The 1153433-nt window shown below is 37.7% G+C and overlaps 3 protein-coding genes and 1 long non-coding RNA gene across 4 annotated transcripts; 1 reads left to right on the top strand and 3 right to left on the bottom strand.

Annotated features, from left to right (window-relative positions):
* Nucleotides 1–107657: 107657 nt before the first annotated feature.
* On the bottom strand, nucleotides 107658–110689 carry LOC306652500 (kelch-like protein 7). The gene is given in 2 exon segments (XM_079125360.1): nucleotides 107658–109895; nucleotides 109899–110689. Coding segments are annotated over 2 exon segments (1761 nt in total). The 5' UTR covers nucleotides 110517–110689; the 3' UTR covers nucleotides 107658–108752.
* Nucleotides 110690–116450: 5761 nt separating this feature from the next.
* On the top strand, nucleotides 116451–305276 carry LOC306654653. The gene is made up of 3 exons (XR_013762020.1): nucleotides 116451–116690; nucleotides 299886–299986; nucleotides 304838–305276. It is a non-coding gene; the product is annotated as an uncharacterized lncRNA (long non-coding RNA).
* GABRG3 (gamma-aminobutyric acid type A receptor subunit gamma3) lies at nucleotides 259217–966561 on the bottom strand. Its single transcript, XM_079128443.1, has 10 exons — nucleotides 966083–966561; nucleotides 960195–960343; nucleotides 920091–920158; nucleotides 556619–556839; nucleotides 554245–554327; nucleotides 326766–326903; nucleotides 272552–272704; nucleotides 265959–266155; nucleotides 265590–265649; nucleotides 259217–264124 (listed from the first exon to the last, which is right to left on the bottom strand). The coding sequence occupies exons 1-10, from the start codon at nucleotides 966133–966135 to the stop codon at nucleotides 263843–263845; spliced, it is 1404 nt and encodes a 467-aa protein (XP_078984569.1). The 5' UTR covers nucleotides 966136–966561; the 3' UTR covers nucleotides 259217–263842.
* Nucleotides 966562–991531: 24970 nt separating this feature from the next.
* GABRA5 (gamma-aminobutyric acid type A receptor subunit alpha5) lies at nucleotides 991532–1068104 on the bottom strand. Its single transcript, XM_079124578.1, has 11 exons — nucleotides 1067997–1068104; nucleotides 1066600–1066659; nucleotides 1066061–1066219; nucleotides 1051101–1051222; nucleotides 1048954–1049021; nucleotides 1048626–1048846; nucleotides 1017758–1017840; nucleotides 1003834–1003977; nucleotides 1000919–1001071; nucleotides 997353–997564; nucleotides 991532–992816 (listed from the first exon to the last, which is right to left on the bottom strand). The coding sequence occupies exons 3-11, from the start codon at nucleotides 1066144–1066146 to the stop codon at nucleotides 992514–992516; spliced, it is 1392 nt and encodes a 463-aa protein (XP_078980704.1). The 5' UTR covers nucleotides 1066147–1066219; nucleotides 1066600–1066659; nucleotides 1067997–1068104; the 3' UTR covers nucleotides 991532–992513.
* Nucleotides 1068105–1153433: the final 85329 nt, after the last annotated feature.

Below are 1153433 nucleotides of genomic sequence, written 5' to 3' on the forward strand. Positions count from 1 at the left end.
TTGCAGTGTAAAAGCATCATGGATCCATGGATATAAGTACAGAGGAGCGACTGTGTTCCTATAAAACTTTATTTGACACTGAAACTTGAATTTCATGTAATTTTTATGTGTTATGAAATATTGTTCTTCCTTTAATATTTTTTTATCCATGTGAGAATGTGGGAACCATTCTTAGCTGGAAGCTGTACACCAAAAAGACTTGTCCCTGGGGAAGTCTGCCAGATCAGGGAAGCCAAACAAACTACTTTACTCCCAGCAATGACCCCAACCTGAGTGCACTTTCTTCTCAGGTTCCAGTTCCAAGAGGGTCTCTAAGTGTTCAGTGAATAAATAGCCCATTCGTTCTGTCCCTGCACCATGACTGCCTTTGTCTTTTCCCAGGCCTGAATATTTTATCATAATATCTCTCAAACTGCCTTCCCTTCTTATTTTATCCAGACTCTTCCCTGAGGATGCACATTTGTAGACTATTCTGTGGGATCATTGTATACTTGGCAAGCTGCTCATTTACTATGCATATTAGCCTAGGGGAAACCATTAATTTAATTACAGTTTCAAAGGTCCTCAATCCAACTGTAGAAACCAAAGTTGTACCTACTTAGGTAACATTTTGATTTTTTTATTGCTGCAGAATAACTATACAGAATAGTGGCATATTTGCCCATGCATGTGACATCATTTGATGTTTCAATCCTCAGTATTTCCCCTTGTCTTTCCCCTGCTCTCTTTCCTCTACCCTACTGCTTTTACTTCTATTTTCATGAGATTCCCCTTTTTCCTTTTCTCTAACTTATATATATGAGAGAAAACTTATGACTCCTGACTTTCACTTAATATAATGTTCCATCCATTTTCCCGCAAATGACATAATTTCATTCTTCTTTATGGCTGATTAAATCTCCATTGTGCATATATACCACATTTTCTTTACCCATTTATCTGTTGATGAACAGCTAGGCTGGTTCCATGATGTGGTTATTGTGAATTGTGCTGCTATAACATGGGTACGTATGTGTCTCTATAGAAAGCTGATGTTAATCTTTTGAATAAATACTGAAATGCATCACAGCTCTCAGTGACACTGTGTAAGCACTTGGTCTCTGTACCTCTTCTCCTCGACTATTAAACATGATGCACATGCCTAGCTGGTATCTCCCCCTTCTCATTCCTGCTGATTAGTGACCACAGGCAACACTCTTGTATTCTGGATCAACCCTAACCCTAACCCTAACATGTGGCATGTTATCCTTCCCATTCATTTGATCTAATTGCCCCTTAACCATTAAAAAAAAAAAAAAAAAAACTAAATATTTGATGCACGTGGCCAATTATTAACACTTTATAGAAGATCTTTGAAAAGTGCTCTAGCTAGATCATATGGTAGCTCCATTCCTACTCTTCAGGAATTTCCATGCTGACTTCCAGAGGGGATGAACTAATTTACATTCCTACCAACAATCTATGAGACTTCCTTTTTCCTTTGTCTGCTTGACAGCATTTATTGTTATTTGTATTCTTGATGATTGTCATTCTACATAGAGTCAGATAAAATCTCAATGTAGTTTTAATTTTCATTTTCCTGATGTTTAGAAATATAGAACTCAGAATTTTAGAAATGTCATGGGCCTTCAGATTGGAGCTATTTTCTAGGTCAATTAAGGAAAACTATCTGATAGTAATGTTTTCTTGCTATGGTTTGTATATGAGATGTCACCCCAAAGCTCCTGTTAATGCAGGAATAATTGAGAGGTGAAATGATTGGAAGATGAGAGCTGTAACCTACTCAGTATATGCTAGATTGAATGGACTAACCAGGTGGTAACTGTAGGCAGATGGGGTGAGGCTGGAGATGGTGAACCTATAGATGATAGGTTGCTGGGAGAGTACCCTTGGAAGGTCACTTCTTCCTTGTGGCCCTTTCCCCACCTCTACTGCTTCCTGACCCTTCCATGAGCTGAACAACTTTCCTCCAATGGACCTTTCCCTAATGACATGCTGCCTCATCTTTGGCCTAGGGCAATGGAGTTGGCCATCTGTGGACTGATACCTCTGAAATTGTGAACCCCAAATAAACATTCCCTCCTCTAAGTTACTCTTTTTGGGAATTTTAATCACAATGATGCAAAAACTGAGTAAAACACCTTCTCTTTACAAGTACTGAACTTGGTAGTATGTGTCTGTAATCCCAATGGCTCAGGAAGCTGAAGCAGGAGGATCACAAGTTCAAAGCTAGCCTCAGCAATTCAGTGAGGCCCTAAGCAACTTAATGAGACAGTGTGTCAAAATAAGAAATTTAGAAAAGTGGGGGGTGCTGGGAATGTGGCTCACATTGTGTGCCCTGGTTCACTCCCTGGTACTGAAAACAAACAAACAAATGAAGTCGTTCATATACCTCAATGGACTTTTAGGAAGAACTTGATTTCAAAGCTCCTCTATCAACTGACTGGAAGCAAAGTGAGAATTCAGTTGGTAATTACAGACCATCTCCATCTGCACTGCCAAGAAATGGTGGAGCTCTTTGATGTTCAGGAAGGGAGCATGGGTTTTTTTTTGTTTGTTTGTTTGTTTTTTTGTTTTTTTTTTGGTGGATATTTAGTAAATGAATCAACTAATTCAAGCCTGCGTTCTGGACCCTGGAACATCAATGACTAAATCCATGGGGGATGCCTCCTGCCAGTGTTCAGCTATACCCTAAGAAACACTCTGTGAATGTCTTTTGTCCAGTTAAAGACAATGTTTGCACGTGAGCAGTGTTCTCACACTCATATGAGCCAACAATGTTTTTCTTACTTGTTTCCAAACATAATATGACAATGAATCCAGAATATGTTACTAGAATCCTAGGCTGGTGGGGCCCTAACTTCAGGGAGTCCCAAAAAAACATGTCTGATCAGTCACCCCAGAAATCAAACAAGGAAAAGAAGTGTGAAAGTCTGGAAATAATTTTATTTTCAGTGCGTCCATGCTGGGAAGACAGATGGAAGGGCTAATTTTCAGGGTGTCAATAGCAGTTGTGAGGTTATATAGGGGAAAACACAAAGGCAAATTTGAAGGGGTTTGTGATCCTGGTCAGTTTATCATCTGGGTGATCATCATCTTGGGCTGGTAGTACAGAGTCTTACCTATGCCAAGGAAATTGCCATTGCCATTCTGGTTGGGGGAGTTGATTTCCTTTGCAGGATATCTATCTATCAGACCCGTGATCCTAGAATTCAAGATAAACTGGGGTAAAGACAACTCAGAAAAGGTCAGGTCAGGGAGAGACAGAATGGAATTAGGTTAATAATTGACAAATCCTTCTTGAAACAGACAGTATCCATACAAATACTGTGACTTTCCCATCTCTTGGCATTCTGGAATTGTGTCTGCGTATGAGGTGTCGGGATAGCTCCAACCCCCAGCCCTTTAACCTAGGAGTCAAAAAATGCTCCAGGTATGAGAAAACGCCAATCCCTTGAGGCAGAGTGTGACCATGGTGAATTTTCAGGCATTGCTATACATTGATTTTTAAGTCAGCTTATTGTTTATGAGTTACTTGAGTCTCTGATGGTTGTGAAGGATTTTCTTTATATGTAGCCCAATTCCCTTAGGGAGAGAAAATGGTTTTCTTAGGAAAACACCATGGTAATGCTTGGGATGCAGATGAGGCACAAAGGAGGCAAGAAAAAAATATGAGGAAGGAGATTATAAAACTGATTTGCTCTAAAACAAATCAGAAATGGGAGAAAGAGGAAGGAAAAGAAAGGAGAAGAGGAAGAATAACTGAGATGGTATTTAGACTAAACATGACCAATGTGTGTGATTTCATTTAGAAAACTGTTAATTAACTCCATTTCCCCAGATCTTCTATAAAGTGTTAATAATTGGCCACGTGCATCAACTATTTCGTTTTTTTTTTTTTTTTTAATGGTTAAGGGGCAATTAGATCAAATGAATGGGAAGGATAACATGCCATATGTTAGGGTTAGGGTTAGGATTGATCCAGAATTCAAGAGTGTCGCCTGTGGTCACTAATCAGCAGGAATGAGAAGGGGGAGATACCAGCTAGGCATGTGCATCATGTTTAATAGTCGAGGAGAAGAGGTACAGAGACCAAGTGCTTGCACAGTGTCACCGAGAGCTGTGATGCATCCATAGCTGTAGAAGACAGGTGGCAGTGTCCTGCTGCAGGATAGCAAGAGGCCTCTTGTGTCTCTCTAACCCAGGCTGTGGTGAGACTGTCGCTGGGTTGTTCTTAGAGACCGGTATTTTCTAGGGGCTTCCCGATAACAATTCATGGAATACAACATCTGTCCATCTGTCCCTCTCTGAGTAGTCTGCTTGGCTGTCTGCTGACTTTCCCAACAGGATAGGAAGCAATGTTCCTAATGAGCTAGGCTGGCACCTGGGCACATTTACTTCCTGCCTCCTCCACTTCCTTTCTAGAGGGCTCTATTTTTCAGAATGCTCTCTTACAGGACAGGCTAGGGTATTACCCCATGCCTGACCCTGGAGATAGTCATGGAGCCAACAGGTTTCTAGCCAGGTCCATGCCAAAGATCTTTTTACCTGGTGCAAGTCTTGTCTTCCCCAATGCTGTGACAATTCTTGTAGCTGTTAACCTTTAGGTTCAGCCTCTGAGGTTAGCAATGTTTTAAGGAATTTTCAGGACAAGAATAATTCGGTTTGAGTAGAAAAAGAACAGGAACATACATGAAAAAGCATTCCCAACTATTTGTAAGGTTAGAGTATGAGCGTATTGCTACTCAGAATCCTTGATGAGATAGAGCAAATAATTCCAAGATCAATAAAAAGCAAATCCCAATGCAGAACTTGTTGGCTGGAAAGTAATTTACCTCTAAAGCAATGTCTAGCAATTTAGTGAATTGCAAAGAAGGACATTTTCCATAATTTACCTTCTAAGATGACTGATATGAAAGTCTTCAAGTTTTGAAGAGTACTCTGCAAGGACATACTTGTTGGCATTTTAGTGAGGTCTACTTGACAGCAGATAACCAGAATAGATGTTGCCAAGAGACTTGCATTCATAGCAGGTTTCTGTTTTAGTCAGCTTTTTAACCACTGAGACCAAAAGATCTGTCAATAATAATTTTAGAGAAGAAGTTTCCTTGGGGTTCATAGTTTCAAAGGTCTCACTCCATAGACAGCTGGCTCTATTGCTCTGGGCACGAGGTGAGGCACAGCATCATGGAAAAAGAGTGTAGTGGAGGAAAGCAGCTCAAGACATGGCACCAGGAAGGAGAGAGAGAGAGAGAGAGAGAGAGAGAGAGAGAGAGAGAGAGAGAGAGAGAGAACGAGAGAGAGAGAACTCCACTCTGCAAGGACACAATATAAACCCCAAAGGCATATCACCAATGATACATCTCCTCAGGTTACACCCTACCTGCCTATAGTTACCACCTAGTTAACCCCTATCAGTGGATTAATGTGCCGATTAGGTTAAGGCTCTCATAACCCAATCATTTCATCTCTAAATTTTCTTGCATAGTCTCACATATAAGCTTTTGGGGGACACCTCATATCTAAACCATAACACTTTCCATGCAGTATGGTCTTTGTCCCTTCCCAGGTGTGAGTCAACTCCTTTAGATTGGAAGTATTTTCAAGAAATTGTGTACACTTCAATAATACACATTTTTGAAACCTTCTGTCTTTAACAGTTTTATTTGACATATGCAATTGCAGTTTTATACTTTCTGATAAGTTACAGGAACCCAAATCATATCATGCCAGCCTTCAATATATATTCTATTCATGGTGTTTTTTTTTTAAATTAGTGATGCACTAGGTGGTCAGAAGGTAAATTTGTATGGTTGACTTGGTTGTTTATCTTAATCCCACTTAAATGAATAAAGTCATTTTGAAACCTAACTGTCCTCCTCAAGCACTCTAACTTTTCTACTTAAAAGTCATGGAATAAGAGTGAAAATGGTGCTTTTGATATTGGGGATGCACACTGAAGTCTGAGTAGATACTTGTGGACTGGTTGAAGACAATCTGGCAAACTGAAGAATAACACAATGGCCAGTTTTCAGTAAGCTAAGGTATGTTCTTTATGAGTTGATATGAAATTAGAATGCTGTGGCCACAAACAACCTCAAACCAATGGTGGAATGAAACAAAAATTACTTTTTACATAAACGGTAGTTGTGTTTGGTTCAGACAGGCTGCTTAGACCCTGTTCTCCCTGCAGCAAGTCAGTGGTCCAGGCTGTAGTTCCTTGCTAGAATATATGCCTTCTTCAATCAGGATTGCAGGAAGATACAGCGTGAATGATGTGCCTTCCCTCTGCTAGTACTTCAGCAAAATCATGTGACTGAAATCATGTCTAGGAAAAGGAAGGATGTACAACCATGGCCTATGGCTAGGAAAAAGGAGGACCTGATGCTGGTGAGCATTATGAGGTCGACCATAACTTGATAACACAAGGGTCACACTGGGGTGAAACATGCTGTGCAATCCTGGAATTACTATGTGACTTCGGTCACTTTGCTAACTGCATAATGAATGAATAGTCTATTGGAATGGTCACATCTTTAAACTTGGATTGAGGGAATGAATGTAAAGTCATGGCTTTACCATTTATATCATCTGAGAGACTTTAGGCAAGTACCTAGCCTCTCTAATCTTCCATTTCTAAAATACATACTAAGGAAAAACAAAACAAAACAAAACAGCATTTGGTCAGGTGCAGGGGTGCATGCCTATAATCTCAGCAACTCAAAAGGCAGGAAGATCACAAGTTAAGGGCCATCCTCAACAACTTAGTGAGTCTTTCAGCAACTTAGCAAGATTTAGTCTCAAAATAAAAATAAACAAAAAGAATTTGGGATATAGCTTAATGATAAAGCACCCTAGGTTCGATCCCTAGTACCAAAAAACAAAGACAAGCAAAAACAAAAAACAGCCTTGGGATCCAAGATGGTGGACTAGAGGGTGACTGCATCTCCTGTCACTCCAGAACTCAGGATTCAAGAAGGGGAGGTATTGAGAGACTTGGACCAACATAGAGCCGCGGGGTGAGGCTCTCCCACAGTGGGCAGCTTCTCAGAACAGGGCCGGGCAGCGAGAATCTTCCCCAAGCAGCCCTGCTCCCTCTGGCGGTAGGCACGATCCACAGCCAGGATCTAGGAGAAGGCCCGCCCAGTGAGAGATTTTCTGCACAGAGCCAACCCCAAGTCCCAGACCCAGCATGGGCCCCGGCCCGCAGGTGGCTTCTGGGACCAAGGCAAGACAGGGAGAGGCTTTCCTTGAGCAGCCTGGCTCCCTCAGGCAGGGTCAGGCCCTGTCTATAGCCAGCTTCTAGGAGCAGGCCCACCCAGTGAGAGGATTTCCATGCAGAACCAGCCCCCAGCCCTGGACCCAGTAGCAGGCTAGGGGCAACTTTCTTCAGAAGCACTGCATTATCAGGTTCCTCCAAGACTTCAGGCTACTGAAGGCTGGGAGGTGATACACTGGAAATCTACAGGGACACTATAAGCCAATAGAGGAAATCTGTAATATCTCAGAGTCCCACTGATATCTGACCAATATGAAAAAACAAGGGAAGAAAATGTCTCAAACAAACCTAGATACTATATCAATAAAACCCAATGACAGCACAGCAGAAGAAATGTCAGAAAGGGAGTTCAGAATGTACATAATTAAAACAATCAGGGAAGAAAACGAGAAGATGAAAGAGCAAATGCAGGCATTGAAGGAAGAGATGAAGGAGCAAATGCAGGCATTAAATGACTGCACCAATCAACAGTTAAAAGAGCAAATACGGGAAGCAAGTGATCATTTCAATAAAGAGTTAGAGATAATGAAAAAAACAAACAAACAGAAATCCTTGACATGAAGGAAACAATAAACCAAGTTAAAAACTCCATAGAAAGCATAACCAATAGGATAGAACACCTGGAAGACAGAACCTCAGACATTGAAGACAAAATTTTAATCTTGAAAACAAAATTGACCAAACAGAGAAGATGGTAAGAAATCATGAACAGAATCTACAAGAATCATGGGATATCATGAAAAGGCCAAATTTAAGAATTACTGGCATTGAGGAAGGCTTAGAGAAACAAACCAAAGGAATGAATAATCTTCAATGAAATAATATCAGAAAATTCCCCAAATCTGAAGAATGAAATGGAAAACCAAGTACAAGAGGCTTAGAGGACTCCAAATATACAAAATTACAACAGACCCACACGAAGGCACATTATTATGAAAATACCTAACATAAAAAATAAAGACAGAATTTTAAAGGCCACGAGAGAAAAGAATCAAATTACATTCAGGGGGAAACCAATAAGAATATCAGAAGATTTTTCAATTCAGACCCTAAAAGCTAGAAGGGCCTGGAACAACATTTACCAAGCCCTGAAAGAAAACGGATGCCAACCAAGAATCTTATACCCAGCAAAACTTACTTTCAGATTTGACGATGAAATAAGATCCTTCCATGATAAACAAAAGCTAAAGGAATTTACAAGAAGAAAGCTGGCATTACAGAACATTCTCAGCAAAATATTCCATGAGGAAGAGATGAAAAACAATGATGCAAATCAGCAATGGGAGGAGGAATAGCCAAATAAAGGAGAAACCAAATCATGTCAAAACAACAAAAATGAGTCAAATGACTGGGAATACAAATCATATCTCAATAATAACCCTGAATGTTAATGGCCTGAACTCATCAATAAAAAGACATAGACTGGCATATTGGATTAAAAAGAAAGACCCAACAATATGCTGCCTGCAAGAGACTCATCTCATAGAAAGAGATACACACAGACTAAAGGTGAAAGGATGAGAAAAAACATACCATGCACACGGACACAGCAAAAAAGCTGGAGTATCCATCCTCATTTCAGATAATGTGAACTTCAAGCCAAAGTTAGTCAGAAGGGATAAAGAAGGACATTACATACTGCTTAAGGGAAGCATAAATCAGCAAGACATAACAATCATAAATATCTATGCCCTGAACACTGGCTCATCCATGTAAGTCAAACAAATCCTTCTCAATTCCAGAAATCAAATAGACTACAACACAATAATACTAGATTTTAACACACCTCTCTCATCACTGGATAGATCTTCCAAACACAAATTGAATAAAAAAACCATAGATGTCAATAACACAATCAACAATTTAGACTTAATGGACATATATAGAATATACCATCCAACAAAGAACGAATACACTTTCTTCTCAGCAGCACACAGATCCTTCTCTAAAATAGACCATAATTTATGCCAGAAAGACTGTTAGCAAATACAAGAAGATAGAGATACTACCTTGTATTATATCAGATCATAATGGATTGAAATTAGAAATAAATGATGGAATAAAAAATAGAAACTTCTCCAATACCTGGAGATTAAATAATATGCTATTATATGATGAATGGATAACAGAAGACATCAGGAGGGAAATAAAAAAAATTCTTAGAAGTAAAGGAGAACAAAGACACATCATATCAAAACCTCTGGGACACTATGAAAGCAGTATTTAGAGGAAGATTTATTTCATGAAGCGCATTCAACAAAAGAAGAAAAAAATCAACAAATAAATGACTTAACACTTCAGCTCAAAGCCCTAGAAAAAGAAGAGCAGACCAACACCAAAAGTAGTAGAAGACAGGAAATAGTTAAAATCAGAGCTGAAATCAATGAAATTTAAACAAAGAAACAATCGAAAAAATTAACAAAATAAAGAGTTGGTTCTTTGAAAAAATAAACAAAATTGATAAACAGCCACACCAACAAAGAGAAAGAGGGAGAAAACTCAAATTACTAATATTTGGAATCAACAAGGAAATATCACTACAGACACGAGTGAAATACAAAACATAATTAGAAACTATTTTGAAAATCAATACCCCAAAAAAACAGAAAATCTTGAAGACATCAACAAGTTTCTAGAGACATATGAATTACCTAAACTGAACCACTAGGACATACCAACATAAATAAGTCAATTTCAAGCAATGAAATAGAAGAGGTCCTCAAAAGCCTACCAACAAAGAAAAGTCCGGGACCAGATGGGTTCTCAGCCGAGTTCTACAAAACCTTTAAAGAAGAGCTCATTCCAATACTCCTCAAAGTATTCCATGAAATAGAAGAGGAGGGAACCCTCCCAAACTCATTCTACGAAGCCAATATCACCCTGATACCTAAACTAGACAGAGACACATCGAGGAAAGAAAATTTCAGACCAATATCCTTAATGAACATCGACGCAAAAATTCTCAACAAAATTTTATCAAATCACATAAAAAATATATTAAAAAGTAGAGGGAGGCTGCATTCCTGGTCGCTCCGTAACTCCGGGTTTCAAGCAAAGGATATCTGTTTCTTGATTGCTCACTGTCAGGCCCCTAACATCTGCCATTTGCCTGCCTCTCGCCTGTCCATCATCTGCCTTCACCTATCCATCACCCAATGCAAGAGGTTCACCTCCCGATTGTCTGATAACAGTCAGCAAACTGATCACTGACTGCCAGTGGAGCACCAGTTGCCTGCTGTTGCCTGGAAGTTCACTGTTACAGTACCTGCAGGTTTGATTACACATGGCTGCTGCCATTTTGAGACAACAGCCAGGCCCTGTAGGACTCCTGGTCGGACTGTCTGAGTCCTGTCATCAGGATCCCTCAGCCCAACTGACCACTCCCTGCCTCTGGGGCCTTCACATTGACTGACTGCTCCCTGCCATCAGGACCCCCAGACCAACTGAATGGGCCCTATCACCGGGACCCCAGACCTACAAGTTGCAACCGGCCTCAAGGATCCCACAACCACACCAAACACACCCGACCTCCAGGAACCCTGCCTGACAAACCGCACCCTGCCTCCAGGACCTCCTGCTGACCACGGCCACACCCTAGCTGCAGCTCCCCATTTGCCAACACATTTCAAAGTCAGAGTGGCCATCATGGATAATCCTGGAAGCTGTAGCTCCAATCTTTAGGTGGGGCAAAACGTATCCTGAGATGCCTGCTGGAGGCTTGAAGCCCATTGTCAGGTACCTCTCCTGCATCAGACTACTAAACTCTGGGAGGTTTCACTACTATATGAATGTTATACTATAGATTTTCTTTTTTCTCCTTATTGAAAAAGTTTGTTTTTATTTCTTTACTATTCTTGCTCTCTTTTCCTTTTGTTTACCTGTTCCCTCAGAGTCTCTTTTCCCTTTTTTGCATGCTAAAATCCAATTTCTTTTGATTACACTCTCATCCTTTCTATTATCTAGAACTTCTGTATATTCTTTTCTTATCCCATTAACAGCCACATTCTACATTCCTCTGCATCCTCTTTATCCTCCATTTGAAACTGCAGACCTTATTGCAATATGTTTGTTTTAATGAAGATAATATTTGAACTCATTCTGTTTATTATGACAATATCGTTATTGTCCTCTTAGGTGCTATTTGGTCTAGGATTGCATAGTGTCTGAATTGGGGACTGCTAATAATAATCCCTCCTTGAAGAAAAGGTTTTGGAAACCTATAGGGCCACAATAAGCCTATAGGGGGAAATCTGCAATACCCGAGATCTGCACTGCTAGAGGGGAAGATACATGAACAACATGAAAAAACAAGGGAAGAAAATGATCCAAACAAATCTAGATTCTACATTAATAGAATCCAATGACAGAATGTTAGAAGAAATGTCAGAAAAGGACTTCAGATTATACATGATTAAGATGATTCGTGAGGCAAAGGATGAGATAAGACAGCACATGCAGGCAATGAATGATAATATCAATAAGCTGACAGAGCAACTGCAGGAAGCAAAAGATCATTTCAACAAAGAGATAGAGATTCTCAAAAAAAAACCAAACGGAAATCCTTGAAATGAAGGCGACAATAAACCAAATAAAAAACTCAATGGAAAGCATCACCAACAGACTAGACCACTTGGAAGACACAACCTCAGACAATGAAGACAAAATATTTAACCTTGAAAATAAAGTTGCCCAAACAGAGAAAATGGTAAGAAATCATGAACAGAATCTCCATCAGAATCTCCATGGGACATCATGAAAAGACCAAATTTAAGAATTATTGGGATTGAGGAAGGCACAGGGATACAAACCAAAGGAATGAACAACCTATTTAATGAAATAATATCAGAAAATTTCTCAAACCTGAAGAATGAAATGGAAAATCAAATACAAGAGGCTTACAGAACACCACATGCACAAAATCACAGCAGATCCACACCAAGGCACATTTTAATGAAAATGCCTAACATTCAAAATGAAGATAGGATTTTGAAGGATGCGAGAGAAAAGCATCAGATTACATATAGGGGGAGACCAATACGGATAGAAGCCAACTTCTCAACCCAGACTCTAAAAGCTAGAAGGGCCTGGAACAACATATTTCAAGCTCTGAAAGATCATGGTTGCCAACCAAGAATCCTATACCCAGCAAAACTGACCTTCAGATTTGAAGATGAAATAAAATCCTTCCATGATAAACAAAAGCTAAAAGTATTTACAAATAGAAAACCTGCCCTACAGAATGTTCTCAACAAAATATTCCATGAGGAGGAAATGTAAAACAGGTCAGCAAAAGGAGGAACTACCTTAGAGAAAAACCACTCAAAGGAGAAACCAAGCCAAATTAAAAACCAAAAATAAGCCCAAATGACTGGGAATACAAATCATATCTCAATAATAACCCTGATCGTTAATGGCCTGAACTCATCAATCAAAAGACATAGACTGGCAGAATGGATTAAAATAAATATCCAACAATATGCTGCTGGCAAGAGACTGATCTCATAGAAAAAGACATCCACAGACTAAAGGTAAAAGGATGGGAAAAAAACCTACCATGCACATGGACTCAGTAGAAAAGCGGGGATTTCCATCCTTATATTAGATAAAGTGGACTTTAAGCCATATTTAGTCAGAAGGGATAATGAAGGAGATTTCATACTGCTTAAGGGAACCATAAATCAGGAAGACATAATGATAGTAAATATGCCCCAAACAATAGTGCATCCCTGTACATCAAACAAATCCTTCTCAATTTCAGGAATCACATAGACCACAACACAATAATTCTGGGTGACTTTAACACACTGCTGTGACCACTAGATAGATCTTCCAAACAAAAACAAACCAAAGAAACCATAGAAATCAATAGCACAATCAATAACCTAGACTTAATAGACATATATAGAATATTCCATCCATCAACAAGCAGATTCACTTTCTTCTCAGCAGCACATGGAACCTTGTTGAAAATAGACCATATGTTATGCCACAAAGCAGCCCTTAGTAAATGCAAAAAAATTGAGATACTGCCTTGTGTTCTATCAGATCATAATGGACTGAGAGTAGAAATCAATGACAAAATGAAAAACAGAAATTACTCCAACACCTGGAGACTAAATAATATGCTATTGAATGAAACATGGATAACAGAAAACATCAGGGAGGAAATAAAAAAATTCTTAGAGGTCAATGAGAACGACCATGCAACATATCAAAATCTCTGTGACACTATGAAAGCGGTACTAAGAGGAAAATTCATTGCATGGAGCGCATTCCAGAAAAGAATGAAAAGTCAACAACTAAATGACCTAACATTACAGTTCAAACCCCTAGGAAAAAAAAAAAAAAACCAGAATAACAGCAAAAGTAGAAGAAGATAGGAAATAATTACAATCAGAGCTGAAATCAATGAAATTGAAACAAAAGAAACAACTCAAAAAATTGACAAAACAAAAAGTTGGTTCTTTGAGAAAGTAAACAAAATAGACAAACCCTTAGCCACACTAACAAAGAGAAGGAGAGAGAAAACTCAAATTACTAAAATTCATGGTAAAAAAGGAAATATCACTACAGACACCACTGAGATACATAACATAATGAGAAGCTACTTTGAAAATCTGTATTCCAAAAAAATAGAAGCTAACGAAGACATTGACAAATTTCTAGAGATATATGCTCCTCCCAAACTGAACCAGAAGGACATACACAATTTAAACAGATCAATATCAAGCAATGAAATAGAAGAAGCCATTAAAAATCTACCATCCAAGAAAAGCCCAGGACCAGATGGATTCTCAGTTGAGATCTACAAGACCTTCAAAGAAGAACTCATTCTAGTACTTCTCAAAGTATTCCAGGAAATAGAAAAAGAGGGTACCCTACCAAACTCATTTTATGAAGCTAATATCACCCTCATACCCAAACCAGGCAAAGACACATCAAGGAAAGAAAATTTTAGACCAATATCCTTGATGAATATAGATGCAAAGATCCTTAACAAAATATTGGCAGACCATATCCAAAAACATATTAAGAAAATCGTGCATCACGATCAAGTGGAGCTCATCCCTGGAAAGGAAGGATGGTTTAACCTCCGTAAATCAATAAACGTAATCCATCATGTCAATAGACTTAAGGATAAGAATCATATGGTTATTCAACTGACGCAGAAAAAGCGTTCGACAAAATACAACACCCCTTCATGCTTAAAACACCAGAAAAAATAGGGATAGTAGGAATATACCTGAACATTGTAAAGACTATTTATGCTAAGCCCATGGCCAACATCATTCTTAATGGAGAAAAACTGAAAACATTCCCTTTAAAAACGGGAACAAGACAGGGATGTCCTCTTTCACCACTTCTATCCAACATTGTCCTCGAAATGCTAGCCAGAGCAATTAGGCACACGAAAGAAATTAAAGGGATACGAATAGGAAAAGAGAAACTTAAGCTGCCCTATTTGCTGATGACATGATTCTATATTTAGAGTACCCAAAAACCTCCTCCAGAAAAGTTCTAGAACTCATCAATGAATTCAGCAAAATAGCAAGCTATAAAATCAACACGCATAAATCGAAAGAATTTTTTATATGCAAGTGACAAAACAGCTGAAAGGGAAATGAGAAAAACAACTCCATTTGCAATAGCCTAAAAAGAAAAACTTGGGAATCAATCTAACAAAAGTGGTGAAAGATGTCTACAACAAAAACTACAAAACATTGAAGAAAGAAATTAGAAGATGGAAAGATCTCCCATGTTCTTGGATAGGCAAAATTACTATTGTCAAAATGGCCATACTACCTAAAGTGCTATACAGATTCAAAGCAATTCCAATTAAAATCCCAATGACATACCTTACAAAAATAGAACAAGCAATCATGAAATTCATCTGGAAGAATAAGAAGCACAGAATAGCTAAAACAATCCTAGGAGGAAGAATGAAACAGGGGGTATCCCAATACCAGATCTTCAACTATACTACAAAGCAATAGTAACAAAAATGGCATGGTATTGGCACCAAAATAGATAGGTAGATCAATGGTACAGAATAGAGGACATGGCCACAAACCCAAATAAATACAATTTTCTCATACTAGAAAAAGGGGCCAAAAATATGCAATGGAGAAAAGATAGCCTCTTCATCAAATGGTGCTGGGAAAACTGGAAATCCATATGCAACAGAATGAAACTAAACCCCTATCTCTCACCCTGCCAAAAATCAACTCACAATGGATCAAGGACCTTAAAATTAGACCAGAGACCCTGCATTTTATAGAAGAAAAAGTAGGTCCAATTAATCACCTTGTTGGCTTAGGATCCGACTTTCTACAGAGTGGGAGAAAATCTTTGCCACTCATACTTCAGATAGAGCACTAATTTCCAGAATATATAAAGAACTCAAAAAACTCTACACCAAGAATACAAATAACCTAATGAACAAGTGGTCTAATGATATGAATAGATGCTTCACAGAAGATCTAGAAGCAATCAACAAACATATGGTAAAATGCTCACCATCATTAGTAATAAGAGAAATGCAAATCAAAACTACACTAAGATTCCATCTCACCCCAATTAGAATGGCGATTATCAATAATACAAGCAACAATATGTGTTGGAGAGAATGTGGGGAAAAAGGTACACTCATACATTGTTGGTGGGGCTGTAGATTAGTGCAGCCACTCTGGAAAGCAGTGTGGAGATTCCTTAGAAAACTTGGAATGGACCCACCATTTGACCCAGCTATCACACTCCTCGGCCTAGACCCAAAGGACTTAAAATCAGCATACTACAGAGATACAGCCACATCAATGTTCATAGTTGCTCAATTCACAATAGCCAGACTGTGAAACCAACCTAGGTGTCCTTCAATTGATGAATGGATAAAGAAACTGTGGTATATATATATACAATGGAATATTATTCAGCTATAAAGAATAATAAAATTATGGCATTTGCAGATAAATGGATGAAATTGGAGAATATCATGCTAAGTGAGATAGGCCAATCTCAAAAAACCAAAGGACGAATGATCTCATTGATAAGCGGATGATGACACATAATGGGAGGTGAGAGGGGTGCAGGAATGGAGGAAGGAGGGACTGTATAGTGGAAAAAGAGGGGTGGGAGGAGTGGGGGGAAGGAAAAAATAACAGAATGATTCAAACATCATTACCCTATGTAAATGTACGATTACACAAATGGTATGCTGTTACTCTATGTACAAACAGAAACAACATATATCCCATTTGTTTGCAATAAAAATTAATTAAAAAAATATATTAAAAAGATAGTGCACCATGATCAAGTGGGTTTCATCCCAGGGATGCAAGGTTGCTTCAACATCAGGAAATCAATAAATGTAATTCACCATATTAACAGACTAAAAGTTAAGAATCGCATGATTATTTCAATAGATGCAGAAAAAGCACTTGATAAAATACAGCATCCCTTCATGCTCAAAACACTAGAAAAAATAGAAACCCAGAATAGCTAAAACAATCCTTAGCAGAAAGAGCGAAGCAGCGGAACATTCCTTAACATTGTAAAGGCTATCTATGCTAAGCCATGGACAATATCATTCTAAATGGTGAAAAACTGAAAGCATTCCCCCTAAAAACTGGAACAAGGCAGGGATGCCCTCTTTCACCACTTCTATTCAATATTGTCCTTGAAACTCTAACCAGAGCAATTTGACACACTAAAGAAATTAAAGGGATATGAGTTGGAAAAGAAGAACTCAAACTATCCCTGTTTGCTGATGACATGATTATGTATTTAGGGGAACCCGGAAATTCCACCAGAAAACTTTTAGAACTCATAAGTGAATTCAGTAAAGCAGCAGGTTCCAAGATCAATGTTCATAAATCCAATGCATTTTTATACAAAGTGATGAATCTTCAGAAAGAGAAGTTAGGAAAACTACCCCATTCACAATAGCCTGGGGGGGGGAATACTTGGGAATCAATCTAACAAAAGACGTGAAAGACCTCTACAATGAGAGCTATAGAACACTAAAGAAAGTAACTAGAGAAAATCTTAGAAGATGAAAGATCTCCCATGTTCTTGGATAGGCAAAATTAATATTGTCAAAATGGCCATACTACCTAAAGTGCTATACAGATCCAATGCAATTCCAATTAAAATCCCAATGACGTACTTTACAGAAATAGGGCAAGCAATTATGAAAGTCATCTGGAAGAATAAGAAACCCAGAATAGCTAAAACAATCCTTAGCAGAAAGAGCGAAGCAGCGGGTATCGCAATACCAGATCTTCAACTCTACTACAAAGCAATAGTAACAAAAACGGCATGGTACTGGTACCAAAATAGACAGGTAGATCAATGGTACAGAATAGAGGACACAGACACAAACCCAAATCAATACAATTTTCTCATACTAGACAAAGGGGCCAAAAATATGCAATGGAGAAAAGATAGCCTCTTCAACAAATGGTGCTGGGAAAACTGGAAATCCAAATACAACAGAATGAAACTAAACCCCTATCTCTCACCCTGCACAAAAATCAACCCACAATGGCTTAAGACCTCAGAATCAGACCAGAGACCCTGCATCTTATAGAAGAAAAAGTAGGTCCAAATTTTCAACAAGTCGGCTTCGGATCAGACTTCCTTAACAGGACTCCCATAGCACAAGAAATAAAAGCTAGAATCAACAACTGGGATAGATTCAAACTAAAAAGCTTTCTCTCAGCAAAGGAAACTATCAGTAATGTGAAGAGAGAGCCTACAGAGTGGGAGAAAATCTTTGCCACTCATACTTCAGATAGAGCACTAATTTCCAGAATATATAAAGAACTCAAAAAACTCTACACCAAGAATACAAATAATCCAGTCGACAAATGGGCTAAGGAAATGAACAGACACTTCACAGAAGAAGATCTACAAGCAATCAACAGATATATGAAAAAGTGTTCAACATCTCTAGTAATAAGAGAAATGCAAATCAAAATTACCCTAAGATTCCATCTCACGTGAATTAGAATGGCGATTATCAAGAATACGTGCAACAATAGGTGTTGTCAAGGATGTGGGGAACAAGGTACATTCATTATTGCTGGTGGGGTTTCCAATTAGTGCAGCTACTCTGGAAAGCAGTATGGAGATTCCTCAGAAAGCTTGGAATGGAACCACCATTTGACCCAGCTATCCACTCCTTGGCCTATACCCAAAGGACTTAAAATCAGCATACTACAGAGATACAGCCACATGAATGTTCACAGCTGCTCAATTCACAATAGTCAGACTGTGGAACCAACCTAAATGTCCTTCAATTGATGAATGGATAAAGAAACTGTGGTATATATATACAATGGAATATTACTCTGCCATAAAGAATGATAAAATTATGGCATTTGCAGGTAAATGGATGAAATTGGAGAATATCATGCTAAGTGAGATAAGCCGATCTCAAAAAACTAAAGGACAAATGATCTCAGTGATAAGCAGATGATGACATATAATGTGGGGTGGCAGGGGTTTGTTTTAGGGTTAAGGTTCAGGTTAGGGAGGGGTACAAAGAATGAAGGAAGGAAGGCCTGTTTAGAGGGAAAAGAGGTGTGGGAGGTGTGGGTGGGATGGGAAAAAATAACAGAATGAATCAAACAACATTATCGTATGTAAATTTATTATTACACAAATGGTATGCCTTGACTCCATGTAGCAACAGAGAAACAGCATGTATCCCATTTGTTTACAATAAAAAAAGAATTGACCCCCCCAAAACAAGCAAACAAACATAAAAAAAAAAACAGCCTTGGTCCCTGAAGCCTCTTGTGAGATTTGAATGAGATGGCGCCTAAACATTTGAATGGGTTTGCAGAATGCCACCCCACTGTCCTTGTTCACCTGTGCACCCCCACCTCTCTGCACTATTAGGCAGATGGTTATGCTCTTACCCAATGATTTGCATTTCATGTCTGTTACTTGAGAGAAGTTGATGTCTAGGAGGAATCAGAAGGAGATTCTGAAAGATAAGTGGCTTTCATATAGAAAATAATGGTTTGCTTTCCTAGCTAGAAAACAAAAAATACAATAGCCTGAGAACAGTCATGGAAGAGCATTAGGATGTTGTGGGAATCCTAGACCATGAGTTCCTGGAAGATAAATTTATATCTTCAGTATCTAGAAAAGCATCTGGCTGCAAGGGTGCCCCATATTCACATCTCCACTCAAGTCCCTGTCTATACCTGCTCTGCTGAGTCATTCTCCTGTTGACCTAAATGTGAGCTGGACAATTAATCTAATGTCTCCTGATGAAGACAATAGAAATAGCTGAATTTTATTCTTCTAATGGAGAACCTTTGCACTTACCATGTAGGTGGTTGAACATGCTAATGTTTGAAGCTTTCATACATGGGTGAATCCACCCATTCCTCAAGTATGTATCATTACCACCACATGCTAGACACGGGCTACGGGCTCACAGCGTCGAGCAAAATCAATGACCTCCACTCCCTGGAGGAAGAGACAGACATATAAATAGGGGGTGATACACAATGAGATTGAAAAATCCTAGCTATGATAAATGTTGTCAAGAATAGTGCATCTGACAACTCTCCTTGTTTGGAAAATAATGATTTTTTAGTTTATTTAAGAAGAGATGTTAGAGGACTGAAAGGTACCAAAACCAGGGTTAATAGTCAAAGCAATTGTGAAAGAGTTGCTGGGGGCATTGGCAGGGCCCCAACGGGTGGTTTGTTGGTTGCCAATGTGAGGCCAGGACTGGCTGGAACCTGGGCCTCCACTATTCTCCTAGTGCCATTTGTCCTGCTTGTCTGGGGGATAATGGAGCCTCACCTGTACCTTGGAGCTGCCACAGATGTATCCTTTTTTGTGCTGTTATAACAGACAGAATTTAACTTTCTCAGAGTTCTGCAAGCTGGAAAATCCAAGATTAACGTGAAGACAGGTTTGGTATCTGATTCCAGTTTGGTACCTCATTGTTGCATCTTTCAGATAGAGGAACAAATGAATCACCACATGCACCACATGGCAGAAGAGAAGGAGGAGAGAGAGAGAGAGAGAGAGAGAGAGAGAGAGAGAGAGAGAGAGAGAGAGAGAGAGAGTGCGACTACTCCCACAAGTCCTTTTTATATATTCTTAATCCATTCCTGAGAGTGGATAAACACCTCTTAACCCTCAACACTGTTGCTTTGGGAACTAACTTTCCAACAAATGTATTTTAGAGTGGACCCATTCAAAACATAGCAAAGGGGAATTCACCAACACAGGAAAGGTGTGAAAAAGGCCGAGTTGCCAGAAGCCATGTGACACAAAGAGGTATGCTCACCTCCCAGGAAAAGAATGGCTTATGGGCAGCCCCTTAGCAGCACAAAGTAGCCCGAAGACTTCTTCAGTGGAGCATCCAGGAAGTGAAAAATGTGGGACGATGAGCCACCTCAGCCTTCCGTAAAGGCACCTTAGGGTTTTAGTCTGCATTCCAAGAGGGATATTGGCCAATGTCATGACTTAAGAATAATGTAGAGGTGGGCGTAGGAGGTGACATGATCAGTTATTTCCCTTGAGGTCTCGAGGTGGTGTGTGCAGTGCACTCTGAGTGTGGGACAGGAGGGCCTGGGGACACAACCAAGAGATCACCTCTGTTGGAGGGCCAGTTCCAACTCCAATAGAGTGGGGTTATCTATTTTTGTCTCATCCCAGATGCCTACAAGGGTGGCAGACACCTGCCTGGATCTTCACAGAAGTCCTGAGGTGATGGGACTACTGTGGAATGCTCACAAGTCCAGGAAGGAAGTGGAGAGGACTGAGGCTGGGCGTGAGGCTGTGGAGCGCACAGAGGTGGGAAGGCATGAAGGCCTGGGGCAGAGAAGTACCAATGATTTCCTGGATTTCTGGGTATGGGAACTAAGAGATGAATTCTTAGCATTGGGGAACATGGAAAACACCTTTTTAATGAATTTTAGTTGTTGCCCTTGTTGCTTTAGTTGATTCCCATTTACCTCTGGAAATGAGGTGCTAAACTCTAAGGGAAATTCTTACACTGTTATGGCCTTTGTGTGTCTCTCCAAAATTCATATGTGAAAATCAAGTCTAATGCCGTATGGCATTAGAAGGTGGGGCCTTTGGATGATGGGTACGAGGATAGAACTGTCATGAATGAAGTTAGTTCCCTTATAAGAAGAAGCTTCAGAGAGCCAGACTGACCCTTTCATCATGTGAGGAAAGAGCAAGAAGCCTCCATCTATGAACCAGGAAGAGAGCTCTCACCAGACCCCCAAACTGCCTTGTTCTTGGGCTTTCTAGCTTTCAGAGCTGTGGGAAATAAAATCCTGTCATTACTAAACCACTGAGTTTATGATATTTTATTATAGGACCCTAAATGAACTAAGACATAAAATTAAAATGTGATTTAATTTGGTGAATTCTGAAAGTTTTTGGTCTTGCATAACTGATAGCACACCTATAAACTGGTTTTGTACATGAACTCTTGGTACATGCACATAAATGTATTTATGAATTATAAGTGTGTGCTACTGTGTTCCTGAAACCAAATTCTGCATAAGTGGAATGTCTGGACATTTTCTTCCCACATTCCACGGATACATGGTCGTAGCTTGCTGGGGTTCTGTGTCTTAAGGAAGTTGCAATGATGGTGCCCTGCCCAGGTCTGTTATCAAATAGATGAGGTGGGGGTCCACATGAACTTTGAAGAAGAGTGGCAGAATTTGGATTCCTCAGCTGGCCTGGAGAGGAAGAACAGGCCCAAGACCACTCTACTGTCCAGGTGGGATTATTGTGGAGGGCCACATAGTCACCTGTGTGCTGAGGGCCCTCCAGTCTATGAAATATTACTGTGGAGAGCAAGAGGGTATGCAGGCAGGTGGACTGTCAATCACTACCTTTCTTCTCATCAAAACGGTGTGTGTTTGATGTACTGGGTTTGCTGCATTTGCTTTCATTTGAATCATTAAATTGAATTAAATTTGTCCCAAAGTTGTTTGTATACATATTCTAAGTTTGAACTAAATCTGCCTCCATAAGTATTGAACTGGAACCTAGCTCTTTGAGAACTAGAACTTATTTTTTAAACAAATAGCAAACTGACATAAGAAGATATTCAGTTAAGGGATAGCTGAGTCTCAGCCAGTCAATCAAGGCTACCAATGAATCAGACTTTGTCCATACAAGATTAGTACCTCATAACTTCAATAAGGCAAATGCTGACTGCACTCAATAAGATTGTTTCTGCATGTCACTTTCTTTTCTCTGGCTATAAACATAACCTGCATATCTGGCAGTGGGGGTATAGGAAATATTCTAAACCATTGTTGGTCCTGACTGCTGCCCAATTCTAGAGTCACAATTAAAGCCAAATTAGATCTACAAAACTAGATTTATGATTTTTGTCTTAACAAGGAGAAAAGCCAGGCGTGGTGGTCCATATCTGTAATCCCAGCAGCTCAGGAGGCTGAGGCAGGAGGATGGTGAGTTCAAAGTCAGCCTCAGCAACGGGGAGGTGCTAAGCAATTCAGTGAGACCCTGTGTCTAAATAAAATACAAAATAGGGCTGGGATTTGGCTCAGTGGTCAAGGATCCCTGAGTTCAATTGCTGGTACCCACTCCCTGTGCCCCCCACCAAAAAAAGAAAAACAACCAAGGAGAAGGGATTCACAACAAAGCAGACTTCAAAATCCACTGGGCCAGCCCTTGCAGCTTTCCTGTGACCTCATGCAGCCCCTCTAGCCCCTTCAAGTCACTCACAGCCCACAAAGTACTTTGAGGTATCTTACTGAACTTTGTCACTCAGAGGGAAGGCATACTAATTGCTGGATCTCAGTGAGTCATGTAAGCCCAGCAGCCTCCCTGACCTTAGTGCTCTTCCAGGGAGACTGGGGTAGTCTTCCTGGAAGAGCACTGGTAGGCCTGGCCTCCATTGGTGATCACCCTTTGCTCCAGAGGAGGTGAAACCCAAATGCACCTAAGTCCTGGAAATCCATCCCAGGATATCCAGCTCCACTTCTAAATAATTCCTTTGCATCTCGGGTTTGCAGCTTAGACTAGCAAATGGGAACCCTTAGGAATGCATATAAGACCCCTTAAAGGCATCTGGAGTAGATGCCCCACAGTGTGCCACTCTTAGAAGTCATTACAGGACAGCACAAGAAATTAAGAGTCCTGTGGTCTGATACTGACTATTTTTATCTCCCAGAATGAAGATTTTCTTACAGAGGGCTAGCAGGTCGATGTGAGAAAGTGATATCTGCCAAATTTGACAGGTAGGTAATTTCAAATTGGAATTTCAAATTTGGCCTTCCCTTGTCTTTGCTTTGAAATTTCCACTGCATTTTTCAGACATTTATTGAGTCTACTTGTCAGCTTGGGGGAAAATAATGCGCACACTTTGCTTTCTGATTCTCCTTTTCAGCTAAGACTGAATGCTACTAATGGAAGATTATCTAGAAGTACTTTGAAGGGTGAGGTTGTCATTGATGTAATCTGAGAAGTAAAGCTCTGGCATGAATTACTCCACTTGAATCTGACTGCAGGATAAACAGCAACAGGGGCCCATGAGTAGGTACAATTTATATCTACTCAAGATTTTAATTACATTCTATAAATGTTGGTATCTTTGCCTTTGCTGTCTTGCCAATTGTAAGTATATGTAGTCACTGTTCTCTTTCCAGTCTATGAAATATTACATTTTTCCTTTATTTACAAACAAGAGCCTAAGTGAAATTGCCATTTCAGATCTCTGGATGACTCTAGTTTCTTTGGAACAAATACTAAGTAAGCATAAGAGGGACAGACATAAAGATAAACAATTTGAAAATGTGTTTAATAAACTATTCTCAAATTTCTGCTATTAAAACCTATGTGGAGTTGACATGTATGGACATAATTTTGTCTGTTGAGGATGGGATCAAGCTTTATGGATGGGATTTTACAAAGACCATGTATATAGAAAATTGACCTAACACATCCCTGTCACTCTTATGTGGCCATTTTATGCTTCGTATCATACAACAAAATCTTTTTTCACGGTGCCTGAGGGGGCCTGAAGCTTGGCTGGAATATGCTCAACAGTGGAGCATGAGAAGTTGGGGTAGGAATGGGTGGTAGTGTTGGTTTTGGAGTTTCTACCAGTAGCAAAACCTCATTTATGGCAGAGTGTGAGTACTGGGGGAGACAGAAAGGCAGGTGCAGGGTACTAGTGAAGGCGTTCAATTGCATCTTGAACCAGGGTTAGTCATGGTGAGCTTTGTCCAGCTCTGCCAGTCTGGGCCAGAGCAGTGCAGAGCACCTTATCCAGCACATCTGGATGCAGATGCACATAGAGGCTTATATTCTGAACTTGAGATTCTTGCAAATAATTTAGATTGTATGAATATCTTAGCACTTGGGAAAAACAGGAGGTCAAGGCAGATTTTTACCCCTGACCTGAATTTCTTGCAAATAATTTAGTTTCTGTGAATATGTAACATTAACCTAACAGTAAAAATTGGGGACACATAAGAATACTAAGATAGCCTAAGCAGTGAGAACTCAGTTCTCTACTCAGTTCAACTATTGTTCTTTCTCAGAACAGATGTTGAAGCCTCCAAATGAACCAACATTGCATAATTTGGGAATGTTTCCACATTTCTAATCTACCTTGTTCTAAATTTAAACCACCACTTTTTAAAGACTCCCTCTCTCTTACACAAACAGCAGTCTCTGTCACTGGTAAATTATAAACTTCTAGTCACCTTGAAGTTCACAAGCAGAAATGTCAGCATCTACGAAAGATCAGGCTGCATAGAGTTGATTCCTGTCGTTTGTCTTGCAGAAATTATGGTCTATGCTCTTACTTGAAACACTGCATTAGAGAATCCTGAAATGGTGCTTCCAGGAGAAATACAGTGGTTCTGTAGGCCTTTGGCCACAATATTCATTGCCTAATCAATGTACAGCCTTGTTTTATGTGTCTCTGTTTAAAGATATGTTCCTTAATATTTATTGTTGATTCATTAACACATTAAACTCAAGGTCAGCAGCACTATAACTCATGCCTGATAAAGCTTATCTAATACTGTCTTTCCACTAGGACACATCACTGTCTTGCACTTGAGAATGCCAGACAGCACTTCAGTTCTACACTTGGAAGCTCCTGACTTATAGTATGAAACAAAAGAGCAGAACCTCACCTTGTTCTACCTCAGCTGGGAATGGGTGCATTGGGCATTAAAATCTTTGACCACTCTGCTTGTGTCTGCAAATAACTGTGACAGTGCCTTGGGGGGGGGGGTGATACAAATGCATTTTACAAGTGAATTTGCAAGCATGAAGTCCACAAATAATGAAAGGACAACTGTATTGTATCATTGTCTTAGTCTCTAGGTGCTTCTATAATAAAATACCTTAGACTGAGTAGAAGAACAGAAATTTTATTTCTCACAGCTCTGAAGGCTAGGAAGTTCAACATGCTGGCAGATTCCATGTCAGGTGAGGGCTGCCCCATCTATGGTGTCTTCTTGCAGTAGTATCCTCAGATGGTGGAAAGAGAAGGAAAAGGCCAATGCTTATTCCCTCCAGTCCTGTTATAAGTCACTAATACATTCATGAGGGCAGTCTTCATGACTTAATCACTTCCCCCAAAGATCCCACCTCTTAGTACCACCACATTGGTGATTCAGCTTCAACATAAACTTCAGGGGACACCATCATTCAAACCTTAGCGCTTGCTAACAGAGATCTTCCCAGAGAATTTCAAGAATATAAATTCTTTCATGTGACACTTTTAACTCAAGGTAGTATTTTATTTTAGACAGGTTGACATTTTTTTCAACTCTTTTCCAAATAGCCAAATTCCATTTTAATTCTCATACGTTGAACAGGAGATCTTTCCCTTGGTTGTCAATGTTTAGGCCTTGGTCTCATATTCATTCTTCAGGCCTGAAATTTCCAAGGTTGAAGCTGACATGTTAGAAGGCATTTTTGATGGAAGGGATCCATCAACTGAACAACAGACACATTATGCAAGAGCAGAGCTGTTGGCACCAGGTCTCTGGGACTGCTTTGGGACCTCAGCAAGCTCCAAAACCTCCTCAGGCCTCAGTTTATGCACTTATAAATGGATAATAATAGTACTATGAATCAACAAGTCTCAACTTAGGTAAAGAGAGCCTTTATCCCAAAGGATTATTGCCTTTCAAGGAAGAGGCTGTTGCTGTGGAGGGAACACTTTGACGACCAGATTGACAAGCCTCTTAAAGTTGGGTGGAAAGGGATTTCCTTTTATGGAAGGGTGTGTGTAGATATGGCTGGAAAGAAAAGGGTGTGGAAAGAGGGGTGATGAGTATCATAACACCATGGTTAAGCAAGAAATGTCCACAGGTAGGCATGAAGGAGAGTGGTTCTGCATTTGGGGGAAGAAGGTAATTTTACTATGGTTTGGTCAAGTTGAGTGTTTGGAAGCTTTATCTTGATTGGTGAATAGGGACAACTTCAGACAATCATTTATGGGAGTCTATGTTCGGTCTTGTCCCAGCTATACAGGGGTCATCCTTGAGTCTTATCCCAGTCACGTGGGGAAGTTGTTCTTTGTTATAAGCCCTTTGGGGAATAAAAAGTTAAATGTGTGTGGTGGTGGGAGGCGTGCAGGTGGTTGTTAACCATCACTGTTTTCAGAAACCCAGAGCCCAGGGAAATCCAATTTTGTCAGTGTCTACTTTGCAGGGTTGTTTCAATGTACTCTGGCTAGAGGTGTAGTTCAGTGGTTGTGTGTTCAGTGGTAGCATGCAAGTGGGAGGCAATGAGTTCCATCCCCAGCACTGAAAAAAAGAAACCAATGAACTACTCTGTATCCTACAAAAAACAAATAGATTACTCTCTCATATGTTATAGAATTAATGAATAAAAGCATTTTAACTTAAAATTAAGGGAGAAGTAAGCCCAGTAATCCCAGTAATCCCAGTGCATATGCCTTTAATCCCAGTGACTTGGGAGGCTAAGGTAGTAGAATTGTAAGTTTAAGGCCAACCTCAGCAACTTAGCAAGACCCTGCCTCACACTGAAAAACTGAAAGGGCTGGGGAGTTGGTAGCGTGCCCCTGGGTTCAATGCCTAGTACCATAAAAAGAATCAAGGAAGTCTAATGGTACAGTGACATCATGGTAGGATGGGCCTTGGGCACGGCTGGGAACTCATTAATGATAGTCTGAAAAAAGATATTTTGGGGGAGACTCTACTAGACAAGCACTCTCATTAAAATATTGCTAATTCCATTGCAATTTTTTCATTGTGTGTTCCAGCTATTTTCTGGGACCTCATCCCTATCAGTATGCCTGACTAAGATGTGAGGATGGGAAACAATTAATAGTAACTATTAGGTTAGGGCACCTACAAGTCATTTTTATTATTAAAGCTCATTTAAAATATTCACTGTGTCCATTAAAACTAAATCTTGGGCTCAAATTGGAGAAGAAAGTGCTGAGAACCCAAAATACTTTCTTGTAATGGCATTTCATTTTGAGGGAGAATGGACTGAATGCCTAAAATTTAACACCATTCTCAAAGAACAGATCATGAAAATGGTTTAGGCAAAGGAGATCTAACTTTAGTTTGAATTATACAGTTCTATTTCAGCTTTTATTCCTGCACTTGTAAACATTTTAATTTTAGCTGGGTGTGGTGGTATACCTGTAGCCTCAGGTGTTACTCTGGAAATTGAGGCAGGAACATTGCTTTAGCCCAGGAATTTGAGGTCAACCTCACAGCAAGACCCCATCTCAAGAAAAATCTGAAATCTAAGTTAAAAAGGCTTTTACCCATTAATTTCTATAAAAGTACGAGAGTAATCTATTCATTTCCTATAGGATTCAGAGTAACTCATTGGTTTGAGTATCATAAATTCTTGCTACTTCCAGAAACTTGTAGAAGGCCTGCTTTGTGGCCCAAATGTCTTCCTGTCCCCTCTCTGTTATTTGGCACAGGTCACTCCCCACTTGACAGCTTTCATTCTGACAGAGGCTCATTGTTTCCTTAGAGAACTGAAACTTTGCAGAGGCTCTCAAAATGTGTTCTTGCTAATAATGCTCTTTGACTTCTCAGAGAAGAGTATAAGCTTTGATAAATCAGTGATTTATTTTTGTCTTATGTGATGATCTTTCTTTTCTTCTCTTTCATATCACTATATGAGTCAAAGGTCATTTTAAGACATACTTTTAAGGAGTGCATTTGTTTTGAAAAACAGACACGGCTAAAACTCTGCAGTGTCTTTCAGTCTTTTGATCTTTAATGATCAAATAACCTGACAGGCAGGTGCTGTTTCTACTTCTTGCCATTCGGGTTTTGGTCTGCTGTTAGAGGACAGCCTTCCTTCTGATCCTGCAAGCGGGGAACAGCTTGATTGCTGTTTGGTGGGGGGTGGTTTCATGGCCATCTTGCCCTGTTATTTTGCTTTTATATACAATTTGAGAGTAAGAGAATAAAGGCTCTTTCTCACTTGAAAGGTTAGCCGTGTTCTGAGGGGTACTATGAGGGGCTTGTCTTTGGGCCTTCCTCCATTTTCACTCTTTACTGATCTTCTCTCTGGCACAAATACATCTTCTTAGGAGGCCCTTCCTACCCAGGAGAAGCACAATCTAAAGAAGAGAAGCCAAGTTACCGTACACGGGCCTGGGGTAGTAGAGCCCTTGCTTCGCACACATGAGGCACTGGGTTCGTTCCTTGGTACCACATAAAAATAAATAAATAGGGCTCGGGAGATAGTAAGATAGCAAGATACCAGATAGCAAGCTGGTAGAGTGCTTGCCCTGCAAGCACAAGGCCCTGAGTTCGATCCCCAGTACCGCAATAAATAAATAAATAAATAAATAAATAAATAAATATATTGTGTCCATCAACAACTAAAAACAAAAACAAAACAAATTATCAAAAAAGAAAAACAAACAAACAAACAATTGCTCTTCAGGCCCTACTGCTGCAGAAGCCATCCCTTCTCAGGTGCTATGTGTCCTGCCTGTCAGTACCTCATTTCATCATCCTTAAAATGGAAATAATAATAACACAATAACTGCTTCTTAGGATTGATTGTGATGATTTCATGAGACAATGTCTGTATAGGGCTTAGCTCAGAGTAAGTAAAGGAAACCAAACTGTTTCTCACCCAAATATGGGCTGAAGACAATCAAAATTCAAGGGAACTCCCTGCCTTCTCTCTGTTGGCCTAAATGTAGGACAGAAATTTGCAAAGACAAGAATCCTCCTCCTTCCGAATGACAGGATATAAATTTTCCTTTGCAGAGCTTGCGTTACAGTTTGAAATCATTGCCAGGAGAAACCGTAGTGGACTTAATTCCCCCAAACATACCTTCCCACAACTTTCCTGCCTCTGAAGCCTAGGGCTACCTTTCCTTTGCCTTGTCACTTCTCTAAAGCTTACTGCTCTGATGAAGATCTTTTATAAGCTGGGACCCTAAACCACTACTTAGAGTTGCTTTTCTCCTGTGCAACGTGCATAGCATGCATTAATAAACTTGCTCATTTTTCTCTTCTTAATGTATCTTTCATTGCAGAAATCTATCCCAACTGTGAACTTACAAGACTTGAAGGAAAATTATATTTTCTCCACCACTGAAAATGTTAGTTGCTCATATTACCAACTAAAGGATGCATCCCAAGGATGTTCATTTTCAAGGTGGCATGCTGTGGAAACATGCAGATCAGTCTCTGATGGTCAGACTGCAAGTATGGTGTTGCCTTAGATTATATTTGATTGAGATAATGGGACAATATCCCTGATGTTGCTTCAATCACCATTGGTAGAACATTATTCACCTGACTGGGTGGTGGGGTTGGGGTCACAGACAGGGACATTGGAAGAAATAGTGTGGAGAATATAATTTGCAGTTAAGCTCTTTCCCCTGAACTTAGCATGTGTTTAAATCATCTGGGAGATTGTTTTTCAAAGTAAAAAGGCACAGACTCTTAATCACAATTCCAATTATGAATGGAGACAAGCCTGGAGTCTTGAGATGAAGCCTAGCGACATTTGTGTTGCCTGTTGACCTTGATGTACTTTGGGGTTCACCCTCCCAGGCTCTCCGACTGTGGTTCTAACAGAACTGTTTTACCACTCACTACCTTATAGACAAACCAATAGCAATGGAAGACACATCCTGACTGACCATGTAAACTCAATCCTGTGGAGGCTCAGCTGACTTCCTCCTCGTGGTAGGGGAGGCCAGTTTGGCCACATTTTCACATTCCTGTCAATACTCCTGATCTATGCAAGTATCCGTACTTGGGTTCTCCTTTGTTATAACTGGCTGAACATCCTACTAGATTCCTCATAGATAATGAGTTAAATCCATTTCTTCACATGCATTTATTCTATGACTCTATAAGAATCACAATTTTGCTTTTTTTTTTTTTTTTAAGTTAATTGTTAACAATGCCCTGATGACCCAGCTCAGGGTGTCAGCAGTCTTTGTGGACCCACTAGAACAAGACTACTTGAATCTATCTTTTTATTGATTGGTAAAAAATTCAAGAAATATTCCCATTATTATTAGCAGTACAGGTTCTGGGCTGTCATGCTCCAACATTCAGCAGTTCAGCCATTGTCATTCATCTTGAAGTTTCACCTAAAACTGCACAGAGAGGAAGAAGGAGGGCATGAGGATTCACACAATTAAGAAGCTGAGGTCAACCCAGTATCACAAATAGTGGCATCTTTACGACTGGACTTGCACTGGACTCCAAAATATACAAGATTTTCAGAAGATTGAGCATCTGTGCTAGAGTGGGATGCTTCCCCTTTTGTAGGTGTTGTAAGGATAAGAGCTCACATCCTGGCTCCATGACCTGGAGCACACAGGATGTGTAGTGTGTGCAGCTAGCATGAGTGTGGATAAGTTCTAGCCAAGGGAGAACAAGTAGAGATTCCTTTCTATGATCTGAATGAGTATACTCCATAGTCCATGCAATTTGAGGCTTGGTCCTCAGGGTGGCATTATTGAGAGGTGGTAGAATCTTTAGTAGATAGGAGGTCTTTAGGTCATTTGGGGTATGACCTTGAAGGGGTTGGCTCAGGTGTGCCCATTTCTATGGACTCATGCTCCTGCCACTGACTTCCTTCCTCAGTAGAACTGAGCCAATGCAGTTGCATGTGTTTGAACCTCTAAAACTATGAGCTAAGCAAATCTTCTCTCTTTATAAGTTAGTTGCTTCAGGTATTTCACTGTAGTAATGCAAAGCTAACTGATACACTCCTAGACAGATCTTAACCTCAGATAGGTTACTCTTTGCAGGAAATAAGAATAGCATGAATAACAATGACCTAAAATCAGAAGGCAGGAGAATCAACTACTTTCAGCAATGTGTTTCTGTGGAAATTGAAGGAGAGGAGACCTCTAAGAACTGGATTGTTTGTCTAATTGTAAGATGTCAGCCTATTGATTTAAGACCTCATTCAAAGGTTAATTTGTAATAACTGTCATCAATACACAGAATATAGATAATAATGAAAAAGAAGTGAGCAAATCAGTTTAAGAAAAAATGAAGGAAGAAAAGCAATAATAATTCAAAGAAATATTTCTGTGCCATTGTACTTTGAGGGATAATTTCATATGTGGTATAGTAGCATGAATGCTGGTGCAGACTTTTGGTTTCCTGAGTCACAGTTCCCATGTAGCAGTCCAAGGATGCACATGTTAGCAGGCATGTGGCTGATCAGTGCTATGCTGCATGGGTTCTTGTAGCCCCTCTCTGCTTAGGTAGAATGTGGATATCAGGGAAGTAGAGCTAACCATCCAAGGAGGTGTAAGGACTGAGTTCCTGTAGGCCTGTGACCAGCTCTCCATGGCCCAGGCACTATAACCTTAGCAGATATTTTTATGTACACTCTTCAGGTCATCCCCTACATGCACACAACTTCTCAGAGCAGAGCTTTGGGCAGGTCTCAGGCTTCAGAGGCATAAAGGACATAGAATGCTGGTGTCTGGGAACAACATAGGCTGGAGAAGCAACTCAGGAACACTGGACAGTCATGGGAAGGACAGTCCTGGCCACACAGAGCTTATACTTATCCTTGGTATTTACCCTGAATTCCAGGATAACAGACAGTTACTTCTTAATTCTGTGGGAGGTCAACTGACTAGCTACCCTGTTTATCAAATGTATCCCACGGGAGTATGTTCAGTATTAGTAATGCAGGGCCCTAGGAATGGCTGGAATTCCAATCTCGGACTCCATGGTCCCAGGCCCAAGGCATTAGGACCTCAGGGAGATGACTGTGAGCTGCAGGCACACCATGGTGTGGTGACTTTCTGTGTACTGAATGCTGAGAATATTGATGGATGTGCATGCTCATTTCCACCTGGAATGTGGTGAATGAGACCTGTAAGTGTTGGTTATCAGTGCTGTCATTACTGATACTTCACATAGCATTTGACAAGTGTATAGGATACACAATGCCAGTGTTGGACTCTTCTTCAGCAAATACAATTTTAACATATTCATTTTGTGCATGAGGCTGGAAGTGAGCATGGCACCTCTGCCAGCTGTTGGGAACCTGCCCTGTGCATCTGCCACAAGGCTGCCTGTTCAGAATCACACAGCCTTCTTCTAACAGTAATAGAATGTCACAGAGAGGAGGTTTGAATAATATCATAAGGATGCTCCGTACAGGTAAGTAGCTCTTCTAAGTACTTTGAGATGTTATGCTATTCTGTCTTCACAAGAGCTCTATTTCATTATTTAACAAGATATGGAGAAAAATCAATTACTACTTTTTGCCAAGTGAGTCCCAGGTTCAAGAACAGTCATAGTACACTGTATTGATGAAGACTTATCCTTCCACCAAACCAGGATAGTGAGTAGTATTTTCCTGGTTTACACTGCACTATGTATTATAAATATCCAGGTAGAGTTCCAGGCCTTCTACACACCTGGATTATGATGTTTCCATTTATATCATGCTGTGAGGGAGGTGCATGGCATGCAGTGAGCTCGGCCACATGGTCCAGACATATGTGTAGGGGTTTAACATTATAAGAATTGCAGAAAAACAAAAGTAAAAATTCTGTGAAACAAATGTGGTATCAGACATGATAGACTTTAGGTAAAAATGTTCTGAAAGAGATAAATATGAACACTTTGTTATGCAAAAGGTTGGTCACAGGCTGACTGTGCTAACGTTTCAGGGTCATCTGCTTCCCTGTGATTCTGCACTGCTAACATCCACTTAGCTTGTGCAGCCAGCGAGTGAACAAATGTGTGGCAAAGAAGGCATGCTGCAAGCTGAGCTTAGCCAGGGACAGGCTAACTCTCAGAAATGGGTTCTGTCCCCTCCTAAACACCACAAACCAGTAATTTTTGTGTCAGTTTAGCCAGACTGTGACTGTGTTATGCCCCAACCCCACAAGTTAAACTTAGAAAAAGTAAAGTAATTTGATGATCTGAAATGAGGACTGTTATTTTTTTTCCTGTCAAAGGAAGTAACATGCTGGGAGAGGAAATATAAACAGTTCTCTTTGCAATGAAAGTGACATTTCCATCTTAGTTGCTTTCTAATATTGTTGGACTGCTGTTTACTCCATGCTCCAGAACTATGAAGCTCATGCATGAGTTATTTCTAAGGGACAGGTTGGAAATGGGGAATTAAGTATGAACATTCTGTAAAACTACAATGTAAAAGATCACATGCCCCAAAATGTATGTATGTCTGTGTATGTGTAGTCTGTGTGCCTATGTACCTTTGTGGTATATATGTGTGGTGTGCATGTATATGTGTAAATATGCATGTAGCACATGGAGAGACAGGTGTACATATGTGTATGTGCATGCATGTGTTTGTGTGCATCGTGTTGTGGTATTGTGAGTTCTTGTGCATGTGTACATGCATATGTATGCTCAAGGGCACATGTATCTACACCTTCACAGGACTCATTGTTTCTATTCAGGTCTTAGGAAAGTTAGGGAGCAGTTATTTTGGTCCCATCCAGAGACTGAGATAAAGAGACAAGCTTCCCTCCAAAACAAGCTGGGGCTCCTGGGATGAGAGCACTGGGCTTTCAGAATAGCTGAACAGACTTTGCTGTTGTTCATACTTCACACTCTTGTCTAGTGAAGTGCACATCTGGAGGCAGAGCTCTAGAGATCCTGAGAGCCATGCAAACACTTGACATTTGCAAGTGCTATTTAATGACAAACTCTGGAGACCTTCTGTTTGTCCTTTGCAAAAGATTCAGAAATGGAAATGACCCTGATTTTCTATGAGTGAGGTTGTAACTGTGCATGATCATCTGCTTTATTGTGTGATAATATACACACCTTTATCACCCTCATCAGAAAGGCCTGGTCATTCCATAATCTTTTATATAACTCAGCGTGATTAAACTAGGAGCAAAAGTCTATTTGAGGACAATTTATACTTTATTTCTGTTTTCCAAAAGATAAAGCTCATTTCACTTAGATTTATTTATCCAGACTGCAGGCCATAAAATTTCTTTTTAGGTCTGAACATTTTGTATAAAACATTGTTAGCATTCTTCTTTGTATTACACATGCACCAAGGAGGGTAGTGGAAACTGGCTGATGCAGCATTTGATACAGGCCATCCCTGATGATCCTCAGGGCATCACAGGGGTTGCAGGGAAATAAAGTATTAGGGGTTTCATCAGAAACTGGTGCCATAATAATTCTGTACACATGCTGCCACCAAACCCCAGGCAGATGACAACACTTACTTTTCTCCAATGTCGGGGGCTATCTGGGCTTGGGGTCTGCAGGCTGTGCTAAACTGACACATGATCAAACCTCTGTCACATTCATCAGCAAGCATCTTAAGCATCTCATGACCCAAAGTGGATTGCAAGGCCAATCATGACTTGGGGTCAGGGTTGCGCTGTGCAAACAGAGGGGTGTGAGGAAGAGTGTGACAAGGGATGTCTTATCCATTTTAGCCTGCTATATCAGAACACCACAGACTGGGCATCTTATGAACACCAGAAATTTGTTTCTCACAGTGTGGAGGCTGAAAGTCTGAGATCAGGGTGATAGCATGGTTGGGTTCTGGTGAGGCACCTCTTCCTGGTTCATAGATGGCTAACATCTCATTGTGCCCTCACATGGTAGAGAGAGTGAAAGTTCTCCAGGGCCTCTTTGATATGGGCATTGTCTTAGTATATATCAGGATAGCATCCACTGAGTGTCTTACAAACAATAGAAATATATTTACCATAGTTTGGAGGCTGAGAAGTTCAAGGTTAAGGCACCACAGCACATTTAGGTGAGGGCCCACTTCTTGATTTGTAGGTGACTGTGTTCTGTGTCCTAACATGGTGGAAGGGGTGAGGCAACTCGTGGAACCTCTTTTATAAGTGAGCACATTCCACTAATGAGGGTTCCACCCTCACATCCTAATAACCACGGGAAGGTCTCTAATATTATCACTTTGGTAGTTAGAAATTCAACAAATGGATTTGGGGGTGGGGGCTACAAAAAAATCTGTCCATGGAAAAGAGGAACTACAATCTGTCTCAGCAGTAGGCTAAGCTCAAAGCAGAGGAAGACTTAGGAAGTGCATGTGGAGTACACTTATCAGAGGGAAAAGAGAGCCTGAGTCACCCTGAGAGCAGGTGTGTATTTGTCAGTTTTCTGTTGCTAAAACAAATACCTGATACAATGAGCTTGTAAGGAGGAAAGATTTATTTTGGTTCATGCTTTCAGGAGTTTTAGTCTACTGTCATTTGGATCTATTGCTTTTGCATCTGTGGAGAGGCAGTAAATCATGGCAGAAGCACATAGTGGACATAGTAAAGGAAGTGGTTCACCTCTTAACAGCTGAACAGTGGAAAAAAAGGGGGGTATCAGGAAGGGACCATGGTCTCGATATATGCCTCTCAAGGGCATTTTCCAATGATCTAACTTCCTCACATCAGGTCCCGTCTCTGAAAGTTTCCACCCACCTCTCATTGGCACCATGACTGGGCTCCAAGTCTTTATCATGTGGGCTTCTAGGGGACATTCCAGATCCAAACTATAGCAATGTGCCTGAGCAAACCCAGGGTGGTGTTTCTCCTGCCCATCAGGGTTGGTACCTAAGGTTGCCACTGACCATCCTCTTCATGAAGGGAAAGGTCCAGGTTGGATTTTTAATCCAAAAGTAAAAAGCTTAAGCCTATATTCTAGACAGAGGTTGGCAACTCATTCCTATGGGGCCAGATAACAAATATTTGGGAACTTGTGGTCCATCTGGTCTCTGCTGCCACTACTTACTGTGACTGACAGTCATCTCTGGGAAGCAGTCACAGATGATATGTACGTGAATGGGCATGATTGTGTACCAACAAATGCATTTTATAAAAGCAGGTGTCAGTCTTTCAAATGTGCTGTGCTGACCTGTTTAGATGAAAGTATTTGGAAGTGTGTCTCCTAAAAAGGTTGCTCCTTCTAGTGGTGATAAAACTAGATAAGATCTTCCATGCAGGAGGGAGGGGGAAGAGTCAAAGAATGGTGAATTTCACTCTTGTCAGGGGAGGGTTGCTCCACTGTTCAGAGGAGGTAGAGTTAAAGCTTCCATGGAGAAAACACAGGCTGGGTAAACATATTTATGTTCAGGATGTTTAGGGTCTGGAAACAGCATGGACCTTCAAAGTTGTTGCCCATGTGTAGACGCTCTTGGTGGAAGTGGACATGTCATTAAAGACAACCACAACTGGGTTGGGGATGTAGTTCAGTGATAGAATGCTTGCCCAGACTCTGGGTTCAATCTCCAGTAAGCCCACTGTCCCCCAAAAGACAACCACAACTCTCCAAGTGATGAAAGATCCCAGGGTGTGAGTCCCTTCCTCACAGAGAAAGGAAGAGCAGTGGTAGTCAGCTTTTTATCACTGTGACAGATTACCCAAGAAAAATAACTTACACTGTGACAGATTACTTGAGATTAACAACTTAAAGGAGGAAAGATTTTATTTTGACTCAGGGTTTCAGGGGTTTTAGTCCATGATTGACTCACTCCATTGTTTATGGGGTGAGGGAAGGCAAAACATCATAGAGAAAGGGTGTAATGGAGCAAAGTTGCTCACCCCATAGTGAAGCAGAGAAAGAGGAATGGGCTGGGATAAGATACATCCATGAAGGGACAACTCCAGTGACCTACTTCCTCCAACTAGGCTACATCTCCTACAGTTTCCATTGTGGTGGGCTGACAGATCTGGCTCCATGAGAATGTTACAGGCCAGAGAGACTCCATTTTGCTCTGAGATCCATGTTATATAGGAAATAAGCTTCTCCCATGGGAACACCCCACCTCTGCCCCATCATCAGTTACTTAGCGTGACATGTTTAGCAATTCAAAATGACAATTCTTATGTAATGAAAAATTGCTCTATTTTGATCTCTATTGCTCTTTTTTTTTATTGTAAACAAATGGGATACATGTTGTTTCTCTGTTTGTACATGGCGTAAAGGCACACCATTTGTGTATTGCTCTTAACCAATGTACCATGTAAACAGTAATTGTGTGGTTATTAGTAATCATTCTTTTATGATTACATTAGTTTGTACCTAGGTGACCCACTTCCCCCTCTGTTGATGATCTCATGATGTTAGTTTGTAATTTTGAATCATAGCAACAGACACTTATGATTAATATAATTTTTGGTATAAGAACCCCTACAACCCTGTGATTGGGGCTGTTCTCCCAATAGCCATTTTTGGGGGGCATTGTGTGAGACAGCCAGCCGGCCGGCTTAATAAAGGCTCTCAAATTTGGACTTCTCAGTGGTGACGGGTCTGTTCTTAAGTTTTGCCTCATAACACCATCATCTCCCAACAGTTCATCCAATGATTACCCCGTCCATAGATTAATGCAGTGATCAGATCAGTGCCCTCATGATGCAGTAACTTCCCCAAAGCCCCATGTCTGAACTTTGCTTCATTGGGGACCAATTCTTAAACACATGAGTCTTTGGGGAACATTACAGATTCAAACTATAACAGGCAGAAAAAAATCTAGAATTTGCCTAAGTGGAAGCCTGAAAATTTAGCAAGTAGTTGTGTATCCTGGAGGTGGCTGATTCTTACTACCATCATTACCAACATTATTATATGTCATTAGATAGATGGGAAGATTGAGGTAGAAGTTGGCTTTAATTATAGAAACATGATGCAAATCATATTTTTGCAAACAGGGTCACCTCTGTGAATCACATAAGCTACAGCACTACACATTTTTTTGACATAGGGTAATAAAGGGGAGGGGAGGCTAATGTTAAGCAATATGCACAGGCCTATATAGAGAAAGATCTCCTTTACATGTGCAGGGTGAACCTGGGAGAAGGCTGACACCTTCTACTTTGGGCGGAAAGCAAGGGTCTTTCCCCTGGAACATGCCAAGGAGACCTCTACTGATGAGAAGATGAAGTGTTCCGAAGTAGCAGGAATGAGAGTGTGTATATGCACTTACGTGTGAACATGTCTGAGCATGGTCATGTGTGAACGTGTGTGTGTGTGTGTGTGTGTGTGTGTGTGTGTGTGTGTGCGCTTGAGTGTGTATGTTCTTGTGTATGGGAACATGTGTGTGTGGGCACATGCACATGTGCTCTATTGATTTTAATGTTTGTTTTGATCTCTTTGTGACTTCAAGGATGAGTCTTCTACTTCCCCTCATGCACCTGAGTCTTAGTCTTAAGGCAGGAGATATTGTGTGTAATTAGGGTCACTTGAATGAGAAACTGAATATATACACAGATAATGCTAGACGATGCATGACAATGGAACTTTACAACTTCTGCTGTGACCTGCCCAGAAAGCCAAACCACAGCCTCCATAGTAATAGGCCAAGAACAGTCAGGACTCGGTGGATGGCTGCCAGCTTTCTGATATTTGCCCCCAACACTGCAACTGGAGGCCAACTGGAGAAAGCCTGCCCTATTGCATAGAATGCCCTCTTTCTGGCGCGTGGACTTCACCTTCCTCCTGCTGCAGCCTCCCCTCAGCCGTTCCAGAAGCCTTCCGTTTTGTTCATCTGCAGCTCACCTACTTTCCTACTTACCTCTGAGCCTCTGCCAATCAAAAGTGCTGGTGTCTGCCTCCCTTGTTTGAGCCAGCTCTAAACAACTAGCCTCCTTTTATACTCATTTGCCAGGTTTTGTTCATTTCCACACAGAGCTTCCCCTCCATGGTGGAGCTCTTGCAAGCAGAGAAAGGCGCAGAGGAGCTGAGGACACAACAGGAGCTAGCATGTTCTCTCTGTCATCGTTCTTTCTCTCTGGCTTTTGGTTTGGAGAGTCTGGTGCCAGAGCATTTGGCTACTAAACACTTGTAGAAAACAACGGCCTGATAAATAATCAGTTCTATTCACTGTTTATATAATTATCAATAATTCTTTGTGCATCATGAGACAAACTTTGTCTACATCTTTATTTTTTAATTGATATATTAGAATGTATTTTCTTGTTTAATTTCTGATTATGTTGAACCAAGTATGTAGGATGACATTTATAACATTGAGCACATGAAATACCCTACTTCCAGTAGCAGGTGAGTGGCTGGAACAACTGGAAAGCAGAGGCAGGGGGTGGGGTTGAGATTCTTTGTATCTGTGGATCAGGGACACCCAGGCCTGAGTCCTGGCTCATAGCTCTTGGGCCTGTGACCCTGTGCACCTTTCCTACCAATCTATATGTGCTTGAGAAGAGTGCCTCTCTTGTGTGGTGCTTGTAAAGATTTACTGAAAATAAGGTTGATAAGACAAAAATGCTTAACATAGGGACAGTGTGTGTTAAAAGCTAGTATTATTATCGTTGACATAGTGTGACTTGTGAGAACAAATGACTTGCTCCTGGAAAGCCTGATTGTTCTACTACAAAATGATGCTCTTTGCCTTTTCATTTTTATTCACTCTGCAATGTAGCTTGGGGGTTTTCTGTTTACATGCTCTCAAAACCCATAACACCAAAATATTTTACAATTTGCAAAACTGAAAACGATTTGAGGCACATCTGGCAGTAACTGGTCACCTCTGGGATGTGCAGCGGTTACATGGTGGGGTGAAAACACTGTTATGGTAATTGCATTGTTCTAAAATTCTCGTTAGAAATGTGAAGGAGGAGAGAATGCCTGCTTTCCACAGTACAAATGGTTACTTTGGTGTTACAAGGTCAGAACTGAGTCGTTGTGACAGTGACGATATAACCCACAAAGCCTGAAGTATTTATCTGTACCTTTAAAGAAAAGGTTTGACTCATGCAGAGAATTCACAGACCTGGAACAGCCTTTGAATTATGGCTTTTGGGAGTCATGCACATATATCACAACTGCTTCACTCCTTAGCAGAGGTAATGCTGAGGCGTTTGTCTTCTTGGCTCAGAGTCCCTGGTGGGACTGAGCTAGTTGTCCACAGTGGCGAAATATTTGATATCTGTGATGTGCCGTCTTCCTTTCTCTGCCTCTCTTCCCCACTCTCCTACTGGGTTGTTACAAGCTCCCTTACCAAGTAAATAATTTGCCCTTGAGTCTTCCCGTTTGGGGGAAAATTCAGCTAAGGCACTACCTGAACTTTTGAGTTGAATCATTTCTTACTGACTCTCAAAGCATTCCAGCAAGGACTGGACTGTTTTAATGCAGATCTTCTGTAATAGCACTGTAATTTTGTGTTTCATGACTGAATCAGAAGTGGTGGGTGGGCCCTAAAATGTCAAAGAGGCCCTAATTTTCTTTTAAACACAAACCTCACTCTTCTTTTCAGACACCCTTCTTTCACTCAGTCTGTGAAGCAAAGGACAGTGCATCACCTGCAGTCACAGGTATGTTTTCTTTTTTACTTTGAACCATAGTCCTCTCCATATTTTTACTTTTTTATAAGCATTTTCTAATTTAATTCAGTTAACAAAATGGAATTTTAAAAGCAAAATTATAAATTCATTTTTCAAATTCATTTTTCTTGATAAGACAGCCCCTGGGTGAGATTCTTATTTTGTAAGTTGTTAACCAAGAAGGTGCCATTGTTGAACTATTACTCACCTCTCTGCCCAAGTTTTAACATGCCTCTGTTTTCATCAGAGACCAGTGGGGACCTGCTTGTGCTGATTCTCTTTGGGGATCAAGATTTTCTCTGTGTCAAGACCCATTTCAGGGAAACCACATTCCACTTAAGCCAGATGAACACCAATGAGGCCTGTAGAATAAATAATCACAGACATTTCCCAAAATAAACCCCTGTCCAGATGTGTAGCTGGATTGAATAATAATGATGATTCAAAGAGAACACAATCCCGTACTCTATGCTTTGGACGACCTCAAACCACACAGACAATGACCACCCAGTTCTCAGTTATGATGGAGCTGAAAAATTCCGAGTGCCTGGTGAGAGGGCAGTCATTGTAACTTCACAGCAGGAAGCCTTATTCACCTTCTAATGGCAATGCTGGTGGAAACAAACCCACTGTGCTGCCCGTTGTATAAAGGTATAGCATATACAATTATGTACAGCACATGAAACTCAATAGTAAACACTGTGTTTCTAGTTTATGTATTTACTATACTTTTTATTGTTATCTTAGAGTTTATTCTTCTACCTGTGTATATAAAAAAAGGTAACAGAAAAAGAGGTTCAGGCAGGTCCTTCAGGGGTGTTGTAGGAGATGGTAACTCCTTGTGTCACTTTCTCTGGAACCTTTCAGTGGGACAGGTGTGGAGAGGAAGACAGTGATATAGATGATCCTGACCCCACACAGTCCTAGGCTACTGTGTGTGTTTGCAGCTTAGTTTGTAATGAAAAAGTTTAGATGGAGAAAAACAAAAGTGAAAGTAAAAATAGAAAAAGGGTTCTGGAAAAGCATAAAAAATACATCTATATAGCTGTACAATATTTTTGTATTTTAAGCTAAAGGTTGCCATAAAAGAACCAAAAAGTTAAAATACTTTTGAAAGTTTATAAAGTAAAAATGTTATAGTAAGTTAAGGCTAACTTATTATTAAAAAAAGAAAAAGATTTTTTAATAAATTGAGAAGCTTAAACTACTGTTTTAGTCAGCTTTTTCACGGCTGTGACTAACTGATCTGATCAGCACAATTATAAAGGAGAAAACGTTTATTTGAAGGCTCATGGTTTTAGGGGTCTTAGTCCATAGAAGGCCTGTTCCATTCCTTGGGGCTCGAGGTGAGGCAGAACATCATGGTGGAAGAAGGTGGCAGGGAGAAGCAGCTCATATCATCAGGAAGCAGAGAGACAGAGGGAGTCTCCACTCTCCAGATACAAAATATATACCCTAAAGTCACACCCTAATTCCAGTCTCCTCCAGCCACACCCTACCACCTCAGTTACCACTCAGTTAATCCCATTAGGGATTAATTCACTAATTGGGTTAAGACTATCATAACCCGATCATTTCTCCTCTGAACCTTCTTGCATTGTCTCATATGTGAGCCTTTACCGGACACCTCACATCCAAATCATAACAGCTACAGTATGTATAAAGGCTACAGTGATGCACAGTTAAGTCATAGACCTTCACATTCATTCACCACACACACACTCCCTTGCCCAGAGCAATATCCAGTCTTGCAATCTTCATGCACGGGTAGTGTCCTATGCAGGTGCACCAATTTATAAACTCTTTTATATTGTATCTTTACTCTTCCTTTTCTATAAAGTTTAGATACACAAGTACTCACCATTTTTCTGCCGCTGCCTGCAGTATTCAGTGCAGCAACTTGCTGCACAGGTTTGCAGGCCAGGAGCAGCAAGCTATTCCATATTGCCTACAATGTAGTAGGCTATGCCCTCTAGGCCTACATAAGTTCATTCTGTGAGGTTTGCACAATCACAGAATTTCCTAATGACACATTTCTCAGAGGGTATCCACACTGTAAAGCAATACATGGATGTGATTAGGTTTTCCTGCTTATGTGATGCAGGACTGAGGTGAGGAAGACAAATGGTTATAGTGCTGTTGGTCACTCAATAAGTAAGTGTGCCTTACTGCATTAAGACAGTTATGCATTAGCTGAAGCCTGTTCTGTGAATATTCTCCTTCCTTGCTTCTTGAATTCTGTACTGCAGTGCATTGGGTCACTACTCAGGTGTCATTCAGGTACTGCAGAGGGGCATATAGTAGCAGCTGTCTCTTGGGCTGTGTCATATTCTCCATCCCTGTTGGGAAAATTTGACTTTCCTTGATGATACTGGGGCTTCCACCACAGTGCCGCATCCCCACCTGGGTCAGGTCAATCAAAGTGCTCCCCTGCTACTGTCAGCAAGATTGGTTGAGGAGTATGTGGGTGGCCCAAGCCAGCGCAAGCACCATTTTGATAGGGGTTTTCAAATTCAGAAAAGAGAAAACAGACTCTTCTCTTGGTGTCATCCTAAATTGGATGGCCATTGTACTTGTGGAAGAAAGAGAAGCTAAGAAGCTCAGTAGAGATAAGGAGAGACAGTACTCTGGTAGGTTTGGTCCCATTACTTTTAAAATATACATATTCCATGAGAATGAGTACTAGCTGTAGTTTCTCTAGAAATAACTTGCTTCTGCTTTGCTAACCTTGGCAGTTAGGTCTTAAGGAAACAGAGTTTTATTGTGAAATTATTTAATCAATAAACACACATACACATGCACACATGTCCATAAATAAACACACACACACACACATACACAACCTAGAAACCACTCTTTTTCATGTATCTAAGTTCTGTTTCACTCCCACATTGTGCCAGGTACCTTGGTAGACCCTGGTGAATCTGTGATGAAGGAGATACAGAGGTCCAGCCTTTACAGAGTGCACAGCCCAGGGAGAGGCACATGTGTCATCATAAAATCAACCCAATCACAGGATTCAAATGCATACTGTGGTTAGTGTTTATGATCTATTTATCTGAAAAGAACTATGGCCAGAGCATCAAAGTATCTGTGAACGTGGATCTTGAAGCATCTGATTGGGAGTGAAAAGCCAGTCTGCATCAGTGACTTTGGGATCTCATTTTCTTTAATTCTTGAATCATCTAATGATTGTTCTGTACAAAAGCATGAATTAAATTCCAATGAATACTGGTAGTTGTATGCTAGGATTTTGCTCTTGCTCAAATGACATTACTATTCAAGGAGAAGAAGCTTAGTGTAAAACATTAAGTCAGGCAAAGTTCTAATCACAGGATCCAACATAAGGAAAAGATGCCTGCTGTCTTCACTTAAGGGGATGTTAAGCATTGGACCCAGGGCCTCATGCATGGTAAGTGCACATTCTACGACTAAGCTGCATACCCTGACCTGCTGTCTTCATTATAATCAGTATCTACTTTCCTCTTTTTGTCAGATAGGAAAATTCATAATACCAATTATTTATCAAGTTCTACTGGGACAAAAAGATGCTACTTAGACCTTACAGTTGTACAAGTTGTACTACACTATTTGTTTAACTGGTTAACTTTTCTTCAACTCATTCTAAATGTGCAAGTATGATTCATATAACTAAATTTATATGTCATGTAATTCATCTGTGCAATAATTTAATTTGTTCAAATGCATGTCTTTTGAGTCCTACAATGTGCCAGACACTGTGCTTGTTTCTGTCACTACAATTTGAAAGGAAATGGCCAGGTTTCCTGTTTTGAAAGACATGGCACATGGCAGCCCAGTGGAGAAGGCAGTAGTGACCTGGCAATGACAGTCAATCACTAGAAAAGTGTGCTTAGTTAGGAAGGAAACCTCTCAGAAAATGAAAGACTGGCATTAAAACTGGAAGGATGAATAGCAGGGAACTAACTGAAGATTTGAGAAAAGACATTTTGTTAGAATCAATCTTTGTGTTAAGGCTCAGGATTAGGGTTAGGGTGAAAGGTGTCTGGAGTGTCCAGAACAAGGAAAGATGTGGAAGAGAAGAAGGGATATAGTGACGTTGAGATTGGAGCCACGTTAAGGATATCACCTGTGCCCTGAGGGCAAATTGGAGGGAGTTAATATCACACATAAACTATAGATTAATATATTAACATAAATACTTAATATTAATCATATTTGATTGCAACATCATCTCATAATTACATATTAATTTTGTGTGCATATAATTTTTAACTCCTTGGCTGTGCTATTTCCTGACCATAGAAACAGCAACTAACAGTGTCCAACTTTGTTGGGATGAGAAAGACTGAGGCTTAAATTAAACGGTGCTCATGGAGTTGGGAAAACTTGCTTGATTTCAAGAGAAATTTATAAAGGAACATTGCCAGGGCCTAAGAATTGATGGAGAAGTACCGGGTGACAACATCTTCTTGGCTTAAGACATGAGTGAGTGAAAAGTACCACTAACTGAGATTTTAACCCATGCAGAGGAAAATAAAAAGGGGTGTGGGAAAATTTTAGTTTCAGATTTTTGAGGTTCGAGGTACCTGCAAAGCATCTTCATAGAAAGGAGCGTGGGCACGTTGATAGGTCTTGAGTTTGGAAGAGAGAACCTGCATGTGAAATGTGAGTACTGGATTTAGTCTTTCCCTTTAGTCTCTCTTAGACTGTTTGACACCACTGTCTTGACCTCATCTTATGTAAGAGTCTTTTTTGTAACTTTCACCAATGCCATTGCTGCATTAAATTCAATCTGAGACCTCATTCCAACCCTCTTTCCCACCAGGTGCCTCTAACATACCTCTGGACAGTGTAGGGACAAGCAAGGCCCTGGTGAATTTCTGTCTGTGTTGTTGGGGCTCAGATTTGGGCTGTTGGTGGAGGCTCCTGAATGCTGAACCAGAGGTGAGGTTCTCTGGGTCTGAGTTGGGAAATTCTGCTAGTGAGAAATATGTGTCACTCACCCTCAGGGTCTCTGAAAGCTCCTGAGTGGGGTGGGCTGGGCTGGGGTGTCTCAAGGAGAGAAGTTGATCCAGATGAGTCGCTCAGAGCCCAGGGGTGGGGAGATGCTGGGGGCTAAGTCTGCATCCTACAGGGCTAATAGGTAGGGGTGTTAATATTTCATTTTCTTACCAAAGTTAAGGTGGAAATCTGATTTATTAGGGTTATCCAGAGAAACAGAACCAATAGGATGTATATATGTATATATATATATATGGAAAATTTGGACCCGCAGCATCTACAATCCTAAGTCCATTCCCTAACATAAATCTATATTTCTATATTCATATCTGTATTCAGAATGTACACACATATGCATGTAAATATGTAAATTCATATCTGTATTCAGAATGTACACACATATGCATGTAAATATGTTTCAGCTCTGGATACCTAGGTAGTTTGAAAGCAGAATTAGGCTGTTTTTTCTTAAGACCTTCAACTGATTGGATAAGCCATTCCACAATATGAAGGGGAATTTGCTTTACTCAAAGTCTACTGATTTAAGTGTGAGTCACATCTAAAAAATACCTTCACAGTGATATCTATTCTTGTGTTTGACCAAACATTTGGGTGTCATGACCTGGTCAAGTTGACACCTCAAATTAACCACTGGAGAATCAAGTAATAGATGGAATCAAGCTTGGGCTCTAAAATCAAGAGGCTTGGGAGCTAAGCCTAGTTGACTCTCTTGACTCATTTCTGTGTGGCCTTGGATTATTTTCATTTAAAAATTAAGGCAATAATAGTGAACCAGTCACAAGAGCACTGCAGCACTTTGCATTGTCTGGGCCATTCTGGACTCACCAGTATGGTTGACCACTACCATCAAATGCAATAGACTCTTGAAGTGTTCTGAACTTTTTTGTTCTATAAAATGCAAAATGCATTTGGTGACTCCAGAGAAATACAAAGCAGAGCTATATGCCTAAGTTTAGGAGTTAGACACACTCTGATTTAAATATTTGATCTGCCTTACTTGATTTGCTTAATCTTTTAAGATTCAGCTTTCTTGTTTGAAAAATAAGAATGAATATACCTATCCATAGGGTATTTTAAAACACTTTTTGATGATTTTAAGTCGTTTGGGTATAAACCGAGGAGTGGGATAACTGGGTCAAAGGTGGGTCAATTCCAAGTTTTCTGAGGATTCTTCACGCTGCTTTCCATCAATTGCAAATTGATGGAAATTGCAAAGCACCAATTTGCAGCCTCACCAGCAATGTAAAAGTGTGCCTTTTTCCCCACATCCATGTCAACACCTATTATTGTTTGTGTTCTTGATAATAGCCATTCTAATTGGAGTAAGATGAAATCTTAGAGTTGTTTTAATTTGCATTTCTCTAATTACTAGAGATGTTGAACACTTTCATATATTTATTAATTGCCTGTATGTCTTCTGTAAAGTGATTGTCCAGTTCCTTGGCCCATTTATTGATTGGGTTCTTTGTATTTTTGGTGTAAAGTTTTGTAAGTTCTTTCAGCCATAAAGAAGAATAATATTATGACATTTGCAAATAAATGGATGGAATTGGAGAATATCATGCTAAGTGAAATAAGCCAATCCCAAAAAACCAAAGGTCAAATGTTTTCCCTGATAAGTGGAGAATGGTATATAATGGGGGTGGGGGTATGAGGAGTGAGAGAAGAATGGAGGAACTTTGGATTATGTAAAAGGAAATGAGAGAGAGGAGGGGTATGAAAGATGGTGGAATAAGACAGACATCATTGCCCTATGTACATGTATGATTGCACAATGGTATGAGTCTACATTGCGTACAACCATGGAGATGAAATGATGTACCCCATTTGTGTATGGTGAATCAAAATGCAGTCTGTAAAAAATTAAAAAAAAATAAATAATTTTTAAAAAATTTTGTTTTGAAATAATTTTGAACTTCAGCAAAAGTTACAAAGGGAGTACTGAGAATTTGGGCATGCCCTTCATACAACTTCCCTGAATGTTAACATTTTACATAGCCATGCGTTTATTAAAACTAACAAATTAACATGGGTGCAATATTATTCATTAATCTGCAGACTAATATAATTCACTCATCTTCAGTGATATTTGAATTTCACCAGTGTATTCATTAATATCTTCTATGTGCTCTTGTATTGGGATAATGCTGAATCCACCGAGTGAGTTGGGAAGCAATTTCTTCATTTTCTGTGTCCTATGAGGGGTTGTGTAAGATTGGTATGATTTCTTCTTTAAATATCTGGTAGAATTCACCTGTGAATTCTTCTGATCCCAGAAATTTCTTTGTGTAAGGTGTTTTCTTTTGTTTTTGTTTTTATTTTGGTAAGTTGGATACAAAATCCATCTCTCTGAGTTACATAGGCTCCTACAGGGCTCTGTGCTTTGGGAGTCTGTCTCTTATAAGACAGAGTTAGGAGCAATAGCAATAAAATCATGGCATGTAATTAATTAGTCATCTGTTCACTGTACAGAATATATAGGACCTTTCTGTGGGAAGAAATTATATGCCTACTGCTATAGTTTGGGTCTGGAATGTTCCCTAAAGGCTTGATCCTCAGTTTGGTCTATTGGGAGGTGAAACCATTAGGAAGTGGAACTTCTTGGAAGGAAGTTATTTCATTGGGGGTGTGCCCTTGAAGAAGATTTTGGAATTCCAGCCCCTACCTGTCTTTCTCTCTTTGCTTCCCAGACACCCTGAGGCGAACCAGGCATCCTCTTTCACATGCTTCCACTACAGTATATGATGTACTGTGCCATCACTAGCCCAAAGCAACAGGGCCAAGTGGTCATGGACTGAAACCTCAGAAACTATGAGCCAAAATATACCGTTCTTCCCTTTAAGCTGATTGTCTCAGGTCTTTTGTCACAATAATGAAAAGCAGATGAACTACACCCACACACGTGCACAGGTAAAGGGTTTAGTTATTTAAAATAACTTTATGTTTTGATGATTCCATTTGATACTGAACTTGGTATGCACATTGTGAAGAGTCATGAAAGGAAGTAATGTTAAAATCAAATTATTTGTTAAAATAGAACATATTTTTTTTTTTTTTACAATGAATAATCTGGTTCCTGGAGCTAAGTGATTATGCCTCATAGCATGGGGGTGGGCTGGAAGGTCACTTAAGACATTTATTTTTTCTGATGCTTTCTAAAAAAGTGGTGCCAGAGGAACCTGTAACAATGCAGATCAAAACCACACCAGCCACAAATGAGGGCCAGGTGCAAGCAACCAGCAACTCATTCATCCGCATATTGTTCATATTTTGTAAGAAGGAATTTATTCATTCTTCCGAATAAAGGAGACTCATGAACAGAACAAATTACCTAATGTCCCCATTTTTTGCATTATTTAACACCCTGAACTGACCAACGCTTTGCAGTAGTCTTTGCTGAATTTCTCTCAAAATGACCAAGTTTGAAGCCTAAATAATGTAAATGTTTTTTTCCAGGTATGTACCCTCTGATTTATTTACTTGCCATCACTCTAAGCTGCTATACCTGTAACACGACAGTTCTAGAGGCTCAAGAGTGCAGCACCAGCATCTGCTGAGCCTGGTGAGGGTCTCACAATAGTGGAAGCGTATGTAAGAGTGAGAGAGGAAGGGAAGAAAAGACTGGGGAGGGGTGGACTAGCTCTTTTATAGCAACATGGTCTTGTGGGACTTAAGTCATCCCTGTAAGATCTAACCCATTCCACTAGACCAGCATGAATCCATCCACAAGTCATGACCCAGTCACCTCCCACATAGCTCCACCTCTTTCAATACCATCGCACTGGGAACCAAGATTTATGCCCATGAACCTTTGAGGGACATACTCAAACTACATTCAAACTATAGCAATCTCCAATTTTATGTTCTTTATAATTTTTCTCTAAAAATTATCCCAGGACTGCTTCATAGAAATATAAATCCTGATCCAAGTTCTAGGAGAAATTATAAAAGAAAAGCAAGGTCACAGTCATTGCTTGCAAAAGCACTTATCTTACATTTAGTCATTAGTTATGTTTGATTTAACCCCTTATATCAGAAGAAGTCTTCTAGATATTTAAAGAGATAGACTCTTTCAAAATGTTGAGTTTCAATATAATTGTTTCAAATTATGGAAGTAACTTGAAGTTATTGAAATACTTAGAAATACATTGTTTACTTTCCATAAGTAAACCTGGGTGAGTAACCTGTGTGTTATTGACTGTCGATGGATGCTAGGGATGGCCAACACAGGGTTGATGACGGAGGATCAGAGGGAGAAGTAGAGCTGGGACCAATGAGGTTTAGGTTCTTCCCTTTCATATGAGTCTATAAGAGGAGGAACAATGAAATCAGGCTGCTACAAATGTGCTAAAGTGTAGAATTTAACTAGCAATTTAACTCAGATCATGAACATAAAAATTTATTTGAAAACTAAATTTCTTAGACACAGAGTTTAATTTTGATTCCCATTGTGCTCATCAAGCATCTACTCTGTTGTAGGTGATGCACTAAATTCAAGGGGTACAAAGATTATGATCAAGACTCAAAGCCAGCATCTGCAGGTCACTGAGTCTAGTGGGAGTGAAGGAGTGGAATGGGCATTAGTGGAATGTAATGTGGTTCTGTAGTTGCCACCTTTGAGGATAGACAAAAAGTCATGCCAGTTTTTCCTGCATCATCATGAGAAATTAGAAAGTCATTTAGACAAAGGTACATATGTGTGCACTTTAAGTGACTTGGAAAGAGTTGTCTTTTTTCTTGGTATGGGGAAAGGGGGAGGTGGGCGAGTGATGACAGTTGATTAAAAGGAATGCAGAGCTTTTAGAGTAAAAGACTTATATAGAAGGCTCCAGTCCTTTTATATGTCAAAGTTAGGAAAAACCATGAGAGAGGATCTCAAGTGGTTCTGAACAGCTTCTGCTGGCAGGAAAGGAGCTCAAGGAACTTTCTTCCTCAAGAAGGAAGAAAGATTTGGGTTGGTGGCTTAGTCTCATTGTTGACATGAGAACTTATGGGTTGTAGGACAGATCCAGTTTGGACACGGTATGTTTGTGATCAGACACCCCTCCAGACTTGTTCCCTGGCAAAGCAACTAAGCATTTTGTTCCAATGTTCTCTCATGGGGATGGAATTGAAACATGATCAACAGGTGTATTGTACTCTGCAATTAAGGTCAGCATTGGAGTGCTTGGACAGCATTAGACTGTTGGGTTCATGTATCAGCTATGGCTGTCAGACCAGTTTTCAGAGGTGATCTGCACTAGGAAGAGGCAATGGCAATGACAGCTTTGGGCTGATTCAAATAGCCAAGATTCCTTTGTCTCCTGTTCAACAGCTGGACTCATTCTTCACTACTGGATTAAATATGGTTAAAGAACTGTGAAGGCCTTAAGGAAGAGATGCTGGGGAAAATGAGGGACTGAGGAATTAATATGACAAACTTTAAGACCTATAGTTATCTTCATTTCTGCGTTGGTGAATAATTTCTCACTGGCACCATCTAGCGTGGGGATAACTCAAGTCTCAATGAGTAGTGCTAGGAGATGCCAAGGCTCAAGTGATCAGAACATGATTCTTGAAGAGGCACTCTCTCAGCAGAGGAGTGCTGGGAAGGATGTTGGTCAACATGTTAAATTTTATTTGGAGATAACAGGGACCTCAGTACCTATGCTAATGTGTTCAGTTTCCTGCCCTGGTGAACTTGGAAGTGCCCCAGATGCTTGGAAGTGGTGGCCTTCTTCCTATGAGTACACCTCTGTCTCCATGGAGTAAGTCTAATGATTTCAATATTATCCAATCCCACTAGGTGTGCACCCACAAGGAAGAAACAATAAAAAATTAGCAACAATCACTATGATGCTTTGTCAGAGATGAAAGGTTTCCTTTAAGATCCAAATTTGGAACTATGTTTATTAATTCAGAAAAAAGAGTGCACCAATAATTTTGTCCTTAATTAGCTAATTAAATTCTCCCTAACTGAGCAGAGTCTTTTGAGAGGAGATGGGAATGCTTAAATAAATCCATTGAGACCCCTATGAAGAATCACTTTTAATCTCTGTTCCCACACCTGTTCTTTTGTGAATGCATTACAATTCTGGTCTGTCTTTGGTGTGGATATCTTCATTTAGTCATAGTCAGACTATGCACTCATAAATTTCTGGGTCGGACAATTAATAAGTGACATTATCTGGCTTCTTGTCCTTAAGAAGATTGATTTGTGCACGTGACAAGAGATGAAACACAGCCTTTATTAGAAACATGGAGGTGACTGGAGTCCATTGCAAGTAAAAATGCATGCAGGTTTCTTAAACAGATAAAATGCAGAGAGGCAGTTTGGGTGCTGTCTGATGCATGGAGGTTAGATGTCAGCTGCTCTGCTTGTCATGAAATGTCCATCTGTCTGTCTGTCTACCTCTATCTGCCCAACTACATAGGTCCTTGACTTGCAATCATTCAACGTAAGATTTTTTGACTTTACAATGGTGTGAAAGAGGTATCTATTCAATAGTAACCATTCTTTACATTTTGATCTGGGCTAAAAAAATGTGGTATGATACTTTTTTGTGATGCTGTGCAGTAGCAGGGAGCCCTGGCTCTGTCAGCTATGAGCTCATGAAGGGAGACAACTGAGACTTTATAGCCTACTGTGTTGCTAAGCTACAGGGTTTGGTAGGTTAGTTGTATTAAAAGCAGTTTTGACTTATAATGTTTTTAATTTTCTGTGAGTTTATTGGGTTGTAATCCTATCATGAGTCAAGGGTCCTTTGTATACATTTGTGTGTGTACTCTGTTGTGAATACATGCACATACACACATACACACACACACACACAGAACTGTTTTCCTGATTACTCAACTAGCTTCACGGCAGCATCAGTCTGGTTTTTTCTTCTGGTGATGAAGTTGATTTGATGAAGTTGAGAACAACCTTCTCGCTACCTGTTTTTAAATTATTTTTAGTTATAGATGGATACAATGCCTTTATTTTATTTATTTATTATTTTTAAAATTTTTTAAATTTGTTAATGTGTGCTGGGGATTGAACCCAGTGCCTCACACATGCTAGGTAAGCACTCTATCACTGAGTCACAACTCCAGCCCTCTCTCTACCTCTTAAGTCAATCACGATGAACCCAGACTTCAGACCTTTGGAACAAGGCTGGTTCTTCTCCCCCAGCCTAAATTGTTCCATAATTTACCAGCTTACGATTATTTTGTCTTGCTTCTACATGTAATTTGACAATACCTTTGAATACCAGAAGCTACTGTTTCTTTATTTCTTTTCGGAATAATATTTTAAAAATTCATTAATATTTTTCACAAAAAGTAAGAGAGAAGAATACAGCTGGAGAAAGCTCAGAAGGTAACATAGATGGTTGAGCATATGGCTGGGTCTGGGACCCTTGTGGACTCTAGAGTTGACTGTGCAATCATGAGGGAAGTCAGTCCCTGCTGGACAAGGCCCTCAGTGTCCATGGGACAGGACACTGAAGTGTACTTAAGGTTCTTATTTAAAGTGTAAATTACTTCCCAAAGTAGATATACAAAATGTTAAAATTGTCTTTCTACTTTGAAAGGAAATGAAGTGAGAATCCTAATATCAGTCTGCAAATAAACCCACATGAATTTTAGAGCTAAACATTAAAGACTTTTTGGAAATTGCCTTTTAGAGGTTTTGCCATACCGTTAGATTATAGTCCTCTCATTTTGCTTCATTGTATTTTTAAAAATGAATTCACTCTGCATAGCTGATAACAGCCTCTCCTGGAAGAGATAGCACCCGGCTCTTATAGAGCTGACTTGCTCCCAGCCTGGCAGGTGCAATCACCTCAACGTTCTCATGTGTCTCCTGGTAGTCCTCTTCACTCCGGAATTATGTTGATGCCATGGTTTTATCACCACTTAGCATTACATGTGGAATCTCTTACATGAAATAAGAAACTTTAAACTTACCTACTTCCTCTAACAGTTCTGGTTTTAGACAGTCATTAGTATCCTTAAATCTCACTGTGAACTTCCATGTATTCTCCCAACAATATGAAGCCCTCTCTCCTCGCACTCCATGAAAGAGCAGAAGGATTTTTCACATCCTCATTTTCCCTATTCTCCTTTCTACATTCACCTCCATATAAACATTGATGAAATGCTTATTCTTTTGGTTAAACATTTAAGTCTGCTGTGCAATGTCAAAGCAAATTGACAAGAGCACTTAAGGGATTATCACCATGTGATACTGCTAAGGGCAAAGCCAGGGAGTGTACTTAGGTTCAGTGTCCTTCCCTGTGGGAGGTGGCTTGGCCCTTGAGGTGCTAGAAAGAGAATGCCCAGCCAAAGGGTTTTCTTTCCTCTTATCGATAACTCACAGTCTCAACACTGCATGTTTATTAGCCATTTGCATTTTCTCTCCTATAATCTGCCTACGGGTTCTCTTTTGGTAAACCTGTGTGGATTTTATTTTTAGTTAGAGACAATCAAGTATGAACATTATGTTTTTATGGTGCCTTTATTCACACCTAAGATTTTAGTTTTTAAAAAAGACAGATTATTGGTTTCTTCTTCTGAAAGTACTACAATTTGTGTAAGGAATCCCGTGGAAACCACACTGGACACAGGAAATCACATAAGGGAGTTTATTAAGCAAACAGAGTGTCTCCCTGCAGGGTAAGAGAGAAAATGAGAGGAAAAGAAAGGGAACGAGAAAGGGTGCGTGCTAGAGAGAGTGGAAACGCTAGGAGGATAGAGAAAGTGAGTAGGAGAGAGAGAAGCATGAGAGAAAAGATGGTGGGGTTGTTACCATGAAGCAGTTGAATTCCACTGGGCCAACAGGGGACCAATAACAGAGAAGGATACTTGCAAGCTGACTGATGAACCAATAGCTAGCTAGGATGTTCACAGACTGACAGTAGTTGGGAGGCGGGGAAATGGGTGCAACACAAAGGGCGGGGGAGCAGCTTTGTACATTACAATTTGAATGAAGGGTGCCTTCCTCAAAGTCTTACAGACAGTTTCTTACCTTTTTTTCTGTCATTTTTATTTTGACATCACCCATAAAATTCATCTGGGATTTCCTCTTATAGATGATGTAAGTAAGGAATCTCACTGCATTTTCTTTCCAAATGTGTAGCCAATTCAACTATCTTTACTGAATAAACTTGCTTTTCTTTATGATTTTAAATGGCATTTTTCTCATATCCTGTATCAAGTCCCCGAATTAATCACAATTCTATATGGGGGCTATCCTCTTACACTGATCTGCAGAATCTGTGCCAATATTGTTTAATTTCCATAGTTTATAATAGATTACTTTGTCAAGAAGCCAAGTTTCCTCTCATTTTAATTTTTAACTTTTTTTTTAGCTCTTCTAGCCTACTTCCAATTCATACATATTTTATGATTATTTTAACAATTTCTTATTATTTTAACAATTGTTAAGAATCTTTAACAATTAAAGATTCTATAGGGACTTTAATAGACTTGCCTTGAGTTTGTAGATTAGTTTGGGGATAAATGACATCTTTTCCCTGCATTGCCTCTTCCTGTCCATTAGTATAATTTCGTGCTCCATTCATTCATTTGGTTATAAGTGTCTTTTAGTAAAGTTTCATAATTTTCTTCATAAAGTTCTTGGCATCTGTTTATTGGCCTCACAGGACGGTGAAGAGATGAATGCTTAAGAATTCATTGATAAGGTTTTTTGTATGAAAATGATGCAACTAAATGTGCTTTGCTTTGGTAATTTAAAGAAGTAAAGAGTAACATGCTGGATTAGTAGGCATATCTTGAAGAATAATTTGTTTTTAATTTGAGGAGTATAAATACATAGTTGTTTGCAACATGTTATCTAATATCTTCCTAGGAAAGAGATCCTGTTCATTCAAAGTCTTCCCAAAGAATGTTGACTGTCCTTGGGTATTGCGCTTTGTAATTCCCAAACAGAATCTAACAAAGATGTTTATTTGAATCTCGTTCAAAACCTCTGTTGCCTTTGGTAGAGCTCTCCCAAAGAGTGCTCCCAGGTTGACTATTTTTTTCCTTAAAAAAATATAATCACATGTGGAATCATTCTTCTGTTCTATATGTGAGATTTTAGTTAACAAACTAATAAGCACTGAATATGTGCCAGACCCTAATTCTCTCTTTTTTTTAATTTTAGTTGTAGATGGACACAATACTTTTATTTTATTTATTTATTTTTTATGCGGTGCTGAGAATCAAGCCCAGTGCCTCACATGTGCTAGATGCTCTACCCCTGAGCCACAACCTCAGCCTGCCAGACACTAATTCTAAGGGCGGTAAAATAAACATAAACTCTTTTCCTTTTTAAAACAACTCCAAGGCAAGTACTTTTGTTATCTCTAACTAGGAAATGAGGTACCTGAGGCTAAAGGGGTTTAGCGACTTGCTGTAGTTTACAAAGACACTGATATGGGGACCCCACACCCAGGCAGGCTGCCGCCTCCTCTGAGCTCTTAGCAACTATGTGCCCCCGCTCCTTCCCTCAAGTCCACCCCACAGGGGAGGACCCACAGAAATGCTGGAGAATTTAATTTTCATTTAGCAAAAGAAGAATACATTGAAGCTCTTAGAATTTTAAAACTGGAAGAGATGAGGGCACAGACCCAATGCAGGCTCTTGGCTCTGCACCAGGACTGGCATCTTTGAGGGATTAAATGGCCACCAGAGTCCGGTGAAGGAATCTATTTGTACTCCATGTAGATAAGATTTTAAGAAAGAATAAGATAAATGCAAAGCAAGAAAAACATAACTAACACTCCTGCTGATAAATCACAAATACTTCTGGGAAGCTTTTTCCTTCAGGTTAAAAATACCGGAACCATGGCATAATGAAGGGAAATGACCCACACTGTTACCACACAGGGGCTAAGGAAGGTACAGTCTGAAAAGCATTTTCAGATAAAGAAGAAAAAAATATGAATGCTAGGAAATCAACTAAACTTTTTGTTAATTTTTTTCCACTAAATTTATTGTCTATATTTGGATTTTGGAAAAAAAAAAAAACATTCTTTACAAATGAGTATTTTTCTTGTATCATCTATCAAGAGTACAGTAACTGACATTTTTTATGGGTTATACAGCACTGAGGGTCAATGTAAGGAATTCCCGGCTTCCCCCACCACCTATCAATCTGCGTTAGCCCACCTCTCACGTTACAGGAATTTCCGGCTTACGTTGCTGTAATCTTCCTGCCTCCCATTACGTCCAAATATGTCATTGGTCCATCAGTCAGTCTGTAAGAATTCTCCTCCGCGATTGGTTCCTCTCAGCCCGTGAAATTCCTATGTCTGAGAGAAACCTTGCGCCATGTTTCTCTTTTTCTTTCTTCCCCTTCCCCTGTGCAGACGGGAATCATCTGCACAAAATAAAAGTTTCCTTGTGTGAGACCTGTATCTGTGGAGCGTTTCTGGGAGCTAGTGACGAACCATAACTGCGCCTTTATCGCCTAACATCTGGTGCCGAAGACTCGGGGATGGGTTTTTTTTCAGCTGACTAAGCAGGCGGAATCCCATCCTATAGCAAGCTCCTGCGCCCGCTTCTACAGGCTCATCTTCCATTTACCTGGATGCCCAGTTTTCTGCATATAACACCGGACTCCAGAATTGGTGAGTTCCCTTAGGCAGGCCCTGACAACTTAAACACATCTCCGCAGCCTGCGGCTCCCTCCCGCCACACTGCAGTTTCCTGCCTGCGGCTTTTTTGGGTCCGCCCTGCGGCCCCGAGCCGCCACCGAACTGCCGAGGTGTGGGGGTATCTCCATGGTCCCCAGAGCTGGTCCTAGTTGCTGGGTGGACTCCTGGGTTTTATGGTGCTGAGATTCTTTCTCAGGGTCTGAAGCTCTCTCTCTTATTTCCCTCTGCGTCTCGCTCGAAATCCTGGCCAGGTCTTCAGACTCTCTCGGCTTACGCCCGGTTAAACATTGGTTTTTTTGGTGACGACCAAACCTTTGTTCTAACCTCTCGTTGCCTGGCACCGTGATCTCGGGACACCAAAATCACTAGCCAGGTGGGTCTCAGCTTACCATGGGATTCAGAACATCCAGCCCAGCAAACTCGCCCCTGAGATGTTTATTGAATCATCTCAAACCCCTTCACCTATTCCCTGAATCAGAGCTAAATTGTCCTTTAGATAGTAAGTCAGAATGGTCTATTTATGGCACCCTAAATTCTAGCTTTATACTAGGTAAGATTATATGCCTAATTATACTAGTTATAATTAAGTACATATGTGGGCAACCTGGTGAACGGAAAGGAACTTTTCCCCTTCGTGTTTTTCCTTTCTTTCTTGCTGCTTCTCCTCCCCCTTTTAATCCTTTCTCTTCCAAGTTTAATCCATCTGATGAATCATGTTCTTACGGGTCTCCTACTGCAGAAGCTCCTGTTCATTCCTCTCCTTTGCCTCATTCTGTTTCTCCTTCCGCTGGGCCATTCAGCCCACCAAGTCCCCCCACCACGTGGTCTCTACACACATTCTAGCTTCTTTACGGGAGGTGGCTGGCGCGGAGGGAGTAACACCTGAACACGTTCTCTTCGCTGATTCCTTATTTTCAAATCTTTTCTTTCTCTCTTAGCTCTCCCTGCAGGCTCAAGAAATTAAAAGGACCTAAGCATCAAGTTTCTGCTAGAACATATTAGCCCCTTTAAGATTCAGATCTCAGTCAAGGGTTACATTGAAATGTAAATGAGGAAAGGTGCACTAGGAAACCAGTTTCAAACCCAAGAAAAAAAGTGTAAAAGTGTCCATTTTAAATTTCTCCTGGGCTACAATTCAGAATACTTTTCTCCCTTTCAACTTTTCTCTCCTTCTCATTTTCTCATGCTTTAATTAATAACCATTATCATTTTTCTTCCAGGACTTTGTTTTTCTTAAATGCTGTATTGTTTGAGCTCACAATTTTGATCCTACAGACCTAGGTTAATAATTTTTGATCAGTTCTTTTTATCCAACTCTAGAGTTATTTTTGAACATCCATTACATTGCAATGGAAATAAATATTACAAGGCCTTTGTTTTTGTGTTGCATATAAGTGCACATAAAAATTAAAATTTTAAAAATGGATCCAAATATTTTTAAGTCACGTGATTTAATAAGGTTCAATTTAAATTGGGTAAACTAATAAAAGTAAAATGTCCTTAAAATTAACTCACAAGTCTCTAAGTGGTCAAACTAATAAAATATTAATGTTTATAAAATGTCTAACATCAATTTTTCTAGGACTTTTCTTCAACAGGAAAGAGATGGCAAATACTATTGGCACACTTGTCTGATGTCTTGGTTTTTCTACAATAAGCAACATGTATGGAATTACTCAAATGTATTTGTTAGAGACATCTGATTAATTTATAAATTTATCCCATGGAATAACATACTTAAAAGCATTATTCTTTGTATATTAAATGTGTTCATATTTTCTAGGTATACAAGCCTTTAAAGCAGAAAATTTTATCAAGCTGCTGTTCTCCAAATTAAACTTGTCTGTAATGGTAAACCTATCATTTAATGTTCTATTACCTGTCATCAATAGGGTATATATAACCTAACATTGCACACATATAAAGATTGCTGACATAACTCTTTAGATCCACACTTCCATCAGAGAACAGAGCTCCATCTAATCTCAGCTTAATCTTCAAAATCTTTGTTTATATACTCCTTTGCCCCTCACTGAAAAACCCCACCTTACCTGAGATAAGGCTCTGCCTCACCACCCTGCTACACATTACAATGGCTCCAAAGTAATCCTGACTTTAACTCATTTAAAGTTGTGTTCAAAAGTTTGACTCAGCCAAAATTCAAAATAGCTATTACACAAACTGAATGTTTTACTGTTGATAACTCCATTTTGTATTTTCCTTATAAACTCTAATTGTTGCCTGATCAATATTTTGCAGAAGTACTGCTTCAAGAGCAAACGCCATAAATTAACTTGGAATAGTAAGCCATCACCTATAGAACAGATAATGTAAACCCCAATTAGATAAAAGGGGGTAAATAACTATAAAATTATAGACATTAAAGCCAAAGCCCAGTACTCTTACTTTATGACTGGTGAGACTGACTTGCTTGATGGTTAAGATCAAACTTAGAAATAGAGATTTTAAATAGAGAGGTCAAGAAAAGTCCATATTTGGGTCTTGCCCTCAAAGTCAGCCTGAACCCAGGGAACAAGAGGACTTCTCCAAGGAGCTTTGCAACTCTGGGTCACACAACCTCCTGACCAAGGAGATTGATGAGGCCGCTAGAGGAAAAGCCACTCAGTGTACCTGCTGCAGAGGAGGGTCATGGAAAAAGGGAGACATCCCTGATGCTTTCAAAGAAAACCACGTCATTGAGAAGACCCTGCCTAACCAAATGGCACTAATGGAGCTAAGAAGCTGCTCTTAAGTTCTCTCTGAGTGACCTCTGTGGAAACTCAGCTGACTCTTTAACAGACAGGAACAGGTCACTTTGACCAGCTTGATCTTAAACACCTAGCAAATCAGTTAAAACCAAAGTATAGCCATTCTTGGGCATTTAAAAATAATGGTAACTACCAAGAGAAACTGCCAGAGTCAGAAGTTTTTAGTCAGTTTAAGGCCTACAGACACAGGTAGGCTTAATCCATGTTTGCTAGTAACAGAAGTATAGAGATCTCTACTAAATGTTGTGTTCACATTCCTGATAACCTAGACAATGTTAAAGCTCCCAAATAAAGGCCTGTCCTCTCCAGCCTTTGCTAGGCCTTGTTATGGGAACAACTTCTCAGTTCTTCTACCCCCTGGTGAGGAATTATTGATTTCTGTCATCTTTATAATATGCAATAGCATGTTCCAGATCCTGCAACATTTATATTGTATAAATCTCATTTCAGTACTCGTGTCTTTTTGTTCTTCTCCCATAGAAACACCCATCCCCAGATGCCTTTACAGCCTGCTCTCCCTACAACTGGACTTCTACCATGAACCCCTCAATTGACCCAATTTCTAAAAAGGAACCTCCAAACTGCTTGCCCCATGCTGCCCACTTCCAGCTCAAAGAAGTCAGATTGGTCATCAGCCCTTTTCCCTACAGCAGTGAAGGAGTTCCTAGTATTAGAGGGGTAAATGAAGTCAGAATTGGGGACAGGCAGTTAATGCAGAAATAGGGGCTCAATCAAATCGAGAAAATGAAGTCCATGAAAAATCATCTGCCTTTGGAAGCCTGGGAGGAGAATGAACTTTTTACATCTCACCTGCAAAACCAACCCCAGTCACCTAGGCAGGAAGGAGAGAAGGCTTCAAAAAGAACTGGAGAGCAAGATTTTTTATTTTTTATATAAAATGAAATGAGGGAATGTAAGGAATTCCCGGCTTCCCCCACCACCTGTCAATCTGCGTTAGCCCGCCTCTCACGTTACAGGAATTTCCGGCTTACGTTGCTGTAATCTTCCTGCCTCCCATTACGTCCAAATATGTCATTGGTCCATCAGTCAGTCTGTAAGAATTCTCCTCCGTGATTGGTTCCTCTCAGCCCGTGAAATTCCTATGTCTGAGAGAAACCTTGTGCCATGTTTCTCTTTTTCTTTCTTCCCCTTCCCCCGTGCAGATGTGAATCGTCTGCACAAAATAAAAGTTTCCTTGTGTGAGACCTGTATCTGTGGAGCGTTTCTGGGAGCTAGTGACGAACCATAACTGCGCCTTTATCGCCTAATAGTCAATGTTTTGGGGGTCCCTAAATCTATGTACATTGTTCATAACATAATAAAATATTTGTGAAATTCTTACATCATTTCAGCTATTACTAATATAGTGTATATTACTAATTGTGAAATATTATATCATTTTAGCTATTACTAATACATATGGCTTTACTCTATTAAAAACTGTTATCAACTATTTTATAGTATAAAATATATTTAAATGTGATGAAATACACATAAAATTTACCACCTTCCAATGCACTTTCAATTGTACAGTTGATGGCATTCATTGCATTCCATTGCCACCATCCACCCCAGAACTGAAACTCTGTCCCGTGGAACACCAACTCCTCATTCCTGCTTCCCAAGCTCCCAGCATCCTCCATCCTGCTTCCTGTCTATGAATTTGACTTTAAGTACCTCCTATGAGTGGAATCATAGAACATTTGCCCCCTTGTGACTGACTTATTTCACTTAGCCTGGGCTCAAGGTTGTCCACATTATAGTAAGTGTCAAATTGTCCTTCCTTTTTGTGCTAAAAAATATTCCATCGAATGTGTACATTACTTTCTGCTTGATTTGATGTACGTGTATATTATATTTTGCATTGCTTTGTTTGTTTTGATGGACACTTTGGTTGCTTCTACCTTTCAGTTATGAATAATGCTGCTATCAACATGGGTTCACTAATAGCTTCTTGAGTTGTTGCTTTCACTTCTTTGGAGTATGTACCTGGAGATGGAATTGCTGGATCACATGATAATTCTGTTCTTGATTTTTTGAGGAACTGCTGTACTGCTTTTCATAGCAGCTGCACCATTTTACCTTCCAGACAGAGGTGCGCAAGTTTCCAATTTCTCCACATCCTTGCTTGCATTGTTATTTCCTAACAACTAACAACTGTGAGGTAATATCTCATTATGGTTTTTAAAACACGTCATTATAATAGTTATTTATTATTTCTTAGACATTCTTAGACATAGTATTTCCATCTTAAAATAACATTTTTTCAATCAGCTTAGATTTCTCTTATTGTGTTAGGCCCTCATCCCAATTGGTTATTAAAGAAATATTTAAAATTCCAGAGGTTATACACAGTATTCTTAGCCTAGTGAACTCAGCACTGAGAACAGAGGGTGAATGAAGGTGTTGGGATCAGGAATGTCCCCCAAAGACTCATGTGTTAAAGGTTTGTCCCCAGGGTGGCACTACTGGCAATATGGTGCTTATGGGAGGTCTTACATCATTGGAGGTATGCACTTAAAGGAACAGTGGGAATCCAATTCCTTCCTATTTATCTTTTAGTTCTTGGCCAGGAGTCGAGCAGATTTGCTTCATACATATTCCTTGCCTCTACCACAGGCCCAAAGCAACAGGACCAGTCAATCATGGACTGAAATCTCTGAAACCCTGAGCCAAAACTTTTCTGTTTATAAGTTGATTTATCTCAAGCATTTGTTGTACTGATGGAAAGCTGACTAACAGTGAATTAATGCAGAGTCTGTTCACAAAGAGATAAGTCATGTAAATATGAAAGTGGCTTCCCTAGCTACTAAGATTGCATTTCTTTGTTTTCTTTAAACAGTAAAAATCAATTACATACTTTTTTTTTTTTTCTGCAGTCTAAGGAGGAAAACATGCAGTAATTACCTTAAAAATCAAATCCAAACAAACTTGTGGATCCTTATATCTTAAGTTGACCAGACTGCTGTGAATAGATGCAGTTCCTTAATCTAGCATTCAGAGCATGCATGATCTATTAGCCAGATTAATAAAAAAGACACCTGCTCAAAATGTGGTATATAAAATTCTGAAAATTCCTATATTCTGGATTTGGTCAAGTCAATTTCTTGTCTATTTTTTAATCTCAGGATGTTTAAGAGACAGCCATGAGATTACTGAGTGGTTTTGAAATGTTTGGCAATAATCACTGGAGCTCTATGGGTTATTATGTCCATATTCAGTAAGTTATCAAAAACAAAAGAGAAAATTGTAAGGGGAGAACAAGCCATGGATATTTATGACTTATTCTGTGTGTGTTTCTGGTTTATGATTTCAAAAATAAAAGCACCAAAAATAAAGAGAGAGATGCTGGGGCTAACACACTATTTTCTTGAAATGGCAATCAAAAATGTCATGCTGATTACCAGGAAGACAACAGCTGCTCTGAATCTGAGAGTCCTTGTCTACCCATCAGCTTTGGCTGCCCTACGAGGAGTCCTGAGCTGCCCCTCCCTGCAGAGCAACAGAGCCTTCACACAGGGGAGAGAGCTGTAGGCTGTGGAATTTTCTGAATTATGGGCTCCATTTTTTTTTGTAAAAAAAAATCTATTTTTCATATAATAATGTGAATATTTAATTTTATAAATTATATGTATTACTGAGGTGATACTAAAACCTCTCTCTTCTTTTTATTTATTTATTTTTAAAAATATTTTTGTAGTTGTAATTGGACACAGTGTAAGGATCCCACAAAAACCACGCCGGGCACAGGAAATCACATAAGGGAGTTTATTAAGCAAACAAAGTGTCTCCCTGCAGGGTAAGAGAGAAAATGAGAGGAAAATAAAAAGAACAAGAAAGGGCACGCAAACCTAGAGAGAGTGGAAAAGTGAGGAGAATAGAGAAAGTGAATAGGAGAGAGAGAAGCATGAGAGAAAAGATGGTGGGGTTGTTACCATGAAGCAGTTGAATTCCACTGGGCCAACAGGGGACCAATAACAGAGAAGGATACTTGCAAGCTGACTGATGAACCAATAGCTAGCTAGGATGTTCACTGATTGACAAGTGGTTGGGAGGTGGGGAAAATGGCTGCACTGGAAAGGGCGGGGAGAGCAGCTTTGTACATTACACACAGTATTTTTATTTTTTATGTATTTATTTTTATGTGGTGCTGAGGCTTGAACCCAGTGCTTCACACAAGTGAGGCCAGCACTCTATACCGAGCTACAGTCCCTGTCCTCTTCTTTTTATTTTATCTTAGAGAATGTGAAAGAAAAAATTTTATAAAATGCCATTTTTCCTAGGATACAAGAGAGTCAGGTTTAAACTACTCTGTGCAGTCCAGAGCCCCGGTGGTTATTGGGCACTGAGGTAAGTGCCCAAATGTTTTATTAGTCAGAAAGATGAAGATGTAAATTTGTCTCTGGTCTGTATAAACCATGTCATGCTGATGACCAGAAAGACAACAGCTGGTCTGAGTCTGCAGGTTCTTATCTACAGTCATCTGATTTCCCCTCAATAAAACTAAAGTGTAACAGTATTGAAAAGGATACTTCCAGGGAGGGAGGCTGGAGGCCTTTGGCCTGGGCTGGGTGGGGAGCTCAGCAAATACTGTTTTCTCTCCTAATTGCTGAGACAGTCAACCTGAACAGGAGGCTTACCTTCTAGAACCTGAGTTGCCTCTGTGCCCGACTGGCTCACCCTCTCCTGGGCCCCTCGACCAGAGACCTCTCTTATTAGTGTGGTCACATTTGCACAGCACGTATACTCTGACTCCTGTGGCTTGTGTTAAGTCGTCCGAGTGATGGAGATGCTGTGAACCCATCACACTCTGGTGTTCTTTTTCTGCAGCCTGGCTCTGCACAGTGCTCCTCAGGTGCAGCATTACCCTCTGTCCTGGCCTGCTATCTTTGTGAGCACAGGGACCTGTTTTGAAGCATCTTGTTCAGTTCCAGACACTAAGCACTTAATAAAGTTTTTTTTTTATTTTTTTTATTGGTTTAATAAGAGGACTAGTATTGTCAGGGTTAAGGGGAAAATGGGAAGGAGGAGGTTAAAATACGTTCCCCTCACCTTGGCTGAAGGTCTATTTCTAATACACAAGAAATTTTCTTCTCGTTTCTATTAAAGACAACTTTGTGTGTGTGTGTGTGTGTGTGTGTGTGTGTGTGCGTGTGTACGTGTGTGTGTGTGTCGTGCGCGTGCTCTAGAAATTATGTCCAGGCATACCATACCATTAAGGTACATACCCAATCCTTTTTAAATCTTTATTTTGAGATAGGGTCTCACTAAAATTGGAGAATCTGGCCTTGAACTTGTCATCCTTCTGCCTCGGCCTCCAGAATCATTGGGATGACTAAGGATGTCCTGGCTAAGGACAACATTGTGAAGATGGAGTCCTACATGTATTGAAGAAAATACTTAAAGCCCTCTCTTAACCAAATGTAACAAACTTGAGGAACTTTTTTTCATTTAATGAAGTTACTTTGCAGCAGAAAATGTATTCATCTCGATTGTTTTCTCCAATTTGAAGAGATAATTTATACTGCATTACGAGAGAAGTATTATAGAAAGGCATGGGAAATGTAGCGTCCTGCTGAGAGAATGGTTGTGCAGTCTATGCCTTTCTGAGCCTGCCTGTCCTTTTGGCTTTGAGCAGGACTATCCTAGCAGCCACAGTCACTACCTACCACAACTTACAACTATCTTTTAAGAAGCATTTTGTTTACAGTGAAATGAATGCATTCATATTTATATTAATTATACATTATATTTATATTAATGTCACTACAAATTAATAGGAATAATAATTTTTAAACACACTTGCTAAATATTGGGAAATTAAACTAGTAAGTTAATAAATTATATATAACAAAGTAGCTGTTTCCTCTAAATGGCATCTCACAGTGGATTTCTGTTGCTTGAAATTTTCTTAGTGAATATTTGACCTAAGGCAATGACTGAGGTTGGTGATCTAAGTATTTTGAAAGACATTTTGAATATATAGTGTTAACAGGGAAAAGAAATATGATTTTTTCATACTCATTCTGTCTTCCCTATACTGTATATTTGGAATTGATCATAAAAAATCATAATCTTCAAAATAAAATATAAAGATAGAATCCTAAACTGAAAAAATAGAGAACAGATTGATGTTTCAGTGAGTAAATGTGAGAGGTACAGAGTCCTGGGTTCTGGCTCTAGTTCTTTAGCTTCAAGGATTTCACATACAGTTGTCACGGCTCCTTGGTGGTTTTGATCCCCTTAGTTTCAGATACTTGTGTTCAACCACAGTACAATAAGATGTATTGAGAGAGAGACCACATTTACAGAAGTTTTATTCCAGTATATTATTACAATTGTTCTATCTTATTCTTGGCCAGTTGCTGATTGCCTGTTGTGCCTAATTTATAAATCAATCTCCATCATAGGTATGGTCATGCTGCAGTTTGGATCTGGAATGTCCCTAAAAGGCCCTTGTGTTCAAGATTCAATATCCAGTTTGGTGTTCATAAGAGGTGGTGGAGTCTTTAGAGGTGGGACCTAGTGGGAGATTGGAGGACATTGGGAGCATGTCCTTTATGGGGATTGTGGGATACCAGTCCCACTCTCTCTCTCTCTCTCTCTCTCTCTCTCTCTCTCTCTCATTTGCTTCCTGCTGTCATAAGGTGAACAGGCTTCCTCCACTATGTTCTTCCTCCATGATGTGCCACCACCATGGGTCCAAAGTACTAGAACAGTTAATTGGTCATGATCTGAAATCTCCAAAAGTGTGAGTCAAAATAAATCTGGCCTCTTTTTAAAGTTGATGTAGCTTATTTATTTGTTCAAGTAGCAGAAAATCATTGTGAAGTATATTTAGGGTTTGCTACCATCCACAGTTCCAGACATCCACTGGGGGTGGGGGTGTTTGGAACATATCACACTCTGGTAAGTGGGTACTACTGTATAACTTTGTGATAGGACATAAATCAAGATACCTTTCCAAGTCTATGCCTGTAAAGTCAAGCATGAATACGTGGCCTGGGAGTGCGGTTTTGTTGTTTCAAAGCAATGACATAGAGTGAAGCACTTTGGAGTGTGGATTTTTATAAGATATTATTAAGGATATAAATCATGGGCCCTGCATTCCAATGGGGAGGTGTGAGGTGAGGAAGAATGTGTGCTGTGGCGTTAATCCTCATTTTGTGACAGAAGGTACATTTCAGCCCAGCAGGAAACCAGCAGTCTGCCCACATGGCTAAAGGGGAAGGACTAGGGCACCCACCACAAAGAAGATATTGCTTTGTTAAGATCTTCTTTCTTCACTGAATCATCCAAGGGAGCTAGAAACACGTGGCTGCTTTATGAAAGGCTCTGAGCACCTGTGATTTGCCTCACAGTATAATCTCAAAATAGGCATTTATTAGTTTTTTCTCCTTTTATTTGTACATAAAGGACTGTGTTCTAAATTGGAAAAAGTTAATATTCTCTTGATGGGATTGCTTGGGGGAATATAAACTATACAACGAAATGTTTTAAAGGCATATTCAGGCGAGTCAGGCATAAGAACTTTTACTTCCGTTTAATTAAGAAAGTTTTCAGGGGCAAATTAACATGAGACTGTAAAGAACTAAGGGCAACAGAAGGAAAATGCAATATTATGTTGAATGAAAGCAAGCTAATCCACCAGGATTTCTTTTGGGGTGCCAAAAGATAGGCTTGGAAGTTGTTTCCCTTTCCTCACAGATTTCTGCCTCTACCCACTAAAAGAATGAACAATTTGCAACTCACAATTGAGCTAAAGATTAAAAGGAAAAGAAAAGCAGAGATCTTGAAATGGGTGAAGGTATAAAAACAGTTCCTGTAGAGAGAGAGAGACACAGGCCATCGGACTTCTTCAACATGGAAAATTAATCCCACTAACTCCAGCTGAGAGCTCAACTGGTTCTTGTGCACACAAAACTCACTTCTTGCTTGCACTTATTATGCAAATCCACAGTGTGGCCTTGGCCTTGATTTAAAAATAAGAGGAGGTTATCAATTAAAGCAAAAATCTTAGGGGAAAGGCAAACCAATCACCTTTACATAGTTTCAAAAAGGCAAGTACAATCTCCATTTCTGACTTGCATCTTCAGGAAAAGACATCTCCAGAGTTCAAGAAATGACATTAAAAATTCCATACATCTTTGGGACCAATTACACAATAATCAATTTCAAACAGCATACCTGTCATGTTCCCTGCTAAAGGACTTTCCTCCTCCACGCCTACTTTTCTCTGTTCATCTTTCCAGCTTCAGAGACCTACAACTCCGATTCGTTTTTGGTTCCACATTTTCCCATGTCTCCAAAACTTAGCAGATGCCCCAAGTCTATTCTTTCAAGTTATAATGAAAATGCTGAAACATTCTGCAAATACTTTTTAACTATGTCAATACAGCATGAACTCAAGGCATTTACAGCCAAGGCTAGTAGGAGCTCAGAGGAGAAAATTGAAACAGATCTGATGTTGAAACCACAAAGTAAGAGTTAGATTGAAATGCTGACTGACCACTTATTTAATACAGATCTCAGTTTATGGGAATGACCAAAATAAACACAACAGGATATTTATAAAAATTGAAGATTAAAAAAAAAAAGCCAATATGCTAGCCAGAGAGAAGTAGGAGGAAGATGAGCTTAAAGACTGTAAAGCAGAAAGTGACCTCAGGCCAGAGAAAGATTTTGGGGTTCTAAGAAGGAGGGACAAAGCTTTGGAAGCCCACAGGCGGACCCTCTCCCTCAGGGAGAGGTAGAGTGGGTCTCTGAAAAGTGACTCCAGCCCAGGGGAACAGGGACCACCACTCACAGGACAAAATTTGTTGGTGCACCTGGCAGGAGAATCTTCTCCAGAGTCTGTCTGCTGAGGTGTCGAGAGAGATTTTCCAAGTATTATGAAAATTCAAAATAAGACAAAAAACAGAGAAGGGAGCATTGCCCACAAGGATTTGAGGAAAGCAGATGCCACATTAGAGGATCCCCTAGCAAAACAAACAGAAGAGATGACTCCTAAGGGGACAGAGCTCACAGAGTCAGCAGGAGACTTGTCCCGCTGTTCTCACTGACAGGGTAGAGAGGCATGTGCCAGCGATCAGTTCCAAATCACCTTCCCTGCCCTGCCCTGTGGGTGGCACCTGTAAGCATTGTTCCTCCGCAGGAAAGTCAAGGGAGGTGAGTTGGAGAACCTGGAGGGAAGGAAGGGCTTCTCTGCTTGGTCTTTGGTGCTGCTGTGTTTGTATCTTATTGCTTCTGCTGCACCTCTGCAAGAGGCATCTGCTCCCACCTTTCATACCCAGAGTATCAAGTCTTTTAACAGCCTTACAGTCCCGGCCCCAGCCTGGAGACAACTTCCTGTGCCACCCACTTGACCAGGTTTGGCACTGTGCACCTGCCCTTGAAGCCAGAATTGGGGACAGGTAGTTAGTGTAGAAATAGGGGATAGGGTCAAATGGAGGAAATAAAAGCCATGAAAGTCATTTGCCTCTGGAAGTTGGAGACTGCCCCTGCAAGAATGGAATGTCAAGGATCTCTGGAGCTCATTGATTACCAAATTTACCTGCCCTTATCAAGGACTGCAAGCATGGAGCTGCTAATTAATGCTCCCTGGGCCCTTACCTGCCTGAATCACCTTGGCCCTCCCCCTGCCCATGGCTTTTCACTTTATGCAAAACCAGGCCTAGTCATGTAGGCAGGAAAGAGAGATAAGTGGGGAGAGAACTGGAGAACAAAAGAGACCTTAACCTATAAAAGATGTAGGGTGCTCTCACTTCTTGGGATTTTAGAACATCAGCCTTGGCCCCCTTCTCCCTCCCGGGAGAAGTCTGTATTATTACTTTAAATAAAACCTGCTTAATATGCTTGCCTTGGCATGCTTCTCTAGTGTTCAAACTTCAACATTAGAGGGAGCAGAACTCCTCATCAGTAAACGGCCGTATCACCCTTATGCCTCACTCATTTGAATCCCTCTGCTTCTGTACCCTTCTGTCACCTGGACTTCAGTACCACTGTGTACCTGCTCCTCAGCCTGGGTGACCTGTAGCCTGAGATTTTTGTGTATGTGTGTACCCTCCAGTATTCTTTCATTTAATTCTTAATTTTAGTGTTTCTTATTGCTGGCTTTTAGAATTCCTGTTAATTTTTTTTATAGTTTGAAGTTCAGTGCTCCAGTTCTGCATATTATTGTTTCAGTATTTTAAGTATAGTTCTTTTAAAGTTCATCCCTGATAACTCAATTTCCTGAGTGCCTTAAATGTTTTTATTCTTTCTGTTGATTCTGTTGGATTTGTGATACATTTTTGTATGTCACATTGTAATTCCTTACTGTTTCATTAATTGTATTGTTTCATCATTTCACTTGTAACTTCTCAATTGGTTATAAATTCAGATTTATAAAAAAAAATCTGTAGTGTACCAAGAATTTCTGTATAGTCATCATACTGGCTTTCAATTTACCCTTTTTGTTTCTCTATTCTCTCTATCCCCCCATTTCCTCCCTCCCACTGTGTGTGTGTGTGTGTGTGTGTGTGTGTGTGTGTGTGAGATAGGAAGCAAGCTGGTGAAGTAATTTTGTCATATGTAGTTCATATATGCTTTGTCTAAATCTTATTCACTTAACCTAATTAGCAGAGTTTGTTCTGATTGTTATTGTTTAATCTACCCTAAATTGTTTTATATCAAACATTCAAATAAATATAGTAATACATTTACAGAAATATTATAAAAATGACCAATCATGAAATATGAACTATGGAATATATCTTCCCTGGCTTCTATATTTGGCTATGGGAATTAAATGTAGAGAATAAAGTCAGAAAAAGCTTGCACATTAAGTTTTCTTTTAAGAATGTTATTCATGCGAGGCACAGTGACACGTGCCTGTAATCTCACGTGCTGTAATTCACTCACCTGTTCATTCATAGGTTGATCCCAGATCTTTGCTATTGCGAATAGTGTTGCAGTGAACATGGGAGTGCAGACGTTTCCTCAACATACTGATTTCGTTTCCTTTGGATAGGTATCCAGCAGTGGGATTGCTTTTGACAATTGATTTAGTGTCCAGTGTAGATCGTAAAGTGTCATGTGATTATGAACAAAGAGAAATACAGCCTAAATCAGTGGTTAGCTAATAACATTGGTAGTGTTGTCCACCATCCAAGTTTTTTCTGATGAGTTTTATAAGAGAGAGCAAATAAACTTCCATATTGCATTCGTCCTGTTTTTCTTTCTTATAACAAAGAAAATATTATAATTTTAAAATGGGATTTTCTTCTGAGACGACATACTTTCATCTTGTGGATAACAGGTGGTTCACACCCCCAGGTTGGCTCTATGCTACCTTTTATCCTCACTTAAAAATGTAGCTTCAACAAAATCCCTCTGAGATAGTTTAAAATATTTAAACATGCAAATATTTGCCAGCATGATCTATTTTAAAGAGAAAAGGTTTAAACTATATAATGTATATGACATATATAGGGAAACATGGTACCCCATTAATGTGTACAATTTTTATGTTTTTATGTATCAGTTAAAATAAATTAAAAATAAATGTTATATGTAATGTGTGCAGGTGTGTGCAAACTGTAAAACTATACTCTAAGGGTGACTCTGCAGTCAGGTTCTTAAAAGTTCTTAAAAATGCAGTCTCTTCACTCTAACAGCAAGACATTGTATGAAAGCACCAATTTTATCTTTATAATTAAAAAAATCAGATTGTAGGATAAAATTTTGCTTAACACTGTCTTTGTCAAAAATATGTGTACTTATTTGGTGAAGACATAAAAATCAACTTCTGTGGATTAAAATTTAATAGTTAAATATAATCAAGCAAACCATTTTTAAATGAAAACTCCGATAATTAGCAGCTTTGTTTTAAATTATATTTCTATCTAAATACTCTATTCATTCTCTGCTCTTCCTCACTGCCCTTATTTTTTCCGTCTTTCCACTACCTTTTCCCCTTCCCTATCTCAGATCTTCTCTTTCTTCTTTTCTTCCTGAAACACGAATTAGTCACTTTGAATATTCCAATATCCCAGGCCTAAGGCAGCAAGGGCACGAGTGTATGTGTGTGTGTGGGCGTGAGCGCACACACGCGTGGGCTCAGATGGTGGTGCTGGGGAGTAGGTGGGCATGTTCTAGAAGGGTGTACCTTGTCCTTGGTTCCCTCCTCGCTTCCTCTCTCTCTGCTTCCTGGCCGTCATGAGATGGACTGCTGTTCTACCATGTACTTATTACCATGATGCTGTGCCTCATACAAACCCAGAAACAATGGAGCCAAGTAATCAAGGGCTGAAACCTCTGAAACCATGAGCCAGAATAAAACTTTCTTCCTTTAAATTGTTTTTCTGAGGCATTTTTTTTTTTACAGCAATGATAATCTGACTGAGGTAGAAGATAAATTCAAATTTCATTTAGCTCATTAAATAATTATCCTTAAATCAGTGTTATTAAGAAAGTAAAAAGTGGCTTAATTTTATTATAACTGAGATGCAGATCAGGAGGTAAATTTGTCATGAAAAGAAGTCATGCAAGCTGGGTGCAGTGGTATGTGCTTGTAATTTTAGCAATTTGTGAGACTAATGGAGGAAGACTGTGAGCTCAAGACCAGGTTGGGCAACTTACTGAGACCCCCATCTCAATTAAAAAAAAAAAAAAAGTCACACAAATTTAATGTGAAATGTTAAATATGTTGCCTGGCAATGTGAAAAGGAATGATAATTTTTAAAAGCAGCAAAATGTAGAAAATGAGCATCTTTTAAGATTAAAAAAAAGATGTTCAGGAAGTATCATCAAATAAAACTAGGTGTGGAGGAATGTGTGTGATATGTGACCATTTTATTAAAAAAAGAAAAAGAAAAAAATTGACATGTTATTTTATTTGCTTAGAAAATTTGAAGGAAAATGGAATAAAAGGATTAGTGGTCATCTGTTGGGGTGGAGGGAGGTGGTGGAGAGAAACTATTAAGAGTAAATGTTTTTACCATATGTATTTTATACTGACCTTTATAGTGACTTTTTTGCGTTGCCTATTGAAATATTTTTATGGCATTGAGTCTTATATCCTCACAGAAAACTACTATTCTGAACATACTACAGTAGGATACTTTTTAAAATAAAATTACTGAGAGTACATTCAGAAAAGTAGTTGTTTGGAAAGACTGAAATGAGGTGGAATAGCTATATCTCCCTCACCCCATGATCTAATCTAGCCTCCAAGTAGGTTTTGGTGGATTAGAGGAATGAATGATATGGCTGACTGTCAGGCAATCCTCCATAGCTATAGCTTTCCTCAGCCAAGATTTTGAGAATTGCTAACTGCAGAAGGTTCACCATTACACTCCCTGACAAGACATATTTGAACCCCCAAAGTCTATATGGTCACCTTCTTGCTGTGGAAACCAAGGTTGCTCACATGGCTGAGGAGTTTGACACATGCAAACTCTCTCTTGGAGGATTAAAACTGTTCTTTAGTTTTAGTTTCAGACCTCTGAATTGCCTCTATTTTTTTTTTTTCTAACAAGGAATTTCTGTGAATAGTCCATTTGTAAGGATTGTTTCCATGACTTTGACTCTGCTTGCCATGTTAAAGGATCTGTGGTCATAACCCCATAATTGCACACATTCTTTACCCTATATAACCATTTTGAATATTGAGAACTTATTCTTTTAAAATTTACCCATTGAAAAACAAGTGCTTAGGGCTGGGGAGATGCTCAGTCAGTAGAGTGCTTGCCTTGCAAGCACAAAGCCCTGGGTTCGATCCCCAGCACTGCAAAAAAACCAAAAAGCAAAAACCAAACAAACAAGAAAAACAAGTGCTTAAAAGGAAGTTAGTCATAAGTGTGAAACTTGTTGCAGATGAAACCTAAATTAGCATTAAAAGTTTAATGGAAGAAGAAATTAATGTGCCATATTTGAGAAAATTTCTAATTTCCTAAGTTAGGAAAGAAACAGAAATATAATTATGAAATATTTCAACAATACTTGATCTTCATCTTATTTTATGTTTCATTATCTTTACAGAGTAAAATTATTTGCTAGTCTCTAGCCTAATTAGATGTTAACAATATCCTTACTCTTTAATACAATGCATAGGTTATTTCCATCAGACTATGTAATTTGATTGGTGATATTATTTCTGATGTGTACATTTGATTCTTAGTTACTTTTGGTGAAAATTGGAGAACCGGCTTTATGCACACACACACATTAGCAAAGAATTATTGTGTCTTTTATCACATGTACCATTTCTTAAATACCTTTTGACTAGAGCTACACAAATATTAAGTATTGAGGAATAATTTGTGTACTACCTTCTTTTCTGACCTTAGCCTTTCTATTTTGTTCCTTATTGTAAACCTTGTCCAGGTCTCTGACACCCCTCTTCATTCAGTCATTTAATCATTGAACATTTACATGCCCGAGCTCTGTTCAAGAGTCTGGAGGATTCGGTGATGAAGACAACAAGCAATCCACATACCTTGATAGGTCTTGGAGTTCTAACTGAGGAGACACAGCACAAAAAGTAACTAAGTAAATATTAAGATAATGATAGGGATTTGAGGAAAAAATAAAACCAAGAAAGGGAAAGGAGTATGAAGCGTTCTTACTGGAAGCTGTTTCCAGTCAGTGGTCATAAGAATACCTGTTGGCAGCAGTGATTTACATAGAGAGCTAAAAGAAATGAGAGGAAGTGACCACAAGCCTTCTAGGCACAGAGAGTTGGAGAAGAACGCTGAGAGAGAAAAAAGTTGAGATACAGAGAGGGCAAGAATAGTGCCTACTGCAGTTTTAGATGGACCAGTGGCAAACATGGTAAGGGATACAACATGGTAAGGAATGACATGGTCTCGTGGATGTAATTGAATTGTTGTTCTGGAAGTTCTATGGAAAACTATGTGTGGGGTCAGGGATGGATGGAGGCAGACCAGTCAGAAGTCATTGTGGTGACATGGTGATACACAATAGAGCTTCTGCTAGGGTGCAGGCAGGACAGGTGGTGAGAAATACTCTGATTCAGGCGTACTGGGAATCTAGAACTGACAACAAGCCAACGAATCTCATGTGGAATGTGAGAGAAAAAGAAGCCTCAGCATAGCATAATGTCTGAGCTGAGGACACAGCTGGTATTCTGATGGAGTTGTGAACTAGAAGTGAAATTAAAAATCCTGTTTTAGACATGTTTAGTGAGAATGTGTTCTTTTTATTAGTTACATATTCTTCAATATCATCAATTTTTCAGGGAGCTAAATTTTCTATTATTTTTCTATCACATCACTTTTTCATTCCCTTTCAGTTTTTATTTAAGTGATTTAATTTGTGCTTCTCTTTGTAGTTTCTTAAAGTTAGTCTGAGATTATTAATTTGTAAACTTTATTTTCAGTAAAATACATGTATACTTCATTATGTGTGTTTTTCAAAAATTGAGACAAACAAAAAGATATTCATTAAACACCTTAAAATAACTATGGGAGGTAACAGTGAGGTTTTCAGATTAAAGGGAATAAACCAATGAATACGTTATTTTTAAAAATAGAAACAAAGATGAACGAGACCAAATTATTGAACTCAAAAAATAAGATTTAGTGGATGAAACTGAAAAGTAAATAAAACATTATAATTAAAATAAAGATATTTGAAAGGGATTGTGAGAACAAAGAAACAGTAGTTTAACTGACTTCAAAAAGGAAGTTACCTTCATATGGTTATTTTAAAATCCACTTGTTTTAACTTTTCATTATCAAATAATTGCTGCACACACACCGTGGGTTAAAAGTTGCAGGGAAGGTGGAGCTATTGCAGGTGCAGTGACAAAGAGGTGACTGGGCATGTCAGCAGCAGCATGTGTCAGCTAGGAAATGGCAGGTGCTTCACTTTTGCCTTCCCAAATCTACCAAGATAATTTCTCTTGTTGCCTAGTTGAGTGAGAAACATGCAGGGGAGGAAGTTCTGAGAAATGTAGGTGCATTACATGAAGGAAATTTTGAGAAATGTAGGCACATTTTGTATTATAAAGCCACCTCAAGCTGTGTCCTTCAAACCATGATGCATTGTTCTTTCATAATCATGCAGTTTGAAATTTATTTCACTTGTGAGTTCTTTAGAATATGGCTCATTTAGAAGTGCCTATGTATGTGTTTAATTGTGGTCGGAGAGAATATTCCATTTGTCATAGTCTGTTTTCTGCTGATATAACTGAATACCACAGACTGAGTAATTTATAAAGAATAAAGTTTTATTTGGAAGCCAGTCCCAAAAAACAAAGGCTGAATGCAGATGCTGGCTCACAATGTGAGGGGTGGGGGCGGGGAGAGTTCACCGGATTGGACAGAGGGATGTGGGAAAAAGGGAATGAGAAGACAGTAGAATGAACTTTCCTGTGATCATATATGAATGCATGACCAGTGTAACTCCACATCATGTACAACCACAAAAATGGGAAGTTATATTCCATGCATGATACATCAAAATATATTCTACTGTCATGTACAACCAAAAAGAGCAAATAAAGAATTTTTTTTAAAAAGATATTACAAAAAAAAAAAAGAAGGTTTATTTGGCTCACTGTTCTGAAGGATGGATAGCTCAAAGTCAAGTGGCCCAATCTGGTAAGGTCCTTCTTGTTGCTGGGGACTCTGCATAGACACAAGGTGGTCCAGGGCATCATGGTAATACAGAATGTCCTAGCTCAAGTCTCTCCTTCTCTTCTAATAAGGTCACAGTCCCATTTGATTAGGGACCCACCTTTATGGCCTCATTTAACCTTAATTATCTCCCACAAGTCCATCCTTCCAATACCACAGATTAAGTGTCCAGCCTCTTAATACCTCACAGTGGAGATTGAATCTCAGCATGAGTTTGGGTGGGGACATTCAAACTGTAGCATCGCTATATTTTAATTTCTAGTTTATTGTGACATATTTTATGTCTGGACAGATGGTCAGCTATGGTTAATGCTCTAAATATATATGAGAAGAACATATTTTCTGCAATCATTTGTTGTATTGTTCTAAAAATGTCAATGAGGGAAAGTCAGTTGATAATATGAGCATATTAAACTTTATAAACTTTCCTATCTTTTCTATGTACATGCTATATATTTTCCAATCAACCATTTGTGTCTTGGTTTTTGAAATGTATTTTTTTTTTTTTTGGTAGATTCTATCATTGGCTCTTGTTTTATACCCAGCATGACAACCCTAGCTTTTAAATAGATTTTTTTTATTGTAAACAAATGGAATACATCTTGTTTCTTTGTTTGTACATGAAGTAGAGTCATACCATTTGTGTAATCATACATTTTTTATGTAGATTTTTAACCCCACCGACATTTAATGTAATTATCCATAAATTTCAGTTTAAATCTACTATTTTGCATTTGTTTTCAATTTTCCCTTTCCATTTTGTTTCTCTGATGCTACTTTTCTACCTTCCCTGTGGTTGGTAAGCCTTTTTAGCTTCTTAGCTATATGCCCATTTACTACTTTTTTTTCCTACTGATTCATCTAGGGCTAGTAGTTCGCATTCTTAATTTGTCAGCGTATGTAATCAGGGTCAACACCATGCAGCCTCTCACTTATGCCTGGGGCTTTACCCTTTTGACATCTTCTCACTTTATCCACACCTTTCTCTTTTCACTTCATTCTGTCTTACTACAGTTTTTCTAGTAATGGAATTCTCAAAATTTCCATTTATTTGGAAAATGTCTTGCTCTTTTTCTTTCTTTCTTTTTTTTTTTTTTGAAGACTATTTTGACCAGATATAGAATTCTGAATTAACAATCATTTTTCTCTAAGGACTTTAAAGAAATTATTCTATTGTCTCTTGGTTTCTATAATTTCTGAGAAGGTAACTATTATCTGTACCATACTTTTTCTTGTGAACATTCCATCCTATGATTTTTAATACTTTTAACTCTGTTTTTCTGCTTTTTAAAGATTATTCCTACGTATTCTTAAATTTTGAATTAGATTTTATTTTTGATCTGTGAATACCCTAAAAGAGTATTTTCTATAATGATTTATGAGGGCCCTTTTGGGTGGGAGTATTATAAAATTTAGTTCTCTTTTTATTTTGTTGTGATCAGATAATTTTGTCTTTTATTTCTCAAAAGAAGAAATAGAAATGGCTAATAAATGAATGAAAATATGAATAAAAATATGAAAACTATGAATAAAAATAAATATGAAAAATGCTTGATATCTTTAGCCATCAAATAAATATAAATCAAAACTACAATGAGATTCCTTCTCACCTCAGTTAGGACAAGTGAATTTCAGGATTCTCTAGAAGAACAGAAAAACAGGTTATATATGAGGACATGATTACATAAAGGGGATTTATTAGATTGGCTTACATAAGCAGAAACTGGATAGTCCTCCAATGGCTCTCTGCAGGCTGAAAAGCTTGAGGAACAAGTAGCTGCCCAGTCCCAGAAGCTGGAGCCTCCTGAGCTGCAGGTCTGAAAATCTCCGGGGAGTCACCAGTCAGAATCTACTTTGGAAGAGTCAAGAAGCTGGAGTCTCAGGTCCTCATGCAATGGCAGCAGCAATTGAAGCACCCGCTCAAGAAGAATCCAGCTTCCGAGTGCTCCTGCTTCCTCAGTCTTCCAACTTTTGCTCCATCCAGAGTCACAATGTATTGGACTGTGCTGCTCACATTTAGGGTAGGTTTTTTCCCCTCAGTTTGCTGCCCCACATGCCAGTCATTCCTAGAAATATCCTCACTGGTATACCCAGAAGTCTCTTAATCTTGGGCATCTTTTAATCCAATCAAGTTGACAATTCAGATTAACCATCATGATGACTATTATAAAAAATAATCACAAATGGTGGTGAGGATATGGAGAAAAAGGAAACCTTAGACATTGTTAGTGGGAATGTAAATTAATATAACCATGATGGAAAACAGTATGGATATAGAACTTCCATATAATCTACCTGTCTCATTCCTGGTTATCTTTCCAAAGGAAATAAAGTCAGCATACAAAAGAGGCACTGCATATGCAGTTTATTGTGGCCATACTCACAATAGCCAAGATATGAAATAAGCCTAGATGTTTGTGAACAGAATGGATAAAGAAAATATGGTGTACATATACACAATGGAATAATATTTAGTCATATAGAAGAATGAAATTATGTGATTGCAGGAAAATGGATGCAAAATGGAGAATATAGTGTTAAGTGAAATAACATAGATACAGAAAGACAAGTTTGGAGTATTTTGGAGTATTTTCTCTCATGTGAAAATTAAAAAGTATAAGAAACATTAGGGATTAGGAAAATAAGAGAGTGGAGAGAAGGGGACCAGGCAAGGGTAGAAGGGTGAATGAATATGATCTAGGCACAAAATATGAAAATATGGAAATAACACAATGCATCCCATTAATTTGTGCAATCACTATGTGCTAATAATTTTAATTTTAAAAAGAGAAAATTTTGTCTTTGATATTTCTACTTTTGGAATTTATTGGGTTTTTTTAATGTGGCTTGCTATTTGCACATTTTCTGACAATTTCATGAGCATTTGGAAAGGAGGTTCATTTTGTGCTTATAATGAACCATTTATCACATAGCAATTACACCCACCTTATTAATTGTCTTGTTTAGATCTTCCATAATTATTTTTTTGTTGTTGTTCTACTTGAACTGCTATGGATTGAGAGAGATGAAATGCATTCTTTATTCCTAATGTGTTTTTTTTTTCTCTTTCTATTTCTATCTCCCATAGTTTTTGAGTTATGAATATTAATGAATGTTATTTGGTGCATGACTGTTAAATCTTCACGGTAGGTTGCATCTTTTAGCGTTATAAAGTGTTGCCTTTGTTTCATTTAAGTGTTCTTTCTAATTGCATGCAGGTTTTTAAAACATTAAAGTAAAAATTTAAAACTACTCTGGTTTTCTTTTTTTGCCTTGTATACTTTCATCCATTTGTTTCAATCCACTCTTTCTCTTCTGTTTTTTTTTTCAGTATCAGTTTTTATGTGTATGTGTGCCCTACTTCTGATAATTAAGAGGCTTGTATTTTTTTGTAGTGATTTACTATATTTTTACTTTAAAGACTATTCCTCAGTTCTTCCTTGTTGAATTTAGTGTTTTAAAATGGGAATATTACTGACTTTTATGGGAGGGAAAATCTGTCGTTGTACAAGACTGTCACAGGCATTAGAGGATATTTTTCATTTCTTGTCCCACCCTACAAATGCCAAAAATGGACCCCATTTATTGTGATTATTGAAAAACATGTGTATGCATTATTAAATGTCCTCCATACGGTAGTATTCTTCTGGATTAAGAAATACTCCTGTAGAAATTATGTATCAGCTTTCACTTTCATACTTTGTGGGTCTAAAAAAAATTTGCTATTTTTTGAACTCTTGACAGTAATTAGCTTCTATTATGGATTGATCAGCTCTGGAATCCTTTTAACTGTGAATAAGTCATCCTACTTATACCATACCCCATATTCTGGGTCCTTCTTCTCCGAAGTTTTGTTAGTTACCTCATTTCTTCTCAATCAGAGTTTAGAACTGCACTTTGTGCTCTGAAACCACAATCTCTACAGTCATGTGCCCCATGTGTTTTGGTCAAAAATGGACCACATGTATGATGGCAGTCCCATAATATTGCATTGCCTAGTGACATCTTAGTGTAAGCATATACTATGATGTTTGCAAAATGACAAAATGTCCATCAGTGCATTTCTCAGGGCATAGCCCCATCATCAAGTAGCATGGGGTTGTATTTGTTTTTATTTCAGTGATATAAATAAATAGGTTCAATGCCCATTGCTTTCTTTTCACCCTCATTTTTCAAGTTATCTCAGTATAATATTTTAGAAGTGCTCAAGTTTATCTTTCTATTTGAAAGACATTTTGCTGGATATATACCAGGTTATATTTTTTATAGGGATGCTGCAGGGGTTTCTGCACACTTTTTGCTTTGCTATGGAAAGCTGAAGTTTTATTTGCTTCTTTTTTCCTTTGAACTTCTCTGTCCAGAAGATTCTTACTCATTCATTTATTTATTTTTTACATGATTTCTTGCTGTGTTGCCAGTCTAGCCTAAACTCCTGAACTCAAGAGATTCTCTTACCTCAGACTCCCGAGTAGCTGGGACTACAGGCAAGCTCCACCATGACTAGCTCAGGATTCTTATTTTTGAGTTCAAGTAGCCTTAACTTTATTTATGTTTAGGTTGAGTTTTCAAGTTATTATATATCCTAGAGAAAGTATCCCCTTTAATTTGCAGAGGGAAGTTTTACTTATTTTGAATTATATCTTTAACTATTTGATAGGTTGCATATTTTCTTGTAGGGTGATTCCATTTATGAACATATTTAATCTTAGATCTGTCATACCGATTACATTTTCAAATAGTTTAAAATGATTCATTTATATTTCATTGACTTATCTTTCTCATTTCTGACCTATAGATGGGAAAGTGTTGCAACTTTTTCTGTAAATAGGTCATACAGTAAATATTTTAGTGTTTGTAGACACGTTAGAGTTCTGTTGCTTTAACAAATAAACTCAAAGAAGGTGTTTTTTTCAGTTCACAATTATAATCAAGTGGACCAATTTTTTCTGGTCTGTGGCAACAGTAAGGGGCAGATCAAATCTCTAACTCTTATCTAATGGCCAGAAACAAGAGAGAGGAAGAAGGGGCCTGGATCCAAATACCCCAACTGAGGACATGCCCCCAGGGACCTAAGATCTCACACTAGGTTCCATCTCTTAAGGGTTCCACCACCTCCCAACTGTACCAAGCTGGGAAATAAGCCTTTCACACATAGGTTTTGGGGAACATTCTACAAACTACAGCAACACACTGTTTCTGTCTCATATTCTTCTGTTTTTTTGTTTTGTTTTGTTTTTATCATCCATTTAAAACCACTGTCTGCTAGTGGACCATATAAATTTGTGTGGGCTAGATTTGTCCCTTGGGCTGTACTTTGCTGAGCTCTATTTTATATTTTTATCAGTGGCTCATTTTTTTGCATTTTTCCAATTTTATTTTCTTTCGTGGGATAAATGTGGTTTCTTTCTTAAATTTCTTTAATGACTGCTGCCAACTTATATTCTGTCTCCTTCCATCTTAACATTTCTTCCATACACTTTATAAACAATTTTTGTGTTCTTGCAATATAGAGGTGATTAATTCATTCTTCTTTTAAAATTTAGAGTTCATTTTTAATAATTTTATCAACTCTGTAGCATCATTTTTCCTGTGAGAGTTTTCATTTATGGGTCTAGTTCCTCCCCCACTTTCCCTGTTCTCTATATAGATTACTTTCTAGGTCATCTATGCTTGCTTATATATGGGGAAGGCCCATGTTTCTAGGCCTGGTTACTCCCAGGCTACAGTATGTACCTGGAAGTGGGGATGAGGGGGCAGTCTAACAGGGGATCCTTCTTTCCTCCCTTCCTTCCATTTTTCTTTTTATATTGGTTCAGTTTCATGACAGACAATAGAAATAGACAACTAGACAACTATGATATTAGTAATAAAGTTCTCTCTGTTGCTGCAAAGCCATGCTACAAAGAAGGTTTCTCCACACTTCACCATTTAGTTTTTCTTACTTTGCTTTCTACAAACTGGGCCCAGGGGAGTTCTTACAGAGCCTCTGTCTACATCTGAGCAAGTAAGTGGAGGCATGCATGAACTAAGTGTATCTTGGAAAGCGCAGACCATTTCAGACCTGGATTTAGGTGTTTAACCTTTACCACTGAGTGCTCAATAAACTTCCTTGCTGCTCTGCGTTTTAGGCACCTGCTATGGCTCCCCTTTGCATGTGCTCTGTCTGACCCCCTTGCCTCTGCCTGCTCTTCATAATACTTTGTGATTTTCCATAGTTTTTTCCTTCATTGAAGGTAGATATTCTGATTTTGTAAGTTGGTTGCTTTTAAGGAATTTCCAGAAAATGAAAAACAATTTTTTTTGTGTGTTTGCCTTTGTGATCTGAAATCCTCCTTAACTATTTTAACCTAATCTCTTTTATGATTTTCTATAGATTATTCTATCCTTTGATTTCCTGGAAGTGTGAAGTCTCCTGATGCTCTCCTTGAGGGTTTGTAGCCACCTTGTTTAGAATGGTACAGCTGTTGTTTTTCTTGAATCATGGAAATGTCCTTATGGAGTGGTTCTGATTTGATTTTGTGAGAACTCTTGATGATCAGCTGGTTAAACCCCAGCTTTTATGCCAATTTCTCTCTTTGCAATTGTTGTGCTACATGAGTATTATAAATCTGGGCTCAATATCCTTTGTAGGCTTAGAATTAAATTTATTGCTTATGATTTTTTCCCTAACCCACAGGAAGATGAAAAACTTCCATTGTGTTTTATTCTGTTAGCAGATGGAATTTCTAGTTTCCATTTTATGAAAATGTGTAACCCTCTGAGATTGTTGGGTATAATATGCCTGATTATGGGCTGTTCTACTTGCAGTACTGAGGAAGGCCACAGAAGGGGAAAATTGTTTCTAAAACAGAACTGCAATTACACTGTTTCTAAAACAGATCTGCAATTAAATTTTCTTTCTGCTCATTCCTTCTCTTTCTCAGCTCCCCCTGGGTGAGGACATGTTGCTCACTCACATCTCCCAGACTCAAGTCCATACTCAGCTGTTTAGGGCTCTCTTAGTTAATGATCATGATAAAATATTTTATAGACTTAATTTTGCTTCTGCTAAGAAAGTAACTTTGCAAATAAATCATCAGTCAAAGCAAAGGCTAATTATTTAGATTTATTTTAAATTATGGTGTCTTAAAAACATTTTACAGTTATATATTACTTAGTGTCAGAAACTAGAGGAATTCTGCTCTTCATCTTAAGGCAGTGTGTGGAAATCCATGTGTACACAATTTTATTGACATCATAGTGGAAGTGGTTATACCATCTTTATTACAATATATGCAGATGGAATTCTGTATAGACACTGAAAAAATTAGCATTTTCTATACAGAAATGCAAGAAACAGAGAATGGTGTAGGAAGATAAACATAGGTTAATGTGTTTATGGACCCCTAGTTAATAACTCTGTGCTTGTCTCAGTGATGAGAGTCAATCACTCATCACTTGCACACTAAAAAGGTGATCCTGTTAGATTGAGGTTCATTTTTATTAGCTTAATGATAATTTCTGCCTACCTTTTTTGACTTCTTGCAAAATGCACTAAAATTTTGTGTCATGTTGTCAAATGCAGTGGTGCACACTGCAATCCCAGCCACTAGGGAAGCAAAGCAGGAGGATCACAATTTCAATGTCAGCCTCACCAATACAAAAAGAGCCTGCCTTAAAATAGTTTTTTTAAGAAGGGCTGGGGATATAGCTCAGTGGTAGGGGGACTTGTAGAGAATGCATGAGACCCGGAGTTCAAGTCTCAGTATATAAATAAATAAATAAATAAATAAATATGCCATGCAGGATCGTACTGTATAATAGATCACCTCTGTTCTCATTTGAACCTTCTGAGTCATTGAGTGGTCATTAATTCTCAAGTCTAGGCAATACAGAGAAGAAGAATAATTTTTTAATCCACAAATTTGGATTTTCTTCTGCCACACTTTTGCTAATGTACAAATAATTTCACTATTCTTTTGGACATGAAGGAATAGAAAAAAGAAAAGTAGTTTATTCACTGCCTTTGTTTAAACATTTTCACAGAGAAATTGAGGGACAGAATAACTGATTCCAATGATCTTCCTGGCCTTGGTCTTAAAGTAAGTGGGGGCATGCATGAACCAGGTGTACCTTAGAAAGCACAAACAATTCCAGAGCTTGAGAACATCTGGTGGAGTGTCTGCTACAGGATACTGGAGATGGAGCAGCCATTGCAGTGGATTTCACATTCTGTGAATCATGGCTGCTTTGTCTCCTCACAGCTGGAAAACATGATTCTTGATTGAGGGAGGTTCAAATGAAGGGATGAGATTCCTGAACTGTATTTTTAAAAATGATTTCAAATAATCTCTGTCAACTTACTGAAAATGGCTACCAAAGAAGTCTAGCTGATGGGAGAAAAGCCACACAGTGAGAGAACCCAAGACATTGGGTCATGCGTTAATTAGCTTTCTGTTACTGTAACAGATACCTGAAATGATCAACTTTAAAAGAGGAAAGGTTTATTTTGCTTCACAATTTAGGGATTTCAGTTTGTGGTTGGTTGTCTTATTGCTTATGGGCCTGTGGAGAGGCAGTTTATCATGGTGGAAAGGCAAGGAGGAGGAGGAGGAGGAGGAGGAAGAAAGAAGGAAAAAGATCACCTCACTGTGGTTGGTAATGAAGGAGAGAGGGGAAGAGATGGGGGCAGACCACCAATGACCTAAGGCCTCCCACTAAGCCTTTCCTCTTAAATGTTCCCACCACCTCCCAATAGCACCAAGCTGGGGACTAAGCCATAAACACATGAGGCTTTGGGGGACATTTCAGATCCAAATCATAGCAAGTAGGAAGTCACAAAATGGTGCATGCCTGTGTGTGTGTGTGTGTGTGTGTGTGTGTGTGTGTGTGTGTGTATTTCTGGGGATTGAATGTAGGGTCTTGTGCATGCTAAATTAACACTGTACCACTAAGTTATGCCCCCAGCTCCAAAATGAATCATTTTGAAACAAAATAGTTTTCCTTGATGATTATCATTTAAATGTGTGGACTGAATTCTGTTTAGCTTTCAATATAGTCATTTAGAATTCTACCATTATTGCATTAATATAAACAGAATGCAAGGTTATCTATTAATCAGGTTTTATCCTGAGGCAATTTGCTTTAGAGACAAATGTTATTCAAACAGAGGATGTTTCCTGAAGGTCTTGAATTTTGTTCTCTATGGAGGGAATAAATATTTAATTAGAATTTTTCTAGGAAACTAGTGGTGTGCTGCTCATATTGGATTTCACTGTATCTTTCTTTTTTTTTTTTAGACAAAGGGGATACATGTTGTTTCTCTATTTGTACACGGAGTCAAGGCATACCATTTGTGTAAACATAAATTTACATAGGGCAATGTTGTTTGATTCATTCTGTTATTTTTTTCCCTTCCCCCCACCCCTCCCACCCCTCTTTTCCCTCTATACAGTCCTTCCTTCCTCCATTCTTACCACCCTCCTTATCCTAACCCTAAACCTAACCCTAATCCTAACACTAACCCCTCCTACCCCCCATTATATATCCTCATCCGCTTATCAGCGAGATCATTTGTCCTTTAGTTTTTTGAGATTGGCTTATATCATTTAGCATGCTATTCTCCAATTTCATTCATTTGCCTGCAAATGCCATAATTTTATCATTCTTCATGGTGGAGTAATATTCCATTGTATATATATGCAACAGATTCTTTATCCATTCATCAACTGAAGGGCATCTAGGTTGGTTCCACAATGTGGCTATGGTGAAATGAGCAGCTATGAACATTGATGTGGCTATATCTCTGTAGTAGGCTGATTTTAAGTGCTTGGGTATAGGCCAAGGAGTAGGATAGCTGGGTCAAATGGTGGTTCCATTCCAAACTTTCTGAGGAATCTCCATACTGCTTTCCAGAGTGGCTGCACAAATTTGCAACCCCACCAGCAATGTATGAGTGTACCTTTTTCCCCACATCCTCCCCAACGCCTATTGTTGCTTGTGTTCTTGATAATCGCCATTCTAATTGGGGTGAGATGAAACCTTAGGGTAGTTTTGATTTGCATTTCTCTTATTACTAGAGATGTTGAATATTTTTCCATATGTTTGTTGATTGCTTGTAGATCTTCTTCTGTGAAGTGTCTGTTCATTTCCTTAGCCCATTTGTTGATTGGATTATTTGTATTCTTGGTATAGAGTTTTTTGAGTTCTTTATAGATTCTGCAGATTAGCGCTCTATCTGAAGTATGATTGGCAAATATATTCTCCCAGTCTGTAAGCTCTCTCTTCACATTACTGATAGTTTCCTTTGCTGAGAGAATGCTTTTAAGTTTGAATCTATCCCAGTTGTTGATTCTTGCTTTTATTTCTTGTGCTATGGGAGTCCTGTTGAGGAAGTCTGATCCTAAGCCAACAAGTTGAAGGTTTGGACGTACTTTTTCTTCTATAAGATGCAGGGTCTCTGGTCTGATTCCGAGGTCCTTAATCCATTTTGAGTTGAGTTTTGTGCAGGGTGAGAGATAGGGATTTAGTTCATTCTGTTGCATATGAATTTCCAGTTTTCCCAGCACCATTTGTTGAAGAGTCTATCTTTTCTTCATTGCATATTTTTGGCACTTGTCTAGTATGAGAAAATTGTATTCATTTGGGTTTGTGTCCATGTCCTCTATTCTGTACCATTGATCTACCTGTCTATTTTGGTACCAATACCATGCCGTTTTTGTTACTATTGCTTTGTAATAGAGTTGAAGATATGGTATTGCGATACCCCCTGCTTCACTCTTTCTACTGAGGATTGCTTTAGCTATTCTGGGTTTCTTATTCTTCCAGATGAATTTCATAATTGCTTGTTCTATTTCTGTAAGGTACATCATTGGAATTTTAATTGGAATTGCATTGAATCTCTATAGCACTTTAGGTAGAATGGCCATTTTGACAATATTAATTCTGCCTATCCAAGAACATAGAAGATCTTTCCATCTTCTAAGGTGTTCTTTAATTTTTTTCTTTAGTGTTCTGTAGTTCACATTGTAGAGGTCTTTCAGCTCTTTTGTGAGATTGATTCCCAAGTATTTTATTTTTTTTGATGCTATTGTGAATGGGTAATTTTCCTAATTTCGCTTTCTGAAGATTCATCACTTATGTATAAAAATGCATTGGATTTATGAACTTTCATCTTGTAACCTGCTACTTTACTGAATTCACTTATGACTTCTGAGAGTTTTCTGGTGGAATTTCCAGGTTCCTCTAAATATATAATCATGTCATCAGCGAACAGGGATAGTTTGAGTTCTTCTTTTCCAATTCGTATCCCTTTAATTTCTTTGGTTTGTCTAATTGCTCTGGCTAGGGTCTCAAAAATGATGTTGAATAGAAGTGGTGAAAGAGGGCATCCCTGCCTTGTTCCAGTTTTTAGGGGGAATGCTTTCAGTTTTTCACCATTTAGAATGATATTAGCCATGGGCTTAGCATAAATGGCCTTTACAATGTTAAGGAATGTTCCCACTACCCCAATTTTTTCGAGTGTTTTGAGCATGAAGGGATGCTGTATTTTATCAAATGCTTTTTCTGCATCTATTGAAATAATCATGTGATTCTTAACTTTTAGTCTGTTGATATGGTGAATGACATTTATTGATTTTCGGATGTTGAACCAACCTTGCATCCCTGGGATAAAACCCGCTTGATCGTGGTGCACTATCTTTTTAATATGTTTTTGTATGCGATTTGCTAAAATTTTGTTAAGAATTTTTGCGTCAATGTTCATTAAGGATATTGGTCTGAAATTTTTTTTTCCTCGATGTGTCTCTGTCTGGTTTAGGTATCAGTGTGATATTGACTTCATAGAAAGAGTTTGGGAGGGTTCCCTCCTCTTCTATTTTATGGAATACTTTGAGAAGTATTGGAATGAGCTCTTCTTTAAAGGTTTTGTAGAACTTGGCTGAGAACCCATCTGGTCCCGGACATTTCTTTGTTGGTAGGCTTTTGATGACCACTTCTATTTCATTGCTTGAAATTGATTTATTTAAATTGTGTATGTCCTCCTCATTCAGTTAGGTAATTCATATGTCTCTAGAAACTTGTTGATGCCTTCAAGATTTTCTGTTTTGTTGGAGTATAGATTTTCAAAATAGCTTCTAATTATGTTTTGTATTTCACTCGTGTCTGTTGTGGTATTTCCTTGTTCATTCCGAATTTTAGTAATTTGAGTTTTCTCCCTCTTTCTCTTTGTTAGTGTGGCTAAGGGTTTATCAATTTTGTTTATTTTTTCAAAGAACCAACTCTTTATTTTGTTAATTTTTCTGATTGTTTCTTTTGTTTCAATTTCATTGATTTCAGCTCTGATTTTAACTATTTCCTGTCTTCTACTACTTTTGGTGTTGGTATGCTCTTCTTTTTCTAGGACTTTGAGCTGTAGTGTTAAGTCATTTATTTGTTGATTTCTACTTCTTTTGTTGAATGAGCCCCATGAAATAAATCTTCCTCTAAGTAATGCTTTTGCCTTCATAATGTCCCAGAGGTTTTGATATGATGTGTCTTTGTTCTCATTTACTTCTAAGAATTTTTTTATTTCCCTCCTGATGTCTTCTGTTATCCATTCATCATATAATAGCATATTATTTAATCTCCAGGTATTGGAGAAGTTTCTGTTTTTTGTTCCGTCATTTATTTCTAATTTCAATCCATTATGATCTGATAGAATACAAGGTAGTATCTCTATCTTCTTGTATTTGCTAACAGTAGCTTTGTGGCATAAAACATGGTCTATTTTAGAGAAGGATTCATGTGCTGCTGAAAAGAAAGTGTATTCGTTCTTTGTTGGATGGTATATTCTATATAAGTAGGTTAAGTCTAAATTGTTGATTGTGTTATTGAGATCTATGGTTTCTTTATTCAATTTTTGTTTGGAAGATCTGTCCAGTGGTGAGAGAGGTGTGTTAAAATCACCTAGTATTATTGTGTTGTCGTCTATTTGATTTCTGGAATTGAGAAGGATTTGTTTGATGTACATGGATGAGCCAATGTTTGGGGCATAGATATTTATGATTGTTATGTCTTGCTGATTTATGCTTCCCTTAAGCAGTATGTAATGTCCTTCTTTATCCCTTCTGACTAACTTTGGCTTGAAGTTCACATTATCTGAAATGAGGATGGATACTCCAGCTTTTTTGCTGAGTCCATATGCATGGTATGTTTTCTCCCATCCTTTCACATTTAGTCTATGGGTATATCTTTCTATGAGATGAGTCTCTTGCAGGCAGCATATTGTTAGATTTTTCTTTTTCATTCAATCTGCCAGTCTATGTCTTTTGTTTGATGAGTTCAGGCCATTAACATTCAGGGTTATTATTGTGATATGATTTGTATTCCCAGTCATTTGACTCATTTTTGTTTTTAACATGATTTGGTTTCTCCTTTATTTGGCTATTCCTTTAGGCTAGTTCCTCCCGTTGCTGATTTGCATCATTGTTTTTCATCTCTTCCTCATGGAATATTTTGCTGAGAATGTTCTGCAATGCTGGCTTTCTTTTTGTAAAATTCCTTTAGCTTTTGTTTATCATGGAAGGATCTTATTTCGTCATCAAATCTGAAAGTAAGTTTTTTTTGGTATAAGATTCTTGGTTGGCATCCGTTTTCTTTCAGGGCTTGGTAAATGTTTTTCCAGGTCCTTCTAGCTTTTAGGGTCTGGATTGAAAAATCTGCTGATATTCTTATTGGTTTCCCCCTGAATGTAATTTGATTCTTTTCTCTCATGGCCTTTAAAATTCTGTCTTTATTTTTTATGTTAGGTATTTTCATAATAATGTACCTTGGTGTGGGTCTGTTGTAATTTTGTATATTTGGAGTCCTATAAGCCTCTTGTACTTGGTTTTCTATTTCATTCTTCAGATATGGGAAATTTTCTGATATTATTTCATTGCATAGATTGTTCATTCCTTTGGTTTGTTTCTCTAAGCCCTCCTCAATCCAAATAATTCTTAAATTTGGCCTTTTCATGATATCCCATAATTTTTGTAGATTCTGTTCATGATTTCTTACCGTCTTCTCTGTTTGTTCAACTTTGTTTTCAAGATTAAATATTTTGTCTTCAATATCTGAGGTTCTGTCTCTCAGGTGTTCTATCCTGTTGGTTATGCTTTCTATGGAGTTTTTAACTTGGTTTATTGTTTCCTTCATTTCAAGTATTTCTGTTTGTTTTTTCAGTATCTCTAACTGTTTATTGAAATGATCTCTTGCTTCCCGTATTTGCTCTTTTAACTGTTGATTGGTGCTATCATTTAATGCCTGCATTTGCTCTTTCATTTCCTCCTTCAATACCTGCATTTGCTTTTTCATCTCATCATTTGCTTCCCTGATCATTTTAATTATGTACATTCTGAACTCCCTTTCCTACGTTTCTTCTGCTGTGCTGTCATTGGGTTTTATTGACATCGTATCTAGGTTTGTTTGGGACATTTTCTTCCCTTGTTTTCTCATATTGGTCAGATATCAGTGGGACTCTGTGATATTGCAGATTTCCTCTATTGACTTATAGTGTCCCTGTAGATTTCCAATGTATCACCTCCCAGCCTTCAGTAGCCTGAAGTCTTGGAGTAACTTGATAATGCAGTGCTTCCAAGGAAAGCTGCTGGTTCTAGGACTTGGAGCTGGCTCAGTGTGGAAAGGCTGTCACTGGGGGGCCTGCTCCAAGAAGCTAGCCTGGAAAGGTTCTTCCCGCCGTGGGAGACAGGCTGCTTGGGGAGGTCCCTGGCTGCCCTGTCCTTGTCCCTGAAGTAACCTGCGGGCAGGAACTCGCCGCGCTGTTTCAGGGACTTGAAGCTTGGTTCTGTGCAGAAAGGCTCTCACTGGGGGGCCTGCTCGGAGAAGATGGCTGTGTGGGAGGAGCCCACCGCTGGAGTGCCCAGGGCTGCCTGGGGAAGACTCTAGCTGCCCTGCCCTACTCTAATAAGCCACCTGAATTCGGGTGTGCCACCTGGGCAGTGCTTCACTGGGTGGGGGAGACTAACCCTGTGGCTCTATTTTAGTCCGAATCTCTCAATGCCTCCCCTTCTTGAATCCTGGGTTCTGGAGCCACTGGAGATGCAGTCACCCTCTAGTCTGCCATCATGGATTGCCCCTTCACTGTATCTTTATGTGTCTGTTTTCTTTACAGTGTTGCAAATTGTTTGAGGCAAATGTTAGATTATTATGTTCTTCGTTATCTCTTTATGCATTAAATAGTGTATAGTTTCAATGAATATATTTAATAAAATGATGAATGAGACGATGTGAAGTATTTTCATATAAATTATATTAAGTCATCTCTCCTCCATAAAGGTATAATGGCAGACTTTCCTAGTAGTCTCAGGGATTTTAGCATCTTTCACAATAGTCAGTTATGCAAAAAGTTCATTGAGTGCATAGTTTGTTACACTGTATTGAAGATTGCTTTAGATTTTATATTCTTCTATTATGTGTAGTAATGTTTTTTGTTTTTCTTACTACTTTCAGGGAATGTTTTGAATATTTTTGATCTATAATTTTTTAAGTTTTAAATTTTTGTGAATGTTGAGAATTGAACCCAAGGCCTGGCTCCTGCTTAGCACAAGCCCAACAAACATCATCCTTCAGTAATTTCACACCAGGAAGTGGTGGTGAGTTAGAAGGAGTGGCCACATGTAGCATAAGCTGAAGTTTATTCATTAGGCATACAGAAAATGAAAAAAATCCTCAAGATAATGTGTCCTGGGAAAAGGGAGTGAGAAGGAAGCCGTGAACTGACAGTCTTCATCTCTCAAGACAGATATTTTCCAGGTGCCAGCGGCAGACAGGGAGGGGTGTTTTATCACCCATAAAGTAACCATCTCTAGGAGATGTTAATCTCCTTCCAGGTAAATCCTCTCCAGACACTGCCCACAGACTCCCACCCCCTGACCCAAAAAGTTCAACTCCCCAGGTGCCCAAGAAAACTGATATGCTCAGGAGACCACCTCTCAAAATAACCTATATTAACCCAGTCCCTTTCTTTGTTTGGTGGATCATTTTCCACCATGAAAGTGGGTCCACTGGCCGCATTTCATCCCTGCATCTCCTGTTCTGGTGTGAAATTTCGTTCCTGAATAAACAGCTGAGATGATCTGTGAGGTTTGTGTCTGTCCTGGTCTTTTTTGTGCTAACATATATTAAACAGCAAGGCCATTGTCCATTGTGGGGGATGAAAAGAAAGAAAAACGACCAATGATTTTAGTTTTCAGTTCCTATGAGTGAACTCGGTTGTTGCTAATAAATGTGGTACCTGCTTATTTACAATATGAGGCGCTTTATAAAATAAAAATGTATGCATCCAATTAAGAAGTGAAAGGAAAAACTGCAGAAGGATCTTTTTAGAACAGGGTGAAAAGAACACAGGTGACGATCTTCTCTCTTATCCTCTTCCTGCTGGGGGACTCCATGAGTAAACCAGGGTGGAGTTGGGGTAGAGATCCGAAAAGTCAATTGAACTCTCCGAAAGGGAGAGCAGATGCAGGGGACAGTATTTGAAACATTGGTGGGGGTAGGAAAAGGTGGTACATGACAGAGAAATAGCAGAGGGCTCTGTGGGCCTGAGAGGGACAATATTGGTCAGGTGGTTGTTTCCCCCCCTCCCTTCTTAAACTTCAGTGGATGGTTTCAGTTGTAGAGAAAAATCAGATAGATCACGCCTGGGAGGCATCCTTAAGGCCATTCTAGAAGGGCAGGGTAGATTGTGGGTAGTAATATCATGAGAGGTTTACTTTGAGGTAAAATCACTGAACTGTACATTCTGTTCTGTTACTTTTCTGTATTTGTGCTCTATTTCACACTAAAAATATGTAATGTTACAAAGAATTACCTCATGGATACCTTTAATGCCTTTAAAGATTAAAAAGATCTGATAATGACCAAACTAATTTTAGTAAGGAAATTTCTGTTTTAAAACTGGACTTTGATGTTTGAACTTTTATTTTCAAAATAATTTGAGTTGACAAATATGGTCTGTACCCCCATAATACTGTAAGTCTAAAATTGGTGCTGTTTCTACCCCTGCTCTAGTGTTGAATTGTTTAATAATTAATCTTCAAATAAATGAGTTTAGAATATTTTAAGATTTATAGAAAAGTTGCAGTATTGGCTAGCAAATTACCCTACACCCAGTGACCCCTATTGACAACGTCTTACATTAGTTTAATAAGCTTGTTGCAACTCATGAACTGATACAGATACGTTATCATTAACTAAAATCCCTACTGTGCTTGGATGCCCTTACCTTTTACTTAATGTTCATTTCCCATCCTAAGCTTCTATCCTAGGTAACAAGTTTGCACCACATCTCCTTAGGTTTTGCTAGGCTGTGATAATTTCTTAGAATTTCCTTATTTTTAAAGACCTTGACAGGTTTGAGAAGGACTAGACAAGTATTTCAGAGAATGTCCCTTAATTTGACCAGCCTGACTTTTTCACTCATGACCACAATGAGTTTGTGGGTTTGGGAGGTGAAGTGCTTCTCACCAAGCACATCAAGCATGTGTACCATCAGCATGAGTCCTCACTGCCCATCTGGACCTGGATCATCTGGCTGAGGCAACATTTGCCAGGTTTCTCCATTATGAAGTTACCCTCCCCCAACCTTTCCAGGTTGTACTTGATGAAATAACTCACTATTCTAATTTCAAACTAAAAGGACCCAAGTTGCACTTCATCTCCTTGAAGATGGAGTATCTATGTACATTATCCATAATGCCTCTAAACAAATCATTGTTCTTCCCTATTTACTTATTCATTCAATTGTTTATTTTTGTCAGTTTAGATTGAGGAATGTTGATTTTATACTTTGGTTATAATCTGATGCTAAATTAGTGACTCAGATTTTTCCAGGATTGGTCCCTGTGGGGAGGTCACTCAGGTTGGCACCTATATCCTTTTCTGAGGCACATCCTTGTGATTTTTAGTATTTCCCTGCTTTCTGGCACCATATGCCACTCCCAGTTCGAATCATGTATTTCCTGCCCCAGTCCCTGATGCACTCATTTCTCCAAGGAGTCTTGGTTCCTTTTATTGGCAGACAGTATCAGCAACTAAGCTCTTGGCCTGGGTGTGATTGTTGTTGCTAGGGTGTTGTTGCTTCTAGGTCTGCTCAGAGGATAAATCTTGAGTACTTGTGGGCATACTAACAGTCTGAACACTCACTTCATAAATATTTCTATGTGAACCCATCTGTATCTATTGTAAGCAAAACAAGAATCCATAATGATGCCATCCACTCTAATCCAGAACACATGGCTCATTCTAGACATCTTCTTGCTCATCTGTAAGTTTCCGCAACCAGCAGTGAGAAACCTGACCCCAACCATCCCCCATTTGTATTATTTATTCAGCCTCGTCATGTAAACACTATAGTTTCTGGGTATCTTTGGGGCATTGGTTCTAAGTCCTTCACAGCTGTCAAAGCCCAGATGCTCAACTATTGTATAAAATGGCATGGTATTTGTGGATAAGCTATGCACATCCTCTCATATACTTTAAATAATCTCTAAATGACTTATAAAACTTAACATGATAGAATTCTACGTAAATAGTTGTTTAGGGAATAATAACAAGGAAAAAAGTTGGAACGTGTTCAGTACATATTTTTTTTTATTGTAAACAAATGGGATACATGTTGTTTCTCTGTACATGGCGTAAAGGCATACCATTTGTGTGATCATAAATTTACATAGGGTAATGTTGTTTGATTCATTCTGTTATTTTTTCCCTTCCCCCCAACGTGCCAACCCCTCTTTTCCCTCTATACAGTCCTTCCTTCCTCCATCCTTGCCCCCCTCCCGAACCCTAACTCTAACCATAACAACAATAACCCCTCCCACCCCCCATTATGTGTCACCATTCATTTATTAGCGATATCATTCGTCCTTTGGTTTTTTGAGATTGGCTTATCTCACTTAGCATGATATTCTCCAATTTCATCTACTTGCCTGCAAATGCCATAATTTTATTATTCTTTATAGCTGAGTAATATTCCATTTTATATATATATAAATATATAAAATATATATATAATTATATATATAAATATATATATAAATATATAAAATATATATATTTATATATATAAATATATATAATTATATATATATTATATATAATATTAATATAATATAATATTATATTATATTATATTATATTATATTATATATATTATATATAATATTAAAATATATATAATATTTATATATATAAATATATATATATATATATACACCACAGTTTCTTTATCCATTCATCAATAGAAGGGAATCTAGATTGGTTCCACAATCTGGCTGTGGTGAATTGAGCAGCTATGAACATTGATGTGGCTGCATCTCTGTAGTATGCTGATTTTAAGTCCTTTGGGTATAGGCCAAGGAGTGAGATAGCTGGGTCAAATGGTGGTTCCATTCCAAGTTTTCTAAGGAATCTCCACACTGCTTTCCAGAGTGGCTGCACTAATTTGCAGCCCCACCAGCAATGTATGAGTGTACCTTTTTCCCCACATCCTTGCCAACACCTGTTGTTGCCTGTATTCTTGATAATCGCCTTTCTAATTGGGGTGAGATGGAATCTTAGGGTGGTTTGAATTTGCATTTCTCTTATTATTAGAGATGTTCACCATTTTTCCATATGTTTGTTGATTGCTTGTAGATCTTCTTTTGTGAAGTGTCTATTCATTTCCTTAGCCCAGTTGTCGATTGGACTATTTGTATTCTTGGTGTAGAGTGTTTGAGTTCTTTATAGATTCTGGAGATTAGCGCTCTATCTGAAGTATGATTGGCAAAGATATTTTCCCACTCTGTAGGCTCTTTCTTCGCATTGCTGATAGTTTCCTTTGCTGAGAGAAAGCTTTTTAGTTTGAATCTATCCCAGTTATTGATTCTTGCTTTTATTTCTTGTGCTATGGGAGTCCTGTTGAGGAAGTCTGGTCCCAAGCTGACATGTTGAAGATCTGGACCTACTTTTTCTTCTATAAGATGCAGGGTCTCTGGTCTGATTCCGAGGTCCTTAATCCATTTTGAGTTTAGTGTTGTGCATGGTGAGAGAGAGGAGTTTAGTTTCATTCTGTTGCATATGGATTTCCAATTCTCCCAGCACCATTTGCTGAAGAGGCTATCTCTCTCCATTGCATATTTCTGGCTCCTTTGTCTAGTATGAGAAAATTGTATTCATTTGGGTTTGTGTCCGTGTCCTCTATTCTGTACCATTATTCTACCTTTCTATTTTGGTACCAATACCATGCCGTTTTTGTTACAATTGCTTTGTAGTAGAGTTGAAGATCTGGTATTGCGATACCCCCTGCTTTACTCTTCCTGCTAAAGATTGCTTTAGGTATTCTGGGTTTCTTATTCTTCCAGATGAATTTCATAATTGCTTGCTCTATTTCTGTAATGTACGTCATTGGTATTTTAATTGGAATTGCATTGAATCTGTATAGGACTTCTGGTAGTATGGCCATTTTGACGATATTAATTCTTCCTATCCAAGAACATGGGAGATCTTTTCATCTTCTAAGGTTTTCTTTAATTTCTTTTTTTAGTGTTCTGTAGTTCTCATTGTAGAGGTCTTTCAGCTCTTTTGTGAGATTGATTCCCAAGTATTTTATTTTTTTTCGAGGCTATTGTGAATGGGGTAGTTTTCCTGATTATTCTTTCCAAAGATTCATCACTTATGTATAAAAATGCATTAGATTTATGTGCATTGATCTTATATCCCGCTACTTTACTGAACTCACTTATGAGTTCTAAGAGTTTTCTGGTGGAATTTCCTGGTTCCTCTAAGTATATAATCATATCATCAGCAAATAGGGATAGTTTGAGTTTCTTTTCCTATTCGTATCCCTTTAATTTCTTTGGTCTGTCTAATTGCTCTGGCTAGAGTTTCAAGGACGATATTGAATAGAAGTGGTGAAAGAGGGCATCCCTTCCTTGTTCCAGCTTTTAGGGGGAATGCTTTCAGGTTTTCACCATTTAGAATGATATTAGCCGTGGGCTTAGCATAGATGGCCTTTACAATGTTAAGGAATGTTCCCACTATCCCTATTTTTTCTAGTGTTTTGAGCATGAAGGGGTGCTGTATTTTATCAAATGCTTTTTCTGCATCTATTGAAATAATCATGTGATTCTTAACTTTTAGTCTGTTGATATGGTGAATGACATTTATTGATTTCCGGATGTTGAACCAACCTTGCATCCCTGGAATGAAACCCACGTGATCGTGGTGCACTATCTTTTTAATATGTTTTTGTATGCGATTTGCTAAAATTTTGTTGAGAATTTTTGCGTCGATGTTCATTAAGGATATTGGTCTGAAATTTTTCTTTCCTCGATGTGTCTCTGTCTGGGTTAGGTATCAGGGTGATATTGGCTTCATAGAATGAGTTTGGGAGGGTTCCCTCCTCTTCTATTTTATGGAATACTTTGAGAAGTATTGGAATGAGCTCTTCTTTAAAGGTTTTGTAGGACTCGGCTGAGAACCCATCTGGTCCCGGACTTTTCTTTGTTGGTAGGCTTTTGATGACTTCTATTTCATTACTTGAAATTGGTCTATTTAAATTGTGTATGTCCTCCTCGTTCAGATTAGGCAATTCATATATCTCTAGAAACCTGTTAATGTCTTCGAAATTTTCTATTTTGTTGGAGTATAGATTTTCAAAATAGCTTCTAATAATTTTTTGTATTTCAATCGTATCTGTTGTGATATTTCCTTCTTCATTCCGAATTTTAGTGATTTGTGTTTTCTCTCATCTTCTCTTTGTTAGTGTGGCTAAAGGTTTATCAATTTTGTTTATTTTTTCAAAGAACCAACTATTTATTTTGTCAATTTTTTGTATTGTTTCTTTTGTTTCAATTTTGTTGATTTCAGCTCTGAGTTTAACTATTTGCTGTCTTCTACTACTTTTGGTGCTGGTCTGTTCTTCTTTTTCTAGGGCTATGAGCTATAGTGTTAGGTCATTTATTTGTTGAGTTTTACTTCTTTTATTAAATTCGCTCCATGAAATAAAATTCCCTCTAAGTACCACTTTCAGTGTCCCAGAGATTTTGATATGATGTTTCTTTGTTCTCATTTACCTCTAAGAATTTTTTAATTTCCTTCCTAATATCTTCTGTTATCCATTCATCATATAATAGCTTATTGTTTAATCTCCAGGTGTTGGAGTAGTTTCTGTTTTTTATTCTTTTATTTATTTCTAACTTCAATCCATTATGATCTCATAGAATATAAGATAGTGTCTCTATTTTCTTGTATTTGCTAACATTAGCTTTGTGGCATAATATATTGTCTATTTTAGAGAAGGATTCATGTGCTGCTGAGAAGAAAGTGTGTTCGCTCTTGGTTGGATGGTAGACTCTATAAATGTCTGTTATGTCTAAATTATTGATTGTGTTATTGAGATCTATGTTTTCTTTGTTCAATTTTTGTTTGGAAGATCTGTCCAATGGTGAGAGAAGTGTGTTAAAATCACCTAGTATTTGTGTTATGGTCTATTTGATTTGTGAAATTGAGAAGGATTTGTTTGACATACATGGATGAGCCACTGTTTGGGGCATAGATGTTTATGATTGTTATATCTTGCTGATTTATGCTTCCCTTAAGCAGTATGAAATGACCTTCTTTATCCCTTCTGACTAACTTTGGCTTGAAGTCCACATTATCTGAAATGAGGATGGATACTCCAGCTTTTTTGCTGAGTCCATGTGCATGGTATGTTTTCCCCATCCTTTCACCTTTAGTCTATGGGTATCTTTTTCTATGAGGTGAGTCTCTTGCAGGCAACATATTGTTGGATCTTTCTTTTTAATCCAATCTGCCAGTCTATTGTTTTAATTGATGAATTCAGGCCATTAACATTCAGGGTTATTATTGAGATATGATTTGTATTCCCGGTCATTTGGTTCATTTTTTTAAAAATTTTATTTATTTATTTATTTTTTGGACATGACTTGGTTCCTCCTTTATTTGACAATTCCTTTAGGATAATTCCTCCCTTTGCTGATTTGCTTCTTTGTTTTCCATCTGTTCCTCATGGAATATTTTGCTGAGAATGTTTTATAATGCTGGTTTTCTTTTTTGAACATTCTTTTAGCTTTTGTTTATCATTGAAGGATTTTATTTCATTGTCAAATTTGAAGGTAAGTTTTGCTGGGTATAAGATTCTTGGTTGGCATCCATTTTCTTTCAGGGCTTGAAAAATGTTGTTCCAGGACCCTCTAGCTTTTAGTGTCCGGATTGAAAAATCTGCTGGTATCCATATTGGTTTCCCTCTGAATGTAATTTGGTTCTTTTCTCTCACATCCTTTAAAATTCTGTCTTTATTTTGTATGTTAGGTATTTTCATTGTAATGTGCCTTGGTGTGGGTCTGTTGTAATTTTGTGTATTTGGAGTCCCATAAGCCTCTTGAACTTGGTTTTCCATTTCATTCTTCAGATTTGGGGAATTTTCTGATATTATTTCATTGAATAGATTGTTCATTCCTTTGGTTTGTTTCTCTAAGCCTTCCTCAATCCCAATAATTCTTAAATTTGGCTTTTTCATGATATCTCATAATTCTTGTAGATTCTGTTCATGATTTCTTACCATCTTCTCTGTTCAACTTTGTTTTCAAGGTTAAATATTTTTTCTTCAATATCTGAGGTTCTTTCTTCCAGGTGTTCTATCCTATTGGATATGCTTTCTATGGAGTTCTTTATTTGGTTTATTGTTTCCTTCATTTCTAGGATTTCTGTTTGTTTTTTTTCAATATCTCTAACTCTTTATTGAAATGATTGTTTGCTTCCTGTATTTGCTCTTTTAACTGTCGATTGGTGTGATCATTCAATGCCTGCATTTGCTCTCTCATTGCATCATTCAATGCCTGCATTTGCTCTTTCATCTCATCATTTGCTTCTCTTATCATTTCAATTATTTACATTGTGAACTCCTTTTCTGTCATTTCTTCTGCCTTGCTGTCATTGGTTTTATTGATGTAACATCTAGATTTGTTTGGGGCATTTTCTTCCCTTGCTTTCTCATATTGTTCAGGTATCAGTGGACTGCTGAGTTATTGCAGATTTCCTCTATTGACTTATAATGTCCCTGAAGATTTCTAGTATATCCCCTCTTAGCCTTCAGTAGGCTGAAGTCTTGGAGGAAGTTGATAGTGCGGTGCTCCACAAGGAAACTACCTCTCTAGGGGTGGTGGCCTTTAGGTGGTGTATATTCCCTGCTAGTGGGCAGAGGTGCCTCCACTTGTTGACCAATGGTCATCCAAAGGGGAACTAGGCTGCATGCTGAGGCAAGGCCTGTTTGGGCCTGTGTCTCTGGTTTTAACGTCCTTGTGGGAAAACCTCACCTGTCAGGGAAGACTCACCTGGTGGGGAGGTCTCACTGCTCAGTTCCCCTCCTAGAGGTTCCCCTCAATCTATAACTACCACCTTGGCTGGTTTGCCTTCCTCTGCAACGTTCCCAGGGGCCCAGACCTAACTCCTGGGCCTGGGAGCCTCACTCTTCGCAGACGAGTCTCCTTAGGCTGCCTCTCCTCAGAGAATCTGCCCGCAGTCCTGGAACCTTCGCTCTGTCCCTAAGCGTGTCTCTGTGTGGCTCTTCCACCAAGAAGCCTCCTAGGTCCTGGGACCCTGTGCTGTACCTAATCGCCTGGCTATGCAGCCCCTCCTCTGAGCAGCCACCTGGAGCCCCGTACAATCGCTCCGATTCCCAGTGACCCGCCGCACGCCTCTTCCTCCGGACAGCTGCCCGGTGTTCTGGTGCAGTCACTAGGAGTCCAAGCAACTCACTGTCTTCCTCCTCCTCCCACCAACCGCCCGTAGCCCTGGGCAGTCACTCCAAGTCCAAGTGACGTGCCCCGTTCCTCCTCCTCCTCCAGGTAGCCCCCCAGGTCTTCAGGAGCAGTCGCTCTGAGTCCAAGTGACCCGCTGAATGCCTCCTCCAGGCAGCTGCCTGGAGCCCTAGTGTGGTCACTCCGAGACCAAGCAACCCACCACGCTCCTCCTCCGGCAGCCCCCAGGTGTTCAGGTGTGGTCACTTTGAGTCCAAACAACTCACCACTCACCTCCTCCTCTGAGTAGCTACCTGGAGCTCTGATGTAGTCACTCCGAGTCCAAGCGACCCACCACGCTCCTCCTCCTTCTCCAGGCAGGCCCCGGTGTTCAGGAGTGGTTGCTCTGAGTCCAAACAGCTCTTCACGCAACTTCTCCTCTGGGCAGCCACCCAGAGCCCCAGTGGTTGCTCTGAGTCCAAGCGCTGTGCTGAGCGGCCTCCTCTACGATGCTCCCAGTTGTCCGAGTTCACTGCTCCAGTGGGGGGGAGGGGTGTTTTGCCGGGCAGCTCTACTTCACAAAGTTCCTTGAGTTCTGGGGCTACCGCCCCATCCAGGACACCTCCCCAACGGGAGAGACTCACCCAGCTGCTTTGAGTTGGTCCCAAGTCTCTCAATATCTCTTCTTTTGAATCCTGAGTCCTGGAACAACATGAAGTGCAGCCACCCTCTAATCTGCCATCTTGAAAACCCCCCATATTTTTTAATAGTATTTTTTACTCACAGTCAGTTGAATCTGAATCTATGGAACGTAGATAGGAAGGACCAATCATACACAGTTTTAGAATTTTTAACCTGTACCCTCATGAGAAACAGCATTGCCAGCTAGAATACTGTGCTTATTGCAGGTGATTTATCCTCTTTCTTAACATTTCTTGTCATTTTCAAAGTTACTTAGGTCAGCAACTCTTCCCCCACTTTCTCTTGAATGACGTTGTGTCAGATATTTGAGAGCTAGATTATTTTGCTGCATTTTGCGTTGTATCCTGATATTCCCTGCCAATCTAATCTACTTTGCTTTAATTTACATGCTCAGAAGTTTACTCTTTGTTCCATAAAGTTCTGTGTATTTTGATGACATATCCAACAACAAAGTGCCATACAAAATAGCTTTTTAACCCTAAAAGTTTGGGTTTGACGCCCAATTAAAAAAAAAAAAAAACAAGGCAAATATTCTTATTTGATTCTCCTCCACAAACCCTTCAAACACTGAAATTTTTCTCTCCATATAGGTTTGCCTTTTTCAAAATGCCGTATGAATGGAGCCATACAGTATGTCAGCTTTTCAGGCTGGCTTCTTTTACACAGCAGTTTGCACTTAAGATTCATCCATTTTTTACTTGCATAGATTGCTAACTCTTCTTATTTTCAATAACTAAGTAGTGTTTTTCCCTTGTATTTACCACATACACATTTCCATATGTTTGTTCCATAATCTATTTATCCATTTACCAACTGAAGAACATTTTGATGAATTGCAAGTTTAACTATTAAGAATAAAGAGGTTATATACATTAGTGCACAGATTTTCATGTGGACTGCCATGGCTGGACTAAAAGATAAAACTTTGTTTAGCTTTGTAAAGAAACTGGTGAAGTACTTCAGAAGAGACTGCAGCATTTTGTATTCCTGCCAGCAATCAATGAGAGCTCCTGCTACTTTGAATTCTCACCAGTAATTGGTATTGTCATTGTTTTTTGGATTTTAACTATTATCATAGATGTGTAGGAAGAATCCATTCTTGTTTTAATTTGCATTTCTCCAATGAGAAGTGATATTGAGCTGTTTCTCATCTGCTTGTTCACCATTAGTGTATCTTCTTTGATAAATGTTGGTTCAGATCTTTTGCCCAGATTTTAAATTGGGTGATTTGTTCACTTACTTGAGTTTTTAAAATTCTCTGTATATTCTGAATTCAGAAATGTGGTTTGAAACACTGTCTCCCAATCTGAGGCATATCTTTCACTCTCTTAACATTTTATTTCAAAGAGAAAAAGTTTTAAATTTTATCAAAGTCCAACTAATGACATTTTTCTTCTTAGATCATGCTTTTGGTGTTCTAAGACCTCATAGTGAAAAGTAACCAAGACTTCATAGTAAAAAGTAAGGTCACAGAAATTTTTCCCCATTTTCTTGCAGACGTTTCATAATTTTCTATTTTAATTTAGGCCTATGATCAATTCTGACTAAATGTTTGTGCAAGATGTTAGAACTTTGTCTAGTTGCATCTTTCTTCATCTGGACATCCAGAAATGCAGATAGCCTTTGTGGAAAGTCTGTCTTTTCTCCATTGAATTACCTTTACAACATTGCCCCAAATCACATATGTATTTGTGGGCCTATTTATAGCTTTCAATTCTGTTTCATCAGTGCTTCTTCTTTTCTTAATACTATACTACCTTGATTAATGTACCTTTATAATAAGTCTTGATCAGATAGTGTCAGTCAGTCTTCCAATTTTGTTCTTTTTTAGTATTGGGTATTCTCAGTCTTTTGCCTTTCTATGCAAATATATATATATAACATGCTGGGATTTAGAGGGGATTGAGTTGAATCAATAGATCAATTGAGGAACACTGACATCTTAATACATGAAATACTCTGAACATAGAATCTACATTTATGTTCATTTTTGTTGGCTTTTGCAGTTTTCTGTATCTAGACTCTACAAATATTTTGTTAAATAAACACTTAAGAATTTCCCTGTTTATATTATGATAATTTTTTTAAGTTTCAAATTCTAACCCTCAGTTTTTTGATACAAGGGATGATACTAGCTATAGGTTTAAAAAAAAAAGAACTGATGATGTTCATGTTCTTGTCTCTTAATAGTCTGATAGTTTCAATCAGAAGCATTAAAAATGAGAACAAATTGTTGAGTTCTCTTTACCCTATGTGCGAAAGAGCTGTAAATATTTTATCATAGTAAGTCTAATAAACCATAAGGTCCTTCTCAGATAGTATTTTTCCCACATATTTATTGCTATGTTATACTTGTACACATCCATGGGATTTGTTGTTATGTATTTAAAAATGCTCACAATATAATCTGGTCAATATCCCTCCCTAAGTCTCCCTTCTTGGTGGCTTTCCTCTACTGAACTCCTTTTGATTTTTAGATCCACTCCCACCTTTCTTTTCCTTTTTCCTGTCTATCTTCTGCAAATAAGAGAAAGCATTATACTTGACTTTCTGAGTTTGACTTATTTTTTTTTATTTGTTGTTTTTAGATGTGCCCATCAAGAGATGAATGGATGAAGAAAATGAGGCATATATACAAAATGGAGTATTACTAAGCCATAAAGAAGAATGAAATTGTGGCATTTGCTGCTAAATGGATGGAGCTGGAGAATATCATTCTCTGTGAAATAAACCAGTCCCCCAAAACCAAAGGCCAAATGTTTTCTCTGATATGTGAATGCTAACCCATAACAAGGAGGAGTAGGGAGGGGAAGTATAGAAGTTCATTGGAGTTTGACTTATTTTGCTTAACATGATGGTCTGTGCTTCCTTCCATTTCCCTGCAAATGCCATCATTTCATTTTTTTCTTAGTGTGATAAATATACATGAGAACCAGGGATTGAACTCAGGGGCACTCAACCATGGAGCCACATTCCCTAATATTTATTTATTTATTTATACAGGTCTCGCTAAATAGCTTACAGCCTTGCTAAATTCCTGAGGCTGGTTTGGAACTTGAGTTCCTCCTGCCTTGGCCTCCCAAACCACTGGGATTACAGGTGTGCACCACCACATCAGGCCAGTCTGATAATGTAATGAGCTACATTAATTGATTTGCAAACATAGAAACAACCTTATGTCCCTGGAATGAACTTCATTTGGTTGTAATATCTATTTAAAAGATTGCTGATTTGAGTTGCTAGTATTTATTAAGAATTTTTGTCTATGTTAATTAGAGATTGGTCTGTGGTTTTTCTCAAAAATGTCTTTGTTTTTGTCACTAGGATAATGCAGTCGAATTGACAAGTTTTTAATTTTTTTTATTTTCTGGGAGAAATTATGGAAAATTTCTATTGTTTCTTAAATATTTGGTTAAAATTCACTGAGGAAAGAATTTGGGCCTTGTTATTTCTTTTTGACATGTTTCTAATGCTAGTTAAACTTCATAGATAATGGTTATTCATGTTATCTATTTCTACTTGAGTGAGTTTTGGCAATTTGTGTATTTCAAAAGCTACTATGTTTTGGGCATAGTGTTGATTATTTAATTCCATTATCATTTTATTATTATTATTATTATGTTTCGGTATCTGGAATTGGAACCCAGGGACACAACCACTGAGCCACACACCCAGCCCTTTTAATTTTTTTTAATTTGAGACAGGATCTTGCTAAGTTGCAAAGGGCCTTGCTGAGTTGCTTAGATTGGCTTTGAACATGCCATCCTTCTGCCTCAGCTTCTGGAGCCGCTGGGATTATAGGCATGTGCCACTGTGCCTGGCACCTTATCATTTTATTGTCTCTTGAATTCACAATGATAACTCTTCTTTCACTCCTTATATTGAAAATTTGTATTTTCTCTCTCTTTTTCTTGGTTAATCCTATTTGAAATTTATTTACATTACTGATAATTTCAAAATTCTACCTTTGTTTCATTAATCCTATTTGTTGTTTTCATGTTTTTATTTTCATTGATGGGTGCTCTAATTTTTGTCTTTTATTTTCTTCTGTTTCTTTAGGTTATTGGTTTTGAATTGTTCCTTTCCTTCTTAACACTGTGTTAATTCTACCCCATAAATGATGAAGTAATTTTATTTTCATTTAATTAAAAAAATGTTAAAAAATGTCCTTTGCAACTTCCTCCTGGACTTAAAATCAGCATACTCCAGAGATATAGCCACATCAATGTCCATAGCTGCTCAATTCACTATAGCCAGATTGTGGAACCAACCTAGATGCCCTTCAATTGATGAATGGATAAAGAAACTGTGGTATATATATATACAATGGAATATTACTCAGCCATAAAGAATGATAAAATTATGGCATTTGCAGGCAAATGGATGAAATTGGAGAATATCATGCTAAGTGAGAAAAGCCAATCTCAAAAAACCAAAGGACCAATGATCTCTCTGATAAGTGGATGATGACACATAATGGGGGGTGTGAGGGGTTAGTGTCCTAACACTAACACTTAGAGTTAGGGTTAGGGAGGGGGGCAAGAATGGAGGAAGGAAGGACTGTATAGAGGGAAAAGAGGGATGGGAGGGGTTGGGGGAAGGGAAAAAATAACAGAATGAATCAAACAATATTACCCTCTGTAAATTTATGATTACACAAATGGTATGCCTTTACTTCATGTACAAACAGAGGAACAACATGTATCCCATTTGTTTACAATAAAAAAAAAAATTAAGATTAAAAAAAAAAGTATTAAAAAGATACCTTGCCATTGAAAAGAAAAAAAAAATGTTAAAAAATGTCCTTTGCAACTTCCTCCTGGACCTGTGGGTTGCTTAGAAGTATGTTGTTTAATTTCTAAATATTTACAGATTGTTATTATATCCCTATTTATTGATTCCTCGTTCAGTTCTCAAGTGGCCTGAGAATGTGCTTTATGTAACTTCTGGTCCTGCTGTTGTCACATGGAATGTTCTATTGTCGTCTGTTAGATCACATTTATTGGTAGTGTTGTTCAGGTCGTTTACATCCTGACTGGTTTTCTTTCTTTTTTTTTTTTTTCCATTTTAAGTTAAAAAATATTTACTATTATCAGATAAAAACTGATGATGATAATTTTACATGGCTCATTCCACATTCCATACATAGAGTAAAGGGCAAAACAGTACTAGAAAAGTTAGTAGTTGGGTTGGTAAGCAATTTATTGAGACACAAAAGCAACAAATAGAAGATGATATATACTGAACTAAAATTATTACAAAACTTTTAGATGCAAATACACTAAATATTTCTTATGTGTTCTGGTAAGGGAAAAGAAAACAACCCATATGAAGCTCAAAGTAAAAACTAATATTGTGGGTAAACTGTCAGTGCTTTTCTAATGATCTAGAAATTTGCTATAAATAGATTTATCTTTTGCTAGTTAACCATTCTTATTGTGATTGGATTTTATTTAACAGAGAGAACTAAATGTGCAAACTACTGTTTTGTAATTGCTGGGTAAAATCATATAAATTAATCATAGATACAAAGTTTAACATCTCATGTTAAAAAGATGGATTATATTTAATTGGATTGAAAGTGTTTAATGAGATTTTGGGCACACTGTTAAGTCCCCAAATCTGTGTAAGTTCTGTAAGAAGAGTGTACATTTGCCTTGACTCACCTTGCTTACTTCAAAATGGAATGCATTTGGTACTAAATGAAATAAATGACGACAAGCAAAACTTTATGACATTAAGCTGCTCCAGCAGAGTTGCCCATCTTGAATTACAATTCAGACTATTTCTTACTTCCTGACTGAACATGAACAGACCTAACTACATAGCACTTACATGGCATATGAAAATAGAATCTAGGGCTAAGATGAGGCTGTTTCAGCCTGCCATAATCATAGTTATAAATTTGAAATTTATTCAAGAAATTCATATTTTCAACAAATGCTTATAATTTTCAAGTTTTCTGGCTAGATATGTTTGTGGTTATGTGACCAGCTAAAATATGGTCTTTGAATTAAATAGGGAACTCCATATAAAAGAAATTTACTTTACAGGATCTTATTTCTCTCATTTGAAACTTCTTTTACCAAAATACTAAACCAGAATTCTGTAGCCAAACTCTTGGAACAAAGCACTGGTGGCCACATTTTTGAGTCTCTGATATGTCTTGAAGTCCACTAGCTTTTCATGTTTCAAGTGTCTCTTCATTTGCTCCACAAGTATCAACAACACAAATTAAACAACTGGTGACTGGAAAAGCACGAACTTTGGAGTTGGCAACCCATTTGTCTGTTTCAGTGTTATATTCAAGGATGTGTCCTAATCGGCCCACACCTTGAAACCCAGCCAAGACATAAATGACAGAGCCAACTGCTGCACACTTCACTGTCACACCCTTCCAAGGCATTGGTGACACCATCTTCCATTCGTTTAATTTAATATCATAATATTCCACATTGTCCAGGCCACCTAAATCATTCTGACCACCCACAGCAAATATCTTGTCTTTTACAAATACCAGCCCATGATTCTCTCTGGGTTCAATCATTGGACACAGCTCAGTCCACGTTTCTGTGGCAGGATCATAAACTTCACGGGAACTGAGCACTCTCCCAGAAACGTTGTTCCCTAAGCTTCCACCACAAACATAGATGAGGCCGTTGGCTTCCACCATCCCATGGCTGCAGCGCTGAGTCAGCATGCTTGGCTTCGTGTGCCAGCTTTCAGTTCTCGTGTCATAGCACTCAAACAAATACAGAGCTGAATTTCCCACTTCTGAACCTCCAGATGTGTAAATCTTGCCCTCTGCAGCACAGGCAGCAAGGCTGTCTCGAGGTGTTGGAGGGCCCAGTTTGGAATACCAGCTATCCTTTACTACATTATAGCAGTCCATTCGCTTTATGGGGAAAAGCTGAGAGCCACCCAAAATGTACACTATGTTGTCCCAAAACACACATGCTGCATCTCTTTGTTTTTCAAAGGGGCAGTGGATATCTGTCCAGCTATAATCCTTTGGGTTAAAATATCTACAGGACTGTGGTTGGGAGCCTCCAAATAAGGCTATGCGGTAATCATGTTTCTTTCTTCTAGGTCTTGTGCCATCTGCAAGTTCTTTTCTATCCTCTGGAGACAGCAGATGGTACCTCATTCCACTTATCACCATCTTAAGGCATTCAGGATTGTCTTGAATAAGTGGTTCAGCTTGTACTGTTTTACTTAAGAAATTCTTTGATATAAGAGGAAACGTGACTTTAGCAAGGATGTCAACCATAAATGGCTGGCGATTAGGTTCATCATATTTCAACCACCTGACTGCAGCATCATAAACCTAATCCTCTGCTCTCAAAGTCAATGTGTCCTGGTTGAGAAGATGTGTTACTCGTTTGACGTCAAGTTGTAGAAATTTATCAGTTTTGTAAACTTCAGTAAAATGCTGATGAATAAAGTCATCTGCTGTTGCTTTCAATTCAAGACAGTCCAGACACTCTGCAAGCACACTTATACCAAGACAATTTGAAGCATCAACTTGTTCTTTCAAAAAATCAACACACATTTTCTTTACAGGTTCAATCTGGTACTGGTTTGCTGCATCTAACAAAGACTGAACATTGTTGCTGTTCACAGAAATTCTAGCAGTATAAGCAAATTCCACAAGTTGTTCAATAATGTCAGGTCCAGCATATTTGAGTTCTACTTCAAAGGACTTTGATTCAAGCATGTTAGTAGTGAACATTAAGTTAAAAAAATGACTGGCAGCAGCAAGGACAACACGATGAGCAGGTATCTTTCTTTCCTGGACCATGAGGATCACATCACACAATGTTTTCTGTTTCCGCATATTATTCATGACGCCCATGAAACCCGCCAACAGTTTAGCTTCCTCTCGAGCAGCAAGTTTCTTCTCCCTCTTCTTCTTACTGCTCTTCTCCACCCCTGAGGCTGCCATCATCCTTCAGCCCGCCGCTTCGCGCCCGGGGCTGGCCGGGCTGGGCGCGGGGTCGCACTCTCCCGGCTCTCTGGGGATTCTGCTGACCAAACACCGCGGTCAGGACAGCGGCCACAGCGTAGCACCCAGCTCCGGAGCGGGTGGACTGCGGCGGTGGCTGGACCACTGCGAGAGGACAAAGCCGGCGACCGGCTGCAGAACTCAGAGGGAGGAGACGTTGCGAGCTGGGCTGCGTCCCCAGCAGAACCCTAGTCCAGCCCAGGAGCCTGCGTCCTGACTGGTTTTCTGCGTGCCCGATCAACCCCTGACAGAGAAGAACAAAAGTTCCCCAACATGAAACAAATGCGTCTGTTTCTCCAGTCAGTTCTACCATGGTTTCATTTTGTGTCTGTTCACACTGTGTTGTGGGCTGCATGGACCCCCGAGGCTGCTGACTCCTTGGAGAACCAGCTCCATCATTATGGATCATTATTCTTCATTTCAGATATTCTTTGCTGTTCTGAACCCTACTGTGTTCAAAATTAACATATCTAAGCTATTTGTCTTCTTTTGACTAGGGTTAGTAGAATGCATCGTTCTTTCTTAAACTTTTAACCTGTTTTTTTTAATAAGCAGTACATAGTTGGGCTTAATCATAAAAGTATTATTCAATCTGAAAACTTCTGCTTTTAACTGGGGACTTAAACCATTCACTTTTTAATTTTTTAAAAAATTTTATTTGATCTAATTAGTTGTGCATGACAGCAGAATGCATTTATACATTTTGATAGATCATACATAGAGTTCATTTAATCTTTCATTTTTCTGATTATACATATTGCAGAATCATATTGGTCAATCATATATGTACATGAGGTAATAATGTCTGTTTCACTCTACTGTCATTTCTTCCCCCATGCCTCTACCCCTCCCTTCACTCCCCACTACCTAATATAAAGCAACTCTATTCTCCCCCACCCCCTTTATTGTGAATTAGCTTCTGCATATCAGAGAAAACATTTGACCTTTGGGTTTTTTTGGGAGTTTGGCTTATTTCACTTAGCATGATAGTCTTTAACTCCATCCATGCAGCAGCAAATGCCAGAATTTCATTTTTCTTTAAAGCTGAGTAATATTCCATCATATATATATATATATATATCGCCTTTTCTTTATACATTCATCTGTTGAAGGGCATTGAGGTTGGTTCCATAGTTTAGCTAAACCATTTACATTTTAAGTGGTTATTATTATACTCATATGAAAATGCCATCTTTATACCTATTTTGGATTCTTTGCATTTGCTCTTATTTCTTTCTTCCTTTCTTTTTCTCTTTTCTCTATTTTAAAGAGAAGTGATTCTATATCACCTCTCAGCACATGATATACATTTATTTTTTAAAGATTTCTGCTTTTTAAAGATTTAAAGATTTCACAGTTTTTGTTTGATTTTTTGTTTATTATTTTAAAGAAATTTTATAATTTTGGTTTGTATTTCTATTTTTTCCCAAAATACTGTGTAATTAAATCTCCCCCCACCATTCTTAATGTGAAAAATACTTTAAATTTTGTTCCAAATGTTAATATTATTATAGCAACGAAGTCATTGTGTTTGTGAAATTTCTACCATAGGACTTGCTAATTTTTCTTTCTGACTTAATATTAGGGAACAGCAATTGCAAGTCTGAAACTAAATCCAATCTTCTACCTATGTTGTTTGACCCATGAGCTAAAAATGATCTTTACATTTTTAAATAATCAAGAAAATTTTCACAGAATAGTATTTCATGAAAAATATATGAAACACAGTGTTCATAAATTAAATTTTATTAAAATACAGTCATTTGTTCTTGTGTTATTTATGGCTTCTTTTGTGTGACAGCAGATTTGCAACATTCTATGACCTGTGATGCTTAAAATATTTACTATCTTTTCCATCATAGGAGATGTTTACTGACTCTTAAAATATGTAATTAATTTTGGGGAACATTATCATCATTTAAGAACGTATATTTTCTTGTATCTGGATATAAAATTTGATATAAGATTATATTGTTTATATTTTGTATTATGGGTTGGTTTGTCCACTTGCTCTGACTCTGAGAGTAGTTTGGTAAAGTCTATTGTTATTCTGCATCTGTGTCTCCTCTCATTGCCTATAATTTCTGCTTTGCCTTGGTGGTTACTGTGTTACTTGGTACATAAATATTCAAATATTATGTTTTCTTTGTGAATTATGGCCTATAACATTCAAAGGTACTTTTTTTGTTTTGTTTTGTTTTTGGATAATCAATACTTCAGGTCTTTATTCTACTTTTTTTTCTGCCTTCATGTTCATGGCCCACACTTCCTTTTTATTTCCACTAGTTTGGCTTCTTTTATTTACATTTCATTTACTTTTTACATAAATATGGTCTCAAACATACAAGAAAGCTATGGGAATAGTATCAAGAAGCTCTGTTGGAAATGGTGTTTGTTTTCCTACATATGGATAATCTCAATTCCGTAGTATTCTCTCTCAACTTGTGCCAAAGTGGTGAGATTTGAGTGCTATTCTTTGTTCTCCTTGTTGATCTGTAGTTTTTCAGAGGATGTGTGGAGCACTTTGGCTTTAGGTGGCTAAAATTACTTTGACCACTCATTTGTTTCTAATTATATCTTTTTTAAATTAAAAAGAAATCCATAAAACTTTTAACTAATACATCAAGGCAGAATAACAGAGATTGTCTTTACTATGATTCTGTTTTATACAATTGTTTGGTATATTACACAAATACTATATAAGAAATCTATTTAATTTTTAGTCATTTCATTCAGTTTAGGTCTATAAAATCCTATTTGGCAATTATCTCCACCTTCTTAGGATGAATTAAAAACAGAATGTAAATTTTGCCACCTCTGATTTTACAAAGTAAACAAATACCAAAGACATATTCCATAACAATCTATGACAACACATTTTTGATCCAAATGTAATGAAAAATAAAAACAGCTACTCAAACCAGTTAAATTTCATGATCCAACTTTACAATAAAAAATTTTAAGATAATATCTTTAAAGGCAGTGCCTTATAAGCTGAAATCTGTAGAGCATGTCAAAATATTTACTTTTCCAGTACTCAAAGATTAATTTGTCTCAAAATGTGCCCAAGGTAATATTTGGTGATAGTCCCTTCCAGAAAACATGCTACTAACATATTTTCTGAATTATATTCCACTGTGTATCAAAACATTTGTGACATTTTACAAAAGTGAGTTTAAAGTAAATGCCTGTTTGGTATTGCAAATCCTTAGTATAGTGATCCAGGAGTTGAATGATGATTTTTTTCCTCATGTATAATGAGCATTCATATTCAAAGTTGTAATTATAAAATCATAAGTATAATTAAGTTTAATGTATTTATTTCTGTATCACAGAATTAAGTTCATGAAGGTGCTATTTGGCTTTGTCCATTGAAGTTTTATATTTAACACTTTTTGTCCATTCAGAATGGAACAAGCATTAGTATTTAGTGTGGTGGTAGCTCATGCTCCGTAACTGATGAGATCCATGGCACCCACTGGGCTGTCAATAAATGTGGTTTGGTCTTTGGAAGAGAAGAGGGATCTTCCTGTCTGGACATGAGCTTCTCACACTGAAGGGGACTGTTGGATGGTGTGGACAGTGCTGGCTGTGTTGCTGGCTGGTTTGTGACTTGGATGAATCACTGGGCCTGCCTGAATCTGATTTCCTTTATTTACTGGTGAATTTGAGTACAAAAGAATCTAAGAGTTCATATCACCTAAAATTCTGTCCTTCTCTGATTGAACCAAAGCTCATTCATTGGAGAAACATCATCACAAAAATTTCTATCATGATGCTCTTCTCTATGGCAAAATTAGAATGAGCTATTGAAGAATTAATGAGAATGGAGTGTATATTTACTGCTGCCTTTTCTAGAATCTATATCAAGCATTAGTGGAGAATTTAAATAATTACTTTCTATGAAAATATTCACTTTCTCATACTCAGGCAAAGGCAAATGAAAACAATTGGACATTAGTTTTTATTCACCAGAATGACAAAGTTAAATGTCATTGGCATAATCCAATATCAACTAAAGTGTGAAGAAATAAAAATATTAATATACATTGGTGGAATGTGAATTTGCCTAATATTTATGTAAAATATGTACCAAAATATAAAAATGTCCTATTATTATAAGGACTCAGAGTCTACTTTACCTAAACACACTAACTCTTTATTTGAACCTGCAAATGCAAAGAAACTTGATGTCTCTGCCTTTATTTTGTATCTGCCTCCTTTGTTGTCAGTCACCTTGGACTCCAGGATCAACTGATCTGAAGACAAACATCTTATAACAAATTAAAACTACCCCCAACAGTAATTTTCTTAACACTGTCACAAGCCCCCACCTGACCAATCTTCTGATAGTGATCAACCAGACCACAGTTTGATCAAGACTGCTAGCTAAGCACACTTCTGGTTCCTTCATATATATGGTCTCTGAGCTCATATCAGCACTCCAAAGACAGGGCTGTAAGCATTGGTGTCTTTTGCTTCCTAGTATAGCTGTACCATTAAAGTTCTTTTCCTGCTTTTTACCATTACTTTTCCAATTGGATTTTGGAGTGAGTGGTCAGACCTGAGTTTTTGAGACCTTCTTAATTTGGCCTCTCGCCTAGGACTCTGGTAACATTCTGAGCTACAAAGCAATTGGTTTATAGGAAAAACTGCTAAAATCATTAAAAATAGGGAATTAAGGTGTTAACTGAAACACTGCAAAAATGAACTGTATGATCCAACAATATTCAAAACTAAGAGGTTAATTTGTTAATTACAGTACATCAGAATACTGTGTAGGCATTAAAATGGTGATTAGGGATTTATAATAACTTATCGACTCCAAAAAGATGTTGCTATCGCCTTACTTAGCTTTTTTAAAAAGGTGGATCAATAGTGAACATAGTCAGATGCTATTATAAAACTACTTTTATCTCATGTGTGTGGCTAAAGATGCATGCTAAAAGGATATATCATGTAATGTTTTGGATTCTATTAACAGAGTATAATTTCTAATTTCTTTTACTTCTCTAGATTGTGCTAGATCATTATTATATGAAAATATTTAAAAATTAACACATAAGTGTGTTTTGTTTTGAGGTTTCAACACTGTTGGTTTGTTAGGGGCATATTCTTTATAGAAGGACCAAGAAAGAGAATATTACCTCATGTATATGTATGACTGCATGCAATATGTATAATCAGAAAAACAAGATTACACTGTTTATGTATGATCTATCAAAATGTATAAATGTTTCTACTGTCATGTACAACTAATTAGAAAAAATAAGATAAAAAACTTTAAAAAAATAAAAAATAAAAAGAAGGACATGCTTTTGATGTTGTAATGTCTTGGTTCTTCAGAATGAAATAAGAATTTTCTTAGGACAATACTGTAAGCTCAGTGCATTGATTTTTTTTTTCTTTCTGTTTTTGTTTTTGTATTTTGACAGGGGTTTGACTATGTTGTCCTGTTGATATAGAACTTCTGGGTTTAAGTAAATTCTCTTGCCTCAGCCTCCCAAGGAGCTCAGACTACAAGCGTGGACCACCATGCCAAACTTTCAAAACTTTTTTCTTTTACCATAACACTTTAATACAGTTTGGAATTAAGATTAATAGATTTTTCATATTTGATGATTTTATCTTCTTAAAACTAAAACACACTCATCTTCCTAAAGGTGTTAAAATGGAAAAATATTCTTAAAATAACGATAATGGATACTCCTTTAAGAAATCTCTATGTGAAGCACTTCCTGAAGGTCATTCAGATGCTAATTTGTGTTACACAGAACAAAAGAAGACAGGAAGATAGGGGATTCAATGGACACATTATTTGGGGCAAGAACACGTGTAAAATATAAAATGCGTTTATTTTAAGTTTGCTTATTGCTCACAAACTTTGCACATCTCCAGGACGAAACACATTTAGGAGGGTTTCCCAAACTTGGCTGGCTATGCTGTCTCCACTTTTGGAAGCTGAGAACCAGTGTTACAGAAAAATCATTTGAGAACTGTTGCTGAATGGTGTGTATCATGTATCCATGTACCCCAGGCAATCCTCCTAAACAGTTTCCTGAAGATTTACGTAATAACAGAATGTCTCCACCTTGACCTGTTGCCATTTTGGATCAGGTATGTCTTTGTGGTGGGATCTGTCTGTGCAAGGCAGGGTAGTATTTTTGGCACTGACCCACCCTCTAGATGACAGGAGCATGCTCCTAGCTTTGAAAACCATAAACGTCTCTAGACATCACCAGAGGTGCCCTAGGGTTGCAAAATTGTCCTCAGTTGAGACCCACTGATATGTATAGACATCTGGGAAGGAAGTAGTTTCAAATGTGGATTTACGGACACAGTAGAAGGAAGTATATGTGGTTGAAAGAGCTAAGCGTGGTTGAAAAACATGGAAAAAAATGTGATTCAGTCTGTTCTCTCCTCAGTGCTGCTATGAGGTCATATAGCTCCTATTATCTGGGGGTGGATATGTTCTCTATCTAATGAGTATGGTAACAATGCCTCCCTGACTAAGCCATGATCCTGGATGAGGTCACTGTATATATGAAACTTTTAAAATCATGAAGTCAGACTTAAAGAGACAGAAAAAAGCATTGATTATTAAAGATGAGTCACCCTAAAATGATGTATTGGTTTGAATTCAAGGGAAATTGATATCACACGTTTTCTCCTACTTGTCATTTGCAGTCTAAGAATTATCTGTTCTTGATTGAGATTCTCTTGGTGCTGTCAAGATAAGGGCAAGTCATGATCAATTCTGTAAATAAAGCCTTAAATTTCAAAAGGAATGGAAATTCTTAAGAATGATTGTTTTCAAAGCGTAGAAAAGAGGCATGTCCTCCTGGTATCCCTAAGAACTTATATAAGTATTTCCAGGAATGTATGCATAATTTAACTTTCACTTTCATTATTAGATTAAGATGCATTTGTGTTCAAAATTAAGTAACATGATCTGTTGTTTTTCTGTCATAAATCAAAATCACAAAGAGTTCTTGGTGGTGGGTAAAAACTCTCCATGAGGATAGGAGAAAGAACAAATAATCCCACTAAAGCTGTTTCCATCTGAAATTCTAGGGAAGTTTGAGAGTTTTAATGTTCATCATAAGGGACCTGAATTTTTTCAAAGTATTTTAAGTTCCATTTCCAAGTAGATGGAGTAGACATCTTTTCCCCTATTCTTTATGCTAAGTGAAACTCAGGGGAGAAGACTGTAAAAGGTAAAGAGAAGGAAAAGGAGTTAGGGATGTCAACAAACAAGAAGATAGGGCATTCCCTGAGTATCCTTTTTACCTCTTGTATCTAAGACTGCATTCAGGAGGAAACAGAGCAAAAAAATATATTATAACACGAAAATAAAAACAAAACATCCTACTCTCTGTAGCCAAAGGACTAGGAAAAAGGCAGTATTACAAAACAGAAAATGTTTAGACAATGAATGCTCTATTCCAGCTAAACACGTCAGACAGACTCTGGCCCTCCTTCCCCAACCCAACCAGCAGGAGCCTGTGGGCAGAGCGCCTTCTGCTTCCACAGGGTGTAGCCAAGTGCCCAATACTCCTGCTGTGGTAGTGTCAATGAGCAGGTCACATCAGGTGCCAGGACATATAGCCCTTGCCAGTTGAAAATGAATTCCCCTTACACACACTCAGTGTCACTGGAGACCATGTGTTTCCTAAGAATTTCAGGTTGACATTATCTAGTTAATAGATTGTGCTAAACTGCACCCATATCATGGGTTTCTAACGATAACTTTTAATCATTCTAAAACTGCTAACAAAGTATGTAGGCAATAATTAACTGGATTTGGAGTATTCTAAGATTTGTTGGACCTTTCAAGAATTTAGACTTGGTAGAAAGTAGATTGAGGGGCAAAGTGGAGGGAGGGCATTCAAGGAGCTTACAGATTTAAAGTTACAGTCAACTCCTCCTTCTTCCCTTTTGTCTCCTTTCTACCTATCCCTGTTTCTTCTATCCTACCTCAATCCCGTTGTTCTGTATTCAAGTTCTCTGTTTTTCCCTCTGTCTCTTCTATGTGCTATTAAACTCATTCACCAAGCTTCTCATTTAGGTTACTGTTTTTTGATTCTAAAATTTCCATTTGGTTCCTTCTCATATCTTCTTTTTCTTTGTTGAAGCTGTTTTCTTTTCTTTTTTTTTTCATTTCTTTCAAACATATTTTAATTATTCATTGGATTATGAGTCTGCATTTTCCTCTTATCAGATCATTCTAACATCTCTGTCATCTCAATGGGAATATTTATTGATGGTCACTTATCATTCAGTTTGAGACTCTCCTGGTTCTTAGTTTCATAAGTGATTTTTTGACTTAAATCTAGACATTTGGTATTGTTATGGCTTAGACATGAGTTGTCCCTGAAAAACTCAAAGACAATGTAAGAAAATTTAGAGGTAAAAGGATGGGTTGTGAGAGTTTTAACCTAATCAGTGCATTAATCCCCTACTAGGGTGATAACTGTAAGCAGGTAGAGTATGACTGGAGGAGGTGGATCATTGCCGGGTGGTATGCCTTCGGGTTACATATTTTGTGAGCTGAGCTTAGTCTCTGCTTCCTGATGCCATGTCCTGAGCTGTTTTCCTCTGTCCCAGTCTTCTGCCATGATGTTCTGCCTCACCTTAGGCCCAGAGCAGTGGAGCCAGCCATCTATAGACTGAGACCTCTGAAACCATGAGCATCAAATGAACTTTTTCTCCTCTAAAAGTGTTCTTTTCAGGTCTTTTGGTCCCAGGAGTAAAAGAGCTGACTAAAACAATGATGTTTCAAAACCATGGAGTCCCATCCACATACTCTCTTTTAGTGCCTCTGGGCTGGGTCTCGGGAATCAGTAGTTCCTGACAGCTATGATGCTTACACATTTGGAACCATGACTGTGATGTTCTTTGAACCTCCCAAAGATCTGAATTCCTAAGATAGGGCACACATCATTTTCTGCCAGGTCTTGCAAGTAACCATTTTACTTACAAGGCCCAGGTTTAGAGGAACCAAGTTTGACATCTATTTACATCCATTAGCATGTGCAAGTTCTCAAGGAATGCCTGTAATTGGGGACTGACATATAGTTCTTAGAATGATGAGTGGTTTTTCATTGGACTCTAAACATTTTGTATTATGTTATAAGGCTATGGAGTCCATTCTGTACAGTGCCTCTGGGTTAGATCTTCAGAATCAGTAGTTGAAATGAATTGATTCATTTCCATCTACACTTAGAGGCTCAAGTATAAGGGTGGGGTAAGTGGACCTTGGATGAGTCTCCATGTCTTCCTCTCTCTGGCTCTCTATTCTGCCACCTCTGCTGATGCCACCTGGCTATGGTGGATGGGATGAAGGCAGATGAATGACAGGAGGAACGATCCCCATTCTCACACACACACACACACACACACACACACACACAAACATGCACACTTTGATACATACAATGGTGGCATGCATTTTAAAAACAAATTCTGCATAAAGGGAGGCAAATAATAGGGTTCCTTTTTTTGTTTGCATGCTGATTCTCTTAGGAGAAGGAAGCATGCTCTTAGACCACAGAACTTTCGTCTAGACTCTGGTTTCAGCGCTCCAACTCTGAAAAATAACCTCCAGCTGTCTTTTGTAAAATCATTGGCAGTACCTCTTGCATCTGTGTCTTTCTTTAAGAACAGGTATAATGAAATACCTTGTGAGGATTAATTGTGTGACATTTCAAAACTGAACATAAAACAGGGGCGGTAGATGCTTCATGTCTCCTCACACCTAAAATGGCAATATTGTGTTTATATGCCACTTTTTCATTGGGCTCAAGCTACAAATCTTCTTCCTAAAGACAAATAAAACTGTTTCTCAGGGAGATCTGAAAGGTGCCTGGCGTTAATATGCTCTATTATTATGCAAAAGTTTCCTTTTTGAACCTAAGATGATTTTTTAAATGTAGACAAAGATAGTTAGAATCCGAAACAGAAACAAAAATTTAATATTGAAAAATTAGCATCATAATACTTTATTTGCACCCTATACAATTGCATTTTCAAATTTTACTTGGCTTTACAGGGATATTTATTCTTCCACATCAGTTTGGTGTAAGTGTTTCCAGTTTCTCAAGAAATCCAAATGGAGTTTTTATTAATATATTTGTAGGATAATTTGAAGAGGAATAGCATCTTTATAAAATTAAGTAAGAGCATAGAACTCAGAGCGTCCTTGTGCCTGATGAAACTGGGGACAATCCATGAGTGTGATGTGTCTCAGGCAAAATGAGAGAACACTTTCCCTAAATGAGCAGATCTACATTAGAGAGTTCACAGAGTTCAGTTCTTTCAATAAAGAGTCAGACAAAGCTTATTAAAACATAAAACTATAAATATTTGTAACATTTGGCCCTCCACATCCATGGGTTCCACATGCTTGGATTCAAACAACTGCAGATTCAAACAATTCCTGATCAAAAATACTTTTTAAAAAATTGTGTCTGTACTGAACATGTGTGGGCTTTTTTCCTCATATGATTCTTAAACAATATAGAACAACTTCTTACATAGTATTTACATTGTATGAGGTATCATAAGTCATTTGATGAACATTTAAACGGGGAAGATGTGCGTAGGTTATATGCAAATACTACACTGTTTAATATAAAGGACTTAAGCATCTGTGTATTTTACTATCTGGAACCAACCCCCAGCAATGGATCCTTAGCAATGGATGCTAAGGAATGACTGTTTTGCAAGTCTTTTTTTTCTTTTTTAATGTAAACAAATGGGATAAATGTTGTTTCTCTGTACATGGCGTAAAGGCATACCATTTGTATAATCATAGATTTACATAGGGTAATGTTTGATTCATTCTAATATTTTTTTCCTTCCCCCCACCCCTCCCACCCCTCTTTTCCCTCTATACAGTCCTTCCTTCCTCCATTCTTGCCCGCCTCCCTAACCCTAACTCCAACCCTAACACTAACCCCTCCCTCCCCTCATTATGTGTCCTCATTCACTTATTAGCGATATCATTCGACCTTTGGTTTTGTGAGATTGGCTTATCTCATTTAGCATGATATTCTCCAATTTCATCCATTTGCCTGCAAATGCCATAATTTTATCATTCTTTATGGCTGAGTAATATTCCATTGTATATATATACCACAGTTTCTTTATCCATTCATCAGTTGAAGGACATCTAGGTTGGTTCCAAATCTGGCTATTGTGAATTAAGCAGCTATGAACATTGATGTGGCTGTATCTCTGTAGAATGCTGATTTTAAGTCCTTTGGGTCTAGGCCAAGGAATGGGATATTTGGGTCAAATGGTGGTTCAATTCCAAGTTTTCTAAGAAATTTCCACACTGCTTTCCAGAGTGGCTGCACTAATTTGCAGCCCCACCAGCAATGTATGAGTGTACCTTTCTCCCCACATCCTCACCAACACCTGTTGTTGCTCGTATTCTTGATAATCGCCTTTCTAATTGGGGTGAGATGGAATCTTAGGGTGGTTTTGATTTGCATTTCTCTTATTACTAGAGATGTTGAACATTTTTCCATATGTTTGTTGATTGCTCGTAGATCTTCTTCTGTGAAGTGTCTATTCAATTCCTTAGCCCATTTGTTGATTGGATTATTTGCATTCTTGGTGTAGAGTTTTTTGAGTTCTTAATTGATTCTGGAGATTAGTGCTCTATCTGAAGTATGATTGGCAAAGATATTCTCCCACTCTGTAGGCTCTTTCTTTGCATTGCTGATAGTTTCCTTTGCTGAGAGAAAGCTTTTTAGTTTGAATCTATCCCAGTTATTGATTCTTGCTTTTATTTCTTGTACTATGGGAGTCCTGTTGAGGAAGTCTGGTCCTAAGCCGACATGTTGAAGATCTGGACCTACTTTTTCTTCTATAAGATGCAGGGTCTCTGGTCTGATTCCGAGGTCCTTAATCCATTTTGAGTTTAGTTTTGTGCATGGTGAGAGATATGGGTTTAGTTTCATTCTGTTGCATATGGATTTCCAATTCTCCCAGCACCATTTGTTGAAGAGGCTATCTTTTCTCCATTGCATATTTTTGGCCCCTTTGTCTAGTATGAGAAAATTGTATTCATTTGGGTTTGTGTCCTCTATTCTGTACCATTGATCTACCTTTCTATTTTGGAATCAATACCATGCCGTTTTTGTCACTATTGCTTTGTAGTAGAGTTGAAGATCTGGTATTGCAATAACCCCCTGTTTCATTCTTCCTGCTAAGGATTGCTTTAGCTATTCTGGGTTTCTTATTCTTTATAATTGCTTGCTCTATTTCTGTCAGGTACGTCATTGGGATTTTAATTGGAATTGCATTGAATCTGTATAGCACTTTAGGTAGTATGGCCATTTTGACAATATTAATTCTGCCTATCCAAGAACATGGGAGATCTTTCCATCTTCTAAGGTTTTCTTTAATTTCTTTCTTTAGTGTTCTGTAGTTCTCATTGTAGAGGTCTTTCACCTCTTTTGTGAGATTGATTCCCAAGTATTTTATTTTTTTCGAGGCTATTGTGAATGGGGTAGTTTTCCTGATTATTCTTTCCAAAGATTCATTAATTACATATAAAAATGCATTAGATTTATGTGCATTGATCTTATATCCTGCAACTTTACTGAATTCACTTATGAGTTCTAAAAGTTTTCTGGTGGAATTTCCAGGTTCCTCTAAGTATATAATCATATCATCAGCAAATAGGGATAGTTTGAGTTCTTCTTTTCCAATTCATATCCCTTTAATTTCTTTGGTCTGTCTAATTGCTCTGGCTAGAGTTTCAAGGATGATATTGAATAGAAGTGGTGAAAGAGGGCATCCCTTCCTTGTTCCAGCTTTTAGGGGGAATGCTTTCAGTTTTTCACCACTTAGAATGATATTAGCCATGGGCTGAGTATAAATTGACTTTACAATGTTAAGGAATGTTCCCACTATCCCTATTTTTTCTAGTGTTTTGAGCATGAAGGGGTGCTGTATTTTATCTAATGCTTTTTCTGCATCTATTGAAATAATCATGTGATTCTTGATTTTAAGTCTATTGATATGGTGAATTACATTTATTGATTTCCTGATGTTGAACCAAACTTGCATCCCTGGGATGAAACCCACATGATCATGGTGCACTATCTTTTTAATATGTTTTTGTATGCGATTTGCTAAAATTTTGTTGAGAATTTTTGCGTCGATGTTCATTAAGGATACTGGTCTGAAATTTTTCTTTCCTCGATGTGTCTCTGTCTGGTTTAGGTATCAGTGTGATATTGGCTTCATAGAATGAGTTTGGGAGGGTTCCCTCCTCTTCTATTTTATGGAATACTTTGAGAAGTATTGGAATGAGCTCTTCTTTAAAGGTTTTGTAGAACTCGGCTGAGAACCCATCTGGTCCCGGACTTTTCTTTGTTGGTAGGCTTTTGATGACCTCTTCTATTTCATTACTTGAAACTGGTCTATTTAAATTGTGTATGTCCTCCTCTTTCAGTTTAGGTAATTCATATGTCTCTAGAAATCTGTTGCTGTCTTTGAAAATTTCTATTTTGTTGGAGTATAGATTTTCAAAATAGCTTCTAATTATGTTTTGTATTTCAATCGTGTCTGTTGTGATATTTCCTTGTCATTCCGAATTTTAGTGATTTGTGTTTTCTCTCGTCTTTTCTTTGTTAGTGTGGCTAAAGGTTTATCAATTTTGTTTATTTTTTCAAAGAACCAACTATTTATTTTGTCAATTATTTGTATTGTTTCTTTTGTTTCAATTTTGTTGATTTTAGCTCTGAGTTTAATTATTTCCTGTCTTCTACTACTTTTGGTGCTGGTCTGTTCTTCTTTTTCTAGGGCTTTGAGTTGTAGTGTTCGGTCCTTTATTTGTTGAGTTTTACTTCTTTTATTAAATGCGCTCCATAAAATAAATTTTCTTCCAAGTACTGCTTTCATAGTGTCCCAGAGATTTTGATATGATATTTCTTTGTTCTCATTTACCTCTAAGAATTTTTTAATTTCCTTCCTAATATCTTCTGTTATCCATTCATCATATAGTAGGATATTGTTTAATCTCCAGGTGTTGGAATAGTTTCTGTTTTTTACTCTTTCATTTATTTCTAACTTCAATCCATTATGATCTGAAAGAATACAAGGTAGTGTCTCTATCTTCTTGTATTTGCTAACATTAGCTTTGTGGTATAATATATGGTCTATTTTAGAGAAGGATCCATGTGCTGCTGAGAAGAAAGTGTATTTGCTCTTGGTTGGATGGTATATTCTATAAATGTCCGATAAGTCTAAATTATTGATTGTGTTATTGAGATCTATGGTATCTTTGTTCAATTTTTGTTTGGAAGATCTGTCCAGTGCTGAGAGAGGTATGTTAAAATCACCTAGTATTATTGTGTTATGGTCTATTTGGCTTCTGAAATTGAGAAGGATTTGTTTGACATACATGGATGAGCCACTGTTTGGGGCATAGATGTTTATGATTGTTATATCTTGCTGATTTATGCTTCCCTTAAGCAGTGTGAAATGTCCTTCTTTATCCCTTCTGACTAACTTTGGCTTGAAGTCCACATTATCTGAAATGAGGATGGATACTCCAGCTTTTTGCTGAGTCCATGTGCATGGTATGTTTTTCCCCATCCTTTCACCTTTAGTCTATGGGTATCTTTTTCTATGAGGTGATTCTCTTGCAGCAACATATTGTTGGGTCCTTCTTTTTAATCCAATCTGCCAGTTTATGTCTTTTGATTGATGAATTCAGGCCATTAACATTCAGGGTTATTATTGAGATATGATTTGGTTTCCCGGTCATTTGGTTCATTTTTTGAATTTTATTTATTTATTTATTTATTTATTTATTTATTTGACAGGACTTGGTTCCTCCTTTATTTGACAATTCCTTTAGGATAATTTCTCCCTTTGCTGATTTGCTTCTTTGTTTTTCATCTCTTCCTCATGGAATAGTTTGCTGAGAATGTTCTGTAATGCTGGCTTTCTTTTTGTAAATTCTTTTAGCTTTTGTTTATCATGGAAGGATTTTATTTCATCATCAAATGTGAAGGTAAGTTGTTGGGTATAAGATTCTTGGTTGGCATCCATTTTCATTCAGAGCTTGAAAAATGTTGTTCCAGGCCCTTCTAGCTTTTAGGGTCTGGATTGAAAAATCTGCTGATATCCTTATTGGTTTCCCCCTGAATGTAATTTGGTTCTTTTCTCTCACAGTCTTTAAAATTCTGTCTTTATTTTCTATGTTAGGTATTTTCATTATAATGTGCCTTGGTGTGGGTCTGTTGTAATTTTGTGTATTTGGAGTCCTATAAGCCTCTTGAACTTCATTTTCCATTTCATTTTTCAGATTTGGGAAATTTTCTAATATTATTTCATTGAATAGATTGTTCCTCACTGTAGTTTGTTTCTCTAAGCCTTCCTCAATCCCAATAATTCTTAAATTTGGCCTTTTCATGATATCCCATAGTTCTTGTAGATTCTGTTCATGATTTCTTACCATCTTCTCTGTTTGTTCAACTTTGTTTTCAAGGTTAAATATTTTGTCTTCAATGTCTGAGGTTCTGTCTTCCACGTGTTCTATCATATTGGATATGCTTTCTATGGAGTTCTTAATTTGGTTTACTGTTTCCCTCATGTCAAGGATTTCTGTTTGGTTTTTTTTCAATATCTCTAACTCTTTATTGAAATGATCTTTTGCTTCCCGTATTTGGTCTTTTAACTGTTGATTGGTGCGCTCATTCAATGCCTTCATTTGCTCTTTCATCTCATCATTCAGTGCCTGCATTTGCTCTTTCATCTCATCGTTTGCTTCCCTGATCATTTTAATTATGTACATTCTGAACTCCTTTCTTACATTTCTTCTGCCATGCTGTCATTGGGTTTTATTGATGTAAACATCTAGATTTGTTTGGGACATTTTCTTTCCTTATTTTCTCATATTGTTTTGGTATCAGTGGACCGCTGAGATATTGCAGATTTCCTCTATTGACTTATAATGTCCCTGAAGATTTCTATATATATCCCCCCTTAGCCTTCAGTAGGATGAAGTCTTGGAGGAAGTTGATAATGCAGTGCTCTACAAGGAAGCTGCCTCTCTAGGAGTGGTGTCCTTCATGTGTCCTGCTTGTGGGCAGAGGTGCCTCCACTTGTTGACCAATGGTCACCCCAAGGGGAACTAGGCTGCAGGCTGAGGCAAGGCCTGTTTGGGCCTGTGTGTCTGGTTTTACCGTCCTTTTGAGAAAACCTCACCCTGCAGGGAAGACTCACCTGGTGGGGAGTTCTCGCTGGTCAGTTCCCCTCCTAGTGGTTCCCCTCAATCTATAACTATCACCTGGGCTGGGCTGCCTTCCTCTGCAACATTCCCAGGGTCCTGGACCTACCTCCTGGGCCTGGGAGCCTCGCCCTTCGCACACGAATCTCCTTAGGCTGCCTCTCGTCAGAGAACCTGCCCGCAGTCCTGGAACGTTTGCTCTGCCCCTAAGTGTGTCTCAGTGCGGCTCTTCCACCAAGAAGCCTCCTAGGTCCTGGCACCCTGCTGTGCACCTAATCGCCTGGCTATGCGGCCCCTCCTCTGAGCAGCCACCTGGAGGCTGTACAATCGCTCCGAGTCCCAGTGACCCGCCGCACGTTTCTTCCTCCCGACAGCTGCCCGGTGTTCCAGTGCGGTCACTAGGAATCCAAGCAACTCACTGCGTGCCTCCTCTTCCCGCCAACCACCCATAGCCCTGGGCAGTCACTCTGAGTCCAAGTGACCCACCCCATTCCTCCTCCTCCTGCAGGTAGCCCCCCAGGTGTTCAGGAGCTGTCACTGTGAGTCACTCTGAGTCACTTTGAGTCCACGTGACCCGCTGCACGCCTCCTCTGGGCAGCCGCCCAGAGCTCTGGTGTGGCTACTAGAGACCAAGCGACCCACCCCGCTTCTTCTCCAGGCAGCCCCCCAGTGTTCAGGAGCGGTCACTTTGAGTCCAAACAACTCACCACTCGCCTTCCCCTGAGCAGCCACCTGGAGCTCCAACACAGTCATTGCGAGTCCAAGCGACCTGCCGCACTCCTCCTCCTCCTCCTCCTCCTCCTCCTCCTCCTCCTCCTCCTTCTCCTCCAGGCAGGCCCCGGTGTTCAGGAACGGTCACTTTGAGTCCAAGCAGCTCGCCACACAGCTCCTCCTCTGGCAATCGCCCGTAGCTCTGGTATAGTCACTCCGAATCCAAGTGGCCATGCTCCTCCTCCTCCTCCTTCTCCGGGCAGGCCCCGGCGTTCAGGAGTGGTCACTCTGAGTCCAAACATTTCTCCTCACAGCCCCTCCTCTGGGCTGCCGCCTGGAGCCCCAATGGTTGCTCCGAGTCCAAGCGCTGTGCTGAGCGGCCTCCTCTACGATGCTCCCAGTTGTCCGAGTTCACTGCTCCAGTGGGGGGAGGGGTGTTTTGCTGGGCAGCTCTACTTCACAAAGTTCCCTGCATTCTGGGACTACCGCCCCATCCGGGACGCCTCCCCAACGGGAGAGACTCACCCGGCTGCTTTGAGTTGGTCCCAAGTCTCTCGATATCTCCTCTTTTGAATCCTGAGTCCTGGAGCAACATGAAATGCAGCCATCCTCTAGGCCGCCATCTTGAAACCCCCCCCCCACAAGTCTTATTCCTCCCTCAGTTGGGCATATATCGCTAGTGAAATAAACAGAGGAGCATGGGACATGTGCAGTCTAGGTATTGTTACCATGGCCTCAGGGTCACACGTCAGTCGTTTTCACCCAACTCTATTCAGTGCAGCAGATTCCAGTGCTCAGGGAGGAGGCTGCAAAAGCACAGGAGTTTGAGAAAGGTCAACAAATTTCCTTTTCCTTCCCAAATCAGAAAACAACTGATAACCACTGTCATTGAGAGTAAACACAAACAAGAATAGATGTTGGCGTGGATGTGGGGAAAAAGGCACTTTTACATTGCTGGTGGAGTTGCAAATTGGTGCAGCCACTTTGGAAAGCAGTGTGGAGAATCGTCAGAAAACTTGAAATGGAACCACCTTTAGACCCAGTTATCCCACTCCTTGGTTTATGCCTGAAGGACTTAAAATCAGCATACTGCAGTAACACAGCCACATCAGTGTTTATAGTGCTCAGTTCACAATAGCTAGATTGTGGAACCAACCTAGATGGCCTTCAGCAGATGAACAGATAAAGAAACTGTGGCATATATACACAATGGAATATTTTTCAACCATAAAGAAGAATAATATTGTGGCATTTGCAAATAAATGGATGGAATTGGAGAATATCATGCTAAGTGAAATAAGTCAAGTCCCAAAAACCAAAGTTAAGTGGAGAATGATATATAATGAGGATGGGGGTGGGGGGAATGAGAGAAGAATGGAGGAACTCTGGATTATGTAGAGGGAAATGAGAGGGAGGAGGGGTATGAAAGATGGTGGAATGAGACAGACATCATTGCCCTATGTACATGTATGATTGCACGAATGGTATGAATCTACATCACGTACAACCATGGAGATGAAATGTTGTACCCCATTTGTGTATGCTGAATCAAGGTGCAGTCTGTAAAAAATTAAAAAATAGATAAATAAGATAGAAAAAAAAGAAATAAATAAATGCAAATACACAACTTAAAAAAAAAAAAGCGTAAACACCCAATGTTCCAGGCAACACAGCTGTACATGGTAGTCATAACCACACTGGAGCAGCTGTCCTTTATTGAGCATGTCAGGCTCAATAGTTTCTCCATCCCAGGAGACCTGTGACATGCACACCACTGCTTTCTTCATGAGGAATCCCAGAGAATTTACATGAGTCACCCATGGAAGGATGAATTCGAACCAAGAGCACTTTGGCTGTAAAGCCCTATTTTACCCACACTAGCCAACCTCAGACTCAATTTACCATGTGGGCAAGAAACACATGTGGACAGCTGACTAACCAGAAATCAGGAGACTTTCCAAGTGTCACATCAGTAGCCTACTCTCTGAGTGCAGAGGATGAGAATGAGATGACCCCAGAAAACCTCAGTCAGTATATCCACACCACTCAGAGCAATGTGAGGAAGCATTGGGGTCAGGAGGCAAAAGGAGAAGGGGAATCTTGGGCATGCACCTTTTTTGTGGTTTCTGTGGAAAGCAATGGGAAGGGCAGGGCAAATAGGTTTGGGACTGGCTAGTTTGAACAATTTAACAGACTCTGGGACACAGGAGCTGTCCTTGGTTGTCTGGTACTTGGACCTGGATTGTTAATTAGGGCAGGTGGAAAATGGGTCTGAATGTGAGAGCCAAATAAGACAAAGGAGGTGGTAGGGGTGTTGGCTCTGGTTTGTTTGGTTTGCATATGGAATGTGAGCTTGTAGGTAAGTTGTTTACTATCTCTAGGAATTGGGTAGCCCTGGGAGGGACAGTTCTTCATCAGCAAGGCCCCAGATTTCAAAGCATCAGCATATAGAAATAAAAGACAAGGTTAATGAAGAAAATGCTAGCACACTCCTGCACATGAAGGCATGAATGGAGGGCACTTAAAATGAGCAAGGCAAGCAGACATTGCCCTAAACACAGGAGAGAAGTGGTCCTCATTTCCCAGGTGTCCATGAATACTTGCCCTGTCTAACTGCTCTTTCCTGATCTTGTTCCCAGGCATCTCCTGCACAAACACAATGCATGTTTATGTACATGCATCCTGTATAGTCCTGCTAACTTTCTCTTCTAAAACTCTCTATTACACTTAAGTTTGTAAACTTTCTATTTCATGAGCATTGGAGTAGGATAAATAGGGTGTGATTATTTTTATAAATGGCCATCTTTGTATCAAACAGGCATATAAACTTCTTTTAAAACATTCTTTAAAGGAAAAAAAAAAAAAACAACAAATCACAGTGAATGAGTCTCAACTCACAGATCCTGTTCCAGAAATCCAACCCCAAAAGCCTTAAGACTGCCAGAGCAGACAGTAATTAAACACCAGGCCTTGCCTTCATGCCTGGTCCTTCCTGTACAGATCTAGAGCTTAAGGCTACAGGCAAAGCTGTGTGCTCTCCACTGGCACCAGAGTCTTGGCTTCCTTTCTTGATTGCAGGCATCAGCACATATCACAATCTGGTTACATTTGGCAACAGATGGAATTGAGAATCCCAATGATAGGAATGAGGATTTCTGGTCCAAAATAAATGAAAATCATATTGAAAATATCTGTAATTCCACCCTGACCTATTTGTGTTGACCCAGTCATAAAATACATATCCATGCCCCACTCCAGCTTCTACCAAAGCTCCCTTCATCCCTCTGTGCATACATTTCCCAATATCTCCCATGCACCAAATTAAGACACCCTAAGTGTTTCCTCTTCCTCCTACCCAGGCCTTCTTGTACCCATCTTCCTGCTCTTAGGTGACTTTCTTCTTCCTCTGCTCAGTCAACTCACTGAGAGTCCACATCTTTGCTCATGATCATCCATTTTCTGACACAACCATGCCACTAGGATCTATGCTCTTCTTACTTCCAGAAGACATGTACAGTCGCTGCCATGATCTCATCCTCAGCTTTATCAGGACACTGCTTCACTGATCCTCCACCTAATAGGCCTTCTTCATCCAGCCCAGAGTGATTTCATCATCATTTTAACCATACTCCTAAGATGTGCAGTGTTGTGGCTCATACCATCTGGCACACCCCAGCCCCAAGAACACATCCCCCTGTGTGTCTTCTGGGCAGCCCAGTTTCACTAGGGAGGTGACTCCACAGGGCAGTAAAACCTGGTGTCAATGTCCTGGGTGGACCTGAAACTCTAATGCCTGCAATACCATTTTCCCTGCTTTAACTCCTTGCCCTGTCTCCTTATTCTGCATTCAGAAGCCCTCCACTCTCCTCTGACATCTGGGATCCTTTTCTCTTCTTTCACTCTAAGCAATGACTTCTGCTTTGTGGAAAATAGGAACCATCAGATTAGACCTTTCCTATCTTCCTTCTATAGACAACCTTCCCTGCACCTGGGCTTACCTGAGTCCAGATCTCCAGTCTCTCAAGGATCTCACACCACATACAGGCCCCTCTCTTGGACTCTGCTTGTCTGCTTAAGTCTGTCATGAAAACAAAACTTCAGCCTGCACTGGGGTCACCCACAGGTCCAGCTGTTCCTCCTCTTAACAGGGAAAGGTCTCTGAAGACCTGCTTGAACTTACTGAGATCTTTTCCTGTGCTTCTAATTTAAGGCAGATTTTGATATCAGGCCTTGTTACGGCCACCAGTGTTCTCCATATTTGTAAATCCACAGGATGCTTCATTGTATATTTTGTATTGTGGTGAAATATACACAATTTATGGTTTATCATTTTAAACATACTTAAATATGCAGAACAGTGGCATCAAGTGCATTCACCTCATTTTGCAAAGGTCACCACTATTTATTTCCAAAGTTCCTTCAGTTTCTAAGACTGACACTCAGTCTCCATTAAACAATAATTCCATATTCCCTGCTCCCTGCTCTATGAATACATAGAGACAGGTGCCTCTAGTTCCCTCATATAAGTGGAATCATACAATATTTATTTTTGTGATGGACTTATTTTGCTTAGCATAATATTCTCAGGGTTTATCCATGTGGTCATCTATGTCAGGGTTTCTTTCCTTTTTAATGTTGAATAACATGTTTTGTGTATATAGTTTGCATGTTGCTTATCCACTCATTAATGATGGACACTGAGTTGCTTTCACCTTTTGGCTATGGGAATAGGGAGGCTGTGAACATGGATGTACACAGATGGAAGTTTTAAAGCTTCATCTTTTTTGGCCAATCTCAACCATTATGTAAGTTGGTCTCTCTTGTCTTTGAAATACACTCTTTTGTCAGCTTCTATGACATGATATTCTCCTAGACTTACCCTCAGTTTCTGACTGCCTCCTCTTCTCTTTCTGAGGTAGTGAGTAGTGTGGTCTTTAAAGCTCCCTTTCTTTTAAGCCTACCTTCCAGAGACCCTTTTCAGTCCAGCATGAGAGGTACACAGACTACCTCTCCTGCAGGTCAACCTTTCTGAGTCCCCCACTGTTATCAGGGGCTGCATGATAGTTTGTTTGGACACCAAGTGCATCCAACGCACACCTCACTCACACACAGGTGTGCTCCCCAGGCATGCTCCACCTTCTCCCTTTCCCTTCACTTCTTCTTCCCATCTCTCCTCCTCCTTTCCCTCTTCTCCTCTTTCTCTCACCCTGCAGTTCTCAGGGATGTCAGCCAGTACCTTTCACTTAGACCCACAGGGAAAGAGTCTGAGTCATCAAGTTGCTTCCCCACATCATCTTTGTCCACGGGACAGAGTTGAGCCATCAAGTTGCTCCCCTGTATCATTGTTCAGGTCACCCTACTCCTCTGCAGATTGACTTCCCCTGCAGAGGCAGTAGTCCTGCAGGTGTTGCTGTAATACACTCCTGACCTGTCACTCTGGGGCCTCACTCCACTTCTAACCTGCTGATCACAGAGCTCTCAGGCATTTGGAAGTTTACATGTCCTGCCTGCCTTTCTACTTCTGCCCTGGACTCTTCTGAAGCCTCCTGTCACTCTACACTCTACTCAGGAAGGCCTGCTGCCCGTTGGCCGATGGTCCTAACTCAGGGCCCACACCAACTGCACATGGAGCTGCGCTCAGCCTGGCAGTTATTTAAGTTCAGTTTTGCTTTGTCATTGTTCTTTGGTTACAGGCCTTTGTATTTGCACAACTCCTTCCATTTTCTACTGGCTGTGCTTCCTTATCTCTCATGTCCTGAGGATCTTGGCTAGTGAGAGAGACACCTTGCTGACCCTCACCCAAGGTCTACTGACCAAATGAGAGGATGTCAGAGCCCTATATATCTACTTATATGAATTGTCACAGTTGCTGTTGTACCCGTATGCTTGTAATTATCTTGTTGAGTCTGTGTCCTCTACACTGAGGAACATGAGGAAGAGCAGGGCTGCTCTACTGGCCACCTAGCCCCAGTATCTAGCACAAACAGCCACCAAGCATGCCTCACATGGGGGGTTCCAGTGTGCTCATCCCTGTGAAATTCACCTTGGAAGGCATCTCACTTACAGAAAAGCCCTGACACTGCTCTGAATTAGTAAAAACTTCTTTCTGAAAGGGCATTCTGGCTTCTGCTGAGGCAGCCTGTGTGAGGCCGGGACATCTCAAGACTCCTCTGAAGTCCTTTGCAAGTTCTTTAAGCTGGGCCAGACCTGCCAGGTCAGATTCCTCATGAGCATGTGAACATCCTTTGACTTGTGAGCAAAAGTGGGATTCCCTGCTCATGACGGTATCCTTAGGTCATGTTCAACTAGTCCTTACAGAGAGAGAGAGAGAGAGAGAGAGAGAGAGAGAGAGAGAGAGAGAGAGAGAGAGAGAGAGAAAGAGAGAGAGAAGAAGAAGAAGGAGGAGGAGGAGGAGGAGAAGAAGAAGGAGAAGAAGAAGAAGGGAGAGAGACAATAAAGTAGGGAGCACAGGCCTTCTGGGAGGCTGCTGGAAGTCCACAACTGGCCAATAGCACTCCCACTCCTGGGTCAGATGACTTGGAAGTATGCCCCATCAGATGAGGTCATCCACCTGTGTCCTGGTTTAAAGCTGTGAGTCATATAAGTGATAGAATGCAATGGGGAAGAAAAGTACAAATTCAAAACCATTTTACTGGAAGCATGCAGATTGTGTCATGCATTTGGAAGTTGGTAGTTTGCCTCTTTTAGTACAGAAATATATGTGTTTATTACTCTAATCTTATACTCTAAATTTTTTTTTTCTTTTTTGTAAGTATGAGCCAGTTGCAAACCATCTTTCATGGTTAAGTCATCCCTGGAGGCTGCTCAGAGATGTTCATGATCCTGATCTACTACTTTCCCTTCATAAATCCAAAAGTATGGGGAGGTTCACAGTGAACCCCTGGGGCCCATGTCAAACTGCCTTTCTTTTTTACCCTGTTAGCTTCCTCTCCTTTCCCATGATAGCTCATAACTACTCCCCTATATGGTAGTCAGTCTTTTCATGTGCTTTTTTTTTTAAAGAATCTTTTTTAACTGCCAATGGGAAAGAAGTGTTGAATTTCCTTCTTTTGATCATTTGCTTAAGGCGGAGTGCTAACTTCTGGAAGTGATGTTTTTCTTCCAGTTATCTTTAATTGTCTCTCTACTAGGGCCACTTCTCACACTGAAGGACAATGACATCCAAGGCAATAGCAGCACATACTTTATCAATTAATTCTCTACACTCATGTAGTGGAACTAGTGCGGTGCAGCAAGGGTTACGTTCATCAAAGGATGAGCGTTCTGCCCTAACGCAGAGAAATGAGAACTGTGCTGCATTCTGGGCATGCAGGCTGATCTTCTGGATGGATAATTGGGCCTGAGGCTTGCAGGAACATGGTAGTGCTTTCTGATTTGTTCTAAGGGAAAGAGGTTTGCTTCAGGCACATTTCAGGACTTAGTACCTGGGTTGGTGATGTTGCTCAGTGATAGAGCACTTGCCCAGTATGTGCAAGGCCCTGGGTTCCATCCTCAACACTGCAAAGATAAACAAACAAACAAATAAAATAACCACCACCATCAATAACAAAACCTCAGTATTTTATGAGAAAAAATATTTTTCTTGCTTTCTCTAGGCCCTACCCTGTTGAGATCTGAAGATCATCTAACTTCTGTGTTCACAGTTTTCAATCTCTACCAAAGAAAAAGTTTAGAGGCAGATTCTATAAAGAATTTGAGTCTCTGTGCTCAGGATTACGATTTTCCTTGAGGTTTACTCTCAGATGTGCCTGACTGCTTTTGGCCCTCAGCTCATCCAGGCTTAGTAAGGAAAAGGGTCTGGTTATTGGGTGTCCCATTGATCCCTTGTGCTTCAGCTGTGCTGGGAATTATAGGCAAATTATCTTCCTGGTGCAGGCAAGATTCTGAAGAAATATGGATCTTTTGCAAGGATATTGGTTTTATGCATTGTAGCAACAGCTTGAAGGATAATAGTTCTCCCCTTGAGTCCGGAATGCTTCCAATTTCAAAATACCTGTTCCAAAATACCTGTTCTTTATGTACACGGCTAAATTTACAGTTATACCTGGGAGGCATAAGTGTGGTGTAAAACCTAAAATTAATATTATATGCTGCCTTGCTCTCTGGCAAAATCTAGACACAGATGACCTACCAACTCTGCTGCCACAAACAACCCGCTTGGGTCCCCATCTTCCCATGAGAACCAAGGTTTCCTTACCCTCTTGTTACTACAAAGCCTGCTTCACCCAGACCCTAGTAGTTCACTCTGTTCCCAAGTGCATCCCTCAAATAACCATGCATGGCACAATGTGTGCTCCATCCCCAAGACCATGGGTATCCATTAATAATAAACTTACCACCGAAAAACCAAATAACCCAATCAATGAATGGACTGAGTAACTGAATAAACCCTTCACAGAAGAAATACAATGGGTCAACAAATATATGAAAAAATGTTCAACATTTCTAGCAATTAGAGAAATGCAATTTAAAACTACAATGAGATTTCATCTCACTTCAGTCAGAATGGCAATTATCAAGAATACAAGCAACAATAAATGTTGGTGAGGATGTGGGGAAAAGGGTACTACACTCATACATTGATGGTGGGAATGCAAATTGCTGCAACCACTCTGGAAAGCAGTATGGAGATTCCTCAGAAACTTGGAATGGAACCACAATTTGATCCAGTTATCTCACTCCTTGGTATATGCTCAAAGTAAAATCAGCATAGTGCAGTGACACAGCTACATCAATGTTTACAGCAACTCAATTCACAATAGTTAAGTTATGGAACCAGGCTAGGGGCCTCTCAACAGGTAAATGGATAAAGAAAATGTGTATATACAATGGACTATTACTCAGTCATAAAGAAGAATAAAATTATGCCATTTTCTGGCAAATAGATGGAACTGGAGACTATCATGCTAAGTGAAATAAGTCAATCCCCGAAAATCAAAGGCCAAATGTATTCTCTGCTATGTGGATGCTAATACATAATAAGATGTGTGTGGAGAGGGAAGAATAGAAGTTTATTGGATTAGACAAAGGGAAATGAAGGGAGGGGAGGGGGAATGGGAATAAGAAAGATGGTAGAATGAATCAGACATAACTTTCTTATGTTCATTATGAATACATGACAAGTATAACCCCACATCATGTACAACCACAAGGATGGAATTTATACTCAAGGTGTGTATAATATGTCAAAATAGACTACTGTCATATATATCTAAAAAGAAAAAATAGCAAATAATCTCTTGGTTATCTCATCTTTCCAGCATCAGGTGTCATATGCTCAGTCCTCCTCTCATAATGCTAGAGTGGGGATTTCCATTCACACAGTAAAGAGGAGCTGGTCCCAGAAACTGGCATAATAAACAGGAAGGTCCAATGACTCCCAAGGCCAGATGGTCACCTTGAACTAACTTGCCCTAGCTATTTATCTGGATATGGGATAGAGTGAAGGCCACCTGGGACAGGTGCCACAACGCCTGGGGAGCTTGTGCCTTAGCTTGTATGACATTGTGCTATTTAATGCTATTTCCAATACTAGGATTGCTATTAGTGGACTGTACTCTAGTGTGGTGTTCTGACAGGCTCACCCTACGTGGGGCTGGTGGTCTCAGGCTTCTGCCTGTGAAGATGGTAACAATAAAATACCTGCAATAACTGAATGTTTGTGTCCCCTGAAAATGCATGTTAAAACATAAACCACATGGGGATTATACTATGAAGGTGGGACTTTTAGGAGATAATTACATAATGAATCGGATTGGTATAATTTAAAAAGGGGTCCACACCAGATGGGTTCTCAGCCAAGTTCTACAAAACCTTTAAAGAAGAGCTCATTCCAATACTCCTCAAAGTATTCCACGAAATAGAAGAGGAGGGAACCCTTCCAAACTCATTCTATGAAGTCAATATCACCCTGATACCTAAACCAGACAGAGACATATCAAGGACAGAAAATTTCAGACCAATATTCTTAAAGAACATCAATGCAAAAATTCTCAACAAAAATTTAGCAAATCACATACAAAAATATATTAACAAGGTAATGCACCACGATCAAGTGGGTTTTATCCCAGGGATGCAAGGTTGGTTTAACATTCGGAAATCAATAAACATAATCCACCATATCAACAGACTTAAAGTCAAGAATCACATGATTATTTTGATAGAATCAGAAAAAGCATTTGATAAAATACAGCATCCCTTCATGCTCAAAACACTAGAAAAAATTGGGGTAGTGGGAACATTCCTTAACATTGTGAAGGCCATCTACACTAAGCCCATGGCCAATATCATTCTAAATGGTGAAAAACTGAAAGCATTCCCCCTAAAAACTGGAACAAGGCAGGGATGCCCTCTTTCACCACTTCTATTCAATATCGTTCTTGAGACTCTAGCCAGAGCAATTAGACAAACCAAAGAAATTAAAGGGATATGAATTGGAAAAGAAGAACTCAATCTATTCCTATTTGCTGATGACATGATTATATATTTTGAGGAACCAGGAAATTCTACCAGAAAACTTTTAGAACTCATAAATGAATTCAGTAAAGTAGCAAGATATAAGATCAGTGCTCATAAATGTAATGTATTTTTATACATAAGTGATGAATTCTCAGAAAGAGAAGTTAGGAAAACTCCCCATTCACAATAGCCTCAAAAAAAAAAAAATACTTGGGAATCAATCTCACAAAAGAGGTGAAAGACCTCTACAATGAGAACTATAGAACACTAAAGAAAGAAATTAAAGAAAACCTTAGAAGAGGGAAAGGTCTCCCATGTTCTTGGATAGGCAGAACTAATATTGTCAAAATGGCCATTCTACCAAAAGTGCTACACAGATTCAATGCAATTCCAATTAAAATCTCAATGATGCACCTCACAGAAATAGACCAAGCATTCAAGAAAGTCATCTGGAAGAACATAAAACCCAGAATAGCTAAAGCAATCCTTAGCAGGAAGAGTGAAGCAGAGGGTATCACAATACCAGAACTTCAACTATACTACAAAGCAATAGTAACAAAAACAGCATGGTATTGTTACCAAAATAGACAGGTAGATCAATGGTCCAGAATAAGGAACACATAAACAAACCCTAATAAATACAGTTTTTCATACTATACAAAGATGCCAAAAACATGAAATGGAGAAAAGACAGCCTGTTCAACAAATGGTGCTGGGAAAACTAAAAATCCATATGCAACAGAATGAAACTAAACCCCTATCTCTCACCCTGCACAAATATCAACTTAAAATGGATCAAAGACCTTGGAATCAGACCAGAGACCCTGCATCTTATAGAAGAAAAAGTAGATCCAAATCTTCAACATGTCAGTTTCAGATCAGACTTCCTTAACAGGACTCCCATAGTACAAGAAATAAAAGCAAGAATCAACAACTGGGATAGATTCAAACTAAAAACCTTTCTCTCAGCAAAGGATATTATCAGCTATGTGAAGAGAGAGCCTACAGAGTGGGAGAAAATTTTTGCCACTCATACTTCAGATAGAGCACTAATTTCCAGAATCTATAAAGAACTCAAAAAACTCTACACCAAGAATGCAAATAATCCAATCAACAAATGGGCTAAGGAAATGAAGAGACACTTCACAGAAGATCTACAAGCGATCAACAGATATATGAAAAAATATTCAACATCTTTAGTAATAAGAGAAATGCAAATCAAAACCACCCTAAGATTCCATCTCACCCCAATTAGAATGGCGATTATCAAGAATACAAGCAACAACAGGTTTTGGCGAGGATGTGGGGAAAAAGGTGCAGCCACTCTGGAAAGTAGTGTGGAGATTCCTTAGAAAACTTGGAATGGAACCACCATTTTACCCAGCTATCCCATTCCTTGGCCTATACCCAAAGGACTTAAAATCAGCATACTACAGAGATATAGCCACAATAGTGATCATAGCTGCTCAATTCACAATAGCCAGATTATGGAACCAATCTAGATGTCCCTCAATTGATGAATGGATAAAGAAACTGTGATATATGTATATCACAGTAATATTCCACATTATATATACATATATATGTATATGCATGTATATGTATATACATTCCATTGTATACAATGGAATATTACTCAGCCCTAAAGAATAATAAAATTATGGCATTTGTGGGCAAATGGATGAAATTGGAGAATATCTTGCTAAGTGAGCAAGCCAATCTCAAAAAAAAACTAAAGGATGAATGATCTCACTGATAAGTGAATGATGATACATAATGGGGGGTGGGAGGGGGGCAAAAATGGAGGAAGGAGGGAATGTATAGAGGAAAAAGAGGGGTGGGACAGATGGGGGTGGAAAAAAATAACAGACTGAATCAAACACCATTACCCTATGTAAATGTACGATTACACAAATGGCACACCTCTACTTCATGTACAGAGAAACAATTAAAACAAAAGGTGTCCCCAGACCTCCCTCATGTGAGGTCTATCCGTCATGTGAGGACCCTGTGAGAAGGTGCTATCCTGTGAACAGAAGGCCCTTACCAGATACTGAACCTGCTGGCTCCTTATCATGGACTTTCCAGCCTGCAGAACTATGGGTAGTGAGTGTCTTGTTCACAAGCACCCACCCACTGCACTGGGTGCGGCAGCCCTAACTAACTGAGACAACATCTTGCCTGGCCGGCACTTTAACCCTAATTACTGAAGGTTAGGCTGGAGCTCCCTGTTCACTGTGTCTAGCCTGGTGATTGCCACTGGCTGCTCAGGGTAACATACAGATACTGCTTGAGACTGTGCACCCCAGTGCAGGTCTGAGGATGAACTTTTGTGCAGTTTGCAGAAAGCTGGGGACTAGCACCCAGAGAAGAGCTCAGCATGGCCCCTGGTGGTGGGGGATTATGCTAAAATAGTGACTGTCACACTGCTGCTGCCTTGTGTTTGTGGTGCATGTCCTCCTGACTCCCCATGGGCATCGAGGTACATATCCATGGCAGTGCATGCCAGCCTCTGATGACGCAGCAGAGGGATGTTTCAGTCAGCTTTAGTGTTGCTGTGACCAAAAGCCTTGACAAGAACAATGTGGAGTTGGAAAGGTTTATTTTAGCTCAAGGCTATTGAGTTTTAGTCCGTGGTCTGCTCACTCCATGGTTGTGGACCTGAGATGAGGCAGAACATGAGGAAACGCATGACAGAGGAAAGAAGCTCAGCACAGGACAGCCAGAAAGCAGATAGGCAGAGAGAGCTCTGCTCACCAGAGTCAAAATTCACCCCAAAGGCAGCACCCCAGTGGCCTACTTCCTCCAGTCACACTGCACCTGCCTACCGTTACCACCCGGTTAATCCATATCAGTGGATTAATACACCAATCAGATTAAAGCTGTCCTTTTACCTCAGATTAAAGCTAATTCTTTTACCTCTGAAAATTTTTGCATTGTCTCATATATGAACTTTTTTGGGGAACCCACCATATCTAAACCATAACATTCTGCCCCTGGCTCCCAAAATCTCATGCTCGATCCACAAATCAAAACACATTTAATCTATTTCTAAGAGTCCCCATATTCTTAACAGTCCCAGCATTGCCCAAAAGTTCAAGTCTAAAGTCTCATCTGAGATTCAAGGCAAACTTTTAGGGGTGAGAGTAAAGATCAAAAGCAAATTACATATGCCTGATACATAATGGAACAGAGTAAACATTTCCATTCTAAAAGGGAGAAATGGGGCACAGAAGGAAGGGATTGGACCAAAGCAAGATCAAAATCTGCTGGGTAAATAACTCCTTTCAACATCTGGGGCACATGGCACAAGGGGCTTGAGTAGCTCCACCCCTGTTGCCTTGCTGGTTGCAGCTCCATTCGCCTCTCTTGACTTGTCTCTGCTCAATTCCTCAGCAGATATCCCTCAGTTTTTGCATCTCTTGAACTTGGGCTTTGATTTTCTTCTCACATCTTCATGCATCACCCTCTCTGGGGCTGCCTTCTACACTTTGCCTCCCAGGCCTTCCTTCAACATTTTGGTGGAAGCCTCCATGACCCCCTAACTCCAGCACACTGCATTCCTGAAGAACCCATATCATGTGGTTGATGCCAAGGTCAGAAACCATTTAAAGCAGTATCCAAGCCTCCCAGGACCATGGCTGCAGTAGCCCCTGAGTGCATGGGGGGCTGAGTACAGTGAAACAATTTTCTAAACACCCCTGTGCAAGCAGTGTCCTATGGTCTCTTCTCAAAGTAATTTTACTTCTATACTCTTGAACCTGAGATGAGTGTGGTCTTGCTAATTCGTGAGATGCATTCAAGCCATCTTTCCTATTGTGCCTTTGTAAAATACTTAGTAAATCTTTAATGACTGTAATCTCTTTAACAATTACACCTTTTTTAGTCTCAGTTTTACTCACACTTCTGGTCAAATTGCAAGCTTTTTGAATCTTTACACTCTGCTTTCTGTTCCTGATTATCACAGTAAACTTGGCTAAAAGCCTCCAGTAATATCCATGCCATTACTTGAATGCTTTGCTATCTTAAATTTTCTGCCAGGTTCATTCATCCATCACCTTTAAATTCAACCTTACAGAAAGTCTCAGGACATGGGCAAAATGTAGAGAACTTCTTTGCTAGAATGCAGCATGAATGGCCTTGAGTCCAATTTCCAATAGAGTCTTCTTTTCCTCTGAAACCTTGTGACCCCAGTCTTTAATGTCTAAGGTCCTATTGGCATTCTGATCTTCTGAACTCCCACGAGAATCACCCATTAAGTTCTGCTTATAACATTCTAAAGCTTTTCTAGCTTGTACCTCTGAACTTTTCAAAATTCTTCCCCCTGCAAATCAGCTCCAAATGATTCAGAAGCACATAATTAGGTTAGTTATAGCATCAACCCCACTTCTCAGCACCAATTTCTGTTTTAGCTAGCTTTTGTGTTGATGTGAACAATAGTCCTGACGAGAGCAATATAGAGGAGGAAAGGTTTGTTTTGGCTCATGGTTTCAGAGGTTCAGTCCATGGTTGGCTGACTCTATAGCTCTGGGCCCAATGTGAGGCTTAACATCTGCTTACCAGGGTCAGAATATACACCCCAAAGGAACTCCCCCAGTGACCTACTTCCTCCAGCTATACCCTACCTGCCTACAGTTACCACCCAGTTAATCCATATCAGTGTATTAATATATAGATTAGGTTAAAGTTCTCATAATCTAAACGTTTTACCTCTAAACACTTTTGTACTGTCTCACACATGATTTTTTTGGGACATATCATATCTAAACCATGACAGAGGAGGATTTGATACCCAACAACTCTTCCGATCCAAAACCCATACACAGTTGGTAGCATCCCTCAGAGAGTTCTGTTTTAACAGGCTTCTCCTGAGTAATGTGCAGAATGATATACACAACTGAGAGTTGTGAAATTCAGAATGCAGTTTGACGTGTTGCGGTTGATTCTAGGGATAGAGAGATAATAAGGACTTAGTCTCTTCCTATTGTGGAGAGTCTGTTAGTCCCCTCAGAAAGACAGAGTGAAGAACAGGCAAACAGAGAAGTGACTCAGCATTTGACAGTAAGGATGTTGTCCACAAGGAACACTTTCTGTCCACCAGTTGAATATGGATAGTCAGAGTCTCAAAATGTGCATTCTTTATCCAAGCACTTTTCCCAATTGTTTCCTACATTTGAAAATTATACAAACTCCTAATACTCTCACTGACTTAAGATCATCTGTTCATTAGAATTTTCTAGTGCTTTGCTGATATAGCCAGCAACGACAAATTCATGCAGAGTGACTATGCTTTTATTGATTTTTGAGGAATTTGTCATCACATCCAAATCTGATTTTCTTCACCTGAAAATTATTTTCTTGAGAGACGGTTAAAAAATTCAAGCTTCAAATTCTGGACACAAATGTTTATTGTGTAGTGTATTTGTTTTATTTATAAGTCTGCTAATCTTTTTCAAAGAACAGCCCATATGAGTCCCTCTTGATTCAACTTAGATGGCCAACTAGTCAAGACCCCCCCAGGGAGTCTGCTTGTTAATTCATTGTTAGCCACTGAAAGCAAGTGAGCACATGTGATTCACAGCAGCGGTTATTTTGAGGTTCCTGAGTGAATCCAGTTAAAACTCATTGAGCCTCAGGGGAAAAAGCTGTTGTTTTTGTTTTTTGATTTTTTCATCTGTGGTAAGTCAAGAAAAGTTGTTTCAGTGTTCAAAAACTCTCTAGAGAAAAGATGTTCACTACAATCTTAGATTAGATTCATCAAATTCCATGAATCCTGGGAGAAGGGTTTAGTTACACCTATTTGGGAGTTTCTAGAATGTTCTCCTGGATTTCAGTGTGCACTGCTTAAACTAGATTCTCTAAAGGAAGAGGAGCATCTCTGGTCCCTGGAGATGACCCTTAGAGATCTAGGTGAATGATTCAGCTAATTATTGAAGGGTACACTTATGCAGTTCATGAAAAGAAAGGAGAAGTTAGAAAATTGCCCTTAGTACTCATCTAGTGCTTTTTCTATCTTGTGCCTACTACTAGGGGATGGAACAGGGCAGACCATTAAAACCTTTATTTCCTGTCACAGAGCATTCCAAATACCTTGTTTTCTACCACAACCTTAGATATTTCGCCTCTCCTATAAAAATACATTGAAATATGAAATGTAATAAGAAATAATGGTATGTTATTTTCTGTCCTTAGCTTCTGACACAGAATTCCTAGAATTCTTATAATTAGGGACACTAAGAGAAAATGTGTTCTAATACTTGTTTTTCTTGACCCTGGTTCATAGCACATAACTCCTAAGTTCTGTAATTTCCTGAGTCATAGGAGCATCTTTTGTTCTAATGGTAACTTCTGGTATGCTACTTTTTGGGGACAATTCACCAGTAAAACCAGGCCATGACTAGAACCTTGGAACATTCAGTTTAACCCTTCTATCGAAAGGGAACTAGAATGGCTGAATACTGTGCTAATAATCAATCATGACTGTCTGATAAAGTCCTCTTAAAAATTCCTGAATTACCGGGTTCTGGGAAATTCCAAGTTGCTAAAAGCATCCACGAATTGGGAAGATGGTACATCCCAGTTCCATGGGGACAGAGGTTCCTGCACTTGACATCCTTCCAACCCTTTCCTATACTTCTTTATATGGCTGCTCATTTGTATACATTATAATGATGCCCTTTATAACAAATGGATAGAATTAAGTAGTGTTTTCCTGAGTTCAGTGAGCCATGATAGAACATTATTGAAGTGAACAGGGTCTGTGAGGACATCTGGTTTGTAGCCATGTGAGAGAGAGGTTGTGGATACTGCTTGCGGTTGGCATCTGCAATGGGGGCAGTTTTGTGGGACTGAATCCCTAACCTCTATAGTCTCATACTGTCACCATGTAGACAGTGTCAGCACTGAGTTCAACTGTAGGACACCCAGCTGGTGTCCACAGAACTTGGCATGGGGAGCACTGACACATCTGGTGTCAGAAATGAGGTACTCAAGAGTGTTGAAAGTATATGCAGAGAACAAAATGCTTTGCTTTTTCATGTATGCAAACCCAAACCATTATCTTTTATGAGATTCACACACCGACTGCTCACGCATGCCTGAATGCTGGTGCCCATATTTGTTCCATTAGCATTGATCAGCCACTGCACCCCTGAAGAGATGTCTTTCTTGCCTGCCCTTGGGAACGATTGCTTTTTCCCTACACACTTGCCTTTTCTCTGTTTCCATGCAGCATACTTCCTTGTTCACTCCTAGCTCTCAACTTGCTTCCTGCGTGCACCTTGCTTTCTCCCCATTGACCCGGGATTCTTTTCTTCTGGTGATCCTTAACCTTCTCCGCTCCCCTCTGGTGGAACCAGACATGGGCCTTTGAAGTCTTTAGGCAGCTTTGCATACCCCCACAGTTAAGTTCGTTTCTGTTCAACTTTTTTTTTTTTTTTTTTTTTTTTTTTTTTTTTTTGCGGTGCTGGGGATCGAACCCAGGGCCTTGTGCTTGCAAAGCAAGCACTCTACCGACTGAGCTATCTCCCCAGCCCTCTGTTCAACTTTTGCCCAGCAAAATAATCTGAAAATGCATTCACCCCCTCTGGTCTTTGCTGGTGTTGTGCCCCTTACCCTCCCTCATGCTGCTTAGCAGTATTTTATGTTACCCCCAAAACAGTGATCTAGGCACAAGGCTGAGTCTTCCCCTAATACTCAAGTGGCACATGCGTAAATTTTCAAAAGTGCTCTCTTCTACCGCTGTGAGCTGGGAGAGCCTTTGGGGGAAACTTGGATGTCATTCCATTTATGGGACAGGGACTGTGGGCATTTTCCGGTATGCCATATCTCTTTGAAGCTCATTTTGATAGTAGCAGGCAAACTCACTGATGTTTTAGCTTTCTTAATCTCAAGATGCCTCTGTTGATTAAATTTTCTTGCCATAGTCAGTATTGTTGCCAGCATTGTTTCAATTTCCTTTGGGAAGTTTCTCCGTGCATACATGAGAGGGTGGGTGATATTTGTGTTTATGCTTGACAATAAAAAATTTGGCATCAAATCAACTTATGTTTTGTCATACAGTTGATATTCTAACTCTGATATCAGATTTCAAAGAGAGCTCTTGTTATATCCTAACATAAAACAAGCATCATAAAGTTAGCTTAAGCCTGGGCATGAAGCTAACCCCAAACTCGTGGAGTTGCCCAATGCTTTGTCTCTTCCTCTTCTGTGGGATAATGGAGAGTAGAATCCAGAACATATAATGTGTCTTCCTAGAACCTGGGCTTGGCAACAGCTCTCTCACAAGAACCTCAAGAGACTTGTTTCATTGATTGTTCATTGATTGCTCTATAATTTCTTTGGAAGTTTAAGGGTCTTCTTCATGAATATACTTTTGAATTTGAGTGGGGCGTGTAGTCTTCCACTGTCGTACTCAAAAGGCTTGATTGCATGTTGCTGTAGTTTGGTCAGATAGTCATGCCATTATCTTGCTAAGAAGGAAGCAATGATACCCCGACAGCATTTTGCCTGCCTCCAGAGGTACAAAGGACCTCAAGAAATATCCCAGGAGAACCCCTCCTTTACTTTGCACCCTGATCTCCTCCCCTCTTTCTTTTTCACTCAAGTTCTGGAGTAACAGCATTAAATATCTGTGGCAGAGACTTACAGTTGTTTAGTCTCTGCTCCTTGGCACACAGTAGCACTTCTCTTGAGGGGAGATGTGGTTGAATTCTGACTCATGGAATGCAGGAAAATGGGATGTGCATCAGTTTCAGGAATAGACATGAAGATCCAACACAATTTGTGATACTTTCTCCTAACACAGGAGCAGATTGTTCTCTATTTGCAGCATCTGATATCTCATTGCATGTGCTGATTGACATTTAGACTAAAAGTCACTGGACTTTTTAACACTCTAACTTCAGGCTGGGTTCAGACAACTGGACATGCCAGCAGGAAACCAAAAGGTGGCAGAGAGATGTCGGGCTGATTTGACTTGACCTTGCTTGACAGTGGGTCTGGCAATGGCTGAATTCCTCTACAGTCTCAGCCCTATCAAATAACTCCCCTTTAAGGCTCCAATTCTCACCAGCAATTGTTAACAATACTCTCCTGTTGTCCCTCCAAGCCAAGATGGCTGCTGCCTTTGGACAGCCTCCTAATCTCATCATCCTTGCTGATGCATTAACTCTGCTTATTCCTCTATAAACTGCTCTTCCATTCAACTGTCTGCACCTAGATACTTTGGAAGTGCCATCTGTTTCTTTCCAGGATCTTGATTTACACAGTACTATGGAACCATGAGCAACCGCAGGAATAAACACTCAAAATGGGATTTCAGTATTGGCTTGTTCACATCCTTGATGAGTGATCATAGCACCTTTTTTGGTAGTAGCAATAATCCACAGTGAACAACAAGACCCACCAGAGGAGACCAGGCTGGGGCAGATGAAGCAGCTCATAGCAGCTATTACATTATGTGTGTGTACACACACATGCGTACACACACACACACACACACACACACACACACACACTCACGGATACACATCAGAAAGAAAACCCAAAAAAATAGTAAATGTAGTTACTTGTGAGTTCAGGGTGTTGGCACTGGATTTTACCCAATCTCTGGTAATTCTCTTAGCAGTATGATTGTGCTACATGGGGTTGTAATATCTTTAAATCACAGCAAGTAAAATCATTTACATTTTGAAAATCAATAGAAGAAATCTGTGTGTTCCCTGTGATCCCTCCCATTCCACCGCAGGGTCTTGGATTGTTCAGGAATGAGTGAGGAAGGGAACCAGGAAGATAATGACACAGAAGTTATCTAAAGACTAAAGAAAATTGAGGAAGTTTGGGGAAAAAAAATTAACAAGGCCCAATTTCAGCTCTCTGAACATTCAATCAAGTGATGCTTTTGATGCTCTCACACTTAAAAATGCTTTGATAGTTACTTTAAAAAATTATGAGAGTAAATGCTGATATTTTCACCGGTTTACTAACAGGGAATTTTGCAAACATGAAAAGAGAATAACAGTTCCATTTATGTTTCCCTAAACAGTTACTCTCTACAGCTTTCCCTCATCTAACTTTATCTTTTCTGATTACAAAAGAAAAATATTTTAAAAATATACACCATTTAATAAAGGCAGTGAATTTTTTTCATAGTTCCATAAAACTATGCATAGATGTAATATGTAGAAACAATATTTTCTATTGTTTTTACACATATATTCTATATTGTATACATATGTTTTTTTAAACTCAGCATTATAAAATGATTTTTAGTATATGAAGGATATGGAAAATCACTGTCCACCAGGAAGGACAATGGGCCCAGGGCACATACAATTTCTCTCATCTATAATCATTTTCTCGGTTCTCAAGGCCTCTCTCACTGCGTCAGCTGAAAGTTTTCCTGCTATGACTCAGACAAAATTCACCTGCCTGCCAAAAGCCCACCAATGGTAGCTGGCTCCTCCCATGACCTGGCTCTGCCAAGGCCCTATAAAACTCTGACCTTTGTTGCAGTCCCCTGCCATTTTCTCCCCAAAAATGTGACCCTCCTATGCCTGACTGATTGACTCAGCTGCTTAATAAAAGGCATTGCTGATCCATCCAGGTCTGCTCCCATTTTGGTCATTTTTCCTTACAGTATATATTACTACTAATTTTAAACAACATTTTCCTAACCATATCATATTCCAATTCTGTGACTACATTATGATTTTTTACATTATTTTCCTCTTGCGGGATTTTTAAATAGCTATTTGTATTTTTAAATAATCTTAACAAACATTAAAACATTTACCTATTATTTTAAAGGAAAGGGTCTCAGAAATTAAAGGCCTCCAAATCAATATTTATATAATTATGTTAGTTATATCATATTATACAAATTATCAAATCACTTTCAAATAGATTTCAGCATTCGTTCAGTATTCTTTCAGCAAATATTGGAATATCTCCTTTGTGAACTGGTAAGTGTTATGGGGCGCAACTTAAGAACAGACCAATCTCCATTGAGAAGTCCAAATTTGAGAGTCTTTATTAAGCTGGCTGGCTGATTGTCTCACACAATGCCTCAAAAAATGGCTATTGGGAGAAGAGCCCCGACCATAGGGTTGAAGGGGTTCTTATACCAAAAATCACATCAATCGTGTCTGTTGCTCTCATTCGAAATTACAAACTAACATCATGAGATCATCAACAGAGGGGGAAGTGGGTCAAAATGACCCTTACCTAGGTACAAACTAAAGAATGATTACTAACATCCACACAATCACCGTTCACATGGTACATTGGTTAAGAACAATAGGAATCAAAAGAGAGCAATGTTTCATTTCATAAGAATTGTTATTTTGTATTGCTAAACATGTCATGCTAAGTAACTGAGGATGGGTACACAGGTGGGGTGTTCCCATGGGAGAAGTTTATTGCCTACATAACGTGGAGTCTCAGAGCAAAATGGAGTCTGTTCAGTCATTTCCTTTAGAGTCTGGCCCATAACATTCTCGTGGAGTCAGATCTGTCAGCCCATCACATTCCCCACTGGTTTTTTGTACATAATCAAATCATTGATTCATTAGTAGTGTATAGGTGATTGTAGTGAGTGTGCAACACTATTAGCTTAACAGGCTGGATTCTATCTCTAACATATTTAGTTAAACAGTTTATCGTGCTCAGTCTGATTAAAAGCCCTAACATAATTAGGATGAGAGGTCCTGCCATTGTGGTTATTAGAGTAGTTAACCAGGGGACCAAGAGAACAGATTTTGGTACCAGTTTTTCTCAGGTTTTTAGCTTTTTTTTCTCACTTTTTTTTTTTTTAATCAAAGATAAACCATGATGAATGACACCTGAGTGGTTAGTAAAGCAACAATAGGTCTCCCCTAAGGCCATACATAATTTTTTATTTTAAGAACAGTAAATTTAACCCTCTTTTGTTTTGTAAAACTCCCTCAGCAGGTGGATCAAGGGAATTTTTAAGTGGCTTACAGGGTTTTTTTAATTTACTTAAGTTTAGATCTACTTGTCTACTTGAGGTTTTGAAATTTTGGTTTCCCGTAATGAGTGTAGTGGTCCCTATAGCTGTGGAGCTGGCTATGTTATTTCTACAAGGAGGGGAACTAAGACAGGAACCACATCCACACTCAAGGCAATAAAAAACAGAAAAAGACAAACAAACACAGAACAGGCAAGACACCAAGGACAATGACAAGTGGCCACTCCTGATTCCTGACTTGAGGGCCTGGGCAATGTATTGCCAGTCCCGGACTTGGGAAGTAATGCTGCATCCAGCCTTCCTCAGAGTCCCCAGATATGGATCCGCCAGAAACAGACTTACTGGTCCCCCAGGGGTGCAGAAACAGGTGACTTTCAAGAATTTAGTTCAGTCCTGGGCCGGGGCTCCACAGACCGTGCAGCCTTGGCCTGAGGAACGTCTCTCAGAAGCCTTCCTCTAGGAGTAACGCTGTGACCTCTCCCCTCCACAGGAGTTCCCAGGTCAGTGGTGACTGGTGGTTGCCCACCAGGCAGCGAGGATCTTGCTGGGGCCTCCAAATGTTATGGGGTGCAACTTAAGAACAGACCAATCACCACTGAGAAGTCTAAATTTGAGAGTCTTTATTAAGCCAGCCGGTGGACTGTCTCACACAATGCCCCCAAAAAATGGCTATTGGGAGAACAGCCCCGACCAGAGCGTTTTAGGGGTTCTTATACCAAAAATCACAGCAATCATAAGTGTCAGTTGCTATGATTCAAAATTACAAACATCATGAGATCATCAAAAGAGGGAGAAGTGGGTCAAAATGACCATTACCTAGGTACAAACTAAAGAATGGTTACTAACATCCACAAAATCACTGTTCATATGGTACATTGTTTAGGAGCAACAGGAATCAAAAGAGAGCAATTTTTCATTACATAGGAATAGTCATTTTGTATTGTTAAACATATCACAGTAAGCAACTGATGATGGGTACAGAGGTGGGGTGTTCCCATGGGAGCTTATTTCCTACATAACATGGAGTCTCAGAGCAAAATGGAGTCTGTTCAGTCTTTTCCTTTAGAGTCTGGCTCATAACATTCTCGTGGAGTCAGATCTGTCAGCCCATCACATAAGGAGAATACAATTGGAAACGAAGGAGTATCCGCTTTTAAGAAGCTGGTAAGTTAATGAGAAAGACAATTGAACAACAGGTCTACCAGAGTTACAGACAGAGTTAAGTGCTCTAAAAGATAAAAATGAGGTCTTTTAACTTCTGAGGAATAGAAAGTTTGATTGTTCTGTCTCAAAATAAACTTTTCAATCTTCATTGGATTCAATTTTATTCATTTTAATTGTAGCCCTTCCGGTTTATCCACCCTAATTCTAAACTTAGCCAAATGCCCAGATTGTACCCGGGTCCTCTAATCAGGGTGAAGGGCAGTGCTTCCTTAAGTATATAAACCCATAGATATTTGCGTGCCTAGAACGCTTGCTAGTCAGGTTCCTGTAGCACACCCTTCTGGTAGAAGTAAAGTTTGACCTTGCCTACCCACTTTCCAGCACATATTTGATTTCTTGCAGCACCTCATTTCAATATAACCTACATGCTTTTCTCAGCAGAAAACCAAAGGATCCTCTAAAATCTGTGTGGTTGCAGTAGTTCCGCCTGCCCTCATCATTCCTGGTCATGGTCACAGGGGAAGCCCAGTCCCCTCACTGTGTAACTCAAGTGTTCCCTTCCTAAATCCCAGCACTAAACCTTCTCTTGCTCCTAAAGCTTTCCCACTCTGCCCCTGGTGTTCCTGGTCAGTCAGTATCTATGTTTCATTCATTCAAACTGTTTCCCTAAAAGTTCTCTTTATTTTTTTGTTAGAATGATTGCTTGAAAAGCACATACATTCATTGAACCGAGGCTGATTGCCTCCCATGTCTCTGCCTCTAGGGCAATGATCTTGTTACTCTCCATTGATAGTTCTGGGAGTCTCCACTCTATATCCTCCTCTCAATTGATAAAATCTACCACTTTCTGTTGATAACAATGGCTTTCATTCATTTCTTGTAAATTTTATCTTCTGGCTCACTATTGTTCATGCCAAAACTATTCATTTGCTTCTGATCTATTATCTTATATTTAAATAGTTGGACAAAGGCTATACTAAGCAAACAAAAACACGATAAAGTTGGCATGGCTGTATTAAAATTAGATAACAGATTGCCATTCTGACTGGGGTGAGATGAAATCTCAGTGAGAATTTGATTTGCATTTTCCTGCTGGCTGAAGATATCGAACACTTTTTCATATACTTGTTCACCAATTGTCCTTCTTCTGAGAAGTTTCTACTCAGTTCATTTGCCCATTTGCTGAGTGAATTATTTAAGGTTTTGGTGTTGGGTGTTTCTGGTGATCGAACCCAGGTCTTGTGCATAGCAGGCATTCTACCACTGAGCCACACCCACAGTTCAGAGGTGTTGAGTGTTTTGACCCAACTGTACCATTCCTTGGTATTTATCAGAGAGAATTAAAATTAGCATACTTTAAAGATTCATGTAGACAGGTGTTTATTGTGGCATAATTCACATAGCCATGTTATGGAACCAGTCTAGGAATTCATCAACAGATGAACTGATAAAGAAAACGTGGTGTAAACACACAATGGAGTTTTATCAGTCATTAGGTTAAACAAAATTATGTCATTTGTAAGAAAAAGGAAAGAACTGGAAGACATCATGGTAAGTGAAATAAGCCAGAATCTCTGACAAATATCATATGTTTTCTCTCATATGTAGAAGCTAGAGAGGGAAAAGAGGTCATCATGAATGTAAAAGGGACTATTTGTGTAGAGAAAGGGAACACGGGGGAGTGGGCGGTGAGGGTAAAGGGAGGTATTCAGAAGTCAAAGTGATCAAACGTACATATTTGCTCAAATGAAATCACCACTCTGTATAATTAAATGCAATAATAAAAATTAGATAAAATAACCTCAACAAGGAATAACACCAGAGGGATAATTTAATGATGACAAAGGGATCAATTTATCAAGAAGATATATCAAATATAAATACAGATATTCTAATCATAAATTTTAAAAATTTATGAACAAAGGCTTATGGAAATGAAAGGATAAATTCACAACCCCAAATTCATAGTTGAGATATTAGCATCTATTTTTAGCAACTTATTGAATCAACAACCAATCAATATGTCAGTATAAACATGGATATAAAGAACATAATCAACTTCCTTGACTAATTTGATATTTGTAAAAATACCGAACCCCAACCTGAAGAAGGTACGTTCTTCCCAAGAACACATGATAATCTATCACCAAGATAGTTTTGGTAAAATTAGAAGAATTGAAATCATACAAAGGATCTTCTCTTCCCACAACGAAATTAAGTTAGCAACCAGTGACAATCAAATGTCAAGGAAAACAAACAAATAAAAAACACCCCAAAATTAGATCGTGTTTTAAACACAGTTGTAATGAAAATGTGACATATCAAAATCTACTTATAGGCTAAAGCAGTGCTCACAGAGAAATTTGTAGCTTTAAACACATACTAAAAAAGATGAAAGGTACAAAACAACTTATAACGTTCCACTTCAAGAACATAGGAAAAAACCCCAAGACAATTAAACCAAGACAGGCAGGAGAAAAGGAATAACTATGAATCTATGAAACAGAAAACAGGTAAACAATAGCAAAAAAAACAAATGTCCAAAGCTTCTTGTTATTGTAAGCTTGGGGGGCACAGTTAGTGGCCAAATAAAATCAGACAGAAAGTGGCTGAAGCAAGTTTTATTGGAATTTGGCTCTCGGGCAAAATTCCCAGACCCCCCCCCACCCCCACCCCGTACAGCTCAAGTAGGGACTGGTAGAAAATCTCGCAGTGGCCCTGGCTGCCCAGGGTCTTTATAGGCTGGAATGGAAGGGGGTCCTGCTGAGGTCAGTGGAATTTTCTAGCCCACTTGACCACTTGATCGGTCACCATTTGGCCGGCTGCTCTTTGTCTTAGTTGCTCTGCTCTGCCCCCTACAGTCACCTAAATTCTGACCTAACAGTTATGTTTTGGATTTGAGGTTTCCCCCAAAGCTTCTGTGTTAATTCAGGAATATTCAGAGACGAAATTATTGGATTAGGAGAGCTTTAACCCAATCAATCCATCATAGTTTGAATGGACTAACTGGGTGGTAACTATAAGCAGGTGGGGTGTGGCTGGAGGAGGGGGGTCACTTGAGGAGTGCCCTGGAAAGTTTCATCTTCCCCTTTTCTCTCCCTGCTTCCTGGCTGCCGTGGATGAAGAAGATTTTCTCTAGCACACCCTTTTCCCATGATGTTCTGCCTCACCTTGGGCCCAGAGCAATGAACTCAGCTGACCATGACAGAACCTCTGGAACCATGAACCAAAATAAACTTTCCCTCTCCTACGTTATTATTTTTTAAAAATATTTTTTAGTTGTAGATGGACACAATATCTTTATTTTATTTGTTTGTTTTTATGTGGTGCTAAGGATTGAACTTGGTGCCTCACATGTGTGAGGCAAGCGCTCTGCCCCTGAGTCACAACCCCAGCCCCCTCCAAGTTATTTTTGATAGTTATTTTTGTTACAGCAATGAAAAGCTAACATACTTATTTACTTAAAATAGTAGTAAAATAATTGACTCCTTTCTAGGTTGATAAAGACAAAGAGAAATGTGAACTGCCTGTTAGGAATAAGAGATTCTAAAGACATAAAAACATTAAATCAATATTATAAAAAACTTTATAGTATTATATTTGAAAACTTAAGTGAAATGTACAAATTCCTTTATATGCATAACTTAACTAATGCAAGATTTTAGAGAAAATATGAATATCTCTATATCTATTAAAGAACTTTAAATCATTTTCAAAAATCTTTCTCTTGGACATGAGATATAGCTCAATGGAGAGTGTTTCTCTAGCACACATATGGCCCTAGGTTCTATTACCATCACCCCAAAATGGAATAAAAATCTTTCCATGAAGTATATTGCAAGCCCAAAGAGTTTCTTAGGTGAATTCTATCAAATATTACTAAAAAAAAAAATACCAATTTTACACAAATAATTTCAGAAAATATGTGTGGGAAAACATTTCCTAACTCATTTGATTAAAGCACAATAAACAACCCTATCACCAAAAAGTGAGAAAGACCTTATGAAATTAAAATTTCAGAAAAATAAATTCCTCATGAACATAGACACATTTAACAAAGCAGAATGATACTGAATCCTGGACTACAGGAAATGGAAAAAGCATCATGTCCAAGTAGGATGATTCCCAGTAGGATAAGGCTTGGTTATTGTTTAAAAATCCACTGGCGTAGTTTGACATATTAAATAATGAAAGAGAATTAACTCCATGACCAACTTAATAATGCAGTAAGAAGCTTACTGTTTTGACCATATTTAAATTTATAATTTGATGGCATTCACAATGTTGGATAACCATCACAACTATCTATGTTCAAAATATTTCAACACTGGAAATAGAAACTGTATATATGAAATGGTTGATCCCAATTTCCCCACTCTCCAGAACCTACTAACCTCTGTTCTGCTTCCTCTCTCTTTGAATTTGTCTATTCTCCATATCTTCCGCAAGTGGAATCCCAAATCTGTCCTTTTGTGACTGGCTTATTTCACTTAGTGTAGTGTTTTCAAGGCACATCCCTGATGTAGGGTATACTAAAACTTTGTTCTTTTTTGTGGCTGAATTACATTTTGTTGCATGTGTGTACCACATTTTGTTTATCCATTCATCTGTTGATGAGTACTGAAGTTGTTTTTATCTTATGCATCTTATGGTGACTTATGCTGCTTTTGAACAGTGACCCACAAATATTTGAGTCTGTATTTTCAGGGTTTTTTTTTTTTTTTTTTTTGGTATATATTTAGTTGTGTGATTGCTGGGTCTTATTCTAATTTTGTCTGGAACTTTTGGAAAAACACAAGCCTGTTTTCCACAGTGGCTGCACCATTTTGCATTTCCCTGCAATGTAGAGGGGTTCCAATTTATCCACATCTCTTCTGATACTTGCTTTCAGTTTTTTGTTTTTGTAATTTTTTATTGATAGATATTCTACTGAGTATAAAAGGGGAACCCATTATGGTATTGATTTGCATTTCTTTAATGACTAATGATGTTGGGCATCTTTTCTTGTGTTCATTGGTCACTTATATACCTTCTTTGGAGAATGGCTATTCAAGACCTTTGTTCTTCTCTAACTGGGTTGTGGGCTTTTTGCTGTGGTTCAGTTGTAGTTCTTAATGTAGTCTGGACATGAATCCCTTACCAAACATTTGATTTGTAGATATTTTCTTTCATTCTGTAGATTCTATTTTTACTCTCTTGATAAGTGTCCTTTAATATATGCTTTTAATTTTGATAAGTTCAATTTATCTATTTCTGTTGCTGTTGTCTTTGGTTTTGATGTCATATTAAAGAAATCATTACCAAATCCAATGCCATGAAATGTTTTTCTCTTTCCTACTTACAGTTAGTTTTAGCTCTAAGTTTAGGTCATTGATCTATTCTGAGTTTTGCATGTGGTGCAAGGTAAGGACACAACTTCACTTTTTCGTCTCTGAATGTTCAGTTTTCCCTGCACCATGATTAAGCAACCTTTTGTTTCTCCATTAAATGGTCTTGGTGCCCCTATCAAAAATCAAATGGAAGGGTTTATTACTGAGCTCTCTATTCTATTTCAATATTGTATATCTCTGTCCTAATACCCACAACACACCCTTTTGATTAGTATATATAGTTGGTAGTAAGTTTAAAATCAGGAAGTGTGAGTCTTAACTTTGTATTTTTTTTTCACTGTCAAAGTCTCTTTTTTTGTTAGTTAATGAAATCAATTACAGATCACAATGGGTTAATGTAGAAATATGCTTTAAAAAAATTCTGCATCTGGCATACTAGGAACATTCCCTATGCTGCATTTACAAATCTTTTGTCTGTAAATATATCTGCAACTTTTCTATGCCCTCTGATTTATTTATACAATGAAGGAGGTGTCTTGAAAACATCTTACTGAACTGTGATGTTTTAACATCTAACAAATTAATTTGAATTGATCCTACATGAGAATGTTTAGAGAGGCAAAACCAAATACTTCAGGACATGGTCAGCAAGACTCAGCAGGTGGGCATTTGTCAATTTTGCTTAGAAACGAAACCATGCCCTGAGCTGGCCTTTGTGAATGTAAAGTCTGTCTATGTTTCTTCTATGGTTAGATTTCTTTTTCTTTTTCTTTCTTTCTTTTCTTTCTTCCTTTTTTGCTTTTCTTTCTGTTCATGACTTCTTATAATAAAAATTAAAACAAATACATTAATATGTACTTGCTATGTCAACTGTAGCATATCCATGCAATTGTAAAAAGAAAAGGGAAGCACTTTAAGTACTGACATGAAAGATTGCCAAGATAAATCAGATGAAAATAGGTAGAAAATATTATATGCTGCCATGTTTGTAAAAGTAATGGGAGGTGGAATATATAAATATACAACATTTGCTTGCATATTGATGGACTATCCCTCAAACATTTTTAAAAATTTGTTCTAATTAGTTATACATGACAGTTGATTGCACTTTGATACATCATATATAATGGAGTATAATTTGTCCTTCTTCTGGTTATACATGATGTAGAATCCCACTGGTTGTATAGTTACATATGTACGTGATATAATAATATCTGATTCATTCTATGATCCTTTCTACTCCCATATCTCCTCCCTTCCCTTAACATTTTCTTTATCCATTCATCTGTTGAAGGGCACCTAGGATGGCTCCATAGTTTAGCTACTGTGAATTGAGCTGCTACAAACATTGATATGACTACATCACTGTTATATGCTGATTGTAAGTCCTTTGGGTATAAACCAAAAGGTGGGACAACTGGGTCAAATGGTGGTTCCATTCCCAGTTTTCTGAGTAATCTCCCTACTGCTTTCCATACTGCAGTCCCACCAGCAATGGATGAGTGTACCCTTTTCCCCACATTGTTACCAGCATTTATTGTTGTTTGTAGTCTTGATAATTGCCATTCCGACTGGTGTGAGATGAAATCTTAGAGCAGTTTAGATTTGCATTTCTATAATTGCTAAAGATGTTGAATATTTTTTCAGCTATTTGTTGATTGATTGCATTTCTTCTGTGAAGTATCTTCTCAGTTCCTTAGCACATTTATTGATTGGGTTATTTGTGGTTTTGGTGTTAAGGTTTTTTGAGTTCTTTATACATCCAGGAGATTAATGCTCTATCTGAGGTGCATATGGTAAAGATTTTCTCCCATTCTGTAGGCTCTCCATGTTACTGATTGTTTCCTTTGCTGATAAAAAGCTTTTTAGTTTGATTCCATCCCATTTATTGATTCTTGAGTTCACTTCTTGTACTTTAGGAGTCTTGTTAAGGAAGTCAGATCCCAAGCAAACATGATAAAGAGTTTGAGCCTACATTTTCTTCTAGTAGACACAGGGTCTCTGGTCTACTGCCTAAGTCTTTGATCCTCTTTGAGTTGAGTTTTGTATTTTCTTTTATTGTTTTGGCTATTGTGAATCCCTTGAGATTCCATATGAATTTTTGGATGAGTTCACTATTTCTTCACAAAATGCCAATGGGAATTTGATAGGAATTCATTATTTATGTTGGATATTATGGTCTTTTTAATAATAGTAAGTTTTTTTAATCCGTGAAGAGCAGATGTTTTTTCATTTATTTACATTGTCTTTCATTTCTTGCAACAATGCTTTGTAGTTTTCACTAGACAAGTCTTTCACCTCGTTCGTTAAATTTATTCCTATTTTATTTCTTTTGTGTAAATGGAACTATTTTCTTTATTTCCCTTTCATATTGCTAGCATACAGAAATATAATTTACATGCTTGTTTTATATTCTGCAAGTTTGCTAAAAATTTGTTTACTGGCCCTAGAAGTTTTTTGTTTGTTTTAATATGCTTCCTTGTGTGCAGAAATGAGGGCTTTGGATTTGATAGCTACTGATGTTCCTTCCAAATATGAACATTCTCTGATTTGTGTTTAATTTATTGAAGCTAAAATTCTGCCTTTCTTTTTGCTTCTTTGATTTAAAAAAAAGTCTTCTCTGTGCTTTACTTTTTATTTGGTCTTAAGCCCTTGATCCAGGATGCAACTGCAGGACCTACTCTGTTCCTCAGGGAAGAAATGGTCCAGATTCCAGCAAACAGTACACACAGTACTAGCATTCTGTTCTCAGGAATTCTGTCACATAAATGCCATGTCTTAGCAAGTAACAATTTTAAATAATTACTATATCTTTATCTATATATGACAAATATTGTTATCCCTAATATATCCTGCAACAAAACTAAACTTATAAATTTTCATTTTTAAAATTTTTGTTACAATAGCTAGCATCATTTTAATTGTACTAGATTTTGAGAACATACTTTTTTCTAATTAAATGAAATTCAATGTATTCCTAACTAAACCCAGCTGACATCAGCAATAAATTTGAGACAGATTCCAAATGAGTTAGGTGTAATTTCAATGAATAGAATGGGGGAAGTATTCAGAGAAGTGGAATTAGCAATATACCAATGGGCTAGAGGCATCATCTCAATATTTCATGGAGGAAGCCATCAAAGATAGAAGGCTAACGCTCTAACTATTTAATTCTTCCCATTAACATCCAAGCTGTTACCCTCAGATGTTTTTTAAAGTGTCAGTTGGGTACTCCGATGAGATTTAAATGCCTTTAGTGGCCACAGTAAATCATATTCTTAGTTCTGCCTTTTAAAGATTGACTTCTATTGACGTTAACAATTTTGTTTTCTAACTTGTTACATGCTTCACTACCTCCTTTTGAAGTAGGAAAGTGAAATTTTTCTCCTACCTACAAGAAAAGCATCAGGGCCAACAGAAATAAGGATGAGACTGCTGAAAATCAGTGATACGTAAGAATACTACCACTGCAGGTTCCAGGGCTATTTGTGCTACAGAACAGAGGCACAGGTTCAATTATTCAAAAATAACACAGAGACCATGTGTGGAGGGTGACGGGAAGAGGAAGGGAGGGAGACTGCAGATGCAGGTTGTTGAGCACTCTGCCCTATTGATTTTTTTTTTTATCTTTCTTATTGGCAAATAGGCCATTTTAGGCTTTAATCTTCATTTACAGAGAGAGAGGGAGAGAGAGGAAACTTTTATGTATTGTAAATTGAGAGTTGCATCTATCAGTCTAAAGTAACATCTTTGTTTTAGGTGAGCTTTTCAGTGTATTTATAATTGATGCCACTGACCTCTTGATTGTTTAGAAGAAAGAGTTTCTGCTGAGATCCAAGTATATTTTAAAACTAGGCTTTTGTTGTTATTATTTTTTTCTTTCTTTGATCAGTCCATTTCTTGTGTTCACTTTAATCTACACTGAATAAAATGCCATGAGACATTGGAGAGATATATGCTTGATGACAGTTAAGAGCTCTGTCCACGTGTTCAAGCTCCCAGCCAAGACACACTCCTGTATCCCTGTCTGTCCATCAGAACCCTATAGACTGCCTTGGCTGGGTCTTTCCATGTGTGAGAACTTGGCTGTCATAGTCTTGATCCACTCCACCATTCCATTTTTAAACTTCAGATAATGCAGTCAACCAAAAGAACACTTTGTGGGTCTATTTCTGACACTTACTTCTCTCTTTGCTCAAAGTAACATATTGTCTTTCCTAAGTGAACCTCCAGAAGCCTGAGCCAGTATTTTTGTTGTGATTTGTGTCTATGCAGATAAACAAAAGAAGGATGTAGAAGAGGGGAGAGGATTATTCTTTCTCTAGTTGAAAATAACACTAAAAGGTTATTATTTTGTTGTTGTTGTTTCCCTTATGGTCAACAAAACAAGTTTCTATAACAATTGAAACCATCAATTAGAATAGAGTGGTCATCTCATTGGTTAGTTCTGTGTCCCTAATACATGTGTGAACCTGCATAATTTAAGATTAGCTAGCCTTTCTTTTCCTCTAACCAATGGCCATTTCTCACTTGAGCCCAAGTCATAGATTCATTACTAACCCCAGAAAAGATGAGGGAAGAAGGACTTTTGGAGTTTCGGCCAAAGATCACATGATTTTGGTGAAAGAAAAGTTAATTTAAAATAAATACATTTATTTGGAAATAAATACAATCTAGCATAACCTGCCTTTTCACCAATTAGAAAAACAATTCACCTTTAAAGAGAAAAGAGATTCTTTAAAAAGAAAGAAGAGTGTTGGTGGATGTGATGATTTATTTCTTGTTTCCAGTTAACTGGGCTAAGATATGCCTAGATAGCAGATAAAGAATTATTTTGGGGTGTGTCTGGGAGGTTGCTGGTAGGAGAGATTAGCATTAGGATTAATAGACTGAGGAAAATTATCATCATCCAGTCCACTGAGGGTGGCAGACGAAAGGTATATTTGGAGCCTGCCCTCCTTCTTGAGCTGGGATATCCATCTTCTTTTGCTCTTGGTCATCAGCTGTCCCAATTCTTATGCCTTCTGACTTATACTGAATAACACCACCTGTTATTCTGATTCTTCAGATTGCAAATGATTCTTCAGATTGCAAATGGCAACTCATAAGACTCTTTGTTTTTCATAATTATGTGCACTAATTCTTACTATAAATATTCTTTTACATATCAATATACATTCCATTGTTGTTTATTCTCTGGAGAAAACTGACTAACAACAGGAAAGGAATTTTGGAACCCAAGAAAAGGTTGGAATTACACCTTTTTCACCTTTAATGTCAGAAGATATTCAGTGACCTATGTCCCCAACACTATAAGATCTGGATCATACAGAGATTGTATTAATGCAGTTCACAGTCTTTGTTCCCCTTTAGTTTCTAGGATCCAGAAGGGCATCAGGAAACTCTGGACTTTAGTGGGACAAAAGAGAGAAAGAGGAGCAGAGAGAGCAGATATACAGAGGCCATGGCTTAGAGCAACTATTACACAGACATGCTGTAAAGGTTCCTCCCTGGAGTGGTTGAGGATGAGATCCACATCCCTGGACCCCAGTGCTGGAGGTTCTCGTTGTAACCTGCCCAGCAGATTAGCAGTCCACTGACCGTAGACTGTGAGCCCGCTGAGATATTAAAGGTCTGAAGCAATAATAAGAAATAAGACAAAGACAGGAAAATTGATTTAAAAAGCAGAGGCCTGGTGGGTGGATTAGCCTTGATGGGTCTGATCCCTAACAAAGTGATAAAGCCCACAAACCTTTATTTTATAGGGAAACACATCAAAGGAATTTATTGAGAAAAAGTTCTTCAAGGTGAACAAAAAGCACACAGGAACAGGCTAATTGGAGCTTATCTGCTTGTTCAATAACTTCCGTGGGCTCTGGACAACTGGTGCCTCAAAGCTATTGAGTGTGCCCATATTTCTTTCACCCCAGGGAAACAGGCATCTGAATTCAAAGCTATGGAACCCCCAAATTCCACTCCAGGCATGGAATCTGCCCGGTTAGCAGCAGCCACCTGCAAGTGGGCCTTTCAGCACTGTCACATGGAAAGACTCCCAGATGCAGCGGTCTCTGCTGTCCAAGGCTACAGAGCTCAAAGCATTGATTTATTTGCCACTCCTGATGGGAGGTGAGTGTGGACACCTGTATACCTGCTACCTCTGTAGTCATGGAGAGAGGCTCCCACTTTCTTTTCTCAGGACCAGACCAGATACATCAGCAAAATTGTGAGTCACCCTGGAACTTAGATTCCCACATGTGGCCACAGTTTGTAAGAACTTGACATAGAATCAACTGCAAGGGCGATGTGGCCAGGAAAATTCCAGGGAGCCAAGGATCACTTTGAGACTGTTCAAACCTTAATTGAACAATAAATCCTCATGTTGTTGCTGAATTCACCTGGAAAGTGTGAGGGTTTTACCCCTGCTTTATGCAGCCTGGAGGCTTGAAATAATGAAATCATCACAATTTTGGCAGAGTGGAATTATATTTCCATACCCTTGGTTCTATGACCATGAGGATTTAGCTGGCACATGCTGTATTGCCTACACTAATCCTAGGAATAATTATGTGGAATTCCTCTGCATTGCTGATCTGTTAGATGAGGCATAGTCTGTTCTCCCTCATCACAATGCCCAATTTGTGTTCTGAGGTTTGTGGCTGTAAACCTACCAGAATAATGGTCAGATTGAGTCAAAGAGAAGATTTTTAAATGATTAAATTCTGGGAGAACCCAATGCACACCTCAGTCTTCCACTCAATCCATGCCTAGATTCATAAACTTTCCCCAAGATGGAGAGGAAAGGCAGAACTAGAAGAACACAAGGGTTTGGTCTCTCTGTATATGCAGGTGAGCAGAGTAGAATTCTGTAACTGCTCTACCAGATAAGTCTTCTGACCTAACATGTTAGAGGTTTATTTCGTGCTTAAATGCTGTGTCCAGTGAGTAACTTTCCTATACCATGGTTTGTCACTCAACTTCCTTGTCTGAAGCTCTGTCCTTTCCAAGGGCTTGATGTCCTCCTCTGCATGGAGAAGGGAATGAAAGTTAATCTTTGGGAAGTGTTTATGAACCAGAAATGGACAACACTCTGTTCCTGTTCCACTGGCCAAAGTATGACATACAGCCACCTCTACTGCAGCCTCCATGCCCAGATTAGCAGGGAGTAGGTTTAGAGAACACCCAGCTAGTCTCTGCCAGACCTTATTACAGGACTGGGACTTAGCTTGCTTCACCTGCTCTTAGTTACTTGTTTTCAGTTGACTTTAAAAGTCATCAATTTTAGAGGTTAGATAATGCCTCCAATGTGTAGGTAACAATGGTGATAGTTGATGACATTTAATTACATATGCACAGAACACAGGTTACTTCCTAACTTCCAATCTCCTTTCCTGATGTCTCAGGCTGTTAATACACATAAACCCTGTCCTCAGGGAGGTGGACTTGAAATTTGTTCTCCTGTTTTCACACGTAACCACCTCACAAATAACTCTTTCTCTTGTAAAACTCATTCTTCCAGTAACTGGCTTACTGTTCAATGGGCAGAACTGACCTAGTTTGAGTACCCATGTCTGTGCAAAAAGACCCATGTATTATTTGTTTAATTATCTTACTACATTTTTGCAAGCAAAAAAACAAACCTCTTTGCTCTTTTAAGATGCTAAATATTAGGTTGATAGAATGTATTTCATGAAATTCAACTCAACCAAAAAAAATTATGGTTGGTTGCAGTTTATGCAGATATTATGCTCTAAATAATCATGTTCAGAAAAATTTTTACTTCTTTTATGTGGTGCTGGGGTTCAGATTAGGACTTCACACATGCTAGGCAAATGCTCTACCACTATAACCACAGTCCAGAAGTCAATGTATATTTTAAACTAAAATTGACAACATTAATATTAAGTACAGAAGAGCAAATAACAGATTTGTTCATTAGTATTTCTTAGTTTGAAAGTCATATGATCACCCTAAACATTAGATTAAGGTTCACAATTTAACTGCCAGTAAATCTTGCTGGTTCCTAATGTTCGGCAGGCATTGCGTGATTTATTAGCTTGAGACAGACACACAGACATAAGGGATAAACATGTAACACATACACATATACAAATTCGCATGTGTTTCTGTGCTAAAGTAGGTTAAATAAGTTAAATAAAAAGTACAGGAGGTCATTATTTTGAACCAAGTTCCCACTGGGGGGTGGGGGCAGCAAACCAGGTTAAAAATCAACATGGAGTCACTCATGGTAAAGTTCCCCTGAAAATAATAAACTCTCTGGTTAGAGAGATAAAAGTTAAATGATGAAATTCCTTTTACATTAATCCTTTCACAAAAAAAATGGTAACCTGAAATAAGTGATGTTAACTAATAAGTATTTTCTTATTGTTGTTTCCCTATCCCTGCCTTATATGGAAAGGAACTTTGAAATGATCAATCTGCAATCCATGTTTTGTTCTTTTGTTTGCTTTGCCTTTCCATGTCTATTAAACCATGCTCCTCTGTTCAGCCCATTGGAACACATTTTTATTTCATGAAATAAATTGTGGCCCAATTCTGAAGTCACAAAATAAAGTCACTTAAGATCATTAAATTAAGTTGCTGCAATTTTGCCCTTTGACAGGTTTATAACCCATATACTCATGATCTGCAAATTGCTAATAAAATCAATGATTAAAATTTCCAAACTAATATTGTATTTTGTTTTACTTGCTAAGAGATCCCTTGCATGTTAAAAAGATGTTTATAATCACAATTTGTCTTAGAAGAAAATGAGCACAGCAACAATGTTCTGTTTTGTTAGTTTGTCCCTAGATATGTTAACATGCCAATAGGCCCACTGAGAATTTATTAAATAAACAAAGTATTAATTTGTGAGTACATATCTTCCATCATAGCCACTTGCTGACCAAAGGTTGACATGGTCTTTGGAAATTCCATCATTGATTGAGAGATACTAGGGAAAAAAATCATTGCAACTACAACGCTGAGTGACTCTTCTTTGGATCTCAGGCAAATCCAGAGGGCGCCATGGAGGCCCTTGGGCTCCATGATGGCCCCTCACACCACCTTCCCTCAGTTGTGCACATTTCTGGCACCTTCATTACCTTTTCCATCAAGTCCTCCTCTCAGCAAAGATGGCGATATATGAACTTCAGTAACCAAAATGTTAGCACTTGGCTAACTTTTAACATCAGTGAGTTGGGAGAGAAATCTGTTTTCCAGATTGCTACACAGTTATGTTAGAGCACCTAGAGAAATGTCCTGTGGACATAGAGCAGGTGGAGAGCTGGGGTCACTCCTGGTGAATGGACAGCAGCCAGTTGGTGGTCTGATATCCCCTCATCTACCACAACCTTTTTTTTTTTTTCATACATCCCACATTCAGCTATCACCAGATCTTTCTGAGGATGTTGATTATGAATGGACAGAGAAGAATCTTCAAGACTTTTCCCTCCATTTCTCTAGTCCTAGCTTCATTCTGTTGGTTTATCTGGCCTTTCAGTTCAGTAATGCAAGAGGGAGGTAACCAGAATAACAAGACAAGGTATTCTGGTCACTGAAGCACAACGATTGCATTGGAAATTAATGTATTGGTTATCTGTCTTTTTCCTTTGAACTCATAGGACCATGGTTAGAATGAAATAATTTTCCTGGACCCAATAACTTCTGGGACACTGAAGAGCTAAAAAATAACCCTAAATGAAGGCAAGTACCCCAAAATATTACCTTTATTATTGCATAGTTTTTAAGTTTTTATTACCCAGACAATTCCCTCAATTTCTTCTATTAGTTGTCTATATTACAAAGACAAATTATTTTGCAAATTAAAATAGGGTTTTGAGGTTTCCAAGAATCACAATATTTTGCTTTCTTATTGTCTTGCTGCCTAAAATGTCATTTCTATTGATTTCATGTGTGTTCTTAGAATTCCTGCAAAGTGATCCATTATTCTTTACAAGCAAGTGGTTTTGCCTAACTCTATGTGGCTGGAGAGCCAAAAATAGCATTCATTTTGTTTTTCAACCTGTGACTAGTGACTCCCTCCTCAGTGGAAAGACTTCCTTCATAGACATTTTGGACAAATGTCCAAACAAAACACAATCTGTGGACTTACTGAAATAATAAAGCATTGTAAATCATTGGGATCTATAGTCAGAGACATATCAGTTGAGAGAGATTTATAAGGGTGAGCAACAGAATCATTTCTGAATCCTGAATGAACTGCTGGATTGGTAAGAAGAGGGCTCTGAAGAGTCTGCTCCAGTCAGCCCAGTCAGTGAGTGAGGCTAACCGAGATCTCAGGCCCCACCATACTCTGGAGCTCAGGCAAGTCTGAGAGGAACCTACCTGTGCTCTGTCAGCACTTTAATCCTGTCTTCAACTCTTAGTAAGGACTATTGACTGAGGGCACCAAACATCCTCCTATGCTCTGAACACAATTATTGTGTTGTGAAAATGAAAATGCAAGAAAAGAGGTTAGTAGCTGCAATTTTATTAATTAATTGGCACATAACTGTACATAATTATGGGGTAGAGGGTGATATTTTTACACATGAATGCATTGTGTTATAATTAATCAATTAGCACATTGATCACCTCAAACATTTATCATTTCTTTATCATGATATTTAAAATGCTCTTTTCTGACTATGTTGAAAGATACATTAACTATACTTATGCTACTCTGCAATATAACAGGACTTATCCCTCCTAACTATAAAAAACTCGACCACATTGGCCAACCTCTCCCCATATTCCAGTCCTCACCCACCCCAGCCCCTTGGTAACCAACATTCTGAGGCCAGAGCAAAAGGACAGTCAGTTTAGCTAACGAATGACTGGGTCAGGAAGATGGGGGCTGGTTCAAAAGGAAATAAAAAGCTAATACCTTCAGGACAATTCCCCCTCCTCCTCACTATTTCCAAGGTTACCTGCCTCCAGGGAATTGTTCCTCCCTGCAAGGAGTTGTTAATGAGTACCCCCTGGTGGTTCCCTTCCTGCCTATACCCCTGGGTGCCCTACCCTTGTATCACTCCACCTTTTGGTCACATAGGCGGGATTAGAGAAGGGGCTCTCTCTTCTCTCCTTTAAACTTTTTTTTTTTTTTTTTTTTTGCTCGTCTTGATATTTTTCCAGTGTTCCAATGTTCAGTCTTCAACACCAGGGGCCATGGGGACAGGACTGGGATTCTGATTCTCAGTACTGATATTATCTCTGGTCTCAGATGGGGGCTTGTCCAGCATTGTCACCAAGGTTAACTCTTTAACACACACCCCACATCTTTCTGAGGTACATCTTTCTGGCTCTTTCTTTCTAGAGGACATACTGAGGACCTTTTGGCTAATTAAATACAGTTAGTGAAAAGCACTATTCTACAAGGCTTGGGTGACAGGATTCATAGCCTAGGTGGCTCCTAATCATCTGTCCTGTGAGTCAGGCATGTTGGGTTCTGCCAAAGCCATTTCTCACTATCCTATCTAGTCTTGGAGCACAACTGGTATGAGTGAAGCCAGAATTGAGAATGGAGGCCATGTGAGTCTGGGAACTTGGATACCACCCTGGGAGATTGGAATGTCAATGTCTCCAGAGCCCTTTTGATCACCAAGGTTACTTGCCTACACTACCTCTCCCCAAAAATTGCAGGCAGGGAATTGCTAATTAATGCCCTCTCCAGCCCTGCCCTCTGCCCCCTGCCCCTCTGCTTCTCACCTTTTTGCCATCTCATTGGCATCTTCTGGGCCTAGTCATGTAGGCAAGGAGAACTTGTCGTCGATAAATAGTGGTATCATTAGTACACAGTGTTTCTAATCCTGATCTGCCTTTGGATGTGTGGAGAACAAGTGTTGAAACAACTGTGAGATTCTGGCTGGGGTCGCTTTCCAGGAAATCTTAAAAGTTTCTTCCCCAATTCCTCTCCCAACCACCCTATGGGTATCCTGTGGCAACTGGTCAATCAAGTGGCACTGAGTGAAAAACCCCAGTGACACATGCATCTCTGATTGAGCCAAATTGCACTTTCCTACACTCACTCCTCCAGAGCACCTGCCTCCCCTCACTGATCAGACTTTCGTCATTGAGAGAGGGACATTTCACATGAAGCTGTTCATAACAAATGCCTTTGTTCCCTTTGTGTGCATATTAAACCTTTATAAGCCTGTAGGGATTCCCATTGTTGTTTTTGTGCTCCTGGGTGTTCCACCAACTGCTTTGGTGCAAAAAGGGAGATTTATACACATAGCCCTCGGAAGATTATTTTGGCCACAGCAAGTGTAACTCTTTATTCCAGCCTTATCCCTAGTGTTCTTCTTCTGCCAAACATGGTCTCAAAACCGCCTCTCAGTCTGAGAGGGAATCATGGCTATCAGAGGGAAACATAAATTTTAATACCACTCCACAAGCTTAGCTTTTTCTGTAAAATGGAGGTAAATAGACCCAGGTTCCTATGTACAAACTTAAGGACTTCTCAGAATTTGTTTAAAAAACACAAATTGTGCCAAAAATGTAAATTAGACTTAGCTCTGATCTTCCATTCTAAATAAGGCCCAATTGCCCTTCGCCATCACCGAAGTTCATTAACAGATTCATTTCAAAAGGGTTCCTTGTTCTTACAAGTCACATGATAAGGCTGGATAATCAGGAGGCTTGCATCTTTTTCATGGCCACCCATGAAAAAGCACATGAGTTATGACCACACTGGTAAAGCAGCAATTAAATACAGAGCTCCTGCATAGAAGGAGGGATGGGAACTGTTTGCCACCTACAGGCTCCAGGAGCTAGAGTCTCCATCATCAGGGAGATGTCACACTAGCCAAAGAGACTGTTCCTTGGTGCAGACACCTGCGGGTTCTGATCTCTTTCATTCATTTGCTTCATGTTGTTGTTCATGGGAGAGGCCTCATCCTTGAAATTATGGGAGATGATGTCTTGTAATTTTCTGCATCCAACCTTGCCTGATTACCAACTGGAGAAATGCAAACGAATGGTCAAAATTCCCTATGCATGAGATTTTGCTCAAAATGGCAGCTTCCTTACTTAGCTTCTGCCAGATCTCTATCTCTCCAAGGCTTGCATTTGAAATATAAATTGCAGAGGCTTGCAGAACTTGCAAGATTACAATGCTTGCAGAGTACTGGTTTGAGACCAAAGGGAAAAAAAGTGTCACTTGTAAATGCAAACCACTGTGGGAACTAAATGACTGGATATCTTTTCTGCTCTAGCACTCTGTTATCCTACTTTCTTAGCAAGTTCCTCCCTAAATGCTACAGCACAGGAAGGGAAAAATGGAATGACTTCTTATACAAGACTTCTTTACCTTGAAAATCTTTACCTGAGAACTTCAGAGCTCTCATATTCTTTAGATATCTGAACTGATTCTAATCTGACCCCAACGTGAACTCTGATCTGAAAAGATGTTCTTCATCTTCTATACTGGAGTGATTATAGTCATGTCATTTTTTTAGAATTCTTGTTTTTTAAATTTCTGCATTTTTGAGCTCATGGTTTTGTGGTGAATTCACATTTATCCTGCATGCTTAATTAATGTTTCTGTGATCAGTTTATTTTCATCTAACTATAGAGGTTTTTACACTCTGTTATTGTTCAGAAACCAAATTTCAAAGGTTAGCTTTCAATACATTGAGAAAATCTTCTTCACAAAATCCTAAGAAGGGCATACACATGGACTATGTTGGAGATAAATCTGATTGCAATTGAGACAACTGGCCACCTGAACCTTTCATTTCAGTGTCCTTCATGGCTATTAGACTTTACAACCTAGCATTTTGAATTTATACAGGCCTGCTCTACATACAAATCTTAAAAGTCTGATAGGCTCTATTTTAATTTCTAACAAGTTAAATCTAATAGAGGCTTTAATAAACATCTGTAGCATTGTCTTTACCTGTAGAGATCTACCTACAAAAAGTTACAATATCTGTTTCTTGTTTGTTCTATGTATGTGGGCACACCTGTGTATTGGGTTGTGTCTACACATGTGCTTGTGTCCATATCTCATGTACATGGGTATTAAACTGACATATAGATAAATGAGTGCTCATAATCAGTTTTTTTAAGAAAAAATAAATCCAAACACCTGTTTAGTTGTGTGACTGAAGAAGTTCAATTTAAATTAGGTAAACAGATGAGAATAAAGATGTCTTTTAAAATAACTAACTCACTAACTTTCTAAGCGGTCCGAAATTAACACAGCATTGGTTTCTATAAAGTGTCTAGAGAGTAATATCCATTGCTTTGAGGATTTTTCTTCAACAGGGAAGAGATGGCTATACTGTTAACTACATGTGCCTAATATCTTGATTCTTACAGTTAAAAATGAGTAAATTAGATTTAACAATCAATGGGATTATATTAAATGTGTGTTTTAGAGGAGACATCTGATTAATTTGCCAAGTTAAAGTACTAACACATCAACTGCTATATATACATCAAATATTCTTAACTTCTTAAATTCCATAAGATAATATATTTAAACATTATGTGTGTTTTCATAAATGGGTAAATGAAAAAGGTTTGATATACTTAGTTTCTGTGTCTTCATTAAAAATAAGGTTACTAACAGTTAAGATTATATCAGGTGCAATTCTACATACAAATAGTACAAAATGTTTCCGTGGGTTTCAATTACAGTATTACAAAAACAAAGTATTTCATTTTTATTACGTTAAATAATTTGCCTAAATTCAGAAATTCATAAGATTGTTTCAGAATGTGAATTTTAAAAGGGACCAATAGCTAGGAAAGAGATACAGGAAGGTTTTAGGTTTGGAAATGTGTTTTACTATGAAAGTAGAAGGAATAAGAAATGTTTCTGAATGAGAAAGTCTTTGTGTGGTAAAATAAAAAGTTGTAGAATATCTAAGTTACAAAAGGCTTGGGGAGGGTAAATTTCAAAAAGTTTGTGTGTAACTGAATTTCTTATAAATTATTAACACAATCAATTAAAGTTATTTAAGGCTTTTTTCTAAGGTTAAATATTAAAGTACTGACATAAATCAGTGTTTAATCTTCTATGTGTTGAAGTACCAAAGATTTCTTAAAACATGAATCTGCTTTTATCTATCAAGATACTCTCTTGTGTCTGTTAAGTTTTTAGAGAAACTAGTCTAAAAGAATTAGTGTTTATACAATTCTGGTTAAACAACAACTGTTATTTTAGAGTATTGAACTACATTACAGAGTCTAATTTTTCTTTAAAAAGCTAAACTTGGTTAATATAAGAACATCATTGTAATTGTGGTGCTGTTACTGGCTTCTTGGTAGTAAATGTAATTCATATCTTCCGAGTATATAAATGTTTTAAATGTAAGATTTAGAAAGAACACTTACCAAAATGATGTTTTTCAAACTAAAATTTAAATAACGGTTTGGGATTACAAAAAAATTATGTTTCTTGGTTCATATTTGTAAATTTATGACTGTTGTCTGTCCATGCCTTATAGAACAACTTCCAATATAGAAACCTGAGTAGTTTGAAGTAATAGGCCATCACCTATAGGAGAGACAAGATGTGAGGCTGATTTCCAGCACTAATACTGGACCCCAATTACAATATAAGGATTAACTTCTATTCAATTTAATAAAAGTTATAAAATAAGGAAAATGGTGGAATGAGACAGACATCATTACCCTGTGTACATGTATGATTACACAAATGGTGTGACTCTACATCGTGCATAACCATAGAAACAAAATGTGTACAATGAATAAAATTGCAGTCTGTAAAAATTAAAAAAAAGAAGATATAAAATAACTATAAAATTATAGACATTAAAACCCAGTACTCTTACTTTAAGACTGGTGAAAGTGACTTGCTGGATGTTTAAGGCTAAAACTTCAAGACTAATGTTAAGGAAATAAAAGGGCCAAGAAAGAAAAGCAATATTTGGCTCTTGACCTTTTGAGGTCAGCTCAAACCCAGGGAACAAAGGAACTTTACTAAGGGTTTGCAACTCTGGCCCACATGACCTCCCAATTAGGGAGATCAGTGAAACCATGGAGATCAGAAAGCTGACCAGTGCACATGCTGCAAAGAGGAGGGTCATTAGAGAGGAAGACATCCCTGATATTTCCAAGGGAAGCCTCATGGTCAAGGAGACCCTGACCCAGTCTGGCAGATGGTACTATAGGAGCTAAGAAGCTTCTCTCAAGTTCTCAAGAGTGACTCCCTAAATAAATGCAGCTGACTCTCAACAAGAACAAGGTCAATTTGATCACCTTGGTCTTAAACACCTAGCAAAACAAGTTATAACCAAAGTGTAGCTATACCCGGGCATTTAAAAGAAAATCATTCATTTAATGTCACTTAAGATGTACACTTGTATTAGCCCCACCAAGAGTGAATAAGATTAGAAGCTAAAAAAGAAAAATTATTAGATAGGAGTGCCTGCTAAATATCAAAAGAGACTATCAGAGTTAGAAGTTGTTTTCAGTCAATAGTCGATTTAAGGCCAACAAATCTTTCTAATCTTCTACATAGACAAACTTGATCTTGAGACAGTATGATTGTCTAACCCTGAGTGAGAGAAATAAAGAAATCTACACCAAAAACAGAGGTCATGCCAATAGAAATATATTTTACAAAAATCAGATGACATTAGATAGCTTAACTACATGTTATGGGGGCATCTGTGCCATAAAAACTAAGTGTTGTGTTAAATTTCCTGATAACTCTGGCAATGTAACTAATATCCTTAAAGATTTACATTCCCAAATAGAGGCCATGCCCTCGCTGGCCTTGTCATAAGATTAACTATTTAGCTCTTGCACCTCCTGGTGAAGAAGTACTGGTTTCTATCATCATCTTCATATTTATTAACATGTTCAGGCACTGCAACATTTATTTTGTATAAATCTTATTCCAGTACTCATGTCTTTTTGTTTCTCTCATATAAACATCCACCCCTCAGATGACTTTACATCCTGTACTTTCTGAAGCACACTTTTACTATGGACCCCTTGACTGACCCAAAATATTCTTAAAAGGGAAACCCAAACTGCTTGCCCCACATTACCTCCTCTCAGCCCAAAGTGGTCAGAGTGGTTATCATTCATTTCCCCTCATAGTAGTAAGGGTTCCATTACCAGAGGGGGGATTGAGGCTGGGGCAAAAGGATGGTCAGTGTAGATAATGAATGATTGGGTCAGGAAGATGGGGGCTGGTTCAAAAGGAAATAAAAAGCTAATACCTTCAGGACAATTTCCCCTCCTCCTATTTCCAAGGTTACCTGCCTCCAGGGAATTGTTCCTCCCTGAAAGGAGTTGTTAATGAGCACCCCCTGGGTGGTTCCTTTCCTGCCTATACCTCTGGGTGTCCTGCCCTTGGATCACAGCACCTTTTGGTTTCATAGGCAGGATGGGAGGAGGGGGCATGAGAACAAAGGAAATCTGAAATCTATGAAAGGGGCAAGACAACCTCATTCCTTGGGTACCAGGTTTGGCTCCCTCCACTGAAGAGGAATTTCTCTCTTTCTCTTTCTCTCTCTCTCTCTCTCTCTCTCTCTCTCTCTCTCTCTCTCTCTCTCTCTCTCTCTCCTCTCTCTCTCTCTCTCTGTTTTATCCTTTAAATAAACTTTTGGCTCTTGCCTCAGCATTTCTTGGGTGTTCAGTCTTCAACACCAGGGGGACAGGAGCCCAGAATCCTGGTCCTCAACACTGCTCTCATCGCTGGTCTCACTACCCTCAACTTCTAGGACATAAACATTTTTAGGTCCCACGTGTGGGTGAGCTCATATGATACAGTATTTGTGCTTCTGTGTCTGGCTTTTTTCACTTACCATAACATCCTTCAGGTTCAACTATAAATAGAGTGATTCAAGTCAGGCTTGGTAGAGCATTCCTGTAGTCCCAGAAACTGAGGAGGCTGAATCAGGAGGCTCATTTGAGTTTAAGAATTCCAGGAGTAGTGAGACAGTGTTTTAAAAAATAATAAAATATAGTAAAATAATCAGTGGAACTCTACATCATGTACAACCAAAACAATGAGAAGTTATACTCCATTTATGTATGATGTGTCAAAATTCATTCTGCTGTCATATATAACTAATTAGAACAAATTTAAAAAAAAAAACAACAGAAAGAAATACAGTAAAATAAAATAAATAGAATGATTTGGGGAGAATTTAGAGAAAGGGGGTCACTTGAGCAAAGACCTGAAAGACAAGAGATATGTACTTTTAAGACAGCCAGAGACAGTGGGGGCATGAACTGTTGGTATAAAGAGTTTTCCAGAGCCCTTATGAGGTGGTGGGGGTGGGGGTGCTGCCAAGGGCCTGGGGTCACTGTGAAGAAGTGTTCTGCTGTGCGGTGGAGAGCTGACAGGATTTCTATGAGGAGAATGACAAATCACACAACAAAATTGCTAATAGGAGCCCATTTGCAGGGTGGAGTAAAGCAGCAAGACCTTTCCTAAATGAAAATTAATATAAAGAGGATATCAGAGTGCAGATCATCTGTGGGAAAGTCTGAAAATCCCTCTTTCTGCCTCTTCCATGTATATATCTTAGGGATGCCAAGTTCGGACCTATGCAGGGAGGTTCAAGGAGAACCAAAATTCATGTCAGATTTGAATAAAACACATATACAATAATTTCTTAGTGTCTATTAAGCAGCAATTATGAGTAAAGATCCACAAGACTAAGGTCTAGAAAGGAGAATTGAGGAGTTAGATGAGTGAGAAAAGTACTTTCTAGCATTTTGATCCACTCTTATCGGATTTCCTAAGGAATTTAAATTCGTGTTATTACATGCTAAATTATGTTTATAGACCATCAAAACATCCAGAGGTTAGATTTGTTAAACCAAATTGACACCTATTGACTTTTTAACTGAGGTGACTGAATTCTCTAAATATAATTTCAGAGTTGCAGAGTTGCTTCAGACAGGCCCTCATGTTCTTTCTGCATATTGATCTGTGGATCACCAAAAAGCATATAAAAACAAGGCAAATTCTACTTTCAGAATAAAATACAGAGTAAGTGATATTTTTATCCCTATAATAATCTCTGCAATAATGTCAGATAAAATAAATTTCAGAGAAAGGAAATTACCAGGGATAAAGGCTCTCATTGTATAAGGACAGAATGGCAAATTCATTGGGAAGACATGATAATTCTAAATGTGTATGCAAAACAAGGTCAAAAAACATGAAGATATTCCTGAAAGGAAAAATAGAGAAATCTACAATTAACAGTTGGCAACTTTAACACTCCCCACAGAGAAATCAGAAGAGGAATTTGAAAATCCATAAGGTTACAGAAAAATGGAATGATTCTTTGAACCAAATGTATCTTATTAACACTTACAGAAAACTCCACTCAACCACAGAAGAATACACATTCCTGTCAAAAGCTCATGTAACACTCTTCAAGAAATCACAAATCCTGGGTCCTGAAACAATTTAATTTAAAATAATTGAAATCATACTAAGTATGTTACCTGGCCATAATGGAATTAAATAGATATGAATAACAAAGAAATCTGGAAAAAATTCCCAAATACACTGACATTAAATAACATACTTTTAAAAAGTTCATGAGTTAAAAGAGAAACCTCAAAGGAAATTAAACACTACTTTTAACCAAAGGAAAGTGAAATAAAATATTCTAATATTTGTGGATACAGGTAATTCAATGTTTAGAGTAATTTATAGCATTGAAGTACATAATGATAAAGAAAGTCTGAAAATCAACAAAGTTTTATTCTTAAATTAGAAGAAAACCAAACAAACCCAAACCAAGCAGAAGAAAAGAATAAAAATGATAAAGCAGAAGTCAATGATCTTGAAAAAGAAAGCCAATATAAAATGCTGTATCAGCAGGTTCTTTAAAAAACATCAATAAAACTGATAAAACCCTCATGACCTCCCCCCAAAAAAGAGAAAATTAGGGAGGTCACAAATTACCATATCAGCAGGTATGTTACTATATTCTCCACAGACAATAAGGATATACTAGTACTGATAAATAGCATCAACAATAAGGACAATAAAAAAACCAAACCTTGTGGTGCTTGCCTATAATCCCCAAAATTTACGAGGCTGAGGCAGGAGTATCTTAAATTCAAGGCCAGCCTCAGCAACCTAGCAAGGCCCTAAGTAACTTAGTGAGGACTTGTTTCAAAATAAAAAATAAAAATGGCTGAGAATGTAGCTCAGTGATAAAGCACCCTTGGGTTCATGAATAAAAATAAAAAAGGGGTGATCCAAGATGGCAGACTAGAGGGTGACTGCATCTCCAGTTGCTCCAGAACCCAGGATTCAAGAAGGGGAGGCATTGAGAGACTCAGACTAAAACAGAGTCACAGGGTGAGTCTCCTCCATCCGGTGAGGCACTGCCCGGGTGGCAGGCCCAGATTCGGGTGGCTTATTAGAGTAGGGCAGAGCAGATAGAGTCTTCCCCAGGTAGCTCTGCACACTCTGGTGGTGGGCTCATCCCACAGGACCAGATTCTCCAGCATCTCGGAGCAGGCCCCTCAGTGAGAGCCTTTCTGCACAGAACCAAGCTTCAAGTCCCTGAACCAGGGCGGCGAGTTCCTGCCCACAGGTTGCTTCAGGGACCAGGACAGAGCAGCCAGGGACTTCCCCAAGCAGCCCAGAGCCCGGCCCCCTCCGGCGGGAAGCGCCTTTCCAACCTAGCTTCTCGGAGCAGAGTGCCCAGTGAGAGCCTCTCTACACAGAGCCAGCCACAAGTCCCCAAGCCAGCGGTGACCTCCGGCCTGCAAGCAGCCTCTGGGACCAGGGCAAGGCAGCCAGCGACCTCTCCAGGTAGACCTGCCCCCCACCCCGGCCGCAGGCTTTTTCCACGGGTTCATGAATAAAAATAAAAATGGGGTGATCCAAGATGGCGGACTAGAGGGTGACTGCATCTCCAGTCACTCCAGAACCCAGGATTCAAGAAGGGGAGGCATTGAGAGACTCGGACTGAAACAGAGCCACGGGGTGGGTCTCCCCCACCTGGTGAAGTGCTGCCGGGGGTGGCAGGCCCAGATGCGGGTGGCTTATTAGAGTAGGGCAGGACAGCTAGAGTCTTCCCCAGGCAGCTCTGCGCACTTCGGCGATGGACTCCTAACACAGGGCCAGATTCTCCAGCATCTCGGAGCAGGCCCCTCAGTGAGAGCCTTTCTGCACAGAACCAAGCTTCAAGTCCCTGAACCAGGGTGGTGAGTTCCTGCCCACAGGTTGCTTCAGGGACCAGGACAGGGGAGCCAGGGACTTCCCCAAGGAGCCCGGAGCCTGGCCCCCTCCGGCGGGAAGCAACTTTCCCAGGCTAGCTTCTCGGAGCAGGCCCCCCAGTGAGAGCCTTTCCACACAGAGCCACCTCCAAGTCCTGGAACCAGTAGCGGGCTAGGGGCAGCTTTCCGTGGAAGCACTGCAATACCAAGTTACTCCAAGACTTCAGGCTACTGAAGGCAGGAAGGTGATACACTGGAAACCTACAGGGACACTATAAGCCAATAGAAGAATTCTGCAATATCACAAAGTCCCACTGACATCTGACCAATATGAGAAAACAAGGGAAGAAAACGTCCCAAACAAACCTAGATACTATATCAATAAAACCCAATGACAGCACAGCAGAAGAAATGTCAGAAAGGGAGTTCAGAATGTACATAATTAAAACAATCAGGGAAGCAAAGAGGAGATGAAAGAGCAAATGCAGGCATTAAATGATCGCACCCGTGAACAGTTAAAGGAGCAAATATGGGAAGCAAGAGATCATTCCAATAAAGAGATAGAGATACTGAAGAAAAACCAAACAGAAATCCTTGAAATGAAAGAAACAATAAACCAAGTTAAACACTCCATAGAAAGCATAATCAATAGGATAGAACACCTGGAAGACAGAACCTCAGACATTGAAGAGAAAATATTAAATCTTGAAAACAAAGTTGACCAAACAGAAAAGATGGTAAGAAATCATGAACAGAATCTACAAGAATTATGGGACATAATGAAAGGCCAAATTTAAGAATTATTGGCATTGAGGAAGGCTTAGAAAAACAAACCAAAGGGATGAACAATCTATTCAATGAAATAATATCAGAAAATTTCCCAAATCTGAAGAATGAAATGGAAAAACCAAGTACAACAGACCCACCCTAAGGCACATTATTATGAAAATACCTAACATACAAAATAAAGACAGAATTTTAAAGGCCGTGAGAGAAAAGAATCAAATTACATTCAAGGGAACCCAGTAAGAATATCAGCAGATTTTCAATCCAGACCCTAAAAGCTAGAAGGGTCTGGAGCAACATTTACCAAGCCCTGAAAGAAAATGGATGCCAACCAAGAATCTTATACCCAGCAAAACTTACTTTCAGATTTGATGATGAAATAAGATACTTCCATGATAAACAAAAGCTGAACGAATTTACAAAAAGAAAGCCAGCACTGCAGACCATTCTCAGCAAAATATTCCATGAGGAAGAGATGAAAAACAATGATGCAAATCAGCAACAGGAGGAACTAGCCTAAAGGAATAGCCAAATAAAGGGGAAACCAAATCATGTCAAAAAACAAAAATGAGTCAAATGACTGGGAATACAAATCATATCACAATCATAACCCTGAATGTAATGGCCTGAACTCATCAATCAAAAGACATAGACTGGCAGATTGGATTAAAAAGAAAAAATCCAAAAATTTGCTGCCTGCAAAAGACTCATCTCATAGAAAGAGATACCCATAGACTAAAGGTGAAAGGATGGGAGAAAACATACCATGCACACGGACACAGCAAAAAAGCTGGAGTATCCATCCTCATTTCAGATAATGTGGACTTCAAGCCAAAACTAGTCAGAAGGGATAAAGAAGGACATTACATACTGCTTAAGGGAAGCATAAATCAGCAAGACATAACAATCATAATATCTATGCCCCGAACATTGGGTTATCCATGTACGTCAAACAAATCCTTCTCAGTTCCAGAAATCAAATAGACCACAACACAATAATACTAGGTGATTTCAACACACCTCTCTCACCCGCTGGATAGATCGTCCAAACAAAAATTGAATAATGAAACCATAGATCTCAATAACACAATCAACAATTTAGACTTAAACCGAATTATATAGAATATACCATCTAACAAAGAACGAATACACTTTCTTCTCAGCAGCACATGGATCCTTCTCTAAAATAGACCATGTTTTATGCCACAAAGCTACTGTTAGCAAATACAAGAAGAAAGAGATACTACCTTGTACTCTATCAGATCATAATGGATTGAAATTAGAAATAAGTGACAGAATAAAAAACAGAAACTTCTCCAATACCTGGAGATTAAATAATACACTATTATATGATGAATGGATAACAGAAGACATCAGGAGGGAAATAAAAAAATTTTTAGAAGTAAACAAGAACGAAGACACATCATATCAAAATCTCTGGGACACTATGAAAGCAGTACTGAGAGGAAGATTTATTTCATGGGGCGCATTCAACAAAAGAAGTAGAAATCAACAAATAAATGACGTAACACTACTGCTCAAAGCCCTAGAAAAGAAGAGCAGACCACACCAAAAGGAGTAGAAAGACAGGAAATAGTTAAAATCAGAGCCGAAATCAACGAAATTGAAACAAAAGAAACAATTGGAAAAATTAACAAAATAAATAGTTGGTTCTTTGAAAAAATAAGCAAAACTGATAAACCCTTAGCCACACTAACAAAGAGGGAGAAAACTCAAATTACTAAAATTCGGAATGAACAAGGAAATATCACAACAGACACGAGTGAAATACAAAACATAATTAGAAGCTATTTTGAAAATCTATACTCCAACAAAACAGAAAACCTCAAAGACATCAACAAGTTTCTAGAGACCTATGAATTACCTAAACTGAACGAGGAGGACATACACAATTTAAATAGACCAATTTCAAGTACTGAAATAGAAGAGGTCATCAAAAGCCTACCAACAAAGAAAAGTCCGAGACCAGATGGGTTCTCAGCCAAGTTCTACAAAACCTTTGAGAAGAGCTCATTCCAATACTCCTCAAAGTATTCCATGAAATAGAAGAGGAGGGAACCCTCCCAAACTCATTCTATGAAGCCAATATCACCCTGATACCTAAACCAGACAGAGACACATCAAGGAAAGAAAATTTCAGACCAATATCCTTAATGAACATCGATGCAAAAATTCTCAACAAAATTTTAGCAAATCACATACAAAAATATATTAAAAAGATAGTGCACCACTAAAAAGTGGGTTTTATCCCAGGGATGCAAGTTTGGTTCAACATCTGGAAATCAATAAATGTCATTCACCATATCAACAGACTAAAAGTTAAGAATCACATGAATGTTTCAGAAGATGCAGAAAAAGCATTTGATAAAATACAGCACCCCTTCATGCTCAAAACACTAGAGAAAATTGGGGTAGTGGGATCATTCCTTAACATTGTAAAGGCCATCTATGCTAAGCCCATGGCCAATATCATTCTAAATGATGAAAAACTGAAAGCATTCCCCCTAAAAACTGGAACAAGGCAGGGATGCCCTCTTTCACCACTTCTATTCAACATCATTCTTGAGACTCTAGCCAGAGCAATTAGACAAACCAAAGAAATTAAAGGGATACGAATTGGAAAAGAAGAACTCAAAGTATCCCTGTTCACTGATGACATGATTATATATTTAGAGGAACCTGGAAATTCCACCAGAAAACTCTTAGAACTCATAAGTGAATTCAGTAAAGTAGCAGGTTATAAGATCAATGCTCATAAATCCAATGCATTTTTTATACATAAGTGATGAATCTTCAGAAAGAGAAATTAGGAAAACTATCCCATTCAGAATAGCATCAAAAAATAAAATACTTGGGAATCAATCTCACAAAAGAGGTGAAAGACCTCTACAATGAGAACTACAGAACACTAAAGAAAAAAATTAAAGAAAACCTTAGAAGATGGAAAGATCTCCCATGTTCTTGGATAGGAAGAATTAATATTGTCAAAATGGCCGTACTACCAAAAGTGCTGTGCAGATTCAATGCAATTCCAATTAAAATCCCAATGATGTACCTCACAGAAATAGAGCAAGCAATTATGAAATTCATCTGGAAGAATAAGAAACCCAGAATAGCTAAAGCAATCCTCAGTAGAAAGAGTGAAGCAGGGGGTATCACAATACCAGATCTTCAACTCTATTACAAAGCAATAGTAACAAAAACGGCATGGTATTGGTACCAAAATAGAAAGGTAGATCAATGGTACAGAATAGAGGACATGGACACAAACTCAAATAAATACAATTTCCTCATACTAGACAAAGGTGTCAAAAATATGCAATGGAGAAAAGATAGCCTCTTCACCAAATGGTGCTGGGAAAACTGGAAATCCATATGCAACAGAATGAACTAAATCCCTATCTCTCACCCTGCACAAAACTCAACTCAAAATGGACCTCAGAATCAGACCAGAGACCCTGCATCTTATAGAAGAAAAAGTAGGTCCAAACCTTCAACTTGTTGGCTTAGGATCAGACTTCCTTAACAGGACTCCCATAGCACAAGAAATAAAAGCTAGAATCAACCACTGGGATAGATTCAAACTAAAAATCTTTCTCTCAGCAAAGGAAACTATCAGTAATGTGAAGAGAGAGCCTACAGAGTGAGAGATATCTTTGCCACTCATACTCCAAATAGATCGCTAATTTCCAGAATCTATAAAGAACTCAAAAAACTCTACACCAAGAATACAAATAATCCAATCAACAAATGGGCTAAGGAAATGAGCAGACACTTCACAGAAGAAAATGTACAAGCAATCAACAGATATATGAAAAAATGTCCAACATCTCTAGTAATAAGAGAAATGCAAATCAAAACTACCCTAAGATTCCATCTCACCCCAATTAGAATGGCGATTATCAAGAACACAAGCAACAATAGGTGTTGGTGAGGATGTGGGGAAAAAGGTACATTCATACATTGCTGGTGGGGTTGCAAATTAGTGCAGCTACTCTGGGAAAACAGTATGGAGATTCCTCAGAATGCTTGGAATGGAAACACCATTGGACCCAGGTATTCCACTCCTTGGCCTATACCCAAAGGACTTAACATCAGCATACTACAGCTGCTCAATTCACTATAGCCAGATTGTGGAACCAACCTAGATGCCCTTCAGTTGATGAATGGATAAAGAAACTGTGGCATATATATATATATATATATATATATATATATATATATATATATATATGTATATATACACAGTGGAATATTACTCTGTCATGAAGAATGATAAAATAATGGCATTTGCAGCAAATGAATGAAATTGGAGGATATTATGCTAAGTGAGATAAGCCAATCTCAAAAAACTAAAGAACGAATGATCTCGCTGATAAGTGGATGAGGACATATAAGGGGGGGAATGAGGGGTTAGCGTTAGGGTTAGGGTTAGGTTTAGGGTTAGGGATAAGGAGGGTGGTAAGAATGGAGAAAGGAAGGACTGTATAGAGGGAAAAGAGTGGTGGGAGGGGTGGTGGAAAGGAAAAAGAAGAGAATGAATCAAACAATATTCCCCTATGTAAATTTATGATTTTCGATTAAAAGAAAAAAATAAAAATAAAAAAGGACAATAAAGAAATACTAAAACAATGCTGTTTGCATAAGTTTTCCAATTTTGATAAAGCACACAAGCCACAGACTACCAAAACTGACTGAAAAGGAAAAATCAACAACCTGTCTGATTTTATAACTATTTAATTATTAAAAATACATATTAAGTCTAGCAACGTATAAAACACTTTAATATGGCACGATCAAGTATTGTTCATTTTAGGAATGTGAGGTTTACTCAGAATTAGAAAAGCAGTCAGTGCAATCCATCATATTAACAGATCAAAGAAGGAAAGTCACATGATCATATTAATTGATGTAGAACATGTATTTGACAATCTTATCATCCATTCAAACTGTGAATAGAAGAACCTCCTCAGTTGGAAAAAGAGCATCTGCGAGGCAAATATGTAAACAACAGAAAACAAGCAACACCCAAAACCAGAACACTGAGAGCAGACATTATATTTAATGGTGCAGGAATAAGAGTTTTCTCCCTATAATCAAGAAGGGAACAAACATGTCCGCTCCCACCATTTCTCTTTAAAACCCTGTGTTAGAAATCCTCACATGGGCAACAGTGAGAAAAAAAGAGAAGACTGGGTGGGACAAAGGCAGTTCTTATTTGCAGGTGACAAAATTATCCAAAACTGGCCTGAGAAATCCATTCTGGGTTTTAAATGATTTGTTATGTACAATATTAATAGTACTTTCACCTTCAAATTCTTCTCTTTTCTAAAAATATAATACATTGTTGTACAATATGGTCACTCCATTGAGCTACAGAGCTACAGAACACTACAATTATTTCCTCCTAACCATAATTTGGAGCACTTATCTAACCTTTCTGAATCCCACACTCCCTACATAGTGTTCACAAGCTTTTAGTGACCTCTATTCTACTCTCTATGAGATCAATTTTTTAGTTATACATATATATGTGTGTGTGTGAGAGAGAGAGAGAGAGAGGAGAGAGAGAGAGAGAGAGAGAGAGAGAGAAAGGAGAGAGAGGGAGAAGCCAAACACTTCCATCTTTTGGGACAATATAGCAAAGATCAATCAACCAATCAATTTATTTTAAATGAATTTAGGTTTGTTTCCTTCAGAATAACAAATTTGTGTTGTGTGTGTGTGTGTGTGTGTGTGTGTGTGCATGCTGCCTGCCAGGGATTCAACTCAAGGGTGTTTAACCATTGGGTCACATTTCCAGCTACTTTTATTTTGTTTTTTTCCCTTTTATAATTTTATTTTTTATTTTGAGACAGGGTCTATACTAGGTTCCTTACAGCCTCACTAAGCTGCTGAGGCTGGCTTTTAAACTGTGATCCTCCTGCCTCAGCCTCTAAACTGCTGGCATTAGACATGAGCCCAGCAATTTTAGTTTTTAAAAACAAAATTATCCAATATTAAAACATCACTGTGTTAATCAGAGCTGGGCATGGTGGTGCACAAGTGTAATCCCTGCAATTTGGGAGACTGAGGCAGGAGGATCACAAATTCGAGGTCAGACTCAACCAACTAAAAAGACCTCTCAAAGTAGAAAATACAAAGAATGAGGATTTAGCTTAGTGGTAAAGCACCCCTGAGTTTGACCCTTAGTACCTATCCCCTACAAAATCTGATAATCAGAATGTGTCTGAATGTTGTAATTCTGGCTATAAATATACACAAAGCAGGTGTTTGTTCAACTAGAACCCAAGCAAATGTTTATATCAATGTCAAGCTCACACTGAAATGGGTCTGCTCTGGGCTTGAATTCCATTTAAGTTTCCTTGGTTAGAGCCCAGTTAGCCTTATCGTGACTACTGAGATTTTTAGAGATGGCTAGACAACTATGAGGGGCTCATTTGAGGTATCATCACAATAAAGGGATCCTTTTTTCTTGATCAGAGATGCTAAGAGTCACTTGACTGTCTAGGACATTTACTATTTACATTTGAGGCCTCCAAATATCATTGACTTGATGTTCAATCTCTTCATGAGAAAAACAAATGAAAGTCAAAAAAAAAAAAAAAAACAAGTTTTTTTATGATGAGTCTAAGATAATTTTTTTATTTGGAAATCATATTTTCTGTGTATTACTTCTAAAAAATATTTCTCCAAATCAGTCAGAAATATCTTCACCTGTTTTCCTCTAGAAAATCTACAATTTTAGGATTTAAATTTTGATCTTTGTATATGGTACAAGAAAGAATATGGGTTCAAGTTCTTTTTTATTTTTCTTTAAGATCCTTGGCACTGTTTTTTAAAATATTGTATTTTCTCCCTAAATTGATTTCTCATTTTTTCAAAAATATTGTCCAACTACACACAGGTCTATTTTTCAACCCTGTTTCCTTGATCTATTTGTCTAGCTGGATGCCAGTACCACAAAGTCTTCATTGCTTAATAGTCTTGAAATTGGGTAATGTGAATCCTATAATTATCAGAAATATTTTGCCTATTTTTTCTTGACTATTATTTTCTTCTATCAGCTTTGCTTCATGTCTTTAGATGTCTTGTTGTTTGGTATATAAACATTTAAGATGGTTTTTGTTCTCTTGTTGAATTGACTCCTTTGTTAAAATATAAGAACTTTAATTGCCCATGATAATTATTCTTTGCTCTGAAATTTCCTTCATCTGATAGCCACTCCTACTTTTCTGATCACTTTTGGAATTAGAATGTCACTCCCATGTTTCTACTTTTACCCTTCTTCTAATAAACTGTTTCTTGGATCCAGCCCATAGTGGCATCTTGCTGTTTGTCCAGACTGACAAACTCCGACTTAGCTGGAAGGTTTACAGTGCTGACTGCTCCAGGGCTCTGTCCTCAGAACTCCAGTCATCTTATCACCAAGATACTGCAATGACTTGTTTCCTGTCCTCTGCTTGGGACCTGATATAGCCTTGCCTGGGTCTTTCCTCCCTGCACCAAGTTCTGGAAACTCTCAAGACACTAACCTGGAGCAATCATGAGATTCACTTTGTCTATTGTCTTGTCTATCAGAGATCACTGAACAGCATTGCCTCATGTTTCAGTGTCTTGAAAATTGTTATTTCAAATTCTGTTTTTATGTTCTCAGCCTGGAGAAGAAATCTCTTCCTGCTTACTCTACTTTGGTCTGAAGCAAAAGTACCTGCATAATGACTTTAAAATACAGTCATACCTCAGTCCGCCAAAGATTTGTTCTAGGACCCTCCAAGGATGACCAAACCTACAGGTGCTCAAGAGCCTCATATAAAAAGACATTGTATTTGCTTCTAATATGTGCACATTTTCCAATATGCTTTCACTCATCTTTAAATTACTTATAATATCTATACATATAAATGCTATGTATGTATGTGTTATTCCATATTTTGTGGGGAATAATAACAAGAAAAAATCTGTACATGTTTATTACAGAGACATTTTTTTTTTCCTGAAATTCTTATCTTGTTCGTCAAATCTACAGATATTGGAAACCAGATACGGAAGGCCAAGTACTAATCATCTTTCCCTATTATACAAAATTTAGAGATGTGGGGAAGATGCTTTCTGCCTCTGAGATCTTCCTCTCCTCTGTTTCTGGGTTCTTCTTTCTCTTGCTCAATGAATCAGGAAGTAGGGAGAACTTCTTTCTTACCTGGTACTTGCCACAGTGGCCCTCCATTGCCTCTCTCCGGGATGTATCCTATTAGAAGTTCTCTACCTTGACTTGGGTTTCAAACCTTCCCCAGCAGATGACTCAAGTTTCCCCCTTCTGTTTTCCCTTTTGTGGAGGAATAGGGACAACAACCAGTGTAACAAGACCAGTTTGGTAACTACTACAAGAATGAAGTGTGTTTGATTCCAGGGAGTATAAGATGTGAGTCCTCTTAGTCCTTCGTCTCCACTCTGGAACTAGGGCAGTGGTTCTCAACCAGGTGTGGTTCCCTCCTCACCATTTCCCAGTGAGGGTTGTCACAACTGGGACGACATACAGCTAATATCCAGGGGATAGATCAAGGGATGCTGTGTTAAACGTATTGCAATGCATAGGACATCTCTCCCCAAGAAAAATGTCAATTTTTAAAACATGCCAGGGATCAGAGATCTTGGGTCTGGGGAACAGCTCTACTGAACACTTTGCATATATAGATTGTTTTCCCTTCTATATTGTTTTAGTCAGTTTTTTTTTTTTTTCTGCTGTTACCAAAAGATATGACAAGAACAATTAGATGAGGTAAAATTTATTGGGAACTTATGATGTCAGACGTCTCAGTCCCTAAATAGCTGACTCTGTTCTTTGGGGCCTGAGATGAGCCAGAAGATCAGGCAGAAGTGCATAGTAGAGAAAAGTACCTGGGGACATGGCACCAGGAATGAAAGAGAGAGAGAAATCTCTGCTCAACAAGGAAAAAATAAAAGCCCTGAGGTTTTGCTCTCATTCATTCAGCTCCTCCAGTCACCCCCTATCTGCGTACCTTTACTATACCCAGTTAATCCCTATCAGGGGATTAATATAGTGATTAGGCTAAAACTCTCATAATGCAATCCTTTCACCTCTAAACTTTCTTGCATTATCTCACACTTGAACTATGGGGGGGACACCTAATCTTAAACCAATACACTGTAGTTGTTTCATTCCTAATGCCTAGCACATAATAGGTATTTTTATCTAATAAATATTTATGGAGTTACTAATATCATCATATCCTATGACTTAAATGTTTCTTCATGAAAGTATAATTTTTTATTTGAAACAATATATGTGGGCTATTCAATTAAATACTCATCTTAGTGTTGGATTTGGAAGACCTCTGCTTACACAAAAGCTAGTGAACTGATAGAAACCACAGTATAACCATTTCTCCTCATATTCTCCTTCCTCACTACTAGAAATTGCTGGATGTGGTTTGGAGGAAAGCGATGTAGTTGGCACAATGCTAACAAGAGAATGATCTTAATTCTGGGAAGTTTTGGATTTTTTTTTCAACCTTAAAAGCTCAATTTGGACACATCAGTACGCACAGACTGATGGGCATAGATTGACTATGCAACTCTCTTTACACATAAGAGGACAGCATGGTGTTCTTTCCCAGCACCAGAGCACCTACCTACCCTCCTCCACCTGCTGTAGTGGCTGGATTTAAACCATGAGGCCCTTTGGAAACAGTAGAAGAACCAGGGGTGGAGGAAGAAGGTTCTTCCCGACCTGTGTTCCTGATCCCATCTTTGGGCTGCTGGGGAGGTATCTTTGAGACAAAGAGATGGGTCCATGTTTGATAAAGACAAGGAGATTAAAGCAATGCCAATAATTTACTATGGGATGGGAAACAGGCACAATCTCACTTCATCTTTGAAAACCCTCTGCATCCTATCTCTAAGTTACCTTTAAGGAAACTGAACTCAGAAGAATTAAGCAAGTGTCCAAGATCATCAATGTGTAAGCAATAGTTGGAGCCAAAGCCAGGTCCCTTTTCCAACACCTGTCTGTGCATATACAGGAAAGGCAGTGGCAACCTTTCCTGCTTACCTGACCCAGGTAGTGGATCCCTCTCTGTTACCTGTCCCAGGTGGTGGGGTCCCTCAGCACAGGTTTCTTGGCTTCATTCAGAATGAGTCAGGTTCAGTCACCTCTGCATTTTATAAAACTGGTTAACTTGGTTTTGTAAGCAAGAAATTTACTGCAGAAATTCTCAATTTTTTCTGTAACCCTAAACTGCCAGTCTTGTCGTCCCATGAGAAATTAACAGAAAATAAGAAAACTGTGCTGGAAATCAAAATATTTCTGCAAATAATGTGAAAGCTGAGGCACAAAAGAGTCTGTAACTATGATTCTCAGACATAGATTCCTTGGGTGAGATTCTTTTCATTTTTCCCTCTCCTGCTCCAGAACTTTAATGAAAGGGAGGGAGGTGTGAAAAATGAAGGAGAATGCACCTAAATGGGGCTTTGAACCTTAGGATTCCCTGGCTGTAAGAATGGACCGAAGAATAAGATGCTCCCCCCTGTGCCAACACAATTACAGCTCCAGCACCTCAACAACAAGCTGATGTACCAGAAGGCTCTAAGAATGGACTGAGCAATAGGAAGATGGTCCTAAGCAGGGGAAATGCAAAAGTTCTGAGAGAAAAGAACACATAATTTGTAAATCATTACACATACACAATGCAGCAAGCACTTTGTTTTGCATAATGCTGACATATTACAGTTTTAAAGCACAACTTAGTAGGGATTTTCTTTTTTTGTATCAGGTATTGAACCCAGGGGTGCTTAACCACTGAGTCACATCCTCTCTTTTTAAACATTCTATCTAGAGATAGGGTCTCACTGAGTTGCTTAGGGTCTCCCTGAGTTACTGAGGCTGGCTTTGAACTCATAATCCTCCTGCCTCAGCATCCCCAGCTACTAGCATCACAGGCATGTGCCACCATGCCTGGTAGCAGGGATTTGTTTTTTAAAGATTTTCTTGTATTGTGAGTGGTCAAATGATCTTTTTTTTTTTTTTTTTTTTGCATGCTTATTGAACATCATTAGCATTGGGACTGATAATTTTGATCAAACATTATCTCTTCATTCCTGGAATGCTCAGAACTGCAAACCCTATAGAAATGCTCACAGAGACCTGCCCACCTACGTAAGTCCAATTCCTGGAGGGCTTTGTTTGTTGTCCTTCAATCAATAAGGTGAGAAAAAGTACTATAGGCTCTTAGGACACTAATGATGGCTCATGTGTAAAGGACCACTTGTCTGACCAGCCTCTTGCCTGCAGGAGTAATAAGAAGTTGTGTCCTAGTTGAAGGAGGCATTGTAGATAACCCCAAATTGGGTCTTAGGGCTCTATTCAGCACACACTTTTGACTTAGAAAACCAAACCAGGTACTGTCTTTGATTTATTTTCAAAATATCTTATTGGTGGCAGCAGTGAGAATATTTGAAACTAGACCAGTGTCATGATGGCAAGGATATGGGAAAAAGAAAAAAAGGGAAGAGCTTCCAGAGAGCAGGAAGCTATCAACCTTTTGGCAGTTGTATGGGACAATGGAGAAGAAAAACCTTATGCATAAGCCTCTGTGGTCCTTGGGCAGAACTTCTGTCAGTTAATCTGGAATTTAGCAGACATACCTAGAAACAAAAAAAGATGATAAACAACAGATTATAGGAAACCTTAAGTGCCAAAGTAATAAAGTATGTTATCCTTAGTCAGAGAAAATTAGTGAAAACAGAGCATTAGCAAATCAGAAGTACATATTTAGTAATTAATTTAAAAAATTAATTAATCAGGTAGACCTGAGGGGGGCTTCTTCAATGAAGGCTCAATAAGTAGCTGTGAATTAATTTAACTACACAGTATAGTGATAAACAAACAACCACCAACAACAAAACCCTTCAAAACCACTCACAAATTCCTGGAAAACAGATTCCATCTTAGAGTGGAACATAACATCAATTCTGTCCTGACACCTATTTCCTCTCTGAGAAGCTAAGAACTCTGGTTGACCCTATGTCAGTACAAGTCTTTCCCTGGACAATAGATTTCCTCCTGAAGAGGGCCCTATGGTGTAACTTACTACTGTAAAAATTAAGGTTCAAGTAATTCTTGGTTCTTGCCTTGAAATCTATGTAAGAGACTTAATTTGCAGACAGGGAAGCTAAACTTGATAATTTGGATCTTGGAGACTTGGGTTTTTGCCTCTTTTGAGGAGATAACTCAAGAAAAAGAAATTGCAAGAAAGTAATAGTGTCTATTATGAACAGCTGCAAAATCGTTACAAAAAATATTAGCAAATTAAGTCCAAAAATATGTAAAAAGAAAAAAATCTATTTGGAGACATCAAAAGATTCTGAGGCAGTTGGTGATGTGATCCCGAAGTTCTGAAGAGAAGAAATCTTATTGAATTATTATACTTCCCTTGTAACATGGTCAAGAATTGAGAAGAGGATAGAGAAGAGCATCCATAAAACAGGAAGCCGTCAGTCCTTTTGGCAGTTGTCTGAGGCTATGGAGATAAAACCTCGTAGTTGAGGTGGCCAAATTAGCCAGAAGTTGAGTAGAGAGATCAACAGCACTGAGGAGAAATAAGGCTAAATTTTACTCTAGGGTTTCCCTAAAGGAGGCTGCTTACTCTTGAAGATTCACAGGGGGAGAAATTGCATTCAATACTGAGTAACTTCCAGTGGTTTCATCAGGGGGTCAGGGAAGAGGAAAAATGGAGTTTAACATCCTCTACACAACAGAGTCCTGGTAAACATCTCTGGCTCTCATATGGAGCCCCTAAAATTTTCTCCATAGAAATAAGAGATAAAACAAATGTGGACCCAAACATTGAAAGTCTGAAATATGGTCTGGGGTATCAAATCGTGCGTAAGTGGAAGACTATGTTCTATACTAACTACTCGTAGAACATTATCCATATCCTCTAAAGTCCTCTGGGCAGAATTCCTGTCACTTAATCTGGCATTTGGCAGGCATGTCAACAAGGAAAAGAAGACAAAAAGATAATAGGAACAGGCCCACAGTGATATATCAGAGTTCTAAGACATGATTTTAAAGTAATTTTAGTTATTAATACTGTCTTAATTTATTTTCTGCTACTATAACAGAATATCACAGACTGGATAATTTGAATAATAGGCATTATTGGACTCATGGTTCTGGACCCTGGGAAGTTGAAAATTAATGGAGAAGTTCTTTGTCCAAGTTTTATATGGTGGAAGACATTAATTACAGGGTGAGGGGAGATGGGAGCAGAGTCCTCTCTTTTTAAAATTAACCCATTTCTGTGATAAAAGCCTTGATTCTTTTCCTGAGGGTAGTACCCCCAAGACCTAATCAATCAACTCTGAAGGGTCTTACTTCTTAAAACTGTTGCATCAGGGATTCAGATTTCATTACATAGATTTTGGGGGACATAAATCATAATAAATCAAAAAAGAGTAGATGAAAAATGAAAATTTTACTAGAGAACTACAACCTGTCAGAAAGATGAAATGATATTCTAGAGCTAAAATTAAGAATTTGTGTCTTTCATAGATGAACAAAAACAGCAGAAGAAATAATCAGAGAAGTGGAAGGTTGGTCAAGAAAAAATGGGCACAATGAAGCACAAAAATGACAATTTTAAGCTATGGGAATAGGGATAAACACAAAAAGCACAGTTAACATGGCAAAAATCTCAAACATGTGCTCAGCATAAACAGCAGCAAAATCAAAGGCTCATCAGCAAGCAGCAAGAAATAGTATATAAATAAAAATAATTGAAGACATACTGGTTGAGAGTTTTTAAACTCTTGGAATAGCACAAAGTTCTAGATTCAAAAATCTCCATCAAAACCAATCAGGAAAGGCTGGAGTTGTGGCTCAGTGGTCTTTATTTCTTCTTCATGGGTACGGAGAAGTTACATATTGAATTCTGGGTGCCAGGTTTGCTTTTAGCACCTTAAAATTATCACTCTGTTGTCTTCTGGCTACATGATTTTAAGTAAGAAATAATTTTAAGTAATAAATCTTCCAAATTCTGTCCCTTGTTACTCTGTAGGTAATGTGTCTGATTAGTTCTTCACTATAGTTTCATCTTTTCAATAATGTCATATAAATGAAATCGTACATTATGTAACTTTTTCAGATTAGTGTCTTTCACTCAGCCTCTCAGTTACTACATGTATTAATTGTCTGTTCCTTTTTTATGAGCAACATTCCCTCATATGGATATACTAGTCTATTTACCCGTTCATCTATTGATAGACATTTGGATAGTTTCCAGTTTTCAACTATTACAAATAAAGCTGCTATGAATATTCATGTGCAGGCTTTGTGTGAACATAAATTTTCATTTCTTCACCAGGAGTAGGATTGCTTGACTATAGGGTAAGTTTATGTTTAAATTTATGAGAAATTGGCAAACTATTTTCCAAAGTGACTGTATCAGTTTTCATTCCCACCAGCAACTTATGAAAGGTATATGCCTCTCCTAGCCATATTTCTGTCTATTTCATTCTAGCCTTCTAGTGTTGTGTGTTGATTTTTCATTTTGATTTAATGTGCATTTCCAGTTCATATGCTTATTGCCATCACTATATCTTCTTTGGTGAAAGTCTCTTCAAGTCCTTTGCCCAATTTTTAAATAACTGGGTTATTTGTTTTCATATTAAGAATCGAGGTTCTTTATATTTGGAAATAATCCTTTTTATGACAATGATATGTTAATATTTTGTCCCAGTGCATGGTTTCTGGTTTTCATGCTTTCAACAATGTTTTACAAAAGAAAATTTCCTCACTTTGTTATACTTCAATTTATCGATTTTTTGGTGTTGTGGCCAAAAAATTCCTGCATAAGTTTTTTTTCTGATATTTTCTTAGAAATTTTATAGTTTAAAGTTCTACATTACATCCTGATTCATTTAGTTAGTTTTCTCTATGATGCAAGATAGGAATTTACCTTTTTGCATATGGATATCTGTTTCAATATTATTTGTGGATTCCATTGTATTATGAACTTCAAGTTTTGTTGAGATGTCTGAGCTCAGTCTTGTTGTCTTTTGAGGGTAAATAGTTTGGTAGTTTTATTTAGCTGTTTGAACTTGTTTTCCTTTATTTAACTTAGTCCTTTTTAAGGATAATATTCCCTGGCATGGCTTCTGTGTGTTTATCCTGATAGGTTTTTCTTTTTCTTTTTTTGTTGTTGATGGACCTTTATTTTTATTTATTTTTATGTACAGTGTGAGAACTGAACCCAGTGCCTCACACATGCTAGGCACGTGCTCTGCCGCCACTGAGCCACAACCCCAGCCCCTCATGATTGGTTTTGATGGAGATTTTTGAATCTAGAACTTTGTGCTATTCCAAGAGTTTTGAAAACTCTCAACCAGTATGTCTTCTTGTTATCTTGCTTCTGTGTTTCATCCTATTCCATAGCTTAAAATTGTCATTTTTGTACTTCATTGTGACCATTTTTTCTTGACCGACCTTCCACTTCTTCCTGCTGGGCGAGGCTTTCCACCAGCCAGATCAGACGTCCCCCACTCTGCAGTCTAGTCCCCCTTTGACTGACCATCAGTCAACAAATGGAGGCAACCTCTGCCCACTGACAGGGAATATAGCCCACCTGAAGGCTACCACTCCCAGAGGGGCAGCTTCCTAGTGGAGTACTGCATTATCAAGTTCCTGCAGGACTTCGGGCTACTGAAGGCGAGGAGGTGAGCTATTGGAAATCTTCAGAGACAATATTGTCAATAGAGAAACTGGCAATATCCCAGAGTTTCACTACCAGAGGGGTAGATACCTGAGCAATATGAGAAAAGGGAAAAAATGTCCCAAACAAATCTAGATGGTATAGCAATAAAATCCAATGACAGCATGGCAGAAGGAATGTCAGAAAGGGAGTTCAGAATGTCATAATCAAAACAATCAGGGAAGCACAAATGAGGAGATGAAAGAGCAAAGGAAGCATTTAATGATCGCACCAATTGACAGTTAAATAGCAAATACAGGAAGCAAAGATCGTTTCAAAAGAGTTAGAGATATTGAAAAAAAAAAACAAACAGAAATTTTGCAATGAAGGAAAAAATAAACCAAATTAAAAACTCCATAGTAACATAACCAATAGGATAGAACACATGGAAGACACCTCAGATATTGAAGACAAATATTTAATCTTGAAACAAACTTGATAAACAGAGAAGATGTAAGAAATCATGAACAGAACTACAAGAATTATGGGATATCATGAAAAGGCCAAATTAAGAATTATTGGGATTGAGGAAGGCTAGAGAAACAAACCAAAGGAATGAACATCTATTCAATGAAATATATCAGAAAATTTCCCAAATCTGAAGAATGAAATGGAAAACCAAGTACAAGAGGCTTATAGGACTCCAAATACAAAATTACAACAGACCCACACAAAGCACATTATAATGAAATACCTAACATACAAAATAAGACAGAATTTTAAAGGCTGTGAGAAAAAAGAACCAATTACATTCAGGGGAAACAATACGGATATCAGCAGAATTTCAATCCAGACCTAAAAGCTAGAAGGGCCTGGAACAACATTACCAGCCTGAAAGAAACAGATGCCAACCAAAAATCTTATATCCAGCAAAACTTACCTTCAGATGTTGACAATGAATTAAAATCCTTCCATGATAAACAGAAGCTAAAAGAATTTACAAAAAGAAGCCAACATTCCAGATTTGATTTCTTGCAGCACCTCATTTCAATATAACCTACATGCTTTTCTCAGCAGAAAACCAAAGGATCCTCTAAAATCTGTGTGGTTGCAGTAGTTCCGCCTGCCCTCATCATTCCTGGTCATGGTCACAGGGGAAGCCCAGTCCCCTCACTGTGTAACTCAAGTGTTCCCTTCCTAAATCCCAGCACTAAACCTTCTCTTGCTCCTAAAGCTTTCCCACTCTGCCCCTGGTGTTCCTGGTCAGTCAGTATCTATGTTTCATTCATTCAAACTGTTTCCCTAAAAGTCTCTTTTTTTTTGTTAGAATGATTGCTTGAAAAGCACATACATTCATTGAACCGAGGCTGATTGCCTCCCATGTCTCTGCCTCTAGGGCAATGATCTTGTTACTCTCCATTGATAGTTCTGGGAGTCTCCACTCTATATCCTCCTCTCAATTGATAAAATCTACCACTTTCTGTTGATAACAATGGCTTTCATTCATTTCTTGTAAATTTTATCTTCTGGCTCACTATTGTTCATGCCAAAACTATTCATTTGCTTCTGATCTATTATCTTATATTTAAATAGTTGGACAAAGGCTATACTAAGCAAACAAAAACACGATAAAGTTGGCATGGCTGTATTAAAATTAGATAACAGATTGCCATTCTGACTGGGGTGAGATGAAATCTCAGTGAGAATTTGATTTGCATTTTCCTGCTGGCTGAAGATATCGAACACTTTTTCATATACTTGTTCACCAATTGTCCTTCTTCTGAGAAGTTTCTACTCAGTTCATTTGCCCATTTGCTGAGTGAATTATTTAAGGTTTTGGTGTTGGGTGTTTCTGGTGATCGAACCCAGGTCTTGTGCATAGCAGGCATTCTACCACTGAGCCACACCCACAGTTCAGAGGTGTTGAGTGTTTTGACCCAACTGTACCATTCCTTGGTATTTATCAGAGAGAATTAAAATTAGCATACTTTAAAGATTCATGTAGACAGGTGTTTATTGTGGCATAATTCCATAGCCATGTTATGGAACCAGTCTGGAATTCATCAACAGATGAACTGATAAAGAAAACGTGGTGTAACACACAATGGAGTTTTATCAGTCATTAGGTTAAACAAAATTATGTCATTTGTAAGAAAAAGGAAAGAACTGGAAGACATCATGGTAAGTGAAATAAGCCAGAATCTCTGACAAATATCATATGTTTTCTCTCATATGTAGAAGCTAGAGAGGAAAAGAGGTCATCATGAATGTAAAAGGGACTATTTGTGTAGAGAAAGGGAACACGGGGGAGTGGGCGGTGAGGGTAAAGGGAGTATTCAGAAGTCAAAGTGATCAAACGTACATATTTGCTCAAATGAAATCACCACTCTGTATAATTAAATGCAATAATAAAAATTAGATAAAATAACCTCAACAAGGAATAACACCAGAGGGATAATTTAATGATGACAAAGGGATCAATTTATCAAGAAGATATATCAAATATAAATACAGATATTCTAATCATAAATTTTAAAAATTATGAACAAAGGCTTATGGAAATGAAAGGATAAATTCACAACCCCAAATTCATAGTTGAGATATTAGCATCTATTTTTAGCAACTTATTGAATCAACAACCAATCAATATGTCAGTATAAACATGGATATAAAGAACATAATCAACTTCCTTGACTAATTTGATATTTGTAAAAATACCGAACCCCAACCTAAAGAAGGTACGTTCTTCCCAAGAACACATGATAATCTATCACCAAGATAGTTTTGGTAAAATTAGAAGAATTGAAATCATACAAAGGATCTTCTCTTCCCACAACGAAATTAAGTTAGCAACCAGTGACAATCAAATGTCAAGGAAAACAAACAAATAAAAAACACCCCAAAATTAGATCGTGTTTTAAACACAGTTGTAATGAAAATGTGACATATCAAAATCTACTTATAGGCTAAAGCAGTGCTCACAGAGAAATTTGTAGCTTTAAACACATACTAAAAAAGATGAAAGGTACAAAACAACTTATAACGTTCCACTTCAAGAACATAGGAAAAAACCCCAAGACAATTAAACCAAGACAGGCAGGAGAAAAGGAATAACTATGAATCTATGAAACAGAAAACAGGTAAACAATAGCAAAAAAACCAATGTCCAAAGCTTCTTGTTATTGTAAGCTTGGGGGGCACAGTTAGTGGCCAAATAAAATCAGACAGAAAGTGGCTGAAGCAAGCTTTATTGGAATTTGGCTCGGGCAAAATTCCCAGACCCCACCCCCCACCCCGTACAGCTCAAGTAGGGACTGGTAGAAAATCTCGCAGTGGCCCTGGCTGCCCAGGGTCTTTATAGGCTGGAATGGAAGGGGGTCCTGCTGAGGTCAGTGGAATTTTCTAGCCCACTTGACCACTTGATCGGTCACCATTTGGCCGGCTGCTCTTTGTCTTAGTTGCTCTGCTCTGCCCCCTACAGTCACCTAAATTCTGACCTAACAGTTATGTTTTGGATTTGAGGTTTCCCCCAAAGCTTCTGTGTTAATTCAGGAATATTCAGAGACGAAATTATTGGATTAGGAGAGCTTTAACCCAATCAATCCATCATAGTTTGAATGGACTAACTGGGTGGTAACTAAGCAGGTGGGGTGTGGCTGGAGGAGGGGGGTCACTTGAGGAGTGCCCTGGAAAGTTTCATCTTCCCCTTTTCTCTCCCTGCTTCCTGCTGCCGTGGAGAAGATTTTCTCTAGCACACCCTTTTCCCATGATGTTCTGCCTCACCTTGGGCCCAGAGCAATGAACTCAGCTGACCATGACAGAACCTCTGGAACCATGAACCAAAATAAACTTTCCCTCTCCTACGTTATTATTTTTAAAAATATTTTTTAGTTGTAGATGGACACAATATCTTTATTTTATTTGTTTGTTTTTATGTGGTGCTAAGGATTGAACTTGGTGCCTCACATGTGTGAGGCAAGCGCTCTGCCCCTGAGTCACACAACCCCCTCCAAGTTATTTTTGATAGTTATTTTGTTACAGCAATGAAAAGCTAACATACTTATTTACTTAAAATAGTAGTAAAATAATTGACTCCTTTCTAGGTTGATAAAGACAAAGAGAAATGTGAACTGCCTGTTAGGAATAAGAGATTCTAAAGACATAAAAACATTAAATCAATATTATAAAAAACTTTATAGTATTATATTTGAAAACTTAAGTGAAATGTACAAATTCCTTTATATGCATAACTTAACTAATGCAAGATTTTAGAGAAAATATGAATATCTCTATATCTATTAAAGAACTTTAAATCATTTTCAAAAATCTTTCTCTTGGACATGAGATATAGCTCAATGGAGAGTGTTTCTCTAGCACACATATGGCCCTAGGTTCTATTACCATCACCCCAAAATGGAATAAAAATCTTTCCATGAAGTATATTGCAAGCCCAAAGAGTTTCTTAGGTGAATTCTATCAAATATTACTAAAAAAAAAAATACCAATTTTACACAAATAATTTCAGAAAATATGTGTGGGAAAACATTTCCTAACTCATTTGATTAAAGCACAATAAACAACCCTATCACCAAAAAGTGAGAAAGACCTTATGAAATTAAAATTTCAGAAAAATAAATTCCTCATGAACATAGACACATTTAACAAAGCAGAATGATACTGAATCCTGGACTACAGGAAATGGAAAAAGCATCATGTCCAAGTAGGATGATTCCCAGTAGGATAAGGCTTGGTTATTGTTTAAAAATCCACTGGCGTAGTTTGACATATTAAATAATGAAAGAGAATTAACTCCATGACCAACTTAATGATGCAGTAAGAAGCTTACTGTTTTGACCATATTTAAATTTATAATTTGATGGCATTCACAATGTTGGATAACCATCACAACTATCTATGTTCAAAATATTTCAACACTGGAAATAGAAACTGTATATATGAAATGGTTGATCCCAATTTCCCCACTCTCCAGAACCTACTAACCTCTGTTCTGCTTCCTCTCTCTTTGAATTTGTCTATTCTCCATATCTTCCGCAAGTGGAATCCCAAATCTGTCCTTTTGTGACTGGCTTATTTCACTTAGTGTAGTGTTTTCAAGGCACATCCCTGATGTAGGGTATACTAAAACTTTGTTCTTTTTTGTGGCTGAATTACATTTTGTTGCATGTGTGTACCACATTTTGTTTATCCATTCATCTGTTGATGAGTACTGAAGTTGTTTTTATCTTATGCATCTTATGGTGACTTATGCTGCTTTTGAACAGTGACCCACAAATATTTGAGTCTGTATTTTCAGGGTTTTTTTTTTTTTTTTTTGGTATATATTTAGTTGTGTGATTGCTGGGTCTTATACTAATTTTGTCTGGAACTTTTGGAAAAACACAAGCCTGTTTTCCACAGTGGCTGCACCATTTTGCATTTCCCTGCAATGTAGAGGGGTTCCAATTTATCCACATCTCTTCTGATACTTGCTTTCAGTTTTTTGTTTTTGTAATTTTTTATTGATAGATATTCTACTGAGTATAAAAGGGAAACCCATTATGGTATTGATTTGCATTTTTTAATGACTAATGATGTTGGGCATCTTTTCTTGTGTTCATTGGTCACTTATATACCTTCTTTGGAGAATGGCTATTCAAGACCTTTGTTCTTCTCTAACTGGGTTGTGGGCTTTTTGCTGTGGTTCAGTTGTAGTTCTTAATGTAGTCTGGACATGAATCCCTTACCAAACATTTGATTTGTAGATATTTTCTTTCATTCTGTAGATTCTATTTTTACTCTCTTGATAAGTGTCCTTTAATATATGCTTTTAATTCTGATAAGTTCAATTTATCTATTTTGTTGCTGTTGTCTTTGGTTTTGATGTCATATTAAAGAAATCATTACCAAATCCAATGCCATGAAATGTTTTTCTCTTTCCTACTTACAGTTAGTTTTAGCTCTAAGTTTAGGTCATTGATCTATTCTGAGTTTTGCATGTGGTGCAAGGTAAGGACACAACTTCACTTTTTCGTCTCTGAATGTTCAGTTTTCCCTGCACCATGATTAAGCAACCTTTTGTTTCTCCATTAAATGGTCTTGGTGCCCCTATCAAAAATCAAATGGAAGGGTTTATTACTGAGCTCTCTATTCTATTTCAATATTGTATATCTCTGTCCTAATACCCACAACACACCCTTTTGATTTATATATAGTTGGTAGTAAGTTTAAAATCAGGAAGTGTGAGTCTTAACTTTGTATTTTTTTTCACTGTCAAAGTCTCTTTTTTGTTAGTTAATGAAATCAATTACAGATCACAATGGGTTAATGTAGAAATATGCTTTAAAAAAATTCTGCATCTGGCATACTAGGAACATTCCCTATGCTGCATTTACAAATCTTTTGTCTGTAAATATATCTGCAACTTTTCTATGCCCTCTGATTTATTTATACAATGAAGGAGGTGTCTTGAAAACATCTTACTGAACTGTGATGTTTTAACATCTAACAAATTAATTTGAATTGATCCTACATGAGAATGTTTAGAGGCAAAACCAAATACTTCAGGACATGGTCAGCAAGACTCAGCAGGTGGGCATTTGTCAATCTTGCTTAGAAATGAAACCATGCCCTGAGCTGGCCTTTGTGAATGTAAAGTCTGTCTATGTTTCTTCTATGGTTAGATTTCTTTTTCTTTTTCTTTCTTTCTTTTCTTTCTTCCTTTTTTGCTTTTCTTTCTGTTCATGACTTCAATAAAAATTAAAACAAATACATTAATATGTACTTGCTATGTCAACTGTAGCATATCCATGCAATTGTAAAAAGAAAGGGAAGCACTTTAAGTACTGACATGAAAGATTGCCAAGATAAATCAGATGAAAATAGGTAGAAAATATTATATGCTGCCATGTTTGTAAAAGTAATGGGAGGTGGAATATATAAATATACAACATTTGCTTGCATATTGATGGACTATCCCTCAAACATTTTTAAAAATTTGTTCTAATTAGTTATACATGACAGTTGATTGCACTTTGATACATCATATATAATGGAGTATAATTTGTCCTTCTTCTGGTTATACATGATGTAGAATCCCACTGGTTGTATAGTTACATATGTACGTGATATAATAATATCTGATTCATTCTATGATCCTTTCTACTCCCATATCTCCTCCCTTCCCTTAACATTTTCTTTATCCATTCATCTGTTGAAGGGCACCTAGGATGGCTCCATAGTTTAGCTACTGTGAATTGAGCTGCTACAAACATTGATATGACTACATCACTGTTATATGCTGATTTTAAGTCCTTTGGGTATAAACCAAAAGGTGGGACAACTGGGTCAAATGGTGGTTCCATTCCCAGTTTTCTGAGTAATCTCCCTAACTGCTTTCCATACTGCATCCCACCAGCAATGGATGAGTGTACCCTTTTCCCCACATTGTTACCAGCATTTATTGTTGTTTGTAGTCTTGATAATTGCCATTCCGACTGGTGTGAGATGAAATCTTAGAGCAGTTTAGATTTGCATTTCTATAATTGCTAAAGATGTTGAATATTTTTTCAGCTATTTGTTGATTGATTGCATTTCTTCTGTGAAGTATCTTCTCAGTTCCTTAGCACATTTATTGATTGGGTTATTTGTGGTTTTGGTGTTAAGGTTTTTTGAGTTCTTTATACATCCAGGAGATTAATGCTCTATCTGAGGTGCATATGGTAAAGATTTTCTCCCATTCTGTAGGCTCTCCATGTTACTGATTGTTTCCTTTGCTGATAAAAAGCTTTTTAGTTTGATTCCATCCCATTTATTGATTCTTGAGTTCACTTCTTGTACTTTAGGAGTCTTGTTAAGGAAGTCAGATCCCAAGCAAACATGATAAAGAGTTTGAGCCTACATTTTCTTCTAGTAGACACAGGGTCTCTGGTCTACTGCCTAAGTCTTTGATCCTCTTTGAGTTGAGTTTTGTATTTTCTTTTATTGTTTTGGCTATTGTGAATCCCTTGAGATTCCATATGAATTTTTGGATGAGTTTACTATTTCTTCACAAAATGCCAATGGGAATTTGATAGGAATTCATTATTTATGTTGGATATTATGGTCTTTTTAATAATAGTAAGTTTTTTTAATCCGTGAAGAGCAGATGTTTTTTCATTTATTTACATTGTCTTTCATTTCTTGCAACAATGCTTTGTAGTTTTCACTAGACAAGTCTTTCACCTCGTTCGTTAAATTTATTCCTATTTTATTTCTTTTGTGTAAATGGAACTATTTTCTTTATTTCCCTTTCATATTGCTAGCATACAGAAATATAATTTACATGCTTGTTTTATATTCTGCAAGTTTGCTGAAAATTTGTTTACTGGCCCTAGAAGTTTTTTGTTTGTTTTAATATGCTTCCTTGTGTGCAGAAATGAGGGCTTTGGATTTGATAGCTACTGATGTTCCTTCCAAATATGAACATTCTCTGATTTGTGTTTAATTTATTGAAGCTAAAATTCTGCCTTTCTTTTTGCTTCTTTGATTTAAAAAAAAGTCTTCTCTGTGCTTTATTTTTATTTGGTCTTAAGCCCTTGATCCAGGATGCAACTGCAGGACCTACTCTGTTCCTCAGGGAAGAAATGGTCCAGATTCCAGCAAACAGTACACACAGTACTAGCATTCTGTTCTCAGGAATTCTGTCACATAAATGCCATGTCTTAGCAAGTAACAATTTTAAATAATTACTATATCTTTATCTATATATGACAAATATTGTTATCCCTAATATATCCTGCAACAAAACTAAACTTATAAATTTTCATTTTTAAAATTTTTGTTACAATAGCTAGCATCATTTTAATTGTACTAGATTTTGAGAACATACTTTTTTCTAATTAAATGAAATTCAATGTATTCCTAACTAAACCCAGCTGATCAGCAATAAATTTGAGACAGATTCCAAATGAGTTAGGTGTAATTTCAATGAATAGAATGGGGGAAGTATTCAGAGAAGTGGAATTAGCAATATACCAATGGGCTAGAGGCATCATCTCAATATTTCATGGAGGAAGCCATCAAAGATAGAAGGCTAACGCTCTAACTATTTAATTCTTCCCATTAACATCCAAGCTGTTACCCTCAGATGTTTTTTAAAGTGTCAGTTGGGTACTCCGATGAGATTTAAATGCCTTTAGTGGCCACAGTAAATCATATTCTTAGTTCTGCCTTTTAAAGATTGACTTCTATTGACGTTAACAATTTTGTTTTCTAACTTGTTACATGCTTCACTACCTCCTTTTGAAGTAGGAAAGTGAAATTTTTCTCCTACCTACAAGAAAAGCATCAGGGCCAACAGAAATAAGGATGAGACTGCTGAAAATCAGTGATACGTAAGAATACTACCACTGCAGGTTCCAGGGCTATTTGTGCTACAGAACAGAGGCACAGGTTCAATTATTCAAAAATAACACAGAGACCATGTGTGGAGGGTGACGGGAAGAGGAAGGGAGGGAGACTGCAGATGCAGGTTGTTGAGCACTCTGCCCTATTGATTTTTTTTTTTTATCTTTCTTATTGGCAAATAGGCCATTTTAGGCTTTAATCTTCATTTACAGAGAGGGAGAGGGAGAGAGGAAACTTTTATGTATTGTAAATTGAGAGTTGCATCTATCAGTCTAAAGTAACATCTTTGTTTTAGGTGAGCTTTTCAGTGTATTTATAATTGATGCCACTGACCTCTTGATTGTTTAGAAGAAAGAGTTTCTGCTGAGATCCAAGTATATTTTAAAACTAGGCTTTTGTTGTTATTATTTTTTTCTTTCTTTGATCAGTCCATTTCTTGTGTTCACTTTAATCTACACTGAATAAAATGCCATGAGACATTGGAGAGATATATGCTTGATGACAGTTAAGAGCTCTGTCCACGTGTTCAAGCTCCCAGCCAAGACACACTCCTGTATCCCTGTCTGTCCATCAGAACCCTATAGACTGCCTTGGCTGGGTCTTTCCATGTGTGAGAACTTGGCTGTCATAGTCTTGATCCACTCCACCATTCCATTTTTAAACTTCAGATAATGCAGTCAACCAAAAGAACACTTTGTGGGTCTATTTCTGACACTTACTTCTCTCTTTGCTCAAAGTAACATATTGTCTTTCCTAAGTGAACCTCCAGAAGCCTGAGCCAGTATTTTTGTTGTGATTTGTGTCTATGCAGATAAACAAAAGAAGGATGTAGAAGAGGGGAGAGGATTATTCTTTCTCTAGTTGAAAATAACACTAAAAGGTTATTTTTGTTGTTGTTGTTTCCCTTATGGTCAACAAAACAAGTTTCTATAACAATTGAAACCATCAATTAGAATAGAGTGGTCATCTCATTGGTTAGTTCTGTGTCCCTAATACATGTGTGAACCTGCATAATTTAAGATTAGCTAGCCTTTCTTTTCCTCTAACCAATGGCCATTTCTCACTTGAGCCCAAGTCATAGATTCATTACTAACCCCAGAAAAGATGAGGGAAGAAGGACTTTTGGAGTTTCGGCCAAAGATCACATGATTTTGGTGAAAGAAAAGTTAATTTAAAATAAATACATTTATTTGGAAATAAATACAATCTAGCATAACCTGCCTTTTCACCAATTAGAAAAACAATTCACCTTTAAAGAGAAAAGAGATTCTTTAAAAAGAAAGAAGAGTGTTGGTGGATGTGATGATTTATTTCTTGTTTCCAGTTAACTGGGCTAAGATATGCCTAGATAGCAGATAAAGAATTATTTTGGGGTGTGTCTGGGAGGTTGCTGGTAGGAGAGATTAGCATTAGGATTAATAGACTGAGGAAAATTATCATCATCCAGTCCACTGAGGGTGGCAGACGAAAGGTATATTTGGAGCCTGCCCTCCTTCTTGAGCTGGGATATCCATCTTCTTTTGCTCTTGGTCATCAGCTGTCCCAATTCTTATGCCTTCTGACTTATACTGAATAACACCACCTGTTATTCTGATTCTTCAGATTGCAAATGATTCTTCAGATTGCAAATGGCAACTCATAAGACTCTTTGTTTTTCATAATTATGTGCACTAATTCTTACTATAAATATTCTTTTACATATCAATATACATTCCATTGTTGTTTATTCTCTGGAGAAAACTGACTAACAACAGGAAAGGAATTTTGGAACCCAAGAAAAGGTTGGAATTACACCTTTTTCACCTTTAATGTCAGAAGATATTCAGTGACCTATGTCCCCAACACTATAAGATCTGGATCATACAGAGATTGTATTAATGCAGTTCACAGTCTTTGTTCCCCTTTAGTTTCTAGGATCCAGAAGGGCATCAGGAAACTCTGGACTTTAGTGGGACAAAAGAGAGAAAGAGGAGCAGAGAGAGCAGATATACAGAGGCCATGGCTTAGAGCAACTATTACACAGACATGCTGTAAAGGTTCCTCCCTGGAGTGGTTGAGGATGAGATCCACATCCCTGGACCCCAGTGCTGGAGGTTCTCGTTGTAACCTGCCCAGCAGATTAGCAGTCCACTGACCGTAGACTGTGAGCCCGCTGAGATATTAAAGGTCTGAAGCAATAATAAGAAATAAGACAAAAGACAGGAAAATTGATTTAAAAAGCAGAGGCCTGGTGGGTGGATTAGCCTTGATGGGTCTGATCCCTAACAAAGTGATAAAGCCCACAAACCTTTATTTTATAGGGAAACACATCAAAGGAATTTATTGAGAAAAAGTTCTTCAAGGTGAACAAAAAGCACACAGGAACAGGCTAATTGGAGCTTATCTGCTTGTTCAATAACTTCCGTGGGCTCTGGACAACTGGTGCCTCAAAGCTATTGAGTGTGCCCATATTTCTTTCACCCCAGGGAAACAGGCATCTGAATTCAAAGCTATGGAACCCCCAAATTCCACTCCAGGCATGGAATCTGCCCGGTTAGCAGCAGCCACCTGCAAGTGGGCCTTTCAGCACTGTCACATGGAAAGACTCCCAGATGCAGCGGTCTCTGCTGTCCAAGGCTACAGAGCTCAAAGCATTGATTTATTTGCCACTCCTGATGGGAGGTGAGTGTGGACACCTGTATACCTGCTACCTCTGTAGTCATGGAGAGAGGCTCCCACTTTCTTTTCTCAGGACCAGACCAGATACATCAGCAAAATTGTGAGTCACCCTGGAACTTAGATTCCCACATGTGGCCACAGTTTGTAAGAACTTGACATAGAATCAACTGCAAGGGCGATGTGGCCAGGAAAATTCCAGGGAGCCAAGGATCACTTTGAGACTGTTCAAACCTTAATTGAACAATAAATCCTCATGTTGTTGCTGAATTCACCTGGAAAGTGTGAGGGTTTTACCCCTGCTTTATGCAGCCTGGAGGCTTGAAATAATGAAATCATCACAATTTTGGCAGAGTGGAATTATATTTCCATACCCTTGGTTCTATGACCATGAGGATTTAGCTGGCACATGCTGTATTGCCTACACTAATCCTAGGAATAATTATGTGGAATTCCTCTGCATTGCTGATCTGTTAGATGAGGCATAGTCTGTTCTCCCTCATCACAATGCCCAATTTGTGTTCTGAGGTTTGTGGCTGTAAACCTACCAGAATAATGGTCAGATTGAGTCAAAGAGAAGATTTTTAAATGATTAAATTCTGGGAGAACCCAATGCACACCTCAGTCTTCCACTCAATCCATGCCTAGATTCATAAACTTTCCCCAAGATGGAGAGGAAAGGCAGAACTAGAAGAACACAAGGGTTTGGTCTCTCTGTATATGCAGGTGAGCAGAGTAGAATTCTGTAACTGCTCTACCAGATAAGTCTTCTGACCTAACATGTTAGAGGTTTATTTCGTGCTTAAATGCTGTGTCCAGTGAGTAACTTTCCTATACCATGGTTTGTCACTCAACTTCCTTGTCTGAAGCTCTGTCCTTTCCAAGGCTTGATGTCCTCCTCTGCATGGAGAAGGGAATGAAAGTTAATCTTTGGGAAGTGTTTATGAACCAGAAATGGACAACACTCTTCCTGTTCCACTGGCCAAAGTATGACATACAGCCCCTCTACTGCAGCCTCCATGCCCAGATTAGCAGGGAGTAGGTTTAGAGAACACCCAGCTAGTCTCTGCCAGACCTTATTACAGGACTGGGACTTAGCTTGCTTCACCTGCTCTTAGTTACTTGTTTTCAGTTGACTTTAAAAGTCATCAATTTTAGAGGTTAGATAATGCCTCCAATGTGTAGGTAACAATGGTGATAGTTGATATGATTTAATTACATATGCACAGAACACAGGTTACTTCCTAACTTCCAATCTCCTTTCCTGATGTCTCAGGCTGTTAATACACATAAACCCTGTCCTCAGGGAGGTGGACTTGAAATTTGTTCTCCTGTTTTCACACGTAACCACCTCACAAATAACTCTTTCTCTTGTAAAACTCATTCTTCCAGTAACTGGCTTACTGTTCAATGGGGCAGAACTGACCTAGTTTGAGTACCCATGTCTGTGCAAAAAGACCCATGTATTTTGTTTAATATCTTACTACATTTTTGCAAGCAAAAAACAAACCTCTTTGCTCTTTTAAGATGCTAAATATTAGGTTGATAGAATGTTTCCATGAAATTCAACTCAACCAAAAAAAATTATGGTTGGTTGCAGTTTATGCAGATATTATGCTCTAAATAATCATGTTCAGAAAAATTTTTACTTCTTTTATGTGGTGCTGGGGTTCAGATTAGGACTTCACACATGCTAGGCAAATGCTCTACCACTATAACCACAGTCCAGAAGTCAATGTATATTTTAAACTAAAATTGACAACATTAATATTAAGTACAGAAGAGCAAATAACAGATTTGTTCATTAGTATTTCTTAGTTTGAAAGTCATATGATCACCCTAAACATTAGATTAAGGTTCACAATTTAACTGCCAGTAAATCTTGCTGGTTCCTAATGTTCGGCAGGCATTGCGTGATTTATTAGCTTGAGACAGACACACAGACATAAGGGATAAACATGTAACACATACATATACAAATTCGCATGTGTTTCTGTGCTAAAGTAGGTTAAATAAGTTAAATAAAAAGTACAGGAGGTCATTATTTTGAACCAAGTTCCCACTGGGGGGTGGGGGCAGCAAACCAGGTTAAAAATCAACATGGAGTCACTCATGGTAAAGTTCCCCTGAAAATAATAAACTCTCTGGTTAGAGAGATAAAAGTTAAATGATGAAATTCCTTTTACATTAATCCTTTCACAAAAAAATGGTAACCTGAAATAAGTGATGTTAACTAATAAGTATTTCTTATTGTTGTTTCCCTATCCCTGCCTTATATGGAAAGGAACTTTGAAATGATCAATCTGCAATCCATGTTTTGTTCTTTTGTTTGCTTTGCCTTTCCATGTCTATTAAACCATGCTCCTCTGTTCAGCCCATTGGAACACATTTTTATTTCATGAAATAAATTGTGGCCCAATTCTGAAGTCACAAAATAAAGTCACTTAAGATCATTAAATTAAGTTGCTACAATTTTGCCCTTTGACAGGTTTATAACCCATATACTCATGATCTGCAAATTGCTAATAAAATCAATGATTAAAATTTCCAAACTAATATTGTATTTTGTTTTACTTGCTAAGAGATCCCTTGCATGTTAAAAAGATGTTTATAATCACAATTTGTCTTAGAAGAAAATGAGCACAGCAACAATGTTCTGTTTTGTTAGTTTGTCCCTAGATATGTTAACATGCCAATAGGCCCACTGAGAATTTAAAATAAACAAAGTATTAATTTGTGAGTACATATCTTCCATCATAGCCACTTGCTGACCAAAGGTTGACATGGTCTTTGGAAATTCCATCATTGATTGAGAGATACTAGGGAAAAAAATCATTGCAACTACAACGCTGAGTGACTCTTCTTTGGATCTCAGGCAAATCCAGAGGGCGCCATGGAGGCCCTTGGGCTCCATGATGGCCCCTCACACCACCTTCCCTCAGTTGTGCACATTTCTGGCACCTTCATTACCTTTTCCATCAAGTCCTCCTCTCAGCAAAGATGGCGATATATGAACTTCAGTAACCAAAATGTTAGCACTTGGCTAACTTTTAACATCAGTGAGTTGGGAGAGAAATCTGTTTTCCAGATTGCTACACAGTTATGTTAGAGCACCTAGAGAAATGTCCTGTGGACATAGAGCAGGTGGAGAGCTGGGGTCACTCCTGGTGAATGGACAGCAGCCAGTTGGTGGTCTGATATCCCCTCATCTACCACAACCTTTTTTTTTTTCATACATCCCACATTCAGCTATCACCAGATCTTTCTGAGGATGTTGATTATGAATGGACAGAGAAGAATCTTCAAGACTTTTCCCTCCATTTCTCTAGTCCTAGCTTCATTCTGTTGGTTTATCTGGCCTTTCAGTTCAGTAATGCAAGAGGAGGTAACCAGAATAACAAGACAAGGTATTCTGGTTACTGAAGCACAACGATTGCATTGGAAATTAATGTATTGGTTATCTGTCTTTTTCCTTTGAACTCATAGGACCATGGTTAGAATGAAATAATTTTCCTGGACCCAATAACTTCTGGGACACTGAAGAGCTAAAAAATAACCCTAAATGAAGGCAAGTACCCCAAAATATTACCTTTATTATTGCATAGTTTTTAAGTTTTTATTACCCAGACAATTCCCTCAATTTCTTCTATTAGTTGTCTATATTACAAAGACAAATTATTTTGCAAATTAAAATAGGGTTTTGAGGTTTCCAAGAATCACAATATTTTGCTTTCTTATTTGTCTTGCTGCCTAAAATGTCATTTCTATTGATTTCATGTGTGTTCTTAGAATTCCTGCAAAGTGATCCATTATTCTTTACAAGCAAGTGGTTTTGCCTAACTCTATGTGGCTGGAGAGCCAAAAATAGCATTCATTTTGTTTTTCAACCTGTGACTAGTGACTCCCTCCTCAGTGGAAAGACTTCCTTCATAGACATTTTGGACAAATGTCCAAACAAAACACAATCTGTGGACTTACTGAAATAATAAAGCATTGTAAATCATTGGGATCTATAGTCAGAGACATATCAGTTGAGAGAGATTTATAAGGGTGAGCAACAGAATCATTTCTGAATCCTGAATGAACTGCTGGATTGGTAAGAAGAGGGCTCTGAAGAGTCTGCTCCAGTCAGCCCAGTCAGTGAGTGAGGCTAACCGAGATCTCAGGCCCCACCATACTCTGGAGCTCAGGCAAGTCTGAGAGGAACCTACCTGTGCTCTGTCAGCACTTTAATCCTGTCTTCAACTCTTAGTAAGGACTATTGACTGAGGGCACCAAACATCCTCCTATGCTCTGAACACAATTATTGTGTTGTGAAAATGAAAATGCAAGAAAAGAGGTTAGTAGCTGCAATTTTATTAATTATTGGCACATAACTGTACATAATTATGGGGTAGAGGGTGATATTTTTACACATGAATGCATTGTGTTATAATTAAATCAATTAGCACATTGATCACCTCAAACATTTATCATTTCTTTATCATGATATTTAAAATGCTCTTTTCTGACTATGTTGAAAGATACATTAACTATACTTATGCTACTCTGCAATATAACAGGACTTATCCCTCCTAACTATAAAAAACTCGACCACATTGGCCAACCTCTCCCCATATTCCAGTCTCTCACCCACCCCAGCCCCTTGGTAACCAACATTCTGAGGCCAGAGCAAAAGGACAGTCAGTTTAGCTAACGAATGACTGGGTCAGGAAGATGGGGGCTGGTTCAAAAGGAAATAAAAAGCTAATACCTTCAGGACAATTCCCCCTCCTCCTCACCTATTTCCAAGGTTACCTGCCTCCAGGGAATTGTTCCTCCCTGCAAGGAGTTGTTAATGAGTACCCCCTGGGTGGTTCCCTTCCTGCCTATACCCCTGGGTGCCCTACCCTTGTATCACTCCACCTTTTGGTCACATAGGCGGGATTAGAGAAGGGGCTCTCTCTTCTCTCCTTTAAACTTTTTTTTTTTTTTTTTTTTGCTCGTCTTGATATTTTTCCAGTGTTCCAATGTTCAGTCTTCAACACCAGGGGCCATGGGGACAGGACTGGGATTCTGATTCTCAGTACTGATATTATCTCTGGTCTCAGATGGGGGCTTGTCCAGCATTGTCACCAAGGTTAACTCTTTAACACACACCCCACATCTTTCTGAGGTACATCTTTCTGGCTCTTTCTTTCTAGAGGACATACTGAGGACCTTTTGGCTAATTAAATACAGTTAGTGAAAAGCACTATTCTACAAGGCTTGGGTGACAGGATTCATAGCCTAGGTGGCTCCTAATCATCTGTCCTGTGAGTCAGGCATGTTGGGTTCTGCCAAAGCCATTTCTCACTATCCTATCTAGTCTTGGAGCACAACTGGTATGAGTGAAGCCAGAATTGAGGAATGGAGGCCATGTGAGTCTGGGAACTTGGATACCACCCTGGGAGATTGGAATGTCAATGTCTCCAGAGCCCTTTTGATCACCAAGGTTACTTGCCTACACTACCTCTCCCCAAAAATTGCAGGCAGGGAATTGCTAATTAATGCCCTCTCCAGCCCTGCCCTCTGCCCCCTGCCCCTCTGCTTCTCACCTTTTTGCCATCTCATTGGCATCTTCTGGGCCTAGTCATGTAGGCAAGGAGAACTTGTCGTCGATAAATAGTGGTATCATTAGTACACAGTGTTTCTAATCCTGATCTGCCTTTGGATGTGTGGAGAACAAAGTGTTGAAACAACTGTGAGATTCTGGCTGGGGTCGCTTTCCAGGAAATCTTAAAAGTTTCTTCCCCAATTCCTCTCCCAACCACCCTATGGGGTATCCTGTGGCAACTGGTCAATCAAGTGGCACTGAGTGAAAAACCCCAGTGACACATGCATCTCTGATTGAGCCAAATTGCACTTTCCTACACTCACTCCTCCAGAGCACCTGCCTCCCCTCACTGATCAGACTTTCGTCATTGAGAGAGGGACATTTCACATGAAGCTGTTCATAACAAAATGCCTTTGTTCCCTTTGTGTGCATATTAAACCTTTATAAGCCTGTAGGGATTCCCATTGTTGTTTTTGTGCTCCTGGGTGTTCCACCAACTGCTTTGGTTGCAAAAAGGGAGATTTATACACATAGCCCTCGGAAGATTATTTTGGCCCACAGCAAGTGTAAACTCTTTATTCCAGCCTTATCCCTAGTGTTCTTCTTCTGCCAAACATGGTCTCAAAACCGCCTCTCAGTCTGAGAGGGAATCATGGCTATCAGAGGGAAACATAAATTTTAATACCACTCCACAGCTTAGCTTTTTCTGTAAAATGGAGGTAAATAGACCCAGGTTCCTATGTACAAACTTAAGGACTTCTCAGAATTTGTTTAAAAAACACAAATTGTGCCAAAAATGTAAATTAGACTTAGCTCTGATCTTCCATTCTAAATAAGGCCCAATTGCCCTTCGCCATCACCGAAGTTCATTAACAGATTCATTTCAAAAAGGGTTCCTTGTTCTTACAAGTCACATGATAAGGCTGGATAATCAGGAGGCTTGCATCTTTTTCATGGCCACCCATGAAAAAGCACATGAGTTATGACCACACTGGTAAAGCAGCAATTAAATACAGAGCTCATGCATAGAAGGAGGGATGGGAACTGTTTGCCACTACAGGCTCCAGGAGCTAGAGTCTCCATCATCAGGGAGATGTCACCTAGCCAAAGAGACTGTTCCTTGGTGCAGACACCTGCGGGTTCTGATCTCTTTCATTCATTTGCTTCATGTTGTTGTTCATGGGAGAGCCTCATCCTTGAAAGTAATGGGAGATGATGTCTTGTAATTTTCTGCATCCAACCTTGCCTGATTACCAACTGGAGAAATGCAAACGAATGGTCAAAATTCCCTATGCATGAGATTTTGCTCAAAATGGCAGCTTCCCTTACTTAGCTTCTGCCAGATCTCTATCTCTCCAAGGCTTGCATTTGAAATATAAATTGCAGAGGCTTGCAGAACTTGCAAGATTTACAATGCTTGCAGAGTACTGGTTTGAGACCAAAGGGAAAAAAAGTGTCACTTGTAAATGCAAACCACTGTGGGAACTAAATGACTGGATATCTTTTCTGCTCTAGCACTCTGTTATCCTACTTTCTTAGCAAGTTCCTCCCTAAATGCTACAGCACAGGAAGGGAAAAATGGAATGACTTCTTATACAAGACTTCTTTACCTTGAAAATCTTTACCTGAGAACTTCAGAGCTCTCATATTCTTTAGATATCTGAACTGATTCTAATCTGACCCCAAAGTGAACTCTGATCTGAAAAAGATGTTCTTCATCTTCTTATACTGGAGTGATTATAGTCATGTCATTTTTTTAGAATTCTTGTTTTTTAAATTTCTGCATTTTTGAGCTCATGGTTTTGTGGTGAATTCACATTTATCCTGCATGCTTAAATTAATGTTTCTGTGATCAGTCTTATTTCATCTAACTATAGAGGTTTTTACACTCTGTTATTGTTCAGAAACCAAATTTCAAAGGTTAGCTTTCAAATACATTGAGAAAATCTTCTTCACAAAATCCTAAGAAGGGCATACACATGACTATGTTGGAGATAAATCTGATTGCAATTGAGGACAACTGGCCACCTGAACCTTTCATTTCAGTGTCCTTCATGGCTATTAGACTTTACACCTAGCATTTTGAATTATACAGGCCTGCTCTACATACAAATCTTAAAAGTCTGATAGGCTCTATTTTAATTTCTAACAAGTTAAATCTAATAGAGGCTTTAATAAACATCTGTAGCATTGTCTTCTACCTGTAGAGATCTACCTACAAAAAGTTACAATATCTGTTTCTTGTTTGTTCTATGTATGTGGGCACACCTGTGTATTGGGTTGTGTCTACACATGTGCTTGTGTCCATATATCATGTACATGGTATTAAAACTGACATATAGATAAATGAGTGCTCATAAATCAGTTTTTTTAAGAAAAATAAATCCAAACACCTTTTAGTTGTGTGACTGAAGAAAGTTCAATTTAAATTAGGTAAACAGATGAGAATAAAGATGTCTTTAAAATAACTAACTCACTAACTTTTCTAAGCGGTCAGAAATTAACACAGCATTGGTTTCTATAAAGTGTCTAGAGAGTAATATCCATTGCTTTGAGGATTTTTCTTCAACAGGGAAGAGATGGCTATTACTGTTAACTACATGTGCCTAATATCTTGATTCTTACAGTTAAAAATGAGTAAATTAGATTTAACATCAATGGGATTAATATTAAATGTGTGTTTTAGAGGAGACATCTGATTAATTTGCAAAGTTAAAGTACTAACACATCAACTGCTATATATACATCAAATATTCTTAACTTCTTAAATTCCATAAGATAATATATTTAAACATTATGTGTGTTTTCATAAATGGGTAAATGAAAAAGGTTTGATATTACTTAGTTTCTGTGTCTTCATTAAAAATAAGGTTACTAACAGTTAAGATTATATCAGGTGCAATTCTACATACAAATAGTACAAAATGTTTCCGTTGGGTTTCAATTACAGTATTACAAAAACAAAGTATTTCATTTTTATTAAGTTAAATAATTTGCCTAAATTCAGAAATTTCATAAAGATTGTTTCAGAATGTGAATTTTAAAAAGGGACCAATAGCTAGGAAAGAGATACAGGAAGGTTTTAGGTTTGGAAATGTGTTTTACTATGAAAGTAGAAGGAATAAGAAATGTTTCTGAATGAGAAAGTCTTTGTGTGGTAAAATAAAAAGTTGTAGAATATCTAAGTTACAAAAGGCTTGGGGAGGGTAAATTTCAAAAAGTTTGTGTGTAACTGAATTTCTTATAAATTATTAACACAATCAATTAAAGTTATTTAAGGCTTTTTTCTAAGGTTAAATATTAAAGTACTGACATAAATCAGTGTTTAATCTTCTATGTGTTGAAGTACCAAAGATTTCTTAAAACATGAATCTGCTTTTATCTATCAAGATACTCTCTTGTGTCTGTTAAGTTTTTAGAGAAACTAGTCTTAAAAGAATTAGTGTTTATACAATTCTGGTTAAACAACAACTGTTATTTTAGAGTATTGAACTACATTACAGAGTCTAAATTTTTCTTAAAAAGCTAAACTTGGTTAATATAAGAACATCATTGTAATTGTGGTGCTGTTACTGGCTTCTTGGTAGTAAATGTATTCATATCTTCCGAGTATATAAATGTTTTAAATGTAAGATTTAGAAGAACACTTTACCAAAATGATGTTTTTTCAAACTAAAATTTAAATAAAGGTTTGGGATTACAAAAAATTTAATGTTTCTTGGTCATATGTGTAATTTTATGACTGTTGTCTGTCCATAGCCTTATAGAACACTTCCAATTAGAAACCTGAGTTAGTTTGAAGTAATAGGCCATCACCTATAGGAGAGACAAGATGTGAGGGCTGATTTCCAGCACTAATACTGACCCCAATTAATATAAGGATTAACTTCTATTCAATTTATAAAAGTTTATAAAATAAGGAAAATGGTGGAATGAGACAGACATCATTACCCTGTGTACATGTATGATTACACAAATGGTGTGACTCTACATCGTTGCATAACCATAGAAACCAAAATGTGTACAATGAATAAAATTGCAGTCTGTAAAAATTAAAAAAAAGAAGATATAAAATAACTATAAAATTATAGACATTAAAAACCCAGTACTCTTACTTTAAGACTGGTGAAAGTGACTTGCTGGATGTTTAAGGCTAAAACTTCAAGACTAATGTTAAGGAAATAAAAGGGCCAAGAAAGAAAAGCAATATTTGGCTCTTGACCTTTTGAGGTCAGCTTCAAACCCAGGGAACAAAGGAACTTTACTAAGGGTTTGCACTCTGGCCCACATGACCTCCCAATTAGGGAGATCAGTGAAAACCATGGAGATCAGAAAGCTGACCAGTGCACATGCTGCAAAGAGGAGGGTCATTAGAGAGGAAGACATCCCTGATATTTCCAAGGGAAGCCTCATGGTCAAGGAGACCCTGACCCAGTCTGGCAGATGGTACTATAGGAGCTAAGAAGCTTCTCTCAGTTCTCAAGAGTGACTCCCTAAATAATGCAGCTGACTCTCAACAAGAACAAGGTCAATTTGATCACCTTGGTCTTAAACACCTAGCAAAACAAGTTATAACCAAAGTGTAGCTATACCCGGCGGGCATTTAAAAGAAAATCATTCATTTAATGTCACTTAAGATGTACACTTGTATTAGCCCCACCAAGAGTGAATAAGATTAGAAGCTAAAAAAGAAAAATTATTAGATAGGAGTGCCTGCTAAATATCAAAAAGAGACTATCAGAGTTAGAAGTTGTTTTCAGTCAATAGTCGATTTAAGGCCAACAAATCTTTCTAATCTTCTACATAGACAAACTTGATCTTGAGACAGTAATGATTGTCTAACCCTGAGTGAGAGAAATAAAGAAATCTACACCAAAAACAGAGGTCATGCCAATAGAAATATATTTTACAAAATCAGATGACATTAGATAGCTTAACTACATGTTATGGGGGCATCTGTGCCATAAAAACTAAGTGTTGTGTTAAATTTCCTGATAACTCTGGCAATGTAACTAATATCCTTAAAGATTTACATTCCCAAATAGAGGCCATGCCCTCGCTGGCCTTGTCATAAGATTAACTATTTAGCTCTTGCACCTCCTGGTGAAGAAGTACTGGTTTCTATCATCATCTTCATATTTATTAACATGTTCAGGGCACTGCAACATTTATTTTGTATAAATCTTATTCCAGTACTCATGTCTTTTTGTTTCTCTCATATAAACATCCACCCCTCAGATGACTTTACATCCTGTACTTTCTGAAGCACACTTTTACTATGGACCCCTTGACTGACCCAAAATATTCTTAAAAGGGAAACCAAACTGCTTGCCCCACATTACCATCCTCTCAGCCCAAAGTGGTCAGAGTGGTTATCATTCATTTCCCCTCATAGTAGTAAGGGTTCCATTACCAGAGGGGGGATTGAGGCTGGGGCAAAAGGATGGTCAGTGTAGATAATGAATGATTGGGTCAGGAAGATGGGGGCTGGTTCAAAAGGAAATAAAAAGCTAATACCTTCAGGACAATTTCCCCTCCTCCTATTCCAAGGTTACCTGCCTCCAGGGAATTGTTCCTCCCTGAAAGGAGTTGTTAATGAGCCACCCCCTGGGTGGTTCCTTTCCTGCCTATACCTCTGGGTGTCCTGCCCTTGGATCACAGCACCTTTTGGTTTCATAGGCAGGATGGGAGGAGGGGGCATGAGAACAAAGGAAATCTGAAATCTATGAAAGGGGCAAGACAACCCTCATTCCTTGGGTACCAGGTTTGGCTCCCTCCACTGAAGAGGAATTTCTCTCTTCTCTTCTCTTTCTCTCTCTCCTCTCTCTCTCCTCTCTCTCTCCTCTCTCTCCTCTCTCTCTCCTCTCTCTCTCTCACTCTCTCTCTCTCTGTTTTATCCTTTAAATAAAACTTTTGGCTCTTGCCTCAGCATTTCTTGGGTGTTCAGTCTTCAACACCAGGGGGACAGGAGCCCAGAATCCTGGTCCTCAACACTGCTCTCATCGCTGGTCTCACTACCCTCAACTTCTAGGACATAAACATTTTTAGGTCCCACGTGTGGGTGAGCTCATATGATACAGTATTTGTGCTTCTGTGTCCTGGCTTTTTTCACTTACCATAACATCCTTCAGGTTCAACTATAAATAGAGTGATTCAAGTCAGGCTTGGTAGAGCATTCCTGTAGTCCCAGAAACTGAGGAGGCTGAATCAGGAGGCTCATTTGAGTTTAAGAATTCCAGGAGTAGTGAGACAGTGTTTTAAAAAATAATAAAATATAGTAAAATAATCAGTGTAACTCTACATCATGTAACCAGACTAATGAAAAGTTATTCTCCATCTATATATGATGTGTCAAAATTCATTCTGCTGTCATTAATAACTAATTAGAACAAATTTAAAAAAAAAAACAACAGAAAGAAATACAGTAAAATAAAATAAATAGAATGATTTGGGGAGAATTTAGAGAAAGGGGGTCACTTGAGCAAAGACCTGAAAGACAAGAGATATGTACTTTTAAGACAGCCAGAGACAGTGGGGGCATGAACTGTTGGTATAAAGAGTTTTCCAGAGCCCTTATGAGGTGGTGGGGGTGGGGGTGCTGCCAAGGGCCTGGGGTCACTGTGAAGAAGTGTTCTGCTGTGCGGTGGAGAGCTGACAGGATTTCTATGAGGAGAATGACAAATCACACAACAAAATTGCTAATAGGAGCCCATTTGCAGGGTGGAGTAAAGCAGCAAGACCTTTCCTAAATGAAAATTAATATAAAGAGGATATCAGAGTGCAGATCATCTGTGGGAAAGTCTGAAAATCCCTCTTTCTGCCTCTTCCATGTATATATCTTAGGGATGCCAAGTTCGGACCTATGCAGGGAGGTTCAAGGAGAACCAAAATTCATGTCAGATTTGAATAAAACACATATACAATAATTTCTTAGTGTCTATTAAGCAGCAATTATGAGTAAGATCCACAAGACTAAGGTCTAGAAAGGAGAATTGAGGAGTTAGATGAGTGAGAAAAGTACTTTCTAGCATTTTGATCCACTCTTATCGGATTTCCTAAGGAATTTAAATTCGTGTTATTACATGCTAAATTATGTTTATAGACCATCAAAACATCCAGAGGTTAGATTTGTTAAACCAAATTGACACCTATTGACTTTTTAACTGAGGTGACTGAATTCTCTAAATATAATTTCAGAGTTGCAGAGTTGCTTCAGACAGGCCCTCATGTTCTTTCTGCATATTGATCTGTGGATCACCAAAAAGCATATAAAAACAAGGCAAATTCTACTTTCAGAATAAAATACAGAGTAAGTGATATTTTTATCCCTATAATAATCTCTGCAATAATGTCAGATAAAATAAATTTCAGAGAAAGGAAATTACCAGGGATAAAGGCTCTCATTGTATAAGGACAGAATGGCAAATTCATTGGGAAGACATGATAATTCTAAATGTGTATGCAAAACAAGGTCAAAAAACATGAAGATATTCCTGAAAGGAAAAATAGAGAAATCTACAATTAACAGTTGGCAACTTTAACACTCCCCACAGAGAAATCAGAAGAGGAATTTGAAAATCCATAAGGTTACAGAAAAATGGAATGATTCTTTGAACCAAATGTATCTTATTAACACTTACAGAAAACTCCACTCAACCACAGAAGAATACACATTCCTGTCAAAAGCTCATGTAACACTCTTCAAGAAATCACAAATCCTGGGTCCTGAAACAAATTTAATTTAAAATAATTGAAATCATACTAAGTATGTTACCTGGCCATAATGGAATTAAATAGATATGAATAACAAAGAAATCTGGAAAAAATTCCCAAATACACTGACATTAAATAACATACTTTTAAAAAGTTCATGAGTTAAAAGAGAAACCTCAAAGGAAATTAAACACTACTTTTAACCAAAGGAAAGTGAAATAAAATATTCTAATATTTGTGGATACAGGTAATTCAATGTTTAGAGTAATTTATAGCATTGAAGTACATAATGATAAAGAAAGTCTGAAAATCAACAAAGTTTTATTCTTAAATTAGAAGAAAACCAAACAAACCCAAACCAAGCAGAAGAAAAGAATAAAAATGATAAAGCAGAAGTCAATGATCTTGAAAAAGAAAGCCAATATAAAATGCTGTATCAGCAGGTTCTTTAAAAAACATCAATAAAACTGATAAAACCCTCATGACCTCCCCCCAAAAAAGAGAAAATTAGGGAGGTCACAAATTACCATATCAGCAGGTATGTTACTATATTCTCCACAGACAATAAGGATATACTAGTACTGATAAATAGCATCAACAATAAGGACAATAAAAAAACCAAACCTTGTGGTGCTTGCCTATAATCCCCAAAATTTACGAGGCTGAGGCAGGAGTATCTTAAATTCAAGGCCAGCCTCAGCAACCTAGCAAGGCCCTAAGTAACTTAGTGAGGACTTGTTTCAAAATAAAAAATAAAAATGGCTGAGAATGTAGCTCAGTGATAAAGCACCCTTGGGTTCATGAATAAAAATAAAAAAGGGGTGATCCAAGATGGCAGACTAGAGGGTGACTGCATCTCCAGTTGCTCCAGAACCCAGGATTCAAGAAGGGGAGGCATTGAGAGACTCAGACTAAAACAGAGTCACAGGGTGAGTCTCCTCCATCCGGTGAGGCACTGCCCGGGTGGCAGGCCCAGATTCGGGTGGCTTATTAGAGTAGGGCAGAGCAGATAGAGTCTTCCCCAGGTAGCTCTGCACACTCTGGTGGTGGGCTCATCCCACAGGACCAGATTCTCCAGCATCTCGGAGCAGGCCCCTCAGTGAGAGCCTTTCTGCACAGAACCAAGCTTCAAGTCCCTGAACCAGGGCGGCGAGTTCCTGCCCACAGGTTGCTTCAGGGACCAGGACAGAGCAGCCAGGGACTTCCCCAAGCAGCCCAGAGCCCGGCCCCCTCCGGCGGGAAGCGCCTTTCCAACCTAGCTTCTCGGAGCAGAGTGCCCAGTGAGAGCCTCTCTACACAGAGCCAGCCACAAGTCCCCAAGCCAGCGGTGACCTCCGGCCTGCAAGCAGCCTCTGGGACCAGGGCAAGGCAGCCAGCGACCTCTCCAGGTAGACCCTGCCCCCCACCCCGGCCGCAGGCTTTTTCCACGGGTTCATGAATAAAAATAAAAATGGGGTGATCCAAGATGGCGGACTAGAGGGTGACTGCATCTCCAGTCACTCCAGAACCCAGGATTCAAGAAGGGGAGGCATTGAGAGACTCGGACTGAAACAGAGCCACGGGGTGGGTCTCCCCCACCTGGTGAAGTGCTGCCGGGGTGGCAGGCCCAGATGCGGGTGGCTTATTAGAGTAGGGCAGGACAGCTAGAGTCTTCCCCAGGCAGCTCTGCGCACTTCGGCGATGGACTCCTAACACAGGGCCAGATTCTCCAGCATCTCGGAGCAGGCCCCTCAGTGAGAGCCTTTCTGCACAGAACCAAGCTTCAAGTCCCTGAACCAGGGTGGTGAGTTCCTGCCCACAGGTTGCTTCAGGGACCAGGACAGGGGAGCCAGGGACTTCCCCAAGGAGCCCGGAGCCTGGCCCCCTCCGGCGGGAAGCAACTTTCCAGGCTAGCTTCTCGGAGCAGGCCCCCCAGTGAGAGCCTTTCCACACAGAGCCACCTCCAAGTCCTGGAACCAGTAGCGGGCTAGGGGCAGCTTTCCGTGGAAGCACTGCAATACCAAGTTACTCCAAGACTTCAGGCTACTGAAGGCAGGAAGGTGATACACTGGAAACCTACAGGGACACTATAAGCCAATAGAAGAATTCTGCAATATCACAAAGTCCCACTGACATCTGACCAATATGAGAAAACAAGGGAAGAAAACGTCCCAAACAAACCTAGATACTATATCAATAAAACCCAATGACAGCACAGCAGAAGAAATGTCAGAAAGGGAGTTCAGAATGTACATAATTAAAACAATCAGGGAAGCAAAAGAGGAGATGAAAGAGCAAATGCAGGCATTAAATGATCGCACCCGTGAACAGTTAAAGGAGCAAATATGGGAAGCAAGAGATCATTCCAATAAAGAGATAGAGATACTGAAGAAAAACCAAACAGAAATCCTTGAAATGAAAGAAACAATAAACCAAGTTAAACACTCCATAGAAAGCATAATCAATAGGATAGAACACCTGGAAGACAGAACCTCAGACATTGAAGAGAAAATATTAAATCTTGAAAACAAAGTTGACCAAACAGAAAAGATGGTAAGAAATCATGAACAGAATCTACAAGAATTATGGGACATAATGAAAGGCCAAATTTAAGAATTATTGGCATTGAGGAAGGCTTAGAAAAACAAACCAAAGGGATGAACAATCTATTCAATGAAATAATATCAGAAAATTTCCCAAATCTGAAGAATGAAATGGAAAACCAAGTACAACAGACCCACCCTAAGGCACATTATTATGAAAATACCTAACATACAAAATAAAGACAGAATTTTAAAGGCCGTGAGAGAAAAGAATCAAATTACATTCAAGGGAACCCAGTAAGAATATCAGCAGATTTTTCAATCCAGACCCTAAAAGCTAGAAGGGTCTGGAGCAACATTTACCAAGCCCTGAAAGAAAATGGATGCCAACCAAGAATCTTATACCCAGCAAAACTTACTTTCAGATTTGATGATGAAATAAGATACTTCCATGATAAACAAAAGCTGAACGAATTTACAAAAAGAAAGCCAGCACTGCAGACCATTCTCAGCAAAATATTCCATGAGGAAGAGATGAAAAACAATGATGCAAATCAGCAACAGGAGGAACTAGCCTAAAGGAATAGCCAAATAAAGGGGAAACCAAATCATGTCAAAAAACAAAAATGAGTCAAATGACTGGGAATACAAATCATATCACAATCATAACCCTGAATGTAATGGCCTGAACTCATCAATCAAAAGACATAGACTGGCAGATTGGATTAAAAAGAAAAATCCAAAAATTTGCTGCCTGCAAAAGACTCATCTCATAGAAAGAGATACCCATAGACTAAAGGTGAAAGGATGGGAGAAAACATACCATGCACACGGACACAGCAAAAAAGCTGGAGTATCCATCCTCATTTCAGATAATGTGGACTTCAAGCCAAAACTAGTCAGAAGGGATAAAGAAGGACATTACATACTGCTTAAGGGAAGCATAAATCAGCAAGACATAACAATCATAAATATCTATGCCCCGAACATTGGGTTATCCATGTACGTCAAACAAATCCTTCTCAGTTCCAGAAATCAAATAGACCACAACACAATAATACTAGGTGATTTCAACACACCTCTCTCACCGCTGGATAGATCGTCCAAACAAAAATTGAATAATGAAACCATAGATCTCAATAACACAATCAACAATTTAGACTTAACCGAATTATATAGAATATACCATCTAACAAAGAACGAATACACTTTCTTCTCAGCAGCACATGGATCCTTCTCTAAAATAGACCATGTTTTATGCCACAAAGCTACTGTTAGCAAATACAAGAAGAAAGAGATACTACCTTGTACTCTATCAGATCATAATGGATTGAAATTAGAAATAAGTGACAGAATAAAAAACAGAAACTTCTCCAATACCTGGAGATTAAATAATACACTATTATATGATGAATGGATAACAGAAGACATCAGGAGGGAAATAAAAAAATTTTTAGAAGTAAACAAGAACGAAGACACATCATATCAAAATCTCTGGGACACTATGAAAGCAGTACTGAGAGGAAGATTTATTTCATGGGGCGCATTCAACAAAAGAAGTAGAAATCAACAAATAAATGACGTAACACTACTGCTCAAAGCCCTAGAAAAAGAAGAGCAGACCAACACCAAAAGGAGTAGAAGACAGGAAATAGTTAAAATCAGAGCCGAAATCAACGAAATTGAAACAAAAGAAACAATTGGAAAAATTAACAAAATAAATAGTTGGTTCTTTGAAAAAATAAGCAAAACTGATAAACCCTTAGCCACACTAACAAAGAGGGAGAAAACTCAAATTACTAAAATTCGGAATGAACAAGGAAATATCACAACAGACACGAGTGAAATACAAAACATAATTAGAAGCTATTTTGAAAATCTATACTCCAACAAAACAGAAAACCTCAAAGACATCAACAAGTTTCTAGAGACCTATGAATTACCTAAACTGAACGAGGAGGACATACACAATTTAAATAGACCAATTTCAAGTACTGAAATAGAAGAAGTCATCAAAAGTCTACCAACAAAGAAAAGTCCGGGACCAGATGGGTTCTCAGCCGAGTTCTACAAAACCTTTAAAGAAGAGCTCATTCCAATACTCCTCAAAGTATTCCATGAAATAGAAGAGGAGGGAACCCTCCCAAACTCATTCTATGAAGCCAATATCACCCTGATACCTAAACCAGACAGAGACACATCAAGGAAAGAAAATTTCAGACCAATATCCTTAATGAACATCGATGCAAAAATTCTCAACAAAATTTTAGCAAATCACATACAAAAATATATTAAAAGATAGTGCACCACTAAAAAGTGGGTTTTATCCCAGGGATGCAAGTTTGGTTCAACATCTGGAAATCAATAAATGTCATTCACCATATCAACAGACTAAAAGTTAAGAATCACATGAATGTTTCAGAAGATGCAGAAAAAGCATTTGATAAAATACAGCACCCCTTCATGCTCAAAACACTAGAGAAAATTGGGGTAGTGGGATCATTCCTTAACATTGTAAAGGCCATCTATGCTAAGCCCATGGCCAATATCATTCTAAATGATGAAAAACTGAAAGCATTCCCCCTAAAAACTGGAACAAGGCAGGGATGCCCTCTTTCACCACTTCTATTCAACATCATTCTTGAGACTCTAGCCAGAGCAATTAGACAAACCAAAGAAATTAAAGGGATACGAATTGGAAAAGAAGAACTCAAAGTATCCCTGTTCACTGATGACATGATTATATATTTAGAGGAACCTGGAAATTCCACCAGAAAACTCTTAGAACTCATAAGTGAATTCAGTAAAGTAGCAGGTTATAAGATCAATGCTCATAAATCCAATGCATTTTTATACATAAGTGATGAATCTTCAGAAAGAGAAATTAGGAAAACTATCCCATTCAGAATAGCATCAAAAAAATAAAATACTTGGGAATCAATCTCACAAAAGAGGTGAAAGACCTCTACAATGAGAACTACAGAACACTAAAGAAAAAAATTAAAGAAAACCTTAGAAGATGGAAAGATCTCCCATGTTCTTGGATAGGAAGAATTAATATTGTCAAAATGGCCGTACTACCAAAAGTGCTGTGCAGATTCAATGCAATTCCAATTAAAATCCCAATGATGTACCTCACAGAAATAGAGCAAGCAATTATGAAATTCATCTGGAAGAATAAGAAACCCAGAATAGCTAAAGCAATCCTCAGTAGAAAGAGTGAAGCAGGGGGTATCACAATACCAGATCTTCAACTCTATTACAAAGCAATAGTAACAAAAACGGCATGGTATTGGTACCAAAATAGAAAGGTAGATCAATGGTACAGAATAGAGGACATGGACACAAACTCAAATAAATACAATTTCCTCATACTAGACAAAGGTGTCAAAAATATGCAATGGAGAAAAGATAGCCTCTTCACCAAATGGTGCTGGGAAAACTGGAAATCCATATGCAACAGAATGAACTAAATCCCTATCTCTCACCCTGCACAAAACTCAACTCAAATGGACCTCAGAATCAGACCAGAGACCCTGCATCTTATAGAAGAAAAAGTAGGTCCAAACCTTCAACTTGTTGGCTTAGGATCAGACTTCCTTAACAGGACTCCCATAGCACAAGAAATAAAAGCTAGAATCAACCACTGGGATAGATTCAAACTAAAAATCTTTCTCTCAGCAAAGGAAACTATCAGTAATGTGAAGAGAGAGCCTACAGAGTGAGAGATATCTTTGCCACTCATACTCCAAATAGATCGCTAATTTCCAGAATCTATAAAGAACTCAAAAAACTCTACACCAAGAATACAAATAATCCAATCAACAAATGGGCTAAGGAAATGAGCAGACACTTCACAGAAGAAAATGTACAAGCAATCAACAGATATATGAAAAAATGTCCAACATCTCTAGTAATAAGAGAAATGCAAATCAAAACTACCCTAAGATTCCATCTCACCCCAATTAGAATGGCGATTATCAAGAACACAAGCAACAATAGGTGTTGGTGAGGATGTGGGGAAAAAGGTACATTCATACATTGCTGGTGGGGTTGCAAATTAGTGCAGCTACTCTGGAAAACAGTATGGAGATTCCTCAGAATGCTTGGAATGGAAACACCATTTGACCCAGGTATTCCACTCCTTGGCCTATACCCAAAGGACTTAACATCAGCATACTACAGCTGCTCAATTCACTATAGCCAGATTGTGGAACCAACCTAGATGCCCTTCAGTTGATGAATGGATAAAGAAACTGTGGCATATATATATATATATATATATATATATATATATATATATATATGTATATATACACAGTGGAATATTACTCTGTCATGAAGAATGATAAAATAATGGCATTTGCAGCAAATGAATGAAATTGGAGGATATTATGCTAAGTGAGATAAGCCAATCTCAAAAAACTAAAGAACGAATGATCTCGCTGATAAGTGGATGAGGACATATAAGGGGGGGAATGAGGGGTTAGCGTTAGGGTTAGGGTTAGGTTTAGGGTTAGGGATAAGGAGGGTGGTAAGAATGGAGAAAGGAAGGACTGTATAGAGGGAAAAGAGTGGTGGGAGGGGTGGTGGAAAGGAAAAAAGAAGAGAATGAATCAAACAATATTCCCCTATGTAAATTTATGATTTTCGATTAAAAGAAAAAAATAAAAATAAAAAAGGACAATAAAGAAATACTAAAACAATGCTGTTTGCATAAGTTTTCCAATTTTGATAAAGCACACAAGCCACAGACTACCAAAACTGACTGAAAAGGAAAAATCAACAACCTGTCTGATTTTATAACTATTTAATTATTAAAAATACATATTAAGTCTAGCAACGTATAAAACACTTTAATATGGCACGATCAAGTATTGTTCATTTTAGGAATGTGAGGTTTACTCAGAATTAGAAAAGCAGTCAGTGCAATCCATCATATTAACAGATCAAAGAAGGAAAGTCACATGATCATATTAATTGATGTAGAACATGTATTTGACAATCTTATCATCCATTCAAACTGTGAATAGAAGAGAACCTCCTCAGTTGGAAAAAGAGCATCTGCGAGGCAAATATGTAAACAACAGAAAACAAGCAACACCCAAAACCAGAACACTGAGAGCAGACATTATATTTAATGGTGCAGGAATAAGAGTTTTCTCCCTATAATCAAGAAGGGAACAAACATGTCCGCTCCCACCATTTCTCTTTAAAACCCTGTGTTAGAAATCCTCACATGGGCAACAGTGAGAAAAAGAAAGAGAAGACTGGGTGGGACAAAGGCAGTCTTATTTGCAGGTGACAAAATTATCCAAAACTGGCCTGAGAAATCCATTCTGGGTTTTAAATGATTTGTTATGTACAATATTAATAGTACTTTCACCTTCAAATTCTTCTCTTTTCTAAAAATATATAATACATTGTTGTACAATATGGTCACTCCATTGAGCTACAGAGCTACAGAACACTACAATTATTTCCTCCTAACCATAATTTGGAGCACTTATCTAACCTTTCTGAATCCCACACTCCCTACATAGTGTTCACAAGCTTTTAGTGACCTCTATTCTACTCTCTATGAGATCAATTTTTTTAGTTATACATATATATGTGTGTGTGTGAGAGAGAGAGAGAGAGAGAGAGAGAGAGAGAGAGAGAGAGAGAGAGAGAGAGAAAGAAAGGAGAGAGAGGGAGAAGCCAGAACACTTCCATCTTTTGGGACAATATAGCAAAGATCAATCAACCAATCAATTTATTTTAAATGAATTTAGGTTTGTTTCCTTCAGAATAACAAATTTGTGTGTGTGTGTGTGTGTGTGTGTGTGTGTGTGTGTGTGCATGCTGCCTGCCAGGGATTCAACTCAAGGGTGTTTAACCATTGGGTCACATTTCCAGCTACTTTTATTTTTGTTTTTTTCCCTTTTATAATTTTTATTTTTTATTTTGAGACAGGGTCTATACTAGGTTCCTTACAGCCTCACTAAGCTGCTGAGGCTGGCTTTTAAACTGTGATCCTCCTGCCTCAGCCTCTAAACTGCTGGCATTAGAGACATGAGCCCAGCAATTTTAGTTTTTAAAAACAAAATTATCCAATATTAAAACATCACTGTGTTAATCAGAGCTGGGCATGGTGGTGCACAAGTGTAATCCCTGCAATTTGGGAGACTGAGGCAGGAGGATCACAAATTCGAGGTCAGACTCAACCAACTAAAAAGACCTCTCAAAGTAGAAAATACAAAGAATGAGGATTTAGCTTAGTGGTAAAGCACCCCTGAGTTTGACCCTTAGTACCTATCCCCTACAAAAGATCTGATAATCAGAAATGTGTCTGAATGTTGTAATTCTGGCTATAAATATACACAAAGCAGGTGTTTGTTCAACTAGAACCCAAGCAAATGTTTATATCAATGTCAAGCTCACACTGAAATGGGTCTGCTCTGGGCTTGAATTCCATTTAAGTTTCCTTGGTTAGAGCCCAGTTAGCCTTATCGTGACTACTGAGATTTTTAGAGATGGCTAGACAACTATGAGGGGCTCATTTGAGGTATCATCACAATAAAGGGATCCTTTTTTCTTGATCAGAGATGCTAAGAGTCACTTGACTGTCTAGGACATTTACTATTTACATTTGAGGCCTCCAAATATCATTGACTTGATGTTCAATCTCTTCATGAGAAAAACAAATGAAAAGTCAAAAAAAAAAAAAAAAACAAGTTTTTTTATTTGATGAGTCTAAGATAATTTTTTTATTTGGAAATCATATTTTCTGTATTACTTCTAAAAAATATTTCTCCAAATCAGTCAGAAATATCTTCACCTGTTTTCCTCTAGAAAATCTACAATTTTAGGATTTAAATTTTGATCTTTTGTATATGGTACAAGAAAGAATATGGGTTCAAGTTCTTTTTTTATTTTTCTTTAAGATCCTTGGCACTGTTTGTTTTAAAATATTGTATTTTCTCCCTAAATTGATTTCTCATTTTTTCAAAAATATTGTCCAACTACACACAGGTCTATTTTTCAACCCTGTATTCCTTGATCTATTTGTCTAGCTGGATGCCAGTACCACAAAGTCTTCATTGCTTAATAGTCTTGAAATTGGGTAATGTGAATCCTATAATTATCAGAAATATTTTGCCTATTTTTTCTTGACTATTATTTTCTTCTATCAGCTTTGCTTCATGTCTTTAGATGTCTTGTTGTTTGGTATATAAACATTTAAGATGGTTTTTGTTCTCTTGTTGAATTGACTCCTTTGTTAAAATATAAGAACTTTAATTGCCCATGATAATTATTCTTTGCTCTGAAATTTCCTTCATCTGATAGCCACTCCTACTTTTCTGATCACTTTTGGAATTAGAATGTCACTCCCCATGTTTCTACTTTTACCCTTCTTCTAATAAACTGTTTCTTGGATCCAGCCCATAGTGGCATCTTGCTGTTTGTCCAGACTGACAAACTCCGACTTAGCTGGAAGGTTTACAGTGCTGACTGCTCCAGGGCTCTGTCCTCAGAACTCCAGTCATCTTATCACCAAGATACTGCAATGACTTGTTTCCTGTCCTCTGCTTGGGACCTGATATAGCCTTGCCTGGGTCTTTCCTCCCTGCACCAAGTTCTGGAAACTCTCAAGACACTAACCTGGAGCAATCATGAGATTCACTTTGTCTATTGTCTTGTCTATCAGAGATCACTGAACAGCATTGCCTCATGTTTCAGTGTCTTGAAAATTGTTATTTCAAATTCTGTTTTTATGTTCTCAGCCTGGAGAAGAAATCTCTTCCTGCTTACTCTACTTTGGTCTGAAGCAAAAGTACCTGCATAATGACTTTAAAATACAGTCATACCTCAGTCCGCCAAAGATTTGTTCTAGGACCCTCCAAGGATGACCAAACCTACAGGTGCTCAAGAGCCTCATATAAAAAGACATTGTATTTGCTTCTAATATGTGCACATTTTCCAATATGCTTTCACTCATCTTTAAATTACTTATAATATCTATACATATAAATGCTATGTATGTATGTGTTATTCCATATTTTGTGGGGAATAATAACAAGAAAAAATCTGTACATGTTTATTACAGAGACATTTTTTTTTTCCTGAAATTCTTATCTTGTTCGTCAAATCTACAGATATTGGAAACCAGATACGGAAGGCCAAGTACTAATCATCTTTCCCTATTATACAAAATTTAGAGATGTGGGGAAGATGCTTTCTGCCTCTGAGATCTTCCTCTCCTCTGTTTCTGGGTTCTTCTTTCTCTTGCTCAATGAATCAGGAAGTAGGGAGAACTTCTTTCTTACCTGGTACTTGCCACAGTGGCCCTCCATTGCCTCTCTCCGGGATGTATCCTATTAGAAGTTCTCTACCTTGACTTGGGTTTCAACCTTCCCCAGCAGATGACTCAAGTTTCCCCCTTCTGTTTTCCCCTTTTGTGGAGGAATAGGGACAACAACCAGTGTAACAAGACCAGTTTGGTAACTACTAACAAGAATGAAGTGTGTTTGATTCCAGGGAGTATAAGATGTGAGTCCTCTTAGTCCTTCGTCTCCACTCTGGAACTAGGGCAGTGGTTCTCAACCAGGTGTGGTTCCCTCCTCACCATTTCCCAGTGAGGGTTGTCACAACTGGGACGACGAATACAGCTAATATCCAGGGGATAGATCAAGGGATGCTGTGTTAAACGTATTGCAATGCATAGGACATCTCTCCCCAAGAAAAATGTCAATTTTTAAACATGCCAGGGATCAGAGATCTTGGGTCTGGGGAACAGCTCTACTGAACACTTTGCATATATAGATTGTTTTCCCTTCTATATTGTTTTAGTCAGTTTTTTTTTTTTTTCTGCTGTTACCAAAAGATATGACAAGAACAATTAGATGAGGTAAAATTTATTGGGAACTTATGATGTCAGACGTCTCAGTCCCTAAATAGCTGACTCTGTTCTTTGGGGCCTGAGATGAGCCAGAAGATCAGGGCAGAAGTGCATAGTAGAGAAAAGTACCTGGGGACATGGCACCAGGAATGAAAGAGAGAGAGAAATCTCTGCTCAACAAGGAAAAAATAAAAGCCCTGAGGTTTTGCTCTCATTCATTCAGCTCCTCCAGTCACCCCCTATCTGCGTACCTTTACTATACCCAGTTAATCCCTATCAGGGGATTAATATAGTGATTAGGCTAAAACTCTCATAATGCAATCCTTTCACCTCTAAACTTTCTTGCATTATCTCACACTTGAACTATGGGGGGGACACCTAATCTTAAACCAATACACTGTAGTTGTTTCATTCCTAATGCCTAGCACATAATAGGTATTTTTTATCTAATAAATATTTATGGAGTTACTAATATACATCATATCCTATGACTTAAATGTTTCTTCATGAAAGTATAATTTTTTTATTTGAAACAATATATGTGGGCTATTCAATTAAATACTCATCTTAGTGTTGGATTTGGAAGACCTCTGCTTACACAAAAGCTAGTGAACTGATAGAAACCACAGTATAACCATTTCTCCTCATATTCTCCTTCCTCACTACTAGAAATTGCTGGATGTGGTTTGGAGGAAAGCGATGTAGTTGGCACAATGCTAACAAGAGAATGATCTTAATTCTGGGAAGTTTTGGATTTTTTTTTCAACCTTAAAAGCTCAATTTGGACACATCAGTACGCACAGACTGATGGGCATAGATTGACTATGCAACTCTCTTTACACATAAGAGGACAGCATGGTGTTCTTTCCCAGCACCAGAGCACCTACCTACCCTCCTCCACCTGCTGTAGTGGCTGGATTTAAACCATGAGGCCCTTTGGAAACAGTAGAAGAACCAGGGGTGGAGGAAGAAGGTTCTTCCCCGACCTGTGTTCCTGATCCCATCTTTGGGCTGCTGGGGAGGTATCTTTGAGACAAAGAGATGGGTCCATGTTTGATAAAGACAAGGAGATTAAAGCAATGCCAATAATTTACTATGGGATGGGAAACAGGCACAATCTCACTTCATCTTTGAAAACCCTCTGCATCCTATCTCTAAGTTACCTTTAAGGAAACTGAACTCAGAAGAATTAAGCAAGTGTCCAAGATCATCAATGTGTAAGCAATAGTTGGAGCCAAAGCCAGGTCCCTTTTCCAACACCTGTCTGTGCATATATAGGAAAGGCAGTGGCAACCTTTCCTGCTTACCTGACCCAGGTAGTGGAGTCCCTCTCTGTTACCTGTCCCAGGTGGTGGGGTCCCTCAGCACAGGTTTCTTGGCTTCATTCAGAATGAGTCAGGTTCAGTCACCTCTGCATTTTATAAAACTGGTTAACTTGGTTTTGTAAGCAAGAAATTTACTGCAGAAATTCTCAATTTTTTCTGTAACCCTAAACTGCCAGTCTTGTCGTCCCATGAGAAATTAACAGAAAATAAGAAAACTGTGCTGGAAATCAAAAGATATTTCTGCAAATAATGTGAAAGCTGAGGCACAAAATGAGTCTGTAACTATGATTCTCAGACATAGATTCCTTGGGTGAGATTCTTTTCATTTTTCCCTCTCCTGCTCTCAGAACTTTAATGAAAGGGAGGGAGGTGTGAAAAATGAAGGAGAATGCACCTAAATGGGGCTTTGAACCTTAGGATTCCCTGGCTGTAAGAATGGACCGAAGAATAAGATGCTCCCCACCTGTGCCAACACAATTACAGCTCCAGCACCTCAACAACAAGCTGATGTACCAGAAGGCTCTAAGAATGGACTGAGCAATAGGAAGATGGTCCTAAGCAGGGGAAATGCAAAAGTTCTGAGAGAAAAAGAACACATAATTTGTAAATCATTACACATACACAATGCAGCAAGCACTTTGTTTTGCATAATGCTTGACATATTACAGTTTTAAAGCACAACTTAGTAGGGATTTTCTTTTTTTGTATCAGGTATTGAACCCAGGGGTGCTTAACCACTGAGTCACATCCTCAGTCTTTTTAAACATTCTATCTAGAGATAGGGTCTCACTGAGTTGCTTAGGGTCTCCCTGAGTTACTGAGGCTGGCTTTGAACTCATAATCCTCCTGCCTCAGCATCCCCAGCTACTAGCATCACAGGCATGTGCCACCATGCCTGGTAGCAGGGATTTGTTTTTTAAAGATTTTCTTGTATTGTGAGTGGTCAAATGATCTTTTTTTTTTTTTTTTTTTGCATGCTTATTGAACATCATTAGCATTGGGACTGATAATTTTGATCAAACATTATCTCTTCATTCCTGGAATGCTCAGAACTGCAAACCCTATAGAAATGCTCACAGAGACCTGCCCACCTACGTAAGTCCAATTCCTGGAGGGCTTTGTTTGTTGTTGTCCTTCAATCAATAAGGTGAGAAAAAGTACTATAGGCTCTTAGGACACTAATGATGGCTCATGTGTAAAGGACCACTTGTCTGACCAGCCTCTTGCCTGCAGGAGTAATAAGAAGTTGTGTCCTAGTTGAAGGAGGCATTGTAGATAACCCCAAATTGGGTCTTAGGGCTCTATTCAGCACACACTTTTGACTTAGAAAACCAAACCAGGTACTGTCTTTGATTTATTTTCAAAATATCTTATTGGTGGCAGCAGTGAGAATATTTGAAACTAGACCAGTGTCATGATGGCAAGGATATGGGAAAAAGAAAAAAAGGGAAGAGCTTCCAGAGAGCAGGAAGCTATCAACCCTTTTGGCAGTTGTATGGGACAATGGAGAAGAAAAACCTTATGCATAAGCCTCTGTGGTCCTTTGGGCAGAACTTCTGTCAGTTAATCTGGAATTTAGCAGACATACCTAGAAACAAAAAAAGATGATAAACAACAGATTATAGGAAACCTTAAGTGCCAAAGTAATAAAGTAGATGTTATCCTTTAGTCAGAGAAAATTAGTGAAAACAGAGCATTAGCAAAATCAGAAGTACATATTTAGTAATTAATTTAAAAAATTAATTAATCAGGTAGACCTGAGGGGGGCTTCTTCAATGAAGGCTCAATAAGTAGCTGTTGAATTAATTTAACTACACAGTATAGTGATAAACAAACAACCACCAACAACAAAACCCTTCAAAACCACTCACAAATTCCTGGAAAACAGATTCCATCTTAGAGTGGAACATAACATCAATTCTGTCCTGACACCTATTTCCTCTCTGAGAAGCTAAGAACTCTGGTTGACCCTATGTCAGTACAAGTCTTTCCCTGGACAATAGATTTCCTCCTGAAGAGGGCCCTATGGTGTAACTTACTACTGTAAAAATTAAGGTCAAGTAATTCTTGGTTCTTGCCTTGAAATCTATGTAAGAGACTTAATTTGCAGACAGGGAAGCTAAACTTGATAATTTTGGATCTTGGAGACTTGGGTTTTTGCCTCTTTTGAGGAGATAACTCAAGAAAAAGAAATTGCAAGAAAGTAATAGTGTCTATTATGAACATAGCTGCAAAATCGTTACAAAAAATATTAGCAAATTAAGTCCAAAAATATGTAAAAAGAAAAAAATCTATTTGGAGACATCAAAAGATTCTGAGGCAGTTGGTGATGTGATCCCGAAGTTCTGAAGAGAAGAAAATCTTATTGAATTATTATACTTCCCTTGTAACATGGTCAAGAATCTGAGAAGAGGATAGAGAAGAGCATCCATAAAACAGGAAGCCGTCAGTCCTTTTGGCAGTTGTCTGAGGCTATGGAGATAAAACCTCGTAGTTGAGGTTGGCCAAATTAGCCAGAAGTTGAGTAGAGAGATCAACAGCACTGAGGAGAAATAAGGCTAAATTTTACTCTAGGGTTTCCCTAAAGGAGGCTGCTTACTCTTGAAGATTCACAGGGGGAGAAATTGCATTCAATACTGAGTAACTTCCAGTGGTTTCATCAGGGGGGTCAGGGAAGAGGAAAAATGGAGTTTAACATCCTCTACACAACAGAGTCCTGGTAAACATCTCTGGCTCTCATATGGAGCCCCTAAAATTTTCTCCATAGAAATAAGAGATAAAACAAATGTGGACCCAAACATTGAAAAGTCTGAAATATGGTCTGGGGTATCAAATCGTGCGTAAGTGGAAGACATATGTTCTATACTAACTACTCGTAGAACATTATCCATATCCTCTAAAGTCCTCTGGGCAGAATTCCTGTCACTTAATCTGGCATTTGGCAGGCATGTCAACAAGGAAAAGAAGACAAAAAGATAATAGGAACAGGCCCACAGGTGATATATCAGAGTTCTAAGACATGATTTTAAAGTAATTTTAGTTATTAATACTGTCTTAATTTATTTTCTGCTACTATAACAGAATATCACAGACTGGATAATTATGAATAATAGGCATTTATTGGACTCATGGTTCTGGACCCTGGGAAGTTGAAAATTAATGGAGAAGTTCTTTGTCCAAGTTTTAATATGGTGGAAGACATTAATTACAGGGTGAGGGGAGATGGGAGCAGAGTCCTCTCTTTTTAAAATTAACCCATTTCTGTGATAAAAGCCTTGATTCTTCTGTGAGGGTAGTACCCCCAAGACCTAATCAACTCTGAAGGGTCTTACTTCTTAAAACTGTTGCATCAGGGATTCAGATTTCATTACATAGATTTTGGGGGACATAAATCATAATAAATATCAAAAAAGAGTAGATGAAAAATGAAAATTTTTACTAGAGAACTACAACCTGTCAGAAAGAATGAAATGATATTTCTAGAGCTAAAATTAAGAATTTGTGTCTTTCATAGATGAACAAAAACAGCAGAAGAAATAATCAGAGAAGTGGAAGGTTGGTCAAGAAAAAATGGGCACAATGAAGCACAAAAATGACAATTTTAAGCTATGGGAATAGGGATAAACACAAAAAGCACAGTTAACATGGCAAAAATCTCAAACATGTGCTCAGCATAAACAGCAGCAAAATCAAAGGCTCATCAGCAAAGCAGCAAGAAATAGTATATAAATAAAAATAATTGAAGACATACTGGTTGAGAGTTTTTAAAACTCTTGGAATAGCACAAAGTTCTAGATTCAAAAATCTCCATCAAAACCAATCAGGAAAGGCTGGAGTTGTGGCTCAGTGGTCTTTATTTCTTCTTCATGGGTACGGAGAAGTTACATATTGAATTCTGGGTTGCCAGGTTTTGCTTTTAGCACCTTAAAATTATCACTCTGTTGTCTTCTGGCTTACATGATTTTAAGTAAGAAATAATTTTAAGTAATAAATCTTCCAAATTCTGTCCCTTGTTACTCTGTAGGTAATGTGTCTGATTAGTTCTTCACTATAGTTTCATCTTTTCAATAATGTCATATAAATGAAATCGTACATTATGTAACTTTTTCAGATTAGTGTCTTTCACTCAGCCTCTCAGTTACTACATGTATTAATTGTCTGTTCCTTGTTATTTATGAGCAACATTCCCTCATATGGATATATACTAGTCTATTTACCCGTTCATCTATTGATAGACATTTGGATAGTTTCCAGTTTTCAACTATTACAAATAAAGCTGCTATGAATATTCATGTGCAGGCTTTGTGTGAACATAAATTTTCATTTCTTCACCCAGGAGTAGGATTGCTTGACTATAGGGTAAGTTTATGTTTAAATTTATGAGAAATTGGCAAACTATTTTCCAAAGTGACTGTATCAGTTTTCATTCCCACCAGCAACTTATGAAAGGTATATGCATCCTATCCTAGCCATATTTCTGTCTATTTCATTCTAGCCTTCTAAGTGTTGTGTGTTGATTTTTCATTTTGATTTTAATGTGCATTTCCAGTTCATATGCTTATTGCCATCACTATATCTTCTTTGGTGAAAAGTCTCTTCAAGTCCTTTGCCCAATTTTTAAAATAACTGGGTTATTTGTTTTCATATTTAAGAATCGAGGTTCTTTATATTTGGAAATAATCCTTTTTATGACAAATGATATGTTAATATTTTGTCCCAGTGCATGGTTCTGGTTTTCATGCTTTCAACAATGTTTTACAAAAAGAAAATTTCCTCACTTTGTTATACTTCAATTTATCGATTTTTTGGTGTTGTGGCCAAAAAATTCCTGCATAAGTTTTTTTTCTGATATTTTCTTAGAAATTTTATAGTTTAAAGTTCTACATTACATCCTTGATTCATTTTAGTTAGTTTTCTCTATGATGCAAGATAGGAATTTACCTTTTTGCATATGGATATCTGTTTCAATATTATTTGTGGATTCCATTGTATTATGAACTTCAAGTTTTGTTGAGATGTCTGAGCTCAGTCTTGTTGTTACTTTTGAGGGTAAATTAGTTTTGGTAGTTTTATTTAGGCTGTTTGAACTTTGTTTTCCTTTATTTAACTTTAGTCCTTTTAAGGATAATATTCCCTGGCATGGCTTCTGTGTGTTTATCCTGATAGGTTTTTCTTTTTTCTTTTTTTAGTTGTTGATGGACCTTTATTTTTATTTATTTTTATGTACAGTGCTGAGAACTGAACCCAGTGCCTCACACATGCTAGGCACGTGCTCTGCCACTGAGCCACAACCCCAGCCCCCTCCTGATTGGTTTTGATGGAGATTTTTGAATCTAGAACTTTGTGCTATTCCAAGAGTTTTGAAAACTCTCAACCAGTATGTCTTCTTGTTATCTTGCTTCTTGTGTTTCATCCCTATTCCATAGCTTAAAATTGTCATTTTTGTACTTCATTGTGACCATTTTTTCTTGACCGACCTTCCACTTCTTCCTGCTGGGCGAGGCTTTCCCACCAGGCCAGATCAGACGTCCCCCACTCTGCAGTCTAGTCCCCCTTTGACTGACCATCAGTCAACAAATGGAGGCACCTCTGCCCACTGACAGGGAATATAGCCCACCTGAAGGCTACCACTCCCAGAGGGGCAGCTTCCTAGTGGAGTACCGCATTATCAAGTTCCTGCAGGACTTCGGGCTACTGAAGGCGAGGAGGTGAGCTATTGGAAATCTTCAGAGACAATATTAGTCAATAGAGAAAACTGGCAATATCCCAGAGTTTCACTACCAGAGGGGTAGATACCTGAGCAATATGAGAAAAGGGAAGAAAATGTCCCAAACAAATCTAGATGGTATAGCAATAAAATCCAATGACAGCATGGCAGAAGGAATGTCAGAAAGGGAGTTCAGAATGTACATAATCAAAACAATCAGGGAAGCACAAATGAGGAGATGAAAGAGCAAATGGAAGCATTTAATGATCGCACCAATTGACAGTTAAAATAGCAAATACAGGAAGCAAAAGATCGTTTCAAAAAAGAGTTAGAGATATTGAAAAAAAAAAACAAACAGAAATATTTGCAATGAAGGAAAAAATAAACCAAATTAAAAACTCCATAGTAAACATAACCAATAGGATAGAACACATGGAAGACACACCTCAGATATTGAAGACAAAATATTTAATCTTGAAAACAAACTTGACTAAACAGAGAAGATGGTAAGAAATCATGAACAGAATCTACAAGAATTATGGGATATCATGAAAAGGCCAAATTTAAGAATTATTGGGATTGAGGAAGGCCTAGAGAAACAAACCAAAGGAATGAACAATCTATTCAATGAAATAATATCAGAAAATTTCCCAAATCTGAAGAATGAAATGGAAAACCAAGTACAAGAGGCTTATAGGACTCCAAATATACAAAATTACAACAGACCCACACAAAGCACATTATAATGAAAATACCTAACATACAAAATAAAGACAGAATTTTAAAGGCTGTGAGAAAAAAGAACCAAATTACATTCAGGGGGAAAACAATACGGATATCAGCAGAATTTTCAATCCAGACCCTAAAAGCTAGAAGGGCCTGGAACAACATTTACCAAGCCCTGAAAGAAAACAGATGCCAACCAAAAATCTTATATCCAGCAAAACTTACCTTCAGATTTGACAATGAATTAAAATCCTTCCATGATAAACAGAAGCTAAAAGAATTTACAAAAAGAAAGCCAACATTCCAGAACATTCTCAGCACAGTATTCCATGAGGAAGAGATGAAAAACAATGATGTAAATCAGCAAAGGGAGGACTACCCTAAAGGAACAGCCAAATAAAGGAGAAACCAAGTCGTGTCAAAAAAAAAAAGAGTTAAATGACCAGGAATACAAATCATATCTCAATAATAACCCTGAATGTTAATGGCCTGAACTCATCAATCAAAAACATAGATTGGCAGATTAGATTAAAAAGAAAGATCCAACAATTTGCTGCCTGCAAGAGATTCATCTCATAGAAAGAGATACGCACAGACTAAAGGTGAAAGGATGGGAAAAAACATACCATGCATATGGACACAGCAAAAAAGCTGGAGTATCCATCCTCATATCAGATAAAGTGGACTTCAAGCCAAAGTTAGTCAGAAGGGATAAATAAGGACATTTCATACTGCTTAAGGGAAGCATAAATCAGCAAGACATAACAATCATAAATATCTATGCCCCAAACATTGGCTCATCCATGTACATCAAACAAATCCTTCTCAATTCCAGAAATCAAATAAACCACAACACAATAATACTAGGCGGTTTTAACACACCTCTCTCACAGCTGGATAGATCGTCTAAACAAAAATTGAATAATGAAACCATAGATCTCAATAACACAATCCATAATTTAGACTTAACGGACATTTATAGAATATACCATCCAACAAAGAGCAAATACACTCTCTTCTCAGGAACACATGGATCCTTCTCTAAAACAGACCATATTTTATGCCACAAAGCTAATGTTAGCAAGTACAAAAAGATAGAGATACTACCTTGTATTCTATCAGATCATAATGGATTGAAATTAGAAATAAATGACAGTAAAAAACAGAAACTACTCCAATACCTACAGATTAAATAATTGTATGATGAATGGAGAACAGAAGACAATAGGAAGGAAATTTTAAAATTCTTGGAGGTAAATGTGAACAAAGAAACATCATATCAAAATCTCTGGGACACTATGAAAGTAGTACTTAGAGGAAAATTTATTTCATGCAGAGCATTCAATGAAAGAAGAAAAAAATCCACAAATAAACGACCTAACCCTACAGCTCAAAACCCTATATAAGGAAGAACAGAGCAACACCAAAAGTAGTAGAAGACAGGAAATAGTTAAAATCAGAGCTGCAATCAGCAAAATTGAAACAAAAGAAACAATTGAAAAAATTGACAAAATAAAAAGTTGGTTCTTTGAAAAAATAAAATTGATAAACCCTTAGCCACACTAACAAAGAGAAAGAGAGAGAAAACTCAATTTAATAAAATTTGGGATGAACAAGGAAATATCACAACAGACACGAGTGAAATACAAAACATAATTAGAAGCTATTTTGAAAATCTATACTTGAAAAAAATAGAAAATCTTGAGGACATCAACAGGTTTCTAGAGACATATGAATTACCTAAACTGAACCAGGAGGACATACACAATTTAAATAGATCAATTTCAAGTAATGAAATAGAAGAAGTCATCAAAACCTACCAACAAAGAAAAGTCCAGGACCAGGTGGGTTCTCAGCCGAGTTCTACAAAACCTTTAAAGAAGAGCTCATTCCAATACTTCTCAAAGTGTTCCATGTAAGAGGAGGGAACCCTCCCAAACTCATTCTATAAAGCCAATATCACCTTGATACCTAAACCAAACAGAGACACATCAAGGAAAGAAAATTTCAGACCAGTATCCTTAATGAACATTGATGCAAAAATTCTCAACAAAATCTTAGCAAATCACATTAAAAAATATATTGAATATATTCATTAACTGAAGGGCATCTAGGTTGGTGGCATATATATACAATGGAATATTACTCTACCATGAAGAATGATAAAAGTATGGCATTTGCAGGCAAATGGATGAAATTGGAGGATATCATGTAAAGTGAGATAAGCCAATCTCAAAAAACTAAAGGACGAATGATCTCGCTGATAGGTGGATGAGGACATATAAAGGGGGTGTAGGAGGGGTTAGTGTTAGGGTTAGGGTTAGGTTTAGGGTTAGGGATAATGAGGGTGGTAAGAATGGAGGAAGGAAGGACTGTATAGAGGGAAAAGAGGGGTGGGAGGGCTGGGGGGGAAGGGGAAAAAATAACAGAATGAATCAAACAACATTGCCCTATGTAAATTTATGATTTTTAATTAAAAATATATATATATTGAAAAGATAGCGCACCATGATCAAGTGGTTTTTATCCCAGGGATGCAAGGTTGGTTCAACATTCAGAAATAAATATATGTCATTCACCATATCAACAGACTTAAAGTTAAGAATCATGATTATTGCGATAGATGCAGAAAAATCGTTCGATAAAATACAGCACCCCTTCATGCTCAAAACACTAGAAAAAATAGGGATAGTGGGAACATTCCTTAACATTGTAAAGGCCATTTATGCTAAGCCCATGGCTAATATCATTCTAAATGGTGAAAAACTGAAAGCATTCCCCCTAAAAACTGGAACAAGGCAGGGATGCCCTCTTTCACCACTTCTATTCAACATAGTCCTTGAAACTCTACCCAGAGCAATTAGACAGACCAAGGAAATTAAAGTGATACGAATAGGAAAAGAAGAACTCAAACTATCCCTATTTGCTGATGATATGATTATACATTTAGAGGAAACAGGAAATTCCACCAGAAAACTTTAAGAACTTATAAGTGAATTCAGTAAAGTAGCAGGTTACAAGATCAATGCTCATAAATCCAAATGCATTTTTATACGTAAGTGATGAATCTTCAGAAAGAGAAGTTAGGAAAACTACCCCATTCACAATAGCATAAAAAAAAAATAAAGTACTTGGGAATCAATCTCACAAAAGAGGTGAAAGACCTCTACAATGAGAACTACAGAACACAAAAGAAAGAAATTAAAGAAAACCTTAGAAGATGGAAAGATCTCCCATGTTCTTGGATAGGCAGAACTAATATTGTCAAAATGGCCATACTACCAAAAGTGCTATACAGACTCAATGCAATTCCAATTAAAATCCCAATGATGTACCTCACAGAAATAGAGCAAGCAATCATGAAATTCATCTGGAAGAATAAGAAACCCAGAATAGCTAAAGCAATCCTTAGCAGAAAGAGTGAAGCAGGGGGTATCGTAATACCAGAACTTCAACTATACTACAAAGCAATAGTAACAAAAACGGCATGGTATTGGCACCGAAATAGACATGTGGGCCAATGGTACAGAATAGAGGACACAGACACAAACCCCCCAAAATACAATTCTCTCATACTAGCCAAAGGGGTCAAAAATATGCAATGGAGAAAAGATAGTCTCTTCAACAAATGGTGCTGGGAAAACTGGAAATCCATACGCAACAGAATGAAACTAAACCCCTATCTCTCACCCTGCACAAAAATCAACTCGAAATGGATCAAAGACCTTGAAATCAGACCAGAGACCCTGCATCTTATAGAAGAAAAAGTAGGTTCAAATCTTCAACCTGTTGGCTTAGAATCAGACATCCTTAACAGGACTGCCATAGCACAAGAAATAAAAGCAAGAATCAGTAACTGGGATAGATTCAAACTAAAAAGCTTTCTCTCAGCAAAGGGTACTATCAGCAGTGTGAAGAGAGAATCTACAGAGTGGGAGAAAATCTTTGCCACTCATACTTCAGATAGAGCACTAATTTCCAGAACCTATAAAGAACTCAAAAAACTCCACACGAAGAATACAAATAATACAATCAACAAATGTGCTAAGGAAATGAACAGACACTTCACTGAAGAAGATCTACAAGCAATCAACAGTTACATGAAAAAAATATTCAACATTTTTAGTAATAAGAGAAATGTAAATCAAAACTACCCTAAGATTCCATCTCGCCCCAATTAGAATGGCGATTATCAAGAATATTAGCAACAATAGGTTTTGGCTAGGATGTGGGGACAAAGGTACACTCATACATTGCTGGTGGGGCTGCAAATTAGTGCAGTCGCTCTGGAAAGTTGTGTGGAAATTCCTTAGACAACTTGGAATAGAACCACCATTTGACCCAGCTATCCCACTCTTTGGTCTACACCCAAAAGACTTCAAATCAAGAGATACAGCCACAACAATGTTCATAGCTTCTCAATTCACAATAGCCAGATTGTGGAACCAACCTAGATGCCCTTCAATGGATGAATGGATTAAGAAACTTGTATATACATACAATGGAATATTACTCAGCCATAAAAAATAATAAAATTATGGTATTTGCTGGCAAGTGGATGAAATTGGAGAATATCATGCTAAGTGAGATAAACCAATCTCAAAAAACTAAAGGACAAATGATCTTGCTGATAAGCGGATGAGGACACATAATGGGGGGTGGGAGGGGGGCAAGAATGGAGGAAGGAGGGACTGTATAGAGGGATAAGAGAGGTGGGAGGAAAAATAACAGAATGAATCAAAATATTACCCTAGGTAAATGTATGATTACACAAGTGGTACGCCTCTACTTCAGGTACAAACAGAGAAACAAGATGTAACCCATTTGTTTACAATAAAAATTAATTTAATAAAACCAGATTTACACAAATAAATGACAAGTACAGGGAATGGAATAATTAAAGTTGATTTTTATTTTACTTTTAATTGATTCAAATGACAAGTGTCTAAAGAAAGATAGTAGCAGTATATTTTATATTTTATTATATATAAGTTACATTTAAAAGCTGAGTAAATGGCAATAAAGATAAGAGGGTAAAAAACTGAGTACATTAAAATAGGTTTCTTAAATTACACAGGACTCAGTTCAAACTAGACTCTAATTAAAAATGTAAAGTTTAGGCTAAATGCTAAAAGTAAGAAATTTTAAATAAACTTTGACCATAATATATAAAATTGAATAAAAAAAAAAAGGTGTTTGCCACCACAAGACAGAAAATTTTAAACAACATTTAAATAAAGCAGCATTATACTAAAGTGAGGAGAGACTGGAGGCTTCCCTCTCACATGTAGAACAAAGTGGTGGTGTCCTTTCTCATCACTCCTACTCGACATCCTGATGCAAGTTCTGACTAGTTCAGTAAGGCAACCAAAAACAACAAAAGGAAAGAAATACGCAATTAAGAAACTAAACTGTCTCAGATGCAATATTTTCTGATAAAAACAATTCCAAATTATCTCCAGAAAGTTATCTTAGACATAGGAACAATTATTAAGGCTATTACTCAAAGCATTTAAATTTAAAAATATAATACAATTTATAATATCACCAAAATTAAATATTTAAGGGTATGCATTTCTTCAAATTAAATAGCTGAATAAATAAACTAAAACCCTCCTCATGAAGTGAGCTTCAGTTCTGCATGACTTCCCCAATGAAATCTTACTAGTATTTAAGATATACACCATTTTGATTATCCTCAAACTCCTTTAAGAAATAGGAAAAGAGGAACACTTCCAAACTCATTGTGTGAAGTCCACTTAACTTTGGCATCATAATATGTGAAGAACTTCATAAAAAAAGGAAAGAACAACAGGAGGATAAGGAAGAAAAAAAGGAGATGAAGAAAAAAAGGAGAGGAAGAAATAAAATTGTTTTTTTTTTTTTTTTCAGAAATCCAAGAGTTTATGTTAAGTATTAGAATAATTATGTTCATGTCCCTGGATTTCAGATCAATAAGAGTCAACTTTATTTCCACATACTGGTAACAAATACTTATAATAGGAAATTTAATCCCATTTTTCATAACACCAAAAATTTTATATAGCTAAGAACATATCTAATAAAATATACAAGTCTTTGCAGAAAATGACACCAGACTGTTGAGAGATATTAAATGTCTAAGTATAGCAACAAACCTTGTTTATTGATTATAAGATTTGGTAAGGTAGCAGTATTAGTTCTTCTGATGTATAAATTTCCAATGCAAACAGGAGAAGAATCCCAGCATTTTTCTTTTGTGGGAAATGACTAAATTTTATTAAAAAAATGCAAAGGATCAAAAATATCCAGGACCATCCACTCTTCTTGTTTTCTTTTGACACAACTTCCAATTTTGTTTTGAGTGATAATGTGCCCAATTCTGCCTGATGACAGTTAAACGTGTGTTACCAGTCACCTTGTTTTTCAAGGTGGCAGATTCATTTGGCAAGAGGTCTTTATTTTTTCCCACTTTCTTTTCTCTTGCCTGGAATGTGAAGCTGTAGTGACTGAGACCATAACACCATGTTTATTGCAGCCTGTTCACAATAGCTAATATATTGTATCAGTATGGTTGCCTGTCAATAGATGCAAGGATAAAGAAAATGTGGCGTATAGACTCAAAGGCTTGTTAATTATTCTGCCATAGAAAAAAAGAAAAAAATCTGTCTTTTCCAGAAACATGGACAGAATTCTTGGACATTATGTTCAGTGAAATAAACCATGCTCAGATTGACAAGTATCACGTGTTTTCTTTCATATGTGGAGGCTAAAGTAATAAGTTATACTCTATATGTGTATAATAGTATAATATATCAAAATACACTCTACTGTCATAAAAAAATTTTAAAAAATTTAAAAGGTGATTTGAAAGCAGAATAATGAACACTAGAGATTCGGAAAGGTGTATGGGTTGGAAGAGGGTGGAAAATTGTTGGATTTGATCAGTTCATGCTACTCGTATGTATGGGAATCTCATACTGAACTCTGTTAATATGTCAGAGAAAAGAAAAAGATTGAGGCTAAACGTATGCATAAAACCCATCTATAGAGAGAGATGGAAAGGAACAGAAAGGAAATCGGGGTACTTGGAATCATTTTGGAGTAGCTGTGGCAGTCCTGGGGCCCCCAACCTCCAACTTCTTGCCATACGTGAAAACTAAGATGTTAATTTGCTTTATCCACTGCAGCAAGTTCTCTGTTATAGATAAAGGCGATTCCTAACATACAAAAAGTTTAATTTTTAAATTAGATTTGTTATGATTATTTAAGATCTCATATGAAAAGATGACTGGTCAATAGCACACACAGCTAGCAGCATGATTCACATGCTAATAAAACACTGTGTTGGTTAGAAAATGACTTCTTTCCTATCTTTTTTCATTTCTGTGGCCTTGGGCAAGTCTATCCTTATGACTCAGTTTATCACCCTAGAATTAGAAGCATAATAGACATTGCTTTATATGGTTGAGGTAAGGACAACTGCCACAAAAATTAAATAAGTGCCAGAAAAGGGATTGGAGCACTGGTCTAGCTTCCATCTGACCCATAAGATACATGAAAGTGAAAATTTTTGTTCTGTTTGCTGTTTGCATACAGAGTAATTTCTCCTTAAATATGCATCACATAGGTTAGATTATGAATATCTTGCTACTTCTAAGCACAAATTAAGTTCCATACAAATGTTTGACTTATTATTAGTAGTTGTAATATTAGTATACTGAAGTGTATTAAAATAGTCTGACGTGTCCTTTGCTTCCTTTCCTGGGACATGTTTTGGGAAAGTTTTGCAAGTGGATGTCATGTATTTTGCAATAGGGCACTCATTCAGGTCCAGCATATGATACAGAATTGGCTTGACAATAACACATATGGCATGCCTAGTTTCAGAAATATCAGAAGTAATAGTTAATAGTAATAGTAATTTTCTGCCCTGTGTTGTTCAGTGAATCTCCCTGTTTATCTAAATTTTCTGAGAAAGGTCAAGGATTAGAACAGGAGGCAAGTGCTACCTGTGACTATTGCTTGGGGGTTCTCCAGGCAACTCCTTAACTGTACCTGGGTTTCAGGGTGATCTGATGATAGATCTTGAGAAAGGATCATTAGTCTCAAGGCTTATATGAACTATTACCCAAATACAATATATGTGTAGTGTCTTAAGCTGAATTTCCATGCCCCTTTCATCCAATCAAATAGAGAAGAGTCAGCCAGAAAATGCCCATTCCCACCCTCTCCCAACTCGCTGTGTAATTTTTGCTCCATGAACAGGGTCATTCTGAGAGAAAAAACATCGGATGTAAGGCATCTGCTTGATTCTGGCTAAAGCATTTAAGTATTTAAGACTTAAACCATTTTCATTCCACACCTGCACTTAGACCACTGACTGTAGAAAGACCTTCCAATGGCAAGAACAAATGGAGAGCGCTAACAGAAGCTTCATGTCCCCATTTTCAGGAAAAATAAGTCAACTCAGAATCAAAGGAGACTAACAGAGCTCCTCTTTTCCTTTCCTCCCCTGCAAATATAACTCAGAAAATTAGAGATTTCTGCCCATTTGATTTTTCCCGAGTCTTCTTCTAAAAGTCTCTAGTTTCTTTTAAAAAATACAGCATGTCTGTGTACGACTTCTGCACATGTATTGATGGGGCCCGTCTAGTGGACTTCTTTCAAAAAGAACATTCCCTATTGTCAAAGATAGTTGCCCTCTTAAGCATTGAGTTCTTCCAAATGCATACACATGGAGTTACCTAGGAAGGATTGGGATGCCTGGTTAGAGTGTTAAAGCCCTGCTAGTCTTGTCCACTTAGGCTGTCATTCACTCTGTGGACCCAGCACTGGTCAATGTGCCAGGCACTGTCCTTGGGATCTTGTTATGAGGAGGACATGGCCATTGCTCTCAGGTTTCTGGTCCAGTCAATTGTCTTCCCACTGTCAAACTAAATAAAAAACAGGGAAAGATTCTAAAGTAATTTACTAGGGAGTAACCAAGAAGCATTGCAATATGGTTCATGTGTGGTTGTGGACTGAGGACATATCTGGGGAGGTTGAGACAAGGGAAAACTTAAAGGCAAAAGAGAAAAGTATGAGTAATTTGTTTTGAGACAAAGAATATTGGTTACAGGAGTTTAAGGGCGGGGTCGATGTTAGTTGATTGTGGAGAAAATGTATCAGACAAATGTTCTTATACATCAGCCTGCTGTCCTTGTGACTCACGAGGCAAGATGCAGTTTGGAAAGTGCTTGGCAGTTCTTGTTACAGGCATATGTGCTTAAGAGTCCTTCAGAGAGTCTGTAATAGTTCTTATCATAGTCATGTGTGCATGAGGGCCTTCTTTTTTTAACCTCTTGGCTTCATTTATTTTTTTGTTAGGATTTGACACAAATGATTCCTGTTTGATTCTGACAGTTTTCACACCACATATCCCTGCTGCATCTCTCTGGGAACATTCTGTCTGACCAGGAGGTGGGGATGGAAGCTCTGGTGTATAGGGCCATTCTCTGTCCCCTCTGTGTGGATGCAGACCAGGGCTACACCTGTTTTCTAAAGGGGCTCCTGTCAATCTTTTGTTTCCTAATTTGTCTCTGCATATTGAGTCATGGAAGTAAACAGAACATGCCCAATATGAGGGGAGAGTGTTGCTGGTGTGGTGCCAATGTCCTCAACTCTGTGAGTCCTGAAGGGTGACATTAGAAAACCAGCTGCCAAGTGTCATTTCCATCACTGCTGGGGAATGGCACTTTTGATTCCTTAGATTCAGAACTGAGAGGTACTAAAGTGTGATATAAATGATATGAGTGTAAACATTTGCACAAGAAAGTGACTCAGAATCTGTGTGAATATTAACCTTCATTTTTATTTATCTTGATTCAGATATGATGTTTTAAATGCACTCATGGAACATCCTCTCTAAAAAAGACATGGGCAAGGGTCTGAAAGTGCCTAAATCTCTATCAATACCAGAATGGTTTTTCTCTTTGATTCATCCTTTTTATCATTTGGAGACAGAAAAGGTAGGTTTGCACTCTGACCTTGTTGTAAAACTGACACCAGTCCCACGGTTGTCACTCCGTGAGTGTTAGGATTTGGATCTGGAATGTCCCCTGAAGTCTAATGTGTTGAAAGCTTGGTCTACAATGCAACAATGTTTAGAGGTAGGGTTTTGCATCTTTAATGAACTGATGGCTGAATGGACTACTGGGAGGAGGTGAAATTATAGTACAGACAGGTGGGGCACAGTTGGAAGCAATAGGTCCCTGAGGGTGTGCCCTTGGAGACTATCTTGTTGATGGCCCCTTTTCCGTGCCCCCACTCTCTCTTTCTCTTTCTATCTATATATATCTCCTTCCCAGTTGTCATGAGCTAAGCAGTTTTTCTCTACCATACCCTTTAACCATGATGTTCCTGACTTACTTCAGGTCCAAAGAAATGGAGTTGGCCAACCATGGAGTGAAACCTCTGTACCCACAAGCCAGAATACTCTTTCCTCATCTAAGTTGTTCTTGTTAGGTGTTTTGACCACTGCAATGAGAAGCTGATGAACACAGTGAGGAAGGGAAGCCCTGTGTGTTTGTGTGAGTGATGTGTACCAGCTCACTGGGGACCTGGCCTTTTTCCTTCCCCAACCATACTTCTCCCACTGCGCTGATCTGGCCAGCTTTGGTTCTCCATTATTCTCCAGACTGGCTCCCCACTCTGTGAGGTTCAGTCTGATTCAGTGAGATGTTATTCAGCCATAAAAGTACACTTGTCCCTCAGAATTCACAGGGCACTGGTTCCAGGAGGACTTGCAGATACCAAAATTCATGGTTGCTCAAGTCTCCTATAAAATGGCATTTTATTTTCATATAACCTATGCACAGCCTTCTGTATACTTTAAATCATCTCTAGGTTACTTATAATACCTCATACAGTGTAAGTGATATGTAGATAGTTGTTACACTTATTTAGGGAACAATGACAATGATAGCACATGTTAAGCGCAGACGGGCTACGAGGTGAACAATGCTCTAGTGAGGGCTTGAGAGAGACTGAGGATCTGTGAAATGGTAGGAGGCTGTGTAAGATTTATCCTTTTATGATTGGCTTATTTCACTTAGCATGCTGTCCTCAAGGCTGTAACTTGTGTCAGGACTTCCTTTCTTTTTAAGGCTGAGGACATATGCCACTGTAACATGTAGCACATTCTCTTACTTATCTGTTCATTGGTGGATAGATCTTTGAGTTGCTTACACATTTTAGCTATGGCTAAGAACAGCATCATGAAGCATTTTTGAAACATCATGCTAAATGAAGTAAGTCAGATTCAAAGTCAAAGGTCAAATGTTTTCTCTCATATGTAATGTAAGGGAGATTCGCAATATTCCAAGATTGTGAAATTTGGGTTTTGCTAGAGAATGTGCTTAGTGTGGACTTTAAAATTAAGACAAGAAATCTTATTTGGGGGAGGGCATTTGAAGTACCAGAAAGCCTTCTGTTATCCTCCAGGAAGATTCTTTTCCCATATCTGCTGTGTGGACCCTCTCTTCTATGTCTTATGGTACTGTGGCAGTGACTTTGCCAGTGAGCTTGCCATTTGACAACTGGGAAGGGTTTTCCCTAAATAAATAATGTGATGCTGTCAATGCTGCTTGGCAGAACTTGGCATGTGAACTAAAGTAAGTTACATCTACTCTCACAGATGCCCAAAAACTTTTAGTAATCCTGAACTTTGACCCTATCATCAGTCAAGGTAACCGTTATTCCCTGTGTTTCTCAACTTATTGGTGCAGGTTACTAAAGGGCTGAATTTGATCTCAATTTTTCCTCATACAATATCAAAGATCAAATAAGCCTATGTTTATGAATTCTGATGTTGTGTGTTCTTCATGCACATACAGAATTTTAAAGATGATTATTAGGACTTAGAATTCTAGAAGCACACAGGAATCAGTAAATCTGAATTTGAAATGTGCCGTCATACCACATGTGAGATAATTATTTCAACTGCTGTTAAATTTGAGGTGACATGTCTGGAAAATTTTAATTAAAACAGAATCTTTTTTATTTCCATTGACCTTTAAAGTTATCATAAGATTAAACTATTTGGAGACAATTTTGAATTGGCAAGAACTCTGACTCTCACATTTTCATGTGCCTGCAAATTCAGATTTATTTCAGTAGATCTGGGATGGGCCCCAGTCTGCATTTCCAATAAATGTTAGGTATTTCTCCTGGCAGTGAACCAGTAAGACCACATGTCATGCTTATTAGATATTCATATTTCTGATATTTGAATTGCAAAACTTCACCCTTTAATTTCCATTCATCTATGTAGTTAGAGACTATCACCAATATCTGTGCTCCCTTCTCCCAGATTATGCAACTGGACCACATTTTCCAGTCTCCTCTGCAGAAAGCCAGAAATCTTTGGTTCTGGCTAATAGAATGCATGACATTTTTAAGCCTCACTCATAAACATCATCTCCCTTGGAGGACTCTCATTCCCTTTTTCCCAGCTACTGGATGCATGGAGGAGATGGGAGAGTCACACAGGGGAAGAAAGCCGAGTCTCTGCACGGTGGGTTGAACTGGTTACCTCTGTAGATGAACCTTGAAGTGTGAAATAGGCAGACTAAAATTATGTTCAGCAGCTTAGATTTGAAAGTTTAGGAGTTGGGTCAGCCTACCTTGTCAAATACAGTGTTGGAGGGCAGGTGACTGAATTCCATGACCATTTTGCTCATGGAGAAGACTAATTACTTCAATCTAATTTGAAATTGCTTCTCTCTGTCAAATATTTACTTATGGAATTGATGGCCCCCATTTTGCATTTTGAGGGGGATGGGTTAAAAATATTCCCTAAGCTATCTTGTCTCCTTTGGGTTTCCACCTCTATACTTCTTCCCAACTTAGCTAAACAAATGTTTCATAAATGCCTACTCTTGGGTCCTACCCAAGACCTAATAAATCAGAATCTCCATAAAAGGCACTTGGGCACTTAACTTTAGCAAGAGCCCCAGTTATCATGCTTAGCAACAATGCAGTTTGAGAAATAAGGAATTAGGGGAAAAGAATTTTGCCATGGAATGGGAAAATAGATTGGGGCTGACTGCTTTCAAAAATTTTCCCTTTTGAAAAAGCTTTTATTTTATGGAAAATTATTACTCTCAACTTTGCATTTTCCCATTTGTTTGGTTGGTTGCATTACCCGCTCCCCTTGCCCCTTGGGGAAAAATGTGTAGGAGTTACGTTCTTTTAAAATTTTACTTTCTGTCACCAGGTGATCTGTACTCTTTTTCTTCTTGGTTTTTAAAATGCCAAATACTAGTTCTCTTTAGGTTTGGTATGTTGATGTAAATTAAAATGAAGACTGGGCCTGAAGAATCCTGGACAGATGAAGTCAGTCAGCTCTCATAAGTGACCTTAACCTTACTTGATTTGTAAACATAAGAGAAACTTAACTTGGATCAAATGTGTTTGTATTAAAGAAAAAGAGACTTTAAGCTCCATGAATCAGAAGCCTTCTAACATAATTAAATAGCTAGGGACTTTCTAGTAGAATACACCAAATAAGGCATGGTTATAACTGTAACCAATTAAATATTTTGTTTTATCTCTCTGTTTGTCCTATCAAAGCTTCCCTTTTCATCCCCTTCACGCTGAATGAACACTTCTGTTTGGCAACTGCCTGATTCATGAATTGCTGTTTGTTCAAATAAACTTGTTAAACTTTTCTTGCACTTTAGTGGACCTTACTAAAAAGTACATTAGTTGCCTGCCTATGCCCATATCTGCTAGTTCACTTAACTGCAGTGGTTTTCTGCTCCACATTGGGCATATATGGTAAGGGGAGTTGTGCTTTATTCTAACCTTGTACAATATAGCTAAGGAAGGTGGAAGGGAGAGGTCAGAGGGAAGGTTAACGTCTAGAACCTGGCAGCCCTCTTTTTGACGAATCTGTCTTTGTTAACACCTGAACTCTTCTGATACTGGTTTCTTTGGTCATTTATTTCTATGTTTTGATTTTCAATGGGTTACGCCAGCATTATTGGAGACTATAACTTCCTTGAATAGAGAGGTTGAGTATATTTGTATTCCATTGATTGGATCATGAATCGGTATTTAAACCCTGAAATGCTGGTGAAGGTTAAGCTATGCCATTTGCCCCTGCTCATCTTGGATTACATGATTCCTATGGAAACCTCCAATCCTAGGTCCATGGTGGCAGTTCCCACCATCATGTGCAGCCTGCCAGAGCTCTGGTGGTAGCTGAGGCTCTGTTAGTAATGTTTTTCTCATTCTTTAGGTGGGAGGGTATCCTGAGTCCTCCTGCCTGTGGCCAGGCGGCAAACAAGTAGTTGCACATGATCAACCCTCTGCTATTAGCATCTTCCAAAGACTTAGACTTTTTCCTTTACATTGCATTAGGAAAGTGCTCATCTCAATTTCTTTGGCTGTAGGTAACTAAGAATCTCGTTTCAAATATTACTTTCAATCTCGAACACAAATTCCTTGTGTTATTTAATCTCCTTATAAATAAACACAGTCACATCAGCTTTGAAACTGGTCCTTTCTCATTCTGACACCCTTAAAATAAGTTACCATGCATGTTCCTTGACTTCTAAAATATTCTATAATCTCTTAAGAGTAACTGCTACCTTCCCAGGGAAAAGATCTCCGGATACTCTTTCTGGGCTCTACTTGAATGTGACTTTGCTTTGGATCAGAGATAATGAGGGAATGGTTACCTTCTTGAAAATGGTGTCCCCTGAGAGGTTACTGCCCTAGGGAGAGTCATTGAAGGATTTTTAGAAAAGGGACGATGAATGAGCATGGTATAGAGACCCACATCTCCTCGCCACTTTGTGAACTCTCTCCTCACTCTCAGTGGTAATCAGTACAGTCTAGCTCTGGGCATGACCTGCAGTCACTGCCACTCCACTTCTGTGCTAGATCAAGTCCCTGTTCCTAACTCACAAGTGAGAGAACATTCTATATATTACTTTTTTATTTTAGAGTACCTCTTATTGATTTATGTGGATCCCTACCAGACACAGTTGACCTCCGCGTGCCATTTTAACACATTTTTAAGATATCCTTTTGAAAGTGAAGTTCTTTCCCAAACAGAAGTACTTTTAAGTGAATTAAATGTCCACCATATTAAAAGAATCTACTGCAGCACACTCCACAGTATCAAAGTTTTGATGATGCTGACTGGCAAAGTGTGGCAACCAAGAACAGGTGGTGTTTGAAGTATTTAAATTTTGGGGGGAGGATGCTGGGAGTTGAACTCAAGGCCTTGACATGCCAGGCAATCTATCTACCATTGAGCTACATCTCCCACCATTTTATTCCTCTTTTCTGTATTTTACTGTCTATCTTGTTAAGCAAGCCTCAGCATTTTCATCAATTAGATGGTGACAAAACTAGAACCTCCATCATAAGGTGCTTTAAGGACTAATTCAATGTGTGTGAAGTTAATCGTCAATAAATTCCAGCTATTATTGTGATTTATCTCTGGAGGGACCTGTGGCTTTGATCTCAAACCAGGGAAACTGCTAATTCTGCTAAGAGGGAAGGATTAGTGAAAATGAAACATTCACCATTTTTCCAGCACAGATTGAAGCTATCTAAAAAATAATACTGAGAACCCCAAAATAGATACTTTGGAGTGATACAACTAATGTCTACAAACATAATGTCTTGCATGCCTGGAAAGTGGCTTTTTGTAGGTCTTGGCTCTGATAGAAGCAGGTAGAGGTGGCAAAAATTGTTTCATAGTCCCCCATCTCAACTCATCCCAGAGGAACAGTGCAGCAACCATCCCAGAGGAACAGGACTATGGTGTTGAAATCATGCTGGGTGAGCTTAGGCCACTTAGAATTGCTCTCTTTCAGTAAAATATGTTCAATTCTTATAGACCCAAGTTCAGTACCTAAAATCCTTTAATGTCTACTCTCAGTGGTGGTTGATGTATGTTTGCTCTCAGGTTGGTTTGTGAAGGTGTGCCCTTCCTTTAGTATGGGTTTGCGGCACCTTCTCCAAGGGAGCTGTCTTACCCACCTCTGGATGAGTCCCCCTGGGTTCCTGATGCGTTGTTGTAGGGGCTGGAGCCAGAACCCTTCCTTATTAAATTCAATTGTGGGCTGCAAGTGAAACAGAGGGTCTGGGACCAGTTGTGTGACTTGGCCAGAGTGGGGTCTCCTACTTTCCGTAGGGAGGCTGTCTACATTTAGGAGCTTTAGCAGGAGTGAAGGAATGAGTTTCCCTTGGAAAATGACCATGTCTAAATTTTCAGCCAGAGGAACCCCCATTCCAGTTGCATAACCCGTCCCCGGGCCAAGGTCCTCAGAGGTGAGCATCTGAGCAGGGCATTTGGTGCCACACTCCTCCATGTAAGCAGAGTCAGAGCAGACCTCTCTGTCCTTGACCCCAGCAGCTGCCCTCCTGGTCATCCACCCAAACCAGAAAGATACACACTTTCAGTATTTCTGACAACATGTGCATTTATTTGTAGTAGAAGTACAAACGTAGGAATCCAAATACAAATACAGAGGGCGGCCCAGCCATAAGGCCCAGCTGGCTCCAGGCAGGGCACGGCCCCGAGGGCGCGGCGGGGACAGGACGCGCGAAGCAGGGCGCGGTGCCGCCCATGTCGCCAAGGCACGTCGGGCGCGTTTGCGCCCTCGTTTCACTAGGACACCACGAGTAGCACGGATAGCGGGGTTCAGGTCCTCTATGGAGGGGAGGAGGACAGCGGGACTTTGGAACCGCCAGAGACGGCCCCACCACCCCGAGTCAGGGCCTCCAAGCCCTCGCGGGACATTTGGAGAACAGGGGTTGTTGGAGGCCACTTGGTGAGGACAGGGACCTTGATCCAGCCTCCACTCGCTTGTATGGTTAGGGGTAGACCCATGCACTTAGGCAGGGAAGGTCTCCCCTCCTAGGGGCCAAGCGCATCTACACCAGACGCTCAGAGCCGATTCCAAAATGCTCACAGATTCTGGAATCCCTACACCTTCCTCTCACCTGGACAAAGACTTTACAGGCAGGAAGGATTCCATAGAACAGAGAGCCGACCTGCGCCCCTCTGCCATCCCTTTCTGCCTGCTGCATCTTCCAGGACCCCTGACAGTTTTGATTTCACTTTCCACACAAGCTTCACAGAGAGAGGATCCTCCGCGTGCACTGTGGCAGATTCCAACACACTGCAAGGTTCAAGACAGACCTGATGCTACTTATGTCATCTGTGAATACAGCTTCCTAAACAGGTGTGACGATGGCTATTTGCCATCTGAATCTTGAGAACTACTTTTAGTTTATCAGCTAAACCTGACCATGATGCACAAATGACCAAGGAATGGCTCAGATGTGCACCCAAGTAAAAACAGTGATACTCAAGTGCTCTTAAAATGAGACAGACTTGTTTGGATTCCAGAGCAACTTTAGATCAAGTATGTAAGCTTGATTTTTTTTTTTTTTTTAACAAAAAGATGTGATCCCACATTTTCAGGAAATATAGATTGTCATTTATCTCTCTCTCTGTCTCCTCTCCTTCTCTCTTTTTTGTCTTAACCAGAGGCTTAATAAGCTAATATACTATCACTAGGAAACTGTGCTCCTTTCTACTTGTTTCAACTAAATTTGGGGTGAGGGTTAGAATAATACGCACATTAATAAGTTGTCCAGTTTTACCACTGTACAGACACAAATACACACATCACTGCATGTAAACACAAGATGGCCCCTTGTTCCAAAGAAGATACAGATCCAATCCCTGAAAACGGTTAACTCTCCTAGAATCTTCCATAGACTATGCACTCATTAAAAAAATCTACTTTTTGCTCTGTCCAGGAGCTGCTCATAAAGAAAAACATGTAACTGTACAAACATATTAGCATGTAAACATTGTTCACTAGCACAAAATTAGCCATCGTGAAGATCCAGAATGATTGAAAGTGTCTTTTAGAAGTTTTAATAAAAGTTATTCTAAACAGAGATAATATAATAGTAAATTCTATAAACTTCACTAGTACATATTTTCCCATGTATATTTCTATTCAAAGTAAAAATGCCAAGATAAGTTACTGAAAACTAAAGCTCAGACCCAAATGATGTGAAAAGAAGCTTAGTGATGTCCTTTCAGTAACAAAGTTTGCCATTTCCAAAGATGCATCCATTTTAGGGGAAAAGAGATAGTACTTAGCTAATTCAAACATTTTCTTTAAGAAGAGGAATGGAATTGCCAAATGAGATAAAAAAGAATGAAGGTAACCAAAAAACATAAATTGGGTGGAATGCTCTCATACATAGTGATTTCAGATTCTTCTTGAGCTGGGACTACTGAGAAAAGAGCAAGTCTGAAAATGTTTTAGGCAAGCAAAATTTTTGACTGTGATTTTGTTAATATTTAAGCCTAAATACAACTTTCCATTTTTTTCTTAATATGAGTTCTAATTTGGTCCCACCTTGGAAAAGACATTCAATCTGTGTTGAATCAACAGCTAAGCGCTAGAAAGGAACAGTGATGTAGTATAGTTTATTTCATCTAAAAATCTACTGACATATCGGGCTAAAAAATTAAAATCTCAGTCCACAAGGTATACACACATTCTACTAAATTACTTATCTTTAAATAACATTGAAAGTCATTAAGAATGAATTGTTTTCTTCTTTAACCTTTCTGCAACTTCCCAGGCCACCCTGGATGTGCAAGTACCCAATGATTATGGTGAGTAAACTGATGGTTGGTTGAGACAGAGGATTGGGCAATCTTATTGCCCCATAAAAGTATTCTGTGTATTGGAGGTCCTTCACTCATTGATAAAATTGCGCCCCAAACTCCTTCCTGTTATAAATATGAATAACACTTGATTAAAAAAAACTTGTAATAAACACTAACCAAATCAAAAGCACTCATCATTTGTTCCTGAAAATCAGAATCTGACACTGGGTTAGGACTTCTACTTAAGATGTTCCCAGTAAATCTTTTATAAACTCAAATCAAACACTGTCCTTTCCAACAGATCTTTTTAGATTAGGGAACAAGCTTTAATTTCCAATAAAGTACTCTGAGCTAGCATAGCCTCATCTTCCTATTAATTACATGAAGCAATTAATCAAGATGTAAAATTGATGGTAGTCTACTCCAGATATCCTGGAAGACTTTTGTGAGCCAGTGCAATCACACCCTTACTGGGATCATTTGTCTGCCCTGCCCTGCCTGAGTGATCCCTTCCCATATTATCGCCCATCCTGATTATCACAATATCCATTAAGGGACAGTTCAGTGTCTAAAAGTCATTTTCCTGCAGCTGACCCTGGATTCTGCTTTACCAACTATCGTGTATTAGAAAAATGTTTTGTGGAAAATGGGAACTGTAATCCTTCTGTGAAAAAGAATTAGTAGCAATATTGTCATTTTGAGAAGTCTGATACCTTGGGGACTGAAATTAACATGTTGCAGGCTCCCGGTCTAAGAAATGCATATTTTAAAAAATCCTAAATGGATGTGTTATGTACATAACCATCACTTACCAGGATGGGACTTCAGTAGGTGGGGCAACCAGAAGAAATCTGGGTCTAAGGCTATCATAGCAAATGTAAACATTATAGTCTTCATTTGGGATCTGCAGGGGACTGGTTCTAGGATTCCCACAGATAACAAATCCAAGGATGCTGAAATATCTTAAATACAATGGTGTAGTGTTTGCATAGAACCTACACACATCCTTTTGTATACTTAAAATCACCCCTAGATGACATAATACCTAATGCAATGTGGTAAATTCTGTGTTAAGTAATTATTATACAGTGTCCTTCAGAAGTGACAGGAAAGTCCGTATATGTTTGGTACAGATGTAATTTTTTAAAAAATATTTTCCATTCTTGGTTGGTTGAAACTATGGATTCAGAACCTGTAGATGTGAAGGGAGGACTGTACTTTGCTGGGAAAAATAAAGAAGGAACCCTGAATACATAGAAGAGAGAAAATACAGCAGCTACTTGCTCAATCTGGGAGAAATCATTATTGAGAATCAATGTTCTTTCCAGCCTATTCAATTTAAACTGTTCAGCAGATATAGAGGAGCTTCCTTCCTTGCAGGAACTGTTATTACCCTCATATTGTGTACCTGGCTCATTGGGCTGGGGAAATCTTCTATTGTGTTTACAAATGCGAAAAATGAAGTGGTAAAAGTAGGTACTTATCTGAATAGAACAAGCAAAGCAATTTACATTTGCCTCAATTACCTGAACAGTATATTCAAACAGTACTTATTCTGGGTGATTTTGTGTGTGAATGTGTGTGTGTGTGTGTGTGTGTGTGTGTGTGTGTAAATATGTTTAATCTGCCTAATTATTTTCTAGCTGATGTACCTGTATAATATAATCTGAAAAACCCATTTGATTAACTCAGAATGTGGAACATATATTAGTGACCAATAGTCCAACTAATTTTTTTAGCACTGATTTATTTAAACTGATCTAATATTGGGATTTTATGTCACCAGAGCAGTAAAAGTTTTAAGGGATCTTATTGACAACATTTAAAAAAATCAAAGCATCATTGAACTAGAGGACATTCTGAAAATAAACAAATAAATAAATAAATAAATAATGGAAACAGACTCCTTTTTGACCTTAATAGAAGTAGACAAAGCTTGTATCCTATAATTGCTACCTTGTAATCAGAAGAACTTTTTAAAAAATGGAAAATGGAAATGCCCTAGTCACTACTAGTCTTCAAAACTTTCAGACATTAAAAACAGAATGAAGCAACTTTTTATTCTTCTAGAAATAAAGAATGGCTAAGTTGTTACTCTACCATCTAAGGACATACATTTTTCATCCCTGTAATCATAGAAATCTATTTTTATATTAAAAGATAAGTCAATAAGGGATCAGAAATGGGATTTATCATTTATCCTGAAGTGTTCAATATTTTTTAGTTCTTTGGGTATGATTATAGAGATAACACAAATATAGAGGTACTTCTAACCTCTTTAAACCCAAATGCTTCCTACAGGCCAATTGAGAAAAAGAAATATGTATAGATTATACACTTTCTCAATTTAGACAATTTGAAAGGGGACCAGCAAGAAATTATGAATTGAACATTTATAGTGTATTTGCAATCTGGTTACTTTACCCCTTATTTTCACATACCTCTCTAAATAATGTTTTTAAAGGATAGTTTCTGAAGCCCCAAATAGACAGTTTATCAGTACGGATGGAGTTTGACATTTGAACTTCTATGTATTTACATCAGTTACATTTGTCTCAAGTTATTCACCATTTTTAATAGAAATTGAAGATGAAATCTCATATGTATATACTTTATAAACTCTCAGAAAAAAGCACTCAGAAACTGTTGCAAGATCACAGAGTGGATTCAAAATGTTTGGTGCCTTGAGAGCATTGAACTGATAAGGTGGTAAGTATAATGGTTAGAGACCAGTTACTACTTTTCAAGTCTCAAAGTAAAATACAAAAAGTGTCCAGTTTGGCAACCAAGATTAAAATGACTAAGGAAGTAGAGGTTTTGTTTGTGTTGTATTCTAGCCCTTTGGAAAGAGTGGCCCATTGCTTCCCAGTTGCTGCAAGGAGTAGTCAATGGAAAATGGGGTTACTGGTCTCCCTCCTCCATTTTTTCCAGAGTGTGGCATTTTGCAGAGCTGCAAAACAACATGCCTCACAATTAACTTTTACTGTAGCAGGCTGTTATCAGTTCAGATGATTTGGTGTGAAGGTTCTCTATGGACATTCATCGGACCTTCATAGCCTTGTCACAAGGACTAGGTTGCTAACTTTCAGGTTGACCCCTATTTCCCATATGTAGCATGAAAATGCTTTGTGATCAAGGGCATGCATTTCCTCAATTGAAGAATCCACAGAAACTTTTTACTGAGCTGATTTGATGTAAAGTTGAGGACAAAACTGTTTGTCATATAAAGAAATGAAGTCCTCTTTTTCATCTAAGCATAAAAGAGAAATAAAACCTGGCATAAAATATAGTTGACTGCAGGAAATGGAAAATCTTACAAGATGCATATTATTTGAGTTTTGTTTTATTTTAAGGCATATTTTGGGTAAATTGGGGCAGTATTGGCTGAGTTCATAATAAATTATATTAACAATGTCCTTCTCTGTCCAAAATCTGGGGAGTCTCTCTTCTGGTTTGTGGTGTTGGAACATTTTCATTTCTGAAGAGGCATTGTGATCTAATTTTATTAATGTGTGAAATGCCTTTTTAAGTTTTTCTTCATCCCCCTCACCCAGGATGTGGCTTAAGAGAGACAGTCACAGTTTCATGTTTGATCCACAGTGATCAAAAATTTGGAATTCTTGTCCAAACAGGGAACTGTCATCTCCTCAATTTTGAGTATTTCTAAAGTGAGGAGCACATTAGCACCTTCAGAATGCAGATTACTCTGACAACTTCCACTCAAAACCTCCATCAATTCTACATGCACGATATGCTGGGGCAGGCTGTGTGGAACAGTCTAGAGTTTGTGTGCCCCACACGTGTCCTCCATAATCAAGCATCCTAGTGAAGGAGAGTAGTTAAGGGGGTTGCTCACAATCCCCTCATTCTTTCCCAGTGCTCCTCCTCTTCTTTTCTCCCCAAAGTAAACATATATGTTCTGAAAGCCCCTGAGCTCTGCACCTGAGCAAGGTACACGTGTCTCTCCTGTATTGTGGACTGACAAGGCTCATCTCAGGAGTTGACATTGATGTGGAGTGCATGAATTATGCAGAGAAATGGGCATTGGTATGCTCTCAGGGGATGCTTTGGTTCTTTTTAGTCAGACTTTGTAGTGGGGAGATTGCTAAATGTGCAGGAATCCATTTTATGCTCTATTAGGTGAACATTGTTTAGACTCTCTTGAGATGAAGGTTCTCCTTCATGGAGCAGAAACTGTGAACTACTGCATTTTGATCAGGAGGATAGCGGCATTCGGGAGGAAGAGAATGGCTGGATTCTGAAAATGGGGGTTATTGGTATGCACATTCTACACCTAAAATTTCATGAGAGTTTCTAACAATGTTCAAATATTGAGTGGTTTTAAGATAAGAAGCATTTGTAGAACTGTTTTTAAGGTATCATGGGACCAAATCTGTGTTATAAAAATTGTTTTTAGGTTATTTATTTTCCTTTTAAGAAAAATTTTATTAGAAAATTTAGTTTTCTCCAGAACTTCTTTTACAATAAAATAGGTTTAAATTCTTCGTGTTGTTAGAAATTATATAATGTTGGGAATTGTGTTGGTGCTGCCTGCCCTCTGTGCTCAGAGATCTGGTGTGGCATGGAATTTCTTCCATCAGGGCACCTCCAGAGTGTGTCTGCCACAGGTGAAAAGGGACCTTCATGCTTCACAGACAGAACTAGGATACTAATTCTCTGAAGGAGAAGATATTTCACTTAAACCATTGTTCTCAACCTATTTCCCCACAAGTATTTATTATCTTATTTTTTAAATTGAAGTTACTAAGCAGAAGTCAATTGACTTGTTGCTTAAATAGCAAGTATCAAACCTAAGGACAGTGAGTTTTACAGAAAGGAAAACAATGGGATTGAGAGGCTCTACATAGACTGAAACCTTGAAAACTGGATGGCCATATATCTGTATCTTTGCATTCATTTGATATGAAACAATGTTATTAAGAATAAATAGACATATCTAATATCAGTCTTTCTGTTCTCTTCCACTTGCATCTCCTTTCTTGTATACATTCAGTAAATTGGATGAAATTAGAACTTTTATACACTTTGTCTACATAATGTTTTAGTTTTTTGAATAATAATGACATGCACAATGGATACTTGAAAAATGAATGGTTTCCAATAAAATTATTTCTGTGTGTGTGTGTGTGTGTGAGAAAGATGAAAAGCACAAAGATTCTGGTATTAAAATTTTAATAATGCCAAAGCATTATTAACTAACTGGTAGGTTTTTGTTTTTTCCTACTGATGGAGGGAAGCTTTAAAAGAGTTGTATGAAGTTCATACTGGCATCTAGTTATAACAAAGAACTAATATCAAGAAGCAAATTAGTTTTGTGTTATAAAAATATCAAAAGAGTATTGACTTGGGATTTTTTCTTTGGGATTTTGCTATGTATCCATATTTCAAAGTATAAAACAATATTTGCTCATCAAAATGGATAATTGATGATTGCCATTAACCTTTTTTGCATCTAAAGTTGGTTTGACTTGAAAATTAATATTTACTAAGAAATTTTTAAAATTCTATCTATGATGCTTTCACACTCTAGAATATGTTTTCAAGACAAAGTCTTGTACATGCTGTATCTCTTTCTTCACAAGATGAAGACAATTATTGAACCCATAATAACCACACAGACTAGATCCATACTCTGCAGTTGAGCCTTGGCCTAATAAAATACAGATCTCAAGAGGAAATGTTGCTGAACTCAAGTTGAACTAATCCAAAAACCCAAATTTCAAGTACTGTTGATTTACAGTAGTTTAGAATAAAGTAATAACCTAATGTTCAGAGATAATTAACATCTTTGACTTCAGTAACATGAGAATTTTGAAAATCATAATTCTTTTCCTCAAATGGAGATTTGTGAAGTCCTCCCAGGCCTAGGGTAAGGCTGTTAGGAAAAGGGAGGCTAGTTAATAACGATGGTGGTGCTAGAGCAAAAAAGGCTGCAGAGGGAGGAAACTGGGTTCAAAACTCACTGCAGTTTGCACTTGAACTTAGAGTGCCCTGTGAGCATGGGGATGAGGCCAGCACAAATGTGTCTTGGCTAAGAGGGATTCAGTACACATGGGCTCTGGTGCTGAGGGCTATGAAGGAAAGATACATAATGGGTGGGAGCCTGAGAGAGCTTCTCAGACATTTGCTTCTGTGTTTTACAGATTTCTTTGCAAGGGTAATAGGCGGCTGCTTCCAATATCCAAAACCATTAATAAATATCACCAAGCTACAGATGCAGTAAGGGATTAGCAAGAATATCACTTGAAAATTAAATTAATGTATGTATGTGTATATATTAGGAATATTTGCCAGATACTTCCTGTTCTGCTGAAAGGTAGTTTATAAATTAAGATAAACTGAGCAGTGTCCTTCCTTGCTACTCCCAACTGGTCACTACAAGTTTGGGGGTGATGGAAGGTGAAGGATGTGAACCAAGTGCTCCTCACTGATCACTAAGGGCAGCACTTAAAGATACAGGTATCCAACCCAATAGACCAGGTTAAAGAGCAGGAATGACGTGGGGAAAAAGACCCGGGAGTACGAGTCCAGCTCCGAGATGTCTATGTGAATCCGCCCTTTCCTCCATGATCCTGATTTACATTCTTCATAGCAGCAGAAGAAGCTCTGACAGTCTTTGCCATCCAGACACTCATAGACACAGGTATCTTCAAATTCCTGCCAATACACCGAATTGTTTAAAGTGATCATCGCAGGCGGAGGTGGCCTCATATCCAGGAGAGAATAGTTCTGCAGGCAACAAGAGCAACACATCCATCAATATGCAGTGCCTTAAAAACAGCCCAAGGTGCATCAAGCAATAGGTACCTATTCCCTGTGCCCTAGACAGCTATACTTCCCATTGTGTAAGTACTTGTTCAAAAGCATGCCTCCCATTTGTCACAAATATTTCAAACTATGGCCAAGGAAGAATTTTAATAAATGCTTCCTCAAAGTCATCCTTGGTCAAACTGAACCTGGACTCACTCCTTTGCCTGTGTGGATAATGGAGTCTCATGACCTGCTGGAACATGGTGTTTCCTGGGCACCTGTGGAGCACATTAGCCTTGCATTTGACAGGTTAGGATACTGAGGCACAACGTGCCTAGACCACAATGTGACTGGAGCCAGAAACATGTCCTCCATCTCTGGGGAGGCTGCTCATTTCTGCTCTTTCTTGTTGGCAATGAAAAGGAGTTGAAGCGGTGACAATTCTCATCTAATTATTGAAAGAGTCCATTTTCTTTGACTACAGTATAAGCTCTGTCTGAAAAATCCCTCTGACTGTGTCTTCTCACTTGGTCTAGCACCCTTGTCTGTGAATTGTTTTTTCAAGGACATTAAACTTTTCCTCTTTTTAAAATGTGTTCTTCTGGTTTTGTGGAAGTTTCTTTTTATCTGTGTGTTAGATTTTTTCCCCCTTCTTTTAGCAATAGCATTTCTTATACCAAAGATGTCAATATTTTTTTCCCTCAGCTCCCAACCCTCCCGGCTGTGTGTGAGAATGTGCTCTGTGGGCCTCAGGCTATTAGTTCTGACTTGTGTCTGTTATTCCACACGGCCTCTTTCCCTTATGTTTCAGTCTGATCTATTTGGAAGCATTTGTTCACTTCCCACAGCTGTAAAAGCGGCTTGCCCACTAACCTTCTGTCAGAACTACAATGATATACTCTTTCAGAGTACAGATAGCTACAGAGTCTCCTTATGAAAAAGAGGAGACTCCACTCTAAATATAAGGTACTGAAACAGAAAACCACCTGTGATGTCTGGTGGGAGAGGGCATAAAATATTCAGTGTAATTAGGAAATTGATATGGTGTAAAGGAATAAAAGTCTAATCACACATGAAACTTGTTATGCAAGTGGTAGTTCATATCAGTGATTTAAAAGTTAAGTACATACTTTTGAGTTACCAAAGAGGTTATAAAACAATATATAGACCATAATTTAGTTGGTCTAACATGCATTAATATGTTATTTGCATGCTTAGAATAAAGTCTGACATGTATACTATAAACTCTGGGAAAAAAAAGGACTATGGTTAATTTTCTACTCTATTTTTCAAATGTTCCGAACTGGATATTTAAAAAGTAGCAGCATGTGCATCACTCATGGGTCTTCAGTACGTGCATATATAAACAGAAACATCTCTTTCAAATGCAAGCTAGTTTAATAAAATTCCTTAGAAATATTAACACCTGTAAAGCTATACATACTGAGGGTGTTTGTAGGCTTATACGCTCATGAATCCATCTCGAGGAATCTGGATGCAATAACTGCAAGAAAAGAAAAGAAAAAATTAGTGAGCTGCCATGGGCATCTGTACCCCAGATAACCTTAGTTAGAGCAGTCATTAAGGTATGTCTAAACCAGTCCTTGTCACCTGCAGGTGATGAGCTGGAGAGAAGTTGAGGGTTACAGTCACATCTCCAGAATTGCTATCTAGTGTTTCAAAGTCTTGTGGAGTTAGCTATTTATATCATGTTTTGTAAGATTCTGAGGAACACGATTGCATTTTAGCACATATTTATCTTAACATATCCTACACTACCTTCCAGAAAATCTTTGCTATCTTTGCCACTCACCGAGGTTTTCTTCTTCGTGACAGTTGGTTTTCTACAGCTTGAATAGTAATTGAGGGTGGCATACTCCATTAGAGCAGCAAAGACGAACAAGAAGCACACGGTCACAAAGAGGTCCATGGCTGTCACATAGGACACTCGTGGCAGGGACTTCCTCGCTATGGTGCTGAGTGTGGTCATGGTAAGCACTGTGGTGATGCCTGCATGGGGGATAGTCATCAGGTGGTGAGAAGGTGCCATGTGACAAAAACAAGAGATCACTCACAATGCCCCACTCTACCATGACTGTTTACCAGGAATCCTTGACCACTGCATACTTAACAGAGTCTTTTGATTTTAACATCTATACAATTTGTAAGAGGTTTCGATAGCATTTCTTATAATTATCTTCAGAATGACATTGAAATGTGGACAAGCTCTGACCTATGTTCAACTTGAGATCTTTCTTCTTTATGATGGCATGAACGTGAGATGCATTCAGTAGAAACTGTACTTCGAATTTCGAAGGTAGATCTTTTTCCCTGGGTACCAAGATTCTCTCAATGCTCAGCAGTGGCCTCTAACTGCAGCTGACAATCAGCCACATGATCACCAGGGGGAGCCCCCAATACTTTACAGTGCACTCTGTTGCTAAGCTAGAAAGTTCAGGAGGCTAGGTATATTAAATATGTTTTTGATTTATGATATTTTCAACTGATGATGAGGTTTTGTGGGACATATCTCCATCGTACATTGAGGATCCTCTGTACCAGAATTGATACATTGTTTTCTTCTTAATTTTCTTATCGTTTGACATTTTGTCTTTTAAGCATTTTTAGTGAAGATACAGTTTGCAGTTTTCCTGTGTATTCTGTGCTATTCCACATCTCACTTTTCTTGTGCCAGATAAACCCTTTTCCTTCTCTCTCCTCCCATCCTACCCAATGTGTAAACTCCCACTATGCTTCATATGCTTCAAGCCCCAGCCCAGCACCACTCTTTCTGAGCTGCCTTCCCTTGACAACATCCCAGACAGAGTTGACAATGTGAGCATCTGCCATCTGTGCCATCCTTGTACTCTGTGTACCTCTGGTTTTTTTTTGCATTATCACAGTGAATTGCATCTGTCTTCACATGTCTGTCTCCTCAAATAGATTGTGTAATCTTTAAAAGCAAAAGTGGATCTTGCTTATCTTCATTTGCCTATCACCCAGCATAGCAGCCAGCATATTTTAGGTACTTAAGTAAACATTTTGCTTTGAATTAATCAATTAATTGATAATACCCGATACTGGTTTGACTTTTACAATTTCATGTAGGCGAGTCAACACTAAAGGCATATTCAAACACTGGAAATGATTAAGATAGTGATGGATAGTTTAAAAGGAAAACAAATGGAAATGGGGATGAAGACTATTGAACATGAAGAGTGAAATGGAGAAGAGTGATTATCATGTGAGGCAAGTTAGGGGTCACTGCCTCCTGGTAGAACTCCCTGGGAAATCAGACCTGCCAGAGGTTGGGGAAGGTCAGCATCATGGACCACAGAATCACAGGCACCTGTGTGTTAACACTGCATTGCAGTACTACTCAGAGTTAGGTATACATGACAGATGAATGACAGGACTCCTCACCTAGCTGTAGTATCACTGTCTTTTAGTTCCTCCCTGCAACTGCTCAAGGCATTTCTTCCAGGAGCAGTTGCAGATTGAGTTCAAAGCACCAGTGTGGACAGCCTTGCCTAGCATAAAGGACATTGACTTGGAAGTCCCAGCCCTCAGTTTTGTCCCGCATCTTCTCTGCATATGGTAATGGGGTGTCAATTACCTTCTCTGATTTTTTTTATCATTATAATAAGAATAGAATCCCTGGCTCTCCTTTATGTGAGGAAGTTGCAACACTTCATTTTAAAATGCTGTGTGAACTGGAAATGTTGACATTAATGCCAGCGGTATATTTATGGGAAAAGCTCTTATAATAAATATCTAATTCAGCCTAAAACATGGGGTGAACATGTCATGTGTAAGAAGAACTTCAAAATCTTAATTTCTATCTCGGTGAAGTTATCTATTTTGTACATCATTTGTCACTACTGGGCTGTCTTCTGTGTGCAGGCTACCTATCTCTTCCACTCTGCCATCGCCCAGCCCTGCAACCCATACAAAGAAACTACACAATGCCCAGAAGAGAATAAAAATTTGGGGTGGGGAATTCCTGTTTAGTATAGGTATCTAAGCTACACAGCCACAGGGTACTCTTGCAGGATCCTCGTTGGCACTGTAGCCATGTCTCCCTCCAATGGGAAAGCACCAGGGCATTCAGAAGGAATCTCGGTGGTTCTGATACACATATGATTCTTTGGAGAATATCTGGCCTCACAGAACCCCAGAGCAACTTTCTTTCTGACCTCAGAGGGATGGATGAGTACAAATTCTCATATTTTACTTAAGTCAGAAACAAAGAGTAATTTTGGTGTTTAATTTTTTACCCTCCACTTAGGGCAATGCCCTTGAGATCCATTTAAATTGCTGCTGTACCAATAGTTTGTTCCTTTCTATGGGAAGCAATATTCACTCCATGGTGGGGATGTGCCAGAGTTTCTTTCTTTCTTTTTTTTTTTTTTAGAATTTATTTCCAAAGACTGAATTTTTATTTTCTTTCTTTTTTTTTTTAATTCATTTTTATTGTAAACAAATGGGATACTTATTACTCACTTGTTGAGGCATTTTCCTGTCAGGATTTGGCTCTTACAAATAAAGTTTTCATGAAGATTTATGTTAACCTACCTATACCATCCTAGTTGAAGTGACTTTCTTATAGACAGATCATAGTTGGTTCATGTTTTATCTTTTATTCACTGTCAACTTAGTTTTAATTGGTATATTCTGATGATTTATGTTGGATATAATTATTAATATTTAAGGCATACCATTGCATTTAGTTTTGTGTTTGTCTGTTTGTTTGTTTTTTTTTTTTTTTTCTTTCGGTCTTGTTTTCTTTTTTCCTGCCTTCCTGTGGGTATTGCACCAATTTTTAGAATTCAGTCTTGATCTGTCTACATTTTATTTGGTTTTTTTTTTTTTTTTTTTTTTTTGGTGTCCTGGGCTAAACCCACAGCTTGTACCCACTGAGTTATACACTCAGCCCCCACAGTGTTTATGAATGTGTCACTTGGTGTAGTGTAATTTTAGTGGTTCTTCCAAGTATTATATTACATATACATAATTTATTGCCTATTGTCAATTTGCCAGTTTGAATTAAGAGAAGAAACCTATTTCCCTTTGCTCTTCCCTGATTCTAATGGTCTTAATTATTTCCCTGAAATATTCAAAAACTCCATCAAGCAGCATTCTGATTTTTGGCTTCAACCTTTACACAGAATTTAGAAAACTTGAAAGGAGGTTGAAAGCCTATTTTATGTACTCCTATCTTCACTGTTTATGATAGTTTTTTCTACTTCTTGTTCCAAATATTGTTTACTCATAATTTCATTTCTATTTCAAGAGCTGTTTTGGGCCCTTGTTTTGAGGTGCATTATTAGTGACAAATAATATATGGATTTCTTCTTTTTCTGGAATGATAGTCTCATTGGGTGTGGAATTCTGGGTACGCAATCTTTTCCTTTCTACAGTTGGCAAATGTTCTGCACATCCTTCTGGCCCCAATGATTGGGATGAGGAATACACTGTCATCCAAGTGTTTGTTTTGTTTTGTTTTGCTTTTTTTTTTTTTTAAGAGAGAGTGCCATCTTTTAAAAAAATTCTTTGTTTTTATTTTGTTTGGGAATTCCTTCACTTCTTGAATATGCATATTTATGCCTTTTGACAAATTTGAGAAATTTTTAGCCATTATTTGTTTGAATACTTTTTCAGCTCCATCCTCTTCTCTTCTCCTTCTGGAACTTTGTTGACATAATGTTAGGCTGTTTCTTATCATCTCACAAGTCCCCAAACTCAATTTATTGGTATCTTTTCAGTCTGTTTTCTCTTTTTGTTGCTTAGATTGAGTAATTTTTTCTTGTCCTATGTTAAAGTTCACTGATTCTTTCTTTGGTTCCTTCCATTCTATTGTTGAACTTTCCGGTAAGTTCTTAATTTTGGAATGGTTACTTTTGATTCTAAAACTTCCACTTGTTTCTCCTTGTATCTTCTACTTCCTTGATGAAGCTTTCTATTTTTTTCCACTTAGTTCCTGTGTGTTTGTAATTCATCACTGAAGCATGTTTATGCTGCTACTTTAAAATCCTGGTCAGATAATTCTATCATCTGTGTCATCTCAATATTGGCCTACTTTCTAGTATAATGAATGATATTTGATGGCATCTTGGGTATTCTGGGTATTATTTTGTGAAATTAATGATATTATTCTACAACAAAATTTAAAAGGAGCCATACTTACAACATATTTAGGCCAGAAACCGTCAATATGAAGATTCATAAATAAAAATTTCTGTGCACCAAAAAACATTATAAAATAAAAGAAGAGGGAGAAACTATACATTGGAGAAGATACCATTACTGTACAAAAACAAGAAGTCTTCATGATGTTACATTATTGTCCAATAGCAAGAAATATCTGTTTGGTCATAAATGTTTTAAAGTGTCTTTCATCAGAGGTTTTTATTTCTGGTCTGAGAAATTTTTATCTAACCCAATATCAAAGTCCTGATTTTTCTTCAAGAATATTCATATTTTTAGCTTTGCCATTTAAATCCCTGATCCATGTATTGTTATTTTTGTGTATGGTGAAGATACAAGTTTAAGTCCATTTGTATAATGTATTTAGGGTTCTATAATATCAAATAGTCAGAGACATAGATAGTATTGTTCAGATCCTCTCTATCCTTTTACTGATTCTTGTGTTTGCTTGTTTATGCATATTACTTATCCACAGGAGTTATGTTCTAGGATCTCTAGTTGATACTGGAAACTGCAGATAGTACCAGAACTTATATACACTGTTTTTTCCTATACAGACAAATCTATGATAAAACTATTTATAAATTAGGCACTGTAAAAAGATTAATAATTACTAATAATAGCGTAGAACAATAATAGCAATATACTCTAATAAAATTATGTGAATGTTCTTCTCTCTCAAATATCTCATTGTACCATACTCAACTTCATCTTCTTGTGATAATGTGAGCTACTGCAATGTGTATGATGAGATGAAGTGAGGTGAGTGATACAGGCATTTTGATTTTGGCATATGACTGAAATCATTATTAATAATGATTTGGTTTTTAATAAGTCAGTTATTGACTTTTTATTAAGTCAGTAACTTTCATCTTTTCACTTGAAGCAATTTTTGGCTTCTCATTGGCATATCTAAATTGCCAGTGTCACTACCTTTGCATTTTGAGGGCATAGTTATGTAATTTAAGGATTACTTGAGTAGAAGTAATGCGATACTATTATAAATGACACAATAACTGAGATGGCTAAGTGACTAATGGGTGGGTAATGTATACGGCATGGATATCCCAGACAAAAGGATGGTACACATTCACATTCCAGGTGGGATGGGATGATGTGGTACTAGATTCATTATGCTACTCAGAATGGTATAAAATTTAAAACTTTGAATTATTTATTTCTAGGATTTTTCATTTAATATTTTTGAATCGTCGTGACTGTGGGCAACTGAAATCACAGAGGGCAAAACTGAATCAGGGGGCTTACTTATAATGATAACTAATATTTGTAATCGAGAGTGGATAAATCAAATGATAGTTACTAAATTTATGTTAATGTCATTTACCAATTCTTTTATGTACTTTCTATAAGAATGTGAAACTAATATTGGCAGAAGATATTGCAGGTTAATTAATCTCAAATAGTACTTCATTATCAAACAAAGAATAAAAAAAAATCACAGAAAACACAATGGAATGAGAGACTTTGCAAGGATTTGGAATTGAGGCAGCTCCCCTGTTTCTGAAGAAAATGTTTTTTATGGAAAACAACTTCTACATTCATTATCATATTATTTATTACCTCTTATCACAAATAAAAACATTGAAAGGTAAAATTTTTACCATAAAAACCTGATACAAAATGTTGAACAATTCTAAAATCGCTATAATTTTGTGTTTCATTAAGAGGATTTTGAGGACCACCGAAAGCTCTTGAAAAGACTGAGCTTTCATACGTGGATTATAGCTGGAAAGATGATTATTTTCTTATTTCTTGCCAAAATTGCTAAGTAAAACTTCTTTTATCAAGAGACTATATACCAATATAGTGTCTTTCCTTCTTAAATGTCTATGGCAAGTTTCGTTTCCTTACACTGAATGAGACTTTTGAGTTGGCAGATTCTGGAAGGAAACTACATTTTTGTGATGGCATTAATCTCAAGGTTTAGTAACAGATTATGCAGTTGAATACCTAATCTGTCTTAATTTAAGTAGCACACATGGAATTTCATTGTCAGAATAAAACAAACTAACAACAAACTAACTTGGATACTTGAAAAAATATATTATAAGCATGGTTAAGTAACTCTCAAATTAGATCAACTGCTTTGAATCAAATTTCTTTAATTATAGATATTTTATGAACATTTCTGTATTAAAATCATACAAAATAGTGGAAGATTTTTTTTTTGAAACTTACCTAATGCTGTTCTTGCTGGTGTAGCATCTTTTTTAATCCAAAATGACACCCAGGATAAAACCACAGTCAGTATACAGGGAATGTATGTCTGAATAGTGAAGTATCCCATTCTTCTGCTCAATTCAAAATATATAGTCATGACAACATAATCCCCTGTAACAAAATATTGTCAAAATTAAAGCAACTTTCATGGGTTAACAAATGGTTTGGGGAATTAATCTATAATTTATTTTGAAAAAGATGAATGACTTGTATAAAAATGTACAACTACAATAACATCAAATCAGGGAAGTGATCAAAATGTTGGTGTTCTTAAGCTGAACTCTTGTAGTATTCTTGGCTTTGCAAGGCATTTTATTGTTTACTGTAAAGGACACAAAAACAGACATATTAATTGACTGAGGTGACAGGCATGCACGATTACCCCTTGACAGGTCTTGACTTGCTGAACTATGATTGCTAGATTCCATCTGTATGCTGCATGTTTATACTCAAAGATAATAATCCTCAAACATGCAAGGTCATTTTAAGGAGTTTATTCTTCCCCAATAATAACACAGCTATCATATCATATATAAACGTGTGTAACCATTTTGCCTTTTTATTTTTTCATATCATGCATGGATTTCAGCTCACCAACTTTGCACTGTACATTTTATTTACAATTTTTACATTTATCTCACCCATTCATGACTGTAGTACTTAGGTTGTGCCAACTCAAAAGCAAAGAGAAGAAAAAAATTCCATGACATTCTGCTCTCTCCTACTAAAGTGAAGCCATGCAGATCTGGTTCTCATGCAGGTCCTCTGCTCTCTTGCTCAAGGTGGAAACCTAGAAGCCATCTTTGACGCCTCCTCTTTTCTTCTTAATGGTTTTAGCTACTACCTCACCCTCAAGTCCTTTCCTCATCTAGTCCAGGCCACCATCTCCTGCCATAATCCCAACCTTTTTTTAATGACCAGTCCTGTTCTGCACAGAATGAGAATCTATTATAATGCAAATACTGTCATATTCTTCCCCTTTTAATCCTTCACCAATATCTTGTCCTTGTACAGTGGTCACATTTTCACTGTAGTTCACAATATTCTGCATTAAACACTCCTTGAATTCTGTACATTCTTGGCATCTGTCCCAGTCTTCAGACCTGCCAGGATCTTTCTTCACAGGCCTCTGATTTGCTCCCCTTCTGCCTACTGTGCTCTTCTTTTCCTTTTTCCGCATCCAAGTAGATACTCTTCACACATTTTTGATATCAGCTTACAAATTACTGAGTTCCCTGAGAAGCCTTTCCTGTTCCTTCCTTCCCAACAGTTCTAATGATTTACTTATTTATTTGTTTTTATTTTTAATTTTTTGCAGTACTGGGGATTGAATGCAGGGGTGCTTTAGCACTGAGCTACATTCCCAACCCTTTTAAAAACTTATACTCTGAGAAAGGGTTTAAGTTGCTGAGATTCCTCTCAAACTTGAGATCCTACTACCCTAGCCTTCCCAGTCACTTTGGTTTAGAGGCATGTGCCACCCTGCTCCATGATGATTTTTTTTATAATTAGTAATATCTGTCATCAAATCAACAAAATGTTGGAGATATGGAATATATTATTCTCCTTCACCAGTATTGCCTAATGATAAGCAATCAATTAGTGTTTGTTGAGTGAAAAGATCATCACCATAGTCCCAATTTTACATAAAAGATTGACAGGCAAACTTGAACCCACATGGAAACTATGACTTTCAATAACTAGAATATTTTTTGCAGGGTGTGTTATTTTATTGTAGCAATATTCAGAACTGTTGATCGAAACCTCAGTTTTGAGACCATTTTCTGAGAGACTTTTAAAATTTTAAGCAAATTAGCATTTCTGTACAAAAGAATCAGGATGATTAACCTGAAGCAATAAAAAAATTCAAAAATATTTTTCTAAATAATATCAATGTCAGAATTACATCTTTTTTGGGAAAATCTTATTGAATTATGTTATTTTTAAAATGTGCATTAATTTTTTACATAAAATTCCAGTCAAAACTGTATGAGAAAACAAATAAACAAAAATAAAATGTGATAAATCACACAAAGAATTATGAAGACAGCCTAAATCGAATATTCAAAGAATGGAATAATTCATGAAATTACCACCATTGTATGTTCCTAAGGAAGAAGCAGATGGACAATTCCAGACCAGATGCACATATCAGTTTAAGAAATCCATCTGTTTTCTCACTACCTGAGTGGATGAGATGCTTCACATCAGTGATCAGCATATTTATTTGCCTAACTCAGAGATCTGCTCAGACATCCTACAGTCAGCCATCTCCCTGGACACTGGGTACCCTGACTTTCCTTTTCATGACTATGGATCTGCCTCATCTGGAAATAGGTGCTTTGCAGGACAAAGGTAGCAGCATCAGTGTTGAGTGTAAAGACAGAGGTGTGCCTGACACTGACAATGACGGAGGGAGGCATCGGAGTCCCAGTGGTGGATGCATGAGGGTCGTGCACTGTCAATAGTAGAAGGAGGCAGCAGCACCAAAATCCTGTTGTTGGGGGCTTGAATGGACATGTTCAAGAATGGGAGGTTGCAAAATAACCATTGAATACAGTTCCTCAAACATATTCAGGGGAAAGCCTGAAGCTGAAGCACAGTTATCAAGTCCCAAATACTTGCTTTATTTATTTTATTAAGCAGTAATTCATTCTACACAACTGCTTTTTAGCACTGAATATATTAATAATAATTTGTGCCAGGTCAAGGGTGATTATAAAGAGAAATTATAAAATTGTTTTGAAATATCACAGTGAAATAGTTAGAACTTTCATTTCCTTCCCTCCCTCCCTCCCTCCCTCCCTCCCTCCCTCCTTTCCTTCCTTCCTTCCTTCCTTCCTTCCTTCCTTCCTTCCTTCCTTCCTTCCTTCCTTCCTTCCTTCCTTCCTTCCTTCCTTCCTTCCTTCCTTCCTTCCTTCCTTCCTTCTTTCCTTTGTTTATAAATTCCCTATCTGTAAGCACCCACCACTAGAGAGAGAATGATACACATTTACTTTCTCTGATTCCAAGTTTACAACCTTGGAAGGACTCTTGACAGGGTCAATTTCAGACAAGTCGGACAGACAAAGCCAGTCATGTGGGACATTACAGTTGGTGTAGGTTGGATGACTGCTTGTTATTGGACAAACACACTTCAACTCCGGCAGGTTCATGCAAGAAAATGACAGCTCTCAGGGAGGAAGTGGATGAAGGAGCAGTTTCCAGAAGAGAGGATACTATTCACGAAAGATAGTGTGCTGGCCAGAGATAATAGAGACAATCTGGCCTAGAAATATCATGGGAGTAATTGTACAATTTTCTAGTCACTTTATTTAAATAAATCTATATTAAGGTTTAGTTATATGTTTTTCAGAGAAAGTAAAATTATTCTACACTTACACTTCATGCAATTACTTATTGTAAAATCAAAGGGCATGGTGACTTTAAAGACCTCATTCTGAATTTTGTGCCCGAAAAAACATCTTATTAATGAATCCTTAGGTAGATAATAAATTATTCCTGTAAAAGTAAGGTAATAGGAGTGTTATTTTTCTCTAAAAGTGCTCAGCAGCTGATGGATAACTTCCTTTGGGCTATATTCACAAGATAACAGGTATTTAAGCAAATTTACAATTTTAGAATTCTAGGTTTCTACCTTAAAAATTAACCAACCAAAATTATCTTATTTTGAAAAGCATAATCCTGTTTCAGGAAGAGAGATCTTCCCAGAAAATTAAGAAAAGAAAAAATCTTTTCTAAAACTCCCTTATATATTTCTACTGTGCATGATTTTGAGATAACCCCATTTGAAATTATCATTACATTTTAGTGGAAAGGTTGGAGGCTCATAAATGTACTTTCAACATTGTAACTGCTCCAGGGACTCTAGCCACATCTTGGATACTCTGCATTGTTCTTGGAGTACAACAATTCAAAGTCCTTATTTATTCTGTGTCATAGATACCCTCATTTCTTTTTTGCACCTTAGGCATTAAAAACATCCTTTGAATCTCCTGTAAACATCATGTTATTTCCCCTTCTGATGACTCTTTCTTCTCACTTCTCTTCCCCTTATAGATATGCATACCCTGGAGTCTTTCCAAAATCACCTAAGGTCACTACTCCTATTTAAAGACAGAAAAAAAAAAAAAAAGAAAAGAAAAGAAAGTCACCCAGGCCTGATAATTCGCAAGCAATGCATAGCAAATTGGAAACCTCCATCTTATTCTTAAATTTTGCTTGGGAAGACATCTTTTATTTTCTTTATGGCACCCATTCACGCAAAAAGCTCTTAATTTTAGGGAAATTGAATTTATTAATCTGTTATTTTATTGTTGGTGTCCTTTATGTCATCCTTGAGAATTTGTCTCTGCGCCAACATCAAGTTTTCTTATAGGAGTTTTGCTTTTCTTTCCAGTTATCCTTATATGCAATGGATTCTTTTCCAAATTGAATTTTTAGAATTCTATGATTTGCTGTCACAGCATTACTCTTAGGGATCTACAAATATGTAGATTTGTGCTTGTTACAATTATGACATGCTCTCAACCATTCTAATCATGGCAGATACTCCCTAAGGTCCCCTCCAACTAGTGATGCATTTGTGTAATTCCTTCCACCTGAGTGTGATCAGACCAGTGTTTTGGTTATAGCCAATCAAACACAACCTACCCCTGCTTGTAAATGAGGACACTAGTCTCATCAGTGGATTAACTGATAGATGAATGGACTACTAGGAGGTGGTGCAAACACTAGGGAGTGGGACATGGTTGAGGAAGCAGGTCACAAGGGGCATGCTCTGGAAAGGGTATTTCATGTTCCCAGAACCTTTCTTCCTCTGCTGTCCTGCTTCCTGATTGCCACAAACTTTCCTCTGTCACTATTCCACCAGGATACTCTGTCTCACCTTGGGCCCAAAGCAATTTTTATTTATATTTTATTTATATTGCATTATACAACTCTTGATTGCTGTTATGTAAATTATTTTTACCATTGAGCGTACATACCTTAGTAAAAACGTATTAACTTTAATATTGTTATAAACCATGTATTTTGGATTTTCTAAATAGAATAGCTTAGCTTTATACTGTCAAGAAACTCTAGGAATATATTTAAAAATGAAATAATCTTGAACGTACTTTTCTTATTTTTTCTTTCTGATTCACTATAACTTCAATTCACATCTTGTGTTCCATTTTCCTTGGACTGGTCTCCAGATTTATGTCTTGCTTAATTTCAGGATTGTTTTTCCATACTACCTTTAAATATTCTATTTGTTTTCATTTCCTTTTCCCAGGAACATTAATTATGTGTTTGCAGACACTCTCTTTTCAATTTACATATTTATTATTTTTTTCCTAACTCTTCATTCTTTGGGTTCATTCCTCTGTGTTATAATGTCCTTAGCAGCGTAGATTCTATTTTTGCTACTTCTAATGTGGTTTTCATTTGTTTTATAATTTTATTACTTTCTCTTATGTACTTTTCATTTTTAATGATTTTATTTCTTAATCCCTCTGCCCTGACATCTCCCACTCTGCTTTATATCTCTTTTCTTCTCTTAGTATCTCTTTCTAGGTTTCTAGGTTTCTTTTTTGGCTATTTAATTGTGAGCTCAATTTTTTTCTAATTAGTCTAAGATCACAGGAAAGAAACTCGCTTGGAACATTATTAAGACACCTATCCTCCATTGCATTTGTAGTGTTTCTTGTTGTCTTGTTCTTGTTCTGTGGCATCAATGCATAGATTCCATTTGTATTTCTAACTCAGTTTTCATTGGGTACACTTAATGGGAGATCACCTCTATTGTAAGAATTGCATCAGCAGAGATCAATCAACTCAGTCAGAGTGGGTTGACTCACAAAGCCCTCAACCATCTACTCCCCTTGTGGGCTTTGTCTCTGAGTAGTCTCTATCTTTATTTTTTGGGTTCTCTTCTCTGCAAACTTCATATGTGAGTGTGCCTGTGGCTTAGCCCTGAGATGTCCTCCCTTCTAGTCTTTTGTTTTCTACAATATCTCATCTAATTTCAGAATTATAAAGGTTATCAATGTCTCAAAGCCTTGATCACTTTCAGAATCCTCAGACTTATATAGCCTACATCATCTCAATACGTCCACATGGGTATGAAAGGCATTTCAAAGTCCACGGGCTCCACTTCTCTTGTTTCCATTATTACATGCATCTCTGCATACAATGAACCCAGCACTGCAAATGTCAACTCTGTCCTTGTTGCTCAGATCTTGATATGGTTGAAATACTGATTTTCCAATATTGGTATGTTGTAACCTAACAGCATGAAGAAGTGGGACCTTTGGAGCATGATTAAATCATTAGGTCTCCATCCTCACATTTGAGATTAGGGCCCTTATAAAACAGGTTGAAGAAGGCTGCCTTGCTCTCGCACCATGTGGGCACACAGAAGGAAGACAACTTCTATGAGGAGCAGGCCATCAACAGATATTGAGTATGCTGGTGTCTTGATCTTGGATTTACCAGCTCACAGAACTGTAAGAAATGAATTTCTGGTGTTTATAAATTATCTAATCTAAGATATTTTGTTGTAGAACCAGGAACAGACTAAGACAGACATAGAATTTCAGAGTCACCCTTGATACTTCTCTTCCCATCATCTTACACATTTAATTTATTAAAAAATCCATAAAAATATTCAGATTCCAACCACCCTTTATCCCCTCAAATGCACCAGTGATTTACAACTTGATTAATCTGTGATTATTATTGTGCCTAACTTGACCCTCTGCAGGCAATTCTCCATCAAGCAGGAAACACAATTCTTTCAAAGTAGAGGTAAGATCAGGACTTGCCAAACTTCCTGTCTCACTCAAACTGACGTATGGTCCAGGGCTACAAAGTCCTCCATGATTGGGGCTCCTTCTCAACCAATGAATCTCACTTCTGCCCTCCTGCCCTACATGCTGTCCCTCATACTCCGCAATCCCATTCCCTGTACTCTTGCATCTCCAATCCCCAGTGCAGTCCCCTATGATGACTTCTTCAGTGTCACCTTGCTTTCCCTCTCTGTGTGGACTTGGGATCAGGAATGCTTCTATAAGCTGTTATTCCACTTACCCCAACCAACTCACTCACAAATACACATACAGCATTGGACCAGGTCGCAAGTTTCTGAACAAGATCATCTATTTTTGCAAAATTCTGCACCTTACAAAATAATTGTAGAGGAATGGGGGTATAGGTCAGCAATAAGGTGATTTCCTGGCATTTGTGAAGTCCTGGGTTTAATCCCCAGCACTGCAAAAAGACCAAAAGAATTGTAGATAATATCAAATGATTTTGTGTGATTTTAATTTTATCACTGTTTCACTATAGCTGTCCCCCCCCCACGAGGGTTGGCATATCTGTCATTTCTTCTTACTTTCAATAATGATTATTCCTCCCCCCACTTGGCAATCTATTGTTTCCAAAGAGTAATATGTGGGTAAAAAATATCTCTACTGGCTCACATTATACCATTTTTAAGGGGAGAATCACACATATATTTTTATTCATATAAAGGGCTGAATTCATACCCATTTCTTCATCAGTCACTTTTCATCATCACTGAAATTTCAAAAAATTAAAAGCCGTTCATATCTTCAAACAGAAATATGTAGCAATTTTTTGTACCAAAATCAGTTTTTACTTTATGCCCTAATCTTGTTTAAACATAAATTAGTAGTTTTTAGAATAAGTAAATCTTACCAAAATTGAAGTATACTAATTATGTACAAAGACAATTAGTAACATGTTTATACTTGTGTGCATCCGCTCTTCATTGGTCTGACCAAAATACCTGACAAGAACTAAGAGAAGGAAAAGTTTATTTTGGGCTCACAGTGTCAGAGGTTCAGTGCAAGGTCAGCCAGTTCCATTGCTCTGGGCCCAACATGAGATCAAACATCTCATGGCAGAAGGGCATGGCAGAGGAAAGTTATTCAGCTCACAGCAGACAAAAAAGAGAAAAAGAGAGAGAGCACAAGGAGCTGGGGACAAGATAAAATCTCCAAGAGCACATCCTCAGTGACCTACTTCTTCCAGTCTTGTCCCATCTTCCTATAGTTACCACCTTGTAATCTATTAAAATTATTAATCTATCAAATGGATTAATCCTCTGATTAGATCACAGCTCTCAAAATCTAATCATTTCACCTCTGAACATTCCAGTGTTGCCACATGAGCTTTTTGGAGGACATCTGATACTCAAAACATAACAACATTCAAATGAAGTGCCAGAAGGTTGAAAGATTGACTTACACAGGTAATAAATTCTGAATAATCTTTAAAACTACAATTCAGTACTGTAAATATAAACAGGATATTTTCCCTTCACATGCATTCTTATATAGCCCAGGCAATTTGATCTACTTAGTTAAATTATTAACTCACTGCCATTTCCTTTTAGAATTGAGGTTTAATTAGACACAGCATCTCCCATTGGTCCCTGAGCAGGTAAAGAATCAGGAGCATGGGGTGACAGTATATGAACATAGCATTGACTTGTGGTTTCAGCTCCACAATATGTAGAACAGGGATGTTGTTACTCCTGTCTTTACATCAACAAATTATCTTTACAAACAGGAAATGTGTCTTTGCAAACCAAAATTAAACTTTTGGGGAGATTCAATAGAGAAATGAGATTTCAGAATCCATAGAATCGAGGGCATCCAGAAAGATCTATTACACAAAATAGCTCAACCGGAGCAGAAGCTGCAGGAAGTCATAAACCAGCAGAAATGCCTTAAGTAGTAATTTTGACAGATTTGTGGAAGCTGAATGTAAACCAGCATGAGAGTGAGAAGCTCCTGAGGGCAACAGTCTTGGGATGGGGAGGGGAGGGTCACCAAGACCTGCATAAGATTTTCTTCAAGTTCCCACTAGGTTCTTGAGAAAGCTCTCAAACTGCTCTTGAAGATCAGGGCAAGTGTAGCAATCATAAAAACTTCCCAGCAGCTGAAAACTATCAAGTTTACTAAAACCAAAGAAAGTCCGACAAACTTCCAGATTCCAGAAAGCCTAGGGAGATTGATGACTAAATGTATTGTGGTATCCTGGATAGGATCCTGGACATGAAGAATATTATGGGGAAAAAGTGAAGGAAATCTAGACACTATGGAGTTTACTTCATAACAGTGTATCATTATTAGCTCTTTGTTCTGTATGTGTTCCATAATAATTTAAAGAGATGCTACAGTGGAACTGGGTGTGGGGTGCACAGGAACTCTCTGCCATTTGCATCTTTTCTGTAAATCTAAAACTGTTCTAAAATAAAAAGCTTATTTAAATTTTAAAAATAGCATGGCTCAGAAATAAGTACAGTCTAATTATTGCACATTAAAAATTCTACATGTATGTTAATTGGGCCGAGGAAAATATTTTTATATTTGCTTGTGTCTGAATAAGGTATTTATGAAGTAGAGGTATATGCTTATCTATCCCTCATTTTTATGGGGAGTGGCTCTCTTCTACTCCACTTAGACCAGGTGAGGCTGTCTATCATTGCTGTTGGCCTTTTCAATGGTGATTGCATAATCTACTCCTGTTCAATTGGCACAACCTATTCATTTCTCTACAGTAATTGCAAATTAATAACTTTATTCAGAAATAATTTTTTTGTATCTAATTGCTAAATGTTAGTTGTGGGATGGCATGAAAGTATGCAGTCTCTGGCAGCTACAGAGCTAATGCATTCAGGTTTTTCATCTGGGAAATCTACCAGGTTTTCAAAGAGCAGAGAGAATCCTGAGAGAGTCTCTACATGCAGTTACCTGTGAAAGAGCAACAGCATCCATTGCCACAACTGCACCCAGGCCCATATCCCCAGGGACCCTGTGGGCCAAATGTCTCAATATGTAGTTGAAAGGGCATCAGAAACTCATGCACTAGGGCAGTGGTGAACACCTACTACAACTATGGCAGACAGAAAACTGGAAGATATAGAACGTTTTGTCCCCGAGAGAAAGGAAGGGATACTTGGTAGGCCCAGGACTACATCTGAAGGAGAAATAGGAAGACTTGTGAAGGTAAGACCCCAAGAACCAGGTTTGCAAACCTGCCTAAGACTGGGTCTTATTTAATATATCAGAAAACTCCCTGCTGCTCCTTGTTCCAACCACCAACACATTAATAAACATAGAGTAAAAGCAATAGTATAGTCTGGTTGGTGATACAAGAGAAAAATGCTCTCTGAGAAGATTGCAATGGGAATATTAGAAGCCGAGCCATAGAGAATTCAGGAAAGAAGCACACTTCAAACGTGGCTGAACTTCTGACAGAATAAACAAAAAACATGGTGAGAGAGATGGAGCAAGCCTCTGAAGGGCATGTCAGAAGAGTGATTACAGCCAAAGAAAGAAACACCAAGTGCACACCAAGTTTTAAAACAGGTGAATAGAAGTTATCCAATGTGTTTTTACAAAGCGAAATATGAGTTTAAAATATCAGAACAGAGAAACAAAAGCTATAGAAAAATAACAAACTCTCTAATATTCATATAATTCAAATCTCAGAAGAATAATAAAAAGAGAATGGGGTTTGAAGAAATAATAGCTGAGAATTTTATAAAACCTTGATAGAGATCAATCTGCAGATCCAAGAAGCTGAAACATCAGAGAGAATGAATACCAAAAAAAAAAAAAAAAAAAAAAACAGCAGCAACAACAATAGCAACTACAAAATACACCAAGGGTTTTATAATAAAGCTGTTGAAAATTAGACACACAGGAAATATTTTGAAAGCAGCTAGAGGAAAAAGAGATGCATTTTCTGCAGGAGAGCAAAGATAAGATTCACAGCAGACTTCTCTTCAGAAATTACACAAGAAAGAAGATTATGGAATAAAAACTTTAAAGTTCTAAAATAATAAAAAAAAAGTCAAGTCAGTGAATCTCAGTGGAAAAAGAAACTTTTCAAAAGTGAAAGTGACACAAAAACTATCTCAGATAAACAAAAACTGAGGGAATTCATCAACATTAGATCTACTAAAACAAGAAATGGAAAAGGAACAGTCTCAGAGATAAAGAACACTTTATTTAGAAACTTGGACCCATGCAAAGACATGAATAGTGTTGGAGATACAATAAATGAAGGTATTGAATCTGCTGAGAGCTAAAATCATGATATATCTTATTTTTATTACATATAAAAAAGTAAAATATGTAATTGCAGTTGTCCAAGAAATGCAAGGAAAAATTGAGAATATACTGTTAAAAGGTTTTCATATTGTATGTGTATATTATTTGAACATCAGCTCAGATTGTTAATGTATATTGTAAGTCCTACCATAATCACTAAAACTGTTTTTTGGAATGGTTATTGTGTTAGTTGGCTTTTCATCATTGTGACCAACATACTTGCAAGAACAGAGTAGGAAAAGTTCATTTGGGGCTCACAGTTTCAGAGGTTCAGTCCATGGTCAGCCAACTTCATTGTTCTGGGCCAGAAGTAGGCAGAACATCATGGTGGAAGGGTATGGTGGAAGGGCATGGTGGAAAGGCATGGCCGAGGGAAACTGCTCAGGACATGGTAGACAGGAATCAGAGAGAGAGAAGGGGTCTAGGGGACATAGGGAAGATGAAATCTTTCAGAGGCCACCCGCCTAGTGACTCATCTTCTTCAACCACACCCCACCTTCCTATAGTTACCACCCAGTCCATTCCAACTAAGATGGATGGATTAGGTTATGGCTATCACAATTCAGTCTTTAAACATCCAAATGTTCTTGCATTAACACGGAGGCTTTTGGGTGATACCTCATATCCAAACCATAACACTCATGAAGGAGAAGTCAGGAGAGAAGATAAAATGGAAGCACAAAACTGCTTCATTAAATGCAGAGAAAGAAGGAAAAGGAGGGCAAGGAAAAAACAAAAAGCAAACGGAGAAAATTAAACTAGATGATATATTAATCACTTTATATATGGAATGGTCTAAACAACAGATTGTCAGCTTTGAAAAGAAAAAGGAACGTGAAAGATATGCTACATAAAAGCCACTTTCAGCACAAAGGTACAGTTAAACTAAAAGCATTAAAAAAAAAAAGAAAGAAAGAAAGAGAGAGAGAAAAGATAAGGAAATGAATATCATGTATCATGTAACATTAAGCAAAGTAGGGCTGGAGTCATATTAATTTTGAACAACGTAGGCCTTAGAACATGGGATATTTTTAGGAATAGAGATGTTACATAATGATAAAGGTCATGATGAATTCTACAAGATAATGTAACATTCTTTGATTCCTATCAATAGAAATTTCAAATACAAGAGGAAAAAAAAAACAATAGATTTGAAAAGACAACAGATGAATACATAAAGTTGGGAAATTTAAGTCTTTTCCAAGTAATTGAAAGAACAAATAATCAGAAAATACGTACGTATATGTGAAATAGACCCCTTTAAATTTGAGAACAGCTTCCTGATAACTGCTTTTATTTTCTCGTGCAACAGACAAGGCCAAGGAGCTTAAACAGACTTATTCTCAGGCTAATTAATCCTGTGTATGTGTATTTCTCTCTTTTGTTCCACGGGGCCTCTTGTTCTCTTATAAAAGTTTTTTATGCACCTAAGTCCCCAAAGATAGAGATTTAAGCCTGAAAGTTTTCCTTTGTCTTCCCCAAAGTGGGCTTTGAATAAACCTGTTTTCCTCACTAACCTATCTCCTGAATTTTAGTGGAGCAACCTGTATTAAGGCCTTTTCCCCATGGCTAGTTTTGATGAACTGCTGGCCAGGAGCGAGGATCCTGCCCTGGAGCAGCATGGTTCAATCATCAGATGGGCCTCTATCCAAAAAAAAAAAAAAAAAAAAAAGACAAAATTAATCTGTACTTTATTTTGAGTTCCTTTTTCTTTTTTTTCTGATAAATTTGCTTTTTGATTCTATATGTTTATATGTTTCTATTTTGCCTGAGATTTTTTTTTTTTTCTGGTAAGAAAAACTAGTTATTTTAGGTTTGTTGGTCTGAGTCTATGAAACATAAATTTTCTACCTGGCCTTAACTGAAAATGCAAATTTAAGATTTATAGACTGCTTAAAGCTATATTAGACAACAGTCTGGCTTTTAAGACTAGCAAATGATAAATCAAAGTTTCAAATTTTTCTTGTGTGCACCTAAATGTTTACCTGATTGTATGTTGTTTGTTTACTTGGTACCACATTGACTTATGGATAAATAAGCACATAGCATAGAACCTGTTAAGTCAGCCCAAATACTTTCTGATTCATATGGTTTTCATAAGATAATTTGAGCATTTCAGTAATAAGGATGTCTTTCACACTTGGGAACATATTTTTTTTTTTCTGGCCTTCTATCCAATGGGGTATTTTTCTTTAGATATATGAAATATACTGTTCATTTCTTTCTATGTATAACAACTTTTAGGGTTTTGGAAAAGAAATAATTTAGAATATTAACTGTGCTTGACTTTCATTTGTAATCTAAAGATAGCTGTTGAAGTAAATAAGTTAGATAAATATATAAGACAGGCATTTATAAATTTTCAATCAGATTTATAAAAATCCTTTATTTTTCTACAAAGCCCATTACTAAAGAATTTTTCAAATAGAATTGATTGTTACCAAATGTACTTATTTATGTAGCCTACTAATACCAACAGTCTATGATAAAAACTAAAAGGGCTTACCTGCTTCTTTGTAATAGGTGAGCTACTGATATTTTTCCTATTTATACTTTGCTTAGATTAGATTCTTGAAAAGGTAGCTTTTTAAATCATTTGTTTTTACAGGGAAATATTGATTCAGCATTAAATTGTAGGCTTTTCACACCACAAATGGTATTTATTTATTTTTTTCAATAAATGGGTAATGCTTATATCTACATGTGACATTCATTAATCATCTAAAATATTAATTTTCAACAGATTTAAAAATCCACCAGTGAGACTATGCACTAAAATGTATAGACTGACTTAGGACCAAGTTCAAAACAGGTTTATAATTAAAAGTTATTTAAAATATATTGGCAGAATTCTCAAGGAATTTTATTTTATTTAGTATTTATTTCTTTGTTCCACATCTGAGATAAGGACAAGGGAAATAAATGATGATATAGAATACTAATAACTGTTGAATGGTTTCTGTTTTTGATTTTTAAAATGGGATCATTTTATAATGAGCTAAAAATTGTGGGGGGTTTTGTAGTTGTTGTTGTAAATTGATTGTATATCACAGCAGTACCTTCAAAATGTCTGTCTCTGTCTTCATTCAATAACCTAAATGTCACAGGCACTTCCAGAATTTTGATTGCTATATTCCTTATATTGGATAAAAAAGAAATTTGATGTTTGTTATGTTTTTAGGCATTAGCTTTTAAAACTAGTTTGCCTTATTTAATTTATTTTCAAAACCCCTTAATTAGAAAAGGTTCATGTTGATATACAGGCCCTTAATTTGTGATTGTCAAAGTAAAATTGGTGTTAATTAGACCTCAGTAAAAACGGATTAAAAGTCTGCTTTCAATCCTCTGAGAACTAACATCAGTCCCTTTGCTAACCTAGTGCTAAAAATGAGTTTATGTGGTGTTCTAATCAACAAGGTGATGTCTTTTTGAAATGTCTCCCAAAGCTGTTAAATAGATCTTATTGTATGTCTGATGTCAAAAGTCTAATGTGCTTCAATTAAATGTTGTAAAATCTTTTTCACCAAAAATTGATTTCGTATCTTTTTTTTCCCAAGATTTATGTTATTTTATGTCTTTCATTTTCTCTATTTTTAATTACCTAAAGACATGTATAAAAATGTTTTGATGTTTTTATTAATGCTTAAACTCTACAGGGACTTAAAGTGACTTTCTTTTTTTACAAAAAGTTTTTTTAGTTGTAGATGGACACAATACCTTTATTTTATTGATTTATTTTTATGTGATGCTGAGGATCAAATCCCGTGACTCACATGTGCTAAGCAAGTGCTCTACCACTTAGCCACAATCCCAGCTCACTTAGAGTGACTTTCAAAATGCATTTACAGATAGGATCCAACAGTTCGACAATGGCTGATCTGTTCTTAGCAAAGCTTACAAAGAACTGGCCAAAAACAAAGATTTTAAGCTATGTAGCTTTTACTATGTTGAGGCATGTTCCTGCATCCCTAGTTTTTCTAGTGTTTTGAACAGGAAGGGGTGCTGTATTTTGCTAAATGCTTTTTCTGCATCTATTGAGATAATCATATGATTCTTGTCTTTAAGTCTATTGATGTGATGAATTACGTTTACTGATATCTGTATGTTGAACCAACTTTGCATCCCTGGGATGAACCCCACTTGATTGTGGTACACTGTATTTTTAATATGTTTCTGTATGTGATTTGCCAGATTTTTATTAATATTTTTTGCATCTATGTTCATCAGGGATATTGTTTGAAGTTTTTTTTTTTCTTGATGTGTCTTTGTCTGGTTTTGGTATCAGGGTGATACTAGCTTCATAGAATGAGTCTGAAAGGGTTTCCTCCTTTTCAATTTCATGGAATAATTTGAGGACTATTGGTGTTACTTCTTCTTTCAATGTCTGGTAGAACTCAGTTGAGAATTCGCTTGGTCCTCGGATTTTCTTAGTTCATAGGCTTTTGATGGTGTTTTCTATTTCATTGCATAAAATTGATCTGTTTAGATTGTGTATGTCCTCCTGCTTCAGTTTGGGTAGCTCATATATGCTAAACCCAAGACCAACACTATTCTAAATGGAGAAAAATTGAAAGCATTCATTCTAAAAACTGAAATAAGGATGCCCCTTTTCACTACTTCTATTCAACATCATCCTTAAAATTCTAGCCAGAGCAATAGACAGAAAAAAGAAATTAAAGGGATATGAATGGGAAAAGAAGAACTCAAATTATCACTATTTGCCAACAACATGATTCTATATTTAAACTCCCCCCCCAAAAAAAGAAACTACCAGAAAACTTTTAGAGCTCCTGAATGAACTCTACAAAGTAGCAGAAGATAAAATTAACACCCATAAATCAATTGCATATCTCTACATCAGTGTTGAATTAACTGAATGAGAAATTAGGAAAACTACCATTCATAATAACTTCAAAAACAAAAACAAAATATTTGGGAATCAGTCTAACAAAAGAAATGAAATACCTCTACAATGAGAACTACAAAAGACTAAAGACAGAAATTAAAGAAAAACTTAGAAAATGGAAAGATCTCCCATGTTCTTGGACAGGCAGAATTAACATTGTCAAAATGGACATACCACCAAAAGTGCTATACAGATTTAATGCAATTCCTATTAAAATCTCAATGACGTTCTTCATAGAAATAGAAAAAGCAGTCATGAAATTCATTGGGAAAAATGTTAGTTGTAGTGTTTGAATTATGACCTTATTTACAAAATTGAACAGATTTTATAAATATATATATAATACAGATTATATACATAGTAACATATGTTATAAATTGGTGGAATGGAGGTAGGATAGAAGAAGTACCGGTAAGTAGGAAAGGAGACAAATGAGAGGAAAGAGGGACTATAACTTTAAATTTTTAAAACCTCTTGAATGCACTCACCTTCACCCCAGGCCTGTTTTCCTCCAGGCCTGAATTCTTAAAAGGTCCCATAAATCTTAGAGTACTGTAAGTCGAGTTAATTAGTGCCTGTATGCCTTGTTTGCTTACAGAATGTGTTTTTAGACTAATTAAAACGAACCCAGAGAGAAACCTTGTTAGAGACCCAAGATATGGGTATAGTCCAAGCTTTATTAACTAGATAACACCAACATTCTGAGAAGAACCAGATCACAGTGGCCTGCTCTCTGCTCCAGTCAATAGAATTGAGCTCATTAACCTGACACCCTTGTGCTTCTCATATCCACCATTTGTAAGGTTTCCTTTAAAAGAAAAGAAGTCTGAGACACCCGCAGCACATTTCACTCTACAGGGCTGAACTCCCTCTCCTTTGAGTAGGTGTCCTGCTCTATCATTTGCTTTCCTGAATAAATCTCTGCTTGTGCCTCTTTTGATGCATCCTGCAATCCCTTTATGTGGTGTCAGGTAAGAACCAGCTAGGGTTGATTTGAGGTCCCCCTTTTTCCTTCTGAGGACCTCCTAGGACTCCATTCAGTGACTGAATAACATTCATTCTTACAGCCTGTATTTGAACATTTTTATAGTTCTGTAAAATATACCTGAATTCTAAAGATGTTATGGAATATGGTGTTAAACTTTCCACCCAGATGGAGATTAGCCTTGATTTGCATAAGAAGACACTAGCTAACAGGCACTCTACAGTGCAGATCTGACAGGAGTGCTTCTCACAGAAAAGTTGGTTTTCTTTGATTAGATAGTGATGATAAAACTATAGTTACTCTTACTAGTGCAAATCTATTATACAAACTGATTGTTTTGCTTTTGTTAAAGTTTTGTATTTTTTCTGACCTAAGAGTTAATCTTCCCCCAACCCTTATAAACTTCTATTGCTTAAAATCTGGCTAAAAGGTTTCTTCTGATGCTGATTCAAAAACTGTCACTTCTCCTTCAACATGGAGACAAGACTCCTGCATCATGGGACAGACACTTGACAAACAGCAATTTCTTCACAGGAAATTGTTCAGGTATAGGGCCACTTGTGAAGCCCCACCAAAAATATATACTGGGAAGGTTACAGAGTTCTTAAAGAAACTAGCACTAAAGTTCTTCCCCTAGGTGGAGCTATTGGATATTTCAGATTTCATTTCCTTTAGGAATAAGCATCTGACTCCTTTTTTGGAATTCCTTGGTGTGATCTACACACTATCCAACAATAAATTGACAGCCAGATGACATGGAGCCCTAATTCCCTTAAGAATGAAGGACGAACTAAATGGAGGGGGGTTGGGAATTTGAAACAGACCCCTTTAAAATTAAAAATAACTTCTTGATAACTGCTTTTACTTCCTCCTGCTTAGGACAAACACCAAGGAAGTTGAGACTGACTTACTCTCAGATTAAATAAATCTGCATATGTATATTTCTACCTCTTGTTCCACCGGGCCTCATCTTCTCTTATCAAAGCTTTTCATGTCTCTAAGTCTGGCAAAAATGGAGATTTAAGCCAAAAAGTTCTCCTTTATCTTCCCCCAAGCTGACTGTGAATAAATCTATTTTCCTTGCCAACCCAACTTCTGAATTTAATTGGAACAACAAGTGTGAAGGCCTTTCTCCCATGGTTATGTATGCATGAACTTTGACAATAACAACACAATAATTATAAAACATTCCACCCAAAACAGCAGAATACATGATTCTCAAACAGATATGGAATAGTCAGATATGAAATCAGAACACATTCTGGACCAAAAGTCAAAACAAACAGATTTAAAGACTATAATTCATACAAAGTAGATCTTCAAATTATAGTGAAAACTAAAATTCAATAGCAGAAAGATATCTGGAAAGTCCCCAGATATTTTTAAAATAACCCACACATTTCTAGTCTTATGTAGGTCAGGGAATAAATCTCAAGGGGAATTAAAAATATTTTGAACTGGAAATTAAAATCTATCAAAATGTGTGTGTATAATGCAAGGGAAAAAAAAAAAAAACACTGAGATGGAATGTGTAGCATTATATGCACATGTTGAAAAGGAAGACTGAGGGGCTGGGGATGTAGCTCAGTTGCCTCCTATGCTCTAAGCTACCATCTTAAGAAACTCGGAAAAGAAAAACAAATTTGAACCAAAGCTATCAGAGAAATTTACAAAATTAAGATTACAGGATAATGCAATTTAAAAGAGAAAACAATAAAAAATAGTCAATATGATCAAAAGCTGCTTCTTGCAAAAAAATCAATAAAATCAACCTATTAGTTTTATGTGGCTTCAGATCAATCACAAACTTAGTGACTTAAGAAAACAAGCATTATTAACAGCTGTTCAAGCAGAGAATTGCCAGATTCTCTGCTGAGCCCATCCAAAGCAGGAAATCAGCATATCAGCAGAGCTGCATTCTCCTCCGGAGACTCTAGGGCAAAGTCTACTTCTAAGCTCATTCAAAATTCAGATTATTGGCACAACTCAGTTCTTTGAGACAGAATCCCTTGTTTTCTTCCTGGCCATCAGCCAGGGATTTCACTCAGCTCCCCATTATTTGCCATCTTGCTTCCATATTTAAACCAATGAGTGTACACCAAATCTGTTCTGTGCTCCCAATCTTTGAATTCCCCTTCTAGAACCAGTCAGAGAAGACTCTGTGAGGGCCCATGTGATCAAGCAAGGGCCTCCACAGATGATTCTCATATCTTAAATTCATCCCAGAAAATTCTCATATTCATATCTCAAATCCTATTTAAGTCAACAAGAGCACACCAAATCCTTCTGGGTCTTCACATTTCTGAATTTCCCTTCCAGAATCAGTCAAAAGAAGATTGTAAATGAACCATGTGATCAAGTCAGGCCCACCCAGATGATTTCCAAACCCTATTTCTACTGTGCCATCTAGCATAACCTAATCAAGAGAATAAAATCATCCAATTCACAGTGTGGAAGATTATGTAGGGATGGGAAATCCTGCAGGCCATCTTGGAATTCCCCCTGCCATAACTGATAAACTTCCAGATGGTCTGAACAAGAAAAAGAGATAAGACACTAATTAGCAACAGCAGGAATGAGAAGGCAACATTACTGGATGATAAGGAGAAAAATGCTGAAGAAACAACGCTATGCCAACTATTCAGGTGAAATGAAAGATGCAAACTACCAAAACTAAGTCAAAAAGAAATAGATAACCTACATATCCTATGCCTAGTAAAGAAGGTCTTACATTTTATATAAAGGCCTTCTACAAATAAAAAGCCCAATCACAGATGGTTTCACAAGCCAATTCTACCAGCACTGAAGGAAGAAACAGAACCATTTCTGTGCAAGTTTTTCCAGAAAACAGAACAAAAGGAAATTTTACCCAACTTCTAATATTTGGTCTGACTTATCAAATAGCAAAACCAGATACTGTTATTTTCTGAAAACTGAGCTAATATCCTTCATTAATGTGAACACAAAAATTATCAATGCATAAGAGCAAATTAAATCTGGCTACATACACACACATGCATGCGCGCGCACACACACACACACACACACACACACACACACACACACACACATATCCATGCACATGCACACACAGTGTATGTGTAATGCACATCATGACAAGTGAGGTTCATCCCAGGAATGCAAAGTTGGGCAAATTAGAAAAATCAGTGTAACAACATATTAACAGACTAAGAAACATTATATGATCATTTAGGAAGTGCAGACAAAAAATTTGCTGAAATGAAATATCCATTTATAATTAAAAACTCTTAGAAACTTCATTAACCTATAAAGGGCATCTACAAAAATACTACACTTAACATCATCTCCTCTAATTGATTATAGGCAAGGCTTAGTGACTCACTGCCATCAAGTAGAAAATTGAAAAGGAACAACTTTACAGTGGAAAATTCTGGTGGATAGCACCCTAATCAAGTGGTCAAGGGGGCATTTCTAGAAATAAGTAACGTTGAGATCATGTAATCCCATGTGATATGGGAAGTGTCTAACATGAGAGAAACATCAGACAAGCTCAATTCAGAAGTGTCAAAGAAGAATTCAAAAGTGTTATGGTCATGAAAAGCAAATTATGATTGATTTGAAGAGACTAACAAAATGTGAAAACTAAATAAAATGTGGTATCCCAGATTGAATTCTAGAACAGGAAAAGTACATAAATGGAAAAACTGGTAAAGTATGAATAAAGACTAGGTTAGCTAAGAGTGTTGTTCCCATGTTAATTTTTTAGTTTTGACCACCTCACCATGGTTTTGCAAGGTGGGTGAACGTTAAGGGAAAGTGGGCAAAAGATAAATGAGAAGTTCCTGCATTACCTTTACAATTCATTTGTAAGTAAAAACTATTTCAATAGAAATTAAAATAAAAATCTGTCAACTTATAAATCCATGCCTGGTAGAAGTATTTCCAAGAATGAAGGTGAAGTAAAGACTTTTCCAAACATGAAAAACTTAAAAATTGGATCACCAGCAGGTCTACACTACAATAAATGTGAGAGGGAATCTTTTAGTTAGGAAAAAACATGATACCAGATGGAAATATGGATTTGTACTAATGAAGGGCAGCCCAGGAAATGGCAATTACATAAGTTAAAAGGGAAGGTTCATTTTTTTACAATTTAAATATTTTTGAACAAAAATATTAAAAATGCAATATCTGACATATAGTACATGTGAAAGTATAAAGGTATATAACAACAGTAGGATAAATGGGAGTGGATAAATGGAAAATTCTTATACATAAAGTGGTAAAAGTTTATTTAAAGGCAGCCTGCGAGAGGTTCAAGCTGTATATAGTAAGCTCTAAAGTAAACTTCTAAAACAATTAATCAAAGAGTTATATCTAAAAAGCCAACCATTGTTATGATTTGGATGTGAGATATCCCCCAAAAGCTCACATGTGATACAGTACAAGAAGATTCAGAGGAGAAATGTTTGGGTTATAAGAGTCTTAACCCAATCAGTGAATTAATCCCTGATGGGATTAACTGAAGTGGTAGGGTGTGGCTGGAGGAGATTGGAATTGAGTGACTTTGGTGTACATATTTTGTAGAGGGTAGACTCTCTCTCTCTCTCTCTGCTTCCTGATGATGTGAGCTGCTTCCCTCTGCCATGCTCTTCCACCATGATGTCCAGCCTCACCTGGAAACCCAAGGAATGAAGTCGACTTTCTTTGGACTATGACCTCTAAATCCGTGAGCCCTCCAATAAAGCTCTTCCTCTACAGTTGTGCTGGTTGGTTCATTTAGTCACAGCAGTGAAAAAGCTGACTAAAACAAAAATGGAGAAAAAAAAAATGGAAACACAAAATATGTTCAATCATCACAAAGGAAGGCAGAAGAACAGAAAAACATATGTATAGAGAGATTGGACAAGAACAAAAAAGCAAGATGATGGATTTGCAGGTGATGCTATTGTCTGTGCAGAAAACCCTAATGTATCTATAAAAATAGTAGAAATAAGAAGTTAGTTCAGCAAGGTCACATGATATAAGATAAACATACAAACATCAATTGTGTTTCTGTATAGGGGTTATGAACTATGCATCCTGAAATTAAAGGTACAATACAATTATAATTGCTTAGAAATTATGCAAATGTAAATCTGACAAAATATGTACAGGATCTGGATTCTGAAAGCTACAGTCATAATAACAGAAATCAAAGAAGATTCAAATAAATAGAGTAAGAGATTAAAGGATTACAAAATTGAACATAATCAAGGTGCCGAGTTTCTTTACACTGACATGCAACTCTAATATAATTCCTATCAAAATCCCCGCAAGATTCTTTGTAGACATACACAAGATAATGACAAAACATTTGGAAACATTAAGGAACCAGAATAAAACATCTTGAAAAAGAATAAAGTGGGAAGGAAAAATCTACCTGGTTTTGAGACTGTAGCAATCAAGATTGTGGGGCAATAATGAAGAGATGAATAGACAAATCAAAGGAAAAGAGAAGCTCAGTAATAGACTAATACAAATAAACATCCTTTGTTTTTTGTTGACAATAACTGTACATATTTTGGAGTACATTGTGTTGTTTCAAAGTATGTAAACAATATATAATGGTCAAGTTAGTATAATTAGCATATCTTGTTATACAAAGAACTCTCAAAATTCAACAGTAAAAAACCAAATAATCCATTATAAATTTATCAGAAGTCAGAGTCATTTCTCTTAGCAGGATAAAAAGATAGCAAATAGCACACGTAAAGATGTTCAGTATCATTAGTCATCAAGGAAATTACAAATTAAAACCATAATGACAAATTACTATACATCTATCACAATGAAATAAAAAGAAAAGTGACAAATGCCAGTGAGGATCATTTGTTTATTGCTGACTGGAGCATAAAATAATACATTTACTGGGGAAATCGATTTGATGGTCCCTTTAAAAAAACCCCACTAAATATATAACTACTATATGACCCAGCAATTACACTCCTGGGGATTTACCCCAGAAAATGAAAATTTATGTTCACATGAAAACTTATATACCTATGCTTATAGAAGCTTTATTTGTAATAGCAAAATCTAGAAATAGTCCCGATTTCCTTAAATGGGTGAGTAATTCAAGAAACTATAGCACAATGAGATAAGATGATGATGATGATGATGATGATGATGGTGATGATGATGATGATGATGATGATGATGCTGCTGCTACTATAGTCTAGGAATAAATCTGACCAAACAGAAAGAACTTTACAATGAAAACTACAGAACACTGAGAAGAGAAATAGAAGACACCAGAATATGGAATGATCTCCCATGTTCTTCAGTAGGAAGAGTTAATATTGCTAAAATGGCCATTTTACCAAAAGTGATCTACAGATTCAATGCAATGCCCACCAAAATACCAATGACATTCTTCAGAGTCCATTTTAGGAAAAACATTCTTATATGAAAGAATAAAAGACCCAGAATAGCCAATTCTGAGCAAAAAGAACAATGCTAGAAGCATCACAATTCTTAACTTCCAAATATATTACAGAGCAAGAATAACACTGTATAGTATTGGTATTAGACATACAGACCAGTTGAATAAAAGACAGAGACAAACTCAACACATATAAACTTATCTGATCTTTGACAAATGTACCGAAACATATGTTGGAGAAAATAGTCTTTTTAACAAATGATGCTGGGAAAAGTGGATATTTATATGTAGACGAATGAAACTAGATTCCTATCCCACCCTACATAAAAGTCAATTGAAAGTGGATAATAGACCTAGGATTAAATCAGAAACTTTGTAAATGCTAGAAGATAAATAGGGACAACACTCCAACATATAGGCTCAGGCAATGACTTCCTTAATAGGACAGCTGAAGCTCAGGAAATAATATCAAAGATTAATAAATGGAATAGTATCAAATTAAAACACTCTTCACAGCAAAGGAAACAAGGGGGTGAAGAGAGTCTATAGAATGGAAGAAGATTTTTGACAATTTCTTTTATGGGAGAGGAACAATATCTAGAACACCTAAAGGATTCCAAAAGTTCACACCAAAAAACAAACAAACAAACAAACAAATAACCCAATCAATAAATGGGCAAATGAACTTAACAGATATTGCTTAAAAGAAAAAATTCAAATGGCCAGAAAATATTTGAAAAAGAAAATGTTCAACATTAGCAGTCAGGGGAGTGCAAATCAGAACTACACTGAGATTTTATCTCAATCCAGTTTATAATGGCAATCATCAAGAATACAAGTAATAATAAGTGCTGATAAGGATGTGGGGGATAAGATACACTTATACACTGTGCATCGGATTGTGACCTAGTGTACCTTTATGGAAATCAGTATGAAAGTTCTTCAAAATACTAGGAATGAAACCCCCATATGATCAGCTATACCACTCCTTGGTCTTTATCCTAAAGAATTAAAAGTTGCATACTATAGTGATACATGCATACCTGTGTTTGCAGTAGTACTACAGCCAAGTTATGGAGCCAGACTAGGTGTGTGCCAATAGATGAATGGATAAAGAAAATGTAGTATATACCAAGAACAGTTTCATTCAGCCATGAAAAGAATGAAAATATGTCAGTTGCAGAAAAATGGATGGGACTAAAGAACAACATGTTGAACAAAATAAGCCAGAAAGAAAATCAAGGGTCATATGTTCTCTCTTATTTGTGGAAGTTTGAGAGAAAAAAAAAATTAAAAAGGGATCTCATAAAAATAGAAGGGAGACTAGAAGAATTGAAAAAGGGAATCAGAGGAGGGAGGGAGGAAATGGGGAGGTTCCAGGAAATGAAATTGATTCAATTACCTGTATTCATGTAAGAATAGGTTACAATAAACCCCATTATTATGTATAATTATAATGCATTAATAAAAATTTAAAAAAAAAATAACAATGTCCTCAAAAACTTTCAAGAAAAGGAAAGAAAGAAATTGGTATATTCATACTATGGAATGCTATTTAGTAATAAAAATAAACACTTTATTGTACAATGAATCCCTTGGATGAATCTCCAGAAAGTTACGCTGAGTGAAATAAGAAAAAGTTAAGCCTCAAGTTTTTGTTTTGTATGATTCCATTTATACAGCATTCCTTAAATGACGGTATAGAAATGGAAGCAGACTGATGGCTGCTGAGCATTAAGGAGCTAGTGAAGGTGGGAGGGAAATGGGTACCATGAGGAACGTTTTGTACCTTGACTGGATTCATGCCAGTGTCCTGGTTGTGATACACTTCCATTTCCCTAGAACATGACCATTGGGGCAACTAGTTAGCAGGTTCATGGGATTTTTGTATTTTCTTTAAAACTACATTTCAATCAATGATCATTTCAAATAAAATGAGTAATTAAAAGTTACCCTACGGATGAAGGAATAAATAAATATGTAATCTGGGAAGTACCATTAATTGAATGAAAATGATGTTGATTGTAAATATTGAATAAAAATGAGTTTAGTTAAAATTATCAATAATTGTAACTCAGACTTTGTGCCATAGTTGGTCAGCTTATTTGATCAAAATCATTTAAATTTTTATTATGTACAAGTTATACACTCTCCCACCTTGAATGTGACCCTTGTCTTAGAGAACTCTGTTGCTGGGTGGTTGTGGCACCAGTGGGCTCCTTCACCTTGTTACTTGTCTCCAATGGATCAAAAACCCCTAAAGCCAGGGCCTTAGAATGCTTCAACTTGGTGTGCATGACTCCCAGTCAATGAAGCAAATGTCACAGCCCAAAGTTGTCATTTCCCCTGGCAATTCTTCTACTTGCAAGAAACAGTCAATGGAATACATCATGATGTAAATGAAATTTAAAACTCTTGGTTTCTCATCTCCAGTGTTCAAAGGTGCTTTCAAACAACTGAGCAAGACTGAACTTGGACAGAGCTATACATTCCTTAAGCACGCAGAAGATGAGGAAAGTTGGGTAGGCTGTTTCATAGGCATATATTCCTTTGTATAAAACCTGTTCAAATCCTGTGTCCTAAGACTTTGAGATTTTTACAGTTGATAGAATCTGTTCAACTTTAGAGTCAGATGAGCTGTCAGTTAGGAGGCTCAATTTAAATAAATTGCAGGAGAATGAACCTCTTTGGGGATAGAACTCATTATATCTTTGATGAGGGTTTAAAATGTCTTTGAGGTGACTGAATTTAAGACTCTAAGGAGCAGTTTCAAGGACTAGCCAGATGATCAGTCCATCACTGTCTGCAGGGAATATTGCAGGAAGACTTGTGGGGTTTGCTTGGAAAAAGAACCCTGGCCCCGGCTCAGCACACCATTGTGGTTGATGCCTGCATTCCTTGGGAACAAACATGCTAATCTGTTTCTGCCACCCCTCTCAACATTTAGAAACATATGTTTGTTCTTAATTTGCTCAGACAAACTGCCAGGATAAAACTAATGTTTCTTTTTTACCATTTCATTTCCCTTACTATAAAATTCCTAGGTTAACTTTTTAATAGCAAATATGGATGATGTTTATAGATAACCAAAAATATTATAAATTTGGTGATCTTATAAATACAGATAATCAACTGATGTTGAACTCTGCACTCCACTTGACTTAATATAACAAGGGAATGTATCCTAAAACAAAAATAAATAAGATTGTAGGGTAAGCTAGGCATTATTTTTAGGATTTCAAATTGACAGGTGGGAGTTAACAGGGAAGATACATACCTCTAGGAAAAGGTGAATTGTGGGGGTGGGAACTTAAGGAGCTGCATTATAAGCACGTGTGTATGTTATGTCTGGGCTGGCCTTGGCCTTTGCCTCAGATTCATTTCTTGCCTCTCGGCTGTACTACTCTGTACCTCACAGGGGCAGCTCCCCAGCTCCTCGGGGGGAGGCTAAATGGAGTGGCCAGTGACAAAGGTAGTTGGCAGAGTGGGGAGAACAGGAGACAACAGGATAATTCCCCCTCTTTCTTTCTGCCTTGGACTCTGCTGGTCTAGTTTCCTTGATGTTCCCTCCTTCCTATTTCTCCCCAGACTGAGCTTCTATCCTTGCTGGTCTCCAAGTTGTCTGGCTATTCCTTGTTTGTCTTCTCACCCTTCAGTCCATCCTCTCACCAATTCTCTACATTCAACTCCCTCTTGCTCTTCTTTTCTTGGTCACTCTCTGACCAGCTCATATTAGCCGGTATGTGGGTATACTTTACCTTACAGAAATAGGTTCACTTTTCCATGTTCTCATGGTTTTCTGTGCCCCCACTTCGTGTGTTCTGGACACTGATCCTCCACACCCCCACCCCCTTTTTTTTTAGCATGGACACACTGTGCTTCCTTCTGCCAGGGGATCTTTTCTCTCTAATGGCCTGGCTGCCAGAGTTACCGTCTCCACCAGTTCCAGTGCAGACTTTGCCTGGTAAGTTCCTCCTTGTTCTTCAGGTCTCAGTTCTAAGGTCTCATTCCTAATGGGGGGAGGTCAACCTCACTCTTAATATCTGCTTAGAGGGAACAGGGCACAGGGGGTCTCTTCCACTCACTACAGCTGTGATTTTGCACTATTGTGTCTCTCTGTGACTGATTCCATTTTCCTTATGAAACTGTAAATTCCAAGAGAGTTGTACCTATGTTCCCTTCATGAGATATTTCATTTCCAATGCCTAACAAGAGACATTACTTATACTAGATGATCATTTATTGCCATCCAACAAAAGGATAAAAATCTGGATTGCAGTTTTAAAGTACACCCAGGCAGATTTCTTAGGAAAAAATTACTGCAGACTCAGGTCCTCCTTTCTGTTTTCACTCTTTTGGCTTTTTTTTTTTTTTTTTTTTTTGTGGTGCTGGGGATTTGAACATGGGGCCTTGTGCTTGCAAGGGAAGCACTCTACCAACTGAGCTATATCCCTAGCCCTCTTTTGGCCTATTCTTAGCACCTGCCAACTTTCTGATGCCTCTTGGAGACTCAAAGCTAAATTTTCAGTATCCTAAAATTAATCTAATACCTTTGAATCACATTAAATCCTAAAATTCTAAGAACTGTTTTAAGGTGCAATTATGAATATGAAAAAGTATATCCCAAGGCATATGAACTCAGTTATTGAGTGTGAAAGCCTTGTGTTAGCACCATTATAATTGACCATATTTGTCTGATGGGAAGATCCCTGTTTTCTAAGTTGTAGTCATTGTTTTAGAAATATAGGATTATTATAGAATTGCTTGTGTATTAATTTGTCCATCATTGAAACTCTTATTTCACAAAGAAGTGGTAAGGCATGTTACTTAACTTCATAGCCATTGGGACTGCAATGCCTGGGCCCATCTCCTTGTGCTCCACTTTCTTCATCTGTGCAATGGGAACAATAATGGCGTTTGTCTCTTATGGTTGTTGGGAGGATGGAATTAATAAATAGAAAGCCATCAGGACAAGACCTAACTATAGGAAGCAGTCACCACACACATTAGCTTGTTTTTCAAGATATACGATAGGCACTGTGTGTCACTTTTGGTATTTTTCAGAATAAGAGCAGAGTGAAATTTGTGATTTGCATCTAATCTCTCCAATAAGAGTTACAAGCTTAATTGATGCTAATGCTCACTTCTTGTCAAATATTCTTAGAAACATACTCTTCTTACTCAGAAATAAACATTTCCATTAAAACAATAGCTTTTTTTGCAGTATTCCATACTGTTTAAAAATATTTTTTTATTGTAATAAATGGGATACATGTTGTTTCTCTGTTTGTACATGGAGTCAAGGCATACCATTTGTGTAATCATAAATTTACATAGGGTAATGTTGTTTGATTCATTCTGTTATTTTTTTTCCTTCACCCCCAAAACAATAGCTTTTAAAAATATGTATTTTTTTAGTTGTAGATGGACACAATATCCTTATTTATTTGTTTTTATGTGGTTCTGAGGATGAAACCCAGTGCCTCACACATGCTAGGCTAGTGCTTTGCACTGGGCCACAACCCCAGCCCCCAAAACAATAGCTTTTATCAAACGTGAATTAGCTTTTGAAAACAAATGCAAATAAGCCTAGTCCTCAGATGGGAGTTCTATTTTTCTAATTGAGTGTGAGCCTCTCATCAATAAATAATGTTGTTCATATTTAGGTTCTCTAGATTTAGAGCTATTGTTTCAATAATGGAAGATTTGAATGGACAAGTGGGCATTGGGAAGCCAATCTCCCTTGTATGCTACAGCCTATTTCCTGAGACTCCTTTGGGGGAATTTTCTATATGAGATCAATTAGCACTTAGAATGGGAAGAGTGACCTCTTCATCAAATCTGCATTTTCAATATCTTAGAATTAATCTTACACCTTTGTATCAAATTAAATCTTGGAAGTGCTAAGAATTGTTTTAATGTATAATTATGAATATTAAGAAAATATATTCCAAGGTATCTGAGGCCAGTTATCCTGGAATGCTGAAAGCACTGTGCTCAGCACCATGATAACTGACCAGCTTTATTTGATAAGAATGTCCTAATGGACAAAAATCGTTTTTGTAAATTATAGTCAAAGGCTGGACTAATCCCAATCACATTATAAAATGGTGTGCACATTATAGGAGTCAGTAGAAAAGCCATGTGGATTAAGTAGTGGAAATTGATAATGATCACCATGAAAACTGCAGCCGTCATCTTTTTGACATAATGTATGGATCAGTTACCAGACATCTGGAGCCAGAGATTAGCTAACATTGAACTGGAGTTGGAGGTCACATACAATGACCAAAGAAGTAAAGAAGAAAATGAAATGCAAAAGAAAAAACAAGAACAGACACCATCAACAACAAAATTTTAAAATTAGAAAGAAACAGGAAATTTAGAAGTAGAAAGGAGAGTGTCCAGCTTTCAGTGCAGAAGCCAGACTGCAGCTATGGAAAGGCAAGGTGCAGCTTCAGAGGAACCAGTTCCATAGTCTGAGGGAAAACACAAGAAAAGTATTCTATGTCCGAGGTAGAGAAGAAAGAGAGAAGGAAGGAAGCAAGAGGGAAGGGGAAAAGGAAGGAGGGAAGGGAAAAAAGAAACATCCCATAAATAACAAATGAAGACATAAACCTGGAAGAAATCACAATTAAAAAAAGAGAAATTACCTTGAGTGCATTCACTCAGTAGCACATGTAAAGAAAAATTAATTATAAAAATAATAAAAAGGGGATAATTAAACAAACAGAATGAGAGGAACAAGATATCAGACTCATGAAAATGAATTTAGAGTTGTTACAGAATGATTATTAGAAATAATCAAGCAACAGAAGAGATATTGGTACAGCTTAAATAACTGACCTAAGGAGATTATGGTGAGTGCAGTAAACAGATGAAAATGGAATTAAAGCAACCAGAAGTAAGATACAGATCTGACACCCAAAAAAGCGATCCAACCAACCTAAATTTGACTGGTGTTTAAGAGGCAGGAAGCATTGATATGAAACAGGTAATATATTCAGAGAAAAGACAGAAGAAATTTTACCTTAAACAAGGAAATAAGAGCACCCAATCCACCAAATAAAATAATGCACAATTTTTTTCTGAGCTCTAAAGCATTTTCTCATTTAAACTTCTTTTTAAAAAATATGAGCTTGTTTCAATCAAGAATAAAGAAATTTATGGATTCAGTATAAGAAGGCAAAATGTTTTTTAATGGGAAAACATGAGATTGGTGTCAGAGTTCTTCAAAATAATAGTGGAGGCCAGAGGACAACAGAACAACATTTGCAAAGATCTAAAGGGAAGAAAACATAACCCAGTCGAAATGTCATTAAATAATAAAGACTTATGAAGACATGTTCCAACAAAAAGGAAATCACCCTATATAGCATCCCTGGGTTTCCATAAAATAAATTACTTAAGAATAAAATCAACCCAACTGACTCTTGGCTCAAGTGAAGAACTTAGAGAGGAAGTGAATAGTATGTCAGGGAGCAGAGAATTGTTGAAATCATTTCTATATAAATCACTAGAAAAATTTTAGAAAATAGAATTTAAAAAGATAATTTGACCTTCATAGAATCAAAAAATGCCAAAAAAAATTGGAAATGACAACAACAACAAACCCTGTGTTCAATAATTAGACAGGAGTGGGAATATTAACAAGAGGAAATGTGAGAGTGATAGTGCTTCTGAGTAGGAGGAAGGACGTCTGTGACCTCTGGGAGCTGACCTAGTACAATTGGCCAAAGCTGGGGCTGCAGGGAGTCTGCCTGACATGGACGGTTAGACTCGGCAGTTTCCTCTTCAATATGAACATTCCATAGGACATGAGCACAAGACAAAGCTATTCTGGGATCATGATATACCAAGACAAAAACAGGAGGACCACTTTATCTGAATACAGACAAAGTACAAACATTTTCTACACACGAATGACCTAGTAGAAATAGCTGCTGTCCCTACTGATGACAGCTTTAGCTTCAGACAAAGTTCCCTCCATCCAGATGAGATTTATTATGATACCCTGTGATGCAATCTCCTGTTCTGTGGGCATTCTGTGAAGATAAAGAATACATACTTTACCCTACTTACTATGTTAGAAGTAATTTAACAACTGAGAAGTAAATATGAAATAAGTGTTGTAAGCCTGAAATGTGGAGAGATGAAATGGTTTGGCTAGGGACCACTGGACCTGACAAATGACCTGATGGCTAATTCCCTGAATTGTCTTTTTGCCTTATATAACTTATAGAGGCAGAAAGAGCCTGGAAAAACCAGCAAGGTGCAGTTCAAAAGAAAAAAACATCCATTAATGCTATAAGATAAATGCCTTGACTTCTAGTGCCCAAGTTTTAATTCAGGGTATATAAGCAATCACACTCATCCTTTTGCACTCTCCTTTCCTTTCTAATGGTGAGTAGAGTAACAAACCCATACTTTTTAAGTCATCTGTGTTCTTTCAGGAATTTATTTTTGCTCAGATGATTGAAGAATGGTAGCTTGCTCCACAGGTTCTGTATTTGTGTCTCACATATGTTCAACATGGTAGATGTACTAGTTTTCCTGGAAAGTTGATTTTTAAAAAGCATTTTTTGTCTCTTAAATTAAAAAAAAAAATCCTCAAGTCTATTCTCTCTCGTCAAAGGAATAGAAATGAAACAGTTGAACAAGACAAAACACTTTTATACAATAAGTGCCCTATGTTAGTCAAACAGCACAGACGAATCTTCAGCTTCAGCCTCATTCATACCAGCAAAGACCAGATAAGAAAGCTTGACTTACACCATTGCTATGCTGTAATATGATTTCCCAACTCCTCCTGTAGGGTAGCCCAAGAGGATAACAGAGGAACCAAGACTTCCATCCCTACCAGCTGCTGTGACTCCTTGCTCAGTGTCAGACACAGAGGAGGCAGACAGCCAGAATGATATCAGCAGAGGTCTTCTGGGAAACTTATTCTCGCCTCTGCCCAAGAATATCAAGAAGCACCTCATCCAGGGAGGAGTGTCAATGAAGGTCAAGTAACCTGTACTTCCACCAGATCTGTCAATGAGGAGGAAATCTCCCTTTTCCCCCTCTAAAGCAGTGTCAAGGGAGGCTGAATTAAACAGGTTTTAGTTCCATCTATTTTCTTGTAATTGCCATAATTTTGTTCATTTTTATGGCTGAATAACACTGTGTATTGTATGTGTGACATTTTCTTTATCCATTCATCTGTTGACAGGTACCTAGGTTGATTCTATAACTTGCCTGAATCACTGTACTATGCTGGCTTTAACTATTTCAAATAAATACTGAGGGATGGTACAGATGGATCATATGCTGTTTTCAGTGAAAAATAAGTCAGAAAGACAAATATTACATGTTTTCTATCATATGTGGATGTTACAGGAAGGGGAAAGAAAGAGGCAAATGATTAGTGAAAAGTAAGGGGATTATGGGGAGGGGAAGGGAGGGTAAAAGGAAGTAATGAGGAATTAAATTGATCAAATTATGTTATATGCATGCACAAACCCTACTATACTCTACAACTTATATGCAGCAGAATAAAACCAGATTTTTGAAAGACAAGAGCCTAATTATAAACCTTGGATAGGGGTGAGAATAAGTTTCCCAGAAGACCTTCAGCTTTTAAGTCATTTGATGCATCAAGAATGAGAGAGATTTCAATCTGAATGAGGAAAGACAAGAGGTACTCACAGCAAAATTACTACCATGTGAATTTTTGGCATGGATTTTTAACACAGTCATACTATAACAAATGATTACAAGTATGAAAACAGAAGGTCTCAGCAAAGAAAAATCAAGAGGAAATTTAAAAACTGAATGTACAATAAACAAAGTAAAAACCAGATGACATCAACAACAGACAGGAAGGGTCCTTGGAAAGAATCAAGGTAAATACATCAGCCTTTCCTTCTCATCTTGAGTTTGTTAAATCATGTTTGATGATGGGAGCAAATATTACAAAACTTCTTTTTTTTACTCTTTAGACGGAGTCTTATTATATTGTACAGGCTAGCCTTCAACTCAAGCAACCCTCCTGCCATATCCTCCCAGGTAGATAGAAGAAGTATAGCCATGCACCACCGCTGTGCCCTGCTAAATGTGAGGAGCCTTTTTGATGCTGTTCTAAGTGTAATGTGTCACAAATAATTCAAAGCAGTGGTTTTTTTTTTCCTTTTCTAGTACTAGGAATTGAACCTAGGGGTGCTTAACTACTGAGCTACATCCCCAGTCCTTTTTTATTTTATTTTGAGACAGGGTTTTGCTAAACTGCTTAGGGTCTCACTAAGTTGCTGAGAGTTGCTTTGAACTTGTAATCCTCTTGCCTCAGTCTCCTGAGTTGCTGGAATTATGGGTGTGTGCCATCTCGCCCTGCTCAAAATACTATGTTCTTAGAAGCATGATCTATAATTGTCAAAAGGTGGAAGCAACCCAAATGTTCACTGTCAGATGAAGAAAAGTTGGTGAACACATGCAATGGGATATCAGTCAGCCTTAAAAAAGAAAGAAGTCCTGTTACACATTTCAACAAAGTGAAGCTCAAGGTGGAAGGCTAAGTGAAATAAGCCAGCCAGAAATGAACACATATTGTGTGAATCCACTTACATGAAGTATTCAAGGAGTCAAATCATAGAAAATGAAACTAGTAAGGTGGTTACCAAGGGTTGGGGTGGGTGGGAATGAGTTTTGTAGATACAGAAATTCAGTGTTACAAGATGAAGAAGTCTTAGAGATCTGTTGTACCACAATTTGAATATACTTAATTAACACTACTGAACTGAAATGGTGAAGGTGAAAATTTTAATTCTGTGAACTTTTACCACAATGTTAAAAGATACATAGATTGATAACAGAGTATGTTGAAGAAAAATTTAAAGCAATTATAAATAAAGCAGGGTAAAGAGGTATAAAAGGAGGTATGGTTTCTATACCATATTTGATCTTACAAAATGTCTGTACTGATGAAGTGTGAAATGCTCAGTATATACAGTATAATTTTTTAAAAGTACTAAAAATTATACAAAGAAATACATTAAAAATCTTTATAGCAGATACCCACTTCTAGAATGATAAGGTAAGCACTTCCATGTCCATACCCCAGCAAAGCAGCCAAAACTAGTGGAAATGTCCTGGAAGTATACATAAAATGAAGCAATTTATTCAAGAAAATCTACTAAATTTAAATAAGAGCAGTGTTAGTCTGTGGCTGCTCCTTCACATACCCCTTCCCCAATGTAGCATGACAGAAAACCCACTCTTGAAGGATAAGGCAAAGAAGACCGGAATTCTAAAATTCCCAGTCAAGGGTTATATTATGTCCCCAGAAAGGGCAGACCACCAGCTTTTCTCATTGACCGCCCCCCCACCCCGCTTTGTGTTGCGAAGGTTAAATTCTATGTGAGAGTAGCTGAGAAGTTTCTGGCTTTCTTATCACTCAGGGTGGATATTGTATTGTAGGTGCAGCAACATGAGAATACTGGGCCCAAGAACCCTTTCCCCAATCCTCGAGTAGGGCAGAGGTTCCATGCCTGCAGAGCCAAGCCTAGAGGATCATTGTCTGCCATCTCCACCCAATACCCTATTTGTAAAGCAAGGATACCCCTCTGTGAGAAGAGGACCATGGTCCCCAGTCCCAGTTCAAAGATTATGCTCTGAAAGAGAGAAAGACCACAAATACAGAAGGCTCTGAAACTCTCACCAAGAGAAGACAAGTCATTCAGGAACTATAGAATCTGAGAAATAAGGGTCCTCTCAAAAACAAGGGGGATCTCACACTAAGCTAAAAAGAGGGGACTGGGAGCACAAAATGGCAACAACCAAAGTGTAAGCCAGCTGGTTTATCAGAGACAACCAAGGAAATGTAGCTCAAGAGAGCCCTCCTAGGGTCAGGAAAAATCTCAGAGTTCCCTTAAAGAATAGCTCTATTAAAGGACCTGCATTTAATCAGGTGAGACCATGAAACAATTTGCAACCCAGGAAAAAGTTAAAACAATAAAGCAATGAAGTTGTGCATAGGTATAAGGCTTCCCTTTTGAGGAAACATCAGAGACTTCCCAATGCAGGGGAAAGAGACTTCATTAAAACAAACAAACCTAACCAATAGACAAACTTTGCAGCAAGCAACAATAACAAGTCCCTCAGGATGGGGAGTGGCATCAGGATCCAGAGATATGAAAATACATGACCTGAAGTGTTCAGTTCTCAACAAAAATTATAAGATATGCTAAGAAGCAGGAAAATGTAGGTTATGTACATGAAACCAACCAGACCAATACAAAAGAAAAAACCAGGCTCCAGAAACTACCTGTAAGAGGGTCGAAATGTCACACTTAATGAAGGCCGCAAAGCAGCCATTAAAAAAATACATTCAATTCAGTAAAGGAAATCATGCTTAAAGACATAAATGGAAACATGATGAGGGTGTTAGACCACATGTGTTAGACCACATGTAACTGAGGGTGTTTCATCGATTGAGAATATCGGTAGAGGAACAAACACACACACAGAGAACAAAGTGTATATCCACACATGGAACATGATCTAACTCTGAAAAGAAGTTCTCTTACATGCTACAACATTAATGAAAATTGAAAACATTAAGTGAAAGAAGCCAGTCACAAAAGATCATATATTATATGATTCCATTCATATGAAAAATCTAGAAAAGGCAAATATACAGATATAGAAAATTATGGTTGTCCAGGGCTTGAGGACTTCAGGAAAATTGCCAAGTGAACAGTAAAGGATAGTTGGCTTTCTTTTCTTGAGGTAATGAAAGTGTTCTAAATTTGATCCTGTTCATGGCTGTACAACTCTGCAAAGATAAGAACCATTTAATCATACACTTTTTTTCTTTTGTTTTAGAGATTGAACCCAAGAGTGTTTAACCACTGAGCCACATCCCAAGATCCAAAAACCTTTTACTCCACATTTTTTTTTTTTTTTTTTGAGATAGGGTCTCACTAAGTTGCTTAGGGCCCTTCTAAGTTGCTAAGGCTGGCTTTGAACTTGAAATTCTTCTGCCTTAGTCTCCTAAGCTGCTGGAAATATAGGCTTGTGCTGCCAGGCCCATCTTAACTGTACACTTTAAATATGTGCTATATGCATTACATATCAATAAAGCTGGTGTATTTAATCCACCATAGAAAATCAGAAAATTAGGATGGTGTTCTAATACATGTTCAATTATGTTGGAGAAACGCAGAAAAAAGAAAACAAATGAAAGTAGACAACAAAGTAAAATGGGGGAATTTAAGCTTTGACTTATTATTAATTACTTTATATATGTGTTGTTCTTACATTAATTAAAAGAATCATATTTATAGAATAAATTACAAAAAAAATCCTCAGTTACATGTGGTCTACTTGAAATTCACTTAAAATATGATAGTAGGTAGTAAAATGGTATAGGAGTAAAGGATTGAAAATAATATACCATGCTAGACTTAATCTAAAGACAGTAGCAGCTACCACATTAATATTATATAAAACAGATTTCAGACTAAAGACAACTGTGAGCATAGTAATAAAGGCAATTAGTTGTACTCTTCAAATAGGTGGGTTGTGGGATTTAGCAATTATATCTCAATAATGCCATTATATTAGAATATAGATAAACCAAAATGAATTATTGAATGACAAAAGGGGTAATTCATTCAAATAACAATCTAGATTGCACCAAAAAACATAGCAACAAATATTATGTAGGAAATCTGACAGAACTTAAAGCAGAAGTAAACAAATCCACCATTATAGTTGGGGACTGCAACACTCCTTTCCCAATAATTGATAGGACAACTAGATTAAAAAAAAAAAAAATCAGCAAGTTACTGATGAATGTAACAGTACCACCAAACAATCAGTTCTCTTCAGCACCATAGAAAGTCCACTCAATAGCTTTGGAATTGAGATCTGAACATGCATCCCAGTGCCGAAAGAATGCGAAAGAAGGTAGACCACAACTTGGGTCACACTAACCTTAACAAATTGAAAAGAATTGAAACCAAATGTTCTCTGATCATAATGGAATCAAGGTAGAAATCAATACAGAAAAATGACCGGAAAACTTCCCCATAAATAACCCATAAATAACCCATAATAACTTCTACCCATAATAAGGTAGAAGTTGCAAGTCAAACAAATAATACAGCAAATTAAATTAAAATAAAAGACCTCAAAATTCATGAGAAATTTATAACCCAAAATGTACAAATAGGGCATACGAAATGTCTGAAATCACAACTTAAGCACTTACTTCAAAATACCAGAAAAAGAAGAGTGAAATAAGCTGGAATCAAGTAGAATAAAGAAAATAAATAACATAAATCAATTAAATTGACAGCAGAATTCATTGGGAAAAAAACAAAATTAATAAACCACTAAGAAGTCTGACAAAAACAGAGAGACAATAGCAAATTACAAACATCAAAAATAAAACAGGAAACAACAAACTTTGCAGACATCAAAGGGATAATTAGGGAATACTATGAATAATTCTTCACACATAAATGTCACCATTTAGATGAAATAAACCAATTTGTAGGAAACTGCAACTACCACAGCTTATCCAATAAGAAATAAATCACTCAAATAGTCCTATAACCATTAAGTCAATTAAATTCATAATTTAAAAATTCTCCATAAAGAAATCTTCGGTACCAGTTCTTTCTTAGAGAATTCCACTAAGTATTCAAAGAAGAATTAAAAACAATTCTATATAATCTCTGACAGGAAATATGAGAGGAGGGAACACTGCTGCTCACATTTGGTGAAGCCAGCAGAATTACCTTCATGTCAAAACCAGAGAAAAGGAAAAGAAAGAAAACTAGAGATGGAGATGGATATACTTCATGAACATTAATGCAAAACTCTTTAAATATTGCAAACAGAATCCAGTAATATAACAAAATAACTATACACAATGACCAAATGGAGTTTATTCCAGGAATTCGAGGTTGGTTCAATATTTGGAAATCAATAAGGGTAATCCACCATATTTTCAGGTTAAGAAGAAAAATCACATGTTCATGGAAAATTGATGCAGAAAAAGCATTTGCCAAAATTAAATATCCATTTTTCATAAAACTAGAATTATTGCAGTTTCCTCATAGCACTCAAACCAGAGTCAATCTCTACCCCCTCAAACTTTTCCCCAAAACACCTACATCTTACAATAATTCCTTTATTTCCCTTTTACTGATATGCCCCACAGTTTTCTATGGCCTCTGTTGTCTCTTGCTGTACATACAATAATTAAGACGTGAAAGTCTCAACTTGTTCAACTGTTGGAGGTGTGCCTGACCCTCTCTGGCTAAAGGGTATTAACATCACCTTTCGTCATAGCATTGAGATCATCAATTCTGTGTAAAGTTGAAGTAGGTAGCTAATAATTACTCTGTTGCTGAATCTTTTTAAAAATATTCTTAACTTCAGAGGGTTATTTAGAAAACAATATATTCGTTAATAAAAAAAATTTTGCTTTCTTTTTCCCCTTTTATCTTAATAGAATCAAGGGAAATTAAACATGTTATTTAATTTTGAAAACAGTTAACAATAACAAAATTATTACAAAGTATTTCTGTACTTTTATGTCTCTATATTGATCTATTAATCTGTGTGAATTAATCAAACACTGTTTTGGAAGACATCAACCTAATATTAGGTGTGGTTTTTACTAGGAGATGGAATTTCAGGTATTCTAGAACTTTCATCTTTGTACTTTTCTCTACTTTTGAGTTTTTAAAAATATGAGATCAAATCTCTTTTATGAAAAAATATGTTTATATACACTGAGATATTAACAAAGGTTGATGGAGGATTAAAGACTCAAGTCTATATATTTTTCTGTGATTTATAAGTTTAAAATAACACTGAGATTTTAAAACATGGGAATATGCACCGATATTTTAAGATGAAAAGTAAAATATTATCAGAAGAAAGAGGAAAACTACCATTACAATTTTGTTGTATTTGATTTCAGTGCATATCCACATGCCAACAGAAACACACAGAAGTAAAGAAGATTTTATACACTATTTTTTGCCTACCATTCTATTATAAGCATGTTTCTTGGTTTAAAATGAGTAACTCCTTCTCAGTCTTATTCAATAGAATTTACTTTTTTCTTGGGGGCTGTTGAACAGTGTATGAATTGAAGACACAGAAACTCATGGATGACAGACACTTTAAATACAGGTGTGGTGCCAAAGACAGACTTCATAGACCCAAAATGAATGCACAGATGTATTTTTGTCAGTTGTCCTTTCATCAACACAAAGAACAATATAAATATATGTCCTGAACAAAGAGCTGTTCTGCAGCAGGAAAACAAATTTATTTCTAAAACAAACAATATCATTCCATTGCATTCAAGTGTTGTTTTGAAGATTCATTCCCTAGAAAACATTTTGGCCTCCAGATTAATAAAAATGGAACATGCAAAAAAATCAGTTCTGTGTAAGGAAGCAGTTGAGATGGAATGTCCAAGTACTACTAATTGGTCTTCACTGGACCTACCACGTACCCTACCACATACCCTACAACCCAGTGATCACCGGTTGATGAAGAGATTTACCCACCTGGGCCAGGGGTTAATCACTTTATGATGCTCTAGGAACGACTAGCATTAACTTTACACCATCTTCAGATCCTTTCCAAGTGAGACTTAAGACCAAAGCATGTCTTTTTTTTTCTAACTCCTTTTATCTCTGACTTTATTATATAAGAAAGAAAAAGCTGTTGGAATGTGTCCTCTCCTTCCACTTAAGACCTACTTAGGGAGGTATGTTGAATTCTTAGCCAAGTCTGCATTGCTAAGTCCTCATTAAAATTGTGGGCTTCCTAGCTGCTTTTTATAAAAGAAATTTTGTTATAGATTCAGCATAATTAGTCCTGACAAATGGGCTAATCATGACACTGTGCAGTTCTGCATTGAGACCAAACCTCTAGAGCTTTACTTATTGATAAAACAAAAGACTCTTGTTATAAAGGAGCAATAAATTACCCCAACACAGTTTGATGGCAGGTTTTGAAAAACAAAATTACACAAGTCATATAAGATATTACTAAAAAAATTCTTTAAGAAGAAAATAACAGGGGCCTTGGCATGTAGGAGTAATAAGAAGAAAATTTAGAGGTACACAAACAGCCAATGCTGCCCACACGTTTTAAATAAGAACACAAGGAGTAACAGAATAACTCCTCAATTTCCCTGTAATTCTTACTTCAATGGAGCTTTTCCTCAGATGTTGGGGCTTCTTTGGGTTTGTCTGTTTTTGTTGATTTCACTTGTTTTTACTGGTAATTACTTCTTTGAGTAATACACACTTAAACATTACAAAGATATATTATTTTCTATTTTTCCATTTTATTGTACTTTCACACTTAAAATTTACCACTAAATGCTAGCTGATACAAGTATAGACTAGTCATACTGATAGCTGTAGATTTTTGAGGTGTAAAAATAAATGGATAAATGTCTTAAAGAATGTGATAAAACAAATAGCAAGCAGTCATTGTAGAATCTGGATGGTGGTCTTGGTTTTGTGCTGTGACACATGAGGTAATGCTCAAGTAAACAGCAAAAGGGACAGGAAGATAGATGCCAAACTTCAGGTTGTAACTAAAAGGAAAACCCCACTCAAGACTGAAACAGAACTGCCATAAAGGAAAACCCCACTCAAGACTGAAACAGAACTGCCATGTATCAGGCTGAGAGATGCTTGGGTGCTGGTAAAGACAGACCATGGGATCTCTTGAATTTTGTCCTTTCCTTCCTGTTTTAGTCAGCTTTTTCACTGCTGTGCCCAAAGACCAGATAAGATCAATTAGGAGGAAAAGTTTATTTGGGAGCTCACAGTTTCTGAGGTCTCAGTTCATAGATAACTGGCTTCATTCCCTGGAGCTCCAAGTGAGGCAGACCATCATGGTGAAAGAATGTGATGGAGGGAAGCAGCTCAAGACATCACACCAGGAAGCAGAGAGAGAGCTCCACTCTTCAGGGACAACATATAAACTCCAAAGGTATGTCCCCAATGACCCATCTCTTCTAGTTACACCCTGATTGCCTATAATTACCACCTAGTTAATCCCTATCAGGGAATTAATGTACTGATTAGGTTATTGCTCTCATAACCCAATCATTTCACCTCTCAGCTTTCTTGGATTTATTCACACATGAGCTTTTGGGAGAAACCTAATATCTAAACCATAACACTTCCCTAAAATGAGTAAGTAGGTTGAGGGAGCAACCATGGCATGTACTGCAGCTAGGGGCTGATGCTGTGTCACTCACATGTTATCCATCTAGACCAGCAGGAGTATTTTAGCAGCAGAACAAGCAGAGAGGACCATGGCTGAGGGCCAGGCAGGTAGAATATCACTGCACTCCTGTAATAACAGTGCTCCAATAAACTGAGCAAGTCTCCTCCAATCAAAAGAAGGTGAACTTCTAAATCTGAAGGAGCTTGACTCTGATGATAGATTTTTTTGGTGGTCACAGAGTCAGATTCAGGAATGGGCCAAGGGCAATATGAAGAGATGGCAAGGGGGTGAGAGAAGAACCCCAGGGGTTCCTCAGCAGTTCTCACTCTCCTCTAACCATGAGATGTGAAAAGGGAAGTGGGGACCAGATCAACATCTAAATATCAGGGTTAGCCAAGTGAGGTGGTGCAGTTTGTGAGGCTGAGGCAGGAGGATTGCAAGTTCAAAGTCAAAGTCAGGCCTCAGCAATTTAGCAAGGCCCTAAGCAACTTAGTGAGATCTTGTCTCAAAATAGAAAAAAAAAAAAAAAAAGATCCAGGCATGTGACTCAGTGGTTAAGTGCCCTGGGTCAATCCCTGGTAGAAAGGAAGGAAGGAAAGGGGGAAGGAAAGAAAGAAAAAGAGCAAGCAGAGTTATTATTCAAAAAACAACCTTGGGTCCACACAAGATTTCTTGCACTGAAGTGTTTGATCAGTGACAATCCTTAAAAACTAAAACAATAAGAAAAGTGTCATTTGACAAAGAGGAATACTGCCCAGGTTACCAGACTGATTGCATATCATGCTATCCTCATTATCATGAGGGATGAGGGACACTGGAAAGTGGAAGTTCATTTATCTTGGGAAACAGGCCTGCATTTACCAAGATTCTCTACTGATTAAGGTAGAAAATGGAAGAGAGAAAAAAATATTCCAGATGAATTGAATGGAGATTAACTACTTAAACTCCTGGACACCCCAGGGGTCTCCTAAGGGATGAACTCCCCACCTAGGACATCCAGTTTCCAAATAACACAGAAACAGAAAGGACTTCCTAAATCTGAATTCAGTAGAAAGCATGTAGTGTTTACATAGAAAAGAACAATAGAATAAACTATGTGTTGGTGTGGAGAATGTATATATTTTTTCAAAGAATTGAAGTTAATCTCTTTACTACTTTCACAAATTCTAGTTCATTCATTTGTATCTACATGCCAAAAGTAATTTTCATCTGTAAAGTACAAAGTAGATAAAAGTATCCCTTGATTAAATTTTAAATAATAAAACTATAAACAGAGGTGAAACAGAACTACTACAATATCAAAACACAATAGCCTCGGTCATAATGTGCCCACATTAATTTTTCTAAGATGTCAGTTAAGTGTTTTCAAAGTGATATATTTATCTTTTTGACTGATTTGCTAAACAGATTAAGCATTATTTTCTCTTCCAAACATGCAAGTGCTTTCTTTGAGCTAATTATTTTGCTAGTTTCCCTGGGATGCCAATAGGCAAATATATTGGGAAACATGTAAAATTAACACTAGGTAATGATTGCTGGCTGCTTTCAGACTCATTTAATCTTGACAAGGTCCTCACCTAGGAGGCAAGAGCTAGTATTGACCTCTCCATTTTGTGGAAGAGGAAAATGAGTCTCAGAGGGGTAAGATAACACATCCAAGATGACATATCTTGAGTGCAGGCCTGGCATTAAAGCCCAGGGAAGATGGCTCTGGGGTTCACCTTCTCGAACTCTGTGTTTGAGAATGTCTACCATAATATGCAATGTGCATGTGCCACCATGGGGCAAAACAAAGGTGCTATGGAGGTAAATGGCTGTCTACTTAGCCTAGTCTTTGGGAAGGGGGAGACATTCTTAAAAATGGCTTCCTGGAGGAGTGGCATCAATGTTTAAGAGGCTAGGGATGACTGAAATTAACCAGATTGATTGGGAGGGAATGGTGTGTGTGTTGGAGAGTAAAGGTGTGCAGTGCTTATGAGGTTATGGGCAGGAGCAAGTGCTTCAGTTGCCTCAGCACAGGACTTCAAGGGTTGTTTTACTTTTATCAGGTGCAAGTCTCTCCAGCACATTCTCAATGGTTTCACTCAATAGAAGCACTCTACAGCTATCTTGAAGCTAATACCAGGATTGCTTGACATTGATTTTCATGAAAACATCTTAAAATCTCAGTTTGTTATCTATACAATGAGATAGTAGCCTCACCACCTTAAAGAGCTGTAGCATCATCGAAAGAGCATGTGAGCCGATGAATGTTTGTGAGCATCTTGAGCATGTTGATATTCTAGAGAAATACTTACCAGAGTTCTATATCTCAACAATAAAGTAGTGGTGGATATTATAGATAATTGGGCTGGTCAGATTTGCATTACTTTAAAAAATGCCTGAGATCATCAACTTATAAAGAGAAAAGGTTTATTGTGGCTCACAGCTCGAGGTTCTAGTTTATATTCAGTTGACTCTGTGGTAAGGAAGCACATCATGGCAGGAGGACAGGGTGGAGCAAAAACACTCATCTCATGGCCAGAGAGCAAGAGAAGGGAGGAGTAAGGGGTCAGGATCCCAAAGCCTCCTTCAAGGGCATGCTCCCAGTGACCCAAAGACCTCCTACTAGGCTCTACCTCTTCAAGTTTCCATTACCTCCCAATAACAACTCCTTAGGGAACAAGCCTTTACCACACTGGCCTTTGGAGTACATTCAAGATCCAAACTACAGCAATAATTTTAAATGATCATATTCTGTATGTCAGTGTACTGATTTAAGACTGCTTTTTTGATAAAATGATTTGAAGCAGTAATGTAACTCCATAATGGAAAAAAGGAATATAAAATATCATCTATGCCAGTGAATATATCAAATAATGAAGCTTTAAAGGCCACAGTCGAACACTGGACTAGAGGAAATAAAATGTTCTGAAAACTGGGGGTAGGTTGTAGGAAGTAAAACTCACTCTTTCTAGCAGTTATATCATGGAAAACCACTGGTCTTCCAGTGAGAGCCTAAGCTCAGCCATAGCACATATTGGGTCCACTGCTGTATGCCATGCCTGAAATCTGCTCAGGTTCAGTTCATCCTTGAGAAATAAAGGTAATGACATATGTCTTAGCTTGCTCAAACTGTACAGAAAAAAACTAAATGAAAGCCATAAATGCTATGATGTATGAATATTATTGTCACCCTATAATACATACTATATTTTATTTAGATCTCATGGCAGAGTAATTGATTAAATATGATTTTAAAAGAACAGATATATTCAGATATGATTTCTGTTCCAGAATTTCAAATTTTATTTTTTTTTAGCATACGAGCAGTTCATTAGACCAAGCAGAATTTTTCCACATTTCCTCTCTGAATTAGAGATGGAGGATGATTCACAGCGGGTTTGAAAGATTTTTCACTTAATCTTGTGAACAAAGATACTGTCACTATTTTTAGAATGATGACTTGAAAACCCAGACTGATTTATTACCCAGATCGCATTCAGACAAATATGACAAAAAGTCAAGAAGAAACCACTTTTAGACTTCTACGGGAGTTATTTTAAACATATATTTCATTTGCATTTGAGATATAAATTTCACTATAGTTCCCTGTTAAAGCATGTCTCATTGAACACAGTGCTAGCAGCTGATTTAGTGGACTATTTACTAAGGGAAGTCAAGATGTAAATATCTCAATTCTTTCTCACAGGAAGTACATTAAGGCAATAATAATAGACAATATTTCTATTTATGGATGGCAATTATGTACTTGGCATATGTTAGCTCACATACATTTACAACAACCATACTAAGGAGAAGGCATTTTTTTTTCCTTCTCCTTTACAACAACAGCCCACGGATGGGTCAGAGGAAATGCCTGAGGTCAGAAAGCAGGTAAGCAGTTCAGGTGCATTCAAACATAGGATGTCTGAGGATAGTGCTGACACTCCTGCCTTCTGTGCTCACTCTTTTCAGTGGGCAGTCAGAGAAAATACGTTTTTTAGAAATGAGGTGGAGTGTTGAACAGTGATAATATCTAAAACCTCATAACCTCATACACAGAGCTTTATTTTTTTTTGAGTTTGGAAACTGTCTTAGAGTAGCTAGTAAACTTAAAGCTCAAATCGACTTCAAAAATATTGGTTGTACACATCAAGCTATGTAACTTTTGACATAACTGTGGAAGAGCAACTTTTTCTCCTGGGTTTTATGTTTTGTTTTGTTATTTGACTGTGATAACTTAGGGGACCTCTGTGGGGTCTTGTAATGAAATAGGAACCAGGAGGGGAGCTACTAATACAATTAACTTTGGGTTTCAGTTTCCAACTTAATCTTATCCTCAGGTATCAGGGAGTCTTTGCTAGGAATGCTTCTACTATCAAGCCGTCTGCATGCCCTAGAGTTGTGGTAAGTATGTCCACTGCAAAGCATGCCTCACATTTCTGGTTCTATCTCACATAGCTTGCTGTAGATGATTTCAAACCCAGGACCAAAGATGCTGTGTTTCCTCCCCACATTATTTCTGACAATTAGACTCAGGTTCAAATGGACATTTGGGACAGCCTTAGAATGGCAAAGAAATAGATCAGATTGCAAATATCTTAAAGGCTTTAGACGAGAGGGGGAACCAGCTTGCTACAGAGATCACAAAATCAATCTTATTTCCTTTAGTATGAGAACATTACTCTTTTGCCTTTATTTTTATTGGCTATTTTTTAAAATATAAATTTGTTTCTTTCCACACTTTGAATTCCATTGTCTGTTGGCTGCCATGATTCCTGAGGGAATGTTGGACATCATGTTAACTTTGCTCCTGTGAAGGTAATGTGTCTTTTTTCTCTAGATACTTTAAAGACAAACCTTCTGCCTTGGTTCAGCAGTGCAATGGTTTTCTTTGCATTCATTCTCTGTAGGTGACAGGCACTCTTGAGTGTGTAATTTCATGTTTTTCATCCACTTAGGTGAAATTCTAAGCCATTCTTTCCTTAGCTATTCCTTCTAACTCATTCTTCATGGCCTCTATTTTTAGGAATCTAATTACATTTGGATTTAATTTCTTTTTCTTTACCAATTACACATGTGGGCATTTTATATATGATCTCACATATTTATTGCATTCTTAATTTTTAGATTATTTCTATTTTTTCTTTATATTTGATATTTACTATTGATTGATTATATAGCTAAGTGGTTTTATTTTCTCCTTTACTTAATTAAGATGTAATCTGTATTTTGTATTCTTAATTAAAATTCTGAAATTTTCTTTCTAAGATATCCATTTGGTTCTTTTTTTCATCATGAATTCTGTTCTCTGGTGAAGTTAACCATATTTTCATTTATTCTTTTCCTCTGTTCTCTTAAAATTACATTAGTTACTTCCATTCTAAAATCCTTGTTGGACAACTCAAACATCTTAATCACCTTGGGTCTTTTGGTGTCCTCTATTGTTTTTCTTTGGGCTTTTGGTCATTTGTCAATGGCATGTATTTTGTATGGAAATTTCTAAGAAAAAAAAATACTTTTTTGTTCTTCAGAGAGGATTCATCATTTCCCTTTCTGGCCCATGCACTTGGAGCTAAGCATGTCCTACAGTCAGGTGCAGAGAAAGTACAAGGCGGAGCCACAGCTTTTTCTGGTCTATTCACACTTGCTCGGGAGATAACCCTCCCAGGTTCTCACAGAGCTTGGTGTGCTCACAATCCGTACTCCTGTGCACTCTCAGTGATGACCCTTGTCTTGCCAACACCGGTAGATTCTGCCTTCCAGAGGGTTTTGCTTGCCTCCTTCCTCTCCTCCTCACCGTTTCACAACCCAGAAAATGTCCGAAGTGGAGTACTGACTCTTCCTTCCCTCCTTTTCCTTTTTCTTTCTCCCTGAGATAATGCTGAAAGCCTCCAATGACTCAGTCTCACTGAGGCTACAACCCAAATCATAACAACTTGATTTCCAGATTCTTTACCCTGACACTTTAGTTCATGCTCCTTTTCCAGATGCTCAGCAAGTAGACTGAAAGAAGTTTTCAGGGGGGGCCCTCTCTGTGCAGTGTCTCCTTCTGCAGGATATTGTTCCTCAAGTCATAGTTGTGTCAGCACTTATCTGATATCTTTAGACAGATCTTAATGTTAATATATCAACTTTTCCCAGTGTATGTCTATGACTGGTTCCCTATAAACCAGTCAATAATGGCTGAACTAGAATTTCACCATTATATATCACAGATTCCTTTCTTATTTTTTTTTCTTTGCATTTTTTTTTTTTTTTTTTTTTTTGGTACCAGGGATTGAACCCAGGGATGCTTAACCATTGAGCAATATCCCCAGCCCTTTTTTATATTTTTAGAGTCAGAGTTGCTTAAGACCTCACTAAATTTTTGAGGCTGGCTTTGAACTTACTATCCTCCTGCCTCACTCTCCGGAGCTACTGAGATTACAAATGTGCACCACTATGCCCAGCACAGATTCCTTCTTTAAGTAAACTTTTCATTTGACACCCATATTAGATTTCCAAAAAAAGTGTGGACATAGTACAGTGAATTCCCATACACCCTACCCCCAGTTTCCCCTGTTATTAACACAAACATTGATATAGTCTATTTGTCATAATTAATGAACCAATATTAATACATTATTGTTAAAGTCTATATTTTATTCATATTGCCTCAGTTTCCCCCCTAATGTCCTTTTTGTGTTCCACGACCTTAATTAGGGTACTGTATTGGTCTTAGTAGTCATTTACCCTCAGGCTCCTATTGGTTGTAACATTGTCTCAGATTTTCCTTTTTCATGGTGACCTTGAAAGTTTTGTAGAATATTCCTTAATTGTGATTTGTTTGATATTTTCTTAGTAATAGTCAGAGGTTGTGTGTTTGGAGTCAGGGAAGACAGTAGAGGTAAAGTACCAATAAACATTCCATCATGTTAAGGACACATGCTGTCAGCGTAATCCAGCACTGGTGATGTTAACCCAGGATCACCTGGCTGAGATAATGTTTGTGACTTATCTTCACTGAATCATTCCCCCTCCTTTCTCTACTGCACTCTTTGCAAGGAAGTCACTGTGTGCAGTCCATTCTTAAATGGAGGTTATACACTATCTCCTTAAAGGCATACTATCTACATAAATTATTGGCAATTCTGCATGAGAGATTTGTCTATTTTTTCCCCTTATGTATGTAATCATTTATTCATATCTGTGGCTCATTAATATTTATTTTATACCTAGGGTTAATCCAATACTGCTATATATATTTGACTGGTTGTGTTTTTAATTTTGACAATTGGCATGTCTTTTAGCTGATCCTGTGTCTCCTTGATATACCTCTAGTCTTTTGTGTATGAAGTGAATGTTTTAGCATTATTTTCCAGCACTATAAGATGTTTCAGGCTCATTTTGCAAATTTCTTACTCCAGATCTATAGTCAGCCATTTCTCCAACAGGACCTGATTCCTTTCCTTGAGAATGGTATTAGAAACCAAGGTCTGGGTGTTTGTATTGCTCCTTGGGTAGCATTGCCTTTAGGATATCTCAGCTGACAATCATCCTTGGGGAATAGTTGAGGAAGACAGAAAAACTGTGAAGACTATCCAAAAATATCAGTAACCAAACCAACACACCACATTTAGTAGGAATATCATTCTTCATTGGTTATGATCCCATAGGAATGTGATTTTTATAATATCTTACAGTTATAGTCATTAACATTGGGGTAGCTTAGTGATTTTCAAACTTTGGCATCAGGAGATACCCCCAGAGGGCTCTGTGAAATATAGACCCCTGGTCTTCACCCACCCTGGGTGAGATTGAGATGTGGCCTCATGAACCAGGTGTTACCACTCAGTAGCTCCCAGCTTGCTAAACCCTGAGAAGCACTGGCCCAAAGCCTGTTTTCTCACTGTATGGACAAACCATCTACATAGGTTGATGGAAGGACTGAAACCTGCTCAATACTAGAGAATACAAGTAGAAAGACTGAGTCTGGAACAAAGAGAAAATCTCCCTTCTAAATGCAAGTGAAATGTTGTTCCTCAGAGTGTGCTACACTTCCCAGGTTATTGCAGTGGGTTAAATTTGTCCCCTAAAAGTGTTGGAGTCCTGTCCCCCAGGATGTGTAGATGTGACCTTATTTGGAAAGAGGATCTTTGTAGATGATCAAGATAGGATGAAGTCATTAGGGCAAGCTCTAATCCAATATGACTAATGTCCTTATAAAAAGGAGAAATTCAGGGATAGAGACAGACTGGGAGGGAAGACTGTGAAGTCACATAAAGAATAGCACTAGAAGTCAAGGAGAAAGGCCTGGAACAAGCCTTGAAAAGAATCAGAGCTGCTAACACCTTGATTCTAGACTTCCAACCTCCAGAATTGAGATACAAAACTGAGGTTTAAGACCCTCCATTTGTAACATTATTATTACAGCCCCAAGAAACCCATACAATTATTAGTTCTTGAACAGTCTTTATACATTTTAAGCAAACATATGCTTTGTATTTTATCAATGTTATTTAGAGTGATCTGAAGAATATTTTTGATACTTTTGTTATATCAACACAGAAAAGTAGAACCTGTCAAATGAAAGTCTGTTTAGGGTCATGTCCAAAGGACATCAAGCCTGGAGTGATGACAGTGGAAATGATGATTTAAGGCAGTTCACCTTAAGGTATCTGGTGTTGGTAAAGCACCTGGAGACTCATGATGCTGAAGTTTTTCAATTTTTCCTTTTAAAATAAATTCCCTAGCAGAATTATTTACATAGACTTAAAGATATGGAATAAAAATATCCTCTATCCTCTTTAAACTTCAAAATAATTGTGAAAATCAATGAGATAGTGCTGCCAATGCTTTAATCTTCTTGGAAGAAAGGGATTATGTGTGTTTGACCTTTTGACCAAGGGCAGATCAAAAATATTCAGAAAAAAAAGTAGTGCCTGTACTGAAAATGTAGAGATTTTGTTTTGTTGTCATTCATCAAACAATATAATAATTATTTACATAGCATTTATATTGTATTCTGTATTATAAGCAATATAGACATGACTTACATTATATGGGAGGATGTGCATAGTTGATATGCAAATACCATGCCATTTTATACAAAGGAGATGAGTGTCTGTGGATGTGGGCATCTGTGGAGATCCTGAAACCAATCCCCTGAGGATACCGAGGGACAACTCTGTGTGTTCTTGCCATCATCATTATTTTGAGTTAGGAGATTTAAAACAAGGAATAGCATTTGTCTACAAAAAGACCTTGATCTGGCAGATCTTCTAAAATGCCAACACCATGGGTGATCCTCCACCTGGTAAAAATGGCAGCCACATTTAGCAAGCAGTTGTGTTTTATGAATATTTATCAGTCTGTTAACACCTCAATTGATGCTGAATGTGACCAGAAAAGCATACAGAGAATAACACACCCAGCCACAGGCACAGCATGATCTCTTGTGTTTGCAGGCTCTGACTACCACTCTCCTCTCTCACTTTATCTTGACTCTGCAGCAGTGCTACATAGTTACATACAGGAAATTATCTCATCCACCCTTCTTGCACCTTCTTGCAGTCCTTCATCATCACTAGGGGTTTAAGTTTTCCCTCTGCAAAATGGGGTTTCGATAAATGAATAAATAAATGGTTATAATAAAATGTTCTATTTACTTTTAAAAGATTATGAAAAAGCTCACCAACAAGTCAAAGTTAGGTACTTATCATGCTGCTTTAGGGTAAGAAGAAGCTGAGTGCCTCCTTTTAAGATCTGTCAGGTCTGGACATGAGTCCCATTAACCTTAAATTTCAAACAGTGTGGGATGACCTGGGAATTCCCTTAGTAATAAGTGGATTATCAGGTCAGAACTTCCAACAGAAACAATATTTCTAAGACCACTCTGGGGATCTTAAAAAGATGATGTGAAGCTAAGAATGTTATTAGGAAACATTGAATAACATGAAATCCACCTGAGTTGAATTCATCTCCAGGGTATGAAGGTCAACTGTTGCTACCAGTAGATACAGTTTTGGAGATACAGGCAATTTTGGTTTTGGTTTTTATACTTGGAGACATGACCACATAAGAATGGGACTAACAAATAAGAGAATAACATAAAAAGAGTGCTACAGTTTGAATCTGGAATTTCCCTTAAAAGCTTATATGTTGAAGATTTGTTCCCTGGAGTGGTGCTGTTGGGAGATTGTGAAACCCTTGAGAGGTGAGCCTCAGTGCAAGGACTTTACTGAGGGCATGACATTGAAAGGGTAGTAGGACCCCAGACTCTTCTTCTCTTCAGATTCCCCAGACATGAGGAGAATGGTTTTACTCCGTCATGTGCTTCTGCCATTTTGTGTTGCCTCATGATTAGCCCAAAATTATGGGAACAATTGATTATAGACCAAAACCTCTAAAACCATTAGACAAAATAAATCTTTTCTCTTTATGAGTTGATTTTCACAAGTATTTGTTATAGTAATAGAAAACTGACAAGCACAAAAGTTATCCACATTTTTTTTTTTTTACTTCTTCTTTTTTTCCAGTAAATACATATTGTAGTACTAATGAATCCCTTTCTTGGTTCACATGGTCTGGATTCAGCCAACAACGAATAGTGATTCTCTTGTTAGATCTGTTATGTTAATGCTGTGATGGTACACTTATAATGGCTAATAATGCATAGAAGATTAATTAATGAACATATGAGTGGAAATTTTTTTTATCATCCCAAGGAGGTTTTCCTTTTTTTATGATTATAAGTATAACCATAAAATGATACTTTTTTTTGGTTATTTTACAAATTATTTGAATGTTCAGGGTTGTGAAATTTTTTGGTACTGGGGATTGAACCCAGGGGTACTTTACCACTGAGCCACATCCCTAGTCCTTTATACTTTTTAAAAATTTGAGACAATGTCTTGCTAAGTTTCTTAGGTCCTCACTAAGTTGCTGAGGCTGGCTTTGAACTTGTAATCCTCCTATCTCAGCCTCCTGAGTCACTGGGATTATAGGCATGGGGCACCACGGTTGTGAAACTTTTAAAGAGTATGGATGTAGATCCATTCTAATTTCTTTGTAAGTCACAGTAACACCTCACACATTACTTGATCAGAATTGATCACTTCAACTCTACTGCTCCTTCTGTTGGCTACTTCCCTGAGCTAGTGTTCCTTTGCAATCATTTTCAAAACCCCTGAGCCAATTGTTTTCTATTTCCTTTTGTTTAACATCCTTTTGCCAACAACACCAGGAAGAGAAGCTCAGCCTCCACTCTTGGCATTTAAGTACAGAATAATCCTCTATTTGGTAACACTCTTGCAACTTTACACCCCACTCCTCTGCTGGAACAGTCCATCCTCTCAGAGTGCTATTCGATTGTTAATGTAGGGGACTCATAACTGGGATCATAACTGGGAAGAGACTTCTTTAACACATTTCTTTTCATGTTGCCACCAGAGTTCACTTAAGTAAGTTATGATCTTTTTTTAACCTTGTCATTGTTTAATATTTAAACATAGATCCCATTTCTCAACTGCACCATCATGACACCCATAGGAAATCTTTTGTTTTTTTTCTTCAATTAGGTAGCTTCGTCAGGACCATTCTTGTTGTATGAATGGATCTCTGTTTTGCAACTGTACCAAGAATTTGTAGTGTCCTGTCAGCACATTTACAATTAATTATAAAATCTGACATCTTAATCTAGTTGTCAATGAAGAATATTATCAGAGGGTTTTAAAAGTGAACAAATTATGCATTGTACTAATAATATCTGTAGAGAAGTTGACTTTAACCTCAATCTGTATCTGACATCCTGCCTAAATACAATCATTTGCAAACTAGTGGGCCATAGGAATAAGTAAATACCAAAATTGAAAAGCAGACATAAACATAAAACAACAAAATTAAAACATATTAATATGCAAAGTATCTTTTCATCTAATTATATGCTTTATAATATGCACAAATGATCACTTAAAAATCAAATTGGTAGCTAATTATTATGCTCAATCTATTGAAAAAGAATTTCAAAATTCAAGATGAAATACACTAGAATAAAAGGAAGAAGCTAGAAACAAAAACTCAAAGCACATTTCACACCAGCTCCTTTTATTTGCAAATTCTCAATCATGTTTGTTCTTATCATGTATGTGGAAAGTTATAGAACTTCATTAGTATGATTGGTTTATACAAATATGGTATTGAATAATCCTAGTTTGGTTTATAAACAATGCAAACATAGTTCTGCTTCCAAAGTATCAATAAATCCTAATTATATCTCTCTCATCCCAATTAAAACACTTAAAATATTTTCACTTTTGAATTAGTTGTTTTGTCTCAAGTATCACTTGTGTATCATGGTGGCCCTAACATAATTAGTTGAAAACATACACATTAAAAGATTCCACATTAAGTTTCTGACTAGATATAGTCTTAGGCCTCAGGGGAAGAAAAGGTAAGGAAAACAAAAACAAAAAATAAAAAACAGAACTCTTTGAGAGCTGTACCTTTTTATTAATTCCTACCTGCAGAAGTTGTCACGATTTCTGTGGTATTTCTGAGGCCCATGAAGTCAAACTGATAAAGCCGCCATGATTTCTGATCAGCTGCCTCAACTGAATTTTTTCTCCATCTATAAATCATTTCTTCTTTGGGGTAGCCATCTAAAAACAGACAAAAATATTAGCACTTAGAGATGGAGATTTATAAATCACTAATGTCAAATTGTAGTTCTGCTCACTTTAAAAATTTTTTTCTTGTTAGTTATAGATAAGAGTAGAGTGTATTTTGACATATTATACATATATGGAGTATAACTGCCCATTCTTCTGGTTGTACATGATGTGGAGTTACATTAGTGGTATATTCATATATGTATATAGAAAAGTAATGCCCAATCTATTCTACTTTATTTCCTATTCCCATTTACCCTCTCTTCCCTTCAATCCCCTTTAATTCTGTTCACTTAACAGGACTAAGAATGTGAGGCTGTAATGGTTAATATGAATTGTTAACTTGATTGGATTAAGAGATACCGATGATTAAGAGGCTTCTGGTGTGTCAATGAGGGCTTTTCTAGGAATGATTGGAATATGGGATAGTGAACTGAAGTGGAGATGCTCCATAAGTGTGGGTAGCACTGCCCAGTAGGATGGTGGTTTGGATGGAATGAAAGTGGAAAGAACAAGGAAGTAGATGCAGATGCAAGTTCAGTTCTTCTTGAACGGGTTCTTGATTGCTGCTTCCATTGTCTGAGGATTTTGGACTCTGGCTTCTTCACTATTCCAAAGCAGACTCTGCCAGTAATTCTCCAGGTAGTTTCCAAAAGCCTTGGTCTCAGACTAGGGTAGCACTGTTGATCCTTCTTGTTCTGGGGCTTCTACCTCTTTGACTGGGCAGCTGCTGGTTCTTCCAGCTCTCCAGCTGCAGATGGCCATTGTGAACTATCCAGCTTCTGGTTGTGTGAGCCAATCTAATAAATTCCCTTTTTATAATCATATTTCCTATTAATTCTGTTCCTCTAGAGAACCCTGACTAATACAGAGGCCATGTTTGTTCTCCAGTTTTTTTCAGAGACATGGAAACTCAAAACCAAAGGGTAGTGCCACCTAACTCTGGGTAGATCTTCACAATCAATAAGGTGTTCTTCAGCCACAAGCCTGGCCATTGTCTGTATGGATGCAGTAAATGGGAGGTCATTGGTTTCATGTCTTTAACTTCGGAAAGCCAGTGGCTGTAATTGACCTTTCAAGAGTTAAGGTGCCAGTCAATGTGTCACTGGCTCCCAGACACCACAGATCTAACAGCATGGCCCACATTCATCACACCTTCCTCCCTTTCCCAGAATTTAGGTCATCCAGATCTCAGGAATGATATTTAATAAGGCAATCATTCACAGATACAAGACATCAACTGACTCCCAGCACTTGATATGGTTTGGATGTGCCCCCAACTCCTCAAGACACATGTTTATGTGCTGGAGGCTTGATCCAGTGTAACAGTACTTCAAGAGGTGGGGACTTGTGAGAGGTTATAGGGCATCATCCTCATGAATAGATTAATGTCTTCCTCAAGACTGGTTCAGTCTTGTGGGATTAGGTCAAGTGTCAAGAAGGGACTGGGTGAGCACAGGAGTGGGTTGTTATTAATTCTCTCATATCTGCTCCTTCCCCACACTCCCACTTCCTCTTTCCACTGTTTGTCACAGTATAAAGCAGCATGAGGACCTCACCAGGAGTTGAACAAACAGTGAGGCCACACTCTTGAACCACCAGAACTGTGTTAAATAAATCTATTTTCTTCCAAATTATCCAGCTTCAGATATGTTTCACAGCAACAGAAAACTAAGGCAGCACTAATATGATTAGTTTCTAGTTTTGATTAGCAAACTTGGACGTCTTCCAGAGACCAGTTCCTATATTGTCAGTTACCTCTGGAAGCAAGATCCTGGTGCTTCTGTTGCCTTAGGCCCAGAACTGGTGAACTTCCTAGGGCTGGGGCATCATGAGTGGTTACTCTGCCCCACTTCTGATGGTGGTGTTACTAGGGTTCCATGGCTCCCTAAATATGAGTTGGATGTTGGCTAAGTGCCTGCTTCTCTGACTACATTTCTACTTCTGGGTTCCCTGTTATGAATCATGCTTGAACAACACCATTCACTCTGTGCAAGAGGGCTGACTTGGTATGCTTGCATCTCTTAGAAGTTCTGTCCTATCACCAGGCCCTGCAGCTGGTTTTGCTCAATGCCTCACTCCAAGCAGCAGGCCTAGGTCCTAGTTGTTACCAAACACCCAACAGCATTGGTTGGTATTACTGGCCTTTTGCTGATCAACCTAGACACTGATGGCAGGACTCTGGAAGGAAGAAAGGTTTGCACCATTTGGTGAGTTATCCTGAATACAAAAAAGCATTGATGTATATACATAGTTAAGCAAAAATATTAATAAAATGGTTGAGCGTTGATGAGTGAACATTTGGATCAGTTCATAAAACTCTTAAAGACAAACCTTCTTGATTGTTTTCCCCTTTCTGCTGACATTGTTGGCTCCTTCATTCAAACAGTGAAATGGAGCACAGACATACCTCTGCTTTCTGACAATGTGTTAACCTTTAAAATTACTGCCGACATAGCAGGACACTGTCTCTATCCTAACTTGACAAGGTTGAGCTCAGGGCTCTCACACTCAGATTGAAACATCTCTACACAGTCATGAAACATTTTACTTGGCTATTAGCCATTGTCCTGACTTACTTAGATACTTAATAGGCTGATGTGATTAGAAAAGGAACTCTATGCTATAATTCTTTTTAATTTGTTCTTAAAAATAACTTTATTGAGCTGTAATTCACACATTAAATGTGCACAATTTGGTGGCTTTTAGTATACTCCCAAGTGGTACAACCACTATCATATTCTAAATTTAGAATAGTTTCATCCTTCCAAAATGAAACTCCAGACCCATTAGCAGTGACTGCCCATTCCCCCTCCCCACAACCACCTTGTAATTCACCTAGTCCTAGGCAACCATTAATATATGTTGTATGTGTAGACTTGCTCATTCTGCTTACTTCATATAAATGGAATCATAAACATGTAATCTTCTGTAACTGTTTTCTTTCACTTAGCTTAATGTGCTTAAGTTCACTCATATTGCAGCATACATCAGTGCTTCATTCTTATTTATCACCAAATATTCCATTGTATGTATATACCATATTTTGTTTATTCACTCATCAGTTGACAGATGTTTTGGTTGAGTTCACTTCATTATTATGAATAATGCTGTTATGAACATTTGTGTATTGGATTTTGTGTTGACATATGTGTTGTACTCTTGGGTATACATGTAGGAGTAGAATTGTTGAGTCAGTCTAACTCTGTTTAACACTTCGAGAAACTGCCAGACTGTTTTAAAAAATAACTCACCTTAAAATCCTCCCAGTGAAATATGAGGATTTCAGTTTCTTCACATCTTATCCAACACTTCATTAGTGTCTGTGGTTTTGATTGTAAAAATTGTAGTAGGTGTGAGGTGGATCTTACTGTTATTTCATTTTTCATTTCTCTAAGGACTGACAATATTGAGCATATTTCCATGGTTCTATTTGCCATATGTGTCTTCTTTGGTAAGGTGTCTGCTCATATCTTTGGCTCATTTAAAATTGGGTTGTTTTTATGTTGTTGAATTTTAAGAGTTCTTTATGTATTTTGACTATAAGTCCTTTATCAGATATATGTTTGTAAATATTTTCTTTCATTCTGTGCCTTATCTTTTTTTGTTTGTTTTTTGAAAGCAACTGGATATTTTTATTGTGGAGATATATATGTGTGTGTGTGTGCACATATATAGAATTTACCATTTTAACCATTTTTAGTGTGCCCTTCAGTAGCATGAATTATGTTCACATTGATGCACATTTATATGACTATCCATTTTTAGATTTCCTTTTCTTTTTAATTGACTTTATGTATTGGAGAATTTCTAGGTTCCCAGCAAGTCTAACAAAAGGTACAGAGATGACCTATATACCCCTTTCCCACTATCAACTTCCCTCATCAGAGTGGTTTCACTTGTTAGCAAATGATGAGACTATAGTGATGTATGGACTCAACCAGAGTCCATAGTTTACATTAGGGTTCACTCTTGTTGCCTATTCACCATTATAATATCGTGCATGGTAGTTTTACTGACCTACATGTCCTCTGTGTTCATTTATTCATCCTACTGTCCACCCTTTGCACCTGGAAACTACTGGTATTTTTACTGCCTACATAATTTTGCTCTTCTAGAGTATCATATAGTTGAAATCATTCAGTGTGAGGCTATTTCATGTTGGTTTATGAGCAATATGTGTTTAAGTTTCTTTCATATTTTTTCATGGCCTGAATGTCCATTTCTATTTAGTGTTGAATAATATTCCATTTTCTGGATATGCCATATTGTATTTATCCAGTCACATACTTAAGGACATCTTGATTTCTTTTAAATTTTGACAATTATGAATAAAGTTGCTGTAAATATACATGACAAGTTTTTGTGTGGATATGGCTGGTGTTTTGATACTCTCTTTTTCATATTTGAAGGTAAGTTTTGCTAAGAATAGAATTATAGGTCAACAGTAATTTTCTTTTAACACTTTTGAAGGTGTTATTTAATAGTCTTATGGTCTCCATAGTTTCTTTTGAGAAATCTCTTGTTAATTATATTTCGACTTACCTGTTTTCAGTTTTTTTCTCCTTGTCTTCAAAATCATTAACTTGATTATGATATATAAATCTCAATCTCTTTAAGTTCATTCAAGTTCCTTAAGCATCTTGGATTAATAGACTGTTTTTGTCAAATTTTTGGTCATCATTTCTTCAAATAATTTTGTCCCTGTTTCCCTGTTCTTCTCTGAGACTCCCATTATGTGGTTGTTGATAGGCTTACTATGTGCCACAGACAGGTATGTGAGTTTCTGTATATTTTGTCCCTTGACTTTACATTTTGTTGCTTTCACTGGGTAATCTTCATTGCCCAATCCTCAAGTTTTCTGATACTTCCTTCTGTCTTCTTAGATTGTTGTTGCACCCAGCTAGTGAGTTTTCTACTTTAGACATTGTATTTCTCAACTCCAGAATTTCTATTGGGTTCTTCTAAAAATTGTCTTTCTTTTCACTGATATCATTTATTTTGTGAGATATTTTGTCATACTTCCATTGAATTATTTAGACATGGTTTCTTTTAGTTATTTGAATGTATTTAAGCTAGCTGATTTAAACTTTTTTCTAATACATCCAACATCTTGGATTCATAAATGATAATGTCTATTGCAGGACTTTCCCCTATGTATGTGTCACATGTTTTCTGTTTCTTTTCAGGGTTTGTAGTTATTTTGTTGTGAACCAGACTTTGTAGGTAATATATTTTGATAACTTTGATATCATATTCCTTCCTGCACTACAGGTTTTGTTTATATTGTTTTTCTTCCTGCTGCTTATTTGCTAAGTGATTCTCATAGACTAATTTTGTAGATTTTGAACTCCAGTGTATGCCCACTGAATTTTTGGGTATTTATTTGTCATCGTTCTTGCTTTCATGTTATTATTCTTGTTTGGAAGCTTGGGCCCCTTTGGTTTACTCTTGGTTCATAATAATTAAGTGATCAACCAATAATCAGTCACAATAGTTCCTTAAATGTCTTGCCTTTGCCTTTTGACCTTTGACATTATCACTATCATCACATCACCTTCTTCATCACTATCACCATCATCTTCATCTTCATCACTATCATCATCATAATGACCACCATTAAAATCCTCACCATCAAAATCATCTTCATCATATGTTGTATATTTATCTGCAATTGCAGTTTAGGAACATTCCAAGGTGTCTCTAGACAGTGAGTCCCACAATAATCCTAACAGCATAGGTATTGATGTTCCCATTTTATAGATATGGAAGATGAGGTACAAAGACACTGAGTATGCATCTTAGAAAGAGCCGGAATAGAAATTTTTGTCTCTCCCTTCACCTGCTTGTCTCATTTGATCTTCTCATTGTCATGTTCCCAATATCCATGCTCCTCAACTTATAGTTGCCTTCAAACTATAAACAGTCTTCACAGAGCACATTGGTCACCAAATCCATTTTTCTCAAAAGCAGAGAAGGAATTGTTTTCCAAAGCGTTTATGGTCTTGATCTTTCTGGAAATGCAGATAATGGTAGTTCTTTCAAAAAGAACCTTACTAAGAATTGTCAGTGTTCTACAAAATAGTGTGTCAACCATATCTTCCCTGAAGACAAGGAATAAACACCTTTGTTCTTTGGAGGACGATTTATAAAACACTTCTTACTTCCAAGAAAGCTTCACAGCTAATGATGAGCCCCAGACCCAGGAAGAAAATGCCTTGGAGCAGAAGTAGATAAACCACAGAGCCAAGGAAGCTGAGACCATAGAACCCTCACTTGGAGGGGTCTTTCTAAAGCCCTGGAGGTGGCACTGCAAAGTTTTGGTCATAATTTTGAGTGATTAGAGAAGGATTTCCATCCTCATTTGCTTCCTCTTTCTTGGCATTTTGTTGTATTGTTGACATGCTGAACTTTAAAATTTTTGTATGAAAGTCATCATTCATGTTTATATTAATCTTATATTTATGTTTAAGTAACATTTCCTTAAAACATGCTCAGATAAATATTTCCAAATTTGATTGCAATTATTTTATTAATTAGTGAATTTTTCGAGACTTGATCTCACTGTGAAGCCCAGGCTTACCTTGAACTCCGGGCTCAAGCAATCCTCCCCACTCGGCCTTTCAAGTAGCTGGGACTACAGACACTGGACACCTTATTTTTGTGTTTATTTTATTAGTCATTCTGAGATTATTTTGAGCAATACCTTCCTTCTTAACTGTCCATTTTCTGTGATATGAACAAATACTACTTGTCAATTTTTTAAAGAAATAATGCCTGTGATTAGGAAAATAAAGTTTTCTTATCAACAAAGGTAATTCCTATTCTTCCCATCAGTTTGTCTGTCTGACCTTACATTGGGGTGCATTACTGAAGTTCACACCAAGGAGCATGCTCAAAGTGGAGGCACCTGCTCTTCAGCACTATCTGGCTCTGATGATGAGGAAGCCCATCTTCAGACCCTCTGTGTGAATTCCCTAAAACAAAGCATTTTTAAATATATTTTGATGCTAGAAATAATATTAAAAAATATCTAAGACAAAAAAGAGAAAGACTTTAACCCCTGCATATTGTCTCGTGTGTGTGTGTGTGTGTGTGTGTGTGTGTGTGTGTGTGTGTGGTGTGTGTGTGTGTGTGTGTGTGTGTGTGTGTGTGTGTTAACAAAAAGCTTGAGGCTGGGTACTTTATGAGGTTTAAACCTCATAAATAGCTCACAGTCCTGAAGGTTCAAGAACATGGTCCTGATGTTGGCTTCTGGTGAGGCCCTTACTATTTCAGACAAAGAGTATCACACTGTAGGAGCGCATGCAAGATCAGGGAGCAGTGACTGTAGATGATATTGCATGGTGAGAGAAGAAGTGAAAGACTAAGCCAAGAACCTGAACGTGCTCTATAAAACCCTCTCTCAAGGTTACCAATTCAGTCTTATGAGAACTTGAACTCATCCCCTCAAGAAAAGCAGTAAGCTCTCTTAAGAACCTAATTGCCTCTTAAAGGCATCAACTCCAACATTTCCATGTTGAGTACCAAGCTCTAGCCTGAGTTTTGATGGTGACAAGCCCTGCTCAAACCTTGAGCACCTACATTTGCATTTACTTAATGAGTGTCCCCGGTTTTCATTAAAATTAAGGTATATTATTTATAACCATTATTTGTTTAACACAATGACATAAACCTAATATCTAAATTATCATTTTGTGATTTAATAGTCTCTAAAGTATACCAGAAAATCCCAGTCCTAGTCATAATTGTACATTATTTTGGAAACCTAATAAAATTTATTTCTCACCTAACTTGTTTTAGCTGCCTATGGTGAAAACAGAGAAATCATTTCTTTTTTCTTAAATAATGAAATATAAAAAATTAGATATTAGAAAGAAGAAAAGTAACAACTGGCCAACTAGCTTTTTCTATTGAATATTTCATAGATTAAATAAAAATATCACTGATTCATGAGCCAGATATTTGCAGTTTCAGTGGCTGGCAAAAATCTGTCAGGAAGCTCAGTCTCCTTCTTTTAATACAATCAGATTCAACAAACAACACCATTTCGAGATAAGAAAGCATTTTCCCTTGTAAAACATTTCACTTTGCTGATTCTAATTCTCCAAGACAGGAGTATTTCTCTCCTTTTCCATAGTTTCAAATTTTCTTTCAAAACAATTTAGGTTTCACAGAAGAAAAATAGAAGGTTGCAAAGAGAGCTTATGAGAAAAAACGCCAGACTCGGGTGGCTCTTCAGGGAATTCGACTAAACCTTGAACAATCAGATGCTGTCAGTGCTACTTCACCAGTCTAGAGAGCAGTAATTGGAGGAAAACTATCTAATTGCATTTTTATATAGTGAGTATAACAATGATATACAGCCTGATAATCAAGGCACAAGAGAAGCAATCTCACTTGCAAATGTTGACACAAAACCTCACATGATAGCTAATAGAATCCATCAGCACATTATTTTAAATACATTACAGCCTAATTGGATTTGAGCAGGAATGAAAGAGAAGAAATTCATGAATAGTAACCTATTATACGTTCATTTCCATTGAAGGTAAAAGGCATTTGATAAAATGCAGTATACCTTTATGTTAAGAATACTCAACACCTAGAAATTAAAGGATGTTTCATAGGTATGTATGTAGGTAGATAGATACATGGATTTCCTAAAAACCAGTAATTTAATTAATAGGAGATCATTAGAGAACTTTCCTTTTTTAAAAATTTAAAACTAATTGATATTCAATACCTCTTTTTATATCATTATATTAGACATATTATTCAACAGACTCCCAGAAAAATAAATTAAAAAACTAGAGTCATACAATTAGAAAGAGATATGTATCCAGATGACAAAGAAAGAATGAATGGAATTAGAACAAATAATTTGTTATAAAATATCTTTCGTAAACTTAACAAAATAGCAAACTTTGTAAAGGAAGTCCACAATTAGTACAGGGCCAAAAATAGATTGAATAAATGGAGAAACGGTGATCTTGTATAGGAGACTCAACAACCTAAAAATGTTGATTCTTCCCAAGTAACAGTATAAATTCAACGTGGACCTGATTGGAAGACTTTTTTTTTCCCCCTGTTTCTGGACATATTGATTATAAATTTTATTTAGAAGAACAATCAAGCAAGAATAGCCAGGAGAAGTTCAATTGTGGGGGTAGCTTCTTTTATAAATATTATAAAGATTCTAACCTAAATACAAGTGTGCGTGAGTACATCTGTCCTGCTTTATTGCAATTCTATTGGACTTAGATCATGATGAAGGCAGCAAATTAACTTAGTAGGAGGAAGAGGAAGTTTATGATCAGTGAAAGCCATATGAGAAAAAGATAAATTTGGATCCATCTCCTATACCATATGTCAGAAAAATTTCAAATAGATCAGAGATATAAATAAGAGAGAGAGAGAGAGAGAAACAGAGAGAGAGGAGAAACAGACACTAAGATGCGGACATATGAATGAATTCCTTTGTAACACTGGACTTGAAAAAGATTTTTCTAATGATCGTTCCAAATCTAGAAGCAATTAAAAATATCTTTGTAAAACTGTCAGCATGAAAAGTGATTTTGAAAGTAACTCAGTAATAATAATTAAGTGACCCTACAAGGAAAATAAAACCGACAAATAATGAAGTAGGGAAATATACTTAATGGAGCACAGATTAATTACATTAATGAATAATATAATACAAGAAGAATAATATAAAAAAATCCAAAGGGAAAATGAATCACTAAAAACAATGAACAGATAGTTAACAGAGGAAGAAATAAAAACGGATTATAAGCTGGTAAAATAAAGACATTCAAATTCAGTCTTAACAAGAAAAAATGTGGAAGGTGCCTGGTGCCACCAAATTATACTGAAATTTGATAAGTAAAAGAAGGGAATTAAGTATTTTCCCCTCTTTCAAACATGGACTGAATTCCAGGCTAAATAAATACTGATGTGGGAAAGTTTCTTTGTTGGCAGTTCTGGGGATCTAGCTCATGGGTTTGCATAAGCGAGGCAAGCACTGTGGCACTGTCCTGCAAAGCCAGCCCTGAAGTCCCCCCACTATTTTTAGATAGACAAACTGCTAACAAATGAAGGAAGAAAGATGTCATTAAGACACACCCGCTTTGCACCATCTGTTGCATCTGGGAGCCCAGAGGCAAAGAGCTGCTATCCATGAATTGTCTGTCTTCCCCTTACTAATGCAGCACAACCATGTCTCTTCTCTCAGGAGGAAAGAGGAATCACATGGGACTGCCTAGCACGTGTTCTTTTTCAAGAGTGGAACCTGCAGCTACTAGGGCTCTAGAGTTAACCACCCATGTACAGGAAATAGGAGGGATAGAGGAATACCTTCCATGATACATGAGAGCGTAGATAACCACCGGGGGCATAGGAGACCCTAGGCACAGAGTCCTGGTTTCTGTCCAAATAAATAGAAGGAACTTTTTTTTTTTTGCAGTACTGGGGATTGAACTCAGGGCCTTGTGCTTGCGAGGCAAGCACTCTACCAGCTGAGCTATCACCCCAGCCCTGAAGGAACTGTACTGATAAAAAGAAACCAGAGAAATATCAACCAAATGCAATGTGTAGACCTCAATTTATGTGAATTCAAACAAGCCAATTGTAAAAAGGATAAATGGAGCTGGATGCTGGATGTGGTGGCACATGCCTGTAAATCCCAGAATCCCAGCAGCTTAGAAAATTGAGGTAGGAGGATTGTGAGTTCAAAGCCAGCCTCAGAAACTTAGGGAGGCCCTAAGCAACATAGTGAGACCCTGTCTGTAATTAAAATATAGAAAAGGGCCAAGGATGTGGCTCAGTGGTTAAGTGCCCCTGGGTTCAATTCCTGGTACCAAAAAAAAAAAAAAAAAAAAGACAAATTGTGCATGGGTTGAGTGCTTCTATGACACTGAAGAATCTATATTCATTTTGTGTGATAACAATATGAGATTTATGGAAGCTCATTTCCATTAGAGACATTTAATGAAATATATACAGGAGAATCCATAGAATAGCTAACATTTACCTTTAAAGTATGTTTTACAAACAAGAAGATATATGAAACTAAAACAGTAAAAACTGATGTTGAATAACTGGCACATTAGGTTTCATTACATTATTTAATCAATTGAAACTAAAGTCTATATTTAGTCAATTAAATAGCTGTTTTGAAGTTCAAAAGATTTATTAAAATAAAGCTTGATGTGTATGCCCAAAATAGCAGTACTAGCTGTCCTAGGCCCTGGATTCAAACTCTCTCATGTCCTTACATGCCATAAGAGTTTGATTAACTACTTAAAGCCCTTTGTAGATCTTAGACCCTTTTCTGTGAATTATGGAGAGTGAGGATAGGATTCTTATCTCTTATTAGTGCCACAGTACTGACGACTGCATGGAATTATATGTTGCAGATTGAATTTTGGGCTGCACTTCCTGACCCAATTCATATGTTGAAGTCCTAGTCTTCACTGGAAGTGGGGCCTTAAGGAAGTAATCAGGTTAAGAAGAGTATGGAACTCTCATGTCAGGATTAGTATCATAAAAATGAGAAGATTTCTCATTCCCAAAGAGATGATTTCTCCATCTCACTAGGACACAAAAGAAGGCAGCTCTTTTCAGACTAGGAAGAGTCCTCATCAGATACCAAATCTGGGACTTCCCATGCTCCAGAACTGTGATAAGTTAATGTTGACCACTAAAGTGACTCAGTCTGTGGAATTTTGTTATAACAACCGAGTACCTAGCAGTGGTCCAGGTCATAATAATTGTCAAGCTAATGTTCATTATAGGTTTATTGTGCTAAATTAAAAAAACACACCTTACTCAAAATACTATATGGAAAAGCTCTTCTGGGCTGGGATTTCTCGGAAACTCTCCTTTGGTCCCCAGTCCTTGTTTGATAATGGGGGAGGAAGGTGTAGACCACTAGCAACAGCAGCAATGCCACTGTCAGCATGATTGATCTAGGGGATGCTACGCAGCTCTCCCCTCTTGTGGTTCCTCTCCCCAGGTTTTCAGGGTTAGGATGCAAAAGGTCAGGAGGCAGCAGCCTTAGAGAATTGCCCTCTGCACAGCCTTTTGTCAAGAGAAAAGTGGTCTTTGTTTTGTATGATGAGACTTAAGTGGTAGCTTCCTATTTGTTGCATTTGACCTACTTTGAGAAATGTTTAGAGTGAAGAGAGGACAGCATTGATTGAAAAGAGAAAATAAGAAGCTGTTCCAAATTTATTTTTGTTCCCATAGAAGAAAAAATAAATTCTGCTTTGTTAATTGTGATCAACTGTCTGCATTTTTTTAATGTATAACAAGAATCCAGGCATAATGAAAATTTTCCTGATAGTATTAAAGCCAGAATTAAGGACAGGTAGTTAGTGTAGAAATAGGAGATCGGGTCAATTCCAGGAAATGAAGCCATGAAGCCATCTGCCTCTGGAAGTTGGAGACTGCTCCTGGAAGAATGGAATGTCAAAGATCTCCGGAGCCCATTGATTACCAAATTTACCTGCCTTTATCAAGGACTGCAAGCAAGGAGCTGCTAATTAAGGGCCCCTGGGCCCTTACCTGCCTGAATCACCTTGGCCCTCCCCTGTCCATGGCTTCTCACTTAATGCAAAACCAGGCCTAGTCATAGGCAGGAAGGAGAGATAAGGGGGAGAGAACTGGAGAACAAAAGAGAATTTAACCTATAAAAGATGGAGGGTGCGCTCACTTCTTGGGACTTTAGAATATCAGCCATTGGCCCTCTTCTTCCTGCCGGGAGAAATCTGTATTATTACCTTTAAATAAAACCTGCTTAATATTTTTGCCTTGGCGTGCTTCTCTAGTGTTCAATCTTCAACATTAGAAGGAGCAGAACGTGTCACCGGTAAACGGCGGTAACAGTGTGAAAAATGTTATTTTCCTAATGCAAATGCCACACAAATACCCCAGCATTTGAGAGTAGCTGAGAAGAGCATCAGAAACAAATGTACCTCTGTCAGAGTAGGAGGACCCTAAAACCACAAGAATATTATAACGTCTACCAGATATTCCAGGATCTACTGGGTATTGTAGAATCTACCTCTGGGTCAAAAACTCTGAGTCCACTGTTAGAAACCAGATGCTTGCCTAGTGTATGTGAGGCCCTGGATTCAATCCCCAGTACTACAAAAAGCAAACCAACATACACAAAAACCTGGATCCCTCTTCATTCAGAGAGTTCTTAACTCAATGTAGTCCATCATTCAATGGTTCTTTATTATAAAATAAGGACATTGAACTGGAGTTTATCATTTACTTAGCTTCAGCTTCTGGCTGAAGCTACCTGGTTTCTAGATATTAGACAATCCACTCAATATTTGGGATATGTATCTATATCTGTATCTATATCTATTTTAAACACAATGGGTGGTAATTTAAAACAATATTTTTGAAATGCCATGTCTTCAGAATTACTTTAGTGGATAATCTTCAGCATTTTTAAGTTAAATATAATAGAATAAAAACGAAACCATCAGAAGGCACTAACACTGTCCCATTATATATTATTTTGTATTATTTTTATTGTGTGCATGTATGTGTCCTGGTTCTGAAATGGAAAATGGTTATTTTCCAGGGAGATCCAATATGAAAAATGTGAAAACTATTATCTAGAGGTGAATTTACAAATCCAGCATCTTCTGAAGCAGAGAAGATAAATGAGAGAGGCCAGAGGTGAACTGGAATGAGGGGCAGAGCAGCAGAACCATGGACACACAACCTTATTCAGAGGAGTCCCTGCCCTACAGGAATCCACCCAGAGTCACCAAGTCATTTGACCTTTCAAAAAAAAAAAAAAAAAAAAAAGAAAAGGCAGAAATATGGAGTGCTGTAAAAAAATCTCCCAGATTTTAGGCATTGGCAACTAGTTCATTTTTTTTTTTTTTTTGAAACAAAGAATGTCTATGGGATGGATGTTGTACTGTGGGACTTTGGTGAGCACGAACTAAAGGTCTGCAAATTATGTTTCCCTGGATAGACAGCAACTGAGTTGGAGGAAGATAATAGTCAATCACAGACTTTGGGCTTGTATTCACTTTCTTTTTACTTTTCAGAGCAGAGCATAGCTTTAAAAATGTGGAAACGTAGGTTTATACATGATTGCATCCCACTATCTTTGGTAGTTCTCAGGAGAGTGTCACTGACCCTTGATCTCAGCAAATGAGAGAAGAATGGGCTTGGAGGAGTCAGGCAGGGGCTAGTGTGCACTGTGTGATCTGCACCCCATCGGACACCTGAACAGTTAAACATCATTTGTTCCTTTCTCCTTAGTACACTCTGGGAGGACACTGGTGTTTCACACCTCTGTGTGTGTGTGGGGGGGGGCTTCCTATATCTTTGGAGGATTTCACCTCCTTACTACTTATAAAAATCATTCTGTGTTTCAAAGAGTGTGTATGGGTGTAAAATACAAACACCTCCGAACAGTGTTGGAGTCTCCAACCCAACTTCACCTGGCCACATCCACAAATGGCCACAGCCACATGACTCCAATCCCCCAAATAAAGTGATTGATAATTGATAGGCAGTGAGGAAAGAGTTACTATGGTTTAAATATCTTACTTTCTTTTTTTTTTAATTTTGTGAAGGTCTTTCCCAGGATGTCAGAAGGGAGTTTAAACTTTCGTCTTCCGTCATCAGCCCCTGGCTGTTAAAATTAAGATCCATTCTACAGTTACAGTAGCAAAGAGTAGAAACAATTACATAGAAAAATACACATCATTTGAATTTTGATTGAAATATCTTAAATACAAAATAAGCTATGATCTGAATGTAAAATGTCCCTGGCAAAGCCATGTGCTAAAGGCTTAGGTCTGGAACTTATGGTGCTACTGTGAAGTGATGGAAATGTTAGGAGGTAAAAACTTAAGAAGGAGGGGTCTAGATGGAAGAGGTGGGCATGAGTACGTCTTTAAGGGTGTATTTCTCCCCTGGACCCTTCATCTCTCTTTCTCTTTCTCTGCTTCTCAGCTACCCTGAGGTTAGCAGCTGTACACCCTCATGGTCTCTGTGACTCCATGTTCTGCCTCACTACAGACCTAGAAACCGAGTCAAGGAACATGGCCCGAAACCTCTGAAATTATAAATCTTTCTTGCTTTAAGTTGAGTTTCTTAAATTTTGTCACGACTATCAAAAGGTAGCATAGAAAGATAAGATATCTTTGCAATATCAGTTATTTTCTTTTTTCCCCTTTTGGGTACATGTGCCTCCTTTGAAGAATTCGAGATATTGATGATGCTAATAAAAACCCGTTTTTTTTTTTTTTTTTTCTTTTTTTTTATTGTAAACAAATGGGATACATGTTGTTTCTCTGTTTGTACATGGCGTAAAGGCATACCATTTGTGTAATCATAAATTTACATAGAGCAATGTTGTTTGATTCATTCTGTTATTTTTTCCCTTCCCCCCACCCCTCCCACCCCTCTTTACCCTCTATACAGTAGTTCCTTCCTCTATACATGCCCCCCTCCCTAACCCTAACTCTAACCCTTCCCTCCCCCCCATTATGTGTCATCCTCCACTTATCAGCGATATCATTCGTCCTTTGGCTTTTTGAGATTGGCCTATCTCACTTAGCATGATATTCTCCAATTTCATCCATTTGCCTGCAAATGTCATAATTTTATCATTCTTTATGGCTGAGTAATATTCCATTGTATATATATACCACAGTTTCTTTATCCACTCATCAATTGAAGGGCATCTAGGTTGGTTCCATAGTCTGGCTATTGTGAATTGAGCAGCTATGAACATTGATGTGGCTGTATTTCTGTAGTATGCAGATTTTAAGTCCTTTGGGTATAGGCCAAGGAGTGGGATAGCTGGGTCAAATGGTGGTTCCATTCCAAGTTTTCTGAGGATTCTCCACACTGCTTTCTAGAGTGGCTGCACCAATTTGCAACTCCACCAGCAATGTAAAAGTGTGCCTTTTTCCCCACATCCACGCCAACATCTATTATTGTTTGTGTTCTTGACAGTAGCCAATCTAATTGGAGTAAGAGGAAATCTTAGAGTTGTTTTAATTTGCATATCTCTAATTACTAGAGATGTTGAACACTTTTTCATATATTTATTACTTGCCTGTATGTCTTATTCTGTAAAGTCTCTGTCCAGTTCCTTGGCCCCATTATTGATTGAGTTCTTTGTATTTTTGGTGTAAAGTTTTGTAAGTTCTTTTAAACTTTAGAGATAAGTGCTCTATCTGAAGGGCATGTGGAAAAGTTTTTTCCCACTCTGTAGGCTCTCTCTTCACATGCTTGATTGTATCCATTGCTGAGAAAAAGTTTTTTAGTTTGAATCTGTCCCACTTATTGATTCTTGCTTTGATTTCTTGTGCTTTGGAAGCCTTGTTGAGGAAGTCTGATCTGAAGCCAACGTGATGCAGATTCGGGCCTATTTTGTCTTCTATTAGGTGCGGGGTCTCTGGACTAATTCCTAGGTCCTTGATCCATTTTGAGTTGAGTTTTGTGCAGGGTGAGAGATAGAGGTTTAATTTCATTTTACTGCATATGGATTTCCAGTTTTATCAGCACCATTTATTGAGCAGACTATCTTTTCTCCATTGTATATTTTTGGCTCCTTTGTCCTTTGAGGTGATGGTATTTATGTGGGTTTGTCTCTGTGTCCTCTATTCTGTACCATTGGTCTGTCTGTCTGTTTTGGTGTCCATACCTTGCCATTTTTGTTACTATAGCTCTGTAGTATAGTTTAATGTCTGGTATTGTGATACTTCCTTTTTTCTACTCAGGATTGTTTTGGCTATTCAAGGTCTCTTGTTCTTCCAGATGAATTTCATGATTGCTTTCTTTATTTCTATGAGGAATGTCTTTGGGATTTTAATTGGAATTGCATTGAATCGGTATAGCACCTTTGCTATGGCCATTTTGACAATGTTAATTCTGCCTATCCAAGAACATGGGAGATCTTTCCATCTTCTACGGTTTTCTTCAATTTCTTTCTCAAGTGTTCTGTGTTTTTCATTGTAGAGGTCTTCTGCCTCTTTTGTTAGATTAATTCCCAAGTATTTTATTTTTTTTTTGTGAATGGAGTGGTTTTTCTAATTTCTCTTTCAGAGGATTTATCATTTATGAATAGAAATGCATTAGATTTACATGTACTTATTTTATATCCTGCTACTTTGCTGAATTCATTTATTAGTTCTAGAAGTTTTCTAGTGGAGTTTTTTGGATCTTCTAAATATAGGATCTTGTCATCAGCAAATAGTGACAGGTTTTCCTATTTGTATCCCTTTAATTTCTTTGGTCTGTCTAATTGCTCTGGTAAGTGTTTCAAGGACGATGTTGAATAGAAGTGGTGAAAGAGGGCATCTCTGTCTTGTTCCAGTTTTTAGGGGGAATGCTTTCAATTTTTCTCCACTAAGAATGATGTTGGCCTTGGGCTTAGCATAGATAGCCTTTACAATGTTGAGTTATGTTCCTACTATTCCTGTTTTATTTTTTGTAGTGTTTTAAGCATGAAGGGATGCTGTATTTTATCAAATGCTTTGTCAGCATCAATTGAAATAATCCTGTGATTCTTAATTTTAAGTCTATTGATGTGATGAATTACATGCATTGATTTCCAGATGTTGAACCAACCTTGCATCCCTGGGATAAACCCCATTTGATCTTGGTGCACTATCTTTTTAATACATTTTTGTATGCGATTTGCCAGTATTTTGTTAAGGATTTTTGCATCTATGTTCATCAGGGATATTGGTCTAAAGTTTTCTTTCCTTGATGAGTCCTTGTCTGGTTTTGGTATCAGAGTGATACTAGCCTCATAGAATGAATTTGGAGGGGTTCCCTCCTTTTCTATTTCCTGGGATACTTCGAGGAGTATTGGTATTAATTCTTCTTTAAAGTTCCTGTAGAATTTGGTTGAGAATTCATCTGGTCCTGTGCTTTTCTTGGTTGGTAGGCTTTTGATGGCTTTTTCTATTTCAGTGCTTGAAATTGATCTGTTTAGATTGTGTATGTCTTCCTGATTCAGTTTGGGAGGATCATATGTCTCTAAAAATTTGTCAATGTCTTTGATATTTTCTATTTTATTGGAGTATAGATGTTCAAAGTAACTTCTAATTATGTTATGTATGTCAATGGTGTCTTTTGTGATCTTTCCTTTTTCATCATGAATTCTAGTAATTTGAATTTTCTCTCTCCTTCTGTTCATTAGTGTGGCTATGGGTTTATCAATTTTGTTTACTTTTTCAAAGAACCAACTTTTTGTGTTGTCAATTTTTTGAATTGTTTCTCTTGTTTCAATTTCATTGATTTCAGCTCTGATTTTAATTGTTTCCTATCTTCTACTGTTTTTGGTGTTGATCTGTTCTTCTTTTTCTAGGGCTCTGAGATGTAATGTTAAGTCATTTAGTTGTTGACTTTTTATTTTTATTTTTTTTAAGTATGAGCTCAATGCAATGAACTTTCCTCTTGGTACTGCTTTCAGAGTGTCCCAGAGATTTTGATATGTTGTGTCATTGTTCTCATTTACCTCTAAGAATTTTTTTATTTCGTCCCTGATGTCCTCTGTTATCATTGCATCATTCAGTAGCATATTGTTTAGTCTCCAGGTGTATGAGTAGTTTTTGTCTGTTAGTTTATCATTGATTTCTAATTGCATTCCATTATGATCTGATAGCATACAAGGTAGTATCTCTATTTTTTTGATTTATGAAAGGCTTCTTAGTGGCATAGTATATGATCTATTTTGGAGAAGGATCCATGAGCTGCTGAGAAGAAAGTATATTCACTCGATGATGGATGAAATACTCTGTACATATCCATTAAGTCTATATCATTGATTGTATTATTTAGTTCTATAGTTTCTTTGTTCAGTTTTTGTTTGGAGGATCTATCCAGAGGTAGTATGGTGTGTTAAAGTCCCCCACTATTATTGTGTTTTGGTCTATTTGATTCTTAAAATTGAGAAGGCTTTGTTTGATGTACACAGATGCTCCATTGTTTGGGGCATAAATATTTAAAATTGTTATATCTTGCTGTTTTATGCTTCCCTTAAGCAGTATGAAATGTCCTTCTTTATTTCTTCTGACTAACTTAGGTTTGAAGCCCACATTATCTGATATGAGGATGGAGACCCTGTTTTTTTACTGGGTCCATGTGCATGGTATGTTTCTTCCCATCCTTTCACCTGTAGTCTGTGGATATCTTTTTCTAGGAGATGAGTCTCTTCAAGGCAGTATATTGTTGGGTCTTTCTTTTTAATCCAATCTGCCAGTCTATGTCTTTTGATTATTGAGTTTATGCCATTAACATTCAGGGTTATTATTGTGATATGATTTGTATTCCTGGTCATTTTAGCTTATTTTTTTTTAATTTATTTTTATTGTAAACAAATGGGATACATGTTGTTTCTGTTTGTACATGGAGTAACAGCATACCACTTGCATATTCATACATTTACATAGAGTAATGATGTTTGATTCATTCCGTCATTCTTTTTTCCTTCCCCCCACCCCTACCACCTCTCTTTTCCCTCTATACAGTCCCTCCTTCCTCCATTCTTGCCCCCCTCCCAACCCCCCCCATTAGGTGTCATCATCTGCTTATCAGTGAGATCATTCGCCTTTTGGATTTTTGAGATTGGCTTATATCACTTAGCATGATATTCTCCAATTTCATCCATTTGCCTACAAATGCCATAATTTTATTATTCTTTATAGCTGAGTAATATTCCATTGTGTATATATATATATATATATATATGTTTTATATATATATATATAAATGTTAAATATAAAAAACATATATATATATGTTTTTTAACAGGACTTGATTTCTCCTTTGATTGGCTTTTCCTTTAGGGTAGTTCCCTCCTTTGCTGACTTGAATTGTTTTTCACTTCCTCCTCAGGAATATTTTGCTGAGAATATTCTGTAGTGCAGGCTTTCTATTTGTAAATTCTTTTAACTTTTGTTGATCGTGGAAAGATCTTATTTCATCATCAAACCTGAAGGTTAGTTTTCTGGGTATAGGATTCTTGGTTGGCATCCATGTTCTTTCAGAGCTTGAAATATATTGTTCCAGGCCCTTCTTGCTTTTAGATTTTGTGCTGAGAAATTTGCTGATATCCATATTGGTTTCCCCCTATATGTCATCTAATGCTTTCCTCTTGCAGCCTTTAAAATCCTATCTTTATCTTGTATGTTAGGCATTTTCATTATAATGTGTCTTGGTGTGGATCTGTTGTAATTTTGTGCACCTGGTGTTCTGTAAGCCTCTTGTATTTGATTTTCCATTTCATTTTTCAGGTTTGAGAAATTTTCTGATATTATTTTGTTGAACAGGTTGTTCATTCCTTTGGTTTGTATCTCTGTGCCTTCCTCGATCCTCATAATTCTTAAATTTGGTCTTTTCATGATATCCCATCATTCTTGGAGGTTCCATTCATGACTTCTTTTAACATCTTCTCAGTTTGTTCAACTTTATTTTCAAGATTAAATATTTTATCTTCATTGTCTAAGATTTTGTCTTCCACTAGATCTATTCTGTTCGTGATGCTATCTATTGAGTTTTTAATTTGGTTTATTGTTTCTTTCATTTCAAGTATTTGTTTTTTTCAGAATCTTTTTGTCTTTATTGAAGTGTTCTTTTGCTTCCTGCATTTGCTCTTTTAACTGTTTACTGGAATGATCATGCATTGCCTGCCTTTGCTCTCTTATCTTGTATTTTGCTTCACAGAGCAATTATGCAGATTCTAAACTCTTTTTCTGTCATTTCTACTCCCATGCTGTCTTGGATTCTCTCACAATAGCATCTTGGTTTGTTAGGGACACTTTCTTCCCCTGTTTTTTTTTTTTTTTTCATATTGTTTCCATATATTCCCCTCTAACAGTGAAGATCAGAGATACTGAAGTTTCCCCCCTGCAGGCTTATGTCCCTACTATTTTCTGGTACCTCTCCTTTGAAGGGGAGATCATTACCAGTGGCACTCAATACAGAGAAAATGCAGACCTGAACCAGGTAGTCCCTATGAAGACTTTAACATTATTATAATAAACAGGATGAGTTTGATTACTATTTACAGTGTTTCTAGTTGTGAACAAGAGGATGGGGAAGGGTGTATGATTTAAGTGAGTAAACAGAGGTACCTGTCAAAGGGCCTCCAGTCTCCTGTAGGTGTCTCAGAAAGGGAGCCATCTTCCAATGATGATGGCCACACCCTCAGGAATAATTCAATATGCCTGCACCAGACTCCAAAGAAGCTGGGGAGCCAGCACAGGGGGAGCACAGTACCCCTCTGCAGTGGGGGGAGGGGCGGAATCAGCAACCCGTGTGCGTCCATGGTGGGTGGGAAGGTGGGCAGGCTCCTCCAGAAATAATTTGAAGAGTATTCGTGTTAATTCTTCCTTGAAGGTCTTGTTGAGAATCCATCTATCTGGTCTTTGGCTTTTCTTGGTTGGTAGGATTTTGATGGCTTCTTCTATTTCATTGCTTGAAATTAATTTGTTTAAATTGTGTATGTCCTCCTGATTCAATTTGGGTAGTTCATATGTCTCTAGAAATCTGTCAATGTCTTCATCGACAGATTGAAGTATAAATTTTCAAAGTAGTTTCTAATTATCTTTTGTATTTTAATAGTGTCCATCATGATATTTTCTGTTTCATCATGAATTTTAGCAATTTCAGTTTTCTCTTTCCTTCCTTTCATTATCAATTTTATTTATATTTTAAAAGGACCTGCTTTTTGTTTTTTCACTTTTTTCAATTGTTTCTTTTGTTTCAATTTCATTGATTTCAGCTCTGGTTTTAATTATTTCCTGTCTCTTGCTGCTTTTGGTGTTGATTTATTCTTCTTTCTATGGGGTTTGGAGATGCAATGTTAGGTCATTTGTTTGTTGACTTTTTATTCTTTTAATGAATGAGCTCAGTGCTATTAACTTTCCTCTTAGAACGGCCTTCATTGTGTCCCAGAGATTTTGCTATGTTGTATCAGTTTTCTCATTTACCACTAAGAAATTTTTTTATCTACTCTGTGATATCTTCTGCTATGTAGTCATCATTCAATAGCATATTATTTAGTCTCCACCAATACTTCTCAAATTATTCCATGAAATAGAAAAGGTGGGAATCTGTCAAACTTCATTCTATGAGGTTAGCATCAGCCTGATACCCAAATCAGATATAGACACATCAAGGGAAGAAAACTTCAGACCAATATCACTGATGAACATAGATGCAAAAATTATTAATAAAATTCTGGCAAATTGCATATGGAAACATATTAAAATGATAGTGCACTATGATCAAGTGGGGTTCATACCAGGGATGCAAGGTTGGTTCAACATATGGAAATCAATAAATATTATTCATCACATCAATAGACATAAAGATAAGAAACAATGATCATCTCAACAGACGTAACAAAAAGCATTTGACAAAACACAGCACCCCTGCATGTTCAAAACCCTAGAAAAACTAGTGATAGTAGGAACATACCTCAACTTTGTAAAAGTTATCTATGCTAAGCCTAAGGCCAACATCATTCTAAATGAAGAAAAATTGAAAACATACCCTATGAAAACTGGAACAATAGAGGGATACCCTCTTTCACCACTTCTGTTCAACATAGTCCTTAATATTCTAGCCAAAGCAACTAGACAGACCAAAGAAATTCAAGGAATACAAATAGGAAAAAGAAAAAGAAAACTCGAACTATTATTATTTGCTGGTGACATGATTTTATACTTAGAGGATCCAAAAAATTACACCAGAAAACTTCTAGAACTAATAAATGAATTCAGCAAAATAGCAGGATATAAAATCAATACCCATAAATCAAATGCATTTCTATACATCAGTGATGAATCTTCTGAAAGAGAAATTAGGAAAACTACCCCATTCACAATAGCCTCAAAATAAATAAAATACTTGGGAATCAATCTAACAAAAGAGGTAAAAGACCTCTACAATGAAAACTGTAGAACACTAAAGAAAGAAGTTGAGAAAGACCTTAGAAGATCTCCCATGTTCTTGGATAGGCAGAGTTAATATTGTCAAAATGGCCATACTACCAAAAGTGTTATACAGATTCAATGCAATTCCAATTAAAATCCCAACAACATTCCTCACAAAAAGAGAAAAAGTAATCATTTAATTCATTTGGAAAAATAAGAGACCCAGAATAGCCAAAGTAATCCTTAGTGAGAAAAGTGAAGCAGAAGGCATCACAATATCAGACCTTAAACTCTACTACACAGCAATAGTAACAAAAAAGGCATGGTATTGGCACCAAAACAGACAGTAGACCAATGGTATGGAATAGAAAATGCTGAGATAAACCCACATAAATACAGTTATCTCATACTAGACAAAGGTGCCAAAAACATACATTTGAGAAAAGATAGCCTCTTCAATAAATGGTGCTGGGAAAACCGGAAATCCATATGTAACAAAATGAAATTCAGCCCCTATCTCTCACCCTGAACAAAACTCAACTCAAAGTGGATCAAGGAACTAGAAATAGACCGGAGACGCATGCCTAATAGAGGAAAAAGTAGGTCCAAATCTTCATCATGTTCACTTAGGACCTGACTTCCTTAACAAGACTCCGAAAGTGCAAGAAATAAAATCAAGAGTCAATAAATGGCATGAATTCAAATTAAAAAGTTTCTCAGCAAAGGAAACATTCAATAATGTGAAGAGAGAGACTATGTTCTGGTCTCCTCAGATATAGCACTAATCTCCAGGATATATAGATAACTCAAAAAACTTAACACCAAAAAACTAAAGAACCCTATCAATAGATGGGCTAAGGAACTGAACAGACACTTCACAGAAAAAGATGTACAATTGATCAACAAATACAAGAAAAATGTTCAATATTTCTAGCAATTAGAGAAATGCAAATCAAAACTACTCTAAGATTTCATCTCTGAATGAATTGCTATTCATTCAGAATAGCAATTATCAAGAATACAAGCAATAATAAGTGTTGGTGAGGATGTGGGGGAAAGGGTACATTCATACATTGCTGGTGGGACAGCAAATTGGTGCAGCCACTCTGGAAAGCAGTGTGGAGATTCCTTAGAAAACTTGGAATGGAATCACCATTTGACCCAGCTATCCCACACCTTGGTCTATACCCAAAGGTCTCAAAATCAGCATACTGTGATACAGCCACATCAATATTTATAGCAGCTCAATTCACAATTACCAAACAGTGAAACCAACCTAGATGCCCTTCAATGGATGAATGGATAAAGAAACTGTGGTGTGTATACACAAAGGAAAGTTACTCAGCCTTAAAGAAGAATGAACTTATGGCATTTGTAGGTAAATGGATGGAGTTGGAGAATATCATGCTAAGCAAAATAAGCCAATCCACAAAAACCAAAGACCAAATGTTTTCTGTGCTATGTGGATGCTGATCCTTAATGGGGTCGGGGGTTCCAGGGAAGAACAGAGGAACTTTAGCTTCGGCAGAGGGGAAAGTAGGAAGGGGAGGAGTTATTGGGATGGGAAAGATGGTGGAATAAGACAGACATTATTAGCCTATGTGCATGTAAGATTACACAAATATTGTGACTCTGCATTGTGTATAACTAGAGAAATCAAAAGTTGTGCTCCATTTTTGAACGATGAGTCCAAATTCATTCTGCTGTCATGTATAACTAACTGGAACAAATAAAAAAATAAAAGGATCCAGGAACTCAGCAGATGTGGGATACCACACAGCGAAAAAGAAAACAATCCACTCCTGTACAGGGACTAACTCTATGACTGCTCCCTTTTCTCACCAAGAGAACAGCATTTCTGAAAGGCAATAGTTCTCCAAACTATCAAAATTTACATCTAAAAATTGTTGAGGCAGAAGACAAGAAACACCAGTATTCTAGATTCATGAATGCGTGCTGAGGGGAAGCATTATTTTACCCTTTAAATATTTTCCAATTTTTATTTAACACACAATTGTACATATTTATGGAGCACAGTGTGATATTTCATTCTATTATTTTGCAATGGACAGAGCAGGGTAATTAGCATATGCAACATCTCATTGATTATTTCTTTGTGTCGTTTACTAGCTATTCTGAAATGCACAATAAACTGCTGTCAACCACAGTTATCCTGCTGTGTTGTAGAACATTAGAAACTATTCCTCCTAACCATTGCATGTTTGTATTCATTAACCATCCTCTCTTCACCCCTTCATCTCTCACACCTCTCCCAGGAAACTACTATCCTCCTATCCACTTATAAGAGATCAACTTATGAAGCCTCCACATGTGAGTGAGAATATACAGTATTTGTTTTTCTGTGTCTAGATTATTTCATTTCACTTGATATCTTCTTTGTTCAACCATGTCACTACATGGATGACAGAATTTCATTTCTTATGGCTAAATAATTTTCCATTGTTCATGTGTATGATGCAAAATCACATTTTCTTTATCCTTTCATTTACTGATGGAAAGTTAAGTTGATTTTATATCTTGGCTATTGTGGATAGTGCTGCAAGAAATGGGAGAGAGTGGATATTTTCTTGACATTCTGATTTCTTACCCTTTGGATACATACCCAGTAATGGCATTGATGGATCATATGGTAGTTCAATTTTTAATGTTTTGAGGAATCTGTTTTATAAAATGATTGTACTAATTTTCATTCCCATCAACAGTGTATAAAAGTTAAAAAGGAAGTATTATTATTATTTATTTTTTGGAAAAGGTAGAGCAGGAAGAAAGTTTTATAGGAGAAGATGTTGGAAGAATTGAGCAATAATGATAGGAAGGTTGGGGCATGGAACACTGAAACTAGGAAGGAAGACAGACTCATGCTGGAAAGAATCTCCTCAGAAGACAACTGTCTTTGCATTCTTTTGGAGAAACACTCTTACATGTCCAGTGCCACAGGAGGCAAGGGGGACAATATAAAGGACTCTGGATAGAATAAGAAACATCATGGTACACCTTGCAGTAAGCAATTTGCATCTATTTGGCTTACATAAAAAATTGCCTCTGGGAAATAAGCTTGGATCATTTTTATTTTTGGTTATTTTTTGTCAGAGGTATAAGAAGAAAGATCCAGCTTCCAGAGACTTCCTTAAGAGGCACATTTTATTGCCAACCAATCTCTGATCCAAAGGAGCCACCAAGCATTGATTGCTTCTCAGTCAGATAATGAGATTGAGCTTGCATTTCCTCAAATCATGAGCCAGCTGTGGAATACCTCTGCCGACTTGATGAGCATGTGAATGGGGATACAATTTCAGGGAAAGATGATTACATTCCCAGTAACCAGGGTTCTATTAAATTAAACCATTTCGACTATTTCAATCAGGGTGAGAATTGGCTAGCCAAATATATGTCACCTGTCAAAAAGTACTATTATTAAATGGCCTTGCATTTCCTTCTCCTAAATTGTAATGAAGATAAACAGTATGAATGGCAATAAGATTTGCAAAGTTGGAGCGATGTCATATTTGTCATTTAGCTGTGTTTGAAGAATGGGAGAGACACTTCCTAAAAGCTGCCTTTCAGTGGAGTCATTACAATCTGTATAGGATTTCTACGGCCATGAGGCTGGAAGGGGAACATGCTTTGTGTGCTCCAGCATCCAGGGTATGCACACAGCTCATAGGGAGTGAAAAGGTTTGGGGATCAAGAAGAGAAGACCCTGAAGTGAGGGTTTCAGCATTGTTTCTGTATTATACCATTGTTAAAAGACAAGGGGGGAAAAGGCTGATTGCCAAAAGTCTCCTCTTTGAGGCTGCACCAATAATGACACAAGGGAAGCCCCAAAGCCCTGGACTCTGATGGTCAAGAGTCACTGGAACCCTCCAGTGGAAAACTGAAGTTTTCTGACTCTGCCTAGGAGTCATCATACTGGTGCCTTGACAGCTGTACTCTCATTTAAAGCTGCCTGTCAGTCAGAAGCAGAGAAAGAAGTGTGCACTGCTTATGCCACTGACCAGAAAACAGCAGCAGTAGGCAAGGTCAGAGAGGAAGGCTGGACCAGGAACCTACATGGACCCTAGGCTGCAGACTTGAAGGAGGCGGGGGTTGCTACTGATGGGCTAATCCTGGTTAAGCTCCTTTAAACATAGGGCAATGAATGTGTCTATATCTGATTGTAGATTTTGCTCTGCCAGACATGAATCTCTTTATTTAAAATCTGGCCCCACTGCTACCTTAAACTGCTATTTATCCCAAGAAAGAAATGCGTCCAAGGAGATTGTCAGGGAAAAAAAAATCAAGAGGAATGTGGGGAAAAGGAATAGGGAGACATCTGATTGGATGGAGGTCTAAACATAATGTCAATACAAAGGCAAAAAGCAGAATTCCAAATGCTACCTGATGACCTAGTTAGTCAAGATATCCTCATGCCTCCTCCCTGTGGGATGCAATTAGAAAGGAAATACACCTGCTGCGGCTTGAATCTGTCTTCCAAAAAGCATGCATTGGAAAGTTCATCCTCAATGCAACAGGTAGGAAGGTGGGGCTTAATGGGAGATGTCTAGGTCATGACATCAGGGTCATGGATTAGTGACAATTATGAAAGAGCCGGAGGCTGCAAGTCTGATTGCTTGCTATCTCTCATCCCTTTAAAAGATACTCTTACATACCCTTCTGACATGGTATGATGCAACAAGAAGGCCCTCACCAGATGCCTGAGGATATTGGCCTTCTTGGCTTCCATAAGCAAAAGAGAAATAAGTTTCTTTTCTTTATAAACTACCAAGTCTGTGGTATTCCATTACAGCAGCACGGAATGAACTAAGACCCACCCTTTCTCTCTGCCACTCCAACAACTCTGCAGTGGGAACTTAGAATGTGGGCTGTTCTTGCAGCTTTATGTTCACCTCCAAACCAACTCAATGTCATACTGTGGCCTATAGTGAACTCTGTGACCCCCTGGCCTCCACTTCCACACACTCCATGGACATCAAGTGCTGCTGGAGAAGAGGAAGGAACATCTGTAGGTTTTTCCTCTTTGTCTGTTTTTATCCCATCCCTCACCCTCATCTCAAGTCCTTCTGAGGTCCACATGGTGGGAGGGGGTAGGAAGGGTAGAAGCTCCTGTGGGACTGGAAGGATGTGATTATACCTAGGCTTTGAGGTCATCTCTTGCCTGGCAGCAGAGGGTGTCCCCTTTCCTGTTGCTAGAGGGTTCTGGAAGCCCCCAGGCAGCCATCAGGCTCCTCCTGGTCCATGCAGTCAGGGGGGCCCTACTCAAGAAATACCTCTGTGTTCCACGAGTGCTTCTCACCCTGGTGGATTCTTTCACCTCTTTCCCCTACTATGGGCCCCTATAGCCTCCAATTTCCCGAGCGGGCTTGTCAAGTTGCCCAGCTTGGCTGGATGTTGGGGAAGCATTCTCCCTCTTTTGTACTGGGGGAGAGGAAGGGATCCTTAACCTCTTCATTCTCCACCTACAATACACTCTAGGTCTTTTCTTGTAAAACGCACTATGGGAACTGAGTTATAAAGGTTGGCCAAATCAGTATCGCAATCTCTTTGCAGGTCCTGAAGAGGCAGTCGGATGCCTTTTCTGTGGCATGTGAAGGCTCTCACAGGGCCCCCTGAAGCAGGCCGGGAGCTCACTTAATCTTCTGTGAACCATGCAGTGTCACTAAATTATACTTTAGGCTTCGTGATTGACTCAGTATTTTCACAGACACTTTTTCATCCAAAGGTGTTATGACCAACTATTTTCCCTATAATTCTTGAAATCTATGGAGAACAACAGCTGTCATGGGAAAGATAAGCCTTAAGGTCTGGATTTGACTATGTAGAACAGTGGATATGATAGTCCAGGGAGCAAGCAGGCAGAGAGGGCAAACACTGGGAGGCCCAACAGTGTGTCAAAGCTGGACACACTAAGAACTCAGTGGTTTGCAAGATCAGGGGATGACACAGAACCAGCCATTAGGACAAGGTTTACATGTTTAGGGCACTTGAGTTGGGGGCAGGAGTTCAATCACAGAGAAATAAGAGTGGGCCCCAATTACTGCCAGTTCTGGTGGTCCAGTGGGTGTGCTGTGGTTCCTCATGGCAGGCTTCTTTCAATACCAGTGTCCATTATGAGGCTTTCCCAATAGTCCGTGACACTGATAGAGCAGGGACAGTGACCAGAGCCCCCATGATCCCGAGAACTGAAGAGATGGAGCACTCAGATTAGGTTCACAAACACCCACTCACCTTCACATACTGCACACATGCTCACATGCCACACACACACCATACAGACACTGGCACACAGGAGGACATCCCTGCACACATATCACATTTACGCACCACAAAAAGAAACACTCGTACACACACGCCAGACATACCTTCCACAAACACACCCCCACTATGCAGAAATACCAGAGGAAACAAACATCATACATAGACACACAGCACACACACACACACACACACACACACACACAACCCCTAACATTCTACTCAAGTAATAAAATTAAAGGAAGGGCAAGTACAAGGACTGAGAAATGTTTTTCCATCTGTTGAAGCTGATTTAGTCCCTGGACTGCTTATCAGCTCCACATTCTGCCAATCCACGTGATGGCGATAACCAGGAACATTAGTAGTCTATCGCCTCATAAGACCTTACAAATTTAAGATTCTGTTAAGGAAAAAGGCTCCAATGAAAAGAAAATTATCTTTAGACAGTTTCAGGCCTCAGGAAAAGCATTATTAAAATGATAATAGAAAATGTTTTACTGAACTACCTTAAGATGCAGTAAATGGGAATGATGCCTATGTTTACTGAAGTCCAAGAGAATGCGGCAGAGCTAAACTGCCTGCAGGCAGAGAGAACAGATTCATAATGACCAGGTGACATTCCAGGCACTATGGTTAATACAGGATTCGATACACAATTTACTGAACACATAATAACTCCCTGCAGGGGCTATTGTTTGAGATTTTCCACTTTGTTCCACATGACACTAAATTCTTCTTTGCAAGAGGCAAAAATGAGCACTTTACTGGTGTGGACAAAGATGATTGCTAAGGACAGAAATGCATGAAGATCATGCAGATCCTAATACAAACAGTCACTTGGCTCCTAGGGTGTGAGTGTTCCACAACTGCACTGTGGAGTTTGATGGTGGGTTTCACATTTCTGAATGCTCCCCAAGTGAAAGAGATACCATTACATCAGCAGGGCCCAGATGCAGTGGCAGGATGTTTTAGCTCTGAGAGGGCCCTGGACCATTGGACATTTGCTCACTTTGCTGAAGAAATATTAAAATCAGTATCATCAGTGTGATCAATTACCCTCCCACAACATTCTTCAACTTCAAACAAAGGTGTTAGGAATCCACGAATCAACTTTTCTGTAGTATTTGCTACGTTAGCTTTTTTGTTGCTATAACAAATAACTGAACTATACAACTCATATAGAAAAAAGTGTTATTATTGGTTCCCCCGGTTTATGGAATTTCCATCCATGCTAAGGCATGCTCATTGTTTTTAGGTCTCTGATGTGGGGTAGCACACTCTGGCAGGTATGTGGCAGAATAAAGCCACTCACCTTATGGCTGTGAAGCAAGAGAAGAGGGACAAGAGAGAAGGGAAGCAAGGGGCTGGGGCCACTGTTCCCTTCAAGGACATGTGCAAAATGACCTCAAGACCTCCCGACTAAGGCCCCCGCCTTTCAAAGGTTCTACCACCTCCCAGATAGTACCATGGGCAGAGCACCAAGCCCCTAGCACAGGGACCTTCGGGGGGACAATAATCCAAACCATAGATACCTAATATAAGCTGCCAGTGTAGCCTTGCCAGGAACAAGACAAGGCACGCCCTTATGTCACAGCATGACTTTCCTCCTGTTTCTTTACTGTCACAGCAACAGCTGCAGATCTCTGTAGAGCCACGTCATACCACAACGCTTGTTTCATTTTTCTAAAGTGCTTAGGAAATGGTGTATAATTCTTGTGACTATCTTAAAGGCACACCAAAAGCTGTAATCTTGAAGACAGGTACAAACGGGGACCCATATAGGCACATCCTTAAATTGACTTTGGGAAGAATATTTTTTTCCTCTAATGTCTGCACGAACCTATTTTGTGTGGCAGCTTAATCTGTGGAGCTGAATTTCAGTATGAACCTTAAAAAGACTGTAGAATTTTCAAGCTTTAAAAAGAACATAAAGGGAAGTACATAGGCAAATCTAAGAAACAGAGGAAAGGAAAGGAAGCACAGGAGATGAGAATGGCCATCTGGGAGCAGGGAAGAGTGGCCATTCATCAGCTGAATGGCTAAGAAAATGTGGTATATATACACAATGGAATATTACTCAGCTATAAAGAAGAAGACATCATGAAATTTGCCAGTAAGGAATGGATCTGGAGACTATCATGGTAAGTGAATAAGCCAAAGGTTTTTCTTTGATATGTGAAGCTAACCCCTAATAAGGGGGTATTAAAGTTCATTGGAGTAGATGAAAGGGAATGAAGGGAAGGGGAGAAAGACGGGAAAAGGAAAGACGTGTAATGAATCTGACATAACTTCATGTACATATATGATCATACCACAGTGACTCTCACTGACATGTACATCCACAAGAAATTAATGAAGGAAAATAACTATGGGTAAATGGCAGAAAGATCAATCGAGGGAAGGGAACAGGGGGTTGGGGAGGAAAGGGGAAGGAAAGGTACTGAGGTTTGAATTATAGTAAGATATATTCCATGATTTTATGGCTATGTCAAAATGGTTTCTATTGTCATGTATAACTACAAAGAACCAAAAATGTAGGTAAAAATGTGAAAAATATCTCCATAAAGAAATGGCAAATATTTGAGGAGATATATGTGTTTATCCTGATATGAAAATTATATAATACATTTAGGTGTTAGAACATTACCTGATACCCAATTAATATGTATAATATTTATATTTTCATGCATCAGTTTTAAAAATAAAGGTTAAAAAGAATAAGATCATTGCCATCATGCCCTGGGATGGACATACAGCCTGGATGAGGGGCACCAAAACACAGTTAAATGGAGGGAATTAGTTCTGGTTTTCTGTGGCTCAGTAAGGCAACTTTTGGTTACAAGCAAATGTGATACATTTAAAGATAACTAAAATAGAGGAGTATGCTGATCCAATATACAGGGATGATTACTGTTTGAGGAGAGGGAAGCGTTTATTATCCAGATTGATCACTAAACATTGTATACATGTATTGAATTATCATACTGTACCCCACAAAGATGTATGGATCTTTGAGGTATAAGTGACAAAAATGATACATATATATTTAGGGTGTAAAAATGACATATTGACATATGTGTACACTATGAAATGATTCCCATCCTCAAACTAATGAACATATCCATCAAGTACCATATTTAGTTCTTTTTTTTTTGTGTGTGGTGAAAGGACTTAAGATCTATTCTTTCAGTAACATTCATACAAATAAACACAGTATTATTAACTAGTCACCATGCTGAATTGAGATCTCTAGAACTTATTGATCTTCCATAAATGAAACCTCATATCCTTGGACCAACAGCTCCACATTTCCCCTACCCTCATCCCCTGGCAACCATCATTTTATCATCTGCTTCCATGAGTTCGACTTCTTAAGATTCCACATATAAGCTAGAACATAAAACAGTTGTCGTTTTGTGCCTGGCTTATTTCACTGAGCATAATGTCTTTCCAGTTTCATCCATGTTGATGGCAAATGACAAGATTTCTTTCTTTTAAAGATTGAATACAGTGATCCATTGTGTCTATGTATGTCTCTGTGTACATCTATCACATTTTTATCTATTTGAATTCTGTGGACACTTAGGTTGATTCTGTTTCTTGGATTTGTGAGTCCTGCTGCAGTGAACATGCAAGTGCAGATATCTCTTCAACATACTGATTTCGTTTCCTCTGGATTCACTACCTAGAGTGCATTGCAAGTCATACAGTCGCTCAAGTCATAATATTTTTTCAGGAAGCTTATACTGTCTTCCACCATAGTTGCATCATTTTACACTCCCAGAAAGAGAGCAAAAGCATCCCTCTTCCTCCACATCTTTGCCAATACTTGTTATCTTTCATCTTTCAGATAATAACCATTCAACCAGTTGTAAGTTGATATTGCACTGTGGTTTGATTTGTTTTTCCAGAATGATTAGTAATGTTAACCAGTTTTCATATATCTATTATTGATTCATATGTGTTCTTTGGAGAAATGTTTATTTAGGGTCTTGCCCATTTTAAAATGAGTTGATTTGTTTTCTTGCTATTGAGTTGAGTTTCTTACATATTTTGAATATTAGCCTCTCATCAGCTGTATTGTTTGCTAATAAATTCTTCCATTCTGAACATGGTCTCTTCACTGTTAATTATTTCCTTTACTGTGCAACGTATTTTAGTTTGATACAGTCTTGGCCTATTCATTTCTGCATTCGTTTTCTGTGCTTTTGGAGTAATATGAAAAATAGTTGATCATATCATTATCAAGAAGCTTTTTTCCCCATATTTTCTTTTAGTAGTTTTAGAGCTTCAGGCCATACTGTTCAAACTTTAATATATCTTGAATTGATTTTGTATATATGGTGTGAGATGATTCAATTTCATTCTAATTCATGTGGATATCCAGTTACTCCAATATCATTTACAGAAGATATAGTTGTTCCTCATGTGTGTTCTTGGCATCTTTGTCAAAAATTGACTGACTATAAATACATAGATTTATTTATGGGCTTTCTGTTTTGCTCCATTGGCCTATGTCTTTATTTTTATTGTAGTATCATGCATTTTTGTTACTATAAGCTTTTTAGTATTATTTGAAAATCAGGAAGTATTATGCCTCTGACTTTTCTTTATTGTAATGATGTTGGCTATCTGGAGTCTCATGTGGTTTTATGTGAATTTTACCATTTTTTTTTTAGTACTGTGAAAAATGCCATCAGAATTTTGATAGGAATTTTACATTTAATCTGTAGATTGCTTTGAGTAGTAGGGACATTTTCACAATAAGAATTATTCCAATCCATAACATGGATTATCTTTCTATTTATTTGTCTCTTCTTTAACTGCTTCCATCAAATGTTTTATAGTTTGCAATGCACAAGGCTTTATCTGTTCAGTGAAACTTATTCCTATGAAGTTTTGGCACTTTTTGTAAATGGTATTGTTTTCTTAATTTCTTTTTCAGGTATTTTACTGTTATTGTATAGTAATGTGGGCTGATTGGTTGCATATTATTTTGTATCTTACAAACGTTAAATTTGTTTTATTAGTTCTAACAGTTTTATTTTTTGAGGTTTTAGGGTTTGACAGAAAATAACCATATTATCATGGAGCAACCAGAGTTTTTCCACAATCTCTATTTATGAATTAAATATGCATTTGATCTTTCTCCAGTATAAAATGCCCGACACCAGAGTGAGTTGAAAAATCATGTTTCAAATATTTTATTCAAAGAACTGACATGTATGCATTTATTGAAAACGTACAAAAATCCATCTTGCCAGCACTTTCATATACACTAAGAGGAGTGCCTCATTTTCTACTGAGAGAGCCTGGTTATCATTCGAGGATATTAAATTATTTCAAATTGAACACACATATACTTTAAGAGGAGTGCCTCATTTTCTATTGAGAGGATCTGACTATAGTTTGAAGATATTAAATTATTTCAAATTGAAACACACAAACTGTGTTGATGACTACACTAGGACTCACCATGTAGGAGTTTAAGAATTTTTGGAGTCAGTCTTCATTGTCATAAACCATGCTGACACCCTAGTACATGAGCGTAACTTTTTCCTGTACTGCTCACATAAGCAGACTAATTTTTCAAGAACTGGGTGCCAACATACCAATGAAATATTTATCATTTCCCACCTTATTTCAAACCAGACTGTCTGGCTCAACTTGGGAAACCTGAAGTAATCCGAAAATGACCACTCTTTTCTAGCTAACATCAAGAAATGTAAACATTTTTCACATTTTGTATTTTTGTGTGATTTGCCCTCTTAACTTTTAAAACTGAAGTATTTTGTTAAGATTGGATTTCAGCATTATAGGATGGCTTATCCAAAATGAGGTGAGATTATAAGGAAGTCTGCAAAGCTGGACTCTTTGCTGATTGAATTCTGAGAGGTTCTCTAGCCTTTCTGTCTTACCAGAAGTGCAGAGTTCTCCTGGGGAGCTGCCTGCATGTGGGTCAAGGGGATATGGCCTGAGCATGAGGAAGTTGGGGTGTATATTAACATTCCCATACAGGTATACATGGGGTGTATATGACATTCCCATACAGGTATGCATGGGGTGTATATGACATTCCCATACAGGAATGCATGGGGTGTATATGACATTCCCATACAGGTATGCATGGGATGAGCACTTTTTGAAAGGGTAAAGTTCCCAGAATGTCCCTTTTCTTGGTTTACAATGCAATGAAATATCTGTTGCAGGGAGAACCAGGATAAAGATGAGGGATTAGTATGAAAAGAAAAGAAGACAGAACACATGCCTGTCACACATGCATTTTGAACAGGAGACACATGCTACAACATCTTAGAGAGCCAGACACAATTAAATTAGAGGCTCTAAAGGATTGGTATTACACATACTGAACTGTATGTATTATTCATGTTTTCCCTACACCTATCTGAAAGAAATATGAAGGCACATAATTCAGGAAATATTATACCATATATGACGGCACCTACTTTTCGAGGATTTTTCTAGTATGTGCTTGAATGTGTGTGCATGTATATGTGTGTATGCATGATGGTCCTGTGATTTCGGCACTTCCTGCAGTTCTGCAGTTTCTTTGAGGGCAATCCATTCTATCAATAGACATACCAGGAATATCCACGATCTGAAATATGTGTATGTGGGACCCATCAGTGGACCTCACAGAAACCCTGCCTTTTCTTTTTTTCTACTTTCCCCCAGCAGAAATTATGTAGTATGCACTCATCAAAGCTTGCCAAATTGATTTGAATCAGAGTTCTTTAGAACATATAATACAGTATCATCAAATCCTAGTGCTGTGTAAGTGCACTCAAACTGTATTTTTCAGGTATAATTATGTGGATAATCATGTCATAACTGGAATTCAAATGAAAATGAGTTGCATTTGCAAGTGATTCTTCTATATGCTCTCCCATGCCAGTTTCTCCCATATCCCATGAAATCATGCTTTTCAGATCTATACTGTTCCCCATTCATCTGGAATCCAGATCTGATTGTGATATTTCCATTTAGAAAGCTATAGACACTTGTTTTTAACGTGTCTAAAACCAAATTCATTCTCTTGTAATAAAATACCACTTGTTTCCATTATCCTTTTCTTCTGGTAAAAATGTTTCCATTTTCCCAGACATGCAGGCAAAAAATATCAGTCATCCCTTATTTGTCCTTCTATTGACTCATTAAAATGTGTATGTCTGTGTTGAATCCATCCCAACCTGATCAACTCCATTGTTCAGATCTCAGTTCAGATCTTCCCCAATTCTCTTCCAGACTTTATAGGGGCCTTTTAATTTATATTTATAATCATGCATTCTCCTCACCTGAATACTTCAATTGTTTCTCTTAAGAAACATAATTTTATATATATTTTTTTGATGAAAACATTCAGTGACTCCCCACATCTCATTGTATTAAACCCCCACCAGGTTGAGGGCCACCTCAGGTCTATCAAGTCTTATCCACAATTACATTCCATTTTCATGTCCATAATGAGCAATAACCAGAAAGACAACTCAGTTGCACTTTGATGAATAGGGGTTAGATGAATAGGGGTTACTATTTTAAGCATTATTCTAAATTACTCTAAAATCATAAAAACAAGGGTCAAGAAGTTGACACTAACTACTTCTTCTTTTTAAAATATAAGAATTTGACACCAGCGAAAAAAAGGTTTAATTCAATGTGCTTCAACATTTCTACAAGGGCCTGGTAGTTTCCAAAGTGTAACATTACACCAGGTGGCAGACACTGGCCCTCAGTGAGACAGGGCTTTGCAATGACCATGTAGTTGTTGGAATGACTGGGGACTCAACTGTTACTTATTAGGAGGGAAGGAAAGTTGTTGGAATGTTGATGGATATTCTTTAGGGCAGGGGAAAACAGTCTTGCCTCTGACACAACTTTTAAAATCTCATAGGACACTTATATGTTCAAAACAAGCACAAACAAAACAACAACAAGAAAACAAATGATCTTTATTTATAAAGTCAATATAAAATCACTTTGCACTGATATTCTCAAGGAAAAAAGCTGATATATATAAACTGAAGGAAGATTTTATTTCTGTTTTTAGGTTAACCTTTAATTTTTCATCATTTTTGTCAAGTCACATCACAGAAGAAAAGTTGCCTGTGGTACCTGACCCACCAGGTCAGCCTACCTGCATTGCTGTGTTCATAGCTATATTCACTGGGATCCAAGGTACAGATGAGCCTTTTCTCTCTCCTACTGATGAAACCATGCCAAACATTTACAAACTAAAATACTTTATTATTTTATTTTAAATTGCCTTCCTTTTATTTTTCCTTGATGTGACAGAGTATTATGTTGGATTTTAACATTTTTAAAAAAATTTGTATATAAGTAGGCTATTTTATTTGTAGATTTTAATTTAAGGTAGGTAAAAAAGGGGCATTATTAAATATTCATTATAAAATAGAGGCCTGGATATTATGGGTAGTATGGATTGATTGTTTTCCTCCACAATTTTATGTGCTGAGATCTTATCCCCTAATATTTGTGAATGTGACCTCATTTGGAAGTAGGACTTTCTTTAAGAAATCAAGTTAAAATGAGGCCATCAGGATGGGTCCTAACTCACTATTATTGGTATTCTTATAAAAAGGAGAAAGGTGGACACATAGCTACACAAAGAAGGACAATATGAAGAAACACAGGAGAACACAGCCATCTGCAACCAGAGGAGAGAGACCTGGAACAGATCCTTCTTCCAGGGCAGAGGAGTTCCTTCCTCCGAAGGATCCAAGTCTGCCAGCAGCTTGCTTTCTTAATTTCAGGCTCCAGAACTGGGAGACAAGAGATTTCCGTTGTTTGAGTCATGCAGTCTGGTGACGAAGGTACTTAGCCACCTTAGCAAATGAACCACATGGGATTGTAGATCATTGACCGCCTCCCATCATTGCTATAGACTGAATTGTGCCCCACTCCCAATCCTTATGTTGAATCCCAGCCCCCAATGTAGTGGTGTTTGGAAATGGGGTCTTTGAGAGGTAATTGTGTTCAGGTAAGGTTAATGAGGATGGGCTTTGATGATGGCATTAATACCCTGTAAGAGACACCTGAGAGCTCACTTTCTTGAGACCATGGAAGGAGAGGAAGCCTGGACAGGGAAGGTGAAGCACCTGTGATATTGCACACTGGAATTTGTCATCATGCTGCTTGGAGTGACTCTCAGTGCCTTTTGCAACATGACAAGTCAATATTCTCTTTTATAGTGCTTAGACTCTCTAACCCTGACATTTTCTCTTTTTCAGAACACTTCCCTTTCCCAAATACTCATTGTATTTTCTTTTTTTCTGGACAGCTTGCAGCTGAGTACCAATTAACATCTTTTAAGTGCTTCTTACAGGAAAATGTAATTACACAGAAAAACTGCATTATTTTAAGATAAAATTAAAAGGACACGTCCATACAGGTATGGAAGTTAAAGAAGGGTAAGAATTAGGAGTCTAGGTCCTACTAAGTTCTCCCTTTCTTCCTTCCAAGGCTGATACTTGGCAAACATGCGTTGGCATGCCCCTACCAACTTCTAAACAATTCTAAATGATTCATCAGTTAATGAGCTATTCTTCCAGGGCCATCAACTACCAAGTCCCCAGGACCTTCCATCATCTCAGATGTTTTAGTTCTCTCCAAGGCATTCTGTGGACTCTATGCTGATTCAGCAACCTTATGACCTGCTCCTGGGCTGGGCAGGGGCTGGACATCTGCCCCAGAATCACTGACTGGCATTTGCATATAACCCTTGTTAAAGCATACCCATGACACACTGGATTTCTAAGTTAGAGGGTAAGTTGCCCTGCTGAAAGGGATTGTCCAGGGATTGTCCTTAGACAGCGGGTATACCATCCTTGGTCAGAAGGAGAACTGTCATGCCCCATTCCACAGTACAGGACATTCCCCCTGTGGCCCTTTTGTTCTGTTTTAGTAAATGAGAACAAGAACACCCCTGCAGCCTCAGAGAAGCAGGAGTTTCCTGAGGCATCCTGTCTGAGCACTAAGACCACAGAGGGCACAGTGGCATCAGATTCACCAGATATTTTTACCAAGAGATTGCTACATGTTTGACTCAGTACAGATAAACCCCATGCCACTGTGGTGACAAATGCAAGCCATCAAAAAATACACTTTTGGCTTTGACCCAGGTGAGAAAGCTTTGAAACATTTCCACATTCATATCAGTGGAAGAGGGAACAAACAACATAAATAAGTAAATAATGAAAACAGTGAATCTGACAGACTATTTTGTATTAAAAATTAGTTACTCTTTCCTTCCCCACTTCTACCTCACTTTGGATTAACTCAATTCTATTATGAGTTTTAGAATCCCATTTTCATGGCTCTTCTGTGCTTTAAAAGTGGGGTACAGTGAAGATGTGAGGATTCTTGTTGATTTCATTGGGCAGCATTATGCTAAAAGAAAGAAACTAGTCACAAAAAGACACCATGTGTATATTAATATGAAGTGTTCATAATAGGCAAAATTATGGAAACAGAAGTAGATCAGTGTTTGGGAAGGAATGGGAAGTTGGACCTAATGGAAAGTGACAATTAATGGATTGGTACTTGGGGGGAATAATGAAATTGTTCTAAATTTTTAGCAGTTCTATGAAGATCCGAAAAATAGCTGAATTGCTCACATTAAATAGGTGAATTGTGCTGAATGGTGATGTATACTATATTCCCAGATACTTAGAAGGATGTGTAGGAAGATCAGAAGTTCAGGGACAAGCATGGACTAGTTAGTGAAACCCTGTCCCAAAATAAAAATGAAAAGGACTGGGGATGTAGGTCAGTGGTAGAGTGCTTGCCTACCATGCATTAGGCCTGAATTCAGTCCCCAGTACTGCAATGAAATAGGTGAATTGAATGGGTTACAAATGATATCTCAACCAAGCTCTTATATAAAAGGAAATGACAATGGACACATGGAGGAAAAAACAGGGCTATTGAAACCAAAATACATTGCAGGCAACAGAAGGTCATTCCACAGAGTTAAAACAATAGACATTAATTATCTTTCTTTAAATATTTTTAATTTTATTAGTTTTTTAAAATAAATTTAAAGAAGACAGATGAAATGGTTAATAATTTTGATAAGAAATAGTAAACCATATACAAAGTGATAAAAGGAAAAAATGTAAAATATAAATCAAGAACTCAGCAGATGAGCTTGATAGCAGGTTGGACAGTTGAATACAGTAATGCTGAACCAGAACACAACTTACCAAAAAAAAAAAAAAAAAAAAAAAAAGTATCCCAAATGAATTGGTGAGATCCAAGTTCATTATCAAGGTGGAACTAATTAAAGCATGGTAGGGTACAGTGGGAAGAGTCTACCATGTATGCATTAGAGCATAAGGAGTGTAGAATAATAGGTCAGAATCAATAACTGGAATAACAACAGCTACAGATTTTCTAAAACTGAAGAAATGTATAAAATCATAGACTAAACAACTATGTGAGCAACATGTAAAACTGATTTATAAATATAAAGCATTTGCAAGTTTGTGGCCAGTCTCAGCAACTTAGTGAGACTCTGTTTAAAATTAAAATAGAAAGGGCAGGGGAGGTATCTCAGTGGTAGGGCAGGGGAGGTATCTCAGTGGTAAAGCACCCCTGGGTTCAATCCCCGGTACTCAAACAGAGTAAAATAAATAATAATAAACAATAAAATAAATATAAATCCACACATAGACACATTATAATATCCTTGTTGAAAGCAAAGGACCAAGAAAACCTTAAAAGCAGTTAGAAAGAATGATAGCTGCTTTCAAAGCAGCAATTAGACTGACTGCTAACTTATTGATAGAAAAACACAAATCACAAAAACAATCATATAAAACTTCAAAGTAAAGAAAGTTTCTGCAGATCTATAATTTTACATAGAGCAAATAATCTTACAGAAATGAAGTAAGACATTTCCAGGAAAAACAATAGCCAGGGAAACGTTTCATCTGTGTACCTGAAGCAAAAATATTTTTTGGCTGTGCAGAAAGAAATTTTCCAAGAGAGAAGCGTGAAATGTTAGTAAAGTATAAAGATTATGTAAAAGGGAAAGTGTTCTGAGAAATATAATCGACATGAGTATATAAATCAATACTAATGTACTGTGGAAATTTAAATGCTCATAGAATTAAAATGCATGACTATAATGCCATACAAAGTGAACAAGAGTAAATGAGGTTAAAGTGTTCTGTGGGTCTTTTTATTATCTGAAAGTAATGAAAGCCCACCAACTATTATCAATTCTTTGATAAGCTATGAGGTTCCGAGTAATTCATGAGATAATTTCTAAAATAATAAAAGCTATTGAGTAACTACCAAGATAATAAAAGAGGGAAATGTACCAGTGGAATATAATCCATTTTAAAAGTAGCAGGAGATAATAAAAGGATAGGAAATGCCAAATAAGGCTAATTTAAAAAGCAATAATTAATCGATAGATTTAAATCTAGATGGACAATATATATAATAAAGGTATGTAATATATATAATAAAGGTATATAATATATATAATAAAGGTATATATAAAGGACTAATAGCTGTACCTAAAAAACAGATTACTTATCAGACTGGCCTTTCAGAAACCCTAAAAATCAATCATATACCATTCTTATATCTAAAACATAAAAATAACAACCTTTCCTCTAAGATCATGAACAAGGGGAAGGGCACTCTCATTCCACACTGATTCATACATTTATGCTAAGCATTTGGGCAAGTTTTGATCAACAAATAGAAGACATAAAAATCATACAGCTTATAAAAGAAGGAAAACATAATCATGTACATAGAAAATGTCAATCCATTTACAAAAATCTAAACTTAAATTTATACAAACTGAGCAATGTCATGAATATAAGGTCAGTAAACAGACATCAATTATATTTTCTATATATAAATTAACAATTAAAATGAAATTAACTGTGCAACATCACACTTGCAATAAATATGAAATAATTATGGATAAGTTGTTTTTTAAAAATGTGGTGCAAGACATGTTCACTAAGTATTAGAGAAAAATTAAAGAATACCTTACTAAATGAAGACATGTACCACCCTAATAGATGGAAAGAGTCATTGCTCTTAAATTTTCAACTCTCTGAAAATTGGGATAATGAACTTAATGTCATCACAATAAAAATGTGGCAGGCATTTTTTGTAGGCATGATCAAGCTAATTATAAAGTTAAATGAATATTTAATAGGACATAGAGTGGCCACAACAATTTGAAAAAAAAATAGAGATGGATGTTGAATTACAAGACTACTGTAGTAATGGAGGAAGAATAGTAAAATGGATCATTGCAACACAACAGAATCTAGGACTATACCCACACTCACATGCTCAATTTATTTTAAACAGATGGGGTCAAGATAATCAATGGGGGAATGAATAGTCTTTTCAACAAAAATGAAACCTGATAAGTATCCATTCACAATAGCCTCAAAAAAAAAATACTATCTAATCAATCTAATAAATAGGTGAAAGACCTCTATAATAAGAACTACAGAACACTAAAGAAAGAAATTAATGAAAACCTTAGAAGATGGAAAGATTTCCTATGTTCTTGGAGAGGCAGAATTAATATTGTCAAAATGGCCATATTACCAAAAGCACTATACAAATTCAATACAAGTCCAATTAAATCCCAATGATGTATCTCAAAGAATAGAGAAAGCAACCATGAAATTCATTTGGAAGAATAAGAGATCCAGAATAGCTAAAGCAATCCTTAGCAGGAAGAGCAAAGCAGGTGGTATCACAATACCAGACCTTCAACAATACTACAGAGCTATAGTAACAAAACAGCATGATATTGACACCAAAATAGACAAGTGGACCAATGGTACAGAATAGAGGACACAGAGACAAATCCACATAAATATATTTATCTCATACTAGACAAAGGTGCCAAAAACATACAATGGAGGTAAGACAGCCTCTTCAGTAAATGGTGCTGGGAAAACTGGAAATCCATATGCAGCAAAATGAAACTAAACCCTATCTCTCACCCTGCACAAAACTCAACTCAAAATGGATCAAGAACCTTGAATTGTACCAGAGACCCTGCATCTTATAGTAGAAAAAGTAGGTCCAAATCTTCATCATTTTGGCTTAGGATCAGACTTCCTTAACACACAAGAAATAAATGCAGGAATCAACAATTGGGATAGATTCAAACTAAAAAGCTTTTTCTCAGCAAAGGAAACAATCAAGAACGTGAAGAGAGAGCCTACAGAGTGGGAGAAAATCTTTACCACACACCTCCAGATAGAGCACTAATCTCCAGAATCTAGAAAGAACTCAAAAAACTTTACACCAAGAATACAAAGAACCCAATCAACAAATGGGCTAAGGAAATGAACAGACACTTCACAGAAGATCTACAAGCAATCAACAGATACATGAAAAAATGTTCAACATCTCTAGTAATAAGAGAAATGCAAATCAAAACTACCCTAAGATTTCATCTCACCCCAACTAGAAAGTCTATTATCAAGAATACAAGCAACAATAGGTGTTGGTGAGGATGTGGGGAAAAAGGTACACTCATACACTGGCATTGCAAATTGGTGCAGTCACTCTGGAAAGGAGTACCGGAGATTCCCTAGAAGACTTGGAATTGAACCACCATTTGACCCAGCTATTCCCACTCCTTGGCCTATACTCAAACGACTTAAAGTCAGCATATTACAGTGATGCAGCTACATCAATGTTTTATAGCAGCTCAATTCACAATAGCCAGATTGTGGAACCAACCTAGATGCCCTTCAATAGATGAATGGATAAAGAAATTGTGTTATATATACACAATGGAATATTATTCAGCCATAAAGAAGAATAAGATTATGGCATTTGTAGGTAAATGGATGGAACTGGAGAATATGTGCTAAGTAAAATAAGCCAATCCCAAAAAAACCAAAGACCGAATGATTTCTCTGATAAGTGGATGATGATACTAATGTGGGGTTCGGGGGAAGGCAAGAATGAGGAAGGATGGATTGTATAGAGGAAAATGAGGGGTGGGGAGGGGTGGGGGAAAGGAAAGATAGTAGAATGAGACAAACATCATTACCCTATGTACATGTATGATTATACAAATGGTGTGACTCTACTTCAATGAATCAAAATTAACAACAACACAAAAATAACCTTAGTTCCTATTTCAGAAAATATATAAAATTTAACTGGTAATTTAAAAATGTAATTTGATGTAGGTTTACATATAAGAGCTAAAGATTTTAAGCTCTTAAATGAAAACCATAGTCTACAATGTGTCTCTCTCCCTTGGGATAGGATAAGATTACTTATCACAGAATACAAAATCACTAATCATGAAGGAAATTTTTGATAATTGGAACTTCCTCAAATTAATAACTTCTTCTCTTTGAAAGGCACTGGTAAAAACTGAAAAGGAAAGCCACCACATATCATATTCCATGGCTGTTAATTTAAATGACTAACAAAACCAATTGTAACAACTGAAATTTTCATATTTTCCCTATGAGAATGCAAAATGGTAAGTTGCTGTGCAAAACTGCCTGAGAATTTCTTACAAAGTTATACACACTTTTATATGAGATGAGATAATATCACTCTCAGGTGTTTACCCAAAGAAAACTATAGAACTATACCCATGCCAAGATTCATACATGATTCTCTTTGTAGTTCAAAGGGAATGCTATTCAGTAATAAAAAGGGAATGGATTACTTTATATGCAATGTCATGATAAATTTTAAAACACATTAAGTGGAGAGACAAAAGAGTCTATACTTACATGAGTCGCCTTGCACAAAATGCTAGAACAGGGAAATTGATCTGAAGACATAGAAAGAAAATGGACAATTAATAAATAAATAAATTTTCTTGTGAATGTATTTTCTTTTATGCATTAATGGTCAGTTATTTAGGAAAAAACCTAAAAGGCACAATCTTTAATATAATTAAATTTTTAAAATGTTTTGCCTATTAAATTAATTGACAATATTCGAAATAAAACTTACTGAGAAGAGAGAAAAGATGATTTCATCATCTCATACACTGGAAATCATGTTCAGGATGGGAAATTTCCTTGTGTGCAGATGTCAGTTTCAGTCATGTGTGGGTGTCCTACTCCACCCAATCACCCTACCCTGTTGCCTACCTTGTCCTCTGAACATTAGAGATGTTTTGCTTGTTTGTGGGGTAGTCATAGGGATTAAGGGGTGGTTATTACTGCTGTGGTGGACAGCTCGTCCACTAGTAGCTGTTGGAGTTGCCGTGTTAATGTTCTGTTGAGAGAATTCCAAGCTGTGAGCTATGCTGGTTCCCTGGACTTCCCTGGAAGTTGGTTACTACTTACTTAATTATATACCCTTGTTCTACTGCCTCCATCTTCTCTTCTCTAGCACTGTTCCTATAGTGTTTCATGTTCCAAATACTATTTGCAGGTCTTTGGGTTTGCTCCTAGGTGAACCTAAACTAAGGAATCCAGTTCACAATAACATTTTCTATAAATTGGTGTCATTCTAATCAAAATGCCGTGTGTGTGGTGTGTGTGTGTGTGTGTGTGTGTGTGTAAAACCAAAAAGATGACTCATAGTCCAAAATACCTGTCAGGTTCTTGAGCAGCAACCAGGTTCTGAGACAAAGGTTGAAGCTCAAGTGATGGGTTTTTTCTTCCTTTTTTTTTTTTTTTTTTTTAAAGAAAATGTTAGAAAAAACATAAGTGAGTGGAAGTAAGAAGGGGGCTATGGGTAGGGAGGGAGCAAATGACACGTACAACAATATCAAACACATTTCTGGCGAAAGGACCCTTAGGTCAACCCAGCAGGGCCCTTTAGAGATAGTGTGGACCCTACTCAAAGTCGTGAGGCAGGAACTAGAGTACCAATGCGTCTGTATCCGTCAGCTGACAGGAAGGGTTGCCCTAGAGACACATGTTTTCCAACCCCATGGACCTCATGTTTGTAGGCCATGTGGTAGGTTCTGGCAACTCTCCTAGAGATTTCAGCACTGACTTTCAGAGCGAGATCACATCTGCAGGACCAGAGGGGCAGAAGGAAGCACAAACAGTGGCACTGCAGTTAGAGGAATTTAGTGGAGACAGATGCGTTCTACCTGGGATCTGTCAATGACCAAAGTCTCAGGACTGATACCGGAAACCCTCACTTCACCCGGCTGTTCTCAAGCCACCGGAAGAAAGTGAGAACTTGTCACGAGGGACTTCAAAATGGAGAATGTTTCCAATGTGTCTACTATAGCTGCTGTCATGAACAACTGCTGACAGAGCTCAGTCCCTGGAGTTTCCCTGCCTGGCACATCAGATGATGCACTGAGCTACAAAACCTGTTCTGTCCAGAGGCCTAGTGACTGATTTGTCAGAGGCCACTCTAAGTATCCCTTGGTTTTGGGGTGAAGTCACTACTTGGTATTTCTATCTCTGAACCATGGTCATATCACTGAACCAAACTAAGCCTCAATTTATTTTAAGGTTAAGAGAATGGCAGTAGAAACATACCTCATGTAATTGTGCCTCATTTTGAGGATATTGAGTTTTTTACAAATTGAAAGTTTGTGGCAAACCTACATTGACTAAGTCCATAGGTGTCACTTTTTCAATATCACATGCTCATTTCACATCCCTGTGTCCCACTTCAGTAGTTCTCACAATATTTCCAAATTTTCATTATTATATCTGTTATGGTAGCCTGTGATCTGTGACCTTTGGCATTACTATTGTGACTGGGGATGCCCTGAACCAAGTAGGACGGTGACCTTAATTGATAAATATTGTCTGTGTTTTTGATCACCCCAGTGATCAGTCTTCCTTACCTCTTTCTTTCACCTGGACCTCCCATTTCCCTGAGCCTTAAATAGTGAAATTAGGTCAAGTAATGACCCTACAATGGCCTCAAAATTTTCAAGCAAAAGGAAGGGTCACAAGACTCTCATTTTAAATTGAAAGATAGACATGATTAAGCTTAGTAAGGAAGATGTGTTAAAATAAAATTTTAAAAAGACTGAAAGCTAAGCCTCTTGCACCAATCAGCCAAATAGTGAATGCAAAGTTCTTGAAGGAAATTAAAAGTACTACTTCAGTGAACACACAAATGATAAGAAAAGAAACAGCCTTAAACTGATATGAATAATATTTTAGTGGTGTGTATAGAAGAACAAACCAGCCACAGTGATCTCTTAATGCAAAGACAAGACCAGGGCAGGCCCTCAACTGTCTTCAATCCCTTGAAGGCTGAGAGAGGTGGGGAGGCTAAAGAAAAAAATTTTGAAGCTAGCAGAGCCTAGTTCATGTAGTTTAAGGAAAGAAGCCATCTCTGTGACATGAAAGTGTAAGGTGAGCAGCAAGTGCTAATGTAAGGACTGCTATATGCCACTCAGAAGTTCTAGCTAAGATAACTGATGGATGTGGATAAACTAAACAACACATTTTCAAGGTCAAAAAAATAGCCTTGGCCTGAAAGAAGGCACCATCCAGGACTTTTGTAGCTGGAAAGGAGAAGTCAATGCCTGGCTTCAAAGATTCAAAGCACAGGACAACTCTTGCTAGAGGCTCATCATTTGGTGGCCTCAAGTTGAAGACTTCTGCTCATTCAACATTCCAAAAATTCTAAGGCCCTTAATAATTATACTAACTCTACTCTGCCTGTGTTCTATATTGGAAGAACAAAGCCTGGATGGTAGTACATCACAGTCTACTGAGTATTTCAATTTCACCATTAAAAAATACTGCCAGAAAAAAAGATTTCTTTCAAAATATTGCTATTTGCTGATAACACACCTAGTCATTCAAGAGCTCAGATGGAGTTGCGCAATGAGTTTAATGTTGTTTTCATTCCTGTGGTCCATTATGTGACCCACGAATTCTAAATTTCTATTATTTAAGATATTTATTTCATAAGACTATTATAGCAGCCATTTGTAGTGGTTCTTCTGTTGTATTTGGGTAAACTGAAAACATTCTGAAAAGACTTCACCATCCTAGATGCCCATAAGAACATTCATGAGTCATGGGAGTAGGTCAAAATATCAACTCCAAAAAGGAGTTTGGAGGAAGGTGACTCTAAACCCTGTGGGTGACTTTGAGGGATTCAAGACTTCAGTAGAGGGAGTAATTACAGAGTTAGTGAAAATCCCAAGACAGCGACTTAGTGAGGCCGTAAGCAATTTCACAAGACCCTGTATCTCTCTCTCTCTCTCTCTCTCTCTCTCTCTCTCTCTATATATATATTATATATAAAATATATGACTATATATATTGATCTGTTTAGATTGTGTATGTCTTCCTGATTCAGTTTGGGAGGATCATATGTCTCTAAAAATTTGTCAATGTCTTTGATTTTCTATTTTATTGGAGTATAGATGTTCAAAGTAACTTCTAATTATGTTATGTATGTCAATGGTGTCTTTTGTGATCTTTCCTTTTTCATCATGAATTCTAGTAATTTGAATTTTCTCTCTCCTTCTGTTCATTAGTGTGGCTATGGGTTTATCAATTTTGTTTACTTTTTCAAAGAACCAACTTTTTGTGTTGTCAATTTTTGAATTGTTTCTCTTGTTTCAATTTCATTGATTTCAGCTCTGATTTTAATTGTTTCCTATCTTCTACTGTTTTTGGGTTGATCTGTTCTTCTTTTCTAGGGCTCTGAGATGTAATGTTAAGTCATTTAGTTGTTGACTTTTTATTTTTATTTTTTTAAGTATGAGCTCAATGCAATGAACTTTCCTCTTGGTACCTTTCAGAGTGTCCCAGAGATTTTGATATGTTGTGTCATTGTTCTCATTTACCTCTAAGAATTTTTTTATTTCGTCCCTGATGTCCTCTGTTATCATTGCATCATTCAGTAGCATATTGTTTAGTCTCCAGGTGTATGAGTAGTTTTTGTCTGTTAGTTTATCATTGATTTCTAATTGCATTCCATTATGATCTGATAGCATACAAGGTAGTATCTCTATTTTTTTGATTTATGAAAGGCTTCTTAGTGGCATAGTATATGATCTATTTTGGAGAAGGATCCATGAGCTGCTGAGAAGAAAGTATATTCACTCGATGATGGATGAAATACTCTGTACATATCCATTAAGTCTATATCATTGATTGTATTATTTAGTTCTATAGTTTCTTTGTTCAGTTTTTGTTTGGAGGATCTATCCAGAGGTAGTATGGTGTGTTAAAGTCCCCCACTATTATTGTGTTTTGGTCTATTTGATTCTTAAAATTGAGAAGGCTTTGTTTGATGTACACAGATGCTCCATTGTTTGGGGCATAAATATTTAAAATTGTTATATCTTGCTGTTTTATGCTTCCCTTAAGCAGTATGAAATGTCCTTCTTTATTTCTTCTGACTAACTTAGGTTTGAAGCCCACATTATCTGATATGAGGATGGAGACCCTGTTTTTTTACTGGGTCCATGTGCATGGTATGTTTCTTCCCATCCTTTCACCTGTAGTCTGTGGATATCTTTTTCTAGGAGATGAGTCTCTTCAAGGCAGTTATTGTTGGGTCTTTCTTTTTAATCCAATCTGCCAGTCTATGTCTTTTGATTAGAGTTTATGCCATTAACATTCAGGGTTATTATTGTGATATGATTTGTATTCCTGGTCATTTTAGCTTATTTTTTTTAATTTATTTTTATTGTAAACAAATGGGATACATGTTGTTTCTGTTTGTACATGGAGTAACAGCATACCACTTGCATATTCATACATTTACATAGAGTAATGATGTTTGATTCATTCCGTCATTCTTTTTTCCTTCCCCCCACCCCTACCACCTCTCTTTTCCCTCTATACAGTCCCTCCTTCCTCCATTCTTGCCCCCCTCCCAACCCCCCCATTAGGTGTCATCATCTGCTTATCAGTGAGATCATTCGCCTTTTGGATTTTTGAGATTGGCTTATATCACTTAGCATGATATTCTCCAATTTCATCCATTTGCCTACAAATGCCATAATTTTATTATTCTTTATAGCTGAGTAATATTCCATTGTGTATATATATATATATATATATGTTTTATATATATATATAATGTTAAATATAAAAAACATATATATATGTTTTTTAACAGGACTTGATTTCTCCTTTGATTGGCTTTTCCTTTAGGGTAGTTCCCTCCTTTGCTGACTTGAATTGTTTTTCACTTCCTCCTCAGGAATATTTTGCTGAGAATATTCTGTAGTGCAGGCTTTCTATTTGTAAATTCTTTTAACTTTTGTTGATCGTGGAAAGATCTTATTTCATCATCAAACCTGAAGGTTAGTTTTCTGGGTATAGGATTCTTGGTTGGCATCCATGTTCTTTCAGAGCTTGAAATATATTGTTCCAGGCCCTTCTTGCTTTTAGATTTTGTGCTGAGAAATTTGCTGATATCCATATTGGTTTCCCCCTATATGTCATCTAATGCTTTCCTCTTGCAGCCTTTAAAATCCTATCTTTCTTGTATGTTAGGCATTTTCATTATAATGTGTCTTGGTGTGGATCTGTTGTAATTTTGTGCACCTGGTGTTCTGTAAGCCTCTTGTATTTGATTTTCCATTTCATTTTTCAGGTTTGAGAAATTTTCTGATATTATTTTGTTGAACAGGTTGTTCATTCCTTTGGTTTGTATCTCTGTGCCTTCCTCGATCCTCATAATTCTTAAATTTGGTCTTTTCATGATATCCCATCATTCTTGGAGGTTCCATTCATGACTTCTTTTAACATCTTCTCAGTTTGTTCAACTTTATTTTCAAGATTAATATTTTATCTTCATTGTCTAAGATTTTGTCTTCCACTAGATCTATTCTGTTCGTGATGCTATCTATTGAGTTTTTAATTTGGTTTATTGTTTCTTTCATTTCAAGTATTTGTTTTTTTCAGAATCTTTTTGTCTTTATTGAAGTGTTCTTTTGCTTCCTGCATTTGCTCTTTTAACTGTTTACTGGAATGATCATGCATTGCCTGCCTTTGCTCTCTTATCTTGTATTTTGCTTCACAGAGCAATTATGCAGATTCTAAACTCTTTTCTGTCATTTCTACTCCCATGCTGTCTTGGATTCTCTCACAATAGCATCTTGGTTTGTTAGGGACACTTTCTTCCCCTGTTTTTTTTTTTTTTTCATATTGTTTCCATATACCTCTAACAGTGAAGATCAGAGATACTGAAGTTTCCCCCCTGCAGGCTTATGTCCCTACTATTTTCTGGTACCTCTCCTTTGAAGGGGAGATCATTACCAGTGGCACTCAATACAGAGAAAATGCAGACCTGAACCAGGTAGTCCCTATGAAGACTTTAACATTATTATAATAAACAGGATGAGTTTGATTACTATTTACAGTGTTTCTAGTTGTGAACAAGAGGATGGGGAAGGGTGTATGATTTAAGTGAGTAAACAGAGGTACCTGTCAAAGGGCCTCCAGTCTCCTGTAGGTGTCTCAGAAAGGGAGCCATCTTCCAATGATGATGGCCACACCCTCAGGAATAATTCAATATGCCTGCACCAGACTCCAAAGAAGCTGGGGAGCCAGCACAGGGGGAGCACAGTACCCCTCTGCAGTGGGGGGAGGGGCGGAATCAGCAACCCGTGTGCGTCCATGGTGGGTGGGAAGGTGGGCAGGCTCCTCCAGAAATAATTTGAAGAGTATTCGTGTTAATTCTTCCTTGAAGGTCTTGTTGAGAATCCATCTATCTGGTCTTTGGCTTTTCTTGGTTGGTAGGATTTTGATGGCTTCTTCTATTTCATTGCTTGAAATTAATTTGTTTAAATTGTGTATGTCCTCCTGATTCAATTTGGGTAGTTCATATGTCTCTAGAAATCTGTCAATGTCTTCATCGACAGATTGAAGTATAAATTTTCAAAGTAGTTTCTAATTATCTTTTGTATTTTAATAGTGTCCATCATGATATTTTCTGTTTCATCATGAATTTTAGCAATTTCAGTTTCTCTTTCCTTCCTTTCATTATCAATTTTATTTATATTTTAAAAGGACCTGCTTTTTGTTTTTTCACTTTTTTCAATTGTTTCTTTTGTTTCAATTTCATTGATTTCAGCTCTGGTTTAATTATTTCCTGTCTCTTGCTGCTTTTGGTGTTGATTTATTCCTTTCTATGGGGTTTGGAGATGCAATGTTAGGTCATTTGTTTGTTGACTTTTTATTCTTTTAATGAATGAGCTCAGTGCTATTAACTTTCCTCTTAGAACGGCCTTCATTGTGTCCCAGAGATTTTGCTATGTTGTATCAGTTTTCTCATTTACCACTAAGAAATTTTTTTATCTACTCTGTGATATCTTCTGCTATGTAGTCATCATTCAATAGCATATTATTTAGTCTCCACCAATACTTCTCAAATTATTCCATGAAATAGAAAAGGTGGGAATCTGTCAAACTTCATTCTATGAGGTTAGCATCAGCCTGATACCCAAATCAGATATAGACACATCAAGGGAAGAAAACTTCAGACCAATATCACTGATGAACATAGATGCAAAAATTATTAATAAAATTCTGGCAAATTGCATATGGAAACATATTAAAATGATAGTGCACTATGATCAAGTGGGGTTCATACCAGGGATGCAAGGTTGGTTCAACATATGGAAATCAATAAATATTATTCATCACATCAATAGACATAAAGATAAGAAACAATGATCATCTCAACAGACGTAACAAAAGCATTTGACAAAACACAGCACCCCTGCATGTTCAAAACCCTAGAAAAACTAGTGATAGTAGGAACATACCTCAACTTTGTAAAAGTTATCTATGCTAAGCCTAAGGCCAACATCATTCTAAATGAAGAAAAATTGAAAACATACCCTATGAAAACTGGAACAATAGAGGGATACCCTCTTTCACCACTTCTGTTCAACATAGTCCTTAATATTCTAGCCAAAGCAACTAGACAGACCAAAGAAATTCAAGGAATACAAATAGGAAAAAGAAAAAGAAAACTCGAACTATTATTATTTGCTGGTGACATGATTTTATACTTAGAGGATCCAAAAAATTACACCAGAAAACTTCTAGAACTAATAAATGAATTCAGCAAAATAGCAGGATAAAAATCAATACCCATAAATCAAATGCATTTCTATACATCAGTGATGAATCTTCTGAAAGAGAAATTAGGAAAACTACCCCATTCACAATAGCCTCAAAATAAATAAAATACTTGGGAATCAATCTAACAAAAGAGGTAAAAGACCTCTACAATGAAAACTGTAGAACACTAAAGAAAGAAGTTGAGAAAGACCTTAGAAGATCTCCCATGTTCTTGGATAGGCAGAGTTAATATTGTCAAAATGGCCATACTACCAAAAGTGTTATACAGATTCAATGCAATTCCAATTAAAATCCCAACAACATTCCTCACAAAAAGAGAAAAAGTAATCATTTAATTCATTTGGAAAAATAAGAGACCCAGAATAGCCAAAGTAATCCTTAGTGAGAAAAGTGAAGCAGAAGGCATCACAATATCAGACCTTAAACTCTACTACACAGCAATAGTAACAAAAAAGGCATGGTATTGGCACCAAAACAGACAGTAGACCAATGGTATGGAATAGAAAATGCTGAGATAAACCCACATAAATACAGTTATCTCATACTAGACAAAGGTGCCAAAAACATACATTTGAGAAAAGATAGCCTCTTCAATAAATGGTGCTGGGAAAACCGGAAATCCATATGTAACAAAATGAAATTCAGCCCCTATCTCTCACCCTGAACAAAACTCAACTCAAAGTGGATCAAGGAACTAGAAATAGACCGGAGACGCATGCCTATAGAGGAAAAAGTAGGTCCAAATCTTCATCATGTTCACTTAGGACCTGACTTCCTTAACAAGACTCCGAAAGTGCAAGAAATAAAATCAAGAGTCAATAAATGGCATGAATTCAAATTAAAAAGTTTCTCAGCAAAGGAAACATTCAATAATGTGAAGAGAGAGACTATGTTCTGGTCTCCTCAGATATAGCACTAATCTCCAGGATATATAGATAACTCAAAAAACTTAACACCAAAAAACTAAAGAACCCTATCAATAGATGGGCTAAGGAACTGAACAGACACTTCACAGAAAAAGATGTACAATTGATCAACAAATACAAGAAAAATGTTCAATATTTCTAGCAATTAGAGAAATGCAAATCAAAACTACTCTAAGATTTCATCTCTGAATGAATTGCTATTCATTCAGAATAGCAATTATCAAGAATACAAGCAATAATAAGTGTTGGTGAGGATGTGGGGGAAAGGGTACATTCATACATTGCTGGTGGGACAGCAAATTGGTGCAGCCACTCTGGAAAGCAGTGTGGAGATTCCTTAGAAAACTTGGAATGGAATCACCATTTGACCCAGCTATCCCACACCTTGGTCTATACCCAAAGGTCTCAAAATCAGCATACTGTGATACAGCCACATCAATATTTATAGCAGCTCAATTCACAATTACCAAACAGTGAAACCAACCTAGATGCCCTTCAATGGATGAATGGATAAAGAAACTGTGGTGTGTATACACAAAGGAAAGTTACTCAGCCTTAAAGAAGAATGAACTTATGGCATTTGTAGGTAAATGGATGGAGTTGGAGAATATCATGCTAAGCAAAATAAGCCAATCCACAAAAACCAAAGACCAAATGTTTTCTGTGCTATGTGGATGCTGATCCTTAATGGGGTCGGGGGTTCCAGGGAAGAACAGAGGAACTTTAGCTTCGGCAGAGGGGAAAGTAGGAAGGGGAGGAGTTATTGGGATGGGAAAGATGGTGGAATAAGACAGACATTATTAGCCTATGTGCATGTAAGATTACACAAATATTGTGACTCTGCATTGTGTATAACTAGAGAAATCAAAAGTTGTGCTCCATTTTTGAACGATGAGTCCAAATTCATTCTGCTGTCATGTATAACTAACTGGAACAAATAAAAAATAAAAGGATCCAGGAACTCAGCAGATGTGGGATACCACACAGCGAAAAAGAAAACAATCCACTCCTGTACAGGGACTAACTCTATGACTGCTCCCTTTTCTCACCAAGAGAACAGCATTTCTGAAAGGCAATAGTTCTCCAAACTATCAAAATTTACATCTAAAAATTGTTGAGGCAGAAGACAAGAAACACCAGTATTCTAGATTCATGAATGCGTGCTGAGGGGAAGCATTATTTTACCCTTTAAATATTTTCCAATTTTTATTTAACACACAATTGTACATATTTATGGAGCACAGTGTGATATTTCATTCTATTATTTTGCAATGGACAGAGCAGGGTAATTAGCATATGCAACATCTCATTGATTATTTCTTTGTGTCGTTTACTAGCTATTCTGAAATGCACAATAAACTGCTGTCAACCACAGTTATCCTGCTGTGTTGTAGAACATTAGAAACTATTCCTCCTAACCATTGCATGTTTGTATTCATTAACCATCCTCTCTTCACCCCTTCATCTCTCACACCTCTCCCAGGAAACTACTATCCTCCTATCCACTTATAAGAGATCAACTTATGAAGCCTCCACATGTGAGTGAGAATATACAGTATTTGTTTTTCTGTGTCTAGATTATTTCATTTCACTTGATATCTTCTTTGTTCAACCATGTCACTACATGGATGACAGAATTTCATTTCTTATGGCTAAATAATTTTCCATTGTTCATGTGTATGATGCAAAATCACATTTTCTTTATCCTTTCATTTACTGATGGAAAGTTAAGTTGATTTTATATCTTGGCTATTGTGGATAGTGCTGCAAGAAATGGGAGAGAGTGGATTTTCTTGACATTCTGATTTCTTACCCTTTGGATACATACCCAGTAATGGCATTGATGGATCATATGGTAGTTCAATTTTTAATGTTTTGAGGAATCTGTTTTATAAAATGATTGTACTAATTTTCATTCCCATCAACAGTGTATAAAAGTTAAAAAGGAAGTATTATTATTATTTATTTTTTTGGAAAAGGTAGAGCAGGAAGAAAGTTTTATAGGAGAAGATGTTGGAAGAATTGAGCAATAATGATAGGAAGGTTGGGGCATGGAACACTGAAACTAGGAAGGAAGACAGACTCATGCTGGAAAGAATCTCCTCAGAAGACAACTGTCTTTGCATTCTTTTGGAGAAACACTCTTACATGTCCAGTGCCACAGGAGGCAAGGGGACAATATAAAGGACTCTGGATAGAATAAGAAACATCATGGTACACCTTGCAGTAAGCAATTTGCATCTATTTGGCTTACATAAAAAATTGCCTCTGGGAAATAAGCTTGGATCATTTTTATTTTTGGTTATTTTTTGTCAGAGGTATAAGAGAAAGATCCAGCTTCCAGAGACTTCCTTAAGAGGCACATTTTATTGCCAACCAATCTCTGATCCAAAGGAGCCACCAAGCATTGATTGCTTCTCAGTCAGATAATGAGATTGAGCTTGCATTTCCTCAAATCATGAGCCAGCTGTGGAATACTCTGCCGATGATGAGCTGTGAATGGGGATACAATTTCAGGGAAAGATGATTACATTCCCAGTAACCAGGGTTCTATTAAATTAAACCATTTCGACTATTTCAATCAGGGTGAGAATTGGCTAGCCAAATATAGTCACCTGTCAAAAAGTACTATTATTAAATGGCCTTGCATTTCCTTCTCCTAAATTGTAATGAAGATAAACAGTATGAATGGCAATAAGATTTGCAAAGTTGGAGCGATGTCATATTTGTCATTTAGCTGTGTTTGAAGAATGGGAGAGACACTTCCTAAAAGCTGCCTTTCAGTGGAGTCATTACAATCTGTATAGGATTTCTACGGCCATGAGGCTGGAAGGGGAACATGCTTTGTGTGCTCCAGCATCCAGGGTATGCACACAGCTCATAGGGAGTGAAAAGGTTTGGGGATCAAGAAGAGAAGACCCTGAAGTGAGGGTTTCAGCATTGTTTCTGTATTATACCATTGTTAAAAGACAAGGGGGGAAAAGGCTGATTGCCAAAAGTCTCCTCTTTGAGGCTGCACCAATAATGACACAAGGGAAGCCCCAAAGCCCTGGACTCTGATGGTCAAGAGTCACTGGAACCCTCCAGTGGAAAACTGAAGTTTTCTGACTCTGCCTAGGAGTCATCATACTGGTGCCTTGACAGCTGTACTCTCATTTAAAGCTGCCTGTCAGTCAGAAGCAGAGAAAGAAGTGTGCACTGCTTATGCCACTGACCAGAAAACAGCAGCAGTAGGCAAGGTCAGAGAGGAAGGCTGGACCAGGAACCTACATGGACCCTAGGCTGCAGACTTGAAGGAGGCGGGGGTTGCTACTGATGGGCTAATCCTGGTTAAGCTCCTTTAAACATAGGGCAATGAATGTGTCTATATCTGATTGTAGATTTTGCTCTGCCAGACATGAATCTCTTTATTTAAAATCTGGCCCCACTGCTACCTTAAACTGCTATTTATCCCAAGAAAGAAATGCGTCCAAGGAGATTGTCAGGGAAAAAAAATCAAGAGAATGTGGGGAAAAGGAATAGGGAGACATCTGATTGGATGGAGGTCTAAACATAATGTCAATACAAAGGCAAAAAGCAGAATTCCAAATGCTACCTGATGACCTAGTTAGTCAAGATCCTCATGCCTCCTCCCTGTGGGATGCAATTAGAAAGGAAATACACCTGCTGCGGCTTGAATCTGTCTTCCAAAAAGCATGCATTGGAAAGTTCATCCTCAATGCAACAGGTAGGAAGGTGGGGCTTAATGGGAGATGTCTAGGTCATGACATCAGGGTCATGGATTAGTGACAATTATGAAAGAGCCGGAGGCTGCAAGTCTGATTGCTTGCTATCTCTCATCCCTTTAAAAAGATACTCTTACATACCCTTCTGACATGGTATGATGCAACAAGAAGGCCCTCACCAGATGCCTGAGGATATTGGCCTTCTTGGCTTCCATAAGCAAAAGAGAAATAAGTTTCTTTTCTTTATAAACTACCAAGTCTGTGGTATTCCATTACAGCAGCACGGAATGAACTAAGACCCACCCTTTCTCTCTGCCACTCCAACAACTCTGCAGTGGGAACTTAGAATGTGGGCTGTTCTTGCAGCTTTATGTTCACCTCCAAACCAACTCAATGTCATACTGTGGCCTATAGTGAACTCTGTGACCCCCTGGCCTCCACTTCCACACACTCCATGGACATCAAGTGCTGCTGAGAAGAGGAAGGAACATCTGTAGGTTTTTCCTCTTTGTCTGTTTTTATCCCATCCCTCACCCTCATCTCAAGTCCTTCTGAGGTCCACATGGTGGGAGGGGGTAGGAAGGGTAGAAGCTCCTGTGGGACTGGAAGGATGTGATTATACCTAGGCTTTGAGGTCATCTTTGCCTGGCAGCAGAGGGTGTCCCCTTTCCTGTTGCTAGAGGGTTCTGGAAGCCCCCAGGCAGCCGATCAGGCTCCTCCTGGTCCATGCAGTCAGGGGGGCCCTACTCAAGAATACCTCTGTGTTCCACGAGTGCTTCTCACCCTGGTGGATTCTTTCACCTCTTTCCCCTACTATGGGCCCCTATAGCCTCCAATTTCCCGAGCGGGGCTTGTCAGTGCCCAGCTTGGCTGGATGTTGGGGAAGCATTCTCCCTCTTTTGTACTGGGGGAGAGGAAGGGATCCTAACCTCTTCATTCTCCACCTACCAATACACTCTAGGTCTTTTCTTGTAAAACGCACTATGGGAACTGAGTTATAAAAGGTTGGCCAAATCAGTATCGCAATCTCTTTGCAGGTCCTGAAGAGGGCAGTCGGATGCCTTTCTGTGGCATGTGAAGGCTCTCACAGGGCCCCTGAAGCAGGCCGGGAGCTCACTTAATCTTCTGTGAACCATGCAGGTCACTAAATTATACTTAGGGCTTCGTGATTGACTCAGTATTTTCACAGACACTTTTTCATCCAAAGGTGTTATGACCAACTATTTTCCTATAATTCTTGAAATCTATGGAGAACAACAGCTGTCATGGGAAAGATAAGCCTTAAGGTCTGGATTTGACTATGTAGAACAGTGGATATGATAGTCCAGGAGCAAGCAGGCAGAGAGGCAAACACTGGGAGGCCCAACAGTGTGTCAGAAGCTGGACACACTAAGAACTCAGTGGTTTGCAAGATCAGGGGATGACACAGAACCAGCCATTAGGACAAGGTTTACATGTTAGGGCCACTTGAGTTGGGGGCAGGAGTTCAATCACAGAGAAATAAGAGTGGGCCCCAATTACTGCCAGTTCTGGTGGTCCAGTGGGTGTGCTGTGGTTCCTCATGGCAGGCTTCTTCAAATACCAGTGTCCATTATGAGGCTTTCCCAATAGTCCGTGACACTGATAGAGCAGGGACAGTGACCAGAGCCCCAATGATCCCAGAACTGAAGATGGAGCACATCAGATTAGGTTCACAAACACCCACTCACCTTCACATACTGCACACATGCTCACATGCCACACACACACCATACAGACACATGGCACACAGAGACATCCCTGCACACATATCACATTTACGCACCACAAAAAGAAACACTCGTACCACACACGCGCAGACATACCTTCCACAAACACACACCCACACTATGCAGAAATACAGAGGAAACAAACATCATACATAGACACACACACACACACACACACACACACACACACACACACCCCTAACATTCTACTCAAGTAATAAATTAAAGGAAGGGAAGTACAAGGACTGAGAAATGTTTTCCATCTGTTGAAGCTGATTTAGTCCCTGGACTGCTTATCAGCTCCACATTCTGCCAATCCACGTGATGGCGATAACCAGGAACATTAGTAGTCTATCGCCTCATAAGACCTTACAAATTTAAGATTCTGTTAAGGAAAAAGGCTCCAATGAAAAGAAAATTATCTTTAGACAGTTTCAGGCCTCAGGAAAAGCATTATTAAAATGATAATAGAAAATGTTTACTGAACTACCTTAAGATGCAGTAAATGGGAATGATGCCTATGTTTACTGAAGTCCAAGAGAATGCGGCAGAGCTAACTGCCTGCAGGCAGAGAGAACAGATTCATAATGACCAGGTGACATTCCAGGCACTATGGTTAATACAGGATTCGATACACAATTTACTGAACACATAATAACTCCCTGCAGGGGCTATTGTTTGAGATTTTCCACTTTGTCCACATGACACTAAATCTTCTTTGCAAGAGGCAAAAATGAGCACTTTACTGGTGTGGACAAAGATGATTGCTAAGGACAGAAATGCATGAAGATCATGCAGATCCTAATACAACAGTCACTTGGCTCCTAGGGTGTGAGTGTTCCAAACTGCACTGTGGAGTTTGATGGGTGGGTTTCACATTTCTGAATGCTCCCCAAGTGAAAGAGATACCATTACATCAGCAGTGCCAGATGCAGTGGCAGGATGTTTTAGCTCTGAGAGGCCCTGGACCATTGGACCATTTGCTCACTTTGCTGAAGAAATATTAAAATCAGTATCATCAGTGTGATCAATTACCCTCCCACAACATTCTTCAACTTCAAAACAAAGGTGTTAGGAATCCACGAATCAACTTTTCTGTATTATTTGCTACGTTAGCTTTTTGTTGCTATAACAAATAACTGAACTATACAACTCATATAGAAAAAAAGTGTTATTTGGTTCCCCGGTTATGGAATTTCCAGTCCATGCTAAGGCATGCTCATTGTTTTTAGGTCTCTGATGTGGGGTAGCACACTCTGGCAGGTATGTGGCAGAATAAAGCCACTCACCTTATGGCTGTGAAGCAAGAGAAGAGGGACAGAGAGAAGGGAAGCAAGGGGCTGGGGCCACTGTTCCCTTCAAGGACATGTGCAAAATGACCTCAAGACCTCCCGACTAAGCCCCGCCTTTCAAAGGTTCTACCACCTCCCAGATAGTACCATGGGCAGAGCACCAAGCCCCTAGCACAGGACCTTCGGGGGGACAATAATCCAAACCATAGATACCTAATATAAAGCTGCCAGTGTAGGCCTTGCCAGGAACAAGACAGGCACGCCCTTATGTCACAGCATGACTTTCCTCCTGTTTCTTTACTGTCACAGCAACAGGCTGCAGAATCTCTGTAGAGCCACGTCATACCACACTTGTTTCATTTTTCTAAAGTGCTTAGGAAATGGTGTATTATTCTTGTGACTATCTTAAAGGCACACCAAAAGCTGTATCTTGAAGACAGGTACAACGGGGACCCATATAGGCACATCCTTAAATTGACTTTGGGAAGAATATTTTTTTCCTCTAATGTCTGCACGAACCTATTTTGTGTGGCAGCTTAATCTGTGGAGCTGAATTTCAGTATGAACCTTAAAAAGACTGTAGAATTTTCAAGCTTTAAAAAGAACATAAAGGGAAGTACATAGGCAAATCTAAGAAACAGAGGAAAGGAAAGGAAGCACAGGAGATGAGAATGGCCATCTGGGAGCAGGGAAGAGTGCCCTTCATCAGCTGAATGGCTAAAGAAAATGTGGTATATATACACAATGGAATATTACTCAGCTATAAAGAAGAATGACATCATGAAATTTGCCAGTAAGGAATGGATCTGGAGACTATCATGGTAAGTGAATAAGCCAAAGGTTTTCTTTGATATGTGGAAGCTAACCCCTAATAAGGGGGTATTAAAGTTCATTGGAGTAGATGAAAGGGAATGAAGGGAAGGGAGAAAGACGGGAAAAGGAAAGACAGTGTAATGAATCTGACATAACTTCATGTACATATATGATCATACCACAGTGACTCTCACTGACATGTACATCCACAAGAAATTAATGAAGGAAATAACTATGGGTAAATGGCAGAAAGATCAATCGAGGGAAGGGAACAGGGGGTTGGGGAGGAAAGGGGAAGGAAAGGTACTGAGGTTTGAATTATAGTAAGATATATTCCATGATTTTATGGCTATGTCAAAATGGTTTCTATTGTCATGTATAACTACAAAGAACCAAAAATGTAGGTAAAAATGTGAAAAATATCTCCATAAAGAAATGGCAAATATTTGAGGAGATATATGTGTTTATCCTGATATGAAAATTATATAATACATTTAGGTGTTAGAACATTACCTGATACCCAATTAATATGTATAATATTTATATTTTCATGCATCAGTTTAAAAATAAAGGTTAAAAAGAATAAGATCATTGCCATCATGCCCTGGGATGGACATACAGCCTGGATGAGGGGCACCAAAACACAGTTAAATGGAGGGAATTAGTTCTGGTTTTCTGTGGCTCAGTAAGGCAACTTTTGGTTACAAGCAAATGTGATACATTTAAAGATAACTAAAATAGAGGAGTATGCTGATCCAATATACAGGGATGATTACTGTTTGAGGAGAGGGAAGCGTTTATTATCCAGATTGATCACTAAACATTGTATACATGTATTGAATTATCATACTGTACCCCACAAAGATGTATGGATCTTTGAGGTATAAGTGACAAAAATGATACATATATATTTAGGGTGTAAAAATGACATATTGACATATGTGTACACTATGAAATGATTCCCATCCTCAAACTAATGAACATATCCATCAAGTACCATATTTAGTTCTTTTTTTTTGTGTGTGGTGAAAGGACTTAAGATCTATTCTTTCAGTAACATTCATACAAATAAAACACAGTATTATTAACTAGTCACCATGCTGAATTGAGATCTCTAGAACTTATTGATCTTCCATAAATGAAACCTCATATCCTTGGACCAACAGCTCCACATTTCCCCTACCCTCATCCCCTGGCAACCATCATTTTATCATCTGCTTCCATGAGTTCGACTTCTTAAGATTCCACATATAAGCTAGAACATAAAACAGTTGTCGTTTTGTGCCTGGCTTATTTCACTGAGCATAATGTCTTCCAGTTTCATCCATGTTGATGCAAATGACAAGATTTCTTTCTTTTTAAAGATTGAATACAGTGATCCATTGTGTCTATGTATGTCTCTGTGTACATCTATCACATTTTTATCTATTTGAATTCTGTGGACACTTAGGTTGATTCTGTTTCTTGATTTGTGAGTCCTGCTGCAGTGAACATGCAAGTGCAGATATCTCTTCAACATACTGATTTCGTTTCCTCTGGATTCACTACCTAGAAGTGCATTGCAAGTCATACAGTCGCTCAAGTCATAATATTTTTCAGGAAGCTTTATACTGTCTTCCACCATAGTTGCATCATTTTACACTCCCAGAAAGAGAGCAAAAGCATCCCTCTTCCTCCACATCTTTGCCAATACTTGTTATCTTTCATCTTTCAGATAATAACCATTCAACCAGTTGTAAGTTGATATTGCACTGTGGTTTTGATTTGTTTTTCCAGAATGATTAGTAATGTTAACCAGTTTTCATATATCTATTATTGATTCATATGTGTTCTTTGGAGAAATGTTTATTTAGGGTCTTGCCCATTTTAAAATGAGTTGATTTGTTTTCTTGCTATTGAGTTGAGTTTCTTACATATTTTGAATATTAGCCTCTCATCAGCTGTATTGTTTGCTAATAAATTCTTCCATTCTGAACATGGTCTCTTCACTGTTAATTATTTCCTTTACTGTGCAACGTATTTTAGTTTGATACAGTCTTGGCTATTCATTTCTGCATTCGTTTTCTGTGCTTTTGGAGTAATATGAAAAATAGTTGATCATATCATTATCAAGAAGCTTTTTTCCCCATATTTTCTTTTAGTAGTTTTAGAGCTTCAGGCCATACTGTTCAAACTTTAATATATCTTGAATTGATTTTTGTATATGGTGTGAGATGAATTCAATTTCATTCTAATTCATGTGGATATCCAGTTACTCCAATATCATTTACAGAAGATATAGTTGTTCCTCATGTGTGTTCTTGGCATCTTTGTCAAAAATTGACTGACTATAAATACATAGATTTATTTATGGGCTTTCTGTTTTGCTCCATTGGCCTATGTCTTTATTTTTATTGTAGTATCATGCATTTTTGTTACTATAGCTTTTTAGTATTATTTGAAATCAGGAAGTATTATGCCTCTGACTTTTCTTTATTGTAATGATGTTGGCTATCTGGAGTCTCATGTGGTTTTATGTGAATTTTACCATTTTTTTTTAGTACTGTGAAAAATGCCATCAGAATTTTGATAGGAATTTTACATTTAATCTGTAGATTGCTTTGAGTAGTAGGGACATTTTCACAATAAGAATTATTCCAATCCATAAACATGGATTATCTTTCTATTTATTTGTCTCTTCTTTAACTGCTTCCATCAATGTTTTATAGTTTGCAATGCACAAGGCTTTTATCTGTTCAGTGAAACTTATTCCTATGAAGTTTTGGCACTTTTTGTAAATGGTATTGTTTTCTTAATTTCTTTTTCAGGTATTTTACTGTTATTGTATAGTAATGTGGCTGATTGTTGCATATTATTTTGTATCTTACAAACGTTAAATTTGTTTTATTAGTTCTAACAGTTTTATTTTTTGAGGTTTTAGGGTTTGACAGAAAATAACCATATTATCATGGAGCAACCAGAGTTTTTCCACAATCTCTATTTATGAATTAAATATGCATTTGATCTTTCTCCAGTATAAAATGCCCGACACCAGAGTGAGTTGAAAAATCATGTTTCAAATATTTTATTCAAAGAACTGACATGTATGCATTTATTGAAAACGTACAAAAATCCATCTTGCCAGCACTTTCATATACACTAAGAGGAGTGCCTCATTTTCTACTGAGAGAGCCTGGTTATCATTCGAGGATATTAAATTATTTCAAATTGAACACACATATACTTTAAGAGGAGTGCCTCATTTTCTATTGAGAGGATCTGACTATAGTTTGAAGATATTAAATTATTTCAAATTGAACACACAAACTGTGTTGATGACTACACTAGGACTCACCATGTAGGAGTTTAAAATTTTTGGAGTCAGTCTTCATTGTCATAAACCATGCTGACACCCTAGTACATGAGCGTAACTTTTCCTGTACTGCTCACATAAGCAGACTAATTTTTCAAGAACTGGTGCCAACATACCAATGAAATATTTATCATTTCCCACCTTATTTCAAACCAGACTGTCTGGCTCAACTTGGGAAACCTGAAGTAATCCGAAAATGACCACTCTTTTCTAGCTTAACATCAAGAAATGTAAACATTTTTCACATTTTGTATTTTTGTGTGATTTGCCCTCTTAACTTTTAAAACTGAAGTATTTTGTTAAGATTGGATTTCAGCATTATAGGATGGCTTATCCAAAATGAGGTGAGATTATAAGGAAGTCTGCAAAGCTGGACTCTTGCTGATTGAATTCTGAGAGGTTCTCTAGCCTTTCTGTCTTACCAGAAGTGCAGAGTTCTCCTGGGGAGCTGCCTGCATGTGGGTCAAGGGGATATGGCCTGAGCATGAGGAAGTTGGGGTGTATATAACATTCCCATACAGGTATACATGGGGTGTATATGACATTCCCATACAGGTATGCATGGGGTGTATATGACATTCCCATACAGGAATGCATGGGGTGTATATGACATTCCCATACAGGTATGCATGGGATGAGCACTTTTTGAAAGGGTAAAGTTCCCAGAATGTCCCTTTTCTTGGTTTACAATGCAATGAAATATCTGTTGCAGGGAGAACCAGGATAAAGATGAGGGATTAGTATGAAAAGAAAAGAAGACAGAACACATGCCTGTCACACATGCATTTTGAACAGGAGACACATGCTACAACATCTTAGAGATGCCAGACACAATTAAATTAGAGGCTCTTAAAGGATTGGTATTACACATACTGAACTGTATGTATTATTCATGTTTTCCCTACACCTATCTGAAAGAAATATGAAAGGCACATAATTCAGGAAATATTATACCATATATGACGGCACCTACTTTTCGAGGATTTTTCTAGTATGTGCTTGAATGTGTGTGCATGTATATGTGTGTATGCATGATGGTCCTGTGATTTCGGCACTTCCTGCAGTTCTGCAGTTTCTTTGAGGGCAATCCATTCTATCAATAGACATACCAGGAATATCCACGATCTGAAATATGTGTATGTGGGACCCATCAGTGGACCTCACAGAAAACCCTGCCTTTTCTTTTTTTCTACTTTCCCCAGCAGAAATTATGTAGTATGCACTCATCAAAGCTTGCCAAATTGATTTGAATCAGAGTTCTTTAGAACATATAATACAGTATCATCAAATCCTAGTGCTGTGTAAGTGCACTCAAACTGTATTTTTCAGGTATAATTATGTGGATAATCATGTCATAACTGGAATTCAAATGAAAATGAGTTGCATTTGCAAGTGATTCTTCTATATGCTCTCCCATGCCAGTTTCTCCCATATCCCATGAAATCATGCTTTTCAGATCTATACTGTTCCCCATTCATCTGGAATCCAGATCTGATTGTGATATTTCCATTTAGAAAGCTATAGACACTTGTTTTTAACGTGTCTAAAACCAAATTCATTCTCTTGTAATAAAATACCACTTGTTTCCATTATCCTTTTCTTCTGGTAAAAATGTTTCCATTTTCCCAGACATGCAGGCAAAAAAATATCAGTCATCCCTTATTTGTCCTTCTATTGACTCATTAAAATGTGTATGTCTGTGTTGAATCCATCCCAACCTGATCAACTCCATTGTTCAGATCTCAGTTCAGATCTTCCCCAATTCTCTTCCAGACTTTATAGGGGCCTTTTAATTTATATTTATAATCATGCATTCTCCTCACCTGAATACTTCAATTGTTTCTCTTAAGAAACATAATTTTATATATATTTTTTTGATGAAAACATTCAGTGACTCCCCACATCTCATTGTATTAAACCCCCACCAGGTGAGGCCACCTCAGGTCTATCAAGTCTTATCCACAATTACATTCCATTTTCATGTCCATAATGAGCAATAACCAGAAAGACAACTCAGTTGCACTTTGATGAATAGGGGTTAGATGAATAGGGGTTACTATTTTAAGCATTATTCTAAATTACTCTAAAATCATAAAAACAAGGGTCAAGAAGTTGACACTAACTACTTCTTCTTTTAAAATATAATGAATTTGACACCAGCGAAAAAAAGGTTTAATTCAATGTGCTTCAACATTTCTACAAGGGCCTGGTAGTTTCCAAAGTGTAAACATTACACCAGGTGGCAGACACTGGCCCTCAGTGAGACAGGGCTTTGCAATGACCATGTAGTTGTTGGAATGACTGGGGACTCAACTGTTACTTATTAGGAGGGAAGGAAAGTTGTTGGAATGTTGATGGATATTCTTTAGGGCAGGGGAAAACAGTCTTGCCTCTGACACAACTTTTAAAATCTCATAGGACACTTATATGTTCAAAACAAGCACAAACAAAACAACAACAAGAAAACAAATGATCTTTATTTATAAAGTCAATATAAAATCACTTTGCACTGATATTCTCAAGGAAAAAAGCTGATATATAAACTGAAGGAAGATTTTATTTCTGTTTTTAGGTTAACCTTTAATTTTTCATCATTTTTGTCAAGTCACATCACAGAAGAAAAGTTGCCTGTGGTACCTGACCCACCAGGTCAGCCTACCTGCATTGCTGTGTTCATAGCTATATTCACTGGGATCCAAGGTACAGATGAGCCTTTTCTCTCTCCTACTGATGAAACCATGCCAAACATTTACAAACTAAAATACTTTATTATTTTATTTTAAATTGCCTTCCTTTTATTTTTCCTTGATGTGACAGAGTATTATGTTGGATTTTAACATTTTTTAAAAAAATTTGTATATAAGTAGGCTATTTTATTTGTAGATTTTAATTTAAGGTAGGTAAAAAAGGGGCATTATTAAATATTCATTATAAAATAGAGGCCTGGATATTATGGGTAGTATGGATTGATTGTTTCCTCCACAATTTTATGTGCTGAGATCTTATCCCCTAATATTTGTGAATGTGACCTCATTTGGAAGTAGGACTTTCTTTAAGAAATCAAGTTAAAATGAGGCCATCAGGATGGGTCCTAACTCACTATTATTGGTATTCTTATAAAAAGGAGAAAGGTGGACACATAGCTACACAAAGAAGGACAATATGAAGAAACACAGGAGAACACAGCCATCTGCAACCAGAGGAGAGAGACCTGGAACAGATCCTTCTTCCAGGGCAGAGGAGTTCCTTCCTCCGAAGGATCCAAGTCTGCCAGCAGCTTGCTTTCTTAATTTCAGGCTCCAGAACTGGGAGACAAGAGATTTCCGTTGTTTGAGTCATGCAGTCTGGTGACGAAGGTACTTAGCCACCTTAGCAAATGAACCACATGGGATTGTAGATCATTGACCGCCTCCCATCATTGCTATAGACTGAATTGTGCCCCACTCCCAATCCTTATGTTGAATCCCAGCCCCCAATGTAGTGGTGTTTGGAAATGGGGTCTTTGAGAGGTAATTGTGTTCAGGTAAGGTTAATGAGGATGGGCTTTGATGATGGCATTAATACCCTGTAAGAGACACCTGAGAGCTCACTTTCTTGAGACCATGGAAGGAGAGGAAGCCTGGACAGGGAAGGTGAAGCACCTGTGATATTGCACACTGGAATTTGTCATCATGCTGCTTGGAGTGACTCTCAGTGCCTTTTGCAACATGACAAGTCAATATTCTCTTTTATAGTGCTTAGACTCTCTAACCCTGACATTTTCTCTTTTTCAGAACACTTCCCTTTCCCAAATACTCATTGTATTTTCTTTTTTTCTGGACAGCTTGCAGCTGAGTACCAATTAACATCTTTTAAGTGCTTCTTACAGGAAAATGTAATTACACAGAAAAACTGCATTATTTTAAGATAAAATTAAAAAGGACACGTCCATACAGGTATGGAAGTTAAAGAAGGGTAAGAATTAGGAGTCTAGGTCCTACTAAGTTCTCCCTTTCTTCCTTCCAAGGCTGATACTTGGCAAACATGCGTTGGCATGCCCCTACCAACTTCTAAACAATTCTAAATGATTCATCAGTTAATGAGCTATTCTTCCAGGGCATCAACTACCAAGTCCCCAGGACCTTCCATCATCTCAGATGTTTTAGTTCTCTCCAAGGCATTCTGTGGACTCTATGCTGATTCAGCAACCTTATGACCTGCTCCTGGGCTGGGCAGGGGCTGGACATCTGCCCCAGAATCACTGACTGGCATTTGCATATAACCCTTGTTAAAGCATACCCATGACACACTGGATTTCTAAGTTAGAGGGTAAGTTGCCCTGCTGAAAGGGATTGTCCAAGGGATTGTCCTTAGACAGCGGGTATACCATCCTTGGTCAGAAGGAGAACTGTCATGCCCCATTCCACAGTACAGGACATTCCCCCTGTGGCCCTTTTGTTCTGTTTTAGTAAATGAGAACAAGAACACCCCTGCAGCCTCAGAGAAGCAGGAGTTTCCTGAGGCATCCTGTCTGAGCACTAAGACCACAGAGGGCACAGTGGCATCAGATTCACCAGATATTTTTACCAAGAGATTGCTACATGTTTGACTCAGTACAGATAAACCCCATGCCACTGTGGTGACAAATGCAAGCCATCAAAAAATACACTTTTGGCTTTGACCCAGGTGAGAAAGCTTTGAAACATTTCCACATTCATATCAGTGGAAGAGGGAACAAACAACATAAATAAGTAAATAATGAAAAACAGTGAATCTGACAGACTATTTTGTATTAAAAATTAGTTACTCTTTCCCCACTTCTACCTCACTTTGGATTAACTCAATTCTATTATGAGTTTTAGAATCCCATTTTCATGGCTCTTCTGTGCTTTAAAAGTGGGGTACAGTGAAGATGTGAGGATTCTTGTTGATTTCATTGGGCAGCATTATGCTAAAAGAAAGAAACTAGTCACAAAAAGACACCATGTGTATATTAATATGAAGTGTTCATAATAGGCAAAATTATGGAAACAGAAGTAGATCAGTGTTTGGGAAGGAATGGGAAGTTGGACCTAATGGAAAGTGACAATTAATGGATTGGTACTTGGGGGGAATAATGAAATTGTTCTAAATTTTTAGCAGTTCTATGAAGATCCGAAAAATAGCTGAATTGCTCACATTAAATAGGTGAATTGTGCTGAATGGTGATGTATACTATATTCCCAGATACTTAGAAGGATGTGTAGGAAGATCAGAAGTTCAGGGACAGCATGGACTAGTTAGTGAAACCCTGTCCCAAAATAAAAATGAAAAGGACTGGGGATGTAGGTCAGTGGTAGAGTGCTTGCCTACCATGCATTAGGCCTGAATTCAGTCCCCAGTACTGCAATGAAATAGGTGAATTGAATGGGTTACAAATGATATCTCAACCAAGCTCTTATATAAAAGGAAATGACAATGGACACATGGAGGAAAAAACAGGGCTATTGAAACCAAAATACATTGCAGGCAACAGAAGGTCATTCCACAGAGTTAAAACAATAGACATTAATTATCTTTCTTTAAATATTTTTAATTTTATTAGTTTTTTAAAATAAATTTAAAGAAGAAAGATGAAATGGTTAATAATTTTGATAAGAAATAGTAAACCATATACAAAGTGATAAAAGGAAAAAATGTAAAATATAAATCAAGAACTCAGCAGATGAGCTTGATAGCAGGTTGGACAGTTGAATACAGTAATGCTGAACCAGAACACAACTTACCAAAAAAAAAAAAAAAAAAAAAAAAAGTATCCCAAATGAATTGGTGAGATCCAAGTTCATTATCAAGGTGGAACTAATTAAAGCATGGTAGGGTACAGTGGGAAGAGTCTACCATGTATGCATTAGAGCATAAGGAGTGTAGAATAATAGGTCAGAATCAATAACTGGAATAACAACAGCTACAGATTTTCTAAAACTGAAGAAATGTATAAAATCATAGACTAAACAAACTATGTGAGCAACATGTAAAACTGATTTATAAATATAAAGCATTTGCAAGTTTGTGGCCAGTCTCAGCAACTTAGTGAGACTCTGTTTAAAATTAAAATAGAAAGGGCAGGGGAGGTATCTCAGTGGTAGGGCAGGGGAGGTATCTCAGTGGTAAAGCACCCCTGGGTTCAATCCCCGGTACTCAAACAGAGTAAAATAAAATAATAATAAACAATAAAATAAATATAAATCCACACATAGACACATTATAATATCCTTGTTGAAAGCAAAGGACCAAGAAAACCTTAAAAGCAGTTAGAAAGAATGATAGCTGCTTTCAAAGCAGCAATTAGACTGACTGCTAACTTATTGATAGAAAAACAAAAATCACAAAAACAATCATATAAAACTTCAAAGTAAAGAAAGTTTCTGCAGATCTATAATTTTACATAGAGCAAATAATCTTACAGAAATGAAGTAAAGACATTTCCAGGAAAACAATAGCCAGGGAAACGTTTCATCTGTGTACCTGAAGCAAAATATTTTTGGCTGTGCAGAAAGAAATTTTCCAAGAGAGAAGCAGTGAAATGTAGTAAAGTATAAAGATTATGTAAAAGGGAAAGTGTTCTGAGAAATATAATCGACAATGAGTATATAAATCAATACTAATGTACTGTGGAAATTTAAATGCTCATAGAATTAAAATGCATGACTATAATGCCATACAAAGTGAACAAGAGTAAATGAGGTTAAAGTGTTCTGTGGTCTTTTTATTATCTGAAAGTAATGAAAGCCCACCAACTATTATCAATTCTTTGATAAGCTATGAGGTTCCTAGTAATTCATGAGATAATTTCTAAAATAATAAAAGCTATTGAGTAACTACCAAGATAATAAAAGAGGGAAATGTACCAGTGGAATATAATCCATTTTAAAAGTAGCAGGAGATAATAAAAGGATAGGAAATGCAAAATAAGGCTAATTTAAAAATCAATAATTAATCGATAGATTTAAATCTAGATGGACAATATATATAATAAAGGTATGTAATATATATAATAAAGGTATATAATATATATAATAAAGGTATATAATAAAGGACTAATAGCTGTACCTAAAAAACAGAGTACTTATCAGACTGGCCTTTCAGAAACCCTAAAAATCAATCATATACCATTCTTATATCTAAAACATAAAAATAACAACCTTTCCTCTAAGATCATGAACAAGGGAAGGGCATCTCATTCCACACTGATTCAACATTATGCTAGACATTTGGGCAAGTTTGATCAAACAAATAGAAGACATAAAAATCATACAGCTTATAAAAGAAGGAAAACATAATCATGTACATAGAAAATGTCAATCCATTTACAAAAATCTAAACTTAAATTTATACAACTGAGCAATGTCATGAATATAAGGTCAGTAAACAGACATCAATTATATTTCTATATATAAATTAACAATTAAAATGAAATTAACTGTGCAACATCACACTTGCAATAAATATGAAATAATTATGGATAATTTTTTTAAAAATGTGGTGCAAGACATGTTCACTAAGTATTAGAGAAAAATTAAAGAATACCTTACTAAATGAAGACATGTACCACCCTAATAGATGGAAAGAGTCATTGCTCTTAAATTTTCAACTCTCTGAAAATTGGATAATGAACTTAATGTCATCACAATAAAAAATGTGGCAGGCATTTTTTGTAGGCATGATCAAGCTAATTATAAAGTTAAATGAATATTTAATGGACATAGAGTGGCCACAACAATTTGAAAAAAAAATAGAGATGGATGTTGAATTTCAAGACTACTGTAGTAATGGAGGAAGAATAGTAAAATGGATCATTGCAACACAACAGAATCTAGGACTATACCCACACTCACATGCTCAATTTATTTTAAACAGATGGGGTCAAGATAATCAATGGGGGAATGAATAGTCTTTTCAACAAAAATGAACCTGATAAGTATCCATTCACAATAGCCTCAAAAAAAAAATACTATCTAATCAATCTAATAAAATAGGTGAAAGACCTCTATAATAAGAACTACAGAACACTAAAGAAAGAAATTAATGAAAACCTTAGAAGATGGAAAGATTTCCTATGTTCTTGGAGAGGCAGAATTAATATTGTCAAAATGGCCATATTACCAAAAGCACTATACAAATTCAATACAAGTCCAATTAAAATCCCAATGATGTATCTCAAAGAAATAGAGAAAGCAACCATGAAATTCATTTGGAAGAATAAGAGATCCAGAATAGCTAAAGCAATCCTTAGCAGGAAGAGCAAAGCAGGTGGTATCACAATACCAGACCTTCAACAATACTACAGAGCTATAGTAACAAAAACAGCATGATATTGACACCAAAATAGACAAGTGGACCAATGGTACAGAATAGAGGACACAGAGACAAATCCACATAAATATATTTATCTCATACTAGACAAAGGTGCCAAAAACATACAATGGAGGTAAGACAGCCTCTTCAGTAAATGGTGCTGGGAAAACTGGAAATCCATATGCAGCAAAATGAAACTAAACCCTATCTCTCACCCTGCACAAAACTCAACTCAAAATGGATCAAGAACCTTGAATTGTACCAGAGACCCTGCATCTTATAGTAGAAAAAGTAGGTCCAAATCTTCATCATTTTGGCTTAGGATCAGACTTCCTTAACACACAAGAAATAAATGCAGGAATCAACAATTGGGATAGATTCAAACTAAAAAGCTTTTTCTCAGCAAAGGAAACAATCAAGAACGTGAAGAGAGAGCCTACAGAGTGGGAGAAAATCTTTACCACACACACTCCAGATAGAGCACTAATCTCCAGAATCTAGAAAGAACTCAAAAAACTTTACACCAAGAATACAAAGAACCCAATCAACAAATGGGCTAAGGAAATGAACAGACACTTCACAGAAGATCTACAAGCAATCAACAGATACATGAAAAAATGTTCAACATCTCTAGTAATAAGAGAAATGCAAATCAAAACTACCCTAAGATTTCATCTCACCCCAACTAGAAAGTCTATTATCAAGAATACAAGCAACAATAGGTGTTGGTGAGGATGTGGGGAAAAAGGTACACTCATACACTGGCATTGCAAATTGGTGCAGTCACTCTGGAAAGGAGTACGGAGATTCCCTAGAAGACTTGGAATTGAACCACCATTTGACCCAGCTATCCCACTCCTTGGCCTATACTCAAACGACTTAAAGTCAGCATATTACAGTGATGCAGCTACATCAATGTTTATAGCAGCTCAATTCACAATAGCCAGATTGTGGAACCAACCTAGATGCCCTTCAATAGATGAATGGATAAAGAAATTGTGTTATATATACACAATGGAATATTATTCAGCCATAAAGAAGAATAAGATTATGGCATTTGCAGGTAAATGGATGGAACTGGAGAATATGTGCTAAGTAAAATAAGCCAATCCCAAAAAACCAAAGACCGAATGATTTCTCTGATAAGTGGATGATGATACATAATGTGGGGTCGGGGGAAGGCAAGAATGAGGAAGGATGGATTGTATAGAGGAAAATGAGGGGTGGGGAGGGGTGGGGGAAAGGAAAGATAGTAGAATGAGACAAACATCATTACCCTATGTACATGTATGATTATACAAATGGTGTGACTCTACTTCAATGAATCAAAATTAACAACAACACAAAAATAACCTTAGTTCCTATTTCAGAAAATATATAAAATTTAACTGGTAATTTAAAAATGTAATTTGATGTAGGTTTACATATAAGAGCTAAAGATTTAAGTCTCTTAAATGAAAACATAGTCTACAATGTGTCTCTCTCCCTTGGGATAGGATAAGATTACTTATCACAGAATACAAAATCACTAATCATGAAGGAAATTTTTGATAAATTGGACTTCCTCAAATTAATAACTTCTTCTCTTTGAAAGGCACTGGTAAAAACTGAAAAGGAAAGCCACCACATATCTATTCCAATGGCTGTAATTTAAATGACTAACAAAACCAATTGTAACAACTGAAATTTTCATATTTTCCCTATGAGAATGCAAAATGGTAAGTTGCTGTGCAAAACTGCCTGAGAATTTCTTACAAAGTTATACACACTTTTATATGAGATGAGATAATATCACTCTCAGGTGTTTACCAAAGAAAACTATAGAACTATACCCATGCAAAGATTCATACATGATTCTCTTTGTAGTTCAAAGGGAATGCTATTCAGTAATAAAAAGGGAATGGATTACTTTTATATGCAATGTCATGATAAATTTTAAAAACATTAAGTGGAGAGACAAAAGAGTCTATACTTAATGAGTCGCCTTGCACAAAATGCTAGAACAGGGAAATTGATCTGAAGACATAGAAAGAAAATGGACAATTAATAAATAAATAAATTTTCTTTGTGAATGTATTTTCTTTTTATGCATTAATGGTCAGTTATTAGGAAAAAACCTAAAAAGGCACAATCTTTAATATAATTAAATTTTTAAATGTTTTGCTATTAAATTAATTGACAATATTCGAAATAAAACTTACTGAGAAAGAGAAAAAGATGATTTCATCATCTCATACACTGGAAATCATGTTCAGGATGGGAAATTTCCTTGTGTGCAGATGTCAGTTTCAGTCATGTGTGGGTGTCCTACTCCACCCAATCACCCCTACCCTGTTTCCTACTCATTCCTCTGAACATTAGAGATGTTTTGCTTGTTTGTGGGGTAGTCATAGGATTAAGGGGTTAGTACTGCTGTGGACAGCTCTCCACTAGTAGCTGTGGAGTTGCCGTGTTAATGTTCTGTTGAGAGAATTCCAAGGCATGTGAGCTATGCTGGTTCCCTGGACTTCCCTGGAAGTTGGTTACTTACTTAATTATATACCCTTTTTCTACTGCCTCCATCTTCTCTTCTCTAGCACTGTTCCTATAGTGTTTCATGTTCCAAATACTATTTGCAGGTCTTTGGGTTTGCTCCTAGGTGAACCTAAACTAAGGAATCAGTTCACAATAACATTTTCTATAAATTTGGTGTCATTCTAATCAAAATGCCGTGTGTGTGTGTGTGTGTGTGTGTGTGTGTGTGTGTAAACCAAAAAGATGACTCATAGTCCAAAATACACTGTCAGGTTCTTGAGCAGCAACCAGGTTCTGAGACAAAGGTTGAAGCTCAAGTGATGGGTTTTTTCTTCCTTTTTTTTTTTTTTTTTTTTTAAAGAAAATGTTAGAAAAAACATAAGTGAGTGGAAGTAAGAAGGGGGCTATGGGTAGGGAGGGAGCAAATGACACGTACAACAATATCAAACACATTTCTGGCGAAAGGACCCTTAGGTCAACCCAGCAGGGCCCTTTAGAGATAGTGTGGACCCTACTCAAAGTCGTGAGGCAGGAACTAGAGTACCAATGCGTCTGTATCCGTCAGCTGACAGGAAGGGTTGCCCTAGAGACACATGTTTTCCAACCCCATGGACCTCATGTTTGTAGGCCATGTGGTAGGTTCTGGCAACTCTCCTAGAGATTTCAGCACTGACTTTCAGAGCGAGATCACATCTGCAGGACCAGAGGGGCAGAAGGAAGCACAAACAGTGGCACTGCAGTTAGAGGAATTTAGTGGAGACAGATGCGTTCTACCTGGGATCTGTCAATGACCAAAGTCTCAGGACTGATACCGGAAACCCTCACTTCACCCGGCTGTTCTCAAGCCACCGGAAGAAAGTGAGAACTTGTCACGAGGGACTTCAAAATGGAGAATGTTTCCAATGTGTCTACTATAGCTGCTGTCATGAACAACTGCTGACAGAGCTCAGTCCCTGGAGTTTCCCTGCCTGGCACATCAGATGATGCACTGAGCTACAAAACCTGTTCTGTCCAGAGGCCTAGTGACTGATTTGTCAGAGGCCACTCTAAGTATCCCTTGGTTTTGGGGTGAAGTCACTACTTGGTATTTCTATCTCTGAACCATGGTCATATCACTGAACCAAACTAAGCCTCAATTTATTTTAAGGTTAAGAGAATGGCAGTAGAAACATACCTCATGTAATTGTGCCTCATTTTGAGGATATTGAGTTTTTTACAAATTGAAAGTTTGTGGCAAACCTACATTGACTAAGTCCATAGGTGTCACTTTTTCAATATCACATGCTCATTTCACATCCCTGTGTCCCACTTCAGTAGTTCTCACAATATTTCCAAATTTTCATTATTATATCTGTTATGGTAGCCTGTGATCTGTGACCTTTGGCATTACTATTGTGACTGGGGATGCCCTGAACCAAGTAGGACGGTGACCTTAATTGATAAATATTGTCTGTGTTTTTGATCACCCCAGTGATCAGTCTTCCTTACCTCTTTCTTTCACCTGGACCTCCCATTTCCCTGAGCCTTAAATAGTGAAATTAGGTCAAGTAATGACCCTACAATGGCCTCAAAATTTTCAAGCAAAAGGAAGGGTCACAAGACTCTCATTTTAAATTGAAAGATAGACATGATTAAGCTTAGTAAGGAAGATGTGTTAAAATAAAATTTTAAAAAGACTGAAAGCTAAGCCTCTTGCACCAATCAGCCAAATAGTGAATGCAAAGTTCTTGAAGGAAATTAAAAGTACTACTTCAGTGAACACACAAATGATAAGAAAAGAAACAGCCTTAAACTGATATGAATAATATTTTAGTGGTGTGTATAGAAGAACAAACCAGCCACAGTGATCTCTTAATGCAAAGACAAGACCAGGGCAGGCCCTCAACTGTCTTCAATCCCTTGAAGGCTGAGAGAGGTGGGGAGGCTAAAGAAAAAAATTTTGAAGCTAGCAGAGCCTAGTTCATGTAGTTTAAGGAAAGAAGCCATCTCTGTGACATGAAAGTGTAAGGTGAGCAGCAAGTGCTAATGTAAGGACTGCTATATGCCACTCAGAAGTTCTAGCTAAGATAACTGATGGATGTGGATAAACTAAACAACACATTTTCAAGGTCAAAAAAATAGCCTTGGCCTGAAAGAAGGCACCATCCAGGACTTTTGTAGCTGGAAAGGAGAAGTCAATGCCTGGCTTCAAAGATTCAAAGCACAGGACAACTCTTGCTAGAGGCTCATCATTTGGTGGCCTCAAGTTGAAGACTTCTGCTCATTCAACATTCCAAAAATTCTAAGGCCCTTAATAATTATACTAACTCTACTCTGCCTGTGTTCTATATTGGAAGAACAAAGCCTGGATGGTAGTACATCACAGTCTACTGAGTATTTCAATTTCACCATTAAAAAATACTGCCAGAAAAAAAGATTTCTTTCAAAATATTGCTATTTGCTGATAACACACCTAGTCATTCAAGAGCTCAGATGGAGTTGCGCAATGAGTTTAATGTTGTTTTCATTCCTGTGGTCCATTATGTGACCCACGAATTCTAAATTTCTATTATTTAAGATATTTATTTCATAAGACTATTATAGCAGCCATTTGTAGTGGTTCTTCTGTTGTATTTGGGTAAACTGAAAACATTCTGAAAAGACTTCACCATCCTAGATGCCCATAAGAACATTCATGAGTCATGGGAGTAGGTCAAAATATCAACTCCAAAAAGGAGTTTGGAGGAAGGTGACTCTAAACCCTGTGGGTGACTTTGAGGGATTCAAGACTTCAGTAGAGGGAGTAATTACAGAGTTAGTGAAAATCCCAAGACAGCGACTTAGTGAGGCCGTAAGCAATTTCACAAGACCCTGTATCTCTCTCTCTCTCTCTCTCTCTCTCTCTCTCTCTCTCTCTCTATATATATATATATATATAAAATATATGACTATATATATGTATATATTTGTATATATATATGTATATATAAACATATAAAATGGCTGGGGATGTGGCTCACTGGTTGAGTACCTCTAGGTTCAATTCCTGCTACAATAAAAGGAAAAAAAAAATCACAAGAGAACTAGACCTAAACATGAAGCCTGAAGATGGGACCAAACTGGTGCAATCTTATGTAAAACTGTAAGGAATCAGGAGTCACTCCTCCTGGATAAGGAAAGAAAGTGGTTTCTTGAGATAGAATCTACTCCTGGTGCATACGCAGTGAACAGGGTTGAAATGACATCGAAGGATTAAGGATATTACTAAATATTACATAAACTACTTAGTTGATGAAGCAGAAGCAGGGTTTGAGAGGATTTTCTACTACTTTATAAGTCCTACTGAAGGTAAAATGCTATCAAACAATATTACATGTTGAAGACAAATCTTTCATTAAAGAAACACTCTGTGGCAAACTTCATTCTTGTCTTATGTCAAGGAATTGCCACTGCCACACCAACGTTGAGCAACCAGCCTCTGCTCAGTGAGCAGCCACTGATAATCAGTCAAGACCCTCCATCAGCACAAAGATTACACCTCACTGAAGCCTCAGCTGACAGCATTTTCATCAGCAAAGCATTTTAAAAATTAAGGTATATACTTTTTTTTTTTTTTTTTTTTAGAAATAATGCTATTGGATACTTTTTAGTTTAGACTCAAACTTAACTTGTTTATGCACTAGGAAACCAGACAGTTCATGTGACTCACTTCATTGCCATATTCGTTTATTTTAGTGGTCTAGAACAAAACCAGCACTATTTCTGAGATATTCCTATATCTTTATCAGATGTTTTCTCAGAAGATTAAATGAGATAACATGTAAGTATCTACCAGCATCCTCCAATCTTGTAGGTTCTCAATAAATAGCTCTGAAGATTAGATGTAGAAAGTCTAGACTTCTCACTGAGGCAAGAGAATTCAGTTCTCTTTTTAAAGTTGGTGGTTTAATGTCAGATTTTGATCAACTGATTAATGATTGTAAGTTTAGTGGGTAAGGCCTGAGAACAGTGGTCTACAATGACCACAGCTTGCCATAATCCAAACCATTCTTACCTCTATTGAGTACTTATGCAAAACAAGTAGGCACTTGCCTAGTCTCCTCCCCAAAGTGCCTAGCTATTAAAAAATAAGGCAAGAAAGGGGAAATGAAACTGACTTTAATATTTACCCAAGTTTTCAGTCAATTGTGTTGAGAAAATTTTCTGATTTTGCAACTAAAATTTATGATTGAGATTAAAATTGTATTTCAATTTCATAACTCTTTTGAGAGAGAATAAGTGCAAATGCATCAGTGTGGGATGCACTGGTTTTACTCTAAATTTTCTGAGGGGAAGGAATTAAAATTGAAAGCATGACCAATCTCACATGTGAAGTTTATAAAGACAGGGAAGATTAAAAACTAACACCTGAGATGATCCAGAATCACTTCATTAGACACCCTGAGGAAAGGATTCTGTACTAATTGGCTACTGTTGCCATAAGAGAGTACCTCAGTGGTGCTGCTTAAACAACAGACATTTATTTCCTCTTGGTTCTTGAGCCTGGAAGCTGGAGATCAAAGCGTCCACAGGGTTGGTTTTTACTGAGGCCTCTCTCCTTGACTTGTTTGTAGATGGCCTCATGGGGTCTTCCTTTTGTCTGTGTTTGTGTCCTAATCTTCTCTTCTTACAAGGAAACCAGTCCTTTGGGATTACAGCGCACCCTATGACCTCATTTAATCTAAAGTACTTCTTGAAGGTCCTACCTCCAAATTCTTTGAAGGTCACATCCTGAAGCACTGAGGGTTAGGACTTCAACACATGAATTTGGAGTAGGAGGTACAATTTATCCTTTAACAGATCTTAGCACATTTCATCTGGGGAGAGGCAGGCTCTGGTCAGTGCAGAAAGCACTGTCTCTACAGCATGCAGAGAGGTCTTGTGGTTTTGATGTTTGACAGTTTTTATTTGCTTTGATGAGCTGATCCACTGACTTTATGCAGTTTATCATTTAGAAGGAAATGGTTTCATTTATGAAATATTGTCCTCTGTTTCTCTGAAACATAAGATACTATTAGGATTTCCAGCCTCACCATTTCAAATTATCTGTATAAAGGGGCCATGTTGCAGAAAAGGAGGTTGAAAAAGTGATTTGAGTGGTTCTTGGAGGAGGCAGAAAACAGAAACCAATGCTGAATTATGTGGAAAAGCTAACCCAATTGGTTTCCAAAGTGTATTTTATTTAAGGAAATTCCAGTGTGGTCTCTAGAGTTTGAATGTGTCCAAGGTAGTGCAATTAAGCACTTGGATTAGGATACTGTGTGTTGGTCTCCCTTAGTGAACTCTCCTTTCCAGTGGTAGTCCTGCTGGATAAAGCAGAACACATAATTGCATGTGCTATAAAGTAAATGTTCATACAAGAAAGTGTTCCATTGCTCGTGTGGTCCATCTTTCAACTACTACCTCCTTGGTATTCCCTGTGTATTGGTCACCTTTCTGATGTTGTGTCTTTGAAGAGTGTTTTGGGGGTGGGCTGTGCACAGGACAGTGGTGATCATGAAGCACCATGAGATGAAGGGTAGCTGACCAGATTGAGTCTGCACTTTGGGGACCAATGGACTTGGGGAGAGGCTGAACAAAGAACTTGACCTAGTGCATCATCTGGAAGCTCTCTCAGGACTTGGAGGGGAGGGAGTCACTCTTTCCATTGGTGCTCTAAGTTATGTTGGGAAGAAGTAAGGAGGAGTGGCTGTTCTGGGTCCTGCCTTGCTTTTGTGGGCTTCACTCTTTGGTCCAAGACTTTCCCTAGTGTAGTCAAGCTACTGCTGTTGCTTCTTCATTTTTTTTTTTTTAAATGGGGAGTCTGTGTCAAAATAATTTGGGAAAAACTGCACATTATGCTCTCTGCTTGACCTTCAGAGTTGATGTGAGTATAGTAGCCCTTCCTTATCTCAGGTTTTACTTTCCTAGGTTTCATTTACCTACAAGCAACCTTACTCCAAAATGGTTAAATGGGAAACTCCAAAAATATACAACTCATAAGTTTTAAGTTGTGCCCCATGTGAGTAACATGATGACATCTTGTACCATCCCACCTGGGATGGGAATCATCCCTTTGTCCATCATATACACACTGTATGACCCACCCACTAATAAGACACTTAGTGGTCATCTTGGTTATCAGATCCAATGTCTCAGTATCACAGTGGTTGCATTCAACATTTATTTTACTTAATAATATGTCCAAAGCAAAAAGTAGGAATGCTGGTAATTTAGAAAGGCCAAAGAGAATCCATAAAGTAAAAATATCCTTTAAGTGAAAATATCTCTATTTATAGGGGAAAAACAGCATTTACAGTACTACCTCTGATTTTAGTCATCCACTGGGGTCTCAGAATGGATGCCCTCTGAATTAGGGGAGACCACTGTAATCCTGTAGTAGCAAATCTTGTTGAAATGTATTCAGTCCAGTGATTTCCACATTTGGTCACAATTTTTATTTTTAAAAATAGTATTATATACATAATGGCTTATGGAAACCATGGCTATGGACTGGGTGGGTGGACCTGTGTTTCTTCCCAGGAAGTCACAGGCACGAATAGGAGGTACCAGGGGAAAAGACTTGAGTGGTGGCTTTGGTTAACCTGGGCCTTCTCTGACTTTCATCTGCTCTCAGGGTAGTTTGGGAACCTTTATAAAATTTTTCAGTTCAGGTTTGGATTCTCATCAAAATGAATGAAATCAAAGGCAAGTTCTTAAGGAAATTGTCCTGTGATGCCGGGAGAGAAAAAAGAGGCATGATTTATCGCTGTGCTCATCCTGGAAGTATGCATTGTGAATACCTGATTGCTTGGTGGTTGGAAGTTCAGGGACATGGAATAGTTGGGAATCTTTCCAAGGTTGCTCTCCACATGAAGCACAAAGAAGCAAAACCATCTCAGTATTTTAACTACTAAATCTAGAGCATAACAATGAAATACTTGCCATATGGCTCACAACGATCAATAACTTAACATGATAAACTTAGGGTGACACAGTATATTCCCCACAAGAGGTTTAAGTCTGCCATGGGCACAGGAAATTGACATTGTAAAAATGTCCTAAAGTATTCCATTCCTTTGAACAAGAAAATTGCAGCAATATTTCAGAAGCCAAGTAAAATGGATACTTGAATTAAATGTTCAACACAAATTAGAAGTATCTGCCCTAGTTTTTGCTGTACCTTTGTTTCATGACTTCAACAAACAAAAATGAAAAAAACAAAACAAAACAAAACAAAACAAAAACAAAAGCCATGATCCTTCTCTTTCATTTGGATTTCTAAGGTGGGGTGTTGGGGTGGGGAGAGTGTGTTTTGAGCTGAAATAGTAGGTGGAAATGAAGCACCTGGTGACAAGTAACAACTTAAAAGCTATGTACCTTCTGCAAAGGACAGCAGGATATAATCTTGTGCCTTTGTTGTGGTAAAGTTCATAGCTTATACTATAATTGTACTATTTACATTGTTGATGAACTTCTGTTTTTTTATGATGGCTTTCTATAATTGAATAGTTAGTCAAACAATCAAGGTCTGTTCTTATCATTTTTCATTTGTTTCCTTTACTGAATAACTGTAGCACCGTTACCTTGGGCGAAATACTGAATCTCTTATCTCAGTTTATTTTACTGTAACATGAGGGATAAATACTACAAGTGCCTGTACCATGGATTGGCATGAGTATGATAATGAATGTTAAGTGTATTTAATCATGTGTGGCATAGGAAAAGCCCTGCATTAACAGGAGTTGCTATATTAGCACAGATTAGCATAGGTCTATTAATATGTAGCAGAGACAAGTGACATCAACAGATGGATTTTGATACTCCTGTTGGAATCAGCTGTATTCCAATGCAGAGGCACAGCTAGGCATGAGCACTAGCAAAAAGCAACTGTGAAGTCAAAAGGCAGGATTAGTTCACCAATATGTCTAACTTGGCAAAGAAAAAGATACACTACCATCAACCTCAAACCCATGCATGTAAACTCAGAGGTCATGAAAATGTTCTCTAGATAGAAATAGACTCTTAAAAATAAATGATGATGATGGCTTAATAGTATCTTCCACTATTTATTTGTTTCCATTTATAATGTTGGAAGGTCCTTCATGGTTAGTTTTTCAGAGAAGACAAAGCATTGTCTGTCAGGGAAAGACTTAGAGAAATTCATGAAACTGTTGGGAGTGAAAGAAAGGGAAATTAGAGATTGTGCCATAAAATATCTGCAGTTTGAAGAACTGGGGTGTGTGGATGCCCAGGATGGGGCTGGGATAAGAGCGAAGTGGGACAGAAAGAGACAGTTTGGTCCCAGAGTTCACAATTTACCAGTGTGCAAACAGGTTACAGAAGGTATAATTTATATGCAGCAGAGTTCGTACACATGTCATGTCCTTCAATGCAGTGGGGAATGCAGAAGTGTGGGAATGTCATAAGGTCCCTGGTGTCTGACCATAAACATGAAAAACTTGGGGAATCACACTGGGAATTACACTGGTACATCATGCACTCAAAATGATGAGATTCGTTGTCTCAAACAATAACCCAGTTATCTGTCTGGAAATAAGAACTAGGAGATCTTAAACTCAAGTGGAAATCTCAGAAAAAAATGTAATGTGTCTGCAGAGAGGAAGGTGTGTGCTCTCTTGAGGAGGACCATGCTGGAGGTTATGGTCAAAGGAAGGTCTGGAGAAAGCTGGGTCCTACAGCAGAACTCTACCATTGCCCATCCAGGACTGTCCAGCCTCTGAGAGGATCATAAGATATTGGTAGACCAATATGAGCCCAGTGAGGACACCATTTACTCTTTCTGTTTGTTGTTGTTTTGTTTTGTTTTACTACTGTAGGATTAATAAAAACAAAGTTGTCTTCTCTAAATTATCACTATTATATATAATACAAACAAGCAGTTTATTCTTCTTGGCATGTTTTCCTAGATACTTTTTGCTGATCACATAATACCATTTTCAGTGACAATGCATAAACATACATTGTTCTGGTACGTATGCTTTAACAGACTGAAAGTGTTTGTCTGAAACTGTGTAGGGAGTGATACTAATGTCCTTTCTGGGTACAGTGGGACAGACTCTCAACATCAATCTGTGGTAAAATGATCCACATTTTAATTTCTTATTTCAAACAGCATACCTTCTACTGGGAAATGAGATTTCTAAGCCTTACCCATTAACCTGATTTAATCACATAATAGTGTTTTCAATGATGCTTTACTCTAGCACCACTCACTGCCCTCATCTTTCCTTTGTCCAACTTTACTTGTCAAACACAAAAAGCAATTTTCTTCTCAGACTGTCCTCAGCCTGCCCTCTGGCTTGGAAAAGGGTTGTGATTCATCTCCTGTTTGGATGAGTGAGTTCCTGTTAGTGCTGAGATCCACCAGGAAGGGATGGTAGCAGCTGGTTCTGACCCTGGAGGATGGCCCTTTCATTAGGACCAGGGGGAGAAAGTTAACAAGTACAAATAAGGCTTTTCCTGTTTACCTTTGTCCCCCACTGTATTAAGATCTTCCTGGGGTTTCTCCACCTGATTCTGTGTGCATTCTGAACGTGCTCCAAGCACTTGGTCTGTAATTCTAGCACTCTGCTGGGAAGTACCCCCTCCTCCAGAGAAGAGCCATGGCCACCAGGGAGAAGAGAGACACATGACTCTTCCAGGTGAGGCTGTGAAAGCTGCCGAGTGGACTGAGCTGAGCATCCTGGCTGAGTGCCACAGTCCACAGGTGGAGAACGTTATGTCATACTGCTGATGATTTTTAAGGTTCAATAGTGAATACAGATGCTTCTTAACTTGTAATGGGGTCCCATCCAGACAAACCCATTGTAAGTTGAAAATATCCTAAGTTGAGAATGCATTGACCACACCTAACCTAAGAGCCACACTGTCCCCGGTACCATAGTGGTTTTTTTCCTGTGATCTTGAGGCTGACTAAGAGCTGTGGCTGGTTGTCACTGTCCTGCATCATACCAGTGTAATAGCATATATCACTAGCCTGCAAAAGGATTCCAATTCAAAATTCAAAGTATGATTTCTACTGAATGTGTATTGCTTTTTCACCATGGTAATGTTGGAACTGTCTATAGTTTGAATAAAATATAGCACTTTGCTTTCTGTGGTGATTCATCTTTTGTGAGTGTTTATCTGGCAGCAAAAGTTACTTCCGAGGCAGGAAGCCACCCAGAGGGAGCAGGAGGTGGGCTCCTCAGTATTCTCCTGCTTCTAGGTGTCTGGTATGGATATAGAGACATGTTTTCACATGTGTGAGCTCTGAGCAGTCAGAAGGGCTGTCCTGCCTTCCACCAGAGAGGTGTGATAGTTCTAGAGCTTGATACATTGTCAGATTTCCAAGCTGACTTCACAGGAAATGTGGGTCTCATGTTTTGTCTTTATACATAAGCATAGGACTTTGAAGTATTATTTAGTTTTTACAAGAAGGCTTAGTAAAAATGGGAAATACACATAAAAATTATTAGCAAAGAGTTTTAAATTTAGCTATTAAGAAAACACTGAACAGGTTTCCAGGAAGTGATAAATCTATTAGAAGTAAAGAATTCAAGTATCAGTTAAAAGTTTAATCATTTTTTAAAGGTTAATAGAATCTAAATGGCTTTTGACTAAATGTCCTGAACAAGAAAATGTCCTATTTATATTAGAGGACTCCAGATGGATTCCTCCTTTTGTTGTCTGTCTTGGGTCCCCCAAACTTCTGCCTTTTCTTGGTTTCCCTTTCCCTGATGCTGATGCCCATCACAGGAACATTGGCACCTCGGACACCTTTCTCGCTCTGCTCTGGGCTTAAGCATCACTTCCACAGGCAGATCTCCCCGCCATCTGTCCAAGGCAGAACCTCCCCTGATTGTAACAGCTTTATCCTGCTCTGTTAGGCACCAATCTTGCCTTTATTTCTGCACTTTTCCCAGATGGGCAAGCTTCACTGAGTAGTGGTGACTAAAGTCACCCTTTCCCTTTTCATTACACGTCTAGTTTTTGTTGCAGGCATAGGCACAACAAGTACTGTACAGATATTTGCAAAATGAAGGAACAAGTGCAGTAAAATGCTTCTACTGGAAGTGAAAAGTGCAATAAGGATAAGAGGGAAGTTGAAAGTAGGAAAAAATTTTCCAAAAAATAATACTTATATTTTTCTCCGTTCTAAGTCAGACAGAGTTCCCATCAATCTATTTACCAGATAGTAAAGAAAATTTCTGTCTCTAACCCAAAATCCAATAGGAGCTAAAATTTATTTCCTTTTATTAACCAGAGACACATTTAAGAATTTTGTGTTCAGTAACCCTGAAACGTAAATCTCTTTTTACCATAAAACCAAATAAATTACATCGTGTGAGCAGATTTGTTTAAAAATTTCAGTGTTTCTTTCAGTCTTTGAAGGAGGTGAGATTTTAGAACAGTCTAGCCCTTGTGTGACAAATTAAAAAGATGCTTGATAATAGCCCATATCTAATCAAATGGAAAATGGAAATAGATATCATTACTGATGTTCAAATGAAACTGAGCTTTTCTCCCAACCCTGACTATTTTGCCCTTTATAGAATAAGTCTGCCAAAGTACCAGAGAGAAAAATAAAGAGAACGTAGGGTGGGGTCATGTTAGGATATTGATATAGTATACAGTATTAGGATCCTTGTAGCAGAGACCAGCAAAAGTAGGGACACACACATGGGAAACATGGTCCAGGCAAATAGGGAAGTGAGTATAGGGGCCTAACACTAAGCAAAATTGGCATGTTGATCCTGGGCTGGAGGACCAGAGAGAAACAGAAAGACCTGAGAGCATGAAGGAAACTCAATAAGTATGCAAATGGACACATGGCTAAACCTCAACCAGGCTCCAGATACTCCTAAAGAGGGATAATGTAAGACAGGAGGCAAGAAGATTCCCCTCCACCTGCTCAATATTAATAACTTCCCAACTATAGTCTCTATCTGCTCCCCTCAGGAGCCTCATCCCACTGCTCTGCACACGTGTCCATCAACCTCAAGTACAAGTGACATTGGCTCTGATGAAACACGATGGAATGTTGTTCTTTCTGCAGGTTTATACTTTAGATGGGTAAAGTCAAATTATGTGCTCTCATGTGTTTTAATTTTGAGGTATATTCAAAATAAACAAGATTAATTTTCCAATCTGGATTTGCTAGCCAAATATATACTTATCATGAGAGATTTTGTTTGCTTGTTACATATAGAATGTGCTATTTATCATGAATTATTTCATGTAAATGATGGAATTTTTCAGTCTATCACTGTTCACCGCATATTGTACAGGTATAAAAGGCTGACAAGATGGGACCCAAGTGATAGGTAATAACAGTGCGAACCTTCCTGTATAATTCAGATGTCTCTTTTGCTCTGTGCTTGGAATTCTAATGGTACTCAAAGGAGAAGTTATTTCTTATCATTTTCTCCAACACAATGATTATCCATAAGTACTCATTGTTCCCATCTTTTTCATAGCCACAAACACAAATTTAAACCATTCTAAATGAATCTGTTGTTAACATTTGCATAAATATGCCATGCATTATTCTGAGCTGCTTCTAATGTGTGTGAATGACAGTGTCACACTAGTGATTTTCATGCTTATCTATTCAAGCCAAAAATCAACCGCCTGCTATTTGCTATACAAATACATTTCCTGGGTTAGATCACAGCTTCATATAGGAACATTGACATGGAAAACTAATGAAGAAAATGCTATAGGCTAATGGAAAGTCCTGTAAGAATTGTGTCATTTGGTTGGGGATGTAGCTCAGTTGGTAAAGTGCTTGCCTTACAAACACAAGTCCCTGCGTTCAATCCCCAGCACCACAAAAAAAAAAAAAAAAAAAAAAAAAAAAAAAAAAAAAAAGAATTGTGTCATTTGGAGAAAATATACAGCTGCTAGAAAATCATTAATATTTGCTTCTTTGTGTTTTAAAGAAGACAAGGCCATCTTGGAATTCACCTTTTTCAGGAGATTTTGGAGTCTGACAATTGATCTATGATCATGGTTCCACCAAGAAGTTCTGGATCAGCATGTACAAGTGCAGGGAGCACTTCAGGATTTCCATGTACCCTGCTCCATATTACTTCAGTAGCCACATTCCATAGTTATAGGGCAGCTTTTGCCTATGAACTGCACCCAAACACATGCAGTGGTGTCCCATTAGTCAAGGAGGGCTATGACACAGCATCTCTTGAATTAGTGAATCATTTCAATAAGCTAATTAATTAGGTTTAAAAGTACTCCTCAGAAAGGAATCTCTTCCAGAATGATAAGAGTAAGGACTTTTGAAAACTCATTCCGATTTAAAGGCAAAGAAAACACTGGCAAAAACAAACAAATAAAAACCACAATGAAAGTGAAAATTAACCTTTGGCATTACCCAGAGCCTTGCAACAATCCAAGGAGAATGTAAGGTCCGTAAGAACACAGAGCATAGTCGCGTGTCTCCCCAGATCTCTGTGGCTTTGAAAACCAAGAGCTTCCCGATTCTAGTGGCCCTGAAAAGCAGCATCTTAGTTGTCATGGGAAGGGTTGGAACATGTTATGAGATTCCCAGATAATCCCTAGACCCCCCCAAATTTTCAGTTTAACCTATTGCAGTTTTGGTAGAATGAATAGTGGCCCTAAAATATGCCCACATTGGAATTCCCAGTGTACCTATGTTACCTTACATGGCAAAAGAGTAAGGGTCCTGAGGTTGGGAGAAGGTTTTGGATGGGCTAAGTGGGCTCAATGTAAACACAATGATCCTTTTAAGGAGGCAAGAGGGTGAGACTCAGAGAAAAGTGTGATACCTGCAGCAAAGGTTATAGTGATGCAATCAAGAGCCAAGGAATGTGGACATCCTTGAAAGCTAAGAAAACTAAGGAATGGAATCTGTGGAAGGAACACAGTTCTGCTAGCACTTGGATTTTAGCCTAGTAAGACTCATTTTGGATTTCTAACCACCCAAGCTATAACATAAAAAATTGGAGTTACTTATATCACTTTTTTGGGTAATTAGGTAGAGAACTCTCCCACTTTAGTAACTGGAAGTGGAGTTCTGTCTTTGAGGAGTGGGTAGAGGTTAGAAGCATTTTGAAAACCACAAGAGAAAAGTCTAGACTGCCCAGAAAATATTATAAGTACAAATGGGGTTAATAATATTTCTCCTAGTGGGAACTCAGAGGAAGTGACAAGCATGGAAGGGAACGCCTATGTCATAGGAGAGAATATTTAACATAAGCATCAGTAGAAATGTTAGTAGTGAGGACTCAGAAGGAAATGAAGAATGTGTTATTGAAACTGGAGAAAAAGCACTTCTAATAGAGTGACAGAAAGCTTAGCAGAATCATTTTCTATAGTTACCTGGAACACAGAACTTGTAGAGGATGAATTGTATATTTAGGAAAGGAGATTTCCAAGCAGTATTGAAGGTACGATCTGTTTTCCTGTTACCAAGAGTAAAATGTGATTTTCAGAAATAGATGGAAGAGATTAACCACTAAACAAAAAGAAACCAGGATTTCATGATAGAAAAATCTCTTAGCTTATTTAAATTGCAAAAGATGCTAAATTTAGGAAATTTAATATTGGGAAATTATGTTCTGAAGAAAAAGCAAAGAATGTGACCAGATTACCTTTGAATCTTTAAGAATTAAAGGGTAGATTCAGTCACACAGAAGGCTCTTTGAGAAGATGAGGCATATGACTCTTGCATTCATTCACTCAGCCATTTCAGCAGATTAAAGAATACCAGAGGATAATTTGAACCCACACAAAGAAAAACAGACCCCCAAAGGAGTTAACTACGTGGGTAAAAATAAAAGAGTATAAATGTCTTTTGTTTATAACACTTTAGTTCACCTAATTTAAAAGGCAACTATATAAGGTAATAACTATCTACGTGTGTTTATGGATTCATTAATGTATTTTGTATATAATTAGTATAAAATACAATGTATTTTGTATATAATTAGTAGCACAAAGATGGGGTGAGGGAAAGGAGCTATTTTGGAATAACACTTACATACACTACTGAAATTAAGTCAGTATTTATCCAAATTACATTGTTTTAAGATGTTAATCAACTTAACAGACCTCTATTGAAAACACCACTATATGCTCAGACACTACACATTTTTCTCAAGCCCACATGGAAAACCCTCCAGGAGGAGTAATGGATTAGGTCATAAAATAAGCTTCAATAAATTTAAAAATATTAAAATCATGCAAATATATTATCCAACCAAAAGGGAATAATGTTAGAGATTAATAATGTTTAAATATCAAAAAGTTCAAAGAATAAAATCAAGAGAAAAAAGAAAATACTCTGAAATGAGAGCAACGATGCTAGTTGATTTAATACAATGAAGACACATTATTAGTAGAATAAAGGATAAAAGTAACACCATTTCAATAGATTCAGGAAAAATACTTAGCAAAATGCTTTCGTGATAAAGACAGGCAATAAACATGGAAAAGGAAATAGCTTCCTCAAACTGATAAAGGCTGGTACAAAACCTTACTGCCTATTGGAAAGTGAAAAACCAAATGCTTTCTACCTTTAAACAAAACAGAAAGTCCTGTTCTGACCACATCTATACAGAATGAAGGAGAAGGTTGTATATAAGGCAGTTAAGCATGAAAATGAAATGGTCATCCATCCTGGAAACAAATCAATGAAACTCTATTTATAGCTAGCATGATGCAATATATAGAAAAGTACAGGAATTCCACAGGAAAACTATTAGAAGCAACAAAGTTCAGTAAGGTTTCAGTATCAAATGCACAAAGATGATTTACAATTCCATATACTAACAATGAAGAATATAAGAGGGAAATTACAGAACCAATTCCATTTTTAAAAATCCCAGGTGACATATTGCAGAAATTATCAAAACTGTTCTGAAGTTAATATGGAAATTCAAAGGATAACCTAAGATAGACAAAACAATCTTGAAAAGGTAAAAAGTTGGAGGATTCACAAATGCCAATCCCAAAACTTACTAGAAAGCTTCAGTAATCAGCCTATGGTACTACTGCCATAAGGTAGACACGTGCACAGTGGAATAGAATGAAAATCCATTAATAAGCCTTACTCTCATGGTTGATTTGTTTTCTCAAAGAGCATCATGACAAACAGTCAATACCACTAAGTACATAGGATGGCTATAATAAACATGATGGAACCAACAGAATGTGAAGTAATTGGAACCCTCCTGCACTGCTGGTGGGATTGTGAACTTGTGAAGCCACTTGATTTTTTTTTTTGGGGGGGGGTACCAGGGATTGAACTCAGGGGCACTTGACCCCTAAGCCACATCCCCAGTCCTATTTTGTATTTTATTTAGAGACAGGGTCTTACTAAGTTGCTTAGTGTCACCAATGCCACGGTTGGATTTGAACTCACGATCCTCCTGCCTCAGCCTCCAGAGCTACTGGGATTATGGGCATGTGCCACCACGCCTGGCTTCACTTGCTCTTAGCAGACTTAAAACTTAGTACTTTTGGAGATCACACAGCTGGGCAATACATTATACTCTCCCACCAGCTTTTCTATAAATTAGACCACTGATAGGTGGGATATGATGATAATGGTTGCCTAAGCTACTCTTCAGGGACCTGAAGTTCTCTTTTGCTGAAAACACTGACTCTTCACTTGGGCCTGCAGGTGTTCCATGGGTGACTGGAATGGGATGAAAGGCTTGGCATCTCTGTCTCCCTATGGTGTCTGTCTCCTTTGCTGCCTTAACCTTTGGGTCAGACTCAACTCAGTTCTGCATGTTGAACATTTGAGAAATGCTTCACTCGGATCTATAAATATAGGGTTAGCTTGATCTAGTCTTGCCTACTCTCTTTCTTCCCTTTTCAAAGCTAAAGACACCTGCCAGCTGCTATAATCAAAAACACCAGGCCATGAATGAAGTGAAAAGAGGTGACACACAAGGTCCTAAAAGAACTCCATCTGTTCTCACTGAATATTTCTTTCATTTACTAGCCTATTTATCTCCTGCATTTTTGCTATACTGTATCTGTAACTCCTCAACCCTCTGGAGTTCAGAAGTGAACTTTCTAGCACAGGTTCCCACTTCTCCATTCTTTGCCCCCTGAATACAGCTTTTCTTTACTCCCAATATGTCTTTCTATGGGATGAATTTTTGGATCAGGGTTCAATTACATAGCAGTATCCTTCATCATGCATACTCCCTATATTTTCATACCTAGTGAGAGCCATTCTTGTTGGGATGAAGCTCTTCATGGTATTGGTCTGCAAACTGAAGTCACTCCCTATCCTCAAACATGCAATTTCAGCTGTTTATTTGCTTAATTTTTTAAAATTTCAGAGAAGTTGAATTTGACAAGTGATTCAGAGATTGGATGATTATATCTTGATTCATGAAAATATTCACATGTATATTTGCATATAAAGATTGAGAATGGAGGAAATCCAAAGTGAATGAAGAGAGTAAAATTTCTCTTCTATGATATTGAAGAGAAAAAATAAATTTAATCAACTACTGAGTCACTGCATTTAGTTCCAAATTTTCATGAGAGAACATGTTTTCTGAAACAATGAAATGATCACTGGACATAAAGTTAGGGTTTTGAATCCTAATCTTGTAAATGGCATTTGTTAGATATAGCTCTGTGGCCAGTCACTTTGATATGACTACTAATAATAACAAAGAAAGCAATATAAACATTAATGACATGCACCTTCTGTTTCAGGCCTATGAGTAGACATTTGTATAATACCTCATAATAACCCTATGCAGAAGATAGTATAACAGCCTGTTAGGGTTCAGAACCAAAGATGTACATGTCAAATACCTGGTCCCCAAGGTGGTTCTGGTGAGAGTTCCAATGGGAGTTCCTTAGGTCACTGGGTTGTGCCCTCCAAGAGGAATGTGGGACCCTGGTTTCCTTCCTTTCTCTCTTTTGCTTCCTGGATACTAAGTGAACAGTTTGCTCTATCATGTGTTCCACAATGCTGCCATCTGAAATGCCCACTAGATCCCGAAACAATAGATCTGCCCAAGCTTAGGTTGGAATCTCAAAATTATGAGCCAAAATAAAACTTTTCTCTTCATAAGGTAATGATATCAGGCATTGCGTTATATTGACAGAAAGCTAATTAACACATTATTGTTAATTTACAAATGTTTTTAAAAAGTTACATCTATGACTCAAATGGGAAAGGCAGGACTTGAGCATGGACTATCTAAGAGCAAAATCTTGGCTGCCACACTGTACTTAACTACATTGAGCTTTAGGTTCTGCTGTGGTTTGGATGTGGTTTGTCTCTCTAAAATTCATGTTCTGGATACTTGGTACAATGCAGTGATATTGACAGGGTATGAGAGCTTTAAGAGGTGGTTCCAGGAGAAAGGTGATTGGGTTATGACCTTCAGAAGGGATTAGTGCTGGTCTCATGGAGTCAGGTGGGTCTTGAGGAGTAGATTAGTTCCTGCAGAAGAAGGTTGTTATAAAAGTGGTCCTGGACTTCTTTATGTCTTTTGGTTCCACTCTCATCATGTGACCCACCTTGCTTGCTCTCTCTCTTTCTCACTGTATGATGCTGTCATGTTGTGTTGCAGCCAGAGAGACCCTCACTAGATACCAGTGTCACAGTATTTGGATTTTCCAGCCACTGGAATTGTGGGTCAGATAAACCTCCTTTCTTTATAGATTATTCAGCAATGGATATTTTGTCATAGTAACATAAAAGAAACTAAGACCAGTTCCTTATCTTCAAAATGGACTAGAAAACACATATCTAAATTTATTTACATACAGATCAGACAAGATTGTATATACAGAGAGCATAAATGAGACTGAATCAAGATGAGGCATTTAAAATTATCACACATTAAATATTAAAGAATTAAAATGAATTTACTATAAACTGCAATTATAAAATGATATTGTTGTATAATAGCATCATAAATCTCATATTGACAAATTTTGTACCACATATTTAGATCACTTCCCAGAAAAAAAATGTGTTGAAATAATAAAATTTTATTTCCTTTTCCTGATGGATTCCCAACATCAGATGGGTGGTTGTCATTCAGAGTTCTTCAGAAAATGTGATGCTTCTAAATGCTAATGTTACAGGCCTGGTTACAGATGGCCCTGGAAAATTATGAGACCAAAACACTGATCAGTGCAAGCCACACCCAGAGAAACAGCAGAGTGCCCCTGGGGAAGGTGCTGTTTGCTTGTCTTCTCTATAATTCAGCACCCATGTTTTGCATCTCCTAGCTCTGGTTGAGCTGGAGGCTGTGATTCAATTTCCCCTAGGACTACCCAAACATAAGCTCTAAGCTTGGCAACCAGAATCCCGAAAGGTGAATTTGTTAAAAAACTGAAGTATCTCTTTTCCTTCTCATGCGCATTTGTTTGGGCTAACCAAACTAAAAGCATTTAAAAACTAGTTATCACAAAACAAGACCTGATTTCTTAGGTGTGTGAGGTCAAGGGAAATGACTTTGCTTCTCTTTTTCCAACCAACATTTTCATTTTCGTGATTACTACCCTCTTTCTCTCGGGGCGGGAGGGGGAGGGAAGTACTTGATGGATTCTCTATCTTGGATCATACTTTTTTTTTTTTTCAGAAATTCTGAAGGTTTATCTTTGGGCATATCTGAGTATTTGATTTCAGTATTCAATTGGACACAAACTCAGCCTGTGTAAAAGTGTGGCTATTTTACAATATGTCCATTACTGTAACCACTGTAACCAGAATCTCAGTTTATAAATTTCCCAGTCTCATGGATTTTATTATAGCAACACAAATGATACCACCTTCATCAATTCCATTTTATAGACAAGAGACTGGAGCAAGTAAATGTAATAAATTACTTACTCAAAGTCTCACAGCTAATAAAAGTACAGCATAGATTTTAAACAAGAAATTGCACAATGCTCTTTTCCTGCATACTAAAATTCATTGTTAACTGATGTACAAACCAGCCATTTCAGTGTGATCACAGAAGCATAGGAAAAAGATGTCGGATACAAGTTCTGATGGATCTGTATTTGGAATCTGTATTTATATATCTTCATGGAAATCTGAAACCATCATTGAATTGACCCATGGTAGCTTTCTGGAGGTTTCTTTCATCATAATGTAAAATGATTTCTTTATTACACCTGGGACAATGAACCATGGCCATACCAGTTTTCCAGGTCTGCTTTGTGCAAACATCACGATTAATCATGAATGCCTGATTTCACTGTTGGAGTCCTGATTCAAATCACCACAGCTGCTCATGGAGTAGGAGCTATTTTCATGGTCAGCCCTCCATGAAACTCAGGACTCCTAGATTCACACTGGTTCCTAAGAGATATTTCACTCAAACTAGCAAGAAAGTGTTTATGTGTAACCTAGGATAGGGAAGGACTCAGAAACCTACACCTTACTGCTTAGACTCTGATAAATGCACTTCTTTTTCTCCTGTTCCTCTTATTTTGTATCTTTTGCTGCAATTAGCCATAGCCACAAGTGTATCTGATCTTTTTGTCTTGGGAGTCATTCTAGTGAATCAACAAACCTGAAAGTGGTCTTGAGAGCCCCCTCACCCCAAACAGGACCAAATTCATACATTGTCTTCTCTTTAAATTTATTGATTCCTATGTTGTACATTTTCTGCCTCAAAAGAGATAAGGTGTGACTGATAAAGGCCAGGGGCATTAAGGAGGACAATATTAGGCAAGTGTTCTCAGAACACAATATCAGTTTACATCCATACACGCATGTGAGTGTGTGCACACTCCTTCCCCCAACCCTCACACACAACCATCCACATGGATGACTGAACCTGTTGGAGAAAATTGTACAGATTACCATTTTAGGCCAGATTTTCTCTTTCACAACATTTTTGAATGATGGAAACAGAATGGGGCAGAGACTGTTGGTTGACTATAAATAGCAACTAGTCCTATTTCTTCATCCATATTTACTTCTAATTTGAAATGTGGTGCTCCATGAACATCAGGGAACTGAGATGTTCTGCTTAGTGTTAACCACCAACTCAGTAGTAAGGAGCAATAGCCACCTACTTGCTGTCTATTGAGGGATCAGCCTCCATGGAAAACCCTCTAGTATGTGCCCTGCTTGATGGCCTCAGATGAATGCTCACACCTGAATGTAGGTTTTTCTTCTGGCTCCATAATAACCATGTCTTATTTGTTTTAATTAAAGTAAAACCAAAAAAAGAAGAAAAAAAAAAAAAAAAAAAACCTCCTTAACTTGTCTGAATGAGCAAAGAGAATAAAGAAGATGTCAACCATCAATAAGACCCTCAGCCATTTGCTTATTGCATAACTGTTTCTGCTTTCATGTATTTATTTGGCACTACTTTAGAAAAACCTAAAGATTTTAGTTTATTTTAGTTATATAGCCTTGTCATAGAAAATGTGAGAAACTATAAATATAGTTAAATTATCATGCTTGCATAACTTTTATATTCACTAATTTCTTACCTTTGACCTCATCTTATAATGGTTCCCAGTTTTATTGAGATACTACTAAAATATAAATGGCATATAACTGAGGAGTACAATATATTTTGATATCTGAATGTGTTGTGAAATGATGACCATAATCAAACTGATTAGCACGTCCATCATTTCATATAGGTACCTTTTTGTCTGTGTGATGTTGAACACATTTAAGATCTATCTTTTAGTAAATTCCAGGTGTGTGATACAATACTATTAACTACAATCACCACACTATACACTAGCTCTCCAGAACTTATTTATCTTATGAACTGAAATTTTATACTTTGACCAATATTTCCCCATTTCCCTCTCCCTCGGGCCCCTGGTAACCATGATTCTATTCTGTTTCTTTACCTATTTTAGATCCACATAGAAGTGAAATCATATAGTTATTCTGGATTTGACTTATTCATTAGGATCTTCTTTAACAGTATATTTTCTTCTTTTTCCTGTCCTTTTTAAAAGTGAGATTTATCTTATGTTTAATAATTTAAAACATTATGTCTTTTCACTTTACCTCACTAATTTAGCTGAAAAGGTATTCAAATGAAAGCTGAGAAAGAATTTGACAGAATGAATATTTAAAGGGAAAAAGAAAAAAAGAACTTACAGGATAGTGTGTAAAATTTATAGAATACTGTATTTAAGTAGTATATTATTACTTTTTGTGAAAATGAAAGTTTTTAGAAGCAAAAACTCACACTCAATATTCTTGACAACCTCAGCTCTTTTATCCAGAATGATAACACCCTGATGTTTAAGTTAACTGGAAAACAAATTATCCTCAAGAACTTTTTAAAAAATTCAAACAATTTAAAATGTGTGACTCTTGGAGTGTTTTAAATACTTCAAGAACATTTTGTTCTGCAAGTGTCTCCTATGAATTTTTGTCAGTAAGTTTCTAACCTATTTGTCAGAATTGAAAGTAACTTGACATCTTGCATTTCTGAATGCCAGTGATCAAAGTTCAATGTGAATTTTTTGAACCATTCTTGTGTCACATGTTTATGAAATGGGACTGGAACCTTGCTGGCTATCTTCCAGCCATCTCTTCTGAAATTTGTGTATTCCTCTTTAGTGCAAATAATAATGGAGCAGTCTTATGTATATTAGACAAATTTATCTACGTAGAACCATCATTTGGCTAAGGAGGAATTACCAAAATTCTAAATTGCTTCAACCTGTTTTGCCACCTTGTTTACAATGGCATACATAGAGGTGCCATCCTTCTGCAAGAGCAATGTGAATTTCTTTTTGTAAGTGCGAAGAACTCTGGGAAGGATACAGAGGCTAGGTTGAACTATTTATTCCTTAAGATTCATCAGTTTAACAGAGAAAGATTATGCAAGATAACTGTTGGACTAGAGCTAGAGGGTGCAGAAGGGTGCAGAAGCTATAAAGGCTCTGAGTTCGTGTTTAGACAGAAAGCAAATAAGCTCATGATTAAGTGAGCCATTTTTCCTTTCCAAGGATGAAGACGCACCATATTGTGTAGTGGTTGAAAAACTAAGTACAACACAAAAAGATACATGAACACTAAGAGAGGTACAGTATCTTTGCATTCAGAATTGGAACTGCAGTGTGACCCTTGTGTCATTGGGCAATAGTCCAATGGACCTGAGCTGCCAGCCCTTCTTGCTTCTGGTAAATCCCCAAATTGTCATGGCAACCACTTCAGGAGAGGACACATCTATGCCTGCAGACTACAGCTTCAGATTTAAATGGTTTGATTCTTCTTAAAAAAATTGATAGTGCAATAAAGTTTGGTTTACAGATTGCTCCAATTTGTGTAATAATTACTCCCCACTCTGTCCAGGTTGGAAAAAGAAAAGTGTTTTATTTTTAGTAGGAAGCATGCTTTAAAAATTATTATTCATGTATTTGTTTGTTCACTTATTCCTTAATATACTCCTTCTCTACATATTAGTTGGGGACATAGAAATCTTTGAGGCTTGCTGAGACATGCAGGTGAAGATCTCATAGCAGGGCCCATCAGAATTCATTTGGTGATCAGGAGATGACTCTGTCACACAATGGAAGTTGGTTATACCACTCACATCTTCAGTGGGTAGGGTGTGCCCTTTTGGATCTACAAGTTCCAAAGTGGTCAAGGAAAAGCCTTCTTTATACATGCTGGCTTCTTGAAGCTATGCACCTATCTTTTCTGTGCTCTCGGGGTTGGTTTGAAACTGTTTCCCAGGAGACTGCTCCTTCCATTCCTATTTTTCCCTCAGAGTAAACCCATGGGTAGCAACACCATCTTCCATGACCCAGGAGTGCCTCATGTTGGAGCCAGTGTTGGACTCATACCTTCCCCTGACCTTATATTCATATAGTAAGGCTGCTGCACTTCCTCTGCTTCTTCATGTAGTGTGTAATTCTTTGTAGAAAACAGTCATTTTTGCTCACAAAGTCGACCTTCAGTTGCAGCTCTCTCAAGCTAAATTTATTTAGATGTTGCCTATGTGCTGAGCCTCAGGTCCTGGTAGGGCCTCCTCACTGCCCTTTGGGTAGAACTCAGGCTGCTGATATTTAGGAACCAGACACCTATAGTGCAACCCTTTCAGTTAACTGATTTCAATACCATAAGATAGGTTCACTATCCAATATTGCACTTACAAAAAGAGATGCAGAGAAGAAACAAAGGAGGCAGTATTTGAACTCATATTTACTTTGTACCAAAGTTGCTGGCCCCTGCTGCTTTCTGTAGCACTATGATTACCACGTGCAAGTTGAGGTGTGACAAGGCTCCATCAGAATGTAAAGAATGAGCCATGAAGGAGGAGAAAACAGTGTCCAAGGCTGCCTGGGGTGGAGATTTGGACCTGGGTTGTGGTGGGGGAAGGGAAATGTTAGGCAGCCATCCTGGGAGGCTTGGCAGTGGTGGAGAGGAAAACATAGACAGTTGGTTCTACTCCAACTCATTTTCTTCCCTATTATCTAAGGTCTTTCCCTTAAAGAGTACTACCTCTAGCTAATGATTTTGAATATTCCTTGTTAGGGAGCATGCATGCTATTGCAGCAGAGGATATTAGGAGTAAGGGGATTCCAGAGATGATTAGATGTTGGGAACTTGAACTCCATTAACTTAATAAATGAAGCTTGTCAGTAATAGGGTCAAAGGAAAGTCCTTATGGAGAGAAAAATGAATTTAAAGGATAAGATGAGGAGTGATACACTAGAGGTGGAAAGTAAGTCTACTTCCTGCCAAACAGCCAGATTGGGACAAACAATAAGAAATAAGGTGGCATATTTAGCAGGAGGGAGGGCAAGTGACCCAGCTTACCTTCTGAGCATCTAGAACATGAAGAGCTTTCCTACTTGCCAAATTGCCTGATTCTTTCAAGTCTGACAGGAAATTGGATGAGTAGTCTGTAGGTAAGAGCTAAGGTTTAAGGAAGCACAGAACTAGTCTAAGGGCAGACACATTAATCAGCCTTTCATTGGTTTAATTAAAATGCCTAACATGAACAACTTAAAGGAAGAAAGATTTATTTTAGCTCATGGTATCAGAGGTTTCAGTCCATGATCAGCCAACTCTATTGATTTAGACCCAAGGTGAGGCAGAAGATCATGGTGGAAGGGTGTGGCAGAGAAAAGATGCCCAGTTTGTGGCAGCCAGGGAGCGAGATGAAAAGGGACCAAGGACAAGAAATACCATTCCAGGGCATACCACCAGTTACCTACTTCCTCTAACTAGGCCCCACCTCCCACAGTCTCCAACACCTTTCAGTAGTCCATTCAGCTGTCAATGGATTAATTCACTTATGAGGTCAGAGCCCTCATGATCCAATCACTTTACAAAATCCTCACCTCTGAATATTGCTGCATTGGGGAACCAAGCTTTCAACACATAAGTCTTTGGAAAACACCTCATATCCAAACTAGAATACATAAGAAATGCCAAGACAGGCATTAACCCATTTCGGTAGACTGTCAAGTTTGTACCTGAGCCATCAGCCACAGTGCTTCACTGATAAGCACCTGTTAGGTCTGATAGAGAACCACTGCCCAGTCCTAGGACAGGAAGAAAAAGAAGAAAAAAATAATCCACTGACCGAAGACCATCAGGTGTCTGAAAGGTCAGAGGTAGAGACATGATTAGAGATACTAGCAGTAACTCTAGGGAAGGAGTGTTCAAGGAAGCACTGGTGGAGGTAGACTTGGATAAGGAAGAAAGGGATTGCCCAGGGAAGACACTGTGGATATTAATCACCAATTGAATGTGGATAGATGAACACAAAAGAGAAGAGAGACATCTTGTGAAGGTTAATAGCTTGGGGAACTGACAGGAAGCTGGTCCTTGTATGATAGAAGATTGTACAGGAAGAGGAGTAAAAGTGGCTTTTGTTGATGATAAATTACTTTCTAGAAGAACACTATATCCAGTATCAAGTCAAAGCTTTGGAGTTAGAACTATAAGTAGGAGAAGTAGATTTGTGAGTTGTCAGTCAACTAAAGATTATTGAGAATATGAGAGAGAGAGACTTTTTAGAGGTTTGGTGTCACTAAAACTAAGTCACAATGCTATGCTTTGGATATGGGGTGTCCCCTGAAAGCTTATGCATGAGACAATTTATGATTGTTCACAGGTGCAATGAGTTTTATGAAAACTATAACCTAACCAGTGCAATAATCCACTTAATGGATTAATAATTTGAATAGATTAATGAGTAGTAACTGTAGACAGGTAGGGCATAGCTTGAGGAAGTAGGTCACTAGGAACATGTCCTTAAGGATTTTATTTTATTATCCCTGGCTCACTGCATTCACACTCTCTCTATTTCCTGCCTGTCATGAACTAAACAGATTTCCTCTACTATGTCCTTTGGCCATGATGTGCTGCCTAACCTCAGGCCTAGAGCTATGGAGTTGGCTGACCATGGACTAAACTTTTAAAACTGTGAATCGAAATAACACTTTTGTCCTCCAAATTGTTCTTGTCAGGTCTTTTGGTCATAGTGACAAAAATCTAACTAATATACATTGAGAACATAAACTAAAAGCTTCCTGGCGAGGTCAGAAATCAAAATTTTAGAATGACTAGCAGCATCTTCTGGCTCTGCCTACTAGACAGCACGAGCACTTCTCTTCCCAGTTGGGGCAACCAAAACTGTCTCCAGATTTCTGCATAGGTCATCTGGGAGAGCAACATTTCCTCTAGCTGACAGCTAGAGTGTTCCACTAAGCCGATATTTCATTTATCGATAAACTTTTGTAGTAAATTTAAGTCATTAACAATGTTTTCCTGTGGTTACCAGTTTTAATACATGTGTCTCTGATTAACATAAATTCCTAGCAAGAGAATTGTGGAAAAAGTAAAATGATGAAAAAAACAAAAATCAGCCACTCTTGTTGGATACATGAGCAAAGTGAGATGACAGAGAAGTCTAGTGTCTCAAAATGGAGAGACTGACTGGTAAAGATAGAGAGTTATGATTTACTGGAGCAGAAAGCTAAAAGCTCAGTCCTCTGTAAGAATCTGCACAGGGGTAGGGAAAATTGAACTACAAGTGATGGCATTGCTGGAGGTTCAGCAAGGAAGATTCTGAGAGATCAAAATTCTAAGGTGACCTGATTATTGGAGAGCCTTCATCCTTGTCTTTTAAAAGTGCTTTTATTAGTGCATTATAGCTGTACATAATAGTTTGGTTCATTTTGACCAAAACATATATACATGGAATTTAATTTGCTCTATTTCAGTCCTCAGTTCCTACTCTTTCCTCCCCCCTTCTCCCTTCCTCATTCCCCTTCTTTGATTCTATTGTCCTCCTTTGGTTTAATTATTTTTATTTGTTATTTTTAGATATACATGACAGTAAGTTGTATTTCGAGATATTATACATACAATGGGTGCAACCCATTACAATTTTTATCCCATTCTTATGGTTGAACATGATGTGGAGTTACCCTGGTCATGTAACCATATATGAGCATAGGAAAGTTGTGTCTGATTCATTCTACTGTCTTTCCCATTCCCTTCCCCCCTCTCTTCCTTTCATTCCCCTTTGTCTAATCCAGTGAACTGCAATAATTCCCCTCTCTACCTTCCTTTACCTCAGATAGTGTATTAATCTCCAGGATATACAACGAACTAAAAAACCTAGCACCAAAGAAACCAAATAACCCAATCATCAAATGGGCAATTGAACTGAAGAGGGACTTTTCACAGAAGAAGAAATACAGATGGTCAAAAAAATACATGAAAAAATGTTCAACATCTCTTGCAATTAAGGCAATGCCAATTAAAACTACACTGAAATTCTATCTCACTTCATTCAAAATGGAAATTATCAAGAATACAAGTAATAATAAATAGTGAAGATGTGGAGGAAAAGGTTCATTCATTTTTAACTACTTTTAATTGGTGCTTTGTGGGTATTCATAAAGATGGAATTCACTCTCATATATTTAGTAATTAGACCAGAGACTTCGCAACTGGTAGAAGTAAACAAGGTCAACACTCAAAACATATTGGCACAGGCACTCACTCCCTTAACAAGAACCTGAAACTCAAGAAATAAAACCAAAAATCAATAAGTGAGATGACATTGAATTAAAAATCTTCCGCACAGCAAAGGAAATGATTTCGAGTGTGAAGGGAAAGCCTCGAGAATGGGAAAATCCTTTGCCAGTTACTTCTCTGAAAGGGGATTCAAATCCAGAATATATGAAGAACTATAAAAAAGGAACTAAATAAATAAATAGGCAAACAAACTACACAAACATTTTTCAAAAGAAGAAATGCAATTAGCCAACAAATACATGAAATAGTGTTCAACATCCCAGGCAATTGGGGAAATGCAAATCTAAACTACAATGAGATTCCATCTCACTCTAGTTAGAATGGCAATTATGAAGAATATAAATAATAATACTAGGGAAAAGTAAAACTCATGGGGAAAAGTGAACACATACATTGTTGGTGGGACTGCAAATTAGTACAACCATGCTGGAAAACAATATGGAGATTTCTTAAAAGATTAGGAATAAAACCACCATAAGACCCAGCTAACCCACTCCTCAGTATTTATCCAAAAGAACTAAAATCAGCATACTGTAGTGATACATGCACATCAATGCTTATAGTAGCACAATTCACAATAGCCAAGTTATGGACAGGTGCTCATCAACAGATGATGGATTAAGAAAATGAAGTCACAGCAAAGTTTCAGAAGAATGAAATTATTTGCCAGTAAATGAATGGAACTGGAGAACATAATGCTAAGTGAAATAAGCCAGAAAATGAAGGGTAAAATGTTTTCTCTCACATATGGAAACAAAAGTAAAGTAAGGGAACAAAGAGAGAGGGTCATATTTCACAAGAATAGAGGGAGAGGATCAGAGGAATACATGAAAGAGTCTGACCAGGAGGAAGGACAGCAAAGGGGAAGAATGCCGAACAAATTTTACAAAATTATACTACATACAGGTGTACACATACTACAGTGTATTCCTTATGTGAGTTTCAACTTCTGAAGTTCTACCAAAGTCATGCAGTGAACACCAAAGAACTATTCTCTCATGGTTTCAGCAGGAAGAGAGGAAAAGGAACCATTCCAAAATATGCCAGGCACTCTGTTCTTCCTAACAGTCTGCCTTCAGCAGAAGGTAACCAAAGCTTCACCTGCTTGGGTCTTATCAGAGTCTCCCGAACCCGAAGGAAGGGAAATACTCAACACCAGTCTACCGTGGACAGTGTGTCTCACCTAAGGCAGGTGTGGGTGCGAGCACTGAGTAGCACATGTGAAGTTCACATTCAGAGGCACAGACCTAATCACAGGACTAGAGAAGTTTCCCCTCCCTCATGCTGTACCATCTCATCATGAAAATCCTATTTACCAGTTTCTTTTATCCAGTACATCATGTCTGGTTATTAAGAAAAAAAATTATAAGACATACTAGCAGAGAATCAGCACAGCTTGACAGACAGAGAAAGTGTCAGAACTGAATCAGATATAGCAAGCCTTTGGAATTATTAGACCAGGAATTTAAAACAACTATGATTAATAAGCAAAGTGTTCCAATGGACAACATGTAAGAACAGATGGGCACTGCAGGGAGAGAGATGGTAATTCTAAGAAAGAACCAAAAAGAAATTCTGTACATAAAAGACCCCACAATACCAGAAATAAAAATGCCTGTGATGGACTTGTTAGAAGACTGGATGATATTGAAGTAAACCTCTGTGAGAATGAGTTTGAGATAATAGAAAGTTCTGAAATGGAAAAGCAAAGAGAAAACAGATGGAAATAATAGAATAGAATGCCCAAGAATTATGGGATAGCTGTAATAGGTGAAACATATTTATAATGGGAATGTGAGAAAAAAAAGCATAAGAAGAAATGTTTGAAACAACAATGACTAGGAATTTCTTCAAAATTAATATTAGGCACAAAGTCACATGTATTAGCCCATTTTCTGTTGCTAATAAAACAATAACACAGAGGTTTATTGGCTCCCAGTTTTGGAGGGTGCAAGTTCTTGGGGTGAAGGTCATTTTGCTGGCTGAGTCCCAAGGTATCATGGGGTGTCAGATGGAACGGCACAAAGAGCAATGTCCGTGTGTGCATGCGCACATGTGTATGCATGTGTGTACACACAGCTCTCCCTCAAAAACGCCACCTGGATTTGACCAGGAGGGTCCTCGCTCTCATGACCTTTATCTAATCTGAACCGCTCCCAAAGGTCCCACTACAAATAACCCTCTTAACACCTCTCATTTGGAAATAGATTACAATATGATTCTCAGAGGAGACAAACCACAGTGCCACAAATCCTGGAAGTTCAGACAGCTCCAAGAAAAATAAATGCAAAAAAAAAAAAAAAAAGAAAAAGAAAAAGAAATACAGGTGGGCATATCATTTTCAAACATCAGAAAATCAAAGATTAAAAAAAAAAAAACTTGAAAGAAGAAAGAGGAGAGGGAATTGCTGTCATTTTGAAGGCTTTGATATCTATCTCCAAAAAGCTAAAAGGGCAGAGTTCAAATGAGGAGGCTGTCCACAGTTCTGAAAAACATGAAGCAAGAAAATGACTTGAGAGCAAATGAATTTGAACTTCAGAATGCCTGAGCCACTCTGTATGGTGTACATTGAAAGTTCAATGCCTGCTCATGAGAATGTTGGTTTTATCATGCCAGATAACTGGGTTGCAACTATCCACTTAAGCAATGCTGTGCAGAGCTTGCCAATGAACTCAAGGTATTATGGGATTAAATGAATAACTCACTTCCTTAGCACCCTCTAATTCCGGGATTTCCTTTGCATTTTCCATCTCTAAATGTTTATGTGCTTAAAATAAATTGCAGTTTCCTCTCACTCAAGGCATCATTGTAGGCAGCTTCGTGGCCTCTTTTAGACTTGGAAGGAGCTCTTCTTCAAATGAAAACCCCTTCTGGACTGTTCAGAAAATCATTACTCATCAGACTGAGGCATGAGTTGTTCACAGAGATGCCTCTAGAGGATACTAACATATGGGAGAAAGAGTGAGGTAATAACAAGATACAGCCAGGAATGAAGAAATTAAGAGAGTTTAGGGAAACACCAGAGTCAGAAAGATGTTATGAACTTAGCCCAAGGGGAAAGAAAGGTAGAAATGAAATGTTTAGATTATTTGCCTTCAACTTATTTCACACATTTACTTGATAAACTGTAGACTTCTTGACAAAAACTTTGATTCAGTATAGGTACACAGTATTTCAGTCACACAATTTCACATATGAATTGAAATACCTACAATTCTTTTAAAATTAATAATAAAGATTCTGAGCATTACAATTTCAAAAGGAATCCACCTTGCACATTTGATCTATACAAATTTAATTTCCAAGTATAAAAGAGAGACCTAACAGATGCCTGGTACAGCACTTCATTCTAATTATTCTTTCTAGGCATGAATGTTAGCTGAAAATATTTGGGAGAAAAACTGGAATGTAGAAAAATTGTTATCTCATTCTCTCTTTCCACCTCCCCCAAAAATACTTGTTGAAAAGATGAAAACTAGACATCCTTAGTTAAACATAAGTGCAAAATTACAGCATTGGATGAAAAAATAATTTGATTCTGTCAGCAAGCTTCAGCAGCTGGGACTCACATTCTCAACTCCCTCTGTAATTCTCCATCTTAAGGTCGACTGCAAGTTATACACACTGATCTGAGCATAGTTTTAAAAATAAGGATCCAACTAATTATTAAAGTGTGCACTTAAATCATCCACTTAAATACAACCTAAACTCTAAATGTATTTTGAATATGCAAATTATTCATGCTATATTAACCATAGGTAAGAGCTCCTCTTCAGTGTCAGCACACACACATTAATTTATTTTTAAAAATCTATTTTTCCATAAATTATGAAATCCCTCAAATAATTAGAAATCCCTTTCTAATGCCTCTAAACTGGGAGAGTTGGCCATCCTCCAACTGACTTTTTTTAGTCACAACTCTTCTCCTATTATTTTTGCCTCAATTAATAGCAAATTTATGTGTAGGATTAACATAAAATGATAGGTCAGTTTTTTCTAATTACTTCACCGAAAATATTTTGCTCATGAATTATTGTAAATGCAAATATCCTTTGAGAGTACAATATTATCTACAAATTTCTCTGAAAGTTGCTTAAATGGGTAAGGTATGTTTTATAATCTATTTATTGACTCGTGTTATTTGTTCTCAAGGGATTATGCATCTTTTCTCTTTTGGGTTGCTTTGACTTGAAAAGCATTAATGCAAAGGAAAGTTGGGTAAAATATTAAAATGTAATTAATGCATCATACAATTAATTATATTAATTTTCACAGCAACTTGCAATAAACACAATACAAAGAAAATGGTTTCTCTCCTTTGAGGTTTTTATTTTAAGGAAGAAAATATATAATTTACAACTGGACATGCAAGGTTGAATTTAGAGTAATAAATACTGAGAAAAACACTTTAATTTTTGCTTTCTCAAGGGAAGTCATAATATTCACCTTTTCCTTCAAAGAAATGATTTATGATACAAAGCCCTCGTCCTTAACGGAGTAGTACATGAGTAAAGATGAAAGATACATCAAATACAGAGCACTATAAAATTGATTTGCAATGGAGTGCTCAACCAAAAAGCCCACAGCCCACTCCTTTCTCTTCCATGTTCACATGTGTGGGAGGCTGAAAGAACATCTTTCTCCCCCTTCTCTTTGTACAACCTACATCAAATGCATAAGTGTAGTTCATCGATTTGAGCTGTGAATGGACAATACAATGCAAACATACTTTATTAAGGATAGTGTTTTGTTGACTGAAAATAAGTCGATCCAAAACAATGACATTCTGTGTGTTACCATTGACATATCCAGGAAATGAGAAATTTAATGAAATAAAGAAAAAATGAGTGATGTCACTGTTTAAGGACAGGAGGGAAGTGAAAGTGCTCATAAACATGTGACATCAGGGATCCTGAGGATGGTGGGGGTATTCCAGGTCTTGACTACATCAATATCAGTGGTTTGGTATTGTACTATACAGTTGCAAGATGGTAATTATTGGTGGAAATGAGTAAAAGTTACATGGAAGCTACATTATTTCTTGCAACTGCTTAAGAATCTACAGTAATTTCAAATAAAAAAAATCAGTGAAGAGTCATGACAGAAAACATAAGGAGAAATAAAAACTCACAAATAAAATTAAGGAACTTGCTCAGCAAGATGTGTTAAAAGAAGTTCTTCAAGCTTAAGAAAAATGATATTGGTAAAATTGTATCTGCATATAAAGGGAATTTTAATATGAAGAAATTCAGGGAACTATTTATTTTATTTCTTATTCTTAATTGATCTAAACAATAACTGTTTAAAGCAATAATAGAAGCAATGTGCTGTGTGATTAGACATCAGTGGCATAAGCAACAAGACAGAGAAATTGGGAATGCTCCATTAAAAGTCCCTTCACCATATGTTAAATGGTATAATGTTATTTGAAGATGAACTTAGAATATTTAATAGTGTACTGTAAATTCTATGGTTATCACTTAAAAATGGAAAAAGCAAGTAAAAACAATATACAAAGAGGGAAAAATAGACTCATTAAAGACATCATTAAAATCAGGGAGGCAGCAAAGAGTATTAAAAAAAGGTTCATGGAAACTATTTCCATGTGCAGTTATTTCACACAGTTGCCTGAGGGGTAATACCAGTTGATATCAGGAGGCTAATGAAAATCCTTAAAATATACTATGAGAATAAGATTTTAATACAATGGTTTGAAAAGTTCTGACATATTCCTGGGACCTCTAAGATCAAGCACTGCAATCATGTGCAGGACTGTGGGCATGCCTAGAAAAGACCACAGAAGGTCCTAATGCTTCATTGCAGACTGACCTCAAATCTCCACATATAAAGAATTTGAAGAGTGAAAGTTAAGACAGACCAGAACAGTAAACTGTCTGCCAAGGCATTAAAGACATTCTCTCTCTCTCTCTCTCTCTTTCTCTCTCTCTTACACACACACACACACACACACACACACACACACACACACGCACACTCACCAAGATGTTTAGCAAATTCTGAGATATTTATTGGTTCAAGGTATTAAAAGGATCTCTACTCAATGATTATTTGACTTCTGTGCTGATGGAGACTTCATGGGCTGCACATGAAAAACAACACAGACTTTACAGAATTCCTCTGGGAAATTTTTAAACAAATTAGCAGGAGGAACAATGACAACAGGTGATCTGATATTCACGTTGGTCATATTTAATTAATTAAGGTTTTCAGTGCTCAAAAAAAGAATGAACTCCAACAAATGTAAAGAAATAGGAAAATATGTTCCATATTTAAAGGGAAAAAAATGTCAATAGAAACTTTTTTGATACAGCACAGGAGATGACCTCACTAGCTAGACCTTTAAGGAAAGTATGACCAAGAAATTTCACCAAAGAGAAGTTATCAATAAAGATATAGGATGGAGAGAGAGAGAGAGAGAGAGAGAGAGAGAGGGGGGGGGAGGGAGGGAGGGAGAAAGGGAGGGAGGAAGGGAGAGAGAGAGAGAGAGAGAGAGGAGAGAGAGAGAGAGAGAGAGAGAGAGAGAGAGAATAAAATTCTGTATCTGAAAACTACAAACCAAAATGAAAAACAAGGTCACTATAGAAGCATTAGAGCATTAGAGAAGATTTTGGTTTGTGAAAAAAACAAACCATTGGATTTGATGATAGGTCTATTGAAATAATATAATCTGAAGAACATAAAGGATAAAAGAAGAAATAACAATGTTTGGAGCCTCAGAGACTTGTGGAACACCATCATACGTGCCAAATATGCATAATCTGTGCCCCAGAATGAAAAAATAGAAAAAGGAACAATAAGAATTTGTGACAAATTATTTGCCAAATGCCAAAAACTTCTTTAATTTGACACAATCTTAATTGACACATCCTAGAAGTGTCATGAACTTGAAGTGGGATAAATGAAACTCAAGTAAGATAAGCTCAGAAATCATAACTAGATGCACCAAAGTCAAAGTGGTAGAAGTCAAGGACCAAGAGAAAATCTTGGAAGCAGAGAAAGAAAATCAAGAAATCAGGTATAAGAGATCCCTAAAACAGACTACACCTGACTTCTTATGAGAAGCTATGAAGTCCAGATAAAATGGGAAGGTATATTCAAAGTGCCAAAGAAAAAGACTGAAAAGCAAGAATTTTATATTCAAAAAAATATACTTGAAAAATAAAGGAAGGGCAAGATATTTCTAGGTTAACCAAAACTGAGAAAATGTCACTGGTATTTCTTATAGAAATACTAAAGGCTGGCCAGAAATGGTGGCATTCCCTTTAATCCCAGTCATTTGGGAAGCCAAGGAAGAAGGATTAGAAGTTTGAGACCAATCTGGGCAACTGAAACAGAAAATAAAAAGGGCTGGGGACATTACTCAGTAGTAGAGCACCCCTAGCACCCCTGGGTTCAATCCTCAGTACCACCCCCTACTCCTGAAAGAAAGAAAGAAAGAAAGAAAGAAAGAAAGAAAGAAAGAAAGAAAGAAAGAAAGAAAGAGAGAGAGAATTAGTAAAGGCTGGAATTCACAAGAAGATACTGTTAAAAGTCATCCTGGAAAGAAGTATGACAGTACCTCACAAAACTAGAAATAGAACTACCATTCCTGGGTATATATCTGAAGGAAATGAAGTCAACATCATGAAGTGCACATCCATGTTCACTACTCACAATAGTCAAGGTATGGAATCAGTGTAGGGCCTGTCAACAGATTGATGGTTGAAGTAAATATGGTATAGATTGCTACAACTGAGTAACATTTAGACATAAAGAAAAATTTTTGTCACTTGCAGGGAAATGGATGGAACTGGAGACTGTCATGTTAAAAGAAGTCAGACATAGAAAGAAAGCATGTTTTCTCTCATGTGTAGAAGCTGAAAAAAAGAACAAGACCTGAAAATAGTAGAGGGACTGTTAAGAAAGGAAGGTGAAGGGGACCAAGGGGACAGAGGGAAGGACAAGAGAAGACAGAAGGGAAGGTGGACATCATGAAGGCATGATAAATTTATATTTGGAAATGTCACAGTGAAACCTGTTAATCTGTACAATTAACAAATATTAATAATTATAATTAAAATGAAAAACCTTTTGAAAAATACATAAGTAATGTGAATACAACTCTATTACCAAAATTAAGCCCACAATTGCAAAAGCATCTGGGAAAGAACACCCCACGCCCTGATGAATTTAATGGGAATTCTACCAAATATTAGGATCAATTTTAATAATATCATTCAGAAAGAAAATGAAAGTGGAACAATTCTAAGAATATTTTATGTGGTCAATACTACTTAAATATCAAACCAGAAAAACACAGTATGAAAATCAAAAATACCAATATTGTTCATGAACACAAATGCAAAATGTTTTTAAAAAATTAGCAAATTGAACCCAGCAAACTGAATCCAAAAACGTATAAAAAGACCAGGCACACCACAAAGTAGGTTTATCCTAGCAATAGTTCAACAGGTAAAATTCAATCAACCAATTAATCAGTTATCCACCCTATCAATAGGTGGATGGAGGAAAATCACATCATCATGTCAATTGATACAAACACCACGTTAGACAAATCTAACACTATTTGTGACCAGAACTCTCAGAAAATTAGGCATAGAGGAAAATATCCCTAGCTTAATAAATAACATTTATAAAATCTTTCATCTAATATCACACATTATGGTAGAAGACTAAATGCCTTCTCCCTAAAATGAGACACAAAAATAAAATTTAAGTTATGCAGATGGAAAAGTCTTCCTAATTGCCTATATACAAAACCCCAACAAATCTATATTAGAATACCAACTTTTAGTTAGTATAAGTGAGTTCAGCAAGGTCATAGGTTACAAGATCAACACATAAAAATAGTTTTATTTTTACATACTAGTGATGAATACATGGCACCAAAAATTAAAAACAAAATAGTGTTTGCAATCACTCCAAAAAAGTTAAATACTTAGGCAAAAACCTAACAAATTGTATAGAATCTCTGTGCTAAAAATTACAAAATACCAAGGAATCTCCATACTGTTTTCCAGAGGGGCTGCATCCATTTTCAATTCCACCAGCAATGTAAAAGTGTGCCTTTTTCCCCACATCCATGTCAACATTTATTGTTGTGTTCTTGATAATAGCCATTTTAATTGGAGTAAGATGAAATCTTAGAGTTGCTTTAATTTGCATTTCTCTAAGTACTAGAGATGTTGAACAATTTTTCATATATTTATATTTAAATGATGTGATAAAAATAAAAGTTTGAAATAATGGAGAGACATGTGTCCTTTGTCTAGAAGACTCAGTACAAGGAAGAGATCACTTATTCCCAGTGCCTTCCAAAATTCCAGCTAGATTGTACCGGACACTTGGACAAGTTTATTCTTAAAGCTACATAGGAAGCTAGAGGAACTCGAATAACTAAAGTAATTTCAAAGTAGAGGAATTAAAGTTAAGGGAAGTATTCTACCCATGCCAAGGTTTACTATGTAGCTGCAGGAACCAAGAGAGAGTGCTATTGGAGGGTAGACATAGATCAATGAAGTAGAATAGAGACCCTAAAATACATCCAAGAGAATATTTTTATAAAGGTGAAAAATCAAGTCAAAAAAAGAAAGATGACTTTTTGACACATGGCACTGGAGCAATGTGTAGCAATTAGACCCTCATAGGCAAAAAAATTTTGATCTAATTTTCATATCATATGCAAAACTTAACTAAATAAATTTAAGTATTAAACTGTCTTCTTTATAGAAGGAAACATAGGGAAGATCTTTCATTTCAAAATCTAGGCAAGAAGTTTTAAGATGTAATACCAAAAGCAAGATCCACAAAAGAAAAAAATAATAAATTGAATTTCATCAAAATTCAAAACCTTGCTCTATCAAAAATCCAACCCTATCTATAGAATGAAGGCTACAGACTTAGAAAATATATTGAAATCCACATGACTGATAAAACCCTTATGCCTAGAATGTATAAAGATCACGTAAAACTTGTTAGTCAAAAATCCAGTTCAATTCTAGGTTTCAGCACCAAAAACAAAACCAAGCCAAAAAAAAAAAGAAAAAAGAAAAAAAATCCAAACAATTCAATTAGAAAATGGGCAAAAGACACAAAGAGACATTTCACCAAAGAGAAAATAGGTATGGCAAATCAACATATGAAAAGATGTTTGATGTTTGAAATAATTTGCTGTGATGGCAAAGTAAATACATGATGGCCTATTACTGCAAACCAAATTAATATAAAAAATAGTGATCATTCCAAATACTGACAAGGTTAAAAAGAACCTGAATTTCTTCAAAATATAAATATTTGAAAACAGGATGGGGAATAACGTCCGCTTTTGCCACCTTCCTTCTACCTGTCAGGAAATATGCTGTCCACCTGTCCAGGCCGTGGGTCATGCTGCAGCCCAGCACCCCACATTTTGTGGACCTGTGTTTTCTCTTGGCCTATTAGCAAATTGCTGCCCCTTCTCCACCCTGGTCTACTCTCCAACATGAGGTATTATCCCACTCCTTGTGCTTCCAGGATTCTGGTTTTTGTGGTCTTTAATGTTATAAGTGGCAATTTGGTAGACTGATTTTGTATGTCGAGTGTGGAGCATTTATGAGGGATGGGTATTCTAATTCTCTTTTCTGATACCCTCTAGTCTGGTTATACGGCTTCTCTGAGCCCCGCATCTGTCAGAAAAGACTGAAAATATTCACCCTGCCCAAAGAAAGAGACTTCACTCTGATAACATGATAACAACAGAGGAGAAACTAAGCAATTCTTCCTCTTTCTGTAGCAAAAGATATGTCGTTTTTTAAAGGGTTTGATTGAAGCAGAATTCTTCACTTCTCATTATCCACAAAACTAAACATACTCTACTTGCTACTGTTTAAGAAATGTAGTCCATTCAGATAAAAGTTTGTAGGGGAGGCTTGGGAAAAGGAGGGGATTTGGGAAGTCTTCAAGTCTTCACACAGAGTTGCTGATTTCATCTCCATGTGGACTCTGGGTACACTCAACCCCATATTTTTCATTTACTACTGAAGATGATGCTGTATTTTAAGCAATAACTTGACTCAGAGCAGTGCTATATCCAGAAAGAGTCAAATTAAACAAAGTGTCCCAAATAGAAGCCAACAGTAAATTTCACTCTCCCTCATCTTTGCTCACTATTTACAGAAGCTGGGTGAAAGCTGTATGGGAATCTGGGTGGTATGTGCACATTTATAATGGAAATTAGCAGACAGCAAACTGACCACAGTCCTAGAATACACATGCTGAGTGAATGGACTCCATGACAGAACATGGAACATCATTGCTCAGCAAAGATCATTTCATCAACTGGGACCATTGCTGCCATTTGGAAGAGTCATTGCTTCAGAACTGAGGGAGAAGATAGAACAGCACTCACCCATGTCGGGCTCGCCAGAAGGCAAGAAGTAAAGGCTCTTAAAACCATAGCAATAGCTCCTGAATTATTATGTGCTTATCACTTCATCAAGGCAGCTAAGTCAAAGGACACCATTTTAAAAGTTGGGGGAAAAAAATAATAGAACTATGGAGATTGTAATCATCGTCAGGAACACAGGTGAGGAATGAGGAAGCTGAAAATCAGATTAAAGGATGACTTGCTTTCAATAGTTTTTTTTTTTTTTTTTTTTTTTTAAGGTTTTATTGACTCCGTTTAGAGGTTCTAGCTAGAGGTCAACCCAGTGGCCTTGCATACTGCTTAAATTCACACTCAAAGCATTTCCCTTATTGGGATCTCAAAACTCCAGGGTCACTATACATCATCTCTCATTGCCCCAGCTAGGTAACAGACAATCTGGGACAGTACCTATGCCCAGGAGCCTGAGAAATTACGCAAATTAGTCAATCCACTGAGGGCCCATAAACCTCCTGAACATCACCCACTTGCTATTATTGTTTTGGTATGCTGTTAACCCTGTGTGGTCTACATAGTAGTCTTCTCTAATTTGAAACTTTAAGGAACAGAATTCTGCCTTTCCTCTATCCAATATCAGTTGGATATGTGCCCCATCAAAGAATCTTTAAAATTATAAAACATTGCCCAAAGTTAAGATGTTAGTCAATGGCCAAGTGGAGCCTAGCCTGAAACATAAGGAACATACTCCTTTTCCATCCACAAAGCGCTCAGGGTGGGGCACAGAGCCCCCTCAGTAGTTCACCTTTCTGATGGTTAGATTTGCCTTAGGCATCAGGAAACAGGCATTTTAAAAATCTCAGATGCCTAATGCAGTGTCTGAAACTGTGTTTGCTTACTTAATGCTTTGCTCACAAGCTAAATGAATACTTAGATGAAAAATGTTATTCAGCAATGTCTGTGAAATTAAGTAGGGAGAAATTTAATGCCAAATAGTTTATGTTAGATTGTCCTTATGCAAAAATTGTAAGACAAAATGATTTACAGCCTAAGGGTTTCTATGTCTTTGCTGTCTCCCTAAGACTAGAACTTCTGTATAAAAATACTTTATCTTACACTTTTGCAATGTTGCAAGAGACAAGAATCTGCCAAGTAATATTCACAGGTTTTAAAATCAACCTGGAAAAAAGTGCAGAGAGGGAGAAGTTTTAGAATGGGGAGATGGAGCTGGTCAGTAATCATGAATGAAGTTTGTAACCTGTTGATTTGAAAGCCCTATATATGGGACAGGGAGCGGTCCTGGGATGAACAGCCCTGTAGCTGGGTAAGAAGTAAGTGTATAGAGAGCATTTTTATATAGGAGAAGGGCAGGAGCTGGCTCTGCATGAGTGTGCTAAAAGAAGCACTCTCTAACGGGGGCAGTGGTAGGTCCACAAGAGGAAGAGAAAGAGCAGACAGCTGGAGAAACAGCAGAGAAGGAGCTGCCGAAGCTGCAGGTGGTGTGGGTAACAAAACATAGAGGAAGCTGGTCTGGTGGCCTATGGAGAAATCTAACTCAAAGAGTGTGAACCTTGCCTAGGGCAGTGAAAGGGTCCAGAAAAGTTTCCAAAGTGTGGCCATTCATTGAATTGCCTCAATATCTTAAGCTTTGTTCTGAAAAGCTGTATAATACCTTATGTGCAAGATGTTTATGAAACCTTAAAATGTTCTAAAGCTTGATCATGGAAAAAAAAATACTGCTGCACCACCCAAGGCAGCCCTTTGTCCCTAACCTATGCATAGCCTACCCACAATATCATCATCTTTCATCAAGTTGGTATACTTGTCACAATTGAGCATACATCAATCATCATCCCCCAAAGTTCATAGTCTTTACAACAGGGTTTGTTCTTGGCGTTATACTTTTAATAGATTGGACAAAATCATAGATTGGTTAATAAGTTCTTAACCAAACTTTATGCATCCTCCATGATAGCCAGAATCATTTCACTTAATTAAAAGTTCATTCTTTCTTCTTCCTAAGCCCTGGCAATCAATGGTCTTACTGTCACTGCCTTTTCCAGAAATTTAGGTAGTTAGATTCATGTACCATGTAGCCTTTCAGATTGACTTCTTTAACTTAGTGATATGTTTCTCCATGTCTTTTCAAGGCCTGATGGCTCATATTCTTTTAGTGCTGAGTACTATTTAATTGTCTGACTGTACCCCAGCCTATTCATCCATTCATCTACTGAAGGATATCTTGGTTGCTTCCAAGATTTGATAATTGATAATAAAACTGTTACAAACCTCTGTGTTCAGTTTCTCTTATTTTTGTAAAGAAATAAGATTTTATTTCCTTTAGATAAATACCAAAAAGTGTAAATTCTAGATGGTATGGTAAAAGTATGTTAATTTTGTAAAAAATACTGCTAAAATGTCCTCCAAAGTGGTTGTTCTATTTTGCATTCCCACCAGCAATGAATGAGTACACCTCTGAGCATTTGGTGGTTTCAAATGAATTTTGGCCATTCTTATGGGTACACAGTGGTTGCATATAATTTTTAAAATAAACAAGTTCTTAAGAATAATTTTAGATTTTCAGAAAAGTTTCAAAGATACCAGAGGGAATTCCCTTATGACCTTCACCCTTTTTCTCTCTATGGTTACTCTTATATTACCATGGTTCATTGATAAAACTAAGAAGTTACATTGGTATACTTATCTAATTTCTTCTAGTATCCATTTTCTGTTCCAAATCCCACTGCACAATATCTTCCTGGTTCCACCAATTTATGAATTTCTCCATCTTTTCTTGTCTGTGATGACCTTGAAGGTTTTGAGGAGTACTAGTCTAGGATTTCATTAAATATCCGTCATTTTGGTTACACTGGGGTCATGAGTATTTGAGGACTCCCTCAGAGATAAGGAATTCATCTCAACACACTTGTATCATGTTGTCAGCAGGACTTAGCATTGGTGAGGCCTTGATCAACTAAGTGAGTAATGCTTGTTGGACTTCTGCACTGTGCTTACTTTACTGTAATCGTCCCCTTCTCTCCTCTCTGGAAGCCAGCCATCGAGTCCAGGGATGGGATGGCATTAAGTTCCATCTCTTAGCAAGGAGTTTCTACCTAATTATTTTGAATCCCTCTGTGAGGAAGATTTTATTTTTATTCTTATTTATTTATGTGTTCAATCACTTATATCAGGATAGACTTGTGTATATTTTATTCTTTGGAATAAAACTCAAATCCAATTATTTATTTGGTTGTTCAAATTGTTTGGCCACTGGAAGCTCTCTCGACTGGCTCTCATAATCCTTTGACATGCTTCCACCACTCACAGTTTTAGCAGTTTATAACCTTCTGGCACTACAAGTTGCTCCAGGGTATTCCCGTATTTTCCCTGCCCAAGTTTCATAATCGGTGTTAAGGGTTTGAATAGGCAGTGTCCTCCAACGCTCCTGTTAATGCAGGAATATTTGGAGGTGAAATGATTAGATTATGAGAGCAGTAATCTAATCAGTTCGTCCTAGTTTGAGTGTGCTGAAGTGACACAAAATTTAAAACAATTGGCCATTTCTCCAAGGAGACTTGATATCTTTTATTAGAAAATTATAGAGACTGAGATAAGGGTGCTGGGTGTGCTAATTGTTGTTGGGTGCTGCTGCTTCAAAGTCTCTCAACACACTGGTTTATCTGTGTGTATTTCTATCCATAGATCTATATCTGTAGAGTGTACATATACACACTAAAATGTTATTTGGTTAAAATAAAAATGTCTTAGGTAGAATATAAAAAATCAAATATTATACACACACACACCCCAAAACATATTATCAAATGTTATTTGTCTATTCTTTCACAAATGGACACTTATTTATATTCTCAAGAATTATTTATTAGTACAAGGAGAACTGCAATGAATATTGTATAAAAATGCATCTCTAGATGCATATATGAAAGATTTTTCTTGTATATTTCTCTTAAAGTGGACACAGGGACAGACATCATCAGCTTTACTAATTAATTGCAAAGTTTCTGTAACAGTATATAGAAGTTCTTAACCAAACTTTGGACAGATATTTAAAATGTTCTCAATTTGATGTGTATGATATGCCATCTCATTTTGGTGTACCTACAGAACTCTTTCTAATATAGAAGAGGTTGAACAACATCATTATGTATTGACTCTGGACTTGATGCCCATAGACAGCTTTTCATATATACTGTGAATGTTTTAATTTTTATTCATATTTACATTTTTAATCAACCTAGAATCAATTTTAGGTAATATGCATAGGGATCTTATTTTAGTCTTAACATGGAAAAAGTAATATACTATTATGCACCCAATAATTCATAGTTTCATCACTTTATATATTAGGTTTCTATAGAAGCAGCAATCTGGCTTTGGGATCTCTCTTCCATTCTGCTTTTCTATCAATATCATACTTGCTCCTTTGCTCCAAATATGTATTAGTTACCTGACTCCGTTTTGATACAGACCACACACTCCTGACTTAGAAAAATACTTCTGGTGTAAGGACAGAGGTATCATGGCAGAGCAGGCAATCGGTCACCCTGAGGGCCAGTGGCCGTGGATGCATAGGATAAAGAATGACTACTGCCCTGGGTGGTTGTTCACACGCAGCCAATGGTCAGAACACACATGCGGATCTAATCCAAGTCTGCTAGTCACACAGATCTCTGAACTCTTTTTGTGCCCAACATGAATAAGAATCACTGAACATTAGTGGGTCAACACCTGTCTTTAGTCCAAACTCATGCCAGTAAGCATCCACTAACCACTCATCTCTCTCCAGTCCAGGCTTGGTCACAAGACCCTAGACTGACACAACAGACACAATCTCCAGAGATATGTGGGAAATTTTGGTAGATCATGTATGAAAAGGAAATCAGAAAGCACCCCAAGGAAAGAAGCTGAGCTAGGGACCAGGTGTATGCATTCCAGTCTCAGGGAGTCCAGCTAAGATGCACTGATGATCCTTCCAGGCACAGCCACCAGAAAGGGACTTGGACAATTTCCAGAAGGCATCTCCAGCAGCTGGGACCCAAGCAGGATCTAGTTTGTGCCCTGGGTGCCCTGCATGTGTGGTATGGCCAGCCCCAGTCATCTCAGGTACCAGAGAGGGACCTAAATTTTTGAAGGCACTCCAAAGTATGGGAACTTCTGAGAAATGAAGCCCAGATGTTAGTTATTTAAAAGTATTTTTAGTTCACATCATTGTTTTCTGAACTACATCTTCTCTGTTGAGAAGCTAACTCTCAGTCTAATGATTACACCTTTGATGGAAATGAATGTTTTTGCTCTAGGTGCTTTCAAGATTTTCCTGTTTGCTCTGGTTTTCAGTTGATTACCTTAGTAAGTCTAAGTATTTTTTAATCACTTCCATATTCAACATGATTGGAGTTCACAGGGGTTTTTCAATTTTTGATTTGATGTCTTTCATTCGTTTTGAAAATTTCTCAGCTCTTATTAAATCTTCAAATACTGCTTCGGTTTCATTTTTCCCTCTTTTTTTGAACTCTTTTTTTTTTTTAACTGCAAAACTTGGTTTCTACCTTTGTTTATGTGTTTTCCATTCTTTAGCTTTTCAACATTTTGTCTTGGAAATTTTATTCTGATCTATTTTGTTCAGCATTTCTCTTATCAGTGTTCTGAAATTCCAGTTATGATTATTATTTCAGAATTTACTTTCTTTATATTATTTCTAGTTCACTGTTCAAATTGTATATTTTATCTTTTAATTATTTGAACATTGAAGAAATAGTCCTTTGACAGTATGTTTGGTAATTTCTTTATCTAGATCTTCTGTGCATCTGTTTTATTTGTTCCATTCCTCCTGTTTGTTGTTTATAAATGGAAAAGAGGTCTCCTTTTCCATCTGCTCATTTTCTATTAGCTCAGACATTGAATATGAAAACCTGTAAACATAATTCAGGACTATAACACAAGTACACCAGCGAGGATCTGCATTTGATTCTGAGTGATTAGAAACTCAAACAGTCCTGCATCTACTTAATCTGATTTTAGGATTGCATGATTGCTCCTGGGCTCAGACCTTGGAAGAGTTAGATTAACTCTCATTCATTCTTACTTCTATGATAGATGTATTTGGGATACATACCCCAAATAGGGGATGTATAGCCTGAAGGCTGACCCTTTGGTGCACCTTATACCCATTGTGTCTTTTAGATTCATGAGATTGTTCAAAGATCTCTTAACTCATAATCTTCTCAGATCCTTTTTTATAACTACTAATATTCATAGAGGAAGATTGAACCCAGGTGACCATCTTTCTAATTTTTTTCTCTTTTTCTGAACTTGACATCCAGAAACTTTAATGTCTTGTTAGTTCACCAAAATGTTTTGGCATTGTTTTAGATTTTTTAGGTTTATCATTCAGATTAATTTGAATGATACAGTCTGCTATTACCAGTCTTAAAATTCTCATCACATCTACATTTTACCCCTTTTGTTGGATAGTTTCTGTAAATAGATGGGATGAAAAATTAACTCTAGTATTATTATTTCAATAGTAAGCAATGAAATTCTACTACTGCATATTTTTCTTCTTTCTGAAACCCTTTATCTGAACCACCTTAAAAAAAAATTAACAATGGAGTCACCAGCTATATGTTTAAAAATTCCCTATAGTGTCAAAATTCTTCCCTGTCAGTGGCTTAGGACCAATCATTTGAATGAAGGCAAAATCCAATATGTTAGAATTTCATTGGATGAAATGAATACAACCTTATTATTAAGGTTTAACCTAATGTTAAAAGACATGGTATTCTTCTTTGGTTAAAAATTTACTGTTATCTCTTTCCCATTTATTTGTTGGATAATGAGCAAAAACAGTAGCCTTTTCCCCCTTTTTTTTTTTTTTTGGTATAGGGGATTGAGCCCAGAGGTGCTTTACAACTGAGCTATATTCTCAATCCTTTTGATTTATTTTTATTCTTGAGACAGGGTCTTGCTAAGTTGCTGAGGTTGACCTTGAACTTGCAATTCTCCTGGTTCAGCCTGCCCAATTACTGTGACTACAGGTGCCACAGCCCTTAGCTGGAGTGACCCCTCCCCTTATCTGCACTTTCACTTTCCATGGTTTTGGTTACCTAAAGTCAACTGCAGACTAACAGTATTCAAAAGAAAATTCCAGAAATAAACAATCGATGTTTTAAGTTGTAGGCCATTCCTAAAAGTGTGATAAAATCTTGAGCCATGCTGCTGGGTCCTGCCTGGGATACAAATCATCCTTCTGTCCAGGGTATCCGCGCTTCACTGAATTATCTGCCAATGGCTGGTGAGGCCAGCACAAATCTATAGAAGGTGAACTGAACCATTACCCAGGATTAAACGGACAGCACTTAGGTCATTTGGGTGAAGTTAAGGAAGTTAGTCATGTTTGCAGACCTGCGAAAACAGCACTGGAGGTTTACAGAATGCCCTGACTTTACAATAAGTGACAAGGCAGTATCTACACAAGATTTCATTTTATAAACAGGAATAGATCCATTTGTTTTATTATAACAGTGAATCCAGGAATTTTGTTCTTGGTGTTGTTTATCTGAAAACAAGTTGACACCCATTCAAAGGCCACAGATTTAAGCTTGATAAATAAACTCCACTTTCACAGCAACTTAGAGTAAAACTTTAGCATAGCCTTTAAAAATTTCAAACTATTGCACAAAGATAGGGTTTTGTAACTTGTTTTAATAAAATATCCTTTCACAAGTGTTCATCTGATCACTATTAGAAGCTGAGGAGAAACGGTAGGCAAATGAATAAAAAACAAAAACAGGTAAACAAACTAAGGTTGACAAGAGTACTCTAGAAGGATGAATGAAAAGTCTGTGTCAATGAAGGGGTAGCATGAGAAAGAAGGCATGAGCAGGGTAAGGTCAGGTCCCCAAAGGATAACTTTGTCTATAGCTATGAGAACAAACAGATAAGAACAGAAGGACAGCAGGCACCCTGGGCTACTGGTGGGGATAAGGATTCGAGTAACAAGTTTGCTGATGGGTGAGGTCTCACCTCAGTATCACTTCCTGAGAGCAGATGTCACCTGCCAGTCTCCTGCCCCATCCCTGAGCAGGGAAAGCCCAGTGATTTATCACATGGTCAGGTGAACCAAGTTTGGACCTTTTCAATAACTGACACATCTCCATATTGTCCATCTTTAAAAACTTTTTTTTTCCATTCAATAATTTGTCAGCAACCTTCAGGCAACTAAACCCTTCAGGTGACTTCATTTCAAAATAATCCTCTTCTCTTATGGTCTAACCTAGGCAGTGGGGTGAATTCTGAAGAATCACAATGCTTGAGTTTCTTTGCATGTAAGGAATTATGCAGACCTGGTTGGTTTGGACTGTGCATTTTGTCACAATAATAAAATCACCAGAAGTTTCTGTGAACAACCATGGAAATATGGAGAAAGAAAGAAGAGCTTTAATTTGCCCTTGGACATGGTACTTATCCTAAGGATGTGCCCCCAAAGAGAAAGGCAAAAGTAGCATCATGTCTATGGTGCCAGACATTCTGTAGGTAGGTTAGGTAGCCATGAGACCAAATCCATCTTCTCTGCTTACTGAGTATAGGACACAGTTCTCACTAAATGCACAATGAACCAACCAACTACAGACAGTGACAGTGACACTAATGACATTGAGAGAAGGAAGTTCTCTTTGAGTCAATCCATTTCTTCTCAGTCTAATAAGTTCATTGTGAATTTGGAGACTTCATGTGTTGTTTTTTGAAAGAGCACAAGATGGGCACATCCTCATCAAATGATGGAAAATAATGAAATTATATAGTTATAAATCATTTAAAATTCTGCACATTTTCCCTTTGGGATTTATTTCATTAAAAATCTTGTTTTTTCTTAAATATCATTTAAAACAATAAACAATAATGGAAGGATAGCAAAGGGAAAAGAACCAGTCAATTCTGGATACAAAAGAATTCAAATAATAGTGTCTTGGCATTGTATAAGTAAGGCTGCATTTTAACTATTTTTTAATTTGAAATAATTGTAAAAAGGTTTGCAAAATAATGGCCAACTGAATATTAAAGTGAGTATCTGGTTAAAACCTTAAATTGCAAAATCCAGAAACAAATGTATTAATTGACATACTATAGATTAAAGAAAAAGGCCCTGAAAGGATACTTCTAAATATGATTACTAAATATGATTACTCTTTACTATTCTAACAATTACCATTGTCAGGGGAAGGAGAAACAAACGTTAACACTCTCAACACTGATTCTTCTACAGAAGGAAAATATTATCTGAGAAATATAAATTAACTTCAGAATGTCCTTTGATAAAAAAGCAATAGGAATTTAAATTTTATGTGTAACCTTGAAAACACAGAATGAAAATAAAAATAAGCATACAATAGACATGGATTTTAATTACCTACAAAGTCTCTTTATATATAAATATGTGACGCTTGCTTTTATTTCACCAAAAAGAAGCCCAGCTCTGTCATTCTGTGCAAAGAGCATGTTAGTAAAATGGGTATTTAACTTCTGACTCAACTCTGACCTTTTCTGTCTTTGTGTGAAGATCTGGAAGTACTGTCATCACTCAGAGGAAATAACCTTAATAGTCTCGAGGCAGAAAATTGAAGATATTTAAGAAAATGGACAAAATGCTCAGAGTCAGCCACTCAAATAGCAAGTACAGGATGATGCTTTAAGTCAACTCTAAAATAAAATACTCTCCTTCCTCCTCAAGGGTCCTGAGGTCAAGCACAGGCGTCAGTCTCTTTAGAAAAAAATATTACTTTTAAGTCAAAGGTTTCTACAAATGTCAAAGCTGCAGCGTGTGTGTTTTGATATATTAATTGAAAATGCACTATGGTTTGAACAAAGGTTACTAGGTATATCTACGGAAGGTGAAGGAATTATGAAGAAACTGTTGCTATGTAATTAAATAAGGCACTTGAATATTGATTAACCACAGAGATTAGAAACCATTGTTAAGCATGTTAAGCATAGGTTTGAGTCCAGCAAAAAGAGCACTTGTTCATCGCTACAGGAACTAGAGGGCCCTTTCTTTCCTGTGTTTCAATGCACAGAATTGACAGCCATTTATTTTTCCATTTTTTATCTTAATCACTCTCATTTTGTTTCCAGGGTTTTCTCAAACAGCTTCAGAATGAACTCATTGCAAGTGTCCAGTAGAAAGCCCTCTATTACAACTCAACTTCCTGCAGTTGGGGGTAATAAATAACAAAGTTTAGCTAAACATTCACGTAGCCTTCGAACTCATTCTTCTAATATTCTCATAGATTTGTAAATGGGAGGAAAGACCCCGCCCCCTTTTTTGTTTTGAGATAGGGCCTCACTAAATTAATGCCTTGCTAAATTGCTGAGGCTAGATTTGAACATGCGATCCTCCTAACTCAGCCTCCCAAGTTGCTGGGATTACAGGCATGTGCCCTGTACCCAGTGAGACCCTCCCTTTTAAATGTTCAAAGTTAGGACTAAATTTATAAACTATTGCTCTGGTAGTGGGAAGGTTTAGCTCACTATGGAGAAGTAAATCGCTACCTAGCTGTCAGGTGAGCCAATGAGGCTCTGTCCCTGCCTTTCTAATGTCATTTCTTAGCTTTTTTTAAACCTGTAATGTTTTCAGTGTCTGGTCTCTTTGTATTTAGCTCTGACTACACACACTTTATTTATAGTTCAAAGAGTACTACGTTCTGTCTTCTGAAAAATTCAGCAAATAGGTCCACATTGACCAATCAGGAAACCTTTCTCTGAATTCAAATATTATTTAATTATACATTGTCTTTCTTTGCACCTATAACAGGCTTGTGTATGTGAGGGGTATGTGTGTGTGTGTGTGTGGGTGTATGTGTAACCTCAGCTACCCCATTTAGATGACAAAACATTTTGAATTTAGGAGTCTTATCTCATACACTTCCACTATACCATACTAGTAGCAACCAGTCTGTGTAAGTGATTTCCAGACCTAATTCTTTTATTTTAATAAACTAGTTATAAATGAACATTTTCTTTGCTTCTCTTACCATAATTTGCACTGACATACACAGACACTGACATACTTACAAACACACATATTCATGAGAATTATGAATAAATATTATAAATAATAAGTATTTATAAATTTAAAATGTTATACACCATATAAGAGAAAATAAGTCAATTTAATGAGTATGATTTTCAGAAGGGCAATAAAATATTATTTGTTCCTTCAACTCCAGTCTCCAAAAGTTCACAATGGAAGACATCTCTACACCTTGAAGCATAGCACCTTAAAAATAATTCATCTTAAATATTAGGTATTATGCAAGTCCTTGCCTTCCAGAAACTGATACTCATACCAAGGAGAGTTCCAGGCCTTTCCTTAAATGGCTTTGTTTTGTAATTATAAATGATATAGATATAAAAGGCTTTGATTTTCATTTACGGATGGTATAGATAATAAAGATTACTGGGGTCTGAATGTGGTTTGTCCCCCACAGGTTCATGTGTTGAAAGTGTGGTCTTCAATATGGTGAGGTAGCAGAACTTTTAAGAGGTGAAGCCAAGTGGGAGATCATGGGGTACACAATGCCCTCAGATGGGATAAAGTGGTTCTAGCGGCACCCCTGTGAGTTCTCATGAGAGAACTGTGAAGGAGCAAGCCTGACCTCTGACTCATTCTCTGGCTTCCTTTTTCACTGAGCATTGGTTCCCTTTTGCACACACTCCCACCACCGTGATGCCATCTGCCAGGGGGCAGAAGCCCTTGCTGTGCCCATGAACCTCCAAAACTGTGAGCTAAATAAATGCATTCAGGCAAATGAACTAAACAGATATTTCTCAGAAGAAATACAAATGGTCAACAGATATATGAAAACATGTTCAACATCTTTAGCAATCAGGGAAATGCTAATCAAAACTGTACTAAGATTTCATTTCATTTCACCCCAGTCTGAATAGCAAGACATCAAGAATATAAATAACACTAAATGCTGGTGAGGATGTAAGGAAAAAGGTACATTTATACATTGTTGGTGGACTGCAAATTATAATAATTATTGTGTATATCGGTATGAAGATTCTTCAAAAGAGTAGGAATGGGACCACATCCACATATGACCAGTCCTTGGTATTTACCCAAAAGATTAAAAATTAGCAAACCATAGTGATACATGCATTCCAATGCTTATAGTAGTGCAATTCACAATAGTCAAGTTATGTAACCAAGATGTCCTACATGCCCATCAACAGATAAATAAAGAAAATGTATATATACACAATGGAGTCCTACTCAGCCATAAAGTATTGAATTTTGTCATTTGTTGGTAAATAAATGGAACTGGAGAATATCATGCTAAGTGAAATAAGGCAAACTCCATAAGTTCAAGGTCCAATGTTTTCTCTTACATGTGGAAATAAAAAGGAATTTTAAAAAGGGATCTCACAAAAATGACAGGAGAACAGTATAATTGAGGAAGGGCACTGAGAAGGAGGGACTAGAGGAGGGAAAGGGGAGATTGTAGGGAATGAAATCAACCAAATTATGCTATCTGCATGTATGAATATAGCACATGAATTCCACTTTTAAGAAAAATTATAATTCACTAATAAAAACAAAAATTATATGAATTGAAAATATACATTTTGGTGCATAGTTCTATCGAATTTGACAAATACATAATCTTGTGCCCATCACCACAAATAAAACACACCCCTAACTTCCCCTTGCTATCTCTCAACTGACAGTACCCCACCCCAACTTCACAGCCCTACAACTAGTCCCTTTTCCCTCTTACATGACTTTCCAAGAGGAATACAAATGAAATCATGCGATAGGTAGCACTGCAATCTGACTTCTGTCACTTCAAGATTGGAATATCTTGTGTGTAAAACAATAGTTGATCTTTATTAAAAAGTCCCTGAGTAGCATCTCACTATATGGATATATACCAATTTATCAATTAGCCACTTCAAGGAAATTACAGTTGTTTTTAAATTTTGGCAATTATGAATAAAGAAGCTAACTTCTCATACATGTATGTGTATACATATATGTATGTGTATGTGTATGTTTTTGTGTCCTAGAAGTGTGAATGTTGGTAATATGGTTGGTGTATATTTGCCTTTATGTAAACCAATAAACTTTTCTAAACTGATTGTATCACTTTCCTTACCAGAGAAAGAGCATGAGAGTTCTTTTTTTCCACATCTTCCCAAATACATTTTTTAAATGACTTCCAATAGGTGTGTATCTCAATGTAGTTTTAATTTATAATTCTCTAGTGATTAATGTTGAGTACATTTTCATATGAATGTTTGACATCCATATGCCATCTTTCCCAAAAATCATTTTAGATATTATAGTTCCTTTACCTTTCCATCTAAATCTTAGAATTTGCTCAGATCTACAAGTCTCCAAGTTTTACCAAATGAAGGCTAATAAAAAAAGAGATACAAATTATATACAAGAAATGAATAGACAATCCAGAATTGAAGAATGTAACATATGAATGAAAAAATATACAAAAGGATGGTTTAACAGCAAATCTGAGTTAGCAGAATAAAGGATGAAGAAAAATTAAATTTAATTTAGAATAATTGAGATTATCCTCTCTGAGGAACAGGAAAAAAATGAAGAAAATTGAACCAAGCCTCTGAGATAGTGAGACACCATCAGGCTTGCCAACATATGCACAATGGGAACCCCACAAGAAGAGAGGAGAGGAGAGGATAAAGGAAAGGTGGCTTGAAGAAATAATGACCTAAAATGCCTCAAATATTATACAAAACATTAGCCTGAAAATTCCAGAAGCTTGAAAATTTTTGTTAATTTGGATTTCAGAAAATGGATTTTATAACTAAATAGCTCATATTCAAACAGACGAAAGACAATGACAAAGAGAAAATCTTCAAAGCAACAAAGGAAAAACATTTCATAATGTCCAAGGGTGCATCTTTAAGAGTAAAAGCTAGCTCATGACAGATGTGGAGGCCTGAAAGCCATGGGACAGTCTAGTCCAGTACGTCATAAGAGGACTGCAAACCACAGATGTTATGCTCAGCAGAACCATCTTTCAAATATTAAGAGGAAATTTTTAAAAAATTCTCAAAATTAAAAAATTGAAAGGATCCATCATTAATAAGCCTGTTCTACAGGAAATTCTAAAGGGTTTTTGGCTGAAACAGGACAATAGACAATAATCTGGATCCACACAAACATATAGCCCCTAAATGAACTACAAAGGTAAATTAAAAATATGTATCTTTATAAAAATTTCTACTTCTGTAGAATTTAAAATACAAACATATAAATCAGAACTTATTATACTATGTTCATAGATGTATAAAGATATACATTAAGTGATAATAATTAAGAAAATGAGAAGACAGAGAATGCAGCTATGTCTTACAGAAACATTCCTTCGAAGGTTAAATAATTTTATAATGAAGTTAGTACTAATTTGTACTAGATTGTTTTATGTTAAGATGCTAACTGTAATCTCCAGGGAAAACACTAAGAATATAAAATTTTAAAAAGCAATAAAGCAAACAATAAGGAAGTTATAATTGGTATACTACACTAGAAAATACATAACACACAAGAAGGTGGCAGTGAAATAAATAAAATAAGATGTAAGACATATAGGCAACAAACATGAAAATGCTAGGTGTGAATGATATCTTTTGAATAATAACATTAAGCATAAAGACCTAAATAATACAATTAAGAGGATAAGTGAGCAAAATGGATTTAAAATAACACAATCCAGCCATCTGCTATCTATGAGACTTAGCTTAGATTAGGATACATATAGATTGAAACTAATAAACTAAAACCCTAACCGTGATTCAGCAATATAAATTTTCAAAAATTCACTATGGATTGAAAAAATTCACTCGATTGAAATCAAGGTATCAGCAGGGCTGCCTTTTCTCTACATCTTCAGAGATACAGAAAACCTGACTCCCACATATATACACAGAAATAAATGTGTTCATATAGCAATGAAAGGACTAAAGAATAGACTGAAACTTTACTGATATTAATAAACTGGAAATAATCCAACTACACATCAAAAGTGAAACAGGGGCTGTAGTGGTAGAGCACCTGCTTATTATGCATGAAGCTTCATGTAATTACCTCCCAACCCAAATACCATTCAGCACCATGAAATATATAGATATAGACATATAGAACTATTCATACAGTAGGATATGACACAGCAATATAAAAAAGAATAAACTACTCATACATTGAAGAATCTCATGGACAAAGTAAGTAATTAAAGAAAGTACTATGGACTGAATGTGTGCATTTTCCCCTAATTCATGTTGAACCTCTAATCCCCAATGTGATGGTATTTGTGTTGAGAGGTAATAGGGTAACAAGAGTAGAACCCTCATGTGAAGAAATATCAGAGAGGAAATCTTAATTACAAAGTAGAAAAATACTTCACTGAATTATGTTCATATTCTAGTGGTTTGTGGAAAGTGGAACTTATAAGTGATGAAATTGTATATTTAATTAAAGAGGTTCCTAAACAAAGAATCAATGGAGTTGCTTGGTTTCTCCTGATTGCCTACAGAAAAATGCAAGAAAGGAGAAGTGAATTAAAGATGCAATTGTTATGTAAAAAAAAGTCCAGCAATTTGTAAAAATCTCAGCCCATTCCTATTTCAGAGAATACCTAAAGTATACACCAACAGTTTAATTTGGGTGTTGTTATAGTTTGGATATAAGGTGTCTCCCAAAAAATCTCATATAAAGAAACAGAGCAATGTCCAGAGGTGAAATGATGAGACTGTGAGAGCTGTCACCTAATCAGTGGATTAGTCCGCTTGATGGATTCATAATTTGAAAGAACTACTGTACTGGGTGGTAAATATTAGCAAGTGGAGTATGGCTGGAGGAAATGGGCACCTTTAGCATTTATATTTTGTCCCTGGAATCTCAATTTTACTTTCTGCTTCCCACTGCCAAGAACTGGGCGACTTTCCTATGCCACACAGTTTTGCCATGATGTTCTCTGCCTCACCTCGGGTCTAGGGCTATGGAGTTGACTGACCATGGACTGAACCTCTCAAACCATGAGCCTAATGTAAACTTTTCCTCCTCTAAGTTGCTCTTTTCAGGTATTTGTAGCACAGTGACTGACATAGGTGTAAACCACTGACCTAAACAGTCACCCCAATCATTGAAATGAAGAGGATGGTGATGGGAAAACATGAAGGAAGCCTGTCAGATTTCTTAAGTCCAACAGAACTGGACTTGCTGTAGTTTGGATCTGGAGTGTCCCCCAAAGGCCCATGTATTAAAGACTTCATCACCAGCCTTTGATGCTACTGCGAGGTAGTAGAGTCATTAGGAGGCAGAGCCTACAGGGGGCGTTAGGTCATCGGGGTTCTGCTCCTGAAGGGGAATGTGAGACTGTGGTCTCATGCTCTCATTTCCCTGCCTTGAGGTAAATGGCTTCCTCTGCCACACGTTTCCCAGTATGATGTGCTGCCTCACTACAGGACTAACAGCAACGAGCACACCCAGTCACGGACTGACGTCTTCAGGATAAACCTCTCTTTTTAAATGACTATCTCAGTTATCTGTTACAGTAATATAACGAACTCTGGCTAAAAGGACCTCAGAGCTATTTGGCTGTGAGGATGTGCAACTCTTTAAAGAAAAGAAAGAAGGACTCCAGAGACAATTCAGAGATCACTGAGGTAGGCACTCTCAACACTGGCCCAGGGTGTGCAGCTCTGGGAATTAGCATTGCCTCCAAGTAAGTTTCAAACAGTGTCACTGCCAGCCAGTAGAGCTGGGGGCTTGACCTTCACCAGCAAGAGTTACCTAGTAGCCCAGCAGAGCCACTAGAGCAGGACCACCACTCATTAAGCTATAAACATGCAAACTCCTCCATGGCAGAACTATGGTGATGGAGCTGCTTCCCCAGTGGGTCTTGAAGGTGGGAGCCCAGCTCCAGGGAATCTGGAGGGGAGAGCACTAAGCCAAAAGAACTATGTTCATGTCTTAAGGTCTAACTGAATTTGCCTTGCTAGATATTGGACTCTTTTGGGTCAGCTACTCCTTTTCCCCTTCCCATTGCTTCCTTTTGAAACTGGAATCTTATGTCTGTCTGACAAATGTATTTTGGAAGCATATAATTTTTTTGATTTAAGAGGTTTGCTGTTGGAAAGGAATTGTGGCTCAGGAGGAATCACAACTTGGGTAACACCTATATCTGATTTAGATGATATTTAGATGAAACTTTGGACTTCAAACATGAGAGCTGGTGCTGGGATAAGGTAAGATTTTGGGGGGATGCTGGGGTAAAATGAACACATTTGGAGTGTGAGAAGGACATTGCCCCTCCACCCCAAATTCATATGTTGAAGTTCTGACCTTCATTTTAATGCTATTTGAAGGCGGGCTCTTTGGGAAGAAATTAAGTCATGGGATTTCATTGTGGATCCTCAAGACAGGATCTTCATGCCCCTATAAGAACAGTTATGAGAGATGATCTCTCTCTCCATCATGTGAAGACATAATAAGAAGACTGAAAACCAGGAATCAAGCCCTAACCAGGAACCTAATCAGCAGGTGCCTTGATCTTGGGCTTCTACCCAGCACTATGAGAAATGAATGGTGGTTGTCTAAGTCACCTAGTCTATGGTATTTTGTTATAGCAGAGAGCTAACTAAGATAGAAAGTATCAAAAATGGTTTGTATAAAATGATACAATGTATAAGGACTTTAAGAGCAGGTAATAGTAACAAATTAAGATAGAAGTCAGAATGCTAGTTACCTCAATTTGGGGGACAGTGCAGAATGGGATGATGTTGATGGGAAAGGACTTGGCAGGCCTTTGGGTTGTAGGCAGAGTTTAGTATCTTCATCCAAGTGGAGGATATATGGCAAATATTTATGTGACAATCCATCAACTTTCTCTCTTAAGACATGTGCCCTTTATGTATGTATTTTATATTATCATTTTTTAAGTTCCAAAGATACTCAGACACTCATTTATCTTTCATCACTTCTTATGAATATGGTTTTTGGCTTGTTAACACCCGGCTGTACAAGTGTAACATACCTTGATCTGAGTACAGTTTTGTTTCAATTAACACCTAAAGTGAGTGATCATGTGGGGTGCAGGTTAGAATCAGCCTTCTTAGAGTAGGCAACATGAGGGAACCAGGAGCCCTAGGAATCCAGAGTATGCCTCTTTGGTATAGAACTAGTCCTCACAAAATAATAATAAAAAATGTCTCATAGTGTTTTGGAAAACTTGTTCTTTCTGTTTCTATGAAGTAGCTGATATAATATCTGGAAAAGTATTTGGCAACAAATTAAAGTGGTTTTCTTTGTCAGTAAATATTGGTATGCTTAGGAAACATGGCTAAAGAACTTTAAATAATAGCATAAGAACAAATGCTCAGTGTGGGAGCTTTCTCTAAAGTTGGATCGAACTTTCAGCTTTTGATATTTGCATGCTGTTTTTTTGAGGATCAAAAAATAAAATAGGTACCTGAGAAGAGGCAAACTTATTAAATGACTTCCTTATTATGAAGAAAATTTCATATAATTCCTACATGGCAATACATGGGAAATTTATTTGATATCACAGAAGCCAGAGTTACAAAAAATATTAGAGGAAGTCAATTCTGTGGTTAGCATTTTACTATTTAAGCAATAGTAGAACTTTTAAGATATTTATAATGAGATGAGAAATAAACAGGAAAATCAAAGTTACTTGCTTTTTCACATTTTTCTAAAATTAAAATCATATTCTGCCTGGTATATTCCGGTGCACATTGTGTGTCAATATACATTACTTTCTCCTGGTCTTAAATATCATGGAATCATCAGTATGCACTTTTATACATGTCTGATGTCTTTGATACAACATAATGTCTGTAAAATCTCTCATGTTGTTGGGTTTATCAATAGTTCATTCTTTGTTATATTGCTGAGTAGGATTTAATTGTGTGAATGTACTACAGTTCATTTATTCATTCTTCCATTGGTGTGTATTAAGGGATTTTATGAACCAAGAGGCAGTGAGCATTTTAGTGGGCAGTTGTTCTCATTTCTCTTGAATACACAGAATGAGATTATTAGATTACAGGGTGGTAGCATATTTATTAGGTTTAGGAAAGAGTACCAGTTTTGTAAAATAACCAGTCATCTGTGAGTCTGTTTTTGTTTCCACGAGTCCCCAGAAAATCTTATTTTCTGAGCATTACCCATTTTCTCCAGAGTATTACGTAATTAAGTATCAAAACTCACAAGAGATCCTTTAAAGTCTATGTTTTTATGCTTCATGTGATAAAATTAGAGCCAGTGAGAGTCAGAATGAGCCTGGAATTCAGGTTGTTCAAATGAATGCCTGGTCAAAGGAAACTTCACTGCTTTAAATAAAACTCCTCAATTGATAAGCTCCATAAACTATGGTTAGTGAACATGACAGTTAATAAAATCCCATTTCAGTTCAGTAATATATTCTGAAACCTAAATGAGTGCTTCTGTCTTTTTTATTTTTATATTGCAACAGATCAAGGCTTATCTTTTTTAGTTTTTGAGAATGATGTAGAAAATAATGCCTTCATATGTTCATATGTGGATTCCTATTTAACTATATTAATAAAATAGCTTACTAGATTTTCTTTCAGTTTTTTTTGTATTGTTTTGTTTTGCAATACGATGATGCAAAATTTCTCAGAGCTAACTAAGCATCACCAATAATATTTCTTGCAAAAGGAATGTGGTGTTTCTGGTAAAACAAGTCTTATTTTAACAATGGTTTGGAGCATTTTATGTGTCAAACCTCATTATATATTTTCAATTGACAAAATAATCATAGATTGTTATAAACATATAACATTTTTGCGAACATATTTTTCCTTATGTGACAATGTACTTGGCCCTTAACCCCCAGTCCCATCTTTGCCATCCTCTGACTCCAGAAATTCCAGGAATCCAGGAAAAAGCAATTCTATATCAGTGGTGTCATCTGCCTGGGAAAACTGCCTCATAGCATCTCAGCACCAACAGTATTTTCTCACTGACTAAGCAAGAGCTTGTCCCTGGTGATATGGCTGCTGGGAACCAAGGTCTTGATGTCACCTTATCTATCAGTCATCATGTCATTAAAAATATTCCCATTCCTTGAGCTGTTGATATTTGAAAGATGGAAATCAGCATTTTTTTCTCTTAGTGTGCTTCATAAATACTGTATATTTTAGTTATATTCTCAAGAATGTACATACTTGGCTCCCTTGCCCAGAAGTTTGGGAAAGTTCTTGCTGTTGAATTTAGAGGAAAATTACCAATTATTTTAAGCTACAGAGGATCAATTCATGGGCATAGGATTCCTACTATATCAAACATGGTCATTAAAGTAAAAAATGTTCACTGTGTTTACTATGTACAGACTTGCAGCCTGGGAAAGATAGACACAGTGGTGAGTATCCAGATAGATAACACACAAAAGTTCCCAAACACAAAGCAAAGAAATCACTAGGAAGAAGTAAAATTTGCAATTGTGCCAGAGAATTAAAGGTGATTAGTTTATAGTCAATAAAATCAAAAAAGATACCTGGAGAATAAACAGAAATGAGTGTGGTTCTTTCTGGGAAGTATGATAATCAATGTGAATTCAAGTGACTGCTATCTATGATGGGCATCTGAGATTTCCAATAAGACTTGCTGCCCATTCACATTGGGAGAACTGATGGCAACTAGGGGTAAATTACTCAAATAACTTTTGGACTAACCCAAGAAAGTCGTATCCAAGTTCTTTTAACCAAGTTAAAATGCAGTTTTTCTAACACACACACACACACACACACACACACACACACACACACACACACATACACACTCACAATTGAACATATTATTTTTAATGTACTTTGTGTGACTGAAATGCAGACTCCTAGTGGACAATGTATTTCATCTTCGGCACAAGGCATGTGGTAAGTGCTCAACATTTTGCCCTTTGTGAGAACCTGTGTTCAAAATGGAATTATATGGATGCACTGCTATCATCTACACATACATTCTTATTATTTGTTCTATGTACATATTCCATTCGAATTGAAGAAACTACTCAAGTTTTTGATGAGCAATATCACTAAGATAATTTTTATGTACTTCCTGCAGAATACTCATGGAAAAGAAAAAAATAAATACTTAAATAAACAAAACAAATAAATTGGGGATATCTTGATAATTCAAAATTTAAAAAAAGGTGGCTTTGATTTTTGATTGTGAAGGACAAACATACACATCTCCAACTGCAGAAAGGAATAGCTTGATCAGCCACCTTATTGTTGGTGGTGGTGGTTGGTTCTGAGTTTGCTCTTACCTCCACTTACAGTAGAAGCAGAGATGGGGAAAAATATCAACCATTATTTTCTTAGAAGTTTTTAATTTCCAGGCTTTTTTTTTTAAACAGCATGTACCTTTCAAATAGAATATGAAGCTTTATGAAGGACCTCTATACTCCATAGACTAAATGTATTCTAGCATCTACATTGAGGGAAAGTAAAAGAAATTTACTTTCTTTACAAACATGTAACAAAGACCTAAAATAACTAAGCATAGACACTTTCAAGAAAAACTGTAAACTTCCACACAACACTTTGGGAGAAAACATCAACATTATTTAACTTTAGATTCATATAGCTATCTTTCTCTAAGTAAATAGAACTTTTATCCCCTTAAGGGTCCAATTTGAATGTGAAATGTATCAATCTGATACATGAAAAAGGAACAGTGAGCAGATTATACTTGAGGGCTCCAAGTCATGCATATTCATAAGTGAGTCAGTTGCAAGGAGCCATGATGTTTATTTTTTAGAACTGTCCATTGACTAACAGGTCAGTGGACAGGTCATTTCACACCCACTGCTGCTCATTCATAGAGACAAAGCCAAGAAACCACAACCAAATAAAGTATTCTCCAAATTTACTGAACATTAAACCCAAGTAATATAATTTGATTTTATGTCCTGAGACCATCAGTTTCATTGAATCATTCTTATTATGATCAAATCTAGGGATGTGGATATTGTTCTGCCAGACAAAGAAAATTCAGACCACCTATCGCTTTAATTGATACTACAGAATATTCTTTTATGATTAGGACATAAAACTATGGACAACTGTATAACAGCTCTTTCTCCTTTAAAATAAAAAGCACTAAATACATCTATGTATAGCCCTAAAAACATATTATAGATGGAATCTGCATTTTTATCACATTTGAAAACAAATTATTATTCCAGACATGCATTGTCATGGCAGAGTCTGGTGCTCTTACTGAATCATACATCAAATTATGACATGGTACTTCAGATTTCAAAGCATTTTAGATTTCTGGTGTTTGGATTAAGAATTCTTGTTCTGTTATATGAAAAATCTCTCCAATATGTTCCCTTCAAACATATTGGCTCTGGGTTGAATTCAACAACTCAAGATGAATGTACTAAGTCCTGCTAAAAACATGTCTCTTCTAAACAATCTTCTCTACTTTAATGACAGGCACCTAAAATGATATGAGTTAGGGTCCTCCTCATTGCTCAGACATTTGAAGGGAGCATATTCACTCGTGGATTTTCATTTATACATCTTTTTCATTAATGCACATCATATATTAGGAAAATAAAAGTGGTAAACTCATCCCTCACTGATGGGTTAGTAACAATGACACTCACTGCTCCATCCCAAAGCCAGGATGGGATTGTTCTTGGATTTTCATTGTACCTGGGGGGTCCTTGAGGGAAGATCCACTAAGTATTGAATCTCCTAATACTGAATCTCATGATTTTTTAACTCCTACTGTAGTGGAAATCCAGTATTAGAGGACTCAGTACACTGGATTTTTCCTCAAGGACTCCACAGGTACTCATAATGAAAATCCAAGAATGATCCCTTTTGGCTTTGTGATGGGGCAATGAAGAAAGGCAGGTTGAAATAATCATTGTGATCATTGTGAAATATTCTCAGAATCTTCTCCATAACAAAAACTAACCCTTCAGGATAAGGCTGTATTACAAGAGGCTTAGTCACCTCTAAACTTCCTGTATCACTACAGGGAAGTGTGAAGAGAGTCATCGAGGTCTAGGATTCAAGAAAACAGGCAGGAACACAAGCCTGAGAGGAAACAGGGGTGAGGGGCAAAAGATCCACACCAACACTTGTGACCACTGCAGTTCAGAGACACAGACCCACCAAAATACAGATGGAAGGTTACAAAAAGTCTTCCTTTACCCACATTTCATCTCACAGTATAATAACAGTAGGCTACTGCTGAAATTGCTGCAAGAATCAGAGGTTTCTCAGGATCAGTAATTAGGGAAGTTCAGAGTCAAGGGGGAGATAAAACAGAAATTTCATTGAAGCCTTTGGCACTTACACTGCAATGAACAGTAAATACAGCACAACTCCTGGCCAGATTAACACAAATACATACAATAAACATTCATGTAAAGGCCTATTTAGCTCATTTCCTCTGATCTCATATAACACATTTGATTTTCCACAAAGATACCACAAGGCATTCCAAAAGGCAAGGGAAAAGAATACAGCCTGAAGAGAAAAAGCAATTATTAGAACAAGACTCAGATATGATACAGATGTTGGAATTAGAGTTATGAAAATTAAAGTGACTACAACTGACATGTTAACGGATCAAATAAAGAAGAAGAAAACATAAACACAGATGATGCAGACAAAGAAAAGGAACCCCCGCCCCAAACAAAAGGCAATACTAGAAATCACAACCACAGTAATACAAAGGAAGACGGTCTTTAGTGGATTCAATAATAAACTAAACACGGCCAAGGAAAGAAGTGAGGATGAAGATAGGTCAATAGAAACCAAATTAAAAAGCAGAGAAAACAATCGAAAATAAATAAGACAGGACATCCAAGAATTAGGAGTCCATTTCAAAACGTGTAACAGATGTAATAGAAACACAAGGTAAAGATGAGAGAGGGAAAGAGAAAACCAGAAAAAATATTTGACATGATGAGGGCTGAGAACTTTCTAATTTTTGACAGACACTAAACAACAGATCCAGGAAACCTGAGAGTATTGTACAGAATAAATGAAAAAGAGTATGCAGGCATCTCATATTCAAACATCGAGAATCAAAATAAGAAACCTTGAAATAAGATGGGATGGGGGAAGTCTTACTAATAAGAATTCCAGCAGACTTCTGATAAATCATGGAAAAAAGAGAATGGAGTGAGATATTTAAATTATTGGAAAAAAAAAACCCACCATCCTAGAATTCTATGTATCAAGAACTTATTCCTCAAAAATAAAAAAATAAACACTTTTGCAGATGAACAAAAACTAAGAAATTTTACTGTCAGCACACCTGCTTTGCCAGAAATGTTAAAAGAAGTTCTTCAAGCACAAGGAAAATGATTGAAGTCAGAAAGTTGGATCTAGGAAAGGAAAAATAGAAGAGCAATGGAGTAGAAATAAATGTAAGAAAATAAAATTATTTTTCTAATTCTTAACATAAAAAAATGTTGATTTAGAATAATGGTAACAATTTGCTGGGTGATTGTAACACATAAGTTAATGAAATATATGACAGTGATTTTCTTAGGGACAAAAGCATGCACGTGGGCATACTCTGTTAAGCAGCTGTACTGCACTTGTAACCGGGCACAGCATTATTATTTGAAGATGTACTTACCATCAACTTGAAATGTATATTGCAAACTCCAGAGCTATAATTAATATTTCTTAAAAGTATAACTGATACATAAAGAGATCATGGAATATAGAATCACATGAATTGCTAAATTAAAACCAAGGGAAATAGAAAAGTGAAGGTAAGAGAGAAATGAAAAATAAAAACATTGAATAGACAATAGTCACATGCTAGTAATTCAGCTATACCAATAATCACTTTAATAGTTGATGGTTTTCTGTATCCAGTGGGCAAAAGTGTGTCAGAGTAGATTTTTAAAATATCCAACTATATTGCATATAAGAAATAAATCTACTTTCCATATCAATACTTAGATAGGTTAAGGGGATGGAGAAAGATAAACCATGCTTTCATTGCCCAAAAAGATGAAATGCTGTAATATCTTCATTAGTTTTAGACTAATCAAGCTTCAGAAGAAGGAACTTTATCAGGGACAAAAAGGTACATTACATAATGACAGGGAATGAATTCTTCAAGAAGACTAAGAATTGTATACATGCATGTCTTTAAATAGAAAGCATCAAATTGCATGCAACCAAAATAGAGATTATAGAACTGAAGGTCAGTGCTTTATCACCCCTCTGTTAGTAAACAGGAGCTCAGACAGGCAGCCAGCACTCAAATGTTTATAGCAGGTGAATCATAGGTGTCAAAATTTGTAAGCCACCAATATAATCTTCAACAGGTGAATCAATAAATAACTGTACAATCCCACAGTAGAATATTTTCTGGTGAGAAGAAAACATGAGCTATCAAGCCTCAGGTAGGCATAGATTAATTTTAAATGCACAGCATTAAACCCAAAAATTCCATGTTAAAAAAAAAAAGCTGCATACTGTACATTTCCATTTAGATGACATTCCGGGTGGGGTGGCAGGGGGAGTCAACATTTTTTCTTTTACAAATTTCTCTCTTTATGGAATATAAAGAGGTCAGTGATGGCCAGGTGTTCGGGGGGGGGTGTGGTTAGTGGGGTTAAATAAAGGAAGCATAGATGATTTCTTTAGGATGATGAAACTATTCTTTATGATATTGCATAAAAAATACATGATGTTGTGTACTCATGAAAACCCACAGAACTTTATAGCACAGAGTGGACCACCAGGCATGCAAATTTTTAAAATCACTTAGGAGATTAAAAGATCCTGGAAAGAAATATAGAATTTAACAAAATAATCTAACTATGTTACAAAAGCATAAAAGGATACAGGGGGACAAATGCTTTGTCTTACATAAATTTGGGTATGAGTGGAGCATGTAAATTAAATGGGAAAGGGCACCAGACTATCATACAATATTTGATAAAGTTGTTTCCATGTGGGGATGGGGTAACAATTCTTTTTTTTTTTTATTGTAAACAAATGGGATACATGTTGTTTCTCTGTTTGTACATGGCGTAAAGGCATACCATTTGTGTAATCATAAATTTACATAGAGTAATGTTGTTTGATTCATTCTGTTATTTTTTCCCTTCCCCCCACCCCTCCCACCCCTCTTTTCCCTCTATACAGTCTTTCCTTCCTCCATACTTGCCCCCCTCCCTAACCCTAACTCTAACCCTAACACTAACCCCTCCCTCCCCCCTTATGTGTCATCATCCACTTATTAGCGATATCATTCGTCCTTTGGCTTTTTGAGATTGGCTTATCTCACTTAGCATGATATTCTCCAATTTCATCCATTTGCTTGCAAATGCCATAATTTTATCATTCTTTATGGCTGAGTAATATTCCATTGTATATATATACCACAGTTTCTTTATCCATTCATCAATTGAAGGACATCTAGGTTGGGGTAACAATTCTGAAACCACTGCACATGTAACAGAATTGAACAAATGGATGTCAGACAGTGGCAGCCAACATTCTACCTGTTGAAGTGAGAGCTGTAGATCAGCAAAGAAAGCAGGTTCTAAGGATGCATGTCGTACATTGGTTTTTATACACGCATATATTTTCTTGTTCTGACAGCTAGAAGAACTTAGAAACAACATCCCTGTACAAATAAGCACATTTCTTCACTATCTGATCTTGATTTCTAAACCAATTAGCTCATAAAAATAATCAGGGCTCTTTGAGAAATGGCTACTTCCAGGACTGGCACAGGAAATACACTAGATAACCCTGGAGTATCATGTAGTTCCAGAAAGTATGAAAGAAATTGATAAAACTAATAATATTGGGTATGTCAAAGAATCAAAGGGGATAACTGAAAATGCTCTCAATGGACAAAGCTAGAACAGTTTGAGTCACAAGATAAAGTGATATTGGGTTATAACCCAAAGTATAAAACAAATATTTCTGAGTCTGTAATGATATAATCAAATGATTGAATCAATCAATAAATAAGAAGAGACATTTTTCCCTTCCAGAAGAATTCCAGATAATTAACATAGATACTTTTCCCTCACAGAGGTGTTATTGTACAACTTCATGGCCTCTTAGGGTGATCTTAGCATAGTGATATCCTTCTGAAGAGTTTTCACAACCCTGCATGAAGGAGAGGAGCAACTTTACAGTGAAGAATCCCAACAGACATGACCTCAGTCAGGGAATCAAGGTCAATGCCAACAACCAGGTGGTGTTGAGGGTATGATGCAATGAGAACTGTACTTTTCCCATGCGATCTTCCTCTCAAAACCCCAAAACCCTAGGCTAATGGTGAAAAAATATTCTACAATTCCCAACTGAGGCACATTCTTAAAAATAAAAAGTGTGATCAGGACTCCCCACAAATGTTAGAGTCATCAAAAACAATGTGAGTCTGAGAAACTGCCATAGGAGAGCAGAACCTAAGGAACCAGAACAACTCACTGTAATGGGGCACTGTGGTTGGGGTCCTGGAACAGAGAAAGGATGGGAGGTAAAAACAGTAAGAATATGAATAAAGTATAGGCTTTAGTTAATTATAATACATCTCTTGGTTTGTTAATTTAAATAAGTGGGTGACACTAAATGTAAGTTAATAATAGAGGTACTAAGGATTATGTGTGTGAGGACTCTGCACTATCTTCACAATGTTTCTGTAAGTTGAAAACTATTCTGGAATCATAAGATTATTTAAAATAAAAAAAGAACACAATAGTATATGTCACAGCATAGGTGCCAGACCTGGGAATTAATATTCTCCAAGCTTTACTATGTGTGTAGAGCAAGTGCTTGGGCAAGGTCTTGCTCTTAATCTTCTCCTCCTCCAAGTTCATTCTGGTAGTCACGTAGTTAATGAACAACATTGCCAAATAAATATATTTGGATTACATTGTGTTTCTTTTAATTTTTTAAATTTTATTTGTTCTAATTAGTTGTACATGACAGTTGAATGCATTTATACATTTTGATAGATCATACATAAATGGAGTGTAATCTCTCATTTTTCTGATTACACGTATTGCAGGATCACATCAGTCATAGAGTCATACACGTACCTGAGGTAATAATGTTCTTTTACTCTACTGTCCTTCCTTCCCTCCCTTCACTTCCCTCTACCTAGAATAAAGAAACTCTATTCTTCCCCACCCACCCCCATTGTGAATTAGCTTTAGCATAACAGAAAAAAATTAGGCCTTTGGTTTTTTGGGGTTTGGTTTATTTCACTTAGCATGAAGTTTAAGGCAATTCCTGTGAGTAGGAAAAGTGAAGTTATTTTTCTATTTTACAAACACTGTTGAGAAGTTGTGGGAATATTTGGTTGCACTTCTACCATAGGTGTTTTTGTTATCTGAGGAATTTCTGACAGTCTTTTGATCAGAATACCTAAGATTTTCTAGAAGTGATGAGAAACTCCCCAGACAGATCTTAAGAACCTGACACAGAATTTCCTCAGCTCATTTTCTTGGCATGCCCAGAAGGCAAAAGAGGAAGTGACCTTGAGCTCTGATCTCCATTGGCACAGAACACCAACGGAGGTGAATAGAGACAAGTGAGGTCAGGAACACCAGGTACATGAGAGTCACCAGGACTCACCAATGTCAGCAGGAGGTGGATGAGGGAGGGGCTATCCACATCCCAAACTATATTTCTATTGCTGGATATTATATCTTTATCTTAGGGGGAGTACCATGCTTTTAAATAATATTCTACTAAGTCTATATTTGCTGCATCAAAACAAGTAAAATCATGTCAAACATTTGAAATCTGTGCTTCAAAAGAGAAAAACCATCAAATTTCATGTTTTGGTTTGTAATTTGTAACATGTATATTACAGATTGTAAACTGTTTACCATTTATAATGTATTTCTAGTGAACTAAAATTTAATTTCCACAGAACAAATAATGCTAACAACAAACAATATTGGCTTGATTTTTCAATTTTCAATGGTATAATGTATCAAATAAGCAAAATCAATTTGAGGCATTGTTTGTGCGGCATTATTCATTGAGAGATTTATTACTCAAAGTTTTTCCTAATTTTACCAAAATGTGCATTATAAAAATAGCAAACACCTCCTTAGAGCATCATGGTAAATTTATACCTTTAGCATTGACGTTTATGTTTGTATGCATTCTTTAATAGATTCCTGGCACACAAAGTTAGTATAAGAGGCAAGATAGATTACATTCTTTGTTCTATAATAATTATTTGCTTATTTCCTTAACTTTGTGACAATTTTTATGCCCTGCAGGCAGTTTTATGCTTCTGTATTTTGTACTGCTTTAAAATTCAACAATAAAAGAGGACACATCATAACATGTTCTTTGTGATTATTTTACTATTTTATGTTTATTAAAGGAAAAGATGGAAACTGAATATTTGATTGTTTGTTAAGCATTTTATACCGACTATAATTCAACTTGTTAGATCGAGGTATCAATTGAATACCTTATTCTTAGTTCATGTGACTATTATCTTTAAGGCACTCTTTGTGTGTATATTCTACCAGTCAGAGTTAGATTGTGAAATGGGCCAGAAGCAAGAAGATATTACTTTAGAAGTTCAGGCAGCCAGGCATGAACACGCTTATAACACCACCAACTCAGGAGGCTGAGGCAGGAGGACAGGAGGCTCAAGGCCAGTCTGGGGAACTCACGGAGATCCTGTCTCAAAATAAAAAAAAAAAATTAAAAAAGGACTAAGGATGTAGCTCAATATTTAAGTCTCATTGGTTTAATCCCCAGTACCAAAGTGGGGGAAAAAAAATAAAGGTCAGGTCACGGATATGTGGTAAGTGATAAAATGTGGGTACTGGAGATCTTTTTCTTTTCCCTGAAGAATACACATGTGCCAATAATACACAGTTTTTATAAAAATAGGTGCTCATTTGACTTCATACAACATTAGTTGCATTGGTGCAAAACTTGAATGAAAGAGTATCTAGACTATTCTCTGTGGTACAGAGAAATTTTCCTATAGAAATGAAATTGAAGATTTAAATGAAACCTGCATTGAATACCAAGTTACTTTCAAGATGACTGTATGGATTTAAGTATTGTAAAAATGCTCCTTTCCACATGTACTCTTTTTGCTTTGTTTTGTTTTTTGTTTTTGTTTTGGTACCAGAAATTGAACCCAGGGTACTTAACAACTGAGCCACATCCCTGGCCCTTAGTATTTTTTATTTTGAGGCAGGGTTTCTCTAAGTTGCTCAGGACTTTGCTAAGAAGCAGAGGCTGGTTTTGTACTTGTGATCCTGCTGCCTCAGCCTCCTGAGTCGCTGGGATTACAGGTGTGCACCACCACGCCTGGCTCCACATATATTCACCATTAGATACTTTAAGTTTTCTAAACTTAGAGTTTAAAACAACAACTCACTGTTGCTTTCATTTATATTTTCTATTTTAGTGAGATCAAACTTATTTTTTGTTACATGTCTATCAGCATGTCTGTTTTTCTAGGTGAATTTCCTATTCATATTATAAAAAGACTTCTCTAGTGCAGTGTGTGTTTTATTGATTTATGTTTTGGGTACTGATTTGTGGATTGCTTTGTTTAAGAAATAAGAGTTAGAATTCTTTCAGGTATAAATCTTAAAATCAAACAAATTGAAGCAAATTTTTTTTAATTTTTTTTAATATATTTATTTATTTTATTTTATTTTTATTTTTTTATATTTATAATTGAAGCAAAAATCTAAAAAAACAATATAATTCACTAGCTTATGTAACCAGAAAAATCAGAGATAGGTATGGCTTAAGAAGAGGATGAATCCGGGTGTTTCCCCTCTCTATCTCTACTTCTTCCTCTCCTCCCTCTTTCTCCTTCATTTCTCAGTTTACATTCCTCCATGGGGTAACCTCTCTCCATAAAGTGTTAAAGATAGATCCAATACCTCTGGAATTAAACAGTCCTTATGTAAATATTTATACGGTAAGAGGTATTGTTCTCCAGCATTTTTCATAAGAAACATTGTTCAGCTTTAGTGATAAGGGAAGAGGATAATCGATCAATAAGTATGAGCCTTATACTTGTTCATATCTTTTTCTGCAGTGTGAAAGTATCCCTCAAAGGCGAGATGCTAAAGGCTGGGTCCCCAGCCTGTGTGCTATTGGGAGGTGGCAGAGCCTTGAGGATGTGGGTCCGAGTGGAAAGAAGTTAGGTCATTGGAAGCATGTCCTTACCGGGCATATTGGGCCCCAGGCTTTTCTGGCCACCATGAGGTAAGCAGCTTCCTCTGCTGCACACTCCTTGCCATGATGTGCTGCCTCAGTACAAGCACATAAATAACAGGGCCATCGTGGATTGATACCTCTGAAACTGTGAGCCAGAATAAACCTTTCCTCTTCTTAGGTTGATTTATCTCAGGTGTTTGTTTCAATAATGGGAAACTGACCAACACATGTTTTGACCAGTTTTCTCTTATGTTGTCTTTTAATACTGATTAATGGGAGCACTCAATCTTTTCTAATGTCTAAGCCTTTGTAAGTTATGTGTGAGGTAAATGTTTAATTCTATCTTGAGCCAAGTCTCTCTCTTGAATTCCAGTTTTATTTCCCACAGTTAACACTTTGGTGTTGCTTTGTTTCTCAAAGGATTCTTCAGCTTCATCTACCATATCACATGACAGCATTGTCTAATTGCTATTCTGTCCTTTTAATGAACCCTAATTTTTGAAAATTAGGCATTCATATATTAAATTCTCCAAACATCTGTTCATCTGCTTCCATCTTTTTATAGAAACAGAAACCACTACTATTTTAGTGGTGGAATAGCTTCTCAAGTCTCTGAAATTGCTAATTATTTTCAGTTTTCTATTCTGTGCATTAATCTGTTTGTGTTCTAGTTGGTGTGATCTTCACTGAGTGCTGGATTCCACACTTACTCCATGTGTGTCCATGCCCCCTGCTTCTGAAGTAGCCTCCAAAAGACCCTTACCAGGGTGAAATACCTTCTCCAGGGACCCCCACCAAGCTCCTACAGGAACATCAGCCATAATTAAGCTTCTTGACAACAGTATTTTACAAAGAATGTCAGCAGTATTTTTGCAGAGAGCTCTCACTGTGGTTTGTAGCTTCCTCTTTCTTGTAAAAGCTGTCTATAATCAAGCTTATTGCTGTGCTAAAGATTCTATCTCTGCTTTCTTGGTAAATACTTGTGAAACCTCTATCTAGCCTAAGAATATGGGACTGAGAGTAACTGTTATATACCCACCCACCATCATGTAACCATCCCACTAAGTATAAATCTAAAAGAATTTCCAGACCTGGGGTTCAGAGATTTTTAGGCATTAGCACCTCTGCACCACTGCAACTTAAATAAACCTGCTTCCTAAATATTCCTCAGGTGTCCAGCCTCATCAGTCCTACATCACTTCCACAGCACTGTTTAATGTGCTGTAGAATAAGACACCACAGACAACCATCTCAGCCTGAATGGTGGTTCAGCTTCCCAGAGTCCTCCAAGTCACTTCTCCTAATCACTGCCTAGGACTGGTCTGCTCTTCGGGAGTGCAACAGGCAGTACTTTTTTTTTTTTTTTTTTTGCGGTACTGGGGATCCAACTCAGGGCCTTATGCTTGTGAGGCAAGCACTCTACCAGCTGAGCTATCTCCACGGCCCAGTACTGAGTCTTTTCTTAGACCATATTGGAAATCAGTCTTCTCAGTCTGGCCTGTGATCAACGAAAACTTAAGGAACAAAAGGAACGTATTATCCAGCATTTGCTATTCTCTCAGTATAAAACTGAGTGATCCAGGCATGGTAGTGCACACCTGTAATCCCAGCAGCTCAAGAGGCTAAGGTAGAAGAATTGCAAATTCAAAACCAGCCTCAGTAACTTAGTGAGATCCTGTCTCAAAATAAAAAATACAAAAGCCAGGGATGTGGCTCAGTGGTTAAGTGCCCCTGGGTTCACCCCCAGTACCCCTCCAAAAAAAAGTCTTGAGCAAGTGTAGAGGTATATATTATATCTTATCTACCTACCTATGTATGTATGTATGTATGTATGTATGTATGTATCTATCTATCTATCTATCTATCTATCTATCTATCTAGATAGATAGATGGATATAATATACATATATATGTATATACAAATATACCTATGTGAATACATGTTTATTGTATGTATATGTATGTTTGTATTTATTTATTTATTTATATATCCTGTGACCCAGCATTCTTTTCAGGTATTTATCTCAAAGAAAGGAAAATACATGCTCAAAAATGTGAACAACAATGTCTCATTCAATAGCATATTATTTAATCTCCAAGTGTTGGAGTAATTTCCTTTTTTTACTGTCATTGATTTCTACTCTCAGTCCATTATGATCTGATAGAACACAAGGCAGTATCTCTATTTTTTTGCATTTACTAAGGGCTGCTTTGTGGCATAACATATGGTCTATTTTCGAGAAGGTTCCATGTGCTGCTGAGAAGAAAGTGTATCCGCTCGTTGATGGATGGAATATTTCATATATGTCTATTAAGTCTAGGTTATTGATTGTGTTATTGAGTTCTATGGTTTCTTTGGTTGGATTTTGTTTGGAAGATGTATCCAGTGGTGACAGCAGTGCGTTAAAGTTGCCCAGAATTATTGTGTTGTGGTCTATGTGATTCTTGAAATTGAGAAGGATTTGTTTGATGTACAGGGGTGCACCATTGTTTGGGGCATAAATATTTACTTTCGTTATGTCTTCCTGATTTATGGTTCCCTTAAGCAGTGTGAAATGTCCTTCTTTATCCCTTCTGACTAACTTTGGCTTGAAGTCCACTTTATCTGAGATAAGGATGGAAACCCCCGCTTTTTTACTGGGTCCATGTGCGTGGTAGGTTTTTTCCCATCCTTTCACCTTTAGTCTGTGGATGTCTTTTTCTATGAGATGAGTCTCTTGCAGGCAGCATATTGTTGGGTCTTTCTTTTTAATCCATTCTGCCAGTCTATGTCTTTTGATTGATGAGTTTAGGCCATTAACGTTCAGGGTTATTATTGAGAAATTATTTGTATTCCCAGTCATTTGGCTTATTTTTGGTTTTTAAGTTGGCTTAGTTTCTCCTTTGAATGGTTTTACTCTAAGGTAGTTCCTCCCTTTGCTGACCTCCATTGTTGATTTTCATTTCCTTCTCATGGAATATTTTGTTGAGAACATTCTGTAGTGCAGGCTTTCTATTTGTAAATTCTTTTAACTGTTGTTTATCATGGAAGGATTTTATTTCATCTTCAAATCTGAAGGTCAGTTTTGCTGGGTATAGGATTCTTGGTTGGCAACCATGTTCTTTCAGAGCTTGAAATATGTTAGTCCAGGCCCTTCTAGCTTTTAGAGTCTGGGTTGAGAAGTCTGTCGCTATCCGTATTGGTCTCCTCCTATATGTAATCTGATGCTTTTCTCTCGCGGCCTTCAAAATCCTATCTTTATTTTGAATGTTAGGCATTTTCATTATAATGTGCCTTAGTGTGGATCTGTTGTGATTCTGAGCATTTGGTGTTCTGTAAGCCTCTTGTATTTGATTTTCCATTTCATTCTTCAGGTTTGGGAAATTTTCTGATATTATTTCATTGAATAGGTTGTTCATTCCTTTGGTTTGTATCTCTGTGCCTTCCTCAATCCCAATAATTCTTAAATTTGGTCTTTTCATGATGTCCCATAGTTCTTGGAGATTCTGTTCATGATTTCGTACCATCTTCTCTGTTTGGGCGACTTTATTTTCAAGATTAAATATTTTGTCTTCATTTTCTGAGGTTCTGTCTTCCAAGTGGTCTAGTCTGTTGGTGATGCTTTCCATTGAGTTTTTTATTTGCTTTATTGTCTCCTTCATTTCAAGGATTTCCGTTTGGTTTTTTTTGAGAATCTCTATCTCTTTGTTGAAATGATCTTTTGCTTCCTGCAGGTGCTCTTTCAGCTTATTGGTATTATTATTCATTGCCTGCATTTGCTCTCTTATCTTATCCTTCGCTTCATGAATCATCTTAATCATGTATAATCTGAAGTCCTTTTCTGACATTTCTTCTAACATACTGTCATTGGATTCTATTACTATAGAATCTAGATTTGTTTGGATCATTTTCTTCCCTTGTTTTTTCATGTTGTTCATGTATCTTCCCCTCTAGCAGTGCAGATCTGGGGTATTGCAGATTTCCCCTTATAGGCTTATAGTGGCCCTATAGGTTTCCAAAACCCTTTCTTTAAGGGGAGATCAATATTAGCAGTGCCCAAACCAGACACTATGCAATCCTAGACTAAATAGCCCCTATGGGGACAATAACATCATGTAAATAAGGGAGAAAGCGACTCTGAGGGAACAGGTAAACAGAAGGAAAAGAAAGCAAGAAACGTAAAGAAATAAAAACAAATTTTTTTTTAAAAAAAGAAGAAAAAAGAAAATCTACTGTATAATAGTCATATTGTAATGAAACCTCCCAGTATTCAGTAGCCTGATGTATAAGAGGTACCTGATAATGAGCTTCAAGCCTCCAGCAGGCGTCTCAGGATGGGATTTGCCCCACCCGAAGATCGGAGCTATGGCTTCCAGGATTATCCAAGACGGCTGCTCTGGCTTCCAAATGTGTTGGCAAATGGGGAGCTGCAGCTCAGGGGTGGACGTGGTCAGCTGGAGGTCCTGGAAACAGGATGCAGTTGGTTTGGCAGGGGTCCTGGAGGTCTGGTGTGTTTGGTGTGGTTGTGGGATCCTGGAGGTCAGGTGCAATCAGTAGGTCTGGGGTCCCAGTGATAGGGCACAGTCAGTTGGTCTGGGCGTCCTGGTGGCAGGGAGCAGTCAGTTGATGTGAGGGCCCCAGAGGCAGGGAGTGATTGGTCGGGCTGAGGGATCCTGGAGACGGGACTCAGTCAGTCTGGCCAGGGGTCCTACAGGGCCTGGCTGTTGTCTCAAAATGGCGGCAGCCACGTGTAATAAAACCTGCAGGTACTGTGACAGTGAACTTCCAGGCAGCAGCAGGCAGCTGGTTCTCCACTGGCAGTCTGCGGTCAATCTGCTGGCAGCTGTCGGACGATTGGGAGGTGAACCTCGAGTGTTGGGTGATGGATAGGGGTAAGGCAGGCGATGGACAGGCCAACAATGTTTATAAAAAATGAATCTGAAAACAATTTAAATGTTCATCTAGAGAAGAGGAAGCGCATTTTGGTATTTTTATAAAAAGGAAAGATATTCATTAAAAAATCCAGACAACATGGAGTAAATATGTCCAACTTATTCTTCCTCTTGATCACAATTCAAAAGCTACAATAAGTAAATAAACTATCAGAATACTTTGCTGGAGAAAAGAAGGCATAATTGCTAGGAACTTTGGCACGTGGGGAAAGACAGCTTGATTATATGGGTAGCCAGGAAATTAAGCATCACATAACCTGGAAATGCAAGTCAGATATATATGCACACATGTACGTATATGTGTGTACACACATATATGCAAAAAGACACACATGAAAATACTACTACATACTCAGAAGATAATGAAGAGGCTGAGAAGAATGCAGACTTGTGACCTATACTTGCCCATTTTTCCTGGAGAATACCATAAAACAAGCCATATTCCTTGCCCTCCTTATCAGAGTCTGTGAGTGGAACACTACAGAGGATACCACTCACTATCCCCAGTGGAGGGGTGCCAGTCCCCTCTCTACTGAAGTCTGTGTGGTTGGGGAACAGAGGTCAGCCAGCTATCTCACGGTAAACAAAGCAATCAGAGAGTCTACTTCCTACCTCCTTCACCCTACAAGGAAGATGAAAACCCCACACCTTTTGTCTCTATATTGTCCTGAATATGTGCCCAAAGGGTATATAAGTGAAACTGACCAGAATTAGCATAAATAACCTCTGATGAATGAAAAGAACTAGAACATGTAAAAATCCCTGATTATGAATGGTCTCTGGGTAAAACAAAGTAGGGCAGGACAGAATAATGTTGAGTAGACTCTGAAAATAAAATTAACTTAAAAGGCAGCCCACAAGAGTGAACTAGAAAGTACACTTGGAAAGTAATAAAATTATTTCTTACTAAAATAAGAGACTTAAATAAACATTGGAGTAACATAATTTTGTACTCAAAATGCCCCGGATACAACCTAAAAATATTCATCTTATTGAAAACAAACAAAAACAAGCAAACAAAAAATCAGGGCAATCACATAGGAGTGATAAATGCACGCAAATGAAATATAAAGACTCAGAAAATAAACAAATGACATATAAAAGAACTAAATTTAGAATTAAAAACTGCAGTAACTTAAATAAAATTTTCAATAGATGGACTAAAAATCAAAGTGGAAAAGACAGAGTAAGGAATAAATGAACTTGAAGATAGACTAGAAGCTTTCTAATCTCAACAGGAAAGAAGAAATCAATCATAACAGTAGGAAGGGAATCTTAGTGAGACATATAAAGAGAACTAATACTCGTGCCACAGAAGTTTCAGAGGGAGGGGGCTGGGGAGATAGCTCAGTCGGTAGAGTGCTTGCCTCGCAAGCACAAGGCCCTGAGTTCTAATCCCCAGCACCGCAAAAAAAAAAAAGAAGTTTCAGAGGGAGGAAAGCAAAGAGATGTAGAAGAAAACGTTTGAAGAGACAACAGCTGAAAACTCCCCAGTATTGGCAAAATGCATAGAACTACAGATTCCAGAAGCTGAGGAAACCTCAGAAATACAAATAGAAAGAAATCTATACGTAGGTACATTGTAATCAAATTTTAAAAACTTTTAAAAAAGGGAAAAATCCATAAAAGCATCTGGCACATGAAGCATTACCTACAGAGGAACTAAATATTCAGATGACAACAGAGTCTTTCATCATAATTCACTGAAGTCAAAAGGAAGTTGCACACAATTTATCACACTCTGAGAGAAAACTGCCAACCTGTATTTCTATATAATGGAAAAATAGTATGCAGAAAGGAAGAGTAAAAAACAACATTCATAAGTGAAGGAAGACTAAAGGGAACATGTTGCCATCAGACTAATCTAAAATAATTGCTAAAGAGAGTTACCACATAGGAAAAAAAAATGACAATATAGAAATATCTGGGGCATCTGGAACTTTAAAAAAGGCAAAGGACACCACAATTATTTTGGATATTATAATATACTAATCTTCTCTGGAATTTTTACAAATTATGTTCAATGATGGAAGAAAAAATTATAGCCTTTTCTGATGTAGTTTCTTAATGTTTGGAGGGACATGTATAAGAGAGCTATATCATAAAATCTTGGAGCACAGGTCGAGGAACCTAAGTACTGGTCAGGCTTCTACATCCTCTTGAAGTGTTGAAATGCTGACATAAGCCAACAGTGATAAATTACATATGTATAATGCAATCTGAAAAATAATCATTGATACTATTAATATCAAAATACCAAGAGGATTTTTTTGTACATATAGAAGAACTGATTAAAATACTTATATATTTCTAAAGAAAGTTACTAGAATAAGTACAACAATTTCAAATAAGAAGGCTGGAGGAATTACACGACTTAATTTAAAGACTTACTATGTAGATACAACAATAGATAGAGAGTGGAATTATGTAGGGATAAACTGGAAGCTCAATGGAACAAAATGGAGTCCAGGAAGAAACCCACACAGGTATGGACAGTTGATCTCGTACAGAGATACAGAAGTAATTCTACAGAGGACTGACAGTATGTTCAACATACGGTATTAAAACATTTAGATAAAAACTCAGAATGAATTTAAATTTCATTAAAATATGCAGGCTCAACTGAACCTTGATATAAACCTCATACTTCATACAATGAAAACATTAACTCAAATAGGCAATTGTTCTAAATGCAAAACATAAAACTATAACAGTTTGAAAAGAGTTTACAGAAAAAAAGTCTTCATGATGTAACCAATGAGTTATTAGGTTTGATGCAAAATCAACATCCATAAAAGGAAAAAAATGACAGATTGAATTCAATCAAAATAAAAATTTTGCTTTGTGAAAGATTTAACAGAAAAAAATATAAAGTGCAGATTGAGAGAAAATATTTACAAATCACATATCTAGCAAGTTATATTCAATATACATAAATAACATTTTAAACTCAATGGTAAGAAAAATATATAGTTTAATTACAAAATGGGCAAAAACTTTACCCAATTAGATATATGGATACAGATAAGTATTGGAAATATATCCAACAATATTAGTCATTAGGGAAATTCTGATTAAAAGAAAATTAATAAATTTAAAAATGCAAGTGAAGTCAATGATCAAAAGAGTATAGAAAAAGGGGATATCTTGTTGGAGAGGAATAATATACAGAGATGGCACTAAATATTTGATAATACAGAAATGGAAACCTAATTTCACATAAAAATCTGTGTACATATTTTCATGGCATCTTTCTTTGCAAAAGCTTAAAGTTAGAAAACTTAAATGTCATTAAGTGGATTAATGAATATGTAAACAAGAGTAAATCCACACAACAGAAACATTGCTCAACAATAAAAGGAAGAGACTGTTGGTACATCAACATATGTATGGTATTTTTCTGAGTGAAAAATAAAAGACTGTCCCAAAAATACCTTATATTTTTTGGTTATATTTATATATCATTTGGGTGAGTGCTGGGGATACATTATTCTTAAAATGATAAAATTATAGCATTGAATAACTGCACAATGGTAGTGACAGGTTAGATTTGAGTTGAGAGCATGAATACACAATGATAGTGTTAGGATGTTTGGGGGGAATGATATAGTATTTCTGTTTCCAGATTATGTACAGGTTACATGAATCTATCCACATGGTAAATTTTCACCACACACACACACACACACACACACACACACACACATGAATGCACACATGAACACACACACATACATACCTGAAGACTATATGATTCTATTTTTCTTAAATCCAAGGACAAAGTAATTTATAGTGGAACAGTCTGTTTGAGGAATTTGGTTAATCCTTTCCCAATAAAGCAAAGATAACCTGACAAACATTTCATAAATTATAATTTGAAGCCTCTGGATACTGGCCAAAGAATATTCAACAAATTGAGAAGGAGTTTTTCAAGAAAATATATTAAATCTTGGTATGAACAGTGGGAGCCTATGGCATTTTAGCCAGGGTTGACTCACACACAACATCCCCTCAATGACATGTAAGTTCTGCATTGGAGGGAGGAGCAGGAAAGCACATTTAGGATTGGTTGGTTTCACTGATTTTAGTAGGCTCTGGGGAATAAGGGCTGTCCCTAGCATCTTGCTACCTGGTCCTGAGGTGATTACAGCAGGAGAGTAAAAGCCCACTGAGAACGTGCAAAGAAGTTAGTTGGGGTATGGGTTTACAGATTGATTGGTTGCATATGAAAGGCTTCCTTCTATTTTTTCTGCTTTTTTATTAACATATTTAGTATGAAGATTAATGTGTTCATGTAAAAATACGCAATTTCTTTTTCTTTTGGTACTGGAGATTGAATCTAAGAGTGCCTTACCACTAAGCTACACCCCAGTCTTTTTTGATCTTTTATTTTGAGACAGGATCTCACTAAGTTGCTGAGACTGGCCTCAAACTTGTGATCCTCCTTCCTTAGCCTCGGGAATCACTGGGATTGCAGGTGTGCACAGTGTACCCAGTTTCAGTGTAACATTTCTATACACGTATATACCATGCACTGATTAAATTCAGTCTCCCTGTTCTGTCCTTCCCCTACATAGTCTGCAAAGTCTTTAGTAATCACTGTGTGACTTAACACCAACGTTTTTAACCTCCGCATATGAAACAGAACATGCAGTGCTTGTCCTGTGTCTGGCTTATTTCACTTCCTCTAGTTCCACCCATTTTGACAAGATTTCATTCTTCTTTACATCTGACCAACATGTCATTTTGTACATATACATTACATTTTCTTTGTCCATTTACCTGGTGTTGGGCACCTAGGCTGATGCCAAATCTTAGCTATTGTGAATATTGCTGCTATAAATATGGACTTGCAAGTATCTCTTTGATATGCTGACTTCATTTTCTTTGGCTATGTGCCCAGAAGTGGGATGGCTGTGCCCGTGGCAGATCTATTTTTAGATTTCTTTTGAGGAACCTCCATAGTGCTCTCCATAATGGCTATACTAATTTACATTCGCAACAACAGTGTATGAGAGTTTCTTTTTCTCCACCTTCTCAGAAAGTCATGCTTCTGAGGGAGTTATTTGCTCTCTCTAGGAATTAGCTAACTAATCCTGGTGCGGGAGGTAGTCCTTTCCAATGTCAGCAAGGTCCCAAGATACCAAATTAGCAGAATAAAAAGATTTGTTTAATACATAAAAGTGCAGGGAGAACATTTTTGAGATATTAGAAATGTTCTACATCTTTTTTTGGATGTTGTTTACACAGATGTGTGCAAGCTAAAAAAATACATTAAACTGAATATCTAAGACCAATGTATTTTTCCCTATGTCAACTATACTTCATCAAAGCTATAAAAGAAAAACAATCTGATATAATAATACGAAAATGAAAATACTCTATATCATAAAGTTAATCAGATGCTCTGTATGCTAAAGTTTCCAGTGCAGAATTTGGTGCAAACTGAGGGTTTATGATATTAGAGCCATTTCTATTTCTTGTGTAATCAACAAGACTTCTTTATTCTCCCTCATATCTGTATATGTAACATTAACCTGTAATTCACTAACCTGTGTTGATGATCTGAAGCACAAAACCTTACTAAATAATTAGGACCAAGCATCATAGTATTTTATGGTTCTCTCTTCTATGAATACTTCAAGTTCAAATTCATCTAAAACATGAGTTAAACTACTCTATTGATTAAATTGACTCAAAACATCTTCTTTCTCAAGCAGTTGTGTATATGTACGTGTGTGAATTTCATTTTTCACTCTTTTTTACATAGTGGTTTCCGAAAATCCTTATTAAATGTCTTCTTTCACTTTTTCCTGACAGCAGAAGCATTTTTGTGGGGACATGGCCTGAATCATCTTATTTAATGCAATCCTAGCGTCTCATTTTCCAGGCTTGTACGAGATTAGAAAGTTCTTCTAAGATTCATTCTCTGAGACACCCAATTTGCATTTCATCAAGAAAAGCTACAGGTTCTGGAAACCTGAGCCATCTTTGCTACCTGGACAAATCTTGGTGTCCTCAGTATTTTCTGTTATTGGAATAACTTGAGTCATCAGGGCACATGGTTTGAGTATCTCTTATCCAAAATGATTGGGACCAGAAGTGTTTTGGATTTCAGAACGTTTTAGATTTTGGAATATTGGTATATTCGTAATGAAATATTTTGGTGATGGGGGCCCAAACTTAAACATGACATTCATTTGTTTCATACACTCCTTATGCACTAAGTTGAAGGCCATTTTGTGCAATACTTTTAGTGTGCCTGTCACATGAGGTCATGTGTAGAATTTTCTACTTGTGAAGTCATGTTTGTGCTCAAAGGTTTTAGATTTTGGATCATTTCATATACCGAATTTTCAGATTAGGGATGCTCAATTTGTAGTCACCACTAATTGTGCACATCACACTTAGCTTACATGTTTTCTTTTCTGTTGAGTGAAATTAAACATTGTTCATTTATTGAACAGATTGTAATTAATTAAGATAAAAATAGCTGGGGAAATCTATTGAGGAAATTTCTGCTACATGGTCCTTAATTATAGCTGATTCCTAAAGAAAATCAGTAGAATAATTAACAAAAGCAGTCATTTAGCCTCAACCAACATTCCTTTCTGAATTTGTCACTGTGCATGGGTCATTATGAGAATGAGCTCTGTAGTAATCAGAACTTTGTGGGGCACACTTTATTTTACAAGTTATTTTATTTTCAAGTTTGTAAACACTTGTTTAAAACTGATAAGCATTTTTATTGTTTTAATTAAACAATAATTTTAAGCAAAATAAGTAACAACATGCATTGTTGTATGTTCCACAGTTTCATTTTATAAGACAAGGATCATTTCTCCCTTAGGTATTTCTATCTTCCTTCCATTTGTGAAACCCTGTGTCCTGAGTTTGCTTGGCACAGTTGAACAAGTAGCTAGAAATATTTGGTTGAAAAATGGATAAAAATAAAGCAAATGCTGACCTGGACAGATATCTAGGAAAGAATCATAAATTGTTCTGGGCAACTAAGTGAGTAGTCACTCTCAGGTAGGGAAACTGAGGGAGAGATGAATTGCCCAAAGCTACAGCTTAGACTTGTAATCTGCTAGTTTCTAGAGGGTGGTATAGGAGTTTTAGACAAGGCTATGTCAAGATATGCAAAGCCTCTTTATTAGTCTAGATTGAACAGTAAAAGGGTGTTCCTCTGTCATGGGATATAAAGATAAGACAGATTTTTCATATTCATGATAGATAAGAGTACAAATCTCAAATTAAGATACCCTACTTAGGTGAAGGTAAATATGACAGGGCTAAAAAAGTACTTAAATAAGCATTGAGCATTTGTGAGCATCGTCAAATTATTGCCAGGTTGGGGCCCTGGGGCAACAGCACAGTCGAAGTCCTCTTCTCAGTCTCCTTGGTTGCTTTTCCCTTATATCCTCAGTCCCTTAATACAAGAGTGTTCTATGGACCCATCATCAGATCATTTCTCTTCTCCCCTCACTGGCACCCTAGGTGATTCCGTTTTGTTCATGAATTTAAATTCTATGAATTTAAGTCTATTTTGCTGATGACTTCTAAATTTATATTTGAATATTTGCACTGAAGTAAGCACTGTTATATCCAACCATATTAAACATTTCCATATAAATGCCTATCAAACATCTCAAACATAGTATTGCACAAAGAGAACTCTGTATTTTCTCCTAATCCTTCCATTGAAACTAACACCTCACGTAGTGATCCTCACTCTCTATCCAACAACTGAATCCATACATGCTTCCCTTGCATGTTTTATCACATATTAAAACCCTCACCAAATAATGCCCACTAAGTACTGTGCATACACTGAGAATCCAAAAAAACACTACCACTTCTGACATACATTTGTACAAACTACCATCCTTGCCTTCCGTTGATCTTCATGAAGGTGCCCTTGTTCTCCTCCCATTTGCTTTCTATACAATTGTCAGAGAAAAGCTTTTAAAACATGAATCAAGTCTGTATCCCTTCTGCTGACAACTATGCAATGGTTCTCACCCTTGTTCCAAGTGAAAGACAAATGGTGACTTTTGCCTGTTTACTATTCTCAGTATGTTCTGCCTTTGAATCTTTATACTTGTTTTATCCCCTGCTCTGACAGCTTTTGTCATTTAATCAACTTATCTGTTACTGTTCCCACTTTAGAACGTCACTCTCCCTTCAATGATATCTCTATATCCTTCCCCTAACTTATTTTTCTTCACATATCTAGTCTCTATCTGCAAACTGCACATTGGACATGTTTGTTCATTGATTTTTTTCTAACAGAATATTGCATGAACATATCAAGAAAGCAGAAATTTTGTCTATTTTTACAGTTATTTCACCAGTGCCTGGAAATGTACCTCGCATGTAGTAGGTACTCAATAAATTGTTGTGCAATGGCAAGTGGAGACTTGGTGATATCTCCATTAACTGTTCCTTAATCTTTAATAAGGTTTTATAAATGCATATCTAGCTTCAAAAGTGAGATTATATGGACACGATCAGAATAACTCTACTAAACATCCAATAAATTGTGTTCTTAAATGGCAAACACTTCTCAGTACTCTTTTAATTGGGATGTGAAGAGGCAAGAAGACAAGTTTATACAGGTAGAAAGCTCAAACAAATAATACTTCCATCTACCCAGTACAAACTCTGAACCCTGAAAGACATCCCAACTTCCATGTCTCATATTCCCAACATCTAATCAGATATATTGTTTAGAAGATAAAGTTGAAATTATCAGCCTGAATCTTACTCATCAGAAAGTATCAGTATCAGGAAAAATAAAGGAGGTGTGTACAGTGCTCTTCCTCACAATGAGAAAAAGTAAGAATCAGAAACTCTTCTTAGATCCATCAAAGAATTGAGGTCACATCCCAAACTACTGCTTCCAAATGGAAAGGTAGATACAAAGAAACACAACTTACTAGAGCAGAAGACCAGGAAAGAGAATTTTGTTGGTAGCAAGAACAGGGTAGGGAAACCTGAACTACAATGGACAAATTGCTGGAGGCTCACTATGAACAAGTCTCAGAGTTAAAAACTCCAGAGTATCCATTATTAGGGGAATCCCCCAATTTTCACAAGTTTAGTTCCAGGAGTTCTATCAGTTTTTCATAGTAGGATCAGAGAGAAATTCCCTCTTGCCTCCAGAAGGAAGAAGGGAAAAGTGGCCATTTGAGACAGGCATCAAGCCTTGGGTTCTTGAAAAGGCCTACCCTCAAGTGAACTGTTCTACCGTGACCTAGCTGGCTAGGGTATTACCTGAGTCTAACCGAGTTTGAGGAAGAAAAACACCCAAACCTAGGTGTCCTCTTTAGCCTATTGTCTCACCTAAGGGGAAGTGTTTTTAAGTAGTACAGCTCAGGAAAATAGGTTCACCAAGAACACTATAAAACCCTTCTCCTCCCTGATACCTTATCATCACACCAGTAGGGCTCCTGTAAAATATAGGGGATACAAATGAAGAACAGCATGTCCCCGACCTTATTTAAGAACAACTCCTTAGAGAAACCCAAAGACAATAGGAGAAGCAAAAACAAGGTTGATGGAGTAAATTCTATCCTCTGACACCTACAGCTATGACTAACAGTAAGAACATCCTAACTCCTAGTTGGATAAACATAAATCTCATACTAAAGACCTATTTACCTCAGTTTCTTTTACATGTATACCATGCCTATAGTTCAACAATAAAAATTACAATGCCTACTAAAAAAAAAAAAAACCTACAATTTGAAGAGATGGAATGAGTGTCAGAACCAGAAGTAGATAAGGCAGAAATGTTGGAATCATCTCATCACACATTTAAAACAATTATGACTAATATGTTAAATATTTAAGGGCAAAGTGGACAATATGCAAGAAGAGATAGACAATGCAAATAGAAAACTTGAAATTATATGAAAGAATTATAAGGAAATTCTAGAGATCAGAAACACTGTATGGTAAGAGAAGAATGCCTTTGATAAGTTCATCAACAGAGTGGGTGAGGCTGAGAAAACAACCATTGAGCCTGAAGAAATGTCAATAGAAACTTCCAAAACTGAAGTGCTGAGGGGAAAAAAGAGTTTAAGAGCACAAAACAGAATATCCAAGAATGATGGGGAAATTACAGGAGGTATAACCTACACATAATGAGAATACCAGAAGGTGAAGAAAGAGATAAAGGAATAGAAGAAATAGTTAAAACAATAATACCTCAGGAGATCCAAGATGGTGGACTAAAGGGAGGCTGTGTTCCTTGTCACTCCATAACTCAGGTTTCAAGCAGAGGATATTTGTTTCTTAGTGAGGCAGTTTTTGCTGCTTATTGATCCCCTGTTATTTACCCCATTTGTCTACTGCGATCACCTGCAGTCTGCCAGCATATCAGCTACTTTTCGAGTACAGATTGCTCACTGTCTGGCACCTACCATCTGCCATTTGCCTGCCATTTTCCTGTTCATTGCCTGCATTTCACCTATCCAACACCCACTGCCCAAGGTTCACCTCCCGATCGTCCAACAGCAGTCAGCAAACTGACTGCAGACCCCCAGTGGAGCGCCAGCTGCCTGCTGTTGCCTGGAAGTTCACTGTCACAGTACCTGCAGGTTTGGTGACACGTGGCTGCCGCCATTTTGAGACAACAACTAGGCCCCGTAGGACCCCTGGCTGGACTGACTGAGCCCCATCTCCAGGATCCCTCAGCCTGACCGATCACTCCCTGCCTCCAGGGCCCTCACATCGACTGACTGCTTCCTGCCACCAGGACCCCCCAGACAGAGTGATTGCACCCCACCTCCAGGACCCCTGCCTGACCAACCACACCCACCTCCAGGACCTCCAGCCAATCATGCCCACACCCCAAGTTGCAGCTTCCCATTTGCCAACATATTTGGAAGCCAGAGCAGCCATCTTGGATAATCCTGGAAGTGGTAGCTCCGATTTTTAGGTGGGGCAAAACTCAACCTGAGACTCCTGAAGACTTCAAGCTCATTGTCAAGTACCTGTCATACATCAGACTACTGAAGACTGGGAGGTTTGAATACTATACAACTGTTAGAGTGTAGATTTTCTTTTTTCTCCTTATTGAAAAATTTTGTTTTTATATCTTTACTTTTCTCTCTTTCTTTTCCTTTTGTTTACCTGTTCTCTTTCTCCCTTTTCACATGCTAACAACCAACTTCTTTTGGTTACACTCTCACTATTTCTATTATCTAAAACTTCTATATATTCTTTTCTTATCCCATTAACAGCTACATCCTACACCCCTCTGCATCCTCTTTGTCCTCCATTAGAAACTGCAGACCTTATTGCAAATCTGTATGTTATATTAAAGATAAAAATTGAACTCATTCTGTTTATTATGACAATCTTGTTAACATCTCATAGGGGCTATTTGGTTTAGGGTTGCATACTGTCTGAACTAGGCACTGCTAATATTGATCTCCCCCTTAAAGAAAAGGTTTTGGAAACCTACAGGGTCACTATAAGCCTGTGGGGGCAGGGACTGCAATACCCCAGATCTGCACTGCTAGAGGGAAAGATACATGAACAACATGAAAAAACAAGGGAAGAAAATGATCCAAACAAATCTAGATTCTATATTAATAGAATCCAGTGACAGTATAGTAGAAGAAATGCCAGAAAAGGACTTCAGATTATACATGATTAAGATGATTCGTGAAGCAAAGAATGAGATAAGAAAGCAAATGCAGGCAATGAATGATCATACCAATAAGCAGTTGAAAGAGCACCTGCAGGGAGCAAAAGATCATTTCAACAAAGAGATAGAAATTAAAAAAAAAATGCAAATGGAAATCCTTGAAATGAAGGAAACAATAAACCAAATAAAAAACTCAATGGAAAGCATCACTAACAGACTAGACCACTTGGAAGACAGAACATCAGACAATGAAGACAAAATATTTAATCTTGAAAATAAAGTTGTCCAAACAGAGAAGATGGTAAGAAATCATGCAGAATCTACAAGAACTATGGGACATCATGAAAAGACCAAATTTAAGAATTATTGGGATTGAGGAAGGCACAGAGATACAAACCAAAGGAATGAACAACCTATTCAATGAAATAATATCAGAAAATTTCCCAAGCCTGAAGAATGAAATGGAAAATCAAACACAAGAGGCCTACAGAACACCAAATGCACAGAATCACAACAGATCCACACCAAGTCACTTTATAATGGAAATGCCTAACATTCAAAATAAAGAGAGGATTTTGTAGGCTGCGATAGAAAAGCATCAGATTACACATGGGGGAAACCAATACGGATATCAGCAGATTTCTCACCTCAGGCTCTAAAAGCTAGGAGGACCTAGAACAACATATTTCAAGCTCTGAAAGAAAATGGATGCCAACCAAGAATCTTATACCCAGAAAAACTTACCTTCAGATTTGACAATGAAATAAAATCCTTCCATGATAAACAAAAGCTAAAGGAACTTACAAAAAGAAAGCTGGCACTACAGCAAAATATTCCATGAGGAAGAGATGAAAAACAACGATGTAAACCAGCAAAGGAAGGAACTACCCTCAAGGAATAGCCAACTAAAGGAGAAACCAAGTCATGTTATAAAACAAAAATGAGGAATACAAATCATATCTCAATAATAACCCTGAACATTAATGGCCTAAACTCATCAATCAAAAGACATAGACTGGCAGAATGAATTAAGAAGAAAGACCCAACAATATGCTGCCTTTTAGAGAATCATCTGATAGAAAAAGACTAAAGGTGAAAGGATGGGAAAAAACTTACCACAAACATGGACTCAGTAAAAAAGCGGGGGTTTCCATCCTTATTTCAGATAAAGTGGACTTCAAGCTAACGTCAGTCAGAAGTGATAAAGAAGGACATTTCACACTGCTTAAGGGAACCATAAATCAGGAAGACATAACGATTGTAAATATTTATGCCCCAAACAATGGTGCATCCCTGTACATCAAACAAGTCCTTCTCAGTTCCAGGAATCAAATAGACCACAACACAATAACTCTGGGTGACTTTAAGACACCACTGTCACCACTGGATAGATCTTCCAAACAAAAACTAAACAAAGAAACCATAGAACTCAATAACGCAATCAAGAGCCTAGACTTAATAGACATATATAGGATATTCCATCCATTGACAAGTGAATTCACTTTCTTCTCAGCAGCACATGGAACCTTCTCGAAAATAGACCATATGTTATGCCACAAAGCAGCCCTTAGTAAATGCAAAAAAATAGAGGTACTGCCTTGTGTTCTATCAGATCATAATGGAATTAAATTAGAAATCAATGACAAAATAAAAAACAGAAATTACTCCTACACCTGGAGACTAAATAATAGGATATTGAATGAAGCATGGATAACAGAAAACATCAGGGAGGAGATACCTAAAAATTTTCCAAAATTTATGATAGACACCAAACCATGGACCCAGGAATCTCAGAGAACAGTGAGCAGATAAATATGAAAAGATTTACACCTTTGTTTATCATATTCGAATTGCAGAAAATCTAAGACAAGAAGAATATCTTGAAAGATGTAAGAAGAGGGAAAACCCACCTTAGCCACAGAGGAGTGAGAATAAGTATTACATTGTTTGTTTGTTTGTTTGTTTTTTTCATAAACCATGGAAGTAAGAAATAAGTGAAGTGAAATATTTAGTGTTGAAAGACGAAACACTACCAAACTAGAATTCTGTATCTGGAAGAATTATCCTTCAGAAGGAGAAATACATATTTCTCTCAAACAAAAATTGAGGGAATTTGTCACCAACAGACCTGACTTACAAGAAATGTTAAAAGAAATTCTTGAAAAAGAAAGAAAATGACACAAATCAGAAATTCAGATACACATAGAGGAAGAATACTGCAGGAGGAATAAAGGAAGGAAAAATAAAATATTTTATGTCTTATTCATAATTGATTTATAACAGTTTGTTCAAAATAATAATAGCAATAATTTCTTTAATGATTACAGCTAATGGATAAGTGAAATGAATGCTAGCAGTGTAGGAAGGAATGGGCAACCTCTACAAAACATGAAGTATAATTGGTATGCTGAGAGGAAGAAAAAGTGGAATCATATAACATGTTCAATTAAAATCAGAGAAAGCAGAAAAAAAAAGGTGAATCAAGGAAGGAGAGTGGGAAGGATTTAGTTCTTCAATATCTATATCTCTTCAGAATAGGATTACTGGGCTATTTCCAAACACAATAAAGAACACATCCATGCACATATTCATATGCACACACATTCCACATTTGCAAACACACACACACACACATAAGTACACCGGGATGCAAACAAAACAATACTTCTCCTAACGAACATGAAATGATTTGCTATTTTGCTGATATCTTCAGAGAAGACCCATTTCATTCAATTTTCTTTCTATATATCCCATAATCTCCTCTCTAGTCTGTTCACAAATTAACTAGGTATTCTTTAAGTACCAACTCCGAAAAATAAGAGTTGCATGATTCAATCTTAGTTTTCCAGGAAGATGAAATTCCTTTCATAAAAGCGAAATTTATATCCTAGTATGTTGTTTACTGAGACTTAATTCAATATTGAAGATATTATGCAAATAAATGAGAGTCAAAACTTGAATTATAAATAACCAAACTTGAACCTTAAAAATGCATAACATATGAGGTCGCTTGCCTAGTTGCAAGACTATGCAATGTCACAATTCATATCTAAATCAAACAGGTGTAATAAAAATGCCCTCACCTATCCCAAGTAAGACTTACTGGGATTGAGTAGTTTTGTTTCTGTCTAATATCGGACTATTAGTCATTACTGGTCACCTCTGACACATATTCAGAGTCCTCCTTATGTAACAAATGGTCAGAGAAAGTGGCCAATGTCCCATCACTCCATGTTTGGGCTTCATGCAGCCCATGTGAGGAACAGAAGAGGTGATGGAGTGATTTGGAGAAGACTGTTAAGAGAGAGGACATCCGCTCTTCAAAGGCAGTAGAACACCAGACCATTTCACTTCCTCATAACTCTCAATTGCGGCAGACACTAATAACATGGTTTCAGATGGAACAATCTTTTAAATCAGTAAATATCATATCTCACACAAGAACTCACCACTCACTGGGTATTTGGGGGCCAGTTATCCAATAACTTGTAAAGTTAAGAGATGCATTAAATGGTTTCCTTGGCACTTATACCCATCAAGATTATATGATCACTTAATTGCTTTGCACATTATACACACCTTGTTCTAGCAAAAAAACTTTCAAAGAAGTTTAGAATTGGGTGAAGGTCAACTAAAATTTGGTTGAATAAGCCAGGGCCATGAAAAAATCGTTCCAGGTAGTGTTATTCAAAAGATTCCTTATACAAACTTCACAGAGTCACACTTATCCAGGCACTTTTACTGATACATCCACAAGTTGCCCCAGTTAGCGCTCAGGTCCTATTGTTTATGTCCTGCAGCTGGACCCACTACTCTCTCTCCTGAAAGAAAGGGAAGTGCTAAGACCTCAGCCAACAGTGGATGGAGTTGGGGGACAAACCTCAGAATCCATGCTTCCAGTCAGGACTACCCCACCTCCACTGCCCATCATGGTAACCTGTTCAACTATAACTCTAACTGACTCTTTTACCTCCATAACCCCTGTCAGTACTTTCTGAGGCTACCTCCAAATATGCTACGTAATACTCAGTGCTTCTTCAGGGTTATGCTTCTGGGCAAACCCACCTACGACAATAGAAATATCTAGACAATACAAGTAGGTAGCATGAGTAAAACATTGATTTATGTGCAACAGAAACAAACTTGAAATTAGGCAAATAAATTATTAGATGGATTACTAAATTTCAAAACTGTGATACAAAAAGTCCACAACTTACAATGGTTCTACATATGTTTTACTGAGGTTTTTGGATGCTGTGACTAAAAGACCTGACCAGCACGATTGTAGAGGAGAAAAATTTTATTTGAGGGGTTCATGGTTTCAGAGGTCTCAGTCCATAGAAGGCTGGCTCCATCCTCGGAGCTCCAGGTAAGACAGAGCATCATGGTAGAAGAGTGTGGTGGAGGGAAGCAGGTCATATGATAATCAGAAAGCAGAGAGGGAGAGAGAGAGGGAGAGAGGGAGAGAGGGGGAGAGAGAGAGAGAGAGAGAGAGAGAGAGAGAGAGAGAGAGAGAGAGAGAGAGAGAGGGAGAGAGAGAGAGAGAGAGTCCGCCCACAGGCCAGATACAAAATATATACCCCAAAGCCCTGCCCCCAATGACCCACCTCCTTCAGTCACACCCTACCTGCTTTCAGTTACCACTCAGTTAATCCCTATCAGAGGATTAATTCACTGATTGTGTTAAGGTTCTCATAACCCAATCATTTCTCCTCTAAACCTTCTTGCGTTGTCTCACACATCCAAACTATAACAACATAATAATTTTTGACTTCACAATGGTGCAAAAGCAATGCACTTTGAATTTTGAATTTGAATGGTTTCTCCAGGCTGGCAGTATGGGGTGCAATGCCCTCTTTCAACGCTGGGCGGCAGCAGCAAGCCACAGCTCCCAGTTGGCCCCAGAGTCATGGGGAAACAACCAATGCTCCACAGTGTACTGTGTGGCTAAGTTATGACAGTTAGTGTGTTAGTTGTGGTCGATGCATTCAACTTGTGATAATTTCATTTATGATGGGTTTATCAGGAACCCCATGGTGAGTCAAGGAATATCTCTGCATTAAGGAAAATTCCATCAAGTGGAACTCCTTTTGACAAGGATAATTAAAATGACGTTTATGAAACAAAAAGAATTCAAGAGAACTCAGATATCTCCTCTGAGATGTGAAAACAAATAAAAAGATGTTCAATGGTAGCATATTAATGTTACATGGAGATTGTGGTCCGCACATGATAATGTTTCAAAGAAACGTCAGAAGAAATAAGTTGACCTGATCAGGAGTGGGCAGTTGATGAGGAGGATTCTCTTCTCTGATGTGTCCAGTGTGACTTGAGTGTTAATGAATAAGAGTATACACATGTTTTACTCATAAGTCCTTAGGAGAGAAAAGTTATTCTCTTCTAATACTGAAATTTAAAAAAAAAAAAAAAAAAACACTAAATTAAATTCTAGCAGCTGGAACAGCCTAGTTTCTCATACATTCTTTTAGTGACGGAATAACCATTAATAAATAATATCAATTAAAAGCATTTTAGAGTTGGAAGAAAACTTTTAATGGACATTGTTAAGACTATTGATTCAATATCCCAGCAGTTGTAGTAAATGACTTGCTAAATGTATATTTTTGCCTAGTAGAGACACAAATAATTTTTGTCTTGTATATAAAAAGATAATCAAAATATTATAATTTACTTCCCTCTAGGAATTTACTAGTTTTGTATCTAACACAGCTACCTTTTTTCTTGACACTTCTCTATAAATTTTCCTATAAATGCCTAGTTCTTGGAATGCTTCTTAAGTGATATTAACATTTTACTGCTTTTCTTATTTATTGATGAGTTGATTAAAATATTTGCTGGATTTATTTTACACCTATGAATCATTTTTAACTTTTGAAATATATTTCAAGTTCTTTATTTCATAGGTAGAAACACCCAGAAAGATTAAGCAACTTTTCTTGATAGAGAATTGGAGCTCAAACATCCTACACACCAGACTGGGAACTTTTTGGCATCGTTCATCCTTTTCCCACTACATTTTACATGATATCTGTGCCTTTCACCTTCACCGTACTGTGAGGTAGGCAAAAGTAATCGTTATCATTCTGGAGATGAAGAAAATTGAACCTAGCCGGGATAATATGTTGCTGGAGTTCACAGTGAGATCACGTCAGGCATGGTAGCTGAGAGGGAGCAGACCTCACAAGGAGTTCAGTGGCGGACAACCATTCACCGTCACGTGAGTTGGGACCTGGGGAGAGGTAGCGGCACAATGAGTGCTGTTGGAGGTTGGGAGGGAGGGAGTCAGGTACCAGAAGAAAGATTCAAGGAGCAGGCGGCTTCTGAGCTGCACATTTAAACAGACTGGGAGATGGCAGCGCCTTAAATACCAGTGGCCTTAAATGTTAAGAGGTAGATTCTATTTTAAAATTGGCCTCATAGAAGTTGAAAGTAGAATGGTAGTTACCAGAGGCTGGGGAGTGTAGGGGGATGGGGAGAAGGAATAGGCAGTGGTTGATTGATGGGTACTGTGCTGTAGTTAGATAGGAGTGAGAAGTTCTGATGTGCTATTGCACCATAGAATAAGTATAGATAAGAATAATGTACCATATACCCCAAAAAGCTACAGAAAGCATTTTTAGCATTTCATTGTAAAGAAACAATAAATGTTTGAGGAGGTAGATGTGTTTAATATAATTTAAACCTTACACAACGTATAGCTACATCAAACCATCTCTTGGTGCCCTATTAAAAGTGTATAAATTCTCCAGTTTTATGTATCACTTAAAAATTAAATTTAATTAACAAAGATAAATTTTAAGACATACAAAAGCCATAAGGAGCTCATTCTTCTGGATAAAAGTGTAGTTGTTGATCAAAGTAGACTATATTAATAAAGGAGAAAAAAATGGGAAAAACTTCATCTTCAACCCCCATCTAGTGTTTTGATATTACTTTAGCTATTACTTTTTCCCAAAATAAAAAAATCAACTCTAATAACAATAGTATATTTCCTGTAAAATGTACTCAGCTAAAAGCTTGAGGTTGAGTTAATATTTGAACATAATTTTGTAGAACACTTTAGGTTTTTATTAACTTAATAAAATATAACTAACATCTTCTAAGTCAATTAAAATAACTGAAGCTGTAAAGCAAGTGTTTAAAAGCTTTGAGCTGCTATTCACTGAGTACTTTCTGTTGCTTGAAAAAGAAAACTACCCAGAATATTATTTTTCTCTTCACCAATCTAGATAACTGGACATTATTAAATTATATGTTCCCCATCACATTTATACTCTATTCTTTTAAGTTATCAGTAAAAAATACTTTGGTATTTTTAACATTGTTTTGTATGTTTCTAAAATATGTTGAAATAAAATGGTAATACTGGTCTGGAGATAAATTCATTATAATTAACTTCACAGAAGTGAGATTTAGGGAACTAGATAATCCCTCTCCATTTCCTCACTAATGCATGGATTGTTGGATATAAATATAGGAGGGTCAGAAACCATAGAAACAAGCTTCATCTACAGCTTGCCTTTGGCATACAATCATTCACAGCCCTGTAAAATCATTTAACCTTAACTATAAATGGTGCCCTTGTACTGTGATTTGCATTATTAACCAGATATCACCACTGCCATTATATACTGTAAGGGAAGAGAGCAATAGAAACAGAAGGCTCAGATTTTCCTGCTAACAAAATTGATTCTTCAGTTTCAAAATTACCTTCCTTCTGTAGAATCCTATTCAAAATTTACCCAATAGATTTACTTGCATCCTCCTCCCTAGATAAAGAGATTAGTGAGTAATTCATAACTGGGGAATTATTGACTCATTTTTTTGTAAAACATGACACAAAACTTTCTAAAAAGTTCATGTCTCAGGAAAAGAGAGGTGGAAAAGTATTGACATATTTAATCAATGGTTAATTGTTAGCTTAGTCTTGGGACAAACACATTCAAAGCATGTGGTCTAGGTATCATATCTCCCCGCCCCCCAAACATCCCCTGTTTCTAATTCTGTTAGGAGTTAAAGATATTAGAACTCTGTGCACCAGATATAAAAGCTGGTTAATATCAGATGATCACATAATTATGTAGATACATGAGGCCACTGGAGTCACTTTAGAACTCAACAGCAGACACAGTGTGTATATTTATTTTTTCCCTATTGTCTTAACCTCCTACTTGGGAAGGAGTGCAAGAGAACCGTGTCAGAATTGTTCAGTGCAATTCAAATAACAACTTGTTTTGGTTAGGTAATATATATGTGGAATTGCACTCATTTTTTGCTACTACTGAGAGAACAATCCCCATACTTTTAGCAGCTAATGGTTGTATTGCAATGCATTAGAAACCCAGATAAATATCTAGATTAAATAAGATTAAGTAAGATGTAGATATTAGATCAATATCTAAATTTACTAGATTAAATATGGCAGGAGAGTAATGTACACAATGTCCACTTCGTTTTTGTCTTTCCTAGTTATTTTCCAGAGAATCAAAATTCACAGGGCTTCTTTTATTGCAATATAACTGAGAGGGAAAAGGCTGTGTGATTGTGGTAAACAAGGTGCTGAGGAATCAGGAGACACCTATTCCTCTTCTGAAGTGATTTCCTGGATTTCAGGGCAAAAACAGGTCCATGTCATAATGCGTCCCACTCTTAGACCAAGTGTGAAGACCCTCACAGTGGGTGGTCCCAGTCTCTGCTACTCAAATCCAAAGTGGAATGACAGAATTATTTCACCAAGTGATTGGGGTACTGAGAACTTTAGATCATCAGATGATGATGATGGCAGAAAGCAAGAAGAACCTGCAACAATGTTTACGCAGAACAGAGTAAGTGCCTAGTTAGTCCATCTGGTTCTTTCCTGGGAACCCGTGCATTGCATTCTTCTCCTTAGCTCTGCTAAATGCCTAATCCAATCCTTATGATTGTCTGAACTGAAAGATACTTCACGATCACCCTGGCAAATATTTCATTTAATAAGAAACAGAAATTGAGGACCTGAAATGATAAATAGCTACCCCAATATTTAGTTCCACCAAGGTACACTGTTTTCAATGCATTTGTGCTGGATTCCACTAAAGATAGGGTGTTTTTTTTTTTTTTTTTTTTTGTAAGAACTAAAGGTTCAGTTGATTAGGATGTGCTAAAGGTACAGTATGCAATCACTGTTCTACCTATTATTTCCTACATTAGAATCGATGGCCTCATCTGGGTCCCTGAAGAGGAAGAGTCAGAGAGAACAATTCACCCTTGGCTTCTCCATGATGTAAGAAGAAAACCAGGAGATTTATTAGTCAGTTTTTGTTGCTGTGAACAAAATATCTGATGAGAACCACTTGGAGGAGGAAGAGTTAATTTTGTCTTATGGCTTCAGAGGTTCAGTTCGTGGTCAACTGGTTCCAAGGCAGAAATACCACAACAGAAGAGCATGGCAGAGGAAAGCTGTTCAGCTCATGGTGGCTGGAAAGCACAGAGAAAGTTTTGATCCAAGGACACATGTAGTCCAGGCCATGTTCCTCCAGCCACTCTACACCTGCCTATTAATTACTACCTAATAGGATTAATCCATTTGTTGGATTAATCCACTGATAAGGGCAGAATGCTAATTGTTACCTGAACCTCACTGTATTAGAGGCCATGCTTCCAAAACATGAGTTTTTCAGAGGACATTCCTAGATCAAAACCATAAGAGCAGATTTTAGACAATACCCTCATCAGAAATGTTTTCCTGGTGTGTCATAATTTTATAATAGAATGATCTGCTCATACACCAAATCTATTCCTAGAATCCCATCCCATTCTTAGGCAGAATTGTGGCATTTTCTCATGTTGAGGCACAATTGTCTACACTGGCATCATTTTGTATGTTTATTTAGCCATCATTTCCCCCAGAGGTTTTTTGTTTTTTTTTTTTTTGTTTGTTTGTTTTTTTTTTTGGTGGGTAACTTTCCTGCTTTTGCTTCTTTGGCACATAAAATGAAAGGCCATATAAATGACATCTGACCTGAGGTTCTCCTTTCTTTTGTATTCTTTCACCACCAGGCTATTTTGCTGAAAAAAAATTTCTGTTACGTAGAACTTTCTGCTAACTGGTGCTCTGCATAAAGTTACCTGATGTCAGATAAAATGATCCTCTGAAACTTTATAAAATTTAGAAATCCTTTGAATCATCAAAATATAATTAAGTTGTTCAATTCGTTTTCATATTATACATATACAAGGTAAAATACAATTAAAAAGTGAAAATGCCAGAGGGGAAGTAAACATGCAAAACCTTTTGAAATAATGAAAGATAAACAAGTGAATTAAAGTCAAATCTCAGAAAATATAAATGATTTATTTTCTGATATAAATGATTTATTTTCTGACCTTTGCCTGCCTATCTAAGATCATTTCATAATGTTGAGTTCTTTAAATTTAAGCTTCACCAGAAAAGAATTTAGTTCATCAAACAGGAAGCCTTTCCACTGTGTCTTCCATGTCTTCTTCTTCTGTGCTAGTTTTTGGTCACTACAACAAATATCTAAGATCAACCTATAAAGAGAAAAGTTTGACTAGTTCATGGTCAATAGTTCCACTGCTTTTGGATCTGTGATGAGTTAGGACATCATAGCAAGGAGCAGGTGATGGAGAAAATTAGCTCACTTCATGACCAAGATGCAAAAACGAGGAAAGGGTTGGGGTCCCACAATCCACTTCCAAGGCATGCATCAAATAACCTAATGACCTCCCAGCAGGTCTCACCTCTTAAAGGTTCCACTGCCTTCCAATGGTACCACGTTGGAAATTAAGCTTGAACATGTGAGCTTTTGAGGGACATTTAAGATTCAAACTACAGCAGTTCCCCTGCTGTGTTTCCACCTAAAAAATTCCATTTACTCAGTATCTCTTCTGTGAAACATCTCAGACACTCAGGTAAATATGTTTTCACCTTCTCTATTGTTTCTACTCATCATTTTCAGTAATGGAGAGAGTATATACCTATTTCAGAGTGTGCCAGGGCTCTCCTGTGTGACCTCAAATGAGTGACTAACTGCATCCCTATGCTTTGACTTCCTGAAAACATGGAGGTAATAATAAAACCTGCCCTATGAGGGGCTGTGAGGACTGAATGAGAGACTGCTGTAGTGTGCTACAACAATAACAGGCATGTAGACTTTGTCAGCTAGGACTACCATTATTATTAATACTATGAGCAATTATTTGCCTTATGCAATAACCTCTTTGAAATGTAATTGTCTTTCCAGCAAGACCATAGGCTCTGTGAGGATGATCTCATGTCCCTTTTTTTAGTCCTCATATCTAGACCATCTCTACTGTGATATTTTGGACCAACCACCCTAGCATAGTGTTAAGGTTTGGGTATGAGGTATTCTCTGAAAGCTCCTGGGACAATACAGGAATGTTCAGAGGTGAAACAATTAGATTATGAGAGCTATAACCTAATTTGTGGTTAAACCCATTTGATGGATTAATAATTTGAAAGGACTACCATACTGAGTGATAACTGTAGGCAGGTAGGGTGCAGTGGGAGTACATGGCAGGGACACCAGTGGGAGTTTATATTTTGTCCCTGACTCCTTGCTTGTTTTCTCAGCTTCCTGGATGCCAAGAGCTGAGAGGTTTTCCCCACCATGCCTTTCTACCATGATGTTCTGACTCATGGAGTGCACAGTGATCGAGTCAGGTCAATTATGAACTGAACCTCTGAACTTTGAACCAAAAATAAACTTTCCTTCCTCTAAATTGTTCTTGTCAGGTATTTAGTCACAGTGACAAAAATCTGACTAACAGGAATACAGCGTGTTTTGTGTATTCACATGCTTTGACTCACACACATCCATCAGGCTTCCTGGTGGTAAGCTTTAGAAGCTAGTTTAAAATATACATTCCAGATGGGGGCTGTGATATCTGTCCTTCTCTCCATTCCCTGAAACACAAACTATAACCTTGTCTTTGAGCTCTGAACTCCTTCCCTTGTGGAAGGAATGAAGAAGAGAAATAGTCTTTCTCCCCAAGACCTTCAGCTGGAAGCTTCATTTCATCAATAATTTCCCCCTGTCCCATTCCTTGCCATGCTGGGGTCTCAGGAGGTGGTATTATTCCAAAACCAAAAATATCACAATGAAATAGAGGAGAGAGAAAAGACTGTATGCTCTGAAAAGAGACAGAAAGAGAGAAAGAGCCAAGAGAAGGACTTTACACTTGCCCTGGTCACTTTTCACTTCTCCACCCAAGAAGATTCCTTATTTATAGGGGTCAGATCTTTCTTATCTAACATCTGGACTTGTTTGCTTAGGTAAACAGAAGGGAAACTTGGGCTGCACACTGAGGCTAATTGGTGAGGACCACATGGCATATGGTAGGTACTATAATTAACGTGATTAAGTGATAGAAATTGAAATAGCAAAAAGCCACAAAAAGTTTAGAAAAGTGGTCATATATTTTTTATATATGGGTATATTCAATTTTGACATAATGTTTACAGACACACTATATTTGAAGCATTTCAAAGAATGTTTGAAAGTACAACTTCTTCCCAGTCCTGTAATATCCACTCCCCATCACTTTCCATATAAAGCACTAGACACTATGTAAAAACAGAATTGTAAGAGTTATGGACTCAAAAATTATATAAAGCATGTTTTAGGAAGAAAATGGTATTCTTATTCTTCCTGCCAATTTTCACCAAGATTTAGTCAACTGCTTTGCATAATGGGGCTACTTTTGAGTTTTGGACACCACATACCTTTGTTGGTGTGCTGTGTTCTTTTATTAGGCCCTTTGTTCATTCAGGATGGATCAAGAGGTATGTTTTCCTAATGATGGAGGAGGAAGGCCATTACTTTCTATCCAGATCACTAAAACTAATATCTAAAACAATTAGGTCCTAAGGGTACGATTAGGAAAATGTGTTACATGTTGCCACCATAATGGAAGAATGCAGAGTGTCCTTACGGAGGAGGAGGGAGGTAACATAAAACCCTAGACAAAGGAAGAGGAGATTGCCAGCATAGGGTTGAAAAGTCCACACAGGAGCAATTCAAAGGTAGTGGATCCCACCACATAAGGGAGGCAGGAGAAAAGCTATGGATGTGAGAAGACTTAGGCCGAGTAGGCAGGAAGACACATAGAAGTCTCCCTCAGACAATTTGATGGATTCTGCCATCCAACTATTAGGGGAGAGGGAAGTTAGGTGACAGTGTTCAGCCAATGAGGCTCTCATAATGCCACTTGCTAAGAGGCAGAGGTATTACTTGGATAGAGCTGCTGCAGAAGTGAGTTTTCAGAGACACAGGGTAGCGCCAATTCAAGGTCAAGTTATCCAGGGGTGGGGATAGGGGCTGGGTTCCAGTTTCTATTTTAGCTAAGAGAAAAATATAAGCTTTAGTAGTCATCAAAGGCTACAGAGGATGTAAAAGGAGCCTTGTGATGACAGCAAAATAAGGTCACTGTTATAGAGAAGAGCAAAGACTTCATGTGTCATTACTTTGCAGTCCAGGACTCCTCTCATCATTCCGAGGGCCCTGCCTGGGTCCCTTCATCCAGGATGTCCATGGAGGTATGTTAGCCAGGAGAACAAGAATGAGGCTTTTGAATGAGTCAAAAGACTCAGCATTAGCCCCAGAGGCAATGAGCTAAGCCAAAGCAAGAAAGGTGATATTTTAATTGCCAAGTTTAAGTCTGTTCCTCATATACAAGAATCAAGGAAAACAAGTACCCAGGAAGAATTTTAGTCTTATTTTATAGTTAAAAGATAATATGACTTCATTTTCTTTTTTTTTTCACCCTGGAGTTTTAGGGGATACATTTTGTTCTATTCCAAATTGTTTTCTACATATGATGTAGGGAAAGATCATGGGGCAGGCGGTGTGGAACCTAGGGAATGGCCTGTCTGTGGTCACAGCAGGGACCCCTGGCACTCATATTCTCCTGTGTACTCCCTGAGTTCTGTGGTCACTCCTCTATGATGTCCCCATTAACTTCCTAGCAGAGAAAACTGGCAAACTGCCTTAACAAATCCTCAAAGTCAATATCACCAATTAGGGGACAAGCCAGTGTCATGTATCTCCTGATAGGAGACACTGCCAATGTCTCCTCTGTGGAGTTGCTGCCAAAAATGTGCAGCCCAACTCTAAGATGAGAAACATCACAAAATCCCTAATTGAGGACTACTCTACAAAACAACTGCTCTTCTCACTACAAAAATGTCAGCATCTTACAAAAGACTAAAAATCAGCCCAAGGGGACACCACAGAGGACAGACCATGGAACTCAGGGAATGCAGACAAGAAAACCTTAAGGACCAGGGCTCCCTGCTGTGAGTCCAGATGTGCAGTCCTCTGGGTCCCACACTGCCTGCCTCATAACCTTTCTCTACATAGGTAGAAAAAAATAAGAACTAGAATAAAAATGTATCTCCCCAAAATTCAGCATGGAAAGGACACTAACAAGAATAGCAAAATAGTGCCTGTCAACCTGGACTGGGTCTTGGACTGGGGATGGGAGTAGAAAGTGCATGTGTTCCTTAGCTATATATGTCATTAGTAGGACAAACACTGAATTTAAATAAGGCATATAGATTAGATAACAGTATATCAATATAATTTCCCAATTTTTCTAAATGTACACTGGTTTCATAAACAAATTCCTGAATTTTGGGAAACATATCAAAGTATTTAGGAGTAAAGTGAAAACATGAAATACATGTGCAATTTGTTCTCAAATGGATTAGCAAAAACAAAACAAAAAATATGTGTGTGTGTATATGTATTTGTGTTTGTGTATCTGTATGTGTGTGTGTGTGCAGCAAACATGGTAACATATCAAGAAGAGTTATTTGCCCTAGTCTTGCAATTTTCCTACAAGCATGAAATTAATTCAAAATAGTTAAAAATGCGATCATGCATATGTGATGAGCAGCAACATTATGTAGGATAATATCCATATTTTCTTTGCACTAGGCTAGCTGCTCTGTGCTACTTGCATCACTATATTATGGTTAACTGAGTAGATAGGCAAACATGCTAGAAATGGGCTAAATGATCACAATATAGTCAAATTATAAAGAAAGTCTTTTAAAAAATTTGCTCAAAGTCGATCACTCCCCAGAAAAACTGACAAAAATAAAATAGCTCTGGAAAATATACTACCTGCCTTCCTTCCACTGCCCTCTGGGAATTACTAAGGAAACTATTCTCAGTGTAAGTTTAAAACTCTGGACATAAAATCCATCCGCCTACTTATAGTACGGAATATGCATGAAACTTTCCTCTCTGAATTGAGCTGCAACTTTCCAAGTGATATGTGAATAGTGTCTTCATTCACAGTCATAGCTCAATGTTCTGCACATGTTGTCTTCAAAGAACATCTTCCCTACTGTGATTGGATCACCTGTTGTCTGGGCAACATCACAGCTTCCTGTCATTAGCCAGAGTCTAACTGAGACTGCCTAGGGACATGCAGAGACTCAACTTGCCATATGAGATCATATTAATGCCCAAGAAGGCACATTCACATGGTGCCTTAGCATAATTTAGCCATGTGACTGCCATGCAAATTAAATTTTAGAGACAAAAACTAATCACTCTCATTTGAAGCAATTTGTGCATTTAGTGCTTGCCTTGAAATATATAAAACCAGAAGGAGCTTTCCATGATGCAGCTTAATACAATGGCAAAAATTTGGTTTCTAAAATGTTTACCAAGGCCACAGTGTAGAAACTTTTCATGTTCAATTATGTGTATACACCATGATACTGTCATATTAAGAAACAATCAGAGAGACATTCTCCAAAAGTGATTTAACATCTACTCACATATCAAAAATACAGAAAGTTCCCAGAACAAATAAGAGAATTACACACAAAAGGACACATGCTAAAAAAAAAAAGGAAAGGGGAATCCATCTCAATTGATGTCCAAGTCTGAGATCTCTGATAACAGGAGGAAACAAGGAAGCAAATCTGCCTCCCAAATTCACAATGCATCAAAGCATCAAAAAACGATCCCACTGATAATGATGGGAATGAAATCCCAGAGAAAGATTATAAAAAACTGATTATTAAAATGTTCGATATAATAAAAGAAGATATAAGGAAGAAATTAATGGAACAAATAAAGGAAATGAAAGACCACTTCAATAACAAAATAGAAATAATGAAAAGAAACAAATCATAACTCCTAGAAAGGAAAGACACTATCAATCAAATCAAAATTTCACTTGAAAGTATCACTAACTGATTAGATTGATTAGATTGCATAGAAAGTAGACCGTAATCTCTTGAAGACAGAAATTCAGTCCTTGAAAACAGGATATATGACCTTGAGTAGACAGAATACAATAAAGGAAAAATTAAAGAACGTGATCAGATATATTAGAACTCTGGGACAACATTAAAAGATCAAATGTGAGAAACGCTGGGATAGAGAAGAACGTGGAGATACAAGCTAGTCATAAAGAACATTTTCAATGAGATAGTTAGATAAAACATTTCCCATATCAGAAATGAGATAGACATCCACACAAAGGAGGCATTCAGGACCCCAAATAGACCTATTCAAATGAGAATCTCTCCAAGATATATCATAATCAAAATGCCTACCTTAGAAAATAAGGAAAGGATATCAAAAGCTGCAAGAGAGAAACATCAGGTCATATTTAGAGGCAAACCAATAAAGATCACTTCTGATTTCTCAATTCAGACCCTAAAATCAAAGAGGACCTGGAATAAGATATTCCAAGTTCTAAATGAAAACAAAGGTTTCTATACCAGCAAAACTCAGTTTCATATTTGAGGGAGAAATAAAACTTTCCATTACAAGAATAACCTAAAGGAATTCACGAACACCAAGTCAGCACTACAAAGAACACTGGAAGATAAACTGCATAAAGATGAACTAAAAAACAATTCCTAATGCTCCTGGACCAAGGAAGATAAATATGAAATAATTCACTAAATGAGAATCAAGACAGGATTAAATGTAGCAAAAATCAAAATGGCAAGAAGCAACAATCACATAACCATACTAACTCTGAATGTTAATGGTCTCAACTCTCCAATTAAGAGAAACAGTTCAGGAGAATGAATCTCAAATCAAGAGCCAACTGTATGCTGTTTACAATAGATTAATTATATAGGCAAAGACCCCTACAGGCTGAAGGTAAAAGGAAGGAAAATATATTCCATCCATATAGATCCCCAAAACAAGCAAAAGTACCTACTCTCCTAACTGAAAAAGCAGATTTCAAGGAAAAATTATCAGAAGAGACAAAGAAGGCCATTATATCCTGGAAAAGGGAGCAATCCAACAAGAAGATACAATGTTAGTAAATATTTATGCCCCAAATGTCAATTACATAAAAAATACTCCATGATATTAAATCCCAGGTAGACACCAACACAATAATACTGGGTGATTTCAACACACCCTTCTCACCAATACACAGATCATTGAAACAAAAATAAAAAAATGTATCTGCAAACTAAATAGTACTATAAATCAAATGGACCTAATAGACTTCTACAGAATATTTCACCCAAAATGGTTTCTTCTCAGCAATGCATGGAACTTCTTCCAAAATAGTTCATACTTTGACCACAAAGCAAATTAAGCAAAAACAAAACAAAACAAAAAAAATCAATATAATCCCATGCCATCTATCAGATCATAATGAAATAAATCTAGAAATTAAAAGCAAGAAAAATAATAGAAACCACATAAATATATAAAAATTGAACAATACTCTCCTAAATGAAGAATGGATCAAAGAAGAAATGAAAGTAGAAATCCAGAAATTCTCAGAAACAAGTAATAATAGAGATGAAACATATCAAAATCTCTGGGACAGTATGAAAGGAGTTTTAAGAGGAAAATTTATAGCACTAAGTGCTCACACTTAAAAAGAGAGAGAGATCCCAAATAAATAAGCTTATTCTCTACCTCAAGGCCTTAGAAAACAGCCCATCAAGAGCTGAATGGATTAAAAAATTCTGATATACACACACATACATACATACATACATGCATACGTACATACATACATACAACAGAGTTCTACTCAGTCATATAAAGAATGGTATTTGCTGGTAAATGTATGGAAATGGAGAATATTATGCTAAGTGAAATAATCCAAACTCAGAAACTACAAGGTCAAATGTTTTCTTTCATATGCAGAAGCTATGAGAGAAAACATTTGACCTGAAATGGGGAGGGAAGGATAGAATACAATAAGGATTAAGGTAAGACTGGTAATGTGGAAGAAGGAGATTGAGAGGCAGGATGGAGGGATGGGTAAGGGGAGGCAATGCAGAATGAACAATTTAAAACTTATGTGCGTATTTAAATATACCATAGGGAATTTCACCTTTATGCATAAGTAGAAAAAACACTCAAATATAAGTACATAGACCAGTGTAAGCAAATCTAGTAGAGTAGAGGAAGGAGAGTGGGGGAGGAGAAGGAAGATGGGAGGGAAAGGGGGAGGTAAAAGGGGGGATGATGGATTGAAATTGAACCTATGCATGCATGAGGTTGTTGGGATGAACCCAAATCTCTAATAAAACATTCTAAACAAGGGATGGTGGGGCTTAGACCTATGTGTAGTAGTGGAGGTCATAAATGATAAAGTTAATTCTTACTTGGACATTTCAACACCAATGTTTTATCATATAAGATGTGAAATATCAGCAATTGTGTTAAAAATAATTTCGAGATTTTTTTTCTTGCATAACAGGAAGGATGGAGTTGCCATTTAGTGAGACAGGAAAAAGTAGTAAGTTTGGCAGATGACACCAGATAATGAGGCTTGAAATTGAACTTTGAAGTTTTACGTATTTAAGTTTGAGATGCCTATGAAAGCTTCAGAGGGAGAGAGATGTCAATTAGTCAGTTGTAGGTACCAGTAAGGAACTCAGAATAGATAGAAGAGCAGAGATACATATTTGGGATGTGTATTGTGCAAATAGTACTTAAAGCCATCACATTATATGTGAACACTAAGAGTGGATATAAAAAGAAAGAGAGGTGTGAAGACTCAGCACAATTGCAATCCAATGTTTAGAGTGTGTGGAATTGAGGAGCTGTCTGTAAAGGACACCAAGAAGGAGGACCTAGAGGAATACAACCAGAAGAGACTCTGGAAACCAGACGAAGACAGTGGTTCAAGAAATAGAAGAGGCTCTCAGAGTTATGAATGAGGAATAAGATTGTGTATTGAAATAGAAGTTAGTGGTGCTCTTATCATAGAACAGTTTCAGTGGAATGGGTATATATAGCTTGTAGTCCCAGGGAATCCTGGGAAACAAATTCTTACATTTGGCAGTTTATCAGAGCCATCAACTTCTGTTCTGGTGCATTTTCTGATGCACCAATGTGTGGAGAGATGCCCATTTGAACCATTGATATCTGGCTCTGAAATCAGGGGTGGACAGCTAGTTGGAACCAGTGACAACTTATACCTGAATATGATGTTGGCATCAAGTAAAAGGCATCCATAAAGCAGCTCAGCATACAGGGCAACAGGCAAATTCCATTTCCTGTTTTATGGTGCAATTTTAAAAATGAATGGATTACACAAAGGGGTATAAAGGAAAGGGAGAGGGAGAGGGATAGGAAAGACTGAAATGAATCTAACATACTTTTCCCATGTACATATATGAATAAGCCATAGTGAATCTCAACATCCACAAAACTGGGATCCTAATTAGAATAAGATACACTCCATGCTTTTATGTCAAAATACATTCTATTGTCATGTATAACTAAAAAGAACAAATTGTTAATATCACAGTAAAAAAGAAATATTTTTTTGAAACAAATGGGAAATCATGTACATGTGTTTTGTGTTTTAAAATACTGAATAGAAAGTCCAAATGATACATCAGAAAATTTTTATTGTATAAAACCATGAGCAATGTTAACAATTGAAAGAAACATGAATTAATTTTTAGTCAACAGCTAGTCTTTTGAAAACCTTTGCCTTTGAAAAATCATAAGGTCATGTTTTGATTTTCATTTTTGATATCTTCAGAAGGATGTGTTCACAATCTGATTCAAACCTCAGTACCATCTTTAATCCTATGATTTAACCTCAAACGTGAATCTGGCTGGGGCATTTCCTAGGTGCAAACATTCACTCTTAGTGGAACCTACTACCTCAAGTCTACTTGGTAACCTAATTCTGTCACTACAGTGAAATCAGTTTCCAAGAATTTCTGACAATGAACAGAAAAGAAAAATGATAGTATAAGCTGAATTTTTTGCCTTTTTGCTATGTTCTTGCAGTAGTCTGCATATATATTTTAATTGAGTCAATTTGAACTCCTAAAAGACATTCAATGACACTAAATTGAATGGCATTACAACTTAGCACTCAATTCTCCTAAACAAATAGTATGTCATTTTCAATCACTAACATATATGGTCATCATCGTTAAAAACAATGAATCCAGAACCAGGAAAATAACCTGCACGTGTGTGCATATGCACATGCATGCATGTTTATGTACATAAAATATATTGTGTATATTAATTTTTATAGTCAGTCTTTTCCTCAAAAGTGAATAAAAGGACATTGTCAAATATTCTCAGTGGGGCTACTGAGCATCAGCTAAATAAGTCCTAATATTTAAAGACAAGGGATTACAATCATTTCAGAAACATTAAAATGACAGATTGGATGGGAATCTTGTAAAGTGGCTTAATTGACACATCATTGTCTGTTAGTCTGACTCCAGCCAATGGCAGGGTTCAGGAAAACTGCAGAAAATAAATGACATTTCTATAAGAATGGATCAGCCCAGAAGAGCTGCTTGCCCTCTCATCCTTGCAGACAGATATCCACTCACCCCCCATTAAACGATGGTGTGCCTGATCCTGAGAACACCCCACCCACCCTAATTCTCAACCAAAAGGTGAAGTCTGCTGTCTTCTCCTGCAAGGAGTTTGTGGGGGTGACAGGCAGACCAAACATCTCACTTATCTGGTGGTTGCTAAATTCAATTTCATGGAAGTTTACCCAGGAAAATCACACTATTCCTTCCACTCTTTCCTCTCGAATAGAAGCTTATTTGGGTAAAACCCTAGTGAAGTCCTCAGTCTCAGCATGTTAGCATCATTCTGAAAAGAAGTTATTTTAGAATCCTAAAACATTGCTCATTTAATATGTCTCTCTGGTAATTAATTTTATCTGGAGAATTAACCAGCATCCCAGAGAACTACATTAATCCATTCTAAAAATAGTGCCCCAATGACTTATCCACCTTGCATTAGACCCCATCACCTCCCAATATCTCTACAACAAGAGCCAAGCTTCTAGCCCATAGACTCAAACTATACCCAAACCAGAGCAGTTACCACTTAGGTAAGCAGATTTCAGCAACCAAGACCCAGAAATGTAGAGGTGGAGGAGCACTTGGGAAGATCTTCAATGCCACATTGGCTTATGCCATACCTCCAGGTGCTCTGCGGAGCCAAACTGCCACACAGATATATTTCCTCCTAAGCCCCGGAGCCCTGTCAATGCTCTTATATGATCTAGTCCAACTGGGAAGGCTGAATGAATGCCACAGCCATACTCCACAGCAGCCAACATGGCTCACTCTTTGCCTAGCATCGTGCTACAGCATTTACACAGGTGACTTAATTTCACTGTCACATGGTGCCACTGCGATCAGTTACTTATCTCCTTTTCCCAATTAGGGGAAATAAGGCATCAAGTCATTCCCAGAATACTACTCAAGGTCACACTGCTCCTGTAAGGTGAGGACAGCTCTGCATTTGGAAACTGAAACTGCCCTAACTCATGGCCACACAACTGGACACCAACATGGATGGAAAGAGCACTCCACTAAGTCATCTAGGAATCCAAAAAGCACGGGGTCCACAGCCCAGAAGTAGACAAGAATTTAGCATTGTTGCAGCAACCTTTGGAACCTGGACTCCTCTGAGGTCATCTTTCCTGGGTGGTGGAGGGGATCCAGTTTTGGCAGGAAGAGGCTGCCCTTTGCAGAGCTTCTGCAGTCACTGCAGGAGAAACAATGAGGGAAAAGAAGGGGGTAATAGCCTTGTGCCCAGGGGACCCGTCCACTCCCCAGATGGAGTGTCGGGGGTTGGAGGAACCTCATCCAGGTCTGGTGCCTAGACTAGAAAAACTCCTGAGGTTTTCAGACAACTGTGGTTCTCTATTAGGAATCACTCCTCACTGGTGGATCATATTTTAAAAATCTCATCAAAGCAAGCACACTTTCTGAGGTGGGTGATTGCTATACCTTGGATTTAATATGAGTGTGCCCCCCCCCCCCAGCACCTTTGTTGAAATTTAATCCCCATTGTGAAGTATTAAGAGGGCAGAAACTTAATCTAACCGCGGAGTTTAGAGATAGAGTCTTTGGGAGGTGATTAGGATTTGATATGGTCATTGGTGGAGACTCCATGATTGGACCCTTTATTAGAGGGAGAGAAACCAGAAGAGATACAATGTATGTGCCATCCCTGTCTCTTGCCATGCAATGCCCTGTGTTGCCTGGGACTCTGCCAGCAAGGTCATCACCAGATGTTAACCCTCAATCTACAGAACTGTGAGCACAAACCAACCTCCTTTCTTAGAACTGACTCAGTCAGTGTTATAGTGTTATCAGTAGCAGAAAATGGACTAATGCAGGATTTCTATTGGTTCCTGAGATTCCAGTTATAGGGCTCTGGCTATCTTCCAATTATAGGGTTCTGGGTCCAGAGAAGTTTAACATTCAGAAGAAATGCTGGTTCTTTTGTCTGTGGAGTCTCTGATATGAGCCAAGGGGAAGGTCTCCCTTTTGTTTATTCTCAGAACCCAACTGCCCAGGAAGAGCAGGGCTACCCATGATGGCGGCCTGTATCAAATCAACACCATTTGGGCCTACTGTTTTCATGGTGTCCTTCTGCCACAGCCCTCAAAAGGGCTTGCCTGTTTAGCTGAGATGGCTTTAGCTGAGGCAGAGACACCCCTGATTCTCTGTCAGGAGTGTCTGGTGATCCCCACATATTTGCATCCCCTCAGGTAGCACTATTGACCCAATGTGGTTACTCTGTCCCCAGATAGAGGGCCACAGGGCCCGGTACATGGTTAGCACTCAAAAATTACATGTTATGTTGAGGAACCAAGTAAGGTGAATTAAAAAATACACATGAAAATATTTCTCAGAACTAAATCAGAGAGCTGGAAGGTTTAAAAAAGATGTTCAGATAATCTTGGCGTGACTTCTCTGGCTTACATAAGCTTCTGCTTTGAATCTGCCTTACAGAAGAGATAGTTCCGGATGTGGCTTAAGAAAAAGATCCACGAAAACAGAAGATAACTATTAAACATTCAAAAAAATGCAACATGCTATTTACTTATCCATACTTCATAGAAAGGTTCAGAAAAATATTCAAATGGGGAATACATATACTTAGTGCCTCTGGCCATAAAGATCCTTTCCTTTGTATTTTAGGTTTTATTACATTGTTAACCATGGGGATAGACTGCAAATGCTTGTTTTCTCAGCTTCAAATCAGAATTTATAATATCCTAGCTGAACTCTAATGGTATTGTTTATCCTAGCTTCATTTTATGTTTAATTTGATGACTTGCAAAAATAAAGAACTGAATAAATATATCTTTTCTCATTAAATGAAGTTTCAGTTATGGGCCATTGTGGTAAACACTGAAATTGATCAAAATTGAATGTCCTGCCAAAAGATTAAATAAATAAATAAATAAATAAATAAATAAATAAATAAATAAATAAATAAATAAATAAGTCTGAGAGGGAAGTTTAAGAACAAGCAATAAAAAGAATACATTTTCAAACAAAGTAGATTTTGACTGTGAGATGGCTGAAGGAGCAGAGCGCCGGGGCAGGAATGGGGCACAGCTTCCCGGTTGCTGTGTTTGGTCACCCTCCCCAAGGGGTGCGGGCCTGAGGCCAGGCAGCCTCTGGGAGAGTTTACCTTTCTGCGACCTCACCCCTAAACTTCAGTATCCCTAAGAGGAACCTGCAGCGCGTATCTGCCACCAGAAGGTGTCGCTGCAGCCCTCGAATCCCCTGTGCATTGGCCCCCCCCCCCCCCGCCCTCATTCTCTTCTCCCCGCCCCCATTCCAAAGCAGAGCTCAGCTCAGAGATCCTCTACCTAGGACTCCACCAGAAGAGATGCCTTCTGCACCGCGCCAGGCGCAGGCAGCTGGGCCTCCCGAGTGGTCAAATCAATGAATTCCCAGAGCGCTAGCCGCAACTAGGCATTCCTACGTTACTGTGTGCATCAATTAAAAGTAAAAACGAAAGTCATTGCTTTTTATTCATCCAATACTTAAATTCTAGTAGGCTTTTGATCTATGTGGGGTGGTGGTTGTTGCTTTCGTTATTTCAAACACTCTTTAATAAGGAAATCTTCAACCATATACCAAAGTAGCAGGAATGGCATAATAAATTTCCCATGCTCCCACCGTCCAACATTCACTGTTACCAATTCAAGGCCGGTCTTGTTTTACCCACACTCTCCCCAGCCTTCCAACCCCAACGGGCTTCTTTGAAGTAAATTGCAAATATCAGACAAGTGCACTCATTAATTCTTCAGCACAAATTCCTCAGTTAAGATAGATGAAACACAAGCAAATATATTATGCTTACAATCAGAGTGATGATTCTTAATTTCATTAAACTTACTGAATCAGTTTTTAATCTCCCCCATTGTTTCACAATCGTTTTACAGAGATATATGTGTTTGAGTGTGGGGTTAATCCTTTTTTATGCAGTCATTTCTCTTTGCATTCTTAAAATGTTCATCTGGGTCCCGTTTATCATATATCCTGTCTTCCTACACTGTTTTCCTTTTTGGAGCCTGGTGGAAGCTGGCAGGAATAACGGAATAAAGTGTCACATCAGACCTGCTAACTTAGGGTACACTATACAGGGGGAGGCAGGGTGAGGGCGTGTCACTTGCAAATTCATGCCTTACTGATTGCTCTGCTACTGTCAGCCCTTTTTTCTAGATTTCCTTCCCCATCCTGACACTGCATGGTTGCATGGGAATCATATTTCCTACAGCTGGGAAGGAGATTCCCTGCAACAGTGCAGCTCACAGAAAAGCCTTACCAAAGGATTTAGAATGGATCAGCAATACTTGCTATGATATGAATTTGTTCCCCCTGGAATTATGTGATGGAGACTTCATCCACAAAGGCAACAGCATGGGGAGGAGGGGCCTAGTGGGAGGTGCTCAAGTCCTGAGATCTCTGCTCTCAAGATTGAATTACTGCTCAGGGTAAAGGGCTTGAGGTGGCAAGTACAGGCTCTCCCTCTCTCCTATACACTCTGATGCCCTTCTGCCTTCTGCCATGGGATGATGTGGCAAGAAGCTCCTCACCAGATAATGTATCCTTGGCCTTGGATGCTCTCTAGTCTCCAGAACCACAAGAAATAAATCTGTTTCTTATTCATTATTCAGGTATTGCTCTAGCAGCACTTTTAGAAAAAATCATCTACAATTATCCTTCAATCCAGGGAGCTGAAAGACAAAACTTTTCTCATGAACTAGTGTTTTTACTGGTAAAAGCAACACATGGTTGTTATTTTCAGGCTTGGGTAGCCATTTTCTTAAAAACAAATGGAGTCTGTCACTTCTAGGAAAGCAATTAACAGTATTCCTAGACAAAACCAAAATTTGAGATTTCAAGTGGAAATATTAAGTTAAGAAAATTTATATCCCCCATGATGAACTTGTCAGATTCCAGATGCTTAATACTTTCTTAACAAGATTGCTAAGGATATTAACAAATGTGTTTTGTATGATAATGTGTCAACATTTGGATGAGCTACATAACTGTGTACACCAATCTCAAAGGACCAATACAAAATCATGCATAGATTAAAGATATATTCAAAGTATGAGGCAGATCAGTGGATTTTAAGGAAAAATGTATGCCTAATTTCTTACATAGTTTCAAGTTTCACACTATAACTAAATTCTAAGAAACTAGTAGTCAAGTTTAATGTGATACGAAGATAAAGTAGTCATGATTATCTGCATAGTCTAATAATAGACTCATCCATTTTCAAACTATATCGGTCTCAGGCTGGATTTTGTCTTCAGCCAAAATTACATATTACAACAGATTGGATGTGGAAGCAGACATGAAAAATCATCTGTCTTTCATTAAGACAGACATTAAAGATATTTGCTGAAATGCAAATGTCACTGTTGTTGCTAAATTACTTTAATAATATAGTTATTATAATTATTTTTACAGAAATATGTTATTTATTTTGCCTTTTTGTTATTTTTAAATGAATTAATAAATGCATATTTTAAAATACCTGTTTTAAGTTTTTTAGCACGGATCATGTGTCCTTTAGTTCTGACAATATGAATGGCGTGTTTCTTTTTAAATTTAATTTAATTTTATTTGTTCATTTTAATGACATGACAGTAGAGTATACTTTGACATATTATACATACATGGAGTATAACTTATCCTAATTAGGATCTGTTCTTGTATTTGTACATGATGTGGGTTTCGCAAGTTGTGTATTCATATATGAACATAAGAAAGTTATGTTATGTCTGATTCATTCTACTGTCTTTCCTATTCCCCTCTCCTCTCCCTTCACTTCATTCTGCTTTGCTAATTCAGGGAATTTCTCTTCTTTCCCCAACCCCCCTTACTTTGTGTTAGCATCAGCATATCAGAGAGAACATTTGGTCTTTGTTTTTTTTGGGGGGATTGGTTTATTTCGCTTAGCATCATAGTCTCCAGATTGATCCATTTACCTGCAAATGCCATAAATTCATTCTTCTTTGTGGCTGAGTAATATTCCATTTTGTACATATTCCATTTTGTTTATCCATTCATCTGTTGAAGGGCAACTAGTTTGGTTCCATAGCTTAGCTATTATGAATTGAGCTTCTCTAAATATTGATGTGACTGCATCATTATAGTGTGCTGATTTTAAGTCCTTTGGGTAATTACCAAGGAGTAGGATTACTGGGTCAAAGAGGTTCCATTCTAAGTTTTCTGAGGAATCTCCATACTGCTTGAGTGGTTGTACCAATTTGCACTCTCACTAGTAGTGTATGAGTGTACCTTTTCCCTCACATACTCACCAATATTTATTGCTACTTCTATTCTTGAAAATTGCCATCTGACTGGAGTGAGATGGAATGTCAGTGTAGGGTTTTTAAAATTCTTTTATTTGTTCTAATTTGTTGAACATGATGATAAAATGTATTTATACATTTTGATAGATCATACATAAATGGAGTATAATCTCTCATTTTTCTGATTATACATATTGCAGGATCACATTGGTCATGCAGTCATACATGTACTTGAGGTAATAACATCTGCTTCACTATTGCTTCCCCCATGCCCCTTCCTGTCCCTTCACTCCCCTCTACCTAATATAAAGTAACTCTATTCTTCCCTATCCCCCTTTTATTGTGAATTAGCTTCTGTATATCAGAGAAAACATTCAGCCTTTGGGTTTTTGGGTTTGGCTTATTTTGCTTAGAATGATCATTTGCATTTCTTTAAATGCTAGAGAGGTTGGATATTTTTTTGTATGTTTGTTGATCATTTGTATTTCTTCTTCTGTGAAGTGCCTGTTCAGTCCCTTGTTTTTTTGGTGTTAAGTTTTTTGAGTTCTTTACATATCCTGGAGATTAATGCTCTCTCTGAGGTGCAGGTAGCAAAGATTTTCTCCCATTCTGTAGGCTTTCTCTTCATGCTGAATTGTTTCCTTTGCTTCAAAGAAGTTTTTTAATTTGATACCATCCCATTTATTGTCAAGATGACCCTACTACGAAAAGAGCTAAACAGATTTTTTTTCAGAAAATGAAAATAATTTTATTGCACATTTAATATTAATGAAGGAAAACTTCTATAAAATATTCCAAATTCTAACTTTTCTTCAGCCTCAATTGCTTTTTTTTTTTTTGATTCATTGTACACAAATGGGGTACAGCTTTCATTTCTCTGGATGTACATGAAATACAGCATTTGTGTGATCACACATGTACCTAGGGTGATATTCGTCTAATTCTATTACCTTTCATTCCCCCCACTCTCTCCCCTCCCCTTATTTTCCTCTATACAATCTATCCTTCCTCCGTTCTTGCCTCCCCTCAACTCGTTATGTATCATCATCCACTTATCAGAAAAATAATTTGGTCTTTGGTTTTTGGGGAATGGCTTATTTCACTTAGAATGATATTCTCCAAATCCATCCATTTACCTACAAATGCCATATTTTTAAATAAATAATGATGTATATATACCACAGTTTCTTTGTCCATTTATCCATTTATCTATTGAAGGGCATCTTGTGCTATACAGATTTAATGCAATTCCTATTAAAATTCCAATGACATTCTTCATAGAATAAAAAAAGTAGTCATGAAATTCATTTGAAAAAAATAAGAGGCCCAGAATAGCCAAATACTTATGAAGAAAAGTGAAGCAGAAGGGATTACAGTAGCAGACCTTAAATTATACTAAAGAGCTTTAGTAACAAAAACTGCCTGGTACTGGTATCAAACTGGGCATGAAGACCATGGAGTAGAATAGAAGACACAGAGACAAACCCACATAAATACAGTTAGCTCATACTAGACAAAGGCACCATGCATTGGAGAAAAGATAGCCTCTTCAACAAATGGTGCTGGTACAACTGGAAATCCACATGTAACAGAATGGAATTAGACCCCTATCTCTGACCCTGAAGAAAATTCAAGTCAAAGTCAAGACCAAAGACCCTGTGCCTATTAGGAGAAAAGGTAGGCCCAAATTTCCATCAACTGATTTAATTTCTAATACACTAAATAATAAGAGATAATCCATATAATTAAAATTGGGGGGGGGTTCAATAATTTTACAAGTTTGCATAATACTGAGAGTATTTTTACTGTCTTTGTGCCCATGGACTGAGAGTGTTGTGCCTTATACTATGTCAATTTGCACATTTGAATTTCATGACTGTTAATATAGATTGCACTGAAACTCAGTGGATCTTGAGAGACCCAGTTACTCACTAGAAATGGTTTCAAAGGCAGAATGGGGAAAGTATATATTAGGAGATATCCTAAAAAAAGAGAAGGAGAGTCATTTCTACTGAGAAAAGAGAATGTGGATGGACACGTGACACAATAAAGGAATCCTGACTATAGGGTGAGTATTACTATGCTAATTCTAAAAATATAACCAGATAAACTTCCTACTCTTGGGATCATTATTTTTATAAGTTGATTATGAAAGTTCCAAGCACAGAAAAAAAAGTTGAAAAGACTTTAGAATGAATACCCATATATGTACCTAGAATTACCATTGTACTATATTTACTCTACCACTTACGGGTATATATTAAACAGACCTGTAGCTATGTTGCTATGTGGCTGTGTGGTCTAACTACATTCATCCATCAATGTCATATCAAGATATCCTTTCTGGTCAGGTGCAGTGGTGCTTGCCTGTGATCTCAGTGACTCATGAGGCTGAGGCAGGAGGATCAAAACCAGCCTCAGCAACCTAATGAGACCCTAAGCAACTTAGTGAGTAAGACCCTATCTCAAAATAAAAAGGACTGAGAATGTAACTCTGTGGCAAAGCAGTCCTGGACTAAACCCCAGTACAAAAAAAGAAGAAAAAGACAAGAAGAAAGAAATCCCTGCCATGGTAAATACAAATCCTGAGGATCATATTCAAAGTGGCAACCTATTTGTTTTGTATGGATACATCAGGATTTATTAGCTTACCTCTGACTAGGAATATTTAGATTTGTTAAACTCTTCACTAATTTGAGAAGTGTTGAGATGGACTTGTTCTTCCATAACAATTGTTCTTTATTCATAAGCTAAAATCTAAGTATTAGAATTTCTCCATGAATGAGCATACACATTTTTCAACTTTCTCCTGTGTATCTCAGCAACTTTTGTCTTTGATTTTCCTTTGTAAACTCAGTCCAAATGTAGATGTTGAAAAAAAGGTAGAGATCAGTGTGAAGACAGCAGCTGAAAGGCCATGGGGGCTCCTTTGAAGTTCCTGCCACTCAGGTAGGTCCTCGTATTCACTGTCAAAGGAATGAGTAATGATGAGGTATGGGGAAAGAGCTATGTTTATTTCTGGAGCCCCTGATTGGCAGAATGAGAATCACAACAGTACTGCTGGTGGTCAACTTTGGTGAGACCTGGAGACTTCCCTCTCCACCCCACCCATCCTCATTTTCTTCCACTTACCCTAAGAAGGAACACTCTTGAAATCATTATGGGAAACAAAGGTGCAATATATGTATGTTATATGACCATTAAATGAACTATGGTCAATGCACTCTCTAAACCACTTACACTCTTTAAAAAAAAAAAGGCTTTATCAAGGTAAAATACACATACGAAAAACTTGCCCTTTAAAAGTGGATAACTCAGTGAGTTTTAGTCATTCACAAAGTTGGACATTGATTACGGTATCTAGTTCCAGAATATTTTCATCATCCAAAAAGAAATCCTATTTATGCCTTTTAACTACTATTTCCCATTTCTCCCTATTCCCAGTCTCTAGCATCCACTAATATACATTTTGTACATGGATAAAATATCTATTACGTATTTTATATGAGCGAACTCATACAACATCTGTCCTTTCGTCTACCTTCTTTCACTTAGTATGTTTTCAGAGTTCATCCACATTGTAGCTTCTGTTAGAATTCCTTCCTTTTTAAGCCTGAATAACATTCCATGGTATGAATATGCCACATTTTACTTGCCCATTCATTAGTGACAGACCGTGGGGTTGCTTCCCACTCTCGCATACTACAATGCTGTGCATATCTGTGTACAAATTTTTGTATATGCACGTGTTTTCATTACTGTTGGTTATATACTTAGAAGTGAGATTTCTGGGTCACACGGTATTTCTATATTTACCTATTTGAGGAATTACCTGTTTTCAAAATAAAGTGTGCTGGGTTACATATTCCAGCAATGTGCAGGGTTCTAATTCCTCCATATCATCACTCACATGTTTTCTGATGTCTTTTGGATGATAGTCATCATAGTAGATATGAGGTAATAGCTTATTGTGGTTTTGATTTTACATTTCCCTAGTGATTAATAACATTGGGCATCTTTTCTGGTGCTGACAGGAGATTTGTAAATCTTTTCTGGAGGAAAGTCTATTCAAATTCTTTGCATCTTTGCATTTTTGTTTGTTTGTTTGTTTCTGTTTTTTTGGTTTTTGTTACTGTGGACGGAATTCAGGGGCACTGGTCACTAAGTCACATCCCCAGACCTATTTTGGATTTTATTTAAAGACAGGGTCTCACTGAATTGTTTAGTGACTTGCTTTTGCTGAGTTTGGCTTTGAACTCATGCTCCTCCTGCCTCAGCCTTCTGATCCACTGAGATTACAGGCATGCACCACCAAACCCAGGGCTCTTTTGTACATATTTAATTGGCCTTTTCATCATTTAATGGTTGATCTGTGCATTCAAGTGCTTTCTTCATCTTTTCATCATCTTTTTTCATTCTTCATCCTTTCATCATCTGCTCATTTACATACAGGAGACAGATCCCATTTATGGTTACTAATTAAGAATCACTAAACAGGTCTCCATTGTGGCAGGTTTGAGACACTGGTAAGGTAGGAGACAAATACGTTGCATTTCTTTGCAAACCAGCAGAGACACTTTTCTTGACTAAGGTGACCAAACACCCTAGGATTTCCTGGCATGGCACAACGGAGTCCTGTTTTTTTTTTCATAATTATTTGTAATGTTCTTTCCTTCTCAAGGGTGTTCTGATGAGAACCAGAAATCACTTATCATATAAGTCCTGGCTATACACAAGAAAGTTCATTTGAAAGACTCAATGTGGATTGTGCTTCACCTGTACTATCTACTGGACATGTAGTATCAAATATAGCAGGCACAACCACTGATCTCCAGAAACTTTTGCCCAATTAATGAATCGTCCATAAAATGTGGTAGACTGAGCTTGTGGGAATGGAACCATACTTATTTGTGATACTACAGATTGGACCCATATTATGGTTTAAACATTAGGTATCTCCCAAAAGCTCTTGTGTAAGACAATGCAAGAAGGCTTAGAGATGAAATTATTGAGTTATAAGAGGTTTAACCTAATCAATACATTAATCCCCTGATAAGTATTAACTTGGCAGTAACTGTAGGCAGGTAAGGTGTGGCTGGAGGAGGTGGGTCACTGAGTGTATGCCTTGGGATATATATTTTTTCCTTCTTAAGCATCTCTCTCTCTCTCTCTCTCTCTCTCTCTCTCTCTCTCTGTCTCTCTCTCTTCTCTCTCTCCCACACACACATTTCCTGGTGCCATGTACCCAGCTGCTCTCCTCTACCACATACTTCCACCATAATGTTCTTTCTTACCTTGGGCTCCGAGGAATGGAGTTGGCCATCCATGGACTGAGACCTCAGAAATTATGAGTCCTCAAATAAACTTTTCCTCCTCTTGCCAGGTCTTTTGGTCACAGAAGTGAAAATGCTGACTAAAACAACCCAGGAGTACTCTACCTTTACCTACATTCCCAGCCCTTGTTAATTTTTATTAGAGAGAAGGCCTTGCTAAGTTGCCCAGGTTAGTCTTGAACTTGTGAACCTCCTTCCTCAGCCTCCTGAGTAGCTCAGATTACATGTAGGTGACAGCACTGGCTGAATCATATGTTAAATGCACGAGAGACATTCACCCATGGACCAGAACTCTGCAGTAAACCTGTTGGTTAAGTTTTCATGATAGTTTCTCTATTTGGGGCATACTGTTATTATAACCTATGATATATGAAAATGGGCATCAACATTTCTTAAATTTTGAGGTTCCTGGAGAATATTTGGTTGTCAAACCTTGTCCAAACACAATCAGTGTCTCCCTCCAATTAGACTGTCAGTATTGAGAGTGGAAAACACCACTGTAGTTCCACAGCAGTGTAAGGAGTGGCCAAAGGCATATTTATGAATCATAGCCAAAATACAAGAAAAGGATATACTCTAGTCAATTAGAAGGATGCAGGGGCATGGCGACCATTGATCTCCACTGAATTCCATCCCTGCTCTTCTAAGAAAGAGAGAAGATGGTGGGCAGGAACTTACATTGTTCCCTTATTATGAAAAACTGCCCAGATAATAATTAAAAAATGCCTTAAGTTTTCTACACACTAGGAGCTAGCTCACCATTCTACATGGGGGTAATAAACTTCATCCTTCTGTTATTACCATAATTTTTCAGGCCATGAAATTGAGCCTATGAGAGGTACAGTAAATTGCCCAAAGTCATCCTGCTTCTTGGTGCAAGCCTGGGCCTGAGCCAAAGCAATCTGACTTTGGAGTTACCCAGGTGTCCATCAAACCCTGTCTTTCTCCCTTCTGTCCTTCTTCCTTCAAAAGCTCTTTGAAGCCTGACAGTGCCAAGAGCTGCCTTGGGGTTAGAGTTGTGTGGGAGAACACAGCAATCCCCTGTCCTTGTGGTGGATATGGGGTGATGGAAGCATTTGAACACAACAAGAACATGAATGATATCTCAGAGGAGATAAGGCAGCCTGAGGTGAGAGGGGCACGGCTTTACAAAGGGTAGTCTGGAATCCTGCCTGCATATGGTGATCTTGAAGTCAGGCTTAGAGAAAGTGATTGAAAACTGTGCACAAGTCTAGGGAACGAGGATTCTACTAATATAAGAAAGAAGCTGATGCAGGGTTGATGTGTGACAGGTGTGCATCACACTAAGCCCCCACAGGAGTCAGCAGAATGCTGGGGAGGAGATAAAAAGACCCGGAGGCTGTGGTAGGTTTCAATTTAAATTGTGAATGAGACAATGATTGTAGAGATATAGATGACCATTCTGGCTGCTCTGTTGTTAATAGAGCATAGAAACCCAGGTGATGCAAGAGACAACTGCAGCATTCACACAAGATAATGCAAAATGGCCAAGCAGAGCTTTGTGTGCCCTGCAAGTGGTCATAGACTCTCCAGGGTGCACTGATGGGGTGTGAGGGAAAGAAACACTAAGGATGATCGTAAGGTCCACAGAGATGGACTTCTTTTTATTTGAGCAGGGAAAAGAGCACGAAGAAACACATTTGGGTGGTTGGTAGATGTTACCTTTAAAAACCTCATGAACACCAAAGCATCCAGATGCCTACTCCCTTTCACTGCCTCCTTGTCAACAAAGGTGAAAAAAAAAATACAAATATCAACAGCTTACCAAGAAAGCTTGACATACTGGGATCTCTTTTGGGTGTGTTACTTTTGTGTTTTATGTGATTTGATCCCCACAATCCTATGATCTTGGTGTTATTCTCCCCTCCCTTGGTCCCTATCATGTTCTAAGTCTCCCACCACATTTCTCCTGCAGCCATAATAAGCATGGGTATGGGAAATGTGTTGAGCTTGGTTTCTCAAGTTCAACTCCAACCACTGAAGGCTGAGATAACCTCATGATTTGATGCCTGATCCCAATGTGTGGCCAGTGGCCCAAGAAAGATGTACTCTTGGCCTGCATTCCCCTCAGCTGAGTGTGGGCATGTGAGTGACTGTTTCATGGGTCAGTGAGAATGTATGCACAGTACAGTTCCTCATCCAGGCCACACAACATCACCTCATCACCTCACGTTGTCATCCTTACAGTTCAATATCCAATATTCTTCATTCTAATTATGAGATGATTATTCTGGTTAATTCACCTTGGATTTATGTTTTGGGGGGATTCTTGGATCATTTTACTTAGTTTCAGCTAACCAAATAAGAAAGATAGTCAAAGCTTTGCCCACACACATACAGAAGTGTTTGAGCCTATTTTGGCTCTTTCTCTCTCTGCCTGTGTTGGTGTACATAGTGAAGAGTGACAGGGAGACAGAGATTAGATAGCTAAATGGTTTTGGAGAGCCCCTATGTGACAAGCAGTTCTAAAGGAACTTCTGTTATCAGTTCCAACACGAAAAGAGCTTGGAAGTTGTCATTCCAATCCTTACAATGAGACAAAGCTCTTTTTGGATCCTTCAAGCAATCACAGGGCAAATAGTCACCCAGAGCTCAGGTTAACAGAGGAGTCACAGTGGAGATTCATATACCTGAAGTAGAAGCTGCATAAACCATAAAAGAATATGGAAACTGAAGTAAAAGTTTGATGAATGGCTAGGGGCCGAATGTGAACCAGCTCAACAGTGAGAAACTTCTGGGGCGACAACCTCATGAGTCCCCCAGTGTATTCATAGGCTTTTTTCCCAGAAACCCATGATGCTCTCAGAGTGCAAATATAAGAAAAAAAATCCCTTAATTTCTCTGGCAGAGACAGGTTAAGAAGAATTTCTTTTTTCACATGGGAGACCTGTAACAGTAGAGAAAAGGTTATCCAAAGCTTTATCTCTCCCAATCCACCCCCACACCAGCCTTCCTGTGTCACCTAAGGCTTTGGGGACTAGTCAAAGGAAACAGCTAGGAGGAAAAAGATGGGGACACTGTAGCTAGGGAAGGGAATAAGGGTAGAAGAGGAAAAAGACCACAGGAAAAGACACTTGTGGGGCGATCCAGGATGGTGGACTAGAGGGTGACTGCATCTCCAGTCGTTTCAGAACCCAGGATTCAAGAAGGGGAGGCACTGAGAGACTCAGACTAAAATAGAGCCACGGGGTGAGTCTCACCCAACCAGTGAAGCTCGGCCTGGGCGGCAGGCCCAGATTCGGGTGGCTTATTAGAGTAGGGCAGGGAAGCTAGAGACTTCCCCAGGCAGTCCTGCGCACCCCGGAGGTGGGCTCCTCCCACACGGCCAGCTTCTTGGAGCAGACCACCCCAGTGAGAGCCTTTCCACACAGAGCCAGCTCCAAGCCCTGGAACTAGTAGCGGGCTAGGGGCAGCTTTCTTCAGAACCACTGCATTATCAAGTTCCTCCAAGACTTCAGGCTACTAAAGGCTGGGAGGTGATACACTGGAAATCTACAGGGACACTATAAGCCAATAGAGGAAATCTGCAATATCAGAGTCCCACTGACATCTGACCAATATGAGAAAACAAGGGAAGAAAATGTCCCAAACAAACCTAGATACTATATCAATAAAACCCAATGACAGCACAGCAGAAGAAATTAAGAAAGGGAGTTCAGAATGTACATAATTAAAACAATCAGGGAAGCAAACGAGGAGACGAAAGAGCAAATGCAGGCATTGAAGGAGGACATGAAAGAGCAAATGCAGGCATTAAATGATCGCACCAAATAACAGTTAAAAAAGCAAATACGGGAAGCAAGAGATCATTTCAAAAAAGAGTTAGAGATACTGAAAAAAAAAACAAACAGAAATCCTTGAAATGAAGGAAACAATAAATCAAGTTAAAAACTCCATAGAAAGCATAACCAATAGGATAGAACACCTGGAAGACAGAACCTCAGATATTGAAGACAAAATATTTAATCTTGAAAAGAAAGTTGACCAAACAGAAAAGATGATAAAAAATCATGAACAGAATCTACAAGAATTATGGAATATCATGAAAAGGACAATATTAAAAATTATTGGGATTGAGGAAGGCTTAGAGAAATAAACCAAGGAATGAACAATCTATTCAATGAAATAATATCAGAAAATTTCCGAAATCAGAAGAATGAAATGGAAAACCAAGTACAAGAGGCTTATAGGACTCCAAATATACAAAATTACAACAGACCCACACCAAAGCACATTATTATGATAATACCTAACATACAAAATAAAGACAGCATTTTAAAGGCTGCGAGAGAAAAGAATCAAATTACATTCAGGGGGAAACCAATAAGAATATCAGCAGATTTTTCAATCCAGACCCTAAAAGCTAGAAGGGCCTGGAACAACATTTACCAAGCCCTGAAAGAAAATGGATGCCAACCAAGAATCTTATACCCAGCAAAACTTACTTTCAGATTTGACAATGAAATAAGATCCTTCCATGATAAACAAAAGCTAAAGGAATTTACAAAAAGAAAGCCGGCATTACAGAACATTCTCAGCAAAATATTCCATGAGGAAGAGATGAAAAACAACGATGCAAATCAGCAACGGGAGGAACTAGCCTGAAGGAATAGCCAAATAAAGGAGAAACCAAATCATGTCAAAAAACAAAAATGAGTCAAATGACCGGGAATAAAAATCATATCACAATAATAACCCTGAATGTTAATGGCCCGAACTCATCAATCAAAAGACATAGACTGGCAGAATGGATTAAAAAGAAAAATCCAACAATATGCTGCCTGCAAGATACTCATCTCATAGAAAGAGATACCCATAGACTAAAGGTGAAAGGATGGGAAAAAACATACCATGCACATGGACACAGCAAAAAAGCTGGAGTATCCATCCTCATTTCAGATAATGTGGACTTCAAGCCAAAACTAGTCAGAAGGGATAAAAAAGGACATTACATACTGCTTAAGGGAAGCATAAATCAGCAAGACATAACAATCATAAATATCTATGCCCCAAACATTGGCTCATCCATGTACATCAAACAAATCCTTCTCAATTCCAGAAATCAAATAGACCACAACACAATAATACTAGGCGATTTTAACACACCTATCTCACCGCTGGATAAATCGTCCAAACAAAAATGAATAAAGAAACCATAGATCTCAATAACACAATCAACAATTTAGACTTAACTAACTTATATAGAATATACCATCCAACAAAGAACGAATGCATGTTCTTTTCAGCAGCACATGAATCCTTCTCTAAAATAGACCATGTTTTATGCCACAAAGCTACTGTTAGCAAATACAAGAAGATAGAGATACTACCTTGTACTCTATCAGATCATAATGGATTGAAATTAGAAATAAATGACAGAATAAACAACAGAAACTTCTCCAATACCTGGAGATTAAATAATACACTATTGTATGATGAATGGATAACAGAAGACATCAGGAGGGAAATAAAAAAATTTTTAGAAGTAAACGAGAACAAAGACACATCATATCAAAATCTCTGGGACACTATGAAAGCAGTACTTAGAGGAAGATTTATTTCATGGGGCACATTCAACAAAAGAAGTAGAAATCAACAAATAAATGACTTAACACTACTGCTCAAAGCCCTAGAAAGAGAAGAGCAGACCAACAACAAAAATAGTAGAAGACAGGAAATAGTTAAAATCAGAAACAAAATTGAAACAAAAGAAACAATTGGAAAAATTAACAAAATAAATAGTTGGTTCTTCGAAAAATAAACAAAATTGATAAACCCTTAGCTACACTAACAAACAGAAAGAGGGAGAAAACTCAAATTACTAAAATTCGGAATGAAAAAGGAACTATCACAACAGACACGAGTGAAATAAAAAACATAATTAGAAGCTATTTTGAAAATCTATACTCCAACAAAACAGAAAACCTCGAAGACATCAACAAGTTTCTAGAGACATATGAATTACCTAAACTGAACGAGGAGGACATACACAACTTAAATAAATCAATTTCAAACAATAAAATAGAAGATGTCATCAAAAGCCTACCAACAAAGAAAAGTCTGGGACCAGATGGGTTCTCAGTCGAGTTCTACAAAACCTTTAAAGAAGAGCTCATTCCAATACTTCTCAAAGTATTCCATGAAATAGAAGAGGAGGGAACCCTTCCAAACTCATTCTATGAAGCCAATATCACCCTGATACCTAAACCAGACAGAGACACATAGAGGAAAGAAAATTTCAGACCAATATCCTTAATGAACATCGACGCAACAATTCTCAACAAAACTTTAGCAAATCACATACAAAAATATATTAAAAAGATAGTGCACCACGATCAAGTGGGTTTTATCCCAGGGATGCAAGGTTGGTTCAACATCCAAAAATCAATAAATGTCATTCACCATATCAACAGACTAAAAGTTAAGAATCACATGATTATTTCAATAGACGCAGTAAAAGCATTTGATAACATAGAGCATCCCTTCATGCTCATAACACTGGAAAAAATAGGGAGAGTGGGAACATTCCTTAACATTGTAAAGGCCATCTACGCTAAGTCCATGGCTAATATCATTCTAAATGGTGAAAAACTGAAAGCATTCCCCCTAAAAACTGGAACAAGGCAGGGATGCCCTCTTTCACCACTTCTATTCAACATTGTTCTTGAGACTCTAGCCAGAGCAATTAGACAAACCAAAGAAATTAAAGGGATACAAATTGGAAAAGAAGAACTCAAACTATCCCTGTTTGCTGATGACATGATATATATTTAGAGAAACCTGGAAATTCCGCCAGAAAACTCTTAGAACTCATAAGTGAATTCAGTAAAGTAGCAGGTTACAAGATCAATGCTCATAAATCCAATGCATTTTTATACATAAGTGATGAATCTTCAGAAAGAGAAATTAGGAAAACTACCCCATTCACAATAGCTTCGAAAAAAATAAAATACTTGGGAATCAATCTCACAAAGTAGGTGAAAGACCTCTACAATGAGAACTACAGAACACTAAAGAAAGAAATTAAAGAACACCTTAGAAGATGGAAAGATCTCCCATGTTCTTGGATAGGCAGAATTAATATTGTCAAAATGGCCATACTACCAAAAGTGCTATACAGATTCAATGCAATTCCAATTAAAATCCCAATGATGTACCTTACAGAAATAGAGCAAGCAATTATGAAATTCATCTGGAAAAATAAGAAACCCAGAATAGCTAAAGCAATCCTCAGTAGAAAGAGCGAAGCAGGGGTATCGCAATACCAGATCTTCAACTCTATTACAAAGCAATAGTAACAAAAACGGCATGGTACTGGTACCAAAATAGACAGGTAGATCAATGGTACAGAATAGAGGACATGGACACAAACCCAAATAAATACAATTTTCTCATACTAGACAAAGGTGCCAAAAATATGCAGTGGAGAAAAGATAGCCTCTTTAACAAATGGTGCTGGGAAAACTGGAAAACTATATGCAACAGAATGAAATTAAACCTCTATCTCTCACCCTGCACAAAATTCAATCAAAATGGATCAAGGACCTAGAATCAGACCAGAGACCCTGCATCTTATAGAAGAAAAGTAGGTTCAAACCTTCAACTTGTTGGCTTAGGATCAGACTTCCTTAACAGGACTCCCATAGCACAAGAAATAAAAGTAAGAATCAACAACTGGGATAGATTCAAACTTAAAAGCTTTCTCTCAGCAAAGGAAACTATCAGTAATCTGAAGAGAGAGCCTACAGAGTGGGAGAATATCTTTGCCACTTCTACTTCAGATAGAGCACCTATTTCCAGAATCTATAAAGACTCAAAAAACTCTACACCAAGAATGCAAATAATCCAATCAACAAATGGGGTAAGGAAATGAACAGACACTTCACAGAAGAAGATGTACAAGCAATCAACAGATACATGAAATAATGTTCAACATCTCTAGTAATAAGAGAAATGCAAATCAAAACTACCCTAAGATTTCATCTCACCCCAATTAGAATGGCGATTATCAAGATACAAGCAACAATACGTGTTGGTGAGGATGTGGGGAAAAGGGTACACTCATACATTGCTGGTGGGGTTGCAAATTAGTGCAGCCACTCTGGAAAGCAGTATGGCGATTCCTCAGAAAGCATGGAATGGAACCACCATTTGACCCAGCTATCCCACTCCTTGGCCTATACCCAAAGGACTTAAAATTAGCATACTACAGAGATACAGCCACATCAATGTTCATAGCTGCTCAATTCACCACAGCCAAATTGTGGAACCAACCTAGATGCCCTTCAATTGATGAATGGATAAAGAAACTGTGGCATATATATACAATGGAATAGTACTCTGCCATGAAGAATGATAAAATTATGGCATTTGCAGGCAAATGGATGAAATTGGAGAATATCATGCTACATGAGATAAGCCAATCTCAAAAAACTAAAGGACAAATGATCTCGCTGATTAGCAGATGAGGACATATAATGGGGTTAGAAGGGTTTAGCGTTAGGGTTAGGGTTAGGTTTAGGGTTAGGGATAAGGAGGGTGGTAAGAATGGAGGAAGGAAGGACTGTATAGAGGGAAAAGAGCGGTGGGAGGAGTGGAGGGGAAAGGGAAAAAGAATAACAGAATGAATCAAACAACATTGTCCTATGTAAATTTATGATTTTTAATAAAAAAAAAAAAACACTTGTGAAGGTCAGAGCCCAGAAACAGGCCCACTGAAAAAGTGAGACTATTCGTGGGTTCTGCATCCACACATTCAACCAGCAACAGAAGAAAACATTCTTAAAGAACTACACTTGTTAAAAAAAAAAAAAAAAAAAAAAAAAAACTTCACTTTGACTTTTTCCCTGTTATTATTCCTTAAACAATCTGTATAACAACTGTTTATGTAGCATTTACATTATAGTAGATATTACAAGAAATATAGACATAATTTTCGTTTGTTTGTTTGTTTGTTTTGGTACCAGGAATTGGACCCAAGGGAGCTCAACTACTGAGTCACTTCCCCAGCCCTTTTTTTAATCATTAGTTTTTATTTTTGGAATGGCCTCACAAGTTGCTTAGGTCCTCGCTAAGTTGCTGAGGCTGGCGTTGAACCTGTGATCCTTCTGCCTCAGCCTCCTAATCCCCTGGGATTACAGGCACGCCCCACCACGCCTGGCTAAACACAATTTAAAATACATAGCAGCATGTGCAGAAAGTCTATACAAAAAGTACACCATTTTATAGAATGGATTTGAACATCCATGGACTTTGGTATCTGCAGGGCTCCTAAAACCAATTTCTTGTGGACACAGGGAGACCATTATAACTCTAAAATTCTACAGAGCTCCCTACTGACCACCTCTTACAACCATGTGAACAAGGCTCTAGTCTAATAAAGTGGAATAAAGCTGAGGAAACTGCAAAATGCAAAATGTCTCTAAGGAGCACTTAGGGAGGCCCAACTCCAAAGTGGAGATGAACACAAGGAAGCTAGATGTATTTTAAGCTTCTAGTGCTAAAGCTATAGCAAACATTAAATACAGACCAGCTCCTAGCTAGAGTAAAGTATATCCTCATACTAAAGGTTTACTTGTGTACTTATTAACCAATACTACATGCCTGTTTTCCAAAAATTATTTGCATGGTGACCACAGTTAATAACAGTGCATTGTATATTTTAAAATTGCTAAAGGAATACATTTTTAATGTTCTCATCACAAAACATGATAGTGGTTGAGGTGATTACTGTTAATTAGCTTCAATTAAAATTTTCCAAAGTGTACACATAGACTGAAACATTATATTTTACCACATAAATATAAGCAATTTTAATTATTATAAACAAATAACATTTTTTAAAGTATAAGTCTTATCAGAAGAAACAAAAATCAAACAGAAACAATCTAAAGAGACAAAGCAATTATTAGAATGAAATTCATATATGCCATAAATGTTGAAATTATCAGACAATAAATTTAAAATAACTGTGTTAATATGTTAAGAGATCTAATGGGAAAAAAAGGAGCTAACATATAGGAACAGGTGAACAATGTAAGAAGAGAGTCAAAAACAGTGAGAATTAAATGGAAATGATTTAAATTAGAACAAAAACTTCAACAGAAATGAAGAATGTCTTTGGTGGGCTCACAGTAGACTTGTTTCTACCAAGGAAAGAATTGATGAGGTTAAAGATACAAACTTCCCAAAAAATAAAGGGAAAAATAAAGAAAGAAAGAAAGAACCATAGCATCCAAGAATCAGGGAACAATCATGTTACATGCATAACTGAAGTATCAAAAAGAGGAGAGAGCAAACAGCAGGAAAAATATTTGAAGTGATAAAATATTGCTAAGAATTTGTCAAAATTAAAGACAGATATAAAACTACAAAATAGAGAATATAAGAATTAAGATAAATAAACAGGCAAATATAAAAGACATTGGAAAACACCACCTAGACATCTATCCAAACTGTAGAAAACCTCAAACTGTCAATTTTAGAAAAAGCTAGGAGATTGAGAGTATAAATCTTAATGTTGGAGAAACAAGAACATGAAATACAGTGTACTTCTCATCAGAAACCATGCAAGCAAGAAGGGAATGTAGTAACATTGTTTAAAGTGTTGAAAGAAAGAATAAAACACCAACCTAGAATTCAATACACACATAAATCATCATTCCAAAATGAAGGATAAATATTCTCCTACAAAGAAAAAGTTAAGGGGTTTTGTCAAGAGCAGTTCTGTCCTGCAAGAAATGTTAACAGAAGGCAGAAGAAAAATGATATGTCAGAAATTCAGATTTACATAAAGAAATGAGCATTAGAGAGTTTTCTTTTTTTATTTGTTTCAATTGTAGAAGATAATTGTAAAGTAGTAATAGCTTCAATGTGATTATAAAAAATAAGTGAAAGAAAGAATGACAATATCGAAAGTAGTAAGATAAAAGAATTGGGAATTCCCTATTTAGGTTCCTTACTGCAATTGAAACAGTATCTTTTTATTTTCAAGTAGATTTTGCTTTGTTAAAAATATCAAGTGTGAATTTTAGAGCAGCTAGTTATTTTTTATAAGAAGGATAACTGATACACTGAGAGAGAATTTAAAATAGAACCACACAAAATGCTCAACTGAAACCAAAGAAGGCAGGAAAAGGGAGAGAAACAAAGAACAGATGCCAACATCCACTACGAACATGATAGGTATTAACTATATCAATAATCACTTTAAATATAAATGCTTTAAATATGCCAAGCAAATGACAGAGATTGTCAGAATGAATTTAAAACAAAAGTCCGAATTATATGTTGTCTATAAGAAACTCACTTCAAACATAAAGATTCATTAAAATTACAGGGATGAAAGAAGATATACCTTGCTAATACAAATCAAAATAAATTAGAATAGCTTTATTAATTCTGACAAAGCAGATATTAGAACAAAAACATTTAAGAGATAAACAGTGGCATCTCAAAGTGATGAGATATTAATTCTCCCAGGAACAAAGTTCGTGATGTGTACATACTAACAAAAGAACATCAAAATACATGAGGCAAAACCAAAAAAACTGAAGGGGAAAATATATAAATCCACTGTTACAAGTAGGGACTTCATCATCCCTCTCAGTAAATTTAGAAGTTTTCTCAGCTATAAAATGGCAGACACAAAACTCAAATCTAAATACAAAGAATGGTTTATCAATCAGCAATTTTTAAATTAGTTAATGGACCTACAAATCCAAAATAGTGCAAAAAATTTGTGGCCAGAAATTTTTTAAGTGTTTACAGAATTAAACATAATGGTAAAAGTTTATAATGCTATATGCCCTTACAAAAGGTTCAAATTATTTAATACAGCTAAATTTACATTGCAGAGAGTTCTGTCCAATATTAGCTTTACATTACAATGAGACATTAATAAAACTTCTTTAGAAAGACATCAGCAAATGCGTTCTGTAAGATATGCACTAAAAAGCAAAACTTACTTGTGTTCACCTTCACAATTTGTATCATAGCTATGAAAATTAAAACAAATCATCAACTCACTTTGCTACAGATTAAGATTATTAAGAAAATTCTTCATCTAAATCAGGCCTGGGAGTTGGCTCCAAGGTCTCTATTACCCCACACATACTAACTAATACAAGAATATATGCTAAGTCAGAATAAGTCTAATAAGTTGAGAAAATTTATGACACTCCTCATTGCTCCCAGAACAAATCATATTATTCATGAGATGATGATCTAAGCTCCTAGCACACTTTAGATTCTCTGAAAATATACCACTTACTATAAACTATGTGGCCAATAGAACCCTGAAATAAAGTGCCCTCCTCTCTCAGCAACTCTTTTCCTCCTTTGAGTCAAGCTCAAAAGTTGCATTACTGTTTGCAAAGTCACAACTTCTTTGTTAGTATAGCTCAAGAAAAAGGATGAAAATGTCTAGAGTCATCTACTTGTTTCCAGATCTTGGCCATCCAAAGGAAATGTGTTTCATGTGGTCCATTTGCTCTGTTTATGCTCACCTAACTGAAACTAGATTGCCTCTATTCTCAGACAGTGACAACTAATCAAGCATGCATTTCACTGACATCTTTTTTATTTTGTTTCCTTTTCTTTGAGATGTGATGTTAGAACTTGAGGATGTTAGAACATTCTCAATAGGTAACAGCATTGGTGCCCATGGTGAGCTAGCCACGTGCTTATTCAAACGGCATTCCCCAGAAGAGGGCATTCCTTTAGATGCATGGCCTTCAGGCATTAATACCTTAGCCACCTACACAGAATAAAAACCTATCAAGCACCTACTGTGAATGAGGCATTTAGGAGTTGACAGAAGAAGTACTCCCTAGTCTCTAGAAAGCAATTAGACCAAACTTCTTTGAAAATATTGACTAAGTGTATAGAAATAGCCATTTATAATCCAAATGAATTGATAGGTATTCATCCCAATTATATTATGGCTTCAACAGCCCAGCAGGGGAAACTATTTGGTTTACAGATTTCTTACTTCCATCATTTTCATGCTGTTAAACAGACAACCAAACACCTGTCTGCCTGAGATGCTCTTGGTTCACTGCAGAACCATGGTACGGCAGGGCAGGCTGCAGGGTTTTCTGCACCCCATGACCTTCAGGTACATCAGCTGAGCAGTGGGATGCAGCACTAACAGTTTCTCCTAAATCACAGAAAGCTAAGCTCTCTTTCCACATTCCTCCTTCCCTTTTCATATCTGTGAGTGGTCAGATAACTTAGTGGCACCAGGCAATCCAGGTTTTTAGCTGCTGAGACAAACAGGGGAGCTTAAAGGAATAAAAAGATAAGTGTTAGAGTAGATAGGGTCTTAGAAATAATTTGCTACAAATTCTGTGTTCACGGATGATTTAATGTACTGTGTTGTTGCTTGCTGTGTATACCAGCTTGCCCAAGTAATTATGAAATAGCCCCTACACTTTTGCTGAGCAGTGTTTTCACCCTGAGAGAACAAGGAAAAATGAGAAGCTTCTCAACAACCCAGACCACAAAGAAGAAGCTAGTGAGATAGGAGCATAGCTCTATGTCCAGAGCTCACTGGTTCAGACAGAATTCTCTGAATTAGAATCCAGAAGGAAGCCTTCCCTCCACCATTAACTTTGTGGGACAAGGACAATTCAAAGGAAAAAAGAAGCTCCAAGAAACAAAATTTAATAAGTTGTGTATAAACAATAACCACACTTTTTTGATAAAGAATGTGCCATCTTCTCTCCCGAAAGAGGCATCATCTCCTTAGCAATCCCTGAGAACTTGCAGACCCTTGCATTTACAAGTGGATTTTCTGTCTGGAAAGTTTAGGGTAATCTGAGTAACAGTCCCACATGCTGATGTTTGCTTTTCATTCACCCAAGGAGGAGGCAATGTCGTTAGAATATGGTTGGGGATGATGCAGAACACATTTATAGAATGCTCCAAGGGGTCATTTGCCTGACATTTTTTCATAGCTAACAACTGCCCCCAGATGAAAGCTGGTATAATAAAGAGAATCCTGGACTCAGAGAAGCAAGTGCCAAGTTCACATTGTGGCTCTACTACACACTATCTGCATGAGCTTTTCCCAGCATTGGCATTCTTTCTGCAAGACTCGGTTTTCACATATATTGAAGGGGATGTGTAGGTGGGAAAGGGGTCAGAATGTGCTTCCCTGCAGAGTGTCAGAGAGCACTTGGACAGAAGGACCATCAGTGTTCTCTGGCCACTGTGTGGCCCTGGGGCTAGGTCAGCACACAGAGAGAGCCAGCTGTTGCCTTGAGACTATCACATGACAGTGTGGACTCATACATGCTGACACTGAGATTTAATAACTGGCATTTATTCCTCTTTCAAATTAATTTCCTTGGGAGAATGAAGCATTGCCTTTTAAAACCATGAAAGCCAGCCAGCTTTCGCAGACATATCCAACATCACTGCCATAGTGGTGACATTTTCCTAATAATTTTTCTAGCTCCAACATGGTTCCCCCTGACACAGCTGTCAAATATTTAAAAGTGCCATATATTTTTAAATTTTAATCAAAAATGGTTTACTGGAGCAGAGCCATGCCCCAGCAAAATACATTCATATCTTACATCCTGAGTTTATTGTTGTGCTCCAATTATCTTCTTCCAATAATAGTAACAATAATGGTGATAATAAACATCATAAGCCTCTTTGGAGCAGTGTGTATGGATCAAAAGTACAAACACGAGACAGATATTCTGCTCAGTTCAAAACCCAGTCCTGTGCCTGCTCCCTGGGAAAGGTTGGCAGATGACCTCACCTTTCTGGGCTGTTTCCTCACTTATGAAACATGCTGGAGAAAAACAGGACCTCCAGGGTCAGTAGAAGAATCAAATGTTCTGAAGATTTTTGTGAATGTGTGGGATTAGCATTGCCTACAACATTCTAAATGCACCTACGAACATGTTGGGGAAAATTAAGGACTCACAGATTCCAGCACTGATCACCTGAGGAGATTTGAACAGCAAAGCTATGACCCAGGGTCCTCTTAACACTCAGATTGGTTTCAACTTTATTTTTAAAGTTTAAAAAAAATGAGGCTTATTTTAGTAAATTCATGCATTATAAACAGTGAAATAACAAAAACCCACAAAGTAGTTAGAGTTTATCTGTGTTTTCCTCCCAAAATAATGTTTACTATCAAGACTATAAGTAGGAGGGAAAGGAAAATAAAAGAGTTAGTAAGACAAAAAACATGGTTTTTCCATAAAAATATTTAAGTTACCATTGTTTTTTTCAACACCCATTCACATTAAACTATTTTTTGAAAAACCATGCATAAAAACAGAACCAAACAAAATCCTGAACTAATCAACAAATGCTCAAGAGCGTTGTGCCCGCAGGTAACTAAAGAGTGTGGGATAGGCAAAGAGAAAAGATGGTGAAGTCCCATTTTACACACAGCACAGGTCTGCCTGCTGTGGTTCCTAAAGGGACAGTTGGTTCCCAGGTCACTCAGTAGTTTAAAGTATCTTTCAGACCTCAGAAGTCTTTCAACTCATTTCTCAGCACAGAGCTCCAGTTCTCTTGTCCTCTCTCTTCAAAACTCATCTCGAGACAGAAAAGCTGGCATCACTGAGTCTCTGTTCCTAAGAAGTCATTTTCAAAAATCAAATACGATACAAAATTATGAACTAGAAATTAAGAAAAGGACTCTTCTTCACAGCAAAGCAGTCTTTGCTTTGCATGGTTTCTTTTGTATACTTTCCAGGGTTTTTCAGCCCCATGACTTTGGGATAATGTCTGAGTCCTATAGATCAAGTAACTGATGACTTTGTGATTAGAATACCAGGTCTTATTGCCAAATATTTGGTTCCATTTTTTACTGACTTCAGTTTTTGCTTTATACAAGATGGAAAAACATGAAGGTTTTCTGACCTTGTTAATTTTGCAATATTTGCCTTTGATGGATCAAACAACACAATAATGCCAAGAACTCTCAGTGGCTTCTTCAACTCATTAGTTCTATGAAGAAGAGAGTCTTGATCACACCCCTGCTTTCATATTTAACCCCTCAGAGCCTGGTGTTTTCAAGTAACTCATACAAAACATGCACATTGTTGAGTAGATTCTCCAAAATGATGAGGTAAGCCCAATGTGAAAGATCTAGAGAGGGTCTGGCTGTTTTTTTGCACCATTATAAGCCCTTCACTGTGCAGTGTGTCTACCACTGCTGTGCACTCCCTTACAGAATCCAAAGACAACAGAGAAACTGTGCAAATATCCCTCACGCTCCTGCGTTTGCAGCCATAGCTCTTAAGGACAGCTGCATCCTTGGTCACATTGACAAATGTGCCCAGAGTTCCATTCATCATGTTGTAACTTGCTATCATTTCCCCTCTGCAAACAGGAGGAATGAAGGTTTAGAGAGATGAAGACAGTTCCCTGATAGGTGAAGGAGTCAGTCACTATGTGACTTTTCAGTATCTGTGAAAAGTACCCCAGGGATACTGAAAAGTCACCCTCTTCAATTCATCTCCCCAACCTTCCTGCCCTAACAGGTCCACCTCCCTCCACCTTGTGGGATGTTTGCAAAAGGGGCATGATGCCTGCAGAGATCCACTATTACAGGGCACTCAGGGCCACTTCAAAAGAGAAAAGCAGTGCCTTCAAAGTCAGAAGTCTTTACAGCAGTCATCCTTTCTTAGCAATGTCATGACCAGGTTCTTAAACTTAATGAACAAATTGCTTTACCTAAAGCCAGAATAAAAATACCAATATTCAAAATCAGGAAGAAGGAGCCAATGCAATTATATGTAGCAGTGGTTTGTGATTTTTAATAAGTTTCCAATCTAAATGAGGATGACAATGAGGTCTGGTGAGAAAAAGAATATCAGGGCCATGCCTGTTCTTTGGGCTGCAGACTCCATCATTGTCATCTTAGAAGGACTTCAGTGTCAGCCTGACCAACCACATGTAATGGTTTCCTACCCTTCAGGCTTGACAAGTCTACAGAAATGGGAAGGCAGGGACAGGGAGGAGCTGGGAGAGGCCACAGAACCAGAGCACTAAAGCTTGTGGGGCAGTAAAGAGAAAATATGGCAAAAAACCATTTCATTCACAGCACAGATCTGCCTGTTGTGGTTCCTAAAGGGAAAGTTGGTCCCCGGGTCACCATCTTGATTGTCACTCATAGGTCAAGGCTGTGGGACAGCACCATGTTTCTCATACTTGCTGAAAAGCTGCCTCCTGCTACTTCCAAAGTGGACTCAAGAAGACACTTGAACAATTGGAACTCTGCAGTTTACATGTCTTGAAGACTGGGATGGTAGGAACTCCCCTCTTCTTGGAAGATGGGTTTCTTTTTGGAAGTCTCATACCTGGACATTTATTTCAGATAATATAGGGCCACTGCTGGCATCTCACACCATCTGCCCTTTGGTGACTAACACCTCCAGTAGGGAAAAAGGACTTTTGAGGAGCACTATCTTCCTTTCCTTACAGGACAAAAGGCAGCAGAGGGAAGTCCCACCTGCTGGGTAGCTCCACCTGGCAAAGAGCCAACCTCATTTATGCACTTGTGCAGCAAGCAGGGAACAAGGGGATTTTTAAGTTGGCTTGGTTGAATACAGATGCACCAGTTTATGAAGCATTTGGATGAATCAGGAGTGCTTAGTTCTCTCTCCAGGTCTGATCAACAAGGGTTTAGAAGGGTTTTTTATTTGGCTGTTCTCTGCGTGCTGCACACACAGGAAGAAAGGAGATATTAGCGGTTCCTAAAAATAAACCCTAGCTGGTTTGTTTGTATCTCTGCTCAGGGAATCTGATGTTGCTGGAGCCTGAGAGCAATGTAGCTAAATGCAGGCTTCCTGTCCTGTTCAGCCTGCTTCCCGGCCACGGGGAAACAAAACTGACCATGAAACACAGATGGTGCCTCCCTGTAGGCACTGGGCATATAATGTGAACCACCACTCTCCTGGAATGCCTTAAAAAAATCTTTTCCCAAATCAACATCATCCCAGTCCTTGTGGCCATGAGGAGATGCTAATGTGATGAGCCAGTGTCTGAACCAAATTCAGGAGCAAAGAACTTAACCTTGGGCCATAGAACTGCCACAGTGGGAAAACTTAGCCCTCTTAAATTGTTTGCAATTGCCTTTGGTCTAGCATCTTGTCAACCAAAAACAAAGGTGAAGAGGATGTTTGATGGGCAGTGATGAAGGGAAACAAGCAACAACCAAACTCTCTACAGCACTCCGGGTCGATGCAGCATGCTGGTGTGTTCACATGAAGTGTGTCGACTGAGTGGCATTCCTGGACACAGACAGCAAAAGTAACAGGTGATGCCAACACCTGTTTACCTTTCCTGATAACAAGGATCATTCTCAGAGTGGCCTTCTTCAAGGCCAGCCTGACACCATGCTGCTGAAGTCCAACAGAGCAGGTATGTGGATTAGTGGCAGAATATCCCCAGGGGTCAGGGAAATACTAAATTAATGATTAGTGTCTCCTAGTGTTAAGACTCCCCTATTTCATATTTAGTGCTGAATGCCATCCCTATGAATCCACCGGGTTCCACGTCTATAGATTCAACTAACCATAAATTAAAAATGCTTATAAATCAAAAATTCCAGTAAGTTCCAAAAAAGTAAAACTTGAATTTTCCATGTGTGGCGTTCTATGCTGAATCTATGCGAATGAAGTGATGTGGGCATTGTATTAGGTATTATAACTAAACTAGAGATAATTTAAGGAATACAGGAGCGTATGCACAAGTCATATGCAAATCTACACTAATTTATATAAGACTTTAGCACCTGCAGATTTTAGTCTCCTGAGAGGGGTAGTCTTGGGATCAATCTCCTGAGGATACTAAGGAATAGCTGTATTTGGTATCTATCATAGTCAGTAAACATGTCAATTTTCATGATACAGAGAACATTATAACATGTTAGTGCACTTGAACTTAGCTTCCTAACTCTGTTAGCATGTATTCTGAACAATGAATGTGTAGACAGGGGCTTAGCAAAAGCATCTAGGTGATTTGTAGCTATTTGAAGTATGAGATTTCTTCTGGTGTGAGAGAGTCAGATTATACATATGTGCATACATGCACATTTGCATAGATCTGTGAGTCAAGTCTGATCTCATAGCTGGATTTCAAATTTAGAACTGAGAGAGTAAAGATGCAGAGCATACATCAATAAAAGGGCTGGGAATAAACAGGGGCCAAAAAACTGGGAAAGAGGAACTCAAAACATTACTGATATGAAATGAAATAGTTTTAAAGGTGTGCAGTTTGCTCGACAACCTATGGGAGAGTCAAAGATGGTGATTTCTGGCATTTTGCTGACCATGAGCTGCAGATAGGTTACTGAGCAGTTCAAAGGTGTCCACTCCAAAGGGAAATGTGCTGTTAGTAATAAAATGACAACAAATAGGACTCATTCTCAGACTGGCTGTCTTCAATGGCAGCCTGCACAGGTAATACCATGTCACTGAGCAGCCTTGACAAGGGACAAGTATGTGAATTTGTGGTATGTATTACAAACTAATAGTATAAATGCTTGAGTGTTCAAGACTTAGGATAAAAATATTCCACTAATCTATTAAAATAGCTCAATAATTTTTCATACTTATTTCATAGTAGAACGGTAATCTTTGGGGCAGGTTGTATTAAATAAACTGTGGTAAAATAGATACAACCTGTTTCCTTTTACTTTTTCAAAATGTGATTCCTAGAAATTTTTAAATTAAATCTGTGACTTGCATTAAATTTCTATTGGACAGCACAGATCTAAAAGACATTGTAAGAGAATAAGAAGTGTGAATATGGACATGAAGACTTTTGGAAATGAAGGGAACATGATACCTCTCAGGGGATAAGACAAAAATGTCTGTTGGGTTTTTAAAGGAAAGTAAATAGAGGAAGACCAATAGGCAGTACCACTGCCCAGGGATTGAATTCAGCTTATGGATCCATTTTCTTTGCCCAGCAGTATTAACCCCCCAAATGTTCTAGTTATGCAAATTTGTTGTCAACTTTAAAATATTACTGGAAGCATCTGCATAAAAATTCAGAATCTCAGATTCTCTTGAAAAACACCTGGCAAAGTTCTTCATTGTATTCTTTCACACCTGGAGGTGGCCAGCATTGAAAGGCAGCTGCCTCTCAGACACACTATATCTTTAGCCACAGTCCCCACCATTCCTTCATGTTCTGGACCCAGATTAACATTGGCTGTCATTTACTACTTCCAAGCTTGTGCTCTTCTTTCTGACTAGACACATGAGAAAAATGACATACATGTGCCAGTCATATATATGGGCATATTACCTGTTATTGAGGAGATAAACAAATTCCTGGCAAACCGACATCTTCTGTTCTAGAAACTTTATAGAAAGTGACATACAGTTGATGTTAGCCACCAGCTGCCCTTCTCACTGGTCACACAACTGCCCTGCTGAATAAAATATCAGATATGTGATCTGCAAATATTTTCTCTATTCTTGAGGTTGTCTTTTCATTCTTTTGATGGTTTCTTTTGAAGCATGAAAGTTTTCAATTTGGTGACATCCAGTTTATCTATTTTTTATTGTGCTGCTTGTACTTCTGGTGTCACATCTGACAAACCATAGACTAATCCAAGATTACAAAGATTTATGCTTATTTTCTTCAAAAAGCTACATATAGTTTAGCCCTTACATGTTGCGTATGGTGTAAGATGCAATTCTAATTTTATTCCTCTGCATGTGTATATCCAATTGTCTCAGCATTATTTGTTGGAAAAGCTATCCTTTCTTACTGAATTATTTTGGCAAACATTAATTGACCATAAATGTGAGGTTTTTTTTTCAGGACTCTCAATTTTATTCTACAGATCTATAAATCTGTCATTTGGGTGATATCTTACCACATTGTTCTACTTACACAGTAAGTTTTGAAATCATATGTGTGAGGCATCTAAATTTGTTCTTCTTTTTGCAAGATTATTTTGACTATTCTGGATTTTTTTTGAATTTCTATGTAAATTTTAGAATTTCAGGAATAAAAAAAAAGGCAGCAGAGGTTCTTATTTGGACTGGACTGAATCTATAAATCAGTTTGGGATAATATTACTATCCTAATAAGATTTAGTATTTCAGTTCATTAACACAGAATACCTTTCCATTTATTTAAGTCTTCTTTCAATACAGTTAAGAATTCAAGCTTAGCTTTCACTTCCTGCTTATTTCAATAACTTTATATAATTGGAACATATATAACATAACCTTTGAGATTTTCATTCAGTTCAAGTCTACAGCAGTACAATCAAACTGTTTCGCTGATCAACAATTTGTTGCTGCATCGTATTCCTTCTTAAGGCTATAACAACAATTTGCTCACCAATTCACTCACTGAAAGACAGAAGGGTTGTTTCCAGATTTTGGCTCTTAGAATAAAGCTACTATAAATATTCATGAACAGGATTTTCTGTCAACATCCTCATTTCTTTCTTTGAGATGAATGTCTATGTAATCACTAGGTCATATAAAAAACATATTTTTAGTATTAAAAGAAACTTTCAGGGATGGGGATATAGCTCAGTGATAGAGTGTGAGGACCTTGATTTAATCACTCTTAAAAAAGATCCCAAAATAGAAAGGTAGATCAATGGTATAGAATAGAGGACACGGACACAAACCCAAATAAATACAATCTTCTCATACTAGACAAAGGTGCCAAAAATATGCAATGGAGAAAAGATAGCCTCTTCAACAAATGGTGCTGGGAGAATTGGAAATCCATATGCAACAGAATGAAACTAAACCCATATCTCTCACCATGCACGAAACTAAACTCAAAATGGATTAAGGACCTCGGAATCAGACCAGAGACCCTGCAGATTACAGAAGAAAAAGTAGGTCCAAATCTTCACTTTGTTGGTCTAGGATCAGACTTCCTTAACAGGACTCCCATAGCACAAGAAATAAAAGCTAGAATCAACCACTGGGATAGATTCAAACTAAAAAGCTTTCTCTCAGCAAAGGAAACTATCAGCAATGCGAAGAAAGAGCCTACAGAATGGGAGAATATCTTTGCCAATCATACTTCAGATAGAGCACTAATCTCCAGAATCTATAAAGAACTCAAAAAACTTTACTCCAAGAATTCAAATAATCCAGTCGACAAATGGGCTAAGGAAATGAATAGACACTTCACAGAAGAAGATCTACAAGCAATCAACAAACATATGGAAAAATGTTCAACATCTCTAGTAATAAGAGAAATGCAAATCAAAACCACCCTAAGATTCCATTTCACCCCAATTAGAATGGCGATTATCAAGAATACGAGCAACAACAGGTGTTGGCGAGGATGTGGGGAGAAAGGTACACTCATACATTGCTGGTGGGGCTGCAAATTAGTGCAGCCACTCTGGAAAGCAGTGTGGAGATTCCTTAGAAAACTTGGAATGGACCCGCCTTTTGACCCAGCTATCCCACTCCTTGGCCTATACCCAAAGGACTTAAAATCAGCATACTACAGAGACACAGCCACATCAATCTTCATAGCTGCTCAATTCACAATAGCCAGACTGTGGAACCAACCTAGATGCCCTTCAATTGATGAATGGATAAAGAAACTGTGGTATATATATACAATGGAATATTACTCAGCCATAAAGAATGATAAAATTATGACATTTGCAGGCAAATGGATGAAATTGGAGAATATCATGCTAAGTGAGATAAGCCAATCTCAAAAAGCCAAAGGATGAATGATATCGCTAATAAGTGGAGGATGACACATAATGGGGGGGAGGGAAGGGTTAGTGTTAGGGTTAGAGTTAGGGTTAGGGAGGGGGGCAAGTATGGAGGAAGGAAGTACTGTATAGAGGGTAAAGAGGGGTGGGAGGGGTGGGGGGAAGGAAAAAAAAAAAAGAAAGAAAAAAAAAAAAAAGATCCAGAAAGAGAAGAAACTCCCAAATTATTTTCTACAGTGACTGTATTATTTTACATTCTCATCAACAACATATCCAGTTTTTCCACATCCTTGCTGATATTTGGTATTATCACTGTCTTTAACGTTAGCCATTTCTAATAAGTATAGTGATAGCCATTTCTAATAAGTAAAGTGCATTTACTAATAATTAATGATGTTATGAGTGCATTTACCATCTATATATCACCTTTGGTGAAATGCCTGTTTATGTTTGTTTATATCTTTTACCCATTTTTAACTGGACTGTTTATTTTTCCTGTTTAGTTTTGGTATATATTTTTTAATTGTGATAAAAATACATAGTGCAAAACTTACCATTTTAACCATTTTAAGTGTATGATTCAGAAATATTAAGTACATTTAAAATGCTGACAATCATCACTACAACTATTTCCAGACTGTTTCATTATCCCAATCAGAAATTGTACTTGTTGAACAGTAGCTCATTCTCTCCTTTCCCATCCCCAGGTACCTATATTCTACTTTCTCTCTCTATATAAATTTCCTTTTCTAGCTACTTCAAGTAAGTAGAATTCATTTTTTATTCCTAGTCATGCTCATTTCACTTAGCATGATATTTTCCAAGTCATAGCATGCATCAGAACACCACTGCTGTGCATGTATTAAAACATAATTAGTCATTAGGGAAATGAAATTTAAATCACAATGAGATGCAACTTCTTTCCCATTAGGATGGCTGTTATTAATAAAAAAAGATTGGGGGAGAGAAACAAGTGTTGGTGAAGATGTGCAGAAAATGAAATCTCTGCATGGCTGGTGAATATACAAAATTGTATAGCTGCTAAGAAAAACTGTCAGTTCCTCAAAGAATTAAATAGAGAGTTATCATATGCTCCAGCAATTCCATTCCTTGACATATATTCATAAGAATCAAAAGCAAGGTCTCAAGCAGGTTCCTATACAATGGTCATAACAGTTTTATTCACTATAGTCAAAAGGTGGAAAATAACCCAACTGCCCACCAACAAATAAAATATGATATCACAAATGATGAAATATTATTCAGTCATGAAGAAAAATAAAATTGTTTACTTTTTTAGTTTTTAGAGTTATTTATGCAATACAGATTCAATCCCTTTATCAGATATGGGGTTTTGTAAGTATTTTCTCCCAGGATGTAATTTGCCTTTTCAATGTTTTAACAAGGTCTTTGGTAGACCAAAATTTTTCAATTTTGACAAAGTAACTAACAATTTCTTAAATAAATCATATTTTAATATCAAATCTAAAATTCTTCCTTAGTTTTAGATCAAAAAGATTTTCTCCTATGTATTTTTTCTAATTTGTTGTGGTTTATGGCTTTTTTTTTTTTTTTTTTTTGGCTTCTATCCATTTGGAATTAATATTTCTGCAAGTTCAAGGTAATTTTTTTCTTTTGCAACAGATATTCAGCTAAATTAATTATTATCTTATTTATTATTTGATAAGAGTAATCATACCTAGGATTAGCACATTTCTCAAAATGTAGCATTTCAATTACCTGGGGCAAGACATTACAACAGCAGTAGGTTCATGCATCAGTATACTCTATCACATGAGATTTAATATTGTAATATAAACAGCAGAGAGTGGGGTAACTTTCTTCATTGTTGAAAGAGTAATTGAAGGAATGGGACTTTATTTGAGGTTTTAGTCTAGGCCCTAATTTAATTTGAGCAATCATCTGTGAACACGAGTTTCACACATAAAAAATTTTCTAAATCTCAAAGTGACAGAATATTATTGCATCAGGGTCCACGATACCTATTGTAGGTTACAAAATGTTGTGTGTGTATGTGAAGTGATTCCTATTTTTAAAAAACACAGTAACACAGAGTTGCACAACTGGCATGCCTAACATTTTGTCATTGATTTGTCAGGTGACTTAGAAACAGATCTTGTATCTTGTATTATTTACTTAAGGGTATATTGAGCATACTTATTATGATGGTTTGACTTAAAATTTTTTCTACTTTATGATGGTGTTAAAGCAATATGTGTCCAATAGAAATCTTCCTTCAAATTTTTAGTTTTGATCTTTTCCCATGCTAGTGACAGGCTGTCTGGTATCTGCCAAGCAATAGTGGAGAGTTACAGTTCCCAGTCAGGCACACCATCAAGAAGGAGAGCAACTGATATGTTATTGAGCTAGAATATTCAGTAGGTTAGTTGTATTCAACACTTTTATGACTGAGGATATATTCAATTTACTGTGAGTTTAGATGTATTGTAAATCCAGGAATATCTGTATACTGTGGTTGTAACAAATTAACACTAATTTTTCCAAAAGTCATACATCTTCTGGAAGTAAAATTATGAACTAAATAAAGTTCATGCTAATATATATTGATCTGTCAGTCAAATAGGAATGTTTACTCCGTAATGCTGATATTTAACCCAAAGAAAACCAAAATGAAATAAAATTATTTTCAAAATAACTTGAGAAATGAAGATTTAAAAGATAAAGATATATATATTGTCTTTTTATTTAATTTCTTCTATAAAACATATCAAGACATAGGTTACACACTAAGGTTAATCATACTGCACTGGGAGATCATTTCTGAGTTTGTTCTGCCATGTAGATTCTCCCTACAACTTGAGGACTGTGCTCAGTGCATCTGTCAGCAGGTCCCCAGGTTTTTGGACACTTCCAAAAGGTAGAGAATTGGGACAGGTAAAACAATGACCCCCAAAGAAATCCATAGCCCGGTCCCCAGAGCCTGATAATGTCACCTGACATGGCAGAAAGGACTCTGCAGACACCATGAAGTTGGACATTTCACCTGGGGAAAGTATCCTCCCTGTGGATTTGTCCAGTCTGTTCACAAAGGTGAATAGATGAAAAGCAGAAACTTACCTGTCGGTGATCAGAGAAAGACTGATGACAAAACAAGGATCAGAGAAGGGCACCCAGCTAGATTTCAGGAAAAAGAGGGGGTGCAGGATGAGGAATGTGGGCAGCCCGTAGGGGCCTAAGTAAGTAGATTCTCCCTGTAACCTCTAGGAAGAAATGCTGCCCTGTCAACACCATGCCTCACACCCATTTCAGAGTTCTGAACTATCAAGATGTGAGATGATAAATTTGTGTTGTGTTGTTTCAAGCCACTAGGTGTGTGGTCATTTGTTGCAGCAGTTATAAGAAAGCAATATAACCAATAAATGTGGTCATTTGTTGCAGCAGTTATAAGAAAGCAATATAGCTTTAGCTGAATGTTCGTAAGGGCTAAGTCCTATGGCCACACTCAGAATACAAAATATAGCCAAGTTCTGAACCCCAGAGATTTCTCTCCCAGGATACTACATCAAAATCAATTTTAATTCAGTCATATTTATTTTATTTTAATTTTTTATTGGTACATTATAATTATCTCTGATAATGGGATTCATTTTGCCATATTCATACATGCACATAATTTGATCAGTCTCATTCCCCATGACCTTCCCTTACACTCTCCTCCTCCCTCCCTCTGATCTGCTTGCTCCACTTTTTAATTAGTGCATTGTAATTATATATATAAGCAGGATTAGTTGTGGTATATTTGTACACAGACATAGCATAATTTGGTATATTTAATTCCCCAGTACTTCCCCATGCCTCCTCTACTCCTTCCCTCTCAATTCCTTTTCTATTGGCCGCCCTTCTCTTTTTGTGAGATCCTTTTTTATTTAATTGCCTTTTCTCTTTCTCTCCCACCCTCATTTCCACATATGTGAGAGTTCATTCAGTCCTTGACTTTCTGAGTCTCAATTATATCACTTGGCATGATGATTTCCATTTCCATTTATTTACCAGAAAATTGCATAACTTAATTCTTTGCGGCTGAATAAATTCCATGTATGCATATACCACATATTCTTTATCCATGAATTTGTTGACAGACACCTAGACGAGTTCCATAACTTGGCTATTGCAAATTGCACTGCTATAAACGTTGATATGTATGTATCACTGTAGTATACTAATTTTAGTTCTTTTGGATAGATACCCAAGGACATAAGCAATTTAAAAATTATTTTCAATAATTTTAATCAGTTTAAGTAAACTGATGACAAGATCTCTTTCAGTATATGTTAGGAGGTTTTTAAACATGATTCTGAAACTCAATGACTATAGAAAATACAAGAGGTTTTTGGATTAAAATATCTCCAAAATCTCAACTATTTTAGAAAAAACTATAAACCCAATTATTAAATAATAAACTCAAAGCTGAGGGTGTAGCTCAGTGGTAGACTGTGTTTAGCACAACCAAGAGCCTAGGTTTATTAAACTAATAAAACAGCAATAGAAATAATAAACCTAAACATTCTATTTTTAAAAATTTTTTTTGTTGTCGATGGACCTTTATTTTATTTATATGCAGTGCTGAGAATAGAACCCAGTGCCTCGCAAATACTGTGCAAATGCTCTACTACTGAGCCACAACCCCAGCCCCAACCTAAACTTTCCATATATCAAGTGATATTACCTTAACTGTGCATGTATTGGAAAATTTTATAGATTTGTCATTATTTGAGAGGTTTTGCTTATGCCATTCATTTCCAATTGCTCATCAGTGTTATGATGAGGGTTTTCCTGATAATACATATCTATAATGTAGAAGCAAATTAGGTACTGAACTGACATAGATAAACTGTTCACAACTCCAAATCACCAAGACATGTTTTTCTCTAAAAAGTGTTATTATTCTCATTTGTACAAAGTGAATCATATGAATTAATGCTAGACATGGAAATTAGTTCAATAAATTTATTCTTTAAAGTACAGTTTTATAGTTTCAGATTTCAGATTATTTTGTATTTGATAGAATCTCTCTGGAGTTTCATCATTTATGATTGGAATAAATTCCTAACTTGTTTCTCTACCTCCAGTTATTGTTGCTTTTACTAGACTCTTAATAAAAGCTGTTTCAGGTTTGCTGAAAAATTAAGCAGAAAGAGCTCCCATATACTACTTTCCTTCTCCCCCTTCAGAGTTGTAATCAATGAACCTGTTGACACATCATTATCACCCAAGAGCCACATTGATATTAGGGTTCACACTTGGCATTGTCCATTGTGTAGATTTGGATAAATACACAATGTCATACATCTACTATTACAGTGTCACACAGAATATGTTCATCACTCTAAACATCTTTTGTGCTCTATCTATTCATCCCTCACTCCCCCAATCCCTGACAGACTTTTCCCTGTCTCCACAGTTTTGCCTTTTTCCCAAATGTTGCATAGTTGAAATCACACAGTATTTAGCATTTCAGATTGTCTTAATTCACTAAGAAATATGCATTTAAGGTTCCTTGGTATCTTCTCATGGCTTGATATCTCATTTTTTTTCTGACATTGAAGAGTATTTCACTGTTTGGGTGTACCAGTTTGTTTATCACTCATCTATTGAAGGACATCTGTTTCTGAATTTGGGTAATTGTGAAGAAAGCTACTATAAATACTTGTACACAGGCTTTTGTGTGGACATAAGTTTTTAATATATTTGGATAAACACCAAGGAGCACAAATTCTGAGTCATATAATAAAAGTATATTTAATTCTGTAAGAAACTACCCAGCTGTCTTCCAGAGTAGCTATACCATTCTGTATTCGCAACATCAATGACATCAACAACATTGTTGTTCTACCTCCTTACTCATCTTTAAACTTGTGAATGTTTCAGATTTTGGCTGTTCTAGTCTACTACATAGTAGTCTATACCCAGTTTTTTCACTATAAATTTATTTTTATCTGGTTGCCAAATATCAATCTAGTTATTCAGTACCATGATTTTTCGGATATAATATCTTTTATTTGCCCACATGTTAAAAGGGTCTTTGACACTATACCTAAGACCTCATTACCTGGATTATACATTCATTCTGATCACCCTTCACTAGCACATTATACCAGAGACGTGGAAATACATGTGGATGGTCTTGCAAACCATTTTTCCTACCATGACAGACTTCTTCCTTATACTCTATGCCTTCTAGAAAGGCCTGTTAGGAGTTCAGGTTTTAGAATGGTGTTTCCCCATATGGTGTGTCTATGTGAGTTCCCTTTAAGAATTTAAATTATTTTATTTTTGTAAAATATTTTTAAAACAATTCACATAAGTACTTTTCTTTCTGGCAGTACTGAAAACCACGTATGTGGAAAATCACCTCCTGGAATGGAATGTTTGAAAGGTTTTGTAAAATTTTTAAACATTTTTGAAAACATGAGAGAGTAAAGGAAATCATCAGACCCCAAAGAGCAGGCTTGCACTGGAGTGCTGAGGAATCTGCCAGTCTCTGCTGGTCTGGACCTTGGCCCCACATGAGCAAGCAACAGGGCTTGGCCCCAGCCGAGGAGTCATGCTGGGCAGAGAACCCATTAAAGTCTGGATTATGGAATTGAAGAAACTGCAGCTGAAGGAACCTGAAAAAACTTTCCCTTAAAGAAGATTCCCTGTCCAGCTTTGTCTGTGGAAAACATATAAGAGGAAAAAAATGCATTTCTGGGTAAAGAATTTTCAACCACAAGCCTGAAATCATGAAGACATTTAAGTAGCCTAGCTCTAGTGAACTCTAGTTCATACCATCTGTATGGCCCAGGTATTAAGGCTTAAATTTTAATTCACAGCGATGGAAAATGAATTATTGATACATATACCAATATGTATGACTCTCAAAGATATTATGCTGAGTGAAAGAAGTCAGACATACCTTACAAAATTCTATAACAAACACTATTAATCTGTAACAATAGACAGAAGATCAGCAATGCCATGGGCCAGGAGTGAGATAATTGTTTGCAAAGATGCAAAAGAGGGGTTGGGGATGCAGTCCTGTGGTAGAACATGTGCTTAGCATGCACGAGGTCCTCCTAGATTCAATCCCCAACACACACACACACACACACACACACAAGCATAAAGAACTATCTGGGCTAATGGGAGTGTTCTATTATCTTGTGTGTGGTTGTACTTACATAGATATATGCAATTCTCAAGGCTCATTGAACTTTACTGGAAATAGGTTGTTTTACTGCATGAAGATTACATCCTAATAATAAAGATATTAAAAAAGAAATAACTAGCATAAATTTCACACCAAATAGTAGTGAATTAGCAGCATTGTGTGCTAGAAAGTGGATCTAATGATTAGCAGTTTCTTTAGTTTAATAAGTGAGAATAAAAAATAAAATGATAGAAATACAAGAGAGAGGCAGAACAAATCATCCTTAGAAAAAGCCTCTTTACATACAAGCCTCAAAGAAATACACGGATAAAGTCCCAGGAAACATGAACTTAAATTAACAAATAACTGAACAAATTGTGCAAATCCTACCCACAAAGATATTGATATGTTTTGAAATTTTTAATAGCCATTATTAAGAATTTGGTGAAGAAACCAGAGTCAGCCAAAATTGCACAGGTGATAAGGAGCAGTAACAAACTAGAATGTCTAATAATGAAAAAATAACCACTGAAATGACAAACTCAATAAATGAGTTAAGACCATATCAGTTCATTGGAAGGATCAACAGAACCAACTTGGGTTAGCTGGTAAATTATGAATTGGACAAATCACTCATAAACATTGTGTACGTATGTGTAAGTGTGTTATACAAAAGTCACTCACAAAGCATTGTTTTGGATGATTCTGTAACTTTAAGAGTAAATAGAGAACTATCCTAAATGGACCTCAAGCAAGGTTACCAGATATCATAAGTATTCATATCCACTGGCTAGGCATCAATTGTTTGCATTATTAACAAATACAATAAGTTTAGATTTAAAAAATTAAATGATTGTTTACAGAAGAATACTTTAATACAGTCTAGGAGATCACTGAAAATATACTTTCCCTTTTGTCTTTTTCTAAACCTAAAAGGAATTGAAAAGTGTATTCATCTCTTGTTTCACACAATGTCTGCCTGAGATTTCATCAGATTTGTTTGTCAGGCTCCATATGCAATTTTAAAGAAAGCAAATAAAGTTAATTAAATTCCTGTGAGTCATACATAAGTACTAGTGATTAACACATTTAAAATGAACCATCATAAATTCAGCAGATATATTCCACATTGTCCTTTGCTTAAAAGCTTTATGAGTAAGCAAATAAATTTGATATTTGATATTTCCTTTACATGTACTCTTGTGCTTAGTATTAGATGCCATCTTAAAGAATTTTTAAGTGATTGCTTGTTAGCTATGATATAAATCACAAATGAAATGTTAGATGATAAAATATTGTGAAAAATGTACTTTACAGTAGCACAATGAGACAAATACAAATAGATTTAAAGGGAAATTTTTCCTCCTATTTAGAAAGAATTCACCTTGCCTTAAAATATTAAGCCTAAAAATATTGCAAAAGAATTTTATATACCTCAAATAATCTGCACATCTCATTAGCATAAATCTTTGATAAGTTGGTCATCAGTTTCTGAATCCTTCAATATTATGGTGAATGACAAGTTGCTCTTCACTTTACGAAATTTATCTATTTTGTAACATAAGTCCTATGTAAGAAAATACAGAGTAAAAGCAGGTGGCCAACACCACAACCGTCATCAGCTTTCTCTGGTTGTACAGTGACACTGTTACCAGTCGCATGTCTACTTGCCAGAAATCAGCACCAGACTGGTCACTCCCTGCACAGCACTCACACCCCACCAGGGTACTCACAGCTGGAGAAGATCAGAGGGCAGGAATGCTCGTCCATGGGGAAGTTGTGCAGCTGCAGTTGGCATTCTGCATTGATGGTGAGCCTGTGGAAGAGCCAAGCATCACTCTTGGGGTCAGAAATAACACAGTCAAGTCCCTGGCCAAGGCCACTGGGGCCAGTGAGGCACCAGGATGCAGGGAGAGGGAGGGAAGTCGCATGATGCAGGGTCCAGCACACGCAACTCACTCTGGGCCATTGTACTGTTCACTCAGTGAAGCCCTCTGGTTATCTTTGTGTTGTGTTATTTTGTTTTGCTTTAAACCAGAAACAGAGAATTCCAGTTAGTAACATTCCAACTGTGTCTAGAAATGCAAGCCAAGTCAGGGAGGAGAAAAAATCCAACTGTTGTTTTAAAAGTTGTTGTTCTCAATCTGTTTGAATGAAATCCTTCCTCCATTTGAAACTGGTATATTTGTCTAAATAGCTATTATGCCAAATCAATCCACTTGTTGGGGGGGTCTTCCTACTTGGGCAATTCCCTACTTTGTGGGGAAGATGATGGCTCTACTAAGTGGCATATTGCACATATTGCATCTTTCCAGAGCAGACACCCTGTGTAACAGTATTTATGTAGGATCCCAGGACAGGTCATGTCTCCTTGTGGATTTACTAAGGCTCAATTTCATTCCAGAGTCTCATTGGTATTCCTTTAGAGTTGATGAAATACCTGTTTCAAACTCTAGCTTTATCAATGTGTTTCATCAGCACACCTCACTGTTGTGTCATTTTTTGTTGTTGACGTTGTTCCCTGTCTGCAAAATTATTATTTCTCAGAAACTTTAATATTCTCTTATCTTCTGCTTATTTTGATATTTGTCTGTGTCATTTGTACTACGGGCACTTGTTCAATATTAGGAGTCACTGATTTCTTCTCAGGGCCACAAGCACCTGTAATTGAAAGCTTATGACACTGGATGTGTGGTGTGGGAGGAGGGAAATCAAGAGCTCTAAGGAAAGGGTGCATGAGGGAACTATGGTCATATGGACTAAGCTGGGAGGACATGGAGCATGGGTCAAAGGGAGGAGAGAAGTCATAGTCCCCTGAGCCATACTGAATTGAAATGCCTGTTAGCCTACAGGAGACAGGAAGGTGGTCTCCAAGAAGAAACCGGAGTCCAGAAGAAACAGTCTGGTCCTCAGCATGGATATGGTTTTAAAGTCATGGAAGCAGATGAGCCAACCCAGTCGGAACATGTAAAGGTGGGGGCCAATTCCAGAGGTAGGAAGCGTAGAATGAGAAGCAGCCACAGGTTAGTAGCATGGGGCACAGGAGAGAACCATGCACCTTTAGTGACAGGGGCAGAGAGTCTGTTATAACAGAGGTGAGTGTCCAGTGCTTCTGAGAGGTCCAGAAAGACAGGAGAGCCATGCCCTCCTGAGTTGTATGCCCTTCAGAGGCCACTGCTGGAGGGTGCCATCCTCCTGATCCAAGTACTGAATAAGCAAAAGGCCATCAGGTTGGGGGAGAATGTGTTTTGTGTTTAGGTAAGCTCAGACCATTCTGGGGGTGTGGGGAGCACTGTGGACGCAGACTTAGGTCAAACTCTGATCACACTACTTCCCTGCAATGACTTTGGAAAGTCAATTCGATTCTGTGAAGTAGTTTCTCTCACTTCCCTGGGTTTCTATGAGGACCGCCTGCCTCTAAGAGGGCACATTGCAGGGTGGCTGCATCTTCCTTTAGGGATGAGTTGGGGAACACCCACTTTGTCCTTTGTCGTGGTGATCTCATATTTGACTATAGTGACATTTGTTAATTAGGACTCTAAGACATCTGTATTTTCCTAGTTGAGTGGACCCCTGGAGTTAAACACATAAAAGATAATTTTCACAACTAATTTCTAGCATAAATGGATTCTGATGAATGAATTAGTTCACATTCATTGCAGATCATTTGAATGCCTTTATTTTTACACAATTGCCATCAGGACAGACTCTTTCAGAATGCTATAGTATGTGAAACATGAGAAAGAACAGAACTTATAGATAAAAATAGGGTCTCATCTCAACAATAACTTAAATTAAGGATCCAAAATTAGACCATAAGTAATTAAAGATCCACATAGTTAGACAGCAGTATTTAGTTCTAGTATTTTATAGCACAATGGGGTAACTATAGTCTATGATTTATTGTGCATTTAAAACAACTAGAAAAGTCCAAAAATTCCAAACACATAAAAATGATAAATACTGGAGGAGATGGAATGTTAACAACCCTGATTGGATTAATGGTTATATACAAGTATCATACTGTACTCCATTTGTACTCCATGTACAAACAACACATGTACTATGTGTCAATTAAAAATTTAAAGAGATCAAGGGACATGTTACCTTAAAGTGTAAAGGATTTTCCCATCATTCCAAATTCTGAGGAGTTGATTGGGAGTGGTGATCCAGTGAGCTTCTGCTGTTTTAGAATTTCGGAAGATTGTGTCTGGGATCCATATCAATCCAACCATGTTGCTGTTCAGAGTAAGTATTTTCATTGTGCTATTGAATCGAAGGCGACTGTCTGTCCAGGTCTGAGCAAAAAATATATCAATTTGGTATTCCTGAAACACAGCAAAAAGAGAGGCAGAGTGAGAAAGTGAGGGAGAGAGAGAGAGGGAGAGAGGAACAATCTCTCATATGTAGAAGCTGGTCTTCCCAGCTTCTACATATGTTTTCATATGTTTTGTTTTCTTTGTCAGAAGTTGTTTTCCCTTGATTTTCATCAGCGAAGTCTGTTTTTCCCTCCATGTTTACATGTTCACCTTCTCCTTTCTCTCTTTGTTCATGACTAATACAGTACCTAGTTTATAACACAGTGTTATTCAGCAAATGATAAATATGACTAATCAATAATATAACATGTGTGACACTGCTTTGTAGCCTTAAATTGCAATAAATGTACAAAGTATGAGGAGGGACTGAAGGAGACAGAGTGTGGATCCAGATCTGTGTTCAGAAGTCCAAGTTTTGATAGTGTGGTCTAGCAGAATATATGTTCTCTGTGTTGTAAAAGGGGGGAAATAGTAATGTCCACTTCCTAAAGGTTTTGTAAAGACAAAAAAAAAAAAAAAAAAAAGATTAACCCTTAACTCCTGGCTTACAGCAAGTGATCCATAACTCAATAATAACGATAGTATTTGTTTTTATGCAAGATCATTCTCCTTTCTCTCCTCTTCTGCCTTCCCTCATCACTTTCCTCTAGTCTACTGAGGATGACCCTACACTGGGGGATGATTTACAATAAATTATATTGTTAGATTTTATGCATGTATGAATATGTAACAATAAATTCTGCCATTATGTATAATTATAATGCACCAATACAAAATATGAAAAATAAAAGATCTTCTTCAACAATAGAACCCAAAACAAAAAGAAAGGAAGAAATGAAAACAACAAAGAACTGTAGAGAGTAATAGCCATTCAAGTCAAATGCTGATTCCAACAGAAGGCTGAAGAGGCTCAGCTTACAGAGGCAAAGGCCCAGGTTATAGAGCACAGCACCCAATAAGGCTTTGCTGTGACCATCATATAATTTAGAAAGGCCTGAAACCACTATGGGACCTAAAAACTATCTCTCAACTGGCCCACCTCAGAGGTCATTCCCATAATCACAGTTTAAAAAGTTACCATCATATCTAGAGAAAGAAGGATGTGGAAACCAATAGCTAGAGATCTTAAATATCTTTTATAATTTCCATTAGGTACTGTAGGTAATTCTTAGCAAATCCTATAGTTATCTTTTCCATTGAGTTTCTAGTTATAGAACCTTTCTGAGGTAATTCGACTTGCTGATTTGTAATCTAGCTCTCTATTAACTAATTAATTCATTCATTATTGATTATGGCAGGCCCTGAAAACGATCAGAAACCCAGCACTATGCCAATAAGTGCTCCCAGGCTCTAATATAGCTTATACTGTAATCAGAGAAGACAGGCCTTACGTAAGTATTTAAGATTAAAAAATAGTGTGTCTAATGTTCATACATAGCATGCAGAAAAATAAGACAGGTGCTAAGAATTCTAATGATAGAAAATGAACTGCATCTGCTACGGTTTGAATGTGTCCAACAAAAACTCGTGTGCTGGAAATCCCCAAATTTGTGTTACTGGCACTTGGAAGTGGAGCTTTTGGGAAGTAATTAGAACTAGATGAAGTCCTGAGTATGCAGCCCCCAGGATAGCATTAGTGGTTGTATAAGAAATGGAAGAGAGATTTAAGTTAGCATGCTTGTTCTCTTTCACCACGTGACATCCTCTGCCCTGCCATGATCAGCAAAGACCGGCACCAGATACTGGTGCCATGCTTTGGTCTTCCCAGCTTCTACAACCATGTACCAAATAAACTTCCATTCGTTATGTAGTGTTGGGTACTTTGTTATAGCAAAAGAAAACAGACTAAGGAAGTACCCAAGTCCTCAATGTAGGAGGAAATACACAACAGGGAAGCTGAGTTTTGCATAAGCTTTGAGCAGCTGGAGAAGCACATGACAGGGAGGCAGGTTATCAAGGGAACTTCCCCAGAAACTTCAACTCTACAAGGATCTGCAACTGTAGCAGGAGTTGTGTGACATCAGCAAACAGGGATCTCACTAAAGTTCATGTGTTTCCTAAAAGTGCCTCTGTGGATTAATGGCTTCTGTTTCTTAAAGCAGCCATGAAAGAGAAAAGAAAGATGAGGCTAACTCAGAGCCTGGGAGGGCTGGAAGAGGCAGAACTGCCTGATGCCCAAAGACTGTCAAATCAACTTTGCAGGAATAATCAAATCTCTAAATGAATTAAGTTTTCACCCTGTAAAATCTTTCATTAAGCAACTATGGCTCAAGGAAATGATTAAGGTATGATCTTCCACCGAAGATTGATGGAGCCAAGTTACCTGTGTAGTCAGCCCTCCTCTACCCATAAGACCACACCTGGGTATTCAACTACCATAGATTTGAAGTATTTTTAAAAATTACATTTGTAATGATCATGTACAAACTTTTTATTCTTGTCATTTACCCTAAACAATACAGTATAACAGCCATTTACATAGCATTTACATTGTATTAGGTATTGTAATTCATCTAGAGATGATTCAAAGCATATGGGAAGGGATGCATAGGGTCTTTGCAAATACCCTGCTACTTTAAATGGCACAAGCACCTTTGGATTTTAGTGTCTGAGGGGTCTTGGGAACAATTTCCCACAGACTCTAAGGGACAACTGTACTTAAGATTGAAAGAAGTAGTGACAGCAAGAGAGAGGGAGAGGTAACTGGCCTGCAACACCAAAGGCACAGATGCCATCTCAGAATCCTGTTGAGAAGTGATTTGCAAAAGTGGCTGAGCACTGGTTTCATCCGAAGAGGACTGTTATGATCGTTAGAAATTTCTTCCTAAGGAACTACAGGCTAGGCAGAAAAGTGACGATTCGAGATTTAAATGAGCCTTATTATTCTTATCCTTCATGGGCAAACAGTGGCCTGGAAAAATCACTCTAGGCTCTGAAGGAGCCCAGTTCTCCACTGCTCACTTCAAAATAACCAAAGTGGTTAACAGAAAAGGAATAGAATGTTAGACAACAGAGCGAAGAGTCAAGAAGAAAACAGCGCTTGGGAGCTCCATCTCAGGACCAGAGTTGCTGATAATACAAGAACACCCTGCCTTTATCCAGGGACAGAGCCTACTCATTCAATATTTGCCCAGTAGATTTTTAATTGCTATAAACCAGTTGATCGTGGTATGCTGGCCCTTTTCCATCCTGGTATTCATATACATGTGGGGAGGAAGAGAGCTTAAATATCTATTCTTTTTAGTATATTGATCAATGGCCCAAAAAAAGCCAACGCTAGATTTGATGTCTCTATAGGAACACGTACCTACATATAGTCATCCTTCAGTGACTGCATGGCTTGGTTTAAGGTCCCCCACCGATACCAGAATCCACAGATGCTCAAATCTCTTATATAAAATGGTATAATATTTGTATGCTATGTACACACTACCATACACTTTCAATCAACTCTAGATCACTTGCAATACCTAATACAATGTAAGTGTATGTGAATAGTTATACTATATTATTTAGGGGATAGTGTTCAGGGAAAAACAAGTCTGAACATAGTCCATACAGATGTAGCTATCATGGGCCTAACCACATAGAACACAAATGAGTTGTGAGTTGAGCAACGCTCAAACGAGTGCTGCAGGAGAGGGAGGATCTGTGAAAAGGTGGGAGGTGCAGCAGCCTTTGTCCACATGTCACTTCATTCAAACAGACTCAGCTTAGTGGTCAACACACAGCAAATTCAAATTTTTCTATTTTGAACTTCCTGGGTTTTTTTTCCCTAATACATTTAATCTAGAGTTGATTGAATCAACTCTAGATATGGAACCCACAAATACAAAAGTCCCCAAATACAATGTAACCTTGACCTTGGGGCTAGGATAAGGTTGGTTTTTGGATTGCCTCCTTCGAAGAAGAGGAAAGTACATTTTCCCTGAGGAGGGAGAGGGGGATAAGTATTTACCACACAGAAACAGATCATGGTGGTCATTGGAACTGTTTAACAAACATGTGGATCCCCATCTTGCAGCTACATGGTACAATTGCTTTTCAATTTGGGGATGAGTGTGGCTACTTCACTTATGATTATATGAAATATGAGCATAGTGGTGTGTGCCATTTCTCAGAGGACCCTTGAAGAACCCATATGGAATTCATTTACCCCCTTTTCAGGCCCTAAGAGACTGTGTGGAGCAGAGCCTTTGCTGATGCATACTTAGACAGATCATGGGCAAGAATCACTCAGAGCTGTTTACGAGAGCAGCAATCCCCAGCCTGTCCCAATTCATACAGTAGGGAAAGAGAAGACTCCTGGGATGTGGGGCTCTAGAAGCATAAGAAGGACTCTTGAGAAGGCAACTCAAATTCATCCAAGTCCTTGGTAAGGTGCAGAGTGAGCACATTGACAGATACCAGACAGCTCCCAGCAGAGGGAGCAACAAATTCAAAAGCATCCCTGCAGAATTGACTGGAGGAAGCAAACAGCCCCCTTTCCTCCTTGTGCCAGGATTTGGACTTAATGATGATGATTTAAGAGTAAATAATTATATTTGTACAGAGAACATGCTCAATACTTTGAATAAAATCGAGAATGTAAGACTGGACAGTGTGGCATATAAAGGCACTCAAAAGTGTTAACTACTTTCCTTTAACCCTGGTTATTGAATTAAGGAATGAGAGGAGACAATGTTCTCCCTGATGTGTCTTGAGTCCACCCATGGGCTCATTGATGCCAGGACAGTCAATACTTCCTGTAAATGCCCCTTATAATGTGTTATGGAAAGAACCTAAAGTTGTTTAAAACATTTTTTCAATTTGTTAATTTCAGTTTTATATCAGAGAAACTGAAACTCAGAAATCTGAAAAAAAAAATGTACTAGAGTTATTCAATAGATCAGAATTATTTTGAGTTCATTGACCCAAATAATAAACTTCTGAATGAGCCTATAGAATAGCAGTCAGATAAATACCAGCAAGGGCCCTCCTCTGTCTTCTCTTTCTGTCTTCTCTATTTTCTATCCCCACTAAGGTACCTATTTTCATTTCTTCTTCTTAAGACAGTTTTAAAATGCAAATTTGGGATTGAATGGCAGGATAGGATGGCTTCATTACCTAAGTCTCTCCACCAGACACAGGTACTTTCTGTACCAGGAACCTGGATTATCAAGACAGACAATAAGAATCCTCCCTTGCAGAGGGTAAATGAAGTTTAAGAGATTAAGTAACTTCCAGACATTCACACAGGTACTGAGTACAAATCATTCTAACTCTACAGTCAAAATCTACTTCCTGAATATGAACTAAAGGAGATACAGCAGCCAAAATCCAGGTGTTTGACTTCAGAACATTGCAAGAAAGAACCCCAGGGAAGAATCATCCTCCACTTTTGCCTGTTTACAAACTGATGATGTCATTTACCTGTCTCAGCTTTAGTTTCCTCATTTGCCTAAAGGGATCATGGGGGTAGACTGAATGCAAGGACCTGTCCAACTCTGACATTTATGTTTCCACATTCCTGTTAGTTCCATTGTGGAAACTAATTCTCCATTTCTCTCATTTCTGTGTCTCTTGCAAAAAGGACATGATAAAATGACTTCTTGCATTCTATCTTCCACCCTTAAGATAAGCTTTTGCATGTTTGGAGTGTTCAGGAACTAGGCATAAAGCTTTCACAGGCAAGAATTGCTTCATCCTGCATGCTATTTTTCCATAGCAGAGGAGACACCATAAAATGTGAAACTGCCCTTCTGTATAATGAAATCCTGCCACAACTCCAAGCTAAGAGGGCACACAATCATGTAACCGTACGTGGTGTGGATGTTTTATTGTGTCTACATCTGACTAAATGTTGGGGAAACACTTCCCACCCACTGAGAAATATTTTTCTTTCTCTCATAAACTTTATTTGTAATGGCATTAATCATCTTCCTTCTGCAGAGGAAAAAAGAATTGTTTTTACAATGTCTAAAAATAAACAACTCATATTCATAAATGGCAATGAAACTCATGTGTCTGAAATACTAATAAATGTAACAGGTGAAAATATGCAGAATCCCCCCTCCAATCTAAACCATCATGTTGGTGGAGGGCCTATTCTCACTTGTTTTAATAACTAGAGAACTTAATGATTCTTAACTAAAATTTCTTTGGCATGTGAAACATTTTGACAAAACAGAAGAAAAATTATGCTTCTTAATAATATCCATCTGTATTGTCCCCAAAACTCAAAAATTTTAGTTCCTCATACTTTTTTGCCTTCTTTTGCCAAAGAGGGACAAGCAGAAAAAATGATAGATTAATAATGAAGAGAATCTTTGAAATCTGTGGTTGCCAGCAATACAAACGTCCGTGGGCAGCCTCTCTACCCCAGTAGGCTACTGCCCATTAACACACCATCTGTAATTAGTTAGATAAATGCATCAGTAAAAGATGCCCCTGGGGTTGGGGCTGTGGCTCAGGGGTAGATCTGCTGCCTATCATGCATGAGGCCCTGGGGTCAATCCCCAGCACCCCTTCCAAACAAAAGAACTGCTATTAGTTATTCTTTATAATAGTCACAGACTATACACACATACGGAGAGACATTCATAACTAATCAATATAAAAATGATTATATGTACATATTGAGGTTTAAAAAAACATGACTAGCCATGGATAGAGTGAGAATAGGAAGTTTCGCCTCTTACAAATAGCCATGCTAGCTGGGTTCTTTCTCCTATTGATACACATTGGCAGACTTTGGTTAAAAATTATTCTATACATAGAGAACATCAGAGAGGAAAGTGGTTAGAACAACTACAAGGTAATATCTAATTCATTTGCACAAGGCAAGTTTTACTATTTATTTTCAAAAATAATGCCCATTATTTGCTTTCTCGGTGTAAAGTTTCACATCTATAGATATAAACAGATCTATAGAAAAATATAGATACATAGATAGAGATATTAGATATATAAATCTAGATAAATAAGAGAGGAGTGGGAGCTCAGTGGTACAGCAGATGCTTAGCACACATTAGGCCTTAGCTTCAATCCCCAGCAATACGCACATACACACACACACACACACACACACACACACACACACACACACACACACACACCTATACACACACAACGGAGATATATAAATGAAGATATAGGTAGATACTGCAGAACACCAGTTTGGGTCAGACTGCTTGGATTGCTTGGCCTGGCCTCTAAGGCAGCTCCCTGTGTACCTGCTGGCTTCAGACCCCTATCCTTCAGCATAAATACCCATGGAATTGGAAGTTGGATCTTTGAGAGTGAATTTGATAGTCCCCTAGACGATTTCTGACATACTCCCTAAGGTGTCAGAAAAGGCCCAAGATGGCCTTGTTTTCCTTCTTAAGAATTAAAGTGTTAAAATGAACACTCTCATACTTTCTATAAGAAGGTTGTGCAAAGGATTTTACTTCTTAACATAAAATCACTTTCCTAATATAGTGCATGGATTTCTTCTCAAAATATTGTACCATCTTTTTTCCTGGTATATCTACCTTTCAGATAAAACCTTTTCTTATGTCATTGTTTTTCATGAAATACAAGTTCTGAGAAGTTCTAGGAAGCAAAATGTCTGAAACAAATGACCTTCACACTTTCTTTTCTACATGAGCCAAAAAACAAAAAAACAAAAAAACCAGATTTTGAAATGTTGTCACCTCAAAGAAACTGTAAAAACTATAAATATTTGAACAGATGGCTATGTTTAATCTGGTTTAAACATAATACAATATATACATGTATGGAAACATCACTTGGTACCTCCCCCACTGACATGTACTATTGTTATGTTTTGTGGATCAGTTAAAAAGTAAATTTAATTTAAATTTTTACAAATGCAAAAAAAAGTTACCTGTTTTGGTAGAAAGTGAACTCCATAATAATAATAAGCTTACTTGCACTTTTAATAGATTATTCTCATAATAAATCTGTATTTCACATAATTGACACATCCTCGCTTTATTGATTGTTCACAAAATATTCACAACCCCACTTGCAAGACAGGGACTAAGAAGTGTCATCTACCCAGTGGATTTAAATATTTCGAGGAGTGACTGCACCTGCATGGAGGAGAATGACCATGCCTCAGATCCCTATCTACCAACATGAGGCTCCCAGTTCCGCCTCCATCTTGGGACACTACAGCCACCACCAAACCCCCCACAAGGGATAGCCTCCACCTCAGGATAATGGACAGGGCCTGAAGGCAACTGCCCAGTGCAACATGCCCTCCACAGAGCTGCATATCCAAATAGGCCACCCAATGTCACCATATGGCCCGCCCTCACAGTCCCATCTCTGGAAGTGGTTGCCTCCATCCAGGGACACCTCCACTGCCATCTTGGGTTACTTCTGCTAATGCAACTGCCATTTTAGTTGGGGAGCTTCCATCATGGGACACCGGCAGAGACCTGAAAGCCCAAAACCAAGGCACCCACAGATTTGATACTGTCCCCAATGCTAACTAGGGACATTGACACTTCTCTCTAGGGACAATAGCCAGGACCTAGAAGACCATCACCAAGGTCCCTGCAGGCTTCATTATACCTGAGAGTCCCTTTCTCTCTTGTCTCCTAATAACAGCCAACTTCTGTTGATTCCTCTTTCACTCCTCCTGTGATCTAATACCTCTATATTCTCACCCCCTCCTCATAAACATTACACTGCACACACCCACATTCCTTCTCTGTCCACCATTATGTAGATGCTATTACAAACCTACTGTTTACATTGTAGATAATAATCAAACACATCATTTCTGTTTATCATGACAAAACTGTAAACATCTTAATATAGGCTATTTAATATAAGGGTGCATATTGTTTGCTTTGGGTGCTGTTAATATCAATCTCCCCCTGAAAGGTGAGGTATTGGAAAACTGCAGGGACACTATAAATCTATAGGGAAGAAACTATAATACCTTGGATCCACACTGCTAGAAGAGAAGACACAGGAAAAACATGAAAAGTCAAGGAAGAAAGCACTTCAAACAAACCAAGACACTACAATAATAGAATCCATTGACAGCATAGTAGAAGAAATGTGAGAGAAGGAATTCAGAATGTACATAATTAAAACAATCTGCCAAGTAAAGGATGATATAAGAGAGCAAACGCAGGCAACAAAACATCACTTCAATAAAAAATTATGAGAGCAAATGCAGGAAGCAAAATATTCAATAAATAGATAGAGAGTCTTAAATAAAACAAACAGAAATCCTTGAAATGAAGGAAACAATAAGTCAAATTAAAAACTCAATAGAAAGCATCACCAACAGACTACATCTTGAGGAAAACAGAATCTCAAACAATGAAGATAAAATACGTAATCTTGAAAATAAAGTTGATCACACAGTGAAGATGGTAAGAAACCATGAACAGAACCTCCAGGAAATATGGGATAACATGAAAAAAACAATTATAGGGATTGAGGAAGGCACAGAGATACAAACCAAAAGAATGCACAATCTATGCAATGAAATAATATCAGAAAATCACCCAAACCTGAAGAATGAAATGGAAAATAAAATATAAGAGGCTCATAGGACAACAACTGTACAAAATTACAACAGGTCCACACCAAGGCACATTATAATGAAAATGCCTAGTATACAAAAGATAGAATTTTAAAGGCCATAAGAGAAAAGTATCAGATTACATATAGGTGGAAACCAATTTGGATCTCAGCAGATTTTTCAACCCAGACTCTCAAAGCTAAAAGGTCCTGGAAAAACATATACCAAGCTCTGAAAGAGAATGGATGACAACCAATCTTATATCCAGCAAACTTAAGTATTATATTTGATGATGAAATCAAAACTTTCCATGACAAACAAAAGTTAAAAGAATTTATGACTAGAAAGACTGAACTACAGAATATTCTCAGCAAAATATTCCATGAGGAGGAAATGAAAAACAACAATGAAAGTCAGCAAAGGGAAGAAATACAATAAAGGAAAAGCCAATGAAAGGAGAAACCAAATAAATTTAAAAACCAAAAATAAACCAAAATGACTAGGAATACAATAACTCTGAACAGTAACAGTCTAAACTCATTAATCAAAAGACATAGACTCACAGATTAGATTTAAATAAAAGACCCAAAATATGCTGCCTTCAAGAGACCCATCTCTTGAAAAGACTCATCTCTAGAAAAAGACATGCACAGACTGAAAGGGAAAAGATGGAAAAACATATCACTCTCATGGACTGCAGGAAAAAAGTAGTTGTTTCCATTCTCATATCAGATAAAGTGGACTTCCAGCCAAAGTTATTCAGAAGGGATAACATTGCTTAAGGGAATCATAATCAACAAGACATAAAAATCAAAACTGTTTATGCCCCAAACAATGGACCATCTACATACATCAAATAATCCCTTCTCAGTATCAAAAATAAAAGAGACCACAACTTGTGTCATGGGTGACTTTAACACACCACTCTCGCCACTGGATAGATCTTCCAAACAAAAATTAGACAATCTATAGAGCTCAATAATACAACCAATAACTAAGACTGAACAGACATATATAGAATATTCCATCCATCATTGAGCAAAATTTTTTCTCAGCAGCACATGGATCCTTCTCTAAAATAGACTATATGTTATGCCACAAAGCAACCCTTAGTAAATACAAAAAAAAAAAAAAGAGATAATACCTTGTATTCTATCAGATCATAATGAAATGAAATTAGAAATCAAGGATAAAATAAAAACAGAACCTATTCCAACACGTGAAGACTAAATATTATGCTCTTGAATGATGTATGCATAACTTAAGAAGACATAAGGGAGGAGATTCTTAGAGCTAAATGAGAACAATGATACAACATATCAAGCTCTCCGGGACACTAAGAAGGCAGTACTAAGAGGAAAGTTTATTGCATTGAGCTCATTCAATGAAAGAATAAAAAGTCAACAAATAAATGACCTAAGATTACATCTCAAAGCACTAGAAAAAGAAGAAGAAATCAACACCAAAAACAGTAGAAGGCAGAAAATAATTAAAATCAGAGCTGAAATCAATGAAAGTGAAACAAAAGAAACAACTGAAAAAATTGACAAATCAAAAAGTCAGTTCTTTGAAAAAATAAATAAAATTGATAAACCCCTAATCACACTAATGAAGAGAAGAGAAAATTCAAATTACTAAAATTCTTGATGAAAAAGGAAACATCATAATGGACACTACTAAAATACAGAAGATAATTAGAAACTATTTTGAAAATTTGTACTCCAAAAAAATAGAAAATCTCTAAGATGTCAACAAATTTCTCGAGACATATGAACTACCCAAACTAAATCAGGAAGAAATACATGATTTAAACAGATCAATTTCAAGCAATGAAATAAAAGACATCATCAAAAGCCTACCAACAAAGAAGAGCCCAGGACCAGATGGATTCTCAGCTCCAAAGAACTAATACCAAAGTATTCTAGGAAATAGAAAAGTAGGGACCACTTCCAAACTCATTCTATGAAGCTAGTATCACCCTAATTCCAAAACCAGACAAAGACACATCAAGGAAAGAAAACTTCAGACCAATATCCTTGATGAATATAGATGCAAAAATTAATAAATTTCTGGCAAATTTCATTCAAAAACATATTTAAAAGATAGTGCACCATGATTAAGTGGGGTCCATCCCAGGGATGCAAGATTGCTTCAACATCTGGAATCAATAAATATAATTCATCACATCAATAGACTAAAAGATAAAAATCATATGATCACCTCAATAGATGGAGAAAAGGCATTTGACAAGATACAGAACCCCTTCATTTTCAAAACACTAGAAAAAATATGGATAGTAGGAACAGACCTCAATATTGTAAAAGATATCCATGCTAAGTTCAAGTCCAACATCACTCTAAATGGAGAAAATATTGAAAGCATTTCCTCTAAAAACTGAAACAAGACAGGGATGCCCTATTCTACCACATCTATTAAACAGTCTTGAAATTCTAGCCAGAGCGGTGAGACAGATGAAAGAAATTAAAGGGATATGAATAGGAAAGAACTCAAACTATCACTATTTGCTAACAACATGATTCTATATTTAAAGTATCCAAAAAATTCCACCAGAAAACTTCTAGAACTAATAAATTAATTCAGAAAAGCAGCAGGATATAAAATCAACACCCATAAATCCAACGCATTTCTATACATCAGTGATGTATCCTCTGAAAGAGAAATTAAGAATACTACCTCATTCACAATAGCCTCAAAAAATACGTGGGAATAGATCTAAAAAAATAAGGTGAAAGACCAGTACAATGAAAACTACAGAACACTAAAGACAGAAATTAGAAGATGGAAAAATCTCCCATGTTCTTGGATAGGCAGAATTAATATTGTCAAAATGGCTATACTACCAAAAGCATTACACAGATTCAATAAAATTTCAATTAAAATCCCAATGTCTTTCCTCATAGAAATAGAAAAGGCAATTATGAAATTCTTTTGGAAAAATAAGAGACCAAGTATAGCCAAAGCAATCCTTAGGAAGAAAAGTGAAGCAGGAGGCATCACAATACCAGATCTTAAACTATACTACAGAGCTATAGTAAGAAAAATAGCATGACATTGACACCAAAATAGACAGGTAGACCAATGGTACAGAATAGAAGGCACAGAGACAAACCCACATAGATACTATTATCTCATACTAGACAAAAGTGCCAAAAACATACAATGGAGAAATGGTAGCCTCTTCAACAAATGGTACTTGAAAAAACTGGAAATCCATATGCAGCAAAATGAAATTAAATCCCTATCTCCCTCCCTGCATGAAACTCAACTCAAAGTGATCAAGGACCTAAGAATTAGATCAGAGACCCTGCGCCTAATAGAAGAAATATAAGTCCAAATCTTCTCATTTTACTTAGGACCAGACTTCCTTAACAAGACTCACAAAGCACAAGAAGTAAAATCAAGAATCAATAAATGGGATGGATTCAAACTAAAATGCTTCTTCTCAGCAAAGGAAACAATCAATAAGGTAAAGAAAATCTACAGAATGGGAGAAAATCTTTACCACATGCACACCAGATAGAGCACTCATCTCCAGGATATATAAAGAACTCAAAACACTAAACACCAAAAAACCAAATAACCTAATCAATAAATATGCAAAGGGACTTAACAGGCACTTCACAGAAGCAGAAATACAAGTGGTCAACAAATATATAATCAAAATATTCAACATCTCTAGTAATTACAGAAATGCAAATCGAAACCACTCTCAGATTTCTTCTCACTCCAGTCAGAATGGCAATGATCAAGGATACAAGCAACAGTAAGTGTTGGGAAGGATATGGGGGAAAAATGTACACTCAAACATTGCTCATGGGACTGCAAATTGGTGTAACCACTCTGGAAAGCAGTATGGAGCTTCCTTAGAAAACTTGGATTGGAACCCATATTTGACCCAGGTAGCCCACTCTTCGTCTATACCCAAAGGACTTAAAACCTGCATTTTACAGTGATGCAGCCACATCAATATTTATAGCAGCTCAATTCACAATAGCTAAGCTTAATGGAACCAACCTAGATGCCCTTCAGCAGATGAATGGATAAAGAAAATGTGGTACATATACACAATGGAATAATACTCAGCTTTAAAGAAGAATGAAATTATGACATTTGCAGGTAATGCATGGAGTTGGAGAGTATCATGCCAAGTGAAATAAGTCAATCCCGTAAAAGCAAAGGCCAAATGTTTTCTCTGATAGGTGGATGCTGATCCATAATGGTGCAGGGGAAGAATGGAGGAACTTTGGATGGGGCCCAGGGAAGCGAAGGGAAGGGAAGGAGCATGGGAGTGAGGAAAATGTTGGTTTGAGATTGACATCATTACCCTAGGTACATATATGATTGCAGGAATGACATGACTCTACATCATGTACAACAAGAGAAATGAAAAGTTGTGCTCCATTCCCATGCAATGATCAAAATGCATTCTGCTGTCATGTATAACCAATTAGGACAAATAAAAAAATAGAATGCAATTTAACCTTTAAAAAAATTTGGTTTTTTCTCCCAACTTTATTGAGGTATAATTGATTTAAAAATTTATATATTCAATACATAGAAGACAATTCAACATATGTATACAATGGACCTGGCAGCCACTATTCTATTCTCTGTTTCAAACATTATCTAATGACTGTGCTCAGCTTTGGACCCTCACCTTGGACCTGCAAACTATCAGGCAGGAAGCAAGCAGCAGGAGGAGGCAGGAGGTTTGACCTTAGGTACTAACTCTATTCTAATAGCTGTCCTGATAGGATAGTAAGCTACAAACAACATGAAGAGGATACATTACAAATATTTGAAATCCCCCATAAGATGGTGTTTCAGTCAGTTTTCTTTTTGTTTTGTTTTTTTTCTCTTTTTTTTTTTTTGATGCTGTGACTAAAGGAACCAACCAGAACAATCATAGAGAAGTAAGAGTTTATTTGAGGGCTCGTGGTTTCAGAGGTCTTACTCCATAGAAGGCCAGTTCCATTCCTCGGGGCTCAAGGTGAGGCACAACATCCTGGTGGGAGAGGGTGGCAGAGGGAAGCAGCAGCTCATATCACGGTGATCAGGAAGTAGAGAGAGGGGTCTCCATTTGTCAGATACAAATATATACCCAAAAGACATGCCCCAATTCCCACCTCCTCCAGCCACACCCTACCACTTCAGTTACCATTCAGTTAGTACCCATCAGGGGATTAATTCACTGATTGTTTTAAGACTCTCAAAACCCAATTGTTTCTCCTCTGAACCCTCTTTCATTAACTCACACGTGAGTTTTGGGGCGACTCATTACACCCAAACCATAACAGATGGTGCAGACTTTGCGTTTACCTTAGGCACATTCTCTCCTATACTTCATATCACCTGCGATTACTTATAATACCTAACACAATGCCAATGCTATGTGAAGAGCTGTCATGTATTGTTCATGGAATAATAATTAGAAAACTTTCTGTGCATATGCAATACAGATGCAATTTTTTTCCCAAATATTTGTCTTGTTTTTGTGATGGGGTCTCACTATGTTGCTTAGGCTGGTCTTAAACTGACTCAAGTAATCCTCCCACCTCAGTCTCCTGAATGTTGGAACTACAGTTGTGAGCTTCTTTCTCCAGCCCTGTTTTTTCTTTTCCTTTCTCATTTTTTTGTTTGTTTGTTCCTTTTGAATCCAAGGCTGGTAGAGTCTGCCAATGCAGAACCCATGAGTTCAGAAGGCTGACTATAACACCAATGGAGTCATAGTGTGATTTGATCTGTATCCTTCTATGGGCACTATCACTGTCGCGATGAACTACACAGTCTCTTTCCCAGATCGGAAGCTCATTTAGCTGCGGGGACCCAAGCTTCTCCTTTGTCATTCAGAGAATCATACAATGTCCCAAGGCAGGTCTACAGGAAGGAAGTGGGACTCAAAGTGTTTTTCTTCCCCTTCCAGTAGAGCACATATTCCATACTAATTCTATGTGGGGTTACATGCTCATATGAGGTCTCCAGAAGAGCCCTGCTTTGGGTGTCCTTCCACAGTGGTAAAGTGATGTCCTTAAGGCATATCTCAGAGGTCCTTACCACCACCCAAAGGAGAATTGGGAGAACTACAGAAGCTGCATCATGTGCTATGCATAAGCATGGTTTTTATTGTGCTATCTGTTTGTTTAGGCTTGGGTATTTTTCCTGTCAGCAATAGTCAAAATCAGTATTCCATACTTTGTACTATTTTGTTTTTGGGTATTAAACATAATGCAAGATTATTTTTTGTTCTTGTTGCTTTGGAGATTCAATACAAGTCCTTGCACACATGAAGACTGAGCTTTACCAATGAGCTACACGCCCAGCACCTGTATTGTAAGATTTAGTAGTGCTGGATTTCAATTGCTTGAGCAAAAAGTGTGGAGAAGTCTTTAGAGTTCTTTCCTATCCATAGTCTCCAAATCAGGAAAATGAGGCCATAACTGGAATTTCTTGAGAAGACTTCTCAATCACATTATTTTTAGCTGAAAAATGTTTGACATTTTCTTTAAGTTCAAAGTAAATGCTTTGTTTTGTGGCTGACCCCAGCATGACAGCGGTCACAACTGTTGATCACTATCAGTTGAAGTTTCTTGCTGAATCACATTTTTGCTTCAGACTAAAATATTCTTTTTCTACGTATCTACATGGAACAGAGAAGATCCTCAGTCTTGCCTTGTAGCATCTGTCAGATCTCTACAGAACTTTGTGAGATCTGTCCTTGAACACAGTTCTGAGTATGGCCAACCAAGCGGAAAGTGAGGTAAAGTGATACAGGGGTTATCCAGAAAAAGGCAATAGCCAATTTCCATACTTGCATCTTTGACACTCCTACCGGAATTCACACATACAAAACTGCATTAGCTGTAGGTGGTCCTGGAGAGGAGAAATTGTTAACATCACCTCCAGATAGAAAAGCAGTCCCCAAGGTGGAATTGGAGGTAGTATAAACTCTGAAAATCCCATGGTGGGCAGGACACCATGGGGAGGCCTCAGTGAAGAGAGGGGAAGGATCAGAATTATGATACAGAATTTAGAGGCCAGAAGCACAGAAAGAAGGTCATTGGCACTTACTGAAAGAAGAGGGGAGGAAAGGTGAGCAAATTATAAAAATGGAGGTTTACAAAAGTCTCTATAATTTAGAATGACTTATCTAAAGGTTTAAAAAAGATAGTCAAGACAGGGCAAGCTTTATAAACTCAAGGATTAGGGTTAGCAGAAAGGAAAGTCTCTCATACTAAAAAGCAGAAAGGAGAAGTTTCTTATACAAACAGTCCTTCCAAACAACACAAGAACACAGATCTAAGACTTTGTTAATCTTGCTTTAGTTAAAAATTTCAGATTCCCCGCAAATATTTACAAAGGGCTACTAATTTGAAAACTAAACTAAAAAGAAGAATCTTCTAAAATTCATCATTTTCTCACATAAGCTAGGAGAGATGAAAAACATCACTTCATAAAACACTCATAGTTTTGAGTCATGGCCTACATGGAAATCCAATGCCATGCTGGATACTCCATCTGCCTCAAAGGGCACTGGATCCTCATCATTCAGGGGAATATCTCTCATATGAAAAATGTACATCTATTAAAACAGATTTCAATATTGGATTACAATCTTAGACATTTTAAAGCATGAAAAGTTCTCATTTACTGTGCACTTACTATATATGCCAAGTGTTATGATGTTTGATAAGTATTATTTCTTTAATCTGCCCTACAAACTTGTGCCCCCCAAATTTTCTATACAAAGATGGTGTCAGCAAACAGATGCACCTTCCTTTCAATTAGGAGGCAGCTGAACCATTTTCACAGTTCTTATTTTTTTCCAAAAATAGCATTTAATTAGAAAGCAGAATAAGGGAAAGTAATTTACAATTATAATAGAAGGATAATATCATTCAAAGTTGATAAGGTACATTAGACAAATTTTAAAAAGAAAACTCATGATAGGGCTGGGGTTGTAGCTCAGTGGTAGAGTTCTTGCCTAGCATATGTGAGGCACTGGATTTGATCCTCAGCACTACATAAAAATAAAAATAAATAAATAAAGTAAAGGTCCACTGACAATTAAAAACATTTTTTAAAAACTCATCATAGTTTATGCCTAACAATGTGAAATATACATCCTTGAAAGTCAGAATACAGATAATTCCAAAGACATGAAATGAAACAGCTTGCTCTGCAAATGAAAAGTGGATATTGAAAAGCAGAATTCAAATTAAATATACACTTTTATGATCTACATAGAGACTTTATGGGAAATCATCTAAGAATCACATAAATCTAAGAATATTTTATGTATCTGAAAAATGCTAACATTGGTATAATGAATGCATCAGTAAATATAGGTATAGTATATATAGTATATATAGGTAAATAAAGGTATATAGGTAAATATAGGTATAGTATATATATATGTAAATAAAGATGGTAAATATTGTCAAATTTACTTTAAGGTGCACAATGTTTTAGAACAAAAGGAACACAATGTTGCTTGTGTTTGTTGTTGTAAGAAGAGGAATGCAATTTAGGTTCCCATTTTCCCATTCAAGACATGTGTAGTGCCATTATTCTTTATGTATCTGTATACATTATATTGATCTGGAGTGTCTCCAAACATATTGATATTAATATATTTTGTGTCAGGTCTTCCTACTTCAAAAGTCACATATACATGAAAGATAAGAAATTTGGGAGAAAAAACTGTAATCAGTCTTCTAGATCTCTAGTTCTGTATTCAATTTGTATATTTTAAACTATTCAGAAGTATTCTGGTTTCTCTGATTGCTAATGGGATTGCATTATTTAATCTGTGATTCATCTAGACACTGTAAAGTAAGCACCTGGCACAATTTCTAAATAGCTCATTTCCATGCCATGCTAATCTGCTATCAGTTACGGTATTGCACATAATTTCAACCATTCTGTAGTTTACTTTTCTCCTCTAAATTATCATTTTGATAAAAGATATTATTAGTTTTAATGAAGTTCAATATCCCATTCATTCATTTTATGAATAGTGGTCTTTAAAAAATTTTATTTTGCCGGAGGCAGTGACATATGCCTGTAATCTCAGAGGCTCAGAAGGCTGAGACAGGAGGATCACAAGTTAGAGACCAGTCTCAGCAATTAGTGAGACCCTCTGAGATTCAGTGAGACCCTTTCTTAGAAGAAAAATAAAAATGACTGGGGCTATGACTCAGTGGTTAAACACCCCTGGATTCAATGCCCAGTACCAAAAAAGAAAAAAAAAGATTGTGGTAAGAGAACATAACATGAGACCTACCATCTTAAAAAATGTGATACACTCTTGTTAACTACAAGGACACTGTTACAGAATGAATCTCTAGAATTTACCCGTCTTGCAAAATTGATAAAACATGCCCATTAATAAGCAATTCCTCATTTCCCTCTACCCTGAAATCTACCACTATTCTGATTATTTAAAATAATTCATGTAAGTGAAATCATGCCATATTTGTCTTAAGTGATGGGATTATTTCATATAGCATGTCCTTGAAGTTCAACCTTGTTGTTACATATTTCAGGATTTCCTTCCTTTTAAGGCTGAATAATATTATATTTGTGTACATACTGCATTTTCTTGATGCACTATCCACATGGACATTCATTTCTGTGTTTTGGTTCTCCATAGTGTGCAGTGAACATGGAGTGGTACAATCACTGTAAGATCCTGATTTCAGTTCTTTAGAGGAAATACCCAGAAGTGGAATTGCTGGGTCAGATGGTATTTCTAGTTTCAATTGTTTGAGTAATCCCTATAGTGTTTTCCACTGTGACTGCACCATTTTGCATTCCTACCAACAGTGTACAGTTTCCAAATTCTTCACGTCCTCACTGACACTTGTTCACCTGTTTCCTTGATAGCAGCTGTCCTAACAGGTTTGCTATCATCTCTCATTGTGACTTTGATTGTCATTTTCTAGATGATTAGTAACACTAAGCATCTTTTCATATACTTCTTGGTTATTTGTACATCTTGTTGGAGAAATGACATGAAATCTTTGGCCCATTTTTTTAAATTGGTAATATAGATTTTTGCTTTTGAATTACAGCAGTTGACTATATAGTTTGGAAATTAACCCTTGATTTTTTATACAGTTTTGAAATATTTTCTCCTATTCCATAGGTAGCATTTTAAAAATCCTTTTTAGCCCCTGTCTTTGTTGTGCAGAGGAAATTTAGTTTTTTGTATGCCTACTTGTGTAATTTTTTTTTTCTAGGCTTTGGTGTCATATCCATGAAATCTTTGCAAGACCAATGTCAAGATGATATTCCTGTTTTCTCCTAGAGGGTTTATAGTTGCCGATCTCGTGTTTAAGGCTTAATCCATTTTGAGTTGATTTTTGTGGGCAATGAAAGTAACAAGGTATAATTCAATTTCATTCTTAATTATGTAGATATCTAGTTTTCCCCAAATATGCTTCACACTGTGCATTCTTGGTACACTTGTGGAAGGTCAGTTGACTATACATGCAGGAATTGATTTCTGTTCCATTTCAGTAGTCTATCTATATCTGTCATTATGCCAATATCATGTAGTTTTAATTAGTGAAGCTTTGTAATATATTTTTAAATCAGGAAGAATGATGCTTTCTTTTTTCTCAAGATTGTGTTGGCTATCAGTGTCTTTTGTGATTCCATATGAATTTTAGTACTTTTTCTATATCTACAAAAAGAAGTCTATTCTTGTTCTGAATCTATGCAGATCTCCCCATTTTTTAAGGTTCAGAAGTTCTACTGTTTTGACTTTCATATTTAAATCTATAATCCATCCCAACTGGTTTTGTGTGAAGCAGAGAACAAGTTCTCTCTTTTTCTCATGTGTAAATTCAATTGCTCCTCCACTACATGGAGAGAGAACTGTGTTTCATAACTGCTCTACAATGCCCTGTCTATCATAAAACATGTGCTTGGGCATTGTCCTAGGCTAACAGACTGCACTGACTTACTATTGTACTATTTTTGAACCAATAACACTATCCTAATTATTGTGGTTTTCTATAAATATTGATACCCAGCAGAGCCAGTCTTTGAGATTGTTATTTTGATTCAAAAGTATATCAGCCGTTTCTGATCACATGCACATTACATCTGTTTTAGAATCAGCTTGCAAATTAAATACACACACACACACACACACACACACACACACACACTCACACATTCCACTGGAATTTTAAGAGGCATTGTTTTGATGATAGATCATTTTGTAGATAATTGTTTAGTTTCTAATAGTCTTTCAATCCATGAATATAGAATATATGAACCTTTATTTAGATCTCTTTTAATTTCTTTAGTACTGCTTTGTAGTTAACTATATAGGGTGATATGAATCTTTTGTTTTTTTTTTAGTTATTTGATTTTTTATGCTATTGAAAATACTGTTTTTATTTTATTTTTGTACTATCAAATAGTAACTTTTTCTGTTTATGCCTCATAAGGTTCCATGAATTTTAAACACATGTATGTATCTGTGTAACTATAAACATAGTTAGGGCACAAAATGATTCTTTTGCTCAATAACACTCCCTCTGTTTTCTTTTGGTAGTCACCCTCTTCTCCACCTGTAGCCCCTGAGAACCACTGATCAGTTCTTCATCCTCATAATTTTGTGGACATTTTTCTTTTTGAGAATGTCACGTAAATAGAACATTTTACTATATAACCTTCTGAATCTGGCTTCTTTCACTTAGCATAATGTCTTTGAGAGTTTTCCAAGTTTCATGAATTGAAATTTATTATTTTAATAAATATTATTCCATTGCAGGGATACACCAGAGTTTGTTATCCATTCACCAACTGAAGGACATTGGGTAGTATCCAGTTTTTAGCAATTATGAAGAAATCTGCTCTAAATATTAATGTACAACGTTTTATGTGGAAATAAATTTACATTTCTCTAGCAAGAATATCCAGAAGCAGACCTTTGGGTCATATTTTAGAACTTATTTAAATTTATAAGCAACTGTCAAATCATTTCCCAGTGTAGCTCTACAGTTCTGCATTTTCACCAGCAATTTTAAAAAGTTTCAGTTACATATTCATCTGTCTCTGCTGTTGTCAGTATTTTTTTAACTCTTCTATAGCTAAAACAGTTAAAATTGCATGTCTCTGACTGTTAAGATGTTGAACATCTTTTCATGTGCATATCTGTCATCTTTATATCCTCTTTGGTGAAGTGCCTGTTCTTGTATCTTATTAATTTTTATTTTTAAGGTATTGATGTTAAGGTTCATTTATTCATATGGATAGGAAGAAGAACAAGCATATATTTGTACTTACAGAGTGTGCTATATTAACCATCTTATTTGTCACTCCTTCTTCTTTTCATTTTTCCCCCTAAGGATTCAAGTCAGCATCTGGTGTCAATAATCTTAATCAAATAGAGTTTTTTTTTTTTTTTTCCCATCCATTACTGTAAATTACATTTCTACATGTTATAAGCATCACAATACAATTGCTGTTGCAGCTGCTTTGTGTGTGTGTGTGTGTGTGTGTGTGTGTGTCTGTGAGAGAGAGAGAGAGAGAGAGAGAGAGAGAGAGAGAGAGAGAGAGAGAGAGAGAGAGAGAAAAGAGAAGAGAAGAGAAGAGGAGGGAAGGGGAGGGAGAGAGGGAGAGAAAGAGAGAGAGAGCGAGCAAGAGAGAGGGTGAGAGCACTGTGCAAGTATGTGTATTTATCGTTTCTTCTAGTTAAATGGTTGTTTAGTCAAGAAGTTCTGCTGAGCTCTTTGCTCCAATCCAAGCCCAACTATATCTGTTATTATATAGCTGTCCCTTGGTGTCCATGAGAAATTGGGTCCAGGGCCCTACAAATATCAAAATCAAAAGATGCTCAAGTCTCTCATGCAAAATGGCACTGTATTTGCATATATCCTAGGCATATGAACCTATATATTTTATCTCTACATTACTTATAATACCTAATACAATGTAAATGCCACATGCAGAGCTATTATTATAGTACATTTTATAGTGAATAATGACAAGAAAAATATTTTTTCCCGAATATCTTTGAAATGTGGGTGACTGAATCTACGGATGCAGAATCTTTGGATATAGTGGGTCATCTGTATTATCTACAAAGAGTAATTGCTTTATTTGCTCCTTCCCAATGTTTACAGTCTTCCTTTCAGGAACTGGACTCAGGCTGGATCTCTTTCTATTCCACTTTTTCCTCCTTGACTGTAAACTTTACAAGTTGAAACCCAAAGTGTGCAGGTTTTATGAGACCACATCATGAAGGGCCCTGAAATCCAACTCGCCCTACTCCAAGGCCTGGGATGACTAGATTTTTTGCTACATCTCAACCCGTCAACAGCCTCTTCCAAGATCAGTTGGTGCTCCTTAAAAGTAAGCATGGCCCTAACTACCGTGCTACCCACTGTGATTTTTCCTTATCATCTGAATCTTTGTTCCAAAGACTTCACAATCATGGTATTAGATCTCTCATCTCAAGCAGAATTTTTATATTTTGTCCTGCCTTTGTGGTTACTTCTAGTGAGTTCCTTGTTCTGGTCTCCTCGTTCACCATTATCAGAAGCCTAGCCCTTGTTTTGGAAGTGGTTACAGAAACTAGAGCTGGGGTCCAACAGGAGTCAAAATTTAAAGACAACTGATAGTGTTTTAGACCAATTAAAGTGAGAGGAGTACAAAGACACAAGGCATCCATGTACTTACCCATGCCAATGAGCAGTATACATCTAATGGGAAAAAAAAAAGACAAAACTAATAACATTTTGTTTAAAACTTACTCTGCCCCTCATATGGGTGAAAACTGACCCAGTGATGACTTTTGGTGAATCTCTTACCAGGGGCACATTTGCTTTCAGATTCATCCTAGAATTTTTGGGGGGTGGCAGGGTACCAAGGATTGAACTCAGGGGCACTCAACCACTGAGCCACATCCCCAGCCCTATTTTGTATTTTATTTAGAGTCAGGGTCTTGCTGAGTTGCTTAGTGCCTCACTTTTGCTGAAGCTGGCTTTGAACTCCACATCCTCCTTCTTCAGTCTCCCAAGCTGCTGTTTGTTTCACTGTGAATAGAACTTTTCTCTGCCAGAATATTCTTAATATTGGGTAAGGTGATGCCCCAGGACCTACATTTTCCCTCTTTCAGGATCACACCTGGCCAAGTCTTCACCTTTGGACAACCATTCAGTCCTGTATTCTGAATGTAGCACATTGAAGTTGTGTCTTCTCATTCTGGAACAACTGCATATTTTATTCTTACAAACAAGCTGACTATGAAATATGTGTATATATGAGCTAAGAATCATGACTGACAAATTGTGACTCATTTATGAAAGATTTAGCAAACCACAGTCAGAAGTGAGGGAGGTAACTACAGAGGACATGACCAGTATTCATAGATGTTTGTTCTCAAAATGACCTGAGGGACTTGCTTAATCAGAGGCTGCAGTGCCCCACCTCCAGAGACTTTCCATTAAGTAGGTCTTAGGTGCATCTGGAGAACCTGCATTTTTAACAAGTTCCCAAGTTGATAAGCTGTTAGGACAAGCACTTGAGAAGAGTTAGGACAACTAAACAGGAAATAATATTGGTGGGCAGTTGTTTAAGCAGGAGGATAAAACAGGCACCAGAACACAGAGCATGGGGCACTAGTTTTGATCTGAACCTTTTACTGTCTGGGCATGTGATTTGGTCAAGCCTGTCCTCTGCCTTCTCCTGGGATACTCATTCCCAACATGTTGGCAGGGCAAACTCCATCAAATGTCACCTACTATAAGAGGCCAACCCTGATTCTCTATTTGAATCACAACTCTACCCTCCTACCCTAAATCCAGTTCACTTTGCTTCATTTTATTTTATAATATTTCTCTCCCACCTCCCCACCTTGTGCATGTGCATGCACATACACACTACTTATTTATAATTTTACTTTTTATTGTCTATGTTTTCCCTTGAAGAATATAGTTCCACAGATGTGGAAATTCTTGTTTGTTTAGAGCAAGATGTGCCCCAAGTACTGAAAGTACTATCTGGCATACAGTAACTGCTCAATAAAAATGTACATGAAGAAATACCTTTCAACACTTTGCTTACAAATTGAGTATCATGAATAATCCCTAAGTGACATTGAAGTTTTCCAATTATCTTCCAATTGCTCTTTGCCCCTTTCTATCAACACTTACTCCCAATAAAAATGCTCACATTGTTGTATTAAATTATAAATATGCATGCACACATATACATATACATTTCTTCTTATCAGATCTTTAGCATGTAATGTTGTGATTATATTTAGATTACTCCATGAATTGTAAATCTAATCTTTTACATCAATTCTTTAATGTCTACTTAATCTATATCTCATATCCATTGACCTTATTTCTTCAGTAAGGAAATTGCTTCTGGGTTTTGTAGCAAATAAATGGCAACATTAGTAGCAGGCAGTGATCCCTTAGCTTCTAAAAGTGTCAGTCATCCAAATTCAGGGCATCACCCCCAAACCTTTTGGCATTTTGAGTGCATGCAGTTCCTATGTATTATTCTTTAAGACAGAGGTTGAGGATTGAGGTTTTCTATATACCTACTGCTGCAAAATTATTAATGACTAATAATATTATTAGATAGAGGAAAGTATAGTCTCCCCACATCAGATCTCCCTGTTGCTATGGAAATACTCCTGATTTATTTTCCCTTTGTCCCTTTTCTGAAAGCACTTCTGTTTGCTGCTGGGATAGAAATAGTCTGCGTCCTGGTAACCATGGCAACAACTTAAGAAAAGTTGCTTTTCACATTGTTGCTTCTCTGCTTACCAGGAGAGAGTTATCATTTCAACTAATTGACATGGAAGATTTAGGAAATAATTAGAGTCAGATAACCTGTTGTAACCTTTGTGTACAAGTATGTCAATGACATCTGAAGTGTGGTTTACCTGGGGAGGCACCTCCATACCCTCTCTCACACACATATGTGACTTGGACAAATGTACTAGACACACAAAGCAGAAAAGCGTCAGGCTCTTCTCTGTCATGGGCTGATACAGATGTATCCCACTTGGGAGAGATACAGATGAATGTACATAACAGGGACAGAGAGGATGCCTTTGCTAAAAGCACAAGCATCTTTACTTGGGCCTGCAGATGCTGAATGGGAGATTAAAAGCAGGATAAAGCTTGGCATCTCAGGCTTCATTTTGTTTCTGTTCCCTTTATTACCTGAAACTTTGTGACCTGCCCAGCTCTGCAGGTGGGCATGTTAATCATTTAAGGAACATTCATGTAAAGAGTGGTAATTTAAGGTTTATTAGCCCTAGGCTTACCTAAGCTGTCTTTCCCCCTGCAAGACTGAGGCAAGATGTAGAGGAATATTTAGAGCATCTTGATTCAGGTGCCCTGGATTGGCACCTATAAGCCTCCAGTCATTGCCCTACACCTTGCAGGAAGAGCAGAGGTTGCAGGCAGATATCCCAGGATGGCAATTGTCTCATGGGAGACCAATTACCCTCTTCTAGGATCACACACGTCTGATAGCATCAAATGGAGATTGTCTCCTCAAGCAATAAGTACTTCTCCAGAGTCACCTTGAAGAACCAGAACTGAGAGAATGATCAGCCAGACCATGGCCAGATCAAAATTGCTTAATTTTTAATGCATATATCTAGTCCCCTTTTCCAATTCTTACTCTATTTAACCTAGTCTATATCAGCAACTTGGAGACAGGGTTGAGATGCTTGATCTCACTTTGCATGCTCAATAGAGCCAAAGTGATTGAAGTTCCTTTCCTGCTTTTTTTTTTTTTTTTTTTTTTTTTTTTTTTTTTTTTTTGGCTAAAACAGGGGTCCACTTCATGCTTTGAGTCTAAATTGTACATATGTACTTTATCTCTTCTTCTCCTTCCCTTTCTCCTTTTTCTATTCCTTCTTCTCCTTCTTCCTCTTCTTCTCCCCCACTCTAACCACAAGGGAAGTAAGATTAATGCTCTTCCAGTCTTAAACTGGGTTAACATGTCCCTCAGCTTACTGACCACAAAAATGAAGGAATCCAGACCTGGGAACTAGTGCTAGTGGGTCTCTCAGGGCCACCATTTGGACATCAATCATATCTATTGTCAGTCATATGTGGGGCCTAGTCCCTGAGTTTTCCTTAATAAGCCTTTTATTTTCCCAGATAAGGAGGATAGTAGTTTCTTAAATGTTAATCGGTTGTTCTCCCCATTTGCTAGCAAATCAATAAAAAACTTATTTCTCATTTTTCTCAAAATCTTATCCTCATCATTTGGATTGGCACCAGGGACAATGACCAATCTTTCAGTTCCAGATCAAGTGGCCAGTCCTGGTTCATTTGGAAACTCTTCTGTCAGGCCTCTGGTCTAGGACTCCAATAAAATGTCATCAACAGAAATGAGCTCACTGTTTCAACTCTGCCACTCTGGTCAGATTCTTGTTTGTCCTTCACTTTAAATATTAAGATTCATAACACTCTAAAGTGAATTTAAAATAACATCCTTAAAAATGTAACTGATATCTAAACTTACACAGAAAACCATATTTATGCAGGGATCCAAACCAACAACGGTTGATCTATTTCCATGTGTATGAGTGATGTCTAACTTTAGAATAATCAGTTAAGGGAGATTTTTTAACATCTTGGAAATTTTTAGCACAAATGGGTTGGCAAGGACTACAGCTTAGCAAAGAATATATGTGTATTTATAAAAATGAATATAAAATATACATATATATATACCATGTATAAAATTCTCTGAATATTATTATTTCTATAATTACTTAAGTGCTATAAGAAAACAGGGGAAGGTCTATTGATAGTGGGACACTTATTCATTTTACAAGTCAACAATCTTTAAATGCACATTTCCAATTTATTATTTTTAGGAAAGTTTAGAATGGTTTTAGGTTTACAGAAAAACTGCAAAGGTAACATACAATTCTCATGCATTCTGCACCTAGTTTTTCCTATCATTAATATCTAAGATTAATAATAAAAGTAAATAGAAAATTCAAAATTTTAACTGTAAAGATTGACTTAAGAATAAAGCTAAAACACCACGTCACTATTTTCAACTAAGAAAACTGAAATTGCTGAAAATCATCTCATGTGTGTCTACTGTAATCCTCATCAAACAGCAAACACACATGAGCCCAGGCTGTTGAATAAGTGGATGGTCTCTCTCTTTCATATACTGATTCAGAGGATTTAAAAACTTCCTGAAACACTGGCAACAAGCTAAACAAAGCAAATACAAAATGTCAATATAATTAAATACATTGTATTAATTTCTTATTGCTGTTGTAGCAAATTGGCATAAATTTTGTGCCTTAAAACAACACTGATCAATAATCTTGCAGTTCCAGCTGCTGAAAGTCTAATTTGGGTAGCAGGGCTGTGCTCTTCTGGGGGCTCTAGAGAAAAAATCATTCCTTTGCCTTTTCTAGTTCTTAGAGACCACAGCATTCCTTGGCTTTTATCTCCACATCATTCACCTGCTGCCTCCTTCATGGGATCTGCTGTGACTGACATCCCTGCCTCCCTCTGATAAGGAACCCTGTGATTAGATTAAACTCACCCAGATTACTCAGGCTAATCCTTAATCACATCTGCACAGTTCCTTCTGTTATGTAAAGTAACATATTCACAGTTTTTGGAGATTAGATTATGGATATCCTTGGAGGGGGGCAGCATTATTCTGCCATTCACAAAGGTACAAAATCCATAAAACTAAATCATCTGAACAACAAATACTAAGCTAGAAATGCAAGGTTGATTCAACATCAGAATAACATTATGAGGGAGAAAAGTGGTGGGATGTCTTCATTATTTGTCAAATACCTTCTTTCATTCAGAGCAAAGAGTGATACTCATTTATAATGTAAGAGACATCCACTTTGTGCTTTTCATATTTTGTGTATAAACCTTACATGTTTCTCTCTCTTTCTCTCCTTTTTTCCCCCCCTTCCTCCCTCTGTCTCCTCCTCCCTAACTGCAGGGAAAGCAAGTTAATATTCTTCTTGTCCTACAGTGAGTTATAATGTCACTCAGTCCACTGCCACAAGAATGAAGGGATATAGACCTGGGACCTTGTGGCAGTGAGTCTGAGCAAGGGCTCTCTCAAGGCCACCATCCAAACATTAATTATATCCACTGATAATTACACTTGAATCCTAGCTCCTGAGTTTCCCATTAAAAGCCCTTTGTTCCCCTTTTAATGGAGGACAGTGGTTTTTCAGACATTGGTCTGCTGCTCTCTTCATTTGCTAGCAAATCAATAAAACTTCTTTTTCTTTTTTCTCAAAACCTTCTCCTCATTATTTGGATTGGCACCAAGGAAAAGGACTGAGCTTTCAGTATTGATAATACAAAACCTTTTAATAACCGAAATAACAGTTGTAAATGAGTAGAAGCATGAATATTTGGTTCATTTCAAAATGATTCCTGATAAATTCTTCTCCAAAGCAATTTACCAATTTTCATTATCTTCAGGAAAATATAGGAGTTCTTATTTTTGCACTTCTTCACCTAATATTTAGCATCATCAGACTTTTTAAGATTAGCAATTGTTAGTCAGCCTGTTCATCTCTGTGACCAAAAGACCTGACATGAACAGTTAGAGCAAGAAAAGTGTATTTGAGGCTCAGAGCTTCAGAGGTCTCAGTAACAGATGACTGACTCCACAGCTTTGGGCCCCAGGTGATGCAGAACACCATGACAGAAGCAGGAGGAAAGCAGTTCAGAGCATGGCACCAGGAAGCAGACAGAGAGCTAGCTCTGCTCACCAGGGACAAAATATAAATCCAAAAGACATGCCCCCAGTGACACACCTCCTCCAGTAACTATGCACCTGCCTACAGACACAGCCTAGTTAATCCATATCAGTGGATAAATTCATGGATTAGGTTAAGGCTCTCATAACCCACTCATTTCAACTCTATACTTTCTTACATTGTCTTACACATGAGCTTTGGGGGACACTTCATATCTAAATCACAACAGCAATATAACAAATGCAAGTCTTATTTCATTGTTTTCTTTTCAATACTGGTTTAATACTGATTCGATTTAATACTGGTTTAATGAACTTTCTTTTCTTTCTTTCTTTCTTTCTTTCTTTCTTTCTTTCTTTCTTTCTTTCTTTCTTTCTTTCTTTCTTTTTTTGGTCAAATAAGTTATTGCTGATTCCAGTTCTCTCTTCTCCAAATTTTCTGTACATACCCTTGGTCCATTTTTTCTAGCATACGATTCTTTCATTTCCTTAATTCATTTAAAGAAGCTCTTCATATTTTCTGTTTTTTTTTTTTTTTTAACATTTGGAAGTCAATTTATGTAGTCTTATTTTTCCAAATATCATATGATTAAACCCTTATATTTGGCAAAAGTAACATATTTAAAAGTAAAAATCTTTATAAAATATGATAATTAGCCAAATTATTTCTAGTATTAAATTTCACTTTTTTGTTAAAATTCTGATTGATTTAAACTTTATTCTCTGTCGAAAAAATTGAGACATCTAATCATATATGAAAAAACTTATTACCTTATGTTTCAAAAACAGTAAATAATAAAGAAAAAATGGTATAAAATAACCTTCCTCAAAACAATTATGCATTTTCAGTACTAATGTATACTCTTAGTATTTTTCACATACATATGAATTTTTATATTGAAATAAAAGCACAAAAGTTTTATACTGATTTTTTTTCACGGAACGTCACAAGAGCAACTTTTCATATTTTATGTGGGTTTTGAATCTAAAATTTTAATTAACAACAAAACACTGCAATGATTTACTTAACAATTCTCCTTGGTTTGAATGTATACTATTTAAATGCTAACTTTTAATTTATAAATGGTGCCGTGATTAATATATTCATAATCTAAAATAGATTATAAGAAATTCCTAGTTGAATAATGTGAAGATTTTTAAGTTCTTGATATGTATTGTCAACTTGCTTTACAAGAGTTCTTTTTTACCAATATACACAGACATTAATGAATGAGAATTATCCTCATATGAACAGCATTTGATAAATGTTTAATCTTGAAAATATCACTATTATGATTATCAGTGATATGTGGGCACAAAGAGTTAAAAGTGAACCTCTGTAGATTTGGACCTACTTTTTCTTCTATTAGGTGCAGGGTCTCTGTTCTAATGCCTAAGTCCTTCATATTTTCTAAATAATAATTCTTCATATGTAAATTGTATTTTAATTTCCTAGGAAAAATGTCCATAATCCATGAAAATGGGAAAAATTGATAAGATTGTTCACTATTGGATAATTTAAAGTCTGAAAATGAAAAGTGGAAAACTGCCTGATTGGTGATTCAGGCAGATAACAGAATACTCCATAGCAGTAGGATGGGTAGATAAGACCTATATATATGAACATGACTAGTTTTTAAAAAACATAAACTTGAATGTGATTAAAGATCTCATGGGGCTGAGATGTAGCTCAGTCGTAGAGCATTTACCTAGCATGCAAAAATCCTTGCTCTTATTCCCCAGCATGGCAAAAACAAAAGGAAAAGACTTTTATCATATTTATGTACATTTGAAGTCACACTAAGTAATACAATAGACTTTAGTCATGGAAATAAAAGTCTAATAACTGGCAGAATACATGAATACTAAATTCATGGATATGGCTGGTTCTGGACAGGGAAGTGTAGAGAGGAGTTAAGAAATAAGTGATTTTTGTTTTATCTTAAATATTCTATTTCATTCTACTTAAAAATCTAAATTAAATAATAAAAATACATAATTTCACCTTACTAATAGCATTATCAACAACTTGAAGTTATCTGAAGTGATCAACTTAAAAATTTTTTAAAGATATTCCAAGAATAAAACAACTTTTTTTATAATTAGCATAATTAAAACTCTAAGTAGATAGCCTTTGACCCTGGATATTGTTAAAATTAAACTTGTAAAGATAACTATTTTCAGGGATATCCATGATCTATACATCTAATTAGTTACAGAAAGTTCTATATGAAAGGTTATAGAGACTGCAAACACCAATGAATATATTCATCATCCATGCCAAACTTCACAAAGACATGAAAATGGGTCTTCTTTAGTATTCTGCCACATTATTTAGCATTTCATTTTCCTCCTATTTCATAGATTAACCTTCCCCCAGTCTTTGAAAAACTATTTGGAAAGAAAAACATGTATACAAAGAATAAAATTCAAGTACACAAGAGGTTGAAGAGATTGAAGGCAAATAAAGACGAAAGACTTGGACCATAGCAAACTCATCTTTCATTCATTTTATTATAAAACTCTCAAAGGTGTATCAAAAACAATTACTACTTTGCTTGAAGTCTTTTATAATGTACTTATTATGCAAAGGTCAGCAATTTCTTCAATGATCCTTTTTGTTTTATTTCACTTACAAAAAGCAGTGGGTGAGTATGAATGATGTCCAGTCTGTCCATGAATGTAACACTCATTGAATAGTGAAGTTGTGAACACTGAACAGCTGCTCCTCTTAATACCCAAAATAGCTATTACAATGAGGATCTGGCTTGAGAATCTTATTAAGCTCAAATGATGTTTCATTTCAGCAGGAAGTGAAATAAAAAGTTGCGAAGTCTGTCTATCAGCCTAAATAGTTAAGAAGGTAGATTATTCCAAAAGTGAGAAAAGAATTGATAAATGCACTGCAATGGAAAAAATATGTCATTTTTAAGGTTACTCAGATGAAACTGAAAGTTCATATTGGTTCACATTTAATTGGAACTTAGGGTTCAATGAGGAGCAAAGAAATGGTAAAGACTTTAATTAGCAGCTCCTTGGTGTAAGTAAATATTCAGGGCTGAAAACAAGGGAGATGCTTATTCTGGTGTTTCATGTTATTATAAAACTATTGAAAGTTAAGGCAAACTCCTTGTTCTAAGCTGACCCTTTACAATGTTGTCATTGTCCTCTATGCCCACCTGTATGCTATTTTCTTCCTTCTTTTCTGATGGTCATAACCTTAAAACTGTGTGTATCCGTTTACATATTCAAATACACAAAGCCCTCTTCTTGACTGAGTAAGTTTGTCTAACTATGATAACTCAACTATTCTATTTTTATCAATAATGTATTAAACACAATTTTTGCACACATTTCTTGTACATGTTTCCTAACCAAAGACTTTCATTCCATTTTTAATATAATAGATTTACCAACAGAGATGACCTGCAATGGAACAGTATGTTCTGTGGGAAGAATGAAAATGTTTCCCGTTAATTGTAAAAATAAGTCATTCAAATCCCCAAATTCAAGAGATCTGTTCATGAAATAGTATGAATTTGCTTACCAAAATGGGCTGTTTGGGTTCAGTGGTAGAACCACTCAGAAGGTATTTTTTGATAAACCATGTTTGCTCTAGTTCATGATCCTTCTAAAAACTTTTTTCACTTTGGGATTAAAATTCAAACTCCTCACTACAAAACATCCATAAGTGCTATTTAAAAATTGAGTTTACAGGAGTTGAGGATTTGGCTCAGTGGTAGGGTACCTGTGTAGCATGTGCAAGACCCTGGGTATGATCCCTGACACTGTGTGTGCATACACACATATACACACACAGTTGATTTTAGTGGTTCATATTTTATCATTTATTTATATTTCAATAATGGTATTTTTAAAAAATTTTATATAGAGGAAAACTATTTTTACCATCCTAATAACTTTCTGCAATATGCTCCTTCAGAATTTAAATCTTCCTACTCTTTACTAGTAGTGCACCATCACTTTCTTAATTCATGAAATGGCCAATATTATCACATAATTTAACATATTTCATAACAAGTAATTTTTAAAATGTCCTAGTATTTTTTCTTGGAGGCATCTTTCAGAGTCAACATGTGGTGGCTCATCCACACTGGTTTAACAGTCTGTCTACTAGAGATCTGACCCTGTGAATGACTCATTCGGTCCATATTTCCTCAGCCTGGCTAGGATTTATGTTGTGATTATTAAGAATAATCCCTCTTAATTTTTCTCTCTCTTTTGTCAATTCTTGCAAAATTTCGACTGACTGCAGGATTCCCTCCTTTGGACCATCATTTTCTTGGGTGGGGAGAACTCACGAATACAAATAGTGGTGCTTTCAGTTACCAACTCTGACATCACCCTCTGTCTCTTTCCTGTCTCCTGGCCTCCACAGATATTTTATCAACTGCAGCCATCAACACCATGGCATGATATAGCCCTGGGGGTCTCACCAGGTGCTCTCTGAGCCACACCTTCTTTGTGGAAGTGCCCTGCTCTGTTCCAAAGCTACTAAGCAGAGGTCAAGGGATGGAGAGAGATTCTTTTCCAAATAATAGATTTAAAAAAAATTTTAAAAAGAGGGTTCTTACATTTTGGTTAAAAAAACAATCCACAAGAAGATAATGATCTTTTGTGGGAGATTTTAGGAAATGATTTGACAAGTGAATGAAAGGTGAATGAATGCAAAGCTCATTTCATTTGCCCTTTTACCTGGTATGTAAGTACAAGATTACTCTTATGTTCTGTGATCCCTATGACTACTTATTTGTGAATGAATTATTTCTAAGCAAAATAAGATTCCAAACTTATTTATTAATTTATCAGATATTCATCATGCCCTACTAGGACTAAGTACCATATAATTGCTACAAAGGTGGGAAAGATGCACTCTCAGCTGTCTGTGAGTTATCAGCAGGCATATTGAACATAATCAGAAAAGGATATAATGAATGCAGCAATTGGGGAGAGGTATGGGCTATGACTTGAGAGGAAGTGAGGCAGAACATTTGATGCAATTCACTTCATGCCAAGTATGAACCTCTCTTCCTTTTGGATAACACAGATAATAGGTGGGATCCATTTTCCTCTCAAACTCTTTCATTTTACTGAAGAAGACAAAGATTTTGTGGTCAGAAATAGGGCCAGACAAAAAAAGAGGCTGTGTGTCTGCTCATTCCATAACCTTAACATTGCCTCCATCACCACAATATAAATAGCTTCTCACAATTAATAGACTACTCACCTGTGCTACCTGCTGCCACATGTTTACATTTCTCATTAATAATAACTAGTGCACTTGTTTCTCTATTTCTCTAGGTTTGGGCTTTGTTTCTGTTTTAGTTTGTTTGTTGCTGAGGATTGAGTCCAGGACCCTGTGAGTACTACATTAACACTCTACTCTACCACTGCAGCCCTCTAGTTTTTTTTTAATTAAATGTCATTGATAATTCAAAGCATGATGTGGAATTTCAGAAATGAGTGAAATGAGTTTTTGTTTGTTTGTTTCTCAGCTATTGGTTATAGAGCTAGTCTTCTAACCTTTCCTTTGTATGTCACATTATAGCTGAGGGGGCTTCTTCAGGCAAAGAAGAACACACATGCACACCTTTGAAAACTCAACAGATTCATGTGTGTAAACTGCCGGTACTGCATTATAGAAAGCACATTATGGAAAAATATAGTCTCTTAAAATTCTTGAATTTACACTAACAGAACTGGGTAGAGAGAAGCAGGTTGATTTGTTCTGACATTTGCCCATGCAAAATCTCCAAGGCAACTACAACTCAGCTCTTTATGGATTGGTGGAAACACTCATCATTGTACCAGAGAAAAAAGAAGCCATCCAGGCAAATTTAAGGAAACAATGCAGATGTTAGGCATGGGATTCATCGATAACTAAATCCAAACTCCACTTTCAACAAGTTGAAGTCACCTAAAAGGGGAAAAAACCACATGCATGATTTCCATAACAAATTGATTCTTTCCTGAGCATACTCTCTTCTCAAGCTGTTATAACTACAAACACAAGTGATTTTGCTTTCATCATTATGAACTATAACAAAGTAGAGGAAGGAAACAACAGTCCTTTCTGTAGATCACTAGTCAAATTATCTAGAGCCTGTAGGATAGTAATGAGTTATATTCTGTCTCCATGGAAACTCCTTTCAAGGCCTGATTATCTTGACTTGTGAGGATTTTTAAGGCTTATCCAAGTGCCCATAGTCTTTTCTTGCAGGCCCAATAAGCCGAGGTTCTCCCAGCAAGAAAATAGGAATGAGGATACTATTTCCTCTGGCAATATGGAGACAGACAGATCATACACAACACACACAGATACACATACACACACACATTATTTGCATTTATCATTCTTATCTCATTCTGTAGATTAGCAAATTCTAGTTTGTTCATGCCTGTGATATAAAACGTCACCAGGGAAATATTAGGAGAATTTTTTGATAAAAACATAGATTTTTTGCAAACAGCTTTAATTCTCAAATAGACATATGCTAGGTTTATTTCTACATATGTTTCTGTCATTCAAAACACTAAATAAGGTAGCTAGCCTTTCATAATAAATCCAGTTGTTAATAGGAAGGATGAGAATACTTGTGTTTATATTCATGTGCACTGCTCAGTTTGCAGTTAGATTTTCTGAGATCACAGAAATGGCCTGATGGAGAACTTTCAGTTCTGGACAAGATGGAATGGAATTATTTTTATCTCTCCCACTCAGTACAGATAAAAAACCTGGCTATTAACATTAAAGGAAAAAAATATACATGATTCTAAAGGTAGGGAGAAAGACATGAGCCGGTAATCCCAGGACTGAAGAACTAAGATAGTAATGAGTTCCCAAATATCCTTTTTGCTTTGTATCCCACACAGCATGATGATGGAGAAGCCTGAGCACAGGAAATTCTAATGGCCAAAGATATTAATATCCTTAAGAAACATCTGTGTTCTCCTAAGGACAGGGAAAATAATATTCTAGCAAGACAGAAATCTTTTTTGTAATAAACATCCTATTCCATCAAAACACTGGAGGAAAAAAATTCATGCTTCATTCCTAACCCCATTGTCAAACACTTGTCAGTAACCAAATTTTCCAAACCCTCATGGTACCAGTAGAGGTTAAGAAAGTATTCTGGACTTTTACCCCCACCCAGCAGTAGGAGGAGCCTGTCTTAGTCCATTTTGTATTGCTATAATAGAATATCTGAGACTGGGTAATTTATAAAGACCAGATATGTATTTATTTTGGTACTGGAGGGTTTAAAGTCCAATAGTATGGTGCCAGCATGTGGTGAAGACCTCCATGCTGCATCATCCCATGAAAGAAAAGAGAAAGGCAAGAAAGCAAGAGAGAACCAAATCCACTTTGATTGGGAAACCATTCCCAAGATAACTAATCCACTTCTGTAATAACAACATGAATGTTGGTGAGGGCAGACTCCTCATGACCCATTCACTTTTAAAATTTTCACCTCTCAACACTATTGCATTGGGGATTAAGTTTCCAACATGTGAACTCGAGGGAAACATCAAATTAAAGTAGAGCTCTTCTGTCTGCCTCCCCAGAAGTATAATGTAGAGGTTGAATAAGCAGTCTGGGTTTTCACAGGAACTCAGCAATACAAAGCATCCCCCCACCTCCTTGCAGTGTGGTATCGTGTGGGTAAATATAACGGACTACCGGTTCCTCTTTGGTTTTCTAAAAAATATTTTATATGACTGAAAGAAATTATAATATCATCTAAAGCATTCTCATGTGTATGCAGATTAAACATTTAAGACAAATATAAAGGAGAGGAATTTATCTACCTAAATAGACATAATATTCTATATTCAGAATGAGTATAAAAAGGTGAAAGTTCAAAATATCAGCATATTTTTAAAAAGTTGTGCATATATAATGTAATATCAAAAAAAACTACTAACAAAAACTATTCAAAATGATAGTCTAAATACTATCAAAACTGATAGCAAATCAAAAGTGTCATTATAAAATAGATGATAGATAGATAGATAGATAGATAGATCAACACACAGAGGTCAGGTAAATGAAACAAATGAAAAAGAGAGGGATGCTATTCTTTCAGTTTTTCTATAAATCTAAAGATTTTCTTAAAAAATAATTTTTAATGCAAATGTATATGTTTACAGGGTGGGAGGAGAAAACCCCAGGAAGGTGATACAGAAAACAAGTAATAAAGTGGTAAACTTAAGGCCTAACACATAAATTACTATATTAAATATAATGATTTCAATAAAAGAAATAAAAGAAATTGGTAGAATGGATTTTGAAATATGAACCAAGTATGCGCTCTTCACAAGAATCTCAAAAAAATAATTATAAGGGTAGACTCAAAGTAAAAGGATAAATAAGGATATAACATGCAAGAATCAATCAAAGTAAAGTGTAAGCAGATTTCAGAATAAAGGAAAATTTCCACAGATAGAGACATTACTTATTGATAAAATGTTTAACCTATCAGAAAAATACAGCAATCTAAATGTGTGTGTATAAACAACATAGACTCAAACTGTGTGAAGCAAAAAACTGATTCAACTGTAAGAAAAACTAGACAGAGTCACTTATAATTGGAAGCTTCACACCCCTTTTTTTTTTTAATAGAACAATTAGTTAAAAAAATGTAAGGATAGAAAAAGAGTTAAACAACATAACAAATTAACAGGATTAAATTGGCACTTGTAGAACTTTCTTTTCAAACACACCACATTCATCTACAAAAACTGTATCCTGATCATAAAGCAAACTTCAACAAATTTAAAAGATCTGAAACCATGCAGAGTTTGTTTTCTGACCACAATAGTTCAAACTAAAATACAATAACAGAAAGATAACAGAACAGTCTCCAAACACATGGAAAATACAAAATATACTTTAAATAATCCATGGGTCAAAGTATAAGTCAGAGGAAAATCAAATATATCTTCAACTGAATAAAATTTTTAAAAATTGTGTCTTGCAGCTAAAATGGTAATGAGGAAATTTTGTAGATTGAAATGCTTACATTGAAAAAAAAGGAAAAGGCTCATATTAATAATCTAACAAATTATAAAAATAATAGCAAAATGTTTCCAAAGAAAATTGAAGGAAGTAGAAAATAAAGATAATCACAGAAGTCAATGAGATTAGAGAGAAAACCAATAGAGAAAATCAGCTGATAGAAAATTCTTGCTTGTTGAAAATAATCAGCAAAATTGATAAGTATCAGACAAACTGACAAGCAAAGGAAGAAATAAGATTCAAATTACCAGTATCAGGAATGAAATAGTGAATATTATTATAGATCTTGCAGATATTAAGAGGATAAAAGGGAACAACTATAAAGAACTCTACATACATAAACCCAACAACCTAGATGAAATGGATGATTTTCTTAAAAACACAAAATAACAAAATCAACATTAAACAAATAGCCAACAAACATAAATAAATTCAATTTGTAATTTCAAGTCTCTTCAGAAAAAGAAACTCCAGGCCTATGTAAGAAATTTTAATGAACATGGTCAATTCTACCCAAACTTCAAGGTAACAGAAGAGAACAGAACACATTCTCAGATCATATATTACTTGATAACCAAGAGAGTACAAAGAGAAAAAAGTAAAAAGAATACCAACATCCTTCATGATCATAAATATAAAAATCCTAAACAAAATATTAGCAAATCAGCAGTACGCAAAAAGAACTATATGCCACGACCAAGAGAATTTTATTTCAGGAATGCAATAAAAAGGACAAACACATTACATTCATGCTATGGTTTGTTTATGAGGGAGTCCCCAAAAAGTCCTGTGTTCATGCAGGAATATTCAAAGATACAATAATTAGAATATTATGGCTCTAACCTAATCGGTCCATTTTAGTTTGCATGGCTGGAGAAGGCGGGTCACTGGTGGTGTGCCCCCAAAGGGATCATCTTCCCTGCAGCCCATCCCACCTTTTCTCCCTCTGCCTCCTAGTTCCCAGGAGTGCAACAGCACTCTTTCACCACACTCTTCCACCATGCTGTTCTGCCTTATCTTGGGCCCAGAGCAATAGAGTCAGCTCACCATAGACTAAACAAAACCAAACAAGCTACTTAGAAAATAGGCCAAAGTGACCAACATTTAGAGGAAATACAGATAGCAAATAAGCATGTGAAAAGATCTCGAACCTTATTAACCCAATGGAAAGGCTGCAGAGAAATACAGTGTGTGTGTGTGTGTGTGTGTGTGTGTGTGTGTGTGTGTGTGTGTGTGTTAGTTACTGGGGATTGTACTCAGGGTTTTCCCACTGAACTACACCTGAAGCCTTTTTAAATTTGATTAGTTTTGCATCTTCATGGCATTGGTGGGTTACAGACATGTACATGCAATAAAAATGCATGTAACTATATGCAGAAAAAAGACAAATGAATGCATGTAAAACTGGGGACATCTGAATCAAGTTTATGAACAGTACCAACATCAGTATTCTAGTTTTGAAAAAGCACTACTTTCAGGTGTTATCCCTGGGAAACAGGGGGTAAAGTCTACCCAGTCATTTCTATACTGTTTTTCCAATTTCCTCTTAATCAAAAATAGTCTCAAAATCAATATTTAAAGAAAAGCTCAATTCCTTCTAAATTTCTTCCTCTTTTAACATTAACAACTTTAAATTTCAGTTACTCAAAATTAAATTATGACAATTGAAATTTAGATCAAAGAATTTTGTAATCATTATAACTAGTGGTTGTAAAGCAAGAATAAGGAGAAATGACAGAAATAAAGGCTGAATACATTACAGTAATCAATGTCAAGTTATCAATAGATCATTATATAATTATGCATTATGTGTCCTAGAACAATGAAAGTCTAGGAATATTTTACACTTATTCCACTAATTATGTGTATCAATCTCCTCCAGTTAGGCAACATTGATTTTCAGAAGTCATCAAGGAATTTATTATTTCTCTGTCTTCATAATTATACAATATAAACTACTTTGTATTAAAATATCCATTGGACCCTGCAATATTATGTGTTAATTAAGAGAAAGTAAAAGCAATGTGGATGTAAATGGGAATGCTAGAAGACAACAGGTGCTCATTCCTCACTTTTTACATAATTGCAAACAGAAATCCTCTCCTATAATGTTCTACTCTGCCTCCTTCTCAAACAACTGCCTTTCTAAATTTCATCAAAGAAAAAAATAAAATTGTTTACAAGGCATCTCTCTGATTTCTTGCTGGACTGAACATGGATCTGCCACCTTCCCAATTTTTCCAAAGGAAAACCAGTGAAGTTAGGTCCTTGTTCCAGAGACTTGCCTCACCCTGGCTTGTTCTTTCTTGAGCATCTTATTATTGATTTTTTCTTCCTTTTATTTCAACTAAACAAATGACAAACTTTTCCTGGATCCACAATCAACCAAACATCTGTATTTTGATGGAGAAAAATGGTATAGAATAGAAACATTCATACCACTCTAGTAAAATACATGATTTCCACATCTATGAGGGTGGAAAATACTACAGGTCTCATAATCTCAATTCAGAGGCTGCTTCATGTTTGCTTCGTCAGGTCTTCTGACAGTTTCATTCATTGTGTAGACCAGGCATTTCCGGTTCTGAGATACTTCACTCAAAATGTCAGTGCAGAACTGTATTGCACCTGTCTTGGCCCTTCAGGTCAATTCTGCCCTGCACTTTAAAACGAAGTTTCTAAAATAAAATCTTCACCATTCTCATACTCAAGATTCTTGGTAATTTAGTTCATTTTTTTTATGTCCTAATATTAAAAAATTAGAGCCTACTGAAGTTTACCCTGCATGAGGTGCTATGCTGAGTGCTTGGTAGCATCTCATTTAATCCATGAAATTGTCTAAAGATACAAAGACTAAACATACAAGGGACAATGGGCAGAACACATATGACAACAGAAATGTGAATTATAACCTCTGCAGCAAAAAGCCTAGTAAGCTAAGCCACTACCACTGCAGCCAAAGGCCCAGAACAGTCAGGACTTGGTCAATAATTGAAAGTTCCCTAATTTCTTTTCCCCACTTCCAACTTAGGACCAATCTGAGAAAACCAAATATGCTCCCCAAACCAATGGATAAGATTCTTGACTCCTACTTAGCTGCCTGCAGCTTCCCAGGTCAACAACCTCCTACCACACCAAAGCCTCCCCCTTTCCTCTGTAAGACTTCCCACTCCCCTACCTTCCTTTGAGTCTCTGCCTAATCCAAAAGATGGTGGCTGACCTCTCCACTCTCCCAAACTATACAGCAAGCTCTGAATAAATGGCCTCTGAATTTTCTCATTTGGGTGAGTTTGTTTACTTTCAGAAGTCCTGTGATCCAGTAAGATCCTGGGTATCAGCTGCAAATTCAGAGACAACTTAATGTCTTCATCACTCCAGGCCCTGAGCACTCCTTTATCTGACATCTCTGTGTTCATCATCATGTATTCTCACTATTAAATGATACCAGGGGCCTGCATTACAGAAATCAGAGTCTAATTATTGCTTTTCTCTTTGTGACCTTAATTTGAGAATGATAAAAGTTTTTACTTTTGTTATAAGAGTAAGGATGCCTACACCTGGCCACACACTAGAATGAAAGACTATCTGTAAGACAGGTTTACTCCTATGTTTCATTTGGCAGGAGAAAAGTGGTAAATATTGGGAACTATCAGATTTCCAGTCTATTCCTAGTGGGAAAAGCCGTGACTGGTCTGTTTGATAAGGTTGAAATACGTATCCCAAAAGGGAGATGAACTTCCCTGTATTTTACTCATAAAACACCATTTTCTTCATGCAGTTTACATAGGTCTTGATATCACAGGATCAGTTACAAAGTTTATCTCAACAAAATGTTTAGGATAATAAAACACTTTTTTATTTTGGAATATTTAAAGTATTTGTTATATGAAAAGTGGTGCACATATAGCTCAGAGAAATTATAGGCAGATTTAGAAAGAACCATGCAATTTTAAATAATAGCACTCAGGTATAAATCAAAAGCTCAAGGTTACTGACAGACAGCCAGTAAATTCCTAAAATGCAGAGACTATAAATCTCCCTAATGTCTTTGATTGTAACAGGCATTGTTGAAGCCATCAATGCACATATAATGGATGTTACTCAATCCCAGGGGTCACAGTTATGCAAATCCACTATACTGGTATAGCACATGCAGGCTCCATGTTCAGGAAATGGTAAGCTTATTGAAGCTCTCACTTATCCTCTTACCCTTATTAGACTTCAATTCATAAACACTTGACATTTCTATGGTTTCTGCCTTCACATCTACCACAAACATTTTAATATTTCAAGGACTTATGTGAAATATGCAATATTTACATAAGACTTTCATAGGATAAGGTCTTTAAGGCTAATTTATTCTTTAATGAAAATGATATTACTTGTTATGAGTAATTCCAGTGTTGTGCTAGGTAAGATGATATAATTGTTGTTCAGGCATTAAAAGTAAGAAAAGAACTATGAATTTATAATATGTATGTTATAGAAAGGAAGGATGATAAACAAGGCAAGGACACAGATGTTTCACTGGAGGAGTGCATGAGTGTTTGAGGACCAGCACTTCACCAGGAAGCTAACGAGCATGATATGTATATGTACCATAGAATGGCACAGGATGTGTCACTGATGTGTCACTTCAAATAATTACTCTGTCCTTAACACCATACTCTTATCAGGACTGTGCTCTCCTGAAGCATTGACTTTTCTTTGTCCAGAGCAGCATTTTACTGAATCTTTCTCTGTAAAATAATATCTATGAAACCTTACTAGAGGTTGCATAAAAAAGATGTCTGTGGTCTAGTAACTTAGGGGTACAATGCGCTCATATGCTCCGTCTCACTGAGATTCAAAAGGGACATACATATTTTAAAGACTCCAAGAAATCCTGAGATTATAAAACTAAAAATCTTCAAAGTTTTACTCTAATTCAGTGTTTTATAAACATTCTTTCATGCAAACTTCTCATACCGTGCTTAACCCACTGAATGGCACTGGTGTTTCTCAGGTCTTCTGGACTTAGACAACATGCGATGTGTGGCACTTTTTGACACAGGGCTAGGAACAGTAGGTAGACACAAAGATAGTCCCTAGAGATCCTTGTCTTTTATTATTTATAGTCTATGTCACCCTCCTGCATTCTTCCAAGGCTGATCTGTGTGCCTAATGCAATAGAGCAGAAGTGATGGTATGTCACTTCTGAAACTAGGTTATAGAAGACTATGGCTCCTTCTTGTATCTTTCATTCTGGGGCGAGTTGCTTGCCATTTTGTTAGGGAGCTCAGGCAGCCTACAGAAGGGTGCCCTATGCCAACAACCAGGTGAATGGGCTTAGAAGTTATCCTCCTTCAGCTGATATTCAGAACACAAGATGACCTCAGACTCTTGAGAGACCCTGAGCTAGAACTACCCCTGAATTCCTAACACTCAAAAAACTGTGAGATCCTAAATATGTGTTGCTTTGAATTAAGTTTCTGGGCAATGGGTCAAGTAGCAACAGAGATCAAATAAAGTAGGTAATTAAGAAAACTTCAGGGATGTGATATTTGGAGCTGTACTGGTGGTAAATAACCATTCATTCAATCAAGAGTGTGTATTATACTGATGTTATGAACCAGGCACTGAGATACAGCAATGACTAATAAGACACTCCTGTCTTACATCCAGGTGGTTCTAAGTGTTCACTTTCTTGACATTTAACACTTGTCTTCCTTCAGAATACCTCCTCCCCATAGTGACTGAACTTGCAGCTGGGCACTGGCTGACTCCACCTTGCTGTTTGCCAGGAAGAACAGTGCAGAGGGACTACCTGTTTCTTGCCAATAGACTTTGAGCAATTCATGAAGGGTGATCCATCATCTTCCTTTTTTCTTGCTATCAACTGATGCCCAAAAAGACAGACAGTACTCTAACTTCAAACATGCAGAACATGATAATGTCCCTGGGTATGATGGATCAAAATAGAAGAAACCTAAGTCATTGAATGAGAGCACGGAGCATGTCACCCCACCAACCTGATGCTTAAGTCAAGGCCATCACATGGAGGAGAAAAACAAAAATAAGCTTCTGTTTTCCAAGTCCCTGACTGGTGTCTTTGTTACAGCAGTGGAACATAGAACTTCTGATGCAATTTTCAATCACCTAGTCTAAAAAACAGAAAACATAAGCAATCTATGTATAGTTATCCCTGATCTCCTAATGGGAAATAACAGTCTTCCATGCATCCCAAGATAATTCTACTTTGGGTTTAAGGAATATATTTCTCTTTCTGGCATTCTCCCTTGCTTGAACCTTGTCTGTTTGTATTTATTTAGTTAGCATCATTATAGAATAAAAATTTACAAACTATGGCACAGGGATAAAATCTAGTTGACTATCTGCTTTTGTAAATAAAGTTTTACTGGAATACAGCCATACCTGGCTACTTTTTCACTATAACTGCAAAGGTGAAAAATTGAGACACACCCAATATTTATTATATGGTACTTTAAGACAATGTATTTCAACCCCTACTATACAGTGTATGCTTCAGTGATTAAATACTTAGTTGAAAATACCTTACCATTAGCTCATTAATAAAAATCACAATGTCTAAAGTTCCGCTAGCCCTTACAGTATTTTGAATCTCTGATCAGCCAGAAGTGTGGTAAACTTTCTTGAGTGACTTCTGTGTTTTTCTGGAGTGAGAAAAAGGAAATAAGCAGTCTCTTTATGAAGGACTCCCCAGGTGTAACTGAGGCACAGCACTCCAGTGCTCTGCTGCCTTCTGGGCAGCTGGGATGAGAACCCACTGTGGGCTGCAGTGACTTTAGTTGGTCACCTCTTGTCTTGGGGTGGATGATTCAGTCCTGACAACAGTCAGATTTCAAACACAAAAACTCACTTTTCTGAAGAGCTTAGAGTATGTACAGTCTTTGATAACATCACAAAAGGGAGGAATTCTGATGTAAATCAATCATTCCCTTAAGATTAGATGTAAAATCTCAAAGGTAGCTTATAGGATGTAAAAAACAGGTTTATTGGTAAAGATTAACTGCATTTTATTTCTTGAGCCTCCTCAGCACCTGCACATGTGTCTTCTGCCCTCTCTCCCTTCTCAGTCATCTGAGATGCACCAGTTAGCTGCATCATGTGCTATGAAGGTGTGTCATTCAGGTGTATTCCACAGTCACCCACATGCCCACTTTGATAAGAAATCCCTACAGAGTCTGCAACATAGAGAAGTTACATTGCAGATGGCTGCCTTATTTTTCTACTGTTTGCAACAGACTCTGAATTGTATATTCGACAGCCATCTTCCTCCCCACCTCTTGCCCAAAGCCTCTACAGAGGTCTTCCTGATGAATGTGGCCAGGCCTCATTCACCTCTACATGCAGCTCTCTGCAGATAATCATTCACAACAGTGAATGCATTGGGAGTATGAGTAACTGGTAGTAAAAAGAATACAGGGAAGCAGAAATCAAGCATCTTAACAGTCTTTCCAGCAGGCTGGAGGACAAGTTCAGGATGTCAGCTGGAGCAATTGCAGTGGGAAGGGCCAGTGCAATAGCATAATCTCATGGAAGACTGTCTCTGGTCCTCTCATCTACTGCCTAGGCCTCTAGCATGGAAGAGAAGAGACAGAAAATTGAAATCCTGGAGATTTAGCATAAAATTATGCTCTCTGCTCAGACATCTATAGCAGTATTTTACAACATTTAAAAATTACAGAAAAATAACAAATAACAATCCTCCCCACCCACAACTTTGCATTCACTTTGTGAATTTCCTCTGCCAGTTTTTCCTGGGCTGGCTCTTGGCCACCTATCTGCACAAAAAGAACAGTCTGAAATAATCTATCCCACTTAAAATTGTTGGTATTGGACAGTGACTACATGGTGCATCATCTTTAAATGGTGCATTTCCTCTCTGGCTGGTATGATTTCTGAGTTAAAAAAAAAAGAACTGCATGACCAGATATCAACAGACTGCACTAAAGAAAATTGAGATGGTCAAGCCCCAAATTTGAATCAGCATTTGTGTTTTAAAAATATGAGAAAAAATTTTGATTATCAGGCATTTACAAACATCCTCTTTACAGCTTTTCTATCTTGCTATACAGATGCTATTGCATTTCTAGAGCTTAAGCCCAGAAACAGATCATAAGATCATATCAATAGTTGCAGAAAAAGAATTTGTCAAAATCCATCAATTTATTCCTATAAGTTTTAAAAATAATTCTTAGTAAACTTGAAACAGAAGAGAATTTCCTTAATCAGACAAATGGCTTCTGTAAAACTCAGAGAGCTAATGTACTTCCTGCTGAAAATCTAGATGCTTCTTCCTAAGATCAGGAGAAAATCAAGAACTGTTCTCCCCATCTCTATTGAACTCTTGCACTGGAAGCCCAAGCTAGTGCAATGACACAGCCCAACTAAAAAATTAGAAGACAGTCCAACTAAAAAATTAGAAGACAGACTAATTGGTCATCTGGAAATGGCATAAATTACAAAAGCTATTTTAAAAAATATATTGGCTAGATTGGTACATAAAAACTCAATATGCAAATGTAAATTGCATTTCTATATTCCAGTCACAAACAAATCAAAATTTCAACTCAAAAAACAATACCATTATAACACCACAAAAAATATGATATGCACAGGCATAAATGTGGCAGAAGTAAAGTGTGTATGCACACTGATACCACAAAGCATTACTGGGAAAAGTTTAAAAAGACTGAATAAATGAAGAAAAGGCTGCATTTATACATCAGAAGACTCAATATTAAGATGTTAATTCTCCCAATTGATAGCTCTGATGCATTCCTAATCAAATTCTCAGCAGGATATATTTTAGAAATTGACACACTATTTCTGAGATTCAGGTGGGAATACAAAGCACCAATAATAGCCAAAATGACTTTGAAAAAGAAAAACCAATGTACAGGTCCAAAATCTGATTTGAAGGTTTATTGAAAGTTTAGAGTAATCCAGACAGTGTGAAAAAGACAAATTGACCAATGGAATAGGACAGAGAGTCCACATAACTGATTTTTTTATAATGGTTAAAAAAATATATACTGTAGATAATCTTTCCAACAAGTGGTGCTGGAAACAATGAATACCTACAACCCCCAAAATAATAACTCCAACCCATACTACATATCACATACAGATTATCTCAAAATGGATTATTAATCAAAATATATAGCCTTTGAAATTTCTAGAACACATTGGAGAAAATCTTCATGACCTTGAACTTGGTAATGTCTTTCTAGATAAAAGACCAAAAGCATGATCCATGAAACAAATTAATAAACTGGACTTAATCAAAATTAAAAACTTCTATTCTTCTTTAAGAGAATGAAAAAAAGACAAGCCATAGACTAGCAGAAAATATCTGCAGTGAACGCATTTGATAAAGGACTTGTACATAGAATAAAATTATTCACTATTGCTTTTTCAACCCTTTTCTCCTGATCAGGGCCATACATGTCCTCCTAAAATGTATCTGTGTTAATGTAACTCCGCACCTCAGCCTTCCAGTACTTATTTTTGCCCTGGGCATAAAGCTCTCTCTTGATGGCACCTGACCTTGATTGTCTTGGTTGTTTCCTACCTGTCTTTACAACTGTTTCAGGAGCCTCATCCTTTGCTCTCTGACCACTGCTGGCCTCCGTGACTGCAGAGGTCCTGTGTCAGTTTCATCTCAACTCTAGATACACCCTCTGCTGTTCCCTCTGAATAGAGTCCAGACCCCTCTTCCACGACTCTCCCTTGTTTAACAATCTCTGTACATTTTCAGTTGTGGGCTTAAACTTTGGGTCCCAAAGAGGCCGTTCCAACATCCCCACTGTCACAGCTGGTCTTCCTAGTATGTGTTCTCAAAGCATGCTGCACCTGACTTTCCAAGCATTTTTTACCATGTAATTTTTTAATTGATAATCTGTCCAATGATTGTCTGCTCAAAATAGGGACCATGCCTACTGCCTCAGAATGTAGTATGGCCAAACCCTAAAAAAATTCATAAATACATGTTTAAGAAATAATGAATAAACCATTAACTTGATGGAGATGAGTCTTAGGCACAGCATCTTTGGCTTATAAATTTCAAATAAAAATTATTCCCATAGATCAAAGGAAAGAAAATGAATGGTTTGGGTTTTTCAAGATGGCGGCCTAGAGGGTGGCTGCATTACGTGTTGCTCCAGAACTCAGGATTCAAGAGAGGAGATATTGAGACGCTTGGGACCAACTCAAAGTAGCCGGGTGACTCTCACCCCCTGGGGGGGCATCCCGGATGGGACGGGGGTCCCGGAACGCAGGAAACTTTGTGAAGTAGAACTGCCGGCGAGACGCCCCTCCCCCCCGCTGGAGCGCCATAGAGGAGGCAGCTCGGCACAGCGCTGGGACTCGGAGCAGCCACTGGGGCTCCGGCGGCTGCCCGAGGGAGGAGTGGCGGGGAGAACTGTGTGGACTCAGGACACCGGGGCCTGCCCTGAGGAGGAGGAGAGGAGCGTGGCCACTTGGATTCCGAGAGACTGCGCCAGAGCTGCAGGCGGTTGCCAGAGGAGAAGCCGCGCGGCGAGCTGTTTGGAATCAGAACGACGCTTCTGAACACCGGGGCCTGCCCTGAGGACAAGGAGGAAGAGGAGCAGCCGCTTGGATTCGGGTGACTATACGGGAACTACAGGCGGTTGCCAGAGAAGGGGCTGCGTGGCGAGCTGTTTGGACCCTGACCACTTCTGAACCCCGGGGCCTGCCCGGAGGAGTAGGAGAAGGAGGAGAAGGAGCGCGGCGGGTCCTTTGGACTCGCAGTGACTGCATTAGCGCTCCAGGCGGCTGCTCAGAGGAGAAGGCGAGTGGTGAGTTGTTTGGTCTTAAAGTGACAGCTCCTGAACACAGGGGGGCTGCCTGGAGGAGAAGCGTGGTGGGACGCTTGGTCTTGAGGGACCACACCAGAGCTCCGGGCGGTTGCCCAGAGGACCCGTGCAGCGGGTCACGTGGATTCAGAGCCACTCAGAGGGACTGCTCCTGAACACCCGGGGGGTTATCTGGAGAAGGAGGAGGAACGGGCAGGGTCACTTCGACTCGGAGTGATTGATTGCCCCGGGCTACGGGTGGTTGGTGGGAGGAGGAGGCACGAAGTGAGTTTCTTGGACTCGTAGTGACCGCACCGGCATACTGGGCGGCTGTCTGGAGGAAGAGACCTGTGGCGGGTCTCTGGGACTCAGAGCGATTGTTCGGGGCCACAGGTGGCTGCTCAGAGGAGGGGCCACGCAGCCAGGCGATTAGGTGCAGAACAGGGTCCCAGGATCTAGGAGGCTTCTGGGTGGAAGAGCCGCACAGAGACAGGCTTAGGGCGGAGCGAAGGTTCCAGGCCTATGGGCAAATTCTCTGAGGAGGGGCAGCCTAAGGAGATTCATCTGCGAAGGGTGAGGCTCCCAGGCCCAGGAGGTAGGGCCGGGCCCCTGGAAACTTTGCAGAGGAAGGCAGCCCAGCCCAGGCAGTAGCTGTAAATTGAGGGGAACCTCTAGGAGGAAACTGACCAGCGAGACCTCCCCACCGGGTGAGTCTTCCCTGCTGGGTGAGGTTTCCCACAAGGACGGTAAAACCAGAGGCTCAGGCCCAAACAGGCCTTGCCTCAGCCCACAGCCTAGGTCCCCTTTGGATGACCATAGGTCAACAAGTGGAGGCACCTCTGCCCACTAGCAGGGAATATACCCCACCTGAAGGCCACCACTCCTAGAGAGGCAGCTTCCTTGTGGAGCACCGCATTATCAACCTCCTCCAAGACTTCAGCCTACTGAAGGCTAAGAGGGGATATATATATAGAAATCTTCAGGGTCATTGTAAATCAACAGAGGAAATCTGCAATATCTCAGCGGTCCACTGATATCTGAACAACATGAGAAAACAAGGAAAGAAAATGCTGCAAACAAATCTAGATGTTACATCAATAAAACCCAATGACAGCATGGCAGAAGAAATGACAGAAAAGGAGTTCAGAATGTACATAATTAAAATGATCAGAGAAGCAAACGAGGAGATGAAAGAGCAAATGCAAGCATTGAATGATGAGATGAAAGAGCAAATGCAAGCATTGATTGATCGCACCAATCGACAGTTAAAAGAGCAAATACAGGAAGCAAAAGATCATTTCAATAAAGAGTTAGAGATATTGAAAAAAAACCAAACAGAAATCCTTGACATGAAGGAAACAATAAACCAAATTAAGAACTCCATAGAAAGCATATCCAATAGGATAGAACACCTGGAAGACAGAACCTCAGACATTGAAGACAAAATATTTAACCTTGAAAACAAAGCTGAACAAACAGAGAAGATGGTAAGAAATCATGAGCAGAATCTACAAGAACTATGGGATATCATGAAAAGGCCAAATTTAAGAATTATTGGGATTGAGGAAGGCCTAGAGAAACAAGCCAAAGGAATGAACAACCTATTCAATGAAATAATATCAGAAAATTTCCCAAATCTGAAGAATGAAATGGAAAATCAAGTTCAAGAGGCTTATAGGACTCCAAATACACAAAATTACAACAGACCCACACCAAGGCACATTATAATGAAAATACCTAACATACAAAATAAAGACAGAATTTTAAAGGCTGTGAGAGAAAAGAACCAAATTACATTCAGGGGGAAACCAATACGCATATCAGCAGATTTTTCAATCCAGACCCTAAAAGCTAGAAGGGCCTGGAACAACATTTTTCAAGCCCTGAAAGAAAATGGATGCCAACCAAGAATCTTATACCCAGCAAAACTTACCTTCAAATTTGACGATGAAATAAAATCCTTCCATGATAAACAAAAGCTAAAAGAATTTACAAAAAGAAAGCCAGCATTACAGAACATTCTCAACAAAATATTCCATGAGGAAGAGATGAAAAACAAAGAAGCAAATCAGCAAAGGGAGGAACTATCCTAAAGGAATTGTCAAATAAAGGAGGAAACAAGTTGTGTCAAACAATAAATAAACAAAATTTTAAAAATGAACCAAATGACCGGGAAACCAAATCATTTCTCTATAATAACCCTGAATGTTAATGGCCTGAATTCATCAATCAAAAGACATAGACTGGCAGACTGGATTAAAAAGAAAGATCCAACAATATGTTGCCTGCAAGAGACTCACCTCATAGAAAAAGATACCCATAGATTAAAGGTGAAAGGATGGGGAAAAACATACCATGCACATGGACTCAGCAAAAAAGCTGTAGTATCCATCCTCATTTCCGATAATGTGGACTTCAAGCCAAAGTTAGTCAGAAGGGATAAAGAAGGTCATTTCATACTGCTTAAGGGAAGCATAAATCAGCAAGATATAACAATCATAAACATCTATGCCCCAAACAGTGGCTCATCTATGTATGTCAAACAAATCCTTCTCAATTTCAGAACCAAATAGACCACAACACAATAATACTAGGTGATTTTAACACGCCGCTCTCACCACTGGACAGATCTTCCAGACAAAAATTGAGCAAAGAAACCATAGATCTCAACAACACAATCAATAATTTAGACTTAACGGACATTTATAGAATATTCCATCCAACCAAGAGTGAATACACTTTCTTCTCAGCAGCACATGGATCCTTCTCTAAAATAGACCATATATTATGCCACAAAGCTAATGTTAGCAAATACAAGAAGATAGAGACACTAGCATGTATTCTATCAGATCATAATGGATTGAAGTTAGAAATAAATGAAAGAGTAAAACACAGAAACTATTCCAACATCTGGAGATTAAACAATATGCTATTATATGATGAATGGATAACAGAAGATATTAGGAAGGAAATTAAAAAATTCTTAGAGGTAAATGAGAACAAAGAAACATCATATCAAAATCTCTGGGACACTATGAAAGCAGTACTTAGAGGGAAATTTATTTCATGGAGCGCATTTAATAAAAGAAGTAAAACTCAACAAATAAACAACCTAACACTACAGCTCAAAGCCTTAGAAAAAGAAGAACAGAACAGCACCAAAAGTAGTAGAAGACAGGAAATTGTTAAACTCAGAGCTGAAATCAATGAAATTGAAACAAAAGAAACAATACAAAAAATTGACAAAATAAATAGTTGGTTCTTCGAAAAAATAAACAAAATTGATAAACCTTTAGCCACACTAACAAAGAGAAGACGAGAGAAAACCCAAATCACTAAAATTCGGAATGAACAAGGAAATATCACTACAGACAGGATGGAAATACAAAACATAATTAGAAGCTATTTTGAAAATCTATACTCCAACAAAATAGAAACTTTCGAAGACATCAACAGGTTTCTAGAGACATATGAATTGCCTAAACTGAATGAGGAGGACATAAACAATTTAAATAGACCAATTTCAAGTACTGAAATAGAAGAAGTCATCAAAAGCCTACCAACAAAGAAAAGTCCGGGACCAGATGGGTTCTCAGCCGAGTTCTACAAAACCTTTAAGGAAGAGCTCATTCCAATACTTCTCAAAGTATTCCATAAAATAGAAGAGGAGGGAACCCTCCCAAACTCATTCTATGAAGCCAATATCACACTGATACCTAAACCAGACAGAGACTCATCAAGGAAAGAAAATTTCAGACCAATATCCTTAATGAACATCGACGCAAAAATTCTCAACAAAATTTTAGCAAATCGCATACAAAAACATATTAAAAAGATAGTGCACCATGATCAAGTGGGTTTCATCCCAGGGATGCAAGGTTGGTTCAACATCAGGAAATCAATAAACGTAATTCACCATATTAATAGACTTAAAGTCAAGAATCACATGATTATTTCAATAGATGCAGAAAAAGCATTTGATAAAATACAGCACCCCTTCATGCTCAAAACACTAGAAAAAATAGGGATAGTGGGAACATTCCTTAATATTGTAAAGGCCATTTATGCTAAGCCCATGGCTAATATCATTCTAAATGGTGAAAAACTGAAAGCATTCCCCCTAAAAACTGGAACAAGGCAGGGATGCCCTCTTTCACCACTTCTATTCAACATCGTTCTTGAGACTCTGGCCAGAGCAATTAGACAAACCAAAGAAATTAAAGGGATACGAATTGGAAAAGAAGAACTCAAACTATCCCTGTTCGCTGATGACATGATTATATATTTAGAGGAACCTGGAAATTCCACCAGAAAACTCTTAGAACTCATAAGTGATTTCAGTAAAGTAGCAGGTTACAAGATCAATGCCCATAAATCCAACGCATTTTTATACATAAGTGATGAATCTTCAGAAAGAGAAATTAGGAAAACTACCCCATTCACAATAGCCTCGAAAAAAAAAAAAATACTTGGGAATCAATCTCACAAAAGAGGTGAAAGACCTCTACAATGAGAACTATACAACACTAAAGAAAGAAATTAAAGAACACCTTAGAAGATGGAAAGATCTTCCATGTTCTTGGATAGGAAGAATTAATATTGTCAAAATGGCCATACTACCTAAAGTGCTATACAAATTCAATGCAATTCCAATTAAAATCCCAATGACGTACCTTACAGAAATAGAGCAGGCAATTATGAAATTCATCTGGAAGAATAAGAAACCCAGAATAGCTAAAGCAATCCTTAGCAGGAAGAGTGAAACAGGGGGTATTGCAATACCAGATCTTCAACTCTACTACAAAGCAATAGTAACAAAAACGGCATGGTATTGGTACCAAAATAGAAAGGTAGATCAATGGTACAGAATAGAGGACACGGACACAAACCCAAATAAATACAATTTTCTCATACTAGACAAAGGGGCCAAAAATATGCAATGGAGAAAAAATAGCCTCTTCAACAAATGGTGCTGGGAGAATTGGAAATCCATATGCAACAGAATGAAACTAAACCCATATCTCTCACCATGCACGAAACTAAACTCAAAATGGATTAAGGACCTCGGAATCAGACCAGAGACCCTGCAGATTATAGAAGAAAAAGTAGGTCCAAATCTTCATCTTGTTGGTCTAGGACCAGACTTCCTTAACAGGACTCCCATAGCACAAGAAATAAAAGCTAGAATCAACCACTGGGATAGATTCAAACTAAAAAGCTTTCTCTCAGCAAAGGAAACTATCAGCAACGCGAAGAAAGAGCCTACAGAGTGGGAGAATATCTTTGCCAATCATACTTCAGATAGAGCACTAATCTCCAGAATCTATAAAGAACTCAAAAAACTCTACTCCAAGAATTGAAACAGTCCAGTCAACAAATGGGCTAAGGAAATGAATAGACACTTCACAGAAGAAGATCTACAAGCAATCAACAAACATATGGAAAAAAGGTCAACATCTCTAGTAATAAGAGAAATGCAAATCAAAACCACCCTAAGGTTCCATCTCACCCCAATTAGAATGGCGATTATCAAGAATACGAGCAACAACAGGTGTTGGCGGGGATGTGGGGAGAAAGGTACACTCATACACTGCTGGTGGGGCTGCAAATTAGTGCAGCCGCTATGGAAAGCAGTGTGGAGATTCCTTAGAAAACTTGGAATGGAACCACCATTTGACCCAGCTATCCCACTCCTTGGCCTATACCCAAAGGACTTAAAATCAGCATACTACAGAGATACAGCCACATCAATGTTCATAGCTGCTCAATTCACAATAGCCAGACTGTGGAACCAACCTAGATGCCCTTCAATTGATGAGTGGATAAAGAAACTGTGGTATATATATACTATGGAATATTACTCAGCCATAAAGAATGATAAAATTATGACATTTGCAGGCAAATGGATGAAATTGGAGAATATCATGCTAAGTGAGATAAGCCAATCTCAAAAAGCCAAAGGACGAATGATATCGCTGATAAGTGGAGGTTGACACATAATGGGGGGGAGGGAAGGGTTAGAGTTAGGGTTAGGGAGGGGGGCAAGTATGGAGGAACGAACTACTGTATAGAGGGTAAAGAGGGGTGGGAGGGGTGGGGGGAAGGGAAAAAAATAACAGAATGAATCAAACAACATTGCTCTATGTAAATTTATGATTACACAAATGGTATGCCTTTACGCCATGTACAAACAGAGAAACAACATGTATCCCATTTGTTTACAATAAAAAAAAAAAAAAAAAAAAAAAAAAAAAAAAAGAAATGACACAGAAAATTTGGGGAATTTAACAAAAGATATTTCCACTAAAAATTGGATTCTATTAATAAAATTCTATTTAATTGAAAAACAAAAAAAAAAAAAAAAAAAAAAAAAAAAGAAAATGAATGGTTTAAATATTTTGGATTCCATCTGTGCATCAGATGTTCCCATCTGCTCCTAAAATGGCTAACCACAGACTTCATCTGCTTGTTTGAGAAAGTATTTGACAAGTTCAAATCTCTTAATGTGTGTAAATATCCAAGTATCAGTCACAGCATTGTTTCTATATAGAATGAATAGTACAGGAAATCAGGACCTGGTGACTTCTTGAAAATAGCACTGCATATTGCAGGTTAATTTTCTAGGGGCTTAACAATTTATAGATAACTGACCACTGGGGTTGAGAACAGTGTATCACTAAACTCAGAAAAATAAGGTTCTGGCTGTGACATTGAACTTTAGTGATGAATTTAAATCAACTTTGTTTCTCCTTATAATCCCTGGTAGTAAATTTCTCATCGATATTCTTTCAGGAAAGTTTATGATCAGTGTCACTTTGTCATTACTACTGAAGTACCACTGGCATTCTGCATTATCTGTGACAGCCCTTGGCTTTGATGGAAGTGGGTTCCAATGACTCCATTTCCAAAGAAGAATTCACTTAATATTTATCATTGACTAGGACAGAAATGAGTCTGGCTGATTTAAAACTAGACTCTCTCACCTGTGCCAAACTGATAGAGTAATCAGTCAAGGAATTGTGAGGTTTTATTTGTGTAGAAAATCGTAAACACTAGGTGTAGAGAAGAAATAAAGATAAAACATAAAATATTTTAGATTCTATAATTTCTCAAAATTATTTACTAGTTCCAAAAAGAAGAAATTCACGTTTCTTTTGGTAGGAAATGGCACTAGACAAAATAAGGAAATAGAAGATGTATAATTAAGAAGACTCTATCATTAAATTTCAAATTTTAAAAGCTAAAATGAACCTTTGCAAATTTTAAGCTCAAAATTTATAAAATTGTAAATTTTATTTTTAAATTTAGAAGAACCTTTATTAAATCATTTTTTCCTAAATCACATAACTCTCTTGGTTCTACATGTACATTCTTAAAAAGTTCCCAAATTGTTGAAAACAATACCTAAATCAGATAAGGATATTGTCCCACATCAAGAAATTAAGAATGACAAAAATGTAAAACTTGCCAACCTCCTCAATGCTCAGATGAGAGTTGAGTGAGATGATAGGGAGTGGGAACAAGGGAGGTTACCCGGGTGTCGTCCCTCTAAAGACATTGTACTAGATCCAAAAGAAACTGCTAATTTAAGAGGGGATGTGGACATCTAGGAAAGAATCACTAAGACCCATGGAGGATCCAGTTACACAGGTGCCTTGAACAGAGCATTTTTACCACCAAGCCATATGGAAATGGCTCTTGCTAAAGACACTCAGAATCAGTGGGTGGAAGAGACCACTAATGACCTCCAACTTTTGACTTCAAAAGGGAAAACGGATGACAGCCAGTGACAGCCCTTTAAACCCTGATGTGCTCTGCTCCCCTCATCTCATACACATTACCTTTCTCTCCCTTCAAGGACACAGGAACTCTTGCTATTGCCTAAGCAGGGATGCACTGATTGGGACTTTGATCATTGCCTTCTAGTCTAATGTAGAAAACTTGACTGGGAAAGAATTTGAAAGAGAATAGCTGGCTGTATGAATAGTCTCAAAAATGAATTTTGATTTGCTGCATATTAGTGCAACAGAAAGCAAGAAGGACACTGCTCAGGGATTTATTAAAAGGCAGGGGACAAATAATTATTAGCAAGCCTATGTAGTAAAGGCACTCTGGGTATAAGACATAGTAAAGGTGAAACCATGAGATTTATGAGGAGAAAATAAAGGACGAAATGATACTATTAGTTGGGAAAGTATGTAAGGAAGGGTCTTCAAATGGTCAGTCATTCATTGAATGGAAGCTTTTTGTTTTTCATTCTGACAGAAATGGGACAATTGATTAGCATGCTTTGTGGAAGTGAAACACTTTCAATAATTTTGCAAGTTGAGAAGATGTTCCCTGCAGATGGAAATATACATAAAGAGGAAAGGAAAGGAGTATTTCCTGCTTAGCAGTGGGTCAATAGAAGTTTCACTGTGCTAAACTTCAGATGTATTTAATTACCAGTATTCAATATATTTATTTAATTAAATACAAATGTAGCAAAAAATTAGAATATTCCTATAAGGGAAAATGATGGGGAGCAACAGTTCCCTGACTGCCTCACCAACCTAAATCCCTCTACCTGGAGTGTTACTGAGGAGGTGGGAGGTTAATTTTTTTGACTCTTCCTAATCCTGAGGGTTAACTCCAGATTTGTAGTGGTTAACTACACACCAACATTTTTTTGCCACTAAAATGCATGTGCAAGCATGTGTGGTGGGGCTGGGGCTTCACGCATGTTAAGCAGTTGCTGTATTGCTGAGCTGCACTCCCAGCCCCAAAGCATGCATTGATTTATTAATTTTAGATTCCATTAAATGAAAATCAACCCTTTCAATATGGCTTTATGACTACTATTAGTTCCCATACTGGTTTCCCTTGTAACTATAAATAATTTGCTTCCTGCTGTTTTGTTTTTCTAGAGATGTCCTGATTCACAGCACCATCAAATAAGCTGACTTTTCCATCCACTCCATTCTTTCTTCTCTCAGCTTCCAATTTCTGCCATTTATAAACACAATTGAAATTTTTTAAAGTTGGAAAATCAGTAAATAATTCTCTGATTATGACTACACAATATGTTGACTGTCACAAAGATAGGTAGAATATTATTTATTCTTTATACATCTTTTGTATAAAAAAAAATCTTTGGGGGTTTTTTTCAGAATTTCATCTTTTTATCAATATGCTGGTGGCCCAGCTCATACCACTTAATGCACACTTGCCTAATCCCTACACCCTTAGTTCCACCCTCTAACATTTCCTTGTATTTAGACTAAGTAAGAATATCACTTGGGGCCACCTGTTCCCTGCTCAGCATCGACAGTGAAGCCTGGTGAGAGACAGCCATTATTGGACAGCCCTGGAAGCTAGACATTGTCCACACAGAGCAGGACCCTTTCTAGCAGCTAAGACTGAATAAATCCCCAGAGGTATAAGTCAAGTTGTCTGAGCCCAGAGGGACCACGAGAGGTATCTAGTGCAGCTGGGACCAGAGCCAGTTGTGGGAATGCTTCTCATGTGTGTCTCAGAGTACAATTGGGCAGCTCACCGCTCACTCCACATCCCCTGCCTCCCATTCAAATCACTGGATGTATTTCCCTGCTTCCTGGTTACTGAAGTCTATTCCAGAGAAGAATGCTATGATCAGAATGTTTATATACCCTCCTCTATTCGTATCTTGAAATACTAACTCCAAGGTTAAGTTAGGCATGGGGCCTTTTGGGGGTGATTAGATCATGAGAGTAGAGTTCTCATGAATGGGATTAGTGTCCTTACAAAAGAGGCCCCAGGGTGCTGTCTTGTCCCTTCCACCTTGTGAGAGTGAACCAGGAAGCAGGTCCTCACTGGATGCTGAATCTGCTGTCACATTCATCATGGACTTCCCAGTTTCCTGAACTGGGAGCAATATATTTCTTTTGTTTATAAACCACCCAGTTTGGGGTCTTTGTTATGGCAGCTAGAACAGACTAAGAAAAACAACCACATACAAATTGTTACATCAAAAATCAAATAATGAAATTCCCATGATTAAAATGATACAGACACTTGTTCACAACGTTCCAGAAGCCTCTCATATGCTGTGCTCCATGGGCCAGTCCCTCCACTGATGGCACCTTCTTGCAGTACATGGACTTTCCTGCTCCAGGCCTGTACTCTTCCTTTGAAGTCTTAGTGCAAATCCTTCTCAGAGGGACTCTCCAAACCTCCCGCCCTGCAGCCCTCACTCTAAAGTATCTGAACCTAGTTTGTCCCCACTCCAAGGTCATTCTCCACCTGACTTTATATTCAAGGGTTCCTCTTAGAAGGCCAGAAAATAGCATCCTCTCCTATGAATTCCAAGGCAGGGTCCAGGAACTATAAGAAAATAAGTTATCCATGGAAACCCAGAGATCCTTCAAAGCAAAATAAGTATAGTCAGTAATAAGGAAAATTAATTTCAAGCATGAGATTAGGCTACTTTATTCATATATATTAGGGGAAAAAGTTATTTGAAGAGTGACATAATCTCTGAGAATGACTCTATTTAAAGCAAGAAATTAAAAATAATGCCAGTTCATCATTTATTGCTTTCCTCAAAGTGAAACTGAGTTATCTAGAGAAGCTGAGAATAAAAGAACAAAAATTCAGCTCATGGCAGAATGGGATGAATCCTTCCCATTTCTTTATACCACAAATGACAACCCTAGTGGCAGAGAATGTCTCGAGCCTCAGGCTGACCTGCAAGGTCAGATATTTTGACTTTTTTCTATTGAGGTGAGCTCCTGCAGTGTTGGGAGGTGACAAGAGCACTTGCACCTCTAAGCCTCAAGTAGCCACTCTCCCCTCTGCATAGAGTGCTTCCCAGAGAAGGCTCAAGTCAGAGTCACTTGCCTTTAAAAATGCATTTCAGGACTAAGAGCAAAAGGAATAAATGTGTAGAGTGACGGGAAACTCTTGGGCATGTTTTATCCTGTGAGGATTTCTCCCATGGCCATTAGATTTTCAGAGCTGATAATAGACAAATCCATTGACTGGGTGGGGACGGCAGAAGAGAGAAGAGTGGTAAGTGAAGTGGAATGAAGGGTAAGAAGCCTCCAACCTAAGGGCAGTGAATAAGACAAGAAAGAAGAAAAATGACCATGCAATTAACTCTTCCAGGCTCATTCTAATGCCCAGGATGAAGCTGCTTTGCACATTCTTAAGCAAGTCTGCTTCCTTAATGTCCAGTGTTTCTCATTTATAGGGTAAATGGTTGTGTTGTCTGCAACACCTTCTTATTTCTATGGTACTGGGGATTAAGTTATATCCCTCCTCTTTTTAAACACTTTTTTTTTTTTTTTTTTTGGTACTGTGGATTGAATTTAGGGGCACTCAACCACTGAGCCACATCCCCAACCCTATTTTGTATTTTATTTAGAGATAGGGTCTCACTGAGTTGCTTAGAGTCTCATCATTGCTGGGGCTGACTTTGAATCCTCCTGCCTCAGCCTCCTGAGCTGCTGGGATTACAGGTGTATGCCAAACATTTTTAAAACACATATTTTGATACAGGGGCTTTCAAATTTCTCTGGCTGGTCTTGAACTTGAGATTCTTCAGCCTCAGCCACTTGAATTGTAGGAATTATAGGTATTTCCCACCATACCTGCTTGTTCCACCTGGGAGCTCAAGACACCAGAATGCCAGTAGGACTATGGACAATAAGGACTGGGCTTATGAGCATTCAGAGGAAAAGGAAGACTCTACTGGAAATTGAACTAGAGGTCACTTGTGTTAACTTCTGGTTGAGAAGTTGTCTATAATTTTTCCGTGTCCTGAGACTTTCCATGAGGCTGAATTTAAATGTGACATACTAATCAATTTGGCAGAGGAAATTTCAAGGCAACAAAGCTTTCAGAGATTGGCATCAATATTGCTGATGGCTTTCAGCCAAGTTTACTGTGATAATCAGAAACAGAAGGCAGACTAGAAAAATTTGAAAATATTGCAGTTTGACCAGAAGAGTGAAAGTAAAACTGAGGTTAGGGCAATTGTGGTTGTTAAAAACATTAGAGCCACTAAAGAGATGCTAAGTACATTAATAAGAAATAGTAGGAAAGATGACTGAGAGCATCTCAGGAATTGCCAAAACCACACCTACTTTAGGGTCAAGGGTATAAAAGTAAAAATTCCTTTGAGAAAAGACCATGAGGCCATCCTGCATGCACAGGAGAGGTTAGGAAGCTGTTTCACCATACTCAGCCACACAGAAACCCAAAAGCTTCTCAAGCTATGGTCCCAGGAAGCTTGGATACTGCTTCAGATAGCAACAGACTTAGCGTCAACCACATGGTGTGGGTTCTGCAGTTGAGAATGTCTTGAGTCTCACAGGACAGTTTGGACTTGGATGTTTTGGTAGAGATTAAACTGTTAAGACTACGAGGACTCTTGAAAATGAACTAAATGAATTTTGCATTGTGAGATGGGCATGAGTTTGGTGGGGCCTAAGGACAGAATGTTATGATTTAGATATGAGGTGTCCTTCAAAACTGGATGAGAGAGATAATGAAAGAACATTCAGAAGTGAAATAATTGAGTTCTGAGAGTCTTACCCTAATAAATGCATAAATCTACTACTATGGATTAACTAGATGGTAACTATAAGCAGGGAGGATGTGGCTGGATGAGGTAGGTCACTGGGGCATGACTTTGGAGTTTATATTTTGTGCCTGGTGAATAGAGATCTCTCTACTTCCTGGTGCCATGTTCTGAGCTGATTTCTTCCACCACACCCTTCTGACATGATGTTCTGCCACAACTGGGCCCCAGAGCAATGGGAGTTGGCCATCTATGGAATGAGACCTCCAAAAGTGTGACACACAATAAGTTTTTCCTCCTCTAATTGCTGTTGTCAGGTCTTTTGATCACAGCAATGCAAAAGCTAACCCCCCACCCCGCTGCCAAAAAAAAAAAAAAACTCAGATACATTATCATGACCCTTGAAATTATATGTCCTAAGACAAAGCCAGAGTTGGAGACAAATACACTCCTACAGTTTAAATTTTAAATTATTAGGCAATAACTATGCTATTATTCCTTTAAAAAAAAATCCTTCAGACATGGACTTTTCCTGATCCTGAGTTTCTCATCCACCAGACGACGAAGTTGGATTATGTCAGAAATCTTTTCCATATTCAAAATTCTTCCTGCTCTTTTTGGTATCAGATATGTAGGTGGAGAGACACCCTGTATCCCAGAGTGAAATTTCCCATCCAAAAGAAATTGTCCTCGGTGGTTCTGTGGATGTCTGCAATTTTTGTCATTACACAGAATCCTTGGGTTTAAGGAAGATGTGCACATTCCTTAGAGGACCAATAGGTTTGTCTGGGAAGAGAATGCTGCTAGGGTACCTTAGCAGGGGATGTAATGGAGGCAGGTAAGTCCTGACCAACCAAGACATTGACACTTCCCGGGACACTTGACAGAGCAGCTGGAATGGCAATCTCATGACAACCTATACCAGATAGTACTCTATGGAGATTGGGAGGTGGTGCTTGAACAGAATGAATGAGCCAGCTAAAGGATGCTCGAGTCTAAGGGATGAGTAATCCTAACTGATCTCTCCTTAGAGAGAGATGGTACACCCAGGTGAAGGACTCTGGAGGAACAAGGCCAGTTCAATGGGCAACACAAAATTTGTTTTAGTGAATGTAGATCAAAGTCGACACATTGAAATGAAGCGGTAAATACAAAAACAGTAGACCAAAAAGAGGACTCTGTCCCTAATTGTCCCCTATTTCTACCAATCTGAAAAATAGCTGAGAAATGGGTCCTTGAGAAGGTAGAAACAGCAAGTCTCATTTTAACAAATAATTATGAATGTCCTCAGCATGTACTTTTTTCAATGAGGCTAATTGGCAGTGGATTTGCATGCATGATTCCAGCTCTCAAAGTCTTGGCAGGTGCAGTCCACCCTGGGCCTCTTACTGAGCAACCTTCAAGGCAAAGTTGCATTGAGACAATCAGCCAACCCTGTTAAAAGCAGAACTCCTTAAAATTACAGGGACAAAACTCTGAGGGGGGAATCCGACAGTCAGGGATCATCATAGGGACAAAGGGCAAATGCATTCCTGGGTCTTACTGTCACATTTGCTGGAAATAATGATCCAGGACCCAGGTGGCAGAGACAGAGATGGCAGAGGAGGGGTGCTGGGACTGCAAAGAAAAGCCTCCAGCACCTCTGCTCTTGCTTTGTTTTTCACTGGAGCCCTGTATCCTCTCAAGTCCTCTTCAACTTCTTAAATACAGACAAGACCATCCCCCGCCCCACGCACACACCAACAACACCACCAACACCTCTATTTGTAAATTAGTGAAAAGGAAACAGTTATTTTCTTTATATATATATTTTAAAATTGACACAAAATTGTACATATTTATGGGGTCCTGTTTTGTTACATGTATACATTGTATGATGGTCAAATCAGGGGAATCTTATCTATCTTCTCAAAAAAGCTTGTTTTGGTTGTTTGGGTTTCTGTGTGGTTTCATGCAAATTTTTGGATTATGTTTTCCTGGATTGGTGAAGAATATCATTGGTATTATAATAGGAACTACTTTGAATTTCTAAATTGCCTTGGGAGGTATGAACATTATAACCATAAAACTTTGTTTCTGTTTTTCTGGTGCCCTCTTCAATTTTGCTCAATGTTTTATAGTTTTCATTGGAGAGATCGTCCACTCTTTGGCTAAATTTATTTGTAGGTATATATAGTAGCTACTATAATATAGTATATATAGGATTGCTTTTTTGTTTGTTTTTTAGATGCTTTACTACTGGCATATAGAAACAGGGATGATTTTCATATATTGATTTTATGTCCTGCAACTTTGCTTAATTTATTTGTTCTAATAGTTGTTTTGGTGCAGTCTTTGTTGTTTTCTATGTATAAGATCATGCTATCTTCAAAAATGACAATTTGACTTCCTCCTTTCCAATTTTGATTCTCTTTATTAACTTATTTTTCTTACCAGATTACTCTGGTTAGAACCACAATTACTTTCTTAGAAGGAAATAAGTCAAAATCTCACACAAATTTTTGAGTTATGAAACAAAAAGTCCAATTTTTAATGAATTTTATTAGCACTGTAATTATATGTAGATTTCAAATAAGAATGTTACTAGTTATATTCATTGAGAATAGCACTGTTTAAATCAAACAGAAAAAAAATTGTAAATAAATGTGTGCCAGGTGCAGCTGTGCACACCTGTAATCCCAGCTCCTCTCGAGGGTGGGGCAGGAGAATCCCAAGTTTGAGGTCAGCCTTAGCAACTTAAAGAGACCATCTCCAAGTTAAAAAAAAAAAAAAAAAAAAGCCAGGATGCTGGGGATGAGTTCAAGTTTGGTGGTAGAGTGCTTATCTAGCATACCTGAGGTCGAGTTCGATTCCCAGTACTGCAAATAAATAAATGCGAACAAAGATCTGCTCTTCACAAATCTCTTGTGTTCCCTCTGCCTCACTGATGGAGTAGGTGGAGGTGTACCCCTTATTCAAACATATCTTTGAAAAGTTCTTAACAACTGTCCCCTTGGAGATAAAGAATACAAAACTGATGTCTGGGATTTATATCTGTTGGCGAATAAAGTACCAGGAAGCAAAAGCTGACATAGAAACAGCCAGAGCCCATGACAAGAGATGCAGAAAGAGTCAAGCCTGATTCCCCAGATTTCAGGACATCACACAAGAGAAAAATATCACCCAAGAAACATATCCTTGCTATGATATGGATAAGAGTCCCTCAAAGATCCAAATTATTAAAGATTTGGTTGCCATCTGTTATAATAATGGGAGACAGTGGAGCCTTTAAGAAACGGGGGCCTAGTGGGAGGGAGTGAGATCAGTTCTGGGTGAGGTTCCTGTGAAGGGAATATTGGAGCTCCATTTCCTTCCTTCCTGTCTTTGCTTCCCGGTCACCATCAGGGAGCAACCTCCTCTGCCACATGCTTCCACCATGAAACAGTCCCAAAAGCAATGAGGGTAGCTGACCACAGTTTCAAATCTCCAAGACTCGAGCCCAAATAAATCCTCTCTTTTTATGATGATCATCTTAAGTATTTTGTTACAGCAATGGACAGCTGACTAACACAATCCTTTCTTAGGTAAACTTGTCAAAAATCATCCAAGGAGAAGAAGAATGAGCAAGTTCATCTTACCAATAACTAGCACAATGTCCTAGTGAACAGGTATGACTTGTCAACTCCCTTTAGAGCTATCTTAGCATCAGAAAAACAGTAGCATGATCTCTGCTTCCTGCAAGCATGAACTGTACTGTGAAGTTGAGCCATTTGCAAAGTGCAGCTGATGGTTTGGGTCTTTCTAGACCTCCTAAAGCCAAGAAAGGGAATAAAGGAACAGTGCCAAGGGAAAAATTAAAACCAGGGCTTCTGCCCTGAGGATGCTTGCAAGAGGAACAGCTGCCTCCACTTCCTCTGCACTCTGAATAGTCTCTGCATTTGCACTGTTCTGACTTTACATCTTGCTAAGACAGTGGTGATGAGATATTTGGGTATCTTCATGAGCACCGTCTAAAGCAGAACTTTCTGTAGTACTAGAAAGGTTCATATAAATCAGCAACTACAGAGGACTTGAAACACAGCAAGTGTCACCAGAGAAATGAATTTCCCCCTTTTAAATTTATTTAATAAAACAAACAAAAACTACCTACAATCTTGACTAAATATAATTAAAGTGTAAGAAAATACTCCCTTCTGTCTACTTGTCTACCATTTTGTTCTGTTTTTCCAAATTGACACACAAATTTGTATATATCGATGGTTGTCATATGATGTTTTGAGATATCACACAAACGCACACACACATATATGTGCATGAACACACACATTCTGTAATGTTTAAATCAGGGTAAGCATATTCATCTCAAACATTTATCATGCTGTTGTGAATAAAACACTCAGGATCCTTTCTTCTAGTTTTTCTTGCTTTGATTTTCTTTTTCTTCATTTATACAGGTTTTGAACCCAGGGCCTTGTGCATTCTAGGCAAGTACTCTACCACTGAGTACACCTCAGCCTCTAGGGTTTTTTATATTGTTATTGTTGTTGTTGTTTATTTGTTTGTTTATTTTAACATTTAGTGCTTTGTAATTATCACTTGCTATGCTACTCAGACTTTCAGAGATTTCCAGTAAAATGGTGCAACAGAACACCAGAAATTAGGGATTTTTTGTTTTGGGGCGAGGGATGGAACCCAGGGCCTCAAACAAAATAAGCTTATGCTCTACCTCTGAGCTACATCCCCAGCTACAGGAAACATATTTTTTGCTCTACTCACTTTAGATGTAAGCAGACTTCAGTGACTAACACTACAGTCTTGGACAACACAGGTTTTCAGGTAATCAGTTTCTGGGGCAAGGGAGAAGACAGTAGCTTCCAAGTGGGAAGCTGAAAGACGCTCTTCAAGAGGAGATGGGGAACTGCGATGGGATGCACTGAGCAGACAGAACTTTGTGTCCAGCCACATAGGCATCATAGCTCTTAAACTTTCAAGTGACCAGCCAGCCCAATAGAAGTGAGAGGCATATGGTGGTGGTGTCAGGGTTATATGGGCATGAAAAGGAGGGAAGTAACAGAGAGGAGGATACAAAATAAGTCAGATATACACGCATGCCAGCATCTACCCTCTCCCCAGGTAGCCTGTGTCAGGCTGCCACCTACCTCTCACCTCACCGACGAAAGCCAGTCCAAACTGAAGGACAGAACTGAGGCTCCCTCAACACCCAACCTGCTCAGTCTTCATTAATTATGAAAACATAATTATTTTAATTCACCTAATCAGATTATGAAGACACTTCTCTCTGGATGGTTTGCTAAGTGCAGCATCATTGGTTTATTTTTGCCTTTTCTTCTCCATGGTATCTGGTAAAAGGTTTAGCAGCTCAGGCAGAACAATCTGGGATGATTTTAAGCAGGTAATATCCTTTCAAGTCACACTCTTTTGTTAATCCATTTACTCACTCATTCCATGTGCAAGATTGAACCTACTTAATTCAACTATTGCTTGGGATGCAATAGTTACCACTTAATTCAATTGGGCACAAAGAAAAGAAGAAAAGCTATAGTGTGTGCGTTGCTGATATAGAACCCTGTGGAAGAGATGTTCAAAGAGAGGTGAGCTGCCCATTTTACTGGAACTCTGTACTCTCTGAATGTGTAAGATAATGCTTGTCTTTCAATGGTGCAACACAGATGGTCTCATTTGGGATTCAAGTGTCTTGCATGATACTAAATTGCATTGTCCTCTCACTGAGGGAAATGAGACAAACATGGGCTTCAAAAAATAAATGCATAGCGTCTCCAAAGGTATGAGCTGCTTTTTGTCATTTGATTGCTGCCCAGCACAAATCAGACACGGAAACCTCTTCATTCTCTGTCAAGAACATTTGCTCTGCGTGTCACACCTAGCTCTATATTCAATTCACACTAACAAGCACTCAAAAAGTATACCTGGTTTCTTGGCATGAAACTTCTGATAGGGATAGAGTTTCCACAGCAAGGCTAATTTGGCACAGGTGTTAAAGAGATTGGCAGATAGCAGACTTCCCTGGGATGCAGGGCCTGGTCAATTCTGCCTGCCAGTTTGCAAAGACCAAGGATGAGTGCGGTTTGGTTTTAGTCCCTGGATGTGTTCCTAAGAGGCCTCTGAAGAGCATGGCTGTGACTCTGAGGAAGATGCAAAGGTTACACGTGTCTCTGTAGGCTAGGGCACTCAGGCTCCGGCATTTCTCGTGACCTTCTCTCCAGATGTGTTGAGGAAAGCATGGGTCACTGTCACTTTTCCAACTGCACCACATTTCTCAGGTATTGAATATTCTCCCTTGTGGGCTATCTTCTAGCCATTCTAGTCATTTAATTAATCAAAGGCTTCAGCCTGGGAGGAGCTCAGCATCGTTGGGGGTCTGGAGCTTACAAGTTGACAGGATCACTAAGACAGAGAATTGATCCTGGAAGTGGGAGGGCTCCAGGACTCACAGGAGAAAAGTGGAACAGGTGAGATAAAAGACCCATCATTTATGAATATATTTCTATTCATGGCACTTGTTTTCATATGAGCATCACTATGGTTTGAGTGTGTCCCAAAGTTCATGTGTTGGAAACTTGATCCCCAATGGGGTGGTGTTGGGAGGTGGGACCCAATGGATCGTGGGACAACATCTTCATGATTAGATTAAGGCTGGTGTTTCTGGAATGGGTTTCTTATAAAAGGATGAGTTTGGTCCCCTCTTTCTCTTTCTCTCACCTTTTCTTGCCCTTCTGCTTTCTGCCATGTTATGATTTTACAAAAAGTTCCTCCCAAGGTGCTGGCCTCTTAATCTTGCACTTCCCAGTCTCTACAATGATGAAATAATAAATAAGTTTTCATTATAAATTACCCAGTCAATGATATCTGCTTATCGCAACACCAAATAGACTAAAACCGGTACATACACACAAAACACAATCACCAAACTAAAGAGAAATTTGTAAATCACAATACTCCTTAATACATTCTTATATTCAGGTCACACTGTTTTTGTTATTCTGCTGCCTTATAATATTTATAAAATCAGAAGAAATTTTCTTTCATGAAAGGTCTTTGTAAATTGCTGCTTAATAATCAGATCATGATAACCACCATATTTAACTAATTAGCTCTGTGGTTATTTAAATTCAATGCAACTAATGGTGCTAGATTAAAAATCCTAATGTTAGGAACCAGAGTTTTGCCTTAATTAAAACACTGGCAAAAATTTAACATTACTTAAAGCTAATTAGAAAGATTTTTTTAAAGGTAAGAAAGCCTTTCTAAGTAGTTTCCTTCAACAAAAAGTTCTATAGACAACATTTTATTAGATTTATGATACTGAAATCCAGAAATTGACAACATCCTTATACTAGGTATCTACTTATCTTTGCATATTGATACCTCTTTGGAAATGTAGAAACTATTCACAAAGAGATGACATGATTCCTCAATATTCTTTTATCTATTGTATTTGCTCTCTCCATATAAAAAGTATACCATGTCTTGGAATTAAAGTTTCCTAAATTATTTACATTTATACATTGATTTGGGAGACAGATAGATAGATGATAGATGATAGGGTGACAAACTGCATCAGGTCCTTGGAAACCCAGTGCTGCTCTTGGCAGTCTTTGGAATTCAGCCTTTAGGAAGATCTGATTTTTAGTTAAATAATTCTCAATAATTTCAACAACTCTTTAAAATATTTTTCACATGTAATCAATACCATTTGTCAGAGTTAATTAAGCACTAAACATTCATGTTATAATTTATATTGATATTATTTCATTTAATTCACACTGCCCTATGAGGACTTCCATAAATGAGAAAGCATTGAAAAATGTCATTTCCAAAAGACTCATGAACTTATTCCCTCTTTTCTTCATTTAATTTTTTGAAACAGGGTCCCTCTACATGGTCCAGGTCCTAGAACTCATAGGGTCAAGCCGTCCTCCTGCTTCAGTCCCCTGAGTAACTCAGTCTGCAATCAGGAGCCACTGCCTAGTCTCATGAACTATTTCATAAACACCCTCTGCCTGGCCCAAATCACCTCATTTCAGAACCAGGTGGGACCTCACCTGCCGCTGAGGCCTTCTCCTTCCCTTTGAGAACACTGTTAAATATGGCAGCAGTCCCATCTGTGAGGAATTCTTCATGACAGCATGGTACATCTCCCTGTATGCCCTGTATGCCCCACAAGACCAAGGATCAGGGTCTTGCTTTATCATCACAGACACAACCTATGGGATGTATCTGGAAGGAGGAAATCTCCACAAACTCTAGATTACTTCTCACAATGAAAAAGGAGCCCATGAATGTTTTAAAACACACACACACACACACACACACACACACACACACACACACACAGAGCTCCTAATACAAAGAGAAAAAGACAAAATAACCTTCATTTGAAAAAAATTAATAGATTGGCATTTTCTTTAGACATTTTAAGAGTGATAAAAAGAGGATTCCACTCAAGTGGCACCACAGTTCCAAAATACTGCAGGTATTTCATACGTATTCAGCAAGGTAAATAAGCATCAAGTGCAACAACATGACAGACCAGGCTAGGCTGAATCAATGTCATATGACAAAATATAATATGCTTTCAATTGGTTAAGATGCTTCATGTGGGGCTCAGATAGATATATGTCCTGAATCTTAGGAGTTCTCCAAAGAATGGCTCCTAACCTAACCACCCAACAAGGGCCTTGTAACCACTTATCTCTTTTTCCACTTGTCCTCATCTGATCTTTGGTATTCTCTACAGTTGGATCATGAATGTGCCTCAAAAGCCATGTGTTAAAGGCTCGGTCCCCAACCCATGGTGCTATGGGGAAGTGGTGAAGCTTTAGAAGGTGGGGCCTAGTGGAAGTAAGTTAGGTCTTTGGAGAGAGTTGTGAATTCTAGCCTCTCCTCCCTCTTCTCTGTGCCCCCCATCTCTCTCTCCCCTCCTGGTTTCCATGTGAGCAACTTTGCTCTACCATGTACTCCTCACCATGATGTGCTGCTTTACAAGAGGCCCCAAACCAAAGACTAAATGATCATGGACTGAAAATATGGGCCAAAATAAACCTTTCCTCCTTTTAAGTTGATTGTCTCAGGTATTTTGTCATACTAATAGGAAGTTGACTGTATGGAAAATTGACTAACACATGTTGCTTCCCCTCACTTTGTTATGGTACTAACTCCATAGGTTTTCATAAATCTGTTAACATATTTGTTTACATAAGAAAATCAAGAGCTCCTATAGCACAGGGACCCTCTCTCTTTCTGTTTTATTTTCCAAGACCTAATACACAGCCTTATCCCCTGATGCTCAAAAAGATAAGTAATGGTATTTTTTCAACTTCTTCTCTTCAATGCTTTTATATCTGTATGTTCTTCATCTCCAAGCAGGTTAAGAGATAATGTCTTCTTTAATTCTTCTACTTTTCTCCACAATGACCAAAACCCAGAATTCAAACACTCCATATTCAATCAGTATTCAATGCTGCATATTCAATTGGTATTGTAAATAACTGCATTAGCCTCGATCTATCAATTTATGATTAAACAAAACCAAAATAAATAAGTAGAAATAATAAACACTGGGTGTTTAAGATTCATAGAACTTTTATGTACTGGTAAAATAATGATTTGGAGTCCCCTTTTCCATAAAAATTTCTACCATCATATTTAAGAGAATGCCCTTTGAGCCTTATTAGTCCTAACTGATGTTGAATTGGCATGAATGGAATGAATGGGCAATTTACAGACCATATATAAAAACAGAATTCTGATCCATAATCTTTGCAACAACCCAAACCAGAAGCCAAATCACAATGTATATTGCAATGATCTTAAAGGCTCTTAATTTGGTCAAAAACTGCCAGTTATTGGGCTGGGGAGGCAGGTCAGTGGTAGTGTTTGCCTAGCTTGTATGAGGTCCTGTGTTCCATCCCTAGTGCATACTCACACACACACACCAAAAAAAAAAAAAAAAAAAAAAAAAGTTTACTTCAATAGTTTGTCTTCTGCTTGGAACTCAAGAGTCATCAGAGAAAGCCAAAGATGCTTCCAGAAGCAATCACTTGGGATGTCAGGCTTCCAGGTAGCTGTGTCCAGCATCATGTGTTAATAGCCTCCAATGAGAGTACACCTGAAGCTTTTCCTTTCTCTGCACAGGGACTGGTAGTCGTTAATCCCTTGATATAACAAGTTCCAAATAAAAAATAATGTTTGCTTGTTCTCTCTGGGATTCTGCTCATTACTGTAATAATGGTGGTCTTTCTTTTTGCATTTGAATAGAAATCATGCACCCTGCTTATCAAGTGTTTATTCTTTTAGTGATTATAAAGGAGATGTATTATGAATTTTATCCCTAGATACAGAAATCCTTTGTAAAGTTGACATGATTAGCGACTGAAGTTTGTCATTCCAGAAGAGTTCAAAATGCTATGGCTCACAAATATTTATAGTGACTGTCACCACCCCACTCCTCTTTGGACTCAAGCAGCTGCAGTATCTTTCATTTCTTAATGGATGTTGAGAAGAAATAGGAATATAGTCATAAATAAATATCAGTCTTAAGTGCCTCAATTCATTCATTAATTCTTTTAATTAATATTTATAACACAACCAATATTTATGTGCCAAGCTCTCTGAGAGACACATGAGATTGCTCATTTTTAATTATTGAAAGTAATCTGGTAGTTATCAAATAGAAAATTACCCCAAATTAAAAATTTGTCACCCACACATTTTTGTTGAGACTCTTTCTGTGCTTCTTAGCAAATGCTGGCCCTAACTGCAGTGCTGTTAATCCTGTTCTATCAAATCAAGACCTAACACACACCAACTCTCAGTTTCAACTGAATAGAAAGTAATTTGAGTATTGGCTTGATAAATATAGTAGATTCTTGAAATATCTTTGCTCTGATTGGTAATTACTAGCAATAATTCCTTTCAAAGGAAATGAGATGTTGAGCTCATTTTTTTTAAAATCAAAGTAATGTAAATTTTAATTTCTATGTAAATTAGGGTCCACTCAGGTAAGACCTAACTGGATTGTTCCTAGTTAATTAATAACTGGGGACAACCTAACTTAATCACAAATATGCAAAGATTTTACAAAATGACTATTCTAAGCCCAAAGCAATTAAATTAAGGTCTGATTAAGGCAGGGACCCCTGATTGCCTCCCATTAACCCCTTCCTCCCACTGCCCTGTAAGAAAATCCTGAGAAATGATGCATCCCACTTAGGGAACATCTCCCAACCCACTTTTCAGCTTGGTGTGGTCACAAGTCAGAGCAATAGATAGAAGGACTTCTTACTGTATAAGAATTTCATGACTCATTCTAACACCCTCCCTCATTCCTGCTGCCTGATTTGCAATAGGCCCTTGGTCCAGGTAAGCAGTGCCTAAATAGTGGAACTTCAAACTCCACAGAGCAAAGCTACAAGGGAAAGTCCACAATGATTTCATGAAGTCACATGCCAGCTCTGACCTATCAACCTACAGATTCCTCTGGAAGAATAATTCTTTGTGCGATTAAGACACTGATTCTGAGTCTTGGTTACCATTCACCAGATTCAGTTCCTAACAGATAGAATTACAAGTGCTCATACCGAATCTGGTTTTAGCTCTCATCAAAAGTAGACATTTACGTACGTACTAAGTATTGAAACAATACTTGGTAACTCATGAGTATGCACAATTTTTATGTGCCAATTTTAAGAAGTTTAAAAGGTTAATGAATAAGTAGACCTCTTTTGAGGGAGAAACTAAAACAAGAAAGGAATCTAAATTCTATTATGCATTCGAGGGGAAGAAACATATCAAGAGAAAAAACTCTGGCTTGCCTGGATTAATCACCTTTGGAAGGACAGATGTTTGATTTAATTTCAGGGTGCTTGTAGACTACCAAGAATGCATTAGAAGACTGGTCAATGTGTGTCAAGAATTAAATAGTGCATGAAAGAGAACATTTAAATGGAAAGTGAGATTTTTGATGCTGCATCCAAACATTCTTAACTGGAACACATCCCTGTCACCAAACACCCACTTTGCAATGCTCAACGAGAGGATAAAATGAAAATCATGAAATCCCACTGTTGCTCAACCATGTGTGGCCTTCACAGTCGCACAAATAGTATAGTTCTGGTAAAGTAGAACCATTCTTCTACCCAAATAAGGAATGGAAATCGGGCTGTTATTGCCTTAAGCGATTTACTGCTTTCTATAACATTTCTGGAAAGTCTTAGCAAATGCCTGCTTAATAAATGACGGTGCAAAGAACATAAGGGCAAACAGAAGACAGCACTGTCACTCACCCTCAATCTAGATAATCCACCAAGGATTTCAACCCACTCACACTCAACCTGTATAAAATTGCTGATTTTGAAGACACTTTTAAAAACAGAATTCATATTTGCCTTTTCAGGAAGAGGTAAACCAATTACTGCAGTGTGTATTAAAACAGTTTTCCTCACTATTTCCTTAAATGCCCTAGACATCTGGACTTCCCTAAGGTGTCCCCAGGGGGTGGGAAAAAAGGGAGATGAATGGGCTTAAGGTCACCTCACCTTCAGTAAAGTAGTTTACCTTTTTCCAGAGTTCTAAGTAAAATTTTACTAGATGAAAAGTTTCAGAGTCTAAAATAAATGGGCTGAGGGTGTAGCTCAGTGGTAGAGAACAGCAAGCTTAGTGTGTTGGAGGCCTTGGGCTTAATCGTTGGCCAAAATTGACAAAAATAAAACACTACTATCCTGGGAAATCACAACGATACAAAAATGTCAACTAACCATGTTTAGTCCATTTACCACAATAATAGAAAGTGTTAACAAATCATTCATCAAATCAGAAAGAAATAATTAAAATGTAGGCAGTCGTTTCAGCTATTTCATTGCTTGAAGACTTGACAGAAACAGTTAGAGGAGGAAAAGTTTATTTGGGGCTCATGGTTTTAGAGGCCTCAGTTCCTAGATGGCCAACTCCATTGTTCTAGGCCTGAGATGAGGCAGAACTCATGGTAAAAGGGTGTGAAGGAGGAAAGCAGCTTAGGACATGAAAATCAGGAAACAGAGAGAGAGAGAGAGAGAGAGAGAGAGAGAGAGAGAGAGAGAGAGAGAGAGAGAGAGAGAGAGAGAAAGTTTGGCTCACCAAGATCAAAATAGATACTCAAAAGCATGCCCACCTCCTCCAGTCCCTTATTACCTGCCTATCGTTACCTCCCAACTAATACCAATTAGGGGAATAATGCACTGATAAAGTTAAAATTCTCATACCCCAATCATTTTACCTCTAAACTTCCTTGCATCATCTCACAATGAGCTTTTGGGGTACACCTTATATTTAAACCATAACAGGAGTTACTCGAAATATCTAATCTTAGACTCATATTAATGTATTTAAATATTAAATGATTTTTACTATTCTGTGTTGATAAAATTTACTTTTTAAAATACCAAGAATATAGCAGCCCTTCCCTTATCAGTGGGGGATATCTTCCAAGAACCCTAGTGGATGCCTGAAACCTCAGGTAATACTACATCCCATATATACTTTCTTTGTTGGGGAGGTACTGGGGATGGAACCCAGGGCTGTGCACATTCTAGGCATGTGCTCTACCACTGAGCAACACTACTCAGATCCTACATTTACTATTTCTCTTATTCAATCATACCTATGATAAAGTTTAATTAACAATTTAGGCAGATTAAGAGATAAAAAATACAACTAATAAAATTTAATAATTATAACAATACACTATAATAGAAGTTATTTAAAATTTATGAATTATTTTTGGAAATTGAATTTTATTTTATTTTTTTTTATTGTAAACAAATGGAATACATGTTGTTTCTCTGTTTGTACATGGCGTAAAGGCATACCATTTGTGTAATCATAAATTTACATAGAGCAATGTTGTTTGATTCATTCTGTTATTTTTTCCCTTCCCCCCACCCCTCCCACCCCTCTTTACCCTCTATACAGTAGTTCCTTCCTCCATACTTGCCCCCCTCCCTAACCCTAACTCTAACCCTTCCCTCCCCCCCATTATGTGTCATCCTCCACTTATCAGCGATATCATTCGTCCTTTGGCTTTTTGAGATCGGCCTATCTCACTTAGCATGATATTCTCCAATTTCATCCATTTGCCTGCAAATGTCATAATTTTATCATTCTTTATGGCTGAGTAATATTCCATTGTATATATATACCACAGTTTCTTTATCCACTCATCAATTGAAGGGCATTTAGGTTGGTTCCACAGTCTGGCTATTGTGAATTGAGCAGCTATGAACATTGATGTGGCTGTATCTCTGTCGTATGCAGATTTTAAGTCCTTTGGGTATAGGCCAAGGAGTGGGATAGCTGGGTCAAATGGTGGTTCCATTCCAAGTTTTCTAAGGAATCTCCACACTGCTTTCCAGAGTGGCTGCACTAATTTGCAGCCCCACCAGCAGTGTATGAGTGTACCTTTCTCCCCACATCCTCGCCAACACCTGTTGTTGCTCGTATTCTTGATAATCGCCATTCTAATTGGGGTGAGATGGAATCTTAGGGTGGTTTTGATTTGCATTTCTCTTATTACTAGAGATGTTGAACATTTTTCCATATGTTTGTTGATTGCTTGTAGATCTTCTTCTGTGAAGTGTCTATTCATTTCCTTAGCCCATTTGTTGACTGGACTATTTGAATTCTTGGAGTAGAGTTTTTTGAGTTCTTTATAGATTCTGGAGATTAGTGCTCTATCTGAAGTATGATTGACAAAGATATTCTCCCACTCTGTAGGCTCTTTCTTCGCATTGCTGATAGTTTCCTTTGCTGAGAGAAAGCTTTTTAGTTTGAATCTATCCCAGTGGTTGATTCTAGCTTTTATTTCTTGTGCTATGGGAGTCCTGTTAAGGAAGTCTGGTCCTAGACCAACAAGGTGAAGATTTGGACCTACTTTTTCTTCTATAATCTGCAGGGTCTCTGGTCTGATTTCGAGGTCCTTAATCCATTTTGAGTTTAGTTTCGTGCATGGTGAGAGATATGGGTTTAGTTTCATTCTGTTGCATATGGATTTCCAATTCTCCTAGCACCATTTGTTGAAGAGGCTATCTTTTCTCCATTGCATATTTTTGGCCCCTTTGTCTAGTATGAGAAAATTGTATTTATTTGGGTTTGTGTCCGTGTCCTCTATTGTGTACCATTGATCTACCTTTCTATTTTGGTACCAATACCATGCCGTTTTTGTTACTATTGCTTTGTAGTAGAGTTGAAGATCTGGTATTGCAATACCCCCTGTTTCACTCTTCCTGCTAAGGATTGCTTTAGCTATTCTGGGTTTCTTATTCTTCCAGATGAATTTCATAATTGCTTGCTCTATTTCTGTAAGGTACACAATTGGGATTTTAATTGGAATTGCATTGAATTTGTATAGCACTTTAGGTAGTATGGCCATTTTGACAATATTAATTCTTCCTATCCAAGAACATGGAAGATCTTTCCATCTTCTAAGGTGTTCTTTAATTTCTTTCTTTAGTGTTGTATAGTTCTCATTGTAGAGGTCTTTCACCTCTTTTGTGAGATTGATTCCCAAGTATTTTATTTTTTTCGAGGCTATTGTGAATGGGGTAGTTTTCCTAATTTCTCTTTCTGAAGATTCATCACTTATGTATAAAAATGCGTTGGATTTATGGGCATTGGCTAATATCATTCTAAATGGTGAAAAACTGAAAGCATTCCCCCTAAAAACTGGAACAAGGCAGGGATGCCCTCTTTCACCACTTCTATTCAACATCGTTCTTGAGACTCTGGCCAGAGCAATTAGACAAACCAAAGAGATTAAAGGGATACGAATTGGAAAAGAAGAACTCAAACTATCCCTGTTCGCTGATGACATGATTATATATTTAGAGGAACCTGGAAATTCCACCAGAAAACTCTTAGAACTCATAAGTGATTTCAGTAAAGTAGCAGGAAATTGAATTTTCCATTTATTTTTTTCAAATTGCAGTCAATTGGAGGCAACTGAAACCATGAAAGACAAAGCTTCCAATGACGGGAGAATACTATAGTCCCAGGAATATTAGAAACAATTTCTTTAAATAGTTCAGACGAATGCAGAAATATTTCATTACTTTTATGTACATCATATGACATGGTCTGAGATTTTTAACATTAATTGTGATGTACTTTCTCCAAATTATATAACTTGTCATGAATGGAAATTATCATTTGCAGAACTCGCTAAGATGCCCTTTCTGGTCAGGAAACAAAGCTTTCACACCTATAACTTACCTCCCCAGCTTCTGGCACTGGGAGCCTGCTTCTTCATTAAGATTTCTGAGTATGTGTGTGTAATGGCTCTTCTCTTTGTTCTAAGGGCTCTGTTGCTATCTTGCCAGCTTTAAAAAAAATGAGCTAGCTCATGTTTTGAAATTATTGATTGATTTTATGGGGACTTGGAAAGGAAGTCAAGATGACAGTATAATAGAGTAAGTGGGAGATCTCAGTGGGCTTGTATGGACTGCCATTCTGAAGTTAAAATTTCAGGAAAATTATTAAGTAATTTATACCACTAATTCATTAGGCATTCTCATAAGATTTCAAAGCATCTGTGCTAAATGATTAAATTCAACATCCACTGTATAACCGATCATTAGTAATATTATAATAAGGATATGGTAATTTATCACAGTACAATTAGCTGAAAGTGGAAGCACATAAATCAGTACTACATAATGTTAAAGAGATCTTTGATAACTGCTATAAAAGTTTGTGCAATGAAAATTCTTATGTAAGAGAAATTTATGAATGTCAACTATTATTTATTTTTTAACAATAACTGAGAATTAAACAAAGAAAAAACTGCTAGAGAGCAGTGCATTATGGCATTTGCCAGTAAATGGATGGATTTGGACAATATTATGCTAAGCAAAATAAGCCAAACCCAAAACACCAAAGGCTGAATGTTTTCTCTGATATGTGTATGCTAATTAACAATAAGGTGGGGAGTGCTAGGGAGGAATAGAGTTACTTCATATTAGGTAGAGGGTAGTAAAGGGAGGGGAAGGGGTATGGGGGTAGGAAAGATATCAGAATGAAACAGACATTATTACCTCACGTACATATGACAGCATGACCAATGTGATCTTATAATACGTACAATCAGAAAAATATGAAATTATACTCCATTTATGTATGATTTATCAAAATGTATAGCACTCTACTATCATGTACAACTAATAAGAAAAAATTTTAAAAATTAATTAAAAAAACTGCTAGAAACCCATATATTTAAGCAGACAAAAAATTTTCATTCTTTAATCCTAAATGCATCTTTATGCACCTTTGGGATTTTTTTTATCAATATGCTATGTGATTTATGAAGAGTCTTATGAATGTTTAGTAGATATTTGCTATTTAAACAAATGCCCTAATTAGGTATTAGAAAAAAAATAAATGTTACTGATCAAATTCAAGCAAATTTTTGTCTTTAGAAATGTACAATGTCTAGATGTACAAGACTAAAAAATGCAAAGATGGTCCTAAAGTTTTTGAAGTATTTCATTACTATAAAACTCATGAACTTCAAGAAAAGCAGATTCAACAAGAAGGATCCCAAGAAGCTAACTGGGTCTAAAAGCAAAGTCATTTACTGATGAGGGCTCACACACATACTCTGTGTTTCAGAGACTGAACTTTTACATCCTTTGCTCAAGCATACTCCTCTTTTAATTGCCAAAAAATAAAGTCCCATTTGCCACCTGAATCTGACCAATGAGATATCACCTGCAATCAGTCAACCAGGATTGAGCTCTTCCCAAAAGTTTATCTCCATTATTTGCATAGCAGACCTAGGTGGTAATTTCTCTCTATGACCCAGCCTCTTCCAGCACAGGTGTGTTGCAGATGTTCTTTGGAAATTGAGATAAATGAAACCATATTAGTTGAGTAACTGCTAACTCATGGGAACATTGCTTTGCCTTGCCATGGGAATCAAACAAGTGATGAAAAATTTCAAAATTGCCCAACTCACTTATAAACAAGAAAGAGTATGGGAAGATATGTGGCATAAAAAATTAATAATTATTTAGTCAGTTACATATCAAACAGAGTGTGGGGCTTCACTCTGCTTTTTTTCTCTTCTATTCTCCTCATTCTCTAGACCAGAGAAGGAGCCACTTCCTCCATCCACACCCCACCAGTCTCCAGGTACCACTCAGTTAATCCCATCAGGGATTAACTCACTGATTAGGTTGATGCTGCACCCCAATCATTTCTTCTCCGAACCTTCTTGCTTTGTCTCACATGAGAGTTTCCTGGGGAATACCTCACATTTAAACCATAACAACAAGGCCACACAAGTTAATAAGATTCTCTACAGATCTGTGTAACCTCACAGTATCTTCTCATGTTGTCTCCCTAACATGAAATAACAAGTGGTCTCTGGCTCAGGCAGTGCCGAGCATGGAACGTTCCAGCAAATAGGTGGAAGATTTGTAATTCCTGCTCAAGGTGTTCTGCAGATCCCTGTTGGACAGGAGTTTCTCTCCCAACTTCTTTTCAATTGAAGCACATCAAATAACTGTAAATTTTGTCACTGCTTCCTTTTGAAAGATAAATTCTTAAGGTCACATTTATCACAAATCCAATAAGGAAGAAAAGTAAAAGAAGTGGTGAATCTACCATCACTGCTGCCCACTGGAAATGGACCCTGAGGATGATTCTACCACATTAAGTCCAGGATGAAGGACTGTTTCGTCTTCTGATCATCAAATTGATCCAGGCTTTGAATTAACTTTCCTCTCCCCCCACCCTTTCCTTCTTCTTTCCTCCGAGACAAATTAGCAATGTTGCAGTGTTAACTAGGGCCACACATACTCTAAGCAGAGTAAGTACAACGTACTTAAATTCATGCTGAAACATATAATTCACTTAATCATCAGAAAGACCCTATAATCTGGTGCTATTATTATCCTGACTTTATAGATGAAAAATCGACTTCTCTGGCTGAAAAATCAGTTGAATGATCTATGACATACCAAGTCCCAATAAATAATGGTATCAGCCTAGTAAGAAAAGCTGTCCCTCACCACTGATGTACCAGTTTTATGCTATAGATGCAGCTGACATGGAGTTACTTGTTAAAGTTGATTTAAGGCTATACACTTTGCTTTTCATTTAAATTCACATTCAGTATAATGCATTACTTAGTATTTATTCTGTGACATATATGACTTCCTTAAATCTACTGACTTATTACTAAATTATTCTAGTTTCTGTTTATCATTTAGGCCAATGGAGCAGTTCTCTTTTCAATTCTGGAAGAGGTCAAGGTCCTTCCATGAATCTGTATGGCAGTTGCTGCTGCTGGCCACTGGCTACAAAGCCCAGTGTAGCCCTTAATCTGAATGACATCTATCTTGACCCTACAAGCCCAAGGCTAGACACATTTTAAAGGTCTTAGAGAAAAAAAAAAGATGATTTCCTAACTGTTGTCATTTGCAGGACTTCAGAAATAGCAGGGTTTAAAATAATGCTTACATAATTGACCTCTTACTTTTACATTTTTGGTCTTCATCCCTCCATTCATAACAGTACCTGAAACTTTGCTAGTGTTTTAGTATTGAATTTAAATGATACATCACTGAAGTCCTCTTCCAGAAAAATGATAAATATGTGAAGAAGGCTCTTACCCCTCACAGCAGCTCTAGTCTCCACGTTCCCTTGAATTTCCTCATTTGCATATAATTTATGGGATAAAATTGAAATGAATGATTCGAAGTATGCATCAAAGGTGCTGAGTTCCTCCCTCACATTCACCCTTTCCACTGCTGTGGCTACACATGAAAACATTAATTAGACACCAAGGACTGGCTGACTTCATTTATGAAGCCCTCTGAGGACAGCTGAGCTCCCACAGGAATTGGCATGTTTTCTGCTGAGAAGCTTCCAGGCACAGGAGACACATGTTATGCAGTCTTCTGAGTATCTACCATGGAGCTGATGAGGCTCCCAAAATATGACTAGGAGACCAGACAGTCACCCCAAATATGGCTCTTTTATGTAAGGATCATTCTGAGAAAATGCAAACACTGGAGAAGGCCTGCAAATTATCCTATTGTAAGAGAAATTCACATCTATAAAGGAAATCTCCATTTGTGAGACTACCTCCTTCTCTGTGCCAGGAATAGAGGAAGGACTCTAAATCTCTAGACATTCTTACCAAAGGAGAAAGCACCAACTTAGATCTACAGGAAAATCCTTTTTACCTGCTTTTCCTGGTCACCCCCTGATAGGTGGCCTCCCCTGTACCCTTCTTTTCACCTCAGAGAACAACAGTATTTAGTCCTGAAGTCTAAGACAATTCTTTAATATCTATTATTTGAGATTTTCTCACTTCTCTGTTTTATAATCCACGTAAACTTAAGGTGTAGATGTCAATAGACTTCTGTTCTCTTGTTATTTATCAATTTTTATTATGGGGAGTCCCAGTGAAGGACTCACAAAGGGTGGGGAACAAGGTCTGTTTCCTCCCCTACAAACCACTATGATGATACTATAATGCCACTCTCCAGTAATGGAACCTGAATGATCTAGAGCCAGGAAGGGTGGAGTTCATTTGAATGCCTGCCACTTCATGCTCAGTTCTGTAATTAGGAAGTTACCAATTTTGTCACTGTGCTATGTCCTTCCCATTTATTTCATCGGATCAATTCCATTTGAGAATATCATTAACTCTTATGAATGATGTCAGTCTATAACTCTTTGAACTAAAGATTATTCTGTTTAGAAATTATCCACTCTAACAAGTATTTGTTGGATATCTTTTCTCTGGGTAGAAGCTGGATGTGCTACAAAGTGTTAGATAAACAACATAAAGGTCTGATCCAATGTCGGCTCTCATTGGTCTTATGATTTTAACAGAAGGCGTAGCGGTGTCAGAACTCAGATAAGGACGCTGCAAAGACCAGCTGGTTGACAAGCCAAAAGGCCTTGGACTTTGACTCAGACTGACTTTGACTTTGTCTTCTTTTCTTCCCCCAACTGCAAGGGGAGACTCTTCCTGGAAATCCCTTATCTGAATGAGTTTCTCCCAAAAGAAGCATTGTCTTAATCCCCCTCCCTAAAATTCTTATCAAATGACAAGGAAAAGTTAGTAAGTGGTCAAAGTCTGCACTCTCAGAACAGACTTTTCATCTCTTCTTCTTAGGGCTTCCCTGAGAGATGACCTAAGGAATCTAATCCACAGAAGAACCTCTGCTCCACCATCATCCCTCCCCTGACCCTTTGGTAGCCAGTCCTCACCACACTCCTGGACACTCTGAGTCCTTCCCAAGTGAAACCTCTATTACTCTTCGTAGCACAGGATGTGATTTAAGCCTCACCCATCTGGTCTTTGGATAGACTCTACTTCTTATATGACTTATATGACTCCAGTCCTGTGATTCCCCCCTATGCATGTTGATATATCTGTACACCATTTTCTCCTGTTAACCTGACTATTGCAAGTTCATTTTAGTGAATCTCCAAAGAATGAAGGAAAGTCTTTCCTTTCACCCCTACCATAGAGAAACCTATATGAGCAGATGCTCTTTACAAAGAACAGCTTCTTTAATTATTCTACTCTGTATAGTCATCAGTAGGGAAAGAGGAGGAAAGGAGCAAAAATGTACCCCTGTGGGGCAAAACAGGGCAGGGATAGTTGCCAGTAGACCCAAGATACCACACCTTAGAGTATTCTGTCAGTTCCTGCAGCCATTAATTTTTTTGGAAGCTCTAAAGAATTTTTATTTGAATTTAAAACCACTTACATGCTTTCTTTTGTAAATTGCATGATCGCATTGTCAATGTAAAAGAGTTCTCCAAGAGTAATAAGTTTATTCAAGAGTAGTCTTACAAAAGGAATACCCATGCCATAGTAACTATGAGTATATTCAAGGAGGTTGGGACAAGTTGGGGGAGGTTCAGAGGTAAAAAGAGAAAAATTATTGTGTTAGTCAGCTTATCCTCACTGGGACAAAACACCTGAGACAATTTAAAAGGAGGAAAACTGTTTTTTTTTTTTGGCTCACAGTTTTGGAGGTTGCAATTCATGATTAGTTGGCTCATTTATTTTGGGACCTGTGGCAAGGCAGAATATCATGGTGGAGAGCACATGGCAGGGGAGGTCTGTTCACCTCACGGCAGCCATAGAGAAAGAGAGAGACAGGAAAGGACCACGGTCCTAATATCCTGTTTCATGACAAGTGATGTAACTTGCTAAAAGTTCCACCTCCTCAGAGCGGCAACCAAACCTTAACACATGAGTCTTTGGGTGACATTTATTGTCCAAACCCTAGCAATTACATAAGTTATTCTGAAACAATAATCCTAGACTACAAAGACCTGCACTAATGTAAGGGATCTGTGTTTGTATTATTTTCACTGGAGAGTCCTTAAACTCATTGCAGAACTCTTCTGGAAGTCTAGAAATAAGAATGGTGAAGAATAAGCATGTCATACAGGGAAGTTTATCTGCCTTCAAAGTAAATTCTATGCAAACAGAAACACAGGATTCTAGGAGATGGAGTATGCGGGACAAAGTACATGCTAGCATCCTGTTTATGTAAATTTGAGAGTCACCTCCATGATGGAATACACCAGTTTTCAAATGTTTAGGTAAAATTCCAGTGTGGGCTGGTAATGCCTGTACCACCCTGCACAGCAGGAAGTAGATGCAAAGAAGATGGATGTGACTCATGGGTTTGGGCTTCACTTTGTTTTTAAATATTATTTTACTTTTTATTTTTTAGGAAAGGTGTGATGCCTCAGGCAGAGGTCTGGTTGATGGCATTTAGGATTTTCTTGAAAAAAAATCCAACTACTCAGAGTTATCAAGAGAATTTTCGAAGTAAAGCTTTCACCACATGAATTTGAAGATTCTATGAAAGTGAGATTAATCTTTTCCTCAGCCTTCCCTTCCTTTCTCCAATGCTTCCTATTTTTCTCCTCTCCAATTACAGTGAACTTGACTTTCAAAATGGTCTGCAGTTCACTGAATACTCTCCACTGTGATCAGCAATTGAAAGGTGGTGCCCCATGTTATGTGTATTTCAGGGCAGGGTCTTCACTGAGAACCACAGGGAGAGTTCATATTCTGAGGTTGTCTCCCACTGCTTTGGAAATAGGATTTTAGATACCATCAGAAACATTCTCATGTTTGCTAATCACACAGGCAGCCACCCTTCTCTGCATGTGGAAAGATAAGGAGATTGCTAGAGGGGAACAGCCAGGATTGGCTGAAGGTCATTCCTCTGCCTTCTCTTCTGTGCTCTTTCCAAATGCCTTGGAGTTCTGTTTTCTTTACACAGGGAGAACCCAGGGGTCAGGAATTAGGGCTCCAGCTTTTGGCAAATTATTTCTATTTACAGGCAAATGGTTGATAAGGGATAAGGGATGTAAAAGGCCTTTGTAAGAGAAGGAATTTAAGAGAGAGCTGAGCTCAAAAGGCTGACTGACTACATTACAATGGGTAGATCAACCCAGATACCTGCTCCTCAGCCTGCTACCACTCGGTTTTATCAATGAGTTGAAAGGATTTGTAGGTGCTGAGTTGTTGAGATTTTAAGATTAAACTTCTTATTTATTTTTACTAAAATTGTAATTCAAGAAGTTTAATTTGCTCCCACTTCCACACTAACGTCGAGCCACCTCTCCTGGCTGGGGTTCGCCAGTCTTCTGTGGCTTCATATCATATCCTCAGTTTAGAGTAGTAATTATAGACCTTCTTTCTCCCAAAACACTGGGTAGTTTTCAAGAGTCACATCACATTCAATGTTAAGTGACTAATAAACTCATAAAATCATTCAGTCTCTCATTTTTTTTTTTATTGGTGAAAATTAGCTAACTCGATGTGTTTCAATAGAAATATCCATAAGGAAGTAAATAGAATTCCCTCTCTCTGATTTCATTTTGTTCTGAAAATCATCACTGTGGCAACATACCTAAGGTGAACAACCTGAAGGAGGACAGCTTTATTTTGGCTCAGTTTCAGAGATTTCAGTTCATAGTTGCTTGGTCACATTCCTTTGGTCCTGTATATCATGATGGTGGTGGAGCATTTGGTGGTGAGAAAGCCAAGAGAGAGAAAGAAGCCAGGGTCTCAATATCCCATTCAAGGACACAATCCCCCAAAGTCCTAACCTTCTTCTACTAGGCTCTTCCTGCTAAATGACCCACCACCTCCCGATAGCATCACAAACCACTGATTGAGTCTGTAGCATGTGGGCCTTTGGGGACATTTAAGATACCAATCATGACATCCAACTTTGGATTGATTTTGATTGATCAGATTCAGGATCTGATATCTCAAATATGGCACCTGAAGGTGAGAGAAAACAGTAACAGAGGAAAGTTCCTCTTACTTTCCTCCCTTATCCCTTGAAGTAGGTCATAAACAATGCCTAGGAAGTATTATTCTGATCTCTTCTTGAAGTAGGTCTTAAGATTCTACACCCAACTAGAAGGAACCGCCTTATCTCTGAAGACACAGTGCTATGATTTGGATATGGTTTCTTCCTCAAAGATCCATGTGCTGGAGGCTTGTTCCTCCTTGTAATGCTACTAAGAACTGAAGGAACCTTTAATAGGTAAGATCCACTAGGAGGTGATAAGATCACTGGGGGGACCACGCTTAAAGGGATTAAAGTCCATCTCTTGAGATTAGGTTAGTTAGTGAGACAGTGGGTTCTTGTAAAGCACATCCAACTTTTTCAGTTTACTCCTTTGTTTCCTCTCTTGCAATGTGACCACATTCTCTCACATGTTCTTCTGCCATCTGACTGTTATCTTCCATGAGATCTTCACCAGAATTTGATACTAGGGTCTTAGTCTTGAAGCTCCAAAATCATAAGCCCAAATAAACTTCTTTCCTTTATAAAGTGCTCAGTGTGAGGTATTTGATTATAACAATAGAAAAGGAATAAGACACACAGGGATCCTAGGAAGAATCTAAGAGACAAGTCCTACTGAGGTCCCTTGGGTTGAGTACCATTGGATCACACACATTCCATTTGTCCTGTCATACTTCTTTGCCACCATCACTTTTCATCAAATACACCATTAAAAAATACACAAGATTATGCCACTTTGGGGGTCTTCAATTCCTTATGAAGGTTTCAATTTAAAATAAGCCTTATTAAATAAATGTGTATTTTTTTCTCTTGTTAATCTGTCTACTGTTATAGGAACCTCAGTCATGAACCTAGCAATGGGTGAGGAAAGATTACAGTTCTCCACTATGTAGGTGACAGATTCTCTCCTTGTTCAAACTCTAGCCAGGTTCCTTGGTAACCTCTTCTCTATTCCACCTTGACTTCTGGATTCATCTTGTCTTTACCAGGCCCACGCACTCTAGTTTGAGCAAGAATCCTGCTATGTCAGTTTAGCCTGAATCTCTCAACCTTGATATCTGACCACCCTATCAAGAATCTAATCAAGTTCCTCATCCCCCACCACTGCCATGCAAGTTCTAGACCTGTCTTCAGCATCTTCAGCAATAAACCCATTAGATCAGATTAGGAATTCCCCTATCCTTGTCTCCTCTTAGAAATATTTTGTCCAGTGACCACATCATTCTGTTTATTGGCCATAAATCCCTAAATGCCTTTGCTGTATCCGAAGTCAAGTTCCATCCATCTGCCCTACGGCAACACTTCTAATTAAGTGTTACCTGTTTCTCTGTGTGTGGTGGGAATTGAACTCAGAGTCTTGCAAACGTAAAGCACATGCTTCATCACTGAGCTACACCACCACCTCCCTTTTCTTACCTTTTGAATGAGTGTTAGAATTTTTTTTAACAATTTGTATTTATTATACTTTCATTCCTGTGCCTGGGTTTAGCTTTGACCCTGGGTCCCGGGAGTGGCTTTACATATTTCTCTGTGTGGTCTTAATTCTCACGACACTTAGATTCTTCACATGGTGCAGTGTTTCAAAAGGGCAGCCTCCCATGCACAGCAGGTACCAAGGTTCCACCTGCATCAGGTCTGCTTATGACTTAGTGGCCAAAGTGATCAGACATTCAAACCCAGAATCTGTGCAGGAGGAGCTATCAGAGATGTGACTCTGGGTGGCTGTTAATGGAACAATAAGCACTTGGAGAGCCATCTCTATGACAGATTAGACACTTTAAACTGTCTTCCATCAAAAAATAGCGAGAGCTGTGGTAATATCTGTAGCAATCCAGTTGAACACACCTCCACTGAAAAACAGATGTTCTGGCTTTGTTTTTGTAGCCTCATGAGTGATTTGCCCCAGGAGTTTCATGTCTCAGAGCTTTCCTTTCCCCATCACAGGATTTGGAATCTATGACATTTACCTTGCAGAGGAATAGCCTTTATGGACAGTGTATAAAGCACCATGGCAGTGTGAATTATGACTGACAGAGAAGCAAAGTTAAGCAAACTATTGTGGCACATACTTTAAGACTTGTTTTTATAGAGTTTGTACGGGGAAACACGTCCAAGCAGCAGCACCTTTTGGTTAAATGTGACTATATCATGATTTTATCAACTCACTATCCCAAAACAGGAACATTTCACCTTACTGAGGAGCAAGAAGATGGGAGGCTGCAGACCATGCTCTAATGGTGGATTCAAATAGAATAGAAGAAAATTAAAAATCAGTGGAAAGGAGGCCAAAGGAAGGAAAAAGAGAGTAACTTTAATCTGAAAGCCTTGTGCTAAAGCTCTTCATACCAATTCTTTTTTTCCTCCCAGGCTGTCACTCTCAAATTACTGTGAAATCTACACGTCAATAAATCTACTCATGTATGAAAATTGCCCTGTGCACTGTTAATTAGTCTATGCAATGTACTAACACATGCATTTTTGAATAGATTATGCAAAGGGAGATATGCTGCTTTTAAAACCTGAAACATAGGGTATATTCCAAACTTTATCAATGGATCAGATATGGACATATCATCAACCCAAGATCCTGAGAATGGACAGACCATCGTAAAACATCTTGTGATCACCAGGCTAACACCAACCCACATATCTTCCCATGCCTGCCCTCACCAGGATTCCTTTAAAGAAGAGCCTGAGACCCCACAAGGCTGCATCTCACTGTCCTGGGAGCCCCCGTTCTGTTCTAAGAATGCACATCTTCACCCTTTGCTTTCTAATAAAACTCTTCCTCTTTGCTGAAACTCGATGAAATTCTTTTCTGCAAAGTGTCAAGAACCTGGAAGGTCTCAGCAGAGGTCTCCTCTATCTCTGGAGAGAGTTGTGAAATCCCTCATGGTGACATAGTGCACCAACTTGAATTCTAGCAGCTGTGGATTTTCTATGTGACCAGTGAGGCAAGAGCTTCAGGCTTCTCACCTTCCCACCACAGGCCACCTCCCACAGCCTGAAGGACCCTCACAGAGTGTACACACAAGGGCGTGTGTCCTATAAAATTTGTCTTGGTCTTCTGGGAGAGGCAACAGATTTTTATAAATTGTGTTGGGACTCAGAAAGACTATAGGAGAGCAGAAAGTGCACCCCAAAATATATTTCTTTGGCATACTTTGAGGTGATTATTTTGAAAAACCAGAGACACAGGAGTATCTCTGAAATGCTATCTTTTTTTAAAAAACAAAATTATATCACTAAAGGAAATCTACATGATTAAGGTATCTTTATCAGGAATAGAGCTTCTGTGAGGTAATGGTCTTTACCTAAGAGACTGCATCCGCTTGGAAGAACAGTCATTGCTCACCACTTACTTCCCTTAATCTCCTATAGCTTGCACTGCCTCCCTGCCACACATCCCAAAGCTCCAAGTACCTACTCTGTCCTGGAACTCAGGATTCCATATTAATTTCAATCATCTGACCTTTCTTCAAATCTCATATTTTGTGGGACTCCACATGTGTACACTCATAATTAAGATGGTTCCTTTCCTCCTTGTTTGTCTAATGTACATGCATCTATTTCTTAGACTCATTTACAGAACCTGGTTCCGAGGATAGAGTTTTTATTTTGTTTTCTTTTTTTTGTTTATAAATATAAAAGCCCATTTTATTTTTTTTATTTACAGACTGCATTTTAATTCATTGTACACAAATGGGGTACACCATTTTGTTTCTATGGTTGCTCATGATGTACATTCATACATTTTTGTAATCATACTTGTACATAGGGTAATGATGTCTGTCTCATTCCACCATTTTCACACACCCCTCTCTCTCATTTCCCTCTATGTAATCTAAAGTTCCTCCATTCTTCTCTCACCCCCACCCCCCATCCCCATTATATATCATCATTCGGCCTTTGGTTTTTTGGGATTGGCTTATTTTACTTAGCATGATATTCTCCAATTCTATCCATTTATCTGCAAATGCCATATTATTCTTCTTTATGGCTAAATAATATTCCATTGTGTATATGTACCACAGTTTCTTTATCCATTCATCTGTTGAAGGGCATGCAGGTTGGTTCCACAATTTAGCTATTGTGAATTGAACTGCTATAAACAGTGATGTGGCTGCATTACTGTAGCATGCTAATTTTAAATACTTTGGGTATAAACCGAGGAGTGGGATAACTGGGTCAAAAGGTGGATCCATTCCAAGTTTTCTGAGGAATCTCCATACTGCTTTCCAGAGTGGCTGCACCAATTTGCAACTCCTGTAAAAGTGTGTCTTTCCCCCCACATCCATGCCAACATCTATTATTGTTTGTGTTCTTGATAATAGACATTCTAATTGGAGTAAGATGAAATCTTAGAATTGTTTTAATTTGCATTTCTCTAATTTCTAGAGATGTTGAACACTTTTTCAAATATTTATTAGTTGCCTGTATATCTTCTTCTGTAAAGTGTCTTCCAGTTCCTTATCCCATTTATTGATTGGGTTCCTTGTATTTTTGGTGTAAACTTTTGTAAGTTCTTTACAAATTTTGGAGATTAGTGCTCTATCTGAGGTGCATGTGGAAAAGATTTTCTCCCACTCTGTAGACTCTCTTTTCACATTATTGATTGTATCCTTTGCTGAGGAAAAGCTTTTTAGTTTGAATCTGTCCCATTTATTGATTCTTGCTTTGATTTCTTGTGCTTTGGGAGTCTTATTAAGGAAGTCTGATCCTAAGTCAACATGATGAAGATTCGGGCCTACTTTGTCTTCTGTTTGGTTTGGGGTCTCAGGTCTAATTCCTAAGTCCTTGATCCATTTTGAGTTGAGTTTTGTGCAGGGTGAGAGATAGAGATTTAATTTCATTCTACTGCATATGGATTTCCAGTTTTCCCAGCACCATTTGATGAACAGGCTATCTTTTCTCCATTGTATGTTTTTGGCTCCTTTGTCTAGTATGAGGTGACTGTATTTTTGTGGGTTTGTCTCTGTGTCTTCTGTTCTGAACCATTGGTCTGCCTGTCTATTTTGGTACCAATACCATGCTGTTTCTATTACTATTGCTCTGCAGTACAGTTTAAGGTCTAGTATTGTGATACCACTGCTTCACTCTTCGTACTAAGGATCGTTTTGGCTATTCTAGGTCTCTTATTCTTTCAGATGAAGTTCATGATTGCTTTCTCTATTTCTGTGAGGAATGTCATTGGGATTTTAATTGGAGTTGCATTGACTCTGTGTAGTGCTTTTCGTAGAATGGCCATTGTGACAATGTTAATTGTACCGATCCAAGGACATGGGAGATCTTTCCATCTTCTCAGGTTTTCTTCAATGTCTTTCTCTAGTGTTCTGTAGTTTTCATCGTAGAGGTCTTTCACATCTTTTGTTAGACTGATTCCCAAGTATTTTGTTTCCCCATCAGCTGCGTGCCTGACATAGCCTGCTTCCCACCCTGAAGCTAGAATGCATCTTTATGGTCCAGGAGAAGCTGAAGTGATTCACAGCAAATGTGAACCTAAGTGAGAAAAACACTGAGAAATGTCAAAAAGTAGGCCATGTAGGGTCATCTGGGAGGCTTTTATTGTCAGTATGTGTCCCACTGAATCCCAGGGCATGGGAATTGCTTGTAGATAATGTCTTTCAAATGTATCAAAGATCACAATACCCAGTCCTATGTCTTTGTGCTAAATAAGATTTAAGCTGCCTGTTCTCTAATTGACTTTAGACCTTAATCTGAATTAACATAAAACTGATAAATACCACCTCTTTGCTGAGTCTCACTGCCACATACAATTCATTTCCTATGACCATATATAAAAGAAGTGTTTTTTTTTCTTCAAACCCAGCCTAAGGTAGACAAAACTCCCACCCACACCTTTACTTCCCACATACCAGTTTTAAGAAATAAGTCTAAATTGAACTATGATTTATAAAGATAAGTATATAATCTCACAAATACACTGAGTCATGTGAAGTAAATGCCAGAATCAAAGAGGGATAACCCAGTAATCATCCTTAGTCATCTAAGAGAACCTGAAGATTTGCTGGGCTGTGGGGCTTAAGTTTTGAAGGGCTGTTTCTCTAAATTCCCATCTCTCAAAAGTGAAAAATTAACCTACTGCATGGGAGCAGAGACAGCCGCCATACATGTTTCTACAGCATTAAATCTTATACATATACAAAAACCATTTAACTTAGATTCCAAGACTTTTTGTGAGATTCTAACATAAAACAAATAAGAAAAAACTTTAAGGACATCTGGAGTTCCCTGTGGGGGCCTCTTCGAGTTCTGACTGAATTCCCTGGGGATGCGTAGGCCATTTTCTCTGCCAACATAGGAAGAGAGGATCAAAACATGCTCCCATCCAAGCAAACAGGCCAGAAGAGTGCTGGTTGGTGGCTGCACCAGATCAGCATACAGCTTTTTAATCATTTCTCCACTGAGTAGGCCATGCCCCTCTCCCCTTGTATGGGGCATCTTGGCTGCTTCTTAGTGGGATCAGGAGCCAGGGCTTGACAGCCACTCTTGAAGACCTGGATATTCCTGCTGCTGGAGCCCAGACAGCCTCTCTCAGTGTCTTAGAAGAAGTCCTTCAAAAGAAAGCATACTTGCACTTTTAAATTATTATATCCCTCACAGGAGAGGTCCCTTGTACCTGGGTTAGAATTCATCAAGATAAGCTAATGAGTTTCAATATAAAGATTTCACAGTTAATCATATTCCAACAACCTCTAAAAGGGACAAGAACTTAGTATCTAAAAGATGTTAATTCCAGAGCACAAGAGACAGGCACCTCCACCTACTGACTTGTAGTTATGAACACAGAGGGCTTCAGATTCAAGGATGCATCCCCTCCTTTCCAATGTTAATGTGTGACAAAGAGGAGAAGGAGGATGAAGACCAAGCTGCACTTGTTGTTAGGCAGCAGGTGGGAGCTAAGATTAAAATCCACACAAACACCCTAGGAAGCAGGTATTATTAGCCTTTCCATTTTACAGAGAGGAATCTGAGATTCAGAGAAGCTAAGTATAATCTAATGATCACTCAGCATGTAAATGGCAGGGCTGGGATTGAGGCCCTGAGACAAGACTGCAGAGACACCTAATTGTCCACTGAGCAAAGGCTGTGGTGAGTGTGCTTCTCTGGGAAGAAAGTGGTGAGAGTTTTTAGGGGATGTGGGAAGCTTGTTTTTGTTTCATCTTTTTAGGTAACAAGTTTTTTCAGTCCATTATTCCATCAGCCAAATGTCACAGAACTAGACAGAAGAGAAAAGAATAGAAGTAGCCAGAATAGAAGTAGCTGGTTCTAAATGATCTTTGGCTCCTTTTTGGACCCAATTATAGAATTTTATCCCTCACTTTTCAATCTCCTCATACTAATGAGGAATAAAAAGGAAAGAAAGACAGGGACATATTCTTTTGTAGAGCTCCATGGCCCAGGGTGTGTCTCTGAATTACTGATACTTCGTTTACAGTATGTAAAGAGAGGGGAATGTCATATTTTTAATGTAAATTTATTTTAATTAATTAATCAATGTTTTGGAGCTGAGGACCTTGCATATACTAAGCAAGTGACCTACCACTGAGCTACACTCACAGCCCTAAATTCTGTTTTTCTGTCAATATATTGGCTCAGGCTCTCAACTGGTTTACACAGGTGTCTGATATAGATTGTAAAAAATGTTAACAAGCTGCATTCACTACCTTACAAATACTGAATGTTCATGCCTTACAAATACTGAAGGTTCAAATGAATGTTAAATTCATTTGTTGGTTGGAGATCTCCCTGTCTGTTTAATCTCCCTGTGAAGATTAAACAAGGTGATGTTCTGTAAACCCAGAAGGGATACTCGACCATGCTGGCACCCTGATCATGGACTGCCAGGCTCTGGAACAATTGGGCATATCTGCCTGTTGTATAAGCTGCCTAGTCTATGGCATATTGCTGTAGCACTCTATGCTAACAGTCACCACTGGTGACTTTTTGCTCACTGGCAAGGTTCAGTTAAACAAAACCACTAGCAATTTAAACAGGGATGATTAACAATCAGGTAAGCCTATATCCATTTTCACAAACAATCCCTCTCTTCTCACCTACCTTATTTTATCTTGTTTGAGAAGGAATGTTCAACCGATGGTAACATGTCTCACTAACAAAGTTTACTACTAGAAAATCATTTGAATTCATAATGGATTTAGGGTCAAAACATATTCATCCTAGGAGATTAACCATCTCCCCTTTTTCATTCATGTCATCCTGAATCCTGTCCCCAAGTCCCAACTGAGAGGATCACTAACAGTCTCAGAGAAAATCTTCTACAGTCTTGACACATGGCATATGACAGGTCAGGAGAAGAGCGGCCTTGGTTTACCCCCAAGGCAGGGAATCCTCGCTGCTGTATTCTGGGTCTTTTCCCTAGTCCACCACATGACCAACCTGTCCTTTATTCTACACCTAGCCAGCAAGCCACATAGGTCGTGTGAATGAGTGGCCATGAAGACTGTTTCTCCAGGGGACCAGGAAGGGGGCTGCAGGGGGACCAGGCAGATGCTTGCTGCTTGTACCAGGCCCACCTCAGTTACATTTCAGGTTAGAGGCATGAAGAAAATGGGCAGCTTTAAATACCAGTTGAATTCAATATAAGTCAGATTCACTCTCTTTTATTTTACTGTTATTTTAAGTTTGCAGCATCTGCCCTCAATTCATATTCCAGGTGGTTAAGCACCATTTCAAAACTCAGAATTAGATAGAATTATGACATACAGTTTCCTACAATGAAATTGGATTTTACTCCATTTAACACAGTACAATTATTATAACAAAACTTCTAATGTTTCCATTTTCCCTGAGAAAATTAATCTGTAAGATTGTTCCACTGCTTATAGATCATTTTCACATATTAAAAAAGTACTTTTACCTGAATTATAAGAGGTATAATACAATTTATTGTGCAGTTAACTTTATTATTTACCTGGATAAAAATTAGGTTTTTGTATAAGAAATTATTATGAACCTCAGGTAATCAAGAGTTGCATTACAGTTTTTTAAAATGTATTATTTGAATTAGTCAATGAAGTAGAAGGAATCTTCGTTAAGTTAAAAAAAATAATATTTTGCACAGTTCAGAAAATCCAGTCATACTTTCTTTCATACAACTGTGGGAGAGTCAATACAATTTAGACATTCTCTATCAAGCAAAACAAAACTATAACCACATCATCAAGTGAATTAAGACAAAAGAATATGACAATAAGCTTAAATCTTCTGCTTTCATATCCACAGCTAGGATGTTAGGGAGGTTTCTATGTTGGCAATCTTCCTAGTGTCTACCTTTCTTCTTCAAAAGACATTTTCAAAGGGAAAAAAAGTCACTGAATTTTGTTTTATATACTCACTCCTGATTTACAGTAGATGATCCAATAACATTTAAATATTGGCAGTTAATTCTTAAAGTCTAAAATCTCAAAGCATGTTCTGAAAAAAATTGCAGATCAAGCAGTCTCCAACAAAGGACCCTGCCTATCAGTTCTGGACACCTCTAGTAAAGTCCCTTTCTTCCTTTCCTTTTCTTTCCTCTTTTTTCTTTCTTTCTTTCTTTCTTTCTTTCTTTCTTTCTTTCTTTCTTTCTTTCTTTCTTTCTTTCTTTCTTTCTTTTTCTTAGAGTGCAGTTATTGTTAGCTTAACCATATTATTCTACTGAGCATAGATGTTGAACACATAAAATTGTTTTTCCATGTAGAATTTTTTAAAATATAAATGCTTGGGAAAAAACTTTAAAGTATGAAAGCAACTTTTAATCTCCTTGGTTTAGTCATATAAATACATGTAGCTTCAGTATGCATGTATGTGTGTGTGTGTGTGTGTGTGTGTATGTGTGTGTGTGTATATATATATATATATATTTGATACTTGCCTATTTGATTTCATGTAGATCATTTAAGTTCATTAAAGGATTCTCTTTTCTTGAATTCTTTTTAATATTTTTTAATACTAGGAAGAATGTACATTTTAGTGTTTTAACTTTGGCCCAATCACTTAATATATAGTTTTAGAACTACATTCACTACTCAAAGAACCCAAATTTTAGCTGTTCTTCAGCCCACTGCAGCATTTTGCAGCCAGTTGTTAAATGACATGTTACAACAACAGCATGGAAAACTCAGGTCTATAATTTGCAAAGCTTATTTTTAGGACACATTAAAATTTTTTCAGAATTAAGTCATTTGATGGTTTAATACTAAAATAAAAAATGAATACATAAGAAAAACTCAAATAGAGGGTGGGATAATTTTCTTCACTACTAAAGAGTGAAATGAAGCAGAGGAAACCTATTTACCAAAAACAAAAACAAAACAAATCAGTGTATAAAAGCCTGTGCTTTATTCTCTATGTAGAACAAGTATTTCTAGGGGGAAAAATTCTACAATTAAAAAATAATAGCATCTAGGACAGAATGTAAGAAGAATGACTATGAGTTACCACCCACTCTAGACTCTGGGCACGTAAGGTGTTTCTCTCCAAGTTCAGTCTCTAGGGATCCACAGCTACATTTTGACAGGGATAGATGGTCAAAATGTGAAAATAAACTATAATTTAAGAAGCAGCTTGATGTGTGGATAGTTTAGGCAATTAGCCTCATACCGCATCTCAGATTCATTATATAGATTTGATTTGATTTGATTCAATTTAGAGCAAATTCAGAATTGTGTAGGTTAAGGTATAGTTAATTTGTGCTAAAATGTTATTTGTGTGTGAAAACATTCTCAACCTAATCCTTCAATTAAACCTTTTAAGTATTTAAATATTTTAAAGTACATGTTAAAAGAATTAAAAGTTTTGTTCTTAACTATGAGCAAAAATCTTGCTTATCAAGATTTCGAGGAATAACATGCTCAGGCAGTTAGAATTATTCAAATAAATGCCTCAGCATCTATGTTATTTTTTAAAAATATCTATGATATAAGTTTTGTCTAACAAACACTTGATAAAATTATATTTTCATATTTCCTGATGAAACCTAGTAACTGATTTTTCTAGATGAGTGATTACCATGGTTGTTTTAATCTCTTAGTGAGTTATGTGGTACTGTGTTTTCTCAGGTCTGTGAGTGAACTTGTTGGTTCAGTGTTGAACCAACAACCTGTTGTATATATGAAGATCCAAGGACCCTGAGAGCTTTGCCTTGCAGGCTGATGGCTGGCTTTGCATCTTTTGTGGAACATCTGCTTTTTAAAATTTCTCTATATTTTGGAACACATGTTTTATTAAAGGAGGATAAAAAACGTTCTTTGGGGATAAACAGTACTGTGTTAGGAGGCAAAGGTCTGGGTTTTTGTTGCTTTTCTACTTGTGAGGAACCACAGTCAGAACCAAGGTCAAGTCCCATTGGGTTTTATTTTTCAAAAACCTGTATAAGATGTGATGCTCTGATCATAGGGACAAGGTGCTCCACCATGAGTTGGTGAGCATTCTTCTGTCCCCATACTTAGGAGGGCAAAGGGAAGAAGGGCTGGTCCAGGTGGTTGTGGCACTTTTGTCTTTCCATGAACTGGGAAACATTTTTCTGTCTGAAAACTGATGCAAAGTGTCCTGCACAGTCCTTGTATGCAGGGGGAAATCACTGGCCCCTACAAGGCACAGCATTGAGTATCCAGCATGCTCCTGGGGTGGGCTTAGGTTGGCAAAGGCTGTGCACTTATTCTCCCTCTACCTGTCTAGGGGCAGTGGGCTCATTTTCCATGTCAGCCATGGGCCATGCTGCCTGACAGGCTCAGCCCAGATGCTCTTGAGCTCCTAGCCCTGTCTGGAATGGCAGTGTCTTACTGCAAACCTGAACACAATCCATATGAGCATAAGGCTCACAACACCTTCTCTGAGTATGCTGGGTCACTGAGAGCTCCTCAACCTTGATGTGTGGTTCCCCTGGACACTGTTCTTAAAATCTCTAGATGTCAGAGCAAACGTCTGGGACATGGGTCCTGGCACGTGCACCTGCCCCATCCCCACTGATTGCCCCTGTGCATCCACACCTTGAATATCCTATCCTCTTCACAGATTTCTGTTGTAGCCCATAGGGCTCATGCTCAGGACTGAATGAATCCATGTTGCCCTTCCTGTGCTTCCGCCCACCTGCCAGCTACTTAGAGGGAAAACAAATTTACAAAAGTGGCCATAAATTCCACATCAAGCACCAGTTTGGTCAAATGACCTTTATACCTGTCATCTGAACTCCTCCTTATCCCTTTGAAACTGCAACCAGTGGAGTTCTCTCTGTGGAGAACCTCCCTCTCCACCCAGGACATCCCAAACCCCTTTTCTGCCAGTGCCAGTCCTTGTTGGCACTATATTCTGATGTATCCTGATGAAAGATTTCTCCAAATCTAGGCAGGTAGAGCAGGTCTGTTACAGTGCAACTGGTAATTCCAGATGTGTCTTACCAAATAGGTTACAAAATCCATCACACCTTTTCTGGTGAATTAAGACTGGAACAGAGAGAGGCCTCATAGGGTGGTGTTAGGTGATACTTGCATCTTCATCCCTTTGGGTGGGAAACAGTTTGGAAGTGTGGAAGAATTCAACCACTCACAAGCTCAGCATTTTGGAAGTGTAGGTTATTATTCTCAAGACAGGAGTGAAAAAAATTTTACAGTGAATATTCATTCATAAGTACACTCATTCCAACTTTAAGAGTAAAGTTCTCAGAGTAATTTAGCAGTGGGGGAAAGCCTGACCACAAAGCCAAAGAAACCTTCTTTCCAAATAGGGGTTTTGACTCTGGGTCCTGGAAGCTAAGGATTCTGTTTTAATTAATGGGCACTATTACAGAAAGGACAACAGGAAAGGGCTTTCAGATGTATCTATTGTTTTAATTAAAATTGTAATGTCTCTAAGCTAAGTTTTGATAATTTGAAGATAATAAAATTAAGACAATTTGGTTAGGATGAATAAAACATTGGACTGTGAATGATTAATTAAACTGATTAACTTAATCAACTTTCCATCACTGTGACAAAATACCTGAGGTAAATCAACTTTAAAACAAGGGGAAGTTTATTTTGGCTTATAGTTTCAGAAGTTTCACTCTATGTCAGTAGGTCTATTGTTTTAAGGTTTGTGGTAAGGTAAAACATCATGGCGGGAAGAGGGTGTAGAACAAAACACACAGAAAACAAAAAAGCCTTAGTGTTTGCCAAAGCAGCAAAGTGGTGGGGGCTTTCTAGAAGAGTAAGGACTGACCTTGTCATTCCTAGGCAGAGAATTCAGGCCACAGGTAGGTGACCATTCCCGTTACTAAACAATAACATTCAGCTTTTGTACTGGAAGGAAATTAATGGTTATACTGAAAAAAACTTCCTACAGAAATGACTTTCTACAGAAATCCTTTACCTTGTAAGTGGAAGAGGAGTTAATGAATTGTACTGTTAAAATCAAATGTGGAACACATTAAATCCATGCTAAATCCATATAGCATGAGAGAATGCTATACTTGTAAGAACTTAGAAATAATCAAAACCGTCACTTTATAACCTTTTCTTTGCATCTTAAATATGTGAAAGATAAAATACATTCTTAAACCACTTTTGTGGTGATTCATTGCTAAGAGAAGGAAGAGTCCTACAATAAAAAGTTGTTGCAATCTAGTCCACTGTCATTCAAATGGCAGAGTAGAAGTACTGCCCTTCCTTGGTGTCACCCTGGGCTTTAACACAAGCAACTCAGTGCTACCCTTTTGGTTGGCATTGTCAGTGTGGGTCAGAGAAGGTGCAGGCTCAGTGAGAACCCACTTCCTAATTAACCACTGGGTCATGTAAAAGTATGATCTAGTAAGTTATGATCTAATAACCACTCCCTATGCAGCTGTTAAGACTAGTTAGCATATTGAAAATGTCAGGGTTTCTAAGAAAAATGATTCTGCACTTAAATAAATAAAAATCCAAATGAAAATTTAACAGGTTGGTCAAAATGTGATTTTTAAAAAACAAAACTTGATTCTCTAGGTACTGACAAACAGCACAATGGGAGTATGAACACAAGACATTGCCAGTCCCTTCCCTCGGCAGGTTCCAGGCTAATCATTAACCATGCAGCAAGCAGGGACCAGCAATGGGTGGATGGGATGCACTCTGAGATCAGTTCACAGTTCCCATCCTCCACCTGTTATCTGTGCCCTTCCCAGTCCCAGGTACATCAGGGAGAAGAGAAATAAAGGTGAAGCATATTTAAAGTTTATAGAAATGTCAGTCTTAAACTCAGATAGTTTCTGGGAATTTCTCTAAAGGACATGGTTCTAAATATGGAAAAGATTTTGTATAAGAGCATTCTGCAACCTGGAGATGAGGGCAAGCAACATGTTCTGCCAAGAGACCACGGGTCAAGTGGATTGTGGGCAGCCACTCACTGGATTCAACTAACATTTTCCAGAAGGCAGAGGCTGCATGATCCCCTGCTGAAGTGTCAGGCTGTAGATAACTTATTTAAATCAATTGCTCACTCAATCTGTCTTTCTTTCTTCCTTTCTTTCTTTCTCCTTTCATTCTAAATATCTATCAATCAATCTAGGCATGTGTGTGTGCATCTATCAACATGGATTGTGTAGCTAATATTTTAAATATTAAAAAAGACAACAAATAAATATTGGCGAGAATGTGGAAAAAAGAGAGGCCTTGTACACTGCTGGTGGGAATGTAAATCAAAACAGCTATTATGGAAAATAATATAAAGGCTTTTCAAAAACTAAAAATAGAGCAATCATTTGACTCAGCAGTCCCACTTCTGGGTATGTATCTAAAAGAAATGAAATCAGTATGTCAAGAGGTGTCTTCATTATCATGTTTACTGTAGCACTATTCAAAATAACCAAGACTTGGAAACAATCTAAATGCCCATCAGCTGCTGAATGCTTAAAGAAGAGATGGAACATTGGCACAAAGGAATACTATTCTGCATAAAAAAGAATGGAATCCTGTCACATGCAGCAACACGGATGAACCTGAAGCCTGTGACATTACATAAAGTGAGCCAGATACAAACCCAAGTACTGCATGATCTCATATGTGGAATCCAGGAAAGATGACTTAAAGAAGTTGAGAGCAGAAGAGTGATTGCCAGAGACTGGGGAGGGAAGGGGGAAAGGAGGATGAGGTTAATAGTCTTAAAGTTACAGTGAGATAGGAATAGGAAGTCCTGGTGTTCTACTACACAGTAGGAGTAATATAGCTAATAATAATGCATATTTAAAAATGGATGAATGTAATCAGCACAAAGAAATGATCAGTATTTGAGGTGAAAGATATGCTAATTACCCCGATTTGATCATCACTTGATGTATACGTGTATTGAAACCTCACACTGTATTCATAATCATGCACAATTATTATGTAGCTACAATAAATACATTTGTTATTAAAGACCAAAATGCTAAAAGTAGTTGTGTTATGGTACTAGTATTGTGAGTTTTTTAGAAAGTATTTTTCTTCTATTCCTATTTTTTGTCATAAATTTCTATTCAGTAAGAAAAAATAACTCTTTCAATGATAAACTTTTCTCAAATTTCCACACAATAAGCAAAACATTTTCTTTGTTTATGAGAGCATTTGGTGAAGTCCACCCCACATTGATAATGGATTAAAAAGAAATGCTACGAAGATACAAATGGATGCTACATATTTAAATTATTCACAGCTTTACTTTTTGTGCTTTTAAAAAGAATGAATCATAAATTTTGATTACTTCAAATCTAAACCTCAAGACGGTTAAATAAGAATCAACAAAAAGATGCAAACAAATGAAGAAGAAAGAAAAAAACCTCTTAATTTTGGTAACTTGTTGTTTTTAATTTCACTTTGCTGCTCAAATGTGGTAAGGAATCTAAAGTGAGACTATATGGAGAATCAACTTGGAACTGCTCTGTGTACTCTAGCCTCTAATGAGCAATGCCCAGGACAGTGTAGTCATTCTAATGGCCTTGGACTTCAGCCAGTGGCTCCCCAGGATCAGAGAACCACAAGCTCTGATTTGTAAGGGGTCGAGGAAAGCATCTGTTTCAATGCTACAATTTACTTCAGTGCTTTTTAAGAGCCTTGAGTTTTTACCACGTTCAGGGTATGGAGTTTCCATCTCTTAGGGCTGGGCACTCTATCCTTTGTCAACTCATGGTTTACACTGAGAGACTCTGTGTTCCTGCAATATATGCCCGTGACACAAGTGTATAAGTCTAACTACTTGGAATCCAAAAACTATATTTTCCACTAACTCTTCTTAGGAAATTAAGAGTTTTCTTTGCTTTGGGATATTTTGCTGAAAGTTCCAGCATGAACTTCAAGGGAAGAAATTAGTCTGATAGGAACCATATCAATAATAATTATACCTAACACTTATGTGGTATTATATTCTAGGTACTACTCGTTCAAGAACTTTGGATAAAATTTCCCTGAAAAACAGCTCCTTCTATTAGCCCTATTTTGCATGTGGGAATACCAGTATCTCTGTTAATATTGACAATAAAAAAAGGGAGCCAGTATTCAAGCCTATGCAGCTGGCTTGAACCTCTGTGGCCACTGACTCTCAAAGTTGAAGGGAAGTGTGTGTTCCTGGCACAGCACTCAGAAAGCAGAGAGCAAACTGGGGAGTCTTCAGTTAAAGAATGTGCTGGATGAAGGGAAGTCTAGTAGAGTAGAGGAAGGAGAATATAATAGGGGAGGGAAAAGGAGGGAAAAGGAAGGACCCTAAACTGAAATCAATTGCCATGCATGAACACATTTGTTCAGATGAACCAAACTACTATGTATAACTATAAAGCTCTAATTTAAAAAAAATATTTAAAGGAATGAATTAGGAAAAACAAAACAAAAAAAAAAAAAACAGAATGTGCTGGAGACTTAAGATTAGTTAAACTTCCCCAGGAAGAATGTGAGTATGGAATAAAGAAAGAGGTAGAAGACTGTTGAATGTGGTGATGATGCTTGCCTGTAATCCCTGCAACTCAGGAGGTTGAGGCAGGAAGATCAAGACTGCAGGTTCAAGGGCAGCTTAAGCAACTTAGAGAGATCCTGTCTCAAAATAAAAAGTAAAAAGGACTGGCAATGTGGTACAGTGGTAGAGTGCCCTTAGATTCAATCCCCAGTACAAAAAAAAAAAAAAAAAAAAAAAAAAAGCAGGGTTGAGGCTTGAGGGAAATCTGCATTTGAAAGGTAAAAAATATATATAATGAAGGAATTTTTAAAAAGAAAATAGAACTTCAGTTCAGAAAACCCCAACCACCTATTATCCTGAAACTCAAAGAATTTCAATCATGCAGCCATTCGCAGACACTAAAAACTCCTAGTGCATGGCTTTACCCAAAAAAGAATATAGAAAACAGCACCTTCATCATCTTTATTTGCCATTTGAATAGACGAGTTCACTTTGTTGACCTCAAATTTGAGTGCTTGAGAAATAGAGGAGGGAGATATTTAATGAAGCTGAAATGGGCTACATTTATTCACACACACTCTGGAAAAATTATTAAATACCATTTAAGAATTCTAGAAAACATCTCCTTGTTTCTAACATGGCAAAATTTACAGAGGCAAGTGGAAATGTAATTTAGGTCAAAGGTTTGATAGACAAGCATATGGGAACCCCCTACCCAGTCCACCCAGCAACCTGTACACCCAAAGAGGACTTCCATGTCACTCAGCGTCCTCTGAGAGGCCACCATAAGAACAGCATCCTTTACGACACCTTAATTTTCTGGGTACTTTAGAAATAAAAATTAGCAGCCAGTTGAGCTTATCTTTGTTTTTATTTTCTCATTTCTTCAAAATTTTTTTTGAAATCATGTGGTCACTGACATGTTTTGTTATTTAAAGAAATGAAATGAAGTAACATAAACTATTAACATACCAGAAATCGACTGAGCTTTAGACTCTTCTCCAAGCAAATGGTGGGAGAAGGAGGGCTTGTGTGTATGGCAATATTTTCCAAATATTACGTATCATAATAAATATGCTTTCACTTTGATTTGACAGTCACTATGTCACATTAAGGGACTTTGTTGGTTGACTTTGCTTTACTGTGAAAAAATAATTGAAGTAATCAAATTAAAAGGAGAAAAGGCTCACAGTTTTGGAGACTTATGTCCATGGTCCATATTACTTTTGGGCAGGCAGATTTTCCACTGGGGAGCATTTTAAGTGCCTGAAATAAAGGCCACCATAAAGAAAGCGTAATGCTTCGCATCTCTCTGGAGGTGAATCTCCTTCACATATCTTATACAACTTTAATCAATTATTAATGAAAAACCTCATCTAGTTATGGCATGTTCAATTCTCCTTAATTAATCCTATATGCCCAAGCTATTTTTCTCTTTGAAGGTGATTCGTTAAATGCACCTCAACTTGTTGAGTAAAATACAGAGGAAAATGAAAGAAATAAAAAAGAAAAGAAAAAAATTTAGATTCATCCAACTGAATGTTTAAATGAAGACTCACATAGAAAGTAAGTGATTTTTTTTTTTAATCATGGACTAATGATGACAAGTATCCCTGACAACACAGTAAAGTGACCAAGTTACTTCATTAAACATATAATCTGGAATAGTTCTTGTGGAAAATAGTTTGTTCAACTCATGGCAAAGACAGACTGATCCAAGGAAAGCATTTCTGAAAATCTATCTTAATAAAGAATATTACTTGTAAGGAAATGCTTTATAAATAGAGGACAGAATAGACATTAAGTTTCTCCTGCAAATCTGTCTTTTGTCACTTCAATTTGCAGGACCAGGTCAGTGAAATTAAGAGGACAGAGAAAAATGTTTTTTCCTTCCCCATCATGAGGAAGAGGTGGGGCTAAAACCTCATGTCTAGGATTCCAGAAAGACTGAGAAGCCCCAGGAATTCAGGAGGCAGGTGAACTTCCCAAAAGCTTGTCACTTCCAAAGGCTCAGAGACCCCTGCACTGGTCTACCCTCTTCCCTTGACCCTGCTCTGGAGATGTGCTTGCTGCTCAACCTCCTGCTCTGTGCATCCATGGCAGAGAGGCAGAATAGCTCTTCCTAGGAGGAGTCCCTCAATGACTTGGGCTGTGTCTGTCCTGTTGGGAGTGCCCCATAGACCATCTTTGAAGGACAGAATGGCTCTGGTCCTCTTCCTGGCTTTGTATGTATCTTTCACTTCCTGGTATCCATGAGGTAAGTATCATTATTCTATCATATGCTCCCCACATGGTATGCTGCCTCGCTGCAGGGCCAAAAGCAATATGGACCATAGACATAAGTCTCTAAAACGGTGAGCCTTTTCTCCTTTTAATTTGATTACCTCAATTATTTTTTCACAGTAAAGCAAAGTCAACCAACAAAGTCCCTTAATGTGACATAGTGACTGTCAAATCAAAGTGAAAGCATATTTACTATGATACATAATATTTGGAAAATATTGCCATACACACAAGCACCACATGACAAGAGTAAGGGCTATGTGCAACATCTGGAAATTTTGTAGCCATAGCCTGGAGTGGGATCAAGCAGGCTGCCTGCTGGACTGGGCAGAGTCTTTCATTTCCAGAGACTAGAGTGGAGCCATCCACCCACTGGTGAACGAGAAAAATCTGAGTGAGACATGGAGCACAGGCACATGTATAGAACTGTGAAGCCAGGGGATTCATTTTGAACTACTGATAATATTACTGAAGGCCAAAGCAGATACTCAAAAGTCCTCATCCACAAAATAGCTCTTGCCTCTGACTGTAGCCAGGGCAGTGGTCCTGCCTTTTGGATGTAACCGTTGAACACCTACTCCCTCCCAGACGCCAAAAAACTGTGAGTGAACCTTGCATTCAGATGAGGCAGGGCTGGGCTGGGCTGGGCTGGCAGCCTCTGATGTTCACTGTCTCCCAGGGTTTATGCTTGTTACAGATACTCCATTTTCTTTCTTAAGATTTAGGTGAGCTACATCTTTATCAATTTACCACAGACTTCATGGTTTTGTGTTTCAACCCATTTGTGCAGAGGGGCATTCACCCACAACTGTCTGCAGTGTCTTTAGAGCCCCTCTCCCCTTCTTAATTTTCTTGTCATCTGCAGGATGCCCAGCCTGTCAGTGTTATATATGTAACATGCTGCAAATGAGCAAACACCCCACTGGAGATCTTCATCGAGTCTCCTTGATTTGGTGCAGATTTATCCTAGTCAGTTCCCTCAGATCATTAAGCTACTTGTAAATGTGACTGAGGCTACACTTTCATCTCTTCTGGGGACACTAAAGTCAGCTGAGGGGAAAATACATAAATTATTTTTAATTTGCACCACTAATCTTAGGTAATAGCATGCAGATATTCACCACTGCCCAAAAAGGGACAGAGGAGAGGACGTGGCTCATTTAAGCCCATCTCCAGGACTAGAAAAACACAGCAAAACTAATGTCCTTGCAGCGGGTCACTGCCCATGTATGTCCATCATGGACTAGTCAATGAATGACCCACACTTCTGACCCAAGTGACTTGCAATGCTCTGGTTTATGCCCTATGATTTATGGCTAAGATTGAAACAGAGCCCCTTTAAAATTAAAAGCAACTTGCTCATAGCTACTTTTCTGTATCCACTGTTGCTCCACCCGAGAAACTGAGAAACTACCCTGAAAGGCCAGGAGTGCCAGCAAAGGTTGAAAAACAGGAATTATGACATATTCTCTGGCTACCACTGCCTAGCTAAATCTGTATATGTGTATTTCCTGGCTTTTGTTTCTATAAATTCTAACTGCTTCTATTGGACCAGAGGAGATAGTTTAACTGTTTCTCTCTCATTGTGGCCAAAACTGCAAGTAAATTCATTTTTTCCCCCTTTTACATTGTTCACTCATTTCTTATGTGGGCAGGTGATAGAATCCAGTCAGCTGAGATCTAGGCAGATTCCCTGACGTGGCAGCTAGTAAAAAGAGGATTCCTTCCATTCTTCCACAAGAACTTTACAAATGTGTCTAATAACATGGGGTCAGAAAAGAAGAGGAAAACCGAAACTTTGCCAGTTAATAAAGCAGGGCCTTAGGGTCCATGCACTGTCCAGGACCAGGTTAAAAAACCCATTTAGATTAGCCATAAGGGACTGCGGATGTAGCTCATTGGTGGAGCATCTACTTAGCATGTGAGGGCCTGGGGTCAGTCCTAGAATCATCACAAAAACGAACAAACAAAAACTGCCATAGGGCTTCAGTGGAGTCGAAGCACATAGAAAGTTAAATTACAGAGAAGCACAAAGATGATTAAATGACAAAAATGGGGTGCATGAGGATGTAACCATCCTCTCTCTCTAATCCTGTCCTTTAAGAAGTTCATGGAGTTCATGAGGACTGGCCTTCCCATGGGATAGGGATAGAAGTGGGACAAGGAATGAAGGGAGGGTAAACTGAGGCATGTCCTTTTCTTCTTCTGCATAGAGCTGTGCACAGCACAGGATTTCCTGGGTGTCTTACCCTGCTAATGTGTAGGGTCCTGTCAGGTCCTGCAAGGCTTACTGCAGCACATGTATGAGGGCAGCAAAGCCACAGACAAAGAAGTCAAGAAAAAGGGAGAGGTCAGAGTGCTCCTAGGCTACAAGGAGCCAGGGGTCCCACAATGTCTGACCAAGAGCTTTGCTGTCTCCTCCTCCTCTAGGATTTCTGACCTGTCCCCACAGGGGTTATCTAAAAATGCCAGCTGCTTTTTTTTAAAGGCATATTGGCAGAATATGACAAAGAGTGAAAATGAGCCAGAAGACTGGTAGATATATCCAGGACAAAAAAAAAAAAAAAAAAAAAAAAAACAAAAGGAAATGGGAAGAAAAGCAAAACGCAAATCTGACACCTGCCCATCCACCAACAAGCTCATATTTACACATGATATCGATGATGTATAGAAAAGGTTAAAAGCCACTTGTTCTAATTTCCAGAGCCTTTGGACTCCAGGTTTTTGTTAATGTTTAGAAGAGGATGCAGGTAGAGAGGGAGTATTACTATCTCCAAAGCTGTCCACTGAGGGTCCACCTTCATCCAAAGGGAGAGGTGTTGTCTCACCCAGCCAACAGGGCTGTACGACCCCCTCACACACTTGCCTGTGGCATTTCAATTCCAGCAACGAGGGTTTTCAAAGCCTTATTTCATGAAACAAGTCATATGCCTCCCACCAGGGAACCAAAAAGTTGGATATGAGTGTTTCAATTGCATTCATAATGAAATATGTCTGGGAAATTTCTAAAAAATAATTATTATTGTGTATATTTAAACTATACAGACTAGGGAATGTAACTTAGTGGTAGATCTCATGCTTAGCATGTTATTGAGACCCTGGGTTCAATACCAGCACCAAAAAAAAAAAAAAAAAAAAAAAAAAAAATATATATATATATATATACACAACATGCATGTGTGTGTGCGTGTGTGTGTGTGTGTTACTCTAGCAAAACAAATTAATGTATCCATCATCTCACATAGTTACCCTTCCCCTCTTCCATGAAAAGAGCAGCTATGATCTCCATATTTAGCAAAAATCCTGAATACAATACACTATTATTAACTACAACACTTATGTTGATCTTTTCTGACTTGTTTGTCCTATACATTTAAAATTTAGTATCCTTTGTCTTGTATCTTTTATTTCCTCTCCTTGAAACTAGTTTAAGGGCTAAGGAGCCTGCATTTAACTTTCTAACTCATTTAAATAATAAGATAATCTTTTATACTTAAAAAGCTTTTTTCCTTATATGTGGTTTCTCCCAAACTGAAAAGTTATGTGCTATAACCCTTGAACTTGAAAATTTCCTCTTCTGCCCCTGGTACTGAGGGATGTAATCCAGGAGCTTTGTGCAAGGTTGTTGGTTTTTTTTTTTTTTTTTTTTTTTTAACCATTAAACTATTTTTCAAACACATTTCACTAAGTTCCAGGCTGGCCTCAGACTTACCATCCCACTGACAGCCTCCGGAGTAACGGGGATTACTGATGTGCACCACCATGCCGGGTCCAAAGAATACCTACATTCCTGAGGATCATATATTTAACTGTAAACCTTGCTTTCAGAAATGGTCAAGGCTCATGTGAGGCACTGACTCCAGCGTGCCCTATGCTGCCATCATGCCCACATATAAGGACTTCCTTCAGGTCAGTAAGGCCATCTTCTGGGAAGTAGGTAATCCTGAGCATGTACCTCTAATCTGATTAGAATGTTCTTTAATGGATTAACTACCATTTCACATTGCACAGTTAATAATACTGCTATATCTATGACTAACATCACTAGATAACTAGCAGTTTTCACTGACTTTATAAACAATATAAACAATCGTTATAAACAATAACGATGTACTTAATCTTCATAGCAACTCAATGGAGTCCTTAACTGAGACGGTAGGAGTTTAATTGGCTTCTAGAGTTAGGTAATGTGGCAGAGAAACATATCCCACCTTGAATATGTCCCTTTGGCATATTTTGTTGTTTATTCTGAGGAACTGCAGACCTCTGCAGACAAGGGCAAGACAGTGAAAAGCTGTCCTTTTATTAAAAAAGAAATCTAAATCTATCTACATTAGTAAAGTAAATAGCAAATGTTGATACCTTTTGCATGTGTGGAGTATTTCACAGAGAAAAGAGTGGGGTGTCTGACACCCAACCCAGACAGAGGTGGCTATTTCCTGGGAGACTTAACTTGCATCACAAGACAGCCCTGACTGACTGTAGACATCCTCTCCCAAACTTCTAGAATGAACCACCTCCCTTCATCAGAGAATCCCAAGTCCCTGTCCCTTTAAACTCTATAGAGGGGTCAGCTCTCTTATGCCTTTTGAATCTAATGTTGAAATAAATTTTGTGACTTCTTTTCTTAATCTCTCTATTGTCCATTAATTTCACAGACTACAACTACCCAACTTTAGAGGGAAAATGGTAAATTTAAAACCTTTCAACAGCATCTTCTTCAAATTGCCTCAATTAGCAAGTTGTGGAAGGAGATTCCCACACCTTAATAATGCCAAAATCCATGATTTTAATTGCTAAAAAGTACTGCTCTATTTTACTAAAAAAAAAAAAAAAAGATCAGTAAGGGACTACTTCCATAGTAGGCAATAAATAATAAACTTTGAGTTTCTACCTTGGTTGAAAGTCTCTTAGAGGCTTAGGTTGAAAACAAGCAAGCATTTCAACATGCTCTGCATTTCTCTAGTGCCCATACTGTTTGCACGATAAAGGTAGAATTTGCTCCAAATAGTAATTGAGTTTGGAGGCAGGTACTGCTGGACAAGATTGGAATAAAGTTTTTAAAGTGCTCAGGGTTCCATTTTGGAAATATAAATTCACAGGATTGATATTCTCCAAGAAGTTTGGTTCATCACTGTTAAACAAATTATATGGGAGACCACTGTTTTGAACTAGGCTCCTCCTGCACTAGGCCCTGGAAGATAGGACCAAACCAGAGTAGAGTCACTCATGACCTATGGAACCAAACCCAACTTTAAAACCAGCCAGCTTAGGCAAGAAAGCAAACAAACAACAGCACAGAGGGTTTCAGTTTACCTGGTCAGTGTAGTAAGGAAATCCCATTTCAACACTACAAGGAAAGTGATTTTGAAACCACCAATTTGCTTTCTGTACTGTTTCTGTTTTTCTCAGTCCTTCTCTACTTCACAGAATGAGGTATCACCTGACTCTAAAAGTGCAAATAGACTTGGAATGCAGCTCAGAGGTAGTGTGCTTGACCAGCATGTACAATGCCCAGGGTTCAATCCCCAGAAAAATTAACATATAAAACTGGAAATAAAAGCCATTAGATCTTTAAATCAATTCAGTGGAAATTCTGCTTTTGACAAAAACATGAAGATATAACCTCAGTTAAAAGAAGCTAAAGTTACATGAAATCTACCACTAATAGTAACCAGCCATGTCTTGTTCAACATTATAATGATTGGCCTCTTTCTCCTCCCTTTTGTTCCTGGGTAGGTTTAGAAGTCTCCTCTATGGGAAACTTGTTAGTCAAATCTTTAAGCTAAATAAAGAACTTTATATCTTTGGCTCAAACTATATTCCCTATATGCAACTGAGTGATAAAGTGATAGAGGGATTATAAAAGCATAAGTTAAAATGGGCACAAATCATTGAAGGAGAAATGGATAAAGAAAATGTGTCATGTACATATGATGGAATATTATTCAGCCTTAAAAGGGGAGGACATTCTGACACATGCTACAGCATGGGTAAGAAATTTGAAGACATTATGCCAAATGAAGTAAGTCAGTTGCCAAAGAACAAACACCATGGGATTCCACTTACATGAATACCTAGTATAGTCAAATTCATAGCAACAGAAAGGAGAATGGTGGTTGCCAAGGGCAGGAGGTATGGGTGAGGAGAATGGGCACTTATTGTCTCATTGGCACAGAACTTCAATTTTGCAAAATGAAAAGAATTCTGGAGATGAATGATGGTAATGATTCCATAACAGTATGAACATACTTAATGCTACTGAGCTAGTTTGATGAATTGTATTTATCAGAATTTTAAAACTTGGCATGGGATTGCTGGTGAGCTCAGTGGTAGAGTAGTTGCTTAGCATGCAGGAAACCCTGGGTTCCACCACCAGCACTGATAAAAGGAAAAACGTAAAGAATTTCTTGAAAATTTCATTATGATAAATCTACCACTTATGCCCCCTAAAGTGAGGTAACAAAGTGAGGAAACTGGTCAAGAATACCACATATCTGATAACTGAAATACCTGATGATCGAACTGAAACACCTGGAGATATGCTGAAGTCCTTAATTCCCATTGGTAATTAAGTGGTCCCCTTAGATACTGCTACTTCTATAATTTTTTGTCTTTTTCTCTAGGCCCTGGGAACACAGGGTGTATAGATGACATTGGTTCACTTTCTCTAGACTTAACATTAGCTTGAGAAAAAACACTGTTTACAGACCAATTTTCCTTTCATCCCTTGGGTCTCACCACCATAGCCTTCTGTCCTATTTTTCAAAGGAAACTAAGAACAGAGACAGATGAATATTCCGAGCCCAATAAGAAATTCCACTTTCACCCCTGTTTTAGCCAGCTATTTGGTTGCTGTGATTAAACGAACAAACCAGCACAAGTCTAGAGGAAAATTTTGAGGGCTCACGGTTTCTGAGGTCTCAATCTACAGACAGCAAGTTCCATTCCTCAGGGCTCAAGGTGAGGCAGGACATGATGGCAAAAGAGTGTGGCAGAGGGAAGCAGCTCACATCATCAGGAAGCAGAGAGAGGCTTCACTCTCCAGATACAAAATATATACCCCATAGCTATGCCCCATTTCCCACCTCCTCCAGCCACACCCTACCACTTCAATTAATCCAGTGAGGGATTGATTCACCAGTTGGGTTAAGATTCTTAAAACCCAATTATTTTTCCTCTGAACCTTCCTTTATTGTCTCCCATGTGAGCTTTTGGGGGATACCTCACATCCAAACCATAACAACACTGTTGGGTCAGTCTTCTGGATCCCACAAAGGCTTCTGGAATAGTCTGCAATAGCAAATATAAATTTGCTTCTTATGAGTATGACACCATAATTCATCCAGGAAAGAAGTCAGACAGGTGCCACCCTCTAGGAGAAAATGCTCAGTGCTGTGGCCTGGGCAGACAGACGATAACAATTCAAGCAAACTGGTGACTATATACTAAATCCTGCCCCAAGTCACAAAATACAATTTTAGGCAAATGAGAAGACAGGCAAGACTCCCTCATATGGGTAAGTGTGGATGTTTCTTGCTTTTTATTACACTGTACAGAGGGCTTGGGGACAATTAGCTGGTTAGTCTATATTTAAAAATAAATAAATACTTAAAAACAAGAAAAAATAAAGAAAAATGGAAAAGGAAAGAAAAATATAAGATGTAAATCTAAATCATGTTCTCAGTTCAATAAGAGAAAAAACATGTTAGCATGGCCGTAAGTCATTTTTCAATGTATTTGTGTAAAGTTACAGAGAAATAGTCTTCAAATTTAATTCAACATGACTATAGTATTAAGTGATATATTTTTAAAAACTGAATTCTGGTTTAGGAGCATCTAAATTCAGTTACTCTGGCATGTGTTTGCTTTTAGGATAGGAGGTTTCCATGGTTCACATATTGTTTCCCAAGCAATATTTCTCACATCAAATGTCTTATTTATCCCATCATGAATGACTTCCAGCTACTGCCAATGCATTTCATTTTTATTTAACTTTATGTAAGTTGTTAAATAACAAATCATGGCAGTTAACTTCTGTGAGAGCAGGGAATCTAGAAACAGTGGCACTCCCAGAAAGCCAAGGACTAAGTCTCAGTGTTCTCCTCTACAGGAGGAATCTCTTAGCTATTACCCTCTGAAAAGAACTCAGGAGGACTCTAGAAAGGGTCTGTGTGGAGTCAGCCCAAGGCAAGATCACAGCAAGGATGTGTCTTAACATAGCTAACATGCAGCAGGAACAGAAAGCGCCCCCACATTATAAGCCATATTACCTACCATGAATTTAAATTACTTAAGCTTTCAATCTTATTTCTTCTCATTTAAGATTTCTAAGTTTCAGGCTACCAAAAGCTTGGAAATGCCAACTAGAAACACAGGGAATTTCACTCCTAGGATAAAATGTAGGTCAACACTCCAACATACACAGGCAAGGACTTTCTCAACAGACCCCTAAAGCTCAGGAAATAATGCCCAGAGTTAATACATGGGATGACATCAGATTAAAAAGTTGTATGGCAAAGGCAGCAAAAATGTGAAGAAAGAACCTACAGAATGGGGGAAAATATTTGCTAGTAACTCTTCTGAAGAAGATTAATATCCAGAATACATAAAGAAATTAAAAAAAAATAACACTAAAACACACACACACAAAAAACTATTAACAAACGGACAATTGAACTAAACAAACATTTCTCAAAAGAAGAAATACAAATATATAAAAAATTTCAACATGATTAGCCATTAGGGAAATACAAATCAAAACTATACTGAGATTTTATATTATCCAAATTAGAAGAGCAGTCATGGAGAATACAAATTTTGGAAAGGATGTGGATAAAAAGGAACATTTACACTGTTTGGGGGATTTAAAATTAGTTTAACCACCATGGAAATCAGTATGAAGGTGCCTCAAAAGACTAAGAATGAAACCATTATATAACCCAGCTATACCACTCCTTGGTATTTATGCTGAAGAATTAAGGTCATCATACTATAGCGACACCTGAATACCCATGTTTATAGCAGGACAATTCATAATAGTCAAACTGTGGAACCAGCCTAAGTGTCTATCAACAGAAAAATGGATAAAGAAAATGTGATATTATATATCAGCCATAAAGAAGAATGAAATTATGTCATTTGCTGGAAAATGGCTGGAACTTCAGAAAAGTATGTTAAGCAAAATAAGCCAAACTTAGACAGTCAAGGGGTCAAGGGTGATATGTTTTCTCTAATATGTGAAACCTAGAGAGGAAAAAAGAAAAGAAGGGTAGTGGTAGGAGGGATCTCTTGAAAATCGAAGGGAAATCAATAGAGTTGAGGAACCAAGGGTTGGGAAGGGGGGCAGGAAAGGGGAAATACTGAGGAATGGTATTGTCCAGATTTTATTTTGTGTGCATGTACAAATATGTACCAATGAATCCCACCATTATGTACAACTATAATGCGCCAATAAAAGATGAAAAAAGAGACACATGGACATTCAATGGACAATGCTGCTGACAGCACCATAATTATCACATTACGAGAGCAAGGAGGAGCAGAACGAAGTGATGATGAGCAAGACAACCGGGAGCACTGGCGTTGCAGCTGTCGCTGCAGCACCCCAGGGGATCCTCCAGCTCCACAGGGCTCCATGTAAGTCCAACCAGACCTCTATTGGTGCACCACAGAGCAATTTTTATTTCATGAACTGTCTTTGAAAAGGCAAACAGAACCAGGGTAGTGGCATGTGCCTGTAGTCTCAGGTACTGGAGAGCTGAGACTGGAGGGTTTCCTGAGCCCAGAAGTTATAGGGCAGCCTAAGCAACATAGGGAGACCTGTCTGAAAAAGAGGAGAAAGACAAAGAAAGAGAAAAGAAGGAAAAAAAAAAAAGAGAGAGAGAGAGAAGCAAAAAGGCAGATTTCCAAAATATATATCAGAAAGTGCTACCAAAATGTTGTCATCAAATCTCTCAATATAATTTGGGGATAATACCTGTGTGTTTACATATACTAGCTCCATCCTTGTGGCTCTGGGTTATAGAGCATTTGCTTAGTTCCTGTGGAAGGCTTCATGACTGAAATGAGGCACAGATGTTACAGATCGCCACCTGCTGGCGGCCAGTTGCCATTGGGGTAGGGCTAGCTGGACTATGGGAGGGGTCATGGGCACACTCAGCACTAGGACATTCAGGCCCACGTGGCTGTTGTGTTTCCTCACAGGCTCATCTCTTTCCATGTCTTTTTCTTCTTCTAGTTCTCATAACAACAAAAATATATTCCCTCACACACTAGGACAGGCTCTGATAAGTTTCCAACCCTGCTTGTATTTCCATTTTCTGGCAAACAGGACAATAGCCCTTTAGGACTGGTAACATTGTATCTTGACCATCATTGTTCTGAGTTATCTTTCAAGATGAGATGGCTACAGTTTCTTTCTTTATTTAGTATCCTTCTAGATTTCCAATTGACCTCAAGATTAACTCCAAGTCCCATATACCTTTCATTCACTCAACAAATATGTATTACACCTGTTATGTTCCAGAAGCTATTTTAGTTAGGAAGAAATCCTAAATGGAAAAAAAAAAAATGGACAAAAGAACCAAGATTTATGTCTCCTATGGTCTGCACCCCATGCTCCTTGGCCAGAGCCAGCTCCCCGTACATACAAGCTGCAGGGGCATGCTGTCAGTGTCCCCTCCTTTTTGGACTAATGAATCTCTCAAAATTTAAATGTTTGCAGCCTCTTCATGAAAATTTCCTTTAATTCTCAGCACATTCATTCTTTCCCTCTCTCCCCTCCCCTCTCTTTTCCCTCTTCTCCTCCTTCTTCTCTCACTCTCTTCTCCTGTTTTCCTCTCAATGTTTAACTCTCTGCTTCCCTCTGTTTCTCCTCTTCCTTTCTCTATCTTCTTCTTTTTTCCTTTTCTTCCTCCTCTCCCTTCTTTTCTCTCTCTCTCTCACCCCTCAGTTTGTTAGACACTCATTAACTATATTCCAGTGGCACCCCACATTGAGCTCTATTGGCTGGATATGCTCAATTCTGCTAATTATTTGCTTGTCTCTCTCCCTGAAATTTGGGGGACAGTAGCTGTGCCCTGAAGCTGTGTGTCCTGGGGTCACAGGCCACTTCCACAGGCCCAAAAGGTACCAACCTAAAATAATTCCCTTTAAACTCTTGTGTAGAAATTAAAATAGGTGTGGCTAACAGACAGAGGCTAAGGACAAATATTCTGCTCTATTTCTCCTCTCCACTCTCTATCTGTTTGGACTGATGGGAATTATTTCAGGAGAGATGCACGGAGAAGGCTGAGCATCTATATACAGAATGTGGGAGATGCTGTTCTTTGTGTTTCATAAAGTATGGATGAGCTACAAAGCTGGAGGCAGCTAAAAGGAGTAGGCAATGCAGTCAACATCAATAAAAAATTTAAAATTAAGTAAATTTTGAAGACTTAAATACGGATTTTCATGGAGAGTGATGCCTAAAGCCGAGGGGCAGCACACAGGGGCAGGTTTTTGAGTAAGGTTTTGTGTGGATCCCACTGTGCTCATCATACACACCTGATCCCTCTGCTTTCATTACATGGGGAAAGAGGAAAATTGGGGGCAGAAACCCCATGGTCCACTAATCCTGAAGGATTTGCTATCTGGTCCTTCAGAGGGAAAATTGGCCAATCCCTCTAAGGGGTAAGAGGAACCGCTCTTTCACCTTGGCAATGCCAGAGTGAGCTTCATGAAGGAGAAGTCAGCAGCACTTCCCCAGAAGTAAGGTGACAGGTATTCTCAATTCACAGACTCATGCCAGAAAAAAAAAAAAAAAATATATATATATATATATATATATATATATATATTCTTCTCATTTTATTTTACATAAAACTTCACAAAGGGACCATGTTTTAAGAGTGAAGCGTGTCAAGATGGTGTTTCTAACATGGCTCAGAGACGTCTACCTCATATTATGGCCCCAGAATTTGGAGTGAGAGTGCAGCCCCACCTGCCCGTCATCAACTACAGGTAACATGCTGACAGCTTTGCAGAACCCAAGTCAGCCAACAGGATCTACTGAATCACACTGTGGCAGCCTCTTTGTGCTCATGGTTACAGGCAGCTGGTAGACATTCATGTATTTGTCATTTTCATTTCTGTTTGGTAGCAAGAGGCATGACCCTAAAATGATGGGAGGGAGGGAAAGAGGAAGAAAGGAGAGAGGAGGGGAGGAAACAAACAAAGGATAAACGAGTCACAAAATTGAAGGTTTGTATTTCCCTTAGACCTGGAGTTCTCAGCTTCTCCAGAGAGACATGTCCTTTTTCACCCAGGTCCCATAATATGGACATCAACTTAACCCTGGCATTTGAGATGTGTTCTGGAAATTTTTGTTGTGCATCAATAAGAAAAAAGTTCACTTTAAAACAAAAGTGCATCAGGACCAGACTAATACAGCATCTGTCCTAAACACATAATAAAAACACAACATTCTGTCAAAAACTGGTTCTTTTGTTCCAGTAAACTTTGACTCTGGTTATCCTAAATCAACATCCCTTTGTGAAAGCTTATGTGAGGTGCACATTTGGTGTTCACAGCTCTGTGCTTGATACAAGTTTAGCTCAAGCATGAACTTGGTGGCTCTCTTCCTCTGTGGCATCAAACACAGGGGTTGCTCCCTTCTAACCGAACAGTTACTTCCTCATTCACATGGCCTTGAAGATTCAAGGAAAATAGCCATCGAAGAAAACAGAGCGACTGCTTGTTTGGTGTTCTCCTCAAAAGCCCTTTGATGAAAGCAACTTCTTACTTGCATAATGGATTTATAATATAAAGCTGTTCCCCGCCCTTTACGCTGCAGCCATTTTTCCCCCTCCCATCTTTCAACCTAGCTTGTCAGTCTGTGAACATCTAGCTAGTTATTGTCCGCTACTCAGCCTGCCAGTCCTCTTCTCAGTCATTGGTCCATTGTTAGTCCTGAAATTCCACTACTTAGGAGAGAATCTCTTGTGCCATTTTTCTCTCTCTCTCTTTCCCAGTCCCAAACAGAGGCTCTGGTCATCCGCCTAATAAAATCCCTGGTGTGAGTTCCCCGGTCCGGAGTGGCTTTCTGGGTGCTGTCGCTGGACCGAGACTCAGACCCAGCACCCCAGAGTGCTTGCTCCCCTGGATTCGAGGGTCTGAGCTGCCTCGGGACCCGAACTGAGCCGCATTTTTCTTACAGGATTGAAGAGGTAACTTTCATTGTGAAAGCTGTTCAGGGCAGAAGCAAATAGCTAACATCTCAATTTTTAAATGGAAGGTACATTCCAATCTTTCTAGAAATTTCATGTAAGTCGGTACCCTGGAGAAACTTGAAGGAGCATTCCATCTACTTCTTTCCTTGCTTTGTACTTCCAGTGTTGCAGAGTGTGACATGTCTTTTATGGCTTAATAGCTGTGTGCTCTCAGGCTACTTGTTTCAGCTCCCTGAATACAGAAAGGCAATAACACTAAAACTCAGCAAATGTGGCAACTGCGGAACTGACTAACAGCCTACCATGCTCATGCCTTATGCTGAGAGTCCTCATGCATTGGCTCCTTGAAGTGTCACAGCGATCCTAAGGCTACTACCCATATTTCAGGAAGAGGAGCTATGATCCAGATGATTCAGAAATCCAGGCAAGCAGTGCTGAGTTGTGATTGGTATCCAGGGTTAACACCTCCAGAGCCTAGAGTTTGAACCTCTTCAGGTACCTGCTATTTCATGATTTATCATGAGGATTGAATAAGATGGTGAAAATCTAGGATATCACACAGAGCCTGACATAGAGCAGTCACATAGGAATTGTTAATAAATTAAATAATAAGGTCCTCCTACAAATATACTGACCTGAGAGATTTTTACTTTAAAATGAAAGAGAGCAGAGAGGCAATATGGAGCACCTTTTAGAAACAGGAGTCCTTAATTCCTTGGGGAGGAGCTTATGCATAATCTGATAGGCAACACTATATATTCTAAGCAAAGTAATGCCATGATTGGCACTATACTTCTGGCAATGGGCTCATCCCTGGGGAGAGGTGCTGGTGGCATCCAGGGAGCAGAGTTTGAGCAGACAGTAGTTATGGCAGACAGGATCTGGGGAGGAACAGCAGGAACAAGAGGGTTCTTGGAGGCCTGAGGAGCAGTAAAAGCTCAAATGTTAAGGGTACTGACACTGGTAAGATAATAAGGTGCATTAATAGGAAAAGGAAAATCAGATAAGAGTGCTTGCGAAGAAGGTATGAGCAGAGTTAGGGAAGTGCTGACACTCCATTCCACCCATTAGCAACCAGGCATTGCGTTAGTACTCCACTCTTCTGGTCAGGCAAAGGGATGTGAGCATATATACCTATATGTCCTTGTTGCTACCCCTCCACAGGGGATGCCTTCTAAGACAGATTACATAGGATCCAGAGTCTAATACTATTCAAACTTTCCAGGTTATAAAAAGTTACTTATTATACCAAGAACCACAGAATCACAAGACATAGGAGAAGGGACAATCAAAAATGCGAACTTTCGGTTAGCTCAAATGTTGGAATTATCTGATAAGGATCTTATCAGATAATTAATGCAGCCATCATTTATCCCCTGAGAACACCATGTTTGCCACCCAGCCCTCTTGCTACTTGGAATCATAACAACAGAGACCAGGAAGAAACATGACAACAGGGTAAATTTTATAGTTTTCTTAAAACATTTTGTGAGAAGATAAACAAGAAGAAACAAACACCTGAAAAAAAGCTAAAGCTGTTAGAGTAATGGAGAAAAAGGCAAAGTCACCACTGAAACTTGACATCATCGAAAGCTCAAGAAAACATATTTAGTTATTGGGGGAAAGGCAGAACAAAATTAGATGTAGAAATCAAATGAAAAATCAGTAAAAAATTAAATGCTGTGATTGATACCAGCAGCTCAGTCCTTGTCCCTGATGCCAATCTAATAGTTTGGACAAGGTTTAGAGAACAAAGGAAGTTGTACTGATTTGCTAGCAAATAAGAAAAGACATAACTGAGGTCTAAAAGGCTGCAATTCTAACTACCAGGGGGAATAGAGGACATTTAAAGGGGTGATACAAAGACTGTTTTCCAAGTCTCAGCAGATGTAATTAATATTCAACTTGTATCCTTGAGAGAAATGTTCCATTTTTCAGGTCCAGAGTTCCTGTTATTTCTCCTGGTAGTGAGCTGAAGGGTACATAACAAGGCTTAGGAAAGGAAGAATGCTAATCTTGCTTACCCCATGGCTGGGGAGGGAAAAGAAGAGGGAAAAAATGCTAGTTTTAAAATAAGCCACTAATGACAAAGCACAAAGTTTATATTTAAAGCATGAAGGAGACTCTATTACATAAAAGGAATCCCTGTTACATGATAATCTTTTTAGATAGGAAAATAATGAAGGGCAAGAGGCAAGGAAAAAGGAATGGATCAAAAGTTTAATAATTTCTGCTTGGTGTTGTGGTACACACCTGTAATCTCAACTGCTTAAGAAGCTGAGGCACAAGGATCACAAATTTAAGTAAGGTCAGTTTCATCTATTTAGTGAGATTCTTTCTCAAAATAAAGTTGTAAAAGGTCTGGGGATATAGCTCAGAGGAAGATCACTTGCCCAGCTTGTACAAAGAAGATCTGGGATCAATTCTCAGTACTGCCAAAAAAGAGGTTAATAACTTTTATTATAAATAAGAAATCAATTGTTCATGTTTCATGTATTTGTTATATTGAAAACCCGGCTGAAACTTAAAATCTGCACTTTAAAACCACTATGGCAAATTCCTCAGGTTTTCTGTAAGCCATTTTGTGCCTTACAAAACAATTCTGTAGAAAAATAAATAAAATAAAAATACAAGCAATTATAATAAGTTTTCTTCGAAGGTAAAGAAAGAAAAGAAGAAACAAAGAAAGGAAAGACTTAGAAAATAATCAAATGGAAATCATATTAAAATACAATAAATATTTTTTTTCAAAATTCACTAGATGGGAACAATAGCAGAGAAGAAATGCTACAGGTACACTCTGTGTAATTGAAAATGGTTTTTTTTTCCATAAATGATCCAATCTAAACAATAAAAATAATGTAGAAAATAAATAAATGAATAAATATATAAATAGGTTTGGGATATACTTCAGTGAAAGGACACAGGCCTAGCATGCACAAGCCCTGGGTTCCATTCCTCAGCACCAAATAAATAAATAAGTAAACGAACAGACAAACAATAAGTGAATGGAGTCTTAGGGAGTTATATGATATTATAAGAGTTAATTTTCAACCTGGACATGGTGGTACATGCCTGTAATCCTACTCATTAAGTAGGCTGAGGCAGGAGGATTGCAAGTTCAGGACACAAACAATGCAACTTAGTGAGGCCCTATCTCAAATAAATAAGTAATAAAAAGGGATGGGGATATAAGTACAGAGGTAGAATGTTCTGGGGTTCAATCCTCAGACAGTACCAGAAAGAAAAAAAATGTTAATTTTCATAGTACCAGAAAAGAGAGAAAGGACTGAAAGTATATGTTCGTTGCTGCTCAATTCACCATAGCCAGATTGTGGAACCAACCTAGATGTCCTTCAATTGATGAATGGATAAAGAAACTGTGGCATATATATACAATGGAATATTACTGTGCCATAAAGAATGATAAAATTATGGCATTTGCAGGCAAATGGATGAAATTGGAGAATATCATGCTAAGTGAGATAAGCCAATCTCAAAAAACTAAAGGACAAATGATCTCGCTGATAAGCGGGATGAGGACATATAATGGAGGGTAGGAGGGGTTAGCATTGGGTTAGGATTAGGTTTAGGGTTAGGGTTAAGGAGGGTGGTAAGAATGGAAGAAGGAAGGACTGTATAGAGGGAAAAGAGGGGTGGGAGGGGTGGGGGGGAAGGGGAAAAAATAACAGAATGAATCAACACAACATTGCCCCTATGTAAATTTATGATTACACAAAATGGTATACCTTGACTCCATGTACAAATAGAGAAACAACATGTATCCCTTTGTTTACAATTTAAAGAAAGAAAAAAAAAATTTAAAAAGATTAAAAAATTTTAAAAATGGCTGCAAACTTCTGAAATTTCATGAAACACATATGCCTACAGATTAACAGGCTGAGCAAAATCCAAATAAAATAAAGTCAAAGAACTTCATATCCAGACATATCATCATGCAAAAGAAAAAAAAAAATCTTGAAATCAACCAGAGAGGAATAACACATTCATATAGGGTGAACATTAATGCAATTGACAATACACTTCTCATCTGAAACCATGGATGCCAGATGGATATGGCAGAACATATTTTAAGTGTTGAAGAAAAGAACTGCAATTGTGAATTTACATTCAGTGAAAATACCTCCAAAATCAGAGGACAAATAAAAACACCCCAACCCACAATTAAGAAATGCAAGGGTAGTAAAATATTCCTCATAGATGCTAATGGAATCCTCTAAACAGAAAGGAAGATATAATAAAAGACAGTCCTGAAAACTTCAGAAAGTAGTGGAGTGAATAAGGTAAGATAAAAATATAATTGACATTTATCTTCCAATGAGTATTATATAGATATTTGATGTTTAAAATCACAATACCATCTGATGTGCTGCTCAATGTATGTATATGAAATACTAAGACAACTACATTCAAAATATAAGGATAGTATAGGGAGCTAAATGGAAGAGGAATTTTATCCTTCGCTCAATCTGGCAGTACTCAAGACAGTTACATGTTAAGTACATATACTGAAATTCTATAGTAACTATGAAGGAAACTACACAAAATAATATATTGAAAATACTGTAAGTCAAGATGGAATACTAAAACTATTCAAGTAACCCATATGAGGGAAGTAAGAGAAATAGAGAAATCATAGATAAACAAAGAAAAGAGAAAGCAAATATTACAATGACAGACTTAAATGCTAATATTCTAACAATTATCTTAACTGAATAGTTTAGACACATTTAAGACACAATGCTTTTTTAAAAAAACATAATTCAAGTACATATGGCCCACAAGGAATTCACTTCAAATTCAACAACACAGGTAAACAAACACAAGTAAAAGAAGAAAATGCAGGAGTGTCCATATTAAAATCTCATAAAGTGGACTCCAGAGAAAACATAATTACTAGTGACATAAAGGAACATTAGACATGATAAAAATGTTCATTCTATTCTATGAGGAGACATAATAATAACAAATAAGTATACACCAAACAATAGAGTATTAAAACACAAGCAAAATTAGTAGGCTTAAAGGCAATATACACAAATTCACAACTAACACTGGAAACCACAAAACTGTAAATAAGCAACTGATAGAACTATAGACAAAAAAAAATCATCATTAAGGACATAGAAGAACTGACCAACTCAACCCACCAACAAAATTATACACACACACACACACACACACACACACACACACACAAATAGGGGGATCTCCACCCAATAATAGCAGAATGCACACTTTTCCAACAACTCTGAAATATTTACCAAGATATTCAATATTCTGAGATATAAGATAAATTTCAAAGTTATAAAGGCACTGGAAATATACAAAGTATGTTCTCTAACCATAGTTAAATCAAAAAAAAAATAAAAGAAAGACAATAGAAACATTTCCAAGTATATGGAAACTAAATAATATACTTCTAGTTAATCTTATTAATGGGATATATCAAAGAAATGTGTGTGTGTGTGTGTGTGTGTGTGTGTGTGTGTTGCAGGGATTGAATTGAGGGTCTTTCACATGCTAGGCAAATGTTGTACCACTGAGCTAGAATCCAGCCCTTCAAAGAATATTTAAAATAATACACAGAAAATAATTTAACTGAAAAATATATCAAAGTATGTGAGATGCAGCCAATGCAGTGCTGAGAGGAAAATTAATAGCACTAAAATGCTCACATTAGGAGAGATGGTCTTTAACCAATAAAGTAAATTACTTCATCAAGAAACTTGGAAAAGGAGAGCAACATACACTCAAAGCAAGCAAAAAGAGAAAATAATAACTATAAATCACAATTTGATAATATAGGAAAACAATAGAGAAAAAATTTTAATCCTCCAAAACAAGTTCTTCACATCAGTACAAATACAAGTAACAAATCTCTAACCAGAATGACAAAGAATAAAAGAAGGTCTAAATCACATAAAGAGTAAAACAGATATCCCTACAATTTTGCAGCCATTAAGAGAAATCTTGTGAAGACTGTGAAATATACTGGACTCAAAGATTTACCAACTAAAAAGAAATGGACAAATACCTCAAAATTTGCAAACTACTAAAATTCAACCTCCTATTTAAAAAAAGACTATTTATAAGAATAGTCTTATCATTAAATAAATAGGACCTATAAATTAAAAGCTCTCCAAAATAAGTATTTGGACATCACATGATTCTATCAGAGCACTTTACCAAACATCTCAAGATTAACTTTATATACTTTCTTCCACTATTTATCCTTGATGCAGCCTTTAAAATAAAATTTTTTTAAAAATTCTTTTTCCATCACTAGAATTTAAGCTCCATGACAGCAACAGTTACATCTACATTTTTGGTAAAACCAGTTGGAGATGAGAATATGCTCCCCCAACAGCCCTTTGACAGAAATATTACTTTGATCTGAAAGCAACTGAGAAGAATTAGACACAAGAAAGCTCTCTGCCCTCCTCCTATTTGCCTAAGAACGAATATAAATTTACAAAGGTGTCTTCCTCCCCTCTCTACTAGACAGAACTTAGGTTAGCCATTGCCATTAAGAAGACTTAAGAGCCTCATCTACCTGGAGATATTACTGGAGGAAACTGTACAATCAACTACACTAACCAGAGGTAATCCACTATGGGGAATATTTGCCTTCCCTAGAGAAGCAAGGCACTGTTTGCTCATCTTGTCCAAATATTTATTGTTCTTTGTGAATATTGATATAAGCTGGAGTGGTAGGACACTTGTTTGAGAATTATTTACTCCTTGGGTATGTCCCATGTATAAATGAAATATGCATGTACATAGCTTTTGTTTTTCTCTTCCTAATCTGTATTCTTAGCCCCCAGCTAAGAATTGAGAGCTCAGAGAGAGAGGGAAAAATTATTTTCTCCTCTTATACCAGCAAAGTGCCTGGATTGGAGTAAGTGATCTATAAATATGAGGTCAATGAATAAGCACGCACAGGAAATTCTCAGACGCATTGTATAGTACCGTGTGTGTACGATACATACAAAATACATATAGTATACAAAGCTTTCAATAATCTGGTTGATAAATAGAAACTGAGTTTGTCTTTGGGATGGAAACAGGATAATGTGGGTGAGTGACAGGGGCAAAAGTTCTCTTTTCTGTCTAATATATTTCTCTTCTGTATACTTATTTTTCATTTGAAAGCACATGACCGTGCACTACTTTTGAAATTTAAAATGTTTGTCTTTTAAATAAACCAAAGATGCTTCAGTCGTCAAATAAAAACACTTCAACAGTTTTTTAAGGTCCAGAACCATTTCTAATCACCTCTTCACCTCCTTCAAAATAATACTTTTGTTAATTAAATGTGCAGTGTAGTGAATAAAATTACACAGTCTGTCTCCAAACTGCCTGGCTTTCAATCAGCTCCCCCCTTCTTAGCTGTGCAGCCTCAGGCATGCAACTCCATCACTGGGTTCCCTCAGCTTCACTGTCATCATCTCCTGGCCAGGAGCTAAATGGGAGCTGCAAAGCAAAGCCTAATGTTTTGTTTTGTTTCATTTTCTGCTTTCCACTCTGTCTATGGCCCCAGGAGAATAAGCCAACTTTTTATTATTATTTCTTATCATTCAGAAATATAACAGCACACCCCAGATACATATTAAAAAGAAATGTTTCCTCTGATATGCGGATGCTAATTCACAGGTGGGGGGAGGACTAGGAAGAATAGTTACTTTATATAGAGGGTAGTGAAGGGAGGGGAAGGGGTATGGGGGAAGGAAGGATAGTAGAGTGACATTATTACCTCATGCACATATATGACTGCATGACAGTTGTGATTCTACAATATGTACAATCAGAAAATTCCATTTATGTATGATTTATCAAAATGCATTCTATTGTCATATGTAACTACTTAGAATAAATTTTAAAAATTAAATTTAAAAAAGAAAGAAAACAAAGCATGGTGATCATTCATTCAATACTCAGGTTGGTCATTTCTGTCAGTAGAAAAAATAGAAAAAAAATCATCTATAAAATAAATTTTACAACATAAAAATCAAGAGTTTAAAGAAAACCACCACCGATGACTTTTCTAAGATGAATTGGTCATTCTTCATTGAAAACTAAAAAATCATAAAAGCACAGTTTTATTTTCTTGTTTTTTTCTGTGTAGCTTGACCTAAGATTACATCTGTAGCTTTCAAAAGATGGTTTGAAGGTTTTCAGTAACCATTAGTTGTCTGTCCATCAGGTGTTTGAGCTAGCTGCAGCTCCCTTAGGTCAAGTGGACATTCTGTTCATTAGGCTTTTGAGCCTCCACACTGCCCAGCTCCCAGCAGGACCACTTTTTATTCCTGGCAGTTGCAAATTTAGCTATCAAACAGCATGTTCAGTGGGGCCACTTGACTTTAGCACAAAACTCTTGTTGGCAGCCATGTGGGGGTGCTTTTAAGCATCAGCCTCTCAGCTAAGTGCCCCCTTGTGTCACCTCATTCAACTCTTAGGACCACACTGGGAAGTGGGAATCCTTACCTTTACGCTACAGACCAGGAGCAGAAGCCCGAGTCTCCAAGCCTAAGGTACCAGTTTTCACATGGCAGATCCAGATTCAAAGCAGGATCTGTCTGATTCCTGTGTACACACCCTTGAACATCATTTACAAAAAATTATGCATAATATATATATAATATATATATATATATAGTGTGTGTGTGTGTGTGTATTCCAGTCAAATTTGTACCATTCATGGATTTGATTGTCAAAACCATATTTGGAAATACCATCTCTGGATCATAGCATTTTATAATCTATAATTTTGAAAAAACACACATTTAAATATCAATAACACTAGTAAGTAGAAGTAAATTACTTAGCTCCTATCTCCACCTACTTCCCAGTCACCAGTCTGCATTCAGCCTACAATGTGTGGCCTAAAAACCAGCTGAAGAAACTGCAGAAACTTGCATATGCCAGGGACCATCTCCAGAGCAAATGTGAAACAGTGCCTCAGAATCTGCATTTTACTGGCTCTCGCTTATTACTCTAATATCTGTCTACATCAATTTTGTCACTTTCTCTTACTACTGAGTTTCAATAGGAGTTACATTTTTAAGTTCATTCAGTTGCATGTTATAGTGTAAAGGCTATTGTATAGTGGTGTTTGCTAGTTTGTAAAATTCACCTTGGTTTCTTATGTGCAGAGCTGAATAGGAAACACTGCTAAATACCCAGTAAAGTTTGGTAGAAAAAAAAAAATCCAGAAATATGTTAGCTATGACCTTGTGATCTGAAAATGATTAGAAGGCATCACTTTTGAGTGTCAAGATCAATGTTGGGTTCATTGCTGTTTACTTAGTATTTAGAGCAACGCTCACACATTCACAAGTAGTGTTATCGGACTGAATGAATCCATGTTGCCCTTCCTGTGCTTCCGCCCACCTGCCAGCTACTTAGAGGGAAAACAAATTTACAAAAGTGGCCATAAATTCCACATCAAGCACCAGTTTGGTCAAATGACCTTATACCTGTCATCTGAACTCCTCCTTATCCCTTTGAAACTGCAACCAGTGGAGTTCTCTCTGTGGAGAACCTCCCTCTCCACCCAGGACATCCCAAACCCCTTTTCTGCCAGTGCCAGTCCTTGTTGCACTATATTCTGATGTATCCTGATGAAAGATTTCTCCAAATCTAGGCAGGTAGAGCAGGTCTGTTACAGTGCAACTGGTAATTCCAGATGTGTCTTACCAAATAGGTTACAAAATCCATCACACCTTTTCTGGTGAATTAAGACTGGAACAGAGAGAGGCCTCATAGGGTGGTGTTAGGTGATACTTGCATCTTCATCCCTTTGGGTGGGAAACAGTTTGGAAGTGTGGAAGAATTCAACCACTCACAAGCTCAGCATTTTGGAAGTGTAGGTTATTATTCTCAAGACAGGAGTGAAAAAAATTTTACAGTGAATATTCATTCATAAGTACACATTCCAACTTTAAGAGTAAAGTTCTCAGAGTAATTTAGCAGTGGGGGAAAGCCTGACCACAAAGCCAAAGAAACCTCTTTCCAAATAGGGGTTTTGACTCTGGGTCCTGGAAGCTAAGGATTCTGTTTTAATTAATGGGCACTATTACAGAAAGGACAACAGGAAAGGGCTTTCAGATGTATCTATTGTTTTAATTAAAATTGTAATGTCTCTAAGCTAAGTTTTGATAATTTGAAGATAATAAAATTAAGACAATTTGGTTAGGATGAATAAAACATTGGACTGTGAATGATTAATTAAACTGATTAACTTAATCAACTTTCCATCACTGTGACAAAATACCTGAGGTAAATCAACTTTAAAACAAGGGAAGTTTTTTGGCTTATAGTTTCAGAAGTTTCACTCTATGTCAGTAGGTCTATTGTTTTAAGGTTTGTGGTAAGGTAAAACATCATGGCGGGAAGGGGTGTAGAACAAACACACAGAAAACAAAAAAGCCTTAGTGTTTGCCAAAGCAGCAAAGTGGTGGGGCTTTCTAGAAGAGTAAGGACTGACCTTGTCATTCCTAGGCAGAGAATTCAGGCCACAGGTAGGTGACCATTCCCGTTACTAAACAATAACATTCAGCTTTTGTACTGGAAGGAAATTAATGGTTATACTGAAAAAAACTTCCTACAGAAATGACTTTCTACAGAAATCCTTTACCTTGTAAGTGGAAGAGGAGTTAATGAATTGTACTGTTAAAATCAAATGTGGAACACATTAAATCCATGCTAAATCCATACAGCATGAGAGAATGCTATACTTGTAAGAACTTAGAAATAATCAAAACGTCACTTTATAACCTTTTCTTTGCATCTTAAATATGTGAAAGATAAAATACATTCTTAAACCACTTTTGTGGTGATTCATTGCTAAGAAAGGAAGAGTCCTACAATAAAAAGTTGTTGCAATCTAGTCCACTGTCATTCAAATGGCAGAGTAGAAGTACTGCCCTTCCTTGGTGTCACCCTGGGCTTTAACACAAGCAACTCAGTGCTACCCTTTTGGTTGGCATTGTCAGTGTGGGTCAGAGAAGGGCAGGCTCAGTGAGAACCCACTTCCTAATTAACCACTGGGTCATGTAAAAGTATGATCTAGTAAGTTATGATCTAATAACCACTCCCTATGCAGCTGTTAAGACTAGTTAGCATATTGAAAATGTCAGGGTTTCTAAGAAAAATGATTCTGCACTTAAATAAATAAAAATCCAAATGAAAATTTAACAGGTTGGTCAAAATGTGATTTTTAAAAAACAAAACTTGATCTCTAGGTACTGACAAACAGCACAATGGGAGTATGAACACAAGACATTGCCAGTCCCTTCCCTCGGCAGGTTCCAGGCTAATCATTAACCATGCAGCAAGCAGGGACCAGCAATGGGTGGATGGGATGCACTCTGAGATCAGTTCACAGTTCCCATCCTCCACCTGTTATCTGTGCCCTTCCCAGTCCCAGGTACATCAGGGAGAAGAGAAATAAAGGTGAAGCATATTTAAAGTTTATAGAAATGTCAGTCTTAAACTCAGATAGTTTCTGGGAATTTCTCTAAAGGACATGGTTCTAAATATGGAAAAGATTTTGTATAAGAGCATTCTGCAACCTGGAGATGAGGGCAAGCAACATGTTCTGCCAAGAGACCACGGGTCAAGTGGATTGTGGGCAGCCACTCACTGGATTCAACTAACATTTTCCAGAAGGCAGAGGCTGCATGATCCCCTGCTGAAGTGTCAGGCTGTAGATAACTATTTAAATCAATTGCTCACTCAATCTGTCTTTCTTTCTTCCTTTCTTTCTTTCTCCTTTCATTCTAAATATCTATCAATCAATCTAGGCATGTGTGTGTGCATCTATCAACATGGATTGTGTAGCTAATATTTTAAATATTAAAAAAGACAACAAATAAATATTGGCGAGAATGTGGAAAAAGAGAGGCCTTGTACACTGCTGGTGGGAATGTAAATCAAAACAGCTATTATGGAAAATAATATAAAGGCTTTTCAAAAACTAAAAATAGAGCAATCATTTGACTCAGCAGTCCCACTTCTGGGTATGTATCTAAAAGAAATGAAATCAGTATGTCAAGAGGTGTCTTCATTATCATGTTTACTGTAGCACTATTCAAAATAACCAAGACTTGGAAACAATCTAAATGCCCATCAGCTGCTGAATGCTTAAAGAAGAGATGGAACATTGGCACAAAGGAATACTATTCTGCATAAAAAAGAATGGAATCCTGTCACATGCAGCAACACGGATGAACCTGAAGCCTGTGACATTACATAAAGTGAGCCAGATACAAACCCAAGTACTGCATGATCTCATATGTGGAATCCAGGAAAGATGACTTAAAGAAGTTGAGAGCAGAAGAGTGATTGCCAGAGACTGGGGAGGGAAGGGGGAAAGGAGGATGAGGTTAATAGTCTTAAAGTTACAGTGAGATAGGAATAGGAAGTCCTGGTGTTCTACTACACAGTAGGAGTAATATAGCTAATAATAATGCATATTTAAAAATGGATGAATGTAATCAGCACAAAGAATGATCAGTATTTGAGGTGAAAGATATGCTAATTACCCCGATTTGATCATCACTTGATGTATAGTGTATTGAAACCTCACACTGTATTCATAATCATGCACAATTATTATGTAGCTACAATAAATACATTTGTTATTAAAGACCAAAATGCTAAAAGTAGTTGTGTTATGGTACTAGTATTGTGAGTTTTTTAGAAAGTATTTTTCTTCTATTCCTATTTTTTGTCATAAATTTCTATTCAGTAAGAAAAAATAACTCTTTCAATGATAAACTTTTCTCAAATTTCCACACAATAAGCAAAACATTTTCTTTGTTTGAGAGCATTTGGTGAAGTCCACCCCACATTGATAATGGATTAAAAAGAAATGCTACGAAGATACAAATGGATGCTACATATTTAAATTATTCACAGCTTTACTTTTTGTGCTTTTAAAAAGAATGAATCATAAATTTTGATTACTTCAAATCTAAACCTCAAGACGGTTAAATAAGAATCAACAAAAAGATGCAAACAAATGAAGAAAAGAAAAAAACCTCTTAATTTTGGTAACTTGTTGTTTTTAATTTCACTTTGCTGCTCAAATGTGGTAAGGAATCTAAAGTGAGACTATATGGAGAATCAACTTGGAACTGCTCTGTGTACTCTAGCCTCTAATGAGCAATGCCCAGGACAGTGTAGTCATTCTAATGGCCTTGGACTTCAGCCAGTGGCTCCCCAGGATCAGAGAACCACAAGCTCTGATTTGTAAGGGGTCGAGGAAAGCATCTGTTTCAATGCTACAATTTACTTCAGTGCTTTTTAAGAGCCTTGAGTTTTTACCACGTTCAGGGTATGGAGTTTCCATCTCTTAGGGCTGGGCACTCTATCCTTTGTCAACTCATGGTTTACACTGAGAGACTCTGTGTTCCTGCAATATGCCCGTGACACAAGTGTATAAGTCTAACTACTTGGAATCCAAAAACTATATTTTCCACTAACTCTTCTTAGGAAATTAAGAGTTTTCTTTGCTTTGGGATATTTTGCTGAAAGTTCCAGCATGAACTTCAAGGGAAGAAATTAGTCTGATAGGAACCATATCAATAATAATTATACCTAACACTTATGTGGTATTATATTCTAGGTACTACTCGTTCAAGAACTTTGGATAAAATTTCCCTGAAAAACAGCTCCTTCTATTAGCCCTATTTTGCATGTGGGAATACCAGTATCTCTGTTAATATTGACAATAAAAAAAGGGAGCCAGTATTCAAGCCTATGCAGCTGGCTTGAACCTCTGTGGCCACTGACTCTCAAAGTTGAAGGGAAGTGTGTGTTCCTGGCACAGCACTCAGAAAGCAGAGAGCAAACTGGGGAGTCTTCAGTTAAAGAATGTGCTGGATGAAGGGAAGTCTAGTAGAGTAGAGGAAGGAGAATATAATAGGGGAGGGAAAAGGAGGGAAAAGGAAGGACCCTAAACTGAAATCAATTGCCATGCATGAACACATTTGTTCAGATGAACCAAACTACTATGTATAACTATAAAGCTCTAATTTAAAAAAATATTTAAAGGAATGAATTAGGAAAAACAAAACAAAAAAAAAAAAACAGAATGTGCTGGAGACTTAAGATTAGTTAAACTTCCCCAGGAAGAATGTGAGTATGGAATAAAGAAAGAGGTAGAACTGTTGAATGTGGTGATGATGCTTGCCTGTAATCCCTGCAACTCAGGAGGTTGAGGCAGGAAGATCAAGACTGCAGGTTCAAGGGCAGCTTAAGCAACTTAGAGAGATCCTGTCTCAAAATAAAAAGTAAAAAGGACTGGCAATGTGGTACAGTGGTAGAGTGCCCTTAGATTCAATCCCCAGTACAAAAAAAAAAAAAAAAAAAAAAAAAAGCAGGGTTGAGGCTTGAGGGAAATCTGCATTTGAAAGGTAAAAATATATATAATGAAGGAATTTTTAAAAAGAAAATAGAACTTCAGTTCAGAAAACCCCAACCACCTATTATCCTGAAACTCAAAGAATTTCAATCATGCAGCCATTCGCAGACACTAAAAACTCCTAGTGCATGGCTTTACCCAAAAAAGAATATAGAAAACAGCACCTTCATCATCTTTATTTGCCATTTGAATAGACGAGTTCACTTTGTGACCTCAAATTTGAGTGCTTGAGAAATAGAGGAGGGAGATATTTAATGAAGCTGAAATGGGCTACATTTATTCACACACACTCTGGAAAAATTATAAATACCATTTAAGAATTCTAGAAAACATCTCCTTGTTTCTAACATGGCAAAATTTACAGAGGCAAGTGGAAATGTAATTTAGGTCAAAGGTTTGATAGACAAGCATATGGGAACCCCCTACCCAGTCCACCCAGCAACCTGTACACCCAAAGAGGACTTCCATGTCACTCAGCGTCCTCTGAGAGGCCACCATAAGAACAGCATCCTTTACGACACCTTAATTTTCTGGGTACTTTAGAAATAAAAATTAGCAGCCAGTTGAGCTTATCTTTGTTTTTATTTTCTCATTTCTTCAAAATTTTTTTTGAAATCATGTGGTCACTGACATGTTTTGTTATTTAAAGAAATGAAATGAAGTAACATAAACTATTAACATACCAGAAATCGACTGAGCTTTAGACTCTTCTCCAAGCAAATGGTGGGAGAAGGAGGGCTTGTGTGTATGGCAATATTTTCCAAATATTACGTATCATAATAAATATGCTTTCACTTTGATTTGACAGTCACTATGTCACATTAAGGGACTTTGTTGGTTGACTTTGCTTTACTGTGAAAAAATAATTGAAGTAATCAAATTAAAAGGAGAAAAGGCTCACAGTTTTGGAGACTTATGTCCATGGTCCATATTACTTTTGGGCAGGCAGATTTTCCACTGGGGAGCATTTTAAGTGCCTGAAATAAAGGCCACCATAAAGAAAGCGTAATGCTTCGCATCTCTCTGGAGGTGAATCTCCTTCACATATCTTATACAACTTTAATCAATTATTAATGAAAAACTCATCTAGTTATGGCATGTTCAATTCTCCTTAATTAATCCTATATGCCCAAGCTATTTTTCTCTTTGAAGGTGATTCGTTAAATGCACCTCAACTTGTTGAGTAAAATACAGAGGAAAATGAAAGAAATAAAAAAGAAAAGAAAAAAATTTAGATTCATCCAACTGAATGTTTAAATGAAGACTCACATAGAAAGTAAGTGATTTTTTTTTAATCATGGACTAATGATGACAAGTATCCCTGACAACACAGTAAAGTGACCAAGTTACTTCATTAAACATATAATCTGGAATAGTTCTTGTGGAAAATAGTTTGTTCAACTCATGGCAAAGACAGACTGATCCAAGGAAAGCATTTCTGAAATCTATCTTAATAAAGAATATTACTTGTAAGGAAATGCTTTATAAATAGAGGACAGAATAGACATTAAGTTTCTCCTGCAAATCTGTCTTTTGTCACTTCAATTTGCAGGACCAGGTCAGTGAAATTAAGAGGACAGAGAAAATGTTTTTTCCTTCCCCATCATGAGGAAGAGGTGGGGCTAAAACCTCATGTCTAGGATTCCAGAAAGACTGAGAAGCCCCAGGAATTCAGGAGGCAGGTGAACTTCCCAAAAGCTTGTCACTTCCAAAGGCTCAGAGACCCCTGCACTGGTCTACCCTCTTCCCTTGACCCTGCTCTGGAGATGTGCTTGCTGCTCAACCTCCTGCTCTGTGCATCCATGGCAGAGAGGCAGAATAGCTCTTCCTAGGAGGAGTCCCTCAATGACTTGGGCTGTGGTCCTGTTGGGAGTGCCCCATAGACCATCTTTGAAGGACAGAATGGCTCTGGTCCTCTTCCTGGCTTTGTATGTATCTTTCACTTCCTGGTATCCATGAGGTAAGTATCATTATTCTATCATATGCTCCCCACATGGTATGCTGCCTCGCTGCAGGGCCAAAAGCAATATGGACCATAGACATAAGTCTCTAAAACGGTGAGCCTTTTCTCCTTTTAATTGATTACCTCAATTATTTTTTCACAGTAAAGCAAAGTCAACCAACAAAGTCCCTTAATGTGACATAGTGACTGTCAAATCAAAGTGAAAGCATATTTACTATGATACATATATTTGGAAAATATTGCCATACACACAAGCACCACATGACAAGAGTAAGGGCTATGTGCAACATCTGGAAATTTTGTAGCCATAGCCTGGAGTGGGATCAAGCAGGCTGCCTGCTGGACTGGGCAGAGTCTTTCATTTCCAGAGACTAGAGTGGAGCCATCCACCCACTGGTGAACGAGAAAAATCTGAGTGAGACATGGAGCACAGGCACATGTATAGAACTGTGAAGCCAGGGGATTCATTTTGAACTACTGATAATATTACTGAAGGCCAAAGCAGATACTCAAAAGTCCTCATCCACAAAATAGCTCTTGCCTCTGACTGTAGCCAGGGCAGTGGTCCTGCCTTTTGGATGTAACCGTTGAACACCTACTCCCTCCCAGACGCCAAAAAACTGTGAGTGAACCTTGCATTCAGATGAGGCAGGGCTGGGCTGGGCTGGGCTGGCAGCCTCTGATGTTCACTGTCTCCCAGGGTTTATGCTTGTTACAGATACTCCATTTTCTTTCTTAAGATTTAGGTGAGCTACATCTTTATCAATTACCACAGACTTCATGGTTTTGTGTTTCAACCCATTTGTGCAGAGGGGCATTCACCCACAACTGTCTGCAGTGTCTTTAGAGCCCCTCTCCCCTTCTTAATTTTCTTGTCATCTGCAGGATGCCCAGCCTGTCAGTGTTATATATGTAACATGCTGCAAATGAGCAAACACCCCACTGGAGATCTTCATCGAGTCTCCTTGATTTGGTGCAGATTTATCCTAGTCAGTTCCCTCAGATCATTAAGCTACTTGTAAATGTGACTGAGGCTACACTTTCATCTCTTCTGGGGACACTAAAGTCAGCTGAGGGGAAAATACATAAATTATTTTTAATTTGCACCACTAATCTTAGGTAATAGCATGCAGATATTCACCACTGCCCAAAAAGGGACAGAGGAGAGGACGTGGCTCATTTAAGCCCATCTCCAGGACTAGAAAAACACAGCAAAACTAATGTCCTTGCAGCGGGTCACTGCCCATGTATGTCCATCATGGACTAGTCAATGAATGACCCACACTTCTGACCCAAGTGACTTGCAATGCTCTGGTTTATGCCCTATGATTTATGGCTAAGATTGAAACAGAGCCCCTTTAAAATTAAAAGCAACTTGCTCATAGCTACTTTTCTGTATCCACTGTTGCTCCACCCGAGAAACTGAGAAACTACCCTGAAAGGCCAGGAGTGCCAGCAAAGGTTGAAAAACAGGAATTATGACATATTCTCTGGCTACCACTGCCTAGCTAAATCTGTATATGTGTATTTCCTGGCTTTTGTTTCTAAATTCTAACTGCTTCTATTGGACCAGAGGAGATAGTTTAACTGTTTCTCTCATTGTGGCCAAAACTGCAAGTAAATTCATTTTTTCCCCCTTTTACATTGTTCACTCATTCTTATGTGGGCAGGTGATAGAATCCGTCAGCTGAGATCTAGGCAGATTCCCTGACGTGGCAGCTAGTAAAAGAGGATTCCTTCCATTCTTCCACAAGAACTTTACAAATGTGTCTAATAACATGGGGTCAGAAAAGAAGAGGAAAACCGAAACTTTGCCAGTTAATAAAGCAGGGCCTTAGGGTCCATGCACTGTCCAGGACCAGGTTAAAAAACCCATTTAGATTAGCCATAAGGGACTGCGATGTAGCTCATTGGTGGAGCATCTACTTAGCATGTGAGGGCCTGGGGTCAGTCCTAGAATCATCACAAAAACGAACAAAACAAAACTGCCATAGGGCTTCAGTGGAGTCGAAGCACATAGAAAGTTAAATTACAGAGAAGCACAAAGATGATTAAATGACAAAAAATGGGGTGCATGAGGATGTAACCATCCTCTCTCTCTAATCCTGTCCTTTAAGAAGTTCATGGAGTTCATGAGGACTGGCCTTCCCATGGGATAGGGATAGAAGGGGACAAGGAATGAAGGGAGGGTAAACTGAGGCATGTCCTTTTCTTCTTCTGCATAGAGCTGTGCACAGCACAGGATTTCCTGGGTGTCTTACCCTGCTAATGTGTAGGGTCCTGTCAGGTCCTGCAAGGCTTACTGCAGCACATGTATGAGGGCAGCAAAGCCACAGACAAAGAAGTCAAGAAAAAGGGAGAGGTCAGAGTGCTCCTAGGCTACAAGGAGCCAGGGGTCCCACAATGTCTGACCAAGAGCTTTGCTGTCTCCTCCTCCTCTAGGATTTCTGACCTGTCCCCACAGGGGTTATCTAAAAATGCCAGCTGCTTTTTTTTAAAGGCATATTGGCAGAATATGACAAAGAGTGAAAATGAGCCAGAAGACTGGTAGATATATCCAGGACCAAAAAAAAAAAAAAAAAAAAAAAAACAAAAGGAAATGGGAAGAAAAGCAAAACGCAAATCTGACACCTGCCCATCCACCAACAAGCTCATATTTACACATGATATCGATGATGTATAGAAAAAGGTTAAAAGCCACTTGTTCTAATTTCCAGAGCCTTTGGACTCCAGGTTTTTGTTAATGTTTAGAAGAGGATGCAGGTAGAGAGGGAGTATTACTATCTCCAAAGCTGTCCACTGAGGGTCCACCTTCATCCAAAGGGAGAGGTGTTGTCTCACCCAGCCAACAGGGCTGTACGACCCCCTCACACACTTGCCTGTGGCATTTCAATTCCAGCAACGAGGGTTTTCAAAGCCTTATTTCATGAAACAAGTCATATGCCTCCCACCAGGGAACCAAAAAGTTGGATATGAGTGTTTCAATTGCATTCATAATGAAATATGTCTGGGAAATTTCTAAAAAAATAATTATTATTGTGTATATTTAAACTATACAGACTAGGGAATGTAACTTAGTGGTAGATCTCATGCTTAGCATGTTATTGAGACCTGGGTTCAATACCAGCACCAAAAAAAAAAAAAAAAAAAAAAAAAAAAAATATATATATATATATATACACAACATGCATGTGTGTGTGCGTGTGTGTGTGTGTGTGTTACTCTAGCAAAAACAATTAATGTATCCATCATCTCACATAGTTACCCTTCCCCTCTTCCATGAAAAGAGCAGCTATGATCTCCATATTTAGCAAAAATCCTGAATACAATACACTATTATTAACTACAACACTTATGTTGATCTTTTCTGACTTGTTTGTCCTATACATTTAAAATTTAGTATCCTTTGTCTTGTATCTTTTATTTCCTCTCCTTGAAACTAGTTTAAGGGCTAAGGAGCCTGCATTTAACTTTCTAACTCATTTAAATAATAAGATAATCTTTTATACTTAAAAAGCTTTTTCCTTATATGTGGTTTCTCCCAAACTGAAAAGTTATGTGCTATAACCCTTGAACTTGAAAATTTCCTCTTCTGCCCCTGGTACTGAGGGATGTAATCCAGGAGCTTTGTGCAAGGTTGTTGGCTTTTTTTTTTTTTTTTTTTTTAACCATTAAACTATTTTTCAAACACATTTCACTAAGTTCCAGGCTGGCCTCAGACTTACCATCCCACTGACAGCCTCCGGAGTAACGGGGATTACTGATGTGCACCACCATGCCGGGTCCAAAGAATACCTACATTCCTGAGGATCATATATTAACTGTAAACCTTGCTTTCAGAAATGGTCAAGGCTCATGTGAGGCACTGACTCCAGCGTGCCCTAATGCTGCCATCATGCCCACATATAAGGACTTCCTTCAGGTCAGTAAGGCCATCTTCTGGGAAGTAGGTAATCCTGAGCATGTACCTCTAATCTGATTAGAATGTTCTTTAATGGATTAACTACCATTTCACATTGCACAGTTAATAATACTGCTATATCTATGACTAACATCACTAGATAACTAGCAGTTTTCAACTGACTTTATAAACAATATAAACAATCGTTATAAACAATAACGATGTACTTAATCTTCATAGCAACTCAATGGAGTCCTTAACTGAGACGGTAGGAGTTTAATTGGCTTCTAGAGTTAGGTAATGTGGCAGAGAAACATATCCCACCTTGAATATGTCCCTTTGGCATATTTTGTTGTTTATTCTGAGGAACTGCAGACCTCTGCAGACAAGGGCAAGACAGTGAAAAGCTGTCCTTTTATTAAAAAAGAAATCTAAATCTATCTACATTAGTAAAGTAAATAGCAAATGTTGATACCTTTTGCATGTGTGGAGTATTTCACAGAGAAAAGAGTGGGGTGTCTGACACCCAACCCAGACAGAGGTGGCTATTTCCTGGGAGACTTAACTTGCATCACAAGACAGCCCTGACTGACTGTAGACATCCTCTCCCAAAACTTCTAGAATGAACCACCTCCCTTCATCAGAGAATCCCAAGTCCCTGTCCCTTTAAACTCTATAGAGGGGTCAGCTCTCTTATGCCTTTTGAATCTAATGTTGAAATAAATTTTGTGACTTCTTTCTTAATCTCTCTATTGTCCATTAATTTCACAGACTACAACTACCCAACTTTAGAGGGAAAATGGTAAATTTAAAACCTTTCAACAGCATCTTCTTCAAATTGCCTCAATTAGCAAGTTGTGGAAGGAGATTCCCACACCTTAATAATGCCAAAATCCATGATTTTAATTGCTAAAAAGTACTGCTCTATTTTACTGAAAAAAAAAAAAAAAGATCAGTAAGGGACTACTTCCATAGTAGGCAATAAATAATAAACTTTGAGTTTCTACCTTGGTTGAAAGTCTCTTAGAGGCTTAGGTTGAAAACAAGCAAGCATTTCAACATGCTCTGCATTTCTCTAGTGCCCATACTGTTTGCACGATAAAGGTAGAATTTGCTCCAAATAGTAATTGAGTTTGGAGGCAGGTACTGCTGGACAAGATTGGAATAAAGTTTTTAAAGTGCTCAGGGTTCCATTTTGGAAATATAAATTCACAGGATTGATATTCTCCAAGAAGTTTGGTTCATCACTGTTAAACAAATTATATGGGAGACCACTGTTTTGAACTAGGCTCCTCCTGCACTAGGCCCTGGAAGATAGGACCAAACCAGAGTAGAGTCACTCATGACCTATGGAACCAAACCCAACTTTAAAACCAGCCAGCTTAGGCAAGAAAGCAAACAAACAACAGCACAGAGGGTTTCAGTTTACCTGGTCAGTGTAGTAAGGAAATCCCATTTCAACACTACAAGGAAAGTGATTTTGAAACCACCAATTTGCTTTCTGTACTGTTTCTGTTTTTCTCAGTCCTTCTCTACTTCACAGAATGAGGTATCACCTGACTCTAAAAGTGCAAATAGACTTGGAATGCAGCTCAGAGGTAGTGTGCTTGACCAGCATGTACAATGCCCAGGGTTCAATCCCCAGAAAAATTAACATATAAAACTGGAAATAAAAGCCATTAGATCTTTAAATCAATTCAGTGGAAATTCTGCTTTTGACAAAAACATGAAGATATAACCTCAGTTAAAAGAAGCTAAAGTTACATGAAATCTACCACTAATAGTAACCAGCCATGTCTTGTTCAACATTATAATGATTGGCCTCTTTCTCCTCCCTTTTGTTCCTGGGTAGGTTTAGAAGTCTCCTCTATGGGAAACTTGTTAGTCAAATCTTTAAGCTAAATAAAGAACTTTATATCTTTGGCTCAAACTATATTCCCTATATGCAACTGAGTGATAAAGTGATAGAGGGATTATAAAAGCATAAGTTAAAATGGGCACAAATCATTGAAGGAGAAATGGATAAAGAAAATGTGTCATGTACATATGATGGAATATTATTCAGCCTTAAAAGGGGAGGACATTCTGACACATGCTACAGCATGGGTAAGAAATTTGAAGACATTATGCCAAATGAAGTAAGTCAGTTGCCAAAGAACAAACACCATGGGATTCCACTTACATGAATACCTAGTATAGTCAAATTCATAGCAACAGAAAGGAGAATGGTGGTTGCCAAGGGCAGGAGGTATGGGTGAGGAGAATGGGCACTTATTGTCTCATTGGCACAGAACTTCAATTTTGCAAATGAAAAGAATTCTGGAGATGAATGATGGTAATGATTCCATAACAGTATGAACATACTTAATGCTACTGAGCTAGTTTGATGAATTGTATTTATCAGAATTTTAAAACTTGGCATGGGGATTGCTGGTGAGCTCAGTGGTAGAGTAGTTGCTTAGCATGCAGGAAACCCTGGGTTCCACCACCAGCACTGATAAAAGGAAAAACGTAAAGAATTTCTTGAAAATTTCATTATGATAAATCTACCACTTATGCCCCCTAAAGTGAGGTAACAAAGTGAGGAAACTGGTCAAGAATACCACATATCTGATAACTGAAATACCTGATGATCGAACTGAAACACCTGGAGATATGCTGAAGTCCTTAATTCCCATTGGTAATTAAGTGGTCCCCTTAGATACTGCTACTTCTATAATTTTTTGTCTTTTTCTCTAGGCCCTGGGAACACAGGGTGTATAGATGACATTGGTTCACTTTCTCTAGACTTAACATTAGCTTGAGAAAAAACACTGTTTACAGACCAATTTTCCTTTCATCCCTTGGGTCTCACCACCATAGCCTTCTGTCCTATTTTTCAAAGGAAACTAAGAACAGAGACAGATGAATATTCCGAGCCCAATAAGAAATTCCACTTTCACCCCTGTTTTAGCCAGCTATTTGGTTGCTGTGATTAAACGAACAAACCAGCACAAGTCTAGAGGAAAATTTTGAGGGCTCACGGTTTCTGAGGTCTCAATCTACAGACAGCAAGTTCCATTCCTCAGGGCTCAAGGTGAGGCAGGACATGATGGCAAAAGAGTGTGGCAGAGGGAAGCAGCTCACATCATCAGGAAGCAGAGAGAGGCTTCACTCTCCAGATACAAAATATATACCCCATAGCTATGCCCCATTTCCCACCTCCTCCAGCCACACCCTACCACTTCAATTAATCCAGTGAGGGATTGATTCACCAGTTGGGTTAAGATTCTTAAAACCCAATTATTTTTTCCTCTGAACCTTCCTTTATTGTCTCCCATGTGAGCTTTTGGGGGATACCTCACATCCAAACCATAACAACACTGTTGGGTCAGTCTTCTGGATCCCACAAAGGCTTCTGGAATAGTCTGCAATAGCAAATATAAATTTGCTTCTTATGAGTATGACACCATAATTCATCCAGGAAAGAAGTCAGACAGGTGCCACCCTCTAGGAGAAAATGCTCAGTGCTGTGGCCTGGGCAGACAGACGATAACAATTCAAGCAAACTGGTGACTATATACTAAATCCTGCCCCAAGTCACAAAATACAATTTTAGGCAAATGAGAAGACAGGCAAGACTCCCTCATATGGGTAAGTGTGGATGTTTCTTGCTTTTTATTACACTGTACAGAGGGCTTGGGGACAATTAGCTGGTTAGTCTATATTTAAAAATAAATAAATACTTAAAAACAAGAAAAAATAAAGAAAAATGGAAAAGGAAAGAAAAATATAAGATGTAAATCTAAATCATGTTCTCAGTTCAATAAGAGAAAAAACATGTTAGCATGGCCGTAAGTCATTTTTCAATGTATTTGTGTAAAGTTACAGAGAAATAGTCTTCAAATTTAATTCAACATGACTATAGTATTAAGTGATATATTTTTAAAAACTGAATTCTGGTTTAGGAGCATCTAAATTCAGTTACTCTGGCATGTGTTTGCTTTTAGGATAGGAGGTTTCCATGGTTCACATATTGTTTCCCAAGCAATATTTCTCACATCAAATGTCTTATTTATCCCATCATGAATGACTTCCAGCTACTGCCAATGCATTTCATTTTTATTTAACTTTATGTAAGTTGTTAAATAACAAATCATGGCAGTTAACTTCTGTGAGAGCAGGGAATCTAGAAACAGTGGCACTCCCAGAAAGCCAAGGACTAAGTCTCAGTGTTCTCCTCTACAGGAGGAATCTCTTAGCTATTACCCTCTGAAAAGAACTCAGGAGGACTCTAGAAAGGGTCTGTGTGGAGTCAGCCCAAGGCAAGATCACAGCAAGGATGTGTCTTAACATAGCTAACATGCAGCAGGAACAGAAAGCGCCCCCACATTATAAGCCATATTACCTACCATGAATTTAAATTACTTAAGCTTTCAATCTTATTTCTTCTCATTTAAGATTTCTAAGTTTCAGGCTACCAAAAGCTTGGAAATGCCAACTAGAAACACAGGGAATTTCACTCCTAGGATAAAATGTAGGTCAACACTCCAACATACACAGGCAAGGACTTTCTCAACAGACCCCTAAAGCTCAGGAAATAATGCCCAGAGTTAATACATGGGATGACATCAGATTAAAAAGTTGTATGGCAAAGGCAGCAAAAATGTGAAGAAAGAACCTACAGAATGGGGGAAAATATTTGCTAGTAACTCTTCTGAAGAAGATTAATATCCAGAATACATAAAGAAATTAAAAAAAAATAACACTAAAACACACACACACAAAAAACTATTAACAAACGGACAATTGAACTAAACAAACATTTCTCAAAAGAAGAAATACAAATATATAAAAAATTTCAACATGATTAGCCATTAGGGAAATACAAATCAAAACTATACTGAGATTTTATATTATCCAAATTAGAAGAGCAGTCATGGAGAATACAAATTTTGGAAAGGATGTGGATAAAAAGGAACATTTACACTGTTTGGGGGATTTAAAATTAGTTTAACCACCATGGAAATCAGTATGAAGGTGCCTCAAAAGACTAAGAATGAAACCATTATATAACCCAGCTATACCACTCCTTGGTATTTATGCTGAAGAATTAAGGTCATCATACTATAGCGACACCTGAATACCCATGTTTATAGCAGGACAATTCATAATAGTCAAACTGTGGAACCAGCCTAAGTGTCTATCAACAGAAAAATGGATAAAGAAAATGTGATATTATATATCAGCCATAAAGAAGAATGAAATTATGTCATTTGCTGGAAAATGGCTGGAACTTCAGAAAAGTATGTTAAGCAAAATAAGCCAAACTTAGACAGTCAAGGGGTCAAGGGTGATATGTTTTCTCTAATATGTGAAACCTAGAGAGGAAAAAAGAAAAGAAGGGTAGTGGTAGGAGGGATCTCTTGAAAATCGAAGGGAAATCAATAGAGTTGAGGAACCAAGGGTTGGGAAGGGGGGCAGGAAAGGGGAAATACTGAGGAATGGTATTGTCCAGATTTTATTTTGTGTGCATGTACAAATATGTACCAATGAATCCCACCATTATGTACAACTATAATGCGCCAATAAAAGATGAAAAAAGAGACACATGGACATTCAATGGACAATGCTGCTGACAGCACCATAATTATCACATTACGAGAGCAAGGAGGAGCAGAACGAAGTGATGATGAGCAAGACAACCGGGAGCACTGGCGTTGCAGCTGTCGCTGCAGCACCCCAGGGGATCCTCCAGCTCCACAGGGCTCCATGTAAGTCCAACCAGACCTCTATTGGTGCACCACAGAGCAATTTTTATTTCATGAACTGTCTTTGAAAAGGCAAACAGAACCAGGGTAGTGGCATGTGCCTGTAGTCTCAGGTACTGGAGAGCTGAGACTGGAGGGTTTCCTGAGCCCAGAAGTTATAGGGCAGCCTAAGCAACATAGGGAGACCTGTCTGAAAAAGAGGAGAAAGACAAAGAAAGAGAAAAGAAGGAAAAAAAAAAAAAAGAGAGAGAGAGAGAAGCAAAAAGGCAGATTTCCAAAATATATATCAGAAAGTGCTACCAAAATGTTGTCATCAAATCTCTCAATATAATTTGGGGATAATACCTGTGTGTTTACATATACTAGCTCCATCCTTGTGGCTCTGGGTTATAGAGCATTTGCTTAGTTCCTGTGGAAGGCTTCATGACTGAAATGAGGCACAGATGTTACAGATCGCCACCTGCTGGCGGCCAGTTGCCATTGGGGTAGGGCTAGCTGGACTATGGGAGGGGTCATGGGCACACTCAGCACTAGGACATTCAGGCCCACGTGGCTGTTGTGTTTCCTCACAGGCTCATCTCTTTCCATGTCTTTTTCTTCTTCTAGTTCTCATAACAACAAAAATATATTCCCTCACACACTAGGACAGGCTCTGATAAGTTTCCAACCCTGCTTGTATTTCCATTTTCTGGCAAACAGGACAATAGCCCTTTAGGACTGGTAACATTGTATCTTGACCATCATTGTTCTGAGTTATCTTTCAAAGATGAGATGGCTACAGTTTCTTTCTTTATTTAGTATCCTTCTAGATTTCCAATTGACCTCAAGATTAACTCCAAGTCCCATATACCTTTCATTCACTCAACAAATATGTATTACACCTGTTATGTTCCAGAAGCTATTTTAGTTAGGAAGAAATCCTAAATGGAAAAAAAAAAAATGGACAAAAGAACCAAGATTTATGTCTCCTATGGTCTGCACCCCATGCTCCTTGGCCAGAGCCAGCTCCCCGTACATACAAGCTGCAGGGGCATGCTGTCAGTGTCCCCTCCTTTTTGGACTAATGAATCTCTCAAAATTTAAATGTTGCAGCCTCTTCATGAAAATTTCCTTTAATTCTCAGCACATTCATTCTTTCCCTCTCTCCCCTCCCCTCTCTTTTCCCTCTTCTCCTCCTTCTTCTCTCACTCTCTTCTCCTGTTTTCCTCTCAATGTTTAACTCTCTGCTTCCCTCTGTTTCTCCTCTTCCTTTCTCTATCTTCTTCTTTTTTCCTTTTCTTCCTCCTCTCCCTTCTTTTCTCTCTCTCTCTCACCCCTCAGTTTGTTAGACACTCATTAACTATATTCCAGTGGCACCCCACATTGAGCTCTATTGGCTGGATATGCTCAATTCTGCTAATTATTTGCTTGTCTCTCTCCCTGAAATTTGGGGGACAGTAGCTGTGCCCTGAAGCTGTGTGTCCTGGGGTCACAGGCCACTCCACAGGCCCAAAAGGTACCAACCTAAAATAATTCCCTTTAAACTCTTGTGTAGAAATTAAAATAGGTGTGGCTAACAGACAGAGGCTAAGGACAAATATTCTGCTCTATTTCTCCTCTCCACTCTCTATCTGTTTGGACTGATGGGAATTATTTCAGGAGAGATGCACGGAGAAGGCTGAGCATCTATATACAGAATGTGGGAGATGCTGTTCTTTGTGTTTCATAAAGTATGGATGAGCTACAAAGCTGGAGGCAGCTAAAAGGAGTAGGCAATGCAGTCAACATCAATAAAAAATTTAAAATTAAGTAAATTTTGAAGACTTAAATACGGATTTTCATGGAGAGTGATGCCTAAAGCCGAGGGGCAGCACACAGGGGCAGGTTTTTGAGTAAGGTTTTGTGTGGATCCCACTGTGCTCATCATACACACCTGTTCCCTCTGCTTTCATTACATGGGGAAAGAGGAAAATTGGGGGCAGAAACCCCATGGTCCACTAATCCTGAAGGATTTGCTATCTGGTCCTTCAGAGGGAAAATTGGCCAATCCCTCTAAGGGGTAAGAGGAACCGCTCTTTCACCTTGGCAATGCCAGAGTGAACTTCATGAAGGAGAAGTCAGCAGCACTTCCCCAGAAGTAAGGTGACAGGTATTCTCAATTCACAGACTCATGCCAGAAATATATATATATATATTCTTCTCATTTTATTTTACATAAAACTTCACAAAGGGACCATGTTTTAAGAGTGAAGCGTGTCAAGATGGTGTTTCTAACATGGCTCAGAGACGTCTACCTCATATTATGGCCCCAGAATTTGGAGTGAGAGTGCAGCCCCACCTGCCCGTCATCAACTACAGGTAACATGCTGACAGCTTTGCAGAACCCAAGTCAGCCAACAGAATCTACTGAATCACACTGTGGCAGCCTCTTTGTGCTCATGGTTACAGGCAGCTGGTAGACATTCATGTATTTGTCATTTTCATTTCTGTTTGGTAGCAAGAGGCATGACCCTAAAATGATGGGAGGGAGGGAAAGAGGAAGAAAGGAGAGAGGAGGGGAGGAAACAAACAAAGGATAAACGAGTCACAAAATTGAAGGTTTGTATTTCCCTTAGACCTGGAGTTCTCAGCTTCTCCAGAGAGACATGTCCTTTTTCACCCAGGTCCCATAATATGGACATCAACTTAACCCTGGCATTTGAGATGTGTTCTGGAAATTTTTGTTGTGCTTCAATAAGAAAAAAGTTCACTTTAAAACAAAAGTGCATCAGGACCAGACTAATACAGCATCTGTCCTAAACACATAATAAAAACACAACATTCTGTCAACAACTGGTTCTTTTGTTCCAGTAAACTTTGCCTCTGTTTATCCTAAATCAACATCCCTTTGTGAAAGCTTATGTGAGGTGCACATTTGGTGTTCACAGCTCTGTGCTTGATACAAGTTTAGCTCAAGCATGAACTTGGTGGCTCTCTTCCTCAGTGGCATCAAACACAGGGGTTGCTCCCTTCTAACCAAACAGTTACTTCCTCATTCACATGGCCTTGAAGATTCAAGGAAAATAGCCATCGAAGAAAACAGAGCGACTGCTTGTTTTGCTACTGAAAGAGTTTGGTGTTCTCCTCAAAAGCCCTTTGATGAAAGCAACTTCTTACTTGCATAATGGATTTATAATATAAAGCTGTTCCCCGCCCTTTACGCTGCAGCCATTTCTCCCCCTCCCATCTTTCAACCTAGCTTGTCAGTCTGTGAACATCTAGCTAGTTATTGTCCGCTACTCAGCCTGCCAGTCCTCTTCTCAGTCATTGGTCCGTTGTTAGTCCTGAAATTCCACTACTTAGGAGAGAATCTCTTGTGCCATTTTTCTCTCTCTCTCTTTCCCAGTCCCAAACAGAGGCTCTGGTCATCCGCCTAATAAAATCCCTGGTGTGAGTTCCCCGGTCCGGAGTGGCTTTCTGGGTGCTGTCGCTGGACCGAGACTCAGACCCAGCACCCCAGAGTGCTTGCTCCCCTGGATTCGAGGGTCTGAGCTGCCTCGGGACCCGAACTGAGCCGCATTTTTCTTACAGGATTGAAGAGGTAACTTTCATTGTGAAAGCTGTTCAGGGCAGAAGCAAATAGCTAACATCTCAATTTTTAAATGGAAGGTACATTCCAATCTTTCTAGAAATTTCATGTAAGTCGGTACCCTGAAGAAACTTGAAGGAGCATTCCATCTACTTCTTTCCTTGCTTTGTACTTCCAGTGTTGCAGAGTGTGACATGTCTTTTATGGCTTAATAGCTGTGTGCTCTCAGGCTACTTGTTTCAGCTCCCTGAATACAGAAAGGCAATAACACTAAAACTCAGCAAATGTGGCAACTGCGGAACTGACTAACAGCCTACCATGCTCATGCCTTATGCTGAGAGTTCTCATGCATTGGCTCCTTGAAGTGTCACAGCGATCCTAAGGCTACTACCCATATTTCAGGAAGAGGAGCTATGATCCAGATGATTCAGAAATCCAGCAAGCAGTGCTGAGTTGTGATTGGTATCCAGGGTTAACACCTCCAGAGCCTAGAGTTTGAACCTCTTCAGGTACCTGCTATTTCATGATTTATCATGAGGATTGAATAAGATGGTGAAATCTAGGATATCACACAGAGCCTGACATAGAGCAGTCACATAGGAATTGTTAATAAATTAAATAATAAGGTCCTCCTACAAATATACTGACCTGAGAGATTTTTACTTTAAAATGAAAGAGAGCAGAGAGGCAATATGGAGCACCTTTTAGAAACAGGAGTCCTTAATTCCTTGGGGAGGAGCTTATGCATAATCTGATAGGCAACACTATATATTCTAAGCAAAGTAATGCCATGATTGGCACTATACTTCTGGCAATGGGCTCATCCCTGGGGAGAGGTGCTGGTGGCATCCAGGGAGCAGAGTTTGAGCAGACAGTAGTTATGGCAGACAGGATCTGGGGAGGAACAGCAGGAACAAGAGGGTTCTTGGAGGCCTGAGGAGCAGTAAAAGCTCAAATGTTAAGGGTACTGACACTGGTAAGATAATAAGGTGCATTAATAGGAAAAGGAAAATCAGATAAGAGTGCTTGCGAAGAAGGTATGAGCAGAGTTAGGGAAGTGCTGACACTCCATTCCACCCATTAGCAACCAGGCATTGGGTTAGTACTCCACTCTTCTGGTCAGGCAAAGGGATGTGAGCATATATACCTATATGTCCTTGTTGCTACCCCTCCACAGGGGATGCCTTCTAAGACAGATTACATAGGATCCAGAGTCTAATACTATTCAAACTTTCCAGGTTATAAAAAGTTACTTATTATACCAAGAACCACAGAATCACAAGACATAGGAGAAGGGACAATCAAAAATGCGAACTTTCGGTTAGCTCAAATGTTGGAATTATCTGATAAGGATCTTATCAGATAATTAATGCAGCCATCATTTATCCCCTGAGAACACCATGTTTGCCACCAAGCCCTCTTGCTACTTGGAATCATAACAACAGAGACCAGGAAGAAACATGACAACAGGGTAAATTTTATAGTTTTCTTAAAACATTTTGTGAGAAGATAAACAAGAAGAAACAAACACCTGAAAAAAAGCTAAAGCTGTTAGAGTAATGGAGAAAAAGGCAAAGTCACCACTGAAACTTGACATCATCGAAAGCTCAAGAAAACATATTTAGTTATTGGGGGAAAGGCAGAACAAAATTAGATGTAGAAATCAAATGAAAAATCAGTAAAAAATTAAATGCTGTGATTGATACCAGCAGCTCAGTCCTTGTCCCTGATGCCAATCTAATAGTTTGGACAAGGTTTAGAGAACAAAGGAAGTTGTACTGATTTGCTAGCAAATAAGAAAAGACATAAACTGAGGTCTAAAAGGCTGCAATTCTAACTACCAGGGGGAATAGAGGACATTTAAAGGGGTGATACAAAGGCTGTTTTCCAAGTCTCAGCAGATGTAATTAATATTCAACTTGTATCCTTGAGAGAAATGTTGTTCCATTTTTCAGGTCCAGAGTTCCTGTTATTTCTCCTGGTAGTGAGCTGAAGGGTACATAACAAGGCTTAGGAAAGGAAGAATGCTAATCTTGCTTACCCCATGGCTGGGGAGGGAAAAGAAGAGGGAAAAAATGCTAGTTTTAAAATAAGGCACTAATGACAAAGCACAAAGTTTATATTTAAAGCATGAAGGAGACTCTATTACATAAAAGGAATCCCTGTTACATGATAATCTTTTTAGATAGGAAAATAATGAAGGGCAAGAGGCAAGGAAAAAGGAATGGATCAAAAGTTTAATAATTTCTGCTTGGTGTTGTGGTACACACCTGTAATCTCAACTGCTTAAGAAGCTGAGGCACAAGGATCACAAATTTAAGTAAGGTCAGTTTCAGCAATTTAGTGAGATTCTTTCTCAAAATAAAGTTGTAAAAGGTCTGGGGATATAGCTCAGAGGAAGATCACTTGCCCAGCTTGTGCAAAGAAGATCTGGGATCAATTCTCAGTACTGCCAAAAAAGAGGTTAATAACTTTTATTATAAATAAGAAATCAATTGTTCATGTTTCATGTATTTGTTATATTGAAAACCCGGCTGAAACTTAAAACCTGCACTTTAAAACCACTATGGCAAATTCCTCAGGTTTTCTGTAAGCCATTTTGTGCCTTACAAAACAATTCTGTAGAAAAATAAATAAAATAAAAATACAAGCAATTATAATAAGTTTTCTTCGAAGGTAAAGAAAGAAAAGAAGAAACAAAGAAAGGAAAGACTTAGAAAATAATCAAATGGAAATCATATTAAAATACAATAAATATTTTTTTTCAAAATTCACTAGATGGGAACAATAGCAGAGAAGAAATGCTATAGGTACACTCTGTGTAATTGAAAATGGTTTTTTTTTTTCCATAAATGATCCAATCTAAACAATAAAAATAATGTAGAAAATAAATAAATGAATAAATATATAAATAGGTTTGGGATATACTTCAGTGAAAGGACACAGGCCTAGCATGCACAAGCCCTGGGTTCCATTCCTCAGCACCAAAATAAATAAATAAGTAAACGAACAGACAAACAATAAGTGAATGGAGTCTTAGGGAGTTATATGATAATTATAAGAGTTAATTTTCAACCTGGACATGGTGGTACATGCCTGTAATCCTACTCATTAAGTAGGCTGAGGCAGGAGGATTGCAAGTTCAGGACACAACAATGCAACTTAGTGAGGCCCTATCTCAAAATAAATAAGTAATAAAAAGGGATGGGGATATAGTACAGAGGTAGAATGTTCTGGGGTTCAATCCTCAGACAGTACCAGAAAGAAAAAAAATGTTAATTTTCATAGTACCAGAAAAGAGAGAAAGGACTGAAAGTATATGTTCGTTGCTGCTCAATTCACCATAGCCAGATTGTGGAACCAACCTAGATGTCCTTCAATTGATGAATGGATAAAGAAACTGTGGCATATATATACAATGGAATATTACTGTGCCATAAAGAATGATAAAATTATGGCATTTGCAGGCAAATGGATGAAATTGGAGAATATCATGCTAAGTGAGATAAGCCAATCTCAGAAAACTAAAGGACAAATGATCTCGCTGATAAGCGGATGAGGACATATAATGGAGGGTAGGAGGGGTTAGCATTAGGGTTAGGATTAGGTTTAGGGTTAGGGTTAAGGAGGGTGGTAAGAATGGAAGAAGGAAGGCCTGTATAGAGGGAAAAGAGGGGTGGGAGGGGTGGGGGGGAAGGGAAAAAATAACAGAATGAATCAAACAACATTGCCCTATGTAAATTTATGATTACACAAATGGTATACCTTGACTCCATGTACAAATAGAGAAACAACATGTATCCCATTTGTTTACAATTTTAAAGAAAGAAAAAAAAATTTAAAAAGATTAAAAAATTTTAAAAAATGGCTGCAAACTTCTGAAATTTCATGAAACACATATGCCTACAGATTAAACAGGCTGAGCAAAATCCAAATAAAATAAAGTCAAAGAACTTCATATCCAGACATATCATCATGCAAAAGAAAAAAAAATCTTGAAATCAACCAGAGAGGAATAACACATTTCATATAGGTGAACATTAATGCAATTGACAATACACTTCTCATCTGAAACCATGGATGCCAGATGGATATTGCAGAACATATTTTAAGTGTTGAAAGAAAAGAACTGCCAATTGTGAATTTTACATTCAGTGAAAATACCTCCAAAATCAGAGGACAAATAAAAACACCCCAACCCACAAATTAAGAAAATGCAAGGGTAGTAAATATTCCTCATAGAATGCTAATGGAAATCCTCTAAACAGAAAGGAAATAATAATAAAAGACAGTCTGAAACTTCAGAAAAGTAGTGGAGTGAATAAGGGTAAAGATAAAAAATATAATTGACAATTTATCTTCCAATGAGTATTTATATAATATTTGATGTTTAAATCACAATACCATCTGATGTGCTGCTCAATGTATGTATATGAAATACTAAGACAACTACATTCAAAATATAAGGATAGTATAGGGAGCTAAATGGAAGAGGAATTTTATCCTTCGCTCAATCTGGCAGTACTCAAGACAGTTACATGTTAAGTACATATACTGAAATTCTAATAGTAACTATGAAGGAAACTACACAAAATAATATATTGAAAAATACTGTAAGTCAAGATGGAATACTAAAACTATTCAAGTAACCCATATGAGGGAAGTAAGAGAAATAGAGAAATCATAGATAAACAAAGAAAAGAGAAAGCAAATATTACAATGACAGACTTAAATGCTAATATTCTAACAATTATCTTAACTATGAATAGTTTAGACACATTTAAGACACAATGCTTTTTTAAAAAAAACATAATTCAAGTACATATGGCCCACAAGGAATTCACTTCAAATTCAACAACACAGGTAAACAAACACAAGTAAAAAGAAGAAAATGCAGGAGTGTCCATATTAAAATCTCATAAAGTGGACTCCAGAGAAAACATAATTACTAGTGACATAAAGGAACATTAGACAATGATAAAAATGTTCATTCTATTCTATGAGGAGACATAATAATAACAAATAAGTATACACCAAACAATAGAGTATTAAAACACAAGAAGCAAAATTAGTAGGCTTAAAGGCAATATACACAAATTCACAACTAACACTGGAAACCACAAAACTGTAAATAAGCAACTGATAGAACTATTAGACAAAAAAAAATCATCATTAAGGACATAGAAGAACTGACCAACTCAACCCACCAACAAAATTATACACACACACACACACACACAAATAGGGGGATCTCCACCCAATAATAGCAGAATGCACACTTTTCCAACAACTCTGAAATATTTACCAAGATATTCAATATTCTGAGATATAAGATAAATTTCAAAGTTATAAAGGCACTGGAAATATACAAAGTATGTTCTCTAACCATAGTTAAATCAAAAAAAGAAATAAAAGAAAGACAATAGGAACATTTCCAAGTATATGGAAACTAAATAATATACTTCTAGTTAATCTTATTAATGGGATATATCAAAGAAATGTGTGTGTGTGTGTGTGTGTGTGTGTTGCAGGGATTGAATTGAGGGTCTTTCACATGCTAGGCAAATGTTGTACCACTGAGCTAGAATCCAGCCCTTCAAAGAATATTTAAAATAATACACAGAAAATAATTTAACTGAAAAATATATCAAAGTATGTGAGATGCAGCCAATGCAGTGCTGAGAGGAAAATTAATAGCACTAAAATGCTCACATTAGGAAAGAGAGATGGTCTTTAACCAATAAAGTAAATTACTTCATCAAGAAACTTGGAAAAGGAGAGCAACATACACTCAAAGCAAGCAAAAAGAGAAAATAATAACTATAAATCACAATTTGATAATATAGGAAAACAATAGAGAAAAAATTTTAATCCTCCAAAACAAGTTCTTCACATCAGTACAAATACAAGTAACAAATCTCTAACCAGAATGACAAAGAATAAAAGAAGGTCTAAATCACATAAAGAGTAAAACAGATATCCCTACAATTTTGCAGCCATTAAGAGAAATCTTGTGAAGACTGTGAAATATACTGGACTCAAAGATTTACCAACTAAAAAGAAATGGACAAATACCTCAAAATTTGCAAACTACTAAAATTCAACCTCCTATTTAAAAAAAGACTATTTATAAGAATAGTCTTATATTCATTAAATAAATAGGACCTATAAATTAAAAGCTCTCCCAAAATAAGTATTTGGACATCACATGATTCTATCAGAGCACTTTACCAAACATCTCAAGATTAACTTTATATACTTTCTTCCACTATTTATCCTTGATGCAGCCTTTAAAATAAAATTTTTTTAAAAATTCTTTTTCCATCACTAGAATTTAAGCTCCATGACAGCAACAGTTACATCTACATTTTTGGTAAAACCAGTTGGAGATGAGAATATGCTCCCCCAACAGCCCTTTGACAGAAATATTACTTTGATCTGAAAGCAACTGAGAAGAATTAGACACAAGAAAAGCTCTCTGCCCTCCTCCTATTTGCCTAAGAACAGAATATAAATTTACAAAGGTGTCTTCCTCCCCTCTCTACTAGACAGAACTTAGGTTAGCCATTGCCATTAAGAAGACTTAAGAGCCTCATCTACCTGGAGATATTACTGGAGGAAACTGTACAATCAACTACACTAACCAGAGGTAATCCACTATGGGGAATATTTGCCTTCCCTAGAGAAGCAAGGCACTGTTTGCTCATCTTGTCCAAATATTTATTGTTCTTTGTGAATATTGATATAAGCTGGAGTGGTAGGACACTTGTTTGAGAATTATTTACTCCTTGGGTATGTCCCATGTATAAATGAAATATGCATGTACATAGCTTTTGTTTTTCTCTTCCTAATCTGTATTCTTAGCCCCCAGCTAAGAATTGAGAGCTCAGAGAGAGAGGGAAAAATTATTTTCTCTCTCTTATACCAGCAAAGTGCCTGGATTGGAGTAAGTGATCTATAAATATGAGGTCAATGAATAAGCACGCACAGGAAATTCTCAGAGCGCATTGTATAGTACCGTGTGTGTACGATACATACAAAATACATATAGTATACAAAGCTTTCAATAATCTGGTTGATAAATAGAAACTGAGTTTGTCTTTGGGATGGAAACAGGATAATGTGGGTGAGTGACAGGGGCAAAAGTTCTCTTTTCTGTCTAATATATTTCTCTCTTCTGTATACTTATTTTTCATTTGAAAGCACATGACCGTGCACTACTTTTGAAATTTAAAATGTTTGTCTTTTAAATAAACCAAAGATGCTTCAGTCGTCAAATAAAACACACTTCAACAGTTTTTTAAGGTCCAGAACCATTTCTAATCACCTCTTCACCTCCTTCAAAATAATACTTTTGTTAATTAAATGTGCAGTGTAGTGAATAAAATTACACAGTCTGTCTCCAAACTGCCTGGCTTTCAATCAGCTCCCCCCTTCTTAGCTGTGCAGCCTCAGGCATGCAACTCCATCACTGGGTTCCCTCAGCTTCACTGTCATCATCTCCTGGCCAGGAGCTAAATGGGAGCTGCAAAGCAAAGCCTAATGTTTTGTTTTGTTTCATTTTCTGCTTTCCACTCTGTCTATGGCCCCAGGAGAATAAGCCAACTTTTTATTATTATTTCTTATCATTCAGAAATATAACAGCACATCCCAGATACATATTAAAAAGAAATGTTTCCTCTGATATGCGGATGCTAATTCACAGGTGGGGGGAGGACTAGGGAAGAATAGTTACTTTATATTAGGTAGAGGGTAGTGAAGGGAGGGGAAGGGGTATGGGGGAAGGAAGGATAGTAGAGTGACATTATTACCTCATGCACATATATGACTGCATGACAGTTGTGATCCTACAATATGTACAATCAGAAAATTCCATTTATGTATGATTTATCAAAATGCATTCTATTGTCATATGTAACTACTTAGAATAAATTTTAAAAATTAAATTAAAAAAAGAAAGAAAACAAAGCATGGTGATCATTCATTCAATACTCAGGTTGGTCATTTCTGTCAGTAGAAAAAATAGAAAAAAAAATCATCTATAAAATAAATTTTACAACATAAAAATCAAGAGTTTAAAGAAAACCACCACCGATGACTTTTCTAAGATGAATTGGTCATTCTTCATTGAAAACTAAAAAATCATAAAAGCACAGTTTTATTTTCTTGTTGTTTTTTTCTGTGTAGCTTGACCTAAGATTACATCTGTAGCTTTCAAAAGATGGTTTTGAAGGTTTTCAGTAACCATTAGTTGTCTGTCCATCAGGTGTTTGAGCTAGCTGCAGCTCCCTTAGGTCAAGTGGACATTCTGTTCATTAGGCTTTTGAGCCTCCACACTGCCCAGCTCCCAGCAGGACCACTTTTTATTCCTGGCAGTTGCAAATTTAGCTATCAAACAGCATGTTCAGTGGGGCCACTTGACTTCAGCACAAAACTCTTGTTGGCAGCCATGTGGGGGTGCTTTTCTAAGCATCAGCCTCTCAGCTAAGTGCCCCCTTGTGTCACCTCATTCAACTCTTAGGACCACACTGGGAAGTGGGAATCCTTACCTTTACGCTACAGACCAGGAGCAGAAGCCCCGAGTCTCCAAGCCTAAGGTACCAGTTTTCACATGGCAGATCCAGATTCAAAGCAGGATCTGTCTGATTCCTGTGTACACACCCTTGAACATCATTTACAAAAAATTATGCATAATATATATATATATAATATATATATATATAGTGTGTGTGTGTGTGTGTGTGTGTGTGTGTGTGTATTCCAGTCAAATTTGTACCATTCATGGATTTGATTGTCAAAACCATATTTGGAAATACCATCTCTGGATCATAGCATTTTATAATCTATAATTTTGAAAAAAACACACATTTAAATATCAATAACACTAGTAAGTAGAAGTAAATTACTTAGCTCCTATCTCCACCTACTTCCCAGTCACCAGTCTGCATTCAGCCTACAATGTGTGGCCTAAAAACCAGCTGAAGAAACTGCAGAAACTTGCATATGCCAGGGACCATCTCCAGAGCAAATGTGAAACAGTGCCTCAGAATCTGCATTTTACTGGCTCTCGCTTATTACTCTAATATCTGTCTACATCAATTTTGTCGCTTTCTCTTTACTACTGAGTTTCAATAGGAGTTACATTTTTTAAGTTCATTCAGTTGCATGTTATAGTGTAAAGGCTATTGTATAGTGGTGTTTGCTAGTTTGTAAAATTCACCTTGGTTTCTTATGTGCAGAGCTGAATAGGAAACACTGCTAAATACCCAGTAAAGTTTGGTAGAAAAAAAAAAATCCAGAAATATGTTAGCTATGACCTTGTGATCTGAAAATGATTAGAAGGCATCACTTTTGAGTGTCAAGATCAATGTTGGGTTCATTGCTGTTTACTTAGTATTTAGAGCAACGCTCACACATTCACAAGTAGGTGTTATCTGTCTGAATGAATAATTATTTGCTACTGATATATTATATAACAGAAAAAAGGAATAAATACCTCTAGAGAGATGTGGCTAGGATGCACATGTACTATCAGGAGGCTCTAAGTACACATGATAGTGCATTAGAATAGTACCAATAGAATTAGTAATTCACTAAGACAGAAATCTTTGAATCCCTCTTCCAGGTCCTATCATCTGCCTGATCCCTTGAGCATGTTGGCTTTGGGTGACCAAATCCAAACACAGGCTTTTTCATCTGGTGAGTCCCTTACCATTTGCATAGATTGTTACATAGATCAACCTTCCAACCCCCTATCAGGAGTCTAGATAAAACCTCGGGGGAACAAGAGTATGATGGGTAAGAGGACTACTTCTTCGTTTTCTCTCCCCTATGTATAAAGTCTAGAATAAAGAATTTTGGGAATTTGATATTGAAGAACATGGGAGATTGATTGCCTTTACAAAGAGGGCAGCTCCCACTGGCTCTTTCCTCTCTGTACTCAACTGGGGCTCTCAACGAACTGATCCTAACAGATGCCTGCTTGCAATGTCTCTACCTCTTAATGCATGGTATTATGGTTTCAATGTGAGGTATTCAAAAGCTCACATGTGAGAGAAAGCCAGGAGGTTCAGAGAAGACATGATTGGGTTGTAAGCATCTTAACCCAATCAGTGAATTAATCCCCTAACAGGGATTAACACAGTGGTAACTGAAGTGGTAGGGTGTGGCTGAAGGAGGTGGGAATTGGGATGGGCTTTGGGGTATATATTTGTACCTGTTGAGTGGATCCTCTCTCTCTCTTTTCTGATCACCATGTGAGCTGCTTCCCTCTGCACACTCTTCCACCATGATGTTTAGCCTAACCTTGAGCCCCGAGGAATGGAGCCTATAAGCCTACTGTCTGTGGATTGAGACCTCTGAAACTGTAAGCCCTCAAAGAAACTTTTCCTCCTAAAATTGTTCTGGTCAGATCTTTTAGTCACAGCAGAGGAAAAGCTAACTGAAACAATTGGGTACAAAGTACAGTCAAATAGAATAGGTAAAGTCTGGTGTTCTTTTACATGGTAGAAAGATTAGAGTGAACAATAATGTGGTGTACAGATCAAAAGGGCTAGAACAGAAGTCTGAACATTCCCATCACAAAGAAATGATAAACATTCAGGATGGGGGTATGTTAATTATCCTAATTTGATCATTATACAATGCATACATATATCTAAATATCCCATTATGCCCCAGTAATATGTACAATTACTGTGTCAGTCATAAATAATTTTTTTAAATGTTGACATACATAGATCTGATGACAAACTCTCAATTAGTTAGTTAGTTTGGGCCCCATATCCCTTTAGGCCCTAACTGTCCTGTTCTACATCATAAAGTTGCAAACTAGGGCTTTCACAGGTCAAATCAGTACAACCCAACAACTTAAAGTAACCCTCGGAGTGAAAGAGGACTTTTCAACCTCAAAATACTAAATCAAAAGAATCTGTGTGTATGTTAGTTAGGGCAGCCTTAACCCCTAACTAGACAGGGGATAGACAATTTACAGTGGCCACAGAGGGTGAACACATAATGGCAGTGATGAAACATGAACAGCAAACAGGTCAACCAGTGGGTTTAGGGCCAGGGAGGACTAAGTAGAAAACGAAAAAATAAGGAGGGAAAACAGTGTTTTGTTTTGTTAAATTATTGCTAGAACAGATCTGGTTTAAAACATAATCCCCACTAACTACATAGGCTCACCTTGGTGACAGAATACAATTTAGAGTAAAGCTAAAGGGGTTAGAGATGCATAAATGGAGTGATGAGTTGAGCTTGATGGGGTGAAAGGAGAAGGGTTGGCTCAGGGAAGTGGAGCACTTGGTGAGTAGTGTAAGCTGAAGGCAAGGTGTGGATACAGAAGAGTGTAGACATTACTGTGGGTGCTTCAGGGTGGGTACCTATCACAAGCTACTGACAGTAATGATCTGGAAGAACCTCATGGATGCTCTTCTTTCATTGTCACTTTATTTTCTTTCATTCAGGCCATTTACATGTTTATTCTCAGTTGCTGTGGAAGTGGTATATCTACTCACTCATCTACATCAGTGGTTTACAAATCTTTGCTTAGAGAGAGCTAAGGTCTTCCATGTGTTTATGGTGAACAGGCTCAATTCATCTATATCACCCCCAGGGCCCAATTTCTTAGTGACATCCATGATAGGAAAAATAAATGCTATGGGCTCCATCATATCTTGGGGAAAGCTGAGGACCCCAGGAGGTGTTCAATCGGGCAGCTTCTCCACGCAAAGTAAGTTAGACATCTCCACACAACAATTTGCATACAGATGTACTGCATCAAGGGCACAGCTGGATAGAAGTACAACTTCCAGTGCCCTGTAGCACAGTAAGATAACTATGGTTGACAACGATATCTGTGGGCCAATTTGAAAGAGCTGGCAGAGAGGATGCTGAATGTTCTCAACACAAAGAAATGATGTATGTCTGAGGTGATAGATATACCAGTTACCCTGAGTTGATCATTAACACTGTAACAATAAACTGAAATGCCACACTATATCCCATAAATATTTACAATTATTATGTCAATTAAAAATAAAAAATATACTTTAAAAAAACATACTGCAAAATAGAACTGCTGTGACTTCAGAGCCACATCCAGCTAAATCTACGAGGTGATGCACTCACTGCAAACCCAGCAAGCACTCTGACAACGTGACAGAAATGTAGAGCTGATTTTATGTACATAAGACTAAGGGGGGATCTCCTCCCCGCCACAAACTCGGAGCCCTCTATCCCTTCAAACATTATAGTTTCTCTTTCCATAGACCCAGTGTTTCTTCTGGACTCCACTTTATACTGTTAAGTATTTGAAATGCCGGCCATGAAAAAATATGGAACAGACAGTAACTAATGGGAACCAGACCCAACTTCCAAAGATAACAAGACAAACAGGCCCCTGGCAGGGCAGTGGAACCCTAGGGTGCTGTGTTTCTTTGTATTCTGGAAAAGGATGAATGCTGAACATTTTAAAACTGAGAAATGCTCACTTGGGGAGTTCTTGCTTAAAATTTTCCTACTCTACCAGAGGGGAAAATGATAAATTTCTCAGAGTCAGAATAAACATCAAGCTAGGAGGAATTCATTATAAAAAAATAGTAGAAATTTTTAATGCAACAAGTTCATAGACTGAAAATAATAATTATGAATAGGAAAGCATTGTTACCACAAAAAATGGCAAAAGTACAATATAACGTATTTTGAATATGGCTAATGTATTATTTTCTTGGACACATATAATGAATGCATAATGGTCACATGTGGGAAACAGTAACCTGATTTTGCAAGGAAGATGGACAGTTGTATCAGTAGACTGTTGCATTGGTCATGTTATTAAACGATAAATTATGTCACTTCATTGATGATAATATTTTAATTTAAAAAATAAGTAATATTTCTGTTTCAGCATTGGCTTGAGTTTCTGAGGATGGTTTTCAATATCCACTTTTTAAGTTTGCATATATTTCTTCTTGTTTGTACTGACAGCAAATATTATTTTTATTTATTTTTTGGTACTGGAATTGAATGAGAGGCACTTTACCACTGAGCTACCTCCTTAGTTTTTTTTTTTTTCTTTCTTTTTCTTACAATGTTTTTAAAAAAAATATTTATAATTTGTTCAATATTTAAACAATAAATCACAAACATGTCTAATTGGATCTAAATACTGTACATATTCTAGTATTAACTCTCAAAAATTATGGAGGTTTATCTCAGCTAGATGTAACTCAGGGAAATTGTCATGGCCCCATTCAAGTAATTTCTTTTCCTTCTAAAAAGAATACTGATTCACAGAAATAAACTCTTGATTGGCTGGTTTGGCCATTTAATTTTTTTTAATCATTCTTTTTAAAAATTTTTATTTGTTCTAATTAGTTATGCATGACAGTTGAATGCATTTTTGTACTTTGATGTATCATACATAAGTGGAGTACAATTTCTCATTTTTCTGACTGCACATGTTGTAGAATCACATTGCTCATATACGTACATAAAGTAATAATGTCTGTTTCATTCTCCTATCCATCCTATCCCCATATCTCCCCTTTCACTTCCCTCTACCCTATCTAAAGTAACTCTATTCTTCCCTAGCAACACTCTCTCTTGTGAATAAGCATCTGCATATCAGAGAAAACATTCAGCCTTAGGTTTTCTGGGATTGGCTTATTTCACTTAGCATAATATTCTCCAATTCCACCCATTTACCATCAAATTTCATCATTTCACTCTTCTCTAAAACTAAGTAATATTCCATGGTGTGCGTGTGTGTGTGTGTGTGTATGTGTGTGTATCACATTTTCTTTATCCATTCATCTGTTGAAGGGCACCTAGGTTGGTTCCATAGTTTAGCTATTGTGAGTTGAGCTGCTATAAATATTGATATGGCTGCATCACTGTAATATGCTGATTTTAAAAACTTTGGGTATAGCTGCGTTAAATGGTGGTTCCATTCCAAGTTTTCTGAGAAGTCTCTCTACCACGTTCCATAATGGTTGCACCAATTTGCATTCCCACCAGCAATGTATGAGTGTACCTTTCTCCCCACATCCTTGCCAACATTTATTGTTGCTTGTATTCTTGACAATTACCATTCTTATTGGAGTGAGATGAAATCTTAGATTAGTTTTTATTTGCATTTCTCTAATTGCTAGAGATGTTGAACATTTTTTCCTATATTTGTTGATTGAATTTCTTCTTCTATGAAGTGTCTGTTCAGTTCCTTAGCCCATTCGTTGATTGGGTTATTTGTTTTTATAGTGTTAAGTTTTTATATATCCTGAAGATTAGTGCTTTATCTGATGTGCATGTGGTAAAGATTTTCTCCCACTCTGTAGGCTCTCTATTCATGTTACTGATTATTTCCTTTGCTGAGAAGAAGCTTTTTAGTTTGAGTCCATCCCATTTATTGATTCTTGATTTAACTTCTTGTACTTTAGGGGTATTGTTAAGGAAGCCAGGTCCGAGGCTGACACGGTAAAAGTTTGGGCCTGCTTTTTCTTCTATTTGCCTATGTCTTTGATACACTTTGAGTTGAATTTCAAGCAGGGTGAGAGAGAAAGTTTTTATTTCATTTTGTTACATGTGGCTTTCCAATTTTCCCAACACCATTTGTTGAATAGGCTATCTTTTCTCCAGTGAATATTTTTGGCACCTCTGTCTAGTATGAGATAACTATATTAATGTGGATTTGTCTCTTTATTTTCTATTCTGTATCATTGGTCTTCATGTCTGTTTTGGTGCCAATGCCATGCTGTTTTTGTCACTATATCTCTGTAGTATAGTTTAAGGTCTGGTATTGTGATACCTCCTGCCTCACTTTTCTTGCTAAGGATTACTTTGACTATTCTGGGTCTCTTGTATTTCCAAATGAATTTCATGATTGTTTTTTCTAGTTCTATGAAAAATGTCATTGGGATTTTAATAGGACTTGCATTAAATCTGTATAATGCTTTTGATAGGATGATCATTTTGACAATATTAATTCTGTCTGTCCAGGAGCATGGGAATCTTTCCATCTCTAAGGTCTTCAATTTCTTTCTTTAGTGTTTTGTAGTTTTCATTGTAGAGGTCTTTCACCTCTTTTGTTAGACTGATTCCCAAGTATTTTATTTTTTTAAGGCTATTGTGAACAGGGTAGTTTTCCTAATTTCTCTTCTAGTCAATTCATCACTGATGTATAGGAACATATTTGATATTTGGGTGTTGATTTATAACTTGCTACTTTGCTGAATTCATTTATTAGTTTCAGAAGTTTTCTCATGGACATTTTGGGATCTTCTAAATATAGAATCATGTAATCAGCATATAGTGATAGTTTGAGTTCTTCTTTACCTCTTTATATCATTTTAATTTCTTTCTTCTGTCTAATTGCCCTGGCTACAGTTTCAAGATTGATGTTGAATAAATGTGGTGAAAGAGGGCATCCTTGTCTTGTTCCAGTTCTTAGAGGAAATGCTTTCAGTATTTTTTCTGTTTAGAATTATGTTGGCCTTGGCTTTGGCATATGTGGCTTTTATGTTGTTGGGATATGTTCCTACTGTCCATAGTTTTTCTAGTGTTTTGGACAGGAAAGGGTGCTGTACTTTGTCATATGCTTTTTCTGCATCTGTTGAGATGATCATATGATTCTTATTTTTAAGTCTATTGATATGAATTATGTTTATTGATTTCCATATGTTGAACCAACCCTGCATCCCTGGGATGAACCCCAGTTGATCATGGTGCACTATCTTTTTAATTTGCTTTTGTATGCAGTTTGCCAGACGTTTATTGAGAATTTTTGCAGCTATGTTCATTACAGATATTGGTCTTAAGTTTTCTTTCCTTAATCTGCAATTGTCTGGTGTTGGTATCAGGGTGATATTAGCCTCATAGAATGAGTTTGGAAGGGTTCCCTCCTTTTCTTTTCTTTTTTATATGTTTTAGTTGTCAATGGACCTTTATTTTATTTATATGTGTTGCTGAGAATCAAAACTAGGTAATCACTCTACCACTGAGCTACTACAACCCCAGCCCTCACCACTCCTTTTCTATTTCATGGAATACTTTGAGGAGTATTAATGTTAATTCTTCTTTGAGGGTCTTGTAGAACTGAGCTGAGAATCCGTCATCTTGTCTTGGGCTTTTCTTGATTGGTAGGCATTTGATGGTGTTTTCTATTTCATTATTTGCAATTGATCTGTTTAAATAGTGTATGTCTTCCTGATTAAGTGTGGGCAGGTCATATGTCTCTAGAAATTTGTCCATGTCTTTGATATTTTCTATTTTATTGGAGTATACATTTTCAAAATAGTTTCTAATTATCATCTGTATTTCAGTCCTGTCTGTTGTGATATTTCCTTTTTCATCAAGTAGTTTAGTAATTTGGGTTTTCTCTCTTTTTCTCTTCATTAGTGTGGCTAAGGGTTTATGAATTTTATTGATGTTTTTCAAAACAACTTTTTGTTTTGTCAATTTTTAATTGTTTATTTTTCAATTTCATTGATTTCAGCTCTAATTTTAGTTATTTCCTGTCTTCTACTGTTTTGACTGATGTTCTGTTCTTCTTATAGGGCTTTGGGATATAATGTTAGGTCATTCATTTGTTGACTTTTTATTCTTTAAATAAATGAGCTCAATGCAATGAACTTTCCTCTTAGTACTGCCTTCATATTGTCCCAGCGATTTCGATATGTTGTATTGTTATTCTCATTTACCCCTAAGTATTTTTTTATTTCATCCTTGATTTCTTCTACTATCCATTTGTTATCCAATAGTGTATTATTTAGTCTCCATGTGTTAGAGTAGCTTCAATTTTTTTTAATTTTATCATTGATGTGTAATTTCAATCCATTACAATCTGACAGAATGCAGGGTGTTATCTCCATTTTATTTATTTACTAAGAGTTGCTTTGTGGCACAAGATAAAGTGTATCTTAGAGAAGGATTTGTATGCTGCCAAGAAGAAATTGTATTCATTTGCTGATGGATGAAATATTCTATGTATGACTGTTAAATCTAAATTGTTGATTGTATTATTTAGTTTCTTTGTTTAGTTTTTGTTTGGAAGATCTATTCAGTGGTGAGTGAGGTGTGTTAAAGTCACCTAGTATTATTGGTGTTGTGGTCTATTTGACTCTTGAAAATGAGAAGGGTTTGTTTGATGTACATTGATGTTCCATTTTGGGGGGCATAAATATTTACAATTGTTATGTCTTGTTGATGTATAAGTCCTTTAAGTACTATGAAATGTCCTCTTTTTCCCTTCTAATTAACTTTGGCTTACAGTCCACTCTATCTGAAATGAGGATGGGAACCTCTGCTTATGTACATGATCCATATGAATGATATATTTTCCCATCCTTTCACCTTCAGTTTGTGGATGTCTTTGGGTATGAGGTGAGTCTCCTGGAGACAGTATATTGTTGAGTCTTGTTTTATAATTCAATCTTCCAGTCTATGTCTTTTGATTGATTAGTTTAAGCAATTAACATTCAAGGTTATTATTGAGATATGATTTGTATTCCTAGTCATTTTGGTTTATTTCTGGTTATTAATTTGACTGAGTTTCTCCTTTGTTGACTATCCCTTTAGTGTAGTTCTTCCCTTTGCTGGTTTTCACATTTTTTTTTTTCACTTCATCCTCATGAATACTTTGTTCAGAATGTTCTGAGGTACAGACTTTCTAATTGTGAATTCTTTTAACTTTTATTTATCATGGAAGGTTTTTATTTCATCTTCAAATCTTAAGCTTAATTTTCCTGGATGTGAAATTGTTGATTGGCATCCATTTTATTTTAGAGCTTGAAATGTATTATTCCTCTTAGCTTGGAGGGTCTAGACTGAGAAATCAATTGAGGTCTGAACTGGTTTTTTTGATCTTTTTCTCTCATGGCCTTTAATATTTTATTCTTATTCTTTATTTTAGTGATTCTCATTGTAATGTGTCTTGGAGTGGTCTGCTGTAATTTTATACATTTGGAATCCTATAAGCTTCTTGTAGTTGATTTTCCATTTCATTCTTTAAGTTTGGGAAATTTTCTGATATTATATCATTGAAAAGATTGTGCATTCCTTTGGTTTGTATCTCTGCTCCTTCATCTATCCTGATAACTCTTAAATTTGGTCTTTTATTGTTATCCCATAATTCTTGGAAATTCTGTTTATGGATTCTTACTATTTTCTCTGCATGATCAACTTTATTTTCAAGATTATTTATTTTGTCTTCATTGTCTAAGGTTCTGTCTTCCAAGTGGTCTAGTCTGCTGGTGATGTATAATTCCCTTAAGTAGTATGAAATATCCTTCTTTGTCCCTTCTAATTAACTTTGATTTTAAATTTATAATTTGGTTTACTAATGCCTTCATTTTAAAGATTTCTGCTTTTTTTTTCAGAGCCTCTAATATTGAAGTGATCTTTCACTTCCCATATTCTCCTCTTTAATCTCACTCTTTATACCATCCTTCACTTTGCAGATCAGCAGATCAGTTTAATTACAGTTTAACTATGTACATTCTAAACTATTTCTCAGATATTTCTTCTACTGTGTTTTAGTGGATTCTGTTATTGGAGCATCTTGAATAGTTTGAGGAACTATGTTCCCTTGTTTTTTCATGATGTTTGTGTGTTTTCCCATCTATCAATATGGAAATGAGGCAGTACAGATTCTACCCTGTAGACTTATATTGTTCCTGAAGGTTTCCAGTACCTCACCTTTAAGGGGGAGACCAATGTCAGCAGCACCCAGTGTAAACAATATACAGCCTTAAACCTAATAGCTCCCACTATGGTTTTCTCACAATAAATAGAAATGATGAGTTCAATCACTGTCTGAAATATAAACAGAAAATTTGCTAAAAAGGTTTACAATTTCAAATGTGAACAATAGAGAATGGAAAGGATAAAGGACATGCCGTTCATGAGGAAGAGAGAAGCTGGAAGTAAAAATCTACAAGATGATTGAAAGAGAAATCACCAGAGATTGGTTGTTGGCTGGAGAAAAGGTAGAAAGAGAATCCAGGAAAACAGACAAGTGAGAAGAAGAATATATACAAAGAAAAAATATAAAAATATAAGAATACACAACAAAACCACAAAACAACATTCATATATCACCATCTTCAACAAACTGATGCATGAAAAATACCTTGCTCCAAATATGGTAGAGATATTAGAGAAGGAAAAAATAAAATAGAATAATAAAATAAGATATAATAAATCTCAATGGAAAATTGAACAACTGTTTCTGTCAGCATTTCAAAGTTTCTCTGACTTCTTATAAATTTGGTAGGCCCAGACCAGCCCTCATAGACCAAGTCACTATCCCACAGATCTGGGCTTCAGACATGCCAGACTCAGCCACATTGCAGCCCCAAGATCTTGATGTCACTCTAATTTGCAGGGACACCACCAGGGATGTACTCACACAAAGGAGTGACCCTGAAAAGCAGCAGGAAGATGGTGACCACCAGCACTCCCAGCAGGAAGACCCCAGGTGCAGCCAAACCCCCAAGCACCCAACACTGGACTTCCAGGTCCTAGCTGGTGTCACCAAACAGAGGCAGCTGTGCCCCAAGATGGTGGTGACAGCAAACCTGCTGGCATCCCAACCCCCCAGGCCCTGGTTGGCATCCCAAGATGGATGTGGCTGCATGGAATCAAACCAGTAGTGTCCCTGGCAGCAGACCTCTAAGCAGTGGTGGCAGCGGTCATTGCGGAGGCCAGGGACAGTGGGAGGTGGGTCAGCAGCAGCTGCAGTTGGTTGGTGGTGCTGGCAGCGGGTGGTGGGTCAGTGGCATTGGCAGCCCCAGCAGTGGTGGTGGTGGCAGCAGGGGCAGTCACACACACAGAAAAGACCTCCAGGCAGCTTTTTCACTCTTTTTTTGAATTAGGGTCTGTGTTCTGACTTAGATAATAGATGTTCCCTAAAAGTCCATGTGTGAGACAATGCACAAACATTCAGAGGAGAAATGATTGAGTTATGAGAGCCTTAACCAAGACAATAAATTAATCCACTGATGGGGATGAACCAAGTGGTAACTGAAGGCAGATAGGATGTGGCTGGAGGAGGTGGGTCATTAGGGATGTGACTTTGGGGTATACATTTTGTATCTGGCAAGTGGAATTTCTCTCTGCTTCCTGGTAATGTCTTGAGCTGCTTTCCTCTACCGCACTCTTCTGCCATGATGTTCTGCCTTGCCTCTAGCCTAAAGGAATGGATCCAGCCTTCCATGGACTGAGACATCTGAAACTTTGAGCCTCAAAATAAATTTTTCCTGCTCTAATTGCTCTTGTCAGGTCTTTTGGTCACAGCAATAAAAACTCTGACTAAAACAGTCTAAGTTGTTGAGTGTTTGTATTGCTAAGACTGGCCTCTAACTAGCTATCCTGCTGCTTCAATCTCTCAAGTTCTGGGATGACAGAAGTGTTCCACCACACCTAGGTCAACAGACCATACTACACAAGTCAGTAATAACTATTTTTTGGAGCATCTATGATTATGACAAGAATGATTTTCCATGATTTGATTAAGCTAGTCCTCTTGGCAGCCCTGCAAATTTTTTTAACAAAAAGACTAAAATGCCTGCGTGGTTATGGAACATCCCATGGGTAATGAACCACAGAAAACATTCATATAGAAAGGTAGGTGTGATTGCCACCAATTCCTTCCATACGATATACCACTAATCCAAGAATAAACCTCGGCACTATTGACAAAAGTTCTCTGATTGACCAAATGTTAGTCAGGTTCCTGAACTTTCTCTTGAGCCTACTCATAACATCCAGTTTTACAAGGCGACTGAGTTGGGAGGGCTCCCCCCATGAATGGGATTAGGTAACCTTATGGAAGGATTTTACGAAGGGTGTTTGTCCCCTTTGCCCTTCGGATTTCTGTCATATGAAAACACAGCATTCAAGCATCATCTTGAAGATAGAGACCAGCCCCTTATCAGATACCAGATCTGCTGGCAACTTGATCTTACACTTTTCAGCCTCCAGAATGAGAAATAAATTTCTATTCTTTTTAAATTATCCAGCTGCAGGCATTTATCTTAGCAGTGCAAACAGACTAGGACACCTATGCTGTTTTTGAAGTTGAGCCCAGTTTTATTCTGAGGTCTTTTCCCCAATTGCTATAGTCCCAAATAAAATGCATTTTTACTACTTTCACTACTGCCCATGTCTAGTGTCTTTGACACTCTCACTGATGCTATTTGCTACCTTATTTAAAATCAGGCAGTGAGTTCATTCTTTCTAAGCTCTCTTTCCTCTGCAAAAGCACATGATAGTAAATGTACATAACCAAGCTGCACATTCCTAGCCCTTTCAGCTGCCCACCATATGACCAGGCTTTATGTCTTCCTTGTCCTTCTTTCCTCCCTTCCTCCACCCTTCTTTTTATCTCTCCCTTACTTTCTTTGTTATTTCTTTACTTTTTTCTTTCAATACACAGCTTTAGGCACATGCCTTCAAAACTATGAACAATTAGTTTTTAGAATAATTACATGTTTAGGGGCTTGGGGTGTAGCTCAGTGGAAGAGTGCATGCTAAGCATGTGTGAGGCTCTGGATTCAATTCCCAGGACCAAAACAAAACACTATAATGGCATGTCCACAAGATTTTACTAGTGTAGGTAGCTAGAGATGAGCAGGAATGGAAAAAGGGGGACACAAGCAGGAGCAACGATAAGGGGCTCCTGACTAGCAGCTAACTGACCCAGAAGACTCAATACCTGTAACGTAATGCCACAAAGTCATAAATTTCTCCCTCTCTTGTGCGGGTGGGGCTGTAAAAGAAATCTATCTTGAATAGGTGGGTGGACTACATGGAGTCATCAAATGGCACTGCTGGTCACCCCCAATTCCATCAAAAAGGGCCATCGCATTCCTCCATAGATTTGTGGGTACACATCATGGTACCAAGGTAATGCGTGCTCCCACAAGCTGACCCAAGGTCATCATACGATCTTCCACTGGTGGCACACTGGACCAATAATGTCAAAATGACCCCAGTATGAAGATCCATGTCCTCAGTTTTCACATTGGGGCATGTGAGTTCCGCTGGCCCAAAGAGGATTAGCTATCTGCTATTCCAAGGCTTCTGGCACTGCAAATCCCCACCCACTAGTCTAACAAAAGTCTAAAGCCTCATCAAAGCCCTAGCTCATTTCCCTAACCCTCTCTAGGGTGTATCACTTTCTCTTACCTTTACCTCACCTTGCAGTAAACCTGCTCTAATTACCACCCCTGCCTTGCTTACTTCTCTTTGGGGTTGGGTAGTGGCCCTAAACTTGAGCATTACCTCCAAGGATGGAGGATCATTCCAGAGTTGACTCTCAACCTCTGGTAACAATTCCTGTACCACAAAATAATATGCCTGAGTCTTATCTGCTTAAGGTAACACACAAAACCCTCAAATCTTATTGGTTTGGTCAATAGAAGGGAGATTTTTATTGCGACTGGCAAGTTAATATATAAAAAGGCAGTCAAATGGGATTGAAAGAAATGTCAAGAAAACTAAGTATCTCCATTAATAGAACCTGTCCCCATACTGAACTTCTAGACTTTACAATAACCGCATTTATAGAATGCTTTTTATGTCAGCCATGGTTTTAAATTCTTAATTATTATCTTTTTCTTTTTCACTGACACATAATAATTGTACATATTTATGGGGAACACTGTGGTTATACAACAGGAACTTAAAGATGTTTTCTGCTAAAAGCAGTGACTCTTCAGCCTGCAGAGTGCCATGCATAACTAAAAGCAGGATAGAGCTTGGCATCTCTGACTTCATCTTGTATCTGTCTCCTTTATTACCTTGAACTTCAGGTCAAGTTCCTGCTCTGCTCTGCATATAGGCATGTTAATCATTTAAGAAATGATTTTTTTAAACTAGTAATACAGAGTTTATTAGCCCTAAATTTATCTAACCTATGGTGCTCCTGTTGAGGACTGAGGCAAAACTTGCAGCCTCCTGCTTCAGACCTTTGGAGTCGGGCCTAGAAGCCTCCAGCCATCTCTTCCCTTTCAGGATCACAGGTCTGTTAGAGGAAGAAGTGGAAATTGCCCCCTCAAGTGATAAGGACTTCTCTGGAGTCATCTACTTACAGAACCAGAACTGAGATCAATCAGACAAGGTTTGACCAAGACCACTTAATTATGCATACCTCCTCCCCCTGCCCCAAATTCTTCCTCTATTTAAATCAAAAACTCCTGTCAGCACCCAAGACAGGACTGAGATCCTAGTTCTCACTTCCCTTTTCCAATATAGCCATATTGATTAAAGTTTCCTTTCCTCCTTTTCACCATTACCTTGTATGTTTGGTGATTGTGATAAGTGGTTGGACCTGGTTCATTAGAACCCCAGAAATCAGGTGTCAGACCTAAGACTCCTGTAACAATAATTCAGTGCACTTTGTGCAACATGCAATGACCAAATCAGGATAAATCACATTTCAATCTCCTTCTCTTTTTTTATGCTTAAGGTCCTCAAGTTCTTCTCCTCTAGTTCTTCATAAAATATACAATAGATTATTGTAAATATTGTTAGCCCATTGTGCTGTGGAATGCTGGAGTGTATTCCTTTGATTTAAATGCATTTGGATGCTCTTCAAAAGTTCCCACATCAGACTTCCATGATGATAGCCTTCAATAGAGTCTGGCCACGGTGAGGGCTATACAGCCCAGCACCTCCTTCATGTAAATTCTGGGACTTGGACCCTCACTCCAGTCATCTTCTTTTGGAAACTTTCTTGACTCTACATCACTGTCCATGTCTGAAGCAACAATTGAATTATCTTAGCACGATGGTCACTTGTTCCTTTAATTATGGTCCTTTATACTCCAAAACTCGAGTATTCATGACATTATAGCATAATGACTTATTAACACACTGTCTCCTTAAGAACAAGGACCTGAGATTAAGTTCTTTTGGCATAATTAGAATGATATTAGAACAACACCAAGCTATTCAGGAAATACTGGTTCAAAAAATGAGCAGTTAAAGAATAAATGCTATTCCTTTCTTAGGTTCATATAGCTATTTGATGATAATAAGTATGTCCCTTATAGCATTCATTTGCATTAGTATTTCTTGGGGGCAGAACAGAGGTATAAAAAGGGCTGAGTGGTCAAGCTGGCTTGGGAAATGTTGGATGCTAGCTTGCTCTTTAAGCAATTCATAATATACATTATCATAGTGAAAGTTTCTCTTAAAAATTGTGAAATAAAAACCAAATAAATAAATAATTACAATTTACAGCCAGGTTTGTTTCAAACCGCATGTTTTGCTTGTTATTTTTTTCAGCATACCTATTTACATAGGCCAGAATAAATTCCCCTAACATCAGCTAAAGGCACCATGCCTTTTGGACACAAGATTGCTAACAGCAGCCTCTCCAAGTCTTTTTTTGGTGCATAATTTCCCCAGGAAGGCTTCTGTAGGCCACACTGAGGAGTCTCTGCAGGCTGCTTAAAGGAAGGGACAATGGCTCTTTTCTTTCATTGTAACCAGCAGTTAGAGGTGAACTAGAAATGTTTAAAGCAACAACTGAATTATTCTTAGCACAAAGGTCAGAAAGCATTGTTAGGACAGTGAATAAAAGCTTCCCTTCTTTGGGACAGTCCCCAGAGGGATGTCTGACCTAACACAGAGTTCATTTGCAGGAATTTATGCCATTTGCTTTCTTTTATTGTCTCTGTTGGGAACATGCCTGTAAATGTTTCCATGAGAGGTTTCTGTCTGTCTTGTGTCTAATCAAAGACTCTGTGTGTGTTTGTGTATGTGTGTGTGTGTGTGTGTTGAACCCAGAGCCTTGTGCATGCTAGACAAATTCTCTAACACTGAGCTTAGCCCTCATACATTGATTTTTAAGTTAGAAACATTATTGGGAAGTGAAATCAGGCAGCTACATCATTTCTGGGTTTTCCCAAATTCCTCCTGTAAGTCAAATGAATGAAGATAATGAAAAAATTCATGGACAGTATCTTTAAAAACAAACAAAGATCAGTCCCCAATGCTGGCAGTGTAGCCTCAGCAGTTATATTAAGCCCTGGGAGGGGTGAGCATCAGGGCATTTGGGTGATGGATGATGCAAGGCAGTACCTAAGACCCCATAGGCCAACATACACAACAAACACAAGCCACACAAACCAGTGCAATTGCCCAGCAAATGATGGCAAAACTGGGAGAAGTCCTTGCAGGCTCCACATTCCCAGTGGAAGAAGGACTTGCCTTCTAAAGCAAAGCAGGGACTCCTGGATAAATGAGATGGCAAGTTCCCTCAAGGTGGAAGAGGTATACAGGAAAAGTATCCCAGGGAGATGGAGAAACAACAAAATCTGCCAACCTCAGTGGATGGAACCACGGAGAGCAAGGGAACTCAAGACTAAAGACTGACCTCGATCCTGATGGCTTTCTTTAAACACTATGCATTTCCCAGCTCGGAATGGTAGAAGATTCTAGAAATAGTGACAGACTAATAGCAATGCCCACCGCTAGATGGTATTTTTTAAATGCTGCTCCCATACAGGTAGCAGAGCTCTTTAGAGTACTGACCAGTCCAATGATTTGGAAAATAAGGAGCAGAGATCGTAGGATGAGGTGTGACAGCTAAGGACCAACAGTGGCATGTCTAAAGTCATGGAAGCCAACTTACCAAAGACAGGAAAGTCTGATTCTCAGAATCAGAAAAAGTAATTATTATAGTAGACTAAAGTGCATTGAAAATATAAGGATGTTTGAGTTTATAATATTTAGTAGAGAGAGAGAGAGAACAAACCAGGGCACCACTCATTCTGCAAATTGTCAATTACAAGGAAAGATTTCAGCATTTTTCTTCCTTTTTATTGTGCACTTATCTCTCAGGGGAAACAAACACCTCTAATTGATGAGGGAAAGTAGCTTCATATCAAAGAATTCCGACTATTAAAAGAGAAAGAAATGACCATGTGATAGAGTTCAAGGTATGAAATGCAGACAACTTTTTCTGGGAAACAGAACACGTTCAATGATACTAAAAGAAAGAAATCAAACAACTGACTTCCACAAACCAATGCTCAACAATCAAAGACACTCAAAAGACCTGCAGGTAGTACCAAATGCCCTGGACACTCTGATCCTGATTTATGTAAAGCAGCCACACAGCTATGTTTGGAGGTGGTTTGGGTATAACATGATGCCAAAAAAGTACTGTGAATTTTGTTGGTACTATAAACATATTATTGTTAGGATTCAGAAGTCCATTTTTTAAACAATGAATTCTCAAATATGAAGGGGGGAAAATAATGAGAGGTCTGGGTTCACATGAAAATATCTGAAGATTAACAAAGTGCTTGAAGAAATCAGCATTGAACTGGGTGATGGGTCTACAGGGTTCTATGATCCTATTCTTCCTGGTGGTGTGTGTGTGTTTTTTCAAAGTGAATTGTTGTACAAATGTTATTTCAAAGGAAAAGCCCCAGATATTATATATGTGTATATATATATATATAATATATATATATAAAAGTATACACACACACACATGTATATTTATATGTGTGTGCGTGTGTGTGTGTGTGTGTGTGTGTGTGTGTGTGTGTGATTGAATGATTGAATCCAGGGATGCTTTAACACTAAGCTACACCTCCTAGTCCTTTTTTCATATTTTGTCTTGAGACAGGGTCTGGCTAGTTGTGCAGGCTGACCTCAAACTTGAGATCCTCTTACTTCAACCTACTGAGTAGCTGGGACTACAGGCAAACAAACACCTGTTCCATTTATACAAATACAGGAAAAAGTAAACTCTAAAAGTATTTTGGAGCAAAGAATGCTATTTAGCATCTCCTACTAGGTTCTCCAGCACTTTGCTCTCTGTATCTATCATCTGTCTGTCTGTCTGTCTGTCTGTCTGTCTGTCTCTCTCTCTCTCTCTCTCTATCTATATATATATAGATAGATAGATAGTTAGATATAAAACAGAGTCTTTCAATAAAACTATACCCATCCATATTCAGAGAACTTGGGACACTACCCAAGGTGCAGGCATAATGGAAATGTAGGTTTGGGTTATCTTTCCAGCACTGCAATCCTGTTAGAATGCAGACAGTTCTGTGTTGTACTGCTAACGGGACCCTAATTGCATACAACATTTCCTTGCATCAATAAACAAGATCACCTCTCAAACATTTTGAAATGAAATAGGTGGTTAAAATGCAAGAAGGAAGCCCTGCCATATCAACTTTAGAGCTAGCAAATGATTATAGACTTTTAGAATGGAGCGTTAAGATGCCCTGTCACAAGAGATGAGTCTGCCTGTTTGATGAGATGTTGCCCTCCTAATCCCAGAGCTAGGTTTGTAAGCAGAGGGAGTGTTTATTGAGGTACATTTACAGATGGATAAGTGGAATTCAGGCCGCTCATGTGATGCTGGGTATAAATCGCTGCTGGCAGCCTGACAGAGCCCCCTACATCAGGATGCACTCCGGGTGGTTGAAAAATTTGCCCAACGTTGCCAGACTCACAATTATTCTTGAGGGCAGCTGGCTCGAGAGGAACAAGCTCCTGCTTTTGAGGGGCAATGACCAGAGTCTCTAAGGTTTGGAATACTACAGTTATCCTAGGATCTCTAGGGACGCAGGAAGATGCCTGCCTAGTAATGACTCTGATTAAATTTTCTCTTAGAAAATCATAGTTGCAGTCATCGTTAACTTGAACACAAAGGATGTGGTGGGTGTTTCTGACTGGTTTGGTTTGGGGTTGCAGGTGCATGTCTGGAGGAGATACTGCAGGAGGTGATGTTCACCCTGCTTGTGCAGCTAGAGGACAGAGGAGGTCTGGTACAACTTTCTGATTACAGAATAGCTCACAGAAGTGGTCAGAAAGGGGTTTAATATGCAAAAGTTCAGGATAATGATTTGGGGGTATTCCAAGTCATACATGTCAAGCAAAGGCTCCTGACCCATGAGTTTCAAGAAGGAGAAGATGATGAGGTCATCATTTAAACCTGTCCTGACAATCCTGAGAATCTCAGTAACCAGAGAAGTCATCAAATGACAACCATGCTGAGCACTAAGGAACCTTCCAGGATTTCACAAGGGCATTTCCAAGAACACAATTCAAGTTTCATTCATGGGCAGCACTTTCCTCTATGCACACGTCTGTCTACACTATCCTATACTACCATATATTTTTCCTCTGCCTATACACACTTGTCCTTTGGATTCCTTGGAAGTTAATACACCCTTATTCATATTATTTTTTCACTATACCCAGAATAACAGTGCCTGTCTCAAGTGCTTTGCTTGACCTAAAACCTAGCTAACATATCTAAGAATACACACACACACACACATACACACACACTTGACAGAAAGAGGCAAAAACTGCTAAGTCAGGTAGAAAGGGAATAACTTTTTTCTTTTTATGATTTTCTTAATTGTTGGTATGATATCTCTTTTCCCCAGCTGTTTCCACATAACTACATGCATCACATATAAAAATACAATTTGAGGAGAAAGATCATGACATATCATATACTCTTGGGTATTTCCACCACAGGACTATTGAGTTAATTAAGACAACAATGTGCAGCAGAATTCCTTGATTTCTACTTTTGCATTGGTAAGGGAAAGCAAAATAACTTTCATTTAATTATAAAAGACATAGTTAACTGAAATGATTTTATGATTTAAAATTTGAAGCAGATACTCAAAGCAGTACTTTCCTTCTTAACTTGAGGACATAGATTCTGAAACTTTAATATTTTATCAGTCTTACAAAAAAAAAATGGACTCTATTTTAACAATAATGTTTGATGCCCTAGCTCTGACATTAAGGACACCCAGCGCCCCTCTGAGCAGGGTAACTATGAAGCATTCAGTTTGTGAGATTGTCCTCTCTTTCTATCCCCCATCTCCTCCTCAGCATCAGATGGTCCCCAGCTTACTGCTGATCTGTCACCTGATGAATAGTCTGAGTCAGCTACAGAGCTAGAGCTAAAAGCCCAATCTGGAAGGGACAGACTTGAAAGTAGTAATTATATATTTTCAATTTGAAAATTGCTTGAGATGAGAGATTCAAAATCTATTTGGAGACGCATAAATAATATACTGGTAATTGGCACATTTTTACACAGCTTTCCCATTTTAAATACTCACTTAAGATAACTAAGGAAAATGCTAACAAAATGAAAATGAGATCCTAGTACTTGCACACATCTTACTTCTCAATTTCTTTGTCTGGTTCATGTAATATACCTCCACTAAGAAGCTGATGTGTTGGACTAGTTATTATGTGTTTGGTCCATTTACACTCCTTGTGATTGATGATTTTTCTGTTTGCCTTCCCTCTTAATATTTACTTCTATTGTTCCATCTGTCTTTTGTTCCTTGTATTCTTCCTTTTTGTCTCCTTTTTGGAGCAACTGAGTATTTTTTTATTGTATTCTATTGTATTTGTGGCACTGGGGATTAAACCCAGGCTTTGCACATGCTAGACCAGAACTTCACCCATGAGCTACACACCCAGTCTAACTCTGTGTTATTTTTAATGGTGAATCTAGGATGCATGGTATAGTGTCAATATCTACTCTAAATACTATCATTTATAAGAAATTTACAATAGTGAATTTCTAATTTCCTTCTCTTTTCCTTTGTACTATTGTCACATTATTTTCATATATGTTACAAACTATATGCTTTATATTATTTTTGCTATAAATGGTCAATTATTCTTGAAGAAATTTAAAATAAGAAAATCTTTTATATATCCTCATGTAGCTACATTTTCCTGAGTGCTTTAGTCCTTCAGTAGACTCTGGTTTCCATATGATGTTAATTTTCTATCATGTGTGTGTGTGTGTGTGTGTGTGTGTGTGTGTGTGTGTGTGTGTGTATTAGTGTACTTCTGTTAGTGATGGAAGCCCCTATGAACTAATTATAAAATACTTCCATTTTACTTCATTTCTTAAGAATATTTTCCTGAATATAGAATTTTTTTAGTTGAAAAGATTTTTCCCTCATTTTTTCTTGTCAGTACTTTCAAGATGGTATTCCAGTGTTTCATGGAACACTGCATTATGTATGAAGAGAAGTCAGTGTATTATAGCCAATATTATCCTCTGTGTAATATCTTGATTCTTCTTGGCTGATTTTAGGATTTTTTTTCTTTATTTTTTGTTTCAGCAATTTGATTGGGATTTTCCTAGATCTCTAGAACTGCAATAAATAAAAGTATATCCTTTAAACTGTCTAATCTGTGGCATTCCATTATGATGATTCAACTGACCAAGACAGGGAGGAAGGGAGGGCTGCTATCAAGGGGAAGCTGAGCTACCCCACTGAGGCAGAAGCACATGTCATTCTAATATCCGGCTACATCTCTCATCAAAGAAGGAATGTAACACACACTTTTAAAAAATATATTTATTTATTTTTATGTGATGCTGAGGATTGAACCCAGCACCTCATACATGTGAGGCAAGCGCTTTACCACTGAGCCACAACCCCAGCCCCATGGCACACAATTTTGATTACATTCCCATTACCATGCTCTGCCTTCCAATGGTTTCCCATAGCTCTCAGCCATGGATGATCTATTCTCAATCTACCTCCAGATCCATCTAGGAACAACTCCCATTTTCTATACAGGAACACACACACATACACACACACAAACACACACACACACACACACACACACACACAACTAATAATATGCCTAAGGCATGAACATTTTAGGCTAAAAGAGGAACAAGGGAAATGACCTTTACATAGAGCTTATTTCAATAGGGGCCTGGGCTTCTGGGATGAAATGTGATGGTTCACTCTGGAAGTTGCAGGGAGGATGTGAACACCCATCCAGGGTTTTCTTGTGGACCAGGTATCAGACCCCCCAATGTCTTCTTCCTGTAGAATGATCATTCCCTGCTGTGCACCCAGGTGATTCCTGTTTTAACTTTCATCCCCAGGAATTGAAATTGCTCTGAAGCAAAGATCTACAGCAAAGGCACTGGGCTTTTTTCTCAATGTGGACTTCGAGGAGCTTGATTCTTAAGGAAGATTTCATAGTCTTCTAGTCCTTTTTTATTTTTTATAGTGAGGATTGAATTCAAGGACGCTTAACCACTGAGCTACATCCCAGACTTTTTTATATTTTATTTTGAGACAGCATCTTGCTATGTTGCCCTGGATGACCTCAATCTTGTGTTCCTCCTGCCCCAGTTTTCCTCAGTCACTGGAATTTACAGCCATGTGCCACTATGCCCAGAGCCAAATGGAAAGCATTCTGTCTTTTTCTCTGCCTCTAGACGAGCTGGAAGTCTGTCTTCTGCAGTCTCAATACTCTCCTGTATTCTCTTCTTCAGTCTCACTGGCTTTTAGTGAGTTCCTTCAATGGGTTGTGCTTGCTCCAGTTTCATGTCCTCTCCTGTGATTCCCTCTGCAAAAGTGATATTCCACACCAAGCACAACTCACTTTCTCAACTCATGTTGTTACTTCAGATTCCAGCATAGTCAGCACTTGCCTGGGGGCTGCTCCTTTGCCTTCCTAATCAAATTAAATTATTCTTTGTACACTTCATGAAATTTGACCAACATTTTCAAATATGTTTTTTGTGAACAGGAGATTAATGGCTTGCCCACCTTTCCCCCTTGCTCCTCAAAGGTAAGGACCCCCACATCTCATTTGCTCATCAATGCATCCTCATCCCTTGGCACAGAATTCATTGCACATGTCAATTGTGAGTTCAATTTAGGAATCCTAATAGAAACATTAGTAAAGGGCAATGAGGACTTGAACTGGTCATACACATGAGACTGTGACTGCACAGTTCTCTCTTCAGGACTGGGCTTTATTACTTTATGAGAACCTTATTAAATGGGTTATCTGGGTCACTTCAAGCTGCTAGAATGAAACACCATGGTTCGGCGGCTTTAAAAAAAAAAACAAGCTTATTTCTCACAGTTTGAGAGGCAAGCAATTCAATATCAAGTGCTAGATTTGGTGTCTGGTTAGGGCTTACTTCTTTACTCATAGATGGAGTCTTTTTATGTGACCTCACATGGCAGAAGGGATAAAGGGAGGTCTCTGCTGTAAGGGCACTATTCTTGTTTGTAAGGGTTTCACTTTTGTAACTCATCACTTCCCAAAGGCCCTGTCTTCAAATACTGTTATCACCTCGGGGGTGAGGATTTCAACATAAGAACTCTGAGATGACACAGGTCTTCAGACCATCACAGGAGTCATACTGAAAAGCAGAAGGAGAAACATTTTACCAATGACTCTGTGTTCTGCTGTTCTCAGGGGGAACTGCTTCATCATATGAGTTCATCATTTTATAAAAACACTTGTTGAGAAGTAGACAATGAAATTTAGATACTGAATGAAGGGACTTCAACTTGATAAATGTTATTCCCCTTCAATTTGATTGACTGATTGATTGACTGATTTATCTATTTATTTGTGGTGCTGGGGGTCCAATCCAGGGCCTCACACATGATAATGATCCCTTCAAATTCGTATACCACACAAACCCAATAGCAATTCCATCTGCTCTCTCATAACATCAAGTGACTTTTGACATGGAACATTTATTAGATGTCTACACATCTTCAAGTTTTTTTTTTTTTCTTAAACTGAGCTTCTTTAAAAGAAAAAAAGCTGTCATTGAACACAGAGCTGCTTTATGAGCAAGCCGCTGTTATCTACACAAGAAACCAGGGACTTGATATGTTGTTATCCACTCAGAGTCCATAGTAAGCATTGGAGTGAGATTCTAGTCCAGTTCACCCATCTCTCCTGATCTTATGCTAACCACTTTACTGATGGTGAGTCTCTGACTTCAAATAAAGGTGCTGGAGCCAGTACCTACCATTGTGCCATATAGAGAATGAGCAGAAATGGGAAGCAATCTTTATCAAATGTCTTGGCATTTCCTGCAAGGGGGTGCATTGAATGTCCCCTACTGACTCTTGCAGCAGGGTGTCAGCCTTGTCAGGAGTCACTCTCTCCTCCAGTTTGGGAAGCATCTGGTGTGGACCTCACTGGGCCAGGCTTTGGTATGGAGAGGAGGCTGCTGAGTGGCAAGCCCCTCTGGAATGAGGACAGTGGAAGTGGAGCAGCTATTTCTTTGCTTTGTATTTCTTACAGGGGACTCACTCTAATCAGGCACCCTGGAGAGATTTTATTTTTGAGCTTCCACTAGGAGTAGGTGGTAGGGATTCATTATTTTTTGGATCTTATTTGCTTTAGCTTCCTTTGACAAAGGACCTCACTGCTGCCTTCTCCCAGTTCCCTGTTTCACATCAAACCACACCTGCACATGCGGACAGCTGAACGACTTCAGCAGAACCCAACAGGGATATCTTGGTATTGATTTTGGTTTTTGCACTTCAGATGACCTTTCTGTAAATGGGGATGATCTGTCTACCTTGTTTTATTCATGGGAGCCACAATTAGATGACTTCAAGGGAGAAGAAACAATTTTCAAATTGTCAAATGATCTAAAGAATAAAAGACAAATGTAGTCGGCCTTCTATACCTGGGGGTCCTGCCTATAGAGATTCAACCAGCAGTGAATAGAAAATATTGGGGGGGGGGAAACTGCATCTAAACTGAACATGTATAGACTTTTTTCTCCAACATTATTCCCTAAATGATACAGGATAACTATTCCCATAGCATTTACATTTTACTGTGTATTGTAAGACATCTAGAGATGATTTAACTCACACAGGAGGATGTGTATAGATTTTGTGTAAATATGACACCATTTTACATATGAGTGTTAAGCATCTGCACATTTGGGTGCACATGGGGGTCCAGGAACAAATTCCACACAGATACTGAGGGATGGCTGTATATCTTACTGTAGCAGATACAGGAAGAGAGGAAGAGAATCCTGGGACCCCCATGATGAGGCACAGAAGCTATGGGCATGGAATATCTGCATTCTTCCCTCCAGCCATCTGCTCAACCAGCAGGTATGAAGCACTGTGGCTGAGCTTTGAGTTGTAGAGGAATTGGTGACAGAGAGATAAGCAGACAGTGCTTGCTCTACATGAGCACATGAGCTCATAATCTAGTGATCTGGAGAGAAGGTCTAATAGTTTAAGAAGTATTAATTCAGATGAGCTGGGCATGGTGGTGTGCATCTATAGTCCCATCTGTTTGAGAGGAGGAAACTGGATTATTGCTTGAGCCCAGTTCAAGGCCAGTCCAGGAGACATAACAAGACCCATCTCCAAAGAAAAAAGGCTGAGAAAAATTAGTGTAGGTCACACTGAGCTGCAGATTTAAACCCTGGGAGAATAAGGCTCCATTTCACTTGGATTTTCAGTTGAGTCTTGCTGCAGATTAAAGTTCCCAGAGGTGACACAAGAGTGGATTTCAGGCTTGAAGAGATGACCCATCATCTCTTCAAAACATATGGTAAATGATGCAGGACTTCATCTTTACACCCTGCAGTAAAATGGACTTCATTCTTCCACTGGGTAAAATTATAATTTTATTTACATATTCTATTTGTAATAAAATGTTGAGTATCTTCGTTCCCCAAGAATCAGCAGGCGCTGTTTGCTCTGCAATGCTAGCAGTGGCATTGGGTGCTGAAACATCATGGGCATGGCCAGTGTTGGCTGATGCCACAGGTAGGCTGTAATGCACAAGACGGAGAGGTGTCATACCACATGGTGTTCCCTATGTGTGGGCCAAAGCAAAGTAACATTCAGGAGCATCCTTGCAAGATCTTGCCCTACACTGAGATTCCTCCAAAGACATCCCATGCCAGGAAGGAAGAGAAAGAAATGTCTTTACTTATCCTACAAAAGACTCTAAAACCCAAAGAAGAAGGGTTAGGGTATTTTTTAATGTTTGTTTTGTTTTGTGTCTTGTTTTTTAGATTAAAAACAATAATAAAATAGAACTAGTGGTGATATTGTTTCCAATTAACTGAGGTGCTATTAGAAAAACTAAGGTATCAAAAAAAAAAAACAAAAACTAAGAACATATTTCTTTTTTTGGGGGGGAGGGAATAATTGAGGTTAAATATTTTTTGCTTTTAAATTTTTATTTTTTAAATTATTGTTATTTATACAGACTGCATTTTGATTCATTGTACACAAATGGGGTACAACTTTTTGTATGGTTGTGCATGATGTAGATTCATACCATTCTGTAATCATACATGTATATAGGGTAATGATGTCTGTCTCATTCCACCATCTTTCATACCCCTGCCCACTCCTCCCTTTCATTTCCCTCTACATAACCAAAAGTTCCTCCATTCTTCTCACCCCACCCCCATTATGTATCATCGTCCACTTATCAGGGAAGACATTTGGCTTCTGGTTTTTTGGGATTAGCTTATTTCACTTAGCACAGTGTTCTCCAATTCCATCCATCTATCTGCAAATGCCATCATATTATTCTTCTCTATGACTGAATAATACTCCATTGTGTATATATATCACAGTTTCTTTATCCAAAGAATGTATTTCTGTTTTCTTTTTTTCCTCTTCAATATACCTAAATTAGTTTAAAAGTACACTAAGACTTATGTAGGAAGATACAAAAGCATTTTCTGTGGTTCATCCTTCTAAAGGCAAGTTTATTTCTATTACTACTCTGTAATAAGCTCATTCTAGAAGATTCCTATTGCCTAAGAACATGGTTGGAACCACTGAGACAGGTTCAATAGACCCCTCTGCCTCTTACAGCTTCCTCTCTGTGCCATTCTTCCACCACCCAACATTTTCCACTTTCGCAGCTTCTTACATCCCCCTCCCCCATCACACTCACAGGACTTATCCTCTACCCATTCCTCCTTCGAGGATATCCCTTCCTCCAACAGAGTTGTGCTTTTGTTCTATGGAGCTGTCCACCACCTCCTTTGTGTTAGGTGTCACAGACATCTCAGTATGCTACCATCTCACTGCCAGGAGCATGTTCTGATTGTCTAATCCTTCACCTACTGATTTCTGAGCTCCCCTAAGAATGAGAAGTCCACCATGGTTTCCACATGCCTGGTGAGTTTGTGGTGTTTGAGGAAAGGAATTGAGAGTCCAAGAGGAACAGAACACACATTTTTGGCAGAAAGCATGTATGCAGGGGACAGAGGAGGAGTATTGGAAAGACCTTAGGATATTGAAAAGGGAAAAGAAAATTCTCCTGAGAACACAGAACTGTCTTCACATATTAGGTAGACAAAGCATTATAAGAAGTAGAAACTGTTGTTTTTTGTTTTCTTTATATATTCTGAATATTAATCTTTGGCTGGAGAAGTGGCTAACTAGATCTCCCACTCCATAGGCTCTCCCTGACGGCTCTTGCTTCTTTTGCTCTGCAGAAGCTTTTGCTGTTAGATTTTTTTTTTAATTTTTAAATTTTATTTGTTCTAATTAATTGTACATGACAGTAGAATGCATTTATACATTTTGATACATCATAGATAAATGGAGTATAATCTCTCATTTTTCTGATTATACACATCACAGGATCATATTGGTCATGCAGTTATACATGTACATGAGTTAATAGTGTCTATTTCACTCTACTATCATTCCTTCCCTCAAGCCCCTTCTCCTCCCTTCACCTCCCCTCTACCTAATATAAAGTAACTCTATTTAATTTGATGCCATTCCACTTATTGAGTCTTGCTTTTATTTCATGATCTCTAGGGGACTTGTTAAGAAGTTGGTTCCTGTGCTAATATGTTGGAATGTTGAGCTTATGTTTTCTTTAAGCAGTTGCAAAATTGCTGGTCTAATTCCTAAGTCTTCGATCAACATTAAGTTGACTTTTAACACCCAAAAAAACAAATAACCCAATCAATAAATGAGCAAAAGAACTAAACAGACATTTTCAAAAGAAGAAATACAAATGGTCAGCAAATAAATTTTAAAAAAGACTTCTTATCACCCCCAGAAATCAGAGAAATGCAAATCAAAACTACATTGAAATTTCATCTTGCTCCAATTATAATGGCAATCAGTAAGAAAACAAATAAAAATATATGTTGGTGAGGATGTGGGGAGAAAGGGGCATTCATGAATTGTTGGGAAGACTACAAATTAGTACAACCACTTTGAAAAGAAGTATGGAGATTCCAAAAACAAAGAAAGAAAGAACAAAAGCACCATATGACCCACCTATTCCACTCCTTGTGATTTATCCAAAAGAACTAAAATCATTATATTATAGTGATATTAAGTACATCAATGTTTATAGCAGTACAACTCATAATAGCCAAGTTTGGGAACCAGCCCAGGTGCACATCATCAGATGAATGCATAAAGAAAATTTGGTATATATAAGCAATAGAGTTTTACTGAGTCATAAAGAAGAATGGAATTATGACATTTATTGGTTAATGGACAGAACTGGAAAACATCATGCTAAGTGAAATAAGCCAGACTCAGAAAGTCATGGGTCAAATGTTTTCTCTGACATACAGAAGATGGACCAAAATAAGGGGAAGAAAGACAAGGGGGAGGGGATGCTATGAAAATATAAGGGAGATCAGTGGGGTAGTGGAAGGAGTTTGAAGGGGAGGGAGGAAGAATTGGAAAAGGGAGGAATTGTGGAATAAAATTGACCAAATTATGCTATACACACATATGACTATACATAGTGAATTCCACCTTTATATATATATATATATATATATATGTATTTATTTATATATATAATGCACCAATTAAATAAAACAATAAATAAATAGAAAGACCAGTAGAGGAGAGGAAAGAAGAATGGAGTGGGAGGAAATGAGGGAAGGAGGAAGTACTGGGACTGAAGTAGAACACACATGTATGATTATGTCAAAATGAACTCCATAATTACATGTAGCTATAATGCACTAATAAGGACATTTTTTCAAAAAAGAAAAATAGCTATGAACTGAACTGTTATGTGTAAAAAATGGAGAAATGTTTATGAAAGAAATTTTCTAGTATTTCAGTGACCGGTGGTGCCATGGCAAAGTGACCCTGGCAGCAAAAGTGGCTGTGCTTGGTGGGGGGATCATATCTAGCAGAAAGTTAGGGCGGGGAGGCAGAAAACTGGAATATGTCACCTGGCAGGTGCCTTCCAACTGAGAGTTGGTTGTACACAAACATATTATCAATCATATGGGACTCTACTATGAAACCCTACCCTATCTACCTCATATCAGACAAAGAGGAAATAAAATGATCTAGAAGAATAAAATAAAAAGCCCCTAATGATTTCTCTCAGCTACCATTAGTTTCTGTTATGTCAAATTCTGGATTTTATTTTATTTTATTTCAAGTCTTGCTAGTAAAAATATTTTCAGGCACTTTTTCCATCCTAGATGTCTTAGAGAAAATATATAATAGCAATTTGAAAAGCAAGTTATGACCCAAGATTATTGACCTGGTTTGGGAACTGCATTTCTAAACCCTTCAAAAGCAATGCCAATTTGATATGAGAGAAATCACTTCCAGTCACAGGAGGCCCACATATATTAATATCTTTCCCATATTTTTCAGAAAGCTAATGAACACAAGTAGATTATGATGCCAAGACTCTCTTTCACAATAGCAGCCAATACATTTGGCATTTAATGTCTAACTAAATTATTTCACTCTTTTTTTTTTTGTACAGGAAATCGAACTCTGGGGGCACTTGACCACTAAGCCAAATCCCCAGCCCTAATTTTGTATTTTATTTAGAGACAGAGTCTCACCTAGCTGCTTAGCGCCTCACTTTTGTGGAGGCTGGCTTTGAACGCACAATGCTCTCGCCTCAACCTCCAAAGCCACTGGGATTACAGGTGTGCGCCACTGCACCCGGCTATTTCACTCATAATATATTTTTACAAACTAATTTCCAGTGTAAATCTGGTCATACCTGATCATGATGGAGAGATCAAGTATTCTAGAATGTGGAATTAGTCTATCATTCTTGCAGAAAACTGACCTTCAAAAAAGTATATGTGGGGCTCAGCCTCCAGCCTACCAGTGCCTGCTTGTGCCCAGCAAAGCCCCAGCCCTTTTAAGAAAGGTGCGACAAAAGAATAGGAACTTGGGGGTGGGGTGGTTCTTAGGTCTATGCATGTACCGAGATATAGGAAACATTAAAATGAAAGGATTTTTGTGGGGTGTGGTGGCACACATCTGTAATCCTTGCAACTTGGAAAGTTGAGGCAGGAGGATTGCAAGTTCAAGGCCAGCCCCAGCCATTTAATGAGACCCTGTGTCAAAATAAAAAGTGAAAATGGCTAGGGGTGCAGCTTAGTAGTATGGCACCCCTTGTTCCCCAATGCAAATAAATAAGTAAAGAAAGAAAGAAATAGTAGGGGCTGGGACTGTGGTTCAGTGGTGAAGCACTTGCCTCACACATGTGAAACAATGGATTTTATCCTCAGCACCACATAAAAATAAATAAATAAAATAAAGGTATTGTGTCCATCTACAACTAAAAATATTTTTTAAAAAGTAAGTGTTCACCAAATGCAACAAATCAAAGTGGAGGGTGTCAACCTAGATCAAAAGCCATAGAGGAGACATAGTAAGTAAAATATCAAGGGGTGATTTTTGATTCCTTGATCAAAAGAATACAGCTATGAAAGACATTTTGTACAGAGGTGAGAAATTTTAGACTGTAGACTGGATACTAAATGATAGCTTTGATTTCTTTGCCTTGTAGGTAGGTATAAAAATGTTTTCACCCTTAGGTAATGCATGTGAGATTATCAGGCCTGACATGTTGTGATGTCTACAATTTATGTTCAAGGGATTACCAAAAGAGGTGTGTAACTGTGTATGTACATGCACATATTTGTGTGTGTGTGTGTTCAGAGCAAGAGAGAGTAAATGTGTCAAAGTGTAATAGTTAACCTAGGTGAAAGAAGGTGTATGTATATTGTACTGTTTTTTCAGCTTTACTTTTGAAAATGTTCTAGATAGAATTAGGGAAACAATTTTGGCATACTGATATCAAACATGTTGACTTCCACTAAGTGCAATAACAACAGAATTTGTTTGAGGACATGGATATGGGTCCCTCTGGCATTTCCTTCTTCCTGTCCCTCCAATAGCTGGATCAAGTAAGTGTCCTCACCCAAGGTGCTGCCAAGCAGCAGTAGAAGGAGAATCCAGAATGCTGGGACTGGTCCCCTCTGCTGGTCCTACTCCACTGGATAGCCCTGCTTAGGTGAGAGATGCCAAGGAGCCCTTCACAGTCCCTGCCATACATGAGTGTTCATCTTGGGCGAGTGATGATAAGCATACCCACTAACACATGATAGAAAGCGAGGCTTGCTTGCATTAAGAGAGAAGGCAACACTAGTTCACAAAGGCTTTGAGAAATCTCAAGATGTTGGGAAAATCGAAATCCCTCAGTTTAACTACAGAATAAAAGAGAAATGAGAAATGAAGAGAAGGTGAATATAGCCACCAGGCTGAGGAGTTTATATTTAATTTAGGGGGCAGTGAGGAACTTTGTGGGTGTTGTATAGAAACTCAGTAAGAGCTGTGTTTCAGCAGACTTAATCTGAGACTCGACTTGGTGAGCGGATGGGTCAGCAGGGCAGAAAGGCAGGGAGGGTGAGAAGCCACATGGGACCACTAAGTCCAAAGAGGATAGAAAGAGACAACATGGAAATGATAGCCATAGATCTAGGCTCTGGAACAGAATCACCTCCTAAGAGAGTAAGTGAATCTCATCATCTCCATGTGACCACGTGCATCTTCCCACCTTGGAAACAGCTGCACTCTCTTGTGTTATCAAGAGGATGGAATAAGTAACAGGATTTAGATGTTTAAAATCTGAGAACAACACTGTCTTACCCTTATGCCTTCAAGGCAATTTCCTGCTTGTTCTTTATGATAACTACTAATGTGGGATTCCCTATGTCCCCTGCCACCCTTCCTCTGTTCAAGATGATGTCAGTACCTAAGGATGTTTCACACATGCAGATGAAAAAGCACAGTCAATTCTGATAAACTGCTGCCATGGTTTGGATATAGTTCCTTCCCCAGAGGTTTATGTGCTGAAAATTTGGTCCCTAGTGTGGTGGAAGAGAGGTGGTAGAGCCTTTGAAAGGTGGAGCCTACTAGAAGGTAATTCAGCCATGCAGCTTTAGCCTCATGAATGGGATGATGCTGTCTCCCACAGTGGATCAAATCAAGTGGGAGTGGTCACATTCTTGTGAGAATAGATCATTAGATTAAGAACAAGCCTGACTGCTCCTGGGTCTCTAGTTCCCTTGCTCCCAGACATGCCCCTTCTGCATACATCTGGTTCCCTTCTGCTTCTCTTCATGTTGTGATGCAGACCAGAATGCTAGTGCCATGATGTTCAGTACACCCCTCAGCCATCGAAACCATAAGCCAAATAAACTCTTTTCTATGTAATCACCTAGCCTTAGGTGTTTTCAGAAAACAGACTAAGACAATTACCCTGTGGTGTCCATATTTCCCCTCTAATCCTATTCTAGAAAATGCTGGGTACAATCTTTTACATTTGGTGTGCTTTATTCAGTGAACATCATTTCCAGTATCGCTGGGGTTTTCTGTCCTGGTACCTACCATGTCAACAAGGCACCACTATTTCCACTTAGCGTACTGGCCCTATGGCTATTAGAAGAACAAAGCTGCACCGTGGTCACGATAAAGTGAGGAAGAACTAACTTCACTCTTTAATACAGACCCTTATCTAAGAAGTCCCAATGAAGGACTGCTTGAATCCCAATGCCTCACCTTGGTTTAAGTGAAATAGCTTTAACTGTGTCCTGCCTGCCTCTCTCTTGGGTACCTTAGAAGAACATGGAGTTTCAAATGTACACTCAGAATAGTATCTTACTTCTGTTGACCAAAGCTTTGTTAGTGAGTCACATTTACCTTTCTTGGGTGTTCCTTCTCTTGAATTGTGTTTTCTCCCAGAAAATTACCTAATATGTCATGAAATGCAATTCCTTAACTTTTTCTAAGTGTGCTCAGATGTCTTTGGGCCAGAAGAGACAATTTTAGTATTAATAATCATATACCAATGGAGATGTAAGCAGACTAAGAGAATCATATTATCAGTTTTACTGCAAAAATTTCCCTCCACTTCTATAAATAATACTGGATGTGTACAACTATTCATATGTTTATGAACTCCTTAAAGACAGGAAGGATATCTTTTAACTATTTTTTCCCTCTTCAACAGTCTAATCTTCATTGATAAGTATAAAATAATGGCAGCGGCATTTGTTCTTGCATCTTTTTTTATTTTATTTTACTTTATTGTAAACAAATGGGATACATGTTGTTTCTCTGATTGTACATGGCGTAAAGGCATACCATTTGTGTAATCATAAATTTACATAGAGTAATGTTGTTTGATTCATTCTGTTATTTTTTCCCTTCCCCCACCCCTCCCACCCCTCTTTTCCCTCTATAGAGTGCTTCCTTCCTCCATACTTGCCCCCCTCCCTAACCCTAACTCTAACCCTAACACTAACACTTCCCTCCCCCCATTATGTGTCATCATCCACTTATTAGCAATATCATTCGTCCTTTGGCTTTTTGAGATTGGCTTATCTCACTTAGCATGATATTCTCCAATTTCATCCACTTGCCTGCAAATGCCATAATTTTATCATTCTTTATGGCTGAGTAATATTCCCTTGTATATATATACCACAGATTCTTTATCCACTCATCAATTGAAGGGCATCTAGGTTGGTTCCACAGTCTGGCTATTGTGAATTGAGCAGCTATGAACATTGATGTGGCTGTATCTCTGTCGTATGCTGATTTTAAGTCCTTTGGGTATAGGCCAAGGAGACGGATACCTGGGTCAAATGGAGGGTCCATTCCAAGTTTTCTAAGGAATCTCCACACTGCTTTCCAGAGTGGCTGCACTAATTTGCAGCCCCACCAGCAATGTATGAGTGTACCTTTCTCCCCACATCCTCGCCAACACCTGTTGTTGCTCGTCTTCTTGATAACCACCATTCTAATTGGGGTGAGATGGAATCTTAGGGTGGTTTTGATTTGCATTTCTCTTACTACTAGAGATGTTGAACATTTTTCCATATGTTTGTTGATTGCTTGTAGATCTTCTTCTGTGAAGTGTCTATTCATTTCCTTAGCCTATTTGTCAACTGGATTATTTGAATAGTTGGAGTAGAGTTTTTTGAGTTCTTTATAGATTCTGGAAATTAGTGCTCTATCTGAAGTATGATTGGCAAAGATATTCTCCCACTCTGTAGGCTCTTTCTTCACATTGCTGATAGTTTCCTTTGCTGAGAGAAAGCTTTTTAGTTTGAATCTATCCCAGTGGTTGATACTAGCTTTTATTTCTTGTGCTATGGGAGTCCTGTTAAGGAAGTCTGGTCCTAAGCTGACATATTGAAGATCTGGACCTACTTTTTCTTCTATAAACTGCAGGATCTCTGGTCTGATTCCGAGGTCCTTAATCCATTTTGAGTTTAGGTTTGTGCAGGGTGAGAGATATGGGTTTAGTTTCATTCTGTTGCATATGGATTTTCAATTCTCCCAGCACCATTTGTTGAAGAGGCTATCTTTTCTCCATTGCATATTTTTGGCCCCTTTGTCTAGTATGAGAAAATTGTATTTATTTGGGTTTGTGTCCGTGTCCTCTATTGTGTACCATTGATCTACCTTTCTATTTTGGTACCAATACCATGCCGTTTTTGTTACTATTGCTTTGTAGTAGAGTTGAAGATCTGGTATTGCAATACCCCCTGTTTCACTCTTCCTGCTAAGGATTGCTTTAGCTATTCTGGGTTTCTTATTCTTCCAGATGAATTTCATAATTGATTGCTCTATTTCTGTAAGGTACGTCATTGGGGTTTTAATTGGAATTGCATTGAATTTGTATAGCACTTTAGGTAGTATGGCCATTTTGACAATATTAATTCTTCCTATCCAAGAACATGGAAGATCTCTCCATCTTCTAAGGTGTACTTTAATTTCTTTCTTTAGTGTTGTATAGTTCTCATTGTAGAGGTCTTTCACCTCTTTTGTGAGATTGATTCCCAAGTATTTTATTTTTTTCGAGTCTACTGTGAATGGGGTAGTTTTCCTAATTTCTCTTTCTGAAGATTCATCACTTATGTATAAAAATGCATTGGATTTATGAGCATTGATCTTATAACCTGCTACTTTACTAAATTCACTTATGAGTTCTAAGAGTTTTCTGGTGGAATTTCCAGGTTCCTCTAAATATATAATCATGTCATCAGCGAACAGGGATAGTTTGAGTTCTTCTTTTCCAATTCGTATCCCTTTAATTTCTTTGGTTTGTCTAATTGCTCGGACTAGAGTCTGAAGAACGATGTTAAATAGAAGTGGTGAAAGAGGGCATCCCTGCCTTGTTCCAGTTTTTAGGGGGAATGCTTTCAGTTTTTCACCATTTAGAATGATATTAGCCATGGGCTTAGCATAAATGGCCTTTACAATGTTAAGGAATGTTCCCACTATCCCTATTTTTTCTAGTGTTTTGAGCATGAAGGGGTGCTGTATTTTATCAAATGCTTTTTCTACATCTATTGAAATAATCATGTGATTCTTGACTTTAAGTCTATTGATATGGTGAATTACATTTATTGATTTCCTGATGTTGAACCAACCTTGCATCCCTGGGATGAAACCCACTTGATCATGGTGCACTATCTTTTTAATATGTTTTTGTATGCGATTTGCTAAAATTTTGTTGAGAATTTTTGCATCGATGTTCATTAAGGATATTGGTGTGAATTTTACTTTCCTTGATGAGTCTCTGTCTGGTTTAGGTATCAGGGTGATATTGGCTTCATAGAATGAGTTTGGGAGGGTTCCCTCCTCTTCTATTTTATGGAATACTTTGAGAAGTATTGCAATGAGCTCTTCTTTAAAGGTTTTGTAGAACTCAGCTGAGAACCCATCTGGTCCCAGACTTTTCTTTGTTGGTAGGCTTTTGATGACTTCTTCTATTTCAGTACTTGAAATTGGTCTATTTAAATTGTGTATGTCCTCCTCGTTCAGTTTAGGCAATTCATGTGTCTTTAGAAACCTGTTGATGTCTTCGAAATTTTCTATTTTGTTGGAGTATAGATTTTCAAAATAGCTTCTAATTATGTTTTGTATTTCAATCCTGTCTGTTGTGATATTTCCTTGTTCATTCCGAATTTTAGTGATTTGGGTTTTCTCTCGTCTTCTCTTTGTTAGTGTGGCTAAAGGTTTATCAATTTTGTTTATTTTTTCGAAGAACCAACTATTTATTTTGTCAATTTTTTGTATTGTTTCTTTTGTTTCAATTTCATTGATTTCAGCTCTGAGTTTAACTATTTCCTGTCTTCTACTACTTTTGGTGCTGGTCTGTTCTTCTTTTTCTAGGGCTTTGAGCTGTACTGTTTGGTCGTTTATTTGTTGAGTTTTACTTCTTTTATTAAATGCGCTCCATGAAATAAATTTCCCTCTAAGTACTGCTTTCATAGTGTCCCAGAGATTTTGATATGATGTTTCTTTGTTCTCATTTACCTCTAAGAATTTTTTAATTTCCTTCCTAATATCTTCTGTTATCCATTCATCATATAATAGCATATTGTTTATTCTCCAGATGTTGGAATAGTGTCTGTGTTTTACTCTTTCATTCATTTCTAACTTCAATCCATTATGATCTGATAGAATACATGGTAGAGTCTCTATCTTCTTGTATTTGCTAACATGACCTTTATGGCATAATATATGGTCTATTTTAGAGATGGTTCCATGTGCTGCTGAGAAGAAAGTGTATTCGCTCTTGGTTGGATGGTATATTCTATAAATGTCCGTTAAGTCTAAATTATTGATTGTGTTATTGAGATCTATGGTTTCTTTGTTCAATTTTTGTCTGGAAGATCTGTCCAGTGGTGAGAGAGGCGTGTTAAAATCACCTAATATTATTGCGTTATGGTCTATTTGGTTTCTGAAGGATTTGTTTGACATACATGGATGAGCCACTGTTTGGGGCATAGATGTTTATGATTGTTATATCTTGCTGATTTATGCTTCCCATAAGCAGTATGAAATGACCTTCTTTATCCCTTCTGACTAACTTTGGCTTGAAGTCCACATTGTCTGAAATGAGGATGGATACTCCAGCTTTTTTGCTGAGTCCATGTGCATGGTATGTTTTTCCCCATCCTTTCACCTTTAGTCTATGGGTATCTTTTTCTATGAGGTAAGTCTCTTGTAGGCAACAAATTGTTGGATCTTTCTTTTTAATCCAATCTGCCAGTCTATGTCTTTTGATTGATGAATTCAGGCCATTAAAGTTCAGGGTTATTATTGAGATATGATTTGGTTTCCCGGTCATTTGGTTCATTTTTTATATTTTCTTTATTTATTTGTTTGACACAACTTGTTTCCTCCTTTATTTGACAATTCCTTTAGGATAATTCCTCCCTTTGCTGATTTGCTTCTTTGTTTTTCATCTCTTCCTCATGGAATATTTTGCTAAGAATGTTCTGTAATGCTGGCTTTCGTTTTGTAAATTCTTTTAGCTTTTGTTTATCATGGAAGGATTTTATTTCATCGTCAAATTTGAAGGTAAGTTTTGCTGGGTATAAGATTCTTGGTTGGCATCCATTTTCTTTCAGGGCTTGAAAAATGTTGTTCCAGGCCCTTCTAGCTTTTAGGGTCTGGATTGAAAAATCTGCTGATATCCGTATTGGTTTCTCCCTGAATGTAATTTGGTTCTTTTCTCTCACAGCCTTTAAAATTCTGTCTTTATTTTGTATGTTATGTATTTTCATTATAATGTGCCTTGGTGTGGGTCTGTTGTAATTTTGTGTATTTGGAGTCCTATAAGCCTCTTGAACTTGATTTTCCATTTCATTCTTCAGATTTGGGAAATTTTCTGATATTATTTCATTGAATAGATTGTTCATTCCTTTGGTTTGTTTCTCTAAGCCTTCCTCAATCCCAATAATTCTTAAATTTGGCCTTTTCATGATATCCCATAGTTCTTGTAGATTCTGTTCATGATTTCTTACCATCTTCTCTGTTTGTTCAACTTTGTTTTCAGGGTTAAATATTTTGTCTTCAATGTCTGAGGTTCTGTCTTCCAGGTGTCCTATCCTACTGGATATGCTTTCTATGGAGTTCTTAATTTGGTTTATTGTTTCCTTCATGTCAAGGATTTCTGTTTGTTTTTTTTTTTTCATTATCTCTAACTCTTTATTGAAATGATCTTTTGCTTCCTGTATTTGCTCTTTTAACTGTCGATTGGTGCGATCATTCAATGCTTGCATTTGCTCTTTCATCTCATCATTCAGTGTGTGCATTTGCTCTTTCATCTCATTGTTTCCTTTCCTGATCATTTTAATTATGTACATTCTGAACTCCTTTTCTGTCATTTCTTCTGCCATGCTGTCATTGGGTTTTATTGATGTAACATCTAGATTTGTTTGCAGCATTTTCCTTCCTTGTTTTCTCACATTGTTCAGGTATCAGTGGACCGCTGAGATATTGTAGATTTCCTCTATTGATTTACAATATCCCTGAAGATTTCTATATATATCCCCTCTTAGCCTTCAGTAGGCTGAAGTCTTGGAGGAAGTTGATAATGCGGTGCTCCACAAGGAAGCTGCCTCTCTAGGAGTGGGGGCCTTCAGGTGGGGTATATTCCCTGCTAGTGGGCAGAGGTGCCTCCACTTGTTGACCAATGGTCATCCAAAGGGGAACTAGGCTGCGGGCTGAGGCAAGGCCTGTTTGGGCCTGTGTCTCTGGTTTTACAGTCCTTGTGGGGAAACCTCACCTGGCAGGGAAGACTCACCGGTGGGGAGGTCTCGTTGGTCAGTTCCCTCCTAGAGGTTCCCCTCAATTTACAGCTACCACCTGGGCTGGGCTGCCTTCCTCTGCAAAGTTCCCAGGGGCCTGGCCCTACCTCCTGGGCCTGGGAGCCTCACCCTTCGCAGATGAATCTCCTTAGGCTGCCCCTCCTCAGAGAATCTGCCCGCAGGCCTGGAACCTTCGCTGCGCCCCTAAGCTTGTTTCTGTGAGGCTCTTCCACCAAGAAGCCTCCTAGATCCTGGGACCCTGCTGTGCACCTAATCGCCTGGCTATGCAGCCCCTCCTCTGAGCAGCCACCTGTGGCCCCGTACAATCGCTCTGAGTCCCAGAGACCCGCCACACATCTCTTCCTCCAGACAGCCGCCCAGTATTCCGGTGCGGTCACTAGGAGTCCAAGCAACTCCCTGTGTGCCTCCTCCCACCAACCACCCATAGCCCTGGGCAATCAATCACTATGAGTCGAAATGACCCTCCCCGTTCCTCCCTCTCCTCCAGGTAACCCCCCGGGTGTTCAGGAGCGGTCGCTCTGAGTGGCTCTGAATCCACCTGCCCCGCTGCACGCGTCCTCTGGGCAACCGCCCGGAGCTCTGGTGCGGCCACTTGAGAACAAGCGACCCACCGTGCTTCTCCTCCAGGCAGCCCCACTGTGTTCAGGAGCCGTCGCTTTAAGTCCAAACAACTCAGCACTCGCCTTCTCCTCTGAGCAGACGCCTGGAGCTCTAATGCAGTCACTGCGAGTCCAAACGACCCGCCGTGCTCCTCCTCCTCCTCCTCCTACTCCTCCGGGCAGGCCCCAGTGTTCAGAAGTGGTCTGAGTCCAAACAGCTCGCCACTCAGCCCCTCCTCTGGCAATAGCCTGTAGCTCTGGTATAGACACTCCAAATCCAAGCGGCCGCGCTCCTCCTCCTCTTCGTCCTCAGGGCAGGCCCTGGTGTTCAGAAGCAGTCGCTCTAAGTCCAAACAGCTCACCGCACCACTTCTCCTCTGGCAACCGCCTGTAGCTCTGGTATAGTCACTCCAAATCCAAGCGGCCACGCTCCTCCTCCTCCTCCTCAAGGCAGGCCCCGGTGTTCTGAGTCTACACAGCTCTCCTTGCCGCTCCTCCCCTGGGCAGCCACCGGAGCCCCAGTGGTTGCTTCGAGTCCCAGCGCTGTGCTGAGCGGCCTCCTCTCCGATGCTCCCAGTTGTCCAAGTTCACTGCTCCAGCGGGGGGAGGTGTGTCCCGCCGGCAGCTCTACTTCACAAAGTTCCCTGCGTTCTGGGACTACCGTCCCATCCGGGATGCCTCCCCAATGGGAGAGACTCACCCGGCTGCTTTGAGTTGGTCCCAAGTCTCTCAATATCTCCTCTTTTGAATCCTGAGTCCTGGAGCAACAGGAAATGCAACCACCCTCTAGGCCGCCATCTTGAAACCTTTCTGTTCTCACATCTTTTGTTTCTAGACAATGGTATATTAAATACAGTATCACCCTGGCTTAAGATGTTCTTTCCCAATGGGTGCCCTGTAGTGTGACTGGATATGATTATGAGGAAAAAAGTGAACCTTGACTCCTGTCTCATACCAGAGATAAAAATTAATTTGAAGCGGATTTACAAGTCTAAATGTGAATGCTAAAATATTCCAATTTTTAAAAGAAAGTGAATGAAAAAGAGAATCCTGATCTTGAGGTCAACAAATATATTTTAAATGGAATATCAAAAGCACTAAACACAAAAGAAAAACCAAAATAACAAATTGAACTTCCTTAAGATTAAGAACTTTTCTTCATAAAAAATCATTTGAAAAGTATATGAATATTTTAAAATAGTGAGGCTTCCTGATGTCAGTGTTTCTCCAAAATGACAGGAATCCTTCATTATTTCACATTACCCCATGGAACTTGGGGGCAAGGGGAACAAATGCAAACAAGAAGTTCATAATGCTTGCTGAGTCATGAATAATGAAGTCCTTTGTCTCTGACCTAAGCATCTCTTGTTCTCTTCCTTATCCTGTGAAACTATGGCAGGCCAAAATCTTGGTAAAATAAAATAAAATCTCATACTATCACAGTTCTTGACACAGAGATCCCTGAAGCAACACAGGACTTGGGAGTTTCCAAGTATCCCTAGTCAGTAACTTGCAATGAGTCCATATGTGAGAAAGAGAAAGGAAGGTGGTCTATTTTCAGAACATACCATTTAGCCTTACTTGGATCCAATTGCAGCCATTTTAATTATAGCACTTTTCTTTGCTCAACCCAATTTTAATATTAGTTAATGGAATAGACTGTAACCCCTGAGCTCCTCCAATCAGGGTGAAGGGCAGCACTGAATTAGGGATAAAAGCAGGTGAACTGCCTGCCCAGGTACACTTGCTAGCCAAGTTCCATAGCACACCTTTCTGGCAGGAATAAAGTTTGCCTTGACCATCCACTTTTGAGTACATGTTTGATTTCTTGAAGCACCTCAGTATTTCTAACACACAAAAAAAGGAAGAGTTAGAATTTTAAATCTCCAAATCACAGAGCTAGTGATTGGATGCTAATCAAGGAGTCTAGGTTCAGTGACACAGAGAAACATCAGGTGAATGCACAGCTCCTTTCCTGGATAGGCTCCCAGCATTTGGTCTTCAAGTTTGCAACTTCTCATGCAACAAGAACAAAAAACAAACACCCCGCCACCAACACCACTTCCATCTGGTGAAACTAACAGACCAAAATAAAAACACCTAGAAATCCTAATATCCTAATTTCCCAGTCTCACCCCAATGTGAACCCCACAGAGAATGCCAATCAGCTCTGAGTGCTTTAAATCTATGTATTAATGAAATGCCCGTAGGAAAATGTGTTATCATGAAAGATGTACCCCCTAACACAGAAAGAAAGCATATCAAAGGAAATAGAAGCAATGTGGGACCAGAAGAAAACTACACAGGAAATATGGTTAATATCCTCAGACAAAGGAGTGAAGTAGATGAGTCTCTGAAATAACAGGAGGCGCTGTGCTGAGCGGCCTCCTCTCCGATGCTGGAAAAAAAGGAATATTCCAAAAATATAAAAGAAACTTTGGAAATTTTTTAAAAAATCAATAGGATGATAGGAAGGTAATTTTGAAAATATTCTCAAACAGGAGTACAAAAGCAAAAAGAGAAGCAGCATAAAAGATAATGATAATAAGATGGAAGATGGAAGATACAATTTATCAGAGAAATAATACACAGACCCTATGAAAATCAGTATGGAGGTTTTTCAAAAAACTAAAAATAGAACTACCATATGATCCAACAATACCACTCCTTGGTATTTATCCAAAAGAACTGAAATCAGCATACTTGAGAGATGCATGCATATCTATCTATGTTTAGTGCAGCACAATAGTTATGGACTCAACCTTAGGTAATCAACAGATTAATGGATCAAACAATGTGGTATATATGCACAATACAGTTTTATTTAGCTATAAGGAAGGATGAAGTTATGTCATTTGCAGGAAAACGGATGGAACTGGAGAACATCACATAAAGTAAAATACCAAGTACCATATGTTTTCTCTTATATGTGGAAAAAGAAGGGAGGGGGAAAAAAGGACATGCTCAAAGTAGAATGGAGACAAATAGGGTAGAAAAAGGGGACAAGGAAAGGGAAAAGGGAATGGTATAGGAAGGGTCTGGGAAGTGACAATGATCAAATCATGCTATATGTATGCACCAATAAGCTATAATGAAACTCATCATAATGCATAATTAATATGCATCAAAAATAATACAAAACAAATCTCCATAATCAAAACACTCTACAAATAATAAAGACATGACTAAAACCTAATATAATGAAAGAAAAGAAAGTAAGGAATACCTATATTTAAAACACTTCATCTAAGGTAGCTTAGCAATAGAATGTGTGTTTAGCATGTTTGTTTTGTCCTGTTTTGTTTTGATGGGTTCAATAACCAGCATCAAAACAAAACAGGACAAAACAAACAAAGAGCAACAACAACAAAAACCAAAAGAACCACATCATCACAAAATTCCAGAATGCCAGAGAAAACAATGGAGGGAGCAAATGGAGGGACAGCCATTGGAAGGCTGTGGCCATGGAGGGTTAGCAGAAGTGTTCAAACCCATGCAGAGTTGCCAATAGAACGCCACAGTGCTGGCATATCAGGAATTAATTGTTTTAAAAGAAGGAAATTATTTCTTGGATAAACAATTTACATTGTGAGAAAAGTAAGCAAACCTTAGACTATTTTGCAGTGTCCAGTAATTACATGATTATATAACACTGTGAACGTATTTGACCAAATTTTGTTTTATGATTGTTTGGTTAGAATACCAAGGGCAGGGGAGTACCTGGAGAGGGAGGAGAAATAATGTGAAAGTACCAGATTCTAATCTCCTCCAGCAGGCATTTAAGACAATAATATGGGAGTTTTCAAAAATGCATTACAAGGAAAGAGAAGAAAAAGAGAAATTCCTAAGGAACGGAAAGCAGATTCAGGCTCAGGCAAGATGCAGCATGAGGAAGTTCTGCTTTTAAGTATTTTAGTATTATTTTATCCTTTAAACTATGAGAATTAAATAAGTTTCATGAATATAAATTTTAAAGTAGCAAATCAAAGGGGACAAGAAGTAGGGAAAGGATTAAGAAGAGGGAGAAAAGGTGGGGAGGAGGAAGGCAAGGAGAAGAGAAGGAAAATGTTATGGTTTGGATGTGAGGTCTCCCTCCAAAAGTTCATATGTGAGACAATGCAAGAAGGTTTAAAGGAGAAATTACTGGGTTATAACAGCCTTAGCCCAATCAGTGAGTTAATCCCCTGGTAGGGATTGAGTGGTAACTAAAGGTGGGCAGGGCGCGGCTGGTGGAGGTGGGCATTGCGGGCATAGCTTTGCAGTACATATTTTGTGTCTGGCAGTGGAGTCCCTCTGCTGCCTGATCTTCATGTGAGATGCTTCCCTCCACCATACTCTTCTGCCAAGATGTTGGGCCTTACCTCTAGTCCAGAGGAATGGAGCCAGGTGCCTCTGGACTGAGACCTCTGAAACTGTGAGCCCACAAATAAACTGTTTCTTCTCTGAAATTGTTCTCGTTGGGTCTTTTAGTCAAAGCATTGAAAAAGTCGATTGAAACAGAGAAGGTTGGTGAGGAGAAAGAAAATAAAATGGAAGGTCCTCCGCAGGTGCGATAAGCAAAGTGGGGCGCTTGAGGAGAAACCTCCCCTGACGTCCTGATAGCCTGACCTAATGCAGGAAGTAAAGCATTTTGGTGCACTGTGTGTGGAAGAAGAATATGTGGATTATAAGGTCAATGCCTTTCAAATTAGACAGAATTGAAAACCATTTTCCTAATGTTCAGGAGATATTTCTCCATATGAAAAAGTTTTAACTGCAAAATACCTTCATCTAATAAAGGAAGTATTCCCCCCAAAGCCATGGTTTATCAGGGAAATAAAGAAGGTTTTCTTTTCCTTTTAGTCTTCATATCTGAGAAGAATGCCATTTACTTGTTATTACATTTTTAATTTAGATAAATAGTGGTTTATCCTAACCTCTGGCTCATTATTAAAAAGGAAACTCAGTCCAGGTTCATTGTGAGGATAAAATAATGCACCACACTCAGATAGAAACCTTATGGAAATAGGTGTGAGGAGAGTGATTCTTTTTTTATTTCTACTATAATTAGACAAAATATTCAACATAAGCAAATTTAAACAGTATTTGGAATGTAATTTGAAAATAAGGTTGAAGTGAACATAGAATAAAGGAAAATTAAAAGGTCTTTGACAGCTGTTTCCCCATGGATTCTCAGATGCACAGTCAGTTTGGGTTTTGATGAATGCGTGCTCAGTCCCAAATGACAGGTATGAGAAGCCCACTGCCACTGGGGGAACTGCCCTTCCGCTGGCATTCAGTGTCTTGTTTATGGCTTCTCTGCCTCTGTGTCCTGGTGGGATTTACCCAAAAACCAACCACGCTCTTTTCTAAATGAGTGTTAAACACAGGTCTTCCCCAGGACAACTGTATTTCCCATTCCATCTGTATCCCTGAAGCTCCTGCCTACCTGCAAACCTTGCCTGATGCAAAGGGACAGAAAAAATGCCCAGAGAGCCAGCCTGACTGTTTCGTCCTCAGGGATTTGCCTGCTCAAAGTAAGTGCTTGTAAGCTGACTAACAATGTTAAGAACTCTGCCTGTCTTATTCAGCAAAGTGTATTAGGAATTCCATGCAAGGTGGATGATTGCGCATATAGGAGGCAGGTAGTCATTCAAATTCAGAAAGAGAACTCTAAGCATAAAGAGTTAGAGGAGCCACTACCAAACGTGAGAAACCCAATGCCATACACATATTCTTCCTGTGTGTTGTCGTATTTCCCTATAGCAATAACTATGATGAGTACATACACATCTCATATGGAGAAAGCCTGAGTAAGAATTATTCTTATTATAATGCAGGTAATATAATTATCCTCAGTTAGTAAGTAAGAAAATGGAGATGTAGTTAGATTAATGACCTACTCAGGGCTATAGTTGGTTGTGGTTTGTCTCTCAAAGGTTCAGGTGTTGCTACTGTGGTTCCCAGTGTAATGTGGCAGCCCATGGAACCTTTAAGGAGTGGGACCTACCTAAAGGTCTTTAGGTATTTGAAGACTGCTGCCCAAAAGAAGAGAATACTGGTTTCCTGGGGTGAGTTCTTGCAAGAATAGTTGTTATATATAGCAATATACCATGATCTGTATCAATATCCAGAAAACATCCTTGAGTTAAAAAAAAAAAGACACAATTCCAAAGATTCCATTCTCCGCAATTCCCATTATATAATATTCTGTAACAGACAAAGTCCAGATATGAAAGATAGATGAGTGGTTGAGATGAGTCAAGTAGGGAAACGTGCAGCTGTACAAAGGCAACATGAGGAATCCAGTGGCAAAGAGGATGATGTGTATATTGCCTATATCAATGTCAATATCTTGGTTATGATGTTGTACTACAGTCTTGCAAGGTCTTCCCACTGAGAGAAAGTGAGTAAAAGGTACAGGGTTATCTCTCTGTATCTCTTCCTATTACATAGTGATCTATAATTATTCTTAATGACAAAATTTGATTTTAAAAAACCAGAAATATGTTGGGAAAAAATTAGTAAGGTTGGAGATCCTTCACAAGATTTCTTAATCAGCACCTGGGGTGAGTTCTTGCAAGAATAGTTGTTATATATAGCAATATACCATGATCTGTATCAATATCCAGAAAACATCCTTGAGTTAAAAAAAAAAAAGACACAATTCAAAAGATTCCATTCTCCGCAATTCCCATTATATAATATTCTGTAACAGACAAAGTCCAGATATGAAAGATAGATGAGTGGTTGAGGACCCAGGGGAAAAGATCACTTCTGAATTGTTTCCTCTGAGATCTGTCAGTTGATTCAGCAGCTGGGCCAAATCCCTACTTCCCTGAAGTGCCTGTTCCTTTCCAGGCATTGACTGCACCTTGTGCTACCAAAGATCACACGCAGGGAGGCAGAGGTGTGGGCTCTGTCAGATAAACAAATAGGCTGACAAGTCCAGGTCCCTTGTTGGCATTCTGCCAACAATAAATTGGGTATGATATTAACTGTAAAATGAGCAGGTTATTCAAAATACATTGTCAGGAGTAAACAGGAGTTACCTGGGTCAAGGTGAGGAGTGAAATTCTTTAGCATCGATCAACCTAGATAATGGAGTTCTTTTCCTTTTCCTTTTTATTCACTTTTTGGGGGGACTTATATATTAAAGTTGTTATGAGTGTCTTGGAGAATAATTAATAGGTTTTAACACATTTGCAAACATTATTTGATAATGGAAACTGACCACCCACCTCTACATTTCTTTTACTTTTTGTCTTTATCTTTTTTTTTTTTTTTTTTTTAAGTGAAAGCACATTGGAACCTATTTTCAATGGACTACATTTTGGAAAATGCAGAACTAGATAAAATGAGGGATGTTAATACTGTTTTATAATGTGTATTTTTTTTTATTTTTAAAGTAATGCTTGGTGCTTGTAAAACATTCCAATACTACACAAGCACAAAATGTTCAACATGTAAATACTATTTCCCACTTTCACATCCTAGAAAGAAATTGTTTTAACAATTCAGTGTAAACAAATTCACATTATTTTCTGTATTTAAAAATATTTTGCTTTTTAAAATAAAAATAAATAAATGTTATAAAAAGGAAAGAAAAGAAAGTCAATTTTTTTCTAGTCCCACGAGAGACACTCAAAAAATGGTCATATCACATATGAACTTCCCAAGAAGAAGGAGTAAGGCTATCTATTGGACTGCTAACATCATCTCAGGTTGCTCTCATCAGCAAGATATTAGTATACTCATTTTACACATGACAAAATCTGAAAATCAGACATGTTAATTGATTTGTTCAAGATTATACAATAGTAACAAATGACCACTTAGTATGTGTTAGATTCTAAGTCATAGAAAACAAAAATAGAATTGGAAGTGTTTAAAAGCAGCCCCCTTTGGAATACTTATGACCACCCTATTGAGAAGATATTGCTATCATCCTTCTCCCAAAGGAAACAGAAGTCCTGAGTAAGCCATGTTATTCTTTCCTCCATTGCATTGTCTGGAACCCTTGCTGAAAAACAATTGGCCATACATGTAAGAGTTTATTTCTGGATGCTCCATTCTGTTCCATTCATGTGCATGTCAGTCCTATGCCAGTACCACACTGTTGTGATCACTATGGTTTTGCAGTAAATTCAGAAATAGAGAATTTGAAAGTCCTCCAATTTTGTTCTTCTTTTTCAAGATTGTTTTTTACTGTTTATTTGCTTAAAATATCCATATGAACTTTTTGAGCATCTTATTAATTTCTGCAAAATGAAAAAAATTAAAAAGGAGGCAAAATACTGATAGGGATAGCACTGAATCCACAATCAATTTGGGGATATTGCCATCCTAAAAACATTGTCTTTCAATCCTGTACATAAGTTGTCTTTCCACTTATTTAGATCTTTTCATTTCTTTCTACAAGTTTTTTCTTTTTTTCTAGTTCACAGAATACAAGAACAGCACTTATTTTCTTAAATTCACTTCTAAGTATTTTAATCTTTTTGATACTCTTGGAAAATGGAATTATTCTCAACTTTCAGATTGTTCACTGCAAATGTATATTTTATTTCATATACTGATCTTGTATCCTACAACTCTGTTGCTTTATTATTTCTCCAGTAGATACTTATGATTTTTCATATAAAGGAGCATGTCATATACAAATAAAGATTATTTTCCTTCTTTATTTTCACTGACATGCCTTTTATTATTTTTATTATTAAAAGATGCTTAATTGCGCTAGTTGGAACTGCCAGTAAAATATGAAATATAAATAGATGTCAGGATGCAAGATTTCAGATTTTTCATTAAGTATGATGTTAACTTTGGGCTTTTCATAGATTCATTTTATTAGGTTGAAAAAGATATCTGCTGTTCCTGTTTGCTGTGTTTTTCTTTAATAATGAAAGAATGTTTGACTTTGTCAAATTATTCTTCTGTATGATAATGAGAATCATGTGATTTTTTTGTTTATTCTATGAGTATGAAATATTACATCAAATGATTTTTTGTGTGTGTTGAAACATCCTTTCATTCTTTAGATAAATTCTACTTGGACATTGTTGTATAATCAGTTTTGTATGATGTTGAATTCAAATTACCAGGGTTTTGAGGATCTTTGCATTGATATTCATGGGAGATATTGAATAAGTTTTTGAACAAGTTTTTGTTTCTTGTGCTGTCCTTGTGTGGCTTCGTTATCAAGATAATATTGGCCTCATAGAAGGGGTTTAGAAGTATTCCCTTCTCTTCAATTTTTTTGGAAGAGTTTCTGAAAGAACAGTGTTAATTCTTCTTTAAATGTTTGGTAGGATTCACTAGTGAAGCCATGTAGATCTATTCTTTTCCTGATGGAAAGGTTTCGCTTACTAATTCAATGTCCCTGTTATGGATCTATTTTACTTCTTACTGAGTCAGTTTTGGTAATATGTGTCTTTTTTAGGAGTTTGTAAATTATACCTACGTCATTTAATTCATTGACATACAATTATTCATAGTACTCCCTTATAATCCTTTCCCCCATGAGATCAATAGTAATGCACCCTCTTTTAAGCTATAATTTAGTAATTTGGGTATTTTTCTCTTCTTTCCTTTCAGTACAACTATGAATTTGTCAATCTGGTTGATATTTTGAAAATAACAACTTTTGATTGTGTTAATTTTTCTATTACTATTTTCATTTATTTGTCATATAATCTTTGTTATTTCCTTCCTTTTATTAGTTTTGGCTTCATGTCACCCTTCTTTTTCTAGTTTCTTAAGGTGAAGGGTTATCTATGTGTGGTATTTCTTCTTTTGTATTATAGACACTTGCAGCTATCCATTTCCTTCCAAGTGATGTTGCAGCATTTCATAGATTCTAGCCCACATACACCTGAAAAGAGTGTGTACTCTGCTTTTGTTGGATTCAATAGATGTCTGTTAGATTGGATGGGTTTGTAGTGTAGTCTGACTTTGATTTCCTTTTTCATCTTCTGTCTAGTTGCTCTATTTTTGAAATTGAGGTATTGGAATTCTCAACCATTATTATTGAATTATCCATTTCTCCCTTCAATTCTTTCAGATTTTGCTTCATATATTTTTTGGATTGTCATGTTTGGTACAGGCACTTTTTTTATATGTCTTATTGGTGGATTGACGCTTTTGTAATTATAATTTTTTTTTGCCTTTAATAACATCTGCCTAACAGCCTATTTTGTGTAATGTTAATAGTTAACACAGCTCTCTTTTTTTGTACTGTTAGCATGGCATATCTTATTTCTGTTCTTTCACATATAACATTAGATTTGTTTTTAAATATGAACTGTGTCATACGAACATTTATTTGGGTCAAATTCTGTTAAAGTCCATTTTGCTGATCTCTGTATTTTGACTGAAGTGTTTTGACCATTTATATTTAATATAATTATTGATAAAGTAAGATTTGTGTCTTTTTTCAATTTATTACACATACCATTTTTGTTCCACTATTTCTGTTATTGTTTCTTTAACAATTAGCATCATAATTTATAATAATTTAGTTCATAACAATACCAACTTAATTTCAATAATGTACAAAACATTGTAACTACATAGCTCAATGCCCACTTCACCTTTGTGTCATTATAGCCACACTAATTTGATTATTTTACATTATGTATATCAACAGAGAATATAATGATTGATTTCTGCAGTTGCATTTAGTTTGGATATGAGAAAAAATATAAACATAAATGCATTTACACTGGGAGGGGGATTTGCATTTAACAACTTAGTTACCTTTACTAGTTATTTCTTCTTATAGATTTTAGTTACTTATTATTGCTTTGTTCAATTAAGTCAGAAGGTTTATTTTTAGTATTTCTTATAAGTACATATACTAGTGATGAATTTTTTACAGTTTTTGTTTATCTGCAAAAGTCTTAATTTCTTCATTTTCAAAGATTCATTTTGGAGTTTTCTCCAGATACCTTGACTGTCCAAGCCACTGCCACCATTTCTTGAATGTCTTCTCTGGAGGCGGGCACAGGTGCCCCTGAGGCTGATGCCACAGATGTGGGAGGTGTTTTCTCTGGGTACCGCCCCTGCAGACACCTCTTGTTGCTCAGAGATACTCTCTGAAGGGTGGGGTACAGCTTCCCCTGAGGCCACTGCCCCACGTGCCCAGAGATGTATTTTCTGGCTGCTGCACATGCACCCAGAGGTCTTTTCCAAGGGTGCCACTGCCATCGCCCAGAGGTTTTCTCTTGGGGCACAGCTGCCCTGCACTGCTGCCACAGGTGCCTGGAGGTCTTTGCCCTGGTGGCTGCTGCTGCTATTAAATCTGTCACAGTCACCATCACCTGCAGGTCTGCTGCCCTCCATGCTGCCTCAGATGCCCGGTTGCCATCTACACTGCTGCTACCACTGCCATCAAAGCTGCTGCCACTCGCTGGAGATCACCTGGAGGCTCCTCACTGCAGTCCTCCCACCTACTGCCAACATCATAGAAGTCTGCAGCTTCTGCTGACCCCTTGCCTGCTGCCACTGACTCCTGCTACTAGCACTACTACCACTGCCCAGAGGTCTGCTGCCAGGGAGACTTTGGGTTTGGTTGCACGCAACCACATCCATTTTGAGACACCAGTCAGAGCCTGGGGTTTGTTTGGGGTGCCAGTGGATTTTCTGCCACTGCCATCTTGGAGTGCAACCACCCCTGTCTGGGGACACCAGCCAGAACCTGGAGGTTCAGTGTCAGGGTGCCCATGGGTTTGGTTGCAACTGAGGTCTTCCTCCTGGGCGTGGCAGTTGCCAGCATCTAGCTACTGTCTCTCAGGATTGCTCATCCCTGGTGGTCTCTCTCCAAATTCCAGTGGAATTGACACCTTGGGATTGCAACATGGCCAAACCCGAGACATCTGAGGTCCAGATGAGTAACTCGGTCTGCCAGGACCTGTCCAGGCCAGGAAGTCTTGTGGGAAATCAGAGACAGGGCTGAGAAGCTTTTGGATACTGGCCGAGACAGTTGTTCAATTTTCCACCGAGATTTATTTTATTTTTATTTTTTTCCTCTCTGGCATCTCTCTCCACCATGATTTGCTGCAGGGTGTATTTTGTGCATCAGTTTGTTGAAGACAGTAATACATGCATGGTGTTTCATAGTTATGCTGTATATTCTGTATATTATATTTTTAGTTATTTTCTCATCTCTTTATATGTATTCTTCCTCTCGCTTGTCTGTCTTCCTAGATTCCCTTTCTACCTTTTTTCCATATAACAAACAATCTCTGTTGGTTCCTCTCCCACTCTTCCTGTGGATTTTTGCTTCTGGCTTCTCTCTTTCTCCCTCATGAACACCACATTCTGCATATTTTTGTTCTTTCTTTGGCCACGCTTTGAGATTGTAAATCCGTTTGGTAAATTTTGTTTTTATTGTGAACAGTGATTGAACTCATTAATGCTGTTTATAGCAAAAGGGCAGTGGACGCCTTGTTGGGAGCTATTAGATTTGAGGCTATATATTGTTTTCACTGGGTGTTGGTGATATTGGTCTCCCTCTTAAAGACAGGATACTGGAAATATTCAGTGACAACATAGGTCTATAGGGTAGAATCTGTATTGTCTCAGATCCATACAACTAGATGGGAAAATACACAAGCAAAATGAAAAACAAGGGAACGAAATGCCTCAAACAAACCAAGATGCCTCAATAAAAGAAGCCACTGACAACACAATAGAAGAAATGTCCAAAGGAGTTTAGAATGTACATAGTTAATCTTATCTGCAAAGTAAGGGATAGTATAAAGAGTGAAATCAAAGAGAAAATACAGGAAGTGAAAGATCACTTCAATAAAGAGTTAGGGATTGTGAATAAAAAAAAAACAAGCAGAAATCCTTGAAATAAAGGAATCAATAAATCTAATTATAAATTCAATGGAAATATCACCATCAGACTAGACCATTTGAAAGATATAATCTTAGACAATGAAGACAAAATATTTAATATTGAAAATAAAGTTGACCATGCAGAGACAATAGTAAGAATCCATGAACAGAACTTCCAAGGACTATGGGATAACATGAAAAGACCAAGTTTAAGAGTTATCATGATGGAAGAAGGACCAGACATACAAACAAAGGAATGCACAATCTTTTTAGTGTCATAGTATCAGAAAATGTCCCAAACCTAAAGAATAAAATGGAAAATCAAATACAGGAAGCTTACAGGACCCCAAATGTACAAAACTACAGCAGACCCATGCCAAGACACATTATAATGAAAATGACTAAAATACAGAATAAGGAAAAAATCTTAAAGGCCATGAGAGAGAGAAAAATTACATATAGGAGAAACCAAATTCAGATCTCAACTGATTGCTCAATCCAGAACCTCAAAGCTAGGAGGTCATGCAACAACATATTTCAAGCTCCAAAAGAAAATGGCTGCCAACAAGAATTTTATATTCAGCAAAATGGTTTCAGATTTGAAGGTGAAATTACCTTCCATAACAAACAAAACAAAATAATTCACAAACAGAAAGCTTGCACTACAGAATATTCTCAACAAAATACTCCATGAGAATGAGTGAAAAAAAAAAATGAAAACTAGCAAAGAGAGGAACTAAAAGAGAAACTGAATCAAATTGAAAGTCAGAAATAAACCAAAATGACCAAAAATACAAGTCATATCTCAGCAATAACCTTGAATATTAATGAGCTAAACTCATCAATTAAAATACATAGACTTGCAGATTGGATTAAAAAACAAGACCCAACAATATGCTGTCTCTGAGAGACTCACCTCATAGGAAAAGACTTCCACAGACTGAAGGTGAAAGGATGGGAATAAACATATCACTCATATGGATTATGTAAACAATCCGGGGTTTCCATCTCATATCAGATAAAGTGAACTTCAAGTCAAAGTTAATTAATCAGAAAGGACAGAGAAGGTCATTTCATTGTACTGAAGGGAATTATACATCAAAAGGACATAACAATTGTAAATAATTATGTTCCAAACAATGGAGCATCTCTGTTCACCAAACAAACCCTTCTCGATATCAAGAATCAAATAGACCACAGCACAACAATACGGGGTGTCCTTAACACACCTCTCTCACTACTGGACAGATCTTCTAAACAAAAACTAAATTAAAAAACAATAGAATTAAATAATACAATCAATAATTTAGACTTAACAGACATATGTAGACTATTTCATCCATCAATGAGCAAATATACTTTTTTCTCAGCAGCACATGGATCCTTCTCAAAAATAGACCATATCTTATGCCACAAATCAACTCTTAGTAAATAAAACAAAAAAAAGGAGATAATACCCTGCATTCTTTCAGATTGTAATGGACTAAAATTACAAATCAATGATAAAATTTAAAAAATGAAGTTACTCTAACAAATGGAGACTAATAATACAATATTGAATGACAAATGGATAATAGAAGAAATCAAGGATGAAATAAAAAAATACGTAGAGGTAAATGAGAATACCAGTACAGCATACCAAAATCTCTGGGACACTATGAAGGCAGTACTAAGAGGAAAGTTCATTGTATTGAGCTCATTTATTAAAAGAATAAAAAGTCAACAAATAAATTACCTAACATTACATCTCAAAGCCCTGTGGCATATATATACAATGGAATATTACTCTGCCATGAAGAATGATAAAATTATGGCATTTGCAGGCAAATGGATGAAATTGGAGAATATCATGCTAAGTGAGATACGCCTATCTCAAAAAACTAAAGAACAAATGATCTCGCTGGTAAGTGGATGAGGATATATAATGGGGGGTGGGAGGGGTTAGCATTAGGGTTAGGGTTAAGTTTAGGGTTAGGGATAAGGAGGGTGGTAAGAATGGAGGAAGGAAGGACTGTATAGAGGGAAAAGAGAGGTGGGAGGGGTGGGGGAAGGAAAAAATAACAGAATGAATCAAACATTACCCTATGTAAATTTATGATTACACAAATGGTATGCCTTGACTCCATGTACAAGTAGAGAAAAAACATGTATCCCATTTGTTTACAATAAAAAATAAAACAGAATAGCACCCAAAACAGTAGAAGATAGAAAATAACTAAAATCAGAGCTGATTGAAAAAATTGACAAATTGAAATCTGACAATTGAAAAAACTGGCAAAACAAAAAGTTGGTTCTTTTTTTAAAAAAAAAAATCAATAAAACTGATAAACCCCTAGCCATCCTAACAAAGAGAAAAACAGAGAAAACCAAAATTACTGAAATACTTCATGAAAAAGGAAATTCACAATGGACACAACTGAAAAACAGAAAATAATTAGAAACTTATGAAAATTTAAACTCCAATAAAATAGAAAATATTGAAGACATGGACAAATTTCTACAGACATATGACCTACCTAAACTGAATCAAGAGGTCATACATGATTTAAACAGAACAACTTTAAATAATGAAATACAAAAATGCCACTAAAAGGCTACCAATTCAGAAAAGCCCAGAACCAGACAGATTCTAAGCCGAGTTCTACAAGACCTTCAAAGAAGAATTAACATCAATACTCCTCAAATTATTCCATGAAAAGGAGGAACCCTTCCAAACTCATTCTATGAGGCTAATATCACCCTCATACCAACACCACAAAATGGCACATGAAAGAAAGAAAACTTAAGACCAATATCTCTGATGAATACAGATGCAAAAATTCTCAATAAAATTCTGGAAAATTGCATACAAAAACATATTAAAAAGGTAGTGCACCATGATCAAGTGGGGTTCATCCCAGGAATACAAGGTTGGTTCAACATATGGATGTTCAACATATGGATGAATAAAATGTAATTCATCATATCAATATACTTAAAAACAAGAATCATATGATCACCTTGTGATGGGCTGACAGATCAGGCTCCATGAGAATGTTATAGGCCAGACGCTAAGGGAAATGACTAAACAGACTCCATTTTGCTCTGAGACTCCATGTTATGTAGGAAATAAGCTTCTCCCATGGGAACACCCCGCCTCTGTACCCATCATCAGTTACTTAACGTGACATGTTTAATAATACACAATGGCAACGCCTATGTAGTAAAAGTTGCTCTCCTTTGACCTCATTGCTCTTAACCAATTTACCATGTAAATGGTAATTGTGTGGATGTTAGCAACCATTCTTTAGTTTGTACCTAGGTAAGGGTCAGTTTGACCCACTTCCCCCTCTGTCGATGATCTCATGATGTTAGTTTGTAATTTTGAATCATAGCAACAGACACTTACGATTGATGTGATTTTTGGTATAAGAACCCCTACAACCCTGTGGTTGGGGCTGTTCTCCCAATAGCCATTTTTTGGGGGGCATTGTGTGAGACAGTCAGCTGCCCAGCTTAACAAAGACTCTCAAATTTGGACTCCTCAGTGGTGATTGGTCTGTTCTTAAGTTGCGCCCCATAACATTTGGAGGCCCCAGCGAGAGTCTCGCTGCCTGGTGGGCAACCACCGCTCACCACTGACCTGGAAACTCCTGCGGAGAGGAGAGGCCACAACGCTGCTCCTAGAGGAAGGCCTCTGAGAGAGGTTCCTCAGCCCCAGGCTGCACAGTCTGTGGAGCCCCGCCCCAGGACTGAACTAAATTTTCTGAAGACAGTCACCTATTTCTGTACCCCTGGGGGACCAGTAAGTCTGTTTCTGGCAGATCCGCATCTGGGGACTCTGAGGAAGGCTGGACGCAGCATTACTTCCCGAGTCCGGGGCTGGCAAGACGTTGTTCAGTTCCTCTGGTCTGGAATCTGGAGTGGCCACTTGTCTGTGTCTTCGGTGTTTTATCTGTTCTGTGTTTGTTTGTCCTTTTCTGGTTTTTTGTTGCCTTTAAGTGTAAGCATAGGTCAGTCTCCCTCATGTCAGTCATGTACTCCCCTCCAGTGCATGTGAACTAATTTCCAGGAATTCCAGAAGAGAGCCAGTGACTACGGAACCCTCTGCAATGTCTTTTCTCTCTCTAAATTTTGTGAGAGAGAATGACCAAATTTTGAGGTCAGATGGCCCCCTCAGGGGATCACCAAATTGTCTTTGGGCAGCCTGAACAATCTGATCAAATGTTTTATAGTCAAATTTGGAAAAAAAAAATGGTTAAAAAGGTTTTTAACCATGTTTACTAAAGCTTACATTAAAATATAAACTGCTGCCAATTGGAACTTCCAACTATTGGAGTTGGTCCACCAAAATTCCAGGCTAAAATTTTGATGGCTGCTATCCAGGAGACCAGAAAAACCGTTTAGAACAAGACCCCAACCTGAGGGGGCTCTCCCAAGGAGACCAATGGAAGCAGCTCCCTTGCTGTCTCTTTGGGAAACTCATTCAGGGAGGAATAGGGCAAAACCTTTGTCTATATTCTCTTAATTCCTTTTCATCTCTGATGAGAAGGACCACATCAGCATGGAGGTACAAAGACTTTTAAAAGTTCTATTTTTTGAGTCCACAATTTTGATCTGGCGTGCCTAAGTTAATTTTTTATCAGACATATTTTTCCAACTATAAGGTTTTCTTAATACTCTGTTGCATTCAGAGGCCAGTTTACAAGGGGTAACTCTCAATATAATGGGTTTTAAAAAATTAGCTATAAGGCCTTTGTCCTTCTGTTTATTTTATGTATATGTACACCAGTGTATTGTCATGTCTACATATATTTGGTACCAAAATTGACATATGAGCTCATAAATTAAAATTTTTAAAAAATGGATCCAAATGCTTCTGATTTACATAATTTAAAAGGTTTTTAAATTGGGTAAACAAAAATATGTCTTTCAAGTTACTAACACAGTTTTGTTTCCAGGTGGTCAAAAAAAGAAATAAAATGTTAGTTTTAAAGGAAAGCTAAAAGCTTTCTCAGCTTTCTTTGATTCATATTTTAGGTGTAATATCATACTGTGTTAAGTAACATTTATATAAACTTAGGAAACAATATATGTAAACTTTATAAAATGATATTAAAAAAAGATAAAGATCAGCTTTAGAATTAGACCACTTTACCTAAGATTTATGAAGAGCCCCGCCTTACCTGAGATAAGGCTCTGCTTCCTATACTCCAAAGATTGATTTTTTGTTATAAAATTACTGTGATCTCAAACAGGGAATATAATATATGGCTCAGCCAAAGTTTAAGATAGGTATTACACAACAAAATATGTTTTTACTGTTGTTAATTCCATTTTGTATTTTCCTTGTAAACGCTGTAACTGTTGACTGATTAATGTTTTACAGAGGTACTGCTTCAAGAAAATCTAAATTAATTTGAGATAATAAGCCATCACCTATGGGACACATAATATAGTCCCCAATTTAATAAAATTCAGTAAATGACTATAAAGTCATAGACATTAAAGTTAAAGCCCCGTACTCTTACTGTATGACTGGTGAAACTGACTTGCTGGATGTTTAAGATCAAGACTTAAAGATTAAGATTAAAACAAAGGGGTCAAGAGAATCAGTATTTGGTTCTTGCCCTCAGAGTCAGCCTAAACACAGGGAACAAGAGAACTTCTTTAAGGAGCTTTGCAACTCTGGGCCACAACCTTCCGATCAGGGAGATAAATAAGACCACTAGAGGATGAAAAGCCAATCAGTGCACCTGCTGCAGAGGAGAGTCCTTGGTAAAGGGAGCCATCTCTAATGCTTCAAAAGGAAGCCACCTCATCAAGGAGACCCTACCAGGTGAATGGCACTAAAGGAGCTAAGAAGCTGCTCGCAAGTTCCCCAAGAGTGACCCCTGTGGGAACTCAGCTGACTCTTAACAGCAGATAGGAACAAGGTCAATTTGACAAGCTTGGTCTTAAACACCTAGCAAAACAGTTAAAACCAAAACACAGTCATTCCTGGACATTTTAAAAACAAAACAATAGTTATTTTCATGTAATTTAAGGTATACACTTGGGTTAGCCCCCAAAATAAATAAAACTGGAGGTTACAAAAAATATTCTTAGACAAAAATGCCTGATAACTATCAAGAGAAACTGTTAGAGTTGTAAATTTTTAGTCAGTTTAAGGCCTACAGATCATCCTAACCTCCAGTACAGGTAAATTTAATCCATGTTTGCTGGTATGATTCTCTAGCCCTGAGTAACAAAAATAAAGGGCTCTCTACTAAACAAAAAGATCATACCAGTAAAAAGATATTTTACAAAAATCAGATGACATTGAGTAACTTAACTAAATGTTGTATTTACATTCCTGATAACTCCAACAGTGTTAAGATTTACAATTGAGGCCTTATCCTCTTCAGTCTTGTTAGACTTTGTTCAGGCTTTTATGTAAACAATGTCTCAGCTCTTCCACCTCCTGGTAAGAGATTATTAATTTCTATCAGCTTTATGATATTTATTGACATGTTCCAGATGCTATTTATTTTGTACTCATGGTTTTCTTGTTTCTTTCATAGAAGAAGACTTTTACTCCTTAGAAAGATCCAATTTCTGAAAAGGAACTTTTTACTCCTTGCCCCACCCCACATCACCCCCTCTCAGCTTTAAGCAGCAAGAGCGGTCATCGTCCTTTTTCCTTACAGCAGTAAAAAGTCCCTAAAATTAGAGGGATAATAATAAAAATTTTAAAAGACAGTCAATATAGATAGGTAAATTGGGTTATGTCACAAAAATAAGGGCCAGTTTGGGTCCAAAAAGTTGGAAACAAATGACCTCTGAGAGATTAAAATATTAATGCTTCCAGAGCCCTTCCTCCACCCTTACAAAGAACCTGCTCCTGTTTTAACCTGTTGTTAACTCTCTCTAATAGGTTCAACTTACAAGAGAACCAGCCCCAAGAGACCACTGATTTCCAATACCCATTTCAGTCAGAAGACTATGTCTACATCGAATTGTTCCAGAAAGGACTAACACCCAGCTGAAATGGAAAGGACCTTATTCACAACATGGACTCATCACATCTGAGTCAAAACAACAAAAAAATGGACAGCCCTCAGAGATCCCAACCGCCATCTGAAAATAAGACTGAAAAAAATGTTAATCGTGTTTTTTCTCTTGCTGGGATATGTCAGGAATAACTCCGAGCTTAACCGTTCAACTTTTTGAGATTACCAAATGGACTAAATTCTGTATACAATTATGATGGGGAGGGATAAAAAAAATATATATATATATGTATATATATATATATATATATATATATATATATATATATATGGGGCTAATATCTAAATGAGTGGCCCCTGTCTTCGTTCCCCTCCTAGTGGAAATAAATATAACTGACTCCACAGCAATAAGGACCACTACAATCACCTATACAATACTAATGAATCAATGATTTGATTATGTACAAAAAACCAGTGGGGAATGTGATGGGCTGACAGATCTGGCTCCATGAGAATGTTATAGGCCAAACTCTAAGGGAAATGACTAAACAGACTCCATTTTGCTCTGAGACTCCATGTTATGTAGGAAATAAGCTTCTCCCATGGGAACACCCCGCCTCTGTACCCATCATCAGTTACTTAGCATGACATGTTTAATAATATACAATGGCAATGCCTATGTAGTAAAAATTGCTCTCCTTTGACCTCTATTGCTCTTAATCAATGTACCATGTAAACAGTTATTGTGTGGATGTTAGCAACCATTTTTTAGTTTGTACCTAGGTAAGGGTCAGTTTGACTCACTTCCCCCTCTGTCGATGATCTCATGATGTTAGTTTGTAATTTTGAATCATAGCAACAGACACGATTGATGTGATTTTTGGTATAAGGACCCCTACAACCCTGTGGTCGGGGCTGTTCTCCCAATAGCCATTTTTTGGGGGCATTGTGTGAGACAGTCAGCCAGCCAGCTTAATAAAGGCTCTCAAATTTGAACTTCTCAGTGGTGATCGGTCTGTTCTTAAGTTGCACCCCATAACAATCTCAATAGATGCATAAAAAGCTTTTGACAAAATACAGCATACCTTCATGTTCAGAACACTAGAAAAACTAGGGATAGTAGGAACATAACTCAACATTATAAAAGTCCTATATGCTAAACCCAAGGCCAACATAATTCTAAGTGCAGAAAGATTGAAAGCATTCCCTCTAAAAACTGGAACAAGGATGCCCTCTTTCACAACTTTTATTCAACACTGTCCTTGAAACTCTAGCCAGAGCAATTAGACAGAAGAGAGAAATTAAAGGTATATAAACACATAAAGAATAACTCAAACTATTACTATTTGCCAGTAATATGATTCTATATTTGGAAGATTCAAATAGTTCATCAGAAAACTTCTAGAACTAATAAGTGAATTCAGCAAAATAGCAGGATATAAAATCAATATCCATAAATCAAACACATTCCTATACATTAGTAATGAATTCACTGAAAGAGAAATAAAGAACACTAACCCATTCACAATCACTTTAAAAAAAATAAAATAAAATACCTGGGAATCAATTTAAGAAAATATTTGAAAAACCTCTATAATGAAAACAACAGAACACTAAAAAAGGATATTGAAGAAGACCTTAGAAGGTGGAAAGACCTCCCATGCTCCTGAATAGGCAGAATATTGTCAAAATGGCCATACTACCAAAAGCATTATACAAATTTACTGCAATTCCTATTAAAATCCCAATGACATTCTTTATAGAACTAGAAAAAGCAATCATGAAATTCATTTGGAAAAATAAGAGATCCAGAACAGCCAAAGAAATTCTTAGCAAGTAAAGTAAAGCAGGATGCATCACAATACCAGACCTTAAACTATACTACAGAGCTCTAGTAATAAAACAGCATGGCAATGGCACCAAAACAGACATATAGACCAATGATACAGAAGACACAGAGCCAAATTCACAAAAACAGTTATCTCAGACTAGACAAAGGTGCCAAAAACATTGAGTGGAGAAAAGATAGCTTATTCAACAAATTGTGCTGGGCAAACTGGAAAGCCACACGTAACCAAATGAAATTAAACCCTTATATCTCACCCTGCATGAAACTCAACTCACTGTGGATCAAAGACTTAGGCACTAGAACAGAGAATGTGTGACTAACTAGAAGAAAAAGTAGGCCCAAACTTTTACCATGTTAGCCTAGGACCTGACTTTCTTAATAAGATCTCTAAAGTGCAAGAAGTTAAGTCAGGAATCAATAAATGGGATGGACTCAAACTACAAAGCTTCTTCTCAGCAAAAGAAACAATAATGTGAAGAGAGAGCCTACAGATTGGGAGAAAATCTTTTATCACATGCACATCAGATAGAGCACTAATCTGTAGGATAAATAAAGAACTCAAAGAACTTAACATCAAAAGAACAAATGGGCAAAGGAACTGAACAGGCACTTCCCAGAAGAAGAAATACAATTGATCAGTAAATATATGAAAAACTGTTCAACATTTCTAGCAATTAGAGAAATGAAAATCAAAACTACTCTAAAATTTTATCTCACTCCAATCAAAATGGCAATTATCAATAAACAACAGTAAGTTTTGGTGAGCATGTGAGGAAAATGGTACACTCATACATTGCTGGTGGGAATGCAAATTGGTGCAACCATTATGGAAAGCAGTAGGGAGATTCCTAAGAAAACTTGGAATGGAACCACCATTTGACCCAGCTATCTCACTACTCAGTTTATACTCAAAGAACTTAAAATCACATACTATGGAGACACAGCCACATCAATGTTTATAGCAGCTCAATTCACTGTTGCTAAAATATGGAACCAACCTAGATGTCCTTCAACAGATGAATGGGTAGAGAAAATGTGATAATACATACACACACCCATATATGTATATATATATATGTAAGTATATCCCATAAAAATGAGAGATTACACTCTGTACACTCTATGTATGATCTATCAAATATATAAATGCATTCTACTGTAATGTACAACTAATTAGAACAAATAAAATTTTTAAAAAATTTTTTAAAAAGAGTCATTTTGTTGAATACAGAATTCTTGTGTGATACTAGGAGTGTGTATCTATTTCTACAATGTCTTATCACATCCATGACTTTTCTTTTCGTTTCAGGGATTGAACCCAGAAGTGTTTTACCACTAAGCTCCATCCCCAGAACTTAAAAAAAAATTTTTTTTGATATGGGTTCTCAACAAATTCTTGAGAGTAGCCTCAAATCTATGATCTTCCTGCCTCAGCCTCTCACACAGTTGACATTACAGATGCATACCACCATGTCCTTCCTGACTTACATAACTTTTTTTAAGAAATTAACTGTTAAGCTTAGTAGGAATCCCTTGTACATGATGAGTTTCTTCCTTCTTTTCAGATTATGTTGTGTTGGTATTGATTTTTGAGTTTTCCTCATCTACTGTTTCTTGAGACTCTTAAACACATAGATTAGTGATTTTCAACAAAGATGGGACTTCTTAGCCATGATTTCCTTCAAATATTCTTTCTGCTCCTCTCTTTCTTCACCACTTCTGGTATTCCCATTATGCATATGTTTATTTAGGATAAGTAGTGAGTCATTGTCTCTGAGATTTGCTTTTTCTTCATTTTAAAAAGTTCTATTACTCAGTCTGGAACATTTGTATTGAATTATTTTCATGATCACTGATGCTTTCTTCTGCCAGTTTAAATCTGCTGTGGAATACCTTTAGTGAATTGTTCAGTTGAAATACAGTCCTTTTCAACCTCAGGATTTGTTTTGAATCATATTTTGGTAAATCAATTTTTGGCATTAGTTAGCTCTTTATACTTTGTTTCCTTTAGTTCTTTGAACATATTTAAAATAACTGATTTAATGTCCAATGTCGGGACTTCCTAAAGAATAGTTCTACTAATTTTTTTTCCTGAATAGAATTCATTCCATCTTGATTCTTAGCTTGTCTACATTTTTGTTGTTGTTATTGTTTAAAAGAGAACATTTTGGTAGTGGTGGAGCAAGCTGGCAGCTGAGCCAGGCCACCTACATCGCAGAGGTAAGCGGCAGGGAGATAACGCGCCCAGCCAGCAGGCCAAGGACAGATGTCATAACTGAGCGACCCCGCCTGACCCCTGCACCCAGGTCGGTGCCATTACTGGTTGGTCTCAGTCGTGGAGCGAGCTGACCAGCTAGTCAGGCCACTTGCATTATGAAGGTAGCAGGCGGGCACCCAACCCACCTTCCTTGCGGAACCAGGCAGCAGGGAGCCAACACGCCGAACCACCAGGCCAAAAACAGACGCCACCACTGAACAACCCTGCCCGACCACCATGCAAGGTTTGTCACCATCACAGAGTTAGCCAGAGGCTTCCTTATAGGCTGGTGCAGGCATTTTGAATTACTCCTGAGGGCGTGGCCATCATCATTGGAAGGGCAACTCCCTTCCTGAGACACCTACAGGAGGCTAGAGGACCTTTGACAAGATCCAGGAGCCAAGAAGAGGAGGTATTGAGAGATTCGGGACCAACTCAGAGCCACCAGGGAATATACCCCACCTGAAGGCCACCACTCGTAGAAGGTCTGCTTCCTAGTGGAACACCGCATTATCAAGTTCCTCCAAGACTTCAGGCTACTGAAGGCTAAGAGGTGAGTTATTGGAAATCTACAGAGGCAATATTAGTCAATAGAGGAAATCTGCAATATCCCAGAGTTTCACTCCTAGAGGGGTAGATACCTGGGCAATATGAGAAAACAAGGGAATGAAAATGTCCCAAAAAAACCTAGAGGGTATAGCAATAATATCCAATGATAGCATGGCAGAAGAAATGTCGGCAAGGTAGTTCAGAATGTACATAACCAAAATGATCAGAGAAGCAAACGAGGAGATGAAACAGAAAATGCAGGCATTGAAGGATGATGTGAAAGGGCAAATGCAGGCATTGAATGATTGCACCAATTAATGGTTAAAAAAGCAAATACAAAAAGCAAAAGATCATTTCAATAAAAAGTTGGAGATATTGAAAAAAAAAAAACAAACAGAAATTCTTGAAATGAAGGAAACAATAAACCAAAATAAAACTCCATAGAAAGCATAACCAATAGGATAGAACACCTGGATGACAGAACCTCAGATTGAAGAATAAGTATTTCATCTTGAAAACAAAGTTGATCAAACACAGAAGATGGTAAGAAATCATGAACAGAATCTACAAGAACTATGGGATATCATGAAAAGGCCAAATTTAAGAATTATTGGGATTGAGGAAGGCACAGAGATACAAATCAAAGGAATGAACAATCTATTCAATGAAATAATATCAGAAAATTTCCCAAATCTGAAGAATGAAATGGAATATCAAGTATAAGAGGCTCATAGGACTCCAAATACACAAAATTACAATAGACCCACACAAAGGCAAATTATAATGAAAATACCTAACATACAAAATAAAGACAGAATTTTAAAGGCTGCAAGAGAAAAGAATCAAATTACATTCAGGGGGAAACCAATAAGATCAGCAGATTTTTCAATCCAGACCCTAAAAGCTAGAAGGGCCTGGAACAACATTTTTCAAGCTCTGAAAGAAAGTGGATGCCAACCAAGAATCTTATACCCAGCAAAACTTACCTTCAGATTTCATGATGAAATAAAATCCCTCCATGATAAACAAAAGCTAAAAGAATTTACAAAAAGAAAGCCAGCATTCTCAGCAAATTATTCCATGAGGAAGAGATGAAAAACAAAGATGTAAATCAGCAAAGGGAGGAACTACCCTAAAGGAACAATCAAATAAAGGAGAAATCAAGTTGCGTCAAAAAAAAAAAAAAATAAGTCAAATGCCCGAGAATATAAATCATATCTCAATAATAACCCTGAATGTTAATGGCCTGAACTCATCAATCAAAAGACATAGACTGGCAGATTGGATTAAAAAGAAAGATCCAAAAATTTGCTGCCTGCAAGAGACTCATCTCATAGAAAGAGATACCCACAGACAAAAGGTGAAAGGATGGGGGAAAATATACCATGCACATAGACACAGCAATAAAGCCAGAGTAGCCATCTACATAACAGATAATGTGGACTTCAAGCCAAAGTTAGTCAGAAGGGATAAAGAAGGACATTACATACTGCTTAAGGGAAGCATAAATCAGCAAGACATAACAATCTTAAATATCTATGCCCCAAAAAGTGGCTCATCCATATACGTTAAACAAATCCTTCTCAATGCCAGAAATCGAATAGACCACAACACAAAAATACTAGGTGATTTTAACACACCTCTCTCACCATTGGACAGATCCTACAAACAAAAATTGAACAAAGAAACCACAGATCTCAAAAACACAATCAATAACTTAGACTTAACAGATATTTATAGAATATACCATCTAACAGAGACTGAATACACTTTCTTCTCAGCAGCACATGGATCCTTCTCTAAAATAGACCATATTTTATGTCACAAAGTTACTGTTAGCAAATACAAGAAGAGATAATACCCTGTATTCTATCAGATCATAATGGATTGAAATTAGAAATAAATGACAGAGTAAAAAACAGAAACTACTCCAACGCCTAGAGATTAAATAATACCCTATTGTATGATGAATGGATAACAGAAGATATCAGGAAGGAAATTAAAAAAAAATTCTTAGAGGTAAATGAGAACAAAGAAATAACATATCAAAATCTCTGGGACACTATGAAAGAAGTTCTTAGAGGAAAATTTATCTCATGCAGTGCATTCAATTAAAGAAGAAGAAATCACCAAATAAATGACCTAACACTATGGCTCAAAGCCCTAGAAAAAGAAGAACATAGCAACACCAAAAGTAGTAGAAGACAGGAAATAGTTAAAATCAGAGCTGAAATCAATGTAATTGAAACAAAAGAAACAATCAAAAAAATTGACAAAAAAGAGTTGGTTCTTTGAAAAAATAAACAAAATTGATAAACCCTTAGCCACACTAACAAAGAGAAGAGAAAAAACCCAAATTACTAAAATTCGAAATGAACAACGAAATATCACAACAGACACAATTGAAATACAAAACATAATTAGAAGCTATTTTGAAAATCTATACTCCAACAAAATAGAAAATCTTGAAGACATCAACAGGTTTCTAGAGACATATGAATTACCTAAACTGAATGAGGAGGACATACTCAATTTAAATAGATCAATTTCAAGTACTGAAATAGAAGAAGTCATCAAAAGCCTACCAACAAAGAAAAGTCCAGGACCAGATGGGTTCTCAGCCCAGTTCTACAAAACCTTTAAAGAAGAGCTCATTCCAATACTTCTCAAAGTATTCCATGAAATAGAAGAGGAGGGAACCCTCCCAAACTCATTCTATGAAGCCAATATCACCCTGATACATAAACCAGACAGAGACACATCAAGGAAAGAAAATTTCAGACCAATATCCTTAATGAACATTGATGCAAAAATTCTCAACAAAATTTTAGCAAATTGCATACAAAAATATATTAAAAAGATAGTGCACCACGATCAAGTGGGTTTTATCCCAGGGATGCAAGGTTGGTTCAACATCTGGAAATCAACAAATGTCATTCACCATATTAACAGACTAAAAGTTAAGAATCACATGATTATTTCAATAGATGCAGAAAAAGCATTTGATAAAATACAGCATCCCTTCATGCTCAAAACACTAGAAAAAGTAGGGATAGTGGGAACATTCCTTAACATTGTAAAGGCCATCTACGCTAAGCCCATGGCTAATATCATTCTAAATGGTGAAAAACTGAAAGCATTCCCCCTAAAAACTGGAACAAGGCAGGGATGCCCTCTTTCACCACTTCTATTCAACACTGTCCTTGAACCTCTAGCCAGAGCAATTAGACAGACCATGGAAATTAGAGGGATACGAATAGGAAAAGAAGAACTCAAACTATCCCTATTTGCTGATGCCATGATTATATATTTAGAGGAACCAGGAAATTCCACCAGAAAACTTTAAGAACTCATAAGTGAATTCAGTAAAGTAGCAGAATACAAGATCAATGCTCATAAATCCAAATGCATTTTTATACATAAGTGATGCATCTTCAGAAAGAGAAGTTAGGAAAACTACCCCATCCACAATAGCTTCGAAAAAAATAAAATATTTGGGAATCAATCTAACAAAAGAAGTAGAAGACCTCTACAATGAGAACTACAGAACACTAAAGAAAGAAATTAAAGAAAACCTTAGAAGATGGCAAGATCTCCCATGTTCTTGGATAGGCAAAACTAATATTGTCAAAATGGTCATACAACCAAAAGTGCTATACAGATTCAATGCAATTCCAATTAAAATCCCAATGACGTACCTTACAGAAATAGAGCAAGCAATCATGAAATTCATCTGGAAGAATAAGAAACCCAGAATAGCTAAAGCAATCGATAGCAGGAAGAATCAAACAGGGGGTATCGCAATACCAGAACTACAACTCTACTACAAAGCAGTAGTAACAAAAACGGCATGATATTGGCACCAAAAGAGACAGGTAGATGAATGGTACAGACTAGAGGACATGGACACAGTCCCAAATAAATACAATTTTCTCATACTAGACAAAGGTGCCAAAAATATGCAATGGAGAAAAGATACCCTCTTCAACAAATGGTGCTGGGAAAACTGGAAATCCATATACAGCAGAATGAAACTAAACCCCTATCTTTCATCCTGCAGAAAAATCAACTCACAATGGATCAAGGACCTTGAAATCAGACCAGAGATCCTGCATCTTAAAGAAGAAAAAGTAGGTCCAAATCTTCAACTTGTTGGCTAGGATCAGACTTCCTTAACAGGACTCCCATAGCTCAAGAAATAAAAGCAAGAATCAATAACTGGGACAGATTCAAACTAAATAGCTTTCTCTCAACAAAGGAAACTATCAGCAATGCAAAGAAAGAGCCTACAGAGTGTGAGACCACTCACACTTCAGATAGACCACTAATTTCCAGAATCTATAAAGAACTTAAAAAACTCTACATCAAGAATACAAATAACCCAACCAACAAATGGGCTAAGGATATGAGCAGACACTTCACAGAAGATCTACAAGCAATCAATAGATATATGAAAAAATGTTCAACAACTCTAGTAATAAGAGAAATGCAAATCAAAACTACCCTAAGATTCCATTTCACCCCAATTAGAATGGCGATTATCAAGAACACAAGCAACAATAGGTGTTGGCAAGGATGTGGGGAAAAAGGTACACTCACACATTGCTGATGGGGCTGCAAATTAGTGCAGCTACTCTGGAAAGCAGTGTGGAGATTCCTTTGAAAACTTGGAATGTAACCACCATTTGACCCAGCTATCCCACTCCTCGGCCTATACCCAAAAGACTTAAAATCAGCATACTACAGAAAGCCACATCAATGTTCATAGCTACTCAATTCACAATAGCCAGATTGTGGAACCAACCTAGATGCACCTCAATTGATAAATGGATAAAGAAACTATGGTATTTATATTATATATATGGTATTTATATATATGGTGTTTATACCATGGAATATTACTCAGCCATAAAGAATAATAAAATTATGGCATTCACAGGCAAATGCATGCAGTTGAAGAATATCATGCTAAGTGAGATAAGTCAATCTCAAAAAAACCAAAGGATGAATGATCTTACTGATAAGTGGATGATGACACATATAGGAGGTGGAAAGGGGGCAGGAATGGAGGAAGGAGGGACTCTATAGAAGGATAAGAGGGGTGGGAGGTGTGTGGGGAGAAAAAAATAACAGAATGAATCAAAAACTATTATCCTAGGTAAATGTATGATTACACAAATGGTATGCCTGTACTTCATGTACAAACAGAGAAACAGTATGTATCCCATTTGTTTACTCTAAAAATGAATTTTAAAAAATAAATAAATAAAAGATAACGTTTTAAGTAATATAATGGGTCAAATTTGCAAATAAAATTCCTTGTCTTTCCAGGGGTTGTTACTACTGTGTTTGTGCTATTTGCTTATTTAGTGACAACCCTGAAGTAATTCTGAAAAGTCTGTATTCTGTGTTGTGTGTGACCACTGACATATCTCCTAAGTTGGCTTAATGGTACAGTGTAGTGGTTGGACACAGAGTTCCTTACATGCCTAGGAGTAACTTCCCATCTTTTCCAAGGTGCTCTCTGTCATACTAGGGGCACAATTCCAAAGTTCAAGTTGACATGTTACCAATCTGTCTTAGCATTCACTAACTACTATGTAGAGCTTCAAGATGAGTCTGAGGTGAAAGCTTAAGGCCCTCCTAGGTCACTTCAGAGACTGTACGGCATTGAGAATTCTCAAAGCCCTGCAAATATACCATGTATGTGACCTAGATTTCAAGAAATAGGCTCGATCTTTTCAAAGTCTCTTTATGAATATATCATTCATCATATATTTATTTAAAATTTTTGAGATTTTTATAAGCTCCAACTTTTGTTCCACCTCAGGTAAGTGTTGTGTTAAATAATTGTTTTCAACAAATGCCTTTTTGCACAGAGAAAGTTATGATTTAGATCAAATAAAGATATGACCAGTGAATATGTATAATTTGCACAGAGAAAGCTATGATTTAGATCAAGTAAAGATATGACCAGTGAATGTTAGCTTCCTAAAAACTATCCAACAGTTCTAATAATGATAATTCCCTGAGAATATGCTTTAGGAGAACTCTGAACCCATTCTTCCTCTTCCAGTAGCTACTAGGAGTCTGATTTTCACCATAAATTGGGGGCTGTTGGTGGTTAAGGCCACATCAGAGTTGGAGAGGAGAGAATGAGAATAGCAAAAGTCAAAATACCACAAACTCAGTGCTCTTACCAAAACCGAACCTTTTTGCTTGAAAAAATGCTAGTCATATTATTGTGAAATTTGGGTTAATTTCTATTTATGTAATAGTAGATTTGACAATTTTTGTCAGTATTGTCCTTGATTTTATGGAGATGTGTAACTTTGAAAGTCCTTGCTTCACCCTTCTCATGACAACTCTTAGGGTTCTTAATATTTCATAATACCGGCTAATGAGGAGTCTCCATGTTGTGTTGACATGCCTTTTAACAAGTGGCAAAATATGGTCTTTCATGTTGAGAAATAAGTTTTCTCTTTTGTAGTTATTTCCTTGTATTGTGAAAGAAATTCTATTTCTCTTCATCACAGTAAAGATTATGGTCAATTCATTTATGAGCTGATTGAGAGAGATACATAAATATACAAATCCATTTTTAAAAATCAAATGTGAGTTATCAACCCAGCTATTATCTGTAGATACGTTATTTTATAGTGAGTCATTTAACATTTTACATTATTATTATGGTCACTCTCCCTAATACAACCTTCCAGCATTAGCACATCAGTCATTTCTCAGATCTATAGAAAAGATCCACTCACAGCTTTTCACACCATCGTCTCGAATGCTGTTCTAAAATATCATCCTGTCACCAGAATGTATGATTTGCTAGGCCCTTATCTAATAGCGTAAAAGATTTTTCAGTGGAATTCTTTTTTGATAAAAAGAATGAATTTGAAACGGGGAGAATGACTGATAAGTAGTCATGAGACTAATCTGATCTTTGGGCAGGGTTGCCCCAAACACTCTCTTGCTACATCTTTGGGAAAAAAACCAATTACCCTTCTCTGTGAACATGAAAAGGTGGTCTAAGGTGATAAGACTCACTACTTTCTAGGGAAGAATGTCTTAGCCAAAACATTGAATATCTAGCCATATGAATTCAATCTGGATGAAAACAGTCATGTGCAACTGAGAAATTTAAGGGGGCCATGATGCAAGTCATCTAGAGTAAAATATTGATCAGAGAAAAATACATTAAGGATAAATCATCAAATTAAAAGTTAAAAAGTCATATGAATTTTACAGAATGAATTGAACCATCTAGAAAAATGTTATGAAATTATAAATTTTGAAATTATAATGTAAGTTCAGACTTAAAAGAAGCCTGAAATAGTTTTAAAATCAAGGTGGAATTATAAAAAAAAATTCACTCATTTTCTCAAAAAAAAAAAACATCAAGGATGAAAAGAAATGGGACTACAAATTCTACTAAAACTAGAAATATTTAAAATCCATTCAAATATTGAAAATGATTCAATGGCAGAGATGAATAAGAGATGACTAATAAAGGGCAGAAAGAGTACACAGCTCATGAAAGATAGTGGGTTGGTGTAAATAGGTTTTGAAAAGAGGAAAATACATTTATGCTCTTGTGCTCCTGTTGGACTTTTTATCTTTATTAATTGTATCCTAAATGTACACTCATACTGTTCAAGATCAGAGGCATATTTCTTATTAAATACTTTACATTAAATAATATTTGTTGCCCCCATACCCTAGGTCTTAACACTAGAGTGATGGTGTAAGAGATAAGTCTGTCATCCCTTGTTAGTGCTGGGTACCTCACAGGTGAGAAACAATGAAAATCATAAACAGGAAGGAGCTGTCCCTCATACCTCCTCAGAGTCACATGGAAATGTAATGGAACTGAGTCTCAAAACCAAACCTGTGGTATGTGAATAAAATCTTTGAGGAGTCAGAAAGCCCTAGAGTTGTCCTCCAAACTCTCCAGTTTATTCCCCCTTATAATATAAATACCTAGGAAGATAGACACTGCAGTCCTCGTACTTTAGATTGTAACCTAGCATCTAGTCTGAGCTAACCATGTATAGCCATCTTTATAGAGATAAAGGATGTTTTCTTATCCTTTTAGATCACAGCAATTTACTAGACAAATGGCTAGAGATCCAATTCACATGATGTGTGAGGGTTAGGGCTCTTTTACAGGAACAAAAAGAATTACAGGCAAGGTTTTTTCCTCCATAATGCCAAAAGCTGAGTACATCAGATGTGAGAACCTAAGCTTCCTTTCACTACCATTCCATCAAAACACCCCTCCAAGGCAGGACACATAAGTTCACTTTTTTGAATAGACAACCACAGAGTAAAAGTAACAGGAAAAGAAATCCTACAAAGGCGGACAGTTTGGGATCCCAGAGAAAAGATTAGGGGGAACTCCCTAAGAACGTTATAGCCCACCTCTCTGGTCTGCGCATTCTACCTACCAGCACACATGCAAATATTTTAATGTTTCACTTATTAAATGGGCAACCAAAAATCAGGGAATCTGAAACATGAAACAGAAACAACAATAACCAGATAAAAAATACAAAGTGCATACAGAAATATTAAATCAAATTTTAGTATCATCCAAGAGATAAAATAATTTGATGTATCCACGGAACAAGAACAAACAATTTTTAAAAGAAACAGTTGCAGAGTAAAAAAATAAATTTGAGAATATACAAGTTAGAGATTTGAAAATTAAAGAAGTTTCCCAGAAGGTAAAACAAAACAACAATGACAACAAAAAAGCTATAGGAGTTATGAAAATTGTATTAGTGGATTGGATCAAATCCCAGTTAACATTAGTTCTAGAAAGAGAGATGATAAAACCATGGGATTTTAAGAAAAATTATCAGAACAGAAGAAAAAGTACCCATGATGGTTAACTTTAGGTGTCAACTTGGCTGGATTAAGGAATATTCAGATAGCTGGTGAAGCATTATTTCTGGGTGTGCATGAGGGTATTTCTAGAAGAGATTGGCATTTATGTGAGTGGATTGAGGATGGAAGAAATGCCTTTACCCAATCTGAGCAGACACCATCCAATCAACTGATGTCCTAGATGGAACAAAGACAGATTCATTTCTCTCTCCTAGAGATGGGATCTCACTCTTTTCTGTCCTTGACCATTAAAACTCTAAGTTCCGCAGATCCAAGATGGCGGACTACAGGGAGGCTGTGTTCCTTGTCACTCCACAACGCTGGATTCAAGCAGAGGATATCTGTTTCTCGGTGAGGCAGCTGTTGCTGCTTATCGATCCCCTGCTCTTTACCCCATTTGTCTGCTGTGATCACCTGCAATCTGCCAGCATATCGACACCTTTTTTGAGAGCAGATTGCTCACTGTCAGGCGTCTGTCATCCGCCATTTGCCTGCCTCTCGCCTGTCCATCGCCTGCCTTAACCCTATCCATTAACCAATGCTCAAGGTTCACTCTCTGATCCTCTGACACCTGCCAGCAGACTGACCACAGACCACCAGTGGAGAACCAGCTGCCTGCTGCCGCCTGGAAGTTCACTGTTACAGTACCTGCAGGTTTGATTACACGTGGCTGCCCCATTTTGAGACAACAGCCAGGCCCTGTAGGACCCCTGGCTGGACTGACTGAGTCCCGTCTCCAAGATCCCTCAGCCCGACTGATCACTCCCTGCCTCTGGGGCCCTCACATCAACTCGCTGCTCCCTGCAGCCAGGACCCCCAGACCAACTGACTGCTCCCTATCACCGGGAATCCAGACCGACTGATTGCACCCAGCCTCCTGGATCCCACAAGCACACCAAACACACCCGACCTCCAGGACCACGGCTTGACCAACTGCATCCTGTCTCCAGGACCTCCAACTGACCACGTCCACCCCTGAGCTACAGCTCCCCATTTGCCAACACATTTGGAAGCCAGAGCAGCCATCTTGGATAATCCTGGAAGCTGTAGCTCCGATCTTCAGGTGGGGCAAATCCCATCCTGAGACGCCTGCTGGAGGCTTGAAGCTCATTGTCAGGTACCTCTCATACATCAGGCTACTGAACACTGGGAGGTTTCATTAGTATATGACTGTTATACAGTAGATTTTCTTTTTTCTCCTTTTTAAAAAAAAAAATATTTAAGTTTTTATTTCTTTACGTTTCTTGCTTTCTTTTCCTTTTGTTTACCTGTTCCCTCAGAGTTGCTTTCTCCCTTATTTACATGCTAACATCCGATTTCTTTTGATTACACTCTCACCCTTTCTATTTTCTAGAACTTCTGAATATTCTTTTATTATCCCATTAACAGCCATATTCTTCATCCCTCTGCATCCTATTGTCCTCCATCAGAAACTGCAGACATTATTGTAAACCTGTTTGTTTTACCAAAGATAACATTTGACCTCATTTTGTTTATTATGACAATTTTGTTGTTGTCCCCATAGGGACTATTTGGTCTAGGATTGCATAATGTATGATTTGGGTACTATTAATATTGATCTCCCCTTAAAGAAAGGGTTACAGATCAATATCAAGCAATGAAATAGAAGAAGCCATTAAAACTCTACCATCCAAGAAAAGCCCAGGACCAGACAGATTCTCAGCCGAGTGCTACAAGACCTTCAAAGAAGAACTCATTCCAATAATTCTCAAAGTATTCCAGGAAATAGAAAAGGAGGGGTACCCTACCAAACTCATTCTATGAAGCTAATATCACCCTCATACCCAAACCAGGAAAAGACACATCAAGGAAAGAAAATTTTAGACCAATATCCTTGATGAATATAAATGCAGAGATCCTTAACAAAATATTGGCAAACCGTATCCAAAAACATATTAAGAAAATTGTGCACCACGATCAAGTGGGGTTCATTCCTGGAATGCAAGGATGGTTCAACATTCGTAAATCAATAAAGGTAATCCATCATATCAATAGACTTAAGGATAAGAATCATATGGTTATTTCAATTGACGCAGAAAAAGCATTTGACAAAATACAACACCCCTTCATGCTCAAAACACTAGAAAAAATAGGGATAGTGGGAACATTCCTTAACATTATAAAGGCCATCTATGCTAAGCCCATGGCCAACATCATTCTTAATGGAGAAAAACTGAAACCATTCCCTTTAAAAACGGGAACAAGACAGGGATGTCCTCTTTCACCACTTCTATTCAACATTGTCCTTAAAACTCTAGCCAGAACAATTAGGCATACTAAAGAAATTAAAGGGATAGGAATAGGAAAAGAGGACCTAAGCTGTCACTATTCACGAATGACATGAATCTGTATTTAGAGGATCCAAAAACCTCCTCCAGAAAACTTCTAGACCTCATCAATGAATTCAGCAAAATAGCAGGCTATAAAATCAACACGCATAAATCTACAGCATTTTTATACGCAAGCGATGAAACAGCTGAAAGGGAAATAAGGAAAACAACTCCATTTGCAATAGCCTCAAAAAAAATAAAATACTTGGGTATCAATCTAACCAAAGAGGTAAAGGATCTCTACAATGAAAACTACAAAACACTGAAAAAAGAAATTAAGGAAGACCTTAGAAGATGGAAAGATCTCCCATGTTCTTGGATAGGCAGAATTAATATTGTCAAAATGGCCATACTACCAAAAGTGCTATACAGATTCAATGCAATTCCAATTAAAATCCCAATGGCGTACCTCACAGAAATAGAGCAAGCAATCATGAAATTCATCTGGAAGAATAAGAAACCCAGAATAGCTAAAGCAATCCTTGGCAGGAAGAATGAAAGAGGGGATATCGCAATACCAGAACTTCAACTATACTACAAAGCAATAGTAACAAAAATAGCATGGTATTGACACCAAAATAGACAGGTAGATCAATGGTACAGAATAGAGGACATGCACACAAACCCAAATAAATACAATTTTCTAATACTAGAAAAAGGGGCCAAAAATATGCAATGGTGAAAAGATACCCTCTTCAACAAATGGTGCTGGGAAAACTGGAAATTCTTACGCAACAGAATGAAACTAAACCCCTATCTCTCATGCTGTGCAAAAATCAACTCACAATGGATCAAGGACCTTGAAATCAGACCAGAGACCCTGCATCTTATAGAAGAAAAAGTAGGTCCAAATCTTCACCTTGTTGGCTTAGGATCAGACTTCCTTAACAGGACTCCCATAGCACAAGAAATAAAAGCAAGAATCAATAACTGGGAGAGATTCAAACTAAATAGCTTTCTCTCAGCAAAGGAAACTATCAGCAATGTGAAGAGAGAGCCTACAGAGTGGGAGAATATCTTTGCCACTCATACTTCAGATAGAGCACTAATCTCCAGAATGTATAAAGAACTCAAAAAACTCTACACTAAGAATACAAATAACCCAATCAACAAATGGGTAAGGAAATGAACAGACACTTCACAGAAGAAGATGTACAGGCAATCAACAGATATATGAAAAAATGTTCAACATCTTTAGTAATTAGAGAAATGCAAATCAAAACTACCCTAAGATTCCATCTCACTCCAATTAGAATTGCGATTATCAAGAATACAAGCAACAATAGGTGTTGTCGAGGATGTGGGGAAAAAGGTACACTCATACATTGCTGGTGGGACTGCAAATTAGTGCAGCCACTCTGGAAAGCAGTGTTGAGATTCCTTAGAAAACTTGGAATGGGCCTACCATTTGACCCAGCTATCCCACTTCTTGGCCTATACCCAAAGGACTTAAAATCAGCACACTACAGAGATACAGCCACATCAATGTTCATAGCTACTCAATTCACAATAGCCAGACTATGGAACCAACCTAGATGCCCTTCAATTGATGAATGGATAAAGAAACTGTGGTATATATATACAATGGAATATTACTCAGCTATAAAGAATAATAAAATTATGGCATTTGCAGGCAAATGGATGAAATTGGAGAATATCATGTTAAGTGAGATAAGCCAATCTCAAAAATCCAAAAGAGGAATGATCTCACTGATAAGGGGATGATGACACTTAATGGGGGGTGGGAGGGGGACAAGAATGGAGGAAGGAGGGAGTGTATAGAGGGAAAAGAGAGGTGGGAGAGGTGGGGGGGAAGGAAAAAAATAACGGAATGAATCAAACATCATTACTCTATGTAAATATATGAATGTGCAAATGGTATGCTGTTACTCCATGTAACTGAAAGAACATGTAATGTATCCCATTTGTTTACAATAAAAATAAATTAAAAAAAAAAAAAAAAACAAAACTCTAAGTTCCCTAGACTTTGAACTCTGGAACTTGCTCCTGTGGTCCCCCATGTTCTCGGGCCTTCAGACTTGGACTGAGTTATACTATCATTTTCTCTAATTCTGATGCCTTTAGAGCTGAACTGAGCCACACGACCAGCTTTTCTGTTCTTTAGGTCACAAACAGACTTCTGTGGACTTCTCAGCCTCCATGACTGTGAGAGCCAATTTCTTTCATATCTCAAAATTTCCTCTCCTTTCTCCCTCCTCTCCCCTCTCCCTTCTCCCTCTCTCTCCGCTCTCCCTCATCTTTCCCTCTCTCCCACACCATGTGTGTGTGTGTGTGTGTGTGTGTGTGTGTGTACTATTTGTTCTTTCTCTTTGGAGAATCTTGAATAGTATCACACCCAAGATAGAAAGGTTGCCTAAAATGCTCAAAATAATGCATGAGAAAAGAAAAATCATTCCCATAGCAAAACTGAAAAACACCAAAAATTCAGAAACTTTCTCAAAGCCACTAGAGAGAAGGAAAGACACAAAAAGGATAATTGATACAGAACTTTATAAATGATACCAAAGAATTCTCAGCAAGCAAAATTGAAAGACAACGGAACAATGCCTGCAGATTCCTGAGGGGGTATTCTTAATCCTGCAGTGGAGCTTAATCAAAGCTGAGGAAGGCCTAGGTTTCAGGATAAATGTGCCCAGCACCAGGGGTGGAGGTTATTCTCCAGGCAACAGGTATCCATGAAGGTAACAGTAATGGCAAGTCTACATGAAACAGGAGAGGGCCCTAACAGGTGGAAATAGATATACCATCAGTCAGAATCGACTGTGTGGAAAACTCTTTTGAGAGATATGTTAAAATCTATTGGAGGAATTGGAAAGATTTGGTGATGTGTTTCAAGAAAATTTACCCTACAGAGGAAAAAGTACAAGTTTCATTCCAAGAAAAAAAACAAGAAATTTGATGAGCAAGGTCATAAAACTATAGTACACTATTTTACTCAAGAGTAACCAGCATTACATGGTCACACAAATGAAAACTCCATTATGTGCTTACCCAGTTGTGATGTAGTGACCAGGAAGTGTTGAGGGAAGGGTGGTGACTTACCCACAATCTTTGCAATCATACTAGGAAGTTAAGTGGTTTTGTCTAAACTGAATCAGGGAAGCAGAATATGCAGATTATTCAGAACTACAAAATAAATGCCTGGAAAAAAAAAACAATAGCTGAAAAGTGAAATTTGAAAAAAAGGGAAATAGGATTAAGAAAGAAGCTATAGTTTTTTATTGTTATGCTTTTACAGTATTTGCAGAAGTATGGTCATGCCTGGCTCATGGTGTCTGGATTGTCAACAGAACACATACATGACCATGTTCCTATCATATCACATAGTCACATACCCATGTTAGTGAATGCAAGCTCACTCTGTGGTATCCCTAAACAGATCCCCGACAATACAACTCTCAGAACAGAGGCCATCACTAGGTGAAACACAACTAAAATAAGGGTAGGTATAATGATTAACTTATATGAACAAAAACGAATTTAGAAAAAGTAAAGACATTTTTGAAAGTGTTGTTGTACCACCTTCTTTCATGACAACAGGAGATGATGTCAGGTCCTAACAAAGGACTTTGTGACAGCCCTCAGAGATGCAGTTCAACAAGCAGAAAATTTTATTTACGTTAAAGAAAATGAAAGCAACCTGAGAAAGGCAAGAAGAAAAAGTAACCCGAGCACAGGTTCATTTGTCACTGAATATCTACAACTTTCTAAAAGGAAAAACAATTGTGCCTTAGAAATAGCTACAAAGTCCTGCAAATAGAGATGATCAACTCCTCTCAACTCTGAAAAAAAAATAAATTCTTGAGTCTGTATTATTAAAAGATGACCCAAGGGCTTCTCTTAGTATTATACAGGCCCAGTATATCATGTGAGGCTCCATTGTCCAGAAAGGATGCATATAGTGTTTAGAAGATTTAATATTAAATGGATATTGATCTAATTATTAAATCAAATGGAAAATCACATGACTTGGTTTTTATATGTGTCCTATAAGTGAGTAACACAAGTGTAATGTTTCCTCACCAATGTTTCCTTTTTCAGGACAGAGAAACCACAAACAACATGGTAGAGCAAGTACATGGCACTGGATTAGTTTCTTTCTGCAATAACTTTCAGGCTTGTGCTCATTTCTCTTCACACCACCTGGAATGTGATTTGTAGTTACCTATGTGAGTGAAACTTTCCTATAATTTTCCTAACCATTGTGCTCACAGGTATTGGCTCCCCTCTTCTCAAGACTGAAGTGAACCCCCTCAGCTTCTTCCCATGCTACTTCACACCACATATCTCTTTCTCCAAAAATTCATTCAGAACTTAGCACTTATTTGAGACTTTTCTTCTACTGATTTTCTTCATCATAACCCTATTATGCATTTCCTCAAGCTTGGTGTTATATTAAAGATAAAGTCATTCATTTATGGAGGACTCTAAGTGTCATTAATTGAAGGTAGCCACAGGGATGGATCTGGAGTTTATAGTCTCGTGTGGGAGAAGCAAATACTGCTATTAAAAAGATGCTCTGAAAGAATTTCTAAAGGCTATCCTTGGAAGTGTGGGGAAGGGTTCAGAAAAAGACTTCCTGAAGTACTGATTACTGAATCATGTCAACAGAGGTTGGGAGAATAGACAGGCAGGAGTCCAGGATGCTAAGATAACAGAAAACCTTCTATAGGTAGTTTTGGGTTTGTTTGGAACGCAAGAAGCTGGGAGAGAGTGGTGAGAGGTGAGGCTTGATTCAGGTAAAGGAGCATCTTGCATACCCTGGTCAGACACTGGGAGCTTTAGTGAAGAGGCAAGCGAGAGATGTCGCACTATCTTAATCAATGGAGCATCTGGAGGCGGGTAAATCTGGAGGGGTCAGACCATGTCAGTTTCCAGGGAAATGACAAGAGTCTGGTAGAGGAAGGACAAGACTGTACTGGGTGGTATAATTGTGAGACCCTGTGACCTCTGATTGATGTGGAAAGAAGGAAGGATCTAGGACCTATTCACATTAGCATTTTCTTTTCTTTTTTTCACAGTTTAATCGCTCTGTGCATTTTTTTATCTATTGTTAATGCAGAAAGAGGAAACAAAAAGCTCACAAACAATCTACATAATTTCACAAGATGCATAGCAGTGGGAAAGGTGACTTAGATGAATCAACATATTCTAGGGTCTTGATAGATGCATTCCTGGGGGAGGTGAACCTCCAATTCCTGGTGGTGGGGGCCTCCTTCCAGGAGAGGGCTTACCTATTGACATTCCTCAAGCAGGGGGAAGCCTAATTGGTGGGCCCATGGATAGTTTCATACCAGGTGGAAGAACCATAATGCCTAGTGGTGGGGTTGCTCTGCGTATAGGAAGGGGTGGAATCCCTGGTCCTGGTGGGTACTGCCCATTCACATTTTCTAGACTAGGAAATAAATTTGGGATGTTTATATATACAAGAGAACATATTGGGAATTCTTTAAGAGGATTTATACCCAATTCTAAATAATCAGTGTGAGACAACTAACCCATGACCACATTACAGGAGATCATGTGCCTGGGAAATGACCTCCACTGTCCACAACTGATGCCATCTGTGAACACTATCACTTCAGCATCTGGGAAACTCAAAGAAGCACATGGATTCAGCACAGTCGTTTCTATGCCATAATGTCAAAATCTAAATTTTGGCTGAAACTACTTTCAATTATTTTCAGTATTAATTTGGGGATATTAAAACATGAAGTAGAAAAAAATTCTGAAAATCAATCTTTCAAAGCTTATATGTGTCAATTTTATGTCATGTGTCGACCATTATAGAACTAATTTTCAAGTTTTTACTCTTGAAGACCAGTCTAAATGATCCCCAGTGCAGCAGTTGTTCTGACAAATATAACTTTTCAGAGCCTAAAAAAAGGATAAAACGTGTCATCATTGTTCTCAGAGCTAATTCATGATCTTAGCATCCATTTCACCGGGCATGGCCAGAGCTGAAAGGAGGGAGCCTACCACTACTTTTGCTTCAGAATGCTATGTGGTTGTGGACTTCCAGCCCCCAGCCCCCACAGTGCTTTCAGTTCTTCAGAGCCCCTCTTAGAGGGAAGGGAGGAACTGAGGTTCACTCTGATACAACAATGCACCTTCTGTCCTTTAGAACTCTAACAAGAAACGTAAAGTCCCTGCAGGGAAGTATGACATTGTATATCCTGGTTCACACAGCTAACATTGAGACAGGGTCTATCTGAGCATTAAAATGACCCCCCTTGAATGTCTGGACTAAGTACTGGGCAGCCAGAGCTGCAGGGGAGTGCGGAACTGCTAAACAAATCAAGACAGGGCACAGAATTTCCCTTGTTGCTTACGAGAACAGACTGGTTCCCAGTACACAAGAACAGCCACATAGGAAATAGTCTTTTTCTATTCATTGAAGGACATCTACCTGGTCGCTGGTCACACATGTTGTTTAATTTTATCTATTAGGGTCTGTTCTTTCTTTCTCTTCCCACCCCTGCTCTTTCTTTCTTTCTTTTATGGTAATGAAAATTGAAACCAGGGGACTCTACACTGAGATACATCCCCAGTCCTTTTTATTTATTGTTTTGAGATAGAGTCTCACTAAATTGCCCAGGCTGGCTTCACGCTTGCAATTCTCCTGCCTCAGCCTCCCCAGTTGCTAGGATCGTAGGCATGCATAAGTTCTGCTGTTATACTGTATCCTATGACTATAATAACAATAATGTATATTTTTTAAAAAGCTAAGAGAGAGGATTTTCATGTTCTTACCACAAAGAAATGCTAAAGGTCTAATGCAACAGATGTGCTAATTATCCTAATTTGATCATTATACAATATAGACATATATCAAAATATATTGTACCCCACAAATATTTTATTTATTATGTATTAATCAAAATATAATATAAAAAGATCAGTTCCAGGCTGGATTTGTGTCTCAGTAGTGGAGCCATTGCATCATACATGTGAGGTACTGGGTTCCATCCTTAGCACAACATAAAAATAAATAAATAAAATAAAGGTCTTAAAAGGAGATTATTTAAAATAAATAATAAAAAGATCAGTTCTTAGGTGATTAAATAAATAGAAACACACATACCATATATTCATCACACTTATCTAAACTAGTGAAATTTGCTATGAGAGAAAAGAGACACCTCTCTCTATATAAGCCACCTACCATTTCTCTTCACCAGAACTGAAAACACATCAATATCATAAACTTTTAGAATTAAAGTTTTCATAGGACATTAGTAATCTTGCCTTATGTGAAGCCTGAAAGTCACATGTCCTCTTCCCTCATGGTCATCACTGCTCTTAACACACTTTGGAAACGTGGCTCTAATGTGGAGAAGTCTATTAATGCACTCCCAGAAATGCCTGTCTTTTCAATTCAAAAGTGATCTTTAGCTTCCAGGATGTTCTTTTCTTTTCTTTTCTTTTCTTTTCTTTTCTTTTGTCTTTTCGAGACAAAATTCTTATTTCATCATGTCCCAGGTCCCAGGAGTTAGAGTGCACCATGCCAACAGTGAGCCCAGCAGGATCTCCATGGAGGATGAGACCAACATAAACAGTAGAAATCCAGGAATGCTTCCTACAGGAGGAGGCATGACAGTGTACACTGAGGTCATTCAGAGAAGGCTGTGCACAGTAGAGGGGAGGAGGTGAAAACAGAGACTAGGCACCAGTAGGATTATGGTAGTGCCCAGTGCTCTGGCCCTGGGGCGGTGGCAGTTGGGGGTGAAGAGTGGACATCTGCAGGTTAGTGGTCTATCACACTGCAGAGCCTCCAGGAGCCACACAGAGGAAGCTAAGCAAATGGCTACTGTGATGTTGATCTTCAGGAGAGTGAGGCCAGGAAAAGGAGCTTTGGGGAATTCCCTGGCAAAAACATGGAGATGCAAGAGTTCCTTTCAGGATGGTGAGGAGAAATGGCAGAAAACAGGTGCACTTCAAGGACTAAGGCTATTTTTTCTCTTGGACAAAATCTGTACTTTGCATCTCCTATCTACTTTTTAATTGCATATGCAAGTTAATGACATTCATCTTTCAATGTTCCAATCCTAGTTTTAGGCCAATCAGTATGTATAGCCTTTGCAACCCCCACCCCCCCAAAAAAAAAAAATCCAGCAGAAGTCTATGAACAATCTCAGCCAGGTGAGACTGGCTTTCCCCCAGGTAGTAGGATATAAATAGTACAGTATTTCCTCACAGGGAGACAGAAATTATCAGGAACAAATGATGCTGTATGATAATCTTCAGGGTTCATGAGTAAGGGATTCTTGATTTTTCTGAAATTAAAATATTAGAATGCAAAGAACTACACACATTTATTACTCTGTGAGAATATTTTTAATTGCTGAGGTATGTGAATCTGTCTGAAATATGAAATCTAGTAAATGGGTACTATATAAGAAACTGGACATTCATATCAACAAAAATAATTTAGTGTGTTCAAGTTAAGAGCCTGACTGCATTTGCAATCTATAATAATTTGCTATCTATCGAAGTGTTAAACTTAACTAACTCCTGACAAATTGCCTAATCAAGAAAAATCAGGAGCTGAGGTTGTGACTCAGTGGTCGAGGGCTCGCCTAGCATGCGTGAGGCCCTGGGTTTGATCTTCAGCATCACATAAAAATAGAGTAAAGGTATTGTGTCATCTACTAAAATATATATTGGAAAAAAAAGAAAAAGAAAAAGTCATTGTCAGAGGAAATTAAGAAAAAGCTTTCCCAGATAGGTTTGTATTTGGATTTCAAAAAGCAGACTATGTACTTGTAAGGAGAATAATAAGCTTTTGTCAATATGAAAGAGTTTATTAGGAGTCCATTCTGAGGATGGGAAGGCATAAGGTGAAGGGAAAGAAGAGGTAGTAGCAAATGCACTGCTCAGAACTAAGATGCAAGTAAAGCCCTTGTGTATTGGCTATAGAAAACCATTAAATGAGGGTGCAGAGGCTGGGGCTATAGCCCAGTTATAGGCGACTTACTTGAAATGTGGAAGACCCTAGGCACAAATAAATAAATGAATAAATGCAATACCACTCAGGAGCAAGGGTTTCCATGAATAACAAATGGTTGACTAAAAAAGGAATATGGATGTGGAGAATCTGTCCAGTAAGTGCTAAAACAAAACTGACTCCATTATTTTAAAACATCCTAATATCTCAATAGGCTGGAGGAAAGAGTAATATTTCCTATCAGGCATCCAGCCATTTTCACTTTTCTGTTAACCCTCATTTGTGGGATGGTGGGACCACGAAACGGAACAAGAAATCAAAGGCAAAAAGAAAACTGAAAAACTTATAAAAATGAAGAAATTAAACAACATACTCTTAAACAAACAAGAAGGCCAAAGGAAACTCAGAAAGGAAATCAGAAAATATCTTGAGATGATTGAAAATGAAAACACCACTTACACAATACTTATGGAGCACAAAGAAACAGTGCTAAGAAGGAAATTTAGATATATAAATGGTTACATTCAAAAGAATGATGATCTCAGTCAAAAACCTAAGTTCATAAGTTAAGTAACTAGAGAAAGAAAAACAAACTAAACCTGAAGCTAACAAAGGGAGAAGTTAACAAATGACTAGAACAGCGATACACAGAATAAAGAATAAGGAAACAAAATCAGGAGTTAGTTCTTTGAACAGAGCAACAAAATTGATTAACTTTTAGCTGAATTAAGAAATAAAAAAGCACATAACTAAAATTATAAGTGAAAAAGAAGACATTACAACCTATTTTACTGGGAAGTTATAAGAAAGTCACGTGAAAAATTTTATATTAGCCCTTCAGATAACCAAGATGAAATGGAAATCTTGTTAGAAATACACAACTTTGTTTTTCATCTCTGGAGAAAAGGAGAACAGTAAAACACCATGTTCCTGAAATGTCCCCTCCCCATTCCCAAGAACCTAGCCAAGCTAAGGAAAAATATGAGCAGCTTTGGGCCAGAATGTCCAGATAAATATTGCCTTGAAGGACCCTGGCTTTCTCTCCTGCCTGGTGGAAGGTAGGGCATGTTAGTGTTACCTGTAGAAAGCTGCTTTCTGGCTTGCAGGCCCGTGCCTTTGGATGCTGGTTGTATAGTGGGACAAAGCTAAGTTGGTGAAGTCAACTATTTCTGTAGCCCTGCTTTTAAAACTCCTCTCCTTGAGATAATTGTTAGAAAATTGAGGGCACCCAAGAGAGGACAAGTGCCCCTCATTCAGTCAGTCACCACCTGACAAGGCCTCATGAGGAATGGAGATGCTGTTTGCTGGAGTAGTATTTCAAGGAATGGAGGTACCATGAGGGGTGGAGGTACTCATCTGTCCAGCTTCCCTCTGCTGAACCATCCCTATAAGCACTTTTCAGTATGCCTCACATCTGTCTCCAGGTATCTTTGTTTTGTTTTGTTTTGGTCTCTCAGCAACCTATCCCCTTGTCCACCTAGCACAACTGTATGGTACACCTTTTGAAGCTGAAATAAGAAGAAATAGAAAATCTGAAAAGACCTATCAAAACTGAGATGATTAAATCACTAACCAAAAACTTTCAAACCAAAGCCCAGGATGAGACAGGTCCCTGGATAATTCTACCAAACATTTTATTTTATTTTATTTTATTTTTTTAAAATATTTTTTTTAGTTGGCAATAGACCTTTATTTATATATATGTGGTGCTAAGAATTGAACCCAGTGCCTCACACAAGCTAGCCAAGCACCCTGCCACAACCCCAGTTCAACTACCAAACATTTTAAAAAAGAATTAACACCAATCCACCTCAGAATCTCCAAAATATTGAAGAGGAGGGAACAATTCCAAACTTATATAAGTCCAGGATTATCTTGATACCAAAAACCAAATAAAGACACTAAAGAAGAGAAAATGACAGAATAAGATCTTACATGAATATTAATAGAAAAATCCTGTATGAAATGGTTTCAAACAATTCAACAACACATAAGAAGGATCATAAACCATAACCAAGTGGGATTTATTCCTAGAAAGTAAGGATTGTTCAACTCCACATTAACGGAATGAAGGGGAGACCCACATGGTCATCTCAGTTGACACAGAAAAAGCATTTGAGCAGGGTGAGAGATAGGGGTTTAGTTTCATTCTGTTGCATACGGATTTCCAGTTTTCCCAGCACCATTTGTTGAACAGGCTATATTTTCTCCATTGCATATTTTTGGCCCCTTTGTCTAGCATGAGAAAACTGTATTTATTTGTGTCCATGTCCTCTATTCTGTACCATTGACTACCTGTCTATTTTGGTGCCAATACCATGCCGTTTTTGTTACTATTGCTTTGTAGTATAGTTGAAGTTCTGGTATTGTGATACCCTCCGCTTCACTCTTCCTGCTAAGGATTGCTTTAGCTATTCTGGGTTTCTTATTCTCCCAGATAAATTTCATGATCACTTGCTCTATTTCTGTGAGGTATGTCATTGGGATTTTAATTGGAATTGCATTGAATCTGTATAGCACTTTTGGTAGTATGGACATTTTGACAATATTAATTCTGCCTATCCAAGAACATGGGAGAGCTATCCGTCTTCTAAGGCTTTCTTCAATTTCTTTCTTTAGTGTTCTGTAGTTCTCATTGTAGAGGTCTTTCACCTCTTTTGCTAGATTGATTCCGAAGTATTTTATTTTTTTTGAAGCTATTGTGAATGGGGTAGTTTTCTTAAATTCTCTTTCTGAGGATTCATCACTTACGTATAAAAATGCATTAGACTTATGAGCATTGATCTTATATCCTGCTACTTTACTGAATTCACTTATGAGTTCTAAAAGTTTTCTGGTAGTATTTCCAGTTCCTCTAAATATATAATCATGTCATCAGCAAATAGGGATAGTTTGAGTTCTTTTCCTGTTCGTACCCCTTTAATTTCTTTGGTCTGTCTAATTGCTCTGGCTAGAGTTTCAAGGACAATGTTGAATAGAAGTGGTAAAAGAGGGCATCCCTGCCTGTTCCAGTTTTTAAGGGGAATGCTTTCAGTTTTTCACCATTTAGAATTATATTAGCCATGGGCTTAGCATAGATAGCCTTTACAATGTGAAGGGATGTTCCCACTATCACTATTTTTTCTAGTGTTTTGAGCATGAAGGGATGCTGCATTTTATCAAATGCTTTTTCTGTATCTATCAAAATAACCCCTGTCTCTCACCCTGAACAAAACTCAACTCAAAATGGTTCAAGGACCTTGGAATCAGATCAGAGACCCTGCGTCTTATAAAAGAAAAAGTAGGTCCAAATCTTCAACTTGTTGGCTTAGGATCAGAATTCCTAAACATGATTCTCATGGCACAAGAAATAAAAGCAAGAATCAATAACTGGGAGAGATTCAAACTAAATAGCTTTCTCTCAGCAAAGGAAACTATCAGCAATGTGAAGAGAGAGCTTAGAGTGGGAGAAAATCTTTGCCACTCATACTTCAGATAGAGCACTAATTTCCAGAATCTATAAAGAACTCAAAAAATTCTACACCAAGAATACAAATAACCCAATCAACAAATGGACTAAGGAAATGAACAGACACTTCACAGAAGAAGACTACAAGCAATCAACAGATATATGAAAAAAAAAGTTCAACATCTCTAGTAATAAAAGAAATGCAAATCAAAACTACTCTAAGATTCCATCTCACTCCAATTAGAATGGCGATTATCAAGAATACAAGCAACAATAGGTGTTGGAGAGGATGTGGGGCAAAAGGTACATTCATACATTGCTGGTGGAGCTGCAAATTAGTGCAGCCATTTGGAAAGCAGTGTGGAGATTCCTTAGAAAACTCAGAATGGAGCCACCATTTGACCCAGGTATCCCACTCCTTGGCCTATACCCAAAGGACTTAAAATCAGCATACTACAGTGATGCAGCCACATCAATGTTCATAGCTGCTCAATTCATAATAGCCAGATTGTGGAACCAACCTAAATGCCCCTCAATTGATGAATGGATAAAGAAATTGTGGGATATATATATATATATATATATATATATATATATATATATATATATGACTATTACTCAGCCATAAATAATAATAAAATTATGGCATTTGCAGGCAAATGGATGAAATTGGAGAATATCATGCTAAGTGAGATAAGCCAATCTCAAAAAAACCAAAGGACGAATGATCTCGCTGATAAGCGGATGATGATACATAATGGGGGGGTTGGAGGGGGGCAAGAATGGAGGAAGAAGGGACTGTATAGAGGGAAGAGGGGTGGGAGGGGTGGAGGGGAAGGAAAAAATAACAGAATGAATCAAACACCATTACCCTATGTAAATGTATGATTACACAAATGGTATGCCTTTACTCCATGTACAAACAGAGAAACAAATTGTACCCCATTTGTTTACAATAAAAAATAAATTAATTAAAAAAAAGAAAAAGCATTGAAAATGTCAACACTCTTCATCACAAAAACACTTAAAAACCAGTACTTCAATTGATGAATGGATAAAGAAACTGTGGTATATATATATAATAAAATTTTACTCAGCCTTAAAGAATAATAAAATTATGGCATTTGCAGGCAAATGGATGCAGTTGGAGAATATCATGCTAAGTGAGATAAGCCAATCTCAAAAAAACAAAGGAGGAATGATCTCACTGATAAGCAGATGATTACACATAATGGGGGGGTTGGAGGGGGGCAAGAATGGAGGAAGAAGGGACTGTATAGAGGGAAAAGAGGGGAGGGGGGTGGGGGGAAGGAAAAAAATAACAGAATGAATCAAACATCATTACCCTATGTAAATGTGTGATTCCACAAATGGTATGCCTTTACTCCATGTACAGAGAAACAACATGTATCCCATTTGTTTACAATAAAAATTTAAAAAACTAGTAACAGAAGGTAATTACCACAATGTAATAAGGTCATTAATGAAAATCCCACAGCTAATATCATAATAGTGAATGACAGAAAGCGTTCCTGATAAAATCAGTAACAAGACAAAGATGCCCACTTCATCACTTCAACACTTCTATTTGATATGGTATTGGAATTTCTAGGAAAAGCAATTAGGAAAGAAAAAAATTTAAAGGCATACAGGCAATGCATATTGGCACATACCTGTAATCCTACTTTCTCAGGAGGATCCTGGCTCCTGAGGCAGATGGATCACAAGAGTGGGGGCAGCCTGACAACATAAAACACTATCTCAAAATAAAAAATAAAAAGATCTGGGGATGTAGCTCATTGGTAGAGAATTTCCCTAGTATGTGTAAGACCCTGGGCTCCATAGCCAGTACTTCAAAAAAATTAAAAGAACAAAAAAAGGCATAGAAACTGAAAAGCAAGAAGTAAAATTATCTCATTTCATATATAACATGATTTCAAAAGTAAAAAGTCTAAAGATTCTACCCATAAAAAATCCTATTAAAACCAATAAACAAATTCATTAAAGAAAGTTGCAGGATACAAAATCAACTCCCCAAAATCAGTTGTGTTTCTAAATAGTAACAGTGAATAAACCAAAAAGGAAATTGAAGAAACAATTCTCTTTATGATAGCATCAAAAAGAATAAAACACTTAGAAATAAATTGATATTCAGACTTATATACTGAAAACTACCCCATATAACTGAAAAAATAAAGAAGTTATCATAAATGGAAGTATATTTCCATTTCCATTTCATGAATTAAAAGATTCATTACTGTTAAGATGTCAGTATTCCTCAAAGTGATCTACAGATATAATGCAATTTCTATCAAATATCTCAATGTCCACTAATTATTAGAGAAATACAAATCAGACACCACTTCAAACCCATTACAATGGCTGTTATGGAAAATAAACAGAAAATAACAAATACTGGCAAGAATGTGGAGAAATTGGAACCTATGTAAACCGCTGATACAGTATAAAGTGCTAAAGTGGCTATGGAAAACAATATGAGGTTTCTCAAAAAAATTTAAAAAAAAGTTATCACATGACCATTCAGTTCTACCCAAAAGAATTTAAAGCAGGCATCTTAACAGATATTGTGACCATGTGCTCATTAGCAGCCTTATTCACAATAGCCAAAAATGGAAGCAATAGAAGCATCCATCAACAGATGAATGGATACAGGAAATGTGGTAAATGCATGAAATGGAATGGTATTTGGCCTTTAAAAAAAAGCAAATTCCAGCACTTGCTACAACATGGATGAATCTTAAAGACATTATATTATGTGAAATAGCCACTCAGTAAATAAATAAAAATTGTGTGATTCAATTATATTAGATTTCAGAAAAGAAATTGTAGTTCCTGCCAACAAAGAGACTTAACTTCCAATGAGACCCAATATTGAGGGACAACCCTTGCTCCAGAGTTGCTGGCAAAGTATGACAATGCTGCACACCCAGTGGCCTCTGACAACCCACGCCATTCCCTATTGCTGCTCCGTTTACCTGTCAGGGCTGCCTGAGGCTGCTTCTGCCTCTTTCATTGAGGCCCAGGCTGCTGGTACCTCACTAGCTTGAATGTTACTTCCCAGGGCAGAGTACAAGGTAACTCTGAAGGGTTTCCAACTGACAATTAAATGTGCAAGTGACATTGGTCTTGATTCGAACTGGTCCTCCACCCAACTACATGAGTTTAGGAAATATAATTATATCAGGTACTTGGAAGAAAGAGAGCTAACAGTATTCTAGTTACACAGTTTGGCTTATCCTCCTTCTGGAAGGAAAAACAAACTCATCCTGTTTACCAGAGGAGACAACTTACAGTTGTTTACCCAAAGTTTCAAATTCCAGCAGTTCTATGTAATGTTGAGCAGTCCCTTAAGTCCCAGAAGCAGTTCTTCTGGATTGGGACACTTAAAACTAAAAAGACCAGTCACCTGCCTTGTCTTTCCAATACTAGGTCACAACAATGAACCCTAGAAGATGTCAGTAATTGTTCCATGTCAATGCTGTGAGGGTTGCTCATCCTAGGAAGGGTCCCTGCTGGTCTCTGACAGAGGGGCCCTGGTTCACTGCTCCAAGATCCTTGGTTTGTTTGTTTTCTTTCTTTCTTCTTTCTTTCTTTCTTTTTTGTTTTTTTGTTTTTTTTGGTTTTTTTTTTTTTTTTTTTTTTTTTTTTTTCATTATCTTCTTTGGTGCTTCTGTAGTGGAAGAAAACATTCCTTTTTTTTTTTTTCTTGTGGTGCTAGGTATTGAACTCAGGGCCCTGTGCATACAAGGCAAGCACTCTGCCAACTGAGGTATATCCACCAACTGAGCTATATCCGTAGCCCCAGAAAACATTTCTTTATGTGAGATGAGAAACTTTCTCAGTTCATTCCCTGCTTGGTCATTTAAGTTGCAAATAGTCATGGAAACATCGCCTGTGATTTGGACCACATGCGTTTTTTTTTGTTTTTTGTTTTTTGTTTTTTTGGCAGTGTAACTTTCTGGAATCTAGCAGATTACTTGCAGCAAGATTCCATTAGGAGCATGTGCCCACTGCAAGGCCATGCTCTCTTTCTAGATATGCTGGTTAATTATGTTGTTCCTGTGCTTCCTCTTCCCCACAACTTGAGCCTCTTAGACTTCCTTTCCTCTCACAACTTCAATGCAGATCCTTTGAACTATCCAACTCCACTCAAAGGACCACAGCCATAGTTCTTTTTATGAGCTATTAACTGAGTTGGTTGGGTTTACCAGATGCAGCAAGTTCAATAGCCACACTCCTGATGAGATGCTTGCCACTGGTCTATTTTAACCCACCCATGTTGATCAAAACATATCTGAATGCTATCCTGTAGAGTTTAAACTTGGTTAGTAAATGATTTTCCTACCTTATCAGTTCCTGAATTTTGGACTCCATTTAGTGCCTTATATTTTACTTGCAAACAACTACTTGTTTTTGTTTTTATGTCCATACACTTTCATTTCTGTGACATGGTGACATTCTAAGCCTCTTTTCTTTTCTCCTTCTGCTTCTCCTCCTTCTCTTCTCCCCCACCCCTGTTTAAACAACAAGGATTTCTTGTTGTTTAACAAGAAATTTCTTGTTGTTTTCTCATAGTTCTGGAGACTGAAAGTCTAAGAAGAAGGAATCAGCAAATCTGACCTCTGGGAGGGCTCATTTCCTAGTTTGCAGATATCCATCTTCTTCCTGCTATGTCCTCACATGGTAGAGAGCATAGAAAGAGAAAGGAAGTCATCTTATGTTTCTTTTCCTGCTCCCAATTTTTATTATATTGAAATACAGTCAAATTTAGCATCAAAATCAATTTTTTTTCAATATTTGTGATTAAACTCAGGGCTTCACACATGCTAGGCAAGTGCTTTATCACTGAGGCTATATCTCCAGTTTGTTTTATGTCATTTTGAGACAGGGTCTGTCTACGTTTCCCAACTTAGCCTTGAACTTGCAATCTTCCTGCTTCAGACTCCCAAGTAGCTGGGATTACAGATGTGTGCCAGCATCTCAGCAAAACCATTTTATAAGTGTGTAGTTCAGTCGTTATAAATACACTCCCATTGTTGTGCAGTCATTACCACCACCACCTCCACAGTCTTTTTCATTTTCCCAAATGGAAACGCTGTGCCCATTACACATGAAGTCCCATTCCTCCAGCCCTAGACCTGGTAAGCACCATTCTGCTACTTGTGAATTTGACTACTCTAGGTATTTCATGTAAGTGTAATCACCCAATGTGTGTCTGTTTTCTTTTATTGTCCTGTGAGAAGCAATGAATACCAAGGAACCTGCACTACTGACAATCTGTTTTGTGATCTCTTCCCTGGCCGTGAGGTCAGTAGTACTACTGATCTATTCAAGTTATTGTGCATCAAAACTGAATGTTACAAAAATGGATACATGGGTCACTGAGCCCCAGATTCCCTGAGTCTCCTTCATCATCCACCCTCAGCCCTGAAACCAGTGAACAAATGACATATATGTTAGACTTTGGGTTATTATTTAACCCATTCTGAGGGTCTGTTTATGAATCCACATTAATTGGCTAGATTTACAACATGGCAAAGACAACCCCACAGTTTCAGTGACCTATACAACAGGTGCTATTTCTCCATTGCTGTGCATTGTCCAAAGGAGGATGGTGAGCACACAAACCTATGTTATCGTCGCCGTGGATTTGCTCCACTGTGGAGAGCTGATTCATCATGGCACAGGGTAAGAGAGCTCAGAAAGGCCTCCATCATCCATTCAGTGCTCAGACCTAGAAACAGCCCCCATCAGAACCATGGAAAATCCATGACCTTACCAAGTCAGGTGGCCACATCCAATGACAGTCCATTCACAGCCAGGAATTTCAGTCCTGAAAATGGTCAGAAATTGGAGAACCAGAAGAACTTTGAGAAGAGTACCATTATTAGCCTTATCAGAATGAAAGATTGACTAAACACACCTCAGTGCAATTTTGAATTGACCGCATCAGACAAATCAGACAAGACCTGGTTTGGAGTCCCATTTCTGTCTATGTGTTGGGTAACTCTACTGAATTATCTAACCTCTTCATGCCCCAATTTTCTCATCTGTGAATTGGACAACAATATTATACACCTCTAGAATATTTATGGAGATTTAATACAATCATGTATGTAAAGTGTTCAGTAAGCTGAGAATAAAATTAAAAGCTCTGTCCTCTCGATTTGGTCTTTTGTCACACTGCAGGTTGCTATAATTATCTGATATTCTTTTGATGGGTTTGACTTAAGAGAAGGCCCCTTTAATTCCATTTAAGCAGCCTCTAATCACCTCTGCAAGTAGTTCTTTCTTTTCTATAATATGTCATTCTGAAGCTCCTAATATATCTTATTATTACTTGCCGTTGCTCTGCTACGAAGTTGAATTTGGTGCTGTGTTTGGTGTTTAAGATGATCCCAAGCAGGCTCTTGGATGCCTTCCTGTACAAGAGTGCACTGGCCCAGCCTCCTGGATGCTGGGGACTCTGTTTCTATGTGGCATATGGCTATTGTCACCATATTTTGAGATGAAATCAAACTTCCCTCTTGGCACTCCAGCTAACAAGTCTATTTCTTTACCTATCTTTGAACCACTTTTCATCACCCAACAGTGGCTGCAAAAAGCAGTGATATATTTCATTTTGGCTTTTTTTTTTTTTTTGTCTCCTAAAAAGATTCCTTTGGCATGGCCTCACACGGAATCTCAGTGAGATAAAAAAGATAATATAATTAAGTGAAGATGTTTTGGAATTGCAAGTGGTTGCTGTCATTAAAAGCCAATATCTTATAAATATTTGGGGAAAAATAAGCCCACACTAGTAAGCAAGAATGAAGAATCATTTTAGAAAGATTAAATGTTTTAGAAAAGAGAAACCACAATTAGAGTGAAAATGTAATTAGAAGGCATCAAACAAATAGTCTCAGTAGTACTGCTGAAAAAAGAAGAAAAGGTAGGGAAAGCTTTCAAATACTATATATTTTTTTAAGGTACCAGAGGAATTCCTGCAGGGTTTTGTAAGGGAGAAAACCTCTAGTCAGCCTTGCCTGAGGCAAGAAGCTGATGTTGTGAGCCAAGTTTACTCAACACACCCACAGCTGTTCCCACCAGAGTGTTCTCTGTGCCTTCTCTCTCTCCCTCTTCCCCTCCAAGAGATGTTACCCAAAACAAGTAAGCACTTAGTCACACACTGAAAGACTGATACATTACCACGGTTTGTGAATGGTTTCCTTTTTAATGAAAGTCCAAAGGCCATGATAATTAATCAAGGATGACAAGACTTCAGCAGAGACCCTGGTCAAGGCTCTATTGTGAGAGGCCTCATTTCCCTTCATTCCCCTGATCACACCAAGCAGCAAGGCCATCAATCTTGCCTATATGGAAAAATGGCTTTGCTCCAGATGCTGAGAGATAGGACTGTTTGACTGTGTGCAGCCTTGACTTAGAGCCAGAAAATAGCGATACTGGGCTTTGGTTCAGTTCAATCTAACTCCGACTTTCATTCCCTTACCTATAAAGTGACCTCACAGGATTGCTGTGAGGATGCCAGCAGACAAAGTTCTGGCAAACGAGACACAATGAGGTAAATATGATTTCTTACCACAGATTTTCCAATGATTACACTTTGCCAATGTGTTTAATAGTGAAAACTACGGTCTTACAACACCAAAAAGTGTCTTTCAGTAGAAATCATGGGCTTCAATATTTGTTCCTAGACTCTAAAAAGATATAGACACAGATCATTCCATATGACCTTATGTGAGTCAAACTGGTGAGGGTTGGCTTTTTCATGATAACCTCCACATATCTCAGTCACCTGACCTTTATCAATATGGATTTTAAGTCATTTCACTAAAACATAAGCTTCCTAGTCAAGTCTGCATTGATCATCAAGAAGAATGTGGCTAAGTTGTGTTCAGAAAATATCTGGTAAATGAATGAATGGTTGAATGAATGGTTCCTCCCAGAACTGGGTTAAAGAACCACTTTACTAACCCCTTCTGTGACCCCGGGAACCTCAGTTACCCCACAGTGACCTCAGTGTTCCAACTTTCCAAGATGAGCGACTTCAAAAGAGGAAAGCTTTATTCTGGCTCATGGTTTTGGGGATTTCAGTCCATGACCCCATTGCTTTTGGATATGTGCTGAGTCAGACCATGATGGCAGGGGCATGTGGTAGAGGAGCTGCTCATCACCTGGCAGTAGGGAAGTAAAGAGAGGACTAGAAAGGGGCAAGTGTCCCTTATCCTTGTCAAAGGAACACCCCAATGACCTAACTTCCTCACATTAGACCCCACCTCTTAAAGATTCCACCACTTCTCAGTAGTACAAGAGAACAGCAACAAGCTTTCAACCTATGAGCTTTAGGGGGACATTAAGACCTGAACAACAGCACTCAGCTTCCTCTTCTTCCTGTGCTCACTTCTTTGAATTCTGTTTTATGCACCTTCAAGATCTAAGTTATCATTTTTTGTGAATGTATTTCACTCCAACTGAACACTTAAGTGTTTGAAAGGAAGGATTGGATATGAGTCATCTTCATTTTTCTTCCAATGTACTAGTCATTCAGGAGTCTTTTTAGTCAGTTCTTTCACTACTAGGACTAAAAGACCTAATAGGAAAACTGTTAGAGGAGAAAAGTTTATTTGGTACTCAAGGTTTCAGAGGTCTCAGTACATAGATAGCCAACTACAGTGCTCTGTGCCTGAGATGAGGCAGAATATCATGGTGGAAGGGTGTGATGGAGGAAAGAAGCTCAGGACAAGGCCCCAGGAAGCAGAGAAAACTCCATTCAATAAGCACAAAAATTTAAGCCCCAAAGGCACACCTCTAGTAACACACCTCCTCCAGCCACACCCTACCTGCCTACAGTTACCACCCACTTAATGCATTCAAGTATATCAATGTACTGAGCAAGTTAAGATTCTCATTACCTGATCATTTCACCTCTAAATTTTTTTTTGCATTATCTTATACATGAGGAACACCTCATATCTAAGTTATAATAGGATTCAACTTGGATGGTGCTTAATAAATATTACTGTCTTATAGGCTATGGAAAAGAAAATGTGTTGAGACATTTTTCTTGGTCCATGTATAGTTGCAGTAACAAAGTATCCCAGACTGGGTTAAGTATTAACAACAGAAATTTGTCATTCATAGTTTTAAAGGCTTGAAAATCCAAGGTCAAAGCATCAACAGATTCAGTGTCTAGTGAGAGCTCTGTTCACATAGATGGTCCCTTCTTTGTTCTCACATGGCTGAAGGGAAGAACAATCTCCCTCAGGTATCTTTTGTAAGAACATTAATTCCATTCACAAGGGAAGAGCCTTCATAATCCAGCACCCCCAATAGGTGTCATAATATCATCACCTTGGGAGTTAGGTTGGAACATACAAATTTAAGTGACAGGAGCAGGGAGCACAAACATTTAGACCATAGCAATGTCCAAAAGATAAAAAAAAATCTGATATCCAAGATGATAATTCATCTATTTGTTTTACTTAACATATCAACATGCCTATTTTATTCATTAACATATTGAAACCTCAACAGGAGCTTCACTGACAATTAAGGGAAAAGAAGACTCCACGGGTAACTTATTAGGCAGACTAAACATAGGTGGAAAAGATGGTTCCTCTATGAATGTTGGAAAGGGGAGGGGAAAGAAAAGCATGGGGCTCCTGGCCATCACTGTGAATCAGGCCCATCTGTGCTCTTCATCCTACTGGAGGTGAGCTAGATTGGCATTGGGAACACAGTGACATTCCTGAAGCCATTTCCTAGCTTGGTTTATATGCTAAACAGAGTCTCTTTTCCAAATACCAAAATGAGTCAGAGAGAGAAAGAAAAAGAGAGAGAGAGAATAAAGTGAGTTAGGTGTAGGCTTCTACTGCTTTACCAAACTTCAAGCATCATCACTTTATTTTCTACTTTGTGGTCTGTGGATATGCTGCACCATTTAGCATCAAGTCCTGTTAACACTATTGGCATAAGGCTTTCAAGTGGAGGTCATGGAGACAGACCAGACTAGTGCAACAGAATGACAGATTCCCTGGCACAGGAGGTCTGTACCTCTATTCTGAAAGAGAAGAGAGTCTCTGAAATGTGCTTTGATTTTCTCTATTTATTGCTTTTTGTTGTTGCTGTTGTTGTTGTTTTGTTGTTTTTGTTTGTTTGTTTGTTTTACTAAATGCAAAGCAAGGTCACATTCACATGGGTGAATAAATTCCAATATACACTGAATGATCTGTGGTATATTGCCTAATAGTTCAAATGGCTGGGTTTGAACCCACTTCTAGCTCTGGGACTCTAAACAAGTTACATCACCCCTATGTTTCAGTTTCTTCGTTTGCAAAAGAAGATTGTAATAACATATCTTAATTCACAAGGTTCCTCTGATAATCAGTGACTACTACCTATGAAGCACTTAGTGCAATGTCTGGTAAATAGGTGTTTGTATTTATATTCTGTAGCTGTGGTAATCAGCTTTGCAGCATTGTGACACAAATAACCAACAAGAACAACTAAGAGGAAGAAAATTTTATTTTGGCTCATGGTTTCAGAGATTTATCCATGGCTGACTGAGTCCATTTCTCTCAGCACAAAGTGAGGCAGCACATCATGGCGGAAGGCCATGGCAGAGGGAAGCTGCTTCCTTAATGGTAGCCAGGAAGCAGAGAGAGGGAGAAGTGGGGTGGAGTTGCAGGGAGGATGGATCCTTTCAGGGCCCACCCCCAATGACCGCCTGAGCCAGTCACACTTCACCTGCTTACATTTAACACCCAGTCCATTTAAACTAGGATGGACTGACTAGGTTACACCTCTCATAATCTGATCATTTTACCTCTGACTATTCCTGCATTAACAAAGGAACTTTTGGGGAACACCTCATATTCAAACCATAACAGTGGTCAAAGTACATCTTATGTATTGTATATTTTAGGGTTACAAATAATATTGGAGTGTAGTTAAGCTTCCTGAGTTCTTATCCTAGGTCAATATTCTCTAACTTTGTGACCATGAACAAGTTCTGTGACCTTTCTCAGTATGGAAAGAACTTAGAAGAGTAGACATCAGAGTATTCACCACCATGCACAGTGGTGGTTGGCTGAGCATCCTATGCTACAGCCTTTACAGTTACTATTAGTCACATTAGCTGTACAACCCTGGAGTCACTCAGTAGGTATGCTTATGGCTATTGACTGAACAACTGAGGTACCATCTGCTCAAAGGCAAATTAGAAACGATGAAGCCAGTGAGGGCATCACTAAAGGGAAACTGAGCCAGGCTTATGATTTTGACTCTCTGAAGCTGTTAGTTACAAGTCAGAGCACTCTCTGTGGGCAAAGGCATCTGCAGTCTATAAACATCTACATTGAAGCAATCATGAACATCTCATTTCATCTTCAAAGACTGAGCTGAGATGCAAGCTCCATTTTGCTAGTAAGAAAGTTAACCAGCTTCCCAAATAAGTAGAAATTTGAATCTTTATACAGTTGCCACCACAGGGCTGATGTTTGCATGGCCTCAGAATGATATGCTACTCTGTAAAAATGCCACCTTCGTGCTGCCTAAAAGAACTTTGTTAGTTAGAAACAACAAATAAAGCGAAATTATAATTCAAACATTGAATAACATTTCTTCCCTAAGGTAGCACTCTCTGAATTCTAGGTTCTGGATGACATCAGATTACATACTTTATTATTTAAGGTCAACTAAGTTTGATATAAGCTTGAGCAAAAGTCAGGTTACAAAATAAGCAGAATATTCCCCAAATTTTGAGATACTGACAACTGGAGAGGTTAACTGACATTTTTATGACAATGAAGCTATAATTTCCAGTTACATTTGGCTTAAATGAATATGTATACTGAGACCCATGCAAACAAGTTAGAGATTTCAAAGTGTTTCCTAGTCAATCCTCTAATAATAAGATTATATGCCCTTAGAAGTTGACATCATTCAAAACAAAATAATTTGGCAATAAAAGCCAGCAGCCTAGACCTGGGAATCCCAGTCTAAGAACAGTAACTGACAAACACAAGTCCCACCCAGAATTGGTGGGGACCTTGCTTTTCAGCTGCAAAAAATAAAATAAAATATCACAACCTTCTCTACAGTCATTGCTGCAAATGATGGCCAGAATTCTACAAGCACTGAGAACACACCCAGGGAAAGCAAACAAGTAAAATCACACATTTAGACCTGAAGTTACAAAGATTCAAAAGCCAAGAGGCCAACCAGGTAATGCACAAAAGTGAAGCACCTAGAGATAGGAAAAATGACTCTGCATGCATATTGATAAATGGCAACAAAGAATAAAGAAGAAATTGGCACCAATAAATTAGAAGAAATAGCCCTCTTCAAAGAGACTCGCTCTTTCTTAATTCACAAAAATACTTGCTATGAAAAAGCATACCTAGTATCAGGCTTCTTAAGGCAGCACATAGATTTTTAATATGAAATTTGCTAACATTTAAATGGTAGCCATGACTTTTATTGCTTAAACATTATGTGATAAGATAGGCTCAAAGGCAACCCTTCATCATTGCCACCCATGTTGTTAAAACCTGTCCAGTTCCTATTCTTGAGTGAACAGAACCTATGACTTCAATCAGGAAAACATGGTGAGGTGATGGGATGACTCTATTACATTACATAATACTCTGCCTTGTTAGTAGACATGCCCTAAAGATTTTCCTCATTGGGAAAGCCCAAGGAACTGCAGGTGTCCTCTAGGGACTGCAATACCTCTCAGAGCTGAGGGTGAGTCTGGGAGTTGTACAGAGTCTCTCACTGATTTACAGCAAGGAGTCAAGGACCCCAATTCTGAAAGCACAAGGACATGAATTATATCAACAACTTGAGTGACTTTAGAAGCCTACTCTTCTCAGTTGAGACTCCCCGTGAGACCACAGCCCAACAACATCTATACTATAGCCTCGTTATACCTAAGCAGAGGGTCCAGCTAAGCCATGCCCAGACTCCTGATCTATAGAAACTCTGAGGTATATGATTACATGAACGGTGTGAATCTACATCGTGTACAACCATAGAAATGAAAAGTTGTACCCAATTTGTGTACAATGAATCAAAATGCAGTCTGTAAAAATAAAAAAGATTTTAATAATCAAACAAAAAGAAAGGTGTGTGGTTGTAAACCACTAAGTTTGTGTTCATTTTTTACACAGTAAGCAGATAACCAATACCCTAGGCAAACTGAGCAAACCACACCTAAGGGACATATTGTGCCATGGACATGTAGAGGAGAAAAAGCACTATCTTTCTCTTGCCAATTGTGAGGTTCATGGCTGAGATACCTGTAACACAAGAAAGACTGATAAGTGAAAAGTATGCAAGTGTATTTAGTATAAGCTCTACTTGACACAGAAGTTCTTCAGACATGAAGACCCAAAGAAAGAGAAAAAAACTGTATTATTGTGCTGAGGTATGAAGAAGAGTGGACATCTATGATCGGACAAGAGGGACTGGTCTAATGGTAGTAGACTAGAAGAATGTAACAAGGCCTGTGAGTTCATCTTGGCACCTTGATATCTTCATTTTTTCCTTTCTGGTACAGGAAGGGCTTCTGTGGGATGAGGGTAGTATGGCCTATGTTAGTGGAGGTTCAGAGAATTCTTTTATGGCCTGCTTCAGGGGAGAAAGTTGGAGAAGTTCAGAATGACCTTCCTGCTTCTACTGTTTCCTCAAACACCAAGATACCACATTTTGGGGTAGTAGGTACTGAATCCCATCAGACAATTAATTTGTAACATTTGTAGTCAATCAGACGTAGCATCATTATTTGCCCAAATTATAAAATTCTCTACACTGAGAGTTGTAAGCATCTAGAAGAAACAGATGAACCCTAAATGTCGTAATAGAACATAAAGCGTACATTTTTTAAGATTTCACTTCCTCATTAATGAATCAGATGAATGAGTGACACATGATCCTGGATTTTATTAGGCTATTTGGTAAAAAATTTATGTAGTCTTTCTTTTACCTGGATGACTACTGTAGCATAAATAATAAAACAAGCACCTTCAGAATGGTATTCTTAACAGATTAGGTGACTCATGAAATTAACAGAAACCAGATACAGAGCAATTACATGTTAAGTAAATGCACAAATGATATTTAACTGACAGGTGCTACCCCGAAAAACCTCAGGTGTATTTCTTATTCCATGCTTTTAGAATAGCAGAATTAGTAACTTAAAACAGAAGGTCTGGATACCAGATTCATGAGTGACATGTAGTTTGGCAGGAAAGCAAATGAGTTGAAATGTCACATTAGGTGATGTCATCTTTGTTACTGCATTATCATATAATACACATGCACATACATGTGTCATGCTACCAGATCATTCATCTCAATTCTAGGCCTAGGAGAACCAGGTTCAATTTGGATAAGTAGCACCAATTAGAGCCCATCTGGAGAGGTCAACCCACCATGGCAGCATGTTTGACAATAAATGTTTCCTGAATAATTACATTATGGATTGAATTAATGGATGAACTGTACACTAAAGCCACGAGAAACTATTTGTAAAAGTGAAGTGTTCAAACTGGTAAGAGAAGCTGTAGTAACAGATTCTACAATCTGTTATATTGTCAAATTAACTTGTGGTTATAGCATACCGGTTAAGTACACTAGTTAAGTACAAGAGCCAAGTGATTGAGGTTCAAATCCCAGTCCTGCACCTATGCTTAGCAATTTACCCCTTTACTCTTATGTTTCTCTATCTGTAAAATGAGTTTTAGAATACCAACACCCCTCTCAAGAAGGCATATATGAAGACACAATGTGTTAACACACAGCTTAGAAAAGCACAGTACATAGTAGGAGTTAGTGTACATTAGTGCTTATTATTATTAGATTATTTTTATTAGTTAATGAGAAGTAGGCTTAGTCTAAATCACTCCAGAGTTCACAAATGAGATTAACTGGAAGAATGAAAACTTTCTACTAATCTGAGTAGTCCTGAAATGGAAATGGGATTGTTTTGAAGTAAAGAACATGTCACCCATAGAAATTTGAAAATAATTCTCTGTGATTATTTTATAGACACCTTAAATTTATTTCAGTGCCTCGACAATTTATTTCAGTGTCTCTTTGACACAACTCCAACCAAAAATGGTACACAAGGCCCACCTTGTGCATCCTGGGGAGAAGGCAGGGATGGCATGACCGTTTCAGAATATGGAGCGAGAACTCATTTATCTGTGGTCTGCTAATATTTACATCTAGGAAATCTTGAAATCTTGAGTACTTTTCTTATTTAGAGGAGAAGAGTCCAGAGTGAAAGCGCTCAGATTCACAGTAGAGGAGGGAGAGAATGGATATTTACATATGCAAGACTTCCAAAGAGTAAAGTTTCAAGGACCACACTTCAATGAATTGAGGGTTAGAAAACAAAGGGAGTTCAAAGTAAGATACAAAGAATTGGGGCTTTAATGTCAAACCATCTGGGCTTAAATTCTATCTCCCTTCCCTATTAGCTTTGTGACCTTGAGCCATGTCTTAACTTCCTTTTGCCTGAAATAACTAATCTAAAAATTCAGTTAAAGTATTTATCTCACAGAATTGTCGTGACGACTAAAGTGTCTTAGTCTGTTTGGGCTCCTATAACAAGGCACCCAAGACTTCACCATTAATAAATGCTAGAAATGTATTTCTCACAGCTCAGGAGGCTGGAAGTCCAGGGTCAAGGTTCCACGAGATCCTGTGTCTGTTGAGGCTTCTCTCTACTTTCAGGATGGCCTCCTTCTTGTATACTGCATCTTCCCATAGAAGGGATGAACACTATTGTTGGTAGATGTCAAAAAAGATGAGGAGCAAAAAGGTTGAATGCTGTGGGAAGCCTCTTCTACAGGGCCCTTAATCCCATCCAAGAGGAAGAAGCCCTTGTGAACTAATCATGTCCATGGCCCCACCCTCTTAATACTATGGCACTGGAGACTAAGTTTCAACATGAATCTTGGGTTACAATTATTAAAGTATTTAAAGGAGCTTTCCAAATAAGTGGTAATTATATTTCTTCTTTTTACTCCTCTTCGTTTTCCTTGTTCACAGTAGAAGTAATAGTACCAATATTACTTTAGTAGAATTCTTCCTCATTCACAGTATCTGTCTTGGGTAAAATAGGTATACAGTAGATCTTTCCAGTTTATTTTACCCAATTAAAATCCTCAGATGGAGAAATAAGAGTACAACATATCCCAGGGATATACAGGGAAAAATATAATTAAAATACAAATTGAAGTGACTATGATTTTTATTTTGTAAAGAGGAAAATGATAGGGAATAGAGATAAATTCTCTTTTTGATCAAACTTTAGGCAGACTCTAACCTGTCCTTGGGCATGTCCTCCAAGAGCTTAATTCTGACAAGAATCCTGTGAAATCAGATTAGCCATAACCTAGCATCTTTGATATATGACCCAGTCCCTCATCTCTCACCATCTACTTGCTAAGGTCCAATTATCCTGGTCAGTCTTTAGCAGAAAGAAATTCCATTAGGTCATCTTAGCTAGAATCTTCCTGACCCCTGAGGTTTCCTCTTGGTAATTTTCCATCCAGTGACCGTCCCACCTGCTCTTTGGCTATAAACTCCTGTTTTCTTTGTTGCTTTCAGAGTTCTGCCCAGTTCTATGTTGAGGTCTCCTTTCCCCTATTGCAATTCTTGTGTCTGAGTAGGATTTTTTATCATGCTACTGTGTAGTTGTGGTTTTCCTTTGACAACAGTCACCATCAGATCCTATTTTCAAAGATTTGTAAGTCACTAGCTTGATTTGAAAATTGAGAACTTTGAAAGTTTTATTCTGTTCATAAATGCATGAAGCATTTTTAAAAATTCCTATTAAAAATTAAACATTTACTTAAAACATATACTGAAACAACATTAAATTCAAAGTTATGTTGTGAGGAATAATTCCAGGCTGCTTATTTTAGCCACTGTACTGAAACAAGAATGGTACTTTGAGAGTACTAAAACCTAGTCAAGGAATGCAACACAATAATTGACAATGAGGATCGCAAACATACATCTGAAGAAATTTGGGGGGTTGGCACCAACTTTTCAGAATTGTTCATTGATAATAAGGTGATTGTTGAGCTGCACTTGAGTGCCAGAAATATCTGTTATTGGGGTTGAATGTGTGGCAGGAAAATGCCCAAGTCACCAGAAGAGTATAAACAAATCCTGACCACCTTCTAGGGATCAAAGATGTTCTGTACACACATCAGTGGTCTTTGAGCTGAAAGCATACATGTTTTCATATAGCTAGATGGAGCTTGCAACTGGCTTTTCTGGATCTGTGGGTAGCCTTAGACAATAAACTGTAGTCTTCCTTTAATATTACTGTTAAATTGAATCATTTTCCTCCAATAAATTACACCTTTGTAAACTCGGTCATTTTGGGTCCTCTGAGGCTTATTGGCAAGAATCCTACCACCATTAGTGAAAAAGTGCAGACTACTTGCAAAAAAACAATAGTACAGAAATAGCTGTTTTCTGTTTGCTATTTTTAAATATGGCCTGGCTGTGATAATATGATAGTAAACTAAGAATGATTTTAAACATCAAAAAAGTTATCAAAATTAACCTAAAATTATTTCCAGAATTCAAAGGACCAGAAATATACATCTGCTTATAGATTTAGCCCTTGTAATGATGATAATAATTTTTTTTTGCAATGCAACCTGATATTGTTACTTACATCTGAGTTCTGTATGATGACACAGTTCCACAGGCAAACAGAACAAAACTTTTGAGTAAACATTCCCTTAGTCCCTCAATAAGTCCTCACCTTTTGTTACATAGTTGATTAACTTTTACTTCTGCTTTCAACTTTTAATTGCTATCCTCATTCACAAGCTAAAACAATTCTAGAAACAGCAGAATGCTTATTCATGTTCATTAAGCTATTTTTTCATATTTTTAATTTTTAGTTTTTAAATTTTTTTTTGTTTTAATTAGTTAGACATGACAGTAGAATGCACTTTGATACATCATATATAATGGAGTATAATTTCTCATTCGTCTGGTTACAAATGATGTAGAATCCCACTGGCCATGTAGTTATATATTTACCCAGGGTAATAATGTCTGATTCATTCTACTATCCGTCCTATCCCCATACACCCTCCCCTCCAAGCTATTTTCATGACTACTTTTTAAATCACAATTTACTTTTCAGCTGGGCATGGTGCACACCCGTAATCCAGGTTCTTAGGAGGCTGAGGCAGGATGTCAGCAAGTTGGAGGCCAGTCTGGACGAATTAGTGATACCCTGTCTCAAAAATTGTGTCTCAGCGTAAAGCACTTGCCTAGCATGTGTGAGGTGCTGGCCCCAGTAAACCACTCTGATTCTGGAAAAATTTATTTTTCAGGCAGAGTAATACAAACGACTCTTCAGAATTTAAGACAAAACAAATTTAAAAAGAACAAAAAAACAAAAATCACTACTTCTTGGTATTTTTATACTAGGTCTGTTTTGCATGTTGGGGAATAAAGCAAATGAGGAATTAAGGCAGAGACTGGGATCTTCAGTCAGGGGAGAGAGAGACTGTACAGCTATATGACTGATCGAGTTATTGGGTAGTCAAATAGTATGCACTGATGATATGTATTAGTTAAAAATACATATTTGCTAGAAAATCCCACTGAAAAGCCTACAACCAATGTCCAATCTAATGGCAATGAGTATGCATAGGACCCACACAATAGCCTCTAAATATTATTTAGTGCTAAAGGGAATCAGTGATGCTTGAAGAATCAGTCATCCTATGTTTAAGGCAGGAAATGTACAAGATAGGCACAGAACATCATGTTCTAATGGAATGCAGTCTACTGAAGAAAATTGAAAGAGTATACAGATTAGAAGAAAAATTCTAAATATTCCCACTGGGTAAAATAAGTTTCATTAACAATAAGTGCAATGAACTGAAATAAATATATTTCTCTCTTGCCCCTCTAATTATGTTTTTAAACATGTTGGTGGTCCATGCAAAATAATGAGTTGGTTTCTTAGCACACTTCCAGCTGATAAATAAAAGGGTAAAACGATCAAACATGTATCCATATTTCTCTCTACAGATTGTAGCAGGGTATCTAGGCAAATAACTGATAAGAATTTTTTTCAATGTAGAAGTATCATATCCTCTACTACTATTAAACACAATTCTGATTATGTATGTAGAAGACCATATTATAAATCAGATTTTAAATTTTGGTGAACAGGCTTCTCTTGATAGTGAATACCCAGAGGTAACCATTTTTCAAGAAAGGAAGCAAAATTCCTTGGCTCAAAAGATACCCAGTTCAACTAGGGGCACATGCCTCTGCTATAAATGCATTAGGACTGTGATTGTCTAGCCCACCTACCTACCTGTCTCAAGTCTCTGCTTAGGTCTTTAAACTCAACAATATACTTTTGTCAAAGTAATCAAAGCCCTGATGATCCAGGGACTGGATATGCCTCCAACACCCTAGCTGAACAGACACACAGGCGTGTGACTCCTCCATTCATCTCCCAATAACTCACTCCCTGATATTCCAGTAAAGACATAATTTGGAGCTATTTATCACATCGTATATGATTAAATCACAAAGTATCAACAGGAAATTCAAAATGAAAAAACGTGCACACACATGCGCACTCAAATATAAATCAAAACAAACAGGAAGGAAAACAGTCTTGGAGCAAATAAAAAAAATTTTTAAAAAGCACAGAGAAATAACACACAATGAACCATTATTAGTAATTTCAGAGATATAAAAGAGATTTTTATATTGAGATAAAAAACAAAAAACAACAAAAAACAAAGAGCTTTTGATAAAAACAAATATGGTACTCCTTATCATAGTGTATTTTCTGTTGATATAACTGAATACCATAGAATGGGTAATTATGAAGAATAGAGGTTTTTTCAGTGCATGGTTCTGAAGGCTAGGAAGTCCAACAACACGGGGCTGGCATCTGGTGAGGGGCTTTCTGATGCATCATGACATGCCCACGGCATCCATCAAACGGCAAGATAGAGCAAAGCATTCTTCCTCTTATAAAGCCATTGATGCCATCATGAGTGCTCTGCCCTCATGATCTTATCTAGTCCTGATTACCTAACAAATGTTCCACCTCCAAAGACCATTAAAACGTGAATATGAGGATTAAGTTTACAACACATGGACTTTAGGGAGACACACTCGAACCATAGCAGGCCAAAAGAAAGAAAAAATGACAAAACTGAGTAAATACAGGGCCACTGATTAGCAAAACAAAGAGATGAAAAGCAGTTGAGAGGGCTGGGGTCCTGGCTCAGTGGCAGAGTGCTTTGCCAAGGCACAGGTCCACATCATTCACTGCAATTCATACCATCTCACATCCTCACAAGAAGGGGCGAGGAGTAAGATATTCTGAAAGGGAAAAACTACCCTCAAATACCTTTTATTACAGTATATTGTTATAGTTGCTCTTTATTATTAGTTTTGCTATTAATCTTGATGCCTAATGTATTAAACTTAAATGTTTAAGTATGTCTATATAAAAAATACTATATAGATACATCTATATGTATATATTATATATATGTGTGTGTGTGTGTGTGTGTGTATGTATATATGTGTATGTATATATATAGTCTTTATATGATTTGGTAATATTTGTGATTATAGGCATCTACCACTGGTCTTGGAATTTATTCCCCAGGGCCAAAGTGGAGGGCTACTAACTACTGTACAACAAACTTGAATGAAAGAGCAATTGCTAACAATCTGACATAAAACTCACACTAAAGGCTGTTTACCTTGGATCTTATTACCTGATATATCGCTTCCACCTTTCAACAAAAAAATACCAGGCACACCCACAGGCAAAGAAAAAACAGTCCAAAAAGACAAACCATCAGCAGAACCAGACTCAAATGTGCCAAGAAATGTTGAGAAGATTAGTTAGAATTTGAAGTAACTATGAATAATATGTTAAGGATGCTAATGGGAAAAAAAAGAAAAAGACAGAAGGCAAGACTATATACAGCAAAATGGAAATGCTAAAAATGAATGAAAAATAAATCCTAGAAATGAAAAAAAGAGAAAGCTTAGAAATGAAGAATAATTTGGGTCTATGCAGAAGCAGCCCCAAAACAGAAGAGGAAAGAACCAGTGCAATTGAACATAGTTAAATAGAAACTTCTCAAACTGAAAGAAAAATGTGGTGGATGAGGGGAGATAAAAAGCTTAAGGGAATACCCAAGAAGTAAGGTGCAACCTCATATATGGATGGAACACAAATATCATTTGAATATTAAAAGAGGGAAGGGGATATGAAAAATGGTGGAATGAGACAGACATCAATACCCTATGTACATATATGATTACACGAATGGTATGAATCTACATTGTGTACAACCACAGAAACGAAATGATGTACCCTATTTGTGTACAATGAATCAAAATGCAGTCTGTAAAAAATTAAAAGCTAAATTAAAAAAAAAAAAAAAACGAGAGAATGAAGCAAAGACATATTCATAGTAACTTCAAAGAACTATCCAACATTAAGGACAGATACCAAATCACAAATCTAGGAAGCTCAGAGTACAAGTACCAGAACTAGCAAACCTAGACATATCACACTCAAACTGCAAAAACCAAAGGTAAATGGAAAATCTTTGGGTGAAGCCAACAGTGAAAGTGGTCCAGGACAATATGACCAAAAGACCTGAAAAGAAAAATTAGAGAATGAAAAGTTTATCTTGGGCTCACAATTTCCAAAGTCTCAGTTCATAGACAGCCAACTCCATTGCTCTGGTCTCAAGGTGAGCAGAACATGAAGGTAGAAAGGTGTGGTGGAAGGGTGTGTGGGAGAAAAGCAGCTGAAGGCATGGTAATCAGGAAGCAGACAGACTTCTATTCACCAGGGTCAAAAATATATCCCAAAGGCACATCCCCAGTGACCTACCTCCTCCAGCCACAATCCACTTGCCTGCAATTAACACCCAGTTAATTCATTCAAGTGGATTAATGCACTGATAGGTCAAGGCTGTCATAATCCAACCATTTAATCTCTAAACTTTCTTGCATTTTCTCATATGTGAGCTTCTAGGTGACTCCTCATATATAAACCATAGCTGGCAAGGAACACCTAACAAGAGAGGAATAAATTAGAAATTATAGTCGGTATCTCATTAGGAACCATGCAAACAAGAAGAAGGAGTGGAATATTAAAAGTGTGGAGAGAAAAAAAACCCACCACTTAAGTTTCTATATGCAATGAAACAATCCTTTCCAAGTTGAGAAAAATAAAATTTCTCAGCCAAACAAAAATTGAGGAATTTTTCGCTAGCACATCTGCCCTACAAGAAATGTTGAAAGAATTTTCACAGTCAGAAAATTTATACAGATCAAAAGCTCAGATTAATATAAAAAAGAGCATTGGAGAAGCAATTAATGAAGGTAGAATAAAAATATTTTATTTTTATCATTTTTAATTGTTCTAACAGATAACATGGAAGAAATAATAGAAACAATGAATCGGTATCAATATTTAGCCTGTAGAATGGTTAAATCAATGATAAAAATATATGCCAGATGGGGGAAGAAAATTTTAGAATTTTTTAGAGAAACAGAATGCAATGAATAGGAAACAGAAGAAAACAGATGTATATCTGTCTATGTTAATAATTGCTTTAATGTGAATGGTCTAAAACAATAATTTTAAATGGCAGACAAAGTGAATGTAAGAATAAAAAACAGATACAACCAAATGCTTTCCATAAGAAAATCACTTTAAATATAAAACCCAAGGCAGTTAAAAGTGAACAGAAGATAAAACTGTGAAGAGAATAAAAAGATCAAGTTTCCAGGAGTTTGTAGAAAGGAAGGATGAATGTGTTGGACAGTGATTTGGAGGCAGTGAGAAAATTCTGTACAATATTGTAATAATGGTAGATATATGTCATTATACAGTTCTCAAAATCTATAGGATATACCAAAAAAATTGTAGGAAATACCAAGGAGTGAAGCCTAATGTAAACTATGGACTTTAGTTAATAGTGCATCAATACTGGCTCATCAATTGTAGCAAATGAACCATGTTAATGAAAGATGTTACAAGTAAGTGGAACTGTTTGTACTGGAAGAAAAAAATACATGTAGATGCTACTTTCTGTTCCATTTTTCTACAAACCTAAAACTGCTCCAAAAATCTATTAATTTTCTAAAGTACATATCCAAAGAGAGACTTCTGAATATGGATATAATCTGTACCCCTAACTTATAACAAACTAAATGCCTCGCAACTGAGAAGTATTAAGTTCTGGCATATACATTTTGTGCACACATGAAAACAAGTGGAGCAACTGTTACTAATCTCAGAAAATCAGACTTCAGAAATAAAGATCATCACAAACACAGTAGGTCATCCCATCATGATGAAGGGACATCCTCTCTAAAGAAACATACTCCTGTGTGTGTAGGAATGCAAATATGGAACATCAGACTACATGAAGAAAAAAACTTATAGAAATGAAAGGAGAAATAGACAAGTCCATTGTCATAGTTGGTTCAATATCCCCTCCCCCACATCATTAATTGATAGATGGAGCAGGCAGAAAATCAGGAAGGCTATAAACAACCTAGAGAACACTATGAATCAATCTGATCTTTTTAACAGTTATGATAAACACCATTCAACAACAGACAGGCATCCTTCTCATGGCTCTTGGAATGTTTGAGATAGACCATGTGCAGGACCAAATTCACATGAACAAATTCACAAGAAGCTTATTTTTAGATGGCAGTAGGATTGAACTTAAAGTCAATAACTGAAAGGTAACTAGAAAATTCCCAAATATTTCAAAATTAAACAATGTACTTTGCAATAACCCATGGATAACAGAAGTCTCAAGGGACATCTGAAAGTAATGTAAACTAAATGAAAACAAATATAACATAAAAATTTGTTATCAATAATGTAAGTTGTGGTGAAAGGGAAACTGAAAACATTCAATGAATACTTTAGGAAACAATAAAGTGTCTTAAGCTTACACTTTAGGGAAGCAGAGAACAACCAGAAAATTAGACCTAAATCAAGCAGATGTAAGGAGATAATGAAAATTAGATTAGAAACTGTTGAAATTGAAAACAGGAAAACAACAGAGAAAATCCACATAATCCAAAGTTTGTTCTTCAAGAAAATGAAGAAAATTGATAAACTTCTAATCTAGTCTAGCTCAACCAAGAAAAAATGGAGAAGACACAAATTACTAATATTATCAATGAAAGAAGGGTCATCACTATGGACCCATAAACATTAAGGAAATAATAAGGGAATACCATATATAATACTATGCCTACAAATCGAATAATTGATTAAATGAATCACTTCCTTTAAAGATATTAACTACCAATAGTCACTCAATGGAAAATAGTCCACCTGAATTTCCCTAAATTTATCAAAGAAACTAAACTGGTAATCAAACACCATTTACAAAAGAAATTACAAAACCTAGATTATTTCATTGGCAAAGTCTAAGGAGGAAATAACATCAATACTTTACAAATCCTTCTGGAAAATGGAGAGTAAAGAAACATGTGCAATTCATGTTGAAAGACAAGAGTTACCTTGAAACCATAATCATTACAAGAAAAATCAGAGATTCATATATATCATAAAGATAGGTGCCCAAATCATTTCAAAATATTAACAAATTCCATCCAGAAATATATAGGCTATTACCAAGTGAGGTTCATTCTGAATATGTAAGCCTGGTTCAACATTCATAATCTATCCATATAAGTCCTACATTAATAGGCCAAATGAGAAATAAAAACACACAGGATTATATCCATTAATGCAGAAAAAGTATTTGACAACACTTAATACCTATTCATTATAAAAACATCAGGAATCTAGGAACAGAAGGGAGCATCCTTATATAATAAAAAGTATATATGAAATATCAACACCTAACATCACATTTAATGATGAGTGATTGAAATCTATTCCCTTAAGTTTGGGAACAAGGCAGAGATATAATTTCTCACCACTCCTTTTCAACATCTTAACTGAATACCCAACTAGTGCAATAGGACAATTAAAAGGAACAAAAGTTATACAGTGGGAAAGAAAAAAATACAACTGTCTTTATTTGCAGAAGACACAATCATTAATGTAAAAAACTACCACATTTACAAAATCTACAAAAATTCTCCTCTAAATAGGTAAGTGAATATAGCAAGATTGAAATAAACAAAGATAATATACTAGTCAATTGCTTTCCTATATACAAGCAATAAACAATTAGAATTTCAATTTTATAGATTAATGTAGATGTCAACATAAATATAGATATAAGTTTACACATGGGTTAGTATATATATATATATATATATATACATATATTTATTTTCTTGCTCTTTCAGCTAAGAGGGTCTAAACACAGTGATACTTCCATACCAATAAGCACACTTCATACTCAGATCTTGGTTTATAATTCCATTCTCCTGTAAAAGAAGCCAGAGCTCCTTATTGAAATGGCTGATTCTAGGACAGGGGCAGAAAATGAAACAGATGAGCCGGAGCTCCAGATAGTAAAAGGGCATGGAGGGAGATAAGAAAAATCAACTTAAAATGGAGAGATGACAACTAACTATTATTTGGTTTACTGAACGGGATTTTAAAAAAGTATAGAAGTCACTGTTCTTTACATTCTGTAAGGAAATATAAATAAAGTGTAAACGTTAATTTGTCAGTGTCAGCTCATTTCTTGTGATAAATGTACCATATTAACGTAAGATGCTAACAATAAGGGGAACTGGGTATGTGGTAAATGGGAACTCACTGTGCTATCTTTGTAACTTTTCTGTAATCTAAAACTTTCCTAAAATTTAAAGTTTATTCTTTTTAGAAGTCAGAGATGATATGATCTTGAGTCTATTTGCTAAAAGATTATAAAACTAAAGAGATTATACAGCTTTCTTGGATAAGATATTTCTTTCAGGGAAGGATTATAATTACAAATTAAATTCCTTTAATGGCCATAAGATATTTAGTTTCTCTATTTATTCTGGGGAAGTTTTGGTGGTTGTAGTTTGGGAAACACTGAACCATTTCCTCAAGTTATTGAATTGATGATCATAAGGTTGCTCATAGGGTTCTTATTTTGTTTTCAATACCTGCAGATCTATAGCAATATCTTCAGATTTCCCTGCTGATAATGAAGCTGGAATTAAAGACAGGCAGTTAGTGTAAAACAGGTTAATCGGGTTGAATCTAGAAAATGGAGGAGGCCAATCTGAGTCCAGGAAGTTGGAGACCGCCCCTGGGAGACTGGAATGTTAATGTCTCCAGAATCCTTTGATTACCAAGATCACCTGCCTATACTACAATCCCAAAAGATTGAAGACAGGGAGTTATTAGTTAATGTCCCCTGGCTGCTACCTGCCTAGATCACTCTATTTGGCCTTTCACTTGCTCATTTTCTTCCCACCTTTTGGCCATCCCACCAGCATCTCCTGGGCCTAGTCCTGTAGGCAGTAAGGAGAAAGGTAAGGTGGGAGAGAGCAGGAGAACAAAGGAAACTTTAGTCTATAAAAAGGGCAGGGTGCTCTCACTTCTTGGGATACCAGAATACCAGCCATGGGCCCCTTCTCCCTCCAGGGAGAAGTCTGTGTTACCACCTTTAAATAAAACCTGTTTTATATGCTTGCCCCCGCATGCTTCTCTAATGTTCAAACTTCAACATTTGAGGAAGCAGAACTCATCACCGATAACCAGTGGTATCAAAATTAGAGGTCCCACCAAGATCTACACTGAGGTAAGCTACTCTCCACACACCCCACATCTGTTTGAGGTGCATATTTCTGTCTCTTTCTTTCTGGAGGGCAAAAATGGGCACCTGTCGGCTACTTAAATGCAATTAGTGCAGCCGTCATTCTTTTAGACACAGGTAAAAGGGTTCCTGACCTAGGTAGTTCCCAATCACCTGCTCTATGCAGACCAGGCATGCTGGGTGATGCCAAAGCCATTTCCTACTTTTCTCTTCATGCCCAGAGAGCAATTGGCATAAGTACAAAGTGTCCCTAGTCCTGATCTACCTCAGATGCATAGAGGTGGAAGAAGGATTGGAACGACTGTGGGGTTCTCAGGCCTGGGCTATTCTTGGGCAGGCCCCAAAGGTTCCTTCTCTGGACCCACTCCTGACCACCCTTATGGAGTATCTAGGGTGATCAGTTGACAAATGGCACTGAGGGAAAGCCCCAATTACATTTGCCTCCATATGGGCCAGGCAACACTCCCCCACATCCATTCCCTCTTGGATGGTTCCCCTCCCTCACCGATCAGACATTAGCAATTCAGACAGTAGGACTAAGAGAAAGACATGGGATTATTAGTAAGAAAATGCCCAGGTTCCCTTTGTTCGCATATTTAGCCTTTACTAGTCTGTTTAGAATCTCCCCATTATGGTTCCTGTGCTTAAATGTGCTCACTGTGTTCTCTTTAAACTGCAAGAGGGAGGCATTTAAAATCAACCCCTCCCATAAGTCCCTTCAAGAAAAAGGGGCATTATAGACCTAACAACCAATAGATGTACCCTCACCCTCTGGAGATTCTTTTAGTCTACAGGGTAAAAAACAGGCAAAAAATGTGCAATTTTTATTTTTGTCATGGACTTTTTTTTTCATAATTAGGAGTTTATAATGGCAGGGAGGAAAGCAGTAATGTTCTTAAGTCTGAATCCTCCAAGGGTCTCTGGCATAGGGCAAACTGGGACCTTAGCACTTTACCAAAGGAGGCCAGAAATAACTTTAGCAAAGCCAGGTGGTAAGAGACAGGTTTTCTGGACTGTATTGAAGTTCAAGCTTAGAGAGATGTCCCTACTTTTCTCACTCAAGATGGGAGCTTCACTCTCAATAGTATTGCCAGGTTCACCACTAGCCTGCATACTGGGAAATTACAAATTATCAAGAAAATTGCCTCATTTTCAAATGTTGCCAGGCTTGGCCTCAATAATCTGCCATCAGAGAAGAAGGCCTTGAAGAATCAACTACTAAGGGAGAGAAATCAAGGGGATGCACCTCAACTTAAAACAGATAAGAATAAATTTAGGGAGGTTTTGGGAGAATCCAAATAAATATATTGAGGTGTTTCAGAACTTATGTCAGGTATTTGACTTCACCTGGAAAGACTATGCTATTAGTTAATCATCTAGATTTCAGGCAGTTTCCAGAAATGATCCTGAGATCCAAATGATGAGCAGTATGCCTGGAAAACTATTATATAAGACCCTCAAGAAAGTCCTGCTATGTTGTGGAAAGACTCAGGAAGGCAATAAGAAAACACACCACCCTGGATCCTGAATCCACAGAGGGCCACCTATTTTTAAAGGATAAATTTATCATTCAGTCAGCCCAGATATTTGGAGGAAATTACAAAAATTGGCATATGACCCTGATCAATCCTTAGATGATATCCTCCAGCTTGTATCTTTCATTTGTTTATAATAGTGATCAAGAGGGGAAAAAGGGAGCCTAAAGCTAAGAAAATGGTCTTATTAAAGATCATTCAAAACTTCAAACAGCAAAAAGTTTTAGTGCCCAGCAATAGTCCATACAATACACCCATTTTAGGAGTTCAAAAGCCAAATGGGGAATGATGCCTAGTCCAAAACCTTGTAATAATTAATGAAGCAGTTACTTCCCTCCACCCTGTAGTTCCTAATCCATACACTCTGTTATTGGAGCTTCCAGCTGCTGCTTGGTTTACTGTGTTAGATTTAAAAGATGCCTTTTTCTGTATACCCTAGACTCTCAATCACAATATCTGTTTACCTGTAAGGAACCAGATAGTGGATCTCAATTAACCTGGACTGTGTGGCCTCAAGGATTTAGAGATGGCCCTCACCTGTTCCAACAATCCCAGCTAAGGACTTAAGAGAATTCAGAGATAAAACATCTGTAATTGTTCTTCAATATGTAGTTGACATCTTTTTATGTGCCACCACACAGAAGGAATATCAAAAGGCCATTTCAGAACTCCTACACTTCTTAGCTGATAGGGTTTATAAGATCTCAAAGAAGAAAGCTTGATTATGCCATCAAAAGGTTCAATATTTAGGATTGCAACCATCTCAGGGAACCAGCAAGCTAAGACAGGAAAGAATAATCCCCATAGGACAATATCCTCTGCCCCAGACCCTAAGGCAACTCAGAGATTTTCTAGGGATAACTGAATACTGCAAGGTTTGGATTCCTGGGTATGGAGAATTAGCTAAGCCTCTTTACAGCCTCCTTAAAGAAACTCTACACCAAGGAACAACTGCCCCAATATGGGAACTAGAACATACAAAAGGTTTTTAAGATATCAAAAAGGAGCCTTACTTCAAGCCCCTGTCCTCAATTTATCCATGGAGCAAGATTTAATCTATTGTCACTGAGAGGAAAAATAACCCTAAAAATAGTCATCCCTAAAAATACTGGATAGGCAGCCATGAACAAACCAGCTCGATTGCCAATGGCATATCTCAGTAAGAAGCTTAGCACAGTAGCTTCATTCTCAAGAACATAACTTCTTTATCCGTTAGCCCATCAGTGGATGCCTAGGTTGTTTCCACATCTTGGTTATTATGAACAATGCTGCAATAAACTTGGGAGTGCAGATATATTTATGAAGTGGTGATTTCATTTCCTTTGGGTGTATACCCTGAAGAGAAATTGCTGATTCATATGGTAGTTCTACTTTTAATTTTTCTAGAAAGTAAAACACTTTGGCTGTGATTTCACAGAGCCTCTGAAAGGCAACAGCACTTGGACTTGTGAATTAACCTATCCTTGCATCTACTTCTCATTAGCCCACTGTCATAGGCAAAAAAGTTAGAAATGTGATATCGGGCAGAAATAAAATTATTGAAATCATTGTTTTGAGGTAGGAAAAAATAGTTGCACACCCCCATAAACAGAAGCTAATGACAGTTATTTTTCATACTACATTGGTAGATTTTTTTTTTATCCAAACACTGTAAGACAAGGATCTTTTCATTTTCTGTGGCCTCTGATGTTTGTATGGTACAGTAAAACTACCTCAACTTGATACTTTTCAAATATCAAGCCCCATAGTTCCAAAGGATTCTGGTGGAGCCAGCCTTTTGTCATTAACACAAGTGCTTATTTATTTTCCCACTCACCATTAAAGAACGTTCCCATCATGGGAAACAGATATGTCAAAAGACCAGTTAAAAGGTAGTCATTTAAACGGCATATAATTCTATATTTGAAGACATTGGTAGGAGCAAGTAGAAAACAGTGGGTGAACATACCCCAAGCTATGCATAATGGTCACCTCAGGTGGGTGGGCAAGAATGGCAAATGGGGAGAGAAGTTGTCTTTAATATACCATTGTATCATATGCCTGCTACAATGGATGTGTAAAATGTTTGTAATCTTAAAAAGCAAATAAAGCAAGACTTAAAGAGAGAGGAAAATGATTCCTTTTGCTTTATTCTCCATACATTCTGCCCATACTTTTTGGTATTTATAAATGTGGCTTTGTTGCTTCTTCTTTGCCTCTGCAGCAAAGGCATACTTCTATGGTCTGGTGCCAACATGCTGTCCACACCGAGTGGACATTAGTGGGGCTGCCTGCAGGTCTGTGGTCCAGACACCTGAGCAGCAGTCATTGACCTAAGCCTTTGCCTGTAAAGGATTTAACTTTAATCGTCAATCCCAGTTTAAGTGACTTTACCAGGACTGGATTCCTTCTCAAGAACCAGTCTGGAGAAGCAGGTTGCTGGAGCTGGGCAGACATGTGCACGTGGTTATGACACCTTGAAGAAGAGGCAAGACCTCTGGGCAAACCTGAAACCCAGGGCTCTTGTGGAACACCAATGAGTGGGTCACTACATGACTAAGATCATGTGACACACCTAAGTACTTGTTAAATCTTCCAAATTCGTTGAGGAGTAGGAAAGATTATGAATATGACTAAGATTCATTTAATAATTCACCAATCTGCATGTTTGGCACTATCAAGGTTCTCCATTTCTTAAAAGACAAAAATATAAAACAATTAAAGAAAACATTAATGCTGCATCATTTTTATTAGTTGCAGTTTTCTTTGCTCTTCCTGGCAACTTTTTTTCCTTTTTGTAGTACCGGGGATTGAACCCAGGGGCACTTTACCAGTGAGCTACATGCCCAGTCCTCTTTATTTTGAAATTGGGCCTCATTAATTTGCCCATGCTTCCCTAAACTTGAGATCCTCCTGCCTCAACTTCCCAAGTACCTGGAATTACAGGTGTGTACCATCATGCCTGGCAGAATTTTCAAAATTGAGACAGTTAACTTTTAATACAGGTGAACCATTGAAGTACTATGCTGAGAAAAGTACATATACATACATATGTTATATATTTATATTTTGAAATATGATATTAGTACTCACACATACTACATTTAATAAGAATTATAATGTATGTGCTACCAGAAATTTTAATGGAAAAATAAACTCCTCATCAGTTAATGTGGTAGAAATTCTATAATTCAATCCAGAGCATCACATTCTTGAAACACATGATATAGAAAACAACACATTTATAATTATGTGACTATAGAAAAATCTCAAAAGATTTTGTAAGTTGAACAAATAGACCATAACCACTTTGTAAAATCATCTTTCCTAGAGAACCAGAAGCAAAGTGATTGTCACCAAACTTGATTTCATAAAATATATTATCATTAGAGGATAATGATGGAGGAGGAGGAGGAAAAGGAGGAAGAGGAAGAGCAGCAGCCACCAGGCGCCTGGATATTTATCGAAATGCCCTTCTTGAGAAGGAATATGCCTCCCTATCATTTTACACAGCTCATTTTAAGTGTCTAGCTCCCTGAGAGGAAATCCTGATTCGTTATTCAGTATCTTTCCAATAATGAATGAGGTCATAACAAAACCAAAGGCTCTTATTTCCAAAACTCTGTAGGAAATGCTAGTTATACAAATTTGTATTTTTTTAGATGAAAATGAATTAACTGCTCTTCCAGCTCCTAACATCAGCCCACATATTTAACTTGACACCTGAATTCAGCTAAAACAGCTTGGGAACTACAGAGCTACTTTAGAGAGGTCCACATGAGGACAGCCTACGACATCTTGGACATGGACATAGGGAACCTGGGCATTTATTTCAAAAAATTTATTTACAGTTAATTTTTTGTATAAGGTGGGAAGTTAAAGACTAGGGTTTTGTTTTTATTTTGTCTACAGATGCCCAATTGTTTGAGCATCCTTCTTCCTCTAGTGAATTGCTCTTGCATATTTTGCAAAAGCTAGCTCAGAAAAATGTGAGTTTATTTCTGGAATTCTCCATTCTGATCTAAGTCTGGTCCTTTTCCATACCATACTGTCTTGATTAATGAAGTTATATAATGTGGCATGAAATCAGGTAGATTAATTCCTCCAACTTCATTCTTCTTTTTCAAAATTGCTTCAGCTACTCTAAATAGTAAGTTATTCCATATACATTTTCAAACAAGCTTGTCTGTACCTACCAAAAACATTGGTGGGATTGTTAGAATTGAATTAAACCTACACATTGAAAGGGGAAACTTGACATCTTTACTATTGTTGACTCTTCCACACCATGAACAAATATATCTCTCCATTTACCTAGGGCTCCTCTTATTTCATTAACATTTTATATTTTTCAGCATATAGATTTTACATGTTGAGTTGGATTTATACTTGTGTATTTTATTTTTAGAGCAATTGTAAATACTGCAGTGTTTTGAATTTGTTCTCAATATATTCTTTGTTACATAAAAATGTGACTGAATTTGCATAAGATCTCTTATCCAGAAACCTTAAATTCAGGAAATTTTAGGAGTTATCCTGTAGGTTCCTTGTGATTTTTATGTCATCAATCAGATGATCTAAAACCTGGAGCACTTTTATTTTACTCATTCCAATTGGTACTCTTATTTCTTGTTCTTGCTCTATCCAGTACTGAGGACATTAAGTACCATGTTGAACAAGACTCATCGAAGCACACATCCTCAACTGATCTTGTCTTTTGCCATGAAGTATGATGTCAACTGTAGTTTGGATTTAGCAGACACTATGCATCAAATTGAGAAGTTCTCTTCTTCCTAGTTTGATGAGAGATTTTATTATGAATAGGTATTAGATTTTGTCCAATTCATTTTCTATTTTAAATAATATGATCAAATGGTCTTTTCTCTTTTGTCCATGATCTGGTAGATCATACCGATTGATTCTGAAAGTTGGAATAGCCCACCATACCTGGAATAAATTCCACTTGATCATGACATAATTATTTTATACTTTGCTGTATTCTACTTGCTAATATTTGTTGAAGAATTTTTCATTAGAACTCATTAATGGGTTTATATATTTTCTTTCTTTTCATTTAATTTATTCTATTTCTTTATTTCCATTGCAAATAAAACCCAGAGCCTTAAGCATGCAAGGCAAGTGCTCTACTACAGACCTATACCACTAGCCCTTTAGTTTTTTTTTTTTTCTGATTTTATATTAGGTAATATCAGTTTAATAATAATATAGTAAATGAAGATTTGTAAGTGGTTCCTCCTTTTCTATTTTCTGAAAAAGACTGTAAAATTAACATTGATTCTTCTTTACTTGTTCAAATTCTCCAGTTAAATGTTAAGGGATTTGAGATTTCTGTTATGGGAGCTTATAATTACTAATTCAATTATTTATTGGTTGTAAGAATATTCAGGTTTCAACTTTTTTTTTTTTCTTTTTTGCTAGTGGTGGATTTTTTAAAAACTGTTACAACAATTCTAATTCTCAGGATAAAGTCAAGGCTGTGAGTTAAATGTTGTTCATAGCATTTTCCCACAGTCTCTTTAGTGGCTGTAGCATCTACACTGATGTGCTCCCTTGTCTTCCTGACACTGGTGATTTGTGCCTTTCTTTGGTTTTCCCCAGTTGTTTCTCATCCTTCTGCTTCTCCTTCCTTGCTAGGGATCTTGAACATTTTTAGATTCTTTTTTTATACATAGTGCTTTTACTCTGTCTCTCATTTAGTTTTCCTTGTGGTTGTTCTAGATAGGGTCACATGAATACCTGAATGTAGGATCTGAAATTGCATCCCCCCAAAATGCATATATGGAAGTCCCTGCCCCAGTACCTCAGAATGAGACTGGATTTGGAGATAGGGACCACAAAATGGTGATTCGTTAAAATCAAGCCATTATTGGATGAGTAGGTCTTAAGCCAATATAATTGATGTCCTTATAAAAAGACAGAATTTTCTCACAGACACACTTAGATTGAAAACAATGTGAAGACACAGGCAGAAGAGGCCTCAGAGACAGCAAACCTGCCGATGCCTTGATCCTGCCAATGCCTTGATCCTGGACTTCCAGCCTCCAGAACTAACAGACAATACATTTCTGCAGTTTAATTTCTGTTGTTGTCTACCCAGTTGGTGGTACTTTGTTTTGGCAGCCCTAGCAGACTAATATGATAACTTATCATGATTTACTGGTACAAAGTAGTTATAGCAATTTGGATGAAGTATAGAAACTTATTTCCATTTTGATCTTTTTACCTTCCACATTTTAAAAATATAATTTTCTATGGCTTTCCTCTCACATGACATCATTTCTTGAATAAATGTAACATGATATTCATCCTGGTGGTGGCATCTATTATCTTCTTCTCTCTCTCAAGTTGATATTTTCCTGTTTTATTATTTGACAGATGAGTTTGGTCATATCTTTGTCATGTGGTATCACCCTACAGGGCCATGGCTCACACACCAGGCAGCTTTTCTGGAATCCTAAGACCCTCAGTAATGTGCCTTCCTTTTCCACTTTTCTGTTTTTCGATGCTTGTGAATTCTGTTTCATCCGGGGAATTCCAACAGTAAGAGGAAGGGCCAGAGAAATGGGGTTGCTCTTTGTTAACTGAAACTAAAAGTCTGAGAATTTTTTTAAGCATTTTATCTAGCACACGGTATGCTTTTATCCTTTCTGAATCATTTTTTCTTGTCACATTCCATATGGAAATTTGCCATATCTGAATTCTGTCAGAATTTCTAATTTATGTGAAGAGAAACTCAGTTTGTCCTATCAGCCTTGGGAAATCTTCAGTACTAAACACTGGAAATTGGCTCAAGTTATTTTAAAAATGACAGTGACAATTTTGTCAAATCTCTTATTTCCTAAGTACTTCCACTTCCTGATGCCCAAGGTCAGATTGTATGAAAAGGGAAAAATGTTTCTTCAAAATTAGGTCCTGTGATATTAGCATTTGATTTTTTTTAAAGACTGAATCTTCTTGCTTTAATTTTCAGACAACATGAAGATCCAAAATACTAGAACCATGATGTCAAATTATTGAAGCCTAACCCTATCCATGTGTGACTTTATTGTTAATTTCTTTCTCATATATTTTTTAATCCATATCTCATAACAAGTCTGATTTAAAAAAAATAATACAGTTAAGGAAAAAATTTTTAGCTAATAACAGGTGGCTGGAAATATCATCATGATGTCCTTTATCCAGGATACCATTCTCCAGGACAGCATTTTTCAAAATCTTGACACTGTTGACGTTTTGGGGCCAGATAACTCTTTGAATGGGGAGGGGGAGTGTTATCTGCACTGCAGGATGTTTAGCAACACTCTTTCACACTGATTGCAATAACAAAAGCATCTCCAGACATTGACAAAAAAGTCCTCTCTATTAGGAGCGTGAGGCAAGAAGGTAATTATTCCAGTTAAGTACCTGCTGTAAGATGAACAAAAAAAGTAGAGAATATTAAAATTTAAACTGAAGACTTAAAAGAAAGAAAAAAAGATTGGGAAAGGGTGATGGAGGAAGGAAGGAAGGAAATAAAGCAGAAAGAAGGAAGGCAGGTAGTGGGGAGAGACAGAGAGAGAAGGGAAAAGAAGGAAGAAAGGAAGAGAGGGAGGGAAAAAAATAAATGCATAAATATTTTCTGTGCTTCAAGAAAAATTGTGGATGATGTGAGCTGTGTTTACAGACTCATTCTTCCTAAATTTTTCTACCTTCTACCTTAGACTTCCCTCCAGGTAAATACGTACTTCTTTCTTTTTTTTTTTTTTTTTTATTGTAAACAAATGGGATACATGTTGTTTCTCTGTTTGTACATGGCGTAAAGGCATACCATTTGTGCAATCATAAATTTACATAGAGCAATGTTGTTTGATTCATTCTGTTATTTTTTTCCCTTCCCCCCACCCCTCCCACCCCTCTTTACCCTCTATACAGTAGTTCCTTCCTCCATACTTGCCCCCCTCCCTAACCCTAACTCTAACCCTTCCCTCCCCCCCATTATGTGTCAACCTCCACTTATTAGCGATATCATTCGTCCTTTGGCTTTTTGAGATTGGCTTATCTCACTTAGCATGATATTCTCCAATTTCATCCATTTGCCTGCAAATGTCATAATTTTATCATTCTTTATGGCTGAGTAATATTCCATAGTATATATATACCACAGTTTCTTTATCCACTCATCAATTGAAGGGCATCTAGGTTGGTTCCACAGTCTGGCTATTGTGAATTGAGCAGCTATGAACATTGATGTGGCTGTATTTCTGTAGTATGCAGATTTTAAGTCCTTTGGGTATAGGCCAAGGAGTGGGATAGCTGGGTCAAATGGTGGTTCCATTCCAAGTTTTCTAAGGAATCTCCACACTGCTTTCCATAGCGGCTGCACTAATTTGCAACCCCACCAGCAGTGTATGAGTGTACCTTTCTCCCCACATCCTCGCCAACACCTGTTGTTGCTCGTATTCTTGATAATCGCCATTCTAATTGGGGTGAGATGGAACCTTAGGGTGGTTTTGATTTGCATTTCTCTTATTACTAGAGATGTTGAACATTTTTCCATATGTTTGTTGATTGCTTGTAGATCTTCTTCTGTGAAGTGTCTATTCATTTCCTTAGCCCATTTGTTGACTGGACTGTTTGAATTCTTGGAGTAGAGTTTTTTGAGTTCTTTATAGATTCTGGAGATTAGTGCTCTATCTGAAGTATGATTGGCAAAGATATTCTCCCACTCTGTAGGCTCTTTCTTCGCATTGCTGATAGTTTCCTTTGCTGAGAGAAAGCTTTTTAGTTTGAATCTATCCCAGTGGTTGATTCTAGCTTTTATTTCTTGTGCTATGGGAGTCCTGTTAAGGAAGTCTGGTCCTAGACCAACAAGATGAAGATTTGGACCTACTTTTTCTTCTATAATCTGCAGGGTCTCTGGTCTGATTCCGAGGTCCTTAATCCATTTTGAGTTTAGTTTCGTGCATGGTGAGAGATATGGGTTTAGTTTCATTCTGTTGCATATGGATTTCCAATTCTCCCAGCACCATTTGTTGAAGAGGCTATCTTTTCTCCATTGCATATTTTTGGCCCCTTTGTCTAGTATGAGAAAATTGTATTTATTTGGGTTTGTGTCCGTGTCCTCTATTCTGTACCATTGATCTCCCTTTCTATTTTGGTACCAATACCATGCCGTTTTTGTTACTATTGCTTTGTAGTAGAGTTGAAGATCTGGTATTGCAATACCCCCTGTTTCACTCTTCCTGCTAAGGATTGCTTTAGCTATTCTGGGTTTCTTATTCTTCCAGATGCAAGGTTGGTTCAACATCAGGAAATCAATAAACGTAATTCACCATATTAATAGACTTAAAGTCAAGAATCACATGATTATTTCAATAGATGCAGAAAAAGCATTTGATAAAATACAGCACCCCTTCATGCTCAAAACACTAGAAAAAATAGGGATAGTGGGAACATTCCTTAATATTGTAAAGGCCATTTATGCTAAGCCCATGGCTAATATCATTCTAAATGGTGAAAAACTGAAAGCATTCCCCCTAAAAACTGGAACAAGGCAGGGATGCCCTCTTTCACCACTTCTATTCAACATCATTCTTGAGACTCTGGCCAGAGCAATTAGACAAACCAAAGAAATTAAAGGGATACGAATTGGAAAAGAAGAACTCAAACTATCCCTGTTCGCTGATGACATGATTATATATTTAGAGGAACCTGGAAATTCCACCAGAAAACTCTTAGAACTCATAAGTGATTTCAGTAAAGTAGCAGGTTACAAGATCAATGCCCATAAATCCAACGCATTTTTATACATAAGTGATGAATCTTCAGAAAGAGAAATTAGGAAAACTACCCCATTCACAATAGCCTCGAAAAAAATAAAATACTTGGGAATCAATCTCACAAAAGAGGTGAAAGACCTCTACAATGAGAACTATACAACACTAAAGAAAGAAATTAAAGAACACCTTAGAAGATGGAAAGATCTTCCATGTTCTTGGATAGGAAGAATTAATATTGTCAAAATGGCCATACTACCTAAAGTGCTATACAAATTCAATGCAATTCCAATTAAAATCCCAATGACGTACCTTACAGAAATAGAGCAGGCAATTATGAAATTCATCTGGAAGAATAAGAAACCCAGAACGTACTTCTTTCTAAGCCCTGTGTACCCAAGGCTCCCACTAGCCCACACCTTTGCCTAAAACCATTTCTATCCACTCCTCCATGGCCTTCCCTAATTAGCTTCCTCTGCATTTATGTTTCTTGTTTACCAGAGTCTCCAAGTACCTGCTCAATGAGATCAGAATCTAGTAGAAGGCACCGACACAAAAAATACAGTAGTATGAGGTTCACACATGTTTTAATGGAGAGACAGACACATAGCAGCATTTGAAAGACAACAGCACCAAAAGGAAGGAGACAGGACCTAACATTTGCCCCTTACCTGAATCAGTTTAAATCTACCAATAATTTACAAGGTGGTGGCCCCAGATTTCAAAAATACAAAGATGAATTCGTGCCTAAAAGTTATTTGTCCCTTCAAGAAAATAAACAAATGAAATACATTTACAGAACTCCTGACAATTAGAAGGTAAATGCTCATTCTAATTCCATGCCTTTTTCTGCAGATCTGTGTCTTAAGACAATTTGAGCCTCTAACCCAGCAGTCTGTCCTTCAAAGTGCAAAGAACTGTGAGCACAAACAAAGGTCAGTAATCAATTCATCACCTCTCCACTGTAAGATCCCATTATTTCTGACCTCCCAAGTACAATATAGGTGCAATGACTCATCTGATTTACTAGATGTTTGAGAACACACTTTACACCCTTACTGGACTTGATACTCCTGAAGAATAGTGACTTTCTCTAATCAACTTCAAAAGTATGGGAAACGCTGAGCATGGAGTCTTTGCACAGTTATGCTCAATAAATATTTGTTAAATTGAATGTTAAACATGAGGAGAGAACACATGGGAACCAGAACCCCGCTCTGGGTGATGGTGTCTACTGTGAATCCATGAAGGAACAATTTGTCATGCCTTGGTATGAGCCAGTTGTCTGTATTTGCTGGGAACTGTATGTGATGAATTGGAGCATTTCTGAATGCAAGAATCTACAGCCTGCCAGAGTGGCCATATGGTGGCTGTTCATCAGATATGATAATCCAGGTCAAGCTGAAGTGCTGAAAATCGAAGAACTGTCATGGGCATATAGAAAAGGGAGGTGGGGTCCTGGGGAAGATACAAAATCTGGGAGGAACTCAGTCTCAGAATGCAGAGAAGGTATCAGGCATCTGTGTCTAGGGTTGGTGTGAAAGAGGAAGTCTGAAGAGACAGAGTCAGAAGGAATGTGTGTTATTTCTGGCTTGCAACTCTGGTGGCAGAAGGCAGAGGTATAGGCTGTGGAGTCTGGGGGTCTCTCTTCCTGGGCAGATTCTGGAGGCTCCACTGTGAAAAAGCGAAATTTCCAAATGCTTGCTCCATGGAGCATAACATCCCAAGGGGAAATCCTAAATTTAGTGAAAGGATGGGAAGCAGATGAAATCATCCTTATCTCCTTTCCTTCCCCTGCCTTGCATCATCCTCTGCTAGAAAATTATGAGTAAAAGTTTAGTGATGAGAATTGTGGAAAGGATTTACATACATATTAAGTTATGAGAGAAAACAATATGTGCTTCCAGAGGGAAGGACAGTCACTGTTGGATTCCACCACCTTCCTACACATCACCAAATATTCAAAATGGAGACAGTCTTACTCAAGGGAAATCATTTTAAACAGGAAAGCTTGTATTTCCCACATTTGATGCAAGAAAGTATGCAGTGATGAGCACTGAGGCTGAAACCTAGATGTGATCTGCTGATGCACTGGATCCCCAGAACTCTCCTTTGTCATTGTAGAAGAAAATATCTATGTGTGTATATTTGTTCATGTGTCTCTGTGTGTGCGTGTGTGTGTGAGTGTGTGTGTGTGTGTGTGTGTGTGTGTGTGTGTGCCAATTCTTACATGGGTTGAGCATCTCTTATATGAAATACTTTGGACCAGGTTTCAGATTCAGATTTTTTTTTCAGAAAAAAATATTGTGAGATATTTTATATACATAAGATATATACATATATATACACATACACATAATAAGATTCATTTAGGTTTCTTCACTCTGGAAAGCAGTATGGCAACTCCTTAGAAAACTTGGAATGAAACCACTACTTGACCCAGTTATCCCACTCCTCAGTTTATACCCAAAGGACTTAAAATCAGCATAGTACAATGACACGGTCACATCAACATTCACAGCATCTCAATTCACAAAAGCTAGATTGTGGAACCAATGTAGATGCCCTTCAATGGATGAATGGATAAAGAAAGTGGTATATATACATAATGGAATATTAGCCTTTAAGAAGAATAAAATTATGGCATTTGCAGGTAAATGGAGGGAGCTGAAGAATATCATGCTAAGCAAGATAAGCCAATCCCAAAAAACCAAAGACCAAATGTATTCTGTGATGAGAGGATGCTTCCATAATGGAGGGTGGCAAGGGAAGAATGGAGGAACTCTGGGCAGGGCCGAGGGGAGAAGAGGAGGGAGGAAGTATGGGGTTCAGAAAGATGGTGGAATGAGATAGACATTATTACCCTATGTACATGTATGTCTGCACAAATGATGTGACTCTGCATTGTGTACAACCAGAGAAATAATTGCTCCATTTGTGTAAATAATAATAATAATAAACTAACAGCATATTAAAAGTTACCTTCAAAAATAAAAAGATTCATTTAGGTTTCTTGTACACCTTATGCACATAACATCAAATAATTTTACATAATATTTTTATTGCACCTGTATTTCAAAGTCAACCTATCCTGAGAACAGGTATGAAATGTTTTTATTTGTGTCATTATGTAAATACTCAAAGAGTTTGGAATTTTATAACATTTACATTTTGGGATTTTTAGTTTAGGGATGCTCAATCTGTACTTCTATGAAGTTCTGTAAAATCCATGCACATGAACCAAAACAACCATGTCAATGCCCTCATTCAACAGAGAGGCTGAACCAGCCACACAAAGGCCTGAGCAGACACCATTGATACCATGGTGACATGACAGTCTAAGACCAAGCTGTTGCAGAATTTATTAATGGAATGTATTTTTTTAATTGACATGGGAGACATTGATGTGGCAGACAGCCAATAGTTTTTCTTTGTGAAGATTTCTACCTATCAGAGGATGGAGACTATACTGGGTTCATATATACAGGCCAAAGCTTTAACTCATGGCTGCCAAAAAAAAAAAAAAATGGTGTAGAAGATATTTCCACAGATATTTATGATGTGTTTTGTTCAAAAAGCATTCTATAAAAGGCTATTTTCAGTATAAACTATGTGTTTGTGTATGTGTTGTGTATATTGTCATCATATACACATACACACAAATATGTAAAACTGTGTACTAAAATGTAAAGGGAGATGTATAAGTCCATCTTTGTATCTCAGCTTCTCTGTATTTTCAGACTCTAAAACTAAACATTTGTTACTTTTGTAATCAGGCAAAATTTTTCAGGATGACTTTTTAAATTACCTTTTGAGTTTAGAATAAATGTAAGGAGATGAGCATTTAGATTCAATTCCGTCTGATAAGAAGGTTCTCACTGCTCAATGCAAAAGTATATCCCTCTACTTATGTTTTCTGGGTCCCAAGAGCCTAGGCCTTCTCTCCACAGGGCCAGGAGCTTTTTCTTAGAACCTAAGAAAACCAGTCCCAACTGCATTGCCACACACCAAATATATCAGAATGAGTTCATTTATTTCCCTTGAATGAGAGCAGGAGACACTGCTTTCTACATTAAACACTTGCAAATATTAGGGCAGATAGATTTTCAAGAAAGCAATTGGATGCTATGAAAGCTTTAGAGTCTAATAGTCCTCATTTGAAATCCCATTTTTCCCCTGAAAAGCTTTGAGCCATGATCTCAGGCTGTCTGAGTCCTGGTTGTCAAAAGAATCACAGGGAAGTAATGGGAAGTAATGGGAAGCCTTGACGATTGGAGTCCTCATTATGAAACAAGAAGAGTAAGAGCCTGGGTCTTTAGCAAAGAGCACTGAAAGGGGCACATGCAAAATCAGCTTATTAAAAATGTGCATTGAATGCAATGCCAATTATATATGTTTACCATGTGCCAAGCATTTTGCTATGTGATCTACATGCTTAAAACAAATTTAAGTTGCCAGAACAATTATGGGAGGGTTGTAATATTATCTTCATTTTTCTCCCAAGGAGAAATGGGACTTAAAAGGTTATATTTTTGTTCATGATTCCACGAAGTTGACCTTGAATTCAGATCATTGGACCAAACTTCAAACCACTATATTATGCCCACTAACACATTGAAGGGATCTCAATATATAAAAGATGCAATAGTTCCCATACTATTTGGAATTCCTCCTTTAGGGTTTGTAAAGTCAATCTTTGACATTTTGAGTGTCCATAATATAGGAAATAGGGTTTTTAGTTTGATTGAGCAAATACTGGTGCCAAAATTGTCTGCCTGGTATCTTTCTAGATTTTTAAAAGTGAAATTTCTAAATGCCTTATTTTTTCACAAAAATTCTCTAAACATGACATAAGCAATCTTTCTTTATGTCCAAAAAGAGGATGAACAATACAAATAGGAGAAAGCACATGGAGTCAGTCCTTGTGTATACAGTTGTCCCTCAGTATCCATGGTGAATTAGTTCCAGGATCCCCCTCCTTGAATACCAAAATTCAAGGATGCTCATGTCCCTTTATAAAGTATCATAGAATTTGCATATAACATACCCATATCCTCCAGTATACATTCAATCATCTCTAGATGACTTCTGATACCAAATACAAACCAAATGCTATATAAATTGTTTTGATACTGTATTGTTGAAGGAATAATGACAAGAAAAACAAAAGTATGTACATGTTTAGCACAGACACGATTCTTTTACAAATATTTTCAATTGGTGGCTGGTCAAACCTACATATGCAAAACCCTTGGAGAGGGAAAGCTAAGTGTATTGAATAGCGGAGTCCTGTCTTCACATTGTTTACAAACAGTAAATCGGAAGCAATGGCACTAACTTTCATTGAGCACTCAGTGTACTATTCTAAGTGCTTTGTATATATTTTTTTTCATGAATCCTTTTCATTTTATTGTTATTAGCCCCATTGTACAAATGGGGAAACTGAGGGGAAGAACATCTAAGTGGTCTGCTCACTGTCCCAAGGCAAGTGGCAGAGCAGGATTTGGCTCATGTCCATCTAGCTGGATCCCCTCCAGCTTGATGGCTGCTCTCCTGCCCTTGGCTTGCCAACCCCACCAGCCTTGCCTTTGGCCTGCTCCTTTTTCATGTTTATACTCCCATCCCTTCCTGTTTCAAGCTGGGCCTTCAACCCAACAACAGGCTCAGGCACCACTGTAGGCTAGTCTCCTAAGAAGCTCTCACTCACCCCAACCCCTGCACCAACTGATTTCAGGGAGTGGTGAAACAGGCCAGAAAAATGTGATAGGGAAGGTTAGGGAAACCAATACCTCTTTATTTTCCAAGAAATCACACCACACAGGAATCTGAAATCCTGGGTACCAGACCAGTGTAGTGAAAACCCAGTAGGAAGGACCACCTAAGATGGAGGCAGCGGCAATTACATGCAGCAAGAGGTAAGCTTGTCTGAAAGGGAGGGGTCTTCTGCCTGAAGCACTTATATGAATTTCATTCTTTAGTCTGTTAAAAAATGACACTAAACAGGAAATCTCAAAAGTCCCTAAAACCCTAAAACTGAAAACCCTAAAACTCAACTTGCACACAAAGAAAACAGACATTTAACAAGTACATCTTCTATATTTCCATGGCTGGTTGGCCTGTTGTTTGTATCAGCATTAAACTGTCAGAAGTTGAGCCCAATCAAGTTGTATGAGCTGCCCCTATGGACTGGGAAGTCCAGCAGGGAGCCTCCAGAACATTAGTGGTTGTTAACATAAACAAGAAAAACCATTAAGTGTGCATGTTATGGATCCTTCAGTGGTTACATGTTACACACAAATTTAAAGGCAGGCATGTCAAAACAGAATAAAGTCTGAAAAAGTGGAAGAGCAGGGCAGAAGCAATGTACGTGGACAGTCCAGGACCTTCTAAAAATACAGTAAGAGAGAAATCCAATGAGAAAAACTTCCCTTAATATATGCACATATATGCGTATGCACATATTTTAAGAACTTGCACACTCAAAGAAACATTCTTTATAAGACTCAAATCAGAGGGATCATTTCCCCTAAGGTAGACTCCCTAACCAAGTCAGAAAAGAAAGAGCCGGCAAACCAAGCCACATGATTGGTATGATCCAGACACAGAAGAGCTGGATGGAATAGAATGCTTTCAGCAGATGTTCATGTAAGAGAGGAAAATTATGAAAAATGTTTGAAACTCTAGATGAAAATCAAATGTCAAAAAAACAAACAAATAAACTGGTGTTACAGAAAGCAGTGACTATGTAACAAAAATGTATTTAATAGGTGTGGCATGAGCAAAAATGGTGGTGAATCACCAATAGCCCCAAGAGATATTGGAAACCTTGGGGGAAACTGAACCAACCTCATGGGAATGATCAAAGATAGTCAAAGGTTTATCTAAATCTAGAGAACAACAGCCACTGAAAGGAAGCAGGAAAGCACTGTGGCAGTTTAATCAGCCTTTGCCCCACCCCCACCCTGTCAGACAGTGGTTCCCCAGGTGAGTACTTGGTTTTGGAGGGAGCAAAGTAGACCTACGGAGTCACATTTGTTGGTTTGGACCTGACAGGTTTCCCTTAAGAACTGATGCAAGGGATAGACTCAAAAAAGAAAATATAAACTGAACAAAACTAGAACAAGCAAAGAGGTTGAATTGGTGATCAAAATCTTTCAACGAAGAAAAGCCCACAATCAGATTGGCTTCTCTGGTGAATCCCAAAAATATTTAAAGAAGAGTTAACACCACTCCTTCTCAAGCTCTTTTTAAAAATAAGAGAAGCAGGAACACTTCCTCACTCCTTCTGTGAGGTCACCATTACAAAGTCAGACAGACACAGCACAAGAAGGGAAAACTAGAGGACAACATACTTTATAAATATATATGCAAAAAATTTTAATAAAACTCTAGCAAACAGAATCCAGAAGCATATTAAAGCAATTATATATCATGATGGAGTGAGATTTAGCCCAGGAATGCGAAAGTCATTTCATAGACAAAACTTACTATATTATACCCAATGAAAGAATTAAGAAAGAAATAAAGAAAACCAACACGATAATCTCAACTGATGCTGCAAAAGCAGTTGACAAAATGCAGCATCTTTTATAATGATAAAAAGACACTCAATACAGAAGAAATAGATGAAATACACTCAATACATGTAGAAATATCATATACATGATTAAAAGCACAAATGAAAAACCTGAAGTCAAATTCATACGCAGTGGCAAAAGGCTGAAAGCATTCTCCCTAAGATCAGAAATAAGATATGGATGAACTTTCATCACTAATAAACATTTTAATTTGAAGTTCTAGCCCATACAATCAAGCAAGAAAAAGAAATAAAAGGTATCACATCTGAAAGAAGTAAAGCGATCTTTGTTTATATATGATATGTTCCTATAAATAGAAAATAATAGAATTTTTATGCACACATATATGCAAACAGAGTTAAGACCTAATAAAGTCTGTGATTCAGGACATAAGATCAGCTCTCCAAATGTCATTGCATTTTTGTACACTAGCAATGAATGATCTGAACAGGTAATTAACAAACAATGTCATTTATATTACCATATAAATTTAGCAACAAATTCAATGAAGAGGCTGCAAGTGGAGCTGGGGTTGTAGCTAAGGTAGAGTACTTGCCTGGCATGTGTGTGAGGCACTGGGTTTTATATTATTATAAAAATAATAAATAAATTTTTAAAAAGATTTTTTAAAGCAATGCAATTTCCATGAAAACACCAAAGGACTGTGCAAATATGAAAAAGATGATTTCAAATTTATATAGAATTTCTAGGGAACCCAAGTAGCTGAAACAATCTTAAAAAAGAACAAATTTTAATATCATACACTGCTCACTTTCAAAACTAACTACAAAGTATAATAAGCAAAAGAATGTAGTGCTGACACAAATATAGACATATAGATCAATGAAAGAGAATTGAGAATTCAGCAGTATACCCATATATGAATGATCCATTGATTTTCAACAAATGTACCAAGATCATATAATGGGGAAATAACTGTCTTTTCAATAAATGGTGCTAGGACAAGTGGATATCCACACATAAATAATAAAATTGAATTCTTACCTCACACCATATTAAAAAAAAAACTAACTGAAAGTAGATCATAGACCTAAATTTAAGAGCTATAGCTATTAAACTCTTAGAAGAAATGGGAATATGTCTTTATCACCTAGAATTTGGCAGTAGTTTTTTTTTTTTTTTTTTAGTAAAATACCAAAAACACAAGAAACTGAAAAAAAGGTATCTGATTTCACCAAAACAGATTACTTTTATGCATTTCAGGATGCTACCAAGAGAGTGAAAAGACAACCAATAAAATGGAAGGAACTTTTTGCAAATCATGTATCTGATGAGTATCCAAAATATACCTAGGAGAGAAAATAATTCTGCAACTAAACATTAAAGACAATTCTGATTTTTAAGATGGACAAGGAATTTGAATAGATATTTCATATATACAAATAGCAAATATACAAATTGCCAGGAAGCATATGAAAAAAATGTTCAGTGTTACTAGTTGTCAGGAAACTACAATCAAAACCAAATGATACCATCTCTTAGATAGCCATTTATAATAAATAAAGAGCAAGTATTGTTGAGAATGTGAAGAATTCATTGTTGGTGGAAATATAAAGTAATGCAAGTTTTGTAGTTCCTGAAGAGTGAAACACAGAATTACCCATGTGTACCAGAAAATCCACTACTAACATATTCTCAAAAAAAAAAAAAAAAAAAAAAAATGAAAACAGGTGTTCAGTCAAGAACTTGTGGATCAATGTTCACAGCAGTTCTATTAACAATAGATTAAAAAGTGAAAACTTTTGTAATTCAATTGGAATACAAAATGTGATAAATCCACACAAGGGAATATTACTCAGCTACGAAAGGGAATGAAGACTGATACCTGCTACAACATGAATGGACCTTGAAAACACACTAAGAGAAAGAAGCCAGACATAAAAAACCACAAAGTATGTGAATCCATTTATATGAAATATTCAGCATAGACACAGAAAGCAGATTAGTGTTTGCCATCCTGGCAAGACAGCTTCCCCTCTCCTACCCACATTCTTTCTGCACAATCTGCCACTGGGCCTGCTGAACTACCTCTGAACTGCAAGTCTAATTAAGGGCTCTGGAACCTGGTGTAACCCAGAGCCATCAGGGGAGTTTTCTGACCCACATCAAAGCTCTGAAGATTAGACTGACTTAGACTGCGGTCTCAGGGCCTGTGACATGCTCCCTACAAGGACAGAGCAGTCCACAGTCTTCCGCGGGATGATTCTTCTATTGCCCAAAGCATTTGTGCTAGAGGTAAAAGGAAGGACTTAGGCAGCAGGTCCTCCTCATTCCACCCAGATGCCCCAAAGTGGGCCGTCCTCTCCAAGCAGAAGTGAAACTGATATCCTACACCCTAGGGATTTGACCTCCACTCTCCAGACACCTGGTTACATCACTGCCTTCCCTGGGAGTTCTTCCTGTCTTCTATATCCCCTCTTCTGTCCTCATTTTTGAGTTCCAGGAATCTGGTCCTTCCAGGGTCCTTCCTGCATCCTGGTCCCAAGACTCAGAGCCCCTCTCTGCCCAAGGGATCCTGATCATTGCCAAGTCTGCTGGCCTTGACAATCTGCTTCCTGTTTTTGAACACCCTGCTTGGGGCTCCAGGGTTGGTGTGAGCAAGCCTGTGATCCCTCTGGACCCCTCAGGCTGCTACTGAGTTCTCACTGTCTTGGCCCCTACATAGTCTCATCTCTCTCTTTCCCCAAAGGCATTTGGCATCCTTCCCCTGCATCCTGCCACCACCTGCCCTCTCTTTTTTCATTGTCCTTCTACTGGAAAAAGCACAGCAGCTTCCTCAGACAGTGTGGCCTGTCCCACACATGGCAGCCCACAACAGCAAGAATAAAACACCCTGGGGATGCACATCACACTGGAGGCACCGTTCCTCCTGGACTGTGGACAACTTCTCTTCTCTCAGGACTTCACCAGGGCCCTCAAGGGCCTCAAAACAAGGACCACAGCTCTAACTAGAATATCCCCCTCCATGCACACTTGTCTCTGTGTTGTTCTGGAACACTTTGGTGTGCTCCTGTTTCAGAAACATGAGTAAATACAGTGCTATTTCTCCAGAGCCACATAACTGTCCCATGGCTGCTTCAGGTCTCTCTTTACATACACATACACTCACATATACACACACTCACATATACACACACCCCACACTCCCTCACATACTCATGAATACACCTCATACACACACACGTGCATACCATTCTCTCACAATAAGACACACATGCCACACACTCATTCACAAACAGTACACATTCACAAATACATTCATGCACACTCACATTCATGCAAATCTTTGCACACTCAAACATGAACCACATGCATACGCATACAAGCTCACACATGCACACATGTGTTTATGCACACACATATACCCTTATACATATTTTCACAGACTCTGACACACCATTCACAAGTATACGCACACACATACATTCTCTTATACACTTCAGGCTCTCCTTATTCCTATTGTTATGATTTGGCTATGAGGTGTCCCTGAAATGTTCCTGTGAAGGAGGTCAAACAATTAGATATGAGAGCCATAACCTAATTAGTGGATTAATCCATTTGATGAATTAATTTAAAATGGATGACTGGATGGTAACTAGGCAGGTGAGGTATGGCTGGAGGAAATGGGTCACTGGGAGTGTACCTGGGCAATTATGTATTTTTTCCCTGGGTCCTCCTGCTCTTTCTCTTTCCTGACTGCCATGAGGTGAGCAGCTTTCATCTACAATGCCCATCCACCATGATGCTCAGGCTTACCTTGGGACCAGAGTTATGGAGTCAGCCAGCCATAAACTAAACCTCTAAAACCATTCATTGAGTCCAATATTAACTTTGCCTCCTCTAAATTGTCCGTGTCAGGTGTTTTGTTCACAGTAATGCAAAGTTGACTAATAGACCATTTGTTGCTTTACTTTTCCACACGGAATTTACCACTGCTCCATTGAATTCTGTCTTTACTTGAAGTCAAATACAGCTCTAATCAGCTCAAAAGCTGTCAGTGTTGAAGATATAGACTGCAAGAGGCCTCCAAAGTGACCTAATTCATCTCTCTGCCTCCAGTAAACAAGCCAAAAAGAGGAGTTTGTCCCAGTGCAACATGTTACTCCAGAAGATGTGGGGATTTGTGAGGCAACAGCTCAAGACATGATTTAGGCATGACTTATTTCCTTTCACTTTTGAAATCATTCTGGGAAAGTAAGTCCTGGTTTCCCTGAAGAGGTTGATTATCCCCATTGCCTCCCTTTGTCCTGGATCTGGATAGAAACAGAGACATATACACAGAGGCTTACAGAAACAGCCTGGAGAAAAGAACTTGCATCAGCAGGGCTCTGAGAAGTTAGGACATACATGTCAGAGATGCCTCCAGAACTGAAACTCTGCACACTAGGGACTAGCACAATGAACCTGCAAATTCAAATAAACCAGAATATTTTTGCATACTTTATCTACCAAGTAGCACTTTATAAATTGTCCATTAAAAGATACTTAATAAACTAACCTAAACTTATAAAGTGTATTGATTAGTAAGGTTTTCATTACTCTAACAAACACCTGAGATAATCTATTTATATTAGAAAAAGTTTATTTTGTCACATAGTTTTAGAGTTTTCAGTCCATGATTGTGTAGACCCATTGCTTTTATGACTGTGGTGGTAGTGCCAAATGACAATTGTGGGATCTCAAGGTGGTACAGAAACATGTACCTCATGGCCAGGAAATAAAAGAAAAGAAGAGGCCATGGTCCCATAATTTTCTTCAAGGACTAGGCAGCACAACATTCCGGGGGTGGTATGGATATTGCTGGCAGCTTTTAGCAAAGTTTACTGTTATGATCGGGAGCAAAAAGCAGAGCATTAAGATTTGAAAAATTGCAGCTTGGCCAGAAAAGTGTGAATAAAACTGAAGTTAAGGAAATTGTGCTTATTAAAGAGAGTATAGCCATTAAAGACATAATAAATATTTTGCTTAGAGACAATAGGAAGGATGACTTGAGGGCATCTCAGAAATTGGCAAGACCACACCCATCACAGGCTTGTGGTTGTAAGTAAAAATAGCTTTGAGAAGAGACCAGTGGGGCCTCCTGCTTATTACACAGGGAGCCTTAGGGAGTTGCTCCACCATGCTCAGCTGCCCAGGCACTCAGCGGCTACCACAGCTGTGGTCCCAGAAGTCTTGACTACTGCTTGAAATGGTGGCAGATCCAACCTTCCTGGTGACCATGTCCTGAGTAGCTTTCCTCTGTGATACCCTTCTGCCAGATGTTCTGCCTTACCTTGAACCCAGAGCTATGGAGTCAGCTAACCATGGACAGAACCTCAGAAACTGTGAGCCAAAATAAACTTTTCCTCCTCTATGTCGTTCTTCTCAGGCCTTTTGGTCACATGAAAAAATTGACTAAAACATTTGGTGGGATAATAACTATTATGCTCATTTTCAGAGAAGAAGCTAGAGCTAAGGCCAGTAAGACAAGCAACTTGTCCAAGTTATGCAGACACAGAAATATAAATGGAATGCACCTCTTTTGGTCTCAGTACAGCACCCCATGGTCGTCATAAAAGGAACAGGTTAAGGGGTGATTGTCTTCCCTCCCTTACATCCTGCCACTAGGGAATTTCAGAAGTTTCCAGAAGCAGTGACAGATGTACTCAGATCAACAAACATTCATTTACTTCATTCCCACACCCATGTCCTTTATGGAAGAAATAGAACTGTCAAAACCATCAAGATTCAATTTTTTGAAAATTGTATATAATATTTCATCTTAAGAATCAAGGAGAAGTTGGTAGAACAAGCTCTTACCTTGAGTTATGATATTTATAATATACATATAGAGTCAGTTTTGAGGGCTTTAATGAAATGTTTAGAATATTAGTTATTATAAAGTACATAAGTCGCTATCTCCCATCTTAAATCAGAATATATCCAAACAGCATAAATCATGATTTCAGATTAAGGAGAAGAGAGTAAACTGGAAAGTTTGCAGACCATAAGAAGGTCATACAATATATTGAAATACTATGCCAGGCATAAATACATGGTGAAGAATTTTTATTACATTTTAAAACTGACATTTAATATTTTAAAATTAACTGAAACTTGCTACCTCTCTCTAATGCACAAGTACACAGGACCACATTAACCTCTCTATCCCAAGTCATAAGTATAAAAAGGTTTGTTACTGATCACCAAGTTAGCAATTTCTAAGTTAAAGGGCATGAAAACCAGTGATTATAATAAGGGAAACAGTGACCTTCTACATTGCCAGTGGGAGTGATTTGAGACAGAATTTTTTCGTGCTCTCAAATGTAGTTTGGCAATAATTACAAATTTAAATGCACAGACCTAGAAAAATGACAATTGCATTTTTGGTACATCTCCAACAGAAATGTCCCCACATATATACAAGCTGACAATGTACATATATTTATTTCCGACTGATTTGTTTGGAGAAAAAATGGGGAGTATTTTGTATCACTTAAGTAGAGTGGGCCAGAGCTATTAACTTCATAGAAAAGGTGATTTATTGTTTTAAAACCAAATGAGTTTAATGTTATTTGATGCAAACAAATTAAAAGATTAAAAATATCAGAGCCCATGTGACATGTCATCCCACATGGTTGGACTCCACTCATCTCTAACTCTGCCGCCAAGGAGCTCAGGATAATGTAATATTGACCCCTCAAACCAGCCTGAAAATGAAATCTTTTGTGTAGTGTGTCCTGTGCTCATTCAAAGCTGTACCTCCTGAGTATGAAATAAGCTTCAAGTAGGTCTTGACAAATTCTGCCAAAAATCACTTCTATGAATTTAGAGTCCTTCAATTATTGTAAAAGTTCTAGGGACTGTGAGAGGCTCCAAGAGCTGAATAATCAATTATAAAATAACAATAGTGGACCAAGAGTCATGTTTATGTTAGACCCAGCTTCTCAGTAAGTCAGGCAAGCAGTTCTTCAGACAGTGTAGCCTCTCCTCCCTGCTCTGGTTCATCAGTAACGGATATCAATGACCACTTGTTGAGTCCAATTAAGATAGCTTAGTGTCTTCCCATATAACTGAGAGTTGTTTTCCTACATTGTGTTGAAATTTGTTAGCTATTCACAACTGTTCCCTGACTTATGATGTCTTAACTTCATTTTCCTTTCCTGTTTCTGTCACCTTTTCATGCCACCTGCACCTCAGACAGAGTGTTAATCTCCAGGATATATAAAGAACTCAAAAAACACCAAAAAAAAAAAAAAAAAAAACCAATCAATAAATGGGCAAAGGAACTGAACAGGCACATCACACAAGAAGAAATACAAATGGTCAACAAATATATGAAAAAATGTTCAACATCTCTAGCAATTAAAGAAATGCAAATTAGAACTGCACTGAGATTCTGTCTCACTCCAGTCAGAATGGCAATTATCAAGAATACAATTAACAGTGAATGTTGGCAAGGTTGTGGAGAAAAAGGTTCACTCATACATTGTTGGTGGGACTGCAAATTGGTGCAACCACTGTGGAAAATAGTATGGAGATTTTTTGGAAAACTTGGAATGGAACCACCATTTGACCCAGTTATCCCACTCCTCATTAAGTACCCAAAGGACTTAAAATCAGCAAACTACAGTAACACAGACACATCAGTGTTTATAGCAGATCAATTCACAATAGCTAAGCTACGGAACCAACCTAGGTACCCTTCAAAAAATGAATGGATAAAGAATGTATATATAACTGTGGTTATATATACACAATGGAATATTACTCAGTCATAAAGAAGAATAGAATTTTGCCATTTGCCAGTAAAAGGATGGAACTGGAGAATATCATGGTAAGTGAAATAAGCCTATGCCAAAAAGTCAAAGGTCAAACATTCTTTCTGATATGTGGACGAGAAGACACAATAAGGGGCAGGGAAGGAAAGAATAGTTCATTAGATTAGATAAAGGGGAATGAAGGAAGGGAAGGGGATAGAAATAGGGAAGACAGTAGAATCAATCAGACGTAACTTTCCTATATTCATATGTAAATATACAATCAGTGAAACTCTACATCATGTACAACTGCAAGAATGGGATCCTAATTAGAATAATTTATACTCCATGTATGTCCCTCTACTGTCATGTATAGCTAAAAAGAATAAATAAAAATAAAAACAGAAGAGAAATTCAGATTCATCTGGCAGAAGCTAGACTTTGAATTTTGATCTTTTTCTGAGACTGCAGATGGTATGGTACTCTCTCAAAATGTGGCTGTGTAAGTAAGCCACAGCTCCCAGTCAGCTACACAAACACCAGAATAAACAATCAATACTCTATAGTATAATGTGCTACTAAGCTATGTTAAGTACATGAAGCATCAAAGAATGGTTAATGAAGAAAACTTACAGTGCTGAGAACCACGTATGAGGAGGAGAGCTACAGGGAGCTCAGAGGCACTTTATCCCATATCCAATGGGAAATGTGGCACAAGAAATGGAGTACATGGAGCTGGTACTGCCAGGGAACCAAGCCCTAGCATGCTCATCAAAATTCCTACTGCTGTCTTAGCAGGTCTTTATTCCCCATACCTGAGGTCTACTGAGGTTTTCATTGCAGGGAACTTTAAAAGGCATTGTGTGGTTTCTGAATGTTATTTGTCATCCTTCTAGCTATGAGCTAAATAAGTGCTCTCTCTTTATCTGCTCCACACAAATCACATTTCGGCCCACTACTTAATGACTTTGTGGCTTTGCCTTGATCATAAATTCTTTAGGACATGTTTCTTCAACTGTGGGAGTGGGAAACAAGCCCCACCCCTGTGTGAGTGACTTTGAATCAGGCTCCACTTAATGCAGGCATGGTTCATCATGATTCCTCTTAAAACGTTTGCAATCTGAAAGTTTGCTCACAGAAGTTTTTTGTTTTATTATTTTTAAAATTTAGTTATGAATGCCGATGAATGTGATGCAAGCTCGTGTATTATTCCCCTGGAATATAATAAGGTTATGCATTCAAGAAGTCTGAGTTCTTCCTTCTATAATTATACCTGCACCTTCATCTTCGACTAAAAGCAGAATAGCATTTTCGACTTTGAGAATTTAGTAAGTTTTTTAGTTTGTTTGTTTTGGGGTTTTGTTTTGTTTTGTTTTGTTTTGATTTGTTTTGTTTTTTTACCAGGGAATTGAACTCAGGGGCACTCAACCACTGAACCACATTCCCAGTTCTTTTATGTATGTTTTTTAAAGACAGGGTCTCACTGAGTTGCTTATTGACTCACTGTTGCTGAGGCTGGCTTTGAATTTATGATCCTCCTGCCTCAGCCTCCTGAGCTGCTGGGATTACAGGCCTGAGCCACCTCACCCAGCAACTTAGCGAGCTTTAAAGACAGAGGTAAAACACACTGTGACTTATATTTCCAGTGTTTTTGTGCCTGATTCTATGTAGCTCAGCAAGGCAGCAAGCACGACTGCTTCCATCATCCCAGTGGGGTACCCCATGCCAGGGTCAGTGCCAAGTCTAGTGTAATGGTTAATTTGAATTGTCAACTTGATTGAATTAAAAGACGCTGATGATTAAGAGGCTTCTGTGTGTGTCAATGAAGGCAGGTCTAGGAATGACTGGAATGTGGGATAGTGAACTGAAGTGGAGCCCCTCCGTAAGCGTGGGCAGCACCGCCCAAAAAGATGGAATGAAAGTTGGAAGAACAAGGAAGCAGATACAGATGTAAGCTCAGCTCTTCTTGAACGGGTTCTTGATTGCTACTTCAATTGTCTGAGGATATCAGTCTTTCGCTTCTTCACTCTTCCAAAGTGAACTCTGCCAGTGATTCTCCAGGTAGTTTCCAGAAACCTTGGTCTCGGACTAGGGTAGCACTGTTAATCTTTCTTGTTCTGGGGTTTCTGCATCTTGGACTGCGTGGCTGCTGGTTCTTCCAGCTCTCCAGCTGCAGATGGCCATTGTGGACTATCCAGTTTCTGTTCCTGTAAGCCAATCTGATAAATTCTCTTTTTATAATCATACTTCCTGATGATTCTGTTCCTCTAGAGAACCCTAATACATCTAGATTCCCCTAATCCAGATTGGGACTCGGGTGTCTTCAGAATCAGAAGGAAAGACAGAGTTTTCACAATGATAGTGAGGCATGCTGTTTGTAATGTGCTGTGACTGCTTTCTTTGCCTCACTACTGAAAATTCACTAGGAGGTATTGTGATAAAGACTACAACCTTACACTCTCTGGGGTCCTCAAGAGAACTCTCACTGAGGATTAAAACTCAATTCAATGAAGTATACCCAATTGACAGTTACTGAGGGGATCTGCCACACCAGCAAATACAGTTCCAAGGGCCTTCTTTGATATTAAAACTCTATTTAACACCCATGGGATGAAGTTATGGACATTTGAAACATGTTTCCCCCAGTGAGCAGGGTCAGTCACAGCAGATGGGTTTAGTTACAGCCTGTTAAACTCTGGTTCTGAAAAGAGCATGCTGTTGGTATTTAAAACAGGATGGAAGGGACCTTGGTCCTGCCTGATCATCCAGCATTTGCCCCAACTTCTCTCCCTCCTGTTCTGCACAGCAGAGGAGTGTTTTGTATCATGTATATGCTCTGACATCCATCAGGGATCAGCTTTCTCTGGTTCCCTGGCGTGTGCTATACATGCACAATGCAATATTATTAAGCATAAAAAAGAATGAAATTCTGCACTTTGTGGCAACATGGATGGAAATAGAGTACATAACGTTAAGTGAAATAAGGCAGGTGTGGAAAGAGAAACACCCCATGATCTCACTTGTATGTGAAAGCTAAATAAAATGATTCCATAGAAATAGAAAGTAGAATAGAGGTCACTGGAGACTAGAAAGGACAGGGAGGAGGGAAGTAGAGAAAGGTGGTTAATAGATAACAAAATACTGTTAGAGAAGGAATAACTATGACTGCTCTATAGCACAGTAGGGTGACTAGTGTTTATGACTTATTATTTATTTTACAAAGAAGTGTAAAAAAAGAGTTGAAAATTTTGCAACACACAAAAAAAAATGAGATGGAAATACTAAATAAATGGATCACTACACGTTGTACACATGTAGGAAATTATCACACTATAACCCATAAACATGTTCAATTTAAAAATTAAATAAAACTTTAAAGGGTTAAAAATAATACTGTCACTTATCACTCGTTCCCCAGGGTGCTTTCCTGGACTATTTCTGTAGCAAGTAGGCACCCAACAGTTTGCAAGCCTTGGGACTTCAGAGAGAATGAATCTATTCTGGAAAGATTATTTTCTTCCAAATGCACTTGATTCCTTTGAAATGTTAACATACCACCTGGAATTTCATCTCATCCCTAGATTTAGCCTAAAACTGCCCCCCTCAAAAACTTAACTTCTACATGCTGAGAGTGAGCCAGGGGTTGTTTTAGGATACTTTTCTTCCAGGAATAGGATCAAGAGAAAAGTAACCCTAGAGGGTGAGAAGTGATTCTTACTTAATTCTCCACAATCCATCCTTTGCTTTTAAGTGTCCTGAGGAGGCTTTGACTGAGGCTGGCATGAACCAGTTCTCCAGCTACTTTGAGACAATGTCTGAGGCTATGTGCAATTTACCTTGCTTTTAAGCAAGGTGATGGAAGCCTTAGTCCTTTTTAATAATGTCTATGAATAGCAGGTCCTGAGGCTGGGTCTCACTGCCTGAGAAAGACCAGCTTGCTGCCAAATTCTTTTAAGACCCCTTCATAAAAGGGCTCCACTGATATTCTGTCCCTTTCATCCCAGCCACTGGATCCATTATTGTCCCTTGCCAAGATGTCAGTCAGTCTTGCAGTGAAATCCATTCATAGCACACACACCCCACATAGCACCTCTGAACTCACCCTGTTTATGGCTTTTGTATGAAAATCATAATGATGAGCTGCTTCTCTAAACACCTGTGCTTGCTTGACCCCTCTGTATTTTACATCCTACTTAACTTTAAAAGTATCATTCTGACTTCCAAAAGTCCCTATTTCATAGAAAAAAATTTTTTTTCTGCCTTTCCTTGGTAACTTCTGGCTTCTTTACTTTTACACTTGCCTTTTCTTCAGCAAACACCAGCTCTTTGGGAAATGAGGGAACATCTCGCTGTTTTGTGCTGAAAAGGGAGCTAAACCGCGACCATGACAGGCTGCATTGAGGGCATGAAAGAGTTCAGGCCTAGAGAGCCGATTCCAGGAAGGCTACTAGATTAGGACTGGCCTTTGGTAAACAACCAATCGGGAGCTAACAAGCCAATGCCTAACATTCCAAACCATATATGTCAATATGTTAAGACCTGGGTACCCTAAGCCAATGGAAACATGCCAAACCTCACATGTTGGAAGATCAGCCAACTGTGTACTTTGCTTTGTTCAAATTTCCCGCTCTACTGTGGAGCTCATAAAGATCCCACTGAATCAAGACTTGGGACTCTCAGCCAGTACCTGCTGTGTCAGTGTAAGCTGTGCGTCTGAGCTCCAGCTTGCAATAAAGACCTTTTTGCTTTTGCATCGGAGACGGCTCCCTGGTGGTCTCTGGGCATTCGCGATCTGGGCAGAACAGTTGGGGGCTCGTCCGGGATCCCCTAAGACCCCCAGGACTCCCGAACCAGAGGGTCGATCACTGGCTGGTAAGTGTGTCTGTGTCTTTGTGTGTGTGGTGCCTTTTTCCCTGAAGAACTTGAAACTGGTCAGGTTCCTGTAGAGGCCTTTTGTATTAGAGTTGGCAGAGGACCTAGGCGGACACGCTGGAGTGTCGCCAACGGAGGGTCTTGGAAGACGTTCCAGGCCCTCCTGAAGGGAATGTAAGTCACCCTGAAGAACTTGAAACTGGTCAAGTTCCTGTAGGATATGAAACTGGTCGTGAGTTGCTCCCGCCAGGCTGTCGGTTTACTTTTGGTTCTGTTTTAGGTTGACCTCTGGCATTTTTCTGTTCTTCTTTTGTCTGTTTGTTTTCTTAAGTCTTTTGTTTGTGACTATTTTTTGACTGACAACGTGGGACAAACTCAAACGACTCCCTTGACTCTGGTGACTGATCATTTTAAGGATGCGCGCGCTCGCGCTCATAACCTCAGTGTGGACATAAAGAAAGGAAAACTAAGGATTCTTTGCAGATTCGAATGGCCCACTTTTGGAGTAGGTTGGCCGCCTGAGGGAACCTTTGATGTTTGGAAGATCAGAAGTGTAAAAGCAAGGGTCTTTCTCAGAGGACCCAAAGGGCACCCTGAACAAATCCCCTACATTTTGGTCTGGGAGGATCTTGTTGAAAATCCCCCTCCCTGGTTAAAACCATTTATTCCAGCAGGAAAGATTCTGGCACTAAAGACACAATCTGCGGAGGAAGATCGCCCCAAACCTAAACCCTCAGCTCCCGCGCATTCTTCGTGTTCTATTTTTCAGGGAGGCACGGAGGAAGAAGTCATCTTTCCTCCCCCATATCAACTTAGGGTTCCAGCACCCCCTGAAAACCAGCCCCACTCGGCTGGTACAGCTGCGGCCACCCAACAGGTCACAGGACCAGCAGCCGGTATCCGAGCAAGGAGCCACCAGGCAGGCTCCCCTGCTGCTCAAGGACCAGCAGATTCAAGGGTCCTTCCTCTCAGGGCCATGGGGCCCCCTGATGAGGAGGGAAACCAGCAGTACCATTATTGGCCCTTTGCCACCAGTGATCTCGATAATTGGAGGTCCAAAAATGCCTGATTTTCTGACAATCCTAAAGATTTAATTAGTCTTTTAGATACCGTCTTGTTCACCCATCAGCCAACCTGGGACGACTGTCAGCAACTCCTCCAGGGCCTTTTCACAACAGAGGAAAGGGAGCGTATCCAGACGGAAGCCCGGAAATTGGTTCCAGGAGACAATGGGCAACCAACCACCAACCTAGACACCATCAATGCTGTTTTTCCTCTGTCTTGTCCCGCCTGGGACTTCAATACAACCGAAGGAAAGGAGAGGCTCCGGGTCTACCACCAGACTCTAATGGCAGGTCTCAAGGAGGCTTCAAGAAAGCCCACCAATTTGGCCAAGGTAGGTGATGTGCAGCAAGGTAGAGAAGAGAGTCCAGCCGCCTTTTTAGAAAGACTTATGGAGGCTTTTAGGCAATACACTCCAATGAACCCAGAAGTCCCTGAAACGAGGGCTGCGGTGATCATGGCATTCATTAACCAAGCAGCCCAGATATCAAAAGGAAACTGCAGAAGATTGACAGGCTAGGAGAGGAGAGTATACAGGACTTGATGGCAGTGGCAGAGGGGGTTTACAATAACCGAGAGACACCGGAGGAAAGACAGACTCGGATGAGAGCGGAAGAAAGAAAAGTTAGGGCAACTGAAAATGCCAGGCAGGCCCGCAACATGGCTAAAATCTTACTTGCAGCTACTGCAGAATCTCCTGGAGAAAAGAGGAAACAACTAAGGCAGTTAGCAGCTGGGCAAGACAAGGACCGATTTAGGCCTAGAGTGCAGAAAGACCAATGTGCCTACTGCAAGAAGGTAGGACATTGGGCACAGGAATGTCCCAGTAAGGCAGGGAGAAAAACCCAAGATCTTGAAGGTAGACGCAAGGTGCTGGTGACGGAATCTGGGGATATCAGCGACTGGGGGGACAGGGTTTGGTTCCCCTCCCCGAACCCAGGGTAACCCTTAAAGTGGAGGGAACCCCCATCAACTTCCTGGTGGACACAGGGGCCCAAAACTCAGTATTATTACAACCTCAAGGCAAATTGTCCACCAGGACTTCTTGGGTACAAGGGGCCACTGGGATGAACAAATACTCATGGACTACCCGAAGAACAGTGGACTTAGGCGTGGGCCGGGTATCCCACTCATTCATGGTGATCCCAGAATGCCCATACCCACTCCTGGGGCGAGACATGCTCACCAAGATGGGGGCCCAAATTAGTTTTGGGCCTGAAGGAACATCAGTCTTAGATTCTTCTGGACAACCCATTCGGGTGCTTACGATTAGTTTAGAGGATGAGTACCGGTTGCATCAGGTCCCTGAGCCACCCAGTGATAACATGGACTATTGGCTTAGAGCCATTCCTCAAGCTTGGGCAGAAACAGGGGGAACAGGTCTGGCAGATCATCGCCCACCCCTCTATATTGAATTGAAACTGGGAGCTGAACCTGCCCGAGTTCGCCAATATCCAATGACAAGTGAAGCCAAACTGGGAATCACACCTCACATCAGGCGCCTGCTGGAGGTGGGAATCCTGAGACCATGTCAGTCAGCCTGGAACACCCCCCTGTTGCCCGCCCCTAGCCCCATTCAAATGATTACAGATCAATACAGGACCTGAGGGAAGTTAACAAGAGAGTAATGGATGTGCACTCGACGGTCTCCAACCCGTACACCCTCCTCAGCTCCCTCCCTCCTAACCAACAATGGTATACAGTGCTAGATCTTAAAGATGCCTTTTTCAGCCTACCATTGGCTCCCAAAAGCCAAGACATTTTTGCCTTTGAATGGAGTGACCCTGACAAGGGAATCAGTGGACAATTGACCAGGACCCGACTGCCCCAAGGCATCAAAAACTCTCCCACCATCTTTGACGAGGCACTCCATGAGGATCTTGGTGAGTTCCACGCCAACCACCCTCAGATCACTCTTCTGCAGTATGTGGATGACCTCCTCATAGCTGCAGAGGACTGGGAGACTTGCATGCAAGGCTCACGAGATGTACTCCAGATGTTGGGGAGTCTTGGTTACCGAGCATCAGCTAAAAAGGTGCAAATCTGCAGACAGGAGGTGAGCTACTTAGGCTATATGTTAAGGGATGGTCAGAGATGACTGACAAACGCCAAAAAGGAGACAGTTCTCAAGATCCCCAGACCACAAACTGTCTGACAGGTTCGTGAATTCCTGGGGTCTGCTGAGTTCTGTAGGCTATGGATCCCCAGGTTTGCGGAGCTAGCCAAACCCCTCTATGAGGCCACTAGAAATCAGGATCTCTCTTGGTCAGAAGAGATGGAGGCTGCCTTCACAAAAATTAAGGCTGCCCTCCTTTCGGCTCCAGCCCTTGGGCTCCCGGATGTGACCAAACCCTTCCACTTGAATGTGGATGAGCGGAAAGGAATAGCTAAAGGAGTTTTGACCCAATACTTGGGACCTTGGTGAAGACCAGTGGCATATCTATCAAAGAAACTAGATCCCGTGGTGGCCGGTTGGCCATCTTGCCTACGCATGATAGCGGCCACTGCACAGATAGTCAAAGATGCCGATAAATTATTGATGGGGCAGGAACTTTCTGTGACCACCCCCCACGCCATCGATGGGTACTCAGACAGCTGCCTGATCGGTGGATCAGCAACGTCCGCCTGACTCATTATCAGAGCTTATTGTTGAACCCCTCTAGGATTAAGTTCCAGATACCCTCGGCACTGAACCCCGCTATCCTGCAGCCAGACCCTGACCTCGACACCCGCCTTCATGATTGCATGGAGATCTTGGCTCAAGTCCACGGGTCTCCCGTGAACTTGAAAACCAGCCACTGGCAGATGCTGAGGACATCTGGTACACCGATGGGAGCAGCTTCGTACAGAACGGACAGAGGTATGTGGGGTCAGCAGTGGTGTCCAAGACAGAGGTGATTTGGGCTGAGCCCTTGCCAGGAGGGACTTCTGCCCAGTGCACTGAACTAATCGCCTTGACTAAAGCCCTGACTATGGCAAAAGGGCGAAAGTTAAGAGTCTACACAGACAGCTGCTATGTGTTTGCTACGGCACATGTCCACGGGGCCATATACAAAGAGAGAGGACTACTAACAGCTGAAGGAAAAGCAATTAAAAACAAAAAAGAAATCCTTGCTCTACTGGCTGCCCTATGGCAGCCTAAAAAGCTGGTACACTGCCCTGGTCACCAAAGAGACACCACCCCAGTAGCCAGGGGCAATAATCTGGCAGACCAGATGGCTAGGCAGATGGCTCTGCCAACAAGTCAAGCCTTCAGTGTTGCCCTGGTGGATCCTGGGCCAGCCAGCCTACCAAAAACTCCCCGATATACCAAGGAGGACTTAGAGTGGATCAGACAGCAGCCCACTACTCAATGCATAGATGGGTGGTGGAAGGCCGCGGACAGCAGTGTAATCCTCCCTGAGGACATGGGGAACAAAGTTTTAACCCGGATGCATCAGACCACACACATGGGCACCAGAAAAATGCAAGACCTGATTAGGCATGCAAAGATCCGAATCAAGGATGCCAATGCCAAAATTGAGAACATAGTGGCGGACTGTAAGGCCTATCAACTGACAAATGCGACCAAGACCTCTGCAAACCCAGGATCCCGATTATGAGGGAGCAAACCAGGAGCATACTGGGAGGTAGACTTCACTGAGGTAAAGCTGGGCCGCTATGGGTATAAGTACCTATTAGTTTTTATAGACACCTTTTCAGGATGGGCCGAAGCATTCCCTACCAAGTAGGAAACAGCTCAGATAATGGCAAAAAAAATGTTGGAGGAGATTATGCCAAGGTATGGCTTTCCCACTATGATTGGATCTGACAATGGGCCTGCCTTAGTATCCAAAGTAATACAGGGTTTAGCATCAGTTATTGGGGCTAATTGGAAATTACATTGTGCGTACAGACCCCAGAGTTCAGGAGAGGTAGAGAGAATGACTAGAACTCTAAAAGAGACCCTAACTAAATTGACCATGGAGATTGGCAGGGACTGGGTGGCTCTCCTTCCTTATGCCCTTTATAGGGTCCGTAACTCCCCTTATAAGCTGGGCCTGACCCCCTTTGAAATCATGTTTGGAATACCCCCTCCCATTGTACCACAACTCCAGGCAGAATTAATAACTGAAATTAATGATCATGAACTTTTGTCTTCCCTCCACGGTATCCAGCAGGCCCACCAAGAAGTTTGGCCAAAGTTGAGGGCCTTATATGAGATGGGGCCCCCACCTGAACCCCACCGCTATCAACCAGGTGACTGGGTCTATGTACGGCGCCACCGGCAGGGGACTCTCGAACTTCTCTAGAAGGGACCGTAGGTGACCATCTTAACCACACCAACTGCCCTCAAGGTAGTTGGGATCGCCACCTGGGTCCATTATACGCACGTGAGACCAGCAGACCCATTCCTGCCAAGGACGACTTCCTGTCAACATGGAAAGTAACCCGCCACAAGGACAACCCTCTCAAACTAAAGTTGCAACGAGCAGGAGGTCAATGATTTTTATCCTAATCCTACTCCAAGCTCGCAGAAAACGAGAGAGGAAACAGCGAGACGGATCGTTTGAGTCATGGTTTAACTCATCTCCTTGGCAAACTACCCTAGTTTCAACGCTTCTGGGCCCTTTAATTATTTTACTAATGTTGCTTACCTTCGGTCCTTGTATCCTTAATATATTGGTCAATTTCATGAAGGACCACTTAAATATAATTCAACTTATGGTGCTTAGAACTCAATATGGGCCAATACAGGAGACAGAAACTGAACTTTCAACCCAGGATCCATGATTGGCTCTCCTAGGTATGAGAGAAAGGGGGAAATGAAAAGGGAGCTAAACCGTGGCCATGACAGGCTGCATTTAGGTCATGAAAGATTTCAGGCCTAGATAGCCGATTCCAGGAAGGCTACTAGATTAGGACTGGCCTTTGGTAAACAACCAATCGGGAGCTAACAAGCCAATGCCTAACATTCCAAACCATATATGTCAATATGTAAAAATCTGGGTACCCTAAGCCAATGGAAACATGCCAAACCTCACATGTTGGAAGATCAGCCAACTGTGTACTTTGCTTTGTTCAAATTTCTTGCTCTACTGTGGAGCTCATAAAGGTCCCACTGAATCAAGACTTGGGACTCTCAGCCAGTACCTGCTGTGTCAGTGAACACTGTGAGTCTGAGCTCCAGCTTGCAATAAAGACCTTTTTGCTTTTGCATCGGAGACGGCTCCCTGGTGGTGTTTGGGGATTCGCGATCTGGGCACAACAGTATATCTCCCTAAGTGCCAGGGCTCTGCTCCCACCTGGTCTTTTTTATGGACCACAATCAAGGTGTTTGTGGATCACATTCTCTCAAGCATCTAGGAGAGAATAGTTCATATTTTTCTTTTAGACTTCATGTTGCCAGAAACCCTCTCTTTTCCTCCATGATGCAAGGTATCCTCCCCTATCTCTGTCTTCCCTCCTCTTCTCACTACAACACAAGTCATAATGAATTAAGAGCTCAACCTACTCCTCCAGTGTGACCTCATCTTGACCAATTTCCTCTGAAATGACCCATTTCCTAATAAGGTCACACTTTGGGGTTCTAGGAAGAATATGCATTTTGAGAGGACCGCATCCAACCCAGTCTAAGCCTCTTTATTTGACCACCTCATGTGAGCCCTTAATGAAGATATTCCAAACAAAATCTCCTTTCCTGTTGACAGCACTGGTCTCAAGCAGAGACTCTTATTATAGCCTATATATAGTTTAAAAGACTGGGCAGTGATCAGTGATGACTGATATTGAAGCCAAAATAAGGCAAGCAGTTAGTTTAGATAGGGAATTGGGTCTAATCGAGGAAAAGGAGACCAGTTTTGTTCTGGGAAGTTGGAGACCCCCCCTGGTAGATTGGAATGTCAATGTCTCCAGAGCCCTTTGATCAGCAAGATTACCTGTCTATACTACCCCTCCCAACAGGCTGCAGGCAGGAATTGCTAATTAATGCCCCCTGGACCCCTTACCTGCCTGAATCACTCCATTTGGCACTTCCCCCTGCCCATCTGCTTCTCACTTTTTGACCACCCCACCAGCATCTTCTGGGCCTAATCCTTTAGGCAGGAAAGAGAGAGATAAGGGGGAAGAGAGGAGAACAAAGGAAACTTTAGTCTATAAAAAGGGCAAGGCGCTCTCACTTCTCGAGACACCAGAATACCAGCCATGGCCCCCTTCTTCCTCCCAGAAGTCTGTGTTACTACTTTTAAATAAAACTTGCTTTATATGCTTTATATGCCTCCACATGCTTCTCTAATGTTCAAGAACTCATCACTGATAACCAGGTGTATCAGTACGACCCCCTACAATGGAGGTACTTCAGTATCCTACGGTATGTGTTCCAGTATCTCTGCTATACTTTCATCTTACTTCTATACAGTTCTTAATATGTTGGGGTAAAATTTATTTTTCCTTTTATCAAAATTGTGTTTTCCATATAATGGAGAATAGCTAAGAACTTGACTTTCCAACTTTAGAAATATTGTAACAAGCGTGTGCTGCGGTTTGAATTTCCCCTCCAAAACTCATGTTGAAAGCTAACTGCCTTGGTAACAGTATTAAGTGGTGGGACATTCAAAAGGTAAGCAGGTTTTGAGGGCTCCGCCCTCATGAATGGGTTGTGGCTGCTATCACAGGGATGGGTTAGTTAGGAGAAGGTTCCTGAAAAAAATGTATTGGGCCCAATTTCTCCCTCTCTTGTGCGCTACCTTCCTCGTTATGTGACACCATCTGCCACTTTATGAGGCACCACAAAGGTCCTTACCAGATGCTGGCACCATCCTCTTGTACTTCCCAGCCTTTGAACCTGAAAGAATTCCCTTATTTATAAATTTCTGTTTATTTTGCTAGAGCAACACAAAACTGACTAAAGCAGTAAGTAAATTATCAAGAGTCCAAATAATAAGGTGAAACAAGATTTATTAGAGTTCTCCAGAGAAACAAGATATCTTCAAAGACAGATGTATTATAGGAAAATGGCTCACACAATTATGAAGGTTGGTAAGTCCTAAGATCTTCAGAGGTGAGATAAAGCTAGAGAACCAGGCGAGCAGATGGTGCAGATTGGGGGAGGGTCAGTCCTTTTGTTCTATTAAGGCCTAAAACTATTTGGGTAAGAGCCAACCACATGGGGGAGAATAATTGCTTTACTCTGTCAACTCATTCAAATGTTAATTTCATACAGAAATACCTATGTTAGCTTTCCATTATTGAAACAAATTCCTGAGATGATCAGTTTATCAAGAGAAAAGGTTTTTATTGGCCTACTATTTTGATGGTTCCAGTCCATTATGGTTGGTCCCCAAAGCTTTTGGGTCTGTGGCAAGGTAGCACACCATGGAGGTAACAAGGGGCAAAACCATGAACCTCATGGCAAAGATAATGACAAATGAGCTGAAGAGAGGACAGTCCTACAATCTTCTTCAAGGACATGCCACTGGTGACCTAAAACCTGTCATGAGGCCCCACCTCTTAAAGCGTTCATCACCCCCAAACCGTGCTCTAGATTGGGACCCCAGCCTTTAACACAGGAACCTTTGGTAGACACTCCAGATCCAAACTACAGCACACTCTCATAGCCATATCCAGAATGTCTGGGAACCCTGTGGCCTAGTCAAGCTGAAACAAACAAACAAAAATGATGATCACACAAGGAAGACCCACAGGATGTGTATTAGGCATAAGTAAGAGACTGGGTGTCCCAAGCAGTGAGTAAGAGAAGAGTCAAGTTTGGTTCCAACAAGTGCATTTTATTCATGTAATGCACACTCAACATTCCTAATAATAGCAAGCCAAAATACATTGAAGATTCACTCCCTTATTCACCTAGAGTCCAATCCCCACGGACTTACTCAATGCAACGTCTCTTAGCCAAGAAGTCAGTCAGCAAGACCGAGGGGATTCTTCTCAGCTGTAGCCTCTCTCCGCTCCTCAGATATCCTCGGGTGTCTGATAAGCTGGAGGCTGGGTGGCAGTCCTTGCCGCGGGAGAGGTGGTCAGTCATCTGGTCTCAGTGACAACGGTCAATCAGCAATCAGTGATGGAGTGGACATCAGCCAGGGCAGTCAAGAGACAGAATGATGTGGAGTCCTCTGGTCACGGTGCTGCTGACAGTTTGCTCCAAATGTCCAGGGGTTTAAGTAGTGATTTTCAGCCCAGTCATGCTCTGGTCTTCATTGATAAAGACCAGAACACGACTATATTAGGAGCCACCACTCAAATCATAGCTATAGGTTCATATCGGCATTGTTCAGGAGTGTCATCCTGTCTCACAGCAAGTTTGTCACCAGGCGCTTTTATTTTAGTTTTACAAGTTCAGGCAAATACCAAATACAGCTTATTATTACTACATAACACACAACTATAGCAATTCCTATTACTTCCTTGTCTCATTACACCAGGGAAACATAAACCATGGCATACACTTCAGCATTAGAAAGGACCTCACTCAACACCAAGTTGAGAGGCCTTGACCAGCCTCTTGAGACCCAGGTCTGACCAGTACTGTCCACTTATTCCATAAGGACCTGCTGGGTGGGTGATGCCCAGAACTGCCCTCCAGAGTGCTTCACTCTGAGTGCTGTCTTTCTTGCTGGTTCTTGCAGGACTCAGTCTTAAACATTGCTTAGGAGACAAGAGCAAAAGCCCTTCCTTTGATTTCCAGAGTGATCCACAGCTGAATTAGATGGAAGATCAGGTGATCATTGCAAAGCCTGGAAAATCACTTGCCATCCCAGAATATGGTTTTCTTTCATTTTTACCCAATTTCCTCAAAATATCCTGGAAATTGACAGGGTGACAGGGAAGAAGGCTCCCAGAGGACCTGAGCAGGATGAGGTTCATTTTCCTGCTGGCTGCTCTTCCCCACAAAGGTCAGTGCAGGAAGTAATCAATTAAGCTGTAAGGGGCATTTGCAAATTAATCCCCATTTGTCTTGGCATTTCTAAAGATACTGTATCCCAGAATAGAACAGAATAGAAAAAAAAAAAAAAATGAGAGAATAAGAGTCCATCTGATCAGGGAAATGCAGCAGGCAGGAAGGATCCTAATAAGCCAGTGTGTGGTTCCATGAGCATGTGGATACGTGTGGGCCTGTTAGCACTAAGTGTCCTTTAAAGAACAACATCACAAAACAGAGAGATGTAGGCTGACTGGAACCAGACAGATGATGAGGTGTCCACCACAAACACACCTGCAGCATAGTGCCTGTCGTATGAGGATGGAAAGTCAGGAGCATGCTAGAGACTGCATCTCTGCAGCAGATGCTGCTCCACCATCAAGCCACTGTCTTGCTAAGACCTCCAGCTGCTTGGCCTGGAAAGTTGAAAAGGAAGATAAACATGACAGGTGTGGAACTTTGGCAGAATTACGTAGATCTATTTATGGTCTATCCAGAGTGAGGCCTCAGGTTGGGGTAGGTCATGTCAGCTCTCTGAGACCAGTTTCTCCTTTATCAATAAGGAGGACGTATAAGCTTCCTGTGGGTGTCATAATAAAATACCTCACATTTGGTGGCTAAAAGTAACAGAAGGTTTTTTTCTCCTCATAGTTGTGGAGATAAGAGATCCTCAATCAAGTTGTTGGCAGGGCCAAACCTGTCCCAAAGGCTCTGGGGCAAGATCTTCCCTGTCCTCTCCCAGATTCTGGTGGCTTCTGGCATCCCCTGACTGACAGACACATCACTCCAAACTATACAGTCACCTTCTCCTTTTCTGTGGGCTTCAGATCTCCCTCTATGTCCTTCATAAGCACACTTGCCATTGGATTTAGGGCCCACCAGATACTCCAGGATGATCTCAAGATGGTTAACTCAATCCCACCCACAAAGGCCCTTCCATAAATACATTAGCAATTGATTTAAGGTAGGTATTTTGAAGGCACCACTTTTCAGCTTCTGGCAGAGGACTGGGTAAGAAGGTCTGTAAAACATAGCACAAGGACACCCAAAACTGTACATAGCTGAGCAAACACTAAGCTTCACTTCCATTCTGTGAGTCTCATTTCCTGGACAACAGGACTAGAACATAGTAGAACATTTAGATGCATCTGGACCACAGTTTCCAGCATCAGGACCTTCATACTATGGTTCCTACCATGGAATCCCTCATACCTTCCAAGATATGATGAGAAACTTGTCCACTGACTAGTAAAGCTCACATTTCCCCATTCTGTGACTTTAAAAAAACTGTTCAAATTATATGATTTTGACTATCTTTCTAGCTTGCTTCCTTTGTTTTTGAATTATTTCACTCATTTGATCTAATGAATAATTCAAAGGAAAGAATGGATTTCTTATACAGACACCATAGAAAAAGTTTGCTGCTGGCTGCCCAAAGCTTTTCTGCTCCTGGGGTCTGCCTTCATTTTTGTGCTTGACTAAGGATGCATTATATAACTTATTTCTTCCATGAGCCAGCATTGATGTGGTAGACATTGCCTTTGATGCTGGGTTGCAAAATAAACAAGATTCCATTTTTTTTCCTGTTGATGCAGCTCCATCAACATAGAGCCTGCACACTTAACCATTTGCAAGTAAAGTGATTTTTCAGAAGTTTTAATAGTCTTTAAAATTGACACAAACTTATCCCACTAAATAACATGAGATGATTTGCTCAATAGAGGGAAGGTTTTGTATAAAATAATTTTCATATAATCTGAAGTATCAATATTTAATTACATACTAGAAAACAAATGAGAAAAAAATAACTGATAGCTAAAGCTTATCTTAGCTAACTTAAGTTTAAGACTTTAAAAATGTTTTTAAAATCGTGTTCATATTTCACTTGAAGTTGATCACTTTGGATTCAGACACTGGTATTAGCAAAAATTGTCTTCTACCTTAAATTTGAATATAAGCTGCTCACAGCAGCTGTGACTGTGACATCACTTGAAACTAATTGAGGGGACAAATATTTTCTCAGTCCTTCAAACACAACATTTTCTCTAGGAGCTATGGAATAAAGCCGCGGTGTGACATTTTCTACAAAACAACCCCAATTCTTTTCAGTTTCATCTCCTTGTACTCAGTTTCTACCTGTTCCCTTCCAACTGATACACACACACACACACACACACACACACACACACACACACACTCAAATACACACATGCTTCTAAATGTGTCACACTAAATACTAAATTGGAACCCCAGCTACACCAGATACTAATCAATCTGAATTTCGATTCTTCTTATCTATGAGACAAGAGTAATAATAATTGCTTCAAATTTTGTTGTAGAAAGTAAATGCCAGTGTAAATAGTCACACACAGTAGGTTATCAATAAAGCCTCCAGGCTGGCCTGAGGTTACTTGCACTTCCTGGTCTGCCTGCCCTATGTAATCCCTTCCATTTGGTGTGGGCAAGATCTGAGACCTTCTAACCAGCAGCACACATAGGATGCCACTTTGGTGACTGATGACAATGTTTGTCTTGCTGGGACACTGTCTCCTTTGGAGGCTCCGGTGACAGCCTTCTTAGAGAGGTCCAGGTAGTAGATTCTGATCAAGAATCTGTAAGAAACTGAATCCCTCATTGCCACAGCCTGAGAGGAGTCACATGAGGACAAGTCACCTGGGTTTGTCAGTGGATCCATTCTCAGTGGAGGCTTCAGATGAAACCAGCCCTACCTCTCACCTTGAACTCAGCCTTAAAGAGTGCCCAGCTCAGCAGTGCTCGAACTCCTGTCCCTCAGATACTGAATTAATAAGTGGGTGTTTTCTTAAATCACCAAGCTGACGCTAACATTATTTTAAACAGCAATAGTTCAGTAGCTTGCAAGGTGAGTTCCTTCCAATATTGTGAAAAAGTAGAAATAAACAGTTGAAATCAAAGGGAATCTAGAAATGTGGGACATTTGGGAACAGTAAAATCAACTGTTTCTGAAGAAACAAGATGTGAAGTAAATGTGTAAAAGTCTGCACTACAAAAGTTCATCAAGAATTCTTTTACCAAATATTAATCAGAACTTGGTAAATGATCAGGTGAAGATACATCTTTAAATCAAGTTACTTGTTTTGAATGGCTTGGGCAGAGCCACCACCTAGCAAAAACATACATTATACCACATTGTACCAGCTCCAAGAAGGCTTGCTGCCAATGCCACCTCACTGGAGGTTGTGGAGGATTTCAGTCAAGATCTTAGACAAGCACAGTACCCCCAGAAGCAGAGCTATATTGGGAGCTTCCTCTTTTTCCAAGGCAGAGATGCTTCATGTCTCATGAGGACAGATTCCTGAAGGTTGTGTGCATCTCTGTCCTTTCTTTTCCACAAAGGAGTTTTTAAAGATAATGTGTCTCTGCTACCCCACTGCATGTTGCATGGGCATGAGTCACATCAGACTGGGCAGTAGGCCCAAACATCTTGGGCCTTGAACTAGAAGCAGTACTGAGCAAGATTGTGATAATCAGTACAGGAAGTTCTTATGAGGTGCCTGAATATTTGGTGGCCAGAAATGGGACAGTTATAGTGATGGTAAAAGATTCATCAGAAGCCCATATTCCTCAATCCTCTGGGTATGGTTGTCCTTAGAAACTGACTTCTAAGGCTGTCCTGCAGTTGGGTGAGTCCATTGGTGGAAAAGGGTGGTGGCTCTTCCAAGCCTAAGCCAGAGCACCCGTAGCAAATCCCATTTCTTCCTTGTGGTGGCCTAGCATTGAAACAACAGCCAGGAAAACCTCAAAGACCTCTTCAGTCTTCTCACTCAATGTCAGTTTATTGAACTGCTGCACTATCAACCTGCTGCCTACTCAATATGTAATGGCAGCAAGAAAGAGACTTCTGTTGTTTGAATCCTTGTACACTTTGGGCTCTGTTTATTACACCCTAATTAAAATGAATCCCAAAGGCTGATATCAAATGACATGAAAGTGTCCTCTGAGAGAGGTGATATTTGGGGCTATTTTGAATGCCCTTTAAACTCCTAGAATAAGATGAATATGCAGATGGTTGGGAATGAGTTTCAAAGAATGAAGAGGGTATTTCAGAGATACATGATAAAGACAAATGTTATCTACTTCATGATATTAAAAAATAGATTGGGCCCAGACAGAGTAAAATTCCTTTCACACAATGAAAAATAAATAATGTGTTTCTTGGCAGGTTAGAGTTTGAAAGGACTTAGGAGGAGAGCATCTGTCCTTCAGGGTTCTAAATAAGGAGAAGTAGAGAACTGCCATTCCAAACAGCATACTGAAGAAGATTGCTGTAACAGGTTCCTACTTCAAAGGGTAGAATGAGAAAACAATGAAGTATGAACTGAGGTCCAGTTTTGCTTATGGCTTAAATGCTGTCCTGATTTAGTAGGACATGACCCAATTTGTCATTCATACCCTGAGGCTGGCCAGAGGACAGAATTGTTGAGGTTTTCACTTGCATGAATCTTACAGCCTGGGAGAAGGTGTCAAGACTCTTTTTCCTTATTCCTAAAGCCATGAAACAGTAAAGTCATTATTATTCACCAGAAAATTTGTCTCAGAACTCCTGAGTAAAATCTATAAGCTCTCAGACACATTTTGAGAAGGTAGCTTCTTACCAACCCAAACTCAGAGTAAATATCTATATCTAATTGCCCACATAACATCTTTGGCATCTCTGGAAAGCTGGCATTCAGCATAATTATAGTGCATATTGCCTTGTCACGGAGACAGACAAGTCCACTCCAGCCATCCTAAACCCAGAAGAGGAGGAGAACTGCGGGCACTGTTTGTGTGTTTGTCCTTCCCACAGTTTGCAGACTGTCTCAGTCAGTGACAAGCAATCCCATTTTTGGACATGGCACTGAAAGTCAGATTATTTTTCAAGCTAGAAGGCCACATCAGGACTGTAAAACGGCTTCCCTAATTGTGAGCACTCGAGTTTGCTGCATCACTGGAGCGTTCATCAGCGAAGACAGTAAGGCAGAGAGGAAGGAAGGACATCAGTCACTACAGAATTAGCACAGTACCTTCTCATCCTTGCCTTGTTGCAATTTGGGGCAAGAGGAGTAGACAAAGGGAAGAGAGGAGGAGGGGTGGGAGTGGTAAGAGTGTAGAAATGCTCCCACTTTGATCTCTATGTGCAATACAATGCCACCAAACACCACTGAGTACTGGCAGCTTTGGCCCCAAAGGGTCATCATGACAATACCAACCTAGTCACTACCGAGAAACACGCAGGGGGCCTCTCACTCTGGGTTATCCCTGGTCCAATGGTTGCCTAGGATACAAGAGAGCCCAGACTCTGAAAAGCAACACATACACAGAATGCAAGATCAGACTTAACTTAGTCAGATGGAAGAATTACAATGCAGCAGCCAAGCAATTCTCTGGTGCTACAGGAGAGCCTTAGGTGGAAAAGGATCTTGCAGTCCTGTTTGAATTTGCAAAGCGGAGCTGGTTTGGCCATTTGTGGGCAGGTAGAGGGTTTATGCTAGAACACAATGAAGTCAAATGAATAGTTGTTTCTAAGAAACTCACAATAAAATATGGCCATCCATCATTGAGACATTTACTTTAGTGATTTATTCCAAACAGTCTTAGTTACTAAATAAATACACCATGCCAGTTCTTTCCATTTCTGGCTTCCCAGATACCTCTAAAGTCTTCGCTTAAGGTCAAGCAGAAACAGATTCTGACATTTTCATTTATAGTCATACCCTAATAGAGACACATTTTAAGAAATGCTTTGTTGAGTACATCTTGTCATTGTGTAAACATCTAGGCTGTACTGAAGCTAAGAAGGACTTCAATATCACCATGTGACCACATATAGTCATATATTGCATGTGACATGGTTATGTGGTGCATGACTGAATACCCAGTATCATAAACCTTAAAATTTCATCAAATCCTCCACTTCAAGCTCTAAAGCAAGAAATGATAAGGATGGGAACTGAACAAGTGCCCTTCATATTCTTGATGTCAAGCATGATTCCATTCCCAAAGATGCAGGAGAAGAAATTTTATGAGTACAAACTTACATTTAAAAACCTCACTCATGTTATAGGATAAAGTCCAATTGAAGAGAAGACAGAAGTACGATATGTAGTGAGTTCCAAATGATGCAATATTCACAAATGAACAGCAGGCCACAACACTTGACAGGGTTCCAGATTAGCCTAAGCTCCATACCAAATGCACATCTTACCAATGAGAAGCAATATTCCTAATCAATTTTGTGTCTCCTTTAATACAGCACTAAAGACACAAAGACAGGTCTTAGCTACATTCAGAATGTTGCAAGATAATTCAGAATTTTGCAGATAAGGTGATATTGGTGAAAACTGGACACTTCCCTTCGGCTATGTTTTTAATATGTTCCCCCTAAATTTGTGTGTTGGAAACTTAAGACCCCCAATTCATAAGTTGACAGTATTTGGAGGTGGACCTTTTGAGGGGTAACTGGGTTGGATGAGGTCATGAGAGTGGCATCCCCATGGTAGCATTAGTGGATTTACAAGAAGAGCAAGAGTGACCCAAGCTTGTAAGCTTGCTCTGTTTCACCATGTGATGCCCTCTGCTACCTTATGATGCAGCTAGAAGGCCCTCATCAGATTCCATGCCATGCTCTTGGACTTCCCAGCTTCCAGACCAGGAGATGAATTCATATATATTCTTTAAAATTACCTAGCCTCAGTCAGGTGTGGTGGCACACACCTGTAATCCCTGCAGCTCACAAGGCTGAGACAGGAGGATCGAGAGTTCAAAGCAACTCAGTGAGACCCTGTTTCTAAATAAAATACAAAACAGGGATGGAGATCTGGCAGAGTGGTCAAGTGCCTCTGAGTTCAATTCCTAGTACCCCCTCCATATACCAAACAAAATGGTATATGGAGAAAGCACAGATCTACAGCTCTGTTGCATGTTTTCTGTTCTGATTGCTCTTGTGAATATGGATGATCAATGTATTTGATTTTTGCATAAGTTTTAACATGAGCAGATATACTTTACAACATGATGAGGTGAATATTATTTCTAAATAAGTTCTACTTTTCTTGGTCATAACTGTGATGCATCCATATTGTGTAACACTTGGAGGATTTGGTGAAGTATACAGATGGAAATTTAAATCATATGTAACCCTACATCCTGGAATAACTGCAGTTAACAGTTTCTTCTGTACCCTGCCAGTCTTTTCCTTCTAAACATATACATAAACATACTAAGACATATATGCACAGAGAGTGAGTGAAAGAGAAGCCATGGTGGTATATGCAGGTTTGATTCTTGCACTAGTCTTTCTAATAGTACACAAGTCCTGATACACAGAACTATGGAAACAATGACATCTTATAGTTTTTTAATATAATTGACTCATTTTATGAATGAAGCAATGAAGAAAGGAGTAAACAAGAGGCTTTTCAGGATGCCCCAGCTGAGAAGTGAAGGATATAGCCTCCCTCCAATTCAGATACTACCCCCCACTATGTGTGAATGTCTGGGCAAAGTGACTCCTCTGTCAAATTTAAACTCAGAAGTATGACTCATTGTTAAAAAGCATCAATATGCTTAAGGGTTCTTTGAGCAGAAGTCATGGCTAAAGGCACACTGCACCTAGTCAGTCACTTAATAACAGAGACCTGCAAGTTCAGAAAACAAGAACAAGAGCAAATGATTTGATGCAATGACTGCGCATTCCTCCTCTCACTTATTTCTTTTTCTTTAGGCTTTGAGGATCTATTTGACAGGAGGAGAAACAATGTCCAACTTCAAGGTAGGAGTTTCAGCAGTCAGCCATTCCTGAACTATGTGTTTGCTGGGAAACAGTGGCATGTGGCATCCAAACCTCCAGGTGTCATCAATCTCAGAAGGCTTAGAGAGATTGTCAAAGGGAGAGATAAAGTAGCTTTGAATAATTAAAATGCTCTGATAGTTCCAAGGTAAATATTTTCATGGTTTTGTCTTCTTTCCTTTCCACCCCACCCCTCCCTCTCATTTTTTCTGGTGTTAGAAATGAAATCTAGGGCCTTTAGCATGCTAAGCATGCACTCGACCCCTGAAGTGGAGCCCCAGACACTTCCCTTTTTAAAAGAGTTAAAACTTATCTACTTGAATATCCTCCTCATTTGCAATTCCATTGTATATATATCACAGACTCCCTATCATATCTGTAACCAGGTAAGAGTTCCTGTCACTGCATCATAAGAGGAAATAAGACATTGCTCTAATTATCAATTTATTATCTCTTTTGAATTCATCCTTCATTGCCTGTTTCATGAAAATATATCTGGGCCCTATAAACATATTTTCTTTGTCAACTGGCAGTAAGTTTTGTCAGGAGAAGCAAAGTAAATGGGCACCTGCAGGCAGATCCCTGCAGTATGACTGGTTTTTCCAGTTCCCAGTTCCTGTAACGTGGCAGTATCTTCAGTATCCAGCTCTTTGTAATGGACATGGCTTCTCCATCTCAGACTCCAGACTCCATCAGCACAAGTGGTGTTTTCCCCAGTGTTTGACTTCCACTGTGTAGTTGGCTCCCCCACCACTTATATTTTGTAGTTCACTGCAATCAGTAGCACCTGGTGACCAGCAGTTTCCCCCATCACCTTCCTTGGGTGATTTTGTAGTAGAGTGACTCCCCAGTGAAACACCTCCACGTGAACACATTTCCCCAGCAGATTGGATGGAAGATGTCTGGTGAATTTCATGGGTACAGCACCACAGGGGCCCCTCTCTGTCATCCACTGGGTCACGGTGATGACCTCTTTAACAAAGTCTGCAATTCAACCCCAGGAGGCTTTTTCCCTCAGGACCATCTCCTTTTATCTGCAATTCCTCTACTTCTCTTTGCTCTCTTTATGTCTTACCAGACAGAATTGCCTTGCTCCAATCTCCTGGTACAGTTAGCAATTCTCTACATTAAAAATGTTCAAGAGCTAGACAGTTTCTTTCTCCTGATCTGACCTGGACAGGTACAGGCATAAAGCTGTTAAGCTCTGTGGTTGTGAGCAAGAACTGTCAATCCTTAGTAATCACGAACAGAAAAGAGATTAGTGAAGAATATTTGGTCTTTTACAGGATGAAGGGGAAAGTCAGACTTCAGAAGGAGAGAAAATTGGCAGATGGAGTGTTCTAGGTATTAAAGATGACAGGTAATCTCCACCTTCCACCAGACTCCCTACAAGTAGCCTGAGATAGGGGTTTCAGGAGAATCAAGAACAGGGAAACAGAGTGAGGGATATAGGGTAAGGTGGGAGCCAGGATGTGGCCCTAGCTGGAGGTAATCTGGGTGTTCTGGAGGTACATGGGATCATAGAATTACTCCATCTATGGCAAAATGGCACCCTTGTCCCCACTTCTCAGCCCATCCCTGAATGTTGACTACCCTGAGAAGGGCAGTACAAAACCTCTCAAGTGGAGTGGCTCCATGTTCTCTGGAAAGAGGCAGCAGTGAGCCCTTTGCAGGGAACACTATAAAATACACTTCAAGAGTAATAAGATGGAAATAAGACGCCTTGATGAGAAACAGAGGATGGAAGGCATAGCCCTGACACAGCCAGCCAGGAAGTGAACACAGGCATAACTTTGAAACAAATGCTAATGGTTGAAACCATTCTTGATTGGTTTAATCTGGATGAATCCAGGTTCATTCCACTTCAGGGACCACCGAGTCTTTACTAAGCCTTGGATCCTCCCATTGGGTGGACCATACCGCAGTGCTCCTTTGGCAGGAAAAATGGAGTTACAGGAGGAAGATGATTGGGGTTGTATTATGTTCTGATGTGTTTATGTGGTTTAAAAGCCCAGACATATTTAATTCACTTATCTATCAGCATTTTCCTTGTTTGTGGCTAGAAAGAAACCAGCATTCAAATGAGTCCTTGAAGTCAGGTTCATGTTGAGTCAGGTCCTTGAAGTCAGGTTCATGTGTCCATTTGTTACTGGTTTTGGATTTTGTTTGTCTCACTCATCCTTGACATTCTATGTCTCAACATTTCAACCAATACCATGAATCTAGCCATGTTGTATTCTAAATAAATATAAACTTATTCACTCCAGGAACTTGAAATGGAGAATTTGGCAGGATAAAATAAGGAAAGGAATGATTCTGGAAATATGCAAATTAAGGTGATGGATGCCTTTTGTGGAAATAAAATGGAGTGGGTGTATAGGAAAAGTGACCCATGTGTGGCCCCTGGATTCTGATTGGGCCCATGCCTCTCTTCCAGCTAACACTGCCTATCCTTTGATGTGATAGTTGGCCTGCCAGTTCTATAATATCCATTCTGAGATTACAAGGTCTTTCCCTGCAACTGTGGACCCACTTATCTTTTCTCAAAGTTCTTCAAGTAGCCTGGAGTCTACTTTTAAATGTTTCCATTCTGATGGTACCAATCTTCCTTTTTATTCCAAGAATATCTAAGGTGCAACACAAAACATGTATTACTATCTCCTTAAAAGCAGCCCTTTTGTTTGTGTTGTGTTGTGTTGTTGTTGATGTTTTGTTGAGGTGTGGGGTAAACCACTCTTTCAGAGAATTCAACAGCAACATCTGAGCCATATACATGGAATATAAGGTCACCATGAATGCATGAAGATTCGGAAAAGATGGGATACCTGCAGCAGAGGACATGTTTGATACTCAAAAGATACACAGCATTAAATGAGGTTCATGAGAAATAAGTCTATATCAGAGTAAGAACTGCAAGTTCTATTAGGGTTTAGGAAAAAGAAATCTCAGGGAAGTCTGAAACATGAACATAAATAATCAAAGGATGTTTCCCAGCAACCTAATTCTTAATCCTTGCAAATAGTCAATACCACTTTAGCTCATTTATTTAAGCTATCGTTGAGCAATAATATAGGGTTATGATCATGCAAAATTCGTCATTTCTGAGAATAGGAGGCAAATGCCACCTTCCCACAGAGAATGTTTTTCCCTTTTAAAGTATAAATCCAAGCTGACACATCTAAATTGACCAGGATTTTCTCTATATGAAAACGAAAGTCCACACAATGCTGTAGCTGTCCAGTTAAATTCCCCACAGAGGATTCCAGTTGAGATAAAAGCCAAAAGAAGGCACAGGTTATTTTTCTATTGTTTTTCAAAAAGAAGCATATGAAGTGCTGTGGCCCATGGTGGGCAGTTTGGTTGTTAACAGTAATATCAAGGGGACCCCAGTGACTGCCAGAATGTGGCTTGGAAGACAGCTAAGTTCTGTTTTGTCCCCTTCTCTTTCCTAGTTACTTCCTTGGAAACAAAACCCTTTACTACCCATATTTGACCAAAACAACACAAAGCATGTAAAGATAATTTAGGTTGATTCCCAATATCCTCATAAAACTTCTGATAATGTTATGGTTGAGTGTGTGGTGTCCTATGTTAATGCAGATGATTAAATGATCAGATTATGAGGACCATAACATAATCAGTGGATTAATCCATTTGATGGGTTAATAATTTGAATGGATTACTGGGTGGTATCCAGGCAGGTGGGGCGTGACTAGAGGCACTGGTTCATTGGAGGTGTGCCCTAGGGATTATATTATTTGTCCATGGCTCCTCACATTCTCTCTATGCTTCCTCATTGCCATGAGCAGAGCAGCTTTCCAAACACCATGCCCTTCTACCAGGATGTTCTGCTTCCCCTTGGGCCCAGAGCAATGGAGTTGACTGACCATGGACTGAATCTCTGAAACCCTAAGCTGAAACAAACTTTTCCGCCTCTAAGTTGATCTGGTCAGGTATTTTGGTCACAGCGATGAAAAACTGAGTAAAACACAACATCACCAAACAACCAAAGAAAAACTTACATATTCCTGAATTCTGCCCTGAATTTTTGCAATAATGTTTTAACAACTTACTATCATTTCAAGCTTTAAAAATTACAGATGTATGTCTACCAGTAGGTTTTTGATGAATCTATCTCTACGCTGCATTAGCAGAAAGTTCCAATTCAGAAGCGACAAGCCAAGACTTACTTGAGAATTTTTCTGTGCAATTAATAAAGAACCAAATGTGCACCTTCATTTACTCAGAGTTCCTTTTACTCATTCATTTTCTAATCCATCCAGTATGCCAAGTACAAAAAATGCAGTCATAAATAATCTTTTCTCATAAATTAATCAGTTGAGAGGGACTTAGTTATTTTAAATTATAAAGGAAATAACAGGTGCCACAAAGAGACTGTGTGAGACCTATGTGTTACAATTTGGACATGATTTGTCCCCCAAAACTCATGTGTGAGATAATGTAAGAATGTTTAGAGGACAAACCTTATGAAAGCCTTAACCCAAGCAGTGAATTAATTCCCAGACAGGATTAATTGAGTGGTAACTGAAGGCAGGTAGGGTGTGGCTGGAGGAGGTGGGTCATTGGGGGCATGCTTTTGGGATATATGTTTTGAATCTGGCAAGCAGAGTCTCTTTTCTCTGCTTCCTGATCATTGCGTGGGTTGCTTCCCTCTGCCACACTCTTCCACCATCAAGTTCTGCCTCACCTTGAGCCACAAGGAATGGAGCCAGTTGTCTATGGACTGAGACCTCTGAAATTGTGAGCCCTCAAATAAACTTTTCCTCCTCTGAAATTGTTTTGGCCAAGTCTTTTAGTCACAGCAGTGAAAAAGCTGACTAAAACACTATGTAATAGTACTTAGGCCTTTTTAGAAGAGAAGACAATTAAAACTTCATAGTAGGATGAGTGACTAAGGAAACCTAAGATGGGCAATTAAGACAGAAGAGACCCTAGAACATGACAGCTGTCTTCAACTGTGTAAAAGACAGATACTGCTGATGGGTTATATTTATTCTGTAAGAATACAGAAGGCAAAACATAGGGTCAGTGGATGGAAGGAAAAAAAGAGGCACATTTCAGCTTCATGAGAAGAATTTTTTAGTAATTAGAATAGTGCAAGATAGAAGTGTCTCCTACAAATGCTAAAACAGAAAGCAGATGATACCTCTCAGAGACACTGAAGTAGGCTTTCTGCACAGTGGAGGAGAATTGATGCTGAGGCTTCCTCCAGGGCTGAGATACCCTTTAAAGACAGGCTTACTGCTGGAATGTAATTTACTTGTGGTTATCGACTATGCTGGGTCAGAGCTGGCATTTCAGTCAGCAGGGGAAACACTTTCTTTTTCCCTTTGGTAGGAGGAGCAATAAAAGAGTAGGTAAAGACACTGGTTTTATAAATCAATTTGAGCATTTCCTTTGAAACTGGTACTGATCATAAATCTTTACGGTTTCTGACTAGCATGTAAGAACATTAATAATAAGTGCTGGGATTAAACTGGAGAGAGAGGTGCAATCATAATCTGTATGTAGTATTTATGTAGCTGAACAAACTGCTTTTTAATTAGATGGCAAAATCTGACATTTAATTTTAATAAAAAAAAGCACTTACCTAAATGGAACATTGTTTTGTTACAACAGAAACATTAAAAATCAGTTGAATGGGCAGAGTTCAGCATCCAATGGTATGAGACCAGACAGAAATGTTCCACTGCCACTAAGCTCTGTGGATTCCTTCATGGGGCAATAAAATGAGTGCTTATTGCACTAGTGAGGTAGGAACATACGTTTGGTGAAAACTCTCATTATCATTACAAGTACACAATAAGGTCTCAACAAACTGGCCATGCACTTCTTGTCAGCCTAGATATACTGTCTTATGTATTTACCCTTATTGTAAGAAGAAAATATTAAACACAGAAGAACAATAGTGAGTTGTCTTGTTCTTAATATATTCTTATTTTGCATTATGACCTCCTCATCTATTAAACTCAAATGTTTTATTCATGGTTTCACTCATTTGAATTGCCCACTGCCTTATTAAAAAGAGTTCAGAGTATTTGACTGTATTTAGCAACTTCTCTAGAAACTCACAGGCCTATTTCAACCAAATGGGAGAAACAATAGGACTATAATAAGAACTGTTAGGGGGACTCACAAGAGATGAAGAGAAAAATACAAAAATGTGACACAACCTATCATTCCCTTTACAGAAAAGAGGGAATTTCATGGCTATTTTCAATCACCCAAAATAATCAGTGAGATTGTCAATGTGGAGTTGCCCAAGGAAAATGGTCCTTCCTTATGACTACACAGTTCAATCCCTATCCTTCTTAGCACATGACACTTTCTGCCTTGTAACTGATGATACATTTTGGGGCAAGGATACATCATCATAGCCCCACCAAACACAACTCAGAATAATTCCACAAATGTTCATTGAATTGCATTGGCTCAATAAAGCATGTATCCATTGACTTCTAGAAGTCCCAGGGACCTTCTAAAAACTGAGAGAAGTCCTTATGGGAAGAGACTGTTATGCAACATGTGGCGATGACACAGTCTGTTAGCTCTGAGAGCCTGCAGGGCTGCCAGCTGTTTGTCTAAGAGCAGTTTCCCGAGCAGCAGGCCATGACTTTATATACCAGTGGGCAATGTGAAACTTCAGCCCTGCTCAGGGGCCTGGGCAGCCAATGAGGAATCAGGCTGGCAGGCTGTTGAATGCACTCAAATAGGTACCACTCCATTCCCTCTAGCAGCAAAAAGAGTGGGGCTTCCCTTTGCAGAAAATGCCAAACCTACCCATGCTGTCTCCTGGGAAAGCTCATGGCCTCAAGTAGTGACACAGAAATCTTACAAACCAACTGAATTTTAAATCCCCTTTCATGTCACTTAAATTTAAGTAACACATTTAAAAATAATGTAGTTGTCATTTCTCTTCATTGCTTGGTTTACTGTCACATTGTTCACAATTTGATTTTATAACATTGATAAAAGGTTACAACTAATATGACATCATCCGTTCATTTGTATCTACAAGAAAAAAATGTAGAAAGGAAACTTTTTTCAATAAGCTTTGATGTCACAGAGATAGTAGGAATTATTACATTTTGCTACTGTGAACTACAAATAAAGAACAAACTTTTGCAACATTTTGGTGATTGGTGCAAACATTTATATTCTATGTGGTGTCACCTAGTGGTTAGGTCATCTAACTACATATTTATTCAGTGTCAGGAAAATCTCTGCATTTGGTTTTAAATTCTTTCACTGTGCATTATACATCCATCCCATCTCAAGACTGCAGTCTTGAAACACATGTCTCCTCTCTTGGACATCTCAGAAATGAAAAAAAAGTTATTTGACAAATGTCCTTAAATTTCTTCACAAGATAAAATTGCACTTGGTATCAAAATACCAAGTGTCAATAGAATTCTAATCTCGTCCTCAGGACTAGTCATTAGAAGAACCATCTAACTAACTTCAAAGGCATCAAAGAGGATGTTGGGTTTGGTCAGTCACATCCCCTCTGTTAGCATCATTTTTAAAAATAGATTCAGATGATCTGAAAACAATCAGACACACCTTCACCAACAGAGTTTTTTATACCTGGAAACTGTGGTGCACATTGCCAAGGAAGAAATGAAAAGGATTCAGCCCTGCCAGATGAGTTGGTCTCCTGGTCACCACCACAACGGGGATAAGATCACCTTGAGTGTGGACAGTGAAAGAAAGGGTACTGAGAAGCTCAGATTTAGATGCTTTTATAAAATGGAAAAATGGTGAAATGAAACTGACCAAATTATGCTATGTATATAGGAATATGCCACAGTGAATTTCATCTTTTTGTGTATCTGTAAAACACTAATTAAAAAAAAAAAAACAATAAATAAAAAGAACAAAGACCAGACTAGAGGAAGGAAAACAGGAGGAGGAGAAAAAAAGAGGAAGTACTGGGGACTAAAGTGGAACAAATTATATTCCAAGTTTTTATGATTAAGTCAAAATGACTGAAAATAGTATGTATAACTATAATGCACTTATAAAAAATGAAGACACATTATTGATTTGGAAATACATCTTTAACTTCATATTTATTGACACAAATTTTCAAATTGGAATAAATGTTGACATTATCCTAGTATGAATAGTAATTTAGAAATTACAGTTCAATATAATATTCTTGTAACTCAGATTTAATCTGCAAAACAACTCAACAATGGTGAAGACTACTCTTTGTCCAACAAGATGCATTTCCCCCATTTTCTGTAATCATAAGGTTTCAGGTGAGAGGGAGGATTCTGCCAGACAGGAATAACATTTCCTAGATCCATAGGCAGCTGGCTGTGGCTCAGTCCTCAGCTGAATTTAGTTCCCCCTGAGGGCATAGGCTCAAGGCCTGACACAGGAAACTGTGTTTGCAGGCCTTCCCTCTGGCTGCAAAGATGACAATGCAACCTTGTCCTGGAAATGATGGAGTCTCCTCTCGGTCTCTTCCCTGAATGGCTGGGGAGACCATAGCAGCTCACCAGTCTCAGAATTCTTATTGAAGGATGTCTATATTCTTCAAATCATTGAATTACTCTGAGTCTCCTGTTACAGCAACTTAGGACTCCCTAACTGACAAATCAATGTCTAAAATTATTTTCATAGTGGCCACATAATCCAAAAGTTATTTGCACGTAGAGTTCCTTAATCTTTGAATTGGTGACAAATGGTAACAGTGGTTGCATATGTCCCAAGAACTTTTAAAAAATATATACTGCAAAAATATAAAAAAAAATACTGCAAAAATATAAAAAAATACAAAAGCAGTTTTAAAAAGTAATTTTACTTTATACAAAATGACAAAGCCAATGACCTTTCTGAATTCTAAGAGACTGAATTAGTCTTAAGAACTTTAGATAGTACATCTCTAATCTAATTATTCATAAAGTGGTGAAAATTAGTTTTCAATATGGCCATTTGATTTTTTATTTATTTTTTGTCTTTATTATTTTTCTTTCTTTTTTGGGGGACGAGGGCAGATACCCAGGGATTAAACTCAGGGGCACTCAGCCACTGAGTCACATCCCCAGCCTTATTTTGTATTTTATTTAGAGACAGGGTCTCACTGAGTTGCTTAAGGCCTCAATAATTTGCTAAGGCTGGCTGTGAACTCATGACCCTCCTGCCTCAGCCTACCCAGTCTCTGGGATTAAAGGTGTGCATCACCGTGTCCCATGTTTTTATTTCTTGATTGATACAATTGTGCATACTTACAGACTATAGTGTTATGTTTGGATACATACATACATTGTGGAATGATCAAGCAAAGGTAATAAGTTACACCCACAACTTATACTTTTAAAATTTCTTTTTGATAAAAATAAATCCTCTCTTCTAAATACTTGAGATATATAGTGTAGGATTTCCAATTATATTCATCGTAGTGTGAGATATATCACCAGTTATACCACCAGATACATCTAGTTATAACATTGTTCCCATTGGCCAACATCACCTCATCTCCCTCTACCCTCATCTTGCCTGGTCCCTGGCAAACACAAATCTACTCTCAACTTCTATGAGACCAACTTTTAAGATTCCACTAGATCTTATGGTCTTTGTCTTTTCTGTGCCTGGCTCTTATTTCACTTAATATAATGTTCTGCAGTTTCAGTTATGTTGTTGCAAACAGCAAGTTTTCACACTTTTTGTGTATGGCTGAATAGTATTCCATGGTGGATCTGTATGTATCACATTTTCTTTATCCATTCCTCAGTTGATGGACACTTGGTTTGAGTCTCTATCTTGACTACTGTGATAGTGCTGCAATAAACACGGGAGTGAAGGTGTCTCTTTAATATACTGATTTCATTTCCTTTGGATATTAAGGTACTTTCACAGATTACAATAGATCAAAACAATAACCAGACATTGGGCATGTAGGTGGCGAGTTAGGGAATCATGAATTAATTTCCCAAACTACAGAGATGCTATGTCTTCTGAATGAGTATGACAGCTCACTTCCTGTTCAATAGGTTTCTCAAAGTTTAGTCAGTCACTGTTTCAGATCTCTGCTAAGCATTTCACCCATTAGAATTTTAAGTTTAACTATCCAAAACTGAAAATTAAAAAAAGTCTAAAAATCTTTACCCTCATCCACTTTGATTAGGGTTCTGCCATCTGCAATTCCACTGAGCACAGCTCTGCACAGCTCTGACAAGGACATGGATCCTTGTCATCATGAACATTGTCCTCAGATAGGTGTAACTTGACGCATGGAGTTTCTGGGAGAAATCTGTATTTCTCTTGTTTTATTCCTGCATATTTAAGATCTGTGTGGTTTGATGTCTTATCATTGTGAGTCACCACAGGAATCCAATAAGACAGGACTTTAAATTTAAAGGCTGTTTTTGCAGATGGAGCAGATTAGCATGCTCTGCAATTAGAGCCCATGGCTTCATCATCTGTTTCCAAAAATCTGTATGCTTCTTTGGCTTTGGGAACTATCTTCTCAGATTCACTGTGAGCAAAAATAAAGAGGACACCTCTCAATTGATCTCATGCACTCTCACATCATACAACAAGCTAGGCTGCATGAGGCAAAGCAAAAGTGCCCCTGGAGTTGCAATAGAAGATGACTTTTGTCCTGGATATACATGGAAACTTCTTTTATTTTTGTCACTGGGATGTCTTCTAGGCTTTGCTTGTAAACTTGGCTTTGCTCTATTTAGATTAAATGACAAACATCTTGACCTGCACTGGAGCCACTACCTACCAGCATAAGTTTCTAATGAACAAGCACATGGTACATTACTGTAAACAGAAACACATTTTATGTCTGGAATACTACAAAGGGCACACACAAAGGAAGGACTGAGGGTGACCTCATGATAAAGACACCCCTCCCTATCCCCAGCATTCTCTGACCCAGAGGGTCTTTCTAGACAGCAAAGACTCATCATTTATGATTGTGCAGTCCTGTAGATGTACAAGACACAGGAAATTGAACAAACCTCAAATGACACCATGATTCATTCTCTTGAATTCTTTTGTTTTAATAAATCTTAGATGATCCACTTATTTGTCATTTGCCATTTTCTCCTAAAATCCAAAAGCATAAGAAACCATCGGCATTAAGTCTTTGCGCTAATTGGATTCAAAAAACATTCTCCTCTGGAACTACAAAAGCAGAAAAGTTTTAATCTTATAAAAAACTGTGTGCCTGATGACACTTGTCCCAACTGGACTTGAGCACAGGGCTCAATAAGTAAATATCTTTATTGAGGTTTTTGGACACTTCAGAGCACAGAAAGCTGAAGGGGTCTTTCTAGATCAAATCAGTTCCATGTGTTCCCAACTAGGAAGGAAGAACTTCTCTTAGGAAGAATAACAGCTAAGAATCTGGTAACTGGGCTGAGGATTTAGTTTAGTGGTACCAGCACTTGCCTAGCATGCATGGCTCAAGGCCATGGGTTTCATACCCAGCATCCTGCTCCCTCCACAAATAAAAAACAATTCTGATCACCAAGAAAATGGAATCAAGTACTGAACATTCAGGAGGATCCTTGAGTTATGAACTTCTGATCACTTGCTGGGTTTATATTTCCACTTAGAAAATGTCCATGGGAGGGCAATATCTACTCAAGACCCTGTCTCTAGATTCTCAATGAGCAGGGATGAGTACAGAGCCTGGAGAAGGAGAGAGTGGACAACATTTTCATAGCATAATTCTTGAAGAAGGGTGCAAGCACATGTAGGACACAGAGGAACCGGGTGATATGCTGTTAATTTTTCCTGACTTAAGTCTGGAGTTAAGGGAGGAGCCAGTGAAGAAATCAAGAAGAATGTACCAGTCACCTTTGAAAAATCACTGTATAATGAGTTTCATTTATTGAAGAATAAAATGACAATTTTAATAAAAGAGCTCACCCCCATCTCTCCTGACCTGCATGTCTATGGGTTTTCTTTTTGGTTCTGGTAACACCGTGGGAGGGCAGGGCCTCATGGACTTGCCATTCACCTTGGGCTTGAAGTGCCAATGGGCATAACCTAAGCTACTTCCAGGAGGGGGCCTCTAGAAATTGATGTCCTCACACCACAGCTTTATTCTCCCAACAACACTGTACATTTCTCAGTTCTTTCCACAACCCCTTCTTTCATAGTACTATCACTTTGAGGATATTTCTGCCAATTCTCAGGCTAAATGTTGCATGTTAATCTTCATTTCAGTCACCAAAACCATGGGTAACCCGGAAAGGGTTCCACATATATTTTCTAAGCGAGTGACTTTCTTTGATCATCATTTTCAATGTTTATTTTCTATTTGTGATTCTTCTCTCATACTTTTAAAAAAATCTATTTTCCTTGTGTTTCCAGGGTGATAGTGTGTCCTTCTCCTTCACTTTTAAGTGCTCTTTTACTTTGTTCTCAAAACTTTTGATAATTTGTATCATTATGCATTGAATTTATTCAGTTTCCACAACACATCATCAGATAGCAAATAACCAGGATTTTACATTAATTTCTCAAAGTTATGCTTCTTCTAGTTCAGACCTCTGTTTATGGATTCATCTTAGCATCCAAAATGATGTTATGATGTAAAGGCAGTGTTATGGTTTGGGTGTGGAAAGTCTCCCAAAGGCATGTTGAAGATTTGATCCCCACTGCAACCATGTTCAGAGAGGGGGCTTTTAGGAGGTGATTGGATTACGAGGGCTCTGATCTCATCAGTGGGCGGGCTCACTGAGGGAATCATGGCTGACTGAATTATTAGGAGATGAAGAAAACTGTAGAAGGTGGGACCTTGATGGAGGGAGTTGGTCCTTACAGGTATGTCCTTGGAGACTGTATTTTATCCCTGTGTCCCCTTCTCTGCTTCCTGGCCACCATGAGGTGAGCCGCTTTCCTATGCTATGACCTTCCACCATGATGTTTTGCCTTACCACAGATCTGAGGGAATAGAGTCAGTTGACCATGGGCTGAAACCTCTGAAACTGTAAGCCAAAATAAACCATTCTTCCTCTAATTAGTTTTTTAAGTATTTGTCATAGCAACAAAAAGCTAACTAACACAGATAAAACGTTGAAGTGCCTCTGGAGTAGGTGCAGCAAACTTAAGCAATGAAAGGCCAAATAGCAATACATCAGGTTTTGTGAGGCAGAGTCTCTATCACATGTTTTTCTTTTGTTTGAGGCAATTTGTTATGTTATTCTTATAGTTTCTTATAATATTTTAAAAATATAAAGATTATTCTTAACTGACAGACCATTTAAGAAAACCAGTTCTCAGTTGTATTTGGTCCTTGGGCTATGATTCACCAACCTTACCCAGTTTCACTCAGCTTTGATGGCCTTGCTTTAAGGGTGACACTCATCCCACAGAAACTCCTCTCTGGGTACCTCTCAGAATGAGGACAGTAACTTAGGATTTGGAGTTATCTCAGAGAATTTAAATGCTTTCTCTTTGGTCTCACAGCTTTGATGTGTTGCAGGGTTGCTCTTTCTCTTTCAATGCGAACCTACCATACAAGCTTCATGAAGTCCCAGGGATCCACTAAGTATCTTTTCAAGGTAATATGGTGTTTGCTTTTGGAGCATCATCATTTGCATCCAGTTTGTGCTATATTCATGATATTAGATGATCTGTAGTGATCCATTGCCCATACCAGGCTTCAGGATTAGGGTCATGACTAGCACCACAGGAAACACAGGGGATCTTCCCCCTTCTTGTAATGCTGCATAAAATTTTGTAGCCCTGAGAGTATGGATCCTGAGAAAAATCTGAAAACCATGAATTTGGCTCAAGCATATTTATTGTGAGCTTACTTTTACAATTTTTCTCAATATTATTGTTTGATCCAAGATTTATAATTTTTCTTTTCCCCAAATTGTCCATTTTATCTAGACATCTCAAACTGTAAGCACAGCTATTCACTGATATTTCCTCCACTGCTAATCAATTTGCTCTATCTTTCTGACCATTTATTTTTGTTTGTCTTGATGAATAAAATTGTGTTGTAGAAGCAGTAGGGTACGTAAGAGATCTGCATCAAGGAGAGCTCATGGGCACTGGAAGCTTTATCAAGGAGTTTCAGGAAGAATGTTCTCAAATGTTGTGTGATTCAACAGTTTTAACATTCCAAAATTGGACCACAGAACACTGACTTCTTCTTCCTCTTGGGCCACATCCCAAGGCTATCCTTGGTGGATGTGCCTGAAGGCTAAGTCCATCATGACCTGGTTTCCATGTGAGGCAGAGAAGTGAGTCTTCTTCTAAAGGTGGCAAGACATGCTGTGATGGACACCATGTAGCACCTCAGTAAACAGAGCAAGACTTACCCACATCAGGAGCTTCTGAGGGTGAGACAAGGAATCCAATATCATTCCTACCCAACACCCCACTTTTCATGTCTATCACTTCTTTCAGTCAGGGAAAAAAGGTTAAATGTCTGATACCACCTCAGTCTGTTTAGTTTACTATCACATAATACCATAAACTGAGTTGTTTATTAACAACAAAAATTTATTTCTCATAATTCTAGAGGCTGGGAAGTCCAAGATCAAGTTGTCAACAAATTTGGTGTCTAGTGAGGGATGACTCATAGTGACTTTATACTGTGTCCACACATGGTGGAAGGGACAAGGGAGCTCTCCAGAGTCTCTATTGTAAGGGCACTAATCCCACACATGAAGGAACCACCCTCATGATCTAATCACCTCTCAGAAGGCCCTCCCACCTACTAATATCATCATCTTGGGGGTTAGGAATCAATAGATGAATTTTGGGAGATATATATATCTTGTGTATATGAAAACAGTGCTGGGATTGTGACTCAGTGGTAGAGCATTTGCCTGGCCTTGGGCTCGATTCCCAGCACTACAAAGGAAAAGGAGATGGAAAAGGAAAAGAAAACAGTATTTTTTTTAATTTGTTATTTTTTAATGTCAATTCAGTTATTTTTTGAATGAACATTTATAGATAGATGCACTTTGGGGGGATATGATCTCAATAAAAAATAAAAATAAATACACTGCATTTTTTACAAAGTTCTAAAACTTTAATAAGTCTAGAGATGGAGACCACAGATCTAATTACTGCCTAAAATAACTGAATTCAGGAAAGACCAGAACTGTAGCTTGTCTACATTTTTGAGTTTGGAATGTAAATCCATAGAATTTTTAAAAAGGTAAAAAAAAATAACTGCCCTACAATCATATAATAACCATACAAACACATGGAATGTATTCTGCAGCCTCACTGTAGCTGTGTACACTGAAATTTGCCTCACTGTAGCTGTGTACACTGAAATTTGTACAGCATTTGTATGCAAAAGGCACTCAATAGCTAAAAACAGAAATTTGACTGATTTTTCCCTCACTATGATGGATACAACTCCTAGTTTTCTCACATAACTTTATAAAACACTGAACTTACTCTAAATTGATTAACTTAATGATAGATGGACCACTATATTAAACATTATATTATAAGCTTACTTATTAGATTAAGTTATTATCAATCAACTTTAATACATAATATACACTAATTAGAGGTAATATTGTTACTATTATAAAAATTTCATTGTTATTATAAATTGTTAGTTTATAACCTATTAAAATAAACAGTAAGATAGTACATAAAACATATTGCAATTAGATTTCTTAAATCTTATAAAATATTTTTCTATGCATTTCCCAATAATATGCCCTAGTATGCGAACAAACAGCTCCACGAATTTTGAATCTTACAGTATTAATGCAGTTGTGTCTACCTGATATTGTTCAGTTATTTGTATCTACGTGAAATTCTTTAACTATTTGAGGAAATCTAGCTGTCCTTTTTTTATCAAATCTTATCATCTTCTGATTCATTTTTTCCACATTTTTATTGTTATGTTATAGTTGTACATATTGATGGGATTTGTTGTTACGTATTTGTGTATGCACACAATATAACAATTTAATTTGACCAATATTTCCCCTGCACTTTCCCCCTGCCTCCTCACCTCCCATCCCTTGGTCCCTTTAGGAGATCCATCCTCATGTTTGTTTTCCTTTTTCCTCTCCAGTTTCTGCATATGAGAGAAAACATATGGCCTTCAACCTTCTGAGTTTGACTTATTTGCTTAACATGATGGTCTCTAGTTTCATTCATTTTCCTGCAAATGACATAATTTCATTTTTCTTTATAGCTGAATAAAACTACATTGTGCATATATACCACATTTTCTTCATCCATGTATGGATATCTAGCTGGTTCTAGTCTGGTTATTTTAAATTGAGCTGCTATAAACCTGGCTATGCATGTAACACTATAGTAAGATGACTTTAATTCTTCAAGATAAATAGTGTGCAGTGGTATAGCTGGGTCAAATGGTAGCTCCATGCCTTTTGAAGTAGCTCTCCTTTTCTAGTAACAGTTTTACTCTTGGTAAAATCCACAGATCCTCCCACAAATCTAGATCCTCCTAGATGCTGTTTTACCCCTAAGCAGGAGGATGGAAGTATGTGTCCTCTGGGAGAAGGGGTGTGTGTTAGGTTGTTGTTACCACCAAGTTGGAGGGAGATAGTTATTGTCTGCTGGAGACCCTGAGAAGTTCTGGCATTGCCTTCTGGGGATAAGTCAGTGAATCCACCCACAGAGGGGAACAGGGGTGAGCATGGTGAGGAGCCACCATCACTAAACTAAGGTGCCAAGAGACAAAGTTTCAGGCGTGAGATCACAATAAAAAGGAAGCAGCTCAATTCAAATGCATTCTTTCACACAGGAAATAAAATATTGTGTTTTCTCACAAAAGCTAATCTCTACATGTGTCATCAAAGAACAAATGGACACCATCTGAGTCCACGGCCATTAAAGACACTAAATCTCACTTAGGCATCTGCATATACGTAGGTGCCAGAACTGGATGTGTCACACCTTGTAGCTAAACCTTCTTCCTATACCCAAAAGACTCTTACTTCCTTTATATTTTCAAAAAAGCCCATTTCAGGACAGGGAAGAGAAACCCATTTATTATAGTTCTTACTAACACATGTCAGGGAACATCACAGGTGCTTGACATAGTATCTCAACCCACACTTGATCCATCTACCATGAGGTTTAATAAATATAAACTGGAGGCTCTATGAGGAGACACAGTGTCCTGGTGTCACACAGCTGGACACAGCATTTTATCTCTCCCACCATTCTGCCTCCTTTCCCCTCCCACCAACTAAAACTTCCCCAGGCACCCTGCTTCTTCCCATCTTAGCAGCTTACACAAATCATTCATTCTTTTCACTTGCTCTTCTTCAGGGAGTAACTCTTAGTGATTGAACCAATGGTACAAAAGGTAATTCTCAAATATATTTGCTATATGTTTTACTGTGCCAACTTCTCAAATACAGGAAACTAGAAGAATAATGTTCAATAATTGGGAGGTAGAATGTGATAGAACTGGAACCAAGATTTGCATTAGTCTGCCACCCACCATGACTCTCATCTCAGCATCACTGTTCTGCACTGTGCAGGTATCCCATCCATGCTTGTGGCTCTAATTACTATAAGTAGTTCCCTCTTATCCACAGAAGACACATTCCATGATCCCAAGTGAACAGGTGAAACCATGGGTAGTACAAAGACCTATAATTCAATGCCTTTTCCACCTTAATTGAGCACTTATCATGCATTATACCAATAAATTTTGCCATTCCAGGTGTGACAGCAACACTAGCATCAATTTATTTTTTCTTCTTGACAATTTTATGAGTAGAAGGTTTGTTCTTAGAGTAAATCTTAGCAATCTCAACATATGATATTTCTTCTTTCTTAAAATAGAGAACTTTCACCTTTTGACTCAAATGAAGCACTTTATGCCTTCTCTTGGGCATATCTAAATTGCCAGCATCACTATTCTTGTGCTTTGGGGCCATGCCTAAGTCAAATAGAGACTATTTAAACACAAAGATGGAACTACTGTGCCAGTACTAAGTGACTAAGGGAAGGGGCAGGTAGTATATACAGCCTGGACACAGTGATGAAAGGATGATTCAAGTCCCAGGTAGGAAGGAGTGGGGTGGCACAACTCTTCATGGTGATATTAAGAATGACACACATTTTAAAATTTGTGAGTTGCTTATTCCCAGAATTTTCCATTTCATATTTTCAGACCTCAGGTTACTATGAGTAACTAAAACTGTGGAAGCCAAACCCATGGAGAAGTCGGGAGGGGAACTTCTATAGTTAGTCCCCAGCTCAAGCGAATGGTTGGTAAGGTCACTGGGAAGAGGTTAGCTGCAATGTTAGAAGCAATAAGATTAGGAACTACAAAACAGGAAGACAAACAATGTGAAGAGAAGATAGCTAAAAGGTTCTCCAAGAAGATTTTGAAATTGTATGAGGGCATGATAGTTTGTGTCAGTGAGGCTACAATTGGAAGATTATACTCTGTGGACCCATGTAAAGTGAAAGCAAGAACCATTTGAAGGTAAAGATTCATCAGAAGCTGGGCTGCCTACAAAATTTGTGGGGCCAGCTACAAAATAAAACATATCAGCCTCCTTACTCAAAAGTTAAGAACGTGAAGACAGAGACATCAGAGCATTGAAGCCCTTGGGGCCCTTGTCTGTGCATGAAACACACATCCTGCCACCCATTAGTCTCTGACCTCTCAAAGTCACATCCTCTCTCCAGTGCCTGAGTGCAAATGTCCCTAGAAAGGCTGCAAGTCGAGTCTTATGGGCACTGAGTCAGAAGCATAAGTGGCCCCTGATGTGGTGAGCAGCAGCACCCAGGAACATGAAGGGAAGTAAGAGCTGGCTGTTCCAGAAGAATCTGGAGAGGATGGGTACTTACATCCACTTGCAGAGGACAGGGGAGGAAATGGAGGAGATACAGAGATAGCAGGAACTATGAGGAGCAGGACCCTGCTCTTTGGATCATGGTCAGGCCTTACATTTGTCTACCTAGAGGTTATAACCACAAGAGTTTATATCATGATTACAGCATTTAATCCCCTATCTCTCTGGGGAGAGATTTAAATTTAAAGCAAATTTCAGATGGTCATTTTAGAGGAAGAAATCTTTCTTTTTAGTGGAGAATTACAAAGCCTGCTCTCCCTCAGGGAGCTGACAGATGTTAGGATTTCAAGGTTCTGTGTGATTAGTGACAATAGCAGTCTCAGGGGACTGAAACCTGCATGTGTTTCTCCTACAGCTAAGCTCTTCATACTGATGAGGACTAGGTGAAAGAATGGAGAGAAGTGGTAACCCCAGTCGCCCTGCCAGCCATCCCTGTCGAGGGTCCAAGATCTGGCTCCTTAGGCTGCAGGCTCCTTAGCTCTCAGCCTGTGTTCTCCAGCAAGGACCAGTCAAAAGCCCTGTCTCTGAACATAATTATGTCCAGGCATCTGCTCACAAGGACTCCTGTGGCCTTGGCACTTGGAGTTAAAAAATGTTTCTCCAAAGATTCTGATGTCCACCTGGTTCAGGTCCAGAGGTTCTGGATCAGAGGGTGGGCTAACCTGGAAACCATGCTGATGCCACCTCATAGGAAGAGAGAAATTGGGCCTCCATGCCCTCACCAGAGGAAATTAGCACATGAACAACATAAATTCTACTTCTGGGGGCAGTGCAAGTGGAGTTCTTAGGCCGGACAGTGCAGACATAGTCTGTGGGTACTGGCACACCCATCCCTTCCCGGCCAGGGATCCTCCCTGGTACCTCCTCCCAAGCTGGACAGCACAGAGCAGCCCTCCCTCATTGACTGTTATGACTTTACCAGATGCAAACAAGTTATTCTCAATACATTTGCTCAGACCCCTGTTCATTTGATTCTCTTATTTTCTGTAATTCAGTTATTTCACAAATTAAATTCCTATCTGGATTCAAAACATTAACAAAATGATTTCCAATTAGAACCTAATAGATCCAAATAAAGACAAAGTACACAATTAAAGGTTGTCTCCTAGACAGAGGTAATTCATCGTAACTCCACTTTTAGCTCAGAAATAGATTCACAAGGCCTCTCCCAGATCAGCAAAGTCAGTAGGAGCCCAAGAGCAAGTACAATATCATTTTCATCTCATGTTGCTTAAAGCAGAGCCTCACCATAACTCTGAGAAGCTAAAACTTGACTGTTTTAGGGATGTTTGCAAAGTACAAATTTGAAAGCCTTATAAGTGTACACTGACCAACATGTGCCAAGAATTGAAAATTCCTGTTCTCTTATTCAACAAACAGAATGTTGACACAAGGGGAACTGACTGCCCTTGTCTTTTGGCTAAAGTTTTTCACATAGGCAGATAAATGAGAAATAAGAATCATGAACACATATCTGATTTTTATAATTAATTATAATATGACCCCAGGGCTCCCTCTAAGCCAGACTGTGGGCACATCTTTTTAATCAAAATGACAGTCAGTGCCCAAGAATGGCAGTAATGAAGGAACTGAGTCTCAAATACTTCAGTGACTCTACTGATAATTATGGGCCCTGTGGGGGTAATATGTAGTTTTAGAACAAGGCAAAAGTGCATCCCTGAGCTTTTTATATTCTTAAGTAATGTAACCAGCACAAGACTGCAGAGTCTCACTGAATACGAAAACACATGATTGGAAAGTTCCTTTGGAACACTGCAGCCTGACTATACTCAGTGTTGGGTTTTAAATGAATGTGTGGTATGCTTATCTCTAGAGAGGAAGGGATCATGAAAAATTATGCATCAACCAGCTAAGTAAGCCACTGATAACATATGGTCCCATGGAAGACATTATCTTACATCGTCTTTCACTGTCTCAGGGTGTTAAGAAGAGAGTCACCAAAAAAAAATTTTTTTAAATAAGTAATAAAATCTACAAAGCAAGAAATAAATGTAGACCACAATAACACGTTCACTTGGATATTATTTTGCCTGAAAATGTTAAATTACTCATAATTATTGGAGGGCTGCACATGTTTCTATTCTATATTCAAAAGGAGAAAGTTGGACAACACAAGATTTCTCTTCCACTCTAAGACCAGCATGATATTTTAAAGGCATGCAACAATTTTCAGATCTCCAAAAACATACCTCATATATTCAAGAGTATGAAATACCAACACACTGTGACTTTGAAACTAGAGTTCACTGAATGTGCTACTAATATATTAAAAAGCAAAAGAATGTGAAAGATCAGCTTTTCCCTGCAACATGGAGCTGTGAACAAAGATGAAAGAGGCAGGAGGGTGTATACATAAGATGATAAGGATGGACAAGATTAACCACTCAGTGTGCAGAGACTGATCACACAGACTAGGAGGATTGTGGCTGTTTTCATGTTGGAGAATATAGGACTGAATGGGGAGACACTGAGAATGTAGAAATAATTTTTAAAAGATATAAGAACTCAATAGCAGCCCTTTCTATTCCCCATTCCTTTCTCATGATGCTCCCCTCTGAACCTGGGGCACTCTACTGTTCTCACGTCTAAGTCTACTGCCTCCTTTGGCATAGCAAACACAATTAGCTTCCAGGGAGACTGAAACAGTTTTCCAAAGTTAGCCAGGGTTTCTCCATGCATATAGGGTTAATTGGCCTATTGGTGCACTCCGTTTTGCTGCAAAGTGAATCAGTCTAGGAAGCCAAGACAAGTACACGTGTACACATGAGTATGAGCCATGTTCTCATGACACTTGGCTCCTTGTCTCTGAAAATTTGCCAGAAATTCTGATATCATATGCTCTATGAGGACTAAGTGAGATAATACATGAAAACTGTTTAATGCACATTGGAAACTTGGTAAATGCTTGTTCCTTTCTCTTTCTTCTTCACTGAATGTGCATCTGTTTTTGATAAAGTGAAGTAGCACTGTTGCTGACATCCTCTGATATCTAGCAATTTCAGCAGATTTATGGTTTTGTGCTTTAGTGGAAAGCTGCTTAAATTGATTGTTGCCAAAGCATATATCATTTCATTCATTCTAGATAATTTATCTTGCAGTAGACACTAGGAGCACTCCAAAAAGAGAAAATGGATGAAGAGACCCTACTAGGCTGTGTGCAAACTAATAATGATGAAGCATAAATAACTAACTTTCCACAGTTTTTCCCCTGTTCAGACCAATGGGATTTTACCCTTGTTGGGGTTTCTGGGGTGCACCCTGCTCACCCACCAAAAGGCTTTTACATCCACCATTTCTTTTTGTTGAGGGGGCCCTGAACATACCATTACCTGGCTGACCTCTGCTCATTACTACAGAACTCACAAGTTCCTCAATGAACACTCCAGTGACCTCTGACCTCAATCAGGTCCTGCAGAACACACTTTCATTCTACTTCCACAAATGACTCATCTCAACCTCCATAATCATCTATTTTGGTGTCTGTGAATTAATGATTAGTGTAACTTCTAGGCTTTATCACCTTGGTTTCAGAGACCATGTCTCACTTTTCTCTTGGAAGAGGGACTGGCACAAAGCAGATGTGTGATCCTTACCTTCTAAAACAGCTCCCAAATATCTCCCCCACATAGTATTCAGTTCTCAGGTATATGCTCATGTGTGGGCTGGCACTGGTGGTATGCTCCTAATAAACAATATGGCCAAAGTGAAGAAATGTCACTTCCCAGCTTAAATTCTAAACACAAGTTTGAATTGTCCTCCAAAGTTCATGCGTTATATACTATATCACCAATATAGCAGTACTGAGAGGTAGTGCCTCTAAGAGGTGATCAGTTAGTAGGGCTCTGCCTACATGATTAGATTAATATTTTTTATCTCAGGATGGTTTAATTATCAATGGAGCAGGTTGCTGATAAAAAGATGAGTATACCCAAAGGACTTAAAATCAACATACTACAGTAACGCAGCCACATCAATGTTTATAGCAGCTCAATTCACCATAGCTAAAATATGGAACCAATCTAGATGCCCTTCAACAGATGAATGGAGACACATTTATATTTATATATATATATATATATATATATATATATATATATATAAAGTGGAGCATTACTCAGCTTTAAAGAATAAAATTATGGCATTTGTTGGTAAATGGATGGAGTTAGAGAATATCATGCTAAGCGAAATAAGCCAAAACCAAAAAACCAAAGGCCAAATGTTTTCCTGATATGTGGATGCTAATTCACAATAAGCAGGGGTGGAATAGGGAAGAATAGTTACTTTATATTTGGTAGAGGGGAGCGAAGGGAGGGGAGAGGCGGGGGTAAAGGGGTAGGAATGATAGTAGAGTGAAACAGACATTATTACCTAATGTACATACATGACTGCATGAGTATTGTGATCCTACACAATGTATAATCAGAAAAATGAGAGATTACACTCCATTTATGTATGATCTATCAAAATATATAAATGCATTCTACTATCATGTGCAACTAATTAGACCAAATAAAAAAACATTTTTTAAAAAAGATGAGTTTGACCCCTTCTACTTCCCCACCCAACTCTCTCTGCTTTTCTCTCTCTCCTACACTTGAGTTTACTCTTTTGCCCTTCTGTTTTCTGCCATGGAATGACTCAACAAGAAGGTCCTAGTTATATGCAGTCTCATTGGCCTTGGAATTTCCAGATCCAGAACTGTAAGAAGGAAATCTCCATCTTTATAAATCATCCAGTCTCAAGTATTTTGTCAAAGCAGCATAAAACAGGCTGACATTTGCCTTTCCTCTACCCTCCCTTTCTCTCTCTGATAAAACCATCTGCCTTGTGGGGAGGCTCATGAGGCATGAACCAAAGGAGGCCAAATAAGTCCAACTGGGAACTGAGGCTCTTAGTCCAACAGTCTAGGAGGAACTCATTCTGCCAACAGCCATATGAGCAAAGCTGGAAGTAGCTTCTCCCCATATCCAGCCTTGAGATGACAACACACTCAGCCTTGTCTGCAGGTTAGGAGAGACTTTGGAACACAGGAGCCAGTCAAACCATACTGGAATTCCCGGCTACATAAGCTGTGAGATAAGAAATGTTTAAGGTCAAGGATATGCTAATTACCTGATTTGATCATTATACAATGTATACATATATGAAAACATCACAATGTGCCCCATATATACTTATAACTAAGGGGAAAACAGTGGCTATGTTCTAACTTGTAAGAAAATTAAATGTCCCGACAAATTTGATCTAATCAACAATTCTGCCTGGGCCTTGCTAAGGAAGGCTTCACTAGAGAGTTAGTGAATCATATAATTGGATGAAAAAGATGGAAATAGTTTCACCAGGCAGAGAAGAGCTTCCAGACAGTGAAAGGTAGGTTAAGATGTAAAAAAGAAAAAAAATGTAGTTATTGAGCAAGGGTCAATAACTAAGGGTCAGTCCTTGAGCCAGTGGCCAGTGGTACAGCTGCAAGGTGTCTGCCCTTGACAGCATACAACACAAAGGCACCAGAAATTCTATAGACAGGAAGGTGATAATGATTCTCTGGTAAGCATCTGGCACACATCTCCCAGGGCTTTAGTCACATCATCCTAGCCTAAAGTGAAAAGGAAGGTCTTCTCAGAGGAGGTCAGCCTGACTTAGGGCTGGAAGACCATGATCATCCTGCTGAACATTTAGGTGCAGCAATAGCCAAGGGAGAAAAGTTCCAAGTGCATCGTGGAGAGCCTGATACCCATGGCACAGAGTCTGAAGCTGACTGCAAGTACCAATAGCATTGAAAAACAAGAAAAATGGCTATAAGGAGTGGCCAAGAGCCCCAGGATGAGGAAAGCTCCTGAAGTGCCACACCAAGACTCAGTGTTGTGTCAGATGAGGTGGAATGGGAGTGAAGGAACCAGGGACAGTACCCAAGGCAGGTGAACTGGCTGTGACCAAAGGATCAGGTACATGAAATGGGCAAATGGGCATCCCCTGGGAGATATTGTTAATCAGAAGGCTGGCAGGCTCACTTTGCTCACTCTGGGAAGTGACATGGCAAACAAGTCAAGAAGGGATGGAGAGCTGGTTGTGGTGGCACATACCTGTAATCCCTGTGGCTCAGGAAGCTGAGGCAGGTGGACCGTGAGTTCAAAGCCAGTCTCAGCAACTCAGCAAGACCCTAAGTAAATTAGCGAGAACCTGCCTCTTAAAAAAAAATAACCAAAAGTGCCAGGGATGTGGCTCAGTGGTTAAGTGACCCTGGGTTCAATCCCTTGTACCAAAAAAAAAAAAAAAAAAAAAAAAACATTAAAAAGGAGAAATGGAGAATTTAGATGAATCTAAATTCAGGGAGCAGCAGGAGGGGCTGTAGCATTCCAGCACAAAGATTTGCATATGTGTCACCTGGCCAGCACACCTGGGGACACGGCACACACAGAAAGTAGAAACACTATCAAAGATGATTCCAAATGTCTATTGCTTTGCTTTGTTTTTCATTAATTTTATTTTTGATTGACATGCAATATTTGTACATATTTATGATGTCACTTTGTTTTGATTAGCTGATTTGGTAAATGAGCTTGCTGTTAAAAATAAGGAAACCAAGAAGTAAAAGTTTACTTAAAAGAATGACTTACAATGTTCAGTTAAAAATCTGTAACCTCACAAAGGATCAAGAACCCTCTCCTCAAGCAACAGGGTCTTGCTGGTCAATTTCATTAGGCCAGCATTATTCAGAACAATTTCAGAAGAACGAAGGGGAACTGACTTTGCATGGTCACTTTTTATCTCATGTAAATTCCTTTCCAGTGCTTAAAACTTAATTGCTTTCCTAATTTAAATGTCTTTCTCAAAATCTCTAACTTATAACTTTGCAGTCAAGCTGGGGAGGGGGTGGGGAAGGGAAAGAAAGAAGCCACTATATTAATACTTTCTTTGATAACTCCAATTCATTTTCAATTTCTGGTAGAGTTCAAGTCTTTAGACTGCAGTATTATGAAAGAGAAGGTTGGGGCTGATTAGAGTCAAGAAACAAAAGGTAAGTGACTGCAAATCATTGGCAAAACTAATTGTTGGTAGGAAATTTTTAAAGTTTCTTAAATATTAGAAAATCAAATTTCCCTTTTGTGTCACAGATTCCCAGAATCATAGGTCATTGGCCTTGGAAGAGACTAGGGATACCACCATATGTGCAAATTTCTTCTCCCAGCAACCAACCCTCCAACATTTTGGTTTCCCTGATTCACCCCCCCAGTGACCTGGTAGCAGTCAGCTCTGCCTTATGGAAGGAAATATACAAATCCTGCCTATAAGGTCCAGTTGTTTGATCTGTTCAGCTTGGTCCTCTTGTAGAATTTCAAGGGCTCTTCAGTGGACTACAGGTAGTAGGCAGGAGGTATGTGTAGATGGAAGCTTAGCAGTCCAGCACCTCTTACTTCCCTGAGAGTATTGGGTGCACCAAATGGAAATGTATCCACTAGGATCCACCTTCCTGGAACACTTGCCTAACCTTAATAGGCTCAGTCCTTCTCTGCTGTCCCAAGCTGTGGAACACCATGAAGTGCTTAGACATGGGCAGTGGGGCAGCTGTATGGTCAAAGCAGAGATGATAAAGGCAAGATAAAGAAGACAGGGAATGAAGTGAAGGTGGCAGACTGGAAATGGGAAAAGCATCTCAGTGAGGAAGAATTTTCTAGAAGTTATTGATAAAATAAGAAGTTTCTGATGTGAGTAGCTAAATAATTCCAAGGGAGCTCCACAGTCAGATTTCAAGGGCATTATTTAACAACCAATGCATCATCAATGGCAGCCCCTCAGGGATAGATATGAGGGGCGACTCTTCTTCATACCTATAAGAATTGCTATATACTTAAAACAGGCCTGGAGTATATAGTTCTGCCCTTTAAGAATGCAGAAAGCTGACAGAAAAAAAATTCCAGGCTTCCCTGACAGTAGCAGAGCACTGTTACTAAACATTGGATCTCACTTAGTATTGAGTTGGAAAGTGGATTTAGTATGCTCAGTGTTGTGAAGGGCTACTTTTGATGTCTTCAAATCTTTATTATGGAACTTGAGGCTACTGGATTCAGTTTCCTTCTGGTGCAGTGATTGCTTATACACAACCACTGAGCCGCAAGCAGGGACTGGGGCCACTTCCATGGTGCTGACCAACAAGACAGTGGTACCCAATTGTGAGAACATTTTCCCTCCTGTACCTTCCTCTCTTATTCAACAGGAGATTCCCAACATTTCTGGAACAGGCAAGCCTCATGGTCCAGCTCCCCTATCCTGTTCTCAGTATAGAGAATATTCTCTGCTTAGCCAAACATCGGTCAGGCTTCTAAACTTTCTACTACAACAACCTGTCCACTTTCTTGTGAAATGCAATTTTAGGAAAGACCATTACTAAATCTGTTCAGCAAGAATTTTCTACCTTCAACCCACAATCACCCTCGATATCTGATCACCGTCAATATCTGATTCTCATTCTCCACTCTTGGTATCTGATCACCCTGGTCTGACTTCAGCAGGAGTCTGGGTAGGCTGGTTCCACTAGAATTCTCCCCAGACTTGAGGTTTCCTGTTAGTAATATTCCACCCACTGACTGCTGCTTCCTGGCACTCCAACCTCACTTTTCTCTGTGGTTATGTGGAATGGGGCTCAGTTCTACACTGGGATCACCTTTTCCCCTTGCAATAGTCCTGAATAAAATGTGCCTTCACCACTTTCTCTATTATTTGCTCTGGACACTGACAAGTGTTTTTCCTCCAAAAGGAGGAGGGTAAGAGACATGGCGCTGGTGTCCAGAGACTACAACTTTTCAGAACAGTTACTAAATAAGGTATAGGAGAACCGTCATCAAGAATCACTGAAGTATGATTTTTCTTGTTGACTTTTACCTCCTTTTTACAAGAGTCTCCAAGATTGTTTAAAATTCCAGGAATTGCATGTGTGTATATGTATACCCACACAAATATACATATAAATATACATAAATGTCATATACATGTGTGTATATGTATATATATGTGTATATATGTATATATGTATACATATGTGTATGTATAGGTATATACATATATGTGTGTGTGTGTGTGTGTGTGTGTGTGTGTGTGTGTGTGTATCATATTGCTTGAGACCACCATAGCGGTCTCAAGTCATATTTATTTTTCACATATTTATTTTTATTTCAACAGTTGCTGATAGAAGGAGCATACTCAGTGGAGGTGGTGGATAGACTTCTGGGAGGAAAAGAAAAGGCACCAATGTGAACCCTGAAGAGTAAATAAAGTATGTACAGAAAGAAAACTGAAGAGTTTGCAATAATTTATTGTGCATTTTAAAATAGCCAAAGGAGGATTTTTAATGTTCCCATCACAAAGATTTAATGAATATCTGAGGTAATGGATGTGCTAATTACCAGGATCTGATTCCTACACTACTATGTGTATTAAAACAACACACAACATCCCAAAAATATACACAATTATGTGTCAATTTGTGATATTTTAAAATAGGCTTTTTGTCTGCATGTTTGTAGGTAAAATATTATACATGTGACTGTTTTCCTACTGTTCTCTTGGTGTATATTTTAAGAGTATAAGCCTTAAGGGCAAAAACAAAAATAAAAATCTTCTGAAACTTTAAAAAAAAAGTTTATATATTTCCTGTGATCTTCTACCTTTATTATATGCAAGATTTCACAAATAGTCTATATCAATGTTTTCATTCTATTCCATTTTATTTAGTTATTAATACTCTGACTTTATATTTTCATTAAATATTCAATGCCTGATTAAAAAAATATATATACATTTTTAAACTCAAAGTAGAAAATGGAAAGAAGAAAGAAAGAAAAACTAGAGGGTCATTCTAGAAGGGTGTGGAATGAGAAAGGCATGTATGGGAAAGTGGCATCTGGGGAAAGGCTGGGGGATGGCTGTGCGTCAAACACCATGCATGGCGGGGTGGACACTGAAAGGCAGGATGAGGTGCACTGCAGAAGAGCCCCGGTGCAAGCGAAGGAGCCCCCGCTCCACAGGCACCTGGGAGCTCCCAGGGCTTTTGAGCAAAGGGGCAATGAACTCAGACCCAGCTGCTGGATGGTAACTGTGCACTTCTATGAAGGTTTTATGAGAGAAGAGCAGATGAGGAAGATAAAAAGCTAAACACAATGTAAGCCTGACAAGGGAGCAGAAAAGAATTAAAGATACTGAGCAAATAACTCTTTGAATAAAATTCCAAGGGTTTACTGTGTCATTAGGAGATAAATTCCAAAGCCTGCAGTGGTTGCCTGAAACTTCAGATAGTACCAAACCCTATAATTTAATGCCATTTCCATCTTAACTAAACACTTATCTTGTCCTGCCACTGTAACATTTGCAGTTTGAAGTACAACAGCAAAACTAATATGAACTTATTTTTTTCCACAGATAGAAGATTCATTCTTACCATAGATCTTAGTTGCTTCAATATATGATTTTGCCTTTTTTTTTTTTTTAAAATTTAGTAGCGAACTTCGGCCTTTTCACTTAAAGGAAGCACTTTACAGCTTCTCTTTTGTATGTTTGAATGACCAGTATAATTATTCTTGTGTTTCAGGTACATTAGTAAGTAAAATAAAAGTTATTTAAACACAAGCACTGTGACACCAAGAGTCATTCTGATATCCAAGATGGCTACTAAGAAACTAATGGGCAGGTAGATATACAGCAGGGAAACACTGGACAAAAGGGTAATTCACATCCAGGGTGGGATGGAGTGGGATGGCATGAGATTTCATCACACTACTCATCGACAACTTGAAATTTACAACTTGTGGAGTATTCATTTTTTAAGTTTTCCATTTGATATTTTCAGACCTTTGTTGACTAAAGTAATTGAATCTCAGAAAAATGAGACCTCAAGTGTGGGAGGTACTGTATTGAAGGGAAGGAAAGCAGCAGGCAGCAAAGGGAATGAAGAGCAAACCAAAGCAGGTAGAAGGCAAGACACTGGGAGTCAGAGATTGTGAGTACCAACAGCTCCACATGAGCATGAGGAGACATGAAGGGACAAGTGAGGTTGTCACTCTTCCCAAAGGCTACTTGGAAAAAAGGACATGCCTTTCCAGACTGCAGGTGGGGTAGAGATGTTTGCTCCATCATGTTTCACATGGAAGAGAGGTGTTTCACTCCTTTTCTAGAATTATTTTTTCCCTCACTCATTCTTTGCCAACATTTTTGTACCCAAGCTCATCCTATATTGACATCACAAAGACACCTCATTCCCTCCTGCACCTACCCTCTACCCTCTGTTTTTAACCCCTTTAAGACAGACTCTCATAGTCCTGAATGGCCACACTGTATTTCTCACACTACCCCTCAGCTCCTGTGAGAGCGCGGGATCCTGGAGAACATGTGGTTCTTACTTCTAAAGCATGACATTTCTCAGTGTGGTTTCTGCAGCTACTCCTGGTCTGAAGACCATTCTGTTGATCCTAACATGAGGACCAGGTAAAGACACTGGTGTCCAAGAGTGGTCAGCACAGAGAAGAGAGTATGTAGCACCAAGGCTAGAGGAGTCAGCTCACCTGCAATGAGACCAGGAGAGATGATGATCCCCTTGACCTTGAAGTCCATTTCCTTAGAAGACTGCGTGAGCTTGGAGAGTGTTAAGACCTTAGCATAAAATGCCATGACTGAGCCTGAGCCCCTGGGCAAAGTGATGTGTTGGTGATACCCTGTCAGGTGGCTTCTGCATATTTCAGAAAATTCCTGACTATTCAGTGTAAGTTATTTCTGTTATTCTCAACTTAGAATGATCTTTGTGGTCATTTGTATGAAGATGATCAAGTTGTTAGATGCTTTGGTAGGTAAATAGTCCTGAGTCACTGCACCATAACCGCAAAGAAAAACATATTCAGTGAACATACTTTGGAACTGTGGCATCATTTCCAGAATCCTAAATCATCCTAGAAGTTTGAACTGACTGAATCACATAGGCACACACTCCTTGCTTTCTTCCATTTTACACAATGTGGCTAGATCTTCCCTTCCAACTTGTGCAGTGAGGCAAGGCACACACTCACACACTCCTATCTAGTTAAAAAATGTCTAGCATGGACACATGCCTCACATGGTACAGGCTGCAGGTGTTATGAGAGACACAAAGACGAAATGACAGTCTTTGACTCTGGGTCTCTAAAACCTAAATTCAAAGGATAAAGGTGTATACTTCCACATGACCCAAGTATTTAGTGCTCTCTGCCTGACATTGTTCAAATGCCAGAATGTATTAGTGGAAAAAGATGACCGTGGACCTGTCTTCCAAAACTTACCCCTTAAATACCACCCACATCCCAAGTCCATTATGCTGTTTCTCATCCCAAACAGCTTCCTACCTCCCTCCATCGATCCATGCTCCCCCACCCATCAACTAGAAGTCAGCTCTAAGTCATACATCCCTGTTAGATTGGGGAGAAAGAGAAAATCACAAATTCATGCCCTGGAGGATCTCCAATTCTCATAGCAGAAACAGATCTGAATACAAATACTTATCAGTCATGTGCAGCATCCTCGTCCCTCTGATGCTGTGATTTAGGGGTGTATGGTGCTTATCTTGACATAGGGGATTCACGACCCATGAAAATTTCACTATAAATATGAAGTGGGGTACAGAAGCTAGCAGGGTTGATGACAGCGAGTCTCTCCCTGAAAGGCATGGCCACTCTTTTCTCCATAAGCCCCTCTCAGGTCACATCTTATATTTAACCCAACACACCCTGATCACTTCAGAGTACATGAATAGCTTTGCTTCTCAGAATGAGAATTTCAGAAATTATTATTGATACCCCTGAACCAGCCAGTGGTAAAGCTAGACCCTGGATTCATGTCCTACTTCTGCTTACCCTCTGAAGGCAGGTCTCAGGTTCTTGATTATTAAGTTTGAAGGTAATCCCCAACCATACAGCTTGCTATTGTGTGAATACTGTTATTTGCATCCCAATTCATGTCAGAACCTGGTACTCAACGGGATTGTATTAAAAGGTGGGGCCTTTGTGGAAGAGGTTAGGATATGAGGGTTCCATCCTCATGAATGGAATTGGTGGCCTTTTCACAGAGGTTGAAGGGAGCTCCTTGCCCCTTTGCCATGCAATGACACATAGACGGCACTGTGTTGGAAGCAGAGAGCAGGTCCTCACCAGACACTTCTAGAGTCTTGATCTTGGACTTCCCAGCATACCGTACTGTGAGAAATACATTTATGCTCTTTAGAGATAACAGTTTAAGATAGGTTATTAGGGCAGCCTGAACAGACTGAAACAGGGCTATTCTAATGGCAATGACAGAGTAGGGACCAGAACCTGACTGGGAGAACTCACAATATTGCTAAAGAGCTATACCAACAGGAACACCATGAGCTGCTCTGTGGCACCTGTCAATCACATCTGCCTGGAACCCTAAGTCCTGAGAAGGGAGCAAGGACGGGCAGCAAACCCCAGCCTCTTAGGCCAGCTGCCAGTCAATGCCATGTGGGATGTAGCAGTCTTTCATAAATGAAGAGAACTTGGACCTGGCATTAGTGCCAGGGTCACCGTAGTGAAGTACTACAAAGTGGGTAGCTCAGTGTCTCACAGGAGGCTGGATGTCCAGGATCCAGGTGTCAGCAGGGTAGTTTCTATTCGAGGGCCATGAGAAAACATCTGGTCCAGGCTGTCCTCTAGCTGGAGTGGCTGGTCAACTTGGGCATTTCCTGTCTTGTAGATGCCTCACCTCAATGGCTTCCATCCATCATGTTCATAGTGTTCTCCTCATTGTATATGTGTGTATGTGTGTGTGTGTGTGTCCAAATTCTCCCCTTTTGTAAGTTATATTGAAATAGGGCCCACCCTACTCCAGTATGACCTCATCTTAACCTAATCATAACTGTAACAACCCTGTATCTGAATGAAGTAGCATTCTAAGATACTGAGGGATACAACTTCAACATATGAATTGGGGGTGGGAGAGACATAATTTAACCTACAAAAGTCTCCACAGACAGGATTTCCAGATGTTGGCATAGTCTTGCCTCCAGAGAACTTTAAACTGATCTTTCAACTGTTTGCATACTCAGGATAAAGCATTATTTTTTAAAGGTAAACCACGTTACATAACTACTAGTTAGCACATTTCATGTGTTTTCCTCCTGAACCAAGAATAAAATGTAAAGATCCCACCATCTTCTGCAAAGCCCTCCTGTGATCTGGCACCTATAAACTCATATCTAGGCTCTCTCCTTCCCTCTTCTCCCTAATTCCCATGTAGGAAACCTTCATGGTGTGGTCATACCTACATGTTTAATTTAGATAGGTCATACCCATCTACTTGGAAATGTCCACAGTTTGAAATAACATTGTGCATACTTGGCATTTCAATGGCTTAAATCACAGGGGTTACGTCTTATAAAATGTTATGTTTTCATTTGTTCCATTCACTATTTTGTTCCCATTACCTGATTTAGCATCTGATCCATAGCAGAAGCTTAGTAATATTTATTGGATTAATGAACACTGTTAGGATGTGAGTCACCTTTGACTTCTCCCAATCCTTACTGCCTACATGTATTCAATCACGTCTTAGAAATTACATTTCTCCAATGCACACCCTCCTCTATAGTCCACCACCACTACTCAGATTCAGAACTCACCACTTCTCACACTGCAAATTCACAAAAATTCCTAGCATGTTTCCCTAACTTGGTCTTTGTATTCCCTACCATCATCATCCACAATGCTACCAGAGATATTTTTCTAAAAGATGCATGTGACTAATCACCTTTATGACTCTTGTCACCTGAATCAAGTCCTGAGCACAGAGCACCTCTCCGACTATGCTCCAATCTTACTGCTAGTGTGCACTCTGGCCAAAGCAAATTGCTACACTAGCTGGCCTATGCAAAGGTTTGCAGGAACCTCTTCACAGGTAAAATGGAAGCAATTCTGTCAATGTTTTCACAAGAAATCCAATCCATCAATCATACCTTTCAGGAAAATCTTTCTTTAATGCAACATAAGGATGTTCTTTACAGAAACACATAGTGTGAAGAATGAGAAATATCAATTGTCAAATATACAATTGAAATGGAAAAGTTTAAGATGAAAAAGTAAAATAAAAAGCTATTCCTACCTTTGAAAGAGTTTGTGCATGAGATGACTACAAACAAAGGTCAGCTGTTTTATTATCACGAATATCTCAGTATTCTTAAGTTGCTGAAAAGTTCACATCCATTTGTGCAGTGGACATGAGTGCCTGTTACAAAGTAGTATCTCTAATGGCATTTTCTATGAAATAGTGAGAAATTCCAAGACACCAAGAAGACAAAGAAAAGAGGAGATGTGATGTAAGTTTAAATTTCATCTTTTCTACATTTAAGACATACCCTTTAGAAGAACCCATGCTGATTTCTTTGTTCTTTTAGGGATGGAAAAGTGAGGGTGGTGGTCCTGTCATCTAGGTAGATGGTCTTTGAAATATGGCTTAAGCTTCAAAAGCCTTAGCTTCATCAACCTTAAATTTGGGTGATTATAGCAATGGTCTCTTAAATTTAATGTCAGGATTAAATTCTTGAAACACTGTGCTATGGTTTGGATCTTCAATATCCCACAAAGGCCATGTGTTAAAGGCATGGTCCCCAGGCTGTGCTGCTATTGGGAAGTGGTGGGCCTTTAAGAGGTAAGGCCTAGGGTGAGGAAGTTAGGTCATGCGGGTATCACTGAAAGAAAATTGGGATCCCAGACCCTTTCTCTCTTTGCTTCACAGCTGCCATGAGGTGAACAGACCTTTCCACTATTCACCGTGATATACCACACTGTCAGAAGCCTAAAGCAATGGGACCAAGTGACTAAGTTCTGAACACTCAGAAGCCATGAGCCAAAATAAACCTTTCCTCCTTTAAGTTGATTTATCACAGGTATTCTGTCCCAGAAATGGAACGCTAACACACAGTGGAAGCAGTGAATAAATATGAGTTCATATTTAAAGCAAGAAATATCCATCTATTAACTGAAGAAATGGTACACTAAAGACATGGATGGGGTATGGGTATGCAGAGTGTGTGTTCATTCATAGATATAGACTCCCAAAGGGGTATGCATGTGAGAGGCAGAGGGTAAAGATGATGCTTCATTCATTCATTCATTTGACAAGCATTAACAGGCCTCTGACTGGATCCTAGGGATAGTCAAGTGATCAAAAAGACACACAGGCTTTGAGTCAGGGTTCATGGTCAAATAAGCTTCTTAGGTTAAAAGGCCTTTCAAGGAGAGATTTTCTTGGAGGCTTTTTTTTGGTTTGTTTATTTGTTTTTGTTTGTTTGTTTGTTTGTTTGTTTGTTTCCTTTAGTTCCAGAGATCATTCCCACATGATTTGTGTGGCTCCTCCAGAATACTCCATTGATCTATGGAGCAACAAGCATACTTTAAATATTATTATTTCTATTGTTATTAGCATGGAAAGGGCTTTCCCTTTGGTAATAAAACACATCTTGAACATACATGTTTAGCATGAAAAAATATTATTTTTGATTTCTTAAAATAATATTAAAACTACATATGAGACCATCCTCTTGAACAACTGATAATGGACCAAGGTTATGTTCCTCTAAAGCCAATATTTCTAGAAGAAATGCATAATCAATTTCTATTAGTTTCTTTCAATGCATCGATATTCTCAGGGAAAAACAAGAAAGACTGATCCCTAGAAAACTCTTCTTAAATAACCTGAGGGTGGTTTGGGAGGTTCTCAAAGCAATAATATAAAAATTATTCAGTAAGTGTATTTCGGACTTTATTCTTGCCCCCAAATTACTCCTTGATAACTATTCAGAATTAAACCTTATTCCATATAAATTTAAAATTTCAAACTATTTATTGAAGAAATTGTCATTTCTTCAATATATGTTTTTTGCGGTTTAGTCAGGAATCAGTTGAATGTAGATACATAGGTTTATTTCTAGGATCTCTCTTTTATTCCCTTGGTCTGTGTGTGTTTTTATGCCAGTACCATGTTGTTTTGGTTACTATGGATCAATAGTATGTCTTTAAATCAGGGGTTGTGATGTCTCCAGTTCTGTTCTTTTTGTTCATGATTGCTGTGGCTATTTGGGATCTTTTGGACTTCCATATGAATTTTAGGATTATTTCTTCTAGTTTGATGAAGAATGTAGAATAGTGATTACTAGAGGTTGGGAGGAGTTATGGGGGGTGGATAAAGGGAGGTTGTATTTGATCAGTTCTCATTCTGTACATGCATTTAAATATCACTGAACCCCACTAATATGTTCAATTAACACGTTAATAAAAAAATAATTTTTAAAAAGTTTTTCAAAGGTTCAAAGTTTTGATGGCATAACTTATAGTACCCCAACACTCAACTAAGAAAATTAGAAAACCCAGATAAAATATGAGTTTAAAAGATACTTTTGAAAAAGCCAAAAACAGAGCAGGCAGGTTTATCAAAATAAACTCCAATTCCCATTGTTGCTTCTCCCCACAATTTGTCTCTTGTTGGCCTAGTGTACAATGTGAAGAAACTGGGCAGAGAGAAGCTGCTAAAGTGAAAAACCTAGTAGAGCTTGAGGCAAAAACTAGAGTTCAGTCAGAACAGGAGGGGTTATGATTTCAAAGAAAACAAGTGACAGAAAAGTGAGCCAAGATTACTGGTTCCCCCTTGATCCATTTACCGACAACTCTGTACAGAGTAAAAGGTTGAAAGCAAATGTAAAAATGACTAAAATGAGGAGCCAAATTTTATCCATTTTATAGCACTTAAATTGGGACCTCTGGGGAGCCAGAGAGGGAGAACCAGAGCCCAGCTGCACTTCAGCAACACAGATCAGACCTCCCGTAACAGCTCAGACCTCCAGAGAGGTGGGCAAACATCGCATAAAACCTCTACAAATTTTTATGACAATCAAAATCGCCAGGCATGTCAAGAAATGAAGCCGAGAAAGAAAATAGACAATAGAAATGGAATCAGAGCCCAAATACTGTAGTTATCAATTGGGAATTTAATGATTAATGTGTTTAATAAAACAGATTGCAAGGTGGAGAATCTAACCAGAAAACTGACATCTATTAGAATCAAATTAAAATTTGAGAGATGAAAAATACAGTCACTGAAATTAAGAGCTCAACTGATAGCTTTGACAAATCACTGGACTCAGATGAAGACTGATTTAGGATGCTGAAAGGAAGGTCCTAAGGCTTCCCAATGAGCCAATCAAGGAGGGCAAAGGGAAAGAAAGGATAGCACAAGCAGGGGAACAAAGGGGACATGGGAGAAATGTTTAACCTTCAAATTCTGAAGTCTCAGAACATGAGAAAAAGAAAATGGTGCTGATGCAATATTTTAAGAAATACTAGCTACTTCTTTGTGTTGGGGACATTCAAAATCATCTTGTATAGCTATTTTGAATTATCCAATGCACTAATGCTAAATATATTCATTCTAAGGTACAAACAGAACACCAGAATTATCCCTGTTATTTAACTGTAATAGTGTGTCCATTGCATCTTCCTGCTACTTGTCTCCCTTCTCATCTTCTTGATACTTGTCTCCCTTCCGCTGGCTCTGTTAATCACCATTCTACTCTTCTTTGAGTTCAACTTTTAAAAATCTCATGTAAGAGTGAGATCATGTGGTTATTTGCCTTTCTATACCTGGTTTATTTCACCTAACATAATGTCCGCCAGGTTCATATCACATCATTGCAAATGACTAATTTCAATCACTTTATGGCTGAATAACAGTTCATGATTTTTATTCACTCCTATGTTGACAAACACTTAGGCTGATTCCATATCTTGGCTATTAGAAATGTTCTCACCACAAAAAAATGGTAAATGTTGAAGTTCATGGATATGCTACTCACTCTTGTTTAATTATTACACAATGTACACATGAATTTAACATTATGTTGTACACCATAAGCATATGAAATTATTATGTGTAAATCAAAAATAAAAAAGAAATGATGAGCAACAGTGTCCAAACACCAATGAAAGGTATCAAACCACATAGGCAAAAACTGCTATGACCCTTCTTATGGAATAAATATGAAGAAAACCTAAAGAAAGTCAGTAGCACATTACATCAGCCAGCACTTCTTTTGGACTTTCCTGAAACTAATGCCTTCAGGAAAGCTCTACAAAGCAATAAATCATCCTTCAACAAGATCAACTCTTCTGAAATGGAGTTTACCTTCTACAGGCCTTAATAAGGGCATGACTGCCTGATGTAATTTCTTAAAGGTTTAAATAAAAGGGGAACAGAGCAGCAATGAGTTTGGCCTCACATTTTCCCCCATGACCCTTGTGGATGCACAATATCTCATAAGTTTTATATGTGAGGTTATGTATCATATAATGAAATTCTGGTGAAGTTTAACCTGTCCCCATGACTTACATAACCACCCATTAATTTGGGGGTAACACACATTATAGTTACATTGTGCTGACTCACCACCTGTCTTGGACTTCCTCAGTCTAGAGAAGCCACATATGGTATAATTCCAAATATGTAACATTCTGGAAAAACTATGAAGAATGTAAAAAGATTGGGTCTCACCATAGGTCAGGGGAAAAGAGGGATGAATAGGGAAAGCACGGAGGATTTGGGAGGCTATGAAAGTTTTCGGTATGATACTACAATGATGAACACATATCATAATCCTTTTGTTCAAATACACAGAGTATACAACACCAAGAGTGAACCCTAACATAAACTGTGGATTCTGAGAATTCTCTGTACATTCTATGCAAATTTTCTGTAAACCTAAAGCTTCCATAGAAAATAAAATCTACTAATTTAATGGTTCTCTAAAGGAAAAGCAATCCAAACAGTAGACTCATGCTGAGTCTTTTTCATCTCAAGGTCTTGGTTAAAGCAGCAGCTACACTGGTGCATACAGAGAGCTGCATTATCACCAGACTGACTGAAGAACAAGCCTGGGTTACCACCAAGTGGGTCATAATGAAATCCTTGTTCTGGACTCTTAATGAGTTTCAGTTAACTCAACAGGAAAAAGAATAGATTCCCCACTACGATCTATTGAAGACTAAATTAGATGAGACTGACAGCACAGACTAGATATCAGAGCACCAGTTTTCTTCTTTCTTTTCCTAAAAGGCTACTTAAAGTGGATATTCTCAAAAATAAACCCACAAGCTCCCCTGCATGCAGCTTAAGGACCCCTGCAGGGTCCTGAAACAGTTTGTGCACAATTTTGATGAGGAATTTTTGATGAGGAACATTTAGATATATTGTCATGACAAAGACAGAGGCTGCTATGAAAGCACTGTGCAAAAGAATATTCCCCTGGGCCCATCTCAACCTATTCTAATTTCCTCAATAACCAGCAAAAATGTGAACAACTGCAGGATAAACAAGACAATCAAAGTCAACCTATTCAACAATATTGAAATGAACCTTCATTTTCATTTAGCAGAAGAAAGGTCTGAAATTAAATCTTCAATCTTAATAATGTCAACAAAAAGCCAAACAGGGGAGAGGCAAAGAGGAAGAAAAAGTCCTTGCCTTCCCTAAGTTACTGATTGCTAAGTGGCTATTTTAGGAGAAAAGTCATTCATGCTATCAAACCCCAATACAAATTTACATCCTGAAAACATATACACATCTCTAAATGGTGCTTTTTCCTATAAACATTCTTTGAATGTTTTAGTATCTCTCACATTTTTCTGTTGTTTTATTGATGATTTGATACTCAATGCCCACTTACATAGTCAGTTGTCTACTTTTAAATCTTTATTGTTGGAAGGTCCATTTTGCTTTTAACCACTTTATATTCTTTTTAAATTATGTAATTTGGCTTCACAGATACGATGAGTACATGTGATGTGTTCCCCAACGTGAGAAGGCAGTCCTGTAACATTTTGACTTCCCAGCAAAGTGTTCTAAATGCAAAGGTAAGAAATTCTCATCCTTCAAGAGCCGGTGTGGAGGCCCGTGCCTCAGAAGGCCTTGGACACCTCCTGCAGGTCAGCAAGATATTCCCTCGTCTGGGTTGCTCAGCACTGAGCTTTACACCTGGCACCTAATGCATTTGTACATTTGCTTGGCCCAGAATAGAACTTCATTCATCTTATTTTACCTGCATCCATCATGGTGCCTATAACACAGTAGCAAATGTTTAGTGAATGAGCAAAGAGAGATACAGAGATTCACCCACAGAGAACGTAGAAATTATAAGTATAAATTATAAGTATAAATGTGTGTGTGTACACTAAACAAACCCTTGCCTTGCCCATGCTTTGCTGAGCTGAGGGGTATATCAGTAGTATATTATCTCTTCCTCATGAAATTAGATGCAGGAATGGCCTAGACAACCTCAGCTTTGCCAAGAATGGATAGTAAACATGCCACTATTTCCAAAGTAAAACACTTGCTATTGATCAGTTTGTCTACTGTTGCCTGGATAGCTGCTTTGGTTTCACGAAATTAAGGCAGCCGCATTCATTGGTCTACTCTTTTACTGCAGTAGAGTCACATTCTTGGAAGAAAAACATGGACTAAATGTTTCAAGACATTCAGGGCAATTTTTTTTTTAAATAAGGAGGTTAACTGAAAAAAGCTTTATGTTCCAATCCCTGTTAAAAAAAAAAAAAAAAAAAAAAAAAAAAAAAAACCTAATACAGGTAACTTGCTATATCTGTATAAGGATGTATATGTTGCTGAAGCCTAAGGATTTTTCTTTAGAGAAGGAGGGCTTAAAGTGCCTCAGGCCATTTTGATTAAGGACATCTTAGATGGAAGGGCAGGAGTTTAAGATCTCAACTCCTTGATGTCAACTGAATACCATTATGTGGTTGTTTTTTTTTTTTAAAGTGTGAAAGGAGGTTTGACCAGAGATTTTGCAGGAGTTGAATTAAGAATTAATCTCATAAAATATGATCTGCACATATCTAAGGTGGAAGTGGATTTGCACTTTTCCAAACACTGTGATCTGTTTTGGACAAACCTAAGGTCAAAGACCAAATCTTTGCCATGGCTTTAAGGCCTCAGTCTGAGAAGACAAGGGTGACACCCGCTGTGCCCACACCCTGGGCATTCCTTGGGACAATCTCTCCCCAATCGTGTCACACACTGTTATCCTGTTTTTTCACCAGGGACCTTCCCACACTATCCCAGCCAACAAACTTTCTCCTGTCAGTCAGGTTTCAGGTTGAGATGACCTCAGGGGAGAAGTGTGTTCTGTTCCTCCAACTTTCCTGTAGAGGGTGCCTAACTTTAGCAGAGTCCTTATCACATGAGGTTGATGGTCACACACTTGGCATCCTCCTCTGACACCTGTGATTTCCCAACGATTTCAGTACCAAAGCCTAATACTAAGCACAGAGTAGATCTCAAAGCTACAGGAAATCCCTACGCATACAAATGTGAGAATGCTTTGCTAAAATAATTTGGTAACTATACATTTACAGAGGTATCTTTCTTTTCACTGAAATGTGAACATGTAACAGCAAAAACATGTTACATATAAAGCTGCTGAATAAAATATGTGACAAACATAAGTAAATAAAAATCTGTAATAAGAAATAAATACATTAGGAAATGATTATTCTCATACAGTCAAATAAATACTTAACAGGACTGGGACTATGAGATTTGCAACTTGATTTTAATACAAAAGTCATCTATAGTCCATTGACTGTATAAAGTAATTCTCTTTTATTCATTTTACCTTTATGTTCCAATTTATTGATTGAGGTCATGCTTTTTAATTGGGTGAATGAACTCAGAGCTTAGCACATGATAAGCACACGCTATACCACTACACTATACCCCCAGCCCCAAGAATGGTTTTTGAAGGATTCACCCATGAGTATAATTTTACCCATAAATGGAACCTTCATCTCACCAAAGGAAAGAACACTTTTAAAATCTGGCAGTGCAATCTTGCTACTAATTGTGGAGGGTTTATTTCCATCCACAGAACACTGCAATGTAAAGAAGACAAGTGAGTTAGCATTTTGGATAGTCCCCTCTAGTCTCACACATCCCCCAGTTTGTGAAAAAATGTGCAGGAGTGAGCACAGGAAAGACCCCGGCATGGACTCTCCATGACATGACTTGGGGCTAGGAATCTAAGGACTGCTCCAGGAAACCTCTACATTCCTCACCGGTGGTACACATGGCCTGCAGCCTGAAACAGGAGGCTTGTATCTTATTTTCCAGCATATCAGCCCTTAGCTCAATTTGCTTATAAGTCTGTGGAAACACCCTCCTCAAGGAAAGCATATACTTGATCCCATACTGAAATAAATAAACAATGACATTTGATTTACTCTCAAACATTTCCCCAAAGACAAGAGTATAACTGGGTAATCCCCAATCCCTTCTTGAGAACACGTAAAGGTAGATCTCTTGGATCTTGTTAAAACCAAAAGTAACAAGCTGTCATTTAGAGTCACCCCTAACATTAAGAAGCTCAATTAAACCAATGATTGCAAAATTGCAAGTAATGCCCTCTGAAAATCTATGTGCTATAAAGGCCTGTGTGGAAAAGGAGACAGTGGGGACATTTATTAATCTTCAGAGCAATGTCTCACTGAATATTTAAACTACCAATAAATGCTATAGATTTAAGAAGTGAATTTTGAGTTTTAAATTTACATGGTAAATGTCAAACAGAAATCCACAATAAGAATGTAAACCAAAAGGAGTTCTATTGCCATCAGATCAGAAAATAAAATCTTCTTACCATGTTTATTGATGACACAGGACCAATGCTGTTAACATAAATGTCAACATCGATTACAGTCGGTTTTACTGTGGAGAAAAATACACATATGTTAATATTTCATGCTAGAAAGGAGAGGAGAGCACAATTCAACACCCCAGTGACTCATGTACTACTAACATCTTGAGGCTTGTTGGAAACGTATGGGTGGATTTTTCTTTGGGATCTGTCATGCATTTGTAATGCAAACCCTGCCTGACTTACTTTTTTAAATTTTCAAAGGAAGATAAAATCTTGCTTGTATTTATTAAGTTTTAGGAAAATAAGACACTTATACACTTCAAGTTGTCAGTGACAGATGACTATATTCTATAGAATTAGTTAACTTTATAGCAAATATATGAGATAAAATATAAGACATCATATAAGTAATTAGTTGCCAAAGCTTTGCTGTAAGACTGAACTAGACACATGAGATGAGCACTATCAGGAATGTACCAGTATTCAGGTTATTTATCTATCACAGGGCTGTCTAGCAAATTCCAAAGCAAAGTAACTCGAGGCAAAGTTTTAATGAGTTCACTGCCAAAGAAAAATAAAAAATGTTTCTTATTGATATTCTTTAAAGACACAACATATATCACAGAGTTTAAATTCTGCAATTTTAAAAAATGACTAAAATTTCAGTAAGTCAAAGAATTACTGTTCCAGCTATGAGGCCATAAAAGTTATAAGATCAGAAGTATGATAGCTAACATTGCACACTGGAGGTTAAATTGGTTTGTATGGCTAAGAAAAAAAAGAAAACAACAACAATAACAACAAAACAGTTTTTCCTTCTGAGGCAGCAATCAAAGGGAGTGAGTCCAGTAATGAGTCTGCCAAGTCGGGAAACTTCCAAATCAGAGAGCTGGTAGGACCTTCCCTACCAGCTGAAAGGTAGGACCTTCCCTTTCTCACCACTTAGTGACTACAAAGGAGAGGACAGAGCCAATTTCAGAATATTTCTGTCCAGAAGAAATATGAACAAGACTCAGGAACCTTTCTGCATGGAGTTTCTATGGAAACAAGAGTAGTTGTATCTGCAATTATTTCAATGAGCCTCCTTCAGTTTTGCTAAATATCTTTATCATTCACAAGTAAACTCTGCACTCTACTTTTTGAACTAAGAGTAGCACCTCTGAGCTCTCTGTCTCTTGTAAAATTGTGTATCCAGTAGTTTGTAACTTGGGAAATGATATTCATACATTCACAAAATGGTAACAATGATTACGAATTTGAAACAGCTCCTCTAACATTTGTCAACACAATAAAGTCTGGGTTTTTATACAAAGGAATTGAAAGCAGGGACTGGAAACAGACATTTGTACACCTATGCTAATATCAGTATTATTCACAGTAGCCAAAATTTAAAAGCAATTCAGGTGTCCATTAATAGAAAAATAGATAAGCAAAATGTGGAACACAATGGAATATTGTTCAGTCTTTAAAATGAATGAAATGCTCCAACATGGATGATCATTGTGGATTCAATTCTGAATAAATACGCTAGTTACAAAAGGACAAATACTGCATGAGTCCATTTACATGAGGTACCTACAGTAGCCAAATTCACAGAGACAGAAAGTAGAATAGTAGTTGCCAGAGGCTGTAGAGAGGGGGATGCCATTGTGTGATGGGTGAAGAGTTTCAGTTTCTCAAGATGAAAAGGGCAGTGGATATGGATAATGGTGATGGTTGCACAACACTGTGAGTGTGGTTAGCATCACTGAACTGTATACCAAAAAGTGGTTACAGAGAAGATACACCTAATAGAAAGGCTTGAGAGGTCTCCAGAACCTCTGGTCATTCTCATTGATGACAGTCCTTCTTACACAAAACCAGACCACAAAAAAAAAATAAAAATAAAAAATAACTGAGAGAGGGCTGATTTTTCAAATACCAAAGTCCCACAAAAGATAACAAGGCATACAAAGAAAGGAAAACATGATGTAGTCAAAAGGACAAATCAAATTAAATCTCTAAAACTGACCATAAAGAAATGGGGATATGTGTATTACCAGACAAAAAAATCAAAAATACGATCACAAGGATGACCAATTGTATATATACATATTGTATATATACATATGTATATATACATATGTATATATTTTTTTAATTTTTGTAGTTGTAGATGGACAGCATGCCATTATTTTATTTACTTTTATGTGGTGCTAAGGATCGAACCCAGAGCCTCACACATTCTAGTCAAGCACTCTGCCAGAGAGCTACAACCCCAGCCTGAACAATTCTACTTTTAAAAGCATATAACCAAATGAAATCAGGGAAATGATGCATAGACAAAATAAAAATATTAGAAAAAAACTGAGAAAAGGAAGCAAACAAACACTGGAGCTACAGAATACAAAAACTCAATTTAAAAAGTTGATAGAGGGACTCAATAGCAGACAACCAAACAGAAGGGATCACCAACTTCCAAAACAGGACTTTGAACTTATCAAGACAGAAGAATAAAAAGAAAATGATAATGAAGAAAAATGAACACAGCCTACAGACTATGGTACACCACCAAGTAAAACAGTGTATGTGCTATGGGAGTTCCAGAGAGGAAGAAAAAAAAAAGGTACAAAGAGACTCTCTGAAGAAAATATGGCTAAAAACTTGTCACAATCTGAGGACATAAACTGAATATACAACCAAGAAGAAAAAAGAACTTCAAATCAAATCAATCTAAAGAGACCTACATAGAAATACATCATAAGCAAACTGTCAAAATCCATAGACAAACAGAATCTTGAATGAAGAGACTCGTCAGGGTACAAGGGGATATCTATTAATTGTCATTTGACTTCTAAATGGAAACTGTGCAGGCTAGAAGAGAGTTCAAGGACAAATTAAAAGTGCTGAAAGAAAAAAAATGCCAATCAAGACTACTATATCCAATTAAAATTGTCCTTTAAAAATTAGGGGAAAAGTAAGACATTCCCACATAAACAAATGCTAATGAAGCTTATCACCAATAGATCTGCTCTGTAAGTAATGCTGAAGAGAATCCTTCAAGTGGAAGCAAAATGATAATGAAAAGCAATATGAAAACTAAGACTTACTGGTAAATGTTAATATAGAGAGAAATAAAAAAATCCTGTAATTTTATAACATGTGCACACAAATCACCTTTAAATCTAGTACACAATTTAAAATACAAAAACATAAAAATAAGAACAAATATATGTTAATTGACATACAAAGAGATAATTGTATCATCAATACTAGACTGTATAGGGAACAATTTTAAAGGAGTAGAATTTTTATTTGAAATTGAAGTTTTTATCAGTTTAAAACAGATTATTATTATTTTAGGATGTTTTATGTAATTACAATAATAATCACAAAGAAAATATCTACAGAATACATACAAATAAAAATGAGAAGAGCATCACAACATATTACTCAAAAAAAATCAGTGGACTAAAACAATGGGGCAGCAAGAGAGGAAAGGAGAGAAACCTACAGATATATGGTGGGGAGAGTTAAAATTATAGTGATTCCTCCCTTTTCAGTACTTACTTTAAATTGAACTGGATTAAAAACCCTAATGAAAAGCCATAGATTGGCTGAACGCATAAAAAAGAAAAATCTAACTAATTGTGGTCTACAGTAGACTCACACCTTAGATACACACATAGGGTAAAAGTTAAAGAATTTTAAAAAGAATCATGCAAATGGGAATAGGAATCTAACAAGAGCAGGAGTAACTATACTTTTATCAGACAAAAAAGACTTTAAGACAAAAACTGTCACAAAAGACAAAGAAATTATACAATAGTATTGACGATAATTCACCAGGAAGACATAGCAAGAATAAATATAAATGCACCTTTATTAGAGAGTTTACATATATATGAAGCAAATATTTACAGTACTGAAGAGAGAAATAGGAAGTAACACAACTGTAGGATAGTCAAGACACCACTTTCACTTAAGTAAGAACAACCAAACAGAAGATAAACAAGGTAAAAGAGAACTCAAACACGATAGACCAACCAGATCAAACAAAAGTACACGGAACACTCTGCCTGACAAGAGCAGAATATGCATGTGTCTCAACTGCAAATGGAACATTCTCAAAGATAGACTACATATTAAGCCACAAAACAAGTCTTAACAAATAAAGAAGAAAAATAATGAAATGTATCTCCTACAACAACAAAAGAATGAAACCTGAAATCAATAGCAGAGACAAGACAATCCATATATACATGGAAATTAAACAACTTCCTCTTAAACAACTAATGGCTCAAAGAGAAATGACAAGGGAATTTAGAAAATAGCTGATGACAAATGAAAAAGAAAGCACAACATACTAAAACTAATGGAATATTATGAAATCAGAATCTCCTTCAGGAGATTAAAGCAGTAAATGTTTACATTTAAAAAAAGAGCGAAGAGCTCCAAAAACTTAGTTTACATTTCAAGGATCTAGACATAGAAAAAAAAAACAATAAAATTTAACTGAAAGAAGACTATAATAAAAATGAGACAGAGATCGATGAAATAATTTTTAAAAATAGAAAAAAAAATCAGTAAAACCAGAGTTGGTTTTTTGAAATGATCAACAAAATTTACAAACCCTTAGCTAGGCTAATTAATAAAAAAAGAATAAAGACTCAAGTAGTTACAATTTGAAATCAAATGAGATGTTACAACTGATGTCACAAAAATAAAAAAGTTTATGAGACTATTATGAACAATTATATGTGAACAAATTGAATAACCTAGAAGAAATGGATAAATCCCTAGAAACATACAAACCAACCAAAAGTGAATCATCAAGAAATAAAAAAAATTCTTAGCAGACCCATAATTAGCAAGGAGATTGAATCAGTAATAAAAACCTCCAACACAGAAGAGCTCAACACCAGATGGCTTCACTGGTGATTTCCACCAAACATTTAAGGAAGAATTAACACTAATCCTCCTCAAACTCTTCCAAAAATTAAAAATAGGGAACATTTCCAAACTCCTTCTATGAGGCCAGCATTGCCTGATAACAAAGCCAAAAACACTACAGGAAAGAAAATGATAGGCCAATATCCCTTAGGAATTTCAATGAAAATCACCCAACAAAATACTAGAAAACAGAATTAGCATGTGAAAAGCAAAATACACCGTAACAAAGTGGAATTTATTCCTAGAATGCAAAAATCGTTCAAGATACAATAATCAATCAGTAAAATGCACCACATTAAAAGGAAAGAAGAGGGAAGACATAATCTCAATTGATTCAGAGAAAGCATTTGACGATCCAACATCTTTCATAATTAAAAACACCCAAAAAACTAGGATTAAAGGAAAAGTACACCAACATAATAAAGATTATACATGACAAACCCATAGCTAACCTCAAGTTCAATGCTGAAAGTTTTCTCCTAAGGTTAGAAAAAATACAAGAATACCTGCTTTTATTGCTTCTATTCAACACAGTACTGGAATTGCTAGCTAGAGAAATGTCACAGGTTTTTGTTTTTTTTTTTTTTTAAGGTATCCACATTGGAAAGAGAGAAATAAAATTGTCTCAGTTCACAGATGACATAATCAAAAATGTAGAAAACTAAACATTCCACAAAAAATCTGTTCAAACTAATGGAAAAATTCAGTGAAGTTTCAGGATATAAAATTAACACTCAAAAATCAGGGGTATTTCTATACATTAGCAATTAAAAAGAAATTAAGGGGAAATTCCATTTACAGAAGCATTAAAAAGAATAAAATACATAGAAATAAAAACCAATGGCACAAGGAATGCACACTGAAAACAAACAAACAAACAAAAAAACCACTGCCTACAGAAAATAAAGAAAACACAATAGAAAGATGGCCAACTTCCATGGAATGGAAGACAAGAGGTATTGTTTAGATGTCAATATAATTCAAAGAAATCGACAGACTCCACGTAATTCCTACCAAAATACCAATGGTGTTTTTGGTGGAAATAGAAAATAAAAATCTTAAAATTCACATGGACTCTCAAGGGACTCCAAATAACCAAAACAATCTTGAAAAACAGAGAAAAGGTGGAGATCTCAGCCTTTCTGATTTGAAAACTTAGGAACACAAAGTAAGAGTCATCAAAACAGTGTGAAACTGGTATAAAGACAGATACACAGACCAGTAGAACAGAACAGAACAGACCTTCGCATATAAAGCAAGAGTGCCTAGGCTCCTGATGGGGAAAGGACAGTCTCCTCAACACATGGTGCTGGAAAATTTGATGACCACATGTGAAAAAGGATAATGTTGGATCCTCACCTTACAGAATATATAAACATAAAATCAACATGGATCAAAGATCTAAATTTAGGACCTAAAACTATCAAATTTCTAGAAGGAAATACAGGGGGAACACTTCACGATCCTGTATTTGGCAATGATCTGTTGGATATAACAGCAAAATCCCAGGTAATAAAGCAAAAGAGAGACAAACAGACTATAAAAGTCCTGCCCATCACAGTAGCCAAGAGGAAGAAGCAAACCAATGTCCATTAATAGATCAGAGAATAAATAAAACATGGCATAGCTAATGATGGAATGTTATTGAGCCTTAAAAAAGAAAAAAAAGAAAATTCTGTCACATGCTACAGCATGGATGAATGTTTAGGACACTGTCCTGAGTAAAATAAACCAGTGACAAAAGGACAACTACTGGGTGATTTCACTCATAAGAAGTATCTAAAGTAGTAAAAAGATCGAACTGTGAAATCCTGTGATTCTATTGCAACTGATTCAGTCTAATTAGTACAAAATAGTTCATTTTCATTGAACTATTTCAAATTTATTTTACATTCTAACCTTTTATCATTTTCCAGTATTATAAATTGTTTTTTTTAATTAGTTCTTAATAATAGTCTCCTACAATGGTTTGATTTTTGAACATCACTCAAAGGCCCATGTGTTTAAAAGTTTGATCCCCAGCTTGATGTTTTTGGGAGGTGGTGGAAACTTCAAGAAGTGTGGCCTGTTGGAAAGTCTTCGGGTCCCTGGGAGTATGACCTCAAAGGGGAGAGCAGCATCCCAACCAGAAGGTGAGGAGTTTGCTCCACCATGCATTTTCTACCATCTATCTCCACGTGGCACTCCTACCAGAGGTCTGAAAGCAATGGCTTCACCTGATCACAAGTGGAACTTCTAAAACCAGGATCCAAAATAAACATTTTCTCCTCTAAGTTGATTATCTCAGGAATTTGTCATATCAGAAAGCTGACTAATATACTTCCTTTCTAAGCATAAATGGTAAATCTTACCCTTGCCTTCCGACTTGCCTATCTTCATTCATTCAATGCATAATTAGTGGGTGACTGCTCAGCTACCCAGAGTTCTAGGGTCTGAGAATAAACCATATTCAAGCAAAGCCCCTACTTTTACAGAGTTTAAATTTTATTCAGTAAAACAGACATTAAACAGGTAAAGTAATCAACAAACCAGAGGTCTGTGATAGTGATGTATACCAGAAAGAAATAAAACAAGGCACTGAGATAAAGAGTGACTCTAGTGTGAGAAGGAATGCTGCCTTAGATAAAGGAGTTCACTCCTGCCATGCCTATAGGTATTCCAGTCTGTATTGTTAACACAGCATCGGCTGCAACTTGGTTTTGAACACCACATGACCCAGTTACATCTGATGAGTTATGACAAAAATGTATATCCAATTTTCATCTCAGAAAAAGAAATATTGGAATAGAAAAAAAAATATTTTAAGAGATAAACTAACGAAAACTGATGAAAGACATCAGATTATAGGTCTAAGAAACTCAAGTCCAAATAATAATAAATATAAAGAAAACCATAACTGAGTATATCATTATCAAACTCCCAAAAATGTCAGTAAAGAAAAACAATCATAAAAGAAAGAAAAAAAGGAACACTGCATAAAAACAAAAATTAATCAAAATGATGGGTGATGTCTCATAAGAAACAATAGAAGCCAAAAACCAATGATGCAAAATTTTTGAAATGCTATGGAAAAAAATGTTAGCCTCTAATTCTATACCCAGAACATGTCCTTCAAAAATCAAGAGGAAGTACACATCTTCAGACAGAATAAATTCTGAGACTTCATCTCCAGCAAATAATAATGTAAAAAATAATCAATGAAATTCTTCTCTTTATTAATAAATTATATTTTATGGAAGACTAGATTTTTTAGGAGAGAAGAGTGACAGAAAAGATGGGTTTGGCACTTAACAGCCACTATTTAATTTAATTCAATCAAAATTTATTATGGTCATACTAGGACAAGTGATTACACTAAAGGAAAAATAAAGACACACTAGATGTAATGCTTTAAGACTCTGGTTGAAGCAAGGAAAATAAAGTGTGTATGTTTGCATAGAGAACAAAGCTAAAAGTAATATATTCTATTAAAAATTTCTCATTTATTGTAGAGTTTACTGTGGTTTGCAAAGAAATCTTAGCTGATGAAGTGTCCTTTTGTAATGAAGCTATAAATATAGTAAGAAACAGGTACTTCAGGCAATCAGCAGAAACAGTTGCATAATACCAAATATAGACTTTATTATCAGGTAGACACCCATTTTTTTAACTTAACTAGTATTAAATCTGCATTTAAAAAGGGAAAATATGTTTAGAAGAATAGCTTAATTACTATGAAAATCTATTTACATAATAAGAAGTCTGCATTTTATGTTACAGAATTTTAACAAGGAAGGCTTTGGGGTCACAAGTGACTTTATCTGTGTTGTTTTTGTTTTGTTAGTGATGGGGATTGAACCTGTGGTCTCATGCATATTAGGCAAACAATCTACCTTGAGCTACATCCCCAACCTCAGATTATTTTGGCAACACTAGATAGGTGTAAGGATGAGAATGTGTAATCACCAGGCCAATTGGGACCTTACATCTATGTGAAGTTCAAGACCCTTTCATACCTTGCATCTGAAATTTCTAGAAGTAAAATAGAAATGCAGATCTAAGTAGCAATGTGATCCCAAGCAATAGGTTTGGAAAATACATATTAATACATGGAGATGGTGGTTGAAGCCAAAAATGTTAATGTTGCTCTCAAATAAAGGCTATATGAAAAGAAGAGGCTGAATGGTCATCTACTGAAGGAGCAAGTATCTGGGTGATGTGAAGAGAAGGAGAAGACAGAAAGGGGTTAGTGGGTTAGTAGTAGAGAAGATATTTCACTGAGGTAGAGAGAGGTGTATTTTTACAAAGAAATTGCCAAGGATCTACAAGATGCCATAAAGAGAAAGAACATGTTTGAATGGGCTAAGGAAGTTGGAGAATTGAAAGAAGAAATTATGAGTAATAATTTCAGCTCTGAATTATGTCAAGGACCAAATGTTGGGATAGTACTATGCTAATAGAAGGAATTAAGCTCTTTAAAATTAAGAGGGTCCTGTACTTGTAATGAGGAATTTGGAACAGCAGCATATTGTTAAATAAAGAGGAAATGAGATGAGGAAAGGAAGAAGGGCAAAATGAAATTAAACCCCAAGGGAGAAGAGGTGATGAGGAAAACTCAGCAAAGGGTTAATGATTTGTGACCACAAAACTTACCAACCCTAAATAATCTAACTCTGCTATTTTCCAAAATCTAAACTGATGTTATCCAGGATCTTTTCTTAAATTTAGGAATGGCTGTGGGTGTTATTTTGACAATGAAGCTACTTTAGTTTTTCCAGGTTCAAAAAAAAAAAAGTTAATATATTTCTAGAAAAATTAATTAGCTGCTTATTCTGACTGCTGAGTTGGAACCCTCTCCATCCTTGTGATCAGGGGATTACATGATGCGGATCTTCAGGTCAAAGTGTTAGCAACAATGGGACAGGATTCCTGAGCAGGGGATATCTGTGGGGAGTGGGGGCATAGGTTCTCGGTGTCCAATATATTAGCCTAGGATGTAACACATCAGCTTAAGTTGCAACATATTGGCCTAGGTATGCATCATATGGAGCTCTGTTAGCCTTTCAAGATTGTGGGGAATATAGATTCCCACTGGAAGACCTTGTTACATCTTTGAGGAAATGCTTCACTCTGTGCTGGAACATGCACATGATCACTGTAGCACATCCAACCTTTCCCAGCTGCATCTCCTCATCTGGCTTCAACTTTGGATTGACGTTACTGTGTTTGGAGCATCAGGCCTCAAAATGAGGCCTGTCTTTACCCTAAGAGCACACAGTTTGCTGTGGACAGTTTGCTGTGAAGAGGACTGTTTTAAGTATGAGACCAGCACTCATTAGTTATCTAGTGACATTTATATAACATGATGATGGTCTTTAGCAGTAGACTTAGTAAAGTCCAAGGCAAACAAATACATATCAGAAGTTGAAAAATTCTCTAAGTTTTCCCGTCTTTCCCAAATTCTTCTGTCTATTTACAGCTTTTGTTTATCTATCTACCTATGTAAATATATAGGCAGGTACAGTTGTCTATATTTATCAGTGGAGTTATAGACCCCCAAGAGAAATTTCATGAAAGCTCAAGTCCCATATATAAAATGAAGCAGCATTTGTATATAACCTACACAACACACATCATTCTATATATAGATGAAGTGTAGTAACCAATATAATATAAATGTTGCATAAATAGTTGTTATGATGTATTGTATAATGAATAAATGTAAAGAAAGTAAAATATGTACATGACAAGTCTGTACATGTTGAGTACTGAGGCACTTTTTTTCTGAAATACTTTTAGTCTGTGGTTCTTTTGAGTCCATATATGCAAACCCTTCAGATATCAAGGGTAATGGGAATGTATGTGTGTATGTATTGAAAGGTAACATTGTTTTAAAATCTTCAGGTGCTACTTGATAAAATACGAATACCTTAGTAGAACTAGTACTTTCCAATTTAGCAGAGAGCTTTAGTACAAAATGAGAGGAAAAGTGAAGACTCCAAAGTCTACCTCACCTGATTCCAGCACCTCTGAATCATTCTGTATGGTTTCTGATCAATATTCAAGGCAGGGGAAGAGTAAGTTGCAGACACTGTGTCTTCTAGACAGTACCACAGGCAGTGTCTGACAGAGTCTGAGGCTCTTCAGTTTTCTCTTCCTCCTTACCTACCCTACCTCTCTTCTCTGGGAGTATTCCCCACACCATGAGGGGTAGAGATGACCTGAGAATTGGAACTGATTCTGGATCTTTCTTCTGACTCCATCTCTTGCTAGAGGTTGTTGAAAAGGCTCATGCTCATGGAATCCACCATCATTTCAGCTGAGCCTCACCACACAGCAGCAATGACAGTGTCCGCCCACTCATGGTGAACCCTGATAGCAAGCACGAGGTTGTTCTGATGGTCCCATTTACTGCATTAATTGTATCTCCTTTTCCTTTTCTTCCCACTTCAAAAAAAGTTTTGTGCACATCTTTACAAGGGGTAGTCAGTGGTAAAGAGTTAGTGGTAAAGGAAAATTGTAAAAAAAGAAAAAGAAAAGAAAAAAGAAAGTTGCTAGTACCCAATGTTTAGGCAAGCAATATAAGAATTTAAACAGTCAGATTCATTGGTTTTATATACAGAGGCCAAAATGGCCTGCCAACTTCTAGTACAGCAGAATCCAGGCCACTGAACCCTGGATTCCACTTTTCATTGAATCTCTGAGTGATTATCACTCAAAATATTCCTATCCCATCTAGATTGAGAAAACAATCATATTTTTGGAATTAAAATTAAGGATGTGTGCACATTCCTGGAGTGATAAGAAGTATTCACCTGAATATGCACTCCAAATGTTCAGACTATTAAAAGTTAGCCACTGAGAAAGCCCAACACAAAAGTCCATGTCATGTATTGCTCCCTTTTATTGAGTGTGCAGAGCAGACAAATCCATAGTGACAGGAAGTAGACTAGTGGCTGCCAGAGGCTGGGGCCAATGGAAAAATAAGGAGTCACTGCTAATGGGTAGAAGGCATTCTTCTGGAGTTATAAAAATATTCTGTAATTAGAGTAGTGAGGGTGGCCCCGTTTACAAACACACTAAAACATCACTTCACTGTATACTTTAAAATGATGCTTGTTATGTGAATTAAATTTCAGTTTTTAGAACAGGAGTCAGTCATGGTTTTTAGCATTTTGGGTTCAGTTTTAGCCTTCCAGATAAACACTGACACTAAATATTTAGTGACTATGGCCTAATGTATTTTATTAAGTTGATACACATTTTCATTTATTTACTCTGTATGTAATTTTTATGATTTTTAAAATACATCTAAAATATGATTATGTAGCTGGATTACTTATAAATGACCTATATGCTGGAAATGCTTAAATAATCTCAACTTTCCACCAGTATCATATGTAATAGTAGCTGTGATATGTTTAATGATTGTTTGCATTACTCTCTAAAAAGAGAAGATGAACAAATAGATACAATTTAGTGAACATGCTTTTTCAAGATTTTGCTTTCGGAAAATATGTATCTAGATAAAGGTTGAAAGCACTGGATCAGAAGAAGAGTCGGCAATCATCTAGAAGACCGAATAATGTTATCCCCTTTCAAAATAATTCTTGTTCACTATGCTTAAAGTTTTTGCTCTAGAACTGGGATAATGCTGGTAAGTTTTTAAGATAGTCCATGCCATGTTGGTTGAAGTATATATCAGACAACTTTTATGGGAAGTTTCTATACATGGCCCTACTAGTTCTACTTTTTCAAATGTAAGTCAAAAAAGCTTCAAAAGCTGTCATGGTAGATTGAGATTAGCCACAAACTTTACCCCAAGGTTGAGTCTACTTATCAAGGTTACCCTTGGGGCTAGTTTTGACTAAGAACATCACAGAAGTGACACTGTGTGATTTCTAAACAAGACTTTCTGGTCTCATCTGAATTCCCTGCTACTTTGTAAATAGGTCAAAGCTACCTGGAAGAAGAGAGACTGACCATACAGAGAGATGGGATCAGCTATTCTGGCCATTCCAATCATCCAACATGAGACCCAATTGCGTCAATAAGGTCACTGACTCTTCAGCTGGCCTCCAACTGACTGCAAACACATTGGTCAACACAATTATCACTTATAAAGTCAATAAGCCCATCAACACAGCATCACATGTAAACCATTGAATTTTGAGGTGGTTTGTTTTACAAGAGATAACTAATGGGAATGTCAAATGTGGAATAAAAATTTATGCATTGGTGATATCATAATGAAATTATAAAAACCAAATATATGTCCAATGACAGTGGAATATGAAACAATAAAATTATAGTTTTAGAAGTATTTCATGACACTTGAATGCCAATGATATAATGTTACGGGGAAATAAAACATTTTGTGATTTCATTATATTTTAAAATAGAAGCTTGAAAGAAATGTCAAAATATTCACATTTGATACTTTCTAGGTAAAGATATGAGTTTTTATTTCTAATTTATTATTTCTGATTATTATATGCATCTCACATTTTTAAGGTATAATTCTTTTCAATTTTTACAAAAGAACTTATGGGAAAAAAATGAAATCTTTCACTCAAAGCAGACTATTTCATTAAAATATTTAATGATTTAAATATTAAGGAAAAACATAGGTGTTTTAATCAGGTTATTTACTGCTCTGACTAAAGGACCTGACCAGAACAACTGTAGAGGAGGAAAAGTTTATTTGGGGGCTCATGGTTTCAGAGGTCTTAACCCATAGATAGCAGTTTCCATTCCTTGGGGCTCAAGGAATGTATTCAACCTGGTGGAACAGTATGGTGGAAGGAAGCAGTTTACAAGATGATCAGGAAGCAGAGAGAGATGTCCACTTGCCAAATATAAATATATGCCCCAAAGCCACACCCCCAAGACCCCACCTCCCTAGCCACATCCCACCTACCTTCAATTACCACTCAATTAATCACATCAGAGAATTAATTCAGTGATTGGATTAATGTTCTTATGATCCAATCATTTCTCCTCTAACCCTTCTTGCATTGTCTCACACAGGAGTTCTGGGGGAGACACCTACATTCAAATCATAACACATAGGTTTAAAAAATAACTGCCGTAATTCTGTTGGTAAAATTTCCAAAACACGTTTCTGAGATAAAAATTATCTGCTTAGAGGAAAAGTCCTGTCCTTGAAGACCAGTTTGCTGGCAGTGTCATGTGAACAGTCAAAGGCATTGAATTGGTGCTACATGGACAGAACTGCAACATTCCGCTGTGGGTCCAAGAGTCCCTACAGAAAACACCACTGAGTGTCCTCAGGGTGTCAGTCCAGGCAGTAGACACCAACAAACTGTATTACAGTTTGGGTTTGAGTAATATGATGGCTGGAAGGTTCTGAATATTTGAGTAAAATACTGATTACTTCAAAAAATATGTTTGTTGTCAGAAGAAGGTTAGGTTTACCGATGGGAATATTTTACAAGTTGAAATGATTTTATTGGTATGGTAGGCAAAGGTAAAATTGTTTCTTATGTAATCACTTTCAAATTTGCATACCCCACACATTCAATAGCTACCACACAATATTGCTTGCTACTCTACAGTTTGGATCAAAAGTCCCCAAAGGCACATGTGTTAAAGGTTTGGTCCCCAGTTCAAAGTTCTACTGAGAGGTAGTAAAACCTTGCGGAGGAGGAGGCTTGTGGAAGGTCCTCAGGTCACTGGGGCCATGCCAGGTCCTCAGAGAGGATTATAGGACACACTCTCCCTCTGTTTGTCACCTGGCTGGGGATGTAAGTCGTTTGGCTCTGCCACTTGCTTCCCATCATTGTTATCCAATATCCCCACCAGAGCAATGTGTCCACCTGATCATAGACTGAAATCTCTAAAACCATGAGCCAAAATAAATCTTTTGTTATAAATTAGTTAACTAACTCACTAATTAATAATACCCTGATGCCCAAAAACCTGCTAAACTGTCTAGTTTGCCCTGACCAGATCCTAAAAGGCTGAGTACAGGCACCTCTATTCAAGGGAAAGCCCTTTTGCCCCCAGTTCTCAAATCAGCCAGTTGATTCATTCAGGCTCAAGGACTGCCTTGGATAAAACAGACCGCAGGGGAATGATCACATTATCCCACATTTGCCATTCTTTCTACAACCTATTTGATGGTAGTTTGGAAACACAGGGAGACAAATATCAAACCTGCATGAGTAGAACTAAACTAACAACTGTACACCCCTGTCTTTGACAAACATGACTTAATAATGAGTGTCCCAATGAGAAAAGGGCTAAAAGGATGCATATAAATCCTCCCATTACTCCTAATTTAAACTTCTCAAACCAATGACTAGAAGAGATTTAAGGTCCTGCAGAGAAATAATCAGCTTGCAACATCAAACTCAGTCAGGGCGAGGGACACTTCAGCTCCCACCCAAGATGGAATAATGGGGATTGAATTCACTCTCTCCCATGAAGCAATCAAAACTCAGAGAAAATATTTGAAACAACGGTTTTCAAGACACGGAGTATTAGGCAATGAAGGACAGTAGTCACTGAGGCTGGAAACAAGCAAAATTAGCTCTATAATTGCCCAATCTTGTTACTTTGAAAGTTTCTGGCCTGAGGCTCACAGCAAGTCATTCAGACAGAGCTCAGTTGACTCCCTGAATAGAGGGAATGAAGCTCAGAGTGTAAGCAGACTAAAGCAATGAGGGTTCATAGAGCAAAACTCAGAAAAAGGAAGAGCTTGCAGAGGGAATCATGGAGATCTAAAAAGGTCCCTTCTTGGGGAAATCAGTGCACATGTGTGAGGAAGCCACCTCAAGCCTATGAAAGAACTCTACAAGGATTACAGAATGGCTTCCAGTGTTCATAAGATAGAGTGAAAACAGTTACAATGCATAGGGCTTTGTGCAGAGTACTCAAGAAAACCATGACTCAGTAGTGGGGAACTAGAAGCCTGAGAGTCTGCTACAACCCAGCTCCAGATCTGCTTAATAAACCTAAAAGGCAAAATTCAGAGGATGATTTATTCTAAGTAACTTAATTATATCTCAGAATGACAATCAAAAATATTTATGAGAACATAGAAATATCAAGTTGTCAACAAGGTAAAATCTGTAATGTTAGAAATGATAACAAAGAAGCTGGAAAAATATAATCCATGATGAGAAGAATAATCACTCAGTCAAGTCTGACCCAGAGTGATACAAATGCTACAATCAGGCTAACAAAAACAGGACTGATATAAATATTGGAATTGGAAGCAAAGATCTTAAAATAATAAGATATGTTTAAAAAGAATGTTTAAAAGGTTAAGTAAATAATAGAAAACACAAATAAAGCCAAAATCAAACTTCTAGAGAAAAAGACTAAGAAAGACATTTGAAATGAAAAATACATTGGAAAAAATAAACATTAGACATGATAATGGGAAAGAATAGTGAACTTGAAGATATAGCATTAGAAATCATCTAAACTGAAACATGTAGAAGAGAAAACAATGTAATGGAAAGAATATCAACAATCCATAGAATAAGTTCGAACATCCTAAACTATGTGTAATTGGGGTCTCTGAAGAGGAGAGAGAAGAAAGAAGCAGAAAAATACATATTTGAAAAGCAAGGGCTAAATTTTTCAAAATTAACATTCAGTATGAAACCACAAACCAAGACATTCAAGTAGGCCCAAGTATGAGACACATCAAAAAGAAAAAAAAAAAAAAAAAAAAAACAACAACAAAAAAAAACCTACCCCAAAGCACATCAAAATCAAATTGGTCAAATCCAGTAATAAAAATGAAAACTTTACAGAATCCATGGGGGACAAATACATGACGTATAAAGGGAAAAAAAAAAAAAAGACAGAAATAATAGCAGGTTTCTCTTGGGAAACAATGCAAGTAAGAACACTGTATTGCAATGTCTTCAAAGAACTGAAGGAAAAACAAAGGCTGCTAACCCAGAATCCTGTATCAAAATGAATGCAAGAGGCAGGATTTCTATAATGACAGAATAAGGAGATAGCAGACCATCTCTTAAAAAACAGCTATTTAACTATATAAATGTAATTTTTATAAAAGCACCAAAAGTTCCTAAAAATTGTTCAAAGGGCATAGAGCAAATGAAGAAATATTCATTCAAGAAAATCTACTAAAACATGGTAAGAACAGTGAGTTCATGACATTTGAGCCATACAGTGCTACCTCTTCCCCAACCCCATAACCATTTTACAAAAACTCTATTCTGACACTCTGTGCTGGGTGGGTTTGATGGAGACAGTGGAAGCTCTCACTCCTCCAGGCCCTGCATGTAGGATAAACGCTTTACATGGAAGCGTGTTTCCTCACTCACCAAGCCCCATTTTTCAGCTATTCCCTTCAGGTCTCATCTAGAGGTCTAATGTACCCTTCCTTCACCAAAGCCTTACTCATAAGTTATTGCCTCTTATTCCAGGCATTTCCATCTTCTTCACTTGTAGGATGAAGATCCCATACTATAAAGAACAACCCAAGAAGATGATGGGTTACCATCATAACACCAATCCAGTGACTGCTCCTATAGCATGAGATGTCACTGTGGGAATAGTGGGCTGCTGTCCAAGACCCCAGCACTACACAGTGCCAGAGAATCTGCCCAGAAGAAGAGAAGGAACATAAGGAGAAATGTTCTACAGCTCAGCACAAGGAAAGTGCCATTATTTAGCACAAAGTGTGGAGAGAGTTGTCTTTAGGAGCTACGTTCTAGATTAAAAGAAACAAAAAGTTTGGAATCAAAACAGACAAAGAGGGTTGTGGATGTAGCTCAGTGGTAGATTGCTTGCCTCACATGCATGAAGCCCTAAGTTTGAGTCCCAGCCCCACAAAAACAACAAAACAAACAAACAAACATATTCAGAATGGTAAATTGGTCAGGTGTGGTGACACTCGCCTGTCATTCCAACTACTTAGAAGGCTGAGACAGGAGTATTACAAGTTCAAGGCCAGAATCAGCAACTTAGTGAGACCTCTCGAAATAAAAAAATAAAAGGGGCTAGGGATGTAGCTCATGGGCCTGGGTTAGATTCCCAGTATCAAAAAGAAAATGAAAGAAAAAGTATGCAATATAAAATATAAACACAAACTATAAGGGATACGAAGTGCCCATATTAATATTACGCAAAATACAATTTAAATTTAAATTTTACCAAAAGTAAAGAAGGATATCTCATAATGATAAACGTTTAATGTATTGAGAAATGTAATAAATATAGATATTAATGCACCTAATAACCCAGTCTAAAATTTCATAAAGAAAAAATTGACATAATTAAAAGGGTTAAAAAGTAACTCAATATATAATACACTAAGATTCCCATTCTCCACTTTTAATAAGTGAACTTAACAAAGAAATAGAAGACTTAACCATGTTATAAAACAATGAGACTTAACAGACTCCTACAGAATACTCCATCCAATAACCATGGAAAAAATGTTTTCTTGGATATACATAGAACATTTTAGAGGACAGTCACTGAATTTTATTAAATGCCTTTTCTGGTACTATTAAAATAATCCTATAGTTCTTCATTAGTGCATTCATGTGCTTTCTTGGAGGTAAAAATTTCTTAATGTTATATCATAGCTATGATATAGTGTCTTGTCTTATAATAATATATATTTTTAAATTTTTTATTGTTTTTAATTATATATGACAGTTTAAACAATACTTTTTAAAATGAAAAATGGATTATAGAAGACATGAGAGAAGAAATCAAGAAATTCCTAGAAACAAATGAGAACAGAGATACAACTTATGAAAATCTCTGGGACAGCCTGAGAGCAATTACAAGAGGAACGTTTATAGTACCGAGTGCCTACATTAAAAAATAGATTCCAAATAAATAAGTTTGGTCTCAACCTCAAAGTCCTAGAAAAAGAACAAACTAATCTGAAAATCAGTAGAAGTCAGGAAATAAAGAAGATCACACAGAGATAAACTCACATAAATACAGTTACCTCATACTAGACAAAGGAGCCAAAAACATACAATGGAGAAAAGATAGCGTTTTCATCAAATGGTGCTGGGAAAACTGGAAATCCACATGCAGTAAAATGAAATTAAACCTCTATCTCTCACCCTGCACAAAACTCAACTCAAAATGGATCAAGGACATAGGACTTATACCAGAGAACTTTCACCAAATAAAAGAAAAAGTAGGCCCAAATCTCCATCACATTGGCTTAGGATCAGACTTCCTAACAAGACTTCCAAAGCACAAGAAATCAAAACAAGAATCAATAAATAGGAAGAGTACAAACTAAAAAGTTTTTTCTCAGCAAAGAAAACAGTCAATAATGTGAAAAGAGAGCCTACAGAATGGGAGAAAATCTTTTCCACACACACCTCAGACAGAGCACTAATCTCCAAAGTTTATAAAGAACTTACAAAGCTTTACACCAAAAATACAAATAATCCAATCAATAAATGGGCCAAGGAACTGGACAGACACTTCACAGAAAAAGATGTATAAATGCTTAATAAATATATGAACAAGTGTTCAACATCTCTAGTAATTAGAGAAATGCAAATTAAAACAACTCTAAGATTTCATCTTACTCCAATTACAATGGCTATTATCAAGAACACAAGCAATAATAAGTGTTGGTGTGGATGTGGGGAAAAAGGCACACTCATACATTGCTGGTGGATTTGCAAATTGGTGCAGCCACACTGAAAAGCACTGTGGAGAATCCTCAGAAAACATGGAATGGACCCACCTTTTCATCCAGTTATCCCACTCCTCAGTTTATGCCCAAAGGACTTAAAATCAGCACACTACAGTGATGCAGCCACATCAATGTTTATAGCAGCTCAATTCACAATAGCTAGATTGTGGAGCCAACCTAGATGCCCTTCAACAGATGAATGGATAAAAAACTGTGGTATATATATATACAATGAAATATTATTCAGTCATAAAACAGAATAATATTAGGGCATTTGCAAATAAATGGATGGAACTGGAGAATATCATGCTAAGTAAAATATTCCAATCCCCAAAAAACCAAAGGCTGAATGTTTTCCCTAAATAGATGATGATATATAATGGGGGTAGGAAGATGGGGAGTGAGAGAAGAATGGAAGAACTTTAGATTATGTAGAAGGCAATGAGAGGGAGGAGGAGTATGAAAAATGGTGGAATGAGACAGACATCATTGCCCTATTACATGTATGATTACACAAATGGTATGAATCTCTATCATACACAGCCATAGAAACAAAATGATGTACCCCATTTCTGTACAATGAATCAAAATGCAGTCTGTAGAAAATTTTTAAAAAATTAAAAAATAATCAAAGCCAAATTAAAGAACTTGAGAATAAAAAAAAAAAAATCCAGGATCAATGCAAAAGAGATTGATAGATCCTCAGCCAAACTAACCAGGAGTGGGTTGTGGGGAGACTCAAATAAAAAAAAAATTAGAGATGAAAAGGAGATATCACCACAGAAACTTCCAAAATCCAGAGGATCCTTAGAAACAATTTTAAAAATTTATACTCCAGATCCAAGATGGCAGACACAGTATAAAAGCAGGGTTTTCCATCCTTATATCAGATAAAGTGGACTTCAAGTCAAAGTTAATCAGAAGGGATAAAGAAGGACATTTCATACTGCCTAAGGGAAGCATAAATCAGCAAGACATAACAATCATAAATATTTATGCCCCAAACAATGGTGCATCCAGGTACATCAAACAAATCCTTCTCAATTCCAGGAATCAAATAGACCACAACACAATAATTCTGGGTGACTTTAACACACCACAGTCACCACTGGATAGATCTTCCAAACAAAAACTAAACAAAGAAATCACAGAACTCAATAACACAATCAATAACTTAGACTTAACAGACATATATAGAATATTCCATCCACCAACAAGCAAATACACTTTCTTCTCTAGAATAGACCATTTGTTATGCCACAAAGTAGCCCTTAGGAAATGTTAAAAAAAAAAAAAATAGAGATACTACCTTGTGTTCTATCAGATCATAATGGAATGAAATTAGAACTCAGTGACAAAATAAAAAACAAATTACTCCAACACTTGGAGATTAAACAAAATGCTATTGAATGAAGTATGGATAACAGAAAACATCAGGGAGGAGAGACAAATTTCTTAGAGGTAAATGAGAATGACAGTACAACATATCAAAATCTCTGGGACACTATGAAAATAGTACTAAGAGGAAAACTCATTGCATGGAGCACATTCAAGAAAAGAATAAAAAGTCAACAACTAAATGACCTAATATTACAGCTCAAAGCACTAGAAAAAGAAGACCAGAATAACAACAAAAAACAAAAAAAGTAGAAGTCAGGAAATAATTAAAATCAGAGCTGAAATCAATGAAACTGAGACAAAAGAAACAATTCAAAAAATTAACAAAATAAAAGGTTGGTTCTTTGAAAAAGTAAACAAAATAGACAAACCCTTAGCCACACTAACAAAGAGAAGGATAAAGAAAACTCAAATTACTAAAATTCATAATGAAAAAGGAAATATCACGACAGACACCACTGAAATACATAACATAATGAGATGCTACTTTGAAAATCTATATTCCAATTAAATAGAAAATATCGAAGACATCGACAAATTTCTAGAGACATATGATCCTCTCAAAATGAACCAGGAGGACATACACAATTTAAACACATCCATTTCAAGCGATGAAATAGAAGAAGCCATCAAAAGCCTACCAACCAAGAAAAGCCCAGGATCAGATGGATTCTCAACCGAGTTCTACAAAACCTTCAAAGAAGAACTCATTCCAATACTCCTCAAAGTATTCCAGGAAATAGAAAAGGAAGAAACCCTTCCAAACTCATTCTATGAAGCTAGTATCACCCTAATACCCAAACCAGACAAAGACACATCAAGGAAAGAAAATTTTAGATCAATATATCTGATGAATATAAACACAAAAATCCTTAACAAAATTCTGGCAAATCACTTAAAAAAAACATATTAAGAAGAGAGTGCACCACAATCAAGTGGGGTTCATCCTGGGGATGAAAGGTTGGTTCAACATCCAGAAAATAATAAATGTAATTCATCACGTCAATAGAATTAAAGTTAAGAATCATATGATTATTTCAATTGACACAAAGAAAGCATTCAACAAAATACAGTACCCATTCATGCTCAAAACACTAGAAAAATAGGGATAATAGGAACTTTCCTCAACATTGTAAAGGCTATTTATGCTAAGCCCACGGCCAACATCATTCTTAATGGAGAAAAGCTGAAAGTATTCCCTTTAAAAACTGGAACAAGACAGGGATGTCCTTTTTCACCACTTCTATTCAACGTCATCCTTGAAATATGAGCCAGAGCAATTAGACAGACCAAAGAAATTAAAGGGATAGGAATAGGAAAAGAAGAACTCAAGCTGTCACTATTTGCTAATGACATGATTCTATATTTTCAGGATCCAAGAAACTCCACCAGAAAACTTCCAGACCTCATAAATGAATTCAGGAAAATAGCTGGATATAAAATAAACACACATAAATCTAAAGCATTTTTATTCATGAGTGATGAAACATCTGAAAGGGAAATGAGAAAAACAACTCCATTCACAATAGCCTCAAAAAAAAAAAAAAATACTTGGGAATCAATCTAACCAAAAAGGCGGAAAGATCTCTACAATGAAAACTACAGCACATTAAAGAAAGAAATTGAAGAGGACCTTAGAAGATGGAAAGATCTCCCATGTTCTTGGATAGGCAGAATTAATATTATCAAAATGGCCATGCTTCCAAAGGTACTATACAGATTTAACAAAATTCCAATTAAAATTCCAATGACATTTCTCATAGAAATAGAGAAAGCAATCATGAAATTCATCTGGAAGAATAAAAGACCCAGAATAGCTCCAGCAATACTGGGCAGGAAGAGTGATGCAGGAGGTATCACAATACCAGACCTTAAACTCTACTATAGAGCAATAGTAACAAAAACAGCAAGGTACTGGCACCAAAATAGACAGGTAGATCAATGGTACAGACTAGAAGACACAGAGACATACCCACATAAGTACAGTTATCTCATAGTAGACAAAGGAGTCAAAAACTTATAATGGAGAAAAGATAGCCTGTTCAACAAATAGTACTGGGAAAACTGGAAATCCATATGCAGTAAAATGAAATTGAACTCCTATCTCTCACCCTGCACAAAACTCAACTCAAATTGGATCAAAGATCTAGGAATTAGACTTGAGACCCTTCACCAAATAGAAGAAAAAATTAGGTCCGAATCTCCATCACATTGGCTTAGGATCAGACTTCTTTAACAAGATCCCCATAGTGGAAGAAATAAAAGCAAGAATCAATAAATGGGACAGATTCAAACTAAAAAGCTTTTTCTCAGCAAAGGAAACAATCATAATGTGAAAAGAGAGCCTGTGGAATGGGAGAAAATCTTTTTCACACACACCTCAGACAGAGCACTAATCTCTAAAGTTTATAAAGAACTTACAAAACTTTACACCAAAAATACAAAGAACCAATCAATAAATGGGCTAAGGAACTAGGCAGACACTTCACAGAAGAAGATATACAGGTGATCAACAAATATATGAAAAAGTGCTCATCGTCCCTAGTAATTAGAGAAATGCAAATTAAAACCACCCTAAGATTTCATCTAACTCCAATTAGAATGGCTATTATCAAGAACACAAGCAATAATAAGTATTGGCGAGGATGTGGGGGAGAAGGCAAACTCATACATTGCTGGTGGATTTGCAAATTGGTGCAACCACTCTGGAAAGCAGTATGGAGATTCTTCAGAAAACTTGGAATGAACCCACCATTTGACCCAGCTATCCCACTCCTCCGTTTATACCCAAAGGACTTAAAATCAGCATACTACAGTGATGCAGCCACATCAATGTTCATAGTAGCTCAATTCACAATAACTAGATTGTGGAACCAACCAAGATGCCCTTCAATTGATGAATGGATAAAGAAACATAATGGAATACTACTCAGCCATAAAGAAGAATAAAATTATGGCATTTGCTGGTAAATGGATGAAGTTGGAAAATAACATGCTAAGGAAAATAAGCCAAGCCCAAAACCAAAGGCTGAATGTTTTCTCTGATAATTGAATGACGATATATAATGAGTGGGGGTGGTGGGGTGAGAAGAGAAGAATAAAGGAACTTTGGATGGTGTAGAGGAAAATGGGGTAGGAGGGGTGGGGGACCAAAAGATAGTAAGAATGAAACAGACAGTATTACCCTATGTATATGTATGATTACATGAATGGTGTGAATCTACATTGTGTATAACCATAAAAATGAAAAGTTGTACCCCATTTGTGTACAATGAATCAAAATGCAGTCTGTAAAAATTTTAAAAAATTATTTAAAAAGTAAAGAAATTAAGAAAAATAAATAGGAGGTTGGATGCCTACAAAAAATTTATACTCCAATAAAGTGGAAAATCTAGAAGACACTGACAAATCTCAAGACATATGACTTGCCCAAATTGAACCAGGAAGATAGAGAAAATGTAAACAAACCAATATCAAATAATGAAACTGAAAGAGCAATTAAGGAACAAAGAAAAGTCCAGAACCAGGTGAACTTTGATGAAGATGTAAAAAAAGAAAGTAAAGTCAAAATATTTCCAGGCATACAAATACTGAGAGAACTCATTACTAACTTTCCTATCCTAAAAGGAAAATTAGAGGAAATCCTTTAGGTAGAGGGAAATTGCAAAGGATGAGAATCTATATCAACACAAAGGGGAAAAAAAAGGATGAGAGAGCAAATGAAATATTTGTATATGTGTATATACGTATATGTATATTATGAATATATGTATATACATATACATTGCTATACACATAGATATATACACATATACATATATATTTAACCATGTATATAAAAGCCCATTATATTATTATTTTTACTTAAATAGACATTACCTTTTCAAGATACACAAATCCACATACACATACATACATATATACATATTTTAATATACATATATACACATATACATATATACTAAACTATGCAAGATTAAGTATATATGTATATGTGTATACATCTAAAAATGTATATATGTATAGCAATGTATATGTATACACATATATACACATATACATACTTTACATATACGTATATACACATATATATTCACATACACGAATATTTAATTTACATATATACTTAACCATGCACGTGTATATATGTATCTTTAAAATAGGTATATATGTAAAATAGGTATATGTGTATGTATGTATGTGTGTGTGTGTGTGTGTGTGTAACCTTGAAAAGGTTATGTCTATTTAAGCAAAAATAATACTATAGTGTGGGGTTATAACAGATGTTTAAGTGAGATAAATGACCATCATATAGTATAGACTCTGGGAGGGAAGAGATGAAAATATACCCTTGCAATGTTTTTTTTTTTTACTATGTGTGAAACTGTATAATACTCAAAGGCAAACTGTGATGAGTTGAAGATGTGCATAATAAGTCTTTAATAAAACCACTAAAATAGCAAAAGTATAGGTTATTGCTAATTAAAAATGTAGAAAAATAGAGCCATGAAAAGAGAAGAATGGGAACAGCAGAGACAGCATCAATGGAAAACAAACGAAAAGATCACAGATTTTAATCATATGACACCAGTAATCACAGTAAATGTAAATGGTCTCAAGACTCCAATGTAAAGGAAGATTGTGAGATTGGTTTAGATAAAATGCAGGAATCACCTTCTTGGAACCTACCAGAAACATGCTTTACACAAAGACAAACATAAGTTAAAAGCAAATGAATGTACAGTTCCAAAGAACATAGCACTGGGCAAAGGAAAGATGAAGAGGCTATTTTGATACCAAGTAAAACAGATTTCACAGCAAAGAACACTGTCAAGTACAAAGACATTCGTTTCATAATGATAAAGTGGTCAGGTATTCAAGAGAATATGAAAATCCTGCATGCATTTACCCCTAGTAATAATACTTCAAAATTAATAATTCAAATGCCAATAGAACCAAAGAAAAATAGATTCACAGTTATTGCCAGAATTTACATATCCCGTTCTCAAAAATCGATAGATTCAAAATCAGCACATAGACCTTAACAAAAGTATGGAGAGTTTCCCCTAATTGGCCTTATTTATGGCATGCTCTACCTAACAAGAGCAGAATGCACAGTGTCCAAGTGCACACCAAGCTAGACTATGCTCTGAGCCACAAAACAAATCACAATGAATTTAAAAGAATTCAAGTTATTCAAAATATGTTATTTGATTATGGCATAATCCAATTAGAAATCAAAAATAGAAAGCTATCTACAGTAACATATATTTGGAAAATGAATACCGCATATCTAACTAGTTCATGAATCAAAGAAGTAACTAAGGAAATAGGAGATCATCTTAGTGGATGTAAATGAAAGAAAAACATTGAAATATCTGTGGAATGCTGATAAAGTAAAACATTAATAACATTAAACACTAAGATCAGGAAGTCTCAAATGAATGGCGTCATCTTCCATCTTTAAAAAACTAGAAAAAGATCAAACTAAACTGAAAATACGCAGAAGTGATAACACAGATTGAAGTAGAAATTGATGAACTAGAAAACAAAAATAACACATATTCCAAGGAGTTGGGTGCTGGTTTCTGTATTTTATTTTTTTTTTTTATTTTTTTTTTTTTATTGTAAACAAATGGGATACATGTTGTTTCTCTGTTTGTACATGGCATAAAGGCATACCATTTGTGTAATCATAAATTTACATAGAGTAATGTTGTTTGATTCATTCTGTTATTTTTTCCCTTCCCCCCACCCGTCCCACCCCTCTTTACCCTCTATACAGTACTTCCTTCCTCCATACTTGCCCCCCTCCCTAACCCTAACTCTAACCCTAACACTAACCCTTCCCTCCCCCCCATTATGTGTCATCCTCCACTTATTAGCGATATCATTCGTCCTTTGGCTTTTTGAGATTGGCTTATCTCACTTAGCATGATATTCTCCAATTTCATCCATTTGCCTGCAAATGCCATAATTTTATCATTCTTTATGGCTGAGTAATATTCCATTGTATATATATACCACAGTTTCTTTATCCACTCATCAATTGAACGGTATCTAGGTTGGCATCTGGCTATTGTGAATTGAGCAGCTATGAACATTGATGTGGCTGTGTCTCTGTAGTATGCTGATTTTAAGTCCTTTGGGTATAGGCCAAGGAGTGGGATAGCTGGGTCAAATGGCGGGTCCATTCCAAGTTTTCTAAGGAATCTCCACACTGCTTTCCAGAGTGGCTGCACTAATTTGCAGCCCCACCAGCAATGTATGAGTGTACCTTTCTCCCCACATCCTCGCCAACACCTGTTGTCGCTCGTATTCTTGATAATCGCCATTCTAATTGGGGTGAGATGGAATCTTAGGGTGGTTTTGATTTGCATTTCTCTTATTACTAGAGATGTTGAACATTTTTCCATATGTTTGTTGATTGCTTGTAGATCTTCTTCTGTGAAGTGTCTATTCATTTCCTTAGCCCATTTGTCGACTGGATTATTTGAATTCTTGGAGTAAAGTTTTTTGAGTTCTTTATAGATTCTGGAGATTAGTGCTCTATCTGAAGTATGATTGGCAAAGATATTCTCCCATTCTGTAGGCTCTTTCTTCGCATTGCTGATAGTTTCCTTTGCTGAGAGAAAGCTTTTTAGTTTGAATCTATCCCAGTGGTTGATTCTAGCTTTTATTTCTTGTGCTATGGGAGTCCTGTTAAGGAAGTCTGATCCTAGACGAGCAAGGTGAAGATTTGGACCTACTTTTTCTTCTATAATCTGCAGGGTCTCTGGTCTGATTCCGAGGTCCTTAATCCATTTTGAGTTTAGTTTCGTGCATGGTGAGAGATATGGGTTTAGTTTCATTCTGTTGCATATGGATTTCCAATTCTCCCAGCACCATTTGTTGAAGAGGCTATCTTTTCTCCATTGCATATTTTTGGCACCTTTGTCTAGTATGAGAAAATTGTATTTATTTGGGTTTGTGTCCAGTGTCCTCTATTCTATACCATTGATCTACCTTTCTATTTTGGTACCAATACCATGCCGTTTTTGTTACTATTGCTTTGTAGTAGAGTTGAAGATCTGGTATTGCAATACCCCCTGTTTCACTCTTCCTGCTAAGTATTGCTTTAGCTATTCTGGGTTTCTTATTCTTCCAGATGAATTTCATAATTGCTTGCTCTATTTCTGTAAGGTACATCATTGGGATTTTAATTGGAATTGCATTGAATTTGTATAGCACTTTAGGTAGTATGGCCATTTTGACAATATTAATTCTTCCTATCCAAGAACATGGAAGATCTTTCCATCTTCTAAGGTGTTCTTTAATTTCTTTCTTTAGTGTTGTATAGTTCTCATTGTAGAGGTCTTTCACCTCTTTTGTGAGATTGATTCCCAAGTACTTTATCGAAACAATACAAAAAATTGACAAAATAAATAGTTGGTTCTTCGAAAAAATAAACAAAATTGATAAACCTTTAGCCACACTAACAAAGAGAAGACGAGAGAAAACCCAAATCACTAAAATTCGGAATGAACAAGGAAATATCACAACAGACACGAGTGAAATACAAAACATAATTAGAAGCTATTTTGAAAATCTATACTCCAACAAAATAGAAAATTTTGAAGGCATCAACAGGTTTCTAGAGACATATGAATTGCCTAAACTGAACGAGGAGGACATAAACAATTTAAATAGATCAATTTCAAGTACTGAAATAGAAGAAGTCATCAAAAGCCTACCAACAAAGAAAAGTCCGGGACCAGATGGGTTCTCAGCCGAGTTCTACAAAACCTTTAAAGAAGAGCTCATTCCAATACTTCTCAAAGTATTCCATAAAGTAGAAGAGGAGGGAACCCTCCCAAACTCATTCTATGAAGCCAATATCACCCTGATACCTAAACCAGACAGAGACTCATCAAGGAAAGAAAATTTCAGACCAATATCCTTAATGAACATCGATGCAAAAATTCTCAACAAAATTTTAGCAAATCGCATACAAAAACATATTAAAAAGATAGTGCACCATGATCAAGTTGGTTTCATCCCAGGGATGCAAGGTTGGTTCAACATCAGGAAATCAATAAACGTAATTCACCACATTAATAGACTTAAAGTCAAGAATCACATGATTATTTCAATAGATGCAGAAAAAGCATTTGATAAAATACAGCACCCCTTCAAGCTCAAAACAGTAGAAAAAATAGGGATAGTGGGAACATTCCTTAACATTGTAAAGGCCATTTATGCTAAGCCCATGGCTAATATCATTCTAAATGGTGAAAAACTGAAAGCATTCCCCCTAAAAACTGGAACAAGGCAGGGATGCCCTCTTTCACCACTTCTATTCAACATCGTTCTTGAGACTCTGGCCAGAGCAATTAGACAAACCAAAGAGATTAAAGGGATACGAATTGGGAAAGAGGAACTCAAACTATCCCTGTTCGCTGATGACATGATTATATATTTAGAGGAACCTGGAAATTCCACCAGAAAACTCTTAGAACTCATAAGTGAATTCAGTAAAGTAGCAGGTTACAAGATCAATGCCCATAAATCCAACGCATTTTTATACATAAGTGATGAATCTTCAGAAAGAGAAATTAGGAAAACTACCCCATTCACAATAGCCTCGAAAAAAATAAAATACTTGGTTTCTGTATTTTAAAAAGCACTTTTTTTTTAAATTAGTGCATAGTACTAATTAAAAAAATACTCACTATGCAGAACAATGTTTTTTTCTGGCATAATCATACATGCATACAACATATTTTAATCATATCCATCCCCCAATCCACCTTCCCCCTTCCTTCCCCCTTCATGTTTCCCTTCCTCTTCTCCATTAGTTTCCCTTACATTTTCATGTTGTCTTCTTTTTCCCCTAGACTCCACATATGAGATAAAACATGTGAGGCTTGTCTTTATGAGTCTGGTTTATTTCACTTAACGTGATGATCCTCAGTTCCATCCCTTTTCCTGCCAATGACATGATTTCATAATTCTTTACGGCTGAATACCATTCCATTGCGTATCTGTATCTCATTGTCTTTATCCATTCATCCCTTGACTGGAACCCATACAAACCTCTCCAGGCAATTCTGGTGCTGTGCCAGATCTGGAGGATGTTGAACTAAAATTCCCTTAGAATCCCTTCATACCCCCATATTGTAGGAAACTATATTTTTCACTTCTACATTGTAAAACTACAATGTGCATTGTAATGCTTTCTAAAGGGATCTGGAAAATACTGCAGATCCAGATATTAATTTCAGAGTGATGAAAGGCAGGTAGCTGATCAGATTCTCAAGATAAGACAAAGCTTTTATGATGGCAGAGCAGACTAAGGGCTCTCTTCCAGTTCTCATGAACCAAACTCAAAGAGGAGCCAAAACAGTGTGCGTCTGGGAACAATGGAAGTCAGGTACCCAACACTGCCACAACCACACCCTGGGCCAGGTGTGATCACTTGTAATCTTACAGTAGGGACTGGATGCAGGCTTAATTATCCCTTTAGAGAGAAACCTATAGGGTTCTCTGAATCTGCTGGTAACTGGTAGAAAAGCCCATGGATTCTTTCTCACTGGAATGCTCTTTAATCCACGCATAGCTATATTGCTTAATTCCTGGACTAGTCATGAACAAAGAACAAACAAGAACAGATCATCTGTTATTCTGTAAACAGAACTGAACATTCAAATCAAGCCAGTCACTGGATTATACGTAGGGACATATGACCACAGTGATTTACCAAATCACGTATAAGAAAAAAATTAATTACTTATAAAATGAGATCTCATTATATATTCACCATAATAAAAACAAATCCTAAAACAAATGATTAATGAATTGAACTGCTGGATGGGCTCTAATGCACAGAATTCAACCTAGATAAGAGTACCACGGCAAAACCATAAATGCTAAGATGTGCGTGTGAAGGAACCTTGACCCATACGGTGGGGAATGCATAAGAAAAGGTCTCCTGCCAACAAGTGTGAAGCTGAGGTCTTAACCTGGCGGCCTTTGAGATGCCTAATTAGTCTCTCCTAGAGATGACAGGTATAATTTCTCCACAGAATTTGTTCTCCACCTCCCTTATGCATTTGAATTAACTTTGTGGGAGAATCAGTTAACTAACTCTACAGTAATAGCTTTTACTTCAAGCACAGCAATTAAGAATGTCTGTTTCCTCTCCTCCTACATCTGTTCTCAGAGTGGAGTGAATACATTTGAATTATTTTCTGGATATACAGTAATTGCTAGAAAATGACAACTTACCCGGCTGTGTGGTAGGCTGTGAATTTTATGAGAAAGACTAACCAGGCTAAACTATATGTACAGGTTGACATGGTTACCTGATGTATGTGGACAAAGGACAGGCAAGTTGGACTTGAGCTAGTTACAGGGTCATCCAAAAGTCAGAAACAAGCCTGGGGCAACTAGATTTTGAGCTATCAGTGGTTATGAGCACAGTGGATATAGGGACCCTAAAATACCCAGAGATCTACCTCCAACTCCCTTTTCCTCAGGCATGCAAGCCTTTACACTTCATTTGTATTTGTCCTTCATTCTTTTGGATAAAAACATCGTGGGACCTATTTTTCTTCCATCCTTCTTTTTTGTTTGTTTGTTTTTTGTTTTTGGTGCTGGGGATCAAATTCAGGGCCTCATGCATGCTAGGCAAGTGTTCAAACACTGAGGTATGCCCCAGGACTTCCTATTTCTCTTACAATATGAAAACAGTAAGAATGAGGGACAATGTTCTCCATCCATGATCAATCATAATACTTAGTAATCTTAGTCATGCATTTGATTCTCTGTGCAGCCCTTCCCTCACACATTTCAAAATCCTCTCAAATGAAGTATTCCAACTGACACTCTCAAAACCTAGTGGCAGGACATGCAGGAGTGTTCCCTTTACACACAACAGGACCAGCTCAGAAAAAGTTGAGTAGGGTGGCTTTCTCTGTTTTCTGCTGGCTGATTCTGTTCTCTTTCAGAAAGATCACATCAGACCAGTAGTTTTGAAGTGTTCATCTCAGAGTTGATGGCAGCTCTACTCTGCTTATGATTTTTCACTGAAAGGTCTCAAAGAGCTGCATAAAAACATTGTCTGAGAACCATCTCTCACTCACAGGTAGTATCTAAGATGGCCGAGCTCACGGAAGTTGAGAGTAGGATGGTTACAAGAGATGGGGGTAGGAAGGATGCGGAGAGGTCAATGTGTACTAAGTTGCAGTTACAGAGGAGTAAATTCTGGTTTGTTACTGCACAGCAGGGTGACTAGAGATAGCAGTGATGTACCAAACATTTCAAACACCTAAAAAGGATTTTGAACACTTTCTCCACAAAGAAATCATAAATGTCTGAGGAGACAGACAGGCTTGCCCTGATTGAAACATTACACAGTGCATACATGTGCTGTGGGCAGCAGCCTCTCCTACTCTTACCAGTAGAAATGTATCTGTGTCACCTCAAGTCCCCTGAGCAAGTACCTGGGTATCATGTCCTGGCTATCATGAAGAAAAGAAGTCCTGAAGGGCGTCTCCCTACAGTGCTCTGACTCAGGTGGGGCATATGGGCACCCCCAGAGCACCTCAACTCCTCACCCCTGCAAAAGCTTCCCCCTATACAGGATATGTCTTCATTTTGTATTGAGAAGTTTTAACTAATCTGGGAAGATACACTTTAGAAAAGCCCAGGAAAGAAGTTCAGATATGCGAAACCCAAAGAAAAATTGAGCATCAAGTCTTCTCTCCATGGACATGGCCAAGAGAAGACTATGCAGATGTTCAGCCTGAATTTAAACAAACCTGTTGGTCACTTCTGCATGTTGCCCACATGACTCCAGGGCACCATCCATTCACCTTTAAAAGCAAATATATAACTTATCATTTTTCTCAACATGATGTAGTTGGTATAGACTGTCCAGATAAAAAGGCAGGAATTTGTATTCTCTAATGATCTGTGTACAGGAAAGTGGTTTCTTGAAATCAGAAGAGAAAGAAATTCACTTCAGTCAGTTCTCTGCTTTTCTGCAATTCTTTTATTAAAAAGGTTTATCCTCCCTCAGCCTTTCCCTGTTCACATGACAAGATCTGCTCTGGAGACAAATGACACCCTGCATGACCCTGAACCAGTAAAGGACATGGCTTTAGCATTACTTAAAATGATGAATAGCTAAAGGAATGGAACTAAAACAGATACATCCATAATTTAGAAGCTGGTTGAGGGGACAGAATAGCTAGGAAAGTAGTGAGTATTTTTAAAACATAATGATCACAATTTGTAATATGAAAACTAATTAGAGGCTTCCATGCAACATCAGTGGGTTTGCACAATTCCATCTATTTATTGTGAACAATAACAGTGATGAGACATTTAACGTGATTCCTGGTGTTGGATCTTGGGGCTGCCATTGGACTACATATGTCGGGATATGGCGACATATACAAATGCATTAATAATTAGGAAGTGGGAACTGTATCCTCAAAAAAAAAAATGAAGGACAAATTCTTGGCTGGGAATTGTAGAAAGTAAGCAATAGTGTTGTAGAAACAGTTCTGTGGTCACACCACATCATGTCATCCTCAAAGCAGTACTTGAAACTTTGTTAGCCCTCTTGTAAAGATGAGAAAAGAAAAGAATGCTAGAAGAAACAAGGGAATGACACTTGGTCCACACCCGTGAGGACATGACAGCAAGGCTTAAAAAAGGTAGAAGAGAGCTCAGTGCAGAAGTGTGAGAAAGAGGCTAGGCAACAACAACCTCAGGGTCCAGATGAGGAAGACAAGTTTGGTGTGCCTAAGTACAGAACACATGATTCCGACTGTCTGAAAAAGGAAGTGCAGAAGCAAAGGCCAGATAATAGTTTCCCTCTTTGTATCATTAAGGGACTTGGAGTTTATCCTAGTAGCAAAGTAGAATTTCCAAGGGTTTCAAATTAAACAGTCTTAACTGACTCCAAAGTGGGAGTGCCAATATCTACTCCTAAGCACTATTTGGGGAAACCCTCCCACTTCCTACACCAATAACAGAACAAAAATGTAGAGAGCATCCAGGTTATTACCCAGTTGCCCTGTTGTCCCAGGCCCACTGCAGGGCTTGGGGCAGAGAGAATGTTCAGGACACATGGGCTGATGTGTTGTTGATGGAGCAAAAAAGGGATAAGGGAGATGAGCAAATAAACTAGCAATTACCATAAACTAATGATAAATTCATTTGAGCACCTTATATAAATATAAGTTCACCGTACCTTGATGAGAAAGTATTATGGTTAGAGCAAATAAACTAGGTTTGAAAAGGTTATGAGAAAACAAAAGGAATTCAGATATTTGTGGCAAGTTTGCTTAAAGCACAGATCTTCTGAGCTATGAAAGAAAATGGTGTCTAATTTGGTATCCTTCACCAGGAGAGCCCTTCTTTGGCAATTGTTGTTCTCTAATTGAATATCTGCAAGTTGCTGGATTCTGCTAATCAGACACTAGCATTTAAACAAGACAGGAAGATGAATCCTGAGAGGTCTGAGTGATGGTGGGGTTTCATCAGGCTACTCCACTGCCCCAAGGACCATGACAATGTGAGTGGTAAAATTTTAAAGTCAGGAAACCAAACAGCAGCAGCATGCTTCATGGATTTATACTTAGTTGTTTTTTAAAATCTCTTTCACTCAGAAAGCACAGAGCTCTTCTCATATGTAACAATGACTTATGAAAACAAAGGGACAGCATGCTTTTTGGATATGTATGCTGTTTTATTTGGAAAATTCACAATTCTTTATGTGCACATTGAGAAAATATAGTGGTCCTCTGTTATCTATAGTCTTGCCTCCTTGTGGTCAACAGCCGTCTAAAAGTAGTTGAGTACAGTATAGTAAGATATTGAGAGAGAAAAACAGAGACTACATTAATGTAACCTTTATTCCAATATATCATTACATTAATTTTATTATTAGTTATGGTTGTGATTGTGCCTAATTTATAAATTAAATTTTACCATAGGTAGGTATTTAGAAGAAAAAAGCATAGTATGTATAGGGTTTAGTACCACATGCAGGAATCCAGTAGGGAAAGGTTTTGGAATATATCAGGTAAATAAGGGAAAACAGCTGTAAAAATCTCTAGAATTATGAATTTGCTTGTCTATTTCATCTTACAGAACCTTAATAATCTCCTTCCAAGTTCTGTGCTGGGATGGGGGTTACTCTGTTTCTTGTCTTGGGTTTTCTATAAACAGTGCAGTGGCTAAGTGATCTCCCTACACAGCCAGAGAGATCAGTATTGGAAGCTGAGCTCACTCACAATCTTCCCAGGTCCAAATTCCCACCTCAGAGGATGAACATAAGGCCCTTCACTGCATTCTAGCACACAAAAAGCAGAGTACCAACTAGACTAAACTTGCCCACAAGTGAAAGAAGTAATTCTTGCTCGAGTTTGTTCTAATGTCGAGCACATTGGCTGACAAACTGAGGAAAGTAGTGATACTTTCTAAATCATCTCATCTATGTACATGCATAATAGCTGCACGCTTTCCAGGCGGGATAAACATTCTATGTGATTCTGATGGGAAAAACTGATGACAATTATATTTATAAACCTTGAACAATGGTAACTTAGATGTACTGCTCACTGAATAACTGTGTCAAAGTTGGAAGGAAGGTAAGGAATAATATAGTACCTCTCATTCATTGTACAGTAGAGGCAACTGAGGCACAGAAAGATGACATGGTTTCTCCAGTATTTACTTTAATATGCATGCATCCTTAAACTCTCCCCACACTTCCCACAATGACTTTGAAATCTATGCCTTTTCGAATCAGGGTAATGCTAGGTCTTGTTAAAGATAAATTGGAGTCCTAGGCTTGGAAAATTGGAGGGACAGTGTGGCTATGTAGTATGAAGGTTGGCAAGCTTATGAGCTTTAAGTGAAATAAAGTACCATGGAAGAGAAGAAGCAAACCATAGACCGGGAGCATCCTATGAAAAATAAAACATGTCTACTGCAATCCCCATGTTCTCTCGCCACTCCCATGAAGATGGTGTAGAGCTACACCTGCTTGCATGCACCACTTCTCTTATAGTCAAACACATTACTCTTGTTTTGGATTAGAAACTATTTTTCAATCTCTTAAATGTAAATCTATCAAAACAACCAATAGAGAACTAGGTAGAAAATAAGCAAGGACACAGAAGAACTTAACACTTTGCAAGTGCCCTAGAACATTCACCAAGATTGATTATATCCTGGGCCGTAAATAAAATATTAACAGATTGAAAAAAAAATGAGCATTATATTTAGAGTATGTTCTTGAATCACAATGGAATCAAAGTAGAAATCAATAACAGAAAACAAGATAATTTCTAAACTCTAGAACATAGGGAAAAAAAAAACAAAAAACAAAAAACACTGTTGCTAAATAATCCATGGGTTAAGAAAAAAATCTCAGGGGAAAATTTTGAAAATACGTTGAACTAAATGAGAATGAAAATACAGCATATCAAAATTTGTGGGATGAAATTAAAACAGTGCTGAGGGGACAATTTAGAAAACCAGTGCTTACAAAAGAAAAGAATGGTTTCAAATCAAGGCTCTAAGTTCCAAATCAAGAAGTAAAAGACCAAGCAAGCAAAAGAAAGGAGAAAATCAAGAGAGCAAAATTTTATTAAATAGCAACATAAAAACAACAGAAAAATTATGATACAAAAACTTGATTCTTTGAAAAGGTCAGTGTAACAAGTTGGTAGGAAAACTGAGAAAAGTAAAATGATGCAAAGTACCAAGATCAGAAAAAAGACAGGAGGTTATTATAGGCCCTGTTGACATTTACACACAAAATTGACCCCTTAAAAGAAATTGACCAATTCCTTGCAAAGCACAAACTACAAACTACTGCAACTTACCTAATATTAAATTAATCATTTGAATAAACTTATTAACAATATGAATTTGTAATGGAAAATGCTCCCAGAAAAGAAATCTCCTGGCCCAGAATGTATCACTGGAGAAGTCTATCAAACATTTGAAGAAGTAACATAAACCCTCACATGACACACAATATGTTCCAGAACACAGAAGGTGAGGGAGCATTTCCATACTCATTTTATGAAACTGGTATTTCCTGGCACCAAAACCAGACAGTTAAAAAAATAAAAATAAGAAAGAACAAAGAAACCTACAGACAAAAGTCCCTCATGAATAGAGATGCAAAAATTCTTAATCAAGTATTAGCAAGTATTAGCAAATGATTCAGCAAAAAATAAACATAGTTTTTTAAAAACAGTATGATTAAATAGCATGATCAAGTAGAGTTTATTCCAGGGATGGTAATACTGGTCACATATTGGAAAATCAATCAATACTACCCACCTTATTAACAGGCCAAAGGAGAAAACAATCACAATTATATCAACTGATGCAGTAAAAGCACTTGACAAATTTCAATACTTATTCATGATAAAAAAATAAATAAGTCAAAAAACTAGTAATTAAGGAAAATTTCTCAATTGGACAAAGAACACATACAAAATTACCTCCAGCTGACATCATACTTAGTGGTGAAAGACTGACACTTTGTTCCTAAGATCTCGAAAAAGGCAAGAATGCCCCCTTACATCAATTCTATTCATCATAGTGCTGGAAGTTCGAGCCAGTGTAGTCGACAAGAAAAGGAAATAGAGCACATACAGACTGGGAGACAAGAAATAAACAACTCCTTATTTGCAGATGACATGATGGTATACATAGAAAATCCTAAGAAAACTTTCAGGAAAAAAAAAATCCCTAAAACTAATAAAACTCCTAAAACTTCATCAAGTCAGAGGATGCAATATCAACGTATAATAAAAGAACTGTATTCCTGCAAGTCATTCATGTCCAGCAAAGAACACAGGAAAAATACAATTTGAAAATATAGTCCTTACAAGCACTCCCCCCCCAAAAATACTTTGGTATAATCTATTAAAATATTTTTAGGACTTAAATGTTAACCACTGATATAATGAGCTGAAGAAGATCTACATAAATGGAGATATATTATTTTCATAGATTAGAAGACTCCACATAGTAATGCTGTCCAGTTCTTCCAAATTGATATGTAAAGGTTCAACACAATTCCCACCAAAGTACCAGAAGACGTTTTGTAGATACACACAAGGTCATTCTAAGATTTGTATGGAAAAGCAAATGAACTATAAGAGTTAAAAATAATATTGAAAAAGAGGAATAAAGAGAATAAATTACTCTATTCAATTTCAAAACTTATTGTACAGCTGCAGTAATCAGAACTGTGGGTACTACTAGTGTGACAGACACACAGATAAACAGAACAAAATAGAGAACACAGAAATAGCTCATGCTAATCAAGCCATCTGATTTTTGACAACTCCCTAAAAACAATTCAATAGCAGAAGGGCAGTCTTTTCAACAAATGGTGCTGGAGTAATAGGAGATCCATGGAGTGGAGGGAAGAAAGTAGATCAAAACCCCACACCTTTCTTTTATATAAAAATTAACGTAGGTGATGATTTTAAATGCAAAACAGAAAAGGATAAAACTTTCAGAAAAAAATCCTAGGAACTAGAGTTACATGAAGAGTTCTTAGACATTTGTCTAAAAGCATACTCCAGCAGAGGAAAATCAAGAAATTAGATTCTTCATCAATATTAAAAAAGGTTCTCTCTGTGAAAGAAAAAATCCTTTTGAGAGGATGAAAAGGCAAGCTACAGAGCAGACAAAGGAATCATAACTCTCAATACTCAAAAGTGAAAAGGTAAATAAATAAAACCAAATAATCCAACTTTTAAAAGGGCAAATAATACGAAGAGACATTTCAGTGAAGGGGATGTGCTCACAACAAACAAGCACATAGAGTTCAATACCACTAACAATTAGGGGAATGCAAATTAACCTATTAAATATTATACCTACTGTAGCAGCTAAAATTAAAAAATGGTGACAATACCAACTGCTAGAGAGAACACAGAGACACTGGATCCCTCAGATATTTCTGGTAAAGACAGAAAACCATTCAAACACTTTGGAAAAGAATGTGACAGTTCCTTGAAAAGAGAAGTTGAGAGTAGAAGTAGGTGATCAGAGACAGGGAAAGTGGAGGGGAGGGAGAAATGGGGAAGGACAGGTTCTACTGTGTAACTAGTAGGAATAAGAAGTTCTTGTGTGCCATTACACAGCAGGGTGACTATAGACAATAAGTATGTACTATATATTTCAAAAACCTAGAAGAAAGGATTTTAAATGCTTTCACCATAAAAGAATAATAAATGTTTGAAGAGAGAAAGTTTACCCTGATTTAAACATCACACAAAATACATGTCAAAACATCACATAGAACCCCCTAGGTATGTATAATTTTTTTTTGCCTCAGTTAAAAATAAATTTTAACTATAAAAAGAATAAATTGAAAAAATAAAAATAAACATAACATCCATCCTACAACCTAGCAATCATATTCCTGGGCCTTTATCCCAGAGAATAAAATCTTATGCCCACACAAAAATCTGCATACATGCGGACCTAATCGTTTTACTTGTAATAGACAAAAACTGGAAACAACTGAAATGTCCCTCAAACAACGGCACATCCACGCCACGGAAGACTATTCAACGACTAGAATAAGTTACTGATACACACGACTGCTTGAATGGATCTCAAAATCATTTTTCTGAATAAAGAAAAGTCCAACTCAAAAGGTTGATGACTCCATATACTTAACATTCACAAGATGACAAAAATACAAGAGTGGAGAACAAAACAGAGACTGGTATTAGGAATTTCAGGGAGGGAAGTGGGTGTGACTATAATGTGACAGCAAAAGGGAATCTTTGTGGTCATGAAGTAGTTCTGTATTTTAATTTCAATGGTCATCACACAAATATCCACGTGATAAAATAATAAAGAACCACACACACACACACACACACATTGTATCCATGTTAATCTTCTGGCTTTACTATTATACTACAGCTATGAATTGTGTGGTAAGTACAGACACCTCTGTGCTATCTTTGCAACACTTTGTGAATTTCATAATTATTTAAAAATAAAAATTTTTTAAAGTTTTATGATAGTATGTGTTTCTTATTGCAATAACAAACAACAATACTTACTTCCAATATCTGGCCTCAGCTTTTTATCATATTCTCTTAGCAATTTGTTAAGAATAAGAGTCACATCAGTGTCTTGGGATTTTGGAGCCAAGACCCACTTTTGGTTTGATGAAGAATCTTCATATTCATCCTCTTCCACCTTTCTGGACCTGTAATTATAACACAAAAATGTAACATATAAGTTGCAGAAACAGCTGCAGGAAGTGTCTTAAGCTTGTCCTTTACAAGTGCCACTGAAAGGGGGAGAAAATCCCCAGTTCCCTTACTCCATCCACTCATGTCAACTATAAAATTAAAAAGTAAAATGAAATACATGTTAGAAAAGGAAAAATGCAACTGCTATTAATGTGGCCTAATGTCTTCATTAAATGTCACAAGACCATTCTCTGTCCAGGTTAAACTACAGACACTATGACAGGTAAATCAATACCAGAACAGTCAAGAGGCAATGAGCCATCCTTGGATACACCTTGAGAAGTTCTCAAGGTCAAGGCACTAACCTTCCAGGGGTTTGTCAAAGTTCACTTTATCATGCTGTCTCCACTCCTTACCAACAAAACCTCATTCTAGTTGAAGTTGAGAATGACTTTTGCAGAATGGACTCATTAAAAATAGTTGATTCTGACTATGCTTCTCTTGGAAACTGGAATCTGGGACTTAAGGTAGACTCATAGACATTTCGAGGTGGCTTGCTTTACCAGCACTCCTGTCAGGGGCAACAAGCAGAGGTAAGGTTGGTGATTGGTGAATATCCTCTGACAAGTTTACATGTTTAAGTAAAACACAAACTGATTCATCTCTTGCACAGCAGGCTAGCACAGACATTAAGAATTAAAATTTAATATGTCTTCAACTTCTTGGGTTCTTAATAAGTGGATCCCAGTGAATGCTTGGGAGTCTCCACTTGTTTTGCAGAGCTGAACATGGAGATTCCCTCTCCCACTTGATACTCACTGACAGAATACTTGAATTGAGAGGCCTCAAGATGACAAGCAAGTTTTCTTAGCAAGTGAAGTCATCTCAACCACGCAGCCATTTGGGCTTGGAAAGCACAGCCTCTCCTGCCCTGAAGCAGCATTTATTTGCAGGTGGACTGTCACTGCCTGGCAGGAAAGCTCGTAAAACAAACCAATCAGCTCCTTTCCAGTTTGTCAGTGTGTGTGTGCCTTGCCTATTTTCTCCTTCACAAGAGAACAAAAAAACAGAACGGAAAACTGCATTGAAGTAGATTTGTCCTGACTGGATATAGGCTCATTTCTGTTCAGATTCCCAGCCAGGAACCAAAACTGTCAATGCCACATTAAGGCACTGGGGCTCTGGGAGATGAGTTTCCTGAAGTTAATTTTAGAACCAACTAAATGATCTATAGTGAACATTAAATTAGTGAAAAATATAAATATTTTAAAGTTCAATCCTTCTACTTCAGTCTTCAGAATCATATGTATATATATTGTAATATATAAAATGTATACATGCATGTAAATGAGTCTTTTTATGAGTATTAACAAACTGTAACATAGACCAGAGCAGTTGTCAGATACTCTAAACCTGGATGAAAACCGTTGTCTCTCCTTCTTTCCTATGGATTCATTCTAGGACTCCTGCAGATATCAAAATATGGGGATGCTCAAGTCCCTCATATACAATAGCATCACATTTGCAAATAATCTTCAGATACTTTAAATCATCTCTAGATGATTTATACCAAATAAAATGTAAATGCTAGCTACATAGTTGTTACACAATATTATCTAGGGAATAATGACAAGAAAAAAAGTCTGTACATGTCCAGCACAGATAATTTTTCCCAATATATTCAATCCACAGTTGATTGAATCTGCAAATGCACAACCCCTGGATATGGAGGGCAAACTGTAATACGTTTATGAGATGTCGAAAGTTGAGTATATAGCATATGTCTTACAGAATGACTTCTTGAATTCTTTCTAGGCTGACCTTAAACCGTAATTGTATTTCTTGAATACCTGTTTGCCAGAGATCAAAATAAATCATCCACAGAAAATATAAATTGCTGTGGATTTTTATTCACACTGAACATTCACCATCAATAGGAATTTATAACATCTGGTACATATATTCAACAAGGGATAGACTAAACTGGTCACATTGGTGCATACCTGCAATCCCAGTGATTCTGGAGGGTGAGGAAGGAAGATCACAAGTTTAAGACCAGTCTCAGTGATTTAGCAAGACCCTTAGAAACTCAGGGAAAACCTGTCTCAAATTTTAAAATAAATAAATTAATTAAAAGGTTCAGGGGTGCAGCTTAGTGGTAAAGCACCCCTACTTTCACTCCCCAGTACCACACACACACACAAAATCAATAAGGGTGGCACACGTCTTTAATCTCAGCAGCTTGGGAGGCTAAGGCAGGAGGATGATAAATTCAAGGCCAGTCTCAATTTGGCAAGATCTTAAGCAAATTAGCAAGACCAACTCAAAATAAAAAAAAAAAAAATAGAAAGGGCTATGGAAAGTGGCTTAGTGGTTAATCACCCTTGGGTTCAACCCCCAGTAAAAAAAAAAAAAAAAAAAAAAAAAAAAAGAAGAAGAAGGAGGAGGAGGAGGAGGAGGAGGAGGAGAAATAAACAAGGAATATGAGCATTTATTTATAACACTGAATTTTTTAAAAAATACCATTACAGAATTTTAAATGTTATTATAAGATTTTTGACTTATCAGGAGCAATATCAGGAAGGCAAATTTTTATCATCTTGTAAAAACAAATTGAAGCCTGGTTTTACAAAGCTGGGAGCCAAGCATTGTCCACAGGATCTGGTAAATCATTTCAGAGCAAAGGTGTTTGGAGACTGTAGAAAGGGGTAGCTCCCCTCAGTGGATCAAGCACAATGTTCTCAGGACACCTTTCAACTCAGTCACATGCATTCCTCTCCAGCTCTGCCATGTCTCTCTCCTTTCTTCTCTTCCCCTTTCCTCCCTGCCACCTTCCCCTATCCACCACGATAGAAACAGATTATGGTCTCCAGACTCTGCTATTTTCTACTGCCCCACTGGTCACATGAGTGTGCTGGATCTGTGACCAGCACACTCACCAGCTCCTCCTTATTACGTGCACAGCCTTAGTTTCTGAAAATTACTTTAATCTACTTCAATAAGAGGTATTATAATGAGCCTAATTCTCCCTCTAGTGGTGGTGAGAGGATTTTCCTGAAATTGCATAAGCTTCTTCCTGAGTGGCCAGGGCAAGTGGAAGACCAGGAACTGAGAAAGGTAACATAGGAGTGTTTTCTCTCACCCTTTCAGAAGGGACAGCCAGACCTCCAGCTCTGTAGCTGAGTGGCATGAAGCATAGTCAGAGGGGAGGCTGAGGTGCTCTTGGCCCCTCAGCTGCAAGCACTGTGCTTCTCCCAGTCCTGAAAATGAAGACTTATATTGCTAGTACCAGACAACCAGTCCCACAGGAAAATTTCGGCTTTGAGAAAAACCAAATCTCACCTCAGTGGACCTATGTGGTCGATAAAACAGAACTTTTCTTTCTTTCTAAATTCTAAGTGAGTTATATATTATCTTTATGAACATTCCATTACTTGGATTGTGGGATCCTAAAAAAAAAAAAATCACTGACATTCACTTAAAAAAATAAATCATGAAGTACTGTCATTGTCAAACAACCCCTCAATGTTCAGATGTTATTTTCATGCCATATAAGTTCTCTTCATCCAGAAAGATAGAGGCAAAGTATGAAATATTTTTAGACACTGAAAGGAGCTCCTATAAACCTCATAAAGCAGATAAGCATCCTTAAGGCATCACCAATGTTCAGGTGTGATTTAGTGTGTTTTACTGTGTAACAAGTTCACCCATGGAGGTCAGGATGGGGAACCCCCTACACTCAGAGAGTTATTAAGTGACCAAGCATAGGGGTCAGAATCTTTTCCACAGAACTTGAACAACAGGAAGGCATGCCAGAATGCAAATGAGAACCCTCTCAGAATTAATAGCTGTTTTGAAAGATGACATGGGGCATCAGATTATTTTATATGTCTGTAAAACCCAAAGAACAAAAGCCCTTTTCAAAGGAGCAATACATGCAATAAAATTAGTCAAAAATTTAGACTTTTTTTTTAACTGATATGCAATCATGACTACCAAGACTGGGAATCCTATTAAAGAACATATGAAAATCAGTACATTTGCCCTGGCCAAATGGAAGGATGCAGAATCCTAAGAAATTTTATGTGTATTTGGGAATCCCCAGAAACCTGGCTTCTACCAGTCAGATATTAAGACATCTTCCCACTGAACACAATAGACAATGAAGAAAATAGGCAGTTCTAGAATGTTGTGTCTATAAGATCTAAACAGTTGATTGCCTAATGCTAAACTACAGGTCACTTCTTTGAATTGGTGACAATAGAAAGGTCAGGTAGATATGACTCTTGGCATTTATGTTGTCCCTAGTGCTGTCTACCTCTAAACAGAGTTCTCTGCAGGCCCAGAGAACCTCAAAACCCACATTTCCATGTCTCTTAACAGTTCCCTCCTTATATAGAGAGAAACTTGGGCTGAAAGGTTCAAGGAGTGCTCTGTCTCGTTGAGAGTGCTATGAGTCATCAGTGGAGTTTGCCTTTTACACACTGAACTCAGCAAACACCAGTGGTTTGGAGGAGAGGGCCAGGGCTTTCTTCCTGGCACTTTTATCAGAGGAAGTAAGAAAAGAGTACCCCTTCAGATTTTGTAGAATTTATTAATGTGTCTTCCTAGTTCATTGATATTTCATAAATGTGAATGAAAATGCAAGACCTCCTGACAAAGCTGCAGGACTTTTGACTCACCAGGATGCACTCCAATTCTCTAACTTCCAGATCCAGGAAATGGACAAATGTCAAAATAAGAGTTTTTGGGGAATAGGGATGTTCTGAGATTCCTAGGGTGGGCATAGGGGAAGAATCAGGGAGCTGCTCTGGTTATCAAAGCATAAGGTAGTCTGCAAGATCCAGCCAGAGATCCAGCCTTTGAGACAGAATTAAACCATAACCTCAATCTTTAGTGTGTTTACAGCAACAGGGTTTAACCCTTTGGATCCTGCTACCCATCTACCCTCATGAGCCCTCTCCATCTCTTCCTGGAGGGTTTCTAAATTTTCGTTAGCTGACTGGTGTTCTGGGAGGAAGACTAAGGGTATCTATGCAGAGATATTTTCTCATATTACTTGTCAGAAGCTTTAATAGCAATGCCAACATGCTTGCTTTATTGGGGTAGGTGTATGCTTTTTCATGTGTGAGAAGTGGCTGATTTACAAGAGGGGTGTGTGTGTGTGTGTGTGTGTTTATTTAGTGTCTGCAGGATCTGGGAGGGGTGTACTTTCAGAGAAGCAGGGCTCTCAGCTGCCCACTTGGCCCCAAACCCCTCGACTTCTCCCCAGCCCCTTAGCTGCTCTGGTCTAACCCGGACAGCTAGAAAACCACCATTCCTGGGTCCTGGAAATTATCAGAATGACAGAATTGATAGAGAATGTCAGTCAGTGCCTGTGTGAGCCCCTGGAACATTTGGGGTGGAGACATGGGGTAGACAAGGAGACAGATGCGGTCACTGCCCCATAATCTTGTTTATCAAAACCCCTAAAAAACACCAGATCCTAAAAACGGCAGAAGAGTCCTTTTATCTCAGAGTCTCCATATTTCCGGCTGCAGAGAGGGCTGCAGCCACCCAGCCTGGAGTGGCAGAAGGCTTTTCCAGGGATAGATGGGACAGGTGAGGTGCGGGCAGACTTCCCTGTCTCCTGTGCCGCAACCTAGCCGACGGCTGGGCGCACCACGGACTCAGAGCCGGCAGACAGCGCCCCCCACCGCCCTCTCGCCAGGTTCCGGGCCTTCGGAGGACACTGGAGACCCCGCGCAACTTACCGTGCATGCAAGCCCGAGAACAAGCAGAGGAGAAGGATCATCTTCGGGGCCATGGTGACCTGGAGCTCAGGGTGTGGGGTCCGAGGCCTCAGGCTGGGCACTGCTTACTCGGGAGCGCGGACTTGGTCTCCACAAGGTCTCCTCTCCCTCGTTGCCTTCGCCGCCACTGACTGCCGGGCTACGGGGGTTCAGGTCCGCTACAGCGGGACAGGTGTCTGCTTTCTCTGCAAGCCGCGCCCCCGACGGCCAGCGGGTGTGCGCGCGGCTCCGCGGGACTCACACTGGATGCCAAGCTACCGCGGCGCGCCAACCCCGCCCGCGCACTGGCGCCGGGTCTGCGCAGCCGGGTGGCGGGGTAAACCTGGCCTCGCAGTCCCTAGTCCCCACGCGGCGCCGCCCACCCCTCCCAGAGCCTAGAACACAGAGCCAGGCGCTGGTGCCTGGCGGCGGGCTCTGCGCGCAGTGTGCGGCCGCCGCGGGCTCGGAGGTGGGGGCAGCGAAGAGCTTCCTCTGGTAGCGCCTCCGAGGCGGTCCCGGCGGGGAGGAGTTTCCCCAATTACACGCTCGACAACGCGCAAGGAAGGCAGCCAGGTTTGAATGGACTCAAGAGTTTGAGGCCAGAAAGGAGGCGGGGCTCCGTGGGGGAGGGGAGGTTGGGCATCCAGCAGGAAGCCTGAAGAAAGGTCCCAGGGATTGACACTTGTGGAGACAACTCCCTATTTGGCGTTCCTCCTATCATTTCCAACACAAGGTAGTTTTCACCAGCGCTGCCTGACCTGTTTCCCGCCTCTTCTCGTTTGTCTTCATTAAGGGACGCCATTGCAAAGGGGTAAGATGGCTTGGTGAAGCTGTCCTTCCATCGCATACGTCGTGCTAAGTATTAAGAACTCCTATGCGTTTTTTAAGATTCTGTGGCATACTGGGAGCAAAGCACGCCCGACGTATCCTTTTCTCATGGAAAAGAAACCAACACATATCAATTAACAGTAAAGGTGAAAAATACTGTTAAAGGCAGGAGAAGGATCCTAAGTCAAAAAGCAAAAGGCATTGTTTGGTTGAACCATGAAGTGCACTTCATTTGACGTGTTTCCATAAAGACTGAAAGTTGCATTTTGTTTTCATTGGTAACAATAACTCAGAAAACCAGTCTTTTACCATGTAAATATCACAATATCAAGACAGTAAATCCACTAAGAATTTTACTTTTTATTTAAAAAATAGTTATTAGAAAATATTTTATATTTTCAACTACCATGCATAGAATAATGGATAACTGTTTCTTCGATAGTTTTGCTGATAAAATACATACAATAGTGAGTTAAGTTTCTCTGATACACTCCTTGTTTCTGGATTCACCAACATAAACAGGGGCATGAAGTGGAGTGTTAGTGATGGCTAAATTTTTGTTCCTTTGTTTGTTTTTAATAATAGTGCTGTTACCTTGGCATTTGATCTTCCTGTCTCCATGAGGTCCTATCCTTGCCCAGCCTTTCCCCTTCCCAGGGCTCTTCTTCCCAGGGCTTTCCCAGCCCATCTCTCCTACATCAGTGCATTTGCCCACCTCAAGTCTTGTCTTCTACGAAGACTCCTAACATTCTTATATTTTTCTAGAGCCAAAACCTTACCACTTCTTCAAGCTTCAAGTGATTATAAGCCTTAGCATACTGTGCCCTTCTCTCTAATTTCTGTACCACACACCTGAGCCCTCTAAGTATCAGTTGAACACAATGAGACCCATTATTCTATATAACTAAAATACACTAATAAATCAGTTAAATGATGACTGTTCCTTAATTGCTTATAGAAATACAATTATCCCTCAATATCTACTCAGGGGGTAGGTTCCATAACTCCTAGGGATACCACAATCTGAGGATGCTCAAGTCCCTTATAAATACAATGGATTAATACCTTCAATAGCCTCCTCCCATTTCTTATAATACCTAATAAAATATAAATGTTATGTAAAGTTACTACAATGTATTATTTATAGATTAATAAGAAAAAAACCTGTAGCTGTTTAGTAGAGACATAATTTTTTAAGAAAATATTTTCTATTCAAAGTTGGTTGAATCTGAGAATGCAGAACCCACAGATATGGAGGGCTGTCTGTATATCAAGTCTGCACTTACTTTTTCAAGTGTGCTGTGATAAAAGGCTGCAAGTATAAAGAAACAATTCTTTTTTTAATACAGTAATAGGAACATAGGTTAAAATAATCATCAGACACTAATAGTTTAAAACAGGACAAGGGCCTATACAAGTAACCTATTTTAACCCTTATAGTACTGTTCCCATTTCACAGGTGGAGAAAAGACACAGAGGTTGAATCACTTCCCCAAGATCACATAGCTGGTAGACAACCGATGGAAAGTATGCAGGAACTTGGAACCAGTCATTGGTGTGGGGGAGTTAAAACCCAGGCAGTCCCAAGCATTCAGATGTTGAGTTCAATAAAACCAATATGTCAGTCTTAATAAATATGCCATACTGCCTCTTTGAATAGGAGCTCAGTAGACATTGATTGGTTCTTTAAGCAAAGTTTTAGATTCTTTTCCATGTTCTTTATTTTTGGGGCATAAATACAAATGCTTATAAGCTGTTTATAATAGAAAGAGACAGGTTCTTGAATGGTTTGTAAAATATCAGTATAATGAGAAGTGTCCAGCCATTTTTTTGTTTATTTTTTGTAATCCAGTCTCTGGAAAGGAAAATGTAATGCTTCTTTTACATCCCTGTATTGTTATTCTTTTCCTTTCTTACATGAGCTCAATGTGCTATTATTAAGAATGAAAGCAAAGTGATCACTTCTGACTGTTGAAATGCTTTGCTCCATTTATTTAACTTAGTGGGACATCTTAGTACACTTAATATTTTTAACTTGGAAAGCACTGCTTGTCATGGTGCTGTCTGAAAAAAAAAGGTTGTGTGTGTGTGTGTGTTTTGTTTTCATTTGTTTTGCTTTGTTTTGTTTTTAAATTAAATGAGTTGAGAGGGAGAGAAAATTCAGAGAGAGTCTTCTGGGCATAAGTGTGAAAGCAAAATGCAAGGTCAAGAATTTTCAAAGGACAAGCTACCAGACTGATTTTCCTCTCATGCCCAGGTTGACCAGCGGGGATGCTTTTCAGAACATGCGCAGTGCGCACCCTCCATCCTGCCCCAACCTCTCCACCTGCAGCAGAAGTTGACAGTCCTACTCTGGCGCGCGGGCTTTACATTTCTTCCCCTAGCTCGAAGGAAAAGAAAAGGAAATTTTAAAACGTAAATAAAAAGGAGATCCATGATAAGGTCCGCACTTAATCAATAAGAGGTCAGGGTTGGAGGTCGATCAACAAAAGCGAAGCACTACACCTCTATGAATTTCCAACACACTCAAGCCAGCGCTCAAACCATGAGCACTGTTTGCTTCTTGTCTTGCCATCCTCGTGAACTCGTCTCTGAAGGTTTCTGGGGAAGACCGCGCAGCATGTAGGTTGAGCTGCAACTGGGCTGGAGGCGGGAAGCAACCTGAGGGGGCGGCGAGACTGGCTGCCTTGACTACGGGATCCTCTCGCGGCTTCTGTGAGAAATACCTCTCAGAATTCCTTTCATAGCCTCGCTTCACCTCCTACAGGCGCCTAGGAGCAAAGCCAGCCATGGAGCTCAATGTACTTGGACCAGTGCGTCCGCTGATCTTTTCTTTGTGTCTTCTGAGTTTTCTGTTCTGAATAAAATCTCTACCACTCCCAAAATTATGCTTCCAAGTTGTATTATGATGTTTTATACTTTCATCTTTAAAAGAAAAAGCACCTTTCCCTCCTCAACTTTAAAGAAACTTATTGAGGGATCAGACCCGGAAAAGAAAATACACTAATCTTTAAAGTATGACTCAGTGACTTTTTAAAACATGTATATATTATAGGTGTACAAGTAGTGTTTATATATCATCCAGATTACCTTATAGAACATCCTTCCCAGTGGATGGATTGTCTTGGAAGTCAATACTGACACTAGGTTACACCTATTTTGTCTTCTGTCACAATAGACAGATTTTGCTCACTTTTGCACCTCACAAAAATACAAGCATGCAATTTGTTCTATTTAATGACTTCTTCTCAGCAGATACAATATGTGTGTGGTGTGCTCTATATATGTGTAGCAATCATGTATTTCTTTCTCCTATTGCTGCACATAGTATTGATCATGTGAATATACCACCCAGTATTTATTTGTTCCCAGGCCAATAAGCATTTGGGTTGTTTGAAACTTTGAGATATTATGAGTAAAACTGATGAAAACATTTATGTAAATGTATTTTGGTGGATATGCATTCAGTTCTCTTGGTTAGCTGACTAAAATAGAATTTCAAGGTCACAAGATAGGCATGTTTACTAATAACAAATATTCCTAAAGAGATTTTCAAAGCAGCTGTATCCCTATACCACCCATTGGCTATATAAGAGTTCCATAAATAGCCTTGATAAAATGTGTCCTTGTCATTATTTATAATTAAAGCCATTCTGATATTTCATTCTGGTTTTAACTTCATCAAACTCCTTTCAAATTCTTACCAGACAGTGAAGTATCTTCTTGTATGAAAGATGACTTAAATCTTTGCCTGGCCTTCCAGCAAGCCACACTTCAACCCCAAGTGCCTCTTTTTCCTTTGTCCATATCCAGACTATATTGTGTGCTTTCTTTTTATTTGTAGGTGTTCTTATACATTTTGATGAATCCTTTAATATGTGTGTCACAAATGTCCTTTTTCAGTTAGTTGTTTGCCTGGCGTGCTAGTCAGCTATCCAATACTGATAACAAATACCTGAGGTAAGTCAACTTAAAAAGAGTTAGGTTTATCTGGGCTCACAATTTTGGAGGTTCCAGTCCATGATCTGTTGGCCCTTTTACTTTGAGTATGTGACAAGGCAGCGTAGCAGAGTGAGCGGCATGTGGTAGAGTAAAGCTGCTCACTTCATGGTGGCCAGACAGCAAGAGAGAGGAAGAGACTAATGTCTAAGAGCATACTCCAGTGACCTAAAAATCTCCCAGTACGCTCCACCACCTTCCAGTAGTACCACCCTAGGGACCAAGGTTTTTCACACATGGCCTTTGGAGGACTTTCCAGATTCAAATTAGAACACCTTGGCATTCTCCCAATTATGTTTTTATGATTTTTTTCCTACTTAACAAATTGTTGCCTACCCTAAGGTTGTGAAGATAGTCCATTGTTTTCTTCCAAAAACTTAATAAGAAAGTTCCTCTTTTAAGAATAAATTCCATTTCTAATTAATTTTAGTATGTTATCTGATGTATGAATCAATGTTTATTTTCATAAAGATAACTAGTATGGTTTAATTAAAACATCATTCTGGTACAAATGAATTCATATAAATTATCCCCATATAGGATGCATCTTTTTCTGGACTTCGATCTCTTTACCTATTTGTCTACACTTAGATCAATACTATACTTCTTTAAACTACTATTGCTTCAAATGCTCATCATGTCTATTGCTTTTAGTAGTGTGAACTTATTTATATTTTTACCATTCCAAGTTCTCTACATTTCCACATAAATCGGCTTGTAATTTTTCTCCCAAATTTTTAACTACACACCAAACTATTCGCCAGTTTACAAAGAAATCTGTGGGAATAATATTTTTAAATTCATGTAATATTATCTATTCCACAGCTCAAAATCAAACTTTTCCTATTGTTCCAATATCATTTCCAATAACCTTTTTCCCAGATAGTTCAAGTCATATGACCCATTCAGGATCGTACAGCTTTTTAGGTACTGTGTCCTTCCACTCTTTTTTTAATCTGCATTAGTTCGTTAACCTCTGATGGTCTTTCATAACATCATGAGTTTCAGTGGACATGAGAATATACCTCAGTCTGAATCTGGCGCCTCAGATTGCATTCAGGTTTTGTATTTTTGTCAGAAATATGACATAAGTAATGCTGCCTTTTTTCAATGCATCACATTATGAGGTGCACAATGTTGGTTTGTCCTGTTTCAGGTCACATTGATTGGTTAAGTTGCAATCTGCCAGCTTTCCTCCACTATGAAGTTACTTTTTCGTGTTTCACATTGTTAACTATTCTTTGGGGAAATTATATGAGAATACTTAACTATTTTAGTTTTAACATTCATTGGTTGTTCTTGCCTGCTGGTTGTAAAATGGTGATTTTCTAGCTTTAATGTTCCCCTACATTTATTAGTTGACTATTATACTGTAATGAGCATTTCCCTCTTCCTCTATTATCCTTTTCAGTATTGGATTCATGATTTCTTGTTTTATCTACTATACTTTAATCCATTTTTGTCATCTATTGTTAGTCTCAAGTTATTCAACAGTTAGAAAGTAGAAGAAGCCTCTTCAAACGGACTCCCAATTATTTTTAGAATTTTTTTAACCTTTAAATCAATTGGAAAAAAAAATTAAAAATTAAACAATTTCTATGTTTATTGAAGTATTTTCAAATAATACTGTATGTAATAGTCAAAAATACTATATATATTAAGGCATACAATGTATGTTTTGATATACCTATCCACTGAGTAATGATCACCACAATCAAGTCCTTAATACATATTTCACCCCCCATAATTACCTTCCCCACTCTGCTTATTTTTGGAGCCAGGAGATGGTCTAAGCTCATTTGTATTTTCTTTTCCAAAACCCTTAAATTTAAAATTTCTCCCTGGTCCCTTTTCATGGAGAATGAAGTTTAGAAAACAGGTCTAATTGTTCTGAATTATTATTGACTGCTTAGAGACTTTTTAAAGACAGAAGTAGAATATGTTTGTCATATATTGGAATCTATTACTGCTGTTTTAATATCTACTAGGATTAATGGATTTATACCAATGTTTCTTATACAATTATTCCTTGCCCTGCACATTTCCCAATTGTAACTCTCCTACAGTGAGATTCTCAGTTCTCAACAAAATTAATGTATTTTCAAATTCACACAACTCACAGTGCACACAACATAGTGTCAGAATGAAGTGACAATTTTGCGATGAAAAACAGACCCTTAGGATGAGTTTCAGATTGTTTTCAACTCTTCTTCTTCTCTTTAAGAACAACAAAGAGTAATTAAAATATTGTGCTCTAAAGTTATTTGGTTTGGTTTAGTTTTGTTTTGTATTCTCTCGTTGAATTCATTTGTTTCTATTTGTTTTTAACTTTAGGACTTTTTCCCGTTATTTAGAGTTAAGATTTATTTTTGGATATGAAAAATTTTAATTTGATTCCAAAAATCAAAACTACTCCAAATGTAGTAAGAAATGCCCAGAGAAGTGGCATTCCATCCATCTTCCACTTGCTCCAATCACGCACGCGCGCGCGCACACCCATGCACACACAATCTTTTTCTCATTTCCCTTTCTTTCTGCCTTAATATACGAAACTTTTGAATGTTGCTGCTTTAACTTCTTCAATAATATATCTCAGAAATGCTCCTGTTAATACAACCTTACTCATTCTATAAGGGTACATAGTATTCTATGTGTGTAAATATAATTTTATTTTATTTTTTAAATTTTTTTAGTTTTGGGGAGTACCAGAGATTGAACTCAGGGACACTCAACCACTGAGCCACATCCCCAGCCCTATTTTGTATTTTATTTAAAGACAGGTTCTCATCTAGTTGATTACTGCCTCGCTGTTGCTGAGACTGGTTTTGATCTTCCTGACTCAGCCTCCCCAGCTGCTGGGATTATAGGCGTGTGCCACTACACCTGGCATATGATTTTAAATCAATCTACTTTATTTGGGTATTTTAGTAGCTTCTGATATTTTACAAAAGTATATAATGCACATATATAGCCTTGTGCATGCCTATTTTCATATTGCTGGAGATGAATCTTCAGAGTAAATTGCTAGAATTTTCCAGGTCGAGGGATACGTGTGTACTTTAGTCAGATGTTGGGAAATTTCTTTCCCATAAGATTATTTTTCTCCCTTTCTCATTCCCACTATCATGAAAAATAGAATCTGTTTCTCTTTGGTCTTCTCAATAGAGTGAATATTCAGTTCACTCTGTGTTAAATTTAGAATATTATATGTTAACATGTTATGCTTAACATGTTTATATGTTAAATTTTACCAAAGGCCATTTTGCATTTTAGCAAATTATCTTTTTGCATTCTTTTCTTTGCATTTGTATCTTGTCCTTTAATTTTAAGAATATTTTTATAAATAATAGATGGGAGGCATTTTTCTGTGGTATATTTTGCAAATAATTTTTTCCCATTTGTCTTTTGATTTTGCTTATATTTTTCTCCTCATGCCATTTAAAACAAATTTCTCTAGTCCAATTTATCTGTATTTTATTGCCTCTGATTTTGGAAACAGAAAATTTTCCCTTAACCCAAGTTATGAAAAATACACCTATGTTGTATTCTGCTACCAATGTGATTTCATTAATGCATTTGTTTTTCTGGTCCACTTGAATCATATTCTTATGTACTATGTGAGAAATCTATGTATCTTTAATGTTTTCCAAATGGCTTCCAAATACCCTCACACTGTTAAAACTCTTGACTTCACCTCACTGATTTGAAATACTACCACCACATGTACTACATTTTCATATATACATGGATTGATTTTTGGATTTTTCCTTGCAATTTAATGGCTGATTTATTATCAATGTGCTAGAGCTACCATTTTGATTATGGAGAGTTTATGCTATGTTTTAATATCTGTTTGGGCTACTGTTGGCTCATAGTCTTCTTCTTCAGTATTTTCATGTATTTTTGCATATTCATTTTTTCAAATTAACGTCTCAATTTCCATAACTCCATAAAAATACTTTTTCTGGGGTCCTATAAAATGGATAAATCAACTTCAGGAGAATTGACACCTTTATGATTTTGAGTTGTCCTTTACAATAACAAGGAATATTTTTTCCTATTTATTGCATAGGGTACATTGCATACGGTTTGATTTTTATGTTTTTATTTCAGTTGTCAGTGGTTTCTTATGTCTTCTAATAGTTTATTATTTGTGATGAGAATGCAATGTCTCAATTTTTTAAAGCATGTATGTTTTCTGTTATTTTATATTATTTCTGCTCTTTTATGTTATTCTTGTATCTTGCTTGCTTTCTGAATTTTCTTAATGTTTATGATAGTTTTGGCATTGATTCTCTCGGGTTTTCCAGTTTTACTATCACATTCTTTTCAGGTAAGGATAGATTTACTTCATTGCTCCCAAGTTTTATGACTCTAGTAGTTTTCTTTTAACTAATTGAACTGACTTACTCCTTTTGAATGATGATAAAGACTATCATCAGAGAAGACCTTGGGCATTTTTTTTCCTTTTTCCTATTCCAAACTATAGTGGAATGTTCTCTATTGTGAGACAGACTGACAGAAGAAGATGCCTATAATTAACTGCTTTGACAGTGTTTTAAAATTTTAGGAAGTTTTAGGAATTTTTCAAGACTTTTATCAATGGAAACAATCAAATAGTTTTTCTCCATAGGCGTAGTATTAAATTTACTATTGTTGAATCATTCCTATATACATAAAATTAAAATTGCAAATTTTCTGTGTTTTGAAATAATTTATTTGGCATTAGAATTATGTGATTTTTATGTGTGTGGTACAGTTCCTCTCAAGACATCTGGACTTTGTGTGTGTGTGTGTGTGTAAGTTTCTTAATAATTTTCTCTTTTTTTCCTATGGAAAATAGACCTTAGAAATTCTATGCCTAATCAGGTCAATTTCAGTACTAAACTGTATTTTCCCAAGAAACTGTCCATTTCTTCTACTCTCCAAAGTTTGAGTGCAGATGTGCTAAGTAATCTCCTGTGACTTCTTTTTTCTATGAATTTATAGTATCATTATTTTTTCATGTACTTTCTCGTTCCCTGATGAAGTGATCATTTTATTAATCATGAGGTTTAAAAAAATTCTTTTAGTTGTAGATGGACACAATATCTTCATTTTATTTGTTTATTTTTTATGTGGTGCTAAGGATCAAACCCAGTACCTCACATATGGTAGGCAAGTGCTCTACCACTGAGTCACAACTGCAGCCCCTCACCACAGTTTCGATTCATTAATTACATTCATTGCTTTTGTATTTTTCTATACAATTAAATTCTACTTTAAACTTCATTTGCCTTGTTCTTTCTTTTGATTTTTTTTTTTTTTTGTTGTTGTTGTTCCATTGCTAGCCTTTTGAATGGGAATTCAGGTGTTTTTGTTGTTGCACTTTTCATTTATATCAAAACATATTTCTATGAATATGCTTCTAGTATGTTCTAAAAGTAAATCTTAAACCAAGACAGTCTAAGATCACGGGAATTGAAAGCATGATTTTACCAGGTTATATCCACGTAGCTGGTGCCACAGCTGTGATTTCAAAGGTTATTCTACCATTCTATCAAGCCAGCTGCTCTAAGGAGATGTGGGAAAATAGTAAATACAGTAAATTCCATAAAGAAGGGACCCACTGCCACACTTCATGTTGTGAAGTGAGCTGCTTAATCAGAGGCAATGCTATGTGGAATACTATGGCATTGGATGAGATGTTCCCTAGGTGCAGAGAAAGGTGTCTATGGCACAAACATTATGAACAGGGTAATTTTACATCCAGAGGGTCTACCCCAGGAAGAACTGAGTGCTGCCTTTTCCAAGATGGAAACAGTTCGATGTAATCAACTCGCCACCAGGTAGCTGGCTGATCATCCTATAATGCCATATCTAGGCTTCAGTGTGGTCTGTGCTGCTGGCATTTTGAGAACTCAGCAGTGACTATAGCTGGTAAATGGAAGTCCTCATTGCTGAGCCCCTGTATGACTTCCATGCCTGCCACTATGGCCACTTTGTTCATGAGCCAAATGGGCATGTTACTTGGAGAAACAGACTGAGTGGTAGCCAAGAATGGGTATTCTATCTGGCTAATCATTAAAATTCTCCCCTGTGAGACCATCTGTTGGTGAGCATTCACAAGGGATGTGTGCGTGTGTGTGTGCATATGTGTGTGTATGATGTATCTTTACACTCTGTGTACACACTGAAATATCTATCCACCCTCTTCCCCAGATCACCTTGCCAGTAATATTCCAATCATGTTCCCTTGAAGTAACTGAGCATCCAATCATCTCAGGATCCTCATGCCCTGAGTCAATAGGCATAAAAAGGCAGTAGCTGTTATGATTGAAGTGTTTAATTCTGGGCTATTATACAGTGGAAACAAGGAAGAACATGTCTGGTAGACAAGAGATGTCTTGGAGCTCTCTTAGTGTACTGTGTCCTCCAATTAAAACCAATAGAAGACTCCAGCAACCCAGTTCAGGCTGGATTGCTCATAGCCAGCACCTTTCAGAAACTGGTCTTTGGGTCATCCCATTAGGCAAAGAACCATAAGCAATTGAAATTATTGATGAGATCAAAGGAATATGAAATGATTAGTGGAAGAATGTCCTTAAACATGTCAACCGCAACCACATGGCCAATTTCAGAAGTGAGAACTGAAACAGTTATAAATGTTTACTCTTTATTTTGGCATAAGCATGTTTGTGTGGGTGTATCAGTATTTTTGTTTTCTTCCCTCTACTATCCTCTGATATAAAATGTGCTAACAATAGTCATTTTTTATCTCACTATTTAAGTTACAAGACATCAAGGTATAAGAATGTATACCACACAAAATCTCAAAATCTGTGTTCTCTTCTGGGAAAAGTGTTAGCATATTTTTTGTTGTATTTAGGACAGTTGTGTCAATTAAGCAGAAGTATGATTTTGTTATGGTCTTTATCTGGAGACAAAGTATAATTTAAGCATATGTGTGGGTGTCCCATTGATAAGGGGTAGACTATACGGGTATTTTTATGTGTCAATTTGGCTAGGCTGCAGTCCCCAATTATTTCATCAAACACTGATCTAGATGGTGTCATGAAGGGATTTTTCAGACATAATTGAAGTCTCTAATCTGGTGACTTTTAAGTTGGAAATATTATCCTCAGTAGGCCTAATTTAATCAGTTGGAAAGTAAAGCAAGAATGAAGCAAGAGAAAGAATGTGTGTGTTCCAGCCAGCTCCTGATGGTCTCTTTCTGATGACTTCCCTGATGACAGGCTTTGGACTTGCTTAGCCTGTCCTCACATTAGGGAAGCGATTACATAACTGTATCTATCATCTGTATCCATATGTCTCCTACTGATTCTGCTTCTCTAGTTTTACTCCCAAAGAATACAAAAGCATTGATTATCAAACGTATGGAGTGTGCTATTAATTCTAGCAGCAAGTTAGAAGGGTCACAAAACAAATTGTGTTTCCTCTCACAGACAATGCCCAGGAACCAGGAAGAAGAATGTGTTCAAATGACCGGACATTTATATTTCCTTAGTTCCTTTTATTCCCAGATACTAAAATCAGCATGATTCTGCTAACAAAATCCTCTTCACATACTCAGGCTCCTTTGGATTACTCCTGTAAACAGAGCAATAGGTTGGAAAAGTGAATTTGTTTTCCTTTTGTACTATATAAAGACTTTAAGATGTTTTGAGATTTGCCATAATATATATTTCTAGAAAAGCATGGAATATCCAGGAAGCCATTAGTTACTTTTAAAAGTGTGACAATAAAGTACCAAGGAAGTACATGACAAGAATAGCACTATCAACTGACTTTACCTGACTGATTCAACAACAGTAGAATATATACACATTTTTTTCAAGTGCACATGAACCATTTCCCAGAACGGGGCATTGTCTATGCCATAAACAAGTTTTAATAATTTTTAAAATTGATCAAATTCACACAAAATATATTCTCAAAAATGGGATTAAAATAGGAATTTATTGTTTAAACCAAGACAATTTTAAAAGGGGTACCTCAGTTATTGAGAGTGAAACATTGAATTATTCAGCTACCACTGATAGAATGTTTATTTCTCTTTTCAATTCTTGTTAGTTTTGGCTTTCTATGTTTGAGGTTCAATTGTTAGGTGCATATCTATTTTTAATTGTTATGTTTTCCAGATAAATGAATGGTTTAGTCATTACAAAATGTCTCTCCTTTTCTCTAATAGCATTTGTTTGTATTGTTTTTTTTTTCTTATACTGGTGTAACCATTCTATTAGTCCTATGGTTACTATCCTCATGGTATATCTTTTCACTCATTCAATTTAAACCTGTTTGTGTTTTCAAAGTTAAAATGTGTCTCTTATTTTTTTTTTAATTTTTAATTTTAATTAAAAATCATAAATTTACATAGGGCAATGTTGTTTGATTCATTTTGTTATTTTTTCCCTTCCCCCCTCCCCTCCCACCCCTCTTTTCCCTCTATACATTCCTTTCTTCCTCATTCTTACCACCCTCCTTATCCCTAACCCTAAACCTAACCCTAACCCTAACACTAACCCCTCCTACCCCCCACCCACGTATGTCCTCATCCGCTTATCAGCGAGATCATTCGTCCTTTAGTTTTTTGAGATTGGCTTATCTCACTTAGCATGATACCCTAAAATTTCATCCATTTGCCTGCGAATGCCATAATTTTGTCATTCCTCATGGCGGAGTAATATTCCATTGTATATATATATGCCACAGTTTCTTTATCCATTCATCAACTGAAGGGCATCTGGGTTGGTTCCACAATCTGGCTATAGTGAATTGAGCAGCTATGAACATTGATGTGGCTGTATCTCTGTAGTATGCTGATTTTAAGTCCTTTGGGTATAGGCCAAGGAGTGGGATAGCTGGGACAAATGGTGGCTCCATTCCAAGCTTTCTGAGGAATCTCCATACTGCTTTCCAGAGTGGCTGCACTAGTTTGCAACCCCACCAGCAATGTATGACTGTACCTTTTTCCCCACATCCTCGCCAACACCTATTGTTGCTTGTGTTCTTGATAATTGCCATTCTAATTCAGGTGAGATGAAATCTTAGGGTAGTTTTGATTTGCATTTCTCTTCTTACTAGAGATGTTGAACATTTTTTCATACATCTGTTGATTGCTTGTACATCTTCTTCTGTGAAGTGTCTGTTCATTTCCTTAGCCCATTTCTTGATTGGATTATTTGTATTCTTGGTGTAGAGTTTTTTGAGTTCTTTATAGATTCGGGATATTAGCGCTGTATCTGAAGTATGATTGGCAAAGATATTCTCCCACTCTGTAGGCTCTCTCTTCACATTACTGATTGTTTCCTTTGCTGAGAGAAAGCTTTTTAGTTTGAATCTATCCCAGTTGTTGATTCTTGCTTTTATTTCTTGGGCTATGGGAGTTCTGTCAAGGAAGTCTGCTCCTAAGCCAACAAGTTGAAGGTTTGGGCCTACTTTTTCTTCTATAAGATGCAGGGTCTCTGGTCTGATTCCAAGTTCCTTGATCCATTGTGAGTTGAGTTTTGTGCAGGGTGAGAGATAAGGGTTTAATTTCATTCTGTTGCGTATGGTTTTCCAGTTTTCCCAGCACCATTTGTTGAAGAAGCTATCTTTTCTCCATTGCATATTTTTGGCCCCTTTGTCTAGTATGAGAAAATTGTATTTATTTGGGTTTGTGTCCATGTCCTCTATTCTGTACCATTGATCTACCTGTCTATTTTGGTACCAATACCATGCCGTTTTTGTTACTATTGCTTTGTAATAGAGTTGAAAATCTGGTATTGCGATATCACCTGCTTCGCTCTTTCTACTGAGGATTGCTTTAGCTATTCTGGGTTTCTTATTCTTCCAGATGAATTTCATAATTGCTTGCTCTATTTCTGTAAGGTACATCATTGGGATTTTAATTGGAATTGCATTGAATCTATATAGCACTTTTGGTAGTATGGCCATTTTGACAATATTAATTCTTCCTATCCATGAACGTGGGAGATCTTTCCATCTTCTAAGGTGTTCTTTAATTTCTTTCTTTAGTGTTCTGTAGGTCTCATTGTAGAGGTCTTTCACCTCTTTTGTGAGATTGATTCCCAAGTATTTTATTTTTTTTGATCCTATTGTGAATGGGGTAGTTTTCCTTATTTCTCTTTCTGAAGATTCATCACTTATGTATAAAAATGCATTGGATTTATGAGCATTGATCTTGTAACCTGCTACTTTACTGAATTCACTTATGAGTTCTAAGAGTTTTCTGGTGGAATTTCCAGGTTCCTCTAAATATATAATCATGTCATCAGCGAACAGGGATAGTTTGAGTTCCTCTTTTCCAATTCGTATCCATTTAATTTCTTTGGTTTGTCTAATTGCTCTGGCTAGAGTCTCAAGAACAATGTTGAATAGAAGTAGTGAAAGAGGGCATCCCTGCCTTGTTCCAGTTTTTAGGGGGAGTGCTTTCAGTTTTTCACCATTTAGAATGATATTGGCCATGGGCTTAGCATAGATGGCCTTCACAATGTTAAGGAATGTTCCCACTACCCCAATTTTTTCTAGTGTGTTGAGCATGAAGGGATGCTGTACTTTATCGAACGCTTTTTCTGCATCTATTGAAGTAATCATGTGATTTTTAACTTTTAGTCTGTTGACATGGTGAATGACATTTATTGATTTCCAGATGTTGAACCAATCTTGCATCCCTGGGATAAAACCCACTTGATCGTGATGCACTATCTTTTTAATATGTGATTTGCTAAAATTTTGTTGAGAATTTTTGCGTCGATGTTCATTAAGGATATTGGTCTGAAATTTTCTTTCCTCGATGTATCTCTGTCTGGTTTAGGTATCAGGGTGATATTGGCTTCATAGAATGAGTTTGGGAGGTTTCCCTTCTCTTCTATTTTATGGAATACTTTGAGAAGTATTGGAATGAGCTCTTCTTTAAAGGTTTTGTAGAACTCTGCTGAGAACCCATCTGGCCCTGGACTTTTCTTTGTTGGTAGGCTTTTGATGACTTCTTCTATTTCATTGCTTGAAATTGATTTATTTAAGTTGTGTATGTCTTCCTCGTTCAGTTTAGGTAATGCATATGTCTCTAGAAACTTGTTGATGTCTTCGAGATTTTCTGTTTTGTTGGAGTATAGATTTTCAAAATAGCTTCTAATTATGTTTTGTATTTCACTCGTGTCTGTTGTGATATTTCCTTGTTCATTCCAAATTTTAGTAATTTGAGTTTTCTCCCTTTTTCTCTTTGGTAGTCTGGCTAAGGGTTTATCAATTTTGTTTATTTTTTCAAAGAACCAACTATTTATTTTGTTAATTTTTCTGATTGTTTCTTTTGTTTCAATTTGGTTGATTTCAGCTTTGATTTTAACTATTTCCTGTCTTCTCCTACTTTTGGTGTTGGTCTGCTCTTCTTTTTCTAGGGCTTTGAGCTGTAGTGTTAAGTCGTTTATTTGTTGATTTCTACTTCTTTTGTTGAATGCGCCCCATGAAATAAATCTTCCTCTCAGTACTGCTTTCATAGTGTCCCAGAGATTTTGATATGATGTGTCTTTGTTCTCATTTACTTCTAAGAATTTTTTAATTTCCCTCCTGATGTCTTCTGTTATCCATTCATCGTATAATAGTGTATTATTTAATCTCCAAGTATTGGAGAAGTTTCTGTTTTTTATTCTGTCATTTATTTCTAATTTCAGTCCATTATGATCTGATAGAGTACAAGGTAGTATCTCTATCTTCTTGTATTTGCTAACAGTAGCTTTGTGGCATAAAACATGGTCTATTTTAGAGAAGGATCCATGTGCTGCTGAGAAGAAAGTGTATTCATTCTTTGTTGGATGGTATATTCTATATAAGTCGGTTAAGTCTAAATTGTTGATTGTGTTATTGAGATCTATGGTTTCTTTATTCAATTTTTGTTTGGATGATCTATCCAGCGGTAAGAGAGGTATATTAAAATCACCTAGTATTATTGTGTTGTGGTCTATTTGATTTCTGGAATTGAGAAGGATTTGTTTGACGTACATGGATGAGCCAGTGTTCGGGGCATAGATATTTATGATTGTTATGTCTTGCTGATTTATGCTTCCCTTAAGCAGTATGTAATGTCCTTCTTTATCCCTTCTGACTAGTTTTGGCTTAAAGTCCATATTATCTGAAATGAGGATGGATACTCCAGCTTTTTTGCTGTGTCCGTGTGCATGGTATGTTTTTTCCCATCCTTTCACCTTTAGTCTATGGGTATCTCTTTCTATGAGATGGGTCTCTTGCAGGCAGCATATTTTTGGATTTTTCTTTTTAATCCAATCTGCCAGTCTATGTCTTTTGATTGATGATTTCAGGCCATTAACATTCACAATTATTATTGTGATATGATTTGTATTCCTAGTCATTGGACTCATTTTTGTTTTTTGACATGATTTGGTTTCTCCTTTATTTGGCTATTCCTTTAGGCTAGTTCCTCCCGTTGCTGATTTACATCGTTGTTTTTCATCTCTTCCTCATGGAATATTTTGCTGAGAATGTTCTGTAATGCCGGCTTTCTTTTAGTAAATTCTTTTAGCTTTTGTTTATCGTGGAAGGATTTTATCTCATTGTCAAATCTGAAAGTAAGTTTTGCTGGGTATAAAATTCTTGGTTGACATCCATTTTCTTTCAGGGCTTGGTAAATGTTGTTCCAGGCCCTTCTAGCTTTTAGGGTCTGGACTGAAAAATTTGCTGATATTCTTATTGCTTTCCCCCTGAATGTAATCTGATTCTTTTCTCTCACGGCCTTTAAAATTCTGTCTTTATTTTGAATGTTAGGTATTTTCATAATAATGTGCCTTGGTGTAGGTCTGTTGTAATTTTGCATATTTGGAGTCCTATAAGCTTCTTGTACTTGGTTTTCCATTTCATTCTTGAGATTTGGGAAATTTTCTGATATTATTTCATGTAATAGATTGTTCATTCCTTTGGTTTGTTTCTCTAAGCCTTCCTCAATCCCAATTATTCTTAAATTTGGCCTCTTCATGATATCCCATAATTCTTGTAGATTCTGTTCATGATTTCTTACCATCTTCTCTGTTTGGTCAACCTTGTTTTCAAGATTAAATATTTTGTCTTCAATATCTGAAGTTCTGTCTTCCAGGTGATCTATCCTATTGTTTATGCTTTCTATGGTGTTTTTAACTTGGTTTATTGTTTCCTTCATTTCAAGGATTTCCGTTTGTTTTTTTTTTTCAGTATCTCTAACTCTTTATTGAAATGCTCTTTTGCTTCCGTTATTTGCTCTTTTAACTGTTGATTAGTGCGTTCATTTAATGCCTGCATTTGTTCTTTCATCTCCTCGTTTGCTTCCCTGATTGTTTTAATTATGTACCTTCTGAACTCCCTTTCTGACATTTCTTCTGCTGTGCTGTCATTGGGTTTTATTGATATAGTATCTAGGTTTGTTTCGGACATGTTCTTCCCTTGTTTTCTCATATTGGTCAGATGTCAATGGAACTCTGTGATATTGTAGATTTCCTCTATTGGCTTATAGTGACCCTGTAGATTTCCAGTGTATCACCTACCAGCCTTCAGTAGCCAGAAGTCTTGGATTAATTTGATAATGCAGTGCTTCCGAAGAACGCTGCCCCTAGCCCGCTACTGGTTCCAGGGAGAGAGACCTGGAGAGGTCTCTTGTTGCACAGCCCTGGTTCCAGAGGCTGGTTGTAGGTCGGAGGTCTCCACTGGCTTGGGGATTTGTGGCTGGCTCTGTGTAGACAGGCTCTCACTGGGTGATTTGCTCCAAGAAGCTAGCCTAGAGAGGCACTTCCCACTGGAGGGGGCTGGGCTGCTTGGGGAAGTCCCTGGCGCCCTGTGCTGGTCACTGAAGCAACCTGCGGGCGAGCTGGAGCTGGCAGTGGGGCGGGCTGGAGCTGGCTGCCCTGCTTCTGTGCAGAAGGGCTCTCACTGGGGGGCCTGTTCCGAGAGGCTGGAGGATCTGTCCCTGTGGGCGGAGCCCACCGCCAGACTGCACCGAGCTGCCTGGGGGAGACACTATCTGCCCTGTCCCACTCTAATAAGCCACTCCAATCCGGGCCTGCCACCCAGCTGAGCTTCGCTGGGTGGGGGAGACTCACCCCGTGGTTCTATTTTAGTCCGAGACTCTCAATGCCTCCCCTTCTTGAATCCTGGGTTCTGGGGCGACTGGAGATGCAGTCACCCTCTAGTCCGCCATCTTGGATCGCCCCGTGGAAAAAGCCTGCAGCTGGAGGGGGACAATGCTGCCTGGAGAGGTCTCTGGCTGCCCAGCCCTGGTCGCAGAAGCTGCTTGCGTGTCGAATATTTCCACTAGCTTGGGGACTTGTGGCTGGCTCTGTGTTGAGAGGCTCTCACTCGGTGGTCTGCCAGGGGAAGCTAGCCTAGAGAGGCGCTTTCCACTGGAGGGGGCTGGGCTGCTTGGGGGAGTCCCTGGCGCCCTGTGCTGGTCTCTGGAGCAACCTGCGGGCAGGCCGGAGCTGGTAGCGGGGCAGGCTGGAGCTGGCTGCGCTGCTTCTGTGCAGAAGGGCTCTCACTGGGGGTCCTGTTCCGAGAGGCTGGAGGATCTGTCCCTGTGGGCGGAGCCCACCACCAGACTGCACCGAGCTGCCTTGGGGAGACGCAATCTGCCCTGTCCCACTCTAATAAGCCACTCCAATCTGGGCCTGCCGCCCAGCTGAGCTGAGCTGGGTAGGGGAGACTCACCCTGTGGTTCTATCTTAGTCCGAGTCTCTCAATGCCTCCCCTTCTTGAATCCTGAGTTCTGGGGCGACTGGAGATGCAGTCACCCTCTAGTCCGCCATCTTGGATCGCCCCCTAAAATGTGTCTCTTATTGACAACAGATAATTTCTTATTTTTAATCCAATGCAACAACCTCTGCCATTTGTATGATTGAGTTTATAACTGTCATTTTGCTATTCATTTTCTAAATGTCTTCATTTTCTTTATCCATGATTTTCTACATTTTGGCCTTGTTCTGTGTTAAATTTTTTCCAGTGCAACATTTTGATTGCTGTGTTGGATTTTTCACTGCTTTTGCTTCTACTTATTTTCTTAGTGGATGCTCTGGGATTAAATATCCATCTTACCTTGAAACAATATAATTCAGATTATTACTCAATTCATTTCATTAACATATAGAAATCTTGTTCCAATAGAGTGGTCCTCCTTCTATTGTGATATCATTGTTATAAAAATTAATGTTTTTGATCTCGACAAAACAACTTTGTAATTATTGTTTCATGCAATTGTCTTTTAAATTGGTTAAGAGTAAAAAACTACATTTATATTTTCTTTTATATTTACCAGTGTAACTTTCTGTACTGGTGTTTTTCCTTTCTTTATGAGTATTCAAGTTACCATCTTTTGATCTGAAACACTTCCTTTGCAATTTCTTGTCTGTTTTTGTTGAAATCTCTCCATTTTTATTTACAAGGTAATGTCTTTATTTCACTTGTGTCTTTTTGAAGGCTAATTTTGCTCCATTACAATTTTTAGTTAACCAAGGGTTTTTTCTGCTTTCTTTCAGCACTTTGAATATATCTACCTACTGCATTCTGACCTCTATGTTTTTTAGGTCAGATGTTAATCTTATTGAGAATCCTTTCTATCTGATATGTCTCTTTTGTTACTTTCAATATTCATTTTGGTCATTATTTCTTCAAATACTTTTATTCCCCTTTCTCTCTTTCCTTGTCTCCTGTGACTCTCACTATATACTGCTGGTTCATGTGATAGTGTTCCATCAGTCTTTTATGTTCCATTGATTTTTTTCCATTTTTTTAATTTCTGTTCCTCAGACTGGGTAATATCTATCAACTTATTTTCAGGTTTGCTAAACCTGAAATAAACTTCTCCCTGCTCAATTCTGAGACTCTCTAGTGAAATTTTTATTTCAGTTATTATACTTTCTAACCTCAGAATTTCTATTTGCTTCTTTTAAAGATGATTTTGATCTCTTCTCTCCATTTGCTAATACATTGTCAGCATGCTTTACTACTTTAAACATAGTTTCTTTTAATTCTTTGAATATATTCATAATAACTGATTAAAATATGTATATTAAATCCAACATCTCAACACCCAAAGGTCCAGTTTCATTTGATTGTTTTATTTCTGTGTATAGGCCACATGTATTTGTATGTTTCCTAATATTTTTTATAAGGTGACACACTACACATGTATCTTAATAAATCTGAAATCTAATCATCCTCTCTCTGATCATTTATTGCTGATTCACCCTCCCTTTCCTCCTTCCTTCCTCTCTTTCATTTTTGTATTTACATAGGGTTTGTTTCTTGTTTGTTCAAGGACCTTCCTGGACCCATACTATAGTATTTCATTCATTGTATTGAAGTCTTTTTAAGTTTAAACTTTCATTTTTCTTTTCAGCCCTGGGTTTTTAGAAATCACCCTCACCTCATGTCAGCACAACTTAGGGGTCAGCCAATGATTAGGCACAATATTTTCTTGAGTGATTTATGTCAAGAATTTTCCCATACTTTGATATGAGAATCAATATGTGGTTTGGAGCATACCTTCAAACTTCAGGCAGATTAAGTTTTCCATCTTTTACTTTCTGCTTTCACTGGCCCTGGATACAGGCATGAGTAGGTAATTAGCACATTTTCTGCCCTGTCTTGACATATCAGTATACATGCACACAGGCTTGCAGATTCTCAGGAACATGTCAGAGATTTCTATTGCCCCTGTGAACTAGATCTGATTCCTGAGATATTCCTTTTACCATTATGGTTGGCATCTTTTTATCCCCAACTTGTTTCACTGCCTTGGGAAGCTATAATATCGGCCTTCTCTGATTGATGTTCATTACTATTGTAATCAACAATGCCTCGGGAGTAAGACTATTCCATGGAGCTCCAAGTCAGGTCATATAGAGACAAGTCCCTGGGAATGGGTCATTTTAAACAATTTCAAATCAAATTGGCTCCCTCTGGTGGCAGCAAGACTGTGGGTCTTTATGGTACCATATCAAGGTCAGGTGATGGGAGTATCTCCAAGTTAAAATAATTCAGTAATTATTTTCACTAAACACTTAAAATTTAGAATTATAATTTTACAATTATAATTTGATGTGTGCTGTTGGTTATACTTTGAGAGTTCTGAAATGACTACTTTTGATAATTTTTCCAGAGTTTTCACAACTTTTTGACATGAAGAGGACTAAGAACCTCAGTCCACAATTGCAAAAGTCTCACATCCAGAGGATAAATTTACATGGTCATTCCACTTAAAGGGTCACACCATTACTCAAATTCGGACAATTGTCATCACATGGGATTGTATCTCAAAATTGTTAGGTCAATGATAGTTTATAAACTCTATGAAATTTTCATTTTGTAAACTATTAAGAAAATATTTTCCTTGAATAGGATGTGACCATTAGTTTGCAATTTCTACCTGAAGAGGTTTCATCAAGTCACGTCTACCCAGTTTCCAGTATTCATTCCCTTAGTCAGTCCACCTTCACTAAACACCTAACATTGGGTTGCTAGAGAGACTGCATTAGCAACAGGAAGAATGTAGAATTAGTATATTCTATATGAGGTCAGTTAGAACTTATTACAAATTTTCCTTTCTAAGATGTCACATTGCAATATGTAGTGTTTGATCTTTGGTTTTGACTTTCAATTTGAATGCAGAAAAGCTATATAATTCTATTTCTTCAGAATTTTATTACAGAAATTCTGAAAGAGAATTTGTGTGTGTGTGTATGTGGTACTGGGGATCATAACCAGTGCCTTGAACATGCTATGCAAGCATTCTACCGCTAAGCTACATCCCCAGTCCAGAAAATATTTTTTGGAGCACAAATTTCCATAAAGAAACCATGCTTATTTCAAAATAGACTATATGGGGCCTTTGAGTTGAGGGTTGATAGACTATTGAAAATGACAGTGACAAACAGATAATCATGCAAATCTTTGATGAAATGAACCTTTTTGCACACTTCAAAAGCTCTCCCCATCCCTGCAAACCTGGTAAGTAATTGCTGTGATCAGAGTAATTCATATTCAAATACTCACCATGTTTGCTCAGGGCATTGATAGTCCCAGATGTGCTACTATTGTAAAAAAGACATTAAGACTAATTTTTAAATATTTAAAATACTGTTTTCACAGAGTACACTGTGCCATTTCCAATTTTCCAAGGAAATGGTTCTTTTTAATGTGAAGCTAGTTCTTACAATAGGGGCTAATGTTGATTAAAGACTCGGTGTCATAGTTAGTTATGGTTCTACTTGAGGTAGATCACTCCTGACTCAACCACCATAATCATTCACATCAGTTCTCTGGAAGGAGCAATCTCATCAAAATACTTGGCTCCAGTCAATGAATTTCTCTCTCTCTCTTTCTCTCTCTCTCTCTCTCTCTCTCTCTCTCTCTCTCTCTCTCTCTCTCTCTCATGGATAGGGGAATGCTACCCAAACATATGACCATATGACCATTCCATTAAGACACGTTTCTAACATAACAGAAACAGAAATTTTGTACAAGAAAGGACAGATTTAAACATTGTATTTTTAGTATTAAAATAAATTATCTAGGGCATTTTTTTTTTTTTTTTGTAGTTTTAGGGATTGAACCCAGGCTCTTGTACACTTAGCTCCAGACCTTTTTATTTTTACTTTGAGACAGGATCTCATTAAGTTATCCAGTCCAGTCTCAAATTTATGCTTTTACCTCAGCCTCTCAGGAATCTGGGGTTTATAGGAGTGTGCCTTCAAGATGCTACCACACTCCTTTTTAAAGATATTTTTTAGTTGTCAATGGACCTTCATTGTACTTATTTATCTGTGGTACTGAGAATGGAACTCAGTGCATTACACTTGCCAGGCAAGCACTCTTCCACTTGAGCTACAACCCCAGTCCTACCCACTCTTAATAGGTTTTTCAACCAGGTCTTGAAGCAAGATTTTTCATTTTAGGTTAAAATTTTGTTCTACACTAGCAACAATATAAAAGCAATTGCATGGTGTTATGAACTCAGACTCAGGGACTTAGAACTGGAATCAAGACCACTATTTTTCCCCCAAATTTCTGATATGATATTGAGCCAATTTATTAACCTTCGTGGGTTGCAATGTCCCCATTTGTAAAATAGAGATTTCCCATTTAATGGACCTACTTCCCATAACTTGTCCAGTGAGATACATAGATCACTAAATCTAAGGCATTAACATGATGAGTAGATCAGAAGATTTATAACCTCCTTATCAATCTTCAACAGAGAGCATTTGTTGTACTATTTTAATTTTACCAGAGCATTTAAGCCCAATTATTGAATGCAAATACACCCTTTTAGAACAAGTTTAGTCAAGGTTTTCCTGAGATGGATCTGTGGCTTCCTAAGAAAGTACCAAATTAATTCTGATTATGGTTAATATAATATTCTCTATTTGTGGTGATATCAAAAGGGATATATTTGAATACCCTGATTCTAAAAGTAGGGCATTATAATTTATAATTACTTTCTAAAAGTTTTGTTTCTTGCCCTGCTACTATTTCCCCCAAGCTGATTATTATGTTCTCATTAAAAATAACAAACCCTGAAATATCTGCAATACAAAATCAGAGATCTGAAAATGAATTTGCTCTTTTTCACATAATATTCAACAGTTTAAATTTTCAGCAATGTGTAATGCAGTAAGCATATCTCTAAACTGAAGCTCAGCAAGGGTTTTCTGTAATAAAAGCTAGAACATGTCAAAAAAGTCACAACTTGGTCAGGACTGAGATGTTCAAGAATGTACATTTGGGCATAACTTACAGTATCTTTTTCTCTAAACTTCAGTGCAAAGTTGAATTTTAAAGAACTGTAAGAGAAATATAACTGAATGGTAAGTGAAAACAGGGACTTCGTATTGAGCTTTAGGTGACTTTTAGGTTGTGATATAATAGCACACGCATTATTCTAAAAAAAATCACTTGTAATAGGGAAATGCTTCTTATGGGAGCACTTGAAAACATCCTTTCTGTTTACTGTATGATTTGTGAGATCCTGAAACCAGTTATGCATAAGGTGATGGAATATTTGCATACTTAAAGAACCAGGGCACCTAGTCCATTTAGACAGGCCTGCATATATATAGTTGGCTAGCAGTTATAACTCCAATTTTATGAATCTGGAATTCCAAGTGAGCCGTGGAAGGGGTAAGACCTGCTCCTTTCATGTCTGTTGATACTTATTCAAATAGTAAGGAGAAGGCCCAATTGCAGTACTCTGCTGAGTGTTCACATACTGATAATGGAAGATGCAGAGCTAAGACCAGCAATCACCAGGCCCACAGAAAACACCATGGAAACACACTGCAAGTAGAGGCCTAAGGGGCACTGCATCATTGAGATGAAATGGGAGAGAGTATCCGGCTGCACCTGTGTGCCCTCACTATGGTCTAACCCAGTGTTCTCTCCAAGTCCTACTCCACAGAATTAGACTGCAGCAGGAGAGAGTGGTGAGTTAAGTTTTATTTCCTTTTATTTTCTTCCTCAATAATTCCCTGATAGGTTTCTTTTACATTATTTTAAGGAAATGAGTTCACCAAAATGTGAGTTCTTTTTATTTAAAAAAATGATATATGCCCAAAAGATGAGTTTATTTATTATTTTTTAATGAACATTGAAGATTCATATACAAAAGCTAACAGCAGTAAGTCAATCATGAAATACATACAAGGAAGTAAAATGGAAAATAACTCAGTTACGATGTCTCACCACTGAAGCACTACACGCTGGTGGCAGCGAGAGGTGGTCAATGTTCTGGAGACTGTGAACATGTGGGTTGAGGCCAAGAATGTCATCAAATCTCTTTTTGTTTTAACATCTCCTTTTATTTCTTGGTCATTGTTCAGTTAGTGGAGGGGTTCAAGTGGGGTGGGAAACAAATTTCTTCCCTCCCCACCAAAAAAAAAAAAAAAAAAAGATTTTTTTAAGCCTAACTGCTTAAAAATTTTCCTTGGGGAAAATTTGATATGCTAATCTCGTATACTATATATTTGTTATTAAATTTCTCTGCGTAAATGTTTGCCTATCCTATTTCTTAATGTCAGATCATGCAGTACTTCTTCAAATTTCAGAATAGTAAGAATTATCAAAGACAATTAATTTTGGACATAAATGCCCACTTTTTCCCTTTTAATGAAAAATGTGCTCTCTGTGATCTTTGTTTCTTTCAATAGTTGGTCAAGTAATAATCATGGAGCATTTCCTAAAATATTCATCTGCTGGGAAAATTTATATGAAATGACATTTGTAGTATAAAAAACATTGTTAGGTAACACTTGGAACAGTTAAAAATATACTTATCTTGTTGTAAACTATCGATGTTAAGATACTGAGCATCTGAGTGTCAGAGTCATTGTCTCCTGTTTTGCTAGAAAGTTGTTTGCTTTATTTACCAATGAGACACCTTCAAAACATCTGAAGTTACATATAGAAACATCAAGGCAATATTATTTGTACATATTATTAAACATGCAAAAGTTTCCTGAAAGTGCCCAAATACGGAGAGTCCTCTTAGCTCATACTCTCCCTGGTACAATTTTCCTGGAAGTATGGCTTCCTTGGTGTCTGGGAGTGTGGTGGCTTACTTTGGAGAGGCAGCTCCTTTAATCACAGGCTCCCTATTCAAATAAGTAGCCCAGTAAACTAGGTTGAAAGTGCCAAACAAGACTGGGAATACAATTCGGGACATCTTATCAATCTTGCTAATGCTGTTGTAAGTCTTTTTGCTTTCAGAAGTCTTCTCTTCCGGAGGTTTTACAGAGACTGAAGATGCGTTTGAGGTCCCGGCTGAGGTTTGTTCTTTTGGGATGTTTGGTGGGTGTGTCATCTTCCCAGTAGTAAAAGCATTTGTTGACTTATTTAGTATGAGTTCACGTTCCTTTTTCTGCAAAATACAATAAGAATATAAGGATATGTCATTAGAAGGCAATTGTCAGCTCCCTTTGAAGGTCTAAACGTATATCTCTTAAAAGATAAAGGAATGTCAGTCCAGCCCTGGGAGACTACAGGCCTCCTTGGAGTTCTAAGTCTAAAACCCAAATAACCAGCACCCAGGGAGCATGCCATGAGCAAGAGTCATTACTGATATTAATGCTGGACATTTTTTGAGAACCTAGAATAAACTGAATTAAGACTTCTCTTACACTAGAGACCAACAATCATTTCTTTACTTTTAAGTACATCAGTCAGAGTGAATGTGTGTGGTTGTAAGGGAATCAATAGGGACCTATAGGGAAAGGAGCAGAAAAGGATGCTTAAGAATTATTATACAATCTGTACCCTTTATGGCGAGATGTCTTTCACTCAGTACAATGCTTTTGAGAATCATTTATGTTGTTGCTTATCTCAGTAATTTATTCCTTTGATGGCTGAGTGGCATTTCTTTGTATGAATATACAACTGTTTATCTTATGGATAGATACCTAAACTCTTTCTAATCTTTACTAGAATAGATTCAGCAGCTGTGAACGTTCTTGAATATATTTTTTGTTAGCATGTTTTCATTTTTCTTGGATATGAAATTCTAGAGCAAGCAAGATAATTTATGGAGGAAAAACTCAGAATAGTGATTACTTTTGGAGAGGTGGGAACAGGAGCTTCCTGCTAAAAGGCATAGCAAACTTTCTGGAAGCTGATGATGTTTTATACCTTGGTAGAGATCTGGGGCACAAGAGTGTACGAGTTTGTCAAAATTCAGCAAAGGTGCTCTCAATATTTGTGTGCAATATGCTGCATAACTTTTACTTCAAAAAAATAAAACAACAAACCAGTATTGAATTCTAGTTAATGATATACATAATGATGTATTTATTTAGAAGTGTACTGTCATCTGAAATTCATTTTGAAATGCTTCAACATGTAAGATAAATTGATGGATGGACTAAGGATGGCTGGATAGAGAGATGACAGATGGTGATGACACAAACATAGTAAAATATTAACAGTGGACAGGTGTTCATTGTAAACATTTTAAACATTACTGTATGTTTTTTAATATATATTTTTAGTTGTAGGTGGACACAATACCTTTATTTTATTTTTTTGTGGTGCTGAGGATCAAACCCAGGGCCTCATATGTGCCAGGTGAGTGCTCTACCACTGAGTCACAACTCCAGCCCTTACTGGATGTTTTAAAATATGCATAATAAAATGTTGGGGAATATAATGTAATCTCATTAAGTAAAATTTGGAAAAAAGGATAGAAAGTGAATGAACGTATATCATCCATAAAAATCAGGAAAGATAAAAAGCTAAGAGGATAAGAAAGGTGGGAGTAAGTGTAAACAGGGAGAGCAAATGCTGAGCCAGGTGTAGGGAGCAAGGGGACCACTGGTGGTGCTGTGAGGAGGGAGGGAGAGGGAGGGGGCCACACATCAGAACTGTGTGCAAAGGCCAACCATCATATGAGCACCATGCCAGTCTGCTAGAAGGAATCAATAATTTTGCCTTACGGCTTTGAGTAGTTTCCATCTCCTGGTGTAACCAGGGAAAGAGGCACTTGAGAAGATACAGTGGTCCCTCAGTATCATGGAGGGACTGGTTCCAGGATCCTTCTCATCTTCCCACAGATATCAAAAACTAAGGATACTCAAATCCTTTATTTTATATATAAAATGGCTTAGTATTTACCTATTACCTAGGAACAATCTCCCATATACTTTAAAACATCTCTAAAACATTGTAAATGCTGCATAAATTGATACACTACAGTTTAGAGAATAATGACAAGAAAATAGTCTGCACGTGTTCGATACAAACACATTTTTTGTCAAGTATTTTAAATCTACAGTGGTTGAATCCAAGGATACCAAAAAAAAAAAAAACAAAACAAAACAAAAAAAAAACAAAACAAAACAACAACAACAACAAAAAAAACATGGATTCAGAAGGCCAAAGGCACATCTGTCATGATAATGTGTGTTTTTAATTTTGAAGGATAAGAATCAGGAAGAAGTGACTACACAGACTCAACAGAGTCTGGAGTTGTAGTGGACATGGAGATGTGCTTCTGAATCCCCGTCCAGAAAAAGCTTGCTGTCCAGCTGTGGGCATTGTGACTGGCTGTCATCTCCTTCAGGAAAAATTAGCTGCAGAGAGCTGTCTGTCTGAGTCTCATCGTTCCTGGGGAAGCAGACACCTGTGATGACCATATAGGCTGTAGCACTAAGTCCTACCATGATCCAGAATGCTTGCTCCAGAGCTTCCCAGTCAGTTATCCTAGGCTTTGCTGCGCCTGTATCACCCAGAGGAATGTCTTCTGCTGAGTCTCACTTCCTCCTCTGTGCTTTCTCAGATCCTCACCCATGAAAACTACTTTGTACCCCAAACTCTGATCTGGTGTTGACTCCTGTAGATCCCAACATAGCATTGTGGGAAACACAGTATATTTTCACATTCCTTCTATGTCTAAGGAGCAGTCAGTTTACACATGGAGATAAGCGCTGGGCTTACTCAGTTACATTCATTACTTGTGTCTGGACATCAGATGTGCCTGCCCAAAAGTCTGATGATTCCACTGCACGGAGCCTTACAGCAGGAAGGCTGGAATCCCAGTATCATAGTCTTCTGGGGAATGACACTTCATCTCAACATTCTACAAGACTGATGGAGGCAAGTCAGTTATTCTAGAACTCCCCTTGTCCTTTCAGGTTTCCATTCTGATTTCAATCTAGACCAGTAGGCTGAGTGTGAATGTGTCAAATAACAGTAATGGTGGCACTGTCAACAACATTCAACCACATTTCAGGTCTCTCCATTCACCCTGGGCTTTACTTTCCTGCTAGACTCAGTCATGGACCAGACAACTTCAAGTAATGCACTGATCTCTACACAGCTCTTCTACATCTGACTTAGCCATCTCCAGTCTGCCATCATGCAGCTATGGAAGACCCAGAAAGTTGGTGAACATTGACCTTGCAGCAACCCAGACCTGCAGGAGGCACCCTTTCTCCAGACTCCTTCCTTGTTCCTTCCCTAAACAAGTATACTCTTTGGTTCCCTTCATCTGCAGGATCAAGTTCAAATGGTTTGGTCAAGGACCTTCACAATCTGAGAGCACCCTGTCTCTAAAAATATTTTCTGGCTCCCTACCTGTAGTCCACTGCAGTCAGATCATTCCTGTTCCCCCTAACCCTCTGAAACACCCACCAAACAGGATCTTTGTAGTAGAAATGTCAAGCACTGGGGCAGGCACACCACACTATCAGATGTAGGCAGCAAACAGGGAGAAGGAAGCCCAGCATTTGCCAACTCATATAAAATACTACTTAAATGTACAGAGACTTTCTAAATAGACCTTCTACATACATGTGAGGCTCCTATTCAGGCTTCTCCTTCCCCTCTTCCAAGAAAAGGCAGGTTATGCCTAGCCTTCCTCCAACACAGTGAGTTGGACTTGGAAATGGCACTTCCATGAGCGACACTGGAACACAGGAGTACATGTTCCCAGGGAAGGAAATGCAGTGTCAAATCCAAGAGCACACAAGGGCTGTAGTTGGGATAGCAGTGAATACCCTCAATGGAACCAGGATCCTGGGCTGGCTGTTAATAATTTGTGGTGCATGATAGGGAGGTCAGGAAATATAATTCAAGTCTTCTACAATGCCTTCTGGGACTCCCTTCAAGCAGATTTTCCAAAGGAAGGATAAAAGCTTACTTCCAAGTCTGCCCCAATGACTCTGACCTCCCCTTCTCGCAGTACAAAGAGTTTATTTGTTCTATGGCTGGTATAATTAACAGTTTATCATGTGCTGTTTGCTTTTCTATCTGTGTACCATATTCTCATCTCCCGAAGGATATGATTCAGCTTAGAATCTTGTGTAATTCTTTTTCCTTCAAATGTTCCTTAAATTTGGGCACAAATAACCTGTTAAATACTTGATGATTAGTTGTTTTGAACAGAGACAACAGATTAGTTGTTTTGACTTTTCACAATTCATGTGCATGTTTTAAGTGAACCAAATCATTTAGTCAGTGGGACTAGGCATGATTGGCTGATGGATGCTCCCATTAAGCTGTGTGCTCTTTTCGTAGTCTGAATGCCACCCTGAAGAAGACACACTGCATGGTGAAGTGGAAAAAGAATAAGCAGGAGAATTAATCAATTAACATCTGCACAAGTTGTCCCTGAAGAGGCAGGAGTTATTTTTGCAAAAACAGGCATGAATACAAACAAGTCCAAGTCATTTAAGTAACACCAATTTTGCTTGAATGAAATTGGTTATTTAAAATATATTAGAAGAGTGATCTTTGTAAAAAAAAAAAATTGTAAGGGCTTGAATATAAGGGAAGGAATCACTCTGAGGTTGAGGGAGAAGCAAGAAGGAGAAGATTCTCATCTCATATTTAGATACAGAACAGGCATGCTTTCTTGGTCAAGTGAATCTGAAAGAAAGAAAAAGGAGGAAATTAGAGCCAGTACCTTGATCTTGGCTGCTTCCAAGGCTTTTTTGCCATCCCAGGCCCAGCCTCTCTTTGTAAAGTAGTTGACTGTGGCAAACTCGATCAGTGCAGAGAAGACGAATGCGTAGCACACAGCGATGAACCAGTCCATGGCGGTGGCATAGGCCACTTTGGGCAGGGAGTTCCGAGCACTGATGCTGAGTGTAGTCATGGTCAGCACAGTGGTTACCCCTGCAGGGTCAGAGCAGGTAGACTGGAGAATGGAAACAGATCAGCAGGGCCCCTATCCCCTGGTACAACACTGGCAAACATGACAGACAGACAAATACACCACTGTCATTCCAGCCTGCACCTGACTCTCTCTAGATGTGTTCATAATGTTTAACATGTTCATAGCATTTTAAATATCACTTATCATACATGTCTCTTTCCTCTAGAAAACAAACTGAGGAGGGCAGGAATTTGGTCTAATTTCTACATAGCTGCATCTGCTTTTGCTTGGACCAAGCCAAGCAAATGGTTGGTCCTCAACAAAGACATTTTAAGTGAATGGTGTGTCTTTGTGGCATTAGAGCAAGATCCATTGGAAAAATGGCAATCATGTTCACACAGTGTTTAGCAAAGTGCTTCACAAAGATATGCTATGTGTCCTATAAATAGTTGGGCAAGGCAAGTGAATGAGACGAACTTTCTTTCCTATGGATTAATCCAACCTGCAGACTTCAGGGAGCCAGGGTGCATCTGAAGCACTGTATCAGTCTGAGCCTGTCAATCCCTCAAAGAGAGAACCACATCCCCCTAAGACTGCTGTGCAAAGTGACTGTGGCCTCTAGGAAAAATGCTCAACATTACAGTGGCCACACAACAAGGTCAAATTCCTTGCGGGGGTGGGGACCCCTTTAGAACCGACAAATTATGGGTCACACTGTGACCTAAGCTACATTCCATAAGGGTGTTATAAGCCCCATTTTGCCAGAGGAATCCTGAAGATATAAAGGCATTTAGCAATGCACCCATGTTCACCAGCTGGTAAATGAGACCGCTCATCTTCAGAGTCAGGTCTAAACCTTCAGTTATATGTTTTCTACAGGCTAACCCTGCCTGCTGCCCTTTTCACAAAAGTTTTTTCTGCATGGTGTGTACCAGTGTATGGATGTGGGTGTAAACATACTTGCTGTGGGTCAAACAGTGTATCCCTTAAACTTCATATAATTAAGTTATAACCTCTAGGACTTCAAAATGTGATCTTATTTGGTAATATGGTCTCTACAGAAGTAATCAAGTTAAAATGAGACCATTAGCTTGGGACTAAGTAAAATATGACTGGTATTCTTTACAAGGGGGAAATTTGAGGCTGGGGTTGTAGCTCAATGGTAGAGCACTTGCCTACTATGCTTGAGGCCCTGGGTTATACCTCCAGTACCATCCTCCCAAAAAGAGAAAATCTGAAGACAAATATTCACACACTGCCAATACTGGAGTTGAGCTGCCACCAGCCAAGGACGGAAGCCTGAAATAGGTTCTCCCTCACAGTCCTGAGAAGGAACCATCCTGCTAACATCTTGATCTTGGACATCCTACCTTAAGAACTGTGAGACAAGAAAACTCTGTTGCTTAAAACACCCAGTCTATGACACTTTATTATGGAAGCCACAGGAAACCATGTAGTATCAGGGAATGGAATGTCACTGGTGTTCAGAGCAGTTATCTATTTTCATGCCAAGTCATTCCTCAAAGATATTTCCAAATACCATTGAACATGGATCTCTGCATGAAATTAATGCTTAAGGAGACATCAGTAGACAACTTAGATTTCTCTTAGGAATCAAATAATCACTGTGCTTGCAGGAGGAATTCTGTGCATTACCTCAAACAGGTCCCTTACATCTTCTCAGGTTGCTTAACATCCTAACATGTATTGGGAAACTCCAAGAGGGAACAGACTCTACCAGGCTCGGTCCCCAGTCCATAGTGCTATCGGGAAGCAGTGGAAACTTTGGGATGTGGAGGCTAGTGGAAGGTCTTCCAGCCATTAGGAGCATCCTAAGAAGAGGATATTGAAATCCCAGCACATTTCCCGTTCTCTCTCATTCTCTTGCTCATATTCTGATCACGAGGTGAGCAGTTTCATCACACACTTCTGCCATGATGTATTGCTTCACCAAAGGTCCCAAAGTAACAAGGCCAACTTACCATAGACTCCCAAACATAGAATCAAATTGAACTTTTCCTTTTTTTAAGATAATTTTTATCAGGTATTTTGTTACCATAGTACACAGTGAATTTTAAGGTGAAAGTCAGAGATGCTCAACTCTGTCCATTGTGCCAAGATACCTACTGAACTACATACATCTCTTTGTACTTAAAGTCTTAGGAATATAAAATGAAGTTGTTCTAGAATCTTATTATATGCAAGCATCCCTCAGGGGATTGGTTCCAGGACCTACTCAGATTCCAAAACCTATGGATGCTTAAGTCCCTTATATAAAATACCACAGCATTTGCATATAGTCTATGTGCATCTTCCTATATACTATAAATCATTTCTACATGACTTATAATACCTTATACAATGTAAATGCTATGTAAATAGTTGTTATGCTGCATTTTTAGGGAATAATGACAAGAAAAATAGTCAATGTTCAGTAAAGGTACAACTATTTTTCAAATATTTTCCATCTGCAATTGATTGAATCTAAGGAGGTGGAATTTGTGAATACAGAGGGATGATTATATAGGTGTGTGTGTAATTTATTACTGTCATATTGCATTTAATGTATCAACTGCAACATGATGGTTCATTTTAAAGTAGCATTTACACTTCAAAGTAAAATGCCTGATAACTTACAAAGTAGTACTTTATCAGCACTGTGAAAATGCTATAGCTAAATCGCACCTAAGAAAGATATATGCAGGCAATTTCAAACCTTAAAAAATACTACCAATGGAAGGCTTTCCAAAATGGGAGTAATTATCAAATAGGTCACTTAATATTCCCTAAACTATCATTCAGAGAGAAATCCTAAATCCTAATCCTTAACCTTAAATTGTGAATTAACTGGTCAATTTGTTTCCCAGGTCACAGAATGGACATGTAGCACTTGGAGTCTGATAGATGTGTTAGCCAGTTTTCCCTTATTGTAACAAAATACCTTAGGTAATCAACTTAAAAAGAGGAAAGGTTTATTGTGGATCACAGTTTTGAAGGTTTTAGTCCATAGTCAGGCCAGTTGCTTTTGGGCCTGTGGTGAGGCAGCACATCAAGGAAGAAGTATATGGTGGAGCAAAGTTGTTCACCTATGGTGACCAGGAAGATCAAGAGAGAAAAGGAAGAGACCACTCACTATTCCACAATTTCCTTTGTGGACACAGCTTCCTTTCATGACCTATCTTACCCCACCTCATAGGCCCCACCTCCTAAAGGTTCCTAAAGGTGTCACAGACTAGAGATCAAGCCCTTAACATGGGCCTCTGAGGGACAATTAAGTCCCAAATTTTAGCAGCGGCAGTGGTTTTTATTACCGTGGAGGTGGTTAGAATCAGTCACAAAACATTGATATCCAAGCTTGGTTTGGGGACACTCACCAAAAACTGTCCTGGCTGGGACGGATTCTCGGTTTAGCCAAAAGGATACCTGGGATAAGATCACTGTCATTATGCAGGGAAGGTAGGTCTGGATGACAAAGTACCCAATCTTCCTTTTCAGGTGGAAATGAGCTGTCATAATTGTGTATTCACCTGCAAAGAAGCAAATTAATGCACATCAGGCCTTGAGGTCTGACCATCCTGGGCCAAGGTTCCCACTATCATCAGTGGTGTCCAGGTCCCTCCTTCCACTCCACCTTCATCTTGGACAAGGGTTTATTTGTATTATTTTGGTTAATAAGAGGACAGAGCAGGATGTATGAATTTCTTGACAGTCCTTTTATAAGCAAGTTCTTATAAAGTCCCTACTTATAAAGTAAGTCCTTTATAAGTAAGTCTTTTGACCCCCAGCCTTTGAATAGCCTTTGCTGATGGATGCTTTTCCTAGGGAAAATCAGATTTGTGTGTTTTACTAATCCCTGGTCACAATCTGTGCTGTTCTGACCCGCCCCCTCGCCTGCTACTGCAATCAGGATTTCAGGATTTAACCTTTGCTGAAATAACTTGGGGTATCTCAGAGCCCTGTTGTGGGCATATAGATCCTTCCTATTTCCCAGCGGAGGTATCTCCAGGAAGGTGGAACGACCACTGACCGCCCAGGACTTTGTGCTTGCCCAGCCTGGGTAGAGGGTGAAAACAGCAACTCAGGAGGTCTCAGATTCTGACAGCTCATCTCTTCGACTGTCCACCAGAGCATCCTCTGTTCTTTGAAATCAGTAACATTTCATTGGGGATGTCCCAGAGCCTTCTCTGGATTTGCCTGGCTGTGTGGGAGGCAAGTGGGGACCTCCCACTCTTTGCTGAGAACGATGCTGTCCTGATGGTTAACTGGTAAGGAGCTGAGGTGGGTGGGCTGCCAGTTGGAGGGGAAGTGAGGGAGGTCTGTTGGGCCAGAGTCTTGCTGCCACTTGAATGTGCATCTCCCTGGAGAGATGGGAAGGATGCTTTGAGAACTGGAGGCTGAGCTAACCTGATCTGAGGATGACACTTCTGTGGCTGAATTGCAAGGAGTAGAAAGTGTGGCTTGGGAGCGGGACTACACTGTGGATGTGGAGAGGGCAGGCTTGGAACTGGCCCAGACCCCAGGTGGGGTCTCTCCTATGAGAGGAGTGGTCTCCTGGCAGCATGGGCAGTGGCCAGTGTGTTGGAGGGATGCCAGCCCCAGTGCTTACTGTGGACTGAGGTATGTGGATACTCCTGGGTGCCTTTCCTCAAACAAGTCAAATGTCAAGAGATGAAGGAGCCATAAAGGCAACACATGCTAAAATATGCTCTTTATAGACAAGGAGTCAAAATTCTCAGCAAAGTCTGAGACATACTGCAGTGATGGGGCACACTTTCCCCATGACCCCAGGGCAGGTAAGAGCAGGCAAGATGGGCTGAGTGGGAACGAACACAGAAAAAGGAAAGAGGGATAAAGAGAAGGGGCAGGGGATATGTCTAGTGGAAGGACTGGATCATTAATGATGATCCAGATTTTCCTCTCCTTAACTCTTGAAGCAGATGTGAAGTGTCATTCTGCTTTTGTACAGTAAGCTTTTAAATCACTCTCCTACTTTTCATTATTCTTGTTGTTTTCATTTATTTTTGAGTTGGAGGTAGTAAAATCAGGTGACACTTAAAAAAGCAGATGTTCTTTTTAGAATGCAGATGGGGGCAGAAGCCTCAACGATCCATTTTTAAAGAGCTACAAGAAGCAAACGCAAATGGAACCATCCTGTGTTGGACACCATGGTTCTTTTTTCCAAACTTCTGCCGTACCACCTTTTCACTCATTTTCATAAAATTAGACTGCTTCTGTTTCCTTACCCTTCACCATGGTTAACCCAGTGGTGAAGCTCTCCTGCCAGGCTCTCCTCCAACCCTCAACGATACCCAGTGCACAGGGTCCGTCAGGTGGCCAGACCCTGAGCCTATGCACGTGCAGGTACAGGAGGTGTGGACCTAAATGCCCTGTGTGCTGCCTACTAGTTAAAAAGGCGAGTGGTGCAGACACACGGGGATGCTGAGGGGCTCCCCTGAGGACATTTTCTGAGATTTAGAACTCACTTGTACTCAGGGCCTATTCCATTCCTTTGGGCCTTTTTTCCCCTCTGCTTAGGACTTTTTGTAGCCCTAAGTCCCCTGTCCCACCCACAGCAGCCTTGTGACTGCTAGAGCCTGGCCTGCTCTCAGTCAGGAGATGTCTGACCACACGACTTCAAGGCCCCAGAGATCAAATGCATGATATTCCTTTGACCTCCCCACGCACCTCATATCAGGTGAAGTCAGGTTTGGATTGCCTCTGCAGGCTCAGGTCAGCCCCTGCAACTGGGATTGACAGCATCTGCTCCCTTCTCGGTATCCACTCAGCTATTCCTTTTAAGCTGCTTGGTTGTTTTCTCCCAGATTCAACCCCAGGGAGATCTTCTCTGAAATGTTCAGAGCAGGAGGCAGGGGAACAGGTAATTGAGAGTATTTGCAAGAAGACGTTTCCCTTTCCTGCAGAGATCGCACCTCACTGCTTGGGTAGGGGATGTTACATAAGCAGGTCCACTGGCCCCCAGGCAGGGCTTGCTTACACCGTGGAAAATATATTGCAGATTAATGCCTCACATGCTCCTTAATTCTCCTGGATGCTGCAGCTGGTGCCTGTGTGTGTAGCTGCAGGGAGGGGTCTGTCCAGGAGCCCTCCTTTCAGCCAGCTCTCGTGACAGCTATGCTGAAGAGGATAGTGCTGCTGGCCAGGGCATGATGTGCCTAAGCCATGCCTTCCCTCCTGTGTGGTCCTGGCAGAATGGGACACAGAAAACTGAGCTTCTAGAGAGTGTGGTGTTCTGCAGGTCCCTGGCTGCACAGCCTACAGGGGTGCTCACCTGTGCTGGTGCTAATATTCTCAGTGCCCACCGTCTGACCCATCAGGTGGTACTGGTTCAGTCTGGAGCCATCTTCTGCCACCACTACAGACTTGGTGGAGCCATTGGTCCAGACATAGACGACTTCAGAATTAGGATATGCATCTGTAGGGACAGAAGACAGGAAGTGTTATGAACATACAATCACTCCCAGACCGGAAAATATAAAGCTTGATGAGCAAGAAAGGGGGATGATGGGGAAGTCTGGAGAGTCAATGCTGAAGGACCTAAAGAGTGTAGGGTGGTCAGAGTGGGGCCACTGCCGTTCAGGCTCTTGCCATTTCAAAAGGCCTGGGTATTCAGAAGCCAGTGCCCTGTGCTTCTTAGTGTGTATTTTCTCTTTTGATGTAGCAGCGAGAGTACCAGCTCTGAGATCAGAGTGCCTGCATCTCCTCCGGCTCTGTGACCTTGACAACTCATACAGCCTATGCCTCAGTCTTTTCACTTATAGAATGGGCTAATAATAGAACCTTCTTCTTAGGTTCTGGTATAATCGTGCGACCTACATAGTGACATATGTGTGGTGCACTGATGATTTTCACTACCCTAAACCTTTCTCTTTTCTACAGGCATGCGCTATCAACACTGTCCTCAGTAGGAGGGTAGATGGACAGACAGGACCAGGTTCCCCCAGTGAATATGTTACCTTACATGGCATGGGCACTGTGCAGATGGAAGGAAGGTGCTGGATCTTAAAATCAGGAGATTATCCTAGATTATCCCAGTGAACCCAATCATATCACAAAACAGAGAACTTTCTCCAGCTGGAGCCAGATGGAGAGATTTAAAGCAGGAAAAATGTGCTCAACTGGTCATTACTGGCTTTGAAGATGGAGGAAGGGAATTCCAGGCAAAGAGAATGGAGATGCAAAGGTCCCGGGACAGCAGCATGACTGAAATGCCTGAGGTAAAACAGAGCATACAATGAAGAGGGCAGAGGGAAGGACAGATAAAACAGACTTCAAGGCCATTTTAAGGTGTTTGACTTGTCCTCCGAGCCAGGAAGACACTGGAGAGGGGAGTTAAGCAAATTAAATGATCTATTCAAATATATGCAATAAAAGGATCACTCTGAGTCAGGAGAGTGGAATGCAGGTGGAAAAGGGACAGAAATGGAAGAATAAAATTAAAACAATCCAAGTGAGAGGGAATGATGGTAAGAAACAAAGAGAAAAATAGAATACATTTTTCTAAAGCATGCTCACGTAAGAAACATGGTGTGAGTTTTGAGAGTAAGAATGCAGTTATTTGCGCTGAGTACGATGGTGAGAACCTGGAGGGTGCTGGCCACTAGTGAAAGAGCAGCATAATGTGTTGGAAGAAAGAGAGCAGGTAACGTTGCCTGCTCAGGGATGCTGACGTGTGTTGGGGGGCAGGTCACACAAGCCCCGGGTTCATGGCAGTGGTCTCAGTGTGATGTCACCTGAGGGCATGGGCTGGGAGGTCACCCAGAGAATGCTGATGAAGAACAGAGAGGGTGAGGCACAGCTTCCCAGGGTGCTGCAGGGTCTAGAGTTTGAGGAGATGTGGAGGGCAGAGTTGCAAGTGGCCACCACAGCTGGAGGACACAACAAATGTATTGTCCCCTAGTCTTGTAACATGGGCTGTGCATGATAGCCAAGGGGTGGTCAGGGAATCCAGCAGGGTCATCTAGGCACAAGCAGGTGTGCAGGAGCTTGTGTATTCCTGTGGTCTCTTCAGGACCCTTCAAATGAACCAGTACACGTGGCCCAGTTTAGCCCAAGAACCTACACCTTCAGAACAGGCTGTGTGCTTCCACTCCCAGCTCCTCCAACAGGGAGTGACACTAACTTCTGACTGAACAAAGCCATGCATTGTCACACAAGAGAATTCCAAAATGCTTCTGAGGCCTGGGGATGAGCTAGAGAGACAGGCTACAGGGACTGTCTCCCTCAGTAGGACACATGCTCTGGAATCCCCCAACAGCTGTGGCAACCGGAAGCACCTACAACGGCCATTCTTAGTTCTTACATTCAAAACCATATCCTGTCAGGAATTTCAAAAGGGAGAAGCCAGAGAAATGATCAAGCTTTTACTAGAAAGTGTGGAAACTTCTTTGCTAGTATACACTGTTATCCAAATTCTTGGTCTATGTGCAAACAAGTATTCGTAACAGTCAAAATTTATAAAACAAGCATGTATATAGCAAATACAAGGCCATCCTGTGTGCAGCTCACCAATATAGCTCACCATTTTGCTCTCCTGAGGAAGTATTCCAAATTTTATGCTTCCAGAAGCATTTATATTTTGGGCAGGGATCACCAAACGAGATATTGTTTGGCTTCACCCATTTCTTTTCTGCAATATCTGTGTTTTTATGTCCATTTAATTAGTATGTTTCCATTATAGATTTTGATACACGTACTTTTGGATATGTGCATCACAAATATCTGCTCCAAATATGTAGCTGTCTCACTTTGTTCATGGCATTATTTCGGGGAGAGATAAATATTAATTTTAATGTAGTCAAATCCATCATATTTTAACTTACAGTTTGCTTTTCGTACCTCTTTCCAAAAGCCCTTCCCATTCCTTGCTCATATATGACACTTAAAGCACACAAGGTTTAATGCGTTGCTTTTCACACATGGCCTTAATTATCTGAGGCTGACTTCTGTATGTATGTCCATATCTAAGTATCATACGCCATTTCCCCATGAGCATTTCAGTGTGACCACACTATCATGAGCTTGTCTTCCCCCTTCCCTGACTTGCAGGACTGTTCTGGCCGGTAATGCTGCGTACATCAGGAGCCCACTTTCTCCTCCCCCAATTCTCTTTCCACTCCCTTTTCCCGTCCCTCCTTCAATCCACTGCAATTATTCAGATGTTAGAAGAACATTCAGAGCTAGGAGGGTGAGGTCCCACCTCTATTTCTTCTTCAGCAGATCCTGGCTGTTCTTGGCTCTTTTCCATCCATATACATGATACAATAAGCTTATTAGGATTCATTTGAAAACAAAATCCTCGGGAGGTCTGTATTGAAAACCAGTGGATCTAGACTATAGGTTATAGTTTGGGGAGACAAGACATCCAACACGGAGTCTTTTCCATCATGAACATGATGTGTCCACTCATGTGTTTACATCTTCTATATCGAATTATCTTTCAATAAATTCATATCATTTCTTGCACAATCATCTTGCACAGTTTTTGATAGACGTCTCCTCCCTTGTGATATGCAATACTCTTTTTTAATGACCAATGTATCCTGTCCCAAAATTATGGTCATGTGGGAGGTCAACTGACAATTTTGCTGGGCCAGGGTGGGGTTGCAACCTTGAGAATTAATGATAGGATCCTAATGTTGATCTGCACATTAGTAAGGTATTACACAGAAGAAAATATAGTAGGCCTTTTTTTACAATTAATGAGATACCCGGAAAGGCATGCTTAGCTTTTATTACAAGTGCATTTTGGGTAGTGTACTTGTCAATCTTTTTCTAAAATTAGCAAGACCTCCTGTTTTCAAATTTTAGGTAATATGTAAAGGTGTTTTCATATGGATGGTATTGGAGCTCCCCTAATGGAATGTAAATGTTTTCCGTTGTAATTTCGTTGTCTCCTGGGAAGACAAGGTGCATCTCCGGGTAATGAAGGCATGTGTGGGGTGATGCTGTTCTCCCCCTTGACAAGTGGCTTTCTAAATGTGGCTTTCTAAACAGGCACTGCTGGGCATATTCTGCCACTCTGATGGCTCCCTAGGTTCCACATAAATGACAGTGAGATTTCTTTTGCCTATTATGCAAATGTTGCAGAACCTTGAATAATGCAGGACTGTGGATACTCAGACATGGATTTGAGCAAAGCAGTCAAATTGGATTCTGTCCAAATTGTAAGTGTGGATTGGATAGAGAAGGCTAATGAAGCAGCATCCTCTGGGTGAGGAGCAAGGCCCACTTCCTGCTGTCCCCAGACTGGTTCAAGCTGGTCCTGCACCTGTTGTCCTGTGCACCTGTTCTGTATCTTCTCCTCAGTTCATTTACCTCATACCAGGGAAATCTCCTGCGCTGTGCAGCTGGCCTCCTATGGTGGCCTCAGTCACAGCTGCAGGCTTCATTAACCATCCCTCCTTTCCATTTCCTTATCCACAGGGGTTTGGGAGTCTCCCTGGCCAGGAGAAGTAAGGTAGGTCCCCACACCCCTTAGGAGATGTAAATGGGTTGGGAAACATGAATCTCAAAGCTCACAAAAGGAGCTCAAAGCTTGGGGAAGTAGATTTTGACACAAAAATTCTGGGTGTTGCAAAATGGCTAAGATCATAGAAATTCATCTAAAGAGAACACAGAACATAGAAAATAATGCTTCTCTCATGGCTGACTACTTGATGCCAAGACTGCTAAGAAAGAAAAGGGAAATGAATGAGGATTAGGTTAGATGCGAGGGAGAGGAGAGGAGCAATGCCTGGGACACAGGGTGCTCTGGAGAATGGTGAGTCCAGGGGTGAGGATGGTTCCTAATGAGGAAGCAAGGGTGCTGATGAGATCATTGCAAGTCAGCTACAGAGGTGGGGGAGGTGCCTGAGACAGCCTTGGCCTACTGGGACTGATGACTGCCCCCCATAACCCATCTGCCCTCCTGAATGCAGGGACACTTATCATTTTTACTGTGGGATTGGGCTGGCACATAGCTGTAGAGGGCTTCTCCTCGGGCTCTGAGGCTGAGCAGCGTATTGGCCAGGGTGTGGTTTGGGACTGCCAGCAGGGAGGGCTGAGGGATCACTGGTCCAGGTGGAGGCCCTGTCTGTTACTTGTACCTCACTAGGCATGAGTTTTGGGGTGGGCAGGAGATTGAATAACAATATGAATCTTCCAGTTGGGATCCAATAAAATAGCAATTGTAAAGTAGATAAAAGTTATTGGGAAGCAGAGCAGACATTATCTACAACACATTAGAATAATTCACGTTTTTGCTTTTTAAACTCTTAAGTATTAAAAGCTCTTTTGATGTGGATGATGTTAGCATTAAAAATAGCAACAGCAAGAGGCACTGTGGCCTCCGGCATGTCTGACAATGTCAGTACAGAATCCTGAGTTTCACTCTCATCAAATTAAGGGTGGGAATAAATGACCACTCATGTCCATTTCAGCTCAGGTGTTTAACAACCAACACCAAACTCTTCTCTTTGGGTCAATGATGTGGCATCCAATCTTTCAGCTGGGACAACAGTAAAGGAGGCAATCAGGTTTACTGTGCCATCATTTGTCATGATTTAGAGTTCTGGAAAACAACACTTGCTTTCCGTTGACCATACATCAGCAGGGTTGAGCAAGAAGGTTTGAAACATGTTCACTCACAACTGACTGGGAAATTCATCATCACTGCCCTGGAGGTCTCTTAGCCTGAGTTGACACTTTCTGACCTCCTCTAGCATTGCAAATCCCAAGCAGAAGGTAGCAATGGCACAATCAACTGTATACTTAGAAGGCCTTACAGGAGTCATGTGTTTTAGTTTAACTATGAATGAAATAAGAAATTATGTGTAACTATCAGAATGACCTTGGACAACCTGTTTGAGCTCTAAGCTTCTTATCTTCCCATCTGCAGTTTTTGGGAAAATAACACCCACCTCCTAAGGGTTGCAGTAAGAATAAAGTATATGCGTAAATGTTAAGTATTTAGACTATATCTATCCGTCATATTGCAGATGCTTAATAAATAGTAGCCACAATGAGTGTAACCATAAGTCAAGAAGGATTTTTGCTTGGTGTCTAACCCAGTCTCAAGAAAAGACCTTTCTACTTGAATTTTCTCCTTCCTTCCTTCCTTTCTTCCTTGTCTTTCAAATTGAATCCACAGATCTCATACATGGTAAGCACTCACTCTACTCCTAATTCCCCAGCCCTGAACTGAATTCTGATTATCAGCAGATGTAATTTGTGAGGACAGTAGTTAGTCTTATTTGACAGACTGTGCAGGGACATCCAGGAACTACTAATAGCCATGTATAAGGTCTGTGTTGCTCTGCATTAGTTACATAAGATGTTGAAGAAATGCATATTAGAATGCCACAGGTAAATGGAACTTTGTGATCTGAAAATGTACAGCATTTGAGTTCTCTGAAACCTATGTCTCTAGCCTTTCTTTCTCCTCTGAAACTAGGATGGGAATGAGCACAGCAACTATCTAACAAGACCCTGTCACACACTACTGGTATGACCCTGTAGCCCCCTGGGTTGGAAACCAAATCAATAACTGACATGTAGCTTGCACAACATAGAGAAGAAAAGTTTTCAAAATATGAATATATTTAGACATGACATCTCTAAAGGTCTACCACAGGCCAATAACCCTGTTTTAAATTCAAGAGATAAAATAAATCATCAGAGTTTTGCACACATTTTACCATATCCAGAATCAGTTGAGAGGTACGTTAGCAATCAGCAGATGGGATGAATAGAAACACATCTGCCCTATTACCAACTAGGCTACCACTGTATATCACTAAGCACATCACCAGGGTATAGTTAGGTCCTTGCAAAATTACACAGGGTCTAATGGAAAAGGATAAAGAAACTATGCTCTCTGTATCTGTGTCTGTCAAAACAAATCAGGAAAGAAGGATTGCCACCCTCCCAGCAGGAAGGATGGTCTGCCTTCAGGACAGTAGTAAGGCACACAGCAGGAGGACAGGAGTCCTCAGAGGAAATCCCTTACATAATTTTGTCCCTTTAATGAACCACTTTACTTTTTCACCTTCAAACCAACAGCTTCTACCAATTACTTTCACTTTCATGTCACCCTGTCTTAAAATCATGGTGCTATCTTTGAATCATGCCCCTCTTTCATCCAATATATCCACTTTTCCTATCCAGCTAACAACTACTCTTAGGTCTCATCTCTTCCACCTATTCATGGGACTTTCTAGCTCTTGATTTCATGTCCATGAACAGTCATTTCTGCACATGGTTCCTTTGTTCAACACACATCGGCCACTCCACAAACTACTTTTAAAAATATTTTCATATTTATGGCCCTTCCTGTTTGGCTCATAATGCCATTCTGCCAATTCCCCAAAGGAGACTTCCACTCTTGTTAAAATGTATTTTTCATTGACAAATAATAATTGTGTAAATTTATGGAGTACAATCTGATGATTTGAGCTATGTGTATATTGCAGAAAGATTTGAAAAGGCTATTTAACATATCCATTACCTCACTGATTCATCATTTTTGTGGTGAGAACATTAAAAGTCAATTTTATCAACTTTGAAATATACATTATCAACTATGCTCAGCATGCTGTGTAATAGACCACTAAATTCTCTTCCTGTAGTCTAACTGGAATTTTGTGCTCTTTGACCAAGATCTTCCCTTTGCCCATCCATCCCTACCCACACCAGCCTCTTGCAACCATACCTTCTATTCTTTGTTTCTATGAGAATGACATTTTCGGAATTCACAAACAAGCAAGATCCTACAGTATTCATCCTTCTGTGACTTGCTCATTTCAGAGGAGGTTTCTCATTTCATTCCATACCTTGACTCACAGATCTGGGATTATCTGTGTTTTGTCCTTATTTACATTATACCCCTTACTATTCAAATCCTACCAGGTTCAGTTCAGATTCTCATGATGAGTTATCTTGTCTGCGAATCTCAAATGGTTTTAAGTTGCACAAAGATATTTAACCCAGTGATCTAAATGTGTCCATCATCTCCTCAGGAGCTGGCTGATACTGTGTTCCTCACTGCACTGAGCAGAGTGCTGAATGCTTTCCATGCCAGCTACAGGCAACATGTTTGTGTTCCCCCAGAACTTACACTGAAAGGGAATCCTAAATATGATGGTATTAGGAGGTGGGGACTTTACAAGATAATCAGGACATGTGGGTAGAGCCCTCCAAATGGGATTGGTGACCTTATAAAACAGGTTCCACATAGGGGTCCTCCTCCTTCTACCATCTGGAGTTAGAGTGGAAAAAGTAGCCCTCTATGAAAAGGAAGCAGGCCCTTAACAGACACCAAATCTGTCAGCAATTTGACCTTGGAATCTCCAGATTCCAGAATTGTGAGGAATTAATTTACATTGCTTATAAACAGCCTAACTGATGATATTCTATTTTAATAGCCCAAACAGACTAACACAACGGTCACAGTCCCTTTAGAACAGCAATTCTTTTAAATAACAATTTTCTTAGTCCATTTGTGTGCCTGACAACGAAGGCTCTCTGTGCCTCTTTTATCACCCTATCTTCTCCTGAAGTCCTCATCTTGTAATGCCATCACATGAGGATTAGGTAATGTAATATGTAAATTTGGATGGGACACAAACATACAGACCATGGCAATAATCAAGTTTAAATAATGCACCAACATGACTTTTAAAATGATTCTAAACTCAGATGTAACACAGAAAAAACTTCAGTGTGTTTCTAAGACCTCAGAGACTATAACATATTCACATCAGATTTCGAGAAACCTGTGTTCTGGAATGTGCATGTTCATGCTGACTTGCTACATACTGGGGATGATAAATGCAACAGCAGGGTCATGATTCCACACATGTGAATACGTACTAATAGCTCACAACAGAAAGCCCAACCCCTGATTTCCTGGACATCCACCAAGGAAGCCTTCAGTTCTAATTCAGTATATAGTTTCATAAGTCCAGATAAATTCATAAATTTATTTTCATAAATCCAGATATTATCTCATGATTTAATCTAATATTTAATCCATTGTTCCACAAACAAAAAGAGCAAAAAAATCAGGACGTTTTCCTTTTTGAGTAATTTTGATGTGTTTGAACATTTGATTTCAAATGGAAGCCATGCCATTATCTTTAAGGATTTCCGTACAAACTAGGAAACATCCTCTATAAGCTAGGACTAATTTCAACATTTGTTTGAATTCTTGAAGCTAGAGGCAGCAATAAGAGAAATGCCTGCTAATTCACTTCTGCATTAGAGAAACCAGAGCATGTGGCTCATTAGAATAACGACACATATTTGCATTCCTTTGTCTCCTAATAGCACAGAACTGTTGGATTGGGTAATTTGAAACTCATTATACTATCACATTTAGCCTATGCATACTCAGATGCTGGTGGCATAAGTAAGCAACTTGGCCAAGCATCTACTTTTAGAAAATCCAAAAGATGAATGACTAGTAAGAAAAACATTTAGTGGGGTGGCATTTCTTCTCCTAAAATAATTATATCTTGAACTGAAACCACATAAGCTGACCAAAAGCTACATCTGTACAGTTTTCTGTCTCTTGGTCAATTGTAGAAAAGTGATATGTCAATAAAATTCTTCAAACTGTTTTGCATATTGTGGTTATTATCATATTAATAGTAAATATACACAATGATCAACATCTGAATCAACTTAAATCCTTCTTCAAAGTATTGGGCAGATAAAAAGAAATCTGGCATGATAGTTCAAAATGTCTACTGAGTTTGAGAAGTGCTCCTTCTAGTTTTATTCTATATATTTTGTATGATAGTGATCTTATTTAATTTCATTGAATGTAGAAAGTGAAACGATCCCATCAGCTTTGAATGTGATAAATGATTTAACTACAGCATGTTGTCTGTCGAGTATGAGATAATTTAGTGAAGAAAAATTAGGTTGTCACATATTTTTCATCACCAAAAATTGCCTTTGAGTTGCCTGCCCTGCACACAATTACCATTAAATCTAGGTATCACAGAGACTTAAACTCATTTAACCAAAGGACATAGCAGCACCACAGTATGGCAATAATAATAATAATAATAATAATAATAATAATAATAAATCTTTGACTTTTCAGTGTTCTGTTTCTGATCAAATTGAAGCATAATTTTCCTATACCAACAGTGGCATAATTTTAAATTGAACAACTAATTTTCCATGGGAGAAGTGGACCACTGATCCTCCTTCAAAGATATGAATAAGTAATTCCCTACAATAATGCTTTGGGAATCTTTAACAGGTCCTTTCTCACAAGTAACCATGTTCATAGTCACTCTATGTGAGCAAGTGATTTAAATATATCCTGGTGATACATTTACATCATTCCTCCAAATAATTGTATATGCTAATCCCTCTATAGCATTTGAAGATCATAATTTGGAAAAAGACAAATTATTTCCATCACACTTCACTTTTGGTTCATCACACATACTTCTCCCTTTGAAATGGCAGAAGTGGTATAAAATAAAACCTTTGAAGTCAAAAGAGGCTTCACTTAAGGAATGGCACAGTGGCTGCTGTGAGGTAACAACCATTAACCCTGGATACCAATAAAAAAGTTACTTCCTGAAGGCACAAGAGAGGGCAGAAACTAGAGGGTGACGCGTGGAGGAAGGAATGACTGTGAGGTGGCTATGCTTCAGACAGGATCCCTCAGTCTTGCTAGTGTGGAGATACAGAGGAAGAGTCTGGAGTGGACAGAGCAATGCAGCTGGAAGGTGAGGTGCCAAACCCTTGAAATAAAGGGGCCACAGGAAGGAAGCCCCAAATGTGATATATACTGATGTACAAAATCTGTACCCAAATCTCTATCTTGTACCAACATTAGGTATTTGCATGCATGGAGCATGGTCCTACCAGTTCAACAAAGGTCAAAGAACTACCTGACACGTCAGCTGCTGCCTGTCAAGGAAAGGCAGTCTGGAGTTTGAACATAACCAAATTAATTGATTTTATATGTATGAGTGTAAATAGAAATATAAATGTAAAAATAAATAGAATATATGATTAACACCCTAAATTTAACAGAATCCAGAGTCTTTGCAATATAACCAAATAGAGGATGCATCCAGCATCCAGGGCTTTCAGATTCTTTTCCTAGGGACAGAACCCTCACTTCATCTCACATGGTCTGACCATGGAATTGGCAGAGTTATAAAACCTAGATGCAACAGCTGACAACAAGGAAAAGGAATAGGCCCAGGGCCTCCTTGGACTTGCAGTCACCATAGCTCTATACCTTTCCCAGGCTCAGCTCAGTGAAAGTGGATGAAAAACCAGCTCCCAGATTCTTCCTAGGGAGGGAGAGGCAGACCATGTATCTGCATCCCAACTTCTCTAGGGGCTACCCAGATGACTGGCTGCCACAGAGCCTGTCTTGGATCACTGAGGGGACTCAGCATTATCCAGTCATCTGAGAGTCATTGAGAACAGAGATGGTAACTGTCATCACAGCCCATGCCACTGGTTCAGCACAGAGCAAACAGAGGGAAAACCCTAGATTTCAGCTACTCTCTGGGGATGCAAAGAGTTGGGTGAAGCATCCAATAATCCAACTTTTCTAAGCTGCCTGAGGAAAAGGTTTCAGTCTTCTTTGTTTCTGGGAGCTAAGGGGACCCAGCATACTCAACACCTTGGAGCTGTTTAAAACAACAAAAATTGTAGGCTGACTGAGAACCAAGGTTGGAGAGATCTCCAGAGCATCATGCCAGAAGGACCGGTCAAGGTCTTCTTCTGAATGTAGTCAGCTCAGGAAGATTGGGAGACCACCTTAGTTAGACCTTGAGTGTCTCCCTAAGTCCATGTGTGAAAGGTTTGGTCTCCAGGGTGGAAGTACTGGGAAGTGATAATACCTTGGGGAGGTGGAACCTTGTGGGAGGTCCTTATGTCACTGGAATACAAACTCAAAGGGGACTGTGGAGCCCCAAAACTTCCTTTTTCTCTTTGCTCTCTGACTTACTAGATGAGTGAGTTTACTCTGCTCTGTACTCCTGCCACAATGTGCTTCCACACATATAGTCAAAAGCAAAGGGGCTAACTGATGATGGACTGGAACCTCCAAAATTGTGGAGCCCCAAAACTTCCTTTTTCTCTTTGCTCTCTGACTTACTAGATGAGTGAGTTTACTCTGCTCTGTACTCCTGTCACAATGTGCTTCCACACATATAGTCAAAAGCAAAGGGGCTAACTGATGATGGACTGGAACCTCCAAAATTGTGACCTGAAATAAACTTTTTTTCTCTTTATTAATTGATTATCTCAGGTGTTCCATTATAGTGATGGAAACCTAAGAGAAGTAGATATTTTGTCTAATGTGCACACCAGTACAAAGAGTAAAGAAAAGGAAAAAACAAGGAAATATGTTCAAAAAAAAAAAAAGGTAAATCTCTAGAAATTTTCCCTAACAAAATGGAGTTATATACTTTATCAGTCAATTCAGGATAACCATCATAAAGATGTTCTCTTGAGGTCAGAAGAACAATGTATGAACAAAGTGAAACAGAAACAAGGAGATAGAAAACATAGAAGGTGCCAGAGAGAAATAATGGATCTAAAGACAATTAACATCTGAACTGAAAAATTCACCAGAGAGATTCAAAAGCAGACTAGATGAAGTAAATGAAAAAAAAAAAAAAAAAGAACTTGAAGATAGGTTCTTCTTGGAAATATTTAGTCAGAGTAGAAAAACCAAAGCAGAAAAGAGTGTGGGAAGCCTAAGGGACTTATGAAACACCATCCAGTGAACTAATGTGCACTATGACATCTCAGAAGGAGAAGACAAAAGAACAAGACAGCAGGGCACAGTGATATATACCTATAATCTCAGAGAGTTGGGAGGTTGAGGCAAAAGATCACAATTTCAATGTCAGCTTTGGCAAAGTAGTAAGGTCCTAAGCAACTTACTGAGACCCTGTTTCAAAATAAAAATACATAAACAAAAAGGGAGAGAGATGTGGCTGAGCAGTTAAGCACCCCTGGGTTCAGTCTCCAGTACCAAATAAAAAAAAAAAAAAAAAAAAAAAAAACAAGGGAGGGAAGAAGAAGAAAAACAAGAAAGCACATTCCAAGAAAGTACTGCTTAACATCTCCAGACTTGGGGAAGAAAATGGACAATAAGGAAGTGAAATCTAGGAAGCCCAGAGGATCCCAAATCAGATAAACACAAAGAAATTCACATCAAGACATAAACAAATTGTCAAATGTCACAGAGAGAAATTCAGAAGCAGTAAAGAGAAAAGTGACTTTTCACTCAAGTCTATAAGGCTAGGAGTGGATTTTTTCATCAGAAACTTTGTAGGTCAGCAGAGAATGAGAAGACATATTTAACATTTTGAAAGAAGCTTAGAGAGGTTAAATAACTTGCCCACAGCTGCCCAACAAAGGAACAGGATAGCCAAGATTCAAATCTACAGTTTTCATGCTTAATCTCTGAGGACATTCTGCTTTCAAAATGAAAACCTCATATAGCATGAGCTCAAATGAATAGTAAAAGGAAAGAAGAAAATAGTGTATGAGGTCTACCCTTCTCTAAATATCTCAGAATTGAGGGTGATGCTGCAGGCATTCACTTGGGGCTACTAGTACCATCTTCTGTCTGGAATGGCTGAAATCCAGGAATAGCAGCTAGAATTGGGTAAGTGTATATTTAATATATTTTGATATAAATAATTTGTTAAAGTAACATATTTCTAATATGCTGAGGGTTCCAGGGGAACAATGACTAGGAACATGACAAATGAGGCCTTTGGTCTTATGGACCATACTTAAAGAAGCAAGTTAATGTAGCAATGATAATGCAACAGAGGAAGTCATCGGGTATTGAAAATTGAGAGCCCACTTCCAGGAGGAGACCTGTAACCTGAGATATGAAAGAACAAAATAAAAAGGAAAGAAAAAGAAAGGTAAGAAAAAGAAAAACGACCGCCAGGTGAAGATCTGAGGAACGGATTCTAGGTTGTTCTGTGCCTCCACTCACATTACCTCAGGTTACCCCACTCGTATTTGCTAAGCAGGGGCCACATTTTCATTTTACAGACAAGGAAACTAGTGTGGCAAGGACAAATGCTCTCTAGTCTTCTCTGATTGCACCATACTGTGCTCCTACACAACCTACATTCTTCTCAACGAATGTGGAATTTATCTCAAAAGTATATCTATGGTTCTTACTTGTGAATATAACTTACAGCTGCCAAATTTCAGAGGGCAAGCGTGGGCATCCATTGGGAAGTCTTCAAGTTGCATGGGGCACTCAGCAGAGATAGTCAAGCTGAAAAATAAAGAAAGACCTTTAAATTAAAAATCAGCTGTCTACTGAGCATCTATTTTGTCCCAGAAACCCATATTAAGTACTTATTTTAATTAATTTAACATTGTTAAAAGGTCTCACTAAAGTACCTAAGTTCATGTAGCAGATGAGCATCAGTCAGAAATAAGGTATAAAATCAAATCCACTCAGAAGTTCTATAGCTTGATGTGTGTGCATTTACTTTTTATTTCCCATCCCTTATTCATCACTATCTAAAGAGCTTTCCTTGACAAGGCTGAGAATATACACATTATCTAAAATAGTTTATGAACTCAAAAAATGTAAATGTAGGACAAGAGCACAAATTTTTATCAGAATCTGGCTATACTCATTGTTTAATAGGCTGCTATTAAACTGTACAGTAAGGGAATTTGTGTTGCAATAAGAATGCTCTTTTAAACCCTTATTTTTTTTGAAATTTAAGCCCAGTTTTCTGAATAATAATACCACCAACCACTACCACTGTCACCAATCACTGCAATACTGATGGTAAAGACAGTGGACCTGACTGTGCCAGGCACTCTGTGGAGCCCTTTACCTGCATTCACTCACGAAGTCACAGCAGCATGATGAGATCCCTTGCTATTACGACCTCAGTTCACGAAGGAGGAAACTGAGTGTGCAGAGTAAGAAATCAGGTCCTAAATGCAGAGTTACTATGGCAGGATCCTCAGCTGCCAGCTTTTGGGTGCAAAGGCTCCCTAAAGGCATCTGCCACTCGCCATATAGCCACAGTTCTGCTCTGGGAGAGGCAAGTGCACTTGCAGAGCCACCACACATGGGGCCTCATGGTCTGCACATAGCTTGAGTGCACTCCCCAAAGGTTCACATGCTTGAAGCTTGGTCCCCAGCATAGTGATACTGAGGTGGTATAAGCTTAAAGATGGGAGATGATTAGGTCACTGGGGCCACTGCCTTTGTAAGAGATTAATAGAGTTCCTAGAGGACCCTAGTTAGTTCCCATTAGAGTGCTTGTTATAAAAAGTGGCAGCCTGGACCCTGAATCCCTCTAGATTCCTGTCTCACTGTGAGAACACTTCTGCTCATGCTCCCACCATCCTGATGCCATTTCCATGAAGCCTTCACAAGTCTGAACAGATGGGAGCACCTGATCTTGAACTTTCAGTCTTCAAAACTATTAGCTCAACAAACCTCTTTTCTTTGTACATTACCCAGCATCAAGTATTTTATCATAGCCACAGAATATGGACTAAGACAAGAATTTTTATTTATATACAGACCTTTTTCTAATTAAAATTCTAAGTTGTATTGAGCTTATCTTCTGTTTCTTGATTTTCTTTCCATTATTTAAAATAAAATAAATTATTTAAAATGAAATTAGAAGACAAAACATTTGACTTCAAATGCATGTTATCATTCTACTTTTAGAGAAATACTAATTCCATTTTATACAGCACCATGGTCAATGCCTTGTTATATTATGTTTGAACACTGCCTAAGCAACCAGGATGAGAATCAAAATGTGAAAACATTCATTTTTGCTTTTACTACTTCCTTCTATTAAAATAGATTAACCTGTAGCTATTAGACTGGGCACACAACTCACACTTGCTGCTTTGTAGACTGAGTAGCCAATGCATGCACTGTCTGAATGAAAGGAAAATATGAATCAGTGGAAAGAGGTCCGAGCCCATTAGGAGCAAGAATTTTCCATTGCCAGTACTGTGAAGGACAGTCCCTGAAATAGAGAGTGAGACCCAGAGGGCTGAGTGTAAATGGACTAAAGTCTCATATTGACTCAAGGAAGTGATTTTTAAAATGGTAATTTCATGTATAGTCATAAATTATGAGAAAATACAGAAAAAGTATAAAGAAGAGAATTATAAATATATTCCATTTTATTATGATTTTACTTGGTACATGTAGCCCAGAGTTTTCCTATATGTACATATATTTTCTTTTCATTCCTGGTACTTAAAATGCATTTGTTTTTCATACCCAACATTAGAGTAGAATTATTTCCTACATCACTAAAATCTACATAATTGTGACTCTGAGGGACTGAATTTTTAATGCTAGCATGCATGTGTCTGTGTAATAACAATGTTGATAGATTTTTACATTATTTTGCATGACTGATAATCTGCAATGGATCTCTTCAATCATAAACTATGAAAAAAGGTACATTGAAGAGACTAGGAAATGGGTAAAGTAAATAGAGATTCATTTATTATAATTATGAAAATTAGGATCTTGAAAAAGCAGAGTCTCTGAGAGTGGTATTCAGACAACACAGAGGAAATAATGTTATTTTACATGGCTGTTAGTAAACTTAATCAATTTGTTGAGTAAAACATAACGAACAGAGAATTTAAATTACTCAGATATGTTCTAGAGAATAAAATCACAAGTGAACTCAGAATATCTAGAATTTCCTTAACATGTGAAAATGAGCACATGGAAGAACAGTGTTCTAGGAGCTCTTTGTGTGGGTTTATGGTCTCCATTCTAACAATTCATGGACCAGAGAGACAGGAACACCCAGGTGCCTCCACTGGAGCAGTATGGGGAGTGCAGTGGGAGAGGGTGGTTCCTGTGATTCTGCCTCTGTCCAGCTTTAGTACTGACACTGGAACCAGCAGACCCAGCTCTGAGTCCTCTCTTACTAACACTTGTCCTGGGCATTCCCATCCCCAGGGCAGATGTGGAGATGGTGCCTCAATGGCAGAGCCTTCTTTTCAGTCACTGCTGTGTCTCCAAGAAGCCTTAATTGGCATTCTGGTCCCAGCAAACACTCAGTTTCCCACTGGATCTGCAGACTGCCTGGAAGCCAGTTCTGTTGGCTGAGTTCTTAACAACTTGATGAATCATGGTTAGTTCCTCCTTTCCTTGCTCTGTGATGGTCTGCTTCAGTCCATCTGGCCACTCCAGGTTCCACAGCTCAGGACCTCTGTTGTTTGTCCCTATTTGTCAGAGCAAGCCACCTCACCACACACATACCCGGGAAACTTGATCCCCTCTCTTGGGTACTCTACCCATTCCTGGCTTAGACCTCATTTCCTGGCCAAGACCATATGTTTACAAGGGGACCCAAAGTCTTTTTTCTGTCATGGTGGGATTCTTTCTGGTTGGTTGGTTCTAAGAGCTACCCATCTTTGGAAAATCACTGCACTAGCAATATTTAAAGGTGGCATTCTGACAAGGAAGTCACGCCAAGGTCTACTTTTAGCATATTGTAGGAGTAAAAGTTGTGTGTGCATGGGGTGGAGGGTTAGGGAGGACAGTGGGGTAGTAACAATGTGCAGAGACAAAGCTAACAGAAATTAGCTGGATATTATGGTATAGATATGAGGTGTCCCCCAAAAGGTCATGTGTGAGACAAAACGAGAAAGCTGAGAGGTGAAATGACTGGGTTAGGACAGCCTTAACCTAATTAATGCATTAATCCCTTGATACGGATTAAATGAATGATAGCTGTAGGCAGACAGGGTGAGGGTGGAGGAGGTGGGTCAGTGGGGGAGTACATTGGGGGTATATATTTTGTCCATGGTAATGGGAGATGGGAGTCTTCCCCCCACCCCCAGCCTCTCTCTGTTTCTGGTGACATGTTCCCAGCTGCTTTCCTCCACCACGCCCTTCCATTATAATGTTCTGCTTTGCCTTGAGCTCTGAGAGACAGAGCCAGCTTCTATAGAGTGAGGCTTCTGAAACCATGAGGCCCTGAACAAACTTTTCCTCCTCCAATCAGGTCTTTGGGTCACAGCAACAAAAGAGCTGACTGAAACACTAGACTATATTAAAAAACTTTTAAAATGTTTCCAGTAGAAACATACAAAAGTGATTTCTACAATTATCATCTCAATAAATGTTATCATTAGAGATTCACTGACTATTCCTCAGTTTTATAGAGCACCTTAGACTTAGAATCTAAACCTCAGAAATGGATACTGTATCTATAAGTGTCTAACAAATGAATTAATTATTCAGAAAAGTCCCCTGACAGCAAGTATTTTAGCCTGAGTAAGAGAATAAATTTAAAATTTTTGATGTCTTTAAACATCTCAACAATAGCCTATGCTTGTGTCTCTAGAGGGAAACTTCTATTCGTGGGGTCTTTGAAATGAAAGTGCCTTGATGTATGTCCAACCTCCTTCACACAGAATTGAAATCAAAGCCCTCTAGGAATAGTTGACTGTCATAGCTCAAAAGAACGAGTGAGGTCACTGACTCAAAATCTTCACTTTTTAGATAAAGAAAATGAACCCCAAAAGGCTAAGAAACCTGCTTCTGGCAAAAGTTCACTAATTTACTGGTAGATTCAGGAGTCCAGTATTTTCTTTCCAAAGGTTCAATTTATGTTTTACTTTCAATTCCTATTAAGACAATTTAAGCATTGACTTATTGGAGCATAAGGCACCATTTGTGAACATTCTCTTTATTTTAGGGTAAGGAAAGAATATTTTGTCAGTTAAGATCATTGTTGCAATTTGAATTTTTATCATCTAAATTGAGAGTTGACCAAAAGCAGCAGCTCACAGGTGAGCACTTTAAGACAGTTAAAACAACCAAATTCTAGATTAGCTTTAGCATTAATGAACTAACTCCGCCTAGCCTCTCTGGTGGAGTCTTCTCATTTGAAAAAGAAAGATAAGAATAGTTTTCTGGTTTTTATAACCAGAAAGAAATAATTGATAGGTACAAAAAACTGGTTTAAAGTCTTGGTCCAAGATCAGATGTTCCATGACAATAAGTAATTGAAGAAAGTGTCCAGATTCCCAGTGATATTCTCTTCAGATTTGAGACCTACTCACCCATATGGAAATACAGCTCTAATGCTGTGGAAAGTGGTGCTATGCTAGGTAAAATAAGAGCAATGCTAACCTGTCTTTGTTCTCATGCACAGAACCCCCAAACCTCTGAATGCTATCTCACGTGGCAAAATGATCTGCCCGTGTGATTAGATTCTTGGGATGAAGAGGTTTTCCTGGAATATCCAGGAAATACAATCAACATAAGCAATATAATCACAAGGGTCCTTATAAGAGGGAATCAAGAACATCAGTTTCAGAGATGTGATGAGGAAAGCAGAGGTGACAATGATGTGGTCAAGAGCCCAGGAATGCAGGTGTCCTCTAGAAACTGGAAGAAGTTAAGGTAAGGGTTCTTCCCTAGAGATTCCAGAAGGAATGCAAACCTGCCAACACCTTGATTTTAGCCTCATAAGATTCTTTTGGGATTCCTGACCACCACAACTCTAATAACAAAATGTGCTCTTTAAGCAGATATGCTCTTGACAATTTGTTACAGTGTCAAGAGGTAACTGATACAAAGTTTGATACCTGGAAGAGAGGAACTATTGTAACAAACTCCTGAAAATGTGGAAATGGCTTTGAAATTTGGCAATGGGTAGAGGCTGCAAGAAAACTAAGATAAATAACAGAGAGCCTACATTACCCTAAATAGACTGTTCATAGAAACATGAATGTAGTAAGGACTCTGTACTAAGGACTTGCAAGAAAGTGAGAAGCAGGTATAGAAAACCTATTCTGTTATTAAGAACAGCTAAATGGTCAAAAATGTTACTGTTGATAGAAATACAGACATCAAAGGCTCTGCTGGTGAGACTCTGAAGGAAATGCAAAGCAGGCTATTGGAAACTCTAAGACTATGATTGTGGTATAGTGGGGGAAAGCTTGGCTGAACTATATCTACTGTTATGTGGTCAGCAGAACTTATAAACAATCAGAGTAAGGTAAATAGTGGCTCCTGACAACATAAGGTTCTTGTCCCTGGAGCATGTAAACATTACCTTACATGGAAAAAGGTTCTTTGCAGATGGGAATAAATTAAGGGTCTTGAAATGAGGAAGTCATCCAGGTGTGCCCTAGATGCAATCACCAGAGTACTTATAAGAGAGAGGCAAGAGATTAAACACAGATAGAAGAGAGGAAGAAATGAAAACAGAGGGAGATGACAGATGCGAGATGCTGAATTGCTGGCCTGAAAATGTAGGCAGGAGCCTTGGGCCTAGGAACGCAAGAAATGTCACTCTAAAAAATGTGATGAATTTTCCCCAACAGCTCCAGAGTGGGTGTGTAGCCCTGCCAACATCTTGATTTTGCTCCTGATTTCAGATTTGTGGCCTCCAGAAGTTTGAGAGAATGAATTTGTGTTGTTTAATGACACTGAGTTTGCAGCAATTTGTCCTAGAAGTCACAAGAAACTAACGCAATGATGAAACTTCATGCCGACACGAGATTTCCAAGCCAAGTGTTGAAATTGTGGCCTGCTTTCTTTCTTCTTCTCACAGTAAAAAGTGAGGAGTAGGAAAGAGAGATGGAGTGAAAAGTCGCCAAGAAAAAAGGAGCCAGAATTGATGATTTGGATAACTCTTGGCTTATCCAGGTTGCAAAAAACAGCTATAATTATGATATTCACTGCCAGAATGGCATGGTCTTCAGAGCAAAACAAGGGAATGGTAGGACGACATTTTGCTCATGCCTCAGAAAGACACAGAGGCCTTTTTGAGATTATTAGATATGTGACTTATGGGTTCCTCAGCCATGTAAGTGGAAGCCAGGAATGAAGAGGGGATTATCCATGAATATGTATACAGGAGCTGCTTGTCTAATGGCATGACCACTTGGGATATTTATGGGAGGCCCATGAGATTCTCAAGAACTTTACATCAGCAGAAACACTGCCAAATTGGACTGAAAGGGACAGATGAAGACAAAATGAAAGAAGGTGCCAGACTCCCAAACCCTAGAGGCAGGGAACAGGTTGGCAACACTCAGCTGTAAATATGTGCTACCCTCATGGAATAGGAAGGAGGCTCCAAGGCTACAACCTCAGACACACAGGGGAGAGCCTCAGATCACAGAGGTTTAGTGCCAGGCCTTGAAACCTAATGTCATCTTCATGGCTGGATTTAGAAATTGCTTGGAAATGGCACTTTTTTTTCCCTACCATTTCCTCTCATTTCAAATGGGAAGGTCTATTACTGTTCCCCTACGTCTGTCCCAGTATTGCATTTTTGGAGCAAATAGCTGCGGTTTCCTGGTTCTCCAAATTCACAGATGTAGAGGAAATGTGCCTCAAGATAAATCATAGCAGATCCTCACCCAAAGCTGATTTAGATGATTCAGATGATGAGATTTGGAACTTTTGAGCTGATAAATTTTAGTTGAGAGTTTGTATATTAACTTGATGCTATAATGTGTCCAGTCTTTTGAGGATATGTGGATGGAGTTAGTTAATGTATTTTGCTGGTGGGATGGACATAAGTTTTGGGGGTTGAGATTGTGGATGTGGCAGGCAAAATAATGTCCCTAATCCTACCTAATCCTTCCTACCTGTAAATATGTCCTTCTAAAGCAAAAGTGACATTTCACATATGACTCAGTGAAGGCTCTTGAATACTTGCAGACCTATGTTTATTATGGCTCTATTCACAATAACCAAGATGTGGGATCACTCTAGATGCCCCTCAAGAAATGACAGATAAAGAAAATACTATATATATATATATATATATACACATACATACAGCAAAGCATCATTCATCCATGAAGAAGAAGGCAAATTATGTCATTTGCAGGACAAAAGATGGACATAATGTTAAGTGAAACAAGTGAGACTTATGAAGACATGTATTCCATGCTTTTTCTCATATGTGGAAACTAAAAAAAAAGATAACCTGCAAGTAAAAGAGGAACTAACTATTCAGGAAAGGGAAGAGCAACTTTGGGTAGAGAGGCAAGAGGGCAAGAAAGGGAGGACATGCTCGAAGCATGACATATGCCTATGCAGAAATGTCACAGTGAAACACATTCATATGCTTTAATAATTGTGATTAAAAAGTTAGAATTCTTAAAAATGGAGACACTATCTTGGATTATCCTGGTGGGCCCAATATCATCATTGCAAGGCTACTGGAAAGAGAAAGGGTAGTACTAGAGGCAGACAGCAGAGAGGAGAATGAGCAGGACTGTAACCCATCAAAGCAAGCAGCCTCCAGAAGCAGGGAAAGACAAATGGGATCCTTCCTAGAGAACCCAGAAGGAAAGCAGCACGGCCAGCAGCTCGTTGGCCATGGGAGACACATTTCAGACTTCTGACCTCCAGAACTCTGAGACAATAAATCGAAAGCAACTGTGTGGCAATTTGTTATAGCAACAGTAGGAAAATTCTAGAGCAATTTCCGTAAAATAAAATAGAAACAATATTTATGAATTGAACAACCAGTTGCAACTATGCTAAATGTGCCCTAAGTCCTTTGTTGTTGTTTTGGGGTTCTAGGGGTTGAACCCAGGGCTTCACACATGCTTAGGCAAATGCTCTACTATGGAGCTGCACCCTCATGCCCCCCCATGGAAGTGTTCAACAAAGTTGACAAAGAAATTTGGAAATATTAGCTAATTTTTAAATACAAAGTGTTCAGTTCAATGAAAATACAGACTTGGTTAATGAAATCGGTACCTCACACAGCATCCTGACCCGGTGAACGGTGGCCAGCATTCCATGCCTCACTGAAACCACACAGATGAAGCATGACTTTCCATAAAGATGTTACCAGTGACTCTCAGGCAATATTTGAAATGTATTTGGGAAGTTCTGAAAGTCAATGTTAACCTGTGTAAAATGACTGATGCTATGGAAAAGAAACAATGTTTAATTTGGTCATGATGCTTTTCCAGCCTTGAGTCCTAAAGAACACACCAATGCTTCATTTGGGTGCCCTCCTACTCCCCAGAATCACACTCATCTGAAAGCTGCAGGGTTTGGAGGTGCTGTGGCACTGGCACTGCCCACCTGGCATCACAGGAGGAGCAGGTTCATTGCACTCTGGCCTCGTGCGATGCCCCTGGTTTACCCACACCTGTACAAGGCTGAGCAGGGCTTTTCAACACTCCAGCAGGGAGGCAGCCACAGAATTCTCCTGGCTCTGTCCCTGAGTCACATCCTGAGATGTACTGGAACTGTAGATCCACACCATGTATAAGAAGGACATTTTGTGCTATGACGAGGGGGCACTGAAAGAATCACATACTCATTTTTCCTGCATTTGACTCCTCTGAAGATTGGCAAATGAAGAGACATTTATCCACATATTCAATTACAAAGAACTGGAATGCACATGGGCGTGAGCGCACATACATACACAGACACAGTCAGCCCTCTGAACCCACAGCTTCTACATCTGAGAATTCAATAAACTATGGAACAAAAATATTCTGAAAAAAAAAAATGCATCTGCACTGGACATGTAGACTTTTCCTTGTTATTATTTCCTAAACAAAACAGTATAACAATGATTTAGATAGCATTTACATTGTGTTTGGAATTGTAACTAATCCACAAGTGATTTAAAGTACATGAAAAGATGTGTACGTAGGTTTTATACAAACACCATTTTATATAAGGAACTTGCATGTCCAAGGATTTTGATATCTGTGGAATATTCTGGTATCTGTGGCATCTTTGGAACCAACCCTCCCATAATAAGGGGCAAGTATGGTGTGTGTGTGTGTGTGTGTGTGTGTGTGTGTGTGTGTGTGTGTGTGCAGGCACATGTGTGTGTATAAAAATTTAAGTCAACAGTACTAGAAATACAGATATTCTTGCTTCTCCTTCAGAAACCTCCCTAGGTATGCTGCCTGATGCTCAAATTCTGCCCTACAGGAGTTTTCTCCCTTACACACCTCCACTTAGGGGAAAAAAATCCAAAATTGTTTACTAAAGAAAAGCACATAGGAACACATTTGTTTTCTTATAAACAATCACTAACATGATGTACCACTTGTATTATTTGTGTGCCTGTCAGGAATTGCCAATGTTCATGGGACCACTATAATTTAGAAAATTATTTTTTAAGCAAAATGCATTCTGAAGCTTAATTAACTACATAAAAACTGAACATTTAAAACTATAAACATTGATAAGTCAAGAACAGTGTGTGCTTCAGCAGGAAGATCATTGCCAGGCTGACCGATGCCCGTCTTTTCAATGACTGGTGTGTGCACTGTTTGTGTTCTGTGATGGTTGTTGATCCACGCTAATCGTGTTTGATTCAGGTAGGTACTATAGGTCTAGATTCAGGAGCTGGGCATTATACTTGTCCTGGTTTGCCGAGCTCCTTGGGAATTTTTGCCTTAGCACTAACCCTGAACCCATCCAAATCCAAGGTAGGGGTTTTGCCTGTGATTAAAAAAAAAGTGAAAAGAAGTGCAGCAGGGGCTGCTGAGGTGGGAAAGTAATAGTAAGCAATAGAGAGCCGGGATAAAGTGCATAGTACTTATTGTAAACATAATGGAATTTAAATTTGGGGAACACAGTCTTCTAAAAAAAAACAGAACTTAGGCAATTATTTGAAATTTTAAAGTCTTTTCAGGAAAGATTATGTTAAAATGATTCATGTTTTCATTTGTACGATCATAGCATTCCATGCTTTAAAAATCTGACTATTGAGATGACAAGAATGTCTTTTTGGAAATGGATCCAAATTCTACAACTCACTTCCAGCTTGAGTTACAGAATTCATAAGTTGTTTTATGGCCAATTTATTTCATGCTTGACTATATTAGGGATGTATGTGACACCAATCATCAGAATTACACTGGACTAAAAAGTTTCATTGAGGTTTGCACTATTTATTAGAATTTTCATTCCCCTTCAACTGTTGGAAAGATGTCAGCAGCTGTTATTGATGTTGGGAAATTAGCATAAGTTTGATAATTTTGAAAAGCTAACATATTTCTTATCCAACAGGGACATACACTTTATTGATCCGTTTTGATTAATATCAGTTTCTTTTTTTATTACTCATGTCCTCAAGAAGGCATCATAATGATGGATGCTACAGTGTTTAATTTTTTATGTATAGTCATATACTCAGCAATAAATATGCCTTAACAGGTCAAATGTGGGAAAATAAACATAAACCTGAACAATGAAAATTGCTGAAAAAGAGGAATATCACAAATATGCAAAGGAGTTTCTTTCTCAAAATGAAATTCAAAGTTTAACTTTGAGAAATTCTTTGAGGTATTTCTTCAAGCATAGAGCATAAGGCAATGAATAGCATGACACAGAAGAAAGCAGATGGACAAGTCCGTGGGATCAAACAGATCCAGCTGCTATGACTCAAAATTCTGGAGCACAGATTCCACTATAAAGAAGCTATCTCACAGTACCATTGAAGGTACTGACACACCAATGTCAAATATGTATCACAATGCATGACATACAGTAGATGTTTTAAAAACTCTTGGGAAGAAGTAAAGGTAATATCAGCAACATCAGCAGATTGGGGAACTCCAAAAGTCTGTCCAGCCAGAACAACCTGGCAAAAATTAAAATCATCAACCTTTGTTTGAATTCTGGAACCTACAAAAAAAAAAAAAAATCTTACAATAGCTAGAGGAATACTCAATGTAGACAAAAGCACCTGCACTCCAGCAAACAAGTTCTGTGGCATTTTAACTTACCTGGTACCATCCCCTGCTCTCCAACTCTACCATAAGACTTGGCAATGGCAGCCCCCCTCCTGGTGCAGGTGGCTGGTAATAGGAGCAATAGGAACCTTATTCTCAAACAATGCCCATCACTTCTTTGGATCTGTCTGGAGTTTCTTTGCCTTTGTTTTGCTTTCATTAGAGATTTTCCAGACCGATGTTCTTTCCCAGACAGCATTTGTTTAAAATCTATCTGCAATGACTGGGAAAGGTTTTTTTTATTTTTTTTATTTTTTTGTCCCCCGTGGGAGAGGAGGTGATTTTCATTTTGATTCAAGGCATTTAAAAATCTGTCGTATAACTATGTAACCACTAAGCTAAAGAAACCATGGCCCCACATGACGAACAATACAGAATTTACAAAATTAATGAAAAACAAAAAACCTCACCAAGCATACAACACCTACAACAAGCACAAACAACAAACAGTAGGGGTGGAGAGGATAGAATTTCCAGAGTGACCACATTGTAATAAACAAAATGCCTATTTTAATAAAAAAAAAAAAGAAGAAGAGGCACATGAAGAAACAAAGATAGTCTATTTAAAGTGAAAACAAAAATTAACAGAACACTGTCCCTGAGAACACAAAGATATTACACTTCTAGGAGACACATTAAACCAATTGTCTTAGATACCAAAGAGCAAAGGAACACCATGCATAAAGTAATAAAGGAAGCATAGAGAACAATATCTAAACATACAGAGTACAAACAGAGAGTGGGAAGTTATGAGAGAACCAGAAAGAAATTCTGGAGGTCAAAAGCAAGTCAACAGGGCTGGGCTATTGGCTCAGCAGTAGAGCATTTGCCTAGCATGTGTGAGGCACTGAGTTTGATTCTCAGCACTACATATAAATAAATGAATAAAATAAAAATAAGACAACAAAACAAAAAACACAACTGAAGGAAACAATTTGCTGGAGAGTTTCGACAGTAGAATGAAAAATATCCATCAAACTTGGAGGTAAAGTGAAATGAAATTATTCAGTCTGAGAAGCAGAAGTAGAAAAAGAATAAGGGAAAGTGAACAGAGTCTAAGAGAGGTCCAGGACACTACCAACAGTACCAAATTAAGCATACAGGAAGTCCCAGAACAAGAGAAAGGGAGGAAGGGGGAGAAGGAATAATTGAAGAAAAATAGTGGCTCAAAGAGTTTCAAATTTTATGAAGAATATAAATCTAATATCAAAGAAGCCCAATGAGCTCCTAGTAGGATAAAATCAAAATAGATCCAGATTAAAATTCATTATAATTAAACTGTCAAAAGACAAAGATGAAGAAAGAATCATGAAGTCGCAAAGAAGTAATACATCATGCACAAAAGTTCCTTAACAAGATAATTGATGATTTTCGTCAGAAATGATGAAGAGGTAGTGCAATGGAGTACTAATGTGTTGGAAGAGAAAAAACTATCAACCAAGAGTTCTATTTCCAGTAAAATTATCCTTCAACATTAAGGAGAATTTAAGATATTCTAGATAAAAGGTCACTGAGAAAACATTAAAAAAATCAATTAATGTAATCCATCAGATCAACAAGCTAAAGAAAAATTGTACAATCTTACAAACAGATGCAGAAAAGGCATTTGATGAAATCCAACGACCCATGACAAAACCTTACAGTAAACTAAGACTATAGGGGAATTTCCTTCACATGACAAAATTATCTACAAAAACCCTGTCGTTAGCACAATTAATGGAGAGAGGTTCAAAGTTTGCTTCTCAGTTCAGAACAGAGCAAAGATGTCTTCTCTCAACACCTTTTCAACATAATTTTAGAAACCCTAGCTAATTACATAGGATAAGAAAAGGAATTTAAAGATATCTTCATACTGAAAAGAAATTCATTAAATTGCCCTTAAGCACAGATGACATGATTGTCTAAGAATCAACAATAAAAATAAGCTCCTGGAACTAATATGCAAATGAATTGAAGTTAGTGGATCCAAGATTGATATGCAAAATTCAATCACTGTCTCATATATCAGCAATGAACAAATGAAATTTAAATGAAAGGCATCTTGCCATCCAAAAATGAAATATTTATGCAAAAATCTAACAAAGGTGTACATGAGGAAAACAAGAAGACTGATGAAAGAAATCGAAGAACTCAATAAATGGAGGGAAATTCCACCTTCATGTATAAAAGAATTCAATATTGTTAAGATATCAACTCTTTTCAACTTGATCTACACACTCCATGCAATTTCAACTAAAACCCCATACAGTTATTTTATGGATTTGAACAAATTGATTCTAAAATTTTCTGGATAGATGAAACATTCTGAATATCTGGCATAAGATTAAAGAACAAAGTAGGAAGAGTGACAGTACCAAATTTCAAGGTTTATTATAAAGCAACAGTGGATGGAGGATGTGGCTCATTAGTACAGCACTTGTCTGGAATGCATGAGGCCTTGGACTTGATCCTCAGTACCACTAGATAGATAGATAGATAGATAGATAGATAGATAGATAGATAGATAGATAGATAGACAGACAGTAATCAAGTAAGTGTAGAATTTGTGAAACAAGATACAAAGAGATTAATGGACAAGGAAAGAGTGAAGACACAGACTCACAAAATATTGTCAACTAATATTTGACAATAGAGCAAAGGCAATACCATAATCTTTCAACAATTGATGCTGGGACAAATGGACATCATAAAATCCCATTCAAAATAGATCACAGGACCAAATGGTAAATACAAAACTATGAATCTCCTATAAGAATTAATGAATGAATTTATTTTATGAGAATAAATGACCTTGAGTTTGGTAAGAACATCTCAGATTTGATAACTAAGGTAATCTCCATGAAAGAAAGAACTGATAAGGTGAAATTCATTAAAATTAAAAATTTATGGTCTGTGAGAAAATGAAAACACAAGTCACAGATTGGGAGAAACAAATTGCAAAGACATATCTGACAAAGAATTGTTAACCAAAATACACAAGAGGGCATGCAGAATATTTCAACCACAAAAAGAAAACAACCCAATTAAAATGTGGTTTAAAAAATCAACCTTAGAAATACCTCACCAAAAAAGATATAGAGAGGACAAACAAGCATAGAATACTCACATCATATGTTATCAGGGAAATGCAAATTGAAATGAGATATCACCAAACATTTATTAAAATGATCAAATTTCAGAACACTGATGATACCAAATGCTGGAAAGCATGTGGAGAAAAAGAAATTCTCAGTTTTTGCTGGTGTAAATACAAAATCATCCAGCCAGCCTCTTTGGAAGATATCTTGGTACTTGTAACAAAAATAGAAAAAAATCTTATCATAGGATCTAGTATTGTGATCCTCAGTGTTTATTCACAGGACTCAAAATTTGTGTCTACACAAAATCCTTCACATGAATGTTTACAGCAGCCTTATTCACAATTGCTAACATTTAGAAGCAACTAAGATGTCCTTTCATAGGTGAATGAACAAACCATATTACATCCAGACATAGCAATAGAATATTATTTGGTACTAAAAAGAAATGAGCTTTCAAGCCATGAGGAAAATGTGGAGGAAACTTTAGTGCACATTACTAAATGAAAACAGCCAGATAGAAAAGTTATATGCCATATGATTCAAACTACTTGACATTCTAGGAAAAGGCAAAACTGTGGAAACAGTGAAAAGATGCGTGATTGCCTGGGTTTGGGGGGGGGGAGGCATTTTAAAAAGTGGGGCACAGAGGAATTTTAGAGCAGCAAAAATATTCCTTGTGATATCATAATCTAGATACATTTCATTATAATTTTGTCCTAATCCATAAAATATATAACATGAAAAGTGGACCCTAATGTAAACTATGGACCTAGGGGAATAATGACGTCAGTATAGGCTCATCTATTGTAACATATGTACCACTCTAATGGGGAGGGGAGGCAATGCCTGTGGGGGGCATGCAGAATATTGGAAATATCTGCACCTTATTCTCAATTTTTCTATAAACCTGACACTGATCTGAAAAATAAATTATTTTATAGTATTTGACAAGTTGGAAGAAAGAACATTGAATTTGAATGGGGCATGCTCAATACACATATGGATATACTACACCAAATTCCATGATTATGTACAATGAATACATGTTAAGAAAAAGTAAAATGAAATCAATTATAAAATTTAAAATAGATAAGTAAATTATTTAAATTTTTTTTTAAAAACTAGGAAATTAATTACTTAGTAAACTTCCATATAGTAGACTTGCCACATATAAATGCTAAGGGGAATCCTGTAGGAATAAACAAAATAATAATAGACAAAAATTCAAAGCCACTGAAAAAAACAAATGACAGAAATTACTAGGTAAATACAAAAGACAATACTATACTATTATATTTTTAGTTTTTAAGCCCTGTTTTATCCCACATGATTTAAAAGACAAATGTGTAAAATGATCATTATAAATCTGCAATAATGGCCATACTTTATACAAAGATGTAATCTGTGACAATTAACAACATAACAGGGGTTTCAGCATAGGAGCAAAGTTTTCTTATGTTATGGAAACTAAGCTGGTATTAATTCAAACTAAGTTGTTATAAATTTTGATGTAAATCATAATCCCCAGACAAAACATTAAGAAAATAATTTTAAAATATACATATAACTGAATGGGAATCAAAATGATATGCTGTTAAAAAAAATAAACACAAAAGAAAGCAGTTACAAAAGAATCACAGAACAAAAAAAGAATAAGACATATAGAACCAAACAGAACAAAATGAAGTCCTTCCTTATCAGTGATTATACTAAATATTAATGTATTAAACACTTTGATTAAAAGGCAAAGACTGGCAGAATTGATAAAGAAATATAAATTCATTATATACTGCCAATAAGTGGCACATTTTAGTTCCAAAATACATTACAAAGTTGAAAGTGAAAGGAAGGAAAAAGCATTCCATGAAAACCATAATCAAAGACAGATTAAGGACAAAATTCATTATAAGAAACAAAGAAATATATTGTATAAGTTTGATAAAAAGTTCAATTCATCAACAATGCACAGAAATTATAAATGGACCTCACAATAGAATCCCAAAAATATCTGATGGAAAAAAATGACAAACAGAAAAATGAACTGTTCTATAATAATAGTGAGATGTCAATATCCCATTTTAAATAATGGGTAGAGCATCAAGAGAGAATATTGAAAAGAAAATAGAGACTTCAGCTGCACTATAAACCACCTGGACTTACAGACACATAAATAAAGGACACTCTATCTACTAAAGGCACAATGTACATTGTTCTCAAGTGTGTATGAAGCATTGCCTGGGATAGAACAGCTGGCAACAAAACAAGACTCAAAATTTAAACATTGTGAAATCATAGAAAGTATCTCTTATGACTGCAATATGGAATGAAACCAGAAATCAGTACCAGAAGGAAAACTGAAAAAATTCATGAATATGTGGAAAACAAAGAACGCACGTCTAAAGAATCAATGGGTCAAAGAATACATCAAAAAAGAATTTAGTTAAAAACAACTTTGAGCTGAATGAAAACAAAAATATGACCTATCAAAATGTATGGGACATTGAAATCTTAGTTCTCCGAGTAGAATTTATAGCCAGACACACTGACATTTAAGAAGGAAGATCTCAATTCAATAACCTAACTTCACATACAAAGGAACTAAAATGAAAAGAATGAACCAAACTCAGAGCTAAGTGAAGGAAGGAAACAATAAAGGCTAAATAAATAAAATAGAGAATAGAACAATAAAAGCTTGCTGGGCTCACCGAGGGGTCAGAGGGCATGCTGACTGTGATGAGAAAGCCTGTGTCCAGGGTCTTCCACATTATAGAAGCTGCTGCTTTCAATCTCTAAACCCCTTCTTCCAGATCGGAGTGCCTCAGACAACACAGGAGCACTTTTGAGTTGCTACTTATGCCATTTTATGTGTTTTGCTTTAGCAACCTAGACTGTTTCAAATGATGACCTCACAGTCTCCTTTTGGAAAGCTGATAGGAAGGGTGTGTTGAAGCTCATGCTGTGTAGATGGCACTTGATACACTAAGATTCTCAGAAGGTGGCCCAAGAGCAACCTCCCCAGAGTGGTGGTGCAGCATCACAAGGACTTGGGGCACTTTTTCTGTTGCCTTCACTCCCCGGGCAGCCAGTTTTCTCTGTTTCTGTCCTCAGCCTGGATGGTCTTGGCTTTCTATCTGCCAATTCAGTATCATTCTTGGTTTGACTCCATGCTTGTTCTTTCCATGGCACGTTTCAAATTGCTCTATTTTCTATGATGAGAACCCATTCTGACTGTCTATCCCTCCCAGCAACTGACTAGGTAAATATTCTGGACCTATGAGCTTTTGTGAATGAAGAAATGTGTCACTTAAATGACCCAGCTCAGGATACTAGTGCTCCTGGTCAATGACATAAAAAGAGATGCATTTTTTTTTTTAAAGAAAACATTGTGATAAAATGGGTACTGAAAAGCCCCTCTGAGGTCAGCTGTCTCCTCAGGTCATAGCAGCAGATGCCCTGAAAGTGGTGCTGACCACTCCACACTGTCTGGGTAGCACAGCAGGTTCTTGTGGAGGAGGAGCTGACATGTAACCGGGAGAGTGACACTAGGCATGTGGTTCCACACGCCTTATCTCTACCAGGCATATGTGCAGCTCACTGCAAGAGTGTCAGGGTGCCAGGGCCATTCCCAGCAGTGGGAAAATCAAAGGACTTTAACTGTTATCAATGGGTAACTTGTACTCCTGTCAGGTTTGATAGATGGACACTCTGCAGTGAATGCAGCACCAGTTAGGACTCATTTTCACAGCCTTGTAGATTTTTGAAGGTATTTTTATTTGTCTACTGGGGCTGTCAAAGAATGTATAACAGTTGGAGTGGCTTACACATCAGAAGCTGAAATCAAGGTGTCAGCAGGTCTGGCTCACCCTGAGGCCTCTCTCTGAGACCTGCATGTGGCCATCTTCTCTTTGTTTCCTCAGATGGTCTTTCCTCTCCGTATGTCTGTGTCCTCATCCCTTCTTCATGGAACAGCATCATCACTGGGAATGAGAGCCCACGCTTATGGCCTCATTAGCTGAATCACCCCTTCAGGGGTCCTGTTTCCAAATACAGTTGCATTCTGTGCTTCTAGGGTTTAGGATTTCAGCACGAATTTTGGGACCACAGAATGACCCATAACCAGACCTACTTCAATTTCATCTCACCTGTGGCCTGTCTGGGTTTCTGCCATGACAAACAATGGCACAAAGGTCAAGACGGACAATGAGTGTATCTGCTCCAACTAGTTCAATCATGATTTAAATCATGAAATGTAAAAAGGGAGTTAAAACTTTGAATTCATGAGAGAAATGATGCCGCATCTCAGAGACCTATTATGGCATCCTTTACAAAACTCCTTTTGGCTCCTATTCAGAGACACCAATAAGTGTATGGTTATTCAGGAGCAATATTAACACATAAACACAAAGACAACTTGGAGCCTTTAAAAAGAAGAAAAATATATTCCAAAGTATCCTTAGGTCTCTGTATAATGTATACAGAAAAGTGTATAATAAAATGCAGAGAAATAGTCAAAAGGTACAAGGCTCCAGCATGATGTGAGGTTGGAGAATGACCCAAGGGTGGGAATGAAGTCCATTGATAACCCAGGAGGGAGAACAGGGAGGTGGGGAGAAGAGCAATACCCCTTGACATGGAAGGAAGGAAGAGGCGTGCTGGGGTCTCATGGACACAGCCTGGCCAACAAGAACTAAATGGACATTTCCTCTGGGCTGAGCACTGTGAATAGGCTCTTTTCACTTATCTTTACAACCCTAGGAGAAAGATATTTTTACTATCATAACATATGGAGAAATCAATTAGTGGCAGAGCTAGGATTTCAACCCAAGCAGAATAGCTCTAAAGCCTACACCAAAGTTAAGAGTAGAATCCAAAATTTGTAAGTTAGTTCAAGGGCTATAAATCCGAAAATGATAGAAATTCCTGTAAGGAATCAGAAAGACTTTTACAGTTGTTTTTGATTCTGTATTTAGAGGGAATAATAAGAGAAGACAAGAGCCAGGCATGAGCTGAATGGCAGTAGCAGCCCTCTGGGGACAGGCAAAGCGCTTGGGTGCATGGAGGGCAAGCTTTGGTAGCTAGAGACTAGAAAGGAAGAGCCAGAGTCTTGTGGCAGAAAAAGGATGGAAAGGGGTCAGCAACAGACAGAACCAGCTGGTTAACAAAGAACTAGGCAAGCAGCTACAAGGCAAGAACAACTCCAGGTTGCTTCAGACCTCAGCAGAGGGCACAAGAGAGGAGTCTGAAGTCCACCGAGAAGAAAAGCAGGCTTGGGTGTACTTATCTGAAGGCATAGAAGTAAACAGAAGTCAAACCCATGGAAACAACTTATTTTTCTGAAGAGCAGCCCTGAAACTGGAGGACAAAGTCTCGGAGGAACCCTATGTTCTGTTGGCCCAGCTGTGTCTCTAGGTCCATGCCACTTTGGTGAAGTCCCAAGTCTTAGTTCAATCCTTTCCAAAGCAGGCCAAAAATGTGTGCTCAGACTCCTTATGGGGGAGCACAACACCCACTTCCAGTGCCTCAAAACAGTGCCTCTCTGTAGATAGGGGAAAGTGATGGTTCTGGTGACCAGAGAGTGCAGGAAACCAGGTCCACACAACCAGGAACAGCAAAGGCAACAAATTTAGGGGAGGAAAAACAGAACAGTCTCTGACCAGAAGATCCTGGGCAACGTGGGACTAGCTTTTCTACAAAGGTAACAAGGAAAGTACGACCACCTGAGTCTGAGAAAACTGCATGTTGTGTCTTTGGGGGAGACAGACAGGAGCCCCTCTGTTATGGTTTGGATGTGAGGTGTCCCCCAAAAGCTCATGTGTGAGATAAGGCAGGGAAGTTCAGAGGTGAAATTATTGGGTTAAGAGAGCCTTAGCCTAGTCGGTGCATTAATCCCCTGACAGGGATTAACAGGGAGGTAACTGTAGGCAGGGTAGGTGTGGCTGAAGGAGGTGGGTCTCTGAGGGCATCTTTGGGGTTCATATTGTGTCCCTCATAAGTGAAGCTCTCTCTCTCTTTCTGCTTCCTGATTACTATGACCTGAGCTGCCTTCCTCCTCCACACCTTTCTGCCATGATGTTCTGCCCCACCTCTGGTCCAGAGCAATGAAGTTAGCCCTGACCTCTGCAACAGTGAATGTCAAATGTACTTTTCCTTTTTTCCTTCTCTAAAACAATTCTTGCAGTTTTTTAGGTCATAGAGGCAAAAAAAAAAAGAAAGAAAAGAAAAAAGAAAAACTGACTAAAACACCTTCACACAGGAGGAACACACCAGTCTTCACCTGTATCATCTCACTGATGCTTTCTCCAACTCAAGGAGATGCCTACAGTGACCACCCTAACTTTCAGATGAGAATGGGGACTCAGTGATGACGTTGTCTGGGTAGTGCTGGAACTGACTGCAGACCCTGGAGGAGTCTGGAGGGGTCTGTGTTCCAGACCTCTGCCAGCCTTTCTTTAAGGAGTTGGTATGGGGTGGGAATGTGGCTCAGCTGTGGAGCACTTGAGCCCCGGAATCAATCAATCAATTGATCTCACTCTCTCCCTCTCTGTCTCCCTCTCACACACACACAAGCACACACACTCACATACTGACACTCATCACAACCACACCACACACATTCTCATGTAACTACACGCTGTACCCATACACATACCATACACTCACACACACATACCCAGACCACTCTATACACCAACACGTACACAGCCATACATGCTCTCTCATACACCCACATCCACATATCATCCACACACACTTGTATACCAGACACACACCTGTACCTACAACCACTCCCCCACAGTCCCACAAAAGCACACTCACACTCCCCCACACCAATATATACTCTCTCACACATTTACACCCTCCCTCAAACACCACACACTCACCCCCAAATCAACCTCACACACACACACCCATGCATACTTGAAAAACACACTCATATACCACAATCACACAATACACCCACACATCTACACACGCATATGCACACTCACACAAACCACTCCAACTCTAGCACTAATATCCTCAATAATAATTCCTCAAGCTTAATCATGTCCCACCAAAACAGAAAGCAGAGAGCAGGGAGGGGGTGTCCCCCAGAAGTACAGGAAATCCTGGGTCATCCAGGCGGGAAAGAACAAGACCCAGTGCTTTGGGGGCAGATGGAGCATATTGGATGCAGGCACAGGGTCTGCAGCTGGGCACCCAGGGAAAGGCTGAGCAACATACCCTCTGGCTGAAAGTCACAAAAATGTCTCTTTGGATGATTTTTGTCTGTGCCAGATATCTTCATTTAACCACTTCAAAGACTGCACAAGCGTAACATGTTTAAAATAGAATTCAACATTCTCTGACACTCAGGAAAGCCCTGGTGCCTTCCAAATGTTCCCATTCGTTCATTCATTCCTTCATGTCATTATCTTGGGGAATGGTATCACTTTGCAAGACAAACCCGGGAATTATTTTTGACACCTTCCATTTGTCATCAGTTTCAAATCTATCAAGTCCCGTTCATTCACCTCCAAAATGTCACAGACCTGGTCCATTTCTTCCATTTCCCCGGGTCACCTTTCATCCCTTGCATGTTTGTCATCATCCCCTAAATTCCTGTTCCCTTTCTGAATCCTAATCCCTTGACCCCACCCCCTGACCAAGGCTGCCTCAGCTTTGATTCCTCAGCCTCATGCCCAGTACATAAGGATGGACCCCACTCACTCACTGGCCTTCACCCGCCTCCTTAAACATGTGTGCTGGGACAGTCTGGCACCTACCCCTCCTCTACCTGCCCAGTGCCACATCATCCCTGAAGTGTCTCCTGAAGGAAAGCCTTACCCAAACTCTCCCAGCCCCAAGGGCCCCTCCTATTAGTCCATCCCAGGTTCTTTTTCTTCTCTGTGTTTTAATTCTAACAGGCCTAACAATTCCATGTTTACAATTAATAGTGTGATCAATAGTGTGTGTTCACTGACCTTATTAATACTATGTGAAGCACTGTAGAAAAAAATACCTTCAAGGGCTGGGGGCGTCACTCAGGGGTAGAGAGCTTGCCTAGTATGCATGAGGCTATGGGTTCAATCCCCAGGAATGCCGAAAGTAGAAAAATAAAGATCAGTTTCAAGTAGGAAAAAAAAAGTTTAATAACAAAAATTAAATTCTTATTAGATATCTAGGAAAATATATATGGTTTGACCTTTCATACTTCTAAAATGCTTTAGAAAAATCAGCCTATTCAAAGACAGTAGCTTCGATACTTTGTTTCCTTAAATACTTAAAAACTTAAGTATAAAGTTTAAGTATAAAGCTTAAGTATAAAGATTCCTTCAGTCTTGGTTAACTTCACGAGACAAGGCTGAGAGCAGCTAGCTCCTGCTGGTATAGGTGGCATGTATGCCAATATGATCAAGGCTCAGAGTAGGACAAACAAGATCCCAAAAAAACTACTTCTAAGATTGGGCTGCATTTCCAAAGGAACTCAGTGGTGACCCCAATGTCCTGTACATGTGCTGTCCAATGTGGAAGCCACCATTCATATCTATTGATTGAGATGTGGCAAACATGCTGAATTATTAATTTTATGGATCTTTACTTTTTAAATGTCATAGGTGTCTCGTGGCCACCATACCAGACAGCACAAATTATAATAGGCAAAAGCAAGACACTTGAGATTCCAACCACCTTGGGAAGCACTTAAGGCATGGAGAACTCTACTGCATCTTCTTCCACTTCACATCAAGCAAACACCTAATTATTTTCAGGGTAAATACAGAAATCCTCAATGCATTAGCTGCATTACTGTGAGATGATGATTCCACTGTTGTCCGCTGATCTGAGGGTCAACTCAGACTCAAGGACCATGTGGATGACTGCATGCACGAGATGAGATCCTTGATTTCAGCCTATTAAAAGGGCCACATTCTGAGTTTAAATTAGCAGGGTAGGTTCTTCACCCTTCCCCATGTGAACAGAGAGGAGAATTTTTTTTTTTTTTTACCAGATTTTTGATACTGATTCAAAACCCCGATTCCAGTGTCTGGGGTGCATGTGTAGGCTGGCTGTACACCAGGGAAAGCTCTGGGCTAAGGACAGGTTTCCTGTGGCCTTCAGAAGAATGTGCTCCAGAACCACAACACTTCTTTTCCCTGGAAGTGCTTCAGTAGAGCTAGCACTTCAGCAAAGCGGGCACTGGAGCACTCTGGCCTGTTTTTCCCTCCATACAAATGGGCATGGCGCCACCTAGTGGAGATTATTTTCAGCCCTGTTCTCTGAATAGAGTGAATAGAGAAACTTGTAGGTCTCTTAGGTATTGTATTGCAATAGGGATAGGCAGGCAGGTTTGGGCATTTGGGCTTTATTGATGGATGGAGTCCTGTATTCACTTTCACCTGCTTCATGGGCTTCATCTATGAATTAGGATAAAGATGGCACCAAATTCTTATGGTGTTGTGCAGATTTGATGAATTTATATTTCTGAAGCACCTGGCTTATAACAAAGGACAGAGACATTTTTGCAAATTAATTAGCTCATCAGATCAAGTGATCCTTTCTATTCAGACATAACTGAATGCCTGGACTTTTGTGTGTGTGTGTGTGTGGGGGGGGGGGGGTTCTGGATTGAATCCTGGAGCTGAGACCCTAGCCAGCTTGGCTTTCAACCAAGATTATTGGAACGTGTGGCCCTTTGCATGTAGGTGGCTCTTTCTGAAAAGGTCCTTGCTCTGGCAGGGAAGTCTCAGATGACAGCCATGCAGAAATTACAGCAGAAACCTGGCTTCTCTATCAATAGATTAAATGTGTCCACAGCCTTTGAGTCCAGGACCCAAGAGAGAAAAATGTGTTGGAGATAGTCCATTTGTGAAGCATGAGGTGGTCCTTTGTGAGATGTATGCCCAACAGTCCAAAAGTATAAACTGACTGAAACAACTGTGAAATAAGACCGTCCACAACAGACCAAGAATAATTCCAGCCATGTTTCTGAACCAAATATGCATAAAATATGTGTCTAAAATTACTTCATTTATATGCGGCAACTACAATGTTTTAGCCAAATACCAGCTTGAATTTTTAAGAAACTGGCACAAACCTAGGCACTGGGCTTGTCTGTGAAAGAGGAATTTCTCTGGGTCTCCCTTCTAAATCCCTCAAACTAAGATCTGAGCAGAAAGACAACCTCACTTAAGAAAAGGTGTCTCATTCAGTCCATTACTGTTCATTCCTTCACAAACATCCATTTAGTTCCTCTTGAATGACAGGTGCTAAGATTACATGGAGTATAGTTGTCTATAAGTATCTACAGGGAACTGGTTCCAGGACACTTCATTTTTACATACAAAGTATCAGAAAGGAAGTAAGAGAGACAATCTCTACTCCCACTGTTGGTGAAGGTCAAATTGGTATAGGTTTTCCATAGAACAATTTGAAAATACATATAAAAGACTTATCTTTTGTCCAATTCCTGGAATTGATTCAAAGCATATATTTGTGTGCTGGTATCACAATATTATTTATCAATGAACAAAAGGAAACAGCATCAATTTTTGTTACAGATGGTATAAAGACAGAATATCTATATCTACATGATGAAATGTGATGTATCATGATGTTTCAGAACAAACTTGAAGACACAGAAAAATGTCTTCATTACATTTTAAATCCAAAAGCTATGTACAGACATTTTCAGAGAATGAGAACACTTATAAACTATAGAAGACAATGTGGGTTTTCACACAATGCACATACCTATGTATGTGTGTCTACACACAGAGACTCTTGCACATGACCCACACCCAAAATATTAACATTGATTCTCTTTGGCTTTGACATCATACTTCTTGACTTTCCCAGTTTGCAATTTTTGAATCATATTTTGTTTTTTGTCATTGTACAATAAGTGTTACACTGAAATTGCAAGATTCAACTAATGTATCTGTTGGTTCATAAAAACAGAATTTAACTGACACTGGTGTATGTATAAATAAATATGTTTGTACATGCATCTCAGGGTCCAGTTAAAAACTTCTAGCTATATGTTTACAATTTCTTTCAAATACATTATCCTTAAACCAAACACGTATAACACACACAATTTCCTCCAAGTTGGCTGGGTCACTTCCGGCGTTGCTAATCACTAAACATAAATGTGACTATGCTGCCCCCGAGTGGCCATTCAAAGAATAGGCTTATTTACTAGCTGTTCTCATGTGAGTTTTAGACCCTGTACAGCTCTACCATATTGTCAGAAAAGGAGAGAAATAATAAGGCAACGCAAAGAAAAACAACTCCCCCAAAAAGTAGTTCTAAGAGATTAGTATGAAATTATCAAGGATTCCTGACCACTAAATGTAAGTGTTAACTCCAAGGCCCACGATCTTCTTGCTACCTCCTATTTCTTCAATTCGTGGCAGGTGTTTGTCCATTTAATGATGGAAGTCTAAACGGAACATAAACAATCATAAGAACATGACTTCCTCAAAGTAAAACAGCACAGAAGGATCACTGTGCTCAGGAGAAGACACAGAGGGGCATTCAATGCCTGACTCTGTTGTTGGGCTACTCAGTGCTGTGCTCTGTTAAAATGGAGAAACGGTCAGCATTCTAGAACATTTACCCAGATCTTTCCATCACGTAGGCATGGGCAAAGTGAGGGTGGGCGGAAGAGCTCTTCTGAGATAGGCATAATCCTGTAGTTCTAGCAAAGCCCGCCTCCTAGTAAGTCCTCACTTGCCTCTTGTGGTTTCCAATTCTGCAGACTAATAGAGGACTCCGTCTCCTGCCAGGGGCCCCAAGTCCAGGGTGTGTGTGCTCATGGTGCATCCTCACAAGAATCTGCACTTCCAGCGAGTGCAGAAGAAAGGGAGATGAAAGACAGGTCTATCAACTCACCTGCTCATAAAAGATAGTGTAGCATAAGATTAGGTATGCTTCCTGAGGAAAGTAATCACCCTGCATTGAGGGCTTATCTGGCAGGGAATTGGAACCCATCTGCTAATGACCAAATGTTTTATCCAGAAATAAAAGCAACTATGAAAGCAGGCCATGGTGACAATCATCCATAAAGAATCCTGGATGGACTTAAGCTAGTCTTTTACTCCTCCATCCCTGAAAAGGAGGCCAGGCTGGGGGAAACACCTCTGTTGAGACACCCTGGGCAGTGACTAGGCCACCACACATAATGTTCGAAACTCAGCTTTGGGAATGGCTTTGTAAAATAGATCTGTTTGCTGAAAGACTCTCCTGAAGTAACTGTTCAGTACAGATGACTTTACAATGGTGTGAAAGTGATATGCATTTAATAGAAAATACATTTAAAATTTTGGATTTAACCTTTCCCTGGGCAAGCAAAATGCAGTAGGACAGCAAGTCACAGTCCTCAGTCAGCAACAGCATCATGAGGGAAACTGTCATTCCACCATGTGCGATGCTAAGCTATGATATTTGGGGTAGGTGCATGAAATGCATTTTCAGCTTATGATATTTTCAATTTACAACAAATTTATGGAAATGTAGCCCTATTGTAAGTTTGGGAGCATTTGTATTGTAAAAATGTCCTTTTCAACAAATTGGTTCATAGCTGAGCGTAGTGGCAGATGCTTGTAATCCCAGTGACTCCTGAGGCTGAGGCAGGAGGATCACAAGTTCAAGATCAGCCTCAGCAATTTAGCAAGGCCCTAAGCAAATTAACAAGACCCTGTCTCAAAATTTAAAAAAAAGAAAGGATAGGGGTGTGTCTCAGTGGTTAACTGCCCCTGGGCTCAATCCCTGGTAAAAAAAAAAAAAAAAAAAAAAAAAAACAAAGAAATAAACAGAGAGAAAGAAAGAAAGAGAGAGAGAGAGAGTGAGTAAGTTCATATTAATTATACAGAATAGTGGGTTTCATTGTGGCATATTCCTATGTGCATATAACATAATTTGAGCAGTTTAATTCCCCAGTACCTCCCCCTTCTGTCTCTCTCCCCAGCCCTCTCTTTTGGTGCTGGGGATTGAACCCAGAGTCTCATGTATGCTAAGCACTTGCTTTACAACTGAGCTACACCCCCAGCCCAAGTGTCCTCTTTTGCAGGATCCAATGGGAAATGTCTGTAGCTCTCATTGGGCTTGCACTGAGTAGTTGGTGAATTTTATCTTCAAACCCTGTAAAAAATGACCCATTGGTCACAGAAAATTCTTCAGAACCAATGTTGTCAATTAACTTTTGGCAAGTGCCTAAGGCTGTTTAACAGATATTTTAGGATCAAATGGCATCAGCAGCTGACTTTCTCTTGGCTTCTTTTGAATTCCCTAAGAAAAGAATTCCATCCTGCTAAATTGTGTGTATCTTTGAATACTCATTTAAAGGACTTCTGGGGTGTGATGGGAATTTTACATTACAAATCCTTTCCAAGTACAATTACTTTGGAGTTAGTTTTTTAAAGATGGTAACTGCACTATTTTTAAACATTTCTAGATATTTGTCTTTGGTTAAAAGGGCATCACATGAATCCTAGTTTGTTTTACACTTTAACGGTTCATTAATTACAAAGTTTAAAGACACAGCTGGAAATGTAGCACAGTGGTAAAGTCCTTCTCTAGCATTTGTGAGGCCATGGGTTCAATCCCCCATACCATACACACACACACGCACACACACATACACACACACGCACACACACATACACACACGCGCGCACGTTTATTAAAGACAAAATTTTATTTGAAAAATTTACCAGCTTTTTATATTTCTTCCTATGTTTGACATCACAAGTAATGTCATAGCAGACACCTTTGTACATGGAGCCTAGTTCATGTTTCTAATGATTCCCTTAAGATGGAGACTAACTGGGAATTACTGAATCAGGGTATACAATTGGTTTTACAAGATGCTTTGGTCCGCTTTCCATTACTATAACAAATACCTGAGATAAATCAACTTACACGGAGAAAAAGGTTTTTTGGTTCACAGTTATGGAGGTTTCAGTCCATAACTGACTGTCCCCATTGCTTTGGTCCTGTAGTAAGGCAGCACATCATGTTAGAAGTGTGTGTGGTAGAGTCAAATCACTCACTTTATGCCAGGAAGTGAAAGAGAGAAAAGTAAGGTCTGGAGTCCCACAGGGGCACACCTCCATTGACCAGAATACCTCTGGCTGAACTCTACCTCTTAAGCTTCCCACTACCTCCCAATAGGGCCACCCTAGGGATCCAGCTTTTATCACACAAGCCTTTAGAAGACATTCAAGATCCAAATTATGGTACAAGTCCTGACAGGTGTGGCCCAGTGCTAAAGCCAGAGGCCTTGCCAAAATGCCCCATGAAAGGGTGGAGCACCAGGACACCAGTCCTGCCGTGATTTCTATTTTCACCAGATCTGTGTTGCCATCTCATTATCTTGGCTAAGTCAATTGCAAGCTGTATTGCCTCATAGCTATAGCTTTACCACATTAAAATTCATAGCACCTTGAAGAAGAACTATTTCCAATTCCCAAATGTTGTATATGACTGAAAAAGAAAACTCATTATCAACTTTGCAGCTCATTAGCAGAATTCTCTGCATAAACAACCACTCGTTACTGCCGACAAGTTGCTCCGGTTCTCACCTCTCACTGACTTCCTTCTAGGCATGACACTCTGAAGAGGGTACTAAGAAAGCTCTCCTGTATCTAACAGTGCCTTGTCCTTCCGACTGTCAAATGCAATGGCTCAAATAAGGGCACTGCTCAGACCTGAGCTCAAGTTCTCATCCCTTCCCTAACTGTGTGACCCTGGGCTGATTACCAAACAGGTCTGAATCTCACTCTATTGAGTGTCAGAGGTCATGGTGTCATCTGGCTGGCAGGGCTCCGGCAGGGCTGGCACACAGTGCTCAGTAAGAGACCCATCTCCCACCCCTTCCCTTTATAATCAGTGGCCCTACCTCCCCACCAGATTCAGGCAGTGATACAGAGGATAGTAGACTCCCAGTGTCTTCTAGAAATAAAATTGCTAATTTCTTGCTATGTTGTTTAGGCTTTGCACCTGACCCCAGTTTCTCGGTGATGAGAATCAAGGACAACAATCCAGTGGGGGCTGAAGGTATCTGTATCCTATGAACAACAAACAGTCAACCCCACAATGACCATATTAAGTCATTCACCTCAGCCCTGTGTAGACCCCAGCAAACGTCTCTGCCATCACACCTGGCTCTGCTCATGAGCTGAGATTGCACTGGCTTCTCTCTGCAACCTCTCTTTTCCATAGGAAGATGGCCAAGCCCTTATTCTCAACCTTGTCAACATTTCTCAGTGATGTCCACCACCCACACATCCACCAATAAGAAGAACATGCACAAGATCACTGTGAGGAAAAGCGAGGCACAAGAAAAAGAATGAAATGCAAAGGGGTATGTCACAGGTTCACTCAATGGAGCTCCTTATGGGGTGATGACAAGAAGGAGAAAGTCTTGTTGTCAATCAGGTTTGCATGTCAAAGTGTTACTCAGAAAATACATTAGAAAATGCAGTGTCCAAAGATGACAAGAGCAATGTTATTTTCCACCATGATTACTTCTTTTACATATGAAGTTCATTGGGAAAAGATTGTAGCAAGAGAGAGGAATTCCATAAAGGTACATCCATCTGTGTGCTTTATTTATTTAACTTGGTTTTGGTGATTTTTTTTATATGATTTAGAAAATATCTTCTGAAGCCAACTAGGCCCACCTCGAAAGCTTTGAAAAAGATACAAAGGAACTTCTCTTGATGGTCAGTTTATTGATTTACTGGAGGACAATGAATAATTCAGAGAAAAAAAGGCCAATGAACATTTTAAACTATAAATACTAAATTTTAACCTCGGCAGGGGAATGTTATTAAAGTTTATGAGAAATGGACTTTTAATACTTGAAAAGGTTGCACAACTGTGACATAAAAAGGATTCTTTGAAGGTTTTAATGAAATTTTTATAAAATAAATTTCCCTATCTTACTTTATTATCTGGGTCACTAATTCTAAAGATGTTCTTGAACTAGAACTAAAAAAAAAAAAAAAAAAAAAAAGCACAAATAACTAATGTCTCTGGACCCACAGCCGCCAAAGGTACATGAGCTTTAGCATGGTAGGAAACGCTTACACGCATGCGCACAGGCCGCACTCCTGAAACGCATCCTCAGCTGACTGGACCACAGGACTTTGGGGCTGGTCTGGTGGCCACGTCAGCGCACTGAACCCTTGCCCCGCCCAGTTTCCCCATCCCGCCCCTCGCTCACCGCATGGTGTAGAGCAGTGTGCCATCATCCTCCAGCCGCAGCAGCTTGTTGGGTGTGGTCATGTTGTGTGCGATGGACTTCTTCCCATTGTGGAAGAATGTGTCTGGGGTCCAGATTTTGCTGGCAAGGAGGTTGTTCAGAGGGAGGCGCTGCATGGGCCCCTTAAACCGAAGCCTTTCGTCTTTCCAGCTTTGTCGAAAAAACACGTCTATAGTATATTCCTAATGCAAAGGAAGGCAACGAGGCAACACTGAGTAGAAGAGGCGGGCAGTGGAGTTCTTGTGGTGTTTATTTAGAATTATCTAGGGGGCCACGCCCCGTGACCTACCATTTCTGTGTCCGACACAGGACCAAAGCTGGTGACGTAGATGTCAGTCCGCACTTGAGTGATTCGCTCTGAAACACAGACACTGGTTGCTACGTGCACCGACTCCCCACGCACCTTTGTCACACTACTTGGGTATTTATGATGTTTGGTAAATCTAGAGGACTGGTCAAAATACCCAGTGGAATTAAGCTGCTCCAAACTATAGCATAAATACAATAGCCATCACATAAAGAAAGCAGCTTGGCTTTCATTGTACTTCTGACCCCTGAGGCATCCCAGTATGAGAGTTGGATGGTAGCATAAACACCTGATCTTCAGCTTCCCTCTCCCCATAAGCCTGGAACAAGAACGCTAGTCTGCAGTGCATACCTTGCCCTCCCCATAAATAGTGTTTTTGAAAGAGTTGGACAATTTAGGAAGCTGACTCCAGGGTAAAAAATGAAGCCACTGAGTGGTCTCCAGGGAAAGGAGAAATGAGAAAATGTTCTGGGTGTGCGCTAAGATAAAAACAGCTTGAGAGGGAAGACCCGCTTTTCCTTAGATGGCATTTCAATTATTAGAAATTTCTATCATGGGAGTCTACTCTGACAGTTAAAATTATTGGAAATACATAAAGTGATATAAGTGGTTAATAGTAATGGGGAAATTTTTATGTGTTCTCTAGGCACCACTAAGGCCCTGTAACCCCTGTGGTCATGAGTGCAGACCACATTCAGAATTCATTACAGCCCATGTTAAATAACCCCAAACTGTCTGATGATATCCCCGTGGGCTCAGATCTTTTCTCTCCCAGCACCTCCCTGCAGCGGACATCTACTTTTATGATGTGTATTTGTACCTACACAGGTGTTTGGTGCTTTGTGGTTCTGGTGCCTGTCTCCCCACTGAAACACAAGCCCCACTGTACCTTGAGATGCAGGGTACCCATTAAGCTCTCCCACATATCCTCAGGGCTCCCAACCTACAGGGTTGTAAGGCAGGCTGAAAGAACTGAGGGCAGCTCAGCAGGTCTATGCCTTGACCCCACTAAATATGTCCAAAAGGGACAGGAATGCTGGACAAAGAGACCTGGGAATGTCATTCAGAGGGCAGACACTGTTTAGAAGCTCATGCAGACTTTCCTTCCTGAAAAGTCTGAGAATGGCAATGCTTTAAGTGAATCTCCCTGTTAAAAAGTGCAAATATCAGAGAGCTAAAGCTCTTCCTCTAAGAATGTGTTTGCCAGAGGGTCTCTACTTCACCTAATGAAGCAAGTTCAAATGCACTACATCTAAATTGGTTACAGCCAAGTGCATTGAAAGTGCCTGGAAACTGCATTCAATCCTCACCATAAAATTAAGCTGTGCCAATTGTGCCCTGGAAGGACAATCCATTATCAGAATTTTTTTTTTAATCACTTTCTCCAGAGTCAAAGCACAGTTGTCTTCCCCTTATGTGTACTTTGACTTTCTGCAGTTTCAGCTACCCACTATCAGCCGAGGTTCAAAACCATTAAATAGGAAATTCTCAAAATAAGTAATTCATAAGTAATTCACTCTTAAATAACTTTTACTAAAGTCTATTATTATAATAGTTATAACTATATGTAATAGTTATATAGTTACATATTGTAATAATAGTCTATTGTTATATTATTGTTGTTAATCTCTTATAATGCCTAATTTATAAATTAAAATTTACCATGGGTATGTATGTACAGGAAAATCATAGTACACGTAAGGTTTTGTAGATTCTACGGTTTCAGGCCACTACTGGGGGTCTTGGAACATATGCCCATGGATAAGGGGAGACTATTATATGTACTATGACATGGCCAAAGTAAAAATTAAATTTATACCCTGTAAAGATGCAAAGAACAATACTGGACAGTGGATTCAACAACTTAAGGACTGATTTCTAAGTGAATAGGACTTCTGGGAAGAAGTGTTTGCAGGGGCACTTTAGGGAGAACACTTCCCCCAGCTCCCTGCATCTGGGAAATGATAGCAAAGGATGCAGGTTCCCTAGCAACGATGGAGCGACCATCTCACAACATTCAGGCATGATGGTTCTTTCAAGGATTGTTTGAATCACAGTAACCTGACCTGTACTTGCTGCCTCTTTTTTCCTGGGTCCTGGCCAGCCTCCTCCATGAGGTGTGCACTTACCTCCGAGTCCAGGCCGCAGTCTGTTGTCATAGCCATCCAAGAGTCCGTCCAAGATCCTGGTGAATATGGTGATGTTGTCGTTGGTCTCATCTTTTCCAGAACTGGTTGGCATTTGTGAAAAGCTTTATGAAAGAGAAACAAAGAAAAATTTAAAACTCGTATTCTTCTTACAATTTCTTTGCAAGATAGAGAAATCCAGGAATCCTGTGACAACTTTTCTTAAAAGGAGACAGCTGGGAAGGGAGCTTCCATACTACCTAGTTACTATTTTGTCTTGATAAGCTTCAGCTCCCGAGTATTCTAAGTTCTGTTCTGGACTGAATGTCCATCAGCCTAGCATGACAATCAAAATCTACCATTCCTGATTCTGAGGAGCTGTTTATTACCAATGTTTTAGCCATTTTAAAAACAAATTAGGCACTGCACATGGACTAGCAGAACTTACTCCACTGATAGGGGATTTTATAAGTTTGGTTTAAACACAGAAAATGTGGGTTTGATATCATTAGTAAGCCTCCTGCAATTAGGCAGGGGTGAGGAGGCGGCATTGAAAAACTTTTACCCAGGTTGCAAGACAAGGCTGGTCTTATTCAGTCTTTTGCTGAACTGGGAGCATTTGTGCTGTGAATAATGCACCAGGATTCAAGTGTTTGGTGACACAAGTGATTGAGTTTCTGATATATCTTTGGGCTTCTGCATCCTTCAGTGCTGCCAGCTCATGGCACATTCTGTGTGTGCCCACACATCAAGAGTCACAATAAAACCCTCTAGAAAAGCAGACTGAACCTTCAGGGAAAATTACAAGAGGACCATTCTTGGGATGTTCAATGGAGTGGAGTTATCCAGGCTCAAAAAGCTTATGTAGACGGAGCAGATGGAAAACAGAATGATCTGCTTAGATGCATTCATCTGCCCTTGAGCAGATCTGAACAAACTAAGGAGGTTATTTTGGGGAAAAGAAAGTCTAATCCCAGAAGATCCTAACACATCTGAAGAGCATGGCTCCCACCTCTGGTCCCTGTAGATGCTTTGAGGTGTGCCAACAGCACTTGACCTGCACATTGGGCTTGACTGCAAGGGCTCAGGGGACTCACTGAGCTGAGAGCCAGCTGTGACTCCCCAAAGGGAGCCCCCTTGGTAACTGGAAAAAGGAAGCCATACTCCTGGTACTTCCCTTAAATGCTCGGTTGTGGAGTCCCAGCTTTACTGCAGCACTTTCTGTTCCATGCAGTCAATAAAATTAGAGCCAAAAGCCACCTTCCCTCCATGGAGGGACACTGAAGTCAGAATCAATGTTTGCCCGCCCCACCCAGTTCTTGAAAATTGCTCATTTTCATTGATTGCATTTAAACCAATCGATTCTTTACTGACCCTAAAGCTTTTCCTTTTGGAATGGCACAGTAGAAAGATTCTCTTGATTTAATTTTCACATAACCATTAAAATGCATATAGAATTTCTAGCAAGCTAAAATTCAGTCCTGTTACTAAAGAGCCCACAGACATACATATTTTACTCAGTGATTTAGTATTTAAAAATATTAAATTCCCCTTTTTTTCTAACATTCATGGTAATTTCACACTTTAGAAAGACAAAAAACTAAGCCATGCAAAGCTAATGGCAGAATTAAAACCCTTGACATCATCATGGGTTGTGTAAGAATGAATGTTATATTTGGTTCTTGCTCAGTTACTTGTGTAATGATCGGTCAAAGAAATCTGGTCTCATGGTCTACTTTTCATGGTGTTCAAACTCTTAACAGTCCAATTATTCAATTTTAGGCTATGTCCAAGTGCCTAATTTTTAGAGGGTACTTGCTGCCTCTTTACCATACAAATATATAACAGTAGAAAAAGCAGTCTTTCCTTATTCATGGATTTATTTTCTGCTGTTTCAGTTATCTGAGGTCAACTGCTAGCAAAAATAGTAAATGGAAAATTCCAGAAATAGACAAATTGTAAGTTTTCAATTATGTGCCATTCTGAGTAGTATGATGCAATGTCATATCAACTTGCCCGGTATCTGAATCATCACTTTGTCCAGCGTATCCATGCTGTATACAATATCTGCCCATTAATCACTTAAGAGCTCTCTCAGTTATCAGATGGACCATTACATCATCATAACGCTCATGTTCAAGTAACTTTGTTTTACTTAATAATGGCCCCAAAGTCCAAAAGTAGAGATGTTGGTAATTTAATTGCCGTATCCTATTATAATTGTCCTATTTTATTATTAGTTACTATTTTTCATCTCATATTGTGCCTGATTCACAAATTAAACATTACTATAAGTATGTATATATAGCAAAAAAACATAGCATATAGGATTTGATGCTATCCTCAGTTTCAGGCATCCACTGGAGTTTTGGCATGTATTCCCTGCAGTTAGGGGAGAAGAAGTATTACATTTTAATGTTTCAAGGAAATTTTTCTACGCTATTCCATTATTCGTTGTGAAAATGTTCTTAAATTACATTAGATCTGAACAGCCCTAGCTGTTAAGAGATAAAGACTTGCCTACATTATTGACCATTCTGAGGCTATAGCTGTAGCGCTGTCTCTGTGAGTGCTACTCTCCTTGGCTTTGTCCAAGAATAAAGACAAAGGTTTAGTGCTCCACCAGTTTCAGGGAATCACTGTTCCACCCTGAATCTCACTTCACAAATACCCAAATCATTTCTGATAGCAATGGGATAGGATAATGCTTAAGAATTCCAAAGCTCAGTTTTCACTTATTGACCAAAACAAAAACAAAACAAGAAACAGAGTTTGAATATACCTACATATTTGTATATAATTATACTTTTCTTGGAGAAAGTTTAATAGTTACCCTGTCTTGCCATGATCACTCTTTGTATTTACCTGTGGGCCTGCATATGTAAGAAGCCATGGCTAAGGACCTGCAGTGTTCTTCCTTCCCTGTATTAAGTAAAGACAGGTGCTGTGAGGTAGGGAACAGATTATTCCAAAAATCCTGAAAATGTCTCGTAGGGTAGGAACAGTGTCGTTTTATTGTTTGCTTTTAGCTTTTTCCGTGAATGACCGGGAAGCTCTCCACCTCCACAGATCAACTTCAAAAATGATTCATCAACAGAATGTGGTTATGAAATACACCACTTTCACAGCCCTGAAGAGAAAGACTTGCTTGATCACAGAATACAAGTGCTGTGTTTTCTTAGCCTCTGGCACTGTTGTCCCTTCAGGAGAACCTCACAGATGTCAGGGGAACTTGCTGGTACTTCTACCAAGCTGCACAACCTTTAAGGGCTTCCTCTAGGGTTGAGAGTAACCTCAGCCTGCTTTGTTCCATTTAGGCTTGGGAAAAGCTCTTGAAAAAACAAAATAACACAGACATACTGGGCTCTGCCATCAGTGCGCAACACCAAACCCGCAGCGTGTGGTGGGGTGAGTTCTCCCAGGACAACCGCAATTCCCCCTTCCCACTGAACACTCACTCCAGTAAGGGTCCAAGGGCAGGCTCAATCCACTGACATTCCCATTCAGCTTTTCTTAACCATACTGAATACAACCCAGGATCTCTGCTCACCTTTGGATCCACCCTGAGTATATTCCTGCCTCAAGGAGAAGCTAAAGGCTCTGCTCTTTGGGGAGTGGATTTTTATAAGATGTTAGTAAGTAACAGTCTTCAACAAAAAAGAAATACTTGAAAATTTTGATGACTTACTCTTTTATTTTAATCAGAGTTAATTAATTGAGTTGTCTTGAAATGTGAACTATTTCCTTATATTTACATATACTCTCTTCAAAATTGTCACATTTACTCCATGTTTTCAGTTCTAACATTTTCAGTTTTGGTCTTTCAGAAAAGAATAGTGTCATATCTTGGTACCATAGGGGACTGGTTCCTGGACTCCCCCTGTGGAAATCCAAATCCATAGATGTTCAAGACCCTTATATAAAATGTGTTACATTTGCATATAACCTATGTATATCATCCTATACATTTTAAATAATTTCTACATTAATTATAACACCTAATATAATGAAAATGCTATCTAAATAGTTATATCATATTTTCTAGGAAATAAAGATGAGGGAAAAGTCTGTATATGATCAGTAGAGATGCATGTTTTCACCAGCATTTTCAATCTGAGTTGGTTGAATTCACAGATGCAAAAGCCATGGATATGCATGGTTAACCATGTAAACCAATCCAGCCTGTTTAAAAAAAAATTGTATTTTTTACATTTCTTGTGTATTACTAGTCTATGCAAAAGACATAGGAATTGATTCCTAAACTTTCCAGTGATTTGAAATGAGGACTAGGGATGTAACTCAGTGAACTAGGCTCAATCCCCAATACCACCTGAAAAGAGAGAGAGAGAGAGAAAGAGAAAGAAAGGGAGAGAGAGAGAGAGAGAGAGAGAGAGAGAGAGAGAGAGAGAGAGAGAGAGAGAGAGAGAAGGGGGAGGAGGAGGAAAAGGAGAAGGAGAAGAAGAAGGAGGGTGAAGGACTCATATTATAGCCTGCTGGTTGCAGGACAGGCAGGGACAGGAGTAGGGTGCTGAAGAGCCATGGAAATGCCCTGGGGTTTCTTAAAAGACTATGCCATGGCACCCAGCCTAATGTGAACTTCTGGGTCATTTATAGACTTTTGATGAAGTTGGAGTGAGGAGCTGGCATTCACGAAACTTGATCCACTAATGGGTTTATTACACCAGCATAGTGCTTAAGAAAAATAAATTGTTCAGGAAGGGTAAACTCTTGCCAACCTCTCGCCTCTCCCTGTTGTCTCATGCCTGGCCTTTTCAAAATTTTGATTCTGAGACTCTTGCATTAGCTTCTTCCTGACTTCTTGGCCCTAGAGACTTGGTTTTAATTTATCCAAGAGGAAACAGGCATTTGTAACTTTTAATCCCTCCTCCTGCCACTGCCCTTGTGACCTTCCTGTGCAGCCAAGGTGGAAAGTGAATGCTCTGGGGCTAAGCTGGAAACAGAAAATCTGCCTTGTGAACCAACTGCCAAAGTGACTCCAATGGCCTCAGAGAGTCTCTCTCCTCCATTACATCTTCAGAGAGGCCCTTATTGTGCTTGGCACTTATTCCAGCCCAATGACTACTGAGTCCACCATGTGCCAGGTGTTGTGGAGAGAACTAGGGACATGAAAATGACCTCCAGGTCATGAGTATCTTCTGCAAGAACCATTTGTGTTCCTGGAGGTTTTCAGAAGAATATGGTAGGAATCCAGTGTCACTATACAGGAACACAAGGGAGAGAAAACTCATGCTTGCCTAGGTTCAGAGGAGAAAAAAATGAACCTGAGGTTTTAAGAATGAAGACTGTGTCTCACGTCAGTCAAAGGGGCGCAGAAGGGTATTGTCAACAGTGGCCCTGAAAAAAGAACTGTACCATTTGCAGAGGGCATGTAAGAACTCTGCTGAAAAGGGCAACATGAGAATTAGCTCATAGAGTGCTTGCCTAGCATGAATCAGGCCCTCGGTTCAATCCCTAGCAAGCATTGCGGGGAAGGTAGGCACATACGAAACCATAAAGGACTCTGCATACCATGCTACATGTCTAGGAACTTTCTGGAGGTGAAAGAGGCCCTGAGCACTTTCCTGGAGCTCTTGGGCAGCTTACCAATGACAGATTTGGATAAAGCAAGACTGGAGGCACAGAGACCAGTTACTCAAGCCATGGCAGTGGGTAGAAGAGCAACTATCATCAGCTGAAGTTTTCCTTTCATCCCTCCTCTTTCCTTCCTTCTTCCTTTTTTCTCTCCCTCCCTCATTTCTCCACCCACCACCACCACCTTTTTTTTTTTGTTTTTTTTTGTTTTTTTTTTTCCTTTAGATGAAGTCTTATGCGTTGTCCAGGCTGGCCCAAAAGTCCTGGGCTCAAGTGATTCTCCCACTTTATTGTCCATAGGAGCTGGGACTAGAGGTACATGCCACCAAGCCCAACTCATTCAGCTGGATTTCTGACTGGAGGTGAAGGAGAAGGAGGGGTCTAAATATAACAGGACTGGAAATGCAGAGGAAGCTAATTCCCCCAATAAGTCAGCTACCAACACAGGGTGAACTCTGCTGCAGAATTCACTCATTACCATCAGCCTTCATATCTGCAGGCTCCACATACTCAGATTCAACCAACCACTGATGGAAAATATTCAGGGGAAAAAATGGCATCTGTAGCAAACCTATAGAGACTTTTCCCTTTGTCATTATTTCCTAAACAAGATAGCACAACAATTATTCAAATAGAATTTACACTGTATAAGTAACTTTGAGATGGTATACAGTATACAAGAAGATTTGCATACTATGCCATTTTATGTAAGGGCCTTGAGCATGAAGGATTTGGGTATTAGAGGGGATCCTGGAACCAATCCTCCACAGACACTGAGAGATAACCATACCCTGAAAGGGGAATAAGCAAAGGGATTTATTTATTTATTTATTTATTTATGAATGATACCAGGCATTGAACCCAGGGATGCTTAACCACTGGGCCACATCCTCAGCCCTTTTTGCATTTTAATTATAGGCAGGGTCTCACTGAGTTGCTTAGAATCTTGCTAAATTGCTGAGGTTGGCTTTGAACTCACAATCCCCCTGCCTTAGCCTACAGAGCCACTGGGATTACAGGTGTGTGCCACTGCATCTGGCAAGTTTTATTTTTTATTAAGATATGAAAGGCTCTTTCCTTTTGAGAAATTTTCAAGGATTCTATGTAGACGTGACTTATCCATTTATCCATTAAGATTATAATTTCTGATAAGAGGAGTAATATGTTGTAGATTCCATCTTTAAAAGGTGCTTCATTCTATCAAGTACTGTCTGAAGATGTTTCCTTATTATAGTATTTTAAAGAGTACACTTTTTCTCAACATTTCTGGGGAAGAATATTATTCTGAATATTGTCAGACCAAAAATTGTGCCAGTAAAGACAGGGCATGATGCACTTCTTTGTGGTATAATCTCATCTTATATTGACAGTCATGTTTTATTTACATAAAATAGGATTGATAACAGGAACTGCAGACAGTTTTAATGTGAAATTACTTTGAGAATTGAGCAGATTGGTTTTATGCTTCAGCTTATCTGTCTTCTGAAATTGCATTCTTCCTCCTGTATTTGATGGCTTCTGGGAAATATATCTTCACTTGTTTGTTACTTTAAGGTCATTACATAAGCACCTCTAAATGGCACCATTGTGTGATGTTTTCCTCAACTGTACATTATGTACTACTGTAGTTCACCATATTTAAAACAAAATGCTATGCAAGAGGGAGAGAAAACGGCCATGGTGGACACTAGCTGGATGATGAGGATTATTCCCAAATTTCCGGATGAGAGTTTTCCCCCATTTCAACGTGGAAAACTCAAACTTGAAACAAGTATTTTATGTGGTTAAATTTCTGTACCATGGATTATGCCAGGACTCTTTTGTTAAAAAAATTTATATCTTTATTATTTATTTATTTTTATGTGGTACTGAGGTTTGAACCCAGTGCCTCACACATGCTAGGCAAGCACTCTGCCACTGAGCCACAGCCACAGCCCCACCAGAACTCTTAAATTCCTCCCATTCCATATGAAAGTTCCTCCCAGTCTGACCCTTCGGTTCCCCAGATCAAGTACAAGTCCATCCCTGCTCACTACCTTCCTATGGACTCTCTTTTCCTTGACTCTGCTGCCTGGCTAAGAATCTGCAGCCTACCACATAGACCCTAAATCATACAACCCCACCCCACCCATGCTCCCTGGCTCCCTTCCTTTCCCCAGCCACACTAGGTGCCCCACATATACGGTGGTGCCACATGCACCACCCCACAGCTTTCCCTTGCTCTTCATCATTCCCGTTAGCAGGCATATCTGACATAATGCCATGGGTCTTTAAGTCATTCACTCATGTTCCCTTTCAGCTGTTGCTCCATTTGCTCTTCTTCTCAGCAAAACTCACTGGAAAAGTTGTCTACATTAGAAATCCCTGCTGCCTCTCCTCCCTTCTCTTGCAGCTGCTCCTGTCTAGTCTCCACTACTTGCATCCCAAGGAAACCTCTTTCCTGAAGGCCAGGATGGAACTCTTTGCCAAACCCTAAGGTCAAATCTTGGTCTTTATCTCAGTGGACCTGTGAGCAACAGGTCTGACGTCTCCCTTCCTACAACACTTCCGCCAATTGGCCTCAGGATGCTGTTCTCTTCATTCTTCTTCACTTGCCTCTTCCTTTCATTCTTGCTGTGCCCCCACTCTTATCTTCCAGCCTCTGAAAACTATGATATTCCAGGACACAATCCAGGGACCTTTTTTCCTTTCTGTCTACACTCAAACTTTACTTGATCTCATCCAACCTAATGGCTTTCCATATCTTCTACCCACAACAGTATCTCAAGCCACGCATGCAGTTCAATCTCTCTTTGACTTCCAGACCTCTATTTCCAATGGCTTGCCTGGCCTTTCTACTTTAGTATCTAACACACATTTCAAAGGACTTAATAGGTCCATAACCACACTCATGATTATCTCTACCCAAACTTCTCCACTGTCTTCTCCCACTCCATGACAGGCAATTGAATCCTTCAGGTTTTCAGGTCAAATACTTGGTATGGAGAGGTCATCGTGGTCCTCTCTCTTTCCTTCATGAACATATCAACCTATCAACAAATCCTACTAGACAAAATAGTTCCTCCCCTGCCTCATTTTAAACTGTTTGCTTCTTCCATTTCTCCCCTCTACCCCCACCCCAGATTCTACTCGATTTTATTCACTCAGCATGCTGAGTGAGCTTTAAATTCTAAATGGCATCATTGCCACATCTAAATTAGATCATATTTTTCTCCCACTCCAAAACACTCCATGGACTGGGCCAGGCATCATGGCACATATCTGTAGTTCCAGCTACTCAGGAAGCTAAGATAAGAGGATTGCTTGAGTCCAGAATTTCAAAGACCAGCCTGAGCAAGACAGTGAGACTGTCTCAAAAACAACAGAACCCCGCTCAATGGCTCTCTCTGACCTTCAAGATAAAAGTCAGCTGATACTTCAGTTATCACCTACAAGTTCCTCTGACCCAACTCCACTGATCTGCTTTCTACCCATCTCCCACTTCTTCATATCTTGTTCCTAATATGCCTGGCAAGCCCCTACTATGGCATCCTTGCCTTGCCTTTGCCACCATGTCTCCTGCCTGATCAGTCTTCCCTACAAAATAGCACTGCTCACATCCTCATTTCCCTGGGACTCCTGCAACAGCCTTTCTTTCCTGCACATTCATTACCTCTATTCTGAATTGTTCTTCATAGCAATCGTTGTAACTTAACTGATACTTATTTGCCTATTACTTGTAGCACCAGAATACACCCTCCATGAAGGCAGGCTCCACTCTACCCCCTGTGAGACCTCAGCACCTAGCAGTGTGCCTAGTACATGGTAAGGACCCCATAAACACTACAGTAGCAGCAGGGAAACAGCCCCCAAGATGCCCAGGAAAGGGAGAATTTGCAGATGTGGTCCCAACTATAGCTCTTACTGTGTTCAGGCACAACTTGGACACATCACCCTCTGAGTCTAGAAAAGATCAGGGGTGCCCTCGTCATAATACCCAGAAGGAGGGATGGTGTATACTTAACACACACACACACACACACACACACACACACACACCACACCACACCACATCACCACCCCCATGTCCACCTCTGGACTTGTTTAAGCATTTGGCATTAGGTAAACAGTGGTCCCTCACATCAGCCCTGTGACATAGGATCCATTACTATCCCCACTTTGAGATTCAGAAACTGAGATGTAGACAGGTTACATAACTTCTGATGTCACAAACACAATGTATAGCAACAGAGATCAGAGCCAGGTAGCAAGACTGCCCAAAATAATACTTCAGGCTTCCCTAAATGCTTTGTAAGGATCTTGAAACAGGAACCAAACAAATAGTGGAGTGAAGGCCCATTTTGTTGTTGCCACTAAAACTAGAATTAACTGGCCCGATGTTTCATTAACTTCTAGATTCTGTCTTTGGATTTTGAAATGAGTCTCAAAGATACACATAAAATGGACTTTACAGGGAATTGTTAAAGCCTGTTTCATAGCATGTCTTACTCTTCTTATCCCTTCTATACACCATTAAATTTCATAATCCATATCCTATACTAGGTTTTATTCAAGCTGTGGTAGACCCACTGTTTTTATAGTGGTGTTATTTGAATTCAAGATTAAGATATTGTTTTGCTACCAATATGGAGATTCCCCCCATTCATTCCCTTTCATGACACCATAAATATTAGGACATTCTAGAGAAGGCTAGAGCATCCTTGAGATGAACCCTAATGCTTCCACTTTCCAATGGTGAAAATCAGACACATTTCTCTCAGTTCAGAGCCTGAGCTCTCTACACCCACAAGGTAAGGATTTTGTGAAAATTAAATGGCATACTTCTTAAAATCATTGTGAAGATTAAGGAGACACACCTATGGACACACAAAACTCGCTGCTGTTACGGTTTTATGATGTGATGTTTTGTTGCTTTCAATTCTAATACTTCCCTCTGAAATTCCACATCAATTGAAATACATATCTTATGCCACTGAATCTTAATAAAAATCCAAAACCCCACATTCTCCTTCTCCCCTTGAACTGAGCCAGTGACTCATCCTGGAGCCGATTGCCAGCTGGTGTCGGCAGAGAGCCGTATCCTTCTGAGCTCTGTTCAATGCCTATCGGCATGATGAACATATAAAAAGTTACCTTTATAAAGTATATAATTCAGAAGTATTTTCTATCAGTGCCTTAAAAAAAAAAGTTGGATGTGTCTGTGCAGCCTGGTTGCAGTCACCTACTTGTTTTGCTGGAGCTACCTACTTTTCTGATCTCTGACTCTCCCTGAGCAATTGCTGCTGTTCCTGCTGACTGCTTCAGTGCTGCTTTCTGAGTATTTTCCTAATTGTTATAATGTCTGTTTGTCCTGGGTCTTATGAACTTGCAGCTATAGGGCAGGAAGAATTTGTCATCTGGAGATAGATAAGAGAGAACTTTCCAAGACATTGTGGGTGCCTGCATGATTCAGAGAGAATGTACTTTCTGCTCTAGTTAAGAGAAGGGAACTGTCCTTGAGTATGTGTCTGCAAAGGCCCTGTACATGAGACCTAAGGCCCAGGCTGGCACACTTGTGTAAATAAAGAATAACCTTCTCTGTTCATGTTTGTAAACAAATTCTGCAAGGACCTGATTTTAATTCCTGATTATAAAATATTTTTTTTTCTGAAGTCTGTCTGAATTGCAGTTCCTCCTAATGAAATCCCAACATATTTTTCTTTTTCAGTAGATAAATCCATGAAATATATTTAATGCAATTAAATGAATAGAATCAGACTTAACCTTATGATTGAGTGGATAATTCTCCAATATATCTTGCAATTATCATGGGTCTACCAAGTTGGATAAGGTATGATTTTTCAAATGATGATAAATTAATTTCAGTTCAAACTTAATAGTATATATTTTGACATTAAATTGATTGCAATATTGATTCAGTGCTAGTTTTTCTCTACCATGTACTTTTGGTTACTGGTTTCATTAAAATAATTATAATGGTTTAAATAATCCCATGTCCTCGAACAGGCCATTGCATAAGGCTGACTGTCAAATAAGACCTCTGCTCTGTTGTATGCTTCATACACACTCTGTTCTATAATTTAACACTAATAGCAGAATTATAAAGGCTACTGAAAATGAGCTGCTAGTGACCAAACAAATCCAAAATAGGGATAGGAGGAAAAAAGAAATAGTACTCATATTATTTTCAAAGCAATTTCACATTAATTATCTCAAATAATTGCCAAATACATTACCCCTCTCACAAGTACATTTCATGGTTGCCAGATACACACGCATTTCACAGACACTGCATATCAACTCTATATGTGCACAAAATCTTGCACATTGCCTCTTTCCTTCTTCTCCCCTCTGATTTACTTTACCCACTGCCAGTTCTCTGACTTCCTATGTGTATGTACAGGCATCAGCATTTCTCTGGTCCTAGAGTCATGGTCGAATTAGGGCCTTTGTTACTGCCTTTTTACCTTTCTTTGTCTTTCTTTCGAGGAAAGAAAGGAAAGTTTACTTAAACACATCCCCATCCCTAATCTTAGAGTAGAAAAAACTTTCTGCTCCGAAGAAAGAAAATACCTTTTAGAATTACACTCCCCTCCTCTCTATATTGGTCTGCAAACCAACAGTAGTCAAATAAGGCAGTGCAGGAAGTAACCAGACACAATGACATAAAGACTGAGTAAGGAATCCCAGCAGTTATTAGCTTTGTGAACTCCCCAAGTTAGCTATTTCTCCATCCCATCTTCCCTAGTTGCAAAAAGCAGCTAATGATGCTCAGCTCATAAGACTGCTCCTAAGAGTCACCTAAAACACATGACATAAAAATAGGTGCTGTACATCATAATAGTTACTATTCTGTGGAGATTTAAAGTTAAGCAAATGTTATAAAACTTTCTTTGGAATTTGACAAGATTATTCTTACATATGTTTAGATACAGTGCAAATGAGAGGAGCCTCATATAAGACGAGAAATAGGGACTTGATATCTTTTATGATATCTTTTGTGGTTGTTGAAAAGTACACCCTGCTGGACAGAATGTGTGCAACTTGGTTTCCCTCTTCACTAAAAACCCCACCTTATCAAAAGCAGCTGGACACACAGGGCTAAGTGTTAAAATCACTCAAAGAACGTGTAATGATGTAATGATGTAAAATTCCACTTAAAGGAATATTCTCTAATCGAAATAATCTCAAAACTTTAAAATATTGGAAGCCAAATGTGTTCACTACAAGAAAATTTATAACAGCAAAATCAGAAACAATGTAAACATCTCAATTAGGGAAGCAACAAATGACAGTGCATTCATGCACAATAATAAATCCATCCGTTTTAAAATTATACATCTTAGAGTTTGTAATAATAAAGTAACAGGTCTGAAAAAAATACACAAAAGTCAATGTGCAGGATGATCCCAACTATATAAATGTATGCATAGAAGCAAGGCAAAGCAAACATATTAAAATGTGAAGGATGATTGTCTCTGGTGGTAGAATTAAGGACACTTTACTTTTTATTAGGTATTATTTTATAAAAACAATCAAAATTAAAATCTTCTCCAACAGCTAATTTTTTAGAAAGCTTGAGGAATACCGTACCACTTGCTTAGTGTTCCCTTCCAGAACATAATAATGACGTATTTTGAACATAATCTTGGAAAACTATAGGATTAAGAAATAAAGTATAACTGCTTCTCATGGCTGAACTGCTCTTATATATTACTTCATATTTCAGACTTGAATTTTCCAGGAAATAAAATAACTTCCTACCTATTCAATGAATAGTCACAATAATATGTTGGCTAAAATATTATAAAGAAACTATATGTTCCCAATCCTAGCATACTTCTCACTTCCAAAATATCACTAAAATTATACAGTATGTCAATAAGCAAACTGACCACAATGTTCATTAACTTGCAAAGTCGAATACTTGGTAGGATTTCACTTACACACCTTCTATCACAACAATGTGAGCATCATGGTTTATAGAAATCTTTCTTGGAAAGAAAATCTACATTTAACAGTTAACAAAGATAAAGGCCTGGGAAGGGAGGTGTCCTGAGACAAGCAAGGAAAAAAAACATAAACGCTTTTTCCAGGAGAATACTCTCATAGGCTAAAGGGCTGCAACCTATGACTGTTTCCATTAGTATCCTTAGAGTACATGGGCTTTTGGCTCATGCTGATGAGGGATGGGCATGTCCCTTAGAAAAGCTATAATGGAAAAAGTCATCCTTTGAGGGTTCAGGCTTGTGCCCAGGTGCTCTGGGACCTGCAGTCACAGCACTCGGAAAGTCTTAAGTTTCCATCTGTCTGTCTGTCTCTGTCTTTTCCTCTCCCCTCTCTCTTCCTTTGCTCAAATCTGGAAGGGTCAGAAGAGCAGAAAATGCCCAAAGGACAAACAAAATGTCAGAGCCCCAGAAAAGATCATCTCCATTTGCCAGATAGAAGGAGTCTCTCCAGGCTGTTGCAAGAGCCACTGAATAGTCTCCATCCCTTTAAGATTTACCCATGTGCAGAGTACACTATGAAACCTCTGGAACCTAGTTTTATAGAACTAATGCTTTGGTGACTTTAGTCCTGAAATCTCATTTCTTAATCATATTCCACCAGCTTCAAGTTGCAATCCTTTTGATTAGCCAGAACAGTTCTGGGGCAGTGGGAGAGAAGAGGGAGAGGAGGAACATCGGCATCCTAAGAACATTCACTTATAATGTTAGTTAACACTAATTTGATGAAGAAAAGTTAGAATCAGTACACAGAGACTAACGGTCAAAATGAAAGGTTAATGTAAATGATAATGCCAGCACTTCATGGGTGTCTTTCAGATTTTCAGATGTGTAGTTTATGATCTCTGCACCTGCACTTGAATGGGCTGTTCCAGGTTGTTGGCTCAGGCCAGGACTACTTTGAGTTCTCTTCAATGCCACAAACATACACAGCACAGGCTGGGCTTAAAAGGCAAATTCAATCGCATAATGGAACCAAGGAGGGTGATCAGAATGTTACACACCATCCTGTCTAATAAGGAGTGAATGTCCTTTATGCCTGCGAACTTCTGAATCTTATTTTAACCCAAGTAGGAGGAAACACAGCTTTTACTCTGAAATCATCTTTGCTTTTCATTTCTGAAAACATTATCTGCCACTTTTCTTGGACATACTGCAGAGATCCCACAGCAGGGGCAGGCTTGCTCAGGAAGAAATCATGGGTCAGGGGCAATGACCCTTCATTTATTTACAACAAACCGAAGGGCAGCAGACTGCAAAGGTGGAAAGCAAGGGTTTACTGAATTGATGTTCTACTCTACAAGGCTCCAGAAAGGTACCACTGGCCCCAAAATTGTAAAATTAAAACTGGAGAGGATAACTTACCCAAAGTGACTGGATAAGTTCATGGAAATACAAAAAAGAAGGAGGTTTTTGATCATGATAAAACTAGAGAACATTCCATTGTCCATTCCCAATAAGATAATAGTTGAAGCAGATGAATTTGAAAGAATAACTGTCCTTTACACCAACTTGATCTTGACACTGAAAAATACACAAAGGGGAAAACATACGAACATGAAATTTTTGTGTCACTACACTGGAATCAATCATTACAGCTTCCACACAACAACCAACAAAGAAAGTAAACCTGGCTCTGTCATTCCCAGGACAGGCATACACCAGGTGTTTTCTACTTCACTGGGTAGTTAGGTGGGATGATTAAAAAAAAAAAAAAGTTACAATACGAATCAATTTTCTCTTTTAACACAGAATGCAGAATCATTCTATTTACTTTTCTCATACCTCAAATCTTGTTTTACTTTTCCGTACGTAATTAAATGACCCATTAGTCCGATTATTAAAATAAGTCTGAGCAAAACTACATTTTAAATGTGTCAAATCCACAAGTGGAATAAATTTACCTTTCTGAAATATCTGCCACACGTTCAAAGCCAGCAAGCTACTCCTTGTTCTGCAAGGTGCTGAGAGAAAGTATGGGAAAAGAGGGGGAGAAAGGCACATTTAGGAAACAAGTCTTCTACAGGATCAGGATAATGTAATAACTTTCTATAAAACAGCGTTGCCACTTTCTCACTATCCTGCCCCCATCGCTAAATGTCTTAATCACTGCATTTGAGGAAGTCTCTCAGTTCTGTTCTGAGCCCTAATCAATGCATTTGAAATCCAGGCAGACACCATCCCTGGGCTCAGCAACTAACCTTAGAGAAGACACATATTTCTTAACATGCGCATAACGCAAATAGGTGTTCATGATATATGAACAGCCTAGAGTTCCAAAGGAACGTTTTTCCCAGGAGACCCCCCCAAAAACTCCAGAATTGGGAAGTACACAACAGGTACTTCCACCTCAGAAGCCAAGGCCTTCTGTGACTCCTGTGAAGAAGGACAAGGTGCCATGCGGTGGTCGCCTGACCCGGGGCGAGTCGGAGCAGCGAGCACGAGGCGCTGCATGCGGGAAACCCAGGCTGCTCCTCCTGCCGCCCCTCAGCCTTTGTCAGTATACCCCAATTAAGGCTGCGCTCCACGGTCCCCGGATTGCTGTGCAGGCTCTCCAGAGCGGGCGCACCGGGGCAGGTGGGCGCGGGGGAGGCAATGCGGAGCCGCAGCCTCCTCCACCTCGGTACCAGCCGCCCGGCAGGGTCGGCCACCCGCCGGGTCCGCAGCGGCGAGCCAAGCGTTTCCCGCTGCCGGGCCCTTTCCGGCTCCCTCCCGGCCCTCGCAGATCTCCCTTGTTCTTGCCCCGAGTCCAAGCCCAGTGCCCCGCTGAGCAGCGCCTTTCTCCTGGAATGGGACCGCACAGTGCAGTGGAGGCTCCGAGTACCCTGGCCTCGAGCAGCCCTCGCGACACGCGCGCGACACCCCTGCGTGGCCCAAGCCCACCCGGCAAGTAACGCCAGGACGCCGCACGCCTCAGAGCCCCGGGGCTGGTAGGGGCCTTCCAGGTGGGCGATTTCGTCCCTCCGACTCCCGCTACAGCACATGCGGGTGTATCCCACCCCCCGGTTCCTACCAGAGACCCGTAGGTGCTGCACCCTGATACCCTGTTTAGCGGGGCTGCGCCGCCCAGGATGCCCCTGCCCTCCCGCGCCCGGCTTGGACCCGCAGTCGCCAGGGGAAAGTTTGCGCTGCGGCTGCCCGCGGCGCCCCGCCTGCTCTCCACTTCTGCTCCCTGGCCATGCAACCCGAGGCTCAGGAGCCACGAGGAGCGGAGTGCCCGCGGAGCTGGAACCGCCCGTCCTTTCACCCCTGCCCACATCTTCTTATCCCACTGCCCCGGCCCGGAGCGCCCGGGGCTTACCCTGCGCGCCGGCCCCGAGTGGCGAGCCGTCGGCGAGGGTGCATCCTCCTTCTCCACCGCCTGCTCTCGCCCGGCGGCAGGAGCGGAAGGCCGGTGCGGCGTCACCGCCCCATGCTGCCAGCGCGAACTTGCCCAGCGATCCTGGGTGGAGAGGATCCGGCGCCCCGCGTTCCCGCCGCCGCCCTGCGGCTGGGCTCTGCGCCGCGCCTGAGGCCGCGCGCTGCCCCGCTGCAGATCCCCCCAGCGCCCCCAGCGCACTCGCGCGCTCGCTCTCACCTCTCTTGAGCGCCACATGTCGTCTCTGGGTTTGGAGGAACGTCCCTCTGCAGAGGCGCTCCGGTAGAGGCCGCCAGAATCTCACCAAATGCTCTCTGGGCCAAACTCACTGAGGGGGAGGGCTCAGGGCTCCGCGGTTTGGCCTGGTTTGGGATAGGCCATATTTCTGATGAAGTTTCTTGAGGGCCTTAGAAACATATTCTGTATTCCCCCTGGAATAGCCACTGGTCCCTTTTTTAGAGCAGAAATGGAAAGATCGTGCAAAGGCAGCAGCCTGCTGTGTGAGCTGTATGATAACGGAGGCCGTTGCTTTGAGAGCTTTCCTCCTCTGGGGCCCTGCATAGCACCTCCCTAACCTGACCTCAGTCCTTAGTCCTCAGTTTCAGAAACTGTCTTGGGAGAATCCTTTTTATCCAATTCATAGATAGTAACTAATTCATTGCTATGGGAGCCAGAGTAAAACTGGGGATTAGAATGAAACCCTCGCTTGATTGCTGTATACATTTGAGGTTTTCTTAAGTTCCATTTCCTGAAGTTAAGCCATGGTATGATTAGGACAATGGTCTCTCCAGATCTGAAAGTGGGTCTGGTTCAAGGGAAGGGATCTCTCCAATAAATCCTCTGGGGACACAACATCAGGCACTGACTTCAGTTGGTAGAACACACATTGGCTTTATTCTAATTATGTTCGTCTCCTGTGTCAGTGCTGTAGCTTCTGAGATGTGAGGGGAGCACTAGCGACACCTGGGCAGAAATGGGGCCCCCTACAAACCACACCAGAAATCTAAAGCAATGCATTCCCCAACTGCAGGACTGCAGCATATCATTTCCACAGGAAGTAGGTGCTTCTGTTGATGTAAATATCCAGGGAATAATGTTTAAGATTTAAAGGAAAACCACCAAGACCTTGGGAAATTTGTATTATTGCTCCATACCTTTTGGGAAATTGTATTGTTTACAGTTTCTTACAGAAAAATAATTGTGAGAAAAGGCAAATTTCTAAATTTACTCTAGAAAAGATCTATAATTTTCCAGAGTATGAAGGCCCTCAGTTTTCTAGTTATGTTTAACCCAGGGTATGATAAATCTAAGATACCTGTTGTTATTTTTGAACATTCCAGAAATTATGAAATTTCTTTTCAAATGAGAAATTGTAAATAAATGCCAGGAACAGGGCATGAAGATGTGAATATATATAGGAATTGTTAATCTGATGACATCTTTAGTCACAGTTATTAAATTACTATGGGTTCTTAATTAAATGCAGATAAGATGCTCATTTGAAAGGGTTTTCTAACTCTAAGATGGATAAATTGAACACATGGATTTCTTCATTTTCTGAGCTCTTGTAAGATTTATCCTAAGATAAAGTTCCTTGTCAGTTGCTGTAGTTTGGGTTTTATATGTTCCCCAAAGACTCATTTGTTTAAAAGTCTTGGTCCCTGGGCCTGTGGTGCTATTGGGAGGAGGTGGAACCTTTAGGAGGTGGAGTCTAGTGTGAGGAAGTTAGGACACTGGAGTTGAGCCTTCATAAAGGATATTGGGACCCCAGCCTCTCCTCTTCCTTTCTTTTTTCACTTCCTTGCCTTGAGGGGAATAGTTTGCTCCACTACATACTCTCTTACGTGAGAGTATGCCTCACTGCAAGCCCAAGAACAATGGGGTTAAGCAACTATGGACTGAAACCTCCAAAACTGTGAGAAAAAAATAAAACTTTTATCCTTACAAGGTGTTTAATCTCAGGTGTTTTGTCACAGTCATGCAAAACTAACAACAGTCAAAATCATTAAAAAAGAATCAATAAGATTTTATAATCAACATAATATACTTTTCATTTATAGGTATTGAAATTACAGATTTAAATATTCCAAAAACAGATACTTTTCTCATAAGATTAAACAACATAATGCAAATAAAAGTTCAAATTATTAATGAATTTAAATCTTTACAGATTGTCACACAAAGTCATCCAGCCTATTTTTGAAAAAAAAAAAAAAAAGTAAGTAGGGATTGCTTTCATATTAGTAAGACACGGACATTAATTCTTACTGAATGAAGTATCAATTTTAAGTGAATGTGTTCTTTTAATGGAGGGTGTTTAAAATTTCCTTGGTTATTTTTGAAAATTTTCCATCAGCTTCAAGTTCACACATATTGTACATATGAAAATTACATTAAGCAAGATTTGTTTGTTAAAACTATTTAAGCATGTGGCCTAAATACTTTTCTCCTTTCTGTAATGAAATGTTATTCCAGTCTTTCCTCATTATGTTAATATAAAATATAACAGGTCCTCACATTAGGTGGACTGATCACCTGAAGGGATGGTGAAATGATCAGATGGACCACAATTTTGTGGAAACTCGCATTGCTAGACAGTACCTATTACTGTGTCAATATCTTTTGGATTGATATGGGATTCAATGCTTGTCCTGAGAAACGTGGTCTATCAGTTGAATTCTGATTTGTTCCAGTTGAATTTTACCTTTTATTGAGTGCAATTAAGTAACGTAGTTATAATTCTGGAGAACAGTAGAGGGCACCCCAGTTTCATACAACCTCAGTGCTGGTGGTCTGTCTGTTTTGGTTTCCAGTAGGAAATCTTAAAATAGCCGAATTTAGGGAAGCGGGGCAATGACTGGAGCATTTACCTTAAAATAACATTAACTCTGTACCTCACAGGACACACTGCATCTATAGCAGAGGCTGAGAAGGTGCCTCTTTGTGTGGGTGGGCGTGGTAGAGGTGCTGAACATAAGAAAACCAAACTATCATGTTAGTAAGATCAGGTAGTATCTGCCCTTCCTCCAGCCTCATCCATGTTGTTGCAAATGATAGGATTTCCTTCTTTGTTAAGACTGAATAATATTCCATTGCCATCCATTGTACCCAGCACATTTTCTTTATCCTTTCACCCATCAACTGACATTTGAGTTGCTTCCATGATTTGGCTATTGTGAAAAATACTAAAATGAACATGGTCATGCAGTTATCTCTTTCAGATAAGGTACACACACACACACTCACACACTTAGAAATAGGGCTGAGATATAGTTCAGTGGTAGAACCCTTGCCAAGGATTCATGAGGCCCTAGATTTGAAACCCAGCAACATAAATATATGTGTGTGTGTGTGTGTGTGTGTGTGTGTGTGTGTGTTTGTGTGTGTGTATCCTATGGTGATCCATATATTGCTGGATCATATGGCCTACCAGGGGTTGGAGTTAGGGAGAAATGGGGAGATGTTGGTCAAAGAGTACAAATTTTCAGTTTTTCAGGATGAGTAAATTCTGGAGATCAAATTTGAAATTTGCTAAGTGGGTATATTTTAATGGTTCTTAAGAAAAAAGAAGAAGGAGAAAAAAGATGAAGAGGAGAAGGATGAAGAGGAGGCAAAAAGAAAGTGGTGTAACTATATGAGATGATATATAGGTTAATGAGCTTAATTGAGATGATTATTGTAATGTGTATATGTATATTAAATTGTCAAGTTGAACACCATAAAGACACACAAATAGACCTCAATAAAGAAAAAAATATATAATGTTGTCCTGAGGAAGCAGAGCTTGGTTAAGGTGAGAGGGTAAATGTTCCAAACTGAGAGTCCACACATGTAGAATAAGACACATGCATGGAACTGTGTGTAATTTTGTATTACTGAAGAATGAAGAGTAAGGTAAACATAGAGATAAGATGAGTCAGGTGTGCCCAAGCCAGGCTTGGGAAGATAGGAAATGTGGACCCAAGAGGTTGATTTCCTCCTACAAGCCTTAGGGAGCCATAGAATGTAGTTTTGGTGTCATGAGAAAAACGAGATGCTAGAAAAAAATCACCCTGGCAAGTATATCCAGAGAAAGCTTTGAGAGGAGGCAAATCTTGGCTAAAAGCAAATATGGACATCCAGGTACAACACAGGGCCAGCCTATTGCAAGAATTTAATGAACCAGTTACTTCAACCATGGAATGACGAACTCATTGATTCACCTGTATTCAAAGCAGTTCTTCGCTTTGGGCCTTCCTTGCTTATTAAGGAAAAAGAATGGTCAAGCCTGACTGGAAGAAGTAGGACAATTCCTAGGAACCTGAAAAAGAATGGGTACAAAAAAATAACAGAAAAGGCAAAAGAAAGAGTAGGAACAGAGGTAGGAACGTGCAGGCCCCGAGGTGGTAAACGCTGTTTATAGGAGGCACAGACTGGGTATTTTCAATCCATATTTTATTTCTTTATCTTTCACATTTAAATTAGAGTTCTCAAATTAGTTATTTCAAGGCTACATGTAGATGACAGACATGTTTTAATTAGCTGACAATATTTTAAAATAAATACAGTATTTGAAAACCAGATTTTCCATAAATGAATGCATCCATTCATGAATATCTCTAGATTTCTGGATTTAAAAAGGGAAGAAAAACCCACAGATTCAGCAACATTGAGTGTAATTTCACATCTTTTTTGCCTCACCTCCACCTATTTGTACTGGCATGGGCTCCTCAGAGCAACATAGAGTATTTTTTTTTTTTTATACTGAGCTTCATTTATATTACTTGGAAAATAGAGGCAAATGAGGTATTAAAAATACCTAAGAAAATTTTTGAATTTTATTTTTATCTTCATTATTGGCTTATTAGTTATGTCTATTTCTATTTTATATTATTCTTATTTTAGTGGTGATGCTGGGGCATAACAATACACAGCTTTAATTTACCACAGTCTACTTTTAAGTAGTATCATGCCATTTTTTGCATAAGGTGATGGAACTAGCAAGAAAGATAATTAAAATAGTCATTGTAAAATGTGTTTAGATTTAATTTATATAGTATATGAATATTATACACTATAGCATATGAATCTCACAAAACAACTTTATTATGAAGTATAGTATATTAATCTTATAACAATTATGCTTCTATTTTTCTTTCCTATCTTATTTGGTGGTGATATAACACTTATTACTTCTACATTCAATAAATTGCCTTTTAATGTAATGATCAATTATTAAATGGGTTTTCAAATGAAGAAAAGATGTCATAGGGTATCATTTTAATTTTGCTTGTAGAAATTCCTTTATTGTTCTTATTTTGATTCTTTTTAGTTATACATGATAGTAGAGTATACTTTGACCTATTTAATCAAACATGTAGTACATCTTATTCTGATTAGGATCCCAGTCGTGTGGTTGTATATGATGTGGAGATTCACTGTGGTCTGTTCATATATGTACACAAGAAAGTTATGTCAGATTCATTCCACTGTCTTTCCTATTCCCATCTCCATCCACTCCCCTTTGTTTAGTCCACTGAACTCCCCCCTCTCTCATTGTGTGTTAGCATTTGCATATCAGGGAGAACATTCTACCTTTGGTTTTTGGGAATTGGCTTATTTTGCTTAGCATAATAGTCTCCTGAAATCCATCTATTTACCAGCAAAAGCATGAAGTCATTCTTTTTTATGACTGAGTAATATTAGTTTTGTATATATACCACATTTTCTCTATCCATGCATCTGTTGAAGGGCATTTAGGTTGGTTCCATAGCGAAGTTACTGTGAATTAAGCCACTATAACCATTGATGTGGCTGTGTCACTGTAGTATGCTGATTTTAAGTCCTTTGGGTATATAAGGAGGAGTGGGATAACTGGATCAAATGGTGGCTCCATTTCATGTTTTCTGAGGACTCTGCATATTGCTTTCCAGAGTGGTTTCACCAATTAGCAGTCCCATCAACAATGTATGAGTGTACCCTTTTCCCCACTTCCTCACCAACATTTATTGTTGCTTGTATTCTTAATAATTGCCTTTTTGAATGAAGTGAGATAGAATCTCAATGTAGTTTTAATTTGCATTTCTCTAACTGCTAGAATGTTGAACATTTTTTCATATATTTGTTGATGGATCATGTTTCTTTTTCTGTGAAATGCCTGTTCAGTTTCTTTGCCCATTTATTGATTTTTTTTTTTTTTTTGGTGTTAAGTTTTTTGAGTCCTTTATATATACTGGGGATTAATGCTTTATCTGAGGTGGTGGCAGAGATTTTCTCCCATTCTGTAGGCTCTGTCTTCATGCTTGATTGTTTCTTTTGCTGTGAAGAAGCTTTATAGTTTGATAACATTCCATTTATTGATTCTTGATTTTAATTCTTGTGCTTTAGCAGTCTTATTGAGGAAGTCAGTTCCAAAGCCAATATGATGGAGAGTTGGGCCTACATTTTCTTCTAGTATTTTCAGAGTCTCTGGTCTAATGCCTCGATCCTTGATCCACTTTGAGTTGAGATTTTTGCAGGGTGAGAGATAGGGGTTAAATTTCATTCTGCTACATATTGATTTCCATACTACCCAAAGCACTGTACAAATTTAATGCAATTCCTGTTAAAATTCAAATGACATTGTTCAAAGAAATAGAAAAAGCAATCATGAAATTCATTTGGAAAAATAAGAGGCCCAGAATAGCCAAAGCAATCCTTAGTGAGAAAATTAAAACAGAAGGCATCACAATACTGGACCTTAAATTGTACTACAGAGCCATAGTAACAAAGACAGCATGGTATTGGCACCAAAACAGACATGAAGACCAGTGGAATAGAATAGAAGACACAGAGACAAACCTTTTTCTTGTAATCATCCACCATCTGGAAAAGTTCATATTCATCTTTGGTTTTGAAATATACTATTTTGTCAGGAAAAATTCTTGACTGATAATTGCTTTTATATATAGTTTTTTTTTGTTTGTTTTTAGTTGTAGATGACACAATACCTTTATTTTATTTATTCATTTTTATGTAGTGCTTAGTATTGAAGCCCGTGCCTCACACATGTGATGTAAGTGTTCTCCCGCTGAGCCACAAACCCAGCCATGGTATATGCTTTTAAGTCTCTATCTTTGTTTCCTGCCTTGCCTTGATTCTAACCAGATGTCTGTTATTGTTTTTCTCTTTATTTCTCTGTACACAGTGATATTTGTTCCCACATCTGATTTTATCATTTTTTTAATTCATTTTTTTTTATTGTAAACAAATGGGATACATGTTGTTTCTCTGTACATGGAGTAAAGGCGTACCATTTGTGTAATCATAAATTTACATAGGGTAATGGCGTTTGATTCATTCTGTTTTTTTTCCCTTCCCCCCCACCCCTCTTTTCCCTCTATATAGTCCTTCCTTCCTCCATTGTTGCCACCCTCCTTAACCCTAACCCTAAACCTAACCCTAACCCTAACACTAACTCATTTTTTCTTTATCACTAGTTTTGATCCTTTCAATTGTAATATACTGTAGTGTATTTTTCCCTTTTCTACAATGTTTTGTAATTCTTCAAGCCTTGGGTATATTAGCTTAGAGTTCATCAAACTTGGAAATTTTTTATTCATTATTTCTTCAAATCTTATTTTGTACCTCTGCCACTTTGACTTCATATTGTTCCCATGGGTCACTGAATCTTTTGCTAATTGTTTTCCGGTGTGCTTCATTTAACACACTTTTCATTTCTGTGTCTTCAAGTTCATCCTCATGTTTTATTTTGCACTGTTTGGATGATATCGATACTATCAATTTGTCTTTCACTTTCAGCATTGCAGTTTTCATTTCATTTCTGAATATTCCTCTTTTATATTTTTTGTCTCTCCTGCTCCCTTTCATATTTTAACAGACCTAAGAACATTTTAATAATAGCCATCTTAAAGTCTTCCTCTGCTAATCCTATTATTTTTCTGCTTTTGTTTATGTTGAATACTTTGCTGATTTTTCTTCTGATAAAGGTCACTTTTTTCTGCTTCTTGCCATGTCTGCTAATATTTTTGTATTGTAGGTTACACCTTGTGAATTTCTTGTTTCTGAGTAACTGCGTTTGGTTGTTTCACATCACAATGTGAACTCTGGAAACTATTTAGCTTACAGAGCCCTGATTATTCTTCACTCAGCCTTATGGAATTTCCTTCTATGAACACATAACTTTCAATTCATGAATAAACTCAAGTGAAATCATCTATGATGATTTCTGAAATTATTACTTCACACTGTCCCTCTGTCATGCATTTTACCTCAAACATTTCAGTTGTCTTATGCTTGCTGATGGTATTAATTGTCTCTTCACCTCAGGGATTGTGTGTGTGTATGTGTGTGTGTGAGTTCTTTAAGATCTACTTCCATGCTGGGTGCTGTGACACACACATGTAATCCCAGTGGCTCTAGAGGCTGAAGCAGGAGAATCACAAGTTCAAAGCCAACCTCAGCAATTTAGTGAGCCCCTAAGCAACCTAGCAAGACCCTTTCTCAAAATGAAAGTAAAAATGGGCTGGGGATGTGACTCAGTGGTTGACCCTGGGTCAATCTCTAGTTAAAAAAAAAAAAAAAAAAAAATCTACTTCCTTGCAGAAATGAGGAATGAATATTGGATTAACTTTCTTTTCTTCTCTTAGGAGTCATGTTTCTACAAACTATTGTTCAGCTTTGGAAATAGTTGTTTTATGTTTATTGTGTAGTTTTCCAGATGTTTATAGTGAGAGGATTGAGTCTAGTCATTGGGAGCGGCAAACAAATTATTGCTTTGAACTCCATAGCCATAGACAGCTTGCCTGCCCCATCTGGGAATCTTTCCATGTGAAGGTGCAGAAAGACTCACTCATTTGCAGATGGCCACTGTTGCCCATTTGCAGGTGGTCGCTGTTAATGGGGCAGATTCCATGTTTGGTGTGGAATTTATGGGTTGGATAGCTTTGAATTAAGATGCCTGCTATCCTGGGGTAAAAGAGATACCAGTAGGCCTAACTAGTGTCTCAGCACCTACTGTCCAGAAGAGGAAGAATTATTGCGCAAGTGATAAGTCTCCAACGAGGCCAACTTCCCCATAGCTTCTAGCTTCTTGTTTACCTTGAAGAACTCCTCCTCACCATAAATTCCTTGGTGTGTTTCACTATAAATAAAGCATTCATGGACTTTTTCTTTTTGTTAGGATCAGACCCATCTGGTCTCTTCCACTGGTCAAGTCCCTGCTTTGAAAAATATCTTTTTGTGTCTTTAGCTTTATTTCTTGATATTACTTTTTCAGACTTTTTATTTTCAGCCATCCCACACCTCTGAGGGTTACTTATTCCATCTCCATGCAGGCTGTGGGCGACACTTAGTAATAACTCCATATCTTGAATTTTGCAATTATGTTAGTGAACATTTTATAACAGAGAAACATGAAAATATTCTTCTCCTGTCGTAGATAACTATTTACTATTTTATTTACTTTTGATAAACAGAAAATTCAACATTCACTTCAAGGTTGGCCTGTAGTATTTTATGAACAGATAATTTCTCTTGCTGAGAAACATTTCATTTCATGAATTTAAGTATTGCCATATATTTATACCTTCTTATGCTGGTGGTCATTGAATTATTTCCAATATTTTGCTCTGGCATTCTGGGAACATGTGCAAGAGTTTGTTTTGCTTTCTACATTTTTTTATTGGTGCATTATGACTGTGCATAATGATGGGATTTGTTGTTACATATTCATATATGCACACAATATAACAATACAATTTGGCCAATATCACTCCCTAATACTTCCTTCCTCCCTGTCCAACTCCTACCCATTGTTCCTTTTCCTCTCTTGATCTCCCTTTGATTGTCATTAGATTCATCTCCACCTTTCTTTTCCTTTTTCCTCTCTAGGTTTTGCTAGAGAAAACATATACAACCCTTGACCTTTGAGTTTGACTTTATTTTGGTTAACATATGTTCTACAGTTCCAACCATTTTTCTGTAAATGAGATGATTTCATTTTTCTTTATGACTGAATAAAATTCCATTGTGTATACATACCACATTTTCTTTATCCATTCATCCATCAACAGACAACTAGACTGGTTCCATAGTTTGGCTATTGTGAATTGAGCTGTTATAAACATGGTATGCATGTATCACTGTAGTATGATGACTTTAATTCTTCAGGATAAATAGTGTGGAGTGGTATAGCTGGGTGATATGGTGAGTCCATGCCTAGTCTTTTGAGGAAGCTCCATACTGATTTTGGTAATGGTTGTACTAATTTAGAATCCCACCAATGATGTTAAATATTCCTCTTTCTCTACATCCTCTTCAGCACTTATTGAATTCTTTATGAGTGCCGCTCTGACTGGTGTTAGATAATATCTAAGTGCTATTTTGATGTGCATTTCCCTACTTACTAGTAATGTTGAACATTTTTTTCACATATTTGTTGGCCACTTGTATTACCTCATTTGAGAAATGTCTAATTCACTTGTCCATTTATTTTATGGGTTATTTGGTTTTTGGTGTAAAGTTCAAGTTCTTTACATATTCTAGATATTAGTCCTCTGTCAGAAAAGTAGCTAACAAAGATTTTCTCCATTCTGTAAGTTCTCTCTTTACATTCCTAATTATTTCCTTTGTTGTGCAGAAACTTTATAACTTGATGTCATCCAATAAGGGTTTTTATAGGGCAGCATTTCTCAAATTTTCCATCTTTAAACCTAATTACATTCTTAAGTTATTTATGATCCCATTATTTTTTTCTCTTTTTTTTATTCTTTTGTTTTGTATATTATAGCTAACACTTTTAAACACTAAAACTAAAAATTGAGATTTAAGCATCTTGTTTATTTTTGTAAAAATAGCATTATGAGCTGGGCATGGTGGTGCACACCTATAATCCCAGTGGCTCAGGCTGAGGCAGGAGGATCTCAAGTTCAAAGACCACCTCAGCAAGGCCCTAAACAACTCAGTGAGATCCGGTCTCTAAAAATATAAAAAAGGGATGAGGATGTGGCTCAATGGTTAAGTGCCCCTGGGTTCAAATCCATATAAATAAATAAATAAATAAATAAATAAATAAATAAATAAATAAAATGACATTATGTATAAACATGAATAGCTATTAAAAATAACTAAACATTTCAAAAACCTTTATGAGGACAAGTGGCATTGCTTTACATTTAAACAATTTTTTCAGAAAAGGTCTAATCGAAAGGAATTGGATTTTCATATCTACTTCTATACTCAATGCCCTCCTTGTTGAAGTAATAAAAGTTAATCTAGCATCACACTAATATGTAGTTGTAAAAGGAAGGAGATTTTAATAAGGTTTTTCAATAAGTCAGTATTCTTTGATACTATACCAAAATTCCACAGTTAGTAATTTCTCTTTTTTCTCTAGCTTTATTAATGAATACTTAACATACAAAAATTTTATATATTTAAGATATTTAAGGAAATGCATTGCTATAAATATACATTGTGAAATGATTACCAAAACGAAGTTATTTATCATATCCATCACCTCACATAGTTATCTTTTATTTGTGATTGTACATCTGATGAGAATATTTAAGACCTACTCACTTAGCAAATAACATACTTTCTTAAATGCAAGTTACAATGTGGACTCTGATAATTTATCATCAATAAACTTTTCACACCCTGTTTTATGAAAATTTACTGACCAATTCAACATTCACTCAAGAATTCTTAAGAAAGCAAGAATAGAGGCACATTTCCAAAATTTCATAAAGACCACCACCATAAACAACAAAAACTTACATATAATGTCATACTTAATGTTGAAAGATAGAATGCCTATCCCTTCAGATTAGGAAAAAAACAAAAGATGTCTCATCACTCTTTTCAATATAAACATAGCACAAAGAATTGTAGTAAAAGCATTATGGGTAAGCAAGGACATATAAATTTTATAAATTGGAAAGGAAGAAATAAAACCATCATTTGTGCATGTGACATTATTATCAACACAGAAAATTACAAGGAATCCCAAAGAATATATAAGGGAAAAGAATAAGAAAAAAAATTGATTCATTTATTACTATCAAATGAAATGGATCTATTTATGAATAATAATAAACGGATTCATTTATATATACTAGCAATTAACATGTAGGAACCAAAACTGAAAACATATTACCACTTACAACTACTTATGAGAAATAAAATGTATATGTAAAACTTAAAAAATATATATAGGACTTGTGTTATAAAAACTGAATCACTGATAAAATAAATCAAAAAGAGCTAAATAAATGGATAAATGTGTTTGTGCCTGAAAAGATACAATGTTGGAAAGATATCTTATTCTCAAACTGATATATAGACTTAATGTAATTTATATCAGAATGCCAGCCAGACATTTTGTAGGTACACATAAACTTATTCTGAAATCTATGTGGAGAAAAATAACCAAAACATTTTAAATAGGTAAAACCATTTTGAGAGGGAAAAATAAAATAGAAAGAATTGTACCACAGTTTTAAGACTTACAATATGTTTTAATCAGGCAAGTATTATTTTGACAGAAAAAGATATGTATACATAGATATAGAATGCAACAATATACTCATGCATGTATGAACAAGGTTTTGTCCCCAAAAGAACAAAATAAATTCAATGGAGAAAGAACAATTTTGTCAAAAAATGAAATTGGAACAATTGGAAATTCAAAGACAAAACAATGATCCACATACTAAACCTTATACTCTATGTACAAATTACTCAAAATGAATCACAGTCTTCAGTGTATAATACAAGCTATAAAACTTTTCAGAGAAAAGACAGGATAAATTTTGAGGACCTAGGACTATGCAAAGGACTTGTAGAAATGAAGTGAAATGTACACAAGAAAAGCATCATAGATTAGATCTCACCAAAATTTAAAACTCCCATTGCATGAAAGATCCTGTTAAGAAGATAAAAAGGGGTGGTATGAAAAATGGTGGAATGAGACAGACATCATTTCCCTATGTACATGTATGATTACATGAATGGTATGAATCTACATCATGTACAGCCATGGAAATGAACTGAGGTACCGCATTTGTGTACAATGAATCAAAATGCAGTCTAAAAATTTAAAAATAAGTAATTTAGAAAAGAAGATAAAAAGGAAAAACTACAACAAAATAGAAGAATATATTTGCAAAGCACATGTTTGAAAATGAAATTCAATCTAGAATATATAAAAGACCCTCAAAACCCAACAACAATGAAACAATCAGGCAAATTAAGAAATGAAAAAATGATATGAAGAGATATTTCAACAAAGAGGATAAGCAGATGGCAAAAAGACATTCAACATATTAATAATTAGGGAAATTAAAACCATAATGAGATATCACTGAACACTTATAGAATGGGTAAAATAAAAAAATAATAACAATATCAGATGCTGATGTGGATGCAGAGCAACTGGATGGTTTTTACATTGCTCTTGGGAATGTGAAATGGTACAACCCCTTAGACATGAGTTTGGCTGTTCAAATAAATAAAATTAACATTTATTTTCCCTATGACCTATGAATTGAATTACTGAGTATTTATCCCAAAGAAACAAAACTTAGTTACATGCAGAAATTTGCACAGAGATGTTCATAGCAGCTTTGTTTATAACAGCCCAAACAGGAAATAATCCAAATTTACTTCAACAGGTAAATGGTCAAACAACTGGTACGTTCATACCATAAAACATAGATTGAGTATCTTTTATCTGAAATACATGGGGCCAGACATGTTTTGGTTCTTTATTTTTTTCAGATACAGATACATTGGGGATATATGTCAAGCCTAAACATGAAATACATTTATGTCTCATATGTACCTTATCTATCGGGACTGAATCTTATGCAACAATTTTATGCGTGAAATGTTTTATCTGTGCTCAAAATGTTTCAGATTTTGTAGCATTCCGGATTTCAAATTTTCCTCTTAGGAATGCTAAATCTGTACTGCCGAAAAACAAAAAGGAATGAATCATATCAGTAAAAACAACTTAATCCTTTCTTCACAGTCCGTATGCCATTTATTTCCTTTTCTTGTCTTACTGCACTAGCTGGGATGTTTAGTAGGACATTTAATGTATGTGATGAAAGAGAACACTATTTCCTTATTCCCAATATTAACTGCTGTATTTTTAAATTTAAGTTTAGACCAAGAATCCGTAAATGTTGGCATACTGTGCAAATCTAAACTATTACTTATTTTTGTAAACAATGTCTTATTGGAAGACAGTCCTTCATTTACATATTGTGTATAGATGCTTTCTTGCCGAACAGCACAGTTGAGCGGTTGGATAGAAACCAATAGCCTACAAAACTACTTATTCTCCAGTTCTTTTCAAAAAGGTTTTTCTGATTTCTTTATACTGTTGACAGTGATAATTATATATTGCATTCACTTGTACACTTTCTCTCAGTCTATATACTTATTCTACTCTGTTATGCTGTTTTCCTTCTTCCTTTCTTTTCTTTTTCCTTGTCAATGTTTCCTATAACAATTTGAAGAATTTCTACTTTAAAATGTTTCTCCATTACAATTTTAAGTCCAACATTAATCAGAATACAACCTTCAGATTAAGTGCTTTATGAAATAGGTATTTACCTATCATCCTGCACATACACACCATTTTTGTTCATTATTTTTAAACTTCTCATTTTGACAACACCATGAGTTAGACCCTAACATTATTGTATATTTTGTGCAAAGAATATTTTAAAAAATCTTTCTTTAACCATTTTTTCTCACTATTTTTGCCTGTCAAAACTTTCTCCTTGAGCGTTTTATGTTTCTTTTTTCTTTCTGTTTTGATTTCCTTGGCATATGTTAGCTGAAGTGAATGCCCTCTATTTTTGTTTTGTTTGGGGACTTTTTTTTTTCCAATCTGAAAATTATCTTGAGTTCTTACTTACTGTTGAAAATCAGTTTTGCTAGGACTATAATTCTATATTGGCAGTCATAATCTCCCAGAAATTTAAACAGTTTTTTCATGAACTTCTGACCTGCATTGTTGCTATTTCAAGAAATTTTCTATCTTTTCTCTTTTTGAAGTAGCATAGCTTTCTCTTTGTTGTCTTTAAGGAGTCTGTCTGTCTGCCTCTCTCTCTTTCTCCCCCTCTAACCTCCCTCCCTCTCTCTTCTAATGTTTTCAAGTATACTCACTATGTCTAAGTATATATTTAAACTCTGTTGTATGCTTTTATCTATGGATTTTGTGTATTTTAATAAGTTCAGGAAAATTTGTACCTCTCCCTTCTTCTACTTATTTTCTCATTTTGGAGTATTAATGAACTATCATCATGGCTTCTCACTCTGTCATCCATATTTCTCGAACTTGCATATTTTCTACAACTTGCTTTTCTGTGCTACATTTATTCCTGTCAGTTTGCTCATTTCCTCCTGCTGTCTCATTTATTTAAGCCAAGTATAAGAATTTAGTCCTAATGAAGACATTTATTTTCTAAAAGTTGTATTCAGTTTATTTGTTAAATCTGCCTTGTCATTTTAATAGTCTCGTATTCCTTACAGATTTTTACTTTATCATTTTATACATATACTCCAGCATAATTTCGTTTTTGTAATGTATAATAGAGCCTGCATGCTTATTTTGTATAGACATTTGCAGAGTTTGATATCTAAAGTCCTGGTGTGTCTAAATTTTTTTTTTCCCAATGATTATCTCTCTCATAGTGTCTTATTTACTTGGACTGCATAATTGTGTATTTATCTATCTAACTGATCCTGCAGGCTATAATTGGGAATGCTCTTCTCCAGTGGCACTTGATTTTGTTTTCAACTTGTGTTTGGTTTTTCAGCCTGGGTTTACATTCATCTAATTTTTGTTGTTGTTGCTGTTTTGAATTTATTTTTCAAATAAATTCAAGAGGTAATGTAAGATTGATTTGTAAACTTCAAGGCAGTCCCATGACCTCATATTTCCACAATAAGCACTTGTTGTTATTGTTCTCTTTCTCTTCTTTCTCCTCCTCCTCCTCTTTCTCCTCCTTCTTCTTTTTCTTCATGTCCTCCTCCCCTCCTCCTTCTTCTTCCATTGCTTCTTGTTGGTTTTATTGTTGTTATTATTCCTCCCCAGCAGTCAGAACGAAATACTTTTCATAAAGTTTCCTCTGCTGGGAAGTGACTTCTTCACTAAGTTTGCAGAGGTTTACATGCCTTGATTTCATGTAGTAATATCAGGTTAAATTTCAACTTTCCTTGGGTCCAGTGCTTAGTCTTGCATTGCTCTGAGGAACTGCTCAGCTATTTCAGATTCACTGGTTCCTGTAATATTGTTTGGATATGCGGTATCTGCCTAGAAAGTTCATACGTAAATTCAGGAATGTTTAGAGCTGAAATGATCAGATTATGAGAGCTGTAATTTAATCAATTAATTAATCCATTTGATGGATTAATAATTTGAAAGGACTACTGTACTAAGGATAACTGTAGGCAGGTAGAATGTGGCTCAAGGAAGTAGATCACTGGGGGCATACCCCTGTGGACTGTATATCTACTACCACTCTTCTCATTTTCTATCTGCTTCCTGGCTACCATGAACTGAGAAATTTTGTTCCACTTGACTCTTCCACTATAATATATGATATCATCTTGGTCTCAGAGCAATGGAGACATTCACCATGTACTGAATCTCTGAAATCACGAGTCTAAAATAAAATTTTTCTATTCTAAGTTGTTCTTATCATTTTTGTCACAGTGATAGAAATCTGACTAACACATGTAGTATTTGATCTTGGAATTTCACTTACTTTCTAATAAGCACATCATTCCTGGTTTTTCATAAATTATCCTTCATTTATTTTCATCGTGTAATAACCATTTGGAGCAACAGTTATGCTTCTAAAATAGATGTATCTATTCTAGTCCATGCCTATTCTAATGTGACTTGCATTTAGAAATGTTTAAATTTTTTTTCTGTATGCAATTAAAAATTTAACAAAGGCAAAAATCTGGGCATTTCGATGGTAAATTTGGAGTTTGCACCAAATTGTCAGCTCCAATTAGCCAATACAATGTAAAGATTGTGGGCATTTATGTTTAGCTATGAATAAAAACATAAGAAGCTCAGATAGTTCAGCAAAAAGCTCAATAAAATCAGAGTCAAGATCACTATATAAATGCAAATTTTATGGCTTATTACATCAAATAGCTACATTTCTCCAAATTGGAAAGGAGGAATATGGACTAAGATTACATTTTAATACCAGTTAATTTTAAGGGGAAAAGTGAGACCCAAGTCATAAGTGTATCAACATTTGTATGAGAAGTAGAAAATAATTATTTATATTGGACCTTATGTAGCAAGATACGTGGAATTCTGATGCAACCACTAGCAGACACTAAAGATAACCTCCATATGTGCTGCTAAAAGAAATACTCTTCAAAAACAAGGATCTATAAAGTCTGAAAGTGAAAGATGGAAAAGAAAAAACTATACAAACACTGACCAAAAGAAAGCCAGTGTAACCATATTATATCAATGTCAGATAAAATAGACTCTAAGGCAAAGATTATTTCCAGAGATAGAGTTATCTTACACTGTACTAGAAATATATAATCATTCTAAATTTGTAGTATTTAAAAAAAATAGACTCAAGTATATTTACTTATTTATTTATTTATTCATTTTTGGTACCAGGGATTGAACCCAGGGACACTTAACCACCAAGTCACATCTTCAGCCCTTTTTTATATTTTGTTAGAGACAAGGTCTCACTGAGTTGCTTATGGGTTTGCCGAGTTGCTGAGGATGGGTTTGAACTCACGATCCTCCTACCTCAGCCTCCTGAGTCACTGGGATTACAGGTGTGTGTCACAGCACCCACGAGAATGGCTTTCGATAAAAAGAATGGCCTTTTCAAGCACTGTCAAAGATACGGAACAATTGGAATTCTTGTATACTAATGAGAATATTAATTAATGTAACACTTTGGAAAGGTGCTTGACGTTATTCATTAAGGATGAACATCCATATACACTATGAAGTCATACTTTCAATAGCCATACTTTGCAATATAAATGCCCATGTGTGCCCCAAAGGACAGGTCCAAACGTATTCTTAATAGGATATTTCCAAAACCTGGAAAAACTCAGTCATCCATAACAGTATGGATTAATAAATTATGGACTATTTATACATGAAATACAATGAAACTCAATGAATAACTGAGGTAAAAATATGCAAAAGTCTTCCAAAGGAAAGTCACAAAAGAATATTATGCATTACCATTCACATGAAGATATAGAACAGGCAAAGATAATACACAATCTAGAAATTGCCTTATTGTTTTTTGTTGGGACTAATGACAGGTTAACTAACTCAGGCTGACTCCTTACTCCCTGGCCAGTGAGCAAGATCAAGGCTCAAAGGCAGTTTCAAAGGTTAATGATGATAAACCGGGCCACCATTAGGGATTGATTAACAACAGTTCCGCAATGTGCTCGTGCTTGCCATATAGTCCTATGGGACTCTCACCTGCGTGAATCCTCCGTGCCTTGTGACCTTTAAGCTGATTGGTTCCCGCCTAGCCCCCACCCTACATAAAAGCTGTATGATTTCCTCAATAATGGAGTTCCTGCTCTGACAGGTCTTCCTGATGCCTCTGATTGTCCTCCGCCCCAAGGGCTGGGAACGGGGGTCAGTCAGCCCTACCTATCCCGGTCTGACCTTGTTGGGGAGTGTCCCCTTCCCTTGTTGCTGGTGGAGAAGAGCAAGGGGGCTTAAGACCCCGACAGTTTTTCTTTGTGAGGGTGGGGCATTTTAGTGGTTGGAAAGAGTGCATGAGGCTGGGGGTTTTCAATTTCTTTGGTGGTGCTTAACTGGTACTTCTCTTGCTGCCATGTCTCCATCTTGTGTATTTATGATTTCAACATGTGCCCATATTACAAAAGTTAGTACTGGAAGTCATTTTTGTTACTGAATTCTCAGTGTAGTTTGCAATTGAATTTTTAAAAAACCAAATAAATAGGAAAGTATAAAAAGAATAAGTAGTGCAGAATAGACTTGTTAAAACTGTAGACTCAGAAAGGCTGTGTGGGCAGAACTCTGCTCTTAAGTGTGTGTGTGGACCTGATTCACAATCAACATTACATTCCAGTGCATCGTCACTAGTTCCCTCTCAGATCTCCTTGACTTTCTTAATACCTTCATTTGGCCATCTCAATCCAGCACACCTGGGGTTCAGAGCCTGGATCTGAGATGTGTGTTCCCATAGCAGTCTGGACTAAAGTGCAAAAGAAGAAGGAAGAAGTTGGAAGCTGCCAGAGAGAGGGACCTACCCTGGGGCAAGTGCTTTGACTCTCTTAAGATTCTGTTTACTCCCTTTATTAACTGATTCCATATATTCAGTCTGTGGTGCTTCCATAAGGATTAAATGAATTCACATCTGATATAAATAACAGATAAATTCTTTAGATTTTTCTTTTAATACTTGAGGCTTAAATTTGACTGTGAAAGAGGACAGCTTGTGTTGGGATGCAACACGTATTTGAGGTTCCCATGTGTAAGTATGCTCTGTGTGGGAAGGTAAAAGATGCTGTTTATCAGAACCACCCTAAGAAGATGAGATAAGCTGCCTGTGCAAAACCCAGGGATGCAATTTCAAGTGCAGGGATTACATTTATGAAGACTATGCCACAGAAAAATAAATAAAGATGAACACTTTCTTTACTGCTATATTAGAGAAAACACATCTGGTGCACACCTAAGTACTTTTGTTTTATCAAGTCAAAGTGACTGACTAAAGCAATCCATTATAAAATTAAAACAAACAAAATTCACTCTACATGGCTGTGGGACAGGAATGAACTTGCAATTCAGTTGATCAGGTAGATAAAATTTATAAATATTTCCTTGGTGCTTTATTGGATTTATCCTGTTATTGCCTAAACATGCCAAAGGATCTTAAACAGTCTTCATATGCTTACATGAAAGTTCAATATTTATTTTCCTTGGCTTATTTGAAGTAGCCAAAAAAGAAAGAGAGAGAGAGAGAGAGTTGTGTAAGTTCAGGAGGTTGGGAAATACATCAATTTATGTGGCATTAAGTCAGGCATGGTGGTGCACGCCTGTAACCCCACCTACTCAGGAGGCTGAGGCAGAAGAATTTCAAGGCCAGTCTGTATGACACTGCCAGAACCAATTAAAAAAAATTATCATTCCTATTATACTTAGTCTGAAGAAGTCATCTAAAAGGGGTATTAGAGAGGGCACTCAGTTTGCAAAGAAAACCCTAGATTTTAGTGCAGTCCCTCTCCTATTCCATAAGTAACCTCAGAAACTTGATCTCTCTCTCTCTCTCTAGTTTCTCCAACTACTCTGTGAAAACCAAGGGCACATCTTTTCTTCAGAGCCTGCTAGAGGATAAAATGCAGTGCTGCGTATGAGAGCCCTTTTACAGTTAGAAAGCAGTACATAAATGTGAGACATTCTTATAAAACTTAGACCACCATTCACATCCAAAGACCAGTATCTTCCATTATGTAGGAATCTTCATAATCGAAAACTTGTTTTAGTATTCAAGGTGGCAGAACATTTGTGGGTTTAGACTGTTCTTCATCAGGAACGTGTCCCGATATTTACTATTTTGTTGTAGTTTGAGTGTTGAGTCATCACCAAAAGTCATGACCACACTCAACCAGCCAAGAGTGGCTCGAGCACGGTGATGACCTGTGAAGGGCACCAGTCACAAGCTTTGGGTGCGGTCACCTTATAGACCTGCTCCACTGTGGGCCATCTTCCTGGGCCCAAACCCAGAGCAATTCTGTCAGCTTACCTTGTCCTAGCAATTATCAGATAGCATAAAGTTGTGAACTTGCTTCTTGCTTCTTGTTGGCCTCAAACATACGCGAATTTGAACCAGGAAAAAAAGAAGAACAACCCACCCCAAACTTTGATATATTCATCCTCTACATAAAATAACATTGTATTTGGAGTTGTTTTTGGATCCACAATGTCAACTCTATCAAAGAATTACCCAGGTGGTAATATAGGTTGAACATTCACAATCCAAAAGTTCAAAATTAAAAATCCTCCAAATTTAAAACTGTTTGAGCTCAGATGTAACACTTTGAGTAGAAAATTTCACACTGTGAAATTTTGTTTCATGCGCAAAATTGTGCAAGCTTATCCATAGTACATGTGAAGATGTACATACATAAATGGATTTTTGTGTAGACTTGCACCCCATCTCCAAGATCTCTCACTATGTATAGGCAAATATTTCGAAATCCAAAAACCTCTGGTCCTGAGCATTTCAGATAAGAGATATTTGATGTATAGTGATATTTTGGTCCCTCTTCAGGTATATGAATGTAGCTAAAATTCAGAATTCCTTTAATATAAATACCACAAAAATATTAGTAAAAGGCACTGGGTTCAGGGGTGCAGACCTGTAATCCCAACTGCTTGGGAGACCTCTGAGGCAGAAGGATCACAAGTTCAAGGCCAGCCTTGGCAACCTAATGACTCCCTGTCTCAAAATAAATAGAAATGGCTGGAGATGTATGTCAGGGATAGAGCACCCCTATATTCAGTACTCTTTCCACAAAAAGAGTAAACAGGTTAAAAATATTTAATGTATGAATGAAAATACATGTTTTACTCAATTGCCAGACTATAAAATTTGTGCTATTTTCAATTCCTTTGAAAAATATTTAAGTAAAAATGTGAACAATCTGTCCAATAATTTTTAGGGAAATTCCTAAGCACCTTGTGGATACTTGAGAGATACTAAAACTAGAAGAAAATGAAAGCATTAGAAAAGTTTTCAACAGATCTGAATCATCAGGTTGGTTTTCCAAATTTATTTTTACTACAGATTTGGCCACTTTCCCCAGAAGTTTACATTTCTTAAAATGTGAATTCAAGATGCTGGTATGTTCCATTTACTCATCTATTTAAAAGAGAAATTTCAGTTTTCCCATGCTCATTTATCCGAACATGAAAAACACAGAGAATAATGTCAATTAAGCACAGTGTACATTGTAAGAAAAGTGACATATGGTATTATAGATGAAATTTTTACTTCTGACGTAAAAATATTGAATGGGAATTAATGTGAGAATTTATACAATGTCTTGAAGTATCCATCTCAAAATTTTTGGTGGGACAAGAAGGAATAAAAATAAAGAAAAAAATGAGAAAAGGCATAAAATCAATAATGAAATAAGATGACAATTTATAAAACTCCTGGCTGTAAGCATGCTTAAGTGGTGAGAATGAGACAGGAGTCTCTAGGTAAATGTCAGAAATAACCCTGCTTTATTAGTATCCCTTTCTTGATGTAAGTTGATAGTGGTTCTCAGGGTCTGTATTGGTTCTTGGTGGTTCCCCGTGGTATAATAGGTAGCCTCCATCACCTCTAAAATTCTCTAAAAGCCTATTGATATGCAGCTGGGTTTGAAAAACAATATTATTTTTGATATTTGTAAACCCTTCAATTTTAAAACAGTTCACATATGTGGACAGTCTGAACAGACAATCCACAGCAGACAAGATTCATGTGACAAAAGATGGTCACATCCTTGTTTAAATTCAGGTCTGCTTCCTGGTTTTAGTTTGTTCTTTGATGGTCCGGAGTGAGACAGACATCATTACCCTATGTACATGTGTGAGTACATGAATGGTGTGAATCTACATCCTGTACAACCATAGAAATGAAAAGATGTACCCTATTTTTATACAATGAATCCAAATTCAGTCTATAAAAATAAAAAAAAATACCTTTTCTTACTTAATACTGTGAATAATTATCCATAACCATATTCTTATTAAAATTATATAGTTCACTACTACAAAATATAGTGATCTCCATAAAATTATAAGGGCATAGGTTGTAATAGAAAGTGTTTTGAATATGTGTTTGTGGCCAGTCACTCACTTGTCTTGTCCCATGCTAGAATGGAAATGTAACTGAAAGGACAGGTGCTGAACAGTGAATGAGTTTAGGACAAAAAGACAGGTGAGGAGGAATGGACAATATAACCAATCAGTCTTCTTTTGGCATTTGATTAATCTTCCATTTACAAATCCATTTTCTCTTGGGGGACTCATGCATATTCTTCCATGACCAGGAATAATATTGCCTCTTAATAATTTAAAGAAATGATTGTATAAGGAATTAGTTTTTTTTTTTTTATTGTAAACAAATGGGATACATGTTGTTTCTCTGTTTGTACATGGCTACCTACATTAAGAAGTCAGTAAGCTACTTTCAGACCTGTTCTCTAAAACGTAAAATGTTAAAATACACAAATAAAGATAATACACTTAGAAAGAAAGTAGGCCGCCATTTACATTTCCATAGGCTATTCTCACCCTGGGGCAAAGCAGTGTTCCAGGAACTTTCACTAAGTCCTTCTTCCTCAACTCTGATTCTGATTATTAGCATTAGTGTCCTTAGTCTGGGGACCCATGCACAGACCCTCACCAATCAAAGCATCCACCATTTCATGCTCCCCTTCATGACTTCTGGCAGTTGCCCTCCAGTGATGCCATCTGGTGTCACTGTCAAAGCCCATTGCTGTCAAATCTCTAAGGGCAACCTTCTCTCTCTCTGCCTAGTTAAAGTTTAGTTAGAACACAGTTCTGTAGGTTTTCATCCTCTGGCATACTTTGTTTGTGCATGTTCTTGGGCTTAGCTATGTGACTATAGAGGTAGAATCTAAATACAATCCTCGTGATAGAGATAAGTCTGACTGGCACTCTCTCCTCCAACTTTGGTATCGACTTAGTCCTCTTCGCACTATGTACTTCATGGAATCACTTATTGCCCTGAAGAAATGAACTTTCAGCAAACCCTTCCTCACCTGGACTTTAAAAGTGCCACGTGTGAATCCTAGAGAGATCAAAGATTATGTTTATGCCAAAATCTTTGATTCAGGAGTTCATTTTGTAACCAAAGTTGTAAAGTCCTTGATCACATATGACTCTGAGAATATAAGTTTCTAAAACTTATTTCCTGTAATATTATGAGAAAGAAATCATTTGATAGTCATAGCTATTATAGAAAAAGAAATAATAAACCAAATAAATGTTTTCAAGTTAGAAGATATAAATTAATGACATAAATGAACAAAGATCTATTATTTGCTTAGTCTTACTGCACAAGAAAAAAATCTGTACTTCTTTTATTTAAAATAAAAAGTGAAATGAAAACAAAGCCCTAGAAGACAAAGGCATTGCTTATTCTTGAACAAAGTGATATGGTAATTATTTGTTTTTCATTCTGTACAAAAGTTACATGCTGAAAATGGTTCTTTTCTGCCCTTCCAAGCATATATTTCTCTAAAAATTCAAGTATTAAAAAGTTATGATTCAGCTGGTAGGAATGGGATACTCCTGAAAGAGACCTGGTATGGTTGTAAGGTTGCAAAGCTGGAAGAGTGAGAAAGATTCATATTCTCTGTTAAAACTTCCACTATGGGTTAACTATCCTTTCTCTGCAAGCTAGGGACAAGAAGTGTATCAGTTGTCAGACTTTAAAAAAAAATTTTGGACTACATTTGTGTGTGTAATGAGGCATCTTGGGGATGGTGTCCAAGTCTCAACATTCATTTCTATATTGTTTCACATACACCTTATATGCATAGCCTGAAGGTTATTTTTTATAAAATTTTTAGTACAATTGCATACATGAGGTCTGGTGTTAAATTTTCCACTGTGGCATTGGCCCTCAAAAGTTATTTGGAGCATTTCAGACTTTCCATTTTTGGATGAGGTATGCTCAACCCCTACCACCCACCTTTCAGATGTTTTGTTTTCAGGGGAAAAAGAGAGGTAGCAGCCACAAAGTCAGGGAGGGCCTCCTCACCTCATGCCATCAGCAAGTGATACTGTTTCTGAGCATTGTCCTTGAGCTGTTTAGCTCTCCAAAACTGATTTTGTTCCAAAATACAGCAGATTTTTGTTTCCTGGGAATCGTTCTGCACCTTCTTTTTAAATTTATTTATATTTGGGAAGACATTATTTTGGTCTGATTCACAGCCTTGTTTTTAAGTTGAGATTGTATTGCTTAAAAAGTTTACAGAGTAGTGCTATTGTCATTAAAATTAAATTTTCACTGGGAAGGAGGGTGTGAAACTGTAGTCCCAGATACTTGGAACCCTGAGTTTGGAAGGAGCACTTGACCTCAGGAGTTCAAGGTCAGTCTCACTAGTCTAATAATCATCATAGCTATAATAATAAAAACTTCCACAAAGATTTGAAAAATGCAATGAACTTTCACAGTTCCAAATATTCCCCCTTCCCCAGGAAAATTAAATTATCAACTTCCTAAGTTCCAAGCTATGCTGTCAACTTCCTAGGTTCTGAGACATGTGGCACACTTTGAAAAGTTTTCAACAATAGGCATTTATCCTTAATATTGTCATTTTCATTATTAAAATACATGGCTTTGTACACACACACACACACACACACACGGGCATAAATGAGAGGCTGCTACACCCAACAGAACTACTTAATAAAGAGCTGGATGGGGCAATCACAGGATATGATTGGCATACAGAGTGGTACTGGCAGTATTCATAGCAAAGCCAAAGGACATAAAGAAAAAAGGGACAGAGGCATTAGTGTGGTCAGCTAGGCTTCTTGAAGGTGTTGTTAAGTTGCTCTAGTTAACAACATAGAATCAATCATTACAAAGAAGTGAAGAAATCCATAGCGCTTGGCCCCTTGAACAAGTTTTCAGTGCAGTTGTGATGAAGGAGAGTGAGTGCCTTTGCCTGATACAGTGATAATAGTGAGAGAGAGAACAAAAGTCCATGATACAAATATGTATTTTAATAAGCTATATTTGATACTTGACACTTCACAAGGTTAAATAATCATCTTCACTGAAAATTCAAGGGAAAAAAAACAGTAAAGTATTTTAATGCTGGTAAGATTTTGAATGATTTAAAAACAACTATTTAACAGCAAAAAACAATAATCTGATTTCAAAAATGGTCAAATGACCTGAATAGGTATTTCCAAAATGAGGATATGCCAATAGCCAACAAGAATATGAAAAAATGTTCGTAGCTAATCATCAAGAAATCCAATCAAAACCACAATGAGATATGATGTCACCCCAGTTAGAATGGCTAAAATCAAAATGACTGATATAATAAAATCAAAATGACTAATATAATAAGTGCTGGTGAGGACGCAGAGAAAAGAAAGCTATCCTATGCTGTTGAAGGGAATGTCAATGTGTATAGTTATTAAGGAGAATAATATGGAAGTTCCCCCCAAAACAGTAATCGGACTACCCAGATTCAGTAATAGTCTGGATATATAGTCAAAGGAAAAGAAATATTTTTGTCAGAGAGATCTTCATTCCCTTGTTTATTGCAGCACTATTCACAATAGATAAGAAATGGAAAAAAAAACCTAGAGTGTCAATTTGTCCATGAGTAGATAAAGAAAATATGGTACAGATTCACCATGGAATACTATTCAGTCAAAAAGAAATTCTGATTTTCAATAACATAAATGGAACTGGAGGACACAATGTTATGTGAAGTAAATCTACTACAGAAAGACAAATATGTTCCACTTATATGTGGAAGCTACAATTTGATCTCAAAGTAGTACACAATAGAAAAGTGTTTACCAGAATCTGAGAAGGATGTGGGGAGGAAGGATGGAGAGAGGATAGTTAATAGTTATAGGGTGTTATGATTTGGATATGAACAATCACCTAAAAAGCTCCCATGTTGGAAACATGATATCCAATGTAGCAATTTTCAAAAGTGAAATAATTAGATTATGAGAGCTATAACTTAATTAGTGGATTAGAATGAATTGATAATTTGGAAATAATACTGTACTGGGTAGTAATTAAAGGCAGTTGGGATGTGGCTGGAGGAAGTAGAACTTTGGGGGCCTGCCCCTGGGGATTGATTTTTTTCCTGGCCCTTGTGGTCTCTCCCTCTATGCTCTTTGGCTTCCATGACTTGAGCCGCTTTTTTCTGTATGATATTTCCATCATGATCTGCCTCACCTCAGGTCCAGAGCAATGAAGTTGACTAATCATGGACTGAGACCTCTGAAGCCATGGACCCCAAATAAACCTTTTACCCTTTAATTTGTTCTTGTCTGGTATTTTGGTTACAGGGGGAAAAAGTTGACTAATACAGAAATTGGTACCAGTAGCGAGATTATGACTGTAACCAACTTGACAATGTTGTTCAGAAGCCTTTGGAACTGATCTGAAGCAGGAGTTTGGGAAAGTTTGAAGGTGCAGACCAGAGAAGACTTAGAACATTATAAGCAGAGCTGAATGGGTGATTCTGGTGGAAGTTCGGAAGACCAGAATGCAGATTGTAATGTGGACAGTAAAGACCATATTCATGAGGTTTCAGAGGAAAACAAGAACTCAACTTGGAATCGGACTAGAGGGCATTCACGTTACATTCTGGTGAAGAACTTGTCAATATTTTTTCTATGTCCTGAGACTGTGTGAGACCAAACTTAAAGGTGATGGGCTAAGTAATGAGGAAATTTCAATGCAGTACAACATTTAGTCAGTGCCATGGGTATTGCTAGAAACTTTTAGCAAGGTTTGCTGTGAGAATCAGGAGTGGAAAGCAGAGAAATATAGGGAAAGATGTTTTGAAGGCATCTCAGAAATCAACAAGACCACATTCATGACAGCTCAAGGGTATAAAAGTGAAAACTCCTGTAAGAGATCACTGGGGCATCCTGCTTGCACAGAGGTGACTAGGAAGTTGTTTCCCTGGGATTTATTTCACTGTGCTCAGCTATCCAGGTATTCATAGAGCAATGCATCCTGGTCCACGGGGTCCTGGCTCCTGCTCAAGCTGGCAATAGACCTTGATGTTGTCCATGTGAGGATGGTTCTGCAGGAATGCAAATTGATGGAGTTAGGGGATCATGGAGGTTTCTGCTGAGATTTCAAGGGAAGACTTGGGAGGTCAGGCAGTGTATAGGACACTCAGAATCTCTATGCAATACCCCTGAGAGGGTGATGTGTGAAGCAGTGAGAATGAAGCCAAATCTGTAGTAGAGACCCCTGGGATTAAGAGATGCCAGTGACAGGGAATATCTGCCCATGAAAACTGCTGGCCAGTGAAAGAGCCAGCCTAACAAAGAGGTCATGTGAGCTGCAACCAGAAAAGCCACAGGGGTGGGGCTATCCAAGCCCATTGGAAATCACATTCCATAACCACAAGTCCCAGATGCCAGACATGAAGCTACTAAACTCATTTGTCCAGGTGGGTTTCAGTATTTTTTTTCTCCATTGCTTTTTTATATACCCCTATTCCTCTATCTTGGAATGAAAATGTTTACTCTGTTTATTATATATTGGATATATGTAACTTGCTTTTGATCTTAATAGAGGCTCACGGACAAGTGTGCCTTGAGTCTCAAATGAGACATTCAACTTGGACTTTTGAGCAATGCTGGAATTGTTAAGACTAAGGGAACTCTTGAGAGTAGACTAAGTGCATTTTGTATTGTGATCTGGTGTGAGATTTTGGGGGCCAGGACAGAATGTTACAGTCTGGATACAAAGTTTCTCCTGAAAAGTTCATGCATTAGAAATATATCCAACATATCAATGTTCAGAAATGAAATGATTATTTCATGAGAACTGTAACCTAGCCAATGGATTAATCCATTTGATAGATTAATAATTTGAAAAGACTACCAGTCTTTTACAAGATGTAACTGTAGGGAGGTGGAGTGTGACTGGAGGAAGTAAGTCATTGGACCCATGCCTCTGGGGATTTTATTTTGTCCCTGGCAGCAGCAGGGGCTCCTCTTCCTCCTCTCTTTCTCTTTCTCATTTTGCTTCTCAGCTGCCACGAGTTGAGTAGCCCTTCTGTCATAGTCTGCCTCACCTCAGGCCCAAAGCAATGGAGTCAGCTGACCATATGCTGAGACCTCTGAAACCATGAACCCCAAATTAACTTTTCTTCCTTTAAAGTTGTTCTTGTCAGATATTTTGGTCACAGCAATGAACATCTACCTAATACACAGGGGTTCTGTTAGATGGAAGGAATAACTTCTAATGTTCTGTAGCACAGTAGGATAATGATGGTCAACGACAATCAATTTAATATTTTAAAATAACTAGTGAAGAAGATTCTGAATGTTATTAACAAAGAAATGATAAGTGTTTGAGGTAGTAGATATGCCAACTACACTGATATTATCGTTACATATTATATATATTTATATATGGTCATATACATATACACATTTACTAAAATGTCACACCATACTCCAAAAATGTGTATAACTATGTGTCAATTGAAAATAAACTACATTTTAAGAATAAATAATATGGTAATTGGTTCTCCTTCAGAAATAAGCGTCATTGTAAATTAATCAAATGTTACCTCCCAGAACTTCAGTGATGGTAAAGGCTTTGTCTTTCACTTTGACTTTTCATTTGAAAAATGGCCTCATCAAAGGATCCTCTATGGATCATTAATAGATTTGAATGAACTAGGGTCAAGAAATTGAAATGCTAAATGGAATAGGAAAGAAAATAAAGAGTAACTGGAGACACATTCTCTTTCAGTCATGGCTAACTAGATAACTCTAACCAACCCTTTCATGGAAAACAATTAGAAGAGCTGCATAGATGTTTGAAAATCTGCCTGAAGGCATCAGAGACCTAATAAATAAGTGAAGAATTAGGTCAATATCCAGAAGAGAATTGCTGCCCTTGTAGTCAGCCTTGAAAAGAATAAATGCACCAATTGGCCCTAGAGTTTGATAACTTGAGATAATATAGAACTATTAAAATTTATTCCAAAAACTCAAACAAGGCATAACATTTTTGAAAACTAGTAAGGTAATTTATTACATGATGGAGACAATTAGAAAATTATCATTACCTCAAGAAAACATCAGGAGATTTTACTTAATGCAAAGGAATATTTGTTTCTAAAAATTGACAGCAAATATAATATTGAGATGAAAGAATAGAAATATTTCTTTTAAGATGAAAGGCAAGCTGGGAGTGATGGCACATGCCTGTAATCCCAGTGGCTTGGGAGGCTGAGGCAGGAGGATTGTGAGTTCAAAGTAAGCCTCAGAAACTTAGTGAGGCCCTAAGCAACTCAACAAGACCCTGTCTCTAACAAAATACAAAAAAAGGGCTGGGGGAATGTGACTGGGTGGTTAAGTACCCCTGGGTTCAATCCCTGGTACCAAGAAAAAAAAAATGAGGCAAGAATATAAACTATAGAAAATAAGAAAACTGTAGTTTTGGGTTTTTAATTAATTTTTATTTATTCCAATTAGTTGCACATGACAGTAGAATGCATTTATACATTTTGATAAATCATACATAAATGGAGTGTAATTTCACAGGGGTAGGAAGGATAGTACAGTGAAACAGACATTATTACCTCATGTACATATATGACTGCATGACTGATATATGATACTAAAACTTTAGCTTTAATTAGAATTTTTTATGTTACCTATAGACAAACCAAAAGGATTCAGAAATAAATTATTAGAAATCATAAGTAGATTTACTAATTGTTGAGTATAAGATTAATATATAAAATCAATTTTCACTTCCATATTCAACAACATGGAAGTTACCAAAGCTATCGGCCATCTTGGTTTAGTCATATTTACAGCAGCCAAAACCTTCACAGTGCCCCCTCTTTTCTTCATCTTTATGTTGTACATAGTACTTTCACCAAAATACATCATATGCTGGTCTACTAAACAAGTCTCAGTAGTTTAAAAGAATTGAATCATGCAGAATATATTCTTAGTCAACATGAAACTAAATTAGAAGTAAAGAGCTAAAAGATTTCTGGAAATGCCTCTAAGTATTTGGACATTGAAAGCACATTTCTTTGTATTTGGTCAAAAAGGGAATAAAAAAGAACATTTAAAAAATAACTTCAATTGAATAACAATAAAAATATATTAAAATCTGTGGGCTAAAGTGGTGTATGTACACCAAGTTTCTTTATCCATTCATCCGTTGAAGGGCATCTAGGTTGGTTCCATAGTTTAGCTATCGTGAATTAAGCTGCTAGAAACATTGATGTGACTGTGTTACTATAGTATGTTTACTTTAAGTCCTTTGTGTATAAACCAAGGAATGAGATAGCTGGGTCAAATGGCACATGCATGTCAGATGGAGCAGTAATCTCCAGGATATATAAAGAATTCAAAAAGCTTAACATCAAAAAAAAAAAAAAAAAAAAAAAAAACCCTTCCAATAAATGAGCTAAGGAACTGAACAGGCACTTCACAGAAGAAATATAAGTGATCAACAAACATAAAAAAATGTTCCACATCTCTAGCAATTAGAAAAATGCAAATTAAAACTATTCTAAGATTTCATCTCACTCCAGTCAGAATGACAATTATCAAAAATACGAGCAGTAATAAGTATTGGCAAGGATTTGGGGGAAAAGGTACACTCGTACATTACTGGTAGGAGCGCAAATTGGTGCAACCACTATGGAAAGCAATATGGAGAGTCCTCAGAAAACTTGGAGTGGAACCACCATTTGGTCCTTCATTTCTAAATGGGGGCAATGATGGTGGTCTCATAAGAAGAAGGTGAGGATGTGAAGACAGTGTGCCCACATCAACCATGTCCTCAGTGACTCTGAGTGTTCCCCAGAACACCATTTTGCATGCTTATTACTCCATGTTTCTCCAGGTGTTGGCCCACATAAGAAGGATGCACTTTAACACTGAAAAGGAGAGGTTCAAGTCTACAATTGAAACAAATGACCTTCCTTCCTCCAAAAAAAGCATGAATTACTGTAACATTTTTGTAATGCCACCAAAAACTTCATCCCATGCTCTGGATCTATATAAGTTACCCATCTTGTCCCGAAGGCATCTCCTCATTGTGGAAATTAGGGAGAGACCCTCTCTTGATTCCAGGCATTTCCATTTACTAGTTCTGGCATGTTGTTCAAATCATTTCAATTCCCCATGTTGCAACTTTTCTACTTACAGATGGAAAACAATGCTTGCCTCATGGAGTTTACATTCTAGTGGAGAAACATCTTTTTAAAAAAGGAAAATATATACAGTCAGGCATCACTTAATGAAGAGGATTCACTTTGGTGGACTCAAATGTTTTATCACTTGAAGAATGTTCCCAGTCTGTGATTATTTGTTCAACCCCAAGGCTGCAAACCATACTGAACCCAAAGAATGAATTTGGAGGACTCAACAGAGAAGTTTTGGCAGGCTGAGATACATTGGAGAGTCGCCTGGCGCCTACAAGCAGGAGATATACAAGATAGGTTGCATGCTCACTGTGCAGATGTCTTTCTTCAGATGTTTTATGAGTACATTGTTTTACTTAACAACCAAGGTAACTCTTCAGATCCCCTCCCTTGGACTGAAGATAAAGGAAGTGACCAAGTTCCCTATCCAGTTCCCTGGTTCCACATCATTTAGAGATCATCCTATCTCAGGCACCGATAAGTGTTTAACCAAACATCATTTTAAAAAAAAATTCAATGTGAAGTGACGTGAAGTGGTTTCATAGAGGAGATACAGACTGGCTGAATGTGCAGAGTTTTGTAAGTTCCCTATGCCTTGGCGTCTTCCAGTGTAAGGGACATCTCTTTTGGAACAACAAATAAAACACATAGTGAATTGTTTGACGATTCAGTGTGCCACCTTTCCCCTGACATACTAGTACAAGTGCTATTTAAGACAGTAGTAACCATGTCAAAAGAGAAATCAACAGGTTTTTTTTTTTTTGTTTTTTGTTTTTTTTATGGTTAGCAGTTCCATTTAATGAAGATGATCTGTCTCATGATTTTTGTGGTAAAATAAAGCTCCCTCATAAATTTTTAACATTCAAATTGATTACATCCCAAGTTGCTTAGGCAGGATGGTGCTGAGTCCAGCTGAGCAAGGAGTTGATGTTGAAATTCCTCCTGATGAAATAGCCATTGTGGGCACTTTGAGAATGTTATTTCATGGGAATAAACCAGAGAGTTAAAACAAGGGCAAGTCACCCATTGTGTGTGTTGGGCCCAGATAACAATGATGACATAAGCTCAACAGGGTGTTGATTCAACTAAGTTCATCAGTTGCTGGTTTAAAGAGATGCAGGATTGTGAGACTTCTCAGAGGTTTTAATATGCAAATGAACGCTGGGAACATTTAAGGAGGGCGGAGGGGAATGGAATGACTCCTTAAGTAATTTAGCACTAAAATTTCTTTTTCAAAGAAAATTCACAAACACAGTTAGGTGCCTATTATTATTATTTGCTGCATTCATAACAGAAACAAGGTGCAAATGATCATGCTCCTATCAGCAATGTAAGTGTACTGACTCTGACTCCTGGGCCAGGTACGGTGGTTGTGGCAACCTGGGCACCAGACCAGGGAACAGCCATATGCCTCTGCATACATCCATTCTCTCTTCTTTACTTTCGAAATAATACCATTTTCTGGTGTTGAGGGTGTGGTGAGGAGTGTAGACTTAAAGCACTGAGAACATTTGTTCAAGTGCCTTTGCCATGTGAGTGCTATCTGACTTGTATCATAATCTGTGACAGGTATCTACAAACTTCTGTTGAGGTGTGTGCTACAATTATTCCATTTTTATATATGAAGAAAATAGAGCACAGGCATTTAAGTAACTGATCTGGAAGACACTCTTATAACTAAAAAGTAGAGCAGAATTTTATTTATTTATTTTTATGTGGTGCTGAGGATCAAACCCAGTGCCTCACACGGGCCAGGCAAGTGCTCTACCACTGAGCCACAACCCCAGCCCAGAAGGGCAGAATCTATGTGGTCTGTTTGAATACCTCTATCAAATGAATGACAGCAAACTCATTTCAGATTAGGGATCAGGTTTTGCAGAGGGGTGGTGTGTGACTGCCCTCGAGACTGTGACCCATAAACACGTGTAAATATTTAATGTACGTATTAAAAATAACTTGCACAACATGTCACACTTTGGGGTTTCAGTGGAATTTAGCACTTTTTCTACCCACAAGACTGGCCTCACTTCTGGAAATGGTAAAAGAATGTGATAGGGATACTATTGGAAGTAGCTTGCAACTATTAATTGCTCTGGATTTTAACTGGGACCTTTCACTGTCCCCTGATGAGTCACCTTCCTGTTATATGTTTCTCCCTGTTCTTTTCTTTCAGGTCTTTCTTGATAAGGGAATATTTATCCAGTACATCCTAAACACTTTGTTGAACGTGATTGTGTTGTATTCTCTTGGTATTATGCAATATGAAAATGAAACAAAAGCAAAAATTTTTAATGTCAGAATTTAATGTGTTAGGATTTAAGTGGGGGCAAACACGTATTTTAAGTATTAGGTCTTTCTCAATATCTTCAAAGCACAAGGGAACATAGCTGTAATGCTTTTCTATCCACAAGGCTGACTTCACTGTACTGTATGGTGTGGAAGTAATCAACCTCTGACTCTTTTGAATTGGATTTTAAAGGCATTTTTTGTGAATGCAAAATTACTTATAATTTAATAATAAGGTTAACAGTTAATAATCAGTGATTTTCATATTTTAAATATATATATTATTAAAGGCATTTTAATATTACTAAGTGATTTTATTAATTAATGCTTCTAATGACCCTGCATAGAACAGGTAATCTACATATGTTATAGATATGTCAGTAGTCATTTAGTTAATCATCATATTCAAATTTTTTATACTCCCACTAATGTTTTGTCTCTTCTTATTGGCAGATAAGAGAATTATATTAAAATTATCCTAGTATTATTGTGGATTAATTTCTTTACATTTTTATAAATATTTCCTAATATATGTTAGGTATATATTATTATATAGATACAGATTTTAAAAATTTTCCTCTTTCTTCTTTAGAGACTTTTCCATTCTAAAACATCAATTTGATGAAATTTTTATATTTAATTTTGAGTCTTATGAAATTGGCACTTCTATGTATTCCCAATAAAAATGTCCCTATTCTCTTTTAGTTTTATTTTGGATGTTGTCTCAAAAGTAATCAGGCAAAAACAGAAAAGGAAGATAAGAGTATCATTTTCAAGTGAAAATAAATTTTCAAGAACTTCAATTGTATATATTTTCAAGTATTGTAATTATGTATAGGAAACCTCAAAGAATAAGCTAAACTAAATATTGGAATTTACTTTTAACTGTTTACAAGCATGGCTAGATACACTATTAATATATGTTCCAAGGGAAACTTTATGCATCAAGAGGTAGGTAAAAACACAAAAAGAATAATCTCGTTCACATTAGCACACAATTAAGAAGACACTTTAGAGTAAGTGTAAACTTTCTGTAAGTGTAAGGACCTTAAGGAATATAATCACAAAATTTCATTGATATAAAAAAGAGTAAAAGCAGAAATTACATATATGTACATACATATATGTATGTATATATATATATAGATATATATATATATATATGAAAAACACATCAAGAATGTACAATTCAATTCAATTCAATTCATTCTTCTTCTCCATCACAACCACTTTGGCACTTTTCCTCACAGCTGAGGAATGCAGTTCAAATTAATGGGGCACAAGGAGAGATAACCTGGAACTTCCATGAGGTAATGGCAGTATCTGCTGGCCCCGTCTTGTGGCCATAAGGAAAACTGCCCTGAAACTAACGAACTTTGCAGGTGGCAGATGGAAAGATGAGAGAGCTGCCAATCAACCTATTCTAGAGCAACCTGCTCTGGAGCAGAGACTCGCTCTGGTCTTCTTGGTATGAGAAATGGTAGCTACTAACTGTACAAACCAAGAGAGCATAATAAAGAGACTTGAGCATCAGAAGATATATAAAAAGAAAGTATGGATAAAATAAAATGTATGAAGGCTTTCCAGTGAGATATACAAGAAGCAACTGTATAGATAGACTGGTTGCCACAAAGTGAAGCTGTGAAGAAGCTGGCTGTCTGGCAGATTCCAAGAGGAATTCTGGACTCACAGGATGCAGAAGTGCCAAGAGGCAAGAGGGAGAATTATGGCTAAAATTGGGAGATTAGCAACATGTATGAAAAAAACCACACAAAATCACCCAGAGCTGGATGTTTTCTTAGAAGCAAAAAATAGGAGGCTCATTCTCTGAGGAAACTGAACAGACACAGGTAGATACCTAATATGTATTTATTGCAAGAGTGAATAAAACTTTCCTAAAATTGATCATAAACTAGACCATAAAGCATAAGTCCTGATAGAAGATATCAAAAAATTGGGAAGAATATATCAGATTTGAAAAACATCCAAATTTGCAAATACTTAAAACTGCATTTAACAATTTCACACTATACATTCTTTTCAGGTACATACCCAATATTTCCTAAAATTGGTCATATAATGAAAGGAAAAGAAAAGTATCAATAAATGTTAAAGAATTAAAACCACACCTCTTGTGGTTTTTGACTTCAATGGAATTAAACAAGACATGAGTACTCCATATTTGCACCACCAAGAAATAGAAAATACTTATTTGAGAATTAAGACAATGCTTTTAAGGGTTGGGATGCAGTTCAGTGATAGAGCATTTGCTTAGCACATATGAAACCTTGGGTTGGATCCCCATCACTGGGGGAAAAGTCCCCAAATATAATGATGTTAAATGATACATGAGAAATGTATTTAAAAATTACAAAGTAATAAAGACAATATCATGAATCAAATAATAATGTAAATAAATGATATCAAAAGTCATGATAAATATTAAAGTTATGCTTATACAGAAATTTATATAAAAGAACATGTGAGTAAAAGAACAAGGAAATTTGAAGAACAACAATCCTGTCAAAGAACTTCTGCTTCAAGATGTAGGTTCAGGATCAAACTTTACCTGAAACAAAGGAAAGTCGGAGAGAAAAGTAGAAAATGTTTTCAAAACATATACCTTATGAAAGACATCTCAAGAATATACCAATACCTTTCAAAATCTAGTAGCAAGAGAACAGACAATAAAATAAAATAATGGGGAAAATACTTAAAAAAGTACTTCACTGAAGAAGACATGCATGTGGCAAATAAAACATGGAAAAATGCTCAATATTATAGGTTATTAGATTCAAAATATAGCTGCACTGACATACTACTACACATCTATTAGAAGAGATCAAGAAGATTGACTCTAGCAAGTGTTAGTGAGATTGTGAAGAAATTAGAACGGGAATGTAAAATTATAAAATCTTTTTATAGGTAGGCAAATGCTCTACCACTGAAATACACTTCTAACACTTTTTAAATTTTATTTTGAGGCAGGGTATCATTAAGTTGCCCAGGATGGCCTTGAACTTGGGTTCTTCCTGCCTCAGCCTCCTGAGTAGTTTGGATTGCAGGCATGCACCACAGTGCTATATAATCATTTTGGAACACCATGTGCCAGTTACTTAGAGAATTAAGCATAGTCTTACCATGTGATCCAGACTAGAGAAATAGACAAAAATGTTTACTATCATTCCTTCTCTGCAGCTCTCTACTAAAAGTTCCAACTATAGCAATAAGCAGAGAGGAAAAGATGTAAGAACCGCAGAGGAAGAAATGACATAATTGTCCACATAGGGAAAACAGAGTAGAGATATTAGGGCTATTGTTTGGATCTGGAGTTTCCCCAAAGTTGAAAGCTTGGTCCCCAACCTGTGGCACTACTGGGGAGATGATGGAACCTTTAAGAGGTGGGTCCTCAGCTGGTTCCTTTTTATCTCTTTGTTTCCTGGTCACCATGAGGAAAACAGGCCATCTCCCCTATATGCTCCCTGCCATACTGTGCTGCCACCCCTCAGGCCTAAAAGACAAAGGAGTCAAGTTATCATGGACTATAACTTCTGAATCCATGAGTTGAAATAAACCTTTTATGTTTTTAATTGATTACCTCAGGTATTTCATCACCATGACAGAAAGTGAACTAAAACAGTTAGTTGGCTTTTTGAAAGGTATATTAGAATGACATATACTTGTGAACTAAATTATAATGGCATGATACCAAAAACCAAGGATAATAAGGCAGAAGGCATTACATAACAGAAGGGCAAAAAGGGGAAGAGAAAGAGAGAGAGAGAGAAAGAGAGAGAGAGAGAGAGAGAGAGAGAGAGAGAGAAAGAGAGAGAGAGAGAGAGCGCACAAGGGGGAGAATTCCATCCCTGTGGTAACAAAGCCCACTCTCATGATAATGGAATTAGTCCATTCACAAGGACAGAACCCTCACAACCTAAACACGAACACTATCACAAAGGCTATTGAATTTTGACATGAATTTTGATGAATTTTGGAGGGGACAAATATTCAACTCTAACAAGCCTATTTTCAGTACGCTGATGCAAACTATACCAACAACACACCTCAAATTCAGCTTAGTTCATAGCCAGCTTAACTCAAATTGCAACATAAAAGTACCCCTTTCCAGGAGTAAAGTCTATTTACCTCCTATTCAATTGTCCCATAAAATATCTAACTCTCAACAACAGCAACAATAAGAAAAATAGATATACTGAAAGGCAAGAAAAATCAGTCAGAAAAAGACAAGCTAATTATTAATAGTAAGCTAAAATACAACACGGATTTTGAAACTATCACAAAGGGAATTCAAAATGACTATGATTAATGTGATCAAGTTCACAATGGAAAGTGTTTACAAAATGCAAGATCAGACTACAACAAAGATGAAAACCATACAAACAAAATAGAAAATGATGGGACTAAAAATCAGTGACTAGAATAAAGAATGCCTTCAGTGGGATCATCAGTAGACTTAACCAAGTGAAGAAAGGACCAGGGAACCAGAAAAGAAAGAAATAGAAAAGACCCAAACAAGAACAAAAAGAGAAACAAGGGTAAAATAAACATAACAGAAGATCTAAGGGATATGAAGAAATATCAAAGGTCCAACATTTTTATAATTGGAATCCAAGAAGGAGAAGTAAAACAGAATGCAACAGAAGAAATAGCTGAAGAAATAATGGCTAAGATATTTACAAAATGAATGAAAGATATAAAAATACAAATTTGAGAATCTAGAGGATATCAGACAGTAATAAAAGAAAAGCAAACAAAAAAAATAGGCATATGTGAACCAAAGTGATAAATATGAAAGATAAAGAGAAAATCTTCAAGGCAGCTCAGAAAGGAAAACATTAATTAAAAGGAACAAGGATAAGCAGTACCACAAACTTCTGAATCTATGTACCCAAAAGACAGTGGAGTGAGGCTTTCAAAGTGAAGAAAAAGAAAGAAAAGAAGGAACAGAGGCAGGGAGGGAGGTAAGAACTATTTATGTACTCAGCAAAAATATTGTTAAAAATAAGTCAATGAATAACTTTACTGGACATATAAAAATTAAGAATTTATTGCAAGCAGATATAAAGGTAAGATGTAAAGATGTAAAGGCAAAAAAGTTCTTCAAGCAGAGGAATAGATTACCAAACAGAATTAAACTATTTGGAGAAATGAAGAATATTAGAAATGAAATAAATGAAGGTAAAATAATATTATTGGTTGTTTTCTTCATTTCCTCTTGTTCTAAAGATGAATGACTGTCTAAGTCAAAGGAATAAAATGCATGGGTGTTTATTACCTATGAAGAAGTAAGATTTAAAGCAATGATGACAAAAAGGATATGAAAAACTAGCTGGGAATATCTTGTGAAATTTTTCACCATTTGTAAAGTGGTATCATTTTATATAAAAAGAAACTATGAATAACTAAATATGTGGAAAACCCTATGTTAAGCCTTAAAAATTATAAAGTGTTATAAATAATGTCAGTAGAGAAGATAACATGAATAATGAAAACGCCCAAATAATCCAAGAGAAGGCAAAATAAGAAGAAAAACAACAACAAAACAAAAACGAAAGAAAAAAAAAAAAGAGTGAGAATAGAAAAAACTAGCAAATGGTAGACTTCAAATCAACCATTATTGACAATCATATTGTGTGAATGATCTAAGCACATTAAAAAAATCAATGATTCAAATTGTAGATTAAAAGCAAAAGGACTATGAAGGATACACCATGGAAATACCGATGGAAACAAAGCTGGAGCAGCTATATTACTAGCAAACAGGATGTAAGAATAGGAAGGGTTCCAAGGATAAATGATAAAGAGGTACATGCTTACATAAAGAGGGGTACATGTTTCCTAAAAGACATTACAATCCAATATGTACACATACCTAACAGTACATCTTCAAAACTTTGTAACTTTCAAAACTATCTATTGGACTTCATCATTGTCTATAGAGCATAACCAACAATAGTAGATGTATGAGTATTGCTACTTCTCTCTGAATATGAAAAGGGTGACAACTCTATGTACCTCAGTTTAACAAATTAGATTAAATCAAACAATTATTTGAGTGATAAAAACTATCAAAACTTGTTTAAAGAGAAACATATAAATGAATAATTCTATCTCAATTAGAGAAATTGGATTTGTAATGCAGGCCAAGATGTTTTTCATTGGTAGTTCCTACAAACATTTTAGGAAGAAATAATACCAACTTTACAAATACTTCTCCAGTAAATTGAAAAAGGAATACTTCTGAAGTCACATTTTTCAGGCTCGAAATACCCTAATTGCAAAGCCAAACATTGCAATTAAAAATAAATAGGATCTCAAAGGACTCCCAATTCAAAAAGTCATCAACAAAATATTAGAAACTCAAGTTAGAAACATAAAAAAAGAATTTGATAATCACAATCATTGTTTTTATTCCAATGATGGAAGTCCAGTACAATGTGTGTCAATCAATAGTGAAAGAAAAGTGATTCACATGCAGAAAGTTTATTTGTCAGTTAGGGTCTGACAAAGGCCATCACTCAAAAAGGTGAGAGAAGGTAGGGAAAATCTAGCTCTGGGGTTATTTTATAGGGTTATTTGCGTAGGCTTGCATGAGCTGTCCATGCAAAGCTTTGTGGTGGACTTTTCCTAGTAAAGCCTTGGGTGGGCTATTCCTATGAATTGCCTGTGTGAAGCCTTGTGGTTTAGCTATTCCTAGTAACTGCTGTGTCAAGGCTTTTGGTGGACATTTGGAAGTACAAAGAGATATTTTAGTTAAGTTGGTTAACAAGTGGTGAGAGGGATGGGAGCTTCTGCTAACTTCTGTTTCCTCTGCAAGCACCTCTCTTAGGGCAGGGAAGTGAAACTTATTTTAAGCTTTGGACCTAATAAATATAATTTCCTATTTTAACAGACTAGAATGAAAATCATATGATCTTCTGAATAGATGCAGAAAAATCATTAGACAAAATTAAAAAATATGAATGATAAAAATTCTTAGCAAAAATCACTGGATTTAATAAACCACATTAATAAAGAGGAGGAAAAATAATGATTATCTTCATTTACGTAGAACAATCTTTACATGATTTAAAAAAAAAAAAAAACACTAACAAATTCATAACAGAAAGGAATGTCCTCACCTTGATGAAGGGCATCATTTTGGAAAAAAAAAAAAAAAAAAAAACAACAAAACCCCCAAAAAACAGTAAATAACTGTGACTGATCAGGAATAAAATACTTGTGAGTATATTTAATCAAGGAAATGCAAGTCATGTACACTTAAAACTACAAAACATTGTTAAAAGAAATTAAAGGGGAACTAAATAAATGGGAAGACATTCCATGTCCATAACTGAAAGACTTACTTTCTTTTTCTTTCCCTCCCTTCCTCTCTTCCTTCCTTCCTTCCTTCCTCCTTGTGGTATCAGGGGATCAAACCCAGGGCCTTGCACATACTAGGCGAGTGCTCTACCACTGAGAAGATTTAATATTGTTAAGATGGTAACACTCCCACAATATGATATACAGATTCAATTTGATCCCTATAAAAATTCCAACCATTCTTTTAAAACTTTTCAAAAGTTGATGTTTTGATCCTAAAATCCAGGGACAACAGAAGCCAAAACAACCTTGAGGAAGAAAAATAGGTATTGGCAACTCACATTTCCTGATTTCAAATGTATACAAAGCAACACTAACCAAGACTAAGTGACATTGGCAAAGATATACATATAGATCAATGGAGCCAAATTAGGAGTGCAGAAATAAAGCCAGGCATCTATGGTCAATTGATTTTTGACAAAGGTATCAGGAGCACTCAGTGAGAAAAAACAGTTTTTTAAATAAATGATAATGGGAAAAATAGACATCCACATTTAAAAGGATGCATTTGGACTCCCAGATCACCCAGTTGTAAAAATTAACTCACAATACCATAAATCAAGTATAGAAGATAAAAGCATAAAATCCCTAGAAGCAACCATAGGGGTAAACATTCATGACATTGAATTTGGCAAATCTGACATGTAAAGTACAAGTAATCAGAGGATACAAGATAAATTGAGCTTTATCCAATCAAAAACTTTTGAGCATCAGTGAATGCTATCTGGAAAGTTAAAAGACAACCCATAGAATGGTAGAAAATATTTGCAAATCATGTATTTGATAAATGCCTAGTATCCAAAATGTATGAATGCTCCCTTTATAACTCAACAATAAAAAGATGACTATTCCCATCTTCCCCTTCCCCGCACCAGTGCCTCTTACATGCTAAGCAGGCGCTCCACCATAGTTATATCTCCAGTCCCACCCAATTTTTATAATGCACAAAAGATTTGAATAGGTATTTCCCAAAGAAGTTATTCAGATGGCGAACAAACATGACAAGATGCTGAACAATACTAGTCATTAGAGAAAAAAAAACCATAATGAGATACTATTTTGTACCAAGGTATAAATAATACTTAAAAACAAAGATAATAATCGTTGGAGAAGGTGCACAGAAATTGGAATGCTGACACATTGCTGCTAAAAAAAGTAAAATGGTATAGCCACTGTGAAAAAGTTAATAGGGCTGAGGGTGTAGCTCAGTGATAGAAGCACTTGCCTCGCATGCACAATGGCATGGGTTCTGTGCCCAATAACACACACACACACACACACACACACACACACACACACACACACACATTAGAAATAGTTAAGAATAGAATTAAATTATGACCCAGTAACTCCACTCTTAAGTACATACCAAAAATAATTAAAAATTTACATTCATACAAAAATGTTTATGAATATTTATTGAAGCCTTATCTATAAACACCAAAAACCAAACAAAAAAGAAAACAACCCAAATGCCCATCAATTAATGAAAGATATACTAAACATAAGGTGGTATATCTATAAAATGGAATATTTATTTCAGCCACAAAAAGCAATGAAGTACATACATAATACAATAAGGATTGATCTTGGAAACATAATGCTAAGCAAAATAAACCAAGTGCAAAAACCATATATTGTATGATTCCATACATATGAAATGTCCAGGTTATGCAACTCCATAAACCTAGAAAGTAGATCTAGAGAATAGTAAGAGAGAATTATAAAGTATGGGTTTTTATTGAGGGCATGGAAATGCTCTGAAATTAGATAGTGATAGTTGCACAACACCATAAAACACTAAAAACTTCAGAGTTATGTATTTTAATAATTAAAATGATGAATTTTCTGTCAAATGAATTTCATATGAATAAAACAAATAGAAAACTCCTAGCAAACTAATAGGAAGGCACCACCTTAATCTGATCAAGGTCATCTGCAAAGACGCTATAGTTTACACCAATTTTAACAGTGAAGAAATTAATGCTTTGGAACAGTAAAACAGCTAAGAAGTCCTTTCATACTGCTCCTCAGCAACATTTACATGGTATTCCTAAACAGTGCACTGAGTCAAGAATAGTTCTACATATTTCAGTTAAAAAAAAAAAAAAAAGCCCTGTCTGTACTTATGTGAAATAATGTTTTTAAAAAGTCAGAGGAATCTACAATAAAGCTTCCAGAATGAGTTTAGCATGTCTGAAGAAACAAGGTCGATATACAAAAGTTCCTATTATTTCTATATTCTAGCAATTATCAAAGAATATCTAAAGAAATGCTTGAGGACTAGAAGCCCCAATATGTTAAAAGGTCCATCTTCCCCAATTTGATTGATAGATACAATGTAATTCCAATCAAAATCTCAGGGAAGTTTTTGGTACATATTGACAAAATAATTTGAAAATATAAGGATAAACAAAGGAAACAGAATAGCCAGTACAATTTTTAAAAAGAACAATTTTGGAAGATTCATACTACTTGACTTTAAGGTTTACAATAAAGCTGTAACAACCAGGAGAGTGTGGAATTGATGACAGTCTCCCCACTTAGATCAATAAAACAGTAGAGAGTCTGAAAATATACCAACACAAGTCAGGTTAACTGACTTATGTAAAAAGCATGGAAAAAAATTCAATTGAAAAAGAATGGTATTTTCTCCAACTGGTGCTGAGAAAATAGAATATGTATATATTTTTTAAAAACTGTCACATATTCACATCTTATACAAAATTATTCCAAGTTGGACCATGAATGTAAATGTAAAATATTAAGTGGTAAATTGACAGAAGAAGATGGAGGAAAACCTGTATGAGTTTGGATTTGGAAAAATATATTTTAGATATGACCTTAAATACATGATTAAAAAAGGAAAAGTTGCTATATTGACTTTCAGGAAAAAAAAATTGCTCTTTGAAAATAATGTAAAATAACAAGTCAAGCCAGGCACAAGCTTGAAAATATTTCAAAATCACATATCATAGGAATTTACCAGATTTGGAATCTATTTAGAATATATAAGGAAGTCTAAAAACTCGGAAATAAGAAAACAAACCACCCGATTTTCAAAATTGGGCAAGTGATCTGAACAGGCATTTACCTAAGAAAATACATGAATAGCATATTAGCATATGAAAAGGTGTTCCACGTCATTAGTCATTGGAGATAAACACTGTAACCCCCATTTGGTCACATCTCCACATCTATTAGATTGGTCAAAATTAAAATAAAAATAAAAACTGATAAAACCAAGTCCAGTGATAATGCAGAGAAACTGGACTTACAAAACAGATGTGATTATAAGGATTCTATACCTCATCTACCTCTTGGCAGGTGAGGCCTTACAGTGAAATGTTAATTTGAAAATTAATATTAATTGTATAGTGAACTATTAATTTGAGTTAAATCTCAGAGTTTGTTATGTAAAATTCAGGCTTACTGTGGGTCACAGTGATGCATGCCTATAATTCCAGTGGCTTGGGAGGCTGAGGCAGGAGAATAGAGGTTTCAAAGCCAGCATCAGCAAAAGCAAGGCACTAAGCAACTCAATGAGATCCTGTCTCTAAAAAAATAAAAATAAATAAAAAAAAAATTAGGGCTTGGGATGTGGATCAGTGGTCAAGTGCCCTGAGTGTTAATCCTTGGTAAACCAGTCCCCATCAAAAAAAAAAAAAAAAAAAAAAAAAAAAAAAAAAAAAAAAGGCTTACTAAAGCACTAACTAGTTTTATGATCAGAAAAGCAAAGACCATTTAGAAGAAGGCAGCAGGGAGATACAGAAAGAGGTAGAGCTCGTTATGGAGATGGAGAGAGAGGATGCCTTTTCACAGAGGAGAATAATAAGCAAAGGCGTTAAATGTGTTGTGAAAAAGCTTATACAATTTTGATCAGTCATAATAATTTCCTTGGCAATAATCACTACTCTGATTTTACAACAAATATTTCCATTCCAAGACTGATTCTGAAGCTTTTTCTCTGATGTGTTACTGGTGATGCTAGACTTTCAATGGCAGCTACCACTTACATTACAATTGATTGCATTAAAAAGGCTTTGCTAGGCAGAGAAATTCAATTTACTAGCCATTTACTCCAAGAATGTTTTCCCTAGCAAGAAAAAAAAAAAAAAAAAAGTCAAAAGGTTTCTCATCACTGAGAAGATTAAGAAAGTGTAAGGGCCTAGAGATGGGGGAGGGTTGGGGTAGGAGAATGAGGAGGGGTGGTTGAATACAAAAAGGGGAACAAGAATCAGAATCAGAAACTACATTTTTTCTGAAGAGCATTTCTGTATTGTCATTGAGGACTTTTCTTTTCCTAATCACTGTTGATTGTTCAACATTGCTAAAGACTCTACAGTTCCAAGAAAAATAAATAGCAGCATGACTGCTAATACACTTGTTTGGGACTGTACTCGGTTTTTGATGCAGTCATGTAATGTATACTCTCCTAATTGTTTTAATTTTTCTGAATCTATGCTTAAAATCAGAAGTTGTTTTTTTAATTTCTGAGGGAAAATTTCTTGTAATAAGTTCATTTCAAAGTTAATCTATAATTAATAGTCCTTTTGTTATGAAATGGTATATTGTGCTTGCATACTACAAAAAAAGGATATTATGTGCATTTTGTTATGTTGTTAAAAGATCATTCAAATAGATTTTATTATGTTTCTAAATCTCTCTTTTGTCTGTTTCTGTATTTTATTTTAAATTTTCTCTATTAAGTAAAATAATACATAGGACTAGGGATTTAGCTCAGTGGTACAGCACTTTATTAGTTTGTGCGAGGGCCCAGGTTTAATTTCCAGTATGCCTCAAAATTAAATTTTAAAAAATTGGGGAGTGGGTACCAGGGATTAAACTCAGAGGTACTGGACCACTGGGTCACATCCCCAGTCCTATTTTGTATTTTATTTAGAGACAGGGTATCACTGAGTTGCTTAGTGCCTTGCTTTTGCTGAGGCTGGTTTGAACTCTCAATCCTCTTGCCTCAGTCTCCTGAGCCACTGGGATTACAGGCAAGTGCCACTGTGCCCAGCACAAATATTTTCTGTATTAAATAAAATATTGTATTTTATCACATTTATTTATACATTTATATTTCTATTGTAAGGCCCCCAAAAAGGAAACCCCAACTCTGTCCCATGGATGGATGGCAACCCCAATCAACTGCAGGAGGCGTCACTTGATGCAAACCGCAAGAGGTGTTTATTCCAGCGCGCTGGGACCCAACTCGAGGAGTCGAGTCCCTAGCAGAAAATCTTGTAGGTTTATAAAGGCAGAAACCACACATCGGGAGGGGTCACACATGAAAGGGGGAAAAGGGGGAACAAAGCTGCCAGGAAATTTCAAAGGGGGTCTGGGTTTGCTGACAACATGTTTCACAATGTTTTACAACAGGTGTAGATTCTGGTCAATAGTTTCTGGTAATCCTACTGTTTGAGCACTATCTGGCTATCAGGCTCAATTTACTCTTTTACTGTCTGTTTGGGGCTGTTTCCTGGAACAGCTTTAAGGGCTTTGTTCCCATTACTGGGAGGGAAACTTTAGGGAGTTGAGATAAACCAGACAGCTTAAAAAAATGTCCATTCTTTCACTATGTCCACATATTTTTATTTGTGTATATTTATGAATCAAATATATTTTATTTAACAATTTCTGAGTTGTTGGATACATACTGCTTCTAGTATTTTATTATTAAAAAGTATTTAGATAAATATCATTGGCAATTAGCTTTTTTGCAATTAGATATTACCTCATAAAATTTCTATAGACAGATTCCAACATTTGTAACTACTGGTTTAAAGTACTTAGAATTTCTTGAGGCTCAAGTGGACGTGAAAAGAGGTATTGTTTATCACTCCAATGCGTTAGAGTGATTGGATTACAGAATACTTGGTAACAACATTTAAGTTTTTTTTTTTCTTTTTTCAGATTCATCCATGGAAATGCTGTCATTATTTTGTACGACTATATAATACAGAATTTATGTCTTTTAATTTTATTTTTCTATATGCTATTTTTGTCAATCTATATTGATTCATAAGTTTTTACCCATTTTAATTGATAAATAAGTGTATCATATCATATGATATAATCAATTTTTTGTTAAATACATGTCTGCCAGTTTTCCAGAATAATTCTCTGGAGTCTCATTATATTATGTGTATCAGTAGTTTTCCTTTACTACTGCCAAGCAGTATTCCATTGCATGGATTGGCCAAAGTCTATTCAAATATTCTTGCATTGAAGGATGTCTAGGCCATTTCATTTTTTCTACCATGAACAAAGCTGCTATAAACACACGTGTACAGACCCTTTTGTGAACATGGGTCGTTATTTCTCTTCAGTAAATGCTCTGGAGTACAATTTCTGGGTTGTATGGTAGTTGCATGGTTTTTTAAATTAAAAAAAAAATTTTCAGGAACTGCCAAAACATTTCCTAGTGCCAAATTTTATCACATTTTCATCAGCAATGCATGTGTTCAAGTTTCTCAAAATCCCTCCCAGCATTGGATGTTGTCAGATAATTATTTTAACCATTCTGTTGAGTGCTTTATTGTAATTCTATTTTGTGTCTCCCCCACAGCTAGTCATCCTGAACACCTTTTCAGGTGCTCACTTACCATTCATACATCCTGTTCAGTGGAATCTCTCTTCATGTCTCCTGTTTGGGTTGTTAGGTTCTTACTTTTGAGTTTTAGTAGTTTTTCATTCAAAATTGATAGTAGGGCCTTATTGGATACTTGGCTTGCAAATACTATTTCCCCACTCCATCCTTGGTCTATTTCTTTATCCCACTGACTGGGGCTGCTGTAACACAAAAATTTTTCAGTCTTGAAATAGTCCAATTTATCAAATTTCTTGATATGGATTGTACCTTTATTGTCATATTCGACATTAGATGATTTCCTAGCGTAAGATTCCCAAGATTCCCTTGAGAGTTTTCTTTCAGTTTGTTTATAACCTTATCTTTGAAACCTAGGGCAATGACCCACTCTTATTTAATTTTAGAATGAAGTTTGAGAGCCAGTCAAGATTTATTCTTCTACCTATGGATATCCAATTGTTCTGGTATCATTGGTTAAAAATATCGTCATTCATACTTTTATTCAATCAAATGCTTTTGTACTACCCTCAAAAATCAATTGGTCTGATATCAGTCAAAATGGCAGAGGAAGAAACTCCAAAAATTCTCTCTTCCAAGAAAGCAAAGAGAACACCAGTAAAATTGTCAGAATCAAGTTTTTCAGAACTCTGGAAATTAACCAAAAACTTGGAGTAATTCAATGAGCATTTATTGAAGAAAGATAGCAGGATATTGATAAAGATAGCAAGCTATGTGGCATTTCAGCTTGCCTAGTTTCTATCCTACCTCTTCAGTTCCAGGGTACCCCTCGAAAGAAAACAGCCTGGCAGCCAGCAGAGAAATCAGAATGGGGTTCTTAACTCCTTCAAAGCCTCGTTCCCAGTAAATTTTTTTTTTTAATTTGTCTAGTGATTCTCTATAAGAACCAATGGGCAAGACGGTCTTTATTTGACCTAACTCAAAGTTCACACAGTGTGAAAAGTCTTCACTTTTTTATTTTCAAAAACAATCACAGGAAAAAAAAAAAAAAAACGATCACAGGAAATTAACTTTGCAACTATTTCTGGTAGTAGTTGGTTGTGAGAAAAATAGTAGGCTAATCCAAAAGTCTAAAATAAAAAGCTGGGGAATGAGATGTCTAGGAACTCTGAAAAACTCTGTCATATTTCCAGGAAGAAGGAAGCCATACATATGCACAGATTTGTTTGCAAGCTCAAAATTGTGCCCATTCACAGGGAAAACATCAGAAGGCTTTCGGCAGGCTTACAGCTCTGGCTGACTTTACCTATGCACATTCAGGAAACAAAAGCTAAAGCAAAGTTCTCAAATGCCTGGCTAAGTGTTGAAGGTTAGCATATAATATTCACAAAGCCATTTGGCAAAGACTGGAAATATTTGAGTCCAAGCATTTTAAGAAATGTCTACTCAAGCATTAGCTGACCAATGACTTAACTGAGCAGATATTTCATTAGCTATGAACAAAAAAGAAAATAGAATAGCAAACAGATTTTACAAAATTAGTTCAGGAAATTCACTGATCAAAATGAGTCAATATAAAACTCTTGAGGAGTGTGGAAAATATTGTCTAGAGATGGTACATTATATTATTCAAAATACCATTTTATTTTTTATTAGAGTTTTATATTTATATATAGTAATAAAATACCCATCTTAAACAAAAAGTGAAAGACAGTTAAAGAAACTATATATATATATATATACATATATATATATACGCATGTGCATGCCATATATACATATATATGTAAAAATAAAAAGAGCGAGCATATGCAAGAAAAATAAATACATACAACCTGTCCTTGGAAAACAGATGGTAAACATACAAGAGCAAGACTTTGTTTTTAAAAAAGCATTTTATATATGTTTATATAATTAATGGAAATTATTTTGACAGAATTAAAGGGAATTATAAGAACAGTATCGTATCAGATAAAGAATTGTAAATAAATAAAGACATAACAAATCTGAAGATGAAAAGAACAATAATTGAAAGGAAATAAATCACTGCATGTTTTTCAGTTTCAAATTTGAGCTCCCAGAAGAAAGAATTAGCAAATTTGAAGACATAATCATTGAGATGAGCCATTCTAAGGAAGAGAAAGTAAAAAAAAAAAAAAAAAAAAAAAAAAAAAAAGGAAAGAAAAAGAAAAAGCAAAAAAACTGGAAAGATACAGGAAACATAATCAAGCATATCGATACATACAAAATGGAATGTTAGAAGAAGAAAGAGAAAGAAGTAGAAAGAAAATTTTAAGGAATGATGACCTTAGATGTCCCAAATTTTACCTAAAGATGTTAATGCAAATATGCAAAAAATTCCAAGTAGGATAAACTCAAAGAATTCCACACCTAAATTTATCATAATCAACCTATTAAAAAAACCAAATCCAACAAGTGAATCTCAAAGGTAGCAAAAGAGACATGATTCATAATGTACTAGGGATCCTCAGTAAGATTAACAGCTAATTTCTCATCAGAAACCATGAAGGGTACATGGCAGCGGTATGACATATATCCAAAGAGACAAAGAGAAGCCAAAGAAGAATTTGATATCTAGCAAACTATTCTTCAAATCTGAAGAAAAAATTGAGACATTTAGCCAAAACTAAAATTGAGAGAATCCATCACTAGCAAGTCCAACATATAAAGAGATAATACCACAGGATAAAATGAAAGGATATAAGAAAATGATTTAAAATGTGAGGACATAATGAGAACTAGTAAGGTAAGATAGATGCACATGTATGTGTAGAAGAGATAACATAAGCTTTAAAAAATACATTTTGTGTCCTGACTTAAAAACATAGAAGAATAATTAAAAATCTAAATTAAGGAGCACTAAGTATATAAATCATTTGAATGGCAATAAGAACACAAAAAATGGGGGAGAAAAGTTGTAATAGAGGGACAACTTTTTTTTATAGGACTACAAGTAAGTTCATATCAATTTAGTCTAGGTGCAATAATTATCAATTAACATGTTAATTTTAATGTCCTGGATCATTGCCACCATTAAGAAAATAAATTTTAAAAAGACTAAAATAAATGAAAGAGAATTCAAATGTTGCATTAGAATTTGTTTACATAATACAAAAATGTGACCAAGGCATACAGCAACAACAAAAGATCTAAGAGGTATAGAAAACTATCAAAAGACTAAACTAAATCTTACTGCATCAGTAAGTGCATAAGTGTTAATGGATTTCACATTCCAAATGAAATGCAGAAGTGGCAAAAAAAAAAAAAAAAGCTAAACATGGTCAACATGGTGTCTATAAGAGAAACCTTTAAGAGTCAAATAATTTCTTTGAAATTAATGGATAAATAAAAATCACAATGCAAAAGTAATCAGAAGAAAAGTAAAACAGCTACAATGATATCGGAAAAATAGAATTTTAAGAGAAACATTTTGTAATATTAAAGAATGAAATTTTATAAAGATAAAATAATCAAGAAACCAGGGAGATATAATAATTATTAACAAATTTGCACCTAATAATAAAACCCCTATTCAGTAATAATAGACAGTCTTCAATACCCTAAACTTTATAATGATTGTATGACCAGAAAAAATCAGCAAAGAAATAGAAGACTGCACAGCAGAATAAGCCCTCTAGACTAGACAGATGTTTCTAAACACTTTATCCAATAACAGTAGAATAATGTTCTCCTCAAGAGAATGAGGAACATTCTACAGGGCAACTCATATATTAGCTCACAATAAAGACAAGAATTTGAAAGTACTAAAGTCATAAAATAGTAAATGCTCTAACCAAAAATGGAAGAAAATTAGAAATCAATACAGAAGGAAATTTGAGGAATTAATAAATATATGGAAATTAAAGAATATAGTCCTAATAACCAATGAGTCAAATGAGTTACAAGGAAAATTATAAAATACTGTAAAAGAATGTAAATGAAAAAAATGATAAAACTTATAGAACGCTGCTAAACCACTACAGAGGGAAATATAGAGACAAATACCTTTAAAAAAAAAAGAGGAAGATAGGTCAAAAACCTGACCTCCAGTCTTAAGAAACTAGAAAGATAAGAACAAATTAAACCCAGAGCAAGGATATAAAAGGAAATAATAAGATTAAAATAGAAATAAAACAGATAATAGAAAAATTATGAAGAAAACTAAATAAACCAAATGCTGTTTTTTTGAAAAAGTTAATAGAAAGGATAATAATTTACCTAGACTTACCAAGAATAAAAGAAAGAAAACTGAAATTGCTGAATTTAGGGATGAAAGAAAGAACAATACTACTGACCTTGCAGAAATAAAAATGATTATATGGGATTACTGGGAACAACTGTATGCTATTAAGTTAGACAGGCTAGATTTTAAGATACAAATCACTAAAACAAACTTCAGAGGAAATGGAAAATTGAATGATACCTATAGCAGGTAAAGACCTTGGGTCAGTAATCAAATTTGCCAGTTGAAAACCCAGAAGTAGAGATCTTACTTGGTAGAGTCTACAAAATATTTTTTTAAATTAACATCAATCTTTCACATATCTCTCATGAAAATCAAAAGGAGAGAACACTTCCAAATTCATGCTATGAAGCCAGCATTATCTTATAACCAAAACCATACACAGACAGCACAAGAAAACTTATGTCACTTATGATGATGTCACTTATGAACACAGATAGATGTGAAGATCCTCAACAAAATGCTAGGATATCTAATCTGGCAACATATAAAAATAATTATGTATCATGACCATTGGTATTTATCAAGAAATTTAAGGTTGCTTTAACACACAAAAATTAATGTTTACAATATACTATTAGTAGAATAAGGGAGAAAAGTCACATGATCATCTCAATGGATAGGAGAGGCATGTGATAAAATCCAACACACTTTTCGTGATTAAAAAAAATTATTAAAAAAATTAATTAAAAAAATTATTAAAATAGTAATAATAGGCAAATCTTTAACCTGGTTAAAAAAATTACAAAACCTCACAGATAACATAATATTTAATTGTGAAAGATTGAATGTTTTCTCTCTAAGGTCAGGAATAAGATGAGAATATCTTATGATTGACTGCCACTTCCAATCAAGATCCTATTCGAGGTTCATGTGAGAGCACTATTTTCAGAAAGGAAATAGAAAGCACCCAGATTAGAAAGAATCAAATAAAGCTCCATTTGTAGACATGACATGATCCTCTCTATATAAAATCATGTGGCATACAACTAAAAACTGATTAGAACTAGGAAATCAGTTCAGCAGGTTTGCAGGAATTAAGATGCAAGTCAATTTTGTGTCTATCTGATAGAAATGAACAATCCAAAATAAATTCCATTAACAATAGCATCAAAAAGAATAAAATACTTAGGAATAAGTGAATTTAATGAAAAATGTGTAAAACTTGTACTGTGCAAAATGATACACTGAAATGTACCAGTATGCGCAGTCTGAACCAAAGAGGGGAAATAGGAAAAAAAGAAAAAAATTGAAGAGGCCTCGAAGACAAAATTTTTTCTTTAAATGTCCAAAAGTATTCTGTTTCCAGCAAACTCACTTGAAACAAAAGGTTACAAAGAAAGAGATATACTGGGGGAAAAAAAAAAAGAACATATCTTGGAAATAAAATTTATGTCAAGAAATTTCATAGACAAAAAAATATATCACATTATTTTTAAAAATCTGGAAGAAGATATTACTATTTTGAGCAGATGCACCTAATAATATAGCCTATTAATGTATATAGCAATACTGAATTGAATTTCAGGATTAATAAATAAATTAACAATTTCCTCACTCCTTTCAGACTTTAAAAATAAAGCAAACAAAAAGAAGAAATAAAAAAAGAAACTTTAAATTATATAATTAACAAACATGAGCCAACAGATCTACTTTGAATACTATCTCTGCCATAGAGAGATTGCATCGACTGTAAGGTATGAATTATTTAAGCCATAAAGAACAAGCTCCAACAAGACAGGGATGCCCTCTCTTACCACTTCTATTTGACATAGGCCTTGAAACTCTAGCCAGAGCAATTAGACAGATGAAAGAAATTAAAGGGATATGAATAGGAAAAGAAGAACTTATACTATCACTATTTGCTGATGACATGATTCTATATTCAGACAATCCAAATTTTGTCAGAAAACTTCTAGAACTAATAAATGAATTCAGCAAAGTAGCAGGATATAAAATCAATGCCCATAAATTTAATGCATTTCTATATATCAGTGATGAATCCTCTGGAAGAGAAATTAGGAAAACTACTCCATTCACAAGAGCCTCAAAAACAAAAACAAAAACAAAAACAAAAAAACTTGGGAATCAATCTAACAAAATAGGTGAAAGATCTCTACAATAAAAACTACAGAACACTGAAGAAAACCTTAGAAAATGGAAAGATCTCCCATGTTCTTGGATAGGCAGTATTAATATTTTCAAAATGGCCATACTATCAAAAGTGTTATACAGATTCAATGCAATTGCAATTAAAATTCCAATGTCTTTCCTCATAGAATAGAGAAAGCAATCATGAAATTCATTTGGAAAAATAAGAGACCTGGAATAGTCAAAGCAATCCTTAATAAGAAGAGTGAAGCAGGAGATATCACAATACCAGAACTTAAACTATACTACAGATTTATAGTAACAAAAATGGCATGATATTGGCACCAAAATAGGTAAACCAATGGTACAGAATAGAAGACACAGAGACAAACCCACATAAATACAGTTATTTCATATTGGACAAAGGTGCCAAAAATATGCAATGGAGAAAAGATAGCCTCTTCAACAAATGGTGCTGGGGAAACTGGAAATCCATATGCAGCAAAATGAAAATAAACCCCTATTTCTCACCCTGCACAAAACTCAACTTAAAGTGGATCAAGGACCTCGGAATTAGACCACCTAATAGAAGAAAAAGTAGGCTCAAATCTTCATCATGTCAGCTTAGGACCAGACTTCCTTAACAAGATTCTTAAATAAAATCAAGAATCCATAAATGGGATGGATTCAAACTAAAAAGCTTCTTCTCAGCAAAGGAAACAATAAATAATGTGTAGAAAGAGCCTAAAGAGTGGGAGAAAATTTCTTTACAACATGCACATCAGATGGAGCACTAACCTCCAGGATATATAAAGAACTCAAAAATCTTAACACCAAAAAGCAAAACAAAACAAAACAAAAACAAATAACCCAATCAATAAATGGGTGAAAGAACTGAGCCGACACTTCACAGAAGAAGATATACAATCGATCAACAAATACATAAAAAAATGTTTAACACCTCTAGTAATTAGAGAAATGAAAATCAAAACTACCCTAAGATTTCATCTCACTCTAGTCAGAATGGCAAACATCAAGAATACAAACAACAGTAGGTTTTGGTGAGGATGTGAGGGAAATGGAACACTCATACATTGCAGGTGGGACTGCAAATTCATGCAACCACTCTGGAAAGCAGTATGGAGATTCCTCAGGAAACTTGGAATGGACCCACCATTTGACTCAGCTATCCCACTCCTTAGTTTATACCCAAAGGACTTAAAATTAGCATTCTACAGTGATGCAGCCACATCAATGTTTATAGCAACTCAATTCACAATAGCCAAAATATGGAACCAAACTAGATGCTCTTCAATAGAAGAATGGATAAAGAAACTTGGGGTACATACACAATGGAATATCACTCAACCTTAAAGGAGAATAATTATGGCATTTGAAGTAAATGTTTGGAGTTGGAGAATATCATGCTAAGCAAAATAAATCAATTCCAAACAAAGGCCAAATGTTTTCTCTGATATGTGTGGATGCTGATCCATATTGGGGTGTGGTCAAGGGAAGAATGGAGCAACTTTGGATTAGGCAGAGGAGAGTGAAGGGAGGGGAGGGGGTCTAGGGGGTGGGGATGGGGAAATGAGATGGACATCATTGCCCTAGGTACATGTATGATTGCACAAACGTTATTACTCCACATCATATACAACCGAAGAAGTGAAAAGTTGTGCTCCATTTGTGTACAATGAATTGAATGTATTCTGCTATCATGTATAGCTAATTAGAACAAATAAAATTAAAAATTAAAGAAAAGGAAGAACAAGCTTCAAAGCAGTTTCAAAGAACCAATATCATGCAGATATTTTTTTATTTTTAGCCAGAACTGGGGATTTAACTCAGAGGTGCTTTACCATTGAACTATATTATTCTCAGTCCTTTTAATTTTTTATAAATTGCCAAGGTTGGCCTCAAGTTTGCAATCCTCTGGACTCAAACTTCCAAGTAGCTAGAATTACAGGCATGTACCAATCTGCCTGGCCAGATTATTGTTTTAAACATAATAAAAGGTTCTTTCTAAAATCTTCCATTTCAAAAAAAAATTGTATTTGTGATTTTGCTTTCAATTCATTTGCATTTACCATAGCATTTAAAAAATTATTGTTAAATAAAAGTGAAATTTGTATATACAATCCAACGAACTTTCATCAATTGGTTTGTATAACCACAATTAGTACACAGGATAATTCTGTCACCATTTTTATAGACTGAATGTTTGTTTATACCCCCAAATCTATACTGACATCCTGATCTACCACATGACTGTGGAGAGGATACTTTAAGGTAGTAATTAAGGTTAAATTAAGTAATGAGTGGGACGCCAACTCAATAGTTATTGTCCTCTTAAGAAGAGACAAAAATGAGTTTGCTCACTCCCTTTCTCTTTGCACACATGTTGAGGAAATGTCCCATGAGAACACAAAGAGAAGGGAGTCATAGGCATGCCAGAAAGAGCCCTTACCAGGAACTGATCCTGCTAGACCTTAATGTGGGACACTTAGTCTCAAGAGTGTTGTTTCCAATTGTAAATTTTTATTGTTTAAGCCATGCAGGCTATGGAATTTTGTTATGGCAGCCTGAAGAGATGAATGCATTATCCAAAACTCCATCTCTGACCCCTACTAAACACAGATTAGATCTCATTTACCATGGTTATTTTTGAAAATGTCATGTAATTGGAGTCATGTAGTATATAACAAGAATACTCTTGCAAATTTTACTCAGCATAATGTCTTTGATGTTCATCCAATTATTCAGTGTATCAGTAACTAATTTCTTTTTACTAGTAGGTAGTATTTCATCCAGTAAATATAGCATAGTTGTTTATTCATTACCTATTGAAGGAAATGGAGTGTAACCAGCGTTGGGTTATTCTGGATAGAGCTACTATACTAAGAGGGCTGTTGTATGAAAATACATTGAAAATACATTTTTATTTCTTGAGAGTAAATACCCAAAAGTGGAGTTGCTGATTTAAAAATTAATTGTATCTATAGTTTTTTTTTGTTTGTTTGTTTGTTTTTTGGTCACTGTGACCAAAAGACCTGACAAGTACAATTTTAGAGGAGTAAAAGTTTATTTGGGACTTGCAATGTCAGAATTTCAATTCTTAGAAGGCTAGCTCTATTGCTCTGTGCCCAAGGTGAGGCAGACATCATGGCATAAGAGTGTGGTGAGAAAAGCAGGTCAGGATATGACCTCCAACTAGCAGAGAAAGTCACTGCAAACCAGGGACAAAATATACATGCCAAAGGCACACCCCCAATGGCTCACCTCCTCCAGCCACATCCTACCTGCCTATACTCACCACCCAGTTAATCCCTACCATGGGATTAATGCACTGATTATGTTAAACCTCTTTAAAACCAATTATTTCACCTCTAAGCTTTTTTGCATTGTCTCACACATGAATTTTAGGAGACCTCATATATGAACCACAACACAGGGCTATTACATTTTGCACATCCCCATACCATGTCTGATAGTTTCAGCTTCTCTGAATCATTGCAAGTATAATTTTTTAAAAGATTTTCTAAATGTTGAGTAGTGATCCACATGTGATTTTAATTTCTATTTCTTTATCTCAATGGCTAACAAGTTTGGGTGAACATATTTTCATGGCCATCTATACTCTTTGGCAAAATATTCAAGATATTTACCCCTTTTTAATGAGATTGCTTGATTTATTACTCAAGTTTCTTTGATTTTACAACTTATATTCTGGATTTTTCATGTATGTGATTTGCAAATAATTTATCTTTTTAATTTATTTTTAAAAAGTTTATACAGTAGAGTATATTTTGAAATATTTTAAATACATAGAATAAGTGTAATTTGTTCCAATTAGGATCCATTCTTGTGGTTGTACATGATGTGGAATTACATTGGTCGTGTATTCATACATGAAAATAGGAAATATATGTCCAATTCTTTCTACTGTCTTTCCTGTTCTCATCCTCCCTCCCTTCCCTTCATTCCCCTTTGTTTAGACCAATGAACTTCGAATCTTCCCCTCCCTTGTTGTAGGTTAGCATCTACATATCAGAGAGAACATTCCGCCTTTGGTTTTTGGGACTGACTTACTTCACTTAGCATGATATTCCCCAGTTCCCTCTATTTACTGGCAAATGCCATAATTTCTTTCTTCTTTAAGGCTGAGTGATGTTCACTGTGGATATGTATCACATTTTTTTTATCCATTCATCTGTTGTAGGGCATCTAAGCTGGTTCCATAGCTTAGCTATTGTGAATTGAGCTGCTATGAATATTGAAGTGGCTGTGCTACTGTAGTGTGCTGATTTTAAGTCCTTTGGTTATATACCAAAGAGTAGAATAACTGGGTGGTTCCATTCTAAGTTTTCTGAGGAATCTTCATACTGCTTTTGATTGTGGTTGCACCAGTTTGTAGTCCCACCAGCAACGTATGAGTGTATCTTTTTCCCACTTCCTTGAAAACATTTATTATTATATTTTTGGGTGGGAGGTGGGTACCAGGGATTGAACTCGGGCACTCGACCATTGAGTCACATCCCCAGCCTTATATTTTGTATTTTATTTAGAGACAGGATCTCTCTGAGTTGCTTAGTGCCTTGCTTTTGCTGAGGCTGGCTGCAAACTCATGATCCTCCTGCTTCGGTCTCCTGAGCTGGTGGGATTACACGCATGCACCAGCCTGTTGCTTATCTTCTTGATAATTGCCATTCTGACTGGGGTGAGATGGAATCTCAGTGTAATTTTGATTTGCATTTCTGTAATTGCTAGAGATATTGAATGTTTTTTCATATACTTTCACCATTCAGTTCCTTATTCCATTTATTGATAGAGTTATTTATCATTTTGGTGTTAAGTTTGCAAATAATTGATCCTGATGTGTAGTAAATCATTTCAGTTTCTGAAGCAGTCATTTCTTAGAATAAATGTTTACAATTTTTATTAAGTACAATTTGTCACTTTATAATGGCTTGAATTTTTGGTGTCATACCCACAAATTCTTTGCTGAAACCTCAGATCATGAAGATTTTTTCCCGTTTTCTTCTAAAAGTTTTTATAATAGAAAATTTTAAGTGTATGATTAATTTTGAGGTAGATTTTGTGTGAGTTATTCTGTTTAGTTGAGGCATAGTTTTGCATATGACTGTGTAGTTGTTGTTCTTTAATTTTTTTTTTTTTTTTTTTTTAATTTTGAGACAGGATCTTGCTAAATTGTTCAGGTTGGTTCCATACTTGCCGTGCTCCTGCCTCAGCCCTCTGAGTAGCTGAGATTAAGTACATTCATCACCAAGGCTAGTGACAACAATCTTTTGTCCAGATTTGCTTTGGTAAATTTCTACGTACCATATTTTGTCCAATAGTTCTTCACCCATAAAATACCATTTAAGTTAGTTTACTATGAGTTTGTGGTGATGCTAAAAATGTAGTGAGATTTCTCCAACTTTATTCTTATGTTTAAAATCATTTTCACTGTTTTATTTCCTTATTCTTTTCATATGAGTTTTACAATAGCCTGTGTTTATGCACAAAAAAATCCTGTTGGAATTTTCTTAGTAATTGAATTATACCTTTATCAATTTGGAAGGAATACGCATATAAATGATGTTAAATCTTCTGGTCCATAGCATGGATTTATCTTGTTTTTATTTCTTAGTGTTTTATGGTTTCTAGCATAAGTATCATGTGCCTGTTTTGTTCCATGAATATAGAAATGTTGTATTTTCACAGGTACTATAATTGGGATTTTTTCCTAATTTTTGTTTTTAATTATATATTGCTAATGTAGAAAAATATGATTGAATTTTGGTATAATGATATATCATGTAATATTGTTGGATTCATTTATTGGCTCTAAAGTTGCTCATATAGATTCTATGGGATTTTCATTTTTTTCAGCTTAAAGTAATTTCTAATATCCATAGATGTTTACTCTATTTCATTTTTTAAGATAAATGTTATTTGATGCTTTTATTTACATACATTCTTATTCTGTTACTGATTTCTAATTTAAACCTATGCTCAGAGAATATATTTTAACTTTTAACTTTCTAAACTGTCTTTAAATATTGAGGACGTGGAACGAGTATGCATTCTGCATTTTGAGGGTGGAAGGTCTTATAAGTGTCAATTATCTCCAATTGGCTTAAGGTGTCCTTGAATTCTATATCCTTACTGACTTTTTGGTACTTTTCTGTTAGTGCAAGAGGAACATAAAAGAGAAGTTTAGATTTATTTCTCCTTTAAATTCTATCAGTTTTTGCTTCATGTATTTTAAATCTCTGCGGTTAGATGCATGCACATTTAGGATTATAGTTCTTCTTGATGATTAAAATTCATTATCACTATATCTTGTTGTCTTTATTATTGGAAATTTCTTTTGCTCTGAAGTTTACTAATAAAGTCACTCTAGCCTTCTTTTCATTGTGGAGTGTGTATAACATATTTTCTTACATCATTTCACTCTAAACCTATTTGTGTCTCCAAATTAAAAGTTAGCTTCCTGGGGCTGGGCATGTTATTTCAGTGATAAAGCCCTTCCCAAGTGTGAATGAGGCTGTGAATTTGATCTTCAGCACTATGCTGATCAACAAAAAAATAAACCAACAAGTTAGCTTCCTGTAGGCAGTGCATTGTAGGATCATTTATTGAGTCTATTCTAATAATCTCTTTCTTTTAATTTTTGTGATAGACCATTTACACTTAATATAAACATTGATATGTTTGAACAGAGTTCTATCACTTTATTATTTTTCCTTTTTACCTGCTCTACTTTTATTCTGTTTTTTCTTTTAGCCTTCTCTCGGGTTGTTTGCACATTTTTCTTTTTGGTATTCCATTTTAAGTGGCATTTTAATTTCAAATATACCTCTTTGTGTAGGTATTCTTGTAATTGTTCTAGATATTACATTATACTGCACTGTTCTATTATTAGAATCTATTCAGAATAAAAACTTCACCTGTTCAAGTGGAATATAGGTGACTATCCAGGTCCTTTACCTTAATTTATTTTTGGTACCTATGTCTTGTATATTTTCTGTGTTCTACAAGTCCATTTATTGCAAGGTATTACTTAATTAATTCTAGAAAATTTATTCTAGTTTACCACATAACTATTTACCTGTTTTACCCGCACCTGTGGTACTCCTTTTATCTGGATGTTGTTATTTGTATCTACATAATCCATTTCTCTTTGCTTTTCCTTTACATATTACCTCCTTATACTTTAATTCTGCCATTGAGATGCCTTCATTTGCCATTTACATTTTGTTTATCCATTTTAACACATTATTTCTTAAAACAGTCGTTTGTTTCATGACTAATTCTTCATGAAATTCTTTTTTACATCTTCTTTTCCATGCTTCTACTGTTTTCTTGTTTCTTTGGTATACTCAGTTTGCTTATTTTTGCTTTCTTGTTTCATCCTTTTTAGCAATTGCACTTCATGTGGAAAATGTTGTCCAGTTATTTCTTTTAAATTCTGGGCATACTTTTTGAATATCCAGTAATTTTTTCAGGAAGTTCATATTCTGCTGTAGTAGCAGCTCACCTGGCTGGTGAAGGTTATTGGAGGAAAGCTGAAGGCCAGACCTCAGGTTGTATACTTCCACATGTTTTCTCACTGTCAGTTTTGGTTTCGTTGCCTTTAATTATGCACTTTTTTCTTACACGGGTTTACTTTAGTTATTTTTCTTATTTTTAATAACATTTTAGCATAAAAATACAATACCTTGTACATAGGAATCAGTAATTTTTGTATCATAATGACAAAGTGATGAACTTTTTTCAAATACACCTGATTCATTCTTACTTTAGGAACTTGGAACTTTGTATTTTTTCTGTTTCTCTACAAATCTCATAGTGAACTTCTTCCATGGCTCAGATTTCAGTTTAAAATCTGTCTCCTGAAAATTTCTTTTTTTCCATTCTATTTATTATGACTTTTCTTAAGTAATGTTATATTGCTTCCTTTTGTTTTTATTGCTGGACCTATCACTTTTTGAAATTATCTTATTTATTTATTTTTTCCTTATGTCTCTTCCATTAGAATATAATCATGGTTTGTTATCACGTTAGCTACCATTAGAGCTGGACACAGAGCCTAAGCCAATCTAATGCTATGTGTATTATTGTTTTAAAAATGTGTGCATATTTCTTTAATATTACTTCTTGGGTTTCACAGGAAGTTTTTTCACTAATTAGACACAATTTGAGAACATATATGATAAATGAATTTTAGACCCTAGCAATAATTTTGAAACTTCTATTTTATCCTTCTTTTTTTTTTTCAGGAATGCAGTCAAAGAACATGGAAAACTTTATGCCATTTATGAAACCAGGTAATTCTGTGATACCTATGTTTTATTATTTAAAGATTTAAATCTCTTACTGATGCTAAAAGTATTCATTGTCATTGTATTATTAACTTGTAAGTTATCTCGCTTTTTGAATTTTGTTTGATACGTCTACCAAAATGATTCTAAGGGTTACATAGAGATTAATTAATACCAATTATAAATTAACAATACCTTAATTTATCTTTTATAATTTTGCTATGATTTAAAATACAATTTCATTGAATTCTAATGGAGTATGTAATGCTAGGATTTATGTATCCAGGTTTAAAATTGAGTGGGTTAGCACTAGAGGAAGCTTTAGAAATCTTCATCTGAAGTATTTGAAAAGGTATCCTAAAAAGTTTAGACTTGCCCAAGATGACACAGCATGCCCCACATTATCTGGAAAAAATACTTATCCAATAATTTTGTATATATAAAATCACATTCTCCAACTGATATTCTGTTGGAAAGGAATGACTCTGAAAACAAAATTTTGCAGTGCATCTTGTGAAGCCATCTATTTAAAGGAAACTAATTGTGTAATAATTCTTTTTTGTCTTTAAAGATTTAGCTATAATACGACTTATCATTTAAAAATTCTTTACATATTTCCTGTTCTTAACCTGCACACCCAATTAGTTAGCATCCGTATTTCATGCTTCTCTGGTCCCACTATTTATTTATGCTTAAAGCTTTTCTGTGTAAAGTACTAGTGGTTTCCTCTCTTCCTTACTCCCTTCCATCTTTATTTCCTTATATCCAGATTCTAAGTACTATAATATTATAGTGTGAATTGTAGTAATTGGTTGATGTTTTGGGTAGAATTAACAATATGTTATCAAATACATTATGAAACAGCCTATTAATACAAATTTATTATTAAACATAAATTCATATACTTATTAAACATTATTCATCAGGTAATATAATTTTAATTTCTCGATGTTTCTTTAGGACAATTTCTTTTTACTTTTCTTTCTTTTTTGTGGTACTGGGGGTTGAATCCGGGGACTCCCACATCCTAGGCAAGCAGTCTATTACTGAGCTACATTCCCAGCTCTTTTCTTTTGAGACAAGTTTTGCTAAGTTGCCCAGGCTGTTCTTGAACTTGTGATCCTCCTGTCTCATCTTCCTAAGTAGCAAGAATTACAGACATGTGCCACCATACCTAATGGGACAATTCTTTGAAAGTAGAATTTTATGATGAAAGAATAGAAAGTGGTAAAAATCATTTATATGTTTGTGCAGAAGTATGCTTAGTCATCATTATAGTGCTCAAGTACTTACAGATAAACACCCATGTAATCTCCAGGCAGGTTAGGAAATGGAATATTAGAGGCAGTCAGAAGTTTCATCCCATCCTATCCCAGTCTTCCCTCTTCTCTTTTCCAAAGGTAACCAATATCCTGACTTCTCCCACTATCTGTCTCAGGATGGGGTTTCTTAGAAGCAATATTCTTCCCAAGATGACGATTCTTTTGTTAGTGATTTATAGTGGGACTGCTCTTGGAAAAAGCATGTGTGGGTGAGAAAACAATGGAATATGACAGGTGAATAAAATGCAGGAAGATGTGTTTTTGAGAAGTCTAGAAATGATAGGACAAAGATCACCACTTAGAAACCCAGAAATTAGACATCAGCACCACAGACTCTTAGCAAAGGACTGCCTTGGGGGAGGAATATAGCTGCTCGGCATCTCCAGGTGAGGCAGCACCTAGGAAGATTCTGAAGAATGGTGCAAGTTGATGTGATTAGCACCAACAGTGCATCTGAGAAACAGCAAAGGAAATAGCACCAGTATTGTACAATGTAGTCCATGCTTTTCGTTATGCAAATTCATTTCCTTCTCACACCAAGTCTCCTCTATCAGGTCAGTTTCTCAAGAATTCTGAATGGTCACAATTTCTAGGAAGGCTTAACAGAAGAAGTTTTTGGGACATATCACAGCCCACATTGCTGCACTTATTCCCAAGGCCATAACTGATATGAATCATATTCATTCTCCACCACTACCTACCTCACTGCCACCTCCGCTGAGTCACAGAATCTGAGGGGTCTGAGCCCCTGTTTATCATGAACATGTCAGACCATTTGTGTTGTTCTTGTTAACTAACAGTTAAAATTGGCACGTGAGCATCAAGAGATACTCCAATAGGTCATCATCAAATAAAATGTGTCTGAAATCTTCCTCTTCATAATGATGTTGGTCAACTCTACTGCCAATATGGCAACACTGTTTTTAGCTCACCGGTTTTCTGGCACCAAGATCCCAAAGTAACCAGGTAGCAATCTTATCTTGAAGCTTATTGAGGTTACTAATTTTTCTACTAGTGGAAATGTTTGTTCTCTGTGGTTCAGGACATGTCCACTCATAATATTCCATAGTTTGCATTGTTTCACTCTCTTTTGTATAGCTTATGGGTTTTAACAAATGCATCATGAATCATGACATATATTTTTCATTAGAGTATCAGAGTAGTTTCACAGTTCTCAGCCTTCCTCATCCCTGCCTCACTTTGAAAACCACTGATCTTAACTGTCTCCATTGTTTTGCCTCTTCCACATGCCTCGTGCTTAGAACCAGTCGGTGTGTAGCTTTCTCAGTGCGGGTCCTTTCACTTAGGTTGTTCAATATCTTTTTGTGACTGAATCACTAGTCCCTTTTTTTAAAAAAAATTTTTTTTGAGAGGTGATTTCACTATGTTGCTTAGTTTGGTCTTGGCCTCTGGGACTCAAGTGTCCCACGTCGGCTTCCTGAGTAACTCAGAGCACACAGGTACATGTTACCATGCCTGGCTAGCTCATTCTTCTTTTATCTTTCAATAATCTTCCATTGTATGGATGTACCCCTGTTTGTTTATATTTTCACCTATTGAAGTACATCAAGTTTTGACAATTATGGGTGAAACTACTAAAAATGTTCTTTGCAAATTTTTATGTGGACATGAATGTTGGTCTCAAATGAGTAAATATGGAGGAACAAAATTGCTGAATCAAATGGTAAGAGTATGTTTAGTTTTGTAAGAAACTGCCAGTCTTTAAAAGTGACTGTACCATTGTGTATTTAAGTCAGCAATGAACAAGAGCTCCTGTTAATTCACATTCCAGCCAGCATTTAGAGCTGTCAGTCTTTGGACTTAATCATTCTAGTAGGTGTATAGTGACATCTCATTGCTGTTTTAATTTGCCATTCCCTGAGGATATTTGATGTTGAACATCTCCTCAGATGCTTATTTGTCATCTGTATGTATTGTTGGGCGAGGTATTTGTGCAAGTCTTTTGTCTATTTTTAATTGAGCCATTAACTTTTCTATTGTTGAATTTAAATAATTTTTGTATCTTTTTAATACCAGTTCTTTCCCAGACAGGTTTTACCAAGATTTTCTCCCAGTTTGTGGCATATCTTTTCATTCTCTTAGCAACGTCTTTCATTGATCAGAAATCTTTTATTAAAATCCATTTTATTAAATTTTTTCTTTCATGGATTGTGCTTTTTTTATAAAAAGACAACATCAAGGGCAGGGTCATTTATATTGCCTCCCATGTTATTTTCAAAGAGTTTGTATTTTTGCATTTTGTACATAGGTCCATAATCCATTCTTAATTTTTTGAAAGACCTATTTGTGGCATATGGATACTATTTGTTTTAGTATCATTCATTGAAGAGACTGTCCTCTCTTCATTGAGTTACATTTGCTGTATTGTTTAAGGTCTGTTGATCACATTTATGCTTCTGTGTAGGTCTATCTATGGAATCTCCATTCTCTCCCTTACTCTTCCACCAAACACCACATTGTCTCAATTACTATGGTTTTCAGTAATTCTTCAAGTCATTGATGTCATCCACTGACTTTGCTTTAACCCTCAATATTATGTTGATGATTCTAGTTCTCTTACTTGTCCATATAAACTTTAGAATCAGCCGGGTGTGGTGGTGCACACCTGTAATCCCAGTGGTTTTGGAGGCATAGTCAGGAGGATCAGGAGTTCAAAGCCAGCCTCAGCAATGTAGCAAGGCCCAAAGCAACTCAGTGAGACCCTGTCTCTAAAAAATTACAAAAAAGGGCTTGGGATGTGGCTCAGTGGTTGAGGGCTCCTGGATTCACTTCCAAGTACCAAAACAAAACACCAAAAAACAAAAAATTAAAAAACGAAATGACATCTGAACAATGAGTCTTCTACTCATGCACATGAAATATTTCTCCATTTTTTTTTAGATTCTCTTAAACTTTTACCATCAGGTTGTAATTTGTAGTTTTCCTCATATAGCTTTCATACATATTTATTCCTACACTATTTCATATTTATGCTAATGATTGAGTAGCTTTTTAGTTATTCTATTCTTTTATCAATCAATATAGAAATTATAAGGACATTCTTTAATTAGTCTCATAGGAAATATTTTTCCACTATCCAGGCAGTTATTATCATTAACTTTAATTATATGTACATTTAATATCCCATAGTTATTATTGTTATATTTGTATTAGTATTATGTTTTACTCATTTGCTATTTATTTAGAATTACCTATTTACTAGATATGTAGCTTTTAATTCTTTCTACATGACCATGTTTCTCTTAGCAGTTTTATTTTCTCTGCTGAAAATGATTCCTAGTATATCTTTTACTGTGAATGTGCTGATGATTTCCCGAAAGTTTTTTTTTTTCTCATATATCTCTATTTTTCCTTCAAAAGTGAAGACTATTTTCAATGAATACAGAATTCTTTGTTGGCACCTGTTTTCTTTCATCATTTTAAAGATACCCTTTCACTGTTTTGGTTTCCTGTTTCTATTGAGACGTCCATTGTCAGTCTTATTGCTGCTCTGTAATTTGTCCATTCTGGGGATGTGTTTACAATTTTGTCTTTGATCCTGATTTCCCAAAGTTTTATGATGATGTGTTTAAGTATGATTGTCTTTTTGTTTTAACTGCTTTGGTTTCACAGTTTTTGTAACTCTAAGGCTCAATCTCTTTTACCAATTTTAGAAATGTCTTAGTCACCATCCCTTCAAATATTGACTCTTCACCCTTAGATTTGTTTTCCTCTTCTGGAACTTTAATTATGACTGTGTTACGCTGATTTTTACCATGCTTTACATGCTTTCTTTTGTTTTCTGCTCTTTTTTCCTTCCTGATTCCATATAACTATTTCTTATTGGTCTATCTTCCAGGTAAATATTTCTCCCTTCATCTTTCTGTTGTCTGTTATTTGACACATTTCAGTTTTAGAATTTTCATTTATATTATATTTTAATTATTTTTTTATTGGTTCTAGATCTTGGAATGCTTTATAATTTTGAATAAGGCCAGATGTGTGTTTCAAAACATAAAATTCTAAGATTATTATTCTCTAATAGAACATTCCATAATGATGGGAACATTCTATATATATGTTATTCAATATGATAGCTATTAGACACATGCTGTTATTTAACTCTTGAAATATGATCTGTGTGCCTAAAGAAGTAATTTTTTTCATTTTTTTATTTTTAATAAATTCAAATGTAAATGGCCACATGAGGTGTGTGGCTAAGATATTGAACAATACAGTTCTAGATAAAATTCTTGCCTACCATATGTGTTGCAAACATTCTATCTGGTATTTCTTCCAGAGAGAGATAGAGTAGGAGCTCTCTTTAATGCGGTCAAACATGGGGTTGAATTTCATTGTCTTTGTTCTTTTTCTGTTCACCTTTTGTCTTAGTTTGTGTTCCTCCAGGGTCAGAAATGAAAACCCAGTGTATTCACATTGACATCTCCAACCCATCTGGCTCCCAAATTCAGTTTTTGCCTCCTCAGAACGAGGAGAGTCCTGGTAGCCGTCTGTAGCCTGCCATCCTGGTGCTACCTGCTTACACTAAGCTTCTCTGGCTCTTAGTCTATGCTGTGTAGGAACTAGTGAATGCCCTAGGACACTAATAGGTCACACTCTTAGAACAGCTTTCCTGTGCTCCTCTCCCCACCCCCGCCCCCAGGATCTTGACCTCATAGATACTGAGCATGTGGTAGCTCTGATCCTTAGTTTTTATGTCATCAATTCTGTGAGGTGTCTAAAAGCTCTTTTCAGCCTATCCTCCCCTTTAACAGAAGCTTTCTCTTCACCCTCACGGTCTTCCCTGCCCCACCACACCAGTTGGGCTACCTAATGACCGATTTTGAGGTAAACATTAGAGTAAAAGAGATGTATTTGGGGGATGCAGGGAAACACTGATAGTGGCATGGGGAAGTAATAGAGAAGGGAAAATTTAAAAAGTTCTATCATTAAGCCAGTTACCACTATAACACTGTAAGCGATTAGAGCTGAATCCTTCAGGAAAACTCTAGAATCTGATGTAAAATACATTTTTCATTTGTATCATATTCAATACCTGAGGAATTTAACATGTTTTTAGATCAACTTCCCAGGTTGACTTTGGGGAAAGGCAGCGTCTGTATTTGCCCCCACCTTCATCCCATGTCCTGCTGCCACTTAGCCTTTTAAGGTTCCCAAAGCCACTGTCAGACACTGACTGCACCTACAGGCCATTGGAAGTCTGATGCAGCACACGGAAAGGCTGACAGAGAAAATCAACATGGCACAGAAGGTTAGGTTCCCTGCCATGAATATGTGTTCTTTTCAGAATTTAGGCCCCTTGAGTCCTGGCTACCTTAATAGCTCTCAAACACCCTCTCACACATACATATTTTCTATTTTTATCCTTTTTTTTTTTTTTTTTTGGCTTCTTCTAAGTGGGAGGATTGGTCTGAAAGCTGGTCAGTTTAAGTGACAGTGGAAAGCTAAGTTGTTGTATCTCAGATACTAAAAGTATTTTACTGAATGATTTATGTGTCTGGACACTAAAATATCTTTTTATTGATTTGGAATTTGGATAACTGTGACCTGATTGGTACCAGTTAAGGTATTTTTAGAGACCATCAAGCAATATTTAACAAATATGGATTTGCTGGAAACTCATTTCCTTACCTGAGTGACATACTGGTGTGTGCTCTTTCAGTTAAAAGGATTTTCTATTGTGTTTGTCATTTCTTCATATGTGGTTACATATGAAAAATGAAAGAAACAGTAGAAAGTACTTGTCCAATATCATCCTTCTACACATTTCATTGAGGGAATTACTTTGAAAACAAAATGGAAAATGCTAAGTAAGAGGAAGATTTCACCCTGGTCTATATTGTTTATGCTTGCAGAATTTTAATGTTCTTGGGCTTGGTTCCAGACCAGAGCATTGCCCTGTTGCTGAAAGATCCTGGCCTCTAACTTGCTGAGAGCTCAGTTCCTCTTTTGGGTACTGCGGTTGGTGTCAATTCTCAAACCAACTGAACGTTTGCTGCATCTTGGCTGAGTTTTACCACTGAGTGTCGATGCACATCTTCACTCAGTGCTCATGAAACTCCCCACTTAGCTACTTCCCTGTTCCCCAGATAGGCTGCCCATCACCTGGGTTGATCCTGTGAGCACAGAGCATGCCCAGAAATGGAATCAAAGCAGAGAGTTTCTATTTCAGAGGCCACTGTGCAGCAGAAGGACAGTTGCCACAGTGGCAAGTTCTGGGGATGAAGATTAAGGAAAGAGAAATTTGGTGGACCAATAGTCACCAAGCATTTCTGATTGCACACACAGTCAGTGAAAATAATTCAACACTGCCCACATACACACTATCCTTTTTGGGAAAAACATTCACGTAGATAAGATTTTTTTTTAATGTCAAAAAAACACTCTATTTCCCTCCCTCCACGAGACCATAATACTGACTTCTTATGGAAACCATTAACCTACAGAGGAGAAGGTTGGATACTAGAAACCCAAAGGCACTGCAAGTAGAAATGTGCCATGGCAGGGGCAGCCAAGGTCAAGTCTCGCGATGAGGGTGAAGACAGGCAAAGTTCCTGAGGATACAGTCACTGAACTAGCTTCTCCCAGGATAAAATCCAATTTCAGAGGAGCTTAACTTAGTCCTGTAAGCAGAATGGTTAATGAGCAGCTTTGAACTGAAGTGGAATATTTAGGGAATTAATGTTTTTTGCAGTGAACAAAACCCAATAAATCCCGAGCTTGTGCTGAGCTTCTTTGACTTCAAAACCGCTCATGCAATGCAATACATCTTTGACTGTACAAATACATTTGTATCTGTTGTACAACAACCAACTACATGTGGGTGAATTTATTTTATCCTTTATGATGTAATTCATTCTAATTTTCCTTATAGCAGAGATGAAGTATAGCATGACTTTTATGTTACATTGTTTGGATTGAATGAGTAAAATTCTGACATTGGCTCTTATAGTTAATGTTAAATTGGGAGACAAATAAAGCTATGCATGATAGTCATAAATATTAGAGTGGATTTCTGTGGAAACCTTGCATGTATGCAGCTATCCAGTGCTTCTCATATCATCCATCCTTGGCAGCAATAGCATCAACAGAACTAATATTGTGAAGGTCCCACTAATATATGCGCTACAATGAACCACAGTCAGAATCCAGCATAAGATCCCTGTAGGAGGAAATGTTAATAAGGATTCTTGCAAATATTTTTATGGAAGAGATGCACAATATTGCATTCTGCCACATGATTCTTTTCTCATTAAGTTTGAAGGGAGAACATCAGGTAGCTTCTGATTTATTTACTTTTATTTCTGGTGCTTATCTATTAATACCATTCTCATGACAGTTTCACCTCAGCAAGATCCTGCAATGAGAAAAACTACAAGTATTCTCAAACCAAAGCACTGGAGCCATGAGAAAGTACCATGTGTTCAATTCATGGCTGTGTATGTCTGACATATCATGATAAGATTCATGAGAAAGTTTGGTGTCAACCTTACAGAAGTATATTTTATTCTGGGAGTCTCTGCTTCCCCAACTTCAAAGTATGTATACATATGTTGTTGAGATTAAATAACATCTGTGATTATTCCAAGTTTTGTATCTCCTTTTTTCCTACTTCTTATCCACCTGAAAATTTTTCACCAGAAGATTTGAATATGAGAGTTGTGTTTAGTTCAAACATTTAAGAACATTGGGAAATGAGCCACAGAAACACATCAAGAGATTTGAGGTTCTGCATTCAATCTCCCTATGTCACCTGATCTGTGCCATCTTAGGAACATGAAGGTGGGACAATGATGGAGATGTTTCCAACACGGAAGCAGCCAGGGCTATGCTGAGCAGCAGCTTGTCTGTACACTCTACTTGGGATCTTTGATGGGCTCAGAATTATGATCCCCAAGAAAAGAGAGCAAACAAGAAAAGCTTTGTAATCACTGAAATTTCTACCCAGAGGTAACAAAGACCTTGGCATTGGAAAGGAGAATCCAAAGGCAATCTGGTAGCTTTGCAAAGAGGAAGAGTGGGAATGGGAGATCAGAGAGAGTGAGGTTACCTGAATGTGGGGACAAGAGTCTCAGAGGGCCTGCAGATAAACAAGGAGCTTCAGAAATGTGGCTAGAGATGTATTTGAGTCTCTGGTTGAGTACCATTCTGCACACACTTGAGGTAAAACTCCATGTGGCCAGCCAAAGAAAAACTTGAAGAAAAGACTAAGTCCTGGGGGATTCTAAGTAAAAAACAAAACAAAAAGCAAAATCCAAAAGTAGGCAATGGCGCACACCTATAATCCCAGCAAGTGGGGAGGCTAAGGGAGGCTAAAGAAGGAGAACTGTACATTCAAGGTCAGCTTGGGCAACTTAGAAAGACCCTGTCTTAAAATAAAAGATAAAAAGGGCTGGGGAGGTAGCTCAGTGGTAGAGTTCCCCTGGGTTCAATTTCCAGTACTGAAAGTCTTCAGAGATCACATCGGATCAAGAATCATTTGAATTCTAAAAGCCAGAGTAGAGAATCCTCTTGGATACATGAGGTATTAGTTTACCCAAGAAAGATAATGTTGGCTAAGCCAGACTCAGAGGAAAATCCACCCAGCTCATCATGAAAATAGTTCAGAAGCACGTGTCAAAGGCATCAAACTTATTCACTGAATCCAGTCAGAAAGTCCAATCAATCTTTATAGGAATACAACAAAGCTATAACTCAAACATGTAAAATTTGACTGGAGTTGTAGCTCAGGTGTAGAGTTTATGCTTAGCATGCATAAGGAAGGCCCTGGTTAAAAAAAATAGAAAAGGAAGAAAAGAACAAAATAAAATTCACGGTATGTACTATATCACTGCATGTAAATTATTCCTCAATAAAAATTGACTTAAAATGAAGAAGTATTTCATCTCAACAAAAATTTTTTTTAATTGGTAGAATTTAAGGGGCTGTAACTCAGTAATAGAGTTTGTGCTTAGTATGCTCAAGGTACCAAGTTCAATCCCCAGCACCATCAAAAACTAATGGAAACAAAATGAAAAAATTTAATACCTGCTCATTTAAAAAAAGTACAATTTACTAATAAGACATAGCTTCTCAAGCCCTATATCTCTACTACCATCATAGTTAATAGTGTAGAATTATAAGCATCCCCTTTAAATCACTAACACCTGCTACCAGTATTTATGTTTAACTGAATACTGGAGTTCCTAACCAGTACTAAAGAAAGAAATTAAAGATAAAGTGCAATAAGATGAAACTGTAAGACTCTTACATAGTTATTCTCTACATATAAAGTAACACATTAATAATAGCAAGGCTTGGTTCACACCTAGGTATTCTAACTCTGGAGTATTTGAATTTCCCAGCAGCAACTAATTGGAATATTTAACTTTTAAGGAAAGCTATGGTTTAAGGTAACCAAAAATCCCACCAGAGCTTGTGTTAATAAGCACATTTTTTTTTTTTTTTGGTAACACCTGAGAAACAACATCATTACTAAACACAGGTGAGACCTTAGGGAAAATATTAAAATTTCATTAAAAGTTATAGAGAAGCTCTAAATAAATGAAGAGATATGTGAAATCATAGAGATGGCATTTCTCCTCAAAAGAAGTATAAATTCAACATAATTTCAAGTATTCCACATGACTCTTTGTGAAACTTGGCCTGTTGATATTATAGTTATATGAAGATGTATGCAATGAAGAAAAGATGAGAGAACTGGAGAAGTGGAAAGTATGGACCTAAGTCTTACAACAGTACAGTGCTTACATCAGAGCTATGCTAAATTAAAAGCAATACAAAACAGGTAATAGGCTGATGCACTAGACTTGAAACCCTAAGACACAGCAACAGGAATGCATAAATGTAGGGGTGGAAGAGGTGATGTTATAAAGCAGAGAGGATGGCTTGGACTTTTTGAGACATGACGCTGGGATAACTGGTTACATACACGTGGAACAATAACACTGGAACTTGACTTCACACCTTCCCCCAAAACTAACACTAGATAGAATAAAGACATAAAATTAGGAAATAAGTTGTAAAACTTAAATAGAACAAAATAAAGGAAGGACTGGGGGTGGGTGTAGCTCAGTGGTAGAGCACTTGCCTAGCATGCTGGAGGCCCTGGGTTCAATCCCCCAAACAACAAAGAAAAAAAAAAAAAACAAACTTGAAAACAAAACAAAGGAGAATATCTTGATAATAGGAAAAAAATAAGTTTCTTAAATGAGGCAGGTGTCAAAGAACACACGATAATTGAGAAACTTGATCAAATTGATTGTAGCAAATATTACTATTTCTAAATGAAAAATGTGAAAAGAAAGCCCACATTAGCTGAGATGTGCAAACTTCGGTGAGCCTTGAGTAAAAGTACCTAGACACTTACACACAGACACACAAAATCTTTTTGTGTCAAAATGAGCAAAAGGTAAGAATAGTGAGCTTAGAAAATAAAACAAATTCTAATAACTATAAGCATTTTTATTTAATTATGTTTAACAAATATGAAAGTAAGTGCAAGTTGAACGGTAATGTATTACCAGTTTCTACACACTTATTTGCAAAAATTAAAAAAATTAAAAAAAAATTAAGTCTGATAATGCCAAGAGTGGTGATGAAGTAGGGAATATAGTAGTTTATAATTTATAATAGGTTATACTTTATAAATAGGTACAACCACTTTGGAAGGCAATTTGCCATTGCTAGCCAATTTGAAAACATATGTAGTTAACAAATCCATTTCTTGAGAAATGTTTACCCACCAAAAATTATGTACTAGAATACTTATTTCAACAGCATGTAATAGTGAAAATTTTAATAAAACAAACAGACCTTCTCAAATCCTAACTCTTCTTGTAAGAAAAATGGATAAATAAACTAAGGAAAATGCATAAGAACACCATGGTAAAAATGGAATAAGTAGGGGCTGGGGCTGTAGCCCTCAGGTAGAATGTGTGCTTAGTAGGCACAAGACCCTAGGTTCAATCCCCAACACTCCAAATAAATAAACAAATAAACTGTGGTAGAAAATTGACATCTTTATGTTATTGAATCTTTCTATGTAGGAAAAAGATGTGTCAACCTATTTCCTTTCCTTTAGCCTTTGCTTTATGTAAGTTTAATCTTTGTAGTTAAGTTTATTCCAAGAAATTTTATATTCTTTATAGTTACTTTTAAAGTGTAATTTTTTTCTATTATATTTTCTTGTGTTGTACAGGAAATATTTTAGTTGTTTTATGTTAACTGTTTAATGTGGTCACTTTCCTCCCTTCCTCCCCTGTCTTTCTTCCTTCCTTCTTTTTATTCCTTCTTTCCTCCTCATTTAGTTTAATTTATTGTTCTTTTAAAAATGTTTTGACTTGAGTACTCACTTAGTTCCCAAATTTCATTCTTTCTTATTGTCTAATAAGCTAATTCAAGGCAATAATTTTTATATAAATGAGGGTCTTTGGGGAAGAGGCAATTTTCTGACAGTTTCTTCCTTCTAAATATTTAGTTATTTTAGCTTTTATTTATTTTAGAAGTAGTTTGACTAGTCTTTAATTGTTAATATGTATTGGGTACTCTACATTGATTCTGATTTTTAAAACATATAGATGCTTCCTTTTGCATAACACACATTCAGTTTTTGTGACTAATCTGCGTGTTTGCATAAATTTTGTTGCTTTCCATACATACATAATTGTATTGAATTATTTTTTTCCTCCAGATACTTAAATTTGTTATTCAAATCTCCTATATTTTTATTTATTCTAAATGAATTGTATTACAGTTTCCCAATAATTGTGTGGACCTGTCAATTTTTCCTTACATTATAATTTATCTTTGTGTTTACTTTATAACACTCTATGAACATCATTACAGAAGTAAAACAGGAATCGGAGTACATGTTATAAGGGAATGTTGGTGGCGAATCATTTCCAAAAAGTGTATATTTTCTTATGTTTTAGACAAACAGTTGGTGATCTTGGAAATAAGTCCTACATTTACCCTAATTAAAAAACATTTGAAGTAAAGGACTAAAAAGCAGAATGGTCATGTTAAAGAGTGAGATACAAATGTATATATCAGATTAGAAAAAATTCATGGTATGAAAGTATTAAATTTACTTTTCTCCAGACACATAGCATAATTCAAAGATTAGAAGAACAGAGGTGGTTTTCTTCTTTAAACCTCAGCTTTGTCTCCTGTATGATGGGTGTTACAGATGCAACCCCCTTGTGCATTGTTAGCAGGTTTACTTGGGGTGAGATCATACATAGGAGAGAATATGTCAGTGCAGGATATTCTGGATCCCCCTAGTAATAAGCATTACTCATTAATCCTGTAAACTAAAGTATTCAGTATGAAGATTTGACTTGAAAGGTTCTTACAAATCAATAAAAGAAATACAAACATATCAATAGAATCACAAAGGAATAGCAATTCACAAATGAAGTACAAATGGAGAAATGTTTGAGCAATAAATATGTAAAAATAGACGAATGAATACATTTAAAAATAAGTATAATAATACACCTTACATGTTATATATATAATAATTAAAAATCCAACTAAAACTAAAATTAAATTCTACAGGCAATATATGAAATGTACACTAACAAAAAGGGTCATCTTTTGTTTCTAATGTGAGCAGGACACACATACACTTGCTGTTTGAGGAAGAGTAACAGTCAGCCGCCTCCTGGGGTATCAAGAGAGTACCTTCTGGAAGTTTCACAAGAGACACATCATTTGAACTCACAATGATGGTTTCAAAATTTCATTCCAAGGAAAAAATATACAATATGAATATAATATTTTTAAAGTAACAGCATCGTGATGTGGTAGTTATAGGGAAGAATTTGAACTGAATTGTAGATCCAATCATAGGATATTTGGAAGTATATTGTTATAAAAGAATTACTATTTAGGTATCAGTAATGATTTTGAAGTGTGTTAATTTTTGGAAATATGTTAATACAGTTTTGTTTAGTTTGTTATGAAGCCAATTATAAAATCTCATGTTTCCCAATCCACACAAAATCCCTTATCATTAAGAATAGTTTGTATATTGAAAGAGTACATTGAAAAAAATCAAGGACATACCCTCAGTATTATTCTGTGTTGGAAATGAAAGCAACTTTATACAACTTACTTTCCAAAATAATTCTTATGTCATACTTACTACTTCTATAATCCAAAAAGATTAAATAAGGGCAAGATTATAGAAAAAGGGTAACTATATACATTGTTAATAGTTGGTTTTAATATGATATTTTGCCCTATATTTTGTCCTTCAGTTATAATAAATGATATATATTTGAAAATGTGAACATACTTAGGTCACTGGCACATAATACATGATGATTACAAGAATAATACTAAATAGTCACATTGATATTTAAAAATTCAGCTATGAGCTCAACTTGAGATTAAACCAAGATATAAAAATGTGAAAAGGCTATTCTTAAGAGAGTATAAGCTGATTTGTAGATCACTTTCAACTAAACAATATATTAGAGGTGGAGGTGTAGGTCCGTGGTGGTAGAGCATTTGCCTACATGCATGAGGTCCTGTGTTTAATCCTTAGCACTGAACCCATAAAAAAAGTGTACCTTGATATACTGAGCTGTATAGTGTCCTCTCCAAATTCATGTTGGCACAGAATCTCAGAATATGAACTGCTTGGAAATGGGGTTTTACAAATGTAATTAGTCAAGAGAAGTCCATGCTGGATTTGGGTGGATCCTTAATTTGAAGATTGATGTCCCTGTAATAAGGATTTGTGAATACTGGGCACAGAGACCAGAGACTTTGCTTAGGGAAACTGGCCAAACTTGTTCTCTAAAAGACTAGAATCTTCAGGTGGTTCCTAACTTCTAATGATTTTGGCTTAAGGGTTGGAGAAAGTATTTCATTAAGTCTAAAGGGATGTGAAAATTATAATACCACCTCAGTTAACTCACACAACTGTCCTCATGATGATCCTCTAGAGAAAAACACATATTTTACTACCTTTTCAGCACTCGATTTCAATATCTAATAAATAGTGTTAGGATGTACTTCCATTTTCAATTTAAGCAGAAGTATTTTTTTGTTGTTGTTCAATGCAGAGAATTGAACTCAGAGCTTCATGCATGCTATAAATGTTCTACCATTGAGCTACAGTCACAGCAGAGCAGAAGTGTTAGTACCCTCTTGATTAAGTCCAACATTATGAATGTTATTACTTATATTTCAAAAAACATTGCTTATATAAGAATTTTGGCTGTTTTATTACTATTATTATTTCAAACAGGTAAGTAAATCTAGTCTCTGCTATGCAGAACATCACCACAAAAGATAAATCTTAAAAGCAACCAGGGAAAGGAAAAAGATTGCATGAATCAGAGCAAATTCCAAATGGGATAAAACCAAAGGAATCCAAGGAAAGACACAGAGTAAAATAATGATAAACCTGAAATTAGTTTTCACAATAGAAAAATGAGGCTCAGAGAAAATGAACTAAGATCATCAGACTATTAATAGAACTAACTAGCACCCAAGAATTCTATGTTTAGTTAAATAATATTCCAATTTAATAGAAGTTAGAGCTTACCACTATTGTTTCTCACTGAAAAGGGAAATAAGTAAGGGAGAAATAAAGTGAGAAGAAAGAATAGGAATGCAAGACATATGACCACAAAGAAGCTGTTCAATATAGCAGTAATTCTAAGCAATTATTGCCTTTAATATCTGTAATAATAAAAGTTATATTGATATGTGAGGCATAAATTAAAATAAAATCATATACTATGAAAAATTATGGTTTGTGTCAGGAATACTAGAATGATATAACATTGGGGAATTTATTAATGGACTGAAAGTTAAACAAGGAACGTTAAACACAGGTATTTATCTTCCTTATTTACTGTCCTCTTTGCAGGCTGAAATGACAGAAATATTTTAAATGTTTCACAAAAAGAATAAAGGACTGGGTGTGGTGTGCACGTCTATAATTCCAGCAACTCAGGAGGCTGAGGTAGGAGAATTGCAAGTTCAAAGTCAGCCTCAGCAACTTAGTGAGGTTCTAAAGAACTTAGTAAGACCCTGTCTCAAAATAAGCATATAAGGGTCTAGGGATGTGGTTTAGTGGTTAAGTACCCCTGGGGTAAATCCCTGATTTAAAAAAAAGAAGAAGAAGAAGAAGAAAAGAATAAAGGAAGGGAATTAAAATACATACTATTTACAATGGAGGCAGTAGGATTTCCTATTCCTCCTAAGTAAATCCCAAAGGACTAGATGTTAGAGATATATGTGAAAACAGACATAGAAGGCATTGAAAATTGGAGAGAAAAATTCAGATGGTCCAGGGAGCTAAGGAATGATATGGCAGTGAGTTATCTGTTTTTTCTTTAGCTTTTATATGTCAGATTGAGTAGTATAGATGCTAGCAATCCGGAAATGTTTGAAGGTGCAGACAAACAAAAACAAAAACAAAAAAAATGAAACAACAGCAAGAAAAGCCTACCCTTTTAAACAGAATATCAGGAGAGAGTTCATCTTAGACCCCAAACTTTAAGGCATAACAATGCTATTCCAGTCACTTACAACAATGAAAACTGTGGACCCCCACCTCACACCTGCCTTCAGAGGCTGAGTGTCTATACTAACACCTTTGTGGAGGAGAAAAAGGAATCCAGTGCTCCCCACAGGACAGAGGCTGACTGGGAGATCAGGACCTTCATCCCTACCAGATAATAACAAAACATCTTTAGAACCTTCCTTGTCATTGGAGACTGTGGGGTGCACGAATTTTCTTCCCACCTTGTAAAAATGGGGCAATCCTTCCTTCTCCACAGGAATGGTGACAGAGAAGGCTAAAAGTCTATGGAGACTCTAAAGTCCCTAGTGGAGAGTAAAGGTTTTCACCACCAGTCACATGTAAGGAAGCCACGCTGAGTGTCAGTGAAGGCCACGGGAGGGGCACTATTGAGACACACACTTCCTTCTGCAAACTATAATCACCATAAAGCTACAGAGAAGCCTGAAATTCTGCTTTCACTAGGAAGGACCCCTCACTACTCTGGGTGTCAATAAAGATAATGAAAAACCTGGAATTCTACCCCTGTCTGGCAGCAATGAAGCAAAGTCCCATTTCTCAGCCAGAGTAGAATTGTAGGAAACTAGATAAAACAGAGAATTTCTACAAGTTCTAGATTTTTGTGACATAATATACAAAATATGCAGGTTTAAATAGAAAATTACTTATCATACCTTCAGAAAATGAAAGATCTTAAATGGAATGAAAATTACCAAATAGATGCTAGAAGATGGCAGAGGTGTTAGAATCACTTCACAAACATTTTAAAGCAGCTATCATAAAAATGTTTCAATAAAACAATGAACACACTTGAAATGTATGAGAATATAAAGGGTATCAATAAAGAAAATAGAAGCTATTGAGAACTGAAAAATACAGAAACCAAAATAAAAGACGAAATAGACCTCAACAGTAGCATGGAGAAGAACAGGAAAAAAAAAAAATGATGAATTTGAAGATAGAATGAAAAAGAGTAGAATGAAAATATAGTTAAATGGTGATATTAATCCCTATCAGATGAACAATTCCATCAACTATATAACAGTCTAAATATACTAATTAAAAGATGAAAATTGGGTATAGTTTTAAAATTATATAAATATATGCTGTCTACAAGAAACTCCAACTATAGTGATATAGATGGAAATGATATACCACACAAACTCAAATCAAATGAAAGTATGGATAGATTTCAGAGAAAAGAAAATTTCCAGGGGTAGAGAGTGACACTGCATAATAAGAACTTTTAGAACACTAAAGTTTTACATTACAAAAGGGAAACTATCTCAAAATAAATAGTCTAAACTCTCACTAAATTAGAAAAAGAAAGGCAAAATAAGCCCAGAACAACCTCAAGGAAGAAAATCACAAAGAGTAGATATCAATAAAATTGAAAATAGAAAACCATAGGAAAGATACACCAAACAAAACCCAATTCTTTGAAAATAGAAGTAAAATTGAAAAACCTCTACCAATGTTAACAAACATAGAGAATGAAGATATAGGAAAATATTATGCGATATAGGAAAATATTATGCTAAGTCAATTAGGTCAAGCCCAAAAAACCAAAGGCCAAATGTTTTCTCTGATAAGTGGATGACTGTATATAATGGGGGAGGTGGGTTGAGGGGAAGAGAAGAATGAACTTTGGATGGTGTAGAGGAAAATGGGGTGGGAGTGGGTGAGGGACGGAAAGATAGGAGAATGAAACAGACAGTATTACCCTAAGTATATGTATGATTACATGAATGGTATGAATCTACATAGTAAAGAAAAGTTGTACCCCATTTGTGTACAATGAATTAAAATGCAGTCTGTAAAAATTTCTAAAAAATTTAATAAAAAAAAAATCCCCCCCCCCCAAAATAGTGGAAAGAGTGAAACAAGGGATGTCAATACAGGTTTAACATATATCAAAAAGGTTAAAATGGAGCACTATGAAAAACTACACATAATTTGAGATCTTATACAAAATGAAGAAATTCTCTAAAACACTACCAAAACTCACTTAATGTAAAACAGGAAATTTAAATAGTCTTGCAACTATGAAAGAAGCTTAATTCATGACCTAAAAATGACCAAGAAAGGACTAGCCAGGCCTGGATGGATTCACTCTGAAATTGTTCCAAAAATGTAAAGAAAGAGCACAAATTCTACACAATCTCTCCTAAAGATATAGAAGATGAAGGAAGTGTTTCCAACTCCTTTCATAATGGTAATATTGCCTGTGGCTAATACATAAGCCAGAAAAAGATATTATCAATCAAGCAAAGCAAAATAACTAGACATTAATATTTTTCATGCTATAATTTAGATTTGGAACATTCCCCCAAAACCCAGGTATTAAAGGATTAGCCCCCAGTTTGGTGACTGAGAGGTAGTGGAAACTTTAAGATGTAGGGCCTAGTGGGAAGTCCTTAGGTCATTAAAGGTGTGCCCTTGAAGGGGACCCTTGTCTTCTCTTTCCAAGTTCTGATCATTAGGTGAGTGGTTTTGCTTTGCTATGCACTCCTACCATGATGTGTCACTGCAACATCAGAGCCAACCAATCGTGGACTGATGTCTCTTAAACCCTGAGCCAAAATAAAGCTTTTCTCTCTACAGGTGATTATCTCAGATATTTATTATAGTAATGGGAATTTGACTAACATACTTCATAAATACAGATATGACATGTTGAGTGAAATAAGCCAGATAACATAAGTGAAGATTCTTATCTTCTCTCTCATATGTGGAAACTTGGGAGTAAATGTTTTGTTTTATTTTTTCCTCTTCTCTTGGAATCACATAGAGGACTTAGAAATTTCAGCTTCAGTGACACAAAATTCAACTCCAAAGTCTGCTGAGCACCTTGGAGAGAGCCACAGGTCAGGAAATTCTAGGCAGAAATGGCAGAATAGGGCTGGGGGTGTAGCTCAACGGTGGAGAGCTTGCCAAGAATGCATGAGGCCCTGAATTCAATTCCCAGTTCAAAAAAAAAAAAAAGAAAGAAAGAAAGAAAAAAAGACAAGAAGAAAAAGAAAAAGAAAAAACAGGGTAAAGATGATCTTACATCTTATGCAAAAAAATCATGGATGAATTATAGATTCTTAAATGGAAATTGAAATCATAAAAATTTTAGGAGTTAACACAGGAGAAAATCTTCAGAAGCTAGAGATTGATGAAGAGTTCTTAATCCACTAAAAATTGGTTTCGTCCATCCTTTCACTACTATAATGAAATGCTTGAGACAGGTTAACATTTTAGTGAAAAAAGTCTTATTTAGCTCACATAGTTGAAGCTAAAAGGTCAAAGAGTATGGTACAGGGTCTGGTGAAGTCCTCATGGCAAATATGGAACACATGTGGAGGAAGAATCAATCTTGAAAGAGGAAGCCAGAGAGAGACCTAGTTGCATAATTCCTTTCAAGAACATGTCCCCGATTAACTAAAAGACTTCCTACTAGGCCCCACCCCTTAAAGAGTTCATCTCCTTCCACTATTGCCACTCTGGAGACCAAGGCCTAAACACATGAAACTTTGTGGGGACAAACCTTATCCAAACCATAGTATAGATGGATACAACTATCTATTAAGTTTTTAAATTTTCTCATTGAAAAAATTCTGAAAACTCAATCTTAAAAAAAATTCAATTAGAAAATGAAAGACATGAAGATATATATACCCAGTGGATATATACCCAGTGGATAACTAAAATACAGGAGAAGGTTTTCAACATTGCCATCCATTAGAGCACAAATTAAGACCACAATGAGATACCACTGCTGCCTATAAGAACAACTAATTTTAAAAAGAAAAATTATTATGTATCAATCAAAAATAAAACATAAAAGGTAGTGACAATATCATGATGGAGAGGATGGGGCGAAACTGGTTCTCTCATTGTAGCCAACATGTAAAACGGTATCACCGTTTTGGTTAAAAGTTCAGTAGTTTATTTTAAAACTAAACATGCCCTTACAACGCAGCAATTTCACACCTACACATTAGTACTTAAAGGAAAATTTATGTACACATAAAACCTGTATAGGCATGTTCAAAGTATATTATTTTGTAATAACCAAAAGCTGAAAGCAACCAGAATATTCCTCAATACATAAATGATTAAACTGTGACATACCATGGAATCCTGCTCAATACCAGCAATAAAATACTAGCAGTGAAAATGAATGAATTTGGATAAACTTCACTGCATTATGTTGGGTGAAAAAAACCAATCAGAGTTTGAGTACACATTTATATCATATCTAAAATTATAGGGATGAAAACAGATGGGAAAGGAGGAAAGGAAGAAGACAGTTGGAGCTATCAGTGTTTCATATTGAATCTCTATGATGGAACTGTTCTGTATCTTGACTTTGGTGATAGGCAAGCAAACCTACTCCTGTAACAAAATTGAATAAAATTAAACACACACACACATATGTGCACAAATTGTGCACGTGTAAAGCTGATGAAATAAGAATTAAGTAGACTTATAGTATTAATAGCCATTTCCTGATTTTGATACTACATTTATGTTGTATGTAAATAAACACTGGGAGAAACTGAGTGAAGATTGACAACAGCCCAGGCAACATCAATCACATGGTCATTCATTCCAGGTCCATAACATTTCCTTGGGAATTCTCAAGGTAGGCAGCTGAGTTGGGTCTCTTATCACACAAAATATTAGAGATGACCAAATTGGTGGCAGAAGTTAAGCTGATCTTTCACATTTGCTTTGGTTCCTTACCTCTTGTTGTCACATTAAATCACTAAGTCAGAAGATATGGTACCTTCCCCACAATACCTTTGAGTGCCACAAGAAAATGGAACAGTAAGCATATCAGCCTATTGTATAAGAGCTTTATGTACAGTTATATTATTTTTCATTTGCAATTGCGATATAAATATCTTCTAACATAATAAAAAATTCCATAAATTTGGTTTGCCTCTTTAACCATTCTCTAAAAGATTTTAAACACTCTTTAAAAAGGGATAAAAGATTCAAAATGCTCTAGAAAATGAAAAAAATAAAAATAAAAACAATAAACAAATAAATTCAGTGTGGATTTTTAAAAATAAAAAGTAGCAGGGATGATCACTGATACTACTTCAATGTAAGAATAATCAAATCTGGAGAGGAAATATTGATAACATTTATACTCTGTATACTTACTTTAAATAGGATTATAAACTCTTACAAATCTAATAACAAGATGAAAATGTAGAAAATATAAGTTGAAATATCCTAATGTTTGTTACTTAATCAAATAAAGCTACAATATTGCTTACGTAGAAATAGAAATTCAAACATTTTTAGAAAATGAGAGGAAACAATTCATAATACAGTACAAGAAAAAAAATTCATGAGAAGTTAATGATGTACAAGAAAGAATACATTAAAATAAGCTGAGGGAAATTATTATGGGTTGAGGTGGATCTCAGTGGTAGAGTATTTGCCTAACACTCATGAGGCCGAGGTTAGATTCCTAGAGCAGAAAAAGAAAAAAAGTGAAAGATTAAATCCTACTAAAGTAAACAAAAGTCTCCATTAGAACAGACAAGGGATTCCACCGTTACTACCCCTAAGAAATGACAGCAGTAATCCCGCAAGGTTAAAGTGGG

The sequence above is a fragment of the Sciurus vulgaris genome (assembly GCF_902686455.1).
Source record: "Sciurus vulgaris genome assembly, chromosome: 2".
Classification (NCBI taxonomy): domain Eukaryota; kingdom Metazoa; phylum Chordata; class Mammalia; order Rodentia; family Sciuridae; genus Sciurus; species Sciurus vulgaris.

Excerpts from the sequence above, each read along its gene's own strand:
- GABRG3 (XM_079128443.1), bottom strand. The coding sequence starts at position 966,135 with ATGGCCCCGAAGATGATCCTTCTCCTCTGCTTGTTCTCGGGCTTGCAT. Across the intron at positions 266,156-272,551 it reads ACCAGCAAGAACAGCATTAG|GCATCACCACAGTGCTTACC; the intron begins GTAAGTTTCAAA and ends TCCCCCATGCAG. Across the intron at positions 265,650-265,958 it reads TCACGAAGAAGAAAACCTCG|TTATTGCATCCAGATTCCTC; the intron begins GTGAGTGGCAAA and ends CTTTTCTTGCAG.
- GABRA5 (XM_079124578.1), bottom strand. The coding sequence starts at position 1,066,146 with ATGGACAATGGAATGTTCTCTAGTTTTATCATGATCAAAAACCTCCTT. Across the intron at positions 1,048,847-1,048,953 it reads CTGTGTCGGACACAGAAATG|GAATATACTATAGACGTGTT; the intron begins GTAGGTCACGGG and ends CCTTTGCATTAG. Across the intron at positions 1,003,978-1,017,757 it reads CCCTCTGAAATTTGGCAGCT|ATGCATATCCTAATTCTGAA; the intron begins GTAAGTTATATT and ends CTGTCCCTACAG.